Source organism: Leopardus geoffroyi, chromosome B3 (assembly GCF_018350155.1).
Source record: "Leopardus geoffroyi isolate Oge1 chromosome B3, O.geoffroyi_Oge1_pat1.0, whole genome shotgun sequence".
In the NCBI taxonomy this organism is placed as follows: Eukaryota; Metazoa; Chordata; class Mammalia; order Carnivora; family Felidae; genus Leopardus; species Leopardus geoffroyi.
Window position 1 is genome coordinate 85,958,918 of NC_059337.1, and position 984,128 is coordinate 86,943,045.

At 37.8% G+C, this 984,128-nt stretch overlaps 5 protein-coding genes, 3 long non-coding RNA genes, 1 other non-coding gene and 1 pseudogene across 21 annotated transcripts; 7 read left to right on the forward strand and 3 right to left on the reverse strand.

The window, feature by feature from the left end:
• Positions 1-3,999: 3,999 nt before the first annotated feature.
• On the forward strand, positions 4,000-5,112 carry LOC123582263 (annotated as a pseudogene).
• A 10,456-nt stretch (positions 5,113-15,568) lies between these two features.
• Positions 15,569-17,991, reverse strand: NKX2-8 (NK2 homeobox 8). Of its 2 annotated transcripts, none has more exons than XM_045448500.1 (3): positions 17,594-17,991; positions 17,129-17,390; positions 15,569-16,467 (listed from the first exon to the last, which is right to left on the reverse strand). In XM_045448500.1, exons 1-3 carry the CDS (start codon positions 17,690-17,692, stop codon positions 15,902-15,904), a joined length of 927 nt encoding a protein of 308 aa, XP_045304456.1. In that variant the 5' UTR covers positions 17,693-17,991; the 3' UTR covers positions 15,569-15,901. The 2 variants fall into 2 exon arrangements, with proteins under 2 accessions (XP_045304456.1, XP_045304455.1); XM_045448499.1 differs by having other exon boundaries at positions 17,129-17,393.
• Positions 17,992-31,251: 13,260 nt separating this feature from the next.
• LOC123582265 lies at positions 31,252-35,062 on the forward strand. The gene is made up of 3 exons (XR_006704292.1): positions 31,252-31,895; positions 33,751-33,867; positions 34,611-35,062. It is a non-coding gene; the product is annotated as an uncharacterized LOC123582265 (long non-coding RNA).
• A 60,776-nt stretch (positions 35,063-95,838) lies between these two features.
• Positions 95,839-110,727, forward strand: PAX9 (paired box 9). The gene is made up of 4 exons (XM_045450739.1): positions 95,839-96,235; positions 97,011-97,637; positions 100,639-100,781; positions 109,827-110,727. The coding sequence occupies exons 1-4, from the start codon at positions 96,232-96,234 to the stop codon at positions 110,079-110,081; spliced, it is 1,029 nt and encodes a 342-aa protein (XP_045306695.1). The 5' UTR covers positions 95,839-96,231; the 3' UTR covers positions 110,082-110,727.
• Positions 110,728-111,924: 1,197 nt separating this feature from the next.
• SLC25A21 (solute carrier family 25 member 21) lies at positions 111,925-594,561 on the reverse strand. 4 transcript variants are annotated; one of them, XM_045450741.1, is made up of 11 exons: positions 594,471-594,561; positions 303,734-303,782; positions 243,370-243,453; positions 167,700-167,766; positions 160,818-160,877; positions 156,937-157,044; positions 144,345-144,509; positions 118,425-118,606; positions 117,488-117,540; positions 114,123-114,180; positions 111,925-112,091 (listed from the first exon to the last, which is right to left on the reverse strand). In XM_045450741.1, coding segments are annotated over exons 1-11 (897 nt in total). In that variant the 5' UTR covers positions 594,541-594,561; the 3' UTR covers positions 111,925-112,090. The 4 variants fall into 4 exon arrangements, with proteins under 4 accessions (XP_045306697.1, XP_045306699.1, XP_045306696.1 ...); XM_045450743.1 differs by lacking the exon at positions 111,925-112,091 and adding an exon at positions 324,627-324,685 and having other exon boundaries at positions 112,550-114,180; positions 594,471-594,530; XM_045450740.1 differs by lacking the exon at positions 111,925-112,091 and having other exon boundaries at positions 112,550-114,180.
• Positions 594,562-594,944: 383 nt separating this feature from the next.
• Positions 594,945-923,667, forward strand: MIPOL1 (mirror-image polydactyly 1). 4 transcript variants are annotated; one of them, XM_045450737.1, is made up of 14 exons: positions 594,945-595,049; positions 658,691-658,752; positions 661,512-661,649; positions 662,231-662,309; positions 680,737-680,956; positions 682,357-682,492; positions 683,795-683,900; positions 702,110-702,239; positions 714,878-714,911; positions 715,171-715,341; positions 760,535-760,642; positions 811,137-811,231; positions 880,886-881,116; positions 922,953-923,667. In XM_045450737.1, the coding sequence occupies exons 4-14, from the start codon at positions 662,291-662,293 to the stop codon at positions 923,017-923,019; spliced, it is 1,317 nt and encodes a 438-aa protein (XP_045306693.1). In that variant the 5' UTR covers positions 594,945-595,049; positions 658,691-658,752; positions 661,512-661,649; positions 662,231-662,290; the 3' UTR covers positions 923,020-923,667. The 4 variants fall into 4 exon arrangements, with proteins under 4 accessions (XP_045306693.1, XP_045306691.1, XP_045306690.1 ...); XM_045450735.1 differs by lacking the exons at positions 594,945-595,049; positions 658,691-658,752 and adding an exon at positions 610,655-610,929; XM_045450734.1 differs by lacking the exons at positions 594,945-595,049; positions 658,691-658,752 and adding an exon at positions 610,673-610,937.
• On the forward strand, positions 669,980-670,127 carry LOC123584573. Its single transcript, XR_006705532.1, has one exon. It is a non-coding gene; the product is annotated as a small nucleolar RNA SNORA62/SNORA6 family (small nucleolar RNA).
• Positions 923,668-929,893: 6,226 nt separating the features above from the next.
• Positions 929,894-953,800, forward strand: LOC123583581. Of its 4 annotated transcripts, none has more exons than XR_006704962.1 (4): positions 929,894-931,541; positions 937,898-938,043; positions 939,265-939,387; positions 953,530-953,800. It is a non-coding gene; the product is annotated as an uncharacterized LOC123583581 (long non-coding RNA). The 4 variants fall into 4 exon arrangements; XR_006704960.1 differs by lacking the exon at positions 929,894-931,541 and adding an exon at positions 948,773-948,958 and having other exon boundaries at positions 934,103-938,043; XR_006704961.1 differs by lacking the exon at positions 929,894-931,541 and adding an exon at positions 948,832-948,958 and having other exon boundaries at positions 934,103-938,043.
• A 5,981-nt stretch (positions 953,801-959,781) lies between these two features.
• On the reverse strand, positions 959,782-968,916 carry FOXA1 (forkhead box A1). 2 transcript variants are annotated; one of them, XM_045450744.1, is made up of 3 exons: positions 968,693-968,916; positions 965,106-966,432; positions 959,782-960,104 (listed from the first exon to the last, which is right to left on the reverse strand). In XM_045450744.1, the coding sequence occupies exons 1-3, from the start codon at positions 968,762-968,764 to the stop codon at positions 959,929-959,931; spliced, it is 1,575 nt and encodes a 524-aa protein (XP_045306700.1). In that variant the 5' UTR covers positions 968,765-968,916; the 3' UTR covers positions 959,782-959,928. The 2 variants fall into 2 exon arrangements, with proteins under 2 accessions (XP_045306700.1, XP_045306701.1); XM_045450745.1 differs by lacking the exon at positions 959,782-960,104 and having other exon boundaries at positions 964,930-966,432; positions 968,693-968,907.
• On the forward strand, positions 960,993-963,354 carry LOC123583582. 2 transcript variants are annotated; one of them, XR_006704964.1, is made up of 3 exons: positions 960,993-961,229; positions 961,888-962,091; positions 962,731-963,354. It is a non-coding gene; the product is annotated as an uncharacterized LOC123583582 (long non-coding RNA). The 2 variants fall into 2 exon arrangements; XR_006704963.1 differs by lacking the exon at positions 960,993-961,229 and having other exon boundaries at positions 961,592-962,091.
• Positions 968,917-984,128: the final 15,212 nt, after the last annotated feature.

The following is a 984,128-nucleotide window of genomic DNA, read 5'->3' on the forward strand; positions in this document are numbered from 1 at the left end:
GAGCCAAAATCAAGAATCAGTTGCTCAACCAACTCAGCCACACAGGCACCCCTCATTTTATTTTATTTTTTTAAAGTTTTTTTTTAACGTTTATTTATTTTTGAGAGAGAGAGGAGACAGAGTATGAGCAGGGGAAGGGCAGAGAGAGAGGGAGACACAGAATCCAAAGCAGGCTCCAGGCTCTGAGCTCTCAGCACAGAGCCCGACGTGGGGCTCGAACTCACCGACCTCGAGATCATGACCTGAGCCGAAGTAGGCCGCTCAACCGACTGAGCCACCCAGGCGCCCCGGCACCCCTCATTTTAAACCAGTATAAAATCAAAGCACTATTACTGATAAGCATATCAACTTGTTTGGGCATTAAAAACTAAAGGGCCCAAAGTAAACTTACTGAGAAGAGATTTCCCAAGAAAATGCTATATCTCCTCTTGCTTGTTCTCCTGGAGATTGGTTTCATTCTAATTCAGGACCAGGAATGAAGGTTTATGAATTCTCCAACCCAGGCCCAACCCCAGTCATCCCAGTGGAAAAAATGTTAGAAGCTTGATGCACTTCTCAAACCAATGTCTGCTGAGGCCCCCCTGGGGACACTCAAACCCAGTTTACCTAGGCTTGGTCTTACTTAGAACATTGCTGCTTTGTGCATTCAGACACATTGTACATACATTTCTCAAAAGACTCATGTGCCAACCACTGTACTAGGTGCTGATAATACAGAGGTGAACAATTTATGTGGTGCCTGTCTTCAAGGAAGGTGGGAGAAGTAAATAGATGATTATAGAAATGTTGTTAGACTGTGCCGTGGTGGGGAAGCAGTGAGTGCTGTGCAAAGATTGAGGAGGTCCCCTGAAGCTGAGTTGGATTGGGGGACAGTCAGGAAAAACCTCTCTGAGGAGGATATGGTTGAATCAAGGTCTGAAAGATCCTTTGAAGAGGGAGTACTCATGAAGAACTAGAAAGAGTTTGATGTCTTTTTTAAAAAATTGTTTTAATGTTTATTTATTATTTTTGAGAGATAGAGACAGAGCATGAGTTGGGGAGGGGCAGAGAGAGAGACAGAGAAGAAGACACAGAATCTGAAACAGGCTCCAGGCTCTGAGCTGTCAACACAGAGCCCAGCACAGGGCTTAAGCTTGGGAACTGTGAGATCATGACCTAGGTCAAAGTCGGACACTCAACTGACTGAGCCACCCAGGTGCCCCAAAAGAGTATGATGTCTTTAAAGAACTAGGGGAGGTTCAGTATAACTGACTATACCATGTGTGGAGAGGGGAGATTTGGTGAGTGTAGGTCATTGAGGGGGAAGAGTGGTTTATGGCAAGAAATGAGACTAAATTATATTCCATGTAAGGAAGTTTGAGAGTGATTCTATGTAGCGAGTAGCCACTATAGGGTGTTAAGCAGATAAGCAATGTGATCAGACATGTATCAATTAAACATCAGTGGAGTATAGCGTGGAGAAGAAAAGTAAAAATAGAAGCAAGGAGGAGACTGCAATAACCCAGCTGAGAGAAGACAGTGGCCCATATACTGCAATGAATCTGGTGCCCTGCCTCTGGGCCTATGACTGAACCAGGGTTTCTAGAAATCATTATGTCTTCCCTCTCTCATTCCCTGAAGAAGATAAGTCTTTTAGGGTGGATCAATTTGTTATTGTTGTGTATTAATGTTTCTTATGATATGTATTTTATGATGTTTTGACATGTTGGGTCCTTGTGGACAGGGGAGGGACTGCCCTTCCCAGGTTTAGCTAATTCCTAGAGATAGCAACTTGCCTTTCATATGCATACCTATTGTATGCAAACTAACAAATCCAGAGACTGTACTCAAAAACCACCCCATCTTTCTCACTTTTATATTCCAGGAGGCAATATTCCTTTGCCCTAACTACCCCAGGGCTAGGTACTGGACACCTAGGGACCACCCCTATAGACTAGGGCCCACTGAAACAATTCAAACTATGCAGCCCTATGCCTGATCAGCTGTTTACCCTGCCTTACTCATTCCTTCCCACACAAACCATAAATAAAGGCTTTTGCCCATATTTCCCCTCGCTCCTTCTGCCTCCTATCTGACCCTGTGCTTCCGCATGTTGCCCTGTGTGGTGTGGAATGTCTCTCTCCTCTTCAAACAGTGAGTAACAAACCACCCTTTCAATGGCAATTGTCTCCTGTTCTGTTGTCTTCACCATTCCTGAATAAAAATCAAATCCTGGGTATGTTTTAAAACAAGTTGTATTTCACCTAGATGAGCTTCATGCTGTCTAAGAAAGTCTTGAGAATCCATGACTAGTTTTCCTTAGACCTAAAGTGCTATAGTTTTATTCAGTGCTCCTAACATGCCACCCTACTTACATCATCTATCATAGTTTTATCAGTTCTGGAGGTGACTTAGTGGTCTTTTGTGCATCTTAAATTTTTTTTTAACATTTATTCATTTTTGAGAGTGAGAGAGACAGAGCGTGAGTGGGGGAGGGGCAGAGAGAGTGGTAGACACAGAATCAGAAACAGGCTCCAGGCTTTGAGCTGTCAGCACAAAGCCCAACGTGGGCTCAAACTCACAGACCAGGACATCATGACCTGAGCTGATGTCAGATGCTTAACCGACTGAGCCACCCAGGTGCCCTTGTGCATCTTCCATATAGGTAGTATTAGATTTAACAATTTGGAGATCATTAGTGGCCTTGATGCAAAGAGTGTCAGCAGAATGCTGGAGCAAATGCTGATTAGAATAAGTTTAAAGGAGAGTATATCCTTTGACTATGAAAGAATTAGCAGCAATAGGAATTACCCTTCAACTACAAATAACTAAATGCATGATAAAATAGATGAAACAATGGTTTTCAGACATTGGACAAAAGATAGCACAGGACTCTGGTCACTGAGAGAAGGCAGATGAGATGAGCTTTATGATCTCCCAGCTTATTGTTTACAGCCAGTTTTCAGGTCATACTCTAGGGAGGGGGAGCCCAAAGAGCCTAACACTCCTACTGAATTGAAGAGATTAAGATCAAAATTCAGGGATATCAAGATAGCTAGGATTTTTAAGGCAACATACTGAAAAGGAGGTGCTTCACAGAGAAAAGCCCTGAAGATATCCACAGGAACCCTCTAGAGTCTTTGGCTAACATTGATCTGCACTTAAATGAGAGAAACTCCCCAAGGCCAGGGAAAAGAGCCAGAACAATTTCTGGAGATTGCATAGTGTTGGAAGGCATTCATGTTCCCACCAATCAAAATGAGGAGATCCCATAATACATTGGTTGGAGTCCTCAGAAGGGTCTTGGCTTAGTGATAGAACTAAATTAGTCCAGAATAAAGCCTGTTCTGGACCCACTCTAAGAAAGCTTAAAATCAAACCTTTTTCAAAAGGATCAAAATTATCTACAAGTACCTTAATTGGATGCCAGAAAAAATTCAACAATCTTTAATGGAATACAATACAGTACAGTAATAAGTAAAGCAAAATTCACAACTCTTCATCCAATTAAAAATTACCAGGCCTTCAGAGGCACCTGGGTGGCTCAGTCCGTTAAGTGTCTGACTCTGGATTTCAGCTCAGGTCATGATCTCACAGTTTGAGGAATTGAGACCTGTTGCACTTTTAGTGCAGAGCCCGCTTGTGGTTCTCTCTCCCTCTCTTTGCCCCTCTGCTGCTCTCTCTCTCTCTCTCTCAAAATAAATAAATAAACTTTTAAAAAATTACCAGCCTTTCAAAGAATCAGTAAAATTTGATGTACAATCAGATTAAAAAACAATCAATAGAAACAGAACCAAAATGACAGGGATCATGGAATTCATAAACAAGGACCTTAAAACAAGTAATATAAATCTTATAAACATGATCAAGGATGTCAAGAGAAATGTAAACTTAATTAGGAGAGATATGCAAGATACATATATATTTTTAAAAACCAAATATAATTTCTAGAAATAAAAAAAATACAGTACTGGAAAGATAAGTGAATTTTAAGACACTGTAAAAGAAAGTAAACTTGAAGCACAGAGGGAAAAAACCCCACAACCTCAATGAATTGTGGGGCTAATAAAAGTGTCTAATATATGCATAATTGGAGTCCCAGTGGAGAGGAGACTTGGGGAAGAGAAGAGGACATAAAATATAACTGAAGAAATAATGACCAGAAAAAAATCCAAATTTCTTGAAAGTGACAAACCCATAGACATAAAAAGATCAAGAAACCCCAAACAGAATAAACATAAATTAAACTGCTTTAAGGTATATCATAATCAATTGTTGAAATCCAGTGATAACAGGAAAAATCTTTAAAGCATCCCAGGGAAACAAGACAAGAACGACAGCCGACTTCACACCAGAAGACAACAGCACAGTATCTTTGAAGTGCTATAAGAAACAAAATCACGTCAATCCAGAATCCTATGCCCAGTGAAAATCTTTTTCAAAAATAAAAGTGAAATAAAAACATTCTAAGACTGCTCTTACTTCCTGACTCTACCACTGTGATGAATGCAGTTGACTCTTCCTCAGCAGTTTTCTCACAAGACTTTCAGGATCGAGCAATTCTTGGCCAAGAAACAAAAGCAGAATCATCCCATTCCCTAATTTGGATGGATTTGGATGAAAACTGATAACAAAATCAGGTACAACTCCAAGAGGAAACACTGGAGAAGAACCAAGCTGGGTCTCTGAGGAATAGCACATGAGATGGCATACATATTGTATCTGTATTATAGTCAGTAGTGTCTTATCATATCAAGCTGAAAACATCACAACTATCTGAACAGTCAGATGTATTTTATTGGGAAAATGATTTTTCTCTGTGTTTCTATGCTTCTTTACTGTTAGATTGGTTCAGTAATAACTATGTGAGATCTTCTGTTTGAAAAAAAAAAATTAAGGCCAACAAAAGCTAAGATTGTTTATTGCCAGTAGCCCTATGCAGAAAGATATAATAAAGGATTCTTGGATGTACACAGAGAAAGAAGAATGCCAGAAATGGTAAATATGTGCATAAATACAGAAGTGTTTTCTTATTAAAAAAATTATTTAAAATATAATTATTTAAAGCAAATCTACCAACAGTGTATTACAGGCATACACAGAAGCAAAGTATATGAGAACAACAGTACAAAGGAAGAGGGGAATTTGGAAATATACCATTGTAAGGTTCTTAAATTATATGTGATATGGTATAATATTTTTCAAAAGTAAACTGTGATATATTAAAGATGTATACTGGACTCCCTAGAACAACCATTAATCGAAAAAACCAAAACAAGTATAATTCGTAAACCAATAGTGGAGATAAAATGGAATCATTAAAAAAAAGGCAGGATAAAAGGTGTGTGGAAACATTTTGCAGATGATGGAAATGTTCTATAACTTATTGTGGTGGTTGTTATATGATGTTTACATTTTTCAAAAACCAACAAATTGGTGAATTTTATTGTATGTAAATTATTCCTCAATGAAGATAATAACAAGAGAGAATGGGAGAGAAATTGATAACTGTGAATACAGACAAGTACTTAAAGAGTTTTGCTAAAAGGGGATACTTGTTGGCAAGGGAAGGGTCAAGAGAAAATACTTTTATTTTTAAAATGGAGAGACAGCAGTATGTTTGTATGCTGATAGGAATGATGCAGTAGACAGAAAATTATAATGTAGAAGCAAGAGAGCAAATTGCTGGAGTGATATCCTTGAGGTAGACCATTCATCTATGCTTACCGTTGGGAAGACAGAATATAAGAGCAGTTAAGACAGTGTTGTGGTGGTAGAACTCTATGGATTCTCTCCCTTCTGGTTACTTCAGTTTTGGTGAAATAGGAACCTGAGTTTAAGACTGGGGAGCGGGGGAGGCGGGGGAGAGGTGGGAAGTTGATGAGAAACAAAATAGTATGAAACAGGCAAGGAGGATAATGGGAGGATGACTGGTCTAGAGATATCTAGCATGATGGCCTGGAAACATTAAGGACTCATTTGAAGTTGGTGGCCATAAATTTATTATTTTTGTTTTGTTTTGTTTTAAATTAATTTTTTAATTTTCAAGTTAACATACAGTGGTTTCAGGAGTAGAACCCAGTGATTCATCACTTCCATACAACACCCAGTGCTCATCTTAACAAGTGACCTCTTTAATGCCCATCACCCATTTAGCCCATCCCCTCACCCAACACACCTCCATCAACCCTCAGTTTGTTCTCTGTATTTAAGAGTCTCTTATGGGGGCGCCTGGGTGGCGCAGTCGGTTAAGCGTCCGACTTCAGCCAGGTCACGATCTCACCATCCGTGAGTTCGAGCCCCGCGTCGGGCTCTGGGCTGATGGCTCAGAGCCTGGAGCCTGTTTCCGATTCTGTGTCTCCCTCTCTCTCTGCCCCTCCCCCGTTCATGCTCTGTCTCTCTCTGTTCCAAAAATGAATAAACGTTGAAAAAAAAATTAAAAAAAAAAAAAAAAGAGTCTCTTATGGTTTGCCTGCCTCTCTCTTTTTTATCTTATTTTCCTTCCCTTCCCCTATGTTCATCTGTTGTGTTTCTTAAATTCCACATGAGTGAAATCATATATTTCTCTGCCTGACTTATTTCTCTTAGCATAATACACTCTAGTTCCATCCACATTGCTTCAAATGGCAAGATTTCATTCTTTTTGATTGGCCATAAATTTAAAGTGAGACCAGTCGATATGATTCTGTGTTTTTCTCTGGCCATATTGTGACGACCACAGGTGCAGAGTAGATAGAAAGTTGGATTCTACAGGAGTTACAGATTTTGCCTTGAGTACAATGAAGTGAGAGGGGTCAGAAGGTTGAGGATATGTTCAAATGATAATGCTTGTTGAGGAATTTGAGTTGGGTAAGGAGGAAAATGAGGGCATCAAAGGATTGGGGGATACTGAAGGGTGGGAGAACCAATGGATTGGAATCAGAAGCCTTAAAGATGTACATACCACTTGAGTCAGCAATCCATATTTAGGAACTTATCCTTAGCAAATATTGATACAGATGCACCATACCTATAAGAATGTTCATTTCAGCATGTAACAGTAAAAATTGTATTATATAATACAATTATACAAGTATTTATCAGTTGAGAGCTGATTGAATAAATCTTGGTCCTAAATTAAAAGCAGGTTTTGTGTGGTTGTGTGATTATCTGTCAGGTAATATACAAGGCTATGCTGTGGATTTAGCTGGAAGCTGGATCAATGAATTTATTTCCTGGCATTACAAATTACTGTTGCTTGTCCTTCCATTGCTCTAATACCCGTATTATTTTATAACTAGACTTTCTAGAATAATAAGGAATAAAGTAAATGAGAATGCAATTAGTCCTCGCAATGGTTTTTATCACCTACAGAAGGTGTCATAGAAGAGTGGCCTCCATGGAAATAGCCCTCAAATTGAGCAGGTAAACACAGTGTCCTTTCTCAGTCCTGATGATCATTGCTCATGGTGCATTCTGGTGCCCTCCTACTTGACTGTAAAGTTGGGTGTTGACCACTCTCCCAAAGGTCACCGAGAGCCTACGGTTTGGGGTTTTCAAACAAACGGGAAAATACCTAGCTCCTCTTCTGGAGTCTATAGCAAAGAACATATAGTATGTATAGCATATATTTTATAGTATGAAATGTCACACTGTGATATTTCTTCTTCTGGAAATGTAAAGGAATAATGACAATAATTGTAAGCATATATAATGTTTGGTCATAAATTAGACATGTGTGAATCACAAATGTGGTAGATTGTTTCACTATTAAAAAATATCCATTGTCCCTCTCTCCCTGTTGATATTAAGCCTGACCATGTGACTGCTTTAGTTATTTAAATGTGAGAAATGATATATGCCCTTTTCCATCAGAAGCTTTAACAGCCATTGTATGATTCTGCCATGTTCTCTTTCTCCTCTGAAATGTCCTATTTGGGGGATTATTCCTTTTGCCTAAGTCTGAATGAAAACAAAACAGTGAAGGGCTGTAGGGACATGTAACATAAATAAGAAACAATAGTTTGTAATTAAGCTACTGAGGTGTTGGGGTTATATGTTCATAAAACTTAGTCCAAGCTGACATCTATGATAAACTAAACAAACCGAACATTACACCGGATGTATGTAAAAGCCTTAAGTGCATTCTGCAGAACGGAGTGAGGACTACATTTATTCAGTGCCAACTATCATACACTATCCATGCATTCAATACTCATATTAACCATATGTGATACATGGTGTTATCTCTAGATGAAGATTGAAGGGAACAAAGCTAGTAGTAATTTCACACAGTTAGTATGACAGCCAACATTCAATTGTTTCTTTCCAAATCAAAGCTCAATCAATTCCCAAGTCCACATTCTTTGCACTCTTTCATACTGCCTTCTGAGTAAAGGAATTCTGAGTTTAGTTGCAGCTTTAGATAGTATGGACCTAGGTGAATTCTTTACTTGTATTCCAACTAGTGTGGGAAAAATTTGTAGACAAGGTAGGAGTTCTACAATTGGAGCCATGTGCAGAAAGAAAAAGAGCTAGACTTGTAGTGTAGGGCATTTCTCAGCAAAACACAGGCTAAAACCAAGTTCCAAGGCAGGAGTATGATGGCTGCATGATGAAGCACAGTAGACTTTGAGATGGTCTGCAGATTCCAAGCTTTAGCGTGTGAGAGTTGTGGCAGGTGAGGCAGTCTTGCTGAAGACCCCCTAGAAATAGAATGAAGGGAAGTCCTGAAGAGTCATGGGGTTATGGGATGGTAGAACCTTGTTAAAGTGACCATAGATAGCTATGTTCATAGGATTAAGGGTCAACTTAAAGAGAATTAATTTGGATCTTGGGGGTAAGTATTTTGGCCCTGGTCTTTCTTACATGCAATGATGATCTATTACCACATTTGTGCAGAACTATGGTATTAGCTGCTAGGAAGTTAGAGTAATCAACCTTCTTTGGATCCCAAATCCCCACACTTATATTCCTATGCTTAGACAAGTTTCTTAGCCTCCCTCTGCTGTCTACAGATTAGCTGGTGGAGGCATCACATAGTGGCAATGATGGGAGAAAGCTCATGTTAAATAGTCTGCACAGGTGCCTTTTCAGAGGGCCTGAAGGCAACTAAACATTCTAACATCAATTTAGAATAAATCATTCCTTTGCCTTCTAAGGCTTCACAGACATGGGTTTTGGGTAGTGAGCTTTCTGAAGCCTTTGACTGACTGGAAGCTGGTGAATTACAGCTTCCCTGGAAACCTTATTGCCCTGTTTGAACTCATGCCAAGTTTGAAACAAACAGCCAGATTCTTCTGTCCAAGTCCTTTTGTCCTGCTTCCTAGTCTGGTTTTTACCTTGCTAATGGCAGAAATGGCTGTGATTCCCAATGCATGACTCTTGATAGGGGGAACAATCTGAGGCTGCAGAGAAGAAGGAACTGAAGGATAAAGGGGAATTGTTCTTTCCAAACATATATCATCTCTATCATTTCTCTTTGTGGTTATAATCTGCAGTGACACAAATGAGATTTCCCCCCCTGTACTTTTGATAGCTTACTTGAGTCCCTACTCATTACACTATTGTATTAACAAGAATTCAAGTGTCATATGAAAATAGCTACATTTAAAATCATAGCTTATTTATACATTTCTGTATTTTTCATATTATCTTACAAAGAAAATATGTTAGTTCTGGAGTGAGAAAACCAGTATCCATCCTAAGTAGGTCTGACAAGTGAGGTTATAAATTAGAGTTTTTCTTTCTCATTAAAAGAACTGAACATTCCCCAAATCTGCTTCATCTCCACTTACATATGTATCACATGCGTGTATAAAATATTGACAAACTTAAAATTTAAAGGTTAGCAGGACAGTCATGGAATTAGGTTGTTCAGTTGGTCGGCATACCTAACGTATTTGAGGGCACGTTCACGTTCCTCTCAGTCAGTGACAAGTTAGGTGAAGAAAGAGAACATTCTTGTCATGTTTCCTGGACAACAAAATTCTGGGAGCTCTATTTTATTCAGTTAGTCCCCTCTGGCCCCCATACACCAAAATGGATAAAATGATTACCTTAAGATAATGTTTCATCTACAAATATAGAAAATAAGAAAATCCTACCCTATCTCTACCTTTTGGCTCAAAAATGTAGCATTTCCTGTAGTGAATCAGGAGCACCATTGACTGAGTCCATCAGTGTGATTAGGCAGTAAAAAGAGTTTCCCAGAAAGGCAGTTACTTCTTTACTCCCCACACCAGGTTTCTTTTGTCATTTCCTGATATGCTGTGTTTCTTGCTCTCTATTTCAATTTTATTGTAAAAAAAGCTCTTGTCATTGCACTAATGCTTTTCTGACAGATTCTGACCCTGACATATGATGATTCAGGTTGCCCCTAGTTGAGAATTTACCTCCCAAGATATAATGTAAATGTAAGCTGATAACTTCCTTAGGAGGAAGAGCTGATTGCTAAACACATTATCCTTCAAAAAAGCTGGAGGAGGAAGGTGTAACAGACATCTCAGGTGAGAGATTCAAAGACCCTTTTAATGGATTGTTCCGCACTTTTGTCTCCAGTTTAATTTGCAAACAGCCTCCATTACCCTCCTAGTAAATTCTGCCAAGTATGCTATCCAGCCCCTAGGAAAGAAGGAATGGGTGGGGGGCAGTTGGTATTGGAAGGAGAGAAAAGGGACCATCCAATTCAGAGCTTTTAGCTAGGAAACCCATTTGAAAACCTGTTGACTCATAAAAGACCACCCAGTCAGAATGCAGAAGGAAATTAAGCATGACCAAGGTCCCCTCAAATGTTCTTCCCATAACACTACTCACAGAAGCTATATTGAAACTACAGGATCTTTTGAAATTACATGACCTCAATAAGACCTAGAGATTTTTATTGGTCCATAGGGCAGGGTATTGAAAAGAAAATGTGCTTTTACCTCTAAAATACGATGTTACCTTTCTGGATAAACAATAAAAATTTTCCACTGGACATGGTTAGAAAAAATAAGAATCCCTGTGTTTTTGAAATTTGGGGGTACATGTGTGACTATTTAATAGTCTAATTGATTCTTCCTGGTTAAATCACCACTCTATGGATCAGCATTGAAGAGAATGCTGTGTGTTTTGTTATTGAGCATGAATGGTGGGTACAAAGAAGAAAGGGGAATGTCATATACCTTTAGTTATTAATCTGGAGTGGGGGATTAAAGGTGAGTTAACAGATGCAGAATTGGAATTCTAAAAATAATTAAGGAACCATTTAGTAAATCCTTTTCTACATCGTGATTTGGGAAAATGATGAGTGACCTAGAACAATAAAATTTCTCATGCAGATTTTGAAGAGTAAACAATGCAATCACATCCATAGAAATGATCATGCCCTGAGGGAGGGAGAGTACTTTCTCAGCATTTCAAAAAGTCCTCTGACTATTGTTCCTGTTCACAGAAAACCTGCTTAGGCTGGTTAACTGAAACATGCAGAACAGATAAACATGGTTAACAAACTATTTAACCATGCTAAGCCAATAATTATCTTGCCTGAACATTTTATTCCTAAGTCTAAAATGCTTTAAAGTAGTAAAGTGTGTGTGTGTGTGTGTGTGTGTGTGTGTGTGTGTGTAAGAGACAAGTTAATTGTGTGTGTAAGAGGCAAGAGAATAACAAACATCTAAACACCATTGTTAGAAAGGAAGGTATAGGTTAACCCAGGCTCAAACAACTTCCTTCTACCCATCAGTAGCACATTATCTAAGATTCTAAAGTGCTAAATTGGTCAGATAAGAGACTTGCTAAGATGTAAGATCCTCTGAACAATGAGAAAAGAAAATTGAAGTGAAAATTGCAATCTCCACCCACAAGACACTTAAGTGAGATGAAAAGTGTTTACAGTGGAAGAAAAGAGAGAAAATGTGAAGAGGATGATATTTAATAATAAAGATAACACTGGAGACCCAGAAGGGAGAAAGATGATTGGGGAAAGGGCTAGCAAAGCCAAAGTCATAAAGCTCCACAGGGGTCTGGGCCTGGGGGTTGGGAGAGCTTAGAGGAGCTTATCAGAGTCAGCAGTGACTCTGCCAAACCCTGAGTGGACAATTGGTTTCAAGGAAGCAGCAGCAGCAGCAGATGTTTTTCTGGAAGAAGAATGGTGGAATGATAGTCACAGGAAAATATTGTGACCTGCAACAAGAGCTGTGTTTCACTGACAGCTGGGCGAGAATGCATACAAACGAACACAGGGGAAACACAGAGGCTGTGTGCAAAAGCCGGAGGTTTGGCAGATGAGGAGAGAGGGAGGGAGGAAGGCAAAAACAGACACGGAAAGATGCTGAAGAACACGTCTCTTAGAGAAGCATCTGTAAGGTAATGAGGACTACCCACTGGGAGAAATAAAATATAAAGAATGGGAAATGGGTCTGCCACGTAGTGAAACGTGGGATCTGAAACTAGAATGCTCTCGTTCAGACCCTCTCTTGTCACTCACTAGCTGTGTAACCCTGGACAGGTTACTTATAACCTCTTTGGCCTTTAGTTTCCTCATCTGTAAAGTAGGAATAGCAGTACCATCTCATGGGGTTGTTGTGAAAACTGAATGAGTTTACTGAGTAAAAGAACTTAAAATATTGCCTGGTGTCCGGGAAACATCAATAACATTAGCAACTACCGTGATGTCATGTCAACAGCTTCTGTGCACAGCCCGTGGTATCCATAAGACTAATTTATGATGAGGGCGCCTGGGTGGCTCGGTTGGTTAAGTATCTGACTCTTGATTTCAGCTTCAGGTCATGATTTCACGGTTCTTGAGTTAGAGGCCGAGCAGAGCCTCCTTGGGATTCTGTCTCCCTTTCTCTCTGCCCCTCCCCTGCCCACACTCTCTCTTTCACAAATAAATAAATAAACATTAAAAAAAAAAAGACTAGTTTGAGATAGTTGGGTACTTTATATATTGTCACATCAAGATCACAACTGTCCTCCTTAAAGGCAGTTTGCATGGTGGCTAAATGGGAATTAAACTAAGGATGATGGTAACATTTTAGGAAGTTTACAACTGCTTTAGACAAGTCACGTACCCCCAACCATTGAGCCTCAGTTTCTATCTGTAAAATGGGGGTATTATATATACAATACATAAGGTTTCTGTGAGATCAACGGTGAAAGTGCCTAGAACAATGCCTGGAAGACAGTAAATTTCAACACAGAGTGTGAATCTGCCTTGTGATGTTGGTGATGGACGACAGGCTTGAAACACTCTCATCTAGGCAGGAAGATCAAAACTGTTCTCACAGCTACTTGTAGAGAGGCCTTGGGTTTAGCTTCTCTCATCAGAGCTTGGAAGAACTGATCTTTTAGATCACACAAAAAATTGACATTTACCTTTCTCAGCTTATCTCAGGTGTGAACAGAAGACACATGACAGCCTGAATCTCTAAAATGGGTCAGTAGTGATAGGAATACATTTTAAACTCCCCTACAGCTTTTCCTCTCTAAAGGAAAGGGCCTCAAGGAAAAGGAGCAAGAGGAAGCAGGTAAGAGTTTATACACGAAGGCTCCTGATGCTAAGGTCACATGAAATTTCTGTCCTCCTCCTGCCCAGGACACCAGTTGGCTAGCTGGTGGGCATCTGGCTATGGCTTTGACCACCTCACTAGGAAGCAGTTCTTTCTTAGTGGTTAGACCTCTGGATGAATTTGGCTGAGGACATGCTCTTCCAAAGAGCCTCCTGGGAAGAGGGTCTCTCCATAATTCAGATCCCTCAGTATAGATCTCATATTTAACAGGCTCTCTCCACTTTGCACACCCCAAGACCTACTTTCTCTGGAACTCCAGGAGAAGAAAAGGCAAATGGTGATAATTTTGCACTTTCTCTCGAAGAATATTCAGGTTTTTGCTATCACCAATAGCAGAAAACAAAGCTACAAATCTTTACCTCTATTCTTGGAGAAAACACCCCTTTCTGGAGGAAGGGCATGGAAGAGCCAAGCACCCAGCCAGCTGACCACAGGGCAAGTCCCAACCCAGGCCGTCTTCAGAAATCCTTTCCTCCTTTTCTTTCCCATCTGCTCTGCCAGGGCTAACTGGGAAGCCCCCAGGGTGGTTTCCAATATATGTCTTACAATGTCCAGGCTCCCTCCCCAGCAATCATTTATTAGAAAGAGGTTTTATGATACAAATTTGATAATCTCCCATGCACACTGGCACTGTTCTAATTGAAGTTGTAAGCCCATAAAATTCAAGCCCTTTGTCTTCCTGAAGGCCACAAGGTTTAAAAAGGTTTAAAAAGATACTATTGTCCTCTCTAACACCCACGACATTGTCACCAGGGACTGATTAAACAGAGTCCTGAATCGAAACAGTGCGGATTTTGTCTAGGTCCTTTTCAGGCCTGACAATGCCCTTTTCAGTTCCCAAGACAAAAGGAGGTTTAAGGATCGAGATTCTTCGGAGATAACCGCATCCATATGGAAGGCAAGGTGGCCAGCAGCTGAGACCCAAACACCCCACTCCCTTCCCCCTCAGTCCTCTCTCACTCTCTCCCCACCCCCCAAAATCCCAGGTGATACGCTGCCTCAGTCACCCTATGTCCTCCTGGGGGGGGGGGGGGAGGGACCAGGGTCTCGGACGGGCCCAATGCCTACTCCTCACAGGCCTCATTGAGCCCTTGCTCCCTTCCCTGGATCTGCTGCCTGAACCTGCTCTCCTCAAGCACATCTCCCGGCAGTGGGCGCCAAGGAGACAGGTCGTCACTTTCCTGAGAGTAACCACTTGCACGGGAGGCCCTGCCGCTCCGGATACCGGATACCGAGGTGAAGGGCAGTTGCAAACCCGAAGGGTGGAACACTAGATCTCCTAGCCTAGTGTGCATTGGGAGTGCGGGTGAAGCGAGACTCACCAGCAGATCACACACCTACGTTGGCCCACCAGGGCTCTCCAAAGCGATCTTCCCTCAACTGGCAGCCCTGAGGAGGGTCATTCCCCACACCCTTTGATTTCCTCATTGCCCCACCTCCTCCCCATTCCACTCCTGCCCGGTATGGAGCTAAGAAGAGGCAGGAAGTCACAGATGCCAAGCGAGGCATTCGCAGGCTTAATTGGGGTGTATAAAGTCTCCGGGTGCTCGGGTGCTCTTCGGGCCCCTGTCTTGGGATGCCGCACTCCAGAAAGGGACATCTTGCAACCAGGCCGGCGCTGCTCCAAAGCAGTACACTCTGCCCCCAGCCCAGATGGCGCGTCTCCAGAGAATCCTTATGGAGAAGCTCAGTATGCTCTATCGTGGCCAACCAACCGGGTTGGGCTTTTGGTGTCCGAAACGCCAGCAGCTTCGGGAGCCCAGAGGGGCCTCCAAGTCACTTCGGGCCCAGAGCAACCTCCCACTGATAGGGATCCCAGCTGTTTCCTCTGCTCCCCCCCCCCCCCCCCCCCCCCCCCCGCGCTCCACTCTCCTTCCACCCTTCTCCCTAATGATCTTCCTAAAGTTGTGTCGACGTTGGCAGCTGCCCTCCCACCCAACCTGGGACAGGGGGAATGTACTGGCGCCCTGCACTCGGGTCTGGAAGCATAGCTTCCACTTATGTTCCCGGCCAGCGCTCAAGGGACCCAACCACACACATTTCACTCTCGAACCACAAAGAGGAAAAATATTCTATTTCTTTCAAAATAAGTTGCTTCCCATACAAATAGCTATTTAAAAATATACAAATAAGGTTTAAGCAATAAAATCTAGCTCTGGGGCTGGCGGTCGAGGCAAGAGGCGAGGGGGAAATCTTGGCGAAAGTTCCCCGCGCATTGGCTGGGGAGGGCGGGGCAGGGGACCCCTGCACTGTAGGACGTGGAACCTGCAGAGAGATGGGCCCTGGGTGGGGGGCGTACTTTGCGGATCTCGGCCTCCAGCCCCGCTTTGGCCGCAGAGCCACTCCAAAGTCCGGGGTAGCCCCAAGTGCCCGCCCCCCCCGCAACGGTCTCACCAGTTCCAGGAGACCAGGGCTGGGGGCGCTAAGTGCTGGTAGGCGGGGAAGAGGCCAAGAGCCGAGCAGGGCCCGAAGGCGGCGTAGCCCGGCAGAGGGCAGACAGCGGCTGGGGACGCGCCGCTCTTGTCCTGGGCGGAGGCCGTGCCCATCTCGCCGCTGCCGCCACACGGCTGACCGTCGCGCACCAGCACGGGGACCACCACGCGGCGCAGCAGGCCGGGTGCGGCGCGCAGCTCCGCAGCTGCTGCCAGGTCAGGCGACTCCGCCGTCCCCGGCGCGCCCGGTGCGCGCGCGCGCTTCAGCTTGTAGCGATGGTTCTGGAACCAGATTTTGACCTGTGTGGGCGTGAGGCGAAGCAGGCGCGCCAGCTGCTCGCGCTCGGGCGCCGACAGGTAGCGCTGCTGCCGGAAGCGCCGCTCCAACTCCAGCGTTTGCGCCTTGGAGAACAGCACCCGACGCTTCTTTCTCTTTTCAGCGTCTGAGCCAGGAGACACCGGCCGAGCGGACGGCCGCTGCGACGAGTCGGGCGGGCTGGTCTCTGGGCTGCTCTCGTCCGAGGCTAGGGGCGGCAAAGGAGACACGGCCTGATGAGGCGCCGGCCCCTCCGCACGCCGGCTGCTTCTCGCACGCGCCGAGCCACTGGCCGGAGGGCGCCCCCACTCGCCAGCGGCTTTAGGGGTGAGACCATTTCTTCCCTGGGCCCACATCTGGACACCCACCTCTCCGAATTCAGTGACCTCATTTATTCCACAACCTGAGACCGCGCCCCCTAAGGAACTCACCCCAGGGACCTCTTAAAACAAGTTCATACCGGTAGCTGCGCTAGTGGACGAATTTACCGCAAGCTGGAACACCAACCCAGGCCACCGCCGGGTCTACTGCACGACAGTTTACTGAGGTTTGCAGAACCTTGTAAAGCTAAGTTCTCCAGTGCTGCTCATCTCAGACCGAGGCCTGGAGAACGTAGCCGTGTTCTTAGACATTTAAGGGCGGTTTCTTAAATATTGTGACCTCTAGAAACAGAAATCCAAATCTCGGGCGTTAGTGTCAGGCGCAAGGATCTCCCAAAATGTGCTGACTAGAGCACGAATGGAATAGGGGTTGGAGGAGGACAGAGCCTCCGGTTCCAAGACTGGTTTCGACTTCCCAGTGGCGCATGGGCCGGGAGCGTGGTTCTGCTCCCCTCTCCCCACTCCCGCGGTGGTCCTCCGCTTACTCACAGGGGTAGTGGCCGCGCTCGGATTCCAACCAGGTGGCGCAGGGGCCGGGTTGGGGAGCGCATAGCTCCGGCTCGTGCCTCCGCAGGTGCTGCGCGTCCTGTTCGGGTAAATCCAGGAGGCTGCGCACGGTGAAGCTCAGGCGTCCAGAGGTGGCCATGGCCAAGGAGGGGAAGGAGGCGGGGGGCGGGGCAGGCTGGGAACCGAGGGGCGGCCGGGACGTAGCTGCTACGGGTGGGCGCCAGAGGTGCACGCCATGCGCTGGCTGCTGGGATATTAGCGCGCTTACAGCGGAATCCCTGTTTATATAAACAGCTCTTCCCACCCGGGATGCTTTGAAAGCCGAGGTCCGGGTCTCCAGGGTGTTAAGTACCTGAATGAGTGCTGGACCAAAGACCCCGCGAGCCCGGAAGGTGCCACCTCCGCCCCCCGCCCCGCCCCATCCCCCGCCCCTTGGCGCCCCATTACCTCCCAGAGGCGGCAGGAAGCAGCTCTCGGCATTAGCGATTCTGTCTGATTAGCCCAAAGTGGGGACAGATAATGGGGATTGTTACCAATGAATAACATCTTGGGTGGCGAGCGGTGGTCACCACCCGCCTGTCCCAGCCCTGGCTTCCTCCTCCTCCTGGCTGACACGGGGCCTGGCCCCGCAGGAGCAACGGCTAGGGTGGGGGAGGCATGGGTGGGTTTATGAGTACCCAGGAATTTATTCCCTGTTTGCTTTATTCCTCGAGCTTGTTTGCTAGAGTGTTCGTTTCCCGCAATTATCCGGGAAGTGATTTACAAGGCGGCGTTAAACTAGGGCGCGCTCTCTTTTTGGTTTGGGTCCCTCTAAGGATTCAGAGGCGAGAAATTTCAGGCGGGCACAGAACGAGTGGCCTGGTCCAGTCGGCACCTGGGCTGAGGATTTTGAAGGCCTCTAGGAACCGCACCCCAAACGTTCCCCACCTCAAGGTGTGCTGGGGAAGGGCTGGCAGGAGCTCCGGCTCCGCGCGGATTTCCCCAGACCCGCAGAACGGAGGCGGAATCCGATCAAGCTGTTCTGGTCCCAAGTGCCACCCTCCTTGGCCCGGCCCTACGGCCGCTACCGGTCGTGGGCCCAGGCCCAGTGACTGCGCTCCTCAGAGCCCAGTCCAGGCCCGCTCTAGGAACCCCGGGCAGCAGGGTTTCACGGGGAGGCCCACGAAGGCTATGAGGCCTCTTTGGCGTCGCCAGACCCCCAGGTGCCACTTGTGAGCCTCTGCTGTTCGGCCCCAACGTCAGGCCCAGTACCGGGGACGGTGGCCTCTGCCGACCTGGGCTTTCCTCTCCAAGGTAGCTGGCCGGCCTGGTCCGATGAAGGACGGATCGGGAAAATTAGGACTGGGCTTGTGGGCAGAAAAGACACGCTGCTCGGGGTTTCTCTGAGATCTGGTTACCACAGACCTACCCAAGCAAATCGGTGTAGATGCATTTTGTTGGCCCAAGGCTCCCGCATGGCCCCGCTTCGGTCTAGGGCTCAGTGAAGACACTTTTAGAGGCTTCTTTTCCCCGAAACAGAGGTTTGGATGTTTGGTTGCTAAATTTTAGTGAGGGGCGCGGCGCTTGGGTGGCTGCACCCGATATCCTAGCTCCACCTGAGCTTAACTCGGACCTGGCTCCTGTGCAGTGGCCCAGGCTCGCTGACCCGGTGCACCCTCCCCATCACCCTCCCTGTCAAGCGTGCCCAAGGAGCCCCGGGCTGTCCAGCGCGCTGGGTGGTCGGGCGGAGGCAACCCCAATACAGGCCAACTGCTAGGCCGCGGACAAAGGGGAAATGGAGCTCGACGCCCCGGACCTGTTGGAAGCATTTGTTCCAGTCAAGATTTTGCATTTGTTCAGTCCGAAATAATGCGTGATTGACGCCTGCTCACAAAGCTCTTTAGCACGCCGGGATAAATCGGAGCTTGTCCTGTGTTGTCATGGTTTTCAATGGGGTTCAATGGGATTGGGAGCACGATCGACTCTGCTGGCCGTCTCTCTGCCGCCCCGGCAATAGATTTATTAGTTATGTCTTTTTAAATAAGATTAAATTGGAATGACTTGGCCGTGCTCTTTGAGATGGGCGGCAGAGGGAGCCAAGAGTAGACAGGGGGCGGCAGAAGCCGGAAACTCGGTGCCCACCACTCCCCAGCACCTAAGCTCCAGCGGCCCAGAGATTGAGCAGGTCACAGACTGGCCTGGGCTTCCTGGCTTCTCTCCACCCAGAGCCTGATTCCTGGCAACCTCTGCTAGCCCATTTCCTGAGACAGGTGGAAAGAGGGCACTGACAGACTGTCCTGGGGAAGCATTAGGATAGACTCCTATTCTGGGGTCTGAACTTCATGGCTGTATCAGGGAGAAGGAACTCTAGCCTCAGGGTCAGTTGGCAGCCCATCCTGGCCCCTAACTAGCTCTAATCGCCTCATCACACTGAACCTCTTTTAATTTTTTTTCCTCTTTTCTGAAACAGAAGAGAATAGATATGGTAACTTTAAGGACTCTACCAGTTTTATTATTACACACCTCTGGAATTTTTCTAAAACCATCTTTGTTGTATTAACCAGCAACTTCGGTCTCTCCCCTCCCTCCAGTTCTGGTACTCATCCCCAGGACTCTGACTCCACATTCTCCAGAATGTTCTAGGAGAGGATGTGCCATCTTCCAAATTTCCAGAGGACCTTCCACAAGGGTGGGGATGAGGTAGATAACAATTTTGGAAAGAGAACCAAGTCAGGAGATGCAAAAGAAGAGTCTTTCCTGGAGTGACTGACCTCTCTTAGCCTTTTAATCTATTTAACATCCTAAGCCCACACTGACTCGTAGAAATAAGTAAATGGCACTCTTCAATTCTTAAGAGCTCTTCAGCATCAAATATTTGCTTTTACTCTTAGTATTTGGCTCCCGAAGAGGAGATACTGCCCCCCCCCCAACCAATCCCAACTAGCAGTGGTGCTCTGAGAAGGATCTAGCTCTGGGATTAGCTTCAAATATTACTTCTAACCTTACCTTCCCTGACCTGGCAACAGTGTTCCTGGGTCCTAGTCTGTGTTCTGAATATCCTGGGAAAACTCTGTACCTCCTGGTTCTAGAAAGCATTGCAACTTTCCTGTGTCATTGTGGTTTCCTCCCTCCTCCATAAGTGCCTCTGCAGCCTACTCCAATCATCCTCTCAACTGGGCTCTGGCACTTTATCTAAATTATCTCCAACAGCCAGAGCCTGGGGACTCCAGGAGGCTGCTCCATGTAAACTGTGCCTTCTGAAGTAATGGGGGAAATGAGGTAAACAGCCAGAAATATTAGTGAAAGCACTTTCTTTATTGCCTCTTCATATCAGATGAACTCAAAGACACAGGAGGAGAAAATTATTTTGATATTGGGTCAGTTGGAAAAACTAGGCAAGATATTAAGTTTTACACACACTAGAGATCTTTATATAAATTGCCTTCAATTCATAAGAGATTCTTAGTTTCACAAGTAAACATCTAACTGAATAACCTTTCTAGATTTTAAAATATTTTTTGGTGTTCTGGACATTTGAACTTATTTTGCAACTCAACATAGCTTGTGAATATTATTATTTAATTAGATAAGTATTTGTTTCCCTGTAACTGGATGTAGTGCATCTCAATCCTAGTAAGAGTTTTTGATCGTTAGGCATCTGTGCTACAGTGAATATATTTAAGCAGTCTGCACTAATCGCCCTTTCAAAAGTATTATCCAAGATGATCATCACTGCTGCGTGCTTAAGAATTTAAGACTAGAAAATTCTGAAATAAAACTAAAGTATCTTGATTTTTAAAAATGATTGCATCTATATCTTGCATTCCGTTTTTAAATCCTTCCATTTTGGTTAAGTGTTTCACAAAATCCTGCAAATCTATACAGTATTGAAGAGAGGCAACATTGCAAATTCCCCTTGATAGATGGAGGGCCCTCAACTGCCAGGACATTTTTCTTTGCCTCATAGCAACTGCTCTCCCCTTTTTATCAGTATTCTGGTTAAAAACTAGCAAAAGGAGAAATAAAAATGGGCTTTTGATGCCTCCAGGAAGAAGTGAATGATCTTGATCAGACTTAGGATAGAAAGAAAAAGCACCATTTAAAATCAGAGGCCTTTGCCTTTCCTTCTGAAAACTAGTTGCCATGAATAAGTAAACATTTCCCTTTTAATGGCTAATAATCAATTGCTAGGTGGTGGTCCAGGCCTCACTGCAACTCATTCTTAGTTGTATTGATGATATATACATATGGGACAAGGAACGGCAATTACTTTCAGACTGGGGATTTAGTGCATCTTTGAAATGGGCTTCGGATTTTATTGCTTAATGTTAAATGACAAGAGTTGAAAGATCCCATCTTAAGTTCCTTAAAATATTGGTTTTGTATGGATTTTTGTTGTTGTTGATCTCTAGGAGAAAAGTTTTTCTCTCCTACTATGTTTATCTAGTTGTTTAGGTATAAAATGAAAAAATATAGGAAATTACATGGTTTAGTGAATAAAAAAGTAAAGGTATTTAATTAAATATCTAGTGTTTCCTAAAGAGCCAGCAAATAACTTAAAAAAAAAAATCTAAACTAGTTTCTTAGATGTAACTGGTCTTTTCCATACTTAACGGTGGTATAATTAGGGTAGCTGTGACAGCATGGAACGTAAGTTGTCAGAATAGAAATAATAACATACCTTGGGGAGGGTGACGAATCTGATTTGTTCAGAGCCGAACTTCTCATCTTTGTCTGATCTTTTTTTTTTTTTTTAAGATGTCACTTTATACTCCTTTGCTTGACTAATATATAGCTTATATAGCACAGTATCCTTATTGATGTTTACACAATAAAGATCCAGGCCCTGAGTCACATTTAGTGTCACATACAGACACTGACAGGGTAGACTGACCCTAGGAACGTACTTTATGGTACTTGCCCCTGTACCTCACATAGGCCTGCCTACAGTACCTGCTTATAACTACCAGCACTTCATTTCAAATTATTTATTTTTCCTTAAAGTACCCAAGCATTATAACGAGGCCTCTTTTTTTATATACCTTTACTTTGAGATTTAAAAGGGTTATATTATTAAAATGAGATATTATTTCTGCCTTATTTGACAGCAACTTACACACTAAACAAGTTATTAGTCTAGAGAAGTATTTGTTAATATCTGTTGAAGACAAGGACCACAGTCTGATAGGTCTAAAGAATCAGATATTCCATTTTCTTAGAGTGATGATGACAGCAGTAGTAATAAAATATCACTTTACATCTTATACATTGGAGAATGTTGCAGTGTATGCTCACATTTGTTGTTGCATCCTGAGTCAGGATGGATTACCTAGGAGAAGCAAAGCTTAAGGAGAGACTTGAAGGCAGATAGACAGTGATGTCCCCAGAATAGAAGAAATTGGTGGGGGAATGAAGAGGATGTAAAAAGGAGAAAGAAAGTCTGTTGTAATAGAAGGTGTTAGAAAATAATAAGAGGTGAAAGAGAAAAATCTGTGCTGTCTTAGAGCGACAGGTTCAATTTGATCTCATTGACTCAGAAAAAAATGCATGAACCAGAAATTTCCAGTCAACAGTGGCTTCTGTATACTTCCCCAAAGTATTTATATTTCTAAAAATTAATTACAATAGCTTCCATTTATAAGACAATTAAGTCACGGGATGTAATGCACAGCGTGGTGACTATCATGAACAATACTGTACGATATACTTAATAGTTGCTAAGGGAGCAGATTTTTTTTTTGTTTCAAATTTTTATTTAAATTCTAGTTAGTTAACATGTAATATGCTAAGAGAGTAGATCTTAAAAGTTCCCATCACAAGAAAAAAAGTCTGTACCTATGTGTGGTGATGGACATTGACTAAACTGATTCTGATAATCATTTTGCAATATACACAATTATCAAATCATTATGTTGTATGCCTAAAAGCGAATACAATGTTTTATATCAATCATATTTTCAATAAGAAAATTAAAAGATAAAAAATAAGTAAACTTCACCTAAAGCATTCAAATTTTTCTAGATTCTATTTAGTTTACTTTTAAATGTTTCTTCGGAAAAACTCTTTTTCTCAAGAGGAAACAAAAGTGTATAACAAGAGCATGAAATGACAACCTGCAAGAATTTACACACACACACACACACACACACACACACACACACGTAAAAAAAGCTATACATTTACCGCAGTCTCTGAAAATCCCTTAGCCAGCAAAGGTGGCTGTCTTTGTATTCTTGATTAAATGGGTATTTGCACTGAAGTCACATACCACACAAAAGAAACAAAACAAAATAAAAATGTCCTTCGTGTTCTGTTTTTCAATCATTTGTGTGAAGGAGGTTTTTGGCCTTTATCACTGTCAGTGAAAAGTTCTTCATTGGAAAGAGACATTCCAGTCACCCTGCTTCTTGTGCACAGGGAGCTTACCATGGAAACTACCTCTGGAGCCATCAGACAAATATATAAATGACAAAGCTCAACACTAGGCATTTTAAGTTTAGTTTTATCTCAACAACAGTATATGAAGAAGGGTGTTTAGAATTTCTTGAGAAATTTATTGTTCTATTTGCCTTGCTCTGAGTCTTAAAACCCATAAAGTAGACTTATTCAAGTTGGGAAACAACTAAGAAATGACTTTATCTAAATAAATGCTGATACTAACATATGTATGCTATGTATTTAACACAATTATGTATGATAAAGCTGTATTTTTTTAGGTGACTTCTTAAATGATAGTTTGAGTATCCCCAAGATGAGAGATTCATCTTTAATATATGTTTGTATTTTTTAATTGGTTTTGACCCTTAATTAAGTGACAGAAAAAAATTTCTCCCACCAAATAAGTTTATTTTATTTAGCAAGATCTATGCTAAACTGTTGTTCGCTTATCCTTAAAATATAACATTTTTCTCAGTAACAGGAACTTGATGAAATTTAAGAGAGTGCTTCACAAAACTTGCATTGTATTTTTGTTTTATTCCACCTGCTTGTCAAGTTGTCATTTAATTTATAGCCAGTCCCAGGTCACTCCCCTACAGTTTCCACCAAATCTGTTTTCAGCCTTCTTCTGTCCATGGTCCACACGAACCAACTATAAAGACTGTGTCCGACACAGCATGTGTCCATTGCTCATTTTCATTACCAGCTGCTGAAATCAAGACGGTTTATAAAAACTAGACTGATATATTTCTAGATGGCTGTGGCATCAGGATGTGCACATTATTTTGGATTATAGTTGAAACTTAGTTCTTTTCTAAGGCACTGGGATTAAGTGTATGTTTGGATGGTTGGTAGCATGAGAAAAGAAATGGATGGCTACACATTGGATTTCAGTTACTTTGGTCTTGACTACTTGATAAGAAAAAAAAAGAAAACCACCTTTTTCTCTTAAGCAAAAGGATTGGGCTGTGAAATGAATTTCAAGGGGAAAATCAAAGAAATAATATGTGTGCCTAAAGTTAGACATTCAATTTCTTACGTATTAAAATGATTATTAAATGATGAACTTTGTGACAGCTCAGATGTTAGAATGCAGGAGGCTAGACAATGTGATTAGCAGGTCATCTCTAGTAAATTTAGCCTTTTAGTTTCCTCTATAAGAAAAATAAAGACCACCCAGTTTTCATGAATTATCATCTTGATCATTTCTTTTATGGAACAATTAAGAAAAGTGTAAGAGAATCTCTTTTCATGATGCACACTCAGTTTTCCATTGTCGAGATTTTTCTATTATTCAAATCCTAGTGAAGTCAAATCCTAGAGATACCATATTATTCAAATCCTGATAGGATCTTGATTCTCGCATCAGCCGACTGGTTAGAGGAGCATCCCTAAGGGGAAGGCAGCAGAAGGGAGAAACCTGTTAATGTGTCTAAGTGAATCCAAGGTGTCCCAATGAGTGGAGGTCAAAGCAATTGGGTGAAGGGAGGTAGGTAGGTAAGAGAAACTGGGTGAGTGCCTGTTTCAGCTTGGTGATTGCCTATCTCTATCCAGCTATGGTTTACCAGCTGGAAGTTGGTAAGAGGAAGGCTAGTGGAAGGGAGTTGTCTTGATCACCTCTGGAGCAGCACATCAGGAATTGTGGAGGCGAAGGGGTGGTTTTGTTCAGATACCAACCAAGATTTGAAGGCCTACAGCATTTTAAAAGTCCTTGTTGGGAACTGAGGCTAATTTCTAGGAATCCTCTTGTGATTTGCTTTTTAGCAGCATCTCAATGACTAGCAGAGTGTGATTTCATCTGCTCTAAGTTGTATTTGTTTCCAAACAGTTTAACAATGCTAATTGGACAGCATAGAAAACCCATTGTAAGTTGCATTTTTTAAAGAAGATAACTCACCCTAGCAATGAACATAGATTGAAAACCAGTTAAAAGTCAGTGAGAACAAATGTGTCTTAAATGGAGGATGAAACAAAGGGAAGGTGGGGGCACATCCCCTAATGTCAATAGGCAGAAAGCTGCACGTGCATAATGGCCATGGGAGCAACCACCCAAGGTGATCTGAGTCAATTCTGGAGACAGACAGAGACCTGGAGCCAGAGAAGGGGCAGGGACAGTCCAGCCACCCAGAGTCCTGCTCAGGAGGGAGCTAAGGTGGTGGGGAATTGTCTTATTCCTATTCCATGTCACATTTGTATCCACAGCCAATTTTCTTCCTCCAAACATAACCTACATGGCGGGAGGTCTGCACTCTGGCTTCTGTGGCCAGTAGCCACACTCTTAGTAGATTTAGAAGGCTGCCAAAGATGATGACTGAATACTAACTAGAGTCGACTGAATACTAACTAGAGTCAATTGAATTACACAAATATAAAACCCCCTCCACCAGCCACCACAAGGCTACTCACCCTCCCAGTCTTATTATCAGTGGCATGCAAGTCCCTCAAGGGGCAAAATTTTTGAGAAAATTGTAATCCATAAGTATATGAGTAACTCATGAACCACAAGCACTCAGCTAGCATTGAGGCTGATCTGATCAAGCATAAAGCAGAGTTTAGAAGGAGCACCTGGTTTTTCTATCCCACATGCACCAGCTTTGGGGGAGCAGACACACAGAACCAGACCTGGGTTCAAAGTCTCACTATCTGAAAAACCTGGGTGACCTGGTTCAACTTTTGTAATTTCTTGGAGCCACAGTGTCCTCACCTATAAAATAGAAATAATCATTCGTATGGATGTTGTGAGGATTATTGAGATATTTTATGGGAAGTGCGCGGCATGGTGTTTGCCCACAGTTAATAGGTGTTTATCATGACAATTGTTGCTATGATAATTATCCTGGGGAGGTGGAGAGGCTGAGTTTTATATTCACAGAGCAGCTGAGAGTTGTACTATAATAAGTTTAGGGTCGTTAGTCACAGAGCTGAATTGAACTTCATCCAATTCACAGAAGAAACTGAGGCACAGAGAGAGTTTGGGTGACTTGCCCAGCATCTCACACTTTGGCTTCAAGACCAGATTTTCCTAATCTAGGCCTCTTTCTACTTCCCTGTGCCCTGCAGTACTAGTCCCTGAAGTAGCTTTTCTTTTCTGAACAGAGTTAGGAAAAAAGTTGCCTACAGAAGAGATTTCCTTAAACTCCGCTGCATTAAACCCAGACCCTCCAGATTCAGAGCTTTGGCCTCAGGCCTATTTGCTGTTATGGCTCTAAATCTCTGCTCGCAGTGCGGAGGCTCTCACTGCACTTAATGGAAGGATAGAGGCTCGGCCTCCCAAGCCCTAATGTTTTCATTTCTTGGTGACTCTATAGCTGCTTCAAGGTGTTTTTCCCCCAGTCGCTATGCTTTCGGATTCATTCTTCCCAGTGTGTGAATCCCTGAAGTAGCATTTGAATCCTCTCAATTCAGCCAGAGCATCTTGTATAAGTTCTCTCTGGCACATATAAAACACTGTATAAGAACAGAATCAGACGAATTAGAAACAAATGCATTTGCCTAGAGAAAAGCAGAACAAGGCAAATATTGACTGCTCTAAGAAACTAAAGGGAAATGCTTGAAGATTTTTTTTTAAGGTGGGGATCAGAGAAGGATTCTTTGCCTACTGGGAAAAATGAGAGGAGGGAATGGTTATGGCAAGGCTGTGTCACTCACATCAGGCTCTTGGATTTCCGGGGGAAGGTGTGGGGGAGGGGGGCAGGGTGCATGTGAATTTGGTGGGAAGAGGGTTGTGTGTTCAATCCCACAGGCCCTGTATTGCTCATCCAGGCCTGCCTCACAGCAGCCTGACAGACCTCACTCTACCGGGAGAGGTGAGCTATTCCCAGAGTCCTCAGAACCCAGACTGCCTTGCCCAAGACCGCGCATCCTACCTCTTCTTTTGTTTTCTAAGTTCCCTTAGCTCTTGTGGTCAAAAGCTTTTCCTTTTGATTGCTTTCCGAACATTTCAGACATGCTAATTCTAGCTGCCTCTCCAGGACAGGCGCTGGTGCTTTATATTTCTTCTGTATTTTCAAAAGAAAATACCTGTTGATATTTTTTTATTGACATACGAATACACTGGTAAAAGGAAGGAACTAGAGAGTATTATGCTAAGTGAAATAAGTCAGTCAGAGAAAGATAAATATCATATGATTTCACTCATATGTAGAATTTAAGAAACAAAACAAATGAACATAGGGGAAGAGAAGGAAAAATAAGATAAAATCAGAGAGAGAGGCAAACCATAAGAGACTCATAAGAGAAGGAACGGAGGGTTGCAATGGGGGGAGGGGGGTGGGAGGATGAGCTAAATGGGTGACGGGCATTAAGGAGGGCACTGGTTGGGATGAGCACTGGGTGTTATGTGTTAGAGAAGAATCACTGGGTTCTACTCCTGAAACCAATATGAATTTAAATAAATAATTTTTTAAAAAGAATACAATGGCAAATATAAGATAATTGGACCTTTGAAGTATAAAACCATTCCGTTAGAAGGAACATGTTTCTTTGTCACAGGTGTATCTAATCAGATAAGAATAGGAATCAGGATTAATTTCTCACCCAACCAAAGTGATATAAAATCATTTCCTGCTTGAAGCAGTGTGGAATACCATGGGCAAGGGGTATATTGAGAGAGGTCACCCCTTATTTGAGAAGATGAGAAGGATTGCCAACGATTTGGTCATTCTAGCAAGTTAAAGGGGATTTTGCTGTTTTTACGAAAAGTTCTCTTCCCTTGCTTGGTCTGTATAAGACACAATAGTTGCTAACAGCTGATTCAGAATAGTTACAGTGTAGTGTATAAATATGTAAACATGGGTAAGTATGTATTTAGACAATTTAAAAGTGTGTCTCATTTACCCAATTATAAACAGCTGTCTGAGAGCAATTACAATTTATCATGTAAATGCTTATTTGCATAATTCAAAATATGAATATTATTTGCTTGATAAAGACTGTAAATACAAGGCAACCTGAACTTTCTCATGCTTAGAGTTTTATGCTAAGTTTTTATCTTACAGGGAAAAACAGCATTTTGTTCAAAATGGTACTTAACTTTGTTACTTTTAGCAGGTCCACATAATTGCTAATTTAATAAGAAAAGAACAAAAGTTTTAAAGTAAACATGGCTGTCTTAGAAGTAACAAAAGAAGTCACACTACTCTGCTACTTTTACTCCTGAAAATTTGCTATGTAGAGATGATGAATTGCCTCACCACTGATTCCACTGAACATGAATGTTTAATGGTGAATACTTTCAGGGTAGTTAGCATATGATTTTAGGTGCTACAATTTGATATACACATAAATTTTCAATAACATTATTTTTTAACGTATAGGATTATGACATGAGTGTGCTTCTAACTGTACTAAGGAACATCTCTCCTATTAAAATATAACTTCTACTTTTGTGAGGACATAAAATGTGGGCATCAAAACTTCCACTCAGGTGTATCCTGATGTATTCATTTTCTGGAGCTGCCATAAGCCATCACCTCGGTGGCTTAAAACGATAGAAATGTATTTTCTCAAAGATCTGGAGGCTAGAGTCCTGAAATCAAGATGTCAGCAGGGCCACGCTCCCTCTGAAGGCTCTTGGAAAGTATCTTTCCTTGTCTCCTCCTAGCACCTGGTGGTGGCCAGCAATCCTGGTGTCCCTGGCTTGCAGCCGCAACACCCCAGCCTCTGTCTCTGTCATCACATGGACTTCTTTTCTCTGTGTCTGTTTTCTGTGTGTCTTCTTTTCTTCTTACAAGGACACTAGTCATTGGATTTAGGTCCTATCCTACTCCCATATGACTTCATCTTAACCAATTACATCTGTAAAGACCCGATTTCCAAATAATGCCACATTCACAGGTACCAAGGTTAAAACCTATCTTTTAGGAGGACAAAATGCAACCTACTACACTTAGTGAGAACTAGTATGCAAAGTAATGTCTCAGAGCACGAAAGCATCCTGAAACATCTGAATTATGCTTCCCCCAAAGGTAATTTGTATTCTGCATGGTTTTAACATTGTAGACAGAATATGATATTATTTGAAAACTTGAGAATTCATGTGATATTTAATATATAATATTATGATACTGTAATTTCAAGAAACAGTTATTCAGTTTCCATTATGTGAAAAGCAATGTGATGGGAACTCTCTCTAAATGAGATGAGCCAGTTAATAGTGCATCCACTATTTTTGACCAGCAAAAGTTCATGATCTTTCCTGGATATTAATGCTTCTCTTCAAGGACCTCATTGCTGTTACTGTGAGACTAATTGTGGATGAGTCTCCCTGGATGGATTAAATCTCTCTCTGCAGCTTTTCATTGAATTGAGGGGTCAGTGTGTCCTTTATGCAATTCTTCCCACACTTCCAGAAAAGAAGCTACAATATGCCAAGCATAGAGCTAAACACTTTATAAAAGGTAGTTCATTCAGACCTCATAACTTTAGGAGTTATGTTTTATGACATTCCCATTTTACTACATGGCAGAACCAGGATTTGGATCCAAATTTTCCTGCCTCTAAAGTTTGTATCGTTGCCGTATATCTTTGGAGGGTATCACAGTGTTCTTGGCTGCATGCTGTGACTTCCTTGGCTGTGTCGCATACTTGCAGACCTGTCTAGGAATGCTTTCTATGCTGCATCAGTTCTGCTAGTCTTGTCACACTTCTCCTACGTGACTTCCAGTTCCTAGGATGATGCATTGCCCACGTGGCTGGGGTAAGAATTTGGAAACCTGAACTGATCAGCAGGAGAACTCAGGGTACCACAGTGATTCAGATGTGAGAAAACAAGCCCTTGGAGTTCTAGCACAGGCACAGGAGGTGGTTACAGACTTTCGTGAGCAGGACCAAAATACAAATGATATCGTCAGAACTGAGATGAGGCAGCACGTTAGGGGCCTGTCCCACAACAGGGGGTGTCTAATGATATTTATCAAGCAGGAAAGAACTGAAAACCCATGCCTGAATTCACAACCATCATGGCCCCAAAGTACTGCACCTTCTCTCAGCTTGTTTGGGTAGGGTTTTGCTTCTCCAATTTTATCATGTCACTTCTCTACTTCTCACTCAGGCTCTCAGAGCAGTGGAATGGTTGTCATTTCTGCTTCATGTCACTACTTATTTCCTTACGGATGTGTCCTGTCAGCCCAATTAGACAGCAAGCTTGTTGAGGAAAGGGACTTCTTCTCTTGCTCTCCTTGTGGTACCAACAGTGCCCAAAGGGCTCTGAGACCTCATCCAATCTCCAGTCGTTGACGTTCAGAGAGGACCATGCTGATAAGCATAAATAAGTGGGAAACACAGTCATTGATAAACGGATTTTTCTTTTTTTTTTTAATTTTTTTTAACGTTTATTTATTTTTGAGACAGAGAGAGACAGAGCATGAACAGGGGAGGGGCAGAGAGAGAGGGAGACACAGAATCTGAAATGAGCTCCAGGCTCTGAGCTGTCAGCACAGAGCCCGACGCGGGGCTCGAACTCACGGATCGTGAGGTTGTGACCTGAGCCGAAGTCGGCTGCTTAACCGACTGAGCCACCCAGGCGCCCCATAAACTGATTTTTCAAAGTTAAAAAACTGGCTTCTAAAAGAAGAGGCTTTGTATACATCCAACATCCTACCACTCAATACAAATCCCACAGCCTTTATAATTTCTGTGGGGCTCAAATGCCACAAAATGCCAAATAACTGGGCCAGGGCCAGTTCCAGTGTTAGGAGACATATGCAGAATCGGTATTTAGGGGTATTTAGTTGAGATTACTACCTCTTTGTCAGGATCTCCTTTTTGTTAGCTCTAACTGTGAAAAATCAAATCTGATGTGGAAGTCAGACTTCTGTGATTCCAGAATCATACATTCTAACACTCAGGCTGAAAACAAATTCAGTCCAATGCTTTGTTTTCTAATCAAACTTTCCCTTTCCAATCAGAAAAGAAGACGGATTAGCATTTTATGGTACCTATTAGTGAGGGACCAGTCAGGTCATAAAAGTGCACCCGACAGTGGCGTTTCCACACTGGTATGAGCAATGCACTTCCCTTGTTATGCTCCCAAGTTAAACAAGAATCAAGAAATCCAACTTGAATCACCATCCTGGCTCAGTACTGTCTAGAGGTTATGAGCTTTACCAGAAAACCAGGTAGGGTACATCCTGCCCCTCTCTTGTCACCTGCCAGCCCTGAAGTGACAGTAAGGGCCAACTTATAGGGACCTGTCTCCTTGTGTCACCTTTAGTTGTGTTTCAGCTTCATTTGCCACTTGCCCTAATATTTCTCAATTACTTTCTTTCTAGTCCTCACAGCAAGCCTACGGGAGAGGTTCATTTTGCCATATTATCTATAGATTGGCTGTAAGGTAAGATTTCAAATCAGTTTTGGTTGCTAAGTATAGTGCTCCAATTTTAGGAGAATCAATCGTTTCCCCACTAAAGGTTGTTAATTCATCATTACTAGTTTATTCATCTATTCATTCAACCAACAAGCATCTATGGAATGCTTACCATGTGACAATTGCCATGTTAAGTTCTGGAACATGACATCTATATAATGTTTTACACTTCCCAGAATATAAAATCAGTAGTCCCTTTGTTTTCTTTGCAGTTCTAGAAGGTAAGTATTGTTATTTTTTTTCAACGTTTATTTATTTTTGGGACAGAGAGAGACAGAGCATCAACGGGGGAGGGGCAGAGAGAGAGGGAGACACAGAATCGGAAACAGGCTCCAGGCTCTGAGCCATCAGCCCAGAGCCCGACGCGGGGCTCGAACTCACGGACCGCGAGATCGTGACCTGGCTGAAGTCGGACGCTTAACCGACTGCGCCACCCAGGCGCCCCTAGAAGGTAAGTATTATTATCTCCACTTTACAGATGTAAAAACTGATGTTCAGGTCCCAGAGCCTTTATGGGGGGCAGGACTATTATCCAAGGTTAAATTACAGAGAGTACAGGAGATTTGTGGCATGTGCTGGAGATTGCCTAGTAAAAAATGACCCAGTCGCTGGCCTTGATAGGATAAATGTTTAATACACATATGACTATAGAGTTTGCATATAACTTGCTCTCCAAACAGGACACTTTGGAGAGGGAAAAGAGGCACTATAATATTTGTGCCAGGACAACTGGTACACACTCAGAGGGACAGTTATTTCCTTTCTTCCAGCCGGTCTGTCCATGGAGAAAACAATGCATCTCTAGAGACATATTTGCCATCATAGAAGCTGAGTGGAGCTGAGTTGTGTGAAGTTGGGCACGGGCAGATTGAGGCAGAAAGACAGGAGTGAGGGGACAGGGGAGCAGTACCTGGGATGACTTCATGTACCAACCAGGTAGTCAAAAATGAACCCAGCTTGGGGCGCCTGAGTGGCCCAGTCAGTTAAGCATCGGACTCTGGATTTAGGCTTAGGTCATGATCTCATGGCTCATGAGATTGAGCCCTCCATGCTGGAGCCCACTTAGGACTCTCTTTCTTCCTCTCTCTCTGCCCCTCCCCTGCTTGTGCTCTCTCTCTCTCTCTCAAAACAAATAAACTTAAAAATTAAAAAAAAAAAAAAAAAGAAAAAGAAATGAACCCAACATGGGAGGCAAGGGCTGCTGTGGTCCAACTGCCCTCCATGCTGCAGTGTTTTAAGCTACAAGGGAAAAGAGGGAAAGGGAGCAGAGAGTCTCTGTTCACTGGACAAAATCAGTCCTTCCTATTTCACATTTCCTTCCAGTAAAATCAAGCCCCACAAGAGGTGATAATACCCAAGATCTTTTTCTTTTGGCTGGGAGTCCTTTATACACTTCTCCCATCCCTAGGAATTTATTCTGTCACTAAATAGTTTGATATTATTAAAAGAATTATTCCTGGGGCACCTGGGTGGCTCAGTCAGTTAAGTGTCCGACTTCAGCTCAGGTCATGATCTTGCGGTTCGTGGGTTTGAGCCCCATGTAGGGCTCTGTACTGACAGCTCAGAGCCTGGAGCCTGCTTCAGATCCTGTGTCTCCCTCTCTCTCTGCCTCTTCTCCTGCTTGTGCTCTGTCTCTCTCCATCTCTCAAAAATGATTAAGTGTTAAAAAAATTTTTTTTAAAAAGAATTATTCCCACTAGGCGACTGTTAACCAGTGCAGGGAAGATACCTTCCTTTGGTTATTGGCACAAAGCTAAATGGAAGCAGTTGTGTTCTGTAAGATTGTGTGCTTAGAATAAAAACTGACTTTGTTTGCTCTCAGGTGGGAATCCTGTCTCAGAGCTGCAAGGAATCTGAGGAGATTATCGGTTCATCCTCCTGCCTGGAGACAGTTAACTCCAAAACTGCAAACATCTCAAAGGGAATGATGGATATCAGGGTAAGGTATAGCCTTCTCAGAATGTTATAGAAGGCCTTCGTGCACTGACCCTTCTCCTGCCAATCCCACATCTGCCACCACTTCCTCGTAGGAACTCACTGCTTCAGTGATGATGATGACGACAATGGCATCTGACATCTTGGGAGCTCTTACAATGTACCAAGATGTTTTCTAAGCACTTTGCCTGAGTTTTCTCCATTATTCCTCACAGTCCTCTGAAGTTGTTTATTTTAGTGATATTTTTATAGTTGACGAATCTGAACTACAGAGAAGTTAAGTAACCGTCCCAAGATGACAAGTGTCTAAAGGGGCTGGAGATCAGAGGCTGACCTCTACAGTGTTTGCCACAGTGCAGTTTGCTTCAGTACATTCCATCTGCATAGACTGTTGTCATCTCGGGTCTTCTGTCTGGCACACTCCCCACCCCTGAAGATAACAGGTTGAGTGCTGTTTCTCCTTAAAAGCTGCCCTTGCCTCCAGGGGCTGACGTCTGTGTGCCTGGTCTGGGCATCCACACACCTTGTGCAGACATCCAGTACAGCAGCAGCAATCCCTCTGTCCTTCCTCCTGGCTTTGGGAGGTGTATCTCCTGGTCTATACTGAGACCGATTTGAGGCTAGAAACTCTTGTACCTCTGGTTTCTAGCATATGGTCCACACTCTATTGCTTTCAACTACATTTAGCACAGTAAAATATACACAGTCGGAAGGCAAATAAAAAGAGCTGCCACCTTGCCTTTGCAGTGACATCGTGAGGATGGGGCTAACCCAAAAGGAGCCTGAACAATCTAAGGAAACACAGTTGCAGAGGGGACTGTGAGTCTGGTTTGCAATTTTGATTTTGAACTGGTGTTCAGCAGCTATTTTAAACCATGGGCCAGTCAAACCTGAATTGATGATAAAAATGAGATACTATTTTTGGAAAAAATACTTAAAAGGGGAACTCTGAAGCCTGTTGGTAGGTGTGTCAGTTGGCACCATCTACCTGGATAGCAATTGGTAGCAACCTTAAAAATATACATAGCTTTTGACTCACTTACTTCCGGGATTTTTTTCCAAGATCAGAAATACGTATGCATAAGTGTCATTGAAGCATCGCCTTAAAAAATGGAAAGTTGAGGGGCGCCTGGGTGGCTCAGTCGGTTGAGTGTCCGACTTCGGCTCAGGTCATGAGCTCGCAGCTCGTGGGTTCAAGCCCCGCGTCAGGCTGCGTCTGGCTCTGTGCTGACAGCTCGGAGCCTGGAGCCTGCTTCATATTCTGGGTCTCCCTCTCTCTCTCTCTGCCCTCTCCCGCTCATGCTGTCTTTCTCTGTCTCTCAAAAATAAATAAAATAAACATTAAAAAAATTTTTTTAAAAAATGGAAAGTTGAAAGTAACCTAAGCACCCAGAGTTAGGGGTATGGTTAAGATGACAGTGTTACCATAAAATGATAGGATTATAAGTAGCTATTTATATCACATGCACAAAGAATTTGTAATGACACAGTAAAGGCTTATGATATGTTAAGCAAACAAACACGCTAGAATATAAAACTCTACCAACAGCATGATGTATGAAAAGTGTATGAAAAGTGTATGAAAACTAGAAGGAAATATATTAAAACATTAACAATAATTATGTCTTATTGGCGAAACTGGGTAATAATTTTTTCTTTATAGACTACTTCTGAGTTTTACACATTAAGCATGTATTACCTTGATATTTAGGAAATAATTTTAAGTTTTTAAAATACTGTATGGGATGTAATACATTATTATCAAAAATGAATAAAGCTGAGAGATAATAGGTAAATTCTTAAATAAAAAAATGAATGGAATTAGACAAATATAGAATAAGAGTTATAGTAAGTATAAGCTGGATGGTTTCATGGGGGAAAAAGCAGTTTGGGTGTCAGAAGATCTGGTTAATACTATTTATGTTAGTAATTGTGTAACCCAAGAGAGTCACTTAACCTCTTTTTAAGTTTCTTCATTTGTAAAAATGAATTGGTTGAATCAGATGACCTCCACATTTCTTCCCAGCTCTAACAAAGCCTCTGGTCTTTATTTATTGATTCATCCACTATTTATTTCATATGCACAAACCCCCACATTTAAAGGTGATCTGACCACACTAGATGAGGTGCTGAGTGCGAATTCATGGAAACTTCTACAGGTCAGCAGAGGGTGGTGACTAATTCCTGAGGTTAGAGTCAATACAGCTTCGAGACTTAAGGAGTTGAAAGGAGAAAGATAAGATAGGGACAGAATGGTAGAGAAAACGCGGAGGTGATGAGAGAGGCCAGCTGCGTAGGGGAGGAAGATGCCTGTTTTGTCAGAATTTGTGATAGCCGAATGGAAGTCAGGCTGTGGTCGGGGTTGATTGATCAATGGTTGAGAGGCTGCCTGACAACTCACCAAAGGAAGAACAGGAGTTGGTGAGGGGGGATGACCTTTCACCCTTGGGTTCCCAGCACAAATTCCCTGGAGACCCAGTGGCTTATCGCCCTGTGGAGTTAGAAGTGAGTGCTTGAAAACAAAGTTCCACCCAGGGGATGGCCAAAAGGTAACTTTTTGCTTCTGGTAGAAGCAAGTGAAATAAATTATTTTAACCAGGAAGCAAGCATGCAAGCATTTGGTCCAAAATGTAAGAGTGGTAAAGAGCAAAGAGGAGTACTCTGGAATTCAGAAACCCTGTGCCCTAATCCTGGCTATGCTGCAGTCCTGCTGGGTGGCCAATAAACCATTCACTCACTCTTTCCTGCCTTACTTTCTCTCAGTAAAATGGAGACCGCAGTCCCTGTTTCCAGCATTATGGAAGGTGTTAAGAAATCACAGATGCCACATATGACAGATGGTGCTGTATACATCCAGAGTCCTAATTTTCTTTCTCCTTGGACCGGATGAATCTGTCAAGGGGCAGAGGGGAAGGGAGAGAGAGAGACAAAGAAACAGAAAGAGAGAGAGAGATCAGCTTCCTCTCAGCTATTGGACCATCCTTCTAATCACATTCCCAAAGATAGCAGATGTTAAATAATGAAAATTGTACAACATAAAATGAACCCCAAATTATCTAAATTTTTCTGAGTCAAAGAGCCTTGTAATTCTAGGAGAAACACTGAATATTTGGAATATCCAGACTACTTTTGTGGAGTAATGCTATTCATTTCCTTCTCAGTGTTGTTTTAAATCTGCAACTGCCATTAGTCACTATTGCATTTTATTCCCCTTATAAAGCCTTCTAGTTTGGAGCTTTTAATATTGTTGGTAGTATAGTAATATTTGATTAACATGTCCTCAAGGGTAGAGGCTATGTCTCCTGCCCCCTTTGTATTTTTAAAGGGGCAAAATAGTCAAGTTCATGTTTCACTTAAAACTCAGCACATTCTTTCCATGACTATTACTCCCAGCATTTGCATTTAGCTGTGCCCATCCAAGTGCTACAAGTCTGTTTATAACTCCTGCATGATGCAGGAGTGGGCCAGGTGAACATGTTGGGGTATCATTTTAGGGATAATAATGGCAACTCATTTCTATTTATGGGTTTAATTGATCCTAATCCAGGAGGCTCTGAAATCACAACAATTCAACACCAAGTACCTCCCATGAAGAATGATGGCTTGAAGACCTCTGTCAATCACCCAGCAGAGCAGATGAGTACCCAAGTATTTCTGATTTTAAGGAGCCCTTTAATCCAATCAATTTCAGAGAGTCTTACTTCCTCTGAGCCAGGCATGGATTAATTCTATAAGAGTGCCTTTTTCCATTAAAGAAACTGATTGCAAACTTCCCTTCTAATTGTGAAAATGCTCACCTGCTCAAAGTAAACAGTTCTGGAAAGATACCTTCATTTTGCTTCAGTTATTTGGCTGAGGAGAGTGGAGTTTCAACCAAAGTTTAAGAAGTTAGAAGGTAACACCCATTCTCTCTCATAGAGCAATTTGTGCCTAAGGTAAAGGCAGAAACTACAAATTGACCTTGACCCCATCACACACTTTACAAAGACTTTAATTACTTGGTTATAATATATGTATCTATATTCCCTAAATAAGGGAGCCATGGAAATGGGCAGTGTAAGGGGGCACTGAATTTATTATTTATAAGGAACAATAATCAAACATTGAAAGCAACCTAAATATCCAACAGTCAGAATTATTAAATAAATTATTAAATTAATTTTAGTATATTTATATGCTGGATAACTATGAAATAATTAAAATCATGTTTTCTGATGTATAGCATCAGAATTTATAGCAAAATGGGGAAATATTCACATATATGAAATGAAAAAACAGTATATAAAGCTGTATGTACAATTTCTTGAGAATCTGTAGTTCTGGAAAAAAGACTGTGTTCTACAGCAGTTCAAAAGAATGAAATGGATTTAAATGTACTAGTATGGAAAGATTCCTAAAATCTGACATCAGAGCACATTTCAAAACAGTATTCAGCACAATCCTACCTGGCACGGACTTTGGGTTAAAAAGGTAAAAGGGGACTTTAACCTCATCTATATCATTTGAGTTTCTGTAATGAGAATATATTTGTCTATCATGTAATGTAAAATCATATTTAAAAATTTTTAAATAGGGAAAAGGGACAAATAATGATAATAATAATAATAATAATAATATAGTCAACTCTCAATGGTGTGATTGTAGTTAACTGATGAAACTGAAGCCCCTGCAAGCTAAATCACTAGATAAGATTTGATCATGGTTCTCTATGACTCCAAAGTTCAAGTCCTTTCCATTCCATATCACCCTTCCAGTCATGTGTACTTAGGTGCTATGGGGTCAGGTCACTGTTAGGGAAAAAGGAGGAACAAGCAGGCACTGGGAGATGGATGGCTGTCTTTATTCATGAACTTTAAGGATCTGAGTTCAGTAGTAGAAATCAGACACCAGGCCAGAATACCAGAGGCTGTGATGGGATTGAAATGGCACTACCATCCGATCAAAAGAAAATCTGCAGCTGTCTAGTTTTAGGAGCTTAACAGATTCCCAGACCCACCCCCAGCGACTGGGACCCAGTAGGTCCAAAGTATGGTCCAAACATCCCACATGATTTTTAGAACATTTCTTCAGAAACCCCACTCTAGAAATACTATGGATTCAGAAATAAGATGTATGAAGTGTCACCCTCTCCCTTCCCAACTTACCAGACCATCCTCTGAGTTCTATTTTTGTTCAGAATTGTCCTTTATGCCCATTTAAAGCTGATTCCACTGAAATAAAATATTGGGGGGGGAGGTGCAAGGGTAAAGTAAGGGGGTAGGTAGAATTGTACACTGTGAGTGGGCTGGGGAGAGTGGGGAGGAGGCAGGGGTGACTCAGTGAAGAGGGGCAGCAGCTGTACGAAAGCTGTGAAGTTTAAAAATCAATAAAAATGCACTTCTCTGTAGATGTGACCCTGCCAAATATATGACATAACAGAGTATGACCTGCTAAATAATAGTTATTGTCAGAGGATTATAGTGAAAATAATTCTAAGAAGTGAGCATCCAGGTTCTGATCATTAGTTTAGCTAAGAGAAAGTGCTGTTAGTCCACCAGGATCAAGAAGAACCCAAATAAACAGGTTTCCTCCTGAAAGATCAGTCCAGATTGCTGATGCTGCCCGAAAGCAAACGAAAGGTCCTATGTTGCCACCTAGAGTCCAAAGCCTGGAAGTATTGGCTGAGGAAATTTAAATTGATCTGACTCTGGAGAAATCTCTCTGTCCAAGTTTAATTACAGCACTTAAAAACCACCAGCTTCAGACTTAAGAATTCCAATCACTCCTTTTATCCCCCATAGGATATGAGGTAAGTGTGTGAACTCAAGCCTCCATAATACCCAGATGATTTCAGGATAGAAAAAAATTTTCTAGAACCTCGAATAAGTGTGTATGTCCTTGTGTGAATGTGAGGGGGTGGGATGGGGTCTTAAATGACACTATCTAACCAAATGACCTTACTAAAATCACTAGCCCCTCGGGGCCATTCCTTATATGTAAAGCAGAGGACTGAACTAACTTGACAACACTACAAGACTTCTAAGCCCTAAAATTTTGCATTTCTATAATAAACTAGACTATTTTAACCCAAACATCAGTCAAAACAAAAATTGGCACTATATGAAAAAAAGAAAGAAAGAAAGAAAGAAAGAAAGAAAGAAAGAAAGAAAGAAAAGAACAGAAAAAGAAAAAGAAAATTGATACCTGTATTGCTTAATGTGACCTTCTTCATCAAAGACACCACATCTTTGCTGCCCTCTAGAGCTCTACTTGAAATCTGCAAGAATTTAATACAAAGTCCTCCAAATGAGAAGCTGGCTTGCTTGAGACTCTAGCCTGGCAGATGCCTGCAGTCTCAGGCACATTTTTTCTGCAACATATTACTCTTTCTTTCCATTCTTGATCTTATACATCTTCTGATACAATTCAGTTCAATTCAACCATTTATTCTAGAATTCTCTCCCAACTCTTCCTGTTTATGGTTTTTGGCTGTTGGAAGTTAAGCCCACATCATTTATTTGGAAGAAGCTAATTTTTTTTAAGTTGTTTAATTTTTTATTTTTTAAAATTTATATCCAAATTAGTTAGCATATAGTGCAACAATGATTTCAGGAGTAGATTCCTTAGTGCCCCTTACCCATTTAGCCCATCCCCCCCCACAACCCTCCTGTAACCCTCAGTTTGTTCTTCATATTTATGAGTCTCTTCTGTTTTGTCCCTCTCCCTGTTTTTATATTATTTTTCCCCTTCCCTTATGTTCATCTGTTTTAAGTCCTCATATGAGTGATGTCACATGATTTTTGTCTTTGACTGACTAATTTCACTTAGCATAATATCCTCCAGTTCCATCCACATAGTTGCAAATGGCAAGATTTCATTCTTTTTGATTGCCAAGTAATACGCCATTGTTTACATATATATACCACATCTTCTTCATCCATTCATCCATCGATGGACATTTGGGCTCTTTCCATACTTTGGCTATTGTTAATAGTGCTGCTATAAACATGGGGGTGCATGTGTCCCTTCGAAATAGCACACCTGTATCCCGTGGATAAATGCCTAGTAGTGAAATTGCTGGGTCATAGGTTTTGGAGGAACCTCCATACTGTTTTCCAGAGTGGCTGAACCAGCTTGTATTCCCACCAACAATGCAAGAGATCCTCTTTCTCCGCATCCTCGCCAACATCTGTCGCTGCCTGAGTTGTTCATGTTAGCCATTCTGACAGGTGTAAGGTGGTATCTCATTGTGGTTTTGATTTGTATTTTCGTGATGATGAGTGAGCATTTTTTCATGTGTCGGTTGGCCCTCTGGATGTCTTCTTTGGAGAAGTGTCTATTCATGTCTTTTGCCCATTTCTTCACTGAATTATTTGTTTTCTGGGTGTTGGGTTTGATAAGTTCTTTATAGATTTTGGATACTAACCCTTTATCTGATATGTCATTTGCAAATATCTACTCCCATTCCATCGGTTGCCTTTTAGTTTTGCTGATGGTTTCCTTCGCTGTGCAGAAGCTTTTTATTTTGATGAGGTCCCAGTAGTTCATTTTTGCTTTTGTTTCCCTTGCCTCCAGAGACGTGTTGAGTAAAAAGTTGCTGCGGTCAAGGAGAAAGTTTTTGCCTGCTTTCTCCTCGAGGATTTTGATGGCTTCCTGTCGTACATTGAGGTCTTTCATTCATTTCGAGTTTATTTTTGTGTATGGTGTAAGAAACTGGTCCAGGTTCATTCTTGTGCATGTCGCTGTCCAGTTTTCCCAGCACTACTTGCTGAAGAGACTGTCTTTATTCCATTGGATATTCTTTCCTGCTTTGTCAAAGATTAGTTGGCCATACGTTTGTGGGTCCATTTCTGGATCTATTCTGTCCCATTCTGGACTCTATTCTGTTCCATTGATCTAAGTGTCTGTTCTTGTGCCAGTACCATACTGTCTTGATGATTACAGCCTTGTAGTACAGCTTGAAGTCTGGGATTGTGATGCCTCCTGTTTTGGTTTTCTTTTTCAAGGTTGCTTTGGCTATTCAGGGTCTTTTCTGGTTCCATACAAGTTTTAGGATTATTTGTTCTAGCTCTGTGATGAATGCTGGCATTATTTTGATAGGGATTGCATTGAGTATGTAGACTGCTTTGGGTAATATCAACATTTTAACAATATTTGTTCTTCCTATACAGGAACATGGAAACTTTCCCCATTTTTTTTGTGTCTTCTTCAATTTCTTTCATAACCTTTCTATAGTTTTCAGTGTATAGATTTTTCACCTCTTTGGGTAGATTTATTCCTAGGATTTTATGGTTTTGGTGCAACTGTAAATGGGATCGATTCCTTGATTTCTCTTTTTGTTGCTTCATTTTTGGTGTATAGGAATGCAACTAATCTGTGTTGATATTATATTCTGCAACTTTGCTGAATTCATGAATCAATTCTAGCAGGTTTTTTGGTGGAATCTTTTGGGTTTTCCATATAGAGTATCATGTCATCCATGAAGAGTGAAAGTTTGACCTCCTCCTGGCCGATTTGGGTGCCTTTTATTTCTTTTTGTTGTCTGATTGCAGAGGCCAAGACTTCCAATACTATGTTGCATAACAGTGGTGAGAGTGGACATCCCTGTCATTTTCCTGACCTTAGGAGGAAAGCTCTCAGTTTTTCCCCATTCAGGATGATATTAGCGTTGGGTCGTTCATATATGGCTTTTATGATTTCGAGGTATGCTCCTTCTATCCCTACTTTCCTGAGGGTTTTTATGAAGAAAGGATGCTGTATTTTGTCAAGTGCTTTCTCTGCATCTATTGAGAGGATCATATGGTTCTTGTCCTTTCTTTTATTGATGTGATGAGTCATGTGAATTGTTTTGCGGATATTGAACCAGCCCTGCATCCCAGGTATAAATCCCACTTGGTCGTGGTGAGTAATTTTTTCAATGTATTGTTGGATCCAGTTGGCTAATATCTTGTTGAGGGTTTTTGCATCCATGTTCTTCAGGGAAATTGGTCTATAGTTCTCCTTTTTAGTGGGGTCTCTGTCTGGTTTTGGAATCAAGGTAATGCTGGCTTCCTAGAAAGAGTTTGGAAGTTTTCCTTCCATTTCTGTTTTTTGGAACAGCTTCAAGAGAATAGGTGTTAACTCTTCCTTAAATGTTTGGTAGAATTCCCCTGGAAAGCCATCTGGCCCTGGGCTCTTGTGTTTTGGCAGATATTTGATTACTAATTCGATTTCCTTACTGGTTATGGGTCTGTTCAAATTTTCTATTTCTTCCTGTTTCAGTTTTGGTAGTGTATATGTTTCTAGGAATTTTTCCATTTCTTCCAGATTGCCCATTTTATTGGCATATACTTGCTCATAATATTCTCTTATTATTGTTTGTATTTCTGCTGTGTTGGTTGTGATCTCTCCTCTTTCATTCTGGATTTTATTTATTTGGGTCCTTTCCTTTTTCTGTTTTGATCAATCTGGCTAGAGGTTTATCAATTTTGTTAATTCTTTCAAAGAACCAGCTTCTGATTTCATTGATCTGTTCTACTGCTTTTTGATTTCGATAACATTAATTTCTGCTTTAATCTTTGTTATTTCCTGTCTTCTGCTGGGTTTGGGTTTTATTTGCTGTTCTTTTTCCAGCTCCTTAAGGCATAAGGTTAGGTTGTGTACCTGAGATCTTTCTTTCTTCTTTAGGAAGGCGTGGATTGCTATATACTTTTCTCTTATGACTGCCTTTGCTGTGTCCCAGAGGTTTTGGGTTGTGGTGTAATCATTTTCATTGGCTTCCATATACTTTTTAATTTCCTCTTTAACTGCTTGGTTAGCCTATTCATTCTTTAGTAGGATGTTTTTCAGTCTCCAAGTATTTGTTACCTTTCCAAACTTTTTCTTGTGGTTGATTTCGAGTTTCATAGCGCTGTGGTCTGAAAATATGCATGGTATGATCTCGATCTTTTTGTACTTACTTAGGGCTGATTTGTGTCCCAGTATATGGTCTATTCTGGAGAAAGTTCCATGTGCACTGGAGAAGAATGTATATTCTGCTGCTTTTGGATGAAATGTTCTGAATCTATCTGTTAAGTCCATCTGGTCCGGTGTGTCATTCAAAGCCATTGTTTCCTTGTTGATTTTTTGATTAGATGATCTGTCCATTGCTGTGAGTGGAGTGTTAATGTCTCCTCCTATTATGGTATTACTATTGATGAGTTTCCTTATGTTTGTGATTAATTGATTTATATAGTTGGGTGCTCTCACATTTGGCGCATTAATGTTTACAATTGTTAGGTCTTCTCGGTGGATAAACTCCTTGATTATGGTATAATGCCCTTCTGCATCTCTTGATACAGTCTTTATTTTAAAGTCTAGATTGTCTGATATAAGTATGGCTACTCCAGCTTTCTTTCGTTGACCATGAGCATGATAGATGGTTCTCCATCCCCTTACTTTCAATCTGAAGGTGTCTTTAGGTCTAAAGTGGGTCTCTTGTAAACAGCATACAGATTGATCTTGTTTTCTTATCCGTTCTGTTACCCTGTATCTTTTGACTGGAGCATGGAGTCCATTGACATTTAGAGTGAGTACTGAAAGATATGAATTTATTGCCATTATGATGCTTGTAGAGTTGGAGTTTCTGGTGGTGTTCTCTGGTCCTTTCTAGTCTTTGTTGCTTTTGATCTATATATATCTATAGATATATCTATCTATCTATCTATCTATAGATATAGATCTATATCTATATAGATCTATAGATATATATAGATAGATATCTATAGATATAGATAGATCTATATAGATCTATAGATCTATATAGATAGATATCTATAGATATAGATATCTATATCTATCTATAGATATATAGATAGATATAGATAGATAGATAGATAGATAGATATATTTTCAATCTTTCCTCCCCTCAGAGAGTCCCCCTTAAAATTTCTTGCAGGGCTGGCTTAGTGGTCACAAACTCCTTTAATTTTTGTTTGTTTGGGAAACTTTTTATCTCTCCTTCTATTTTGAATGACAGCCTTGCTGGATAAAGAATTCTTGGATGCATATTTTTCTGATTCAGCACACTGAATATATCCCGCCACTCCTTTCTGGCCTGCCAAGTTTCTGTGTATAGGTCTGCTGCAAACCTGATCTTTCTTCCCTTGTAGGTTACGGACTTTTTTTCCCTTGCTGCTTTCATGATTCTCTCCTTGCCTGAGTATTTTGTGAATCTGACTGTATGTCTTGTTGATGGTCGTTTTTTGTTGAATCTAATGGGGGTCCTCTATGCTTCCTGGATTTTAACTTGTGTCTTTCCCCACGTTAGGAAAGTTTTCCGCTATGATTTGCTCACATAACCCTTCAACCCCTATTTCTCTCTCTTCCTCTTCTGGAACTCTATGATTCTGATGTTGTTCCTTTTTAATAAGTCACTGATTTCTCTAATTCTTAAATCGTGCTCTTTTGCCTTCATCTTCCTCTTTTTTTCTGCTTCATTATTCTCTAAAGTTTGTCCTCTATATCGCTGATTCTCTGTTCTGCCTCATCCATCCTTGCCGTTGCTGCATCCATCCATGATTGTAGCTCAGTTATAGCATTTTTAATTTCATTCTGACTATTTTTTACTTCTTTTATCTCTGCAGAAAGGGATGAAAGGGATTCTAATCTACTTTCGACTCCAGCTAGTATTCTTATTATCATGATTCTAAATTCTGGTTCAGACATCTTGCTTGTATCTGTGTTGGTTAAATCCCTGGCTGTTGTTTCTTCGTGCTCTTTCTTTTGGGGTGAATTCCTTCGTTTTGTCATTTTGAAGGGAGAAAAGGAACTAATGAGGTAGAAAAATTAAAATTAAAAATATATTAAAATTAAAAATATATTAAAATTAAAAAATTAAAAAATTAAAAATACACACAGAAAAATCGAATTAATGACGCTAGATTCTAGTTGTGTTTTGGTCAGGGTGTTGAAAGTGGTTTGACAGATTAGAGAAAAAAGCGGGGGGGGGGGGAAGGGAAATTGAGAATTTGAAAAAATGAATACACGGAAGTAGACTAAAATGAGATGATGGGAGTAAAATAGAATTTGAAAAAAGTTACACAAAAGTAAAGAATGTCATAGAAAAAATCAAAGAAAAATATATTTAATACGAATTAAAAATAAAAATGAGATTTTTCTCTTTCTGTATTCAAGAAAAAGAAAAGGAAAAAAAAGAAAGAAAAAAAATTGCTTGAAAATTTGAAAAAGTGAATACACTGTGGTAGACTAAAATAAAATGATGGAAGTAAAATAGAATTTGAAAAAATTTACATAAAAGAAAAAATATAGTAAAAAAATTAAAGAAAAATATTTATAATAGAAATTGAAGGTAAAAATGAAGTTTTTCTCTTTCTGCATTCGATAAAGAAAAGAAACGACAAAAACAAAAAAGAAAAATGAAAAAAAAGGAAATCGTTTGAAAATTTGAAAAGGTGAATATACTGAAGTAGACTAAAATAAAATGATGGAAGTAAGATAGAATTTGAAAAACTTTACACAAAAGTAAAAAATACAGTAAAGAATAAAAAAATATTTTTAATAAAAATTGAAAATAAAAATGAATTTTTCTGTTTCTGTATTCAAGAAAAAGAAAAGAAGTGAAAAAGAGAAAAAAAGAAAGAAAATTGAATAGATGGACCTGCTAACAGATTGAAATAGGACTGAAATTACTTCATTTTCCCCTAGAAGTCAGAATATGTAGTGCTTTATAGTCCATAAACGAAGTAGGCGGTGAGACTTGTGTTCTTGAAGAGCGAAGTTGGCCCATTTGGGCGGGGCTCAGTGTAACAGCTCCGCTCTCCACTAGATGGCGCTGCTAGCCTACTGGGGTGGAGTGTTGCGGCGCTTGTCAATGCATGTGCGCATGCGCGGGAGCGGGGAAAATGGCAGCAGCCAGCTACCCAGTCTGCTCTCCCAGATTAGCAATCGCGCACCCGTCCTCTGTCTTCAGATATCCTCCACTGCTTCTTCACTGTCCGTGACCAGGCCCCAGGCAATACCTCTCTTCTGAGTTTTGTCTCAGATGCGGCTGTTTTCCCCGGCCCCTTACTTCCGAAGGACTGCGGCTTTGACCCGCTCCACCCCTCTGCGGGAGGGTCTCACTGAGCAGTGACAGCATCAGCAATGGCTGAATGTCAGCTGCACCCAGGAATGCTTGCTAGACCCTGCTGCTGCTGGTGCCCCAGGACTGCGGCCAGGTGCCAGCCCGCCCCAGAAAAAGTTTTCGAGATAGTGTAGCAGCAGCGTTTCAGGGATTATGGAAAATCAGAAAACACATGTGGCACCAGGCTTCACCCTTAATGACTTTGTTCCAGCACCAGCAAATGTGGCCATTTTCTGGGGTCTGCTGGGACCAGGTGGCTTCAACAGTCTCTACCAAATGTCCTTACAGCAGTGGAACCACTTTTCCCCATGTGGCCCGAGAACGTCCCGGACCCCACTCTGTTCCTGGGGATTCGCCCTTCCCACCAGAGCACCTCCAGGTATCGAGCTGCGGAGTTGCAGCCTTTGCGCTCCCCTTGTTTACAGTCTTAATGGAATTTAAACCCTCTCCTTTCTCCTTTCTCCTTTCTCCCTTTTCAGTTCAGTCCCTACGGCTGTTTCCAATTTTCCACTTTCTCTCCAGCTGCTTTTGGGGAGGGGTGCTTTTCCCATATTCTCCCCCTGCCCCCCCCCAACATCTCAGTCCTCTCTCCGCCTGCAAAAGCGGCTCCCTGCCTGCCACCGGCTTCTCTCCCCCCAAGTTCACTTCTCCGTGCCACGTACCTGCTGAATTCTGTGGTTCAGATTGTGCAGATTGTTGTGTTAATCCTCCAATCAGTTTACCAGGTATGTAGGATGGTTTAATGTTGATCTGGCTGTATTTCATGGATGCGAGACACAGAAAAAACTTCCATGCTGTTCTGCCATCTTGGCTCCCCCCTCCAAGAAGCTAATTTTTCTAAAGGGTTTTCTGCTCTGTGTCTTCTCTGAGTAAGTTGTACAGTGGCACCAGGAAGGATTATCTGTTCTAATTTATGGAACCAACGCTTATAAAAATAATCCCAGGCTCTTTACTTGTACCACATCCAGGAAATGTGTGCACCAAACCTCCACTGCACTGACAACACAAGAACTACTGTGGAGCTGCCAAAGAAACATGGGGCCCCTGGGTAGAAGTTCACCAGCTGAGTCAGCAGAGAAGCCACATTTTCCACCTTGATTGGGAATTATAACTCAGCTCTGAATTTGCTCAGAACTAGGGCCAGACTTTAATCCCTCTAGTCTATTAACTGGTAGGTTGTACATAGAAGACAGCATAGGGAAAAGTGGATACAATGCCTTTTGCTGGTTTGCATCTTTCTTAACACTGGCAAAATCTCCATTTAAGGCAAGAGCATTCCAGTTCCATTGGGATTTTTTACCCTGAGCAGGACTGCTGTTGTTGATAGAACAGCAGTGACATATTTCAAAATTTATGCCAGAAATTAAAGTGTTGGGAGTGGCCTATTGTAACCTCAAATACTCCATGAGACCAGTTCTAGGATACCTAGAGGATATTCAATGGCCTTCAGGGTTACTGCTAAAAGGAGACTCAAGACTCCCTCCTTACTTGATCTATAGCCTCATTCAAAGTCTAATCCACTCCAGGGTCCAGGCTCCTTCAGGGTATGAAGTCAGACACAGTGGGGACTACACAAGGCTTTTTAGGCACTAGTTTATCAGGGAGTGGCTAAAGCATTGAAGAGAGATTTTCAGAGCTTCAAATGTTCTTCACTAGTTCATAGTTCTAAAAAGATCTTCCAGTGCTTAATCTTAAAGGATTATTAGTGTTTGTTGTAACTCTAAAGGGACTGCCCACAATTTTGGCTTTTCTGCTTACCCGTCAAGTAGCTACTGGGAAACCTAGCAAATTGGCAGTTTCCATTGTTTAGCCAAGGCACAACACCCTTAAATCCCCTGAGAGCAGAGAATAGTAAATAATACAGTCTCCAAGAACCTGTTCTCTACTGCTGGCCATATGTTCTGCTTTTAAGCTCTCCTAATCCCTTCCCTACTCTGGAGTCCTTCCCTCTTCCCCCTGGTGTGGTATAGGGGGCATCCTTCATTCTCCCCGCCTAGACCACAATGACTAGGGAGGACTGAGTGGAGGAGTAAACAAACAACAGAGGCTCCAGAATAGTTTCTGCCACTCAAAAGTAAAGGGCTGAATTAGAACCCGTTGTTTACTGTATGTGTTCACTGTATATGACCTAAAAAATTATTCCAAGTGTCGGTAAATGTAGGTTTGTAGCAGAATTGAGAAGGGAGGTAGAGACAGCTTGTGATGGGCATTAATGCTGCTCACTGCTCTTTCAAGCCCTCTCCTTCCATGTGCTCAGGAGTGTTGCCCCTTCCATTCCCTATAAGCAAGTGACTCTGTGACTTGCTTTGGCAAATGAAATGTGAGAGGAAATTAAGATGATCACTTCTGTGTGGAAACATTTAAGAGGGTGTGAGATTCTCCGTGCCCCTCATCCCTTGCATGGAAGTATGTGTTAATGTCACAGGGCCACCAGACCAAAGTAAGCTGGAATATCGAGCCAACATACAAAGGATAGCTGCCTAAAAAACTGATTGGATCTATAAAGGACTTTACATGAATGAAAACCAAACCTTTGTTATTTAAGCCACTGACTTTTTTAGAGTTGTTTTGCAGCATATCCAGGCTCTCCTGACTGGCCCAGGCTTTCCTACGACTATAAGTTGAATCGTTTCAGTGTGAATATTGTCTGCCTTGCTGAGAGAGACAGACGCAATCAGAGTTCATATTTTTCTCTGATCTCATTAGACCTTAACAACGACATTACATTATGACAACAGCCTAAATATTTGGTCCACTCCTGCCTTGATCTTTCTTGCTCCAAAAACAATTTCCTTACTCTAAAATTTAAATTCCCTTTTACCTGTCTTTAGTACTTTTTCCCCAGTCTTGCCTCACTTGGGTCATCAACTTTTCTAGCTCTGCCATTATATATCTGTGCTACCCTCTTATGTTTATACTTAATATTATGTCTCCCTTCCTGCCTGCCCTGACATTTCCATCATCTATACTGTTGTTGTTGTTTTTTAATGTTTATTTAGTTTTTTGAGACACAGAGAGACAGAGCATGAACGGGGGAGGGTCAGAGAGAGAGGGAGACACAGAATCTGAACAGGCTCCAGGCTCTGAGCTGTCGGCACAGAGCCCGATGCGGGGCTCGAACTCACAGACTGTGAGATCATGACCTGAGCTGAAGTCGGACGCTCAACCGACTGAGCCACCAGGTGCCCCAATACATACTGTTTTTAAGTCTGGGCTTATTAGGGAAAACTTTGAACTTCCCTTTGTGTTCTTTGTGAACGTCCCTTTATCTTTCCACATAGGATTGTGTAAAATTCCATTTGTCAGAGTTCTCAGCATACTTTTTTTTAGTTTGTTTGTTTGTTTGTTCGTTCATTCATTCATTCATTCATTCAATAATCTTTACACCCAACGTAGGGTTCGAACTCATGGCCCTGAGATCAAGAGTTGGACACTCCACCAAATGAGCCAGTCAGGCGCCTCCTCGGCATTCTTAACTGACCTTCTCTCCTGGAGTTTCCTGCAGTGGGACTATGTCTGTTTTGCCTTGTGCTTTCAAATCTATTTTCCACATATCTAGGTTCCCAAACTGTGTAGTGGGGTCACGTGAACCCTATAGCAAACACACAAGCTCATTGCAGATTATTTTAAACTTCTGAGGAAAACACAAGGATACCCAACCTCTACCAGATATGATACGAACTACTAGCTCCAGATTATTTATAATTTCAATGTTAGATCACATTATATTTTTATTGCTGACGTCATCAACAGTATAGACCCGGAAATGAGAATGGCAATGTCCTTTCTAAATCCAGAGTTTGAGAAATTGTGCAGTGCCAAACAAGTACACACATTTAGTAATTGTTGGTTATTTAAGAATGAAATGAAAATATTATCTTTTCTTTTAATTAATATGTAATATTTTTCCAAATGGCCACCAAGTTTTTAGAGCATAAATACTTAAGTTGTTTGACCTTATCTACTTATAACACATGAAACTACTAACAATTTCTTTTTGGTCTAGGAGCACCATGAAAACAAATTACTGAAATATTGGGGCATCACAAACTGATAAAATGTAGGGGTGCCTGGGTGGCTCAGTCTCTTGAGCATCTGACTCTTGATTTTGACTCAGGTCATGATTCCAGGTTCATGGGATTGAGCCCTGCATCGGGCTCTATGCTGAGTGTGGAGCCTGCTTAAGATTCTCTCTCTAAAAGAAAAAAAAATTCATATACATATATATATATAGAGAGAGAGAGAGAGAGAGAGAGAGAGAGAGAACTCTGAGAAAAAAATTTTGGAACTTCTGGCCTAGGAACACATCAGTCATACTCAAAATCTAATCCTGTTACATCCTCAAGTAGACATGGTCCTGTCTCTTCAACAAATGGTGTTGGCAGAACCGACTATCCACATGCAAAAGAATGATGTTAGATCCTTACTTCACATCATATACAAAAAAACTAATTCAAAAATGAATCAAAGACCTAAATATAAGACTTAAAACTATAAATCTCTTAGAAGAAAATAAAAGGATAAATCTTCATGACCTTGGATTTAGTAACGGGTTGTTAGATATGACACCATAAACAGAAGCAAAAAAAAAAAAAAAAAGAAAAAAAAGTAAAGAAAAAGATCAACTGAACCTTGTCAAAATTTTGTGCATCAAAAGACACTATCAAGACAGTGAAAAGACCACACACAGCATGGGAGGAAAATATTTGTAAACTATATATCTGATAAAGGCCTAGTATCCAGAATATATAAAGAATTTCTATAGTTCAACAACAAAAAGACAAACAACCAAATTTAAAAATGGGCAGAGGAGGGGCACCTGGCTGGCTCAGTTGGTAGAACGTGACTCTTGTGACTCTTGGTTTTGGAGACATGAGTTCAAGCCCCATCGTGGGGATTGAGTTTATGTTAAAAAAATTAAAATGGACAGAGGACATGAATAGACAACCTTCCCAATATACAAATGGCCAAAAACTACATGCAAATGTGCTCAATATCACTTGTTATTAGGAAAATTCACATCAAAACCCACTGAGATGCCATAATAAAAATAGAAAATAACCAATGTTGGTGAAGATGCGGAGAAATTGGAAAACTTGTTCATTGCTGTTAGGATGTAAAATGGTGCAGTCACTGTGAAAAAACAGTTCAGTGATTCCTCAAAAAGTTAAACAAAGAATCACTAAATGATCCAGCAATTCATTTAGCAATTCTTTATACCCCAAAGAAATTAAAACAGGTATTCAAAACAAATAGTTGTACACAAATGTTCATAGCATTACTATTCACAGTAGCCAAGAGGTGGAAGGAACCCAAATGTCCATCAACTGATGAATGGATAAACAAATGTGGTATATCCATATAACAGAGAATTATTCAGACAAAAAAAGGAATGAAATACTGATACATGATACAGTGTAGATGAACCTCAAAAACATGCTATGTGAAATAAACTAGGCGAGTGTGATTCCATTTATAGGAAATATCCAGATTAGATGTATCTTTAAAGACAGAAAGCAGAGTAAGTAGTTACCAAGGGAGGAGAAAGAAGGAATAGGGAATGGCTACTTAATGGATACAGAGTTTACTTTTGGGGTAATGAAAATTTTGTGTAACTAGATAGAGGTGATGGTTGTACAATATCATGACTAACTGCCACTGAATTGTACACTTTAAAATGGTTGTTTTTATGTTATGTTATATAACTTATGTTATTTTATCTCAAAGATATATATGTATACAATCTAACATATATTAATTTTATCTCAATGATATATAAAATATAAATATATAATATTCACAAATATGAATACATAATACATTCATAATATGTATTCATAATATGTATGAATTTATAATATATTCATAATATATATGAATTTATCTCAATGATATATAAAATATAAACATTTATATTTGTATTTTTGTACAAATATTTTCTATATTTGTATTTTATATATTATATAAAATATATTATTGAGATAAAATTCATATATATAAATATATATTATATAAAATATATCATTGAGATAAAATTCATATATATGTAAATATATACAAAAACACCCCTAACATGGTCATCTTCTCTCGAGGTTTACATAACTTCTACTCTGCCAGTAATTTCCACTTGCTGGTAGAATTGGTTAGGGCCATTGTATCACGGGACTTTGTCATCCTACCCTGTAAGACAGAGGTTCCTAACCTTTAGTTCACCTTCAGGGGGTCAAGAGACCCTTCAAAATTCAGTGTCAAGTTTTGTGTCCCTGTGCAGAGATAGCAGGTAAACTGCAACGTAGTTGCCACAGAGGTCTCATCAATCCCACAGGGAGTTCGGAAGCTGTGATGGTCTTCAGGTATACCACAGGGTCCAGGCATTGCTTGTCAAGGAAGTTGGGTTGGGGCACCTGGGTGGCTAAGTCAGTTAAGCATCTGACTTTGGCTCAGGTCATGATCTCATGGTTTGTGAGTTTGAGCCCCACATCGACCTCTCTGCTGTCAGCACAGAGCCCACTTTGTTTTTGTTTTTTTTTTTCAATATATGAAATTTATTGTCAAATTGGTTTCCATAAAACACCCAGTGCTCATCCCAAAAGGTGCCCTCCTCAGTACCCATCACCCATCCTCCCCTCCCTCCCACCTCCCATCAACCCTCAGTTTGTTCTCAGTTTTTAACAGTCTCCTATGCTTTGGCTCTCTCCCACTCTAACCTCTTTTTTTTTTTTTTCCTTCCCCTCCCCCATGGGTTTCTGTTAAGTTTCTCAGGATCCACATAAGAGTGAAACCATATGGTATCTGTCTTTCTCTGTATGGCTTATTTCACTTAGCATCACACTCTCCAGTTCCATCCACGTTCAGAGCCCACTTTGGATCCTCCCTCTCTCTGTCTCTCTCTGAACCTCCCCCACTCTCAAAAATAAACAAACATTAAAAAAATAAATAAAGGAAGGAAGTTGGGTTCAGGCTGCCTCCAGGCAGAGGACATCAGCTTCTTCCAAGAGCAATTCCTGGGGGAGGACTCAACTGTGAGCTGGGAAATGAATGTCTTGGTCCTAAAAGGAGGATCTGAGGAACATACAACAGCATCCATTTCAATTGGTATAGTTGCAATGAGACATTAGTACCCTCTGAGTGTGGCAGATTCCAAATGCTAATTGTTTCTCTTGCATGGAGCTTCTTGATTTTTTGGAGACCTATCAACACTGGACATCTTGACTTGGGTGATGTCTCCTCTGGCTGAAGCTGCCTTACAACCTTCCTTTCAGCTCCCCGTTTCTAAGTCTGCTTCTCTATTGGGGTCTCCTCACTCCTCCAGGTAGCCCTCTTGGATTGAGCAGCTCTCAAGATGACCCAGAGCAGCTCCTTCCAGAGATTTTTCTAGCATATATTAGAAGCAGTCTTAAAAAAAAAAAAAAAAAAAAAAAAAAATTTGGACCCTGTTATCTAAATGTTACCAGAAAGAAAGATCAACTTCTCTAAACCAAATTCATTATCCTTGGCAGATGTGCTTTGTGTTTCGTGTGGCTTATATCCAACAATTCTCTACCACTGGTCAAATCATTTCACTATCTGAGAATATGATTTGCAACTAATTCATCTTGAAGTGTTTGACCAGAACCTACAGTGCTTAAAATTAGAAATGCTATGTGTATTTTATTGAGATTTTTTTCAGTGCCCATGGTGGGTGATTGCTAACATCTGCTTTGAAAAATTTCCAGGCAAAAATCATTATGGCCTTATGCTATAGCTTAGAACTTTGGATCCCAATGCCTGTGTGTCAGAGCAGGCCCCAGGACTGTTTCTTAGGAGTGTTTTTGACCCTGCTCATAATTTGTCTCCATTCCCACAATTTTGGGTAGACTCCTTAATTTTCAAAGGATCTTTACTCTTAGCTAGTGATTACCTTTTTCTTTAAATAACAATTCACAATATTCACCCTCAGATTCTTGCTAGATGTTACAATTTTCAGCTCCCTGCTCTGCAACACTTATCAAAAGTTTCAAGATGCATTTGTAGGAGTTGGCTTAAAAAGACAGGCAGACAATTCTCTAAGTATTTTTAAAATTTACCTTAGGATTATACTAGACCATGTGAGTCTCATGCTTTTTTTTTTTTTTTCTTTTTTCAACGTTTTTATCTATTTTTGGGACAGAGAGAGACAGAGCATGAACGGGGGAGGGGCAGAGAGAGAGGGAGACACAGAATCGGAAACAGGCTCCAGGCTCTGAGCCATCAGCCCAGAGCCTGACGCGGGGCTCGAACTCACGGACCGCGAGATCGTGACCTGGCTGAAGTCGGACGCTTAACCGACTGCGCCACCCAGGCGCCCCAGTCTCATGCTTTTCATTGAAGTGTGGATCTGTGCTTTGGCCTACGCTGAGGTATTTTATAAAAGACTCACTTTTGAGTTTATTGGGGGAGGGGGCTGTGGTTGAGAAACCATCTACTCCATAACTGGTGCTTCCACTCTATGACATCTCTTGAGTGTAAGGAAAATAGGTACTTCTCCTCATGACCTAGCTTATTGGTAGCTGGTGGAAAGTGTGAATCTTAAAGCTTAGTGTATTTCTTTTTTACAGTGAATTATCAAAAAAGGTCAATGCCAAATTTGTGACTCACCCATAGTAACCATTAAGATGTTTGGACATACATTTCTTGGTATTTTTCTGCCAGTTTCCTTGTCATAGTCTCCTTAAATTGTATATTTTTAATCCTTTTATTTGGATATGTTTTATAACTTGCCTTAAATTCTTCCTAGAAGAGGGCTTGGTTATAAATAAAATAAAATCGCCATCTCAACTCTAGTTCTGCCTCTGCCTTGCCTACCCATACATTTCATTTCACTTCTTAGAACACGTTTTTTATCAAGCTTAATTCAGTAATTAATCATGGTGATGACAGTAACAACAACAACAAAAATAATTGTTGGTCAAGAGATTCTATGTGCTAGATTCTTGACCTATTAATGTAGGTCTCATTTAATTTTTAAGGCCACCTCTTAAGGCAGGTATTATTTCCCTGTTTCACAAAAAAGAAAAACAAGTCTCCGGAGGTTTGAAGCATTACTCAAAGGTAACATTAGTAGGTTAGAGACCCAAAACTGGAATTCTCCAAAGCCCCTTTTCTTTTCTCTGTGCCAGTTTACCCACTCTGTGAGATTATACTTGCTTGCTTGCTTGCTTGCTTTCTCCCTTTCTTTAATGTTTATTTATTCTTGAGAGAGAGAGCATGAGCAGGGGAGGGGCAGAGAGAGAGGGAGACAGAACCTGAAGCAGGCTCCAAGCTCCAAACTGTCAGCACAGAGCCCAATGCGGGGCTTGAACCCACAAACTATGAATGAGATCACGACCTGAGCTGAAGTCAGGCGCTTAACTCACTGAGCCACCCAGGCACCCTTGTGAGATGATGCTTTCACTCTTTAAAGAGTCATCACTCTATGGGTTTGAGCTGAGATAATGACATGTACCAGTGAAACCCCAGGGGTTCATTTCTCTAAGAGATGGGAACATGAGGGAGGGTGGGATCTCTCAGCCATTTAACAGGTTATTGTTCTGCCTAGCTAAGTGAATGAGCAGAACTCCACCATCTTTCCTTCTCTTTGAAAGAGACATAAGCTACAGCTTAGACTAGAGCTGGAGAAAGAAGTGGAACAAGAAAGCAGACAAGACCTAAAAAAATATTTTACTGGATTCCCAACACAGAGCTGAAGAAAGTGAAAGGAACTGGAAGTTTTTTTCATTAATTTGTAAGACAGGCCAATTTGGCAAAATTTTAGTTGAGTAACAAGCATAAACCTGTATTTTACTGTTTTTTAAAAGTTAGGTTTATTAAGGAGTAATTTATATATAATAAAAGTTACCCTTTTAAAGTATAGAGTTGGATGAGTTTTGATCAATGTGTATAGTGCCAGAGCAACTATCATGCAAGATGCAGAATATTTCTATTGCCCCAAAAAGTTTTCCTCTTGCTCTTTTGCAGGGAATCTCTTCTTCTTGACCCCACCAATCCCTAGCAAATACATAGCATTGCCTTTTCAAGAATATCATATAAATGAAATCATACAGTACATATTCTTTTGTGTCTGCCTTGTTTGACTTAGCATGATGCTTTTAGAACTTACCTATGTTGTTGCAACTATCAACAGTTCATTCTTTTTTAAAAAAAAAATTTTAATGTGTATTTATTCTTGAGAGAGAGAGAAAGAGAGAGACAGAGCATGAGCAGGGGAAGGGCAGAGAGAGAGGGAGACACAGAATCCAAAGCAGGCTCCAGGCTCCAAGCTGTCAGCACAGAGCCTAATGTGGGCTGGAACCCATGAACTGCGAGGTCATGACCTGAGTCAAAGTCTGATGCCTAATCAACTGAGCCACCCAGGTACCCCATTAGTTCATTCCTTTTTATTGCTGAGTAGAATACGATTGTGGATGGAATTCACATTTGTAGATATACCAAAATTTGTTTACCTACTTAAACAACTCAGCTGTTGAACATTTGATTTGTGGCTTTTATGAATAAAGCTGTTATAAACATGTGCCTACAGGCATTTTTAGGAAAATACCCAGGCATAGTATTGTTGGATTGTATGGTGAGTGGACGTTTAACTGTACAAAATCTACCAAACTGCTTTTCAAAATGGCTATCCCCACTTGTGTTCACACCAGCAGGGGATGAGATTTCTAGTTGTACCACATTCTTGTGTACGATTGCTATTGTCAATCTTATTATAATTTTAATTTGCATTTCTCTAAACACTAATGATGTTGAGTACCTTTTCATACACTTGTTTGCCAGTCATATCTCCTTTTGATGAAATTTATATTAAACTATTTTCCATTTTTTTGGGTGGTTTGCCTTTTTATTATTGACTTATAAGTGCTCTTGTATTTAGAATACAAGTTCTTTATCAGACACACATATGTCTTAGAAAACATTTTCTCCTAGCTTTGTGGTTTTCCTTTTTTTCCTTAATAGAGTCTTTCAAATGAAGTTATTAATTTTGATGAAGTCCTTTAGAGTTTTTGCTGTTAAATTCGGGGCTATGATCCATTTCAAATTATTTTTTGTGTATGATGCAAGGTTCCTTTTTCCCCCTACATGTGGATATCTAATTATTCAAGCTGTTCTTTTAGGAAGCACCACTTGTGGGGTGCCTGGGTGGCTCAGTCAGTTAAGTTTCTGACCTTGGCTCAGGTCACAATCTCATAGTTCGTGAGTTCAGGCCCTGTGTCCAGCTTGGGATTCTCTCTCTCTCCCTCTGCCTTGCTCATTCTCTCTCTCTCAAAATAAATATCATTTTATTGATAGCCCTGATGTATTATCATTTTTACATATTACTGGATTCAATTTGATAATATCTTCTTGAAGATTTGACATACATGTTTATGAGGATTATTGCTCAGTAGTGCTCTTGTAATGCCCTTGTCTAGTTTAGGTATCACAAAATGAGTTAGAGAGGATTTTTTCCTCTTCTATTTTCTGGGAGAGTGTGAGAAACCTGTATTTTTAAACTCATCTGTTTCTATTCATTTTGCCCTGAACCTCCAACCTCATCTCAGGTCCTCTGTACATGATTCTTTGGGGTCCTTTCATGTTCTCTTTGCTGAACTGAGAAGACAAGGATTTCCTATACATAGTAGAGGTTCAAATATCTTGAAAAGGCCACATGTGTGTACGTGTGTACATGTGTTTGTATGTGTTCTGTGCTTCTCTCTAAGAACTACTGTATAACATGAGAGAAACCTTGGAGGAAACTAATATAAGGACCATGTGTCACAGCTTTGCAAGCACAATGGCTACATATTATCAGAGGAGGACAGTATATCAAAATCTAGTCCTTTAAGCAAGATGAAGGCATGTAATGCCAAAGCAAATCCTTTCTCTCTGCTCTCTAAGTGTGGTTCTGTCTACTCATATTACCCTTCAGAGCCTTCTCCCTTCCAGTAAGCCCAAACCCTTCAGGCCTGGAAAAAAATCTACATTGAACATGGGTTAAACACACAGGTCAGTTTTTTTTTTTTTTCTTAATTTTGTTAATGTTTATTTTTGAGAGAGACAGAGAGAGACAGAGCATGAGTGGGGAGGGTCAAGGAGTAAGGGAGACACAGAATCTGAAGTAGCCTCCAGGCTCTGAGCTGTCAGCACAGAGCCCCACATGGGGTTCCAACCCGCTGACCATGAGATCATGACTTGAGCAGAAGTCAGACGCTTAACCGACTGAGCCACCCAGGCGCCCTCACACAGGTCAGTTCTTAGAGAATCCATATGTTTTGCTGTTGCCTCATAACTTGCCAGAGACTAGACAAGTGACAGGAAGATATTGAAGAGGATAGAAGATGAAAAGGGCCTTGTGTAAGTCTGAGACTTTACCCTCTCTTACCTTCTAACTTTCCTATCCATTGTGGAGAGGCAACTTCTGGAGGAAGGACACATATAGGTGATACTTGCTTTTTGAAGATTTGCTGGGGAGCACATGGGAGCCCTGCTGAGAATCCAGCAAGAGGAAAATGACTACACAAATGTACATTTTCACCCTTGCTTAATGAAGACAGAAGAGCACAGAGAAGATTCAACAAGGACATGTGCCTGCAGCTCTTTCCTGGGGTAATCTCTAAATCCTCTTCACCCAGAGGGACTAGCACAGGCCTTAGGGCTCAGACCATGGAAGGAGCCTTTGCATACAAATCTGTCCAGTCCCTGCCTGGCTCTCATCTGAGTCCACAGAAGGTGTGTCCTGCTACAGCAAAGGAATCTGGGCCTACTCAGCTTCACCCATGAACAGGAAGAGTCCGTACCTTCCCTCAGGCATGTCTCTGCAAACAGCAAACTAGGTCTCAATCCTGGCTGATCCCCTCCCTACTCCAGAGGAAAGGCAGCTTGCTTATTCTTGAAGATCTGGTCAAGAAAGGATAGCTGTATTGGTCAAGGTTCTTGCAAGAAACAGATGGTGGACTCAAATTAGGATACCACTGCAGAGCTAATCATAATGGGGCTCCATTACTGCCCCAAGTCTGAAGGGAAGAGGGGATAATGTGACCTCTAGAATCTAAATGGAGCAAGCTGTATGAAGACAATCTCCTGACAAGACCTGCAACCCCATGGGACGGTGGCCAGGGAATAATAACTTACCACATACACATCAGTCTCCTTCTGGTGTTGCACATTGGCTGAACCAAAAGGGAAACCAGAGGGCCAGGAAGGATGTTGATGTGGTCCACACAGGTGAGGTTCTGGGGGTCCAGAGCAGGGTGGAAGAGGGTAGGGAGTAAATCTGGAGGCACAAAGAGAAGATATCCAATCAGCAGCTACATACCTGAGAGCCTTTCCCATACTCCCAGCCCCTCTTAACAGAGCAATTATATCTCTTCATGCCCTTCTCGGCATCTGTTCTCTAGGAGGGAAAGCTCCGAGGTTCACCATTTCTGGAGTAGAACCAGGGGCCCACTATTGGGATTTGGCTCTTGCCACAGCAGTTGGGCCACCAGGTAGGGTAGACTGGAAGAGTTTGTGAAACCTGCCAGAAGATTTGTGGCCAGAAGCCATGCTTTTTCCCCCAAAGAGAAGAAACAGGTCCCTGAAAAAGGCTAACTGGCCATGAGTAAAGTTCAACTCTTTTCATTCCTGTTAACATCCTCTGGTGGCCAAGGGGACTGAAAGAAGTCAGTAGTCAGGAAAATTCCAAGACGCTTTTACTAAAAATAAAGTAAATAGCCATTTCTTACAAGATGCCCAGCCACTAATTAGCTGCAGTACTTCTGTGTAAGGAGGGGGCCTTTGGCTGCAGAATATGAATTTTAAAACTAAGCTCCATCCAAAGTGGCAATTAAGGGCTTTACCCAATCATAATAAACCTTAGTCTTCCTTTCCTAAGCAAGCTCCCCATCTTGCTGCCAGAGCAAACCCATCAGCTCGTTCCTGGTTTCCTTCTAAAAACAGAGCAGAGCCATGACACTCCACAGAGCAAATATTCTCAGACAGCTCTCTTCCAGGCTCCTGGGGCAGCTCTCAGGGCCCCATAGAGTGTTGGCCTGGACAAGGCAGACCCTAAGTGTCCTTCAGCCTCTGTCCTCAGCCCAGGCCACCAGAACACCATCCACTAAGGCTGTGTAGCCTGTTGGTTAAGGACAGAGGCTTTGCCACCACAGTCATGATGTTTGCAGAAACAGAACAAGAATCTATACTTTTCCTTCACGGCATTTATGAAAATGTGCAAGTGTACATGTAACAGCGACAAACAATTTTATACTGTGTGGGTTCTCTGCCTCTTTCCCTCCCTAAAGACAGTCTTGGTGTTGTCCACTCGGCAGGCTCTTTTCTTTTGCCTCTTGGGATCAGTGTGGGGAGCTAGGTGTGAGTTAGAACAGCAGACATCAGGTGGGATGCTTGCAGGGGCAGGGTGGGATGCAGTGGTGGAAGGGACTGTGCAGAAGCAGCAGAGTTGGGGCCTATAAAGCAAAAGCAAAAACAAAAGCAAAGGGAGGTGAAGTGGTGAAGTCTTGAACTCAGCTCTGCCTAGCCAACTGTTGCTGGAATACAGCCCCCTGTGGCTTGACCTAACCACTCTTCAAGTCAAACCCCAGATTGGGATTTCTGTACAAAATGTCTTGATTATTGTGGGATCAAAGAACAAATAACCTACAGGCTGGTGTGGTCCATGCCTGCCAGTGTGTGACACCTGGGTGAGATGAGGTGCATTGAAAAGGAACAGGAAAGAGGGGGAAGGGACAGCAGAGTATAATGTTACACTTGAAAGTATCCTTAATTGGATTTGAGAGGCAATTAGGAGGAGCAGTGAGGAGGATTTGGAGAGCGGCTGAAACTGAGAGAGGTGATTTTAAAGATGTTCTGCTATACGGTAAGAATCGACTCCCCATTTGGATGTTACCTTGAGAGACTGAATAAAGATTTTAATTCCTTCACAAATAGACATTTCTCCAAAGAAGACATCCAGATGGCCAACAGACACACAAAAAGATGCTCAATGTCACTCATCATCGGGAAATACAAATCAAAACTACAATGAGATATCACCTCACACCTGTCAGGATGGCTAAACTCAACAGCATGAGAAACAACAGGTGTTGGTGAGGATGTGGAGAAAAAGGAACGCTTGTACGCTGTTCGGTGGGAATGAAAACCCGTGCAGTTTGAAAAACAGTATGGGGGTTCCTCAAAAAATTAAAAATGGAATTACCACATGATCCAGTAATTCCACTGGATATTAACCCAAAGAATATGAAAACATTAATTCTAAAAGATATATGCACCCCTACATTTACTGCAGCATTATTTACAATAGCAAACTATCAAAGCAGCCCAAGCGTCCATTGACAAATAAATGGATAAAGATGTAATATGTATATATACACTGGAATACTATTCAGCCATAAAAAGAATGAAATCTTGCAACTTGCAATGAATGGAGTTAGAGAGTATAATGCTAAGCAAAATAAGTCAGAGAAAGACAAACATCATACAATTTCACTCATGTGGAATTGAAGAAACAAAACAAATGAGCAAAGGAAAAAAAAAGAGATAAACCAAGAAACAGACTCCTAACTACAGAGAACAAAGTGAGGGTTATCAGAGGGGAAGTGGGGAGGGAGGATGGTTTAAATAGGTGATGGGGATTAAAGAGTACACTTAAGATTAAAATAAATAAACAAACAAACAAATAAATAAATAAAATAGATAAATATTAAAAAATATTTTAATAATTTCAATATTCTTTGGTTGGCAGACTGCATTGTTGTTTTGAGGTAACTGTGTCATGCAGTCAGGTGGCTGCCAGCCTTCCCTATGGATGACTCCCATTCACATATTATGGGCTGTGTCCACCACCAGACAGGTGAACCACCTGAGGACAAGATGGGGCAGGATGAAGGCCTCTTTTGCTTTTCACTATTTGCTAAATGAATGCCTCTGCCGTAGTCTTGGTTCTTTTTTCAAGAGGCACAAACCTAGTTTAAATTCACTTTTGGGGTGCATGGGTGGCTCAGTCGGTTAAGCATCTGACTCCTGATTTTAGCTCAGGTCATGATCTCGTGGTTTGTGAGATCAAGCCCTGAGTCAGGCTCTGTGATAACAGCATGGAGCTTGCTTGGGATTCTCTCTCTCCCTCTCTCTCTCTCTCTTTCTCTCTGCCCCTCCCCCACTCATTCTCATTTCCTTTCTCTCTCTGTCTCTCTCAAAATAAATAAATAAACTTAAACAAATTCACTTTGACTTTCCTCTGGGCCAATCAACATAATCAATCACAACATAACAAGCAGACTGGGAAAGAGCAGAGAAATGCACTGGTAAGCAAGGGTAGAGTGGACTGCTCCTGGCACTGCAACCTGGCTTCAGCTAGGCTGGCATTCCAGTGACAAGAAACAGCCTGAAGAAAATATTTTCCCCCACTCCTTGAACCAGGCTTTCTGTAAGCACCCCTGACAGTTTCTCATAGAGGACAAGCCATGCTCTCCTCTCTTCACCCTTAGTAAGCATACTACTTATCGATTCTGTGTACAAAATCTATGCCAAAACTTAGTGATCTGAAACAATGAACAGTGTTTATCTTCATCTCTGATTGTCAGGAATCTGGGCACAGCTTAGCTGGGCGCCCCCAATTTTAGGTCTCTCATAAGGCTGCTGTCATCTCAAGGCTCGACTGGGGGAGGATCCACTTCCAAGCGGATTTTCCTGGCTGTTGGCAGGCCTCAAGTCCTTGCTGGCTGTTGGCCATAAACATCACTTCTTTGCCAAGTGTGTCTCTCCAAAGGGCAGCTCACAACATGGCAGCTGGCTTCCTTCAAAGCACCCTGGTGAGAGTGAGTCTTTTTGCAACCTAATCTCAGTAGTGACATCCCATCACTTATGCCTTAGTTTATTTATTAGAAGTAAGTCACTAGGTCCATCCCACACTCAAGGAGAAGGCAATCCATAGGGCTTGAATGCTAGGAGGTGGAAATCCTTGGAAGTTTTAATCCAGGCTTGAAATTCAGGACATTGATGCAATGGTCATATCCCTCTGGACGTAACTCTGGCTCACTTAATAAGCTGAGGCATACACATAATTGTCCCCTATCAACCACCTTCATACAAAAGTTGAACACTGATGTAAGTTACACACATGCACCATGAGCGAACACCATATGCTGCTCCTGAGGAAAGTTGACTTATACTGTGGTTTGCTGAGGAGAGTGAGCCTAAAACATAAATCCAGCATATTTTCCCAACATTCTCCTGTGGTCTTTGGGTTTGAGTTCTGGTTCTACCTTTCATTGGCTGTGTGATTTTGGGCAAACACCTTCCCTAACACTCCATTTCCTCATCTTCCTCCATAAACTGGGGGTAATAATAGAATTATTCATGCCACTGAGTTTTGGGTGGGATTAAATTAAGAAGGTTACGTATATAAAGATCTAGCACTGTGCCTGGCACATTACAAGTACTAAAGACATTTTGGTGCTTATCATTACCGTTATTGTTCCATTAATGAAAATCTAATGTATTTTCTTTCAAACCTGCTCCTACAGCCTGGCTTATTTCCCCTTAGGATCCATAGAAACTGGTCAATGCTAAAAACTCATGGACAGTTTTTTTACGGCAATGTTTGGAAATTATAATCATAATCTTTGGAGAACTGATGTGGGTAGTTGGCTTCCATCAAAATAAGTCATCTCAGAACAGGTTATTACAGAAGTTGGCGGGGAATGAAATGTTATAGATTGGGAGAAGTGAAGTTGATCTTTCACATTTCACCTCTTCAGTCTTTGCCTGTGTTTTGAATGGGTGTGCTCTGAGGGCATCTGTGTAGGGAAGGAGAATATGGTCTCAGATCCTCTCCCTGGGGCTGGAGGCCACAAGTGTTTCAGAGGGAAGGTGACCCACAGACACTTTGCTCACCAATGTTATATTCCGTAGTGGAACAGGGTTGAGTGTCTTTTACTGCTTGCCTCAGGCAGTGTTAGTTGCATTCCAAAAGTTTAAAATATATGAGTGGACATATGATCTATGAAATAATTGTTGATTTTTCCATGTGTTTTGAGAAGGGGCTAAGGAGGACAAAGGCACTTTTTCCCCCTTTCTCTCTCAACTTTTTTTTTTTTTCCCTGAGAAGCCACAGAATTTCGACCCACTTCATATCCGCCTCCTGCCTCTGGTTTTGAAATCTGCAGCCTGATGGCTTGTTTGCTTGTTAGCATGAAAGGCTTGCTCTGGGTCTGTGCTTGCTTGTTAGTAAAGAACCAACAAGCATTGTAGTCCAAAGGTAATCACAGAACAAAATCACTTCCAGATGCCAAACCCCACTCCTGATGGTGAAAGCAGACTTTACAACTGCAGTGGACCAGGTATTCAATGGCTCTCACCCAATCCCATTAGGGTTTTGAACACGCACACGTGTTCTCAACATCCTTTTCTTTCTCCCCTTTGCTCCTGCATTTTTTGTTTTTGTTTGTTTGTTTTCCTTTTCTATCATCCCTTGCTTTCCTCAACTTGGATCAATTTTAATGTAAAGAGAAATACCAAAGCTGGTTATAACCCAGTCTCAATTCTCCCATAAGTATCTGAGCTGCTGTTGTCCTGGGATCTATTAGATGATGATAGCTCCCTGGTAGAGCTGCAGTCCCTAGAAAGAGAACTCTTTCTTCCAGCCCCATCCTCACGGGCTCCTAGAAAGCCTGTCCCAGGGAAAGTACAAACACAAAGAATACTGGTCCTCGGGAAGCTGGTAATGTTGTGACCAGAGGAATTGTCCCACCTGCAGAAAAGATATTCAGCTCAGAATTGTCACAGAAATGAGACAGGCTGTCAGAGCTGGAACTCACAGTGGTGGAATATGTGGAGCTCAGCAGTGTCACGGGACACTGTCCTTGGGGTCCCTACATGCTGAGATGTGTCACTTTCCCACAGAGAGTGTGGAAAAAGAAGGAAAGAAGATAGAGAAGGAAATGGAGAAAGTATGGGTAGAGAACGAAAGAGACTTAATGCTAAAAGAACATTTTTAGAGGTCTTTGATTATAGTACTAATGTCTGAGAAAGAATAGGATGAAAAGGACTTTCAAAACAGAAATGCATCATAGACCTATTGATTTTCTCCCCACATAAAGTGAATACCATGAAATCCAATTTCATGTCTTCTCTCAGCCCAAACCTAGTGGCAGAGACTTAATGGCAGAATCTTTCCTTCATTCCCATATCAGTCTCCTTCACCAACGCTCCAGTGCTAGATAGACACAGCCGGTCATGAAGACAAGAATCTGTACAATTTGATCATGTGCATGTAGATAAAATGCAAATAAAACATTTGTATACAGCCAGTAGGAAGGCTTTTCAAAAAAAGTCTCTCTTATTTCACTTATGTATAGTCTACTTATTAAGTTATCACTTCCCTTGTGAATAATTCATTAAATTTTAAATGCAACACAAATGTATTTCTTCCCATGCAGAATAGCATATAGCTCTCACTCAACCATTTACTCCCAGATGTTTATATCCACAGGGTCCAAGAACTCCATAAAACTAGAATAATAGCACATTGAAAATATCTGGCCACAACCCATAAACGAACGTGCATAATAAAACTGCTCCCACCCCTCAAACCTCCTCCCAATGCAAGCCTTCCAAATGTTTCAAAGTAATTTTCCAAAGGTGTAGTGGGGGTAGGTACCCCAAATCTTATATTCTCGTATCACTGAGACCTGAGTTCAAGATCAGATTGGAGAAGCACAAGCATCCAACCCCTTTAAAAAGAATCTCTTAAAAGTAAAACCCAGGGAAAAAAGTTTTAAATGGCTTGTGGATAGTTTGTTCTATTGTAAAGAAAAATAAAGGGAGTGGGTATGTGTGTGTGTGAGTATATGCCCAAAGTGATGAATGTATTCTCCAAACGGCCAGATTTTCACCATCCTGTTAACATCTAAGCGGCTGCTCCTTCTCCAACCATTTGCTAATGCTGAGGGGTGTTTTTTTTTTCCTATTTGGTTTTGGAAATATAAGTTATTTTATATCAGCCTTTCAAAAAGCTTCTCATCTTAGACGCATAATTCTTTTTTTTTTTTTAATTTTCTTTTTTTCTTTTTTTTCAACGTTTATTTATTTTTGGGACAGAGGGAGACAGAGCATGAACGGGGGAGGGTCAGAGAGACAGGGAGACACAGAATCGGAAACAGGCTCCAGGCTCTGTGCCATCAGCCCAGAGCCTGACGCGGGGCTCGAACTCACGGACCGCAAGATCGTGACCTGGCTGAAGTCGGACGCTTAACCGACTGCGCCACCCAGGCGCCCCTTAGACGCATAATTCTTAATGCCAGATGATAGCAAAACTCTGGTTCATTCAGTTCTAGATTCTTGTTAGAAATAAGAGGCATCCAAAATACTGACCCGTTAGATGCATAATCAGTCAGTATCATCTAGTAAGAGGAGATAGAATTAGGGATATTAAGGAGAAAACACTGCTTCTGCATCAAGGGAGGGAATAGGGCAATGATAGGAAATTGGTCAGTGTGATGTGAATGGGAGGCAGATATAACGTATCACATGTCCATAAGACACCAGGGCTATTCAAAGAAGTATGAATAGAAAGGCACTTGGGGAGGAGGGAAGGATGAAGGATTTGTGTCTGACAGAGGAATAAGGCAGGGGACCGGCAGGGAAGGAGTATAACTGGTTGTGTTGTAGAAACCAAACTGTATTTGAAGTCAGAAAATCTGGGGATCAAGTTAGAGTTTTCTAACTTTGGTAATCATGCGGCTTGGGTTTAGTTTCCTCATCTATAAATCTGAGACAATCACTCCTACCTTTGATGGTTGCTGAAGAGACCAAGGGAGCTAAGAGGCTTTGCCAGTTGTAAAGTATCACACATGTCTGCCTTATCTGAGAGGGTGAAATTGCCTGAAGAGGGGCACCTGGCTGGTTTAGTCAGAAGAGCATGTGACTCTTCATCTTAGGGTTGTGAGGTTGAGCCACACATTGGGTGTAGAGATTACTAAAAATAAATAAACTTTTTAAAAAGTTGTGTAAAGAGCTGATGGAATGAAAACACCCTGGAATCTAGCCTCACTTTTATTTATGCCTGATGCATGCTCGAGTAATGCTTTCCATCTCATTTCTTTACATGTTAAATAGGGACTGCAGTATTGATCTTATGTGGTTGTTTCATGATCAAATGAGAGACTAAAAAACAAGAGATTTATAAAGGGTGAGGCACTATTCAAACTTAAGGCATTGTCACACTTTGGTAAAACACAACACATGTTCATCCATTCATTCTTTTATTCTACAGTCTTTGGGCATTAAACTGTGCCTGGCTCAGCCACGCCCTAGGAATACTATGGTGAATAAGACAGACCTGACCTTGTCCTCTTGGAACTTATAGTCAAGTCTGTTAACAAATTATTTGCAAAATGAAACAGGTAAGCTGACTTTTTGAAACCACATATATTTACAACATCCCACCATACCCTTTAACACAAAAACAATCAAAAATGTTTAGTAGAAAAATCACTAGATGAGAAATTAAGAGATGAAGATTCTGTTTCAGGTCTTCTTAGGCACATCAGTCAAAGTCTTTGTAACCCTGTTTTTCTATCAATAAGAATGGGCTAGTACAAGTTCTGTGTGCTTCAAAGGATTTCTCTTAAGATAAGTGGATAGGTGCCCTTATTCTAAATCTGATAGATTAAAAAAAATACTGCAATGTAGAATACTAGACAATTGACATGATTTCTTCACATTAAGAAGAAAGAGTATTAAAAGATACTTGATATTTATAACAACAAAATTATGTATAGACTTTGGATTAAACAATCACCTGTCACAGACATTTTTGAGATAATCATGGAAATTTTAATTATTTCCTGAGTTTTGGATGATGCTAAGGATAATTTTTGTTATGTATGATAATAGCAACATTATTTTATAAGAAATGTCCAATGCTTTTTGGCTTATGTTGAATTGAAATGACTTAATGTCTTGGACTGCTATAAAATAAAATACTAGGGGATGTGGATTGGGGGAAAGTTTAAATAGGTGATGGGGATTAAGGGGTGCACTTTGTGTGATGAGCACTCAGTGTTGTAGGGACATGTTGAATCACTATTTTGTACATCTGAAACTAATATTACACTGTATATTAACTAACTGAAATTTACATAAGAACTTAAAAAAATAAAATACTAAATAAACAAAAGGATAATTATGTAACACAAGAGCATGAAATGAACAAACACATGCATATATAGACACATCTTACAGCCGTATCTTTTTTTAAGTTTATTTATTTATTACAAAATAATTTTTTTAGTGTTTATTTGTTTTTGAGAGAGAGAACGTGTAAGCATGGGAGGGGCAGAGAGTGAAGGAGACACAGAATCCAAAGCAGGCTCTAGGTTAAGTGGGCCAGGGGAAGTAAAGGTAGTCGAATTCTTCCACAAATGATTTGGTGTCTTCAGACTCAGTAGATCTAAATCTACTTTAAGGCAGATTTTTAAGTTTGGTGATATAAACTAGGCATGCTTACCTAGGGCAGACTGGCTACCGAAATAGAGTAGTGTGTAACTTGAGATGTCTTAAACTGTCACAACTCAAAATGTACTTCTCAGACCAATAGTATTGACATCACTTGGGAGCTTGTTAGAGCTGCAGGAGGTCTGATCCACCCCAGACTTCTGAATCAGAATCTACATGTTACCAAGAATGCTAGCTGACTTACACGGTCATTACAGTTTGAGAATCTAAGACTTAGATAGTCATCGAAAAGAACTAAAGGGACACCTGAGTGGCTCAGTCTGTTAAGCGTCCGACTCTTGATTTCAGCTCGGGTTGTGATCTCACGGTTTGTGAGATTTAGCCCCTCATTGGGCTCTGTGGGAATAGTGCAGTGCCTGCTTGGGATTCTTTCTCTCCCTCTCTTTCTCTGCTCCCCCCTCCTCACACCTACACTTTCTCTCTCTCTCTCTCTCTCTCTCTCTCTCTCTCTCTCTCAAAATAAATAAATTAATTTAAAAAAAACTATGAAGAACCATCCTATTATTATTAGTTGTGTGAAAGTGTGGAGAAATGAAGCAACTTGCAACAAGATAATTTCAAAATAGCTTTTGGTCTTGAAATTGTCACAGAGTGAAAAAGTTCGCCTTACATGCACAGCTTCCCCACATCACCCACCTATATCTGGAGCCATAGCTGCATCTGTGGTCTATCAGCCTGGTGGATGTCAGTGGTAGTTACTTCCACTCCAGCCTTCTTTCTTTCTTGTAATGTTAGAAATCACCGACTCCTCTGAAAACCTGAAGGTACAAGACAACAACAGTAATAGTCTCTCATCATTTGTGTTGTAAGAAAAAGCACTCCCCCTCTTAAAATGCCTCAAGTCTTTTGTTTTCTGTGTTTCTGGAAATCTGGAGGTCTGAATGGTGAGTATAATAGGAACATCCTAGGCACAATAACAGCCCCATAAATATCTCCTCAGCAGAGCTGTGCATCTCCCTCTGGACTCGAAGAGCTTTCTTTGAAGTCCCAGGGCAGAAGTTGTGCACGTGGAAGAGGTATGCAACTTATTATTATCATTATTCGCCATTGCTTTAGAAGCTTTTAAGTAATACTAGATTTATCACATTTTTCTTACAGCAAATTTTAGTTTCATCTAGTGTTTCTTCTGAAGCCTGAACCAATAAACTGGTTTGTCTTTGTAGTTGATCTGCTACAGTAGTTCCCATATTTTTCTGCCAAGAAGCCCTTTTGGAATCCGATTAAATGGGTAACATGACATTTATAGTCTCAGAGACTAGAATACCTGGAAGGAGGCCCAGAACTTACCCAGTCTCTTGGGGACCCTCTAGGATAAAGCAGACCGGACCTTGTTGTTGGACAGATCTAACTCAGAGCTGACCTTTTGCTACTGTCCCCTCCTGAGGTCTACTCTCATCTGGAGCAGCCCTCTTAAACTGCATTGCCTAACACTGTACACTAGAGCTCAGTAAATATTTCACATTCTTGAATTAATTTTGCTGAGTTGCTCATGTAAAGTTAGTGTGCATGTAAGCAGTTTGCATTGCACTGCACTGTAAGGGAGGAGGGCAGTCACAGACTAGCTTAAAACTTCCATTCCTGTGAGGGGCGCCTGGGTGGTGCAGTCGGTTAAGCGTCCGACTTCAGCCAGGTCACGATCTCACGGTCTGTGAGTTCGAGCCCCGCGTCGGGCTCTGGGCTGATGGCTCAGAGCCTGGAGCCTGTTTCTGATTCTGTGTCTCCCTCTCTCTCTGCCCCTCCCCCGTTCATGCTCTGTCTCTCTCTGTTCCAAAAATAAATAAACGTTGAAAAAAAAAAAACAAAAAAACTTCCATTCCTGTGTAGATTTATACCCTTACTCCCTATCTCTATGTGACAAAGCATCGCTTCTTTTTTTAAAACACATACACATACACAAACACACGTGTACCTTGTTTTTATCATTACAAAAGCAGAACATGCTCATTGTAAACAATTTTTAGTAAGCATAAGTAAGCATATTCCTACTACTGAGGATAACTAGTATTAAATTGTAGCCACACTATTATTCCAGTATTTCTCAGTACGTGTACTTGTGTACATACTGTTTTGTACTTTTCAGTTAACAATGTGTCTTGCATTTCTGCACACATCTACCTACTCTGTCTCTGTTTTAATTTTAAAATTCAAACCATTATAGCAGTGGAAAACAAGGCTAAGAGTCTTCAGTGAGTCGGGAAATGTGAAGGATTCTAATCAAAAGAAAAGAAAAGGTATCCGGTAAGTGGAGAAGTTACTATAGAGATGACACGAGCCTAAACTCCAGAGATAAAGGCTGACTTTTGCAGAGGATTCTTCCAGATGATTCTAGTTCCCAATTTACAAATTAGTCTGGGATATTTAAGAATTGCATTTGGGAGAGCTGGGATGAGCGGGGCCCACTCTCTTCCTCTGAAAATAGAATGAATTGGAGGGTAACTTTTGTCTTCCAAAGGACAAAGAAAATATATCCAGGAAAACTACTGGTGAATGAGTTGGTGGCGAAGAAAAGCACACCAAGTCTGAGATGAATCTGGATTCCCACAGCAGCTCAGGAAAAAAGACAAAGCCACTCAGAACTAGATAACCCTGAAGACTGACATCCCAGAGACTTTGGCAATGGTTGAGGAACTCAAGCCTGACAGCAGACTCACCAGTGTGAGTCATGGAACTCCAGAAGGTAGCATCTTCAAGGATCCGAGGGGTAACTATTTTGAACCTAGTTTTCTGTACCCAGCCAAATTTCAAGTGCAAGGGCTAAAAAAAAAAAAAGGCACCTGCAAACACATAAGAATTCAGTAAGTTTAATAATCATACATTCAGTAAGAAAAAATTACTTCTGAAGTAAGCCAGAAAAATCTAAAAGTAAGCCAAGAAAGAAGATGAGATATAAGAAGGTGCAATTCCCCAATATGACCCAGGAAGTTTTACAGAAGTGAAAAAGAAAATTAAAGGCAATCCTTTAAGACAGGGGTGTGTGGAAGATTGTTTGAGTGACAAAATATTCAAGATTGAGGATTAACTTTTCTTCTCTAGAAAGATTTATATTCATGTAATAATAATTTTATAAATGTTTCACACTGTTTTTTAATTGTTACAATCAACCTATAGACAGAGGAAAGAAGAGAAACTTGTGGTTTAAAAAGGTTGTAATCATTATATATACTAGTACAATAAAAAAAAATAGAAGCTTAACAAGAGGAGAAATGAGAAGCTATTCAACTTCCAAATTCCTCACATATTTTACCTAGAGGCCAATGTATAATGCCTGAATTTGATAAAAATAAGAAATAGAAGAAGCAGAAATAAAAGAATTTAAAAATTACAATAATTGTTAGAAGCAGAAGCTGAAACTATTAGTGGGGAAGGGCGTTGGACAATGGGATCAGGGCGAGTGAGAATTTACCTGTTATTTTATTTTTTATTTTATTTTTTATTTTATTATTTATTTTTAAATGTTTATTTATTTTTGAAGGAGAGAGAGGGACAGAGCATGAACAGGAGAGGGGCAGAGGGAAACACAGAATCTGAAGCAGGCTCCAGGCTTTGAGCTGTCAGCACAGAGCCAGACATGGGGCTTGAACTCACAAAGTGAGATCATGACCTGAGCCAAAGTTGGATGCTTAACTGACTGAGCCACCCAGGTACCCCTCTTCCCTATTTTCAATCAAAGAGATGAAGACATTTAGTGAGATGATAAACTAAAGAGGACTAAAGGAAGTGATAGACTGATATAATGGCCGATATTGTCAGAAATTTGTGTGAGGGAGTGAATGGATGGAAAGTAGGGAACAAAAAGTGAGAACTGAGGAAAGATACAAAAAGATAAGAATAAAACACTTTTGCCCATTTTAGATGGGATCCACATGTCCCAACTTTTTATTTTATATATCACTATGCAGTGTGATTTTTTAAAACTACATGCATGTATTACCTCTATAGTTATATATTTTGGACATCTTTGCAGGTATAACCCAAATGTCATCAGCCTGTTGATATAACTGAGATCACATTTATATTTATGCCCAAATGTAATGGTTCTGCGTCTTCATTTGCCCATTTGGGAACTTAGCTCCCACTCAGTATCTCCCTATTATTTCCAGGAACTCCCAAAAGGAGTCCTCTCACAGGACCATAGTAAAATCTTTCAGCTCGAGCTACCATGATCTCTTTACTGTGTTCTTTCTCTCCTGTTTCTTGGCACATGATGTATTGTTGCACATCATTTTTATGACAATAATTTCTTGATCTTCACAAATTCTTCAGATACTTGGTGTCTCCCACTCTAAACCTTCAAATCAAATGTCAAACTTCCAATTTCGAGCAGATGGAAGAAGTCAAGGAACAAGCTAAGCAGCAGAGAAAACAACCAGAAAGTACGACAGCCTGAAGGACCACTGGCTTAGCCTCTTCAGTCAGTCTATTGTAGCTATGCTACCTTCAAAATGAGACTTAAGGAACACAACCAGATGCCAGAGTAGTCCTGGGGTAGATCATGTAAAGGACCTGTTGGGGTCACTGGGAATTTGTATTTGGTATAGTTAATTCATGGGATAAAAACTGAAAACATCCTAACATGGAAAGGTAGAGATTGTTGACTAAAAAAAGCAAGTACAGTGTGATCTCATTTCACACACACACACACACACACACACACACACACACAGAAAAAGAGAGAGGGAGGAGATCTGGAAGGATATTCACTAAAAACTGACAGTGGTGTCTCTTGTTGGCAAGAATAAGTTTCAATTTTTAAACGTATGTTTTTATTTTCTGATTTGATTTGATTTGCTACCATATGTATTACTTTTGTAACAATAAAATTCCCCAAGTCTTGACTTTATGAACTCTAGTCTCTATTTCCTTTGCCTTATCTTGGATCCCTTCCTCCTCTCTTTTTCCCATGAAAACCCATGAACAACCCATGATGGGTCCTCCTCTCCATCAATATTTTACTCTTGGAAATAGAAAGGCTGTATGGATAAGTAACCTGGGTAATTCAGGCTGGGAAGTCACATCACTGGGAGTCTCCTGGAATTCACCCTTGTCTAGGTAGACTCAGACTTCACGTGCACACCTTGTGTTTTTAATTTCTTGGCCTCACCATGGGAGATGTATGAATATGAAGGTTAAGACATAGCACATTCATTCTTCGGATCATAACAACGCACCCAAATTAAGAAGGACTTTAACATCTCTTGTGCTATTGCTCACAAACAGCTGATGGAAACCTTAAGGCTTCCTCTGTCAGAGAAAATAACTAGTTCTGAATGGCATGTGAGACTTAGCAAGAGGCCCCTCTCGCCTTACAATGTGAGCTGCACATGTGCACCCACACTTGACTCTGACCCCTAAGCATTTCCAACACCAGGGATGTTAAAGGTATGCTTTTTTGAAACAGCTCTTTCCCAAGTATTCACAAAAGACACAAAGAACAAGAGTGTATTTATAACTCTTTGAAACGAATGAGAGTTCCACATGGGGAGGAAAAAGACAGGGGAAAAATTGTAAAATTAATAATCTTTCATATTATCCATACAAATGTTTGGTCTTCTGGGAATTTGTGTAAGTAAAGTTATATAGCTGGAAGCAGAAACACATAATAAGTCCTAGGAGACATGTGCTGGGTTGTGGGCATGTTGGAAGAGATAAGATCGGGTGAGAATGAATAAAGCATCTTAAGAGAATTTAGATTTAAGTGAAAATAGGTGTTCCATATGAGAAAGAGTGACAGTAAGGGAAAAGTACTGAATAGGTTTCCCAAATCCTCACTTTTGGAGAATAACTTATACACCATAGCTCTCCTCTGCAAATGTAATGCACATTCCAAAGAGTTAAGACCTAATTGAAATAGTTAACCCTTGGGGCGCCTGGGTGGCGCAGTCGGTTAAGCGTCCGACTTCAGCCAGGTCACGATCTCGCGGTCCGTGAGTTCGAGCCCCGCGTTGGGCTCTGGGCTGATGGCTCAGAGCCTGGAGCCTGTTTCTGATTCTGTGTCTCTCTCTCTCTCTGCCCCTCCCCCGTTCATGCTCTGTCTCTCTCTGTCCCAAAAATAAATAAACGTTGAAAAAAAAGAAAAAAAGATTAAAAAAAAAAAAAGAAATAGTTAACCCTTAGGTTCTTTTAGAGCTTCACTTGTCTTACCATGATTCAGGTGTGTCTTAAGCCACACTACTGTAACTATATCCAGGAAAGATTCTGATAGAATGGTTCATCAATAGTATAGACAGTAATCCTGATCTCTAGCATCTACATCTTTTCCTTTATTCTCAACATGAGCAGTCAAGTCCACTAACTTCACAAGATAAAAAAGTCTCTTGATGATAATCTCCTTTTACCCTTTCTCCCTGGATAATCTGAGGACACTGGAGTTTATAGATAATTTATTTAAGCCCCAGATTTTATAGATGATACAGAGAGGGAAAATGACTTCCTAAAGTAATTGGTGATACAAACCAGACCTGAATCCAGCTCTCTTAAATCTTAAATCTCCTAAATCCAGAGCTGTTTACAACGAACTCCACGCACTTCAGGATCACTTACAGAGAGACTATCTTACATTGTGCTGAATTTAGTTCTCTTTTCGGTAAAGCAGCACAAAACAAAACAAATCGCGAGAATCACCCCTCTCCCACGCATCCACCTTTCCCTTAAGAACCATCTTGCCATTTGCAGTGTGGATGGAACTAGAGTATATTATGCTAACTGAAATAAGTCAGTCAGAGAAAGATAAATACCATATGATTTCACTCATATGTGGAATTTAAGAAACAAAACAGAAGAACATGGGGAAGGGAAGGAAAAATAAGTTAAAAACAGAGAGGGAGGCAAACCATAAAGGACTCTTAAGTACAGAGAACAAACTGAGGGTGGCTGGAGGGGAGGGAGTGAGGGAATGGGATAAATGGGTAATGGGCATTAAGGAGGGCACTTGTTGGGATGAGCACTGGGTATTATATGTTAAGTAATGAATCACTAAATTATACTCCTGAAATCATTATTACACTATATGTTAACTAACTTAGATTTAAATAAAATTTTAAAAATTAAAAAGGACAGCCATAAGACTCTGCTACAATTGTCCATAACCAACGAATACTTAAACCTGAGAACATCCTTAGATCAATGTACAGAGGCCTTTCACATTGGCCTATCAGAATTAATCATGTCTTCCTATACCCTCTCACTTAGCATATTGTTAGTCTCTTCAAGATAATCATTGGGTGATTATCCTAAAAGTTTGCATTCATCATTGCATTATTGTAATGAGTTGCTTGTGTGGTTTTCTCCCCATGTGTTGTAAGATCTTGGATAACAGGCATCTGTCAAATTCATGTCTTTGCCCTCTTATGCTCTACATATAGGACAATGAATGAATGAATGAATGAGATCATTCATGAATGATGAATAAAATGGCAAGGTCACATCTTTCAGATAGCTCTTCCTTCCCTTTCAGAAAGATCATCTATTGTGGTCATCAAGGAGTTATGTTATACACAACTCCAGTACAGAAGCTTAAATTTTTGCCACTAAATATTCCTAAAATAGGTAAAATTTAGTAGAGATTTTACAACTACCAGCATTTAAAAAAAAAAAAAAAGATCGTGTAGTTAACTGTCACATGAGAGTCTTTTCTATCTTGTGTACTATCCAATGTTTTTCAACGTTTATTTATTTTTGGGACAGAGAGAGACAGAGCATGAATGGGGGAGGGGCAGAGAGAGAGAGGGAGACACAGAATCGGAAACAGGCTCCAGGCTCTGAGCCATCAGCCCAGAGCCCGACGCGGGGCTCGAACTCACGGACCGCGAGATCGTGACCTGGCTGAAGTTGGACGCTTAACCGACTGCGCCACCCAGGCGCCCCATATCCAATGTTTTTAAAACTACCTGAATTTAACTTTTACTCTGCCTGGAATCTAGCAAAGAGTAGGAGCTCAAAATGCTGAGGCAATATATTAGAATTTTTTTATAGGCAGTAAGTGAACAAACCATGATTCAAATCAGGCAGCCTGTCTCCAGAACCATACTTGTTACTTTTATTAAACATTTTTTTAAAGTTTACTTATTTTTGAGAGAGAAAAGAGAGAGGGTGGGGGAGAGAGAGAGACAGAGAGAGAGAGAAAACGCACTAGCAGGAGAGGGGCAGAGAGAGAGGGAGAGAGAGAATCCCAAGCAGGCTTTACACTATCATCACAAAGCCTGACATTGGGCTTGAAGTCACAAACTATGAGATCACGACCTGAACCAAAGTCAGACACTCAACTGTCTGAGCCGCTCAGCTGCCCCCAGAACCATACTTTTTAAACCACATTTTAGAAATACTTTTCACTTCATCTCTCTTTAGGTCCTTCAGGTTCCATGCTTACACTGTCAGGCCTAGAGATCCGCACAGTGGCGTCAGTCAATGTTAAATAACCGACTCTCTGGGGGAATGAAATAGCTCTGTTTAGAGCAATTTCTGAGGTCTGTGACATAAATACTTCAGCATAGCAAATTTAAAGCTACCAAGGTGATGTCACTGAATACAGAGTTGGAAAGAGATACATAGTAACACACTGCATTACTAACAAAAGTTATTGTAAGTATTTCCACCATAGACACACAGGAGACAACCTCAAGGACACAGAGAATAGTAAAATGTAGGTGAGCAATGGTTGAAATTAAAAATGTGTATCATGCATCTTTACTGATGCTCCTAATTAATAGGCAAATTAATTGACTTCATTTGTCATCCAACTTTATTACATGTTTGCCCTTGAGCCTCAGCCCTGCCCTTTGGAGCCACATGGATAACTCATTTATCCATTCCTACAACAAAACTTTATTGACTGCCTTCTATGAGCACTGCACTGGGGTTATGAGTCTGTCTGAACAAAACAGACGTGGCCCCTGTATTCATGGAGCATCTACCAGGAAAGGACAGTTGAGCTCATGGAGGATGGCTTGCTCCATCAACCTCTGGATTACAAACTGAGAAAACCTTGGCTGTGCTCTTTTGACAGAATAAGTTCAACAGTTTTATATATGAGAGGTTTTCAGGTATTTGAAAATAGCTATGCTGTCCTTCCTGAGTCTTCTGGTCTTCCTCAACAATCTCAGTTCCATCAGTCTGTACTAGACTTGGCTTAGGGTCTTTCACCATTCCAGCAGCATCCCTTTGTACATATACTCCTATTGTCAACCTCCCTCTTAAGCGGGTGGAGACCACAACCAAGACGTGTTCCAACCCCTGTGGAGCAAAATAATCACCCTAGTGCTGGATACTCTACTTTTTTAGCACAGGCTACAAACATAAACATTCCTTAGCATTATGTTAAGCTTGCAATCAAATGTAGTTGAACTATGCTGCGATCCCTGACAGTCACTTCATATGTTCATGTAATTATTTTGTATCTGAATGTAGAATTTTATACTTACCATATATTTGTTAGCATTAGTTATGGTCAATTACTCCTGTCCATGTAAGGTATTTCTGTATATTGATTGTGCCCTCCTTCAAATTTCTTATCCTTTCTAAGTGTCATGTTTTCCACAAATATGAGAGTATGCCCATAGGCTCTCATCAGCTTGAAGACCACCCTCTGGAGCCCTCTTGCATTTCTACAGCATTTTGTGTCTAACTCCTTTACAACACTATATTATTGCCTTACTATTACTATTGTTATTTTTACACATCTCTTTGCTCATTCAACTGTGAGTTACCCAAGGTCTGTGGCTTATCTATCTTTGTATCTCTGGTGCCGAGTCCAATTCCTGACATAGAATATGCTTAAAAGAAAAACTGATTCATTAGAATGAAGGAGCAAATGAGCCATTCAACCACTTATATCACCCAGGCCACATTCCTCTATCTTGGCCCCAGGGCTGCCATAAAGAACTGTCAGATGCTTATTGGAATGCAAATCTATAGCTGTACCAACTCTTCTACCTTCCAGGTTCCTTTCACTTTGGTTAAAAGTCATTATTTCTCTATGCCTCAGATTCCCCACAGGTGGACTGTCAACGCTTATCAAGGCTAGTAAATGAAATACATATAAAAGTGCTTTATAAAACTGCAAAATATGCAAATGTAAGATGTAAGCCTTACCTTATTCTAGCAGCCTTATCAAAAAAAGGAAATTGTGTTTATTGACCTTGCAGGAGCTTGTGGCTTGTGGCTTCCATTTAGGGGCAGGAAGCAAGGCCTCTGAAAAGACTGGCAGGGAAAGTTTAAGGGGTGAAGCCTGGAGCCAAATCCACCAGCCTCTGGCTCCCTGTGGAGAATGGCTCTGATGGAAAACATGCCTCCTATAAGGAGGGCCTTTTCTCTTGGCTGGTCTTTGGGGGTTTTCCAAATTCCATGGTATAGGGTCCAGAGAGGGTCTCCTGAAGGTCTTTGTTTGGGTGGGCCCATGATACATCTTTAGTAGGCTCTCGAAGTTTACACCACGTGAATAGAGGAATTATCCTTTGCGCTGGGAAAGAAGGAAGGGAGGAAAGTCAGGAGATAAGCAGACAGGTACCCCTGCCCTGTGGAATGGATACCAGCATGTGCAGGGTTTGCTCTGGTACAACAGGATATCCTTGTGAAGAACCTGCTGCCTGCCACTGTTAATGGGTATCTTTTTTTCTGTCTGGGCGTTTCCCTGCTTTTGATATTATTATCTTACTGAAGCTATAAATACCACACCGCATTGCATGAGTCATCCAAATAAGAGGTAGGTCCTCAGCCACCTGGATTCATGAATTCTGAAGCTAGGTTTCAGCTTGGCTGGAGAATCCACTTGTCTTGTGGCCTTCCTCTTCTTGACTTACAAAAGAGTATTTGAGAACACTTGAAAATGGAAAAGAAAATTTGCCTTTCTTAGGAGGAAACAGCCATCCCTAGAGAGAATCCCAAGCTGAGATCAGTAGTAGTACTATTAGCATTGGCCAAAAGGTCCAGCTTGTCTATGAGGCCATGTGTTTTTTCTCTGTCATTGTACCCCTAGACACATAATCTAGACTGGGTGGATCTAGCTCCTGCATTCCACCTTAACAATCTTCCTTCATAGCCGTCCTTGGCTGATTTCAATAAGGTGGGTCGTATAATGAGAAATTACCTACTGCTACTCTGCTATTGTTAGACTCAAATGAATAGTGCTCACTAACAAGTCCACATCCAAGAATAAAGCCAGAAAAAGGAACTCAGGAGTACAGGGGTGTGTGTGTGGGGGGGGGTGGGGGGGGGTGGGTTCGACTGTAATTAACATCAGAAACCTAACTCTGAAAACTTGTTTCTATATCTTTTGCTCCCACCCTCTAACTTAATTTCTTTTTGAAAACGTTACTTTCAAAAATGTCTAACCTTGATGGCAGAAACAGAGAGTAAAAGCGTTCTTTCCGCGGCTGGGTGCATCCCGGGGGAGACAGTGGCAGTAACCGCGGACAGGCTGGCACTGTTAGAGTCCGAATCCTGAGAGCAGAGCTGGATCCCTTCCAGACGACTTGACCCCACTGCAACCTGAAGTCTGCCTTGGGGGATACTCCAATACCCTCCACCTTGAGTCATCTCTTCCTACTCATTGCTGGAGTCTTGGGCACCTGGCTGTAGTGGACGTGAGGAGGGTCCGAGATCCCTTCGCAGGTGATAGAAGACTGTCAGGACCTGGGGACGCTGGAACCTCCTGCACTTTCCCCAGACGGAGACCCGAGACCTGGTTCGTGCGTGGTGTGTGTTTACATCATCCTGGGGAGCTAGGACCTTCCTTTCATCACTTGGGGAGGACAGCAACCATCGGTTTAGCAATTGCTACCACAGGCACTTCTGGAGGTATTTCAGGGCATTAAGGAAAATCGCGCGTGTGCGGACAGGGGCGTTTGCGCTACCCGGAAGGAGCCGCGGCACGCGCCACCTGGGAGCCGCACTTCCTGCGAGGTTTCCTCGGGAGGTGGCGCCACAGCCCGTCGCTGCGCCCCGGCTGCCCGTCTGCCCCAGCGGAACTCAGGCTTCGCAAATGCCAGGTAGAGCGAGTCGGTGGCCTCCGCTCGAGCCCTGGCCGGGACCCCAGCAGTAGTGTTTCCTGGGTGCTCTGAGCCGCGGCGCGTGGAGGTCCGGGAGCCTGACGCGGGCCTCGGAACCCCACGTTGCGGCTCTCAGGGCGCTCAGAAGGCGTGCCGGAGCCCCCAGCACCTACGCGCCCTCGACCTGGGCCGGCTCCCGCCGTGTCGACCCAGGCGCCAATTGTTGGGCCACGGATGCCCTTGGTGCCTCAACGGGAGCGCCTAGGCAGGCCTTGGCCGATGACTGGTAGGAGATGAGGGGTGAGCTGGGAGCCGGTCCCCCACATCTCCTTTGCCGTGGGGAACCCTAAGCTTGCTCGCGGTGACCACCAAATATCACAGAGACCCTGTGTCTGAGCTCTTTAGGGATTCAGAGTAGGCAGTTCGTAAGTCCTAGAAGGTCTGCGGGTTTCCCGCCTACGGAGAACTCAGCGGTCGCGGCTGCGGCGGCAGCCGCTCGGGCAAAGCCAAGCAGGGGTCGGGGAGCATTGCCCGGGGAAAAACCATGCGGGTGGCAGCGCTCTCTCTGCAAACAAGTGGACTTTACTCTTAGCTCCGCAGATCGGGCTCAGCGCCCGGGTTTCGGATCCGGGGCTCTGGAGGCCTCGGCCCGCGGGAAGGAGACGCGTAGTGGGCACCTTCGCACCGGGCTGGAGGTCCCGCACTGCTGCGGGTGATGCTTACCAAGCCTGAGAAGGAACGGATTCAGCGCGCTGGGGAGAGTTACCGGAGGTCCGAGAGAGGGCGATATTTACCAATCCCTTCCCCTAGAGCAACCTTGCAAATTGGGGATGCTTAGGGGTGGAGGATTCGCACAAGTCGGTCCCGGGAAAGTCGGGAATCGAGGGCCTTCCTCTGGGGGCCTGCCGGACACCAGAGCAGGCTCTTTAGCTCCGGGTCGGGGGAATGGGACAAGTGGGCGCGGCCAGTTTTCCCAGTTTCGTCTTTGCCTCTCGGTCTCCTCCCGCTACTCTGGCAGCTCTGCCGCCAATCTCCCCGCCAGGTCACAACCCTCGCCTGACGAAGAGTAGCTGTATGAAGGGCGCAGACAGCAGAGGCTTCGTTTTTGTACAATTTTTCGTTACGGCTCTCTTCATCCAAATCGCAGGACATTATTCTCGGCTTCATTTCCACATATTTGACAGAAGACAAGGAAGTACTTGCATATGCAGACTTGAATCTGAACCTGAGGGCTGACGCTTATGAATTAGGCACTTGAGAGATCATGGTTCGGCTCTGGGGAGCATTTCTGGCAATGTGTTTGAGGGCAATCCGGCAAGCAAAAGGCCCGGTCCAATCCTCCTTTCTTCCTTTGGGACGATTCAGGGTAGAACGAAATGTGAAGTCTCCTAAATCGTTAAGATCCTCTGGTCAGCTAGAAGAGTCTTAAGTAACTTGTTTTATCTTTGAGACCATTATCCGTCCCTGAGCGCCTAATTATGCAATAGCCGCTCGTGTGTGTGTGTGGGGGGGGGGGGGGTATACAGATATACATAGACTAGCATTCAAACACGTGTTTCTGGAGTACACTATTGTCAGACACTCCCCCAATATTTATTTTATTAAGATCCCGTTTAAAATCTATTTTAAAAGTCATTACATATTCTTGCAAAGTTAGTTATACACATCATTCAGTTATGAATAAATAATTTCCTTGTAGTCCCGGAATTGCCAACCTAATGGAAGAGAAGACTTGAGGACTTTTCACCCGTCAATAAAGAGAAGAGGACTTCATGACTGGGGTGAAAAGGGGCTGGTGAGCTAAGCCAATGGGGCAGCAGACCTTTACTATGTGCAAAAGCATTCAGACACATGGCGACCCATTCGCAATAAAACTTTATTGATGATCGTTTGAAAGTTATGGCAACTCCAAGGTTATAAAACTTGTCATAAAATACCAAGCAGTCATTAGTTTACCTGACCTCATTTCAATATAAACTTCCACAAAACATTTTATTTTGTTCCTTCCTATAAGTGGGGGAAAGAAATGGAGGAGGTTAGAGACACAGTGGCCCATTATTGAGAACCCAACTTCTGCAATTTGACACTCTGACCTTCATCCCTGCAAATAAAACAGTGAAATCCACATTTTTTGTTCTTTTCTATCAATATTCTTGTAGAAAAGAGATTAACAGTAGCTATTTTTTGGTCCAGTCGTCCATTTTTAGCACATAATCGGTGTTCAAATTTGGATGGAGAGTTGTTTCTCTTTGGAAGATCTTGCAGGATATCTTTAACAGTCGTTAAAGAGTATTTGCTCCCTGAGCTATGCATAAGAAGTCTAAGAAGCAAATAACCACACATTTGGCATGTGACCTGAGAAATAAATTGTTTAAAATATTCACTTGGCTTTTACAGTTATTGAGGAGTCAGATGAATAGCCTATCTCCTCCATACCTCCAATCATGAGCTTAAAGAAAACGCAGCTGCCCTAGTGGAGATCACTTAGAATTGTACTGCAGAAAAGAAGCCAAACTGAGGTCCTGAGAAAGCTCCAGGAGATAACTAGTCTGAACTCTGTCAAAAATCATCATTGTTTCTGGTACAACTGTATATATATGGACTTAAATCACTGATCAGAGAAAGAACTGGCAACAAAACACTGATGACTTTGAGTAGCTTCTCATCTCCCCAGGCTCCTCCGTGACAAAGCCCCATGCTCCCCCAGTACGTACAAACTAAGGTCAGTCTACCTGCTTTTAGGGCAAATAGATTTGTGAGCAAGCACAAACCTCTGCCACAAAGGTGGCAGAGGTCGACCGACCTTGTGTTAGCTGCATGCTAATATCTCCCAAACATGTAAAGGTCTATATATACTTTTCACTGATTGTTTAAAATATAAGCTTCAAGATAGATCCAGGCATATATACAGTTATGGTTGTTTGGGAATCTAATACAAAGAATGCTAACTGCTTTGTGACCTCACTGGAACTCATCTTGGTAATGTTATGCTTAGTTTCCTAGTGTGCCTTAAACTATTTCAGGGATCTCGTGAAATTTTAAATAGAAAAGAAGGTTTAAAAAAGCAAAATCTTATGTAAAATGCTGCTTTCTTCCAGAGCATGTATAGGAGTGTTTTGTGTGTATTTGAGAGGGAAAAGTACTATCAGAGAAAGGGGGTCGAGATGGAGCTAAGGGAAGAGAGAAGTATATGACACAGTACTAATTAAAGGGCAAACTCTCCTGATGTCTAGAGCTTTCCCTAGTTGGTGGGTACAAGTTGTAATAATTCGGGTCACCATCCATCTCTGTTTTTAGGCACAGTGATGACATCCATCAAAAGATTCTGTGTTTCCCCAGTTTAGCACTGACTTCCTGGAAGGATAGAGAAGGGGCTTGTGGACCTATGAAGCAGCTCATTGGCTGAACAGTGTATTTATTAGACTTTAGAAACAAGTAAGGGATCTAGATTTATTCTTTTGACATTTTGGAGAAGTTCACACAGTTATAAGAGAGAACATATACAGAGATAAGATAGCAAATTGTTCTTATAATTGGTTTCATTAAAATTTATTGAGATACATACATACATAAATGTATTGGTGATATGCACGTGGCAACGACAACAGTGAATTTATACTGTTTGTAATCCTTCTGCTATTAATTCCAACATTCATTTTGCTTTTCCTAGATGCCTTAAGGGTATGGTATAAAGGAGAAAATTGTCTTTATTTTAATCAGCAACAAAAATATTTCATTCTCCTTCCATCTTCCTTCTCAAAATAACTATTCTTCACCAAAAAAAAGGTCATTTAGAGTCTACACAGATGTTCACTAATTCACATTCACCTGAATGATCTCCATTCAGCGCTATTTAAGCATGTTTACCAGAAAGGCTTGGTTACCAAAGAAGCATCCATTTGGATTCACCTTTCAGAGCTTGCCCTTACCCCATATTCTAGGAAAGGCATGGAAATTACCTGAGTAGATTTTTAAAATAGTTTTCATGTCAAGAAGTTGTGAAATGGCAGCATGTCACGGACATGCTTCTTTTTCTTATATTCTTCTCTGTTTAGAGATGTGCAGGTTATTAGATGCTCTCCAATGCCATCTGTTCCTTCAAACTTCACCCATACTTGCTTTCCTGGGTGATCTGATTCATTAAGACTTAACTACATAAAGAGAAGTATGTCTTCAGAGTGGTGGCGGGTGGCGGAGGTGCTTACAAATATCTTTGAAGTTTTTTGGATGGCTGGGTGGTAGAGTTGTGAAATCCCAGACTGTGACTTGAGTTCTGTACAGATGACAAGTACAGACTGCATAGCTTTGCCCGCATCATTTCTACTGGCATAAGAAACTTTCCCATATGAGGGAAAAAAAATGCAGCTTTTATGTAGCATCATCCAAGTGCATGTTATTCATTCTTCCTATATAATTCAATATATATTATACCTCAAGGGTATATTTTCCCTAATGAGACTAATTTGCTTTAATAGGCATAATAATGACTCCACTGTACCTAATACCTTTATCCCCAAACACTTTCATGTGACTTAGCAGTTCCATGATGAAACACACGGATCATGTGCATGTGTGGCCAGGAGCTGTGGTTCATCTTACACACAACTCTACAAATTTAACCTTCTGCTTTCTGCATTTAGTTGTTTGTTTGTTTGTTTGTTTGGTTCCCTTTGGTACTGGGCACACTTGGGAAACAGAAAGTTTTAAGGAGATTTTGTCTCACAGTTAAAATATAAACAAGTCTGCTTCTAAAGGAAAACTCATGCAAACTTTCTGTCTACCCCTCCACTCATTGGAGGAGACTTTGGAAGTAAGAATTCGTATGTAACTTTGTGACATCTGAAGTTCCAGCACAGAACTTAAATAACAACATGTCTTGCTACTGTATATTCTCCTCTTGGGAAACATATAAATAGATACATGCATTTGGTTCTAAAACAAAAAGTTAAGGAAGTGAGGAGAAAAATACATCTACTCACATCAGTTACCATTTGAGGATTTCATTTTATGCCAGAGTTGAAGAGCTTGTAAAGCTGACTCTGAATGACAAAACTCTCTGAATTTAGTATGTGGAAGATTTGGGAGGTATGCAAATATTTATAGCACATCTCTATCTTGTTTTGGGTTGGCTTTTTGTTACCTACAAGTAAATTTGCTTTCTCTGTTTAAACCTATTTACCAGTACAAGCAGTACAATAACTCTCACCTTGCAAGTAACCACTGAAACCTACTGGTGTGAGGCATTCAAACTGCAAATGGAAAATCTACCCAGTCAAGTGGTGCTACAGTGCTCTCCCTTTAAACACAGCAGCAGCACTGCCTGGCTGCTGGAATGGCCATGCTGGGGAGGCTTGTAAATGTTCCATGTATTATACAGCCTAGGCAGAGAGGGTGATTTAACCCAACTAAAAGAATTTTAACTTTTCTATTTCCTGACTTTCAGGGGTTTAAATTTTTAGCCTTAAACTGGCATTATTGAAGGTTTTTTACATTGAGTAATGGGATCATTATTTCTCCCCCCACTGAAAGAGGTTCCTCCAAGAACAGAACCATGTGGCTAGGCAGAATTCAATCCCAAAGGGAATTGCATAGGAATCGCTCAGGCAATAAAAACTACTTAGGGAATTTGTATTGTCAGCTTGCCAGAACATCAGATTCACACCTCTGGTCCTGCAGGAAGGTGCTAGGGGACTTTTTAAAGCTCCCCTGTTGCCGTGACCTTGGCTTTCTATCCTTACAAGAAATGGCTCACCGGTCAGCCACTGTCATGGGGTAGGCTTTTGATCCTGAAGGAAACAGAACCAGCCTTGTTCTCCCAATCCTCTATCTACCCTGGGAGTCTATCAAGAGTGGCAGCCACACGGTTGTATGTAGCCTCCACATCATACATTAAACCCTGGCCCAGCATTTCTGGTGCTAATCTCTGGTTGTTGTAAACTCTCTCTCTGCCCCCTACAGCCATTAAACCTACAGGCTGGATAGGATAGAGCAACATAACAACAACAACAACAACAACAATACCTTAACATGTAAGAACTGTGATAACACAGAATTGTAGAAATTGGGGTAAAATACAAAGCATTGGTCTTGTCTAAAAAACCCTTCCTTATTTTCCTAAGTTTCCCCCTCAAGAAATTTCTTTTTTCTTTTGTTTCTACTATACTGATCCTTACTCATTATAATGGTTTTGTTAAATGCTGTCCCCCAAAAAGATTTTTATTAAATGCTCTACCAAAGTTGATCTGCATTATTAAGATATGCACTTAAGCATCTTTGTAGACCTTTTAAAATATGAGGAACTTTTACATGTGCGAATTCCTATATAGCATTAACAGACCTTTTAAAATTTATTTTTTCACATTTGCACAAAGGACATACATGTACTGAACAAAACTGATAGCACTTACGTGGGTTTTCCTGAAAAAGAATTTAGAGTCACTCATATTAATTTAGAAACCATTTCATTTGAATTAAAAAAAAAGAATCATGAAAAGGATATTTTTTTCCCTCTTTCCTCAGGAAGAAAAAAAAATTTTAGATTAATTTAATCTATAAAGATGTATCTGTTTTGTCTCTCTTGGCTTAGAAAAATGACTCTTTTGAGAGGTTACATTTATTTCTTTTTTTTACATTTCTCTTCTTTAGAGTCTATGTTCTCACTGAAAACCACACTGTTGGATCTCTTGGCAATTTTTTCCATAAGTATCCTCCAGTCATGTCAATGGCGAAATGATGACAGTCTGTGTTCCCACTGACTCGGACACGACTCAAATGCGACTGACCCTGAGGAAAAGGTGGGATGTTGGCTCTTTCACTGGTCGTGGGGGGCAGGCAGAGTTTTTAGACTTGACAGGACCGCTGTGCTGGCAGAGGGAGGAGAAGAGAGTGCATCCTGCATGTAGCAAGGGGGCCTCTTGGTTCCGCAGCCTTCATCAGAGGGGCCTACCTGAAACTCTCCAGTCTCAGGAAGGGCTGAACCCAGCCAGGAAGAAGACAAGTGATGTGTGACCCGCTCTACTGATGCTGTAGATTGCTGGGATACAGACCCTTGCTGCAAGAATACAGTCAGACGACTCCTGGCCTGCAGGGCTTTGGTGACCCCAGCCAAGACGGGAGTGGCCAGATTCTGGTGTGGATCGCAGTTTCTCTCAGAAACCGGAAAACACCAGCTTGGAATTTCACAGCCCGGGGCCTCAGTCCCAAATGGAAGGCACCTTCCCTACCCAGTCCGCACTCAAAGATCACCTAGCAAATTCCTTGTGGGCCACAGCTAGAGAGCATTTTCCCAATACAGTAAAAGTGACCCCTGCTTCTATTTACTTTGTGGTCTTCTCTTTCCCTGGCTACCACCTCTCCCGGGGTGCACTGAAATTCTCTTAACATTATAGTTTTTAAAATGAGATGGTTTATATCTTCTCTGTATCCCGGATAACTAAGAGTTGAGCTGGGCTACAAGATGCAACCCAGAACAAGAAAAGCGTAACTGTAGTCCGGAGTCCTGGGAGAGAGCTTGGCTAACTGGCTAGCTACCACGCACAGTTCGGAGCCACTTGGGTGCAGCTAGCGGTGTTAATTACGGGTTCTAATTTTATTGCGGCTCGACTCCTCCTGGTTTGTCCCCACTATAATGCTCTTAAAAAGAAACACCCAGAGGCACACACCACAACGAATCCCCAAGGAAGACAAAGGTAGATTTCTCTGCCTGGGGGGTTGACACTCTGAGAGCGCCTGGGGAACCAGAAGGGCAGATTCACGCATCCGGGAACAGATCTCAGCGAAGAGCAGCTAATTCCTGAGTCTTCTCTGTCCTCCTTAGTGTTCCTCTTCCTGCAGTTCAGCGGAGGCGCTCCCGGGGCACGCTGCCGATACCCACAGTAACTGTGGTCCGGTGCCCAGGCCCTGGAGTAGCCTGAGTCTGGAGAAGGCAGTGCATGCAGCCAGCGCCTGATAACGGTTTCCTGTTCTCACCGGGTCAGTCCCGACCTCTTCAGCGGTGGCGTGAAGTGTCGTGGAGTCTGTACACAGTGAGAAAGCAAGGGTACAGGCCCTCTTTGCCGCAGGCTCTTGGCGTCCTTAGGTGGGTTTCTCCCCCTAAGTGATAGAGGCGGGAAGGAGGAGTGTCCAATGTCCGTGCTGACACCTGCGTTAAGGGGGCTTCTCTCTGTGCTTCGGCAAGAGCTGTGCCTGCAGAATAGGGAAAAAGGGAGAACAAGGACACTGGGAGCATGGTGGGGTTTGCACTCCCGTCTGCTTCATGAATCGTGTGATCTCATTTAATGTGTTTTGTGGGCTTTTATTTAATGTCAGTCTCTGTTTTATCTCTTATGACACTGGAAAGGTAGTATCTCCTTTGTATGGTTATTGTGGTGCTTGGGTGTTGTAAGCCCTCAGCAAATGGTAGGATGAGCCAGAGGACCATGGTCTCATCACTCCCTTTCCTTTAGGGGAGCCTCTTGGCAGTTTCCAGTTTTCCGCTGTAGAACAGAGACAAGTCACAGAACCGTGGCGCTGAATAGCCTCTGGGGATCGCAAGAGGATGGAGCCCTGCAGTGTTTGGAAGATGAGCTTTGGGTGAATCATGAAAACACTAATGCTCGAGTTTGCCTTGCAGGGTTGTAGAGGAAGGTATGGGGATTTGGAGCCCAGTGGAGAATTGGGGGTGAAGGAGGAATTGGAAGAGGAAACTAAAAATTTCGGGCTATAGATGTTCTGTGGATTTTCAAAGGCCTTTCCCAATCTTTGCAAAAAATTACTGTGGGAGCATCATCAAAACTGACACCTGTAGGTGGCGCTATGAAGAGGTGACTTGGCCGGGAGAGAGGTAGCCAGGGACTTGAGGACCAGCAGATTTTCCGTGACTCCGACCCTGACTCTGCTCCTGGCCCTGCTTCCTGTTTTCAGAGGGATGGTGAGGACTATGCAGCAAGATTCTCCGCTTTCAAGGTCAGCGCAGGGCTAGCTGGTGGTGGAATTTGCCCAGAGAAGGAGACAGGTTGGAAATCCCGCGCCTCAACCGCACCGAGCTGGGCAGCTCCACCACTCTGTCCATTGCCCGGTTGTGAGCACTCGCCCGGAGGGAACCGCGAAGTGAGCGAGCCTGTTCTCTGCATCACTGAAAATGGGAGGGACGCCAGTGCTTAGCTCCAAGACTGGCCCACAGGTCGATTTCGGCTTCTTGAAGCCTGCAGGCAACTCCAACTTGACAAGAAAGCTGAATTCAACATAATCTGGACCAAGATGGGGAGGGAACCTGGAGGGCTTTGCATTTGCTCGAGAGCCCAAACCAAGGCTTAGACGTGCGGCCTGGTTCGTATTTATCTTTTCCAGACAGCCATTGGGCCAATCGGGTCTTCGGAAGGAGGCAACCCCCCTGCCCTTACAGGGACCCTGAGGGCAGGGTCTTTTAAGAGCCCCGCAAAGCTTTTCCCACACGCAGCGGCAACTCTCTTGAGCTGCTTCAGCTCAAGGCTGTAGAGTGACCGCGGACGGTGTCCTCCTCTTGGTATGGCTCCTACAGATGCTTAGACCCAGGCGAGACGAAGTGTCCCCTCCCTCTGACAAGGAGGCTCAGCCTGGCCTCCCAGAAGGGATCCTCCCTGTCCCTGCCCCCAACCGGATCCGATCCTTGATAGCACTTGCGGGATCGCAGCCACAAGTTTTGCTCTTTGCACGCGCGCGCGCACACACACACACACACACACACACACACACACACAATGTGTTCTCTTTCATTTGTGGATTTAATAAACAAATGTAACCATATCACATGGGGCTCTGAGCCGTCCTTCTGAAAGCAATTCCGCTGTTGAAAACTGAAAAATGGGTGTAATTTGCGTTCAGAAAGTGATGTTAGGGTCATGGCAATTTCCCGGGCCGTTATTTATTTTTACTTTAAAGTCTTTAGGGAAGATTTGCTTATATACTCGGAAACCTTCCAATGCGAGAGTACCAGCAATCCGGTTCGCCTTCAACGCGGCGGGGGGGTGGGGGGGGGGGAGAACAATTACTGAGTGACGCTAATATGGGGAAACTGAAAAGAAATGTCGATTGTTTTTATTGTAACAGAAGGAGTGAACAAACAGAAAAACCAACCCCGGGTGATCGGAAACAGGCAGGCGGGGAATTAAAAGCGGGTCTCAGGCGGCAACAGGCCCCTCCCCTGCCCTTGGAAGGAGAAAGCGGGTGAGGAGCGCTCGCAGCCCCGGGGGCCAGTCGCACGGCCCGCAGCGGGATTTCCGCGCTCTGGCCGGACCCCGCACGCAGCTACCCTCCGCGGAAAGGGTCTTGAATCGTAAGCAACGACAGGAAGGCGGAGAGGCGGCAGGGAGGCTTTGGCGATTCTCGGAGAATCTTCTGGGCTCCTTCTGGGGGCCGCACACCACCCCCCCCCCCGTCGCCCCACCTCCACTTGGGCTGGTACGTCCGCAGCCCGGTTAAGTCCAGGCCTGCAGGTCAGTGTGTGGGCACCTCCACACCCCAACCCGGGTCCCCGGCTGGGGCTGAGGGCCCTGGCGGTCTGTCTCTCCTTCACCCCAGAAATTTTCGCTGTGGCCACCTCTGGCGACTCCGCCCGCTGCTTCACGCGCAGATCCCGCCTGGCCCGCAGCTCAGCGTGGACCCTCCCTCGCCTTAGGCACGGGGTGCGCTTCCGGCTGCCACGTGCCGAAGCAGGCGCGGGGAGGTCGAGGGGGCGGAGGAGCTGCCGTTGACCCCGTGTGGCCGGGACAGAGCAGTGGGCAGGTCCGGGTTGGAACCCGTGGCCCAGGCGTTAGCAGCGCAGCGTGGCGAGGAGCGAAGCCCGGCCTCTTTTTCCGCTCTCCGCCGCGCTCTTTTACTTACCCTGCAAGAGCGCTCCTTTGGGAGAACCGGGGGCGAGATCTTGTTTCTACCTCCTTCCCTCCTCACAAGGCTGGAAGACGTGACTGTGCTCTGGAAACCCGTCCTGGAGCTCAGACTCTGCCTCCTCTCCATCCCTCGGAGCTCCCTGGGTAGGGCGAGAAGTGGGCACGGCCGGCTGTGCCTGCCCTGGCTCCTGACCCCAGGAGGAAGGCAGGTCGGAGGCATCTGCCCCTTAATATTCTTCTCTGTCAACCTTGCTCTTCACGAGTGCTACTGAGAACAGCCGGACCCCTCTCCTGCGCGTACACACGCCCATCTCTCATTCTATCCCCTAGCCGCAGCCCTAGCTGACCCGCGGACTCCGGGAAGCAGCCCAGGGTGTTGGTCAGGGTTGCAGAGCGAGGGAAGAGTTCCCCTTCCTCAGCAGCCTGTAGCGCCGGGGTCCCGCCGCGGCAGTCGCCCCCGCGGGCGCCATCTACCAGGCTGCTCGAGGGCGGTTTCGGATAGAGCCAGATTCCTGTTCCTTCTCGTCGTCTCTCCTCAGACCCGGCCTGTGCCGAGAGGGGGGCACCACAGATTACCGTCCGCGGCACTGGGACCGCTGACAGATTTATGAAGACTTTACAGCATCTGGCCTGGGCCCGAAGTGGCAGGGCAGAGGTCCAGCCTAAGAGACGCGCTGCAGGCTAAAGGGCTAAAGTTCCCCCAGCCGCGTGCCCGGGGGCAGGGGTGGGGTGGTGGGGAGGGGGGCGCGAGCTGCCCCTGGAGTCCGGGGCCCTGGCTCCCTCCCCTCTGGCGGGTGTACACGTCTGTCCCCGGCGGTGCCGGGCATAGGGATTCTCCCCGCTGCGTGTAGTCCTCTCCTTCCCACCCTCCCCGGCTAGCTTCCAGTCTCCCACAGAGTAAATATTTACCCAGAGGACGGGTAGCCCCTCGGAGGAGGCCTCGACAGCACCCTGGAAGGGCTTTTGGCTTTTCACCGGCCTGTATCAGCTGCAGCCCTTAACTGGTTGTATTTTGGTTTTGGTCTCTCAGTAGAAATTCTTTTAGTAGATATTCTTCCGATCTCTGTGTAATCTTCTGGGTCCAGAGCCGGCAGTTACCAGGGAGCAATGACCCCATCTGCCCCTTGCTCTTTCTCAAAGTCCTCATCTTTAGAACCACCGTCGAGGCTTACTGGCCCTTAATGTTTCTCTCTCTCCTGCCGGCCCGCCCTCTAGCCCTCTTTCCCTTCTTCAGGTCACTCCTCTCTCTTTCGTTGGGGGTCTTCGATTTGCCGGCTACCTGACCGCAGCACTCATTGTGCGTCCCCAGGAGGATTTAAAATCAGTCCCTTCCTCTAGGATCCTTCACCTCTGTCTCTTCCCTGAAGCTTTGATTCCTTTTGCCCCCGAAGTTGGGGCCTCAGTTTGCCGCAGATTCTTCTCAGTGTCCCTAAACACCGAAGATGCTCGCCAGCTCTTCAGAATGTCCTGGGCTGAGAGCACGGAACACCCGAACTCGCCGGCGTGATGAGGGCCTGCCGCGCTCCGAGGAGCCCCAGCAGAGGCTGCGCCACAATGATCATGCCCTGCCACGGCCAAGTCCCAACAGGTGGAAATGGAGAGAGAGAGTGACAGACCTATTTGGGAGCGCAGGATATGTGAGGTAGCTGAAGGAGTTTAGAGATGAACGGGAGGGATTGGTGTGTTAGGTACACCTAGCCAGAGCTCTAAACAATGAGAATCTCAGAATCACTCTGGGTTGGTGCTGTAGAACCACTATAACCCTCTAAGAGCGCATAGACCCACATCCCGGCACTGGGTCTTGCCAGCCCGAAGGTGGAATAGCCCATTACCGACCCCGCAGACCAGCAAAGTCAGCGAGGCGCTCACCGGGAGCGCACGAGCGGTGTGGAGTCTGAGCCAGAGGTAGGGCTAGTCACTGTGCGTGTTTGTGTGTGTGTGGGGGGGAGGGGCCAGGGAGCTTCGTGATCCAGAAGCCCAGGATGTTCAATCTTTCTCACAAACCTCAGTCCTAAGCTCCTCTCTGATATCTCAGTCTCAACTAATTTGCACCCAACCCCCGAGATGGAATTGCTGCATTAAAAATCTTGGATTCCCAAAGCACCTCTGCGGGGTAAGATACCAGGCAGTGCCAAGCAACAGGTAGTGAGGGTCAGACGAAGGTGAAACCGCTATCAAGTCAAATTGCAAGAAATTATAAACAATTGAAACAAACAAAAAAGGCAGACATGTTCAAGTATTTCTAGTTGTGAGACTTTTCACAGGAATCAAGCATAAGGAATTAAGGGTGTTTGAATTCATCTTTTTTTTTTTTTTTTTTAATCTTCCAAGTCTTCCTTACCTGTAAATTTGAAGTTAGACTGCGGCCCCAACAACAGAAGCATGAGGATCTGGAGATGGCTCTCCGTTTCAAAAAGCACAGATGATCATTCGCTTTTCTGGCTTCTGGTCACTTACTGGTCCGGAATCTGGGCCCAGTCAGCTTCCCTGTTTGTAGACCAGAGCCACACACATCCCTCGGGATTGTGGGAAGATCAACACGAGTCCTGTGTGCATGAGAAGTAGCGTTTTGACTGTCAAGTAGCAGTAGCAGTATCCTCGACCAGAAGCAGTACAAACACCCAAGTTCATTAAAGATGTTCCCCGTCTTGCTTTTAATTTTGACTAGCATTCCCTATAACCCATACTCAAAATGTGATCAGCTTTGGCCGCCAACAAGAGTACTGTACTCTTTAGATTAGACTTAGAGTGATCGAAAGTGAAAATTCAGAAGTAGGCTGCCCCGCAGGGCCTCTGGTAACTAAACAGAAGACCGGGGGATTACTTGTATGTGCAGTCTCAGTGTTCAACTTTCTTGGGACCGAGTCTTTTTGATTAAACCTTTCACTGGTGGGGGATGCCAGCAGACCTTGGCATCAGGTACCAGCAGACCAGGATCGCGGCTGAGCTGTGTGGTGTGCTGGCCTCCAAGGAGAGTGCCCCTCGCACAGGCTATCGTCGACCCCTTGTGCGTAAGTTCTCTGCGCACCGCGCACGGCCAGGGACTGGAGTCTGTGTGGCTACGGTTTGGCCCAGCGCTTCTGGATGAACCCATCAGAGGCTGCGTTAGGAGGCTAGTCACGGAGACAGAAGAAGGGTCTCCACCTGGCGGTCTCAGTGGCCCCCATCTCCGGCTCGGTCTCTCCTAAACCTCCTGGTCTTTCCGAGGGGCCTACCATCTCACACCTGTGCTCTCGCCACCTGGCATAGGCTGGAGTGAGGTAACCTCTGCCGGTAATAGGTTTTTCTCCAGACAGCCCCTGGAGGCCCGCATGACGGGCAATTCTAAGAACCACTGCCCTCGTAACGGTGGCCCCCCACCTCCCACCTGGAGTTTTAACTTCAATTCTGAGGCATCTGTCCCTCCTCCCCTCCTAGAAGTCTCTTCAACCCCTTTTCCCTTCGAGTCTCTCAAATTCAGACTAAACGCTTTCATTTGCTTATTCAGCATTTTTATCAGCCCGATTGTGTTGTCTGTTTGCGCTGCTCCTGGGAAGGTGTCAAACTCCCATTTTCATTGTATTTAGTCACCCAGGTGCAGAGCAAGCTTGAAAGAGACAGCGGAAGGACTTTCCCGGACTGCACTGTCGCTCAGCTGGCCGCACCAATCACCATGCAGCTTGCCCTCGGACCCTCCTCTTTGAGGGCGTGTCCCTGGTGAGTGATTGACGGAGCCGCCCGGCCCAGCTCAGGCCAGCCCACGTTGCTGCTTAGATTGAAATGCAGAACTCTAGCCTCTTTCATCGGGGCACAGACTTCCTTTTACTCCTTCCTTTTGCACTCTCGCCGCCTCCTCCCGGGAAGAAGCGGAGGCACCGGCGGCCCGGGGCAGCGACGAGCCGGGCCACTGAGGCTGTGCGAAAAGTTACTTTTTGGGAGTGCGGAACTGGGGCCCCGTTGGTGTACTGCTCGGAGCAATGGGTGAGTGGCGGCGGGGGACGCTGTCAGAGCCGGGAAGGGAGGGAGGGAACCACAGGGTGAGGGAGGGAGGGAGGGAGAGCGAGGGCGCGCACCACTGAGCGTTCACACTCTTCTTATTGACTTTGCTCGTGTTTCTACAAGTTGTTAGGAACACGCTAAGGGTCAGGGCGCACAGCAGTTCAGTCTGAACGCTGGCTACTGGGTTGCTGTTGATACCATTTTCTGATTTTAAAGGAAGGGAGCGGTGGCATCAGCAAGCTCCGCAGTCTTAGTGGAGGACCAAGTTTTGTTTCACGTAGACTCACACACTCAGAACGTGAGGGGAAAAAAAAACAAACAAACTGTAGTTTCTTCTAGACCTTGTCTAATCGCGCGGGTCTCCAGGCGGGGCGCTGGGGCTCAAGGGGTAGCGGCCCAAAGACTTTAGCGCCGAGAAGGCGAGAAGGAGCCTGTTGCAGGCGTCAAGACCGATCTCCTTGCCCGCTTCGGAGACTTTTGAACACTTGGAGCTGCCCTGTGTCCCACCACTTTGTTTGCTTGTAGTGGCCGCAGGCACCACCGGAATGGGTGGGGGTGGGGGGGGGGTCCCACTCGACCTTAGTGGTTTGGGGCCACTGGGCGAGACTCGGGGACAATAGGGTTTGGGAAAAGCCCAGGTCCCTAGTCCGGGGTGGGTGCATCCGCCCTGCCTTCTTATGCGGGCGGAGGCCGAGTGGTAAACGGCTGTCCCAAACTCCCGGTGCGTGTCCCCGCGCGCCGTGTGTTCGTTTTGCAGAGCCAGCCTTTGGGGAGGTGAACCAGCTGGGAGGAGTATTCGTGAACGGGAGGCCGCTGCCCAACGCCATCCGGCTTCGTATCGTGGAACTGGCCCAACTGGGCATCAGACCGTGTGACATCAGCCGCCAGCTACGGGTCTCGCACGGCTGCGTCAGCAAGATTCTGGCGCGCTACAACGAGACAGGTTCGATCTTGCCAGGAGCCATTGGGGGCAGCAAACCCCGAGTTACCACCCCCACCGTGGTGAAACACATCCGGACCTACAAGCAAAGGGACCCTGGCATCTTTGCCTGGGAAATCCGGGACCGCCTGCTGGCGGACGGCGTGTGCGACAAGTACAACGTGCCCTCGGTGAGCTCCATCAGCCGCATCCTGCGCAACAAGATCGGCAACTTGGCTCAACAGGGTCATTACGACTCCTACAAGCAGCACCAGCCGGCGCCGCAGCCGGCTCTGCCCTATAACCACATCTACTCGTACCCCAGCCCCATCACGGCGGCCGCAGCTAAGGTGCCCACGCCGCCCGGGGTGCCAGCCATCCCCGGCTCGGTGGCCATGCCCCGTACCTGGCCCTCCTCCCATTCCGTCACCGATATCCTGGGCATTCGCTCCATCACCGACCAAGGTAAGGGCTCACGGGCCGGATGTGTGGACGTTGCAGAGTCTTCCTCTATACCCTCGCTGGTGTCTCGGTATCTGCGGCCTCCGAGCCCGCGTCTATCCCACCACCTGAGGCTTTTTCCTTTCGAAACTATGGAGTCCTCCCAGGGGGGTGTCCTGATCTCATTAACTTGAAATTCATGCCCTCCGTTTCCTTGCCACACACAGTCTCCTGCCTCATCTCAAACTACCAGACCCATAACATCCCCCCATCCCCAACACATGGTTCGCATTTTCCACCCTCCCCCGCCTCTCTCGCCGCTGCTGCCTCAGACCCGCTCGCTCACTTGGAGAGCGTGGCCCGGGTTGGACTGGGGGCTCAGCCCGGGAGGACTGAGCGGGCGTGGGGTTGCCTGTTGCAGACACCGCTGCGGGCAGCTTGTTTGGGGATCAGATGCGGCCGCGAGGAGTTGGGCACCCTGTGGAAATTGCAGTATTCTTGGATTCTGGCAATCAGGCCAAATTTGCTCAGGCAGGAAGTTCAAATGTCACCTAATTGGTTTCATTCTTATGCTTCACTTCATTTTCCTCGGAAACTGAGGTCCCGAAGTTACTACTAGTAACTTGCATGTTACTGCATTGCTCATTCTGGGACTAATTTTCTGCTTTATTTCTCTCTCCCTTTTTTCCCAAGCGCCCCCCACCCTGGCCTTTACCTTAACAGACTTCACTATTTGTATCTTAGGAAGTAGCACCAACCACCGTTGTGATGGAGACAAAATGCGTGGTGATTCCATCTTGTCCTCTCTTCTTTCCCCCTTTCCCCACGCCTGCGGCTTCTCTTTAGTGTCTCCTGGTCCCGGGAAATGCCAGTGGATATCTAGTACTTGCACGTTTTCAGCGGTGCCACCCCGCTGTTCTCTTCCTTTCTCACCCTTGACCTTGTGGTGTCCCCAGTGTCTTTTCTGGTTGGTAAGAAGGATTCCCCGAGATCCCCCCCCCCCCCCCCCCCCCCCCCCCCCCCCCCCGCCCCAGCTCAGTCGGCTTCTGCAGACCAGAGTTTGTTTTCTTTTACTTCATAGTTAAACAAAACAATACAACAACAACAAGAAAAACCAGCATTAGCTTCTTTCTTGGTAGGGGTAAAAAGTCAAAATGTCCTAGATGCAGAATTAAAATAATACAGAGATAAGAGCCTACCTTTTAAATTTGTTGGCCAAAAGTTTAAAAAGCACAGAAGAAAAATTAAATAGGATGGGGGGATAGTTCCTTTAATTATTTCCTGTCTTTCTCTGTTGTCACCACATTGGCACAATTATCTTTTTAAGTAATTAAAGCAGAGCCTGATTTCTCATATTCTTGTTTTCTGACTGTCAATTTACAAGATCCTTCTAAGGAGCTCAGTTTTGTCTTATTCGGGGCTGGTTGGAGCTTTAGTTGGAGAGAGTTTGCCCTTGATTTATAGGATAAACTGACCTCAGTGACATTTAAAGGAAGCTCCTGTTCATGGGAAAGTGTGAGATCAGCAGAAATGGGGGCTCACAGGGGGATCTCAATTTCTTAAGATAACTTCAGGCTTGTGCCCACCGATTGCCTTTTGTCTGGGAAGGCAAAGAGAGACTGGCAGTTCTGCGCCAAAACACGGTTTCCTGGTGCAAATTGGAACACAATCTAATCCTTTGGAAAGGAGGAGGAATAGTTAAAAAAAAAAAAAAAAGACTGACAGATTTGAAAAGACAACTGTTCTTCCCCAGGGATCCTACAATCAGACCAAATATCAGTTGGAAAAGTAATGGAGTACATGGAGAGGAGCAACTGTTCTAGATGTTGATTCTGGATGCCAGCTTTAAACATGTTTTCTGACAAATCCGTGAACATAAGATGATTATTTCTATAAGTGATCACTTCTACAAAATGATTGCTCCTTCAAAGCACTGTGTCAGATGGAAGTATTTAAAATCAAGTTGTAGCGGCTTTATCAAACTTCAGTCCTCCACCCATAGGTCCCAAAGACAAAAACACATTGCTCACAGTCTTCAAATATCTCTTCTTTAAAACTGTAGTTGGCCATTCAAAGATGGCAGTGGTTTAATAGGCACACATTTAGGTATTGTGGTAATCATTTTACAGTGTATAATTTTCTTTGTTTCTCTATTAAGAACATAAAGGATAACTGATGGTTTTGTTCCTTTCAAAATACTTAATTCTACCTTCATTTTCTTAACCTTTTATTTCATTAAAAAAAAAAAACCCACCCTCTCTCTATAACCTTACCACTGTCACTGGTGGCATTTACAGGGGTAATTGTAATATTTATTTTCTGAGTCATATGCACATAACCTCACATATTTAACGTGTAGACATAGAGCATCAAGGGTAGTCACACACAAGTTAGGCACACACAAGACAGAAACTATGCATGTATATTTTGCATGTGCATTGTGGCCATCACGTAGTTATTTGCTTGCAAAGGACTTTACAGGTCTTTTGTCTCATCTATCCACCTAAGTACTAGATCCCCACAGCACAGTGAGCATTTTTCTAGATGTCTCTGAGCAGGAGCACAGGCCAAGGACGGTTAGGCCAAGGACGCTCCTCTCTCCCTTTTCAGTCTGCGCCAGTCCCAGTGTTTGTCAATCCCGAATCAACCCTGGGTTACGATTGGGATGAACAGCTTCACGTGTTCTTTCCCTAATTTGGGGAAACTCCCAGGTTCTTTCCATTCGATTCCTCGGGGGGAGCGAGCAGGGCGGGGGGAGGAGAAAATCAAAGGCTTTTGAAAAAGGGAGAAAAAGAAACCTTCCCGCAGGCCTTGGTGAAAGAGCTCGGAGAGGCCTACTCTGAGCGAGTCAGCGTAGCGGGGCCCTGGGCTGAAAGCCGGCGAGGCCGCGCCTGGGACCAGCGCCCCCGGGAGGCCGAGGGCAGGGGTCGGAGCCCTGGAGCTCGCGGGTCGCGGTTTCGGGCCGCGTCTCAGGCCGGGGTGCGCGGGTTGGAGCCCCAGCTTGATGCCTTCTCGTCCTCCCCAGGAGTGAGCGACAGCTCCCCCTACCACAGCCCCAAGGTGGAGGAGTGGAGCAGCCTGGGCCGTAACAACTTCGCCGCCGCCGCCCCCCACGCGGTGAACGGGCTGGAGAAGGGAGCTCTGGAGCAGGAAGCCAAGTACGGTCAGGTGAGAAGGCGAGGGCCCCGCCGGGTGGGCCGCGGTGGCCGCGGGGGTTTGGGCGACGCAGGACCCAGTTCTTTCTGGGCCTCGACCGAGGGCAAGCCCGGGCCGACCGGCGGTCACGGTTGGGTGAGGCGGGACGGAGGCCGGGACCTTGCAGGGCGGAGTTGAGCCACGACCCCCCGCCGCGGGCCCGAGGGCCTGGGGCGGTGGAAGCGCCTCCAGGCCTGTTTGGCCTCTGCAGGCGCGGCCCCCGAAGCCCTATCTGCTGCTCGCACTGGGAATAGTGACCCAAGGAAGGCGCTTCCGAGGGGCCGGGAGAGCGGCCTGGGTTCTCTGAGCGGCGCCGGCGCTGGCTGCCTGCAACGCCCGCGAAGCGCACGCCGGGGGTCGGGGCCTGCGGGCTGGTGGGCTGCGGGGTCCCCACGCTCGCGCGTGTCTCGTACGGCGGCTCCCTGCAAACACGCCGGCGTAGCCTGCCCTGTGATCGTTTGGAGAGGGCAACCAGATAAACCTAATAAAGTTACCATTTCCAGATTAAGGGTCACGTTGTAATCTCCCAAGGGAGGTTTGTGAGAAAACCTCAAATTATACGGACTGGCTGTGGACCGTTTAATTTTTCTTTCCCTCTGTCCCTCCCCCGACTCTGCAAAAAGAAAAATTAAAACACTCGTGTTCTCCCGCCCCCCTCCCCCACCCGGAAAAAATTAAGCAACCACCACCACTGACGCCCTAGAGGTTTGAGTCTAAACTCATCACCAAGTTGGAGTCAGGAGTTCAAAGCCCCGAAAAGCAAGCAAACAAACAAACAAACACGGACCTTAAAGCAGCTTAAGGTTTCATTGAGCGGGTCTGGGTAGATTTGCAAGGTTCTTAACGCCAAACTCCAGTTCCGAAGCCCCCAAATACCCAGTTTTCGTTTTATTATTTTGAAGTCCTAAAACTCCTAATGTTTTAGCTGTCAGAAAGCAGCGTTTTATGTGATATGTAACTTGTTGCTTTTATTCACTTGCGAAGAAAAAAAATCCTAACTCTCATTTTCTCAAACGCCATTTCCACTTCCTTTTCTCTCCCTGTTTTGTTAAAAGAGACTCATATACGTATTCTCCCGTGACAAAGATCCTTGAAAATAGCAAAGAAAGAGTCCCTTTCCCGTATCTGTTTCTACTGTAAAGAATGTCATGGAGAAATTATACGAAAGTTTGTCGTTTTCTTTTTAAAAAGCTGCTTATCATGAAGAAGATGCAGTAGGTACAGCGGTTAGGAGCTCCGATCTTCTGGCACCACTGCCACTTAAGCAAGTAATTTTAGCGCCTCCATTTTTTCATCTGTAAAACGGGGAAATAATAGTCCCAACCTCCAGAGATGTTGAGACGATTCAATGAGATAATGCAGTCGTAAGGCACACAGTAAACCTCCATTAAAAGTTACCAGTGGTTATACATGGCGGTTTAGAGATGGTCTTCCAAAAACAAGCGATTTTGAGGGGTAGGGGTGTGTGAGCATATACTTTGTTTGGAGAGTTCATAGTCAAAAAGTGTCAAGGCGTGTTATTACAAACAATGGAAGGAGTGTATTTAAAGCATCCAGCATAGTAGCTCGCGTTTAATAGGTGCTCAGTAGTTTTTATTAGGTCATCATTTGTTGGAATAACATCGTGAAGTATAGAGTTGAAAAATAGTTTTTGATTCTCACATAGTTGATAAACCCAGTTTACATATAAAGCAATGTCTTAATTCAAAAATCTTTGATTATTTCATTTTTTCCTCCCTTGAATTATATAGATCTAGTGTTTATACTCATTTAGAAATGGTTAATTTACACACATACTTCAAACAGACCACTTTAAAATAAAAATAGAACTGATTCAAAAAATCTGTATATTCTGAACATGAAAGTTGATTACATTTTATACGTTGATTATTACTGAATTATGAGATTTATAAAAGCAAGTAAATTAAAGACATAAGTGGCTAAATAAGCATTGTTCGAAGTACCTAAGAGAACAAGTTCAATTTTTTTCCAGAAGAAAAAGACATTTATATCAAACTTAAATTTGGAAACTTCTTAATTGCAGGATGCTAATCTTCTGTATTATCATGTGGTAATATAATTCAGTTGATGTAAAATTTCAAAACTTCAGAAGTTTCTAAGTACAATTAAATCAGTGGTTATTATCATGATCAAAATAGTGCTTAATGATGAAGGTGTGCTAAGTAGGTAGAGAAATTTAGGCTGTGTCATTTTGTGAACAGTTTTGGAACTTGGACATTGATTTCCTGGAGGGTAAAATTCTATACTAATACTTGCTCATAAAAAAGCAACGGTAAGGTGTGTGTGTGTGTGTGTGTGTGTGTATGTGTATGCATTTCCCTTGCCAATATTCAAAGAGCAGCTTTATTTTTAAGTTATTTTTCAAAATGTTATCAGCATAAGTGTATTTTAAAAACCAAAATGTAAACTCAGGTAACATTTTTCTATTTGTGTAATGAACAAAATTTGAAAGTTTTTGGCAAAAAATTCTCAAAAATTATGCACATAATACTTTCAGGGCACTTATAGTTTTTATTAAATAGTGCAATATTATATGACTCAAGTTTCATTTTAGTACATAAAGGAGGAAATTGAGAATTCAGAATCATAGGATTTAGAGCATAGTCTTTTCCCAGAAGACACCTGTAAAATTACTAAAGGGACTGAATTGACAACTGATTGTAGGTACTAGTGATTACCGTAATCTAGAGTTTCTATTTTCAGCTTAAACTACAAAAAAGGATGCCTGATCGCTAGTAATTAGAACCTTATGCACATTTCAGCTATATACACACCTATCTTTTGTTTTTAAACCACTAATTTAGAGTACTCAAACTTGTCTTACTCATTAAGATGAAGTCAATACTTTATATTACCATTTAGAAGTCCTTATTGTCTACCCTTGAGGATAGAAGAAAAAATATTTATTTGTTTTGGCTTTTTTCACCTGCATTTAATATTGGGCTAGAAATCTTTAATCTCCTTTAATTCTGAATGGCAACAATGTTCTCTGGTTCCTAATGGCTGGTTCTCTTCTGTTAAAACAGAAAACCTTTACTGAATGCAGTTGCATGGCAAAAAAAGGTGGGGGGGGGTGCTTTGGAATATATCTACCCTTTTATATGGTACTTAGTGAATTAATGCATTTTATTTAAACAGTTTATAAATAGTTGTATAGTTCTTGAAAAATTTTCTACAATTGGGCATACTTTCTCAGAAAAATATATGTTGTATATCTGGTACTCTAACTGAAGTAATCTGAATGTTAGATTTATAAGCTTTGCGTATCTTCAGTTTTGGTTAGTGTAGGTTAACTCAGCAAGATTAATATAACGTTAGCTACAAATCGAGATGTCAGGAATGAGGAAAAATCCTTACATACTTGAACTTAAAAAGTTAGTTAAACAAGCTGTGAAAATGGTTGGATTTGGAGACATAAATTAATCTGAAATTCTTACAAAGCATTAATTTGTATATTGTATTAGAAATATAGTATTTCAGAATCCTGAATATAACTTTCTAGTACATTATTTTAAACACTGGTTGTCCTTGTAGACATACTGTTCTCATGAAAATATAAATGAAGTTGCACTGGATTTTTCAACATATGAAATAAAGTTAATTTTATGTTAAGTAATTTATAATTTTGCAGAGAATCAAAATGTAGGCAAATGCTAGTAGAAAGTGTTTGAAATTCATGATGTTGTCTATTATGGAAAACATTCCTCAACCTGGGTAGCTTTTAACTATTAGTGTCTTAAAACAAGATTAATGATGTAGCAGTAAAATGTGTCATATAAAATACAAAAAAAAAAGTAACTTAAATTTTTTTCATGTCTACCTTAATTTTAATATTTTGGAAATATAAAATGTAGGGAAAAATTTTAAATAGCAGCTTTCCATTACCTAGAGACATTTAGATCTGCAATGTGATAACTAAGCATAATTAAGATCTTTTTGGATGAATGTTGAAACCATATTTACAACCATCATTTCATTTTATCAGATTTGTTTTACTAGGTCATTGCATAATGAATTAAGAACGGTAGAACAACAGTCAAACAAAGATTACACCAAGAAGAGCAAGAAAATCTTGTTTATTTTCAGATCTGAAACTTTTTCTTGCTTATGTTATGGAGGCTGAAATTCTAGGTGAAGCACATCTCTATTTGTGGCTAAATCTACTTTACTATAAAGCCAAAGTAAACTCATTTTATAATAAGGGGAGGACCAGGTAGAACTGATGAGTGGATGAAAGATTGTGGGTAGAGGATTGGGCGCTGCTGTTTGCATTTTCTTCAAGGGAGAAAATGTTGAGTAGACAATTCTCAGAATGTGAAGACTACTGTCTATCACTTCTAATTGCCAGACAGTTGTCATACCAGTCTCCCCCCTCCCCCCACTCTCTCCTCCCGCCATGGGCCATGGTCAAAAGCGTTTGGATCTTAATGCATTTCCATTTTCGGGGGGTGGGGGTGGTGGTGTGTGGATAAATGGAACAACCATAAATCAAACAATGAAATGGCTAGATTAGAACTTTTATTTACTTTTTTCAACAGCTTTATTCATTTTGCTTACTTAATGTATAATGCTTGTTCTGTGATCAAAAGTGACTTTTTTTTTTTTAAAGCAAGAGTATCAAAAGGCTGCACTAAGGTATACAAATGGTTATGAAACACCTATGATATGGCCCATTTTATGAGGATATGAGATGATTGAGGCAAGCCCTGTTCTCAAACTATTTATAGTCTAGCTCTCTGCCAATATAGCTTCTCAATATACTAATTTAAAAGCATGTTTTTAAAAAACGGCAAATCTATGTTTCTAAAATTTTAGAACAAGTAAAATGAAAACTCATTTTTTTCATTCAAATCTTAACTAGACATTGTATTTTATGTTTTTTTTTCCCCTAGACTATTTTCTTTAATACCAGTGAGATAGAATCTTTTTTTTTTTTTTTTTTTTTTCCTAATAACATTCAACAAACATTCAACTTTTTCTAGGGTATGCTGTTTGGTCTATTTTACTTTGTATTAGTAAATCTCATTGTCAAAATTAGGTGGAAGATCATTTGCTTCAGGGAGATCCTTGTATAGTTCTTTAGAGGAAAGGATTCTCATGGCTTTTATGGAAGATCCACATAAAAAAGCAGTTGATGGATTGAGGTCTTATTTATGGAATCTTTAGGTAAAGTCATTTTCAAAAATGGGATTTCCATTACATGCCCATTGCTGGGGTTTCATTTGGAAAATTTGTTTACTCTTCTCTGGGGATTCCATATGTTGGTTGATTTATAAATCATATTTACAATCCAATTAAATAGAGTAATTTAGCATGTTTGCTCCCACTATATTTATGGTGTACATTTGGTAGTCTCTACTCAGCCTAACTAGCTTTTCAGATTAATTACATGCCCTTCACTGAAAACATTAAACAGATTTGGGAAGTTTAAGTCATGTACTCTTTTACTGGAAAGAATAAACAAACATCAATGCTACCTGTAGTTGTTTTCCTTTGTGGTGGAAAATTTTACTCATTCAGTGATTGCTTCATAAATAACAATTACTTTACCCAGTAGAGATTTATATCTTTTGCCAACATCATATTTCAGAATTAATATGAGAAAATTGATGTGTTTATTGAGTCACTAGAATGAATAGTGAAGGTGGCAGGCACATTTTAAAGTGTGTTTGTCATCTCATCTTGTTTATGCTGCTTTTTCTAAATTTCTAAATCTGAACTTTACAAGTGAGAAGGAAAGTTGAGACAAAACTTTTTCACCCCAAATCTGGGTCATAATTTAACCTGAGGGAAAGCAAAGAGCTATTTTTATACTGTTTAAAGATTTGTTTTTTTTCTTCTTTTCTCTTAAGCAAACACTTTAAAAAATTTTTTTAAATATAATTTGACAACTTGGTTTCCATGCAGCACCCAGTGCTCATCCCAACAAGTGCCCTCCTCAGTGCCCATCACCTACTTTCTCACTTTAGCCTCCTCTTGCCTTTTTTCTAACAAGGAGATCAAACCTCCCTGAGCTTCCCTTCTTATTCATCCTTTCTGCAGTACAGAGGGACTGCATCACTAAAATGATACTAAATATGTTGTGGATTTTAGAAAACTTTGAAATACTTAAGTCACCAAATTTGTGTTATTAAGTATGAGAAATTGGACAAATATGGAATAAATTAGTAGTGTTTACTTTATGCCCAACAAACAAATGTAGTCACAGGAATAAGTAAGGCACCTGAAGGTAGCAAAGGCCTAAATCCAGTGTTCTTCCTCCCCTAAATCCTAGGAGCATTATCTGAGATGAGAGTCCACTCCAGCCTGATTTCTCAGGAGGGATGTTTCTGGGAAAAAAGAAATGGGTCTACCTAAGGGGATGGTAGACATTGCAAGAGAACAGCTGAAGAGCCCCCAAATAAAGGGGGCACATCACAGAGCAATGGCTCTAAGGGCAAGGATGTAAAGGGAAGATGGTGAAGCAAGTGTTTCAGAGATAACTATAATTCTGGATGATAGAAAAAATGCAAAGAAAAAAGAATGGGTAGGAAAAATTTGGCTGTCATGAAAAATAAAATTTATCAACACATTTTTTGGCTAACTAGAGCACTGTTTCTGTCATGTATAACATTAAGTAGTTTAGCCTTATGTACTTGTAAAATGTTGAGCAAAGGTTTTCACTGTTTTAAAAGTAATTTTAACCTTATTTTATGATCTTGACATGGTAAACAGGATAAAAAATTAATCTAGAATGGAAGAGGCTAATACAAATGCAAATACCTTTCTATAACCGGATCAGAATGATTCCTTTCAAAACTAATTGCTCGTGGGTTAGTGGGAAAATCCTACATGAACATGATTGGAACTATAATCTCTATGCAATGCTAGATTTCTTCTACAATTTGATAGCTATCTTCATACTCATCTGCTGAGAGCCTTAGAGTGTGTCTCCTTTGAACCATTCCCTGATAAGCCATCCTCAGAAAGGGGGAAATTGTTTTGTTTTGTTTTGTTTTTTTCAGAAGCTAAGAAACAGAATGAGGGTCTAACAATGAAAATAGGGTTCTAGAAGAAGAAAGAATCTTTTACAAGATGTTCTATCAAAAGATGCTCTAGTTTGAGATTAAATTGTGTTTGTTCTTTAAATGTCCTGGCAAAGCAGGAAAAGATTTGCTACAGAGGATCCTGTGTCAGGCAGGGGTGATAACTTCTTTTAACACATGACCATTGATTTGCCAATTGGCCCAGGGTAAATGGCTAAATTCCTTAATCTACATTCTTGTGTATAAAAAGAGGATAAGGATTTCATTTATATTTTAAAGTGATGTGCAATGATTTCTTTGTTAAAAATAGAGCACCATCCTATAGGACCCTTGAAATACATTTTAATTTCAATTGAAATCAAATTAAATGAAAGTAATATTGTGTTGTAATCATTATATATTATCTTGCCATTATTATAAACCCAGTAGTTTATAATGAGTTACAATTCACCAATCTTCATTATTCCATAAACGATGTTGGATATTTCTTGGTGCCTGGGACATAGGGCATATTCAAGAAACCTTAGTTTCCTTTCCCCTTCCTCATTTTTCAAAGAACAGGCACTTTGACAAACAGAGCAGGATCTGTGTGTTCTAACAGACCAAGTACACAAGGTTAACCCCTCTACTTTTATTCTTATCTTGTCAGAAATCCATGAGCAGTGTTAAATCATACCCATGTGTTTATTCTATTCCATGTATTACTCTAAATGGAGAAAATCCTTTTTGAGAGCCCACCATTGCATTGTCATAGATGTGGAAGTGAAAATAACAATCAAATGAATTAGGAAACAATTTCTATGTTGTAATTGAATTAGAAAAAGTATCTAACACAAGTCTGCTCTTTTCTTACCTCTAAGGATTGAATCGGTTTTACTACTAGTAATTATATTATACATTTACTCTCATTAGGAAATATGTTGATGTATTAATTCATTCACCATCTCTGCCAGGAAACAAGTTTACTCTTTATTTCTAAATAATGTAGAAATTGAGGGGGGAAAAAAAGAAGTTACTTGAGACACCAAGTGGTCATGCCAGAATCAGGACAGGAAATTGGGGTGTTTTTATTGTTGTTAATAGTAACAATACCAACAGTAACTTATTGGATGCCAAGAGAACACTGGTTTCTAGACAGAGCTCCTTGCCTGGGCTGCTGCATTTTGTTTGCAAACTAGGATTTTACATTTAAATTCCTTTCAAGAGAATTATCAATGTGGCTTTTAAAAACTCATTATCACAGGACCCCAAAACTTTGCAAACCAATATTCCAATTTCAAAACCACACATATGCAGTTCTTTTATATTCCAATAGACAGTTTTCTTGTTGATAAAATAGCTCTGGAAAAAAATATCCCCAATCTTCATTTAAGAACTCTTATAAGACAACTGCCTGATTTTGCATGTCCTTTGTCCAACAGGCATTTTCAACATGACCTTTTAAAATACGGCCCATGTTTTATTTAACAAAGGTTGTGCTCATTTTGAGAGTCTGGAGTGACAGCCTACACTCCGTGCCCTTCTTTACTGGAAATGAAAGCTACGCCAACCAGGCCCTTCACAAATGCTTCAACAAAAGAGCCAAACAAAACCCAAGTACGGGGAAGGTTGACAAAGGCATCCGGATAGCTGAACAGCTTCTGAGAGTATTTAATCACCATTAATTCTTTCCTCGCCCTGTATTTCCTTCCTATAATTCCAAAAGAGCAAAGCAAGTACTATGAATTTTCTTGTTGTAGCCTCCTCAAAGCCTTTGTGGAAAGAATAATATCTTGTTTTTTGGGCCTTATGTTTAAGCAGCAAGACTGTGAATGCATTTAGAATATAAAGATCAGATCTAAAAAAATCAGAAATTAGAGTCAGAATATTGCTTCTACTCGAGGAACTTACATTCTGCCTCTTTCTGCAAACCCGTGAAATGTCAACTACTACAATGTAATTATTTTCACCTCTTCTCTCTTCCTACTCTTAGGCACCAAATGGTCTACCAGCTGTAAGCAGTTTTGTGTCAGCGTCCAGCATGGCTCCTTATCCGACCCCGGCCCAAGTGTCGCCTTACATGACCTACAGCGCCGCTCCTTCCGGTTATGTGGCTGGACATGGGTGGCAACATGCCAGCGGCACCCCACTTTCCCCCCACAACTGTGACATTCCCGCATCGCTGGCGTTCAAGGGAATGCAGGCAGCCAGAGAAGGTAGTCACTCTGTCACGGCTTCTGCACTCTGATGGGAAATTCTGTCCGCGGCAGCTTCACCCGTGTCTCCCCTCAGCACACCCTCCCCCTCTCCCCTGGTCTCGGATCCCACCCCTCCCGCCCCCAAAGCTGGCTTTAAGGACTCACATCCTTTGTGCCCATGACACTTAAATATTTCTTGCCATAACTTCTCTCTTGCAGAAAACCTGACATGACTTTAGGATTTGAAAACAAAAGCAATCTTAAGGATTGAATGAGACATTTGTGTTGCCCACACACTGTTTTAACGTAGCAAAGAAACCTGCACCCCTCAAAGGGCTTAAGGAACTTTTAAAACTAGTCTTTGGTAAAACCACATGTGTATATTTATTCTAAATCAACCTGAACTTTTGAAACGTGCAATTGTTGAGATTTTGCAAAATCAATAAAGGAAAACACATACAGAAAAAAGTTACGCTGCACCCTCTGATCAAATAAGGTGACCAAGTAAGTTTAAATTCATCATTAGGAAACTAATCAATAATTGACTTGAGTGATGCTTTGTTTATTTTTAAGAGATAACCTATTTTGTTGGAAAATATGTATAACAAGCCGTATCTGAATTTAGCTCCTCCTGATGTTTTTACTCGGTTCCAAATACAATGATGTTTATATTTTCTATTAGTTTGTAAATACGGACTCTGGATGGTGCATTTGTGTTTTCATTCCATGGGATACCCCCCTCCCTCCCACCCCTATCTATTTTTTTCTCTCTTTTTGTAAAGGTGACTTTCTGGCAATGTCTTTGTCTCTGTTTGGTGGTGGGCTCCTGGACCTGGACTTGCCCCAAATTTTGTGTGTGCAGTGAAGGCTTCAACATCTTATGAAGGACATTTTCTTTCTACAGCAGAGGACTCAAAAACAGATTAAACAAGCCAGTCTCCCATTTTGTATCCTAATCAAACAACACACATGCCAAGCATATAAAGACATGAGGGTGGAAAATATCTGAATAAGAAGGCTTTAAAGGAAGTCACTTAGAAACTTAAGTTTAATGTGAAATGCTTTGCAAAGACACTTAAAATGAACTTTATGTTAAGAAAACCACTGTGAAACTAAATTGTACTGTTATTGTTGGCTTACCTGTGTGTTCAGCAGTCTCAGCCCAAAATTATGTTGTAACTTAAAGAAAGTGGAAAATTCTGCTCTAGTGAATGTAAAAATGGCTTGCTGTGAAGTTTACATTGTTGTACAGAAGCATGTTTCACATGTAGGTAAACTGGTGGTGGTATTAGAAATACAAATGCTATTTAATTTTTTAAAATTCCCTTTATTCATTTCTGCAGTTAAAGGACCTAGTTTAGCCAGTAAGTCTTTCTAGACCAATTCTGTTTTCACTTTAATGTTAATAGTAGAGCTGTGGGGTGTGTGTGTGTGTGTGTGTGTGTGTGTGTATGTGTGGTGTCGTGTTTTAAAACAATTGCTTTTCTTGGGTATAATTCTACATTTTTTCTTTTCTGTTTAGAAAGTTCTTCCTGCTTGGATACAGGCTTGAAACTATGTTTTAAAAACATTGGTACAATTCATCTATTGGAAAATTAATATATTATGGGTTTTTTTTTTTTTTTGGCATTCTGTGCAATAACTAAAAGGGCACATCACTAGATAATGGATGTTAAAGATGCATTTGGTTAGGTGATCTTGGTTTCTTCCTCTCTGTGCTGTGCACAGTCCACATGGCAACCCAGTTCCGTCACATCGGTTTCATGGCTTCATTTAAAAAACTCAGATGGCTAGAGGAACTAGGTTTTCAGATCACTAGCATATAAACAGTAAGCAGATTTCTGACACACAAGTTACATTCAAAGAACTGCTTTTTTTCCAACTACAGATATCTTAGAGGGCTTTGAACTGCATTTATTTCTAAAGCAACCGAAATTCAGTGCTACAAACAGAGGATTATAACTTCAGGAGAAGAATAAGCAGAAGGAGCAGATGAACTCTCAGGGCCATAGTCTTCCTTTGATCTTGTAAAACTCCTATTGACATCTGGAGTTCCCAGTCTGGTAAGAAAATAGACTATAAACCGAATGGAACAAAGATACCAGTCCAATATTTTGGTGAAGACTTTAAAACCATACTGTACAGGGACTCTCCTGCCATCCAGAAAAACTGACATAAGGTACAGAATTATCCTTTATCAGATATTTTTAGGTGGCTATTAAGAGTCTTTAAAAAACTCAATTGTATGAAACACAATGAAATATTTATCTAAATTAAGAAATCTCTTGTTATTCTATTTATAATTTTTTCTGGTTCTTGTATTTTAAAAAAAATCTAATATTAATGATACCAAGATTTTTTTTTCCTTCTCTTCTTCCCCTCAGGTCTTTTCTTAGCAACAGTGAATTCACATGGAGTAACTTAAAGACAACAGAAAGCTAGAATACAACTTGCTATTCAAAGCAAATTATGATTTAAAGCTACTTTTAAAAATAAGAGAAGGAAAATGGGATGGGGATTAATTTTTAGACGTTATTATTGGGTAATGTTGACATATTTCCTTTGTTTCTTAGGGGGTAAAAGTGTTGTTTTTAAACTGGCAAATGCACTCTTCAGAGGTCCTTTCCCATCCCATTCACAGGGAGAGGTTAAAGGTTCAATTTCATGGCCTCCATGCAGGCAGTACTCTCCTTCACAGGCCGCAATAGCATTACCTGCAAAGGATAGGATGCAGTTGTACGACAGACGCATCTTGTTTTTTTTTTTTCTTTCTACTTTTAATGACCCTCTTATTGAATATTGGGCTGAAATATAAATTAAAAAACACGTTGGAAAGGATGTACAACCGAAGGCTGTGTATGTATATACAGTATGTCAAAAAGCCTTTATTTTTATACTTCAAATGCTCTAAATTAATAAAAAGTAATAATTACCATGTTATCTTTTATTTTTTATTTTCAAAATGCTTCAGTGACCTAGCCTTATGGTAGAAATAATCTTTAGTAGTAGTTAAGAATAGGTATCGTCTAGAACGTGCAGATATTTTTGTTGACGTCAGCTACTGAGGTAGCATCATTTCAGGAGGCAACTAAAAAATCCAGTTTGGTTCTGTCGGTGCCAAGGAGATATTTTTTTGGAGTGCATGTTAGTACAGGAATCTTTGGAAATGCCAAGAACGTACTTCTTTTTTGAAACATTTTTCCCTTCATAATACACATTTTAACACTGCAGATAGATGACTTCATACCAGAAGCTGTCACTTTAATAATTTGGAAATGTACTTTAAACAGTCTTTTTAAGAATGGTATAGGTAAGAGTTCTGAAAAAAGATAATTGGATGCAAACACGGCACAAATGGGCCCAAGGAGTGGTTCCAAATTATTTAACATGAAACTATTTCAGCAACAAAAATTGTTTTCAAAGGGAATTATGTGAAGGAAAGTAGTTCAACATAATTTCATGTTTTCTATTTGTCCTAAAAGACTTCACATATCATGATTTAAAAAAACAGTGCCAGTAGCTTTGGGAAAGTAGAGGTGTGATGTAGATTATTACTCTAAAGAAAACCAATGGATTTAAATTTTAACATAAAATTCAATATTTTTAAAATGCCATTTTAGTGTACTTTAAAAATCTTTTCTTGTACCTTTTAGTTATTTATGGAAGAATTCCTTAAAAGAACTGTTCAAATTTTGGCTTAATTTTTTTTATGACTTTAAGCACTTCTTGATCTCTTGGGGAAAAAAGTAATTATGAATACAAGGAATTTCCATTGTGAATCAGTGTGAGAGGAATACAGGTCATGAAATTTATATTGCTTTTATGAACTATATCTGATTTCTATGCTCGATTAACACACCTCATTACTTCATATTATCTTTCTTCTCACAGATTTATGGATGTGGCCAAAACTGTCTCCAATTGTCTAGAGATAATTTTTGGAGTATTGAAATAGATTTTCATGAATCTAGAGTTCATGAATAAACTGTTTCCCCTTAATTGTACATAAGATTGTAAATTATAATTCTACAATTATCAGCTCAGTGCTGTATAGCAAATATCCATTATTTCAACACTTCATAGGTAATCACCAGTTCTCTTGAAGCCATGAATAGGTGTATTCATAAACCAGCAGCATCACTGCACCACCTAGAAAAGAAAAGAGCTGGTTTTTATCTCAAATCCTGCAAAATAGCATCATTTTTCCCACTGGGTTTCTGGATCTGTGAAGTCCCATTAGCCTATCAAGCAGGGGCTGCTTAGACTCACCAATCTTTGGGCTCTAATACGCTGATGTAAAACTATTGTGGAAAATTCTCACAGCAAAATCAAGACCATCTTGAGTCTCCAAATACATTTTTTCCCCATGAGTTTCTGTGACTTTCAGCATTTCTCATCAGATTCTTTTTCAGGCACTCTTAATTTTTAAAAGTAAATAAATACAGACACATTTAGTCATGTAAGGGCATGTGGCTTTCCTGCAAACAAACCTTCATATTTTTCATATGTAGGCAAAGGATTTATCTTTTTCAGTCCATAATTAACCTTGTCCTAGTTGCATTCAAGAAGGAACTCTCTAAGAGGGTACTTGACAGATGAGTCCAGCTTTCGCTTATAGCCTTCAGACTGGATTGCAATGTGACAAATAGCTTCTGAATATTTAAAAATATGTGCATTACAAAATATAGCTAGCTTTCATCCTCCTCTTGTTTTTCTTCCTCTTCTCCGCCTCATATAAATGTATCACACTTGAAAATTTGGTAGTGGGGTTTGGGTGCCATAAGACCACCATTCATCTTGAAAGAGAAGAGTTCTATAACTGGCTTCAAAGAGGCTTGCTATGTAATATGTCAACAAGAATATGATACAGAAAACTAAGCACCCAGGTTGCAGAATACCAAGAAATCAGGAGAGGCATTTGCATGTGGATGATTTTGTGTTCTGTCTGATGCCGTAAATGGCACATCTCCCATCCTCTTGAATATAATCTATTTATCCTCTCATGTCTGTGTGAAAAATGTGGACAGATACCCTGAGCACAATTTTAAGAAGACTTGGCTGCACGAATAGAAGATGGACTTCTGACGAAAACAACCAGAACTTGATTTTGATCTTATTTTGTACACACTGCCATCTGTGTGTGAGTGTGTGTTTTTTTAATCTACAGGCCACACATGTTTGTGTAACCTTATACCAAAGATAGTTACCTGCCTGTAATTTTCATTTTTAACCCATGAAGATACTCTATTAGACCCCTCTCAGCTGCTGTAGCCCTCTTGGTACTCTGGCAAACAAAGACGACCCACTCACACAGGGCTGTTAATACCTATGTAATTGCTGTGTTTACTCTTCTTAACTGTTCTCAGTGTAAGACAAGAACATGCAGAATTGGGTTAGTTTTCAGCCTAGTGATGTCTGGAGTTTGACCCACAGACTTCACGATTCTCCTTTCATGGGAGGTAACTGGTTGTTAGCCACACAGAGCTGCTGAGGCTGTTATAAAAAGGTGAGATGCTTCCCTACTATGAAGGATAAAAGTTGCAGATTTACCTTTCTTTCATTTTTCACTCTCTCTGAAAAAATCTTGTCCTTAAGTCAAATGTCACACCTTTCTACCTTTCCTTTCAAGTTGCTAGGGCTTGCATGTTTGGAGGACTTAGATGTGAGTGGGGGCCTGGTCCTTGAACGAGATTTCCAGTCATTCACAGTTGTGTTTAGCCTGGATAGTAAATTCACAGCAACCCATTTCATCGTATTTAACACTATATCAACTCAGGACACCTCATGCAAAAATATTTGAAAAGCCAACCAAACATTTGCAAGCCTCTAACAAACCTTGGGGTCAGATTATTTAAGAGTTTGGGATTAAGGTTCCAGTCAATTACTGTTTTAGGTTAAACTCTCCCTGATCACCACTCCTTTTAGGCCCATCGCCTTCTGAGAAAGCTGGGTTAGGGTCATTCCTATGATTTTCTCTAATACTAGGTCTACCAGCAGGTTTTTACTGTGTGGTGAAGGGAAAACATCACATAACGTGCAGACAGAGTTGCACAGAATCACCAAGATTCTTTACAATTGGCTTTGTTTTTACACACGGGCCAATGACTAACAGGAGGCAAGTCCGACTCTCAAATGTGGAGCAAAATCCATGCTTATATGACTAGACAGGTTGAGATCGATGGATTGGGAATTGTGGAAGTGTTTTCTAAATACGTGTCAGTGTGGGGGTGCCTGGCTGGCTCAGTCGGTTAAGCGTCTGACTGCGGCTCAGGTCATGATCTCGCGGTTGGTGAGTTCGAGCCCTGTGTCGGGCTCTGTGCTGACAGCTCGGAGCCTGGAGCCTGCTTTGGGTTCTGTGTCTCCCTCTCTCTCTGCCCCTTCCCCAGCTCACACTCTGTCTCTCCCTTAAAAAGAAATAAGCATTAAAAGAAAAATTTTTTTAAATATGTGAAAGTGTGAGCTGTTCACCGCCTTCAGTTTACAGACCATTGTTCTCTATCCTCACATTGGTAGAAATGCTGGTTCACTGGGCTGAGATTTGATGGTCAACATGCCTGTGTGTGACATTGGTGTTAAAAGGGAGGAATGGGAAAGGGAGAGAGAGGAGAGGAGCAGGTGAAGCTTCTGGGAAAGAATACTAGGATGCCTAAGCAGGTGAGTGTGGCCTGGTTAAAAAAATATGTGGGCTGGTGCATACCTCTGTCCTTACACAGAAGGTTGCTTATAACCCAAGACTATTTGCCCAGGCAGTTGGGTCTGCAGCAGTTATTTTCTCATCTATTTACATAGAGGCAGCTGACTCTCCCTGTGGGAATGGCAGCCGACTTTATTTTGTGGGCTGGCATCTTGAGGTGAGGCCCTGAGCCAGGAGCCTCCACCATCATGCTGACAGAGGCCCAGAAGGTGAGTGCTAGGCCGCAGCGCCACAGCTCCCTGGACGGTATTCACAACTCACAGGTGATTGCGAAGCCAAGTGGTTCTTGCCATTTGTGGAGGCAAGTTATCCCTCTTTTCTGTTTTTGAAATGAAGCTGAGGCAGGAACAAGAATGAACCTGGGGCACCAGGGAAGTTTTACTGGGCTGCTCCCTCACTCACTGAGAATCCTGTCCTGTGGCCAGAAGCCACTGTATGTACCTCTCTGTGCTCACTCAAACTTCAACTGGCTGTGGATCCTTTTCTATTGACTTAAGCTGGGCTTTTTGGCTTCTATCAGTCTCTAGCAAGGCCTTAAATAGTACCTTATAAACAGAGGTGGAAAACATTTTGTTTTTAAGAAAACACTTCTAATGGATACCTTTAATATCTTGAATACTCCTAGACAACTTTACATCCTCAAGATTTCCATCTTTCACAGTGTGATAAACTTAATGTGTTGCCGATAGACACAAATAAAAAAAAAAAAGCGACACCAGAACAATAAAGAAGGGAGGATATAAGTAATAAAAACATCATTACCTGGTCCAAGCCTCATAATCTTGGGAAGCAGGCCTTTGTACAAAGCTAAAATCCTACAACAGGAAGGGAAAGAGCAACATTCATAACTCTGAAAAGAAAATGGGGTTGTACCTCAGCTTTATGGAGCTGCTAATGCAGCATCTACAAGAACATTTGAAATTACACATATCGCAAACCAAAAAATATCTGGCTTTGCGTCTTCTGCAGCAAATTGGGCAAAGGGAAAGAGTTAATCAATTCTTTAAGGCCCAAGCTCTGCTGATCATCTCCACCAGAAATATGACTTTCATCAGTGAGATGGCTTTTGCTCTGAACACAGGTCTTACTTTCAAGACAGCTGTGTACATGGACAAAATGACTTCTGTAATCGAATTTAAAAGACCACAAACTCAGTCTGCACAAAAGGAAATATGATATAGCTTCGATCGAAATAAAATATTACTTGCTTACTTGAGAATAAGATCTGGGTAAAGAGGTATGAAGAGAAATGTAAGACTCAAAAACACTAGCAGAAAAAAACCTGTACTTCATATTTTTGAAAGAAAACTCCTTGCACAGAACTTTCATGTTTAATTCTCCCAGGAGAATATAATGAGGTGACATTTTGATTAGATTTACAGTTAGAAGACAATCACTCTCCTGCCCACACGTTAGCAGGGTGTATTAGAACATATTGTGCAAACTGACAAGCAAAAGGTTCATCTTCGCATTCTCAAACATACGGCGGATTGTAGGATGGTGGCCCGAGGTTCTTGATGGTGTCAGAACTCGTTGCCAACATTTCCTTACTGTGTTATCTCACAAAGTTTGTCATTCATTAGAGCTTTTCCAACACACACCCAATTTCGGAGGGTTTAATGGCTCTCATCAAAATGGAAGCACAGTATAGCTTTAATAATACGTGAACCCTGCACATTTATTAAAATAAGAACGTTACCCTTCTTCCTGGTAGACTGTTGCCATTGTTTTAAAACAGGTTCTGTACTTGATCTCTCCAGGAACTGGCTGAGGCCCTTGAATCCTACTTTTGGCAACATCAAAAGGGATGTTAATGACTGAGGCTATTGTGCCCGAGAGAAGACCAATCCCAAATTTTCTCAAAAACTCCAAGGTTGGATCCTAAAAGAAAAGAAGAATAAAATAACAGAAAGGGAAGCGGAAGCCCCTAAATTGGCTCAACACTATAAAGCAATATGTATTTAAGCAGAGCATTGCACTCCCCGGCACCCTCCTGTTATTCCAGCGGAACACATTAGGATTTCCTAGGCTGGAACTTGTTTTCTTGACAATCCCATTGGCTATGTTTTTACACATGGTCTAAATTGCTGAAGTACACATTTCCTCACACAGGATTTATAAACACAGTTCATAAAGAAAGACTGGTATGGCATATGGGGATGATTTGTATAATTGGGCTTCACAATGTACTTAGTATTACTGTATCAAAACAGGAGAAATCCAAGCACACTATTAGCTAATTGGCCAGAATATTTTACAAATGACAGCAACTTCCACCATGAAGCCTACTAAAATGCTCATTTGTGTGTGGACCCCCAAATGTTAAATTAAATCAAGGCTACTCTTGGTCTGCTGCTATTCCCCTCCAGGTTTTTTGCATTTATTTTCACGTGTAGCTGATCCACTGTACTGAGAAGTGCTAGCTTCCTGTTATTAACAAACCAACTTGGGGAGGCTGCAAAACAGCCTGTGACATTCTGTGCATTATAAACAGTAGTAAGTCACTGGACTAATTGGCTGAAGAATTTACAACCTATTGTTCCTGAGTCTTATTCTTCCTTCGTGGCAAAGGAAGAGAAGGAGAGAGAGAGGCACAGAGAAGGTGGTGGGGAGAGAGAAGAGACAGAGAAAGAGAGAGAGAGAGACAGAGAGAGAGAGAGGAGAGGGAGACGGAGAGAGAGAAATTTCTCCTATTTGAATTTAGGTCCTCTACTTTGGTCGGATTTGATTTTCTACCCTCCCTGCTCTGCTTTCTGACATCAAAGTATTTAATTAGGTCTTATGTGGGAGTCACTTTCCTTCAGCCTATTTTTGTGCCCAGTGAGCTCACATTATGCTTTGTTATAATGAATTTGCTGGGAAGTTCTCATTATGTTTTCAGCCTCAGTTCTTGCCCTGAAGAGAGGTCATTCCACAAACCATGCAGAAGCTCATGAAGACCCCCCCCCCCCATCTTTCTCCTGCCCTCTCATTTGGTCAGTATTTCGGGAGTATCTTCACACAGGAACAGTACAGCGTAGTGCCGTGATGCTGTTTTACCCAGGAGAACATAAGTGGAGAGACATACCCCACTTACTTAAAAAATCATGTCTGAGCATTGCATGCTTCTAGCTTCTCTGGAAGAAGAAAACTCTTGGAAGCTCTGAAATTTTCAACCGAACCAAGAGCCAGATACCATCACAGAAGCCCCTATGTGGCTAAATATAAAAAGTGAAGGGTTCGGTAATAATTCTTGGATCTGGGCCATACAGGTGCCGGGTAGGTTTAAAGGGATTTAAAAACCAACAGGGTGTTTCAACAGGAAAAACAATGCAGTGATTGCAGTATGAGTGAGGTGTGTTTAAATAATTCCCCCTCCCCCCATTTTTTTCTCTTTTACAAGGAGAGAAAAATGCCTTTATGTTACCCTTCTCCATCATGGCCCAGAAGCAGAACCGGGGCTCAGAAGGATGGGGTGTTCGGGCCTGGCTCTGGTTTGTCTGACCTTGCACGAGTCACCAAATCACACAGAGCCCAGTGTGTAGAGGGACAAGTTTAACACCTGCCTTACCTTTGTACTGTATTATTTTCCTGAAAAATAAAAACAATAATAGCAATAAAAGTGCTATGAACGTTGGATAAGTCTGGCAGAAAACGGACAGTACGATTATGTAGCCTGTTCTGTAGAGTCTTAAAACATCCTGTAATAAGATTCTCTTATGGTATCCCTGCGACACAGCCCAGCTCTCCTTTTTGAATTGAGGACAAGGGTGGAAATGATGGCTTGTATGTACACTGCCCTTTTGGGACGTTTGGGGGACCCTGTCAAGCATGCGGCCTCTCCCATCTCCTGATGTGTTCACCGAGGACTAGAGGTCGGGGGTGGTGTTCGGTACTTGATGAAGGTCACTGTGCTAAAAGTCACTGCTGGAGGCCAAAACTGAAAGTCTTCAGCCTATCACAGTGTTCATTAGCACAAGTACGTGTTGAGCCCAGGGTTGCTATACACTTTCCAGACTAGTTGTAAGGTCCCACAGTGGTTTCCCACAACAGATGTGCAACAGAATCACCTGAGAGCATTGCAAAACGTGGATGCCTGGGCCCCATGTCAGGTTCCTGGATCAAAATCACATGGGAAAGGGCCTGAAAATGATTTTAAAAGATCCCCAGGACTTCTGAAGCTGCCAAGCTGAGGACCCATGTCCAGGAATCAGTGATTTTGATATTACACGCAGGCAAAGCAGATGGTCAGTTGCTACCCTTCTGGGCATTCAAGGAAGGAGAAGACTTCTTGGGACAGCCAAGAGGTATTCCTCACCACCTGGTCTCTGGGCCCTTTGCCAGTTTCGTCCTTGGAACCCATGGTCTGCTTTATGCAGCAACCTCGCCTGGGACTGGGTGTGCCAAGGAGAGCCCTCTCAGCTTGCCTCTTGCCTCTGCTATTTTTTTTTTTTTTTTTTGCTACATGTCATCGACCATTCTCAAAATGCAGCCTCTCAACATACCTCTCCCCTGCATCCCCTGCTGGCCACTCCCACTGCTGTGGCTTAGGTTCCTGTTACCTTACCAGGTCTTGTTTTCTTTTTGCTCTCTATCGTCTATTCTTCACAGTGGCACCAGGCTCTCTTATTTGGAAAAGCAGATCTGCTCCTGGTCCCAAAGATCCTCAATCCTTCCCCACTGAACGGAGAGTAAAGCCAAAGCTCCTCACTTGGCCTTTGGTTTCTTTCCTACCATATGCTTCCAACTTCTCTCTCCAGCCTCAAGTTCTGCACCTCCACCCCACTCCCATGCTATAGTCACCCTGGGTAAATCATAATCGTGCAAAGTTAAGCCGAGCACTTTTCTAACTCTCTTCTTCAAATGACTTACACAGCCTATAATGTCCTTCTCCATTACAGTCACCTAACATGGTCACACTCCACCTTAGAGTTCAGCTTGATTCCCACCTTGCCCAAGACACTTTAATGGATCCCTGTCAAAACTGATTTCTCCCTCTTTTGTACTCTTGAACTCCTGTATGAACCACAATCATTGCCCTTGCTAAGGCTCACTTTGCATCTGGCTTATTTTTGCACATATCTCTTGTCCCTGCTGGCTTGTGAGTTGGCACTGCCTAGAGACATGTGTTACTTCTCTTTGGGTCACCTATTACACAGTGTACACAGTAGGCACTAAATAAATGTCTGCCGATTGGCCTATCGAGGTACTTGTTCAGTTATTTTTGTAGAAGCAGTGAGAACCAGGTCTAGCCCTTAATCATTACTTCTCAAGATTCAGCATCTTCTATCCTAGAAACAAACCTCTACTAGAACTTTACATGGGGACATGACAGGGCATTGGGCATTTATAAAGAAAAGTATTTCAGGGCAAATAAATTGAGACTCTCATGTCACAGAGCTAAGCCTGGGCTTGCTAGATCCCATTGCTCAGTGGCTCACAGGGAGAACCATGATACGGCAGCCTGTGACCAGATCTTAGTGGAAGAATGTGATGGGCATAGAGTAAGGTCTTGAAACATTACTCCTAGGCTCTTTTTTCTTATACTTCCTGATCTTTTCTTAGTAGGGAGAGGTACCCACTTGCCTGAAGAATGAGGATTATTATAGCAAGACTACAGAGAGAAAAAGGTAATATTCAGTGTTTTTGGTTTTTAAACTATGCCCTTTCATGTATTATATCAGTTAATCTTCACAAAAACTTTGATGTAAGATTATTATTATTCCTGTTTTAAAAATGAGGTAACTGAAAAATTATAAGAAGGGAATTTTTGTTACATCCATATGAACCAAGGCTTTGTGTTAGGTCATAATTTTTCTTTTTTAAAATTTTTAATGTTTATTCATTTTTGAGAGAGAGAGAGAGAGAGACAGAGACAGACAGACAAAGCAGGGGAGGAGCTGAGACAGAGGGAAACACAGAATTCAAAGCAGGCTCCAGGCTCTGTGCTGTCAGCACAGAGCCCGATATGGGCCTTGAACTCACTAACTGTTGAGATCGTGACCTAAGCCAAAGCCGGATGCTTAACCGGCTAAGCCACACAGGCACCCTGTCTTTTTCTTTTTTTTTAATGTTTGTTTATGTTTGAGAGAGAGAGAGAGAGAGAGAGAGAGAGAGAGAGAGAGAATGAGAATGAGAGGGAAACACAGAATCCAGAGCAGGCTCCAGGCTCTGAGCTGTCAGCACAGAGGCCCACATGGGGCTCAAACACACAAACTGCAAGATCATGACCTGAGCTGAAGTTGGATGCCTAAGTGACTGAGCCACCCAGATGCCCCTAGGGCATGTTTTTTCTACTAATACTCTTTAGAGTCAGTGGCTAGGCTGGTGGGAGAGGTGTCCCAGCACCACTTGAAATTATAAGCAATGCTTCTGTGTATGTGTAGATGGGTTTTTCTGGAAAGAGTGTCTACAGATTTTGTCAGGCTCATAAAAGCTTAGAAAAACTTCATGAAACTATTTCCTCTACCAATAAATTTATAAAGTAAGAAGAGGGAGGTCAGGGTTGAAAACACTGGGGCTGAAAAAAGAAAGCCCTCATCTTCACAGGGGTTATCAGGCAATTCACCTTAGTGGAAAGATTTCTACACACATTCCTGCCCTGGACTCAGGTTACTCGTAACCATTTCTATGAACTCAGTGGTTCTCAAAGTATGGTGCTTGAACCATTATCATCAATACTACACGGGAACTTCTTAGAAATAAAAATTGGGGTCCTATCCCAGGCCTACTGATGGCGATGGAGCTCAGCAATCTGTTTAAACGAGTCCTCCCAATTACTCTGCCAGACACTAAAGTCTGAGACCACTGGTCAACTGGAAGTTTATGGTTCATCTCTCTGTATCCTTGGGTTGGGTAAGAGATGCTCCGAGAAGCTCTGGATGTGCTGGGGAGGACTGTAAAGCTTTCTTTGGTGGAAACAGGGCTTTATTTAAGGTTGCAGAGCTAAAGGCAATGCTATTAACTCTTTCCACCTCTCCTACCCCCAACTTAGTCCAAAGCAAGAATGCCCACTGTGAGGTTTTGGGTATGAGTGATACCTGTCACATAATCTGAATAGGTCATTCTGTACTGGCCATCAGTGAATCACTCAAGCATTTCTGTCAATAATGATAACACATCACAATTAAATTAATAGCAAAAATAGAAACATATGTGATATAATACTTGTATTATTTTTCATAACTTTCATGAGAAATAATGGTACTATTAATTAATAGTTACTTATTGCTAGACACCATCTTTTTTTTTTTTTTTTAGGTAGGCTCCATGCCCAGCATAGAGCCCAACATGGGGCTTGAACTCATCACCCTGAGATCAAGACCTGAAACAAGAGCAAGAGTTGGACACACTCAACTGACTGAGCCACACAGGTGTCCCCAAGATACCATCTTATATTCAAAAAATATATACAAAACATAAGAACCCTGTGGATTAGGTCTGTGACATCATTTTACAGATAAGGACACAAGACAGAGAGTTAAATCAGTTGTCCAAGATCATACTGCTTACAAGAGGTAGAGCCTGAATTTGAACTCATGTTCTTCTGATTCTCAACCATATATTCTTAACTATTATATCATATTGTTTCTATCCATCATTCATTTTTTGTTTATTCATCCAGCAAACATTTACTGGATGTCTATATATGCCTGGTCCTACACTGGGTGCTAGAGGTAAGTGTGAATGTAAATGATCCAGAAAGGGGGTGGGAGGGCATTAATTATCAAGTATTACAGTACAATGTGATAAGAAAGTGGGGATGTGAACAAAGTGCAGGGGAAATATTCTGTAGGGAGAAGGAGGTTACTCTTGGGCTTTCACTCTCAAAGTCCTGTGAGAAAGTACCTAGCTTCTCTGCCTCTTAAAAACTTAGTCACTTCTTGATCTCTGTGTCCAACATCCCAACTTCTCTGGGGAGGCCCCCAAAACTGGCATCTTTCTGGCAAGTTGTGGAGTTCTGACAGGTTTAGCTACTTGGGGGAGCACTGAAATGGAGGTTTCATAGTCCTCCCCTTTCTCAGCACAGAGCAGACAAAGATGGCAGCTGCCTGCTTCACCCTGAGGAAACAACATACTATCAGACAACCAATGGGTCAAAAAAGAAAGTAGAAAATAACTTGAGACAAATATAAATGAAAAGACAACATAGATAAAAGGAAAAGACAAAACTTATGGGATGTAGTAAAAATACTCAGAGGTAACTCCATAGTGATAAACATCTACATTAAAAGAGAAAATCTAGGGGTGCTGGGTGGCTCAGTCGGTTGAGCTTCCAACTTTGGCTCGGGTCCTAATATCATGGTTTGTGAGTTCGAACCCCGCTTTGGGCTCTGTGCTGACAGCTCAGAGCCTGGAGCTGCTTCAGATTCTGTCTGTCTCTCTCTGTCCCTAACCCACTCATATTCTGTCTCTGTCTCTCTCTCTCTCTCTCCCTCAAAATAAATAAACATTAAAAAAAGATCTCAAGGGGCGCCTGGGTGGCACAGTCGGTTAAGCGTCCGACTTCAGCCAGGTCACGATCTCGCGGTCCGTGAGTTCGAGCCCCGCGTCGGGCTCTGGGCTGATGGCTCGGAGCCTGGAGCCTGTTTCCGATTCTGTGTCTCCCTCTCTCTCTGCCCCTCCCCCGTTCATGCTCTGTCTCTCTCTGTCCCAAAAATAAATAAACGTTGAAAAAAAAAATAGACACAGAATCAATAAAGAAACAAGGGCCCTGAATGATACATTGGATCAGATGGACTTGATAGATATATTTAGAACTCTGCATCCCAAAGCAACAGAATATACTTTCTTCTCGAGTACACATGGAACATTCTCCAAGATAGATCACATACTGGGTCACAAAACAGCCCTTCATAAGTATAAAAGAATTGAGATCATACCATGCACACTTTCAGACCACAATGCTATGAAACTTGAAATCAACCACAGGAAAAAGTCTGGAAAACGTCCAAAAGCATGGAAATTAAAGAACACCCTACTAAAGAATGAATGGGTCAACCAGGCAATTAGAGAAGAAATTAAACAATACATGGAAATAAATGAAAATGAAAACATAACAATCCAAATGTTTTGGGATGCAGCAAAGGCAGTCCTGAGAGGAAAATACATTGCAATCCAGGCCTATCTCAAGAAACAAGAAAACTCCCAAATACAAAATCTAACAGCACACCTAAAGGAAATAGAAGCAGAACAGCAAAGATACCCCTACCCCAGCAGAAGAAGAGAAATAATAAAGATCAGGACAGAAATAAACAATATAGAATCTAAAAAACCTGTAGAGCAGATCAATGAAACCAAGAGTTGGTTTTTTGAGAAAAATAAACAAAATTGATAAACCTCTAGCCAGGCTTCTCAAAAAGAAAAGGGAGATGACCCAAATAGATAAAATCATTAATGAAACTGGAATTATTACAACCAATCTCTCAGAAATACAAGCAATTATCAGGGAATACTATGAAAAATTATATGCCAACAAACTGGACAACCTGGAAGAAATGGACACATTCCTAAGCACCCACACACTTCCAAAACTCAAACAGGAAGAAACAGAAAATTTGAACAGACCCATAACCAGCAAAGAAATTGAGTCAGTTATCAAAAATCTCCCAACAAATAAGAGTCCAGGACCAGATGGCTTCCCTGGGGAATTCTACCAGACATTTAAAGCAGAGATAATACCTATCCTTCTCAAGCTATTCCAAAAAATAGAAAGGGAAGGAAAACTTCCAGACTCATTCTATGAAGCCAGCATTACTTTGATTCCCAAACCAGACAGAAACCCAGCAAAAAAAGGGAACTATAGGCCAATATCTCTGATGAATATGAATGCAAAAATTCTCAACAAGATATTAGCAAATTGAATTCAACAGCATACAAAAAGAATTATTCACCAGGATCAAGTGGGATTCATTCCTGGGCTGCAGGGCTGGTTCAATGTTCAGAAATCAATCAATGTGATAGATCACATTAATAAAAGAAAAGATAGGAACCATATGATCCTGTCAATCTATGCAGAAAAAGCATTTGACAAAATTCAGCATCCTTTCTTAATAAAAACCCTCAAGAAATTAGGGATAGAAGGAACATACTTAAACATCATAAAAACCATTTATGAAGAGCCCACAGCTAATATCATCCTCAAAGGGGAAAAACTGAGAGCTTTCCCCCTGAGATCAGGAGCACAACAGGGATGTCCACTCTCACCGCTGTTGTTTAACATACTGTTGGAAGTTCTAGCATCAGCAATCAGACAACAAAAGGAAATCAAAGGCATCAAAACTGGCAAAGATGAAGTCAAGCTTTCACTTTTTTCAGATGACATATTATACATGGAAATCCTGACAGACTCCACCAAAAGTCTGCTAGAACTGATACATGAATTCAGCAAAGTCACAGGATACGAAATCAATGTATAGAAATCAGTTGCATTCTTATACACTAACAATGAAGCAACAGAAAGACAAAGAAAGAAACTGATCCCATTCACAATTGCACCAAGAAGCATAAAATACCTAGGAATAAATCTAACCAAAGATGTACAAGATCTGTATGCTGAAAACTATAGAAAGCTTATGAAGGAAATTAAAGAAGATACAAAGAAATGAAAAAACATTCCATGCTCATGGATTGGAAGAATAAATATTGTCAAAATGTCAATACTACCCAAAGCAATGTACACATTCAATGCAATCCCAATCAAAATTGTACCAGCATTCTTCTTGAAGCTAGAACAAGCAATCCTAAAATTTGTATGGAACCACAAAAGACCCTGAATAGCCAAAGTAATGTTGAAGAAGAAGACCAAAGTGGGAGACATCACAATCCCAGACTTCAGCCTCTACTACAAAGCTGTAATCATCAAGACAGCATGGTATTGGCACAAAAACAGACACACAGACAAATGGAATAGAATAGAGACTCCAGAATTGGACCCACAAAAGTATGGCCAACTAATCTTTGACAAAGAAGGAAAGAGCATCCAATGGAAAAAAGACAGTCTCTTTAACAAATGGTGCTGGGAGAACTGGACAGCAACATGCAGAAGAATGAAACTAGACCACTTTCTTACACCATTCACAAAAATAAACTCAAAATGGATGAAGGACATGAATGTGAGACAGGAAACCATCAAAACCCTAGAGGAGAAAGCAGGAAAAAAACCTCTCTGACCTCAGCCGCAGCAATTTCTTACTTGACACATCTCCTAAGGCAAGGGAATTAAAAGCAAAAATGAACTATTGGGACTTCATGAAGATAAAAAGCTTCTGCACTGCAAAGGAAACAATCAACAAAACTAAAAGGCAACTGACAGAATGGGAAAAGATATTTGCAAATGACATATCGGACAAAGGGCTAGTATCCAAAATCTATAAAGAACTCACCAAACTCCATACCCGAAAAACAAATAATCCAGTGAAGAAATAGGCAGAAGACATAAATAGACACTTCTCTAAAGAAGACATCCAGATGGCCAACAGGCACATGAAAAGATGCTCAGTCTCTCCTCATAAGGGAAATACAAATCAAAACCACACTGAGATATCACCTCATGCCAGTCAGAGTGGCTAAAATGAACAAATTAGGAGACTATAGATGCTGGAGAGGATGTGGAGAAACGGGACCTCTCTTGCACTGTTGGTGGGAATGCAAACTGGTGCAGCCGCTCTGGAAAACAGTGTGGAGGTTCCTCAAAAAATTAAAAATAGGTCTACCCTATGACCTAGCAATAGCACTGCTAGGAATTTACTCAAGGGATACAGGAGTGCTGATGCATGGGGCACTTGTCCCCAATGTTTATAGCAGCACTTTCAACAATAGCCAAATTATGGAAAGAGCCTAAATGTCCATCAACTGATGAATGGATAAAGAAGTTGTGGTTTCTATATACAATGGAATACTACTTGGCAATGAGAAAGAATGAAGTATAGCCTTTTGTAGCAACGTGGATGGAACTGGAGAGTATGCTAAGTGAAATAAATCATACAGAGAAAGACAGATACCATATGTTTTCACTCTTATGTGGATCTGAGAAACTTGACAGAAGACCATGGGGGAGGGCAAGGGGAAGAAAAAGAGAGGGAGGGAGGCAAACCATAAGAGACTCTTAAGGACTGAGAATAAACTGAGGGCTGATAGGGGGTGGGAGGGAGGGGAAAGTGGGTGATGGGCATTGAGGAGGGCACATGTTGGGATGAGTACTGGGTGTTGTATGGAAACCAATTTGACAGTAAATTTCATATTAAAATAAATAAATAAGAATCAAATAAAATCAGAAATGAAAAAAGAGACATTATAACGGACATCACAGAACTAAAAAGGATAAAAGACTACTATGAATGATTATATGCCAAGAAACTGGACAACCTAGAAGTAGTAGATATATTCCTAGAAACAACCTTCCAAGACTAAATCATGAAGAAATAGAAAGTATGAACAAACCTATAACTAGTATGGAGATTTAATCAGCAATCAAGAACCTGAAGACAAAGGAAAGCCCAGGACCAGATGGTTTCACATTGTTTCTACCAAACTTATAAAGAATTAATACCAATGCTTCTCAAATTCTTTAAAAAAATCAAAAAGTAAAGAACACTTTCAATTCATTTTGTGATACTAGCGTAACCCTTATATCAAAGCTAAAGATACCACAAGGAAAAAAATTAAAAAACTACAGGCCGAGATTCCCCATAAATACAGATTTTAAAATCCTCAATAAAATACTAGCAAATTGAATTCAACAGCACATTAAAAGGATCATACACTGTGATAAAGTGGGATTTATCTCTGGGATGCAAAGATTTTTCAACACACCAAAATCAATTAATGTGATACAGCACATTAACAGAATAAAGGATAAAAAAATAACATGATCTTCTCAATCGATGCAGAAAACACATTTGACAAAATTCAACCTGCTTTCATGATCAACACCCTCAGAAGGTAAGGAACATAAGGCAAATACCTCAACATAATAAACTCCATACATGTAAAGCCCACAGCTAATATCACACTTTACTGTTGAAAAACTGAAAGCTTTTCCTCTAAGATTAGTAACAAGGCAAAGATGCCTGCTCTCATCACTTCTATTCAACATAGTACTGAAGTCCTAATCAGAGAAATTAGGCAAGAAAAATAAACAAAAAACATCCAAATCAAAAGTAAAACTGTCCCTGTTACAAACAACATGGACTTATATATAGGGAAAAACCTAAAGATTCCATAAAAAAATTAGAATAAACAAATTCAGTAAAGTTGTAGGATACAAAATCAGCATACAGAAATCACTCAAGTTTCTATACACTACAAACAAACTATCTAAAAAGAAATTAGGAAAACATTCCCATTTCAATGGGATAAAATGAATAAAATACTTAGGAATAAACTCAACTAAGGAGGTGAAAGTCTTAAATACTGAAAACTATAAAACGTCAAAAAAATTAAAGGCAACACAAATGAAGACATTTCATGTTCATGGATTAGAATACTTAATATTGTTAAAATTTCCACAATACCGAAAGTGATCTAAAGATTCAATGCAATCTCTATAAAACTCCAATGGCAGTTTTCATAGAAATAGGAAAAAATTCTACAACTGAGTATACCCAAGTCCATCCTAAGAAAGAAGAACAAAGCTGGAGTCATTATAATTCCTAATTTCAAAGCATATCATAAAGGTATAGTACAAAACATTATGGCACAGGCATACAGACAGACATATAGTCCAGTGGAACAGACCAGAGAGACCAGAAATAAATCCAAGCATATATGACCAGCTAATCTTCAACAAGAGTGTCAAGAATACACAGTGGGGAAAGAGCAGTCTTTGACAAATGGTGCTGGTAAAACTGGAAATCCACATGCAAATGAATGAAATTGAAACTACATATTATGCCCCCTCACACACACAAATTAAAGACTTAAATATGGGACCTGAAACCATACAACTCCTAGAAGAAAACATATGAGTAAAGCTTCATGACATTGATATTAGCAATGATTTGACACCAAAAGCACAGGCAACAAAAGTAAGGACAGACAAGTGGGATTATGTCAAACTAAAAAGCTTCTGAACAGCAAAGGAAACAAAAGAGTAAAAAGGCAACCTACGGGATGGGAGAAAATATTTGCAAATCATGTATCTATAAAGGGGTTGATATATAAAATATAAACTATATAAGGAACTTTTATAACTCAGTACCAAGAAAGCTAATAGCCTGATTTTAAAATGGGCAAAGGACTTGCCTAGACATTCTTTCAAAGAAGACATACATATGGCCAATAGGTATATAAAGAAATGCTCAGTCACTAATTATCTGGGAAATGTAGATCAAAACCACAAGATATCACTTCACATCTGTCAGGATGATTATTTTCAAAAAAATAAAAGTACGTGTTAGCAAGGATGGGGAGAAATTGGAATCCTCATACACTGTTGGTGGGGGGTTTTAAATGGTGTAGCCACTCTGGAAAACAGTATAGAGTTCCTCCAAAATTAACAATAGAACTACGATATGATCTAGCAATCCCACTTCTGGGTATTTATCCAAAAGAATTGAAATGAGGACCTCAAAGAGATATTAGCACTCTTATGTTCATTGCCATACTATTCACAATAACCAAGATATGGAAACAACCTAAATATCCATTGACAGAACAGATAAAGAAAATGTGGCATATTTATACAATGAAATACCATTTGACTTTAAAATGAAGGAAACTGCGATATGTGACAACATGGATGAAAGTTGAGGACACTATGTTAAGTAAAGTGAGCCAGTCACAGAAAAGACAATTACTTCATGATTCCACTTATATGAGGTACCTAAAATAGTCAGATTAGTAGAATCAAAGAATGGAATGGTGGTTGCCAGGGCTTGGGGGCAGGGAAATGGGGAGTCACTAATCAAGTTCAGTTAAGCAAGATGAATAAGCTCTAGAGATCTGCTTTACAACATCATACCCATAGTCGACAATAATGTATTGTGCACTTAAAAATATGTTGAGGGTAGATCTCACATTAAGTGTTTTTATCATAATATAATGAAAATTAAAAAAAAACTTGAGGGAAAAATATGTCACTTAGCCCAAGTAAAATATTTAGGATGGATCATACCTTAATTATGTAAATGGATATTAATATTGATGAAAAATCTATCTTGTTATTAAAAATTTCCAACTTACTTCTATAATTTGTTCCAACTGTCATCAATCAGGAAACTTCCTGTGTTCCTAACCCACATTCCTCACGCATAATCCTAAACTATTTTACTCCAATTTTTTGCTCAATTGCAAGGGTAATCAACTGTCACCATTCTTGATGTAATTCATCATGATTTAAAAACTGTTATTGAAATAACCTTTTCTTCCTCATGCTTAAAAACACAGTTCCTTTGAAATATTTATTTGTAAGTAGTATACATTATTTCCCCATCTACAGATGAGTTTTTTTCTTTTCTCCTAAGTATGTTCCAATTTTTCTTATAAAATATGGTACTTTAAACTGGAGCTAAGTAGCCTGAAATGTTAATGTGTATTACATGCATTGATCTTATTTGTGATAGCAATACAAAATCCAATATTCGTAGTTTAAAAAAATGATTTAATTCCCCTGCAAACATTTTAAGACTGATGTTAACATTTCACTTCTCAAATGAGACAACTGAGACAGAGGAAAGGTAGAACTTGCCAGAGAGACATGGCTAACGAGTAAGTACCAGAATTGGGAATTGATATCAGGTCTCTTAGTAGAACTCTGGCAATTTCCATAACACTGCAATTTGGTGTCAGTGCAGAGCTGAAGAGATGTGTTTTCCAGTCCCTCTTTTGGAAGATCAATGAGTTTCCCTGACAGGACATGTTATTTATAGACTCTCCACAGCTTAACAAGAAACACTAATAAGTGATCCCAAAACATTGGTGGTCATGATGTTCCATAACCTTTAAGAATTCAACAAAAGTTACCACGTCATTGGAAATGAGATCATATGACTCAAAATAGTCAATAATCAACATACTACATATTTGTGACTAACTTAACCATCTAATCCAAACATTATATCCACAGCTAAGGACAGTATTAGTAATTTAAGGCAATGGCACTTAAGAAGTTAATATGCAGAGAGGCAAAATGTCTTGATCAAAAGAAGCATGTGCCTCTCTTTTTACCTTCCCTGGCATGGGCTTTGATGCTTTGCTTCGTGACTGGCCAGCTGGCTGCTAGCTTGATAAACAGAACCTTTGCCCATCTCACAGGCCTTTGTGATTAGGGTCTGGCATCTTTAAGAAGACATTCCACACAGAGACATGCCAGAAGGAGGGGGTAAGGAAGATGGGGGAAGCAAGATCTGTTAGCTAGTGAGGACTAGGGGTGGTGAGGGAGACTGGCCAGGAAGCCTGCTGCTACCCATAAGGCAAGGTTTAACAGAGTGTAGCAATGGGCGAACAGCATGAATATATACCTTAAAGTCTAATCTTAGAATCTTCCTACGACCTCATGACAGCCCAAATTAAATTTCCTTTGCTCCCCACAGTTCACTCATTCTCTAATTCGTCCTGTCATCACACTGCATTGGAGATCCTTTCTGACTAGCTTTGACCTAACTTGAATTCAGTACACCCTGGCTACTACCTTAGATAGTCTTTAATAAACACACTTAGAAAAACATCCTCCATTCAGGATGGGCCTTGGTTGATGCTAGATTGGATTTACTGTTCCTTGTCAAAAGTTGCTAAAATAGGTTTGCCATTTGAAAAATTAAAATTATAGTTGAGAAGTGACTGAAAGAGGTTGCTGTAAATTGCTTTAAGACAATTAAAGACAATATAGTGGCCCTACAAAGAGTCACATGATTTTCAGGGTATCACAAATTGCTGTTTTTTTTTTAGTAATTATTTTTTAGAGAGAGAGAGTGAGTGAGTGCACAGGTGGAGGAGGGGCAGAGAGAGAGGGGGACAGAGGATCTGAACGTAGGCTCGAACTCACGAAGCACGAGATCATGACCTGAGCCGAAGTCAGACACTCAACCAACTGAGCCACCCAGGTGCCCCACAAATTACTTCTTGATAGAACTTTTACTCTGCTTTCTCTTCCCGCTAGTAGGTGAATAAATTGATGGGGAGAATGTTAGGACCATAGCAGCTTGATTCAAAAAGAATGGAACATTTTAATAAATCTATTAGTAGTTAGATTATATACAAACATGTGGTCAAAACCAATTTTAATGGGCTCCCTCAGTTACTTCCATAATTTTACAATGGTCAGTGGACTGACAATGGTCAGTCTGTGCTAACAACGCACATTCTATACTTTAATTCATTTTATCCCCTTTGTTGCACACCACCATCAATCGTTAAAGGGGTAGTTGTGACGCCATCTTTCGTCTCCTCAAGGCTGCCAAAAAAGAGGTGATACAAGCAGGAATTTCATGTGGATTCTCACATGAAGAAACTGCAGACCCCCTGGTGTAGTAATACATTTTTGAAAGTTAATTGCCTTTTGAATCATCCTGTACACTTTGATTTTAGAAAGTTACTTGAATAAGTCTTCCGTGTTATCCTGATTAATAAGATACTGAATGGAGGGAGGAGAGATGAAAAGTACAGCTGGAGATCCCTCAGCTGTGAAAGATGTGTCCATAAGACAGCCTGATGAGGGGCTGGATGAACCTGGGTCAAGATGTGAAAGGCCTGCTCTTGGATCTGCTGATTACACAGGTTGGGAGGGGAAGCTAGAATGACAGATGAGGCCCTCAATATTAAAATTTATCATCACAAGCACTGGACTGAACCCACAGGATTACTTTTAAGCACAGTGAATACAAACTGTACAAGTTCAAGGGGAGACTTGACTTGACTGCAGTTCACATACTCTGGGGATTTTAACTGACCATAGTTTTATACATATCAACATCTTGATGTAAAACCAACACCCATTCTCTGTCCCTTCCACCCCAACAAAAATTTCTCAAGAATTTATTTCTGTACAATCTTTGGCTGCATTAAGAAGATGTGGTACACACCCACACGTGTGCACGCACACACACACATCACTACTCGGTGATGAAAAAGAATGAAATCTTCCCATTTGCAACAACATGGATAGAACTAGAGTGTATTATGCTAGGCAAAATAAGTCAGAGAAAGACAGCTTTCATATGATTTCACTCATATGTGGAATATGAGAAACACAACAGATGAAGATAGGGGAAGGGAAGGCAAAGTAAGAGGAAAAACAGAGAGGGAGGCAAACCGTAAGGGCTCTTAAATACAGGGAACAAACTGAGGGTTGCTGGAGGGGCTAAAGGGCTGAGGGGTATTAAGGAGGGCACTTCTTGGGATGAGCACTGGGTGTCATATGTAAGAGATGAATCACTGGGTTCTACTCCTGAAGCCGAGACTACACTGTATGTTAACTAGCTTCAATTTATTTTTTTTAATGTTTCTTTTTGAGAGAGAGAGAGAGACAGAGTGCCGGCAGGGGAGTGGCAAATAGAGAAAAAGGAGACACAGAATCTGAAGCAGGCTCCAGGATCTGAGCTGTCAGCACAGAGCCCAACATGGGGCTCAAACTCACAAACCATGAGATCACGACCTGAGCCAAAGTCAGACTCTTAACCAACTGAGCCACCCAGGCGCCCCTAACTACCTTGAATTTAAATGAAAAATTAAAAAAAAACAAAAAAACAACATGTGTTCAGATCACAGGAAGGGTTGAGACTACTGTGCTCTGAACTGATCCTCTGACAACTGTAGTATTATGTTCAGTTTTGACACTGACATTGACAAATCTGATACATCTATAGTGGGGGACACAGACCATAGAGAGGACCAAAACTCATGTCACTTGACGAGGAGCTGAGGAAATGTGGATATCTTCCAAAGAAGAAAAACTCAAAGGCTCACCTATCCATACCTTTGAAGAAGTTGGGTACAACAATTACAAGTATGGACTCTCGTGTCAGATGGCCTGGGTTCAATCTTTGACGGATTTAGCAGAGATGGGCACCAAACTCTGACGTTCTCTGGGTAGAGTCCTGCAAAGCCTCTCAAATGAAAGGACTGTGCTATGTCATATTCATTTTGTATGTACACCAGGCCTGCCACATCTTCGGTGTTTAATAAATGTTTTCTTTCTCCTCCCTACAGACGTCATACGCAAAGAACTAAGGTCTCAGAAGCAAATTACAAAGGCGGTACAGAGGCACACTGGTTAAGCACCTGGTAGCAACTGCAAGGCAAATAACAGTGGCTCATGGCTGCCTGCCCCGCAGCTGGCAATGGTCATCATGAAAATAATGTGGGGAGCTGAAATCGGTAGTTGCCTCCTAGTAACTGAACAAGGAGGCAGCCTGAGTGAGAACAAACTGCCTTTTATCTTTTTTTTTTTTTATGAAGAAATTTGCATTTTAGTTATTGTCAGTTTCAGTGGGACCAAGTCAACTCAGAGTCAAGTCAGCTTGCAGTCTATCTTTTATCTTCTCTAATGTTGGCTCTCTTCTGTTGTTTTGTTTATAAACTTTGACAAAAGCATTGTTTGCCCTGATGTCATGTATCATGCTGTTTTGCCCTGAAATGAAAATACCTGCTATTAAAGCTTAATTAAAAAATACAGTTGTTTCCACTTCACAGCTATCAGAAGAATCTATTACAGTGTTTGTTTTCTCTTTATGTGAGATAATTTGGGGGAAATGCTAGCTCCTCACTCCACAGAAGGTCACTAACTAAAAAGAGATGGTTTAATTGATAAGCATTCTTTAAGGAATGTAGAGTATTCCCAAGATCCTATCCTTGCAGGGCTCTGGGCTTTGGAATGAAATCAAAGTCTTGTTAAAAGCTCAGCATCTAAATGTAGCCATTCAGAAAATAGCCATGAAAATTCCTTTTTTCCCCGAGCTAGCTCTTCCTTAAAGTATTGTGAAATGTAAAATAATTTTAAATGTCTTACCCACTTAGTTCAAATTATAAAACACATACAATGTCAAAATGGGTTAGGGTTTAAGCATAACAGTTATCACTTGATTATTTCATACACATGTATATATATACCTACACACACACACACCCTCTCCTTAAATACCTCTCTTTAAATATTGACATGGGTGGGTAATACAGTCTAAGAGTCAATTGTATCGCTGAGTATTATCGTATGAAATGCAGGAAAATATCAATATATTTCCTTGGGAACTCAGTAAGATTTTTCCATTTTGGTGTGCTCTGTTTATTCCTTACCTCAATAAAGGTGCTGACCCCAAGGAAAACTAACAAACCAGGTTTCCAAAACAAAATTCTAAAAGGTTGAGAGGTCAGAGAAAGGACACACTGAGATGCTTTGATATGGAGGTAGGCATATGATCAAGAAGAAGGCTTGGAACCAACTTTATTTCATGAGATTCTACTTCTGGACTGCTTCTATAAATGACGCTTTCCCATGGCCATTTAGTTCTACTTATGTAATATGTTTGTTCGACATATACCCGGAGTTAAATCATGTAAGAGGAGTCAAGTGACTTCTACATACCTAAAACATTGTGGGCCAGATAGCCTCTGCAGCCTGCATGGCCTCCATTCCCCTCGGGTTCACCATATACCAGCTTATCCTCATTCTTCGTCTTATCCCTGGTTCCCCAAGCCTCTTTTTGCTTCAGGGCAGTCACATATCCTCTTCTCTCTGACTAAATATCTGGTCTCTGCTCATCCTCTTCATCTTGGCCAATCCTCACCCTTGAGCCTCAGCCTAAACATCGTTTTTGAAGGAAGGCCTTTCCTATCTCCTTGCCCTGCCCTGCCATTGATCTAGATTGGGATCCCGGTTTCTAAATTCCCACAGCTTGATAGTTGCCTTCCATGGCACTCATCATGACTATCACTATCCAGTTCCATGTGCCATGACGTCTTTATTATTAGTCTCCTCTCATAGACTGCGAAGCCTACTAAGGCAGTGGCTGCGCTGACACTTAGCAAGATGGCGCCCAGGACATCACATGTGTGCCATGAACGTTCTTGGAATGAATGAACAGAAGGAACCCACTGAGAACCTAAAGCTACTTGTACCACATTTCCATCCACTTGGGTGGTGCCTGCCTGGAAATTTTTGACTTAAAGTTTATTTAAGAAAGTGTCTGGATCCTTGCCCCCTTCTCTCTGCCCTCCCCCACGTCTTCCTTCTCCCCAGCACACATACCCCAGGGAGTCTGTGAAAACTACCAATGAAAGATACTGCTTTTTACCACAGAATCTTGTCACATATCCTGGAATTTTATAGATAACATATACTTGTAGTTTTACCCCAGTGGTTACCAGAAAGGAGAGTTGTTCTTAATGAAACTTTAATGCTCTTGCCCTTCCCATTACCGGATGATTGGTAAGACTAATGATGGAGTAAGAGAGAATCAGAAAAATAAATGGCCATAAATTAAATCCTACTATGATCTAATTCTACTGAGATTCTTCTTTCCAAAATACAAACAGCTCTGTCTAAGCTCTCCACTTGAACCCAAAGGTGCATTTTTCATTCAGCTTAGCGCACACCTTAGGGAAGGATATAGCTTTAAATCACGAAACTAACACATTTCCACATTTCTTCTGATAAACTGAGGTGCGTCTGGCACCACCCTCAGACTTTCTACAGAATTTACAAAACAAAGAAAACATTAAAAATCAAAAGAAAAAGAAAAACATTTGCATTTCCAAAAGGCAATCTTTTATAAATATTACTTTAAGAGAAAATAAAATATGTTTGACTTAATGCTGTCTGTAGTAAAATGACCATAGGGACAGGTCTAAATGGTTTATTAAGTAAGAAAAATTGAACATATGAAAAATTGTTCTCTCCAAGAATATTTCTAACCCACACATGTAATTTATATCATGGCAAAATTCAACACAAAAGGTCTATTGTTTTTGGCAAAATAACTTGCAAACATGCTTAATTAGGATGCAAACTGAAAGCACATTTTAATACTGTTGACAGCCACGAGCTTTTGACAGTGATTTCCGCTATTATTATTTTACTTATGGAAACATTCGAAAAGCAGTAAATATGAAACTAGAGGACAGTTATTAAAGAGATATAATATTTTAATCTTAGGATTCTCATTTCTGTGTCAACATCACAAATAATATGCTTGAACATCCCCACCTTGCAGTAGGGATGAAAGAAATTATTTTTGCAATGAAAGCTTACTCCCATGGATATTTGAAAAAGATGTCAGCATTTAAGTTAATCAATACCTGCTTCCAGTGGGCTTTACTTTGAGAAGTGATGCCTCTTCCTGGAGAGAAGGGATAATTCTTTATACTGACATTCCATTCCATTTACTGCAAGATGTAAATGAATGCCTCCATTAAATGAATTCCATGGTCAGTTAATATCCAAAGAAGTCTTTTCTCTATTGTATATTCTTACCCACCATAGGAACACTTAGATCCTAAAAATAAATCTAAAATATTATAACCCAGGGCACCATTTTCAAACTGCGAATGCCCAGTTGTTCCAAGGCTGTGGCTTATATAATTCTTTGTTTCTATAGATTACAGACTAAGGATATAAAAAGGGAGGACCAGGTTACAGGACTGAATGAAACAGAAGAGGAATTTGGTTATATTATCTGGATATTCTAGCTCTTTCACATATTTAAATTTCAGTGATCATTTGTAACTTGTAATTTATGTATGACAAAATACAAGGTAGAGATGGGGCACCTGAGTGGCTCAGTCAGTTGAGCGTCTGACTTCGGCTCAGGTCATGATCTTGTGGTTCGTGAGTTCCAACCCCACATCGGGCTCACTGCTATCAGGCAGTCACTGTTGAGCCTGCTTTGGGTCCTCTGTCCCCCTCTCTCTGCCCCTCCCCTGGTTGTGCTCTCCCCAAAATAAATAAGTGTTTTTTTTTTTTTTAAAGTAGACTTAAAGCATTGCATGGTATAGTGGAAAGAGTTCCGGTCTCTGGTTCTCTCCCTCCCCCTTGCTGTATAACCTCAGATAAATTAATTCAGTAACTTTCTGCCCTGGGCCATAACTTCTCATTTGGTTTTCTTATCTGAAAATGACAGTTACTTATCTGAAAATGACAGTTATCTGTGATAACTTGAAAAATAAATCTAATAGAGGTCACCAGTCTGAAGGGTTAAAAACTTCAGGGGTGGATATGTGACCTGAGTCCTCTAGGCTCACTGTTTAAAGATCTTATTTTACCTCTACACACAGCCTTAGAGTTGAATAAAATGTGAAGAAGCTAACTAGCTATTCTATTTTGTGAGACTCTATTGAACTTTTCACTGATTTGCTTCTTATTATAAAATTAATACATGCTTATTGCAGATGCTTTCAACAGCTCAGAATGGTATACAGAAAAAAGTACTTCCCTTCACTGCTGCTTTCTCTCTATCACACACACCCACACCACTTCTCGTTTCCACTCCCCAGAGATCATTATAAACAGTTTCTTTTAAAGTAAAATACTTTGAAAATAGAAAATGCTGTAAGACAATTTATGGATTTAAAAAAATACATTAAAGAAAAATCTCAAATTATTTCATGCCAGTCAGGATTGGTGAAATCTCAAATTCCCTCGGAACAACAGAATGACCAATTGCTGGGTAAGGCAACTGAAATAATAATCCTGTAAACAAATCATCCAAAGTGTATGGCTAGAGACAGCCCACAGCAAAGATGGAATAAAGCCTTCAAGGAACACCACCTCCTCCTCATGGTTAACAACTTGATGACGTTCTTCAACATGTTTTAATGATTATCATACCTTCCCCTTCACAAAGGATTGATTTATTATGGTTTAAATTTAAAGAATACTGGTTTTCCAGTTTTGAATCAGGCTTAGATTACAGAACACATAAAATCAATGACTTTGTTCTAGACAAGAAAAGACCACAGCGTTCATTTAAGTGCAAAAGGAACAGTCCTGGGGAAACATTCTTCATGGGGTTCTACGTGCTGTTTCCACCACCCGCTTCACCACCTCTCTCCTTCCCTGATTGCTGTCATCAGCACCACCACACCTAACATTTCCATGGCTCCTTAAAATTCACAAACAACTTCACATACCACTTATCTTAATCTTCCAAATAATGTCGGGTAGAAAGAACCATCTTAGCTTTTCAATACACAATACACACACACACACACACACACACACACACACACACACACACACACACTAAAAAACCTGAAGCTCAGAGCAGCGAGGTGATTGGCTCAAGATCTTTCACCCAGTAAAGGGACACTTGCCCAGGTTTATGACGACTTCAAAGTGTGTATCTCCAACTCAGATCTCCCCTCTGCAGCTCCAGGACCCACATCCAATCTCCGACTCAACATCTGCACTTTCGTTCTGAGGGTAAATTCAGTTTCCAGGCTGAGCCCATGATATTCTCCCATTAACTTGCTTCTCTTTCAGTGGTTTTCCTTCTCAGTAAATGGCACCATCATCCTTTCAGTTGCTTAAGCCAAAAACTTAGGCATCATCTCTATCCACCACCCCTTTTCTCAACATGCATACATGGACTCCATTAGATTTTGCCTTCTGAAGATTTCTCAAAAATGTCCATTTCTCCTTGTCTCCACCATGAACAACACAGCCCATGGCCCCAGCATCTCACTTTGAAATCATTTTCATGTTATACCCTGCACTTCCCTCACCACCTCCACTCCATGCATTCTCCACTTGGTAGCCACCGTGATTCGGTAATTCCTCTACTTAAAATCTTTGGTTGGCTTCCTAATGCTCTTCAGATAAAGGGAAGAATCCCTAGTGTGGCCTATAAGAGCCGGTATGATCTGACCGCTGCAAACTGGCAAGATAAATGAGTGCTTTCCATAGTTTCAAGATACCATGCTGTATTTTTAAATAATGAGTATTTAAGTTCTGCGTTTATATAATGCATAATATTTAATAACATAAGTGCATTAATTGTAGAGTGACATTCACACTTGTGGATTTTAAAGCATTAAGATATGACCACATATAAATCTTAGTGAATTCTTTCTTTTTTTTTTTTTTTTTAAATTTTTTTTTTTTCAACGTTTATTTATTTTTGGGACAGCGAGAGACAGAGCATGAACGGGGGAGGGGCAGAGAGAGAGGGAAACACAGAATCGGAAACAGGCTCCAGGCTCTGAGCCATCAGCCCAGAGCCTGACGCGGGGCTCGAACTCACGGACCGCGAGATCGTGACCTGGCTGAAGTCGGACGCTTAACCGACTGCGCCACCCAGGCGCCCCAATTCTTTCTTAAATATAACCAAATTCATTTTATAATACTATATTAATTAAAATACATGCCCAAATATGTGTAATAAAATATATAATAATCATATAATTTATTTCATTGTGTGTGATTTCTATCTGTTTCAAGCCTTTGGATAGCTGGAGAGATGGACATGTCTCCCATGTTGTATGGATTACTCATCTCAGAGTCTAAAAAGCAGAGTCAACTTCATGTGATTGTGTCTTGTGCATTTACCCAGGGCCTACACATAGAAGAGCTTGGTTTCACTGCCTTACTATTTGGTCTTGAAATTCTTACTAATTTTTGAACAAGGGTCCTATATTTTCATTTTGTCCAAGTAACCACAAGTTGTTTAGTCCATTCCTGCTAAAAAGAACCTCAATGTATTAAGAGTTGAACTCTCTTGTATCATTCAAGACCAAAGTATTTATTGCATTCTATTTCTGGATTTCTTCACAGAAGGAGGACTCTGAGGACCACTGGAGTCAGAATTGTCAATCAATGGGGGAAGGGTGTTTATATACTGTGGTCAATCACAGACTTCAGGCCAATAAAACATAAGCTTCTACTCAACAAATGAGGTTTCCAGGGGTGCCTGGGTGGCTCAGTTGGTTAAGCGTCTGACTTTGGAACTCAGGTCATGATCTCGTGGTGCATGGGTTCAAGCCCTGTGTCAGGCTCTGTGCTGATAGCTCAGAGCCTGGAGTCCGTTTTGGATTCTGTCTCCCTCTCTCTCTGCTCCTCCTCTGCTCATGCTGTGTGTTTCTTTCTCAAAAATAAATAAACACTGAAAAATTTCTAAATACATACATACATACATACATACATAAACAAATAAATAAATAAATAAATAAATAAATAAATAAATAAGATTTCCAAATACAATAAAATGTGGTTAACAACTTTGGCTAGTGAAAGAGGTAATACCAACGATGGTTAATGTGGAACATCCCCTGGATTCAGCTGCTACTTAAGTCTTGTCCTAGAGTATGGGCAATAGCTGGGCAAAGGCAGGTATAATCAACTTTACTAAAGAGTCTAGTGGTAGCAACATTAGAAATATTTTTATGATTTATAGAAGTCCATCTGTACTTTGTACTAAGCAAAATAAAAAAGTGAACCCCTGTGGGAAATTTTCTGCATGTGAAAAATGTGTCCCCAGCAGGTGCTTCCAGGATTGCAATCTTTGATGCAAGCAAGCAATGTAATGGTGGGGGAAAATTGTGCTGTAATGGCTGAAAAGATGCTAGGTTTAAAGCACATCATGTGCTACTTTCATCTTGTAGAAGTTAAAAGGCTGCTAGCATCTGTAAATTATCATTAAATATATATATATTAATGGGGCGGGCGCCTGGGTGGCGCAGTCGGTTAAGCGTCCGACTTCAGCCAGGTCACGATCTCGCGGTCCGTGAGTTCGAGCCCCGCGTCGGGTTCTGGGCTGATGGCTCAGAGCCTGGAGCCTGTTTCCGATTCTGTGTCTCCCTCTCTCTCTGCCCCTCCCCCGTTCATGCTCTGTCTCTCTCTGTCCCAAAAATAAATAAACGTTGAAAAAAAAAATTAAAAAAAAATATATATTAAATATATATATCACATATATATTTATTAAATATATATATCATTAAATATATATATATACATATATAATTATTATTATTTTGTATGAAAGTGAATGATCCTTAAAGAGTTGGTTTACTGCTTACCCTAATTAATGTAGGTGAATTTAAAAATGAATATCTACATAAAATTTAAATTTTAGGCTGATAATTTTTCCCCAGAGCTCAAAATTTATGTAGAATATGAAAATTTCAACTTTCTTGAGAAGGTTATGCTTCTGAGATAAAAATTACAGGATAACACGTTTCTAGAAGTTCCCATTTGTGATAAATGGGAAGCATTCAGATGTAATGGTGCATACTTCAAGAAGAATTGTGGTGTCAGAATTGGTTTCAAGTCTCTACTTGGCTATTAACTACTTAACAATTTACTTGATTTTTCTTTTTCTTTTTTAAAAATTTTTTGAATGTTTATTTTTGAGAGAGAGACAGAACGTGAGTGGGGGAGGGGCAGAGAGCGAGGAAGACACAGAATCCGAAGCAGGCTCCAGGCTCTGAGCTGTCAGCACAGAGCCCGACATGGGCTTGAACTCACAAACTGTGAGATCATGACCTGAGCCGCGGTCGCCCAACCAACTGAGCCACCCAGGCGCCCTGAGTTTTCTAAGCCTCAGTTTCCAATTCCTAAATAAGAATAACAACAGCCCAGGAATAAGGCTACTGCGAGGATCAAATTAGATGTAAGTGTTTAGCACAGTGACTAGGACATGACGAACACTCTACAAATGTAGCTGTCATCACTGATGACATTTTTCTCCAGGATTTTAATCTATTAAATAGTTACCTTATTGACAGGAACAATGTTTTTGACATTGTAGTAGAAGCCAAAATAAACCATGTTGAAAACCCCATGACGTCCCAAAGTTGCTGTAAATCCTTTGTTGAGGCCCTGGAGTCCCAAGCCTTCCTTCTTAATGATGTGTCTTGCATAACTCATAGTGGATGGTTGCTGTAGGAGAGAGGAGGAAAGCCAGAAAGATCATCTTTGAGACCGTGAAATAGAGTAAATTACCATTTTAGCTTCCCTTCAAGCCAAAACTATTAGGGACGATTTTTGTCTCCAACATGCATAATCATGCCTAGATTCATGCTTTTAAAATTAAGAAGCCCAAAAAGTAAACAAAATTGCATGCATACAGGTCTGAAAGGGAAGATTTCTGGCAAAAACCAAAAAACAAAAAACCCACATCTTTGTTGGAATTAGTGAAACTAAGGTCATGTAATACCTATCATCACTACCTACATGTAAATAGCTGTATCCAATTCTGGATTATCCAAAGTAATGGAGGGGATTAGCCATACAGATAAACTGGTAATCCGTAGCTGTGCATAATCCAAAAGGAATTTATATTTGGTTCTCGAATCCAGCATATTTACTTTTCTAATTATGTTTTTCTAAAATGAATGTTACAATTAATCTTGACTCCATTGGCTCAATAGTTTAAAGTGGCACCAGGTTAGAAATCGGGCATGGATAAATTGCAGTTGTTTGTAGACTTCTTCAAGAGGGTGCGCAATCAGTGTGTATCACTCACTGTGATAAATGATGAGTCAGTGGTGCTGGGAGTAGTGGGTTACCTTTAATTTACTTCCTTCCACTCTTCCGATAGATTACCCGACCCTAAAATACCCTGACTGCTGAACTCCAGTCTATTGCTACTTTTGGAACATGCTACAGAGCTCACTGTAGCTTTCCCTGAGGTTTATAATTCATTACAATACAATAACAGTTCATGTGGGTTTTTTTTTTAAAGTTGAATGATTGCTTCCTTTTGGAGGTACAGTACAAAGGGTATCTCTCCATATATATATATATATATATTTTTTTTTTTTTTTTAATGTTTATTTTTGACAGAGAGAGAGAGACACACACACAGCATGAGCAGGGGAGGGGCAGAGAGAGAGGGAGACACAGAATCTGAAGCAGGCTCCAGGCTCTGAGCTGTCAGCACAGAGCCCAACACAGGGCTCAAACTCACTAGCTATGAGATCATGACCTGAGCTGAAGTTGGACGCTCAATGGACTGAGCCACCCAGGCGCCCCGTTCCTTGTTATATATATATATTTTTTAATTTTTTTTTCAACGTTTATTTATTTTTGGGACAGAGAGAGACAGAGCATGAACGGGGGAGGGGCAGAGAGAGAGAGAGGGAGACACACAATCGGAAACAGGCTCCAGGCTCCGAGCCATCAGCCCAGAGCCTGACGCGGGGCTCGAACTCACGGACCGCGAGATCGTGACCTGGCTGAAGTCGGACGCTTAACTGACTGCGCCACGCAGGCGCCCCTCCTTGTTATATTTTGAATGAATAGTAAAGAGGGGGAAATGTTCAGTATTTAATTTTTTTCCCCCGTGAGGCAAGCACTGATGTGACATTTGGTTTTTTTTCTCCAATATGCATAACCTGGAGCAGGTCGCTGGAGTGCTCATGGCAGTCTGATGTGCTTTCTAAGTGTTTTCTTATCATGTGCAATTAAGGTTGTATCAGAACAGAGAAGAACAAACCCAATCAAGGTTTTTCATCCACCTTGTATTTATAGCTATGTAATTAGCATGAGATACTTAATTGAGCTTGTTTATATAGTAAATCCTGTAGGTTTTGCTGATGTTTTAAAAACTCCTAACTACAATACTACACTCGACTTCATCTTTTCATTTTGTACAATAAATTGTATTAAGCTTAAGGAAACCCTTTTTTGCAACATGAAAAAAAAACACATGAGAATGCATCCTAAAAATAATAAGCAAACATTTCATATAGGAAAACCAAAAATTCTCAGAAGGTTAAAGTTCACTCTCTGTCCTACAAAATGGGACTTTTTTAATTCGTGTTCTGGCACACTGTCTATCAACACAAATTATTTATTTTGGTTTTCAAAACAGACTTGAGGACAAGTTGAGCAGAAATTCATTTCTGTTGGAAAGACTCTGGAAATGCTGGGCAAACCACCTAAGCTCTGCTCTCCTGCTCTGAGGAAGGCAGCCAAGGGGCACATTTTGAACTTAAGTGCCTGGTTGCGTCTGAACTCTAGTTGTGAATCATTAGGTAAATCAGGGAGCAGCACAGTAGATAGAAATAACGGGTTGGAGCTAGACAGCTCCAGGTTTGAGTCTCAGCAATTCCACTTGCTAGCTTGGGCAAGGATTTTATGTGCTCTTATTTATCCTCACTGTACTCATCTGTAAAATAAGAATAATAATAGAATCATAGAAGAGAATCTTTCTCATCGCACTGCTGTGATGACAATAAATAAGTCAATGCATTTTTCCTATATAAGCACTCACTACATATTAACTGTTAATAATGGTAATTATGCTGTCAATAAAAATAGTTCTAATAATGAAACAACAGGTAATTTCTTTGTTGGCTGGAGGCAATGATGTTAAAAAAACAGAGGCTGATTTGAGGGAGAAGAAGGGCATGCATAACTAGCCTCGTCCTTTTCCTTTCTTCTGGCTGTCCTTTCCTTTTCCCAGAGCCCTGGACCCTTGTGATTTGTCACAGGAAATGCATCCAGAATGCAATAGGAAAAGGTCTACTTCCTCTGAGGCCTAACAAAATCTAGCCTTTGGGCTGGAGATCTTGTCCAGGGATCTTGCTCACCCCAGGGACTTTCCTCTCTAGAGCAGTGGATCCTATAAAATGGCCTCTTCCCTATCCTTCCAAGTTAACATCGTTGGTAAGAATTCTCCACTGGGTAAGTCTGTGGGCTACAGAAGCAAGGTCACAAGGGAGCAAAGATTGGGAATGAAAAAGTCACCAGCTGTGCCTCCACCTGCCACAGCCTACAGCCTGGAGAGCTTATTCATGTGTGTTACCACGTACCGGGAACACAGTAAGTGCTCATCGATGTTAACCACTAACATAGATATTTGGCACTTTACATATATCACGTTATTTAATCCTCTCAACAAGTGTGTGAGATAGGTATTACCATTATTCCCATTTGACTGATGGGGAAACTAAGGTTGAGTTACTTGCTCAAGATCACAGACATAGTGCCAGTGCTCAACTAAAGCCTCTCAGACCCCAAGTCCATACTTGGTTTTGCCATCCTAACATATCTGATTGCTTTTCTCAACCTTGTAATGTGAGGAACGGGTAATATTTTCCTTATTTTGCAGGTGAGGAAACTAAGGATTGTTCCCATAAAAAGTAGGAGTGTGCTTTTTGCTTCATTCAGCAACATTGTATCACACACATGTAAGCAAATATTTAATTAGAAAGGCAAAACATGACTTCCACTGGGATGCTTAAATAGGAAAATACAGAATCATTTTGACTAGATCTCTGTAAACACAAGGAATTTTACTAAACGTATTTGATTACTGGGCTTCCATTTCAAAACAAAATGGTGACTGATTGGCATCATCAGCCAAATGATTCCAATACTATCCAACCCAGCAGGTCACCCACCAGCTCAGTTTCCTTCCAACATTTAGATTCACTGCAATTTTCATATTTAGTTACCAGTTGTGGGCCAAATTGCATTATAACTTCCTAGAAGTACTTTTCACTGACTGCACCAGAACGCAAGCAGGGAAGAATAAGTGGATAGGAAGGTAGCTAATACTGTGATATCACACTGCTCTCCACACTGCTTTGTAGAAATCTTCAGGTCACTGATACCTGTCAGAATATTTCCCTCTGACATAACTCAAAGTCTTTCAGTTTCACTTCAGCTATTGTCAACTGCTAATTCTGGGAACTCTGTTCTTTCATGCATTCATTTATTCAACAAATTCCTATTGTGTGCCTAGTGGGTGCCATGTTCTGTGCTAAATGTCTAGTGCAGTACTTTTTGTTCCTATTCTAGAAACAAGTTATTTTTGCTTTGATTTTCTCTTACTTGGAGAGATACGCTGATAATTTTTTATATCTGCCCATGAGAATATTCCACAATGGTTATGAAATATGGAATCAAATTTCTGTTTCAAAAGTCCTTAAGAGGCTTAATTAAAGAGAAGTTTCTTCGCCTACACAATACTCCCAGGCATCACTCCGGGACACATTCCTTACTCACTGAGAGTCCAGTATTACCAACAAATCACTGAGATGACTTATGGCAGCCTGAGCTATTTTTTCTGGAGTTCTTCCACCTAACTACTGCCCATAGCTGGCTCTGACTAGCTTGTGAGATCACAGACTGAAGCAAGGGCAGAAGGCATTGTTCTCTGTGTAAATAGCTCTCAGAGTACGGCCAATAGGTATAGACGTGGGGTGTGTGTCAATGAATTTCCTCCATCCCTAAAGCCAGAGAAGAGCTCTAGGCACATCATGTCAAAAGTTAGCACGCTCCACATGCGTTCCTTTACCTGCTTCCTAGGACAAGGTGAATTTTGCTGTATTTTAGAGCCAATGGAATAGGGCGTTGCATTGAATTTCATCACATGGCTGGAAAGCAAACCGGATGAGACCTTTACACAATGGAGTGAGTGTCCATATCCGGCCCTTCAGAAAAATACTGCTTTGTTAAAAAAAGAAGAGACTCAGTTGCTGCTTTTAGGTAGGAGAATACCCTGGTTCTTTAGGAGATAGAAGATCACTTATGTTTTTCATTGGTCAAATAAAGTCTCAAAGCATTTTGATACATTTGAAAAGAAAAAAGAAAAAAAAAATCCCTCCCTGTTTTTTGAGAACAAAATATAAGTGAAAGAATATGAATTGGGCTAAAATTGCACATTTACACATTTCTTTAGCTGAGATACTTCACTAATTCATCATTATAGTTTATTTTAATAGAGCAAGATTATGGACAAAAAGACACTCAGAATATAATTATAGTTTATACCTAGAGTTTATGTTTGATGAATGGGTCTATTTTTTAAATAATCTGTGAGGGGATAACAATTTGCCATAAACAAACTTTCCCAGATGCTAAGCCACTAAGCTACATCAATACCAACTTGCTACCCAATAACCACTCCTGGAGGAACACAGGGCTTTCCAGGTGATGAGATGCTAACACTGTGCCTTGACACTGCACTGTTGGCAGAGCAGGAAAGAAGGTGACTGTGCTGTGGCCACAATGGTGACCACTCAATGACTGGCAACACAGAAGGAGTCTTTGTTTTTTCATGGTTCCAGAAACACTTTAGACTTTCCCTTAAGTTTCATAATTACCCGCATTTCTTTATCCCAATAAAAGCAGTGTGGTTGACTAGAAAGAGAACTCTATGCTATTGTTCAGTTCCTTAGAGCTACTGATTTCATTAGGCTTTATTTTCCCTATCTATACAATGGAGATAAAGCCACCGACCTTATAGAGGTAATGGGAGAATTTGAAATACCAAGAATGTGTATATGTGTGGGCATTAGAAAAAAGTGGCAGAATGAATAGCAGTTACCAAAGCACTGGGGTTGGAGGGGAGTGCTGGTGGAAATTACAAACTATTTTTTCTTTCTTAAATGTTTGTTTTTGAGAGGGAGAATGTGTGCATGTGTGTGGGTAGGGTGGGGGTAGTGGCAGAGAGAGAGGGGGAGACAGAATCCCAAGCATGCTCCATGCTGTCAGCAAAGAGCCTGATGCAGGGCTCAAACCCACAAACTGTGAGATCATGACCTGAGCCAAAATCAAGAGTTGGACACTTAACCAACTGAGTCACCCAGATGCCCCTAATTTTTCTTTTTGTAGGTTTGTATTACTTGATTTGTAGGAAAGAACCAATGTAATACTTTTACCATTTACAAAATCATATAAGTTCAAAAAATCAAATAAAGGAAAAAACATGTAAGGCATCTTACACAGTATCTGGCATATAGTAGATGTTCTGTAAATGGTAGCTATTATCATTACTTCAAAGTCTCAATTCTGAAAGCAAAAATCTAGAGTTCCTGGCACGGCTGAATGGAAGACTGAAGTCTATTTTCTGTAAATGATAATAGAGAGACAACTTGGCTGCTGCCTTAGGTATTGTTGAAAGATAACTATAGGAATGGATTCATATACATAATTCACTTTTCTGCCCACAAGAATCACAGACTGGAAAGAAATAATTTATGTACTGAGCAGTTTCCAGGCAGTGTTTCACACAGTAATGCAGGAAAAATTTGAACTTAACTCAGTACATCATCATGAATGTTGACATGCCCTTGAAGCTGGCTTCTCACACTATCTGTAAACAGAGCCACACGCTCATTCTCTAACTCAACTTCCCTCTTTATTGAAAGAGAAATCACAAAATACAGTCCTTCTATTTACTTTATATTGACTCTACATAATGCAACTAAGTTTAAACATCTGTTAAATGCCTATGGAGAAAATAATCACTAAGCTTTGTGATATCATATATGATCTAATTGGTCTCTATTAGATTATTAAGCTCCCAGGAGAAAGTTAGTGGTGTTATCCAAAACCAGAATCAAACCCTGAACTAATTTTTTAAAAATCCCTATTGTTAAAGATTCTGCCATCAATGACACATTTGCTATCTGTTCCTTGAGCCTTAAAGTTATAATCATATCATAAAGGTAGAAGACTAATTATTCCTTTCTTGGGTTGAACATCTTTAAAGACTAAGTAGAGGGGAAACAGGCTTTTGCAATTCACTTAAGCCTTAGTTTCATATTTGGGGGTGAGAATGATTATGTTCATATGTAATGTAGATAAAAATGAGGAGGAAAACCTGTGCCCCATCCACACATCAGAGGCAAATCCTATAGACCTCAAGGGAAGGAAAACATAACCCGTTAGCCAAATAATAACTTTGAAGTAGATTTCAAAGTGGAGAGAAAAACTGGGAAACAATTCATACAAGATTTTGCTCCTGGGGAGAAATTCACATTTTCCAGGCTTGCAGAGAGCATGCCAACCAAACACCACTGGGCTAAGCACAACTGATAGGGGACTTCTAATTCTTACAAATCTACAGATTAAAAAACAACGCGCCCAGTTAGAGAGGAGAAAGGTCCTATAAGGACAACAAGCTGTAAAGTCACACTTCTGGCAAGACTGGATATGCAAACCATCTCCGATAGAGAAATCCTCAGGCAAGCCTTGTCCTTAGCCAAAGAGACTACAAACCAGAACAACACTTTGCTTGGGTTTAGTTTGAAGGACAGGGGGATATTTGGGTCTATCCCGATTTTATTTGAACATGTTTTTACACCCACTGAACCAAACCAGAGCATGACAAAGCTGTGATTACTTTGCTCCCCACAGAAGGTCAAGCATATTTAAATTAGAGACCGGTTTTCTTTATTCACTGTGAATTTTAAGATGCTGGCCAAGATTCTGGTATTGGAATTGGAGGAAGTGTGGCAGGGATTATAGTCTTTGACTGATATGGTGGTAATTTAAAAAGTGGAGGCAAGACAAGCACACCTATTGAAATACTTTACACAGAAGCTGGAAGGATATGAGGGAAATATCAGGAACCAAATGAACCACAGTTTCTTTGTATTTTTAGAATAGTTTATGGCTAAACTGAGTGGGAAGGCGCATTTTATAGGTAACATACTTTTGACTGGCTAGAGAATCAAGCCTAGACCACAGAAGGGAGAACCCAGGCAGCTGGAGCCAGCAAGTCACCTGCCAGTCCTGGCAATTCTCATGGGAATTGCACTTGGGGCTCCAAGAACCTAAAAAACACAGCCTCTTCTCTCAGCCAGTGCTGCCTTTGGACTCCAGCCAGAGGGGCCCCCCATTCTGGCCCCTTACCAGCTCTGCCCTCCCCACAGGACCAACGGGGATATCTGCCTACTTCCCACTGCCTCTTTCTAGGCCTTGCTGTGTGTATGCTGAGACTACATTAAGATTAATGTTGACTACTGTTGCCCTAGTCTGTCTTCCGCTGCAGGAACCTCTCTCAGCTACAGCAACTTCTTGGGAAACTTTCATTTTTAAGGGACCATGCTGACTCACCTCCTCTGGATGACGAAATAGGAAAATCCACAATTACTGTGTAGGAATCTGCAGTGGTTCGTATCTACGACATGAGGGTAGCATGGCGGAACGGCAGGCCGGCTGCCGAAGAGACCGACACTGCCGGCCGGAACAACAAGCGTTAATCTACCTGCAAAATAAGCCTCTGAGGAGCCTGCTCTGCTCTCCTTAAAGGTGTTGTCAAGCCATTTGGCCATTCTGCCTGCAGCCCCTCCATTGAGCGTTCTACCACAACTGGTAGTTATAATTACCTGCAAAGGCCAAAAATGAGCTTAGTTCACAACCTCCACGTGAGATGATCAGGAAGGCTTGATCAAGAATTTTGTGAAACTATTCCAGAGGAAGAATATCTTGATCATGGTGGAATTCTTTCCAAAGTGCCTTCACATGTTTTTAGTGTCAGTCTCTAACTTCTGCTGCTATAGCTACTTATTCACAGCAAGCCGGTAGCCGGTTTCTACTGTTTATGATAGGAGACCTGCATCTGCGTTTGAAGACCTTGTCAAAAGGCCCTGTAACTAGGCGGCCAGCCCTTAAGCCTTGATGAAGAATTTCTATTGGCAGCTGAGGATGGCCTAAGGTGGGCTGAGGGAGAAAACGAACCATCGCTCAGTAAGCTGTTTACGTGCCCACAACTGGAGCCACCTGTGACCACCCAGTATTAATTGCGGTACTAGCTCAAGATAAATGTCTTTATGCAAACTTAAGCATTTATAAGATCAACTTGCATCTTGAAATAGTTGTTACTGGTTGACTGCCTACCGTGTACCAGGTTCTGTGTTAAGATCTTTGCATATATTATCACATTTAAGTTCTCATAAAAACACGTAACAACAGCTAACACTTATTTAATCATCACTCTATGACAGACTGTATAGACAGCTTTGCATACACATCTCAACCCTGATTATACCATTTAATGTGGCTGTTGCTATTATTCTTCTCTAACAAAACAGGAAACTGGGCTATAGTCAGAGTGGGAAACATGAACTTGTCACATAGTAACTGAGACGGCCCTCCAGAGCTTGTGCTTCTAGCCACTTCACAGAGATGCCTCTCTGTCAGATGGTTGGACTGGTTGCCATCACTTTACCATTCGGCATGTAACTTTTCTCAAGGCCCCAATGTTAGGAAATGGTAAAGAGCATGATGGGTGCATCTCTCTCAAACCCTGGGCCTGCTTTGCCAGGGTTTCCTGGCAATTGCTTTCCTGTTCTAGACAGTTCTGTTTATATATGTTCTTCAATAGTCTGTATGTAAGGTTTAAAAATTTTAAAGAAATTATACAGCAGGGGAAAATGAGGGTTTCTTCTACTGTCAATGAAGCAATGGAAACTGAATTATGCAATATTGAGCCTTAAGATGAGCCAGCAAATCATTCCTACCTAAATCAGCTGAGAACCTTCTCCCTAAAGGGAGGCTTGGTCCTGATAGAGCCACAGAACACTTCTTTTGGATTACATACTTTTTTTATACTGTTCTGTATTTTCTAAATTTTCTACAATGAGAGTGTTACTTTTTAAACTAAATGGTCACAGGTAATGCTGAATACATTCTCATGTTAAACATTCCACACAAAGCCCTTCCCTTAAACTCTCACCTTCCACTCCTCTATTCTAGACCTCCTTTCTAGAGGTAATCATAATTTATAAGTTTGTATGAATTCCTTTGCATGACGGACTGCACTGTCCTATAAAGAAATCACTACCCATACGTGGCTATTGAACACTTGAAATGCCCTAGTTCAAATTGAAATGTACTTGTAAGCATAAAATACACATGAAATTTAAAGACCAAATATGAAAAAGAGTATAAAATAACCTCATATAATTTTTACACTGATCACATGTTGAAATGACAGTATTTTAGATGCACTGAGTTAAATAAATCAAAATAAATAAAGTGTAGTATTAAATTAATGTCATGTTTCTTTTGATCTTTTTAAATATAGGTACTAGAAAATGTGGCTTAAATTATATTTTTATTGGCCAGAACTGCTCTGGAGTCTAGATCACTTTTAGTATGTTTACATACTTACATATAGAAATATATAGTTTTTGTATGCATTACTTTCACACTTGGACTAAAAATTTTTTTCTTAAAAGAGTATAATCTTGAAATGCATTGAGCATTAAATTAATTCCTTTTTCCCTTCCCTTCTCTTCCCCACCCTACCCACCACCTCCAACACACATACTTCTTGACAACCAAAAAAGCCTCAGAGTGAAGAAAGCAATAATTACTCTTGACCATACAAATGCTGAAGTGGGAACACCTGATAACTGGATTAAGCCAACCCAGGCACAGAGTAACAAAAGGGTATCTCCTTTTTGGATAAAAGAAAGTGCTAGTCAATGGAGGAAGGCTTTAGAGTTAGTGGGTCCCAGACAAAAGACATAGGAAATAGCTACATTTGCCAAAAATGACCAGTAGTTATTTTTAAATAACTAGATCCAAATTTGTTATTCTTGTCATCTATTCCTCTCAGATTTTTTTTTCCAGAAAGTGTAGTTCCATTACTTTATGTTGGGTGACTATGTACTACTAACTACTTTTCCATTTGATCAATGTTGTCTATAAAGCACCACCTCAGTTCAGCTACTGATAGTTGCTGGAAATAAATGCTGACATATGTGACCACCTCTGACTTGTTGAAGGCTATAAGGTACCTAAAATTTTTGTTTGGTCTAAGCAAATATCTAAAAGTGAATCTAGTTCAGAAGATTCTGCAAGGAAATGACCCCAAACAGGTGTCTGTTCTCCCCCACTTAAAAATGCCTGCCTGCATACACATAAACAATTTATACACACCACACTGTTCTAAGTGAACTGGGAACACGTTCACATGCAGCATTCTTGTGTTAGGCTGGAAGGGTGTTTACCATGTTTTAGCAAGGCCTTAGCACATGCAACACATTAGCAATTATTACTTGGCCTCAGTGTAGAACCTCCTTGAGGGCAGAGGAGAGAAAAAGAACATTAGGCATGAGCAGAGGTGCTGTGATAACTCATTATTTTCATTCCCATGAGTGCTCCTTGGTGCTCTGTCCCATTTGCGTCCCTCTGGTTACGTGCTACCTTGATAAAGGACGGTAGTTGAATACCTGTTTTCCTTTGCCCCCCTCTTGCTGCCCTGACAAACTTCCCAATGACTAAAATGAGGCCATCCAGGGGAGGAGCTCCAAAATTTTCTTCTAGTTGGTAATTCTGCTTGTCTAACAAATCAAAATTTCCTTGAACAGATTTCATGGGGGCTGCTCCATTTCGATAGGGCATTGGAAAAGCGTTTCTTCTCTTTTCTTCCTATTCCTTATCACCTTTTTCCTTCATTCAAGGAAATAGAAAACAAAACAGAAACAAAGACCAGGGCAATATAACAATTGTCAATCTTTTCCAAAGTGCTCTATATATCACTTTAATTAAGGCAACTTTTTGAAATTAAAAAAAAAAATCACCCTTAATTAGGATTGACTTCATCTGAGTGGAGAGCATCTGCTGAAGCAGCCCAACCCTGTCCCCCTTGGGTCTTGGCAGCTACAGGTGAGCTGGGCCCCCTTCTCCTTTCCCACACCCCTGCTTAAGAAGTTGCCAGGGAGCTCTCAGGCAGTATCAGCAGGCAGGAAGCAGGGTGGGAGTGAGGGGGGTCTCCACCCATTAGCAGCTGCTTAAGTAGTAGGCAGGGGAACTATTCTACAGAGAACTTCAGGTCAGCAGATACTCCAAGGCAATTTACACCACATGCTACCCAGTTGTGGAATTAAATTAAAATGCTGAGGAAGGACCTGGAATGCCAATCTCCTTTTCTCCCTACCTTGTGCTTGGCACCCGAAAGAATAAAACAGGAACAGTTGGACTTGGGGGTTTTAAGGGAATTATTAGGCAACTGGGAGGAAGTGAAGGCAGCATACACCAAGGGAAGCTGTCTTCATGGAACATCATGTACCAGTGATTAAATGTCAGGACCCATCATTGTCCAAGGGGTGACGTCTATACAGGTTTAGTAACTTGCTCATTCCAATTAAACCAAAAGACAAGCTTGACAGATTATCAGAATCTTTGGGGGAAGGAGGTGGGTGGAGTGGAGAAAGGAGTGAGGTAATTTTAAAAAATGACTTCATAATTTTTTTTAAAAGGCACAATATTCTCACCTCAGTGATGTTTGCTTCAATCTTTTCCAGTATAATATGAAATAGAAGTTTTGCCAAAAGTAGGGAAAACATTTCCAAATAAGTCACTATAGATTACATTACAAATCTAAAATAAAAACAGGTAAACATGTGTTTGCCCATCAGACTTTAGTATATTTTTGTTAACACTTTCCTTGTGGAAGAAATTTGACTTTTTCTTACGCTACTTCCTTAACAATAATTTGCTACAGCTTTAACAAGTAAGAGCTGGGCTCATAATTATATATATATACATACACACCCACTATATATAAAACAATTTTTTATGTTCCCTCACCAATAGGAAAACATTAAGTGATTACCTCTGTAAATTTGTTCCGATTCGCTTGCAAGCCAACCTTTACTACCTCAAAAGGGTTAACCACGATAGCTTCTGTTAGTCCAGATCCTAATCCAGCAATGGCGAATGTCTATAAAAAATGAAATCAATCAATATTTTAAAACAAGTTATGTGTACTAGGTTAAACATCCTACTCGCTACACTCTGCAGCTGAATGTTATGTTGAGAATGAAGAAACTTACATAAATGCACCATACACCATTACTAAACAGCTTTAGTTCTTGATTAGATGCTGACAATTCATGAAGAAGAAATTACAGAAGCCACAAACCACATCCTAACAATTCAAAATAAAATGTCAAAGCCCCATCAACAACGACTTTTTCCTTAATGAAAAGAAAGGTTGTTTTAGTGATTTAAGGTGGATACTAAAACATCTGCACATGTAACAATTAAAAGAGAGTTTGGCCTGTAAAAGGAGAGCTTCATTTTTAAAACAGCTAACTTAAATCCTTATTGAGCATCTAAAAAAATTCAAGGAGCAGAATCAAAAATAAAATGTTTATAAGAAGCTGAGTTTCAGGTGACCAAACACTGCAGCTGAAAACATTTAAATGTATAGCCCTGTTGTTAGAGTCACTATTCTAGATAATTAACAAAAAAATTTTATTCATCCTTTCCCTATTTAAAAAAACAGACAACCGCCCTATTCTTCTAGCCATAGAAGCTGAGGAATAAAAGCTGAGATCAGAAATGGCTAGGTTGTTCTGAAGGCTCAGCTAAAATCTAGAACATCAAAGGATGATGTCAGGTTCTTACTTGCTCTCAATTAAGAATTTCTGCAAGAAATTAAAAAAGAACAACTTTCTAGAATTTTCCTCAAAGTAAAATGCTTAAGGGTTTTTCAGAAAATCTGTATTGAAAATAACCAGAACAGGGGCACCTGGGTGGCTCATTCCATTGAACATCCGACTTCAGCTCAGGTCATGATCTCACGGCTCTGAGTTCGAGCCCTGCAACTGGCTCTGTGCTGACAGCTCAGTGCCTGGAGCCTGCTTCTCATTCTGTGTCTCCCTCTCTGTCTGCCCCTCCCCCGCTCATGTTTTGTCTCTCTCAAAAATAAAATGTTTAAAAAAATTTTTAAAAAGTTAACCAGAACAATTAACACACACACACACACACACACACACTCCAGAAAAACAAAATGAAATAAAGCCTCAAATCTCCAAAACAGATGCTGAAAAAAAAATCCTTTAGCGCTGAAGCTCTAATTCCAGAAGAGGTGACAGTATATACAACCAAAAGAAGAAAAAAGCCAATGAAGAGCAAAGAACACATAACTCTTACCAGGGGTTTCTAATTTCTTCAAATACGAGACCAAAAGAGAAAAGAGACAGGAATATTTCATAACCTTGGAAGAAAAGGCAAGATAGAACAAGGGAGCATCCAGAGCTAGGAGGTCTGAGTTTAGGTCCTGGTCGTGCCACTGATTGGATGTATGACCACAGCTGCCATGTACAGTAGTTTGTGCACAGAAAAAGGTGTGTGTGTGTGTGTGTGTGTGTGTGTGTGCACGTCTGAAATCCAGCCTGCATCCCACTTGCCAAGCCGGACCTCTGGAGAGGTATCAGGAGAAAGGGCGCCTTTTCACAACTCACACAAAGGTAACATGTGCTAGCGGCAGCTCTGTGTCTAAATCACTGAACCTTTCATAAGCCATGGTTTTCTCATCTGTAAAATGGGGACAATGCTATCTAATCTCCCTAACTCATAAGGGAATTACGAGGATCAAAACAATGTGTGAAGCCCTTTGTAAAGTGCTATACAAAAGCCATTGTTCCTGTTGCACATAAAAATGAAGAGGAAGAATGGGATAGCATACAGATTCAAGGAGAGAGGGAATAATTAATGTTTTCCTTTCATGCCCCTTCATTACGGTTTTAAACATATTTGTATAGGGTAACAGACCAAATATTTTATTCATTTATCTCAGATTTTCATCATGGAAGCCAAAACGTGTGTGTGTGTGTGTGTGTGTGACACACACACACACACACACACACACACACACAAATACTAGTCCCAAACTCTTCTGACTAGGAAAGCTAAAATCCAGATGTTCAGGTTTTTATTACTTACTATATGCAACCTTCCAAGTAATTCACTTTTTTGCTCTTCTATAAAACTCAGCTACATTTGCTGTCAGGACTAGTGTTCAGCAGTCCCTTGTCAAAAGAATTGATCAGCTATCAGCAGATCATGTTACTTAGATTATTCCAGAGACCAGTGGTAATAGTTGGGTTCCCAGCCCCCTAGGCTTTTCATGTGAGAGAACCAGGGGACATTTAAGCGCTGTTTAAGTGTCTAGCTATATCAAAAAGAAGCTGGAATAAATGAGTTCAAGGAAAGAGAAAAACTGCCTACAGTTTGCATGCATTCAGTTATAGTAGCTCGAGTGGCCAAATGCTTTTCTGTTTTAATTCTCAAGAGTGGAGAGAACTGCCGTCCCTCACATGGTACCAATGCTCGACACTGGAACAGCCAGCTGGCCCTCTGGAGACCACATTTTATTGTCTTTTGCTAGGAAGTTTTTAATCCTCTCTTTACCAAGATGTTTTCAAAGTTCAGAGTGACATTAAGAGACGACAGCAAGGCATTAAAAAAAATCTTAGCTAATATTAGGACTCATTCTGCCACTTCCTCCATTCAAGGTTACTTCACAGCCAACTTGTCTAGGCAGGAGGCTGGACAAGAAGTCTCCTAACAGGATCCTTCCTAGAAAAGAGGCATGTATGGTTTTAAAAACAACAGATACTTCTTCTTGGACAGTTTATTTGGCAGAGTAAATATTCTGAAGTGAACCTTTACAAGTTAAGTAACTGAAAAGTTGAAGCTCAGAACACTGCCTCTCTGGTTGAGTTTTGAGGTACATTTGAGAAGATAAACTGGGGGATTTTTCCAGGGGCTGGAAGGTACACTGTCAGTTAGAGGACCAATGCATATGTTGTTTTGCTTTGTTTTCCAGATTTGGTGGGAGAAAAAAAAATAGTGCATTTTCTCTCTCTTGGGCTCTTGTTGCACACATACTTGTAAAACCCATTTGGTCAATATAATCTGTCTTGTGAAAAGCAGCAAAGTCACCAAGAAGGAGAGGAGTGGCATGGAGAAACGTTCAAATCACCAAACGATTTTCTTGTAATAGCTGAGATGTGTCACTGTTTTTTTTAAGTTTATTTATTTATTTTGAGAGAGAAAGAGAGAGTGGGGGTGGGTTGGGCAGAGAGAGAATCCCAAGCAGGCTCCATGCTGTCAGCACAGCCCAACTTGGGGCTTGATCCCACGAACCATGAGATCATGACCTGAGTTGAAACAGAGTCGGAGGCTTAATCGACTGAGCCACCCAGGCACCCCAACTGAGATGTGTCATTGTAACATCACTGTTCTCAACTACAAAAGGCCCTTCTGCATCTGACTACAGGGTGACTTGAAGTCCTATATTTATTTACTACAGCTTGAGCAAAAGCTGGAAAAGTGACCTGTTAGGAAATGTTTTAGGCATACTGACTTTTGCACAAATAGATACGTTCAGCATGTAGGTAAACATATGCATGTTTTGGCTTTAACAGAATCTTTGACAAATGTACTCTTTATTTTATATTCTTGACCATATCTCATATGAGTCCTTCCACACATATCATTGTTGTCATAAATTCATCACCGGGAACTATAAAATAGCCAAATTGTGAGTTATTAGGAAGATGGCTTTCAACAAGTAGCTGAACATTGAATAACTCGAATTCATATTTTAGTAGCTGGGCTTGGGGAATCAAAGGGGTTTTTGTTTCCAGATTTTCCTTTATGAAATAACTCACACACTTAAGTATAATAAATACTCTCACTTACCAATGCTGGTGACAGTGACACATATCCTAGCAATTTCTTGTACTGCTCGAAGGTGAAAAACTGTGAAATAAAACCAAACCCAGAGATTTATAACAATTTCCTGCAACAAACCCTTTAATTGACTCAAATTTCTTTAGTCAATCATTATATTAACCAGCATTTTAGAAAATGATAAACCATTGAACATAGTTTTTAATCTGGTCTCGGGTAGTTACTATTGAATCTTACTTTACCATTGGCATTTTCAAATGCAACTATAATAACCTACAGAAGAGCTGATGGAATCCTTTATAGCAGTAAATGAAGCATACAGCTTCCATTTACCATGACCATTTTCAGTTTCCCCAGACATCAATAGACTTCTTTTTTATGGCAGTGATTCAAAATTATAGGCATAGAGACCTGAAATCTCTGGTCTCCTATGTTTTCTCTCTGAACTGCTTTCCCAGTGAATGCCCAATTTTCTAGCCCACTTGTAAAAGACATCCACTTCTCATCTTTAACTTGAATTTATATTGCTGTGTATCTCTCTTGTTTCATGGAATGTCAAACACTCACTGATGACGAAGACAGCATGGTAAAACAGAGAAAGACCTAACGAGGTCAGCTTGTCCATCCTGACTTAAAGCAAGACTGTCTTCAACGTGAATAAAGAAAGAGTGCTGTTTATTCCTTCCTTTAAAATTTGATGATGATGAAGATTTTGTATATTCCTTCATTAGGTAACATGTAATAGAATTTTCTCTGCAAATAAATTTCTATGGAGGCAAATCTAATCAGACTTCATACAATGTTCCCCAATACATTTCTCTCCTCTCTTTCTATACTCTGCATTTTGGGCAACGACTCTGCTTGATCATGATGTTTTGCTCCTGGGTGCTCTTTTAGGTAGCTGCCTATGTCACTGATAGGGCACAAGCTTAGGTCCTGCTAGGGTCTGATTTTTAAGACCCCAGAAATGGCATGGTCTCAAGTGTCTTCTACTCTATACTTTATAATCCAATAAAATGGGGGAAGGAAAAAAAGTGGAATTGGGGGTTAAATAATACTCTGTTGTTAGAAGGAGGTAGTTCCATGTAGACATGGCTCCATGAGTCGTTGGGTAGACCTAAAATCATTTTATCACTGGATAGATTTTGATCCTTTTAAAGACTCAGGAATGACTTTTGTGTCATGCTTCTATAGCTCAACTATGGATGTAGACTTTTGGAAGGAAAAGTTATTGTCTTAGGCTTTAAAGATAAGTTTTTTCCTTCGTTTTTTAATGGTCATTATCATCACTATTCTTTGACAGTCACCTTGCTGGGGTTTGAGGGGAGCAGTCCTGGGACTGAAACCTGCCTATGCTACTTAGCTGTGAAAGCATGGGCAAGTCACCTGACCTTTCTAGCCTTGGAGAACACAAAACTTACCTTCTAGAGTATTCCTTAAATAATAGAATTTAAGCGGCGCCTGGGTGGTGCAGTTGGTTAAACATCTGACTCTTGATCTTGACTCAGGTCATGATCTCGCGGTTTGTGAGTTCAGAGCCTGCTTGGGATTCTGTCTCTCCTGCTGTTTGCCCCTCCCCCACTTGTTCTCTCTCTCTCTCTCTTTTTCAAAATAAATAAATAAAATTAAAAAAAAATAACAGAATTTAAGTAAGGTTTTATGACATGCCTGACATGAAGAGGACTTTCAGAATATCCTAGTTTTTATTCTCTTTCTTTACTTTGACTAATAAAGAAGCCACAGATCCTTAGTATCCTTAGTTATTTGTATCATCTATGATAGCCAGCTGTGGTCCAGAAAACATGCTAAGGCCTTTGCATGTGCTACTGCATCGAACCCATACAAACCCATCAGGCAACAGGGTAGAGTAAAACTATGATTCTCATTTTGTAGATACATGTCCTGCAGCTAGTGAGTGGAAGGACTGACACTCCCCTCCATAACTGCAAAGCCTGTGTATACTCTCAACCACAATACGTGCTCACTCATCGCTGAGCCGTGATTGTTGACAGTTTGGGATTCTCTGCCCTTGAGTTTTCTTGCTGTTGAGGTCTTGCCTTCCCTGACCCTAGAAACCCACAGTCCCTCAATGCAGAAGATTTCAAACTTTTCTGACCACAATCTAGGTAAAAAGTATTTATGTAACACTAACACACATACACGCACACACACACACACACGCACATGCATGCACGAATGCAGTATAAACTTATATTAAATGAAACAAAATATTGCTATAAAACAATGTTTACCCCTTCACTATGTGTAATGCACTATGTTTCTATTCTGTTTCATGAAAAAAAACTCTGGTCATGACCCATTAAATCTAGTAACCCACTAAGTTGATTTTAGGACTCATGTGTCATGGCCCACACATGGCCCACATTTGAAAACACTGAACATTGGGTTCAAGGAAGTTCTGGGATGGATGGACCTCACAAGAGGCCTCACTACCTGGTTCCCTTCCACTGTGAGGAGGCGGTTTTGATTTTTGTCTTCCTTCCTTCCTTCCTTCCTTCCTTCCTTCCTTCCTTCCTTCCTTCCTCTCTTTCTCTTTCTTTCTTTCTTTCTTTCTTTCTTTCTTTCTTTCTTTCTTTCTTTCTTTCTTTCTTTCTTTTTTTCTCTTTCTTTCCAATTTTCTGTTTTTATGAAGGATTAAGGACCATATTGGGATCTCAAGGGAGAAGTCTGGGGACATGGACTTGGCCTGTCACTGTAGCAATTCTCACAGGGAATCCCAAGTCTATGTTTCGGGGCTATTTTAGGCTCTTCATTTCCCCATCTCTAAAATTGTTTTTAAAAACCAAACTACTATTAATTAGCTGATTGGTGCTCATCAGACTTTTCTGGAAACTTTCAGTGAATGGCTAGGATGAAATGATTCTGGTTCCAGAGAATAAAGAAGCCCCATAGATCATAGTGATGAATTGTTAATGTACTGAATTCAAAAGTAATGAACAATATATTATCATATATTCTAACAAGTAGATAGTGCTTCAAATAAATAATACAGGATCTTAAGGAAGGAAAAGCTAAAATCTTTTAAAACAAAGTTTCAGTAATAGTAAAATTATGTAAATGTCATTACTACAGTCTGAAACCGATATTTACTAAAAAAACATTCATTCATTCAACAAATATTTACTGAATGTCTCCCATGTTCAAAGATTAGAAGATATTATGCCAGAACTGTATTCTTAGGAACTAGGAGATTAGCTATTGTTTTAATTCCTCTCTATACAACACTACTGCTTTATGGCTTTCATGATACTTCTCGGTAATTTCTCATTCACAACACTGATCAATGCATAGATGTGATAAAAGTATCCTATCATGTGAGATATGAGGTTACTCTCTAAGGATGCAATTAGGGGGGTCAACATGTAATAAAGTTACCTCCCCAAAGTCATACTGAGGTGTGAATAAAGAGTTTTGAAAACATTCATATCCAATCAAGTTTTTGGGAATTCTGAATATAAAATCTGGAATCCAAATGAATTATGTCATATATAACCTATGTACTGGAATCTAGAAGTTGATAGTCTCACCTAGGGAGAGGGGCACAAGCCATACAGTCTACGGAGAAGTGTCAGGTTGTGGTTTGGCAGGGGAGGTTGGTACCATTTGCCTGGGTGACACAGCCCTCCAGCACTTTTCCCTTTGCTTTATCTCATGCTCACTAAGCAGTCTGATGACTAACCTGACCTCCCAGGTATTCTGTTCAGGGATGCAGTTCAATTACATGCAAACAGTCTGATCCACTTGGATCTTGCTTTTAACTACCTAAGCAGTGCTCAGACTAGGGCTGATTATTCCCCGCTATTGAGGCAAACCCCTTCTGAGTACTCCTCTTAATGCCCCGCTATTGGGCAAACCCCTTCAGTTTGGCTGGTGGAAACAGGTACCATTCCCAGCCCTATGTGCTTGCCAAGCACTGTTCCCCCTAATGCTCTGTACACATCTTTCCCAAGCCTTGCTAGTTTTCTTACATGCATGTACTCATAGGTTCTCACCTGAGTATCTACAGTGTCCCTCTGCAGATCATAGGAGCTCTCTCTTTTTCTGGTACTCTGTCCTGTGAACTCTAGCTGCTTTGCCCTCTCCAGCCCGTCAGCTGCATCTCATCCCAGGGAGTACACTGGGCTCTCCTTACATCTCCCCTGCATGACCTAGGTCTGGCAAACCTCTCAAGGCGGTAAGTTGGGGCAAACCATAGAGCTCATCTCGTTTGTTTCCTGTGTCTCTGTCCTTCCTTGTCTGATGTCCAGTGTCTTGAAAATTGTGGTTTCATATATTTTGTTCATTTTTATTGTTGCTGTTTCAGGCAGGAGAGTAAAATCTGGTCTCTGTTACTCTATCTTGGCTGGAAATGGAAGTCTTGGTATTCCAGAGACTGAATAGTAGACATGGGAATTTTGGGGAATAGGACAGGAATGTCTCCTGTTATAAATCAATACACTTTTTGTTTCTCTCTCTATATGTTTCATTTGTGCATCTAACATTGACTGAGTTTCCAGTATGTGTAGACACCATGGCAGGTGTAGGGATCGTGGCGAACAGCCTTCACAATTTATATTCTTTCATGAGTCTGGTTAGTATTAGGCAATCCTTGAGAGTCTGTTCATGGAAAAACGGTGTTTCTAGACTTGTGAATCTCAAGACCAGACCCTGGAACTTGGAATGTGGTGCTTCCCATGTCCGAGGGACCAGCTGGTATCTTTCCGAGGTCTTTATTTCCTTCTGCTAACTGCAATACTAATTCTGTTTTAATTTGTGAAAGGGGGAAGTTTGATTTATTTAGCATCGATGAGTCTTCTTATTTTAATGATGAATCTCATTTCAAAGAATAAAGTACAGAAAACTTAACATTATTTCTGATTATAATAATGATTGTAATTGAAGTTTCAGTACCAAGGAATACACACATACATATATATTCACAGACCATATGTACATATACATATGTATGTGTGCATGCGTGTGTGGGTATATTTATATATATACATATATATGGTCTCTGAATATTTTTTTCTGAAGTGAACTTTGATGATATACAATGAAGCAGTTTATGATGTATGAAATCATTACAATCAGATGATCACTTTTCTCACAAATTCTAAGATAAATATCTATAAAACAAATGATTTCATGAATCGTATTGAAAAACTAGTGCTATCCATCTGGCAAAGATACACTTAACTCCAAGTTATACTTAAAAAGCCAATGCACTTACCATATGTCTCAATAATTTTAAGGTAAAGTTGACTTGAAACAAGATGTCTGGGACACATATACCATATCCAGTTGCCCAAAAGTTCATCTGTTAACCATTGTTCTGGCAAGGAGCATTGCTTTTTTTTTTTTTTTTAAGTAGAGACTAACTCAGTTTTGTAAAGCTCAACTTTTTTTTTTCTTACATAAAAGACTGTTCAACACTGATAAACTTTAATCCTCTTCAAATTTAAATTAAATTTGTCTCCAATATACAGTCTTAAGGAAAAATATTCCAGGAAAAAATTTAAGTATAATTTACTTCATTTATACTGTAAAACACTGAACAAATGAATATATTATTCCATGGAGACAAAGTGACTTTCCTTTTGAAAGGAACTCCGCTCTGTTTGTTTACTTGGGCAATCTTTTATCAAGTGAAGCCATTTCATAATTCAAGTCAGCCCTCTTGTGTACTTTGGTGAACTTCTTCCAGATTCTTTACTGTGATTCAGATCCTTATAATGAAATTTGTGTTGAAGTAATAATATAAGATCACAAAAAGTACGGCAACAAAGGGGATAAATTTATAGAGAAGTATGTTTTAAACCTTTGTTTTCTAAATTCTAGACTCGAATTAAATCCTATTAAATTACTATTTTGACATAACGTAAAAGTTTGGTGTCTGTGCATATCTGTTATTTTCTCCTAAATGTTAGCTTACCCTCTTAAGTTACTGAGTAAAAGTATATAAACTGTCCCTTGTTACCTTTCAGGAATATTGGGAACACATATTGAATAATGTATGTGAAAAAAGCTTTATGTCATTAGTTGGAAAGGAAGTCTTTCGGTCTAAGTGTATGTTATCCTTCTTATGGAAAGACAAAGCCATATTTGGTGATGTCACTGGTCTGGGAGAGGGGGCACTGCCAGCCAGAGTCACTGTGATCAGGAATTCTATCCGAGAGAACATATATCAAAGACTGATCAGATTTAGTTCTTTCTACCCTGGGGGTCCTGCCAGATCTCCATGTTCCCATCCAGATACTGAACCAGTAAGTAGTACATAAACCTCCATAGTTATGTGGTTAAAGGATGGAAATCGGCATAGTGGAAGTAATAATTTTGTAAAAACCAGAATAGAGAATTTTAACAGAGGAGACTGGGGTTGGGAGGCGGGGAGGAAATGAAGTTAGCATGCCAAATAAATGTGTTACGCGAGAATCATATACAAAGAAATATACTCTATTAGTTTGCTCTGTTCATAAAATGGAACTGGTTTAGGGAAAAAGGTTTTTCTACCACTCTTCCCTCCTCTCCCTCTCTCTCTAATAATTATTGCTCCCAAGGAAAATTTATGAATTGTTTTGAAAAAATGTCCAAGCTATTTTGTGCCCACTGTGGTTCAATTACATGAATTTCATTCACCACTGTAATTTTTGTATAATTTCCTCATCAGAAGGGAGTGCCTTTACCTGAAAAAAAAAATCCACAAACCAATATTTGAGAGAGTGACCACGCCTAATTATAATAAAAGTTATGTTATAATTTCCACATTAAAATTTTTACCATCTTATGTTCAGTTCATATTAATGACCCATAGTTTGTTGTGGGATGTTTTAGGGCTGAAGGTGTTACTGCAGTCTATTTTCCTTTGGTGGAAAGGTATACAGAGCTTACCTTCACTGCTCTTTTTGGTGTTTCAGCCAAGATGGGTGGCAGAATTCCCTTGTAAAAACCGAACAGCCTATTGGAGAAATAAAAGATTTTATGTAAAGGAACCAGGCGACAGGTAATTCTGCCTTTGTTTATGGACAAAACAACTAATCTTAAAGTATTCCCAATTATTCAATGTAGGACACCAATCATGAAGTCCTCTCTTGTTTTAATTCTAAAGTGCAGAGATTCTGAATTCTAAATTTTTTAGCACTATGAAATTCAGAAGAATAAATGATACTGAGACTGTAATCCCTAGGTACATTGCTAAACACAACAATGAGTTGTACCTTACAGCACTTGACCTTACTCACTGTAAGCAATCTTGAATTTTTTCCCTCAGTTGTATGGTAGGTAGCTGTCAACAATTGTGCATTTTCTCCCTTTTTACCAAATGAGGTTAGAGTTATACCTGAGACCTGAGCCCACTAGACCAGAAATTCCTGAGCTACCAAGGGACACAAATCCTTAATTTTAGCTTTACTAACACAAAGGAACTAACAAGCTCTATGGCCATGGAATCTGGGCTCCCAGCCTTGTCCTGAGTTAGTCATAATTTTTTAACTTCCTTGATGGAGATAGAAGGTCAGGGACATATGTTGCTGACAGAAGAAATGTCAAACTTGCTTGTTGACATGCAGTCTTAACAGTACCCGAGATGACACTGTTGTTGCCAATGTTGAGGGACTTGTCATATATTCAAATGTTTTTAGAAACAAACAAAAAAACAAAACCAAGAACGAGTGCCATATGCTTAATATAAGGTTCATAAAATGTCACCACTTATTTCATATTAGATTTTAAGATCCAAAATTTTCAATTTTGTCTGCCTGGAAAAAATTATATATGCCATACACTCATTTCTTTTTTTTTTTTTTCTGTTTTCTGTTTTCTTTTTAAGTAGGCTTCCTGCCCAACATGGGGCTTCAACTCATGACCCTAGGATCAAGAATCAGGTGCCCTACCGACTGAGCCAGCCGGGTACCTCTGCCATTTACTCACTTTAAACCTGAAATACATAAATAGAATATTCCTCATTCTTTTCTGAGATAATCAGTTTTATTTCTTTTTTAAAAAATATCTTTTAGGGGCGCCTGGGTGGCGCAGTCGGTTAAGCGTCCGACTTCAGCCAGGTCACGATCTCACAGTCCGTGAGTTCGAGCCCCGCGTCGGGCTCTGGGCTGATGGCTCAGAGCCTGGAGCCTGTTTCCGATTCTGTGTCTCCCTCTCTCTCTGCCCCTCCCCCGTTCATGCTCTGTTTCTCTCTGTCCCAAAAATAAATAAACGTTGAAAAAAAAAATTAAAAAAAAAAAAATCTTTTAATGTTTACTCAGTTTTGAGAGAGAGAGAGAGAGAGAGAGAGAGAGAGAGAGAATGAGCGGCAGAGGGGCAGAGAGAGAGGGAGACACAGAATCTGAAGCAGGCTCCAGGCTCCAGGCTGTCAGGGCAGAGCCAGAGGTGGGACTTGAACCTACAAAATCATGACCTGAGGTGAAGTTGGAGGCTTAACTGACTGAGCCGCCCAGGTGCCCTGATAATCAGTCTTCTTGATGAACCCATATATGAGTACAGAAAAGGGCAGGACTCAAGTGTGTGCATTTTAGGATGTCCATTTAACATGGATCTGGAGCTTCTCTGACCCTTCAAGCTTCACTGCAACTTTCTCTCTCTCTTTTTTTTTTTCATTTTTTTAAAAATGTTTTATTTATTTTTGAGACAGAGAGAGACAGAGTGTGAGCAGGGGAGGGGCAGAGAGAAAGCGAGACACAGAATCCGAAGCAGGCTCCAGGCTCCGAGCTGTCAGCACAGAGCCCGACGCGGGGCTCGAACTCACAAACTGCAAGATCATGACCTAAGCCGCAGTTGGACACTTAACCTACTGAGCCACCCAGGCGACCCTCTTTTTTTTTTTTTTTTAAGTTTCTTTGAGAGACACAGAGACAGTGCAAGTGGGGGAGGGGCAGAGAGAGAGGGAGAGAGAGAGAATCCCAAGCAGGCTCTGTGCTGCCAGTGTAGAGCCCCACTTGGGGCTCAAATACCCAAAACCGTGAGATCATGACCTGAAAGGAAAAACAAGAGTCTGACACTTAACCAACTGAACCACCCAGGCATCCCTCACTCCAACATTCTTACATTGGGTTCTGCTTCTAGCTGTGCTTCTGGAATAAGAAAGTTAAGAAATTATTTAGCCTAATCCACTTTGCCACCCAAAGTAATGTGGTGAACTCTTGCTCTTCCTTGATTCACTGGCTTATAGAGCATACTTCAATTAGGAAAGCAAAGGGCTTGTTTTACAGCTTCTAATTGATAGCTCCTTGAGAGCTGAGTGTGCATTAGTGTGCTTACCCCCAGAGTGATGTGTATATGTAACCAGGACACAAATGTTTGTTAAGCATATGGATTTCATAAAGAGGAAGAAAGGAATCAAATGATCCCCTGATATGGGCTTACTCTACCCTCTGTTTTTTTAAAAAAAATGTTTATTTATTTGTTTTAGAGAGAAAGAGAGAGAGAGCATGAGTAGGAGAGGGGCAGAGAAAGAGTGTGAGAGAGAATCCTAAGCAGGTTCCATGCCTCCAGCACAGAGCCCAAAGCTGGGCTCAAACCCACAAACCATATCATGACCTGAGCCGAAATTAAGAGTCAGATGCTCAACTGACTGAGTTGCCCAGGTGCCCTGTCTAACCTCTGTTTTTGACTTAATGGATAGTGTTAGATTTATGAATAGGAAATAAAGCAGACACGTGATTTGAAGAACCATGGAAATTCATACTCCTACCTCCTTTCCATTCCAATTTCAACTACTGACGCCTGAAATTCACTTCTAAAATTTAACCATTCTTTGTATCACATAATTTTCTTTTTTAAAAAAAATTTTTTTTTCAACATTTATTTATTTTTGGGACAGAGAGAGACAGAGCATGAACGGGGGAGGGCCAGAGAGAGAGGGAGACACAGAATCGGAAACAGGCTCCAGGCTCTGAGCCATCAGCCCAGAGCCCGACGCGGGGCTCGAACTCACGGACCGCGAGATCGTGACCTGGCTGAAGTCGGACGCTTAACCGACTGCGCCACCCAGGCGCCCCTGTATCACATAATTTTCAGCATGAGAGTGACTAAGCATAGCTTTGGTCTTCCCAGAAGGTAAATGTGATTTTCTTGAGCAGAAGTTCTATATTTCTAATGAAAGACATTAGTTCTGTTCTTTCTGTGCTGAGTTTTCCATATCTGGAAGATTATACCTGGTTTGGGGGAAAAATTAAGAACTTTTAAGTAAGTAATGCTTCCATAACTGAGTGTTCCTGTTAATAACAGAGGTACTTGAAAACCCATAGAACAGAGAACAGTTATAGGAAGAACACTTGCTCAGCCTGGAGAAGAACAATCATAGGGAGAAACATAATGAACGTGATGATCTCTTGAAAGGTGAGCATGCAGGAATGAGATTGGACTTTTCTGTTTGTTTCCAGGTGGTAGAACTAGGACCAACAGGTGGAAGCAAGAAAAGACAAATTATTGGCCCAGTAGGAGCTTAATACAAGGAAGTACTCCTAATAGTCAGAATTATCTGGACATAGAATGGTCTCTCCTGAAAAATGATGAGTTCTCCTTCATGGCATGTGGTCAAGCAGTCTGGATGGCCACTTGTAATGGATGCCAGAGATGGGATATACACAGCAACAGATGAACTTGCTCACCCTCAAGACGGGTCCACTCCAACCCTCAGATTTTGTTGTTCTAAGAAAAATAACAGGAGGATATGGGAAAGTGCTTTCCTGAAGAGAAAACTCTGCCTTACTTCAAACTTTTGCCTAAAGTAGAGCACTGCTTCTCTGAAGGAGGACAGAAATCTTATAAGTAACACAGAAGGTCTTCATTTTAAAAATGATGGGAGAAAATATTAAAAAGAGGTGTAAGGCAGGAGGGAAGAGAGGCAGCTGGGAGAACCATAAGGATTTAATCCGAAAACTGCTGGGAGGTCCAGAGCCCTCTGCTTCAAGTTGGCGATGCTTCCTTGATGTGCCCTCCTTCCCTTCTCTCTGCTCAGTTCCTTTCATGTGTAATCATCCTCCACCACCCCCACCGCCTCCAGCCATCCCACCATCCTAAACTTTCTAACAGCGAATGAACAGTTTTAATGGGAAATTCTTAAGGACCATCTTTTGCTGGCAAATGGGAATTTAGATCTATTTCCTTGCACTGTTTTCACAGTATATCCATGCAATAGTGGACATCTGTGGATTAGTCAGGCCGGCACCTCTTCTCCTGAGAACTGCCCCGCCCAATTTTTTAAAACACTGGAAGCAACACATTAGTACAGTATGACACTGCTTGTAGGCAGCCATTGATTGGGCATCTCACCAATGGATCCAAATGGTATTCCATCTCTTTGCCCCCTGATCCAAGCTAGACCTAGCAGAGTTCTTCAGGATTTGGGAATTAGAACTGAACAGGTCAGTCTCGCCCTGTGTGGTTGACACTCTAAGATACAAAGGTAGCATGTCGATGGTACTCATGTTTTCTGTCATTTGGAGGAGGTCAATCTGCAGTGATAAAAAAGAAGGAAGCTACTGTTTAGGGAAGCACGGAAGCAGGATGGAGAACAGAAGATCCGGTACTGTGAGTATGACCCTGCCGCCAGCAGCTCTTTTTCTTTTTTTTAAACACTGTTTTTATTTTTTCGGGGTGGGGGGGGGGAGAGGAAGAGGGGGAAAGAGAGAGAAAGGGTGGGGGAGAGAGAGAGAGAGAGAGAGAGCGAGAGAGAGAGAATATCCCAAGCTGGCTCCACTGTTAGCACAGAGCCTGATGCGGGGTTTGATCTCACGACTCTGGGATCATGATCTGAGCTGAAATCAAGAGTCGGACGCTCAACCGACTGAGTCACCCAGGTGCCCCAAGCATTTCCTTATGCTTAGTTACATCTCAGTCCTTATTGAATACTGGCATTTCCCTTTGCTTTTCATTCTTTAAGATACCCAGTATCATTTAGAATAAATTCCTTTTTTTTTTTTTTTTACCTAAATTATTTTGAGTTGGGTTTATTATTTACAACCCAAAGTCCTGGATCCAGAAAGTAAGTTTCATGACCCCTACAGCCAAAGTGTCTGCTACAGCATCTCCATACCATGCATGCCTTCTCACATGAAGAGTCTTTTTGTCAGTGAAGATTGGCACTTGGGCCAATCAGAAGAGTCACACCCAAAATTCGAAAAGGAGAATGTGGTAGGCAAGGGCTCAAGCTGATGAGCTACTTTTTTACTTGATTAGATAATTACTGGAAGTTTTCCTAAGGTAAGGTATGATATACAGATTCTAAGAAACAAAAAGGAATTGTAATGTTTTATGAACGAGATAAACTTCTTTTTTTTTCTGCCAAAGAACTAATCTTTATACCCACATGTACTGTTCACTCTGCCAACTTTTTCCCGTGTTCATGTAGTTTTGGCTGCACTCTACAGAGCATGTGGCTTACCAAGACAATAACTAGGGAAGTTAGGAGATTTGTGCCACCAATAGCAACATGCTTTATCCAGCTTACTTCTCAAGAAGCAGGCTGACACATCCAGTCTCCTCCCCAGATGAAGGGAAACTGAGATTCTAGTGTATATGTAGCATCAATAGCAGTCCTTTTTCCTGAACAGGTAGGAAAGCCACTATTCTGGCTTTAAGTTTTGACCAACATCAGGCCCATTGGAGAACTCTTTGGAAGAGGCATAAGAACCAATGTAAGACCTCCCATAACAAAGCAGTATGAACTGTATGGCAGCCCTCACATTTTGTTTCTCAAAGTTGTTACTTCCAAAAGTTGTGAATTTGATTTTACCTATCCTGTGTAGGAAAATGTTGACTTGTATGTTTATGGACTTTTGTTGATATTGATACGAGTAAAAACAGCCAAAATTCGTCTAAAGCTTACTATGTAGTAGCCACTCTATTAAGAATAAATGTATGTAGGCATATGGGCATATTTTAACCTCATTCAACTTTCATAACAATCCTTTGAAGGAGGTATGATTGGTTATTTTCTTCATTTTGCAGGGGATGCCTGCTGTCACATCACTGCCAAATAGCATACAGTGACTCAAATCAAGTTCCGTTGTCCTCACAGTCCATGTCCTTGACCATGGGGCTACACTCTATTGCAGTTTTTCTTGAAGTAAACTTGTTTTTATAAACATTTTTGAAAAGTTATTTCTGTTGTAAAATGTCTTATTTTAGGAAAAATCAGTTTTTTAGTCCCATTTCCACTCAGTTCTGTTTTAAAGTAATGTGGATCACTACCTGCATAACTGATTGATTTAGGCTGAAATGCACAAGATCATTTTTTGTAAAAGCTTTTGAGTTGTCGATTAAGCATCTGCTAGTTGGACCAGATTTAGAAAAAAAAAAAAAAAAAGTAGGCCCAAGGACGAATGTTTCTCCCCGCAGGATAAGAGGCATACCAGGATGATTCTGTCAGTGTGGGAGAAAGACAATACTTCAGTAATAGGAGAAAACATTGAAATATTAATACTATGTATTAAAGTAAAACTGTTATTATCCAAAAAGTCAGTGGGGAGCACTGGTGGTTGCTCACCCAACAGAATTCCCTTGCTGTTCCTTGGGGTGCAAGTATTCACAATCCTCTGCACTCAGGCAAGAAAGCCCTTCTGTAGTCCAGGGGTGAAGCAGAATTCTTCAAGCTAATCATGGTGGTCCCATTCCCTTGCTAGTGAATCCTGTCACATCCATGGACATATGATCCAATGCTAGCCCATGAGACCAGTGGTGGGAAGAGAGGAAATGTATGCTGGAAGTCTTGGATTTCCAGCCTAAGGAAAAAATGCACATGGAAAGACAAGTCCCTCTTCTCTCCTTGTCGTTCTAGCTGCATGAGATGCCTGTGTACTGCAGTCAAATGAGGTATCATTGCCCACAAACTGAGGAAGTCAGCACAAAGTTGGAAAGGACCTGGGCCTCAATGACATTATTGGACTGTTGAATCAATCAATCCTAGGCATCTACCTCCAGATTTCTGGTCACGTGAAATTAAAAACAGATCTTTACTATCTGAACTGCTTTCAACTACATCTTCTGTTAACCTACAGCTAAAAGCGTTGAGAAGAACACATACAATGTACTTTTGGTCTCCACTAGTAAATAGCCTTTGACACCCCCATATCTGAAAAAAGTCTTAAATGGTATTTCTTAAGTCATAATCATAGTGAAGGTGGTTGTTGAATGTTACGCAAAGCATTTTGAAGGAGCCTGTGAGAACCATTTTGAGAAATGGTTTTAAATTCTTTCAGAAGCCCATCAGACATTAGAACCCTATCCTATTAGGATGGTTACCTATGAGAGAACCCCATACCACACATGGAATAAGCTCGTAAGCAAATATCAGGATGGGGTTCCAGGTCTCCAAAGCCATTAATGGTGGTTCATATACTAATGAGAGTTGTTGTTCAGAAACATAAGTAGACACAGAGTACTACAATATTGGATCACATTTGTTTTTCATTGTATAATCAAAACAGGCCTTGTATTACTTATGTACATCTATAAAACGAAGATCAAAACTAAATTGCACGTGTTCTTCTCTCAAAGACTCAGCTCATACATAGCTTATTTGAAATGCAGATTTGTGCCAAACCTCACAAAATAATTTTACCCCTCATTTCCCCCACCCCCATTTTTGAAGTGCGAAACTATTTAGCATATTGGGTGGCTCCAAGGTCGCAGACCAATCAATGAAAAGATGTTTATTGCTTGAAGCAAGGAGATGTGGAATTTCCTTTGAGTTCCAGTTTGTGTCCCCTCTTGGTGGTTCATTTGTGGCAAGTCACACCCTTGAAGAAGTCTTTCTGCTGTCTCTCATTAGTAGAGTCTAATTTTAGGTTACCTTGTTTAAGGTCCAAACTTTAGATGCCCAAACAGACTAGACAGATCCTTAATCAAACATCTTGTACCTGACAACATCTTTAGTCCATTTGGATGGCTGAAAAAAAAGTTACTGGCTCAGTCAGCCTGAAATCTGAAGACTTTGTGGTAAATAGTGGGTAGACAGGACAGTGCTTAACACTCTCAAAATTTGACTCAGGTGAAGAAACCAAAAAGGAGTGGAAATACCACATATTCTGTCCGCTCCTCCTTTTTTCCTTGAGTCACCCTCTTGTTGGTTTTGCTGTTTCTTTCTTTTTCTTTCTTTCTTTCTTTCTTTCTTTCTTTCTTTCTTTCTTTCTTTCTTTTCTAATTTAGCATGTAGAAAATGTTTGTTTGGAAGTCATTTGTACCATGCACTTGGACTGTTCCTACAGGCAGGCTGGGAAATTTCCGAAGTTGCTAGGCTAGCAAGCAGGATTTTGGTGTTAGGAAAAACAACATGGGATCTTTTCTTCTTTGTAGCTTCCAAGGAGAAATGGAGGTATGTAGCTGCTTCAAAACTGACCATTAGAGGGAGTTAAGTCCCGTTGTCCTTCAGAAAGGCTATCCTAAAACCCAACTGACAGATTACTGAGAAAAAAGAGTATAAGAAGACCGTGAATAAAATGTCCTGCCTAAGAGAGGAAAAGATCGATGTATGAATCTGCTGCCCATGGAAACGGAGGCGTTTCCTGGTTGTCAGAGACAAAGTGCTTTGGGGTCCAAATTGCTGAGACTCATAACCAACGTCCAGCAAACCAGAACACTGAAGGCCAGGATCGAGGTGCACATCACCCAAGCCTGAACAGGCCAATTGGAAATGATTTCCAAGCTCTAAAGCCATTTTCAAAGCCACCTGCAGCACACTCACACGTGGCATGAGAAGGATGCTTTCACCTGGATCCCAGTTCTTTGCCAAAAACCTGGCATTCACCAAGTGTCCAGAGCAGCAATAATAGTCACCGGTGAAGCATGAAATAGGAACGACAGGGAAAGTGACACCAGATCCCCAGTTGGGGAAATTGGAAAGCATTAACACGTCTGTGTACCTAACAGAGCACAATTACTACATTTTATTTTGTTTCAACAGTCAGAACTTAAATGAACATCACCATTCAGTTCTGTTCTGGGCAATGATCCAAGCTCATCTTTGGTACAGTTGATTTTGAAGCTTTACAGTCAATCATATCTTCACAATTTGTTCTTCTTTCAGGCTTCAGGCATCCTCCTGATTTCCATTTCTTGTTTGGAAGCCTTGAGTCATCTGTTCTGGCAGCATGACCAACCCAAATCAGTCATTTTCTCCAAATTACATTGAAATAGGGATCCTGCTAGTTTGTTTTCTTCCTCCTTTCTTTCACATAATTTTCCCTTTAAGGATCTCCTAATACAAAGCTGATTGAAGGCATACAATATCCTCTTTCTTCTACTCTTGTCAAATCCAAGTTTCTTACCCACATGCTGTAGCCCTGTAATTAAAACAATGAGGGCGGCACTCAGCTCTGTGTTGTGACTGAGGGGCTTCTACTGCCTGACGGGTCGCACATCCCAGGGCAGAATTCTGGCCCTGACACTACACCTTTAGGGCAATATTCTGACGTCATTTATACTCCACAAGTCTCAGTGGTTCACAGATTCCAAATAAAAGAGTGGAGCTTCATGGCTCTGTTATTGGAATTATGTAGAATCTGCAATCTGAAGTTCACAAAATTGCATGCATCTTGGGGCCATTTTAATGTAGCAAAGGAGAGGGGGAAAACTATGGGTCCTTTAAAGGAGAGGAAACACAGCTTAAAAAAAGACTAAGCTTGCTTTTCAAACCAGCAACTGAACTTCAAGGAAGTGCAACATGACAAAGGTTTTAGCTAACATTGTAGTGAAAAACCAACAAAAGTTTTCCCTGCTTCAACTCCTATCAGGTCTTCAGGCACAAACAACACAGTTATTAGTTTTCATTACTGAGAATTAATTGACTTAAGTTTCTGCATATGGTCCTTGGATACATTTGTTACCCCAAACCATGCCACTTTCATTATATGCTGTATGGAGGAATCCTTTAAAGTTTTCCCGAACACCCGTTTTTAACTGAACTTTTAGTATGATTTTACCACGACAATTAAACTTTGTTGATATGTCTAAAATAAACTACAACTTTGATTTTCTAAGATACAGAAAATTAGCTTAGCTGTCAGTATCATTTAGGAGGTACGTCTATGGCTCGATTCCCTGGAAAGTTGGCTGGGTGCTCGATGCACTAAACATGCTGTACAGCTCAGCCCAAGGAAGGCATTAGCGTGATATAAGAACCAGAACCCTGATGGAAAACGCTAAAAAAAAAAAGCAGAAAAGATATTTGAGAAGTGACTGAAGTAAATAACAGGGGGAGAGTGTGGCGTTAATCGCCCCATTAACCTGTAAGTGAAGAGACTTACTTAGAACCGACTATGCAAAAAGTGTATTAATTTTCAGCGACAGCAGATTACCTGGCTTTAAAAGATGAACACATTTCCATTAGGAAGTAAGAATCATTTAGGGGCAGTCTTTCACTCATGTGGATGGCAACTATGAAGAAAAGGACAATAAATAAACAGACAGACAGACAAAACCCCCAAAACCAACTGAAACAACACTATTTCTTGGACTGGGACTGAAAGCCAGGAAAGAAGTCCTAATTGTGGAGTCAAAAGTTCCTCACCAGCCAGCTCTCTGCTAAACACGGCCCTCTGAGGGAATTTGGGAATTCTTTGCTTCATCCTACTTACCCGCATCCTCTTACCGACCCCATTTTTCTTTTACCTCCTCTGTTTCTAATTTCCGTCCTTCCCATTCACGAAGTAACCATCATTCATTTATTCATTCACTCATTCATTCAATATGCTCTATTCCATGTACTAGGCTAAACACATTATTCTAGGGTCAACTGTTGATACAGTAGTCCCATTGTCCCCAAATCACTTAAGACCTCAATTTTCTTTAAAAAAAATTTTTTTTTAAATGTTTATTTATTTTTGAGAGACAGAGAGACAGAGCATGAGTGGGGGAGGGGGAGAGAGAGAGATGGAGACACAGAATCTGAAGCAGGCTCCAGGCTCTGAGCGGTCAGCACAGGGCCGGATGTGGGGCTCGAACCCACGAACCGTGAGATCATGACCTGAGCTGAAGTCGGACACCCAACCGACTGAGCCATCCAGGTGCCCCAAGACCTTAATTTTCTCCAAGAAGTCTTTGAGATGGTAGACAATTGCCTGTTGTTGACCAGGCATGACCAAGATGTTGCCTTTAATATTTCATCATGTGCTTGGCACACAGTAACACTCAGGTAACATACATTGAATATAACTATATCCAAATAAGAACTATATATACTTAAGCATATCTATATCTATATCTATCTATCTATCTATCTATCTATACACACATATACATGTACTTATGTAGATCTACGTACACAGACAAGACCCAAACATGATCCGTATTAATAGTCTGAATTGCTTGTATATTTTTAACTAAATAGAGTATGCATTATTCACATGATTACCATATTTAATCCAGGTTATAAATTGCTTGACAATGGCCACTCCTGCTCTTTATCACCACCCTCTGGTATTTAGCATTAATTTGATGTTACCTGTCAGTAAAGCAATATGACATAGTGGGCAGGAGTGTGGGCTCTGGAGCCACACTCCGTGGGTTTGAATTTTGGCTCAACCATGTGTTAGCTGCTTACCCAGCACAAAAATCCATTGGCACAAAAGGTGAGCAAATTAATTCCAAAGCACTACTGCCAGAATAGAGATTTTTTTTTTTAATGTCAGCTCTCTTTACAAGTGCTTATGAAAATGAGTTGGTACCTGGTTGTAATAAGTAGACTGATTTAATAGCTTGACCGAGCAGGGCTATGTATGACCACAGCTGGGGCAGAAAGCCTCAGAATTCAGAGATGTCCTTCACAAATAGAATCTTACCTAAGTATATGACCCAGTACTTTAGGAATTCACACCCTGATGTGGAATTCTGCTACAATCAATTTATACATGTTTGAGACCAAAGGTGTTGTGCACTAAGTGCGCTGAGCAGGCTACTCCTAGAGCATAAGTCACATTTAGAAATTCATTAACTCATGGCTGCTAGTTATTACAGTAGGCTCCAAAATTAATTTGTTGAGGTGCCCCCTAGTGGTATTGGAGTTAAATGCAACTCAATAAATCTCAACCCTGGAGAACAAAGCCTTGGACCAGAGCATTTGGTAGTTTACAAATTACCATCTGATTGAACACATCTTCATTTCAATACTCTAGGCTCCAAAGGAATACTATTATAACAGCTTGGAATTCTAATGGAATTGAGACTACTGAGGGAAATTTTAGAAACAAAAATAGCAATCATTATGCTAAATGCTTTATAATTATTATCTCATTCAATTTTTACATGAAATAGATTCTACTCTTTCCATTTCATAGACAAGGCCATAGAGAGAGACAGTAGCAACTTTCCTACTAGCCAAACAGCTGGTAAGTGGAGGAGTTGGGATAAGAACCCAAGTCTACTTGACTCCTCTGCTTCCGAGCACTATGCTTGACTCCATGTTCTTAGCTTGAGATCCACAGTGAAGTCCACTGGGAAATGTCATTCTACCTCTGCTCTGGGGCTCCTTCGGTGACTATGTCTTTATTGTGCAGAAACCAGTCTCTGCTTGGTTTCTGGGAGAGACTAAAATGCTGGTTTTTAAGAGGGGGAACAGCTGAGCCAGGGTTCGTAGTCCCCTTTGGTGTAGTCCCTTACACCAGTTTTTTTTTTGTTTATTTATTTATTTTGAGGGAGAGAAAGAGACAGAGTGTGTGTGTGTGTGTGTGTGTGTGTGTGTGTGTGTACGTGCGTGCACGCATGGGTGCATGGGGGAGGGGCAGGGAGACATGGAGGGAGAGAGAGAATCCCAAGCAGGTTCTGTGCTATGAGTGCAGAGCCCCACATGGGGTTCAATCCCACGAATTGTGAGATCGTAACCTGAGCCAAAATCAAGAGTCAGACGCTTAACCGACTGAGCCATTCAGGTGCCCACCCACTTACACCAGTTTTTTAAGTGCCCGAATTCTTATTTAACTTATGAAAACACAAGTTAAATGCACAGTCACTGAGCTTTCTGCATGTAATAAGTAAAAGTCCATATGTACTTTACGGACTTATGGATGTGCACAGTCTCCCAGTAACTTTGAAAAAATTTTCCTTCATATTACATTATTGCCAGTGAGTCATTAAGAGTTAACTTTTTCCTAACTCCCGCAATCAATGTCCTAGGAAACTAGAGTTGGATAAGTTACACAGAACTCAAGACATTTTCAAAAACAATGCAGAAGACAATCCTAGGACTTAGTTTCTGGACCTTGTCTACCTCTTCCTGGTGATTTCATCCAGTCCTATTCATTTAATTATCACCCCTATGTAGATAACAGTCATACATCTGCATTCATCTAGTCACCTGCTCAACATCTCCACTTGGATATCTAAATGGGATGTCAAAATTAGCACATTCAACATGAATTCCTGATTTTTCCTCACACACTTGCTCCATCCACAATATTCTTCAGATCAGTCAACAATAGCAACTCTTTCCAGTCACTCAGGTCAGAAACTTTGAAAGCCTATACTTGAGTTCTTGCTTACTCTTATTCATCTCTATTTTTCCGGTGCAAGCCCTGATCATATCTCACTTGAGCCATAATGATAGCCTCCTAACTAGTTTCCCTATACTCTATTCTCAAAGCAGTAACAGAATAATCCTATTAAAATAGAAGGTAGATCGCATCACTCCTCTGTTCCCAGCTTTCCAATGTCCTTCCATCTCCCTCAGAGCAAAACCAAAGTCCCTTCAAAGGCCCCAGGCAATCTGCTTCTACCATACTGCATTATACATTCCACTTCATCCTTGATTCACTCGCCTCCAGCCCCACTGACCTGCTTTGTTCCTTGGATCAGGCACACTTCTACCACAGGGCCTTTGCAGTTGATGCATCTTGTCTGGATCCTTTCCCTACATATCCCCATGGCTCACTACTCATCTTCTTAAATTCTGTACCAAATTACCTTCTCAGTGAAGCTTGATCTTACTTCTCTTCTCTTTAGAATCACAACAACTTCACTCGAACACTGCCTATCCTTTCTGCCTGCTTTCTTTCTTTTTCTTGATAAAGCTATCCCCTTCAAACGTGCTTTATGGTTTATCTGCTTGCTTTATTTACTCTCAGTTGCTCTCACTAAGATGTAAGCTTCATGAGGAAAGGGCAGGGGCTTTTGTTTATTTTATTTGCTTACATACCCCTGGGGCTAAATATAGGATCTGACATATAATAGGTGCTCAGTAAATATTTGTTGAACTAAAGAACAAATGCATTGTATTCCCACTGACTTGGTCTGGCAGTGTTATGAATAGAAGCTTGTATCTTGTATTTTGAACTATTCCAAGATCAATCTCTTTCACTTTCCTACCAAATGTCAATTCTTCCTGGTTTCTTTGGAACTGCCTAGACTTTACCAAAATGGCTATCAATGAGGAAAATTTTGGGCACTTGATCTACAGAATATGAGCAGAATTTAGGAAATGGCAGCTGAAGAGACCAAGGCTTCATGTGAGTTATTATGCCTCATCAGCTACCAAATCATGGTTGCAAACTTCATTTCTACCTACCCAATAGGCTCCATCATTCTCCATGCTGTCAGAACCTAATTCTAGTGTTCACACCTTTAAGGTCATGTGCTCAGGGAAGTAGAACTCTTCACCAGCCCTGGCACGACTGATTGAATCACCTGGTCTTATTCTCCTAGCCTGTAATTGCATGAGATGTGAGTAGCAACTTAATTCTAACCAATGCAACTTGAGGGGGATTTTGAGAGAGGTATTTTCCCCCTTCCTAAAAAACAGGATCCTGGTACCTTACCTCCAGACATTTGGATTTGGTAGGTCTGAGTGGATGTTCAATAACATGCATTTTTATTACTGCCACTAATTCTCATGCAGAAGGTCCAGGAACTATGCATTGAAAAACGGGAAAAAAACCCCAAACCTTCTTTATCAAATTAATGACTTAGGGCTGCTCTTACCTAGGTGTCGATCTGTTAGGAATCAGGCCAGAGAACTCAGTACCATTTGATTGGGTAATTCTCTAGAAATTTCATAAGATCGTCCTCGCTTTCTTCCATTTTCTAGTCTAGTGTACTCGCTTTTTTTTTCAGTGAAAAACTGCTAATTACAAGTGTGCTCCATGCCTCTGACATGACTGTCTCTGGCCTTTGAGACCAGGAAGCTATACAGATTCTTATAATCAGTTACTGCTGAATAGAATATCAGGTCGCATCCCCCAATACCCACTGGTTGCTCGGCTCGGCTGAAGGCTACTTCTTGGTTTGCTCCTCAGGTTATTTAGGAACAACACTGAGACACAACAGAAACAGATTATTAGCTTGCCCACATCTTTTCAAAAGAAATTAATATTTCATTCCACCTCTGTCTATTAAGACTAGCAGAAATCGTGGTTGGCAGAAAGCACACTTTCACTGTTTAAACACTGGAACAGAATTTAAATGAGGGCACTTTTCTCTCATTCTGCTAACAGTCGTGCACTTTGCAGAACAGGTACAGCAGGAAGCAGCCCCTGCTCTAAAGCAAGCAGAGCAGGACCACACCTACGGCTGTTTGAGCTGCAGAATGTAGGAAAACACTCTCCTTCTGCTCTATGGAATGAACCAAAAAAGCACTCGTGCTTCTCCGGGGTTCTGCAGGTGATTGATTTTTAGAGAAGCAACATTGCACGGGGAGTGTGGTTACAGATTTGGCTTCCAAATTGATTACTTATTCGAAGAAAAAAGACCTATGAATTACCCACTCATCTTGGTGTTTATACTTCCCACCAACGCTACTCTCTGGGGCTATGTCCTAAGGAGTTTCAAGTCCCTCACATACAGTCTTTATCTTTAGTTACCAATGAGTTACCATTTTCAGGACCATTCACTTATTTATCAGCAAGTATTTATTGAGCACCTACTATATGTCTGGTACTAATTACCAACAATACATGCAATTTGGATATTGAAATAGCAAACACGCTACAATTTTGTTAATTATTACATCTGCAAGCTAGAATGATCCAGCTACAATATTTTATTTTACTTAATTAATTTATTTTTAAAAAGTTTTTGATGTTTACGTATTTTTGAGAGAAAGAGGCAGAATGTGAACGAGGGAAGGATGAAGACAGAGACACAAAGAATCTGAAGAAGGCCCCAGGCCCTGAGCTGTCAGCACAGAGCCCAATGCGGGGATTGAACCCATGAACTATGAGATCACGACCTAAGCCAAAGTTGAACACTCAACTGACTGAGCCACCCAGGGCCCCACCTTTTAAAACATTTTTTTAATCACAATATTTAAAAAAACTTTTTTTGTTAATTTTTATTTTTGAGAGGCAGAACATGAGCAGGGGAGGGGTAGACAGAAAGGGAGACACAGAATCTGAAGCAGGCTCCAGGATCCAAACTGTCAGCACAGAGCCCGACACGGGACTTGAACTCACAAACAGTGAGATTATGACCTGAGCTGAAGTTGGACACTCAACCGAATGAGTCACCCAGGCGCCCCGGGCCACAATATTTTATGAATCTATGTAGTTTGTCTATGAGGCAGGAAAGGCCCAAGTATATTTTTCTCTCGTTTTCCAAGAACACTAAGTAGTGGAAAGGTTAGATTTATTTATTACCCCAGGCAAAAAAAAAAAAAAAAAAAAAAAAAAAAAATTGAGTGCCTGAAGATTAATTCGGATTCCATATTTGGACTTTGAATTTTTCTCTCCAGTAAATTCATTCATTCATTCATTCAACAAGTGATTGATGTCTGCTATGTTCCAGTCATGGCTCTCTGGGTTAGAGATAAGACAATGAACAGGTCGGACGTATTTCCCCTAGTCACAGAGCCTATATCCTGTTTGGGGAGCCAGACAATGAACAGGCATCAAATAAATGAATAAAATGATGTCAGGTCAGTATTACTAATCATTAGGGAAATGCAAATTAAAAATGTTGAGATGCCACTTCACACCTATGAGGATGGTTATTATCAAAAAAACCCAATAGCCTAGAGGTGCCTGGGTGGCTCAGTTGGTGACGTATCTGACTCTCGGCTCAGGTCATGATCTCATGGTTTGTGAGATCAAGCCCCATGTGAGGCTCTGTGCTGACAGCGTAGAGCCTGGTTGGGATTCTCTCTCTCCCTCTGTCTCTGCCCTTCCCCCACTCATGCACATGTGCACAATCTTGCTCTCTCTCAAAAATAAATGAATAAACTTAAAAAAAAAAAAAAACCCAAAGCCAAAACAACAAGTGTTAGGGAGGATGTGGAGTAGGTGGAATCCTTGTGCACTGCTGATGGGAATGTAAAATAATGCAGCTACTATGGAAAACAGTATGGCAGCTCCTCAAAAAACTAAACACAGATCTGCTATATGATCTAGCAATTCCACCTCTGGATATATACCCCAAAGAATTGAAAGCAGATATTGGTACACCAGTGTTCATAGCAGCATTATTCAAAATAGCCCAAAGGAGAAAATAACCCAAATATCTATCAACAGATAAATGGATAAACAAAATGTGGTACATATGCACAAAGAAATGTTATTCCATCTTAAAAAGGAAGGAAATTATGACACATGTGACAACATGGATAAATCTTGAAGACATTATTGTGCTAAGTGAAGTAAACCAGGAGCAAAAGGGCAAATATTATATGATTCTACTTATATGAGATACTTAGAGTAATAAAATTCATAGAGACAGAAAGTAGAAGGGTGACTGTCAGGGGCTGTGGGAGGGGGCACGGGGAGTTAGTATTTAATGAGTATGGAGTTTCATTTTTGCAACATGGGAAGAGTTCCGGAGACGGATGGTGGAGATGATTGCACAACAATGTGAATATACTGAATGCCACTGAACGGTACACTAAAACATGGTTAAAGTGGTGAATTTTATGTTGTGTCTATTTTGCCACAATACAAAAAATTATGCCAAAGAGTGCAAAGTTATAAAGAAACTTAAGCAAAGGGTAACTGGTTGTTATGAGGGATGGGAGGAGGCTACTAATTCTGATTGGATAGCCAGAGAAGGCCTCATCGGAAAGATACGTGCTGAGCCGAGGACTTGTGTTTAAAAGAGGCACAATCTATTGGAATGGGAAAGAAAATTTAGAAATGGAGAGCTTTAGGAAAAAATTACAAGGGAGAATCCAAGGCAGTAGTTTATAAGCTTTAGCTTTGTTCTTTATATAAGGAGGATGGAGAAACCATGATTTCCAAGGTAGTCTCTTGGGATGTTCTAAACACTAATTTTAAAATTAGTTCACGCACTTCAGATTCATTCTTTTTCCTACAGGGAACTTAATGCATAGTAGTTTCTTACTGTATTGAAGATTTAAAACCAAATCATTTGGCAAGACCAACCAGAAGCAAAGCCTATATTAAATATAGAATTATACATCCACAACATCTTTGGACTAGGAAGGGCCATTTAAGGTCCTTAGTCCTCTCTTCTGAAGCTTGATTTCTCTTTACAATGTCCCTGCCATGACATCACCCTGCTTCTGCTCAGGCGCCTATATGCTGAGACCGCCCACATCCTTTCCGAGTGCCCCTCTGACTGGACAACTTCGCCGCTGAAGAAAGAGACCCTCCTGCCTTGAGCCTAGTTCTGTTTTCAGGTGACTTTCGTTTGATTCTACTCACTAGGTGTGATGGTTAATTTTATGTGTCAACTTGACTGGGACATGAATTTGGTTAAACATTATTCGGGGTGTTGCTGTGGGGATGTTTTTGGATGATATCAACATTTAAATCAGAAGACCATGTAAAGCACATTACCCTTCATAATGTTTGTGGGCATTATCCAATCAGTTGCAGGTCTGAATTGAACTAAAGGGTGACCTTCCCCCAGTAGAATTCTCCTGTCTGATGGCCTTTGAATTGGAACATCAGTTCTTCCTGGTTCCAGATTTGGGACCTGAGGTGAGACAGTGGCTCTGCAGATTTTGCATTTGCCAGCCTTCTTAATCTCATGAGCCCATTCTTTATTAGATATGTATGTGTGTATGTATGTATCCTATTCTTTCTGTTTCTCTGGAGAACCAGGCTAATACACCAGGAAGTACAGAATAAGTCTAATTCCAGTCCCCTTTAAGGAACTGAAAAATATTTGAAGATGGTTACTGAGCACCCTGATGCCTCTCCTCTCTAAGTTAAACACCTCAGCTCTTCATATGACAGGGCCTCAATCTCTCATCATTTGGCCTTGGAGTCCCTGGACCAAAATCCACACTTAGTATGTGCTGATTTGGGCACAGTAGAGCAAGACCACTGCCTTTTTCTTCTAAATGTTATACTTCTATTCGTGTGCCTCAAGGCCAATTTAGCTTTATTTCATTTACACTATTCTGTTGTGTGTACGTGTAACACACATGCAACTATATACAACCTGCTGCTGTAAACCTATGACTCTTCTACTTCTTTAAGGCTATGATGGAAGGGAAGAGGATGGGTGGGGGTAAATATGCTCCAAGTACATTACAGGGGAGGGAAAGAAGATTTAATGAGGGTTGCTTAACATACATAATCTTATTTCATCTTTATTTACAGATGTGGGAACAAAAACTCTTAGAGCCTATATAACTTACCCATATCGACATAGTTAAGCAGTAATTGGGATGGGACTGAAGCCCAGTTGTCTCTGATCTCGAAGCTTGTGGTCTATCCACAGCCCCACACCGCATAGCATACACACTGTAGGCATTTAAAATAATTTCCAGAATAATATAAAGTGAGAGAAAGATAATGCCCAAGAGGAAAAACAGGGAGAAAACTATTATTATAAGGAAAAACCAAATTTAATATCAAAGACATTATTACTTCACCCTCTTGTCTTTTTATGCCTTGCTACAGAATTCAGGAATTCTCATAGAAAAAAATTTTTTACCAGCAATAACAGAATGTGTGGCAAAGAAGGAATAAGTATATGTTTTTCGGGTGTACTAAGGAGTGAGGAAATGGAATTTAAAAAAGAAAACAATACACACTCAGTAATCAGAACTGTTAATTTACATTTAGTCTTAACCCTTGACAATTGTGGTCCAAATCATACCCCCATTTATATTAAATAATAATGAAAGGGGGAAATCTGTTATTTGGCCACAGTTTAGAAAAACTGGACACCAAACAGTTTTCATCCGGCCATAGGTATAGAGGTTCTTTATTCATTGAAGAAAGCAACAATGTGATACCTAAGAAAAATCTGCATTACCACCCACCGTGAAAGACCAACACGGTATTCACAAAGTGGGCATTTTGCACATAGAACAATCCCATGAACCACTAATGTGTGCACACACATAAGCACACTTGCACACAAGGTGGTTCTTCCCCCTCCATCTCTGTCAGTGCCCTGTGGTGGTGGTCATTGATCCCACATGGGTCTTGGCAACATTTATCTGTTCTACAGAGCCACCAGCTGGTGATGAGCTCAGAGCTGTCTCTCTCCTCCTCGAGGCTGAGCGGATTCTGTGTAAAGGACTGGCATTTCTACCAGGACTGCAAATGAGAGCCTGGGATTCAGGACTGAAAGTGGATTTCCTGCACAGCTGAGCCAAGTGCTTCCAACCATCCAGCCAGATGTTTCTCTATATGGTCCTGGCAGTCATAGCTTGGGATAGAGCCAGAATTTGGCCTGATTTCTATACTGAAAAGCTTGATGGAATGCTGGGGTGGTGCCATCCCATAATAAAAGAGGTGGTCTCTCACATTGGCACACTACTCCCATTTGCCTTGAGAGTCCCTCCAAAGGGAAGAGTTAAAGTAGGTGTGTCCATCCAATCCTTGCCAGGGCTTGGGTGGAGGAGGGGAGGGTGCGGGCCGAGGGAAGGTGGATGGAGAAGAAAGGTTCTGAGTGATTGGAAGTTTGTGCCAGATGGAGCTGGAAGACGGTGCTCTGTGCTTCCCTCCGCACATGTGTGGCCACCAGGGGATTGCCTGGCTATGCACACTGCTTCACATCTGTCAGCTAAATCAAAGTTGCATAATTGAAGATGCAAAGCGAGAAACATTACGTGGTTCACAAGGCTCCCCAGAGGATTTGGGATCTGTAATCCAGTGAGGAGATTTTAATGAGACATGAGCCTAGTACACTCATCTGTGAGAGAGGATCTTATTCCAGCTGCGTTCAAGGATGTGGAAAACTTTTTTTGCAGGATACGAGCAGTCTTTCTCAACTGGTCACTGCCTGCCCATTTCTCTTGGCACCCTTTGGCCTTCCTCCCAAAGAAATGCTTATTTTTGAAGCTTGGGCTATTCTCAGCATGAGGAAGGCACAAGAGGCACTGTGATTGAGGCTTTAGAACAAATGGGTCAAGGAAGGATATGTTAGCTAAAACCATTAGCCTGGTATAATTTCTTACAACCAAGTTTAAACATTTTCAAATGTTTAATCATAAAAGTAACACATATCCAAGGTAAAAAATTCAAACAATACATAAGGATGGAAAATATGAAGCAAAAGGGTTTATAGGATTCTTTGCTTATGTTCCTAGCATAGTACTTCTCAAATGTTCTGTAGTAAAGGAATAATTTTTCCTTATTTTCAATCCTCACGAACTGATACTTTTGTAAAATACCATAAAAATGAATTACCAGAACAATTACAAAAAAGGGCCAAAGGCATGCAGAATACCAACCCATTAAAAAAAAATTTAAGTTCAACAGATCACACACTTGTGGAACATGAAATTGCTATAAATATTTCTAAACACACTCAATTTCTGTACTTACTGTGGCCCACACTTTGACCATTCATTTTCTTCTGGAGATTCTCAAAAATTTCTATACATATCAAACATATGAACATCCAGATAATTTTTTTAAACATAAGAGGAACTGTACTATATGTATTGGTCTATAAGTTTACTTTTAACTTAGTATATTTTGACATATTTCATATTAGCCTTTAAAGATCTACATCATGCTTTTTTTGTGTGTGGCTGTCCAGCTTTCCATAGTATGAATATACTGCATTAAAAAAAAACAAAACTGGTCTCAACATTTATGGGTCTGCAGATGGTTTCTAGACTTTACCTATAGTCAAAATTTGATGGCATGACCTCCATAAGCAGACTGTTATTAATTCTATATGCATTTTGATGCCAAAGTCACAACTAGCACTTGTTAGAATTACGGCTTTGTGAGCAAAAGCAAAATATCTTGCAGTCCAAAGGTTCTCGTCCTTCAAACTAGCTTGTTGACCATTCTGAAAGTTGTCAGTGGTGAAGCAATTGGGCTAGGCATTTGTCACCACACACAGTACAAGGCACACCACCCTCCTCCCATGGAGAAGGCTGGGTGTCCACTGCAAGGTGGTTGGGATGGATACTGTAATGACAGGCTTTGCCTTTCTCAGTAGCACAACAATGGATGCAGGCTGCCTTGGGGGTCCCACACACCACAGCCATTCTACGGTGAGCTCTTATCTTACTGACTCCAACCTTACCAAAGACCTTGCACGAAGGAAAGGTCAGCCCGGTGACTAACCTCAGCTCAGTGCCCAATTCCTCTCTTACAGTATTTTTGAAGAAGTAAATATGGGGCTCTACATGATTATCTGAGTGATTTTTCACATTACTGTTAGGGCCTTAAGTGGCCCATTGTGGAAGCAGTTAGCTTTGTATGTGTAAACTACACTCCCAGTCAGGCAGGTCCAGTCAGGATGAACCTGAGCAATTGGCCCCGGCAGTCTTGCTTCAGGCACAGGGCATGACCCAGGGAGAGGGGCGGAGTATTTCCGATGTTTGTATTTCAGGTGTCTCTAAAGCAGATAATTGTGTCAGGTCTCTGGGCATGTATGGAGATACCGGAAAGGATTCTGTGTTGAAGACAAAATGCTCAAGAAGAAAGACCAGTTTTCCTTTCTACTGGGTTAGCCAGGCCAAAAGAAGAAGGAGGTTCTAGGTTTGTACTATGAAGTTCATCAACTTGGGTTTGGTTAGCCCGGATGGAGGGAAACCAGCAGTAACTCCCCTCTGCATTTTCAGCTGAGAAGAGAAACAATCTTAGATACCCTCGAAGGCTTATAAGGACCTGAAGATCTCCTGTGGGAGCATTAGTCACATACTGATACCCAGTGAGGGAACCTAATTCTTTGGTCTTGCTAGAACTTCAAGTGGTCCTGAAGAGAGCAGCCCTGAGTAGAAAGCATCCAGGCTAACAACCAAGCTGGAGTTACATGGAGAATGACTGAGCTTCGGCAAAGGCGGATTCAGTTTGGCTTCTGGGATGTGCATTATCCATGTAAAAGGAGGCTCAGCAGAGGTCTGGCAAACAACCTGGAGATGAGTGGGCATTTTCATTATCCATCTCATGCTCAGATTGGGCTTTGACATGGTGCCCTGAGTCCCAGGCATGGTCCACACAAGGACAGAACTCGGGGCATGGTATTTCATCAGCGACCTACTAGCCCCTGATGGGCAGCTCCTACAGGATTTAAACAAAACAAAACAAAAACCTGCAAAGAGTTCTTTCAGAGGAAACCTGCCCCAGCAGGCCTGCCTTACACATCCCTTCAGAAATGTTTTCTTTTTCTTCTGAATATGCTTTTCTGAGTGGGCGCCCTTCCTACTGTCAGACTCTTTTGTGTGAAAGCAAAGTTGCCATCCCAATCTGGGGGAAATTCTTAAACGTTGTATCTAGTTTCCATCTCAGAAAATCAGGAGACCCTTTCCCTGTAAACATCATCTCTGTTTCAAAGTTCTTCGAGGGACATTTTGTTGGGCTGACACGGAAATGCTTACCCTTGTCCTCAAACTCCCTGATTTTACAAACTCCGCAGACAGGCTCTAAACGTTTTGTGTTGCTGAGACAATCCCTTGGTTACAGGTGAGCCCTCACAGCCCTCATGTTCTCTCCCTGCTGCTTGGCCTGAAAAGACCTCCTTTATGTCCTACAGAGGAGACGATCATGCCCCCAAAGAGTCAAGACCAGGATCACAGAATAATTCAGTTAATATGGGCAGAAAAAGATTGCCCACTTCCCCTCACAGCACACAACTCTCATTTCCAGATGATAATGACTAAAGCAGTTATGAAAATAAACTGCTAAGTCCCTGGGCAATTTTTTTCCTCACGTCCTCTGAGTAAGCGATTCAGTGTATGTCTTCCCGCACATGTGTTCTCTCTGGGTGAGTGAGGTGAGGACCTGGCTGTTCTCTGGCCGCCCCTCAATGACTTGCAGACACTACAATTGCAGGGGCAATCGCCTTCTCTGTGGCAGAGCATTTGCACTGCTTTGTTCTTCATCATCACAGGCTGTGGCAAAGCCAACCCACATCACATCTTACCAGGCGTGACTAAATAACTACTATGACATTACTGCCATGTTGATGGCACCGTCTTATGGAGGCAAGGAAAAGCTTGGTCCCTACCAACGAGGCCCTCTCAAAGACAGTGGGAGTGAAAAACTGAAACACAAAACAAAGCACCATGCCCTGCCTGTCACAGGGAAGGAACGTCCAGCAGCACCCTGGCACATGCAGGGTCTATCTAAACACCCAAGACTTTTCTGGGTGGAAAAGTCTGGGTGGACTTTTCTGGGTGGAGTCTTGGACAGAGATGTCCAAGAACAAAAGAGCTATCTCGTACTTAATTTTTGAGAATGTGTTCACCTCCCTCATTCATTTCCATATCTGCTGATGACCTAGAATGCCAGCGACTCTGTTTAGGAGGATACCCTTCATGAGAATGCCTGGCTCCTTCCTAAAGAGAGAGGAAAACAGGAAGGGAAGAAAGGCGATCACAAGAGATGAGAAGAGAAGAAAGGGAAAGAGCAATAGGGAAAGCAAGGAAAAATAAAAGGAAAGGGGTATCCCGTGGTTTCTGCCTCATTATTTTTTTTCATTCTTGCCAAAGTTGCTGGCAGAATCTTAGAGACTACAAAGCCTGTTCCTTGAAAACCAACTGGTTGTCTAGACCAGGCTTAAAGGCATCTCTTTAATTACAGCCACAGAGATGTTCTTCTTTCCTTTCATCTCAGGCCTTGCAGGGCTCAGCTCTGGCCCTCACCATTATCTCCTGAAAGGTTATACGTGCTACATCACCATTCAGTTTGTGCATCCAAACAGAAGCCTTGAAGCGTTTTTCCCTTGCTTAGGTTGGCACGGCCAGCCTGTGGGGGTGTGACTTTGCTACTCTCTCGTCCGTTTTTGTTTTCCTTGAGCACATATCGCATTAGTGTCCCGCTCTGTGCCAGATGTGTTCCTCACTGTAGCCTTCACGTCAGACAACTCCCTTGAACGGGCCGTAACTATGCTCCTCTCTCCCAAAAGATGCAAACCAGGAAAATATTTGCTACTTTCTACAGAGTTGGCTCATTTTAAAGCTGACGCAACCAAGGTGCAGAGCCTGAGAAAGAGCAGTTTTAAATGATTTGCAACAATCACTGGAAGTCAGTTAATCTGGGCAAATTTTCATGGAGGATCATAAACTGCACTTTGTATATAAAATAACAAACCAATAGTCTTAACTGACTGCTCAGAGGCCACACAGCAAGCTGGAAAAGAGCCAATTTAAGAGCTCAGTTTGTGAATCACTATTCTCCTGACATTTAGATACATTTGCATAGGAACAAGTTAAGAATTAACATGGGGTTGGTCTGGATAATAAAAAAACGACACACAAAAATGTGGACCAGTATGGCATTTAGAAAAGTTTGATCAAATTATCAAATCAATTACAAAGGTATGTAAAATGATGCAAAATAGACTGAGTGACTTCAAAAACATAGTTAACTCTGGTTATTAGGTCGAGTTATTCACCTTGTATGATACGGGCAATATTTGAGGTGAATTTCATTTTTGTTCTTTTTTCTCTCCTGCTGCCAGATTTCTGTTTACATTAATGCTTAAGAGTGGGCTATAGACAAGAGAGGAGAAAATGTATAGTTCAAATATGCTCATTTTTATCAAGTCCAATCTTTCAAAATACAGGGAATCATGAGGGATTATAGATTTCAATTGCTATATTTGCATATGTAAGAAGGTACCATGCAGCAGTAACCTTAGTGAAGACAATATCACCAATTCTAGATAGCCTTCTTTTTTTAATGCTTATTTATTCATTTTTGAGAATGAGAGTGTGAGAGAGAGAGAGCACACGTGCACAAACAGAGGAAGGGCAGAGAGAGAGGGAGACAGAGAATCCCAAGCAGGTTCTATGCCATCAGCACAGAGCCTGCCATGGGGTTTGAATTCACAAACCGTTAGATCATGACCTGAATGGAGATCAAGAGCCAAATGCTTAACTGACTAAGCCACTGAGGCGCCCCTCTAGTTAGACTGCTTACAGAACTGAGGTGCTCTCTCCTCTAGTGGCCATCCAGAAAAGACCTGTCATGTATTCAGAAGACTTTAATCTCAACAGCAAAAATGATCATCACATCAATACCAATCCATATTGGGGAGCTTGTTACATATCCGGCACTGAGTTAGTTATTTTATACATATTATTTCATCTAATTCTGATAATCCTGAGGTAGATTTTCTTAATTCCATTTTTTCTCACATCAGAAAACTGAGCTTAGTAACAGAGCCAGCAGAAGAGAGAGACAGCTCTGGGTCTTGGTACTGCCTTTCATTGAGATTGCTGGCCTGGCCCACCCCTCAATGGAAGCCAGGTCTGGCTCTTGGGCAAGGCAGCTGGGAGATTTATTCAGAGTCACATGGATGGCAACAATTTGGAACCAAATGTGTAACACCAGATTTATGGGGGGTATTTATAGAGTTGAGACTTCCCTGAATATTGCAAATTTATCTGAATTTGAAAATATACACTGTAATCAATTCTATACCATGTGGTTATCAAGTATTTAAATCTGGAATTGAATGCTAGTTCAAATCCAGGCTCTGCCACTTAGTGGCTGTGTAACCCTGGGCATGGATCTCTCTAAGCTTTAGATTCTTCACTTGTAAAATGGGATGTTATGCTGGTCCCTTTGATCTGGTATGGAGATTGAGATGATGTTTGTAAGGAGCTTACATCTGTGTCTGGTGCATACATAGTAAGCCCTCAATAAACGTTAGTATTATCGCATCTCTGTGGCACAATCTAGAACTGATGAATATGCTGTAGAATGAATCCAACACACTTACTCAGATAATTTAGCAAAAAAAAATGGGCCCATTACCTAAATTATATAGACCCTGGTAGTTATGTGGAGGCATGAGTTTATGACTACTGTGAGAAGGTAAACATCAGGTCATGATTATCTTCCCATAGTTCAAAGAACCTGCATTAAAGCATGCAAAGCAAAGAGATGAGGTCTCAGAATTTCAAAAAGTAACACTGCAATATTGTAAAACAAGTGAAACACGCTAATTAAGTTATATTCAATGTAGACTTCCAAACACCCAATAAAAATGGATACACTCAGGGCTCCTGCATGGCTCAGTCCACTGAGAATCTGACTTTTAATTTAGGCTCAGGTCATGATCTCACAGTTCTTGAGACAGAGGTCCAAGTCAGCCTCTGCGCTGACAGCACAGAGCCCGCTTGGGATTCTCTCTCTCCCTCTCTCTCTCTTTGCCCTCCTCTCCTGCTCGCACTCTCTCGGGCTCTCTCTCTCTCTCTCTTTCTCAAAAATAAATAAATAAAAAACTAAAAAAAAAAATGGATACACAGATTCTGGTATGGGATTGAATAGTACCACCGAGGCCCAGACTTAGGTTTTTCTCTGGAAGGAATTAGGACAGAGAGAACACTCATTTGTTTATTTGGTCATTCACTCAATCACTCTCTTTTGTTCATGTGATAAATATTTATGGAGTGTTGCTAAGCTGTGCTTGGGTGGTGCTGAAGATACTGGGGTGAATCACACGAGTTTTGCCCTGTCCTTACGGAGTTTACAGTCCACTGGGGAGAGAGAGGATATTACACTAATAGAAAACAACTAATGAATGCAAAGGTGATGAATGCTTTCAATGAGAGCTATGTGTCTTTTAGTCACTCTACCACTGGAGATGAGATCAGGAAGAACCTTGAGCTGCTTGGGCTGGAGAAGAAATGCTTGCTGGACTGCCTCAGGTATTTGGGTGGGGATGCTGGGCTTGAAACAGATGTTCACTGCTGGGGTGGGGTCCCTGCTTGATTTGAAGAGGTACTCACATAGGAGCAAGACACATTAGGGCACAATGAGAAGACCAGAAAAAGCAGTCCTGTCAAATCCATTACCCCAGACACTGGGTAGCCCTCCCAGGACAAAATGCATCCCAAGGGAGGAGCCACCTAGGCACCTTTACTTGTTCTAGTAACGATGCCTCAGCCCTGGGTCAGAGTGCTGTCTTTCATTGAGATTGTTCCTCTGGCCATAGAAACAGGGTCTGAGTCCTGGGAACTCCTGCTAAAAACAGAAACAATGGAGAAAAAAAATAGGTCCAAGAAGAGTGGTTTTCATATATAATCTCCATGAGACGTTAAAGCACAAGCTGCTTTTGATTGGAGACCAAGATAATGTAACAAAAGGGATTGTAAACTTACACTGTAACACACACATATTCTGGCACAAGACCAGCATGGCTTTGATGGACCTGGAGCTCCAACAGTTCAGGCAGTGACCCTAAATGAAGCACTTACCAGCAGGTGTGGCTGTGACCATAAACAGCTTTTATAGTCATGGAAGATAGTGTTCCTAAAGTGTTGTGTTGATGGCAGGCCCCTAGCAGGGTCTGTGACAAGGCTCCCCACGTGGCTTCATGTGTTGCAGGAGCCCTTCTGCACAGGGTACCTGAACCCAGAGGAAGAACGTGGTGAACCACAAATTAACTAGCCATCTTGCTCTTGAGCACATAGGAAACCCTTTGTGCAGACTTCTGGAACTAGTTGAACAGGAGAGTCTGTGTTGCTTCTCTTTAAATCTGAACGGGCTCTATGACTATTTTGACCAATAGAATGGGTAGAAGTAATACTGGGTCAGTTTTTGGGCCCAGACCTTAGGCAACTGCAAGCTTCCATTTCCTGTATTTTGTATTTCGCTCTTGGAGCCCTGAGCTGCCACAAAAGAAGTCTGATTACCTTGGGGTCACCATTTTCTTAGAAGCCCAGGCCCTGGAGGATGAGCTCCTCCTGTATGGAGAGAGCTTAATGCAAACGAGCCCTGAGGCACCAAATGTGTGTGTGAAGAGACCACTTTGGAAATGATCATCTAACTTCAGCTGCCTTTCTTAGCTGACCATGTGGAGCCAAAAGGAAGCAACAGTCCAAGCCCTTCTCATTTTCCTGGCCCACAAAAGGGTGAATGAAATAACATGGTTGTTTTAGTCTCCAGTGTTTGGGGGGTAATTTGTTAACAGCAGAAGACGACTAGAACAGAGGTCATAAGGAAAACTACAAGTACCAATGATGTGGCTGATGGGGGCCATGGGGTAGAAGCCAACACTTGCTTCCAGTCAGCTGTGGCCTGGGAAAACCGAGATTATACTAGAAATGATGAAAAATTTTTAAAAAAGAGAAGGTTAGACACTGCACCATTTTGGTTTTCCTGTCTGACACTGCACTGTTTTGTGTTTTTGTTTGTTTGTTTGTTTTGTTTTGTTTTTCTGGCTCCTCCTGTGTATCCTTTTCGTTTGTTACTCCCCAAACATGTGTTCAAAAACATCTGTCCTTGGACTTTCTCTTCTCTCATTTGGACATTATTTAGTCTCTTCAACTTCAACTACTCCTCTATATGGATGGCAGGACATGATACTCTGGCTCCAAAGTCTACCTTGGGATCCATGTTCTTACTCTTGAATGCCTGTTTGATACTTCTCAGAACTGAAGCTTGGCGTGTCCAAAATCAAACTCTCTTCCCCTACGAACCCATTTTCTCCACCCGTCTGCCCAACTTCTGTTAATGGTTGTCAGCTTTGGGGTCTCTGGAATTACTAACTCATTCCCCTCTGGAATATCTTTCTTACATTCTCTTTTCATTTCTCAAGTTCTAGCATTGACTTCAGTAGCATATAATTGTTTTCCCCACCTTTCCCAACTATGGTCTAAACGAGTCTTTTGCCTACTGTGGTTTGCAACCTATCAGAGAGTCATGAAAATCAATTACAATCAGGACTATTAAAACAAAAAAACAAACAGAACAGAATAGAAAGCATGAGCATTTGCATACAGTAAAGGTATTATCTTGTACAAATTTTGTTTCAATTAGAAATGTACATTTTAGGGGCGCCTGGGTGGCTCAGTCAGTTAAGTGTCTGTCTGACTTTGGCTTAGGTCATGATATTGCACTTCATGAGTTCGAGCCCCAGGCCGGGCTCTGTGCTGACATCTTGGAGCCTGGAGCTGCTTCGGATTCCATGTCCCTCTCTCTCTGCCCCCCCCCCCCCCCCCCCCCCACTCTATCTCTCTTTCTCTCTTTCAAAAATAAACATTAAAAAAATAAAAAACAAAGAAATGTACGTTTTAAATCTGCATGTACCAAGTTGCAATGAAAAATGTATCTCTTGGGGTGCCTGGAAGGCTCAGTCCATTAAGGATCTGACTTTCGATTTCAACTCAGGTCATTATCTCACAGTTTATGGATTCAAGCTCCGTGTCAGGTTCTGTGCTGGCAGCACAGAGTCTGCTTGGGATTCTCTTTCCCCCGCCCAACACTCTCAAATAAATAAACTTAAAAAAAAATGTATCTCTCACTGTGGGTTGTGATCAAAGAAGATTGGCAAAATAGTGGTCTGAGTTGTACATTCCTGCTAGACTAATGTTCCTAAAGTATAGTTAAGTCATATTGCTCTCTTGTTCAAATGCCTCTGATGGCTAACTATTGTAACCAAAGGAAGTTCCCATTCTCATTCTGGGTTCCATGACTTACCTGACTTGGCCTAACTTCCTTTCTAGTTTTATCTCCCACTGTCTTTCTCCATAAGCTCCTAACCAGAGTGGGATGTGATCTATTCCCTGAACATATCCCATGCTTTCTATCCTCTGGGACTTTGCTTACATTGTTCCCTTTGCCTGTCCTGGTTTCTCCCAACACTTCCATATACTGATTCCATTTTAATGCTCAAGAGGCACTTGTGGCATGGTGGAAAAGATCAGGCCTTGAAGTCCCACCAATCACAGATTGACTCTAGGCTTTGCCACTTACTCTCTCGACAAGTTATATAATCTTGAGACAGAATTTCTGTATCTCTAAGAAGGGACCTATTGGCATGGAGATTATCTAAGGCAACACACATAATTCATTCAGCATAATATGTGCCAGCCAGTAGGTATCTACGAATGCGAGCCAATGTCTCCAACACACCAATACTGTGTGATGACATTTATGTTCATAATGATGTGGCTACCACTTATACTGTAACAATTATGACATAATATAAACAATTATGACCTAATATCAGGCATGTTGGAGATGCTCAAATGTTAGTTTTTTCTTCTGTCTTACTCTAACCCTTCTAATTTTGTTCTATTTTATATTTACTAATTCCTATGCTTGTTAATTTTTAGTGGACTTAATACTCCTAGGTTAGGGGTATTAAAAAGGATCTGTCTGCTCTCTCTCATAGTGCTTAGAAATATGGCTTTCATATAGGAAGTGATTTTAAAAAATGGAATGGAGTTGGAGGTAGAAATGCTGCCACATTGTAATCTAGCCAGAGGAACGTTCCACATACGTGGGCCCTGAATATACTGAGAGAAAATCCGACTCTTTATTTTGATTTTGTTCTGGCTTCACAGAATGGTTGCATGTGTACCCCTTAAGGGCTGTGTCCATAAGTACCCCCTCTGAAGAGTTGAAAAGACTGTGGTATGAAGATTTGCCTTAGAGAGAGGTTATGAACATCAAGTCCATAAATTTTGTGCAGTACCCTGGCAAAATCAGTATAAAAGTAAAAAGTGAGAACCTGAAACGAGTTATTTTAGGGGAGAAAGGAGGCATCAAATCTTGAAAAGTTGGAATGAGTCAAATATACCAAAGATCAAACGTATAAATCCCAGGACTACACTTACTCACTTCTTATAGTGAATGCTCTTTTCCTCCTAATCCATTATGCTAATACATATGCCACATCTTATGAGGCCAAGGCGAAAACTAATCAGGCTCTATTGTAACTAAGCCTGTTTAGCTGACACATGACACCCAAAAGGATTTCTAGCTCAGCAAATCAAGCCCACTGGTATCTGCTGGGAGGTGATGAATAATGAGGTAATCACAGAGGATTGTCTCACCAGGGCACTTTGTGAGGAGGTGGCAAAACAGGCTTCGGATCTTAGGTTTTAACCCTTTTTTACTGGACATCTGGTGCTGCAAATACTGCTTTGACGAGGCTGTTGTAATCCTGACACACATCTGAGCCGACTCCCGTAGCACTGTTTCACTGAATTTTGCCGTGTGGAAAGGCATGTAGCTGCCTGTGGATCCCTACTCTAAGAATCTTTAGGATTCCAATTGGCTGTTCACATTTCGGTGGCCCTGGAATCACCTATTGGCAACAGGCTTTGTTTAATGGCTTTGTGCATTTGCAATGGGCTTTGGAGAACCAGGAAGCAACAGAGATGTACCAGTGTCAGTGTTGTCAAAATGTCAGTGTCAGTGTCAAAATGAACAAGAGAGAAGCAATTGTGTCACTTTCTATTAGTGTTGACAACCTTAAAGCACAAGCAGAAAACCCAAACCAGTAAACTGACAATGACTTGGGCTTACCTACCAAGTAATTTGTTTTTGATACTACATCTGTAATCCATTTTGTTAGGACAAAAGCACACAAATTGCTTGAAGCTAACTGGAAGTTGCTTTCGACAGACCTGGGTCCCACTATCTCCAGATTCTGTGACAGTGGGAAGGTTACTCAACTGTTCTAAATCTTAGCTTCCATGTCTGTAAAATGAGATAGTAATAGAAGTTGTATTTTAGGGGTATTTAGAAGATAAGATGATTAATGAATGTACAAGGCTAGCACAATGGTAATGGTAATGGTAATGGTAAGTACCCAACAAGCAATAGTTACTGTTAACAATTACTCAAGGTGCTAAAACTCCACGTACTAGATTGTCTCCACTGTATACTTCCTTTACAACGCATTATGATGTCACTTGATGTGATTTCACCTGGTATTGCTGCAGCTGAAGAGATGGGGAACACAGATGATAGGTTGTTACTAAAAGGTGTGCAGTTACACAGATTTATTTGGAAATGGAATAGTGAGAGTCTAGATAACAAAATTCAAGTTTCTTTGTCTTTGTTTTCTAGCTTGGTTCTTTTTTTTCAGTGTTTATTTATTTTTGAGAGAGAAAGAGACAGAGTGTGGGTGGGGAAGGGACAGAGAGAGAGGGGGACACAGAATCTGAAGCAGGCTCCAGGTTTAGAGCTGTCAGCATGGAGCCTGACATAGGGCTCAAACCTATGAACGAACCATGAGATCACAACCTGAACTGAAGTTGGATACTTAACTGACTGAGCCACCCAGGAGCCCCTAGCTTGGTTCTTTTTAGCATTTCTGTCATATTTTTCCAACAATTACAAATTCTTTCTCCCTCTGGGAGTTGTCAGGGCAAACATGTGCTCTCCCTTTGATATTCTCATGAATGGAAGAGCTTGATTTTGAGGGAGTTTTCTTTCTTCTTTTTTTGAACCACTTTATTGAGGTATGACTGACATGCAGTAAGCTGTACATATTATGTATACAACTTGATGAGTTTGGAAATAAGTACATTTCCATGAACCTAACCATCACCACAATCTATCCCTTGAATACACCCATTGCTCCAAAAGTTTTCCTCCTGCCTTCTTTATTTACTATTATTATTGTTATTATTATTATTATCATTATTAGTATCATTTTGAAGGAGTTTTCAATAGCCCTTCAACTATAACTGCTTTTAAAATGGTTATCAGTTTTAGGGAGCCTGGATGGCTCAGTTGGCTGAGCGTCCGACTCTTGATTTTAGCTCAGGTCATGATCTCATGGTTCGTGGATTTGAGCCTTGCATCAGGCTCTGCAGTGACAGTGAGGAGCCTGCTTGGAATTCTCTCTATCCCCTCTCTATCTGCCCCTCCCCCCTCACACATGTGCTTTCGTTCTCTCTCTCTCTCAAAATAAACACACAAAAATATTAACAAAATAAAATGGTATTAGTTTTGAAGGTCATTCTCAATTTAGGAATTTTTTTTTTAACATTGGAAAAGGATTTTAAGATAAAATACTAGTGATCACAAAACAGCTAGATTTCTACAAATTCCAGGGAGAGTCTACTCTCATTATATTATTTCCATATTATCCAAATGCTTACCAAGGATGGCAATTTATCTTTCGATGGCCTATGTTTACATATTTCTTCTCCCAAGGGTATATTAGGGTTTTAGCTTTCTTAGTTGCTTAAAATTCTTTTTAAAATATGTAGACCCGTGTTTTTGCTACAAAGATAGAATCCATGACAAGGAAACTGAAGACATCTCTCAGAATAGGAAACCTCAAATGGCACTGAAATACTTAAATTGTTGTGTCATTTCTATTTTTACATTTGTTTAACAAAGACTTCTTACTTTTATACTTCTAGGATGACCATTGTTTTCTATCTTAATTTAGTGTCACATCCTCACAGGGCCTGGCCTGGAGTCTGGTTTGAAGGACAATCTACATTTCCTGTCAGGTCAGAGACTTGGGCGCCTCCGGAGGCAGCGTTCACACGCCTTCAGGGAGCTGTCTAGAATCCATCCCCATCTAAGCCAGTGGGCTCCAGTCTAGACAGAGCTTGTCTCTGAGACCGGGACCTGAAGGACTGCCTTCTTGGTTTATATCTATTTCAGAAAGCATTATACTATGTATACACAGCATTTGCTGTTGATTATTTATGATTTCTGGTGATTTCTAGAAAATGTTAGGCATCATGCTCTTGGTGAGGCATATAATCCCCTATTATAACTGTTTTTATGAGGAAATCAGATTTGACTTATGTCTTTCTTACTTATGTAACCTTTGCTGGGAATGTAGGTAGATTTGGAGGCTGCCTGTATTTCATTTTGCCATATGCAATTATGTTATATGTATAATCAGTCTTAAAAATGTGTTGGCTATATTCTGTTACTCTTGTAACCATCGTGACTTTCTGCATATCTGTCTTATTTAGATGTTGTTTACCTTATATTCTGATGTCCCCCTTATGCTCTCATGTAATTCTAGTCTACTTCTCTTCTCTATCAAGAAGGTCTAATTAAAAGCCCTTCCTGGGGATCAGATCTAAGGTGCTACCTTCTGACTCCACAGCATAGTAACTGATATGTCAACATTCCATTGTGATAAACAACAGGTGAAGATGTAAGTTTTCAAGAATAATCTCTTGTTAGATCAAGTTTTGTTATCTGACAGCCCATCTGGTCTTCAGCCTAACTGCTATATTTAAATCTTTAATATGCTTTAAAAATTATTGCCTAATATTTCTCTTAATTTGTAAATCTCAGCATTCTTTAAGTACCATGCGAGTCTTATAAAAACAGAAACCCTGTAACCAAAGGGGAAAAAAAAAAGAAAAGATACAAAATAAATCACTGATTCAATCATATTTTTGCAATTCTCATTTTTGGATAATAGCCAAAAATGGATTTTTCTGATGTGGCTTCTGAATGCAAAGCACAACTCCCTCCGTTGTTATCAGAACAAAGATCACTTACTTTGAATGGCTCAGTCTATGTAAACACAGCTGGTCCAATAGCTCAAGTGGCAATGAAGCACACTGCCACAGAAGAGCTGGTCTCAGGTGTGACCGGAGGACTCAGATGCACTTGTGCAAAAAGCCCAGAGGCCATACTATGTCTCTTCCTCATAGAGAGCAGTAACTTGTGCTCTCTAGACAAGTTTCTCCCTTGCTAAACTTAGAACCTTAGAACGGGATATAGCCTTTTGCAGTTCCCAGATAAGCAAAGTTTCAAAAACTTTGGGGGGACTTCCATAAAGTTGCCAACTTTTAGTTTCACCAAGTAAGACGTATCAAATGAAAAGTTCCTACCAGCTACCACCACTATCATTTTATTAAAAAGAACATTTTAGCACAAAACATTAACAAGGAATATCTCTTTAAATTGAATACATGTAAGCTTTACAACAACCACTGTCTTCTTAGTTTGTAGTGTATCAGAGAACACTTTGTCCCACACAGTGTGGTGTCAGGGCCCCCTGGCCTCACCCCTGGCTGATACGTGCTGATTACGGATGCCCAGAGGTCTGAGCTCTCGAGCAGTATCACACAGAGTACCATTTTCCTCAGGGCCAAATGATGGAAGGGCTTGCCAAACCCTAAGATTTCACATTGCCAGAATGTGCCACTTTAAGGCCACAGTTTGGCAACAAGGGACTGCTCACAGGCCATGTGGACTCCTTAAGGAGCAACTCAGGCCACTGAGAGCCTTCATAAGAAGTGAAAAGAGAGAACTCTTGTAGCCTGGCACTCAGCAGCCATATTTCAACTGTATCAGAATCAAAGCAAGGGAAATCTTTTAGTAATTCAAAATCTCATCCAGACCCTCTAAACTACATGTTTAGAAATTCTTGATATTTATCCTGAGGATAAATCCTGAGATCTTAAAATCTCCAAATATGTGAATATGGAGATATATGCATAGGCTCCTCACTTTTTAAATAGTTCTTGTGTTTGTTTTTGAGACACATGTATTTATTCCCAAAACATATTAGCTTCTGAAATCAAGCAAATGTTTTCATTTTTTAAAATGCTTATTTATTTATTTTGAGAGAGAGGGAGAGAGCACCAGAGGTGGGGGGGGGGCGGGGTGGAGAGAGACAGGGTTGGGGGAATCCCAAGCAGTCTTCACTATGTCAGCATAGAGCTTGATGTGGGGCTTGAACTCATGAACTGTGAGATCATGACTAGAGCCAAAGTCAGGAGTCAGATACTCAACCAACTGAGCTACCCAGGTGCCCGCAAGCAAATGTTTTTGAAAGATTTAACTTATTTTTCATACAATGACTATTTTTCTTTTTCACAGAAACCAAATTTTTGATCACCCTAAGAATTACTTCCTAGGTCAGGAGTAAGAAATAAAAACAGTTGATCGGAGAGGGATGCTGAGTGTGCCTAGGCTAACCCACTAGCTCCTCAATCATTCCCTAACGCTAGCTTCAAAGTACATGTGATTCAAATTTGAACCTCAGCAAAACTGCCAATTAACACATCACAAACCTTCATGGTCGATTGCAAATATTCAAAACCTAGAGTGTTAAATCTGTGAATACCAAGGGTCTCCTGCATAGTTCTCTGGCAGTTCAGTGTTACATAATTTAGGGTGAGGAACCTGCGCGGCTGTTGGGAATGGTAACAATCACCAACTACATCTTCCTTTGTTGCAATTCAAAGCACAATAAAATAAAAGCAAAATATATTTTTTAAAATGAAGATATCAATCGCCCACATCAATTTCTCTTGGTGTCACTATGCACTGGCATGGGATATATGGATATTATGAATTAAGAATTTGGGAGATCACTAAACACTGCTCAGGAGAAAAAAGTTGGTTAAAGGTCTCTATTGTTGAACTATTATGCTAAAGAAAAATATCTCACATTTACCAGCATTCTTGAGGATTTGATGTTCTTTCAAAATAAACTTAAAGTACTTTGTCTGGTTGGATACATGATGACAGATTTTGAGAGGGGGGAAAAAATCTCCTACCAGTCACTGGGTGGCTAAACAACAATGTGAAATGTTTGTGTCTTCTCAGCTGTGAGTGACGAGTTAGTCCCCCAGACTCTGCTGTGATACAAGGCTTACCATCTAAGGTGCCCATGTCACCAAGAGCCATATCAATTAATGTTTATTTGGAAAGACCCTTAACTGGCATAGATGTGATAAGTCAGGAATAGAACATGTGATGGAAAAATTCTCTGTGCTTGGCTCATCCTCAGTCTCAGAGGGAATTTCACCAGTCTCAGAGGGAATATGTTCAGAAGTTTAAAAGTCAAAGCAACATATATCCAGTAAGTATTTATTCAAAATCTAGAATTCGGTTTGAATAAGTTACAAAAGAAGAAAAATAAATGGTCCCTATCCTAAAGGAGCTCAAAATCTCATATTGAAAAGCACAATAAGAACAAATGTAGTAGTAACGTTTACTGAATGCTTCCCTGATGTCTGCCACTCTGCAATTTCATTTAATCCTCATGATAATCCTACGCGTAGAGTTTTGAGGTTGTTAGTAGGTTATAGATGAGAGCACTGAGGCTTAACGAAGCTAAATCACTTACCCCACTAGGTCTCTCTGACTCCAAAGCACATGTTTTGACCACTGCATCATGTATACATACATATGTACATACATATATAAATACATACATACATACATACATACATACATACATGACAGTGAGGGGAAATAGAGTCAAAGTGAAGGTTCAATGGTACTTATTGTTGCTTTAAATAATGAATACACATGAGTTATATTAAAAGTCCATTTGAGGGATATTTGTGGTTGTCTTGTCTACCCCCACTGAGCAGGTGATGGAAATGCCCAGCTGTCAGCTCAAATTCCTTCTCTTCTCTGTGGAAGGAACTTCTAGAAGAGCTTTTGTCATATTCTTCTAAGAGCACATGTCACCTTTTGCCATTTATTGTAGTGATTTATGTAGGTATTATAATTCTCTAATAGACTGTGAGTTCTTGAACCAAGAGAATTTGGTTGCTTTCTCAATGTTGAGCAACTGTTTTATACATAGTAGGAACCTGAACTTTGTAAATTTCAGCTAACAAATGTCTCAGCAGATACAGGGAGTCACTTACTATGTGTTCTTGATTTTTTTTAAATTTATATTGTTAGTTTCTACAATTGATTTGGCTTGCATGTCAGCAGATATTATTCCATATGACATTGGGAGAAAATATTTAAAAGGCAGACAAAAATAAAATGTTTTTCTTAGTAGTTTTCTTGAGAATACTGCAGTAATGCCAGTAAGAGGAAAAGAACTGATAGTTTACTAGATAGATTTTGATAACAATATATTCTGGACTCCAAATTCTAAAATGAACAGAAGGCTCTATATCCATCTTACTAACAGTATTTGAGTCATTTTTAGAGACCATTTTTAAATGAAAAACAAAAAGTTACAGGAAGAACCTCAGCTTATCTGTTGGCCTGTGAGGACACTGACTCATTTTAGAAACCTTTCTCTCCTTAGTAATGTAAGTTGTGTCATCAATCCTGTCATTTTATTTAAACAAATTGTTATACATTAAAGGAAAAAGCTGATGTTTCTATTTTAGAAATAACCGTTATTTAAAATATTTGAATGAAAAAATAATTTAAGATTGATCCCAACAGTACTGATCTCCAAAATTATTTTAATCACTTCTGCAGCATTGTAATATTGATGAATATACAACATTAATCACATACTTCATTCTTATCATCCATGAGATTTTACCTCCCTCATTCAAGAGCTACATATGGTGCATTCTGCCATTGCTCTTTGCCAAAGAACTGTTTGAGTAGACATTAATTCCCATAGGATTTGTAAGAAGAAGAATGTCAGCTTTAGTGAAAGGAAAATGATTGCCACTCAGGAAACCAACAGCAGAAAAGGGGAAGAGTAGAAACTGAGTCTCATGTTTTAGTTCTCAGAAGACTTAGATCTATCACGAGGAGCTACACATAAGAACATGCAAAGTAACCAAGGATATGAAGTCTGTGTAGCCATCTAGAAAAGATCTTTTCCCTGCTAATTTATATAATTTTACAAATTGACAAAAATCCTAGTCGCTTCACAAGTCAAAAACAGCCAACCCAGGTTGTGGAAAAAGAGATACTGGTATGCAGCATGGGGCTGCTGGGAGGGCTGAATACGCTGAACAAGGGGTTCTCCACGGCAGAAGTCACCAGCATAGACACTGAAAGCAAAGTTTGGAAGACTGTATGTGTATAAAACCCACTGAAAGAGAAAAAAACCTTTCACATTCCATAACCAAGCAAGCAATAAAGAACTTTTTCTTGACCATCGCCAAGCAGAGGGGTACTCACGCTGCTCTCTCCCATTGCTCAGATCTGTGATTGACCTTTGTACCAGGAGCCCACATATTGTGAGGATTTAAGTTATTTTGCTTTGCACTCATTAATACCAACCACCATATTCGACAATCTCCCCATTTACACCCAGACATCCTAGCCCAATATTTCCTTGACTTCTTACTTTCAAAATTCTCTACCACCACCTCCATTTACATCCTGTTTGCAAGGTGGGGCACTGCATAGCCTGGAATGAGACACTAAATGCCATCAACCCATATTTCTGTCCTTGCCTCACCCCCTCTTAATGCCTTGGTTCAATCATATCTGCCTTTCAACCTCATCTGGACCTGCTTCTCTCCCACTTGTCACAGTCTATTAGGAATTCTCTTGGATTCTCCTCTTTCCTTATTCTTAGTATATTCCTTTATTTTTTGCAATCACACACAATCCATCAATTCTTAAAAACTTCCACCAACTGTTTTCTTTCCATCAACCGCTCCTATCCTAAGGTTTCAGCATCACTCTATGGCATGACCTAATGATTGGTGCCACCCAAATATACAGTGCCCAGTTCCAAATGGGGGCTCACTGTGACTCCTACCAATCCTGTTGTTCCCGGTCTTTTCTCTTTTCTATTATCACGGGTGCTATTTCTTACCTTCACACCACTTTTCTCAAGTTCCTCTTCACTCCTGGCAGATAATCTGGCCTTCTACTTCACAGAGTAAATAGTGGTTATCACAGAGGATATCTGTCAACATCCAGCTCCCCACCTTCACATCTATTTACTTTCACACATCTTGTCTCAGAGAATTAGAGATAACCCTCACATTAGAGTGTATTTCTCTACTGATATCTTTGGCTCATGCCTCCTTAAAGGTTTTGATCTGTCAATTATCCCTTTTCTCACATAAAACCTAGCTTAAGTACCTCTTATCTTAAAAAAAAAAACCACAAAATTTTACCTCTGTATTGGGTTGAACAGTAGCCCCAAAGAGATATGTCAAAGTCCTAATCCCTGGTACCTATGAATGTGAACTTATTTGGAAATAGGGTCTTTGCCAATGTCATTAACTTAAGGATCTTGAGATGACTCGAGTAGGTCCTAAGTCCAATGACAAGTGTTTTTATAAAAGACAGAAAGGGAGAAGACACGCAGAAGAGAAGGTCATGTGAAGATGGAGGCAGAGACGGGTTATGCTGCTACAAGCCAAGGAATGCCAAGGATTGTCAGCAGCCACCAGGAGCTAAGAGACAGGCATTGAACAGATTTTCCCTCAGAGCTTCCTGAAGGAACCACCTCTGCAGACACCTTGATTTTGAACGTCCAGCTCTGCAGACACCTTGATTTTGAACGTCCAGCTCTCAGACTGTGAGAGAATACGTTTCTGTTGTTTTAAGCCATGCAGTCTGTGGTAATTTGTTACAGCAGGACTAGGAAACAAATATGCCCTCCATTCCACAAGCCCTTCTACTTATCAATGATTTCAATCTTTTTATTCCCTTCTGAGAGAAGAATCTACATTCATTATGCTGTCTCTTACTTTGACTGTGTCACTGAAAGTGTGATACTCATAGTCATTATCTTCCAACATCCACCCTTAGGATCTCATTTAGCCTTAATTACCTTCCTGAAGACTACCTATCTCAAATATTATCACATTGGGGGTTAACATAGGGCTTCAACATCTGAATTTAGGGTGGGGGGGGGGACACAAACATTCAGTCCATAATAGTATGTAAAAAACTTAACTCAGTTCCTGGCATGAAGTAAGTGCTCAAAAGTATGGCAGGTTCCTCACTGCCATTCATTCATTCATTCATTCATTCATTCATTCAACAGTGTTTTAGTGAGAGTCTGGTAGTTATGTGAAGAGCTTGAATAAAAATGTAAATCTTACAGAGTGTTCACCTTTAAGCCATTCCCAGTCTGGGCAAGGGACAGATTCATTAATTGATGATGAATGTAATGATTGATGTGTCCATAGAATGGAAAGGTTGGTGAAGAAATGTTGAGGAACAGATAACTCCTCAGCTGAATCTGGACCAAATGGTAGAAACAGTCGGGTGAGAAAAGGAGAAAGAGTTCTCTAGGCAGAGGAAACATCACACATAAAGGCATATGTGAGAGATCATGGCATATCCTGGGACAGTGAGTGATCTAGTGTGGCCAGGGTACAGGGTATGTGTGGGGGAAATCAAAGCTGGAGAGGGAGATAAGGACAGATGATGAAATAGCTCACATTCTAATTCTGAAAGTCCTGGGGAGCCAGTGAGGAATTTAAGGCAGAAGAGTGACACATTCAGATTTATTTTCAAACACCACTTCGTGGATTAAAAAAATGGCTCATCACTTACTGTCTCTGGGACTCATAAGAATTACTTAATCTCTTTGTGCCTTATTTTCCCATCTGTTAAATGGAGAAAATAGATAATACTACCTCAGAGGTTGCTGTGATGTTATTAAACTGTTTGTTATGTGTAAAGAACTCACTGTCTGACACATTTGATATGCTCCATGAACATTATTTATTATCTTTATTTTATTTTATTAATTTTTTTTTACTTTTTTTAATGTTTATTTATTTTTGAGACAGAGAGAGACAGAGCATGAATGGGAGAGAGTCAGAGAGAGAGGGAGACACAGAATCTGAAACAGGCTCCAGGCTCTGAGCTGTCAGCACAGAGCCCGACACGGGGCTCGAACACACGGACCGCGAGATCATGACCTGAGCCGAAGTTGGATGCTTAACTGACTGAGCCACCCAGGCGCCCCATACTTTTTTTAATGTTTATTTATCTTGAGAGAGAGCATGAGTGTGAGAACATATGAGTGGGGGAGGGGCAGAGAGACAGAGAGAGAGAGAGAATTCCAAGCAGGCTCCTCGCTGTTAGCACAGAGTCCAACATAGGGTTCAATCCCACGAACTGTGAGATCATGACCTGAGCTGAAATCAAGAGTTGGAAGGTAACTGACTGAGCCACTCAGGTGCCCCATTCTCATTATTTTAATAAGAGTACCTTGGCAGCATAGGAAGCATTCAAAGTGGAAAGAGAGTCTCAGAGCAGCTCCCTCAGGAAGCAAATGCACACATCCTGATTCAAGATTGTGACACTTTCTGTGCACCATGCTCCAGATACAGTGGCCTCCTTTCTATTCTCCACCCCACCGAACTCATTCCTACTTTTTTCCTTTGTACTTGCAGTTCCTACAACCCAGAATGTTCTTTCTCCCAGCTCTTTGCAGGGCTAGCTTCTCATCATTCAGTATTCAGCTCAAATGTAGTCTTTTCAGAGAGATAGCCCTTGACCACCATAGCTAAGTTTAGTAAGGTCATTCTCCAATCCATCTGCCTATTTTTTTTCTTATACAAGTTATCACTGTCTGAAGTGGTCTTTTGCATTTACATGTTCATTTTCTTTTCCTTTCACTAGAATGTAAGCTACCTTGTCTGTCTAGTATACCCAGAACAGGCTTGTTCATGGAGTGAATGAATGAGTGAATAACCACTTAAACTAAGGAGATGGAAAGGGAAGGAACTAATATATATTGGGTAGTCACTGTACCCACTGCTTCCCACATGACCCCTCTCCTGGGTTACTGCAAATGATTCCAAACCTGTAGCTCTGCCTTTAACTGTACCCAATCAATCACTTAATTAAAACTCCTTTCAGTTGTTCCATAGCAGGTCAAGTTTGGTTCTCATTAAAACTCCAACAGCACTGAGGGCAGTGGCCACTCCCTAACATGTCTTCTATACCTTCTAACAACAGTAGTGGCTCCAACCTTATGTTTCTCCCTCTTGCCAAGAACTCTCTTGAGAATCTAATGAAGACTATGGACTCCCCCAGAAAAACACATGTAGACACACAAAAAAATGTCTGTTGGCTTCATACCTCTCGAGGTCTATGAACCCTAAGTTTAGATCCCTGTTCTCTGAACATTGATCATGATGCAGGACAGTCAGAAAGTGTGCAAGGGCAGACATCATTTGGCAAAGCTCAGTTAAGGTGGGGCTTGATCTAGGTTTTCAGGTATGAGTAGGCTTGAGTAAACAGATGGGGGAAAAGGGTATTCAAGGTAGGAAAAAAAACATGAATAAAGGAATGAGTTGGAGGACATCAAGGTGACCCACTTGGAGAGCCTGCTTGAGAGAATCGAGAAGTACTTAGTACTATAAGTTAGTATCAATCCTGCATTGGCACAGAAGGCAACGAGGAGACTGTACACCTTTCTGAGCAGAGGAAGGTGATGACAGTGGTGTTCAGACAAGCAGACACAGAGAAAAGAAGAGAGAGGGGTACAGGAAGCAGAAAGCCTGGCTAAAGTGGCTATGATGGTAGCATTTAAGAATGGAAAGGCAGAAAAGAACCAGAGAAACATTCCAAAGGAAGGACCAGCATTTGGTGAGGACGGATTAAAAGATCTGGTGTTGGAAAGAGCCTGGGAGACGGGATGACCAATGGAGCAGGGAGCAAAACCATCAGTGTTATCTTCTTCACAGGATGGTGTGCCACGAACCAGACTAAAACCAGCACAGTTGTTCCCTTCACCAACTTAGAGGCTAAACCAGATACCAATGTAGATATTCAACACACGTCCCAGAAAACCTGCAGTGAGTTCTACCAAATTCTAGTAAGTGAAATAAACCCATGAGCAATGTTTCCAGGATGTATATCAAAATGCCCACCCTGAACACCTCAGAGAAGCTCTCTCCTAGCAGATGGTGCCCTGCGTGGAAACTGCTTTTAATGCAACGGCGTCTAATCATCAGTCACATTTCCGTTCTGCCACCTAAATCCCTCAACAACAGCAGCATTAATAACACCTACCAGCATTGCTATGGGCTTTGCATAGTTCCACTGCATTTTCTAATGGGGGCATACCCACGTTTTCTGATGGATCTTGGCATCATGTAAAGGAGGACGCCTGCATCTAAGGATGCTGTTACAGGAGTCACTGGTCATAAGCATTTGCATGGACACAAAAGTGTGCGGTGGCAGCAGCTACAGCAGCATGGCTCACCCAGGTTCCCCCACATCAAAACTGTCTGCCGGGACCAAGCAGTATACAAGTTGTGCCTGGTAACAGCTGCACAGGTAGAAAGTAAGTGATCAGGTAACAACTTTACTGACTCTGGGATGATGCAAAATATTTCAGTGTCTGAAATATTCTCTATTGTGCTCAATCATTTTAAGTGAAATTGGGCATGAACTTAAATTTGGAGGAGGTGGTGGGTGGGGAGATCAAATCACCCACTCACAACAACTCTCTAATTGGGAGCAATTAGAACAATGAGTTCTAACTGTTGAGAGGAAGGCCAGACTCAACAAAGGCACCTTCAAACTGTGGTTGGAGCTGGAGCTGGAGACAGCCTTAGCATTAGAATAGAAGCCCAAGGGAGTCAGAACTAGCCCTAGGCCGGAGGAGTCAGTGTGAATTAATGCAAATCAGGAACTACATCCTGGGTTCTGTTCCCCACCTCCCACCCCAGAGACTTTACCAGTCACTGAGACACACATCCCAGACTTGTTTTGTTGTTTCTGGGATGAGCAAATTTTTAAAAACTAAAAAAATCAAAATATGAAAGAAAATTTATTTTTTTAAAATTTTTAAATGTTTGGGGAGCATGGGTGGCTCAGTGGGTTAAGCGTTCGACTTCGGCTCAGGTCACAATCTCACAGTTCATGAGTTTGAGCCCCGCACCAGGCTCTGTGCTGACAGCTTGGAGCCTGGAGTCTGCTTCAGATTCTGTGTCTCCCTCTCTCTCTGCCCCTCCCCGTCTCGCACTCATCTCTCTCTCTCAAAAATTAAAAAAAATAAAATAAAAAAATTAAAACAAAATAAATTTTTAAATGTTTATTTTTGAGACAGAGAGTGGGGGAGGGGGAGGGAGACAGAGGATCTGAAGCGGGCTCCGCTTTGTCAGCACAAAGCCTGAGGAGGGAGAAAGGGGGGCTCCAACCCATGAAATGTGAGATCATGACCTGAGCCGAAGTCAGACACTCAACTGACTGAGCCACCCAGGTGCTCCTGAAAATATGAAAGAAAATTTAAAAACTTGGACATCCTTTTATTTTTTTGTTGTTAAAAGTTTCCTTGCATCATCAAAACTGACTACTCAGAAAAAAAAAAAAAAAAAGATTACTCAGGTTGTCAGATACTTCGTTGATGAAAGTTACTGGTCTTTAGCAGAGGAGCCCAGGCACCATAGATGAGCTCTTCATGGCAGACGTAAGGAATGTTTAAACCAAGCTGTGGTTTGGGGCATTTTCCAGCACAGCATTCAGTAGATATATTCGATCTCCATGATTATTAGCACAAGAGATAATGTTTTAAATCAGGTGTGTTATGCAAGAAATTCAAAATTTTCTGATAGAAACTTCCACACTCATGAAGTCTGGACGACCCATGTGCTACCAGAATGTTGGACTGAGTTGTTTGTATTCTCTGGGCTGGAGAGGTCTTGAGAGTTAGCTCATGGTGGCAATGTTCTATGTGAGAATGACTTGAGATTCTCCTCAGCCCCACAATGTCACTTCTGGAGTTACCCTCACCTTTCCCATCAGTTGTAAAGCCAACCATAATGTCTTTCAGGTTTGAGAGAGCTGGACTGACTCAGTAACCTTAGGTGTCCCCAGGTAAAAGACCATCCCTTCCTTTTAGAAACGGACCTACAAGCTGAGGCTAACCAGACAACTTCTAGAGACAAGAGTGGAAGCAGTAGAAGGGGCCACATTGCATAGGAGGAGCTTTTTGTCTCTCTTCCTTCCACAAGGGTGGAAGAGAGGTGGGAATAGAAACGGTAATTGAGCACTTAACCATGTGCCACTTGCTACCTCACCCCACAAACCAGTTATCATGATTCCATTTTACAGACAAGGAAACAGAGTTCCAGGGTTCCGTATGCTTAGTGTACAATAGACATTTGGCAGTTTGCTTCTTAAACATGTTTTATGCAGGGAGTAAAGAGGTACAGCACTGGAACTGATAACTAAAATAAATTCTTGGATGCTCTGTGAACGTCATCTATCCTTACCCTTTCCAATTCCTACATGAAAACATGAAAGTAGAAATCAATTATTCTACTAATTCCTTGGCCTGAGAGGATCTGCATAGGGTGATTGTCAGGGAAAGATGGACCAACACAGTGACTCAAAGAGTACGATACCCTCATGGAGTACAAAACTGGTTCAATAATACGTGGTCAATTCTTGTACAGGAACAGACCAGGGAAATTCATTTCAGACCTGACCATTCCTCTCTGGCATAAAGTAGGTTGCTTGTGAGTGGAGGGGAGTGAACCACGTGCTCTAGGAATCCTTTCGTATTTACTGGAATTCTGATTCCATTCGGATCTTGTATTTGACAACAAAACCGTATTGCACAAAACCAACTAGCAAACAAACACACAAATATATGTTTGGTGGTTTCATCAACATGCATTTGATAGTCTGACACATCCCTTTGCCAGTCTTCTAGAAAGTAACCTTGCTGTGATTGACTTCCTGCATGTGAAAAGTGGAGATGTATATGTATTTTCCCTATCCACCCCAGAGAGGTGGTGAGAGGATTATTGAGACAATAGCCTTAAAGCTATGTGAGCTTCTTATCAAATGATGCTACTGGAATACAAATTATTATTAGCATCACCATTGTTGAATGGCTTAAAACTACAAAATGAAAAGCAGGGCATATAGATCAGTGTGTCAGCATCCTGTATAATTTATGTTCAATTTGAAGTTGGTTGTCTTTGCATGCTCAGGTTCTATATTAAAGCATTCTTTCGATGAAAGCACTTTCAAGGGGCCAGATGTAGTCACCCTGCAAGAAGAATAATGAAGGTGCAAGAACGGACATGCACAGGTAACACCTGTGGAAAATGGATGTTTGAGCTCTCATTTCTTTAATGCGTGTTTATATTACAAAGTCCCACCATGGTGAAGTTGGGGGAATCTTACAAGTCTTTTATTAAGTGCTTAATGTACAGAGATTATGTGACTTGAGACGAGCTGGAAACAGATACTGAAATTTTGCTTTGATAAGTGAAGCGTTTTGATAGAAACTAAAAATGTGGTATCAATGAACATTATTTCTTGGGGACAATGGTGATATTTCTAGTCATTTAAGACCCTGCTCATGGGTTTGATTCTTGGGAGGCACCCTGGTGTACAGGCAAGAGCATGGGCTCTGGAATCAGACACGCCTGGATTTATTTATTAGCTGTGGGACCTCAGGCACCTTGGTTTTCACCTATAAAATGGGGACAATAAAATCTACCTCAAAGGTTGTTGTGAAGATCACATAATGTAATGTGTATAAAGAACCCAGAACCAGGGTAGGCACTCGTTAAAAATTATTCCTGTCCCCTGCTGTTTGGCACGTTTCAAGCATCTATATTGTTCTTCAAATACAGTCGATAATGCTGGCATTTAAAAAATACCTAGTTTTGAATACTTGAATGCAAATGCTGGGCAACCCAGAGATTATTTGCTTTTCTGTATAACTCACTAAAAAAGATACTCTGCAATATTCCTGCAATTAGGGCAGGTATTCAGAACAGGCTGTTTAGAAGAGCTCCACTTGAAGACTAATCAGGAGAACTGTCACAAGATGAATCCAGAATATCCCTAAATTGTGTCTAAATTCCCAGGGACATCATTCTGCAGGCAGAGCTTAAATTCTTAGTTTAATCCCTTCAATAGCGTCTCTGTGAAGTTCTCTTTCTCTCAGTCCTGAGATCATTCTAATTCTTTTCTCTAGAACCACAAAGGTCCTGTACCATCTGTGCTCCCTTTAGTCTATTGGGTGGCCCTGTATTTTAAAACTCTTCTTAAGGGCCATCTAGAAAAGAAGGAAAAAAATAGCATAAAGATGGGGGGTGGGGTGGGGAAACTCTGAAAGTGTTGGGCATATCGCCCTGCACCCCAGACCCCAGCGTCATATAGGAAATGTTCTCGGCCATGCTGGAGCCCCCAAAGAGCTGATGGCAATAATGACTTACTGTCCTCCGTAAGTTTTCTTGCCTGGGGGTCGCAGAATCAACACTGAGAGCCTTGATAATTAAAGTTATCGTATCAGGGCAGCCACTGAGGTCATGTTCTTTAACGTTTACTCGGTGCCCCCCTATGAATCGGATTATACGGAACATGAGGCACCTGCTCTTAGCGACTTGAAGGAGTTTTGCATTAGTTGGGAAAAGCAGCAGAGAGAAGAGGGGGAGAGAGGCCATTACCAGAGAGTCAGGGAAATGGCCTTTCAAATATATGCTCCTCAGAATATCCTGAGAAGCTAATGAAAACTATGGTGGGGCAGGAGAGCAGTCATTTATTCTAATCCTAGCCAGGTCCTCATTTGTTACATTATCTCAGGCTTTTGAGATAATATAAATTAATTTCGCCATTCAGCTTTTCCTTTCTTTACAATGGGGCCAATGGCATTTTAAAAAATTTATTAAAAAAATAGATACAAATTCAAAGGGTTTTAAAACATACTCAGCATGCAAGTTCTAGAATTTAATTTCTGGGTGTTTTCAAAAAGTACAAACTTTAAACAAAAAAGAACAAACTTTTGTGAAAATTTTTTTAAAAAAACAAATGCTGAAATTGACATTAATATAGAAAAGATGAAAAGAGTGAAAGCACCGCCCATTTTATACTAAAACTGAATTAATACTGTTCCAAATAATTGTACAATTGTGTTAACAAAACAGATGCAAATATCGTGTACAAAATAGTATTAAGTACAATATCATTTTTTAGACACTTTTTCTTACGGAAATACACCAAAAAGTTAAAAAAAATTATTACTTCTTCCTGTGATGCAGAAACATGTCTAGTTAACATAGGAACTGCTAGGATGAAGAATTGCTTTGGCCTCATGCTATTTTTAACACCTAAATTCCCTGTTTGGATTTTTTTTTTTTTTTAGGCAGGAACAAATGGTTTCTTTGAATAGTTCTTTGCAAGCATGCCTGTTTTAATCAGAATGCTTGTGCAATGCGTAAACTTAGCTGTATCAAACCGAGGCGACACGCGGTGTAGACACTCAGAGTAATTTGTTTGATGTGGACCCTAAGCAATTGCAAACACTAACTTAAAGCACATTGCTCTCTGTACTTCGAAAGGAAAAAACTAGCATTTCTGGGGCACTCTGCACTTATTTTTCAAGAAATGGAAGAAATAAAGTGGCCACTTTCATAAGTTTGAACATATTTACAGCATTGCTTTATTTTCTTAAAGCATAACGGCATCCATTCATCACTCAAGAGTAACAAAGCAGTAACCTGATCTATGACAAATATTACGAGCTTAATGGCTGATGTCCATTACCGATGGGTCCCGCTCACTCTTTGGAGGAGATTGGCACTGAAGGATTACTGAGCAAACACAGCACCTGAAAAAACTTGCACTCCACAGTCTGTCATCAGGGCTCTGATCGAGGGCATTACCTGAGAACCGCGGTTCTTATCTGAAGCTGCAAACTGTTGCCACTGCCAACAGTTCTCAACAAAGAGCGGCAGTTATGGAAGGCTGAGCCATTGGAGGTAGGAGGCGGGGGACGCCACCTTTCTGTAGCCCACCCCCTTTCTGGATCACCTGAGCCCAAGCACCACACCACCCTTTAATCCGGATGACCACAGCAACCGAAGACAGGCATCCCACATCTATATGTGTTGAAAAACAAAAAAGCTCCAACCGGTCTCTTGCAATACTAGAAAATACTTAGCATTTAAACTGCACCTTTTAATTTCACAACCAACTAAGGAATGTGTCTGTGCATATGGTTAAAATCGTGATGGAAATCTTTGGATTCTATCAATATTGAAAGTACGTGCTTTGCTGTCATCTGTCTTTCTTCTCCTTTCCTAAGAGGACCTCATATCTCTGAGAACTAAACTTGTCACACTGGTTTGACCCTCATGAAAAGTAAGTCACTGCTTTCTCTTTAGTTGTTTTGCTTACCTAGAAAAGATCAGTTTTCCAACCATAGGGTTTATGGCTTAATGGACTTGTCAAATTATAAATTCCAGGTGAGAACAGGATTTTTGTAGATTTGGTTTTACTCATTTACTCATTTTACCAAGTAAAATATGTACAGCCCAGAAAAAGATATTTACCTAATGTTTCCTTGTTGTCATTGTTTCTTTGTTAGATTTTATTTCAATTATACATTAACATTTGACTTATTTGTTAATGTCCACTTAATTTCAGTTATGAGCTGATAAGTATAATACATACAAATATTACCTTTATAACAGAAATAAGAAAAAACTTTACAGGAAGTTGACTTATTTGGAATTAATACTGACAATGCATTACTATGATAATCTCTCATAAATAGTTAAATTCAGTGAAATGAACAGTAAGAATCATTTGATATTAAAGTTCTGCTACTGATAATCGGTTTTGCTTAAAGTATTTCATAGTTGTTTTTGGGGGGGGGGCTTGCGGGTAGAGCAAGCGTCTTCAGGCAAGAAAGAACAAAAGCTGGAGTGAAGAAGGAATATGTCTTTTTCAGAAAACCGTTGAGAATTTGATGCCCATCTGCGGCCATTATGCTTTGATTTTGCTAGCGCCGTTTCTCATGAAAAAATTTATTTCTATCAGTCTTCATCAAAGAAACTATCAAGTAGTTGATAAAGAAAGTAAAGACATGTACAAAGTACTGTTTACTAGCTTTAAAGATGAGATCCATGGCTTCATAGGGTAGCGTTGAGTATCTGTTGGCCTTAGCATCTAGAAGCATTTTTGTTAAAGTTAAACTTTCTGAGGTGTGGTGGCATCTGAGGATAGAAGTATATTTACAGTGGTAATTCTAAGGTAATAAGCATAATAATAATTATTGACTAGCTCAAAAGAAATGTCCAAACCAAAATAAATCAGCATCATCAAAGTTTCAGACCTTTACAAAAATTTCAATTATTTCTAAACCTAATTTTTAAAGGTTCTGGTGCATTATTCTGTTTAAATCTGTAAATTTTCTATCTCTCTCCTTCTGTCTTTGAAGTTCTGCTTCACATCTGCTCTTGCCAGGTAAAATGTTGAATTTATTGTTTTAACTCACAAAAAATGACATCAACAACAACAAAAACCTATGGGTTTGGGCACTGGGAATCCCCAAAAGTATTTTGCACACGAGCTCATACCGGATATTCAAAATGGTTTCTGTTCAGCTCATACTTAAACAGATAGTTCACTCAATTACGAATTATTGAGAATTTTTGTTCTCCAGAAAGCCTGCAACACTTTTGAGGGTGCTAAAATAAGTCCTCTGTTAGAAAAGCCAAAAAATAATGGGATTTGGGAAATCTGGTTTGAGATGAAAGGTTAGCTAGCACACACAATTGCACAGTGATGATTGCCCTCCGTTTTGAAAAATAAACTTTTCAAAGCAGGAATTTGGGAAGGTTGGATTATTATAAAACTACATGTATCACAGCATCACAGTACTGGAAAAAGGAGATGGGCATGGTCAAAATCTGTATTACATCTTCCAAAGATAGTATTTCAGTAATAAAAGGAACATGTTATATCAGTTTTTATTTAATAACAGAGCTCAAAATTAAATGCAGCAAGAAATACCATCAAAAGTTTTGTCTTTCCTTTTTTTTTTAATTTCAAAATAAATAGCCAGAAATTAGCAAACATAAGCAAATGACTACAGTCTTTAAAACTACTGTTTATGCCTATATTAGAATGATTAATCTAATTGAACCTTAGTATATTTCTAAAAAGATGCTCCCAGAATTATTTAAATCTAAAAATCTTTAGAGAGAAAATTACACTATAAGTTGCTAATTAATAAGTAAGCATCTTTTCAAACTGAAGTATTCCTATGGACAACACTTCATAAATGCATGCATTACTTTGGATGTAACTTAAAACTATACCACTAAATCACCTTATACAGGGCAATATTCTGCACTTTTACAATAAAATTTTTGTTCATTACTTATTTACTTCCTTCATCCAAACAAAAATACTTTACCTGCCTTTAAAGTCTAGAAATTTCTTTACAAATCTCAGTGAAAGCCTCTAGCATTTAGTAACTAATATCTATTGAGAAAAATCTGGCTTAATTATGGTTCTTCTCTCCACCAGCAGCCATTTTAAACAGAAAACTGGTTTAGTTGTGTTGACAATCACATTTTAAACTGATTCTTTCCAGATGAAAAGATACTTTTTCAAACAATGTAATAAAAATGTAAACTCAGCTGTTTCACAGACATAAAAGTGATTTATATCACATGTACTGTGCTCATGGAGTTTTTCTCCTTACACAATGGAAGTTTTATTTTAAGGAAAAGTTAATAATTAACAGCTAGGAAAATCCCACAATGCAAAGAAGTCAGCTATAGGGGTTAACCACCCCCTTTGCTCTCCCACAAAAATCAGCCAATAAACCTGGTGAGAAAACGATGTGATATTTGAAAATTAAAAAGAGTCAACATCAGGATGGTCCTTACCATTGTTGGGTGTGTGTATGTGTGTTTTATCTGAGTCCTGGATACGTGGGTATCTAGCTTGTGAAAATTCACTGAAACCGTATGCTTAATGTGTACTTTCTGTATGATACTATACTTCAATGAAACCTTTCAGAAGGAGATTACATGTTGTTTTTTTAAATGACAGTAAGAAAAAAATTAATGTAACTAAATAAGTACTCATCAATACTCTGAAGTATTGGACCATCCACTATCCCCCATAGAACTCTATTACTGTAGGACCAAAAATTATGATGGAGGCTCATGTGATGAGTCCCATGCTAGTCCTAAAGAAGCAGAAAACAGGGTAATATTTTACATTTTAGGAGAGAGAAATATGTGTGAGAAAGAGTATATCTGAGGTCTCATAGCTGCAGTCTCCAGAAAAACATGATCTTTTTGAAGAGACTTTAACAGAGGCCTGTAAAATCCATGTTTCTAGCAGAATTTTTCAATGGCTGTGAATCTGTATTCTGGATATCCGGTTCCCAATTATTCCTATTAATGAGAGGCAGGCCACATGGGTAATTGAAAACCCACTGTCAAGAGCTGGGACAAACCCTTCCTCCATCAGAATGGGGGTCAAGTATTAAATAAATAGAAGAATTGGTCTGTGTTTGAACTGCTAATAAACTGTGAAACGTCCAAAGTGTAGGCAACCACAAGGCAGGCAGAGGACACCATTCAGCCAGTGATCCCCTGAAAAAGATCTAGAACTGGACAGATTAAGTGGGTACCTTTACACAGCGAAAGCTTAATTTGTACAGGTGCTCCGTGAAAACCTTTAAAGTTTAATCCATCAGTACATAAATGCTTACTATTTCCATGTTCTAAATGCAATATTTCTTCTGTCATTATAAAATTAAGAGCAATATGAAGGATGACTTTTGGGTCTGCATTCTGAAATAGTCCTCAGTTGCCCAACAACCTCAGGACCTCTACCAAGGAAAAACTATTCCACCACTATCACAGCTCCTACCACATCTTACACCCCACCCGGCATCTTAAAGGCAGTCGTCACCAGTTCTTTCTTCCTGAAACTCCTCTTTCCGGTTCTTATTTGCCTTTTTGTTGTGACCTTACCCTCTGAAATAGGGTCCTATGCTGGCTTTATTTACTTTTTTTCAAAGTCTGAGCAAAGTAAAAATATTATCTTAAAGCATACACATATGATCGCGTGTTCATCTCAAACAAAACTGAAAGGTCTGGATATAAACAGACAATATGTAGGCAAAGACACTGTGATTACTTCTCTATACTGTGTGGGGAATGCAAAAGGAGAATTTATCCATAATTTGAAATTTCCTAATCAGCTATATTCTGAGGGAAAACAGAGGTCGAGTGTGGGAGGGAATGGCGATAGAAGAGACAGATAGGCAAAGTCACTGACAGGAAAATCTGAATAAACAGAGTAAGTAAAGAACCTTGGGTTCACATTTCCAAGCGGCCAGGAGGCTAACAAGCTATTCTGTACCTCACAGTCAACTTGAAGAAGAAACCTCTGCCCATCCCACTTTAACATCTGTCTCCCTCTCCGACTCCAGAAGACACACAAAAACCCTTCAGCACGAATACCACAATGGTCTCACACATCACACGCCATGTTAATTTGCAGTTAGAAGTTAAGGAGAAGCACATAAGTATATGATGAACCCAAAGTTAATGGACCAAATGTTTTCAGAGTTACTTGTGTACATCCCCAGGGTCAAATTCAACCCTCAGAAATCCACGTGCAGTTTCCATAGAAATAACTATAAATACCGAGCAGGGAAAAATCGCTGTAGTCAGTTTTTTTTCTCTGTATTGACACATGGTCTTTATTCTCTTCTGGCTTTATCTTTTGAATGGCAAGTTTTGGCTTGGTTTTATTTATGCAATGGAACGTCATCAACTCACACACACCTTCAAGAGAACCAGAGTAAAATCCTCATTGTGGGGATCAGTAAAGAAGCAGAAAAAACTTGGCAAGAAGAAGCAAATCAAAGAAGTTCATGAAACACATTTATTTTATTGGGCTATGAAAAAAATACAGACTTGGAAAGCGACTATGATGTAACCTCAAAGGAAAATAAATAGTTAACAGAGATGAAAATGTCAATCAGCAAGCATCAAGGCAAATGAGTAAAAAAAATCCGTGGCCAAGGCTAGCGTAGATAAAATACGACACGGGCAATGAATACATACAATCGGGGCAGGTGCGCGGAGCATTAACAAGGGAGTAGAAATGAGTAGGAAGTTGTTCCCTAGTTAGTGATATGCACTTTTTCATTTCTCTCCAGGAGAGTTTTTATTTCCACAAAAGAAGAAAAAAGAAAAAAAATAACCCTTACTTTTAATAAAGTTTTAATAACATGAATTGCAATGAGTCTTTTAACAACAACACCAATATGTAATACGCTAGTGTCAGACTGATTAGAAAATATGATTATGTAATGATCTAAAAGTTTAATTGTATATAGACATCCTAGTAAAATAAGACTCTTGTCCAAGTAATAAAAATTACAAATTTATGTCAATGGCTCTCTGTATAAAATTAAGTAAAAAATCAACAATATAAAAATCTCATAAATTTCAAATAATCCAAATTTTACTCGCAGCATGAATCTATGGATTTACTGCATTTGTTTTTACCATACACCACACTCATATTGTTGGAGGCCACTAGACTTTCTGGTGAAAACTTTATTTATTATGACTTTATGAATCAAGAGGAAAATGAGGGAATTCCCAGGCCACCCTATATGACTGGCTTATTATAATCACTCTAGAGATACAATAAAAAATAATCTATTTAAATTGCTTTTTGTTATCGGGGCTTTGAGGGAACAAACAAAATTAGAACACGATTTTAAAATGCTGCTGAATGGCATATAGCTTAGAAAATGATTTTAACTATGTTAGGAAGTCCCAAGGATCATAAATAAGTGATCAGTTTGGTCGATTTAAGTTACATGTAAACCGATTCCGGTCTGAGCAAAATTTTGCTTGGGGCAGAGTTCTGTTGTGTTACGTGATTCCTTAGGTCAAGTTCTGTGTCCACCTTCTTGGGGTAAGAGTGCAGGATACCGGTACCACAATTCTGCTCACCTGACAGATCCTAACAAAGGTCCAGGCATCTCAAAGAAAGTCTAAAATGAAATGTGAATCACTTACACTTAACATGTTATTAGAGGTGTTTGGTTTTGGTTTTAAAAGAAGGACGGATTTATAAGAGTTTACTTGTAACCTCTAGATTTCTAGTCGGAGAAACTGAAGACTGAGAAGAGTTTATTTCTAAAACCGGGGCTGGTGTAGATCTGAGACTGACAGTGTAGACGCATGAAGTGTTTGTGCAGTGTGACTCACATGCCCGAATGAAGCCCTTCTCGGGACAACAGGTAGAAGCCAACTGTCTGCCACTCTGAGATTCCTGTCCCCAACCCAGAGGAGCAACCAGGAGGCAAACTCACAAAGTTAAGTCAGAGAACCATGGCAGTACCATAAACTGTGCCTGAAAACTAGTAGGCAGTTCATGCAGACTGGCCTGGAGGGCATGGGGAGAAGAGCAGAACTCAGCATATGCAACACAGCTTGTACATAGTACCCTCAGAACAAGAGTAGTCTAAATGCCAAGGGGTTGCTCTGGGGCATTAGAGTCACAGGAAGTGTCATAAAGGATAACAGTGGTGTCTGATCAAGGGAGGAGATGCTTGGGGCACCTCGGTGGCTCAGTCAGTTAAGCATCTGACTTCGGCTCAGGTCACAATCTCACGGTCGGGGGGTTTGAGCCCTGCGTCTGGCTCTGTGCTGACAGTGCGGAGCCTGCTTGGGATTCTCTCTCTCTCCCTCTGCCTCTGTCCCTCCCCTGCTCATTCTCTCTCTCTCTCTCTCTCTCTCTAAGTAAACAAATAAACTTAAAAAAAAAAACCAAACAGACCTTTAAAAAAAAAACAGGGAGGAGATGATTTTCCTCCTTTCAAGTGTTAGCACCATGTAAATCAGAAGAAGGGTGCACAGCCTCTAAGTTAGCTCTCAGGAAGAGCTAATAAGTTGATGCCCTAGGAACAAGACAAAAATTCCAGACACCAAAACTGCCAATTTACTAGCAATATCTGCATGGTGAGACATTATAACACTTTAAAATGTAGGCAATCATCACCACGGTGGACATAATGCAGGGAGGAATTAAGAATAAATTAACTCTATTGAGGAATAAATTATGTGTTTCACTTGATAAGTAAATAGGATGTTATTTTCTTTAAAAAAAAAAAAAGGACCAAGTCCATTTTTAAACAGAGTTAAAAATTTTAATCTAGTTTAGCTGACTTCAACAAAGATTTGTTGAATGCTAAGATTCAAGTACTGTCAGGTCCCAGGGATATCAAGATGGCTATGACAGGATCTTGACCCTTGAATAGCTCACTCCTGCCTGCTGATGACATGCTAATTAGCTTTAGATACAGACTTGGTATAAGATTCGAAGCTGCTGCAAGATTGTGACATCCCCGGCATTTCTTTGGTCTCTTTGCATGTATGATATGCAGCACACTTGCACAAAAACACCTGTATCCACAGGGACATTTAGTTCCAGTGATGACACTGAAAACTGAGTTATTTGAATGTTCACATATCATTTTTTCCAGGAGATACACCACTTTTTCAAAGGGAAAGAGCTAGTGTACTTTATATAACTGCCTCAGGGTGCTGTACTCAGCCAGGAAACCTGGTTTCCATTTTTCACTGCGCAGCCACTCCTTAGCAAGGAACCTTTAACAAGGTGCCTAATTTTTTTCTCCCATTTATTTTACTCAACATAAAATAGGATCAGGACAGGGTGGGGGTGGGGAAGTGCGGTAAAGAGAGGAGAAACAATAACGACCTTAATGTTGCTAGGATGAGTTAGATGAGCATAAAATTCTTCTTTATTTGTTGGAGGAAAGATGTAGGAAAAGAGGTATTAGTGGTAATCATAGCTAATATCAAGTTTAAGAAATAATGTCAGGTATTGTTAGTGTAACAATAATTTGATGAACTATTTTTAATCTAACAGATTATTTCCAAGCGGGTAATATTTTTCCACGTATAGAAAAAATAGCTTATTTTTTGAAGCCTTTCGAATGTCTCACTTAAAATAGACAAAACTCTAATGCTGTCGATACTTAGCTACAGGTGAAACTGAAAAACAACTTAACGGTTTAAAACTAGTTTTAAAACAGTTTATAGCAGTTTGTTCCTCTTCCCTACCAACAGTGATGAAAAATAACAACAGCAACAAAAAAGCAAGACCAAAAAAATTTAAGAGCTCTTGTTACATGTGAATTATAGGACACTGTAGAAAAGACAGTTTATATGATAAGCAACGTGGTTTAAATTTTGCTTCACTGTTATCTAGAAAGTTTGCATGGCCCAGGTAAATTCTATAGCAAGGAATCTCTGAACAGTAGCATCTTCCTCTTCAAGGTTTTACTCACTTCAAAACCCCTGTCGTAAAACATAATTCGGGGTAGCAAAGTAGAAGGGAGTGAGCGGTGGCACAAATTAAGAGAAGAGCGTTAAAGAAATCAACCCAAAAAGTTTTTATGTAGTTGATCCCAAACCTTATTTGAAAAGTCTGAATAGGATGAAAGGTTTTCTCTATTCACTAGTTTCACTTAATCCTCAGTCTAAACATTTGCCCCAATAAACATTAGATTATTTTTATGTTAGCTATAAAGCTGTCAGTCCTCAATAAACAGATACACTCCCGGTGGTTTTACCTTTGCTGTCAAAGAATTGTCAATATGCATACTGGCTCTTTAAATTAAAACAAACACACAGGAGAGAAATGTAAAACAGAATCATGCAGAGTTTAACAGGAGGCTGCAGAAATCCTAAATAAATGATAGTCCAAAGAGATGATGTTGATTAGAAGTTCAGTATACTGTGATATAAAGTCGTCAGTGCATTGTTAGCGCCTTGCTGTCTCCTTAATGGAATGCTGTGATCTCCCCTATCCAGGTAAGCCAGACCCTTACTTTAGTGTGTCTCAATTAAATTTTATGTCTGATGTGTCTATTTGTCATAGAAAAAGAAACAAGCTCAGTGAAAGGGACACTTTGAAGATTTTTATTTCCTATGGGGACAGTTTACTTCTGTCTGGAAAGTGCCTTCATACCTTTCGCAGTTTGTTTCCCTGTGATTGAGAATGGTTATACAAGAGATGCGAAGAGATATGGAGGATTGGAAAATGCAAATCTATTTTCTGGTGGAATCTCCACCAATTTTGCAGTTGCTTTTCAAAGGATTTTTCCACAAAGGCATTTACTAGAACCATGTGACTGAAACAACTATTTTTGCTCATAGAGTTATTTCATTGCAGAATTAAGCTTTTAGAAGGCCAGCGCTGTCTTTTATTTTTATTTATTTATTTTTTAAAATTTTTTTTCAACGTTTATTTATTTTTGGGACAGAGAGAGACAGAGCATGAACGGGGGAGGGGCAGAGAGAGAGGGAGACACCAGCGCTGTGTCTTTTAAATGTACTCTCTGTGTTGCTTAACGGAGGGCTGTGCATATATGGGCAGTCACTAAATACTATTTGCTTGCTGGGCTACAAGCGTTCTTTCAAGGTTGGTAAAGAAACAGCATAAATATAGAAAAGATACAGAAATCTGTTCTTAGCTAGAATAATATTGTTTGCCCTTCATCTCCTATATCAAAAAGCTATATAAACTTTAGGGAACTGGGTCCAAAACCACAGAGCATTTAAGAGATACTTAATAAAGTGATTGTCCACTATCACAAAAGAGGCTGTTCTTTTAATTTTGTTCACTTTAATTCTGGCTGAAATGAGTAGCTCTTTTTTTTTTTTTTTCTAGAAAGAAAGGAAACAAACAAGCAAAGAAAGAATGAAAGGGTCTTTTATATTGAAAGGTCCAAAATAAGAGATTAAAATAGGATGCGGGGCACTTAGAAATGTAACCTGGAAGAACAAAGAGTTTGAGGAAAAGGGAGCTGAAGGCAAATATATTGGGAATCTTGAGGTCCTGATGAATACTCCCTTTGTTCTATATAATAAATGTATGATCTTCCTTGCCAAGGCTGAAAGAAATGGATTTCCCAAGGAATGTCCCATCACTGGAGAAGAGATCTGCCATCAAAAGCCATCATGCTCTGAGGAGGTGTAGCAAAAAGATTAAACAGTTAAGACAAATGATGAGGTCAAGGAAGAAATGAAGACAGGGATGTAGAAAAAGTAAAATGTCAGCATCCTGAAAATGAGATCCACAAACATGAAAGGAGGAAATGGAGACTGTCAACTTTAAACCCATGTTTTGTATCTTGTGGCCTTGAGCAATTTGGAGTTCAAGGAGAAAGACGGGACATTCTGTTCATCACGGTATTGTTTCCAATATGTCAAACATACATAACAGAGCCCATGCCAAAATATATCCAGTAATATCCCGTTGTCCAGAAGGAACATCTGAATAAATGTATAGGTCACATTACAAGAAGAGTTTAGTGCCCTGGCAGATGTCACCAAGCAACTGGTTTCTCAACTTTCTATTTATTGTCAGAAATTTGCAACTAGCCAGTCAGCCAAAACAGAACAATTTATGTGTCTTAAAAAAAGTATTTCTTGTAAAGCAATGTAGAGGTAACCCAGATCACATGGGTTCAAATTCCTACAACCCATGAAACATCAGACAAGTTACATGAACTTTTTGACTTTGGTTGATGCATCAGTAAAATGGGAAGAATGATGGCTCCTCCCCCACAGGTTGTTGTGAGCACATAACTGAGTGTATATAAGGCACTTAGCAAAGTGCCTAGCCCCTGGTAAATTATGATTATTTTATTTGCTTAAAATGAATTAAAAAATGTATGATTCCCCTGCAAAAATATGTTATTATTATTTCCATACTTATTCAATCAGCTAATTACAATATGGAGTGACTACTACTGAATGCCAGTAGGATGAAACATGTTCCATCATATTTAGAATTTATAAAATAATTAACGAATTACATGCTGATGATGTAATATGTGGGTTGAAAACTCACTTACTTAATTCTGATTTTCAGTTACAGAATTTTTCAAGATTTCCATTTAAGTCTTAAAAAAAACAGATTTCATATCTCTGGTGAAATTCCCCATCTTTTCTTTTACTTTTTCTTAAAAAATTTTTTTTTAATGTTTATTTCTGAGAGAGACAGAGACAGAGTGCGAGCAGGGAAGGGGCGGAGAGAGACACACACACAGAATCTGAAGCAGGCTCCAGGCTCTGAGCCATCAGCACAGAGCCTGATGTGGGGCTGGAACTCATGAACTGTAAGATCATGACCTGAGCCAAAGTCAGACACTTAACCGACGGAGCCACCCTAGTGCCCCTCTTTTACTTTTTCAAACGTACTTATTATATATATTTTTAAAAGCTCCTGTTGGTTAAACATAGAATTACCATATGATCCAGAAATTCCATTTATGAAAATATACTCAAAAAAATTGAAAGCAGGGTTTTGAAGAAATATTTGTCCACTGTTAATAGTAGCCATTGTTCACAATAATCAAAGGGAGCAAACAACCCAACTATCCACTGACACATGACGGATAAACACAGTATGGTATATACATACAATGGAATATTATTCAGCCTTTAAAAGGAAGGAAAGTTGGGGGCACCTGGTTGGCTCAGTCAGTTGAACATCTGACTTCGGCTCAGGTCGTGATCTTACAGTCCATGAGTTCAAACTCAGAGCCTGGAGCCTGCTTCGGATTCTGTGTCTCCCTCTCTCTCTGCCCCTCCCTGCTTGCACTCTGTCTCTGCCTCTCTCCGAAAAATAAATAGACATTAAGAAAAAAAGGAAGGAAATTTGGACACATGCTGCAACATGGATGAACCTTGAAGACATTATGCTAGGTGAAATAAGCCAGTTGCAAAACGACAAGTACTGCGCGATTCCCTTTATGTGAAGTACTTACAGTGGTCAAATTCATATATACAGAGAGTAGAGTGATGGCTTCCAGGGGCTGTGGGGCAGGGGAGAAATAGGGAGTAACTGTTTAATGATAATACAGTGCAATGTGGGAAGATGAAAACATTCTGGAGATGGATGGTGGTCATGGTTTCACAACAAAGTGTAAGTACTTAATGCCACTGAACTGTACATTTAACCAGGATTAAATGGTAAATTTTATGTTATGGAAATGTCGCCACAGTAAAAATCAAAAATTAAAAAGTCACTGTCTGATAATTCCAAAATTTGAGTCACTTATTGTTTCTGTTTCTCCTGATATGTGGTTCTTTGGTCTTTTTCCCCCTAGACCCTGTGATTTTTTTAATTGAATGTAGGACATTGTGAGTAAAAAAAAAATCAAAGAGCCTCTGGATACTGGTATTTGAATAAATGTTTTCCTAGCAAACAGATGGAATATAGTAGATCATCTTCGTCTAGCTGAGGCTTGGACTTAGGCTTTGTTAGAAACAATGTAATTAGGGGTATCTGAGTGGCTCAGTTGGTTAAGCGTCTGACTCTTGATTTCAGCTCAGGTCATGATCTTCTGGTTGGTGGGATCGAGCCCTGCTTCAGGCTCCTCGCTGACAGTGCAGAGCCCACTTGGGGTTCTCTTTCCCTCTCTTTCTGCCCCTCCCTTGCTTGTGTTCTCTCTTCCTCTCTCTCAAAATAAATAAACTTAAAAAAAAAAAGAAACAATGTATTTATATTTTGCCTTATTCCTAGGACAGGGCCCTTACTTTTGGGAGTGGACATTCTAAGTCTCAACTAAAAACCATTGTGTTTACCAGAACTCTTCACCTGGCTGGGTTTGAACTCCAACCTTTGTCTCCTCAGCATCATGGGACTGCTGAACTCTCTGTTCCTCTCCACAGTCTCTAGGCTTCGGGATTTTATTTATTTGGTTGTTTGTTTGGTTGTTTGGCTGAGTTTGTTGGAGTTTTTTCCTGTTCACTTGCAGTTTAGGAGTTGGCAAATGCCTCAAGGGGAATTTGCGTATAAACCCAAAGTTCACTTCTCTCTAGTTTCTCTCTTCTGTGGGATTTTTGCTTCTCATGTCCCAGCCATACGACAGCTCTGAACACCAATCTCCAACTTTTGTCCTCAAATAAGGCTTGGTCTTAACTCCCTTCCCCAGCCTTCCCACAAGGCTTAGCAAAGAATGGAAAAAGCCTGAGTAAATGTAGAGTTCACTGAGGTGGGCTTTCTTCCCTACGATCTTGTAGCGCCTTGCAAGTTCTGCCTGCTTTGATGACTCTCTAATGCCTTCAAAAGCAGTTTTGTGTACTTTGTCCAATGTTTGCAGTTGTTTTCAGCAGAAGGGTTGCTCTGGTACAAACTATTCTGTGGTTGCAAGAACCAAAAGTTAGTTTGCATAGTCTTTTAAGAGTCTCTTTTTTAAAAAAATTTGCTTAATGTTTATTTTTGAGAGAGAGACAGAGTGTGAGCAGGGGAAGGGGCAGAGAGAGAGGGAGACACAGAATCTGAAGCAGGCTCCAGGCTCTGAGCTGTCAGCACAGAGCCCAATGTGGGGCTTGAACTCATGAACTGTGAGATCATGACATAAGCCGGACACTTAATCAACCGAGCCACCCAGGCATTCCAAGAGTCTAACTCTTGATTTGCCTCTAATTCTGTTTTAAATATTCTTTTGCTTTTACTTTAACTCATCTTTTTATTGACCAGAATATTTGGTTTATATTTATACTGTACTGCCTCACTGTGTTTATTAAACCCTAGGCAGGTAAGTGTTGTAAGTACAACAGTGAAGACAGAACACATTCTAAGCAAGGTGGGTAGGTTGTTTGCCTTTGCTTGGATCTTCATCAGCCCTTCCCGTTTCCCTAACAAAACCTGGCAATGCCACCACCTGGCAACACCTGTCAATGGTGAATCCCCTGAATCTAAAAACTAAATGCCCAAATCCAACTAATATGAAACTAGAAATCATTCAATTAAACTCAGCAAACATAAATTGGATGATGATTACATACAAAGAATTGTATGAGACACTTTAGAAGCCCCAAAGAGATTTCATCAGAGCTCTACACATTTAAATAACTGTGAATAGTTTAAATAATTAGCTACAATATAAAGTAATTGTAATGAAATCAGTTAAAAATTATTGTGTGCATACTTAAACATCATCTATTAAACTAAGTGCTGGCAACATAGTAGATACTCGTATTCCATGCAACAAATAAAGAAACAGAAGTACAATGACATTAAGTAATTTGCCAAGGTCCCCAAATTCACATGTGGGGTTCTAATCCAGGTCTCTTACACTCTGAAGAAGGTGCCATAAGAGAACAGGCAGAGAAAATTATTCCCATTTTGGATAATGAGAGAAGGCATTAAAGAAAAGGTAGCATACCAGCTGGGCACTTATAGATGACCAGAATTACCAGAGCTGGACAAAAGAAAAAAAATGCCATTCTGGGCTGATGAACGCGTATGAGGAAAAGCACAGAAAATTGTTTTAGGAGTTATAATTGGTCCAGAAGGGCTTGAACACAGAGGCATGTGATGACACTAGGTAAGACAAAGCTAGAAGACTCAAAGCAGATATGGAGAGTCCCAAATAAATACCACGTTGAGGGTTTCAGATTTGTTTGTGTATTTTTTTTTTTATCATCACACAATTTCTGTGGATCAGGCACCTAGGCATGGCTTAGGTATGTGTCCATGACTCAAGGTCTCTCATGGGACTGTAGTCAAACTATCAGTTGGGCCTGAGGTCTTGTCTGGTTCACACAGGTGGTTGTGGGTAGGATTCAGTTCCAAGTTGTCGTTAAACAGAGGCCCTCAATTTCTCATTGGTTATTGGCCCGAGCTATCTTAAGTTCCTTGCCACACGGGTTCCTCCATAGCGGAGCTTACTTCAAAGCAATAAAAATGTAAGAAACCAAAAGAGCAAGAAGAATAAGAAGTGTCTAACTAGATGCAAGCCAGTTTTTTATATACTAATCTCAAAAGTGACATTTCATAATTTCTGCCATATTCTCTTCATTACAAGAGAGTCAATAAACCTAATCTCTGCTTAAAAGGAGGGGATTATACAAGGACATAAATACAAGGGGGCAGGGATCAGTAGGGCCATCTTAGTGGCACCCTATCACATGGATCAACAGGAAATCAAGAAAGATTTATGAATGTGCAGGTGACATAATTTGGCTATCGGCATTCACACGAAAGACTAGAAAGTCATTCAAAATTTCTCCTTCTCACTCAACACAGCTATCCATCATCAGTTCACTCCAAGGAGTTTAGTTGTCAGCATTTTCTCTTTAGAGCGGTACATAAAATGATAGCACATCTTACAATCATCCGTGTCTTAGATCCCACAGAAAAGGACAGGAGTCCTATGGTGACTTCTGAAAGAGCAGTTTGAAAATTCAGGTGTAGACAGAAGTCAGACCATGTGAATTAAGGAGTGAACAAGTTGTCAAGAAATATTTTTGGAATCTAACATATATATTTTTTTACACATGAAGCCAGATCTCTAGTAATTGATATGTCCTGTTGCTGAATGGATTACATTGAAATATTCTTTTAATTTTGGTCCCTTGATAAATAGTGCCAACTTCTGGGAATTTTAGTATTTGAGGTTTGAAATGCATGTTGACCTATTCACTGAAAACTGTTAGGATACAAAATGGTAAGGACACCAGACCATGTCCTTTTTCTCATTTTGGTTCTTGATTCTTCTAATTTAGGAAAAGCTTCATGCAAAGAAATCTAAAAACTAATTCATCTAACAGAAAATTACAAACTCTCCTTAGCAGTTTCCAAAACTCATCTCACACTTTATCTCCTTTTTTTGTTGCCACTGAGACTGTGTCTACATTAGAATTCCTGGTACCCAGGGCTTTGTTTCCCTACAAGTTCACTGTGGCCAAAGAGAATTATGAACAGTGTTTATCAGCAGGAGAACAAGGCCACTGAATATGGCTGGTCATATTCCTTTAGATTTTGGTGACCACATATTTTGACATATATAGCAGTCATAGGTGATTTTCACCCCATCTGATAATTCATCCAAGAAACTTTGATTAAATGCCTTATCTCATGTTTTATGAGGTTTTCCTGGTTATTACCCAATATTCAAGTTGAGTTAGGCAAAGGTACTAACAAGTCAAATAACTAAGTTCATGCCGTGTGTTGTTGTTGTTTTTTTTAATTTTGATGGTACATTTATTTAACATATCCAAAACATCATTTCCACATGTAATTCTTTTGCATTCTTTTTTATACACAAATTCTTTACATTCCTTTTACACACAAAGGTTTCAAAATCCGGTACGTGTTTTACACTTAAAGCACATCTCAGTTAAGTTCCTTTTGAACAGGGCTCTGTCCAAAGGATTATGGACCTCTATCTTGGTCTCATGGGATGATGGTGGCACACTTCAGAATACATTTTCAGTCCAATCGCATTTGTTCAAGATGTGACTTAAAGAAAAAGCGCACCTTTGTTTTCTTTGAGTGCTGATCTTAGGAACCAATCTATTATTCTGGGACTCTCACTAACCTCCTCTCTGCTGAAGTTTGCTGGTTTGCAGAATGTAATCAACCATAGCAGATACTACCTTCTCCTACTTCCCACCCCTCCGGGCGCTATTCAGCAAAGTGAGATGAGATATGTGACAATGTTTTGAACCCATAATGGGGACAGCATAAATCTGAGGTGTAGCTTCTGCTATTACTAATACCACTATTAAGTTATTGACAGAATAGGGAGCATGATACAGGATGTAGAAGATCTTGGATGAAAGCTCACCCCAACAAACAGCAGCTATGGGATGCTGGGCAAGTCCCTTATCATTCTTATCAGTTTCCCTACGAGAAAACTAGAGGCCATACTCCCCACCTGCCTGTTGCCTTGTTCTTGTGAGCAACAAGTGAGGTAAGACATGTGGACACATTTCACAAACAGTAAAGGGTCAAATGGTAACAATGGTTTTGAATATAATCACTGCTCTAGCAAAAGTGTCTGAACCTTTTCCTTTCTTCCAGTTTCAAACCATCTGAAATACTGGGAGGAAAGGTAAAGCTAAAGTCACGAGACTAGACAAAAACTTCACGAACTAGCGACAAGAGCATTGCAATTGGGTGACGAAACAGATTCCCAAGCAGGAACTGAACAGAAACTCACCGTAATTAACATACACTCTCCAGTGGTATCTGAGTCAGGGAACTTACAGAGAAAATGTAGCAATCTAAACTATACGCAATTCAACTTAGTTTAAATACATGTATGCGGGCATGTATGTATGTATCAATATTTTTTAATTTTTTAACAGTGTTCTAAAATATTAAAAATCCACATGACCTCTTCTTTCCAAGGAAAATAAAATGGGATCAAATTTTCATATGACCAGGGGAGAAGACTTCCTAATAGAAGACAGAAAGATGTAATTCTATGATATCAGAGACACTAGCTGAAATCAATGAGTATGATAAAATATTAACTCCTTTAACCTCGTCATGTCAAGCTAAGCCTAAGTTATTTCCTATAATAAGAGAATCAGACAAAGGTAGAAGTTTTAGGAGGTTTTCTTTCTCATTCTCATCTGAAAATGTTCGGTTTAACAACCACTAGAAAAAGGATTATGGTTTTGGTAAAGACGTTTTCTCCCAAGGTGACTATGCATCTAGTTCATCAGAAGTCATCAGAGGAAGTTAAAATAAAGGCTTGAAAAGATTTCCATTTGGACATCTCCCATTGACTATAGAATCCCCTCACCTCCCATTAACACTCTATAAAACATGGGGAATATCTGCTCAGGCTCTGGATTGAGACGCGAACGTTCCCGAAAGACAGCTACTTCCACCCAAACAACTGGTCCTCCTTTTCCTTCTTGTCAGCACCGTGAGCTGGGAGAGGCTGTGTTTGGTCTCTTAATCAGGCCTTGCTGACGAGCTGACATCACTGCAAACGTTTTCACTTATTCTTTGGCAACACTTAAATCCTTGCCAAAGGCCAGGCAGTAAGTCTGAAAGCATTGTTAGCAAGCGGCTGGGGGAGTTGGAGTGTGACTGTCAGCTAGCAATCTATGGTGATGACAGGAGGGAAATCTAGGAGCTGAAACCATTCTAAAGGTCACCCTGTGGGCAGAACAAAAGGCCTCTGACGGAGCTCTGGGACATGGAAGCCCAGGGATGCTGCTATGTGAGCACTCTGGAAATTCATTATCCTCTCCCTGATTGTAAAGACCAATACAGCTCAAACCAAAAACTATCTGCCTTCGCAGTGGTGTAAAATAATCTGGTAAAACAGAAATGCCCCATAATGTACCAATGGCTCAACTTTCTGTGTTTTGCAACATATTCTTCTGTAATATTTTCTCTTTACCCTACATCCTTTCATTTTCAACCTTGAATTGCTAAATAATAAGAGTTTAAAGTTCTTAGCAATGTACATTTTATGACTAAAATTTTATGAGTATAACATACTGAAGCACTCATAAGCCATTTTTTCTTTATTATTTTTTTTCAACGTTTATTTATTTTTGGGACAGAGAGAGACAGAGCATGAACGGGGGAGGGGCAGAGAGAGAGGGAGACACAGAATCGGAAACAGGCTCCAGGCTCCAAGCCAATCAGCCCAGAGCCCGACGCGGGGCTCGAACTCACGAACCGCGAGATCGTGACCTGGCTGAAGTCGGACGCGTAACCAACTGCGCCACCCAGGCACCCCTCATAAGCCATTTTTAAAAGGAACACAGATAATGCAGGAATAATCAGAATAGGTCCATGCCTGAATCGAGATCATCTCTTTTTTCTCATTCCAAAACTGGGGAAGATTTGGAAGAAGAAAATGGCTTCCATCTACTGGGTGCCATAATCAGGACCTGGGTACTGGGTCATTTGTAAAACCTGCCGGAAAGATTTGCTATAGTTTATTCTCCAAACTCTCACCTACTGTGTTATTTCTTTTCTTATTCTCCCCCCACCTCCCTACCTCGCTAGATGGAAGACACTTGTTGTGCCATCATTAAGAAGCCCAGGCAGGTGAGGGCAGAATCCTGTAGTGTGGAAGCAAGAGCAGCTGGGATTGTCTGCTTTCCTCCTTATCACCACAGAAAAACAAGGGAACAGGGAACCAATGGACAGCATTGGTGACTACAGTTAATAATTCTGCACTGCATACTTGAAAGTTGCTAAGAGAGTAGATCATAAATGTTCTCACCAAACACACAAGAATGGTAATTATGTGAGGTGATGGATGTGTTAACTCTCCCTATCGTGGTAATCATTATGCAATGCATACGTATATATCGACTCATCACATATTACACCTTAACCTTCACAATGTTATATGTCAGTTATATCTCAGTAAAGCTGAGACAAGGGAAAGCTGAAAGCTGAAAAACAAGGGAGCACTCAATGGAGGTCCTCTGGGTACTAGGAAGGGTCTCTTCAGTAAGACAGAAAGGAGCAGAGAAGGTACTCGAGACACCAGGAAACTCACACAGAAGGCACAGTGCACATCTGGTACCCACCAAAGAATGAACTCACTATGGTACACCAGGCTTGCAAACTCAGTCAATACCCAATGATCTACTCACAATTGATTTGCCCTGCAGATTATGCGCTTAGGGGCCTGGGAAACAGTCTGCAATTATTCATGTGAGTGAAAACTCTGCGCTGGTTAAGTAGCAGTGAGTATACAGTGACCCGTGACTCATTTGTAATGTGAACTCCTGGGTCTACATATAAGACCCTCAGATAAGAGGAAACAGCCTCAGGATCCAGGGAATAGTGATGTTAAGAACCACCCACTCCAGTCTGGCTTGGCAATACTGGGTAGATGAGCTGGTTTCTGTTGGATGAGAAGTGGGGTAAAGGGGAGAGAGAAAAAGCAGCAGCAACTACAGGGCCTTGTGAAGTTGGAATGTGGCTTAGGTGGTGAGGATGCTGACTGCTCCAATAACTGTGATTCCTGCGAAGAGTTAGCCTCCATTGTCTCTTCAAGTCCAACACTTTCCCACACTTCCATGTGACAGTGAGGGGGTTTCCAGGGGCTACCCAAGAGGTTTTCTCTAGGGGTAAACTTTTCTGTTTAGAGATGGTGTTTGAAAATCACCTGGTTGTGTTACATTAGGCAAATCATGTTTTAAAAAGTAGACCCACTAAGACACCAAATTAAGGTAAAGATCTTGGAGTTAGTCCACCTGTAAAAAGGAAATGTCCAAATCTTGCCAGGTTGTTGTTGATTTTGAATTGCAGACGTCCCCCTTCCTTTGTGTCACAAGCCACTCATTCCCCTTAATGAAAACAAGAGGGAGTGATTATACCTCCTGGGGCTGTGCCATTTATGCCGTCTGAAAGGCCCTTAAACGAGTGGCACATTATCTCACACATCTGGAGTTTACCAAATTAGCCAATTATGCTGGAGCTCATAAAACGAGGCCTTAAATGTCATTTAACTAGAAAATATTATAATCACCAAGTGGTCTGATTGTAAGATGATACTTGGGGCAGCATCAGCGGTTACAGAAAACAAATCGTGAAGCAAAACACAGTTCAAATACCCCCCAAACGCAACCACATATTTTCTACAGTAATACTTTCTGAAGAATACCATATTTCTGAAGGCACCAGCAATCAACATGTTTCTCATTTGAAACTAAGTTTAATCCGACCTAGTTGTTTCCTAGTTATTTGCCTTGGGCAAACCAACGTGCATGAATTTTTCTCAGAAGAAAACTGAGGAACATGCAGGATGAGAGCCGACGGGAAACCATGAACTTATCAGATATGGATCCGTCTGTAAGGGATGGGACAATAACTGGATTAAGAGTCTTGAGTTATCAGAGGTTTGTGGTGCTGTCTCTGAACTGACAAGATTCAGTTCACTGAGCATATATGGTCTCTCAGAGTTTTTGTACTTTACCTGAAGGAAGAGAGAAAAGCTGCTTTAAATTGCTACGTGATTTTGGGGGTAGGAATACGGAAAGTTGTAGAAGAGTCACTTAAAATTAGGGGTTTAGGGGCGCCTGGGTGGCGCAGTCGGTTAAGCGTCCGACTTCAGCCAGGTCACGATCTCACGGTCCGTGAGTTCGAGCCCCGCGTCAGGCTCTGGGCTGATGGCTCGGAGCCTGGAGCCTGTTTCCGATTCTATGTCTCCCTCTCTCTCTGCCCCTCCCCCGTTCATGCTCTGTCTCTCTCTGTCCCAAAAATAAATAAACGTTGAAAAAAAAAATTTAAAAATTAGGGGTTTATAGCCACTCATTTCACATTGCCTTCTTTTCATTTAATAAATAACAAAATTTGGTGTTTAGTAAAAGGTGATGTAAGACAATGGAATAACCATGACATGCTGCTAGTATCTGTGTGACTTTGGGCAAGTTATTTAACTTCTCTGATCTTCAGGCACCTCATACAAAATACAGACATAATGCTGTCTTGTGTTGAGAATAGTGCTGTGTTCAATATAAGGTTTGAAAATTCCCTAGCATCGTGTCTGTTACACTGAAGAAACAAATATCAGTTTCACGTCTTTCTTTACCTATGTCACCAGGATATCTTAAGTTCTGTTTTAATTCTTTTTCCTCTTTATTTCAGGAAGAATGGCCACTAGGAGCTTACAGAAGAGGAAGAGGGAGAGACAGGCAGTCCTGGTTTTACATTAGCATAATTTATAATCCTCTCGCCCATCTGGGCGCATCTCAATCACTCTCTTTACAGGAATGACAGGTACAAAAGAGACTAGAAAAGCTTTCAGGAGATACCCTGAAGCAGAAGGAAGTAAGATGTGATGCATGAACACACGGTAAATGGAGACACCAGCTGCTGTTTGCCAGGAGAATTTATAAAACAAAACTAATTGGTTTTAAAGGCGCCTCATCAGCTAGGCTAACTATGTCTTCTGGGCTCACTATTTCAGTAGATGGACCTATGAGTTTATTTTTGCCAAACCTGAAAAAGAAGAAGAATCATGGTGACGGTGGAGGTACTCTCAACAGTGACAAAGTTCTTCCCCGTGAGTTCTTTCTTCTCCATTAGCTAAAACAATGATGGCCTCTTTGGTAAAAGCCAACTAAGTGTGATGATTCCATATAGTAGAAGTTCTTGCCCAGAATTTGGAAGGCCTTTTTTTGGGTAAAGCTGGGTTGAAAAAACCATGTGTTTCATTAAAGTACAATGTATCTATGTTTTTAGTTCTTAAAAGAATCTTAGAAATGGTAAAGGGATTTGGACCCATGTATTTGAGTCAATGTCTCTTGGAAACATGAATTCTGGGCAGAGAAATAGGGAGCTTCATCTCTAAGAATGGTGATGAGTATCACTTCACTTTCTTACAGCAGAGAGGAAAATGGGAGATCTGTGCAGACATCAAGTATATTATCAGACTTTAATGTTCTTAAATAACAGAAAAGGAATAGCTTTCAAAACCTTTAACTTGGAGGATATAGGAAAAACGAGGAGAGATGAACTGTCTCACCTGTCTCACCTGTTAATAGTCAAATTGACTTGTGTTGTATCTCTACAGCCACAGACCGAATGGGGCTGTAGGCACCTGAGTGAGAAAAACATCTTTGAAAGCAGAGTGTACTCTAAAAGCTAAAGAAGAAAATCAAAAGGAACTGCTTTCACTAGGGAAAAAAAATCAACACAACATGCATTAAAAGGTTTTCTTTTCTTTTTTTAACTTAACTCTATGAAATGTTCTTGCTCGGTATCAAAAATAACAGGCAGCTTTTTCTTTTGTGTTTTAACAAATATTCACATCTCTAAGACGAGAGGTCTCCGGCTTTTGGCTAATAACATGCCTAGATCTAAAGGCATTACAGAAAGTATGTCAATTTGCTCTAGAAACAATTATACATACAGTCTAGGAAAAGGCCAATTTTACTATGCAAGGACCACACATGCTGTATGTTTGTTGTATTACTTGATATCAAAGCAGAAACATCAAATTCTTCCTAACACACATGAAATAAAGAGCCTGGCTAAGGAACTCCCACATCTAATTCAGAGATATCTGTTACAGCTTACAGAACTTGGCAATGCTACTACTACTCTTTAACTGGGAAGGGACACTGCTATTGACTATATAATACACTATGATTTGTTTAACTTTATGTATATTTTGGGTAAACTGAGTATGAGTTTGATCCCAACTGTCATAAATGCACGTATATTACCAATGCACAGCACTTAGGTACCACATCACCACAGTAATAATAGCAAGAATTTGCTGCTTCTTTGTCACTAGATCTTCTAAAGATATTTAATCAGGTATCGAGATCTTATCATAACTTCAGAAGGGGTAGTCAATAGCAAGACTTATCATCTCTGTTTCATTTTGCATCATTACGATTTTGATGTGATGACATTTATTCATTTAACATGCACTTACTATCTCTACTCAGTGCTAAACACAGGCACAGGGGATACAAAGCTAAATGAGAAATTGCCCTTGGGGCGAGAGAAAGGAGATAGACAGAAAACAGCCATAATAAATTAGACAGGGGCATGCTATATTTTGTATAGCATATAAGAGTGATTGGTAAAGAAAGCATGTGGTAGAGAAAAGATGGTCAGAGGGGGAGAAATGTGAGGGCACTCTTGAATGAGGAGGGATAGTTTCTTGTGTGGATGAGGGGGTTGGTCCTGCAGGAATAAGATAAAGACTAGCATGCAAAGTTATGAGAATGTGAGCAGGCTGGCTGTTTTTAGAGCAGATCTGTGAATGGGGAATGAGCCTGGAGAAAAGGAGGGCCATACTAGGCTATGCTAGGGCCATACTAGGATGCTAGGGCCATACTAGGAAGGGCTCTGTACCATGATAAGTTTAGACTTTATACTGCAGGGCATATTTTTATATATTAACCAAATACTCCAAAATTAAAATAATGAAAACAGTATAATGCTGGCAGAGAGATAGATAAACTGATGAAACAGAATAAGAAATGGAGAAAGAGAATAGAAAGTTTAGACGATGTATACGTGGGCGTTTAATACACAAAAAAGTTAGCATTTCCAACGAGGGAGTAACAGAAGGATTTTTCAACACGTGGTGTTTGGACAATTGACTACCCATTTGAAAATAAAATTTAATTCCTATATGCCACACAGCATATGAAAAAAACAATTCTCAGACGGATTAATGACTTAAATGTCAAACATACCAGAAGAAAATGTTTATAATCTTGGGGCTAAAATATCCTTTTTTCTAATGTGACGATAGGGTCAGATATCACAAAGAACAAGATAGATATAATCACAAAACCACAATCTTCAAAAATCGCAAAGTTCTGAAAGGTGTAAGACATTGTAGCTCTAAGGCAAATGGCAAGCTGGGGAAAATATTTGCAATCTATGTCATTGTTAAAGAATTAGTACCTATAATATATACGGAGCACCTACCAATCAATAAAAACTCTAACTTAAGAGAAATGGGCAAGAATATAAATAAGCAATTCATAAAAGAAATGACATTTAATGGTATAAAAGCATGCTCAATCCCAGTTATAATCAAAAGAATGCTTATAGACAATTTATTTTTCACCTATTAGATTCTTTTTTTAAAGTTTACTTATTTATTTTGTGAGAGAGAGGAAGCGGGAGAGGGGCAGAGAGAGAGAGAGAGAGAGAGAGGGAGATATTGAGAGAGAGAGAAGCTCAAGCAGGCTCCACACTGTCAATGCAGAGTCCAACACGGGGCTTGAACCCTCAAACTGTGAGATCATGACCTGAGACGAAATCAAGAGTCGGACGCTGAACCGACTGAGCCACCCAGGCATCTATGTAAAAAAATACTCTTTATCTGATCATCTAGTAGACAGGATAACAAATTTGACACATCAACTTTTGACACAGTTCTGTTTTGATTGAATATTCATAAGCTGCAATGCAAATAAGGAACACATTTGGGCACTATATTCAAGAATCAAAATAAAGAACTATTACATTTAGATAGCTGCTGTTATGAGAACTTGAAAAAAATCTTAATGGCACAAAATAGAAATTGTCTTCCAGTCAGCAAATTGAATATTAATATCATTTTCGTGGTAGTTCTTATGGTGTACATATTTAGTTTTCAATTGTATTATCAGGAAAAACTAAAAAAAAAATGTGGGAAGGCACCCTTTTAAATATTTTCCCTTAATAACACTAGGACAATGAAACATTAAAAGTGAAAAAAACATGTAGTAATATGTTAAATGTCTATATCAACATAAAGTCCATACATGAAGAACTGTACTTACCCTTCTATTCGGAAAATTGTTCGAAAACTGTCTCCCAAGCTTTTATAACTGTTTGGATCAGTTGCACATCTCTGAATCTGGAACCTAGAAACAAAATCAAACAAAAAATCGAAGTTAAGGAATTGCCAGATGACTTCCCTCATTTTTCAAAGTCTTAGGAAACTCAGCCTTTTCAGGTTAATCTAAAATATTCTGGTTTTTGCTATCAACTTTATTGATTTATTTGCCTCATATAATCCTTACCTTATTTTTGTAGCCTTTAAAATTCTATTTCTCTGTATTTTAATAGAAACTATAGAGTTTTTTTTTTTCATCTGTTTCTTAGCCAGGCAGATGCACCCTGAGGCATTTATGCCTTTTTCTTTTGTGAAAAGCATACACAGATGTCATAGATTGTTTAATGTATAATTCAGAAATCTGAAGGTGCATATGAAATAAATAAGTAGCTGTATTTCTTATCTTAATTAGTACCCCCTTGATGGTAATTTAATAAAAAGTTTAAATACAGAGCCGCTAATATGGCCTAACTTGGATCCTGATTGTGAATTTGAAATTCATTCTGGCAGACAGGAACCTGTGCTTAGGGGAAGAGAATGAATTTGTATTGTGATACAGTTTACAATCACTAGTTCTACTTCATGATGGAGCAGAGTTGGTCTTTACTTTCAGGCTACCTGAACCCTTCATATATGGTCTGTATATAGTTGGTGCTCGATAAAAATGTATTCCATTTTAGAAAGCTAAATTCCGTTTTTTTCTTCTTTTCGGTTATGATCATGCATCTCAGGACTCTAACCTTCAACCTGTGGAAGTTTCCCAGTGTCAGGGTCTTAACTTATTTATTTTGTATGCTACTCTGGGGTTTGTTTTTGAAGAGATTGATGACAAGTAGTCTCATTTCTCTATACCCCAGTTCTCCATTTTTGAGTTTCTTTAGTCTGCTCTCACCTGGTGTTTACCTTCCTTGTCCCAATTCTTAGTTAAGGCCTTTCTGCTCTTCCTTCCATAATCTTATCAAAAAATTTTAAAATAACTTTTCAAAAACACATCTTATATTGTCTACTTTGAGATACTTTCCTGAGATTGTTGGATTTATGATTCTACCTCTAAGAATAATGTATTTTATGGCTCTAGGCCACAGGGAATTATGCTGAAAACGGATACATATATCACAGAAAAGAGTGAATATTTCACTTTGATTGAAACAGCTGGGCATAGGAAAGGAATGAGTCCATTATAAGACTGGAAAGTGAGGCTAGATTACATTTGATTTGGAGAGCGGAGAGTTGCTGAATGTAATCGTGCGGGAGGGTAGCCATTCTGAGATGGAGGAAGTTGAGTAGTCCAGTAGAGTTCTCCCAGCAGACCACATACAAATACCTACAAAAATATTTACTGCCTGATTGGGTGGATTGGAATGGCAGTATGGAGGGCAGAACAACCATGAAGGCAATAGGATGATCTAGGTGAAGATAATAATGCCAGAATATGAATGGAGGCAACAGAAATGTAAAGAAAGGGGTAAGCTTGTTGAGTAATCCTTTTTCTCTTTAAATAAATGTGTGTGTGTGTGTGTGTGTGTTTTATGATACATTCAACATGACTCCTTCTTGATCCTCTTCAACCCATAAAGCAATATTCTACTATTGCCAAAATTAAACAATGTCTTTAATATTCACGATGGTTTTGTTTGTCAAATTTACACCTCTATTAACGTGATCATTTTTAGAAGGTTAAATTTTTTAATTCTTAATTTTTTAAAAATTTTTTATTTTTGAGAGAGAGAGAGAATGCGTGTGTGAGCAAGGGAGAGAATCTTAAGCAGGCTCCATGCGATCCCATGACCTTGGGATCACGACCTGAGCCAAAATCAAGAGTTGGACGCTCAACCGACTGAGCCATCCAGGCACCCCAAGAAGGTTCGTTTTTAGACAAGAATTATATCTCTAAAATTTGAATTGTATTGAGCTCGTCAGAGGCTCATGGATCAATACAGTCAACCCATTTAAACTATTCTGGGTCTAGAGGTACATTTGGTGTGTGCATAACCACTGACCCAGAATGTTCAGTAAGTGGTTCTGTCTATAATCAAAAACATGATTTGATGGTCACATAGGTGGACCATGTTTGATATTTCTGGACTACTGCACATAGATGAGATAACTTGGTACTCTGGATACAAATGAATTAAACCTAAACACAAAATAGTACAATAAGAAAAATATATGTACACTTACACAACAAATAACTTTGCATAAAACTTGTTTATACTACAAATACAAATAACATAGAGAGTGATTTCCAAAACACGATGCCGATTCTAGTGTGAAAAAGAATCTCCATCTCTCCATTTGCATATTTGTAACCTATATTCATGGCTGAGTATGAAACATTTTCTTATGTCCTAGTTGGGAAAGCCAAGATTCTTCTCTAACTGTTCTTTAAAGAAAATAATTTAAAATAGTTTTATATATTATAATAGTATTACATGTTCGTAGATTTTTCTCATACTATCTGTAATAACTTTCATTAAATTCATTTACCTCTATCAAATTCCCTTCTGGATGCTTTCCCCCCCAAATTACCAAGTATTTTTTAAAATAATTGTCATATGAAATAAGATCTACAAGTTTTATAAAAACTCAGGGCATTATCCTCACTGTAAAGGGCATAATAAATAAATGAATGAGCAAAATGACTTATAAGGTAAAGAAAAATATCCATAATGTCAAATAGCATCTGCACCAAACTGCCCAGGCGTTCATCAGAGGGAGAAAGTACTGCTTTCTGCAGAGGGCAGGAAGGATTTCAGGAAGGAAAAGGGATTTGAGCTGGTCCTATAGGATTCAGAGGCAAAAAGAGTAAGCATGAGAAAGCATTCCAGGTGGGGAAATGAAACAAAGGCCAGCGAGGGAAAGTTGTCCTTTTAAGAGAAGTGAAGGAAGAGATCCCCCACCATGGCAACCTTCCACGTTTCCTTCAGGACAGGTGGTACAGGACTCTGCTGGGGCATTCAGTTGCTCAGGGTGGGTGGCGACCTGAGTGTGTTGGGGGAGGAAATTTATGAGATAAAGTCAAAGCCCAATATAGACCATTTGACCTCTTCCTGCTCCTCAGCTGAGTACTTCAGTTAACTCTGCATGGCCATCTCACAGTTATGTGACCCTGGTTCTAGAAGGGACTATAAATGAGTCAGCAGAGGGACCAAAGCAAGTGCATACTAATGACCTTAGCCCCTCTTTCACTGCTGGAGTTAGAGACACACTGTCTACGATGTCTGTGTGCTTGGGTAACATCGAAGAAGATCTTCTGTCAGCTTACACCAAGATGAATCCAGAGTGCTGCTATTTCATAATTAACTAGTTGTCTAACTTTGCTCTAGGAAATCTAGGCACTTTACTTGCTAGCTGTAACTTCTTCCTTTTCATAGAATCTGAATAGATAATATTTCTTCATAGATAATATTTCTAATCTGCCATTCATGCAGTTAATTAGAGTTTTTGAACACTTCGCATGTATTAGTATTCCACTATTTGGGGCATTATACAGAAATAAGACACAATCCTTCCCTTTAGAAGCTTATACTTAGGTGAAGGAGCTGTGCAAACATATGATTACAATATGCAAGTAATAACAGTATTTTGGGATATCCAGTGTCAGCAAAGGAGTTTTACTGGCATTGAATAAATACTACTACTCTTCTTGGAGGTGATCTCCTGTCTATAGGTGGACTGTAGCTGACAGAAAATAGCACTATGTAGAGACATTGGAGAGAAGAGGGAAAATGGGAAGGCTATCTTTGGGCTAAATATCTGTGATTTAATTTTCCCCACCCGCTTTACAACAGGCAACAAGAACAGTTAGTGGAATCTGTAAGGAGTGTTCCACTTAGAAGCTGACTGATGAGTGACGCTGTGTTAATTACAAACAGGAGTGGTGACATCAAAATAACATTACACGAGAAGGGTCCACAAGGAGTGTTCTAAGGCAGTGCAAAAGGATGAGCAGGTATGGTAAATACTAATTCCTCAGTAAAGCCACCGCCATCCTTTACTATGCTAAAGGAGCTGGAGTCCCATTAAACAGGCAAGCACAGCTGTCTCTTTTGCTGCACATCTCAAATACGGCGTGTCTACACTTTGCAGAGAAAGTGCATGCAGTATTTAGTTCTACTACACATGGCTTATTCGGATCACAGAGTTATCAGTTCTTCTAAGGAATCTGTTTCAAGTTGATACAATTATAGTGCATTTTGGTCAATCATGTAAAACAGCAATTTCCTTCTTCCCCTTTACTGTGTTTCAGCAACTTAAAAGGTTGCTCTCTTGGATTGAAACTTTACGTCAGCATTATTCCAAACTGCATTCTGTTCTAACAAATTCTCTCTATGCCCGGGGAGACAATTTTCCGGTTACATAATACAACTCTTTGTAAAATTACAAAGGCCAAGCCACACTACCCTTGATTGTATTTAGAAGAAAAGGTTGGACCTTTCCATTGTCCTAATAAAAGCAGCTTGGACACATCTGGAATCTCCATCTGAGAAACTTCTCTTATTAGAATGAAAACTTGCTGCCAAACCGGCAAATTGGACAGTGGAGGAACACTTGAGAAGTATTCAGTGCCTAACATCCAGTCAGGATGAAACACACAGAAAGGCATGTGGCGCAAACCCTACGTATGCCTCATTGTCCAGGAGCCAGCAATCCTATCTGCTGTGGTGCCAGGGAGCACAGTACTTCATAGTCCTACAAATGGAGGGAACAGCCCTGTCATCGACCATGCCATAAACATGAAACGGGTTTCTGTGGTAACCACCAGCGCAAGGAAGGGCGGCTCAACATTCGAAAACAAATGTACAACATATTTTTAAAAGCTGGAGAATGTTCTCACTCACTAAAATATTTATTTTTCTCTAAACTGGAGAACCATTACTGCAGGATTTCCCACTGGCTTAGTTGTGTGTTTAGCCAGTGATACCAAATTTCAAACTAGCCTGTTGTTGATTCTTAGCACAGTGAGAAATGCCAGTTTAGGCACTCGGCTTGTCTGAGCTCTTCTTAAGTTGTGGCCATAAAAAAGATATGTCTGTGAGAAATAAAATGGCTTTGCTCCCTTAAAGGCTGTAGGATCAGATTGTTTGAAAATCTCAAAATCTCAAATCTATGCAGTGCCTTCATCTGCGAATTAATTTTCTATCTATCATCTTAAAAAAATACTGATGCCTGATGGTATCTATACTGGGGTGTGGAGGCTTCAGGACACACACATACAGACACACGTATATGTATATATGTACGTGTATATACAATTTATAGTGCATTTATATGAAGGCTGGGAGTTGAGTTGCAAAGAGTCAGACTGGGGCAGATGATGACATTTGTCCTGAAGCTATATTTGCATAGCATACACTCTGCTTTTTAGTTCGATCTTGCGATTATTTGTAGTGCTTTAGGATAGGGAGCTGATGGAGATTTGGGAGGGGATGGAAGCCATTCCAAGCCATCCCTTTGGTACTGCTATTAATCCCAAGCAAAGCTGTCAGAAGGTGAAGTTCAGCTCTTGCATCATCTCCAGGTGATTTTGCAGTTCAATAGAATTCTTGTGCTCTCTCCTACCTTCCTCCCTTCAACTCCACTCTCAGAAAAGCATTCACACCATTTATCCGTAGTGTAGCTTTGAATGTGAGATGTTGTCTCTCAGATCTTGTCCCTTTAAAAAGATTTCAGCTATCCAAGAGGAGGTAGAAAGGTTTGTCTTGTTCCCAGTGGGGATGCAGGGTACCTGCGCCACCAAAGATAGCCCAGGGTGGCACATTTTTCCTGAGTGGAATTAACTGTATGTATGCTACCAGTATGCTGTAGGTTACGTAAAAATGACAACTTAGTGTCAAAAGTGAGGAACTTTGGGGAACTGAGCCACAGACCAGGAGCTACCAGTTAAAATTTATTGAGTGTAGCCACCAATAAGCAGTGAAAACTAGTGAGGTTTGTAGTTTAATCCTTCTTTGCCTTTCTCCTCAGCAGTATAATGGGGAGAGCAGACATTAGAGGACTCTTTGATTTTGAAGGGACAGTGACACACAGGGTTATACCTGAGTTTGTTAGCCATAAGAAAGAAGACACATTTCATTTTGTTTTGTAAAGCCCCAATTCCATATTTTATAGAGGTGGGAGACTGCTAATAAAAATTGTACACTGATAATAAGTGGTGATGAATCTAACGAAACTCGCTGCCAAGATCTTTGCAAATGTGCTATGAACAAAGATTATTAGTAATTACCAGAATGTTACACATGCTTCTTAATAAACACTTAAGAAACCCACTAATGAACAAGAGATTAAAAGACTAAAGGTTTGCAATTACAGAACACATTAAGAGGATAACTGTAGGAAGATTAAATAAAGATTTTAATTCACTGTAATTAGCCTATCTTACAGAAATAAGATGTTTCTCCTATGAAGTATGTTTGCTTTCTCACTGGTTGGTTGAACATGGCCAAAGTCACACCGAACATGCAAAGACATGTCTGAGGCTTTGAAGTATACGTGTACACACCTACCTTACAAACTTTGGGAAAAGGGCCCCAGGAAGCACATCTTTAGAAAAACTGCCACCATGTATGTTTGTTTCCTGTACTCTGAAAAATCACCTTCCACTGAGGCTGCCCCAAGAAAAGAAATACCCAGTTTCCACAGAAGGCTAAGCACTGAACTGGAGGGGAATGGGGTCTCTGCATTTGTCATCCCTGCAGAAAGACCACATCAGATGGTGGGGAGATGAGGCTACTGATTTGAGAGACGATTCCATCGGTTTTCTTTAACAAGTGCTGGGGAGAAAAGTTTTCTTTGAACATTTCTCGAAAAAATGTTAGCTATGGGTATTCTGTTTTACTTTAGATGAAATATAACAATAATCCTCATAGCACTGTCTTGGCAATGATGAGCTCAAGAGTCCTTTAATCAGGTCGGAAGGGTGTGGTTTACAGTTCCAAACACAGATTTCTGCCTCAACATTTCCTGAGATCCCCATCTGCATGAGAGACACAGAGATGAATAAGCCACAGATCCTGTTCTCTAGAACAGAACAAACAAGTGGAGGGAGGGCAAGATGTTAGTAGTTAGTTATAAAATAAGGCAGACTACAAGTGTTAAAGATTCTGGGAACTAAGTTCGCCTGCAATTTAAAGCATTGCCTTTGCTTGCTGGGTTCACAACCTAGGCCTGGCATCAATTAGCACCCTAAAATAATGCTAACAAATCCACAAGGGTCATGGGTTTGGCTCTGTCTGAGCAGTGACCACCGACCGAAGTTCAAAAGCTGTACCCTTACATATTTGGCTGCTTATCAAATTATTCTAAAAATTCAGGGAAAAGAAAGATATTTTTCCTGAATGTTGCACAGTCATTGCTCTGAGAAAGTCTCCTTAGAAAAGAAATAAAGACAAATGCCTGGTAAAAATTAAGACGTCCTTTGCCTGTTTAAAGTCTGAATGTCTTTAGTAGGTGTAGGTGGGCGGGGCTATGCTTTGGCTTAGTGTTTATGATACTGTAAAGGACACCAATAAATTTCTCTATGTTATTATAAAACAGTTTATAATTTGAAGAAATATGTAACCTGGAGTGCTCAGTCAGCCTCGATAATTACTACAGATAAGGTAACACATCTTGGCAAGGCCACAAAAGCAAGAGAAATCTTCTGTGCCATGTAATTTTGAACATGCTTTTGAACAGAGCCTCAAAAATATTATCTCTCTGAAATATCAGATCAACCCAGATAGCCTGATTATACTTTAAGTAATTTCCTGTGATCCTAGACACATCTAATTGCAGTCTCCTTTCACAAGCCAGGGAGATTTAAAGTCTGATGTTCTGTGACTGTACATTTTTCAATTCACACTTGAATCACACACTTAAATATCCTATAAAGGTTTCATCATTTTGCCAACCACAAGTTTTGTTACAGTAAACATGTACCTATGTGTCCCTGATTAGTGTGATGAAATAGATCTAGTTTTATGCATCTTACACAATTGTAAGACATACGGTCTTCCTAGCATTTAGAATTCGTGCAAAATTTGACATTGTAAAATGGAATCATGATAAGACAGTTGATTCTACCATCTGGCACATGTTCTTCCAGTTGTTTATATTACTTATGGGATAATAACTAAGAACACTGACAATATAATTCTGAAATTTATTTTAATGACAATATGCTGGTTAACAAGTCAGAGACAAATGATCATTAGAGATTACAGCTTAACTCTAATAATGTAAAACCACAAGCAATAAAACAGGCTAATTGACATAGCTGTATAATTAAAATGCTCCAAGCATAAACTGGTCTTAATTAAACAAATGCCTGACTAGCATGACTTTCAGTATTTTGCTTTGTAAAATACATGTCATATTATAAAATTATGTTTATAACATCATAATATAGTGCTGTCACTCTTTGAAGATACATATGTGTGTGTACGCATATATTCAATTAAACTTCACATTTAGTGTCAACAAATGACCAGATGCACCTACCTACATTTTCCTAAGTGCACTGATGTAGGTTGGCCATTACAGTGGTTAATTAGCATGAAATCAAATCACACTTGGGAAGTGAGGGAAGGATGGATCACAGGTTGGAAAATAACCCATTAACAAGGTAATGAGAGTAGAGAGGGATACATCAGCTTCAGCAATCAAATACTAAAATTACCACAGTCTTGATAAGTATCATTGTTTTTCCATATTCCTCAAATAATTATAGTTTGAAAAAATTAGATTCCTCCCTCCAAAAAAAGTTAGCTATGTTCTTTCTTTCACCAAGCCTCCCCACCTATCTCCTTGGGTCAACAGGTTTTCCTAATGTCCATCAAATAGCACCTACTGCCTGGTGACAGAAGACCACATGACGTCATTCTCACCTGTTGAACCTCAGCTCGTTGCTTACGATGAGATGGAAGTTCTTGGTGTCTAGCCACGGTAAAAGATTTCCAGGACAGAGAATTCAAAAGCAGTCAAATCTACCAGAACCCTACTTGTCCTGGGAACTGAGCCACTTCACATAAACTTAATTATGCACTAGAGACCATAAGCCAGGGGTCCCAGGGAGGGAGAATGTCAGAGAATATAAAGTCCCTAGAGACCTAATATGCCATTCCATTTTATTTTAACTGAACAAATGTGCCTATTTTATGGTTTATTTAGCACTGATAAGGAAGGATGTCTTTCAATAATGTCAAAGAAAGAACGATTAAGAGAGTGGGTGGTTTCTTTGTATTCATAAGCATAAATGCTTATGCTAGAAAGAAATTTGGGGAATGGAGATAATAAACTTGGCTAGTAAAGAAGAAAACATGCTTATGCTTATCATAGTTGAGGAAAATTTCAAGGGAAGTTTTAACTTTATACCAAGATTGACCTCATATGTTAAAAAGATTTGGATCAGTTGTTATTGGTTCCAAATGAGGACAGAGTTTTCAAAAGCATTTTATAGGTGGATAGGACCCCAGAATGACAAAAAAAGTGGTAATCATACTGCTTACTTGTAAATCACTTTCAACTTTGAGAGCATTTTTATTACTTTTTTATTTTATTGTTTTTTAAAAATTTTTCTTAATGTTTATTTTTGAGAGACAGATAGAAGAGACACAGCGTGAGTGGGGGAGGGACAGAAAAAGAGAAGGAGACACAGAGTCCGAAGCAGGATCCAGACTCCGAGCTGTCAGCACAGAGCCTGACATGGGGCTCGAGGCCACGAACGGTGAAATCACGACCTGAGCAAAAGTCGGATGCCTAACTGACTGAGCCACCCAGGCGCCCCGAGAGCATTTTTGTATATGTGATCTCATTTGAGGGTGCTCCTTAGTTTCATGGTTCCTTACATTTGTAGGGTAAAAAATCACTTGAAAAAAGGTAAAAGAAAAAGTATCAGCTTGGAGGTAGAAAGGCACCAGACTAGAGGGAATAGGTTTCCCTGAAATCTCTCACCGGTTTTGAAAATTTTTGTCTCTAGTTCAGAGAATGCCTGGTAAAATTACTTCCCTAAACTCAAGCTTTTTTCATTTGTTAAAAAGGGAATAGTTACTTGCATGCCACCCAACTGACTTTGAGGTTTATCTCTAAAACTATTAAAAACTCAGCGCTGAATGAACTGTTTTAGGGAGAGCCAGAACAGTTTCAGAAATGAACTGACTGTGGTAATGTGATTGGATCCCTCATTGTCAGGAGTATAGACTGTGGGTGGAGAGAGATCTCTCATGGGGGAGGTGGGATAGACATCTTTGTGGAAGAATTCAGATGCAGTCTTATTTGAAGAACAAGACATCATGTGATTCCTTTCAGGTCTCTCATTGTAGACAACTCGATTGATATATTCTGGACCAAAAAAAAAAAAAAAATCTTTCTATACTTATTTAGCATCTATTCTATGAGCTTTTTCCCCCAAATGATTTTATTTATTTATTTATTTATTTATTTATTTATTTATTTATTTATTTATTTTTAATATATGAAATTTATTGTCAAACTGGTTTCCATACAACACCCAGTGCTCATCCCAAAAGGTGCCCTCCTCAATACCCATCACCCACCCTCCCCTCCCTCCCACCCCCCATCAACCCTCAGTTTGTTCTCAGTTTTTAACAGTCTCTTATGCTTTGGCTTTCTCCCACTCTAACCTCTTTTTTTTTCTTTTTTTTCCTTCCCCTCCCCCATGGGTTTCTGTTAAGTTTCTCAGCATCCACAAAAGAGTGAAACCATATGGTATCTGTCTTTCTCTGTATGGCTTATTTCACTTAGCATCACACTCTCCAGTTCCATCCACGTTGCTACAAAAGGCCATATTTCATTTTTTCTCATTGCCACGTAGTATTCCACTGTGTATATAAACCACAATTTCTTTATCCATTCATCAGTTGATGGACATTTAGGCTCTTTCCATAATTTGGCTATTGTTGAGAGTGCTGCTATAAACATTGGGGTACAAGTGCCCCTATGCATCAGTACTCCTGTATCCCTTGGATAAATTCCTAGCAGTGCTATTGCTGGGTCATAGGGTAGGTCTATTTTTAATTTTCTGAGGAATCCCCCAAGTGATTAACAGCTTATTGTCTGCCTGGAGAACACTGTCAAGGTCAATATCAACTAACTCTGTAACTTCTCCTATCTCTCTCCACCCAAGCCCCACCCTCTCTCATCTCTCTCTCTAGCTCTCTCTCTTTTGCTCAACTATATTCCATTGAAAATTCCATTATGACATGAACCCATGCTCAAGAGAGCCCCAGTGGAAGGGTGTGGTTTCATAATTACCATCAAATAACATGTTAAAAATAATTAAAAATCACTTAGAGCACTGGCAGCAGAAGAGATGCCTAAATTATTCCCACCCAAGAGCAGGCCTAAGTTGGCCACAGAACTTGTACAGGAAACAGTGTTTTACCAATTAACCAAATATTTAATAAAAGACAACTAATGTTTTTGGCCAAATTACAGGTGGATAGTTTGGCGGGTAACAAAGCACTTCAAGACAGATCCAGTCATTTAATTTCATATAATGATGATCTTATTCCAACTAGCAGCTTTGACATAAATGTAACTTTGAATTTTAAAACAATTATCTTAAAAAAAACACCCTAGCTCTCTATGAATTAAGATCCAGATTAATTGGGTATCTTGGCTAATGTAGGTTCCTTAAAATGTTAAAGACTAAACACAAGGCATTCATTTCAAATGAGACCCAAGTGAGAAATCTACACTGAACACATTAAGAGTTAAACCTTCTTCAAACTTTTGCTAGGGTTATTGCTTCTCAGCCTTTTGGCTAAGATCAAGTGCAAACTTTTTCTAGGGTGAGTTCTGGTTGTGTCCAATAAAACTTTACTCACTTGCATTTGTTATCATGAATTCTAAGTGTGAAGATTAAATTTAAACATTGGGGCTTTTAGCTCTTTTCTCCACAAGTAAAACCTTATCATTGAGTATAGAAGAGCAAAAAGTGTTCTGGAACAGTGAAATTTACAACAGGAATTCAAGCCACCTAACGTTTATTGAGCGCCTGCTCTGTACTGGACACTTACATGTTAAGACTGGTTAACTCAGACACTGACCCTGTCACAGAAGTTTGCATTCTAAGAGGAGACAAACCTGTAGCATTAAAACATAAAATGGGTAAGTCTTCCCAGATTTGTCGTATTCTTGCTTGCATCCTTGAATAGCACTCAGGAAACCTCCCTTAGCATGTTCATAGCGCCTGGTGTCAGAGGGGGCCTTCTGAATGGGAATTATCCTTCTGTGCTCTTACACTGGGATCTGCTCAGGCCTTCCAAGGCTTGAGCAGGCCAGTCCCTACACTAATGACCTCACAGTGCATTTCTGGCTCTTTGTTTTCTCTGTATGGTTTTGTTCTGTCCCTTATTGCTATGCGATGAGCAATCATTGCTTGCACATCACGGTGTCTGCCCCTAAGACACTCTTCCTGCTTCCATCTCCTCCACCTCCTTTTCTCTCCTGCATTCCTCCTGTGACCTTTAACTCACCACCTAGGACCAGCAGTGAATGAAGGATGAGATAACCCAGCTTGGTCATGGCTCTTAGTGAGGGCTGCAGGGGTCATACTATGAGTCAAGTTCATGAGCACCAGTGCCTGGCCTTTGTAACATCTATTTTGGCTGTTCAGAGACCATTTTCCGTAAGTGGTTTGTTTCTCAGCTCTGTGCCAGAGTTGAGGTTCTGAGATAAGTGGCCTCTGGCTGAGTTTGAACTTTCCCTGAGAATGGGCTGTCCTGAGAGGAGGGAAGGGGGCAGGCAGCCTCCATTTTCCTCTTTCCTAGGCTCAGTGGTCAGGCCCAGTGGAGGAGCTCAGGCAGGTACAGTCTGTCCCACTCATGGGAAGACAGCCTTGCTGCCATGTGCTCCTATCCCTTCAGGATCCTTCTACTCTGTGCATTTAATAGAGAGTCCTGTCACTCCTGGAAGCTGAACAAGAACTAATTTATAACTGATGACAAGGAAGATGAGGATGACACAAAGCACAGCTGATGCCAGCCATAATTATTCCTTCTTCATTCTGTTCCCTTATTTGTTTTGTGGTTTCTGTTTGTTTCTTCCCCCCAAAATGCCCTTTTTTATTTTTTGGTACATTTTCCACTTTTGCATTATGAACTATGTGGTGTCTGTTATTTAGATTCTCATAAATGCATGTTTAGTTTGAAAATTTGAGGAAAATATCCCTTTAAAAAAACCTGTATTTTTCAGAATTCTGACCAAATCACTGTGGTTTTCTGTTGGCTCTGATGGTACTGTACTATACCTTTTGGGGGAGAGAAGAGAAAGGACTATAGAAAGGAAAAGAAAGGGAAAGGGAAAGGGAAAGGGAAAGGGAAAGGGAAAGGGAAAGGGAAGGAAAGGAAAGGAAAGGAAAGAAGCAAGGAAGCAAAGAAGACAGAAAGAAAGAGAAAGCACCACTGCAAAGGGTTCTACTTCCCAGTACAAATACTTTTGGAACTGCTAAGCCTACTCTTACTCATGTGTGTTAGGTCAAATTCTGGCAGAAATCACAAGACAGCTGCAATTCCATACTTTGAAAAGTCTATTAAAAAAATCTTGATATAATTTATAGAATAGTTGGCAGGTATTCCTGCTTTTTTTTTTCATTCCCTTGAATGTAGACAACTTTTGGAATAAAGGAAGGGGAGAAATGAGTATTTTCAATGGTGAAGTCAGTATATTCACAACTTTAAATGTGATGCCAAGAGAACTTTTTGCAAAATGAAGACTGGTTCAAGCGTGTACATATTTTTAGTAATATTACTTGTGTCAGATTCAGTTTCGGCTAACTATCAAGAGAATTACAAAGCTGTACAATGTCTGAACGTTTGTATGACTGAAGACAAAAATTTCCCACAGGTAAACAAATACAGAAGTGAAGACATTACACTTTTAGATAGAAATAAGATAAAGACAATTTTCTTAAAAATCTCAAGTTTAAACATTCTAGAAATTTAAAGGTATAAACAGATGACTTTCTTATTATATTACAATAACTATCCTAAATGAACATGGCTTCGCCAAGGGCTTTGGTTGCTAGGGGCTGCCATGTCTCAAGGTAACTCACATGAGGGAGGAAGTGGTTATTACAGAGACCATGTGTGACAAGGAAGTATAATGAGGTCTCCTGGGAACTGGGACTGGAACAGGGGAATCCATCAGGGACTGTGGCAGAAGCGATAAGCAGTACACTAAAATTTCCTGCTCCTTTTTTCATTGTGTGAAGTTGATTTGGAGAAAAGCCTACACAGTCAGATAGTAAGTACATCCCCAGCCCCCAGTACATCCAGGTGTAGATCATGTGACTAGTTCTTTTTTAGTGGAATCTAAGTGAAGCGATGTGTCACTTCCAGATTGAGATTTTTAAATAATGAGTGGGGTTTCTTCATTTTCTCTCCTGTTTCACCTGCAATGTACTTTGCAAGATACAACTTATATCAACACTAGTTACACATGACATCAAATCTGCATCACCTGCAAGAAGCAAGCAGAGGACTCCAAAGCTTCAGTGGGCGTATAGTCACAAGATGGAAGGAGACTGTATCCCTGTATCACACACTGAGGAACACCTTCTACCATTTGGTAATACTCACATTGAACTATTGTATCAGTATACTTTATTGGGATAAATACTGAGATTTAGGGGTTTATTTGTTATTGTACCTAGATTTGCCTTAACTGAGCCAAGGACCAACACTGTACTATGTCTTTGCCTCTCTCTGTAGACCAGTTCTTTCTGGTTATTCATGCTTCCTGCTCCCCTACAGATGCACTGACTTTGATATAGCTACCCAGCCATAGTGTAATACGACACAAACCTAGTGCCCACCAGTAACTCCTTTCTGCCACTATGCGAGCCAAATACCTTTCATTTGCTCCTCCAAACACACTCCCCATCCTTTTCCACCCTGTTTGTTGACCTGAGTGGTGATCTGAATTGATTACATCAAATAAACCCTATGTTCTCTGCCTTCCAGTTGGATTTGGTCAATGAGAAGCCCTGACAGGTGACAGGAGGAAGGGAGGAAGATGAATTTGGGATATTTATTTGTCTGGTTCCTTCCTGTGAGGTTTCTTCAGCCTTGTCTCTGTCAACAGAAGTTCACTGCCCCGCTCAAGAAGCCCTCTCTTCACGACTTTCATCTTTCAAATTTGGGTAACCTTTCCCTTCAGGCATGACTTTGAGCTTAGAGGTAGTGACAGCTTTACCTCCTGCTGCTGGTAGCCTCAGGATCCTGAACTCTTCCATGTAATTTCTTTATACCCTGCCCATACTTTTGTTGTGAATCCATTTATAAACCCTCTTCAAATTGTCCTAATTTGAGAGAACTACCTCTTTCCTGTTGGTTCTCTCACTGCAAAACCATATCCTAGTTAAAATTCTTGAAGGCGTCAGCTGTCTACCACTGGCTGTCTTAGCCATGTCCACGGGATGGAGTTATTGTGCAAGCATGACCTCAAGCCCACCCCTTTGAGCCTGTGAGTAATGGCAACTTGCAGAGAAAGAGGAAGTTTTCAGGTATCTCAAAACACGTCTACAAATAATACATCTTCAAATCTTCTGGTAAAATATCCCCTTTTTTTCCCACTCCTACTCAGCTATATAATTGCCACCATCTGCTATTGTATTCCCCCCCACCCAGTGGATTACCTTAGAACTGAAAGAGTACATTATTGTTTTCTACAGGATTGTGTATTGTGAACAGTGTGTGTTCCTACTATACCATTTAGAATTCAAGTCTTTAGATTTCAAAATGGAAATGTTCATAAAAACAAAATAGGACAAAAAGTAGAAATAACCACAGATTAGTGCTTTTGCCATGTTATTTTTTAGGGGGAGAAACATCTTTGTACCAACCTGGATATGCCATGGGTATGTCATACAATATTCGCATCCAAAGAACTAATCAATTTTCTCTTTGACTTTTTTGGGGGGGGGTATCATTCACATTCTTTTTATTGTCATTAGTATCCGGCAAAAGATGCTACATAAGCACACAATGTAATCAGAAATTATTATATACCAAACATCTCAACACTTCCACTCAATGTGAAAAGTGCCTTACACAAGCAGTTTTGATAAAGTGCCTAACTTAAAGCATTATAAAGATGTTGTGAATATCCACGTACAGAATCCAAACATTCCATTTTAAGGATTTTTTTTCCAATATTGTATCCTACTATATGAGTAAGTATATTGTAACAGTTTTATCCTTTTTCCCATTTCAGGAAAAGAGGAACTAGAAAGTACTCTCATTCCTCTCCTGGGAGAAGACAAAATGGAAGAAAATATATTCTTTCACTCTTCTTAAAGTTGAATGTTTTATATAAACTGAAAGAAGGTAAATATTGTAGGATAGTTATTTTTCCAACTTAATATATTGCTAAGGAATGTTATTACCATGCCCTATACCATAGGAAACCCACACTATCTACTCTTCAATATCCCTCATCATCAATTTCATGATTGGGATATATGCAGAAGCTTAGATTAAGTAGGACTTCGTGATGGGATTCAAAATGGGAGATGGTTATCTGTTTTCTAAAGTCATAGATTGATCATATAGTCACAGCACCCCCACCCCCAAACCTTCCAGCATACACACATGCATAACTAAAATAAGGGGAAAAAGTGCACTTAGAAATCAGTTCAGCACAAAAGCATTTTATTTATGCTGGTTTCTAGTGGACATATCAAAGTAGATTATCTTTATTTTATCATGTTTCTTCTAAATAGGAACTACCTACAAAATGGCCATTAAAATTACACTATAGTTTGAGTAAATTCCACAAAGGCTTGCACTGTCCAAAATGGAAATCACTAGTCACATGTGGCTAGGGAGCAGTTGAAATATGCTTAGTGCAACTGAGGAAATGAATTTATTTTATTTTAATTAATTTAGATTTAAATTTAGAGCTAAAGAAATGTAAAACATTGTCCCATTAAATATAACTTCATTGTTTTTCTAGGACTACACTTTATCTGTTGCATCCCAGAAGATGTATTATAGCAAGCATGTCCTTTTTCTTTCTAATATGTGGGTAAGAGCAAATTTCAAATTATGTTTATGTCTTCCATTCTATTTTTTAATTTTTTTAATGTTTTACTTATTTTTGAGAGAGAGACGACTGGGGAAGGGGCAGAGAGAGAGGGAGACACAGAATCTGAAACAGGCTCCAGGATCTGTGAGCTGTCAGCATAGAGCCCGATGTGAGGCTTGAACTCATGAACCGCGAGATCATGACTTGAGCTGAAGTCAGATGCTTAACTGACTTAGCCACCCAGGTGTCCCACTTCCATTATATTTTGATCGAAAAGTTCAGGCTTAAAAGCTAAGATCTAAAGCTAATACAATATTTTTTTTTGGCATACAGTTTCATTTTGATATATGTAGCATTTGTGGGGAAACATCTCTAGTACACAGAGTAGGTACAAGAGTTAGAAAACTATCCTGAATTTCAAATTCAGTGCCCCTCTTATAAGCTTGGTATCACTTATTGTATAGTCTCTCATTATTTCAATTGTTTATGTAGGTTTAAAATAAAATAAATTTCATCACAAGATAACCTTAACCTTCATCACAAGATAGCCAGTTTTGTGAAAGTATCTCTTTGGTGTCCCTTGAACAATCTTTCATAAGATGCATCAGCTTAGAATGAAGCCACAGTGCCTGTAAGGCTGACAAAAATGTTTTCTGAGAAATCCAAAATGGAATCTACTGGATTAAATTCCAAACCAAATTAGGAACATTGAAAAGACTCTTAAATACACAATGTTCTTTTCCTTCAAGCTATTTGAGTTGCAGCTGAAGAAATCAGTGTGATCTTTTCCAAGTATAAAATTTGAGAAAGATCAATACACAGATAGGCTGAAGTCATTTCCATGCCTGTGTCTTTGCTAGTTTGATAAAACTAGCCATTAAATAGAATCAACCGAACATAAGGGATTGTCAATATAGTCTTTATTTTTAAGTTTATTTATTTATTTTTTAAAAAGGGAGAGTGAGCACAAGTGGGAGAAGGGGCAGGGAGAGAGGGAGAGAGAATCCCAAGCAGGCTCAGCACTGTCAGCATAGAGCCTGATGTGGGGCTCAGACCCACGAACCGTGAGATCAAGACCTGAGCTGAAATCAAGAGTTGGATGTTGAACCGACTGAGCCACTCAGGCGCTCCATTATAGTCTTAAAAAAAAAAAAAATCTAATCTCTTACTGGAAAACAGAAACAGCCAGTTTCTCAGGACAGTGTTGTAGAGAGGTTGGAGTGTTTATAGAGAGATAGTGACCTGAAAATCACCAGAGTGTAATGAAAATTAAAAAGTGCTTTTTTCTTCCAAATCAACTTAATGACTCTATAAAATAATACACATATCTTCATTACAATGAGTCATAACAATGATTTGAGATCTTCTAACTTACATGGTATGTCCTTTTGTTTTTCCTTAGACAGGACAAGAGACAAAAACTGGAAAGTTTGGGTCATATGGATCATGGCAGCACTGCTATGTCTGGAATTTTCTTATAAATACCCTATTGCTTTGAGCTTCACAGCCCTGGCTGAAACAGCAGGGACAATCTCATTTGCACTTTTATAGTTGTAGAGGGATTTTCAAGAGTTAAAACAATTTTCTATAATATTCTGTATTAATTAATCTAAAGTGTGATCATTACACCTTTTCACGCTTTTCTGTGAGCTGACAATTGGGAAGTAATTAAAACAAACAAAATTATAAACAATGACAACAGGAAGGCATTCTTGGGTACTCAAAAGAATCTACTTTGCAACAATTTTTTACTGCCTGTTTGGAGCTTTATGCCTTTTTAAGATTATTTTTGTAAACACTATAAATGTTTCTACCCTCGTGAAAATCATCACTTCAAAGGAATGTCTTGTGGTACTGTACAATAACTAAATAAATCTCAGAAAACAGAGTGGATGGGACCCTTTTTTGTGCTATTAAACAGAGAACACTTTATCAGAATCTACTTTGACTTTATTAACATAAATGTTCATTGTTTACCAGAGTTTGAATAATTTCACTTTGCTTAAAATGAGGGAAATACTAGTATTTCACTAAAATGTAAAACTTCCAGATAAGACCATTAAAGTTAATTTTCAAGTCATCTAAAAATCCTACAGCAAACTATCCCAGGCAGGCATAAGGATACTAAAAAATATGACATACAAGGAAGTTTAGAAATCAGAGTCAACGAGAAGGGAATTCAAAGTAAATATACAGTACTATTAAAATAAATTTTATACACACACACAGAGAAAATAAATAAACACTTAAAGGAGATAGGATATACAAATTGGGTTGATGGATTGGAGAATAGATGCAGTTAAATGGAGAAAACTTATTTGAAGCAGTTAAACTGTGATTCCAGGAAGGACAGTTCTGGGGCAGTGAACAGAGTATTTTCATGGGTGGATGGGAAGCTAAACCAGCACAGAAAAGAGCCTTGTTAGAGGGTTTTAAAAGGAAATATGTGTACATCAGTAAGGGCTGATAAAACCTTTTCCTAAGGACTAAACATGATTTTCGAAAGCTTAGGAGGGATGTTCTAGAAGTTAGGAAAAAAGATACATATAAAGTCAAAAAGAAGTAAGTAGTTGAACAACAGGCAGACGTGAAAGTAAATTATTCAATAGATGATTTGAATCTACTTAGGAAAGGGCATTGGCTTCCACTGAACTTGGCTTTGTGAAGGGAAAATTGTGCCAGACCAATTTCATTTCCTCCCACAGGAGAGGGACAGGCAATGTCAACTGACAGGAAGCAGTAGTGAAAAAGGATGTTAAATTAGGCCAGGCATGAGAGAACCAAAATCTGGAACACAAATCTGATAAGGGGTTTGGCAAGGTAAGGATACACATAGGTAGAGAAGGCCCTGGGTTCAAATCCTGCCTATGGCAGTGATCCACTGTGTGAACTAGGGACAGGAAATTTAAACCTTTCTGTTTCTTTATCTGGAAAAGTGATACCTACCTTGCCATTTGAAGTGAGGATTAAATTAGACAATGTGTATAAAACTCTTGGTACATATATTTCTCAGTAAATATTGGCTTCCTTCCACCCCTTCTCAATCCTAACCTCTCCTTCCTTCTCTCCCTCTAACTGCCCATACACCTTGGAAAGAAAGATTCATGAAAAGGCTAAGAATAAAACCCTAACTTGTGAAACAGGAAAAGGGACACAGCCCCACTTCCTTTTACTCTTAAACCCTTGTTAAAGGTTTCCTGACTCTACAAGGAGCCATTTACACCCATTTGGCATTCTCAAAGCGTTTCCCAGTTTTTCCATGTCAAATGTCAAGGAGCTGAAGAAAACAGCCTCCTTGCCAAGTGATATTTAAAAAAAAAAAATCTTTATCCATATCATATATATAGAGAGAGAGATCAGGTAAAATGCAGTGCAAACATGAGTACGATCACCAACAAATGGTTACCCACCAGATCAGGTTTACATCTACAACCTTAAGCTAGGAAATTGGTTATTCTATTCTTATAGATTTGTCCAGTTTTCTCAAGTAAACAAAAATCAGTTTCTTAGCATGCTCTGTAACATCTTGATTACAATTTAACACCTATGCATAAAGAAAGAGTCGGGGATTATACAATCACTTAGAATGTATTATTTCTAGACTGAGCAGACATAAGTCTTTGAGGATTAATTTCATGCTGAGGGTTAAATTTCACTTTCATGATAGGCTAACCATTGCCTGGGGCTGCACAGATAATGAACCTGCCAAGGGATTAGCAAGGAAACACTTGTGTTATTATAAAGCGGGTATACTTCCCTTTCTAACCAAGTTCATCCTACATGACATTAACAAATTACTCCCTCTCTCTGCCCACATTTCAATATAATGTGAGCCAACAAGTGACCCTGAACCAGTAGGACACGAGATAAGATCTTCTCAGTGCATGGATGGCTATTAAACTAGTCTGTGGGAGCTAGACCTCCTGCAGGGAAACACAAGGCATTTTATCTCCATAGGGCCCCTGCCTCCCCTGCAGAAACCCCTCTTTGGTCATAAAGCCTCTAAATGGACACAATGCCAAGAGGTAGGAATGCCTTAACAAAAATATTTAGCCTACAGAAAAGGCGCTCTCCAGAAAACACAAATGACACAATTCATTTTTGACAAACTCACAAGGTCCTTCTAAATAAAAGTCTTCTAAAAAAGACTTTAGTGGCTTAGCATTTGCTGAAGGCTGTGTTCAGAGAGATTTCTGATTTTTTCAGATAAAAATATCCTTTTCTCAAGAGAGCTTTTCTTAAATAACAGGTATGTTCAGAGACATCAAATCTGTTGGCCTTTGCTCAAACCTCATGCTCAGAAGATGATCTTCTGAGGGGGCTCTCCTGCTGGCGGCTAGAAAGGAGCCCCACTGAATGACACTTACCATTGTCTCCCTCCAATTGTGGTCTCCAGGCCATGTTTCTCCTACTTGACTGTGAGCTCCCTGAGGGCAGGGAGTTCATCTTAACTTACCTTTGTGTCCCCTCCAGAGTCTGACCAAATATCATCACAGGGTGAATGCTCTGCTACTATTGGCAAATAACCAGCCTCTACGTTTGACCATATCCTGATTCCATGGCATGATGCTTGGAGCAAAGAAAATCTAACAGATAAACAGAATATGTGGTTCCTGTTATAGATGAAGTTACAATTTAGGAGCGTTTAGTATAAATTAGAAGTGCTTTTGTGAAAAAGCTGATGTTAATGAATGGACCAATTGTTGCCAAAGTGAGACCGGCTACTTCTGTACGTTGCCAGTAAGCAGCAGAAGGAGAAATGCAGAATGGTTAGGATACCCCTTGGTATTTACTACAACCTAGCTTGGTTCAGACCATGAATATTATGCGAAAGTGCAATTTGGTTTTATGATACAGCAAGGCACCTCTGTTCAAAGTATTGTCCTGTGTACATTAGAAAATGTTTCTATACATTCACATTCTTATTTGCCAGATTCAAGGCTTTAGATTTGGGCCCATAATGAAATTGCATTTCATATATATTCTCAGACTAATAGAATATACGACTCTTAAACACAGATGTGTTGAGCGCTTACATGGAAGCATTATGTAAAGAAGATGGAGGGATCTAGTGTCTGAGCTCTGCTAGACTGAAGTACTGTATGAGCCCCTGTTTGAGAGGCTGTTTCAGTAGAATGGTGGAGGTGGGCATCACAGCACCTGGGCAAAGAAAGAGCAGGTGGCAGAGAAAATGGATGCAGACAGTAACAGTACTCTTCATCAAAAAGCTAGGTAGTTAAGGGGCACCTGGGTGGCTCAGTGAGTTTATCTGATTTCGGCTCAGGTCATGATCTCACGATTCATGGGTTCAAGCCCCGCATCAGGCTCTATGCTGACAGCTCAGAGCCTGGGGCCTGCTTCAGATTCTGTGTCTCCCTCTCTCTCTTCCCCTTCTTCTGCTCACGCTCTCTGTCTCTCTCTCCCTTTCAAAAATAAATAAACATTAAAATGTTTTTTAAAAAGCTAGGTAGTTAAGGAGAGGACAATAAACAAGAGGAACTGCTAGGAAGGTTTTTTTTTTTTAAGGATGCGGGAGATGAGCATATTTGTAATTAGAAAAACTAGGTTGGAGGGGAAAACCAAGGAAGCAAAGGAAAGAAGGGAGAGAGTGATTTCTAGAGGAGTAGAATCAGGAGGATCTGATGGCAGAAAAGAGACCAGATACTTCCTCTTTAGCCACAAGAATAAAGACAGGCAAGAGAAACAATGCAGGTTTAAGCCAGAGTAGAAGAGTTGGGAAGAGAATCATGTCAGGGGTCCCTGGTTTCCTCAGAAGAAAAGGGAGGCAAGTTTGCCTGCAGAAAATGATGGGAAGGGGTGTGACAGGAGGCTTGCGTGGCACAAGGGGGCCCACAGGGATTGCTGCGGGGAGTGAAGCAGGGACTCAGGAAGGAATTCATTAGAAGTACTGCCAAGTTGTAGTGGGACACGGAGCCAGGCTTGCGCGTGGCTGAAATGACTGGTGGCGGGCATCCAGACTGAGAGCCAAGCAAAGTTAGGAGAACTAGGAGAAGAAACAAAAGTGGAGGACTAGGAAGAGAAGGAGTTGAAGGGCAGTGGTTCTGAAGGGATGAGGAACAGGAGCACACACAGGAGAGGGGCATAGTGAAGAAGCAAGAAAAGAGGGAAATTCATATCTTACATCAGGGAGGTGAGTTTAAAGTCAACCACCCTGCATGGGGATAAAGGCTGGGGCTGGTGCAGGAACCATAGGGACAAGAGGTTAAATGGTTGGTCACACTGAGGTTGAAAGGCTGATAATGCCATCAGGCGCAGGCTCTAGAGTGCTGGAGGGTTGTGGGGTCATGTCTGGGCAGTTGGTAAATGGCCAAGGGATGAAAGAGAAAGCTGTGGAGTGGGGGTCAGAAAGAGTGGCCAAGGCAGGTAAGGAACATGCCAGTCTCTTGTGTGAAAAGAGAAGAGGAAAAGCAGCAGCCTCCTCTGGAGGCTTGTGAGGAGTATCACAGAAAGTCAGGCAAAGGGGTAGAAGGAGAAGATGAGGAGATGTGAGATGCAGATGTGGACAGGGCTGGTGAGTACAGGCAAGCAAGTTTAGGGAGACCTTGGGCTGACCTAGTCTGGGGTCAGAGAGGGGCAGCAGTAGACAACCCCCTGACTTTGCAGTTCCTTGGTTTTCTCGGCTGCAGTGGCCTCTGTCCCCACTACACTCCCATGACTCACCAATATAGCTAAAGCTTGACCATGTCACACTGGAAGGCTTTCTGCTACCATGATCTCAAATGTGACTTGTTGCTGTTTTGTCCCTTTGGTTCTTCTGGTGAATGAGCTCTTCAGTCCTGTGACCCAGTATCCATTGCTATCTCCAGCACCCAGTCTCAGGGCAACGGGGCCTGGAGATGGGCCCCAGGTCTGCATTAGCAATGAGCACTGGGAACCAAGTCATCATCCCAGAGTCAATGCAAGAGATTATAGATTGAGGCGTGCCACAGCTTTCCCCATGGAAGGATGATGTAGGCTGGTGGTTTTATGATCACGGTCCTTAAACTAAACTAGTAGTTTAGGAATGGAAAGAAGTAAGGCAGAGTCAAGAGGTGGACTGTGAAGAAATGGAGATAGCCAGAGGTGGGCAAAGTGCTCTCACTTTGGTGAGATGTGGGCTGCCAGGGCTCTCACTCTGCTTTTTCCTCCGGAGTGAGAACTTGGGTGTGCTGACGTAGAGTTCAGATGGAAAGTCAAGGAGTCCTGATGCTTGTAAAGATTTCTTACCTTCTGGAAGAGTGAAATAAAAGCAAATTATGAAAGAGCTATAGCACAGCATACAGTACCTTCTCAAACACCGGTATTGGCACCTGCACAGCCCTCTTGGGGTCTCTGGGCTCTTCACGAAGCCACAATGGGACATACTGCCTGCACCTGCACCTCCTCTGGGTGGCCACCTAGCTTCTACTAAGACCGTGTAGCTTTTGCTAAATAAATCAGGACCGTACTACAGATGTACAGAGCATGAGTGTGTGGTCTCTTCCTGCCAAACTCGAGCCTACTTGAGGTAAAGTAGGTGGGGCACAAAGAACAGGATGTGATATCATAAGCCTGACACCACAGAAAAATGGTCTAGTCTGCTGAAAATCAATTTTAGAGATAGGAAAAAGTAAACTTCAGGGATGCTGTAAGATGGGAAAAGATCACTGTTAGAAGCAATTTACATTACTTTGGTATTCTAGGCTACAGGATCAGGGAGATATTATTTGGCATATTAGCCAGCATTCCTGTTCATGGTAGCATGAAACAGTGATTCTTATCTCTAGAGTTGAGTGGGAAGTCTTATTTATTTGTTGGTAGTCAGTAGCTTCCAGAAGAAACACACCTTTCTCTTTTAATAAGCATTTTAGTTGGTTACCTTTAGTACATTATACCAGTACATCTACTAGTCTCTTAATGGAGAGTTCAAGTTATTACAGGTTAGTACCTCTTTCAACCTCTCACTTGCCATGGAGTGTGTATTCTATAATCTGCCAAAAAGCATTCAGCTGAATGAAGTTCTTTAATCTACATAATTACTATAAAAAATATATTTACAATATTTTTATTTGATGTTTCCTTTAAAAGAGTCACTGGAGTTTATCCAAGATCACTTATAATAATTTTCCATTTCCCATATGAAGGTTATTAAATCTTAATTAAAGTGCATTTACAGTCAACCAGAAGAGACTCTCATTCAAATTATATTGACAAATTTTATTATAAATCCCCACAGTCTTAACACATTAACTCATCTTTCAAGCCAAATTTCAGAAACAGATAGGATTTGCGTTTGGATGTATGGGGGAGGGGAGATATAATAAATATTCAGTGGGTATTTACTATTGATGGTATTTTTCCCAGGGGACACAGAACCGGGAATGCAAAGAACCCGTTTTATTTACATAATGACTATTTTGGTGGGTAAATCATTTCCACAGCTTAAGGGAACTGGCGAAAGGGAACTAAGTTAACTTTCCTACGGTTCAATTTCGTAAAAGGCCACACTGTAACACTAAGTGACACCCTTTCACTCTGAAAAGTTAATTTGGCTTTTGAAAAAAATTCCCTGTCTGCCCCTGAATCCAGTCAAACGATGACAAAAATAACTGGGACAAAAAGCTCCAATGCAAAAGAAACATATTCTGAAGATTCAGAGACTCTAGTTCACTTCTGGGAGATGGTTCAAATAAACTGTGACTTGAGGGGCAAGAGATGACTCAAGCCCCAACTGCCCACAGCAGCACCACAGAGCTGACCCTCCAGAGGGATGCTGAGGTTCACAGAATTAACTCCACAAGAACAGCCTCTATTAGGCTTCCCTGTGACAAGTCGGAGTAGAACTGAATTTGTCACCGAAAATTAAAACAAGAGTTTTTAAAGAAAAGCTCTTATCCAAGAACTCCCTGGGGAAAATCTATGAGAGTCAATCTTCTGTGTTTAGAGGTAAGAAACTTCTCTGATGGATAACAAAAGGAAGAGTTTATTTCAACCACAAATATATTAATATATTTGTTTGTGTTTATCTTTTGAATTTCTGAAGCAAAATAACTGTTATGCTATCCCTTCTTGGAATTATCTTTTATCTAACAAATATTTGTGCTCTCCACATCATTAAAGAAAAAAATAGTTCTCCAAGTGGGTAACCTGAGCAAATTCCTTACTAGCTTCACTAACGAGAACAGAAGAATCTGTTTATTTTGGACAGACTTGATTCATATAAACTTTCTTGAAAAGTATTGTCCTTCAAATGGTTTGATAACATCAATTTCCTTAGATTAGGCTCTAAACAACCCAATGTTGCTCTCCAACAGTTTTCCCACTTACTATTACAAAATAGAATTATGTGATACATGAGGTTCTCAAAGTCTTTCTAAGTTTCAATAAGCTGTGACTTCTGGGGTGCCTGGAAGGCTCAGTCGGTTAAGTGTCCGACTTCGGCACTTGTCACGATCTCACTGTCTGTGAGTTCGAGCCCCGCGTTGGGCTCTGGGCTGACAGCTCAGAGCCTTGAGCCTGTTTCAGATTCTGTCTCCCTCTCTCTCTGCCCCTCCCCTATTCATGCTCTATCTCTGTCTCTCAAAAATATTGAAAAAAAAAAATTAAAAAAAATAAGCTGTGATTTCCAAAAATGAGAGATGAATAGTTTTTCAATAGATCTGGTATCTGGTGAGCCAGAGAGAAGAGAGGAAGAACTAAGAAGATGAAAGAGCGGCAGTTTTAACATTGGTAGTGAATGCTGGTTCCACCATGCAGCTGCATAGCCGAGCACAGCACTTAACCTGCTCTAAGCCTAAGAATAAGAGTACTGGAGGATGAAATAAAATTATGTATGCCATTAAATTAAATGTTTATTATTTTATCTTTTAATTTATTATTATTATGGCACTAATTGCTCATTATTTTCCTTTCAGGAACTTTGATTAAATGAGATTTTCTTTTCTCTTTTTCTAAGAATTAATATAGTAAGCCTTGAATTTCTTGAGTACAATCAAAGTATCAACATGTCCTTAGTTTCTCTACTATATGTAGTACATAAAACCTTCAAAAAAAATCAGCTATCCCTTTCTATGAAGACATTATCCTTTTTTTTTTAACGTTTATTTATTTTTGAGACAGAGAGAGACAGAGCATGAATGGGGGAGGGTCAGAGAGAGAGGGAGACACAGAATCTGAAACAGGCTCCAGGCTCTGAGCTGTCAGCACAGAGCCCGACGCGGGGCTTGAACTCACGGACCGCGAGATCAGGACCTGAGCCGAAGTAGGACGCTTAACCGACTGAGCCACCCAGGCGCCCCAAGACATTATCCTTTTTACAAACAAAACAAAATGAAACCAATACCCAAACTACTGGGTATGTTCTAACTGGAAAATACCAATGGATGAACATAAAGCATAGTTCAGGTCTCAATTAACTTGGTAGAAATAATTTTGGGGCTTTCAATTCTATAAGAATTACTTAGTGACTTTTGTTATATCTCTTCTATCCACTCTGTACAGTCCTTCCTCAAAGTCTTCCAGAATTCACAAGTATCCCCTTTGGCCAAAGGCTCCACTAGTCTCCTGGGCCAGAAACCTCAGAATCGGCCTATATTCATTTCCTTTCCTTTCATTCCCTAAACATCGTACTCCCTCAATTTTCCTTTCAAACATCTTTCAGCGTTGTCTTTTCCTCTCCATTTCCTCTGATTTCTTGACACATGTTTATATTAACTCACAACTGTACTCATTTACTAACTCCAACCTCTTTACTTTTATTTGCAACTAGCAGTCTTCCTAAAATACCCTGTTCACCTAATTAATGCAGTGCTCAAGAACCTACAATGGCTCCCTATTGCCTAGTCCATCAGGACCAAACACAGGGGTCTTGGGTTCAATACCCTCTATAATCCATCCTCATTCTACCTGTGTTTTTAGTTTCCTTTCCTTTTCTTCAAACCATTTCCTCTGTCCAGGTGAGGCCAAGGCCCTGACCCCTGACTACTTGCTCATTTCTTCCCCCGGGGTTTACCTGTGCTCTTTCTTCTCTGGAAAATTCTCTTACCATATCTCTCATCTAAATCTTATGCAAGGCCAAACACCTTGCCTGAAGACTTAAACTCTGGTTTTTTTCTCTGAGTTCCATTTAGATTAGCACCAAATTTCTTCTAATATTCCCACACATTTGCCTCCTTAAATAAACCGTAAGCTCGTAGGGGATTAGGTGGCATAGGAGACATGTCCTATTTTTTTAATGCATTCCCCCTCATACCAGAGTCTATAGATTCAAATGTATGAGCCAAAGATATACAACACTGTATGTTGTTAGCTGGTGTTCTCTCTCCTCTTCTTCCTAATAAATTCCCTGATACATTTGGAGCAACAAAGCGCTCGGGGGAAAGACTACATTTATCAACTTTCCATGCTGCTTGGTGAGGTGCTGGCAGCAATTATTAGGTGAGGCTCCCAGGAGACTACTTTCATGTGACTGACTCAGCTGGGAAGCATGCTCTTTTTGCCTGGAAGCTGGGTGGAGAGGTGGAGTTCTGGTAGCCATATTCTACATACTTCACAGAAGTGACTGTCAAAGGATGGGAGGCACAGACAAGGAATAGAGAAGTCAGAAGACAGAAAGAGCTTAGGTCACAGATAGGACTATCCTCCTGACTTATTTGGGAAAGAGGACTCACTATTTTATTTAGATTGGCACCAAAAAAGGAGAAAGAAGCATCCGTGGTAAGGTGGCATAAAATGAGGAGCAAAATCACAATCCTTGGTATAAACAGGAAAAGAATAAAGTAGGAAAGGTTTGAAAACAGGGTAGAAAAGCATGGCTTCTCAAGGGGTGCATCCACACAGCCCTCCCATCCTGATGCTGCAGAAACAGAAACCTGGGTAGGGGAGGGAGGAAGATGTGGGGCTAGGAGACTAAGGCACCTGGGTCCATTATTCCCTGGGAGCCAGCCCTGGATATTATGAGGAAAGACATTGTTAGGGGACATGTTTGATACTATACGGGTTGGATCCTGGATAATATTATAAAGAAATCCTTGGTTAAAAAAATTCATACATCAAGGAATGACATTCACGATAGCTGTCAATTCAGTGTGAGAAGCCTAATCAGCTAGGCTATTCCAGGATGGAAACTCCATGGCTGCCCTTGGGAAGGCGAGGCTCTCGACTTTACTGTTACCCCGAGTAACAGCAGCAACAGAGAACATTCATTGCTAATCAGTGCGCTCTTCACTTTGCCTACGCAATTTTTATTTAGTTATTAAAACAGTACAACAAGGTAAATAATTATAAATCTCATTTGTAGCACTCATCTAGAGTCATCAGTTTTTAACATTTTGCCACACGTTTTTCCTCCCCCCTCACTCTCTCTGTGTGTGTGTGTGTGTGTGTGTGTGTGTGTGTGTGTGTGTCAACAGATACAAAACATTGCTATTTTGCTGAGTCACTTGATATTAGGTTGAAGACATAATGGAATTTCATTCCTAAATATTTCAGAATATCTCCTAAGAACAAAGGCATTCTTAACAAAGTGCCATCAATTCACTCACAAAATTTAGCATCAGTAACATAATATTATCTACTGTTCAGCCCATATTCATATTTCTCTAACTGTTACAATAACATTCCTTGTCATCTGTCTGTTGCAAACACTACCACATATTATATATACTCAATTGTCACATCTCTTCAGTATCCCTTAATCTAAGAGAGTTCCCTGAATTTTGATTTGTTCTTTCAAGACACTTGACCTCTTTGAAGTACACAGACACAGTTGTTTGTAGAATGTCCCACAATTTGAATTTGACTGATTGAGGTTCCTTACAGTTTTTTTAGGTTACACATGAACACTTTTAATAAAAATACCACATAGGAGATGTTGTTACCTTTTCATGTGTCACATCAGGATACATACAATGTCAGTTTATCTCATTACAGGTGGGCAAGACTACAGATTTTGATGCTTTACATTTACTAAAGAAGTCTAGTTATTTCAAAAGCATCTCCTTTATTAGCATGCCGATCCAGCATTAAACAGATTAGTAACAATTCACCCAGCGTTCATTTTCTTTTCCCGCCTTAGGAACACATCTCCCATTTATAACTCCCCTTCAAGTAGAGAAATAAAAGTGTTTTCTTCCTTCTGACAAGTTTTCTGCCCAGGAGACTTGCTCCTGCTCCAGATAGTATGCGGGCACAGCATGTCTCACTGTTCCCTTCCATGCATCCTCGCTAGAAGCTGGGTACAGGTGGGTACCAGCAATGCCAGCAGCGTACAAGGCACAAACCAGCAAACAAATCACGTTAAACTGTGTTGCCCAGAGAAGGTGTTTGGAAGACACAAAGCCAAATCTGAAATATGATCCCTGAGTACTCAATCATTTCCATTTTATTTTACCTAATGAGGCAAGAGTTAAAACATTGACCTGATCAGAGTCAGATGGAAGCCTTACAGGAGCAGGACCCCCACTGCCCTTCTGTCCCGACACCCTTTGTTACCTCCAAGTGAGCTGAGACCAGGCTGTGAACCATGTAAATAGAAGGCTTCCAGGTTAATGAAAAGCTTCAGCACCATTCAAAAATCTGGACACAGGGTCATGTCGCCTCCTAATCCAAAGAAACTTCATGCAGCTCAGTAATAAAGTTTAATGAATGCTGGTCATTTTGAATCATGAGCCTGTGAGACTGGCCAACGGCTAATAGTTTCCTTACAGAATCTCCTCTTTAGCTGGGACACAGCAAGTACTCAAAGGCTGCATGGGAAGCCAGAGTTGCACATGAAATGTAATATTCCATATGCCCAAATCCAAGGGGAAGTTTTTGAAAAGGGCAGTAAACATTTCTCACAAGCTGATGTTTTTATTAGGTGATGGCATGCTTTGTGCTGCATTTCATTCATTATCTGCCAAAGGAACTTTCTTTCAACGCCATGTCAGATTTGACCTATTGCAATCACGTAATGTTGCAGAAAGCCAGCCTGCAAAGTACCTTCTCCACCTTTCTAGGGGCATATGCATGTAAGGCAGGCTAACAATGTAACTAAAACTGACCCTGGAAAAATCTATATCTCCCAGAGAATCAAGCATGGATTTGTTTTTGTTAATTTTAAAATATGACCATCCTGATTGCTTTGAGTAGCAACACAGAGATGGATGGCTTTCTGAAAAAAACTATGTATCATTGTCAGAATGTATGAAAAAAACACATAGAAAAATGCAAAGATCAAACGCTACTTTCATGAACACAGATACACACCTTATATCTTTGAGATTCATTTTAAAATATAGTAGAGATTATATTCCAGTTACCTACTACATGGACTCAGATATGCCATAAGTCAAACCATAGTCTAAAAATGTTCTAGCTTGCACACAGCAGAAGTCTAAAAGGTGCCAAGCCATATATGAGGCACTGGGATTTTCAGGAATGCAGAGAACTTTTCCGCATTTAAAAGAGCCTCACACTGAATTATTTTAAATAAAACCTCAATAGAAGAATATAATCCAATTGGTGGCCAAATTATCTTATTTGCCTCCAACTCCTCTTTCAGTAAATAAGGCTTTCACTTATTCTTGTAAAACAATTAGCTGCGATTTTAGACATTCTCTTGACAAGCAGGTCTGGGAATTCAATGTAAATATGGATTTGAAGATTTATGGGGTGGAATATTGTGATCACACGCCGGCGCTTCTCCAGTTTTCCAGAGATCATAATTCCTGCCTCTGTTTATTATTCAGTTTATGGTTGGAGCATAACAGATGATTCATTTTTAATGTGATAAATGTTTGGGGGTTTGTTTGAAGGAAATAAAAGTTTATAGTTCAGCACGGGACATGGATAGTAAACTGGAGTATAAGGCAATATATTTCTAAAACATGGTGATTAGAATATTTATTTGCTCCTTTATACCCAGGGCTCCAGTGAAGAGTGACTGATCGTGTTTACTTTTAAACCCTTAAACCACATTACTCTGCTTTGCAATGTTCTAGAAGGAATTTAAATTTTCTCAAAAAATGCAAACTACTACTTTCTAGTTGTGAAAGGAATTTATAATTCCTTTTATGTAGACAGCGCTAACTCTATACAAAGCATCAGAGAGCACAACATGATCAAAACAAAGTACCCTGACCCATAAGAACTTAGAGTCTATGAAAAAAAATAATGCTTAGAAACATGTAATAGTCTCTGTTATTCAAATTATCTCCACAGCAAGCCAAACTTTTGTTTAATTCATGTATCCATCTATCCATCCATTCGCTCACTCAACAAAGGTTATTGAGTACATCCTAAATGTCAGATGCAGTTCTAATGCTAGCGATACAGGAGTGAGCAGGAGAAACTCTGTGGCTCCAGTGAGTTTACATTCTAGGGAGAGAGATTAACAATAAACAAATAGGCTAATGCATTTACAGGCCCTAATCCCTTTCCACAGTTCCCAAATCCAAATGCTCGAAACATCCCCAAACCACGATTTTCCCCTAAGTTTGTGGCAAACTCATTTGATGGCAAAGTCTTCCCTGAAAAGAATGAAGTTATCTGTAGTTTTCATTACATTTAGTGTGAATGTGCATGTGCTTAGTTGCAGAAGTATTACATTTGATTATGGAACGCTGTCCCAGACCCTACTGGGGTGTTTGTCATACACATGGTGCACCGTATTATAAAATATAAGAATTTCTGAATTTTGAAACACCTGTCTTCAGGAGCTTTTTAAAAAACAATTTTATTGAGGTATAATTGATATACAAAGAACTGTACGTATTTAATGTGTACAATTTGATGAGTTTGGACATATGTAAAACCCATGATACCATCAGCACAAGCAAAGTAACAGACAAATCTCAACACTTTCTAGAGTTTCCTTGTGTCCTTTTGTTTTTGTTTTTAGGTAAGAACACTAAATCTGAAATTTACCCACTTAACAATTTTTGAAATGCACAATACCATACTGTTAACTATAGGCACAATGTTATATAGCAGCTCTCCAGCTCTAATTCATCTAGAGCTTTATGTCCATTGATAACGGAAGCTTTATGTCCATTGAACAAAAACTCCCATTTCTTCCAGCCCCTAGCCCTTGGCAACCACTATTATAGTCTCTGCTTCTATGAATTTGATGGTTTTAGCTATTTTAGATACTTCCTATAAATGGAATCATGCAGTATTTATTCTTTTGTGACTGGCTTATTTCACTTAGCATATCGTTCAGGTTCATCCATGTTGTAGTAAATGGCAGGATTGCCTTCTTTTTATATTTATATTATATGTAATATTATTTATATTATTTATATTACTAAATATGTACTTATATGTTATATAATATAAATAGTAATTTATATATCTTATATAATATAAATAATAATAAATAATATAATATAAATACATATATTAATATGTTTATATAAATATATATAAATATAAAATAAATATGTTATGTATATATAAAAATAAATATATATAAATATATATAAATATAAAATAAATATGTTATATATATATATAAAAATATATAAATATGTTATATGTAATATATATAATATAAATATATATTTATATATTTATATTATATATATTACATATAACATATTTATTTATATATTACATATAATATATTATATTGTATATATAATTGTAGTATATGTAATATATAATATAAATATTTATATTATTTATATATATATGTATGTATACATACATATATGTATGTATACATACATACATATATATGTAAAACACATTTTCTTTATCCATTCATCTGTTTGTGGTCATTTGGGTTGTTTCCGTATCTTGGCTATTGCGAATAGTGTTGCAATGAACATGGGAGTGCTGATACCTCTTTGAGATCCTGATTTCAATTCTTTTGAATATATAAAAGGGATTGGTAGATCATATGGTAGTTCTTTTTTTATTTTTTTGAGGAGCCCCATACTGTTTTCCATAGTGGCTTTACCATTTTACCATTCCTACCAACAGTGCACAAGAATTTTGGTTAAGGAATTTAGATTTGTATACCCTAACATTAGGAAGTGAATGAATGAATAGATGCATGGATGAATACATTGATGTTTAGAATTTTTTTAGGTGAATCTGATAATTCCATCAAAACATCCAGCCATCAGTAGATTACTACATTTTTTACAATGTCTGCAACCTAAACCCAGGTTATTTGGTAGTTATTGGCCCTAGCATTCATTTGTTCATTTATTGGTACCTACTTTGTCTACTGAAAAGACTAAAATGAATAAGACTTAGTCCCTATCTTTGTAAATTACAATCTAGTAGGCGAAATAGATACGAAAACAGAAGAACGTCACACATTGTGATAAATGCCACTATTACCTGACTCTGCCTGGGAGAACTGGGCATAGGAAGTGACATTTCAAAAGCATTGAAAGATGAGTAGATGTTTGCCAGGCAAAGAAGGTAAGAGAGGACCCTCCAGGAGGTGGATTTCTCTGTTCAAAGGCTCACAGAATTTGAGAAGAGCATGGGATGTTTGAAGAAAAGGTGAGAAGGTCACTGTGGTGGTAGCAGAGGGTACACAGGGGTAAACTTATATGAGGTGGAAAAGACTGGAGCCAAAAGAAGACCTGTCTGTGGCTTTGCAAAGGAGGTTAGATGATTTTTATAGGACATTTTCAGACATGAGGTGAGTGAAACACCTACATTTTTGCTTTGTTTCATTTATTGTTTCAGGAAGATAATGCTGGGAGCAGTAGACACTTAGGTTTGAATAGGGACCAAGAATGGAAGGCAGGCCCTTGGGAATTGGTGATAAAGGCTGAATTAGGGCAAGGGAGTGGGGGGCAGGAAAACAGATTTAAGAGACATTTCCAAGGCAGACACAAAAGGGTATGATGATCATTGGCTATGTGCAGTAAGAGAGAGGGAAGAGTCAGGGTGTCTAATTTGATGACTAGGTAGAGAAAACCAGGTGGACAAATACACCATGAATTGAAATAATCACATAGTGTTGCTAAATATTACCCATCAACTCCCAGATGTTCCCCTTTTTAAGTTATCACCTCACCTCAAAGGGTCAATAATATTCTGTGGACCCTATTCATAAGGCACAATAAGATTAGAATTTTTTCCCCTGTATTTAGGGACTTTCCAGTGGGACAAGCAAAGGAATTAGGCATTAAGTATATTCTCCATACTGTCAAGGCCCAGATTCGTTTCCACTGTCATAAATCATCATAATTAACAACCTTTCAACCAAATGGATCCCAAAGCACTTTCCAAATTATGCAACTCTGGAGGTGAATTGCCTTGGCTGTCCAACAGCTGTCAGCAGCACTCTGCATCGGGGACAGAACGAGAGGGAGGATGCAGAGTCTCCAGGGAACTCCTAGCAGTATTTAGGTTTATGGAATGCAATTCCCCAAAGCAGAACTTGGCCCAGAACAGGGTCTCATCTACTCTTAGTAGAAATGCAGTAAAGCCATTCTTATTTCCAAATAGTCAACAGATTTCTCTTTCTTATAAAAGATACCTGTGAATGGAATCAATATCAGTCCTTTGCTCAAGAAATCAGTGATATATTTCAAATTACATTTCTTATTTTGGTAATGACTTCCTTAATGGTTGATCAGGGTATGGTTGGTTCAAGTGAAATCTCATTTCATTTTCACATATTAAGAGACCAATAAACAGTTGTGAAATTGAATTGAATCAGGCTGTCTGGAATCTCATGTGCTCAAATCCACTCTGGTTTCTGTTTAAGTTTGGGTTTTGAGGGGCCTCTTTGTATCTGATCGAATTCTGACTTTTTGTCTCTCTCACTATTAGTTCAGGCCTAGAATATTCTCTTAATTTTGTGCTTTTCCAACTAAGAAAGGCAGGGGATTTTCAAAGTTGTAAAATTAACATGGTGAACAATCTTGGAGCTTCTAATTTATTCTAAGATTTGGGATAAATACAAAAATTGATATAGCATGACATGTAATGTAAGATTAAAATAATTTTTAAAAAAATAATAAAAATAAAAATAAAATAAAATAAATTTCAAAGATCAAGTATGAGAATTTGAGTTTGCTTTGGACTACTCAGGTACATCCCCAGATAGTTCTCATTCCTTCCCTGTCTTCATCTGCTCATATGTATTTGTTCCCCTTTCATTTGATATGGAGAGGACCATGCGGAATACATTTATGAGACACTGACATAATGAGTCCTTTCATTTTTAAAGCATGGCTCTTTTGGACAGCGGGGGGATGAATTACACATTTTTGAAATGTGTAATTCAAATGTGACACCTTGATTCAAGAAATTGGATATTAAGGAAATAGTGATGAAAAGGGCTTATATATTTACCTTTCATTATAAGCAAAAACTATCACTACTAGTCTGAGAATAATTCAAAATAATCAGTCCAGTTGACATAAATTATTTTACCAATACCATTCCTTTTTTTTTTTTTTTTTTTTTTACTTTTTAAATGTTTATTTATTTTTGAGTGAGTGAGTGAGGGGGAGAGAGAGAAGTGGGAGTGGGGAAGGAGCAGAGAGAGAGGGAAACACAGAATCTGAAGCAAGCTCCAGGCTCTGAGCTGTCAGCGCAAAGCCCGACACGGGGGTCGAATTCATGGACCGTGAGATCATGACCTGAGCCAAAGTCAGACACTTAACCGACTGAGCCACCCAGGCGCCCCCTACCAAATACCATTCTAAAACGAGAAGAACTTGGTTCTTTTCATATAAGTCCAGTGAAATAAAGTCTCTGGATTGCCTATCATATTCAAAAACTCAGCTAATAACTCTAAGTGATGCAAAGTAAAATAAGGTAGAAATGGCATTTCCAAACCTTTGGGCTATGCTACTATTTGAGAGAATCTTTATCTCTGGTGGATCTTGAAAGTCAGTTATCCAGAGCTTATTTCCCGCTAAAATGCATGCCAGACATGTTAGGATCTATTATCATGTTCAGTTAATATTTTAGAATCAAAGGCTTAGACTTTTTAAAAAGTTGAACTTATTTTACTTACTTTCAGTTACTTGTTACGTCACTGTTTAATTAAACTACCAATTAATTAGTCCGAATCTTTATTGTTCTCTAGCTATGTGCCAGTCTTTGGGGGTCAAGTGAATGACAAATGGCTCTTACAGCCACAGAAGTTTCAGTCTCATGTGGGTACAGGTAAGTAAACAGGTAATTAGCAATACTTTATGCACGAAGTGCTGTGATCAGGGACAGTTAGTGGATGGTGCACAGTAGCAGGTGGGTACCTGACCCTAACATAGGAAGGGGAGAAGGCCTTCCAGGGGAAGTGATGGATAAACAAATACCTAAAGGATAAGGTGTTAGCCCAGGGGAAGAGGAGAAGGAATGAGGTGGAGAGAGACTATTCCAGACAGAAGAACCAGCATGGGCAAAGGCAGAAGGAAACAAGAGAGTGGTGTTTGCGGCACAGAGTTCAGGAGGAAGAATGATAGAAGAGGAGGAAGATAAAGCATGCAGGGGGCCAGATGTGACAGCCCTGTGAGAGCTGAAGACTGTGGGCTTTATCCTGAGAGCCCCAAAGATGGGAAAGAGGCCTAAACTTAATCCAAACAGACGTTATCCTGACTCTGTGGCTCAGAAAGAAAACAAGATATTCATGAGTGCTTCTAATCACACCAACCCATATTTGCAAAGAATTAGCAATTGCTACCAAGGGCTGACTCCTTGCCAGAAATATCAGGGCATTTTACGTATATGATAGTTAATACAACTGTCCCATTAGTTGGGTATCACGACCTCTATTTTACAGATTAGAAAAATATGGATCAGTTAAGTAATTGGTCAAGTCACACTGTTACTAAGTCATACAGTCAAGATTCAAACCCAGGCCTGTCTTGCTCAAAAACTGAAATTCTTTCCACACTTTAGCTTGCTGGCTCCAGAAAGCAGTAGAAAAATTTGAAAGAAAAGTCCTGCCTGCAGTCCCTGTTAAGAAAAAAGCTTATAATCACAGAGAGCTACTCAGTCAGAACTCAGATTTGACCAACTTTTTCCTGCCAATCCTTCAGAAATGATGTTCACCATGGTACCTCCTAACCATCCTGGAAAATTGACTGATAGTGCATTGCTTTGTTATAACATATTATTTTCTCCATATGACCTGCACTCTCTAGGCATCTAATAGAGCTATAGTATAGGGCACAAAAGCCTACCAGCATCTCTGAATGGATTTTAGCACCATTCAGCCAAAAAAGAGAGCAGGGATTCTGCATCTATTTAGGAAGCAATATTTTGGTCTTGATTATGCTCCATGGGATTCCTTCATTCACTACTAGAAATTCAGACTTAATGCATAATACAGGGACCACGGCAGGTGTCAGAGAATCCTGTTTTCTACCTATCCTTTCCCCCTACTAAAAATGTTAGTGGTGGAAACAGTGATTAAAGATTATGGCATTCTACATTCCTCTTCAAATAAGAGATACAATATGCATGTGCTCTGTGTAGGGATTGCTTGGTGTCTCTATTTAAAGGAAAATATTCTGATTGTGAACAAGCTAACAGATGTTGGAGTCATTAATAGTTTATTAAACTTAGTCTTTTCTATGCACAAAATAAAGTATGTAAGATAACCTGGGAGCCATATGTGTCACATGATTTGTTATGGCCCAATCACACCTAATTTCAGTGGCTGAAGAAAAAGAGGCAAGCAATTAAGGGAGAGTTTGGTCAGCTTCTGTTCAACCAAGGACGGAAACCCGCACAGCTGGAGACAATTCTGAGCAAACTTGATCAGAATTCCTTTTACCTTAACTAGAGCCTGACTAACAAGTTGATACCCATGAGTTTCTATAGTCAAGCAGCAAAAATTTTAGAATGCAGAAAGGAAAGTTACCTTGGAATATTCGATAGCTCTAAACCATGTCTTTTTAAGGAGCAGGGACACCTGTTAGCTTGGGATAAGGAAGGCTATTTTTTACGAAAAGTATAACTTTCTGGGTAACAAAATGCTGTACCTGGGTGTCAGGAGAATCAATCAGTTGAACGTGGCTGATTATAAAATAAACTGACAAACTAGAAAAAAAATAGGGACTAGAAAAACTACGGAAATTATTACTCTCAATGGCACAATATCTTGTATTCAAAATGTTGTGTTCCCTATAAAAAAAAAAAAGAGACTTACATTTTAACGTGTGTTCTCCAAATGAGCAGCTAAGAGTCTTCTCTGAGTTGTTAATCCCCGAAACCTTACGAAGGGTTGCTTTATATATACTAGTTTGCTTGCCTGCTTGCCAAGCTGGTGACCACGTCCAAAAACAAAGTCTTTTCCTGGGATAGATCAGCTACTTTAAGGAGGTTTTCCTAATTCCCAAATAATGAACCCGGTACTCTGGAAGGATACCAAGCATATTAAACATTTGGAAGAGTTAGTGAAAACAGTTACATATTTTTTAGATAATAAAATGGATCTACCTCCCTCAAAACATGATTATTTTTGCAGTTGCAGACCTTAAGTCAAAGCCAAAAAGTATTGGAAACACAGTCACTGCTATCCAAATGAGCACGCTACGTATCCTTTCACGCACTGCAGGAGAAGGAAGGACCTACCAACCAAAATCACCTACGGCCCAGAACAACAATAAAAACAATGATAAAGTCCAATCTGTTTCTACCAGCTAGCAAAAGTGAACCTGGTTAGTCTGCATCAGCTTTGAAACACTCTTTCTAGATTCTACACCTTTTCTTAACTATACCATTGGTATTTCAGAAAAAAAAAAAAGGAAAAAAAAGAAACAAAAAAACCTACCCCTAACAATTAGACACACCTGCTTCAAGTGCCCTGTGCTCTGTTCACACTTCATGGTGTATCTTAAAGTGACAGCATATTAAAATGTCAATGTAATTCCTGTGCATTATGTAGCTATAACAGCTGAAAGTACAATTAGAGTTCCTAGCATTATGTAACTGAACTGGACTCACTTAGAGGGCTAAAAATTCATATATTACATGAAAAATGTAATTTTCACAAGAGTATAAGAACTTACACAAATGGAAGCGTACCTTCACAGAAACTTACAAATTCCTATGGCTTTTTAGTTTGTGTGTTTACAGTATTATCACAGTATTCTTTAGGAGTATACCATTATGTGTTAGCATAATACATGAAATTCTGGATAAGAAAATTGTCGCTCTAATATTTCCAAGACAAACACACAGCTAACCATACTCAGCTTTAAATATATATATTAAAAAACCATACAGGAAACACTGCTAAAATTTTACATGGAAACCAAATATACTGAATTTAAATATAATGAATATCATAAACATGAAATAGGATCAAATTGCCTCCATGCACCGAAAAAGGAAAATTGTAAATCTGTTAGAACATATATCCCTGGTAATAAATTGTGGCATTCTTATTGTGAAACCGGGAGTGCAGCAAAGTACTTATACTGTAAGATCGTCTTGGTAGCCAAAATAAAATAGAATATTACAAAAGAATTTGGCACTACAACCAAAACAACAATTGTTCAAGGGGAAATCGTATAATTAAATTATTCCTTTGAAAACTATAATGATAAGATACAAATCACAGTCCAGATAAATGTTTTGGCAGGGTTCTGCTTCCATTAAAATCTCCCAAGGACAATGCTAAAGTTGCAAAATCTGCAAAGCCGTCTGAGTCAATGTTGTACTCCAATAAAGCATTTTTTAATGTTTATTTATTTTGAGAGAGAGAGAGAGAGAGAGAGAGGATTCGAAGCAGTCTCTGTGCGCCGACCTTGCAGAGTCAGATGCGGGGCTCAAACTCACAAACTGTGAGATCATGACTTGAGCCGAACTGTGAGAACATGATCTGAGCCCAAGTCGAAGTTGGATGCTTAACCAAATGAACCACCCAGGCGCCCTCAAATAAAGCACTTCACAGTAGATTGAAGCCTTCTCAGCACAGAAGTGCCATCTTGCTCCCAAGAAGCCCCTCCTCCACTCATCGGACATGCAAACACACGCTTACTCCACTGAATAATTGGTTATAGGGGGAAATGCACTCTGATGGCTGTGGTTGCTCCAGCGTGGCTACCCTTGGTTCTGCTGGACCAGTGACAAATGCCACAGCTTTTTAATGGTCTGATCCCTGGGACTTTCATCAGCCAACACCCTATTTTTCAGAGGCCTTAGGTGTCCTCTGAGACCCTCCAACAAACACTGCTGTATTATGCATCTAGTGCTTTTGTTCCACTTGGATTAGAGAGCACAGTCCATATATTGTCTTTTTTTTCTTTCTTTCTTTCTTTTTTTTTTTTACAAAAGTAGGTAGGGTGAAAATCTTTTAAATTATAGAAACCAGAAGTATATGTTGAAGTGTTCATTTCAACTCAGGTTTGACAACTGGTAGACTGATGTGGCCTGTGTACGTTTAAAGCAATATTTCAAGTTGGGATATATTAGTCCTTTATTTACTTATTCTTTCAGTTAACACTTAGATAATATCTCTTTGGTACCAGGCATCGTGCTATATGCTCTGAGTACAAATACAAATGTGAGATGATCTCATGTTTTGACAGAGAAGACTATAAAAATCTAACGATATTATTATTTGAAACACATATTATACACATTATAGACACACACATGTGTGTGACGCATGCACTTGCTTGCACACACACACATGCACAATTTCATCCAGTGTCTTTCCATCTACAGATGTATTAGAGTATTCACAGAAGAAGTTATGTTTGAGTTGAGTCTTGAAAGAGAGTCCTGCCAATGAGAAGCTGGGGGAGAGTAATCATTACAAATATAAATAGTGTCTACAGTGCCTAACACAGAAAATTAAAGATGGAAGAAATCAGGGTTAACACAATTTAGCTTTCTCATCTATAGCTACCCTCTACTGGTAGGTCAAGTACCAATCCAGACAGGTCCAATGTAAAGAGTCAGACTGCCTGGGTTCAAATCCTGGCTCGCTCCTTAACTCCTTTCTTGCCCTAAGTTCCAAGTTCTTTATCTATAAAATGGGGATAATAGTGTTTCTATTGTGGGATTTTGAAAGATTAAAACAGACAACATGGTCAAGAATTATACACAACACACAGTAAATGTCGATAAGATAGTTGTTAATAATTTTTATTACTATTATCACTATTAGGCGTAGTTACAGGTCATGTTTGGGAAATAATAATCTGGCACAGATAGAATGTATTTGCATCAAAGTCAGCAGATACAGCAGATTCTGAAAAAGGTAGGTTGGGTTCCTCTGAGAAAGACTTCTTACATTGGTGCAAAGGAGCCTGGACTTAACCTCATCCACAAAGTGGAGCCACAGATGGTCACAGAATTCAGTTAAGCACTTCCTAAGACACCTACAGTGTACAGAAAACTGCAGTGTAGGAGAATAATTGGTGTCTTTTCTTGGGCATGGTGCAAGGAGGGGAAATTCTGCCATCTCTGGAAACTACCACGGGGGAGTAATGGTAGCAGTTTGCCCAAGGTGCAGACAATAGGGGGGTGCATTGTCCGTACAGAACTTTTTAAAAATAATAAGCTTTGACATAATTTTTATTATCACCATGCCCCGGCAACTATGAACAATGTCAGTGATCAAATATGTTCTTCCCTGCTGAGCAAGCCACCTCTTCGGTATGCCACAGTTTGGTAGTTTGCTTTGTGAAACCTGAGGAGGATTAACAAGCACCCAGAAGTTGGGTGCCCATTAGTATTTCCTGACATTTAGGCATGAGTTAATTCAGGAGCAGGAAATGAACCCGAGGAGCAAACGCCAGACAGAAAATTCTAGTGGTGCCAAGTAGTTGGGAAAAGTTTGGAACATTTTCCAAGGAGAACAAAGGAGGACACGCCCTCAAGGAGGTCCTGGGAAAAAGAGGCCAAATGACACTGGGCAGTGGGTGATGAAGAGGAAGACACAGACACAGAGAAGGCTTAAAACAATACAGCTTCCTCATCTGTGATTACCTCACCACTGGTAGGTCAAGTGCCAATCCAGAAAAGTCCAGCCCAGCGGTTTTCAGGAACCACTGCAGGAATCAGCATCACCTTGTCAGAAATGTCAATTATTGGCTCACAGCCAGACTGGCCGAATCAGGAACTCTGGGGTGAGGCCTAGCCATCTGTGTTTTAACCAGCCCTCCAGGTGATTCTGACACATACGGAAGTTTGAGAATCACAGATCTCGCCATCTGCACAGCAGCTCCCTGAACACAGTACTATGTCTCTGGTGTCTCACTGGTATATGTGAGATTTGCATATGACACTGGTATATGTGACATTACATGTGACATATCAATATTTATGTCTATTACACATGAGACCAATGGATTTGCTCTTTTGTTTAACCCAGTGGTTCTCAACGGGAGTGGAGAGTGATTTTGTCCCCCAAAGAATACTGGGTGATGTCTGAAGACATTTTGGGTTGTCACACTGGGAGGAAGATGCTACTAGCATCTTGTGAGTAGAGGCTATTGGCTACTAAACATTCTACAATGCTTAGGAGAGACCCCCCACAACAAGGAATTAACCAACCCAAAGTGTCAACAGAGCCAACATTGAGAACCCCTGGCTAACCTTAAAAGAAAGCTGTTTCTTTAGGATCCCTATTTAGTTGGGGGAAGGAAAAGGCAGGGTGGGGAAATCGCCATCCAATCTGCTGTCTTTGAACACAAATCTTCCCTCGTGTGGTGAGGAATGTTTACTGATTGGTGACTGACTCTGTTTATTGTTGGTCTGTAAAGGAAGTAGGAGCTTTATGACCCTAACCAGGAACTGCCGTCTTTGTTTGCTCTCCCTCTCTTGAGCTGTCCTTCTGTATATTGTTTCTACCCTGACTTCATTCTTTGATTCTAAAGCAGTCAGGCCAGTCCTGATCTGGATCTCAAGTGAAGGCTTGAGTCCTGGTTGTTCAGACATGGTTTGTAGGAAATGGGGGTGGGGCAGATTTTGGAGATTGCTAATTCTGGTGGTGGGCACTGGCAGGGACAACTTCGCTGAAATGCCAAAGCCAAGGTGCCACCCCCCTCCTTCAATTGGGAGAGGCCAGCGACGAGAGGGGGCATTGGCACCGCTCTGAAGAGATCTGCAGCTAGGTAGGGCTGTGCTAGATGGGCATAGAGAGTGACCGACATGTGGAATCCCCGGGATCCCCACACCCTGGCACATTGCTGATACCGCAGAGGTGGGCACACAGAGATGTTCATTGAGTGAATTCAGCTAGAATCTGAAGAAGGCAGGAATTGGGGTTAATTGTGAGGTAGAGGGACAGGAAAGGGACAGATCTATGGAGATTAGAAGCTGGGCACACAGAAAATATGAACTCAGATGGAAAGAACAAATGAGAGTCACAAATATTTGGCTTACTTCTGTGTGTGTGTGTAATTTGGAGTAGGCTTGTCCACTGTGCTGTCCAAGAAAGCTTGCTGCCGGTGCAAAAGGACATTTAATTCCTATGAACAACTCCTGGCATCTTTTCACACGATGATTTTTACAGCCCTCATGTTTCCACGGGATCTTGCTGAATGTACCACTGTTTGATAACTCTATAGTGCACTCCAATAGCCAAATGGAATACCGTTCTATTTTAATTTTGGAAGGAAATTCTTTGTATTTAAAGTCTAAAGCGTGCTTTGTCTTATGCCTGGAGTCTGGATCTGCCTGGGGCTGGGTCTCCAGATTTCTTATCATTAGCTGTAGTGGAGATGAACAATAGGAAGACTCTTCTGGACAGCCAACGCTGCACCAGCACTGGAAGCTCACTTCCTAAAGACACTGAGCTAGCCAGAGGCCCTCAGATGGAAACACCTTTCAGGCAGCACCACGGGAGTCTCTATTTAAACAGGTGACCTTGCAGACAGAGGCTCCAGATCCCATTACCGACTGCCCGGCTGAGAGGCAGATTTGTTTTTATGAGCTCTCAAGGCACACATTGGGGGCCCGGCGTAAATATGGAGAAAACTCGCTGAGACCTTGCTCCTTTTTACACATATTATAATGAAAAGAAAATTATGCGCAGGCTTTTTGAGCATAACTGCTTAACAGCAAATGGCCAGTGAGCAAAGTGGTCATCATTCAATGAAATATATTTTATCTAGGGGGATAAAAAAAGAGTATCAGATATTTCAGCCCTCCAGCTTCCTTCAGGGAATGGAGGAAAGAGGAAAACAGCTGCTTGTATATGAAGCCATTTAAGGGTCAAATATTGCTCTGCCCAGCGGTGCTGACATCACTTAACTCTCCCCAGGAGAGGGGCACTGGCGTCATTTGCTCGGCTGGCCGGAGCGGGCCTGAAGATGGGCTGGCCACAGCTCCCACTTTGTTTCTCCTCGAGCACCTACGGGGTCAACAACTGCAAGTGAGCATTGCAATTAAGACTCTAAAACTTTGTTTTTATTGGCTTTTTCAGGAATTTTTTTTTTCACAATTTATGAAAACACAATGTAGCCAGTAAGTTAAGATGTAAATGTGAGTTTCAAACTTTGCATAGTCATTAGGCTGATCATTAGTCATTTGTGGTTGACAAGGAGGGTTATAATTTGACACCTGGCAAAAATCAAGCACATTTCAGAGAATTTGGAACAGGGAAATGAGATGGAAAAAACACCCTCTTTTCCCTAGGAGGTCCCATGAAGTAACATTTGCAAACCGCTTTTCTCTCCACAGAAGTGAACTGCTGTGATTCAGGGCTGTGATGTCTCTCCATCTCTGACTGCTGGACACCACCCCCCCTCCCGAGCCTTGTAAGAACTGGCCAAAGAATCTAGCTTAGAAGGTTCCCAGAAGTGAACCTCTGGGAGTTAAGAGAAAAGAGATAAATAACTCCTCAATCTGATGCTTAAGCAACAAGAGACCACCGGAAAGTTTCAGTGTCAATTCACAAAATATTTTCTGAAACATCATAGAGTCATGGGAGAAAGGAGTTTTAGAATGATAGAACCCTTAGTTCCTAACTTCTCCACAAAATTCCAGATTTTCTTCTGTCCGCTATCAATGACCATTTTCTTTTGTGTAATGTGATCAAAATATCGAACCCTGCATTTGTATTTTCTGACCCCCGACCTCTCACAGGTGTTCTGGCTCATTTCCTGAGAGTTATGTTTGATTTGGGAATGCTTCTCTTTTTTCTTCCATTCCCTTGTTACAGTTTGAAACCTGGAACACCCGCATACAAGACCCTGACTATCTCCCTGTGCTACCCAAAAAACACTCTTAAATGTTCTCTCAGAACTTGGCAAGCATCTGAACAGGGACAGTTTTCTCACACTCTGGGAAATCAAAATGTACAGGAAGCGTTCTTTATACTGATTCTTTAACCTGGGGATAAATCTCAGGGTCATTTCTTTTTCCTTTTAAGTTAAACTTAATAGTTTCCCTTTTTTAGTACAGGAAATCAATAAATAATCAAAAGGAAATCAAATAAATAATCTACTTAAGTTTTCAGTATATAACAAGGAAATACAAATGCTAATTTGAAATTCTTTAGGACTAAACATGAGCAAAAATCCAAAAATTATCCCAAAATCATAGCTTCAGAAGCAGAAATGAAGATCTTCTTGATAAAATCTCTTTCTTCCAGAAGAGACTAGAAAATACTACTTTTGTAAGCCATGCATTATTTTTGTTTTGAAAAGAAGTCAGAGCCCTACTTGACTCTACTATTCTATTAATCCTGGTTGTCTCTGAAAGAGATAAAGCTTAAGATCCATAATAAATCTTGATAAGAAAGAGATTTCTATGCCTTTTATTACATTAAGAGGCCAATTAGTGAACTAACCAAAAGAGCTACCTTGAGGAATTCAACAGGCTCTGCTTACTCCAACTGGCATTATTCATTAAACGCACACACTCACACACACACACACACACACACACACACACACACACACACACACACAACAATGCCCGCCCCTCTCCCCTGCTCCTGCAAACTAGCCTCATTAAGTTGTGTAGGTAAAAATAAGATTGTATGCACTAAAAACATTTCCTTAAGGATTGTCCAGGTTGTCTTCATGCAACCCACCTGTCACCAGCATCATGCCCACCAATCCACAGGTCACCCAGGAGAGTGGGTTCTATTTCCAGCCTAGTGGGTGGGGATCATCCATGTGCTGGACTGGAAGAAATATTAGTTAAGCTTTGGCAGAGGAGAATGGACAGGACTGAGAGAGGTTCAACTATCCTGAATCCAGATGACAACTTCTCCATGGCAGGATTACTAAAGGAGCAGCTGGTACAGAGGTCCTGGAAAATTCACTGGCACTGAATGAATATATGAATATAATTTCTAATTCTCTGTGGTAGAAAACAATAAACCACAAGTTAAGCATTGAAGAAAGAACAGCTTAGGCTATATAAAATGCCCAGATTATGTAGCCAAAGAAATATGTGAATTCCATAAAGTATGGGAACTGCTCTTGTGTGTAGTCTGGCTCAAAAGTCAGTCTTAGTGTTTTTGTTTGTTTTATTTTTCCAAACACAAAATTTTAAAAATATATATGTAGTGTCAACTCTTAAACTATAATCATTCACTAAGTATTTATTGGGCACCTACTTTATGCCAACGCTATTCCAGACATTGCATACATGGATCAGTGAACAGAGAAAGAAGGTGCTTTGCTTTTAGAAGCCTACATTCCAGTAGAGATGAACAAACAGTTAATGAGTACACAAGCAAATCAAATTGATGACTAGTTGCAACATAAGACTAGTGCAAAGATAAATAGGGTAATGAGAAATAGAGAAACACCAGAGGCCATGCTAGATGAGACAGCCAGGGAAGATTCTAAGATGACAGCTGAACCTAGGTATGAAGGTTGAAGAGAAGCTAGTTATTCCAGGAAGAAGGGATATCAGGTACACAGGTCCTGAGACAGGAAGAGAGCTTGGCATGTTCAAGGAGTAGAGAAATCCCACTGCTGGATATGTACTATGATCACATTAACATTTTTTAAATGTTTATTTACTTTTGAGACAGAGAGAGAGAGAGAGCAAGGAAGGGGCAGAGACAGAAGGAGACACAGAATCTGAAGCAGGCTCCAGACTCAGAGCTGTCAGCACAGAACCTGCCATGAGGTTTGAGCTCACAAACCATGAGATCATGACCCGAGCTGAAGTCGGACGCTTAACTGAGCCACCCGGGAGCCTCCTAAGATCACATTTTTAAGCACTGACAACATGCCTTTGAAAACATAAAACATCTTATTGGAAGAAGCCTTGTGATCTCTTTGAGGTATACCCTTAATTTCCAGGTAAGAAATCAAGACCCATAGCAGTTCCATTGACTCACTCATCTGGGGCCAACAGCATTGAACTGGAACACTGGTCTCCTGTCTTTATCTTCTCTGAGTTGATATGTGTTACTACATTCTCCCTTGACAGTGTCCACAAAGCCTGGAAAGCCTGTGCACAAAAAGGGATCATCTCTGCTAGCCTGTCCTTTCGGAATGAAAATGGGTCAGAATTGCAACTAGCTCCCACTATAGAACATCTAAAGAAAGAAAATCAATACTTTCTTCTTACATATATTTACTTTTCAGAATTTAAAAGGGCACAAATAGATAACTTACATTCGAAAGCCTGTTTTCCTTTGACTATTTAGCAGCATTGAATTAGATCTGCAAATGAGACTTGTACCATGATGTGTTGCGTCTTTACATAAAAAAGAGAAATGAATATCCCAGATAGATTTTGATTACCTCAAATTGAGGATATTCAGTTTACTTTTCAATGGTTTTTGCTACAAAAGGAAAGTATGTAACCTTTTAAGTACACAAAAAAGTTTTACTGGAGAAAATATTCAATCACCCCCAAATGGGAAAATTTTATTCTGAAGGAACTTGGCGCAGAGTATTCAATGTTGCATCCAGAGAATATACGGCTCTATTTATCATCTTGCAAACTTCTTCATTATGTCAAAACTAAATCTCAGCTGTGCCCTGACTGCAAAGCAAAAGCAGTACAGGCTATTTTAACCATCCCAACAAGAATATTTTGAGAATGAATCGATTTTCCAGGAATGTGAAACAATTTTACCAATTTTTGGTCAAGGCTCTCAGGTAAGATACTTACTACATTATCAGTCTTGAATTTATGTTTGTGTAAGGAAATTTATGATTTTTATTCTTGCTTCACAAAAAGGAAAAACAATCTTCTAGAATATCCATAACCGTAGTTTTCAGCTGTGCTACAATCCCAACAATTTAGATTTCATTAGGCTTGATTCCCACTATATGCTCAACTCAAAAGCAGCTTTCCCATGGGCATGGCTGGAGGTTCTAAGGTTCAGCTCACAGTTAGAGCTTTCACTTCTCAAGCAGCTTCTTTCTCAACACTTTCCAGTTTTCTCACGCTACAGGAAGAGCTTCCCCCATTGTACATGTCATGTAGGGAATATTCCAGTCCTTTTGAGATAAGCACCTGCTCTTTTTAAAAAATATTTTTTAAATATTTATTAATTTTTGAGAGAGAGAGAGAGAGAGAGAGAGAGCAGGGGAGGGGCAGAGAGAGAGGGAGACACAGAATCCGAAGCAGTCTCCAGGCTCTGAGCTGTCAGCACAGAGCCAGACACGGGGCTTGAACTCACAAACTGCAAGATCATGACCTGAGCCAAAGTCGAACGCTTAACCGATTGAGCCACCTAGGTGCCCCAGGACCTGCTCTTTTTTAAAAAAAAAAATTTTTTTTCAAACGTTTATTTATTTTTGGGACAGAGAGAGACAGAGCATGAACAGGGGTGGGGCAGAGAGAGAGGGAGACACAGAATCGGAAACAGGCTCCAGGCTCTGAGCCATCAGCCCAGAGCCCGATGCGGGGCTCGAACTCCCGGACCGCGAGATCGTGACCTGGCTGAAGTCGGACGCTTAACCGACTGGGCCACCCAGGCGCCCCAGGACCTGCTCTTTTTAATAGATGCAGATGAGAAGAAACACCCTTGATAAGACGATTTTATTTTCACTGGTGGCAGACTACTTGGAGCTTAGCTAAAAATCATTTAAAATAATCATGGAAATCTACTCCCAAAACCGAGAGCACACTGTATACACTGTATGTTAGGTAACTTGACAATAAATTATATTAAAAAAAATAGTAAAAATAAAAAAAATAAGTAATGATAGCCAAATAAAAAGCAAACATTTCGAACTTTTGCTTTACTTCTTGAATTTAGAGCAAGGCCTTATCTCAAAAAGTCTTGAATAGCCACTGAAAATAGACATGGTATGAGTTCCAAATTCTCTACCCTCTCAAAATGTGTACTTAAAATAGAAGATTATCTGAGCAAACCTTATGATTGTATAAAAACGCTTAGAAAAACATCCCATTTGTTTTTAACTCAAAATAATCCAAAATCAGTTTATTTCATTCTCATATATTATAGTCTTACTACAGACTAACAGCCCAAAATAGGAATTTAAGTCACAGTTAAGACAAAATACGTCATTATAGGGAAACATGTGATGGTCATTGGCTAAATAAGTAGATTAATGAAGCTGTTGAAAATTTACAAACAATTGGATAAAACTCTGGATGGGGCCTGGGGTGGGGGGTGGGGAGAAACAGAGGAAATAGTTTTCATGCTGATGCTCATTTTAGAAGTAATTCACTTTCCCATGACAAAGATAAGAAAGCCATTTAAGAGTTATTTACCTTTCAGCTTAAAAAAAAAAAAAAAGATGTCTGGAGAAGCCCACTGACAGGCACGAAGAATGTATAGGCTCTTTTCCTTCTCATCCTTCAGGCTGGGATCACACAGAAGGAGAAGCTTTTGCAGTTAAGCAGGAGGAAGAGAGAGGTATCAAAACGGAACACACGTTATGTTATTACCTAAGGGAGAATCTTCTAAGCCCATTTAATTAGTTGGAGAATAATAGCTACTGTACTTTAAACAAACACCAAATCTTTATTTTAAAAATTTAGACAAAAACACAAATGAAGGAAAGATTAAACACTTTACAGAGGTTCCACATTGTGAGTCATAAAAATAGCATGCTCCTCTAGGGAGTGATTTAAAAAAAGAATTCCGTTTGCAAATAAAAAAGAAAAGAAAAAAGAAAAAAATCAGAATTAAGAGTTCAAGATTATAAAGTGAGTTACAGTTGATTTAACAAAATTGAGAGTTTTGTTATTTTATGTGGGAGGAACTGACTGGATTTTTTAAAAGGATTTTCTCCTTATTAATGAATCTGGAAAATAATTTTAGAGGATGGTAGCAAGAATATTCTGCATAAGATCTTTGGGACCAAGTTTCCTCCCAATGTCTCAGAGCAACAGGTCTTTTGGTGTCTCACATTCTATCTCCTCCTCATCCTTGGGCCACTGGAGAAAAGATTAAAGCTACTTAGTAGCAGCAAAGACTGACATGCACCAAGTACTCTATGCGTAAGGAAACTATCGTAACCAACCCAGCCTACGGCCTGGCTTTATGTCCAATGGAAGGACCAGCAAATGATGTGAGGGAGGGAAAGACCTTCTACTATCAACCCTTGTGGGTTTTCCACAATTCTGATACACTTGTTATCCCAAAGAGAGGCAGAACCATTGTCCACGTAAATACGCCAGCAATGATATTAAAGAAATCTCTTCATTGGGTCACGGCCTAATATCCCTAAACTCTCTGCCTTTCTCCAGAAGGGCACACCAATCTAGAACGTAGACGTGCTGCATTCTAAACAGGGCACAAAATAGGATTATTTTTTCTAGTTTTAAGGTCATGCTTAGATTCTACACGTCTTTTTAATTAAATCACTATTCAAATGTGGGACCCTTTAAAGTTTGTCATGTGCTCATTGGCAATGACACAGTTGATTTGTAATAAAGTACTTAGGTGGGAGCAAATGGCATTTTAAAGCATACATGGATTCACTTACGCATTCACAGCAATCCTACGAGGTAACAATGAGCGTAGTCGATTTTCACCTATATTACCCATCTTGTGCACTGTTCCGATTTGATTACGCTAATAAATAAATCTTTAGTGATGACTGCAGGGAAAAGCATGACAATCAACACAGAGTTGCAGCGTGGTCACCACCTAGTCCTTCTTTGCTTTCGATAACTACAAAAAGACACTGCAGTTAAAAGTAAAACACATGCAAGAAACCCTAATGTGGTCATGAAACTGCAAAAGGGAAGGTGGAGTTATATTCACAGGTATTTGGGGATACTGTGACCATTTCATACCATTATATGTTGCCATTGGTTGATTTAGCTACAGTGACAAAGTCCCAATAAAAACATAGTCTATAAAAATGTGCTTCTACTCCTTGCTTGCTTTACTTCAGACACATTCTCTCCATGGTTAGAAATAAGCCATGACAGTGGTCTAGCCCCGAATTTCTACGGATGATGAGAAATCAGGCATAACCATGGTCTAACCCTGAATGTGATCTTAATGTTTTATACCACGGACAAATCGTTAACATATGGAAATAACCCTCTCAGCGGCTCTGTTACTTTTATTTAATCCTATAGACTCTACTGCCTCCCCTCTTTACTCCAGCCTAACTTTCCCTGCTGCTCTATTCCCATTTTGAAAGGATTCTTTTCTTCTTCTTCTTCTTCTTCTTCTTCTTCTTCTTCTTCTTCTTCTTTCTTTTTTAAAGGATCTACTGGGGGAAAACATTCTTCGTTCCTTGTTTCCTCCCTGCTGTTCTGTGGGCCCCAATGCTGCTCAATGTCCCCACTCCAGTCTCTTAAATTAAGTGTTCATTTTCAAGTTCATGGCTGTTCCCTCTCTACTGCCATAAAGGGAGGCTGTGGATGCACCCCAGCTCTTTGCTCCTCACTCTCTTCTGGGCTCCCCACAAAGTAGCCTGTCTCCACAGCAGTCCTCAGATTTCTCTTTTTAATAAAGTTTGTGGCAGGCTAACGCCTCTAAATCATTTTTACCCATCACAGCCATTTACCTTCTCTCTGTGACAACCAACGCTCATTCCTCTCCCATCCTCTGGCATTGATTTTTGCTTCTGTAACCTCACTCAGTAGGACAATAGATGTTTTTTTCTGGCTGTAGATAATACTTTCCCATATCATTCTCAAAAACCACAGAATGAGCTCTGCAGGGAACTTCTGTCCTTCCACTTTTATTCATTACGAACAAAAGCAGTTTACATAAATGAAACCAAGGAGAACCACAGGTAAATGAGATGTTTAACACACATCCACACATGCACAGAGGGGTGGGGGGAAGGAACTCTTTACATGAAAACTTTTTACAGAACTGCCTATAAGGGTATTCAGCAACATTTCCCAAAGGTTGACCCAGTGACTAGTCTGGGCTCCCTGCTTAAGATTCACCCAAGAGGGTGTTAAATATAACTATTGGTAGGTCCCACCCCTAGAGTTTTGGCTTCAGCAGGTCTGGGGTACGGGAGCCACCAACAGAGTGTAAATCAATCTCAACAACTTGAGTAAAAGCCCCATAAGCACATATAACAATGTATGGATGCCAAGTTTTCAACCCATGTGAGTCTTTAGAATTCACACAGTGATTAATATGTTTTGAGAGAAGTATGATAAGACTTTTCAGTGCAAGTTAAGTCCTGATGGGAGGAAGGATGGAAGCCAAGGTATGTACCGGCCGATCCACTCACCAGCAGCCTGTAAGTGTATGTCTGTAATGAGATGTGGAAACGCCTCTCCCCTTCTTGCCTTCCCTAGCACCCACCAGAAAATGTGCCTTGCAGCTCTTTGACAGGACGCAGTTTTAAAAGATCAGTTTTTACAGGATCAGTAATTTATTTAGTTTGCACCTGATTTATGCCACATTCAAAAATGAAACAAAAGTGATTAAAAATGACTGGGGGTGGAACAGAATGAACACCTTAGTAATGCTCTCTTCCTGAAGCACAAGGAACCATTTCCCTTCCAGGGAATAAAAGTGTGATCTCGCGGTCCGTGAGTTCGAGCCCCGCGTCGGGCTCTGGGCTGATGGCTCAGAGCCTGGAGCCTGTTTCCGATTCTGTGTCTCCCTCTCTCTCTGCCCCTCCCCCGTTCATGCTCTGTCTCTCTCTGTCCCAAAAATAAATAAACGTTGAAAAAAAAAATTAAAAAAATGTGAAAGGTATATAAGCTAAAATCCCCTTGGACTGCGATATGGGTAAATCTTTGAAGCTTCTGATTGCCACTTTCTTCACACAGGTACAAACCTTCAAATGCATATGCAGTAAAATTCCTTTCCACTGAGGACCCTGCTTAATTGCAACTGTCAACGCATTCTAAGCAGCAGTATTCTTCTTACTGAGGAACCACTGGACCACTTCTCTTTCCCCTTAAAGAATTTCTTTCCCATTGGATTCCAGACCCATGCTATCTAATCCAGTAACCACTAGCCACGTGTGGCTACACAGCATTTGAAATGAGACTGACTAGTCAGTATTTAGATGTGCCCTAAGTGTTAAAATATGCACCAGATTTCAAGGGTTAAGTATTTAAAAATGGAATGTAAGGGCGCCTGGGTGGCTCAGTCGGTTAAGCGTCTTGACTCTTGGTTTCGGCTCAGGTCATGACCATGAACCTGTGGGTTCGAGACCTGCATCGGGCTCCACGCTGACAGCACAGAGCCTGCTTGGGATTCTCTGTTTCCCTCTCTCTCTGCCCCTCCCCTGCCTGGGCTCTCTGTCTCCCTCAAAACAAATAAATAAACTTAAAAAAAAAAAGGACATGTAGAACCTTGGGCAAATTATTTTCAAACAAAGACTGTAAAATATCTCATTAAATTTTTAAATTGATAAACACATTGCTATGACAATGTTTTTGGATACATGAGGTTAAACCAGATACACTGTTAAACTTAATTTTACCTGTTTCCTTTTACTTTTTAAAATGTGGCTATTAGAAAACTTAAAATCATATGTGTGTCAGGAATTTTATTTTGATTAGCCAGTGCTGTCCTAGATGAAGTCCAGCATTTTGCTTTCTATCTCGAAGCTTGTCACACATGCTCTCTGAGGACCTTCAGTCCCCTGTGGGTTCAGCCCACCCCGCTTTCATTTTGGCACACCTGTTGGAAACCCTCTCGCCTCACTCTTCCCTAGTCCAGTCTCTGGAGCTGCACTACAAGCCTGAGATGTTTCTGCCCACCATCCTATCAAGTAATATCTCCTCTTTTATTTAAACAGATTCTTACTTCCCACCTCTTTTATGAAATTTTATGTCTTTTAATGACAACAGCACAGCTCCTGGAGGCCAGGCACGATGCTTGCTGTGGCACACAGTCCTAAATAATGTCAGCACATAGCCCTAAAACGATATGTGGAATGATGTCAACAGGAACGCATAGATGAAACTGATGCTCTCCTGCCCTCAGACCCAGAAGGACTATCTACTTGCAAACACCCCTCCGAGAAAAGATTTAAATGTAGTGCTCATATAACACAAGTCTTCCGGCTTGGAAACTTGAAACCGCCTGATTCCATATTAAACATTTCCCCTCTCCCACACTTTTTATTTTCCCTCGTATTTCCCTGACTACCTTACAAACTCCATTTGTCTTTGTAGTCCCTTTTCCTTTGCTGACACAGTATTAAATGCCATGTATGTGTGTGTGTGTGTGTGTGTGTGTGTGTGTGCACGTGCACTTTATATATATATATATATATATATTCATATAAACATATATGCATATATATAAATACCATAAATATGTATATCCCCATTCATTTCTCACAATAATGTACATACCATTATTGTTCCTATTGAAAGCTTAGGAAACTTAGGCACAGGGAAGTTTAGTAACTTACCTGATGTTACACAGATAGTAAGTGAAGAAGCAGGATTTGAACCCACGCTGCCTAACTCTAGAGCCAGAGTCCTTAACTGCCAGGTTATCCTGTCTCAGGGAGAGTATACACAAACACCAAGGCCCATGTAAGCTTGAAGCTGCTAGGGCCATCTGGTGCCAAGTGAGAGAAGCACCCTACCCCCAAATGAATCCTATGCAGGAAACGGAGAGTTGAAGGGAGACAGAGAGGAAGAGAGAGAGAGAATGAGAGACAATATGAGAGAGATATGATTATTTTATTGTTTTTGTTTATTTATTTAAATCCTTGGGAGAATACAAAGCTAGAAACTAACTTTGGTCTTTCTAATTATACAAGGACATAGAGTCTTTTGTCATTTATAGTTATGTGTTCTTAACCAGAAGGTTAACCCACAATTGTATACAAAGTTCTTTGCATCTAACTTTAAAAGAACCATAAAATAATGTATAGGCCTATCTCTAGGAAGAATCTCAAAAGAGACCTTGATTCTACCTAAGTGTCATGTATATAATAGCATCTCAGTCAAGTCTCCTCAGCTAACATAAAGTGGGACACTTACAGCCAGGCAGTTGCCATGTGGCTAGCCTATGCTAACATGGGTCTATCCCTGGAGCTATACTTCTATGAAGCAGATACACTAGTTCTTATATTAAGCCAGGTGCCACAGTGCCTAAAATCCTTTCATAAAAAAATTATTAATTATAACTTCTAATCATCTTTTAAAATGCAGAGTGAGTTCTTACAAAATTAAAAATGCATGCTTGAAACGTAAGTGCCCATCAATGGATGAATGGGTAAAGAAATTGAATGCACTATATACAGCAGAATATTATTCAGTCATAAAAAAGAAGGAAATCCTGCCACTTGTGACAATGTGGATGGATCTTGAGGGCATCATGCTAAGTGAAATAAGTCAGAGAAAAACAACTACCGTATGATCTCACTTACACGTGAAATCTAAAAAAAGAAAAGAAAAAGAAAAAAAAGAGAAAAAATGAAATTTATAAGTCTAAAGAACAGATTGGTGGTTGCCAGAACCTGGGGGTAAGGGGTGAGTGAAATGGGTAAAGGGGGTCAAAAGGTACAAACTTCCAATTATAAAATAAATGAATCCTGGGGACGTAACGTATATCATGGTGACTACAGTTAATAGTACTGTATTGCATATTTGAAAGTTGCTAAGAGAGTAGATCTTAAAAGTTCTCAGCACAAGAAAACAAATTTGTAGCTACATATGGTGTTGGATGTTAACTAGACTTATTGTGGTGATCATTTTGCAATATATACAAATATCGAATTATTATGTTATATACCCAACACTAACATAATATTATATCAATTACATCTCAATTAAAAAAAAAAGGGAAACGCACGCTTATGGCATCTCTTTCTCCAAATCTCACTAGAATGATGGCTTCTCAGTCCTGGTTCTGTGTGTCTTCAGACCCATTTTCTTGTTCCCTTGTTCTGTCCTGCTTTATTATGCAAAAAGACTGCCTTCTGCTAGGCTGGGTTTCCTAGGTTTCCACGGTTTAGCAAATAGAAGCACTGGTGGGAGACTGAAGACTGGGGAGAAATGAGAAAGCAGAGGATTTTTCTCTCTGTCTTCCTGCCTCAGGTAGTGAACCTGGCAATGGCTGGGGTTCCAGCTACAACTAGACAGATCTACTATGGTTCCAGCTTCACCAGGTAATCCTGGCCCTTGGGCTCAGGTAATACCACCATCTCCCTTGGCTCTCAGCCTGGGGTAACAGAATTGATCATTTACAAAGTTAAAAAAAGGAAAAGAAAAAGGAAAAAAAAATCTCTGTAAAGGATGAGTTTGGAAATGTGTTTTCATTCCACAATGAAAAGAATTAGACAGAAATAGAATCCAAAAAGAAAAGACTAAACTCCAAGAAGTAAAAATTTAGTTTGCTATACTTCTGCACATGAGATATTGTTGAAAATGAGCCATTTCCATACTCAGGTTAATTCAGAGTACTGCCTTTTAAGTAATAGTATCCAAGGATAGGCAAAAACAGCCCACAAAACAACTCTGAAGGAAGTGAGGTTTGGCATGGTGTATGTCATCTCCCACTTTGACAATGCCTACAACAATTTAGAATCCAGTGCCCCTGATGTCATTAAGGAAGGTGACATGCTAAAATTACCAATGCTGCATGGTTTCATATGTTGTCTCTTACAGTTTACAGTTTATCTTATTTAGAAATGTAGTCATCTCCTGTACAATATAATGGTGAAGTGATTTCAGCATTTAGTCTGTCCTATCTATTCCCTGTCACTTCTGTGTTAGTACCCAGTGAGATAGGCTGCCAATCTTTGCATATTCTACTTCTGTTGCAAAGTCAGTTGCACGTTATTTTGGACTTTCAGTTTACTCTATGATTGTGCCTTTATTCAATATACTTTTTATTGCTATACAGGTCAAATATCATCCCATATCAAATTCCCTTCTTCTTCAGGGCACCTGGATGAATTATATTTTCCCTCCCCTCTGAAGTTAGACAACAGCATGTGACTAATTCCAATCAATGAATGCTATTTTCAAAATATCCATGTAACAAAAAAGATGTAAAGCCCCAGTTACCTGGCACATCCATTTCAAGAAGTATTCTATTCAAACCCAGTACCATGAAATAATATAATTTTTGAAACTTACTGTGATGAAATTCCTACTAACTCATCAGACTGTGAGCTCTTTAGGACAGAGCTCGCCTGGAACCCACAGGCACTAGATACTTAATAAGTAAATGAATGAATGATTGTGTGACTGAATGAGTGACCATAATTTCAATAGCATGTCTTATTTAAATCATTCTTATCTCTCCTCTGTGCTCATTCGAACACGTCACCAATTTAGGAAATTAACCTTTAAAAAACCAGTTTATTCCTCAGTCAGGCTAGAAACAATATTCTGGCTTTTCAAAGGTTGGCATGCAGTCTAAGAAGGAAATGCCAGTGAGTTTTGCTTTCTGTTTCTGAACACTGTAAAAAGATGGGCCAGGGAGTGCATGCAATTTTACATTTGAATGTAATTGTGGCTTTCTTTCTCTGTTTGGGTTTGGTGACTTGAGGCTATAATGGACTGAATGTTTGTGTCCCCCCAGATTCATATATTGGACCCCTAACCCCAGTGTGATGTTATTTGCAAATGGGGCCTTTGGGGAGGTAGTTAGGTTTAGGTGATGTCATGATATTAGACTCGGTGGAGTGCTGATAATGGGGTTAGTACTCTGATAAGTAGAGGGAAAGATATCAGAGCTGCCTCTCTCCCTCAAGTGAAGACACAACAAGGAGGTGGCTGTTTACAAGTCAGGAAGAGGGCCCTTACCAAGAACCAAATGGACTGGCACTTTGATCTTGGACTTTCCAGCCCCAGAATTATAATAAATGTCTGTTGCTTTAGCCATCCAGTCTATAGTATTTTGTTATAGCTGCTCAAGCTAAGACAGGGCCAAATTCTCATCTTCTCTCATTTAGAAATGCAATATTATTTGCATGTCACAGCCTTGCTTTCAGTAGGCAGCTTAAGATTCTGCTGCCTCTTTAGGGAAATTAAGCAACATGTCCATTCAATGATCAGCCTGACTCTTCAAGTATTTTCTAACTTCGGCAGTGAGGGTCTGTTCAACCACCATTGGTTGCAAGGCACTGTTTGCTATTGAGCTCCAACGTAGGTACGCTGCTCTTAGGTTTGACACAATGCAAATAAATGGAAACTTTCACTAAACTCTAACAGCTTCCAATTTAAAAAATAGAGAGCTCAGTAATTCAGCCACAGATTTATTTTTAAAAATGCTCTAGATCATAGTAAAACCCATATGAATTTTTTTCACTTTTTTCACATGGTAAATAGAATTATTACACTGCCCTGATTTGCATCTTCCTTTAAGATCAAATGCATTTTCCTAGAAATATGGCATTTTGCACTGGCAAACGGTTGCCACTTTAAACACTATTTAAGAAGTTTACTTGAAATTTCATCTTTTTTTCAAAAAACATTTATTTATTTTTGAGACAGAGAGAGACAGAGCATGAACGGGGGAGGGGCAGAGAGAGAGGGAGACACAGAACCCGAAACAGGCTCCAGGCTCTGAGCTGTCAGCACAGAGCCCGATGCGGGGCTCGAACTCACAGACTGCGAGATCATGACCTGAGCCGAAGTCGGACGTTTAACCTACTGAGCCACCCAGGCGCCCTGAAATTTTGAAGTCTCACATCAAAATGCTGACTATTAAGTAGCAATCTGTTATATGCAATGCCTAATGAAAGTCTGCTGTCATAATTCACTGAAGTTCAGTTTTTACATCATTTTGATAAATTTATCTCGCTTACCAGCTTAGCCACAAATCATACCTAATGGTTGTCATGTGAAGTCAGTAAAATATCATATACCTTCTGATGACCTCTTTCCAAAAATGCTTTTCCCTATTCACATTTTATCTGTCAAATAGCATTTTCCTTAAGAAGTAAATATAAATGCCATTATTGGGAGAAGCTACTGGCCTAGGACAAGTTCTAGCATTTAGTGTTCTGACATCTTAATTTGGATATCAGCCAAAGTCAATAAAACTTGTTCATGCAGAACCTTACCTGGTTTTCACCACATCGAGGGGGTGCATCAGGCAAATTTCTACCAGACCTGAAAGACGATAAAGAAAAGTCCAATAAACACTTATGTAAACACTGGTTCTTGTTTCCTTGACCCCATTGATTTCTCAAGTATGAAGATTCAAATAAAACTTGGGGCTTTGGAAATGACAGCTCGTAGTCAGAGACTAGTAGCAAAAGACAAAAGTATGAGTGCTCTGGCACAAGCATCGAGGTGGGGCTGTAGGGGAAAGAAAATGCAAAAGGAATCAGATGTCCAAAATCCCAATCATCTAGGCAGGAACTATTGTGTACCATTCCATAAATGTCTGTTGAAGGAAATAAACATATGTCAAAGGAAAGGAGGAAAGAAAAGAAGGAAAGAAGGGAGAGAAGCTTGGTTTCAGCACTTCTACTGCCACTCACTAACATGACAAATCATAGCCTCAATCTCAGTGTGCATGAAATAAAGATAATGATGTCTTTTATCTCCCTGGGTAGGTATAAGGATCCAATGCATATTTAATACATTAATAGCTTAATAGAGAATATGTATATTAAGTGTTCTTTGCATGCTAGACAGTATTCTAAGCAGTGCCTAGTTTATCTCATTTAATCTTCACAAGAGCTTGCTGGGTAGCAGGTATTATTATTCCCATTTTACAGACGAGATCATTGAGGCACACAAAGTTAACAACTTGTCTAAGATCTCACAGCTAAGAAGTATGCAGTAACCTCATAAAAAGCCCATGATCTTAACCATTGCACACTTAGAATTTCCATACCTTCTTGCAAATCCATTGTAAAGCCCTCCTGCTGTCTAACTGAACAGAGAAGACTGCTCAATTACAAACTACTGGCATGTAACAATAGTAGCAGTAAAAATAGTATTATGTACTAGCGGTAGTAAAAATAATGACGGCAGCGATGGTCATTTAACACACAGTATCACAGGTATGCAAAACTACTAAGCAAGGTGAGTATGTATTATCTTCATCTTTACTTGAATATAAGCAAACAGAGGTTGACAGTGTTGGTTGATTTGCCCAAAAGCCATATTATTTTTGGGTAGTTTCTTAAACACAGACCACTTACCACTCTTTCCATTTGCAAACTAACTCAACTTGAGCTTAGCTGTGCTTTACTTCACCTTCCCCATTCCATATTTATATATACAAATGTCTCTTACTCCCCATACTGGTAAGGTCCAGTTAGCCCAAAGTTCTTATGTATTGACCCAAAACAACTGTCTTCCTTTGGCTGAAACTAACAGGATCCAATATTAATGCCTGTGCCACAGGTTTCCCAGCAGGAATGCTCTTTAGTGGTTGGTAACCAAATCACTGACCCAATCAGTCCCATTGTCTAGAGATGGGAGGAGAACGATGTAGGACAGCAGAGGCAACAGAATTGCTAGGCACAATAGTAAAGCCACTGGGCACTGTTTTAACTTCAGAATAAGATCTGTTACTCAGGATTGCATGGGTGGGTTTCTTACTTGCAACCAGGAAAGTCTCAGTACATTTCCTCTTGCTTTAAAATTCACATTCACCTTGAAGTAAGAATCAGGTGACCAGAGTTCTCATCCTGGTGCCTTCAGGGAATGAAAACTTACCCCTGAGGACATCAGTACCTTACCTGTAAAGGGAAAAGTTAAATGGTCTATCGTACCTTTAAGGTACTATATGTTTTACTTATAATTCTAACTTAAATGTTATTACATTAGCTAGAAAAGGATAAAGCTCTAATTTCATAAATGGGACTTACCCTGGAAACGGAGACGTATAAAATATAGTTCTTACCAAGCAAGAAGCTTCTATTAAGTGCACTTATGTGCATCTCATGAGCATAAGGTAGTAAGATACTCAGAATCAGTTTAGCAAAGCAAGGACACAGTTTCTCCTGCTAACGTGGCATTAGAAAAGAAGCAACATGTTAAACACCAAATAGCACTAGTTGATACATTTCTCAAAAAATTTACCACAGGAACTAACAATCCCAACAACTTATTAAAACCAGTAACAGAATTCATAGAATCTATTCACATTTATCTATACCTATTTGCAAAATTTTCCTCGTTTCCTGTTTGCTAATGGGCATTTCTGGTAGTAAGTAGGTAACTACCTTAGATTGTTATAGTTTTCTGGTTACTTAAAATTCTTTTCCAACCTCTAGTATGCACCGAAACATTCATTTTTTCCAACAAGCTTACATTGGTTATCTTTTATGTGTCTGGCACTGAGGATAGAGTCTAGTGAAAGGAATGGACACACAAGAACAAACAATAATGCACGGGAGGAGGTGCAATGGTCAGAGTTTATGGGAACACAGCAGAGAGAGGCTCCTGATCCGGCCTGGAGTTGGGTGAGAGGTGGAAAGGGATTCGAGGCCGAAAGAGGACAGAATGAGCATCAGGCATGGAGGAGACACTGCATACAAAAAGAAGGAAAGAGGAAAGAACAAGATAAGCATTGCAGTAGCTGAGGGTTGAAGGCAGGACATGGCAAGAGATGAGGCTGTAAGTGTATAGGTCAGGGTCAGATTCATGTTCAGGCATTTGTAATTCATCCTACAGGCCATAAAATGCCAGTGAAAGATATTCTAAAAAAATAGCTCTTTGGTTGTTTTTTATTTCTTAATGTATCCATGTTCATTGAAGACATTCTGAGGGATTTTACTTTATTTTAATTTTGAGAGAGAGAGACAGACAGACAGAAAGAGTGCAGGAGCGTGAGCAGGGGAGGGGCAGAGAGAGAGAGGGAGAAAGAATTCCAAGTAGGCTGTGCTCTGTGAGGACAGAGCCTGCAGTGGAGCTCAAACTCACAAACAGTGAGATCATGACCTGAACCCAAATCAAGAGTTGGACGCTTAACTGACTGAGCCACCCAGGCACGCCTATTTTATTTTATTTTTAAAGTAGGCTTCATGTCCAGAGTGGAGCCCAACACAGCGCTTGAACTCACGACCTTGAGATCAAGACCTCAGCTGAGATCAAGAGTCAGATGCTCAACTGACTGAGCCACCCAGGTGGCCCATATTGAGAGATTTTAAGAAGAAGTGAGATATTAGCCTCTGTTAACATGCTCTCCCAACAATCTAATAATATGTCTACTAATCCTCCCACTGTTCCCAATCACACATTCACATACAAACATGAGCACTGAGGCTCCAACTGCTACCCTTTGGTTACCAGTAAAAGCATCATCTCTCATCAGAGCATAGGTGGCCCAATGTCTCATGTACCTGTAATGCCCATCTATACAGCTACCTACTAAACTGTAACTTGGCCAATAGGAAAGTAGGACTTAAATTATCAAATGTAATTTGTCCAGAATCTCTTGGTTGTTCATTCATTGTCATCTTTAATCAAAACAAGTAATCTTGAAGAATTCAAGTGAGCAGCAAAATGCATCATAAGCAGAAAGGACAGATATGTTGGCAATGATATGGAAGTTTTGGTTTTCAATCAGAGTTCAGAGTTAAATCCAGATTGACTCAGGGTGAGAATGGCTGGTTGTTGGGTTGTTGTCCTCTACTGGGTAGCTAGGGGCTGTGAGATTCTGATAATTATTGATGGAAATAACCATAAAAGTAGAACAAGATGAATCATGTTGTCATAGGCCTAGATGTGACCCCTGGAAACTGAACTGTACTGTGTACTATTTGGCAATTCTATTATCTAGGATGAAGTCATTATCTAAATAATGGGTTAGAGGACACAGATTTAATGATTTCTCTTTTCTCATAAAACTCAAAGTTTAACATAGGCAAGAAGATGACTTTGAAATTGCCAACTCAAGACACACGAGTCTGAAAACAAATGAGACCTAGAAGTTTTGCTCTCACAACTTAGCATTTATTAAACTCACCAGCCACAGATGAACGCAAAATAAAAAGGTTCAATCTCCTCTACCAATGCATAATACAAAAATGGTATTGCTAACTATCAACCATGGAACCAATTTCCTTGGGAAAAAAAGGTTATAACTTCATGATATTTGAGAAGGAATATGAAAAAGAAGTGAGAACCTACATAATTATAGATTTAGACCAGAGCTTTCCTTATAACTCTTTCTGGTTGTTTTTCAAATTAAATTATGTGCTTGATCTTCAAACCAGAAAAATAGACACTTTAGAGATAAAATATCTTCAAGATAGGTTTATTTTTAAATGTATTGGACTATCTGCATCTTTTATTCATTTTGTGGATTAAAAGCACAATCAAAACTTAACCAAAATACAGTAAAAAATGTATAAAAACATGTTTAAAAAGTACATTTTCCAAATAACATGCTATATATAAGGAAGTTCAAGATATTTCATTTGTTATTTTTGAGGCAATTGCTTATTTATCACAGTAACAAGCTAGCAAGAATTGCTATTATATTTATTTAAATTAGATAAAAGACTAATTCTATAAGGCCAGAATTTATGAAAATTAAGAAAGCCCAAAGCAGGTTGATATTGTGAATTTATCATATTGTAAATGTTTTCATTGTTCTTACAGATCCATGCCACTTCAGTGACCATGACCATTTCTGTATGATTCAAATGAAACTGGTAATGTGACCCAGTCATGAGCACAGAAAGGTATGGGCTAGCCCCTGAACCTTACCTTGGGGTTTCCCCTAACTGCTCCCTTCTTTCAATTGGCTTACATACATGATTTCACCTGAACCAGTATTGCTGGAAAAGGACTAACATGACCTTGTCGTAAACCGTCTCCCAGCCTCCATTTTTTTTTCTGAATAGGACTCTTGGCCTATTTAACCACAAAACTGTACTGAACATGTACCCCATCCTCTTCGTCAGATTTAACCTGAGCCCACATCTTTTCCTAAGAAGAGTACAGACACTATCATACAGTGATTTAATCATGATTGATAAAAGAACAGTTTCTTCTCAGTGTTCAATTCTCTGGGCCTTTCCTTTTTCTCTGAAATGTCCTGTAAAGACACACACACACACACACACACACGCACACACACACACTTCTTCCAAGAATCCTACTTCCCTTCTGATCTCAATTTGGGCAACCATCTTACCAGAAATCCTCGGGCAAAGACTGTTAGTTGTCCCCTAATATTCATCCCCTCCTTCTTCTTCCTGGCTGCCCAGAATAAATATTGCATTTTCCAGCCTCTCTTGCTCGTAGGCATTACCATGTGAGCAAGTTCTGGCCAATGGGGTATGAGTGAAAGTGGTTTGCGCACTTGAATACTTGAGCTTCTGAGAAGACTTCTAAAAATAGGGAGGCTGTTCCTTTCCTCCCTTTTCCTCCTTCCTACTGATGGAATGTGAACCTAGGGTTGGAGCAGGTATCTTGGACAATGAGGTGACTTTGGGCACACAACACAGCAACAGGACAGAGGCAGTCTCTAAATCATGGAGATCTGATCTATCTACCTCCAGGCATCCATGTTGGAGAGAAACGTCCATTTCTTTTAAACTACTGCTATTTGGGTTTTCTGCCATTGTACCTGAACCTGAATCTAACTGATATGCGTGCCCTTTGTTGTGCTCTCACAGTACCTTGAACTTGTGTTATTACATGGCACTGCAACTGTGTTTTCTTGCCTAAAAGCTCCAGGGGGACAGAGACTCCACCTGCCTTATTCACCTTTGCATCCCATCACTTTGCATAATGGCTGGCACTCAGCAAGCTCTATAAAAATTTGTTGAATAAATAAATTAAAGCTGATTAGGGTTACTGCCTCTGCCATTATCTCAGGCAATTCTCAAGATAAACTGAACTGACAGCTATTTATTCTACATTTATGTCATTAGTTTGAGTATTATACAAATAAGCAAGTAAGGACAAGAAATGTTGGTAAAAATTATATGAAATAAAGTACATTAAGTACTTGAATACAAAATTGCAATATTGTTCATCACATGCTCAGATGTTCAGCTATGTAAAGAAGGCAACCAACCAGCACCTGGCTGATTGACAAATAATTCTTGAGGGCTGTGTACATGCTAGGTGCTGTGCTAGGTGCTGGGGACAAAGCCTGAAGCACCATCAAGGGTGCCTAGAAGGCTGAAGGATTTCAAAGGTGGGCACAGGTACGACACATTGAGAAAGGCTTTCCAGGTAAAGGGAAGACATTGAGAGAGAATAGCAATCTGCATAAGACTGTTTCAGGCCCAGGGATTTAGTGCTGCTATTTACAATGCAAAATATTGCTATTTAATTTCTGTATCAATTCTAGTCTTGCATAAACCTTTACTTTCATCCCAAATTGACAACTGTCTTCAAGGAACTATATCATGGTTCTTATAAAACAAATGGCAGAAAATACAGACACATATTTAACAAGTTTAAAGTAAAATTGTAATTCATCTGTAGTTTGAGTGTGCTTTATATTTGAAATTACTTGTCCTTGGTCACAAATCTGACTTCTGTAAGGTAGAGACACTTAAAAAATTACATATATATATATATATATATATATATATATATATATATATATATCAATGTATCTATTTCCAGGAGGCAGTGTCTACAGTTCTCACCTACTTGCCCACGACCACCAACAGATACCTCATCTCAACGATAGCCTTTTTCCTGAGAGCTGAAAGTAGAAAAATCACATAGAAGGCATCACTTTCCAGAAAGGATGGGATTGTTCTTTTTCATTCTAGAGATTTAAATGCTTACAACATAAAGCAAAAGATCTTTTTTTCCCCCTATCCCTTTACATTCTGGGCCACAGAAAAGAGACATTGGAAAGTGTCCTGCTACATTGATGGACTGATGACCACAGGACATATTTGACCCCTACTGACTCCTAATGGAATCCAAAAGTACAGAAACCTAGAATGCATCCCTGTGCTTTCCTTCCTGGCCCACCTCTGCTCTCACTCATGAACAGTGTTGCAATGGGCTTCAGTAACCTTTTTAGCAACGGGATGGGAGAATGTGGAAGACAAACTGGGTCCCTGAAAGTAGATTCAAACAGAGATTATTAAAGGCAGTGTTGAGTGATCTTTCAGTTAAAGGTCTTAATTTTAACTATAAACAATGTTTTTATACATTAATCTGTTCTAAGAAACATTAGAGAACAGAGTATTCTAAATTTACTCTGCCATCTTATCACCAAGTCAAGTCATTGTTATCTTTCTCTATGATTCCATTATATATACCAGTTCTAAAATATTTAACATTATCAATTATGTTACATTACAATTCTATTACATATATCAAGAATAGCATTTATCATACCAAACTATGCCTAGCAATGTACAGAAATATGTAACGGTCTTTTTATACTTCTCCCCTACCCCCTACCAGCCATTGTAGTATTCAGCTCCAGATATTATAGTCTATGTGAAGGGCATCTCCTGGACTTGTGAAAATGCATAGTCAAATACAAACCACAGTTCTTTGCGAAGAGGGAGTATTGCCTTTATCGGCCCACTGAGTAAACAGCATCAAATACATGAAAATCATTCAAGAAGTTCTCTATCTACACTCACTCCCTTGGCGATCTCACTCCAACCCATGGCTTTAATCACCATCTATGTGCTAACAACTTGTCAATTTACATTTTGAGTCTAGACTTCTCTTTCAAATCTAGACTTAAGTATCTGATTGCCTATTTGGCATCTGTGCTTCAATATCTAACAGACCTCTTAAAATTCACATGCCTAAAACTAGACTCTGGACCCTCTTCCTTCCCACCCCTACTAAAACAAAACAAAACAAAACAAAACAAAACAAAACAAAACAAAACACAAAGCAAAACCAATCTGCTCAACCTTAGACTCACTGTGGACTCCTCTTTCTCTCAAAATCCTATTCCAACCTATCAGGAAATCCCATTGGCTCTACTTCAAAATATATCCAGACTTCTACCTTCTCTCACTTCCTCTACTGCGCCTACTCTGGTCCAAGTCATGATCATCATTTCTCAGCTGATTAACTGCAACACCTCATTAACAGGTCTCCCTCCATCCACCTTTGACCCCTTCCATCTGTTTTCACCCAGCAGTCTGAATGATCCTTTTAAAGTGGAAGTTATTTCATGCCATTCCTCTGGTTAGCAATGGTTCCCCATGTCTCCCAGAGAAAAGCCATATGCAATCCTGGCCTGCATTCCTTCTCTCACCAATTTTCTTTCTACTCTCTCCCTCACTTTTTCCACTCGGCTACACTGACCTCTTCATTATTTCCCAAACTTGCAAGGACTACTTCAGCTTTAGGTCTTTGCACTTCCCATCCCCTCTGCCTGGAATGCTCTTCCCCCAGTCTCTACTTGGCCAACTACCTTCACGCGGTCAATGAGTAACCCTGACCACTCTAACAGAGAAGCCTGCCCCTCCTTACCCCAGCACTAATAAAACTCTTCATGCTGGTCTGTTTCTTTTTCTATAGGCTGTATCAACTTCTAACAGAGTACATTAATTACTTATTATATTTATTGTTTTATATCTGTCTCCCCCAGTAGAATATAAGTTTCACCAGGGCAGAGATCTTTATCTGTATTGTCCACTGATATGCACTAAGTACCTAAAACATGCCTGACACCTAGAAGTTGCTCAGTAAATATTTGCTGAAAAAAGAAATCCCATTATATAAAATCTACAATGATAAGATTCCTTTTTAGTGATATATAGAAGATAAAGTTTTAAGAATTTAGTGTACAGAATGAGAACTCACTCAGTCATTCAAGGAATCAATGATAATGCTTTAAACAGGGAGTCTGGTGGTAGGTTCCGAGTCCACACCTATCCCTAAGTAGAACTGGATTATTCCAAAGATAATTTTGGCAAGTAACATTTTATGAAGCAGAAAACATTTCAACATCTCTGTGAATCACAAAGGAATAGCAATGCAGACAAAGAATTGAGGCAGTCAAATCCCCAAGATGTCAGTTATAAGCAAAACCTATGTTTTCCTTTTATCAAACCAAAACTCTTTGCATTGTTCTACAGTCCCTTCCTTAGCATTTTCAACTTAAATCTAAGACTTCTCTTTTGTTCTCTCAATTTCTAACCCTGTTTTAACCATTACCCTAAATGATTTTGTATAATATGTTTAACTCTTGAAAATATAAATGAATCTTTTTATTTTTTTAAAAAGAACCACAGAGGAATAAATGGTTTCAAACTGTGCAAATTTGAAATTCAAAAATAGAACAGCTACAGACAGAACTGATATTTTTTCATCTACTCTACTAGTCAAGCAAATCATTACAACATCCTATTTGATAGCCTGCCCAGAAAATGTGGTAGCCCTACTGAATTATAAGCAATGTGAGACTCATAAAGGGAAATCAAATATATTATGCTTTCCCCTAATAACAGTTAAGGCATACTACCTTTGTGGCACAGTAAATTAATATTATGCACACTGAACTGGCCAAATAGGCAATGTGATTTGGCAGGTTTGAAAGATGCTGTTAAAAGTTATGCTTTTGGGCAAGCCACAGCCTTTCTTGAAAAATCTTGAAGTGAATATTTTGAAGTTTACTGTTAGCATGTATCTTTCTAAAAAAACTAACACAAGCAAGGCTTGTTAGCACATATCTAAATGAAGTACAACACTTTTCTTAGTGCATATCCCTTGTTCATACAGAGTTTATTATCTGAGTTAAGAATTTAGAAAAATATATTTTAGAGGTATAGTATATGTATATATTATGATCCAGAAATCATAGTAGATTCAGCATATACAAAGGATGAAGAAAAGTTGAGGCAGAGTTTAAAAACAAGTGAGTTTTTTTAAATCACCCTTTGTATGCAAAGAAAGATTATGAAAAATTATGAAACTAATGAAAATCTCACTTATAAACAAAGTTTTTATATTAACTTTTTAAACTCCATTTCAGCTCAATGTAACATCTTTAAAAATTATTGTTTTGTATTTTAACTCAAAGGAAATTATCCTTTTCCTTTTCGTTATACTTAACTCTATATTAGACTTCAAGCAAGATCCAAGTGCATTTGGGTTAGTGGATCAATTTTCAGATACGTCGATCTTTTATGGAAAGCTAATTGCTCTAGGTGGTCCTTAACACAATTGGTAATGCAAAGAGAAACACCAGGGGGAAATAAGCTGTGGATTAAGTTGGCAGACAGGAAAATACTTTCAGAAGTGTCTTTAAGGAGAAGGAAATGTGAATAAAAGAGAGAGAAATAGAGGTATCACTTGTTTTATTATATATATGATATAATCTACATATATGTATAATAAATGCATACACATACATATATATAAATGCATACACACACACGTGTGTGTGTGTGTTTGTGTGTATTCAGAGGAAGTTTGCCTGTATTTTGTTTATCTAAAGTAAAAAAAAAGTTCAAGCTGACCAGCATTTCAACATTGGAAGTGTATGGAAATGCAGAAGGGCAGCTGAAAGGGGTTAGGACTCTGTGGCTTAGGGGAAGGGCAGCCTGTCGAGTTCCATTCTACAGAACATTCGCCCCATTCTGGTGACTCTGTTTTCTTACTGCTTCTCAAACAACTAGAAAGACAAAAATATTCTGCTCTGCCTCAGGACTTCTTTCTCACTTATAATATTGGTTTTTGTTTCTCCTTTTTTTTGAATTACCTAGAAAGAAGGAGCTCTCCATTTGTCCCAAGAGTCAGGAACAGAACCCAGTCCTTCCCTGCTTACCCCCCAGTCACGAAGTGAAGCTGGCTTTTACAAGCAAGATGGCATGCCTCCCTTCCCAACTTTACATTCAGTGGCATCATGTCGGTATGATCTGCCACACTGTCATGCAGATGTTTCTAGGCTTCACACACACAGATTTAATAATGAGAACAAGGCTTCCATCTCTCAGAAAACAGCTTCCTTTCTCTGCTCTTTTCCAAGGATATGAGCACTTTAAAAAGAGGAGAATAAAGGTGGCTACAATGCCAGCTTTGCCCTTAGTCATCAGACAGACATCTAGAAATAGGAAGAAGTCCTCAGGCAAATCCATAACATCTTGCTAAGAGAAGAATTCAGAATTTTAGTTCACAAGAGGCTAGTTCTTTCTTATCTATAAGTCACAAACAACAATTGCCATCAAAGAAAGAGCAGGATGAAGTTACAATGCTTTTCTTCTTGTTCTAAATGGTATTATTTCTTGCAATCTATTATTCATCTTGATGGAGTAAAAGACTTGTGACTTAAAATATTTGCCACCATTGCTTTAATTAATATATAGCCAAGTTTCCTGCATTTAATAAATCACACTGCCTTAAAAACTTGCCTTTAGGTGTTTGTTCTTAATTGTATAATTGCTGAATGACCTAGTAGTACCATAGCTACAGAAACTCTTATTTTTAAACACTTATTTAATATCAGACTTTATGCCATGCTCCCATGAACTCCAGCTTACTGAGTCAGCTTACTGTACCTACACTTTAAGTAAATTCCATATACCACATTCTTTATCAAGGTTTGGCTTGTGGGGGAAAAAAAAGAACGTTGACTTAGTTTCAGAGACTCCTCTCACTGCTATGTGGCGTTCACACAGTTTAATCACACAAGATTTCTACTAAATATAGATTAAACTAATATTTATGTCCACATGAAAAACTTGCAAAAATGAAACTGATTATACTTCATGTAAATTAAATACCAACAAGAAACAGTATTTGGGTACTAAAATATAAGATACTACATAAACACAAAGGCAGATAGATTTCATTATCACAAACATTTAGTTATAATAGCACTGAATGTGTTACTACTCATAGAAACATTATCTAGATAATAAATAAATAATAATATAACAATCTACCCTGGAATTCTACAAGGTGCCTACGAAGTCTGAAAACATAGATGAATAAATATAATATTGTGAAGGGCCTTGTCCATCCATAAAAAACTAAATTAGGGGCGCTTGGGTGGCTCAGTCGGTTAAGCGGCCGACTTTGGCTCAGGTCATGATCTCGCGGTCCGTGAGTTCGAGCCCCACGTCAGGCTCTGTGCTGACAGCTCAGAGCCTGTAGCCTGTTTCAGATTCTGTGTCTCCCTCTTTCTGACCCTCCCCCGTTCATGGTCTGTCTCTCTCTGTCTCAAAAATAAATAAACGTTAAAAACAATTAAAAAAAAACTAAATTAATATTAACTATTTTTCATACTTTAGACTCTGTTGACCTCATAGGAAAGGCATGGCTTTGACATTCACTCAAAGACTAGATTTAGCTACCAGATAATTTTTTTAAGTATAGCTTACACGTATGTTTCATTAGTTTCAGGTGTACAACACAGTGATTCAACAATTTATACATTATGCTGTGTTCACCACAAGTGTAGTTACTATCTGTCCCCATACAACACTATTAGAATATCACTGACTGAATTCCCTATGATGTGCCTTTTCTTCCCATGACTTATTCATTCCATCACCGGAAGCCTGTATCTCCCACTCCCCTTCACTCATTTTGCCCAACCTCCCATCCCCCTCCCCTCTAGCAACCATTAGCTTGATCTCTGTATTTATAGGTTGGATTCTGTTTTTTGTTTGTTTGTTCATTTTTTTTAAGATTTCACATATAAGTGAAATCATATCATATTTATCTCTCTTGGTCTAACTTATTTCACTTATGAGCATAATATCCTCCAGGTCCATCCACGTTGTCTCAAATGATACAATCTCATCCTTTTTATGGTGGTGTAATATTCCAGTGTGTGTGTGTGTGTGTGTGTGTGTGTGTGTGTCTGTGTCTGTGTGTCTGTGTGTATACATCTTCCTTATCCCTTCATCTCTTGATGGACACAAGCTGCTTCTATACCTTGGCTATTGTAAATAATGTTGCAGTAAACATAGGGGTGCCTATATCTTTTCAAATTAGTGTTTTTGTTTTCTTTAGATACTCAATCGTGGAATTATTGGATCATGTCGTATTTTGTATTTTTACTTTTTTGAAGCACCTCCATACTTTTCCCCACAGTGGCTGCACCAATTCAGGCAACTTTTGAATAAATAAAAAGGGAAGAGCAATGTTTATATTATAACTCTAATTTCTTCATGTAAGACTTTGATTTATCTATAAGGATCAATTTCTTCATTTCCCTCTTATACACAAAAGTATTACAGGAGACATCTGGAACAATGGCAGAAACTAAAATGGCACTTATAAGCCTGGGAACAATACTGGAGCTCCTCCAAAATCCATTCTGTCTTTCATCCATGGCCATGATACCTCAGAAAGATGGCATTTTCTAGCACCTCTTGTGTGTGACCACATGAGTAAGTTCTCACCCATGTAAGGTGAGAATCATAGAGCCTAAGACTATGAATCCACCTAATTTAAGAACTAATTTCCCCTTCCCACTAACTGGAGCTTCAGTGCGGTAGTGACTCAAGTTATACGTTATAGATAGGTGACAAGACAGGGCCCTAGAGGATGGTGCAGTAACCACTGGAAGGGACCTGTGTCCCAGAGTAATTATGGGGAGCAGAGATTTGATACTAAACTAAGCTATTGCCATCAAGACTTTACATGAAAGAGAAATATACTTTTCGTTCTTTAAGACACTGTATTGTTAGGTCTCTTTGATACAGCAGTTAGGCTTTATCAGTTAGTTTAGGCCTAACACATGCAAATGCCAAATCAGGTAATGTAATCACACAGTTGTCAACTATATTACGAATTCACAAATGGTAACTTTTCTGAATTAAATTCAACCTACCACCAAGGAGGAAAGAGAATTCTGCTTTTTCTCAAAAAGAAGAGTGACAGGGGTGCCTGGGTAGCTCAGTCAGTTGAGCATCTGACTTCGGCTCAGGTCGTGATCTTGTGGTTCATGGGTTTGAGCCCCACATTGGGCTCTCTGCTGGCAGGGCAGAGCCCAGTTAGGATCCTGCGTCCCTTTCTCTCTCTGCCCCTCCCCCACTCTCTATCTCTCTCAAAAATAAATATTTAAAAGATAAAATAAAAATAAAATAAAATAGAGAATTTGTAAAAGAAAAAAAAAAGAAAAGCGAAAAAAGAAAAAGAAGAGTGACATCATGAAGCGTGCCATCAAGACCAGGGCTATGAAGTTTATTGGGTTCACTAAGCTATGCCTAAGGCTTCCCTTGCTTTGTAATGGGTTTTGGAGCACCAGTAATTGAAAACTGAATCAAGAAAAAGAGATTTAAACTTGATGTGGAAAATATGGCTCAAGTTGGACCACAATACAATTATCAAAATGAGCAAAGAGTCTAAAATGCCATTGTCTAGAAAATGAAACAATACCGTTTCTTCCATTGCAGAGTTTAATTTATTCATTATTTGTTTCACACAGCTTGAAAGATACCCCTGAAAGGATCTTTCGGTGTTTTAATGGTGCTAATAGTGTTTTCTAGAATGAACACATATTCCATGTTTTCTGTTTTACCTTACCAGTGAAAAGCTGGAGGAATTTGTGTGAGAGAAACAATGCTTATCTTATTCGTGCAGGTACTCAATTCCAACAAAAATAATTTGTCAAGGCTCCTTTGGTTGTTTGAGACAAAATTCAACACAAATCAGTTTAAATACAAAAGGGGAATTTGTTGGCTTATAATTGAAATGACGGAAATGGCAGGGATACTTGGCTCCAAGACTTTATCTCCCTTTCTCTCATCTGCTTGTCTCTGCTTGTCTTTATTCACTCTTGCTACAGAGATTTCCTAACACAGAGAGGTATCTGCCTGGGAGATCCCCCTGTTCCTACCCAGTAATCTTTAAGATGCAAGAGGCAAGCAAACACTTCTCCAATAACAGAAAAATTCCTGGCAGGACTTTGATTGGCCTCACAGTGGTCACCTGTGAATCCCTAGTCCAATCACTGTGGGCAAGAGGTTGTGGACATCTGATTGGTCAGGCTTTAGTCACATGTTTACCTCTGGATGAAGGGTTATGGAAAACAGAATTTCAGAGTTTTAAATCTTTTTGTAACATCTTTTTCTTTGTAATTTGACAGATAAGATTGGGTTTGAAATGTTTAAACAATACTCTTGCTGCTTCCTTCTCCAAATAATTACATTTTAATCCTAATTAACTGACTCCCTTTCTATACTGCTAACCATCCAATGACAGTGGTACTGGGACTAATTAATTGCACTTCATCTCAAAAAACACTTTCCTACTAGGAGCTCTTAGTTTATAGTTTGGTTATTCTATATTCCTGTGAGATCAGCAAACTTGGAAAGGAAATGAAATGGCTCAAGTTTTAAATATACATATACTGCATGAGATGTCATGTTAACTTGTGGATAAGGCCCTGGCTCACCTAAACTTGTCATTTATAAAATATTTATTGTATCAGGGAAGGTGTGGAGAAATAGGGAAGACATAATCCGTGCTTGAAAGGTTTACATAATAACTCTGGAAGCCATTGCAATAGGGCATCATGATTATTAAAACTGTACACTGCTTCCTGGAGGGGCAAACAGAGGTAACTGGCTGCATGTTACAATCCACAGTTCAGTTTGGCATAGCATCTTGCACAAAAGTATATCCCAAACCACTTTACAGAAGTGAAATTTCCATTCTCAAGCCAATATATGCTATACATTACAGAACAGCTGTGTGCAAACGCTGCCTCATGGGGGGGAAAAAACCCTGAGGCATTAGGTCATGAGATGAAAATCCAAAGGAGAACTTAGGAGGCATGGACCAGTAGGGCAGAAAGGAGGGGTAAGAGGAAACAGTGACAGGAAAGGAAACATGTTAATTTGCAAGATTTAGAAATGAATCTGTGATAAGCTTAAGATACATCCCACACTTTTTCCCCTAGAAAAAAAATCTAGACAATCTTAAAAATTTTTTTTAATGCTTATTTATTTTTGAGAGATAGAGCACAAGCAGGGGAGGGGCAGAGAGAAAGGGAGACACAGAATGTGAAGCAGGCTCCAGGCTGTGAGCTGTCAGTACAGAACCCCACGTGGGGCTCGAACCCACAAACTGTGAGATCATGACTTTAGCCAAAGTCAGACACTTAACTGACTGAGCCACCCAGGTGCCCTGAGAGTAGGATAATCTTTTACATGATCCAGAGGAGTAGCAGCAGAAGTTAAACAAAAAAATCATGAAGTGAAAGCTGACAAACTTTCAAAGTAGTGGTATAATTACATAGGATCAGTAATTCAACCATTAGGGGATAAAGGCAATAAAATGATATATTTTGAGGGAACCTGAATTATGGTAAACTATTACCAGAAAAGGTTAGGGGATGAGATGGACAGTGAAAGCTAATTTCATAAACGTAAACACAATGCATGAATTGTGTACTTTAAAGTAAATAGAGGGGCGCCTGGGTGGCTCAGTCGGTTAAGCGTCCGACTTCAGCTCAGGTCACGATCTCGCGGTCTGTGAGTTCGAGCCCCACGTCGGGCTCTGGGCTGATGGCTCAGAGCCTGGAGCCTGCTTCCGATTCTGTGTCTCCCTCTCTTTCTGCCCCTGCCCCGTTCATGCTCTGTCTCTCTCTGTCTCAAAAATAAATAAAGGTTAAAAAAAAATTAAAATAAATAGAATTTTATAAAATACATTTAATTCTAAGACAAAGCAATTATGTTCTTTCAGAATCTTGCCTGGCTTTAAGAAACCATAAAATACCAGCTAGTGAGGAACTGTATTTAACAAATGATGACAGTTTGCTGTGCTTAGACTGGATTTCTAATATAAAATCCTGCTTTTAAACCTAAATAAAAAATTTTAAGTAGAAATAACTCCCAAGAAAATTTATTTTACTATTTATATTTCTTGTCACTTAAATAACATTGAAATATTTTAAAAATTCAAGTTCTCCATTTTGGATGTTCACTTGAAGCTTACATTTCTATTTCAAGTATCATCCATATAGCAAATTAGCCTTCCGCACACTGTGTGCCTAAAAAACATTCTTTGAGGGTGCCTGGGTGGCTCAGTTGGTTAAGCGACTGACTGGATTTTGGCTCAGGTCATGATATCACAGGTTGGTGAGATCAAGCCCTACGTTAGGCTCTGCGCTGACAGCATGAGGCCTGCTTGGGATTCTCTCTTCCTCTCTCTGTGCTCTTCCTCTCTCTCTCTCTGTCATAAATAAATAAATAAACATGTAAAAAATTCTTCAAATTCCATGAACTCCAAGATTATTCATTTGACAACCAGTTTGCATAGCTCATTACAAGTTACGCACTTCTGTTAAGGGGATATACTCTTGATTACTGGGGTTTTCCACATAAATAAAAAGTTGTACACTCTGTATCTTGTGTAAGCTATTCATGTTTGGCATATGCTCATTTTAATTTGGCAAGTATCACATTTTACATGACACATATAACACCATGTGCGAAAAGTGAAGAAATCAAATCCGCAATGTATTATTTCCTGAAGTATTTGGAAATACTGCACACTTAGTTGGGTTGTAGATAAATTTGGTCTGTCTGGCCTTTAAAAGACATGGAAGATATACAGATTATCACTGATTTAGGCAGCATAACAGGGGTTTAGCAATGACTGATACATATGAAATTTCCACTAAACTGGGTACAATTGGGTTTTCCTTTACCTTCTTAAATACCCAGTATTTTTTTTAAAAGCCATACTACCTGAAAAAAAAAACAAAAAACCAACAATGCCGTGTCTTAGAAGGAAAATCAATGGACCTTTCAGGAATTTTCATACTATCATGTATCTTAAGAATAATTATGGAATAAAGGATCCTCCCCTGCACGTCCATCTCCTCCATATGCTCACTCCAGAAGGAAAGGCAGAATTAGAGTGGTTAACAGTGTTGGATGCAGAGTCTGAATGATAATCTTGGTTTAGCAATTTCCTTATCTGTGTGATAGAGGCACAAACTGTACTGACTTCAGCACTCAGCACAGTGTCTGACATAGTATAATCATGGGATAAACAGTGGCTACTCTTCTTGCTGCTATCACTATTTGTAACTCTGAAACTTCTCAGATAACCCTGAGAAGTGTTCTAGAGACCATGATGGTGAGGGTTCCAGCTGTACTATTGATGGCATCCTCCCCAGTTCTAGCCTCATCTCAGAATCTAGTCATTCTAGTGGGGACGGGGAGGCAGGGATGGAATTGCAGATGGCTTTTCAGCCTGGGAAGGCTCTACTCTATTGGCTGCTGTCTCAACTGTGCCTTTCTCTAAGGAGGGAAGCATGTAGTAGAAACACACACACACACACACACACACACCTCTGAAAATCTCTGTTTGAGCTCTGTATCAAGTTTCACAGATCACTTATTCCAGGGGTTCTTAACCTGTGGTTGAACTTTGGAAAGAGGAAGGTGTCCACGAATTCCTAGAAATTACATGCTAAATTTTTCTTTTTTAGTGTTCATTTTTATGACAAGAGAAATCCATGACTTTCAACAATTTCTCTAAAGATTCTGTGTCCTTGAAATAAGGACTCATCGAGCTTCAATTTCCTCCTTTATAAGATGGGAATAAAAATAATGGTCCTATTGGCCTTACTGCGTGTTCTGAGGATCCATTAGAGTGTGAAAGACTATAAGTCATCACTATATAAGCATTTGCTATTGCTAACCTTGATGCCATTATTTCTTTTTATCAGTTTGTGTGCACACTTCTGATTACACAGTATCATCCACAAGGAACTCAAAATCTTCTATCTACTTTTTGAAAACCATGTCATAGCTTGCCCAAGCAATAAGCATTGAAAAGAAGATTGAGGCACTACCTCCAGAAAATAGTCTACAGATGTGTTTTGTTCAGTTCACACAGTGTTCTTTCAAGAATGAGTTGGTTGTAGGGGCGCCTAGGTGGCGCAGTCGGTTAAGCATCCGACTTCAGCCAGGTCACGATCTCACGGTCCGTGAGTTCGAGCCCCGCGTCGGGCTCTGGGCTGATGGCTCGGAGCCTGGAGCCTGTTTCCGATTCTGTGTCTCCCTCTCTCTCTGCCCCTCCCCCGTTCATGCTCTGTCTCTCTCTGTCCCAAAAATAAATAAACGTTGAAAAAAAAAAAAATTAAAAAAAAAAAAAAAAAAAGAATGAGTTGGTTGTCAACATTTAGAAATCAGGAGTTTTCACATAAAAAAAAATCAGATTTCAGGTTACCTGAAAAACTGAAATATCTGGCATCCCTGAGTCACCTTTCTGCAAGACAACAACTAGCCAGAGCTGAGTACAGGGACATGCGCCCCCTGTATCCCATTGTTGAATCTGGCCCTCCTGCTTCCCTTGTTTGGCCACATAAGTGTCTCTAGCCTATAGTTATGAAGTCTAAATCTTAACTGAGTATAATCATTCTGTTTTGAAAATACATAAAATAAGGTGTCATCTCCCCTTCTTTTTCTTCTTAGAAAGTTCTTTCAAACCTCAAACATGGAATATTTAGAATAAACATTCAGGTATTAAAGGACAAAGTATATTCTCCACACATACTGCTCTTCAGATTAGCAAATTCTTATTCGTTGAAAGAACATCCTCTAACAGGAATATTGAAGGGCAAGACACACAACATGATTACAAGATCCAAGAAAGAGGTAAGTGATGTGATTGGGGAAAAGCCATAAGTTTATCCAATGAAAAGTCATGAGCCTCACTCATAATTTAAGCTTGTACAAATCAATTAGGTATAAAGGAATAAATGGATTGCTAACATATCATTTGGAAGAACTTGACATGAATCAGCAACTGAAAGAGCCTCCTAATTTTGACCTGAGCAAAAATGTCACTTTTAAGAATAAGAAAAATATGAAATACAGGAAAGTGTCTGTTTCTCTTAATTTTTGTAGGTGACAGATATCATAAGGCTGACTTTTCTCTGGAACTTACTAGGAGGAAGAGCCACTTTGAAAATTGAAAATGCATGGCGAAAATTTAAGGTTTGGGAAGTTCTGGATGTTCTCCCTTTTAAATCAAATAATCTTTCATGTTATTAATAGCCCCCAAATAATGAGTAGGCTGCTACAGATTATGATAAAGAAGAAAAAAATGATACCAGGGAATCCACTTAGATATGATTAGAATTGACCCTCTTTCAATACAGTTCTTAAACTCTAGTCCAAGATTATTTGCTCTAAGGAATGCTCTATTTTTAAAATTGTTGATGTTGACATTAGAATTTTGATTCAGAAGAAGACCATATCAATTACATAACCTGTGAAAGATTTCAAGATTTACATGTTCATTACCAAACTAAAATTTATGCTGGATCATGTACTATTATAAATGTTTCGGCAAGAGCGATGTGGTGTAACAGAGGCCATCCATTCGAGCGGTAGAGCCTGTAGGAAGTTTTTCTTAACCTAATTGCAGGGGCCATTTGGGTTAGAGCAAGGTTGCACTGTAAATCTGCCACTCCTAGAGGGCCAACTTTCTCGATGCATATTGAACCAATATTCTTGCTATGAAACTGTGTAAGCTAGATTCTGTGCCACTATAGTACAATGCTCCTCAATAAACTTGTTTTCACAAAAAGTTTGCCCACTCATGCGTCCCAAGGCTGTTGTAATCTTCATTGTTGAGGCTGATCTAATAGCAGGGACATTATTCTATTTCTTGACATGTTTAAAGTTCTCTAATGAATAAAGCTAACAGCTTATGGCTGCTTCAACTGTCACTTGATTACCCCGAAGGGATTTTCTTTTCTTTTTCTTTTTTTTTTTTTGTCTTTAAAATTGGCCTCCTAGTTTGTTTTTAACTACCTTGTGCACAGAGGTCTGAAGGGGAAAGCAGATCAAAGATCAGCTCGCAACATAAAAAGCAGCTGTAGTTAATTACAGGCAAATGAAGGACATCTGACCAGATTCTTTATGAGCCGCCTTGTCACACATTCAACAGTCTATAATCTCTGTGACCTTGTCCCTTGGTCCTGAACTGTCGCCAAACCTGAGAAATGGATATGTCTCAAATTATATATGAATTTAAAAAAAATGGGAGGAATGTTCAGGGTGTGACTTAGGAAAGAGTGAGTGATGTGGAAGAAGAACACAGTAAACGCGGAGTTACCTGGGATATATAGAAGTCACCTGGAGTTTCCATCGTAAAGTAGCAAGTCTTTTTTCACACTGAAAATAAAGTCATTCGTTATAAAGAGGTAGAGGTAGATAATCAGATTATAAAAGTTAACATGTGAGAAGTGAAATGCAATACTTTGCTATGATTTGAGAGAAATGAACAATACTCCTACAGTGTCCACTATTTGACTTCTCAAAACATTTTTAACTGTTCTTGTTTTTAAGATGCTATTAAAATCTAAATGACTCAAGTAAAAATAAGGTTTTCTAATTTTATTTCAATTTTTTATTTTAGAAAGAGAGACAGTGCACGTGAGTGGGGAAGACGGGCAGAGAGAAAGAGAATCAGAAGCGGGCTCCATGCTCATCATGGAGCCTGACACGGGGTTCGATCCCACTACCCCAGGATCATGACCATGAGCTGAAATCAAGAGTCAGATGCTCAACCAACTGAGCTATGCAGGCGCTCAGTTTTTCTAATTTTATTATTTTAAAAAATTTTTTAAATGTTTATTTTTGAAGGAGAGAGAGACAGAGTATGAGTGGGGGAGGGGCAGAGAGAAAGAGACAGAGACAGAGACAGAGAGACAGAATCTAAAGCAGGCTCCAGGCTCTGAGCTGTCAGCACAGAGCCCGACGTGGGGCTCGAACTCACAAACTGCAAGATCATGACCTGAACCGAAGCTGGATGCTCAACCGACTGAGCCACCCAGGCGCCCCATCAGTTTTTCTAATTTTAAGAGCAATACATGTTCATTCTACATATTGAAAAGTCCCAGAAATATCTAAGAAAAAAATACCCCCAAAACCCAGCCTCTGAGAGAATCCTGTTAAGATTTATATTTAAATCAAAACAAAAAAAAATTGAGCACATACTACTGAAAAATCAGTGAAGTTGCACTGTTTGTTGATGGCCAATATGGTTACAAAGCATGGATGAGTGAATGAAAGGTGTGGGTTCTGGTAAGTCAGTACCCTGTATCAGCAGTAGGAAAATGGCTGTTAAGGGCCTACATTGGCCCCTTAAAAATGCATCACCAGCATGGATAAAGGAAAAGCCACTGTATCCTCTATAAATACCAAAGTGATCAGATAGCTCCTGTTTCTGCCTGTTAGCTTACTTCATATAGGCCCAGAATGGCACACTCCATGCCCCAACCTCCACTTTCTTTTGACTAGAGGTTGGGGATTATAGGAAAAATGCCTACTTTACAGGACTGTGTAAGGAAATAGGGGATCATATTTTTAGGTATGCTGTGGAAACTGTAAAGTATTAATCATTTATTAACTATTGTTAGCAGTAATTGAGGTGCCATGGAAAACATTAAAAATGATTAAGAGTCTACCTTCAAGGAGTTTTTATCAAGTACTTCGAGGTACAATACATAAACAAAAAACGTTAATTAAAATTTGAAAATAGGTTCAACTTTACAATGCAATGTACCAGGTAATCATCAAATTACCTGTAAACATCTGAGAAGGAATGATACCATAGCCTATGGGTTTTGGTTTATTTGTTTCTAAACAAACATATCAGAACTAACCAACATGAGTGAGTGTTATCCTTTTCAAAGCTGTCACCTTCACTGCCTATAAACATGAAAAAGGTATTGCCAAGGTTTAAAAACTTTTTTGGATTCTATGGGATTCCCTTGTTGTATGTAACTTTTAAACACCTAAAGTTGTAATTTTGAAGACAGATTCAATTTCTGGAAAGAACTGAGTATCAGATAGAACCAAGAATAGTGAATACAGAGACTGATACCTAAAGAAATGTCACCACATATTAATGAAATCATTTTATAAAAGACCAATTATTTCTGAAGAGAATTCCAAGACTGGGTATCCAAAAAATATTTTGATTAAGGCAGTGCCTTGAAATAAGCTACTATTCAATATTCAACACTGTGAATAAATTCTGATTTATTCTCCAGTTTAAAAAGTCCTGGTTACTTTATATTCAACTCTGTAATTTCATAGGACTTCAGAGGAGGGAGATATGAGAAAGCTTTGCAGTCTAATTTGGACTTGATTTGTTAGCAGATGAAGAGTGAATTTTAGAGAAGTTGAATGATATGTAAAAAATTATGGTAGGTCACAGAGAACTTTTAGGGCAGTGAAAGTATTCCTTATGATACTATAACGATAGATACATGTCATTATACATTTGTTATAAATCATAGAATGTACATCACCAAGAGTGAACCCTAATATAAACTATGGACTTTAGGTGATAATGATGCATCAATGTAGGTTCATCCATTCTAACAAAAGTACTGCTCTGGTGGGGGATGTTGATAATGGGAGGTGTTGTGTGTGTGTATAGGAGCAGAAGGTATATGGGAATCCTCTGTATCTTTTCCTCATTTACACTCTAAAAAATAAAGTCTATTAAAAAATGATGGTGGGGAATCACAAGGCATTGATGGGAGGAAAGAAAAATTAGAAATCATTCCAGGCAAAGGATAAAAAAGAGTATAAATGAGAGAAGAAGGCAAAGCTCTGGGAAATGAAAGGATTTCAACACAAGGCTATCCAACAAAACTTTCTGCAATTACGGAAACATTTTATAATCCGTGCTATCCCACATGGCAGCCACTAGCCTCATGTGTGGCTACTGAGCATACAAAATGTGGCTATTATGACTGAAGAAATGATATTTTGTTTTTGTTTCCTTTTAATTAATTTAAATGTAAATAGCCACATGTGTATAGCAGTTACCATTCTAGATAATGCAGGATGGAGCATGGAGTGAGGGTGCTGTGAAATAGGAATGGAGAGTTACATAGGATATAGCCAGACACTGGAGGATCTTCAGCTAAGTTAGGGAACATTAAATTTATCTCAGGGAACATGAGAAGCCAATGAAAAGATTTAAGAGGGGGAGTAACTCACATAATCAATTTATTTGCTTTTTGGCATCAGGCTACAACAGAAAGGATGGATTAGGGTTGGGATGATGGTTGAGGCAAGGGTGCCAGGGAAGAGGCTACTGGATCATCCAGACAACAGATGTAATATCCAAAAGGGTAGAAATAAAGGCACGGCACTTGAGGGACACTTGGGAAGTGGAGAAAAGGATGGATTGGGTGTTAGGAATAAGGGAGGTGGAGGGAGAGATATATGAGACCTGAGGATGATGGACGATGGAACCATTCACTGAAGAACAGCTCTGAGGAGAATGACAAGTTCAGTTAGGGACATGTTGAAGGTGAGGGGTCTGCTAGGCATCCAAGTGGGATGATACACATTTGTGAGCCATGCACATGTGGATGGCCATGGAAACAATGGGAGGGGATAACACTCTTCAGGGTGAGTCTGAAAGTAAGAAGAGGGACTAGGACAAAACCCCAAAGAATACCAACACCCTGACATGATTCTTCTGTTTTTATATCAGTCTTCTATTCATCCCTGCCTATTGTAGCAAGCCATATTAATCTGCACTTGTCTTTTAAATAAAAAAAAAACCCAAGCTCACAGTCTCAGTGCTCCATGGCACCCCACAGTATTTGGCAATTTCTCACCACCCAACCCCCCATTTTTAGGAGGCACTGGCATATGAACAGTGTTATTCTAAATTTGGGTTTTTTCATTCAGGACACAATTTCAGAGAAAACAGAGTGAACTCTACTGCAAAAAAGAAAAATTACTGGTGACAGAAACTATATGAGTTAAGCATGTTTTAAAAGAAGTTAATAAGAACACAGTCATCAAAAAAAACTCCACAAGGTTTCTCTCTCCTGTAAACAGATTAGCAAACAAATGTCCAGTGCCCTTACTACATTTGGCAAGCCATCAAATAAGCTACTAACAATTAATCACATCACAAAACAAAAAAATATACTGATTTTTTAAAGTGGAAGCATAACACAAACTCTCCTAGCTAAATACAAACAATGATACCATTCCAGCGAATTCAAGTTTGCTTTATCAAGTTTTTACTATGCAAATCATAGCCTTAATGGAGGGTGCCATTGCTCCTATACAGAACTTGTGATCACGCATGGTAAAGGTATATAAGTACCACTCTTAATGATTCAGGTGTATCAGACTATCAAATGCTCTTATTTGAGGAAGCATAGCTAGCAGATTAACTGAGATACTACTTACTTCACCTTAAATATTCATAAAAGCTAGCAGGCAATCCTAGTGTAAGTCTAGGGACCTTAGGGTCATTCTTATTTCAAGAACCCGACAGGCACTTCTCCATAAATAGATTATGATAGACCCCAAGTTGGGACATTCTTTAATTTAACAGCCTCTTATTAAGCATTTACTAAGTATCAAAATAGAGAGAGCTTTCACCATCCTGCTGAGCAGTTTGGACCTTACAGGTATGAAATAAGAAGTCTCAAAGTGTTGGAAGATGAGAGATGGTGGGGTAGTGACAAGATCTCATCTTTGTTTTCAGAAAGAGAACATTGGCAGCAGAACTACAATGCAGAGAGACCAAATTCATGAGCCCAGTTAGAAGATTTACATTAATAGGGATGAAAAAAGATTAGTCCATGAAATTGGGAAGTGGTGACGGGGATGGAGAGAAAGGGATTAAAGATACTTAGAAGTTGATTGGGAATTGAGAAGTAATTCGGAGATTATTGCCTGGGGTGATTGAGTAGATGTTTTTGATCCCAGGGGGTATATCTCTAAAAATATTAATTATTTCTTAGCCTCTATTTGTGGTACTTTCCTAAGAAGTACCTTGGAGGTGTTAAAAACTCATTAGTGGCTTATTTTGGAATTATAGTCATTTCTTTATTGAACAGACCTGTCAAGTAGTTAATGATCTGTAAAACTCTTAACTGAACCGGGAAGAGCTCTTTAATTCCTTAAATCAAAGATCCTTTTATTGTATTTTGTAAATTCTGATTTGCTTCTCTAAATGAATTGTATGTATCTTTCAGTGTGTGTTTTCTAGCCCCTGAACTGTGAGGAAAATTTTATTAGTTTTCAATCTGATCAAAGGGAAACCAAACCCAAACTGTTAGCTTTCTAAAAATCAACATACTGGAGATTTCAAAAGCTCTTGTGAAACTAAATCAGCAGTTGTCGTGAAGCTGTACTCTATTCCTAAAATGATATTTCTTTTTTTACTTTTATTGCTGCTTCTACTACTAATAATTCTACTATTACTCTTATTACAACTATTACTATCATCACCACTATTAAAACTAGCTTACTTTAAGTGCTTTTATATATCGAAGCTGTTGCACATATTTTGTGTGTTAATTCATTCATTAACTCATTGCTGACAAAAGTATTCACAGCAGCACTCTGAAGAGAATACCAAATTTTCCCCACTTTATTAATGAGAAGATTGAGGCACAGGGAAGAGAAATAACTTCCCAAGCCCCCACAACTATTAAGAGGCAGAGTTGGGATCCAACCCTGTTGTGCCCTATTACTTGGTGGTCACCAATCAACTATGCCTCCCAGCATTCCGGGCCTGGTGGAATGCCCTTTCCCATTGACTCCAAGCTCACCCCATGACTGATTTTGGACACTGAGACATTAGCATGTGTTATGTAAGCAGAGGCTTAATAAGCCACTTTCACACTGGTATTTTCTCAGCTGGCACACTTATTTTGGAGATCCAGCTGCCATGTGCTGAATAGTCTAAGCCACATGGACAGGCCACATGAAGGAGAACAGAGACTCTCCAGTCTCGCCCAAGAGCCTATGCCAACAGCCAGCCACGTGAAGGAGTTATCTCTGCCATTGCAGCCACCATTTGATTGTAACTGCATGAAAGACTCCAATCAAGGTCAGCAGAACTACCCATGTGTGTCCAAGCAACCTGCAGAATTGTGAGACATGATAAAAATGGCTGTTTTAACAAAACCCAATTAGTCTGTGCTCTTAACCACTTTGCTATCCTGAGCTACAGTTACCTTCCTAAAAAATCATTACAGATACCTAGCTAGATAGCTAGGTCTATATCTCTATGTATCTCACTGAGTATTTCTTTACTGTGTGCTTATTATAGCTACTTACTATCTTAAATCCATATTTATAAAATGTGTCTTCTCTGTGTGGTATACTACATGACTTATTATCTATCTTAAATCAAAAATATATCCTGGGAATTAAAAACTGATAAACTACCTATCCATTGCCAAGAAAGTTCAGTTTTACCACAAGAACCAATTTGTAGAAAGGATTAGACCTATTTCACTAACTCTGTTAAGAATTTATAACAACAATGTTTACTCATTCAATCATTCAACAAATAGTTAAAATTTATTGCACAAATATTATGTACCAGTAACCATGCTAAGCAGTTTGCATACATTTGCTCCTCACAACCATAAAGTTGTACAAGGGATGGGGATGTACTAGAAACCATGCTGGAGGTCATGGCTAGTAAGCGTCAGAGCCTGACCAGGCTCAAGTTCATCTAACTTGAGTCCAAGATCTTGCCCCACATTCTGCTGCACTTGGTGCCTCTCTACAGGCAGCAGGCACTAATAAAATCCTAGTTGATTATGGCAGTTAAGGCCTTAGAATCTGACTGAAAGCAATACTGAATATACAGTCTCATTAAAAATGAGTCTCACTCAAAACTCCCATTTCTAGAAATTGAATTCAATGAATACATTGAATTGATGTAGTCTAAAATTGAAGATAAATCTATAGATTATTTTAAAATTAATATACAAACACAAATTAATGTTTAATGCATAAACTATTTTGTGGGTCAACGTTTGCCTACATGTTAATTTGCAAAGATTTTAAGCCTCTGCTTGGCTAAAGGTAATCCTTCTTAGGCAGGAGTCCTCCTTGGACTATACTCGTTAAGTTAGGTGCACATCTTAGCTCTCTTGTAATGTATCACAGTGAATTCCAATGTTCTATTCACCAGTCTACCTCCTAATTCTCTTCCACCCACACTGGATTGTGTGGACTTTCAGAACAAGACTTATTTATTAAAAATTGATTTTATCATATAGCATCTTTGGTGAAAGAATAAATCCCTGGGTAGAAGGAGGCCTCAAGGCAACATTTCTCCCTTCTCTCCCCAGCAGCCACCCGCTGGGTTGCCTTTCCACCTGCCACTGGCTGAGAAAATCTGTTCATTCTATTAAGAGATAATATTAATAATGTAACTTTAAGTAATAATGTAATCTTAAGTAATGGTGAAACTAAGTTTTTGTTATTTTAAGTCATTTCTTTCCTTCCAATTTCAAAAAACTTTTGACCTATACAATATGGGTTTAAGGACCAGAAAATGATACATTAAAAAAGAGAGAGAGAGAAATTCCTAACACAAAAACTACTATATAAGCTTCTATATTGTTTACATAGTTAAAATCCAAAACGTATTTTGGGAAGAATAAACACCTTAAAGTAGAGGCAGAAGTAGTGATGTCTGAACTGACTTAGGAAGGATAAGAACGAGTTGTTTGAGTAGATGTTTATAATCCTTTTCATTATTAGTGGTAGAAAAATAGGGGGTAAAAAGTATGAGTGAAGTGATTCTTTAGTCTATCATAAATCGTATGTTGTCAAAAGAACCTTTTATAGATCATTTAATTGTAATCAGAGTAAATCAATCACTGCAAATGCTAAGTATTAATTTTCTTAGGTACTAAGTATGAATGAATGGAAAGCACCATGTGGGTATGTCTTTGATAGACATGGAAATTCAGAATCAGATAGGTCAGAACATTCTGAATTATCACAGTAAAGCTTGAGGGATATTCTAAGAAGGACAGACACACTCCAAGAAATATTAGGTTTTTACAATATATGATTATGCAGAATATTGCTAGGTCATGTAATAAGAAGTCACAGTAATATGGGACAGTTGTAGTTATGTAAGGGTTTCCCTTAATAAGCAACTCTTCTAAGCAACTCTTCTAAGGCAGATCTTCCACCTGAAAGCTAAACGCTAAATACACTGACATTGGCAGAAGGTGAACAAGAATAAATGAACATAAACTTTCTGCAAATCAGAAAGACTTTAAGGAAATTTCCAGCTTAGAATAAATACGTGTTTAATTTGCTTCCAGATTCCCTTATACTTGACTGGTTTTAATCACCGTGACGAAAATTAATAAATGATTTGTCAGTGTTTGGGAGACAGTATAGTCTCCATCTGGTATATTTGAGGCCTGTGAAAACATTTTCCAGTACTACCCAGTGACAGAAAACACTGGTAAGGTAAGCTCTTACAGCTGAAATGCAGCAGTTGATTGCCAATGGAAGCTACAGAAAAGGATGATTAATATAAACAGGCTTTTGCCTGTGTTTCACGGCAACATTACATAAAGCAGGGCTATTTCAAGAGACTTTTATATTTTAATTTCCAAGAGTCCATAGGGTAAGGGGTTTTTTTCTTCATCTTGTTTGATCTTTGATATTTAAGACCAACTTCTGTGTTTTGTTTATTTTTTCTTTGCATTGGAAAAAGAACATAAAGTGAGTGACAACACATAATCAGGGCTAATTGGTATTTTTCAGAGAAAAAAAAGAAAACACCTTTTATGATGAGCCAAATGCAAACATTTTACAAATAGGGTATCTTGCACCAAATAATCATGTCAGGAAAAAAAATGGTTATGTTGCATGCATGGAAGTATTTGTTAGTTTCAAATTTAATCACAGCAAGTGGTTTTAATTTATATTTCCCTAAAATTTGGCTATTACACAAAGCAAGCACTTTAAAGGACTGATTGTCTTCTCCCTGAAGGAAAGAAACTGAAAGTTGATTTCAAACTGAAAGGGATAATAGAGACAAAACATTTTAAATAAAAATAAATAAAGGGGGTAGGTAAACCATCCAGTGGCCAGCTTGTTTAATATAAGATTATTTAGTTTCTCTTTTTAAAAAAACTATTTTTTCACTCTAAAAATGATCAGAATGATGCAAGCTAACTATTCTTCCTTAATATACTATCAAATATGTAGGGGTCTCCTTGCTGCACTGTTGGTAAGGGCTGTGTTGCCGAAACAGGTGATGACAGCAGTACTATTTTGTGTTATTTTAGCCGTCACTAGCCTTCCTAGTATTTTTCACCACTCCCACTTGCTGGCAGTATATCATGGCACAGTTTCAACAGAATTCTACTATGAGCTGTGAGCTAACTGGGAAATGTCAACATGTAAAGCCATGTCTAGAATTAACCTGTCTTTAACAAGGGCAAACTCCCACACTCTCTCTTCTCTCTCAAAACTTAATTACAGCAGGAGTACAGCAAAAAGGGGTGGAGACGATTGGATGAGGAGATGCTAGAGACAATTCTATAACCAAAGGTAAGATAATCACACAAAATCCACCATGAGCATTTTGCTATGGAGCTAGAAACTAATATTCGTCTTGTCAGAAAACAAACTCTTCTAATTAAGAACCACATGGCCATCAGAGTAAGACTCTCTATCCCTCCAAAGTGAAAGGATCATGCCCTTCAGCTTATTGTAATGCATGCCACGTCCCCTCTTCTCTGGAACATCTGACTTTAATTGAACAGCTATTGAGATTCCTGCTGTGACACCCTAGAAGTATCATCACACTTTTTAGGCATCAGCCTTGGCTGTGATCTGCCCCATGTCCTCTTTAATGACAAGAGGTCAACATTCTATCTCAAACCAAGTTACACACTATATGATGGCTTCTCTTAGCACTGTTGACCTTCTCACTGCTTGTTGACCTTGAAAAATGACTGGTAACCACCAGACAAATCAGCAAAACTCCTGAAGGTCATGGCCCCTGTGTAACCTAATCAGCATCTCTAAATAATTTGTCAGAATCAAGTTGAGAGTCATACGCTCAAAGGACATTACTGCCTACATTACTTCTCGGGTAAGAAGTGGGTCCATAAGGATATCTGTGGAAAGACTATAGAAATAAAAAAGAAATGTTAAAAAACTTTGGTAAGATTTGAGAAAACAAAGAAATAAAAGGTGGCTTTTAGATTTAAAAAAAATTGATTATAGCATTTCCTGGATTTCAGCAATATGAGAAAATTTTACCAACTAAAAAACAGAGATTTAAGACTCTGGACTATTGTCAATACAAGTGGCCTCTGACAATGCTACTAGCATCCTGGGGATCATAAAATGACATGAAAAAGAGCTCAGATGTTGTCTCATGAGATCACTTCTCATTCAAGCTGTTTATCCTTTATCTTCTCATAAATTAATGTATTATAAACCCCACCATCAGGGAAAATAAATATAAGTATTTCTCATCTTCCTCACACATATATAGTTCAAAGCTACTCATAGTGTTCTAGCACAAAACAAACAACACACAATGTATTATCAACATAGTTTTCATTGAGGTTTAATTTAAATTCACTATTTAACAACTGTGGATAATGTGAATATGTTGGTGGGTTCCACTAAAACACATAAAGAGATGCTGTTTGATTGTAGGCCATAATGGCATAAATTGTGAATTTTGTTTAAATGACATAAACTCAGTTCAATTAATTTTGAAAATGTGGGCACATACTCTGACAAAATTAAGGTAATTAGCTTATAACTACTACCTAAGAACTGTTGAGTTCCAGATCTATTATCTAGATTTGATCTCTCTATGGCTCAGAGCCAGCTTTTAAATGATCTCCTGGACAGTTCCACCTGAATGTCTCTTGAGCACCTAAATCTCAATCTGACCAGAACAGAATCTCTCATCTCTCTTCCCAGCCCCACCACCAACCTCCTCCTCCTTTGGCTCCCCCCATCCATCCTACACACAATAATGCAAATCAGAAGCTTCATCTTCAACCTAGAAGCCCTCTAAATCATGGGATTTCTCACACCTTGATTTCTCTTAAATCTCTTCCTTTCTCTGTTCCTACTGTCTTTATCAAATGTCAGGCCTTCCTTATTTCTGAGTGGACTTGAACAATATCCTCCACTATGGCTCTTTCTGCTTCAAGCTTCTCTTCACTCTTCTTGCATATCTGATATTGACGTTCCACTGCCTCATTGATTGCCCACTACTCATAAGAAAAGATTCACCTAAACCCCATCTTTTTGTCCAGGACTTCATCTCCAATATTCAACTCTCTTTCCTTGGTGTATCTCCTGTTTTCTGACCCTAGAAAAGTAACTGCATATCTTGTTTGACCCTGGCCTTCTGGACACCAAGGGTCAGAATGCCCCACATTCCTATCTGCCTTTTGAATGCCACTTGGGCAACTCTAAACAGAGAGAAGCCTCTTTTCCACAATTTGTTATTTATATCCTGTTTCTTACCATAATTTTGTACATATGTATTCCTTTTCCCACCAAAATGTAAGCTCCTCAAAAAACAGAATCCATGTACTATTCACATTTTGGTCCTTAGCATCTATCACAATGCATAGTGCACAGAAGGCAATTTAGTAATGTTGAATATAGTAAATAAAGAAATGTAGCAATAAAGCACTGAAAGATGCTTCAGTTCTTGGATTCAGAGCTATATAAATAAGACATAAACTATAGAGGCAAACTAATGGCATTATGGTTTGACTAGTTCCTAGTCAAACATTAGTGAAATATTATTTATAAAGAAAATAATTAAGTTCCTGGCAAAAATAATGCTAATTATATAAAAGCCAAGAGGTACCTTGTACTGTACCATTAGTAGAAAAGATTAAAAATATTTACAGACAAAGGTGAAGTTTTGGAAAATGAAGATTTCATTTTCAGTAACAACCTGACTAAAAGCAAATTAAATGTTCTCATCTGAAAAACTGAAACTGGCATCATAATCTTATTGCTTTTTGCCATTTCATGATTATAAGTGTTTTCAGGGTCTGAGATATGTGATTTAGCATCACTTGTGTGTGTGAACAATCTGCATTGTTCAAGGCACTAGACTTTGGGGAAGAGACAAAGGCTCCTTATGTGACTGTGATGCAGAAGTACACTCTCTAAAAAGGGATATAAAATGCAAAGCCCCATAAGTTCCTTAGGTTAGGCCAGCTTCCTTAGTGTATAAGATTTACTATAAAGATTGAGCTAAAAAAGTTGCAAAAAATCTTAACATCAGTATAGCAGATGTTAGACATACTTTGAGCTCCAGATGTCCACAAACAGCCTTGCTACACTTAGTCAGACCCATGGGTCACCCACCCTAGAATCACATGTCTTTACAGAGATCAAGGGATGATTGTGGGATGCCATGGTTTTCCTCCAAAATGCCAAGCTCAACATGATAAGCAACTATTTCTCAAACATCCCCAGTTTCCTAAATAACTTACTGAAAAGCTATCATCCTCAAGTTGATTTAAATCCTTCCTGAAAAACAAAATTTACTACAGACTCCCGATCTGGACCTAGGGAATTGGCTGGACTTGAATCAGAATTGTTTTCAGAATTGCAGGATGAGAAAGCCCAACACAGAGGAGTTTAAAGAGAGGATTTCACCAAGGGCAGGGAAATGTTGTCCACAATAATTGTGTAAATCTAGAGCCATTTTTAGAAATCAACTTCAATTTAATATAAATAAATTTCATACTTCCTCATTGTAGATGATCAGAAACCAACACAACTGTAAAAGTAGAAAAAAATGCAGAAGCTATAACTTTGTCACACATCTTTATTACCTTTAAAATAACTAATGAAAAACATTCACACACACATACAAAAAAACCCCACCAAATGGTGGGGAAGAAAAAGAAGCTGTAAAGGGAAAAGCCAAAAGATCCTTTTAAGTGTAAGACACATAAATTTTTCTTTCTCTCTCTTTTTTTTAACTACCCTCCTCTGTGAAAAAGGTTTTATGTGATCAGTCAGAACTTCTAGATAGTAACTAAACAGAGAAAAAAAGACAGTAAAAAGAGATAGAGTCCAACCATAGACACCAAAACAGAGTTCATGGTCTTCCTATTGCTCCTAGAAATAATTATCTCAAGAAGAAAAGAAGATACATGATCAGTTTTATAACCTCAGATGCCAGTCTACTCTAAATCTCAAACCAAAACTATTTACCAAATCCACTTTGCCATTAGGTATAATATCTTACTTTAAAGTGCTTTGGAGTGAGATTTAAACAGCTATTTCCATGTTAAAAATTAGTTAATTGCTTATTAGGTTATATCTTCATTAGATTTCTTTATCCATGCTTAAACATAATATATTTATTGAGCCATCTTTTTTAGTAAAAACTCCTAATCCAGTTTTAGAAGTAATGAATGAATTCTAAGTATATTTTAACTTTTGTATGAATACATGCTAAGAGACATATCAAACTGACATTGAAATAATATATTACTCTGGGGTCAGGATTTCATAATGGCATTTCCTAAGTCCCAGCAATTCCTGTATCTACTGACATTCTAAAATTCCTCCTTGGTATTCCTAGCGTGGAATGGGAGAAATAAATTAAATATAAATATAAATTTATACACACAATACACACACATACATACGTGTGTGTGGTGTGTGTGTGAAATAAATTAAATATAAATATAAATATATACACACAATACACACACATACATACATGTGTGGTGTGGTGTGTGTGTGTGTGTGTGTGTGTGTGTGTGTGTGTATGTTTATGGATATTTCAAGTCTTTGGGTATGGATACTCAAAGACTTGAAATACCAAGGACTGAATTTTTGGTAATTACACAGGAGGCCAAAGAACAGATAGTATAAGTTTTGATTGAATCATATACATACACTCAATTTGCAATCAAATGTTTCCTTGCTAAAGACCACAGACCAAATTATTATATCACATATTTAAAGGCAAAAGACAAAGAATAGTGATGAATGAAAGTAAAGATCTTGCCAATGAGTTTCATTCTCTGTAAACAAAATTACACTACCATAAAAGCTGTTATTTTGTAAAGATGTCCTGAAGATATTTTGTTTTGTCAGTTCTGCAAACTTTTCTGATTGCTAATTTCAGCTCTGGAAATCAGTCAAATAAACACAAACACACAAAATGTAGTTGAAGAAGCAAGTTTAGAAGTTTTGCTGTCTTGAGAAGTAAACCAGTTAATATTTCTTCCACAGACTGTTAATTTTAAGAACTTCATATTTCTAGTTACATTAAAAGTTTTTTTTAATTGTTATTTATTTTTGAGAGACAGACAGCGTGAGCATGGGAGGAACAGAGAGACAGGGAGAATCTGAAGCAGGCTCCAGGCTCTGTGTCACAGAGCCTGACACGCAGCTTGAACTCACGAAGTGCGAGTCCACGACCTGAGTCGAAGTCGGATGCTTAAGTGATTGAGCCACCCAGGTGCCCCTAGTTCTAGTTACCTTTATGGTAGGGCAAATGTTCTCTAGACAATATATCTATCCTACTACAGAGATACATCCATGAAAAAAACTATTGATTCAGGTAAAATAATTCCTGGTATCAATTACAGTTTAATATCCATGGAAAATTTAGAATTATAAAGCAGGCTCCATTTGAAATTTTATGTTCACACGCAGGTGGCAGGAATATGATATAATTTTTTAAAATATGGGAGGGGGGGTGGTGATCCAGGATGGTGGCACAGAAGACCCTGAACTCACCTCTTCCCAGAGACACTGAATCTCCAGTGATGTGTGAAATAGTTCCCACTGAAGAAGATGTGAAAACTAGGTGCACAGCTCTTTCATTACAAATAGTAAAGAGCCACACTGACATGGATATGAGAAGCAGAGATGTGGTCTTGCCAAAAATCTCACCCTTGATACAGCGACACACAATTGGGAGAGATCTCACAAATACAGAGCTTCTCCCTGAGGAATGAGGGGTTCATGACCCACATCAGGTACTCCAGCAATTGAAATCTGCAACAGAAAGATGAGCCTCCAAAACATCTGACTTTGAAAACCAATGGGGCTCATGTACAGGGGACCCAAAGGAAATGGAGGGTCCCAAATGGAATGGAGATACTCTCTTAAAGGGTTTGTATGCAGACTCATGCACCCAAGGGGCCAGCACAAAAGCATCAGTTTGAAAAGTGCCTAGACTATAGGAAAAGATTCATTTGCTATATTATAGTGACTTCTGGAGGGCAGGGGACTGTTGGAACTCTCTCTGGGGAATAGAGGTGCTGGTAGGTGCCATTTTTGCCTTCTCCCTCTCCCTTGACAGCATGGGTGGGCATGCCCTGGCCCTGTGCCTTCCAGCCACTGTGTGAAAGCAGGCAGGCATGCCCTGACCTTGCATTCTCCTCATGAAAGCCAGTGGGAGATAGACAAAATGAAAAGATGTAAAGTGTAGTACCAAAAACAAATTGTAGCAGGGTGTGGTTAAAATGTAGAGTTTTAGAATGTGTTCAAACTTAAGTTGCTATCAACTTAAAATAGACTGTTATATATATAGGCCATTATATGTGATTCTAGTGGTAACCACAAAGCAAAAACTTCCAGTGGATATACAAAAGATAGTAAGAAAGGAATCGATGCATAACACTAAAGAAAGTCATCAAATCATGAGGAAAAAGAGCAAGAGAATAAGAAAGCAACAGAGAGGAACTATAAAACAGCCAGAAAACAATTAACAAAATGGCAATAAGTACATACCTATCAATAATTACTTTAAATGTAAATGAACTAACTTGTCCAATCAAAAGACAGAGTGTCTGAATGGATAAAACAAAACAAAACAAAACAAAACAAAACAAAACAAAAACAAGACTCATCTATATGCTGCTTATAAGACACTCCCCTTAGATGTAAAGATGCACATAGGCTGAAATTGTAGAGACGGAAAAAGATATTACATGTAAACAGAAACCAAAACAAAGCTTGTGTATCTATACTTATATCAGAAAAAAGAGACTTTAAAACAAAGACTCTAAGTAAAAGACAAAGAAACACATTACATAATGATAAAGGGGTCAATCCAACAAGATGTAACATTTGTAAATATATATGCACCCAACATACAAGCACCTACATATATAAAGCAAATATTACATGGTCAGCATTACCCTGATACCAAAACCAGACAAAGACATCATATACACACACACAAAATCACAGACTGTGTCCCTGATGAACATAGATCCAAAACTCCTCAAGCAAATATTAGCAAACTGAATTCAACTATACGTTAAAAGGACCATACACTGTAATCAAGTGGAACTTATTCCAGGGCTACAGGATGATTCAACATCTGCCAATCAACCGACATGATACATCACATTAACAAAATGAAGGATACAAGTCATATGATCATCTCAATAGATGCAGAAAAAAGTACTTGACAAAATTCAACATCCATTTATGATAAAAACTCTCAACAAAGTAGGCATAGAGGAACATGCCTCAACATAATAAAGGTCATATATGACAAGCCCACAGCTAACATCATATGCCACAGTGAAAAGCTGGAAGCTTTTCTTCTGAGATCAGGAACAAGACAAAGATGCCCACTCACCATTTTCATTCAACATAGTATTGGAAATCCCACCCAGAGAAACTTGGAAAGAAAAAAATAAAAGGCATCCTAATTAGAAAGGGAGAAGTAAAACTGTCACTATTTCCAGATGACATAATTATATAGAGAGAAAACCTTTAACACTCTACCAAAAAACTGTTAGAACTAATAAACAAATTCAGTAAAGTTGCAGGTTACATAATTTTTATACATCTTATACACTAACAATGAACTATCGGAAAGGGAAATTGAGAAAATAATCCCATTTACAGTTATATATAAATAATGAAATACTTAGGAACAAATTTAACCAAGTAGGTAAAAGAACAGTACACTGAAAACTGTAAGAAAATAATTTAAGAAACTGGACACGCAGATAAACGGAAATATATCCCATGCTCATGGATTGAAAGAATTAATATTGTTAAAATATCCATACTACCCAATGTAATCCACGGATTCAATGCAATCCCTATCAGAATCCCAAAGGCATTTTTCACAGAAATAGAACAAACAATCCTAAAATTTGTATGGAACCACAGAAGACCCAGAATTGTTAAAGCAATCTTTAGAAACAAGAACAAAGCTGGAGGCATCACACATCCTGATTTCAAAATATGTTACATAGTTATAATAATTACAACAGTATGATATTGGCATAAGGACAGACATAATGACGAATGAAACAGAATGTAGAGCCCAAAAGTAAATCGACACATACATGGTCAATTAATTTATAGTAAAGGACACTAGAATGTACAATAGGGAAAGGACAGTCTCTTTAATAAATAGTGTTGGGAAATCTGGACAGTCATATGCAAAAGAATGAAACAAGGGTACTGTCTTACACCATTAACAAAAATTAACTCAGAATGGATTAAAAACTTGAATGTTAAGACCTGAAACCATAAAACCTACTAGAAGAAAATACAGATGATAAGCTCCTTGACTTTGGTCACGAAAATGGTTTTTGACTCCAAAAGCAAAGGTGACAAAAGCAAAAATAAGTAAGTAGGACTATGTCAAACTAAAAAGCTTCTGCACAGCAAAAGAGACTATCAACAAAATGAAAAATCAACCTACAAATAGGAAAAAAAAATTGTAGATCATACATCTGACAAGGGGCTAATGTCCAAAATATATGAAGAACTCATACAATTTAGTTGCAAAAAAAATCATTCTGATTTTTAAAAATGGGGGGGGCAAAGAATCCGAATAGACAATTTTCCAAAAGAAGACATCCAGATGGCCAACAGGCATATGGAATGATGCTCAACGTCTCTCACTAATTATTAGAGAAATGCAAATCAAAATGACAATGAGATATCACTATGGCTTTTAACACAAAGATAAGAAATAACAAGTGTTGGGGCACCTGGGTGGCTCAATTGGTAGAGTATGCAACTCTTGATCTTGAAGTTGTAGGTTTGAGCCCCATGTTGGGTGTAGAAGATCACTTAAAAATAAAACCTTAAAAAAAGAGAGAAATAATGAGTGTTGGCAGGGATGTGGAGAAAAGGGGGCATTCTGTGCACTGTTGGTGGGAATATAAAATGGTGCATCCAGTATGGAAAACACTATGACAGTTACTAAAAAAATTAAAAATACAACTACATATGATCCAGTAATTCTTTTGGGTGTTTATCAAAGAAAATAAAAACACTAATTCAAAAAGACATATGCACTCTTATGTTCATTGCAGTATTATTTATTTACAAAATTTTTTAATGTTTATTTATTTTGAGAGAGAGAGCATGAGCAGGGGAGGAGCAGAGAGAGAGGGAGACAAAGAATCCAAAGCAGGCTCCAGGTTCTGACTTGTCAGTACAGAGCCTGATGGAGGGCTTGAACTCACGAACTGTGAGACCATGACCTGTCAGATGCTAAGTGACTGAGCCACCCAGGTGCCCCACAGCATTATTTATAATAGCCAAGATAAGGAAACAACCTAAGTATTCTTTAGTGGATGAATGGATAAAGAATATATACAAAGTATATACTAAATATTTATTATACTATACTATATATACATAATGTGCTATATGTAATTACTAGAGTAATTATATATAGTAATATATATTATATATACTATATAGTATATATAGTAATTATAGTAATCTAAATATAGTAATATAGTCAATATAGCAATGTATCATATATATAGTAATATATATTACTATATATTATTATATTCCCATATATAAATTATATTTTATAGTAATTATATATAGTAATATATATAATGGGATACTACTTAAAAAAAAGAAATGAAATATTTCCATCTGTGACAACATGGATGGAACTTGAGGGTATTACACTAAGTCAAATAAGTCAGAGGAAAACAAATACCTTACTTATATGTACAATGTAAAAAAACCAAAACAAAAAAAACAAAATAGATACAGAGAACAGAATGGTGATTGCCAAGGAGAAGGGGGATTGTGAGGTGGGTAAAATGGGTGATAGGGATCAAGAGGTACAAACTTCCAATCATAAAATAAATGGGTGATAAGGATATAATGTACAACATGGTGATTGTAGTCAGTAATATTGTATTGCTTATTTGAAAGCTACCAAAAGAGTAAATCTTAAAAGTTCTCATCGCAACAAAAAAATTTTTTGTAACTTTGTTTGGTGATGGATGAACTGGCCTTATTGTGGTGATCATTACAGTGCATAAAATACTGAATGACTATGTTATACAACTGAAACTAATACAATGTTATCCATCACTTATAACTCAATAAAAATTTTAAATATAAATTCAAATCATTTTAACCATGTTTATATTTACATCATTCTGAAATTATTGGCAAGTTAAATATTCCTTATCATCAGGATAGCTACCCTAACAGAATCTCTAAACAAACTCATATAAATATTATTAGAGAAATTCCACATGTTGAGAAGGTACCAAGTGTTTTAAAAAAAATCAACTACAACAACAACAACAAAAACAAAAACAAAAAAACACCAAAACCTGGGCCATTCTCATGCAGTGATTTTCCATCATACTTCCTTTAAGTGTCTCTGGGACAAATGCCACTTTTAATTATTTTAGTCCATTCTTGCACTTTGGGTTTCATAGATAATTACAGTAGATAAAGTTACAAAAATAGAAAAGGAGGAGCACTAGCAATTCTATAGATCTAAGGGAAATGTTATGACACTTAATCCAAAAGAAATTTAAAATTAACCAAAGTTAATTCACTCATCATTTCTTTTTTGTTCAATAAATATTGGTCACATATTACCTATGTACTAGGAAAACAACTTTTACTGATAATTATTAATTCATGACTTACAATCAGTCATATGGGAAAATGAATATGTTTGCTTTCAACTGTTCCATAAAACAACTTATGGATTTTTAGGTCTAATGAATTCTTAAAAATTGAGTCCTCCTTTAAAGCTGTTTAGCAATGTCTTCTTCTAAGACACAAGCTAGAAACTGTGGCCCAATGAACTTTGCCTCACACTGAGAGTAAACTGACCTTGTTTCTATATGAAGTTCAGCCAGTCATATTCTGGATTATACTCAACGAAGAAAATAGTAGAACCAAAATTTTTTCATTTAAGTGTACTTCATTTGTTCATTCTGAGAACACATACTGAGCATTATCTACATGTAAGGCACATACGGGGTCCAACAGATACAAAAGCAAATACAGTCCTTTACCTTCAATGAAATTATAATAGAAAAAAATTACACTATGTTTATAGAAATTGACAAGCTAATTCTTGCCATGAAAATGCAAAATTTACATGGAAATGCAAAAGCCAAGCATAGCTAAGGCAATTGCAATAAGGAACGTAGAGGACTTACACTATTACATAACAAGATGTATCATATAGCTATAGTAATAAAGACAATGTGATATTGACGTAAAAATAATGAACTAGACTCAATGGAACAGAATTCAAAGATCCACAAATAAATTCATGCATATAAGATCACATTATTTATAACTAATGTGTCACTGAAGAACAGTAGGAAAAGGAAAGTCTTTTCGATAAGTGGTATGGGGACAATTGGATACCCCCCATCCCCGACACACAAAATGAATCTTGACTAATACTACACTATATACAAAAATCAAGTCCAGATGGATTGTAGATCTAAACATCAAAAGTAAGATAATAAAACTTAAAAAAAAACTTAGAAGACAATCTTCAGAAATTTGGGGTAGACAAAGACAGGTGACAGAAAGTGCTACATAAAGGAAAAAATGATAAATTAGGCTGCATTAAGTTTTTACAAAATTTTATGAAAAGACCAATTAAGAGAGTGAAAGGGAAAGCCAAAGAGTGGGAGAAGATATTTGAAATATGTATGTTGACAAATGACTCCCATTCTGAACATGTAAATGACTCTTACAAATCAATCAGGAAAAGAAAGTCAGGGGGAAATTAAGGACAGAAGACTTAGCCATCATTTCACACAAGCAAACATATGAAAAAGTTCTCCAATTCATTGGAATTAAACCCACAAAGCAATTTCACAATTTATCTACCCTAATAGCTAAAATGAAAACACACATAAATTACCAAGTGTCACTGAGGATGTTCCATTCTAAGACTACACCCAATAGAAAGAGGTATACATAATTACCGAAAGATATGCGTAAGAATGTTCAGAAGTGTAATATCCTCAAACCAGACTTAGAAGTAGAATGAATAAATGTATTTATACTGTAATACTATACTGCAATGAAAATGAGCTATAGCCACATAATACAAAATGGATGAATATAATATTGAATTAAAGAAGACAGCTTCAAAAGAGTACTTATTATATGATACCATTTCAATGATACTCAGAAGGCAAAACTAAACTAGGGTAGTAGATTTTGGGATAGTGGTTACCCTTACTAGGGAGGAAGTGATAACCTGAAGGGAACAAAAGGGGACTTCTGGGTGCTCATTATGTTCTGGATATTGGATTAGATAGGTGTGCTCACGTGTACATTGTTAGGCTGAACATTTTAGATTTCAGCATTTTTCTCTGCATATAATGTATGCTATACTTTGATTAAAAGTCACTTTAAAAATTATAGTATGGGGGCACCTGGGTGGCTCAGTCAGTTAAGCATCTGACTTTGGCTCAGGTCATGATCTTGCGATTCATGAGTTTGAGCCCTGCGTCAGGCTCTCTGCTGTCAGTACAGAGCCAGCTTCAGATCCTCTGTTCCCCCCTTTCTCGGTCCCTCCCCCTGTCATTCTCATTCTCTCTCAAAATAAATAAATAAACTTTAAAAATTATAGTATGGAAACTTCCATTTCTGGCCATGATTTCATCTCCCATTATAAACAACTGAACTTGTCCTCCCACCAAAAACAACTAGAAAACTGGATAAAATATGGAACAGTTGCTTTCAAAAAATGGACAACCAGCAGTGCAGGATGTTTTTCCCTAAAAGGAAGGAAACAAATGAAGTTATCTTTATGATTACCCCTACATTCCTCTTGGAAACAATTTTTAGACCCCAACCGGGAAAGAACAATCCAACCAAGGCACACTCATCTCATTAAATTGAGGAGACAAAGATTAGAGTTTAGGAAGGCCAAAGCAGCTCTAATTTGGAAGACAAAATGCCGGAGAGGAAATCAGTTATGCAGAGAAGGAGCTCCAGAAATCTTCATGGGGATCCTCTTGGTTCTTTGACAAACTGTAGGATGCACTTATGTATAATAAAATCCTACAAGACCAGGCATAGAACTATAGGGGAACTGGAGCTAACATTCTCAGAATTCACATAGGGCTGGGAGATTTATTTCATTTTATTTTGTTCTGTTCTATTCTATCTTCTATTTACTTTTAATTGAATTGTAATTGACATACAATGTTACATTAGTTTTAGGAGTACAACATAGTGATTCAACAACTCTATACACTATGTTATGCTTACCACAAGCGTAGCTACCATCTGTCAACATACAATACTATCATAATACCATTGCCTATATTCTCTATGCTGTACCTTTCATCCTATGACTTATTCACTCCATAACTGGAATCCTGTACTTCTCACTCCCTGTCACCCATTTTACCAATCCCCCCTGTCCCAGTAATCACCAGTTTGTTCTCTGTATTTATGGGTCTGTTTCTGCTCTTTTGGATTGTGTGCTTATTAATCTGTTTTATTTTTTAGATTCCATATATAAGAGAATTCATATGGTATTTTTCTCTGTTTGACTTATTTCATTTAGCATAATACCTTCTATGTCCAACCATGTTGTCACAAATGGCAAGATCTTATTCTTTTTATGGTTGAGTAATACTCTTCTTTATCCATTCATCTGTCGATGAACACTGAGTTGCTTCCATATATTGGTTATTGCAAATAATGCTACAATAAGCAGAGGAGTGCTTATACCTTTTTGAATTAGTGTTTTCATTTTCTTTGGGTAAATACCCAATAATTGAATTAGTGGATCATATGGCATTTCTATTTTTAATTTTTTGAGGAAGCTCCATGCTGTTTTCCACAGTGGCTGCACCAGTTTACATTCCTTCCAACAGTGCATGAGAATTCCCTTTTCTCCACATTCTTGCCAACACTTGTTATTTCTTGTCTGTTTGATTCTATCCATTCTGAAAGATGTAAGGTGATATTTCATTGTGGTTTTGATTTGCAGTTCCCTGATGATTAGTGACGCTGAACATCTTTTTATGTGTTATTTTAAATAGCCAGACTAGAGAGATGTCATTGAAAATATGGAGCATTCAGTGAAGACTACAGATGGGTTACAACTTTTAGCAGGACTCAACTAGCTTCAGAATAAGAGATACTCTAAATCCATCCTTAAAAACTTAAAAACAAGCTTTAAAACAATGAATATGATCCATGAATAACGTAACTGTATGAAAAACAAACTAAAATCACTTTTTTAAACAACAACTCTATACATTGGTGAAATACAATCATTCGATAATGTAGCATTTACAATGCCCAGCATCCAATGAAAAATAACAAAGATGCTGCAAAACATGACCCACATCCAGGAGAAAAATTGGTCCACAGAAACGGATTCAGAAATGAGATATAATGAAATTAGCAGACAAAGACTTTAAAGCAGCTATAATAAATATGGCCAAGGGTTTAAAGAAAAACTGTAAATCATGTATTTAATAAGCACAAAAAATCAAGCAGAATAAAGAAAATGAAAACCACTGAAAGACAAATTATATCCAAATTGCTACAAAGGAATGACAAAGAGAAAATCTCAGGGGTGCCTGGATGGCTCAGTCAGTTAAGTGTCTGACTCTTTGGGTTCAGGTCATGATCTCATGACTCATGAGATTGAGCCTCATGTCCAGCTGCTTGGGATTTTCTCTCTCACTCTCTCTGCCCCTCTCTTGCTCACACTGGCTCACTCTCTCTCTCTCTCTCTCTCTCTCTCTCTCTGTCAAAGTAAATAAATAAATAACAAAAAAGAGAAAATCTTAAATGTAACTCTCCCCAAAGACATACATGCAGAAGAACAAAGATGAAAACGATGATAGAATTCTTACCAGAAATTTTAAGCCAAAAGCAATAGACAAATATCTTTAAAGTACTGATAGAAAAGAAACGACAGCCTAGATTTCCATTTCTAGAGAAAAATGTTTTTTAAAAAGCAAAACAAAGATTTTCCACAGAAAATTGCCTGCATCCCCATGTATATGATAAGAAATATTAAAGTCCTACAGGCAAAAGGAAAATGATAGCAGATGGAAATTTATATCTACACAAGTAAATGAAGAACATCAGAAATGATAAATGTGTGAGTAAATATAAAAGAATTTTTCTTATTTTGAAATTTTACTTAACAATAGATTGCTTCAAGCAAAAAATAGTACAATGTAAGGTTTATAACATATGTAGAAGTAAGGATCATGACAGTAGTAGCACAAAGGAATGGATGCCAAAAATAGAAACATTCTGTGGTGAGGTCCTTACATAATATGGAATGTGGTACATTAGTTGAAGGCAGACTATTTTAAAAAACATGTAAAAAAAAAACCATGGCATGAACTCTTAAGCAAGAACTTAAAAATAAAGCAGCTTCATGATTACAAGATGCCTTTCCATTTATCTGTGTCTCCTTTGAGTCTTTCATCAATATTTTACAGTTTTCAGTGTGCAAGTCTTCCACCTCCTTGGTTAAGTTTAGTCCTAAGTATTTTATTCTTTTTGATGTTATTGTAAATGGGATTCATTTCTTAATTTCCTTTCAGATAATTCATTGTTAGTGTATAGAAATGTAACTGATTTTTATATGTTGATTTTGAATCCTGCAGCTTTCCTGAATTTATCTGTTAGTGCTAACAGTTCTTTGGTAAGGTTTTTAGGGTTTGCTATGTATAAGATTATGTCAACTGCAAACACAGATAATTTATTTCATCCTTTCAGATTTGGATGCTGTTTATTTCTTTTTCTTGCCTAATTGCTCTATCTAGAACTTCTAGTACTGTGTGGAATAGAAGTGGTAAGAGTAAACATCCTTATCTTGTGCCTGATTTTGAAGAAAAGTTTTCAGTTTTTTACCGTTCAGTATGATGTTAACTATGAGCTCATCATATATGACCTGCATTATGTTGAGGGACATTCCATCTGAATGTTTGTTCAGCATTTTTATCCAGAAAACGTACTGAATTTTGTCAAATGCTTTTTCTGCATCTATTGAAATAATTGTATGATTTTTATTCTTCATCTTGTTAAAGTGGTATATCACATTTACTGATTTGCATATATTGAACCATTTGTGCATCCCAGAGATAAATCTTTCTTGATCATGGTATACGATGCTTTTAATGTATTGTTAAATTTGGTTTGCTAGTATTTTGTCAAAAAATTTTGCATTTATTTTCATAAAGAATATTGGATGAGGGTTTTTTATTGTTGTTATTGTACTGTCTTTGTCTGGCTTTGGATTGATAAAAGAAATTAAAGAAGAAATAAATAAGTGGAAAGACATCCCATCTTCATGAATTGGAACACTCAATATTGTTAAAATGTTTATACTGCTCAAAGCAATCTACAGATTCAATGCTGTTATTATTCAATGTATAAATAAACCCATGCATCTAATCTTGAACAAGGATGCCAAGAATACACAATGGAGAAAGATAGTCTTTACAACAAATGGTGTTTGTAAAACTGAATATCCAAATGCAAAGGAATGAAATGGAATACTTACCTTATACCATATATAAAAATCAACTCAAAATGGATTAAAGAGTTAAACATAAGACTTGAAACCATAAAATTTCTAGAATAAAATAAGAAAGCCTCATGACATTGCTCTTGGCAATGATTTCATGGATATGACACTGAAAGTACAGATAGCAAAAGCAAAACTAGGCAACCAGGATGACATCAAATTAAAAAGCTTCTGGACATCAAAAGAAGCCATCAGCACAGTGAAAAGGCAACCTAAGAATGGGAGAAAATATCTGTAAACCACACATCTGATAGGGGGTTAATTTTCAAATATATATATGGAACTCTTAAAATTCAATAGCAAAAACAAAACCAAAAGAAATACAAAATAAACAAAAAACAAAAAACAAAAACAAAAACAGAAACAAAACAATAACCTGACTGGAAAATATCTGAAGGACTTTGGATAGACATTTCTTGAAAAAAGACATAAAAATGGCCAACAGGTATATAAAAAAGTGCTCAACATCATTGTCAGGGCAATGCAATTTAAATTCACAGTGAGATACCATCTCCCATCTGTTAGGATGGCTATTATCAAACCAAATCAAACCAAAACAAAAGATAACAAATGTTGGTGAGGTTGTGTAGAAACTGGATATCTGGTACACTGTTGGTAGGAATGTAAAATGGTGTAGCAGCTATGGAAAACAGTATGGAGGTTCTTCATAACATTTAAAATAGAACTACCATATAATTCACCAATCTCACTTCTGAGTATGTGTCCTGCCCCCCAAATTGAAATCAGGATCTTGAAGAGATATCTGCATGCCCATATTCATTGCACCACTATTCACAGTAGCCAAGATATGAAAACAATCCAAATGTCCATCAAAAGACAAATGAATAAATAAAGTGTGGTATGTACATACAATGGAATATTATTCAGACTTAAAAAAGAAGGAAATCTGGGGCGCCTGGGTGGCTCAGTCGGTTAAGCGTCCAACTTCAGCTCAGGTCACGATCTCACGGTCCGCGAATTCGAGCCCCGCGTCGGGCTCTGGGCTGATGGCTCAGAGCCTGGAGCCTGCTTCAGATGCTGTGTCTCCCTCTCTCTCTGCCCCTCCCCCGTTCATGCTCTGTCTCTCTCTGTCTCAAAAATAAATGTTAAAAAAAATTAAAAAAAAAAAGAAGTAAATCTTACCATTTCTGAGAACATGTGGACCTGGAAGACATTATGCTAACTGAAATAAGTCAGTCATAGAACAAATACTGCAAGATTCACTTATATGAGATATCTAAAATGGTCAAATTTACAGCAGCAGAAAATAGACTGGAGGTTGCCAGGGAATCGGGGCAGGGAGAAATGGGGAGTTGCTCAGTGGATGTAAAGTTTCAGTTACGCTAGATAAGTAAGTTCTAGAGATCTGCTATACAACATAGTACCTATAGTTACCAGTGTGGTACTGTGCACTTAGAAATTTGTTGAGTATAGATTTCATGTTAAGTGTTCTTCACACACACACACACACACACACACACACACGCACGAACACAAGGAAACTTTTGGAGTTGTTTACCCTGACCGTAGTGATGGTATCATGGGTGTATGCATCTGTTCAGGCTCATCAAACTGTATACATTAAATATGTGCAGTTTTTTTATATCAGTTGAAGCTGAATAAAGCTATAAGAAATAAAACGAAGATGTATAGTTGATGAAGTAATAATGATGATAAAATAAAATAGTAAAAAAATACTCAATCTGAAAGAATGCAATAATAGAGAGATAAGGAACAAATAAAAGCAGAACACAGAGAAAATCAGAATAGTAATCCCTAATCCAACTATATCAATAATTATAGACAGAACTGGAAATAGAAATATACAAACTCACATATATACTTAATTGAAGACAGAAAATAAGCAAGTATATGGAAGAGTTGGATATCATCAATATGACCATACAGACATTTATAAAACCCTCCACTCAACAACTGCAGGATACATATTCTTTCAAGTACACATGAAACATTTACCAAAATAGACCATATTCTGGGTCATAATATTAGTTTTAATAAATTCAATAAAATTGAAATCAGAGAAAGTATGGCCTCTGAATAAAACTAAACTAAATTAAAAATCAATAATAAATAGATATTTGGAAAATCCCTAACTATCTGAAAATTAAAGAACACAATTCAAAAATACTCATGTCACAAAGAAGAAATCATAACAGAAATTCAAAAGTATTTTTAACTGAATGATAACGAAAATGCAACATATCAAAATTTGACCTTGGGGTAGGCAACAATTTCTTAGCTGACACAAAAAAAGCATTAATGGTAAAAGGGAGAAAATGGTGATTAATTTAAACAAAGACATTTGAGGGAGAGCAGAGGAAGAAGACCCTTGGAAAAAGAAGAAGAAAGATAAATCAGTAGAAGTGGGTGGGACACTAGGAGGGAACTTTTCAGAACTATCTAAGAAGACAAGAAGAGTGCATTTCCTTAAGATGCCAAATAAAACTAAGAGGTCAGATAAAAGAACAAGTAGAGAGGGCAGGGAACCATGGGTAATGAAACTCACTAAAATGAGTATGTGAAACAGCACCTGGGTGAAAACCAGCTCAGTGGATTTGGAAGACATCATTACTTAGAACACTGGTACCTAAAGAAGTTTGAGTATTTAACTACATTGGCACTTGCAGATTAAATATTTTGGAATACATTCTTTTTTCAAAAAAATTTTTAATGCTCATTTATTTTTGAGAGAGAGAGACAGACAGACAGACAGAGAGAGCAAGCCAGGAAGGGGCAGAGAGAGAGAGGGAGACACAGCATCTGAAGCAGGCTCCAGGCTCTGAGCTGTCAACACAGAGGCCGACGCGGGCTCAAGCCCACAAACCGTGAGATCATGACCTGAGCTGAAGTTGGACGCTCAACAGACTGAGCCACTTAGGTGCCCCAAATACTTTGGAATACATTCTTAACCATTATACACTGCCCACCCCACTCCCACCCCCAACCAAAAGAATGAATTGTAAAAACGATCTTTTCTGCTTTCTCTGCTTTAAAACTAAAGAGTGCATTTATGTAGTAATTCTCTATCACTGAAAAGCTAAAATAACCAAGCCCTTGCAGAACATGTCTCATTTCTTCAATTTGGCACTTTAGAAGTATTTCCTAGGTTGTATTGATGCCACTGATGATGAAAATAAGTCAAATTATTGAATTTATAAAAAGATACCTTAGACATTTGAACAAAACTGAACATTTTCAATAAATCTTTAGCTATTTCAATACAGAGATAGCCTGAACCTGTTTTTGCCACTTATTCTTTCTTTCAAGAGTCATATTTATGTTTGGAGTTTTAAAGACTAAAAGTGAATGGACAGAGGGGCTTCTCTCCTATTTTGTTTTCCAGGCAGATGAGAATTTTGACAGATTTGCAGCAGGGCTAGGCATTTCCCATGGAAGTCTGTAGCAACAGTATGCATGTGAGATTTTTGATTGTGTCCCTATTTTACTTAATATAGATTCGGATACTAGAATCTACTTGAACAGGAAATAGACAGCTGTACTAATATGGACAGTCAGCTCAGTATACGGTTTGTACAGTATGTAGTTTGTGTGAGAAAACTTCATCTTTTAAAGCAAATTCATTATATCCACAGTGTCCTTGTCTAATCCAAGCATGGAAAATAACAAGTGACCACTGACTAGAATCCAGCTTTATACATGTCCCCCAAAATATGAATAATGAAGTATCTGCTCTGTGGTGTCTATAATCACAGCACCAACAGCTAATGGCCTCTGCAGTCAAGTATGAACAATACTTGGAAAAAGAGATCTTTCTATTCCTTTTACTGTATGTAAGCCAGACTTCATTAGGTATTATTGGTACCTAGCATATAAATTGAGGCAAGGGAAGCTAGGGCCCCACAACAGTGATTTCTTAATGACACCTTAGAGGCCCAGAAGCATTAGTGCTGACTTCCTAAGGCATCTAATCTTTCCCAGGGAGAGGTTTTCCCTCCTGATATAGTCAGACTCATTATGACAACATCCAGTTGATACCCTTATCTTTAAAACAACTAAGAATTATTCATAAGTCCTGGCAATAGTTGCAACAGAAGAATTTATAATAGTCATGTGTAAAAAATAAACAGGTACTCCAAAGAAGACTAATTTACCTACAGAATAATGCCAGAAACATTAAACGTGATAGTTTTGCTTTTAAATAAAATGTAGTTAATTTGATTACTATTTTGTTTTTTGCCAGATTTCAATCAATTTTTATGGCAGGATTAAGTTTCGAAGTAGAGTGTTGTTTTTGTTTTTGTTTTTTAAATAATGGAAGCACTTTTCCAACCTTTACCATGGTTAACTAATGGGAGGTTAGTGTTGTACATTATGGATCTACGTTGATCCTCAGACGTATTTACCCAAAATGCGTGCACATTTAGGTCTGGGTTACAATGACTAGGTATGTGTATTGCAGACTCTCATTAATTCATAACAGCTTAGATTGTGATTTTTATTTGGCATCCTACTGTGGAACCCAGTAGAGAATGCCGAAATGCTCAGCTAAACATTTTCAAATCCGTGACTCTCCATCTGGTTATTCAATCAGGAGAAAATCCCTGCAAAGAAAATCCTCTTCCTAGAGGTACCCCATTTTCCTGGCTAAGAATCATTCTGGAGAAATGCGAACAGTTTGCCTAGTTGTTCAAAAAGTTTATTTGCAGGAAAAACCAACACTATAAATATCAACAGCACTTAAAGGGAAGTAAAGAAAATTCCCTCATTCTGCATAATGGCAGGCTTGTTAGGAGTGACTACACATAGAAAATGGAACTGTTGCATTAGTTATTTTTGAGCATTCTTTGAAAACTTCAAGTCACATAAAATAATCTCACATGACTCTATTGACAAATAAGAAATAGCTACATTAATATTGTCATGTTTTATAGGATGTTCAAAGTGATAGTAATTTAGTACCTAACACCATTGTAAGGCCACTACAAAAAATAAATTGAAAAAAAAAATCTGCTCTAAACAAGAAAGCATATACTGAGGTTCCTGGAAAAGAATAAACTATCTGCATGATGCCTGGGACATAGTAGTCTGTAATGAATATTTGTTAAATGAGTACTGGAATGGTCCACTCACAGTTCATAGGACTTTGGTTCACAACAATAAGGCAGAGAATTAGATTCCCATCTTAAGTAATTTTTTTTTAATTTTTTTTTCAACGTTTATTTATTTTTGGGACAGAGAGAGACAGAGCATGAACGGGGGAGGGGCAGACAGAGAGGGAGACACAGAATCGGAAACAGGCTCCAGGCTCTGAGCCATCAGCCCAGAGCCTGACGCAGGCTCGAACTCACGGACCGCGAGATCGTGACCTGGCTGAAGTTGGACGCTTAACCGACTGCGCCACCCAGGCGCCCCTTAAGTAATTTTTAACAGGGCCTTTTATGGATATATTTTACTTGGGTTAATAGTATTTTTTAATGTGTTTTTCATTGCTTTAGTTCATTGGCTATCCCTGACTTGGAGAAGAATGGGAAAAGTAAACACTGCAATTATTTTTTTCTTCTTAAAAAATAAGTCTGTTTCCAATTAGAGAACATTGGATAAAAGAAGATTTCATGTGTATGATAATGAAAAGTTGATAGGAATCGTATGAGTTAGAAGTAACGGACTTGGCTATAATATTAAATAGAATAAACATCATGTAAATATTGGATGTTGGGAAACAACATCCAATGGTTTTACATTCAAAGTGGTTCTATAATTATTTTATCATTAAGATATGGGAAGAAATTTTTTGAGAAACTCACCTTGATTCACTTAAAAGGAACTATGACAAGAGGTTGTAATATCAAGTCTTTCCTCCTCTCTATGTGCAATCATTCCTCCTTTGAGAGCTACAGTCTATTCTTTCATGCTCTTGAATCTAAGCTGCTCTAGAAGTGCTTTAATCAACAGGAAGTGATATCTTTTGACTTCCAAGATTAGGTTGTAAGAAGACTTGTAGCTTCCACCTGGTCTCTTGGAACACTCACTCTGGGGGAAGCCAACCACCACAGAAGAAGTCCAACCACCCTGAGAATGCCATGCTGTGAGGAAACCCAACACAGTCATGTGAAGAGGACTCTTGAGAAATGTCAGCCAGTTATTATGGTCTGGAACCAGACATGTGAGTTAAGAAGTCTTCTGATGGCACTAGCCTCAATTGCATTTTGGTGCACTCCAAGTGAGAATTGCCTTGCTTAGCTATCAATCCCCAGAAAAAGAAGACATGTTAATAAGTTGTTGTTTTAAGCCATTAATTCTGGCCAGCTAAAGAACACCAAACAAAATCAGCATTAGTGAGCTTTCAGAATAATATTTAACATTCTTCTATTACTGAATGTTTTAAAAACTAGTGAGACTTCAGAATAAAATAAGGTAAGAACCTAACTAATGTCACTATTCCACAAGTTGTTAAAATTAGAAAACTGAGCTGCATTAAACTCTGAACTTTCATTCAGTCCCCTTATCCAACCAATCCCCGAATTCTTTACAGTCTATCTTAATATCACTCGATTCTATCAGTTCGTCCTCATCCACATTGCCACTGCCTTGTATCAGATTTGAACTTTTTGTTTAAATTACACAACTAGTATTCCTTCCTTCAGACCATCTAAACCCCTTCAAACCCGCACTCTACCATCTACAACCCAACCCCATATCTACCCTGCACACCACTACCATAACAACATTTTCACACCAAATTCAAGCTTCTCATCTTTCTCCCTAAATCCTTCAATGGCTCTCCATAACTGTTACAATGAAATTTAACCTCCTCAATCTAATACGCAAGGGCCTTCATGATCTAGCAACCTCTTACCTCTCAAGTCTCATCCCCCACCATATTCCTCTTCATGTGTCCGTCGACACACACCAAACCTGTTGTAGCTCTCTGAGGGAGTAAGGTACCTCAGTACTGGCTTTCCCTAATGCTCTGTGTTCTGCTTATGACACCCCATCCTTCTGCTTTTTCACCTACTTAACTCCTATTCATTTTTCAAAATTAGGCTAAAAAAATCACCTCTTCTAGCGAAATTTCCCCTAACCGGTCCATCTAATTTTGACACCTCTTCTCTGGGCTCCAATGTCCTCATTTGCTTTTCTACTGGTTAGTTCAGTACACCTTGAATTAATTTCCTGCTTCTTCTATTTGCCTGACAAACATTAGGCCCTCAATAAATATTCCTTGAAAGAATAAATGGATTATTGAAAGCCATGATATTTTCATTTATGTAATGAAAAAATCCTAAATACCACTTCCAACTGTAAGTAGGAAATTGTTTTTCTGAGGAGGAACATGCAACTCAAATTAGAGGCAAATGAGACCACTTCTCAGAAGTGGTCACCTTAGAGAGGATGAGATAGCTTGCCAGACAGAGTGGAGAGCAGGGATGTCCCAGCAGAAGGAAAAGCCTTTGCAAAGGTGTAGAGGTGAGAGAGAAAATGGGAGTTCAGGAAACATAAATAGATCAGAATGACAAATGCTTCATATTCTGAAGAGCAAAATGTGAGGTTGGTATGATGGGCAGAAGCCAGAAGATGGGAGGCTCTGGGAAGGACATACTTTATTGTGTAGACAATGGAGAACCATTAAAAGATTTTAAGCAAAAGAGAAACGTTTGGGGTTACATATTAGGAAGCAAAAGTATGGAAAATTGATTAAAGGAGGGATAGAAAGCAGAGAGAAGCCTGTAGGAGTCTAATTCAGTAATTCAGGTAAATACAAAAGACATGGTATTAGAATTGACAGAATTTGTTAACTGACTGGATATAAGGGATGGGCAACTAAAATGTCTCTAAGAATTTTGCTCTGAGTCCTTTCATCAATGGTAATGCCAAATTAAAATAATGTGAAATTAATTTCCAAGGATTTCTGAGAATTTAATCATGCATTTTGAGCTAGAGACATTTTGTAATACAAGGGGAATAATGTTTTCAAAGAGATGATTCTGACACTGGTGTCCATTTGCCATAAAATAATCATGAAATTTGATTTTGGGGGGTTATGCTGATAATTCTCTCTTTAAACTTTCCGCACTTCAGTCTTGCAAATTCTTCCATGCAAATAAGAAAAAACATGTGCCTCCTAGATAATTCAATGAAGCAATTTAAAAGTAAATTTGTCTGTGTGGCAATTTGTGACTCCTAAAGGTTCAGTGAAATACGATCTTCATTTCCTCCTCTATTAAAAAAAATTTTTTTAAGCAGAAGGTTTAAATGATTTCAAATGGCTCTTTCAGCTCTAAAGATCAATAACTCCATAAGTCAGAACACTTGGTTGGAGCTGCATTCAACCCAGATCAATGGTTGATCCTCAACAAGAACCAAGGGATTTATGGTGGAGGTAGGTTGTCCTATTTAAGCACTTCCTGCTGAGTGAAGTAGTACTTCCTTTTATTCGTCTTAATAGTCTTCTGTTCTTTATTGTGCTACTTTTTAATGAGGTGTTTTCATTTGTTTAACAAATATTTATTGAGTGCCTACTATGTGCCAGGCACCACATTAGGTGCTAGAGAAAAAATAAATAAAATGAGACATGCTCCCTTGCTCCCTTCTGTTGCACCTTTTTTAAACTGTAAACCATATTCAAGCCAAAATACACCATCTTATAAAGTAATATTTATCATGTACATGATCCTTCTCTAGGAACCATGCCAGGCTACCCCATTAAACTTGATGGGCCTGAGAATAGTAAAACTATACTCTGTATAATGTATTTATAGTATATAGCAAGGCAACAAGGTCCCCTGAGACGGGAAGGCAGGAAAACTGAAAAATCATCATGAGTGCACTTGGAACTCATAGAACATTCACAAGCTCCCTGACTACTTTGTGACTCCATTTCTTTACCTATAAAATGGAGATAATAAGGCTTACTTCTAATATTCCTCACAGGATATTATAAGGATTAAATAAGTAAAAGCACATTAAATACTTTGAGCTTTTAAAAAAAAGCATTAAATAAATATTAGGTATTGTTGTTTGGTAGCATTAAATAAAAGCACTTTAAAGTGAAAGCCTACTGTAGCTATTCTAATGGAAGTTTAAATCCCAAGATGAAAACAGCATGAGTTGAATAATGAACATCAGGATACACCCCTAATTAGATCTAATTAGAAACTAAAATTAAAACTGGAATTAGCTGCATGACTGAAAAATGGTTTCTCACACAGGGCAGAACTTGCAAGATGTCTAGTTTGTGTCTATGAAGTCAGGAAGGCAACCATGAGCCCCATCTGGTTTGAGCCCTCTTGGATTCTAAAAATGAGTCTTCATCTGATTCGCAGCTTTCAGAGAGAAACTCCTAATTGGTGGGAGTCATGCCCTCATTGAAGGTTATACCACCAACTCTCCAGTGCCAAAGCAAAGACACTTCCACACCAGGATATTTGATGCATGTCTTCTTCAACAGCAGAACCACTGGTCAATCTTGAAAGGTCAACTGTAATGAAATCCCTCTGTCTCTTCTCAAAACTTTGCGTGGTTTTGTTCAAATGTTCTGTTATAAAATACCCAGGCCTTTGAAGAAGATAATTTATCACGTGATGTTCTTGCTAAGATACTCAAGGTTAAAGCAGATAGGGAGCAATAGGGAGACAGAGAATCCCAAGCAGGTTTCACACTGTCAGTGCAGAGCAGAGCTTTATGCAGGGCTGGACCTCACGAACCATGAGATCATGAGCTAAGCCAAAAATCAAGAGTCCAATGCTCAACCGACTGAGCCACCCAGGTGTCCCTGAGAAGCTAAACTATTAAAACCTCCACCTGCCACCATATTAGAACTATCTCTAAGCTCAGCAAGAGGAATCAGGAAACTGTTCAGTCCATTCCTTTGAGTCCTAGGTGGAAATCTTCCTGATTAGGGAACAGATAGCAATATCACAGTACAGCTTTCTCTTTCTGCACCAGCACTACAGATAAGAAGATAAAGGAGAGCAGAGTGGGGTTTCCTTTTTCTTTTCACCTTACTCACAACAATTCTTTTGGTTACCCAAAGAGGGAATGAGTGGTAAGGATGGGTGAGGAGATTTTTGGATTCTAATAATCCAGCACCAGAAGATTCTCTGATGCTAAGTGTGGCTGAAAGTTGAAAGCAAACCTTCAGGATATGCTTTTAACTACAAGCCAGCATTCAGGGAGAGCGGATAGAGAAAGATTAGTTAGAAAAATACCAAACTTTAACTCGATTTTTAAGTTCCAAAATAATGTTTTTAAAATCTGTATTTGGTTAAACCAAAATTGTTTAAAAAATAGGTTTGCTCATTTGACAAGTGGAAATTACATTATTGTTGATCTTTTAGGACTTGGGTAGAGAACTGCTGTCTGACTCTCAGGCAAAGCAAATGCTTTTTACTATCCGATTATAATCCAGCAGACCTCACATACTTCTGTTGAAAGGTAAATAAATCTCTTTAGGCAGGTGAATCTCTCTATAATTAAAGAATCTAAGCAAAAGAAAGCCCACAAATTCTAGTTAGTTACACAAGTTTCTGAACAATACATTCCAGAGTCTTAAAATTCTTAGACTCAAATTCTCCTTACACCAAATCTGTATGTATTTTATCTTGGGAGATAAAAAAAATTTTAAAGTATGTCATCCCTTGGGAATTAACTCTTCCTTTATATTAAAGCTATAAATCACCAACTACCAACCACTGACTGAAATTAATGATCCTAGTTCCTATGCCATTTCCACTTAACTTCCAATTCTCCAGGACTTACAGGGTGAAAAGAAGGTGGTAGAACTTACTGCTTTTAGTTTAAATATATAGTTAAGTATAGTATAGTTAAATATATAGTTATAGTATAGTTAAAATATACTTGTTAAAATCCTCAATCTTTCTAATTAGATTTTACACACACACACACACACACACACACACACACACACACACACACATACTCACTCACTCACTCCTCAGCTGAGATTTTGGAACTTTTTATATGCCTAGTTATCTTTTATTTCCAACACCTTGTTCAAGATATATTTATTAAGATTTGTTAAGCACCTACTTTGTTTTCTATGTACTATTTCCATTTTAGTAGCCTTGCTTCTTCACATTTATGACTTGCATTCCACAAGATACTCCCAACAGCCTGCCCAGCACCACACCCTGCAAAAGCAAGCAAGCAACAAGACCTAGCAACTAAAACCTTGTGGTTCCTCCTCCTTCTCTTGAGGGCTGTCACCAGGGCTCTCAGTAATTCTAACAGCACATTCTAAATGGGGAAGATAATTCAAAAGATTCCAGAATGTTCTCAATCCAGTCTTAATTCCTTATTTTACCACTGCCACCTCCAAATGACTATTCAGATCCTAAACCTATGAACTGGTGTAGATTTTCTAATTGTCCATACAATATCCAGAACACTGTTCTGGCTAAGCTTTGTAATGTTTCCCAGGAATCTCCCAACAGGATAATTTTGAATCATAATTAAATTTCTCTATCCCTCATATCTTTCCATTTTAACTTATTCTGGCATAGAGCAAGCTGTGGCCAGGCAGAGGACTGACTCAGAGCTTGACTTGAGAGGTCCCCCGACCCTGATTTTAATATGGAAACTATTTAAAAGGGGTTCTCTTACCTGGACTATGTGAAAGGTGACATTACTGTGCACACTATAATTCTCTTTCTAGGTTAGCTCTGAGAACTAACTTATGTTTTTAGGAGCAAACAGGTTTATATGGGAGCCATTGAATATCTACATTCACCATCATTTTTTAGTGGAATAGATCCACATTATTCCAACATCATTGTTTAACGTCTGATTGGTTAGATGGTTTAACTAAGTTTTCCTCACTGCCAGGAAACAGAATAAAATTTGAAACAGAATAAAACACTGTTTGCAAATCTAGTAAAGAAACCTGGAGGGGGAGTACCCTCACACACTCTCATGATAAACGTTTTTTTATATCTAATTCTGAGATTCTGCCGAAAAAATATGTATGGTTACAGATTTTTCATCTTCTCAATTTTAAATTTCAGAGTGTCTGTAAAATAACACCATTTTGAATTTTTTTTAAAAGACAAATATATTTGGATACTCAAAAACCACCTTAAAGAATCCTAAAAGTTTAAAGAGTAAAAATTCTGCATGGTTTAGATGTCAAGGAAGAAACAATTTGTTTTAAATAATGGGATAGTCACTCCAGGGTAAGTATTTCACATTTCCTTCAGCTACTGGTTCTGATTTTTTATCTATCAGTACTATCAGTGTTGCAAACCACAGGCCTGCAATCACAGAGGTTGAGAAAACCCCATCAGGGAAAATCAATCCTAGTCAGGCTAAAGAAACATCTGCATTTCTTCCAAGCTGAATCACAAACAGTCCACACCCATCGTGATCCCTCTTCAAATAATTTCTTCATTTACCTGTGTGGCACTTCCTGAAAGTAAGGAATGGGCTTGACTGGATGAGCTATTATCTCATTAGGATTTGTGAAGCACCCAAACAGACTGGAATGCTTTTCATGAGCACCCTCCCCCCACCCCCCCCACAGCCCCTCTCCATTTCCCGTACCAGGGCCACCTTTTGTACTGTTTGCCTTTTCTCAGTTTCTGTGTTGCTCAAGGCAGATAGATAAGCCCTTTAAATGATTACTACCACTCTGCATTAGCTTTCAAAGCCACTGACGATTTTTCCATGTTTGGTAACTGATTTGTGATAGAAGTGTTGACAACGTAAAGTGATAACTAAACCACAGACCAGAACTTCTCGGAATGAATGGAGATCACCCAACAGTTCTCTGGGAATCTTTTCCTAAGGATTTCACCCACAGATCTGTTCAAAGCATATGTGAATTGTAAGACAAGATCTATTTTCATTGTTCTTTAACCAACAGGAATACCAAGAACAATTATATAGTTATATACATACTGGAGTTTTTTTGATTTCAATATGATGGTTTTAAAATGAATTTTATTTTTCCTCTTTCTCCTTTTAGATTATCCAGAAGAAAATTATATAATTTCCCAATTTGATATCCTAGAAGAATTACAAACTTTGATTTTCATTTAGAATCCTAATATACGCTTATACAGGGCATAACCAGAGCATAACATTTTCTCTTCACCCTGTTGCATGTATATTCATGCTGCTCAAGGTTCACTTATAATAGTGTAACTGAAGGTACAGGATGTAGCCAGAACTCTTCCTATGGTACAACAAGGACAGATAAATATTACATTTCAGATCAAGAGTCAAAGGAAAAAAAAAATAATAAAGCAGGAGAGTTTGCTAAATATTTACTTCTGTTCAACGCACTGCTAAGTTTTCTTTTGCTGATTGATTGAATGCCTGTCACTGAACAAAACCCTAGTCACATTGTAGAAACTTCTGTCTATCTAAACTGGAATGATGCTAGAGACACATTGTCCCACATTGTCCCACATTGTCCCACATTGTCTTGGGCTCCTAGAAAGAATATGGCCAATGAGGAGCCCTCAGAAGTGTTGTGCTCACTTACGTTAATCCAGAGTGGACAGGTGTTTACTGACTGACCTTTTCCTTCCAAAGGATACCAGGCTAAATTAAGAATGCCTACACAAAGCAAAAGGAAAAACAAAAATACATTTGCTTAACAACACTAAACAACCAATGACTGGAACAGATTTGTTGGGGTAGCAGAATGGAGAGTGATAAGGGTTTCCTTTGGAGGTAGGTTGCCCACTGTCAATTGTGATGCATAAATTTTAAAGGACAGCACTCAATCATTTGACTCTTTCTACATCTACTAAGTATGTGGCATCGTTCAAGATGAAGGAAATACAGTGGTGGAGAGTAGGACCATGAAAGAAAACCATGTCAACATAATTTTGGATTGTGAAGGGAACTAACAAAAATGATAGGATAGAATAACAGGGCAGAGAGAGGACAGCTATTATACATAAGATACTCTATCAAATGAAGAAAGAACTAGCCATGCAAGGAGCCAACAAAGCAATGCAGGCAGAGAGCATGGCAAATGCAAAGGCCATAAGGTAAGAAAGAATAGAAAATGTTCAAAAACTAAACTCATGGCGCAGAGGAAAAGTTTTTCTGTTGTTGTTTTTTGATGATTGAATTTCTAATGGATAGCTGAGAAATAAAGAAATGAAAGTATATAACAAAAAATTACAGGTTAACTAAATATGTCTGATTTTAAAAACCATCTATTATCTCAGAATTTTCTGGAAAGAACACTTTATTATTATCATTTATTATTATTTTGGGAGTAAATATAATGTTTTGCTTCTTTTTCTTTTGAGTGCTCAGGAAAATGGTATGATGAGGTCTCCATTAGTATTCCTGATTTAGATTACTTTCTCAAACATACCCACTGAAAACATGTTGTTAGCTACATACAACTACATCCCACTATTGCACCTTTTTTTTTTTTTTTAATCTTTCTGAGAGATGCCTTCTCCCAATAACACCTAGACTTTGACTTAACTTGGCCAACAAATTAAGTCCCTATGGCCCAGGGTGGATGGTGCCCAGGTCTTTGACCAAGTCTACTGATCAAGGACTCTGAGGTGGGTTTACTTGATGCCAGATGCTCTTCACAAGGGAAAGACCACCTTGTTTGTGTGTTAGGACAAAGTACTGTTAGAGACTATCAAGCTCTGGACAGTGTTAGAGGAACAGCAGGGTTAGGATCCTTGGCACCTCTGTGTTACTCTCTTCTCAGTCAGCATTCCAGTAAGCCTTTGTCTATCTATGGTATCAAATAAGCTTTCTTCTGCCTGATTGATTTTTCTCAATACGTAATAACAAACGATTGCCAAACAATCAATGGGATGACTGCACAGGCAATTCAACATGATCACCAAGATCACATCTGGTTATTTTACTCATTTTAATGACCAAACAGGATCAACCATGAAGAAATTTGGGTTCCTTAGTAATCAGTTAATCTCATAACCTTCTAAACAAAAACCTGATGAACAATGGTCAAGTTGGGATGTGTCTATTAGGTATCACTCATATGATGAATAAAATACAAATTTATAGGGGCGCCTGGGTGGCGCAGTTGGTTAAGCGTCCGACTTCAGCCAGGTCACGATCTCGCGGTCCGTGAGTTCGAGCCCCGCGTCGGGCTCTGGGCTGATGGCTCAGAGCCTGGAGCCTGTTTCCGATTCTGTGTCTCCCTCTCTCTCTGCCCCTCCCCTGTTCATGCTCTGTCTCTCTCTGTCCCAAAAAAAAAAAAAAAAAAAAAAAGTTGAAAAAAAAAATACAAATTTATAAAAGACACATCAGAAATCTATTTTTCTGATTGCATCGTTGAAATAGAACAACCTGTAATATATTCAGATTTAACTCTCTCATGCTTTAGATAACAGTTATTCACTATTTTCAGCTCATGCTTCTAAAAAGTTTTATGTAAACCAAAATTTTGGAAATCTAATCATATTTAGATACATTAACAGGATTTACTACTTAAATGATGAATCTGTAATCAATGGAGTACTCTCAAACACATCTCTGGTGTACAGCTGGAATTTCATACAACAGATTTTGCTTACAAGGGAGGTTCTGTTGCAAAATTCTGTGTTTCCCAGATAATTTGTAACAATTTTTAGTAAACCTAAATTTGTGGTCAGACTCATTTATGGAAAAACACAAGAAAGCACTGTTTCTCTATTTAAAAGAAGAGGGGGGACATCTTGTTTTTTCCCTAATCCAAGAAGTTGGAACCAGAGGGAGAAAATGTAAATAGTTCTTTATCATGCGTAGTTCCTTCAGTGAGGAATTTGTCCGCAATATGATTGAAAAGAATATATTCATGAGCACTGCTTGTTAGGACAGCGCTTTTGTTAAAAGGTTCTGTCAAGTAAACATGACTTATGTCCCTCTTTCTCATACCCATAACTTTCTTGTTGTCCACCTAAAGTTTTCTGACACAGCACCTCCAGGTTACCTGGAGCTCGGTCAAGTCTCCCAAATCCCTGTCTCTCTCCTTTCTCACACCTTCTTCCAACAATGTGCCTCTTACTGTCCCTGATGTGAAGAAAAAGCTTTTTTTTTTTTAAGTGTATTTTGTATTTAAAAAGATCAATGAATTCTTTAAGGGGAAAGCATTCAATGTTTATACACATGTGTAAGTAAGTTGTACATACGCAGTTCTATTTAAGTTTTATTAATCTCACAAAAGGGAAAAAAAAGAATTCAAAAGACACGGGAAACACTGAACAACAGGCATCATTAGCAACACTTAGGGAGCAAAATCTTAAATGAATGAGTAGAAAACATGGGCAATTTTAGTCACTAACGTGAACTGTAAGAAAGAAGGAAGTCTGATTATTTTGCATTTCTTTTTTACATGCGGGGTCCTTTTTCACGTAAGACTTTCCTAAAAGAGATCTGTGCCATCATTAGCTCTTCACCGTGTGCTGAAGTTGACTTTAAAAATCACCCCAGCAATGTACACATCTACTTTCCCACATAGTTTTATAGAAAGAAAATTTAACACGAAATTTTAAAATGTGTACACTAAAATGTTTATTGCAAAAGTTTCATAATTATGCTTAAATTCGGTCAACTTCAAACACTATCAGCAGTACCTTTTAATGAAAACATTAAAATGTTATTTTCCCACATAGCTAAGCTAGTTTGGAGTTGAAAAAGAACAAAAATATATTTGAAACCACTGGCATTTTTTTCATTTGGTTTCTTCCTAATTTAAAGGAATGAACTATGTTGATTTCAAAATTTTAGTAAAATTTTCTCTCAGACTGAGAAAGGAAATTTATTAATCTGAGTGTAGGTGAGGATTTTTTAAAACGGTTGAGTTATAAACCAAAACTCCTAAAAATAGGAGTTTATGGTGGAAACGACAGCATTTTAACTATAAAGGCATGAGTGGTGTCCTTTTACGGACGCCTACATCAAACACAGAAAAAAGTGATATGTTGCCAGGACACTGAGTGCACTTTTCTTTAATTGCCATAAATAGTTAATAGCCTGATCTTTCTTTTAAGGAAATAAATTTCAAAGTTGCAAGCAACTCAATTACATAATATCTTCCCATGCAACATATCAAAAACAATGAATTTAATCATTCTGTGGTCTGGGTTGAATTCAACACTGAAATCTTTTTGTTGAACTTCACAGCAACAAAGAATTTCAAACTTACAGATGACCATCTTTGAAGTTGGATAGAAGCCTGACCATACTATGACTGTCTGATACTGAAAATGGACAAAGTACAGAATACAGTATCCCAACCAGGATTTGGGCTGATCTGAGAAACTCGAGAAAAGTACTGTGAAGGAATTACAGATATAGAATGACTGGATAGGTCATTTGATCTCGCTTCTGAGACTGAACTTAAAAACCTCTGTTTCAGATTAAACAGCACTTCATGGCTTTCCTTTTTCTTTTTTTCTTAACACAAAAATACTTCTACAGATTAAAAGAGTGGAAATAATAGAATTATGCAGTATGTATTATACTACATAGGCCCATAAAAGTTACTGAAATTTGAATAATCCCTGCTTTGCTCAAAGTAGGGACACTCAGTAGCATCAAACCAAATTCCGGGAGCACACAGTGATCTTTTCTATCGTGTGTGTGAATGGTAAGAACAGTGATCCTATCCTATAAAATATCATAAAACAGAGGGAAAAAATCATCTCACATTTCTAGAAATCAAGCTAGCTCATTAGCCTAAATATACAGTTTAGGCAGTCAACATTTTATGGCTTTCATCATTTTCAAACACTATGCTGCCCAAAACCGTACGAGAATATTCTGAATATTAAAAAGTAGGAATGACAGTAATAACAGTACTGACTGTAGCTTTAACTTATATTATTAAGATAAGGATATCAAATAAATTTGAAATTCATAGAATTTTGGTATAAAGCTTGAATCATATGTTCCCACCATTTAAATCAATACTTTTCATCACATCAGTATGGATTTTGATGGTATTTTCTAGGTAGAAGACCTGTGGTATATATTTACCCACGGCATGGAATATTTTTACTATGTTTTCTCATAAAGCTTAGGATATATGAAATTAAATATAGCTATGTTTTTGTTCACAAAATAATTTTACATGTTATTCCTCCTTAGTATTAAAAATATTAACTGCTAATTATTTTTAAAAATGAAGTTTTATTTTAAGAAGTAAATTTAAAAGTAATGAAAACTGTGAGAGTAGGTCAAAAATGAAGTACTTAAATACATAATTTTAGGGGATTGTTATATACACAGAAAGCTACAGCAGGTTAAAGGCTGTGCAAATGTGGCGGTATTCATTTTGAAATGTATAATAGTATTTTCAGATAAATTTTAAACATAATCAAATGAACCAAAACAGATGACACATCAAATCACATTTACAAAACTGAACGAGAAATAACTATATCGGTTGAAAAACGAATTGGTGAATAACAAAACTGGTAAACATCTAAAATTTTGTTCTTATTCTTTAGAAATATGCCGACACACTTTACATTTATTTATATTACACGGTTGTCTAATTTTTAGTTATTTTGACTGTATTTCAGTCTTTCAGAGGTAACACTGGGCTTCTAAGCAAAAATCTGGACTAACTATTAAAGATCTTGCTTTCATAACGACTTAAATTCATTGTAACTTGAGTCGTTTTTGAGACGGAAATTCTTAGCAATAGAAAGCCAGTCGAATGAGAATATTTTTGGTCAAATTTAGTCAAAATTACCAAACCAAACCAACAAACACAACCACACCAAACATGCAAAGTCCATGTTGCTGAGGCTGGAGAACTAGCTGAAATAACCATCTCCAGAAATGAGCAAACGCAGGGGGAAGAGCTGTGCTGGCACCTAGTGGAGAAGGTGGTAGGAGAGTGGTGTACCTTGGGTCTCAGAGACACGTTGGGGGGAAAAAGCATTTTAATTATTCTAATCTATGCTTTCTATCACACACATCTGAAAACAAGATAAATGAAAAGTATCTGGGGTAATTCATCCTAAGTCTGCAGCCAAATGCTCTGATTGTAATTTTCTGCCAGGACAAAAAGAAAGCCTGGAGAGGGAGGGGTGGTGGAGAGGAGCAAGGCCAGCTGTGGTGAAAAATATGATATAGTAAAAACAAAGATTGTGTAGTTTTCTTTTCCCTTGATATGTTCTGCCAAACCTGGTCACACTCGCCTATTCTCCGTCAAGCAAAGAATCTTTGTGAAATCAGGTGACAGGCTATTTGTTAAGTTCTGTCTGTATTTGGGATAAAAGTCACCAAAAACTATCACATGTACCTCTTAACATTAAATTTGGAATTTTCAAATGTCAGTATTATGTGCAGAGTTATGGTGGTTTGTTCTGCATAACATTTTTTAGTAGAAGGGCAAATTTAAAATTGAGCCTTGCCTCCCTTATCTTTTGGGACTGGGGAAAGGTGTGGCTCTGGTGGACAGCTTCTACCCTAGAAGGAATGAGTCCCCGATTCGAAGTGATCAAGCAAAGGCAGAATTACTACTACTTTCCAAAGAGAGTCATTCATCAGTTAGGTCTCCAAGTGACCTCTAAGGTCTCTCCCAATTGTGCGAGTCTATGATTTCTTAAATAAAAGGTTTTCTTTTAATATTCTACATTGGTAAATGTATTTTAGTTCATTGTCTCTATAAGTGTCACAAAGACTACATCTATACCCTTATTTCTTGGTATTCCTGGAATGGTTAGTAATTTTTTTATGATGGAGACACCGAAGGGTCAAATCATACCAAGGTCAAACCAAAACTTATCTTGTGATAAATTAGGAGTCAGGTCGCCCATAACTAAATACTGAAATGGGTTACTAAAATGCAAGTACTCCATTATTTACTCTACGTCTGCTTTTCTTTTTTTTTAATTTTTTTTTTCAACGTTTATTTATTTATTTTTGGGACAGAGAGAGACAGAGCATGAACGGGAGAGGGGCAGAGAGAGAGGGAGACACAGAATCGGAAACAGGCTCCAGGCTCTGAGCCATCAGCCCAGAGCCTGACGCGGGGCTCGAACTCACGGACCGCAAGATCGTGACCTGGCTGAAGTCGGACGCTTAACCGACTGCGCCACCCAGGCGCCCCAAGGTCTGCTTTTCTTAATCAAGCAGCTGCATTGTTTTAGATAGCTGGTTTAATATTTAACTAATACATGATGAGAGAGGTTCAAATATACATTCTTGTCCATTAATAACCTTTTTTCCATCTTTAATCAGGGAGCATAATCTGTTTTCATCCTATTGTATTAATTTGATGTCTCATACCTAATCATGTGCCTAAGGCTTATCCTCTATACTTTACTGATGTGCTCCTTTAAAAACAGACATTTTAGCTAATATAATTTGGTTTGTTTCATATCATATTTTAGACATCGAGAAACTTAATGCTGAGTACATGAATGAACTATTCCAAAGGATCACCCCATTAGAGGGCTGTTTCTGTCCTTCTAGGTCCCTGTTGTGCTGCAATATAGGAATGAGATCAACTGTTCCTTGTAACTTTGGCTTTCATGAAGCTGTGGAGAACTGCCAGATAACCCAGCAGTACGGTTCCCTTTGGTTCCATGCAGCTCCACAGTACCTAACCTGAGAGCACTGCCAAATCAAGTCAGAACCGTTTCTCAAGATGTAGAAACAAGAACAGGACTTGTATCCTAGATTTCCTGATTCTGTTTTCTGTTTAGCAAGTATCTTTTGTTTAAAAAGCTGGCTAGAAGGGGCGCCTGGGTGGCTCAGTGGGTTAAGCGTCCGATTTCAGCACAGGTCATGATCTCGAGGTCCGTGGGTTCCAGCCCCGCGTCGGGCTCTGTGCTGACAGCTCAGAGCCTGGAGCCTGCTTCAGATTCTTTATCTTCCTCTCTCTCTGCCCCTCCCCCGCTCACACTCTGTCTCTGTCTCTCAAAAATGAATACACATTAAAAAAAATTTTTTTAAACTGTTTAGAAACCTTTTGGTAATAAGCTTGATTAATTGATAGAGAAAATATACAGTAACAGACTTTTATATTAAATATGAAATCATCACTACTAAATTTATGAGAAGCAATAAAAGGGGGAAAAAGAAACTGATGGATCCTAGTTCACTGGCTTCCTTCAAAGGCCACCCAATTCACTCTGAAACCCCAAATTCAGATAAATACAACTTTTGCCCTAATCCCACTCCAATTGCATCACACAGCCACAGTGTCCACCTCTATTTTCTCAGCCAACCCTGCTGAAAAGTGACCAGAGGGTTAGGGTTCTGTCCCTGGCTGGCAAAATCTCAGAATCATGTCCTGAACCCTGTCCACAAGTAGAACCCTAGCCCAGTGTGCTGGGGGACGAGGACAAGGATGAACCAGAGCAAAAGCCCCACATGAGCAGGAGGGGGAAACATGTGGATAAGTAGCAGAAGAAATCCAGAACCACAGTGCACTCAGTTTTGAGTGTTCAGGAGGAAAATGCCTTCAGCTCAAGATGTGGATTCGGGATGAAGGTGTCAAGGAAGGCTTCCCGAAGGAAGTAACTGTGATTTGAGAGATAGTTAGGACTTGAGAAATCATGATGAGAGAAGAGCAAACTGTGTATGAGGACACACGGCAGATGGTGACAGGATCTCCTGTCCAGCCCAAGCAATACGACATGAAGAGAAAGAGATCTGTCAGGAGGGTGGGCCTCCAAGTGGCCTGATGGGTCACAGGCATGAACAAGTGACCACCACTGCCCCATATAATACACAAGAAAACCACTGTACATTTGTAGAGTATTTCTGAGCTCACAGAATTTACCTGTGGCCTCACTAGCAATGATAAAATTACACCTTTTTCTCTTAGTCCCAGTCCATTCCATCTCCTGTCATATTCCTTTTTTAATTAATTAATTAATTAATTAATCAATTAATTAAAAAAATTTTAGAGACAGAGAGAGAGAGAAAGGGAGAGCAAGCAAGCAGAGGAGAGGGGCAGAGGGAGAGGGAGAGAGAGACAGAGAGAGAATCAAATCCCAAGCAGGCTCCACGCTCAGCACAGAGCCCAAGGTGGGGCTCAGTCCCATGACTCTGGGATCATGACCTGAGCTGACGTCAAGAGTCAGACACTCAACCAACTGAGCCACCCAGCCACTCCTCCTGTCATTTTTCAAGGACCATGAGCGTTACTTCAAAAGTCAAAACAACAAAACACAAAACCAAGAGAGAGTGCCCTAAAACTAGGTCCACTGCAAGTGGCTGATTCATCCCACTGCAGCTTTTGTTGTGTGAATCAATTCTAATTTTCAAACTAAAATATATTATCCTTTATCCTCATTTTTTTCCCTTTCATAATGTCCCTGATATAGCTGCTAAGAACATGCAGATTACATTTGTTTCTCCAGAGTCATTTCTCTAGGATTCTTACCAGTCAACCTTCTCAGGACAACCAAAGCCAAAAATTAAAACCAAACCAAACAAAAAACCTTATCTCCTCTGATCCAGATTACTGTTTTTAGTTCTTCAGGACTACCTGTGAGGGTAAGCAGGGGTAATTGCTCGTTTTCCTTTTAAAGTGCTCCTATAATGATTTCAAAACTACTGCGTAATGGGGAAAGTTCTTTTCCTTTTGTGAATAAAGTAAGACATTGAACCTGGGAGTATTGCTACAAAAGGAGGTAGATACGTGAATGATACCACGTACCCAAGAGATAGCTCTCACTTTTAGCCTGCTTGAAACAAGTTTCAGTGATATGATTCAGCAAATCCACTTCTGGGCATCTACCCAAAAGAACTGAAAGCAGGGACTACAAGACAGGAAGCAACTCAAGTGTTCGTCGGCAAATGAATAGATAAGCCAAAATGGTATCCACATACAATGAAATACTCTTCAGCCTTAAAAAGGAAGGAGATTATGACATATGCTACAACACAGATGAGTCTTAAGGTCATGATGCTACATGAGACAAGCCACTCACAAAAGGACATATACTGTACAATTCTGCCTATATAAGGTACCCAGAGTGATCAAATTCATAGACACAGAAAGTAGAATGGTGGTTGCAAAGGCCTGGGAGGAAGGGAAATAGAGAGTGATTGTTTCCTGGGTACAGTATTGCAGTTTTATAAAATGAAAAGAGTTCTGGAGATGGACAGTGGTGATGGTTGTACAATAATGTGAATGTACGTAATGCCACTGAACTTTACAACTAAATATGGGTAAGATGGAAAATTTTATGTTGTGTGGAGTTTGTCACAATAAAAATCATACCTAATATTATTCAATAAGGAAAAAGTTCAAAAAAACAAATTTCAACATTCAAAATCTAGAATAAGAGTTGAACATATGATTATATGCAAGCTAGCAACATACTCTCTAGGTCTATGATGTATCTATGATGTGAATGATGTTCATGCTTCTGTTAGTACAAGATAAAGGCATCAGAAAAATTAGTGAATACCTCCAGGATGCTGTGAATATAAAAATAATATTATATTCGGAACAAGAAACAAGCAGAATGGTGTCATCAATTAAAAATAATAATAATGTGTGAAATAAGTCAACAAATGCAAATCTTTATTTTCACACTGTGCTAATATAGTAAAAGGTTCATTATTAAAATACACAGTTAATACACAGCTTTCAATGGTGTCTATGATGTCCACAAACTATAGGTGCATTCAAGGATCAAGTCCTCTTGCTTCTAAATAATATCTGTATTTACTAGCCACTAGCCATTATTACTGTAGGAGGAAGAAAGTATGTGTGGTTACTTTAAATGTAATTCATTAAGTTTAATTAAGTGTGCCATAAATAAATTCACATTTTATCAATTATTAATACTAATCAATATATAACCACACAGGTAAATGACAGCAATAATAATCCCAGCAAAAGCTGAGCATTTGAGTTTTTAAGTCTTTCGGTGACATTAACATGTGCCCCTTTAATTTTTTTTTTAAGCTTCTGCACTGCAAAGGAAACAATCAACAAAACTAAAATGCAACCGACAGAATGGGAAAAGATATTTGCAGATGACATATTGGATAAAGGGCTAGTATCCAAAATCTATAAAGAACTCATCAAACTCCACACCTGAAAAACAAATAATCCAGTGAAGAAATGGGCAGAAGACATGAATAGACACTTCTCTAAAGAAGAATCCAGATGGCCAACAGGCACATGAAAAGATGCTCAACATCACTCCTCATCAGGGAAATACAAATCAAAACCACACTGAGATACCACCTCACGCCAGTCAGAGTGGCTAAAGTGAACAAATCAGGAGACTGTAGATGCTGGCGAGGATGCGGAGAAACAGGAACCCTCTTGCACTGTCAGTGGGAATGCAAACTGGTGCAGCTGCTCTGGAAAACAGTGTGGAGGTTCCTCAAAAAATCAAAAATAGATCTACCCTATGACCCAGCAATAGCACTGCTAGGAATTTACCCAAGGGATACAAGAGTGCTGATGCAGAGGGGCACATGTACCCCAATGTTTATAGCAGCACTTTCAACAAGAGCCAAATTATGGAAAGAGCCTAAATGTCCATTAACTGACGAATGGATAAAGAAGATGTGGTTTATATATACAATGGAATACTATTTGGCAATGAGAAAGAATGAAATCTGGCCATTTGTAGCAACGTGGATGGAACTGGAAAGTATTATGCTAAATGAAATAAGTCAGGCAGAGAAAGACAGATACCATATGTTTTCACTCATATGTGGATCCTGAGAAACTCAACAGAAGACCAGGGGGGAGGGTAAGGGGGAAAAAAGTTACAGAGAGGGAAGGAGGCAAATCATAAGAGACTCTTAAATACTGAGAACAAACTGAGGGTTGATGGGGGTTGGGGGAGAGGGGAAAGTGGGTGATGGGCATTGAGGAGGGGACTTGTTGGGATAAGCACTGGGTGTTGTATAGAAACCAATTTGACAATAAATTACATATTACATAAATAAATAAATAAATAAATAAATAAATAAATAAATAAATAGCTAAAAATATAAATAAATATTATAAATTAAAACAAAAAATAATTTTTAAGTATTTATTTTTGAGAGAGAGAGAGAGAGAGAGAGAGAGAGCTTGAGCAGGGGAGGGGCAGAGAGAGAGGGAGACACAGAATCTGAAGTAGGCTCCAGGCTCTGGGCTATCAGCACAGAGCCACACTCAGGGCTCGAACTCATGAACTGTGAGAGCATGACATGAGCCCAAGTCAGACGCTCAACGGACTGAGGCACCCAGGCACCCCAACATGTGCCCCTTTAAACTTCTATTTTACACATGCATCTGCCTGCCTGATATAATCAGCATTATGAAAAAGACCTGTTAAAATCTGAATAGGTGAAATTTTTCTTCCATAAATCATTATTTCACGTGTTGTCACAGTTCTCAAATGTTTAATTAATTAAAATCCAAGTAACAGTTGGTTTTGCTCAACAACTGTCCAGCCCAGCAGCCTAATGAAAGATGGCCACCCCTGTAATCTTAATAATACCTCTAGGCTGTCAGCGTGTCATGGCCTGAGCATGAAATCTAACTTGACAGATAATGGAAATGAGCTATTAACACAAACCAACCTGTGCTCAGACCATGTTTTAATATTTTATATGTGTTTATTTGGCAGAATATTGCAACTTTTTTCAGTCTGTCTTGTTAAAACCCCATTCTAAACACTATTTCTCTTTTGTTACACACACACACACACACACACACACACACACAATTTTTTAATGCTGACAACTTAATTATTCCATACCTTCCAACCCTCTTCACACCATCCCACATGCTCCATAAAAGTTTCTAAAAGTTACTTGGTACTTTAGTCTTAGACTGTTTCAACTCTCACCTTTTGAAACAGCCCAGAAGTGATAATGAAATGCATAAAGGAATGAGAAAGAGAATCCAATTACATCTACCTGCACAGCTCAGCTGCACACCAAGTAACAATAAACAGGCATTCTTAAGTCACAGCATTTCACTGGAAATGGGGCAGAACTTGTGTATTTTAACAACTTTTACAACTAGTAACCACTACAGCATTTATTTTACTTTCTCAGAGAAAACCAGAGAAGGTTCATAATTTAAACTAAAGGGTCTTTCAGCCTTGAAGACAAAAAGCACTTCTGCTTAGCACCTGAGTAATAATGTGGGATGTGTACAGGTGAATTAAGAAGACTGGATTCAAAGATAGTTTGTCTTTGGCCAGTCTGAAACATATGACTCCTTTCCAGCCCTGCAATCATTTATTATCCAGCAAAGAAAGGCTAGGTTTTTGCTCCACAAACACAGTGGTGGTCCTCAGCTTACGATGATTTACCATGTCTGCTCTGAAATGCATGACACAGACTGTTCCAGAACGGTCTCTCTCATATACAGACGCACACATCTGATGGTATTTTAGGTCTGATTTACTTTTGTGCCACTAAATCCAGAGTTTTGGTCACCTGCACATATTTTCCCTCTCAAATGTGACACCGAAAACACATTTTAGGGGGTACTTCATTTTAAATGAAATATATCTGAACATATATTAGCAAAAGCATCTCAGGTTTTATTGAGTTAGTAACCTGATATTCATTTTTCCTGTTAGAAGGGACTGTTTTTAAAACTTAGAGGAGTATTGCACCCAAAACACATTTTAGGCATTACTCTTTTTTAAATAATATGTAGTGGAAATAAATAGTGAAAGCTACTCAGGGAATGTTGGGTTAGTAACTAGATATTTAGTTTTCCTCTAAGAAGGGACCATCATTACTAAAAAGTATGAATATTTTACAAGAGCACAGAAAAATATATAGCATTAATAAGAAGGAGCTCTAACCCTGCTGGAAGTTTGGACACATTGGTCTAGAAATCCCAGTTCTGAGGTGTGCAAATATGATCTCAAATCTGTATCATGCACATATTCAATTATGTACACAGTCATAAGTACTGCCTCATGTATATCATATCTAGGTGTGCAGAATACATATATAATGTCAAAGGCTCCAATTTTTAATATTTGCTATCCTAATTGGATGCTACAAGTCAAAAAACAATAAATTTTTAAAGTTATCTGGTGTATAGATTTATATACTTTCCTTAGATACACAGGGTAGTGTGAGTTCAGAGGCTAAATTAAAATACAAGTGTCATTCTTAGCAAGGATAAGTTACAAAGCCATCACAGGTAGTTTGGCATAACTGCTAAATCTGCACTCAAAGAAAACTGTTCTGAAGCAATAAGACAAAAAGAGGTAGGAAAAAACTAATAAAAAATCATAAAAACCTGCTTGAAACTAATAGGAGGAATGAGACATCTAGCAGAGCATAATTTAATAACCAACACTGAAAGGCAAAGTAAAGTTACTCCAAGGCATGTAACAGCGATGAAAAGTTTACTCTTATTTTCTTTTTTTAAAAGTTATTTATTTATTTTGAGAGAGAGGGCGAGAGAGAATCCCAAGCAGGCTCCGCACTTCGTGCTGAGCGCAACTCAGGGCTTGATTTCACAACTGTGAGATCGTGAACTTTGAGATCATGACCTGAACCAAAAACAAGAGTTGGATGCTTAACTGGCTGAGCCACCCAGTACCTCAAAAGTTTGCTATTCTAATGCTGTAGGTCCAAAGCTATGCAGCCAGATATGGCCACCACTAGCCAGATATAGCCACTGAGCTCTTGAAATATAGCTAGTCTGAACTGAGACATGCTGTGGGTATAAAATAAAAACCAATATAAAAAACTTGGTATTAAAACAGAATATAAACATCGTATTAGTATTTTTAATTGATATGTTGATAAGTTAATATTTTGAATTAATTACATTAAATATAAAGCATTGTAATCAATTTCATTTTTCCCTTTCTATTTTTTTAATATGGCTACTTGAAATTCTGACCTTACATATGTGGTTTGCATTATATATGTATATACAACACTTGATCTAAAGGATAAAATCTCAGAATGTGAAAACTGGTTCAGAACTGACAAATCGTCTCATCCAAACCCCCACATTTTACCAACAAGGAAGCTGAGGCTCAGATATATAAAGCAATGAATTCTGGTTAAGCCCATAATTAGCCATAGATTCTATCAGAGGCCAGTGTCCATCAATCCAACTTTCTTTCCATAAGAATATCAAGTCAGGAAAGAGAGACAGGAACTTGTCTCAGTCACCGCAATCAAACATACTCTACTTTCAGTTTCAAAACCCTTTCATTATCTTTGGAGATTTCATATAAGAAACTTTAACCTTGACCTACAATCATCTATGCAATTGTCTTCACTCTCTTGATTCTGGTGGTGGACACTTACCCCATGACATGCCTTTTAGGTACTGTTAAAATTATATGTACATATTTCAAGGAAGATTTTTAAATTTGCATCATGCAATAAGTGAATTAGAAAGAAAAGTGAACAATTTTGTATACCAAACCAATTTAAAACAAGTTTTAAACTTGTCTTTAAAGAACAATAAAAGTGAAGTCATCTTTCACATGAGCTCCAGTATTTTCTCAGTAATTTGTCACCCCTTTTCCTTTCCCCTCTACCATCCCTCATTTCCATAATCTATAGGATCAACTTTTTTCCTTAACAAAACAAGTTTTACTTTTTATTCTTATTGCCATGACACCAAGTTTAAATTTATACATTAATGCTCATTTCTAGATTCCTTTGTTCTGAGAGTCTGAGCTGAGTTGAGATGCTAAATGGAAAACAGAATAAACTAGAGATTTATTCCACCAACCTCAACAACACTACCCTTTGACATGGGTTGAAGTATTTTCCAAAGTGGGCAAACAGACAGCAATAGATTTCTTTTTTTTTTTTTAATGTTTATTTATTTATTTTGAGTGAGAGAAAGAGAAAGAGAGAGAGTACACACGCACACACATGCATTGGGGAGGGACAGAGACAGGGGAGGGGGAGAATCTCAAGCAGGCTCCACACTGTCAGCACAGAGCCCAACATGGGGCTTGGTCCCCAGAACCATGGGATTGTGACCCGGGCCAAAATCAAGAGCCAGACAGTCAATTGACTGAGCTGCCCAGGTGCTCTGAGAGCAGTAAGTTTCTTAAAAACAAAAAAAAAACAAACCAAAAAAAAAAAAAACAAAAAAAAAAACCAAAACTGAGGGAAGGTTTTACATCCAATATGGGGGAGAAATTTTTGGGTTAAATACAGTTAAACACTTTTCTGTAGTACATCTCAGAAACTTTAATATGCTAATGGATAATCTCACTTTCCAAGAAATAGATGTAGTATGGAGAATTCTCCAAACCTATTTAAACCATATAAATCCTGTTCTTACAGAGCATTTTGAGATACTAGTATCCCATAGAACACATTTGGGGAAACTAAATTTGATGCAAGATACCTTATAAAATCATGTATCACCCTTCACCTTTGTGTTATTACTGAATAACACCATTTATTATTCAGTCGTTCACCCAAAAAAATTTATTAGCTTGTTATAGACTGAACTGTGTCCCCCAAAATTCACATGTTAGAGACATAACCCCCAATGTGACTCTATTTGGAGATAGGGCCTTTAAGGAGGTAGTTAAGGTTTTCTGTCACAGTTTTCTGTCTCTCCAAAGGTCATGTGAGGTCACAGTGAGAAGACAGCTGTCTATAAACAGGGAAGAGAGGTGTCACCAAAAACCAACTGTGGACTTGATCTTGGACTTCTGGCCTCTAGAACTGTAGAAAATACATTTCTGTTGTTTAATCCACCAAGTCTATGGTACTTTGTTACTGTCACCCTAGTGGACTAATGCACAGATCCTGTTATGTTTTGGGGGATGCAAATAGTGAACAAATAGACACTGCCCCTGGCCAACAGGGAGTTTGCATTCTAATTCAAGGGCAATGTAGGAAACACTGAGTAACTTTCTGCTGTTAGACTAATCAATTACTTTACTTAAGGTCAGAAACAATGTACCTCACAACCGAAACTCCAATTCAAATTCTCATTGCAGGGGACAATAAAATTTATTTGTTTTGTAAATTTTTACCTGAAGAAATAGGCCAATGGACCCCTTGCCTCTCTCTCATTTTCTGGAAAAACCTGGAATTCCAGGAATCAAAGCCTGACTCCCTTTACTGCTGCCATACAGGATGCAAAGATATTCCAACCAGGCAGCAAGGAATGAACATTCCACGCTCCCCACCACAACAGCTCTCTAGGAGCCCAAACACAAGGTTCCATAACCTAAACTTAAGATTTCCTCAACTATGGTTGTTGAAACCACACTGTAAGCATTTTTCTGCCCCTTAAACGTCCAGAAAGGAAAAGGAGGCAATCTGAAGTCAACCCCATCTACCACACCCTACATAGGAAGCCTTCTCTATCTGCCTCAGAGACAATGTTTTGATGACAACGTTGCACACCATGAAATATTCCCTTCTCCTTTCAAATTACACAAAAAGAGCAATAATTTGATTTATCTCTTGCCATTACTAAAAAAAGCTAATTGTTACCAAGACAAACAGCCTATTTTTAAGCAATCAATAATTGTGTTCAGAAATTGGTTTAATCAATATAATAAACTTAAAGTAGAGTGAGAACATATAAAAATAACTTAGGGAATTTGGGAACTGCTGATTAGTTATATTTTTTCTACTGCTTTTTCCATGGCACTGTCTCTGAGTCATTGCATCTGTCTGCATCTCAAATGCCAAACTGTTCACTAAGATATAGACCTTATCAATTGCTCTAGCTATGTCACTGAAGCAAATAAAAGAAATAGGACTTTCCTTATATCCACAGAGCTGTCCATTAAACAGTCATTTATTTTGTCTAAATATTTGTGTAAGAAAATTTTTTTGCAAAGAATTGTTTTGCAAAAGTATCAACACACAATTAAAATGTAGTAATATGAAAAAATTCAATTGCTACTAAGATGATATAGTCTAGATCTGGTTATACCTTCTTGAAAAAAATCACTCACCTTCTGTAAGCCTCACTTTCCTCAAATTCGAAATGAAGGGAAAAGTTTATTAGATATCTAAAATATCCTAAAAGGCCATGTTTGAATGAAAAATTATTTCTTGAAACTTAAACTAACTGCAAATTACTACCTTTTAAATTCCATTCCCCCTTACAATATTTTGTACTAAATTTTAGGCAAAACATGGTACACTAAGAAAACAGGCTAGTTCTACTTAAAATTTAGCCATTGTAAAACTATCCAGTTCAGCTGTGGGTTTTATTTAAATAGCAAGAAAAAGCAAAACAATGCCAACTTCGTGCTACTGTTTTCTGTCCAGAAATAGAGACAAGGCCAGTCTCTTGGAAGGAATGAGTCTGAGATTTGTACAAATAAACTATGTGTGCTTGTATAAAAACAGCTAAATACGTTTTTTTTAAAATATTACTGTACATGCTCATATTGTTTTAAAATACTCTGCCTTGTGACTGGATAAGAATGGGCATGTTGGTACCAATCCAGAGTAAAATGATCCCATTCAGGATATACTTATTGCTCTTAATCCCAGTCTGTACTGGACATGCCTAGGACCCAGTGGAAGTGGTGCTGTGGGGCCTAACCTTTCTGTTTGGGCATTTACTACCCGCATACGCCAGAGCCCTGAATGTAAGACTTGTAACCAACTGCTTACATCTCCAGAGTTCCATCAAGGGTGTAGATCACAGTGAGGAAAACTCTTGGCTTTTCAAATCAGTGTTAGATGTTAGGAAACCTCACCAGGTCAATGGTTCTTTATTAATGAGCCAGATGAATTTGGAGTTTTTTATGATTATGATAGGTGCATAAACAAACCACTTATTACAGAAATATATCTCACTGAGGCTGGAATTGGTCGATGCTCGAAAATTTCCTGTCTCTGATATTGAACCAGGGACAATTTTATGGTAAAACATGGTTGAGCACCATTGTGTTGACAAAACAGACAAGTAAAGAAATGTATGCCAAAAAGCCTGTTCAATGATGACACTCTTTGTGACGGTACTTTCCATTCTTTAAACCTAATTAGATTTTCAGATTGTCTTACCTTTTGGGAAAAAAAGCTGCCCGATTTAGCAGTTTCTAACTGTTGCCAAGATTTGGAAAGCATGTAAAACAAAGGAAAGGCCCACCTCAAATATCGTCCACATGGTTTCCAAACTACCCAATTTCACAGGTGAGTAAATTTTTTTAATCTACAAGATGAACATAGAGTTGCAAACTTTTTATTGTCAAACAAGGAAATTTTTAAAATTACCATCATCTACTCTCACAATTATTTAAAGAAAGAAAGGGAACTTTTAATAGCACAGGCATAGAAAGGACAGAATCTTAAAAATGACAGTTATTTAGACTGACTGGAATTAATTTTATAAAGATGTATTCTCTATTTTTCTTAGTTGACACAAACCAGTGAAGACTTCATTTGGATAGGCATGGGTTTAGGGAACAACATTTGGGAATCATTGATGTATAGCATAAAGTCTGTCGGTAAGCCTACCCTAAGGGCATTTTCTCTCTCCATTCCCCTTAACATTTTTCTCATACTAATTCTATTATAGAAAAAACTCACATTGTATCATATTCATTTATGTGTGTCCAGTAGACAAGAATAAGTCATCTTTTGACTCCTAACATAATAAATTCTGGGAGCCTTTTTATGAACGAGTGAATGGATAAATGGGAGAAGAAATCAGTGAAGGAAGGAAGGAAGGAAGGAAGGAAGGAAGGAAGGAAGGGAGAAATAAATAAAATCCAGGCACACCAAACACATTCAGTTCCATGGGTTAGCCTGTTTTTCTCTACCGTGGAGACTGACACTTCCTACAAATGCAGTACATGGCCGAGAGATCAAGTTCAACCTGCCACTGTACATATCTAGCACAATTACATGCGAAAATAGAATCAATTCAGAACGTCTGTTATGGGCTTTTGAGTTATTCAGATCTCATCACCTAAGACTGCATTTTAGAACCCCACAAAATGCTTCACTGATTATATACACTGCAGGCTGGGGAACCTGCATGGTTTCATTTTTGCCCATACTTTAGGTAGTCTTACTGCAGGTACAATGAATGCAGGGTAAACTTGGACCAATAAAAGAACAATAAAAGAAGGGCCACAATGAAATGAACTATTGTCTTCTTCCTTTCAAGTTCTTGTCAGTACAGCTATTAAAGCAGGAAACAGAGTATCAATTTGGCAGGGAGGGAGGTCTATTATTTGATGTTCTTAAAAATTCCTATATTCACATGTCTCTATGACTATCATTTCTGTAGATAAGCTTCTTAAAAGTTGGAATTCTTTATTAATGTTACTATTATATTATCACATGAAAATGTTCACTAAATAAGTGGTGGGATTTTCATCTTAAGTAAGCAGAAGTGACATCAGGGTTAGAAACCATAGACTAATGAAGTTTAGACCTCACAAAGTCCTACCATTTTCCAGGTATGTGGAGTTCAAACTGACAATTCTTGGAAATTCTATGCTACAATAGTTAAGGGTAGAACAAAACAAAACAAAACACTGATTCCATAACATCATAACAATTAATTCCAAAAAGATAAATTCCAAAATACAACACAAATGAATCCCATTTTTATCCAGTCCACAAGTGCATGGCCTTGGGCAAAAAGACTACACCTTCTATAGTTTGGACTCAGTCTCCAAGTTGTTATGTCTCAAGTATGAAGAACAGGATTTTCAAAAAAAAAAAAAAAAAACTTCTCTCAAATAACTATTTACAGAACATTTAGATCTGGTTACTCATCTATCACCAAGCTGTGGCTACCCAGTGTTCTCTAGATCCTTCAGTGGTGTTGTGGAATTTGATTTTTATCATTTTGCTATTCTATCTCTGCCTCTACCTATTTGGTTTTGAAGTGTCAGTTTCCTGTATTATGGTCCATGTCCAAACACTGCCCTTGGTTGTCAGGAGTTGAATGTCAGAAAATATTTGGTTAATTATACTAAGATATACTATAGGCTACTACTAATCAGCAATGTGTTTGACCTTTAAGATGTTTCTTAATCATCTTTTGAATTTCATATAAATACAGCAGGATACTTTTGGGCTACCTTGTGTAAATATCAGGCTGGACTAAATAACAAAGATTGCATTAATATTTCTATTTTGTAACCCGAAGCTCCAATTGTTTATAACATGCATATGGTGTAAACAGCTAATAAAATTGAGTCACAAACATTAAAGCACATATAAAGTCAGAAATATGGAATACAAAGGAAAAGTCAAAATAGAACACAACGGGATATAAAAGTTTGTAAGTGTTTAGCTCCAAACTGAAAATGTGAATATGTGCCTAATGAAAATATTCAATAGATGGCAAAACTAACAGAAAACTTTTAGACAATTTTGTTTTGTATGGCAAACAAATAACTAAATGTTAGTGTTCTTTACTAGTAGAAACTAATTTTGGTACAAAGATTTTTGGCATAAAATTTTTTCAGCATAAGACCATATAATTTGGGGCACCTGGGTGTCCAACTTCAGCTTAGGTCATGCTCTCTCACGGTTCAAGGGTTCAAGCCCCACGTTGGGCTCCGTGCTAACAGCTCAGAGCCTGGAGCCTGCTTCAGATTCTGTGTCTCCCTCTCTCTCTGCCCCTCTCCTGATCATGTTCTCTCTCTCTCTCTCTCAAAAATAAATAAACATTAAAAAAATTAAAAGAAAAAGACCTCATAATTCAAATACTGTGTTCAGTATTGTTGAGAATAGAAGGTATAAATCTATCATTTTGGAAATTATCACAATAGAGGGATTTATTAAGAAATATTTATTTACCACTTAAGCATTTTAATCATTCATATGGTTAAGAATTAAAAGTTATTAGATATTTAATGCATGTGTAAGTATCTACTCTGTAGCAGATACTGGGAAGAGAGAAAATAAATTGTGCATTGCTTGATTTTCCAACTGCCTACTGAACATCTTTACTTGCAGTAATTTGTTAAATAATATTCCAACTTTATTCAGCATCCATACTTTGTTAGAAATTAGGGATTCAAAGATGTGTATAAAACGATTCTGTAGAACCAGACTATCATACTGGTGTCCGGAACTGAAATTATCATGCCATCCCTGCTAAACCTGCTCCCATTTTTAACTGACTCTCCCACTCACTCAGTGGAAATGTGAAGGTCGATCTTGCTGCATCATCCCCAATAAAAAATGTCTCAGAACCTCTGATCTGACTTCTGTCTCATGTTTCTACTCACTGGCTCCCTCTTTCTCCATGTTCTTTTACAGGAGTTCTCTCCTCTCTCAGCAAGGCTTCCCAACTGCACCTTTGGTCTCTTTATTCTCCACCCCCTCCTAGAGAGTTCTTCCTTAGCACAGTTCTGATCAAGTGTGTTTCTGCTACAGACTTTAAATTCCTCCCTACTGACTAGGGAAGAAGGCCTGAATTCTTCAGCTTGGCCCCTGAAGGTCCTTATTGCTCTGGCCCCAACTTATGTTTCCATCATTTTCCAATTTCTTCACTTCTCCCCCTTGCCCTTCCTCGGTGCCTTCCTTCATTTTCCTTATGCTTGTCCTTATGCTTGCAATGGCTTCCCTTTACTTCATCCTGTTCTCCGGAGGTACAAGTCCTAGGCATTCTTTAAGATCAGCTTCAAATACTGACACTTCCGGCAAGTTTTTTGAGAGCCCTCCAGCAACAACTAATGATCCTTTCTGCATCTGCACCTCCCAATGCTATCTTTAACTTTCTAAGGATATGGTTCATATTCTGCACCTGTTTTATCTACTCCACTACTTTTTAAGCCATTTGAAAGTTCCTTGTCTGACATATCTTTGTATCTTCCTCAAAACTCGGCACAGTGTAGGCATTCAAACAATACTTATCGAATGTATGAATAAATGAAAGAATGAACAAATGAGTGAACAAAAAGTGACTAAAGATGGACATGGTAAAATTAACTTGTAAGGTGTAACAAGAAAGAATGTACAGCATTGCTCAAGAGGTTATAATAACTAGGTATAATGGCTGACATTATGAAATAAATAATTTATGCTAACTACCTGGAAAATTTTCCCAAAGGGATTACTTTTGTATTGTGATAATTTCCTACTTAAAGATGAAAGGAAATTATCACTTGGACTGATGCTAAAAGTTTTTCCTATTTTTCATTGTAAATCTGGAAAGGGCACTGTGGGGACAAGCCTATGTTGCCATTCAGATAGCCTGTTTGACTTGTTAGTCTCTTATATTTCTGGATTTTGTGATTTTATCTACAGGCATTCTCAGCAGCATCTCACCATTAATCATGGGAATTTTAAGTGTAGACACAGTAGAGATGACAAACCAAGATTAAAGATGTGTGATAAATGTGGTAAAAAAAAAATCCTCTTCTGCTTAATTTTTCACCTTTACCCATCAAAAATTGTACCTCTGGTAATGAATACTTAGGCTTAAGATTCTTTTCTTTTTTTTTTTTTTTTAAAGAGTAATCCATCTTGTGGAATGATATCTGTGAAACAACTTAAGAACTGTTGCCTGTAAAGGGGTGGGACATAGAAAACAGTTTCCACACCAAAAAAAAAAAAAAAAAAAAAAAAAAAAAGTACAGACTGTTCAAATCCCATCTCGTTTCTACCCTTTGGTGCTGGTCAATAAACTTGGTACCAGATATAAACAAAACATTCCATTCAACATTATGTCAACCTTCAGTGAAAAGGTCATCCATCACTGTACATTAACGTTCTGAGCACCTGTAAAATCTGATGTGCGTTCTTTCAGGCCATTTTTTTTCAACTTTGTGTCTGTCAGAGATACCCCCCACCATATATATATTATTTATGTTGGGAGTAGCTTTCTAAATGTCACCCAAATGAATTAGTATCATGCTGAGCCTCAGAGTTAAGAGAGTCGCCATGTGCATTTATGTGTTTTCTCTCCCTGAATACTGACACATTTATATCCTTCCCCCGTCTGCTCTGGCTTTGGCAGGGATGCATAGTACAAGCAGTTTATTTTACTATGACATGGTGACAAAATAGAACTTTATTTATGTGAAGCTGGTTAAAAATGCCCTGGCCAAAAAATATGACACCGGTTAAAGAAATCTAATAAAACCTCTTGTAGAAATGGTGTAAAGTATAGAGTTTTATTTGGAACTTAATGAGGTCAGTAATGCATACTGTACCTTACTGTGTCTACCAAATAACATCAGGCTAATGTTGCCAAATGCTTTTTTTTCCCAAAGCAGCCCAATCTCTGTTAATTTAGTCAGCCACTTTTAACTCCCTAGATCTCCCTCACTCCCTCACTCATTCCCGCATTCATTCATTTGCTCTTTTAACAAATAGAATATTTATCACATTTCTACTTCATGTAACTTGAGAGGAATTCCATTAGTTTTTAGATATATGAAAAAAGCATTTTTACCAATACTTCTGAGTTCCTTTAAAGGTCTCATTGGAAGTAATTCACTAATCAAGAGTTACCCATAAAAGCTGAATGAAAAGAAAAAAACCTGAAATTGGGTTTTGTGAAATTTTTGTGTTTAATGCCTTATCATCCAACAATTATTTTTTAGAATGACAGAACAGATATCCTCATTTATATATTGTACTATGTGGCTTGGCCATGGTCACAAAAGCAGCATGTGTAAATAATACCAAAAACAAAAGGCCACAATTCTTAAGCACCCTCAAGTTCATATCTCTGATGCACACAACCAACCAGAAATAAGAGTTGTTCACCCAAATTTGTATTGTATTTCAAAAGCACCACAGTGAAAGGCTGAATACATATTTAAATGATGCTGTCTGCTGCTCAAAGTATTTCTGACCCTTGCCTTTGAAATGATCACCAGAGAGCCTCTGTAGGTCACAAATGAAAGTCTATCTCGTTACTTTAAAGACATAGGACACTCTTCCATGGTCGTCATTTCCCTCCCCTACTTTCTTATCTTACCTCCTGTTTCCTTCTCATCCCTGGGACCCCTACTGCTGGCAAAGATCCAGAGACTCAAGGAAGGGGCAAGCTTGAAGAGACCCTAGGAAGCAAGAGGTACCTTCCTTAGCATTCACCAGGATGCCTACGGGAAGTGTTCAAAGCTGATGCCAGAGGAAAAACTGGCTGACCTTGGGCTAGAACCCTGAGTTCCTATCCTGGTTTGCTTACTAACATGCTACATAACCTTAGATAAAGGAATCTACCTCTCTGAGTTTTAATCTCCTGATCTATAACATAAATTGGCTGGGTGTGGGATGGGGTACCACAGGCAATCTATCCATCCTTCCTGCCTCCCACTTCTATGTCCTGACAGTATCCTATCCCCAGAGAAGCACCAATAGAAAGAATCTTCCATCAACCACAACTAAAATGACATAAAATCCCCAAATCTGAGAAGCCAATCACATTGCCTGAACAAAATTTAACTTTGGTTAGGATTTCAAATGCAACTGCCAGTATAAATATCACATTAAAACACCAATACCTCTGATGAGAAAAAAATGTGCCTGCCAAATGATTTCTCTTTCAACATATTCATTATGCTTACCTCAACAATTAGCATTAGCATAGGTTTCTGACGAGGTCATGAAAGTAGTTTTATTACACAGAACTTGTTCTTATAATGGTATTCATTTATATTGAAGTTTGTTTATGTTTCATTTATATATATGTACTTACATATTATATATATGTATATACACACACACACACACACACATATATACACACATATATATTCTGGGTAACTGTAAGCAAAAGTCTAATCTTTCCATTAGAAGTGATAAAATAGAGTGTTGATGAACCTGAACATGGGTTCATCAGGTACCAGGTACCATGTACCTGGGTTACACGGTAGGAGAGAGCAAAGGAAGAATATCTTCAGAAATTACTTTTTTATTTATTTTATTTTATTTTATTTTTTACGTTTTAATATATGAAATTTATTGTCAAATTGGTTTCCATACAACACCCAGTGCTCATCCCAAAAGATGCCCTCCTCAATGCCCATCGCCTACCCTACCCTTCCTCCCACCCCCCATCAACCCTCAGTTTGTTCTCAGTTTTTAATACAAATTACTTTTTAAAGCTCATTTTCAGAGCACCTGGGTGGCTCAGTCAGTTAAGCATCTGACTTCGGCTCAAGAGAGGTGTCTCAAGACCTGGTGTCTCCCTCTCTCTCTGTCCCTCCCCTGCTCGCATTCTGTCTCTGTCTCTCTCTCAAAAATAAATAATAAAACATTAAAAATTTTTTAAAAATAAAAAAAAAATAAAGCTCATTTTCTACTCAGCTATTAGGCCTTTATTATACACATAAACAGCTACTGAGGATAATTCAACTAGGCCATTTCCAGATGTGTTTGCCCAGACAGCCAAACTATTAAAACACCTATCGCTGCCTCCATCACCTCATATTGCCTAACTGCCTGGGTGCCATATGGCACAAACAAGTAACCATGCCCAGCTCTCTAAGACAGACAACTACACAGAAACACAACTACAGATTCAACAACAATTTTATATTTTATGTCATAATCAGTGCACACGTTTATTTCACATGAGGGCAGAAAAGCAAGTATAAACAAAATTTCATGATTTCAAAATCACTTAAGAAAGTGTTCTTTTAGAAATCTCAAAGATTGGACTCTCTTGAAGTCTTCCTTCAGGTATATGTTTTATTACGGCCCTTTACGCCATGAACACCAAGCCATAGTTCAGAGGCAAGCTTCCTGACATCACAGAGATCTTAAGAGTTATCATTGACTGTGCCTTCGGGGAACTAGCCTTGTCATTAGGTATTGAGGCTTTTCCCAGATATGGGAGACTGGCACTTTCCTCCTCTGAAATACTCAGATTCACATGCGCACGTGTGTAGATATATACATACACATGCAACGGAGCCAGAGGAAAGAGGACGCTGAGTGAGGCCACTTGGTTTTCAAGAGCTTATGAGGCGACCATGCAGATGAATCAGAACAGAGTGGACAGAGCCAAACCACATGAAGGAAGCCCCTAGCAACAAGACCATGCTCCCAAACTTCTGCAGCCCACTTCTTGTTACATTGGCACTCTTCTTCGGGCCTGTTTGTTTAAACCGTCTTGCTAAACTGTGCATATTGACTCCACAGACTCTTGGCCTTTTAACCGCCCGGTAAATAAATGATTCTACAGTACACAAACATGGACTGAAGGGAACACTATCATGTGCTTCTTGTAGTTGCTCTATCAACTGAGAATGTCCTACGAGGGAGGCCAGGGTGTGTGCCATGGATTCAAGGCTTCATTTTGCTTTCAGTGGGTGTTGCTGCCATCACAAATGCGCCCCACTTTTCCATGGTACCCTGACTGAGGGCAGCTGGCCCAACACTTCCTCTTCCAACCACTGCCCACTCTTCTCCCTTCCTCCCTCCACCAGGAATCTATGATGGAGTGAAGGCCAGTAGAGTTGACTGCCTTAACTGCCAGATTCCAGCCTCTTTGTATTGGACCCTACTCACTCAAATCAGGATATTCTCCTCTCCACTGTTTCTAAAAACAAACCTCAAGAACCGTCTTTAAATATTCTAATCCTCTATAATCCCCCACTGACTACAAGTGGAGGAGGTGATGCTTCACCTGCTTTTATAACCTGAGAAAATAAGGTCTCCAAACCCGGGCATGCCCAGTCACTGCCTGTGTTTCCCAGGGTAACACTGGTAAAGTAAACTCTCCACAAAGTCAAAGAGATGGAGAATAAAAGGCATATGCCACCAACTGACCCGAAACACCTATAGAAAAAAAAGGAAGGGCAACCCAATGTTTTGCTCATTTTCATCTTTAGATCTTTGTTTGAACATTCTGAATCAAGATTCCATAATTTAGACCACAATTCCTCTGCCAAGTGTCACTAAACAGACCAATACAGGATGGATGTTCCAGTACCTAACTGTAATAATATAATCAGTGACCCAGAAGCAGTCTGAGCGTCTACCTTCTCCTGAAATGGTCAGGCAAGAGAAAAGGCAGCACACTGGAGAAAAGATCATTGACCTCAGAGCCAGGAGAAATGAGCTGGAATTCTCCTTCTACCACTTGCTGATCATAAAATGTCCAGCAGATCACTTAACTTCTCTGGCTGCTAGGTTACCCATCTCTCTAATTAGGTTAATAATATTCTCCCTGTTTCTCTTCAGGACTGTCTAAGCATCATATGAGATGAGGTGGGTGTGAAACCCACAAAAGCCCAAGGTGGAGAGGTCCATAGGTGTGCCTTTTCTATTTTGTTTTAACTTAGAAGAAAAAGTTGGAAACTAGCCATTTAATCCAAAATATGCTAGGTGTTCACATGACCATAATCTATTTCCACTGGCCGATTTATGTCATTCCCACTGTTAGTCTTGTGAATCCTATTCCAATCTAATTACACCTTTTACCTTTCAGTAATTTGACCACTTAACCACACACAGACAAGTGTTTGTGAATGAGAAGGCTCTCTGGAATATATAGTATGACAGTGGAGAACAAACCAGGATTGAGAAAATTTGCTTTCATAAAACAGAACTAGATTTTTATGTTTGGGGCTAGTGATGAGGAGAAGAGGGTAAGTAGAGATAATACTAGAAAAATTCCCATGTTTTTCAAATCATAAAAATAATTATTTCTATTTCTCAAGAGTGCCTTTTTTGGTATAATTTTCCTATCTTATAATACAGGCTCTGTGCTGATGCCATTCTCTTATCATCCCTTTGCTTTTTTGTACGTTATCCTTCTTGCCACAACTTGGCACCTGAGTCCTTTCCATCCCTCCCTCCCATGACCCTGTCTCCCTGAAGATGGCCTCACCATTATTCTCTGGTTTCTTTCCTGGCCTGTACCTTTACGGCAAATCCCTCTAGAGTGAGAAATGCAAAGCTGTGGGCTGTAATTATATGCACAGTCCTGCTCAGCAGCACCAAACACAGTCACGGCCAAAATAAGCAAGAAAGTCCATGGGAACACCTATCTAAACACCAGTGGTGATTCCACTCTCCAAGCCACCCGAGCATAGAGCCATTCTGATTATATGTAACTCCTGCCTTTTGCCAGTAATCAGAAAAGAGGAAGGTTCACACACAGTATAGAACACAACACCTAATTGCTCATATGGAATTCTGACAGCAATAACGTTGTCATCACTGTACTAGTTTTTAAACTAATCACAATCTGTTAAGGTGAGGAGGTTTAAGATGATGGTTCTTAAACTTTCATGTGCAAGAGTACCTGAGTGAGTCTGTAAAAACCCACCCCCAGAGAATATGATGCTGAAGGTCTGGGGTAAAACCTGGGGAGCTATATAGCTTTAGCAAGGCTTCCCCCGGTGTTTCTGATAAAGGAAGTCGAAGGGCCACACTTTGGAAACACTGCTCTACAAGGTCTGGAAGATCTTTTAAGACGGGATGGTTCTAAGAGAGTCACTTTGGCTCTGGGCCTGGTGCTGACCCTTACTCTTGTCCTGCAAGCTCACAGGCCATACTCCTTCCTCCCATCCGTGCTCCATTGCTGGTGAGGAGTAGACGACAGCTCTCCAGTTGACACCCAAAGCTACAGCCTATGTAGGGGGAGAGCCCGGGAAACAGGAGTCCTTCCAGAGTAACGAAACAGTGCCTTATGAATGCCCTCTGCACATGAATGCTATACCAGAAGTGGACAGGCACATCACCTTCCTAGAGTTAAAGAGATGAGTATTTCCTGAACCCCTACTCTAAACTCCTTGAATAGGCCAGATGCCAAGGCAGTTGTAGGAGCTATTTCCAGGACAGACATGTTACCTCATTCCTGTATGTCTCACAACATAATCTCACATAGAAACAATGATAGAAGGAGAATTAGAGCCTCAGGCCAGCATACAAATGATGCCATATCTTAGAAATATTTCAACTCCATCTACACAGTCCCAGTCTCAGATCTCATCTTTTTTTAAAAATTTTTTTAGCATTTATTTTTGAGAGACAGAGAGAGACAGAGCATGAGCAGGGGAGGGGCAGAGAGAAAGGGAGACACAGAATTGGAAGCAGGCTCCAGGCTCTGAGCTGTCAGCACAGAACCCGGTGTGGGGTTCGAACACAGGAGCTGTGAGATCATGGCCTGAGCCGAAGCCGGACACTTAATGGACCGAGCCACCCAAGGCGCCCCTCCTTATCTTTTGCCTGGAGAATTGCAGCAGCTCTCAAGGTGGGTTGCTGTCTCCACTCTCTCCTACCACTCATCCTTTCACTAGCTTGCTTGCAAAGTTATTTTTTCTCACACACAAATTGTTTATTAGTGTCAATATCCTTGTTTCTGCCTAGTAGGCTCCATGCCATTCCTTAGCATAATGTTTTTAAAACACAATCAAGTAACATCAAGTTTAAATCAGTAGCTGAAATACCTGGAAAATAACCAAAAAAGTAGTAACGGTGCATGTTTTACCCGAAAAGGAATCTAGAAATTACTCCCCACTTGAATGAAAGATAACAGAATGACATGTACCCATCCAGCTTCTCTTGCCTCTAAGGACAGTAGGCTCTTTTTAGGAGTTAGAGGTACCCAACACAATCAAATTCACTTTAAATAATTTATAATTTTAGTACTTTCCTTGATTCTAGAATTTGGGGTAGAGGTAACAGATGTGTTGTTTTGACTGAGCCAGAAATTTTCTTTTTTGTAGTGGCGTAGAACTATTAATACGAATAGCAGTAATTTTAGTTTTTGGCAGAAAAATTATTGTGAGATCTGAGTTGGCAGTCTTCAAGTTTTTATTTTATTATTCCATACTCTTTTTTTTTTTGAGTTATTTAAGAGGTTGAAAGAAAGTCAAAATGTTCCAGAAATATTTTCCACTTTCTTTTGGTTACAAAATAGGCCCCCTTTTCCATCAAAGGTTAGTACATATCCCCTCATAGTATATTAAAGTGGTTAAAGAAACTATAAGTGAAAAAGCCATTAAGCTTATTCTATTTTAAAAATTTCCCCCTTTTTCCTGTTTTATTCCCCAAAGTCATGAAAATGCTGTTTAGATCATGTGAACAGAGGATCTAAAATGGCCCTCCCCAGATTACAGTGATTCTAAACAGCATGTTAGTGAAGAAGGTATTTACGGCTGACAGAGTAATGGGAAAATTTACATTTTAAAATAATAGATTATTCATGCAGCAACCATAATAGCTCTCTATCTGCCTTCAGCACAAAGATATAGGAGACCATGCATGGGATTGTGAGAAAAAGAGACAGCTGAATCAATGTGTATGATCACCCAGGCCATTCTACCTGTATTCTGCATCCCCTTGGTCGAAGGCATGCTTTGACGCCTTGTTAATGGAAAACGAGGCTGCTACAACCTTTAACCCTGCCTGCAAAATGAGCTGCCAAAGGTTCATGCAGAGAAGTGCATCCACCCTCACTGCAAGCCAGGCCAGCTTGTTCCAACTTCACAAGCCTGCTCACAGAGTGCCAGGAGCATCCGGTGACCCCTGGTTACAGGGCACAACTCAAAGGGACCATAGATGGAACATCATTGTTTTCTCTGTGAAAAAAGTAGCTAACTGAAGTGGAGTGACATTCAAAAGGCTCGGTGAATAATGGCTTCTCCTGTCTAGTAGGTTTGCTGCATTCCAAATTCCACAATACTCTTCTCCATCTCCCCCTCAAAGCCTCTTTTTGAAATTGCACTTTTGCTGTGTTTGCAAAGGCTACTCAGTAGCTTTCATTTTTCAAAGCTTCTTACACACATATATAATTTCCTAGTCTAAGTTCATGAAAAACCAAAATGGGTGAATATATTTTTAAATGAATATAGTTTTATTACATTCTCATAAATACTAATTACCATGGACTCAAACCAAATACCAATAAAATGTGTCTAAGTATATGCGTCCTAATTTGTGAATCAATAGCTTGTTTGCAATCAGCAAATTGGGTATAAGCCAATGCAAATGAAATGCTTGGCAACTCTTCTCTGCAGCGAGTTCTCCATATTTGTATTACTTCATTTGCTCAGAAAACCCTTCCTGTATGGAGTCTACAAAGTGGATCCTTCATGTATGTTCACAAATTCTTAATTTAATGGGGTCCACATGACCATTCTCTGGGTGAGAGCCATTGCAGAATACCTCCTTCAAGTGTTAATCTTGAGGGTGGAACAGGCTGGAATCAGGAGCGGTTTTGTAGCCACATTAGAGACTTGGTTTGCAGCCTTTGAACAAGTCACTTATATCCATGGGAAGCAGTTTCCTCAGTTATAAAACAGGAAGAATAATCCTGGGAATAACACACTAATGTGAGTTAAGCTCTTAAAGATCCTCTCGTGAGAGGTGCAGTAAAAGGACAAAGAAATATTATTGGTACCTTGTCAACACTCAAACAATACTCTGAGGTCTTAAGAAAAAGGGAATGTAAATAAAAGTAGAATCAGTGCCTGCAGTATCATCACGTAACCCCACTCAGGGTGCTCACCCAGAACTATAATTTAATTACATGTTTCAAGACGAACATTCAACATGAACAGATCTATTCAGCTTTATTATATCAGAATTTCAAACTTGCTTGGGATAGGGAGGGTAATGATTTTCTTATATCTGTCTCATCAGTTTAGTTCCTATTTGTCTCATTAGTTTAGTTTGATTTTTCTATCCATGTGGATGTTCTGTAACTTGAGAAAAGGCTTTTCTAAGTTACTCAAAAGAATGAATGATTCTGGTTGAGCTCTGACTTTGTCTTCCATTTATTTACTCCAGGTTCAATTTTTTTTAAATTTTTTAACATTCATTCATTTTTGAGAGACAGAGACAGGTTCAATTTTAAATGCCTATGGTTACCTTCACAGGATATGGATCAATGCCAGCAGGTGTACTGGCATTTGATTTGATTCTTTTTGCAAATATTTGTTTGCTTTGCTTCCCTTTTGGAATGCTCAGAATTGATCAACTTGAAAGTAAACTGAAAATGCTCCCTTGTGATCCTGCCCTATGGAATAGAATTATGCTTTAAATCAAAGGACATCATACTTCATATCTCAATCGCCACGACTTTCCACAAAAACAACAAATTCACAATTGCACAATTATTGTCCAACTTTTCCACTTTACTAAATTTGAAATCTTAAGCTCTATTCTTTTTTAAAATAAATTTCCTCTTGGGGCGCCTGGGTGGCGCAGTCGGTTAAGCGTCCGACTTCAGCCAGGTCACGATCTCGCGGTCCGTGAGTTCGAGCCCCGCGTCAGGCTCTGGGCTGATGGCTCAGAGCCTGGAGCCTGCTTCCGATTCTGTGTCTCCTTCTCTCTCTGCCCCTCCCCCCTTCATGCTCTGTCTCTCTCTGTCTCAAAAATAAATAAAAACGTTAAAAAAAATAAAAAAAAATTAAAAAAAAAATAAAATAAAATAAAATAAAATAAATTTCCTCTCAACTAGATTAGTGTATCTTCATTTGATATTTACAGAGTATTCTTATGATCTCTAACATTCCAATGTTTAAATAATTTCATTTTGGTTTTGGTATATAAATACACACAAACTATATATAGATATACTTTCCAAATAAGAACCATAGCATTCCTATCTATCTCTATCAGAAATAAAAGTATTCTGGATCAAGTCCAGTATTTTTTTGAGTGCACTAGACCAGAAATATTTTCCTTCTGGGTTTATTCTCTACTCCGTCAATCTGATATAATCCCATTAAATTATGACAAATAATGTTTATATTCTTATGAAAATATATTTTAATAAGTGAAAATATAATATTTTCATATAGCATTTAAAAATAAAAAATCACAACCTATAAGAGAGCCCTGACCATCTGAAAATATTTGTAAATATACTTTTGGCTTGGGATAAGAAATACATAGAACTGGGGTGCCTGGGTAGCTCAGTCAGTTAAGCGTCCGACTTCAGCTCTGGTCATGATCTCCCAGTTTGTGGGTTTGAGCCCTGCGTCAGGCTCTGTACTGACAGCTCAGAGCCTGGAGCCTGTTTCAGATTCTGTGTCTCCCTCTCTTTGCCCCTCCCCTGCTCACATTCTGTCTCTCTCTCTCAAAAATAAATAAACATTAAAAAAAAAAAAAAGAAATACATAGAACATAAGAAAGTGGATGGCTCGGAGATGTCACAATCATGAGGAACAGCCAAATCATCATTTTTTAAAATGTCTATCTTTTTATTTTGAGGGAGAGAGAGTGTATCTGTGTGCATGCATGAGCGGGGGAGGGGGGGTATGGCGTGGGGAGAGAGAATCCCAAGCAGGCTCCACGCTAACACAAGAGCTTGATCTCATGAACCATGAAACCAAGAATCATCGCTTAACCCACTGAGCCACCCAGGCGCCCCTCAAATCACCATTTTTAAGGTGGCTTCTCTCTTCCCTCTGCTCTTCTGCTTCATCTGCTACTCCAAAGAAACATTTCAAGAAAGTGTCCAACAAAGAAGAGGGAGGAGGTTGCCCATCAACACAGTGACCTATGACTTCACAGAACTTCACAGACATTCCAACAACTGCTCACTATTTCCACTACAGAGAATGGATCGCCAAGCAATGTGAAAACAAATTAGTGGAAATTCCTGAATTGATTAAAGAACTTGTTTAAGAGTCTTGTATGAAGAAGAGCCCTTGTATGTCCTGGAGTGGACTGAGCACAGCCTGGCCTAATGTCCCAGTTGATCAACAGATCAGTGTCAAGATCTTATCAATTCCTTGCTTTCCTTATAGGATGTGTTACTGTTTCTCTTCTTGTATACACACCATACTCACACTCCAGCTTACTAATGTTCCACTCCTCCGACATTCAAACCAACTATTGTCATCTTCCCTGAGCAAGAAAATGACTTCTTGAACTCTGCAGTTTAAAAAAAGTTAGCAAATCAGAGCATCAGAACTCTTCCCTCTAATAAGATTCTGAAATTCTAAAACAAAAGTTTCAACTTGGAGCCCTTCTGGCTGGAGGATTGGCAGGACCAGAGCTTTATCCCTGAGTTCCTCCTCTCCTGGCATCTCCTTCAGGAGCCCTTGCAGGGATTTCACAGGGAAGGAAAAATCTCTTAATTTGGCAACAAGAGGAAACTTCAGTGTGAACTTTTATTTCCCTAAATATTTAATTCCTTAGTTCCATCTAAACACAAGTAAATAAAATGTACCTACTGTCACTCCTAAATCTTGTAAGAAATAGTGATTTTTCTTCCTTTTGAAGAGTGGGTTAATTTTAGAATGAAATCATAAGATTTATGGGCTACAGATCTGTATAAATCACCACTAACTGAGGGTCAGTTACATTTTTGTCCTTCATGATTCCACAGATCTGACCCTCCTCTGAAATGGACAAATTAGACTTTTCTCTCTTTTGTGATTCTCCCACATTCCCACAAGTGAACATTTTCTTCTCTGGTTTTTGTTTGATGTTCCCTCAGGATGACAAGCATCCAGAGGCAGGGATCTTGTCTATGTTAGTCATCTCTACACAACACCAAATGAGTGTCTTAAACACACATTAGTGCATGGTAACCATTGTTTCATAGGGTTATTTGAAATATGTATACTCATTTGATCTGAAAATGCTGACATTTTAAATATCCATTAATTATGAACAACCTCTCTCACACACAAAGGGAATAGTTGCCATATGTTACCAGAAGTAGGTAACTAGCTTTGCTCTTAAAAGGCAACTCACATTATGAATGCTGTGTGTCTATTTATGCCTTTGAAAAGGATATAATAACAAATTTCTGCTTTCCTAATGATATATAAGTTAAATATCTACTGTATCCAGCAGCAACAAATAGGCATTGAGAGATGGGCACTGGAAATGCAAATATGAGGACTGACAGCCATTGTCCCTGCCCTTTAGGACCTTGCGATTGGGGTGGGGAGGACAGGCATTTGTGCAATGGTGTGTGTGTGTGTGTGTGTGTGTGTGACATAGTCCTTCGTTATGCTAAGCATGAGAAAGGCATCCATCAATTGGTCACTCAAACAAATGCTATCAGGGAAGGGACATTGTCCTATGAGCACTTCGAGTTGGCAGCTTTGACCTAAGCCAGAAGGTGAGGAGGGCTTCCCCAAAAATGAGTAAGCAGCTAAGAAGACAAAACAAGGAGGGAAGAGCATACACAGCTGAGGGAAGAGTGTATACAAAAGCTCTGTAGCAGGAGGGAGCTTGGCAAGCACGAGGGCCTGAGAGAAGGCCAGGGAGGAATAATTTCTTAACATGAGGTAAAGTGAAAATGTTTCTGAAGGCAAAAAAGGTCAAGCAAACTTTGAAGCCACTTCTTCTGCTGTTCGTCCACATGCAACCTGACTCTCTTCCCTCACAGCCCTTCTCCGGCACTGACAGCACAGCTAAGCCCCTGGTCTGAGGTGGGAGGTCCTGCTGATTGACAAGCAGTCACTGGTGAGACACAGTCAGTCATTCCTGACAAACCTAGGTTATTATTAAATGTAGTGGAGCAGTGAATTCAATGGTTAGAAACGGAACGGAGAGCGCCTGAGAAACACGGTGAGGCAGCCTAGAGGAAAACCACCTCCATGGAACAGGAAGTCTTTTCTCTTTTCAGAGCATCATCCATCATGCTGGGGGAAACGGCAGGAACGTAACCTACTACTTCTTAATAGGCTTCTGCACAGAGAGTGGCTTTGAAGCAGCAGCTGCCCACAGTAAATTTCACTGACCCTTAGAGCCTTTCCCCAAGTTTTCCAACTGTTTTGTCTCCTGAGCTGCAGCTCAGTGTTGGGTCCAAGTTACAGCACCTGACAAAACTAAGGAGCCTCCACCGTATGAGAATGGAAAGCGTTCAGCGATGTTGTCTTTTCTGTGCTACCCCAACAGTGAGACATGATGCCATTCCATCTGGCTATAAAGTGTATTCTTTCCCAGGGAGAAGAAACTCAGCAAGGGATTTTATTTTAGGGTCTGGTATTTTACTGTACATATATCAAAGGAAGTACAGTGAAATATAGCCCAATCCCTAGATAAGGCAGCCAGGGGGTCAAGTCTTCTCAATAAAGCAGAATTAATAAGTCTAATAAGAACAAAGCCCTGTAGAGTTCATTCAGACTGGATTTTGTTTTAATTATGAAGTGGCAGACACATAAAAATCAAAGGATGGTTTCAGAAAAAAGTACTGTCGGAAATAAGAGTAAATCTGAAAACTCAGCCTTTTCCTCTGTTGAATAATTCTCATAACAGTTCCAAACTTTGGGCAATATGATTCTTCGGTGTAAAACAGACAAATTAATTACGTAAATAATTATGTGGTCTTTGATGCACAGGGTTGATGTTCCAGGCCCTTGCTAATAGAAGCCTATGTGTTGAGCTGCTTCTCTGGGAGTGGGAAGAGGTGTGTGTAGCCCTTACTACCCTATCTTATGATCTGGTTCCCAATGTGGGCTGCAGAAGGCCTTTGTGAAATGAGGGACTGTACCACAGTGAATCACTTGACACTTGGGGCCTTAATTCACACTCTGGTTTTTATTATCACAAATTAAGCTGAGTATTAGGGACCAGGGAAGTCCTAGACTCTCACTTTTATACTTCGATTCTTCCATTCTAAGCAGGCAACAGAGGAGGATGCAAGCGGGACGATTTGGGTGGTACAGGTTTTGAGCCATGTCCTCACAGGTGAAATGCTTCTCAGGTACTTTAGAGGCTCAGGACAGAGGAAAAGCAGAAAGTGGGGCCAGGCTCCGGTTTCTATTGTCTCTGACTACCTTGAGCAAAGGTCCACATAAATTCCTATAAAGTCACACAATTGAACATTTACCTAATGAAGCCATCTCCTTTGGATTCCTATCACTGTTCTTAGTCACGAAAATCTCAGAAGAAAAAAAGAAAAGATGCATCAGTGATTTTTTTTACTTTGGAGAGAAATTCTTAAAATGCAGCTAACTCAGTGGGATTGTAACCATCACCATAATAACGATTATCATGATGACTGTCAGTTGAGCAAAGACTATATGCCAAACACCTTTCACATCTTCTCTCCTTGAGGCTGGAAACCCTCTGTTGTTCAAGTGGTATGCCCAGAGTAGGTGTTCAAGAAACATTTGCTGATGGAATCATGAATACATGGGTGAGTCTAAGAGCATAATTCACTTGTAACAAGCATAAAAGTTACTGAGTCAAGATCATGACATGGCATGTATATACCTTTAGGCCAACTTCAAAGTAAAGGAAATGCCCAATTAATTTTATATTTTAATTACTAGTATAATAAACCAACTAATTATGCACTAATATGAACCAATAACTATCAGAGAATTAAGCCAACAATTACTAGTGATGACTAAAGCATTACTATAGCATTACTAATTAGCACTTTATTTCCATAGGCTGAGTCAAAAGTGAAATAACAAATCAGTTTAGGGGAAAGAAAGTACCAGATGTATGTAGATCCTAAGCACTAACATTATGTTCTAGAGATTCAAGACAGATGCCACTCCATGTCTATGTAGATTGAACCATGTGAAATTGCTGTTTTTGTTAAAATGTCCCCAAATTAGCAGTTTCATACGGCTCAACTTAATATTTTCATGTAAGTATCCTTGTATTGAACTAAAAGTAAAGGTAACAGATTACAATGGGTTAGGCATATTACTAATATACCACTCTTTGGAGAGATTTAAAAGAAATTATGTTAAAATTTCCAGCTTGTTTACATTTATTTGGACTATATATATTCACTTGTACTTTCAACATTCACACATTGAATATATTTGATCAGTCCCTGCCCATAAGTACTTGAAGATATCTTTACGAGGAGACAAATATTTAAGCAAATAAAGTTCTTCAAGATATTTAAACTTGAGGTAACTATGTAAGCTCACCAGGTAAGGCAAACTGAAATGAACCTTACCAGTCCTTTTAGCCTTTCTCCATTAATCTATATGTGACAATACAATCCCTTTTGAGGGATTCTGTCCCACTCTCTTCCTCAAAGTGCAAGTCCTGGTTGGGAAAAGAAAGTCCTGAGTCTTGATGTATTGCAAAAATTAAGAAACATGGGCTGTGAATATTGTGTTTAAAAAAGAAAACAAATAAGTGGGGATACTGGACATTATATATATATATATATATACATATATATATATATATATATATATGAAGTGCCAAGCATGTATAAGGCATTATTCTGGTCCTCACGGAGACCATAAGAATAAGGTAAAGGGTGCTTCCTCATGGAAGGATACCCATGGGTCCCTTACGGACCTAAAATTCTAGCCAAAGAGAAAGAAAGAAACATAATAAGCTATAAGGGTAGGTAAAGGCTGATAGACTAGAAAAGAGAAATAAGTAAAGTGAAGACTGGCCAGCAGGCAGAGGAGGCAACATAGCAGAATCAAGGATGGCTTTACAGAGAGGTGGAATTTGAGTAGGCTTTGAAGAACAACCTGTATCTTGGCAGGCAGAAGCTGGGGAGGCAGGCTTAAAGAGTCCAAAGCAAAAGAGACATGAAAAAAATGCAACAGAAAGAAACTTAAGGGCAGAGCAAGTTCGGAGAAATCCAAAATGCCTGGAGTATGTGAGTAGGGAAGGCATGGAGGAAAGGATGGGAGAATAAACAGGGCTACAATGTGGAAGATCCTAACCATCAAAAAAGCAGTCAAATTTATTCTGAGAATATAGAGAAGCACTGAAAGACTTGGGGCAGAAATAAACAACAGTGGGAGCCACACTTGAAGAAGGAAGTTCTGGCAGTCATGTGGATGTGGCAGGAGGCAGGGAAGCTGAGGCTGGTACATGTAGTGGTGGTGATGGTAATGGCAGGGAGATGAGTTATAAGTCAGGAACAGTGGAGGACAAGAGGAGGTGCTGTGTGCAGTGACATGAACATGGAACTGAGCAAATTGATGTAAGAAACATCCTGAGGTCAATGTAATGGAATACGGTGACCACTTGAATGTGGGACAAGAGGAAGAGGGATAAGGTGAAGAAAAAAACAAATTTGCAGGGTAGGATGACTGAGTGGTTCCATTATGAAACACAGGGACATGATGAGTTTATAGCACTGGAGGGATACTGATATATGGATATTCAATAGAGGATGAGGAAGACAGGTGTGGGTTCAGGAGAGAGGTGAGAGCCAATCTCGGAGTCCATCTCCTAGAGTTGAAAAGTGACTGATTCACTGATTCAGAAAATATCCTATAACTAATAAGAAGAAAAGTTTTCATTAGGAGAATTAAAGTATGATAAATTAAAACATACAGTTAAACAGATCCAATTGGATTGCAAAGTAAGTTTTAAAGATCAAAGAAACAAAGTAAATAGAGAAATAAACTGAGAGCTCACAGGGAAAGAGGAAAGGAAATGGGGCAAGGGAACACACTTAGAGAATAAAGATCAGGAGCCTAACTAGGACCGAAGAAGGAAGTATGGCAAATCAAATTTTCAAGTCCAAATTTGCAAGGATGAAGTCAAATGTGGTGCTGAATTAAGAAAAAAAGCTAAGAATGGGTAAGACTTTCTTTGAGACTGCTTTATACCTTAGGCTACATATGGGGGGGGGGCGGTGGAATAGCAGCATTTTAATAAGAGGATTTGACAAACTCCAAAGGAGTTGAGTGGAAGTGAAATAAAAGGACACTGGGATGGGCTCACCAGAAATATTTGTCTGAAAGATAGAAGGAGATTTGTTTTTCCAGTGTTACGTAAACGAATCACCAGTATTTAAAGTTTACTGACTTGGTAATGCCAACTTCTAGAATGACTTAGACATTAACAGACGTGCTCCTGCATTGTTTCCATACAAAGGTGGTGACTGCCTTTTCTTGTTAGAAACATGAGTCACACTTTCTCTTAAATATCCCCTCTACTCCTCCCTTTTTATTTGGTAATACAATTCTGAAAGAGTGGCATGTACCAAGACCTTCATTTTGGTAACTCTTCTACTTTTGAAAACCTGTCTTAAAAAACGGAAGGCACATGTAAAGAAGACAAAGTCTGAATAGTTTCTTTCACACCTCTGTCTTTCCCTCTTCCATTTTACTCTGTTACCTGATCAATGATGGAGCCTTCTGAAGACATTCCAAGACAGTATACAGAGTCCTGCGGTCTACTTGGAAATCGTACAGATAACATTTGAAGGGAGATACCCTGATGGTTTTGACTGGAATATTCATATAAACTTTTAAAAGAGATGAGTGATAGAGCTAATCCTTATCTGTAAGTTTTCAATTTATATTGTTCCTGCCCATGTACAAAACCATGTTTTTTTCCGACAATAGTTTTGGGTTTTTGTTTTTGTTTTTGTTTTGCACTGAGGGGTATAAAGGAAAGCAGAATTCTTTTATCATGATTTTTGCTTCAGCAACTTTGGGACAAATTAGAAGTCCTAAACTGTGGTGCCAGAACAAACCAAACAGAAGGCACACGTATTGTTTCTTTTTTTTCTACTCACATTCAGTGGCTGCTGAATATTCTGAAAGCTTCTATTTCCTGAGCCTCCAAATACTTTGCTATGAAAAATTACATACCCTAAAAAATTGGGCCATTTTGAAGTCGAATTATGCAAGAAAGTAAACAGACATCAGTAGCTGCATTAAACTTTCCAGTGGAGCTACCATAGCCTGGCCACCTGATACACAAAAGCAACACAGTGTGCAGTTATTCATGTCTGCCATTTTGTCCCATTATAGGCTGTGTAGATCAGATGGGGTGGGACTCTGACAAGAGAGTGAGCAGGGCAGGGGATATATGGAGAGGCCTGGGACTCTCTGCAGCATGCTTCAATGTATTTCAGTCTCTTTGTGAGAGTTTATAACAATTTGGGTTTTCTGTTTGTTTGTTTTGCCAATAACCAAACGCAAAGATGAAAATAAATCTTTAAATGTGGTAATTACCATACCATGTTAAAGTGACAAGTGTGAAGGTGGGGCTTTTTGAGCCAATAAGCTATTTTAAATTTTTTTTTTCAACGTTTATTTATTCTGGGGACAGAGAGAGACAGAGCATGAACGGGGGAGGGGCAGAGAGAGAGGGAGACACAGAATCGGAAACAGGCTCCAGGCTCTGAGCCATCAGCCCAGAGCCCGACGCGGGGCTCGAACTCACGGACCGCGAGATCGTGACCTGGCTGAAGTCGGACGCTTAACCGACTGCGCCACCCAGGCGCCCCGCCAATAAGCTATTTTATACCAAGTAAAACAAAAAAAAAGTTCCAAGAACTATACCTCAGTATGTAGTTCTCTAGGGATATAAAATAACTAATGCAGAGATGCAGAGTTTAAATATATGAAACAAGGAATCAAGTAGTATAATGAAAGGCAACCAAGCTTGGACCTACAGTAAGAAAGAAATACGAATAGCACCCAACATTTCAGCAAGGAAATGATCAAACTGGGTCCTCTGACTCTATGATGATGATGATGATGATGATGATGATGATGATGACTGATGATGGTGATGACAGATGATGACTGCCATTTCAAAGCACTTCTGGGACACATATTATCTCATTTAATCCTCATGACAATCCTATAAGGAAAATAATCATCCCATTTTACAGATGAGGAGATTGAAGCTTCCTGGAACTCCTGACAGGACATACAAGATTAGGCAGAAGAAGTAAAAACACACATAAAGAACTTGACTGATGACATCAGACAAGAATCACCTACCAAAGAAAGATGCTAGAAAATGAGGAGGCACAGCAGATGACCAAAGGTTACATTACAATGAAATATGTATATTAGAAATCCAATATAAATCAGGGAAAAATGTAAGGAAGATTTTTTTTGTCTTGCCACATACTAACAGTCCTTTTAGAAAACAAAGGTGACGAAATTTCCTTTGTATATTTGCACTGTTTATAAAGATAACAGTTGTTCAATGAGTACAAACTTAACACATACATGACAGTTTCACAAATCCAACTGTTAAAATGTAATTTTAAGATGGTTTTGTTTGGCTACAGAAGCACCTAGAAAAAGCTCGGTGGTCCAACTATTCTCTGATGAACTTGTTTCGTTCACGTGGCATACATATCAGGTGTCCAGATCCTGAGATGAAACGGTCTGACAGTTCCATGATCTCCTATTTGGCGACACTATTAGAATCCCAACAGGTGAAAACTGGGAGGAAATCGGGGACCGTGGCTGATAACAGTGAACAATCAAGCAATAGTCACAGGAGGAAGAATCAAAGTTCAAGACACCCTGCAGAAGTAGAGTCACAGGAAGAAACAAACTAAAAATGTGAGTTGCAGAGAAAACATCTGTAAGCAGTGCTACTGTTGGGGGAGGCAAACCCTCAGGCAGTCCCTTGCCGGGCAGCATCAATGTAAACCAACACCTCAGCCATGGGAATTTTTGCTCCAGATCAAAAGGACAGCAGCAATGCCATCTGCTGTTTGCTTAGAAAAATGGTAAGAGCAGATGTTTCCACGTGCTGACCTGCCATCCCTTGACTAAGAGGCCACTTGAAAAATAATCATGAAACAGCACAGGAGAACATCTGCAGAGTGCACAGCAGACCACCAATCATGCAGCATAGGAGAGAAAGAACATGCAGTGAACCCATGAAATGATTGTAGGCAGGTCCCCAACAAGTGGTGGGGGTCCCCTCATGTGTACATGTCATATGAGAACGTATAAAAGTGGAGATCAGTTTGGGGCAAGGAGTGGTCAGAATGGCTCCCAAGGACTTGAGTGATTTGGGTGGGCAAACCCTAAACTATGTCAAATATCTTCACAGCTACACAGTCACTTCTCAGACTCCTCTCTGTTGTTGCAGAGAATCTCATTTGATTTTGTATAGCCCATATTTTAGGCATCACTGAAATTAAATAATCAGCGGTTCCTTAAGAACAAGCCATGGCCTGTAGATGAAAAAAAATTCAAATGCAAAGGGCCTGTGCAATGTGGGGTCAGGATAAGGTGAGGGAATTTGCATCTCACCAATCCTGCTACACCAAGCTCCAGGAGGCCCTCGCCCCCAGGGTATGGCTGATTCAAGCTAAGGCTCTTGGAAATTGCTGAGTCACTCTGCAGACACCAGGTGGGCCTGCAGACTCTTGGTCTCAGGAGGAACCAAGTTTCATTCCGGATTTGCACCTCACCTATTCTCCCCTTACTTTGCTGCCACTTGCCACCCTATGTGAGCTGATCCTCTTGCTCTGAGAGCCTTGCATGAAAAGCCCTCGTTATCCATTCTGGCCTCCCTGCTGGATGCAAGTCCTCGGTCCCATCTCCCACTAGCTAAACGTCATCACGGCCTCTCAAGTCATTTTCTGAGCCAGAACACATGTACTTGGAGTAAATTTTACTCACAACTTTTCAGGTAATAAGTTTTCCCTTTGTGTACATGGAAGACAAAATGTGTACATGACCTGTATTTCCTCTTAAACACATTACATGTCTCTACTTAGGAATTTGCTTTCAAGGTACTGTTTTTTTTCTAACATCAATTATTTGTTCCATCTTCCTTCTTTAGTTTATTTTTCTGATCTAGTGATCCATTGCCCAATATATCCTCAACGTTTTGGTTTGAGTTTTGTAATTTGGAAGGAAGGGATTTGGCTCATTTTTTAAACGAGCACTTCCTTCCTTTTCCTGATATGAATGCGACATTTTTTATTGATCAGAGACAGAGGGCTCAGTCTTATTTGCTTTGCAGACCTGCTGGCACACGGTAAATGCTCAAGTGTTTCAACAAATAAAAAAACAATTTTCAGGAAACGCCTTAATGAAAATATCTGCTATACCACCACCAGAAATAATATAGATTCTCCCTAAAAATGATACACAAACACTGGTGGGGAGCTTGAGCTCTGTAATAGCAGCCACTATCTCCTCCCAAACTCTCCCTCAAACAGTTGTTTTGCTATCTCTCCTCTCTTACAGCAAGGCAGCATTTATAGAAAAATGTTACAACGTAACTTTCTCTATGTTATAATGCAAGCAGTGCCTTCTAATAAAATTTGTTTTCTTAGATCCTATCAACTATATAGCACAGTTATTGTACACTATTATCCTTACCACACAGCAGTCCCAAAGAGAGAAGATGTTGCTTAAAATATAAAGATATTACTTAATTTTCAAAATTGAAACATATTTTGCCTCCTTCGAAGTTGTACTCTTGTTAAGACAAATGCGTATCATTAGCATTCTCTTTGGCACTTGGCACTCAAGGAATTCTTTTGAATATGCCCTCAGAGTTTTTTTTTCTTTTCTTCTCCCTTTCTTTTATACTCTCCTCAGTGGTCAGGAAGTTTTTCTTTGGAGAATTATTTTGAATTTTGTAAACATTCAAATGGCATTTGGAGGCAACCATGGGCAATACCATGATCAAACAGGATATCACTTGGTTAAAATCAAGATATGATTATAAAGTTACTGTATGAGTAACTATACGCTATATAGTTGTTTTCTTCTGTGACTCAAACTGGTTCTAAAAGTATAACAAAGATTTTCTGGGCAGCAGAACAGCTGCAACAATCCTAAGATGGCAATTTTGATGGCTAATACTTCTCTGTATAAAAATAATAAGTGTATACACATATATATAAAGAAACAAGTCTGTAAATAAATTCTATTTCATGATGATACTCATACCTCAAAGTAGAGTATAAAATCTAATCTAATGTAAAATTTTAAAACAGAATACCTACACACTTTTAGTATGCTCTTGAATACTGTAATTATTTGCCTTGGAAGATTGAGTGTTGCACACTGTACATCATTTCCTATTTAGACTTAGTTATTCTCAACTGGATTGGAAGTGAATGTCCTTTCCATTCACTAGGCCATTCATTGCGTGTAAATCAGGCATACTGTGAGGATCACTGCATTGTCTGATAACTTTCTATAGTCACTACTGTAAAGCAGCTGGTCTGAACCTTTACAAGATAGTTTGCCACAAGACAACAATATACCGTAACGGTTCAGGTGTCACAATGCTGGGACTTGCAAAACCCAAATATCTGCCAAGTGTCTGGTTCTTTCAGGTACTCAAACAAAGCAGAATATGGGGTTTGTTTCTTCCCTCAGAGATTATATTACTATACTGGAAAACAAGTCAACCAAAATTTCAGTTAAAATTAATGTAGAGAAATGTGGGGTAATCCGAACTAGTAGCTGAAGTAGTATTTTTAAAAACCTGCTCATACTGTCTAATGATAAACAGTCTTTTAATTGGTCAAATAAATAACAGATGATGGAGAAAAATCCAGACCCTCAAAACCCACTTTAAAATTTTTGGTGTGTAAATTAAATATGGTCCTACCATCTTCATTTTTTACTTTCTGTACAGAGAAGGGCAAAGGATCTGCAGACCTATAATCCATCAAATTCTAAGGCCATAGACTCAAATTAAAGGAAACATAAATTCCTACCCTGCTTCTTGGAAGCTAATTCTTTCCCATTTAAACAATGAGATTTCCCTTAAAAAGAAATTAATCCCATGGGTGCCTCAGTAGCCCAGTTGGTTGACCATCTGACTTTGGCTCAGGTCATGATCTCACAGTTTGTGAGTTCAAGCCCTGCGTCAGGCTCTGTCTGCTGACAGCTCAGGGCCTGGAGCCTGCTTCAGATTCTTTGTTTCCCTCTCTCTCTGCTCCTCCCATGAACACTCTGTCTCTCTCCCAAAAATAAACAAAGATTAAAAAAAAATTTTTTTTAAATTAACCCTGGAATGCAGGGACAGTGTTTCCTCTGAGTGTAATTCTAGACCTAGTCCAGTGCTCAGTGCTTTAACCTAATAGTAGTTATGTACACAGCAGCCCTAAGGTAACTGACTTTTTTTTTTTCTGGCTTGTAGGATGAGTCAATTACAGAAGAAGAGGGTGTGTCCTTTGTCTTCTCTTTACTAACTAAGGCATAAGCTGGGTATATACAATGACAAACACCTATTTTAAAAAGACACTGAACTGAACATTGGCTCTACTCAATACCCAACAGGTTGATTTATTAACTGAACTTCTTGCATTTTTACTGAACTGAATGATGGTTTTGGTGTCATGCAAACAACAGTCTGCAAGTTTTCTATCGGCCATCCCTATGATTATACACCCTTTATAGTATGGACGTAGTGACCATATATCGTCAAATATTCTGGAAAGTGTTTGTAAAACAGAATGTCTGTTACCTCCAACATTATATCATCTTAGTGCTTACAGGCAACAGTAAAAGTTCAGCATCAAACTGAACTTTATAACTGATTTTAGAATCTTTTAAACTCCTTTTGAAAGAATGTATGCCATGAGGAAGTTGTTTTAAAATATAGTGTCACAGAAAGTGTGATTCATTTAATAATTCAAACTATTCATTGTGTATTATTCATAGTATAATTCTTAGTGATGGACACAGGAGTGTGGACACTCCTTAATTAACTGACTCAAATGTACAAAAATAGTAAAATATTACTCATATATCACAACATAATAACTTTATTTTCATCCTGTTGGGCTTGCTCCAATGAAACAAGGAATAAAAATAAAAAAATAAACACAAAAGTGTATGAATAGAATTTTTAACCATCAGAGATTCTAGTACATTTTAAGTAGATTTTTTTTACATTGGCTAATGCAGATATACATTACTAAGTAATATTCTCCTTCTTTAAGGGAAGACATTTGTTTATGCTGCTTTGCTTTTCCAAATCTATATTAAAGACACTAGTTGCCTCTGATTTTTTTTTTCAAAATAGGCCAAAGGAATGGCTAAAAACCATCATAAAGTATGATAAAGTATGGCTGAATAATGCTCCAAAATAAACATTTGGCCTTTAATGTCATAGTAAATATTTATAGACTTTAATATCTATAATGTTTTTTAAAAAGAAAGCTATTTTTCTCTTCATTTGACATGCAAGAGTGCTTTTTTTTAAATGTTTATTTTTGAGAGAGAGACAGAGAGAGTGTGAGTGTGAAGTAATGCTTCAATAAACATAGGGGTGCATATGTCCTTTCGAATTAGTATTTTCATATTTTGGGGGTAAATACACAGTAGTGTGATTACTGGATCATATGATAATGCAGTGTTAGTAGGAATGCGACCTGATACTGTCACTGTGGAAAACACTATGTAGGTTCCTCAAGAAATTAAAAACAGAATTACCATATTATCTTCTCTTTATCTTTAGTGTTCTACAGTATGTCTATATACAGGCTTTTAAAATTTTTCTGCTTGTCTCTGCATTTTTCAAGATCATGGATGCAAACTTGGGTATCATTTACAAGGATATGATCACAAGATACAGCAGGAGATCATTCAGCAAATAATGTCTCTGATTGCTAATGTGAAAAAAGATATTATTTTGGAGAAAAGTAAATTTTCAGCCCTCAGAACAGAAAATGAAAAAATAAACCTCGAACTACATCAATTAAAACAACAAGTAATGGATGAAGCGATCAAAGTCTGAACAGATATACCAAATGAGAGTTCAGTCTAGAAAAGAGCAGAGTAAAGAAACTGTACTCATTGAATGAAAGGACACTACTGGAAATGAGGACAGAAATGGTGGCAGTGCATGCCCAGCAGGATTGGGCTGTTACCCAGACAGACAGGAAGGTAGACACTGAGGTCGTTGGCCTCAAAACCATGCTGCAGTTGCACAAGCTTGGAACAGTGTCTGTATTTACATGTCTAACAGTAGCTCTGCGATTTCATAGCTTGTGGATATCATAAAGTGTCTATTTAAAGAGAAAAAAATGGTACATGGTAGCACTACCTTTGCTTGTGTTATTATATATTTCATCTGTTTTAAACATCAGTTATCTTTTTTAATGTTGCCGCTCCTCCATTCTCCTTAGAATATCATCTGGACATCCTATTAGATGTATAGTGGACCTTTGCATTGCATTTTCAATGTCTCCTAACTTCTCAATTCTACTTTCGATTGTCTTTGTCTCTTTGAGCCACATTCTGATCATTTCTTTAGCTCTTTCTTCCAGCTCACTACATTCTTTTCAATGTCTTGATCTTCTGTTTGGTTTGTACACTGGATTTTTAACATCAACATTTTTTTTCATTTTTACCAGTTATTTTTCTAACCTGAATAGTAGTTTTGAAAAGTCTCTTGTTCCTCGTGTACTTCTTAAATTCCATCTTTTCTTTCTTTAAACACTGTATAACAGTATAACATTTTTGAATCTTATAATTCAAATATCTAAAATCTTTGTAGTTTTAAGTTTTTGTTTGTTTGTTTGTTTGTTTTTACTGACTCCCATCCCTTCTTTGGTGAATTTCTAAAATTGTGCAACATTTTAAAAAATGTTTTATTTGGAAATAAATCCAAACTTAGAGAGAAATTGCCAGAATAATACAAAGAATTTCCTCAAACCCTTCACCCAAAGATTCCAAGAGTTTCTAATTATGTAATTTATAGCAAAGCATACAATCAAGAATCACACAATGTACTTAAATACTACATCGCTTCAGTGTCCTTCAATCTCAAATAATTCTTCAGTCCTTTCTTAACCTCCATGATATCATCATTTTTTAAGATTATAGGTCAGTGGTTTTGTAGAATGCATCTCAATTAGGGTTTTTATGATGCTTCATAATAAGATTCAGGTTCTAAAACTATCATGTTGTTACCTCAGGGCAATATATCAGGAGGCACATGATGTCAACTGTTAATATATATTGATGTTTCTTGAGTTAATTATTAGTGTAACAACAGCTATAATTTTCCAGTTATATTACTTCTGCTACATTTAATAGCATTCTACATAAAAACTCTCTTATGTCTATTTAATTATTTATAAATCTATTTTTTATGCAGTGAAAATTCTGGATTCCTATTTTATTCAATGTAATATAAGCCATTAGTATTATTTCGTGCTCAAAGTGTCCTGTATTTGGCCAGTAAGAGCCCCTTCAAACTGTTTTATATGTCCTTTTCACATGCCCTCATGATTCTTTGAGTATGTCCTTACTTTTTGGTATAAGACATCCAAGCTTATCTATACTATCCTTGCCCCAAACCCAAAACCAGCCATTTCTCCAAGTAGCCCTGGTTCTTTTTAGTGGAAAATGGCATTTAGAAATCATGATCTCAGTATTATGGATGCTCTTTACTACTGAGATCTCTCAGGTATTCTCAAGTGGACAGAGCAACAAAATACATGCATGTGTATACATACATAGAAGTCTGGTTATATACATTTATACTTTTATATTTATTTCTGTATCTATCTACCTATCTATCTATCTACCTACCTACCTACCTACCTATTTATCTATCTATTGGAAGTCATGCATTCACACCAATATCTACAATTCTAATCCAGTGCCACAGGGTACATTCTGTATTCTCCCTTTTCATATTAGTAATATCCATCTCCAGCAGTGAGAAATTTTATTACCATTTCCTCAGTCCATTCACTTATTGCACAATCCCCCTATATATACCCAATGTCCTGACCTTCCTGGGCTTCCACCAACTTGGCTGCTTGGCTGATCCTTATGAACTCATACTTAATTGGACTTTATCTGTGGGAATCCCAAAGGGTTACAGTGTGGCTGCTCTCCTATAAAGAGGATTTGGGTTTGTTTCTACCAGGAGCCTAAGGCACAACCAGTGTGACATCATGTGGACTCTCCTACAGATGATCCTGGTGAATACAGAAATTTTAGGTTACCAATCTGATGTTATAGCAAGCCTCAGTCTAAGTCTCCTGATTCCATCATTTACTGTTCCCCTCTCTTTTCAATTTTTTTAAAGTTTTTTTTTAAATTTATTTTGAGGTGGGGGGAGGGTAGAGAGCGTGAGCAGGGGAGGGGCAGAGAGAGACGGGGAGAGAGATTGAATCCCAAGCAGGCTCCACACGGTCATCTCAAAGCCGGATGTGGGGCTCAATCTCATGAACCCATGAGATCATGACCTGCGAGGAAACCAAGAGTCAGATGCTTAACCCACTAAGCCACCCAGGCACCCCCCTCTCCTTTCTAATTTTAGTTCTCACGTGCTTGGGGGAGGGACTATTTGAAGGGTGGGGTATTCTCTGTCTTATTGTTTCTGGGTTTTTTTTTTTTTTTTTTTTTTTTTGTACTGTTTGTTTGGGTATTCTTTGTTTCTTTATTTCTTTGTTTTTGCCCTTAAAGACTCCCTTAAAGACTTAGTTTCTTGCAGTCCCCAGAATGTTGTGAAAGTTAGGCTTCTAATTTATCCAGATTTAGTTGTACTAAGTAATGGAGCCATTCAGAGTATCTAATCAGCCATACTTTATGTGTCTATATGCTTATCTGTATTGATCTTTCCCTATATACTAAAATTATTAGTACCCTTGAAACACCGTGGGAACCTCTGCTACAGTCCAGTTACTCTTTCAAAGCAGAAAAAAAAGTGAGACTACAGAAATTATTGGGTAACACTTCTATTTTGTTCTTATCAGGAAATATGGACTCTTTATAGCAAGGTTATGATAAGAATAAGTCTTTTTTTTAATCTTAAAGATAAAATGGTCATTAACATTCCTTTGATCCTGTCCCCTAATCTGAAACATGAAGAAAACACAGCCCAGAGAAGATGGATTCCTACCAAAGTAAATGGCATTCGGTAGGCTTGCTTAGATTATTTAGAACTGAGGTCTCTGGTCTACTATTCCTAATTTATTTCTGTCCAGTCTTCTTTTCCTGACCAAACTCTATGATTCATTTTTTTTCACAAGTACATTTTAATGTTTCCCACTTATTAAAATAATTCATGATCATTTTAGAAAAAAATTTAAATGCGTAAAAGTATAAAGAAAATGACCTTTATTTATAACCCTACTTCTTGGAGATAACTACTGTTAACATTTTAGAGTTTTTAATGCTTACATCCTTTATTTTTATAGTTGAGATCATACCATATAGTTTTGTATCTTTTTTCATATAATAGCATTAATATTTCCACACCTCATTAAAATCTCTTCATAAGCATTATTTTTGATGCTCTACAATATTTCATCATATGGATGTACTTAAGTATAGTGAACTATTCACCTTCAGTAAATATTTAGATTTTTCCCTTTTTTTCTGTTATACATAATGTTCTAAAGAATATGATTTTTATTCAGTGTTAGTCCACACCAATAATTATTCCCTACAACAGCTTCCTAGAATTAGATGTCCTAGGTCAAAGGATGTGAACGTAATTAAGATTCCTGATATATACTGCCAAATTACTTTTCAGAAAGATAGTACCAATTTATGCTACTTCCAGTTCAGTTTAAGAGAGCCGGTCTCATTGTGTCTTTACCATGGTTCTTCCATATGGGCTTGACCATTCTCAGGTATTCTTTTTCAGTATTTTCCTAAAGTTTCAAGTAAAAGGGCTCTCAAATTATGGAATGGAGCCTGGGGATACTATAGCTAGCCCTCCAACTAGATAGACCTGTGTAAGGATGAACATAGGAGCACCTCAAAAGCTTTGCTCGTGCAAAATGGTCCTTCTTCCATTCCCTGTGGTAATATGGCCTTGTGGGGGAGATCACAGGCTTTGAAGTCAGACATACCTGTCTACCTATTATCTGTGTAGTTTCAGGGAAGAGAGGTAAGCCTCCTTGAGCCTTATTTTCCTGATCTATAAAATGAAGCCTTGGTGCCTATATGGTTGCAAGGATTAAATGTAAAATTGTGTGATACTTTTTTATCCCCTAATTAGTCCTTCCTATCAAGGGATCTCGACACTTACAATGATTTCATGAGCTAGATAAAATAGAATATGCTTCTTCCATAGGTTACAGCATTCACAGGTCACAGTTGGCAGGTACACCCTTCTACCATTTATCTGACTGGTAAGTTTATATATTGAATGCTTACAGGTTTGTACTGTGGCAGCATGAAAGAATGGGGGCTTTCAGAGGCCTAGCACCCAGGATACAGAAGCCAAAATGGTAAGGTTTCATAAAATATATTCTACCACATTCAACTGATTAGATCAGGCTCCTCTATCTAGAAACACAGAAGTGCCCAGCGAGGAGTTAACTGTTTATTGCAATCTCAACTCTGGTTGTACATCTACTTTGAGAAAACTTTTAAAAGCTCCACTCAGAAGCTGAGTGGAATTGGATATACTGAATTGGAACCTCTGTGGGATGGGGCCAAGGTATCTGTAATTTTTAAAGCTCCCTAGCTGATTCTGATTCACTGCCAAGGTTGAGGCTTAATGGATAATGTGGTTCATAGATTCTGGAATGTAAGAGCTGGAAATGGTCATCCAAACCTTTAATTAAACAGCCTTGATTTATAGATTAGGAACCAAGGCCTACAGAGGTTTAATTACTTGCTAAATATCACATAGTTTGGTAATAACAGGACGAAAACCTAGAATTCTAACACATTGCCAGAATGTCTTCAAAAAGCTTAGTAGATAGAAGACAAACATCTCATAGAATGCAAAAATCAAATTTTTTGAAAGAAATTACTACCATGTGGCAAGGAGTCTTTACTGCTCTTGTTTCTAAATGATCGTATTTCACATTGTACATATATGCAGGATGAAGAAATTAGATTTCATTTCTCACCTGGATGAAGGGCCAAAAAATGCTTGCTTTGCCATTTGCTCTCCCCCAGGAAGTGAGCAACTATTGCTGTAATACAGAACCTTTGTTCTCTTTAGCACATCAAGTCCTCTTAACTTTTTTGGTGTTCAAAACTGTTTAGATGTACAATGGCCAAGGTGTAGATGTCAAAAAGCTTCCCCAAGGGCTGGCACCTCCAAAGTTCTTTTTGATTCCTGGAAGGTAATTATTATTATCGCCATTTACTTTCTGAATATTCCTCTCTTAACATATACTGTTTCTTCTTTAGATATTGGAGGGAGGGGTGAGAATGTTAAAAATTGCTTAGGTATACAATAGTGGATGTATCAGGGTCTTAGAACCTTGGGTGGGAAAGGACTTAACCAAACCTACTTTTTAATTTGATTATCATAGCCTGCTAATGAACTTTTAATCATGTTATTTATAAAATTTTAACATGACTTTAACTTTAAAAGATTTCCTGAAAAAGAAAAATAAAACCTAACCATACAAAAATGCCTGGCTAATTTTTATTCATTGGGGGCTGGGTCCTAAAATATCGCTTAAAGGCCCTGAGTTCACAACTGACACGTTCTTGACATTTATAGTGATTCTATGGACCCTCAGTATCTATTGCTACAGTTCCTTCTCTCGGTGTTTTTCTTGGATTGGATTTATAGCCAACTGGTTGTAATTGACCCTCTATTGGGACAAGTTAGGATATGAGCATATGACTTTTCTGTTAAAAAAAAAAAAGACAGAGAGTGACCAAGAAAAAAAAAATCACCATTGATATTTATCTTAAACTTCCTTCATTTCCAGCTTCTCTGGCAGCAAGTCAAGCTGCTGTCATAAAGTAGAACTCTCAGTAAAAAGCGTTTCCTAGAGAAAGGCCACGTTTCTGAATGCAGAAGCACATAAAAAAGAGTATGATAGAAAAGCACAGCATTTCTCCATCCTTCAGGCACACACCACACCTGAGTCTTGCCACAATATTGGGGTCTGCCACCTGAGATTCCAGGTTGGCCTTTCCTTACAGGAAAACTGGTCATAGACAGTCTGAGCACAGATGGGGGAAAGGGATGTAGAAATCTCTATCAGCTCTTCATGGAAAGCCAAGGCCTATCAACCTACATAAGCCTTCCCAGACCCCACAAGCACCATCTCATTTTCTCCAAGGAACTGATTGATTGGTGGGTCTTCTTCCGCTTCCTCATCTAGTCGGCCACTGCCCCAAAGACAGAAAAACAAACTAAGGTTTTACCCACTAAATGAGAGTCTAAAATTCTTTCTCATTTAACCTGCCATGGTTGGTTTTAAGGAGACTGAAAAAAGAAATAGAAATAATTCTACATGGGGTGCATGAAATGCTTATAAATTTATCTCCCAAAGAAGCTTTCACTACCAAGCCTACTATACAATCTACAAAGTCAATCTAATTTTAAGAATCTAAAACCAGCCATCTCCCAAGCTCTTTAACTTTGTGGTCTTGGGCTTGGGAGTTCCTACCCCCATGTGCTGGGAAATAAATCAGTGCAAATCATTCTATTCAACAGCTTCCAGTTTTCCTTTCAAATGGCCTCTAAAAAGTTAACAACAACTGAAGCCTGTTTTACGTTAAAGTCCTAATAATGTAAATAGTCAAATGCAGCATTTTTAGTCATTAGCACTGAAAGAACATCATACATCTGATTGTGTCACCTGGGTGTGAGCGGGGAATGCTGTTTTCTGTACAAAGCCGCTGACCACGATGAGAGATCGTCCATCTGTCCGGCTGCTAATAACACTGACCAGAGGTGGGAAGGCTGTTAATGGGGACCCCTTAATGCAAGGTTTCAGTTCATCTCAGGTTTGGCTCCTCAAGCTTCCCTCTAGCTGTCCGTTCTGGCAGACTGAAGCAGACAAGACCTCTTCAAAACTTTTGAACTTTGGAGGCCAGTTAGAGAAGGAAATAAAGAAGCAAACCCTTGACATCACTGATTTTGCAAAAGCACTTCTTAAGTCCTGTGCCCCATTATGAGAACTCCTGTCTTCTAGTAATAATAAGGGCAAGAATTTTTGTATGCTTAATTGTGCTAAGGTCTTACCATCACTCATGTCTCACAACACCACCAGGAGGGAGGTAATATTACCATTCCCATTTTACAGATGAAGAAACTGAGGTTTGAAAAAGTTAAGTAACTTGCCAGAGATCATCACATAGCTGGTAACAGAGCCCAAAATTAAAACCAGGCTTACCTGATTCTAAAGTCCACTGTCTTAACCACTACACAATGCTCTTAACCACGACACCATACAAGGAAGTTAATGGCCTCTCTCCAATGCTGCTGTCTCTTAACTTGGGCTGTTCACACTGTAGAGCAGAGACAATGAGAGAGAAGGATGCCCACTCAAGAGAGACAGAAGGGATCAACTGCTTTTTGGGCTGTTTCAGTAGCATCACTGCCTTCACTGGCCTTAGCATACCTTAAATGGGTATCTTGACAAGATCCTTACGAGATTTGGGTGACATCTCACATTTCTACAAAGGCGGTATAGTAGTGTGGTGTCCTATCAGTGGCTTCTCCACTTCTCACTTTGCAAGAGCTCAAGCTATTCTCTTTTCCACATAAAGCAATATTAAGACAACGTTAATGATTTTTATGTCTTTATGTGTGAGGCCTTAGGCTGGGCAATTTGCAACTTGCTGGGGGCCATGAAATGGCATCTATGTTACATCATTCCCATGAATTTAACCACCTGTGGGTGGAACCATGTGTCCTTCCAATGATAAAACCCCTATGTTGACAGGTCAAAGGGGTCATATCACTACCTCAACTCCCAGGATATTAAGAATAGTACTGTTCCTTGGACACTTATTCTTAGAAAGGAACATTTTTACATCTGGCTTAAGCTCTGAGTCAGCAACTGGATACATACATTCAAGGTATGCTAGGGAGAAACTATTAACCATGCAAACTAGCCCCAAATGGCTTTTCCGATTATTTGCTAGCATGCAGGTGGCTTCATGAAGAGACCTGCAATTCTAGAATGTTAGTTTTTGTAGTATGAGAAAATAATAACTTTTTTTTTTCCAGGAACGTGTTTTGCCACAGATTTAAGGCAGTAATTTGTTACAGGCAGGACATTTATAGGGGCTGCGTTATCGAGGCTAGAATCATCAAGAAATTCTATCAGAAGACACAATGTTTAAGTATAGGTCTAATTACTGCAATCATTTCTTTTTTGTTTCCTTTGCAGAGATCCACTTAATCCCATCTCTTAGTGTGGGCACAAGCTGACAGTTGCATGACAAGGAATGTTTCCCTTTGTAAAAAACCCACTTCCTTTCTGTGTAGTTTTAGCCTAATTGAAATGTTTCCTATTAAGCTCAATCAAGGCAGCAATTATCTAATTACTCACTTATGCTTTTCCAGCCAAAAATTTGCCTAAGTTGGTATATTGGAATGAGAGAGAACATATTTATTATTGCTTTTACATTTTCCTGTTTGGCTTCAAACAATAATCATAAACATTTAGTTCTAGCTCACGAGTATATATCTAATTAATACTGCTATTTTCTATAAAATTGTATGGCTGTAAGCTACAGCCTAGTGCCAAATGTAGCCCCGTCTACAAACTGTGCTTTGTAAAACTTGTGGTTATACTACATGAATGGTGTCATTGGAGAAGGGGAATAAGAAAAAGAGGCTAGTGAAAACAAATCACAAACATACATTCAATCATTTCAAAGCCACGAGTTTTATGGCTTTACAAAATAAAAAAATGAATAACAGATTCAATCGAGAAAATAATTTTTAGAGCATCACTTTAAAGAAACATATATCCTGTATGTCTGGATTTTCTCCTGATACAAATCCCTTAGGTCTCGAGATGATCACAACCAGTCAACAACACAGGTGGTCCACACTTTTTAGGTATAAATTAGAGGCATATATCATTAAAACCAGAATTAATTTTAGAGTTAGTGACCCTATGAGGTCACTCCTGATTAACTCAATTGTGATTGAGGTTAAGCCAAAGCGCAACAGACAAATTGGGTATGAGAGATTGATATTTTCATTTCCAGACAATAAATTTTATCATTATTGTTATCTTAACTGTTAGCTAATGTGGGACTAATACAGTCCTCTGCATGGAAAAAGACCCCTGGAAAACTTGTGTACTTCTGGGTGAATTTATAAGGAGGTAAAGGAACACCTCATCAATCCCCCAAATTGCGGCCACTTGACAAGCTTTCACCTAAGTTTATCATAAACCCAGAAAATGACTACACTCCATGAGAATTGCAGCAACAACAAAATCAGTCTGCAAGGAGACCATTCCATTTGCTGGAAAGAGATGAGACATTTTGCATTGTGTTGGTAAGGAGAAGAACTTTCTTTTGCTTACACATAGTGAGGAAGGAACCATGCATAATATTAGTAACCTCAGAGATGACGAGTTCTCTACAAAACAAACAAACAAATAAAACCACAAAAAACATTTCACAGTCTAACAACTGATTTATCTCAGGTATACCCTGAGTGATGACTGATTAATAAATTAAACCTGAGAGTGGGGAAGATGTCATTCCTAAACCCATGTTATGTTATCTGCTTCACAGTTTGCAAAGAAGTCTTAACAAAATGCATTCTATCTTAAAAGTGGTCCCAAAGATTCTGCATTCTGTGCTGTCAGGAGAGGAGGGCAAGAACAAAAGGTAGAGAAAGGAGACAAACCAATTTCTTTGCCAGAATGGGGAGAATAAAGTAATCAGACATCTCCCTTTCACTGGTCCTTGTATAGGGACTTGGAAGCTTGTGAAGCGTATGGTCGGAAAAATGGATTTTGTTTCTTCATGTGACCATTCACTGGAGAGGACAAATAAGTCTCACTATTCTGTCTGCAGTTTGACTCATTCCCGCTGTTTTTTCTCTAAGTAGCTTTACACACTCTAGAGAGGAACTAAATCCATTTCACAGTAGGCAGAGTGGAAGCCTGGGGTGAACCTATCATCTGAGAACAAACACAGAGACCAGCGTTATCACCCATCTGTCTAGATCTGCCCTCAGCTGACCTTCGGCAGCACCAGGATCAGTGAAAGTCTGGTACGTTGAACCTACCAATGCTTCTTCCATCTGCAGGCCCGTGAACTTCCTGTTCGGTGGTCAGCAGTAAACAAAAGGAAACAAGACATTAAACCAACGTGGTCTATGTTTTCAACATTATTTGGCTTTTGAAATTTTCAAGTTGAGTTACCACTGCTTTTATTTCCCCTCCTACTTTGCACTAGTTCTCATATTTCCATCCTTCCTCCACTGCAATAATTCAATATAACTAATTATGTCTTTAAAAAATAGTTAAATAAGCAAATGACTGAAGTTCTTTCTGTTTTCCCTGATGCTGGGTCAAATGGCTCCTCAAGTTGTTCTGAAAGGAGACTCTTGCATGTCTGACTGGAATCTTCTTTGGAGATTACTTTTATGATGTCTCATTATTCTTCCCAGTGTGTTGAAGGTGCTATTTTATCAAGTTTTAAGTAATACTGTCTGGAAAATTTTAGGATAATACAAATTTAACACTAGGAAAGGTAAATACCCCACAGCTCTTATTTATAATTGTGTATGTGTATGATATATATATATATATATATACGTATATATACATACATATATATACGTATATATATATGTATGTATATACATATATATGTATATGTATATATATGTATATGTGTATATATATGTGTATATATATATGTGTGTATATATATATGTATATATATATATATACACATATATATATGTTTTCCATTTGTCAGTTATTTTTCTATTTGTGCATTTTTAATAGCGGATTGGCTTGGTAGTTATTTTGGTTCTAAGGCCTAGAATATTAATGCCTCTGATAAATGAAACTTTGCTTTTCATCACTCTATTAAGATCTTATAAATCAAAGTGACCACCTACTGTGGAAAAGTCTAATGTTAGAGCACCTGGGTGGCTCAGTCGGTTAAGCATCTCACTCTTGACCTTGGTTCAGGTCATGATCTCACAGTTTGTGAGTTCGAGCACTGCATCAGGCTCTTGGAGTTCTCTATCCCTCTGTCTCTGCCCCTCCCAACTCATGCACACACACACACACACACACACACACACTCTCTCTCTCTCTCTCTCTCTTTCTCTCTCTGTCTCTCTCAAAATAAATAAATAAACCTAAAAAATTAAAAAAAAAAAAAAGCTCTTACCTTGTCATTGCCCAAGTTAAAAATATGTCATGCAGTTCAAGGATTGTAAAACATTATAACCCTGGCTACATACTGTAATTACCTAGAAGCTTTTTTTTATTTAAAAAAATTTTTTTTAATGTTTATTTAGTTTTGGAGACAGAGAGACACAGTATGAGCAGGAGAGGGGCAGAAAGAGAGAGAGGGAGACACAGAATCTGAAGCAGGATCCAGGCTCTGAGCTGTCAGCACAGAGCTTGACACGGGGCTTGAACTCAGGAACCACGAGATCACAACCTGGGCCAAAGCCAGACACTTAGCCAACTGAGCCACCCAGGTGCCCCTAGAAGCTTTTTAAGGCCAGAGATCCTAATTTAATTTGTATGTGGTATGCTTGGGAATCAGGACTTTACAACACCCTCCAGGTGATTCTAATATAAGTCCAGGGCTGAGAACTACTTTAGAATGAAAGTATATACACACACTATATATTTGAGCAATTAATGGATTTGTAATTTTTTCCTTTAAGAGCCCTACTATTTGCTTGAGGTGAAACAGAGTGCTGCAGTCATTCATTCACAAAGTGGCCCCCTTTTCACTACCTAACTGGCCACAAAATCAAAACACCCCTTGAAGGAAGGAAGGAAGGATGGAAAGAAGGAAGGCAGGAAGAAAGAGGGAAAGAGAGAAATTTGTCAATAAAAACTAGTTTAAAGGGAAAAATAGAATGGTAGGCCAAATAATAGCTCCCTAAGATGTCCCATCCTAACCCTTGAAGTCTGTGAATATATTTCTTTACATGACGAAAGATACTTTTACAGACATAATTAAATGTAAGACCTTGGGACAGAGACTGTAGCCTGGGTCATCCAGGTGGGCCCAAGCTAACCACATGGATTCTTAAAATCAGTTTCCCCACTGTGGTCAGAGGAAGTCCTGCTACAGAATAACAGCTCAGAGAGATGCAACGTTGTTGCCTCTAAAGATGGAAGAATGAGGCCATGAGTTAAGGAATGCAGGAGGCACCCAGAAGTTTTGGAAAAAGACAAAGAAACACATTCTTCCCTAGAGCTAGCAGAAAGGAAGACAGCCTTCCTCACACCTTGAGTTTGGCCTAGTGAGACCCATGTTGGACTTCTGATCTACAGGTCTATAAGAAAAAAATGTGTGTTGTTTTAAACCACCAAGTTTGTGGTAATTTGTTATGGCAGCAGTAGGAAAATAGTGCAGATACTGGTGTTAATTTTGAATTTCCAGAGTCCTCAGACAGAGGTAGAGGTACAGGGAATGTTATGTGGAGTCATGAGATTGCATCTTGCTGACCTCTAACTACAGGGAGTATAAATGACCTAGGGCCCCAGCTGCTGCTCTAAACTCCACTTGGTGCAGAGAGCATGCCTCCCAATAGCTGCTCCCAGCCAGTGACTGAGCCAGCAGCAATGCAGAGGCAGCCAGGTTCTGGGCAGATGCAGAGCTCCTCTGACTTTACCAGTTTGGTAAGGACTGCATCCTGTGATGGCCTTGCTGAGCATCCCTTCAATTGCACTGCAGTATAGGACACTTGCATCCCACCTTCCCCTCCTCTCTCTTTCACTCAGGGTTAGACTTGTATATGGATCCGACACAGCTATTCTACCTCTCCTGGCTCCTCCCCCATTTTCTATCACAGGCATTTTCTAGGACCAGCTATATAATTCGAGTACAAAATAAAAATCATTAAGAATTTTAAGCCTGGGATAGCAGAGCATTAATTACCCCAACTAAGCATTTTATTTATTTATTTTATATATAAATTTACTTATTTTATTTTATTTATTTATTTTAAATTTATTTATTTATATATAAATTATTGTCGAATTGGTTTCCATACAACATCCAGTGCTCATCCCAACAGGTGCCCTCCTCAATGCCCATCACCCACTTTCCCCTCCCTCCCACCCCCATCAACCCTCAGTTTATTCTCAGTATTTAAGAATCTCTTATGGTTTTCCTCCTTCCCTCTCTGTAACTTTTTTCCCCCTTTCCCTCCCCCTGGTCTTCTGTTGAGTTTCTCAGGATCCACATATGAGTGAAAAAATATGTGTCTTTCCCTGCCTGACTTATTTCACTTAGCATAACACTCTCCAGTTCCATCCACGTTGCTACAAATGGCCAGATTTCATTCTTTCTCATTGCCAACTAGTATTCCATTGTGTATATAAACCACATCTTCTTTTTTTTTTTTTAGTGTTTATTTGTTTTTAAGAGAGACAGAGACAGAATGTGAGTGGGTTAGGGGCAGAGAGAGAGGGAGACACAGAAGCAGAAGCAGGCTCCAGGCTCTGAGCTGTCAGCACAGAGCCCGACGGGGGCTCGAACTCACGAGCTGTGAGATCATGACCTGAGCCGAAGTCAGACACTCAACTGACTGAGCCATCCAGGCGCCCCTAAACCACATCTTCTTTATCCATTCGTCAGTTAATGGACATTTAGGCTCTTTCCATAATTTGGCTCTTGTTGAAAGTGCTGCTATAAACATTGGGGTACAAGTGCCCCTATGCATCAGCACTCCTGTATCCCTTGGGTAAATTCCTAGCAGTGCTATTGCTGGGTCATAGGGTAGAGTTATTTTTAATTTTTTGAAGAACCTCCACACTGTTTTCCAGAGCGGCTGCACTAGTTTGCATTCCCACCGACAGTGCAAGACGGTTCCTGTTTCTCCACATCCTCGCCAGCATCTACAGTCTCCTGATTTGTTCATTTTAGCCACTCTGACCGGCATATCTCAGTGTGGGTTTGATGGAGTGACACTGAGCATCTTTTCATGTGCCTGTTGGCCATCTGGATTCTTTTTTAGAGAAGTGTCTATTCATGTCTTCTGCCCATTTCTTCACTGGATTATTTGTTTTTCGGGTATGGAGTTTGGTGAGTTCTTTATAGATTTTGGATACTAGCCCTTTATCCAATATGTCATTTGCAAATATCTTTTCCCATTCTGTTGGTTGCCTTTTAGTTTTGTTGATTGTTTCCTTTGCAGTGCAGAAGCTTTTTATCTTCATGAGGTCCCAATAGTTCATTTTTGCTTTTAATTCCCTTGCCTTTGGAAATGTGTCAAGTAAGAAATTGCTGCGGCTGAGGTCAGAGAGGTGTTTTCCTGCTTTCTCCTCTAGGGTTTTGATGGTTTCCTGTCTCACATTCAGGTCCTTCATCCATTTTTGTGTTTATTTTTGTGAATGGTGTAAGAAAGTGGTCTAGTTTCATTCTTCTGCATATTGCTGTCCAGTTCTCCCAGGACCATTTGTTACAGACTGTCTTTTTTCCATTGGATATTCTTTCCTGCTTTGTCAAAGATTAGTTGGCCATACTTTTGTGGGTCTAGTTCTGGAGTCTCCATTCTATTCCATTGGTCTATGTGTCTATTTTTGTGCCAATACCATACTGTCTTGATGATTACAGCTTTGTGGTAGAGGCTAAAGTCTGGGATTGTGATGCCTCCCACTTTGTTTTTCTTTTCAATATTACTTTGGCTCTTTGGGGTTTGGGTGCCATGATAGGTCAGGGGCTCAGTCCGCAGTTCCAACAAAGCATTTTAAATGCAGGGTCCTGTGCCATTCCTCAGGTGACTCCCCCTTGAGGCTGCACTGGTATCTTCTGGTATATTCCTTGCATATCTAATGCTAGCTTGGTATATGTTGGGAGGACACTAAGAGAACATTCTGCTGCTTTTCCCCTAAAATTAACTCCTTTGGGCATCAAACTTGGCTGTGAAGGAGTGGGAGTCAGTTTCACCTTGACCTCCCTAGCCTTTGATATGGTTTTAAAATTAAGTTTATTGACTCAAGCTAGTTTTCTATTCAGTTTTGAAGTTTCCTTTTTCTATAATAATGCATTATGTTTAAGAAGTAGGGTGGTTTGGGGGCACCTGGGTGGCTCAGTCAGTTGAGCGTCCGACTTCAGCTCAGGTCATGATCTCACAGTTCGTTGGTTCGGGCCCCGCATCGGGCTCTATGCTGACAGCTCAGAGCCTGGAGCCTGCTTCAGATTCCGTGTCTCCCTCTCTCTCTGCCCCTCCCCCACTTGTGCTCTGTCTCTCTGCCTCTCAAAAATAAAGAAAAAAAATTTAAGAAGTAGGGTAGTTTTTTGAGCCAAATTCATTGGAGAAAAAAATGTAGCAAGAATTATAGTTGAGATTTTTGAAGTTTCGTTTGAAATAAACACCAATGCAAAATTTAGGCAACAGAACTCATAAATGCATTTCGTCATTTCATAGTGAAAAAAAGGGGGATGGAAACAACTAAAGGGCTACTTCAGGGAAAGGACTAAAATTCCCTCCTTCTTCTCCCATTTGCAATTCTAGGTGTTTTTTGTTTTTTGTTTTTTTGAGAAGGTGTTTTCCAAACATTTGGCAATTTTAAATATAAGGGCAGAGCTCTGTGGCCTTTAGCAACCTCTCTAGGCCTCAGTGTACTAAGCACGCTGGACCCTGCATATTCTCTGAGATCCCTTTCAACAATAAAATGCTTTGGTCTCATGAAAAACATCTGCTTTAGTCAAGGCTGTGAGTTTTTATGACATTATCATATATTGTTCCTCAGTGTCTGTCTTTTCATGATTTTCCGAAACAACACATTTGCTTGGTGCTCCTGTCATTAGGATTTGTTAAGGCATTATAGGTTAAGATAAAGAAACTGAAATGAAAAATGCAGTTGATAGAATATTCGCATGACCAGCCCAAGTCCCCAGAGTTCTTTAGGGATAAGCTCTGGACTGGAACCTAAGTCTCTTGACTATTCATCCTATCTCCTTGTCTGAGCCTCTCCTAGATCATCATAAAGAGCCAAGTGGTTAGATTTTGGATTTTTTCAATATCAAATTAATAGATTAACATTTATCCATTTAATATATTCCCTTAGATGGTACACAGGTCTGACCAAAACATTGGATTTCCCAAATCCCTACATTAATAATTTGGTCCCTTCAAACTGATGTTGTTTAGTCTTTTTTTTCTTTTTTAATTAAGTAAGCTCTACACCCAATGTGGGGCTTGAACTCACAACCTCAAGATCAAGAGTTGCATGCTCTACTCACTGGGCCAGCTATGCACCCCCACACTGATGTTGTTTAAATATTTGCCTCACACTGATGTAAATGAAGCACTAGGGGAGAAGGACCACCAAATCCCCATTTGTACAGCAGAAGGCCTACAGGTAACAGGACTCACTGTCATTGGAAGTCCTAATACTATTGTAGTATACCTCTTGTGGTCCCACCCAAGCAACTCATCCATAGAGGTGACCTTGGGTGTAAAGTTTTGGCATCCTAGGTAACCATCTAACTGTTCCTGCTCTTAATCCAATTTTGATATTATATAACAAGTTTTCCTTTAAGTCCATTTCATTTTTATAATTTGAAACAACAAGTAGGGGTGAAATGATGGCTCCTACATCGTAAGTCCAGTGTAAATTTTGAAACCTGCTTCTGGTTTTCCTCTTTATCCAAGTAATTTATTATCACAGAGGTCTAGATATGGCGAGGACTCTTAGGGCTCTTTGAGAAAAAAACAAACAAACACAAAACAAAACCCTCTCAGGCCAAATGTAAACCAGAACCATATATACAGTTTATTTAAAAATTCCTATTTATTGCATTAAATCTTAAAGTATCAGATTTTAGACTATTTACAATTGTCTGCAATAGGAATATTTACAGAAACACTTAATTTTTTTGTAGGGTCCATGCCAGCCATTGCAAATTGTGCTAAAGTTCTTTTCTCCTTATTGGGAACTAAGATGCTTTATTATCTGATGATCCTATTCTAAACTTGCTGAGTTTATCAGAAAACTGTATAGAGACTCTAAATACTTGGAAAAATCTTTTAAAAAAGCAGTATATGGTATAGAGTCAACAAGCTATTAAGATGTTGGAACAGCCAACTACTGCATTTTGAGCGTTACTGTAGGCACATACAAAGTCAGGTAAAATTAGCAGACATTTGTTTCAAACCCAGGTCTCTAAAGTTCTTAACCATTCTACACACTACCTCTCCAACTACTCTGTCATTACCCTAGCTGGCTTCCACTCTTCCTGCCCTCACAGTCTATCTCACCCCTGTGTCTTCTCTTGGTTAATGTCTTCATTAACACCAGAAATCTTTGTATCTCGAATTCTTGCTCAGCTAACTGCCATCTCCTGGCCCACCAAATCTTCATCACCTTAGTTCTCCATGCTTCACTTGATCATAGTATTGAAGTTCTGCTAACCAGCCTTCATCAGATCCTCACAGATGCTTGGCATCAGATATTAAAGATTTCCTACTGCATTTGGTAATACTATAATACAGTGTTTGAAAAGGCGCCTCTGGAGCCAGATGTTCAGGTTTCAAAGCCTGGATTCTCTACTTTCTAGCTTGGGTAAATTACCTAAACTGTTTGTGACTCTGTGTCTTCATCTGCAAAACACAGATAATAACACATTGTTGTGAGTAGCAAATAGAAGTTGTTTATTAGTCACATTTGGCTATGATACATCTTTGTTTTCCTTTATACTGTTTGAAGGTTTCCTCTCAAGTTCCCATAGGTTGCTGCCTATACGAGTAAAAGGTGTTATAGAGAACTTACTTATAAGCAATGAAACCCAAACTATTAGTTGAAGGAATAAAGGGGAAAACAGTAGGATGAAGAGGGTGGGTGGTCTCAGAAATCAGTCAGTCAGGCAGTTAGAATTTTCTTAAGACCTACAGGTGAAGGGACAAGGCCATGGGGTATGTCTCCTCAAAGTGTCTTCAAACAGAAATGTGGTCACAAGTAGAGACGGAGTATACAAAATGAAGTAAAATAAAGATGTTCAAAATGAAGAGAAATTAACTCAAAAGAAAGGAGAAAGAAGGAAACCTTGGAGTCGTTCCTACTTCTACTGATTAGTGATTGACTTCGCTATGGGACAAGGAAGGAATGAGAGGGAAGAAACAGCCCAAATCCCAGTAGGAAAGTAGTCGGTGCCCTGAACCACAGGACAATTTGTTCTCAGAACTAGAACCAAAGCAAAGTCAGTGAAGGATTATGTTGTGGGAACCCTGATGATAAACACACTCAAGATGAAGGAATGAGTGCTCCTTCCCCAATTTTGTGGGTACCAAAATTGAAAACAGGATGATGTAATTCTTAGAAATTGAACAATTTAGGACTCAGCTCAATATTAACTGAACCTCTGCTACGTGCCAGGCACTGAAGACATGATCGTGCCCTTGCAGAGCTACGTACCAGAGGAGAGGCAGACTTTCTCCATGAGCTGCCAAAAGAATAAGAGGGAAGAGAGGAGGGGAGGCCAAATGGAGGGTGGCTTCCATTTGGAGGAAATCGTTTACACTGAACTATGGTAACAAGTATAAATTAAACCATTGGTGAGAGGAAACTTAACTTGGCAATAAATTACCATATATATCAAGAATAGATATCACTTTAGAATATGCATGAGGTGGAAATTAAATGCTTGATTAAAGATACAAAGTAAGATTTAAAACTATATTATTTAAACTTGTATAAAGTGCTTTTATTCATGTTTTACACATCTAGAAACACTGAGTGAAGCCTAAAGCAACCTTCAGGGACCCTGTTATGATCCCTATTTTACAAATGAGAAACAGAGAGGAACAGAGAGATTCACTACCTTGCCTAAGTTCACTCAAACAAAACCATCTTTGACACTGGACCACATTTATCTGGATTTCTTGCCTAAGATGCTGTTGGTTCACCCAGCATTTACACTGAGTATGAGTTCTGAAACACTAGTTCCATAGAATGTTGGCAAATTTCTGTTTTATGGTAAAGCAGATCTTGGACATACTGAGAGAACAGCTTTAAACATGTTTTTACTGTGAGACTTCTCAGAACCTTAAAAATGGCCATGTACAATGTAAATTTCCAAGTTGGGTGTATACATGTAGCTTTTCTTCTTTGATCACAGAACACTTTCTTCACGGTCTCTTGGACCTAGAGTAATATGGAATACACTGGAAAATACTGAACCAATGTGTACTGAGGTGAGCAAGAACCTAGACAGATTTTGAGTTTGGGTAGAGAAATACAAATATGAGGTAGAAAAATTACGACAAGATGATTCTGGAATAAATTATCCACTTGAAACAACTTAAGCACAGAGGAGCTGGTGCCCCTAAACTAGACCACCATACCTCTGTAAATATCCAGGCAACACTAAGTCTGAGTAAGTATGCACATGTGTATTTTATTATGGAGAATTCAGATATAAATACCGTCTAGAGATAGTTGGTGTGAACTGTATGACAAAGAGTCTATTTATTTCATCTGAATGGGGCTGAGAAAAAAGATGCAAACTATATTATCTGAGACAACTGAAAAGGCTGTGGTCCTTAGAAGCAGATTATTGAGCTCACAGGGGGAGTGAGGCAGTAACAGCCAGTTTACTTATGTATTTATAATACTTATGTATTATGTATTCATTGTCCTCCCCCATTTAAACTTCTAAAGGGCAGAGATTTTTGTCATTTTTCTCCACTGATTTATCCCAAGAGTCTAGAACAGTGTTTGCTACACAGTAGGCGATCAATAAACTGTGAACGAATAAAAGAACCTTATATTCAAGTCAGAATCTTTGATAACTTTCTACCCACCCTCACCACCCAGAGCAAATCTTCTTCATCTTTTCCATCTTAACGACAATTCCGGTTGACATAGTTCCTTGGGCTAAAAATCTTGGAGTTTACCCTCACACCTCCTTCTCTCTCAGCTTCATCCAGTTGAATAGTAAACCAAATCAAGTCTACTTTTGTATGTATACCAATTTTGATCTCTTCTTCCCATCTCCATTGATACTATCCTAGTTGAAGCCACCAACTCTTATCTGGCCTATTTCAATAGCCTCCTAATTGTTCTCCCTGTTACATCTCACACCCTGCTACCATTTCTTCTTCACATAGCAGCCAGAATGATCCTTTATAATGACAGATCAGGTTCCATTATACCCCTGCCCCAAATCCTCCAATGGCTTCCCATGGAAGTGCTCACAAGGCCATGATCTAGATCCCACTCTGGCTCCAGCCTCTCAACTTCCCTCTGTCCCTCTCTCGCGCTGGTCTCCTTGCTGTCCACGATTACATCCAAAATATTCCATGCTGCAGGGCCTTTACACTCACTGCTTCTCCACCCAGGGCTCTCTTCTCCTGGACATCCATACTCCATACCCACCTTCCTTCCAGTATCTTTCAGAGGTACCTAACCTGAGAGACTTTCTTTGACCATGCTATGTAAAGGAGCAGCCTCATCACCATGATTCCACCCGTCTTTTTACTTTATTTTTTCATAGCACTTACCACTTTATATGGCTATTTGTTTTTTGTCTCTATACTCCACTAGAACACAAGATCCATAATACTAGGGACTTTGTTTTGCTAAATTCTGTAGCTCTAGCATTTAGCAATTTTAGAATAGTGCCTGTCATGTTGTAGCCCCTGAATTAAAAAAAAAAAAGGCACTGGGATGCCTGGGTGGCTCAGTCGGTTGAGTGTCTGACTCAATTTCAGCTCAAGTCATGATCCCAGGGTTGTGGGATGGAATACACTTAAGATTTTCAGTCTCTCCCCGCCCCACCACCCCCTCTCAAAAAAAAAAGTGCTAAATGAATGAATTACTAATATTTGTCAAATGCTTATTAAATGTCAACCCTTTAAATGTACTATTTCACATAATCCTTAAGAGGCAGTAGGTATTATTAATTTATTTAGATGAAGAGATTGATACCCAGAGAAATTAAGCAATTTGCCCAAAGGCCTACATCTCGCAAGAAGTCAGGATTCTAACCCAAGTAGGTCAACTCTGGTCTGCACTTTTGTGATCTATATTCTGCTTACCTTGCTATGGCATATATGTACAAGTCATTCTAAGAGTTGTTTTCATGGTAACTCCCAGAAAGGTATTCTCTCTTCCTTCCTTCCTCTTTTTTTTCCCTTTGGTTCTTTCATTCATTCATTCATGTGCTCACATGTTAAGCATGCAATTGGCTCCAGGGATACAAATTTGAGTAGGACTCATTCCCTACTCACAAAGAGCTGCACTGTCTAGAGGAGAAGGCAGACATATAAATAAATAAACAAACCCAAGATATGTATTTATTTTTTCTCAGAAGATAGAGATAATTTTACTCAAAGTTTTTTCCAGTTTGCATTAAACTGCAAAAAATTTTACTCAAAGTCATTGCCTAAATGTTGTGATCTGTTTATGTCAATTGCCCCAAAACATGTAAATACCATATTTTACATTTTTTTCCTTGCAAGTTGTTTCTGGTTCTTTGGAAAGTAGATGTGGTATAAACAGTAAATGACATAAAATATAAGTATTTCATTATTCCTTAAATACTTTTGATATTTATCATCAAGGCTTTGTACTAGATGCCATAAGGGATTATAAATGACATGGCATTGGCTCCTCAGTGAATTCCCAACCAAGCAGAAGGACACAGAAGAAATAAGCTCAGTGTAAGACGCCATCAAAAAAGCCCTCATAAGGAAAGTACAGCGTCTGATGTGCTTTCTGCAGAGAACTAGATTCTCTGGATGGATGTTGGGGATTTAAAAGCAGACATTTCAGTTCTAAGACCTTTATTCTTAACCATGTCTCTCTACTATGCTCACTATGAGGTCGGTACGAATTTGGCATTCATAAATGTTTCAACGTAGAAAATTCATCTAAGATATTTTAATGTAAGCTTCCTAAATGCTTTGTCTTCTGTGGAATTATTAAGGGCTCTACCAATCCTATGAGCTTTCTCTGCATAGAAGGCGGGTCTTCAGGATTAAGCCCAGGTCTACTTCCTATTATATACCTCTGAGCGAATTACTTCTCTGTACTTCAACTGTAAAATGGGATTGATAGGAATATCTACAGCACAGCGATTGGTGCTGAGGCTCCAAAGATGATTAAAAAGCAAGGAAAAAAAAAAACTAAGAGCAGTTGGTAAAAATGCAATAGCACTCAGGTAAAATAACTGAAAACTGCATATAACAGTGTTAGGAAATATAGCGTATGGTTATATACAACTGTGTGTCCTTATTAGAGATAAGGGCTGGCCCATGATCCTGTGCAGTCTTTCCATTAAGTCTATAGTTCAGAAACCATGGTGTAGCAACAGAGCTTCAGTGATTACTTGCATTTTTAAAAGGTAACAGATATGATGAAAAACTGGCAGTATCTACTAAAGTGGAACATTTTTATTCTTAGTAATTCCCTCTCATCATTATATACCTGATGGAAATGTCCATATGTTCACCAAGAGACATTTATAAGAATATTTGTAGCAGTAACATTTGTAATTAGTAAAAACTGGGAGTTACCAAATACTCATCAACATAAATGGTAGTATCGTCACTCAACACTAGACAGCAGTTACAATGAACAAATCACAACTGCACAAAATGGGTGAATTTCACAGAACAGTGTTGAGCAAAGAAGCCAGATTCAAAAGTGCACATACTCTGTAACTGCATCTAAAAGTTCAAAAACAGAAAAACTAATCTGTGATGTTCCAAGTTAGGAGAGTGGTTTCCTAGGAGGTTTAATAATTAGATGGAGTTACAAGAGGGATTTCTGGGGTTCTTGTAATGCCTGTTTCTTGCTCTGAGCACTAGTCAGGTAGGCATATGCAGATGGTAGAAATTCTTCAAACTGTACAATTAAAATATGTACTTAGTGTATATATATTTTTAATTTTTAATTTTAATTTAATTATTTTTAGAGAGAGAGAGAGAGCATGAGTGGAGGAGAGGACCAGAGGGAGAGAGAGAGAAAAATTTAAGCAGGCTCCACTTTCATTGCAGAGGGGATCATGGTGCATGATCCCACGATCCTGGGATCACAACCTGAGCCAAAATCAAGAGTCGGATGTCCAACTGACTGAGCCACTCGGGTGCCCCAACTTAGTGTATAATTTTAATAAAACACTCCCTTCAAACGTTGTAGTTCTCCTCGCTGTCCTAACACCCAGGCCACGTGTTTCTTAGCTTTGTTCGTCCCTCCACACAAGGCCAACCACTCTGAGAATCCACCCAATTTAAGCGTTAAAAGTCTTTCCTTCTGTAAGCATGGCAGTAAAGAGTATTGTTGCAAACCACTCCTAGAATCAATGTTTTCTTTGACTATGATTAGCTCATTGGTGCCAGGTGTTCTGTGGGGCATTAAGACAACATTTTTAAAATGGCAAAATAATGAAAGAGGCATTTGATGCTAAAACAAGTAAATAGCTTGTCTTTATTTTCCAGAAACAACCTGCAACCACCCACCAAATTCTATTTTGAAATGTCATCAATGTTTGGGGAAAAAACTATCAACTGACAACTATTATTTATAAAAGGCCCTATAAAGGGTATTAAAGATGTCAGGAGTGTTTTATCTACTGACCTGAAACCTGTCTCAGACAGAAATGAAAATGGCTGCAGAGTCAACACATATATTTCATTTTGGTGCTGCATTTGAGGACACCTGGGCCAATGTTATGTGTTAAGTCAGTGAAAATGTGTAATTCACAGAGTAACTGAAAAAGCCACTAGACAGGAAGATGGATGGATTGAACATTTTCTGTGCCACCAAACGGCTAATGATCAGGTAAACACCTTTGAGAAAAACAAAATCCAGAATTGTTTCAGCCGTTCTCTGACCACCTCTTGCCTCTGGCATGAGCAGCCATTAGCCTGCTGTGGGCTCTTCCAGAAGACAGACCAGCTGCAGAGTCCCTAGGAGGTCATGTCCTCCCTCCCACCCTTTAGAGCCCACTAAATAGCTCATTAGAGGCACCTGATGTGGAGAAACTGGTGTGGGCAGAGCCAGGATTCAAATCTTGATTCCAAGGTCCAATCTCCTAAGTATTACACCATACTGCTTCCTAATTTTAAAACACCTTTTACGCTCTCCTTCTAAAAAGAGGAATAAGAACAGGGGCAAAGCCAGAGACCTCATTATGATCCATACCCAACTCTTAGAAGTCCTGCCCTGGGTCTCAATCATTCAATGGGAGGCAGAGCTCCAGGTGACACGTATTTTCCATAATCACTAAATCCACTAAGGTATATACTGCTCTCCAGAATGTTACCTTCCAAATTATTCCATCTAAGTAGCTGTCCATATATCTGCACCTCCTGTGTACATGTACACACACACACACACACACACACACACACACACACACACACACACACACACCATGATTTCTGGAAGCAGCAAAGGTCAGAGAAGCAAGTCTTCAGATTCAATCTCATTTGACTGACTTCCACAGGAAGCTCAGCCAGCTCTTCAAAATTAACTTCTTGCTTTTGGTTCTTAGTTCCCATCTGTAGCCAATGTGGTATCTTGTTTGGTTTCTCTTATTTATTCTCTAAGAACTATGTCAATATCCATTCATTATGCTTTATTAAATAGCCATGATTGGATAGTATAATGATACACAAAAGTTTAAAAAAACAAGGTTTGTTACAAGCTATGAAACATAATACTGCATCTGTTAAGAATTGAGTTCACTTACCTAGTTATCATACATTTTAGTTTTTAAATACCGCACTTATGGATTAGATTTGTTTTATGTATATTTTGCAGTTTACATTCCCTTATGAATCAATATATTGTATACTTTTCATGCATACGTATATATACATATGATGTAACTCAAAGTTAAGGTTTTTTAAAGCTATACATACAAAATCACTGCATGTGGAATGAAAGCACATTACACACAAAATGAAAAGAACTATAGCATAAAACACAGATCGAATGTAACTTACCTATATAAAACAAAGCATATGATCATTGTATCCCTAGAATATTTTCTCTTTAAAAAAAAAAAAAAAACAAAGCCAATTATCCACTTGTTGAGTAAATCACGATGCAGTTTTCTAAAAAAAATTTGCTAGGCAATGATAGCTTTATTGCTTTCTTGGCTTCAGACCACCAACTATTTTAAAGGTATTTAATTAAAAAAATAATAAACACCATCACATGAAATACAATGTCAAACAAACATAATTATATTCAAACATCTGAAAAATGCATAGTACCACATTTGGAAAGTGTGGACTTTTTCCATTGTCGTCTCATTCATGATAAAGAGCAGTCTTTGGCCTCCTTTTTGAAACTTTTTATAGTGTTTCTTTAAAGTTTATTTTGAGAAAGAGAGAGAGCGAGAGCACATGAGAGGTGGAGGGAGAGAGAGAATCCATGCAGGCTCCAAAGCGGGGCTCGATCCCACGACCCTGGGATCAAAGCCTCAGCCAAAATCAAGATTTAGATGCTTAACTTACTGAGCCACCCAGGCACCCCATAAACTTTTTATAGTATTTTTTAGTGTTCAATAAAAATCTCATTTCAGCATTTTATCTTGAAGTATAATAGCCCTATTTTTCTCTTTACCTCCAACTAATATACCCCAGTCTTAAAATATTTTGTATGTGTATAACAGCATACAGATTCATGTATTTATTGAACAACTTGCTAAAATAAGGTCCCTGTGAAAGGTTTACTAAAATCATGCAAAACTAGGACTGATAAGAAGGGAACCTCTAGCACAGCTATTCAACGATTTGTTTTACTAGCTGGGAAAACCAAGAAGGCCTGCAAAATTCCATATTCTTCAAGTTTATCAACCTTAATTTCCTAAAACACTGCTCCAGAATCTCAGACAAACCCCAGACAAAAGTATTTCCTTAATTCTGCTACTTCCTACTTTCTGCCACATTTTAATGTTTCTAAAATTGGGATTATTTTACAAAGGATATATATATTTCATGGTCATCCGCCTTTTAAAAAATGGGCTATGCTAAATTGGTGTCATATCTTACAAGTGATGGAGATTTAGAATCCCAGAAAATAATGAATATAGTATTACTCATGAAAGGGAACTCTGAATTAAGTACTTTTTAATTTGCCATTTCTTCCAGTAATACTTGTTAAGGTTACTATTCACCCTACCCAAATTGGAGCCCTTACAATCTCCTGAAACAAAGAAAAGGCATAATCCTGAAACCAATCAATTTTTTAACATATTTTTTTTTCTACAGTGGCAACAAAGGCCAAGTAACTTTATCACTTCCCCATGTGAAGACACCAGAGAGTGATTTGGAGATTAGGAAGATAGATTAATAGAGACAAAGAAAAACTTACTGAGAAATAATGAGGTTGGTTGCCAAATTGACAGTATGAATTATCTGTTGTAGAGGGACTCTCTTATGAGATGACACATTATTATTCAAAGAACTGGCCATTACGTTACCTTGGCCAGACTACATGCACTACTGCCAGAAACTACTCATGCAAAAACCTTGGCTAAAAGCTACCTCTGATGGCCTGGAACCTATTTTGGCATTAAAAGCCAGAACTTCAGGCCACTCAGCAGAACTTGCCCAAGAAATCTCTTTCTCGGTTAAAAAAAAAAGTTCTTCTATCTTGATTTTACTGGCATGCTTTAAGGGAATAAATTATTGACAGTTAATTCATATATATAATCACTCATCTTTTCAACAAAAGAAATATGAGAGGCACATTTAAAAATATTCCAAATTCAATTTAAAACTTTTACCATCTTAAAAATAAAATAAAACCTTTACCAACTCAAAGATTCTGCATTTACTTCTGATTATTTTAATTTGTCACGAACCACCCTCAAGTACACCATCAGGCTAAAAGGACTGTCCAGAGTTTCAGACAGCCTAAAACTGATTGTTGGAAGATACCATGGATCTGGTTGGCCAGGCACCTTTCTCATTGTTCCAAGTATCACTGCATGCATTCTTTGCTCCAAAACAAGAGTTAATTCTGCTAAGTTGCTGAACCAAATTCTTGGTATTTGCCTTAACTTTCTTCATCCATATTTGTTTTAAAAATTTACAGGTTAGTCTTGATGCTGCTCTGACCCTACAAAAACCTGACAAAGGAGGTTAAGAGGGGAGGTGTCCAGCCATTGGAATGGAGGATGTGATGCCCAAAGTTCACATAATCTCAGCTACTGAAACCACATCAGTAGAAAGGAACTTCCTCTGCCATTGATTTTTTTTTATTACTAGTGAGGTAAAATTGGAATATAACATTTTATTAGTTTCAGGTATACTACATAATCCAATTTATGTATAGACTACAAAGCAGTCACCACAATAAGTCTAATTACCACCCATCACCATACAACTCACATTAACCATTTTGGCTTACCCCCAACCCCCTTTCCCTCTGATAACTGCCAATCTGTTCTCTGTATCTATGAGTTTTGTTTGCTCATTTGTGTGTGTGTTTTTTTTAGATTCCACGTATAAGTGAAATCATGTGGTATTGTCTTTCTCTGACTTATCTGACTTATTTCACTTAGCATAATACCCTCAATGTCCATCCACATTGTTGCAAATAGCAAGATTTCCTTCTTTTTTATGGCTAAGTAGTATTCTATTATATATATATTAGTCACTACTCACTATTACTCATTACTATTTATTTATTATTACTATTCATTCCTTTCTCTCTCTCTCTCTCTCTCTCTCTACACACACACACACACACAGATACATATATATCACAAATTCTTTATCCATTCATCCATGAACAGTTAGGTTGTTTCCATATCTTGTAAATAAAACTACAATAAACATGGGGTGCATATATCTTTTTGAATTAGTGTCCTCATTTTCTTTGGATAGATACTCAGATGTACAAGTGCTGGATTATAAGTAGTTCTATTCTTAATTTTTTGAGAAACCTCCATACTATTTCCCATAGTTGAAGAACCAATTTACATTCCCACTGACATTTGTACGAGGGTTCTCTTTTTCCACATCCTCCTCAATGCTTGTTATTTCTTGTCTTTTTGATCCTAGTCATTCTAGCAGGTGTAAGGTGATATCTAAATGTAGTTTTGATTTGCATTTCCCTGATGATTAGTGATGATGAGCATTTTTTCATGTGTTTGCCATCTGTATGTCTTCTTTGGAAAAATGTCTATTCAGGTCTTTTGTTCATTTTTTAATTGGATTATTTGGGGGTTTTGGTACTGAGTTGTAAAGTTCTTTATATACTTTGTATATTACCCCTTTTCAGATATACCATTTGCAAAATCTATTTATTAGGTTGCTTTTTCCTTTTTTTTTTTTTTAAGAATTTATGTTTAAGTAAACACATTACCCAACGTGGGGCTCAAACTCACATCCCCAAGATCAAGAGTCACATGCTCTACCAACTGAGCCAGCCAGGTGTCCCTGTTGCCTTTTCATTTCGTTGATAGTTTCCTTTGCTATGCAGACTTGTAAGTTTTTAGTTTTATGTAGTCCCACTATTTATTTTTGCTTTGTTACCTTTGTTTTTGAGTTGAATCTAAAAATTCAAAGCCAAGGCCAACATCAAGGAGCTTAACGCCTATGTCTTCCAGAGTTTTATGTTTTCAAGACCTTACATTCAAGTCTTTAATCCATTTTGAGTTAATTTTTGTGTATAGTGTAAGATAGTGGTCTAGTTTCATTGTTTTGCATGTTGCTGTCCAGTTTTCCCAACACCGTTTATTGAAGAGACTATCCTGTTCCCATTGTATATTCTTAGCTCCTTTGCTGTAATCCAATGACCCTATGTGTGGGGGTTTATTTTTGAACTCTCTATTCTGTTCCATATTTCTGTATGTCTGGTTTTATGCCAATACTACAGGGTTTTAATTAACATAGCTTTGTAGTAATATAAAGTGTGATATTCAGACTTTGTTCTTTCTCAAGATTGCTTTGGCTATTCAGTGTCTTTTGTGGTTCCATACTAATTTTAATATCCTTTGCTCTAGTTCTGTGAAAAAGACCATTGGGATTTTGACAGGAATTGCAGTGAACCTGCAGATTGCCTTGGGTAGTATGAACATTTTAACAATATTAATTCTTCCAGTCCATAAGCATGGAATATTTTCCCAATTACTTGTGTCTTCTTCAACTTATTTAATTAATGTCTTATAATTTTTAGTGTACAGGTCTTTCACCTCCTTGGTTAAATTTATTCCCAAATATTTTATTCTTTTTGATGCAATTGTAAATGGATTTCTTTCTTAATTTATCTTTCTGATAGCCCATTATTACTGTATAAAAATGCAACAGATTTCTGTATATTGATTTAGTATCCTGCTATTTTACTGAATTTATGAGTTCTAACAGTTTTGTGTGTGTGGAGTCTTTAGGGTTTTCTCTATACAGGATAATGTCATGTGCAAATAGTGACAGTTTTACTTCCTTTCCAATTGGGATGCTTTTCATCCCCCCCCCCCCCCCCTTTTTTCTAATTTCTGTGGATAGGACTTCCAATACTATATTGAATAAAAGTGGTAGGAGTGGCCATCCTTCTCTTGTTTCTCATATATGGCCTTTATCATGTTAAGGTAGTTTCTCCCTATACCCACCTGCAGAAAACTTTTATCATAAATGGATGTTGAATTTTGTCAAAACTTTTTTCTACATATTTTGAGATGATCATATAATTTTTGTTTTTCATTTTGTTAATGTGGCATACTACATTGCCCTGGAATAAATCCTATTTGATCATGGTATATAATCTTTTTAATGTATTATTGAACTCAGTTTGCTTATATTTTGTTGCGGATTTTTACATCTATGTTCATCAAGGATATTGGTCCATAATTTTCTTGTTTTGTGGTGTTCTTATCTGGATTTGGTAACCAGGGTAATGCTGGCCTCATAAAATGCATTTGGAAGTGTTCCTTTCTCTTCAGTGGTTTTTTGCTTTTGTTTTTTTTTTTTTGGGGGGGGGGGTTTGGAAGAGTTTGAGAAGGACAGGTGTTAAATCTTTGAGTTCATCAGTGAAGCCATCTGGTCCTAGACTTTTGTTTGATGGGAGGTTTTTTATTGATTCAATCTACTTTCTAGCAATTAGTCTATTTAGATTTTCTGTTTTTTGATCATTCAGTCTTGGAAGATTATATCCTTCTAGAAATTTATCCTTTATTTTTAGGTTGTTCAACTTCATGGCATATAATTGTTCATAGTGGTCTCATGATCCTTTGTATTTCTGTGGTTATCAGTTATAATGTCTCCTCTTTAATTTCTGATTTTATTTGAACCCTCTCTCTCTTTTTTTCCTGGTGAGTTTAGTTAAAGGTTTGTCAATTTTTTATATATATTTTCAAAGAACTAGCTTTTAACTTCATTGATCATTTCCACTGTTTTTTTTTTTTGTCTCTGTTTTGTTTATGTGCACTTTGATCTTTATTATTTCTTTCCTGCTACTAACTTTGGGCTTTGTTCTTCTTTTTTTAGTTCCTTTAGGTGTAAAGTTAAATTATTTATTTGATAGTTTTCTTGTTTCTTGAGGTAAGACTGCATTGCTATGTCTTCCCCCTTAAAGTTGCTTTTGCTGCATTCTATAAATTTTGGAATGTTATATTTCAATTTTTATTTGTCTCAAGGTATTTTCTGATTTCCCCTTTGATATCTTATTGACCCACTGGTTTGTCAGTAGCATGTTGTTCAATCTCCATGTATTTGTGACTTGTTCAGTTTACTGTAATTGAATTCTAATGTCATGCCATTGTTGTTGGAAAAGATGACTGGTATGATTTCAATCTTCTAAAGTTTACTGAGATTTGTTTTGTGGCCTAACATGTGATCTATCCTGAAGAATGTTCCTTGTACACTTAAGAGGATGTATAGTCTGCTACTTTTGAATGGAATGTTCTGTATGTATCTATTAAGTCCATCTGGCCTAATGTGTCATTTAAGGCCAAGAATTCCTTATTGACTATCTGTCTTGATGGTCTATCCATTGGTGTACGTGAAATATTAAAGTCCACTACTATTATTATATTGCTGTTAATTTGCATTATATATTTAGGTCCTTTATTGGAGGCACATAAATATTTACAAATGTTATATCTTCTTGTTGGATTGACTCCTTTATCATTATATAATTCTCTTTTTTATCTTTTGTTTAGTCTTTGTTTTAAAGTTTATTTTGTCTGATATAAGTACAGATATACCAGCTTTTCATTTCCATTTGAATGTAATTTCTTCTTCTATTCCTTCATTTTCAATATTTGTGTGTCCTTAGGTCTGAAGTGAGTCTCTTGTAGGCAGCATATAGGTGGGTCTTCTCCTTCTCCTTCTCCTTCTCCTTCTCCTTCTCCTTCTCCTTCTTCTAATCCATTCAGCCACTCTATGTCTTTTGGTTGGAGAATTTAGTCCATTTACATTTAAAGTAATCATCAATAGGTGTGTACTTACTGGCATTTTGTTAATTATTTTCTGGCTGTTTTTATAGTTTTTGTAGTTCCTCTCTGTGCTTTCTTCTCTTGCTCTCCTCCCTTGTGGTTTGATGACTTTCCTTAGTGTTATGTTTAGATTCCTTTCTTAATTCCATCTACTATAGGTTTTAATATTATGATTACCATAAGGTACACATATAACAATCTATTTACATAGTAGTTTGTTTCATGTTGATAGCAACTAAAGTTTGAGCACTTTCTAATGACTACATTTTTATCCCAACTTCCCTACCCATGTTTTATGTTTTGGTGTTATATTTTACATTTTATTTTGTTTTATATATCCTTTAACATTATTATTGTTATGGTTAATTTCACTAATTTTGTTTTTCTAATCTTAATACCTGTTTTATAAGTGACTAATCCACTACCTTTCCTATATGTTTGCCTCTTCCAGTGAGATTTTTATTTTCATGTTTTCTTTTTGCTAGTTAGTGCCTTCTCTTTTCAGCTTAAAGAAGTCCCTTTTAACATTTATTGTAAGGGTGGTTTATTGGTGATGAACTCTCAGCTTTTGCTAATCTGGAAAAGTGTTTATATCTCCTTAAATTATGAATGATTGCCTTGCTTAGAGTATTCCTGGTTGGAAGTTTTTTCCTTTTAGCACTTTTCATGTCCTGCCACTCCTTTCTGACTTGCAAAGATCTGACTGAAAAATCAGCTGAAAGTCTTATGGAAGTTCCCTTATATGTAACAAGTTGTTTTCTCTTGCTGCTTTTAAATGCTTTCGCTTTAACTTTTGACATTTTAATTATAATGTATTTTGGTGTAGATCTCTTTGGTTTATCTTATTTGAGACTTTCTAAGCTTCCTGGATGTAGATGTCTGTTTCCATCCTGACTTCTTGGAAGTTTTCAGCCATTATTTCTTCAAGTTAAGTTTTCTGCCTCTTTCTCCTTCTTTCTCTCTTCTCTTTCTCAGACCCCTAAAACACTTGATGTCCTGTTAGCTATATTCACTTTTTAAAATTTCTTTCCTTTTTGTTTTTCTGTTTGGATCAGGATGTTGATCCATTGTTCTGCTCCATCCTGTCTGCTGTTGAACCCTTCTAGAGTATTTTTCAGTTGAGTTATTGTGTTCTTCAGTTTAGTGACTTCTGTTTGGTAGTATCCTTTTTTTAAGAGAGAGAGAGAGCACACACATGCATGCATGAGTGGGGGGAGGGGCAAAGGGAGAGGGAGAGGGAGAGAGAGAGAATTTTAAGCAGGTCCAGGGCAGAGTCCAACATGGGCCTCAATCTCATGATGGTGAGATCATGACCTGAGCCAAAATCAAGAGTCAGATGCTTATCCAACTGAGCCACCAAGGTGCCCCTGTTTGGTACTATCTTATATTTTCTATATCTTCTATCTTTTTGTTGAAGTTCTCATCATTTCATCCATTCTTCTCCTAAGTTCAACAAGCATATTTATGACCATTACTTTTGAACTTTTTATCAGTGAGAGAAATAAGTCCCCCAAGCCCCAAAGGCTGGGGTATCTGATGTGGGGTACAAACTCCTCAGTCCTCAGGGAGAATCTCCATATTTGTGAGATCCCTCCAGATTGTGGGTCGCCATGCTGGAGGTGGGATTTTTGGTGAAATCCCCTCTCTGCCTCTACTTCCCGTCTCAATGTAGTTCTTTTATCCTTTGTTGTAGAAAAGCTCCTTAGCTAGTTTTCAGGTCTTTTCCAAAGGGAACCAATTCATATGTAGCTGTACATTTGGTATGTGCATAGGAGGAAGTAAGTTCAGGATATTCCTAGACCTGAACCACTCTCTCCCTGCCACTGATTTTTAACTTCATCTTATGACAACTTACCACAACCATCCAATCCACCTGGCTAGAGCAACATCCCATAATTTTAACCACCTGGTGTAATGCAGGGACTTTACAAAGAGGTACAGCTTATCATCAATTAGAAGATGATGTAAAGAAGGGAGAGATGCTTTGATTAAATGCTATTCTTTTTCTTTAAATTTTTTCCCTCAAAGTTTTATGTCTCAATTATTTTATGGTGTAGTTAGGTAAAGGATTGTTTACAACACAAAATAATTTTATATGAAAAGCCTACAAATACATTTCACTGCTTCTAATACAACATCTGTTTTGTGTGACCAAAGAAACCCAGTAAACAACAAATTGAAATGGATGACAATCTTAGTCCAAGAGAGTAATTCTTTAGAGAAGGAAGTGAATGGAGATAAAACATGCAGCAGGAATCCAGGGCCCAGGAAGGCATGAGCACAGCAGGGCAAACATAAGCCTTCTCTTAGTTCTTTCCTTTCCTCCCATACCTGCTCTTGTTTCTCTCTTTTCTTTTCCTTTATCTCTCACCATTGGCTGCTCAGAGCCAATATATTCACTTACCTCAATGGCAGGCTTAATGCTCTTCCTTGGAACTAAGGGATAGTGAGGAGTAAACAACTTAGCTTGGTTTTGTAAGAATAATGTTAATGCAGAAAGATCTGGAAAAGAGAAAAAAGGAGGCTTCCATTTGTCCCTAAATGTTATCTTACCATAATTGGTGACATCTCTGGATTAGTGTCTAAATGTATTGAAAATCCTCTGACTCATTTGTTGCCCACTAAACAACTTTTTTTCACCCCAGCAAAAACAACAGTCTCGCCATAGAATGTTCAATTAACGTTACTGATAGATTGATGTCCTGACGTTACCTCTCAGTGGTCCAACTAGTTCAGGCATTACTGTTTAAAAGACAGGATAGGACAGGCAAAATCAACCATAAATCCATGTTATAGATCATGAGGAGAGACAGGACTCAAGAAATATATCATAGCTTTGTAGGCTTTAACAACTTAAGAAATTTAACATAGTGTGAAAACTGTCTCTAGAGCTCAAATAATTGTCTAGTCTAGGTGGAATAAGAATTAAAAACTTGGTTTGAATAGAATGGTAGGGAGAAAACTCGACTTAGAATCATAACATCTGGTTCCAATTTTACTCTGCCATTTATTACCTGTGACTTGAAACATACTGCCTCCCTTACCCTGAATTTCCTTATCTGAAAATTGAGAAAATTCAAGTACATACCTAATAGGTATTATTGTGAGGATTTAATCAAGTGAATCACATGAAAGCTAATAGCACAGTACCTGAAATGCAGTAGATACTCAATAAACATACTACAGAAATAATCTTCCCCCACTGTAGTTGTGTGCTATCAACTTAAAATCCTTTTTGAAGGGGGAAAAGAAACATTTTCTTTCTGATATGGCTATTGCCTGGCATCTGCACTGTTTGAAATATTAGGTCTCTCTTAACTCCTATTGTCATATGTACAATGCTCTGAGATTCATTTGCATGATTTAGTGAAGACCTACTTTCTTCCTCAATAGGCTTGCAGTCTAGCAGTAAAAGAGAAATGCATATTATTACAACCTTGGGTGTTTGTGTAATTGCCACAACAAGGCAGGCTGGTGGTACAATGGCTGCAGCAGGGAAGAGGAGGGGGTATAAGGGTCTCAGGGAGCCGGGGAGGCTTTGGGGAGAAACAGGACTAGGACTTGGTCTTCAGGGTCAGAGAAGGAACCCGCCAGACATGTGTGAGAGAGAAGAGAGGTTTTCCAGATAGAACCTAAAGAAATATCCAAACTCTAAAATATTTTAAAATATTTAAAATGCTCTTTTTAAGTGTGTCTAAATTCTAAATTCATATGGTTTATATATCCATATGCAGTTACTCATAATTGTACACATTTTTCTCTGTGACTCTAACTTAGATAACTTAAAAGGTAATAGAGATATTTGTCTGTTTAGATGATGAGAACTTTATAGGAATAAGCAATGATGGGAATAAATTGATAAAAAAAAATTATGTCAAACAGGAGTGCCTGGCTGGCTCAGTCAGCAGAGCATTTGACTCTTGATCTTGGGGCTGTGAATTCAAACCCCACATTGGGTGTACAGATTACTTAAAAAATAAAATCCTTAAAGAAAACAAAAAGAATTACATCAAACATTCTACTTTTCATACTTGTGTTAACTGGAAGATGACACAGGAGACCCTTGATATTTGGTGTGTGAAAATGCCTGTAGCAGTCCTTGGCTTTCTGTCAAATCACAGTTCCATCCAGGGTCAAATCATTGTCATTATTATCATCACAATCATCATAGCAGCCAATACTTGTATGGTTAAATACAGTGCCAAATACTGTTGCGAGCGCTTGAGAGTAGAAACCCACTTATTCTCAAAAATGAGGGAGGAAGATCCCATGGCCTTTTCAATTTTGCTAAAAATTTCTTACTTGATGAAGAAATTTACATTGGCCAGAGCATTCCCAGCACAGATTTACAAACCATTTCTTATTTCTCTGTGAGGCATAGGATAGGCTCGGTTCCTATACCTGAATCCTGGTGAAAAAAAGATCATTTTTCATAGGCTTTTGCACCCTCACTTCATATCATACTCACTGCTTAGCTCTTAGGTCTTTCTCCATACCATTTTCACAAATAAACTCAATTTTTACCCTTCACAGGAGGTATAATATAGTGATGACCTGACTGGAACAATCAAGTTGCCCTGAGAAGCTGTTGCAGGGTAATCAGATGGGCTCACTCCCTGACTAAAGTGATTTGCTCCCATGCCATACAAGCACTTCAAAGCCATGCTTCAGTAAAATGACAAATTAGTACCTGTCAGGATTTTGGGACCATGCACGGAAAGTGAGATCAAGGATACTAAATCCAAAAGTCTATTATCGTATAAAATCGCTGAGGTTAGAAGACAGCATGATGTGTAGTCTATATAGTGAGAAGACAGTTGTAATATTTAGGGATAAATTTTGAAAGCCACTGCTATCAAACTTTTCTTATGTTATCTTGATGCTTCAAATGTGTACTTTTTACATATAATTCACACATTTCCTCACACTTGAAATGAAGCTACTATATATGAGAAGTTTAACACTGCAGCTCTACCTCGACCACCCTTAAAATGAGATGATTAGGAAATCAGAAGCTAAATTATATGTCTAGGTACTAATATGCCCACAAATAGTATAAACTGTACATGCACAAAGTAGTAAGTAACTCTTAATTATCACAGAAAAGTTAACCTCAGTTTCACAGCATTAATAGAAATAAGTTTAGTATTTTTTGGAATTTTGATAAATTTTAGTCAAATTCTGACTCTGGTTTTATGATCCCACCATTTAATACATGTGACATTTTTAGAATAGCATCTGCACATGTGTGGTAGCCAACTTTCCCAATTTTAGTAATAGTCATTTGGCTTGAAGGACTCAATTTTCATAGTAGACCAACCACTTAGGACATTCAGTGTAAAACAACAGCTCTTGAAGTTAGAAGGGTCACCACAAAGAATCTACAGTGCTGAGCTGTGTTTGACTTGTTGTTCCTACTGTCAGAATGACAAAACTGATTTGATCATAAATAGTTTCAAGAAGGCCAGTGTGCTTTGGGGACATGCCAACTTGGTCCAACCACTGTGAACTTGCAACTCTGAGAGCACAGTATCAGACTTCTTGAGGAGGGAAGTGGTGGAATGTGGAGCTCAGAGTCTAGCTAAACAAAAGTTAAATTGCTTTTTAATTAAAAATATATATACTCCAGGAACTCTAATAATTTGAGTTGTATTTGAAAATAACAGCTTTAACAAATATGATTTTTAAAGACTTCTTGCCATTCAGAGCTGCTATTCTGTGGGTGTGAAATAAAAAACCAGGCTTTATCCCACTGAAATCTGAGAGGCAAACAGCTCATTTTAACTATTCATATGTCTGTGTTGGCTTTACAGATAAAGATCAACTCAACGGCATTCTAGAAAATTAGTTGTGTCTAATCCCCAGTGTCTTAGTTGACATTTCCTTTATTAATAGAACAGGATACACATGGCTGTGGTCAACCTCTTACTGGGTCTGCTATGACTGCTGTAGCAGCCCGCAAAGTATAGCCTCTCTGTGAAGTACATTGGGCTGCTCCAAGGGAAAGAACTCTTCATGAGGCTTCTTGTTAACCTTCTTCATTTTAACTATCATGGCTTCTTGAGCATTTGCAAGTTTTTCAAGTCTTTTAATAAATAGGTAACAAAACCAGACATTAAACATTGATTTCTAAAATACCTTCCAAGAACTACCTTTAATATTTTGTTAATGTATAACTTATACAAGCAAAAGCATAACTGTTAGTTTTTGTAAATTATTTAACCCTCACTCCAGCCACTCTCCACAATCTCATAGCTCATCCAATAGCAAACAAAGAGATAAGTAATAATTAGGCCTCCATTTCTTTCCTTTATTTTTTTCTTGTTGTCGACCTTCTTTCCTTTTCTTTTTTCATTTTTTAATTTCTCATTTTCTTTCTCTTACATATCTGAATGTTATTTTGCTTTTCTATTTCTACAATCATTTTGTGTATTTTTCACATAAAAATAACAAATGGAATGGCTAATAAACATATGAAAACATGCTCAACATCACGGATCAGGAGAAGGTAAAGTAAAATAACACCAAGATAACAATTCCCCTTTCAGACTGAAAAACATAATATAAATTGTTAGAATCCAATGTTAGGGAAATTGACATGCTAATATATGGTTAATGGTGCAGTTCCTTTCGAGGGTGGCAATTTCTATCTCAATTCAAAATGTGCATACCTTTTGACGCAGCAATTCCACTTTTTAAAATCTATCCTACAGAAATACTTGTAAAACTATGTAGTGATATACATAATAATGAACATGTATGAAATTATTGATTAAATTATGGTATAGCTATACTATCATGCAATTTTAAAAAATAATCAAGTAAACCTATATTACAGATATGGAAGAATTCCCATAACTTGTTTTTAATGAAAAAGAACAAATGACAGAATAATATTTATAGTATGCTCTTTCTTTTACTTACAAACACATACATGCATATGTACTTTTGATCCATATGTTTAGTTGTCTACTTAAAATATTTAAGCACAAATATCTCAAATTTAATGTCTCCAGCATTTGACTACTGATCTTTTCCCCAACACTGTCCCCTATCTTACTAAGTGACACATCTATCATTTGCTCATTCAAGAAACCAGGACATCTTCCTTTTTTTGTATTCTCCACCTCAATCCAATCCTAAACATGTTTCAAATCTGTGCACTTACCATTGTTCCACTTCATTAACCTATTTTCGTCTCCATCAGTTTCACCTGATTTTGTCAATAGCTTCCTATTTATTTGTTGTCTTTTCTAATCCTTTTTATGGATTAGATCCCTTTTGAAAACACAATTTGGATCATGTCACTTCATGCCTAAAACCTCATAGTATCAGTTTGCACTTAGAAAAATCGACTCTCAACAAACATGAGACTCTTAAATATAGAGAACAAAATAAGGGGTTCCTGGAGGGGTTGCGGGTGGGGGGATGGGCTAAGTGGGCAAGGGACATTAAGGAAGACTTGTTGAGGGGCGCCTGGATGGCGCAGTCGGTTAAGCGTCCGACTTCAGCCAGGTCACGATCTCGCGGTCCGTGAGTTCGAGCCCCGCGTCAGGCTCTGGGCTGATGGCTCAGAGCCTGGAGCCTGTTTCCGATTCTGTGTCTCCCTCTCTCTCTGCCCCTCCCCCGTTCATGCTCTGTCTCTCTCTGTCCCCAAAATAAATAAACGTTGAAAAAAAAATTTAAAAAAAAAAAAAAAGGAAGACTTGTTGAGATGAGCACTGGGTGTTATACATAGGGGATGAATCACTGGAACCTACTCCTGAAATCATTACAGTGCAATAATGACTGCTAACTAACTTGAATGTAAATTAAAAAACAAAAAAAAAGAAAAAAGAAAAATCTACTCTCTTTTCCTCAGCCTACACAACCTGCTTTATCTCATCACTGATTACCTCTCCAGCCAATGGCATTATTATTGTAATAGCAATAATAATATTATTGTCAAATATTTTCTCATTTAGGTTTCAACAGAACTGTTTAAGAATTCAACCTTTAGGGGCACCTGTGTGGCTCAGTTGGTTAAATGTCTGACTCTTGATTTCAGCTCAGGTCATGATCTCACAGTTTGTGAGTTTGAGCCCCGCATTGGGCTCTGTGCTGACAGCACAAAGCCTGCTTGGGATTCTCTCTCTTTCCTCTCTCTGCCCTTTCCTCCCTCCCCCACATGGTAGCTCTCTCTCTCTCTCTCTCTCAAAATAAATAAATAAACTTAAAAAGAAAAGAAAAGAAAAAGAAGAGAGAAGAAAAGAAAAGAAAAGAAAGAAAAGAAAAGAGAAGAAAAGAGAAGAAAAGAAAAAAGAAAAGAAAAGAAATATGACCTTTAGTAACTACTCTGAAGATAGCTGTGAGTTTATCCCAGAATCAACCACTTGAAAGTTATCTCTTGTCCAGACCTGTGCAATAGCCTCCTTACTGGTTTCCTTGAGGTTCTTGCTCCCCTCCAATCTATTCTCCAAACAGCATCATGAGCATAGGTAATATATTCAAGATATTCCTTTGCTTAAAAGCCTTCGATGGTACAGACTGACCTGATCTGGCCCCCACTCAGCTCTCCAATCTTATCACATGCCACGGTCCCTCAATTAATATACTTGAGCCAAGTGGCCTCTTCTCAGTTTCTCAAATACACCAATCTCTTCTTCATCAATTTCTTCTTCATATTGGATTTTTCTATGTCCCTCCCTGCCTGAAACATTTTTCCTTCCACGTTTTATACAGCTGGCTCCTTCTTATATTTTCAGTCTCAGCTTAAATGTCACTTTTTCAGAAAGTCCTTCCTTAACCATTAAGTAACCTACTCTTATCTCTCTCATTTTGACTTACTAATCCTTTATATTACTGGACACAAGTTTAAACTGGTTGTTTACTTGTCTTCTGTCTTCTTAACATTCTGGAAGTTCTATGCAACATACCCATAATAGAGGCATTGGTAGTGGGAGCTGTGAGTCATTCCTGCAAAGTCAGGAAGACCTCTCAGAATATAACATTAAGTCCTGAACTTAAGGGAATGTGCAAGGAAAGGAAATGAGGAAGGTCATTCCAGGTCAAGAGGACAATTGGTGAAGCTGGACAAAAGCATGTAAAAGGATGTCAAATTCCCAAAGACTGTATATTTGGGGCCTAAGGAGGGAAACAAGGAAAGGACCTTTGAGGTTGGATGGGGGCATGAGGCAGGAAAAATTGATACAACCAGATGCTGAAGGACTAAGGAAGCTCTTCTTGTCCTATACATATTGGAGAGCCCTAGAAACCTTAAACAAAGAGTGAAATACTCGAATTATAATTCAATGGAGTAAGAGGAGAAAATACTAGAGACTATCTTCTTTTCTTCTCTTTAATTTTTTTAATGTCTATTTATTTTTGACAGAAAGTGTGAGTGGAGGAGGGGCAGAGTGAGAGGGAGACAGAGGATTTGAAGTGGGCTCCGTGCTGACACCAATGAGCCGGATGTGGGGCTCGAACTCACTAACCATGAAATCATGACCTGAGCACAAGTGGATGCTCAACCAACTGAACCACCAGGCACTCCGAGACAATTTTCTAATAAACAAATTTGTAGCAGGGCATCTGGGTAGCTCATTTGGTTAAGTGTCCGACCTGGGCTTAGGTCATGAACTCACAGTTCATGAGTTCAAACCCCGCATCTGGCTCTGTGCTGAGAGCTCAGAGCCTGAAGCCTGTTTCGGATTCTGTGTCTCCCTCTCTCGGCCCCTCCTCGGCTTGCACTCTGTCTCTCTCTCTCTCTCAAAAATAAATAAACACAAAAAAATTTTTTTGAAATAAATCTGTAGCCCCAACTCTCATTAATAAAGATATGCAATACTGTCTAAAACATGAGATGAAATAAGTATAGTTTTTAAATAAGATGAATATATAGGAAAAAATACATGTAAATATGTATACATTCTAATACATTTTATGAAGTTAACTTTTTAAAAATAATGTAGTTTGGAAATTTTCCAAAGGAACTAGCACCAAAACTGTGACTGACTTTTATCTGGCAATGTAGCTAGTTTATGGAGCAGGAGCAGAGTTATTTGCCCTAAATAATAATAGAAAAAAATGAGGCTTATAATCCATGTGTCACTCTGGTAAATTTTACATAGTAAGGTTCCTGGACTAAGAGAAAAACAAAAAAATTTCAGGATACTTGTATATAAAGAAAAGTTCTGAAATTGAAAGGTTTTTAAAAGACTTGGAAAATACATGAAACTCAGTATTTTCCGTTTAGAAATTCATCCAATAATCTGGAAAAGAAAACCTAGTAAATATGAAAAAGGTCACTTTTTTTAAGAAAAAATCAGTTTAGATATGACCTGATTTGACCCCCAAATTCCACTGGACATTCTGTTACTGAGTAATTAGAACTATACAGTGTACTTGTTCAATTTGTTTGTACTATGTAAAATTGATTTTTTTTCTTTAATACTAAAATTTGGTCCATCTGTTGGGAAAACAGAAAATGTTCTAAATATATACAAAGAGTGGAAATGCTTCATTCCACTGGCTGTATCCTGTGGTATATGCATTTTCATCAGTATGTTTGTCTTGCAGACAAAATGAATATCAGATGGTGGTTTTGAAAAAGGGCAGACCTAACATGAGGTGATTAGTTTCAAAAACAGATTTTTATTCTTGATAAATTATTACCAAATACAATCATCTGTTGATTGAGGATATAAAACAGATTGGTCATACTATAACCCACAGGTTAAATGAAAAACGGAAATAATAAGTTTATTTAACATGGTCTTGCATTAGGTTCCCAGCAGTACAAATCTGAGGCAAATAATTAGATTTCCAATTTAAAGATATACATTTGTTAAGCCAGACATTTCCTGAGGTCATCTATTTCTCTGTTGGCTAGTCTCATTGCACTGGCAATATATTTGGGACATTTTCCCTTAGAACTTTATATTACTACCTATACCTTGCACATTACTCTGACCAAGCCAGTATTGCAGTTTGATTCAGGAATAATGCAGAGGGCAAACCACTGATTGTGATGAGTCCTGGCTGCAAATTAGATTCAAACACACTGTTGCATAGACTTAAAGAAACTAATGCCTTAAAAATAAATTCCTGAGAAAAAAATAAGGAATTCACTTAGAGACAACTGGTAAACCAAACAAATCTATCTTATACTAAGTTAATGGGACAACAAATATAGTACACTCAATTTCTTAAATATCCACTTTCTTTTTTCCATTTAATTTTATGGTGAAAAATAAAAACTTAAAAGACAGCTGCTCTGATCAATAGTATATCTTATTTTTACTGAGCACACTCCCCATCCCTCCTCCTCCTCCTCCTCTATTTCTTTAGCAATTTACAGCTCTGCTATGTAATGTCTCTCCAGGGAGCAAAGAATCCCATTACAGATGATTCCTCTGTGCAGACTTCAACTCTGTAAATCAACAGGCTGAGCTCTCTAACAGATTTTAAATCCCTGCTTGAGTTAGGCTGGGACAACTTGCAAATTGGTGGGGCCGGAAGTAGGAGGAGGAAGGAAAGTTTGATACCAAATAAGTTCCAGGAAAAAGAACCTACAATATAATTTGTTTTTGTTTTGTTTTGCTTTTATTAATTTTATCCAGTAACATTTACGCCTGATACAGAAGAGGGAAGGTCCAGAAATATCAGGGATTGAAAAAGGACATCCAAAGGAGATTTTCTCCCCAGAAGAACATTCTCAAGGGATTCTAACAAACCCAGCAGAGTGTATCAGAAGCATAAAGTAATAAGCTGGGCTAATGTCTTCTTGGAGATAAGATTTCTACGTGGAATAGAGCACTTTAAAAAGATAAAGTTGTATGACAAAGGTGTGGGGCGCTATTTTTAAAACAAACCTCTGTAAAATAGATGGCTCATAGGGAATTTATTCTCTTACAGAGCTTCATATGCCTTTATTACTCAAAAAAAAAAAAAAGAGAGAGAAAAAGAAAAATCCTATAAAATCCATTGATACTGTGAAAGAATTTTGAGAGATCACCATTATTTTCTGTATGGTGCAGGTCTCCCTTAAAATAATCATTAATAATACTAACAACAGGATGTAAAGCATGGTTAATTACATAAAAACATATTTTAACAAGAATATTACAGATATTATGCCAACACTTATCACATTAGGAGATTGACTCTTGCATATTTCCATTATTAAAAATCCAACATGATGTTTTAAATGTTCCTTATAAAAAAAAGTCATACTATGTTCAAGTTGAACCAAGTGTTTATTGAAATACAAATAGTGAGAACATTAGGGACAGGGAAGGAAGTTGAATATTCCAAACCAGATTGTTTCTGAGGGTCAGTCCCATATAAGACACCATCACCTGAGTTTAGCAAACGTCTCTTTTATTGTTATTATCAATATGTAAGATAGATCTCTGCCTCTCTCTCTCTCTCTCTGCCTCTCCTTAATCTCTTTCCAATTGTGTACCAGTTGTCCTAAACCAACACTTCATCTTTCTACCTTTTCTCTTCAAATTGTTTTACTTTTTAACTTTTTCACTCAGTTGCTTCTGTGACCAGTACCCCAACTCTGCTCTATGTTCACTTATTCCATTCATGTTCAAATTGTTACTTCATCTTGTCCATCATTACTTTTGTGTTTTATTTTTAACGTTTTTTTTCTCTTACCATCATCCTAGTACCAGGATTCATCTCCTCTACCCTGGATTGCTACTATTTCATTCTGTCTAAACTTTTTGCTTTGAGTTTTCCCCAGATCTTTGGTCTATGCACAGAGTTCCAGTTAATCCTCCTAAAACATTACTCTAATCATGAATTAATGAAATCTGGAATCTGAGATACTTGCCTTTACTGAGTTTTATGATCTCAGGGAACAAACTTTGACTATGACCAAACATTCTGAAAACAAATGTCATCTGTAAAGGAATGAGAAAATGAATGGATTGGGACAAGTCACTTCTTCTATACAAGCCCCCCCAAGAAAGTACTTTTATTAGTCAATAATTCCCTCTAGGGGCGCCTGGGTGGCGCAGTCGGTTAAGCGCCCGACTTCAGCCAGGTCGCGATCTCGCGGTCCGTGAGTTCGAGCCCCGCGTCGGGCTCTGGGCTGATGGCTCAGAGCCTGGAGCCTGTTTCCGATTCTGTGTCTCCCTCTCTCTCTGCCCCTCCCCCGTTCATGCTCTGTCTCTCTCTGTCCCAAAAATAAATAAACGTTGAAAAAAAAAATTAAAAAAAAAAATTCCCTCTAAATATAAAAACAATAGCATATGATTATTATACTGAAAAAGGTTTTAGAAGATAACCTTAATGGAACACTTAATACAGGCATGATTATCAATTTAACGTAATTCCCCTTAAGGTCCTTCTTCTCTTCTAGTATCACTTCTCCAGGCCACCACCCTAACTCTGTAACATCGCTTCTGATTACTGCTACTACCAACAGGCTGAACACACCTCAAGGACAGTTTTACTCATCTGGTGAAAACCTGAGTGACATTCTCTAACAATCTTTGCTGCAGCTGGTTTTCTGAAAGGGATCTCACTGTCAATCTTCATTCCAAAAGTGTTCCAAAAGTCAACCTTTTCCTTAGCGTGGATTATTATGTAGGGACTTTTTTGTGCTGCCAAGAAATTTCAGACTGAACTTTTAAATGGAAGAAAAAGCCTTAAGGGCACAATTGGGCACCCATGTTTAAGAATGGTGTGTTTGTTTTAAATTGGTGCTCCATCTCTAAAGTTCAGGAGGGACCTTAAAGAAAAGAAATCAATGTTTAAAAAGATCCAATTTCCTTGCACCTTTGGTCAAGAGTTCATAGTTAACTTCCTCTGTTAGAAGAAGCACTAACTTACCTTAGCAAAAGCAAAAAAAATTAAAACCAATGGATTCTCTTTTCTCCATCTATTGATTCATCAGTGAGTTAACTTTTCTCTAAAACTACCTTTCCCTTTGTATGCAAGGGCTTTAATTCTCTACTTATTTGGCATTTACAATTTCAAATGTAAATAATGAATGCTGAAATTCCAGAATGCCTTTCCAAATACTCTTTACTTCTGCTTACACTTACTTCAAACAGTACTTCCTTGACTTCTGAGTAACAATTCTCTTATGTGTACTCTCACAGAACACTGTCTTCCTGCCTCCTCACCAACCCCCATCACTGATACAGCACTTAACAATAAGACAGACTGAGCTCCTGAGAGATAGGGGCCATGTTTTCTTCACCTTTGAATTTCAAAACACAGTATGATAATTAACATATACTTGGTGTTTCTTAAACGTATTTGCTGAATTGAATTAGGTTGACAAAGTGTGATTCAGGCCATGTTGACTACTGGGTAAGGCCAGGCCTCTACAAACAGAGGACAGCAATGAAATGAAGTAATTATCCAGATCACTGAGGACAAAAAATGTGCTAATTTGGGCAAAGTTGAGTAAGCAAGACTTTGCCTAACGGGACTAAATCCATTGTTTCATTCCAATGCTTAGCATTGCTAATGGAAATCTGACCTCAGTAGGGCAGTCCTATTCTCCTGTGCTTTTGTGTTATAACTGAGTCATTTGTTTTATATCGATGCTGAACATACCCTACACCTCTTGTGCATAGGACAAAAATCACATCTTAATCCTTGTCAGCCGTCTCATGGGTGTGCCATTGGTTCCAAGCAGGGTCAGTTGAGGGCCGTGTGTACTTCGTTCTGTGAAACCAATGACTAGACACACATTTTAAAGACCACACCTCACTAATATAATGAGTCACTAGTATCTTCTTTATATACCAAAGCTAGCAAGTTGCATAACTAATTCAACTTTTAGCACCATGGCTTCTCCACATGAAGTCTGCATAATTCTCTAGACAAAAAGTAAGGTGGCTCTCTCATGTGAAACCATAAAACTCCTAGAAGACATAGGCAGTAATTTCTTTGACATTGGCTGTAGCAGCCTTTTTCTAGATATGTCTCCTCAGGCAAGGGAAACAAAAATAAAATTAAACTATTGGGACTACACCGAAATGAACAACTTTTGCACAGTAAAGGAAACCATTCAACAAAATGAAAAGACAACCTGCTAAATGGAAGAAGATTTTCGCAAATGATATACATAACAAGGGTTAATATATAAAATATATAAAGAACTCATATAATTCAACACCAAAACCCCACAAATAATCCAATTACAAAATGGGAAGAGGACTTGAATAGACATTTTTTCAAAGACACACAGGTGGCAAACACACATGAACAAATGCTCAACATCACTAATTGTCAAAGAAATGCAAATCAAACTGCAATGAGATACCATCTTACACCTGTCAGAATTGTTAGAATCAAAAACACAAATAACAAGTGTTGGAGAGGATGTGGAAAAAAGGAACCCTTGTACACTGTTGTTAGGAATGTAAATTAGTGCAGTCACTCTGGGAAACAGTATCGAGGTTCCTCAAAAAATTTAAAATAGAACTACATGTGATCTAGTAATTTCATTTATAAGTATTTATCCAAAGAAAACGGAAACACTAATTCAAAAAGATAGATGCACCCTTTTAAACTGCAACATTACTTGTAATAGTCAAGATATAAAAAGCAACCCTAAATGATGGGTTGCATATCATAAAATCTCCTAAAGGAGATGTGGTATATGCTCATGTGCACACATGAGTGGTGCATGTGCACACACACACACACACACAATGTAGAATGTTATTCAATCATAAAAAAGGATGAGATCTTGCCATTTGTGGCAACATGGATGGACCTAGAGGTATTAAGGTGAAATAAGTCAAAGACAAATACCATTATTTCACTTCTATGTGGAATCTAAGAAACAAAACAAATGAATAAACAGAAAGTAGAATTAGACCTATAAATTCAGAAAACTGATTATTGCTAAAGGGGTTGGAGAGATGGACAGAATGAGTGAAGGGAAGGGGGAAATATAGGCTTCCAGATATGAAATGAACAAGTCGCAGGCAAGAAACATACAGCATAGGGAATATAGTCAATGGTATTGTAATAGCATTGGGTAGTGACAGTGGTAGCTACACTCATGATGAGCACAGTTTAACGGGTAAATTTGAAAAATCACTATATTGTATACCTGAAACTAGTGTAACATCACCTGTCAACTATACTTCAATTTAAAAAATATTATCTATAATTTTAAATATGTATATATAAGTATATTTATAGTATATAACTATGTACATATATATAGTAAGGTGAGTCAATACATTTCCCCTTTGGGATGAAGATAAATCTACTGGATTTTAAGGATTATTAGAAGAAAAAAAGAATGTTGCTTTTTAAACCAACAGCTTTGTTATTTATAATGCATATGTCTGTTAGCATCTTTTCTTTTTCAGCTCATCTGTATTTGATCTAAGTGGGAAAAGCAAAGTTACCTAAACAACAAAGCAAGAGATTAGAAATTGAAATACTTGACATAATCTTTTGTCATTCTGTGACTGCAATTAATTTCCTTATGTAATTTCAGAAATGGGGATAACAAAGTTTTTATTGTGCTTCATGAGGAAGCATAAATTTCAGAAAATACTTTGCATTTGTAAATTTAAATCTTTCAACTAACAAGCAGTTATTTAGTTTGCAAATAACTGGAAAAAACTGCACTGACTATATAATTATATTTGAAATCAACACGGTCAAATTTACAGGATTTTTTTATACCATAGAGGCTTAAAAGTAGAATCAGGTTTTTTTTAATTAAGGTAGACAAAATATTTAATGAAAACTACAATGAACTACAATATTTTGGAAAAATTCCAAAATTCTAGCTTGAATCTCAGCATTACCAGTCATGAACTTGGTGACACTGGGCAAGTCACTGAACCTTTCTGAATCTCTCTTTGCTCATTTCTTAGACAGAATAATAGTTTCACCCTTATCTAAGTCTTAAGGTTGTTTTGAGAAGCATGAGATAACATAAACAAGAGTAATTTTGAAACTGTGGAAAGCTACACAATATATAGACATTATTATTATTATTATTATTATTATTATTATTATTATTATATTATTATTGGCATGTGGATATTGATGGTGATGATGGCAGTAATGGCCTGATGGTTGCCATCAGATGCATTGCTAATGCTCTGCTGTTAGCTAATGCAATTACTACAACAGCAATTATTTTTTGTTCAGATTCAGCCATCTGCAAATCTGAAATATTTGTTTCAACACCAAGAGGAATACAACTTATATTAGTTTAAATAGAGAATAATAAACACATATACAACTCTGCCAGAAAAGATTATAGTTCATATTTCTTCAAAAAAAGGACTCTTTGTCTCATGTGGCTTCCTTCTCCATCTTGTAGGACAGACTTCTTTGCAAATGTCAATCATATTTTATTAAATTGACTGTGAAAAGGGTGAACTTCAGATCAAGATTTTCAGCCCTAGGCTTCCTTGATATGTTTGTTGCAGATGAAGCTTTTAGCAACTCCTGATCAAGCTTCTTAAGAAAAAAGAAGAAAGGAAGGAAGGAAGGAAGGAAGGAAGAGGGAGGAGGGAGAAAGCAAGAAAGAAAGAAACAAAGAAAGAAAGAAACAAAGAAACAAAGAGAAAGGAAGGAAGGAAGAAAAGGGAGGGAGAAGGAAAGAAAGAAAGAAAGAAAGAAAGAAAGAAAGAAAGAAAGAAAGAAAGAAGAAAGAAAAAAAGAAAAAACAAAGAAACAAAGAAAGGAAGGAAGGAAGAAAGTAAGGGGAGAAAGAAAGAAAGAAAGAGAAAGAAAAGAAAAAAGAAAGAAAGAAAAGAAAGAAGAGGGGAGGGAAGGAGGAGAGGCGAGGGAGCAGAGGGAAGGGGAGGAGAGGAAGAAAAAAGAGAGAAAAAAGAGCTGAGATAGAGACTAATACATAAATTGAAACTGGTATGGACAAAACCATGTGGTAAATACCAGAACGCACAGCAAAGGAAAAAATCCCTATCACACTTGGTCCTTTACACTTCACCATGGGGGTCTGGAGCTAGCTCAGACATAATCCACTATGTCTAAGGTAACAAAAGACCCAGAGGATACCAGTCATCTTCCTAAAGACTAGACTTCCTAAGTAAGTCTTTACTTCCTAAGTAAAGAAGTAATCTTCAACTAGCTTTCCATCTTTGCGAATTGCAAACATGCAAGGTGCGATCCATGGCTCTTTGTAAAAATTTTGTAGCATCACAGGAAATAATCTTTGTTTTTCTGCATATCATTAGTTCTCAATTATTTTCATTCATTCATGAGACAGAGAGAGAGACTGCACAAGCAGGGGTAGGGACAGAGGGAGAGTGGGAGAGAATCTTAAAAGCATGCTCCACTCTTAGTGTGGAGCCTGACACAAGGGCTCCACCCCAGGTCCATGGGATCATGACCTGAGCTGAAATCAAGAGTCAGACACTCAACTGACTGAGCACCTGGGTGCTCATTATTTTCAATAAGATTCTTCCTCAAAAGTATTATGAGTTGGCTAGAAAAAGTGAGCATCACTGTAGGTCCCTGAGTTTTGTCAAAATGATTACCCTTTAATAAAGGTGTTTATGAAGAGCCTTGGCCAAACTGGTAATCTCCCAAGTGTCTTTCTTAGCTAGAAAAGCCTCCAAATTATTTTGTTATTTTAAAAAAAAGGCACCAAAAGGAGCTCCTTGTTCCCACCAACTTTAAATTCCACATATTTTTGCATATTTGAGGAAATAATTAGATAATATCTATATAGGATATTCCCCAACCCAAATTAGCATCCAAGTAAAACTATTATGTGAGATATTATGGTGTCATGTGAAAAAAAGAAGTGTTTCATATCCAAATAAGTTTGGGAAATAATGAAATAAACTACATTTATTTTATTTCTTTATTTTTTTTTTATTTTGAGAGAGAGAGAAGGGGCAGAGGGAGGGAGAGAGAGAATCCCAAACAGACTCCCCACTGTCAGCACAGAGCCTGATGTGGGGTCTGAACCCACAAACCATGAGATCATGACCTGAGCTGAAATCAAGAGTCGGATGCTTGACCTAATGAGCCAACTAGCAGCCCATGAAATAAACTACATTTAAAAGATATACTTTCTGCTGGAATTCTCATGCTACAACATGTTACCATGTATTGTGATGTTCTAAGAAAGTATTTACAAAATGTATTTGACCATGAAACTGTTTTTCAGGGAAATCTATAAAAATTTGGAAGAGATGTGGATAAGACATGTAGATCTGTAACATGACAGAAATATGTTAAAGAGTTCATCCTGACCATGTTAAGAGTTGTCTTTGTGTGGTTGAATCTACTTATGCCAATCTGTGTAGCCACAGAGAACCTGTTGTCTTGCCAGGTTCTGTTTGTCTAAGGAGTAGACACAGACTGCTTTGAGGGAAGGAAAAAATAGATTTAATTAGCACCAACAATTCCAAGGATTTCCCCCCTACCCCAAGTGACAGCAATCTCAAGAAATGGTTTAGCTATCTTTTCCATGAACTCACAAGTTCCCAATATTGTTTCACCGTATTTTCACTGGAGAGAGTGGGGACAACATGCTTATGAATTACAAAAGCCATGATACAAACCACAAAAATACTGGTGCATCCTCATTTCTAGAAATTCTAGAAAAACTGGCTTCACAATTTAAAAGAGGGCATACTATAGCAGACGAGATAAATTTTAGGGGTAATGACTTAATACCTAATACATCTGTATGTAGATACCAGTAACTGCTATCTGAATTCAAATTTCCTATCTCTGCATCTCTGACATTCCTTTTTCTAGCCGCCAAGATGGTTGAGCTATGACATAGTTGGTAACAACTGTTAGACGATAGTTCCTGCTACTACAGGAACTCAAATCAGGTATTCAATCCAGAAGGCTTTTCTTGTAATCAGAATAATGACAACTGGCTTCGTTCTGTTCTTTCTTTTTCTCTTTCTTTCTTTCTTTCTTTCTTTCTTTCTTTCTCTCTCTCTCTCTCTCTCTTCCTTTTTCTTTCTTTCTTTCTTCTCTCTCTCTCTTTTCTTTCTTCTTTCTTTCTTTCTTTCTTTCTTTCTTCTATCTCTCTCTCTCTCTCTCTCTTCCTTTCCTTTCTCTCTCTCTCTCTCTCTCTCTCTCTCTCTCTCTTTCTTTCAGGGCAATAGGAAGGACCTAGGTTTTTATCTCTTTTTGTGAAGCTTCTCTTTTCCTAAGCTCAAGTGGAGCCTCCCACGGTACTACGGTAGCTCCGGAGCGTGTTCAGCGGCCGTGACAGCTCAACCATGCAATTTTATAGCAGGCAGCAAACAAGGCAGAGAATTCAGGGTTAAAAACTCAAGTGAAGTTTTGTCTTCTACAGTAATGAAAGCTGACTAAAAGAGTAAATCAAATGGATCTCCTAACAAAATGAAAACAGCTGTTTGGCCTGGCTTGGTCTCTGATTTAGGTTAAGTAATTATTGCTCTAGTGTGGTTCAAGGTTGTTCTGTATTAGTGAAATAGGATATCACATGAAAATCATCCAACTTTTTAATTTACTGTAGCATCAGAAATTCCACTGTATAAAAAATTCCAGAAACGTAATCTTCTAAAAACTTTACCTATAAACCTTTTCAAATGCCAATTGATTAAATCTTACAAGACATAATTACACAATACATAATTACATTATAGTAATAACCTTTAGTATCTGTCCTGAGAAAATGTTTTAATATTTTCCCTTTAAAACACTAATTTTTTCAAGTTTTACTGGAGTGGTATATTATATCCCAAATCCTAAATAACTTTAAAGACTTTTTTTTTGTATAGAGATTTTCTTATGAAGAGTAACCCAAATCTTCTTATCTTTTTGAAATGTTTTAATAGTGTAAATCTTTTGATATATTTTTAAATGTTTCTTTATTCCTTTTGACAGAGAGAGAGACAGAGAGGAGACAGAGAATCCCAAGCAGACTCTATGCTATCAGCACAAGGCCTAACATGGGGCTTGATCTCACAAACCATGAGATCATGACCTGAGTTGAAATCAAGAGTCAGATGCTTAACCGACTGAGCCACCCAGGTGCCCCAATCTTTTTATCTCTTTAATGCAACGTTGCCAAACTAATAGCGGTTGAGAAGGGAAAAAACTTACAATGAAGAATCATAGTAAAGGGCCATTCTTGAGGAAGAGGTTTCTATGTTTAACACTATTCTGAGTAACTGAAATTACTTATGAAACTTCAAATTTCATTTCTTGTCTGTAGACTTTGGCTTTTCATTCTTCTATCATCATCATTTATGCTATTCTGCTCTTATATGAGCACTTTACTTCTTTAGCATGCCTATGATAACAAAGGACAAATCAATGGTAGGTGGTTGGTGTTTTGTTTTGTTTTTTTTTTAATGATACTTCAGTAATTATTTTTAAGTGGTTAAAAAAATTAAAACTATTATCTGACACAAGATGTTAAGTTCTTGAAGAGAACAAAGACTGAAAGTCTTGGCCACTGTTAATTTTCAAGGCTGTCTCCATTATATTATTGGAAGGATACTTAAATACATGAATAAACAATAACATTAAAATATCTCCTAACACAAACAACTATTTAAAATATAGAATAACATTTTTTTCAATAAATTAACATTTTTAGAGCATTTTAATTCACTTAGGTATGTCGAATTTGGTTCCCAACAAAAAGAGGGAGAGAGGAGAAGAAGGAAAAGGTTGCATCAGAAAATTAATATTTTAAAGAAAATTACTTAGGTGGTGTAAAGCCCAGGGAAAAGTCTCAGTTGTTATTGTTATAATTATTATTGCTGGCTGCAAGACATGACATATTTACCTTTCCAGTGGGATAGTTTTGTAGTTTTCCTAAGTCTAAACAGAATTTCTTGCTAGTTCTTGCCAATTATTCTAACTAGTGCTTGCCAGCACATCAGAATAAGAGAAACAACAGTTACATGTGTTATTTCTCCAAAATGTTTCCATATTATGATCCTTCTTTGGGGTCAATATTCCTTAAATAGAAGAATATATCACGTCTGGGGTTTCCATTCAAAAACTGTGTTGTGGAACTAGATCAACAGTGTACAATTTGCCTAAGGACTAGAGAGGAACTCAGTAAAAAGCAATATTTAAAAGAAAGGTTTAATTTTTCCCTTTCAGACAGTTAACGTAAATTCTACTAACTGAGATCTTCAAAAATGATAGGGCACAAGAAGCCAGTCTACATTCTTAGCTGTCTGCAATCTGAGGAGGGTAACACAGAGGAACAATCCCACCACTTTGCATAGTCAGTGTTTTCCTTTCAAGAAACACAAAGCCTACTGTTGTTACTTCATAAATCTTAGTGAATAGGCAAATGTCATTAAGTCGAATTTATAAAGAAAATAGAGCATAGTTAGAGTCACTTAAACAATGCATCTTTAATTGCTGAGTCAAAGTCTAAGGTCAAACTATTCAGTTCTCTGTAGACATGTTTCCATCAGTAGAGTCAGAGCGGTACTTCCAGATGTAATCTCTATGCTCAAAGGAGAAACTCCCTCTCTGAAAATCAATCTTACTCTCAAATACTCCTCTTGAGTCCCTGATCTGCCTCTAGCTCTGTTACTCCTGATATTCCTCCACCTGGGATGTCACCCCTTGAATAATCCTTTTTTGTCGTATCTTCAGGAGTTCCATCTTGAGAACAAATGTTTTCTAGATCCACACTGAAAAAGTCTTGCCCTGTATTTACTTTTTTTTCTATTTTTTCTGGATTGGTCTCCTAAGATATTACGATTTTCCTCATTCTTCTTGACAAAATTCCAGGGATAAATTGAGTAGAATCTAAGAAGTTAGCACCAGTGATGAATTTGTTGGTCTTAGAAGATTATGTTTCTGACCTAGTGCTCAGCTTCATAAAGGGCATACCAAGAAGGCAGAAAATGGACACCCATGGTGACTGATGTGACAGACTGATGACCTCATACCTTCAGTGTATATTTTTTGATAAGTGTTCCTACAACCACAGAAACTCCTAGTTGGTCAAGTTGAATATAGGTCAAGGTCCTGGATTTTTTGTGTGGTCAACAGTCTCTAAATCCCAGCAGCAAAATTTGGCACCAGGGGCCAAAGATAGTCAGAATCAACCATCCAACATTTCAGCATGAGTAACTAGAGATTTGGACCTTGATCCAACTGTGCTTTTAAGAATTTACTCAATTAGGGAGTTCTTTGTTTGTCATAATCCACCCCAAATGGTACTTTGCTACTTCCTTTCTTTCCTCGACCATTTATCTTTACCCTAAGGATGAGCAGGATGCTGTTGAAAGGAAATAGATTTTTGAAAGATTGGCATTCTTTGCTCCTCCTTCACCTTCTTCTGTGTTATCAAAACTCTAATGCAGAGCCATGTTCCAACCACCCAGAGCCTTCCAAGGTAGCAAACCTTTTTGCACATGCATATTAAAGGAATGACACTTTATATAGAGACAAGGTGACAAGGTGAGATCAGATAGATGGAATACACAGACCACTCTGAAGAACATTTGTACTTAAGATGGACAGTTTCATACAATCACAGTTTTACACCCTTGCAGCCAACCATTTAGAAGCGTATTTCCCACACATTTTTCCTTTTCCTCCTTAATTTTGTAATGATGAAATTCCTTTTTTTAAAAGGACTTGGTTCAAAGTAACCAATCAACTCTTTAGTTCAAATTATTTCATTATACATATTTTTTCATTTTGTTTTAAAATTTAGAACACAAAAATGAATATTAAATATAAAATACTGTATATCATGTCAATTTCCATAAAACTTTAATAGAAGACCTTACAAAGACATCTTGGCAACCGTTCCACACAAAATTACACATTATTTTGTATCAGAAGTACTTCTTCACATGATGTTTGCTAAAATGTGAGAGGATATCTCAACTTCCATAATCTGTGAATAATGGCAACCATATCAAAAGGTAGGGCCTTTACTATAGTTAATTCACCGTGAATTCAATCTACGGAAATCTTTTGTAGTAATATATTCACTCCAACTCTCAAATCATAGAATCTTGAATTGGAAAGGACCTTAGCAACTATCCTTTCCAAAGCCATCATTTCATATATAAGGGGATTAAGTCCTTGAAAGATTAAGCAACTCATCCAAGGCCACAAGGTCTGTGGATGAGCCTAGACTAGCCCTTTCTTCTTCTCAGGCGTTAGCGATAAAACGACCACATTTTTCAAAAGTTTTAATCTCACATTGTATCCAGAAGAGATAAAGATGTTCTCTTTAAAGAGTTCCCAATCCCTAAAATTAAACATTTTATTTCTTTACTGTTTAGCACTTCCTAAGTATTACCAAATCAGTCATAAGGCTTTAATCATTCCCATTCAACATTCCTAATCCTCTAATCAGACATTCCCCATAATCTTCCCTTTTTTTAAAAAAATGTTTATTTATTTTTGAGAGAGAGGGAGAGACAGAGCGTGAACAGGAGAGGAGCAGAGAGATAGAGAGACAGAATCAGAAGCAGGCTCAGGCTCCGAGTTGTCAACACAGAGCCCAATGCAGGGCTCGAACTCACAAGCCATGAGATCACGACCTGAGCCGAAGTCGGACACTTAACTGACTGAGCCACCCAGGTGCCCCCCACCAATAATCTTCCCTGTATATATATTTGAATTTTATATTTGAAGAAATTAAGGCACTACAGAAAACACTGCATGTCAATCACAAATATTATTTTTATGTGACAGGATCTTTAAACAATGCATTCTGAGTTTTTGAAACAAGTGCTGAGTCTATAATTAAAAATGAATCTGTTCATTGTTTTAAAATACACCCCCAAAAAGGTGGAGAAATAGATGAAACAAAATTGGCAAATTTATAATTGTATTTGTCATTTCATTGTAATTGTAACTGTTATAAAACTGTAACTGGTAATGGATATACGTGGTTTATTATACTTTTTTATTCAGTGAGTACTTAGAATTTTTCATAATGTTTACTTTAAAAAATCAGTCTACATACTGCCTATTGGGAGAACTTAAATAGTTACCAAATTCCAGCATACACCAACCAGTGGAATGTTCTAATCAAGAGTAAAAGGGTACAGGAGAATGTAACCAACGTCTTTGTCTTTTTTTTTAATTGTGTAAAAAAAATTACACAAGGTGAGATTACCCATCTCAACCATTTTTTTTAAGTTTATTTATTTATTTTGGGAGAGAGAGAGAGCAGGGGGGTTGTAGAGAGAAAGGGAGAGAGGGAATCCCAAATAGGCTCTGCACTGTCAGCACAGAGCCTGATGCAGGGCTCAATCCCATGAACCACGAGATGACCTGAGCCTAAACCAATGGTCGGGTGCTTAACCAATTGAGCAACCCAGGTGCCCCCCATCTTAACCATTTTTTTAAAGTTTATTTATTATTTTTTTTTTTAATTTTTTTTTTCAACGTTTATTTATTTTTGGGACAGAGAGAGACAGAGCATGAACGGGGGAGGGGCAGAGAGAGAGGGAGACACAGAATTGGAAACAGGCTCCAGGCTCTGAGCCATCAGCCCAGAGCCCGATGCGGGGCTCGAACTCACGGACCGTGAGATCGTGACCTGGCTGAAGTCGGACGCTTAACCGACTGCACCACCCAGGCGCCCCTAAAGTTTATTTATTATTGAGAGACAGGGAGAGACAGAGCATGAGCAGGGGAGGGGCAGAGAGAGGGGGAGACACAGAATCCGAAGCAGGCTCCAGGCTCTGAGCTGTCAGCACAGAGCCTGATGTGGGGCTGGAACCCACAAACCATGAGATCATGACCTGAGCCAAAGTCGAATGCCCAACCAACTGAGCCACCCAGATGCTCCAATCAACCATTTTTAAGTAATCAGTTCAACAATGTTAAGTATATTCACATTGTTGTGCCATGGATCTCCAGAAATTTTCCATCTTATAAAACTGGTGCTCTATGGCCATTACACAATGGCCTTTGAACCCTTCATTCAGCCATTGGCAACTTGTACTTTCTGTTTCTGTGAATTAGACTACTGTGAATATCTTATGTAAGTGGAATCATACAGTATTTATCTTTTTGTGACTGGCTATTTTACTTAGCAAAACAACCTCAAGATTCATCTATGCTGTAGCATGTGACAGGGTTTTCTTCCTTTTTTTTTTTTTAATTTTTTTTTTAACGTTTTATTTATTTTTGAGACAGAGAGAGACAGAGCATGAACGGGGCAGGAGCAGAGAGAAAGGGAGACACAGAATTGGAAGCAGGCTCCAGGCTCTGAGCCATCAGCCCAGAGCCCGACGCGGGGCTCGAACTCACGGACCGCGAGATCGCGACCTGAGCTGAAGTCAGATGCTTAACCGACTGAGCCACCCAGGCGCCCCAGGGTTTTCTTCCTTTTTAAAGGCTGAATAATATACCATTGTATGTATATACTACATTTTTTTTGTCCATTCATCCATTGATGGAAATTTAGGTTACTTGTACCCTAAAGTGTTCATCTTAATGTATTTTCTGAGGAAACACATAAAAGATGCTGTGAGGAAAACTCAACTAAGCAACAAGGAGAAAGAACGGATGTGTAATAACTGAAATGAAGTCTATCCACTTGACATTCAACACACCAGGACCTAAAAGAAACTGGGTACACCAAACAGAAAATTAGTCAGTGGATCTATAAGAAACTACATTTATTATCTCCTTTTGTTTTCTAACCCCCTTGTATTTTTGTACTCTTTCTTGATGAAACTATTCAGAGGATATTGTTGGATATAGATATATTTTTACTCTCTCAGTCTAGAAATATGCCTGTAAAAGATGTAGCCTGACTGAGTAGAAGGTACCATGGATGGATAAAGATTGGGAGAGTGTCAAACTTTTCAAATGAAAACACTTTTTCTTGATTAATAAAAATTACATTTAAATCCCAAATTTGTCAAAGAAGCTTAGTATTACAGGTACTTCATGGTTTATTTTGATGATGAATTTGATAAACCGTTTGATTTGTAAAAGGCTGAACCCCATGTTCCATTTAGAAAAGCTTCCCGAATAGCACTGTGATATCATGGGGAGGCAGGGAGGATAATTATCTTATTTATTAAAGAGCATGAACCTACCATAATGCATTTAGCTCTTCAGATGATTGCACTTGCACTACATCTGAATCCACATGAAATAAAGTCTATCCAAAATCACTTGAGTTTCTTGGGCACTGAGAAACCACTGCCATCTTATCTGGAGCCACTTTTACACTTTGTATTTTGTCTCTCGTTAGCTTTCTCGGCTTCCACTCCAAGGAGTCACCAATCCCTTGGGCTCCTTAAATTTCTGGCTTAGATTATGTGGAGTGATTAATGGTGGTGGGCCTGGTACATGTTGAGGTCAGCGTGCTGAGCATCCTGTATGTCAGCGACAAATACAGCAGTGTGCATCCACCAACTCACTTTTCCCCTTTGCAGCTGTAATTTATTCATCCCAGAGTACACTCAGCCATCTGCTATTTATTTTGTTTTCTTTAAGCATTATTTCCCTCGATTGGCTAAGCCAGGGCACAGGTGAAAAGTGGTAAGAAGCAAAGGGAAGTTGCTGTTGTTGGACACAGGAGGGGTGAGCTGAGCTCCCCAGGAGGAAGAGCATTCAGCTCAACAGAAAGGGTCTAACTGTATTGTTGAATACTTAAATCCCTGTCTAATAGGAGCATTTGGGCCAGACCCAATCATAACTAGCTAAGGCTAGACCCCTGGGGTGAGGAGTGTAAAGCTGGGGAATTTTAAGCATCCTTAATAGTAGCCCTATAATAAACTGATGCTCTGAATCTTTGCTACAGTCTGTATAAGACTGGGCTATAAATTTTACATTTGGTTAAGTGACTCATAAAGAAACACCCACCTGATTTCAGACATGCATTTTTGGCAGTCAGGGAGTTCGCTAAATTAGCTATGGTTCTATTTTTAGCTGCTTTCTTTTTCTGTCTGAAATACAATGATTCTATCTGTACAGTTTTACAACTCTGCCCTCCACTACTGCTTATTAGGCTGTTTTTTGGACAGAGAGATTGCTTCTTTTTTAAATGCCCAAAACGTTGGAAAAAATATATTTAATTCATCTATTAGCTTCTGGCTATGTGAGCTATTTTTCATGAGAGTAACTCTAATAAATATGTTATCAAAATGTATTTCAGCTTATTTGTACTATAACAATCACCATTATTATAGAGTGATAAAAATATAAAAACACTTTTTCTTCAGGAAGAGTTGAAGTGTCTCTTGTCTGGGGAGGTCCAGTGTTGACTTGAGGAACTTCGGTCAAGCTGGTATTTGACCTTTGGCAGGAGGCTGCCCTGGGTCTTATATTCTCAACAAACTGGGCCCAAGACAATAGTGTGCTTTATAGCCCAGAGCCCGATCACTGTGTTTCTCCAAGGAAGACCTCAAGCTGAAAAGCCAACATGCCTGACAAGCACCGTCAAGGTACCAAGGGCATAAGCACTAGACATTGGAAAACAAATGGAAAAGCACACACAGCTACATCTGGAATCCTAATGGGCCGCCAATGGTTCCCAGCTAAAGGAAGAATTACCCGTGTTATTTTATCATCCCTTGCGCTAACTTTGCTGTTTATGTACAGCAATAAATGATTTTTTAAAAACATATTTGGGTCATTATGTCATATACCACCAGCAAGTAAGGTTGTTTTATTGTGCTTGGAGTCAAAATACACTGCTGTACCCAGATGTACGGGAAGTTTAAAATCTCTTGTCCTTCTGTATTCATTCCTCTTGGACAAATGAGTTAAGTTTTTAAAAGGGAAATTGAGAATTTTTATGGCTTTTACTCCCACCTCGCCAGTAAAATTTGCACCAGTATTTTCCTACCCAGCAAAGGTACTTGGCCAATGATAACACTAAATAGTCATGCAGAAAGCCAAACAGCTTCCAACCAACAGGAAATGCCAGAGATTTTTTTTTTTGAACACTTTTAGCAAGTTGGATTCTTCTGCCAAGGCTGTGCTATAATCAAAAAGTAACTGCAGATCAGGAATAGGGAGTGAAAGGCAGAGATTCAAGTCAACTCTTCCCATGCAATTTGTGGATTTCCACCTTCCTTTCTGATTGCTGCAGGTAGTTTTAAAATACACCTGCTCTGTTAACTCCTTTATCATACATATCCAACGGTTACCAACAAGATGAAATATTTTCTTATAGTTTTTTCTTTTAAAAAATATTTTCTTGGGGCGCCTGGGTGGCTCAGTCAGTTAAGTGTCCGACTTCGGCTCAGGTCATGATCTCACGGTTCGTGGGTTTGAGCCCCGCATTGGGCTCTCTGCTGACAGCTCAGAGCCTGGAGCCTGCTTAGGATTCTGTGTCTCCTCTCTCTGCCCCTCCCCCACTCGCGCGCGCTCTCTCTCTCTCTCTCTCAAAAATAAATAAACATTAAAAAATTAAAAAAAAAATTCTCTTAGTTTAAAAAAGTTTCCAAAATATTGATCTCTTTATTCTTTGGCATGACCTGTAATCAATGAAACTAGTTGGTTTCTATTTCTACCCCTTCCCCATACCTTACAAAATTTTAAAGCTCAAGTCATCCAAATCTGCTGCAATTCCGTTAAAATAAAGGGGACATTTTCTCACATGAATAAAGAAAGGACTTTATACATCAAGGGAGGGGAAAGGAGAGAAAAGGCTAAGAAAAGCAGATGTTCAGACATGACTGACCCACCTACCCAGAGAATCAGTCCTTGTGTGAGTGTTTGGTTTCTGAAGCAGAGGATGCTGGCTTTCCTGTTTACTTAGCTAGCCCTGTCACTGGTTTACAGGTGGCCTGGAAAGAAGATTTAGAAAATGTTTTCTCTCTCCATAAATGAACATCAAATTATTTTACAATGTGCCCTGGTACATGCATCATAACAGATTGGAAGCCAAAGACAATCTCAAAGCAGAAGGGAAGGCAGTGGGTGGGGGAGAGGATGAAATGGGGCAGGGAGCTGAGTGTTGAATGGGGGGCTGTGGGGAACTTTGCTTCAGAGTTCTAGGTGAAACAAAATTAATTAAAAAATTTCAAGTATTTTACTAACAGATGAGTCATTTTGCTCATTAGCCTGGCACACATTCCCTTCTTGGTCCCCTTTTTTGACAGGATTTCTGAATTCTGGTTATTCTTACAATGAACCATCACCATGATCTTCTACTAATGATCAGTTAACTTGATTCTGAGTTTTACCTGAATCCTCTACATAAGGAAAGCCTAAAATCACCAGCATTGCTTCCTTATGAAAGAAGCCATTGTTTAATAACTTATTAACTAAGACTAGAGTTCCATCTCTTTTTTTTTTCCTCCCTTTTTTCATGCTTGTATTAACCTTTTTCTTTGGCCTATTACTTAATTTTTTTCACCAGACTCCAGTGGTGATTTTGATGATTTCTTTCCCCCTTTTTTTTTCTTGCTTGTGTTCTGATCCTATCCTCCTGACACATTTCTAGCTTACATTTCAGCAGTATCTGATTCTTGTCATATTTCACATTTCAAGAGAATTTTAGAGTCTCTTGCTCCTAACTACATTCCCCCAGCCCAAAAGTCTTCACAGATCATATATGTCAAATCTTGTCCCTCCTCCTTCAGAATGCTGCCAGGAATCATCTCCCAAACTAACCCCATATGGCTCTGCTCAACCAAATCACTTCGACAATCCTGTTTGCACACTGACAGGAGAAATCACTTAGGAAGATGTTTCCACATTTTGCAGATGTTTATATTTTTCCTATGATTGTTTTGTGTCTATTCTCTTCTTATTTCATTTGCATATATCTCCTTGTCTTTATTTAAGCTTAAAGCTCCTTGTGAGTATGGAATGGTCTTATAATCAATTACCTTTTGTGTTTTTCTAGAGTTGTCAGTTCAGTGTTCACTACATTACATGGAGAAAAATCAAGAAATATGGCTACCTAACTGAAGTCTGAGATTGCTTTTTTGGCTGTCATGCTCTGTGGTCTGTGACAGCTAAGCATACCACAATAACCATTCCCTGTCTTTTGTTATCTAAGTACATTAGGCCCATCCACTGAACTCAAGATTTCTGACATGACATAGGGTATCCACCCTCTATCTTTCAGTACAAAAAAATAAATAATAATAAAACTGGCAAAATTATAACATCTGAAAAGTGTCTTCACAGCATTCAGTGTATGTGAGAGAACTCTCCTTTCTCAAACCCAGATATTATGTGTCTTCTTAATTTTTAACATCTCCAAATGAAAACAGCAACATGTAATGTCATTTATCCTTTAACTGAACTTAATTATTACAAATGTATTCACTCTTTTGAGAATTTTACTAGTCTTATTTCCTATTATGAAATAAAAGAATGTCCTCAGAGAAGATTTTAGAGAATATTCAGAAAGTGAGAAGAATGTTGCAGGAGGGGAGGGTATAGAATAGTTTCCTTGGCCCTACAATTGCGTTGCATTTAATTCTGGTCTTACAGACTATAGCGTGAACTTGATTTAATTGTTTGGGGAACTTTTCTTAGAGACTAGTAGAATATCTGCCTTCCCATGTTCCTTAATACAAAGATTCCCCTGTCTCAAGATTCACAGATGCCAGGGGTCCTGTGCCCCCAAAGTGGTCTGGGTCTCCTAGCATTACTGTCATTCATACACCTCCCTTACCTCTTCCACCACCACAGGGACAAGGGGTATGCCCTTCCTTAAGCCCCTCCTTGCTTCTTCTAGAATATAATCCATAATCCCATGATCCAAAGTTTTAGTTATTTCCAATACCCCAAACAGTTGAATCTGACACTGCCTTAGAAGCAGGGGATAGTTGCTAAGTAGTCATCAGGGAGGTACAGTGATGGTAAGGTAGGGGATGGGAACCATCAGCCCAAGAACCCTGTGAGATGCCACCATCAAAGCACATGGTTATTAGTAGATATGATCTTGCCTCTTTGCCTGAGTCTCCAACAGCATGTCCCAGTATAGTTTAAAGGCATTCAGTGATGCATTCATTCCTCCTTATTGGCACTATTTTTAACTAAGGTATAATGGACATGCAATAAACTGTATATTTAAAAATGTACAACTTGATAACTTTTGACATTTGTATACACCAGTGAAACCATCAGCACAATTCAAGGTACTAATAAACATAGTCATCAACCCCAGAAGTGTCTTCATCCCCCCTAGTTATCCTTCCCTCCCATTTCGGCCTCTCCCTAGGCAATCACTAATCTGCTTTCTGTCATGATAGATCAATTTGCATTTTTTAGAAGTTTACATAAGTGGAGTCATTTAGTATGTGCTTTTTTTTTTTTTTTTTTTTGGTCTGGTTTCTTTTACTCGCATAATTATTTGGAGATTTATTCACGTTGTTGAATGTATCATTAGTATGTTTGGTTTTTTTGGCTGAGTAGTATTCCAGTATATAGATCCAGTGTCTATCTGAGAAAGACTTATTGGGCCTCTTCCTTGTGTCAGGTACTATTCTAGACACTGTAATATACAAGCACTAAAGGCTAGGTCCCAGCCCTCAATGATCTAATCTATCTAATCTAAGGTGTCTTTATAAAGATAGATAGGTAACTTAAAGATTACAGTAAAGTCTGATAGGTTTTTGAAACCCCAGCTAAGGCCACGTAAATCAGACAAGGAGCAAAGTTCAACAAAACCTCTTGGAGGAACTAGTGCTTGAGGTGGATTTTGGTGGATGTACAATAGTTTGTTACATGATGAGGTCAAAGAACTATGAGTAATTGTATATGTCTGGCATGGTGGGGGCCGGTGAAGCTAGTGAGAAGGACCTTTTATGCTGGGTAAGAAGCTTAAATTATATCTTGAGACTTATTAAAGGCACTTGAACAGCAATTGAATGACATGATTAAATTTACTTTTGACTGTGCAGAATGAATTGAAAGATGACCAGAGATAGGAAGACCAATTAAAAGGTGAGCAAAGTAACCCAAAGGAAGGGGGATAACGACTTAGGCTCAGATGGTAGATATAGAGACTGGGGGAAGCAGACAGACCAGAAGGAAAGTGATAGAGACAGAGGAAATAGAATTCTAAGTACTCACTGACTAATTGAATACGGGCAGAGAGTCAAGTAGATTCCCATATTTAAGGCTTAAGCAACTAGGTAAATAGACAATGGATCAGGAAGTGAAAGTAGAGCTGGGAAAGATAAATTCATTCTAATATTTTGAGTTCAAGGTTGTGTGGGACATTCAAAGGGAAAAGTCCAGAACTTAGATGGATATAAACATGGGTTAGATTATGCAGAAGTTCAGAGATGGAAATGTACTTTTTCTTATATTTACAGGTCTGAGGGAGGAAAAGGATAGAGAATGAAAAAAAAAAAGAGCAAAAGGCTTAAAAAGCAGCTCTTGGAAACACTGCCTTTGTGGGGAAATTTTAGTTCATGGATCTTACATATTTATTTTTGTTTCTTAATTAGTTTGTAAATTCCTGAAGGAAGGGCCTTTGCTTTAAACTTTTCAGTAACTCAGTATCTCTGGCCAAGAAGGGGTTCAAAATTTATTCATTATTTTAATATTTGCAAATTGAAAATATGGTCGGTCCAGGTCTATAACTAGCTATTCCTAAGAAACCAATCCATGTGTCTAAAATACTAAAATAGGGGTGCCCGGGTGGCCCAGTCGGTTAAACGTCCAACATCAGGCTCAGGTCATGATTTCAAGGTTCGGTCCAGGGCCGTGTTGGGCTCTGTGCTGACAGCTCAGAGCCTGGAACCCACTTTGGAGTCTGTGTGTCTCTCTCTCTGCCGCTCCCTGTTCACATTCTGTGTGTCTCTCTCTCAAAAATAAACAGTAAAAAATTTTTAAAAAAATAAAATAAGATAAAATAAAATGCTAAAATAATCAGTTTGTGAGTGTTAGGACATGAGTTATCACCACCACACAGATCTGATCTATTTCTGTCAAGTAGGAGCAGCAATTGCTAGTTACAGAATTTTCTGATATTTAACTAAATATATAAAAGAGAAAAGTGCTTCCAGTTTCAAATTCAGTAATAAAACTTTAGCAGAACCCATGACAGTCAAGTCCGGCAGTGGGTTTAAACATACAACGAAATAAAAATTAAGACAACACACTGAACATCAGTTTTGTGGGCTTTTTAACATCATGCAGAATTTAGCAGGTGACAACTTGGATACGTTTTTGCTTAAGTGATTAAGAATCTCAATTCTCTCAATAATACCCCCACCAAAACGAGGAAAGCCTTCCTAATCCAAATTAAATCTACAGATTGTAAATATTATTCTATCTTTAAACTAGATTAACTAGAGGTAAATGAGTGTAAGGAGGTCAGGAAAACTTCAGTGAATCAATCCTCATTTTTCTCACCACATCAAGCGGAGAAGCTGTGATTTATGCAATTTCTGCTAGGGAAAGTGCTTCCCTTGTAACTTTTTTCCTCCGTGATCTCTCCCCCTTAATACATTAAAGGGTAACCTTTACTTGCCATAGAAAAACAGACATGTGAATTCGATACTCACAGTTTGTTGATATGTTTTTAAAGCTGGCGAGCAAATAGAGTGCAGAACGTGAAATTTTTTGCTTCAGCTGCCACATGGCTAGCTGGAAGCTGAGTTCGGGACATAGCAAACTGTCTGTTCCGATTTCCAAGAACAGCAAAAATATTAAGTTATGTTGAGGGAAAAAAATTCTTACGCTTGATATCATAAAGCTTGCTTCCAAAATGCCCTCCAATTTCTCCTAGGTAGAGAACCTTACAAATGAAATAAAAACAAAGTTAATTTTACCATTTCCCAAAGATGTCTTTAAAGGAATTTCTTAGACTCTCATTTTTTTTGAAGTTTCTTTTTTAAAATAGAAAACAACAATGTAGCTTGAATTCCAGGTACATTTCCTAACTCCTTACAGAAATAATGTTTAGATATAATTTAAGAAAATTGAATTTCTAAAATTTTTCTTAAAAAGATAAATTAGGGGCATATTAATTGTTATTTTATTTTATTTTTAATTTTTTTAATGTTTGCTTATTTTTGAGAGAGAGAGAGACACAGATTGTGAGCGGGGGGGAGGGGCAGAGAGAAAGGGAGACACAGAATCTGAAGCAGGCTCCAGGCTCTGAGTTGTCAGCACAGCACACAATGCGGGGCTCCAACTCACAAACCACAAACCATCTGAGCTTAAGTGGGACGCTTAACGGATTGAGCCACCCAGGTGCCCCTTAATTGTTATGTTAATAGCATTATTTACACGACAAGATTCATTAACATACTAATTTCTTCGGTGAATTTAAAAAAATAATTTATAAAAGTTTTGTTCCCATAGGCTTGAAAAGTTTCCAAACAAGGCATGTGTGAATTTGTCTTCTATAACAATGGGTGCACAATACCAGGCTACTCATCCCTTTTGTTTCCCTTTACAGATTCAATTTCCTCCTAACATGCCAGAGAATACCAACTCTGTACCACCAGATCCGATACTTCGCCAGCACTCCAGACTCATATATTACACTTCTTACAAGACATCTCCACTTGCTTAACCAATGGAAATCCAAATCCAATACATTCAGGGCTGATGGCATCACTCCATCTTCCAAATCCTGCTCCCTTTCTAATTCCTTATTCCAGGAAACTGATGAACTAGCCACCCACAGACGAAGTTAGGACACTGCAGACATTCTCCAACCCTCCCCACTTTTAACCATAAATACAACTTAAGTCTTGTTGTTTCCTCCTTCTTAATATTACTTAAACACATCCACTTCTCTCCCTCTCTACTCTTCACCTTGGTTCAGACCAACTCCACACCCCTCTCACCTTACGCAACTATGCAGTTGTACCTTCCCCTAATTCATTCTCCATATCCTGGCCAATGATCCCGTAAAACCACAAATCGAAGTAAATCTTTTCTGCCTAAATTCTTAAAGAATTTTCCAGGATAAGGCCTAACTCTTTAGCATGGCGTAAGAGACACTTCAAGATAAACCTCTTTCCACTCCCCCTACATTCCAGTATGAGCGCCAATCATTCAGAGTTACCTGCAACCCCCTGTGTGCCCCCCTCACCCCTCACTGTCATTTGTTCTACCTAACATGAATTTTCAATCCTCTTAAACTCCTTCCCAACTGCCTTTGGTACTTGCCTTTGAGGTCTCGTTTCCAGGAAGTTTCCCCTGGCTAGTTTCTATCCCTTACATAGAAAACACAGTGCCCCTCCTATGTGTTCTGAAAATTCCCTGTTCTTACACCCAGACTACAGTACTTATCACCCTTTATCGTAATTGCTCATTCATTTGCCTGTCTCCTTTTCCACAATACAAGCTTTTTGAGGACAGGAACCATGCCTTGCTTTCCATTACATCACCAGTGCTAAAAACAAAGTATAGCACATAGCAGACACTTGGTAGATAGAGGTGTGAATAAAAATATATAAAGAAACATCAGCCAAGGATTAAAGGCAATTTTTCTCATTTTATTATTAATTATATTTTAAACAAAGTGTTTGGCTTTTCAGGGCACCTAGGTGGCTCAGTCGGTTAAGCGTCCGACTTTGGCTCAGGTCATGATCCCACAGTCTGTGGGTTCGAGCCCTGCTTTGGGCTCTGTGCTGACAGCTCAGAGCCTGGAACCTGCTTCAGATTCTGTGTCTTGCCCTCTCTCTGCCCCTCCCCCGCTCATCCTCTCCCCCCCCTCAAAAAAGTAAAAATTAAAAATAAACATTAAAAAAATTTAATAAAGTGTTTGGCTTTTCTTTTTTTATAACCTTATAATTGTAGTTTCCCAATATTTAAAAAAAATGAAAACAAAAATGGAAAATGTTTGCTTTTCTTATTTAAATGCAAATTTAAGTATGTTTCTTTCGGAAAACCAATAGTAGGTTATTATTTTAAACTAAAGAGGGACGCCTGGGTGACTTGGTCGGTTAAGCGTCCGACATCGGCTCAGGTCATGATCTCAGGGTCCGTGAGTTCGAGCCCCGCTTCGGGCTCTGTGCTGACAGCTCAGAGCCTGGAGCCTGTTTCAGATTCTGTGTCTCCCTCTCTCTCTGCCCCTCCCCTGTTCATGCTCTGTCTCTCTCTGTCTCAAAAATAAATAAATGTTTAAACTAAAGATACACTTACCTATTCACAGAAATTTCAATACAGGCATACATACTTTGATAGATAACATAAAGGAGATTATTAAAGATTACAAGTAAGCAGATTTTAGAAATCCCATTGGAACCTATGCCTCATCATTTATAGGAACACTGGTTTTGTATAAAGTGACTAATCACTGTTCTTAGTTTTAGAAACTTGAGTGCCCATGTACAATATTGGGCTTTCTTAAAGTAGGGTACAGTCATGAAGCACTAAAAACCTAGAAAGACTTCAGACTTGTAAAGAAAGAAAGGTAAAACATAAAACTGCATAATGAATACTGAATGATTACGATTATGAATATGAATGAATATGAATGTTCTCATAAACCTGTCTTGACTTAAACTAAGACGTGATCTCCAACTTTTCTGGTTTTTTAATTTGCGGCAAAATCCCAAAATCTAAAGATTAAGGTGTTTACTTGCCATTTGTTGTCTACTGGGCAAAATGAGAAAACTGGTCTAGATCAACGTTTCCCAAACATTATTCTAACTGAAAAAACTTTTATTTCTTTAAAGTAAATATTATGGAGATGACCAATATATAAAACATTTTTAAATGTTTGGGGAAATGAAAAAGGGAGACACTCTTGTTCCCTACTCCTTTCGCCCCAGAACATGCTGATTCTAAAGTGCCAAGAATTCAGTGGAGCACAGCTTAAAAACCACTTGTGTGTGAGACCTCCAAAGACCCCTTTCAAATCTGAAGTTACATGGTTCTAAAATTCACAAACATTTCTGTGTATGCAGTTATCTAAAGAAGAGAGACTAAATAATCAAATCTCTATACTGGGGCTTCCTAGGGAACATGAACGTATGTGGTGTAACATAGGTGCATTTAAAATTACTACAGTTATGAAGGAGAGATCTCTGGGAATCGTCATAGAATTAATGGGTTCTGTAATATTATTGTAATTATTTTTTTAATGATTACTTTCCATCATTTAAGGGAGCCTGTGAGAACACGTACAGTTGAATGAAAAGACAAACTGCCGGGAAAAACTTCACTAATATTTCAGAATTGGAAAGTGAAAAGAGTAGGTTTCATCGAGAACCACAAAATAATGACAGGAACTCAGTTTGAAGAAACCCCAAGACATTCAGAGACTCAAAGTAATGAGTTTAATTCCCCAAAGTCTCAAGCAGTTTCCACCCCAGGGTAACAAAAACAAGAACTTGTGTTTGTTTGTTTTGGAGTCTCCATTTGGACCTGGAAGGTCAGACTCTGAACAGCAAAGCCATTGTTCAACATCATTCATCCTGATCATGGTCCAGCACCTGATTGGGAATTAGGAAACCTGGGTTCTCTATCTGGCTCTGTGATTGACTCACTCGGAGTTTTTAAAGAGTCACAATTCCTTCCTTCTAGATCTGTGAAATGATCTTCCCCCTCTGGATGATGGAGGAGTTATAGGGATTACACTGTCTACTAGTACTTGGAAATATGCTAAAGATGGTTATGCTGATACTTAATTACCAATGCTTCTCATTTCAATATCTAAAAACAACAATAATTATTACCTTTTTGAGGGATTATTTTGTGCCAGGACCTGTTCCAAGCTCTTTACACAAATTAACTTGTTTAATCCCCACAACAACCCTGTTAGTTAGGTATATTATAATCCTCATTTTGCAAAAGAGGCAGCAAAAATATTTTTATAATGTTGAGTAATTTGCAAAAAAAGTCACAGCTAGTAGGTAGCAGAGCTCTAACAAAGCAGACTGGCTCCAGAGTCCTTGCTCCTCATCATGCTATACTACCTCTCAAGAGAAGCTGTCCGTTTTTCCCAGATCTGGTGCTATGACCAGGAAGGCTAGAGCATAATTGCCTGTCTAGTCACATTAACCAGGTTTGTTCTTCCTCAATCATAGAGACTAGGGCATATACTGGCCCTATCCACCTTTTACCCCAAAGAGGGATGTGATTGCTTTGTAGGATGCTGGTAGTTAGAGAAAGAGGAGGGTAAAATAGCTTCAAAATGGCATTTTTAACTGCATTGGACTCTCTCTCAATACGCATGCATTTGGAACAGAAAAGGATTTGAAAACCTTGTTAGATATTCCTCCATACAATCATTTTAATAATAATGGCAAATCCTGAAATATCTGTTAGAGATACTTCGAAATTGATATCAAAGTGCAAACAGCTTGTAAAGTAAAACCTGTTGCAGGGCATTCTCTGATCAAGTTTCCAGGAAGTAGATATTATTTTGATTTCTTAAAGTCTCTACATATTCGTAATTATTATCTGCATTTACTCCTCTTACCCCCATCCCACTAATTAGAAGTTCTATCATCAGATTGTACAGGATAGGGGATTCTTACATCCCAGCAGAAACAAGAAAACAACTGAAAGTGTATTGGCCTGTTGAAGGCAGCTGCAAATGTTGAACTACTTCTGCCCCCTGCAACACCCCTGGTTCCTATTCCCCCAAACATTCCCTGGGTCTGTCTTAAATAGGAGCCAAAGAGGACAGGGGTATCCGGAACATTTGGCCTTATTATAGTTTGTTTTAAGACATTACAGTTCAAAAGCCTCTAAGCAACTACTGAGTTGCACTAATCACAAAGAAATCTCTCGTACAGGAACTATGAAATAATTTAACCAGAGTCTTCCTTCCAAGACTTCAATAACTTCTAAAAGTCAGAACGAGTCAAAGGATTTGGAAAACATTGAGACTAAAGAAATGCACACTGGTGGGATTGTATTAACTCTAAACCAATCTTGAAATCAATTCATGTGAGATTAAGAAGAGTACACTGCAGGCTAGAGGAAATGAAGCCTGGCTGTCAAGTCCAGACCCTTGAAACATGCAAATAAGACACTTAATTCAGGCAACCGAGGCATGTTTGAAGTGTACATTTTGTGCCCTAACTCAGGATAACTGATACTAATCAACTTCTGTGAAACCAGAACAAAGTCAGAAGGATGGGAGCAATAAGAAAAACATGACCTAAAGTGGCAATGTTAGCAAAGAGCAGACTATGGTCCATTGCTAGAACTTTGCTAAGAGGCAAAGCAGGAGGCTCTGGTCTCACTAATCCCAGATGGTAATGCAAAAACGAATGACTGCTAAGTAATTATTTATCAAACAGTTCAATCATTCCAGAAAAACAGAAAATATGTAACATAACAAGAACTATTAAATCAGTACCAGCGGAGCTTTGAAATGGGGCAGTAAAGAAGTTACCACTGATTAAAAATCAAAAGCGATTTTGTGCTTTTGATTTGTTTTTCTCTTAGAAAACAAAAGTGCTTTATCAATATCCATATGTGGTGACAGAAAGCAAAACCTTTCTTGAATTTCATGCAAAGTAGATATGGTTTTCAACGTACCATCACCCATTCAATGCCAGGTTTCAAGTTATCTTTATCAGGCTTATTAGAGAAAAGAGTAAAACTGTATTAATAGCACAGAATTGTAGGTGTTGGATTTCACATCATTTCCAAGGTATTATATATGTGTGTGTGTGTGTGTGTGTGTGTGTAGGTTTGGCCATATTTTTAGGAAGAAAAAAAAGAAAATTTTAAAATTAATGTGAACTCACTATAATTGCCCAAAGAATGAGGACTCTTTTTATATTTTAGACAGAAAATTACTCATTAAAAACTTCTTTCCAGGTCCATCCGCAAAGTTCTTCCATTGTTTACAACGTTTGTGTATCTATTTAGGCTCTTTTGAAAAATGACCACTACTTCCATTCCTCCTTCAACATAATATCTGAAAGGAAGCCAAGGAAAACCTTCAGGAAAAATGCTGTCTCCTGAGAACTCATGAGAAACAGTAACACATTTAGATTTTGCAAGATTAACGCAGTCCATACAAATACATATTTCTCCCAGTGGCCGTGTCATTTTTCATACGTTAGCCACCACTTTCTAATAACACATAGGTAGGAAACTACTGTCATCATACACTGGGTCATGTGTCTCAATCAAGTATTACCTAAGGAAAGCTACGGGATCTGGGGAGGGGATGAGGCAGTACTAAATTTCTTTACCTCCTGCTTTTGCAGTAAAAAGTGTACCTCTACATTCCAATGAGAAGATGGAACCACCTCAAAAGATCTACATTATTCAACAGACTCAAAAATGCAAAGCTTGTCTGTCACCATAGAGATGTCATTGGTTACCTGCCTATGATATCTGACAGCTGACAGGTACCTAATTATAAATCTTCACAGAAAGATCCAAAACTTCACTCTGGTATTAGTAAATGCAAAGGTACTGACCTAAGCTGAAAGAAAGAAAGAAAGAAAGAAAGAAAGAAAGAAAGAAAGAAAGAAAGAAAGAAAGAAAGAAAGAAAGAAAGAAAGAGGCGAGGGAGGGAGGGAAGAAAGGAAGGGAGGGAGGGAGGGAGGGAGGGAGGAAGGAAGGAAGGAAGGAAGGAAGGAAGGAAGGAAGGAAGGAAGGAAGAAAGAAAGAAAGAAAGAAAGAAAGAAAGAAAGAAAGAAAGAAAGAAAGAATGAGTTGGACCACTCCTCCTCTTACCCACCTGAAAACCTTGTGAATCAGAAATTGCAGGGGTGGTTTAAGGTAATCTTTGTTTATTTATTTTATTTTTTTTAATGTTTATTATTTTTGAGAGAGAGAGACACAGAGAGCAAGCAGGGGAGGGCAAGAGAGAGAGGGAGACACAGAATCCGAAGCAGGCTCCAGGCTCTGAGCTGTCAGCATAGAGCCCGATGCAGGGCTCAAACCCACAGACTGCGAGATCATGACCTGAGCTGAAGTCGGCCGCTTAACCAACTGAGCCACCCAGATACCCCAATCTTTGTTCATTTTGATCTCCATACAAGATTATAAAGCAACCATGATTAAGAACTATTACCATAACCTGCCAGGTGTCAGAGTGTTTCAACACAAAGTAACTGAATAAATCAAGTCAGTAAATCTTGCCAAGGGAAAAAAAATCACAAATGAGAAAAGATTGAGAGCCATCACAGTCCACAGAGGATCCAAGAATTATTAAAATAATAATTAAAAGGTACACACTTTAGACCAATGTTCTGCAATAGATATATAACGAATTACAACCGTGAGTCATATATGTCATTTGTAATTTTCTAGTAGCCATAATAATAAAAAAAGCATGGAAATGCATTTTAATAACATATCACATTTAATACAATGTATCCCAGATACTATCATTTCGTAAGTGAAAATTATTAAGGAGATATTTTACATTCTTTTTTTGTATAAAGTCTTTAAAATCCTGTTTATTTTACTCTTATAGCACAGCTCAATTTGCATGAGCAACAGCTCAATAACCACAGGTGGCTAGTGGCTACTATATTGGACAGCACAGCTCTAGACTGTAATACATCTAGATTAATTACAGTAGATTGACTTTGCTCTAATTAAATCTATGATCTAATTACATCTATGTAAAACATACTATATGATATAATTCTTTTCATAAAGCTTAAAACATTACATTAATATAATTTTTATAACTGTATAACAGAAACATGGATTGGCTGCCATACGAAATAAATAGTCCAAGAGCTATTAGGCAGGATTACTTTTCCTGTAGTGTGAAGCGTATTCAAAATCATTTATAATATTAGTGCAAAAATACATAAGAACGGTAGAAAAACAAAGTGCACCTTAAATAAAGTTTTTCAAAAATAAGATCCTCTAGAAACACTGCTTCTCCTAGTAAATTAAGCATCTTTAACGTATACTCAGGTATATGGTAAGTAGCTCCATGTAATTAACTGAGGATGTAACACAGAGTTGAGCTGCACAAAGATTCATAACAAAGAAAGCAAGTGGCAGTTGAAAGCCAGCTTTCCTTCTGCTAAGTGCAGAAGTGCCTTGGAATCTTCTAATTTATCACCCTTGAGAGGCACCTTTTTCTAAGAGAGCAAAACAGTACCATATATTCTAATGGTTGTCCTGAGTCTTGGAAGCACAAGCAGGCAGCTTTATCAGAATTAATTCATTTAGGTAGAAGTAGATGGCAAATCTGGCTCATCCTCCACATTTTCCAAGCCGAAGTCACTTCTTCCTTGCTAGTACTCAAAACTGCAAACCTGAAGTGGTAATCAAGTAGTCCCCAGCCAGATCCAAGGTAGCTTCCCACAAAAATATTAACCTGCAACTTCTACCAGTAAGAAGTTTGAGCAGCCCACCCTCTGGGCATAAGGCAAATCAGAAGCTTAGTTTTCCAAACAAAAATCAGGTCTGCTACTTATGTACCAGGTATGTTAAGAATATTGATCTTATTTCAGGCAATAGCACAGAATATCTACCTGTTAGGCTTCTCCATCTAAAATAACTGTCCCCTAAACCCCAGTTACTATCTGTAAATTTCCCTATTTCATCTTTTTTTCATTGAATTTAGCACTATCTGAATCACTTTTTTGTGTGTGTTTACCTTTTTAATATACCTCCAGTAGCATGTAAGCTTCATGAGGAAAGGAACTTTATCATTCACCTCTTTATTCTCATTCTATGAATCAAGGCCCTCTGTAATTATTCTTTAAAATAGCCTTTTGAAAAAACATTTTAATATCAATTCTTAATGTCAAAATATCTACTATAAAAGACTACCTGATGATGATGGGGCAGCAGGAATATGTGATGACGTTCAGGCTTGGAATAGCATGGCTGGTTCCGGGAACAACAAATAGGAAATACGATGGGTAAATGCACTCGCTTCAGTGGAAGGAGAAGGAAGAACTCATTTCCCAGCTACAGGACAGTACTAGAAATGGCCCAACAATGGGGCGCCTGGGTGGCGCAGTCGGTTAAGCGTCCGACTTCAGCCAGGTCACGATCTCGCGGTCCGTGAGTTCGAGCCCCGCGTCGGGCTCTGGGCTGATGGCTCAGAGCCTGGAGCCTGTTTCCGATTCTGTGTCTCCCTCTCTCTCTGCCCCTCCCCCGTTCATGCTCTGTCTCTCTCTGTCCCAAAAATAAATAAACTTTGAAAAAAAAAAAAATTTAAAAAAAAGAAATGGCCCAACACTTACAAAAGGCCTTTCCTTTAAGAGGAAGTTAATTCACCTGGACTGAACTCCTGTGCCATGATTAGCTGTGGTTCAGTCAGGATAGGTAAGAAACAGATGGTAAGTGAAAACTGACCAATTTGAGAAAGAGTTTAAGGAAATGCTTCAGTACTCTGTGATAAGTGGAGCTGAGTCCACCGCTGAACCTAAGAGGGTAGGGGAAGGCCAAGACCCTGAGAGTATAGGAGCTGTGGTCTTTGTCCAAGGAGCACAGTCAATCTACTGCGACCAAGCCAGCAGGGAAACATTCTGACTTCATTCTGCTTCCACCTGCCTGGTCTCCCACCAGGGCCTTCCAGTGCTTCAACTGAACTGGAAGCCAGAGAACTAAGGAGCCCACTGAGCGGTCCAGAAACCAGCCCCTGAGTTACAGGTTGCAGGGAAGTGGACAATGGATCCAAAGGGTACCCGGCACACCCTGTGAAGTGCAAGGTGAAGAGGAGGTTTGTTTTACATCAATCACTTCATATTTCACTCAGGTTAAAACCACTGTTTGAATTATTTAAACATAAATGATTGTCTTTACATCCAAAAAGTCAAGTTACATACTTAATAAATTTCACTTACTATGATAAAAACTGAATTCCCAACACTAAAGTATGGGGCTTTTAAAGCATTTAAATGAAGAATTAAAGAAATGTGGTTTTGATTATATTACTTGATACAGAGATGGGAGTTATCAATTATTGAAGATTGATATTATGAACTTTGGGCCTGTGGTTTCAAACATGGCAAAGCATCCAAATCACCTGAACAGTGTTTTAAACCTAAAGAGTCTAACAGGATCTACCCATTCTATCCCCCTGACTCTGATTCTTCAGGGGAAGGGCACAGGGATTATGACACACAGATTTTGAAACTAATGTTTTAGAATTTCCCTTTTAAATGTTAAATATCTTGCTTCTTTACAAAATGTTTTTATTTTTCCATGCTTGTTTTTTGTGCTGTTTCAAATTAAGTATTCATCAGAAACAATTTGTTATTCAAATTTCCAAAACCAATCAGTAAAATCATTAATAAACATAAACACTTAATAAAAGACTTCTGGGAATTCTGGTTCAAGATGGCAACAAAGGAGACTCCTGAACTCGCCTCCTCTCGTGGCATTAAAATTATAGAGTGAAATATTTGTATAGTTAATATCTTTATATTTATTTTTAGAACTATGATCAAATAAAAGTTAAAAGGGAAGGTTAAAATGTATGTAATGGCTATACGCTTTGACAATATAGATACAGAACAACTATTTTTTTTAAATAAAGGAAATGGGGAAAGGAAATGGGGAAAGCATGTGCAAAAATAATTTCCTTAATTGTTTTCACAATCCTTTTGGTGGTCTTAAAATACTATTTCCCACTAAAAGATACTGGGGCTTCTTGAATAAATGGCCTAATCCTAGAGTGGATTAGCGTTATGGAAAAAATGTGCAAAAGGAAGCCTGAAACATTTTGCCATACTACATAACAAGGAAGCGATCAAATGCTGTTAGGGTCAGGTCTAAAGGATTCAGAAGTCAACTTGAGGAGGCTCATATTAGCCAAAGGAAAGAAAATTTGAGGATCAATTAAAAAATAATACCTGCACTGGACTGAAGCACATCAAATATATTTAAATCCACAAATTGATGATGATCCTTTTTTTTTAAAAAAGGTCACCTTAGAATAATAAGTGTGGTAGATTAAAGATGACCACAAATTCTTTGTTATTCTTTCCATTGAAACGTGAAATCTAATTCCCTTTGTTTGATATGGGCTGGCTTTAGGGTCTTGCCTAAGCAATAGAACAAAGTGGAAGTAACATTTTGGGCCTTCAAAACCTAGATCATAATAAGCCTTGCAACTTCCATCTGGTCCCCTTAGAACGCTCTTTTGGGGAGACCTGAGCTGTCCTTATAAGACAGTTCTAGTTGACAGTTGCAATGGAACCTAACCTCCAGCCATCCTTACCAAGTCAGCAGACATTTGAGCAACATATCTTGGATCTCCAAAACCATCTCATCTCTCAAATCAACTGAGTGACCTTAGTTGATGCCACATGCAGTGACAGAATCACCCATCCAAGCCCTGCCCAAAGTCCTGACCTACAAAATCATGAAATATAATAAAATGTTTTTGTTTTATCCCACTAAGTTTTGGATAGCTTGTTATGCATCAAGAGATAACTGGAACAGATTTGTACACCTGGAAGTAGAGCTCTACAGTAACAAAAATCTGAAACATGAGACGTTGGTTTTAGGACTAGGTAGTGAGCAGAAGCTAGAAGAACCTCAAGGAGACTAGTAGACACTAGCAGTTGGGAGATTGTTGGTGAGGACTTGAAGGGCAATAAGGAAAATGCTAATGGAGTTTGGGAAAAGGGGAGCTCTTATATAGTGGCAGAAAGCTTGACAAGTTTAGGCCTTCAGAAATTTGGAAAATAGAAGAGAGATAAACTTAAAAAAAGTACTGTTCAGTTTTTTACCAGAATTTAGAGGGGAAAAAAGATCTAGGACTTTCTATGTTTAAATAAAACTGTTTATCATCTCTACTCTCTCCCAACAAAATAGTATCCACTTAGAAACAGACAGATCAAAGATCAAAGCCCTACAAGTAAAACATGATCTCAGAGAGACGATGTCACTCAAAAACATTTAAGGGTATGCCTAGCAGCGTGTCTAAGAATCATAGATCTTCTCTGATAGATAACCAAGACTTCAAGAATCTTAAGGGTATGGCTCATAGATCTTTCAACTGAAAAATGGGCTTGTAAGCATTTTAAAGTTATTATTCCACAGTATCCAGTCATTCAGCTCTAGGTTGAGAAGGACACGTCTTTGGAATAAAACGTAGATGTGGGTTTTGTCGAATTAAGTAGATTATAATTTGATACACAGGAAGCCCACACATTTTTAAAAGAAATTGTATTAGTTTTGACTAAAAGACACAAAGACAATTGAAAAGGAAAAGAGAAATTTTATTCCTAAACTTCAACTAGCAGGAATCAGACTAGGAAGGTTATTCCTTTGCAAACATAGAAAGGAAATGGAAGAATGACTCAGAATGTGAAGAAAATTTAAAAGGAGGGGGGCACAGAGGACGATATCAAGAGTCACAGAAAATCATTTCCAGGGAGAAGGACTGAGCCCTAATCAAGGAATTAGTGATGTCTTCCCAGTTAGAAAGCCAAATTGCTATAAAACTTTCATAGCTATGTGCCTCCTGTTTTACCCCTTTGGGAATGGAAATGTATACTGTAGACATCTTATGCCTTTTCACCACTATATGTTAAGTGTATGGTGGGGGGGGAACTGGGTGATGGATAAACTTGTTTCTGATTTACAGACCTTCAGATCAAAAGGAACATTGCTAGAGAATACTAGACCTGAGAAATCACACCCAGGGAACTCATTAGCATCTGGACCTGATTTAGATGATGTCTTGGTTCAGGCTGTTACAACAAACTACCAAAGACTGGGTGGCTTAGATAGCAAACATTTATTTCTCACAACTTTGGAGGCTAGGAAGTCCAAGATCAAGATGCTGACAGATCTGGTTCTAGTGAGAACCCACTTCATGGTTTGCAGAGATGGCCATCTTCTCTCTGTCATCACATGGCAGAGAGCAGAAAGAGAGGACACAAGTTCTCTAGTGTCTCTTCTTATAAAGGCACTAATCTCATTCATGAGGGCTCCACCCTCATGACCTAATTACCTCCCAAAGGCTCCACCTCCTAATACCGTCACATTGGGGTTAGGATTTCAACATATGAACTCCGGGAAGCCACAAACGTTCAGTTGATAGTAGATGAGTATTACACATTAGGAAGATGCCATAATGAGATTAGAGTTTGGGAGAATTGAGAAGGAGAAAACTATATTTTGCACTTAGTAGTAATATAGGACTGTAAACACTTTGTGACAGAGGGCAACCTGAAGTAGGTTATATGTAGCCAGAAGTTATTCACTGCTCATTCCACTGAAATCTTGTTTCCTTCCCTTTGAATCTGGGCTTCCTTTAGTGGCTTGCTTGACCAAAGAATACAGTAGAATTCTGTAAATTCTTAAAACTTTGAAGACTTGAAGCTTCCACCTGGCCCTTTTGAAACATTCTTTCTAGTAGATCTGATCTGCCATACGTGGAAATCTAACTACTCTGAGACCTTTCTGCTGGACAGTCAAGGGTTAGGAAGGATCTCCAGGTGACATTCCTAGCTGAGCCTCGCCTTTCAAACATCCCGATCAACGCACCAGACATGTGAATGACATCCAGAGTTGTAGACCAGAGGCAAAGATTCCTATCTCACTCCAATCTTTAAAAGATTAGGTAATGGCCTAAGAGAAGACACTGTGAAGCTTCACAAGTATTATAAATTCTATAAAATAGTATACTCAATCTGTACACCCATAAAATGACACACACACACACACACACACACACACACACACACACACACACCCTTTCATAATTTACACATTCTCTAAAGTCTGTGAAATGACTCATACCCTTTCCCGTCAGGTTCACACACGATGGACCTGCTGCAGTTTTCTTCCTTACATTCTGGCCACCCTGCTGTGCACTGACCTCCAACTACAGACTTGGAGTCTGTAACCAGGTCAACACTAAGGGATTATTTATTTTTACATACAAGGGGCAAGCGTTCATCTATAACCATCACACCTTTCCAGACCATCAGGCTTCTCTCTCCCCCATATAAACTCCTAAAAATCTTTATCTGGACATGGTAATGATTTTAATCCTGGGTCCATAAAGACTGGAAACACTTTTAAAATCTTCTCATTGTCCTTCCCTGGAAGCTTAAAGTTAAATAAATTTCTACACACTGAGAATCGGATTTCTGGTAAACCACATCTCAAGAGAAAGTCAAATGTCATTGTAGATGTCAATTTCTTATTTTTTACTTGAAATTTAATGTAAGCCCTCCTCTAAATTTTTACCATGATAGTTAAAGTAATGCAGTATCACTCTCTCCTATTTGGGTTTAGAACTTTCAAATATGTGTACATGGCTACAATAACCTTTCTTTACTCACAGCCTTTCCCTAACTATTTTTAGCTTTTGCAGTCTTGACATTCCTCACCCCAGCTCATTTTTTTGGAAACAATTTTGTTTTGCTTTCATCTGTGATACAATGACAGTTGGAACATAAAGTGGTATTCCAGGTGGGTCCTGAGTTCCTTGTCTTCTATATAGTGTATTTTTCCTCTGGCCAATCAATTTTATGATAAATTTAAGTTAGGAAAATTTTAGCAAGTTCAGCTATAAAAAGAACAAATATAGTTATAAATGGTGAACTGTGCAATTTCCTTTGGTTTTTCTAGTTCCTTTTCATATCCTCAACCAAAAAGTTACTGGATCTGAAAATCTTGTGAAATTCTTCCAGTTTAAATCAACAACATTTAGCAACAATAATATAGCAATTATTTAAAAATAAAGGCTTATAGCATTAATTAATTCTAGTGAATACTTACGTACAATTAGAAGTAAGCCCAATCTTATTCTCCTTTTTTCTCTACTGATGAATTACACTGTTGTCACTTTTCATTTTATTATGCTAACTTGAGTTTACATTCAACTAAAAGCTTTCCTGGGGCACCTGGGTGGCTCAGTCGGTTGACCTCTGACTTTGGTTCAGATCATGATCTCAGGGTTCCGTGGGTTTGAGCCCTGTGTCAGGCTCTGGGCTGACAGCTCAGAGCCTGGAGCCTGCTTCAGATTCTGTGTCTCCCTTTCTCTCTGCCCTTTCCCCACTCATTCTCATTCTCATCCTCTCTCTCTCTATCTCTCTCAAAAATAAACATTAAAAAAATAAATAAAAGCTTTCCCTTGGTACAATATTTTATTCCTGGATTTTTAGCTCTGTCTTGTCTGTGGATGCTGCCTTCAGTATTTTGAGCATATTTTCATTTTAACAACAGATGAATGTTATGACCTAGAACACTAACATCTTAACAAATTAACATTGAGAACTCAGATAATCAGACAACCTTTAGCCAAACCTCATAGTGCCTGGAATGGTCTGCATTTTTATGTTTGGCATATGAACAGCTTTCTACCCATGCAGCAATGATCATATCCGTGCAATTTGAATTTGGAATGTGTTCCTGAGATCCTATAGCCAGAGCTTTCCCAGACTCAAATCAAAGTAGAATTACAGTCTATTCAACCAAAACTTTCAAAATTTTATTAAATAATTTGGAGAATGAGTGAAGCATATCAATGGCACATTATTCTCCATACTTACTAAAATATTCAAACAATTCAATCAAATCTTTTAAAATCAACTCCGCAAATATTTATTAAATGCTAGAAATTTAATGATGAAAAACATAAATCTATACTACCTAACAAAGAAAGTCCTTACATCTCAACTACCATCAGGGTGGTTCTAACTTTTTGGTAGACTTTAAGTTCATGAAGATACAAGTCATTTGACTAACTTATGTATGCTTTGTTAAAGTAGACCTTTAGTGGCAATCTTTGTTTTATATCATTTCTATGAAATAATATGAAATCATAAAGGCTTCTCAGTATTTCTTTGGGTCCAGGCCTGTCAGATATGATAGTCAATAATTTTATAAATGTTACTTTTCCCCCATGAATTTTAATGTTCTCAGCTATAAAATGAAGGGATTGAACCAGATGATGGAAACCAGATGATATCTAAGGCCTCTTCCGTTTTTAGGGTACATGGATTCCACTGTCACCAGTAGGAAAGAACATTATCAGGTCTAGATGGATGTTGCTTTGATATACACAGTAACAATATCTGAAGTCCTGACTGGATTTGGGGACACTAGGGCTTAAAGGCCATAGCAAGATCTTTTCAGGGCCTGTCACATTTGCAGTCAAGTTCTACTGAAGCTGATAATTATTCTGGGAGACCAATGCTTTTCCACTCAGAGAAATGTACAAACTGTCACCAGTTGTTGTTCTGCTCCTGAGAGTCTTGCTTGGTCTTACACTCTTGGATCAGATAAATGTGAATGGTATCTGAACTAGCGGTGACCCCTTACCTCTCCTTCAAATTATTGTCTCAAGCAGTCTTCTCTCAAAAAAGGTTAAACATTTCCTTGAAGCTTTCCATGATCTCTCCAGATAAGAGCCCCTTCCACCCTGGTCACTATTCTATCTTGACTGCATCTGCGGTTATGCTCATACTATTATAATTATCTTCTCATATGTTAATTCATTAATTTCTTCAGGGTAAGAATCATGTCTTATTTATCTGTGTATCTAACACAAGAGCCTATCACATAGGAGACACTGAAACAGCAGTAATAGCCAACATTTACAGAGTATTCACTAAGTGGCAGGCACTTTATAAATAACAGCTTTAACCCTTATACCAACTGCATGAAGTATTAAATGTCACTATCAGCATTTTATAGATGAAGAAACACGAGTCCAAAGTTTCAGTAACTTGTCTGTGGTTACATTCAACTAGACAGTGACAGAGTAAGAATATGAATCCAAAGAGTCTGGCTCCAGAGTCTGTACTATCAACTACTATGCATTGGTTAATTATCATGAGATAGCACCTTTTAATATGTTACTTTTAATGTTATATTAATATGTTAATATCTTACTGTGACATATATCCTCAGATTATTCTCCCTCTCCTTCTGAGAAAAAGCATGTTGTTTCTAGAGTGGGCCTCCAGATAACACATGGAGTTATATAAAGTAGAACTGTACTTTTAAAAATAGTGATAATTCCATTTGGGAGAGATTAACTGAAACAAACAAGCAAGCAAACAAGCGAAAAAACAAAACGTGAGGAATAGATTTTTTTGTGTTCACTACTGGGAGAAAATGACCACAAAGGCACACCTGCAAGCATCATCTTCTATAATGGAATTCTTCATAGAATAGACAAGTACAAATATGGTCCTGTGTAGATGCAATCCGGCATCTGAAATGCCATCTTCCAATACTGCCATCCCAAGATATGGCCATTAGCTAGTCTGAGATGGCCAGGAGAGGACATTGGCGGAGTGGGTATAAAAACTAGAGGAGCACCAAGAAACAGTCTGGATCCAAATTTGGGGCAACACCTAGCAAGCACCATACCAGCGAGGTCTAAGTATTAGTTATAAACTGAAGTGCTTTGAAGGCGATCAGGCAGCTAATGGGACTGAAGGATATCTTGTTAGGAAAACATTTACAAATACTGGGATAAAAGTAATACTTCATTTCTCTCTTAACTCTACTACATATTTTTAAAAATAATAACCATGAGAAAAAATAGGACATGGTGCAAACTACAAAGAACTAAAAAGAGAGACTGATAACACTGTTCCAGGCATTGGTTGCCAAATCTCAATTTTTCACGGGACATCAGAAATCCAGACTTTAATGTGAAATCTTCCAATTTTTAAAATATTAGCAATTGATTCAGTTAAAAGCACACACACAATGTAAATAAACCCTAGATGTGGCAAGCAAAACATAGCTGCAGGTCAGATTTGGCCCACGACCCACCAGTTTGCAGCCTTGGAAGACAGGCTCCAAGTTCCCCAACATTTAGAAAACAGGAAACAATTACATGGGCAAACATGATTACTTGTGGTCAGAAATTAAAACAGAGAGTAGAATTCAGCAAGTTAGACAAGGTGAGGAAAAGCAAAGGATTCTGGAGGTGAAAGCAGGAGAGAGCCCAGAAACCAGGAAGTTCAGTGGGTTAAGACAATGGTACCAGAAAACAAAACCACAAAGAGCAGCCTAATGCAGGAGTTTTGCCTACTAGAGCCATTACTTCTTACTGTAGCTTCTCACTGAAGCTGGTAGTGGGTGGTGGCCATCCTTGGAACCACGGTACACTCAAGGAAGTGAATGCAGGCGGCTGGAAAGAGAAAGCCCTCTTCTCTGCAGGTGTGCTCTGATCCCTGCTGGAACAAAGACAGTCCAGCTGGGATTCCAGGGAGCTTCTAATGGTAAGGGTCCCTGAACTTTCCATTCTAAATAGGAAGCACACCTCAGAGACAAGGAGGTTAAGCCCTCCTATATTTCAGAGTCTCTCCTGTCTGCCAGGGCTCCTGAACTGTTCCACAAATAAAGCACATTTTGCTATGACACCAATGAACAGCACCCGTCCCAAGCAACAACATTTGGGCTGATTCCTCAAATGTCAGTTTGTACAATCTGCTCTCTTTCTTGTAGACCACCCAGTCTTCTTATAATGATTCTACATTGTCTCATTTATTTTCTTCATGGCAGCAGAGATCCCAATTTCCTTAGTTAAATTTCATTCCCTCCCTTATGTAACTGCTGATTTATTTGTAATTCCCCGGCTCTCTATTAGTCAGCTCGGGATTTTTTTTTCTCTCTAATCAGCTGAGAAATATAGTAGAATTGATAAACAGCTATTTTTCTACTCAGAAAAGTGAGGAACAAAAATAAAATATGGACAGAAAAAATTAAGTATAAAGAGATTAGAAGGAAAAGAAAACACAGCAGATGCTACACATAGGTAGCTCATAGTTCTGAGTGTCCTTGTCACTGAATGTAGTGAAAGACATGGACAAGAAAACAGTCTTCATGAATTTAGCCTAGCATTTGGTGTAGCCCATGTTATTGCATTATTGTAATGAAAAACACATCAGAATATGTCTAGACACATGACATACTCCTGGTAGAGAGTTCTCTGCACTTCAAAAAATTGTGGTTCAATTTCCTTCTGGGAAACGCTCCAATGGCAACATTTCAGGTTCTTGAAAGGCTCTTCAGAATGACCGCCTAAGGGAAGGCCACCTCCAAAAGAAGACTTAAAGCACCAGGGCACTGCAAGGGCTGGCAGACCTTTCCATGGGAAAATGGTCCGAACAGCATGGCCCCCCTGTAGAAACCCGATGTACAATAATCCACTGATAGGCTTTCCTACGTACAGAGTAGCCGTGACAGTCTAAATAAAACACTGAAAAGAACCTATAAACAGAACAGAAGTAATGAAATACTTTGTTTTGGTGATTCTTTAGTTTTAACTACATATGGATTAAACAAATCCAATTGGTATAACTTACACCAATGTGTTGATTTAAACCAAATTCTATAGGCATTGGAAGTCAGGAAAGGAAACCAACACCACATCCCCATGGTACATTACCTAGTATAGGGTAAATGATGCTGTGCCTGTGTTCTTGCAGAAGAGTCATGAGAAGAATAAATCCTAAACTGCAGCCATCATGCTTAGATTGTATTTCTGGCTGTGCCACTCCCAGACTTAAATCTCTAAATGCCTGAAGTTGGGCAAACCACATGATCTCCTCTCATACGTGTATAAAACAAAAATTACAAAACAAAACAAAAGGACCCTAATTTAATCCAACTTCTAGAATTCTCTTAGATTTTATCACATTTGGAAAAGGATGATTTATGAGGTGTGGGGATGCTCTCTGTCTAGACTCAGCAAGTCGACAAGTATTTCTTAAGTGTATAACCAGTACCACAACTAGATCAATGGCCCACCAGGGTGAACACAATAGTCTTTAGGAAGCCAACAGTCAATACTGGGACAGAGAAGTAACCTTTAGAAAATAATTAAGGAGCATGCCAAAATTGAATATAATTAAATGCACAATGTTGAGGGTTCAGATAATCTACGGAGTTTGGTCAATGGCCTAGAGTAATAGAGAAGATATCTTAGCAGAGGTGGAATTGTAGTTGGGCCTTGAACCCTGAGTAGACACAGCAAAAGGCATACTGGAATCATTACAACTGGAAACGTTACAACAAAAGCACAAATTGGGGGACGTGTTTTGGAGGGAGACCCAAGAGCAGCAATTACTGTGAATTTGGGGACACTTCAACTTGATTGGCATTTATTGAAAAGGGGAAGTCAGGTGAGTAAAGCAAGAAGGAGCCAAATTCTGAAGTCTTAAAAGCCTACCTGGTGGAAGTAAAACCTCTGTCCAAAAGATTTAGTCCTCGTTGTAATAGCTAACCCAAAAAGAAGTTCATTTGCCCTAAAAAGCAGCCTAAGTATTGCTCAAAGCACACAACAGTCCCATACAACAATCAAATCTTATGACCAGAATGCAAACTAAAGAAGACCTTTCCTGAAACACCTCCAATTTTACCACTGAGTGTTACCATATACCTTTTCTAATGCTGCAGCTGGTTCAATTATTCCTTCTATCTGGATCCTCCTCTCTAGCCTATATCTCTGAACAACTGTGAATGGTAAATCCCCCAAATTCCAAATTTGCTTCTGTTTGGCTAGGCAAACCAGAGAGCATCCCTTCAGGACTCACAGTAACTCTACCACCATTGCTACCACCATCACCAACACCCCATTCTGTGAATTAATCTGGTGTGTCCCCTGACCTATATACTGCACTAGTCACTCTGTCCCTTAGCCTAGCTCAATTCCATGTTGACAAAAAAGTTCCATCAAGAACAAATAGTTATTAGACTACTACTACATGGCAGCCACTGCACTAAGCACTGAAAACACAAAGGCAAATAAGACACATCAGCTCTCAAAGAGTACAGTCCATTGGAAAGTTGGATCTGTTTTCATTTTCATCTGACAAACATCTGTTATGGGCCTATTACATACCATCCATAATACTGGGTCCTAAGGATACAAAAAATGAGTAAGGTATGGTATCTAGTCTCCAGGAACTTATGGTCTGTTTGGAAGAGAGAGACAGAAACACGAAACAAGCCAACCATGTAACAAAGCAATATATTTACTGGGGAAAACTAGAAAAAGAGAATAACCTATTGTACCTTGGGGGAGGGATTTGTTCAGGAAAGTCTTTATAGAGGAGGTGACACTTGAACTGAGATATGAAAGCTAAGTGGGTATTTGAGAGACAGAGCAGGTAGAGAAAAACACTAAATGTAGAAATTATAGCATGCGGGAATATGGAAGCCCAGGTTATTCAGACTACTCTTCTTAATGCAAACAACAATACTGGATAATGTACAAAAACATCAAAACATTAAAAAGCTGAGAAGAAATTATGGAACAACGAGGCTAAAATCTAAGTGAAGCAGTAGCTTAGGGAGGTGAGCAGGGCTCTGCAATTATTTTTGTTCCAGGACATCTGTCTGTTAGGTAACTTTGAGTTTTCATTTGTAGACTTCTCAGGGTGAGAGAAAACAAAATTAAAGCTCAGGTCCTGTAAGGTGGGAAGACAAATTGAAAAGATTCCTACATTAAACTCTTTCTCCAAAGGGCAACAGACTCAGGGAAAGGGTGATCTAAAAGTAAACTCACTCTATCCTATCCTTTACCCACCCCAGAGGACTGTAAGAAAATGTGTCATTTGCTGAGCAGATTAGCAGGAATAGTCCCTGAGAAACTGTAACTATAAATGGCCTTTGAGTGAATCTGAAGACCAAATTCACATCACTGGAAAAAAGGTACCATGAAGCAAGAACCAGCAGAAACAGTGAAATGCAGAAGATCTTCAAAAGCTTAAGATATCAAATCATTAGACATATATTATAAAACAGTTATTCTTAGCATATTTAAAGAAATAAAGAAAAAAACGGGATAAAATTTAAAAGGAAAAGGAAAATATCAAAATGTACTCTTAGCAAATTTGAAAAGGAATCAAATAGATCTTCTGAAATTGAAAAATGAAATTAATTTTAAACAAATAGTTTTTGTAACAATTATAGTAAAGATTAGAGCAGACAGGAATCATCACTGAATGACAAATCTAGGGGGACAATTTTATGAGAAGCAGGATATTTGAGTTTATTGTCTTTGTCTATTTGTTTTTGCATGTACAGCTAACCTATTTTACCTGATTTTGTTATCTTCTATATACACAGAATATTTTTTATTGAGGCAAAAACACTTAACATGAGATTTACCCTCTTCACAAAATTTTAAGTTTACAATACAATATTGTTAGCTGTAGGCACAATGTGGTACAGCGGATCTTTAGAACTTACTCATCTTAAGTAACTGAAACTTTATACCAACTGACAAATTCCCCATTTCCCCCTCCCAGGAGAAAGAAATTTGTATGACTTAAAGTGTTACCCCATAAACTTGCTTGTTAGTTGCAAGAGAAGAAAAAAAAGTAATTAAACAGAAGAGAAATTGGATAAATTGATTGATCAAAATTAATATCACCACCTCCAGATGTGATACTCTAAGAAGGAAACAGCATCACTGATGCAGAATTCTGCCAAGAATGTGTAAGTTGGATCTAATCATGAGGAAACATCAGACCCCAAGTTAGGAATATTCTAATTTTAAAAGTCGAGTATGAAGGCTATGGTCTTCCAGGATGTATAGGTAATAAATAAACACAGAAAACTATGGAAATGTTCCAGATTAAAAGAGTTTTATGAGACATGACAACTAAATGTAGATACTGTACTGGAGGAGAAAAAAATGCTATAAAAGACATTACTGAGTCAACTGAAAAAATTGAATTTGGCAGGATATTAGATAAAAGCACTGTACCAATACTTTCTAATTGTTAGATTTAAATTCATCCCATAAAAATTTATTGAAATTGATAACTTTACTGTAATTACACAAAGATAACCTTATTCTTCAGAAATAAACATTAAAGTACTCAGGGGTAAAGGACCATGATGTACATCATTTACCCACAGAATCTTCAGAAAAAAGTTATTTACATATATACAAATATATATGTGTGTAATATATATATATATGTGTATATATATATATATTACTACATACAATTTATGTAAATATATAAAGTTATACATAGAAAGGGAGAGAGCACAAATGATAAAGAAGATGGAATGCAATTTTGATAATAGGTATATCTGGGCTAAGAGTATACAAGTATTCTTTGTACTGTTTTTATTTTTGCAACTTATCCATAAGTTCTAAATGTTTGAAGTTATTTCCAAATAGAAAGGCTAAAAGATAACCTCAATGAATGGATTCAACACCAATCTAGACATAGATGAGGGTAAAATTAGTACACTAGAAAATAGGGAAGAAGAAATTATTCAGAATGCAGCATAGTGGAGAAATATGGAAATATAGAAGAAAGGTTAGGATATATAAGCTGAAGAATGAAGGCTAACTGTTTAGAGTTCCAGGAGAAGAGGAGAAAAATAATGAGGCAAGAACAGGGACAAAATCTGAAGTAATGACTAACATTTTTTTAGAACTGAAAAAAGACACCAAAACAAACTCATAAATCACAATGAATCTTCAGCAGGCAAATAAAATGAAATGCACATAAAGAAACAGCATAGTAAAACTGCATTACACCAAATACAAATGAAGAAAGCTAGAGGAAAAAAAAGGACAGATCACTTGCATAGCAGCAGTTTGACAGCTGACAAAAACAACAATGAAAGCCAAAAGACAGTGGAATTACAATTTCAATGTGCTGAGAGAAAAATGGCAGCCTAGAATTCTATACCCAGCCAAAGTATCTTTGTTATAAAGATGTTTTGAGGGGTGCCTGGGTGGCGCAGTCGGTTAAGTGTCCGACTTCAGCCAGGTCACGATCTCGCGGTCTGTGAGTTCGAGCCCCGCGTCGGGCTCTGGGCTGATGGCTCAGAGCCTGGAGCCTGTTTCCGATTCTGTGTCTCCCTCTCTCTCTGCCCCTCCCCCGTTCATGCTCTGTCTCTCTCTGTCCCAAAAATAAATAAACGTTGAAAAAAAAAAAATTTAAAGATGTTTTGAGGCAAAGAGATTTTTCTTCCAGTAGACCCTAACTAAAAAAATTTCAAAAGGACATACTTCAAGGAAAGCGATCTGAGAGAGGAAGGTCTGAGATGCAAGAAGGAATAACAAGCAAAAGGAGTACTAAATACATGAAAGGAAAGCATGAACAAAGGCACAGAAGCAGAAAATAGTCTGGTATGTCTAGAGAATTACCAGAAGCTTGGGTGTGGGTTGGTGGAGCAGAGAGTTAATCTCTCAACTTTATCAAATACAAATCCTATCAGTAAAAAATTAAACTAAGTATGTGCTCAGAATACATGTAAAGCATAGTGAATATAATTATAAATGATATGAAATATAGTTAAATATAATTAAAATTAAAGAAGGATGGGATTAAAAATATATGAATAGGACGTCTGACAGTTTCTTCCCACATTCTAAAAGACTATATATAACTAGTGGTTGGCAAACTGACATGCAGGCCAAATCTGGCTGACCACCTGTTTTTGAAAATAAAGTCCTAGTGGAACACAGTCATTCTCATTTGTTTAAATATTACCTATAACTACTTGCATGCTATAGCAATAGTTAAGTAGTTTTGGCATATAAATTTAAAATATTTGCTATTTGGTGCCTTACAGAAGAAATCTCCAGCCCCCGAGTTTGAACATGGGTAGGCACAGGAGTATAAAGGGCTCATAAGTCACCACATTGTGGACATGAACATACCGGCAATGGGGAGTCCTCAAAGGATTTTCCACAGGAGAAAGGTCACTCTGATAGCCGTGTGGTAATTGGAATAGAGGAGAGAAGCCTAAGGAAGAGGAGACATTTTTTTGGTCATGCTGATGAAAGTGCTTTCTTTGTTTATAATGTAGGAGTGATAATTCACAGAGTTCCCTATGGGCCAAATGAAATAATGTGTAGTAAAGTGTTTCTTAAACTAAAAAAGCACTATAAGAAATTAAGGTATGATTTACTTGCAGTAGATTTTCATTAAATGAATGTTTTAGAAAGTGTTATAGAGTTGAGCCTTGAACAACACAAGGAATAGAAGTGTCAACCCTCGCATACAGTCAAAAATCCATGTATAACTTTTTATTTCTCAAATCTTAACTACTAATAGCCCACTGTTGATTGGAAAACCTCACCAATAACATGAACAGTCAATTAGCAGATATTTTGTATATGTATTACGTACTATTTTCTCTCTTAAGTTTATTTATTTTGACAGGGACAGAGATAGTGCAAGTTGGGGAGGGGCAGAGGAAGAGGAAGAAAGAGAGAGAGAGAGAGAGAGAGAGAGAGAGAGAGAGAGAGAGAGAGAATCCCAAGCAGACTCTGAGCTGCTAGCACAGAGCTTGATGCAGGGCTCGAACTCCCAAAACCGTGAGATCACGATCTAAGCCGAAATGAAGAGTCACTCAACCAACTGAGCCACCCAGGTACCCCTGTACTATGTTCTTACAGTAAAGTAAGCTAGGAAAAAGAAAATGTTATTAAGAAAATCATAAAGAAGAGAAAATACATTTACAGTACTGTACTATATTTATCAAAAAAATTCAGACATAAGTGGATCTGAGTAGTTCAAACCTGTGTTGTTCAAAGGTCAACTGTATATTCTGCTCTCTCAGTTTTGAGAGCATTCTTTCATATTAATACATTTTGTATAACTGCATCATATAGCTATACTGAAATCATTTAGTATCAAAATTTAAATGTAACTTAATTGTGTTAATTGATTTAAACCAATTTAGTAACTTGCCTGGAAAAAAATGCTTCCAGATGTTAATATTCAGTGTAATTTATTTGCCTGTTTAGTTACAAAAAGGTGGTCCTCAATTGAAAAAATGTATTGCATAGGCATTGACTTTTTATTGACACCTAAAATGTACATCCCATGTAAAAGACCTAAGAATAAAAGACATAAGAAGGCCATGAAGAAATTTTATGGCAGAAAAAGATCTGGAAGCATAATCTTACATTTTCTTATAATTCTTGAGACTTCCAAACCATTAGGAACTAAATACAACAATTCAAGTCTTCTTTAAAAAAACAAACAAACAAACAAAAACTCAAGGTACGTCTCTTATTACTACTTATGATACTTAAAAATACAATCATATTAGTTGATTCTTTTTCAGAATCAGGGACATGGTTTTCAAGAGCACCCATCTGTATCCACCACCTCATTACATAAAATGCTGAGAGCATTACTTGGTTGCGATGCATTATAGAGAATCTGCGGCAATAGATTATGCCCTCACAATTTGTGAGTGCCTCTGTCCCTCGTGTGTGTACAAATATGTGCTTGTGAACACATGTGGAGATGTCCTTTTAAAACATGCCAGAAAATTTGTGAAAGAAAAAATATATTATTATCATCAGTGAAGATAGAAGGTGAGAAACAGTACCACATGCATCCTAATAGAACTGCAGGCTATTTTAATTTAAATCAGTTTCAGCCTTCTTCGTTGAAAACAGAAGTAAATCATGTAAGGAACTAATTCATACTGGGAGAGACAACAAAGAATGCCAATAAAACTTATTTGTAAAAAAAAAATTACTACAAAAATATTTCTACCACATTTCCAGTTTTGTTTTAAATAAAAGAATAGAGGCCCTCTTCCAGGAACATTTTAAAAGGATATAGCTTAAAGGAAACTTTTATTTCTTTTTTTATATATATATGGCTGGGTCTCATTTATTAAGCATTAATTGCAGACAAAACCATGGTTCTCTGCACAAAAACAATTTGACACAAGCAACATGGTGGTCTATGAAACAGAAAGGTTACATGACCCCTAATTCTGATTGTGTCTGACATATGCACCTTATTGTTTGCTCCTCTGATAACAAAGATCAGATGCTTCAAATACAAAGTACACTCTTTAAGAAGCATCCCATCACCAATGCCCCAGGAATTCACAGGCAGTTATTTTATTTACATGACTTTGAACTTGGATAATTTGGCGAGTCCAGTTTTTTCCATATTTTGGCGCTTGTCTTATCTGCCTAACCAGACTCCAATATATATCCTGCTCACGACCCATTCACCATAATAATCCTTCTTTGATGGGCATACCGAGGCACATTTGATGGAAGAGTATGTCTGATCTCCTTCAAGAGTTGTGAACATGCCCCAAAATGTTATCATTTCCCTAACCCATTACTGGTGAACTTATGTAAACTTTTAATAAATCTATTTATATTTTCAATCTGCACCACATCCTGGATAATGCATTCCACAAGTTTCTATTCATTGTAGACCACTTTTAAGCTTCTGAGAATGCTGTGAGTTCTAGTATACCAGGATTCAATAAATAAGAGAGCATAGCTTTCACAGTTTTATAGATGTTAACCATATCTCCTTTTACAGCCTCCTTCCTTTATAATTAGAGCCCTTTTCTCTTTATGCTACACTCATAAAAATATTTAATTAGTGAATACACCAATTTAAGTCAATGAATCAATGTAGAAATATATTCTTTTGCCCATATTAGCTAACTTTCTCTGGACCCTCTCACTTTATCTGTCTGTCTGTCTATCTATCTATCTATCTATCTATCCATCTAGAGAGTGCAAGTCGGGGAGAAGAGCAGTGGGAGAGAGAAAGAGATAATCTTAAGCAGACTCCACTCTCAGTGAGGAGCCTGACGCAGGCTCAATCCCATAACCCTGGGATCATGACTTGAGCTGAAATCAAGAGTCGGACATTCAACCAACTGAACCAACCATGCCCCTAGAACCTTTCACTTTAATCATGTCTTCATTGAGGACTGCTGACCAGAACTGCACACCATGTTCCTGGTGTAGTGCATAATGAGGTACAAAGAGTGTTTATTCTAAAACAATTTATAAGCAAGGCTGGAAATGATTAAGATACTTGTGAAATCACCACATACACTGGTCTCAAGAAGAGCTTTGGTTGAAACAGTGCTTGCCAGTAAAGATAGGGTATAGAGGAAAGAGGTAAGCTACCCTTATCAGATTCACCTCTTAATCCTGGGCTGCCTTCCTCACTGGACAAGCTGTCACATCAGTCTTTCCAGGGGAAGGCCTCTTCCAAAAAAAGGCTCTGAAATATCAAGAGTTTCTATGAAAGTAGAATTTTGAAATAATTTTATAAGACAAGCTAAAGTACAGTGACCATACAAACAGTAAAGAAGAAAGAGGCTAGGATATTTGTCTGTTGTGCTCATATTAAGCCACATTCCAAAGTGATTACCCATTTATAAAACATCCAATAGATCTTCAAGGGCATAAATCCCCCAGAAAGCTAATTCAGAAGGTTTCTTGGCAAGTACAGAGTAAAAGCAAAGATGTTTACATGGTATTGATAAAAATAAAAAATATGCTAAATTAATCCTACTTCAGAATATATCAGTGTCACTGGCCAGACAACATGTGTCCATCAGATACTATTTTTCAAATAAAGTTATAAGTTATCAATTTCCAATTCCTCTTCTTGTATAAACTCTATGTAGGCAATTCCTTTTCAATTACTTTATAGGAAAGAAGGTAAATGCCTGGGTCATATGCAGCCATTATTCAATTTCCCTATCTATTAAAGACTTTGTAAATGGAAAAAACTCTAAGGCAGAATGCAGCTTCAGAATGTTTTTTAGTTCACTGTATTTGGCAATAATTACAAAATTATCACTACATTAACTGGTAATTAACTAGTTTTCAGCTTTCTTGGGTTATAATTTCTTAAGATAGAGAAATACCCAAATTATATTTACAAATGTCATTTCAAGGTTCAATTTTTTAACTGCTCTAAGAGGCCACTGGCCATCAAATGCACCACTGTTTTTAATGTGCCACTAAAGAAGAAAAATGCTGCTAGTTATTGGTAAGGCTACAGCAATTGTTAAAATACATTCTGATTTCAGAGATGTTAGAGTGTGGGTGAAAATATACCTTGAAATCTTTGAAATGTAGTATTTTCATTCTCATTTTTCTCAAATAAAACCAAAATTTAGAGAGCACTCTTCATCCAGGCCCCATGCTCTGCTTCCCAGATATTCTCAGGCTGTCCAAAGGCAGCTTCAAATTAGTGAAGAAGTTTGGAAATGGTACCACTATCAATAGCCTCCCACACCAGGTCAGAAATAGGAGACAAGCTGGGCTACAAACCAAAGAGAAAGAGTCATAAGAAGAATCAATTCTGAAAACATCACTTAAAACAAGAAATCAGGAAACTGTCTCGCAAGCTCAAAAAAACTGCTTAGAAAGTAGTCCTTTCACCCACACTTGCATTTGTAGGTATCAGTCACCACCAGATTCAACACCTTTAAATGCCAAAAAATAACAACAATAATAAAAACTACATACATTTATTTGACCCATTAGTGGGACAAGATATCACTCTTGAGCTTGATTCCTAGATTCACCTGGTCCTGCCTGTCCTTGCTATTCATGTTGTCTCCCAGCATCATTCCTGAAGCCAACAGCCTCTCTTAATGTCCAGGTTACATGCTCTGCCCCTACACGCTCAGCATCAGTTGAAGATAAAGTGCTGACCTGTTTTATTTGGGCATAACCCAGGGTGGACTCCTGGGATCCCATTACTCTTTGGTTGACCACAGAACTTAATCATTTCTTTAGACGTAAAAAAAATTTTTTAATGTTTTATTTATTTTTGAGTGAGACAGAGACAGAGTGTGAGCAGGGAGGGAAAAGGCAGAGAGAGAAGGAGACACAGAATCCAAAGCAGGCTCCAGGCGCTAAGCTGTCAGCACAAGCCCGACACAGGGCTCAAACTCACAAACCATGAGATTATGACCTGAGCCGAAGTCAGACACTCAACCGACTGAGCCACCAGCCGCCATTCTTTAGACTTCTTAGAGCACATCTGTAGTGTTCAACTCATCTCCTGACTTTCTTCTAGATCAAAAAACAAATCTCCTTGTGCACCAGAGATACAAAATCCCCAGAAAGAGGCCCAGAAATCCATCTTTAAGTCTTTCTGGAATCAGTCTCCTTATCTCCCCAGTTCATCTCTATCCAAATCAGACAGTACCTTATTTTAGAAAATAAAGACAGAAGAAAGAAATATTACTTCATAGACGCCACTTAATACAAATGGATAAATCTTTAACCCTTTCTGTAGCACTGCCAACAATAAAACACCTCAAATATGACAAAAACCAAACAAAGCAAAACAAAACAAAAACCAACCCTGTGTTTTCCTACAATAAAGGTTGTCTCTTTCCTAGAATTGAAACCAATGTTATCTATATTTCATAACACATAACTTACATCCTTTATTAAATGAAATTGGACAGCCTTCCACTGATGGAACGCTATGCTAGATATTCTTCATTTGCCTCTCTAGATCCACTCTTCTTCACCTTTTCTATCTGGCTTTCTTCCCAGGAGGCTGATTTTTAAGGACCGCATCAACTGTAATATTCCCTTTTGCCTTCTGGCTTCCAGTTGGGTTCAACCAATGGGAGGTACCTCCAAGAATTCATGGGCAAGAGGAGAGAGGGTTGAGTATTTATTTTCCCAGCTCTCTCCTCATCAGGCATGGCTTCTGTTTTCCGCTAGTTAAGGCCACAGCTCCTATAAGGCAGCCTTCTCTTCCTGCTTCAGCTACTGCCAGGGATGATAATGGTTTTCCTATTGCTGCCTGGTCCTGGATGAGCACTCTCTCTTATTGGTTCCTTAAATCTGCACAATTTGGTCAATCATTCTTCCATTAATCTCTCTTCAGTTTTGCCTTTTCAACGTGCCATGTCCAGCTGTCCATGTCCAATGTGCCATGACACATGTCCAATGTGCCATGACCAGATTGATACATCAGATTTATATTACCTCATGCTTGGCGTGGATCTTTCCTTCAGTCTAAAGCTCAGAATATTTCTTCCTCAGATACTTGCTAGTAACTTCAATTTTCAAGAATTAAAAGACCTCTAACCATTCTGCTAATGGTTCAAATCCTGCCTGAAACATCAGATAGTCAAAAGATCAGGTCAGAGCCCAAGTATTATCCCTAGTTTAGGCCAGATCAATCACAAGGAAGCTACACGCCACAACGTGTCTCTCTGTACACACTCTACAGAGCTGCTTCCCCCTAAATGATCGCAACTCTCCCATTTCCTTGCTTTAGCTACTCTTCCTATGGGTTCTCACAGTACCATGAACTTTTGCCTGTTTGATTTTCCACATTATAGCTGTTTTTTCTGCTTATCTGCCCCACTAGATTATAAGCTCTATGAGGACACAAACTGTCTTACACACTTTAATATTTATAACACCTAAAACTGTGCCACTAGGCACTCAATAATATTTGTTTTTAAAAAGTGAATGAACTGAACATTATGCCCTTGAAGTTAATGGGCAATGAAGCAATTACGTATGTATTATAAATAAACTACTAATAAGAACTGTGTCACTCATGCCTTCACTCACTGCCTTAATCATTTATTGTTTGGGGCCTTCTACTGGAGAGCATGACACTAGGTCCTGGAAACACAAATTTGTGTGGCCACTTTCCCTGCCTGAAAGCCGCAGGCATTGTTAACTGCACAGGCACCTTGCAGGACACATTTTGACAATAGATGAAGGTTTCCTATGCAAATTATTCTTAAAAGAATTGGGTTTTGGTGTTTGTTTGGTTTTGTTTTTGTTTTTGACTCCCAGTAAGAACTGGGAAGACCACTTTGCAAATTTGTGCAGTGTTTTATACCAAATGGTATAACTTTCTACCACTAGCATGCCTTGATTTTAACATTTCCCCTCTTCTCTGAATTATTCCCCTTTCTTTTTCTCATTTACACTTTATAAATAGTTCTTAGTTGTATTTTTCCTTTGCCCTAGTTTTTATTGTAAGCTGTTTCAAATGCTTCTTGAAAGAAGTTGAAAAATAAATAACAAAAAAGATTGCTTTATTTTCCTCACTTAAATTTTATCTACCTTTGAAGATTTTTTTTGATAAATCCAGCTAATTTTTCACTGAAATTAATTTTAAAAGGCCGCAGTTGTATTAGTACAGTATTAACAACAGAAAATCACATTAATGATTAAGAAGTAATTGATACATACAAAACTATTCATAACAATACATCTTTCTATATTATATAATTTTCAAATTTTTATAAGCATTTTATAGATGCAGAAAAAAAGACGTATTTAAAAGAAAATAAAGAGAAGACAGCTAGATTATCTCTGTTTTCCCATGTCCACATGGTGGTCAAATGAACATGCAGATTTAAGATATATAGGGTGGTAATTTGATTATTGAGTCATATGTGACCCAGCTGAATGAATGTAATAACAGACAGATGATGGTTTATGTTGTTGATAGGAACTGATTTCCCTCGTTCCATATTTTAGCAGCCAATCATTTCTAGAATTGGCTTAGACCCTGAAAATATCCTCAGCAGGGATGTAGTTTTGAGCCTGGGACATTCTCTAACAGCTGGAAGACATTCAGTGACTCCAAATGATGAGGGCCAGTGGGAGCATGTGAGGATGGGCACCTGTCCTAGAGCTTCCCTGAGCTAGCAAACACCTTGCTCTGACAATGAACTCTCCCCTGGGCTTTTTTAGATATTAAGTTTTAGAAGCAAATCTGAAGAATGACTGTTCATTTGAAATAGCCTTAATATCTAGAGACCACATTGTAAGACTTTTAGAAGTTTAATAGGAGTCTGCATTAGAGGATGGGGGGAAGGGAAGAAAGGAGCATAGATAGCCTTATTTTCAAATTTGTAGGCTACTCTTTTCAGAATAATTCCAAAGATTAACAAACCAAATTCTCTCCATTGTAGAGGAACATCAAGTCTTCATAAAATATACGATTAAATTTAAAATATGTGAATAATGAAATATTGGGGTTCCATATTTGAATTCTCATAGTATAAAATATTTGAGCTGGTAAACATTAAACCCCAAAGATCTAATCAAATAGATATCTAAGTGACTCAGACATTGTAAATAATTTCAGCATTGTAGCATTGTATTTGCCAGCAGATACAGTCAGTTCTTTCACCAACTGAGATATCATTTAGTCTATAACTTAAACAAGCGTTGATAAAGTTTTTCACAAAAGATGCTATCAGCAAAACAAACAGAGGACTTTGTATTACTTCAAAGCTTATTTATAATGTGTTTAGAAAAAATTCAATGGAAACAGGAAAATAATGTCTCGATTTTCTAAACTTTGCAACATCTGCTTTTACTTACTTTTCAGCATTGTAAAGGTCTCTGGATTTCAAGTGAATTACTTTGCTTTCCCTTTGTCTACTCCTTTACTTAACTATCTTCACACTAACTTACACACCCAGGCACAATCTGTGAGCTCATGAAAATCTCTAAGGCATGAATAACAAAGGAATTTTAGAACAAGTGACATAGTACATGGAAATATGCCTTAAAAGAAAGGCCAGGTGTCTAAGGAGCAGATCCCTCTATAAAAATACTCGGAATCCTGCATCATTCTTTCTCATGCCATCCTATGCTAGTTAATTACATGTTATTTACAATCTTTGTTGGATAGCCTTAAAAATATCTCCTAAAGGAAAAGAAAGGACTTTCACATATGTGTGTATATGTTAGTATATTTGTGTGCTTTGCCCAAATCCAAATAAGATCATTAATATAATGTTGAGTAAGTCCCCATGTGTTTACTGAAAAAAAAGCCACTAAAATCTGCTGGGAACAACATCCACATCCTCAATGTTAGTCTTCTGCATTGGGCTTTTGTTTCCCTTCTTCCCAAATTGCATAAGGACTTAAATCCAAAGAAATTTTTTAAAGTTTTCTAGATTCTTAAAAATAGATATTTCTCTATACTTAGTGAGAGTTGCCCCTAAAGCACACTAATGTCCAATTACTTTGGAGGGCATGGAAGTCTCTCATTCCTTGATCTTTCTATCTGACTAAGCATTCATTTGTTTCATTTAAAGTTAAGATACTTCAGAAAAACACCATTGCTTCCGCTACATTTCCTGATTTGTTAAAATTTGAAATTTCAGTAAATTTTTGCATCAACAGGGAACAGTGGGTAAAAAAAGAAAGCTAATATACTGGTCATCATACAAACACAATTTTATTCAGGACTTTCTTGAAAACCTTGTTGAGATGCTTTAAACATTTGTTGGTGGCTTCTTGTGAAGCTGATTTAAAGGCTGATGGTTATTTGTGGTTAATATACAAAGGGGTAAAAAGAAAAACAGGGAGAAAATGGCCTTTACAAAGCACACTCCTGAGGTTTCACCACTGGGTTAACTGACATTCTTTCCTTCACTTCCCCAGTTGGGCTGACCTCAACATTCTTGGTGTCCAAGACTTCTAAAAGAATGTAAACCACATTATCTTCCCCAGAGGGGAAAACAGAAACAAAGTTGGATGATATATCAGGATAAGGAATAGGTCCACCATGTGTTTAAAAAGAAGGAAGAGTTCCACGGTAATCATACCAAAAATCAAGGTTTTGTGGACATGGATTTGTCCACATAAAAAAGAAGAGTGGCTTTGCCATTTAGTCAAAGGTCTTTTACAAGCAGTTAAAGAACAAGTTGGGAGCCATTATTCTTGGTTTCTGCCACACACCTGTGAGATCACGATGGGAGAGATAATACAAAGAGATCTGAATCTCTAAAGGATTTAAAAAATGTTAAGATATTGGAAATCAGTGGTAAAAAGGGGGAAAAGAAGTAAAGTCCTTCTTTGGCCATCACTGAATGTTGGCAACACTGCCTTTTATGGTTGCTTTGATTATGCGCTAAATTCAAAAAGTTTTAGCCATGGATAATTTGATGCTTTGGTTTTCCTTTATTCTCCATTTTTTTTCATTGCATGTTTTAGAATGGTTTGTGTTCAAGAATCAATTTAACCACAACAAAAGAGACTCTGATTTGGAATATGTATGACTTCACTTGAGGTGGAAGGAAATCACAAATCAGTTCTGAAAAAGAAAGGAAACTCTCAAGCTCACATGCCTTCCTCTTTTCCTTAAAAACATTTTTAAGATGCTTTCACCTAATATTATCTTTAAATCATCACTTTGAAAAAGACCCTTTCAATGTCAATACTTCTCTGGGGATCAGTAATAAGCCCTCTGTTTTTTTCATTCTATGCACTTCAAGTAACTACGCTGACTTGCAAACTTCATATAGCATCCATGCACTGGTCATCCTCCCATCTTTCTGTCCAGTCCAGTTCTGGGGCTGTTCGGACTTGCTGATATAATTGTCTGATAAACAACAGCCTGCTTGATATCTCATAAGCCCTCCAATGCCTCCTTTTCACAAGTGAACTCATGTCCTTTGCTTTCTCCCTACCTAAATGTTTCCCCTATGTTGCTTAAGTGTCTACCCAATGGAACCCAAATCATTAATTGAAGGATCTCTTTAAGTTTTCTGTCTCTTCTAATTAGTGACCCAGTGTTGTCAATCGGCCTCCTCAATATCACTTTAATAACCATTTATCTCCAACTCTACTGTCCCCCAAAATCATCATCATATCTGAGAAACTGCTGAAACAGCCCTCTAACCAGTCTCTTTGCCACTGATCTTACTCCTATTCAACCCATTTACCATCCACACAGCCCTCAGAGTAATCTTTCTTGAAGTGATACTCATAAAACATAAACCTGATCACAACACTATAGCTTAATTTCTCATCACCCTTATTAACCAAGTCTAAACAGCTTAACTTAAAAGATTCTCACTATCTAGCCTATGCCTACTTCACTGCTGAGGTTTCACTCCCATTTACAGTCACACTAAGTAGCTGTTAGTCCTTCAGAACCTGCCATGCTTTTAGCTGGAATATGCTGTTCTCACTGCCTATCTCTAATCCAAATGTCACTTTCTTAGGGTCATCTTTCTCTACTCTAAATTAGATCAAGGTCATAGATAAGCTTGTAAAACACCTAAATTCTAGTGCACAGCTCCTCATATGCTGTTGTAATCGTGTCCAGTGTCTCCTCCACTATACTGTCAGCTCCATGAGGGCAGGGACCATGTTTGTCTTATTCACTACTACTCAGCACCTGGTACTGGGGAGGTTTTTAATAAATACCCATTGAACCAATGAACATATTAATGTATTTCTTCCTTCACCAGGAAAACAGGCCATGTGATCTGCTGTATAGTTATCATTTACCACAGAGGAAATATGAGCCATCCTAGATGACAATTAAGATTCTGGATGCCCCATAATCAAGACATCTTATAGAATTTATAGGCACCACTTTTCTCAAATTCTGCCTAGTTAACAGGATGGTAGCAGGGTCAACTAAGCTTGGCCAGGGCCAAAAGACAGACTTGCCTTTGGCTAATCTAAAAGTCATGGGTAGAATAAATAAATTAAGCTGTTAAATGGTTATTTACTAACTCTATCTATTCTCCTTGACCCCTGAATCTAATTGTAAGGATGGCTACCATCAATGATATACTTAGACTCTGATTGTGTTGCCGCTAAAGTGCTTTTGTGAACTTATTCAACTTGGAGAACATGAGAAAAACTGTGGGTTTATACAAACATGAGAAAAATTGTGGGAGAACATGAGAAAAATTGTGGGTTTACAATGACACCTAAGATAGTCAGAACAGTTTAAAAAAAAAAAGCTCATGTTAACTCTCACTAACTCTTGGTTATATTTTTCTGATGTTAGATATAACATTAGATGTAGCCACCTGTCACAGTTGTACATGATGTAAGATGCAATGTTAGTGATACAGTGTGGAAAATAACTCAGTTGTGGCAAAGTTGAATCACAAGACATGATCCAAACAAAAGGCATCCAAACACCCACAGTGTTTGCACCTCAGGACCAGTACTCAGTCCACTTACAATGTTCTGCTCCTTGTCACCGTCCATCAGAATATGATCATCCCATTGTCTTAGTTATGCTTAAGGCCTACTAATATAGAGCTACATTATTAAACCAAAAATCATTATTAACTTAGCAGTTTTATATCTTTGTATTGCTTAGGGTGATAAAATATAGTAACAATTAGGAATTAAAACAATTTCAGTGTTCTCTTTAATTCTGCCCCTCAACTACTGATGCTTCAAATCCTAGCAGTGGAAATTATAAACTAAGGTGCTGCATAGAAGAGAAAGTTGTGGAATAGATTAGATCAACACTGGATAAACTCAGCAAGAATAACTGTATTCAATTACTACACTAGAATCTCTTTAGTACCTAAGTTGTCATTACTAATAAACTAGGAAACTGATAGTATAAGAACTCTGCCACACTGCTGGAAAACCATACAGTGGCTTTCTATATAAATGCCCTTCCCAAAGGTTGTAGTCAAAAAAAGAGTGGTCTTTGTAGGGACACCTAGAGAAGAAACTTGGCTCCCCATCTATTTATCCCTTGTCTCCTTAAAGCTTTAATCATCAGAAATGAAAGGAGAGTGATGATAACCTATCACATATGATGGCTCTGAGCAATGAAGTAGAGCACGTAAATTTCCTAGCACATGGTGAAGTATCTAGCCCATAATAGATATTTTTATTTATTTATTTATTTATTTATTTATTTATTTATTTATTTATTTTGAGAGAGAGAACTTCAACATGAGGGGGGAGGGGTAGAAGGAAGAGGGAGAGAGAGTGAGAAAGAGAGAGAGGGAGAATCTTAAGCAGAATCAATGTCTGGTGAGGAGCCTGATCCCATGACCCTGGGAACATGACCTGTACCAAAATCAAGAGTGGGAAGCTTAACTTATTGGGCCACCCAGGAGCCCCGCCCATAACAGATATTTTAAAAAGTGAGCTCCCTTCCTTCTTCCTTTCTCCACCCACCCTCAAGTACCTAGTTTATGCTGTAGGTATCACACAGCCACTGGACAAAACAGAAACCATTCAGATCTCCTATTAGCAGGTCCCATTCTTTTGGCCTCTCTTTATAGTGGTTTGGTCTATTATTTTTCCTATAGAAATGAGAGTTGTTATTTTTTGTAGTATTTCTTCCATGATAATGAATAAAGGGCATTTGGTAACTTTGTGTTTAACACAGCTATAATTCAGCACGGCCATCCAAATAAAATTACTTTTTTAAGGGTATAATTCTACAACTACTCTACTCCTATTTGATGTCAGTATATTAAATCTAAAGTTCACTGTATACCTAAACACCAAGAAACTCCCAATGTAACTGTCTCATCAATTTCAAGTTTAAATGTATCCTAACTGGCTGAATATATCAAATTGTTTGCAGCTGAGAGACAAAATCTTCTTATGCTCTTGTCTGTGTTGAACATCAGCAGGTAAGGTATGCTCTGAGAGTAAAAGAGGTGTATTGGAATGGGAATCAATTACTTCAGTCCACATAGTACTATTAAGTGAATTCACAAATTTGTTTATCCAGTCAACAAGTTATTTTTTTATGTTTATTTATTTTTTAGAGAGAGAGAGAGAGCATGAGCAGGAAGAGGCAGAGGGAGAGGAAGACACAGAATCTGAAGCAGGCTCCAAGCTATCAGCACAGAGCCCAATGAGGGGCTCGAATTCATGAACCATGAGATCACGACCTGACCCAAAGTCAGATGCTTAACTAACCACCTAGATGCTTAGCCACCCAGGCACCCCAGTCAACAAGTATTAAGAGCCTGGTATGTGCCAGGCAGTGAACACTGTTCTAGGGCATGTAGTTGTAGCAAGTAGTTCTAGGGTTGATTTACAATGAAGAATCTAAAACTTGGTCATAGTTTCCTTTAATGAATATAATCCACCATGATTCTTCTTCTTCCTAACTATAATAACAACAAAAATAACACATGCTAAGTGCTTACAGTAATGCCTGAAACAATGCCAAGTGCTTTATCCCATTTACTCTTCACAACATTTATGTAAGGCAAGGATTATTATAATCACATTTTACCAGATGACGGAAAGAGCTGTGGAAAGAGTAACTTTCCAAGGCCACCTAGCTTATAACCAAGAAAGTTGAAATTCAAACCAAGTCTGTCTGACTCCACAGTCTACTCCCTAATGTCTAAACCAGTGCTATTCAAAGTCTGGTCCCCCATGGACTGGTGGTTTCAGCAATACCTGGGGGCTTGTTAGAAATCAGAACCGATTTGGGGGCCTGTGTGGTTCAGTCGGTTAAATGTCTGGCTCTTGATTTTGGCTCAGGTCATGATCACAAGGTTGTAGGATCGAGCCCTGTGTCAGGCTCCAAGCTGAGCATAGAGCCTGCTTAAGATTGTCTCTCTCTCATAGGGTGCCTGGGTGGTTCAGTCGGGTAAGTGTACGACTTCAGCTTAGGTCATGATCTCATGGTTTGTGAGTTCAAGCCCTGTGCTGGGCTCTGTGCTAACAGCTCAGAGACTGGAGCCTGCTTGAGATCCTGTGTTTCCCCCTCTTTCTGCCCCTCCCTCACTCATGCTCTGTCTCTCTCTTTCAAAAATAAGTAAAAACATTAAAAAAAATTTTTAATAAATAAATAAATAAATAAATAAATAAATAAATAAATAAGATTTTCTCTCTCTCTCCCTCTGCCCTTCTGCCCCAACTTGTGCTCTCTCTAAAATAAAATAACAACAACAACAATAATAATAATAAAGAGAAACACAGAGCCCATTCAATCATAATTTGGGGGAGTGGGGCCAGCCATGTGTTTTAACAAGGCTTCTGCATGAGTCTTATGCATGTTAAAGTTTGATAAGCATTATCTAAACCACTCATTATACACACTGTTCAGTCCTCCTAATTCATAATACTCTAATGGTGTAAGGTCAGATTATTGCTCACTTGCATTAAAGACTTTCTAGCCCTCATAATAGCTGTCCTTAAGTTGGATTCTATGTGTAGTTAAAACACAACTGTATACCATATCCTTTAAGTAGGGTGACTAGTCATCCTAATTCTCCTGGGACAGTCCCATTAAGTGTATTATGCAATCAACAGTGGCCTCTTTCACTCTCAGAAGTGCTACAATTTAGACCAAAAATCATATGGTGGCCCTAGCTATAGGGCCTGCCTGCCAGTCTCTCCAACACCATGTCTTACCACTCACCCCCCCACCTCTACATTGTAGCTACAATAATGGCTTTCTTTCAGTTCATTAAAAATCTCAAACTTACGCAAGGGTTTACCACTTCTGTTCCCTCTTCCTCTAGATCACAGAATGATATGCTCCTCCTCATTGGCATTTCAAAGATGGGCTGGTAGGCACAGTCTGCACTGTATGTGGGCAATTTTGAGTACTTTATTATTTTATTTTATTTTTTGAATATAATTTATTGTCAAATTGGCTTCCATACACACCCAGTGCTCATCCCAACAAGTGCCCTCCTCAATGCCCATCACCCACTTTCCACTCTCCCCTAATTTTTGAGTATTTGAAAACAATAGTAAAAGCATCTAAAACTCTGTCTACTTTTTACTTGTTATCATGCACCAGAAAGTTTAAACAAAGTTAGTGACACAATATTGTTCCTCTCTAAAAATATTTTGTTACTTGTCCCTTATTAAATATTGTATTCTACATGGAAATTAATATAGAGATCTTTCAAGTACATAGGTGGCCCCCAAGAGACACAAACATAGATATTTGAACTCATCTCAAGAGAAAATTCCTAAGAGATACAGAATAGTTATAGCTACAGACTGGTTATAGTTTATTTCGGGTAGTTTGTGTTTCCAACTTCTGTGTTACCACATATTCCTGAGTTTAAACAATAGATTTAAAATAAATTTTGGTAGCACAGTAATTGTGAAGATGAAGAAACTGAACTTGACTTGCTTCAATTGTGTCAATTTATATGGCTTCTTGGAATTTTGATTTTTATTTAAGATTTAAAACATAAGGGGTGCCTGGTTGGCTCAGGCATATGGAAGAGAATTTGATTCTTGGTCTCGGGAGTGAGGTCATAAATTTGAGCCCCACATTGGGTGTAGAGATTACCTCTATAAATAAACAAACAAACAAACAAACAAGCTTACAAAAAAAGATTTAAAACAGTGATTCATATTTCTTAATTTCAAAATGTACTGCAAAGGTACGGTAATCAAGACAGTGTGGTACTGGCATAAGGACAGTGACATGTGTCAGTGGAATACAGTTGAGAGTCCAGAAATAAACATTCATAATTACAATAAATTAATTTTTCAATAAAAGTGCCAAAATAATTAAATGGGGGAAAAAGTCTTTTCAACAAATGGCACTAGGGCACCTGGATATCCACACACAAATGCGTGAGATTGGACCCTCATTTCAAATCAACTCAAAATGGACCAAAGACCCATGAAAGAGGTATAACTATAATAGTTTTAGAAAACAAAAACAAAAACAAATTAAAAAAAAACATGGGTGTAAATCTTTGTGACCTTGGATTAGGCCATGATTTGTGAAATATGACACCAGTAGCACAAACAACCAAAGAAAAATAGATATCAGGCTTCTTAAAAACATTTTTGTGCTTCAAATGGCACCATCAAGAAAATGAAAAGACAACACACAGAATGTGAGAAAATATTTGCAAATCATACGTCTGATAATAGATTTGTATCTGGAATATATAAAGAATTCTTACAACTCAATAATAAAATGACAAATAAGGCAATTAAAAATGGGCAAAGAGGGGCGCTTGGGTGGCGCAGTCGGTTAAGCGTCCGACTTCAGCCAGGTCACGATCTCGCGGTCCGTGAGTTCGAGCCCCGCGTCAGGCTCTGGGCTGATGGCTCAGAGCCTGGAGCCTGTTTCCGATTCTGTGTCTCCCTCTCTCTCTGCCCCTCCCCCGTTCATGCTCTCTCTCTGTCCCAAAAATAAATAAACGTTGAAAAAAAAAATTAAAAAAAAAATGGGCAAAGAAACATGAAAATGGCCAATAAGAAAATGAAATATGCTCAACGCCATTAGCTATCAAGGAAATACAAATCAAAATCACAACAAACTACCACTTCACACCCACCAGGATGAACAGAATCGAACTGTTAGATAGTAACAAGTGTTGGCAAGAACATGGGCAAATTAGAAGGCTTATACTTTGCTGATTGGGATGTAAATGATGCAGACACTCTGGACAACAGTTCCTCAAAAGATTTTAACATGGAGTTGCCACATGGCGTAAGCATACTCCTAGGTATATACCCACCAAAATATAAACATATGCTCATATAAAAAGTTGTACATGAATGTTCATAATGGCATTATTCCTAATAGCAAAACTATGGAAACAACCCAAATGTTCATCAAGTGATGAATGGATAAATAAAATATGGTGTATCCATATAATGGAATTATATTTGGCAATAAAAAGAAGTAATGATATATGCTGCAACATGGAAAAACATTAAGAACATGATGCTAAGTGAGAGAAACTGATCACAAATGAGATCATATACATGATTTCATTTATATGAAATGTCCAAAATCAGCAATTCCTTAGACCCAGAAGGTGGATTAGTGGTTTCCTAAGACCAGGGGAAGAATATGGAGTTTCTCTTTTGAAGTGATGAAATGTTCTAAAATTGACTGTGATGATAATTGCACAACTCTATATGTATACTAAAACCCACTGGATTATACAGCTTAATTAGGTGAATTGTGTGATACATGCATTTCAATAAAGCTGCCCCCCCAAAAAAAGGATTCAAAATGGTGAAACATGGTGCAAACTGCACTATGTAGGGATATTATTTTTCCTTTTTTATAAAAAAAATGATGTAATTAAAAACACTAATCCATTACTTTTTACCCTTTTTTTTGGCACAGTAATGTTTATTTTTTAGATTAATTTTGTTACTAGGATGATAATACATGAAATTGAGTGACTTTTTTTCATTGTGTCTTTTTCTGGCCATCATTGTATCCTTTGCATTGCATGATCATTATTAAAAATAATTTTTGTCTAGGGGCTCCTGGGTGGCTCAGTCAGTTAAGTGTCCAACTCTTGGTTTCGGCTCAGGTCATGATCTCATGGTTTGTGAGTTTGAGCCCGACATCAGGCTCTGCGACGACAATGCAGAGCCCACTTGGGATTCTCTCTCTCTCCTTCTCTCTCTCTCTGCCCCTCACCCCCTCCAAAATAAATAAATAAACTTTAAAAAAATAATTTTGTCTAGAGAGGGGGGGAACGTTAAAAATTTATTTATCCAAGATGACAAATATACTAGAAATACCACTGTTGCTCAATATTATCTAGATTTTTGATCAAATGTCAGCATCACAAAGAAGTTTTCCCTAACCACTCTATTTAAAATAGACACCACTCCATGTCCCCAAAGACATCACTTTCTATCCCCTTACTCAGCTTTAGTTTCTTCATAACTCTTATGATATCTGATTTCATATTATTTGCCGGTTTACTCCTGTCTCTGTTCATTCAAGGGTTGTCTGTCTTCCTCAGTCCTGTATCCTCAATGCATCGTACATATTCACTCAATTTTTAGTGAATAAAAAAATCACAAAAAGTATACCTACTGCTTAAATTTCTTCACATAAAAGATTAAAAAGATGATTTTATCTTTGTGCACTCTTCTCATCAGAGTATTTCCTGTATGGTTATCATATTCTGCTAGATACTTCAAAGATGTCTGGACATTCAAAATCCCTTTGTCTAGGAGTTTGAAACCTCCCCAAAAATATGTATGGCGTTTTATGCATCTGCATTATCTTCAGGGAGGTTTTTGAGCTATAATTCATTCAACTTTGCAATGTCTCTGTCTTTAACATTACCAAAAAACCCATAATTTTTAAAGGTTAATCAGCTTAGATTATCCCAGAATTCATTACTCCAGTCTAGTGATAAAAACCAGCCTCTTTCATTGAACATAGATATTGCTGTATTTTGTTAAACAGACTTTAAAACATTTACTTCTGAAATCTTGGCAAATTTTTATAGAAACGACTTCTTGGAAACTAGGTATTTTTCTATGGTTGTTCCTTTATCTCCTTTTAAAAATAATCATTGTATTTTTAAAACAAAACAGAACTCTGTTATAATATGGTTCAATATTACAACTGTTTTAAGTAGGCCACAGGTCAAATACTGTTCCTCCCAAAATGTGACAACCACACATGGTATAACTTGACCACACCGTTAGTCTATAAACCTTTTGTTAGTCATGCGCTCGGATATGAAAGTTAAGGGGAAAAAAAACTATTTCTATGTGTATAGGTATGTTAACATAATATTCCTTCTAGTAAAAGCTTCTAAACATAATGAAATAGTCTTTGGAATACTGTTCAAAAAAGTCTTTTGAATAATAAATTTGGTGCATTTAGATGTTTGTGTATAGATCCTCAAGTACTTAACCAAACCAAATCCTGCATTATAGAACGGTTGCTTGCTTTGAATCTGGAGTCAGAATGCCTATGCTTAAATCCCCAACCTACCATTTACTAGCTGCATGACTCTGGCCAAATGACTTATCCTCTCTATACCTCAGTTTTACAACCTTTAAAGTGAAGGCAATCATAGTACCCACAACATGGGGTTGTGATGATTACATAAGTTAATACATGTAGAGTATTTAGAACAGGGCTTGCTACATAGGACACGATCAAAAAGCGCTGGCCATTGTTCTTAGGTTGAAATGGAAAAGAGCTTAAAATTAAATCTTTAGTTAACACTAATGCATCAATTAAAAATAAAAAAGACACCATTTCATACATTTTAATATAAAATTAGTAGGAAGACTTTATTTTAGCTTCGGGCTTTCTGAGCACAATTATATTTTATTTGTGCAACTAAAGTAATGGTTTTCTGAAATGAAAATTTATGCAGAAGCCTAAAAGATGCAAGATTATTTTCTTATACTGTTGCAGCTTAGTAGAAAAAAGCATCCATGGCCCTCCTGCTAAGTTTAGACTAGACGCTTTTCTTAAACAGTCACATATTTCTTCATTAAACTGTTTTTTAATGGCCCTTTTGATGACTGCCAGTTTCCTCCACAATAAAAGAAGTTTTGACCTGTGAATTCATTTTTTTTTAATCTAGTAATAACTTTGAATACATTAACTGAGCATCGTGGACCAAATAAGGAGCCAATTAGTTGTATTTTCCATCATCTGAATGAAATACGAATGAATCAACTTCATCACTAAACTTAAAAGGCTGTCTTCATTGGCAAAGAAGTCTAAATATTGTTCTGCTAACTCAAGTTCCTTTTAGAGAATAAGGAAAGTTGAATTATCTGTGACCTGAAACAACTGAGTTTCATTTTCCCTTTCCCCACTCTGCGAAGGCAAGTCAAGCGATCTAGTACTGTTCTACAGTAGCACTCCCCATAAAATTGCTGTAAGAACTCATTATTTAGTCCACTGCCTATAAATTATGACCCTGTACAGCATTCATTTTCATAAACAGACACTGTTTATTTTTCCCTCATCATTCATTCTTTATTTCCCTTTCCTATTCATTTAGATATTGGGATGACGTGATGAACGCATCTACTCATCAAGCTACCATCTTTGGTAAATAGACCTCACAGATAATCAACTCATCAACTAGTTAGGACAAGTCCGAAAAGAGACAACCATGAGTGAGTCTGTAATCTTAGTGCAAACACTCTGCAACCATATTTGCTTTCTATAAAAGCACATCCTTTCCCTTCAAACATTTAGTTTTTGTGGATAGCAACTAAGAATATTTCAAAAGACACACACATCAAACACAACATCAACATTCTGTGCCCCTTTAGGTAGTGGGAGAGGCACACTGCGCTAAACAGGAAATACAGTTCGTCTCACCAACGCATATTGGATCCTCATTTTCAGCATTCTCATGTGCACTTTCTTTGGGGTTTCAAAAGAGAAAGTGAAATATCAGTTTTCACTTTAAATGGGTCACCACAGCTTTGGAGGTTTTCTTATTACAAAATTAACAACACAATTCGGATTTCTGATTATTCACAATTGAATGTTTAAATGCACTTATTAATGCATTTTTTTCTTTTGAATATGTATCTATAGATTCAGATGGTCTGTCATTTTCTTAATTATTTGCTTACATTGTTGCTCAAGTATAATACATACGAGGTCCAAATTTTAAATACCTTGACTTGAAAATATTTCTATAGCTGTTGTTTTTTACAGAATTCACTTTTTAAAAAAAGCTTAGGAAAAATGCAGCTAATGATATAAAAGGTAAAGATAATTAAACGCTTTAATGTTTAAAAGCAATTAATTAACTGGGCAGCTAACTAGAGAGAGTACAAAAATCTTATTTTTAATACTCACGGGTTCTATTGTGAATATTTTTTCTGTTGCAAACTTTTCTGTCAGGCAAAGTCTCCAAGTTGGGAATGGGCCCTGTCAAGTCTCTGAAATTCGATTGTTCAAAAATCTTAATTATAAGAAAGTAAACAAAGAACGGGTTGAAGTTGTGCAGAGTTCTAATGAGCTAATGTAACAAAACTTGAGCAAAGTCAACCCTCTTCAAAGCCAGCAGGCTCTGCTCTGACAGTCATCCATCAAACTGAAGGTCTCCTTAATAAATGCCAATTATAGCTCATATATGTACAAATGTGGCAAGCATAAGCCATAGGATCATTTCCTTCCGAGAAAACTAGTGACCAAGAAAACACCCAGGCAGTGTAAGCAACCAGCCCACCCGATGGTAAGGTTTGCTCCTGATTGGAATACTAACCAGCATTATTTCTCTCTCTTTAGAAAAGTTCAGAACCACACAGAATTTTGTTTGGGGTTATACAAATTCCTTCACAATTTGTATAGAAGTCTAACATAACTTTTTAAAAGCCATGACATGCCCATAATGTATACAGAGTCTCCGACTTCCGCCGTAAGCGAGGCTTTTTCCTAACTTAATCATACTCAAATTTCACCCCTTTTAAAGATCCTGATTCAAAAATGTTCACTCATTCTCCACAGTCCACAAATTTATACCATCTCTTCCTGTGGTATTTTATGTGCATAAATTAAAAAAGAATGGCCTGCAATGAGGATTAAAAGGTTGGAAAAAAATCATACACTTTCTAAATTTAGTTTCATTTTTCTTATTTTATCTGTCAAAATATGTGTGCTAACAAAACATATATATTTTCCTACATTCTTATAAAATAATCCATTTATGTTAACTTTATTACCTAGAGGAAATGCTGGATCAACTCGGATAGGAAGTTACATCGTAGGCTTAGTATCATATCACTATGTAACTCAGCATATATGAGAAATAAATATATGAGAACTCTAGAGAAATAACTAAAATATGCCCTCACTGGTACACTAGCTCTTGCTGTGGAATGCGCACCATTATATGATTTCCAACTTTCAAAAATGTTTCTCTGCTGCCTTTTTCATTAGCTGGCCAGGCACTTGAGCCCATTCTCAAACAGGTTTCTTAGAGACATTTGATGACATCAGAGGGAGGGGAGGGAACTTTCTTAAAGAGTATGGACACAGATCTTTTGTCTAGAAAGCACAGACCCAAATTTTATACTACAGCATTACATTAATAGAGATAGATGGGATTTCAAAAAGAAGTGCTATTATCCTCCTATGATGACAGAGATAATTAATGGAATAAATGAAAACGTTCATGTTTGATATTTTTATGCAAATAGATTAGAATAGTCTGCATTAGCCCCAAGTTGATGTCTTATTTAATTGCCCTTTAAAGTGACATCTTCCATCACACATGCAGACCCGTGCTAAATTCATTTATTTCTATCTTGCCTGAAATTATGATGAATGGTCTGAGCTCCATTCAATTATTTAAAGTGTGCAAAGAAACAGAAACAATGAAACTGGCAAAGCCCTCTACATTCTTAGGAACAATTTAGGCTAATTAGCATCAACTTCTCCCCCATTCATCATACCCCTTTAGAAATATAAACAAACTGTCAGCTCTAACCTAACAAACAGATCACTGAGCTACTTAACACAAATTATTCTTACATGAAAAGCTCCTTCTCAGGCAATATTCTCCTTTAGGGCATCTGGGAAGCTGAGCTATCAAAATTGAAGACATATGTTCCAGTCAAACTCAACTCCCAGATTGTAAAGATCGCTGTTGTGACAGTTTTCAGTCAGCATACTTGCTGCTGGCAACCCAGCCCCAGTCCCAGCGAAACAAAAATCAAATGGAATGATGCAAGCAGAGCCCTAGATGCAGAAGAACACCTCCCCACACTACCCATCTCAATTCTTACGATGTCCTGTTGCAGCTCAAAGTTTTGCTACACTTGGTTTGGGGGCAATAGGGAGAGAGGAAAGTAACAAACGTGGTCTTTCAGTGGATTTCATCATGCATTATTTTTCATTATGTCCTATGAGGCTGAAGCTATATTCAGTTGAAACCTAGAAATCGTTGCCTATCATTTCTGAGATGGCAGAGAGGACATAGCTGGAAGGGTCCAGATGGAGAGAAATGTAGTTTGCAGATAGATTGGGTATGGCTCCCCAAATGGATTTAAAAACTCTGAATTCTTTCCTTTTAACTAACAGGAATATAGAAAGTACTTATCCCTTTACATACTAGAACTCTGTGGTTAAATCCCTGCCTGGATCTGGACCAAGCTAATCTTTTCTTCATTTGCTTCAATGCAGTTGCAGATATATAGTTTATTCTTATTATTTGCAGTAGTTATGTAATTATATTCCATAAATTCACTATGAACACTGAATGAGTGAACACTGAACCCACTGCTCCTAGAGGAAATACAAGGTTAAGTTCCTGCAAGCCTCTGGTCACAACCTTTCATCAACCAGTCAATATATAACCTATTTTACAGGCTATTTCTGTTTACAGACATCATATTTAATATATATCGTTGATTTATTAATACTGAACTCACCACCAACAACATTATAACTCATGCCAAACGAAGCTTATCTAACACATGTATTTTCTCATAAGGCATATGACAGCCTTCTTGCATTTAGTAACACTGGACAGCACTTCAGCACTATGCTTGGGGGCCATTAACAATGAAATCACCAACAAAAAAGCACAAAAATGTGGAAAATATACACTAAATAGACCATGAAAGGGACACTTCCTTACAGTATGAGAGCTGAAACACAAAGGCAGAGCATCATCTTGTTCGACCTCAGTGGATCTCAGGGCTTCAGATGACTCAAATTTTTCACCACTCTGCACATGTCCGTGAATACCATGAAAGCACCATGAGTATTGATTTTGAGGTTACAAATAAATTTTAGCAAGAAGACAAATTCACAAATACTAAATCTGCAAATAACAAGGATCAACAGTTGATCAACTGTATGTAACAAGGATCAAATTTATACATATTTTCTCCCTTCAGATTTCCCACTGAAGATCTTTGAGGGTTTTTTCTCTGTAAGCAAAGGTCACAGACTGAAAGTAGAGTAAAGCCTTCACAGGTTAACTGATAAAGTGGGTGGCCACAAACCTCCTAGTGACATGGTAAGCCACAAAGCCCTTCAAATATGTTTCTGTTTTTTAGCATCCCAGGAACATGAACATTGATGGCACTTATAACTACTGCAGTAATAGCATCAACCCATAGCCATCCTATATGGTACTAAGTACTGTGTCTCTACCTTTTTTTTAAGTTTATTTATTTATTTTGAGAGAGAGAGAGAGAGCACATGTGAGCTGGGGAGAGGCAGAGAGAGAGAGAGAGAATCCCAAGCAGGCTCTGCACTGTCAGTATGGGGCTTGATCGCATCAACTGTGAGATCAAGACCTGAGATGAAGTCAGACACTTAACCAACTGAGCCACTCAGGCATCCCTTCTGTGTCTCTACCTTATTATAGCACTTGAATTACTGTTATTTGCTGTACTGGACAGTTGCTATTGCTAGCATCCATCTCCATGCTTCTCCTCCCTACCTAGGTCTCAGATTTTCCACACAGGCTGTTTTTGTAGGGTTGTCTTGAGGAGTAAGCTCTTGGCCTTTAAGCCAATTAGTGGATGGTGTCTCCTTAGCCACAGTGACTTCTTTAGGGATGAGTGCATGGCTCAGTTTGGGTTAATGACACACAAGGAGATATTTGCTTAGCACATGTAGTAAAAATGGCTTGTCTCTGTGTCAGCCATGTTAAGAATCAGTCTCAGGATAAAGCAGGCACTGTGGAAAGGAGAGCAAAGAAATGTAAAGTATATGAGTCCCTCGTGATAGTATTATAGTATTGAGCCACTAGGAAAAGTCTCATATTTATCCCACCCGATTTTAAAGAGTTCTCAATTCAATAACTCATAAATACCCTTCATTGTTTAAGGCAACTTGAGTAAGATTATGTTTTTCTTGTATGCAAGAGAATCCTGAATAAGAGAATCCTGTATGCTAGTTTTTACCCCTTTGCTCCTAATACAAACACACACACACACACACACACACACACACACACGCTAAGTATCTGAATTCTCTTTTGCTCATCTTCTTACATGCTCTTTACTTCCTGACATTCATGACTAATAACAGTAGTCATTGATAAATATACCAAACTTAATTAGTAGAATGGAGAATACCTTCCATGGATATAATCATAAACAGTATAACCACGTTTAACCACAGAATAGTTAACCAAATGGCTGCTATTATATTGCTACTTGCCCATGAGAACAAAGTTCTTGCTATGATTACCTTAAATATAAAGTGATTCATTTTCAATTATACACATCTGTATTATAGAAGACTAAAACATTAATATAACCCATCAAGAATCTTTTTTTTTAACTTATCCAGTAAAATTATAAAGATAACATGATCTTATCTCCGGCCCACTCCCCAAAGTAGGAAAACTTTGGAATACTTTTTCTACAGGACTCCTAATTCCAGTATCTCTGAATTAGGATAAAATGAATAGAGCTGAATGTTACCCATGCTTATTCATAAATGTAAAATAATATACCACCTTTTAAAGTTTCTGCCCAGCCTTTTCTTTCTCTATGGGTGGTTTTAACAGCCATGGTTATTTGTGGATGCAAAACTGTGTGTATAATAAATTGCAACTGCGACTGACTAACCTCAGAACGAGTGACAAGTAACTAATTACTCCCACAGGTGGCCAACTGCTTTGGCAATTAGCCCATTGTGGGCAAAATTCATTGCGTGTAAGAAAGAGGCTTCCTTTTCAAAATATCCACTCCTCTTTTTGGAGGATGAAATGGAGGGGGGAGAAGTTACAGGGAAAGGGGGATGGGGGAGGTGAATGGGATAACAAGTAGATGGAAAAATTAATGGTTTCTTCAATAAACAAGCCATATAATCTGAAGTTTTCTTCCAGGTGGAAGAAAATTTTTCTTCCCAACCACCTCCTACCAAAAACCCTCAGTAATAATCTTCAAGAGAGTTCAGACCATCTAGCTAAACATTTCAAATAATTCTAAGATCATCTGCCATGAACAAATATTTTCTCTCTAGTTTATCATATATCTCAGAAATCTTCGAGTGATACATGAACTATTTTGGAGACTATCCTAACCCATTCTTCATAACAGATAGCAAATAGCATAACAGAGTTGTGTCTAAATGTACATTTTTCAGTTATTTATAATTATACTATTTCATTAGCTTCCTACTAAAATGTTTCTAGGTACTAGATAACATTCCTACATCACAGCGATGTGGCCAAGTGTAGAATTTACATTTTAAAAATTTCTTTCCAAAACAGACTTTAATTGAGAATTAGGCATTAAAGTGTCCATACAATTAAAGGCAATCCACATATTCAATGTAATTCCTGTCAAATTTCCAATGGCATTTTTTAAAGAAATAGAAAAATCAATCCTAAAATTCATATGGGGCCAAAAAAGACCCCGAGAGGCCAAAGCAATTTTGAGCAAAAGTACAAAGCTGGAAGCATTACACTGCCTGATTTTAAAATATACTACAAAGCTGCAGTGATTAAAACAGTATGGCACTGGTATAAAAACAGACATGTACACCAATGGAACAAAATACAGAGCCTAGAAATAAATCTACACATTTATAGTCACATGATCTTTGACAAAAGTGTCAAGAACACACAAAGGAGAAAGGACAGCCTCTTCAATAAATGGTGTTCAGAAAAGTGGACAGCCACATACAGAAGGATGAAGTCAGACACTTATCTCACATCACATACAAAAATCAACACAAAATGGACTGAAGACTTAAATGTTAGAGTTGAAATGTAAACCTACTAGAAGAAAATACAGGAGAAATCCTTCTTGACATCGGTCTGGACACTGATTTTTTTAATATGAACCCCAAAGCACAGAGACAAAAGCAAAAATAGACAAATGGGACTATATTAAACTAAAAAACTTCTGCACAGTCAAGAAAACAATCAATTGAGTGAAGAGATTACCCACAGAATGGGAGAAAATATTTGCAAACTATCTTATAAGGGGTTAATATCCAAAATATATAAGGAATTCAATTAACTCAGTAGCAAGAAAATGAATAACCTAATTTTAAAATGGGCAAAAAACCTGAATAGATGTTTCTCAAAAGAAGACATACAGGTATATGCAAAGGTATTCAACATCACTAATCACTGGGGAAATGAAAATCAAAACCACAATGTAAGATACCACTTCACACCCATTAGGATGGCCATTATTAAAAAGCTAAACCCAAAAATAACAAGTGTTGGCAAGGCTGTGGTGAAATTGGAACCCTTCCATACTGTTGGTGGGAATGTAAAATAGTCCTGCCACTCTAGAAAACAGGATGGTGGTTCCTCAAATAATTACAAATAGAACTAGTATATGATCCAGCAATCTCACTTCTGGGTAAATATCCAAAGGAAATGAAATCAGTATCTCAAAGAGATAACCATACTTCCACGTTCATTGAGCATTATTTATTCCAAGATATGGAAACAACCTATGTAGATAATGGATGAATGAAATGAAAATGTGGTGTGTGTGTGTGTGTGTGTGTGTGTGTATGTATGTATGTGTGTGTGTGTGCATGTGTACACAGAGGACATTATGTTAAGTAGAATAAACCAGGTAAAGAAAGACAAATACTGCATGTCCTCACATGTGGTATCCAAAAGAATCAAACTCCTAAAAGCAGAGATTAGAATGGTGGTTACCAGGGGATGGGGAAAATGGGGAAATGTTGGTCAAAGGGTACAAAGCTTCAGATATGCAGAATAAACAAGTTCTGGAGATCTAATATACCACATGGAGTAGTTAGTATCATTGTTATTGTGTACTTAAAATTTGCTAAGAGTGTAGATCTTAAGTGCTCTGACACCAAAAAAGGTAATTATGTAAGGTGTGCCTATGTTAATTAGCTTGATTGCAGTAACCATTTCATAAGATATTCATATATCAAAACATGCTGGACATCTTAAATACATACAGTTTTTATTTGTCAGTTATGTCAAAAAAGTTGGAAGGGAGAAAAAGAATTGGGCAATTTTTCCAAAGACACAAATAGAAGCTCTGCAATCAGTCTCTCTGTTCCCCCAAGTGGGTCTCCTAGAGACTAGTACTACTGCAGCAATCAAACACAAACAGGCACTTTACACACCAGACTTGACAAAAACTGGACTCTTTTTTTTTTTTTTTATTAAATTTTTTTTTTCAACGTTTATTTATTTTTGGGACAGAGAGAGACAGAGCATGAACGGGGGAGGGGCAGAGAGAGAGGGAGACACAGAATCGGAAACAGGCTCCAGGCTCTGAGCCATCAGCCCAGAGCCTGACATGGGGCTCGAACTCACAGACCGCGAGATCGTGACCTGGCTGAAGTCGGACGCTCAACCGACTGCGCCACCCAGGCGCCCCCAATGTGTGCTTTTAAAATTTTTTTTCAACGTTTATTTATTTTTGGGACAGAGAGAGACAGAGCATGAACGGGGGAGGGGCAGAGAGAGAGGGAGACACAGAATCGGAAACAGGCTCCAGGCTCTGAGCCATCAGCCCAGAGCCTGACGCGGGGCTCGAACTCCCGGACCTCGAGATCGTGACCTGGCTGAAGTCGGACGCTTAACCGACTGCGCCACCCAGGCGCCCCAGGACTCTTTTTTTTTTTTAAGTTTATTCATTTATTTTTGAGAGAGAGAGAAAGCAAGGGAGAGGCAGAAAGAGAGAGAGAGAAAGGGAATCCTTAGCAGGCTCTGCACTGTCAGTGCAGAGCTCAATGTGGGGCTAGAACTTATGAACCGTGATATCATGACCTGAGCTGAAATCAAGAGTCAGATGCATACCTGACTGGGCCACCCAGGTGCCCCCAAAATTGGACTCTTCATTATCATTCAGCTAAGATAATGCCAGTTAGTATGGAAAAGATGGAAACCTAAATAGTTTTCAGTTTGGCAAGAATGGGGAGACAGAAGCACTGTACTGAGAACAAAAATTAGAGTAAAATGATAACATTTATCAGAATATATAAACCAAATTTGTTTGATCCATGAATTCTCCTTTAGGGAATTATCCTACGATAAATGAGTTTGTACACAAACACACATACTTACACAAACTGCACACATACACACAAACACAATCACATACAATCACATCCACATCTATACACAGATATACATTCATTCACACACACACACACACACACACACACACACACACACACATCCAGATAAATATACTATATTGTCAGGTGCTTCCTGCAGCATGTTGGTAATAGCAAAAAGAAAAAAAAAGTGGAAACAAGCTAAATATCATCAGTGGCGACTGCTTGAATGAACTATGGTACCTAAGTACAACAAAGTAGAGTACTAGTTTTCTTGTTGTACTAAGTACAACAAACTAGAGTCCAGTTTTTTTTTTTTTTAAATGAAATAGTTCTACATATGGAAACATATGTCCAAGATGGAATACAAGCTCTATCAGAGCAGAAATTTTCTGTTTGGATCACTGATTTATCCCCAGGGTCTACAACAGTGTTTGCCACATACATACACAATAAATATTATTGAATTGAAATAATTATGTTATTCAGCAAAAACATATTGAAGAAAGGACATGAATAAAAAAGATACCTATGAACAACACCTTTACCCACCATTGAAAATTAGTATCTCAAGTGAGACATTGTGAACATGTGAGCCTCTAGTTGTGATATCCTAGAAGAACACAACATCACTTATGTAGTATTCCACCCAAGCAGGTACAGCCAGTAGCTAATCATGAAGAAACATCAGGCCAACTCAAAATGAGAAACATTCTTTTAAATTCTTCAAAAATGTCAGTGCTATAAATACTGAGGAATAATTGAAGAATTGTTCCAGGGTCCTGATCAACAGGGACCAGTGAGACGTAACAAGAAAGTGCAATACATGATCCTAAACTAGACCTGATCTTAAAGGGGAAAAAAATTCTATGAAGTACATTTTTGGATTAATCTTATAAACACATTGGATCAGTGACAAATTTATTGAAGTTTTATAAAAACTGATGACCGCATTATGCTTATGCACATCCTTAGGAAATACATACCCAAATATTTAGAAGTTGCTATAGAATGAATGATTATGTCCTCCCCAAATTCATATGTTAAATCGTAATGCCCTTTGTGAGGGTATTAGGAGGTGGGGCCTTTAAGAGACAATTTGGTCATGAGGGTGGAGCTCTCATGAATAGGATTAGTACTCTTATAAAGGATCCCAGAGAGCTACCTCAACCCTCCCACCTTGTGAGGACAGAATGAGGAGCAAGACAGCCATCTATGAACCCTGAAGCAAGCCCTCACCAGGCACTGAATCTACTGGTATTTTGATCCAGAACTTCCCAGCTTCTAGAATTATGAGAATTAAATTTCATTGTTTAAAAGACATCCCGTCCATAGCAGAATCCCGAATGGACTAAGACAGAAAATAAAAAGCCACAATGTCTACAGTTTAGTCTCAACTGATTCAAACAAAACTATTATCAATGGATGGATGGATGGATGGATGGATGGATGGATGGATAAACAGATGGGCTGATAAATTGGTAGACAGGTAACAATAGAGAACAAATGATAAAGCAAATGGGGAAAAATGTCAGCAGTGAATTTAGGTAAAAGTTCTTTCTAAAATTCTTATAATTTATTTGTAAGTTTGAGTTCTTTTCTAAATAAGAACTTTGCAATTTCTGGAAGTAAACACCAAAAAATGTTCACAGTATTTACTTCTAGGGAATGGAAATAGAAGGATTCTGGTTGGAGTGGTGGCAGGGTTGTGTGGACAGGAGCAGGGATAAGATGTCTTAGCTTTCATTTAATATCCTTTCATAGGGTCATAATTTAACATAAACACATGCTACCTTTGTAACAAGAATGCCTAATTAATTTTAAGGCAGCAGCTTGCAGTCGTAGGAAATGTGTGGCCTTAGCTGAAATCCTGTCAGTGCCCACTTTACTCAGTGTGTGGCCTTAACCAAGTCAAGGAATTTCCTTGAGGGTGACATTAGATGGCCTGGTGTCCAGTCCCAGCTCTGTCACAAACTCACTGGAGAATGGTAAGCAGGTCATTTCACAAACCTGGGCCTCAAGTCTCTTGCCTATAAAATGAAAGAAGACAACCATGATTTCTTTACAAGTCAATTTTTCCAGCAAAAGAAGTTTGGTTTCCCAGGATATTATCTCCTAAACAGGAAGAGTTCTAAATTTTTTCATTCAGGTGAAGAATGAATTCTTCACTTTTTGGGCTGATGACTATACCTAAACTTCTAATAGGACTTACACTGTTTTTTAAACCTTTGGCGTTGAGGCCACATTGATTTGTAATAACTTGGACTTCACCAAAGCTGGGGCTGAGGGTGGTATGATATCCTTTCCCTGCTCCTTCTACTCCTTACCTTCCTCAGGGAGCATTTCTCAGCCTTTCTCTGTGAGTCTACCTAAAACACTCCTGGGCAAACATCAGAGACTTCCTAACCCGGTAGGGCCCTGTTCTCACATCTCTTTCCCCTTAATGTTTAAACCCGTGCATTGCTGAAAGGAAATTTAATCCATATGCTTCTGACTAATTTACACTTAACACATCAAAATATTCCGTTGTAACAGTCATTTGTTGTCCCAAGAATCCTCTTGAGTCTTGTTAAGACTTTTATTCTTAGCTGTCTCAGTTTAGCAGTTACAAATGGAATTTGAACTCCAGAAGGATAGTTCTTTCTCCTTATTATTCCTCACTCATTTGGTAGACCTTGCCAGGCTTTCTTTTCCTCTACCTTAGGTGAGAAAGTCTTTGTTCTAAGGCGCTTCTTACATTCTTTTAACCACATAATCAGGATGTTAATAATTACTGTTTGCAGGCATCAATGACAGGCTCTGTTATAGGAACTTATATGTTTCTTCTTTAACCTTCCCATTGAGTTAAGCATAGTTTTCCATATTCAGAACCCAAAGCTCTGAGAGATTAATTGGCCTAAATTACATAGCTGATAAGAACCTAGGTGTGACTAGCTCCAAACACAGCATTGCATTCTTTCCAAATTAGATTAAAAATAAACAGTGGGTGATGGTCCAATTTCCATAGGTACAGGCTTTGTTATACCCAAAAGAATACAGGAAGCCCTATACCCTTGCTTCCCTGGAGACTTTTATTCATCCCAGTTCAAATGTCATATCCTCTCTTAAGGTTTCTCTCTTCTTTGGTGTCTTCCATATCCTTCTTCGTCAAATCACACTGTAATATAATCATATTTTTCATGTCTATTTTCCTCTTAGACTATGCATTTCTTGAGTTTAGGGTTATATCTTACTCCTTTTTGTCTTCCCAGAGCCCAACCCAGAGTAGATGCTTAATAGATGTCTCTCGAATTGGATATCTCTTACTTAAGATTGAGGTGGAAATGCCATTTATTGATTCATTATTCATTCTAGGTACTGGAGACAGGGCAAGTTAAAACAAGCAGATCACCTTTCCACCCAACACCACTCAGATTGGGGGCCTTCTTCTCCACTCCCTGTTGACTCTATCCGTGTATTCCCTTTGGAGCCCAAATAAGTAAAGTATAACTGTACATTGTAGACAGTATAATACATGTGTCAAGGGAATGGACTCTGTAGTCAGCCCATCTGACTTTGAGCAATTTACTTCACCTCCGTTTCTACATGAATCGAATGAGGAAAGTAAAGTACTTATATGACAGGGTGGTTGCAAAACACAATTTATATTATAGACATTACATGTAAACTTAAAACAGTGCCTGAAACACAGAGTTCAATAAATACTAGCTATTAGTATAATTCTCCATATCACCTGGCCCATTTGTTCTGCTTTCACTGCTAGCCAATCTAATTAGCCATTATAAACTAAGAAATTAAATAAAACAATCTAATATGATTATTTCACAAATACACTTTCCTTGTGAAAGGCTTTTATTGTATATTACAAAGTAATATGTTCACCCCATGTAAAAATGCATAGACTAAACAGGTGTGAGAATTTTTATACAAAGCAGAATTATTAGTTGACCAGACATACTTTGATATCAGTAATTTCTCCCAACACAGATATATACCTCTTTTTTTCAACCTCTAAAACTTTCATAACTTACACTGTATATTTTTATTTTTCTCCTTTCTTATTTCTTCTAAGTTGGCTTGTCTGACTCTGTGGGAACAGAGTTGATGAGGCCAAGGACATAAACTCATTCCCTTTGTAAATCAGATTGTTCCCTGTTTAATTGCTGCAGAATATACTCTGATTTTTGGCCAATGTTACTAATAAAAATCGTTTATCACAAGAGATGCCAGGGGGTATGCTTTAAAACACTCGGGTACCTATTAAAATGTAATAGCTAGGTAAATGTAAGCTATTCATGTACAAAGACATTTATCATAATGTTATTTTTAATGGATAAAAATTTGAAAAAAGTAAATGTTCAATAATAGGAGAATGGCCTAATAAACTTGATAGTTATGCAATGGATTTTACATTATAATAATTTTAAAAAACAGAATACAGAAATGCATTTAATTATGTTAAATTATGCATTTAAATTTTTTATACAAACATCCACATATGTACAGAAATAGCAAAAGAAGACAATGTGCTAAAATGTTAACAGTGCTTATATCTGAGTAATGAAATGACCTATGACTGATTTTTATTTTCTTCTTTATCATCAATAGTATTTGACTTTTGACTTTTGACTTTATTGACTGTGTTAAATGCCTTATCTGAATTTCCTCACATTTTGGTTTCCTCATTTGTAAAATAAGGACAATGAAAATATCTGTTTCACAAACATAATAATGTATCAGTTGAGATAACATATATAAAAATTGAAAAATTTTAATGTACTGTTTAAATATTAAATTATTGGGGGGGGTACGCCTCGGTGGCTCAGTCAGTTAAGTGTCCGACTCTTGGTTTTGGCTCAGGTCATGATCTCGCAGTTTTCTGGGTTTTGTGGGTTTGAACCATTCCCTCCCAGCTACTCACAGTGCAGAGCCTACTTGGGATTCTCTCTCCCTCCCTCTCTCTCTGTCCCTCCTCCACTTGTGCTATCTCTGTCTCTCTCAAAATAAACAAACTTAAAAAAATTGTTTTAATATTAAATTACTGGAAAACAATATAAATTTATTATATGTATGAATTATAGCAATTAGGACTAGAAATTTACTTTGTTTTTAAAGTATAAAAAATTGTAATACATGTGTGGCTTTTTCTTCTTGGATTTTGCCCAGTTCTTTAGGATTTCCTGCTCTTTTACCTCCTCTAGCTGTGGCACTGTTGTCAATGGGAAGGCTGGAGAAATATTAGAAAGAGTGGTGGTTAAAGGCAGGAGATGGAAGAGAGATCAAATAAAAAGTTCAGAAGTGTATGTCACCATGTTAGCCAAATAATGGAGAGTAAGGCCAAACACTGAAGCATAGGAAAGAGTTAGATTTGGAATCACTCATGCACCAAATAAAACAGATAATGAACCTCTCAGTTTTCTGAACATCAAATCAGCAATGACTTTAGTCAGAGGTGGTCTGACTGAAAAAGTAAAAGCCTAAAGGACTAAAAGGAAGTGAGGTGTTTGATCATGAATACAAAATAGAAGAACAACATGCTGTGGTGGGGCTAAAGGTATGGGCCTTTTTTCTCAGAGTCAAATCACCACAATGCAAACTACGGGGGAACTGCTTTTCTGCATGTCTTCCACCTTGAGACTATGCTTTTTTATTCTATTTTTAGTTTTAACGAAGAACAAGGCGAGTCGAGGGTCAGTGTGGGAATAAATCAAGCTCTCCATTCCAAAAGGAAAAAACAAAACAAAACAAAACAAAACAGATACCCTGAAGTTTTAAGATGAAGAAACCAAGTGATCTCAAGCATAACACAGATTACTTATCATTACAAAAGACACAAAGGTCTACTAGTAGAGTAGAATAGAATTAATAGAATTCCATTAGAAGTCAAAAATTGCTAGACTATTATGATGAAGTCCTATTTCATCACAAATCCAAAATGCTCCAAGATGGAATTAGCTTGCTAATGCTCTCTTACCATGTAGATGTTAATAGTGCCAGATACTAAAACAACAATAAGATCATTGTCACTCAATAGCACCAGCACATCATTAGTAATTTCAGACACAGATATTCAAAGTATATCAAAAAGTAGACAATGTCCCAAGAATTGATTCAGGAAATGTGCTCTGGAAATGAAAAGAATGTTCTTAGATAAATAGCTTTTACCTTTTCCTTTTAAAAAGTAGTTATCAAGGTCAATATTCATATTTTTATTTATCAAGTACATATAGTGCCTATTAAGTGCTAGACACTATTCCAAGAATTTTACTCATTTAATACATATAACATCCCTATAATGTAAGTATTATTATTATCATCCCCATTTTACTAAGAAAGAAACTGAAGCAGAGAGGTTAAAGTTCCTGACGTGTGCCCAAGAGCTCACAACTACTGAGTGAGATTTCCAGGATTCATACGAAGTCATTCCCTCTCCTACTACTATTATATGTATTCATATATACTTAGCAAGAATAAAAGGGGAAGTCTGAGAACCACAGAGAAATGGGAATATGTGAGAAGCAGTTGTGGATCCTAGTAAAAGTGACCAACAGGAAACCAACAGGTCTGGGTTTCCCAGGGGCAGTTCAAATTCATACTTATTGTCCCAGTGTAATTACTAACAGTATCCCTTGTCATTGTCAATAGTGTCCAAGTTTGGGCAATAAATTATATGGTCAACCTGTTAGAAAGGCCCTACTCTACCACCAGGGGTGAGGCTCTTAAGCCTTGTTATCCATGAATTTCTCTATTTATAAAATGAGAGTGTTAATTTTTGCTCTCTTTCTGCCTCCCAAGATGACAATACTGTGGCATTATGCAGAAAATATAGATGTAAGATATTTTGAAATATTACAAATGTCTGATAGCTGCATAGGGAACTCCCATCATGTGCAGCTGGGCTCCCATCATGTGCAGCACCTGAAGGTGGATGATTTACTTTGTTAATGGACTCATAATGCCTTTTTCATTCTTAGAGAACAAACATTTGTGATAGAAACCTTGGTGTCAGATAGAATACAAACAAATCATTGAGCCATTCTTAACCATCATTACTGAACCAGAAACTATGTCAAGAAACTTGAAAAGAAAGCTTTGCTAATTTCATTATATAATATCCACTTTATGGTTGACTCATTATTTCCACATAAGCAAGAAAAATGAGCAGAATAAAAAGAATAAACTGTTTTGTTATTAAAAAGGAAGTTTAGAAGGCTAGTACTGCTAAGTAACATCAGGAAAAAAAAGCAATGGATTCATTTTACAAAAGAAAAAGAGATATTGAGATATCTCAAAATATTGAGATATTGCTGTTATGGCAATGAGTTGAAATTCAAGAAAATCACCTATATATTGAGATTTAAAAAGTGTAAGCTCTATCATGGAGTGTATCTGTGTGTGTGTGTGTGTGTGTGTGTGTGTGTGTGTGTGTGTGTGTGTGAGAATCTTTGTATTCTGGCTTTTTGGTATGAAAATTCATAAAAAGGGGAGAAGGAAGAACATCTAAAATGGGCAAAAGTATTATATCCTTATCTTTTTGTATCTTTCCTCAGTTCTCACTTTTTGTTCCCTACTTTCCATCCATTCACTCCCTCACACAAATTTCTGACATATCGGCCATTATATCAGTCCATCACTTCCTTGAGTCCTCTTTAGTTTATCATCTCACGAAATGTCTTCATCTCTTTGGTTGAAAATAGGGAAGAGGGGTGCCTGGGTGGCTCAGTCAGTTAAGCATCCAACTTCGGCTCAGGTCATGATCTTGCGGTTCATGGGTTCAAGCCCAGTGTCAGGCTCTGTGCTGACAGCTCAGAGCCTGGAGCCTGATTTGGATTCTGTGTCTCCCTTTCTCTCTGCCCCTCCCCACTCATGTTCTGTCTCTGTCTAAATAAATAAATTAAAACATAAAGAAAAAAAAAAAGAAATGAAGGGAAGAAATCTAAGTATGTTCATTGCATTAAATTTTTTCTTAAAAATTTTCCCTATATGCAAAAGCAAAGTTTGGGTCTTGGTTTCCTCCTCTATAAATCAAGAAATTTCAATCTGTTGATTCCTATGAAATTCACAGCTTTGTAGGTATATCATGTGATGTAAATATATCATGTGACTGAGGAACTGAAGAAATGCTTCAGAATGAGACAAAGAGATCTTGGTGGGGGGATGAGTCTATCTTGCCTGGGGGAAAAACATCACCATAACAATGAACTCCACTTCAATTAAGCAATAAACCTTTCATCAAACACAAGAAAGGATCAAGAAAGGAAACAAAGGTGGGAAGACAAGGAGGAAGAAAGGAATTGGAGGGAGGGAGTGAGAGTGGGAGGAATAAACCTCTTGGTTTATAAAAACGTAAGTGTCAGCTTTGTTGCATTCCCGTAATATCTTGATCTGTTAGTCATTAGAATGTGAAATACAAAGCCAAAATATATAAATGCAATTCTGGCTTTTTCCAAAATCTTTTTATCTTCATCTGTCATAAAGAGCAGTTGTGAAAGTAGATGATGTCATACAGTCAGAGGACCTATGTGCCAGCCTTAGCTCTACCTCTAATTAACTGCCCAAGAATAAGCAAGTCACTTGGCTTTCACAGGCCTGGGTTTTGTTGTCGTTCCTGAGGTATCTCTCAGAATGGGAAATAATGGTAAGGATTATACCTTCAGCTCACAACTTGTTTGCATTATGAAAATGCCATATAGTTGACGAATCTTTTTATAGATGATCTGAAGTCTTTGAGAAAGAAAATAAAAACAGAAACATAAATCATATTTTGTCAGATTTCTCATAGAGGTTTGAAAACTATTTACACTGAATGTCTAAAACCAAAACAGCTTAAATGTATACAGTGAAAGTAAACTATTATAATGTTATGAAAATATTTTGAGTATTCTTTATAACATCATAGTATTCCAAGAACCAGAACTTCTGACTTTAAGTTGACCTGTGCTTTCCATGAAGAACGTTTTCATATTTGTGAAAAAAAAAATTGTATAACTCCTGTAAAACAATAGCTTGTGAACACTACATCAGACTTTCTAACCATGCTCTAGGGAATCCAAGAGCTCATTTCCTCTGAACTTCTATTACTTATGTTTTATGTTAAGAGGTTATATTGGTTTGCAAAGGCATTAGTTAGCCAGAAAACTAGTCTCCAGAGAATTTGCTTCATTATTAAATGTAAAATAAGATACTAAATAGCAGGATGAAGGCAACTTTCACATTTACCAAAATTACCTAATAGGCTTACAGGGAACAGGTGAGTATGATGTGATTCTGGAGTATTAAGCACATCCACTTGAAATACACAGGCTCTTCTAAGCATGCCAGAATCATCATTTTTTATTTCTTGGAATCAAAAGCACAGTATGTACACAAACAAGTTATAATAAAGATACAAGGAAGGCAGAACTTGCTTGGAGTGAAGAGCTCAGTACAGAAGATGAAGGTGTCACTTGTAACCCATTTCTCTCCAGGCCAGCTTCTGTGCTGAGCCGGGGTCAACTCCATCCACACAAGCTCTGGGCACCATTATTCAGTTATATAAGGGGCCCCACCATATTGTGCTCAATCATTGTCAGTTAAATCCATGGCATTGAAAATATTTCACTCCCAGACAACTGTTTATCAGTAATTGATATTGATATATAATATTATCAATATAATAATTGATAATATAATATTCACAATGGAGCAACAGCTTGTTTGAACTAACACCTGTACATATTACTTGATTTTTGAAGAGACTATAAACTGCTGGAGGAACTTGGTTTTCCATTTTTTTGCCAAACCTCACTATATAATTCCAAAAAAGAAAACAACTCATTTTTTTTAATAACAATGACAAATTTTTGATATAAGAATGCTTTGGAGCTAGTGCACAGAGTAATGGTGAGATATCCAGCCCAGGGGTGAGGGCTCTGCCTTGATATCTTTGAAAAATCACTTCTCAGCAAGCCTTAGTATTTTCATCTACAAATTAAGGAAGCTAGGTTCAACGGAAGGCTTCTAAACTTTTATTAGGATAAGAACGCTTTTTGCCAACAAATCTTATTAATGAACCCTACCTGTTAAAATGATAAGAGTGAACCTGCTTTCTGGTGGAAAAGAGGGTAGAAAATCTAAGCTTCATCAATCACTTTCCTGTCTACTCTCCCCAATTCAGACTGCAAACCATGAAGCTTTAGAATCTCTAAGGTCCTTTCTATGACTCCATGTGCATGACAAAGACAATAAATAAAGCAGATGTTGGTTTTTAAAAACTGATAGTGAACTGTCTGAAGGTCTAGAAAAGAGTTTAAGAGGAAGATTGAGAAGAAACAAAATGATGGCCATCTCTAAGTGATTCTAGATTCTGGCTACTGGAGGCCTTTCTTAGAGAACAACTTTTCTCTTAACTATCACTCATTTCTGGTTTGAAATGTCAAGGCGGGGGTGCCTGGCTAGCTCAGTTGCTTAAGCATCCAACTCTTAATTTTGGCTTAGGTCGTGATCTCACCATTGTGAGATCAAGCCCCATGTTGGGTGCCACGCAGAGCATGGAAGCTGCTTGGGAGTCTCTCTCTCCCTCTCTGCCCCTCTCCCACTTGCACATGTGCACACGGTCTCTCTTTCTCTCAAAATAAATAAATAATGTAAAAAAAGAAAGAAAAGCCAAAGAAGTCAAATTTTAGAGTCTATTAGAAAGAATAATTTTATTTTAATGAATGCCCGATCTCTTATCTGTATTTCACTCTCCTCAAAGACAGCCAAATTATGTTGAAAGTATAGGTTGCCTCCTGAACATTTTCTCTTGTACATAATAATTCTCTGTCAAACATCCCTTAAAGAAACAAATTACAATCTATTCAAAGATGAAATCCAAAATAAAACAAAATTAAGTCTGTTATTATGAGGCAGTTTGAGATAATACTAAGTTGAATTTACAAAGCAAACTGCTACTATTTTGCATTCAGGAAAGATTTTTCTAATGGAAAACCTGAATGTTTGATGAGCTGGAAATTTGAAACAAATTTGAGGACAAATACTGAGATAGAAAAAAATTTGTTTATTCTTTCATTTAACATGTTTCTATATCCTTTCTTCCTTTCTTTATTCTCCCCTCTTTCTCTCTCCTTCTTCCTCTTTCTCTCTCTCTCTTTCTCTCTCTCTCTCTCTGCTTCCCTTCCTCTCTATCTCCTTTAATTATATTTTACCTTGTTCCAAAAAGGATTAAAAGTGATGGGGGCAATATATTTCACAGAATAAAAAAGTTAACCTATAGTTTGCAGGCCCAAAGAAAGACCACAGGCTCCTCTGTAAGGCATAGGCCACTGTGAACACTGGGTATTTAGACTGAATATTAGCATTGCCATGACTATAAGTACACAATAAGAGAGAGGAGGCAATAAGCAAAGAAGAGTAAAACTAAAGAAAGAGAAAGAAGAGAAAAGGGGAGAAGAAATAAGGAAAATCATAAATTTGAATTAGAGATCAAAACTGTCAGAGACTACTTTGGCAGAGACCAATAATTGTCCTCCCAGTGTTCATTCTCCTCTTTCTTCCTTTTGGTAATAGAACACCCCACCATTACCACTTACTTTTAGCTGGACACATAATTGCTCATCCCCAACTATACTTCCCAGAATCTTCTGCAACTAGGCATGGCCATATGGCTAAGTTTCAGCGAAAGGAAGTGATGTAAGGAATTTCAGGTCATTTCGTTATTAAGGAAGTTGCTTCCCCTCCCGACTTAGACCACTCTACCACCAATTCAGGCTGAAATGAGCATACAGTGGTGATAATCCAGATTTTACTATGTAGATGGGGACCACACTATAGGGAAATCAGAGGAAAACAGAAATAACCTATTCCTTGATCTTATGGAACAGACACTCTGGTTTGCCCTCCTTCTTTTTGGAGTTAGTGTATTTTAGGGTCTTTTTATTATAGCAGCTTAGATTATATTCTAATTAACATAAGCTCCTTTACCTTATCAATGATTAAAAAATGGAAACAGTAATATAGAGATAGATGCAAAGAGACAACACCCAAAAAGTGCTTCTGCCTTGATGTTATGAGGGTTAAAATCCTCAGCTCAGTTCTTAAAGTGTCAAATCCACTAAGAAAGATTCATAGAGTGATTCTGAGGGTTTCCACAGACACTTCGGATAGGTCAGATTTCAACAGGCCAAAAGAAATTTCATCAGAAGGTTGAAATCATTCACCATACTCATGTTAGCTATGGCTGTCTACTAGTTTCCAAGTATATGAAGCTTAAAAATACACCTTTTTTTTTCCTATCACACAAACATCTCTACCTTGCCATTTCCTTTAGAGGGATGGATTTGGGGTATAACTGATCAATAATTTTTGGTCTCTTCACTCTAATTCCATCCTCATGGCAATAAAATACAGAGTAATACAGTGGATTACAAAGATTGTGTACACAAATGGGGCAAGCACAGACACATTACACTGCATATATGTAGGCACAACCCACTTACATTTTATTTTACCATTGAGATTGACTTATTTCCTCAGAGTCTTTTCTCTAGTTATTTGGAGAATATCATACACTGTGAATTATTAAAACTTACACTTTGAAATAATAATGCTAAATTCTCCTCCATTCTATATATTTTATACCTGTTTGTATATTTGCTACTAAGATATTTGAAAGCTAGTTTTGAGTCCAACATGAAACAGTATTTATATATATTTTAATAATACAGGTAATTAAACGTTAAAAGTGGTAGGGAAAAGTTGGTTAAAAACAATGATGTAAAAAAATATTTAGCATATCTTCATTTTCTTTAGACTTTTAATTGTTTGCTTTTCCTCCTACAATATCAAAATAAAACATACAGTTACAATCAATGTGTGATGACAAATGGTCTCAGGGTTGAGTTTGCACTCTTCGAATTATATTGGCATTTGTAAGCTAAAAAGATAGATGTAATCAACCACCCTCAGACAAAAGTAGGATGACTATTCTGGCGAAATGTTCAAACCACATTAAGCCCTAATTTGAAATGATGTTTGAAAGAAAGAAATGCAACGAGGACCAATTTATTTGTACAACAACTAAAAACTGGACTCACTAGACATAGTTAAGAGATGGAAATAATTAAATGTGTTTGTTTTCAAAACAGACCAAGTATATCAGAAACTTAGAAAGTAAAAAATTTTAAAAAAAATTTTAAAACACAATAATTTCACTAGACACTATTATTTGTTGGTGTGCAATACTTATAGCATTTTCTTTGATGGTCCTCTGAGGTTGTTCTAATAAAACATGCTATTTTTTTTAATTTTTTTAAACGTTTATTTATTTTTGAGACAGAGAGAGACAGAGCATGAACGGGGGAGGGTCAGAGAGAGAGGGAGACACAGAATCTGAAACAGGCTCCAGGCTCTGAGCTGTCAGCACAGAGCCTGACGCAGGGCTCGAATCCACGGACAGTGAGATCGTGACCTGAGCCGAAGTTGGACGCTTAACCGACTGAGCCACCCAGGCGCCCCAAAATATGCTATTTTTAAGACTTAATGAATTATCTGTTTAACTTCACATCATCAATGTATCATAAAGCCTCATTCTAATTAGCAGCATATGGAAGAAAGTAGCTGTGAGGAAGTGTAGAACAACTTAATGTCATTTTATTGGGTGGAATATTTGTTTCATTTTTGTTTTCCAGAAAAGATGAATCTTGATGCTTCCCTTTTATATTCAAATCAAGTTTCTATGGTATTCTGGTAAAATTATGTCATGTGAGTTCTTTTGGGTATGTATCTGGACACACTGGGCACTTCAGCTGAAGATAACAATTGTTCTGGCTCCAAAGAGATTAAATAATGACATTTCTATCCAGAATAGTACCCTGCTCCAAATGCGGGATGGCCAGATACCAGCATATCATCAAGTCTTTGGCTAATATATATACCTTGACTACTCAATCAAGGAGAGTTTCTTCAAGACCAAGTGTTCTAGACCCTATGGAGTCTTCTCCCTTGGGCTATGTCCTGTCAAGCCTGGCTAAAAGAGGTGGTTCTTAGCACACCATAATGAACACAGGTCTAGGAAGGTAGACCCACCAAGGCCCTACTGAAGTTTGCCAAAAACTGATGTTATGGAGTATTGAAAACAGGATGCAGCCGTTTTCAGTTCTCCTCCTCTGCATCACTAGTTTGTAGAAGGTGGATGAACATTTGACTGAATACACATCAAGAGGGATTTTTTTTTCTATAGCCATCAAGGATTACACATCTCTAAGCAAAAGTATATAAAGCTTGCCCCTCTGTGAAAGACACAGGAATGACTGGTAAGAAAGGGAGAAAAAACTTGCTAATTTTTTAATCTCATTACTCCCTAACTCTAAAGTACTCAAAAGGCTCTCCCCAAGGCTTATTAATTTTATGTAGAAACACTAACAGTTCAAGTGCACAGCATTTTCCTAACACTAGTTGTACCTCCTAGAAATCCATGTAGGGTTAGGAATAGAAAAATAAATGTAAAAAAACATGCTAAATAACTTTACATTAAAGATTCATTTATGTAAACTAGAAGTTGTTCAGAACAATCTAACACAATGATAAGAAAGTTCAAAAAGACTTTTAAAGGATGAACTATTAAAAAAAAAAGTTGGGGGGTACCTGCATGGCTATGTCGGTTGTGTCTGACTTCAGCTCAGGTCATGATCTCGTGGCTTATGAATTCAACCCCGGTTGGGCTCTGTGCTGACAATTCAGAGTTTGGAGCCTGTTTTGGATTCTATGTCTCCCTCTCTCTCTGCCCTTACCCTGTTCATTCTCTCTCTCTCTCTCTCAAAAATAAATAAACATCAAAAAAATTTTTTTTAAGTTGTAATTATCTGAACAGGGGTAGTCATAAAACTTAAACCAGTCAGCAAACAGTAAGTGAGCACATATTATGTATAAGACACTTTGTTTCAAAGTATCATGACAGATAACATACAACCTCCCACTTCTACCCACTTCACAGGATGAGCCTAGTACTGAATGCACAGACCTATGTCCTACCCAGAGTAGCTAAACTTTAACTCTTCTTTTTTCTAAATGTTTATTTTTGAAAGAGAGGGGGAGAGAGAGAGAGAGAGAGAGAGAGCAAAGCAGGGGAGGGGCAGAGAGAGAGGGAGACACAGAATCTGAAGGAGGTTCCAGGCTCTGAGCTGTCAGAACAGAGCCCAACGCGGGGCTTGAACCCATGAACTGTGAGATCATGACCTGTGCTGAAGTTGGACACTTAACTGCCTGAGGCACCCAGGCACCCCAATTAGAGCCTACTTTTAATTGGAGTTTTGTGAGTAGTAAGAACTACCTTACCATGCCTATACATTCACCATGTATGCATCTTACCACACACAAGATTATAGTGGTACTAAAGTCATATGTTACATTCTCTAACTTCACCATTACATTTTAAGTCCTTAGGCATGCTATTGGAAGCCCTTACTAGTCAGACCTCTCCAAACTAACCAGAACATATCCTTTTAATAAAAAATAATAGCTATGTTCTCATTTTCAAAGTTTGCGATTAAAACCTACAGTGAAAGAATCCAGCTGAGAAGAAATTTCCTTTTGGTTCAAAAAAAAAATAATGTCATTAAATTTATCGGAACAATATGAAATGAAGATGTTGTTGTTGGGTCCTTCACATATAATGGAAACCAAATAGGCTTGCTGGCTTAGTTAAATCCATAAATTATTCGTCACATAACATTTCAACAATAATTTTAAACATATAAAAATTAAGGTACAAAAGAAAATCCCACTATCAATGACAATCAAACTAAACAATTACACATCTTTTGCATGTGATGTAATTGCCCAGATTTCAAAGAAACCACATAATCTCACGTGTTAAAATATTGCTTTTACATATTTTAAGCATGGCAGGATGGCTTTTCAAAATATAACTTGTAATATTGGGTGCCATTCCAACTGCTGTTTTGGATCCTTTGACATGGCAGCCTAGTTTGCTAATCTTGGCTTATTCTTTTAAAAACAACTTACTACAACGTTACGTGGTAGCATTCTATCTTTCTCATGGGTTATAACCTAAAAAATGTAGTGTTAAATTGCTTTCGATATTGAAAAAGGGCACTGTTATTCATTTTGTTTTTCAACATAGACCTAAAAGGTGTATGAATCATCCCTTTTGAAACTTGGAATGCGAGCAACACAGTGGATGTGAATGGAGACTAAGTAAACAATTCCTCCCATCATCTAAACTTTTTTTCAGGGCATCAGCCCTAGAAAAAGTCATTTTCTTAGCAGTAGCCTACTGCCCGAAAAAAGAGAAATGGTAAAAAATGTATTCCCAGAGAGCAGCTTATTTCCCATAAGATGTGGCTCAGTGAGGTGTTTTGTGCTCTGGAAACGTCAAGTTAATTCTTTCTGCCAAAGCCTTAGGAAAACAGGCATATCGTAAACACACTGTTGCATTTTAGAGCTGGTCCTCATTTTATTTTAGAAGAAGGTTGTTTCTATGTGTCCCATAAATTGGCATTCTTAAATGTGCAGAAAGGAGTATAAGTAATTTAATAGTATCTTTGTCTGACAGATCTAATATAACATATATTAGAGCACTCTTTCATTCTCCATATGGGATTACAAAGGGAAGCGAGGGTAGAAAATAAAATCCCAAGAGATGAAACTGAATTTAGCTAACATGATACTTCTTTATGAAAAATGTTAAGCTACTTCAAATAGTATCCAGTCCGAGCTGAGGCTCAATACTGCCATCTCCTCCTTAAATGCTGAAATACAAGGAACAATCTCAAGATAAAAATATAGGATAACAAAGCAAAAGTAGCTACTGGACACATGAAATATACCAAACACACAACTTCTCAGTTTGTCATTCTGGAAGAAAGATCCAATCACTAAAGATTGTATATATGCTTTATTAAATAAACAAATATTTTCACCAACAAAATGACTACTATTGTGTTTGTAGATTCTCCCCTTCCAAAAAGGTAAAACACACAACTAACTTATTCATTCTATTACTGACACTAGTCCAACTTATTTTTCTTATTTTGAAGACATTTAAGCATTGAGACAACTACTAAGGCTCGCCTTAAATGTAAGCAGAGAATTCACTGAATTTTCACTGAATTTTAATTTTCACTGAATTTAATTTTAGCTCTCATTCTCTGACTCTGACTCTAATAGTTTCCTTACCTAGTAACTGATACCTGGAAATCCCCCACTAGAATGTTTTCTTTAACTTAAAGCTTTGAGCTCTATTAAAATTCATACAGCTCACTAAGAGGTAAATTTATAGTGTGTTATGAACTATAAGGATTTTATTGTGCATTGTTCTCCAGTAGGGTGACAATAAGTTCCTGGATAGTTCTGGTTGATGCCTGTTGTCCCAGATTAATATTAAAAACTCCACTTTATCAGTCTGATAAATTATTTGATTTTCCTAGTCTTAGTTCCTTCTTGAAAGAAGAATTTATCAAAAAAAGAGGAGACCATTGTGGCAAATAGGGGGGCTCTACAAAAGTAAGTGGGCGGAAAGTGAGAAGTAGAATGGGAAGGTTGAGGGAATTACTTAGGTATTACATTTATAGGAATTAAGGGTCAAAACCCATGTAGTATGAAATGCAACACGATCTTAATTGGCAACAGTAAAAATATACTTAGCTAAAATAAATATTAAAGGACCAATTTATCACCAATTTCTTGAGCAATATGTCTTTTCCAAAAGAACAAAAATGCTAATTTTGAATTTCTCATTCCATACTGAATAGATCACTACTACTGAAACCATTTGTCAGATCCAAAACAATAATTCAGAATTGGCTGGAGAGAATCTGAGGTTCTACCATATGCATTTTCACCCTGTTTAGCAAAACACCTTTTCTCCCTCAACTATCTTGAGATCTGTAAGAGAAGCCTAGAAGAAATAAGGGAAGCTACCACCATGTTAGCTGTTGGACAGGTTACTCATTGACAAAACAGCTCCACTGCCCTACCTGATACACAAAACTCTCACATCCTTAAAGGCGGGGTTCAAATTTAAGAAGGGCCATTGACCCAGGGAGGGAAAAGAGGACATGCTCACTTTTATTGAAGGAGTTGTAATGGACCAATGCTCTAACAACATGAGTGGTAGGAGATTCAGTATTCAGACATTAGAAATAGGAAATAAGAAACATTTTTGTGAATCTATCAAATGAAGAACACACTTCACATAAGCTACAAGAATTATATTAAAACTTAACCACACACACAAAAATAAAACTTAACCACAAAAATATAATAATATGTATGATGTTTTTATACCTTCTAAATTCAGTAAGTCAAAACTTCAAAAAAGTTTTTTAAGTAAACTGACTATGAAATGAACCAGACTCAAAAGAAGTTTCCCTTTCCTCTTATAACCAGAAATTTTTTATATGAAAGTTACTGGACTGGGGCACCTGGGTGGCTCAGTAGGTTAAGCAACCGACTTTGGCTCAGGTCGTGATCTCACAGTTTGTGGGTTCGAATCCCACGTTGGGGTCTGTGCTGAAGCTCGGAGCATGGAGCCTGCTTCAGATTCTGCGTCTCCCTCTCCCTCTGCCCCTCCCCAACTTGTGTGCTCTCTGTCTCTCTGTCTCTCTCAAAAATAAACAGTAAAACAACTTTTTAAAGTTACTGGACCAGTTTCTCTCTTCACCTACCACCTCCAAGTTTATTCAAGTTGGGCTTTAGGCCTTTTAATGAGAAGCATATATTTTACATGCATTTAATGTCATCTGAAAGAACATCTTAAAAATCTATTATAAAATGCATTACAAAAAGTAAAAAGTGACAGATGTGTTTAAATGACCAAAGAGGACTTATTTGATGTTCATCCATACTGCCTTTAGTTCTCTGAGAAAACAATGCTGATTTTAAGTCTTCTCTATTTTTTAGCCAGAGTTAAAAACAAAGGACACCAAGCACAGCTGCCAAATTGCAACACATAGGTGGACATAGGTGAGGCTACTTGATGTCACACAAGGAGCACCCTATCTGAAGACTTCCCCTTGGTCCCTTGCATAGGTGCTGCACACTATGTGTCTACCATCCCTCAAGCCTCATTACCAGGCATGTTGGCTCAATTCTAGGGGAAAAAAATGTCAAGGGAAAACATTCAGAGCTAGGCTGTTTTACCTAGCGGTTGCTTTTGGTGTCAGTAAGCGGCAACATTCCCATTGGCAGGCCCTGCAATAATAGAACACTACACAGAAGTTTTTCCACGTATAAGTCAGTAGAAAAAATACATATTCTGCACCTTGAAGAGTGAAAATATTCTAACTGGTATAAGCACTGCCAGCCTCATCATTCTCTTAATTCCTCCTCTAAACAGAAAATTGAAAGTGCTGTGGTAGGTGTTAAAGAACTGAGGTTACTTGCTAAATGAGGACAGGATACTCTGAAGCTAATACAGGCTCTGAATACACACTTCTCTTTGCAAAGAGGGTCATGGCCAAGGCCTTTTAACCATCATGACTTCAGGAAACACCCAAAAGGCATACTGAGGATGACCATGCACCCTTTAAAGGTGACTTTTAAACTTTGTAAGAACTCAAGAACATTTTTTTTTTTTTAACGTTTTATTTATTTTTGAGACAGGGAGAGACAGAGCATGAACAGGGGAGGGTCAGAGAGAGGGAGACACAGAATCTGAAACAGGCTACAGGCTCTGAGCTGTCAGCACAGAGCCTGACGCGGGGCTCGAATTCACGGACCATGAGATCATGACCTGAGCCGAAGTCGGCCGCTTAACCGACTGAGCCACCCAGGCGCCCCTCAAGAATATTTTTGACAAGCTCCTAGATATAGCTTGTTAAAATTATCGAAAAAAAGCACCCCTGGTTTTTCAGGATATCGTATTGGAGTGATCACGTCTTCAGTTATTTGGTCCTTTCTTTTGACCGATTAAGTGAAGGGGTGTGACTTTTACCGTGAAGTAAGTTGTGTGAACATCAGCTCAGTTAATATTCTTAATCTCACCGGGGCACCTGGGTGGCTCAGTCGGTTAAGCATCCAACTTCGGCTCAGGTCATGATCTTGCAGTCCGTGAGTTCAAGCCCCCCTGTCGGGCCCAGAGCCTGAAGCCTGCTTCAGATTCTGTGTCTCTCTCTCTCTCTCTCTCTCTCTCTGTCTCTCCCCTGCTCATGTTCTGTCTCTCTCACTCTCAAAAATGAATAAATATTTTTTAAAAAAATTTTTAAATAAAAAATATTCTTACTCTCACTGACTTATTGGGTGGGAATAAAATAGCATGTAAATGCCAAATAAGAGGAGGGAAGTATAAAAAGAGCAAGAGAAACATGTAAAAATTTAGCAATGTATGGATACCAGCATGTAACCTGTATTAACTAAAAAGTGCTGACCTTACTAAATACCATGAGTGGAAAATTCATGCTGGAGAAACTGACTCCCTTCCTTAGACTTCATCTCATGCTCCAATCTTTCTTTCTCTCAAGAACCAGCTGGAAAATCATGTCCTTCATCAAGTGTCTCCCAAAGTCCAGAGGCAGAAGTAAATTCAGGTCTGTACAGGCAGTAGTCTCTCTCATGCTCTATATTGCCTTTTTTTCTTCTTTTCCCCCTGGTTTTACTGCAATATAGCTGACAAGTAACACTGTATTAGTTCAAGGTGTACATCATAACGATTTGATAAATGTACGTACTGTGAAATGATTACCACAATAAGGTTAGTTAATTAACATCCACAATTTCAAATAGTTAGATTTTTTTTCTTCTATGAGTTTCTTTTTCTTGTTATGAGAACATTTTTCTTTCCTGAGGAACTTAACCATCTTGATGATCTCCAGAAAAATTAAGATGATGCTTTGTCCTAATAGGCCCCTAACTCCTTCCTGACATTTCTGAGAATATCTCTTATGACAGGGAATAATTCTTTTTTTCTTGTTGAATTCCTCTAATTGTTTATAACCCTTACATTAAACTACTTTGTAACTCTTACCCACAGATCTAAATTATGCATTCTAGAGTTACATGCAAATCTAATCTAAGTTTCATAGTACAATCCTTCATTATGTTTTATTTTCCAGACTAAACACTCCCATTAGAAATGGATTCTAGACCCTTTATCATCATTGTCATCCATTTAAATGTATCTTACATTTCACCAAGACCTTCAAATCTTCCCAACAGAGATAGAAAAGAAACAAAAATAAGAGAATATGATGACAATAATAAATACATGAGGTGAAAAAAGTACTACAGAAACACAGTGGAAGGAACAATTACCTGGCTTAAGAAGTGATTAATTATTATACATTTTTTAATTTTTAAAAAAATTTTAATGTTTATTTTTGAGAGAGAGAGAGAGAGAGAGAGAGAGAGCATGAGGAGGGGAGGGGCAGAGGTGGGGGGGACACAGAATCTGAAGCAGGCTCCAGGCTCTGAGCTGTCAGCACAGAGCCCAATGTGGGGCTTGAACTCACAAACCATGAGATCATGCCCTAAGCCCAAGTCAGACACTTAACCCACTGAGCCACCCAGTTACCCCAAGAAGTCATCAATTATTAATCAATGAAATAATTAAATAAGACTAAATTGGGGCCAGATAATCCTAAGAACTCCCCTTCAAACACCTATTTATGGGTCACAGTTTTCCAAGATATATAGCAAATAGTAAACAAAACTAGTAAGAGCTAACATTGAACATATGGCATGTACCAGGCAGTGTGCACACACTTTTTATATATCAGATAATTTAATCCTCACAATAACCCTTTAAGGTAGATATTATCATTTCATCAATTTACAGGTGAAGAAACTGAAGCTTTACAAACTGATTTGCTGAAGGTAACAAGTAAATGGCAGAACCAACACTCCACCCAGGCGTATCTGGTTCCAAAGCCCAAGCTGTTAAATCTCAAACTATGTGGCTCACTTTTAAAAATAAAGACAGATAGGTTGGTAGGTAGACAGAAAGGCAGAAAGATGGATGGAAAATTAAAAAGTGGATGTGGTCACATAAGTTTGGAAAACTCAAGTTATATAAAGAACAGGAAACTGCTTGATTTCTCTGAACCTTTAAAATGCTGATTTACATGGTCAATCCTCAACGGGGGGGATGTAGTACACCAAATTTTGTACTGTGTTTCCCAAATTTCTTTAAATAAGAGCATCTTGCAGGACTAGTGTTCTATAACACACATTTTGGGCAATGCTGTGTTAGATTAAGAACAGCTCTTTAAATTTTTTTCCAGCACATTTGTTTAATCTGTTATGAATCTACCCACTAGTGCTTGTGCAAGTGAATTTTCATAACTAAATTCTTAACTTGGGCAACCAACTACCTGAATATAGTCTAGGGAGTAGAGAGGAATGTGGCTGGACAGTAGCTCATTCTTTCCTTTATTCATTCAAAAGAAAGTAATGAACAGCTACCATGAACTAGGCTCTGTACTACGTACAGGGCATACAAAAATGGCAGTAACTCAACTCCTTCTGTCAAGGCGCTGATTGTATTGCAGGCGACGCAGATGGAGACACACTGCCCATCTCGAGGAGCGTAACTCACACTGCAGACTGTGTGCACAGTAGCCTCATGTAGAAGCTTAGAATGGACACATGCAAAGAAATAATACTATATACTGTGATGAACACAACACTGAAATCCTAAACAAAGTTCAGATTCCAGACAGAAGGAAATGTAACTCCATTTGAGGATCAGGGAAGATTTCACTATAAGATGGGCTGCAGCCTCCTTCTCTTTGCCCTGAATACCAACAGCAGTCCAAATATTGTATTGACTTTCTTCTCTCCCACTGACAGAGAACTTATTTTTCAAAACAACATAAATCAAAGTTATCACTAACCTCAAAATTGCTCAAAAATTGTTCTTTTTATAAAACAGTTTGAATCCTTGTATATATAGGCCATATACCAGATGACAATTTGCCATTATGTCTTCAGTATTTAAAATTCAATGTCAAAAAAATAATAAAATAAAATAAAATAAAATAAAATTCAATGTCAAACAGACACTTGCTTCCCTAGAGAATAACTGTGGTGTAAAATATGTGCCCTATGAATCCTTAGGGCCTATATTCACAGATAATGAGAAATTACTTATATAATGTAATGAGTAAGAAGAATGTTAAAAATATCAACTGGTTGTTTTCTAAGGCATTTTAGTACCTGAAAAACTTTTCCACTTGGAAAAAGGGAAGACTTCAAGATTGTTGCAAAGTCCCTAAAGTGACATCTTGGACTAATTTAATCTAGGGGGCTCAGGGGAAGGAGATACAAAGGAGTGACACTAAAATGAAGCCAGGCTGGGACGCCTGAGAGGCTCAGTCAGTTAGAAGTCCGACTTCCACTCAGGTCATGATCTTGCCGTTGCCAAGTTTGAGCCCTGCATTGGGCTCTGTGCTGACAACACAGAGCCTGAAGCCTGCTTCTGATTCTGTGTCTCCCTCTCTCTCTGCTCCTCCCCACCACCCCCTCACACTCTGTCTCTCTCTCTCTCTCTCTCTCTCTCTCTCTCTCAAAAATAAATTAACATTTAAAAAAACAAAAAAAACAAAAAAATGGAGCCAGGCTGAGTGAGCCTGCTTTACAGTAAATGTCCTTCTAATTCCTCAATTTCAATCATCAACAACGAAAACAAGCACATATAACTGACAAGATAAGAATGTCCAGGTCTACAGAAAGCAAAAAATGTTATTTTCCTTGTTATGGAGCAACTTTTAAAAATAAAAAATAAAAATGCTACAAATCAATATGCCACTTAATGCCCTGTGCCCCACCACACACTCCCTCTAACTAGGGTCTCAAAATTTCCTAGTTAAATAAATGATGTGTTGTAAATAGTGAAAAACTGGAAAGAACGATATATCCAACAACAGGGGATTCAGTAAATAAATTTTGGAATACTTTTATTAAAAGGTGGTGTTTATACTCATAAAATGATAAATATCCTTATACTATAATTTAAACATATGAAATTTTATAAAATGTATCATGAGATTCCTATATATAAACACATAAACTAAAGGCTAGAAGAAAATGTATCAAAATAACTATGAGTGATTTTAATTTTCCTCATTATGCTTTTCTATATTTTCCAAATTCCCCAAATTAAGTTGGATAGGTTTTAAAAGAAAGAAAAATTGCTATCCTCTTCAAGGTTCTTCCTTCTCATTTTATTTTTCCTTCAGGGGGCATTGACTTAGGACATTGGATAATAACAGAATTTTAAATTTCATATCACCTTTGCCTAATGCTTACAGTTATATTACAGGGCACATACAACACTAATAGGTTTTCCCAATATATTATTGTTACCTATAGCAAAGATAAAAAATATATACCTGAACATATGGCTGGGCTGTAATGATTCCTTTCTTGAACTGAAGGGTTTGATTTCCAAGGTTGAAAGTATCAGTAAGACCACTTTTGGTCACAGATGTTACCTCTGTGCAAAGACAGGGTAAAGTGTGAATGGGATCTGAATGGATGGCTATCAACAGAAAGCTCTGCACTAGGTAAAAGCCAGGCCACCAAAGCTCTAGTTCTGGTTATGCTACGAAAAGGCTGTGTGACCTCTGAACCAATCACATCTTCTTAGCGTGTCAGTTTCCATATATGTAAATTGGGAAATTAACAATTTACTTCTCCAAGGAAGGACTCTACTAATAGGAGGACTGCAAATGCATACATACTGGAGTCATATACAGAACAGGGTGATACTTAGGTCAATTTAACCGCTTAAAAAAGATTCTCTAAAATTCTAGAATCTGTAATTTACAAACTCCTGGTCTGCCACTAGCTAGAAGTTTTTCTGAAAACCAGTTGATCTACTAAGACCACCGTAAAACAAGGCAATGAACTAGATGATCTCTACATTTCATTCTAGCACTAAATCTATGATGTGGAATTGAAATAGAAGTCTAGAGAGGACAAAGAGAAAGTAAAAAAGGATTGCAATAAACATGACATTCTCTGGCTTCCTTGTTTTTACAATGGGTTAGATTTTTTTTTTTAATGTGTTACTTGGTGGAGGGATAAGTAGGGGTAACTCCTGCATTCCAGTTGATGGTAGAAAGCAATTATTAAAAAACAAAACAAAACAATTATGATTAGGTTAAGAAGCAGAAAATCAGTTACCCAAATGCTATTACTTTACAAACAATAATTAGATCCAGAAGGTGTAACCATCTAGCACTTTCTGACAACTAGAAAGCACTTAATATTTACTTTATGAGTTATGATTATTGTTGTTCTATTTGAATAAAAATGGACTAGGAGCAGGCAGTCCTCAATGGAAGATTCTGGTGTTCAGAAATCCCTTTCCTTTCTCTTTCAAAAGACTCCAAGCCTATGGACCCATTAAACATCATTATATGTTTATGGTCTAGCACCATGGGAAGTAATCAACTGCCCAAATATTGTGACAATATCTCCCTAAATTAGGTAAGTGTCAAAAGAAACTGAAAGTACCTAACAATTTAACATATAACAATTGTTATAGGAACAATTAGTTCATATAAATTAGGCACGATTATGTTTTCCAATGTATGACACATGATACCACAATCTTAAAAATGTGGATACTATTTAAGGATGTGGTCCCAAAGTCTCTCATCATATCTCTTTTTATCCTACATACAACTGGGAAGAGAAAAGATGGCAGCATGGGAGGATGCTGGGCTCACCTCGTCCTGCTGATCGCTTAGATTCCACCCACATCAGCCTAAATAACCCAGAAAACCGCCAGAAGACTAGCAGAACGGACTCTCAAGAGCCAGGCGTAGACAAGGGGCCCATGGAAGAGGGTAGAAAGGGCAGAGAAGCAGTGTCTGCTACACGGACTGGCAGGAGGGAGCCAGGGTGGTGGAGGGGCAGTCCACCAGGCAAGGCAGAGCCCCTGAGGTCTGGCTCACGAAAACGGAGGGTATGGACTGTGTGAGTTCAAACAGCCAGCGGGACTTAACATCTGGAATTTTAAAAGTCAACAGCTCTGCTCTTGGAGAGCGGGGAGGGCGAGAGGACACTGGGAGGGAGAGCTATTGAGTCCTGGAACAACAGAGCTCGGAGGGGGAACAAAGGCACTGGCAAGCACCATTTCCCTCTCCCATCCCCCAGCCAAAATTCCAAAGGGAACCAGTTCCCCTCACCTAAGGTGCTTGCACCCTGCAAATGCCCAATGCTGTGCTTCTGTGGATCCACTCCTCCAATGGGCCTGCCTCCCTCCCGGTGCTGCAGGGCCCCTCCCACAGGGACCACCAATGGCAAAGCTAGCTAACCTGCCCCTCCAGCCCCTGTGCACCTTCGCGGATCCACCCTAATATGCCCTTGGCCAGATCCCATCGAAGCAGTACCACAAGCCTGGCAGTGTGCAAGCAGCCCAGACAGGGGCCACACCACTCCACAGTGAGTCATGCCCCTAGGAGAGGGGAAGATAGGTACACACCAGTCTGACTGTGGCCCCAGCAGCAGCCTGGGGGCAGACATCGGGTCTGACTGTGGTCCCACCCACCAACACAAGTTTCTCCGGACAGCACAGGGGAAGTGCCCTGCAGTTTGGAGCTACCTCAGGGACTACCCAAAATGACCAAACGGAAGAATTCTCCTCAAAAGAAACTCCACGAAGTAGCGACAGCTAACGAATTGATCAAAACCGATTTAAGCAATATAACAGAACAAGAATTTAGAATAATAGTCATAAAATTAATCACTGGGCTTGAAAAAAGCATAGAGGACAGCAGAGAATCTATTGCTACAGAGATCAAGGGACTAAAAAATAGTCATGAGGAACTAAAAAATGCTATAAATGAGTCACAAAATAAAATGGAGGCAGCCATAGCATAGATTGAAGAGGCAGAGGAGAGAATAGATGAATTAGAAGATAAAATTATGGAAAAATAGGAAGCTGAGAAAAAGAGAGATAAAAAAAAAATCCAGAAGTATCAGGGGAGAATTAGAGAACTAGGTGAAGCAATCAAGCAGAACAATATCCATATCATAGGAATTCCAGAAGAAGAAGAGAGAGAGAAAGGGGCTGAAGGCATACTTGAACAAATCATAGCTGAGAACTTCCCTGATCTGGGGAAGGAAACAGGCATTGAAATCCAAGAGGCACAGAGAACTCCCTTCAGATGTAACTTGAATCGATCTTCTGCACAACATGTCATAGTTAAACTGGAAAAATACAAGGATAAAGAGAGAATTCTGAAAGCAGCTAGGGATAAACAGGCTCTAACTTATAAAGGGAGACCCATAAGACTAGTGGCAGACCTATCTACTGAAACTTGGCAGGCCAGAAAGGAATGGCAGGAAATCTTCAATGTGATGAACAGAAAAAATATGCAGCCCAGAATCCCTTATCCAGCAACTCTGTCATTCAGAATAGAAGGAGAGGTAAAGGTTTTCCCAAACAAACAAAAATTGAAGGATTTCGTCACCACTAAACCAGCCCTACAAGAGATCCTAAGGGGGACTTTGTGAGTGAAATGTTGCAAGGACCACAAAGTACCAGAGACATCACTACAAGCATGAAACCTACAGACATCACAGTGACTCTAAACCCGTATCTTTCAATAATAACACTGAATGTAAATGGAGTAAATGCTCCAACCAAAAGACACAGGGTATCAGAATGGATAAAAAAAAAAAAAAAAAAAAAAAACAAGACCCATCTATTTGCTGTCTACAAGAGACTCATTTTAGACCTGAGGACACCTTCAGATTGAAAGTGAGGGGATGGAGAACTATCTATCATGCTACTGGAAGTCAAAAGAAAGCTAGAGTAGCCATGCTTATATCAGACAAACTAGACTTTAAATTAAAGGCTATAACAAGAGATGAAGAAGGGCATTATATAATAATTATAGGGCCTATCCATCAGGAAGAGCTAACAATTACAAATGTCTATGCACCGAATACAGAAGCCCCCAAATATATAAAACAATTAATCACAGGCATAAGCAACCTTATTGATAAGAATGTGGTAATTGCAAGGGACTTAATACCCCACTTAAAGCAATGGATAGATCATCTAGACACAGAATCAATAAAGAAACAAGGGCCCTGAATGATACATTGTATCAGATGGACTTGACAGATATATTTAGAACTCTGCATCCCAAAGCAACAGAATATACTTTCTTCTCCAGTGCACATGGAACATTCTCCAAGATAGATCACATACTGGGTCACAAAACAGCCCTTCATAAGTATAAAAGAATTGAGATCATACCATGCATACTTTCAGACCACAATGCTATGAAACTTGAAATCAACCACAGGAAAAAGTCTGGAAAACATCCAAAAGCATGGAGGTTAAAGAACACCCTACTAAAGAATGAATGGGTCAACCAGACAATTAGAGAAGAAATTAAACAATATATGGAAACAAATGAAAATGAAAAACAATCCAAATGCTTTGGGATGCAGTGAAGGCAGTCCTGAGAGGAAAATACACTGCAATCCAGGCCTATCTCAAGAAACAAGAAAAATCCCAAATACAAAATCTAACAGCACACCTAAAGGAAACAGAAGCAGAACAGCAAAGATACCCGAAACTCACCAGAAAAAGAGAAATAATAAAGATCAGGACAGAAATAAACAATATAGAATCTAAAAAAACAGTGGAGCAGATCAATGAAACCAAGAGTTGGTTTTTTGAAAAAATAAAATTAATAAACCTCTAGCCAGGCTTCTCAAAAAGGGAGAGGACCCAAATAGATAAAATCATGAATAAAAATGGAATTATTACAACCAATCCCTCAGAAATACAAGCAATTATCAGGGAATACTATGAAAAATTATTTGCCAACAAACTGGACAACCTGGAAGAAATGGACAAATTCCTAAACACCCACACACTTCCAAAACTCAAACAGGAAGAAACAGAAAATTTGAACAGACCCATAGCCAGCAAAGAAATTGAATCAGTTATCCTACATACAACTTAGAATAAAAATATTGTCTACATTTATTTTTTAAAATTTTTACTGAGGTAAAATTGACTTACAATACCCTGTTAATTTCAGGGATTTATCATAGTGATTCAATACTTTTATGCATCACAAAATGATCCCCATAAGCCTAGTTACCAACTGTCACATAAAAATTACAATATATTGACTACATTCCCTATGTTGTACATTACATCCACATGACTTTATTGTGTTTTTTTTTTGCTTCAAAGAGAATAAATTCTGCTTTATTCAACTATATAATACCATTTTTCATAGAACGTGCTTTTATTTATTTTTTATGTTTTGAAAAGTTTTTTATTTTAATTCCAGTTAGTTAACATACAGTGTAATATTAGTTTCAGGTGTACAATATAGTAACTTAATACTTCCATACATCACCTTGTGCTCATCACAACAAGTGCATTCCTTAATCCCCATCATCTATTTAACCCATCCTCCCACCCACCTCCCCTTTGGTAACCATCAGTTTGTTCTCTGTAGTTAAGAGTCTGTTTCTTGGTTTGCGTCTCTCTCTTCTTTTCCCCTTTGCTCATTTGTTTTGTTTCTTAAATTCCATATGAGTGAAATCATATGGTATTTGTCTTTCTCTGACTTATTTCACTTAGCCATATACTCTCTAGCTCTCTCCATGTCATTGTAAATGGCAAGATTTCATTCTTTTTATGGCTGAATAATGTCCCACTGTGTATATATATCATATCTTCTTTACCCATTCATCAATCAATGGACACTTGCACTGTTTCTATAATTTGGCTATTGTAGATAATGCTTCTATAAACATCAGAGTGCATGTATCCCTTTGATTTAGTATTTTTGTATTCTTTGGGTAAATACCTAGTAGTGCAATTGCTGGCTAATAGGGTAGTTCTATTTTTAACTTTGTGAGGAACTTCCATTCCAGAGTGGCTTTTCCAGAGTAGCTGCACCAGTTTGCATTTCCACCAACAGTGAAAGAGTGTTCCCCTTTCTCCACATCCTTGCCAACACCTGTTGTTCCTTCTATTGTTGATTCTGACAGGTGTGAGGTGATAATCTCATCATAGTTTTGATTTGTTTTTCTGATGATCAGTGATACTGAGCATCTTTTCATGTCCCCATGACTTATTTTATAACTGGAAGTTGTAACTCTCAATCCCTTTCAACTATTTATCCTGTCCCCCACCTCTTCCCCACTCTAGTAACCAAGAGTCTTGTTTCCTGTATCTATGAATCTGTTTCTGTTTTAGTTTGTTTTGTTTGTTTGTTTATTTTATAGATTCCCCATATAAGTGAAATTATATGGTATTTGTCTTTCTCTGACTTATTTCACTTAGCACAATACCCTTTCGGTCCATCCATGTTGTTGCAAATGGCAACATTTCATTATTTTTTATGGCTGAATAATATAATGCGTGTGTACGTATGTATGTAATGTATATATATCTCACATCTTCTTTATCCATTCATCCACTAATGTCCCTTTGGCCATCTGTATGTCTTCTTTAGAAAAATATCTATTCAAGTTCTTTGCCCATACATTTTTATTTTAATTAAAGTCAAGATATTGTTCCACTGTGGCCTGACTGATAGCTTTCTTCCTTGCACATGCACTATGCATACCACAATCAGGAGCTGAATAGCTTTGTCATTAATAAGGACTCGAATACGCATTAGTTGTACTGTCACAAACATGGCAGTTCACTAACATTGGATCAAGAAGACACCATTACAAAACCATCAGTCAAGGCTTGACAGCACTGGTGCTTTACCAGAGCCACTGAATTGGAATCTAACCAATATCAATGCCCTTATCATTATATACCTAAAATAAGGGAGGAAACTAATTTCTGAAATTAATTTAATTATACATATAGTATTTGTCCTTCACTTTCTGCTGATGATACCAGACTACCAGTGTATCTATACATTTAAAATTCCAAGTTACTGATACATTAAAAAGAATTTGTAGAAAAAAAAGAATGCACATGTATATAATTTTATATTTTTGGCAAAATTATACAATACATGCAATGCAACATAGAAATAAGAGGCTATTTGTTACCACATTGATTTTCACAAATTTACCAGTTCAATTACAGCAAAAAGTTTATATAAACATGTCAGTCGGATCCAATTAATCAAGCATTTACAAGGTGGCTGCTAGATACAGAAGACAAAGAAACATTCAGAATATGATCACCTTCCTACCCTCAAGGAACTTACAAGGATATTTTAGTCTTCCTTACAAAGAAAATCAATTATTTTCCTTAATAGAATTCCCAGAAAAAGGTTTTGCTGAAAATGAATTAATTATATTTTTGCTAAAGTTTTGTGTTTGGGAGAGAGACCATGGAATTGATCTGATTTGAAAGAAAATAGGCAGGGTCTACTAGAAACTACTGAAACACATGTTTTTACAACACTAATATTAAAAGGATATTCCTTGCCCATCCTGGAGAACACTAGGTTCCTGTAAGGTAAAACAAAAAGGAAAAACAAGAAAGTGACAGAGGTAGCACTTATTATAATACAGCCCTAGTTTGGCAGGACTAATAATAACTACCATTTACTGAGTGCCAACCAAGTCCCATGCACATGATAAACATTATCCTAATTTATTTCATTCAAATGTGGAATTTAAGAAATAAAACAAGTGAACAAAAAAAAAAAAAAGGAGACAAACAAAAAAAAACCCAACTCTTAAATACAGAGAATAAACTGGCGGTTGCCAAAAAGGAAGTGGGGGTGGGGAATGGGTGAAACAGATGAAGGGGATTGAGAGTATACCTGTTGTGATGAGCACACAGTGATGTATAGAATTGTTGAATCATTATACTGCACACTTGAAACTAATATAACACTGTATGTTAATTATACTATAACAAAGAACTAGTCCCAGATAAAAAAAATTATCCTATTCACCCTACAAAGGGAGCATTTTTACCCTAGTTTTTCAAATGAAGAAACTGAGGCCCAATTGGCTTTGGAAATTTGCCTGAAGTCACATAGCTATGAATGGCAGAACCAGAATTCTAATCCAGGAATGTGTCACTACAACCACCACAAATTTCCACTCATCATCAGTTGCCTCTGTACAGAGATATCTCTGTGGATACCTACATGGAAACCTATCATTTGGCCAAAACAAATTTCTTTGACTTGAACTTTAATGCTGCACAATGTAGTTCTAGCACTCTCTCAGTTTTTACCTCCTCTGTAGTTGGATCCTTGTCATTGACTTCTAGTGCTTTTCTTCCCCCTCAATGATGAAAGCTTGAAAGAGTGTGTGGCAATTCCCAACTGTTGGTACATAGTCAGAATGGGTCTCAGATTGTACTTTTTTACCTGTATAAATCCTAAAATGAAATAATTTCATTGATCAAATGCAAAGTAATCTTCTAAGAGTACAGACACCAGTTCTCTAGTTGACTGCTACATTCAATTGTCTTGTCTCAACACACACTGGCATATGAAAAACTCAAAACTAGAAGTCTGGTCAGGAAGCTGGAAGCAGACTAAATCCAACATAATTTCTTATTCTGGTTTTGAATGGTAGTAGAGTTATTTTGGTAAGTATGGGATATATTGACACTTGGTAAAGGCCATATGAAGTTGGCTAAGGAGAAGACAGTATTAAAATTTTTACGGAGGGGCACCTGGGTGTCTGACTTTGGCTCAGGTCATGATCTCACAGTTCATGAGTTCGAGTCCCGCGTCGGGCTCTGTGCTGACAGCATAGAGCCTGGAGCCTGCGTGTGTGTGTCTCTCTCTGCCCCTCCCCCACTTATGTGTGTGCACTCTCTCTCTCTCAAAAATAAACATAAAAAATTTTTTTAATTGTTAAGGAGTAGGAGAAGCCAAATATTTTGCTATCAGCCAAAGAACAATGAGAATGGGATTCTACGAGAAGGGACTTTAGAATTCAAGAAGTAAACTTACCAAGAGAAAAGTTATGTTATAATGTATATTTAATAGTCAGAAGCTAGTTTTCTTGTCTATTGTGTGCTAAATACACCCATTCCTAAAAGACAGAAATGCCCATTGCATCTCCTTACTTTCAGGTCAACAGGCATTCTTCTTTAAGAAATGCCCACATTATAGTGGTTTTCAAATATTATGTTGTTTAAGCCAAGTAATGCCTAGCATTACCATCACCATCAATAAATGGGAGAGAGAGGCACAGAACAGATTCTCCCTCAGTGCCTCTAGGAGGAACCAACTCTGTTGCCACATTGACTTTGGACTCCTAGCCTCCAGAACTATGAGACAGTAAGTATCTGTTGCTTTAAGCCCCGTCCCCCAAAATATGTTGCTTAGCAAGAATTTTATCTCTTAAAGTGAAGCATGAATTAGGTCAAATTATGTTATTTTGATGTGCGAATACAAAAGAATCCACCTCTCCAACGTAAACATGCAAGTCAATATGGTTCATTACTCTACATTTTGAAAACTTCTTCGTTTACACAAATGCATAATCTAAATGGTGCTGTCCAGTACAGTAGTTACCAGCCACATGTGGCTATTTAAATTAGTTATGACTAAATAAAATTAAAAATTAATTTCCTCAATCCCACTGGCCACATTTGAAGCACTCAGCACCCACATGTGACTAGTAGCTACTACACTGGGCAGCACAGATAAAGAATATTCCCATCCATGCAAAACGATCTACTCGAAAGTGCTGCTGTAGAAGGGAAGAGATATAGACTAGAGAGCCACTGCCATAACCACTGCTTCTATTTAGGGAAATTCCTGGTTTTTCATCCAACACTGACTTCATTACACTCATATAATGACAGCTATACTTCACAGTCCCATAAATATCACTTTCTTGGCTTTATAACCTAAAGAAACTAAGAACTAGCACTGTATTACGCACAGTGGCTGATCAGCATCAAGTTTGGAGATGCTATCATCCTGACCTTTCTATTGGCAGGCATTATCTTATGCAGTTCGATTTGTTTGGATTAGAACTCAGTTGGGGTGAGGGAATGGAAAACATGATCTCCCCCTTCAACAATGACCCAAACTTATCCACTGTTCCTTTTGAGATTGTTCCTAAGTGACCACAAAGTACATTTTACACTAACAGCAATCCTGCACTTTTCAAAAACCATAATAAGCCCTCCAGATAATAAAAAGATTGATCCTGGATAGAGGAAAGCTGTGCATTTCCCCCGGTACCATATTCTATAATGGATATAGAAACATGGTATTGAGTACATTTTAAATAAGAGTGCTCAGAACAATCTACTCACAAGGCAGACAATCAATATTCCAAAGTGTGCCTAGAGTTCTCAAAATAGGTTTAGAGTTTTTTTCTAATTTATTATAGGGGTTCAAAGTTGTCATAAATATAATTATGGAATCTATAATACTTGCCTTAATTAAAGTCTCCAAATACATTTGAGAATTATTTTAACAATTTCTCCCAAGACCAATGTCTTTGGCATTATCAAGAACTTTTAAAAGACTTTTTTTTAAAACAAGGATTCAGTATCCATAGCATCCTATGAGAAAGACAAAGAGTGAAAATAAAGCTGAGTCCTCCTAGTAAGGCAGCCTAGATCCATTCTGTAACAGATTGTCCCAGTAAGAGAAAACAATGGCCAGTTTGAGTCCAGGGAGATATCATGACATATATCCTTGGGATGGCAGCGAGACATATTTGCTCTGTATTAACATGCAAATTGGATCTATTCTCTTATTATTTTTAACTCTTCTACTTACAACAAGCATATGCAATATGGTATGATGTTTATAGCATAAACCTAAAGGAAAATAAATAATAAAGTACATTGCTACAACTGCAAATATGATAGGAACTCTGATCTAAATTTTAAAAATTAGAGGAAATTATTTTTAAAAATTGACATCAGCTCATGTGCATGGTGTGGCTCTTTTGAGAAACATGGGCCCTGAGAGAGACTTCTAGCCAAAGAAGATTTGGTGGTTTCTCATTAAGCCCCTGGAAGTGAGTGAAATGAAAATTAAGTCATTTATGGAACACATACTCTTGAGACATTCCCTGGCTTGATTAGATGAGGCAACAATACAATGTGGATGTGAATGCTAAACAGATGGGGAAAATAACCATAGAAAAGGGCTGCTGGCTTTGGCCAGATTGTAAAAGGTTTCTCCTAATGGGCAAGCAAAATACACCTCATTGAAAAAGAAGTTTGGGCGGATCTGGCCACTAAAAGAAAAAATCTGAATACTCTATTGCTGGAGGGGAGGCAGAAGATAATGAATGATTGCAGGGAGGAACAAGGGGGGCTTCTGGGTTACTAGTAATATTCTATTTCTTGACTGGGACAGTGGCTACAAAGTTTGTATACTTTGAATAATTCGTCAAGCTCTATACTTAAAATCTGTGTATTTTTATATGCATATGTTACACTTAATTTTTTTTTAATGTAAAGAAGTAAAACTCCCCCTCCTCAACAGAAAGTCACACAGACTAACCTCAGAATCTTCATGGGTTTCAATGATAGAAGCAACAAAAAGGGATTTGTTTAATGTAACACTAAGGCATGTCATTGAGTCAGACACATGTTGTGGTGACATTTCATCTTTTGAGGTCCTTTTGTGAACATTCTGGTGTGGCATTAGTCCAAGCCCATTGGTGCATGTAAACAAGATGTTTTATGTCTGACTGTTTGGTACTAACCAATGCAGTTGTCAGCCAGCAGACATATGTAGAGTGCCTCATAGACGCATAGTACTTCCTGCACTGGCTAGTGCCGCGAGAGAAGTATTCTGGCCACAGTGACATAAAAATGACCTTCTTCCCCCCTAAGCAACATATCAGCAAGTGTAGAATAATGTAATTCATACTAAGATTAAAGTGCTAAAGTGCTTTATGTTACTTTAATCAAAGAGACTCTCCAAGCATAGGTTAACTAGATTAGTGCAATGGTCTTAACCTTGGCTGCTCTGTAAAATCACCCAGGCAGTTTTGAAAAAGCACTGATACTTCAGTTCCATTTCCAGAGATTCTGATTTAATTAGTCTGCAGTGTGACCTAGCCATGGAATTTTTTTTATTATTATTCTCCAGATGACTCTAATGTGCAACCAAGGGTGAAAACCACTGCCTAGGTTGGGACTTAGGTTGATAGCCTATTGCAAAGCTATTTCAGGTAAGAATAACATCAAGAAGAGATACAGGAGAATGAGTAGAAAAGTCCTGTGATTAGGAAGAACTAGCATGTTTGACCAGAAGCAAAGGACCATACTGAGAGATTAGGTTAGATCAGTGGTTCCCAAAGTCTCAGGCAGTATCCACCCCCCCAAAAAAACTCATTTTTGTTTGTTTGGAGTCTCCATTTAAGCTTAGCAAGACCAGCATCATTCATCCTGATTGTAGGTATTGATACTTACGACTGACACTTCTGTGATTTTCTTAGGAGGCAGAATAATTTCTTTACTCCAGAATAGCCCTTATATTCTCTTACCCATCTTGAATGATGGAGATATTAAGGATATTAGGTTGCTATTGAAATGCTAACATACTAAGAGACCTTAGGGCAATACTGTATTACCAATGTTCTTAGTTTCAACACATGAAAATAGCTGAGTCAGACATATTACTCACATTAACTCATGTAACCTTCACAGCATCCCTATGAGTTTGATTCTTTTATTAATCCCAAACGCAAGATACTAAGCCATGGTTAAGTAGAACTTGACACTTATTAATAAGTGGATGAGGTGAGATTCAAAGCCAGACAGTCTGGTCGTCTTCCATCCCACTATACTCATAGGTAAGTTGGAAAAGGACAGCATAGATAGGAAGTACAACTTAAAAGTGGAAGTTTTAAACACCAGGCCAAGAAATTTTAACTTGTGGGTGACAGATGCATATGGCGTGAAATGTAAAAGAAATACTTTTCAGGCATCTGTTTATGGATGGATTGGAAGAGCATATGACACTACTGATTTCTTTGAAATGTTCTTTACTTTAGCTTTCAGGATACTCTTTCTGGTTCTCTTTCCACCTCTCTGGTGACTCAGTTTTCACATTCTGATGCACCTGCTGCTTCCTCCTCCTCTTCCTTCTCTTCCTCTTCCTCCTTCTCCTCCTCCACTTTCTCCACCTCTATCTCTCCTTCCTTCTCCTCCTCCACTTACCCTGGTGTTCTTCAGGGTTCTGAATTACTCTTCTTCTGCCCTTCTGGCTTCTCTGATAGCTATGATTCTTAACAGGGCTGTGGAGGATGTGAAGAGGCAAAGGTTTAAGTATCTCAAGTAGGAATGTACTTTTTTAAATCCCCTTGGGTGACCATGATACACACACCCCATTCCAACACACAGACAAGGTTAGGACTCACTGACAAATATGTTGACGATTCTCAAACCTTCATGGACAACCCATCCTAGATTCCAACCTCCTACTGAATAATTCAAATATCACATACATAAAATATAGGTCACGATTCCTCAGGCCCTCTTTGATATTCCCCACCATGTTTAATGGCATCAGACATCATCTTCACCCAGTCTCCAACTGTGAGGCTCTTTCTTACTCAACTTTCCAAATCCAATATACCACCAAATCCAATGATTCTTCCTCAGATCCAGACCTCCTTCTCTTTCCCACAGCCACTGCCCTAAATGTTCATCCTCCCTCCTCTGAGTAACAGCAACAACCTTCCAAACAGGCACCTTATGGGAATTCAACCTCTGCATCACCACCAATTTATTTTCCTCAGTAGAATCTGCACATGGCACTGCCCCCCGTGGCCCCTCATCTTCTAAATACCTTTCGCAGCCTCCTACTGCCTATAGGACAAATACAAAAAAGCATAAAAGAACCACAACACCTGCCCTAATTAATTTCTATAACTTCATCTCTCACCATTCCCTGTGTATTCCTCCTCCTCTAAACCCCAAAATTTCAATCACACTAAACTCATCCTTCCACGAGGTGATCATAAGCTTTCATGCTTCCAAGTCACTGCAAGTGCTACCTCCTCTGCTTAGAATGTCCTGTTCGCTCAGAAAATTCCTACTCACCCTTCAATACCCAACACAATTATTTACTTCCTCAGTAATAAAGTTCTGGCTCACTCTTTTGGGTCTCTCAGTACTGGTGGCATCCTGCAGGCCCAGGACCCACTTTATTCCATGTTGTCTTCTCATGTCCACACTTAGCACCTGGCACCTGCTAGATATGCAATACAATCAATGTTTATTAAAGAAAGGACAGAAAAACTTGACCCAGAAGCTAAATAATTATTGAAGTCATCTAGTCAAGAAACTTTACGAAACCAAAACAGAGGTGGTCAAAAATAGAGAGAAGGAGGTAGACCTGAGAGATCAGTGACAGTTTCAATGAGAGGTACATAGAACGCAATAAGGATCAGAGTAACTCAATGTTTTATGCTTGGGAAATTTGAGGGTTGATGTTTCATCGGTAGTACTAGAAAATATTAGGAAGATGAAATAATTTTTTACCCTGTGATGGGTCCTTTTTATACCAAACACAGCTTTAGTTTATGTGAAAAAAATTTTTTCAAGTTTTAAAGTCTTCAAATATTAATTCTAGATTTATGAGAATCCTTGGATAAAATAATTTTCCTGACATCTGCAATGGCAAAATTATTACTAAAAATCAGGCATGCTGACATTCAGTACATTTCCCACTACAGTATTCTGACTCTTCAGGTTAGATTTCATATTCTGAACTCAAAAACTGAATACTCCAGTAAAAAAAAAAATCTAAAGACACGATTCTCTTGAGAGATTCATAATCAAGTTTAATATTCTATGTTTCATCCATGATTCTTACCTTTCTGTCCCTCAACAAATTTACTCATCATTTTTAATGGATCTCCTTCACCCCACTTATAAGTCTTCTCTAAGTTTGAATCCTATGGCACCCTCTTCATTGATTCAAAAAGTATACTTAACTCTTCCTGTACACAATACTCAGTTCAACAGGTGAAATAGTGGAGTTTTGTGATTTTGAGTGAAGTCTCTGGAATTGAAACCAAAAGTTTGCCACTCACAACATGAACAAGAGTTACTCGACTTCTCTCCCTCTTCTTCGATTTCCTTATTTGTAAAATAAAGTTGTTGACAGGTCCCACAAAACCAGGTTTTGCTCTAATCTTAAAAAATACCTATATGTAGTAAGTGTTCACTAAATGTTAAGCATTATGATAATTACTATTATTATCATTTATATAGTTGTGATACCTCAATGACTAGTCCATCTTGAATATTTGTGTTATCTGTCTTAGCTTAAAAATTCCTTCGTTGTTTATGGGAGTGGAAAGATGAACGTCTAAACAAAGATTTTGAATGAAACCTAGCACAGAACTGAATTCCATTATAATTAACTTAGAAATAAATCTTGGGGCACCTGGGTGGTTCAGTCGGTTAAACTTCCAACTTCAGGTCAGGTCATGATCTCACATTTCATGGGTTCGAGCCCCACATCGAGCTCTGTACAGATAGCTCGGAGCCTGAAGCCTGCTTCGGATTCTGTGTCTCCCTCTCCCTCTGCCCCTTCCCCACTCATGCTCTGTCTCTCTCAAAAATAAATAAAAACATTAAAAAAAAAAAAGGAAATAAGCCTTCAGTAACCTAGAGAGACACTCCAATCTCCTGTCTATATTGTAGTAGTCATCTTACTATGCGCTATGTTCTCCACTGTTTTTAAGACGACATCAAAAAGTATTTAAGCCATCCTCAGGGTGCCTGCATGGCTCATTAGGTTAAGTGTCCAACTTCAGTTCAGGTCATGATCTCACAGCTCATGGGTTCAAGCCCCGCGTCAGGCTCTGTGCTGACAGCTCAGAGCCTGGAGCCTGCTTAGGATTCTGTGTCTCCTTCTCTCTCTCTGTCCCTCCCCCACTCATGCTCTGTCTCTCTCAAAAATAAATAAACATTTAAAAAAATTTAAAGATGACCCATCCTCGACTATTAATTGTAATGCTCTTATCAAATTATGTTTATCTCACCTTGAAATCTCAACAAAAAAAAACAGCAAAAAGCAAGAATTTGAACAGCCTTTCATGCCTATGTATACTATGCAGGAGGAAATCAAAAAGTGTCTATTTATTTATCCAGAATTCAACTGTATGAATCCAGGAAATGAAATTTGTCTCTCTTGCTATTATCTAAAGGTGTGGATATTCCTATGAACCAGAGACATTGTTACAATTAAGTTTACTTAAAAATATTTCAATGACCCAGCAATCACACTCCTAGGTATTAACCCAATGAGCTGAAAACTTAGATCCACACAAAACTCTACACACAAATGTTTATAGCAGCTTTACTCATAATTGTCAAAACTTGAAAGTAAGCAAGATGTCCTTCAATAGATAAATCAATAAACAAGTTGTGATATATCCCATACAATGGAATGTTATTCAGCCAAGAAAAGACATGGGAGCTTTAAATGCATGTTGCTTAGTGAAAGAAGCCAGTCTGAAAAGGCTACATACTATATGATTCCAACTACATAACATTCTGAAAAAAGAAAAACAGCAAAAAAAGGCCATGATCGTCAGAAGTTGTAGGGGTGGGAATGAATATGTAGAACACCAGGGATTTTCAAGAAGTGAAACTATTTTGTATGATTCTGTAATGGCAGATACATGGCAATACGCATCTGACAAAATCAGTATGGCACTGATTTTTTAAAACTAGAATATTAAAATGTTACATTTATGTTTACGTATTACTATTTATTCATTTGTGTCAATTACATTTCTTTCCAAAATTTAATTTTGCCCATATGCAAAAATCCCAATTTTAGTTCCCTGTTGGAAGCATAAACATCAGCTGATTTTCTTTAAAACTTTCTTATTGCTGATGTCAAGTATGTGAATATATTAGGCTGAAATATAAGCAAATAAGTACATAAGAAAACCTCCTTTAGTGGCTCCCAAATGCATCTTCATTTGTGCCAGATGTCTGATTTTTATACATCACTACATTATAGGATCTAGAGTAACGCCAAAAAAAAAAAAAAAAAAAAAAAGAATGAGATCATATAGTGTAAGCCATCACTACTGTGTAGTCTGCTTTATCTAGGAATTAATCTGGCAATTATCTCTGTTATTCTCTAAAGTGAATGATATATCATTAAAGTAGCCAAAAGGCATCAACACTTCTGCAAGAGTTAGAATCTATTACCATTTAGCATATCTGTATGTCAATAAATTAGTTTTACAGGGCTTCCTTAGCAATTGACACTCAACAGAAAATGTATAAAACAATTCAAGCATGCTAGAGGTGTGTCATCCATTAAGGACACACTCATCAATGTCAATAAAATAGTATTCCATTTTTTTTAACTTTTTTTAATGTTTATTTATTTTTGAGACAGAGAGAGACAGAGCATGAACGGGGGAGGGTCAGAGAGAGGGAGACACAGAATCTGAAACAGGCTCCAGGCTCTGAGCTGTCAGCACAGATCCTGATGCGGGGCTCGAACTCACGGACCGCGAGATCATGACCTGAGCCGAAGTCAGCCACTTAACTGACTGAGCCACCCAGGCACCCCAGTATTCCACTTTTAAAAACTTTTATTTATGTTGCTTGGATTGCTAGATTCCTTTTGTCTTTGTTTTGCCCCAAAATTTGTTTCTTAAAATATTTTGCACATATTCCACTTGCTTCTCTCTTGATTGATCATCAACCTCTTAGGGAGTTATCAGTTACTCTATTAAAGTAACAGAACCACATATAATATCTCACCTCCCAAAGGCATTTATTCCCCAGGTGATTTTTAAAAAATCTACTGAAGAAATATAATCCCACCTTCAAAACACTGAGACAAGGAAAAAGACAATAGAAGAGATAAAGAAAAAGAAACGACAATAGTGCTCCCAGAAGTTTTAACTCATGATCTACCACGTCAAGTAAATTATGTACTTTGGCATTCAGAGTCATATTCAAAATTCGTAAGATAAAGCCTTTATGTCTTATTTATTGTTATGGAAACTGATCTCCAAAATAAATAATTCTTAATAACTGTTTAAAATTTGACAAAAAACATATAGGTTTTCCTTGCAGACCACATTTTTTAAATTACAATTTCCATAGCAGGGACACCTGGCTGACTTAGTTCGCAGAGCACGCGACTCTTGATCTTGGAGTCATGAGTTCAAGCCTGTTGGGCACAGAGCTTACTTTAAAAAAAAAAAAAAGAAAAAGAAAGAAAGAAAACATTGACTTGTGAATTTACATATCTGCCTAATGCCAGAACTGGATAAAATTGAAAAATTCAGTTGATCTATAATTTCCATAGCAATGTAATATCCAGTAAAACATTCTAGATGCTGATGAAAATGTCAATATGCTAATAGCTATATAGCTCTACCTTAAACACATCTGTCACATACATTAATTTACTATCTTTGGATAATATCTCTTATCTTTTATCTATTTTACTCTACTCAATTACCTACACGTTTCTAATTGCCCCATCTGCTAATTTCTCTTCATTGAAATGTCAAATATTCTCTATGAGTTCCTTAAAAACTTTGCCAATGTACTAAGTACATATTATATTGATTTTCATGAGGAAAATTACTTTTTGAAAAAGGAAAAACTATTTTAAATCGTTTATATTATATCCTCCACAACAGTCTTCAACTGAATTTTTTTGGTAAACTATGTTGCAGTCTTTTACCAACGTTCTTTGGTTCAGTATAAATGATATGGTAAATTTGCATTCAAATTCATGGAACTTTTCAAATCTGTTTCCCATTTAGCTGGCCAGCCAAAAACAATATTTTCATTTGTAAACAGCTGTTTCATAATCAGCTCTTTTGTACTATGTGGAACTCCATAAAAAAATAGAAATTTTTATTTAAAATACAGGAATTGCATTAATCCACTGCAAATCATTGATTAGTTTTTGTATACTACCACACGTTCAACTTATAAGGAAAGATTTTAAGGAAAATTTAATCTTGTGTCCAAATATAACATTACTTTAAACATGAGGTCATCTAAACATCTGTCTCCAATATATCACTGGGGATTTAAATCAAAAGTCTGCTAAACATGTACAATCATTTTGAAAATAAATAACAGGACAAATTTTGTCTTGATTATGATTATCATGCATTTTAAAAGGAAACATTTATTCTAATAAGAAAAGTCTGAACTAATTTAAACTTTATTGACATTAACTTAAAATAGTTTCACATAAGAGTAAGAGATATATTTATTTGCTGCTTAACAATACTTACATTTTAACTTTTCAACATTAAATGTTATTCCTTTACCTCTTTATAATATTTTTTATCTTTGCAAAATATTCAAGGAAAATTTTCAAAACATAAAATATTTCCACTCAGTAACTGAAAAACTTAATAATATTTGTTCTGAACTTTCCTTCCTTTAGGGCAAGTATGAATCCTCAGCAAGAACGAAAATAGTTCTATCCATTTAATTGACTCCTGCTTTATGCTTTGAAGTAACATGAATATGGCTAATTACAAAACACAGTTAAAGCAATATCTTTACTCCAGGACTTTACAATTAGCAAAAAAAAAGAAAAAAAAAAGAATGTATTTTGAAGAGAGTTTAATTAAACTTAAACTCTGTAGCTTACTGCAAAATTTAATTGGTGTCTAGTAAGTGTGAATATTTTAAATTCTGCAACAGGATCACTACTACCAGATAACTACTTGAGATGAATTAGCATTAAAAATAAACCAAAACGCTTCATCTTCCCAAGTTTCTGCCAAACCAAAATGAGCATTAGCCATTGAAAAGCTTAAGAAAAACAAACTGAAGCATCACCGAATACTTCATTGTTAGAAAAACAACATAACATTCCGTAATGTGGCAGAAATCACCAGAAAATTCAGCTACAAGGGATATGAGAGTCTAGGCTGCTCTTGTGTCTAGTAGGCTGTCACAAAACGTAACTAGAAAATGGTCGTTATGGGTTTCTGAACTACCTCAATTCTTTTCTTCTTCCTGCCTATGTCTTGGAAGACTTGACAGCTTTGGCCGTGGCAATTTCTGGTCACGGATTCTGTGTCCTGGTAGACACAGGCTAAGAATTTCAAAACGCATTCATGACACTGTGTACACAACTCTTTTAAAGGCAACAAGTGTGCCTTACTCATCTTGGATGCCCATTGGCCTACAACTCCATCTGACACATATCTGCAGCTTGATAATGCTTGATAAATGCATGAATAAGTTAGTGAAAGGAATATCTGACTAGAAAACAAGATCTTTGCCCTGGTTCCACTGAAACTGCCTACTAATAAACTGCCTCAGTTTTCCCACGTAGAAAATGAGGCTAATTCTTGAACTGCGTCCTCCCTGAGGTACTGTGAGAACTGAAAGAGAACATACATACAAAAGTATCTAGAAAACCAGCAGTAGTAAACAAGCGTGATTATGATGATGATTATCAACAACATACATAGGTTAAAATTGTAGACACAGAGAAAGATACTGAATGTGAGATGAAGTATTTATTTTAAAACACTCTTTTGAAGAAGTTTAAAATTAAAATAATTTGCTTACCAAAATAATGTGATATGCTGGAATATAGAGAAATTCATACTGGAAATAAAGAACTGGGGTTAAGAAATCCCTGTGGAAAAGTTAAGTCTTGTGCTTTCATTGTTTTTTAACTTTATAAGACCTTGAAAACTTAATAATTAATGTCTTCTGAATTACCAAGAAGAAACTCAAGTTTTTTTTATATAGTTAATCAATTGAGCTTTTCCTGGATCTTTGCTTTCCCATTCCAAAAGGTTTAATACTATAATGAATGGCTAAAGATGCTGATTCAACATAAGCAATATGAAAGCATGTATTCTTGTGCTGCCATTGATACTTTCCTTCAAATTCAAACAAACACAGATATGAACTAAGTAGGATGTGTTTGAATTATACTGATCTTTGCACAGACTTGTCTTTATGATTGTCAATTATCTCCATTTTTTTCCAAAAAGAACCACTAAAGCATAAAAATAATTTTGTTTTATTGTACTTTCCACTTGTATAACTTGCTCACATTCAAACTTTGGGTTCCTACATATTTTATAATTTTCCATTTCTTTCTATGTAGATTTTCTCTCTATGATGGGAATAAAAAGCAGCCCCTTGAAAAATACTTAACTTGGCTTTTCCCTATTCACTTTTACTCAAAATACTTATAATAAAATATGCAAGGTACTATGGTCACTTTTTATTTTTTTCTAGATTATACTGACTTATATTTTTCAAAATATCCATGTTGGTAAGCTTTTCATACATTTTTGTCTCAGTGTTTTAATATAATACAAGCCCCACCTTTAGGGACAGCGCTTGTCAACCTTGGCTGCATACAGGAATCAGCTGAAACACTTTAAAAATTTAGTTGATATGGAGTGTGGCTCTGGTATCAGGGTCTTTTAAAGTTACCCAGGTCAGTCAAGGCTGAGACCCATTGCTTTGGAAGTTTACAGTCTCATACAGGAGATTGCTAACAACACAACTAACTGTCAATTTAGGGAGTGCTTACTTGTGCCCAGCAGCCAGCTAAGCACTTTATGTGCATTATCTCATTTAATTCGCAGCAACGTTATGAAGAAAGATTCTGTTACTAATTCCTACTTTACGAATAAGGACATGAAGATTCGAAAGATTAAGAAACTCTCCCCAGGTCCTACCGCCGTTAGTTGGCTAAGAGAGAACTCAAAGACAACTCTGTCCAACTCCAGAGAAGGAACTCTTCATCACTGACTACCATCATGGTGGAAACTGGGCCATAAGATCAATTTTTTTAAAAAGGCAAGTCAGAGGGCTAGTGAATAGAAGTCACAGAAGGATTAGCTTCAGGGATATAAAAACATTAAAATTAGCAAGACACTGGAAATGTCCTTTCTCTCCTTAGCCTGATTGTCAGAATAAATTGCTAACTTTCTCAAACTAGTAGCATTTGAGGAAAAGAACATTCCCAGGCAGTGTCCTGGTCTAGCTGCATACCTCTTAGTTGTCATGGATACAGGAAGGAACAATGAAATCATTATTTGACTATTATTTTCTAGTTGCTAGTCAGCATATGATTCTGTCTGTAAACTGCATCTCTGCATTCCCTACAGATCAGGGGAGCTGTCCCTCCTGGTAGTGACAGAATAACCACAAACAAAACAATCCTTCTCAGGGGAAAGCCATCTTTATCTGTCAGTGTTAGTCAGTTGAGAAACAGAGCTGCAGGCAGCTGAAAAAACAGTTTGACTGTTTTAAGTTTACAGGTGGCCTTATAATGGAAATTTTTACACACTGAAATTCCTTTTTCAAGTTAAAAAAGTTTGGACAAAAAAAGACAAAATTTGGCAGTATTTTAACACAATGCTTCTAACCAGCTTGCGAAAGCAAAATATCAAATTTTAGTGAAGCTTGGTGAACTAAGCACCCGCCTTCTGGCAAACAGACTCAGTTAAGTATTCCCACCCTTTCTGTGCTGAACATTCCTCATGGTTAAAATCAGATCAGCCACACATACCTGTTATCACAGGGCCTGCTATATACAAGACATTTAAGAAAAGCTTTCTGAATGAATTCATGGACATTAGGAAGAATTTAAAAATATTTTTAATAGAAGATTGTATACACAGAAACATAATAATAATCTCAGGATATAAATAATAGGATAGCTGCTTAAAGCCCAGCTGGAAAGTATTTTCGTGTGTGTGTGTGTGTGTGTGCATGCGTGTGTTTGTTTGGAAGAAACAAGGATGAAAAGAGTAGAAGGCATTTGACTAATAATTCCATAAGCATTAACAGCAAGGATTCGATACTTGGGATTCCACAAAAGATACCTGTTGGGCTTTCTCCAACATTTGGGGCAATGAAGCAGACAAAGCCAGTTTATTTTGTAGGTGGCTCAAAACCTTTTTCCTGATTGGCCTATCATAACTTAAACTTTTTTCTGGGGAAAAGGCACAGTTTGAGGCCTATCCCACACAATAAAGTACAACTAATTAAATTTATCAGGTTAGCTACAAGAATAAAATTTTTCTAGAACAAAATCAGGGTTTTCAAAAGTCAGATTAGGAAGCTATTGATGAGTGTCAGAAAGTCATGGGGTGCTTTGGTGGAAAGCCCTGGACAGCCCCCTCAGTGAGAATGCTGAACATTGGGGCTGAGACATAGAAAAAATTCAGAAACTAATGAGAAAAGGAGAGATGGTTAATTACAAACTTGGGTAATAATTTTGCTTGCAATTCCTGAGAAAACGACTAACGCTTCTTAATCTATAAACCTTTAGTTGTCGATCAGGTGGTCAGTCTCTTTCTCACTGGCATGGGATACGGAAATAACCACATTAAAGAAAAGGTCTTTATTATCTGTATTGATTAATAATACTTGAAACAATTTGCTCCAAATGGTACTTTGCGATTTTAAGATCCCCAAAGTTATTATGAATGATAAATATAATAAATTACCTACAAAAGTATTAATCCCCTTCTCTAAAAAAAAAAAAAGTAGGTCTTGAGGGAAGGGAATGACCCAAGTTATTTGATAGGGTGTCCACTGGGATATAAACTGAAAATCATCCCTATAGGCCCACTATGGAATATTGAAAATGAAACCTAATGACTCCATTTTGGAAATAAAAATATTAAAAATTTCTGTTGAAAAATAAGATTAAGTTAATGATATCCAGGTTTGAGAACAAAATAAAACTCTACCACCAACAAACAGTTAAGCAAAAATAAGGTTAGGTTTCTAGAAGGTAAACAGAAACATACAGTTTACATTATAAATTGTAGAACAGAATTATAGTTAGCATATATTCATATAGTATGTCACTCATCTATGAAGATTTCCTTAAATTCCTAGAATATGTCTAAATACTTTTATATTTTACCTTTATGTTAGTAACTAATATTTACTGAGTACTTAGTAAATTCTAGGCACAATGATAAGCCTTCACATGTATCAACCCATCTGACCCTTCTAACAACTTTATGAAGTAGATAGCAATGTATCCCTATTTTATAAGTATAAAGTACAAAAATGTTAAATTGCCTGCCTAAAGTAACACACCTAGTGAGTATCAAAGTTGGGATCTAATGCCAGGCAGTAAAGCGTCAGAATCCCCACAGGAGACCACTTCCTTTATTATCTCGACTCTTTTCATAAGGTAAAGTGCACTATTGAAAATGGTGCCCCATTTTCTTTCTTTGTCAATAAAGAACAAAAATGAAGTAGATCAATGTTTTCATATTTTTTTTAAATTGTAACTTATCTACAAAAAGTCTGCCATCCATTTCTAACATGTGAATAATGAAAAGCGATAGACTTCCTTTTTGAATTTACAATATAAAATATTTCTGTGTAGAGTTGCTCATAAGCAGAACTGTGCATCTTGTATTGATTACATGTCAAATAGAGTAAAACCTTGGTTTGCGAGCATAATTCGTTCTGGAAACATGTTTGGAATCCAAAGCACTTGTATATAAAAGCAAATTTCCCCATAAGAAATAATAGAAACTCAGATGCTTTGCTCTACAACCCAAAAATGTTCACATATAAATGATTACAATTGTGTAATATAATATAAATAAAGAAAATACAAAATATAAAGAACAATAAACAAATTAACCTGCACTTACCTTTGAAAACTTTCATGATTGGTGAGGGAGACAAGAGAGAGGAGAGTTATTGTGTAGGACAATAGAATCACTGCTATCTCTTGGCTCAATTGAATCTTTTTCTGCATGGGAGCCATTGTACATGCTCACAAGGATGTTGACTACAGCACAGTATTAATAAATTCTTGTCAGATACTGTATTTAATGTAACTGGCAATAAGGCAGCAGAGGAAAGGGTCTATATCTGCAGGCAGCCTGACCTAGAATGAAGCAAAGCATTCCTAAGCTTACTCTTACATGGAAAAGCAAAGGACTGTCGGTAGGTGATTTCAAGTGACAAAAAGTACACTAGTGCCAGTTGTGGGCACTTTCCAACATTCTGAAAAATCACTGACTTTTGCCAAACATAGTGGCCTGAGACCGAGCATCCAAGCATGAGAGACAATCACTCATAATCCTGCAGCAAGCGAGAGAGACAGAGAAAGAAAAGAACCATTGGCTCAGTTTTGATCATGTGACATTCAGCATCATGTATTATTCATATTGCAATACTTTGTTCATCAAGGTAAAATTCATTAGAAATGAATATTGCACAAACACGTTATTTGCAATCCAAGGTTTCACTGTATTCCATTATAGCAAATCACACTGTTCAGCATTTAAATATACCTTTGGTCAAAAAATAAAAGTTTTATTTTCAGTACAGCTCTGAGAAACTATCACTCCTACATTCCCTCAACTATCAGCAAAATAAGATGCTACAAATGAGTTCAAAGTACTTAGTTTCTTTTTTTTTATCTTTTTAATGTTTATTTTTGAGAGAGTGAGAGAGAGCACGAGCAGGGGAGGGGCAGAGAAAGATGGAGACACAGAATCCAAAGCAGGCTCCAGGCTCCGAGCTGTCAGCACAGAGCTGGATGTGGGGCTCAAACCCACGAACCATGAGATCATGATTTGCACTGAAGTTGGACACTTAACCAACTGAGCCACCCAGGTAACCCAGCACTTGGTTTCTAAAATAGAAGATATTTTCTTTATCTTTGCTATATTTATGGCTGGTCAGACAGGGGCACACCAGCAAAATATGTCTCAAAAGAATTGTACTGCTTTGTGGTGAATGTAATTTGAATAAAAATAGATGTATTGAGTGGATATTATCTTCTAAGCACTGTGCAAGGCCTGGAGATACAAAATAAATAAGAGTTGGTCTCTACCTAAAAGGGGCACACTTATTTTTTTCACTATTCAACCTGTTTTTATTAGTCAACATTACATGTTTTTTTATTTTTTTAAGTCCAAATCTCATATTTATTTATTTTATTTTATTTTTTAAATTTACATCCACATTAGTTAGCATATAGTGCAATAATGATTTCAGGAGTAGATTCCTTAGTGCCCCTTACCCATTTAGCCCATCCCCCCTCCCACAACCCCTCCAATAACCCTCTGTTTGTTCTCCATATTTATGAGTCCCTTATGTTTTGTCCCCATCCCTGTTTTTATATTATTTTTGTTTCCCTTCCCTTATGTTCACTTGTTTTATCTCTTAAAGTCCTCATATGAGTGAAGTCATATGATATTTGTCTTTCTCTGACTAATTTCACTTAGCTTAATACCCTCCAGTTCCATCCACGTAGTTGCAAATGGTAAGATTTCATTCCTTTTGATTGCTGAGTAATACTCCATTGTATATATATACCACATCTTCTTCATCCATTCATCCATCAATGGACATTTGGGCTCTTTCCATACTTTGGCTATTGTTGATAGTGCTGCTATAAACATGGGGGTGCATGTGTCCCTTCGAAACAGCACACCTGTGTCCCTTGGATAAATACCTAGTAGTGCAATTGCTGGGTTGTAGGGTAGTTCTATTTTTAGTTTTTTGAAGAACCTCCATACTGTTTTCCAGAGTGGCTGCACCATCTTGCATTCCCAGGGGTACACTCTTTGCCAGACTTAAAAAACAAGAAATAAATCCAGTATAATCTTTTAAATTAATCACACACAAAAAAACTAAGGTAATTGTGAAAGGCATCCATGTAGAGTAAAACAGAAGATAGTATGTAAGCATATCAATGAAAACAAACACAAATAATACTGGATAATGCCTATTTAAAAACACCTACTGAATGGACAGATGACACATTTTTAAACTATAGAATATATAAATCTGGCAGGGTCACATAGACATCATCAACACTGCTTTCTTTCCATATAACTTAGGAACCAGTGTCTCTACTTTTCTTTCTTCCCTTCCCTTCTTTGCTTCTCTGTTACCTTCTAATCCCCAGCACATGTATGCTCAAAACCATAGAAGGTATATGCTAATGCAGATCTCTACAAAAACATGAAGGAAACAAAAGGTCTTGTCCTTCCTTGATGCTTGATCAGGCAAACATGAGACTATATTGCTCTGTAAAAGAAAGTTGCTGATATGCTTTCCAATTTTGATATGATCACATTTCTACTTTCAACTTAAAAGAATATGAAATGTTTTCTTTTTTTAAACAGATTATTTTTTTTTCTCAACGTTTATTTATTTTTGGGACAGAGAGAGACAGAGCATGAACGGGGGAGGGGCAGAGAGAGAGGGAGACACAGAATCGGAAACAGGCTCCAGGCTCTGAGCCATCAGCCCAGAGCCCGACGCGGGGCTCGAACTCACGGACCGCAACCTGGCTGAAGTCGGACGCTTAACCGACTGCACCACCCAGGCGCCCCTGAAATAAATGTTTTCTTAGGTCAACTAAAAAAGCCCCCACTACTCAAAATAAATCACTAAAGAGTCTTTAGTATTTCTTATACTAAGTATTTTCAATATTCACCTTCTTTATAATTTTCCTAAAATTTCATAGCTATATACATTTCTCATTAAGAGAGGAAGAAATAACATGTTTAATTTACTAATCATTTTTTTATGTTTTAAAACACATGGTCAAGTTACACTGCCATCTTGTGGTTAGAAGCTCATTTACAGTGGCAAGGACTTCTGGAATTTCCATTAATTCCACACAGAATCTATGTACCTAAAAGAAAAAAAAAAGTCCTGTTTGGAACTTCTGTCTAAGAAATGCATTCTTTTACATCTCCCTCACTTTCTTACATTAAAGCCAAGAAATGCCAAGAAATGGCATTTTGAGTGGCTGCCCCAGATAGATAAATAAAAAGAACTATGCATTTGGCACTCTAGATCTTGCTCACAGCAGCTTATAATTTACAATTAGTATAATACACACTCTAACCCTGAGAATTTAGAGAAACAAAACTATGGAATCTAGGAGGTTCATTCCCACAAGGTAATCTCCAAGACCTACAAGCAATGAATGTTACATTTATGCTAAGCTTATCAACAATTTTTGTTTGATCCAAAACTCTAAATTCAAAAGCAAGACCACAACAGAGGAAATAAATATTATAGCAATAAAAATAATTGCCCATCCCTCTTATTCACATACATAACCTTATTTTTCCATAGATAGTTAAGAATCATGATTAAATGAAAAAATTAATTCCAAAGTACAGTCCTCCACATTTTTCAAATGCATAATTCTCTATGATCTATGCCAGGCAAATGTTCCAAATGTTTTATAATGGTGGAATCTAATTAGAAGTTAACACACTTCTACATCTAACTTTGTCTGCAGAAAGCTTTTCCTTCTTTTTTTATTTTTAAGTAAATCACCAAAATTATAGGAAGACAGTGCCATCTATAGGTCTGCACAAGAACAGAATGGAATTCTATTCAGATGTGACTGTCCACTGTGATACAGTAGTCAACCAAATGCATTGCACTAGAAAGAAGTTCCAAAATAACTCTGCTCATTGTTGAGTCTCTGGAAAGGTGCCTATAATTTATTCCAAAGTATTTTATCTCCACAATCATTCTCCAAACAAGAAGAAGAACAACAACAACGGCCACATCAACAAGAACAAAAATAATATTTTCCATAACTGTATTAATCTGATTTGGGCACATTTTATGACTCATAAATAATTATTTATTATTGTTATTTATTAATAATTATGATAATTTTTCAAGAAATATTAGCTCATTGGGACTTCTCCCTCTCTCTCTCTCACATAATGTAAAACTTTTTGGGGTTAATTTTTTTTTAGGTGCCATTCAATTCTATTGAAACATATATTTCATTATAGTTTTTCCAAAGTTGTATTTCCCCCTAGAATAGTCCATTCTAGTTTTTATAGACAATCAACTAAATTCACCCTGCATCTCACCTACAGCTACCAAATTATTGCAAAAGGAAAACTCAAAACAAACCTATTTTATGCAACTTCAATTCCCTCCTCTTTCACAGCCAGGCTCATTCAGTCTGTTCTGAGGTTGCTCTTTCTTCAGTGAGTCATTCTGGTGTCTTACCTAGTTGTACAGGTTTTAATTAACAATTACCCAAGGATTGGGGCTCAGCTCGTTCCTAATCAATCGCCTACAGGGAATGACACAAAAGAGATAGCCCTGTCAATGCTGACAAAGTCCTCTGATGGGTAAAGTGGAAAATTTTATACTTGTACTATGGCTGACATTTAGAGGTCTGGCAAAAACAAGGAAGAGCCAGGTTGCACCAGAGGCAGATCCTGATTGTTCATCAGTGCACAAGTTCCTTGAGCAGCTACAATATTTAACCCAGCCTGAAGGAAAAAAGGTCTTATGGAGACAATACTCTGTATGGGGCTGCTAACCTGGTTTCTCATTTTGTACCCCATGAAGCAGGGTGAGGTAGCAGGTAGGAATACAAACTTTGAAAGCAAAGAAAACAGAGTCTGAGTTCATGTTCCATCACTCGCCTTGAACAAGTTTTTAATTTCTCCAAGCTTCACTTTCCTCATCCTCAAGATATTACAAATTAATATCAATCATTTAAGCAAAGTAAGGTGCTTTATACATAGTAATCTTCAGTAAATGTGAACACTTAAGATTTATCTTACTGTTTCCTGTTTGATCTTAATTATCTAATAATTAGGAAAGATCCATATAACCCAAACAAACACCCAGAAAAGGTCAGTTGTAACCCGCAAAGTTAACAAAAAGAATGAATGAGAAACAACTCAAAATAAGGGTGAGTACAACAATACAACAAAGAGAAAATGGTATTTGATGGTCTAATATTAGATTCAAAATTTACCTCTAAAACATTACCTTTGAAAATCACTAAGAGTTCACATAACTCTTGATCCCATGATATTTTTACTGTATAAGTTAGAAATCTGAGTCTGCAGGACACAGAGAAGTTGGAAATATCAGGGAGTTACCTGCAAATGGATAATACTGAAGTCAGAGAGCAGATGGGCTTGCTCAGGGAGCTAGGAGTGTGTGGAGCAGAGAATGCCAATTTTTGAGGAAAGGAAAAAAGAGGAACCAGCAAAGGAAACAGTAAAGAAGTGATTGGATATGAAGAAGAAGGTAACAGTCAATAGGAGAGACAACTTTAAAGAGAAAAATTGGTCAGAGATGTGAAGTTTTACAAAGAATAGGTAAAATTAGGAATGAAAAGCAGTAGTTAACAGTTTGGGCAGAAAGGGAAAGACAGATATGCCAATTATAGTAGGTTGGAAACCAAGTGAAGAACTTTCCACAAAGGTTGACAATGAAAGGAAGAGAAACATAGGACCATGGCTTGAGATAAGTAACACTAACTTGAGAATTACAACATGAAGAGAGAAATATAGTCAAATGTCTGTTGTAGGTTGAATTGCATCCCCCCCCCCAAAAAAAAAAAGATATGTTCAAGTCCTAAACTCTGGTATGTGACTTTATTTAGAAATAGGTCTTTACAAATGTAATCAAGTTAAGGTGAGGTCATACTGGATTGGAGTGGGCCCTAATCTAATGATACCCTCATAAAAAGATGGAAATTTGGACAGACACAGAGACAGATAGGAAGAGAAAGCCATGTGATAACAGCCAAAGAACACAAAGATTGGTAGCAACTACCAGAAGCTAGGACAGAGGCATGGACCAAATTCTCCCTTGCTGCCTCCAGAAGAAACCAGCCCTGCCCACACTTTGTTTCAGACTTCTAACCTCCAGTACTGTGATACAATAAATTCCTGGAATTTTAAGCCATCTACTTTGTGGTACATTGTTCAGACAGTCCCAGCAAAGTGATACAAGGGATCAAAAGATAGAGATCTAATAGAATATTTAGAATGGCATAAACCTTGATCACGTCAAAGTATGGAAATAACTGACACAAATAGAATAGTTTAAAACCAAAAGAAAAATAAATTAATAAGGAAAAGCAGTTAAATTCTAAAACAGTTAAGAATCCCATAGAAGTCCCTTAACCTAGTTTCATTTATTGCCATTTTAAGATACCATCTACTTAAGTGATAAAGATGTTTGAAAACGATCTGTGAATCTCTTTTCATTTTGGGGTCCTGGAACAAAAGATAATACATAAATTTTAATGTGTATTTATTTTTGAGAGAGAGAGACAGAGCACGAGCAGGGGAGGAGCAGAAAGAGAGGGAGACACAGAACCTGAAACAGGCTCCAGTCTCTGAGCTGTCAGCACAGAGCCCGACGCAGGGCTCAAACTCACAAACCGTGAGATCATGACCTAAGCTGAAGCTGGATGCTCAACTGACTGAGCCACCCAAGCGCCCCAAGATAATACATAAATTTTAAAAATTATCATGGGACCTCTTCCTCAGAAGGTGGCAGACACTTCAGACCTGAAGACAATTTTTTCATTTCATTTACTAAATGATTACAATGAAAGAAAATATTGTTGAAAGAAAAGAAAGTTCTGTTGCAAATATTGGTTGTTTGATGGCTTGAACCCCAGCATACTTCTCTCTCTTCAGAGTTGGACCCTAATAATATATTTTGTGGCTTACGCTTCTAATATTTATTCATTAGTATAGTCAACAAACATTTCCAAGCATCTACTATGCTTTACCTAAAACACCAGGTTCTCAGTGCTCTGAGATGTTGCAGTCAAGACTGGGAGGGGTGGGCAGTGCGTGGGCAAGGGAGACAAGGAAGGGCTGGTTTAACAAAGTGTTCCTAAGATGTTGTGCAAACATTGATTCACATTTTTACGTCAATTGAATCACGTACCCACATGTTATACATGCGTTTTTAAAATGTCTTTCAGGGATGCCTGGGTGGCTCAGTGAATTAAGCATCTGACTTTGGCTCAGGTCATGGATTCACGGTTCATGGGTTCGAGCCCCGCAACAAGCTCTGTGCTGACAGCTCAGAGCCTGGAGCCTGCTTCGGATTCTGTGTCTCCCTCTCTCTCTACCCCTCCCCAGCTCACGCTCGCTCTCTCTCTCTCTCTCTCTCTCTCTCTCTCTCTCTCTCAAAAATAAATAAAAACATTTTAAAAAATTAAAAAATGCCTTTCAGTGAGGGAAACTAAGAAATCCTTTGAAATGTGGTTATGAGATTTATATTTTGTTCTTAAATGCATATTTTTGAGAACTAGATTTTCTTTAAGAGAGATAAGACTACATTTTCATCGGGGCACCTGGGTGGCTCAGTCAATTAAGCGTCCAACTTCAGCCCAGGTCATGATCTCACAGTGTGTGAGTTCCAGCCCCGCGTCAGGCTTTGTGCTGATGGCTTGGAGCCTGCTTCAGATTCTGTGTCTCCCCAGCTCACACTTTCTCCCTCTCCCTTCCTCCCTCTCTCTCTCTCTCTCTGTCTCTCAAAAATAAATAAAAAAATTAAAAAATTTTTTAAAAGGTCTTTCAGTGAAGGAAACCAGGAAATCCTTTGAAATGTGGTTATGCAGTTCATATTTTGTTCTTAAATGCGTATTTTTGAGAATTAGATTTCCTTTCAGAGAGATAAGACTACATTTTCATTAAAATGCATCCCTTAAAGGTATTTTATAATTAATTTGAACAGTAGAGTTGTTTCCTCCTATGTGGTTGAAATAAGGGGAATTTTTCCTCCCTAATTACCGATAATGGGTTCCAGCCTCCCTCTGATGTGTCATAAAGGCTCACCTGTTTCACTACAACCTGCTATTTATTATCAAACAATTGCAGTTTCCCAAATCCTGAAGTTCCAAAGGTGCCATTTATCCAAATCACATGTGTGCCTCCTTTGCACCCATTCTAATGGGTGAAAGAATTTTCCTTGATAAAAATTTTAACCTTGATTACCCCCTGGGTGCATCGACCCTTTTATTACTTAGTCCAAATTAAAATCCAGAGGACTAGTACACATACTGCCTATTAAGACACTTCTTTTAACTGTATTTTAACTATTATGGGTTAAAGCAAGCAAAAGTAGAATTCTTGTGAAAATGAATATATATATATATCATATATATATGTATGATATACAAGACAAGGAGTTTAAAAAAAATAAGATTTCAAATTATCCAATACCATTTTAGTTACCTTTTAGGTTGAAAGCCTTGACTCTCTCCCCTCAGTATAATGCACATTTTATATATAGTCTCAATAGCTAATTTCCCAGAGACCTATCCATGAATCCTAGGGTTCCTTCCCCCTAAAAAAGGTTTCTCCTTTCACCTTGTCATTTGACCCCTTGAAGGTGATTAATGAGAAACTGCACAAAGTACTTGAACTGTGTCTAGTACAAAATTGGAAAACCTGTTTCCAGGATAGTTTGACTAAATAATTTCACTGAAATATCTCCAGGAAGACACACAAAATAAAAATTGTGATTGGAGATGTGATGGGGGTGTGCCTACAAGATACAAGGAACTAGGGTGGGGCTGGTGAGGAGCCTGGAAATTCTGGGAAGAAATCAGTGTCCTGCATGCATGGAGACCATGTAAATAATATAAGGAGGGGAGATTCTCTAGGAAGTTCTCTGAGTAGCACTTGCAGACTTTTAAGAATATAAGATTCTGGGAGGTAGGAGGAGGAGGGTCCTAGAGATGTGCAAGAGAATTCAGTGGGCAGGGCCTAGGCATGCTCTCAGGAGGGAGCCTGACAAGCTCTGGGAGAGCAAGGTCTCTCAGGAATCCAAGAGGACTTGCCAAAGACCCTGGAAAATTCTGATGTTAGAGGCAAAAAGTCCAGCGGGAACTTGGGGAGAATTACCATCTGAGTGAGCCTAAAAGGCTTCTACATTTCATGTGAAGTAAGAACCCCATGAGCTTTGGAAACACATGGAAGAATCCAAACTGATAGTTAAGGAGAATGGGAGGGTCTGAGGTAAAGTTGAGTTCCTGGCCCCAAGGAAGACATGTGCATAGAAGGGAAACTTCCTGGAGCCCTGATGGTGAGCAGACAAGGGAATGATGTCTAATACTGAGGCCCAGGTACCTTGGGAACTCTAGCAAGCTTGGGGGAATTCTGTCAGTGTTGCTGTCAGGTTTGCTACCCGACATTTGGTAGTAATAGAAAAAGATGTCCCTTCTCCCCCAGGTGGATGCATCTCTACTCTAGGATACATGGATTATGAATCAGCATGGCTAGATTTCAGCTTCCACTTGCTCCAATGGTCAGAGCCCTTTTTTTTCAGTGTACAACCTGCCCAACTTCACATACAGGCCCTGAATGGACTGGGAATTTCTTTTAGCTAAAAGCTAATCTTGTGCCCATACACATGAAATTGTTTAGAGAGAACAACCTATCATTTAGCAGAAAGACTACAAGAATGGTATTTGTAGATAAAAGAACTCTTTTAAGGGATATAAATTAAAGAGATATAAAGACAATAAGGGATAGTAGACTTGATTTGATCTCTCCAAATTCTAAAAATGTCTGATAATGTAAATGATATTTTTCTGGTGCCTCTCCTATCCTGATTTCCTACAGAAATGGTTGCACGCTTGAGCAACCATAGGCAAATTAACTAGGCCCTCTGTAGGTCAGTTTCTTTATCCTGGAGTTGTGGTGAGGATTAAATACGTTGATCCATTTAAAGCTAGAACTGGGTCTAGCATTTAGTATTTACTCAATAAATGTTAGTTATTATTTGCGCTATTCACATGTTAATGAGAGTGTTGAGCTGCATGAGGCTGTAGAGGCCATCTGGACAACATTCCTTCAGAAAACAGTTTTCGAGCTAGGCCTTGGAAAATGGGTAGAATTTCAATAGCTAGAGAAAATAAGAGGAAGACATTCCAGGAATTGGGAATAAAGGTGGAAAGGTACAGGTAACATTCAAGTATTTAGCAGAAACTGAAAGGCATGTGTAGGAGAGGAGTGGTAAATAAGCCTGACAGCTAAACTGGGGGCACATAATAAGGCTTACAGAATTCATTCTTCTCTCTCTGGTCAGCAGTGAAAACCAAGAATGTTTTAACTTGTAACCCTCTGAAATCTGACTCCCCTCTATAAAATCTCTTTTCCTTAGAAGTCTTTTAATGCAGGGCATCTAAAACTGGAAAGTGCAAACAAATGACTTGAGGTCCTTCCTATAATACAGATTCTGATATGGCAGGTCTGGAGTGAGGTCTGAGACCCTACATTTTTTAACAAGCTTCCAGGTGCTACCATGTCTCCGCTGCTGCTCGTCCACGGCTCACCCTTTGAGCACCAAGGGTCTAATCCAATGGCCTCTTCTCACTCTCATCCTTACCACTTCTGCAGTGTTTGGCCTTGCTGATTTTCCTTAAGTTCTCATCATTGGCTTCTATTCTTTCACGTGAAACTTATGCAATTACTTGAAGCTGAAGATACAGACTAGAAGCCTCCTCTGTAAAACTTCAGTACATACTGACCTGTCCTGGGCATAGCTTTCATCATATAAAACAAAGTTGCCATTGGTAACAATACTTTTACATATTAGCTATAGCTACAAGCTCCAGTCCAATCTTTAGATGTATACTGCCCAAGCAAGTGTAAGTGTATCAATATCTTTGGTTTTTGAAATGCAAGTATCACAAACCATCTTTTAATATAAGACAGACATATTTTGTTATGAAAAACATCTATTGCCTATCTTATAATGTGTCTAACTTCTCTGGAAAATAAATCTCCCCCGAAATCCCCATGCCCACTGTGGCCCCACCCATCCACATGGGCACTGGCTACTATTTATTGCTGCAGAGGTGGGCCCTTATCCAAAACTGGGTCATCTTGAGTCTTTCCCCCAGGATTTTACATGAGAAATGGAAAAAAAAAAAAAAAAAAAAAGCAAGTTAGTCTCTCACTATCTCTATAGAAGTGAAGAGAATGTAAATTCAAGAGCTGTTAGGAACCACATTCTGTCATGTGGATGGCAGAGCAGAAAAATAGCAGTCAATTGTAAGAAAAAAAGACACTCAGTTAAGTGTCCAATTTTGGCTCAAGTCATGATCTCGCAGTTTGTTGAGTTCAAGCCTCACGTCAGGCTCTGTGCTGACAGCTCAGAGCCTGGAGCCTGCTTCAGATTCTGTCTCTCCCCCTCTCTCTGCCCCTCTCCCTCATACGCTCTGTCTTTCTCTCTCTCAAAAATAAATAAACATTAAGAAAAAATTTTTTTAATAAAAAAGTCTGAAGGTACCACAAGAGCACAGGGAAATACCTCCACAGTATGGCACACTGACAACCTTGAACATCTCCACATAACCTGTGGACACGGCTAGGCCACAGACTGATTCGAGTCTTGGCAGAATGCCCGATGATTTCTTCTGGTCTAAGGGAAGATAAGCAGCCTGGTGAGGAAGAGCAGAGAAGCTGTTTCTCCTGTTATCTTAGGGAAGACTACCATGAGGCCACTTCTCATGTATCTCCCTAGTTTCAGTTGAACTCAAGACCTTCCACCTCATTCCCACTTGGGGGAAGCTGCAGCCTTCAGTGTAAGTCAATAAAACTGCTTGGCTGTGGTTCTGAGGCACCTCCTCGACAGTAGAGTGACCCGCTGCTCATACCATCTACCAACTGGCATCTTCAGTTTGGTGTTGCCCATGGAATAAGGGACACAGGGAACTGACACCACCACATCACCTGCTTTTCCTGTCTAAGTAATTAGCTATCTGAACCCATTTGGGCATGTTTACTCCTTACCAGGCAAATCTATGGAAATATGGCAAGCCATCCTAGCAGCTGTATTAGTATTACTGGTGACCCTACTATTCGCCACGAACCTGCTGCCTTGGAAATGTTTAACCATTTGACAACGTGAGGAAAGGTAAAGGCTGACTTCCTGAATTCTCCTCAGTGCTCTAGCTCCTGGTTCCAGTCTCTTCCAGGAATGCATCCAGAACTTGAATTCCAAGAGATTCCCTGGTATTTCTGCAATAAACTTCCCCAGCTTTTTTCCCCTTAAGAAAGCCAAAATGTATTTTTAACCTTTACCCCAAAAGGTCATATAATACACACACAGAGGTGCCGCATTTGATGACATTATCAGTAATGAGAACTTTAGCGCTAGAGATTCAAACGCATTTTCTATATTTATTAAAATTCCACATCTCTTGTACATTAATTTCTCTTTGGCCCTTTACCTAGTATATGTAATATGATGAATCTGCATTTATTAAAAACCAGTAAATATAAAGTTTTATGAAAATATTATTGCCTAAGTAGAAAACACAATCTCCTTTCACTATGATGAAAGTGTACATTACTTTCAACATTTATCAGTGATTCCATAGTACTAAATCTATAAATCAACCACACTATGTTTAATTTACCTTACACGTATACTAATTTTCATTCATATTAGTTACAACTATAAGAATATGATGGAATCACACATTTGTGCCAAATATTTATCAACCAACAAAAACATGTAAGTAGGTTACAGTTTGACCCTTGAGTTTAGCTGTGTCTAAGATCTAGTATGATCATCTAAGCCAATACAGAGATGCTTCTGAATCATTAATTAGAGATTAGGATGTTCACCAATTTGCCTTACTCTCCCATTCGGACAGCTAAGTTTTCTTTGATCAGGGTCATGGACTCTGAAATCAACCCAGTCAGGGAGAGCTGGCAGTCTGGGATATTATGGAATTTGACCCGGTGACTAAATTGGTGAAAATTCATCGTCACTTCTGGGAAACAACTAAAAAAGCAGACAGTGTGGCCACTGACATCATAATTATGGATGGACAAAGCATAATCACATATAAGAGATGAATGCCTTGATGGTCATATTAATGAAATATCATCCTTATAAACTGTACAGACCATGATTGATACATGTGGTTGCTTGTGGTACTCCTGAGATGCAAATAGTTCACGACATAATGATAACTAGTCATAATTTGTAATAGGCCTTTATAAAAAGTCCAAGTGTATTTGAAAATAAATTTTCCTAGTTGACGTTAAACATTAGACATCTAGTCACTCTCTCCATATGATTTACTAGAGTTACCATAGTATAACGTCTTAAGAGAATATCTACACTTACAAAAATGTTTTATGGTGCTGAGTGAATTGTAGTAATTTATAAATTACTTTATAAATATAAAATAAAAATGTGTCACAGCTATGAAAACTTAAATTTTCAATCAACTCATGATTTATATTTTAAAGTATCTTTAAAACACATCCACACAACATAATCTCATGGGTTCTTATTTTCTCTAGCCACACTTAGTAATTATTTCCATGATTAGTTACAACAAATTTTTTCTAGTGTTTTCCCACAACGTGACTCTCCATAAATTGTGAACCCCTTATATCAAAGGTGTTTATGTGTGTTAACATACGCATTTAATTTTAATATGCCTATTTAAGGCACGAATAGCCCCCAGCAAGCACTCTCTGCACTAAGACGACCTGTGGAGTGCTGAGGTACACACTCTAATGATGGAGGCAGAAGTTATGTAAGATCTGAGTTAGCCCAGAAGAAAGAGGCTGCAAATGATAGCAGAGCTAAGGCTGACGCAAGCTGGATCGCTTCATGTAAAATAACCAGCTAGGAATCAAGGCCTCCTCCAAGTTGCAGGCCTTGGGGCTGCCTAGCTTGCATTTCAGGCTGAGGGCGCAGAAGGCGGGGCAGCCGAGAGCGGCGGCGCGGCGTGGCGCGGCGGCGACTTGACCTGGGGCACCGGCCTCCCACCGCCGACTCCCGGCTTCCTTTGCTCCGGCCCTCGGCGGGCTCAGGCGTTGCGCTTGGAGCGCTGCATTTAGACGGGAAACTTCGGATGCCAGGATTGTCTGAGAAAAGTTTTCCGACACGCTAAAGGAAAAACGACTGGCCCCTAGCGGGGCGGCCTTACCAGCGGAACCACCGGCCAGGATCTGGCGAGAAGCCTCTTTCACGAAGCCGACCTCGGGCTTGGCGGACATCTTCGAAAGCCCAGGACGACGGAGTGGGCCGAGATGAGTGGGCGAGCTCGCCGGCCTCGCTACCGACCTGCACAGCTTCTCCCGATCGAGAGAGCCGGGGCTGGGCAGTTCCTTGCGCCGAGTGAGGCTGCAATCCGGCGACTGCTCGGAGGTGGAGGCTCAGGGCGCACACTCGCCGCCGCGTGATGTGCCGCGGGTCCGAACCTGCCCGCTGCACCCTTTCAGGGGCGCTCTCTCGGCGCTGCTAGGCTTCCTGGGTTCCGAGAAGGACCTCGGGGGGGAAAAGACTCGCGGACGGGGTCGGGCTGGCTGCCGCGGTGAGGCGGGTTTGGTCTCCTAGATTGGCGCCCACGCGCTTCCCTATCGGGAGCCGCCTGCGGTTTGTCAAGCTGGACGTGCTGCCTCTGATAACGCAAGTAAAGGAGCGTCTCCGGCCTAGCGGCCCGGGCTGGGGCGACCCTTGCCCTCCCGGCAAGCAGGCGCACTGGGAGGTCCTAAAGAACGGACAGGTGGATAAGTTCTTTGGAGTTAGTTGTCCTGAAATTGTGGGCAGTGGAAACGAGAAAGCAAATCCCATTTGCAGTTACCTTGCAATTAGGTTAATGTAGTACTTCACAAAGAAATGGTTTTGGCTTAAGGGAATTTATCACAACTCATCAACCTGAGTTTTATTTACTGAAAAACCAAAATGAAGAAGAGGGATTACTGCAGAGAAGTGTCATAGGTACCCTAGGTCAGTGATTCTCAAAGTATGAACTTAGCATCCAAGAACAGAAGCACGATGTGAGAGTTTGCAAGAAAGGCAAATTCATGGCCCCACCCATATCTACTGAATCAGAATCCCTGGGTAAAGGGCTCAGAAACCTAAGTTTTAGTAAGTTCTCCAGTGATTTCTTAAGAGCGTTAAAGTTTGTGAACCACGAACCTAAATGATCAAGGAACATTAAGGAACTATCAGTATATTCTCTCTATAAAACACTTAATTGTTCACACTAAGCCCTTTAGGATATTTGGCAAAACATAAATGCTAATTTATACTGTTTTTAAACCACAAGTTACAAATGCTATGTAGAAGAGACACAATATAATGAAATTTCAGAAAAATACCTGCCACACCTCTAACGGGTGTGATGATACCAGTAAAAGGTATTTGGAGAGGATTTGGAGCCCCTATTGTCATATTAGTTCTTAAACACACTATTTAATACTAAATATATTCACTTTGAACCATATGAAATTGCCAATTATGAAAAAGCCAGGAACAGTGGAGTATCAGCAATATAATATGATTAAAACTTATTGTATATGATTTCCACTTAAATATGCAAAATACAATAATTAGTTTCATGTTTTGTTTTTATTTCTTAGGCAGAGCTATTAAAAGCTGGTAATAATGGTATCTGACTGGCAAAACTGTTGAAAGTAAGGAATTGGGGAGTTTGCTGCTTGTGGATCAGATACGCAAAAATAAATTTTCTCATATTTGGTCAAATACTTGATTAAAATTACCAAGTTTGAAATGTTTGCCATGAAATAGTTTTCAGAAATTTTTGCTATTTAGATAAAAGCTTTTGAGCAATGTTTCAGTCTTTTACAAAGTAAATATGAAGTATTAAGTGCAATATAGAATCACGTATTCAACAAATATTGAGAACCTGTTATTATACTAAGCACTAAAATCAGAATTTCAGAGTTCATAGGAAATATTTCCCTCATCGTCCAGTGAGGACACTGAGTTTCCCAGGATCACACCACAAGTTAATAATGTCTCTGGGATTTGGTTCCAGAATTCCCTCTTCTAATAGCAACAGGATTGTAGATTTCAATATTAGCCGCAGGCCAAACTACATTCTGTCACACAGAAAACCAAAATAATTAAATGCCCCCAAATTAATTTATTTCTTCATATATATAAGTGGAGATTATTTTAAGTTAAAAACAATGTCACAACTATTAAACCCCAAGGCACACACTGAACAAAATTCTAGATTCGTTCACTGAGAGCTTAACTAAGTATCAGCACTTTCCTACGTACTGGCAATGTAACAGTTAAAATTCCTAGTGGAGCATATAATCTAATGGAGGAGATACTACCATATTGCAATATAAGTAAAACTTTTGCCTTCCTTAGATACTCCTTGATACTCCCAGATCAAGATTTAAAGATAGCCTTTTTTTTTTTTTTTCTTCAGTTGGATCAGTGTAAAGATAGCCTTCACCAATTCCATGAGGTCCTTAATCTCTGAATATCTTATCCAGAGGAGGTAGGTGCTGGTTTATGGTCTCACTAAGACCTCAGTCTCTTAACACCTGTATGGATTCAGTGAGAAGACCCTCCTAGACATAGTTCCAAATACTCTGTTAGAAAGTTACTACCAATTATTAACCTCTTTGGGCTAGAGCAGATTTTTTTGGGTAAAATAAGCAAAGCCTGCCATCACATCTGATTTCTAGTCCTACACCTCTAGAATAGTTGCGGAGATAAGATCTAGGTATAAGAATATTCTGAAGCCAGGACTCAGCCAGTGTTAATCTAGAATCAACAAATACCCACTGTGCTAAGAGCTCTGATTATGGGATGTATCTCTTACCTGCAGCCAAATTTGCCTGTAGCTAATATTGGAATTCTGGGAGGTTTAGCACTGAAGGGGGGAAAAAAAAGGAAAATTTACTTGACCTACTGTTTCAGATTTCCTTTCTATCATTAGATAGATTACTCTTTCTATTATTATTTTTATATAATACTGTAATGCCCTGATATCAGAGCAAAACTGCTAAAGTGTCAAGCTTATATTTTTAAATGATTATTTAAATTAAATTATTTTAAAATGATTATTTGGTTGAGAACTACATAATTAGAATGGCTAGAAACTTAACTGCCAGGTACCCTAAAATACTCACTGAACATAAATATCTAATAATGTCTTCAGTGTCTTGTTGGAATAAAGTTTTTGTATTGGGCCATTGGATCAGCTACTGTTCAAGACCAAAACAATAGTGGCTTAAATAAGATAGAAATTTATTTTCCCTCATGTAAGCCATGAATAAGGTTCTGGCCAGCAGAAAGAAGAGAAAGACAAGAAGCATAAAAAAAGACCTGGAAATTATACAGATCTCATTGGTCAGAACTTGGCCACATGGAGTATACCTAGGTACGAGTGAGGTTGGGAAAAATAGTATTTTGCTGTGTGGCAATGAGTCTAGGTGGGAAAAAAAACATTATGGAAGGAGGGGAGAATATATTGGAAAATAAACAGCATTGTTTACTACTTTGGGGAAAAGTTTAGGAATAAAGAGCTATATTTTATTTTTATTTATTTATTTTTTAAATATGAAATTTATTGTCAAATTGGTTTCCATACAACACCCAGTGCTCATTCCAACAGGTGGCCTCCTCAATAGCCATCACCCACCCTCCCCTCCCTCCCACCCCCCATCAACCCTCAGTTTGTTCTCAGTTTTTAAGAGTCTCTCATGTTTTGGCTCTCTCTCTCTCTAACCTGTTTTTTTTTTTTTTTTTTTTTTTTTCCTTCCTCTCCCCTATGGTCTTCTGTTAAGTTTCTCAAGATCCACATAAGAGTGAAAACATATGGTACCTGTCTTTCTATGACTTATTTCACTTAGCATAACACTCTCCAGTTCCATCCACATTGCTACAAAAGGCAATATTTCATTCTTTCTCATTGCCACGTAGTATTCCATTGTGTGTGTAAACCACAATTTCTTTATCCATTCATCGAAGAGCTATATTTTAAAATGACAGTATTTGCACATTTTGAAAAAATTTGTTTTCCTCAAACTTAAAGTTAACTTCATTAGTGTGTCACTAGAAAATACAGTATAACCCCATGGTATTCCAACTATGACTGGACCCACATCTCAAAATACCATTTACTAAGAGATACATAGCCTCTGTAGGCCCATAGACTCTTTTATTTAGGTGTCAAAACACAGACCCACAAATGCAGAATTTGGCATACATCCATGTAATAGAGTACTCCCAAGTCCATCCATGGAATAGGGTAGAAAGTTGGGAGAGATTATAACTCTTGAACTATTCAAAAAGACCCATTATTTCATAATATTCTTATACAGAAGTATTAGAAGTATTGAAGAAATGCTATTTACAAGTGAAAGACTCATGCTTTAAAATTTGTGGGTCTATCATTGCTCTAAGCTCTTAATGGCTTATAACTTACAAATACCAAGGCATCATGTTATTATTTAGGACAGATCTTAGGTTCTGGTACATTAGATTTTCCCATTATCTAACAGAACATTTCTAAATTCCAAGGGACTTTACTGGACAGTGTGAACAAAATAATTACTTGGGAAACTTTTTGAAATATTTTATTGTGATACGACAGGAATAACACTTAGAGGTCATATATATATCAGAGTTCTGTTATTTGGGACATCGCTCGGAATCTAGAAGTTAAGACTTCTGTGTGGTCAACGTGCAGAAATCTATGCATTTTGCTCCTGGGAGAGCTTCCCCGGCCTTCAATCAAAACTAATTTTAGACTCAATTCTAAAAAGGTTGGTAGAGTAGATGTCTAAAATCTTGGTTCATGGAAGATTAGACACTCAGTTAAGTGTCTTACTTCGGCTCAGGTCATGATCTCATGGTCCGTGAGTTCAAGCCCTGCTCAGGCTCTCCACTGACAAGCCTACTTGGGATTCTCTCTCTCCCCCCTCTCTCTCTGCCCCTCCCTCCGGTGCTTTCTTTCTCAAATAAATAAACCTAAAAATAAAAAACAAAACAGATTAAAAGAGAATTGGGGAGGGGGAAATCTGGAAGATTCTGGAAAAGTGGAGAGAACCTGCAACTCACCTGCCATATTCAGCCTGCCCAGCAAATTGTAATAATGACAATCTTCATTTAATGCTTATGCCAGGCAATGGGCTGAGCATTTTGTAACCCATTATCTTGTTCACAATATTTCTGTGACAGATATTCTTATCCTCATTTTACACTGGCATACAGATTAAGTAACTTGCCTGAAATCACACTGAGTATTTGAGGTATTCTTTGAACCTAAGTATATATAATTTAGGAGGCCTCTCTCTGAATCACTAGCTGTGTTGTTTTTATGTTCTAATTTTAATTTCAACTTTTCTATACATAAAAAAAATGAAACGTGAAATTATTCACAGTAAATAGCTTGTGGTATCCTAGACTTTGGCAAACAAATTAGAAAAGCACAACTTCAGTGTCACAAATTACCTATGTATGAAAGGTATGAATTTTCTGTTTATTAAGTCAGGGTTTCTCAACAATGGCACCATTAACATTTTGGGCCAGATAATTCTTTGTTGTGGGAGGCTGTCCTGTGCAATGCAAGATATTTAACAGCATCCCTACCCTCTACCCATTAGCTGCTGGTAGCAACTCCATCCCAAGTTGTGACAAACAGAAATGTCTCCAGACATTCCTAAATGTTCTCTGCAGGGCAAAAGTGCCCTTAAGTGAGAGAATCACTAGTTTAAGTAAAAGAGCTCATATGATACTGAAGCCTATATTAACTTTCTAGAATCATAGAATAATAGACCTGGAAGAGACTTTAATCACTTCCTTATTTGACAGTTTAGGAAACTGAGGTGGGAAGAGATTGAGGACCTCACCTATGTCACCAAACTACTTAGTGGAAGAGTTGGGTGGGAAAGCCAGACATTTCCTGCTCTCAGAATTGGTAATCTAGGCACTTATGGATGTGACATTTCTTATAAACTGAATTCAATACTGTGGTTACAGTAGCTAGAGTTATCTTTTTAAAGCATAGTTCAGATATTACCTGTTCTAAGCCATCTAGTGGCCTCCTGTCATCCTTGGAATAGAATCTAAAGTCCCAGCCATAAGCCCAAAAGGTGCCCAATATGGCTCTCACTACCTTTCCAGACTCATTTCCTAACACCCTTCTCTTTCACCCTGTTCTCATCACACTGATTTTCTTGGTATTCCTTTGAACACTTTCAAGCATGCTCCCATTTTTTTTGCATTTGCTTTTCCCTGTGCCAGGAATGTTCTTTTCCTAGACATTCCCATGACTTGCTTCCTTCCTTTAGGCATCTCCACAAAAGCTACTTTAACAGATAACTTTACATGTCTAAAATTGAACTTCTCCTCAACTTTTTCACTCTTTATGTAGCCTGATTTTTCTCCATTACATTTTCAACACCTACATATATTCTGTATTTATTTGTTTATTCCTAGTCTTTACCTCTTTTTGAATGTCAAGTCCATGCAAGAGTGACTGAAATACTGTCTAGAACATAGTAGGCATTTAATAAATATTAATTTAGTTAATGACTCACATTTGACCCAGAAGAATATCTCATACCCTTTGAGTAATCACTCCTCTTTTATCCTTCTCCGATCTCCTGGCAACTGCTAATATACTTACTGTCTCTATGGACTTAAAAAGGAATTATACAATATGTAACCTTTCGTGCTTAAATTCTTTCACTTAGTATCATGTTTTAGAAATACTCACTGCTGGTCGTTGAGCTCTGTGCTGACAGCTCAGAGCCTGCAGCCTGCTTTGGATTCTGTGTCTCCCTCTCTCTCTGCCCCTGTCCTCCTCATACTCTGTCTCTCTCTCTCGAAAATAAATAAACATAAAAAAATTTTTTTAAAAAGAAATACACCCACTTTGTAGGATGTATCAGTACTTTATTCATTTTTATAGTTGAGTAATAATTCCGTTTTATGTTCCACAATTTGTTTATTCATTTATTTTTGGATTGTTGGATTGTTTCCACCTTTAGGCTATTAAGAATAATGCTGCTATAAACATTTGTGTACAAATTTTTGTGTGGCCATATATTTTTCATTTTCCTTGAGTATATACATAAGAATGGGATTATTGCAACTACCAACTATTTTCCACAGGGGCTATACTATTTTACATATCCAAAGAAATATGCAAGTCTTCCTACTTCTCCACATTCCTCCCAAAGCATATTTTCCTTTAGTTTTATTTATGTATTTATTTATTTATTTATTTATTTATTTATTTATTTATTTATTTTTTATTATAGCCATCCTAGTCTGCGTGAGGAGGTGGTATCACATTGTGGCTTTAATTTGCATTTCCTCAGTGGCCAATGAAGTTGGCCATCTTTTGACATGCTTGTTAGCCATTTGTATATCTTCTTTGGAGAAATATCTATTCAAGTCCACTGATTATTTTTTTATTGGACTATCTTTGTTATTGAGTTGTAAGAGTTCTTTATAAACAGTAAAACCTCAGATTTTGAGTAACTTGTTCTGTGAGTGTTCTGCAAGATGAGCAAACACGTACAATAAATTTTAACTTGATAAACAAGCAATGTCTTGCAATATGAGTAGTATGTGATGCCAAATGTCACATGATCAAAATTGAGCCAATAGTTCTTTGTGTCTCTCTCACTGCGGGATTATGGGTGATCATCTCTCATGCTCGGATGCTTGGTCTCAAGCCACTATGTTTGGCAGAAATCAGTGATTTTTCAGAACATTGGAAGGTGCCTACAACTGGCACTAGTGTATTTTTTGCCACTTCAAAGCACCTATGGACAGTCCTTTGCTTTTCCATGTAAGAGTAAGGTTAGGAATGCTTTGCTTCATTCTAGGTCAGGCTGCCTGCAGATATAGACCCTTTCCTCTGCTGCCTTATTGCCAGTTACATTAAATACAGTATTTGACAAGAGTTTTTTTTTTTTTAATTTTTTAACATTTTATTTATTTTCAAGAGACAGAGAGAGACAGACAGAGGGCAAGTGAGGGAGGGGCAGAGAGAGAGGGAGACACAGAATCCAAAGCACGCTCCAGGCTCTGAGCTATCAGCACAGAGCCTAACATGGGCTTGAACTTACAAACCATGAGATCATGACCTGAGCTGACGTCAGATGACACCCAGGTGCCCCGACAAGAGTTTATTAATACTGTACTGTAGTCAACATACGTGCGAGCATGTACAATGGCCCCCATGCAGGAAAATATTCCATGGAGCCAAAAGAGAGTAGTGATTCTGTTAGTGTTAGTGAAAGTTGTCCTACACAACAACCCTCCTCTCTCTTGTCTCCCTCACACCAGCCACGAAGGTTTTCAAAGGTAAGTGCAGGTTAGTTTGTTTATTTTTCTTCATATTTTATAGTTTCTTTATTATTTTGTATATTACAGTATTATAATCATTTTTAAATGAATATTTTAGGTTGTGGAGTCAATCATCTGAGTTTCCATTATTTCTTATGGGGAAATTCATTTTGATATACAAGTGCTTTGGATTATAAGCATGTTTCTGGAATGAATTATGCTCACAAACCAAGGTTTTACTGTATTCTGTATGTTAAACTCTTAGATACATGATTTGCCCATGTTTCTCTGACTCTGTAAGTTGTCTTTACATTCTTTTTTTTTTTTTTTTTTAATTTTTTTTTCAACGTTTATTTATTTTTTTGGGACAGTGAGAGACAGAGCATGAACAGGGGAGGGGCAGAGAGAGGGAGACACAGAATCGGAAACAGGCTCCAGGCTCTGAGCCATCAGCCCAGAGCCCGACGCGGGGCTCGAACTCCCAGACCGCGAGATCGTGACCTGGCTGAAGTCGGACGCTTAACCGACTGCGCCACCCAGGCGCCCCTACATTCTTGATAATATTCTTTGATGCCCAAAAGTTTTTAATTTTGGTGAAATCCAACTTATGTATTTGTTCTTTTGTTGCTTATGTTTTTGGTGTCAAAGAATTCACTGCCAAACTCAAGGTAATAAAGATTTAATCCTAAATTTTCTCATAATAGTATTATAGTTTTAACTATTTATTTATGTTGTTGGTTAATTCTGAGTTAATTTTTGTGCAAGCATACCACTGAGATATCACACGTGCGTTCACTTCCAGACCATGCAGTAAATCAAATGTCACAATAGACTCAAATGAATTTTTTGGTTACCCAGTGTATATAAAAGTTACATTTACATTACACTGTAGTCTATTAAGTCTAAAAAAACAATGTACATAATTTCACTTAAAAATATTTTATTTCTAAAAATGCTATCATGTGCACTTTTAGCAGGTCATAACCTTTTTGTTGGTGGAGGGTCCTGCCTCAAAGTTGATGCTGCTGATTGATCAGGGTGGTGGTTGCTGAAGTTGAATGGCTGTGACAATTTCTTAAAATAAGACCTTTGCCACATCCATTGACTCTTCCTTTCATAAATCATATTTCCGTAGCATGCGATGTTCTTTAATAGCATTTTACCCACAATAGATCTTTCAAGATTGGAGTTTCAATTGTCTCAAACCCTGCCACTGCTTTATCAACTAAGTTTATGTCATATTCTAAATCCTTTGTTTTCATTTCAACGATCCTCACAGCAGGTTCATTAGGAGTAGATTCCATCTCAAGAACCCACTTTTTTTGTGTGCCTAAGAAGTAACTCACCTGTTAAAGTTTGATTATGAGGTCAAAGCAAGGCAGTCATATCTTTAGGCTCCACCTGTAATTCATTTTTCTTGCTATTTCCACCACTTCTGTGGCTGTTTCCACCACTGAGGTCTTAAATCCTTGAAAGTCATCATTGAGAGTTGGAATCAAATTCTTCCAAGCTCCTGTTAACGTTGATATTTCAATTTCTTCCCATGAGTCACAAATATTATTAATGACATCTAGAATGGTGAATCCTTTCCAGAAGGTTTTCAATTTGTTTTGCCTGGATCCATCAAAGGAATCACTCTCTATGGCTGCTACAGCCTTACAAAACATATTTCTTAAATAATAAGACTTGAAAGTCAAAAATACTCCTTGATCCATGGGCTGCAGAATGGATGTTGTGTTAGGCCTGAAAACAACATTAATCTCATCACACATCTCCATCAGAGCTCTTAGGTGATCAGGTGCATTGTCAATGAGCAGTGATATGTTGAAAGGAATTCTTTTTTCTGAGTAGTAGTTCTCAACAGTGGGCTTAAAATATTCAGTAAACCATGTTATAAACAGATTGTTATCATCCAGACTTTGTTGTTACCTTTATAAAGCACAGGCAGAGTAGATTTAGCATAGTTCTTAAGGGCCCTAGGAACTTTAGAATGATAAATGAGCATTGGCTTCAACTTAAAGTCACCAGATGCATTAGACTCTTATAAGAGAGTTAGCCTATTCTTTGAAGCTTTTGAAGCCAGGTATTGCCTTCTCCCTATCTATGAAAATCCTAGATGCCATCTTTTTCCAATAAAAGGCTTTTTCATCCACACTGAAAATCTGTTGTTTGGTGTATCCACCTTCATTAATTATCTAGATCTTCCAGATATCTGGCTGCTTCACCTTGCACTATTGTGTTCTTCTTTTTTTATACCTCAAGCTCTTCTTTGGCAGCTTCCTCATCTTTCTCAGCCTTCATAGAAATGAAGAGAGTTAGGGCCTTGTTCTGGATTAGGTTTTGGCTTAAGGGAATGTTGTGTCTGGTTGATCTATGCAGACCACTAAAATTTTCTCCCTAAGAGCAGTAAGACTGCTTTGCTTTCTTGTTCTTGCGCTCACTGGAGTAGAACTTTTAATTTCTTTCAAGAGCTTTTCTTTTGCATTCACAACTTGGCCATTTGGCACTAAGGCCTACCTTTCAGCTTCTGCTGGCTTTTCAATAAGCTTTCCTCACTCAGCTTAATCATTTCTAGCTTTTGAATTAAGGTGAGATCCCACCGCTGCCAGAAGTGCTTTGGGGCACCTGAGAGGCTCATTTGCTTAAGCATCTGACTTTGGCTCAGGTCATGATCTTGCAGGTTGTGATTCAAGCTCTGCATTGGGCTCTGTGCTTACAGCTTAGAGTCTAGAGCCTGCTTTGGATTCTGTGTCGCCCTCTTTCTCTGCCCATCCCCCACTTGCACTCTGTCTCTCTCTCGAAAAAATGAATAAACATTAAAAAAGATAATAAAGCATAATATTTTTAAAAATGGAAAAAAAAAGTGAGAGGTATAGGGCTCTTCCTTTTACTTGAACACTTAGAGGATCTTGTAGAATTATTAATTGGTTGTAATTTCAACATTGTTGTGTCTCAAGAAATAGACAGGCCTAGCAATAGGGCTAGAGATGGAAGAATGGCTCGTCAGTAGACTAGTCAGATACCACCAATAACATTTATCAATTAAGTTTGTTGTCTTATATAGGTATGGTTCATGGTGCCCCCAATAGTAACAACAAAGATTACTGATCACAGATCTCCACAACAAATAATGAAAATGTTTGAAATATTGCAAGAATTACCAAAATGTGACAGAGACACAAAGTGAGTAAATGCTGATGGAAAAATGGCGCTGCTATACTTACTTGATGTAGAGTTGCCACAAACCTTCAATTGGTAAAAAACACACTATGTGAAATGCAATAAAGCAAAGTGCAACAAAATGAGGTATGCCTGCATATGGAGGGAAGTTGGCATCCAGATTCATTCTTTTGCTTATGGGTATCCAGATATCTCAGCACCATCCGTTGAAGAGACTATTTTTCCCCCATTGAATGGTCTTGGTATCCTTGTCAAAAATCAATTGGCCATAGATATTTGGGTTTCTTGGGCTCTGTATTCTTTCCATTGATCTATATATCTAGCCTTATGTTTGTACCTCACTATTTTGGTTAATGTAGCTTTGTAGTAAGTTTTGAAATCAGAACACATACATGCATCTTCCAGCTTTTCATTTTTCAATAGTGTCTTGACTATTTGGGCCCCTTGCAATTTTCTGTGAACTTGAAGATTAGTTTACCAATTTATTCAAGAAAGGCCATTAGGATTTCTGTAGGGATTGGACTGAATCTGTAGATCACTTTGGACTGAATCTGTAGAGTAGTGCAATTCAGTTGTGCCATCTTTTAATCTGTAATCATAGAACACCTTTCCACTTACGTCTTTAATTTCTTTCAGCATTGTTTTGTAGCTTTTAGTGTACAAGTCTTTCACAAACTCTTTGGCTAAATTTATCACTCATATTTTATTCTTTTGGGTTCTGTAGTAAAGTATTTTATTTCCTTTTTGGATTATTTATTGCTGGTGTATAGAAACAATTGATTTTTGTCTATTGATCTTGTGTCTTCCAACTCTGATGAATTCATGTATTAATTTTTTTGTGGGTTCTTTGGTATTTTGTCTATGTAGAATCATGTCATTTGCAAATAGGGATAATTTTACTTCTTCCCTTCCAATTTAGATGCCTTTATTTTTCTTTCATAATTGCTCTCTCTAGGATTTCCAGTACAATGTGAATGGCAGTGATAATATTAGGCATCCTTGTCTTGTTCTTGACCTTAGGGGAAAAGCTTTCAGTCATTATCATTGAATGTTACATGTGGATTTTTCATGATTTTTTATCATGTTAAGGAAGTTCCCTTCAATTCCTATTTTTCTGAGTATTTTATCGTAAAAGGAAGTTGAATTTTGTCAAGTGCTTTTTCTATAATTTATTGAGATGATCATGTGGGCATTTTTCCTTTGTTATATTAATATGTTGTGTTATATAGATTGAGTTATATTGAACCACTCTTGTATTTCTGGGATAAATCCTTTTAATGTGATTTTGAGTCTGGCTTGCTAGTAATTGTTGAGAATTTTTGCATCATAAGGGGAACTGGTTGGGGATACTGGTCTGTAGTTTTCTTGTGATGGCATTAGTATAAGGGTATAAGGGCATAAGGGTAAAGCTGATTTCATGGAGTATATAGGGAAGCATTACTCTTCTTCTTCTTTTTTTGAGTAAAACTGTTAATTCTTCTTTTTGTGTAGAATTGCCCAGCAAAGCCATTTAGTCTTGGATTTGTTTTTATTTTAATTACTGATTCAGTCTCTTAGCTATAGGTCTGTTGAGATCTTTCTATTTCTTCTAGAGTAAGTTTTGGTAATGTGTGTTTCAGGAATGTGTGCATTTAATCTACATTATTTGTTGGCATACAAATGTTCATAATATTCTCTTATAATTATTTTAATTTATCTAAGGTCAGTAGTAATGGCACCACTTTCACTTCTAATTTATTTACATCTTTACTCTTTTCTTCACCAATCTAGTTGAAGTTATTAGAATTTTTAAGTATTCATTTGTCTCACTTGTAATCTTTATTATTTCCTTCCTTCTGCGGGTTTAGGTTTAGCTTGCTCTTCTTCTACTTCCTTACGGTATAAAGTTAAGTTTTTGTTTTGAGAGGTCTTCTTTTTAAATATAATCATCTACAGCTATGAATTCTCTCTTAGCACTGCTTTCACTGCATTCCATTACTTTTGGAATGTCATATTTTCATTTTCATGTTTCTCAAGGTAGTGTTGTGTGTTGAATTGTGTCCCTCCAAAAAGATGTAAAGTCTAATCTACAGCACCTCAGAATAAGACCTTATTTGGAAAGAGGGTCTTTGCATAATAATCAAATTATAGTGAGGTCATTAGGTGATCTTAATACAGTGTGATTATATCCTTATAAAAATGGGGAAATTTGGACACCGAGGCAGACATGCACAGAGGGAAGACATTATCAAGAGGCATGAAAATGCCACTTGATTATTATGGTCGGTAGAATGTTTTGAAATCAGGAATTGTATGGCCTCCACTTTGTTCTTTCTCAAGCTTGCTTTGACTATTCAGGGTGTTTTGTGGTTCCATATGAATTTTACAATTTTATTTCTGTATTTATACAAAAGATGCCTTGGGATTTTGATCAGGATTGCACTGAATCTGTAGATCACTTTGGGTACTATGTACATTTTAACAATATTGTCTTCCAATTCACAAGGACGATGTCTTTCCATTTGTATTTTCTCTTAGCAATATTTTATAGTTTTCAGTGTATAAGTCTTTCACCTCCTCAGTTTATTGCTAAGTATTTTATCCTTTTTGATGATATAGTAAATGAGATTTTAATTTCCTTTTCAGATTGGTAATCCTTAGTGTATCGAAATACAATTGATTTATATATATGTGAAATCTTGTTTTATTTCTCTAGATTACCCTGCCTAAATGCACATGGCATTCTCATGTACTTGTATACATAGTTTTTATTAATTACTCTATTTCCAGAACTGATTGCAATGCCTGGCACATTGCAGGAGGCTTAAGATATTTGTGGAGTTGAGAGCATTCATGATCTGACATTCTTTTGCTCCCTGTAAAAAAATAGGGGAGTTCATTTTCTTTTCCCTCTCATCCTTATTGAGATTTCTGCAAAAGCCCAACTTTTAAAAGTGATGGTCTTTGATAATTAGCTTGAGAACAGGAAAGAACGCTGTAATTGGTCTCTTTCATTTCTTATAGACTGGCAACTGTTAGCAGGATAGAGAATAAAGAAATGTGTATATGAGTAACAGTGGTGTGAAGAGGTTTGGGAAAAAAATAGCTATTGAGATCTGAAAAATTCAGGAAAAGAACATTAAAAAGTAACCTTGAGTAAGTTAGAGGAAGGACTAGGGAGAAAGACCTAATGTTTGATATCACTGGATACAAAGGTGGAAGAAAAAACAACTTACCAAAGGGAAAGAAAACATGGGGTTTTCTCTTTACCCTAGACTTTTAGCAGCCAGATAAGCTTTTAAAAACTAGGGTTAGGGGCGCCTGGGTGGCTCAGTCAGTTGAGCGTCCGACTTCAGCTCAGGTCATGATCTCGTGGTCCATGAGTTCGAGCCCGCGTCAGGCTCTGGGCTGATGGCTCAGAGCCTGGAGCCTGCTTCCGATTCTGTGTCTCCCTCTCTCTCTGCCCCTCCCCTGTTCATGCTCTGTCTCTCTCTGTCTCAAAAATAAATAAATGTTTAAAAAAAAATCAAAAAAAAAAAAAAAAAAAACTAGGGTTAATATACCTTTACCCAAAGAAAAATAGTCTAATCACTTTCTCTAAATTTAACTTGTAAACCCATTGTTTTGAATTTTCTCAATGTTGTGGTCACTCTCCCCCCTTGTTTCTTGTTATTTCTTAGCTAGGAAAAGCAACTTTCTCTTCTTTCTTTTACACATAATTTGGGGTGGCCTTAAACCTTTTCAGAAGTCATTCTTGATTGGAATGCCCTTCATACCTACTCTAACAAACTATACTACTTCTCTATTTTCTCTATATTTGTCTCATATATATGATGGTACTTTGTGTCAATAAATATCTATTTCAGACCTTGACTGAAGTAAAGAAAAATGTATTTCAAAGCTGAATCTGTAACAAACATCTTCAGACACTGTCCATTCATTACAATAAAATAGCCAATAGCTTATGAATATTATAACCTATTTTGTTTCAACCAACTTATATCCCATTTTTTATGTCTTATTTTTTCACTCCCCTTTTTTGCATTTAATAAAGTGTTGGGAAACTGTCCACACTTCCTATTATGCCAGTTCTCTGGGGGATGTGGTGTAAAAAACCATTACTATTGCTTATCAAACACCCAGAAGAGTTCCAGGCACATAGTATGTACTCAATAAATATTTGGTATCTGAAGCAGTTAAGGTGACATTTATAAAAGCAATACTGATACGGGGAACAAGAAAACCACATCTGAATTACTACCAGTTATTTAACAATGTCAGTCCTTTCTTGTTTAAACACAGAAGTACATGAATTGAGGACTTAATTCTTTAATTCCAGAAGGTTCAACACTGAGACTTAAAGAATCCATTAGTTGAACATAAGCATCCAGATCTCGTTCTAGTACTTCAGTCAAAAAGTTTACCACCCTCAAGTTTTAGTTTGTAAATATTCCCCGGTCAGGAGCTAGGTATTGCTTTTTGCTCACCCAACTGGAGTCCAACTTCAGCTCTTTTCATTCAACCATCACTTCACAATATGCCCCCCTCCCGGTGTCCTCTCATCCCAAACCACACACAAACCAACCAGAAAACCGCAATTCCTCCAACTTCTTGGACAGTGCAAGGCTGAAGTTGAGGCCACAAGACACGTTTTTAACCACAAGGTTTCCTCCTCTAGCCCGATTAGGTTTTGTCGGGGCAATATTTTGCTCTAATAGAACGCGCTCGTAGTCTCGGAGTGGACACCGTAGCGTCCAGGCGGCGCAGTCACCGGAAACTACTAAATCCGTCTTCTTCTCCAAACTCTTACAAGTACTTCCCAAGCTGGCACAGTCCTCCAGAAGCCACGCCCCGTGGTTTTAGCACCGCGGTTTGCGCATGCCCAGTGCTCGCCGCAAGCTCCCGCCGGGCGCCCGTTCCGCCTTGGTTCCCCGTGGCCCCGGCGCGCGGCGTGCGTCTGGCTTCCTCCCCCATCGGGCCCCGCCCGGTCGTTTGCGGGCGCGCGCACCTTCCCAGGCGGGCGGGCGGGCCTCAGGGTCGAGAGGCTCCCGAGCGAGCGTCGATTGGCTGATGTGGTGGCCACGCGTCGGGCCTCTGAAACTCGGGGCGAGCGCCCAGAGTCGGCTCGCCAGGCAGTGCCAGGCGCATCTCAGGTAAACAGGTAGGCTGGGAGGTTCGGGCGACCGGCGAAAAGGAGGGGGTGGGCTTAGATCCAGCCCTGGAATTTCCGGCCGCAGCCTCCTTGGAGCAGAAGGGGCGGCGCGGAGTCTGCACCCAGTGAATGTTGACCCCCTATGGCCGGCAGTGATAGGGCTCACGCGAAGGTCAGCGTCGTGGGGTCCTCAGGTCCTCTTTCTGGGCATAGTTTCGGCACCCTCTTGTTTCTTATTACAGAAGTTCAACAGCTGAGCATTTATTCAAGGGTGTAGATTTTTGTTTGTTTTTCCCTTAAGTGGCTGTTAGTTGGAGAGTTCAGGTCCTGGCTCAGCCCGTGACTCTGTCCTTGAGAGTGACTTAATCTTTGTGGATTTCAGTTCTCGCACTTACAAGTTTTAGCATAGAAGACGGTGCTTCTTTAGGCACTAGGAACGGAGCTGTAGAAAGGTACTGTTAGAAATTTTTAGGTTCACAGTGTGCCTGAGCCCAAATTTTTCTGGAAGGTGACACCACCCAACAGTATTTGTGAAGTATTTTAAGCTCCATGAATGGAAGTAACTAAACACAAGGTAGCAGCAGAATGGTAGAAAGAAAGAAAGAAAGAAGAAGAAAAAAAAAAAAAAAAAAGCTTTCCACAAGAGCAGGCTTTTTGAAAAGCTCCTTTGAACATTTTATGCAGATTAAATCACTGTGGAGATAGACAAAGGTAAACCAAAACAAAGGGCCAAACAAAACCACTTTTCAAGGCTCCCCCACCCTCCCGGTAACTTTAACATACTATCATAAGTTATTGGCTTTACAAAGTTTCACCTTGGCATCTAGTGTGGTACTAACCGAAAATGACAGGTGCATAATCATTTGGGTATCCTGTGCAATAGTATACGAAGAAAAATAACTAAGTTGACTTCTATATAACAGGAATTAAGAGATCTCATTGGTGAGAAGTAATGATGATAAGTCAGAAAAATGAAAGGGTGGACAGTCCTTTAAAGGAATAGATTTTATAAAAATCTTTTTAGTGTGTTAATTTTTAAGGTATAATACACACAGAGAAAACCGCATAAGTCAAAAGTGTACAGAGCGTACATATCCATGTGTCTAGTACCTAGATCAAGAAAGGACATTACTTGAATCTTAGAAACTCCACTTTGTGTGATTCCGTTCCAGAGGTAACCATTATGTCGATTTCTAAAGTCATCTATGAATTTACTTGTTAATTGGCTTTATATAAATGGAATCATGCAGTAAATAGTCCTTTGAGTCTCACTTTTGGTCAATATTGTATTTGTGAGATTTACACAAATTATGTAGCAGTAGTTCTTATGCTGTATAGTGTTCCATCCAGTTTTTGGCTATTATGAACATTTTTGTAAGTACAGTTGACCCTTGAACATGTGTTTAGACTGCAGGGGTCCACCCATGTGTGGATTTTTTTTTTGATAAATATAGTATACAACTGTAAATGTATATTCTCTTCCTTATGATTTTCTTAATGTTTTCTCTAGCTTTAGTGTAAGAATATAGTATATAGCGGCGCCTGGGTGGCTCAGTAGGTTAAGCGTCCGACTTCAGCTCAGGTCATGATCTCGCGGTCCGGTCCGTGAGTTTGAGCCTCGTGTCGGGCTCTGTGATGACACCTTGGAACCTGGAGCCTGCTTCTGTTTCTGTGTCTCCCTCGCTCTCTGCCCCTCCCCCATTTGCGTGCTCTCTCTCTGCCTTTCAAAAATGAATAAATGTTAAAAAACTTTTTAAAAAAGAACATAGTATATATAATACATGCACCAAATGTGTGTTAATAGACTATGTTATCGATTAGGCTTCCAGTCAACAGTGGGCTATTAGTAATTAAATTCTTAGGGAGTCAAAAGTTAAACTTGTATATTTGACTGTGTAGGGTTGGTGCTTCCAACCCTTGCAATATCCAAGGGTCGGCTGTATTTTGGTGAACCTATGTATACATTTCTGTTAGATATACACGTACCTGTTGGTGAAATGTCTATAGGGTATGCAGGTATGTATTTCTTGTGTATATTACCAAAAAAGTTGTTCGAATCAGTTGTTTCAACACTCCTACTTGGCATTGTTTGAGAATTCTGGCTCCTCCAAATGCTCGCGACACTTAGTGTTGTCTTTTCCATTTTTTCCATTCTGGTGGGTGTGTAGTGGTATCACGGTGTTTTTCTGTAATTTCCTTAATGACTAGTAATACTTAACACCTCTTCATATGTTATTGGCCATTTGGATATCCTCTATTGCAAGGGTCATCAAATTTTTTTGTTAGGGGCCAAATAGTAAATATAGGCAGTCCTTGCATTGTATAGATTCATTTAAAAATTTTTTTCGTAATGTTTTACTTATTTTTGAGACAGAGAGAGACAGAGCATGAGCAGGGGAGGGGCAGAGAGAGAGGGGGACACACAAACAGAAGCAGGCTCCAGGTTCCAAGGTGTCAGCACAGAGCCCAATGCGGGGCTCGAACTCACGAACGAACGGTGAGATCATGACCTGAGCTGAAGTCAGCCGCTTAACCTACTGAGCCACCCAGGCATCCCTGTAAAGATTCATTTAAAGCACTACCATATAAAGCTATGACTGCTTGCGTTTTAGGCTTTGCAGTCCATATACAATATACAGCTTCTATTTTATTTTCTTCCTTCTTTTCCTTCCTTCTCTTTTTCTTTTTTTTCTGTTTTGCCTGCCTGCTTGCTAGCTTGCCTTCCTTCCCTCTCTCCCTCCCTCTCTTCCTCCCCCCTTTCTTTGATTCTTGTTTCATAGACTGCCAACCTACTATGTTGGAAAATGACTGTTCAAAATGACAGTTCAATCTTTAGCCCATTGGTGGTGGTGAAATTATTAGTTGAGAGGGCTACATTGAAAAAAAAAACCTGAAAACTAACAGTATTAAGTATTGTGCGCTGTAGTGTTTTGAGGTTAAATAATAGTATTAAGTGGCATGTGCTATAGTGTTTTGGAGTTAAATTTTAAATCTCTAAGTATATTTTCTTTGCTTCTTACCAGTTTTACCTCAGGGCTAATTAGATAGCTGTTTCAGGCTTCCCTAAACTGTTCTTACTGCTCCTACTTTTTCCCAGCCTTTTTTATAACTGAGAAACAAAAGAGAGGTAAGAGGTGAGAAAAGACAGGAGATACAACCCCTTTTCTGATAGTGCATAAAATGCTAAGAAAGGGATGAATATCCAAACAGTTCTGGACACTTTGAGGAAAAAAAAAAGTACAAAAAGCATAAAATACTCTTTGCAGTACTTTCAGATACTGTCTTTTGAGCCATTCCATCATGGGATGGCATGATTAAAATTTTTATCTACCTGATTGAATATTCTCATAATGTGGAAAGTAATAACCAATGGCTTGGGCCATGAAACTCAGCTATTTCATCCCTGCCCATGATAGAGGTCCTCTCTTCTTTAAATGCCACATTGGACTGTCCAGTTCATCTTCTCTTACTTTGGGCCTCCTGCTTTTCACTCAGTACCAAAAAATATCAAAAAACTTTGGAAAATATCAAAAAAAATTTTTTTGACTATTATTTCTTTTTTTTTTTTTTTTTAATTTTTTTTTCAACGTTTATTTATTTTTGGGACAGAGAGAGACAGAGCATGAACGGGGGAGGGGCAGAGAGGGAGGGAGACACAGAATCGGAAATAGGCTCCAGGCTCTGAGCCATCAGCCCAGAGCCTGACGTGGGGCTCGAACTCACGGACCGCGAGATCGTGACCTGGCTGAAGTTGGACGCTCAACCGACTGCGCCACCCAGGCGCCCCTTCTATTATTTCAATCTATGTTAACATTTTTAGCTAACAATTTCTCTTATTTTAGGTGATTTATAGAAGTGAATTTATGAATGTAGTTAGATAATATGCTAAAACCAATGAGAGAGTTAGGGGTATTCTCATCAACTTGATCTTTTCTTTGAGATAGATAACTGAGTTTTGGTCATTCTTACTTGATTATTATGAGATAAGGTAAAATATTAAGATTTAAGATAAGCCACTAGACCTAGCTTCCACCACCAACCACTGCTGTCCTTACTCCTTTCTTACATAGAAATTTTGGATCCATTTTTGCAATTATATGCATGTGTTTTTACACACACATTCACACATATTTTGACTAATGCAAATACCTTACTGCCTCATAATTGCCACACAAAATAATTGTACTTATATGCATTGTTTTAACTGTACTTCTTGCATCAGAGTTGGAGTCATTACAAATATTAGGGTTGGTAAAGGGTATAAAGTGGATCTAATATAGGAACAAATAGGGTGTTTATGTAATGCAAATGTTTAACGGTGCTGGACCGTGGACATCTGGACCCAGATGTTGTCATTAGCTTCGTAGAGTACCTACTTTCCTGGACATTGCCTGCATCACATTGTCATTGTCGACCTCTGGGACTCTGTATTTTCTAGGATTCCAGTGGGGACAAACCTTGCCTTTTCTGGTTGCAGTTTCAATTTTTAGATGCTTCATTTAGGTTATATTTAATCTTGTTTTCTTTATTTAAAGTGACTGTATTTCTCTGCTACGATTTATTATTTGTTGCTTTTATACTTCCCGTCCAGCAGATTTATTACTAAAATGTCTAGATACATGCGACTGGGGATGGGCAGAGGATAGTTCATTTTCATCTCACATGCCACCTACAGAGATTGTTTTAGGGTTGGTGAAAGAAAAAGGTAAATTCACAACATCAATTTTTGCTGCTCTTGTTAGTACTTTATTATTATTCTCAATACATTAATCAGTTTTTGCTACTCTTGTTAGTGTATTATTACTCTCAACTTCCATTCAATATCTTGGATTTTGATACTGTTATAAAGAGGGGATAGGGCTGTTTTAGGACATTGACTGTAAAAGCAATGTGCCATTATGCAAAAGCACTGGGTATAAGAGCAGAATAAGTGTGACTTACTGCCTGTCTACATTAACCTTTCCTGGAATTTGGTTTTTATAAAATGAGGCATTTTGACCAAGTATCTCTGATCCTTGGTAACTCTTTTCGAAAGACTTCGTAGAGAAGCACAGAATTTAGAATTTAAATTACCCTAGAGGTCATTTAGGCCTCATTTTTTCTCAATGAAAATACTGAGACATTGTAGTTAGCCACATAGTTACTAGAATCTAGTTCTCCTGACTTTTATTTCGGTTTCCTTTTCTGTTATGCTACTTGTAAGAGCCAGCCTTCTGAGATAACCCTGGTATTCACACTCTTGTGTAATCCTTTTCCCTTGAGGTAGACTACTAAAAGGCTCACTTCTGATAGACTATGTCAAAAGTGCTGGGCTGCCACTTACGAGATTATGTTATAGTAGACTATAACCTCCTTTTTGCTGTACCTTTCTTGCTTGCTCACTTTGATGTAGCCATCTGCTATCTCATGAACTGACCTTAGAAAGATCCCCCTGTCAAGGAATTGAGGAGAGCCTTTGGCCAATAGCCCACAGAGAATTGAAGTTCTCAGTTCAGTAACCCCTAGGAAGTGAATCCTGCCAACAGCCACTGAGTCAAGTTGGAAAATCTTGTCCCAGTGAAACTGTTATGCCCAGAATTCGTGATCCCCAAACCACCAGGGAGCCGAGTCCGATGCAAAAGCAAAAGAGCCTTTATTCGAGCTAGCTCGAGCTCAGTCCCCTACCTGCACCGAGGCAGCGGTGAGATACCAGGGAGAGAGAGCGAGTTTCAAAAGCACAAAGGTTTTATAGGGGTCTAGGGGCAGCCGATTGGCTGGGGAAGGGGCGTGGCCTCGGCCGATTGGCTGGGGAGGGGTCAGAGTCCTGTTGCGCAGGTCGCTGGGCGTGTTTTGATCAGGAAGTTTGAATGGGTGAGCAGGAGGTTACTCAAGGGGAGGAGGCGTGGTCTAGGTGAAGGACACAGAACAAGATGGAGTCTGCTGGCGTAGGCCCGCCCTTTCAAAACCTTAAAATGATTGTAGCCCTGCCTGATGCCTTGATTACCACCTTGTTAGAGACCCTGAACCCCAGGACCTATCTAAGCAGTAGTAGATTCCTCAGGAACTAAGATAACAAATGTGTGTTGTTTTGACCTGCTAATAAGTTCTGGAGTAATTTGTGTAGCAGCAATAGTTAAGTAATAAACTACTCGTAGTAATATTTAATTTATTGTAAAAGTTTATTTATTTTGAGAGAGAACACGAGCAAGTCAGGGAGAGGGAGAGAGAGAATCCCAAAAAGGCTCAGCACTGTCAGTGCAGAGCCTGATGTGGAGCTCAAACTCACCAACCACAAGATCATGACCTGAGCTGAAGTTGGACAGTTAACTGACTAGGCCATCCAGGTGCCCCAATTTTTAATTTTTTTAAAGGTTTTTTTTTTTTTTTTTTCCCCTGAAGTTTATTTATTTATACTTAGAGAGGGAGAGAGAAAGAAAGAAAGAGAGAGAATGTGAGCAGGGGAGGGGCAGAGAGCTAGGATCCCAAGCAGGCGCTGCCAGCCAGCAGTGCAGAGCCCGACATGGGGCTTAAACCTACAAACTGCCAGATCATGACTTGAACTGAAAGCAAGAGTTGGATGCTTAAACAACTGAGCCATTCAGGCACCCCCAATTTTTAATTTTTAATAAAAAGAAACTTTTTAAAAAGAAATAGTTCATCCTGGAGTTTTGTGAACATAGCTTCAGTCTATTTTTATCATTTTAAACATATTTGAGAATATGTTATTTTTACTTTTTGAAAAGTAAAATAATCATTTAACTATTCTGTATTTGTTTTGGTTATAACTTAATTGCTGTATATTTGATTTCAAGACAGGCAACATAAGGAGATATTACTTTGAAAGTTGAGAATTAATACTTTGGTTGAGGGTTTCATTAAAGTGGCTAATTGATGAGACAAATTTACTGTAAATCTTTTGGCAGTTGACATGTGCACCTCTGATTCAGTTATTGTCTGTATTGAAGGTATTTTTAATTTAGATATTTTACTGTTTGGGATGCATATACTCATGTTGTTTACTCTTGTTTATCTTAGTTTTGCATTATGGTGATTTGATTGTAAATAAATGCTATTTTGAGACTTGCCTGTAGTATTCCTGGATTTCTAAATTTTGGAAGCTACTAGAGTACAACAGGGATTATTTTGCTGGAACCCTTAATCCTGAATCTTGTTTTATATTCTGTTGAAGTATACCAACTTCCCCTCCTTCATAATTTTGTCTTGAGAATTTTGCTGCTGTGGAACAAGTTTTAAAAAACTGGGGAAAAAAATGACGTCTAATAGATAAGTTAACTTTTTAAAAACTTTATTGTGAAATATAATACATGTAAAGAAAAGGATATAAAATAATGTGGACAGTTCAATGAATAATTAAAAAGTTAACACCCCTGTAACTACCATCAAAATATTAATGTGCGAGTACTTGCTTTGTATATGTATTTTTTGTTTTTTTAAATGCTGAGTAAATATGAGTGTGTGTGAGAGAGGAACAGATGTGGATTCTGTGGTTGGTGCCATGCTTTATTGTGTCTGTTAGATGAAGTTTCTTAATGCTGTTTTTAAAATCTCTTTCCTTACTGATTTGTGTGTGTGGCGTGGTTGTGGGGTGTGGGTGTGTGCGAGCACACATGTGCTCGCTTGATTGATAAATACTGAGAATTTACAGTGTATTAAATCTCTGTGTGTAATCATAGATTTATTTCTCCCTAGTAGTTCTATCAATTTTTGATTTATTTATTTTCAGGTCATGTTATCAGAAACATACAACTTTATAAGTAGTCTATCTTCTTATGAATTGAAGCTTTTTCTCCCCAGTAAGAAGTGTTCCTTTTTATCTCTAGTAATGCCTTTTGTTTTAAAGTCTACTCTGAGTTTTAAAAATGTTTTAATGTTTATCTAATTTTTTAAAGTGCTTTTTTTTAATGTTTATTTTTGAGAGAGAGAGAGAGATAGAGTGCAAGCGGGGGAGAGGCAGAAAGAGAGAGGGAGACACAGAATCCGAAGCAGGCTTCAGGCTCTGAGCTATCAGCACAGAGCCTGACTTGGGGCTCCAGCTCACTAACCATGAGATCATGACCTGAGCCCGAGTCAGACGCTTAACTAACTAGGCCACCCAGGTGCCCCTAATGTTTATTTATTTTTGAGAGAGAGAGTATAAGCAGGGGAAGGGCAGAGGGGGTGGGGACAGAGGATCCCAAGTGGGCTCTGTGCTGACAGCAGAGAGCCCAACAGGGGGTTCGAACTCAGAAACTGTGAGATCGTGACTTGAGCTGAAGTCAGAGGAGGCTTAGTCGACTGAGCCACCCAGGCGTCCCAAGTCTAGTCTGCTATTTTTAAAAGCTGTTAATTTTGAAATAATTTTAGATTCACCAAAAAGTTAGAAAAATACTACAGAGTTCCTGTAAAAATTCTTCACCCTACTTCTAATGTTAATACAATGTGTAATCATAGTACAATGATCAAAACCAAGAAATTAATATTGTTATAATATTCACAAAACTATACACTTTATCCAAATATCACCTGTTTTTCCATTAATTTTGTTGTTATTGTTGTTGTTCTAGGACCCAATCCAGATCCCATGTTGCATTTAGTTATGTTTCCTTAGTCTTCTCTTGTCTGTGATCTCTTTTGAATTTTGATATACCTATGTCAGCCTTCTTTTGGTTAATGTGGGCATAGAATTGGATTTTTAAAAATCCAATAGGACATCTTTGTTTTCATTTGGAGCATTTGGTGATCATTAAATCATTCATATTTTATATTATTCCGTTTTCAGTTATTGTGGAAATTATATATCCTTTACCATTCTTTTGTAGAAGCATTGAGTCCTGGGATGCATCTTTTCAGACTTTTATGCTTTTCCTTATATGTGTATATATACCCAAACACATGGTTTGGTTTGTTTGCTTTTTTATTTTAATGTAACAATGGTAATGCTTTATTATTTTTACAATACTCTTTTTCATTTAGTAATATTTTATACATCTGTGTCAGTGTTTTTATATGCATAATAATGTTTATAGTATATAAGTACCATCGATGTTTTTATATGCATAATAATGTTTATAGTATATAAGTACCATAGATATATACCATATACCATATATATATATACCATAGATATATACTATAGATATAGTACCAACCCTAACCGCTAGACATTTGTGCTGTTTCCAGTTTTTTAATGGTATAAACAGCACTGCTATATACATTCTTGTATGTATATATTTGCACCCCTTGCTAGAACATAGATTTATAGAAGTAGAATTATGGAATCAGAGTTTGAATATCTAAAGTTTTAATTGATATTGTGTGACTTTCTTGTTATTTTTTAATGGCATAGCTTTTATAAAAATAATATATGCTTGTTACAAACTCTTGCAAGCAACATATATAAAAAGATTACAGTGAAATGTTACCCCATATTCTATCACCCTAACCAAAACAACCTTCATTAAAAATCATATAACATTCTGTTTCTGTTTCTAAGAATGTTCAACATTTAAAACAAAACAAAATCTGCCTCTGTGGCACACATTTGTGAAATTTCACAGCATCAAGAATGAAAAAAAAAATTAAAGAAATCTTGAAGGTTTCCAGAGAGAAAACCAAAATAGAAAAAAGAACTGAGTGTACCAACAGCAGTCTTCTTGACCAGAATTGTGGCTACTTAACAATGAAGTATGGGAGAAGAACAAAGATATTTTCATGCCTGGAAAGCATCAGAAGTTAGGCTCAAGCAAAATGAAGAAGTGAAAGAAAGGCCTGGAATGTAGGAAACCATAAATCTAACCCAGGAGAACAGTGAAATGATGTTCTAGGAGGGACAGCTATATAGCTGGCCTAGAGAACATATGGTCCAGATTCAAGAGGAGCCTCCTCAGGAGGGAGATTTTCAGGAGAGAAAGGGGATTTCAGAGATGTATAACCTCTGAGCCTGGAGTTTTCTCTGTTGGAAGGTTTCTTCAAACTATGAATTCAGTTTCTTTAATAGAAATAAGACTATTCTGGCTATCTATTCTTACTGCATTAGCTTTGGCAGGTTGTGTCTTTCAAGGAGTTTGTCAAATTTGTAGATATGAAGTTCTTTGTAATAGTCCCTTTTTATCTTTTTCATCCCTATGGGATCACTTCTCTTCTTCCTGATACTGGCAATTTATATCTCCTTTATTTTTATCTTGACCAGCCTAGCTAGAAGCTTACCAATTTCTTTGATTTTTTTTTTTTATACAGAACTAGCTTTTGGTTTCATTGATTTTCTTTTTCTTTTTTTTACAATGTTTATTTATTTATTTTGAGAGAGAGAGAGAGAGAGAGAGAGAGAGAGAGAGAGAGAATGCATGTGTCAGTGAGGGAGGGGCAGAGAGAAAGGGATTTCCAAGCAGAGCCTGACATGGGATCAATCCCACAATCCTCCAGATCATGACCTGCTCTGAAATCAAGAGTCACACACTTAGACTGAGCCACCCAGGTGTCCCGTTTTCATAGATTTTCTATGTTGATTATACATTTTCAATTTCATTGATTTTTGATCTTTACCATTTCCTTCCAGCTGCTTTCTTTGAGTTTAATTTTTTCTTAATTTTGTATTAAAAATATATATTTTTTAATGTTTATATTTGAGAGAGACAGGGACAGAGAGAGAGGGAGATCAGGGGAGGAGCAGAGAGAGGGAGACACAGGATCTGAAGTGGACTCCAGTCTCTGAGCTGTCAGCACAGAGCCTGATGCGGAGCTCGAACTCACAAACCACGAGATCATGACCTGAGCCGAAGTCACTCAACCAGCTGAGCCAGCTAGGCGCCCCTTATTTTGTATTTTTTTTTAAAGGTGGAAGCTAAAGTATTAATAAGAGGTCTTCCTTTCTTAAAAAAATTTGTTTTTCTTCCTCCCTTTTTAATATATGTGTTTAGTACTATAAGTTTCCCTCCAAGCACTAATCTAGCTACATCCCACAAATTTTGATATCTTATGTTTCCATTTTTATATAGTTGAGAATATTTTTAAATTTCCCTTCTTCCTTTTGTGAACCGTCGGTTATTTAGAAGTATTGGGGAATTTTTGAGATATCTTTCTATTATTGATTTCAAGTTTATTTCTGTTGTGGTAAAATAACATAATTTGTATGGTTTCAATCCTTTAAAAAACTTCTTTTAATGTTTACTTATTTTTGAGAGAGAGAAAGACAGCGTGGGAGCAGGGGAGGGGCAGAGAGAGAGGGAAACAGAATCCCACGCAGGCTCCAGGCTCTGAGCTGTCAGTACAGCTCAAACTCGAGAACCATGAGATTGTGACCTGAGCCGAAGTTGCATGCTTAACTGAATGAGCCACACAGGTGCCCCTGTATAGTCTCAATTCTTTTTTTTTTTTTAATTTTTTTTTTCAATGTTTATTTTATTTTTGGGACAGAGAGAGACAGAGCATGAACGGGGGAGGGGCAGAGAGAGAGGGAGACCCAGAATCGGAAACAGGCTCCAGGCTCTGAGCCATCAGCCCAGAGCCCGACGCGGGGCTCGAACTCACGGACCGCGAGATCGTGACCTGGCTGAAGTCGGACGCTTAACCGACTGCGCCACCCAGGCGCCCCTATAGTCTCAATTCTTATGTGTTGAGGGTTTTGTTTTGTTTTGTTTTGTTTCTTTTAATGGACCAAGATAGGCTCTTTTTTGATAAATGTGCCATGTATTTGAAAGGATTGTGTATTCTGTCATGTTGGGAGGAGTTTTCTATAAATATCAATTAGGTCAAGTTTGTTGATAATACTGAGTCTTCTACATTGCTGATTTTCTGAGTTTTTATTCTTCTGATTATTGAGAGAGGTAGTGAAATTTCCAACTATAATTATGGATTTGTTGGTTGCTCCTTTCATCAGTTATTACCTTGGGTATGTTGACACTGTTGTGAAGTGCTTACATATTTAGGATTGCTTTTGTCTTGTTAGTGAATTAAACCCTTTAATGTACTTAGTAAGAGAAGACTTAGTAAGACTAATGTAGTCTTTCTTGTTTTACTTTGTTTGAAATTAATGTAGCCACTCCTACTTTCTTTTGATTAGTATTTGCAAGCCCCCCCACCCCCCCAGCCATGTGCTCTATTATCCTAAAAAATAAATAGTTAGGAAAGGGTAATTTGTAAGATATTTTCATTTTGTGTTGGTGTGGTTCAGAATAAGCGACTCCAAAATATGGCACTTTGGCTTATTGAATATTTTAATCTGAAAGATTTTGAGAAACAGATAAGTGCATCTCCCTTCTCCTTTGAAGCAGGTCGTAAGACCCTCATGTGAGGGGTGCTCTCCCTATACCTGGAGGAAAAGAACATCTTTATCTCCAAAGCTAGGGGGATACCAAGGGGAATCCAGATGAACAGGCATTGCTAAGTTTCCCCCATTTTACTCCTTGGCTTGTACCTTTTTTGTCCTGTCACATTTTTCTGTGACTTTCTAGGCTTAACTTTTTCTTTAGGTCTTCATTGCCTTGTGAAGGTTCCCAGGTCACATAAAACTTAAATGAACTTACCTACTTTTCTCCTGTTAACCAGTCTTTGTGAGTTTACTATTCAGGTCCAGCCAGGAACCCTAAGAAGATGGAGGTAAAGTTTTTCCTCCCCTACTGTGTCCATTTCATTATTTGTGTATTTTTATTTTAGATACTGTTTTGATCTTAGGAAGTAGTCTTATCAAGTATGATCCAATATCATATAATTTTATGTTAAGATACAAGGATATAAGTGTTTATCACATTAATTAGAAAAATTTTTGCATTATTACTCTAATTCTTGGATGGAACTTGAATGGTAATTTTTTACAGGTGCTGTTTGCATTCAGGTGTTAAAATGCTGTTTTGTAGTAAGTCCCAACCATATACATATAAGCTAAAAAAATTAAACGTTTAAATTTGTTCTTTTTAATGAACTATTTTTGAAATATGACATATTTCTTTTTTAAGTAGCATGTCTGAATATTAATTATTACTGTAATACTTTTATTATCCTTTAAATTGAATGTAAATCAAAGCCATTTCCTTAATTTATGTCAGAGAGCTTATTACCAGCATGGGAGCTGCAGATACTGTGTGATATAGCATATGATATCCCAAAGTAGTACATTTTATTCAGTGGCATGAGCTGGCACAGTGGGCAAGATTATTCTAATTCGTTTGGGTAGGTGAACAGTAATTTAGGAAGTTCACATACAAAAACTCACTGTGAGTTTCTTTATGATTCTTTACTGGTAAACTCGGTTTAGGATTTCAGTGGCTCATTTCTACTGTTTTTATTTCATGCAGGTGATTAATTTCCATCTTAGTTTAAAGTAAAATCTATGTATACATCTTTAAAATGCCTATATTTTTGCTAGCCAATTTAGATTAAAATCTCAATTAAAATATTTTGTCATATGATTACTAATTGGTTGGTTCTGAAAGCTCATGTTTGGTTTACATGCAAATATACCTTATGTATTAGAGAAATTAAATATTTCTTCACTAAAGTTTTTTGAAATAGTTTTTCATCTAAAATGTGTTCTTAATTTTAGGCATTAGTTTATGAAAAGCCAAAGATTGTATTATTTGCATTTTAGTGGATAAAAATTTAGACTAGTATTTAACATTCCCATATTTAATGAGATTTTAAAAAGCTGCCACAAACATGCTCCATCTAGTGCTTTTCGTAACAGAAAATGATGATTTGCCGTCCAGTGGAATATTTTTTTAAGAGTACTTTTTAAGTTTCTTTATTTTGAGAGAAAGAGAGAGAGAGAGAGAAGTGGGGGGGGGGGGGCGGCGGGGAGCAGAGAGAATAGGAAAAAGAATCCTAAGCAGGCTTCACACTGTCAGTGCAGAACCTGATGTGGGGCTTGAACTCATGAACTGCGAGATCATGACCTGAACTGAATCCAAGTCAGATGTGTAACCGACTGAGCCACCCAGGCACCCTCATTAAGTGCAATATTAAAGTCAATCGTTATTGGAGTGTTTTGAAGAAAAATGTTTATGATATGTAATTGTGAAAAAATTAAATATAAAAAATGACAAAGGGAACACACTAAGATTTTTTTTTTTATTAAAGTTTTTTTTTTTTTTTTCAACGTTTATTTATTTTTGGGACAGAGAGAGACAGAGCATGAACGGGGGAGGGTCAGAGAGAGAGGGAGACACAGAATCGGAAACAGGCTCCAGGCTCTGAGCCATCAGCCCAGAGCCTGACGCGGGGCTCGAACTCACGGACCGCGAGATCGTGACCTGGCTGAAGTCAGACGCTTAACCGACTGCACCACCCAGGCGCCCCAGAACACACTAAGATTTTAAGAGTATATTTTGGTGGCAAATATAAGGGGTGATTTTTTCCCCCCTTTTTTACTTTTGTGTTAGTATATTTTGGACTTTTTTCCAAGGGATATGATAGTTTGGGCAGTGTCTGGAATTTGTGTCTCAGTGTCCCCGCCCCCCCCCCCCCCCCAATCATTTAGCAGCTCAAGAATTTGCAGGCATCATTTGACATTAATATTGGATCAGCTCTGACTTCGAATGGTTATGGATTAATTGTAACCATTCTGTTTATACCAGAATGTAATGATTTTTAAGCCCTTTGAAATCTTCTAAATGAGTTGTCAAAAGTTTTAAACATAAGTAATTAGTTAGAAAAATGTTTCCTGTTGTTTTTGAGAAGATTTAAAGAATGGCCAGTAACTTTTTAACATCTTTTGGCTGTACCGCCTTCCCTTCCCCAGCTTTTACCTGGACTTTATTTTTACTTTGTCCATATTGTCTCTTCCCTACAAATTTAGACTTTATTTTTAGTTTCTCCCCAGTGTATAAGAAACTTTGTCCAAATGTTTTGACAGTTCATAAGATTTTGATTGCTCCAGCTCCTTCACTTCAGACCTTTTGCATTCCTATTTGCTTGCCAAGAGCATACTTGCTGCCTGTAGGGATTCTCATGACTCTAGATACCGCTTTGCTCCGTTTCCCTCTCCTCCTGTCTGCACAGATGCTGGATATCATGCAGGTCTTTTAAATGTTGGTGTTGTATGTTGGTGTTTACCTAGTTTTGTGGTAGATACTTTTTTATGGTTTCATTTTGCTATCCTGGTTCCCCTGGTTTTTTATACAGATATTTGGGAAGATTCAAAAACTATGCTGCTTCCACCACAATCTTCCCAGAATCTTCCTGGCTTTTTCCACAAAGTTAAACTTACTCCTTTTAAAGGGTTGTCTTTTTTGAAGGTATGTTCTGCTAAAATGTTCTTCTTTTTACGATTATTGAAGGTAGTTGCTTCTATTTTTTTAAGTCACTTATAAAATAAAATCCTATGATTTTACTAGCTTGTGAAATCTAAACTTTTAGTGACTACTTATTTTCTCAATTCCCTAGAACAGAAAAATGAAGTGATTTGCCAAAAGCTACATACAGAGTTGATAAGTGGCAGCACCTGTATCCAAATACAGTATTCAATTTATGATTCCACAGTGATCAGCCCTGAACTAGTTACAGGAAGTGACTAAGTGAAAGGGAACTCTGTTTTCAAAGTGTTCAAATCCTTCCATTGGGGCGCCTGGGTGGCTCAGTAGGTTAAGTGCCCAACTTCGGCTCAGGACATCATCTCGCGGTTCATGAGTTTGAGCCCCGCATCAGGCTCTGTGCTGACAGAAATCATAAAGGGGTCACCTGGCTGACTTAGTCAATAGGGCATGCAACTGTTGATCTCAAAGTTATCCTTTCGAGACCCATGTTGGGCGTAGAGGTTACTTTAAAAATAAAATCTTAAAAAATAAAAAAAAATAAAAATAATAAAAATAAAATCTTAAGTCATAGGGAAGAAAAAATACATCCATAGTACTGTACTGTAGTATAAAAAATTCTGCATATGTTTAAACCTGCATTGTTCAAGTGTAAGCTGTAGTTATTAAACCAGTACACAGTCACTGTCTGCCATCTCTTATCTGGGGTTTGGAAATGATGATGGAACTGAACTGAAACATATACAGGGTCTAAAAAAATGAAATGTGTGTCAATGTGTATTGTGAAAGACTATGTGTGTGTATATATTTAGAAGAGGGAGTGGGGTGAGCTTTGTCTTAGACTTTTAGGCACCACAGAATCCCTGTTGACATTTGTTGTTACTGCACCAGGGAACTTCTCTGGTCAGAATTGGAGGTAGGAGGCTGGAATTCTGTTAAGTTGTGTATTAGATTAAGAGAGTCTATGTTGCACTAATAACCCCCATATCATGACTTAATACAACACAAGTTATTTCTCACTCATACAGAGTTTGGCTTAGAGGTCCATGTTCCTTCTATCTTGTGATGCCACCATCTCAAATAAGGTTTTCAAGGTTGTTGCAGGAGGGGAAGAGAGGGCTAGAGGATCTCATAGAATGCCTTTAAGGGTGAGTCTAGAAACTTGCTTATATTACTTTATACTTGTGCTTACGCTCTTTTGGCTTCAAATCTGTCACAAAAACTGGATGTAAAGAAGAGTAAGAAATGCAGTTTTCCTGCACTTTTGGAAATAGGAGCCGCTATGATTTTAGTCCAACAAGTCTGGGTTTTGGAGAAGGTAGAATAGTAAATGATGGTTACATCTTGTTATGAACTGAATGTTTGTATCTCCCCACCCCCATTCATATATTGAAACCCCAACCCCAGTATGATGTATTGGTGGGAAGTGTAAGAAGTAATTAGAATACAGTAATCTCATGAGGGCTGTATCCTCATTGCATGGGGTTAGTGTCTTTCTAAGAGGAGTTTGCTTGAGGAGTTTGCTTCCCCTCTCTGCTCTCTGCCATGCAAGAATACAGTAAGAAGTTGGCAGTCTTCAGCCGGAAAGAGGACTCTCACCAGCACTCAACTCTCAGCCTGATCTCAGACTTTCAGCCTCTAGAACTGTGACAAATAAATTTCTGTGGTCTGTGAGCCAACTCCAATGGTATTTTTGTTAAAGCAGCCCAGATGGACTAAGATCTCATCTCTTTTCTGTATGAAGTAGGGTTTTTGCCCTACCTTGACATTACCCCATGGCACTTGCACCTTTGATTTTTGCTGCTGATCTTTTATTGATGGGAGAGACAGGACTTGTCCTAATGCAACGAAGTAAGAGCCATGCAAATTTTCTGTAACCTAGTCTTTCAGCATCACCAGTGTCTGCTCTTCACCCAGGGCTCTAATCCTCTTCCCTAATCTTTCAAGATGAGTAAAATGTGGATGACATGAAGTTTTTGATTGACCTTGGGGGCCTTAGGTCCATATTCCCTCTCACTTTCTAGTTTTTAACTGAGAAGGAAACCGTTTCATTTCTTGTCCTAATACATAGAATAAACAGTCCATAGAGTCAGGGGAAGAGGATAATTTTGATAAACTGGTAACTTTGACTATTCGATACTCACCAAGGATAGCAGAAAACTTTGTGTTGGGATACGTAGGGGTTAAGATTCTTGTTTAGCAAGTGGATTCCCTCCCAAATGTTGATAGTATCTTCAACGACTCCCCTCAGGTCAGGTTGTAGGTTTGAAATAATAATTTAAAAAAACATTTTATCAAAGTAAGTAAAGTGCATAAACTTTGTAGTCTGTCATGATATTGAAAAGGAAGAAAAATTTAAAAGAATTTGATTCAATAAAATACGCACCTTCACCAATGAAGAAAAGATAGAAAGTTGAAAATTTTGTTAAAGTTTTCAAAATAAGATGACAATCTCATTAAAAGTATTTACACTGGATTATTCATTTAAAATGTATATACTCCTCCGCTCAGTACTGTGCTCAACAGGCACTAGAGATATGAATTATTACAGTATTGAATCTTTACATTGTCAAAAGATTAATGTATAACTGTTATTCATATGAATTAATTAATTTACCCTAATTTTAATTAAATCAGCAGTGTATAGAGGAATGCACTTAAATGCTGCAATGAATTTAAGCAGAGATGTGGAAATAAGTATTAAGAGGAAAAATCTTTTAATGTTACTACTGATTTTATACCTCTTTCTGTTGGTGCTTTATGTTTTGTATCATGATTCAAAAGTAATTAAGTTTGATTTGAAATGTACTTACATCAATGATTAGAATGTTTTTGTATTTTAAAAATGTATGTATTGGGTCGCCTGGGTGGCGCAGTCGGTTAAGCGTCCGACTTCAGCCAGGTCACGATCTCGCGGTCCGTGAGTTCGAGCCCCGCATCAGGCTCTGGGCTGATGGCTCAGAGCCTGGAGCCTGTTTCCGATTCTGTGTCTCCCTCTCTCTCTGCCCCTCCCCCGTTCATGCTCTGTCTCTTTCTGTCCCAAAAATAAATAAACGTTGAAAAAAAAAATAAAAATAAAAAAAATAAAATAAAAATTTATGTATTTAAGAATAGTTATTAAAGGGGAAAATGTTGATAGTCAATTCAAAGTCTGCTGTAATATTAATGTATTTCATCAAATTTTTTAAAAATACAAAAATTCATCTTTGTTATTTATCATTGGGGAAAGGTCAGCAAAGTGTTTACAAACCCTGGTTATGTTTTGTTTATATCTCCCTACCTGTTTGAAATCATGACCATAGGAACTTTGAAGAGAGTTTTACACTGACATTTGCTTGCAGAATGTCACTTCATACTTATAGAATGACTTTTGTATCTTTTATCCTCTTTAAAGGAACAGTATGAATACCAAGTTTTTCCTTTGCAAAATCAACTGTTAATCTTGTTCATTTGTTAGAAGATGTTGAGGAAATCTTAAATATTCAAAAATATCACTGAACAAATAGAAAATGTTTGTTGTTAGAGTATTGATTAGGTAAAATGTAATTACACAGTATGAGTGAAAAGCTGGCCTTTTTAAAATTCAGTTTTGTTTGGTTTACTGTGAAATTCATTGGGAGGACTGAAAACAAGCTTTGGAAATGTTTGTCTATTTCTCCACTAGATGGGGCTGTATACTAGTTATTGCTCTATAGCAAACAAGGTCATGTATCTAAGGAGGTAATACTAAGGTTAAACTTAAGTGACCCATATATTAATACAGTAAAATAATTGGTCTATTTGCTGTATAACTAAAGGTAAAATATAATTTTAGCCCTTACATATAGAAGTGTTATTTTCCAGTCATCGGTGGGGAATGTGTACATTTGATTTTTTTGATAGAATTGCTAAGTTTCTATTGGTCTATCCTTATACTTTGTTGGTACCCTAATGGCCAAAAATATTAAAAATCTTTAATATGCAGTTAAAATTACCTTAAATGGCTTCCATATAATGGCTTGCCTGCATAACTAAACTTCTGCATTTTTTTTGATATAAACAAATGGAGTGATGCCTATAGTATGTGCAGTGATTAGGTTAGTACATTGATCTCTTGTAGATGCTTTTACTCCTACTAGTTCAGTTGATTTATATACCTACCAACAGTCACTTGTGTTTCTCCCCAAACCTGTTTATACTAGTTGTATCTGTGATCATAATTGTATAACTTATATGAAATCTACATAAGCTAATGGAAATACCACTTCTAAAAAGTGTTCCTCCTGTGAAAACTTAGGGTGAATGATTTACAACACTCAGTAAAAGGTGAATTGCTAAACAAGTTACCATCAAATTAGGTGTGAGTGAGAAAGCTGTGGAAAAAAATTGATTTTGCACTTGTTTTTTGGGCAGAAAATGCTTGGGTTTCTGTACGTTCTGTATAAAAGATGTTATTATTTAACAGTGCGATTACAAATATATGAGTTTCACATTTTGAAAGTTATAATTGAGAAATAACTCCAAGCAATTTTTGCTTAAAACTGCCAAACGTCCTGAAAGTTATTTTTACTTAACGTGCTTAGGAATTTTAAAATTTCTCTTAATATTACTATCTTGCTATAGCTTTGTATGATTGTTTTAGCTGATTATTATTTAGAGGCCATCCAAATAAAAAGTGTTAATAAGATACAGAAGATATTTAGATAGAAGAAAATAAAACTAATACTTTATTAAAAACCCCAGATATACAGTTGAGCAAATAACGTGGCTTTTTCAGTCTTGCTTTTGAGTTACTATAATTATTTTTATCTTTCAGTTATTCTAGATTTTATGATGTTTTGAATATTTTTAGCCTAAAGTTAGAAAATTTTTCCTAGTTTGTGTGGCGTCTTCATGTTTAATTAGTAAGGGATTGTCTTCCTCCAGCTGTGCAAAACAGGCAATGTTCGTTCAGTAGTGAGTTCCTCTCTAATAGGAGTTTCTCCTCTGCTGTAATTCTATGAGAGAAATTTTATTAATAGAAAAATTAAAAGATTTTTTTCTCTACTTTTATATAAAAAGAACAGGAAGGAATCAGAAGGTCTAGGTTTTAGTCCTGGAATCTGGCACCTAAAATAATAAATACTTGACAAACAAATAAGTAAATGACTAGTTTGGTGCTTATTAGTTGTGAGATTATAACCTTGGTTGATTAACTTCTCTTAGAGCTAAAAATCTATAAAATTAGATTTTAGTAATGCAGCACACATTTCTTGAGTGTTATAAGTCAGGCCCAACAATGAGAATTTTAAACCTTCTTTCAATCAGATTGCTTAATTGGGAGGGACAGATAAGTAAATAATTAAAATATGCTGTGACATGTGCTCCCATGGAGGTAGGGCTGGACAAAGACAAGTGAAGAGCCTTTTTAAACCTCTAAATATTGGTCAGATCTTTATTTAGTGGGCATAGGAAGAAATGGATTTTATTATCTTAAAATTATTATGCAGATACTGATTAAAATATTAATTTTCCATCACTAGTTGAGGAAAACATTTCTGAAAAAAATTTTGCAAAAAATTTTTCAGCTTTTGTAGCTTTTGTTTTTGCTTCTGAACCAACAGTTTCATGGAAAGCACGTTTGTAAGTTTAAAAATTAGATAATAATTTAAGTTGCCAGAGAAGTCCCATGGATTGTTTATTGAATTTTAACTTAGTGTAACTGCACGTGTAGTAGATACTGTTGAAGAACGTTTTAAATTTTTGGTTAGGTAAAGAGTGACATATAGAAACCTTAGTTAATTGACATCATATGTCTAATTTATTCCAATGATATTTTAGTGGCCCTCCTTGATTACAGTACTTTCTAACTCCGCCCCCGAGTCCTAAATGGCTTGCCTACATGCAGTTTGAACAATTTTATAATTTTAAGGTTTCCAATTCATGACCACAGTAAATATTTCCTTTTATTTAAGTTTTCTTTTATACCTCTCAGTAAAGTTGTATTATTTTCTTCCTAGGGGTTTTGCATTGTTGTAATGCTTATGCAAAGACCTCAAGTTTAGGGTGAAAGAAGAGTGAATAGCCAAGATTCTTGATTTGTTCCAGTATCAAGGGAATGGATTTTAATGTTTTGCCATTCTTAGAGGATTTTTCTTGTTCGTTGTTTGGTTTAAGATACCTGTTGGCAGATTATATTTTTAGAATGCGAAGAGTTTTTTAAGAAATGTGTGTTGAATTTTATCAGATGCTTCATCTCTATAAATTTTTTTACCTATCTTTTGATTTTCTTTTTTAATGTTAGTATAATGGATGCATTTCTTTTCAACTATTGAATAAATCTGTGATGAGGTAACACAACTTAGTCACAATACATTACTACCTTTTTTTATAATGCTGGTTTCTGCTTGCTAATATTTTATGATTTTTACATCTGTGTTCATTAATGAGATTTGCTTATTTCTTATGCTATTCTTATATGGGTTTGGTATCAAGATTTTTGTTATCTTCCTGAAGATTTTGCTATGTTTTTACTCTCTGGAGATTTTAAGGTAAAGTTAGAAGAATTCCAAATAAGATTGGAATAATAATAATTTCTGGAGTATTCTACTCCCCAGGAATATTTTTCAAGTTTTCTATATGTATTAAATTAGTTTTGATAAGTTATTTTTTTTCCCCTGGGACTGTTTATGTTACGTCTCCATTTTCAAATATCTGCTGTAAAGATGTTAATTATATTATATTCTCTTATTATACTTGATATTGTTTGTATATTTTCTCTTTTCTTCTTGATCAGTTTTCCCAGAGTTTGTCAGTTTTTCAGGCTTTTCAAAGAACCAGCTTCTGGCTTTGTTAATTCAGTGATGTGTTTATTTTCTTGTTGTATTAACTTCTCTTAAGTTTTTTATCCTTCTATGCTCTTTGGAGCTATTTTGCTTTAGTTCTGATTTCTTATGATGAATGCTTAGCTCATTAATTTTCAGTCTCCTCTAATATATGTATTTAGGGATATAAATTTGCCTCCAAGCAGTACTTTAGCTGCATCTCACAAGTTTTGCTTTGTGGAATTTGTTGTTGAGAGTTCCAAATATTTTCTGGTCGGGGCGCCTGGGTGGCTAAGTTGGTTAAGTGTCCAGCTTCAGCTCAGGTCATGATCTCATGGTTCATGAGTTCAAGCCCACGTTGGGTTTTGTGCTGACAGCTCAGAGCCTGGAGCCTGCTTCAGATTCTGTGTCTCCCTCTCTCTCTGCCCCTCCCCTGCCTCTCCAAAAATGAATAAACATATATATATATAAATGTTTATATATATATATATATTTTTTTTTTATTGTCATCAAGATTTTTTCAGTGACTTTGAGTGACTCTCTGCCCCTCCCCTGCCTCTCCAAAAATGAATAAACATTTATTTATATATATATATATTTTTTTTCTTATTGTCGTCAAGATTTTTTCAGTGACTTGAGTTATTAATTTCTAAGCATATGGGAACCTTATTTAATTTCTGAATATATAAGAATTTTAATGTCTGAACATATGAGGATTTTCTTTTTGTTCTCAATTTCTGAGTTTACTTTGTGGTTAGAGAAGATGCTCCATCAAGTTTTAATTCTTTGAAATTTGATTCTATTGGGTTTGTGTCCCGGAATATGGTCAGTATTCTAATATTGCATGAGCTTAAAAAGAGTGTATGTTTTGGATATTTGGATAGAACATTAATTTATGTTCAGATTTGTTAGGTCAAGTTTGTTAATAACATTGTATAATTCTTCTGTATTACTGAGTTTTTTTGTCTTGTTCCATCATTGTGGATTATCCATGTTCTTTTCATGGTTTTGTTGGTTTCTGCTATATTTATGTAAATCGTATGTTACTAGGCTTGTATGTATTTAAAATTTTTGTATTTTCCTTGTGAATTGAAACTTTTATCCTTATGAAGTGACCCTCTCTCTGCCTTAAAATCCATTTTGCTCATATTCCTATAACTTAATGCCTTTTGCTTATTATTTGCATGGCATCGTTTTACACCCTTTTTTGTTCAACTTTTCTGAATTTTTTCATTTTAGATGAGTCTGTTGTAAACATGTAGATGGATTTTTAAAAATATGTTCTGACAATTTCTTTTTAATTTTACATATTGAATTATGTAGATTGATTTCTTTCTCATTTGGTGTATATTCCTATGAAATTTTTTCATTGTGGTAAAGTGTACATAACATTTTTTTGTTAACCATTTTTTAAGTGTACAATTTAGTGGCATTAACTAAATTCACTACATTCACATTGTTGTGCATCATTACCACTGTCCCTCTCTATAATTTTTTATTTATTCTAAACAGAAACTTTGTACCCATTAAACAATAACTCCTCACCCTTCTTCCTCTCAGCCCTGGGCAACAACTGTTCTACTTTAGGCCAAATTCTGGCCTCATCTAAGTGAAATCATACAATATTTGTCTTTTAGTGTCTGGTTTAATTTCCCTTAGCATAATATTTTTAAGGTTCATTCCTGTTGTAGCATCTATCAAAATTTCATTCCTTTTTAAGACTGAGTAATATTCTGTTGTATCTGCTTGCCACATTTTGTTTATTCATCCATCTCTTGATGGGCAGTAGGATTGCTCCATGTTTTGGCTATTGTGAATAATGCTGCTATGAACTTTGGTGTACAGTTTTTGAATTTTAACACATGTAAAGGTTCATGTAACCACCTCTATAATCAGAATACAGAGTAATTCTATCACCACAAAAAACACCCTCGTGCTGTTTTTTTTTTTTTTTTTTAAGTTATTTATTTATTTAGAGTGCACATGTGAACACCAGGGCGGGGCAGAGTGAGAGAGAGAGCGAGCGAGCAAGCGGAAATCCCAAACAGGTTCCGCACTCTGAGCACAGAGCCCAACACGGGGATAGAACCCACAAACTGGGAGATCATGCCTGAGCCAAAATCAAGAGTGGGATGCTTACAACTGAGCCACCCAGGTGCTCTAATTTTTTATAGTTACATGTTCCTCCCACTCACTCTCCTTGGCAAGCTCTGAAATCTTGCCCATCACTACAGTCATGTCATTCCAAGGTTATATAAGTGGAATCATAAGTGTTCAGTTGTTTGAAGCTGACTGCTTTCACTCAGCTTAATGTGTTTGATATTCATACAAATTGTTGGGATCAACCTTGTTCTTTTTTATTACTGAACAGTGTGCCATTCACTGTGTGTATGTATGTATGCATGTATGTCTATGTGTATAGCAGTTTGCTTATCCATTCATGTGTTAAGGCTGATGTAGTTGTTTTTGAGTGTTTGGCTGTAGATTTTTGTGTGGACGTGAGTTTTCATGTTTAGGGTAAATACCCAGCAATGAGATTGCTGGATCAGATATTAAGTGTATGTTTAACTTTGTAAGACACTGCCAAACCATTTCCCAGAGTGACTGTACTGTTTTTGCATTTCCGCTTGCAGTGTGTGAGAATTCTAGTTGTTCCTCATCCTTATCAACATTTGATATTGTCAGTACTTTTTTTTTATTTCAGTCTTTCAAGTGTGTATAGTAGTTATCATGGTTTTAATTAGCGTTTCGCTAATGACTCATATGCTTATCTGCTGTACCTATATCCACTTCAGACAAGTGTCTATTCAAGTCCATATTCAAGTCCCATTTTTATTGTTGAGTTTTGATAGTTATGTATATATTCTGCGTACAAGTCCTTTGTCAGATATGTAATTTGCACATATTTTTTTCCCAGTCTGTAACTTGTCTTTTAATAATCTTGGCAGTTCTTCAACAGAGCATAAATTGTAAATTTTGGTAAGGGCCATTTTATCATTTTTTTTCCCCTTTATGGATCATGCTTTTGGTGTCATTTCTAAATGCTTGGAGTTTTTTGAGCTTCCTCGATCTATAGGTTTGTAGTTTTCATATGCCTTGGGGTACTGTTACTTTGCATGTCTAAAAATTCTGTTTTATTCTTTTGAAGGTTATCATTCTTGTTGTTTCTTAAGAGACAGTTAACTCGTACAAACACAGATCATAAACCTTGGCTTTCCAACATTGCATTAGCCGCTATCTGCTCAATTTTTAATCTTTCACATGCTGCTTTTTTGATAGCCTCATTCTCTGGTTTGCCTGCTGCTGATCAGCCAAGGGTTTGGGTAGCACTTATAATCAGATTTGGATGCTTACAGTTTTTGTATCTTCCTTGTTTCTGGAGATCTTCCCCTTAATTTTCTACTACTCTGCCATATATTGGACTCTACCTCCTCAACCTCAGACCCCAGCTCTCTGCTGCCCTTACTTGTTTCGGAAACACATTCAGTTAATAAAGCAGCAGAGTCATAAATCTCACCTATTTCAGCTCTGTTTTTCAAGGGTAGACTGTGCTTCTGCTGTGGGGTTTTATTTTCTTGTTGGTGAACGCACTGGATTTTCCCCGAGTATGTCCAGTTTTGTGGTCCACCAGAGATTTGGACAGTATTTATATACTCAGATTTTGCATTTTACTTGCTCTGATTCTCTTATATCCAGAGTCTTACCCTTATATTTCCAGCAATTCTTCTGGTTCTGAACTCTGTTCTTTGCCATCTCAAGCCAGCTGTGATCAATATTCTGTTGATAGAATTGTGGGAATTGGAGAATTTTCTTCTTGAAGTTCTAATTTTTCAAGAAGAAATTCTTGTCTTTTTCTATGTTGGGATGCTTTCCATTGCCTTAATTTTGTCTAGATTTCATAGTTATTATCTGTAGGAAGGTTCGTTTAAGCACTTCACTCTGTTGCCATTACTGGAAGTTACCACAGGAAAATTTACATTTCAGTTGTTATGTTTTACGTGTAGTATCTTCATTTATTTCCATTTCATATGTTAATTCACAGTTCACTTTTTACTGCTTCACGTTCTCTGCATATATTTGAAACCTGTTCTTATTTTTTTTAATGTAATATGAATGGTTTTGTTATTTGTAACTGATAACAGCCCCAAAGGCTGAAATATTTGTGGCTTGTCTGTGCAATCCCTTTTTTCCCTTGTGATTCTTCCTTTTGGTTCACTACTTCTTTCTTTGCGTATTTTTCACTGTGTGCTTGCTACTTACTGTATTTTAAAAGATTTTTTTTTTTTTTTTTTTTTTTTGGTGAGACTGGGATTCCTTGAATGAAGATACCTTTCTCCAGAGAAGATTTGCTTTTACTTGTGCCAGGTGCCAAAGGGCCTACCATTCCAGGTCCATTTGAAACTAAATTGAATGTTTGACATTTTTTGGACCACCCAGTTGATGTGAATTTGAGTTGCAGACCTTTGAAAGACCTGGCTTGTGATGAAAATTTCTTAAGTGCCCTTTTTCTTGTTTTTTTTTTTTTTTTTTAATTAATTTTTTTTTTTTTTAATTTACGTCCAAATTAGCTAGTATATAGTGCAACAATGATTTCAGGAATAGATTCCTTAATGCCCCTTACCCATTTAGCCCATCCCCCCTCCCACAACCCTTCCAGTAACGCTCTGTTTTCTGTATTTAAGAGTCTTTTATGTTTTGTCCCCTTCCCTGTTTTTATATTATTTTTGCTTCCCTTCCCTTATGTTCATCTGTTTTGTCTCTTAAAGTCCTCATATGAGTGAAGTCATATGATATTTGCCTTTCTCTGACTAATTTCGCTTAGCATAATACCCTTTTGTTCCATCCACATAGTTGTAAATGGCAAGATTTCATTCTTTTTGATTGCCTGGTAATACTCCAGTGTGTGTGTGTGTGTGTGTGTGTATACATACATACATATATACATATATATGTGTATGTATATATACACATACATATATACATATACATACATGTATACACATACATACATGTATACACATACATACATATATACATATATATGTATGTATATACACACACACACACATACATATATATACACCACATCTTCTTTATCCATTCATCGTCGGTGGACATTTGGGCTCTTTCCATACTTGGCTATTGTCAATAGCACTGCTATAAACACTGGGATGCATGTGCCCCTTTGAAACAGCACACCTGTATCCCTTGGATAAATACCTAGTAGTGCAATTGCTGGGTTGTAGGGTAGTTCTATTTTTAATTTTTTGAAGAACCTCCATACTCTTTTCCAGAGTGGCTGCACCAGTTTGCATTCCCACCAGCAATGCAAAAGAGAGCCTCCTTTTCCACATCCTTGCTAACAACTGTTGTTGCCTGAGTTGTTAATGTTAGCCATTCTCACAGGTGTGAGGTGGTATCTCATTGTGGTTTTGATTTGTAGTTCCCTGATGATGAGCGATGTTGAGCATTTTTTCATGTGTCTGTAACCATCTGGATGTCTTTTTTGGAGAAATGTCTGTTCATGTCTTTTTAGTCCGAATTCTGGCCTCATCTGAATCTCACCTAGTATATAATAGGCAGTCGGAAAATATTGGCCATAGTCCTGCTGTTAATATTATTATACTATATAGTCTGTAACCACTTACTTATAGAGTGACCTTTAGATAGTTTCTAGCATTCCTGTCTAATATCTTTTAGAGTATTTCCTTTAGCCTCCCCCATTTTTTTTTTCCTGGAGACCAAATAAGTTTGATTTTTGTTTAATTCTTTTAATGAAACTATAATCCCATTTTTACATCATACCACTATGGCAGAAAGATTAAAGTCTTATGGCCAGTTTGAAACTACAGCTGCCATGGTGATTAAACTATTCAATAGTCCTTCTTGAGTAAAGGTACGAGTAGGTCTTCTCCAGTGTAGTGGAGGTATATACTGTTATACTAGCTTAGTGAGGCATCCAGTCCACTCTTGAATAGATTCATCTTTTTTTTTTTTTTTTTTTTTTTTGAGAGAGTGAGAAGAAAAACACAAGTGGAGGAGGGGCAGAGAGAGGAGAGAGAGAGAGGGAGAGGGAGGGAGAGAGAATCCCAAGCAGGGTCTGCACTGCCTCAGCACAGAGCTCGAACTCATGAACTACGAGATGATGACCTGAGCTGAAGTCTGAGGCTCAACCGACTGAGTCATCCAGGTGACCCTAGATTCATCTTTCTAAATGGACTGCCAGTCTTGACCGGTCTTCCAGAAGAGAGCACCATCTAGTGTTTCTATTTGTTATAACAAGTGTATTTCTTCCTGATGAAATGCTTCTGGGAACACCATCTGGGCTTGGTTCAATAATCTGAGTCCATCCCTAGGGCTCTGTTGTTGCTCCTTGTTTGTTGGGGCCAGTGTTGACAGAGCTACCACAAATCCTGTTGGCATTGAGTACCTGTGGCCTGAGTGTAATTTAAATATAATGTACACATCCAAATGTATTTTGTGCCCCAAGAAATAGTCAATTAGGTGTATTTCACTTTCAGATGAAGTTTATTTAGTCTGCATAAGAAACAGGTTTGCTATAATAGCCCTTTCCTGAATTCCAGGAGTGAATCTATTCATGTTATGTAGCCACTATATTGCGTCATATTCACTCTTTTAGGGACCATTCTTATTCCATGAATGCTGTTCCATTTGCATTCATGCCTTTTATAACAAAAAGAGCAAAGCAGCAGACTTTTTACACAGTGAGTAAGCAGCAAGTGATATTTTTGTCCTCATACCCCAGTAATTTTCTCAGGAGGGAGTGATGTTCATTGGTGGCAATATAACACACCAAATGTCTGCCACCTATTAGAGTTTATCCCACCTGAATCACAGGTAGAATCTTTGTTAAGCACTACAAAGCAATCATCGTGATAAAGATAACCAACAAAAATATGACTCAAATGACAGACAGTTCTAATTTACTGCCGTTTAGATGTGTCATTAAGAGGATTTTCCTTGATATGTTCTCTTTAAATCCCTTCACATCAGCATTTGTTCAGTTTTCACATGCTAGAGGTAATGGATCAGCTGTTTTCTCCCAACCTTAGTCATTCTTATTTTCTTGCTCTGAGAAGTTCTTGTGGCAAAAGAATAGTGGCATCCTTTTTTGTGTCATAGCCCATTTCCCTACCTTATGATTGACCACTGTTTGTTTCCGCTTATATTTTTTTTAACCTGTATTTTTCCTACCCCGGTGGAATGCTGTGATTTGGTCACGCTGCCTGTCCATACAGCAGGCAGTTACAGCAGACTTGCTGAAAGCTTTGCTTTTGTTTGTTCCCAGGTGTTCCCAGGAAAATTTTATACAATTTGACAAATCAAGAATTATAGGCACTCTTGCTTGGTAATGAAGTAGTACTTCTGGTTAATCTTAAGTTAGCTATATGTGGTGAAGTCATGAGCCACTCCAAAGTTTCCTTAAGAAAAGGTACAAATTGTATGTTATGGATAACGTGTCTTGTGCAGCAATATCTCCCTCTGTTGGCACTGTTATCCTGTTCTGAGCACATCTGGGTCTGGCAGGATGAAAGAAAAATTTGTGAGGTGGGGAAGATAAAACTGTGAGGTGCATCATGTCCATCCCCTAACTGCCATTCTGGTTCCTAGAAACTTTTCCAGTGGAGTCCCCTCTTACTTCCTCTCATATTTAATTTTAAAATACAGTGCCCCAGTCAAGTTAACCAGCCCTTGATGCCCTTATCTTCTATCATTTAAGTAACAGATGTTTTAATTGCCCATTCCAATTTTTAATGAGATCATTACTTTGAGGGTAATAATATTTTAATTCCTTGCCCATTTTTATAAATAGGTAACAATCATAGGAAACATACCCAGGTGGTTGAAGCTGATAAGTTATTCTCTGCTCCTTTAATTTAATTCTTGTCAATTGCTTTTATTAAAGTACGAGCAAAGCCTAGAGTACAGTAGGTGTCAATTCTAGTCACTAATCATTTGTTAGGTCCCTGTAGTAGTGGTAGGGGTCTAATATGGTCCACTTGCTGCTTGTTTTGTTTTTTTTTTTCTAAGTAGGCTCTATGCTCAACGTGGGGCTTGAACCCGTAACCCTGAGATCAAGTTACATGCTCTACTGACTGAGCCAACCAGACTTCCCTACTTAAATTCTTTTTTTTTAAATTTTTTTTTTTCAATGTTTATTTACTTTTGGGACAGAGAGAGACAGAGCATGAACGGGGGAGGGGCAGAGAGAGAGGGAGACCCAGAATCGGAAACAGGCTCCAGGCTCTGAGCCATCAGCCCAGAGCCCGACGCGGGGCTCGAACTCACGGACCGCGAGATCGTGACCTGGCTGAAGTCGGACGCTTAACCGACTGCGCCACCCAGGCGCCCCAACCCTACTTAAATTCTTAAAGCAGAAGTTCCCTTAACATTTTTCATGATCCCCTTAGTGTCTTAGTAATATTTTCATGTGCTTCTAAGCTGCTCCCTTCTGCCCCCTTCTGTTCGTCCACATTAATTTTTGCATGGTATTTGCTTTTTATCCCAGCAATGCAAAGATATGAAGTCATTGAAAAGAATGTAGACATCTACTATTCTAACAATCAACTCCCTTGAACCAATAGTTCACATGATATTTAACGGATGTTGCTATTTCCTGTGAAAATTTAAAATATGCATGGAACCCCTCTGTGTTTGTTGTAGTGTTTGGAGATACCTTGGCACCTAATTTGGGAACGATAGGTCAAAGGCCATTTTCAAGCCATTCATATTGACTATGTGTGTGAGTGCACATGTTCTAATCTAGAAGATTGTTCATTAATCACAGATAAAATCCATTCGATGGAGTGGGTATGTGTGTGTGGTAAAATATACATAACATAAAATTTACCATTTTAGCCATTTGCAGGTATACAGTTCAGTGGTATTAACTACATTCACAGTGTTATATAACCATTGCTGCTGTCTATTTCCAGAACATTTAACTACCCCAGATAGAAACTCTGTACCCATTAAATAATAGCTCCCCATTCTCTCCTTTCCCAAACCCTGGTAACTTCTATTCTCTTTGCTGTCTCTATGAATTTGCCTGTTCCAGGTACCTCATATAAATGGAATCATAGAGTATTTGTCCTTTTGTGTCTGGCTTATTTTATGTAGCATAATGTCTTCATGTTGTACCATGTGTCAGAATTTCCTTCTTTTTAAGGTTGAATGATACTCCACTGTATGTATATAACACCTTTTATTTACTATTCATCATCTGTCAATAGACACTGGGTGTGTTTACACTTTTTGGCTATTGTGAATAATGCTACTATCAACATTCACTTACAGGTATCAGTGTTTGAGTCCCTGCTGTCGATTCTTTTGGGTATATACCTAGCCGTGGAATTGCTGGCCCATAGGTAATCTTATGTTTAACTCTTTGAGGAACTGCCAAGCTATTTTCTACAGTACCTGCATTATTTTTACATTCCTGCCAGCAATGCACACAAGTTTCAGTTCCTCTACATTCTTGTCAACACTGGGTACCTTTAGTTGTTTGATAATAGCCATCCTATTGGGTGTGAAGTGAGTGGTTTTGATTGGGATTTTACTAATGACTAGTAATGCTGATCATTTTTTCATGTGTTTGTTAGCTCTTTGTATATCTTATTTGAAGAAATATATATTCAAGTCCCTTGTCTTTTTTTTTTTTCTTAACTATTGAAGGCTGTGGTAGTCAGTTTTGAGACTTTTCCAGATTATATTTGCAGATTATTCTTTGTTGTGTGTGATCACTGATGTCTCTGTCCCTTTGGCTCATGTTCAGCTAATATTTTTACAGAGTTTCCTTGAATGCCAGGAGCACTTCCAGTCTTTGCAGATTGCCTCTTTCTTAAGCACTCCTTTAGCCCTTAGCTAGGCTTGCTCTGAACCTAGTGACTAGCCTGAAATGAAAGCTTAAAGTCTTCGTAGGTATTTTCTGAACTTGCAAGTAGCTTTCTAAATTCCTCTATATACTTGGGCTGCTTTCTATGTCTTAATTTCCCAGACTCTCCCCCCAGTTTCTCTTCCAGGTTTTAGATTGTCTATTTGATGTCTCCACTCTTCTTACCCGGGGTGTCAGTTGCCTTACAGCTTTTACAAGCAATGTTTGCCCCTTTACCCACCTGCATTCCAAGTTAGGTGATACAGAGGCAGATGCTTTGCATCAGTCTTTCAAGTATCCCCCCAGACAGGATAGAACAGATATGTACAATAATTTGCATATCAGGTCTTTTCTGCTATCCTTTAGAAGAATGAAGAAGCTGGGAACCAAGCTGCTACTGTTTCAAGAACAAGACCACCGTTGCACTAGAGAATGGATGAGGGAACAGTAAGAAAACACCACAAAATTCTCCTGCCATTTTGAACATGGCTTTTTCTTGATTGGGTGTTTGCTTGGTCACTATTAACTTCTGATTGTTTCCCAGAGTTTCAACAGAGTTGGTTCTGACAGTTCCTGCTTGTTTTTTAAGAATATTTCTTTAGGGTAATAAGAGCTTGGAGCTTTCTATTCTGCCATTTTGCTGTCATTCCTCCTACAGATTTTTAATACAGTTTTGCTTGTGTGATCCATTGCTCATTCATTTGATGAATTCAGGATGCTAGCTCTAGAGGTCTAGGGCATTTATCTCTGCATTCCAGCCCCCCTCTGAACTAGCACTTTCATTTTTTTGATAAAGTTCTCATAGGGATTTCTATAACTGGATATTCCATAAAGGATCATTTTTTATTGCCCAATCATCCAGGGCCTTTTTGCCATACTGTACTGGAATGACCCAAGATTTTGTGAATATCTAGATCTTTCCCCAGAGACCCATTTTGCAGATTTCCTTTACTACCTTCTACCACAGTTTTACTGTCTGCAGGCTGTATGTGCCTTATTTTCAGAAACATTGCAGCTGTCAAATAGCCAATGGTATGCTAGTAATGGTAAGAGATTGACTCTCTGGAGGAAAAAAAACCAAAAAACAAAACCCCTTATTTGCTGCCTTTTTTTTTTTTTTTTTGCTGTGTAATACTCCTACTATACCTGAAGCATAGATGGTATAGTAGGAGTTGGATAGAGAAAAATGGCTCTTGCAGGCTAGCGTTAGCACTCCATTACAGTTAGGGAACTCGTATTGTTAAAACGAATGGTACATTTTGCTTTGGCTGACAATCTTAGGGTTCACATTATACAGCAATCCAAACTGGGAAGTTCTGAGAGGGCCTCAGAAATGGTGAGTAGGCCTGTATGTGAATGTAATGAACTCCTCCTGAACTTACCTCTGGAATACACTCTTGCATAGGAGATTTCTGTTATCAGTAAGTAAGTTCTCCTGAGTGGCCTTCTCCTTATTTGAATGATTCTTTGACAGCATCTGGAACATGATGGTTATTTCTTGCTTCAGGATTATTTGATGACCTTCGATGATAGATGCAGTTTCTACCAATATCAATAACAAGATAGCTGCAGTCTTTAAAAGGTCTGTATTTAACACTTGCAAGGGGCAGTTTTCCAATCTCTAGTCATCTCCTGAGAGTCTGCTGAGGTGTAATAATCAGTTTACGCCTAAGGCTCCTGTCTTCCTTTATGTGTCAGCATTGAAGATCCTTCTAAATTATTTGAGCACTGAGGTCCTAATGTTCTAGACTCTTGGACCTAAAGGCATAGCCTGGGAGACAATACTTTGTGAGTCTTTTATTGATTATTTTGGCTGAGGGCCTTCTTCAAATTCAGGTATCTTTTTTTTTTTTTTTTTTAATTATTTTTTGAGAGTGAGAGACAGAGTGTGAGCAGGGGAGGGGCAGAGAGAGGGAGATAAAGAATCTGAAGCAGGCTTCAGGCTCTGAGCTGTCAGCACAGAGTCACATGTGGGGCTCAAACTCACTGTGAGATCATGACCTGAGCCGAAGTTGGACGCTTAACTGACTGAGCCACTGGCACCCCAAAAGTCTGTTATCCTTAAACATGTTGTATATTTCTTCTCCCAGTCTGTTGCTTGTCTTTTCATTCTCTTAAGGGCATTTAAAAATATATATATATTTAATTTGAGAGAGCGAGAGGGAGAGGGAGCATAAGTGGGGAGGGGCAGAGAGAGGGAGAGAGAGAATCCCAAGCAGGCTCCCCACTGTCAGTACAGAGCCCGACTCCAGGCTTGATCCCATGAACTGTGAGAACAGGACCTGAGCTGAAATCAAGAGTTGGTTGCTTAACTAACTGAGTCACCCACGTGACCCTCTTAATGGCATTTTTTGATGAAGAGAAAAATTTTAGTGATTGACAAATTAGACTTCATTAAAATATATAATTAGTGTTATATGTATACTTTTTAAGAAATCTTTGTCCATCCCAAGGTCAGTTAGATATTCTTCCTTGTTTTCTTTTAGAAGCTTGATTGCTTTAGATTCTATGTTTAGATCTGTGATCTAGCTCAGATTAATTTTTTGGTATAGTACAAAGTAGGGATTGAGGGTAATTTTTTCTGTGTGGATACCCAGTTGATCCTGCATCATTTATTGAAAAGATTAGCTTTTTCCATCGCTGTGGATTGTTTGCCATAAATTAGGTATACGTGTCTGTGTGTGTGTGAGTATGTGTGTGGTGAGGGTCTATTTGTGTACTCTTTATTCCACTGAATTATTCCTGTATCCTTGCACCAGTATCACACTGTCTTAATTACTTGGCTTTATAGAAATAAAAGCATGTGTACTGGGAAGAAAAAAATGTCTTTTTTTTTTTTTTAATTTTTTTTTTTTTTTTTGAGAGAGAGCACACATGCATGCACAAGTTGGGGAGGGGCAGAGAGAGAAAGGGAGACACAGACTCCAAAGCAGGTGTCAGGCTCTGAGCTGTCCACACAGAGTCCGATGTGGGACTTGAACGCACGAACTGTGAAATCATGACCTGAACTGAAGTCAGATGCTTAACCAATTGAGCCACCCAGGTGCCCCCAAAAATGTCTTTATTAGCAAGCAACATAATTATATATGTAGCAAATCCTGAAGCCTCTATAATAAAATGAGCAGAGTTTATAAGTGAATTTAGTGAGGTTGTAAGTTTCAAAGTCCAATACAAATATCAATTGTATTTCTGTATATAGCAAAGAAAATTGAAAAAGTGAGATAAAGCAATTACATTTAGGGTTGCCTCGGTAGCTCAGATGGTTAAGGGTCCAGCTCTTGATTTCGGTTCAGGTCATGATCTTATGGTTTGTGAGTTCAAGCCCCATGTCAGACCCCATGCTGTCAGCATGGGGCCTGGTTGGGATTCTCTCTCTCTGTCCCCCTCCCCCACTCTCTCTTGTGCACTTGCTCACTTGTGTGTGCTTGCTCTTTCAAAATGAATAAACTTAAAAAAATTACATTTACAAAGCATCTAAAGGCATTAAATACTTGGGGTAAACTTTATTAAATACGTGTAAGACCTTTACACCAAAAACCATAAACCATTGCTGATAGAAATTAAAGAAGACTTAAGTAAATTAAGAGGTGTGCCATATTTATGAATTAGATGGTTAAACTTTTAATTTCTTCTTAATTCATTTATCTCTGTCGGAAATTCTGGCATGCTCTTTAAAAAGAAATTTACAAGCCAATTCCAGTATTGATATGAAAATGCCCAGGGCTTAGCCAAGCAATATTTTAAAAGAATAACAAAGTTGTAGGATGATACCTCCTAATTTCAAGACTTAACTGCAAAACTGATGTAATAAAGGCGATTTGGTATTAGTGAAAGGATAGACGTGGAATACAAAAAGAGCCCAAATACAGACCCCCACATACATAGCCAACTGATTTTCAAACAGTGCCAAGGTAACTCAATGGAGGAAAGATAATCTTTTCAGATGGTGCTGGAATAATGGGAAAAAGTGAACTTTGGTTTTTGCCTTATGACTATATACAAAATTTGAAATCAATCATTGATGTAAATGTAAAACCTAAAACTATTAAACTTATAGGAGAAAACATAAAAGAAAATAGCTGTGGCCTTAGAGTTGGTAATATTTCTTAGAACACAAAAATATTAAGCTAAAAGAAAAAGATGATAAATTGGACTTTATTAAAATAAAAATATTTTCCCAGATGACACCATTAACTAAAATGAACAGGCAAGCCACAGACTGGAAGAAAATATTTACAATGCTTATATCTGGCAGAGGACTTGTTTTCAGAATATATTAAGAACTCTTAACCACTGGGGCACCTGGGTGGCTCATTTGGTTGAGCATCCAACTCTTGATTTTGGCTCAGGTCATGCCTGGAATCAAGCCCCGTGTCGGGCTCTGCACTGACAGTGTGACACCTGCTTGGAATTCTCTCTCTCCCTCTCTCTTTCTCATTCTTTTTCCCTCTCCTGCGTGTGCATGTATGTGCACATAATCTCTCTCAAAATAAATAAATGAACGTTAAAAAAAATAGAATTCTTACCACTTAGTAATTAGAACAAGTAACTCATTAAGAAAAAATGGGCAAAAGAGTTCAACAGACACTTCACACAAGAAGTTGTATGAATGGCCAATACGCATTTGAAATGATGCCTATCATCATTAAACAGGTTATTCAAATTAAAAATCATAGGATATTACTGCATACACAAGAAATGATTAAAATTAAGACTGAAGTAAGTCATGGAAGTAACAGCATGGTGAATATAGTTAACAATACTGTGTTTATATTTGAAAGTTGTGAAGAGAGTAGATCTTAGAAGTTCTCATCACAACAAAAAAAATTTTACAACTGTGTTTGTTGTATGTTAACTAGGCATTGTGATCATTTCATGATATATACAAATATCTAATCATTGTTGTACACCTGAAACTAATATAATTATATATGTCAGTTATATTAAAAAAAACTGGTAAGGCAAAACACGTCTGTTTTGTCTTTTCCAGTTTGTACCATACCAGCTACAGTGAACAGTAAAAGATAAGTGTGTGTGTGTGTGTGTGTGTGTGTGTAAATTTACATATTTATATTTATATTTATATTTATATTTATATTTATATTTATAAAAAGACTGTCCATACCAAGTTTTAGAATGTGGAGCATCTGGAACTCTCACCCACGGCTGGTGGATGTGTAAAATGGTACAACCACCTTAGGAAACAATTTGCTGTTTCTTACAAAGTTAGCATGATCCAGCAGTTCGACTCTGGATATTTATTCAAGACAACTGGGAACCTGTGGCTGCAAAAAGTTTTGTCCTACCACACTTATTACTGTTTTATTCATAATAGGCAACAATTAGAAACAACCCAAATATCCATTAATAGGTGAATGGATAAACAAATTGCAGTGTATTCACACAATAAAAAGGAATATTACTGAGCAAAAGAAACAAACTAGTGTTTTATACATCAGTGAATCTCAATTATGTTAAGTGAAATTTCAGATACAAAAGAGTATTGGCAGGGGCTCAGCTGAGCTGGAGAAAGCTGATTGGCTAGGTGTCACTAGCAGTTAAAAAAGGTAAGCCAAAACAAAATTAATTGTCAAGCCTTTAATCACTTTATGTGGTGGTATATAGCAAGAGACTAAATGGGGAAAGCACTAACTTCCCACTGGCCCATCTTTTCCCATGGAACAATGCACCCATTTGAGGGTGAGGTGGATCAGCACAGACATGGGGGTCATCTCACAGCCTAGGGAGCCCCAAACAAAAAGCTTCTGTATTTTTATGGACCCAGGTTGAGCAATGGGGGCTTCAGGGGGTAAGAGTAGAGTACAGAGAGGAGGGAGAGAGGGAGGGATTAGGAGTGGAAAAGTACTATTCACTGAGTCAAAGTGGAAAAAAAGTATCCTCCTTCCCCCACCATTTAAGGAGATCTCCTGATGAAGATCTTCCAGATGAAGAGACCCCTGAATAGCTAGTAATACAGATGTGCCTAAGAGCCTGGCCAGCCAGGTGGGCTGAGTTCTTGACTACAACTCTCTTCAGAGACTGCAGTTCAATGGTTGTGCAATATCTGGTGTAGGGAAAGCAACTTCTTCCTGGGAGGCCTGCCAGATGAAGGCTTTGTAATTGCCTGTGGTTGGGTTTGCAAAATCACACATAGGTTTTTGGCTAGGAGCTGGACTCTTCAAGTATACATTGTATAAGCCCATTTATACAAAACTCTGGAAGTAGCATCTAATTTATATAGTAAAGGAACACAAATCAGTGGTTGCCTGGGATTGGGGAGTGGGGTAGATTTATTGCAAAGGGGCATGAGGCAACTTTATAATGGTATTTTTTTGTTATACTATTGCAGACAGTTGTCAAAACTCACCAAATGTGTACTTAAACAGTGGATGCAACTTTATATAATGCAAATGATATATCCCTCTACTTTCATATTTATATATAACATGCTTATATTGCTGCTTCTGGATCCCCCTTACCTCAGTCTTATCACAGATTTCATTACTTCCTGAAGCTATCAAAGATAGGCAAAATGTCATCAGTCACATTATAGGACAGAAAGGCACGCGCGTGTGCGCACACACACACACACATACACACACACACCCTAAGTATTCCAAGCAGAAAGGGCCTTATATAGGGAATTAGAGTTTATAAAATTATTCCAAATGCTGGAACAGAAATTAGAGATTATCTGTAGACCATGATTCAGCATCATTATATTACTGTTGCAATCTAGAGGTCAGAAAGCTGATGCTGCTGCCACCACAACTGGCTGTCATACCAGGGGTCTCACACTAGACATTAGACCAGTCCCTGCCACCAGAAACATCCATGTCTGACTTTACATGCTGAAAGCAAACAGGTGTCCTCTGCCTTACTTTCTTCCCATATCTTGTTGGAGTACTACATCTACTTGGTAAAACCTTTGTTTACATTTGGACTATGAGCTGCAAAGAGACTGGAAAATGTAATTTTTAGCTGTTTACGTCTTCCAAATGGAAAGGAAGAGTAAAAGTTGGGAGACCCAATCCAGGTAACTCCTACAAGGAGGTAGGTCTCTGTTGATATGTCTGCCCCTGGTACACCTTCACTTTCTGTTTTTCAACCTTCTTACATAGTTATATTGCAATTATTTAGAAAAATATATAGTATTTACATTATTATGGTCATGTAGGTGCTAATCATAACTAATACATGTATATTTTATTTTCCCTTCCCCCTCCCTTGCACAGCTTTTTGCTGTAGTATTTGTTTTGTTGCTTAGTTTTTTGTGTATTTTTATTGATTGAACCCCAAACTGTCTTAGTTTTTGAATCACTTCTCAGATGCCTGGAGTTTTCTTTTCTTTCTTTTTTTTTTTTTTTTTTTTAATAGGCACTTGTACAGTCAAGTTCTTTTTTTTTTTTTTTTTTTTTTAACGTTTATTTATTTTTGGGACAGAGAGAGACAGAGCATGAACGGGGGAGGGGCAGAGAGAGAGGGAGACACAGAATCGGAAACAGGCTCCAGGCTCTGAGCCATCAGCCCAGAGCCCGACGCGGGGCTCGAACTCACGGACCGCGAGATCGTGACCTGGCTGAAGTCGGACGCTTAACCGACTGCGCCACCCAGGCGCCCCCTTTTTTTTTTTTTTAAACGTTTTATTTGTTTTTGAGAGAGGGAAAGAGACAGAGTGCGAGTGGGGAAGGGTCAGAGAGAGAGGGAGACACAGAATCTGAAGCAGGCTCCAGGCTCTGAGCTGTCGGCACAGAGGCTGACACAGGGCTCAAACCCACAAACCACGAGATCATGACCTGAGCTGAAGTCAGATGCTTAACTGACTGAGCCACCCAGACGCTCCTGAAGTTTTCTTAATGCCGTCAGGTTTGAATGGTTTCCCTCAATGTCTGGTGTATAGCTGTTATCCCATGATTTCCCTCATCATGATCTTAGGTAATCTTTTTACCTCTCTCCTTAGATAGGACCTCTGTTTTCTAAAACCAGGGTCTACTTTCATGCTTTACTCCCTTGTTTTGGTAGAGCACATTCTCTGCCAGCTTCCTGAGAAAGAATGTAAAGGTGGGTAAAGTATAAAGAAATACTTTTAGAACATTGCTAATCCATATTTTTTTCTATGCTCTGAGTGCTATCATATGCTCTTGGCCAGTGAGAAGACTGCAGTTTGTACTATATGCACTCAGCGTTTAAGTGTGGCATTGCATTCTGCCATTTGTTTTGATTTTTAGCAAACAGTTTTGAACAATTGGTAATAGGAGATGTGTAAGTAATAATACTGGACTATAAAAAATGGAGGGGTGCCTGGGTGGCTCAGTTGGTTTAAGTGTCCAACTTCAGCTCAGGTCATGATCTCACAGTTTGTGAGTTCGAGCCCTGCATCAGGCTCTGTGCTGTCAGTGCAGAGCCTACTTAGGATTCTCTGTCTTCCCCTCCCCCCCCACCCCAATAAACAATAAAAAAATAAAATAAAAAATGGAGAAACAGTGTCATGCTGATATTAACAGCAATTATATTGGTGATTCCCTGTGCCTTCATGTGAACGTTGAGGAAACAGGAAAAAGATCAGCAGGCTTAGCATTATTAAACATCTCTTCATATTATGAAGGGTATTAAATGCATCACTCTGATTTGTACCTAACAAAACAATATAGGTGTGCCGTAATTTCAGGAATTTGATGAAACTGAAGGATCATTGCCAAAATATGATGCTGGAAATGCATCTCTATAGGAACTAAGAAATGTTGACACTGTGTAAATCTCATTCAAGTTTTCCTTTCCAGGGACACATTCTCTGTACTAATCAGAGTATAATTATTTTGCTTTTCCTTTCTTTTTTCTGTTCGCCCCTTCTCTAACCTTTATTGGACATATGTTAGAACTTTTATCTTCCCTGATTCTTCTTTCTCATATTTCCAACTCTGTTACTCTGTGCTGCATTCCAGGGAATTTCTTCTCCCTTGTCTCCAAATCATCAATTTTCACTTCCATTGTTTTCTAGTTTTCACTTCATCTGTCATTTCAAGTTCAGTGAACATATTTCTCATTTCTGTGATTTCTGCTAGGCCATTTTTTGTATCTATCCATGCTTATTTAGTAACTGCCTGATCTTCTTTAATAGTTACATTGCTTTATCTGGCAATTTAAAAATCATACCTATTTTGATGATTGATTTCAGATTGCTTAGTTTTCTCTAATTCAATTGTGAACCCCCACCTCTTTTTTGTATGTCTATAGTATCTTTTTTTACAACAGATTACTTCATATATTTTATAGTTTTGAATGGCTGTGAGCTTATTTTCAGAAGATTTTATCTTGTAAAGGAATCTAGCACATGACCTTTTTTTTCCCTTTTAAACTTCTGGCTGGAATACAGGTTACCAGGTTGTTAAAAGTTTTATGTTAGTTGCTTGGTTTAAGTGCAGATTTGGATTCCTTGTCCCGCCACGGTTAAAGGCTTTTGGTTTTGATCTTGGGTAGTTAACTTTTTCACCTAATTTGGCAGGTGCCTTGTGTCTGGCTAAGATATTGAACAGGTGGTTGGAAATTATCTGATTGCTATTTAAGGATGGTGAAAGTCAGTGTAGTTGAACCTCTAACTCAATTTGCCCTCAACATTTTCATGGACTGCTTGGCTTCAAGTCCCACTTTGTTATGGTTTGATTTTGACAGGTGAATATTTACCTTTCTTTTGAGATTTATCTGTGTTTTAAAATATTTATTTAAAAATATTTTAGTCAGTATTTTAAAGTTTGGAATAGTAGCTATCAGGAGGTATTCCAGCAAATGTTTAATTATTTCAATCAGAATGAATTTGAGTTTGCAAATAAGAATCTCAAAATAAAGAATCAAAAAAGAATTAAACTGGGGGAGCCTGGGTGGCTCAGTCATTTAGAGTCTGACTCTTGATTTCCGCTCAGGTCATGATCCCAGGGCTGTGGGATCAAGCCCCGTATGAGGCTCTGTGTTGAGTGTGGAGCCTGGTTGGGGTTCGTCTCTCTCTCTCTCTCTCTCTCTCTCTCTCTCTCTCTCTCAAATTAAATTAAATTAAATTAAATTAAATTAAATTAAAAAAAAAAGAATTAAAGAATTAAATTGGGTGTAGGACCTGACCTGTGACTGTCATTTCACCTTAGATTACATATACTTATTTCTTTCACTGATATGAAGTTATTACTTAGTAAAATAATTTTATTGTAAACAGTGTGATGAAGTATAAAATTTACCTAATTTGTTGGTTCAACCATAGACTTAACATGTATTAAAAGGTGACAAGTGTTGAAATTTTGAGACATGGTGTTATAGTCATGATCACTATTTCTGCTTATGATTCTTCTATGTAAGTCATCCTCATTTAAGATCACTATGCCTTTTCAAAGAAATATGACTGTTCTACAAATGGGAAAAATCCTCAGGAATAGAAATAAATGTTCTGTAAATAAAATTAGAGAATATTTCAAATTTATATAGTTATGACTACAGCATATCATAAACTTGGTTACTTACATTGCAAGTCAGTAGCAGTAACTTACTAGGATGTTGCTTCAGGGTGTAGCAGATGGCCTGTAATTAGCTTGGTGAGGAAAATGTTTGCTAAAGGTGACAGAGTGTACCTACCCTGTTTCCCATATGCACTAGGTCATTGGTAACATATTGTCTTAGCTTCAGGAAGTTGTTAGATTAAGGTCAGGGAGTAATTCCAAAGCATTTTAATATATTATCTATTTTAGCATTTAATATATATTATCAGCTGATATTATTTTCTTTTCAGTTCCTGTATGCTAAGATGAAATTTGTAAGCTTTTCTTCAGATAACATGCAGTATAAATCCATGTGAGGTGTGTGCCTATGTATCTGTGAAAGATGTGCATGCAGTATTTGTTGCATGATATGTGTATATATATATCAGGCGTGAGATTGATGGGGTTTTAATAACATTCTTATAGAACATGGAACACTCATTGCTGGTCCTGTGAACGATTATTTAATGGGTTTTGCTAGCAAGTAAATAATGCTGTATATGTCCTTTAATTTTACACTGTGTGTTTTAAACTATTATGGAAAATCCTAAATGTACAAGAGTAGCGAAACAATATGAACCTGTATGTACACATAACAGAGCTTCAACAATTGTCCTTCGTGGTTCATGTTAGTTAATCTTGTTTCATCTTATTCTGCCAGCCTTTATGAATTCGGCTCCCCTAGCCCTCCAATCTCTACCCATCCCTATTCCCTCCACAGGATGATACATATTAGTTTGTATTACATACCTCAACCAGGAGGCTTATAATGTTTGATTGCTGTTTTGTAATACCTTAGATATTTATGGCAGTTTTTGTTTTCTCTTTTTCTTCACAGTTTATAAAAGGTTTTCTTACACAATTAGTAGTGTAAAATGTCAAATTATTTATACAGCCATTTTGAGCACAGCCACATCATAGAGCTGCAATTTTCTTGAAAGAAGTAATGTCTTATGTTTTAAAATGGAAGATCATCAGTGTCTTTTGAAAAATGTCTTTAAAAAATTAAAAGCACACATTAATGTATTTAATACTTTAGAACACTGTATAATTGTATTACTATTAATTTTTTTATAAATATCTTTAACTCAGTTGATTTGCCATTTAGGAATGTTTTCTAAATGTATTTTCTGAAAAATTTTTAGTGAACATGTACTGATCCTAAGAAACTATATAGTATGATGAAGAAAAGAGATAATGGAATATTTACATATAATTTATGGTTGAAATCGTAATTTTAAATGCAAGAAGTATCAAAGTGTTTATGGAAGGAAATTACTATATATAGGGTGGCTTATATTTTTCTTTTCATACTGTATTTTTATTGTTAACTATGGAATATCTATCTTAGGACCATATTCTTACTACATACTTTTCGTTAATGAAAATATTTATTAAGAATGACTTAAGAAATTACATGAGCTTTTGTAGTTCTTCAGTTAAAGGAGACTGACAGCTGTGATTTCCTAGATATTGAACAAGAAATTAGAGCCTAACATTTATTTTGCTGTTTAAAGATTTTGTTCTAGTAATTATATTTTGCAACCTAGAAGTTGTCTTTAACATTACAGTTTAAAAAGTGAAATGCATAGTGTGCAGGCAGCACTGCCCATTGAGAATGATTAGGTACTGTAATGTTAGCAAATGGCATAAACATTGTATTATACAATGTATGCATTGCTATTAAGTGTTGAAAACAGGAGGGAAAGTATAACTTGTTTTTGGAATATGTTGATTCTCAGCTTCTATTTGTTAATGTCTCAGTAACTACAAACTACAGAGAATTATTAAATAGCTTTTTGATAAAAATCTGTTAGCATTATGATGTGTGATAATTAATTAAGACCTTATGTGGTTATTTGTACTTTATTTTAGCAAGACAGTTTCTAATAGCTGTTATTTCATTTGATTTCAAGTGGCTGCTCATACCAGTTGTCATTATAGATTGATTTAACTTGCTCTAATACTTTTTTACCTTTGATATGCCAAGAACTTCAATTGGTTGTGTGGAAATACAAGCCTTTGTGTAAAGGAGTAGGTAATTGCATCAGAACTTGGCACCCACATGAATCTTATGAAAACAGGCTGTTTGTTCCCTAGAGAAACTATTCTATAAGCTGACTTTGTTTTTATATTCTGTTCTGTGCTAGATTAAGTGATTTAGTTTAGTTTGGCCTAGGGCAAAACGTTTCGGGATATTTTAGAAAATCCTGTATCTCATTAGCTCTCTGAAAATAATACTAGTTTTAAAGTTTTGGTTTTTAAAAATTTATCAGAAGGCTATGCAATGCGATTTCCATTTTCAAAGTGTCATTTGTAACTGGCACTAAAAACAGTCACAGTGTTCCAAGTGGTATATTGTTTTGCCCTTCAAGTTTTGAAAACATGAAAGCCGTTTATTTTAAACACCAAATATTTATTTCCTCTTAATTTGATGTCCTTCCTTGACCTTCAGTGATGAGTAATTTACCTTTTTGATTAGTAATTTCTTGATTACTAAATATATAACATGAGAACTATGTGTGACAAACATACGGTAGTCATAATATAGAGAAACTTATTTTTATTATAAACCCTTTAATAAATTTTTTCATTACAAACTTCAAAATCCTGAACACTGTGACTTTTATAAATAAATAGTCCCTAACTGAACAAAGAAATGTGATTGTTTTAAGAAATATTTGCATAATTCTTAGGAAACTTATTTATTTTAAACTTTTCCAAAAAATTCCTACCATATATTAATTTAAATTTTCACTGTGCTTAAACCAAGCAAGCAAGCAAACAACCATAATAAAGTATAATTATAAAAGAGTAATTAGGCAACAATAATTTTTTTTCAAAGTTTCAAGGGAATCATAAAGATTATGTCCCTTTTATTCACTTTATATCTCTCAGGTGTAATATGGTTTCCTTCAAAATTTCCTGTTCAGTTCCAAGATTATTAATAAATATTTATTAAGTTAAAAATTGTACATGCACATGGTTAAAACATCAAGTTATGCAGATATAAAATGAAATAAAAATACTTCTTTCTCAGCACGCCCGAGTGGCTCAGTCAGTTAAGCATCCGACTTCGGCTCAGGTCATGATCTCACGGTTTGTGGGTTTGAGCCCCGCATTGGGCTCTGTACTGACAGCTTGGAGCCTGGAGCCTGCTTTGGATCTGGGTCTCTCTCTCTGCTCCTTCCCCGCTCATGCTCTGTCTCTCTCTGTCTCAAAAATAAAATAAAAACATTAAAAAAAATACTTCTTTCTCTCATTCCTCTGTATCCCCACCTCAACTCTTAGGTCCTTTTTTCACAGTAACCACTGGTAATAGTTTCCTGAGTATTCTTTGCTTTGCCTATTCAAGCATGTATGCATATGCAAGTATAGTTTTACATTTCTTTCTGTTTTTACTTTTATGTTTTGTACTTGCATTGTTTTGGCCAAAGACAAATTCTGAGTAGGAAATTTATTTATCTTATTCACCACTGCCTATCTATCTCCTAGAACAGTGTCTGACATATAATATATAAGTGCTTAATAAATGCTTGTTGAAAGAATCTTCCACACACAGTACATGTATGCATTTATAGTATAAACCATACAGATTTGCTTTATGGTTGTATACTTTATATTCTCAGTTTTCTGTTGATGAACATTTATGTTAAGTCTGTATTTCTGCTAGTCATTGATCCATCTATCCATCCATCCTCCTTTCTATTAAATATATACTGAGTAGTTACTATATGCCAAATACCTTCTAAGAATATAGATGAAGGAGAAGATCCACAGCCCTGCTTGCATGTAATTTACATAGACTTGTAAGTTGGCTGAGATCTATCAAAAACAATGAAATAAAACCTAAACAAATTAAGAAATTTCACGAAGGCAGAACCATGGGTACTATCCTACTTCAGGTAGGATGGCCAGAAGAAGGAAAGAAAGAAAGAAAGAAAGAAAGAAAGAAAGAAAGAAAGAAAGAAAGAAAGAAAGTCTGAATGATGAAGAAAATTGTTTCGAGCTTTAGAAAAAAAGACTTCTAGGCAGAAGGACAAGCAAGTATAAAAGCTCTGAGTCAAAAATAACCTTGGTGAGTTCAAGGAACAGAAAGAAATCAAGTATGACTAGAGCGTATTTTCTCTTGCAAATACTGCTTCAGTGAGTGTCTTTGTACATAAAAATATATTTTACATATTTTTCTAAATACTTCTGGTAGTAGAACTGAGGGATGAAATAGTATGTGCATTGTAAGTTTTGATAGCTATGGAGTGGGGCCTCTTTTATCCCTTATCCTTTCTCCTGAAACCTCTTCTTGCTTTTCCTGGCTCTGAAGACCTTGGATTATCTAGAGCTTTGTAGGGAGTGGGCTGTGACATGAGGCACAGTTAGTGAAAGGAATTCTTTTTGGAAAAGAATGTGCCAGGAACTGTGAATGTTTGAGAGACTTTGGTCTAATAAGAAGAAAATCCATCAGTGGAACATATGCATATATGGTATATATTGAGTTATGTGATAAAATATTTGACTCTCCGAAATACAGTGCTCTCCATTAGCCTTTTAATGAAATCTTTTCAATGCAGAAATTAGCAATTTCTCCACTAAGAAATATAAAATTTGGAGTTTTTTGGTTACGGTTGGATATGAATGAGGCAGTGTTACAAATGATTCCTGGTTTGACACTATTGAATTCAATTTACAAAAATTGTGATTAAATTAAAGATGTATTATGAAAAAAGTGCCATTAACTAAAGTCCATCAAGAACCGTTGCTATAATATGGCTTTTGCAGAGGAAGATAAGAAGGGTATCTCCTATTTAACAAATCACCCTGAGAATGGGTCTTTTTTTTTTTTTTTTTTTTTTTAATGTTTTATTTTTGTTTGAGACAGAGACAGAGCATGATCTGGGGAGGGGCAGAGAGAGAGGGAGACACAGAATCCAAAGCAGGCTTCAGGCTCTGAACTGTCACCACAGAGCCTGATGCAGAGCTCCAACCCACAAACTGTGAGGTCATGACTTGAGCTGAAGTTGGATGCTTAACCACTGAGCCACCCAGACGCCCTCAGGGCATCTCCTATTTAAAATAAATTTTTAAAAATCCTGGTACAATGTATTGGTACATTGGTGAAACCCGTTTTTAAATAAAATGCCTCTTTACCTAAAAGGCATTGTTTTAATTTTAAAGGGGCGATGTCAGAGTCACTTATAAATTTTTAGGCAGATTAGGAATTTTAGACTGGTCAAAGAGCAAATTTTGGTTCATGAGGTGTTTTACTGCTGAGTAAACAAGGAGAGTCAAGTCACATTTCAGATGACAGAGATGTTTATTTAAATTTTTTCATCCTTTGTTTTTTTGATAGGGTAAAGGTAGGAAATTTTGGCAGAAGAATGCAGATTCCCATCTACCTAGAGAGAAAAGGGGGTGTGCAGTTTCCTTAATTATTATTTATTTTTTATTTTTTTTTACATAATAAGACCACTTCCTTTGAGAGTAAAAACAACTTGAAGGAATAAGGTTGGGAATCTGTGATACAGAAGATCTTAATTTAACAGATGCTAATGTGGTGTGTTCTGTCTGTTAAAGACTTTTTTTTTTTTTTTTTTGTCTTTTTTAACCTGGGTAATTTTTCCAGCACAACTCATAAACACGTTAGTTGGGAATTGTTTTTATTTTGCTACTTGAACCTGGTAAACATTATTAACGTAAAGCAATTAACTTATATTTTGTCTGTGATATAAGTTAGACATGATAAGATGTCTATATAAATCATCCAACTAGTTTTAACATGAATATATAATTTTTGATTGAAACAAGTTCTTGATGTCAAATCTTAAAGTGAGTGTAAGGAAAGGAGTTGGTATTTTATTAGTCTTCTCCTTTGTCCTAAAATTAATAGAAATATAAAATATGTTGCATGTTTACAGAAATCTTTTCCTTTTACAATATGTAGATATATAAGTTGTAATTATTTGAATCATTAGAACATCTAATTTTTGCTTGACAATATGCAAATGTGCCATTAAATCTGTTTTTTAAGATTTTTCCAGTTTAATGTCTGAATCCAAATTCATAAAGAGTTGGAAAAATGAGATGTCTGAGCTATAGGATTCACAGGGATTTCATATGAAGCCTATTTAATCAGGATAACACTGTTATTAATATTCATAATGTCAGCTGGAACACAAATGACAGACTATGGGGCCTAAAAATTTTACTTGGTGAATTTATTAAAAGTAGCTTAAAAAATTAATGGAATTTAAGTAAAGTTGGTGAATATGAAAATCTTGTGTTAGCAGAAAAAAAAATCTCTATTAGAACTTTCTTTAAGACCATTTTGCATTGATGTCTTTTGACAGATTTCATTGGTACTTAAAGAAGAGAGATGCATGAATGGTCATTTAAGAGGATTTAAACACATTGGCACATTAATTTTTACATGAATAATAAGTACTTTCCAAAAGCAATTAACTTACAGTGTACAAGATATGAATTGAAAAATAAGACTGTGACATCAAGGGCAAAGCAAATGTGCTGTACATTTTAAACTTAGTGGCAAGACTTTTAATATTTTGGTTTATTCTATTTTTATAGTTAGGATATGACTTAGAATATGGTTATTTTAATGCATTTGAAAGCATATCAGAAGAGCAATAATGTTTCCTCCCTCCACAAAAGTATTGGTAGTGTTAAACATTATCCACTGCGAGTATTGCTTGCACCTGTTGGAGAATTAAGCATTTGTTGTGCTATTGGTAATATTTGAGAATATTTGAGAATCTCAATTTAATTTTATAGTTAGTCAAAGGGATGATTCTCATGGGGCTTAGTGATTCAAATACATATGTGTTAACACAGATTTATTGATTATAGTATAACTTAAATGTATAACAAATAAGCTTCTTATAGATAGTGTGAGAAGTTTAGTTAAGAACCATCTGAGTAGTATACAAGTCAATTTGTTCTGAATTTTAGCCTAAGGAAGTAAAAAGTTGGGAATGGTATTAAGTAAAATCAGAATGCATTTTACTTTGTGTATCACTTGTTACTTTTTATGTTTTCAAATGTGTTTATAATGATATTACACCATTTTATTTTTATTATCGAAGTTCATTAAAAACAGCTGTAGACCATCACGTACAGTTATAATAATACAGTATTTTGTTTTATATTTTTTCAGAGATTATTTTTCATGCAAATTCTAGTACATAAAAAAGTACATAAAACATGATTTAGTTACTATCTGTAACAGTTCACTTAGGGTTTAATGATGAGAGAATATAGGCAGTGGCCTGGCAGTCCAGACAGGTACTAGAAGTTTCACTTGTAGTCTGTCAGTGTTATATGTGAATGATTTTGTTTCATTAGATGTATAGAAATTGCCTAGTATGTTTTGGGACTCAGAGCTTGATTAGAAAAAGCATTAATAACCAGAGTGTGTAGAAATGATCACAGTATAAAATATGTTAATTTTTTTGTATAAGGAATGAAATCAAATTGATATATTGGATATTAGTATTTTTTCTAGTAGGTTTTTAAAAGTTAGGTTTTGGGTAGGTGGGGTTTTTTTTTTTTTGTTTTTGGCTGTGAGATATTCACTTACATGCCCAGGAGAGGGCAGCATTTTACTATATCAGGCTCATAAAAGAATTAGCCCTGCTTAGACTGTCAATGTTTCTTGTAATTACTCCCAGTATATTTGTTGCTTGCTTATGAATTAACTTGCATTTATGGAACTAAATCATTTCAATCATTTAATTACACCTGAGGAGCTGAACTATAATTGCTTGCTTCCAACTAGGATCTGATATGGCTTGAGCAGTATTAATTTGGTGTTTACTTTTCTGAGTGCTAAAAGCATTAAAATGATTGTGCAATGGGATTACATTTTACTAATTGCTGGCATTCATTAGCTGGGTAAATGATGAGGAAGAGTGACTGTATATTGCAGAGGGATAAAATTATGGTTTTAAATAGTATATTACTAAGCACATTAAGGCCTGTAAGACATGTTTTAAAATACTCCAGAGGTTATTAAAGACTGTATTTTCTACATGTCTTGCTATATGAATCTCTTATTAAAAGACTGCAATTATTATTAACCTTTTTGGGCAATATGTAGGGAAATGGCTTCATTGACTGGGACATATTTCTTTGATATTAATAACTTCCTATATTTTCAGCTAATCCAAAAGTAAATGAGGAACTTAGAAAAAGATTGCCAACTCCAGATCAACATATTTAGAGAAAATTGGAAAAGGAGAAGCTTATGACAGCTTTATTTGAGGACTTTTTAAAGAACGCAGAATTCTAGCTGTGAGGTAAATCTAATTTTATTCTCCTTAAAAGCATGCCAAAAAAACAAAAAAAACATGCGTAGCTTTTGTCATGTTTACTGTAAAAACAAATGCAAGACACAAATATCAATTGTTCAAGTTAATGATAGTCTATGTTTTAAAAAAAATTGAATAGTATTCTTAAATTACTTTTACAAGTATAAAATGTTTTATATGAAAATACACATTGTAAATTTAAACCAATACATTTGAAATTTTTGGTGTAAAGTTTATGACAAATAGAGTAAAAATTTTATTTTTCTTAAATTGATGGAATTAGAAAAGTCTTAAGTTAAATAAATTAAATGATTTTCTAACCAAAGGAGCAAGAATGTCTAGAAGCTTAACCTGAACTGTATTTACTAAAATGTAAGTGTGAAAGAAAGGACCTTTTTCTTAGAAAAAAAGATTTAATTTCACCTGTTGAAATATACACTTAATAGTCCCATTATAAATGTTTTAGAAAACCATTTATCCTGTAAATTCTCTGTTAAACAAAGGTAAGGTTTAGGTGTGTTCCGATATATTGTTTTAAGTTTATTTATCTACAGTTGGCTTTATTTTAGCTTCAAATCTTGGAGCAAAAACCAGAGACATTGCCAGAGCAAACAAGAATAGAAGTACAAATGGAGGACTGGTCAAAAGGTAAGGACTTTTAAGGTATTAATACCAAACCCCAGGTGTTGTGCTAGTTCAAGGCACTGAATGAAGTGTGTTTGTTCTAACCAGTATATTAGACGGAGGCAGACAAGCCCACATGCACGCGCACACATACAAAGAAGGAGGCACTCACAATGAGACCCACATACTGCAAAAGAAACACAAAGAAAGACACACAGAAAAAGAGAAACACATGGAGGAAGAGATACTGAGAGAGAAAGAAGAAAACAGCAGGGAGAGAGGAAGAAACATGCACAAAGTGATCAAGAGAGGAGATTGAGAGAATGACTGGGAGAGATGCATACTGAGAGCCACACTCAGAGAAAGAAACACAAACAAAGAGAGACACAGACACAGGGAGGGAGATACTGAACTCAGAGAGGGAGGCACAGACACGCATGTTGGAAGCACATATACAGAGAAAGACACGTGTGTGTAGGATACACACAAAAAGAGACCTACACACATAGATGCACAGAGGAAGATACCAGAGACCAGCAGTGAGAAAGAGACAGAGACATACAGTGAGAGAGATAGGGTAAAAAGAGACACACTGAAGGAGGTAGAGGCATAGACATACACAGACACACACAAAAAAAGAGACACACAGTGAAAGAGAGATAGAAAATATATACATAGAGAGAGAGACATGTATGTGGAGAGAGACACATGCACATAGAGAAACAGACCAAGGCACATACAGGTAAAGGAGACAGGTCCACACCAAAAGATGCACTCAGAAAGAGACACCTGCAGAGAGATGGGGTCAGAGAGTGCCAGAGATAAAGCAACAGAGACACGTATAGATGTGCAGATGGATACAGAGAAAGACATTCCCAGGCAGAGACAGAGAGAGACATGAAAACAGAATCCGAGACAGGAAGAGAAAGATCCACAGGCAAAGGAAGAGAACAGTCAGAGACAGAAACACAGTTAAAAAGGCACACAGACTGAGAGATAGCCTGAAAAACACAGAGAGACGATAGATAGACAGGCAGACATGTAGGTAGGTAGGTGGACAGGCAGGCAGGGGACAACTGTCTATAGAGCAAAATACAGACAGCCATAAAGAGAGAAGTTTAGAAAATATTAGGTTTTTAATTGAAGTATCTTACAGTAAAATGTTGCAAATCTGAAATCCCTGAGAAACGAATCATTCTGAATATAGTGTTGCATATCGTTGAAGGCTTAAGTCTGTATGTACATCATTTTTTATTTCCTCTAAATTGTGTAGTTAAAAAAAATGAGATTATTCCCAAAATATTGCACACTTCTCTCCCTTTTTTGGTGCCCTCTACCTCAACCGGGTTCTTCTTTTACCATATATTGACCATACTATCACCTTTTTCAAAAGGATAAAGACCATTTTGGGGAAAGTTTATAGTTTTAGTGAATGGGTTTTGTGACACTTCATTTTGGTCCATTCTCTTTATATTCAAGTTTGTGATAAGATTGTACTGGTGTGAAGCTGGGAACTAATTTGTTGTAGCTGTTTTTATTCATTTATGATAAACAAGAAACATTCTTCTTTTCAAGAGCTCAAAGCAGTTTTACTCAATTTATGTGCAATAATAAGAAAAGAGGAAGTAAATAATGATGCCCCTGTTACTTATGTTCCCTATTCAGAGGTCACATTGCTGTGGAAGTCATGTTGTTCAAATTATAGACGAAAGGATCTCTAAGGAGCCAAAGGAATTATTTTTAATATATCTAAAGATCTAGAGGCTGTGGAGGAAATACTTCTCATAAGTGTAGAATAACCAGGAAAGAAGTTCAGGAAGGGAGCTGCTGAAACTCTAGGACACTTAAAGAAAGGAAGGTTTTAGGACTAAAGACATAGATGCATAAAGAGTTTGCAGAAGGCACAGACTACAATAGACGTGACTGAAACATCATTAAGAAAATTTGCATTTTTACGGGCTTTTTTTTTTTTTTTTTTTTTTACATCAGAAATAGGAAAGACATTCCTTTATATAAAGGGCCTGTTAATGAAACATTATTAAGAAATAAAGTTAAATAGGTAAATGTAATATCTTGATTTTTGTGATAAGTGATATGTTTAAACAGTAAAATCTCACATGGTCATTGCCTTGATATCAAGGTTCACAGGATTTATCATAAAGCACTAATTGTTTCAAAGCTCTGTCTTACACTAGTATTCATAGTCTGGGTGGGTAATTAATTATTTTATACATTATTTTACTTATTTTTTTAAGAAATTGAACTACATAAAAACTTGTATTACACACACATGCCTTTGTGTCACCTTACAAATTTTATTATAAGGAGTGCTGAAGTGGCTAAGCCTTTTCCTAGATTTATCGTAGAAACATTGCTGAAATATTTGAAGTTAGAGTTGATGAGGTATATAAATTTAACAGATGTAACAACTTACTTTTTTTGGTTTTGTTATTATTGACAGTTTAGAAAATGTAAAGATATAGGGGGTAGGTAGGATGAGTGAAGGTATCTACAAAATGTTTCCAGGTTTGAGTAGTTACAAACACAACTCTAAATGAATGAAATTTTAAGTGTGAGTGAATGAAAGTGTTGCCAGGTGAGCATTTATAACATCTTCTGGCTTCTTAAGAAGTAAATGATGTCTTGCCCTTTTGTGAAATTTTGTTTTTTAGGGCTTTTCTTTTTTCTGCTTTTTCAGAAAAAAAAAAATGAAGTGTTATAATCAAAGGATGTATGTACGGTCAGCCCCCACCCAGAATGAGTTGCTATGTGATTGGTTGCTTAGCCCTTTTTAGCATTTACTAACTATTTACTTATCTATGTAAGAAAAAAGATGTGAGGGTTAGAAGTCTCTGGTGAGTAATTTTTTGGAATAGTTTGATACATTTCTGGATATTTCTTATTAAATTTGGTGCCTTTTATTAAGTTAGCTGAAACATGGTTTAGTTGTTTGTTTATAGTGCACAATAGTCCACTGAAAATAGTTTACATATTTATGAACAAACATATCTGCTATAAACATATATACCTACAATAATGTAAGTAAAAATGACGTCTGAATGCCATTTAAATTCAGAATATTGTGAAACTTATTCAAATTTAGAACCTTTAGGGGTCAGTGTTCCCTAAGAAAGGTTAAAAAAGGTTACTGTGCTTACCCAAATTAAATATTGTCTATATTTTAAATATTTCTTACCAATTGAAGGTTAGAAATGGTAAGAATCATGCAGTTTGAAGAAGCTTTATACAAAAACCATTCACTTTTATGAGTTTCTTCAATATGATTTTTAGGTTTACTATTTTAGGGAATTATATTTAATATGTATTTTATACAGAGTAGTTATTTTCACTTACATATTATCTCAATTTAAATAAGACTCATGTGTTTTTAAACTATTTTAAGCTTACAGAGTGAACCTGATTCTAAATCATTGTATGCATTTAAAACTTGAGATGAAAAACCACTGCTAGAACTGCTTTGGGTCCCTTGATATTGCAGTTTATGGGAAATTAGTAAATATTTTTAAAAACCTTATCTTGTGAATTTAAGTGAAAGCAACTGTTCTCTTTGTTTGAGAAGTAGACTAGCAATTATCGTTTATAACCATGATTCTGCTGGTTTTTCTGCTAAGCAAAAATAAATAACTAAAACCTAGGGAAAGGTAACTTGTCTATGGTTTGTTAGTTTCTTATAGAGTCAGAATACTGTGTATATCTAGTTGGTATTTGGGACCTGTGTGCCACCATCAGTCTCTTTTATTATTGCTTCATCTATCTTTGTCATTTCACAAAGCATGTATTCTTTTCACCTTTTGTCCATCTGTTGTTCTGTAATTAAATTACATCTAAAACTATTACGTGATTTGCAAGCATTTTATAAGGGGAGACATCGATAGAAACACTATAGAAAAAGGTCTAGCATGCTTTTAAATGTCTGATCATTATGACTAAAATATGATTGTAGAATCTCATATCATTTTCATAAACATTCTTTTGAAAGCAACACAGAAGGAAATGTTAAGTTGCATATAATGGACATCCATTTCTACCAGCAACATAGCTGGTAGTAAAAAAAAAAAAAAAAAAAAAAAAAAAAAAAAAAATATTCCCTAGGCATTATTAGACACTGCTTGAAATTCAGTGTTTTGAAATCTAGTTAATTAATCATTCCCTGTTAAATTACAGGACTTGAACTTTAATTAATAATTGACTTCTATTAAGTAATGTTATATTTTCCCTAAAATGCATTGTAATTTGGTTTTGTTTGTTTCATAGTGGAAGGTAAATTTTACTGGAGAACCATTGCATTTAATCATTTCAATAAAATGTTAAAGTACAAAGAACACACTTTGGGGGGTTAGATAGACCTGGGTTTCACGTTTTTAATCTTCCACTTACTACCTACCTGGACTTGGGGACAAATTTCATAATTTTAAGCCTGAGTTTTCTTGTATATGGAATAGCGAGATAATTCCCTTAGGACTGTTTTGGAGATTAGAGATTGTGTTGTAAAAGCCCTGCTACAACACCTGAAAAAGAAATGAGTTTATGTAATATGTATTTCCCATACCAGGGCAATTATTTTCACTAGTGTGGTTTTTACAGATACTTAAAAAAAAAAAATAGTTAACATATTTTACAGGGCCTAAATAAATGGTGGCGTTGTCATTGTTATTCTACCCAGCTGTGAAAGGCAGGTCTATAAAAAAGTGTCAAAACTATTAAGAAACATACATAATAGTATTTGAAATGGTTATTAGTTTTATAAAAATACTGTCTTCAAATATACTGTTCACAATACCATTAGAAACTTGATTTTTTCCAAGTAGTACAGCTTGTATTTAGTATGCTTACATTTGTTGAGATACAATATAAAGTCAATAATATTCATTTAAGATAAAATATAATTTTATCTGTATTGAAATCCCAATTGCAATAAAATTCAGACTAGTGGTACCACACAATGAATTTTTCTTTTCCTTTTGGCAAGTGTGAATTTAAAAATGCATTTTTTATTTTTTCATATGCCATAAATAGGGGTCCTAGGTCTGATTAAGTTTACTGTTCATCTCTATAGGACCTAACTTAACTTAGTAGATGCTGGTTGCTTCTCACACAGGACCCTCTAGAATATTTGAGAGAGTGGTTTTAGCACTACTGGCAGCTGGTCAACAAGGATTGATTCATTTACAGAGGAAATGCTAAAAACTCTTAAAAGAATGATTGAGGTTCTATTCTTTCATAAAAACATAAATTTCTTTTATATTAAATAACTATTAAAATAAATGGGACTCTGTGTCTTTATTTTTTAAGTTTGATATGAATGATTCTGTTAACTATTGTTGGCCTCAGTTGAAAAATGGAACGCAAAAAATATGTTTATAAGGGCAACTTAAGTTTTCTAACTGGTTATAAAGTTTATGAACTGTACTTTGAGATTCATTGTTTCTAATATGAATAATTTGCATGTGTCAACTTATGCCATAAATTGTATTTTTTTACTTTATTTTTTTGGCAATATTTAAATAGACTTTATTTTGTAGAGAAATTTTACATTCATAACAAAACAGAAGAAAGTGCAGTGTTCTCATGATACCCCCCTACTCAACCCTCTGCCCGCCACAAACACACAACCTTTCCCACTGTCAACATCCCCTACTATAGTGGAACATTTGCTACAATTGTCGAACCCACCCATAAATTCTGAATAAGGGTAAAAGTTTGCAAGATAATAGGAGTCTTGCCTTATTTATTTATTTATTCATTCATTCATTCATTCATTCATTCATTCAAGTGTTTTAAATCCGTTCAGGCTATATTCTTCATGTGGAATTCTCACTATACCTTTGGTCCTTTATTTTATAAAATGATAATTACTATGAAGAATAAGCACAACAAATGGTAAATTTCTTTTTTTTAATACGTTTACTTCTCCCCATTTCTGTACTATTGGTATGATCCTCTCTTTGAACAACTTGTGACTGTTTCTTTGACTTAAGGAAATACACCTCTTTTTATATGCAAGCTCTATCATATTTACTTGTGGCCATGAAAATATGAATATGGTTTTTTGAAATAGAAAAAAAAAATACCTGAAGTTTTCAAAAGTTTTTTGCTTTGTTTTAAATTCTCTATTCTTAAGATTCTGAGGTCTTTGGGGCGCCTGGGTGGCGCAGTCGGTTAAGCGTCCGACTTCAGCCAGGTCACGATCTCACGGTCCGTGAGTTCGAGCCCCGCGTCGGGCTCTGGGCTGATGGCTCAGAACCTGGAACCTGTTTCCGATTCTGTGTCTCCCTCTCTCTCTGCCCCTCCCCCGTTCATGCTCTGTCTCTCTCCCAAAAATAAATAAAACGTTGAAAAAAAAATTAAAAAAAAAAAAAAGATTCTGAGGTCTTTGATAAAATTCCTCATTGATTTCTGGTTATGGCCCTTTCATGCTACAGCACTTTCTGGAACACATATTTACAACAAAAATCTCCATACGATATCATTGAATCTTCAAGTTTTTTAAAAATTAGGATTTCAGGGGCACCTGGGTGACAGTCGGTTAAGCATTTGACTTCAGCTTAGGTCACGATCTCACAGTTCGTGGGTTCGAGCCCTGCATTGGGCTCTGTGCTGACAGCTCAGAGCCTGGAGCCTGCTTCAGATTCTGTTTCTCCCTCTCTCTTTGCCCCTCCCCAGCTCGTGCTGTCTCTCAAAAATGAATAAATGTAAAAAAAAAAAAATTAAAACAAAAGAAATTAGGATTTCATCTTATCATATTTAAGATAACAATTGTGGTCTCCATAGTGGCTAATTTGTCACCTTTAGTATGATTCCTGTACAGTCCTGAGTGTGCATTGGCATTTTGTTGATTTTGGAGATCGGAATCAATATTCGTTGTTACATAGACCCAAATTATGGTGATTTACACAGTGGTCGAGGTTGACTGGCTGTTTGTAGAGTAGCACTGATGTGACCACATTTACTCACTGATTTTGGTTATCAATATATCTGATAATCGAATAAAACATTGAGGGGCGGTAACTGAATACTCCCAACTGTGTGTGTGTGTGTGTGTGTGTGTGTGTGTGTGTGTGTTACTAAGAACAGCCTAACGTGTAGAACATAATTATCTTTAGGGGAGTAGTTTCAGATGCAGTTTTTCTTTGTGTTTTTGTCTTTTGTGTTTTTGTTTTTTCTCAGAGAATATGAAGAAGCAAACAGAACAATTCAGGCTACAAAATTTTGAAATTTCATAGTTCAAGTGACTGAATTAAAAATATTGACTGAATTTAAAATACTGTAATCTGTAGCTTTTGGATAAATTCAATAATTCCTTGCCAAATAGTAAAATTGTGCTGATAAGATGTAAATTAAAAGTAATTATTTTTAAAAACCCTATTTGACTTTCATTTTTAATTTTGGAGTGAGTCTAGTCTTCACATATGACACTTTTTAGTACTTCAAAATCAGGATGCTACTAGTGAGTAAAGAGTTAAAAGTGATTAGTTCATGTTGGTAAAATTATACTTGTTGAGTAGATACTGAATATATTAGTTTTTGCTAATTACATTTTTTAAATTAAAATTAAATTTTCCTTTTTAAAATAGTTTCACTGGCTGTACCTAAGGTAATTTGATGTATTCCAAAACATAGTAATGCTTATTGATTTTAAGCATTTAGTATAGAAATATAATAAAAACTAAGCACATGCACATTGTTAGATATTGAAGTTGAGGCTGCTGGCTAATCAGTGAACTCAAAAGTGTAGGTAGGGTGCTACGTGAGGGGCAAGTCTAATACCACGAGGGTCTCTGGCCCAGTGAGTGGAGTTTGATAGTAATTCTTACTACAGGTATAAAAAAATAAAAAGTAACTTAAAAAAGAAAGAAAAAAACTAAGCACAATATACTCTTCTTTCTTTCTTTAATCAATATTTTAAAAATTTCCCCCTCTCTTTTCAAAATTTTCAGATTAGTATTGATCAGATCAGGATAGGTAGGTTTTATTAATTAGTTTCCTTGAAGCAACAGCGTGTATTAGAAGAAATATGATAGGAAAGACAGATAAATACATAATCTTTAAGGCTTCAGACATTTGGAAATTGGAGTATAGAATATTCTGGATTCTTTCCACAGATTAATTGTACAGAATTTATAATTGGAATGAATTCCTATTTACACACTTGCTTTTAAGAGTTTATAGTTAAAAAGTAACGATTTCAGTTTGGCAAATCTGATTGTTTCCTTTTAGAAATCTTCAGTGTCCAATATTATAGTCAACTAGTATAGAGATTAGGGCCAGGACAAGTCTGCATTTCCAGGTAAGAAGACCAAAGACAAAACAAAAATTTTCCTTAAAAAGACAATACTTGATCTCCCGAGAATGCAGTAGAGACTTCCTCTGCATTTTTAACAGGCTGTTTGCTCTCTAAGATGTTCTGTATTGGTCTTTTATTACCTTTTTTTTTTTTTTAAAGTCTCTTCCCCTCCCCAGAGTCCTTTGAAATGAACACATTATAAAAAAGAAAAACAAATTTACTCTTCTCAGGCTTTTTTTTTTTTTTTTTTTTTGGTCTCAGGTATTTAATACTTTTTTAAAAAGTTACAAATGTTAACTCAAATACGGACTGACGATACTACATATAACTAACAAGGCACTAGTATAGTAGTCATGGTTGATTAATGAAATGGGGAGTTCCTACCTTTTCCTTTTATGCTTTTGTTTTTTTTCCTGGAGAAACAAATGGTAAATTTGAATAAAACATACATCATTTGCATAGGAAGTTATGTAATGATACCATATAGAGTATAATGATTTCCTAAAACCTTGTATTTAAAGTAACCTGAATTACAATGAGAGATAAACAGAATATTTACCCATCCCTTATGAGCTGCTGCTGATATGTAAATTTATTCTTCTACTTTGCACAAATATACTTTTGAGCTACTGCTTAAACACTTTGAGGTCCTTAGTCAAACAGTTTTAATGATGCCTCCAATATTATGAAAGTGTGACATTTGATGAATGTCTCATATAGTTTTGATATCTGGGCACATGTCAACAAAAAAAATTGAACATTGGTTTGTCATGCAACACCTAGATAATTTATAATTTTACTGTTTATATCCATCTTGACATTTTTTATCTGCCAAAGGCAGGTTTCATTTGGAATCTTAATCTGAGATTTATTTGGTGGATCTGGAAATCATAGCTAGGGTTCCCACAGGAAATGGTCCATCTACCAACAGATTAAATGGCAGTCCTGCAGTTGTTAGGGGAGCTCTGCATTTAACACACATGCATACTCATTCAGTCAGCACTGTGGAGAAAAATTAAAGTAGTAACCCAGGTTTAGGAACAATGTAGCTAAAAAGTCCCATATTTGCTGAATGACAAAGGGTTATATAGCAGCATTTCATTTTATTATTCGTGCTTGAATTTCTTGTTTGCTCTGTTGAGTCTGCTGACGAATACTAATAAATGCCTGCAACAATCCAGACGAGAGATGCCTGGCAACAAAGCTATGCGGTGGACCTCCCTGATCTTCTCCAGTTCACAACCTGACCTTTTGAAAAATTGGCTGGGCTAAGCTGCAGAATTTGGGTGTAATGGTTATTGTTAACTCCAGCTTTAGGATTTATTAATTTGTGTGATCAAGACTTACCTATACTTCAAAGTTTCAAAAGACCAAACACAATCATCCATCCATTAGAACTAACATTGTGTTTCAGTGATTTCCACTTAGTGTCTGACTGGTGATTCTTCTGTTTTGTTTTTCAAATCTAAAAATGCTCCTAAATAAAATAAAAGGCACATATAAAGAAAATCTGGTTTTTTCTCTTTATATTTCTTATTGGAAAAGTTAGCGTCCATACGTGATTGATGAAATTGCTGAATTCACGGACAGTCGGTACGTGTTCATATTTAACAAACAAAAAATAATTATGAAACCTGTTTTACTTGCGATTGTGGAAATATAAGACTTACCTAGTTCATTCATATTTTAATTACTTTATATAAATTATACCACAAATTGAGAAAGGCTGAAGAGGTTATAAATGCATAGTAGGTAGCCAAAATAATTCATATCACTGAAGGAAAAAAGGAATAAAGATCGCTCTTATGTTAATAAAATTTTAGGATACTTTTCACAATTATTTCAACCTAGATAATATTTGTAATGGTTTAAATAGGATGATACAAGTTTTACAGAGCTTTAATTTATGTGATATGTTCATAAGTTAATTAGGTAGCCTAAGCTTTAGGAGATTACACTATTGTACTGTGTTCATGGTCTTCATACAGTGAAGGATGTTAGAATTTAGAATCTGAAACATTATGATAGAAGTTAGTTCTTACACAGAAATCTCATCTCTTCCCCAGGAGAGTGAATATTGATGTGCTCATGACTATGCAGACTTGATGAAACAAAAACACTTTTAAAAAATTTGGTGTAGTACCACCACTTTAAATACCTTTTTTGTAATAAAATAAATAACAAAATTCCAGTAAAATAATTTTCATGGCTAGCCACTGGGTAATTTGAAATATGGTACACTAAGTCATTAGATTGTCTTAATCAAAGATGAAATAACCTCACCACTTCTTTTTGGTGTGTTTATCTAGATACACAGCCATGTATAGGAATGTAAAAGATGTAGTTTCATTTGAATGTTGAACCTTCACGTGCAAATGAATAAATTATGTGATATTGACAGGTTTCATGATTTTCCAACTTTATAAACCTTTGTAAAATCTTATTTCAATATCTTACAGCTACATCCTGACTCTGCCCTCAATGTTTTTGACTTCTCATTATATATAAAACACCTTATTAGAACTGCATAAGGCTTTATATCTGTGCTTTCCAACATGGTAGCCACTGGCTGTGTGTGGCTTTGAGCACTTGAAATGTGGGCAGTGTGTATGCATAGCAATGAAAATGAAAGTTATAGTTCTTTCTTTTTTCTTCTTACTGCTGTTAAAGCCAAAATATATTGAAACCTCCCTGAGAGAGTATCCAGTATCCAAGTGAAAAGTTTGTATTTTTTAGCTAGAGATCCAAAAGTTACTTAATTTCTTGTGACTGCTAAATTAGAATATCTGAAGGATAAGTGCCTGTGATCTGCTAGCTGTGGTCTTGATTATATTTAATATTGTGCCAATATAGTGAGTGCTCAAATTGTGTTGCAGAAACAGGCAATTTTCTTACTATGAGACTGAATTTAAAGAAATATACTATTAAGTTTTCTTTCTGTAGGATCTTTTGCTAGTGTCAGGATTTCTAAATTTTGAAGTCATATTACTTGTGTAATTTGTTCGTTTTATAATCCTCTACATGCTTTATTAAACCATTATGTGTTAACTGTAAGTTTTAACCTCATTAAGTATTTTCTTTTTATTGTATGTTTCTCATTGAATGAGGCATTGTATTTGTTTTTATGTCCATGTCTTTGTATATTGTAATAAATTTTTACTATATTTGATTTATTCTTTTTATATTTTAATTTAAAAATATTTTTGCTTTAAAAAAAATCTTTTGTTTTTAGCAGAGTTTTGCAGATAATAATAGCTAACATTTATTGAGTATGTATTCTGTGCTGACACTTTTCCAAGAGGTTATATAACTTAAATAATTTAATCCTCATAACAACCTTTTGAGATAGGTACTGTTATTATGTACTTTTATTGATAGGGAAATTGATGAGAGAGGTTAAGTAATTTGCTAAAGGTCATACAGCCATGTGGTGGAGCCAGAATTCAAACCCTGCAGTTTGGCCCATGCACTGTGGTTTTGCTAGGAAATCTAAATTCACCAGCGTTCTACAAACTTTTATCTTGTATACACTTATAGTGGGTGAGACCACTATGAAATGGCATAAGTTTCTGATGTCTTTTTCTTTTATATTTGGCAGGGGTTGTGGGGGTAGGCCAATGTATGCATCTGTGGAAAATTAACCCTCCCCCGCATAAAAAACAATTATTTAGTAAAGGAGATAAATAGTATTTGTACACACACGTAGATAACCTACATTTTAACTTACTTAAGAAATTGGTAGAAGTTATTTGGGGCCACTAACTGCTACTGTTGCTCTGATTATGTTGAAACTAATATTCACTTAGAAAAATCCTTACCATTGAAAAAAGACATCTTTGGTTTAAAATATGGGACTACTATTGTAATTACATCAAATTTGCAGTCTTATTTAGTAGCAAAAAAGTGTCCTATCATTTTGATGTTCTTACATAGTGTGGTAATAGATAATATAAAAAAGAAAGAAGCTATAAACATAAAGTTTTTGGGTTTTTTTATATTTATAAAATTAGATGCTATAGCATAAATAATAACCTTTCTCTTCCAAAAAAAAAAATAAAGTTTAAAGAAGTGATGACCATTGTGTTAGCAAGCATCAGAAAGAACATTAATAAATTGCCTCCTTTATGGTTCATTTTAGATACAAATGCCCCTAAGTATCACCTGCATCTGAAGGTGCAGAGGATCCATTTATTTGAATGTACTTGCCTATGGTATTTCTATTGCCCTTTCTCTTTTCTGCCCCTGAGCTCTCAGGTAGCTGTGATGTTGCTATTCTGAGTAACCCCAGTAGGATCCCTAGAGACAATTCTAGCTCAGCCACTCCGAAGAAACAGCTCTGTAAACAGTATTGACCCCCCCAGGGGACCATCAAATCCGTTTACACAGATACCAGTTGTCACAAACTATTTACAAAGCCAGACAGAACAGAATTTCCCAGCCTTTAAGAATCCCTATTTGATTCTAGCCACCTCCTCACTTCTGTGTACTAGTTGTGAAATAAGTTATTTTTGGCCATGAGTCATGATTTCTTGGGTAGCATCAATTTAACTGAGTGTATTCTACATTAACTAATGTATAATTGTCTGGACAATTGAACCCTAAGGGGATCCTAAGGCTTTCTTTCCTAGGGTAGGAAATGGTATAATACAATAAATTTTCTAGACTAAGAAATTGAGAATTTAATAGCAATGCTAGCATTAAGATAGTTGACCATACTGGTACTTCCAGAAGTAGAGACTTTGTTAGATCATGAAAATGATCCATTGGAAGCAGCATGAAAGTTACTAGAGAGACAGAGGGTCTTCAAAGCATATATTGCAGGTAGCCTAGGTACATGTATTAAGTATTAAAATCCCCCCCAAAATCTTTTTGAAATCCACCCATTTTGCCCAGATGAGTAAACTGTCTCTAGCAATAGCAATTTGAGAAATAACTAGTAGTTTTCCTCTGTAAAATTACTTTGAAATGGTCACAGGATAAGCTAATATGGTAGTGATAGCATAAGATAGTAATAGCAAAAACTGGGAAATATATTTGGTTTGAAGTGGTCAAATTCTTATGTCCAATAATACAGTCCTCACAGAAGAACAAATAAATAACTAAAGGAATTGATAGTAGTTATAAAAATTCCCTGTTGTTTAACTCTTAGGAAAGAAAGTTAGACTTCAGAGTCTTATGAATTATGAAGAAGACATTGATAATTTATTGTCTAAGTTCATATGGAGAAATATATTTAAATAGTAATAATTTTGTTAGTCATAATGATGGAATAGTTAATAATGACATTGATTAAACACTGAAGCAGATTACTAAAAAAGGTTATAGAGTTTCCATTTTAAACCATATGAGAGAGGAATTAATAGAATAGTTTTAGTTTTAAACTTTCATCTGTCTAGAGATATTTAGAAGTGAATAGGGTTTTTTTCTTTTAAATATATATCTTATCTTTCCAATTGACTGGTGTGCAAAACAGACCTGTAACTTGCCTTTTTGTTGCATTGTATTGACATATATTTATACTTCTGTATGCAATGCTTTTTCAAGTGATGGGGCAATCCAGACAGCTTAGCTGAAGCTTTTAGTGGCTTCACCCCATTATCACTTCATAATGGTCTTTCTTGGGGTAGCTCGGTGGCTCAGTTGGTTAAGCATCTGACTTTAGCTCAGGTCATGATCTCATGGTTTGTGAGTTTGAGCCCCACATCGGGCTGTCTGTTGTCATTGCAGAGTCTGCTTCAGATCTACTCTCTCCCTCTCTCTCTGCCCTTCCCCCACTCGTGCTCTCTCAAAAAAATAAATAAAAATATTTTTAAAAAGTAATGGTCTTTCTTTTGGGCTTGAGAGTGTAGGGAGAATAATTGAAGACTGAGTTAGAGTCACTAAGTGCTATCATCTTCTCTTGGTTGGAGATGGTACTAACTCAGAAATTGAACTTAAGTTGGGCCTTGAAAAAGGTAAATCAAACTTGACAAAATGCAATATGATAGAGCAGTATCTTAAATTTGACTTGAAAAGTCAAAGTACATAATGCCTGCAACTTACTCTCAAATGTTATGGAAAAAATTACATAGGTAGGTAGATACAGAGAGAATGAAGAGAACAATAAAGCAAGTGTGGTAAAATGTTAACATTTGGAGAATCTGGGTGCCTTGACTCAGTACATAGGAACTCTGTACTATTTTTGTAGCTTTTTTATTAGATTGAAATTATTTCAAAGTAAAAAGATAAAAAGAAATGACTTCTCTACAATCAATTCCTCTCAGCTCTCTCATTTGTCTCTGTTTTCTTCAGCATGTTGATGCGGTCAGTGAAGTCTTGGCTCTCATTTCTCCTTTCCATTGCTTGCCATTTTTCTGAATGATTTCAGTGTTTTAATAGATAACACTTTCAGTACCTTGATTCCTTGATTTCTTCCTCTACATGTACCTTCAGTCTATTTCATTTACCCATTCCCAGATGAACCACATCTTGGACTTTGTCTTACATATCACTCATTTTAGAAATTTTTACTCCCTGACTATAACATCTTGTCATTTCAAGAAAGATATACAAGAAATGTCTGTGTTTTTCCTAAAGCCATTCCTTCTCCTCTGTACCCATGCTTGTTCTTCCTGTTACTTTATTCTTAGAGTCTGTCAACTTTTTCATTACATCATCTAACTCAAACCATTTGGTAGTTGATTGCTTTGCACATTCCTACTTGTCTTTTGTTGGAACAGATGCCTTTGTGAAATCTTCCCAGAATCTTCTAGTTGAGCATCAGTATGTCTAGTATGTTTTATGTTTGGTCTCTATGACCCATGTATAGCCATTTCTACGTTGTATTCAAAGCGTCAGATCGGTTTGCCTCCTCACTATACTAGAGTCCTTCAGGGGAGAGTCTGTTTCCCACTCCTTTGTTTTCCTAGTACTTTCATATAACATATCATATTGGAGGTTTCCATTAATTAGTTAATAAATAGATTAGTTAGAAGGGTCAAACTTCCTATACAGAAGTTGAATTCTGATTTAGGATAATGTAATATGGCAGAGTAGAAAAGCATTGAAAGAAGATTTAAACAACATTTGCTATAATGGAAAAAAAATAGGCAGACAAAAGGAAAATTTTATAAATCAGCCTTGTTTACTCCAAAGTAAAATTAAATTTTCACTGGCAGAGTGTGTACGGATAGTTTGATTTACAGAGCAGGCTCCAAATGCCTGGTAAACAGTTACAGTTAGGAGTTTAAAAGCTTCTAGTACAGAGCAAGATTAGAAACATCTTTAATTAATCAGAGCCAAATCACACAGTACAGTGTTCTTCAAAAATATTAAACATTTAGAATTAAATTCCAGAAGTACATTAGAACTTGCTGAGTTTATTTTAATTATACTATAAGAGATTATAATTACTATAATCCAGGAGGGATCTGCATAGAGTCCTTTTATTGGGAAGCTCTGAGTTTGGAGAAGATAGTACATTCCCTGGTGAAAAGGTGCTGATTTGCCAAGAATTCAGCAGAACACAAAACTTGACATTAAGTAACCTGAAGTAAGAAAAAGAGCTATAAATATAGTAAGCAGATAGAAAGTATACATACCAAGAATGAGGTAAAGTAAACACTAGGAGGTTAGAAATTAGAAACTGGGAGAAGAAAGATGCTAAACTAAACCCAGAAATACAGAAGTAAAAATATGGGATGAGTTGTACATAGTGGTAAGGTAATGGTAATGTAGATGATGGAAAACCGTAATTCTCTTTCATTTTAGTAAAAGTTGATCCTTGAACAATCTGGGTGTTAGGAGATCCAACCCCCTGCACTCAAATTCCTGTATAACTTTGACTCCCCCAAAACGTAACTACTTAATAGCCTACTGTTGACCAGAAGCTTTACCAGTACTATAGTCAATTAACACGTGTATTGTATGTTGTATGTATTAATACTGTATTCTTAACCATAAAATAAGCTAGAGAAAAGAAAATGTTATTAAGCAAATCATAAGAGAAAATACACTTACATTATTGTAGTTATAAAAGAAAAAAATTCACAGATAAGTGGACCTGCACAGTTCAAACCCATGTGTTCAAATGTCAGCTGTACTTTTAAAATTACGTGTTAGTGTTAGAAAGCGTGGTTTATAGATACAGTTGTATTTTTTAATGTCCATTTATAAAATTCCGTAATTCAGATTTTGAGGGTTCCATTCTACTAACACCAGCTTCTCCTAGAAAAGTAGCCTGATGAACATCTGAAGCAAACCATGTAAGTGTTTTGAAATGTCAAAAACCAACAGGATAATTTTCAGATACCTAGAATTGTTAAAGTTTAAATAAAAACAGTATAATGTTTTACTGTTTAATGTTTCATAGATATCTTACAGCATATAATTATGATGACATAGTCTCCCTATTTGTTTCGTCAAACAAAGTGAAATTGAGAGTAATTTACTAAAAACAAGTGATTTCTGATTTAGCTTCAGCTACCAACAAGATAATGCCCAGGACTTAGGGTTTATGAATGGCTAAACCTAGTTTCAGCATATCTACAAGCAAAGAATTTCTCCTTAAGAAATGAATACTTTGTGAGAAGTAGCTTATTTATAAGTACCCCTATTTTGTTATTTATTCTAAAACTACTCTCCTCTGCTTTTCTGCTTAAAAGGATTTTAAGTTTGGCAGGTTGGAAAAGGCATCATCAACAAGCAGGTGAGATTCACTTGCTTTTTAAAGTTCAAGAGTTATTGATACTGGAAATAATAAAGTATTTGTTACAATCAGTATTTGTGCCTGTTGGTCTGATTTACCAGTAAAAGAGTTTGTTTTATGTAGTTGCATGTGTGTCATTTTCTTCCAAAAATTTCACCATAGTATCAGATATACTATTCCTTTGAAATAGCTGTTATATACTAGTTACAGCTTAAGATAATTTTTATGAGATAACCAGGCATTACAAAACAGATTTTCTTTTTCTTTTTTTTTTTTTTAATTTAATTTTTTTTTTAATTTTTTTTTTTCAACGTTTATTTATTTTTGGGACAGAGAGAGACAGAGCATGAACGGGGGAGGGGCAGAGAGAGAGGGAGACACAGAATCGGAAACAGGCTCCAGGCTCTGAGCCATCAGCCCAGAGCCCGACGCGGGGCTCGAACTCACGGACCGCGAGATCGTGACCTGGCTGAAGTCGGACGCTTAACCGACTGCGCCACCCAGGCGCCCCAATTTTTTTTTTTAATTTTAACGTTTGTTTATTTTTGAGACAGAGAGAGACAGAGCATGAACAGGGGAGGGGCAGAGAGAGAGGGAGACACAGAATCTGAAACAGGCTCCAGGCTCTGAGCGGTCAGCACAGAGCCCGACGCGGGGCTTGAACTCACGGGCCGTGAGATCATGACCTGAGCCGAAGTCGGATGCTTAACCGACCGAGCCACCCAGGCGTCCCAGATTTTCTAATGTATAATATATATCTGATAAGATGGAAGTTAAAAATAATTTTTCTTATATTGTATTAATTTTAATATTATGATAATGATTACAAAAATAATAGCTAACGTTTACCAATGTGCCTAACACTAGGCCAAGTACTTTGCATCAGTCAGCCCTTAAAGTAACTCAAGTAAAAGTGCTCTTATGTTCTCATTTTACAAACAAGAAACTTAAGCTTTGATGGGTTATGTAACCTGACGAAAGTTATGCACTAGGCAAAGCTGGAATTCTAGCCCAGGCAGTTGGATACCAGAGTTGCATGCACAGTATCACTTCTCTATAGTCATTTGCGTATCGCATCCTATTTTTTGAAATCTAGAAAAGAAATCTAGAAAACAGTGCCCCTAAATCTGTGTTTCTCAGTTTTGGTTGGATGCTGAAGTCATTTGGACACTCTGACAGATTTTGATTTAATTAATACAAGACGTGGTCTGGGCTAAGGATTTCTAGAAACTCCTCAGGTTATTTCAACCTGAAGTGAAGGTTGTAAACCACTGCCCTAAATGCCCCCACCAGATGTGGAAAAACCGCTGTACGTTCCTGATTACAATAGGAGTAAGACTAGTAAGTACATGTTTAAAGCTATGAGAGCACCTATTTCTACAAAAATATTCATTTCAATGATTTAATATGTAGCTATGGTATTTCACGTATCATTTGTTTTTGTTTTGTTTTAAATACAGAGATAGCCCATAGTTACCTTGAACAAGAGACTACAGGGAGAAATAAAAGTACAGAGCCAGATGAGCAACCAACTGTGAATTCTAAGGAAAGCATGCATCAGAAATCCAGTGAATTGGTTAATGAAGCCACCTGTGAGGACACAGAACTGCCAGGGCAGAGATCAAGGAATTTTCCTTATCCAGGTGATGAGACAGCTGACTGCACTATTGAAAAATCCAAGTGAGTACTGGCAGCCTTAGATTTAGAAAGTAAGATTGAGAGAACTCTTTCTTCCTCCCTCCCTCCCTGCCCCATTCGTCTCTCCCTTTTTTCTTTTTGGCTTTAGCTACATTGGACATATCATTAACTTATTAGAATTTGGGCTGTCTACCAGAGTTTTCTACTGTTTTCATTATGTTGATAGAATGGATGTAGATTGTTAAGTGAAAAAGCATAAGGTGAGTTTAAATGAAGGCCATGCGATTTTATTCCTTCTTGTTGAATATTATTTTCTGTGACCTTTCATTTTGGATCTGGAAATAACTTTTAAGTTGACATAAATGGGAAATTATTCATCAGAGCCAAAAAATGGCAACTGTAGGACAAAATAAGCCCAAAGATGTGTTTTGGCTTTGATTAACGTGATTTTTTGTTTAAAGGAATTTGATTACTTTTAGAAGGGCCTTGTACTTTCCCATTTGCCTTCTTTATTATTTTCCATTCTACAGCTTTTACCATTCACCTTACCTACTTATCCCTTGACGGGATTTGAATCCCATAGTACTCTATGGGATTAAAGTACTTCCATAATTAGTCATATATTTTGAAAATACTGCAGAATTACTGCATAGGGGCATAGGGTTAGGGATGAATGAAGAGGTGGTAAACATTTTATAACCATGTGGGAAAAATAAATAGTAGAGACTGGTCTAAAGCCAGAGTATGAAATATCTTAATATAATTGCAACAGAAGGTATACATGGTAGGTAGAACTGCACTGACTGTCCCAGACCTCCCTGCTTAATTGTTTCTTAGAGACTCTAAAGTTTACCTATGCTTACAAGTTTAATATAATGCCTTCAAAAAATAGTCCATCTCTTTCCTTTCCTTTTTACTACCTGCTGGCAAGTCAATACTGTCCTCAAATAGCATACAAAATGTCAAAAAAATTATTTACCATTAAATGTTACAGGAATAGGTTTTCAGTTTTGTTTTGAGTTTAATAACAAAAATATGATATTCTGTCAACCACACTGAAAAAAGTATGATTCTTTCCATTTTCAGAAAAGTGAGATATGTATCTAGAGTCCTGACCAAAAGTTTAAATTGAATTATTCACATCCCCTAAAATCTGAATTCTTTACGTATACTTAACAATGAATTTCTATAGAAATGACTAAATGCTTTCCACAGATTTGGTTCCCTCAGTTGATAGATTAACGACTCTGTGACGTTGATATATTCATTCTTTTCCATCCATGTATTTTCTTAACAGTATATAACAAGAGAAATTTAAAACTAAGTAACTTTATATATTATTGTTAACATTAAATTGGTTTCCTTCATTTGAAGTGTAAAATTATAGATTCCGCATGGTAGAAATCATATATGTATATAGTTCAATAGTTTTTTTCTTACAGCATTATGGAACATAGAGATCGTGATTTGCATTGTGAGTGTACGATCCCTTGTCAAGTTACTTCAGACTTAGATAAAGAGAAGACAATAGCATTTCTTCTAAAAGAATTGGACATTCTCAGAGCAAGCAATAAAAAGGTACAATATAGAAAGTCTGATGATTGTACAGTGTGCTTTTAGCTGTTGACCTTATAAGTTTGCTTTGTTGCCCATCATAATTCAGTTTCATCATGTACTTTTAGCCTTTCATGGTAGCTTTATGTTGTTGCCATACCATACCATACCATCAGAGTATGATTGTATTGAGAGATTGGCTATCAAAAGCAATTTCTTTACTTTCCTGCCTTGCTGGCCTATGATATCACTTCTTTTTTCATAAATCTATAGTACCCTGAGTAGGTACCTTAAAAAAAAAAAAAAAGATTCATTCAAGTTTTAACGGTAGTAAAAGTTTACTTCAGTATTACAGAAAGTGAGAAATACAATGAATGATTTCATGTTACTTAACTTTTTTTTCTTAGCATCTGTGCCCTGTATTTCACCTCAATAATATATGTGATTAAATTTTGGCAATACCGTCACATTCCTTGTGTTATATACTGCTACATTTTGTCCAGTCCAGATTGTCATGTCATGTGTCTTATCCTTACTGACTCTTTCTAGTTACATTTCTTTGCACATTTAATAATGTTATTAAATAATGTTTGTTTTCTATACCTTCTGTTTTTTTAACCTCTGCATACCTCTACATACTTTTCTGATTTTCATATTCTAGTTTTTGACCTAATCAAACTGAGGCATGCTGTTAGAAATGTTGATCATATCTGATGGAAAACAACACAAATGACAATTGAGGGGTTCTGTGTGAAAGTAGGAGATATGTTCAGTATTTTCATTTAGTAATTATTTATTACATGCCAGTTATAAATCAGGTGCCAGTGCCGATTTAAATGGAATATGATGGGATAGCATTCTCAAAGGAGATTTGTTTCACATATTAAGATTATTATCTTAATTAATTTTGTTTCAAAGTATTAGAATTACTAAGAGAAGCTGTAAAGCTGTTGTTTTTTTATTAGGGTAATGCCTTCCAAGTCTTTTGCTTTAAGACAAAAGAACAGATCAGATTGCTTTTTGCAGTATTTTTAATAATTGTGTCATTCCCTCTTTAATTTCATTTGCCTATAAATACACAAGTGTATATCAAAATGTTTCTATAATTTATCGTTATAAGTAATTAATTATTACTTTAAAAATAGCTTAAAATGTTAAACATTGTGGGATTTCTTCCCCCCCCCCACCCCGCTTGGACTTATGTATTTAGGCGGTTAAATGTAATAAGTAAGGGTTTAGAAAAAATAACTTTTACTTTGGGATTAATTAATATTTCTGTAAGAAATTTGTCGAATAAGAAACTATGTTTCTTTCAATGTGTTTTAGCTTAAAGAAAAACTGACTAAAGAAGATAAGGAACATAGAAAACTAAAGCTTAGGCTGGAACTCCAGGAGAAAGCAACAGAAGCTCATATTGCTGAGAAGACAGCAGGTATAGTAGACGAGTATTAAGAGAGTTATTATATGATGTGGCTCAGTGAATACTAGCATACTAGCTTATTTGCCAAAGGAGGGGAGGCTCTTTTTTTTTTTTTTTTTTTTTTTTGGCTGCATAGAAAATAGGTGGCTTTAACATCCTGGTACTGGTATTAGTGAGAGCTTTACCTGTATTCATACTGATTTGGGCATTAAATGCATTGTTAACACCATGTCAATCCAATCACAAAAAGGTTGTTTGTTTTGTTGGAAGGGCCTGAACAAACAAGGGGAAATAATGATTACCAGTGCCTCTACCTTTCAACCAGCAGTTCAAATACCACTTATTGTTTTAGCTCCTTGAGAGGAAATACTTCTCTTTTGTGTGAGGATAGTCATATATTCATTGCCAATGGAAACCTACATTTGATTCAAAAATCTGTTTTGTGCAATTAATAAATTTTCATCTGATCATGTGGATGATGATGGAGATAATGTTTTCACTGAGAAGATTAAAATGAATGGTTGCCAGAGTTTAAGATTATAAATGACTGCCTTAAATATGTTTTGGAGTCTATCTTTACTCACAGGTCTTTGTAAGGAAAAAATTTTTAAATATATTTGTGATATGTTACAGATAAGTTCAGATGATTCTCAATAGTTTGTGACTCTTTTGCTTACACTGTTTTATGTTAAGGAGAGAAATTTCATAGTATAATAGAAATTAACCTGCAGAGGCATTTTAGAGATTACTTATTTAACATTTTTATATCAGTTAGAAGGATTTTAAGAAATTATTTTGTGATTAGTTTGAGGCTATGTTAACCTGGTTGCATATATGAGAGAATTCTGGTTTTTTTAGGTCAGAGACATTCACAGGTATAGCCTGTCTTTAAAATGTTATTATACAAAATAGAACTGAACATCACTATGAATATATAACCAAAATTACCAGAAATAAATACTCCAACTAAAATAATAGATGGTTGTTTTTCTGTACTGTTAAACTACCATGAATGTTTTTTCTTTTTTAATAGAGAAATGTGGGACTAATATATTTTAAGGAAAAATAGCCATATGTTAATAATGAATAATTCAAATAAAAATTTAGAACAATTTGGAAGTTTGTTGGCTTTTTATAATCATATATATGCTAATTACTAGGAAGATATTATAAGTACATTTGTTTAAAGGTGTTGTATAGCTTTGCATGTGTCTTGCAGGAGTAATTTGATAAGATTTAGGGCATTTTGATTTACTGAAAAGCATAAATTAATATGTTTGCATTGATCACTTATATCTTGGAGGTGAAATCTCATTAAGCAATATTATCTACTCTTAAAACTTTTGTATGCTATAGCTAATCATATACTTCAAATATTTACTTATTTGTATATACTTAAGGCTTCCCTTTGACTAAATAGTACGAATCATGCATGCATACAATGGAAAGAATTTGATTGCTTTATGATTCTTGTTAATCAAATATTTCTCATTAATTATACAATATTATTTTAGTAAATGTTAAATATTTGAGATGTTTAGTATTTTTACAGCCTCCTAAAAAGAGAGATTAAAAGAGATACATCCAACCACTTAGTTATAAAAATGACACAAAATGAAAATCCTCTGAAATTTTTTTAAAGTATAAATTTTCAGTGTGTATCTTTTTAATGTTTCAGTTCTATCTTATTAAAAAAGATTAAAGATATTTTACTTATGACATTAGAGAGAGTCATCATTGTGATATGTCAAAATTAAAAAAAAACACTGAATTGCTTAAGAAATCCATTGGCTTGAAACTATAAGAAATTCATTAACTCTTGATAGACTTATTATTTTTTTCATATTTTCCTCATATGTATGGTCTTTAGTAGCTTATTTTCTACCCAACTGGTATCAGGTGCAGTCAAAAAGCAAAACACAATAACAAAAACTGTGTCAATACCTTAATAGATAAAGAGGAACATTATAGGAATATGATTACATGTGATAAATGTGTTCTTTAGTGTCATGTGAAAGGACAGATAATCCACATAACAGCAAAAAAAGTCCGCACCAGTATTGATGTTTGTTTCTGTCATGGCTCATTTTTATATTCAAAATAAAAAATGTATTTGGTAAAGTATATTATAACTATGACACATTTATGTATTATAGTGTACTTAAGCAAAGTATAATTGTTTAAAAAAAATCAAGATATTCCACATTAAAAGAAATACATGCAAAAACATCTCAAGTAAACATTGAAAATCGCAAATAAGATATAAAAATATATGTTTATAGATTTTTCAAATGTTAGTTAAAATATGAAGTACTCTAAGGAAATAGCCATTTCCTTATAGTGTATGACATAAAGATTTATATTAAGGATATCCATACTAGTGTTAGTTATAATAGCCAGAGAACTAACATCAATCAGACAATAAGAGAATGGTTAAATAAGGTATGTGTATGCTGTGAGACATTATATGATAACTAAAAACCATTGCTAAATATTTGGTGATATGAGAAAATCTTCATGATTTAATGTTAAGTGAAAAGTAGGGGGGAAACTGCATTTATAATATAATTTTGTTGAATATATGTGTACATGTACATTATATGAAACGAGGCAAATTTATTTGTATTATTAATGGATATATTAATGTTTCAATTAATGGTTTTCTGTCTTTTCAAGTTTTATACAATGATCGTGAATTAGATTTAGTATTTGTACTCATATGATTAGATATTAGTATTAGATTAGATATTAGATCAATCACAGTATTGATCACTAAGGAAGTGATTTTTTTTAGTAGTTACTTTCTGATCTTCAAATAATTCCTGTGATATGTTTGATACATAACGACCACGTGAACCAGTTTTATGAAATTTATATGACAGCTGTGATCAAATTTGCCATTTTACCTAAGCCATTTTTGTTTCAGATTTTCTCCTTATTTGCGTGTCTTTGTGTGTTGTATAACCTACATATGTATTAGTCTATTTTGTCTTCCCACCTGATTAAATATAAGAATGAGAGTCTGGTACAGTCAAAAAACCACATGAAACAAAGGTGCCCAGTTCTCTGTGAGGCACATTGAAATAATGGGAAGACCAAAAGCCGTAGAATCAGACTGACCCAGGTGCAAATCACAGCTTTGATGCTTATTAACACCAACTGTGTGCCTTTGGGCAAGTTACTTATGAGCTTCTCCAGGTTTACTTTCTGCCGTGTAAAATGTGAATATTAACTAACTTACCAGATTATTTTAGGGATTATAGATAATGTACAAAAGCACTTAATATATAACTGGTACTCAGTAAGTTGTAGCTAATAGTAATATTTATTATTTTATCTCTATACAATTCTTAAATCTTTGATAATATCAGAAGTCATAAAGAGACTTTTGTTCTGTTTAGGTTTTAATTAAAAATACATCTTACTTAAATGTGAATCCAAAATAAAAGAATTGGGATACAAAAGATATGGGCTTTAATCTAATGTGTACCATAAACCTTTATGTAGACTGTTAAAATAATATCAAGCTTATTTCCTTTACTTCCCTGTTGGTTTTTATATACTACAAATCCTGTCATTCAAACTGATGTGATTTCATGCAATTTTGAAACCCCATTGTGTCCTCTATTGTGATAAAATCTCAAATGGTTGACTCTCTTGTCTTCCCCTTCTTTTTTGACATCACCACCAATACTGTTTTTATTTGCCACTTTATAGGAGCTAAGCTAACTCTTTTAAAATTTAACCAAGAAGTATTTATTGAAGGGCCATTGTGTGCTGGGATTGTTTTAGGCACTGAATATACACCAGCGAAGAAGACAGATTTGGGATTTCAAACATTTCTTTGTGACTGTATTCACTTTTCACTCATAATACACTATAGTAAGGGTTAAATGTTCAGAGTTTGGAATCAGACCTTTGTTCTAATCTTTTTTGCCACTTATCATGTATAAGTGGTAGACTCACTAAGCTTTGATTAAAACTTATTTCATAGGTTGCTGTGACATTTAAGTGAGATAATGTGTATGAAGTGCTTAACCCATAAAAAGCGCTCAGTAGATAAGATGAGGATGTTATCATCTTGTTTTCTCAAGATTCCTTGATTTAATAGAGGGTATATTCAAAGTGTACTTGTAATATACGTAAACTATCCCATAAGTATTTGTATATGCTTTTGTTTCACAAGGGATTGATATTCATTTCTTTTTTAAAAATAATTTATGAGGGTTTTTATTAGTTCATTTATCCCACAGTTTTCAATTTTCCTTTGATTCTAAGATTTAACTGTATTTAGGTAGCTTGGAAATAAGAAAATATTTTTTAAATCTTTTCATTAAAGAAAATAAAGGAAAAATACATAGTAAGTAGGTCTTAACTTTGCAAAAGCTGAAATGACTAGCTCATTCCATATGTGTTACCACTGCAAAAAATTTATCTCATAGGAGCTATTTAAGACTTCTTACTGTGTTTTAACTCATTAAATTGTACATGTGGATAAGATTATTTGAACATTATTGACATATATGACCTTTAAATAGTAGGGGATATTTTAGAGAAGCGTAGCAGAAACATTGACTCTCTACTTTTTAGTTAAGTATTTCTTCTCAACTAAATAAAATGATGAAACCACAAACACTTCAAAATTTGTTTTACCTAAATTGAGTTTGACAGTGCGATGTAATATTATATGGCCTGTTGCAAACATTAATATACTCTTAGGTCCATGATGTAGTTACATTTAAAAAAATAACTTGTTCAATTAAACCTGTTTTCCCAAATAGGCTCAGTGGGCATTATGTAGAGTGTAATATCTCTTCATTTTTATTCCTGCATTATGCTTGCAGTATACAGATAATGTTTAAATTTTACACATAAAAATATTTCATTTTCTACATTGTTTTGTTTAAAATACATTTCTTTAAAAGCCTTATTTTTTTAATTTCTTAAACGCTCACTTGAGAGTCTCTGCTTTATATGTTAGTTATTTTTCTTTCTTGCATGTCATCCATTAAAGATTAGCTGTGGAAGGTTGGAGCATGGAGAGATTATGAATGACAGAACAACTCCTGTAGAATAATAATCAGTTTTTGGTATTTAATGCTGTTTGACTTTTGCAGACACATTTCTTATTAACCTTTGGTACAAAGAGAAATCCAGGTTCCTGATATCTCATGGAGAAGATGAATTTGAGATCCTCTTCCAATTAAACTGAAATAAGGCCAATATTGGGTTTTAGCCAAAAGAACTCCTTAGTTCCTAAGTCTTGTGTTTATAAATCTATCCATCCATCCATCCCTCCATCCATCCATCCATCCATCTTAGTTACGTTTTACATATAATTCATTACTTAGCTTGCTGTACTGAATCTGTAAGCATTTAATCTGCTTTTTTGCTTTACACATAGATTCTTTTCTCTGCAACCAAATTTAGACTGATATTTTGTAAATAAAAAAGATACATACATTGTCAAGCTCTTATTACACGGAATTTTCATTTGTTTTTGGTAGGAAGGAGAGGACTTTAATTGTGATTGCCTAAAGTTCAGAACATAGAATCCCTGAAAGTTACAACTTAAGTCTTCTATTCAGGTTAACATGTAAATGTTCAAAGTATAGATCTGTAACTACAATTACAGCAAATACATTAAGACACCACAACTAATAAACATGAAAAAATACGAATTGTTGTATAATAGAAAATATTTACATTGTTCTCTTCAAAAGAGTATTTAATACTGTATACCATATCTCAGATGATATTGACCATCTAATGATTAAGAACAAGAGTGAGTTCTATATATCAGAAGAATAGAAAATAATATATTTACTTTTAAAAAGCAATACATGTTAGAATACTATTCTGTATAGACAGTGGTCATTACTAAAATGTGATAGCCTTTAATCTAACACTGAAATGCATTCACAGTATTACAATACAACAGTATATATTTATATCTATATGATCTTTTAATTTGAAAGGAAAAAGGATTTCAACTTTCAGATAAAAACAAAAAGGCCCATCTCTGTGAAATATAGCAGTTAGAAATATCCATAGGTAGAATGTTGATTATATTATTATCTTTGGCTGCAGAATCCTGTGAGTGTGAATCAGGATTAATTATGAGTGCCAAGTAAAATAATGTTTGAGGGTGGAGTATGGCCAATTTTGTAAGCTCTCTCCCTAGGAAAGTTTCAACAAACAAACCAACAAAATAAATATTGAGTAAACAGAGAAACTGTTATGCATAATAATAATCAACAATTGAAATATTTAATTAAGTGTGCTACACTATGAAATTTAGCATGGTGTCAAGTATTTGAGGACATGTCATAATTAGTTATTTAAAACAAAAATAACAGGGACACCTGGGGGGCTCAGTTGGCTAAGCATCCAACTTTGCTCAGGTCATGATCTTATGGTTCATGAGTTCGAGACCTGCATCAGACTCTGTGCTGACAGCTCAGATCCTGGAGCCTGCTTCAGATTCTGTGTCTCCATCTCTCCTTGTCCCTCCCCCACTTGCATTGTCTCTGTCTCTGTCTCTGTCTCTCTCAAAAATAAATAAAATTTTAAAAAAATAAAACAAAAATAACAAAAAATTTTCAGAAAATGATTCTTAAGACTTTTTCCATATGTTTAATTAATTTTGAAGAGCAAATGATCTTGGAAAAACTTTAGATAGCAGTTATATTTTATAGAATTTTCATATTGGCATTTATTAAAATTTAAAGTAGACATTCTATGCAGAAAGTAAGTTAAGTACCTCTTAAAATTGTACTTTAAAAGTGCATAAAATAATTGATACTGGTTTTAATACTTCTGGGATAAGCTTCTCTCTTTCACATTAACAATTTTAGTTCTGTATTCAATGTTTTAATGTAAATAGCGTATTCTTAGAAAGTGTTCTTATATACTCTGAGTTTTCTGTACTAAATACATGTATATAATAATTCAGAGTTTTCCAAAAAAATCCTTATTTTATAGTTTTGCTACTAAAACTCACTATTTGTGTGATTTTTAAAATTAATCTTTAGCAGTTGCTATACTGTTGATAAGTATAAATGTATTAGCAACTTTACAGAAGAAAATTTTAAAACATTAAGAGCTTAAAAAGCTGATTTTTAATGTAGTAGCCATACTTCTAGGAATTTTGCTCAGTAATTAGCTATGTATATACATAGAGATTTATGTACAAAGATGTTCATTACAGTACTATTTATATGGTGAATAATTGGGAACACTGTAAAATCTAATACTAGGAGTATCTTAGTTCTGTCAAATACGGCATCTCCAAATGATAAAATCCCATGTACTATTTCATATTTTTTTTTTTTAATTTTTTTTTTCAACGTTTATTTATTTTTGGGACAGAGAGAGACAGAGCATGAATGGGGGAGGGGCAGAGAGAGAGGGAGACACAGAATCGGAAACAGGCTCCAGGCTCTGAGCCATCAGCCCAGAGCCCGACACGGGGCTCGAACTCACGGACCGCGAGATCGTGACCTGGCTGAAGTCGGACGCTTAACCGACTGCGCCACCCAGGCGCCCCCTATTTCATATTTTTAAAGAATACTTAAGAATATAGGAACATATTCTGTTTGAGTATACACACACAAAAAGTTATAAGACTATGGAAAATATTTCTGTCTATTTTTACAATGAACCTGTATTTTAATTATATTTATGAATAATCATATAAAATGTTGAACATGCATATATAGTTCTGGAAAAATTTAATAGTCTGACCTGTAAAAGGAAGACTAGATGATCAAACTACTTGGAGTAGGTTGGTTAATTTTCTATTGGTATAGGGGTTTACCATCTACATTTAAATTTCCAATAACCAATTTATACAAAGAGAAATCACAATTTTTAAGGAGATTAAAAGACATAGTAATGTTTATGGTTCTACAATGTGGTGGCTTCATAAAACACTATCATATTTATAAGGAATCCACTTAACAAGTAAAGCAATAACAGTAGATATGCAGACAATCTGAAATTCTTTTAAATATAATAAAGACCTGTCTTTTATAAAACTGTTATCTATATTTATTGCTTAGAATTTTGGAACATGAATTGCAATCATTGATTATTTTACATGTTTCAAGTCCTGATGATTTTTTTTTCCCTCTCTTTAGTTCAGCCTTTTCTATTTATATAACTACCTTGAGGATATTAACAAATGGATTCTTTTTCTTGGTAAATGTCTGTTCTCCAAATTATGTTATTTAGAGAATCATGATCCAGTGTTTAAACTAGCATGTTTTCCAACATACTGTCTCACTTCTATTGTGTTTTAAAAGTAGTATGAGATGTGTAGAATATGGGTTTGTCAATAGACTTGGGTTCTACTAAGAAAATATGTACTCTGCCTTGACTCAATAAACTCATACTTAGTATGGTTCAGCTTCTTCATATTTACTCTTGCCCATATTAGAAAACAATTAGCTTACTAAACAAATTTGAGTATTTGGTGTTGAGGGGGGGTGATCCTCTCTGAATCTTTCTTGAATTTGTCTAAGAATTATAGGATATTTGATAACCATGTTTAAAAATGGAGATATCCAAATATTATTGTAAACACCCAATGATTTGTTTTACCTACAATATAAGTATTTTACTTGGTTGGCTTACATAGTAGCTAATAATATTTGTTAATGTAATTTAACTGCTGTGAACCTTTACTGAACAAATATTGAAATTTATTCAAGTCAAAGAAAGAGAATCTCTAATGACTTTTGTTAAAGCTTCTATTTAATAGTTAAGGAGAAAAGTTTGTATGACATACGAGATGCAATTAACAGTAGATTTTACATTTAATAAAAAGAAAGAAGCATGCGTATTTGCTTTATTCATTCCATCATAATTTGCATTAGAGCTGTGGGTGTTTAATGAGCAAATTCCAACTAAAATGCTATATTGATTTTCTAGTGAACTTTGTAATAGTCATCTACCTTGGAAAAGCTCAGTGTTTACAATTAAGTTTTCTTTACTAAAAATGTTTGAGAGTTGCATATTGATCCTTTAAAAGTACTGAATTCTAGAAAGAATCAGGTTTTTCATAATCAAATTTCACATATAACCTAATGTTTAAAATTAATTGTAGAAAAACTTAGCATTTACAAAATGTGTAATCAGATTTTGTGTGTGTGTGTATGTTTTATGGCACTTTCAAACTTAACCTTAGAATATTCAAAAGGCAATCTGTTTTAAATATGCACATTATTTATATCTTTAGAGTTGATAGCATTATAGAGGGAAAGAAAAATGTTTTCTCTTGATCAACACAGGACCAAATAAGTGCTTAGTGTAAAACATTTAAGCATAGAGATAACTGTACTTATACTTACTATTAAAGTCCTTGACATTGCTAGTCTTACCTTTTTCATTATTTTTGTACATAAAGTAGAACACAGCTTACATTAAATGTCACTTCATAAGGATCTCATCACATTTTACAGAAATAATAGGAAGCCTATTGACATTTAAAGTTTAGTAATTAGTATTTTAACCTTTTGATATGTCAGAATATTTCAGGGTATGACACACATGTTTATCTGTACTTAGATCACTATGTAGCATCATTTTGTCCATCCTATCTGACCTGCAAATTAGAAGTGTTTAAAAATTTCTTTTGTCATTGAAGTATAGTTGACACACATTAACATTAGTTTCAGGTGAACAACACAGTGATTCACCACCTCTACATATTATGTTATGTTCACCACAAGTATAACTACCATCTATCACCATACAACGCTGTTACATACCATTGACTACATTCTCTATGATGTACCTTCATTCTTATGATTTATTCATTCCATAACAGGAAGCCTCTGTCTCCCACTCCCCTTCACTCATTTTGCCTATCCCATTTTCTCCTCCTCTGGCAACCACCAATTTTTTCTCTATATTAATGTTCTGTTTTTGGTTGGTTAGTTGGTTGATTGGTTGGTTGGTTGGTTTTTTAAATTTTGTTTTGTTTTTAGATTCTACATGTAAGTGAAATCATATGACATTTGTTTTTCTGACTTATTTCACTTAGCCTAATACCCTCTAGGTCAATCCATGTTGTTGCAAATGGCAAAATTTCATTCTTTTCGTGGATGAATAATATTCCATCGTGTGTGTATACCACATCTTTGTATCCATTCATCTATCAGTGGACACTTGGGTTGCTTCCACATCTTGGCTCTTTGTAAATAATGCTGCTGTAAACAGGAGTGAAATTAAGAAAGTGTTTTAATGTAAATGTTTAAAAATGTCTTAGACTGTTGTAATATTTTTTACAGACTATTACGTCATTATAGTGTGCAGTATACAATATAGTATGGATTCTAAACAATTTTTCTTTCAGTCTCATAACGTTTGAATGCCACCAAAAATATATACATATACGTATATATTTGTGTGTGTGTGTGTGTGTGTGTGTACACACACACACACACACACACACACACACATATACATACATTATATAATTGGTCCAAATTAATTAAAATCATATTTTAAATATGTCTAGAAATGGGGCCACATTGTGAGTCTATGGATTGAAGGTGGTAATGGTAGGGATAGCATGGAACCAGTGTTTATTGAGTATCTACTTTATTTGGCCAAGAGCTTTTATATATTGTCTCACTTAATATTTCCCTACAACCATAAATGGTGGCATCATGTCCATTTTATGCACCTGTATTGTGACTAAAATAATGTAAGAAATATACAAAAATAGGTTGCTTAACGTTAGTGTGTTAACACATTAGATCTGAATCAAAGCCCATATTCTTCCTAGTATACCATGTTGCTTTCTGTAGGCTGTTGTGAGTATCCTTCCTGGAAGGAAATTCTATACAATTACAAGGGGGAAGTAAAAACTCATTATTGTATACTACATTATGGGCAGAAGTTTTTTTCATTCCTTTTTGATTCTGATACAGGATAGCAGAATAGTATACTACATAGAAAGCCACATAGCACTCATGATATTACCTTTAAAAGGAAAAAAAAAAAAACTATGAAAATTGTGGTGAAAAGTACTGGTTCTTCCAAAAGCTATGTTCATAATAAGAATTTATTTTTTATTTTATTTTATTTTATTTTATTTTATTTTATTTTATTTTATTTTATTTAATTTTTTTAGTTTACATCCAAGTTAGCATATATTGCAACAATGGTTTCAGGGGTAGATTCCTTAATGCCCCTTACCCATTTAGCCCATCCCCCCTCCCACAACCCCTCTCGAAACCTTCTGTTTGTTCTCCATATTTAAGAGTCTCTTGTGTTTTGTCTTCCTCCCTGTTTTTGTATTATTTTTGCTTCCCTTCCCTTGTGTTTATCTGTTCTGTGTCTTAAAGTCCTCATATGAGTGAAGTTGTATGATATTTTTCTTGTTCTGACACTAATTTCACTTAGCATACTACCCTGTAGTTCCATCCACGTAGTTGCAAATGGCAAGATACACACACACACACACACACACACACACACACACCACATCTTCTTTATCCATTCATCCATTGATGGATATTTGGGCTCTTTCCATACTTTGGCTATTGTTGATAGTGCTGCTATAAACATTGGGGTGCATGTTTCCCTTCAAAACAGCACACCTGTATCCCTTGGATAAATACCTAGTAGTGCAATTGCTGGGTTGTAGGATAGTTCTATTTTTAATTTTTTTGAGGAACCTCCATACTGTTTTCCAGAGTGGCTGCACCACTTTGCATTCCCACCAGCAGTGCAAAAGAGATCCTCTTTCTCCGTCCGCATCCTTGCCAACATCTGTTGTTGCCTGAGTTGTTAATGTTAGCCATTCTGACAGGTAGAGGTGGTATCTCTTTGTGGTTTTGACTTGTATTTCCCTGATGATGAATGATGTTGAGCATTTTTTCATGTGTCTGTTACCATCTGGATGTCTTCTTTGGAGAAGCATCTATTCATGTCTTTTGCCCATTTCTTCACTGGATTATTTGTCCTAACAAGAATTTATTGACCTTATCTGTCAATTAACAGCATTTGATTTTATGCAAATGGATATCCAGTTGTTCTACCACAATTTGTGATGTAGTTTGTTCATCTGCTGATAGAAATTTGTGTTGTTTCTAGTTTGGGGCTATTATAAATAAAGATGCCATGAATATTATGTGTAAGTCTTTGTATGGACACAGGCTTTAATTTCTCTTGGATTAGTACCTGTGAGTGGAATAGCTGAGTCTTATGGCAGGTGTATGTTTAACTTTTTAAGAAACCAACAAACTGTGATTGCACTGTCCTACATTCCCACCAGCAGTGAATGAGGATTCCAGTTGCTCTCTCCTCTTCCCAGTATCTTTAATCATACTTTCATTTCTGCCTTTGTAATAGGCATGCGGTGGTTATCTCATAGTTTTAATTTGTGTTTCTCTAATGACTATAAAAGTCTTCAGCAACTTTTTTTGTTCTTATCTATCATCAGTATGTCTGCTTTCATACAGTTTCTAAGTCGTTTGTACATTTTTTAAATTGGATTTTTTCCTTATTGAGGTTTGAGAGTTTTAAAAATTATTTCTGGATGCAAGTCTTTTATCAGATACATGCTTTGCAATTATTTTCTTCCATCTGTGACTTGTCTTTTAATTTTCTCATTAGTGTCTTTTGAAGAGCAGAGATTTTTAATTGAATTAGATTGAAGTCCAATTTACCAGTTTTTAAGAATAGATTATGTTTTGGTATTATAGTTAAGAAAGCTTTACCTACCTAAACTCACAGAAGTTTTTTCCAGAATGTTTATAGTTTTAGGGTTTACATTCATCTTGTGGAATGAAAGGTTGTTTTACCTTCAAAAAAATTAATAAGAATTACTAAAATAACAAACTAAAAAAAGAAAAACAATATAATCTTAAGGCCACACTCTACCTTCTTATTTCAACTCTTATATTCTAAATAAGTGTTATTTTTGCAGCTTATTTAGTGTCAGATTTACTTCATTTTTGTGCCTTTTATTGGTGATTTCATTGTTTCAAACAGCCCCTAAGCGTAGTCCTGAAATACAGTGTAGTGTTCCCTGAATATAAGAAGGCTGTGATAATATGTGTGTTAGATAAGTTTTGTTCAGGCAAGAGTTACAGTGCTGTTGACCATTAATTCAGTGTTATTAGATCAACGTATATGTTGAACAAGGTATCTTTAAACACACATAAAACGGGGCTATGTACCAGTTGGTTGACAAAAATATTGGTCAGTTTCAGTTAATTTTTTATCATTATGAGTCCTAATTTTGGTCCTTGTTCGCATGCCTTGGTAATGATAAATTTCACCATTTTGTAAGCTATTTTTGTATTCTTATAAAATATTTTTGAGCCTTGTTCTGACATATTACTTACATTTTCCGGAAACACATCTCTCCTTTTGGGTCATGTTTTAAAGATAGACTAGATGTTACCAGAGCAGAATTTAGTCTGTAGTTCATTAATCCCCACTACTGAAGCAAGACCCTTCTGAATACTCTATCCAGTACCCCATGAATCTTGAGGTTTTCCAGTCTGGCCGGTGGGAACAACAAGCCCTGTTCTGGCTTTATGTAGCCTAGGGCACTATTGCCTCTAATCTTCTCAGGTTGTTCTTTCCCCTGCAGGGAGTGGTTTACTCACAATTGTGCACCCAGTACTCAGCTGACTTTCTGCGGAAGACCTTCTGCAGTTCTCCAAAATTTTCTTTCTTTGCAGCTGTTTTTTTCTCTAATAGGCTCTCCTGTGAATTCCAGCTGCTTTGGTTTCCCCACACTCTATCTCTGCCTCTCAAATTGTGGAGTCAGCTGGGCTCCTCCTAGATTCTTCCCTTCCTGTACTATCTTCTGGAAATAGTTTCAGTGTATTAAGCTGGGCCAATCACAGGGCTCAACTCATTCTCCCCCACCCCCGCCTCAGGTTACTGTTTGTTTGTTTGTTTTTTTCCTTATAGCCTTGAAAGCTGTCACCCCATATATTTTGTCCACTTTAAAAAGTTGTTTTAAGTGGAAGCACAAGTCTCTGTTGCTTAAAATTTAATCTTAACATATACTCCCAGAAATTTTATCATACATGCTAACTTTTTTCTACTCTTAATAGTTTTCTTTAAATCAGTTCAACTTTTTAACTAGATAAATACATTATTTAAAAAAATTATTTAAGGGGTGCCTTGGTGGCTCGGTCGGTTGAGCGTCCGACTTTGGCTCAGGTCATGATCTCGCGGTCGTGAGTTCGAGCCCCATGTCGGGCTCTGTGCTGACAGCTTGGAGCCTGGAGCCTGCTTCAGATTCTGTGTCTCCCTCTACTTTGCCCCTCTCCCACTCCTGCTCTGTCTCTCTCTCTCTGTCAAAAATAAATAAACATTTAAAAAAATTTTATTTTAAATAAAAAAAATTATTTAAGTTTATTTGTTTATTTTGAGAGAGAAAGCATGAGCAGGGTAGGAGAAGAGAGAGAATCCTAAGTAGGTCCCACACTGTCAGTGCAGAGCTCAACACAGGCCTTGAACTCATGAACCATGAGACCGTGACTTGAGCTGAAATCAAGAGACTTGGATGCTTGACCAACTGAGCCACCCAGGCACCCTGATAAATATATTATTTTTAATGTAATCTTTCTTATTTAGTTTTAACATCTAAACATAAAAGCTCACCAGTAACTCCACAGTTTTATGAATCTCAGAAAGTATGAACAAACTGTATAACCAGCACCCAGATCAAGAAATGAAGTATTACCAGTATTCCAGAAGTGTTCCTCATCTTCCCTTTCAGTACTACCGCCAAAAGGTAATCATTTATTTTTGAGAGAGAGTGGAAGACAGAGTGTGAGCAGGGGAGGGGCAGAGAGAGGGAGACACAGAATCTGAAGTAGTCTCCAGGCTCTGAGCTGTTAGCACAGAGCCTGACATGGGGCTCGAACTCAGGGACCGTGAGATCATGACTCAAGCCCAAGTTGGATGCTTAACCGACTGAGCCACCCAGGTGCCCTCCAAAAGGTAATCATTAGCCTAAGTTTAATAACTAGGTCATTCTTTTGTGTTTTTGAACTTTAAATGAAATAATAGAAAGTTACTTTTCTTTTTTTTAAATTTTTGTTTCATTTATTCAATTTTTGAAAGACAAAGGGAGACCGAGCATGAGCAGAGGTGGGGCAAGAGAGGGAGACATAGGATCCGAAGCAGGCTCCAGACTCTGAGCTGTCAGCACAGAGCCTGATGTGGGGCTCGAACTCACAGACCGAGAAATCATGACCTGAGCTGAAGTCGGACACTTAACCTACTGAGCCACCCAGGTGCCCCAGAAAGTTACTTTTCTATGGCATCTGGCTCAACAGTGTGTTTGGGTAACTTAGAGAAATTCAAAATTTAATTAGACGTGAAATTAAATGCCACTAGGAGAAATTATAGGCCTAATGTGCCAGCTCTGTTTTTGTAATATACATTAAAATGATACATAACTTAAAAACATGTTTCACAACCTGTATTTTATATAATATTGTCCTAGAGGGAAATGGTGGTAGGTGATGCTGGGAAGATAAGCCAGAATTATACTCTGGTTTTCCTTGAATGCCAGGCTGAGAACTTCTTTGCTTTGAAACCTGTGTAGCAGTAGTGAGAAGAGTAACCTGTTTGTCATAAGGTTTTAAGATCATACTACTGATAGATTGAGAGATGGCTTTAGTGAGGTCAGCTGTTCTCTATTTTTCTGTTCTCTAAAATTTATTCAGTACATGCTTTAATTCTTTGGTTCTATTATTTTACCCTTTTTGTTATGAATTGAATCCATTTTCTTTTTAATTTTATTAAGAACGCCGTAGTTCAGGATTTCATTATTTCCTATCTGGACTGTTACACATAATGTAAGATTGGGTCAGGGGACACATGCAATCCAAACTGCAACTTTCCACTGACCCCTGCATCTTCCTTTGTATGCCTATTAGTAGGAGTTTCCTTCTAAAGTACAGATCTGGAGCCCTGGGTGGTTCGTTCAGTTGAATGTCCAACTCTTGATTTCAGCTCAGGTCATGGTCCCAGGGTCTTGGGATCAGCCCTGCCTTGAGTTCCATGCTGAGCATGGAGCCTGCTTAGGATTCTCTCTCTCTCCCCCCTCCCCCCACCCCATGCCCTCTTTCTCTCATTAATCAATAAATCATGCACAGATATGATCAAATTGTTCCCATTCTAGAGATCCTTTAGTGTAATATCTAAACTCTAGGATGGCACATATATTTACTTCTAGGCAGCTTAAACTTTCAGGGAATGGACCTTTTACATGGGTTATTCGTGTGAATTCTTGCTTCGACTATTCCTGTAGTCTCCTAACTGGTCTCTGCGTCTACACTTGCCCATGTCCAGACTATTTCTCACCTAGAAACCAGAACTCCACTACATAAATGTGATGCTGTCATTTCCCTGGTCAGAACACTCCAGTGGCTACCATCACAGTTTAGATGATATCTAAAATCCTTGCAATGGATTACAAGGCCCAGTGTGATCTTTCAGAACTCTCACTGTCTCTCACTGTGTTCCGGGTACGTTGTCCTTGATGCTGTTACTGTAGTACTTTCAGGGCCTTTGTATTACTTTTTCTTCTGCTTAGTCTGCTTTCAAATATATACATATATAGCTTCTCTTCCTTTATTTGCATGTGCTGAAATGTCATTTATTTGAAAAGCTCTTTTCTGGCCACCCTTTCTAAATTAGTTTATTCTTTTCCTATCTGCCAAATCACTCTTTTTCTCTCTCACACACCCTTATTTTCCTTCAAAGCCTTTACTACTATCTGTTTATCTTTCTAAATCTATTTATTTTGGGGCCTTTTTTCTCTCTACTGTCTGTCTGTCTGTAATAGAATGTATACATCTCCAGAATGGTAATATCTCTTAGACCATTATAGTCATATTACTTAAAATTGGATGGATGACTGTCACAGGAATTTGATAATATTTGATGAAAGATTAAATGAATGTGAGTGAGTGAATGAATGGATGGATGAATGTATTTCTCTTCCCATAGGGTCACCTTCTTGGACATAGTTTTGACTTTAGCTTTGCCATTATATGTTCCATTTTATATTCTATTATGGAAAAGGTATAGGTGACTTATTCTCAGGGTTTGTTTCTTTTCTACCACTTATAATTTAAATAATACAAAAATAACTCTTGACTATGCATTAATCTATGACAAGTGTTAGCAAAAACCAAATGCTTTGTGAACTAAAAGAATATTTCAAACATCTTTTCTAAGTTTATTTTGTGATTTGACAGTGTAAATAAAATTTGGTTTAGTGACCTAGGTATTTAAGCCCCTTTTTGTCTAACATTGCAGTGATATTTTAAAAGTTAAATAAGATTTCAGGTAGAAATTATGCTTGAGAAATGACAATTTCAGGTAACATCAAAGCTTCCTATATAGTGCTGCACAAATCTAGATGATGCTATTTGTATTATAATCTATATAAATGGTGCTCCCTGGAGATATGCATTGCTAAAGAGCACAGCTCTGCCCCTGTTTGTTTTTCCTTGGTCCCATTTTCTTTGCTTTTCTTCCACTGTGCTACTGAGATAAGTATTATCCTGAGTTTGTTGATTATCATTTCCATGCTTGTTTTAATATTTTTACTAATTGTGTTTGTCCATAAATAATAGAGTTGTTTTGCCTTGCACCTCGCAATTTTTGCCACAATTTTATTTTTGAAATGTGTCTCTATGTCCATAGCTAATTGATTTTAAATGTTGTATCATATTCCATTTTAGTCATTTATTTATCCCTGCTCCTGTTATTGGACATTTGGGTTATTTCTAAGTTTTTGGTATAACATAATGCTACAATAAGCATTTTAATACATGTTTTCTTGTGCTCATGTGCAAGAATTTCTCTAGGCTGCATACCAAAGAGAAGAGTTCCAGGTCATAGGCTAGGCAAATCTTAAACTGTAATAAATATTGCCAAATTGCTCTTCACATGGCTGTAGAAATATGTACACCTGTCTTCAGTATATGTGTGAGTTACCTTTATTTCACAAGCTCCCAGTGTTTGTTATTGTTTGACCTCTTTAATTTGTGTTTCTACAGGTAGGAAATATATCTCAATTTTACAGTAGCTTTTAAAAATAATGGTTTTTCAAGTGATTAATTGACTTAATTAGTAAAATAAAATTAATTTTGCTTTTTACTTTTGCTAAAAGTGGCATTTTTTATTTTCTCTAATTAATTATGGATTATATATTTTGGCAGCTCTGGTTGAAGAAGTGTATTTTGCACAGAGGGAACGTGATGAAGCTATTATGTCTCGACTGCAGTTAGCCAATGAGGAGAGAGATGAAGCAATTGCACGAGTGAAGCATATGGAAATGTCTCTAAAAGTGTATGTATACATTTGAAACTATTTGTGACTTTTGGAGCATTTATAAAATGCATGCATTTTGTGGTAGTACATATTCAGAAAGTTACTGATTCTTATATGGTACACTAGTAAATTCTATATCCCCACAGTCTTTCTGAAACTTTTGATATGCTGTGTAGTAGTTTGCATGTCAGGAATAATAGTCACCAAAAAAAAAAGAGAGAAGAAGAATGTACTCTGTACAATTACTTTCTTTACTTTCATAGTCTATTGTTGGTATCCTTACTGGATCGTCCTTTGTGATGCCTCTTCCCTCTCTTATTATCGCTTTCTTGATTTATTTCAAATGTGTGGGTTTTTTCACTGCTCTCTGCTTAATATGCTCATTCCTATTCTTTACTACTTTTGACTTTATTAGGTGTGTCATAAACTTTAATGACACCTGAAATAAGGTGGAGCCTGAGAATTTACACTTTTTTCCAGTATTTATTTATTTTTATGAGAGAGAGAGAGAGAGAAAGAGGGAGAGAGAGAGAGACAGAGAAGCCCAAGCAGGCTCCGCCTTGTCAGGAAAGAGCCCTTTGCAGGGCTCAAACTCATAAATCTTGATGTGAGATCATGACCTGAGCTGAAATCAAGAGTTGGATGCTTAACCCATTGAGCCACCCAGGTGCTCCTGAGAATCTACATTTTTAACAAGCACCAGGTGACTCTGACATAGGTAAATAATGGACCACACTTAGATAAACAATGTTCTAGAAATAAGTAATTCTCCAATTTTAATGTGACTTCAGTCACTTGGGAAATCTTGTTAAAATGCTCATTCTCATTCAGTAAGTCTGGAGTGGAACTTAAGATTCTGTTTTTCTTCAAGCTCCCTGATAATATAAATGATGCTACTTTAAAGAGTCAGAAGTAGGTAAAGGCCCTAGAGTATCTAGAAATATGTTACTTGTAAGATAGGTACAATGTAGTAATGTAATATTTTATGATGATCCATCAATATACTTATTGAGTGTTTGCTCTGCCCAACACTGTGCTAGACTCCGTGGAGGATTACAGTAAAGTACTAATTAAAACATTGTTCATTAGGGAGACAAAAAGTCATTAAATAATTAACATGACAGTGTTCAAGTTGTGATTAGGTAATGTGGTTTGTTTTTTGTTCAGATTAATCGCTTCATTTTTTTTTTTTTGAAGACTGACAGACACTCCTTAAAAGACATTAAACTCATTGAATAATAGACATAAAGAAACCAAAAAAAAAAAAAAAAAAAAAACCATCTGAATTCCCCACTGCCTACTCCCAAATAACTATTTTTATTAATAGAGAAACATCATCCCAAACATTTCTCTTTGCTTATATAGTTAAACACTATCATCTACAAGAATGAGTGGTTGGTAGTTAAATGGATGTATATGTAGTATTAATTTGATAAAAATCAAATCGTTCTTTACATTACTATTTTATTTGAGAGACAATATAATGTAGAGGTTAACAGCACAGATTCCAGATCCAGGCATTTGTATTTGAATCATGGCTTTTTTACTTCCTAGCTGTACAGCAGTGGACAAATTACTCAGAGTCTCTGGACTCAGTTTTTTTGTCAACAAAATGGGTAAATATTGCCTACTTTGTATAAGTTGTTATAAGAACTAAATGATTTAGGAAATATTGAAAAGCACCTGACTCATAGCTCATGCTATGTGTTACTTGAATTTAGGAGTAATAATCAATTGAAGTGAAACTAAAGAAATTTTTGAACTTCATGCAAAGTTTTCTTTTTTTTTAAATTTTTTTTAAAACGTTTATTTATTTTTGAGAGAGAGAGACAGACAGAGCCTGAGCAGGAGAGAGGCAGGGAGAGAGGGAGACACAATCTGAAACAGGCTCCAGGCTCCAAGCTCCAAGCTGTCAGCACAGAGCCTGATATGGGGCTCGAACTCATGAACTGAGAGATTATGACCTGAGCCGAAGTCAGTTGCTTAACCAACTGAGCCACCCAGGTGCCCCAAAGTTTTCTTATAATAAGGTATATTAATTCCCCAAAGATCCTTCGGAATGTAAGAAAAGAGACTGAAAAACATTAAGGTATTGGAAGCATCAATTCTTCTTTTCACTTTTTTGAAACATGCAGTGATTAAACAATATCCTTTGACTTTCAGCTATGAAATAAATTTTAAACTCTTTTTTACTTTGTCTTCTAGTAAAGAAGTTCTAGTTTTAAAATATTTATGAAAGCTGTATTAGATTCGGTAGCCAAATTTCCTTCTATTTAATTTTGATTTTATATTTAAAAGTATTGAATAATCATTACTACAACTTTTGTCATACATGATGTTTTTACACCTGATTTCTTTATTTTGGGGAATCCCTTGGTAACTGAATTTCACTGTCAGTTTTTTGAGGAAGGGCTAATAAGTACTTTATTCTTAGATTCAGTATGCTTCAGACTGGCTTTGTGTTACCCTTATATTCAAATTGGTTCTGAATAAAATTATTGGGTTAATTTTTTTTTTTTTTTTGACTCTATGCAATGTAAAAAAGTCCATCTTGTGACACTAGTTTGTCTAAAAAGAAGTCAGGTCGCAGGTTTTTTTTCCTCACTTACTTTTGGCTTGTGTTTTTGTTTTGTTTGTTTGTTGTTTTTTCCTGCCTGGATAGCTAAAGGATTCTTTGTTCTTGAAGTAGAACTTAATCATGATGTTTGTGTTGATTGTTCTTTAATAACATTTTGGAGACCCACAGCATGCCTCTCTAGGAACTATTTGATTCTTCTTTTAGTTCATGGAAATTTTAGATTTGTGAATTTTGTATTCTATTTGTTAGGTTGTTTTAGAGACTATAGTTATTCTTGTAATGGGGCATTTTTGTCTTTATGTATTATCTGTTCAATAATTATTTGTATCCCTCTTTTTTTTCTCTGTATACACTGTGATAATCTCACAATTTTTCTTTATATTAGTAGTTCCAATTGTCACTGTTCCTATCCCTGTGTTTTATAGTTCATTTATTAAATTTTTACTTATTTGTTTGTTTGGTTATGGTTCTCAGTACGTTTCCTTAAGTTTTTAACTTCCCTTTTCATTCACTTTATGTTTTGGCATTTTCTCCATGAACTTTATTTTATCGAATTCATGTTCTTATTTTCTTTTAAAATACCAACCATTGGAGGTTCCTGGTGGCTCTGTTAAGCATCCCACTCTTGATTTTGGCTCAGGTCTTGATCTCATGGTCATGGGATCAAGCCTTACGTCAGACTCTGTGCTGAGCCTGGAGTCTGCTTGAGATTTTTGTCTCCCTCTCCCTCTGCCCCTCCCCACCTATCAAAATAAACATTTAAAAATAAATAAATAAATAATAAAATACCAACCATTGGCAGGAATATTTTCTTTCTTTTGGTTTATGTTATTTTTTATATTATGATCTTTTTAAATTTCATTTATTCGTTTTGAGAGAGAGTATGAGTGGGGGTGGGGCAGAGAGAGAGAGAGGGAGGGAAAGAATCCCAAGCAGGCTCCACACTCTGTGTAGAGCTCGATCTCATGAACCGTGAGATCATGACGTGAGCAGAGATCAAGAGTTAGACACTAAGCCACCTGAGTTACCCTGGTGCCTGTTATGATCCTTTTTTTCTTATGTATTTGTAGTGTATATTTATAATTGCCATGTCATTTCTCTTCATCTTGCTCATGTATAAATTGTCAAGAACTTTTCTTTGTTCTGATATAGCGCAAGTGAATTTTCCTTCATAAACATTTCACATTGTTTGAAATCTATTTGTCTTCTCCTCAGAGCTACAGTTTCTTGGCAAGGTACTGCTTTTGGGCCACCTGTCTATATAGCCCTCTGGCAATGTGGTAGGCGGAATAGAGATTGGGAAGATCTCCCTGGGGATGTATACCCTTTTATTGGAGGTTCTGTTCTCTGCTTATGGGATTTCGTTTGGTGTGTTGCAGTATACCAAGGGTTCATTCTGCCTGGTTTTGTGTAAATCCTGATTCCATGGAGTATTACTTTGAATTTTTATTTGTTCTACCAGTGTAGTAGAAAGTGGCAGCCCTTGTGCTTCTTGCTTCCTTTGTAAAGATTCTTCAGTAACACAGGCTTCTATTCAGGAAGGATTTTACTTTTCTCTGGGCTGTCTAATCAACTCATTGGTCTCTTAGGTTATTTCCAAGTTGTGTATTAGTGGAAGTCTCAGGATTTGGTGAGCTCACTCCTTTTCTCCATACCTATTTTTATGTGTAAAAGGAAAAGTTAGGTGAACTTGACCAAAATCATCATTTCTCTACCCTGCTTTAAAAAATTACTTTGTGATAGTCCCTGGGTGGTTCCGTCTGTTAAGCATCTGGCTCTTGATTTCAGCTCAGGTCATGATCTCATGGTTCATGAGATTGAGCCACACGATGGGCTCTGCACTGACAGCATGGAGCCTGCTTGGGATTCTCTCTCTTTCTGTCTCTGAAAATAAATGAACTTTAAAATAAAATCTTAAAAAATTACTATGTGATGTCCTACTTTCTTTACTGTTTGATTAATTTTTTTTCTGTTCATGTGGTTATATGATGGGATAAACAGATGTCTGTTCAGATTTTACTACACTAACTTTACTGATCTTCTTTTTTATCTTATCCCAGCAGACCTCTTATTTTAGAGTACTTTTTAAAAACATTTTTCTCAATGTTTATTTATTTTTGAGAGACACAGAAAGACAGTGTGCAAGTGGGAGAGGGGCTGAGAGAGGGAGATAGAATCCGAAGCAGGCTCCAGGCTCGGAGCTGTCAGCACAGAGGCTGATATGGGGCTTGAACTCCAAAACCATTTGATCGTGACCTGAGCTGAAGTTGGATGCTTAACCAACTGAGCCACCCAGGTGCCTCTAGAATACTTTTTAGATTTATAGAAAAGTTGCAAAGATAGTACAGGGAGTGTCCATTAACCATCATCCAGTTTCCTTTATTGTTAACAGCTTACATTATTATGGTACATATGTCACAGGGGAGAAAGCAACATTGTTACATAATTATTAACTAAACTCCACACTTTATTTAGATTTTACTAATTTTTCTCATGTCCTTTTTATGTTCCAAGTTCCCATCCAAGATCCCATATACATTTAGTTGGTATGACTCCTTTGCCTACTCTAATCACATTTCCTCAGACTTCCCTTGTTTTGTTTTTGATGATTTGACAGTTTTCAGGACTATTGTTCAGACATTTTACAGAATGTTACTCAGTTTGGGTTTTTTGAATTTTTTCTCATGATTAGACTAAAGTATTGTCTTTTGGGGGGACAAAGAGTACAAGACTGAAGTGCCATTCTCATCATATTATTTCAAAATTATGCTATCAACATGACTTAACACCAGTTATGTTAATCTTGATCACCTAGTGTAGGTAGGTGTTTGCCATGTTTCTCCACTGTAAGGTTACTTACCAACATTCTTCTTTCATATTCTTTGAAGCAGATTACTGAAGTGTGGCCCATACTCAGGTGGTTATAAGAGATGTGGGCTGAGAGGTTAATTGAGCTCTACTTTCTTTAGGGATACTATCTACATAAATTATTTGTAATTTTTCAGTACAGGAGATTTATCTCTTGCCCCTCATCTATTTATTTGTTTGTTTATGTTAGTATAGACTAATTGATACTTCTTTAATACTTTGGGTTATAATCTAATACTGTGTTGTTTAAAGTATTCCAGCTTGGCCATTGGCAACTCTTCCAGTTGGCCTTTATATCCCTTTGACATGTCCCCATCCTTTTGATTTTTAAACACTTTTCCTAATCTCTGGCACCTCAAGATGCCTCTCGGTTATGTCTTCTAGAGATGTATACGGATGTGCCCCATCCCTAGAATTAGCCATTCTTCCGAGGGGTCTTATTCCTTGTATTGGAAAATGGTATTAGAAACCAAGATCTGGATGCTGGGTGTGCTCATTGTTATTGGGTCTGACTACTTCTAGGCCCAGTAAACAGAAAGAGCTAGGATATATATGTATGTATGCTAACTGATATATATACACATATCTGAAATTATTTATGTATCCATCTGTATCTTTATTAAGCTAAATCTGAATTCATACTGGCTTCTCTTATTCTAATCCAGTACCACATAGTTCACTCTGGCTTTCTCCTTTTTCTTATGTGTAATTTCCTCTCCAACAATAGGAAACCTGGTTTCCATCCTCCACTCTCCATTTCCTTATTTGTTCTACCCCTGTATATGTTGTAACTCTTTCAGTATCATTAACCCATACCCCTATGAGAAACAACTTTACCTACCAGAGGGCACTGTTTATGTATAGTTCCTTTAGCCTTTAATCTGACAGGTTTCAGTCAAAGTACCAAGTTACTTGGGTTGGCTCTTCTTTTTTCCCCTCTACACCCTTAGGTGAGGTTATGTAATATAGTCAGGCTTTTTTTCATAGTCTGCATACTATGCTAGGATCCTCTTACATCCTGGTGATTTTTTTTTCTAATTACTGGCAATTTTGAATTACATTGCTATTAGCATTTGCATACAGGTTTTGTGTGGACATATGCTTTCAAACTAGTTGGTCAAACCTAGTAATGTAATTGCTGGAGCAGATGTTAAATCTTTGTTAACTTTAGAAGAAACTTCCAAGCTCTCTTCCAGGGTGGCTGTGCTATACCATTTTGCATTCCCATCAGCAGTGAATGTTTCTTTGTTATCTTAATGTTGTATTTAGCAAAACATAATTTTTAAATTGTGATGAAATTCAATTTATTGATTTTTTTTTTCCTTTCATGGATTGTACTTTTGGTATTGAACATAAAACTCATTGCCCTATATAAGGTCACACAGCTTTTTTGAGATCCTTTGTTTTCTTCTAGAAGCTATAAATTTCATGTTTTACATTTAGATCTGTGATTTATTTTAAGTTAATTTTTGTGTGAGAGATGTGGTACTTGTGGAGGTGTTTAGTTTTTTTTGTTGTTGTTTTTTGGGTTTTTTTTTTTTGGCATATGGACATTCATTTTTCCAGCACCATTTGTTGAAAATGCCATCATTTCTCTGAAATTTTCTAGGCACTTTGTCAAAAACTCAGTTTACTCTATTAGTGTGGGTTAATTTCTGGACTTTATTTTCTCTTCCATTGATTTAAGCAATCTATCCCTTTGCCAATACCACATAGTCTTTATTATTGAATCTTTATAGTGTCTGAAATCAGATAATATTAACCTTCTAATTTTGCTCTTTTATTACAGAATTGTTTTTTGGCTATTCTAGTACCTTTGTTTTTCCATTTGCCTTTTAAAATCAGTTTGTTTATATCTATAAAAACACTTGCAGGACCAAATGTTTTTACACACAACTTTTCAAAGTAGATACCTTTCTTATTTCAGTAATACTCTTATAATAACTTCAGAACTCTTTGGGGATTTGCAAGTACTATTTCATTCAGCTTATCAACTGCTGCACAGTGCTGTATTTACTTGTAATTCGTAACTGTAGATCTTATTATGTAGGTTAATTACCAATTTTATTGATGAAATTTGCTTCTAAATAGATTTTTTTTTCAAAATGAAAATCATACCCCAAAGGTAACAAATCAGTTTTTTTATATACAACGTCACAATTCCTCAAGGTAGGTGATGTTTGTGCTTTATAGGTGAAAAAATTCTGACTGGTTGATGACTTGCCCAAAGAGTCAAAGTCAGTTACACATTGTAGGACTTGTCTATCTCAGATTTACACAGGCAACTCAAACTTAGCATATCTCAAATGGAATTTTATTCATTTTTAAAACCTTACTCTCCCTTAATCCCCTGCCCTGACCGGTGGCACAAACATCTGCCCGCATATCCAAATCAAAACTTCTTCCTCAGAGCCTCTGTTAATTTGGTCTCTTAGTTTTGTTCATTTTCTCTCCTTAATTTATGGATCTCAATGGAGCCTATTTTTCTTCCCTATTTTTGTTTTTTTTACCTTTCATTGTCTACTTTAATTTGTATATATATTTTTATTATAATACATTGAAATTAGGATTCCTTGAGGCAGAGCCTTTTTCATTTTATTCTTTGTAGCATTTGTATTAGAAGGCAAAAAGGAAAACACTCAATCCCAAGCCTTTTCTTTTAATTATTTAGTCCATTCAGTAAATATTTATTGAATATGTACTATGTGTCAGGTTGCTCAGAACACAGCATTATGGTTCTAGTTTAGTTGAGAAGATAGACATTAAATAAATAACTTCATAAATACTTAAAATATTAATTGGTATGAATAATTGTTGGTTCTTAGGCACAGTTTGTAGTCAGCTCCTACAGTATCATAGTCCAAGAAAAATCATACATAAGAAGGAAGTACAACAAAAAAAGAATAGTATGTCAGCATAGTTTAACTGTGGATGTTCCTTTCTACTCAATTGAGGGCTGTAGTTCTGAACTTTAAAACGTGCATTTTATTTATTTTATTTTATTTTTTAATGTTTATTTTTGAGAGAGGAGGGGGAGAGTAAGAGACAGAAAGGGGCAGAGAGATAGGGGGACCCAGAAGCAGGCTCCAGGCTCTGAGCTGTCAGCACAGAGCCTGATGCAGGGTGAACTCATGAGCTGTGAGATCATGACCTGAGCTGAGGACAGATGCTCAACTGATTGAGCCACACAGGCACCCCTCAATAGTGCATTTTAGCATTTTAGATGGAATCCTTATTAAGGTAGAATCAATTTATAATTGAGCTTTGCTTGACTTGACTTGACTATGACAAAGGCATATTTGGAGGCAGTGAGTTATAGGTTGAAATAATATACATTATTTCACATCTCTTTTTGTTTTAACTCCTTATTTCTTGCTTCCTGTAGTCTTCAAATTCCTTGTCTTTTCTCTTTCATCTTTGCCAGTTTTGATCTACTTCTATCTTTCTGTGATGTCTGTCTTGGCTTATATTCTGCCACTTCTGCTTTCCCCTGCCCTGAATCTTCAGTGTTTTTTTTTCTTTTTCACTTTTATCCAAAACTAGGAAAAAAGTAAAAAGGATTCAAGTTAAAATGACTAAAATTTACATACTAATATAGACATGTTTGTGTATGTATATTCCAACTTTTGAGATCATGATATTGTGTTCAGTCTCTTCAGGGTATTTTTTTTTTTTTAACATATTAAGGTGGCCCTGTGTAAAAATGAGAGAGAATAAAAACAAATTCTGAGGTTTTTGATTAGCTGATCACTAGTTCTTTTTATCATTTGAGGTTAAAGTTTAGCTGCTTCCCACTGAACAAGGTGAATGACTATAGGTTCAGAAGACATGATATTGACTGATCTAGGGATAAATCAAGAAATGTGACATTTCATGTAGGGGTCTTTTTACTTAGAGTGCAAGGGTGTCAGTCAGAATATGCACTGTATAGGAAATCAATTGAAACTTGAGCCCATGGACATTTACTTCAGCAAAATTCTTACTAATTATCATGACTATGTCTAGTTAGACTGTTGTAAGCATAATTTAGTTTCCAAAAGGTTGAGATTCTTTTGTATAATTGTAAATCTCCTGTTAATGATAAATAATTTATAGTTTGTCAGCTGTATTTTATATAAAATCAGCTATTACTTTAAGTCTTTATTAAACCAGTAAAGCTTTATATGTTATATATACTGCTAGTAAACCTTAAACCTCTGACAAGTAATTTTATATAGAAAATAGAAAGCCTGGTTTACCTGTTTCAAATTGTCTTCTTTTTTCTAAAAGGTAATTTTAGTAGTTTTCTAAAAGGTAGTCTAATATTTATGTTTTCTTAAGTAATACAGTAAGTGATATGAGACTGAATTTTATTTTCTGAAATCCATTCTTTTTGGTGGTTAGTTTTCAAATGGATATTGAATGATCCAGCTGAGAAAAATATGTCATAGTTGGCACTTACAGTTTTAACATCAAAGGTCTGGTCTCATTTTTCAGTGCTCTACATCAGGGATGAGCAAAGTAAGGACCTATGGTGCACATCCATCCTTTCAGTTGGTTTTGTAAATAAAGTTTTATTGGAGCACAGCCACACCTGTTCATTTACATATTATCTTTGGTTGCTTTGTCTATATAGGTAGCATTTAGTAGCTGCAGCACAGAACATGCAGCAAAGTCTAAAATACCATATGACTCTTTACAGAAAGTTTGCAGATCTCTGCTGTAAGTAATCTAGTTGAGATTAAATTTTGGTGTAGTTAATCTTTGATATCTGTGACAAGTACTTCCTGAAACTTTTAAAGAAATACAAACAGAGAAATATAAATATTAGCCTTTTCACTTTCCAGCCTCATGTTTATATTGAAAGTTACTTGTCTGTATGTAATTTTTCAAATCACAAATTAACCCTTTGCTCATTTTTGTTAAAGTTTTAGTTTTCTCTCTTAGTGGTCTCTTTAGTGACCGTTTATCACTGTACTTACAAAGGATAATCATAGAGCAAAATTGAGGATAATTAAAGGATAATAATAAAGCAAAATTGAGATCCAAATAAATGCTAAGTGGTTGACGAAGCCTCATGCCCTGTGTGTCAGACCTGGCGCCCTTAAACCAAAACATGATTCAGATTTGCTCATGAGCAAAATGATAAATCACTATACATTATGTACTTCTAAGGGCAGTCACACACATTATTTATAGTTGTAATGCTAAATTAATGTGGAGAGGACTTGGTATAGCCTTTGATCACAAAATTTTATTTTTTTTAAATTTTAATTAACAAGGAAATTTAATATTCGACTAAATACAACTATCTTAACCATATCCTCTAGAAAGATGTTAATTTAAAACATTCAGACTCTTCATTTGTCTCTCTTTAAAGTAATAATTTTCAGTGCCTGAAAAAAAAGCTTACAGGTATCACATAGACATTCCATACACTTTGTTGTGTTAATTATCTTGAACATACAAGTTAGGTAACCTGCCTACACTGTTGTTTTCTTCCTAATCATATGTAGTTCTTTGGAACAAAAGAAGGGTATTTATAACCTTGGGATCTAAATTTTGTTTTTTTGTAAGAGCTTCCAGTAATCTAGTAATATAAATGTTTAATTTTCACGTATCTTTTCACATTTTAAATTATTGAGTTTAATAAATTAATTAGGAAATTTATAAGGATTTAAGTTGAATCTTTGAAAACTGCTATAAATAGCACTTAGCCTGATTTCATCTAAAAAGAACAATATTAAGGTAAATATTTCTCACTACATATGGTTTCCTTAAAAATGATACTTAGCCAACCAATAACTGATGGTTAAATGCCTTTCTGATACTTTTACATGATCATAAAAAAGTGTAAGAAATTTGTTACCTTACACTTTTTACTATGTTCTTTAATTGAGTAAAAAAGAAATTATTGTCTTCAGAGTTTATGTAGAACCAGCTTTTATGAAGCAGGATATTTGAAAACTGTTGAGTTATTTTGGGAGAAAAAAAATAAAAGGTGAAAGTATTTGTCTTTACTGAAATGTGAATCCAAGTGGACATTACTACTTTGAGACCCATTAACTATATATAATTCAAAATTACTATACCATACCATCCTTTTAACTTATACTATTTAAATGTGTGTAGAAATAGTTTTTTGATATATGTTTATTTTTTTCCTGTAAAAAATGCAATGTTCTAAATATCTCTCCATGAATGTAGCAGTTTCATTGAACTCTGAAGTTTGGGACAATTTTGTAATAAATTTGTTAAGTTTCTGTGTTATCTTTTCCAAGTATGCTTTTCTTTGGTGGTAAATGTTAAATCACAGGAGCCCAGAAATAGGGGAGGGAGGATATGAGAAAACAGGAACCTCTATATCTAAACTTTTTAATACAATTTTAAAATAATTGAACCATTTCTAAAATCTACATCATTTTACTAATACTTATTACCAATTTTCATTAATTTACCCAATTTAATGGTTGCCTAAATTATATTATAGACATTTTGTAAAACATGTCATTTAGAGCTTCTTTCTTTGCCTTTCCTGCATTTGTTCAGTTTATTAACATCAAAAAACATTTCAGGAAGCACTGTGACTCTTCTAATACAAACACATTTATGAGAGGAACCAATTTACTTTCTTAGTCTTTAAATTCAGTAATTCTATATATGTAATGAAAAAGAGAAAATAACATTAGTCATCTAAAACTGTGGTCCAGTTTTGGTCAGCCTTTCTATATATTTGTTTCAACAAATAGGTAGCACAAGAGATTTTCAGGTCAAATTTAGTGGCAATTATTTGTCTTTGCTTTTTTGGGAACATAGTTAAACTTTGCAATAAAAATACTTGCCTTGCTTTATTTGTGAGGAAGTCCAAAAAACAGAGGAAATACAATTTTTGGTAAGAATTGAAAGTCCAGGAATAAATATAATGATGAGAAGTAGTGCTTCTATCACTAGGGAACTTTCCTCATCTAAGCACATATGAACAATTGATCCTTGTAGTCATATATAGCAGTAAACATTAATAACTTAACAGTCTGAAGTCAGCGCAGAAGATATGGAGCATTATTGAAAGATGGAGTCGAGCAGGTGGCACTTTAATATGTTCAGTGTCATGGTTGACTCTAAAGACTAGTCGAATGAAATTACTTGAGGTTCTAAAGATTTAAAAAGCGAACTCATTTTGCTGCACTAAGGAAATGCTACTGATCAGGCTTTCTGTGTCCCTTTTTTCTAGGCTAGAAAATATTAACCCTGAAGAAAATGACATGGTAAGCCATTCTCTGAGGAGATTTCTTGATGTCAGTCTTATATCTTAGAGGCTTAAGTTCAATTGAGTGGGTTTCAAGAACTAAGATGTGGGAAAAAGAAGAATTGACACACTAATAATGTACATCTTTGCTGCAATATGAAAATTCAATAACTTCACTCAGTCAATTTACAATTCACATGTGCCTATTAATTAAAACCCTATATTAAATAAAATATATTAAAACTTCATGTCTGACTAACATATAATGGTGTTGGTAGACATTACAGGAATTACTGAACAGAATAAACAATGCAGACACAGGGATAGCTATTCAGAAGAATGGAGCTGTAATTGTGGATAGAATCTACAAGACCAAGGAATGTAAAAAGAGAATAACAGCAGAAGAAATGAATGCAGTGATAGAAGAACGGGATGCTGCTTTGTCTCAGGTAACTGCATATATCTGTAAGAGCATTTTCCCCCTCCCTCTTTACCATTAAAAGGCAACATTTCCCCACATATTCTTAATTCAAATTATTTTTTAGCACATAATTAGTACCGTGATGATTAGATATGTTAAAATAGTCACAAATTTTGTTCCACCATTCTCCGAGTACATGCATCCACATTTCTTAATAAGATTGCCACAAAATTTTAGTTATATTCCAAAAAAAAAAGAATTTAGTTACATTCTTTAATGTAATCACTTTTATATGAGACTTCTTACTTGAGTCGCAGTTTTGTGAGGGCTGAGATTATGTCTTTATTACTGTTTTATTCCCAGTGCCTAATTCAGTGCCTTTTAGTAAACATTGATAAATGAATCAAATTATTAGTGTATTCTTTTCTGAATATGACTTATATCTTCCTGCTCTAACGAAACCTGATTACCTCCCTGAGGATACTGCTTCTACTGCAGTCCTCTCCAGTAGTGATTGTATTCCCTCCCACAGCAGTTATACCAGTGTGCTTGGAGGCTTGTTCCCCATTAGTGTTCACTGTTCCTTTTTCATCTCTAAACACCTCTAGCTTTGAAACTCATGCATCAGATTGTACCACCCAGTAGGCACTCCTGTTGCAGTAATTTACACAGGCCTGTGTTGCTTCCCTCATTTCTTGAATGTCTTAGGATCTATTTCAATGTCTTTTCTTCAGCCCACTCCTGTCTTAATTCTTGGTGATTTAAATGTCTTTGCAGATGATCCTTTCGCTGTTCTGGCCTCTCATCTTCTTGGATTTGTCTCCTCTCTTCATCATGTATTCTGCTCTATTTCTGTCATACTGACCACCACTTACTACCTGTCCAGCTCCCTTACTCTACAACCCTGACTCTAGCAAATTTTCAGCTCCACTGGCACCTGTTTCTGTTGACTTGACCACTTATTCTCCTGTTCTTCAAGCCTCTCATGTTCCCACTTCCCAGTTCTTCTAGCTTAGATTCCACGGCTCACCTAATTATCACCAATTTGCTTATAAGATAACCCCAGTTCCTTTGGTTCATTGTCCTCACCAAACAAAGCCTAAGCCTTAAACAATTTAACTTTCTCCCTGTTCTACACTGTCATAGTTTTATATGGCAGGAGAATGTCACACAGATTTGCCTTAATCCTTAAATTCATGACCTTTGTCTTTAAGTAGGCCCTTGGTGTTGCCTCGCATTTTTCTTGCCTTTTGTTGGTCCATTCACTCTCCACTGTAAAGGACTTTTTTATCTCCTTTCTTTCTCCTCAGATATCCAACCTCACCTTTCCAATAGAAAAAGGAACTTCTGCTTGTCTCCACCATTTCATCCACCAGCCTACCTGCATGTGTTCCCATATACTCTGCCTTTTATTTCTTAGTACATACCCCTGTTTCAGGATAACCTATTTCTATACTAGTTCTCATCTTTTCTTGCTTGCTTAAGGTTATCACTTAATCAATTGGCCCTTTGTCTCCTACTTCATAAAATGTTTCCTATCAATTAATTTCTATCATTATCTAAAATGCTTTACTATCTTCCATGGAGGCTAGGTGGAAGTTTTGATAAGTCTTGATCTACTTGTGGTTCAGCTCTGTGCTTTTGGTGAGGTTTCCGAAACAGAGCCAAGTATTCGGTGGACCCTACTCTTGGTGAATCACATATTCTCGTATTTATCTCTTCACATTGTGAGACTGTGGAAAACTCCATTATGGTTTTCAGAGGTTTTAGAGTCTTAACTTTTTAATTTCAAGCCCTGTACAGGTTTGGGATTTATCAAATGATTTGAGGTAGAAACAAGTCTCAAATCTCCAATTTTGTCACTTCTGCCCTGCACAACTACCAAAAGCTTAGATGAATTCTCTGTCCTCCAACAGAAGCCCTCTTTGTAATCAGAGCCTGACTTCCCAGCCCCTTGCCCAGGTCTGGAATCTTTAAAACTCAGGGCAAAAAATGACTGCAGATCTTCAAATCGCCCTTTTTCAGAATCTTAGCCAGTCAACTCATTGTTGTAGCAGCAGCCTTCTCATGTCCTTAAGCTGGTTTTTTAAATTTAATCTGGCTTTTCCTGTTTGGGGCTGGCACATTGTTCAGTCACAAAGGATTTCATTCTATGTAGATGTAGAGACCTGACATTTATCTTCACATTAGATTTGGAAAAAGTCCTTAAACTTTTTAAATGAGCAACTGTTTTTACCATTTTGTGTCCTACCAACTGTATGCAATCTTGAATCATTCAAGATTGTTGAGAGAAGCCAAAACTGTTTATAGTGCTTAGAAACAATTATAGCGTGAATTCAAACATTTGATTTACTTTTTATCATTTATTTTCTTAACTAAAAACATACACATAGAGCATAATTAAATGTGGACTGCCAACCATTCCTTCATGATACATAAAGATAAATCAACCTTTGGCAATATTTACCAATATGTTCTTTATTTATAAATATATATTATCCATCATTGCAATATATTTATTATTTGTCTACTGCATGTATTTATTACGTTTTATGAAGAACGACTTGTTTTTTTTTAATTCTTTTAATTTGCATAGTTTTCAGGCTTTCTGGCCCAAATAGTATTCATTTTAGTTTTTATGTCATAATCATTATAAAAATGAACTTTTGAACTACTTATTCTAGTTCTGAATGGAAACTTTTTTCCTTAATTTTTTAAAATAAACTTTTTATTTTGGCATAGTTTTAAATTTGCAGGAATGTTTCTAGGTTAGCGCAGTATAAGGGTGCACCTGGGTGGCTCAGGTGGTTAAGTATTCAACTCTTGATTTCAGCTCGGGTCATGATTTCACGGCTTGTGAGTTTGAGCCCCGTATCTGGCTCTGACACACTGACAGCGTGGAGCCTGCTGGGATTCTCCCTCTCCTTCTCTCTCTGCCCCTCCACTGCTTCCTCCCTCTCCCTCTCCCTCTCTCCCTCCCTCAAAATATTTAAAAAAAAAATTTTTTTTTAATTAAAAAAGATATTACAGTATAGAGTTCCCATATATCTTTTACCAGTTTTGGTTTTGCCCTGCTTTTGCCATTGCTCATTACTGTGGTAAGTTTATCAAAATTAAGAAACCCACATTGGTAGATTACTATGAACCCCAGACATTATTCAGATTTTATCAGGTTTTCATTAAAGCCCTTCTGTTCCAAGTTCAGTCCAGGATACCACATTGCATTTAGTTGTCACATCTCTCCAGTCTCCTCTGGTCTATAACAGCTTATTATTCCTTTTTTTTTTTTTTTAAAGACCTTGACAGTTTTGAGAATACTAGCCAGATACTTTGTGGAATGTCTCTGAATTTAGGTTTGTCTGATGTTTTCCTTATGATTAGACTGAGATTTTGAGTTTTTGGAAAGAATTCCACCAAAATTAGACCTTAATTTTAGAGTTGTTATTTAGCATCAACTGTTTTCTGATTATACAATATCTTCTCTGAAGTCCCAGGATTACCTTAGTCCCATTCTATGTAGCTATTGGAGACCTTCAGATTTAGTGAGAATTTCTTGATTTTGATACAGTTTAACTTAACTTTGTTTTTCAAATCAACTTAAAATCATTTATTTACTTGAACTGGCCTTATTAAAATCTTATCTTTTTCAGATGAATCCTAATATTCTTATTTACTCAAATTCTTTTCCCACAACTTTTCTATCTCAAGCTGAAAACTGAGAGCCTTAAGATCTTTTATAGGATGAATTAAAATTTTTAAAATTAGCATTTGTTTGATTAAGGAATTGACTTACCAAACAGTCTTTCATTCTTTCTCATCATTTTTTGGTCCATTAATGCTCATAGTTTATTTAAATTACTGAAATACCTGGAATTAAGGGATAAAGCAAGAAACTTCCAATTCTTCACTAGCTTTTCTAGAATCTTAAATTTCCTACATCTCTAGAAGCTATCTAGTTAAGCTACCCACTAAATTAAGGAATCTTATGTATGACTAATTTTCATTTTAGCTTGTTATTCATTTCCTCTTAATGTCTTGCTATTGGTACTCCTATTGGCCACAAGCATTTGACTCAAATATTTTTGAGTATCTATATGACCATTTATGTCCAAAATCATACAGGCCAGTCTTTGAGGCACAGTTGGATCCAGGCCAAACACCAGTAAGTAACAGAGGAATAGAACTGGCCAGGATTGGCAGTTCGGTAACTTTGAGGCCTGGCCTTATTACAAGCTACAGTAATTCAAATAACCATTTGTATTAGTTTGGGTTCCCTAGAAGAACAGAACCAACAGGATATATATAAAGAAATTTACTATAAGGAATTATTGGCTTAGGCGATTGTGGAGGTTGAGAAGTTCAAGATTTTCAGTCAGCAAGCTGGATACCCAGGAGAACCAGTGGTGTAGTTCCAGTCTGAGTCTGAAGGCCTGAGAACCAGGAGAACCAATGATGTAAGTTCTAGTCCAAGTCCAAGTTTAAAAGCAAGAGAAGACCAATATCCTAGTTTAAAGACAATTAGAAGGAATTCTCTCTTACTCTACCTTTTATTCTATTCAGACTTCGAAATGGGTTGGATGAAGAGCCCCACTCACATTGTGGAGGGCAGTCTATTTTGCTCACAGACACACCCAGAAGTAATGACTAATCAAATATCTGGAACTGGTGGCCTAGTCAAGTTTTCACATAAAATTAACAGGCCATTACTAGGACTTCTAGCTAAATTAGGCTACTTTTGGCTAGTTTTGATTTCCAGGGACAGGTGTGGATATGGACAGGGCCTAGCAGCGTAGGCTTCATTGATACTTATAGTTGGTAGGATAATATTGTAGAGATTTTTATTGATTGGGCCCAACTGATACCTGGTGCAGAGGTGAGGGGCCCAATCCTGAGAGCTGAATAAATTAGGCATGGGTATGGGGGTAGGGATACAGGCTTTAGCCAAATGGGCCAGAGGCATTGATAAAATATATTCAAAACACCAAAGAAGAAGACTTGTCATAAAGACTTGGAACATAGCAAGGATGAAGGAAGAAAAGTGGTAAATCCTATATGTACATGGGTGTTTGGAATCAACTCCAGGCATAGTGGATAATATGTTTATGGATCTTGAACTCATTTTATTCTCACTTCCTGATAAGAATCGGACTTTGTATTGCCAGGCTTGATCAAGATTAGTTCATGAACTATGTGAAAAGGAGCTTGCGAGGTAAAAATTTTGAGGCTGACTTAGTGATCATAAATTTCTATTACCTGAACACCATGCAGATAATCCTAACTAACCACTATTTTTGGAAATGAGTCATTACAAATATCAACAGTCAATAAAACCCTTTTAATTTGTGCACTTTTGTTGTTTTTGATGAAAGTATTTCTAAAACATTTTTGTGCTTCAACATAAATTTAGCACTTTTTTTTTCATCATTTAGTTACTTCATTTTTATCAAATGTTATAATGAAAAGTATAGATCCTGAAATCTTTCAGGTCCCAAATTGACAAACACAAAAAGCATGGAAGGACCAAGGGATAATCATCAGGGTAATTAAAGAAACTCAGCTTAACATTTTACTAGTCAGGTTCCTTCTTCATAGCCTTTGTGCTATTCTAAGCATTAAGCTACAACTCCAGCAGAATGAAAAATAAACCAAATAAGAGGAAGACTTGAATCCAGTCTGGTAGTATTAATGGAAATTAAGACAACTGAACAGTGTACAGAAGGTATAATTGGTCTGTTTCTTTGTGACTCTTTTTGCCTTTACACATGTTTCCCCTCTCACTGGAAGATGCTTTCTCTCCACTTGTTGCTCACTTATCTTTTGAAGTAGACCACTACTTCAAGCCTAATTTAAATATCTCTTCCATAAAGATCTTTTACATGAAACAAAATGATAAATATCTTCTTTTTGTCCACATTTCACTTTATATTCTGTTAAAAGTACTTGTCACACTGCATTACACTGTCTTTCCTACTAGCATGAAGTAGGAACTATTTTTCTTTATATGTGTCTGTCACAGTTTTATCCTTAGGACAGTATAGGCACTTAATATTTGTTTGCTGAATTAATGAACTGATGAGTTGAGCTATTTTAAATCAACTTCAAACTACACAGAACTAAAAGAATTTAATGAAATATTCACTCATTTACATTTTATTGCGCACCTATTATGGGCCGTGTGCTGGGAACTTAGTTCCAAATAGAAGGTTCTTACTCTTACAGAACTTGTATTTTAATATGGAAATATTTAGATAGTGAACAAACTAATGAATAAAGTATTTTCAGGTAGTAATTTACTGAAAGTAAAAAGGAGGTTGGGAGTGACTGCAATTGGTAGTGGGGCTGTTGCTTAAATAGGGTGATCAAGGCAGCCTCTTTGTCAACGTGAATAGTTGAACTAAGACTTGAAAGAGGAGGAGGATCTAGCCATGCAAAGAACCATGGAAAGGCAGTGCCCTGAGAGAAGGAACAAGTTTAGTGTGTTTAAGACACCGATATAAAAATACCAAACTTAAATGTGATTGAAGTACAATGAGCAAGGAAGATAGTAGCAAGTGATGTGTTAGAAGAGATAGGCAGCAGACAAATCTGTATGGTCTTATAGGCCATGGTAAGGAGGACAGATTGGATCTAAATGCAGTTTTGAAAGAGAAAGGCTATTGCAGTAGTCCATGCAAAAGATGACACCAATGAGGGCTCAGAGAGACAAGTGTAGATTTAGAGAGTGTAGAGTGTAGAGGTGGGCAGATTTGGGAAATATCTCAATAGTACAGTGAATAGGACTTGATGGCAGATTGGTTTTGGGCATAAGAGAGCAAGAAGATTTAAGGCTGACTCCAGTATTTGGGGCTCAAAGACTATGTAGATATTTGCCCCATTTATTGTGATGGGTTTTGGGAGGAGGTCAATATATTTGGGGAAGGAAGTTACATTGTCTTGGAGGAGATATATTTGAGATGTCCCTCCTGGAAATATTGAGTAGGCATTTGATTATTGCAGCCATCAGCAATAATTAAAGCTTAGGACTAGATGAAACTGAGGAAAGATCATTGAGAAAAAGCTTGGTGGTGTGCCAATGTTTAGCAGTTGGACAAAGTAGAAGGGGACCACATAGGATATTGGGAAGGATGGCCAATGAGGTTGAAGGAAACAGAAGAGAATGTGGTGCCAGAGGAGGCAAGAAAGTGTTTGCAAAAAGTGAGAGTGATTAATTCCCTTAAATGGTGTTGAGAGGTTGAGCAAAGGGAAAATGGAACAGTTACTTGTAGATTTGATCACATGGAAGATGTTGAGGGCTTTGACAAGAGTTTGGTCCAGGACAGAGGCCACATTGGAGTAGTATGAGGAAAGAATGGAAAGTGAGAAAGTGAAGACAGTGAATGCATACAACTTCTTACCCCTGTAATGGAGGTAGAGAAATTGGCAATAGATGGAGAGGGAGCTTACAGTTCATGGAAAGGTTTTTCTTTTTTAGGGCATGTAATTGATATGTTGATGGAAATGAACCAGGAAAGAAAAAGAGATTTTAAGAGAGAAAAAAGATAACTGTAGTAGGAAAGCTCTGGAGTAGATAAGTAGATTGAGAGGGGATAGGATCTAGAATATAAGTGAAAGAGTTGTTTTTTGCTAGCAAGAGGGAAACTGCTTCCATTGTGACAGAGGAATACAAGAACTCAGATGGATGCATATCCTTTCAAGTTAATAAATTTAGGGAGTGAGGTATCCTAAAGTTCATTTAGATTCTCAATGTGATGGGTTAAAAGATGGTGCTGAAGATTTATAAAGGTTTGTAAGGTATTAGAAGTTTGATAAAAAGTTCGTACTTGAAAAGGAAATAAATCATAACATTTAGAGTTTTACTTTTCAGGATAGTTTGAAACAGTTGTCTTGGTTTGTGTGTGAATGAACATAACTTTAGAAACGTAGGATGCCAGGCAGAGCAGAATGTCCCTTTAAGAATTAGATAATGAATTTGAAGTGAAACCTGTCAGGGAAGTTGCATGATTTCTTGTAGCAATATTCAGATCTCGAATGCAGTGTGGTATTGTAGATATTTTAACTTGGCTTGGGATTGTGATGGGTGAGGGACCAGGAAGTCATTACAGTGATGGCCTACAGACTGCCCCTTAAAGAGGAAACTAAAGAGTCACAGTCGGCAGGATCCTGGACAGTAAAAATCTGCTCCGTGCATGTATTGGAGTTCTTTGTTCATCTTGGAGTGCTGTAATGAGTGGTAGTCAAGAGAAAAAGAGCCTTGAAATAAAGATTTTGAAGGTATTGCAATTAGTGGAATCAATATATTTCAGATATTTTTCTCTGTAATTTTTTTATGGATTTGAGGGGGGAAAGAACTAAATGTTGGGATATTTTAACACACATTCAGCAAGACAGATCCAGAAGCAGTAAAAGGGAATACATTTGAAGAAAAGGTATAAATAATTTAGAAATTAGAATTCTTCTATTGTACCACATAGTCCAGGAGTCCACATTAGTACATTTCTCGCCTGGTTATGAATTCTCCCCATGATATTCTATGTGAACTGAAGTCACTGTAGAAAGCAGACTGAGATTAGGGAGTGTAGCCTAAACTAACAAATCCACTTGAAGTGAAAAACCAAAATCTTGGCCATTGATAATAACCATCAAAGTTAACCTTCCATATTAACAGAGGAAACGATAGCCTAGTTTCTTAACCTCTCCATTATTAGTGTTGCCATCACTTTGTATCCCTAATGATTGGCAGAGTGCCTAACATATAATAGATGCAAAATAATGATTTGTAAGTTATTAGAAGTTTGATAAAAAGTTCGTACTTGAAAAGGAAATAAATTATAACATTTAGAGTTTTACTTTTCAGGAAGAGTAAGAAACATGTTTAACATTCTTTATTATAGTGAGTGTAAAATTTTTATTAATTTTTTCCCCTGTCAGTTTGTTAATTTTCTTCCCTGTCTTATCCTATAATTATTTGCCTGTGCATGTTTTTTTCCAGTCAATCTTGCTAAGATATCTTATTTATATTTGTTCTATTCTAATAACTTTTCTTAGTTCTTATTATAAAATTTTTACAAACTGTTTCCAACTATAGGTAATTTTGGAAAGCATAAACAAGAAGGTAAAATTTGCTTGTAAAGTCATTTCCTAGAAATAATCATATGCAGGTTCTTTTTTTTCAGTCCATATTATATCAGTACATATGAGTTAACCAGATTTTTCACTTTGATTTTATATTTTGTCAGATAGTCTTATAATTTTATAATGTGGATATATTAAGATTTGTCAAACTCATCTGCTGTTTGAGAGGGTGTTTATTTTTTTTCTATTTTTTTGATACTGTGAACATTTTTGTAGCTAAATTCTATGTGTATCTATGTTTATTTCCTTAGGAAAAGTCCTAGAAATGGAAATACTGGATTAGAGACTATAAACATTTTAAAATAGTATATACTTCCAAATTGCCTTCTTAGAAAAAATTATAAATAGAAATGGTGAATAAAATGCTAAGGAATTTGGACTTTATTCTCTAAGCACTGTGGACCTCCTGAGGTTTAAAAGTCTAAGGCTAAGGAGACAGTTGGGAATCTATTATAATAATTCATGCAAGAGGTAATGAGGGTTTAAACAAAAATCAGAAAGGAGTAGATATGAACACTATGGAAGTTAAAGCTTGTATTTAAAAATTTTTTAAATGGAGGTATAACACAGTAAAGTGTGCAAATCTTAAGTGAAAGATTTGATTGATTTTTACATATGTATATACTCATGAAAGCATCACTCAGATCAAGATATAGAACATTTGTAGCCCCTGATTTCAAACTATCTTACAAGCTACAGTTATCCAAACAGTATGGTATTGGCATAAAAACAGACACATAGATCAAGATGGATCAATCTCAGTAGAATAGAGAACCCATAAATAAACCCACACATATGTGCTCAATTAAAGGAGCCAAGAAAAGGGGCGCCTGGGTGGCTCAGTCGGTTGAGCGTCCGACTTCAGCTCAGGACACGATCTCGCGGTCCGTGAGTTCGAGCCCCGCGTCGGGCTCTCTGGGCTGATGGCTCGGAGCCTGGAGCCTGCTTCCGATTCTGTGTCTCCCTCTCTCTCTGCCCCTCCCCCGTTCATGCTCTGTCTCTCTCTGTCTCAAAAATAAATAAACGTAAAAAAATTTTTTTTTTTTTTAAAAAAAGGAGCCAAGAAAATACAGTGCAGAAAAGACAGTGTCTTCGATAAATAGTGTTGGGAAAACTGGACAGCCACATTGTAAGAAATGAACCTGAACTACTGTGACATGCCATACATAAAAACTAACTCAAAATGGATTAAACCTTTCATGTAAGACCTGAAACCATGAAATTCCTAGAAGAAAATAGAGGGTGTAAGCTCCTTGACACTGGTATTGGTGATGAGTTTTTAGATTTGGCGACGAAAGCAAAAATAAATGAGTGGAACTACGTTAAACTGAAAAGCTTCTGCAGAAAATAAAAGCATCAACAGGGCCACCTGGGTGGCTCAGTCAGTTGGGTGGCTGGCTCTTGGTTTCGGCTCACGTCATGATCTCACGGTTTGTGAGTTTGAGCCCCACATCAGGGTCTACACTGACAGTGTGGAGCCTGCCTGAGATTTTCTGTCTCTGCCTCTCTCTGTCTCTGTCTCTCTGTCTCTCAAAATAACAAATGAATAAACTTAAAAAAAACGTCATAAAGGAAAAGGCAGCCTACTGAATGGGAGGAAATGTTTGCAAATCGTGTATCTGATAAGGGGTTAGTATCCAAAATGTGTAAAGAACTCCTACAACTCAATAGCAGAAAACCCAATTCATTTAAAAAATGAGCAGGGAATCTGATAGACATTTTTCCAAAGAAGATACAGAGATGGCCAACAGGTATATGAAAAGATGTTCAACATTACTAAACAGCAGGGAAATACAAATGAAATCCAATGAGATATCACTTCACATCTGCTAAAATGGCTGTTATCCGAAACACAAGAGATAACAAGTGTTGGCAAAGATGTGGAGAAAGGAACCCTGTGTGCGATTGGTGGGAATGTAAATTGGCGCAGCCGCTATGGAAAATGGTTCCTCAAAAAATAGAAATAGAACTACCGTATGATCATCAGTTCCACTTCTGGGTATTTATTCAAAGAAAATGAAAACACTAATTCAGGAAGATAAATATGCATCTCCATGTTCATTGTAGCATTATTTTCAATACCTAAGATACAGACACAAGTGTCCATGTGGATGAATGGGTAAAGAAAATATGGTGTGTATATATATACATACATATATATATACACAAAGGAATACTAGTCAGCTGTTAAAAAAAAACAACAGAATGAAATCTTCACCGTTTGCCACAACATGGACCTTGAGGGTATTATGCTAAGTGAAATAAGTCAGAATGACAAATACCATATGATCTCACTTTTATGTGGAATTAAAAAACAATGACAATCAAGCTCATAGCTGAGGAGAATACAATCGTGTTTGCCACAAGCGGGGAGTGGAGGGAGAGAAATGAGGGAGTCAAAGGTACAAATTTCCAATTATAGAATAATGAAGTCATGGGAATGTAATGTACAACATGGTGACTATAGTTAATAATGTGCATCTTTGAAAGTTGCTAACAGTAAATCTTAAAAGTGGTCATCACAAAAAAGAAAACAATTTGAAAAACCAAATACAATGAAATGTAATATTGTTTTGTATATATTTAAAAGAACATTTCAGCATTCCAGAGATGCCTTCATATATCTTTTCTGTCAGAATTTCTTGTCAAGAGTAATCACTATTCTTTCTTCTAACAGCATAGGTCATTTTGCATGTTTTTAAACTTAATGTGAAAGCAATCATGCTGTGTACTCTTTTGTGTCTGACTTCCTTTACCCAATGTTATTCTTGTGTGTTGATCTGTATTGTTATAGTTATCAACAGTGTATCTTTTTCTTTACAGTGTTATGTTCTATTGTATGGTTATACTCTTGTTTACATATGCACCAGTTGGTAGGAATACAGGTTGTTTCTAATCTTGACCTATTATGAATGAAATACTATGGATGTTCTTGTACATATTTTTTGGTCAATGTTAGAATTTATTCCCTGTGGTTCATATTTAGCATATACACAGGAGAATGCCTGGCATAGGTTTAGCTTTAGTAATTAATTCCAAATGTTTTCCCAGAGTTGTACCAGTTTACACCAGCAGCGTAAGGAAGTGGCTTCCAGTTGTGAGGGTCAACACTTGGTATCTTTATTCATTTTAATTTCTGTCATTTTGATGGATATGTGGTCTTATTGCATGGAGGCTTTAATTTGTATTTCTCTAATGACTAATGATGTTGAATACCTTTTCCTATAATTAGTGGCCATTTTGATATCCTCCCTTATGAAGTGTCTGTGCCAGGCTTCTGCCCAGTATTAAATTTGGTTGTCTGTTTTTTTCTTACTGATTTATATAAATTGGGTACAGATACTTGTATAGTCTTTGGCTTGCATTTTTATTCTTATTGATGTCTTTTGATAACAAAAGTTCTTAATTTTAAGGAAGTCAAATTTATCATTTTTTCTTCTTATGGTTAATGCATTTTGTGTTCTATTTAAGAAACCCTTGTGGGGCACCTGGGTGGCTCAGTCAGTTGGGCGTCCGACTTCAGCTTGGGTGATGATCTCATGGTCCATGAGTTCAAGCCCTGCATCTGGCTCTGTGCTGACAGCTCAAAGCCTGGAGTCTGCTTCGGATTCTGTGTCTCCCTCTCTCTCTGCACCTCCCCAGCTTGCACTTTGTCTCCTGTCTCTCTCAAAAATAAATAAACATTAAAAAAAAATTTTTTTAAAGGAAAGAAACCCTTATTATTCCCACAATAATGAACACACTCTGTAATGCTTTCTTTTAGGAGCTTAATTATTTTAGCTTTCACATTTAGGTCTTGATCTGTTTCAAGTTAATTTTCATATGGTCAAGGTATATCGTTTTCTTTATATGGAAAACCAGTTGACTGGCCCCAACATCATGTATTAAAAAGATCGTGTACTGCTCTCCTGTCCCCAGTGAGCTATAGGGGTATGTGTGGGTTTCTTTCTGGACTGTGTTCTGTTGGTGCAATTTTCTATCCTTGCACTAATACTATACTATGTCTTAATTCCTGTAGCATTATATTGTGTCTTGATTTGTGATGGTGTAAGGATCCAGTGTTGTTGTTCTTCAGTTTTTCCTTAGTTATTCTGTGTCCTTTTGTTCAGCTTGTCATTTTCCATTAAAAAAAAAATCTATTATTTTGATGGGAATTGCATAGACTCTAAAGATCAATTAAAGGAAGATTGTTATTTTAGCAATTTTGAGTCTCCTTGGTCTTTTCAATGAAAACTATTAATTTTTCTTCAGGTACTGCTTTAGTTGTATCACACAAATTTTGATAAGTTGTATCTCATTACTATATACCTCAAAATATGTTTTTAGTTTCTTTTTATTATTATTTTTTTTAATGTGTATTTATTTTGGTGGCAGCGGGGGGTGGGGGGGGCGGGCAGAGAGAGAAGACAGACAGAGCATGAGTGGGGAAAGGGCAAAGAGAGAAAGACACAGAATCCGAAGCAGACTCCAAGCTCCGAGCTGTCAGCACAGAGCCCGATGCAGGGCTCAAACCCATGAACTGTGAGATCATGACCTCAGCCGAAGTTAGACGCTTAACTGACTGAGCCACCCAGGTGCCCCTGTTTTTAATTTCTAAGTGTGATTTCTTCCTTCACTTGTGAATCATTTAGAAATGTGTTGCTTAATACTTAAACATGAGGAAATTTGAGATTATCTTTCTGTCATTGAGTTGGAATTTAATTACATGGTGGGAAAACAATCTATATGATTCAGTCTTTAGAAACTTGTTGATACCTGCCTTAGGACCTAAAACAGTCCCTATTTGTTAGATATGTACTATTTAAAATATTGTGTATTTTGCAGTTGCTGAATGTAGTGTTATCTATATGTTATTTAAGCAAAGTAGATTAGTCATGTATTTGAATTTTATGTTTATAGATTTATTGTTGCTTGTTTTATCAGTTTCTGAGAGACATGTTTAAACTATCAAATGATGGGGTGTCTGGCTAGCTCATTCAGTAAAGTATGAGACTCTTAATCTTGGGGTCGTGAGTTCAAGCCTCACGTTGGACATGGAGCCTACTTTTAAAAAAAGTTGAAAAAATAATAAAAATAAAAGAAACTACCAAACAATTAGGATGAATATCTCTCTTTTTAATTCTGTCACCTTTTGTCTTAGTTCTTTTAAAGCCATGTGGTGATGTACTTAAATTTTTAGGATAACTGTATCTCACTATTCCTATGAAATGTGTATTGTTATCTTTTTTAGGTTTTTTATTTTAATCCCAGTAAGTTAACATACAGTGTTATATTAGTTTCAGGTGTACAATAGTATGATTCAGCAATTCTACACATCACCCAGTGCTCATCACAAGTACAGTCCTCTAATCCCAGTCACCTATTTCACCCATCCCCCGGCCCATCTCCCCTCTGGTAACCATGATTCCATCTATAATATTCTTTAGCTCCATTCATGTTGTTATCTTTTTTATATTTATTACTTTAAATTCTACTTAAGTACCGTAGTGTCATAGCCTTTTTCATTTGTACTTTCAACTTTTGCCAGCATTTTATTAGGAAATATTTCTAACATATTGCAAAGTCATAAGAACCTTAACCGCAAACATTTATTCACCAGCCACTTGGAATCCATTGTTAATATTTTCCTAAAAGTAATTTATTACATTTATTTCTACATTTATTCATCCTTCCCTCTGTTGATCAATTCATCTCACTTAGTTGATGCATTTCAGGTAGATACAGGCATAAGTACATAGGACCCTAAATTCTTCAACATAGGAAATCATTAGCTAGAGTTCAACATTTTTACAGGTTTTTCGTTTTGATTTAAAACTTACATACACTAAAGTGTATCTCTGACTTTTGTACATTCATTAAGTGTACATTCATTAAGTGTACATTCTCTGACTTTTGACAAATGTGTACGGCTGTGTAACTACCACCACAGAAAAGATCTAGGAGGACATTATTGTCACCCCAGAAAGTTACCTCGTGCTCTTTCTAGTTAATCCATGTTCCCACCCCCTACTAAATCACTGATAATGATATTTTTACATCATTAATTAGTTTTACTTTCCTCTAGAAAGTCATGTGTATGGGATCAAAATGTATCGAAGATGTTAACATTTATTTGTGTGTTCTATTCTTCTGCAGGTAAGAAATGTATCTTTTATCTCATTCTTTTGTATCTTGTCTAAGTGCTGATTTTTATTTTAAGATTTTCATTTTTTTTTAAGTAGTGTAAGAGTTTTGTTATTCTTTCTTTGTATTAATTCCTGTAGGTCATTTGGTTAGAATGATGATTATGCATCAGCGTATTACTCCTAGAGCTCTAGTATAGCTTTGCCATCTTAAGAGATCAAAAACAAGTTATTTCCCAAAAAGTTAATTTTCATTACCATTATGACTAACACTTTTTAAAATATAACAGACTGTATTAAGTACATAATGACATTTTTCCAATATATTGTTATTTAGCATAATAGTAAACCCTTCCTGATTTCCCTGAACAGCAGTGTTCCTCTAGTAGCAAGATTCCACATAGTGTGAATTTAAGCCATTAACTCATTATGAAACATTTGGTAATTAGTGTATGCCCCTAAGTATTGGGGGACCTGTCTTATAAACTTTTTGTCATCAAAGACTCTTTATTCTAAACATCTGACTTTTTAAAGAGAACCAAAATTTTAGAGTAGCATCTTTAGACAACCACTTGATGGTTTCATGAACTGTCATTTGGGCACAAAAATTCAAATTGGTTCAGTTTTGTTTTTTTAATACATCTCTGGTTTCGTAACGAATTTTTTCCGTTAACATTTTAGTGGATTATATTTATGCTAAATTTTATCTTCAAAAACAAAAGTAAATGGAATCAAATAGCTTATCTCCTGTGCTCACACAGATATTGAAGGAGGAATGTAAAAATCTGAATATATCATTCACAAGAAAGTATTTGTCTGTTTACTCCAAAGTGTTAGGACCTTTATTTATTTATTTATTTATTTACTTACTTACTTACTTACTTACTTTTGGACACTTTAAAACTTGCATTGTCAACATGCTGTATCAAAGCAGGTTTTCATATTTCTTTTGGAAATGACTCTGGCTGTGCTTGTACATTTGCATACAGGTTTGTTTGATTAATTGCTACTTGACTCATCTGTCATAATACTAAGCTCTGAGATCACACAAGATCAGATTCCCAAACCACTTCGTAGAATTAATTTAAATATTTAATGTCAATACCTTGAAAAATTCAGGGGAAAATGGTTTTAATTGTTACTCGTAGCCTATTTCAGTATTATAATCCCTTGAAAAAAATGTGCATTTATATATTAATTCTTATTAATATTATCCTATTGTAAAAAACTGTAGTGATCTTATAAGAAGGTTAAATATATAATAAAATACACTTTTAAATTGTAATTTTTCTGGAAACATATTCAATAAATATATCTATAAATATAAGTGTATTATAGATTTTTTGTGAGTGTGTTGTTTTGGTATAGTGATCATTGAAAATTTGAGAATTTTTCCACTGTTAACGTTTACTTTTTATTCGTTCACAATTTTGATTTTATATAAAACTCAACACACAGAAATAACATAAATATTAAATTTGCAATTTGATGAGTTTTGACAAATACGTATAACATTTCCATAACCCAAGAAAGTATCCTCATTTATTTCCCTTCCCTACCGATCATCCCTTCTTCAGCTTTGCTGAAACAACTTTTCTGACATTTTTAAGCAGGATTTATTCTGTTTGTTCTAGAACTTCATACAAGTACAGTTATACAGTGACAGCATTAATTTTGTATAGTTATCCATGTTGTTCTCTGTATCAGTAGTTCACTCCTTTTTTGTAAGTAATATTCCACTGTATAATATTCTGTATTTCCCTTTGTATTCATTCTGTTGATGGACATTTGGATTTGTCAGTTTGTCTAGTATGGTAAAGACCACTATGAGAATTCTCATGCAAGTCTTTTTGTGGACACGTGCTATTACTCTCTTTTTAAAATAAGAGTAGAACTGCTGGGTTGTAAGGTTGGTATTTATTTTCAAAAGAAATTAAGCAAATCGTTCACCAAAGTTGCTGAATCAGTTCACACTCTCAACAGCAATTTATGGAAGTTTTGATTGCTCCACATGCTCACCAACAGGTGTTGTCAGTATTTCTTTAAAATTTTTTTTTTTAACATTTACTTATTTTTGAGACAGAGAGAGACAGAGCATGAACGGGGGAGGGCCAGAGAGAGGGAGACACAGAATCTGAAACAGCACAGAGCCCGCTGTCAGCACAGAGCCCGACGCGGGGCTCGAACTCACGGACTGTGAGATCATGACCTGAGCTGAAGTCGGCCGCTTAACCGACTGAGCCACCCAGGCGCCCCATTGTTGTCAGTATTTCTAATTGTAGCTATTATAGTAGGTGTGTAGTGGTGTATCATTTTGGTTTTAATTTACATCTCCCAGTGACTAATGATACTGAACACTTTTTCATGTGCTTCTTAGCTATTTATATATCTTTTTGAACATCTTTTCAGCTCTTTTGCCTATCTTTTAATTGGGTGATTTTACTTTTTATTATTGATTTGTAGGAGTTCTTTACATATTGTAGATAAAATCTGTTGTCAGATATATGTATTAAAAATAGTTCCTTGGGGCGCCTGGGTGGCTCAGTCCATTAAGGCTCCAACTTCAGCTCAGGTCATGATCTCACGGTTCATGGGTTCAAGCCCTGTGTAGGACTTTGTGCTAACAGCTCAGAGCCTGGAGCCTGCTTTGGATTCTGTGTCTCCCTCTCTTTCTGCCCCTCTCCCTCATGCTCTGTCTCTCTCTCTCTCTCCTTCAAAAATAAATATCAAAAAAAATTGTTTAATGTTTCTCATTCTGTATCTTGTGTATTCATTTTCTTAATTCTATATTTTGATAGGCAACAATTTTAAATTTTAATAAAGTCTAATATATCAATTTTTTATTTTAAGTTTTTATTTTAATTCCAGTTAACACACAGTGTTATATTAGTTTCAGGTGTACAATATAGTGACTTAACGATTCCATATATCACCCAGTGCTCATCACAACAAGTGTACTCCTTAATCCCGATCACCTATTTAACCCATCCCCCAGCTGCCTTTCCTCTGGTAACTATCAGTTTGTTCTGTATAGTTAAGAGTCTGTGTTTTTGGTTTCTTTTTTTCCCCCCTTTGCTCATCTGTGTTGTTTCTTAAATTCCACATGTGAATGAAATCAAAAGATATTTGTCTTTCTTAGACTGACTTATTTCACTTAGCCTTATACCCTGGATCCATTCATGTCATTGCAAATGGCAAGATCCCATTCCTTTTATGGCTGAATAATATTCTGTTGTGGATACCACCTCTTCTTTGTCCATTCATCAATCGATGGACACTTGGGCTGCTTTCATATCTTTCAGCTTTTGTAAATAATACTGCTGTAAATGTAAAGGTGTATGTATGCCTCTGAATTACTGGTTTTGTATTCTTTGGGTAAAAATCCACTAGTGTGATTACTGGATCATAGAGTAGTTTTATTTTTAACTTTTGGAGGAAACTCCATACTGTTTTCCAGGGGGGCCTACACCAGTGTGCATGCCGACCAACAGTGTACGAGTGTTCCATTTTTTCCACATCCTCCCCAACACCTCTTGTTTCTTGTGTTGTTGGTTTTAGCCATTCTGACAGATGTGAAGTGATATCTCATTGCAATTTTGATTTACATTTCCATGATGATAAGTGATGATGAACTTATGTGTCTGGATGTCTTTGGAGAAATGTCTGTTCATGTCTTCTGCCCATTTTTTAATTGGATTATTTGTTTTGGAGTGCTGAGTTATATAAGTTCTTTATATTTTTTGGATACCAACCCTTTTTTGGATATGTCATTTGTAAATATCCTCTTCCATACTGTAGATGACCTTTTAGTTTTGTTGATTGGTCCCTTCTCTGTGCAGAAGCTTTTTATCTTGATGTAGACCCAATAGTGTATCTTTGCTTTTGTTTCCTTTGCCTCAGGAGACATAATTCAAAATGGATTAAAGACCTAAATGTGAAACCTGAAACCATAAAAATAATGTATTAATTTTTAAATATATCTTGTCTAAGAAATCTTACCTTATCCCAAGTTTGCAAAGATATTGTCCTATGTTTTCATCTACAAGTTTTATTATTTTAATTTTTGCTTTAAAAATATTTTTTTTAATATTTATTTTTGAGAGAGGAAGAGAGACAGAGCACGAGTCGGGAAGTGGCAGAGAGAGAGGGAGACACAGAATCCGAAGCAGGTTCCAGGCTCTGCGCCAACAGCAGAGAGCCTGATGCGAGGCTCAAACTCACGAACTGTGAGATCGTGACCTGAGCTGAAGTCAGACACTTAACCAACTGAGCCACCCAGGCACCTCTAGTTTTTACTTTTAATCTGTGATACTTTGAATTAACTATTGTATATGGTGTAAGATAAAGATTGTGGTTTATTTCCTTAACCAGTTACTATTCAGTTGTTCTGGCACTATTTGTTGAAAAGGTGGGTTTTTTTTTCCCCCCGTCATAGCCTTGGTGCCAATTTTTGAAAGTTAATTGACCATATAAGTATGTTTTTGTTTGTGGGCATGCTATACTATTATAAAGATCTATTTGTCTATCCTTATGTAAATTCCACAATGCATTGATTGCTGTATCTTTTGATATCAGGCATTGGAAGCCTTTTCAATGTACTTTTTAAAGCTTATTTTAGTTATTATAGACTCTTTGATTTTTCCTATAAATATTAAAATCAGATAATCAGTTTCCATAAAAATCCTGGTGGGATTATGATTAGATTGTGTTGAATCTTTAGATCTTTAGCAGGTAGGGGGATTGACATCTTAACAATTTTTAGTTTTTTAATCTGTGGTACTTTTCATAACCTTGGGACTATAATAAACACACCACATAGTTAAATTGTAAGAATCTCAAAGTTTCATTTGTTTCATTTATTTCATTTTGTTATATTTTCCTTAACTTGAATTTGTTTTAGCATTTTCTTCGTTCTCATTTTTTCTCTTCCTCCCTCCCTCCTCCTTTCTTCCTTTCTTCCTTTCTCCCTTCCTCTTTTCTGATATACATCTGTTGTTGTTGAATTCAGTTCTCATTTATCTGACTATATCTTTACTTCACTCTCATCTTTTAAGAATGTATTCAATAGCAATAGGTATAGATGAATATAATAAGATTAATATAAGATCTCCCTAAGGGATCTCTGTATTCGATATATATTCTTCCTTACCACCATTGTATAGTAGCAACCCAGTTTCCCCTTGGTAGTCAGTATCACTTAACCAGCCAGTACAGTAACCCCTTTCCTTACATACTGATTCAGAGGCATGAGGAGCCCCAGGCAAACAGGTGGCAGTTTCAACTTCCAGTTTAAGAGTCTCATGCTCTATCGACTGAGCTACCCAGGTGCTTCAACTTCCAGTTTACTGGAATTTCTGTTATGTCTCTAGGTGGACATTTTTCTCCCTTTGGAGCTAAGAACTCTGTATTATCAGAACCTCTGTTTGCAGAGACGGGAAGCAAAAATTTTGCTGGTAGATCACTAGAAGTAAGTGAATGAGGCCATTCTCATTTTACCTCTTAATTCTCTGACCCATGAATACTGGCTATGGATGAAAAGGCCAGTATGTATAATACCCTGATTTAGAGCATGCACACTGTCATGGAGAACCTCGCCCTAGTTCCACAAGATATTGCCACCTAACTGACATTACAACCAAGTGTACAAAAATCCATTCCTGTTTTATCAAAACTGTGTCAAGAAGTTGGGGAACATGGTAAGGTCAGTGAATTCCATAAGCGTAGACCCACAATATTGTCACACTTCTTTTGCTGATTTGCTGTGAAATGATCTTGATCAGAACAAGGCTATGTAGAATACTGTGATGGTACACATGGCATTCTGTAAGTTGACAGATGGTTGTTTTGCCTAAGCATTGCATTCAGGGAAGGCAAATCCACATCCAGATAAAGTGTTCATTCCAGTAACAACAGTAAAGAGCAGTTTTAGTAAGAAAGTAGAATAGAAGTTTCTGATACAAGAGTAGAGTTTCAGAGTTAAAGATTAAAGAGAACTAAGAACCAGATACTGTTTTGGGTATTGTTTGAAAACAAATATTATTAGAACAAATGAGTCAAGAAATTGTGAGGCAAGAGTTTTATGTGGGTGACCCTTGCTTTTCTCTAAAATATTGACAAGATAGTTTCTTTTAAAATGTGGGAAAGTAACCTTGGTTGTCGGATCACAGTGGTGCAGTTGAGAAAGCAAGTCACGTAAATTAGTCCTTCTCAAACTATCTGTGGTGAAGGACCAATTTAAAAAAAAAAATATTTTCCAATGTGTTATCACTTTTTATAACTAATAAAAATTAAGTACCAAAAAATGAAAAAGCAAATAGACATGGAAAATTCAACCATACTTTTTTTGTTATTGGGTTCAAACAGCCACACATTTGCTCTGTGAATTTCTATAAAATGTTTAATTGCCTCCTCTGAATTTTAGTACTGCCTTCATGGCACTATCAGTTTCAGACCAGCACTAGCCCCTTGGATCACACACTCCAATTGGATAACAGAAACTTCAAAAATTGAAAGGATTGTTTAGTGGATTAGTGGCCTGGAAATGACAGTTAAGAAGCAGAAAAATGCAAATCCCTTCTTCCTACCTCTGAAGTAATAGTATGTGAAAGAAGGAATACACTCTACTAAAGAGGGTTCACAGAGACACATCACTGGAAGTAAGGTGGTTTTTATATTGAGCTGAAAAAATAAAGGGATTAAGTTTAAGATTGTATAGAACTATCTTGGTAATGAAAAGATACCTCCAAAGGCCACAGATGAGGAAAATATAAGGAGGGTAGATAAGAGAAAGAGCTAAGCCAACAGAAAATTAGAGTTTTCATTGATTTGAGTGAGTTGAATATAGTAGACCATTCTTCACTGAGATTGTTCTCCAGTTAATCACTGCATTTGGATAATGTTCTTGACCTTACAAATACATGTCATTAAAACAATTGCAAGAACGTTTAGGAATTTAAAAAAAAAAAAAAAAAAAAGGTATAAATTATAGACTTCATTGAACAACGAGGAAGTGTCCTGAGAATTGTCCCAAGTTTCCAAAGCTTTTGTGACAATATTCAATAAATCAGTCCACAAGTATTTACTGGTTTCCTATGAAGAACACTTGTTATCATATTTACATATTCAAGGTAATTAAAGCCTTATCTTTCAAAGAATATTAAACTTGTTGATACTTTTATTTGTCATACTTTTTTTTTAATTTTTCTCCTATTTTAATCTTGGAAATTGGAGTGGCTTCTGTTAGGATTTTAAAATGTTTGAGCAACACATTTTATAAGAATACTAAGAATGAACCCGTAAGTAACTGACAGCTCTAGTGAGATTACAACATTTATAATAGCAAACAAACAAAAGTTTGCAAGCCAAGAAGAGGCATCTGTAATTCTAGGAACGCAATAACTGAAAAAGAGCTTAATAAACTATTAAAATGTGGCTATCATCCAGTGACTACTATTTCCTGATCCCTACTTTGTGATTTACAATAGTATAAGACGCATCTCTGTCCTTTTGTGCAATAACTGCCAACTTAACATTTAGGTTATACTGTTGTTTGTTTATGGATTTTGAGAAAATCCATTGAAGTTTACTTAAGAACCAACTCATTACAATGGTATTATTTACCGAATTTTGTTTTCCTGACTATTAGCTAACTACAGGGTTCAGCATTACAAGGTTATAACTGTACAAAAAGGATCAAAATACCATATCCTAGCTGTGGCATTAGCTAGAGAAGTAAAGTCATCATCTTAGAAATAAATGTCTCTATAGAACTGAAGAGATTAAAGAAACTAAGCTTAGATCAGACTTCTTTTATGTAGTAATTTTATAATTATATTAATTAGTTATAAAATATAGATTTTAATTACTTCCCAGTTATTAATTTTAAACTACAGCAATACAATACTTTTCCAAAATAATTAATATCAAAGCAAAAATTTAGGACAGTTATAGAAATACTGAAATTGAAGAGGAAGTGTTTTTTTAATTTTATTTAAAAAAGTTTTAACATTTTATTAAAAAAATTTTTTTTTAATGTTTATTCATCTTTGAGAGAGAGAGACAAAGCACGAGCAGGGGAGGGGCAGAGAGAGGGAGACAAAGAATCCAAACAGGCTACAGGTTCTAAGCTGTCAGCATAGAGCCCAACATAGGGCTCAAACCCACGAACCATGAAATCATGACCTAAGTAGAAGTCGGATGCTTAACCAACTGAGCCACCCAGGTGCCCCAACGTTTTATTTACTTTTGAGTGAGAAAGTAATAGAGTACAAATGTGGGAGGGGCATAGTCATCTCTCTATGCCCAGCAGGCTCCAGACTCTGACCTGTCAGCACAGAGCCAGATGCAGGGCTCAAACTCACAAACCACGGGATCATGACCTGAGCCGAAATTGAACACTTAACTGACTGAACCACCCAGGTGCCCCTGAAGATGAAGTGTTCTTAATGAATTGCAACTTTTAATTAAACTAATAAAATTATATGATCTCAAATCTATTTAAGATTTTAGGTCACCATCCTGATCATCTGGAAACTACCAACCAAGTATTCTTAAACTTTATACAAACATATTTCTAATTCAACTTAAGTTATACATTAGATATCAGATATTAATAACATTTTGTGTTTAGATTGCCATTTTCTTCTTGTTAGGCCCTAGTGGATTGAGATCCTGAGAAGATGTGGGCATGGTGAAAAGATTTCCTCTCTCCAGAACAGTAACTACTACTGAAATCAAGGAACTATGGTGGCTTTTATCTTTTATTTTGGGCCCTACTTCATTTTTTTGGTAATCTGCTTAAATTACTTCCTTGGATTTATCATCCTATCCTTCCCTTTTTTTACTCCCAGATCAAGGCGCCATAATACATAGCCAGAGAATTAGCTGCGAATGCTAGGAAAGAGAGATCACAGAGGGGTATGTTGAGTGGCCAAGTGGTAAGTTAGTGCTGGCCTTCTTTTGTGTTTAGGGAAGTGTTAGTTACATTTAAAGGGCTAAAATGGAACAAACATCTGCAATATATTGATTTTTTTTAAACTCCTTTAGTTCCTATTACCAGCTCAAATCATAGGAATCATTTCTAAATGTGTTCTAAATAAAATCTGAAAATGGTGATTTAATAACTCTCTTCTTTGGTAGACTAACTACATTTGGTAAGTTAGCAGTCTTTACTAACTCTTTTTCAGACTAACTACATTTAGTAGGTTAGCAATTTCTAGCAATTTGTTAGATGTTATATAATTAAAGACTTACTAATTTACTTTTAATTTTCTCAAATTTAGTAATTATTATCACTAGCATATTGTGGTATACCCTGGAGGAAAATTTCACTGCTAAGGAAGTGTTTAGGAATTTGTGTACATAATTCCATTTCCTACTAACTATTCTAGGAATTCAGGTTTACAGATACTAGAAAAGATATATTGAAAGTTATAGGAAATTGGAAAAGAGTGTTAAGTCAGCTTGAAACAAATGAAATTTAGCATTCAGTTTCTGTATTGCAACAACTTTTCTCTCAATAAGAAAAATTGCTTTTGTTCTCTTGAAAAATGATAGAGGCTTCTTGCCAGTATAATTATTACCAATCTTGCCATGCTTCAAAAAACAATTGGAAAAAAATGTAGGAACAACAGGTTGCACAAGAATGCACAGAGTGAACTCGATGATTCCCCTGGCATTATGTCTAAAGTCACCCTTCCTGACTCAGGAAGATAGAGCCCAACCAAACACAACAGTGGTCTTGCTACAGTAAAGAAAAAGAAATTTAAGTCTAAGTATTTGATCTAAGTATTAAGTCTAAGTATTACCTGAAATTTGCAGATGTTATTAAATGAGTGGTAACTGTGCATATGTTAGGTATCTTACCATGGACCATCCACAATATGTAGCGTACAACTAGAAGCAGGAAATCCTAGAATCAGGAAATTGTGAGGCACATTCTAGAGAAAATGTAGTCAATAGAAACAAATCTCGAGACATTAATATGTCAGAAATTGCAAAGTGTTTACAGTATACATATTATATTTCTTCAGAGACTGAAAGGAAAGATGATCCTAATGAGTGAACTGATGGGAAATATCAGCAAGGAAACCAAGTCTAGGAAGAACCTAATTGTAAAACTAAAATTGCAACATTTGAAGTGAAAAACTCAGTGGACAAACTGACCAGTTCAGAGACTGTACAATAAAAGATTAGTGAACGTGAAAACAGATCAGTAGGAATTACCCAACCTGAAGTAAAGAGAAAAAAATGAAAGTAAAAGAACACAACCTTGATGATCTGTGGGACAACATCAATCAGTCTAACAAGTGTGCCACAGAAATCCCTAAAGAAGAGAGAAAAAGTGAGTCAAAAAATATTTGAAAAAAGAATTTCTGAAGATTTTTCAAATTTGGTAAAAACAGTCTTCTAGATCAAGAAGCTCAGTGGACACCAAGAAAAATAAATACAAAGAAAATTTTACCTAGGCTCATCAGAATCAAACTGATGAAAACCTATTTAAAAGAGAAAATCTTGAAAGCAGCCTCAAGGATGGGCACTGATACATACATGGAACATTCCTGCGAATGATGGCTGACTTCTTATCAGAAATAATGAGAGTAAGGAGACAATAGCCATAACCTTTAAAGGAGTGAAATGAAAAGACAAAACCAAAAACTGTCAACCCAGAAATATATATATATAGTGAAAATATCCTTCAAAAATCAAGTAAAACCATGTAAAATGTAGCAGAACTATTTTACAGAAAAGTGAAAGATCAGAGAATTGAACTCCAGTATAACAAGATCTAGAATATCTAAATATTTAGAAATTGGATAGTGCCCTTTAAGAAAAAAATCCAAGAGTCAGTGTAAGTAGAGAAAAGTGAATTAGAAAAATACTACAAATTTAAAATTATGAGATAATACATATCAAAATTTGCGAGATGTAGCTAAAGCAGTCTTCCAGAGAAATTATATAGCTTTAAATATTTATGTTAAGAAGAAGAATCATCCACAATCAGTGATTTAAGTTTCCATCTTAAAGATTAAAAAGATAAGCAAACTAAATAAACACAAAGTAACTAAGTATAGAGAACAAAAATAAAATAAATGTAAAAGAAATATGAAAGAAAGACAACAGAGAAAAGTAAGCCAAAGTGACTTTTTTCTGAAGATTAGTCAAATGTATACACCCTAGTAACAGTGAGCAAGGAAATTTGTCAGAGAAAGACAAATGCGATATGATTTTGCTCATATGTGGAATTTAACGAACAACTGAGCATAGGGGGAAAAGAGAGAGGCAAACCAAGAAACAGACTCTTAACTATAGAAAACAAACTGAATATTACTAAAGGGGAAGCGGATGGAAGGATGAATTAAATAGGTGATGGGGATTAACGAGTGCACTTGTGATGATCACCAGATGTTTATGGAAGTATTAAATCACTAAATTGTAGATCTGAAACTAATATTGCACTGTATGTTAGTTAACTAACTGGAATTTAAATAAAAACTTAAAAAACTGAAAAAGAAAACTCAGATTTGTAGTATCAAGAATGAATGGAAGGATATAAGTACAAATTCTACATTTATGAAAGGGTACAGTATTATGGAGAATTTCATGGTAATGAATTTGATGACTTATATGAAATGGACAAATAAGTTGAGAAACAATTTACCAAAATTAGTTATTCACTATTTCAATTTCTTGTGTAAGTTTTACTAAGTTGTGTTTTTCCAGATTTGTCCATTTCATCTAGGTTATAAAACTTTTAGGGGTGCCTGGGTGGCTCAGTCGGTTGAGCGTATGACTTCGGCTCAAATCATGATCTCATGGTTTGTGAGTTTGAGCCCTGTGTCAATCTCTGTGCTGACAGCTCAGCCTGGAGCCTGCTTTAGTTTCTGTGTCTTCCTCTCTCTCTGCCCCTCCCACACTCACACTCTGTCTCTCTCAGTCTCAAAAATAAATAAACATTAAAAAAAATTTTTTTAAAGACTTTTAGAAAAATTGACAACCCAATTTTGAAAATTTCATGCAAATATAAATGACCTAGAGTACTCAAAAAAGTATTGTAAAAATAGGAATTTGAAGCATTCATACTACCTGATTTCAAGACTTATTACTCAAATAAGTCTTGAAGTCTTGTAGTTATTATTCAAAAACTACAATAATATGTCTTGTGCATATACAAATCAGTGGGACAGTGTAGACAGCCCAGAAATAGAACTACTCATATATAATCATTTATTTTTTTTTTTGCATTTTTAATAGCTTTATTGAGATGTTCATGCTATTCACACATTTAGTGTATGATTCAGTATTTTTTATTGTATTTACAGAGTTGTGTATGCCCGCAATTTTAGAATATTTTAATCCCAAAAGAAACCCTGTACACAGCCCCCAATACCCCTCCCCTAGCCCTAGGCAACCAGTAATCTGCTGTCTGTCCCTATAGATTTGCCTATTCTTTTATATAGGGGAATCATACAATATGTGTTTTTTGTGTGACTAGCCTCTTTCACTTTACATAATGCATTTAAAGTTCGTCCATGTGGTAACATGTATTAGTATTTTTTTGCCAAATTATACTTTTTAAATTGCCAAATAATATTTGTATGGATATACCACATTTTGTTTAACCACTGATCAGTTCATGGACATTTGAGTTGTTTCTATTTTGTGTTTATTGTGAATAATGATACCGTGAACATCCATTTACAAATTTAGTGTGGATATATATTTGCTTTTTCTTTTGGGTGTATACCTGGCAATAGAATTTTTAGATCATATGGTAACAATATTTTGGTGAGCTACCATTTTGTCTTTTTGTTACTGGTTTATTTCACTTAGCATAATGTCATCAATGTACAGTGTGTCAGAATTTCCTTCCATTTTAAGGCTAAATAATATTCCATTGTGTATATATACCACATTGTGTTTACTAATCAATCAGTGGATATTTGGGTTACCTCTACCTGTGGTTATAGCGAAAAATGCTGCTAGGAACATGGGTGAAGAAACATTCTGAGATCCAGCTTTCAGCGCTTCTAAGTATATACCCAGAAGTGGAATTGCTGCATTGTGTGATTATTCTGTTTTTACTTTTTTGAGGAACCGCAACACTGTTATCCACAACGGCTATGCCATTTTATATACTCAGGAGCAGTACACAAGTCTTCCAATGTCTCCATATCCTCAGCAACACCTGTTATTTTCTGTTTATTTTACATTAGCTATCATAATGAGTGTGAGATAGTGTATTATTGTGGTATTTGTTTGTAATGATTACTGAGGGTAGACATCTTTACATATGTTTATTGGCCATCTGTATGTCTTCTTTGGAGAAATGTCTACTCATATTCTTTGCCTATTTATTGGTAAGATGTATTTTTTTTTGTTTTTGTGTTATAGGAGTTCTTTATATATTCTATATATTAACCATTTATTAGATATATGATTTACTAATATTTTCATCTGTTCTATGTGGTGCCTTTTCATTCTTTTGATTGTGTTCTTTGATGTACAAACGTTTTGAATTTTGATGTAGTCGAGTTTATCTATTTTGTCTTTTGTTGCCTGTGTTTTTGGTGTCATATCCAAGAAATCATTGCCAAACCAATGTCATGAAGCTTTTCCCTTATCTTTTTGGCTAAGAGTTGTATAATTTTAGCTCATACATTATTTAGATATTTGAGGCATTTTGCGTTAATTTTTGTATATGCTGTAAAGTAAGTGTTCAACTTTATTATTTTGCATGTGGAAAACTAATCTTCCTAATACCATTTCTCGAAAACACTGTCCTTTCCTCCACCGAATGGTCGTAACCCTTATAAGAAATTATTTGACCGTATTTACAAGAGTTTGTATTCCTGAGCTTTCTATTCCGTGGTTTACATGTCTGTCTTTATGCCAGTACTACACTCTTCTGATTATTGTAGCTTTGTATAAGTTTTGAAATCAGCATATGTAAGAACTGTATATGTCATGTTTTATTGGTGATTGGTGAATTGACCCTTATCTCATTATAAAGTGTCCTTCTTTGTAACAGCTTTTGACATAAAGTCTATTTGCCTGATACTATTAATAGCAACTCCTGTTCTTTTTTTGGCTACTGCTTGCATGAAATATCTTTTCAGTTTAAGCCATTGTGTGTGCTTAGATTTAAATTGAGTCTATAGCAGACCATACATCCTGTTGGGGTTTTGTTGTTGTTGTTGTTGTTGTTGTTGTTGTTGTTGTTGTATCCATTCTGTCCTTTGAAGAATTTAATACAGTTACATTTAAAGTAATTACTGATAGGAGGAGGAGGGAAGATGGCAGCATAGGAGGACGCTGGGCTCACCGCGCGTCCTGCTGATCACTTAGATTCCACCTACACCTGCCTAAATAACCCAGAAAACCGCCAGAGGATTAGCAGAAAGGAGTCGCCGGAGCCAAGCGCAGACGAGAGGCCCACGGAAGAGGGTAGGAAGGGCGGCGAGGCGGTGCGCGCTCCACGGACTGGCGGGAGGGAGCCGGGGCGGAGGGGCGGCTCGCCGGCCAAGCAGAGCCCCCGAGTCTGGCGGGCAAAAGCAGAGGGGCCTGACGGACTGTGTTCCGACAGCAAGCGCGACTTAGCGTCTGGGAGGTCATAAGTTAACAGCTCTGCTCAGAAAGCGGGAAGGCTGGAGGACAAAGGGAGGGAGAGCTGCTGAGCCCCCGGATGACAGAGCTCAGTTTGGTGGGGAACAAAGGCGCTCGCCAGCGCCATCTCCCCCGCCCATCCCCCAGCCAAAATCCCAAAGGGAACCAGTTCCTGCCAGGGAACTTGCTCGCCCCGCGCAAACACCCAACTCTGTGCTTCTGAGGAGCCAAACCTCCGGCAGCGGATCTGACTCCCTCCCGCTGCCACAGGGCCCCTCCCGAAGTGGATCACCTAAGGAGAAGCGAGCTAAGCCTGCCCCTCCTGCCCCCGTGCACCTTGCCTACCCACCCCAGCTAATACGCCAGATCCCCAGCAACACAAGCCTGGCAGTGTGCAAGTAGCCCAGACGGGCCACGCCACCCCACGGTGAATCCTACCCCTAGGAGAGGGGAAGAGAAGGCACACACCAGTCTGACTGTGGCCCCAGCGGTGGGCTGGGGGCAGACATCAGGTCGGACTGCGGCCCCGCCCACCAACTCCAGTTATACACCACAGCACAGGGGAAGTGCCCTGCAGGTCCTCACCACGCCAGGGACTATCCAAAATGACCAAGCGGAAGAATTCCCCTCAGAAGAATCTCCAGGAAATAACAACAGCTAATGAGCTGATCAAAAAGGATTTAAATAATATAACAGAAAGTGAATTTAGAATAATAGTCATAAAATTAATCGCTGGGCTTGAAAACAGTATAGAGGACAGCAGAGAATCTCTTGCTACAGAGATCAAGGGACTAAGGAACAGTCACGAGGAGCTGAAAAACGCTTTAAATGAAATGCAAAACAAAATGGAAACCACCACGGCTCGGATTGAAGAGGCAGAGGAGAGAATAGGTGAACTAGAAGATAAAGTTATGGAAAAAGAGGAAGCTGAGAGAAAGAGAGATAAAAAAATCCAGGAGTATGAGGGGAAAATTAGAGAACTAAGTGATACACTAAAAAGAAATAATATACGCATAATTGGTATCCCAGAGGAGGAAGAGAGAGGGAAAGGTGCTGAAGGGGTACTTGAAGAAATAATAGCTGAGGACTTCCCTGAACTGGGGAAGGAAAAAGGCATTGAAATCCAAGAGGCACAGAGAACTCCCTTCAGACGTAACTTGAATCGATCTTCTGCACGACATATCATAGTGAAACTGGCAAAATACAAGGATAAAGAGAAAATTCTGAAAGCAGCAAGGGGTAAACGTGCCCTCACATATAAAGGGAGACCTATAAGACTCGTGACTGATCTCTCTTTTGAAACTTGGCAGGCCAGAAAGAATTGGCACGAGATTTTCAGTGTGCTAGACAGAAAAAATATGCAGCCGAGAATCCTTTATCCAGCAAGTCTGTCATTTAGAATAGAAGGAGAGATAAAGGTCTTCCCAAACAAACAAAAACTGAAGGAATTTGTCACCACTAAACCAGCCCTACAAGAGATCCTAAGGGGGACCCTGTGAGACAAAGTACCAGAGACATCACTACAAGCATAAAACATACAGACATCACAATGACTCTAAACCCGTATCTTTCTATACTAACACTGAATGTAAATGGATTAAATGCGCCAACCAAAAGACATAGGGTATCAGAATGGATAAAAAAACAAGACCCATCTATTTGCTGTCTACAAGAGACTCATTTTAGACCTGAGGACACCTTTAGATTGAGAGTGAGGGGATGGAGAACTATTTATCATGCTACTAGAAGCCAAAAGAAAGCTGGAGTAGCCATACTTATATCAGACAAACTAGACTTGAAATTAAAGGCTGTAACAAGAGATGAAGAAGGACATTATATAATAGTTACAGGGTCTATTCATCAGGAAGAGCTAACAATTATAAATGTCTATGCGCCGAATACCGGAGCCCCCAAATATATAAAACAACTACTCATAAACATAAGCAACCTTATTGAGAAGAATGTGGTAATTGCAGGGGACTTTAACACCCCACTTACAGAAATGGATAGATCATCTAGACACACGGTCAATAAAGAAACAAGGGCCCTGAATGAGACATTGGATCAGATGGACTTGACAGATATATTTAGAACTCTGCATCCCAAAGCAACAGAATATACTTTCTTCTCGAGTGCACATGGAACATTCTCCAAGATAGATCACATACTGGGTCACAAAACAGCCCTTCATAAGTTTACCAGAATTGAAATTATACCATGCATACTTTCAGACCACAATGCTATGAAGCTTGAAATCAACCACAGAAAAAAGTCTGGAAAACCTCCAAAAGCATGGAGGTTAAAGAACACCCTACTAGCGAATGAGTGGGTCAACCAGGCAATTAGAGAAGAAATTTAAAAATATATGGAAACAAATGAAAATGAAAATACAACAATCTAAATGCTCTGGGATGCAGCGAAGGCAGTCCTGAGAGGAAAATACATTGCAATCCAGGCCTATCTCAAGAAACAAGAAAAATCCCAAATACAAAATCTAACAGCACACCTAAAGGAAATAGAAGCAGAACAGCAAAGACACCCCAAACCCAGCAGAAGAAGAGAAATAATAAAGATCAGAGCAGAAATAAACAATATAGAATCTAAAAAAACTGTAGAGCAGATCAACGAAACCAAGAGTTGGTTTTTTGAAAAAATAAACAAAATTGACAAACCTCTAGCCAGGCTTCTCAAAAAGAAAAGGGAGATAACCCAAATAGATAAAATCATGAATGAAAATGGAATTATTACAACCAACCAATCCCTCAGAGATACAATTATCAGGGAATACTATGAAAAATTATATGCCAACAAATTGGACAACCTGGAAGAAATGGACAAATTCCTGAACACCCACAGTCTTCCAAAACTCAATCAGGAGGAAATAGAAAGCTTGAACAGACCCATAACCAGCGAAGAAATTGAATCGGTTATCAAAAATCTCCCAACAAATAAGAGTCCAGGACCAGATGGCTTCCCAGGGGAGTTCTACCAGACGTTTAAAGCAGAGATAATACCTATCCTTCTCAAGCTATTCCAAGAAATAGAAAGGGAAGGAAAACTTCCAGACTCATTCTATGAAGCCAGTATTACTTTGATTCCTAAACCAGACAGAGACCCAGTAAAAAAAGAGAACTACCGGCCAATATCCCTGATGAATATGGATGCAAAAATTCTCAATAAGATACTAGCAAATCGAATTCAACGGCATATAAAAAGAATTATTCACCATGATCAAGTGGGATTCATTCCTGGGATGCAGGGCTGGTTCAACATTCGCAAATCAATCAACGTGATACATCACATTAACAAAAAAAAGAAAAAAGAGAAGAACCATATGATCCTGTCAATCGATGCAGAAAAGGCCTTTGACAAAATCCAGCACCCTTTCTTAATAAAAACCCTTGAGAAAGTCGGGATAGAAGGAACATACTTAAAGATCATAAAAGCCATTTATGAAAAGCCCACAGCTAACATCAGCCTCAACGGGGAAAAACTGAGAGCTTTTTCCCTGAGATCAGGAACACGACAGGGATGCCCACTCTCACCGCTGTTGTTTAACATAGTGCTGGAAGTTCTAGCATCAGCAATCAGACAACAAAAGGAAATCAAAGGCATCAAAATTGGCAAAGATGAAGTCAAGCTTTTGCTTTTTGCAGATGACATGATATTATACATGGAAAATCTGAAAGACTCCACCAAAAGTCTGCTAGAACTGATACATGAATTCAGCAAAGTTGCAGGATACAAAATCAATGTACAGAAATCAGTTGCATTCTTATACACTAACAATGAAGCAACAGAAAGACAAATAAAGAAACTAATCCCATTCACAATTGCACCAAGAAGCATAAAATACCTAGGAATAAATCTAACCAAAGATGTAAAAGATCTGTATGCTGAAAACTATAGAAAGCTTATGAAGGTAATTGAAGAAGATTTAAAGAAATGGAAAGAAATTCCCTGCTCATGGATTGGAAGAATAAATATTGTCAAAATGTCAATACTACCCAAAGCTATCTACACATTCAATGCAATCCCAATCAAAATTGCACCAGCATTCTTCTCGAAACTAGAACAAGCAATCCTAAAATTCATATGGAACCACAAAAGGCCCCGAATAGCCAAAGGAATTTTGAAGAAGAAGACCAAAGCAGGAGGCATCACAATCCCAGACTTTAGCCTCTACTACAAAGCTGTCATCATCAAGACAGCATGGTATTGGCACAAAAACAGACACATAGACCAATGGAATAGAATAGAAACCCCAGAACTAGACCCACAAACGTATGGTCAACTCATCTTTGACAAAGCAGGAAAGAACATCCAATGGAAAAAAGACAGCCTCTTTAACAAATGGTGCTGGGAGAACTGGACAGCAACATGCAGAAGGTTGAAACTAGACCACTTTCTCACACCATTCACAAAAATAAACTCAAAATGGATAAAGGACCTGAATGTGAGACAGGAAACCATCAAAACCTTAGAGGAGAAAGCAGGAAAAGACCTCTCTGACCTCAGCCATAGCAATCTCTTACTCGACACATCTCCAAAGGCAAGGGAATTAAAAGCAAAAGTGAATTACTGGGACCTTATGAAGATAAAAAGCTTCTGCACAGCAAAGGAAACAACCAACAAAACTAAAAGGCAACCAACGGAATGGGAAAAGATATTTGCAAATGACATATCGGACAAAGGGCTAGTATCCAAAATCTATAAAGAGCTCACCAAACTCCACACCCGAAAAACAAACAACCCAGTGAAGAAATGGGCAGAAAACATGAATAGACACTTCTCTAAAGAAGACATCCGGATGGCCAACAGGCACATGAAAAGATGTTCAGCGTCGCTCCTTATCAGGGAAATACAAATCAAAACCACACTCAGGTATCACCTCACGCCAGTCAGAGTGGCCAAAATGAACAAATCAGGAGACTCTAGATGCTGGCGAGGATGTGGAGAAACGGGAACCCTCTTGCACTGTTGGTGGGAATGCAAATTGGTGCAGCCGCTCTGGAAAGCAGTGTGGAGGTTCCTCAGAAAATTAAAAATAGACCTGCCCTATGACCCAGCAATAGCACTGCTAGGAAATTATCCAAGGGATACGGGAGTACTGATGCATAGGGGCACGTGTACCCCAATGTTCATAGCAGCACTCTCAACAATAGCCAAATTATGGAAAGAGCCCAAATGTCCATCAATTGATGAATGGATAAAGAAATTGTGGTTTATATACACAATGGAATACTACGTGGCAATGAGAAAAAATGAAATATGGCCTTTTGTAGCAACGTGGATGGAACTGGAGAGTGTGATGCTAAGTGAAATAAGCCATACAGAGAAAGACAGATACCATATGGTTTCACTCTTATGTGGATCCTGAGAAACTTAACAGGAACCCATGGGGGAGGGGGAGGAAAAAAGAAAAAAAAAAAAAAAAGAGGTTAGAGTGGGAGAGAACCAAAGCATAAGAGACTGTTAAAAACTGAGAACAAACTGAGGGTTGATGGGGGGTGGGAGGGAGGAGAGGGTGGGTGATGGGTATTGAGGAGGGCACCTTTTGGGATGAGCACTGGGTGTTGTATGGAAACCAATTTGACAATAAATTTCATATAATAAAAAAAAAAATAATTACTGATAGAGAAGGACTTCCTATTGGTCTTTTGTTCATTGTTCTCTATGTGATTTGCAGTTTCTTCAATCTATGCTTCCTCCCTACTGCCTTCCTTTGTTTTCAGTTGATATTTCTATAGTGATGTGCTTTCATTCCCTCTCATTTCCTTTTGTGTATAATTCTGTAGATATTTTTGTGGTTTGCCATGGGATTGCATAAAATATCCTAAAACTTATAGCAATTTATTTTAAACTGATAACTTCAATCACATAACAATTATACGCTTTTACATCTCTGCCTCCCCAATTTATGTTGTCACAAATTATATTTTTACATATCATACACTCATTAACATTGATTTATAATTATTTTTATGCTTTTGTCTTTAAATTCTATACAAGAATAAATAGTAGGTTTATAAACCAAAAACTACAATAATACTAATGTTTATATTTGTCCATATATTTACCTTTAGTGGCGAACTTTATAATTTCATATGGCTTTTTATTTACTGTCTAGTGTCCTTTCATTTCATCTTGAAGGACTCCTTTTAGCATTTCTTGTTAGGGCAGGTTTAATGTTAAGGAACTCCCTCAGTTTTTATTTATCTGAGAATGTCTTAATATCGTCCTCATTTTTGAAGGACGTTTTTGCTAGATATCGAGTTCTTATTTGACACAGTATTGGGCTTTTTTTCCATTCAGCAGTCTGCGCATCCCACTGCTTTCTGGCCTGCAAGGTTTCTCCTGAGAAATCTGATAGTAATTTTATTAAGGGTCCCTTCTGCATGAAAAGTTCTTTATCTCTTGATGCTTCCAAGATTCTCTTTGTTTTTGACTTTCCATGGCTTGATTATAATGTATCTTAGTACGAGTCTCTCTAGATTTATCCTACTTGGAGTTGAGTTTCTGGTATTTTTATATCCTATATTTTCTCAAATTTGGGAAATTTTCAGCCATTATTTTTTCAAATGAACTCTTTGCCCCCTTTCTCTCCCTCTTCACTTTCTTTGAATCCCCTAATAAGTCCACTTGATGGGACTGTAAATCCCTTTGACTCTATTCACTTTTCTTTATTTTATTTTATTTTATTTTATTTTATTTTATTTTATTTTATTTTATCATCTTGTCTTATCTTACTTTATTTTATTTTATTTTTTGCTCCTCAGACTCAGTAATTTCAAATTAACTTTAAGTTCACTGATAATTCTGCCTGTTTGAGTCTGCTGTTGAACCCCTCTAATGAATTTTTCAATGTAGATATTGTGTTTTTCAGTTCTAGATTGTCTGGTTTTTTTAAATAATTATGTTAATTTGTTGATATCCTCATTTTATTCATAGATTGCTGTCCTGATATTAATTTTATGTTCATGTTCTCCTCTACCTCATTGAGCATACTTAAGACAGCCATTTAAAGTCTTTATTCAGTAAGTTTGATTCACTTTGTTCCTTCAAATAGGCCATGATTCCCTCTTTCTTTGTATGCCTTCTCATTTTTTTTATTGTTGGAAATTGGGCATTTGAACAAATATCCACATCTCCCAGTCTTTATGGACTGACTCTATACAGGAGACTTTGACTAATGAGAGTAGTGTGATGGCTCAAGTTCTTCTTGGGCCTTTTCTAGACATGCATCTTCCCTGGGCCTATGCCTTTTTCCCGGTTCTTCCCTTTACTTGGCTGCTCTAAATGTCCTAATTTCCCTTAGAGTCTCATACTTGCTTCTTTGCAGGTCCTTGGATATCTGTTGTAGTCTTCTGCTAATAATTTCTTGACTGCAGACACCTAAAGCTCTACATTTCTTCTATAGTACTCATTCATCACAGTATCCACTGTTGCTTTCAGCAACTTCCAACCTGATATCCAAACTATGCCATTCTTCCCATCAGTACTCCACAGTCAGACAGGGCAGAAACAAGTCCCTTGGACCACCTGTAGACAAGCCAGAATGTTGGAAAAAAAGTCCCACTTTTTTGTCTTATCCAAAGAAGGAACTGGGAATTGGACAGCCTGCTTGCAACTGACATCTCTGTGATGTGCCAGGGGGGACAGTCCACGAGGGGCAAGTAAAAATGCCACAAAATCTCCTACCAATTTGAGAGTGTCTTTTTCTTGGCTGAGAGTTCATTTGGTTGCTGCTGATCCTTAACTGGTTTCTAGAATTCCCACAAAGCTTGGTTCATATGTTGCTTACTTTTTATTTCCACTGGGGAACTTGGGCCTGGAGCGTCATCCTACACCCTTTTGCAGAGGTCACTGTCATTGTGACTTTGATTTGTTTTTCCCTAACGACTAATGATGTTGTCTTGTCTGTTTTTGTGTTTATTAGCCATTGTATATGTTCTTTAGAGAAATGTTTCTATTCTGATCCTTTGCCCATTATTTATGTGATTATTCTTTGTGTTACTGAGTTGTAAGAGTTTTTTTGTATATCATACATACAAACTATTTATCACATATATTATTTGTAAATTTTTTCACATTCTTAATGATATCATATGGGGCACAAAAGTTTTTTTTTATTGTGAAGTTCATTTTATACTTTTTGTCACTTGAAGGCTTAGAAGGTTATGCTTAATATAGTGTCACTAAGATTTACTCCTAAATTTTTTATCCTAAGATAAATTACTCCTAAGGTGTTTTCTCCTAAGATTTTTATGGTTTTGGCTTTTACAGTTAGTTTTGTGATCAGTTTTAAATTAATTTTTCTGTATGTCTTAAGCAAGTTGTCTAAGGTCATTCTTTTGCTTGTGGGGCTCACTTGATTTTAGACCAGGACATCAGTTTAGTCCATTGAGGAAAGATAAGACAGCAAATAGTGGTGCAACAGCTGGGTATCAGTTCGGAACTAAAAGGAGTCTTGACTCTCCATGCTGTAATCAAAATTAAAGTCAAGGAGGATTGTAGACCTAAGCAAGAAAACTAAAACTTGAGGAAAATATCTTTATTACACTGAGTGAGGGGAGCATTTCAGAAAGGACAGAAATAGCTCTAACCATAATGCAAAAATTGATAAATGTGCCTTTAACAACATTAAGGCTATCATCAAAGGCCAACTTTAAGAAAATGAAAAGATAAGCCACAGCATGGGAGAAAATATTTGCAGTTCATGTATCTGACACAAGACTTAAATATTAAGTATGTTTAAATAATTCCCTCAAATAGATCATAAGAAGATAAACAGTCTCCCCTAAAAATGGGCAGAAAATTCACAAATGTCCAATGAACACATGGAAAGATTATAATTTGTGAACAGGGAAACACAAATTTAAATGTGATACTACATCACATGAATTATGGCATCTGAAATTTAAAAGACAGACACAACAGTTATTGGTGAGGTTGTCAGCAACCAAAATTCTGATCCACTGCTAATGGGAGGAGAAGATGGTACAACCAGTTTTGAAAACTGCTTGGCAGTTTCTTATGTAGTGGAACAATATCTACTCTGTGACGTAACAATTCCATTTCTAGGTATTTAGCCAAGGAAAATGAAAATATATGTACATTGTAAGAGTTGATTAATAGTATGTATAGTAACCTTTATTCTGAAATAGAGATGCAAACTATGATTTTTCAGATGAAAAGCTTTTCATGAATGCAACTCACATAATAAACTTAAATAGTATTACAAAAATAATATTTTAATAACAGCATACTAAATAGATACCTGCATACATGTGGATACCTTTAAGATAATTGTCATCTTTACTAATCCTTTTACTTTGTTGTTTAAAATGTTTCTTGGAGTGTCTGGGTGGCTCACTCAGTAAGCATCCGACTTTGGCTCAGGTCATGATCTCACAGTTTGTGAGTTCAAACCCCATGTCAGGCTCTGTGCTGACAGCTCGGGGTCCTGGAGCCTGCTTCAGATTCTGTGTGTCCTTCTCTCTCTGCCCCTCCCTTGCTCACACTCTGTCTCTGTCTCTCTCTCAAAAATAAACATTAAGAAAAAAATAAAATGTTTCTTTAATCTTTTTTTAAATAACTCAGTAGTTTAAAAGGACTAAAAATTGTGTTTGTTACTAAATCCCTAGTTATTTACTTTCTTATGGTGTTTTTGAAATGAATATATGTAATTAAGATATATATGTACAAATTTGTAGAAATATGTCATTGTGTGGCATGTTGCCTGGTGGGTGCTTGTATCTTGTCTAATGGAGGCTCAGTGAATATTTACTGAATATATGTTTTTAAATATGTTTTATGTGTGTGTGCATGTGTGTATATACACACATATCAGCTATAGTACATGTGGCTTTAGTGTCTCGTTCACGTAATTATTGTTTTAAATATTGATTTAAACTGTTATTGATATTTTTCCGAGGCTTTAAAGAAACAAGTTACCCTTTGAATTTGAAAACTCTTTATTCCAAGTTATTGCAATGAAACAAAAGCATTCTAGTTACTGTTTTGAAATCTAAAATGAAGTGATTTTTAAAGATTGTTCTAAATTAAGAAGAATAAAAACTTATTTATATAGTCCTAAGTGCTTCCAAACATCTGCAGTTCAAAGTACATAATTCACATTGACACCAAAGTGTAGCGTCTGTTTTGACTGGAAGAGTCTGTTGTTATTTTTTGTCTGCAAAGGAAAGAATTGTATAGCATCCAAGTGGAGTGACATTTGATTGTATGCAGTCAAAATGGTCCGTGACTGAAACCAGATTGTACAGGAGAAACGGGAGCTGTTAAAAACTTATACAATATTAGAAAACTTTTTGTTAAAAACTTAAGGCATATTAATCTTTCGGAAAGAGCACATAGAGTAAAACAGTGTGAAACAATGTATTATCTGCTTGATATAATTCTTCATTATTTACAACAGCAAGTAAAAGGAAATTACTGCTGAAAACAGATCTTGTATTAAAAATGGGCCAAATCATTTTATGATAATTTTTATAAATTTTTATATTTTTTATGTTTTTATAACAATTTTTATATTTTATATGTTTAGTTCACTCACACTGTAGAATTAATTGTTTGTTTATAGAGAAAATTTTAATCCTTTTTTTCTTATCAGTGAACCTACAGACCACAGAATCTCTGAGCCCCTGAGATATTTTTACCATGCTACAGCTGTCCATCTTTTTTTTATCTCTATCCCCCTCTCATTTATTCTTTCTCATGTTATTTTGAAGGAAATACCAGATATAATATTCTTTTTATCTGTAACTTTTATTGTGTATTTCTTTTTTCTTTTTTTAAGTGTATTCATTTTGAGAGAAAGAGAGAGTGAATGAGGAGAGGGGCGGAGAGAGAGGGAGAGAGAGGATCCCAGCAGGCTCTCCCAGAGCCCTCCACAGAGCTCAAACTCATGACCTGAGTTCGTGAAGATCATGACCTGATCTGAACTGTGAGATCATGACCTGAGCTGAAACTGAAAGTTGGACTCTTAACCAACTGAACCACCCAGGCGCCCCTTACATTGTGTATTTCTAAAAGATATGAACTGTTGCTTATAACCACAGTATCATTATCACAACAAAAATATTAACAAAGAGTATTGTGAAGCATCTGATCAGTTTTCAAATTCTAGTCATTCCATAAATATCATAACTTTCTTCTTTGTTTGAATCTGTATTTAATAAGAATTACACATTGCAAATGACTGAATTGACTCTTAACACTATTTTTAATTTATAGATTCCCTTTCTATCTCTTTTTGTCCTTGGAGTTTATTTTTTAAACACATTGAGTCTGTTTTCTTGTAGTTTCCCAGTTTATTGATTGCATCTCTGCAGTGTCATTTAATGTATTCCTCTCTTCTCTGTAAGTATCTATAGGCTTGATCAGATTTAGATTACTGTTTGTTACCAAGACTGCTTTACAGGTAGTTTTGTGTTTTATCTGGGAATACATGTTGGTTTGTGAAAGAACTACGTGAGTTATTAACAGGTCTCAGTGGTCTATTAATGATCTCAGTATATTAGTATCTCTTAGTTTATTAATGACTTCAAAATTGTGATATTCTAATACTCTTTTTTTCTTTTTTATTAGCTTGGATGCTTCCATAGCCATTTTCTTATCTATTCTTTGACTACCCAGTGGTAAAGTTTATATAAGAAAGGGTAGATAAATTCTTGGCTTATAAATTCCCCCACAGTGCTAATTAGTTTTTTAAAAATTTTATTGTAATTATAAATTTAATAATTTAAACATATTCTGTGTGTTACAATATATTTCACTTACTATCCCTATTGGTGATCATATTGTCTCATCTTTAGCTACAGGAGAGCTTTTCAAGTTTTCTACTGAGTGCTTTCTGAGTCTCTTTGATAATTTCTTAGTCCTGATTAATACAAAACTTCTGCTAAGAACATGTGTTCTTGGATCATATTCTATATTTCTTGTCCCAGACCTGGAGTCAGCCATATATCCATGGAGTCCTATATTTTTAGTAGGAAATGGTACTTGAAACTCATAGGGTAGGTGCTAAAAGTACTCATTGCTACCGGATTTCCTGTTATTTCTATCTTTTTCAATGGGCAGAACTAGGAAATACACAAACACACATATTTTTTAAAGGTAAAACCCTTTGTATCCTCATACTGATTCTTCAGTTCAATTTCTGAACTAAAAGGTTTTTTACGTATTTTATCTTTCGTCTTTATTTTCGTCTCATTTGATGTGAGCCCTAGTTCCCAAGGGCACTGTAACAGTATACAGATAGCGTTTACTTAAGTTCAATTAAAAAAATGTTTTTTAAGTTTAAAAGATGTAAGAAATCTCCTAAGTCTCAATTTATTCATTACAACTTTTAAGAATATTAATATTTGGCAGAATATGATCAGGGAAAGTATTATTTTTAATTATGTTAGTTCAAAATGAAACTCTAAAACCATGGAAGATGTTATGTAATACTTGATCTAGCAACATGCATTTTCTCTAGCATTTGTCTTCTTTCTTTTCGTTCATTAAAGTAGGGAGGATCACTAAACAACTTGAAAGTGTAGTCCTTTAGGACACTTGCTAGTTTGAGTGGTCCCTGGGCCTTATCTTCTATCCCTCTTGTACTTCATGGCCATGGAAACTGAGCCCAAGTATGCAATGTGGATAAATGCCCTCAGGTCAACAGTAGCTTTATTGTTCTTAAGTTATACTTCTCTGTTTGACTACAGTGTTTCATATTTTGTGTATTATGTAAGTAGGAAAGAAGTCTCTATCCCTGGGTTATTTCTGATTTCCTACTTACTTCCTTACTTAAATAGGTGGTCAACTTGTGACCATGATTTCTCACTTTCTTCAAGCACACCCTTGACATTTCTACCTTTCCTCCTGTGTTCTTCCTCCTTTCCTTCATTCAACTTATAAAATCATGTTCCCCGAATAAGCCCAACTCAGATGTCATCAGCTCCATGAGACATTCTTTTATCCCATAGCCAAAATTATCTCCCCCACATTTGTAACCTCATAAGTCATAGTCATTCCGTTTAAGTACTTAATATGTAATAATTTTGTATTAAAATCAATTGAAAATGTAGAGGTTAATTCTAGTAAAGAATACTTCTGCTGGATTGTGATGCTCACTGCTATGTCTTACTCGTTTTCATGCCTCATGATTTGTGTCTTCACAAAACATATATATGTTTTGGTTGCATTTATGAGCAAATATTTGAATTGTTACAGGCAAAATGGGACAGATATAAATCATGTGTAAATCATGTGTCCCTTCCAAATGAAGGCCAAATGATGTAATGTCACAAAGGTTTCACTCAAATCATTTTTAAAATGTGGTAAGTAATTTTTTTAAATCTTATTTATTTATTTTGAGAGAGAGAGTGAGTGGGGTAGGAGCAGAGAGAGAGAGAGAGAGAGAGGGAGAGAGAGAGAGAATCTCAAGCAGGCTCCATGCTGTCACACAGAGCCCAAAGTGGGGCTTGATCCCATGAACCATGAGATCATGAGATGAGCCGAAATCAAGAGTTGGATGCTTAACTGTCTGAGCCACCCAGGCACCCCTAAAAACGTGATAAGTGATTCAAGTTGTCACACAGCACATGTTGGAATATTCATGGCAACATGAAATGATCTGCCACTATGTTATATTTGACTATAATATAGTCAGCACTATATTTGCAGAACTTAATTTCAACAAAACTTTATCTGGTAAATTAATATTTTAAAAATCTTGATTTTGTGATTATTATTTTACTTCATTTATAAATATATTTTGGTTTTATAGTTGTGTTATATATGCATGAGGCATGTATATTCAATGTTGTATTGTGAAACATCATTCTATAATTTAAGTCAATATCAGCAGTTTGGTATGACATTTCTTTTAAAAGGATTTGCGGGGCGCCTGGGTGGTTCAGTCGGTTAAGCATCACAACTCTTGATTTTGGTTAGGGTCATGATCTCACAATTCATGGGATCAAAGCCCTGCTCTCTGCACTGATAGCACGGAGCCTGCTTGTAAATCTCTTCCTCTCTCTGCCCCTCTCCTGCTCACGTGCACATGTGCGCATGCACGCTCTCAAAATAAATACACAAACTTAAAAAAATAAAAAATATAAAAAGATTTGTATATTACTAAGGTTTGAGAAATACTGATACGGACTAAATATTATAGAGGTCAGAGGCAAAAAAATCAATGTTAGATGCCAAATTGGATTATGACTGTATCTTGATTATTTTGTAGTAATGATTTTTAATTCATTAGGACAACTAGCCACTTGTCAACTAATCTAGAATTAACTTTGTATAGGTATTTACTTACTGGTTGTTACTTAAATATCCTAATTTTTTTTAAGTTTAATCTTTTAGTAATGTCTACTTCCAGCGTGGGGCTCAAAATCACAACCAAGAGTCCCATGTTCTATCCAACTGAGCCAGCCAGGCATCCCTTAAATATTCTAACTTACAAATAGATAAATTAAGGAGTGATTTTTTTAACTTTTTTCCTGAAAGATGGCTTTAGTACTTTATTCCTTTAGCTAATCCCCCCATGTATCTTGATATGGTCCTGAATTACAGCACATCACTTTATAATTATTGTGTAAAATGTTCGATATATTTATATGAAGGTCTTGTATTCAAATGTCATAGTTCAATTATTTTTTAACATAGATGCCCATTTATGCTTTTATTTATCATTTATTTTCTTACTTATATTCTCATATATTTCCTGTAGGTCAGAATGTCATTTCATGTTTGTTATCACTTGTTTTACTTAAAAATAAGGTTTAGCCAAAATAGAAATGAAAAACATTTGTTTCCTTAGTTGTTTCCAAACCTATAGCACTATAGTTGCTACTTTCTTCCTTACACAATTGCTTCCTTAGATATTTCTAAAAATCTGGAAAACCTCTTAATACATATTTTATAATTGCTATTTTAAAAAATTTAATAAAAATTCATCACAGAATACCATATTGAGGTTTACTTAGAACCCCATGTGATTTTTAGGTGTTTTTATTCAGCCAAGAGATACCTAATAAAAACCATTTGATCAATGAAGAAAATAATTTTAAATGTAGTTTGATCTTAATTTTATGAAAGCACAAAGTATTTTTCTAACTCATGGTAATATTTAGATTAATAAAAGATAATTGCAATTGAATTGCCAGAGTACTATAAACAATATTATTTTGTTCTTATTCATCATTACTTTTAACTTACTATTCTTATTGTGAAAGATACCTTGTCTTTTAGTGATTGCAGTGGTATTATTTACATTAATTCATATGGCTTGTTTGAAAAAAAAATGCTATAACTCCTTTACTTAATGGGATTCTTCCCTTGTGGCAGTGCAAACGGCTAGAGCAGGAGCTTCATCATCTGAAAGAGCAGAACCAGACTTCAGCAAACAACATGAGACATCTGACTGCTGAAAACAATCAAGAACGTGCTCTGAAGGTAAATCTCTGTTCCTTCTTACAGGCAAATTAAGGTTGTAAGCCCTTGGTGCCAGCTTTCTGTGCTGCATATATCAGTTGTGTACATTTCCGCAGAAGTGAGCTGTGGTGTTTGCCAACAACCCCTTCTTTAAACACAGATACAGCACCCTTCTGTTATGGTATTATTTTATTTCGTGTTATGTGTACATGAAAACAACATATTTTCTGAATTTTGAGTGGTGGTATATTAGTACTTTGGGTTCATTCTGTTTCTGATTTTACAATATATTTTTACCTTTTGTAGTTAATAAAAAGTGGCCACACTATAAAAGAAAAAAAATTAAACCATGAGCCTTTTCTTCACATCAATATTTATTACACTAATCTTGTAATATTATTAACTCACAGAAGTGACTCTCCCTGAAGGGTATGTGAATATATTTGGGAATTGAAATAGTACTTAAAATGTTACTTATTACAAAAAAAAAAAAAAAAAAAAAAAAAAAAAAGGAAGAAGATAGTGTACCAGAACTTGAAACAAGTGTACATTTCATGATAAGAGGTTCTGTTTCATTTTAGTATAGATCCAATAATCATGAAAATAAATCCAACATCATTTTTATTCTACTAATTATATATTTTTTTCTTATTGTACTTATGACTTTCCATTCTCCTTTTTCATCTTTGTCCCAATTCCTAGCATAGTACCTATGACACAGTAGTGGTTCCTGCCCTCAAGGTGCTTACATTCTCATTAACTGCTTAAAAATAAAAACAAAACCACATCTGTAGGAAACAGAAAAGATTCATCATTGTCATGATTGTGCAGTAAGAAAAAATATGCTATCAAGAAAATTGTACTTTGTTTTCTTAAATTCTCTTTTTGCTACAGTTTGCAGGAGAGTATTACAGCATTAGCAGGATAACTCACTAAGCCAGGATTATCTACCAAAATTAGAAAAATGGTGACATTTGGAAGTGGAAAATATTTTAGTCTGTCAAAAAGTGTGAAGTTTGGTTGAAGTCAGATTTTTCTGTAAATGTGTTTAGCTTCATTTTGAAATTCTCAGTGAGTAATTAGGAGCCTATGATAACTTTGTTGTCATTGTTTAATGCACTTTTTCCTCTTTTCCCTCAAATTCATAGATAGACTAGAGCAATAAGGGGGAAAGAAAAGAAATTTAGATTCTTGATCATTTTTCAATTACCCCAAGGAATTTAACATTATTTGAGTAAAATTTAGTATAATCATTTTTTCCAGTGTATACTTGCAAATCAAAAGAAGGATTGTTTTAAAGGCAGCTTACATTATATACGCCAATTTATTATCAGCATCAGGGGACAGATTTCATGTGCCATATATGATATGGCTATTCTTATGTAAAACAGACCTAAAATTAAAATTCTAGTCTGTTAAGTACATAATAATACCATAGTCCTTCTTCTGGATTTTTTGTTGTGTATTTATGTTAAATTGAGGAGGGCACCTGTTGGGATGAGCACTGGGTGTTGTAGAGAAACCAATTTGACAATAAATTTCATATAAAAAATAAATAAAATAAATATATAAAAAATAAATTGAATTAAATGGCACCTGCTATCTGTGGAGAAAAAGAAATGTACATTTCTAAGAGGTTATTAAAATTAGAAGGTAAGATATAGAACAAAAAAACCCCTGGAAATATAAACCCAAAACAAAACCCCTATAAAATAGAAATCTGTATAAATTATGGACTATATAAAACAATATATAAACAAAGCTACGTTTGAATCCTTTTTTTAGTTATTTTATGCCAATTTTCTCATGAGAAACCTCGAATTTATTTTATATATCTGCTTTATTCTGAATCATTTTTTAAAATTATTCTTACCTTCTAGGGATTTTGTTCTGTTTTTGGTGCTTTGGGTGTTGCATTCTGTATCTTCAAGTTGCCATATAAGTTCTGAATAATAAGTTTATTATCAAGCTGTCTAATGAATCAGTTGTTTGTGTACTTTCTCAGCAGTATGCCTATCTTTTATGGCACACTTACAATTATTTTTGTGTTTGTTAACTCATTCAATATTTAGTTACAATGTAAATAAGCTTTAGGGAGAAATTTTTTATTTATTTTTATTTATTTATTTTTTTTAATTTTTTTTTTAACGTTTTATTTATTTTTGAGACGGAGAGAGACAGAGCATGAACGGGGGAGGGGCAGAGAGAGGGGGAGACACAGAATGGAAGCAGGCTCCAGGCTCTGAGCCATCAGCCCAGAGCCCGACGTGGGGCTCGAACTCACTGACAGTGAGATCGCGACCTGAGCCGAAGTCGGACGCTCAACCGACTGAGCCACCCAGGCGCCCCTAGGGAGAAATTTTTTCAAAGAGTCACTGTCTCTAGGGACCTTCAGTCAGTCAATAATATTTCTAGTATTTTATTATAAAAAGTACTGTTATTGATATCAGTAAAAGGTAAATTTGATTAGGATGAGAGCTGAAAAATTTATGCTTTATTTAATTGTGTAATGCTGAAATTCATAAAGGAAAACAGTCCTAGTGATATGTTTGGGAAAAATCCAAGATATTGGTCATACATTATATAGGACTTTCCAGTAGATTAAGGCAAATACATGATTATCATACAAAGAAATACTTTTTAATATTATAGTGCTGTTCAAATAATAAATCTTTGTTTATTCTGATAACCTGGGAATTCTTTCTAAATTACTTCTGGTGGTAAAGGATAAAATTGGTTATTTGGTGATCATATACATTATTTTTATTTTTTATTTTTAAAATTTTTTTTTTAACGTTTTATTTATTTTTGAGACAGAGAGAGACAGAGCATGAATGGGGGAGAGGCAGAGAGAGAGGGAGACACAGAATCGGAAGCAGGCTCCAGGCTCTGAGCCATCAGCCCAGAGCCCGACGCGGGGCTCAAACTCACGGACCGCGGTATCATGACCTGAGCTCAAGTCGGACGCCCAACTGACTGAGCCACCCAGACGCCCCTATACATTATTTTTAAAGTAGCATGGGATTATACCAGCTAAATTTGCTAAGATGGAATTTCCCCCTAATTTTATAGCGTTTGCCTTTTTCCCTAATAACAAGTAAAACACACTGGTACGTATGGGATAAAGGGCTAAATTTATACTGATACCAGTCTATAGCATAATAGTTAATTTAATAAAAGCTTATTTTCTCATTTAAAGTACATTTTATCCATTTATGTGAGGAAATTGCTTTCTTGAGGAACACAGTTTTGGATATTTAATATTTTTAAATAAATTTAGATCAGCCATAAATATGCAGACATCAAACTTATTGAGAAATTTCACGTATACTGCCTTCTTTTCCTCTTTCATTTTATTTATTTACCTTCTTTATCATATGTCTTTCACTTCCTACAATTGGACTTCTCCACTGTAATTCCATTGAAAGCCATTCTTTCTTAGATTATAAATGACCTCTGGTGATTAAACCTGTGAATCTTATTCTTTATTCTACTCAGCATCCCAGTCAGTGTAACTAGAACACATTTCAATTTTGTTGGCCCTGCCCTTTTGAAATACTTTCCTGTGGTTCTCTATTGCTATATCATTTTTCTTCTTCGAATGGTGTTCTTTAGTTGGTGCCTCTTTTTCTACCTATTCCCAAGTTGTGTGATAAGTCCCTTATTATTCTTAAAAAAAAAAAATCTTTATTCATTTATTTTTTTTTTAGAGCAGTTGTAGATTGGCAGCAAAATTAAGCAGAGAGTGCAGAGTTCCCACATACCTCCTGCCTTCACACATGTAAATGCCCTCAGCATCCAGCTCCATATTTGTATATTTGTTACACTCCATGAATCTATATCAGTTTTGCCCACAGTCCACAGTTTACATTAAGGGTCACTCTTAGTGCTGTACATTTTACAGATTTTAACAAAGGTACATTACATGTATCTACTGCTGCAGTATCATATAGAAGAGTTTCACTCTAGGGGCGCCTGCGTGGCGCAGTCGGTTAAGCGTCCGGCTTCAGCCAGGTCACGATCTCGCGGTCCGTGAGTTCGAGCCCCGCATCGGGCTCTGGGCTGATGGCTCAGAGCCTGGAGCCTGTTTCCGATTCTGTGTCTCCCTCTCTCTCTGCCCCTCCCCCATTCATGCTCTGTCTCTCTCTGTCCCAAAAATAAATAAACGTTGAAAAAAAAAATTAAAAAAAAAAAAAAAAAGAAGAGTTTCACTCTAGAAATCCTCTGTGTTCTACCTATTTATTTTTCTCTCCTCCCAATATCTGCCACCCATTAATCTTTTTATGGTCTCCATAGTTTTGCCTTTTCCAGAATGTCATTTAGTTGGAATCATACATTATGTATTCATTTAAACTTTCTCTATATTTTTTGATGGCTTCATAGCTCATGTCTTTTTAGTGTTTAGTATTCCATTTTCTCGATGTACCACAGTTTATTTATCTACTCACCTACTGAAGGACATCTTGCTTGCTTCCAGAATTTGGCAACTTTGACTATGAAATGAAAATGAAGTATGAAAGTTTCTGTAAACATCCATTTGCAGAATTTTTTGTGGACATAAAATTTTCAGCTCATATGGAGAAATACCAAGGACTCAATTGCTGGGTTGTATGATAAGAATGTTTAGTTTTGGAAGAAACTACCAAACTATCTTCCAGAGTAGCTGTACTATTTTTCATTCCTACCAGTAATGAATTTGATTTGTTTCTCCACTATCTCGCCAACATTTGGAGTTTCTTTTATTGTAGTTTCTTATTGGAGTTTCTTCTAATTTCATCCATTCCTACACTATCACCTGTTATTTATATCTTAATGACTATCTCGTCTGCCCTGCCACTTGGATATCTTAATGTTTCCTTAACCACAACAAGTTTGAAAACAAATCCCTAATTTGACTCCCTAAGTCTTTTCTCCCCAGAAAGAAGTCAGGACCTGAGTCTAACACTATTGACTGTATGACTTAACATTTATTCCCAATCATATTCTCCTTTGTTTGTCTTTACTATAGAACCAGGAGAAGTTAAACACTTTCTCAGCCTTTCTTTTTGCTAATATGACATAAGAGGAATTCAACAGGGTAGAGAGAAGTTGGAGTGTCTCTGGAAAAGTTTTTGTTTCCTTCATGTAGGACTGATACAGCAGGCATCTTATTACCTTAAACACTTACTGCTGCCTGGAACTACATCAACCATCTTATAGCCATGAAGAAAACACCAGAAGCTGGCCATTAACATTTTTGAGCCCCTTAGCCAATGAGCTACTTTGAGAACATTAAGCACCTATACCCTGATTTCTTTTTCTGGTAATAGATATACCTTATATTTTAAATCACCTAATAGTTTTCTGTTATTTACTTCCAAATTGATCAATTAACATCTATTAATTAATGATACTACCATACTCCTTAGATACGTAGGTTAATATAATTGACATAACCTTCATATTCTTTTAGGCTGTCATCCACCACAAAGCAGTCGGACATTCAGTCCTGTCAATTCTGCAACAATGATTTCTCTCCTATTTTCCTCTCTATTTTTATTGTCCTACCCCTACCCTATGTCAAATTCATGATCTAGATAATAATACTACAAGTATATCTCATTTTATTGTGCTTCATTTTATTGCACTTTACAGATAATACATTTTCTTCAAATTGAAGGTTTGTGGCACCTCTGTATCCCAAGCAAGTCTTTTGGTGCCATTTTTTTCAACTTTTTGTCTCTGTGTCACATTTGGTAATTTTTGTGCAATATTTCAATTTTTTTCATTAGAATTATATTTGTTGTGGTAATCTGTGATAAGCGATTACAACTCACTAAGATCAGATGATGGTTAGTGTTTTTTACCAATAAAGTATTTTTTAATTAAGGGATACACATTGTGTTTTTTTAGACACAATGCTATTGCACATTTAATAGACTATAGTATAGTGAAAACATAATGCTTATATGTGCTGGGAAATTAAGAAATTCATTTGACTCGCCCTATTGCAATATTCACTTTATTGCAGGTGTCTAGAATATTTCCAAATACAATATTTCCAAAGTATGCCTGTACCCTCCTAACTTTTCTGTCCTTGGTTTCTCACCTCTCTAACCAGTTGTTACTTTCATTAGCCATCATTCTAAAACAGAAGGGACACTTCACTACTCAAAAACTTAAATTGTCTTGCATTTTCAACAATGACCCTGAATGACCCTTATAAAAACAATGAAAAAGGATGGCTAAAATGTATATTTTAAGTATATTTTACAACAACATTATAGAAAAGACAGGAAGATAAGGAATTTACAAAGACCTAAAACAAAGTAGAAATGAGAGCAGGGGACATGAGAAGTAAGTGATTGCCTGAAGTTGTCTTTTACTCTGAGAGCATTTGTCAGACCTTGGTGAATTTTCCATTTTAATGGTTTCAAGGGCAAGACAAACAAGAGGCAGAGCCTGGAGCCTGTTTAAGCCAGAGAGTGTAATGAGATACCCTCTCTTGAAGCTGGTATCATAATGGCCACACCATTAGTGTTTAGGTGAACAAGAGTCAAGCCCCTCATACAAAATAAGGTAACAAAGGAATTTGACTTTCTTGACTGTGGAGGAGAGGAAATTGCTCAGAATTCATCATCCTTGGCCAGCTTTAAGGCAGGTTTTAGAACCACACAGGTTGCCTGAATTCTTGCTATCTGTGTAACTCTAAAAGCTGAGGATTTAACTGAAGTAGTCCTACCCTGGCAGGACCCATAGACAACAGACCAAAGCAAATTACCTTCCAATTAGCCTCTAATATTTCTTATAGATAAAATTTCAAAGACCCAGAGCTATCAAAAAACACATAAGAGAAGAAGGCACTTCTAATGAAAGTTAGTAAAAACATAAGGCAGCAGAATCATATACTAAAACAACAAATAGTTTAGGTATTCTAATTATCAGTCACAGAATATAATATAAATGTTTAAGTAGTATCTTTAAAAAGAGATGCTTAAAAATAAGAACAAGGAAAATAGCTAAAAATGATCAAGTGAATTTGGAAAGCCAAATGGGATTGAATTTACAGAAATTAATAAAAAAACTTAAAAGCAAATACGTTTAACACATTGTTAAGAAACTGTTAATGAACTGGAAGATATATCTAAACCAAGTATGGAAATGAAAGCCAGAAAGAAAAATATAAAATGTTAAAAGACACAAAAGATAGAGTGAAAAGATCTAAAATCTATTTGGAATTCTAGAGTAGATAATATAGGGAACAGGGAAAGGCAAGATACAAAGAAATCATGAGTGAGTATCTCCCAGAATTGTCAAGTGATGCAAGCGTCAAATCTAGGAATATCAAATCAATTCTAAGTATGATAAATTAGAAGAAACTACAGAACGTGAAAGCTAAAGCTCTTAAAAAAACAACCATTAGAAAAGACCTATTTGGGGCACCTGGGTGGCTCAGTCAGTTGAGCGACCAACCCTTGATTTTGGCTCAGGTCATGATCCCAGAGTCATGGAATTGAACCCCGCATTGGGATCTGCACTGAGTGTGGAGCTTGGTTAAGATTCTCTGTCTGTCTGTCTCTCTGTCTCTCTCTGTCTCTCTCTCTCTCTCTCTCCCTTGCCCCTCTCCCTTGCCCCTCTCCCCCTCTTGTGCACTCTGTCTCTCTCTCTAAAAGAAAAAAAATAAAGAACAGCCAAAACATTAAAAAAAAAAAAAAGATATTTAACAAAGAAATGGCATTGAGACTCACTGACTTCTCAATAGTAATAATGGAATAATATCTTAAATACCCAGAAAGCAGCAATGGGAATAGTTCCTTAAATATACAGAGAGAAAAGTAACTGTCAAGGGCAAGAGTAAAATAATGGTCAGATAAATAAAAAATTTCAGTTGCTTTCTATTACGTATAGCATATTATCCAAACCTCCAAAGTGCGGAATTTAAGATTCTGCACTACAATTTTAGCCTGCGTTTTATTTTCCGTCTTTCTTTCTTTTTTCTTTCTTTCTTTCTTTTTCTTTCTTTCTCTTTTCTTTTTCTTCCTGTCTTTTTTATTTTTTTTAAGTTTTTAAAGTTTTTATGTTAATTCCAGTTAGTTAACATACATTGTTATAGTCAACATTTCCATAATTGGCAATTCAACAATTCCATACATCACCCTGTGCTCATCACAACAAGTGCACTCCTTAATCCCCATCACCATTTAACCCATCTTTCTACCTACTTCCCCTCTGGTAACCATCAGTTCTCTATTGTTTCTTGGTTTCTCTCTCTCTCTCTCTCTCACTTTCTCTTTTTTTTTTTTGTTTCTTTTGCTCTTTTGTTTCTTAAATTCCACTATGAGTGAGATTATATGGTATTTGTCGTTCTCAGACTGATTTATAGCATTATACTCTATAACTCCATCTGTATTGTTCCAAATGGCAAGATATTCTTTCTTATGGCTGAATAATGTTCCATTATATATATGTACACACTACATCTTTATCCACTCATCTGTTGGTGGTCAGTTAGGCTGCTTCCATAGTTTGGCTATTGTAAATAATGCTGCAGTAAACACAGATATGCTTGTATCCCTTTGAATTAGTGTTTTTGTATTCTTTTACTTTGTGTTTTACTTTCTTTTTCTTTCTTTCTTTCTTTTTTTTTTTTTTACCATTTCTCTTTGTAGTTTTGATAAACCTCAACCATCCCCCACTACTTCCTAAACATGTCATGTTTTTTAATTCCTCTGGTCTTTACTTTTGTTATGACTGTTATTTAATTCTGTCTCTAATATTAGTTGGTTGTTTACATGTCATCTCTAAATCAAAAATTTCTTAAGCGTAAGGGATCATAGCTTTTTCATGTTGCTCTTCTCTTGGAATTTAGCACACGATTGAACTCAACATAATCAGTAAGTTTTTTATTTTATTTTTAAAAATTTTTTTTCAACGTTTATTTATTTTTGGGACAGAGAGAGGCAGAGCATGAACGGGGGAGGGGCAGAGAGAGAGGGAGACACAGAATCGGAAACAGGCTCCAGGCTCTGAGCCATCAGCCCAGAGCCCGACGCGGGGCTCGAACTCACGGACCGCGAGATCATGACCTGGCTGAAGTCGGACGCTCAACCGACTGCGCCACCCAGGCGCCCCAATCAGTAAGTTTTTTAAATTAGAAACCAGTTTTAATCTGTCCTAGTTGAAATCAACATTTATTTTATTTATTTATTTTTTCATGTTTATTTTTGAGAGAGAGACAGAGAGAGCATGATTGGGGGAGGGGCAGAGAGAAGCAAACAAAATCCTAGAGTTAGGCTTGATTTCTCTTTCTTACATTCCACATTCCATCTGTAAACAAATTCTCATGGCTCTACTTTTGATGCATGTCAAGAATTTGGTCACTTCTCATCACTTCCACTGCTACTACTGTCTTTCAGGCCTTCATCATCTCTTGCCTGGATTTTTACAAAAGCCTACTAATGGTTTCTTATTTCCATCCTTGCTCTCCTCTATTCTCAACACAGCCTCCAGGATATTCCTATTAAAATATAGATTAGATTATATTACTCCTCTGCCAAGAACCTTTCAGTGGCTGCCATTTCACCCTGAGGATAAACCTACAAGACCTCTTGATCTGGACCTCAGTTTCCTCCTTCCATCCTTCACTTAGTCACATTCCTTTCTTGCTGTTCCACAAATATACCAGGCACCCTTGTATCAGAAGGTCTTTGTACTTTCTGTTCCTACTCCCAAGGATCACTCTCCCCACCCCTCCCCCACCCCCAAATATTCACATGGCTTACTTTCTTAACTCCTTCAAGTCTCTTCAAATGCCACCTTTCATTGAGGTCTTCCCAAGCATTTTCTCAATCCTCTTCCCTGTTTTTACTCCAGAGTACTTATCTTCTAAGGAAGTATACATTTACTTATTTATTATTTTCATATTCTGTTTTCTTGGTAGAAATAACTGCTCCATGAGATCAAGGATTTTTGGTTACTTTATGCACTTTTTTATCTATTGATGATATTAAAAATATTTGACAGTAAGAGATACTGACCAAATGTAACAGATGCCAGCTCTTAACAGTTTGTATGGTTGTATCTATGCATAGCAGCTGAAAACCAGCTCTGGCTGGATCTCCTACAAGTCCATATAGTAGCCATTGAATAAGTATCTCTTAAGTGAATTAGTACTACACATGCAATTTAGTATCCAGCTTTCCCTACTTAACACTTCACAAGCATTCTCCAGTACACTTACTCTATAAATATCACCTTAATGTATGACGTAATTTGCAATGTACGGATGCAGCATAAGTAACTCTTCCCGTAGTATTAAATATTTAGGTTTTTTGTAGCTTTGCATTTTATGAGCAGCACTGTGAAAAATATTTTTGTATATTTTAGTATGCTGTGTATTTTAAAATTTGTGTATTTTAATATTTAACTGTAGCTTAGCAAACAAATTTTGATTATTTTTTCAAATTTTTAGTTTTAGTAATGCAAATTGTTTTAAAAGCCAAATGATTCCATAAGCGTTCTAATAAAAAAATAACAGTCAGCCTCCTTATCTCTCCTGATTTCTGCTCCGCAGAAAAAAATCACTCTCAGCTCTTTCAGCTGTTCCTTCTGTATTTGCACTCTATTTCTAAATTCCTAAATGAATATCTTATACTAGTTTTCATTTTTTGTTATTATTAATTGACTTCCTACTATAAAGATGAAGATTTAGCTTTCTCTTAGATTAGTGCTGGTTGTGACCCTCTAAATCAACTGGGTGACAGTTCTCCCATGGGTTTTTTTGTATTTCTACATGTCTGTGAGCAGAGGCACAATTGACCTTTGTTCTGAAATATGTTCTAGAGAATATTTGCTTAGCAAACAGCCTTGGAAGATAGAGATAGTGTCTCCCTCTGTAGCAGAGGGCAGATTTGTTTACTGTCCAATGTAAAAAAAAAACAATGTCTCCCTCGGAAGCAAAGGTCAGGCAGGTTTGCTAGCAGCATATTATAAAAGATTTGGCTTCCCTAAGTTTGGAGTTCCTAAGCTGTAATGCAGTCCCGCTGTGTGTGCAGTATATAACTGTTCCCCTCCACATTGCCCCCATGGGAGTCGCAGGGCAGAGACCCCCAATACAAACAGGAAGCTTATGCTGTTTGTGCTGTGTCTGAGTAGAGTTCTTTGTAACGCAGAATTCTTGTCTTCTGCCAGTATGCATGAAACTGGCAGGCTAATTTGTTAGCCTGCAAGTAGGATAAAAATATTTCACTCTTCACAGTTCTTATAAAGCCACATTTCCTTTCTTTTTCAGTATTATGTCTTCCTCAGAATTATGGTCTGGATTTTTTTGTTTGTATAATGTACATCTATCACTAGTACGTCTGTACCCTCTCTACTAAATAAAAATATCTTGTTAATACCTTCAAATATTTCAGGTGACCTAAAACTATTTTTTTTTGTTTGAGGATCTGAACTGATTATTCTATATAAGACATTACTAGTCTTGGAACCTACCTCCAGTGTCATTCTGTGGCTACCTTTAATTTCTCCTGTGTTAGATCACCTGTTTCCTGTATCTCATTTTTTTCATGCTTGACTTTTTCATTTTGATGGAGCACACTTTCTAATAGTTTCCTGAGAAAAGATACATGTAAGTTAAAATTTTAAAGACTGTATGGTATTTCTTCAAGATAGATTTCTAGAAGTAGAGTACTTGAATAACAGAATGAACATTTAAATTCAAATTCCTAGACTCATTTTCAGGGTTAAAATATTTGACAGAATATTTGACAAGGACCCCAAAACCTTGCACTTTAATGTTACTATTTTTAAAACTTTTTAAAATTGAATTTCTCTTTTAAATTTTATGCATCTATTAAAACCACAATGAAATACCATGTCACATCTGTAGAATGGCTAAATGAAAAATGCAGGGGTGCCCAGGTAACTCAGTCTGTTGAGCATCCAACTCTTGATTTCAGTTCAGGTCATGATCCCAGGGTTGTGGAATTGAACCCCGCATCAGGCTCTGTGCTGAGTGTGGAACCTACTTAAGATTCTTTCTCTCCCTTGCCCCTTTACCCACTCACACTCTCTCTCTCTCAAAAAAAAAAAAAAAAAAAAAAAACCAAAAAAACAAGAAACACACACACACACAGATGTTGACAAGATGTGCAGAAACTGAATCTCTTATATACTACTGGTGGCAATATAAAATTATACAGCCACTCTGGGATAGTTTGCCACATTTAACATGTAACCCAACTATTGCACTCCTCAGTCTTACCCAGAGAAATGAAAGTTTATGTTCACAAAAATCTTGTACAGAAATGTTCGTAGCAGCTTTTTTTGTTATTGCCCAAAACTAGAAAGAAAACTAGATATCCATTAGGGGGTCAGTGGATCAACATCCATGCAATCAACTATGACTCAGCAATAAAAAAGAGCAACTTATTGATACCTGCAGTGCCTTTGATGGTTCTCATTATGCTGAATGGGAAAAGCCAATAGCAAAGGGTTATATCTATGTGATCTCAATTATATAACAGTTCCAAAGTGACAAAATCATTATGATGGAGAACAGATCAGTGGTTTCTTAGACTTAGGTAGAAGATCAGAGTTTGACAAAAACTGGGTGGCTCAGTTGGTTAAGCTTTGGACTTCAGCTCAGGTCATGATCTCATGGTTTCTGAATTGGAGCCCCGCATCAGGCTGTGTGCTGACAGCTTGGAGCCTGGAGCCTGTTTCAGATTCTGTGTCTCCCTCTCTCTCTGCCCTCCCCCCCCCCCCCATCTTGCACTCTCTCTGTCTCTCAAAAATAAATAAACATTGGGGCGCCTGGGTGGCGCAGTCGGTTAAGCGTCCGACTTCAGCCAGGTCACGATCTCGCGGTCCGTGAGTTCGAGCCCCGCGTAGGCTCTGGGCTGATGGCTCAGAGCCTGGAGCCTGTTTCCGATTCTGTGTCTCCCTCTCTCTCTGCCCCTCCCCCGTTCATACTCTGTCTCTCTCTGTCCCAAAAATAAATAAACGTTGAAAAAAAAAAATTTAAAAAAAAAAATAAATAAATAAATAAATAAATAAACATTAAAAAAAATGTAACTTTCTGGATCCTAGGTATTAGCATCATCCCTACTATTGGGTTTTAGTAAATACTATTATTTCATATTTAAGTAGTTTCTTTCTAGAATGTTTTTTTAAGTTTTTATCAGTGCATATAATAAATTTTATTGAGTTCTTGATATTGAACAATTCCTTGAATAAACTCTTGGATTTGATTTGTCATTGTTTTCTTGATTTTAAAAATTATTAAAATTCCCACTTTGTTTTTCTTTTTTAAGATTGTTTCAGCTGTGACAATTTGATGCCAATATTACTAGCTTAATGAATAGCATAAATTTCTTTTTTAAAGTGTGGCCTTGACAAGTTTAAATTGAATAGGAAGGGTCATGTACCATTGGAAGCCAGTGATTCCCGGCCTTCTTTTTTCCTTTATATTGTTATGATTGCATTTTGAATAAAAGTAGAGTAACTTACCAATATGTCACTTCATGCATACATGACACATAGTGAGAAATACAGTGGCAGGAAATTAGAGAAGGGAGAGAATGATGCCAGATCTTGTACATGTTGTAGTTCAGATTATTGAAATGTATGGGAATACTCAGAAGTCACATTTAGAAGTGAAATAAATGGAACAATAGTGATTTCCAGCATTTTACTCTTGGTGCACAAAAATAAGTGATTCACAGAGGAGATAGTAGAAAGTAGAGAAGAAGTAGAAAGATAAGATGACCAAGAGGTTGTGTTATGATAGAATTCAGGGTAGAGTCATTAAGGGAATGGCTCACAGTGTCAAATGCTACAGAAAAATCAAATAAGATCAAAAGTTAGAGCCAAAGCATTAAAATACACAAAATTCTGAGCAAAGGAAGTGGAGAGAAATTCTGCACTGGTTTCTAACAGCATTCCGTTCCAATGCCAGACTTTGTTTTCCACACAGTACAGTTTTACTTGCGAGAGTGCCTTTCCTTACAACACACAAGACTGTCAGCTAGACCAGGTTTACAGACTTTGCATACTAAATGGAGAATTGCTATGACAGCATTCATTACAGGCTCTCTGAAAGAAACAGTTACGCTGACGGGTGGTTCTGTGGATTTACAACACCAGGTATAGCCAAATCATCAAAGCCTGTGTAAGTTCATCAAGTCCATCAAGACACAATAAAAATTGATGCTGTTCAGATAAAACCACTGTGATCCATAACCTCTTACATGGAAGGAATACTGAATTTCTGTGGGAAACTTCTGTGGAGATTATCAACGGCAAACCACAAATGCAGTACTTGTGAATTCTTACATTTAATTGCTCTCAACAATGAATGCCAATGTTTTTCTAATTTTGAATTTCATACTATTATTTTAGGAATGTGAGATTTTATTTTCATACATAATTATAGAAATACAAAATTACATTGCATGCTTTCCTGTCTTATACCGTTTGTAAAATGCCAAAAAAAAAATAATCAAAATGAATACTTGAATGAAGACATAAGCTTTCAGTAGGAGACTGAATCTTTGGCAGATTTATCATTACGTGAGCTGGCTTTAGATAGATCTTGGAACCCTTTTCAAGTCTTTGTATCACCTTGTCTTTGGACCTAGTATTTCCTCCGATTGAAATGCCCTACATCACCTATTGCCCTCCCTCCTTTGCCCAGCTAATATCTACTCATCCTGTCTTCAGTTTGGCTACAATCCTCTTGTCACCAAACTGGAGAGGTATTTGGGTGGTAGAATGAAATGTTTTAATATCAAAATGAGCACTGATTTGAAAATAAATTGAGTATGTGAGAAGCTCAGTGGTCCCAGGATTTCCTCCAGGCCCTTCCTATCTCTGTCACATGAACAGTACCTTAAGTTCCACTTTCCCCTTTGCCTTCTGTTCTCACCTCATCATCTCCACCCTTTTTTTCCTAACCTATTGAGTTTTGGTATTACAGTGGCCGAGACATAGAAGAGCAGATATGTATGATACATTGTTGGAAACAGTACCCAGGGCACCTTTATTCTTAGTTTTTTTTAACATTTATTTATTTTGAGAGACAGAGACAGAGTGTGAGCAGATGAGGGGCATAGAGAGAGAGAGAGAGAGAGAGAGAGAGAGAGAGAGAGGGATACAGAATCTGGAGCAGGCTCCAGGCTCTAGGCTCTGAGCACAGAGCCTGACATGGGGCTTGAACCCACGAACCACGACTGAGCCTCCCAAGATACCTTTAAAAGCAATAAGGGTCCTCTTGACAGTTTGTTAGGTAATGAGTACAGGTTAATGGTTCTTGACAAAGGCATATATTAGAATTATTAAAAGAATATTAACTGAATAATAAATCTGGGCCATACCCAAAGCACTCTGAATTGGAAAATCTTACCCTGGATTTGAAAACTTGCTGACATAGACTTGGTGTTTGAAAGCAAATTAGTGGCAAAATATTTCCCAATTTGTTTGTGAAAATAATATGTTTGGATTTTTGTTTCTGAAAATAAGGTTTGTTTCCTACCAACGGTGCTTTTAATTTTAGTTCTGTCCAGTTTTCACTGGCTTGATATTAGTATTTTGGTAGCATTATCAGTTTTATGTCTTTTTAAAGTTCTTACTTGGATTTTAAGGGTAAGTTAGATGAAGCTACATAAAGAATGCTGGCCGGGGCGCCTGGGTAGCACAGTCGGTTGAGTATCTGACTTCAGCTCAGCTCATGATCTCACGGTTTGTGGGTATAAGCCCTCTGTCTGGCCCCGTGCTGACAGCTCAGAGCCTGGAGCTGCTTCAGATTCTGTGTCTTCCTCTCTCTCTGCCCCTCCCCTGCTTGCACTCTGTCTCTCCCTCTCAAAAATAAACATTAAAAAATTAAAAAAAAAATTAAAAAAGAAGGAATGCTGGCAAAATGAAATTTTTCTCTTTCATTTTTAGTGTTTTCAGTAACCAGATTCTACACAAGTTTGTACCTTAAAGTAATTTGAAATAATTTGGACATATTGTCTTGTGAATTGAATTGTGTACTAAAACTGAAAAATATAGTTCAAAATCCAGATATTTATTTAAAATGCTATGAAATTTGTTTTGATGGATTTTTTAAAAATTACATGTTCTTTCAAAATAAAAAATTTATATTTAAAAAACAACCTTTAGATTATCAACTATAGTTAATTTACTTTGGCTACCAAGTAAAAATGTTTCTGATATGAGACATGATGATGGAAAGCAGTTAAATCTTTTATTAGAGATTACACAAAATTCTCAATAAAATTAACTATTTTAACAATCTAGTTTCCTGTACCAAGCAAATCTTTTTTCTAGAAACATATTTGACATGAGTTTTTTCCTAGACACATAGTTTTTAGTAATGCATCTACCGACCTTGAGCATGTATACTTTATTAAAGAAAATGAATTACTCACAAATTAACATAGCTGTAGTTTGCCTTCTGTACCAAAATGAGTTTATTGTGTTGTTCAGTGTTGGTTAGTTTTTCTGTTATGTTGATGCATTAAAACAGATATTAAATTTTATCATTAATTCAGCGCCTGGTCTCTCATCAAATCCCCTTAATTACAAATTGACTCCAAGGATTAAACAGCATGGATTTTAATTTTAACTGAAACAAAAAAAAAAAAGCATCTTGAAAAATCACTCTTGCCTAGTGACTCATAGACACATTTTAAAAGATCCTATGATTTATTGCTTAGTATTTAAAATGCAATATGAAAGACATTTCACCAATATTTTTATTATCTTACAGTCTTATTAAGTGTATATTTTAGAATATATTTCATAGTCTTGAAAAAAACTCTGTACAGTTTAGGAGTTTTGATAACTTGTAACCCTTTCTTGAGAAAATGTAAACTTTAGATCTTGCATAACCATAATTGTATTCACATGATATTTATATTATTTTGTATTTCTACTTCTTTAATTTCACAAAATCATATACCATGTTTTCACATATATCATGGAAGTGTTTCCAATATAATCCAGTATCCTGTTTCTAGTATTATCTGTAGCTTATGATTATTTAGTTCAGTCTTCACTTCCTTTTGATACTTGCTATTTTAAGTTCAGAATAATTTTTGTGCATTTTATTCTGAAGGCATTTAAACATTGCTGTCCTAAGAGTGCCCATTTTAAAAATTGAATTTATTACATATATTTTAAATACTAGAATGACTGTTTTTACTAGAATAAGAGGATAATGAAGTTAACTTATGATCACAGTGATCAAAAAGTACATTTGTCCACTATATTTTTGCCCCATTATATGATGAAGAGCTTTGAACGCTGATATGCCTTTTCAGAAATTCACTTTTTCTGAATATTTTCTGGAATCTAACTTGTGTCAGTCATTTATGTTGATTTTTATCTAGATCCATAAGTTTTCAGGTATTCACTTTACTTTTAGAAAGGCCAAGTAAGGGTTACTAATAAACCCTGAGTATTCTGAGGTAAATCATTTGTTTATTAATAAATTCTTTTGTGCCAATTACCTGCACATTTTAAAGGTTGTAAAATATAAGTAATAGTGTTCTTTCCAGTTAAACAAATATTATATATTTTTGTAAATTTTATGTTTAAATGGCATTCTTTTATGAGCTTTTGTTGCTGTTGCTATTAAACTAGATTTGTATATGTTGAAAGATATTTAGTGTCCAAATGAGCTCAGTTCATCATGGCAGAGGAAAAAATAAATTGCCTAGAAACGGATTGTTTACGTAATATTAGATGGTAATATAAACCAACAAAAGCAAGGAAATTAACTTCTAAGGCTGACACACTGCCCTTTCCTTGCTCCTTTGTGCCTGTAGGTATCATGTACATGTGGTAATACCAAAGTACAGTGAATTCAGTTAAGAACTGTCAAACTTAATTCTAAATTTCCTTACTCCGTTGGTGTATGTCACAACTTAATGTTATTATTTTGTCTCTTAATGCTATATAATGTCCTTCACATGTGAGATGAAGCAATGCATGGGTGGATCTGAACAAGATGGAAAAGTTTATTTGCTTTTCTCTCATTTACAGTTGATTGCCCCCGATTAGTCAAATATCATGCAGCCCTGAAATCAGGTCTTTCCATTTTGAGAAAAGGTAATACAAGAGAAAATTCTAAAATATCTGAAGAAATTTTTGAAAAATGTAGATACTAATATAAAAATGACATTTACTCTTAATTTTTACTCCTATTAATTTTGTTTCATCATTTTCTGCTTATTAAAAGCAGATATTTTTCTTTACAAAAAACTTAGAGAAATGGGAAAGTATACTGGTGTCTTATTATGAATAATCAAATACAAAAGTATGACTTTTATCAAATAGTTCTTATATCAATTGTACAAAGGAATTATATGTAGAATTCTGAAGATAGGACTAAACCTCCCAAAATAACCTCCAAGATTGATTTGGGAACTGATAGATGCTTGGCCATTCTTTTAACAGCACCTGTTTCTTGATGACTGTGATAAAATGTAAATAATTCATTCACTTTGGTTTTTGTATTCACTAGTTAGGTGGTAGCTCATCAATTATTAATGAATGTTATCCTTGCTTTGGGGGACAATATTATACAATTGTAGGGACTCAATGATATTTTAGTATTAGAAAATGTTTTCCATTTTTTAATATAAGTCCAGGTCTGTTGCAGTTTGGAAATTATTTTGCTTTCTTTTTTTCTTGGTAAATGATTTCTACTCCTCTTTAAGTATCCATTAGCACACAGTTTTCTAAGGGTAAATTACATATTTTCAAGCTTTGAATTCTTCTAAGTCTAAATCTTCTTGGATGGTAACCAAAGGTACTTATCTACTTTTGTAAAAAAAAAAAAAAAGATTTTTATTAATTTCTGATTTGTGTGTTAAACCTTATGGGTACAGATCAGATACTTTCTGTAAAACTTATGTAAGAGAACTATCTAAATGTGATAAAACACAGATTTTTATCTCAGAAACTGCTACAAAAACATGGTAAAAGAGGGGTTGTAAAGTTTGGGGTGGTGCTAATTTTTTAAGAAATTCTACTTTCTATTTTATGTAATTAATATTTAATTGGTTACACTTAAAAGTAGTGAAAAAATAATCTGTTTGCTAGATATTTGTGAAACAGTACTTTAAGCTCTTACTTATTTTGAGGTGTTGAAAGGTGAAACATTTGACATTTTCTTTTTGGGCATTACTTTAAACACAGGGCGGGAAAGAGGCGTTGCAACATCAGAGTTAAGGGTGTTTGTGGTTGTCCGTGACAGCAGCTCTAGTTTTAAAACACCTGTGTTTACTTTCCAGCTTTTCAGAATCTGCCTGAAAGTGGCCTAAGAATGGCACAGGCCTTCATGGTGGCTGAGTTTTTTTATAATATGTGGAAGAACTAAACCGTGTACTTTAGTTTTCTTTTGCAAGCATTTACTTCTCTTATCTCATACATTTTATCTCTTCATCTACTTACATGTGTGCAGAAGATAATGCATGATTTATATTATCTATAGATTATAACAGCTATTTATTTGCATAGATGGGGTATTTTTGTTGTTGCTGTTCACTAATTGGAAAAAGCTGGTTTTTCAGCTTTGTACAAATGTATTTTCATTCATAATTTGAAGCTAATGAAAAAATGAAAATTCAAATACCTTTTTGGAAAGAAATGAATGTAACCCTAACATAATTATTATATTATTTGTTACTTTATTATCCTCTAGTAAGTATTTCTCCATTTTTGTGTTTATATTTGCATTTTTGCTTCATAGCGTTTATTTTTTAAAACATTTTTCATAAATCTACAAATGTGATTTTCACTTTAGATTAGTTTATATCATCTTTAATGATTTCAGTGCGGATTGATGTTTCAACTTACCTATCTTTGCTTAAGGGTCAGTGTTTCCAATTTATAGACATGTGCTTTTTGAATAATTATTTTGTGCATTTCTTACTATTTCATAATATTCAAATGACACTTATGCATTATATAAACTTTATTCTCAAAATTGAGATACTTCTAGCTATGGTAGTTTAGTTTAATGAAATTTAATTTTTAAAGATTTGTTTTAGTTTTTTTGTTTGTTTTCAGACTTCTTATTTCTTACAGTAGATAGGAGCCAGATGACTTGTATCCTATCCGTGATGAATTCTTTTTTTTTTTACAAATTTTTAAGTATAATAGCAAGGCATTTCCATGAGATTATAGTTAATGCCAAGCCTGTTTGATATGTAAAAGGAATAATTTAGTTTTTTGATAAGAGATTGTTATTTTTTATTTCTCCATATAACTAGTCATATTAACTGTTAACCTTTTTGTGTAATTAAACCCTTTGGAGAAGCCAGTGCCAACTGTGAATGTTCTCCCTAGGAAAACACACATACACAGAAATTTCAAGGAGTTTATTTCCCCTCTCCCCCAAGCCCATCAATGTGCCCCAGGCTAAAAAACGCTATTCTAGATTTTATTTTATTTAGGTAGTGTTAATTCTTCAGATAGTTTAGATAGTTGGTAAATCACAGAATCACTGAGTCAAGATCTTAAGTGCTTAGTACAAATCACCATGTTAGGTATTTAGCAACATAGAGCGGTAATTCATTTTTATCAGCTTTAAGTGTACATAGTATATTTATATCACACCCTATGATGCCTACACATATGTCAGTGTCTTAATACCAGCATCTCAGTGGTTTTGACATAAAAATGATAATTATCTCACTTTCTAGGTTGAAGCAATTGACTATGTACCTATTATTTTATTAAAGGGTAAAGTCAACTAATTTTATTACATAAAAGCTGTAAAAAATGATATTCCACTCAGAAACTGAATCATTCTGATATGGGTATCCATCTAGGTGGATAATTCTCAGCTTCAGACAGTATCAAAAGGAATTATAATAATAATAATAATATATATCAGTTGGATGATAATGGAAACTTGAGGGAACATAGCTGTAATAATGGAATTTTTTAAATATAAAAGCATTTAGGAAAAAGTGTGTTAAACATAGGAAAAGCAGTAATATTATTTTAAGTGACATAAGTTCAATGACAAATAACTAAAATATTTGTACAAGGATTTGTATATTGTATTGTGTATAGTTTAACATACATCAGAAGAACTGTTTGGTCAGATGAAACTAGTGAGAAAAAGAATTACTTTTTAAAAAGTCTCCTATTTTCATTCTTTTCTGTGATTACTGATGAGGAAGTAAAAGGGAAAAAAGATACTCAGTGCTGTTAGTACATTTGTTTCCAGAAATTCTCAAATTGCATAACTGAAATCATGAAACTTGATACAGGATTTCTATTGGGTGTGTTGATTTTGTCTTGGTGGCAATTGTCTTTAGATAGTAGTATATGTCTGTGATGTAAGTTTCAGCATAATTCATGTATAGTTATGTGGTTATGGAAAATTTTAATTCTTTAATGAAAATAATGTGTGTATGTGACTCAAGCACACTTTGCACTTCCCTAGTTATAAGGCCATGATTCTCAATACGTATTTGGCAGATTTCCTGAATCTTGAACTAAAATATTGGATACAGGAAAACCAGCAGATTTTTTGTGGTGCTCTTGAAAAGAGGGGGCATCAAGCATACATCCAGTAGTTCCTTTAGGACACCTAGGGCTGCACAGGTTAGGAGATTAAAAACATAATTAAAAAGTCTCTGAAAAGCATGATGGACTTTACAGCTGTTTTATGAGAACCAGAGTCTACAAACTGATATCTACAGTACACAGTTCTTGGTTAAGTTAAAGTGATTAGCCCCTGCTCCATTTGCCTGGCATCGGTAAGGCTGAACCACCAGAATAAATATGTGGAATCTCTGCCATTATTTTACATACAATGGTAAGCATTTAGTTGAAAATTATTAGGCACACAAAAAGAAAAGACCAAATAACCAAAACCAAGAAAAACACACATTATATAAACCAACTCAGTTAATCCACATGTTAGAGTTGAATGGGCAAGGTTTTTATAGTAGCTATGATTAAAATATTCAAAAAGGTAGTGGAAATGAAGGAGAAAGGCAAAAGCAGATTAAGCATTTCACTCAAAAAAAAGGGGGGGGTCTATAATTATAAAGAAATCAAATGGAAATCTCAGAGCTGAAGAACACAGTATCTGAAATTACAAACTTATTAAGTGGGCTTAGCAGCAGATGATATGACTGGTAAACTAGATAGTAGGTTTAGAGTTCAAATTGAAACATGAAATAAAAAGTCACTTGAGAGGTGGAAAAAAATCACTAAGAAGACAGATGGAATGTAAATAGTCCAATAGATGTGTAATTGGAGTCCCTCAAGGAGATGAGGAAGACAATGGGACAGAAGCAATAGTTAAAGATATAACAGCCAAGATTTTTCCAAAACTGACGGAAGACTTTCAAACCGCAAATTCAGAAAGCTGTAAGAACTTCAAACAGGATAAACAAAATCTCACATAGATACAACATAATAAAAGTGATGACCTGCAGAGACAAGGAGAAAAATCTTAAAAGCAAGCTGAGGACAAAAGGTGTTTCAAAGAGCAACAATAAATCTGACAACTGCATTTTCAATAGAAATAATGGAAGCCAGGAGAGTACAATGACATTGTTAAAGCTCTGGGGAAAGGGGCACCTGGGTGGCTCAGTCAGTTAAACGTCCAACTCTTGGTTTCAGTTGAGATCATGATCTCACCATTTGTGGGTTCAAGCCCTGCATCAGGCTCTCTACTTCCAGGATGGAGCCTGCTTGGCATTCTGTCCTTCTCTCTGCCCCTCCCCCACTCTCTCTCAAAATAAATAAATAAACTTAAAAAGAAAAGCTCTGAGGAAAAAGAAATTGCCAATGCAGAATTCTACACTTTGCAGACAAATAAAAACAGAATTAGTCACTTGCATATGTGCATGCAAAGAAATAGTAAACACAGTTCTTTAGGCAAATGGAAAGTGATAGTAAACACAGAAATGTAGGAAGCAATGAAGAACAACCAGAAGAATAAATGTATTGGCAAATATTAAAATTTTGACCGAATGTAGCCATTTCAAAACAATAATGATAATATTTTGAGATTAAAATGTATGTATGATTAGAATGCATGGCAAAAAATAACCCTAATGCCTGGAAGTAATGGACTTCATATGTTTTAAGCATTATTGGAGAAGTGATAAAATTAAGTATTCATATTAGTTAAAAGTCAGGAAAACAAGTTAGAATTTCTAAGAAAATTATGAAAAAGAGTTAACACACACACACACACACACACTTAAGAACTAATAGAGAAGATTAGTGGTATAATAGAATATATTGAATAATCCAAAAGAGGAAAGTAAAGGAGAGAAAAGGGAACATAAAAAAAATGGGTCAGATAGAAACCAAGAATAAAATAGCAAACGTATTTGGAAAGATAATGATAATCTGTTTAATCAAAATAACTAAATGTTCCAATTAAAAAGCAAAAATTGCCAGACTATATAATAAATTAACCCAACTATGTACTGCTTACAAGAATACACCTTAAATTATAATGGCACAAAATGTTGAAAGTAAAGGATGAAAAAGAAACCCTATGCAGATGTTTAAAAAAAAAGATATTTTAATGTTTTCTTATTTTTCAATACCAGTATAGTTAATGTACAGTGTTACATTAGTTCTAGATATACAATATCGTGATTCAGCAACTCTACATTACTCAGTGCTCATAGCAGTAAGTGTGCTCTTAATTCCTATCACCTATTTCACCTATCTCCCCACCCCCCACCTCCCCTCTGGTAACCACCAGTTTGTTCTCTATATTTAAGAGTCTGTTTGTCTCTTTAAGAAGATGAGATATTTATATTCATAGCAAACAAAGTAGACTTTAACTCAGGGAGCATTACTAGAAATAAAGGATATCTAACACTGATAAACATCAGGAAAATATAGCAATACTAAATCTGTATGCACCCAGTAGTAGCTCCAGAATACATAAAGTGAAAATTGATGGAGCAGAAAGGAAAAATTGATGAATTCATAATCATGTGGTAGATTTTCACACATCCTTCTCAATAATTGATAGTACAAACAAATCAAAATCAGAAAGGATATAGAAGATTGGAACATTATACACAGAAGGAGATGCACAGAGAGAACCTTGCGCTCAACGTTCTTTTGAAATACACATGGAATTTTACTAAAATAAATTACATGTTAGGCCATAAAGCAAGCTTCAGTAAACTTAAAAAAAAAAAAAAACCTAAAATGATTTACTGGAGAACCCATATGGTACCACCCAGCACCTGCTGATCTCCAAGCTCCCAAGGATGTCTGCACGGAGGAAGACTGGACTTCAAAGGAAGATGGTGGAATAGGAGGACCCTAAACTCACCTTGTCCCATAGATACAACAAGATAACACTCACATCAGTGTAAATAACATAGAAAATGACCCAAACCCTGGCAGAACAAACTCCACAACTAAATATGTAGAAGAGGCCACATGGAAGATGATAGGAAGGGCAGAGACATGGTGGGCAGCCAGACCACTCAGGTATTGCTCCCTGAGGGAGGGAGTGAGCCATACACAGAGAAGGGTTGAGAAACAGCTATCATACAGGGAAACCTGCATGGAGAAGACAAGTCCCCTAGCATTTGGCTTTGAAAATCAGAGGGACTGAATTTTGTGAGTTCTTACAACCAGTGGAACTTAAAGCCTGGAACTTAAAAATCTTTGGCTGAGCTCTGGGAGAGCCCCAAGGACAGTAGGAAGCTGCATTCCTGCCCTTAAAGAGCACAATAAATAGCCCTGGGAAATACAGCATAGAAGCAGCAGTTTGAAAAATGCCTGGGACATACAGGAGGGAGAGTTATTTACTAATCTAAGAGTTCACAAGGAACTTCTCCAAGAACTAAGCTGGCAGGTGCCATTTCCTCCCCCTCCAACAAAAACAGACACCACCTCTGAGAACTAGCTCAGCACTGGCACTATATAACTTGCTAACATCGTACCCCACTCCCTTCCGTGGGCCTGCTTCAGTCCTGTTGCTGTGGGTCCTGTCCCCCAGAAGATCAGCGCAAACTTTGCCAACACTGCATCTCCCAACTGCAGGCTTTGTCGGGCCTCAGTCCCTGTAACAACTGGTTACCTCTCATGGAGGATGCACACACCTTGTTAAAACACCTCTTGCCTGCATGCAGTCTCCATAGCAGCTGCACATCCCCTAAGGAAGAGGACAAGCACCACCTTGCTAAAAGTGCACACCCTTCCCACGATGTTGAAGAGCAAGAGACACAACTGACTTGCCTAACACACAGAAACAGACACAGAGTGTTAGGCAAAGTGAGGAGACAGAGAAATATGTCCCAATGAAAAAAAAAGACAAAATCACAGCAAGATACCTAATGGAGATATGCCTGATAGAGAATTTAGAGTAATGATCATAAACATATTCACTGGACTTGAGAAAAGAATGGACGACATCAGTGAGACCCTTAACACAGAGATAAAAAGGAACCAATCAGAGATGACAAATATGATAATTGAAATTAAAATATACTAGATGGAATAAATAACAGGCTAGAAGAAGCAGAAGAATGAATCAGTGACCTGCAGGACAGAGTAATGGAAAGTAAGTAAGCAGAGCAGGTGAGAGGAAAATATGACATTAGCATTATATGGATTCCAGAAGAAGAGAGAGAAAAGGAGACAAAATTTATTTGAAGTAGTAATAGCTGAAAACCGCCCAAATTTGGAGAAGGAAATAGAAATTCAGATCCAGGAGAAAAAGATCTCCCAAGAAAATCAAAGAGGTCCACACCAAGACACATAGTAATTAAAATTACAAAAAGCAGTGTTAAAGAATTTTAAAAGCAGGAGGAGAAAAAAACATTTACATTCAGGGGTAACCCCATAAGGCTATCAGCTTTTTCAACAGAAACTTTGCAGGCCAAACTGGAGTGGCATATATATTCAAAGTGCTGAAGGGAAAAAAAATCTGCAGCCAAGAATACTCTATCCAGCCAGACTATCATTCAGAATAGAAGGAAGAGAGAAGGATTTTCCCAGACAAACAAAAGTTGGAGGATTTCATGACCACCAACCAAAGCAACCCTACAAGAAAAGTTAAAGGGGACTCTGTGAGCAGAAAGGAAAGACCACAAATAAGAATAAGAAAGGTAGGAAGCTCAAAACCAATAAAAATAAGTATCTCTGTAAAAAACCAGCCAAGGGACTCACAAAATAGAAGGAAGTAAAGTATGATCCACAAAAACAAACACAAAACAAATAACAAAATGACAATAAATACATACCTATCAATAATTAATTTGAATGTAAATAGACTAAATGCTCCAATAAACAGACATAGGGTGACTGGAATGGATTAAAAAAAAAAAAAGCCGCATCTATATACTGCCTACAAGAGACTCACTTCAGACCTAAAGACACATAAACATTGAAAGTGAGGGAAAGGAGAAACAGTTATCATGCAAATTGATGTGACAAGAAAGCCAGGGTAGCAATACTTACATCAGACAAAATTTAAAGACAAAGAAAGATACTCTATAATCATTAAGGGGACAATCCAACAAGACAACATTTTAAGTATCTATGCACCTAATATGGGTACATACTACATAAAGTACATAAAGCAGTTCACAACATACATAAAGGAACTAATCTATAGTAATACAATAATGATAAGGGACTTTTAACATCCCCACTTACATCAATGGGAAGATCATCTCAACAGAAAATCAACAAGGAAATAGTGGCTTTGAATAACACACTGGACGAGGTAGATTTAATACATATATTCAGAACATTCCATCCTAAACAGCAGAATATACATTCTTTAGAAAGATCACACATTAAGTCACAAAACAAGTCTCAATAATTTCAAAAAGATTGAAGTTATAACCACAATGCAATGAAATTAGAAATCAACCACAAGAAAAAATCTGGAAAGGGCACATATCCATGGAGGTTAAAGAACATGCTACTAAACACTGAGTAAGTCAGCCAAAAAATCAAAGAGGAAATAAAAGAATGCATGAAGACAAATGAAAAATAAAACCAAACAATCCAAAATCTTTAGGATGCAGCAAAAGCAGTTCTAAGAGGGAAGTGTATAGCAATACAGGCCTACCTCAAGAAGCAAGAAAATTTCATATGAACAACTTAACCTTACACCTAAAGGAGCTGGAAAAAGATCAAACAAAACACAAAAATAGCAGAAGGAAGGAAATAATAAAAATCAAAGCAGAAATTTTAAAAAGAACACAATAGAACAGATCAATGAAACCAGGTTCTGGTTCTTTGAAAAGATCAACAAAATTGATAAACCTCTAGCCATACACATCCAAAAAAGAGAGAGAGGGAGAAAGAGGACACAAATAACAAATTAAAGAGGAAAAATAACAACTGACACCACAAACATACAAAGGATTATAAGAAAATATGAAAAATTATATGCCAAAAAAACGGACAACCTAGAAGAAATGTATGTATTTCTAGAAACTTACGATCTACCAAAACTGAAACAGAAAGAAAGAGAAAATTCTAACAGACCAATTACCAACAATGAAATTGAATCAGTAACCAAAACCCCAACAAACAAAAGTCCAAGACCAGGTGGCTTCACAGGTGAATTCTACCAAATATTTAAAGAAGAGTTAGTACCTATTCTTCTCAAACTTTTCAAAAAAATAGAAGAGGAAGGAAAATTTCTGAATCATTCTTACTCTAAAATCAGATAAATACACCACAAAAAAAAAAAAAAAGAACTATAGGCCAATTTTTTGCATAGATGCAAAATTCCTCAACAAAGTATTAGAAAACTAAATCCAACAATACATTAAGAAAAATCATTCACTATTATCAACTAAGATTTATTCTCAGGATTGAATATTTGCAAATCAATCAGTGTGATACATCACATCAGTAAAAGAAAGGATAGAAACCATATGATCATTTTAACAGAGGTGGCAGAATCATTTCACAGTACAACATCCATTCATGATAAAAACACTCAACAAAGTAGGTCTAAGGGGAACATACCTCAACATAATAAAGGCCTTATATGAAAAACCCACAGCTAACATGGTGAAAAACGAAGAGCTGTTCCCCCTAAAGTATGGAACAAGACAAGGATGTCTGCTCTTACCACTTTTATTAAACATACTATTGGAAGTTTTCGCCCCAGCAGTCAGGTGAGAGAAAAAAAAAAAAAAAAAGGCATCCAAACTGGTAAGAAAGAAGTAAAACTCTCACTATTTACAGATAACATGATACTATTTATAGAAAACCCTAAAGACTCCACCAAAAAACTATTAGAATAGATAAATAAATCCAGTAAAGTTTCAGGATACACAATCAATGTACAGGAATCTGTTGCATTCCTGCATACAAATAATGAAGCAACAGAAAGAGAAATTAAGAAAACAATCGCATTTACAATTTCACCAAAAATAATTAAATACCTAGGAATAAACTTAACCAACTTGGTGAAAGACATGTACTCTGAAAATTAGAAATCAAAGACAACACAAACAGATTTAATGCAATCCCTGTCAGAATACCAATAGCATTTTTCGCAGAACTAGAACAAACAATCCTAAAATTTGTATGGAACCACAAAAGATTTGGAATACCCAAAGCGATCTTGAAAAAGAAAAACAAAACTAGTGGAATCACAATTTCAGTCTTCAAGTTCTATTACAAATCTGTAGTAACCAAAACAATATGGTACTGGCATAAAAATAGACACACAGATCAATGGAACAGAATAGAAAGCCCAGAAATAAACCCACATTTATATGGTCACTTAATCTTCTCCAAAGCAGGAAAGAATATCTGATGGGAAAAAGACACTCTCTTCAACAAATGGTGTTGGAAGAACTGGACAGCTACATGCAAAAGAATGGACTGTACCACTTTCTTACACCATACACAAAAATAAACTCAAAATGCCCTTAGGTTAATGAGACCTAAAACCATAAAAATCCTGGAAGATAGCACAGACAGTAATTTCTCTGACATTGGCCAAAATTAACACAGCCCAATGTAAAGTTTGAGTTCTACCTTATTTCTTCTCTTAACCTGTGTATGTATCTCTTCATCATTTTTAGACTGTGATTACTCCAGCTCTTTTTTTCAAAAATATTTTAGCTATTCTATTTCATTGCCTTTTATAAATTTTTAAATCAACTTGTCTACATTTACAAAAAAAATCCTGCTTAAATTTTGATAGGAATTGACTTGTATATAGATCAATTTAAGGAGAAGTGACATATTTACTGTGTTGAATCTTAAAATCCATGAACACAGTATATATCTCCATTTTTGTCTTTTTTTATTTCTTTAATTACCTTTGTAATTTTGATCATACAGATCCTGTACATGTTTTGTGTTTTTTTTTTTTAGATTTACACTTAATTATTTAATGTCATCTACAAATAAGGACATTTTTACTACTTCCTTTCACATGTGTATGTCTTTTCTTTCCCTTTCTTTTTTGTGCTGGCTGGGACTTACAGCATTATGCTGAATAAAAGTAGTGAAGGCAGACATCATTGCTTTGTTCTCAATCTTAGGGTAAAGCATTCAGTCTTTCACCTTTAAGTATGTTATTAGATAAAATTTTTTGTAGATACCCTTTATCATGAAGACATTCTGTAGAGTTTTTATCACAAATGGATATTGAACTTTAATGAAAAATTTTTCATGATCAGTTGAACACCAAAGTAATTTCAACTTGTGATGCCAAAATTGGATTCCAAATAAGTTATAGTTTACTAACGAAATTGAGAAAATCCTGTTTAACTTGTCTGCTGGTAGGAGGTAGAATTGTGTCCCTCTAGAAAGGTATGCTTAAGTCCCAATGTCTGGTGCCTACGAACATGACTTTATATGGAATACAGATCTTCACAAATGTAATCAAGTTAAAATGAGGCCATACTGCATGAAGGCAGACCCGAATCCAATGACTGGTGTCCCTGTAAGAAGAGGAAAATTTGGACACAGGCTCAAAAAACACCAGAAAGAAAACCATGTCATGACAGAGGAAGAGACTGGAGTGATGTATATGTAAGCCAAAGAATGCCAAAGATTGCTGGCAACCACCAGAAACCAGGAGAAAGGAATGAAACAGATTCTCTCTCAGAGTCTCCAGAAGGAACTCACCCTGCTGACACCTTGATTTTAGATTTCTGGCTTCCAGAACTGTGAGACAACAAATTCTTATTGTGTTAAGCCACCCAATCTGTGATAATTTGTTCCAGCAGCCCTAGGAAACAAATATATTGCTTTGTTCTGGTGACTGTTTTTTAGTTCTAGCATAGTCTTATTTCCTCCCCTATTTTTTTTCTTTGTCTGTGGGCATATTTGTCATAATGGACACATAACACCAAACAATTCAGGTTGTGCATTCTTCCTAGAATGGCTTTTTCAGAGATCATTAAATTTTATAGAAAAGCATATAAATTTCTTATCTTCAGTGTGTTTCCAAATTAAGGAAGGACATTCTTGTTGTCCTGTGCTTTGAAAATATAATTTTATGACAGGCCAACATTTTAATATCTTTTCTATGGCCAGCAACAATGGTAGCCATCATTGACACATATCTAAAGGGGCCTCTACCTCCATTTCTATGAAGTAAAAAATCTCATTAAATAATTTTGCATGTTTTGAGAAACCTTTAAAAGTGAACACTTTCATTATAAAAGCCTCAATATCATTGGTAAGCAAATCACACTCCTTTCTAGAAGTGTTGTATGTAAGGTGTGTAGGATATTTAGCAGGTAAGATCCTTTTTTTTTTTTTCTTTTTGATAACAAGTTTGTAGATTAAATGAAAACTATACAAATTTACATCGCTTCTCGGCCTTTTGGCTAAGATCAAGTGTAAAACTATACAAATTTACATGTGCACTGTCCAATATCCAGCTAAAACTGAGAAAAATCTAATTTACATTTGGACAAGATATCAACAATCTATTTTGTATTTTCTACAATTTAAATTCTCATAGAAATCAAGAAGACAATTTGTAAACCCATTTTACAAATCCAAGTACCTAAAAGATACAGGGAATGATTTTCGCTGCCGTAATTTGGCATATCACTTGATATACACGAATGTTAGAGGTATGAATGTTACTAAGTGCTCACAGCATTTATTATACACTTATAATAGCACTTATACTATTATTATACACTTACAGCATTTATACTAAGTGCTCACATCATTTATTAGAAAGCATGATTGCTATTAAATGCTAACAGAATCGGCTTTACAATGTAAGGGGCCAATGTATCTCCTATCATAAATTTCTTGGGCACCTGGGTTGAGCATCCATCTCTTGATTTCAGCTCAGGTTATAATCCCAGGGTTGTGGGATTGAGCCCCACATCGGGCTCTGCACGGAGTATGAAACCTGCTTAAGATTCTCTCTCTCCTTCTGCCTCTCCCCCGCTCATGTACGTGCATGCCCACTCTATCATGCTCTCTCTCTCGCTGTCTCTAAAATAAAAATAAAAAATAAAAAGAAACTTTTCTTTTGTGTTTTTCCATAAGACATTTTATTTACAACCTGTGAGACAAGATGTATAAATATACTCAGTTTCATAGAACAGTCAAGGAAACAATACAGTAATATGTGTTCTGTGTGGTAAACCCAGGATAATTCAACAGCTACTATTATTGATGTAATTTTGGGAGATAAAAATGCATACATACATACATACATACATACTCTTTTGGTTGATTTGGAAACACTTTTTTATTTCATTGAGAGTTGGGAGATTCAGTTTCTATATGTACTTTCATATCTCCTCTCTCGCATTCCCAACTCCAAATTCTTCTCTCCATATTTTGCAGTATGTTCTGTTTTGATTATTTATCTCCCTAATCAAGTTGTATGTGTCCTTCCATTAAGCCCTCATTTTTGGTGATGTGTGGGTCATTCTGGCATTGGTATTGTCATCATTCTCATTTTCATTATCTGAACTCTTAGAAAGCATGGTCATAATATTTACAATGCTAAACATTAAGCTAGCTCCATGTTGATTCAAAGCGCAACTGTTAACGCACAGAAAAAGTCAAAGATGAACTGATAACTTGAACAGTGACCATGTACTTATGTTGAACTTGTCACTGTACTATGAGGAATGCAGTGTTGGATAGTACATGATTGTGAAGCACAAATCATGGTTGCTAACATTAATGGGCAGGGGAAAAACTAGCAACTTCAGGAGGCAAGTCATCTATGCTATATCCATCAGATACTAAAACCAGTGTTGCTTTAGCCCTATTTTTGGACTATTATATGAATTTGTGCTTTCCCCCAACTTCTGTACTCATTGTCGAAAACTGGAACTTTATTACGTCCAGGGAGGAGTTGCACAAAATGGGTGGTGAGCCATGGGAAACTGATGTAAAAGTAGAGTGGGCTATTGAAAGTGAAACAAAGATTATACTTGGTATACACTGATGAGGACAGCAAACACTGCAGAAACAATACTAACTCCCTATAGAGTCAATATTATGATTTAGAAGGAGGACTATATGCCACTTGTATAAAAAGAAAACAAATACAACTTTGAAAAGTTTGAATGAATAATAGGGAAAGAAATGATGAGATAAAGGCTGTTTTTGCCCTGACTACCTGAGCTCTCATAGGTCCTCTTACCTTGAGAAGATCTCTCTGTCCAGTTAATGATGTGCTCTAAGAGAAACATGCAGATCTGCCCAATGAAGAAACTACTTATTACTCGCTCTTGCTTATCACCACTATCCAAATATGCCAGTTTTTAAATGTGCTAAAGGAATCCATACCAACTGATATGAACAGGCTTGAGACTCCTTGTGTAACTCAGAGAGTTTGGTTGCTTTCAAAGGCCACACTCTACCATACAACTGGGTCCAACTGAGGCTATTTTATTGCAAGTAGAAAATATTTTAATTGAAATAAGACTTCTTATGAAGAGTCAAGGAGATGTTTTGAAAGGGTGATCAAAATAGACCAACATTTAAAAAATATATAGAAGGTGATTTGAATAACAGTGGTCAGGACAAACATCTAGTGATCTGGGAAAAATATAGAGAGAAACACTAAGCAAAAATACAAAGAAATGGAGTGAAATGATAGACAAAGAAAACTTAGTATGTGAAAACAAGAGTAACTGTAGAAGTGAAAGGAGTAGGTGAAAGAGAAACCACCTTCAAAGAAAAAATTTAAAAAAAAACTAACTTGAACTGAAAAAAAACTCAAGTTACCAAAATAAAAATAATATAACAAGGACTGGAGGGAATAAGTTTCTAAAACTACATGTTTACATATGTAAATATATATATATATATATATATATATATATATATATACACACACACACACACACACATATATTAAATACATAGACATTTCTAGGTAAATTAATCTAATGATAAAGAGAAAACATTGCACCTTTTCTAGTATAAAGTTGATTATTTGAAAAGGAAAGAGCATCATACTGGCATTAAATTTCTCATTGCAGTACTGGAAGGTAGTATAATGCAACTATGTTTATAAATCTTCCAGGAAAATACTGCAATTTAAAGACCCTGTATCTAGCCAAAATAACATTTATACAAGAGGGCAAAACAAAGACTTTTGCTTTTTGACAAGTATAGCTGAGAAAGTACCTATTTATACATTCTGGGAGATTACTTGAAGAATTATTATAGCCAAAAAAAAGTAAAACAGATCTCAAAAGAGGGAAATACCAGGCATAAGAATCAGTGGAATCCAGTATACCTTAAAATTTATAAAGAACTTAAAAAAATTTTTTTTTATATTTTATTTTATATTTAAGAGGGGGTGGGGTGAAGGGGCAAAGAGACAGGGACAGAATTTGAAGCAGACTCCAGGCTCTGAGCTGTCAGCACAGAGCCTGACGTGGAGCTTGAACTCGTGAACAGTGAGATCATGAGCTGAGCCCAAGTCAGATGCTTAACCAGCTGAGCCACCCAGGCTCCCCTAATTCATAAATAATTTTAAAGCAGTGATTAGATAATTTTAATTGTGATGCTTTGAGGAAGGATTCTCAAAGTATGTTACAAATAACAAGAAAAATAAAAAAAAATATGGCATGACACTACAGTTTTAAACTATTCCAAGTAAACTGTAGAAATGGTAGGTGAGAAACATGTAGGTTTAAAAAAATCTTATTTTGGCTTTTAAAGTTCTTCCTTTATCTATTAGGTATATCAATTATGAGGTGATATAAATATGATTTAGTGTCCCTGAATATGAGAATCAGTAAAGCCAAGTTGATTATTTTGATTTAAAAGGATAGATTTTCCTATTCATGGATATACATGGTAAATCAACCTAGATTAAATAACATATTTGTATAATATGACCTATCCAAATACTAATAAAAATTTACTTTTAAAACAATAACCACAGATGGTCTCTTTTTTTTTTTTTAATTTTTGAATGTTTATATTTGAGAGAGAGAAAGACAGTGTGTGAGTGGGGTAGGGGCAGAAAGAGGGAGACACAGAATTCGAAGAAGGCTCCAGGCTCTGAGCTGTCAGCACAGAGCTTGATGCAGGGCTTGAGAGCCTGATGCAGGGCTTGAACTCCTGGACCTGGAGGTCATGACTTGAGCTGAAGTAAAGAGAATCAGTAAAGCCAAGTGGATTATTTTGGTTGAAAGGATAGATTTTCCTATTCATGGATATACATGGTGAGTCAACCTAGATTAAATAAATAATATTTGTATGATATGAACTATACAGGTACTTATAAAAATTTACTTTTTCAACAATAACCACAGACATCTGTTATTTTTTAACATTTATATTTATTCACTGAAAATGTTTAATGAAACCTTATATACTATATAAGAATACAAAAGGAGAATACAAAAAGGAAAAGAAATTTATCATCTACTGGGAAAATAAATATACAAAAAAATACAAATGTAATTAGATGAATGCTATAGATACATAAACAAGGTGAAGTGAAGCATAGGAAAAAGAATGGTGTTTGGGGGAAGATGTGAAAGACTTAACAGAGAGGAAGTTAAGGAGTCTGCCAGTGAGCAAAGTAGGACAGGCATGTTGAATATAGGTTAATTGATGAGAAAATGCAAGCGTTCATCCCAGGTAACCAAATTATACAGTAAAACTCTTAAATTGAAATGTTTTGAAATTGGTGTGAAAATGAGATATCTCAAGCATCCACTCTTGAAAGGTCACCTAAGCTATAGTGAGAGGACAGCCCCCTTGCTTCAGTAGTAGCCATGGCTGCTTTGCATGGTTAACAAAACAGGATGGGCTTGTTAGATGGTAACCACACCTTTTCCTTTCCACATTGAAGAGAAAAGCATGATCAGCTGCTATTCCATTTTTTGTGTGTGACTTTCTAGTATTCCCAAGTAGTGCTCAGGGAAAAGACTGTTCCAATATCAGGGTAGAAGTGATTTGCTTTTATTGCCACTATGCTGAGAAACTAGGTCTCCTCTTAGAATTGAGAAATCACAGAATAAACTCTATGGCCTAATATAAATTTTCAAACATAAAAGCTAATAGTTTGTTCCTCTGTTTACATATTTTGCTAGCTTCTGTATATCAGGAGATTCCTTAGAAATTATAGAATTTTAAATGTTACAGATTCTCATGGGAAGTTGGTTTCATAGAAATGCATAACTTTTTTGGTAATCTGCTTATCTCTCTTGTTTGTAATTACATAAATGTTGAAATTTCCTATTTTGGGAGACATAATTTCATAGAATGTGGTAGTTTTCTAGCTTTCGATTTTTCATTTCAGAGAGCATAGTGCCCAAGAGACAATCTAAACAATATTGATTTAGAAAGTTTGCTTTTGTTAATTATTTTTTTTTTATTACAACCTCTTTTGGTGAAATGATTTATTTACATGTTGTTTAAAGTTTCTGTCCCTATTAATTGTCCTGATGCCTAACTGAGGCGTTCAGAACTGATAATCGGTAGGCTTTTCTATTCAATGCTGGGAGAACAAGCTGCTTATGATGACCCAACAGAGACATGAGGAAGGTTTGTGAAAGGGGTGTATTCATCCAGCTCTAATCCTTGTTTTCAGAAAGGCAGTGTCTTTAAGTGTTCTCTAATTAGTGAATAGATATGGTTGTAAATTCTTGTAGATACCTCTTTTGTAGCACAGAGATGGATGCCTGGCTTGTTTAAATCCTTGTTTTACATTTCTTTTAAGTGAAATTTTAATATGAACATATAACAATAGAAAATAGCAAAAGCAATTTTTATACATGTAATTATTGCTGTTTTATTATTACGCTCTATTGTGATATTTCTTTTTTAACATCATTGTAATTAGGAACTTGAATATTATGTATCAGAAAATGCTGTCTAAAATAAAATGTGGTTTTCTTTTTTGTTTTCCTGCTTGTTTACTTTGCTGATCTCTTTGTATACATAAAATAATATTTACTGCTATGAAATTCTTTTTGAGTTTGGTAAAATTGCTTCTACCAGTCACCTAGGAAATGTAAGCTAGGGAACAAGACACTGATATTTAGGCATACCGAGAGGAAATATATTGCTTCAGTGAACTGAATATAAAACATGATCAGCAAAAACACCTGGAAATCAAAAAGAACAGATTTTAGTTATGCTTCTCTTTTTCAAAGAACTTAAGTGCTTAGCTATTATCGTTAGTACTAGAGAAGTAAGTTGGCAGTGACATTTGAAATATGATAAATAAAAGCCTACAGAATGTCTGCTTCTACTTTTAGTACTTCTCTGATTCCTTTTTCAGAAATTGCATAATGGAAACTACCATAGAGTTAATGCAACTCTAATATACAACCTTACTTGTTGTAATAAATGTATTCTCTATTACTGTGTAATGATAAAGCCATAGTTATTGAAACTGCCAAAGAGATTGAAACAGAGGGATAGGAGCTTTTTGCCTTTATCACCTGTATTATTAATTGGAGATAATTACTGCAGAGCAGCTGGCTGTTGGTTTTAGGGAGCATCAATTGTTCTCCTCACCCAGCTGTTGACTAATAAGGATAGTCAACACATCTGTTTCAACAGCTGGTAATTAACAAAAGCCTAATTGCTGCAACTCTTTTAACATCCAATCTGTGAAAAAGAAGGGATGTAGAAGAATATTATTTACTTTGTGCTTTGCACTTTCTGAGACCAGTTTCTCTTTTTTCTTTCTCCCTCCACTTTTTTTCTTACTTTGAACACCACTGCCTTTGTATGAAGCATTGAATGGCAGGAGAACACAATATGGTAATCCAGAGCTTAACTTTTTCAGATCTTTGTTGGTGTTTCTTATTGCAACATTTCTTTGCTAACTTGCAAGATAAAATGGATCAAAAGCATTTTGAGTAGTTCCATACAACAGTTAAAATCCGCAGCAGTGTGCCCTAGGCTGTGTTGCTGTTGTCTGCAGCATCCAAAAGGAAACAGGGAATTCTCTTTTCTTATGCTTTTCACATGCTTAGACACAACTCCTAAATAATTCCACATTCATACACAGATATTTTGTTTTAATTATTATTACATATATTGGTTACCAGAAATTAAGTCACTCCTTCTTCCTTTGGCTTAGCAGTTTTTCTTCCTTTGGTTGAAAACTAAAAACTGGGGAAAAAAAACCCTAAAAACTTATAGTTGTTTTTCTTAATGTCTGTATGTCAACTTGAGGTATTTAAGAAAACCTTTAATTTATATATGAAATCTTTCTTGGTCTGTTTTTCTTTAAACTGTATTTTGGTCTTTTTAAAAATTTTTCTTTAATTCAGGTAACTTCAATTATTTCTTATTGATTTTTATAATAAATGAACAGGAAATTTACTGGGCTAGTCATAGACACCTTAGTAAAATGGTCTCACAGATTAGAGATTTATAAATTGACATTTCTTTTATTTGATTTCTTTTAGTACTCTTATTTAGTTATGAACTATTTCAGTAAAAATATCTTTCATGTAGCCTTGGTTATAAAGTTTTATATTTATGTTTTTTATAGTTACAACTTTTGCTAGTTATATATTAACATTTACATTGTTAAAGGATTCACATTGTTAAAGGCAGTTATGGAGAATGTCTCAATTTCTATTTGTCAGCATTTTGTCAGTTAGATAATTACTTATCTATGCTTTCCCCCTTTAAAAAAGTTAGACTATAAACACCTACAACTATATGTTAAATTAGAATATGTGGCAGTATTGGCAATCAGACACATGACAAGTTTAGGACACAGTCACTTTATCACTCAACTGAACTGTGCTAACTGCTGTAGTGATTCTGACATGTTTAAATATGTTTGTCTCCTATAAAAATTTCCATTTAAAATACACCTTATTAAAATGTGTTCCTTTCTTCAAGAATATGTTTGTTTTCCAGTTATCATGACCTTTCCATAGTCTTTTACATTTCCTTTGTAGCCTATATAGGAAAACTTGATGAATGAAAAATTTATTTTTATTAATTAAAGATCATATAATCATACCAATTTCCTTTTAATACATCCATAGAATTTTAGATTAATGTCAAAGTTAATTTGATAGACAATGATTATGGCACTTATTTAATGGGAGTATCTGAAAAGTCCTTAGCTAAAATGTTAGTCAGGTTCACTTGATTAATCTCGCTTCACTTCTTAGTTGGCAATATTTCTATGCAGGCAGTTCTTTAATTGTTGTTAGGTATGTTGAAAGGTATAGAAATTCTACCCAAGTGCTTGCCATGGACTGAATTGCAGATTGCATAATTTCAAAATTTTTTTGCTGGCAAGACAAGTTTAGTTCAGCAGGTGTTCAGGTGATGAAGTATATTATAGATGTAAAAAAAAAAAAAAAATACATGATCCTGAACAAATAAACAAAATACTGCTGACTAAAATTCTAACTAAACAGGAGGGCACTGGCATGTAGAGAAATGTTTACGACTCAAGTGGAAAGGAGGAGAATATTGTCATTTTGGGAAATGTTTGCTTCTTCGGTTTAAATAAGAATTTAATTTTCTCTGTGTGCTCATGTTCTTAGGTAGTACAAGAGAAAGCAAGCTTAGTGAAAGGAATGTATCATGCCATGAGAAAGGAGAATGAACTTTTTGGGGAAACTCACATTCCAGCTGATGCTTTAAGTGTTTTCTTGCACGTAATTTTTTTCCTGAGGAAATGATCTCAGGAATAAGTAGTGTGGTAGACAGAAATTCATAACTTAATAGGGATTCTCTCTAGATGATAAATATGACATGATTAACCTGTTTTCCTAATGTTAAAAGAGGCAAATCTCATTAAATGGTGGACAGATTATTAGTGAAGCCAGTGAAGTGATCAGTGGTTTCACATATATTAGTATAAATGACTTCCAGAGGTGTAGTCAACAAGTCTCAGAGACCAGACATCTCAATGGATCTAACTAGCAACAAATCTTAGTTCAAGGTAATATCTTCTGAGATAGAGTTCATTCAACAGAAAAGATAAAGCCTCCACAGTCTGAATCCATGGACAAAGAAATAGTTCCAGACAAATGTGTTAAATGATTTGTCTTAAAAAGTAAATTCTATCATACACTAAAAATAAAAATACAAAGAAGTTTTCCCAATAAATGATAGTGAATGGAAAAAGAGCTAATAATTGGAGTAAACTGTGTCATTTCTGGAGTCATCACAATAGGATATAATGGCATGTTTCAAGTTGAAGAGGTTGGCAATGTAGTTAATGCACAGATTTAGGATTATTTGCTGAACTGGTAGTCAAGAGTTCTGAGTTCAAATTCTGCCTCTAACACTAACTTTTATTTATAATTTTAAAAACCAAGAGGGTTTTTTTTTTCTAAAGGATTCACAATGTTAAAGGCAGTTACGGAGAATGTCTCAATTTCTATTTGTCAACATTTTGTCAGTTAGATAATTACTTATCTATGCTTTCCCCCTTTAAAAAAGTTAGACTATAAACACCTATAACTATATGTTAAATTAGAATATGTGGCAGTATTGGCAATCAGACACATGACAAGTTTAGGACACAGTCACTTTATCACTCAACTGAACTGTGCTAACTGCTGTAGTGATTCTGACCATTAAATTGTTTTAGGGGTACCTGGGTGGCTCAGTTGGTTAAGTGTCCAACTTCAGCTCAGGTCATGATCTCGTGGTTCATCAGTTCGAGCCCCGTATCAGGCTGTGTGCTGACAGCTCAGAACTTAGAGCCTGCTTTGGATTCAGTCTCCTTCTCTCTCTGCCCCTTCCCTGCCTGCACACTGTCTCTCTCTCTGTCTCTCTCTCTCTCTCAAAAATAAATAAAGATTTAAAAAAAATTTTTAATTGTTTTAAATGGTTTTAATTCTTTTTTAAAGAATAGATTTAGTTTTGAGAGAGAGAGAGGGCACTTGCATGCAGGAGCAGGAGAAGAACTGGGTACAGAGTGGGGGTGGGGGGAAGTGTGGACAAAGGATCTGAAGGAGGCTCTGCTTACAGCAGACGGTCCCACGTGGGGTTCAAACTCAGGAACCGTGAGATTATAACCTGAGCTGAAGTCTGATGCTTAACTGCCTGAGCAATTTAGGCGTCCCTAAATAGTTTTAAAATTTTTTAGTGTTTATTTATTTATTTTTGAGAGAGAGAGCAAGCAGGAGAAGGACTGAGAGAGAGGAAGACAGAATCCCAAGCAGGCTTCCCACTGTCAGCGCAGAGCCTGACACGGGCTGAAACTCACGAACCATGAAATCATGACCTGAGCTGAAACCAAGAGTCAGTTGCTTAACCAACTAAGCCACCCAGGTGCCCCAGTAGTTTTATTTCTTACATTATATTATTGTAGAGCAAAGGAAACTGTTATTGTAAGACAGGAAGCCATGGGGCACCTGGCTCTCTCAGTTAGTGATGCATGCAGCTCTTGATCTTGGGATTGTGGGTTTGAGTCCCACATTTGGTGTAGAGATTACTTAAAAATGAAATCTTTTAAAAAAGACAAGAATTCAAAGAAACAATAATAATATCACACAAATTACAGAGCTAAAAATGAAGATATTGGAAGTTTATTTCATGATGCTCTTAACCATCTGATCAAAATTTTTATGTAGACAATCTTTACATCTTTAGTACTTCCATAAAACAATGTTAAAAGTGAAGAATATTGTTAGGATGACTATATCCAAATTTTATTTTTATTTTTCATGTATTTGTATTTTAGAGTAGACAGCCCTTCAGTGGGCTCTTTTCAGAGAAGGGCTTGCAAATGCAACCTGAAACCTTCTTTGAATCATTTCTGGTTAAAAGCAGGCGAGGAATATCACAGAGTAAATAAATCCAGTAATATACCAAATGTAAGAATTCTAAACATTAAATTATAAAAACATATTGGTCCATTTTTGATGGTACAATATGTGTTAAAATTTCAATATACACTTCTCCTTCCTGCAGTGTGGCAAGAAGATACTGTGGGGACTCTTTTGCTGTTAACCTAGCAGGTCCTGGAAAAGATACTTTAATGCATTGCTAGACTCACAAAAATAAAGGAAACCTTTAAAAGACTTTACTTCACAAAAAATTGAGAGTAGAACCAGAGACAAACCCCTCTCCAATAGTAAGCAAACAGATGGTCTACAGCTATACCAGGGCAAACATCTATGGAGGTACTTTCATCTTCAGTTGGGATCTCAATTTCTAGACCATCAGCAAGGCTAAAGAGCTGAGCCAGAAACTCTGGCGTTATTGTAGGCTTCTTGAACTTTACCTAGGAATTGTCTGTCATGGATCCCTGATGAAACAGGCACAAGTCCTATTCAGAGGAAGGCATCCCTAATTTAGTCCAGGAAGATCCCATAAGTTATTACCAAGAAAACATGAACTCACAACCAAAGATCAATCAAGTACATGAGGAAGAAAAACATCACAAGTGACAGTCACAACAGACAGAACCAAAAAAGAACACATACACACACCCTCACAAGCACACAAACTCACTAAACAAAGTCTTCTAAAGAATATAGAATATTTTGTTCAAAATGCTTCAATGAAGTTTATAACTAGAGTATGAATCACAACCATGAATAAAACCAAGAGCTTTTTCTAGAAAATAACCATGCAAATCTGAAAAAGAATCACGTGCAAGTTCAAAAAAATTTTTTTCAGTAAGACACTCTAGGTAATTGTCAGATTATATATACAGCCAAAGAAAGAATTAGGGAGCTGGAAGACATATGAATTGGAATACATCTGAAAAATTACCCATAATACAAAATCAGTAGACAAAACAAAAATTAAGAAATATAGAGTAAGGTAGTCCAACAAACATTTAAATGGATTCCCAAAAGGAGAGAATACAGACAATCCTGGAAAAGCAGTGTTAGAACAGAAAATGACTGAGATTTTTGTAAAACTGATGAAAGATATTCTTTGATAGCAAGATAAGAAATACATACCTAGTCACATCATAATGAAATAGAAGAATTCTAACATCAAAGACACATTCATAATAGTAGCCAAAAAGATTACTTTTAAATGAGCAACAGTGACACAGATGACTTCTCAACAGAGCAGTGGAAGTCAGGAGATATTGGAATAATGCTTTCAATGTGCTGAAAGAAAATAGTTCCTAATTTAGAATCATATTCTCAACATGAATATCTTCAAAGAACATGAAATGAACACATTTTCAGACAACTAAAAATTGAGTGGGTCATTTGCTTTATAGTAAACTTTAAGAGCTGTTGTTTAGACAGAGGAACATGATTCCATAAGGGACCTTCCAACGAGGAAAGAATAAAACACAAAAGAAAAGTCACAAATTTAAATGCACATTGACTCAAAACAAAAAGTTAATTATGTTGGTTGAGGTTTAAATCTAGATAAATTAGAATACATTAAGAATAAACAGTAACAAATAAATTAGGAATAAATAGAGGTAAAGGGATTTAGGTCCTCTCATTGTCAAGAAGTATTAAATTAGGTTTTTGATAAGTCAAACTTTTATCTTGTAGTTCCTGGGATAACCATTCAAAGAATGTAAAGGACGGTATAACATTGAAATTAAAGAAAATTTCTTCCCTTCCTCATGTCAGAGCATACATCACTAGACAGTGCAGGTATGACTGCTTTTGAGTCTGGAAACTGATCATCCTTGGTCTGAAAGGCATTTCATAGGGACATAATATTACCTCCTTGGAATAGTCTTTAAAGAGCATTGCACTATGGTAATATACGTGGTGAGAAATCCGTTTTCCTATGAAGGGGAGGTATAATTGAAATCCAGTCATTTTTAGCCTTTTGATAGTAGATTTTTTTTAGATACTTTTTTGCAAGGTTTTTAGTTCTTTTTCTTTAACAGGTTCTTACCCTGCTTCTGAGGTTTAAAAAGTCAAATACTAGGATGGCTATAGTCCTATTATTAAGCAATTTTCTAATTTGATGTGTTATTTGAACATAGCTAATTACATTCCTTACAAATGTGTTTAATACTGTAACACAGTTTATATATCTATGATTATAAAAAATTCTATTAAAACAATTAACATACATATTAAATTATGCCATATTGAATGTAGTCTTGAATGGTAGAATAAGCAACATTTTCAGGATACTTTATTCTGGTTCCAACTTTCCTTCTCACCAACTATGAAACCTTGGACAATTTCCAAATGTTTCCCTAAACATATGTTAACAAAAACTTTCTCACCTGTAAAGTAAGATCCTTTTCAGGTCTAAAATTATTTGGTTCTGTGATTTAATTTGTACCGTATCTTTCTTTATTTAGCAGGTATCACACATAAGATCAAATGCCTCTGTTCTCTGATAAAAACAGGTTACCATTAATGGTCTTGGAGTTACCAAAGGAAGGCTTAACTATATCAGACTGTTACTATTAAAAACACATTCAAACAAAACATAACAAGATTTTGAAGTAAGATAAAAGTGGTTTCTCCACAATATCCATACAAATAGTGTTCAGTGATGGGGACACTGTAGTCTTTTCTTTGTCTGTCATTTTAAGGTACTAGATAAGACTCCAAGAAAACAATTCAGTTCATTTCTAATGTGATAACAGTATAAATTGTTGTTCTATTTAGATGGCATTGCTCAAAACGTAGTTTTAGAATGAGCCATTTAATTATAAGAGTAACCCTAACATTGGTTAACCAACTTGTTTTTCACTCACTTAAGGTTAATAAATTCTGGCAATGTAATGTACAGCATGGTAACTAAAGTTAATAGTACTGTATCATATTTAAAAGTTGTTACGAGGGATGCCTGAGTGGCTCAGTCGGTTAAGAGTCTGACTTCTGCTCAGGTCATGATCTCACAGTTTGTGAGTTCAAGCTCCGCATCGTGGTGTGTGCTGAAAACTCAGAACCTGGAGCCTGCTTCAGATTCTCTCTCTCTCTCTCTCTCTCTCTCTCTCTCTCTCTCTCTCTTCCTCCTTCTCCTCCTCCCCCACTTGTGCTCTGTCTCTCACTCTCTCTTTCTCTCTCTCAAAAACAAATAAACATTAAAAAAATTTTAAGTTGCTAAGAGAGTAAATCTTAAAAGTTCCCATCACAAGAAAAAAAATGTGTAACTATATGAGCTGATGGATGATAACTAAGTTTATTGTGGTAACCATTTCACAATATATGCAATATATGCATACATCAAATCATTATGTTGTGCACCTAAAACTAATACAATGTTATGTGTCAATTATATCTCAATAAAACTGGAAATTAATGAAAAAAATATAATGGTCCAAGAAAAAAGGTATAGTGAGAAGACTAAAGATGTAAAACACACACTGATTGTTTTGTAAACTTTTATAATTATCGATAACTATTATCAGATGATGATTTGATTCCATTGTTTCACCTAGAATTAGTTCAGCTGCTTCTCACACGTGCTTTAAGCAATACCCTTTACATGTTGGGAATAAGTATCAAAGGTAGATGGAGGACATATGAGTTCTGGAGTACACCATTGGCGATTTCAGTGAAAATTTCAAGTTTTCCTATACAGAAAACAAAAGAAAGAATCAAGAATGTTGCAGTTCTTTTTATTTAGTAGAGAATTCTACTCATGATAGACAAGGTATGGCTATTGTGTGTGAATGGAGTGAGGAGATGCGATAAAACTTAAAACACGTGCCACCGTCCAGAAAAAGATATTTTGCTATTGCTCAGGAGATAATTTTATTGTTTTAGAGGAAGGAAATATATTAGGTTGAAAATCATTTCACATTGGGGCGCCTGGGTGGCTCAGTCATTAAGCTTCTGACTTTGACTTAGGTTATGATCTCACGGTTTGTGAGTTCGAGCCCCGCATCTGGCCCTGCGCTGACAGCTCAGAGCCTGGAGCTTGCTTTGGACTCTGTGTCTCTGTCTCTCTCTGCTCCTCCCCAACTTATGCTCTGTCTGTCTCTGTCTCTCAAAAATAAATAACCATTAAAAAAAAAATCATTCCACATTTTGGGATGCCTGGCTGGCTCAGTCAGTAGAGCATCAAACTCTTGATCTTCAGGGACTTGATCTCAGGGTCATGAGTTCGAGCCCCACGTTGGGCATAGAACCTACTTTAAAAAAAATAAAACATTTTAAAAAACAATTTCACATTTAAACATTGCTGTATGATTGTTACAATACATGGTGTCTTGTAAGTATTATTGGCATGATTTTTCTGCATAAAATTATGGTGTTTTAAAATCAGCATCTTAGGGGTGCCAGGGTGGCCCAGTTGGTTAAGCATACTCTTGACTTCAGCTCAGGTCATGATCTCACCATCATGAGACTGAGCCCCCTATCAGATTCTGTCTATCTCCCTCTGCCCCTTTTTCACCCTCATGCACACGTTCTCTCTCTCTCTAAAATAAAATGAAGGGGGAAAATAAAAGAAATAACAAAATCAGTAGCATATTAGATTCAATGAAATTTGGTGATCAGTTTATAAAATTTGTTTAGAGAGTTTAAAAAATATAATTGTGATGATATATGCTTAAAAATACTTTCTGTTATAATGGTAAAATTAGTGGATTTAGGAGACCATGTTTTAGTCAAGACAGATGTTTGTATAGGTAAATTTTGGTGGAGTAAACAGCAGAATGTGACTAGTATTAGGGAGAGATGAACCAGAAACAGTTTGAGAAACAAAAGATCCAGCTAAAGACTAAATAATAGTCTTGACTCACAGTTGGTCCCATTACCAAAACTAAATACACACATGACTCCCAGTTACAAGACTCCTTGTCTTGTACACTTGATCCAAACATTGTATGGATCAAAACTCAATGCAAATGATGCACATAATGATCAGAAGTATAGCATCAAGTTTCCTGCATTTTTACCTTGAGCAGGACTTGGGTGGAAGTTTAAGAAAAACTTAGGTGTCGTTTTGGAGGAATTAGAATAAAGAACAAAAAGAGCAATTATATGTGGAAAGGCTTGAGTGATATTTAAAAAGGCAGCATGCTCAAGAGTATATAGTACATCTCTGCTGTCCTTTTCCCTGCAAGTGTGGCTATGACACACGGAAATTAACCAACCCTGGGGCACCGGGGTGATTCATTCAGTTAAGCATCCAGCTCTTGATTTCGGTCGGCTCAGTTCATGATCTCACAGTTGGCATATCAGGCTCCGCACTGGAATTTGGAATTTGTCTGTTCTTCTCTCTCTGCCCCTCCCCTGTTCACACTCTCTCTCTCTCTCAAAAAATGTAAATAAAGTCTTTAAAAAACAGAATTACCAAGTGCTTGTGAACCTACATGTTGGTATTATTTTTCAAATTCTTAAATACTTTTTGTCATCTGTCATATGTTCTTGAGAATATAGATTGACTTAGCAGATATATGTGTATGTGTAAACATATATGTTAAGTGTTTACATGTATTTACATAATGTATATACCAGAATATTATAGTTTTGCAAGTTGCTTAATATTCATGAACTTCAGTTTTATCACCAGGGATAATAGGAGTTATCTCATAGGTGGATTGTGGGGATAGACCATAGATTTCAAGCATTTGATACAATGCCCCAATCTATAGTAGGCATTCAACAAATGGCATTGCTATTATAGTTAAACACAGATGCTTTAAAGTTACATCGATTTAGGCAGCAAGTTTGGCAGTTTCTTTACAATGTATATAATTTTATATAAAGTATATAAACACATTATACACATTTACCATAAGACCCAGCATTTCCATTCCTTGGTACTTACCTAAGAGAAATGAAGGTATAGTTGCACAAAATGACTATATGCTGATGTTTATAGAAGCTTTATTAATAATTGCTCCAAACTGGAAACAACCCAAATGTCCATCAACTGGTGAATAGATATACAGATTGTGGTACATCCATACTCAGTGATATAAAGGAATGAACTATTGGTATATGTAATGCTCAAAAGCTCAAAAGCATTAAGTTAAGTGAAAGAAGCCGAATTCAAAAAGCTGCCTACTATATGATTCTGTTTATGTGACATTCTAGAAAAGGCAAAACTACAGGGCTAAAAATCATAAGTGCTTGCCAGGGACTGGGTGTAAAAGGAAAGCATTGACTATATTGGTACACAAGGGAACATTTTAGAGTAATGGAAATATTCTGTTTCTTGAAAATATATTATCTATAAAGTACATAACCATATAGTGAAAGTATAAAATATCCTTGAAAATGATGAGCCCAAATTCATTGAAATGTTTCACTTGAGGCGATGGGCGGGGGGGGGGGGGGGGGGCGGTTGGAAGGGAAGGAGGGAATGTAACTAGTAAGTGCAATATATGGGTTGGGGTAAAAGATTTGTTTTTAAATAGGAAGCAAAATAGCAAAATATTTTTTAAATTTAAAACAAAGTTTGTAACAGTGTATAAACAATCCCATCAATATTGTAAATAGGTTTACTTATACATATATTTATACATATATAAATATGTATATGTAATATACATATATTTACACACATAGTTGTAAATATACATGTCTGCTTATATATTCACATATAATTTCTGGAAGTATATACAACAAACAGGTGACTACTAATCTCAGGAGGGGATTTGTAGTACTGAGTGTTGGAGATGGGACAAAGATTTACTTTACATTGAATATTTTCTTGTACTTTTTGAATTTCATTAGTTTTTTTAATGCATATGTTTTTATATGAATACACACATAAACGAATGCATGCAATTTTTATTAATTAAACTGTAGGAAATATGAGGAATATGATGCCTGAGGAACAGGAAAAATATCTTGTTCACTAATTTCCTTAATGGTTTTGACATGAAGTTTGTTATTGACCTGTAATGTGATGGAATTATAGGACATTAATAGTGAAACCAGGAAATAAAATAGAAGTAAACAGTACATTTAAATTCGTTTTCTTACATATAACATAAATCCAACTCAAGCTAGCCTAAGCCAAAAAAAGATTTATTTACCCAGGGAGTCCAAGAAATGGAATGGATCTGGAACTGTCTGGCATAGGGGATCCAGGAGTACCAGTGATGTCATCAGGATTCAGTTTTCTTCTGGGGCTGGTGGGATGGAATACTGTGTTTGAACAACCTGGATGATACATACCTGAGGTAGTGGGGAACGAAGTTCATTCTAGCCACCAGGACTGAACAAGATCACTGTGTCAAAGGGTAAGGGTATTTTTCTAAAAAGGAAATGCTAGCCAGATGAACATATATCTGATAAAATAGAAAAAGGCAGTTGTAAAGCCAGAAAGTTTAAAATAGCTTTGAACATAGTCACCAGGGCCTAGACATAAGATTAGACATTTGGAATTAATAAATTCAGTGGATTTGCTATGAAGCAACACCAAATCTTGATAGCCAAATAAATGTGAAAAGAGAAGTGAAAAAATAAATATTACTAGAAGCACGGGAATTTAAGTAAAATTTTCATGTTCCTATTTTTGCAGAAATTTCTTAGGCAGAAATCTTCATTTTGGCTTTTTCCTACTAGAACATTGTTGGTTTTGTTTTTTGGTTTCAGAGGGGTTTTTGTTTTGTTTTGGATTTTTTTTTTGTTTCGTTTTTTTCAGCAGAAGTACCAGGTTAAAAAAAAAAAAAAATCAAAATAGTCGTCTAAGGTATTTGTCATTGTAACATATTTATTTAGCAAATTCTCTATTACCTGTCCAGTAATTGATATTCCTTAAATACATCCAATAGGATGTTTGACATTTTGTAAGTTGAATGTGATATGTCCTTTTTTGTGTGATTCTTTTTGACTAACCATTTAGTCACGATGGGTATCTGTGCCTTTCATGTTAGCATTTCAGTCACGTTTTATAATTTACTGAAAATTGGCAATGCTGTCGATTATTGGCATAAAGAACCAGCCACCTATTTTTAAATGCTTTTTAATAATTTTTGAGAATGTTTTATCTATAATTCTAGAATGTGACATGTTAAGGCAAGCACTCAAATATCTTAAATTTAAGAAGTAACTCTGTTAGATATGCTAACCCAGATAGAGAACAAATCAATTAATTTAATTCCTAAATTATATAGAGACCTGAACTGCTACGTGTTTTTATTATTCTCTGTTATTTAAATAGAAAAGTGGCATTGTCCAGTGTTCACTTACATGACACTACTTTTCCTCTGGTCAGGATTTCACAGTTTGTCTTATGACTTCATTCTTATGGAAGAAAATAATCCCAGAGAAATTATATGAGTTCAACAAAATTAGTGAACTTCTGCCTCCAAACTCAAATACTTTTTAATTATTGCCATTAGTGTGTGCAAGGTATATGATAACATCGTTGAAAGTGAAAGACAGTATTTTCATGCAAATTAAGTTGTGAATAAACAAAACTGAAATCTGAATACTAGCACCCTATTTTAAAAGTTCTGATGAAAACTCTTTTGGGCTATACCTGAAACCCAATGGGAAAGGTGGTTGGAAGTTGGCGATTCTTTTAAAATTACAAGTTTGAACTCTCGAAAAACTGATTACAGACCCTTTAAAATTTAAATACTATAGGCAGAGCGGAACAATAACATCCCTTGAATAAAATACCTCTGACACTCAAGATTGTTGCCATTCTCCCTTTAGAGATTTTTTTTTCCCTGCCAAAAAGGAATTGCAAAGGTTAAGTCATATCTGTAAGAATCAGGTTGTAGTCTTGTGTATTTTTTTCACATTAAATATCAAAGATAGCTTAACATATTTAGCATTTTCTGGGTTTTACTATTAATAAAGTTAAAAGAAAATCCAGTGTGATCAGGCAGTGGAGCCACATTAAGTTTGTATGTGAAACACCCATTGTGCTTATCTTATTCTTGATATTGCTCTGAACCCATGTTCCACATTCTGAGTTCTGTGTATAAAGTTAAACATTGCAAAAGGGCATATATCTGATGATACAGATGAATAAGGTTGAAGTTTAGTAATGAGCAAAGTTGATAAATTTAATATGTTCTTGTCTTCAATATGTCTTTTATTAATATAATTTGATTATTTTGTGGGAAATTATGAAACACTACTAAAAATACTGATAGATTATAAAACTACCAGAAATTTAAGGTTCCTGTTTATACTATAATATATATATTTTAACATACCAAAACCAATATTAAATTTCTTAAAATATTAATTACTTACAGGCAAAGTTGTTAGCTATGCAAGAAGCCAGAGAAACTGCAATTCAACAGTACAAAAGACTAGAAGAAGAAATACAAACACTTCGTGTTTACTACAGGTAAAATTCTTTTTAACCTGGGCATAAAGAAATGTTGGTTTGGGAAATGTTTCTACCCAGTTTTACAGTGAGTGAAGAAATACCTCAAGGAAATTAAACATTATTCAGTTAAAATATTTTTGTAATTTTAAAGTGATTCAGGCACAAAATATTCTTTATTTTACCTTTTTTTTCTTTCCTGCATTTGGTAAAGTTTAAGCTTAGATTCCCATCAGATTTATAAAATTTACATAACTTATAACCAGTTGTCTGAATGGAGTCTAGTTAACTATTGAACTATTTGCTCATCTAAATGCCACCTCTAAAATGATACATATTTTTAAAATAGTACATGAATAGCAGTAATAGCCTTTCACCAATTATAATATGAGAAGTTTTTAAAGGAATGCCACTGAAGGATTTTTAACAATTATTTAATTTATGCTGCAAGAGTAGTTGTGAAATTAACTCAGTAGGTCACACTGGCATTTTTTAATGAAAAGAAATAGAATAGAAAATGTCAGAGTGCATTTCCTGTAGTTAAAGTAAATATTGTTTTGTGATACTTTGGTTTCAGTTTTGTGTTATGCGAGAGAGAAATAAGATTGTTGGGTTATCTGTAAAATATCTGTATATTTTTTCACAAAGGATCATTGTAAAAACAAAAAAAGTTTTGAAAAATGATGTATAATGTTCTATATGTTCTCTGATACTTGATAAGATTAAAAAGAATCTGAAGTCTAAAATGTAAGAATTCACTAACTTGAGCTGTGGGTATTTGAAAGGTTTTCTTTTAGTTTTTTGCGTCCTCTCAGAACAATGTGGTTAAGTACATAAAATGCAATTAAATCAAAACCAGTTTTACTGAAATAGTTATGAAAGTATGTCATATTACTATATTCACACATCGTTATTAATACATTAAATAACTAGGTCTAACACCAAGTCTATTAACAACCATAATTTCAAAGTAGTGATGACTGTAAATGATATTTTGGGGATAACTGCAAACACTGAAATGTGATGTGAAAATATCAGTGGCTTCTATGGGTGCAAATTCTCTATATAAAGAGGTAATGAAGTAAAATTAGGTCATTAGCATGGGCTCTAACCAAATATGACTGATGTTTTCATAACAAGTAGAAATTTGGACATAGAGACGCACACATACAGGAAGGCTGTACAGAGACACCAAGAGAAGACAGCCTTTTGCCTGGCATCCACAAGTCAAGTAATCCCAAAGATTGGCAGCAAATACCAAAATCTAGAGGAGGCCTGGGAGGATTCTCACCTATTCCGTCAAAGAGAGGATAGTCCAACTGACATGTTGATTTTGGACCTGTAGCTTCCAGAACTCTGAGACAATAAATTTCTGTTTTAAGTCTCCCAGTTTGTGCTACAATGTTACAGCAGCCTTAGGAATTAATGCAGTTATCAAATATTAAGTATGTTTGGGGCGCCTGGTGGTGAAGTGTCTGACTCTTGATTTCGGCTCAGATCATGATCTCAATAGTTTGTGAGTTCGAGCCCCGCATCGGGCTCCATGCTGACAGTGCAGAGCCTGCTTGGGATTCTATCTCCCTCTCTATCTACCTCTGTCTCCCTCTCTCAAAATAAATAAATAAACTTAAAAATATATTAAGTAAATTGATTGATGACTGGGAAGTCATTTGCCTGCAGTTAGAAGCAGTGTCTATGTGTGGTCATGTAGATAAGCAGAAACCTGATAATGAATAAAGACATCTCAGCAACCCACCCTTTTTTTTTTTAAACTATAGAGTGGATATGACAATCTTTCCTCCATACTTTACACCAATGCACCAATGGATTCTCCACTGTAGCTGTGCATTAAAATCACCTGAAGAGCTTCTTTTTTTTTTTTTTTTTAATTTTTTTTTTCAACGTTTATTTATTTTTGGGACAGAGAGAGACAGAGCATGAACGGGGGAGGGGCAGAGAGAGAGGGAGACACAGAATCGGAAACAGGCTCCAGGCTCTGAGCCATCAGCCCAGAGCCCGACGCGGGGCTCGAACTCACGGACCCGAGATCGTGACCTGGCTGAAAGTCGGACGCTTAACCGACTGCGCCACCCGGGCGCCCCCTGAAGAGCTTCTAAAAGCCCTAATCCCCATCTCCTCCCAGGGCAGTTACATTGGAGTCTCGGTGTAGGACTCGGCTATCAGTGTGTTTTAAGGTCCCTAGAAATTCCCACGTGTATCCAAGTTTGAGGGATGCTGCTTTGCATGCACATTTCAGATAGCTGCGTTACATCAGGGTCTCTTCTTGGTGGAATAATAGAGGCATATATTAAACCCTCTACTAGGACTTACAAGTATCATATGATTTGTGCCCAGACCTTGGATACCGCAGTGTGGTATGAAGTAGCTTCACTCTATTGATAAGGGAGAGTTTTTATGGAACCTTTTCCTGCCATCCTTGTGAGGTAGGACAGCAGGTGTTTATTGATAAAGTGACAGTGTCCAAAAATTCTGAGAGGCATATGATATTCTTACATGAACTGACATTTCTTCTTCAAAAATGAACCTGATGCCAGTTCTTAATGCTCCTCCTTCTTTCTATTGAATTGCAGATTACTGAGAGATTTTTGAAAATTGTAAAGCTAAACTATTTGTTTTTCAAAGACTTTTTAATCTACATGATTGTAACAGAGTTGAACAACTCTTCGAGTTAACAGTTGTTGGCTCAAAGATATTCTTCACGTATACCCCTCTTACTGCTGCTTAAAAAAAAAAAAATACTGGTAGTATGGTGAAGCTCCTGGGATTTGCACTTAGAGAGTCCTGCCTTTATGACTTATATAAATGAACTTCCCCAAGACCATTTCCTTTTTTGTAAAATTAGAATTCTAGTACCTACCTCATACACTTGTTTTAAGTATGTATAGCTCTTAGCTATTTGTTTGAAATTAGTTGTCATTAGTAACCTACACAGAAGTGGTTTTAATAAAGCATTAGATGTAGAAGTCAGTTAGCTGTGAGTTAAAGAGTGATTAGAGGTAATGTAGTAATTTGGACAATTAGAATGGTCCTTGAAGAAGCCTGAATAAGAAAGATGTTAATGATAGTGGAGAAGAAAGGAAGATAGGTTAAGGACTTATGTTTTTTGTTTTTGAAAAATGGCAGATATTTGAGCTTGTTTATGACTAATTGGAAGGAACCAAGAGAGAGATTGTCAGGGAACAGGATTCCTAAAGAAATAGGAAGAGATGGAAATTAGGATCTGCAAAAGAGTTTACCTTGAACAGGAAGATGGTCACAGACAGGAGTGAAGGAGATAAGAATAGCTGTGGAATACAAATGAAATTCAGTTTGCAATTAATAGGCTTCATTTTTTTCTGCAAAGTAAGGGTCACCGTGAGCTTCTAAAGTGACGAAGGACAGGAAGTTTTGGAAGGAATAACAGAGTAGCTACTGAAGAGAATGGGAAAGAGAACTGAATAAGGGCAAAAAGAACAAGACAAGCAATCCTGAAGAGTCAGCTGGGATAGATGCTATAGATTTGTATGAGTTCTGGTTTGTACAGTTGTGTAACTTCACACATTCAGTGGTTCTTGTAAACACAAGAAGCAAAGAAGGCAAAGAATTGGAATGATTCAGGATTACAAATATGCAGGACTAACATGATGAAGAGGAGAGTGGTTGAAAGTAAACTAGCAAAAAGATGTTGAAATGATGAATGATAGTCTGAGCTAAATAGGGCAGGAATAAAATTGAGAGTATACCAAGAGAAAAAGGAGAAATCCAGAAACCATAAATCTTGAGATCAAAAAGCAAAAGTAGTGGGATTAAGAAAATTCAGGAGCTAAAAGGATCAGAGATTGTAGTCAGAAAGTGGAACCTTGCTCTTTAAGCTCTCAGAGATTGCACTCATTGTCAGCACTGACAATATTTAAAAGTATTGCCTTAGTAGTAGATAGTTGAAACTGAGAAGAGGTAGGGGTCACTAGATATAAAGAAGTCGAGGATTTATGAAACTAACGTACTTGAATACCCATTTGGATATTGTCTCTGAAAATATTGACATATGTTGAGGTACTCACTGTAAGTGCCATAATGGAAAACGACCTAAAAATAAGTAGATAAAAGCTACATGTTGAAATAAACAGCTGTATGTATCGAAGGATGAACCACGCAGTGTGTGATGCACAGGAGAATGCGTGGTGTCTATGAGGAAAGTTGCACCCTTTAGGAAGATCCATATTTCTATCAAAACAAAAAGGTATAGAGAACTTTTGTGCATTGTTGATGGGGATATAAAATGATACATCTGCTGTGGAAAACAGTTTGGCAGGTCCTCAAAAAGTTAGACATGGAATTCCTACATGATCCAGCAATTCTACACAAAGGATATACCCTAAAAGAACTGAAAGCAAGGACTCAGATACGCTCCACTGTTTGTACTGTATTGTTCAAATTAGTCAAAAAGTGAAAACAACTCAAGTGCCCATCTACAGATAAATGAATTTAAAAAATGTGTTGTATACATGCAATGGAATATTATTCGGCCATAAAAAAGAAATGAAATTCTGATGCAAGCTGCAACATGAGTGAACCTTAAAAGCATTATGCTAAGGGGAATAAGCCAGAGAGAAAAGATAAATATGATATGATTCCACTTCTGTGAGGTATCTAGAACAGGCAAATTCATAGAGACAGAAAGTAGAATAGAGTTACCAGGGGCTGAGAGAAGGAAGGAATAGGGAGCTCCCAGGGACTGGAAGAGGAGAGAGTGGGGAGTTATGATTTAATGGGTACAGAGTTTCTGTTTGGAATGGTGAAAAAGTTCTGGATATGGATGATGTTATCTTGCCACAGTTGTTTTTAAAATATACAAAGAATGTTCTGTGAAGATATACAGATATTTATTTTAAATAGTATGGGGGTAAAATCCCTGGGATATAAAACTCTGGGAAGAGAGAGGCAATTACCAAAAAGAACAAAGCTGAAATTTCCTGGAAGCTCACATTCTGATTTAATCGATTGAAATGAAAGTAAACAGTATTTCTTACTCACCTGAATAGATGGTGGTTACAAATCCATACATGAAATGCAACTAATTCATAGAAATATTGGGAGTTTTTCTTCTTACTTTCCTATGTTACAGAGGACAGGAAAAAGTTCTACTTTTATGTGAAGGTAACCAAGACTAATTCTGTAGTGTGTGTGTGTGTGTGTGTGTGTGTGAACTCATAGATAATAAATTTTGTTTAACAAAGTTTAAGAAAAAACACATTTTCAGTTATTCAAGTCAATTTTACACTTATTTATACATATATGTATATTGTCATGTCAAACAAAGTAATTTACCAGTAATTAAGAAAAAATAGGGGTGCCTGGGTGGCTCAGTTGGTCAAGCATCCGACTTCAGCTCAGTCATGATCTCACAGTTCGTGGGGTCAAGTCCCATGTCAGGCTCTGTGCTGACAGCTCAGAGCCTGGAGCCTGCTTCGGATTCTGTCTCCCTCTCTCTGCCCCTCCCCTGCTCATGCTCCGTCTCTTTGTCTCTCTCTCTTTCTCTCTCTGAAAAATAAACATACATTAAAAAAAATTTAAAACTTAAAAGGAAAAATAGCTAAGGACAATATAGGAACAGGACAGTAAGCTGGAGTTAGGAGCAAGTCAGTGTACAGCTTGCATGTATATACCATGAAACAGGAAAAGAATAAGCCTAAAGAATAAGTCTGGCTCTCACCTTTCCAATAGCCGAAGCAGCGGAGGATGTGTGATCAGTCATTAGTTTCAAGGACAGATTAAAATATGCTGATGACTTTCATTCTACCATGCCTTTAATTCTGCCAATTAGTGATATTGACCTTCTTCTTTTTAAATTATTTTCCAAAATAATTTTCTTTTGCTGGGTTATGTACACTAAGAGCTACTGTTACTATAACCTTTCCATTTCTCTGTATGGAGTAGGAAAATGAAAAAAAATATTTTTCTGAGTTTCTCTATTCTGTTTGTTTCCTTGGAGCTTCAGAAGATTTTGAGTACTAAGAAGAGAAATGCTGGCCTTTCATTTCCTTTGGCAGAGTTAGAGACAGGGGCAGTGAGGTAGATGTACCCATCCTAAACTTAACCATTATAACTGACGGCTCTTTCACATGACACCAGAAGGCATAACAAGAGAGGAATAGCAAGAGGAAGATTTAAAATAAATCTCAGTTATTACCAACGTGTTATTAGTAAAATATCAGTACCTCCTCATTGCTGTGCTGAATGCTAAATTCATTTGCAAGAGCTTCATTAGTTTCAATCTGAACAGTTTCATCAGGGAATGATCTCAAACTTGGAAGGGTTAGATTTGTATTTTTTCCTGTATTGTAAACCTGTAGTGCTGCATTCCTGAGTTCAGGAGGCATAATAATAACAAACTCTTTCTAATGGAGAGAATGCCTAAGTTTGAACGTTTGCTAATTTTATAGTGCTTCCCTATATTTCCCTATATTTCCTTCCCTATATTTCCTACATTTTAGTGCTGTAAAATGTAAATTCAAGTGTGTGCATAAGAACTAGATCCTGTTGTTTGGTGCCATTAAACTAGGATTTAATATACTTATTTATAACAACAGCAGTTTATGTCTTAGGATTTTATTATGTTTTTGTGTGATTTCCGTGTGGGAAGTTGTGTGTGATGCCTTATGGAACCTGGTAAGTTTCACATTTTAGGCTAAAAGTACTGAATAGAATGCTTCATATTTTACGGTAGTATGTTTCCTAGGACTGTACTAGTACTTTCTTAATCATAGAAATCATTTTTATTTTTATTTTCTCTTTTTAACTTTTTAAATGTTTATTTACTTTTGAGAGAGAGGGAGAGAGACAGAGAGAAAGAAAGACAGAGAGAGACAATCCGAAGCCGGCTCCAGGCTCTGTGTTGACAGCACGAGGGGCTCGAACTCACAAACTGCGAGATCATGACCAGAGCCGAAGTCGGACGCTTAACTGCCTGAGCCACCCAGGCGCTCCTAGAAATCATTTTTAATAGAATGGTTACATGTTTGACATACTGAAAACTAGACTAAACCTGAGCCCTGCTTACTGGTTCATAATGTACATTTCAAAGTCGTACGAGCTATAATATAGAACCCATATAAAATATATTCAAAAAGAGAGTGAAATTCTTAATTTTTTCTACATCCCTTTTCTAAATTTTATTTAGTTATGAATCTTTTACTTAGCAACATTTTTTTGTCCGTGTATATGCTATCCATAACAGAGACATTACTGTCACTAGGATCTGGGTTTTTATTTTGTTTTGTCTTTTACTGGTGGTTTTGGTTCAAAACAATGGTTTTGAACTGTTGTTCTCCCAGTTGGAACTATATGCATTGATAAGACAGTCAGCAGTGATTATGGCATGGAAGTTCTAGCCAGGAAGCAACATTGTTCTTAAGTAAATCCCTCATCAAGAGGGGGTTGATCCTGACCTCATTTGTTCAGTGTTCTAATCAACAAACTGCCCAATGACATAAAAAATTTTGTCACATATGTATTTTCTACAAGAAGTAACTATCCGTGGAGTTGTGTTAATTGTACCATACTGCTAAAGCAGTAATAAAAAAAGAACAAAAGGAGACCTGAATTCTTCCATCTTTGCCATTAATCAGAATTTTTTTTTTTTTAACATAGGCAAGCTCTAACCTTTCTAGATTTCAGTTTAACTTTGACACTAGGGGCTTTTTGTAGTTCTAACATTTTGTGAAATTTGTCACTCTTTCATGTGACGTAGATTAAATTTTATGTTTAGTGATGTTTAGAAATAGTAACTGTCTTCTTGTATCAATAAGTTGCATCTATTTTCAAGGCCTTTTTATTGCACAGCTGACTTCACCTTTACTATTCAAACCACCATTATATTTGTCGGTGGCTCTGGATGCAAAACAAAAAAAATTAAAACAAAGTTTGAAAAACAAGAGACCTTAAGGTTTGCATTTTCTATATGTCCAATGATTTAGAATATAGTTATTAAGGATTCTTTTCTTCCTTTTCTCAACTTATAGAATGTGACATTTAATAAGTCACTTCTGAATGTCAGTTACTTCACCTGTAAACAGAGATATCTGACCTGCTTATTTAGGAAAATCATGAGATAATATGTTTGGATATTTTTTGAGAAATGTAAACCACTGTGCAAGGAAATAATAGTAATATTTATAAAATTACTTGAAAAGTTTTGCTTTATTCAAATGTAACTATTAAATTAGTGAAAAGCCATTTCTACTGTAATATTTTATGTCTTCCATGACTTTGTACCCAAAAGGATATTTTTTGCATTGTCAGTTCTCACTGTTTCCTGGGCCGCCTTCTAACATCTAACAGTAAGTTAAAAAGCAAAACTAAAATTCCGTGTGTGTAATTCTATTATTCTTAGTTTTTCTATCAAATGACCCGGCCTCCTAAGAGCATTTGACAAAATATTTTGCCATTTAATCATTGTTGTTAGCAAGGCCCAGTGTTAAAATGGACTTTCCAATTCTAGGTCTTAATGTTTTCCATCTATTAACATTATTTCTATTAGCTTGAGAAAGTTTTAATTTCATGTTTTGTTAGATATAAAAAGTAGTGTTTCCCTTGATCTTGGCACAGAATCACCATTATTATAGTTCCACAGGTGCCATTTGGCTCGTGCATAGGTAATCTTCCATTTGTCCCTTTGCACAAATTTAATCAGTAGCCAAATTTTGCTACAGTTTTCCTTGCAGTGTTTGTTACTTTTGACTTCTCATTTCCCACAGCTCCTACCTTAGATCAGACTTCTATAAATTTGTGGCCAGGCTTCTCTTGCTACTTCATCTTCTTGTTTCCATTCCTTACCCCTCTTAAGATTCCTGAAACATTATTTTCAACCTCTCACTCAGCCATTAACACTATTTAATAATACCACATTACCTAAACAATAAATTCCGAACTTTTTAGTGTAACATTCATGAACCCTTGTTTGTGAGAGACAGAGCACAAGCAGGAGAGAGGCAGAAAGAAAGGGAGACACAGAATCTGAAGCAGGCTCCAGGTTCTGAGCTGTCAGCACAGAGCCCGACGCAGTTCGAACTCACTAATTGCAAGATCATGACCTGACCTGAAGTTGACTGAGCCACCAGGCACCCCGACTGCCACCGGTATTTCTGAATTAACATGTCACCAGTCATCTTCTTGCCTGCTGATTTCATTCACATCAGTGTCACCCGTGTCAGTACACTGCCTCACACATAGTAGGAACTCGACAAATATTTGTTACACTGAATTGACTATTATTTGCACTCCCAAAATGAACCGCTCACAATTTCTTGGACACACCCCACAATTTCCCACTCCAGTGCTTTGATTAACTGTTCGATTAATCTTTTTCTTATCTTTTCAACCAGAAATGATCTCATTCTACCTGAAGTGAACTACCATGGTTCTTCATAGTGGCTGTGTCACAATATATACCTCACGCTCACCTATGTAATAGTTGTGTGGGTATTTCTCTTAATTCTTCCACCAGGGCTTCTATTCTTTATATACACCAGGCCTTCAGTAAATATTTGCCAAACAAATGAATAAACAATGAAATTTAACACTAGATTGAAAGTTTCTTCAGATGAAACATTTCTTCTGCAGAGTAGAACTGAGTGCAGTGCATACAGTAAGAGCTCAATGCTGAATGAAATGATTGGAAATAGTATGGACCTAGTCCAACATCTTGGTTAGTCATTTGCAGGTGTGTGGGACACAACAGGGTCTCCATATAAGAGAGTATGCCATCTTCCACCAAGTTTATTTTTTCCCAGGCAACAGTGTTCAAATTTGAAAACCGTTATTAGAAAACACTTATGTGAATATTAATTTTTTGAAATTTAGAATTAAGAACTCAATATTATTACCATATATCAATGTCATATATGATGTTCATTGCAGTATTGTTTCTTATAGTGAAAAAATCAATTAGAATTTTCCCTATGGATTTTTTTTAATGAGCACATTATTTAAAAATATCAATTGTCAAAATTAAAACTGGAAAGTCTACCAACATGGGACCCTTAGGATTATGGCGTGGTGCGTGTATTAGGGTTCTCCAGAGCAACAGAACCAACAAACTGCATGTGTACATGGAGAGAGATTTATCTTAAAGAATTGATATGCATTTATGGGGGGGGAGGGGTGGCCAGTCTAAAATCTGCCAGGTAAGCCAGCTGGCTGGAGAACTAGGGAAGAGTTGATATTGCTGTCATGAGTCCAAAAATTCAGAATTCCTTCTTCCTTGGGGAGCTCATTCTTTTTCTTAAAGCCTTCAACTGATTGGATGACCACCACCCCTCATATTATGAAGAGTAATCTGCTTTCCTGAAAGTCTGTTGATCTACATAATAATCATATCTAATAAATACCTTTACAGCAACATCTAGACTGATCTTTGAACAGGTATCTGGGTACCGTAGCCTAACCAAGTTGACAGAATCAACAGTCACACCTGTGTGTTTCAACAGTCAGCTGGGGCTAAGTAGAAGCTACTTTCTCTAAAAGGAGCATGCACTCTCTGTTGCACCACATTTCCCATCCGGCCCAGTTCATGCATTTAAATCATCTGCCTTAGTCGTACAGGCATATAAGTTTGTGTCGCAGATGTGTGTTGTGATCTTACTTATAAAAGGAGTGTGTGTACACGTTACGTATGCACCGACCCCTGGCTGCTTCTCTAACCTCATTTATTAACATGTTTCTACTCTAGCTACGCTAGTTCCCTTATTATCACAGACCTTCTAAGAACACTGCCATCTCAGGGCCTTGACTTTTTTTTCTCCTCTGCCCTCTCACTGTGATGAGTCCCCTCCTTCACTCTGTTCACTTTTCTATTTAAATGTACCTGACCATCTAAAATAGCTTATCCACTCTGCACCACTGTTACCCTCCTTTACTTTTCTTCATATTAGACAACCCCACATGACACTAGCCTGTATTTGTGGACTATCTTCTGAAATTAAATTCTGCAAGGACAAGGATTTTGTTTGCATATCACTGCATCTTATACTTGAATCAATTCTTAGCATACTTTTAATGATCAATAGAAGTTCTCTGAATGTATGAATATATGCTTAAACATTGTAATACATCAGAAACTTAGCAGGTTATCTGGGAAATGAGACTAGGTGTAACAGATTAATTACCTGGTGAGAGAAGAGGAAATTTAAAAAAAAATAATGTTTGATTTATTTTTGATAGAGAGAGAGAGAGAGAGACAGAGACAAAATGAGCGGGGGAGGGGCAGAGAGAGAGGGAGACACAGAATCCGCGAAGCAGGCTCTAGGCTCTGAGCTGTCAGCACAGAGCCCCATGGGGCTCCAACTCGTGAACCACGAGACTGTGACCTGAGCCAAAGCTGGACACTTACTTGCCTGAGGCACCCAGGTGCCCCAAGAGGAAATTTTAGACTGCATTTCATACCCTCATAAAGTGTTTGAGGTTTTTGTGAGTATGCATTACTTTTATATAAAAGTAGATGTGTAACACCTACTTATGTGTGTGTGTGTGACAATGAAGTTCATTTTCTTTAGTAGATGTTATTAGTGTTGTGCTTTACAAAAAGATAAGATGTATGAGAGAGTGAAAATTCAAAGTAGATTTGCCCTACATTATGAAATATGTTTCTGTAAGTGATAACTTCACTTATATTTTAAGTTTGCCAAATATTTTAAAGTATTTTCAAGTACTTTATGTGGCAAAAATCCAAGCACTTTTAAAAAATAAAATATTAAGGGAAAGTACCAGCTTGAAAAGAAATACTAACCTAAACATTCTTCTGCCACTTGGTAGCAGCAGGGGCCCATGATAGATTAGTGAGGAAAAGGGCACCTTTAAAGAAAAAAAAAAATCCAATCCTATGAACATTAGCTATGGCCAGAAATGACCATGAAAAGAGAGAATCCCCTCATATTTCAAGAGACTTCACTGGGTACAATTAGGTTTAATTTAGCATATTTGAATTAAAAATATTTTTCTCTTTCTATACATGACATATGTGTTAGTAATGCATTAAAGTTTTATCAAATCTACACTAGTTTAAAATATTTGGCAAATGGAAATAATGCCTAATAATTGAAGACCTTTCTTCAGAAACATTGTGATTCATTAACCATAAAAAAAAATAATGATGCTAACATATAGAACGAGGTACAACAAACTGAGGTCTTTGAGCTACTCTTGATTTCTATAAACTTTCTAATGCTCCTGCTGTCATAAAGAGCTTAGTAAATATTGACTGAGGATGATGATGATCCAGCAGTATTTTTAAGACTGTGTGGCACTGGCAGTACACTCAGATATCCGGGACTTAAGGTTGTCATTTTGCCATGAGGCCCTTCCACCTGGGCCTCTCCCAAAAGGACAAATGTTTACCTGCAGTTAGGCATTTAAATGTGTAAATATTCCAGTCTCAAATATATACGAAGTAGCTAGAGTTTTCACTCTGAATCATGAAGTAGTTGTTCCCCAAAGTTTAAATTGATGTTCTAAAAGTTTACAGGAGTCAAAATAGGCTTACTTGAATATTATTTTCCATAATTCCAAACAAACATTTTTTTATGGACATAGGTCAATATGAAAATATTTTGTTCCTTTTACAGTTCCAAACCCAGGATATTTATGAAACATCTGCATTTATTAGGGTTTAATTTACTATTCTGCTTAGTTGTTATGTTTTAAATATTTTGCAGTATATCTTGTTCCTTTTAACTTATAAGGGTTTTATGACTGTCAGTATTCTGTTAATATATTTCCTTAATATAGTTCCAGTCATTTCCCATTTAGTTCTCATTAGATCAGAAATAAACAATAATCAGTTACTACATGAAACTATCAAGAAATTCAAAAGCCTAGGGATTATTTTTTAGTTCAGTTTTATTAGACATTATTGATCTGAAATATTTTAATTTACTTTCATCCATGGAAAGTTCAGTTGTGCTAACAAGCTAGGTCAGATATTCTAAATCGTAAAAAATGAAAATTTTCTGAAACATCAGTTGTACGGAAAAATGTGAGAATTGAGGTTTTGTTCCAGACAGTTGGACACACTACAGCATCATTGGCTCATAATTGAGCTATGTAAGTTTCCTGATTTTGTTTGATATTACTTTTTTTAAATTTGTTTGGTTTTGTTGTATATATTCAGAATTGAAATAACCATTTATCTAATTTTTCTACTCTGTTACGTAAAAACTAAAGTGAAACGAAGGAGTCAAGTGTTAGTCCTTTGTGTCCTGACATGATTCTTAATAGCTATTTCTTTTTGCTTTGTAAGTAGTAATATGATGAAAAGGTGACAAATAGACTTCAATTATAATTCATATGAAGAAAACTTCATTTATTTCTAAATCTGATTCAGTTTGATCTTTATCATTTTATTTATAAAATTTTATTTTGCATTTATTTTGTTTGGTACGACACAGTGTTTTAATTCAGAGTTGACATAACAGTAAGACAAATGGTATAGATTCTGACTTCTTAGCTAAGTGACCTTTGACAGGTAATTAACCTGTCTGAGCCTCAATTTCCTGACCTATAAAATCAGGATTGTAATATTACCTGCCTCATATTATTTTTGAGAAAAATAAAATGAAATAATGCATGCCAAATGCTTTGTACAGTTGCTGGGTATAGGCTTAGGTATTTAATAAATGTGAACAATTGTTATTATAATCTCTGTACTGAGTTTATATTGAGTTGTCATTCACTTTTCTTTGAGATTCTCTTAATACATTTCCTTTTTTTTTTTTTTAAAGTATTTTTGACTCAAAATACCATATTGAGACTGCAATATGGAATTGTTTGATCTTTCTTTAGGGACAAGTTTTCACTGGAATTATTTTTTTCTTATTGTAGGATACTTTAAAAAAATTTAGTTATGGGGCGCCAGGTGTCTCAGTCAGTTAAACATCTGACTTTGGCTCAGGTCATGATCTCGTAGTTCATGAGTTCGAGCCCGTGTCTAAGGCTATCGGCTTGGAACCTGCTTCAGATTCTGTGTCTCACTCTCTCTTTGCCCTCTCCCCTGCTCGCTCTCTCTCTCTCTCTCTCTCTAAAAAATAAATAAACATTAAATATATACATATATATTTAGTCAAAAGGATGTGCTTGAACTTAGATTTGGCTCTGTTTTTATTCACAGTTTAGTTTCAGGAGTTGTTTCTTTACACAGGAACATTTTAGTGGCCAGAAAACTATTGAGAATTACAAAATTAATACTTTTCATTCTTATACATTATTAAAAACATATTTTTCAGACTTTACCCTCAAAATATACCATTTCTCCCAATGTTTTCTAATATAAAATCTCCTCAAGAAAATAATAAGGATGTAATTTTAAAGCTATTCTTCTGTTCTATCTTTTATCTTAGAGTTTGGTACATTCATTATCTTCCTTAATTCCTTCAACATCCTTGTGAGGTGTTATCCCTTTTTACAGATCAGGAAACTGAAACCCAGAGCTATGAACTAACTTACCCTAGGTCACATCAGGGCCAGTAACACAAGTTAAATATTACCTAACTCATCTAATACTTGGGCCTTTTACTTATCTACTAGACAGCTTCCCCCACCCTGCCTGTCTCAAAAAGACTGCTGAGGCTAAACTGGTACTTCAGCATTATTTTCCTGATTTGGATATACTTGATATGTTTGTCACATTAAACACACCTCTAAGACCACGTTAAAGACATGTTAAAACGGTGAAAGAATTTGACCTGCTTTGGAGTTTAACAGTCTTTGTCTGTGTTCAACCAAACTATACAAATTACAACCGCAGTCAATGTCTGGATTTATAAATAGACTACCTCTGAATTTTTTTGCAACCTTTAAGCTCTAGCATTATATCATATGTCAGACTACAGAAAGTAAATACTGTGCCTGAAAGTAATTTTATCCACATATTTATTTTTATTTGCATGTTGTAGTATTATATTATTTTATCACTGCTCTAGCACAATCAGTAAAATAACATTAACTGTGTTAGAAGTAATCATTAACCAAATAGCCATTTTTAATTTAATATGAATTTATTAAGAGCCTACTATATACTACGGAGTGTGCAGTCTCCTATGGAGAATAAAGTAACAGAGGATAAGATGCAGTTGATACAGTCAAAAATATTATAATTAAGTAGAAAGAAAAGAATATACTCAAAATAAGCCTAAAAAATTACATGCTGTTAAATAAAATTAACTTGACATTGCCATAGAAAATCACAGAAGGGAAAAATTATTATAGACTGAAATAGACAAAGTTTTATGGAATGCTTGGAAATTGAAATATGAACAAATGAGATGCTGATAGAAAGAGAGGAGGAGGAAGAGGACATTATAGTCTGGAAGAACAGTATAAGCAAAGAACAGTATAAGCAAAAGTGAAAACGTAATGAGCATAGTGCGTTATGTAATGGAATTGAGAGAAGGTTGCAGGAATTTGCTGTCATGAATTTAAGATTGATTCTGTATTCTTTACAGATATAGAGCTTGGAAATTAGCATATCACCCAGCAGTTCCATTCCTGGGTATATACACAAAAGAGTTCAAAACAGGTATGCAAACAAAAACTTGCATAGTAATGTTCACAACAGAATTGTTAACAATAGCCAAAAATTGGAAACAACTAAAATGTCCACCAACTAATGAATAAACAGAAGTGGTATATCCATATAATGGAATATTGTTCAGCCATAAAAAAGGAATGCCATACTGATACATGCTACAGCATGAATGAACATGCTAAATGAAAGAAGCCGGGACAAAGGTGCATTTTGCATGATTTTTTTTTTATGTGAAATATCCAGAATCAGCAAATACATAAACAGAAAGCAGGTTAGTGGTTTCCAGGGACTGGAGATCATGAGGAATGGGAAGTGACTGCTTAATGGATACAGGGTTTCCTTTGGGGATGATTAAAATATTTTGAAACTAAATGCTGATGACAGTTTGTAACATTATGTGTCACTAGTAGTATATTTTATGTTATGTTTATTGTAAAAAAAAAAAAAGATGAAAAAACAAACAAACAACCAGAATGCTAGCAAACTTTAACCCAGTAACATAGAAAAAGAATTATTTACCATGACCAAGTAAGATTTATCCCAAGATTGCAAAGTAGGCTTAATTAACATCTGAAAATCAAGAAATAGAATACGCTTTATCACTTTGCTAGGACTGCCACAACAAAATGCCTTAGACCATGTAGCTTAAACAACAGACAATTTTTTTAAGTTTATTTATTTATTAGAGAGAGACAGAAACGGCACAAGTGGGGGAAGGACAGAGAAAAAGGGAGAGAGAAAGAATCCCAAGCGAGCTCCGCTCTGCCAGAACAGAGCCCGATGCAGGGCTCAAACTCCCGAAACTGTAAGATCATGACCTGAGCCAAAACCAAGAGTCGGACGCTTAACCACCTGAGCCACCTAGGCACCCCAAATAGCAGAAATTTATTTCCTCAGCTTTGGAGACTAGAAGTTCAAGATCAAGGTGTCATCAGGTCTGGTTTCTCCTGAGGTCTCTCTCCTTGACTTGCAGATGGCCACCTTCTTTCTGTGTTCCCACATGGTCTTTCCTCTGTGCACACACATCCCTGATGTCTCTCTCCATATATCCTAATCTCTTCTTATAGTCATCAGTCAGGCTGGATTAGGGCCCACCGTAATATCCTCAGTTTAAGCTAATTACTTCATTAAATGCCCTATCTCCAAAAACAGTACATTCTGAGGTACTGGGTATCAGGGCTTCAATGTGTGAATTGGGTTGAGGGGGACACAATCCAGTCCAGAACACTCCAAAATTAATGTCCTCCTCACATGCAAAATACATTCATCACAAAGCCACAAGCCCAAAAGTCTTAGCCCACTATTGCATCCACTCCCAAGTCCTAAATCTCATCTAAATCAAGTGTGGGTAAAATTTCAGGTATGGTTCATTCTGAGGCAGAATTCCCCTCCAACTGTAAAACTGTGAAACCAGACAAGTTATCTGCTTCCAAAATACAAGGCTAGGACAGACATAGGATAGACATTTCCATTCCAAAAAAGAAGAAATCAGAAAGAAAAAAAGGGGTCACAGTTCCCAGTCAAGTCCAAAACCTATCCAGGAAGAATCCATTAGATTTTAAGGCTCTAGAATAATCCTCTTTGGCTCATTGCTCTGTCCTCTGGTCCCAGTGAGATAGCAGCCTCACCCTCCAGGCCCATGAGGTTAGCAGTCACACACTGGCCGTAGGTAGCAATATTGCCCCCATATCCCTGGACAGCAGCTTTGCCCCAAGGCCAGGGGGACAGCCTGACCCCCTGAAACCAAGGAGGAGACCACCTTGCCCACTGGGTCTGTACTGGGGTGGCCACCCTGAGGATCTCTGACCACCTGTGGGTCATTCTTCTCTTTCTTCAAGGATGACACATGTGTGCAGCAGGACAGAGATCTCTATTGCCTCATCTTCTAGATCTCAGAAGTCCAACAGACTTCTTTCATTTTGTCCTATCTCTGTCCCCTTTAGTCCAAACTGGCAGTGTTTCTCCTGGCCCATGTCTATTCCAAGCTTCTGTAAAGATGACTGATTAGATCCGTGGGCCACACATGATCTCTTTTTAGAATTGCTGTCCCATCTTATTGTTCTCTCTAGAACACACTTTCTCAGTTTTTGCAATATGGATAGGCTGAGAATTTTCCAAATCTTCAGGTTCCACTTCCTTTTTGCTTAACAATTCCTTTAATTTTATCTTTCTCTCCTCGCATTTTAGCACTTTAAAACAAGGATACCTTTTCTCCAATTTCTAGACATGTTCCTCATTTCCATCTGCTTACTCACCAGAATTACCTTTAACATCCATATTTCTACCAGTGGTCTCTTCAAGGCAACATAGGCTTTTTATAATATTTACCTCAAAACTCTTTCAGCCTCTACCCTTTCCCAAGTTCCACAGCCATATCCACATTTTAGGTATTTGTTACCACAGCACCCCTTTCCTGAGAGAAACAGAACCAACAGGATGGATGGATGGATAGATGGATGGATGGATGGATGGATGGATAGAGATAGAGATATATAGACATAGACATTGATTAGATATAGATATATTTAGAGAGAGAGAGAGAGATTTAATAAAAGCAATCAGCTCATGTGATTATGGGGTCTGGCAAGTCCAAAATGTTCTGCATGAGCCCATAGTCTGGAGACCAGGGAAGATTCTGAAGTTCAAATTTGAAGGCCTTTAGGCTAGCATGGAGACCCAGAGAAGGGCCAGCATTGTGGTTTGGTTCCAGAGGCAGTCTGGTGCCAGAATTCTTTGTGGTTTCAAGGAAGGCAGTCTTGTTCTATTAAGGCCTTCAACTGATTGAGTGAGGCCCATCCATATTATGCAAAGCATTCTGCTTTATTCACAGTCCACCAATGTAAATGTTAATCTCATCCAAAAATCACCCTCACAGAAACAACTAGAATAATGTTTAAGCAAATAACTGAGCCCCATGGCCCTGCCAGATTAACATATAAATTAACCATTGTATACACAAACACATTAATATAAAAATAAATGTAAACAAAATAATATAAAATGAATAAAAAACAAAACCCATGATCATCTCAAAAAAGCATTTAGTATCCAAAACTCTTCATTATTTAAAAAGAACAAACAAAAAAATCAATGAACTAGGAATATAGAAGGGAATATTCTCAACCTAGAAAAGAGCATCTATAAAAAACCCACAGGTAACTTCATACTTAATGATGAAAAGCTGTTTTGCCCCTGAGATCTCAAACAAGACAAGGATGTTCACTCTCACCACTTCTATTTAACATTGTACTAGAAGTTGTAGCAGAAACTAGAGTAGAAGGCTTCTAGATTGTAAAAGAAGAAATAAAATTATCTTCACAGGTGACATGTTCATGTATGTAGTAAATCCACGTATGTAAAATTTACTAAAAAACTGTTGGAACAAATAAGTTTGGTAAAGCTACAGATTACAAAATCAATATGCAGAAATTAATTGTATATTGCAGTGAGCATTCCAAAAATGAAATGAAGTAAACAGCATATATAATAACATCAAAAAGATTAAAATACTTAGGAATACTTTTTTAAAATAAGTGCAAAACTTACATTTTGAAAACTATAAAACATTGTTAAAAAAATTACAGAAAATCAAAATAAATGGAAAAACATCCCGTGGTCATGGATCAGAAGGTTATATTGATAAGATGGCAAGACTCCCCAGATTAATTTACAGATTCAGCATAATTCCTATCAGAATCACGGCTGTCTTGGTGGGATTGCATATGGAATTGCAAGGGACCAGAATAGCAAAAACAGTCTTGAAAAAGAACAAAGTAGGCAGAATCACTTCCTAGTATCAAACTTACTACAAAGCTACATCAATCAAAACTGTGTGGTAGTAGCCCAAGGGTAGACATTTAGATAAATGAAATAGAATTGAGAGTCTAGAAATAAACCCATACCTGACCAAAAAAAAAAAAAAGAAAAGAAAAGAAAAGAAAAAGAAAGAAACAAATGGAAACTTTGAACAGCCCTATATCTATCTATTAAAGAAATTGAATTTGTAATTTGAAATATTAGTCAAAGAAACTCCAGACCCAGGTGTCTTCATGTGAATTTTATCAGCCATTTAAGGAAGACAGTAACACTTGTAACACAGTTTCTTTAGAAAATAGAGGGAGAGAATACTTTCTAACTTAGTTGATAAGGTTAACTTTATGTTAGTATAAAAAGCAGCTGCAAGCATTACAAGAAACAAAAACTACATGGAAACATCCTTCAGGAACATACTCAAAAAATCCTCAGCCAAAACTAGGAAATCTAATCCAAGAATATATAAAAAGCATACTGCCTTATGATCAAGTGGCAATGCAAGTTTGGTTTAATATTTAAAAATCAATGTAATTTACCCTGTTAACAACATAAAAGAGAAGAAATGACCATCCTAATAGGTACAGAAAAAATACATAATAAAAATTCAAAACCTATTCAGTTGTTCAATCTGACTGGTAAAGAACATCTGGGAGCAAATTTACAGCTTACATATTTAATGATAAAGATTCAATGCTTTCTATGTAAGTTCAGGAACGAGGCAAGGATGTCCAACTGCCACTTCAGTTCAACTTCTTACAAGAAGTCATAACCATTAAAAACTAAAAACAAATAGAGCTGCTTGAATTCACAGTCAACGTAACTGTATGTATAGCTAATCCTAAGGAATCTTCAAAAAGGCTACTAGAAGAGCTGGATTCAGGTTTTTACACAAAAATCAATTGTATTTTTATCTATTAGCAATGGACAATTGTAAAATGAAATTAAGAATTCAGTTTCTTTTACACATTTGAGGATGATTTTAACACTTTCCCTGAAAACTACAAAAGATTGCTGAAAATAATTATGCAAGACCTAAGTAAATGGGAGAAACACACAGTGTTCATTAATGGGAAGACTTTTCTGAGTCTTAAATATTGCTAAGGTAATCATTATTTCCAAATTGATGTGTACATTTAACATTATCTTAATAAAAATTACATCACTTATTATTATAGACATTGACAAGCTAATTCTAAAATGTACCAAAAAAAAAAAAAATCAATTGATTTAGAATTGCCATGCAGTTTTACAAGAGAGACAGTTGGAGGAAAATTACTACCTGATTTCAAGATACAGTGTATAAAGTCACAAATATCAAGATACTAGTATTGTGAAAGGATGGAAATACTATGTAGATCATTGAATTAGAATAGAGTCTCACGTGTACTTGGCCTATTTATTTTCCACAATGAAGACCAGGGGATTCATATGGAAAAGTAAAACCTATTTAACAAGCAGCGATAGAAAAACTGGGTAGCTATGTGTAAAAAAAAATTCACTTTAACTCTTACCTCACATCATTCACAAAAATTATCTTAACAGGGACTTTGTCTTATTTGAATTTTTTTCCAGCACCTAATACACTCTCTAGCTTATAGTAAGTGCTAAATAATTATTTGTATGATAAGTAAATGATTAGACTCTAGTTCTTCGGTTTTCTGGTTCTATCCTCAGTGAGAGATGCTTGTGTCACTTTTAGGAGGCTATACAAATTCTGTTTTCACGTCAAAAAGATAGAATCTAATTAGAAGGATTCTAGTTCCCCTGTTGCACTGGGTCACTCCAGGTAACTTTCCAGTCATAGATTCCTAGATACGCTCACCTGGCACTCAAATGCATAATAGTTTTACAGATATTTCTTTGTGTCATTGCATTTGTATATATTAGAAACTGCAAGAATAAGAACATGTTAAACTTAAATAGAGTAACAAGAGGCAGAAGAATCATACATGCCTGTGGATGATTTATTACCATTTGTTGATGCACTAATTTGCATTTTGCTCCCACTGGCAGCTAGAGTCAACATGACATATTCATTTATCCTAATATTTAATTCCAGTGAGCTCCCCTTTTTTATTAACATAGATATAATGTGACTTTATTTTGCTGAAAGAAGTTAGAAGATACTGGTGCCTATCTTCAATATATGGGTAGATAGTGATTAATGTTGGTGGATAAAGTAAAGAGGTAAGGTGACTGTTGAGCATACAAGATTGGAGACATAGGTCAAGACTCCTGATGGCTGATTTTATAAAACAATTCTTAAAATAGTGAACTGTTTGGGTGGCTCAGTCAGTTAAGCGTCCAATTTCAGCTCAGGTCATGATCTCATGGTTCATGGGTTCAAGCCCCGTGTAGGGCTCTGTGCTGACAGCTCAGAGCCTGGAGCCTGCCTCAGATTCTGTCTCCCTCTCTCTCTTCCCTCCCTCCCTCGTGCTCTGTCTCACTATGCCTCTCAAAAATAAACATTTAAAAAAAGATTTTTTTAAATAGTAGACTGTTTTATAGAATACCTCCTTCTTTGCAGAGTTGCAAACTAGATATGCTCTTGATTTAAAAACAAAACAGGAAAGTCTGATCAACAGAAAACAAAATGCTTGTCCTAAAAGCTATGTTTTGTGATATTACTTCAATAACGCACCAGAAGAAAAGCTCCACTGAGGTTCTAACAGTCCCTTATACTTCTTCAGTACTTACTAATCTTCCTTTTAAGAGGCAAAGCCTCTGCACTATAGCATTAGTAGCAATAGCCAGTGTGGGCTGATACAAGACTGGAGAAGTATCATTGCAAAAGACACATGTATTCTGAAACAAGAATGTGAATCAAGGTGTCCTGTATATGCTGCTTAGTTCAAAACTGATCTAAGCTCTAGGTTGTAGTAGTTTATTTACAGTGGGCCCATAATGTCACTTGCAGGAAATTATTTTTCTTTTGATTGATGTTATTATAAATAAGGCATAATATATGGCAAAATTCTTTTTATTTGACTATAAACTATATTGACTTTTAAAAAAAATTTTTTTAATGTTTATTTATTTTTCAGAGAGAGAGGGAGAGACATAGTGCAAGTGGGGGAGGGGCAAGGAGTCACACAGAATCCAAAGTAGGCTCCAGGCTCCGAGCTGTCACCACTGAACCCGATGCAGGGTTCGAACCTACGAGCCATGAGATCATGACCTGAGCCACAGTCGGAGGCTTAACTGACTGAGCCACCCAGGCGCCCCTGACTTTCTTTCTTAAATGTTGTTAGATTTGCCAATAAATACTTATTAATAACGACTAGCAAAATCATTAGCAGCTTTCACCGTTTTAATAGTTCCTGCATTTCTTAAATATTGAAGAGTCTTAAAAATCTTTACAAGGAAGTTAATATTGTTTGCTATGCTGTTGCCTTTTAAAATCAGTGGGGTGAGGTCAAGCAAGAGAGCCCAAGGGGAAAAAATGTTCCGAAAAGGAACTTAGAAAAATGAAAGTCTTCCTATATACTGTTAACTATACCAAAAGAACAACAGGATCTCAATTTCAGAATTAGTAGTCTGCTGACTCTTTCATATGCATGAAGATCAATTGTGGTTTTTGCATTCATCAGTATATTTGCTCAAATTCCATGACAAACATGTTCCTTTATATCTTCAAGTTTAAGTTCTTTAGGTATATATTTTTATATAAGTCTTCAAAATTTTCTCATATATGACTCCACAGACATTCTGAAAGACTACCTTACAATAATTTCTGGTTTATGCCAACAAAAAAGGGAAAGCATAAGATTACATTCTTCCTACTGTCACCTGAGGAGTGTTTTTCACATTCCATACATCAGTACTTGATCAGACAGGTTGCTGAAATTTTGGCCATGTCTGCATCATTTCTAAGATCAATAGCTCTATTGCATTTTCTTTTAAATCTATCAATGGGTTCTGCAGCTGATATTACCAATTAAATAAAAAAACAAGAAATCTTTGGCAGAGATAATTCACAAAATTGTCAAAATATTCAAATAATGCATACATTAACTCGGATTATATTTTAAATAGCTATGTTTATCAGTATAAACACTGACATAGTATAGACTTCCAGAAAACATTGGAATAGTAAGTATATAGATCTGTAAAGAACTCTTCTTGTCCCTCTTGTCTTGAAAAGTATTCAGCAAGTTGAATGAATGTAAAGAATTTAAATTTTGTTGTTTTTTTTCTACCTGTCCATAGTAATGAAATTCTTCACTGCTCTATGTACAGATTACTGTTAAGATTTAAAATTTTTCCTATTTGAAGTTGACTATGTTGGCCATGTGGTATTCAAAAATTACAGTTCCTTTCCTTTGGATTGAATTTGTCAGCACCTGTGCCAAAGGACAAGAATGTTCTTTGGATCAAGACAAAAGGATTTTTTTTTTTACTCCATCAAGTACTTAAAATCATACCATATTTTGTGTTTCTTTCTTATTTGAGCCATGACTTTCTTGTACAGTTGTTTTATCTTGTCTGAAATTTCTAATTACCTTTCTTTTTCTTGGATCTTGTACTTTATTATTTCAGCTTTCCCCGTCTTGTCACTCTTACAATCTGTTTTATGTTTTTCTCTTTTTCACCAGAGCCCTGTTGTCCCTCCTGCTGTAATCGACATGTCGGTCGCTTTCTGGACTGCTGCGCACTGTTGTCCCAAGATTTCTCTCCACTGCTCTGCTAGGGTGGTTTCACTATTTCTGGGATTAAAGGTCTCCTTTCTTGCTTTATTCCCCTCTTCAACTAACTTCCAAACAAAATATAGATGGTAGAGGAGTTTTCTGAATATAGAATTTAAATTCGAAAATTACATCCCTTCAGAGAACTTTCAAATATTACTCTTCTCTTTTTAGGCTCCCTAAGTAACTGATCCCAGAAGGAATCAAATTAGTGTTACTTTGTAGACTTTTTCTTATGGAAGATATTAAACTTTTTTCACCTTGGTGTTCTCAAATCTCGTGAGGAGGTGTTTGAGAGTGGATCTTCCTTAATTTATCACACTCTGTACTTACAGATGATTTCAATCATAAGATTCTTGTCTGTCATATCTGAGAAATTCTCCTTAAGATTATTTAATAGTTTTCTCTCCTTTTTTTTTTTTTGTTCATTTTTTTCTGATGTCTCTTTCTAGTTTTCTAACTGCTAACTGCTTTACCTCCCAGACTGATTCTTTCATAGTTTTCTCTGTATTGTCTAAATCTTTAACTTTCTATTACACGCTTTAGAAATTTTCTCAACTTCTTTTGTTTTTTGTTTGTTGGTTTGTTTGGTAAAATAGATTTGAAACACTTATTTGTATAAGTCTCCTTTCTCGTTGTTGCTTCTAAGTAGCTTTCCGTTTCCAAGAATAAAAATACATATAAGTTGTCTGTAGATACAAAGTTTTCACCATAGCTGTTGGCCAAGAGGACCTTTTCTTGGAAATACTGTACCATTTAACAAGTTGCATGGAAGGCTACACGTAGTCATTCTTTTTTATTGTGGTAAAATGTATAACAAAATTTACCACAGTAACCATTTTTAAGTGTGTAGTTCAGTGACATTAGGTATATTCACATTGTTGTGCAGTCAAGTCCTTCTGTTAACTTTTAATTTAGCCAATGGTATTTGTATTCTCTAAAAATGTATTCTCATTTTTGTTCCTTTTTCGTAGAATTCTGACCTTGTATTATCAACATAATGTCTCTTCATTTCTCTCTATATTAACTTTTTCCCTTAGTTATATTTTCTAAACTATTTCCTTGGAGGAATCAAGTTTTCTGATTATTTACCTTGTTCTTTCTCTTTCATCTTGTGGTTCTCATCATATGTCTTTTCATAGTTAAAAAAAGATGTCTGAATGTCTGGTGTGAACTTCATTAGCTGTTGTGTAAGTAGGTCTATATGTCCCCTGTACAGGAATTGTGCTGGAGAATACTATGTGGAATAGAAGAGGGAACATAAACTGGTAGGATTCACTTTATTTTTTTTTTTTATTTATTTATTTATTTATTTTTTTTTATAATATATGAAATTTATTGTCCAAATTGGTTTCCATAAAACACCCAGTGCTCATCCCAAAAGGTGCCCTCCTCAATACCCATCACCCACCCTCTCCTCCCTCCCACCCCCCATCAACCTTCAGTTTGTTCTCAGTTTTTAACAGTCTCTTATGCTTTGGCTCTCTCCCACTCTAACCTCTTTTTTTTTTTTTTTTTTCCTTTTTTCCTCCCCCTCCCCCACGGGTTCCTGTTACGTTTCTCAGGGTCCACATAAGAGTGAAACCATATGGTATCTGTCTTTCTCTGTATGGCTTATTTCACTTAGCATCACACTCTCCAGTTCCATCCACGTTGCTACAAAAGGCCATATTTCATTTTTTCTCATTGCCACGTAGTATTCCATTGTGTATATAAACCACAATTTCTTTATCCATTCATCAGTTGATGGACATTTAGGCTCTTTCCATAATTTGGCTATTGTTGAGAGTGCTGCTATGAACATTGGGGTACAAGTGCCCCTATGCATCAGTACTCCTGTATCCCTTGGATAAATTCCCAGCAGTGCTATTGCTGGGTCATAGGGTAGGTCTATTTTTAATTTTCTGAGGAACCTCCACACTGTTTTCCAGAGCGGCTGCACCAATTTGCATTCCCACCAACAGTGCAAGAGGGTTCCCGTTTCTCCACATCCTCGCCAGCATCTATAGTCTCCTGATTTGTTCATTTTGGCCACTCTGACTGGCGTGAGGTGATACCTGAGTGTGGTTTTGATTTGTATTTCCCTGATAAGGAGCGACGCTGAACATCTTTTCATGTGCCTGTTGGCCATCCGGATGTCTTCTTTAGAGAAGTGTCTATTCATGTTTTCTGCCCATTTCTTCACTGGGTTATTTGTTTTTCGGGTGTGGAGTTTGGTGAGCTCTTTATAGATTCTGGATACTAGCCCTTTGTCCGATATGTCATTTGCAAATATCTTTTCCCATTCCGTTGGTTGCCTTTTAGTTTTGTTGGTTGTTTCCTTTGCTGTGCAGAAGCTTTTTATCTTCATAAGGTCCCAGTAATTCACTTTTGCTTTTAATTCCCTTGCCTTTGGGGATGTGTCGAGTAAGAGATTGCTACGGCTGAGGTCAGAGAGGTCTTTTCCTGCTTTCTCCTCTAAGGTTTTGATGGTTTCCTGTCTCACATCAGGTCCTTTATCCATTTTGAGTTTATTTTTGTGAGTGGTGTGAGAAAGTGGTCTAGTTTCAACCTTCTGCATGTTGCTGTCCAGTTCTCCCAGCACCATTTGTTAAAGAGGCTGTCTTTTTTCCATTGGATGTTCTTTCCTGCTTTGTCAAAGATGAGTTGACCATACGTTTGTGGGTCTAGTTCTGGGGTTTCTATTCTATTCCATTGGTCTATGTGTCTGTTTTTGTGCCAATACCATGCTGTCTTGATGATGACAGCTTTGTAGTAGAGGCTAAAGTCTGGGATTGTGATGCCTCCTGCTTTGGTCTTCTTCTTCAAAATTCCTTTGGCTATTCGGGGCCTTTTGTGGTTCCATATGAATTTTAGGATTGCTTGTTCTAGTTTCGAGAAGAATGCTGGTGCAATTTTGATTGGGATTGCATTGAATGTGTAGATAGCTTTGGGTAGTATTGACATTTTGACAATATTTATTTTTCCAATCCATGAGCAGGGAATTTCTTTCCATTTCTTTAAATCTTCTTCAATTTCCTTCGTAAGCTTTCTATAGTTTTCAGCATACAGATCCTTTACATCTTTGGTTAGATTTATTCCTAGGTATTTTATGCTTCTTGGTGCAATTGTGAATGGGATCAGTTTCTTTATTTGTCTTTCTGTTGCTTCATTGTTAGTGTATAAGAATGCAACTGATTTCTGTACATTGATTTTGTATCCTGCAACTTTGCTGAATTCATGTATCAATTCTAGCAGACTTTTGGTGGAGTCTATCGGATTTTCCATGTATAATATCATGTCATCTGCAAAGAGCGAAAGCTTGACTTCATCTTTGCCAATTTTGATGCCTTTGATTTCCTTTTGTTGTCTGATTGCTGATGCTAGAACTTCCAGCACTATGTTAAACAACAGCGGTGAGAGTGGGCATCCCTGTCGTGTTCCTGATCTCAGGGAAAAAGCTCTCAGTTTTTCCCCGTTGAGGATGATGTTAGCTGTGGGCTTTTCATAAATGGCTTTTATGATCTTTAAGTATGTTCCTTCTATCCCGACTTTCTCAAGGGTTTTTATTAAGAAAGGGTGCTGGATTTTGTCAAAGGCCTTTTCTGCATCGATTGACAGGATCATATGGTTCTTCTCTTTTTTTTTGTTAATGTGATGTATCACGTTGATTGATTTGCGAATGTTGAACCAGCCCTGCATCCCAGGAATGAATCCCACTTGATCATGGTGAATAATTCTTTTTATATGCCGTTGAATTCGATTTGCTAGTATCTTATTGAGAATTTTTGCATCCGTATTCATCAGGGATATTGGCCGGTAGTTCTCTTTTTTTACTGGGTCTCTATCTGGTTTAGGAATCAAAGTAATACTGGCTTCATAGAATGAGTCTGGAAGTTTTCCTTCCCTTTCTATTTCTTGGAATAGCTTGAGAAGGATAGGTATTATCTCTGCTTTAAACGTCTGGTAGAACTCCCCTGGGAAGCCATCTGGTCCTGGACTCTTATTTGTTGGGAGATTTTTAATAACCGATTCAATTTCTTCGCTGGTTATGGGTCTGTTCAAGCTTTCTATTTCCTCCTGGTTGAGTTTTGGAAGAGTGTGGGTGTTCAGGAATTTGTCCATTTCTTCCAGGTTGTCCAATTTGTTGGCATATAATTTTTCATAGTATTCCCTGATAATTGTTTGTATCTCTGAGGGATTGGTTGTAATCATTCCATTTTCATTCATGATTTTATCTATTTGGGTCATCTCCCTTTTCTTTTTGAGAAGCCTGGCTAGAGGTTTGTCAATTTTGTTTATTTTTTCAAAAAACCAACTCTTGGTTTCGTTGATCTGCTCTACAGTTTTTTTAGACTCTATATTGTTTATTTCTGCTCTGATCTTTATTATTTCTCTTCTTCTGCTGGGTTTAGGCTGCCTTTGCTGTTCTGCTTCCATTTCCTTTAGGCGTGCTGTTAGATTTTGTATTTGGGATTTTTCTTGTTTCTTGAGATAGGCCTGGATTGCAATGTATTTTCCTCTCAGGACTGCCTTCGCTGCGTCCCAAAGCGTTTGGATTGTTGTATTTTCATTTTCGTTTGTTTCCATATATTTTTTTATTTCTTCTCTAATTGCCTGGTTGACCCACTCATTCGTTAGTAGGGTGCTCTTTAACCTCCATGCTTTTGGAGGTTTTCCAGACTTTTTTCTGTGGTTGATTTCAAGCTTCATAGCATTGTGGTCTGAAAGTATGCATGGTATAATTTCAATTCTGGTAAACTTATGGAGGGCTGTTTTGTGACCCAGTATATGATCTATCTTGGAGAATGTTCCATGTGCACTCGAGAAGAAAGTATATTCTGTTGCTTTGGGATGCAGAGTTCTAAATATATCTGTCAAGTCCATCTGATCCAATGTCTCATTCAGGGCCCTTGTTTCTTTATTGGCTGTGTGTCTAGATGATCTATCCATTTCTGTAAGTGGGGTGTTAAAGTCCCCTGCAATTACCACATTCTTATCAATAAGGTTGCTTATGTTTATGAGTAGTTGTTTTATATATTTGGGGGCTCCGGTATTCGGCGCATAGACATTTATAATTGTTAGCTCTTCCTGATGGATAGACCCTGTAACTATTATATAATGTCCTTCTTCATCTCTTGTTACAGCCTTTAATTTAAAGTCTAGTTTGTCTGATATAAGTATGGCTACTCCAGCTTTCTTTTGGCTTCCAGTAGCATGATAAATAGTTCTCCATCCCCTCACTCTCAATCTAAAGGTGTCCTCAGGTCTAAAATGAGTCTCTTGTAGACAGCAAATAGATGGGTCTTGTTTTTTTATCCATTCTGATACCCTATGTCTTTTGGTTGGCGCATTTAATCCATTTACATTCAGTGTTATTATAGAAAGAGACGGGTTTAGAGTCATTGTGATGTCTGTATGTTTTATGCTTGTAGTGATGTCTCTGGTATTTTGTCTCACAGGGTCCCCCTTAGGATCTCTTGTAGGGCTGGTTTAGTGGTGACAAATTCCTTCAGTTTTTGTTTGTTTGGGAAGACCTTTATCTCTCCTTCTATTCTAAATGACAGACTTGCTGGATAAAGGATTCTCGGCTGCATATTTTTTCTGTCTAGCACACTGAAAATCTCGTGCCAATTCTTTCTGGCCTGCCACGTTTCAAAAGAGAGATCAGTCACGAGTCTTATAGGTCTCCCTTTATATGTGAGGGCACGTTTACCCCTTGCTGCTTTCAGAATTTTCTCTTTATCCTTGTATTTTGCCAGTTTCACTATGATATGTCGTGCAGAAGATCGATTCAGGTTCCGTCTGAAGGGAGTTCTCTGTGCCTCTTGGATTTCAATGGCTTTTTCCTTTCCCAGGTCAGGGAAGTTCTCAGCTATTATTTCTTCAAGTACCCCTTCAGCACCTTTCCCTCTCTCTTCCTCCTCTGGGATACCAATTATGCGTATATTATTTCTTTTTAGTGTATCACTTAGTTCTCTAATTTTCCCCTCATACTCCTGGATTTTTTTATCTCTCTTTCTCTCAGCTTCCTCTTTTTCCATAACTTTATCTTCTAGTTCACCTATTCTCTCCTCTGCCTCTTCAATCCGAGCTGTGGTGGTCTCCATTTTGTTTTGCATTTCATTTAAAGCGTTTTTCAGCTCCTCATGACTGTTCCTTAGTCCCTTGATCTCTGTAGCAAGGGATTCTCTGCTGTCCTGTATACTGTTTTCAAGCCCGGCGATTAATTTTATGACTATTATTCTAAATTCACTTTCTGTTATATTATTTAAATCCTTTTTGATCAGCTCATTAGCTGTTGTTATTTCCTGGAGATTCTTCTGAGGGGAATTCTTCCGCTTGGTCATTTTGGATAGTCCCTGGCGTGGTGAGGACCTGCAGGGCACTTCCCCTGTGCTGTGGTGTATAACTGGAGTTGGTGGGCGGGGCCGCACTCCGACCTGATGTCTGCCCCCGGCCCACCGCTGGGGCCACAGTCCGACTGGTGTGTGCCTTCTCTTCCCCTCTCCTAGGGGCGGGATTCACTGTGGGGTGGCGTGGCCCGTCTGGGCTACTTGCACACTGCCAGGCTTGTGATGCTGGGGATCTGGCGTATTAGCTGGGGTGGGTAGTCAAGGTGCACAGGGGCAGGAGGGGCAGGCTTAGGTCGCTTCTCCTTAGGTGATCCACTTCAGGAGGGGCCCTGTGGCAGCGGGAGGGAGTCAGATCCGCTGCCGGAGGTTTGGCTCCGCAGAAGCACAGAGTTGGGTGTTTGCGCGGAGCGAGGAAGTTCCCTGGCAGGAACTGGTTCTCTTTGGGATTTTGGCTGGGGGATGGGCGGGGGAGATGGCGCTGGCGAGCGCCTTTGTTCCCCACCAAACTGAGCTCTGTGGTCCGGGGGGCTCAGCAGCTCTCCCTCCCTTTGTCCTCCAGCCTTCCCGCTTTCTGAGCAGAGCTGTTAACTTATGACCTCCCAGACGCTAAGTCGCGCTTGCTGTCGGAACACAGTCCGTCAGGCCCCTCCGCTTTTGCAGGCCAGACTCCGGGGCTCTGCTTGGCCGGCGAGCCGCCCCTCCGCCCCGGCTCCCTCCCGCCAGTCCGTGGAGCGCGCACCGCCTTGCCGCCCTTCCTACCCTCTTCCGTGGGCCTCTCGTCTGCGCTTGGCTCCGGCGACTCCGTTCTGCTAATCCTCTGGCGGTTTTCTGGGTTATTTAGGCAGGTGTAGGTGGAATCTAATTGATCAGCAGGATGCGCGGTGAGCCCAGCGTCCTCCTACGCCGCCATCTTCCAATGCTACTTATTTATATGGATTCACTTTAATTTTAACCTAGTGAATAAGTAATTCTACAGGTGAGAAAAGGAGGAACATTTGACTTGGGAGTGCATATCCCAATTAGCTTTCTCCAGGGAGTTCATTGGGGTTTTTTGTTTGGTTTTGTTTTGTTTGTTTTTAAGAAGTTCAGTAAATTTCTTTAGAGAAAAGATGGTAGACTATTTGCTTATTGGTAAACATCAATGTGCCAGCCCTGTGTGCTCAGAGGCAAGGTCTCATATAGAGAGTTCCAGTTAGCCCTCCTGTTTAAAGGCTCCATTTCTCACTCCTGCCCTGCTTCATAGAAGTAGCCTGTTTGCTCAGAAGCAAAGGAGCACCTCCTTTTCTAGAGTTCCTGTGTAGTATATTCTGGGATGCTTTTCTTTCTGCCTATTTCATCTGTTGATATACTCATCACTTTCTGTCTTCTGAAATATAAAATTTCTCATTGAGGGTAATCACTGCCTCCATTCCCACCTCTCTTCTCTTCCCTTTCATGTGTTTATTTCTTTTTAAATTGTGATGCTTTTATTTTCCTGTGATCCTAGGAATTATGGGTGGTAAATGCATGTTGTAACATAGGTATGTTTTAGTTGTCATGAATAGACTAATGACTTGGAGAGGTAATTCATATTCTCCACACCATTAAATTAACTCTATTTCTACAGGTACAGAAAGACTCTGTTGCTTTTGAAATGTCTTTTATTTAAAAATAAGAGAGGTGCTTACAGGGTAGAATAAACGTCTCTTCCAATAGCAATGATGATAAGAAGAAGAAGAAGAAGAAGAAGAAGAAGAAGAAGAATGGAATAAAACAAAAAAGAAAATATCATCCATAATCCAACTCCTTTAAAAATCAAAACATACAGAGGCACCTGGGTGGCTCAGTTGGTTAAGCGACCGACTTTGACTTAGGTCGTGATCTCGCAGTTTGTGAGTTTGAGCCCCTCGTCGGGCTCTGTGCTGACAGCTCGGAGCCTGGAGCCTACTTCATATTCTGTGTCTCCCCCTCCCCTGCTCATGCTCTGTGTCTCTCTGTCTCTCAATAATAAATAAACGTTAAAAAAAATAAAATAAAAAATCAAAACATACATGGGGGTGCCTGGGTGGCTCAGTTGGTTGAGCATCTGACTTTGGCTCAGGTCATGATCTCACAGTTCGTGAGTTTGAGCCCCGCGTCGGGCTCTGTGCTGACAGCTCGAAGCCTGGAGCCTGCTTTGGATTCTGTGTCTCCCTCTCTCTCTGCCCCTGACCCACTCGCTGTCTGTCTGTCTGTCTCTCTCTCTCTCTCAAAAATAGATAAATATAAAAAAAATTAAAAAAAAAAACCAAAACATACATGTATTATTTAATCTATAGACGTTTGAATACTTTTTACATATATGACTTGAATGTAAATTTTTCACAATACCTGAATTTATTAAGAAGCTTCATACCCAATATGTAAAATGGATTCATAAAATGGATGTACAGCTGTATCTATAAAGTTAATTGAGTTATAAAATTAGTTTTTGAAGTTTATCTTATTTATTTATTTGTTTGTTTTGAGAGAGAGAGAGAAAGCACAAGTGGGAGAGAGGGAGAGAGAGAATCCCAACAGACTCTATGCTGACAGCACAGAGCCTGACATGGGGCTCAAACTCACCAGCCAATGAGATCATGACCTGAGCTGAAATCAAGAAATGGTTGCTTAACCAGCTGAGCCACTCAGGCACCCAAGTTAACAGTTTTTAAAATAGGAATACTGATTTGTTTCTTCTACTTAAATTACTCTGAAAAATTTTATTTCTAAAGTCTGCATGACGTAATTAGTCATCAAGATGGATATTTTCTATGGAATTATTCTTAACAGCGCTTCCCCAGGGTACTATTAGCTGCTTTATACACATTTCCATTGTATCCTTCACTCTGTCACAGCACTTATAGAGAGTCATTCTCCTTACTTGTTCACCGGTGTCCCCTCTTACCAAACATAAGCTTTTTGACAGTATCTTACTTATCTCTATATACCTTATCTCCAGTATCCTATGTATGGTGTAGGTGCTCAACTAACATTTGTGAAGTGTTACTGTGATAGCCTGATAAGTGTCTTAGAAGCCACTTTTTCTTCTGTTTGTGTATATTTGAGATTTATTTTAATAATTTTATAATTCCTTATTTAAAGATAGATATAAATATGGTGAGGTTTGTTGGTATAGGAAGGATGTATAAGCTTTCCATATCCTCATCATAGGTAACACATTCACTCACCTTTTTTCCAGGTCTGTCATTTTTGAACAATGAGTTTTGCTGTGTAGACACTGATTTTTATATATGGAAATAGAATTAATTATCTCCCTTGATAGGTATAGGTTTAATGAAATAATAGTTTTGTGTGCATGTATATATATGTATACATGTATGTATGTATATGTTAGAAAAAGAATTGACATCCAATAGATTTAAATATCAAGGCATAACTTAGTTAAAGCAAAATATTATTTTTAAAGAGAAAACTGTATAAAATACTTGTTCTGCTGAGTTGTATTTGTCAAAGCATATCAAGCAGATCATTATGAGGCTTAAAGTTCTTTTGTCCATTCTCTTTGCCTAGCACTTGACCACTGAGGATTTGAGATGAAAAGAAAGAGATACGGCTCCTCAATAGTCTCTCTTTCAGTGCGTTTGGATTTACAAAGTATGAAATCTGGAACTCAGCCAGATGTTATTAATATCTTAAAATGATTTTTAAATGAAGATTTGTACTTATTAAAATTTAATATACTAGAAAAGCATGAATTACAAAAATAGTCTTATGAATATGAACAGCAAATGAAAACTTGATTAAAGGTGGCCATATCAAGCATTCTTCCCTTGAATTATCTTGCCAGCTTCTGAGTAATGCTTTGATTGGGGTTTGAGCCTTTTGTATGTAACAGTTTTTAGAGCAAGTTACTACAGTTCTTTCTGAATAATATAGGTCATGAGAAGTTCATTTGTAGGTGGGGCAGCTGTACTACTTTGGGGGACTGTCTTAATAGATCCATTTCATTAATTGTCATGAATTTTTTATTAACAAAACCAGTATATCAGGTTTAGCGAGCTAAAAACTGTTCTCATAGTTGTTATCTTTATTGTCAGAAAGAATATTGTGAAAATAGGGAATTACTGCACATGCTTTAACTCTTGATTAAGCAGAAGAATGGCACTGTCCAGGAACAATAACTTAGGGGCATATTATCAAGTTGATGTACAGTGTTTCAGTTGTGCAACTCCCAGTAACTTTAAAGCCCTGTGCTTTAATTTCAGTGTCTTCCAGTTAGGAGTAATGTCGTAGCTGTCTGCTAGGTACTCTGAGTTAATGTGATTAATGTCAAGTAGCAGGATGTTCATTCTTTCTTACTTAAGCTTTATTCCAAAGGTATTTTGGGTTAAACGACCTTCTAAGGAATTGCCTTTCAGAAGAAACCAGGCAGTGGTATTAAGAAGCAACAGTAATGGATTGGAAAATGAGTGATGTTACTGTATGCATTTTATTGACCAATGGAAGAAATTTCCTTCAGTTTCCATCTGATAATCTTTATTATGAAGTCATACATAGAGCATTAAAACTATTATTTTTTTCTAATTTTAAGAAGTTTCAAAAGTTTTCTTAGACATATGACAGGCAATTATAATACTATCCATATTCTTTGTATCTTTCCATATCAAGGCCATAACCACTTTTTATTTCTCACCTCTTGTGAGATAATTAATAGTATAAATTACTGTCTTCCTAAAACTGGTTTTAAAAGTGAAACAGGAAGAGGCTTAGTGTTTTTCTTAGGATCCCATAACTGATCTTTGATATATTCAATAACAGAATTTGGAATGTGTACTCGTTACTCATTGTACTTGATAAAACATTGGTCTTATAAAATTTTAAGGCTGAAAAAGTCCTGAGAAAATCATATTTTATAAAACAAAAATGACATAATTTTTGGAAGAAGATATATTGTGATTAGAATCCTGGCTCAACCGTTTGCCTTCTTGGTTAAATTACTTAACGTCTTTAGTCTCCATTTTCTCATTTTAAATGGAAATGATAACTATCTTTCATGATCATTATTCAGATTAGATATAATATATATAAAGTGCCCAAATGAGTGCCTGTAACTTTTCAAAGCAATAGACAAAACAATAGGCATCATTTTTATTATTATCTACAGATTTGGAATCATTCCTAAAATAGTTACACAGGATTAGCTAAGGTAACATGGCTTGTTAGTGGCAAGGATGGAATTAGAATTGTGTTCTAACCAAATCCAGTATTTTTTGCATATGCAATATTATCTCTTAATTAATGATATTTTCCACACCATTTAGCCAGAATTATTCATTGGTGAAAACTATTACTCAGTAATGCCATCACTTTCTTTTCCTCTCCCCCCCAAATTCAAGAGTTGTTACTGAGGCCAGAATCTCAGATTTTTTTTTTTTTCATGTATGTGTGACTTAAAGGATCCTACTATTTTTAACCAGAGAGGTTTTTAACAGCCAGTTTTCAAAGTCTGCAAAACAGATCTAGTTAGCCATGACCTAGAATAAATAACAGAAGACATTTATTTCCACATTAGGTCATACATTGCCCCAGTATGATTATCTGCTGATCCATGGAACCCTATTTACTGTCTGCTGCCTCTCTTTATGACTCTGCGTGCTCTCTGACTTGAGCTCTGTTTGTAGCTCCAGAGCCTTATTCCTACTCAATTATAGATTTTTGGGTGCTATCCAAGTTTGGCCTTCTCTGGAGCCAGTTGTCTTTCCCAGCCTTGACGTGGACCTCCCACCCCTCCCTTCCCATGCTGTCTAGGTGATCCACCACAGAAGGAGTAGTGATGGTGTTAGCTAATACTTACATAAAGCTTTACTTTTGGCAGAGTTCTTTCATAATTATAATCTAAGTTGATCCTCATAACTCTGCGAAGTAAGCAATATTATCTCTCTTACAATTGAGGAATGTAAAATTCAGTTAAATAATTTGCCTGAAGTCATACACATGGTAAATGGAAGAGCACCGGTCCTTTGACCACAAACCCCAGGCTCTTTTCACTTCTCAATCACTGCTCATGAGCCTGTTGCTGACGAGCGATAACAGAAAGTGTCCTAAGATAAAAACAGATGAAAATGTACGAGTTCTGTGTTATAATATGAGAGCTTTGTGGAAGAAGCATCTGTATATAAATCCATGTGAAAAATATTGTCAAGTGTTAACTGGGGAGTAAGTCTTAACACTTCTCTTATTTTCTCAATACCGAGCACATGGGAAGTAGCAGATAAATATTTTTGATTCATTATTTCATTTAGAATATTAGAAAAGAGGGGCACCTGGGTGACTCAGTCAGTTAAGCGCCCAACTTCGGCTCAGGTCATGATCTCACAGCTAGTGAGTTTGAGGCCCACGTCAGGCTCTGTGCTGACAGCTCAGAGCCTGGATCCTGCTTCTGATTCTGTCTCTCTCTCTCTGTCTCTCTCTCTCTCTCTCTCTGCCCCTCTCCACTCATGCTCATTCTCTCTCTCTCTCTCTCTGTCTCAAAAATAAAATAAAACCATTAAAAAAAATTTGCAAATATTAGAAAAAAGACAGCATCTCCTTTAGAAAAAAAGTCTTAATGGGATTTTATTGTAACTGTCTTTTGGCAGTTTTTTCATTTTTTATGATAATTATTCGAGAAGGATTTTTTGGGGTTTTTTGGTCTTTTTCTGGACTCCCTTCACTTATTTTTCTGATTTTACCTCCCACCCTATACACTAATGACTCCCAAATGCTATTATACAACCCAGGCCTTTCTCTTTAGTTCCAATTCATATATGAAAACTATCTGCTGGACATTTCCAGGGGTTATTTCATGGGCATCTCAACTCAGAATGTCTAAAACTGAAGGCAGCAACTTGTTACAAAAAAACTGTGCTTTCTTCTGAATGCCTGAGTCAACAAATTCCATCTATTTCACGTCTTAATGTTTCTCGAATCTGTTTACTTTTTTCTGTCGTTATTACCAATACCTTATTCAGATCCTCATTCTTTTCTCAATTGAGCTACTGAAGTAGCCTCTTAAATAACTGCTTTACAACCAGTTTTATTCTCTTCAGACCCATTCTCTGCTCCTGACTGCCACTTCTTTTCTTCAAACCTTTCAGTAATAGTCCTCATTTCCACAAGAGAATGTGGCACAGTTTTTAAAAAATTGTTTTAATGTTTACTTATCTTTGAGAGAGAGACAGAGTGCAAGTGGGGGAAGGGCAGAGAGACAGAGAGACAGAATCCAAAGCAGGCTCCAGGCTCTGAGCTGTCAGCACAGAGCCTGAAGCAGGGCTCAAACCCACGAACTGTGAGATCATGACCTGAGCCAAACTCGGACGCTCAACTGACTGAGCTACCCAGGTGCCCCAATTCTATTTTAGCTTTATACAATTTTTATTTACAGTTCATCTAAACCTAAGTGACCACACTGTACTTAGTGATATTCAAATCACAGTGAAAATAGAAGATAATTCAGAAAATTATTGTTCTGTTAAATTGTGACTTAAAACAAACCCCTATATTTTGCCATAAATCACGGTACTTTTGTAGCATTTTTTCTACAAATTTAGTAATTAAATTCTTTTTTTTTAATTTTTTTTCAATGTTTATTATTTTTGAGAGAGACAGAGACAGAATGCGAGTGGGTTAGGGGCAGAGAGAGACACACACACAGAATCAGAAGCAGGCTCCAGGCTCTGAGCTGTCAGCACAGAGCCCAACACAGGGCTCAAACTCACGAACTGTGAGCTCCTGACCTGAGCCGAAGTCAGACGCTTAACTGAGTCACCCAGGCGCCTCAGAGAACGTCGTGATTTTTAAGGCTTTTCATGATCTACCCCAGAACTGTCTCTTCCGCTTCATCTTTTGCCCTTTCCCTGTAACTTACTTGAGCCCTCATCCACCAGACCCCACAGGCTATTCTTTTTCTCATGACTATGCTTTTGCTTATGCTGACCCATGCTTTCTTTTCCAGAAGTTTTCTAAATAACCTACTGCCTTAACTTCCATTCACCAGCCAGATTAGCCTCCCCCCTGTATTATAATTATCTGTCTTCTCAACTGCACTCTGAATTTCCTGAGGGCAGGGATGTTCTTATTCATTTTACAACACAATGGCTGGTAGTGCATTTGGTATGGCGTAGACAGATACTTTTGAAATTCTTGCACTTTTAGAAATTGTCTTATTTTATGTTATTAGATTTTTAAATGCATTTCATTGTGATAGCAATGATCTCCTTAATAGCTCAAATTTGATTAATTCATGTTTATCAAATTGGATTTATTCCACTTATATGTCATTTTCATTAAAATAAATTAATTATGTGTCATTATATTCTGTTTTGCAATGTATTTCAATAAATAACAAAAACATATGCTGACAACAGTATTGCAGAAACCTTGTCTCATTAATATTGTGTAGGTGAAAATGTAGGTTTCTTCTACAAGATATTAGTATTGGTAACTTCTTATTTGTGAGTTCATTATACCCATAGCAGAACAAACAGAATAAAATAAACTGAACACCAGCTTTCAGTTCTTTACCCATCCACATCAGTCTTTTTTTTCCACATTTTTTCCTACTTGAAACTATTTTTCAATTAGCAAATGTCTTCTTGAGTAGTGAACAGATCAGATGCTTCATCCCCGACCTAAATAAATATAGGTAAGTGATATTTGCCCATATTCCCCAAGTGAAGAACAAATTATAGTTGGAGCCATGTTTGTACTTGTATTATGGATAAGTTCTATACATAACCATAATAAGAACTTATTAAATGAAAAACAAGCATGTTGCAGCTATGACTATTTCAGAGAAAGGAAATACAGTTGTGCTTATTAGAAAGGAGCTTAACATCCTTTCTTACAGTAGGCTCAGCAGCAGTGTCATCCTGCCCTAATCCACTCTTTCAATCCAGAGCTAGCTAAATATTGGGCTATGAGGACAATAAAAATTTCCCGGCTATATCATTTAGCTGTTAGTTTGTTGGATGGGTTGGTGTGTTTGTTTTGATGATTTACTTGCTTCAAAGAGATCTAGCAGTTATATTTGTCACTCCCCAAAGTAAACCTCTTCTAAGCAGTGATCACCAGAATGTAGATAGAGATATTGAAGTACTACAAAATCTAGTATTTATGATTTCAGACCTTTTCTTAATATCAGAATATTTCAGTTCATCCTAATGTTTTTTTTTCTCATAAGAATATCAGATCTTTTGAAAAATAAACATAGATTTATGAAAATTCACTTTGCAGGCTACCTTTAAGGAATTGTTTTTACAACTGACTCATTCTCAAAAATTGTAATTAAGATTCTTTTTGATATTTGCTTTATATTCAAATTTATATTTACTGTTTCAGAGAACATATTTACAGCAATATATACTTTGTTGGCAGATTTAGTCTAGAGTTAAATATAATATTAAAAAAAGGCTCATCATGAAAATACAAAATTTGAAATAAAGTATTAATTATAAAAAACAAATCAGGAGACTATAGTTGCTGGCAAGGATGTGGAGAAACAGGAACCCTCTTGCACTGCTGGTGGGAATGCAAACTGGTGCAGCCACTCTGGAAAACAGTGTGGAGGTTCCTCAAAAAATTAAAAATAGAAGGGGCGCCTGGGTGGCGCAGTCGGTTAAGCATCCGACTTCAGCCAGGTCACGATCTCGCGGTCCATGGGTTCGAGCCCCGCGTCAGGCTCTGGGCTGATGGCTCAGAGCCTGGAGCCTGTTTCCGATTCTGTGTCTCCCTCTCTCTCTGCCCCTCCCCTGTTCATGCTCTGTCTCTCTCTGTCCCAAAAATAAATAAACGTTGAAAAAAATTAAAAAAAAAAATTAAAAATAGAAGTACCCTATGACCCAGCAATAGCACTGCTAGGAATTTACCCAAGGGACACAGGAGTGCTGATGCATAGGGACACATGTATCCCAATGTTTATAGCAACACTTTCAACAGTAGCCAAATTATGGAAAGAGCCTAAATGTTTATCAGCTGACAAATGGATAAAGAAGATGTGGTTTATATATACAATAGAATACTACTTGGCAATGAGAAAGAATGAAATCTGGCCATTTGCAGCAACATGGATGGAACTGGAGGGTATTAACGCTAAGTGAAATAAACAACTGGAGGGTATTATGCTAAGTGAAATAAGCCAGGCAGGGAAAGACAGATACCATATATTTTCACTCATATGTGGATCTTAAGAAACGTAACAGAAGACCATGGGGGAGGGGAAGGGGGAAAAAAAAAGTTACAGAGAGGGAGGGAGGCAAACCATATGAGACTCTTGAGGACTGAGAACAATCTAAGGGTAGATGGGAGGTGGGGGAGAGGGGAAAGTGGGTGATGGGCAAGGAGGAGGGCACTTGTTGGGATGAGCACTGGGTGTTGTATGGAAACCAATTTGACAATAAATTATATTAAAAATAAATAAATAATAAATAAAAACCAAAGAATTGGTGCCTGGGAGCCTTGATATAGAGAATAGGATGGAAAATCGGTGAGAGAAAGAGCCTCTTGGACTAGAGCTGCAGGTGAGGTCTCCAGAAAGAGACCTTACCTGCCAGGTAGGTTTTTGCTAAAGCTAGATAAACTTCATTTTGTCAAAGTTTCACAGGCGTAGGGATCTTGGTCCATTTCATTCAGTTTTCTTTCCCTAATGCCTTGAACAGTGTCTCACACAAAGTAGGTGTTCTGTAAATATTTGTTGAATGAGTCAATGATGACAGTAAAAATGAGCATGTCCTCAACCAGACCCAAGAGTTTTCACACTGTGGGTTCCAGGCAATCAGAGCACCACTCATTCTCTCAGTGTCAGAACATACTTGGAAGTAGGAGAACACACTCTCCCTCTTAAGATAAGCTCCTCTCCCTAACCCACTTTACAAAGTCTGAAGGCTTCTGTTTAGGACTAGCCATATTTGCAAGCCCATAATTAGTTAAATATTTTCAGCAAAGCTTTTCTCATACTTCCATGTGAACCTTCTTTCCACACGACCTTCTTTAACTGGAACACCCTTCATTTATCCTTGTTTGATTGAGCAACTCCTACTCCTTCAAGACTCAGCTTACACACTATGTCTTCAAGAAGCTCCCCTGCCCCCATCCCTCACTTGATCTGGGTTTGGTGCCTCTGTTGTGCACTCCCATATAGCGCCTTCTTTGTCTTTTGCAACCTTCCCCAACTAGACAGTTTCTGAAGAAACATATTAAATGGTTTAGAACTAAATTATCTATGGCATGACACCACATATTGTTTGATTTCAGAAGTTAGCTCTCTGGTAAAATACAGTTAAGTTGATGCAGTTTGTCTTTGTATATTATAATATGCAATTGTGTATCAGAGCTGGGGTGCAGGGGTGGGGGGTGGGGGATGGGGGGAGTGTCTTAAATTTTCAGTTGAGGTACTATATTTCAACAGTACTACATGCAATTTATATTTTTCCATTTGCATGAGTAACTGGTTACCTGTGTACTGAGTTAACTAACACCATATTTTAAATTATTCCAGTGAGATTTTTGTGACCGTTTTAAATTGAGCCCCCAGACATGTACCTGCTGGCCTGTCCCTATTTCTGATCTGACCTGGATCCCTGGCCAAAATTTGAGAAGTAGGGAAATATTATGTCACAACATTTCAAAGATAAAAATCAATGTAAACATGTCTTCAAGACATAAAGGAAAAAATACTCATTTAAAAACATACATATTCTATGCCAACCTTCCAAACTTTGATATATTGAAGTCAGCAATGCACAAAATAAAACTTTTGCAATTGGAACATGATACCTTTTTCTCTGAAAGTGTACACCATATTATTAACTAACTCTGAGACAGGATTTTAGGGAAAATTTAGAAACCTTGCCTTCATACCAACTAGACCAAGTAATATCTTAAAAATTAACTTCATATGTCACTGATAGTAGGAGACTATTTCTTTTTCCATACACCAGCTATGTCAGGCAAAATATATATAAACATTCCTTTCAGACCACCACAAAGTAAAATAAACAGATCATCCCAATATTGCAAAATCCAGTGTTTCCACCTCAAGTCTGGCACATTTGTTATACTTTTTCATTCTGAAAACCTCACTTTAACCTTTTTACTCTCACTTTTGTTTTCTTTTTCAGTTTTAACCCTTTTGATGTAGAATGCATCATGAAGGATCATTAATTCAGTACAGTGCTTTAAGTCACTGGCTCTTATTTGATACTTAGAAAAATAATTTGTGCTTTTCTACAGCTGGGCTATTAAAATACATACTTCAGAAGTCAGTCCTTAGTACTCAATTTCTAGACTGAAATACATGCTAGAATAATAAAGAAACATGTTACCTGCAATAAGTGAAATTTAATTAAGTATAAATTTAAATAAAAGAGCCTCATTTCTAGAAAGATCCTAATTGTCAAGTATTCTAATGAAACTTAAGTCTGAAGACATTTCTTATTTAAAAAATGAATATGTCATTTTTTTCTGTCTAGCCAGGAGTTACAGTAGGTAAAACAAGGGCCTAAAACTCCATAGATAATTATAAAGGTAGAGATGGAAAAACCCCAACCTTTACTGTGTTGAATAAAAAGCAAAATCCCTGTCTTCTGATTTTTACAGAGCATGTGGCAACTCTCTAACAATAGAAACTTTATAACATTTCCTTGTGACAGCAGCTGTACAACGGGTTTTGAACAAGTCTGGTATAGTGTTCAGTAAAATGAAAGGGACTGGGTTGTTTTCTCCTTCGACTTGGCATTTTACCAAGGAGAGAAGTTTGGTGGTGGTTTGGTTTTCCCTATTATGTTTAAGTGACACAGTACTGATTAAAATGAGCATTTTTAAATACTAATTCACATTTGGACTTTTTCTAAAAGATATTCAATAAAATGAAATCCAAATGCTTTTACACCTACACACTATATTGCTGAGCAAATTATTTATGGAAAAGAAGGCAAGATAAAGTTGCTTTTAAGAGTCCTTTAACATATCAGTTGGATAACTAGCAAAACACCTTTACTGCCATTAAATATTTACCAAGACTTGGCTTTAGGCAGGGGGGCAGTTCAGTGCAACAAATTTGACTCTCTGCAATGCCATTGATTAGTTATCAGAAGGACATAGTTAATAAGTAACTTTAGGTATTACAGAGCACTCTACATTCCTGTCAAATCTTTCCTCTGAAGATGACCTAAAAAAAAGTCGGTTACAACCAGCATTCACCCCAGCAATGATTGCACAAGCACAACTATGAAAGAAATAAAGGCCAGGCAAATCAGTTGAGCAGTACTTAGGCAATCTTTCCTAGTGACTGTTGTCATTGCTGCTGGACTTTAGAACTGAACATGTTTACATTTAATTAGAAAGGACACACAGTTTACAGCACAGTAGCTATCAATATCGGATCAGAATTGATATCCGCTTTCTCCCCAGTGATTGCTTCCTTCAAGCTAATTAAAAAAGGCATATAACCAAAATGACTCACATAAATTTTAAAACAAAGTAAACAATATTCCCTGGAGACCAAAATAAAAGTAAATGACATTCATCCTGATTACTAGCTACACTTCTTAAAAAAGAATTCTGATGCCTATAAATGTGATATAAGGCATGTTTTAGAGTTATCAGACTGCTGATAAATCAAATATTCCCTTTTGAAGAAACCTGAATGAAGGCTTCACTGAGTACTTTAGCTCCTGAAGAAACAACCTTACTTTTATCTTTATAATCCCTAAAACATGTAGATAAGGCAGTCTGATAGAAGCTTGGGCTGATTTTATTCAGGTTTTCAACTTTCACATATTGTACAGAGAAACTGTTCAAACATATGACAAAGTAACAAATTGATTTCCTTTCAAATAAAGTGTATAGAACCTCAGGTATAATTTGCTAAAATTAAGGAATCATCCTGCTACGTGTGAATAAATTTTTCTATAATTAACCATAGCCAGAATCATCAATATATTTATTATGATAAAAGATTATGTCTTATAACTCTATTACTATAAAGAGAATTGCTTTGAATTTCACAAGCTAACATTTATTGTTGATTACACTAAATTATGGTAAAATGATTTTAAAATCAGGGAACTAAAATAGGAGAGAACTAGAGGTTACCCACAGGAGAATGGTGCCACAGCCCTCCTTCCTCATCCACAGACCTGCCATGTCTGTGGATGGCAGGTCTAATGTTCAGATTAGAAGCAGGCCTTAAGAAACATTCATTCATTCATTGATTCACTCACAGATATTTATTAAGCACTTCTTTTAGGCACTAAAGAGAAAATGGTGAGCAAAACCTCTGTAAGCTCAGACATCATTGTCCTCTTTGGTTAGTGTTGTATCCCCAAGCATTTACTGTGTCCTTGACTCTCTCTACATAGTTGCTCAATAAGTACTTATTGAATGAATGACTCCTTTCAAGGATTATTTCACTACAAACAAATGTCCACTCAGCCACCAGGGGGGCCTCCAGTAGCACTTGTTCTTAGTATTCCAGGAAAGCTGCTGAAATCCACATTGATGCTATGCTAATGACAGTCAATTTAAAATCCCCCTTTAGAACAGAATAACTCATTGAAGTTATTTTGGCTTGTTTTTCTTTCCTTCATTTCCTTTTTAAACCTTAGGCTTTTTCTTACTCTTAGTGTTCACAAAGCAGTCAACCTGTAAACCATCTTTGTTTAACCACAGACCAGTACTAGATATCCATAGCTTATATTCTGCAGGGCACACACCAATCACAAAGGTTCTAGTCGGCCACTAAAACACACAAAAAAATTAAGAGCCACATGAAGCAGGACTAAGGAACAAGTAATTAATCAATTCCACAAATATTTATTAAAGCCTTTTCGAGGCACTAGAGATCGAATTGTGAAACAAGAACAATTGCTTAACATCTATCCATTTGGAAGGTCTGAATATTGTGGGAGCACATGAGAGGATCAGCTAATCTAGACAAGTCAGATTTCTTGGAGAAAGTCACTTCAAGCTGAGATCTACAGGGTGAATGGAGCTAGTTAAGTAAAGGAGGATAGATAGGGTCACTGTTCCTAGAGGATGTGAAGTTTGTTCATCCTGGCTACAGTATAGAGATAAACAGGTGGATAATGAGAAATGAGCTGGAAAGAGAGCCATGAAGAGCTTTGTGAATGATATTTAAGGAATTTGAACTTTATGCTTAGGAGCAATGAGGTTGTCATTGAAGAGATTTAATTCAGGTAGTGATACAGTCATCTTTGTGCTTTAGAAAACTCACTCAGGACAAGGAACAAGTTAAAAGACTATTTGAGTAATCCACTTAAAAGAATAATAGCAGGCAGTCTTAATTAAGATAATGGTAATGGGACTAGAAAGAAGTAGAAAGTTGTAAGGGAGATTTTAAGTTTAAACCAAAAAGATCGATTAGATCTTACGGTGAGAGACAGATATCAAGGATGATGCCTGGGTGCATAGGATTTGTACTTGAACACTAGTGGTACCCAGTGAGGAGGGAGGAAGAGAAAGGGCTGATTTGGAGAGGGCATAACATGAGATTATATATTTTATATTTGTAAGATGGTCCAGTGGGAGTGTCTATACTAAGAGGTTATGTAGAGCTGATTCTCAGGATAGAAATCTAAGCCATAAAGAAATACTTGAGAGTAAGGAGCCATTAACTATATAGATGATTAAGTGAAGCTTATGGGAGTGGGTTGAAATCATAAAGATTGGGTAGAGTGGGGAGAGAAGACTCCAACAGTTAAATGTTGGGTAGAGGAAAAGAAGCCCCCAAAGGACATTGAGAAGCATAAAGAAATACTTTGTTGAAGCAGAAACCAGAACTGTATTTTCATGGAAAACATTTCCAGAAAGAACTGGCTTCAGATAGGTCAAATAAGATAAAGATTGAAAAGTGTCTTTTAGGGGCACCTGGGTGCCTCAATTGACTGAATGTCTGACTCTTGATTTCAATTCAGGTCGTGATCCCAGGATCGTAGGATTGAGCTCTGCATTGAGCTCTGTGCTGAGTGTGGAGCCTGCTTGAGATTCTCTGTCTCTCTCTCCCTCTCTCTCTCCCTGCCCCTCTCCCCCACTTGCTCTCTGTCTCTCTCAAATTAAAAAAAATTTTTTTAATTATAAAAAGTGTCTTCTACATTTAACAACAAGATTATTGAAGCAGTGTTGACCAAGCAGATTACAGAACACTAAATAGAAGTTAAGAAAGTGCAGACAGCAAGCACAGATCATTTAATTCTAAATGGCATGATTCCAAAGTAGGTCCAAAGAAATCCTATCATATATATATAATATATATATATATTATATATATATATATTATATATATATAATATATATACACACACACACACATACCCTCTCTTTAAAATCCTTCAGTAACTTCTCATTTTCCTTAAGACAAAGACCAAAAAGGCCCAGTGTGATCTGGTCCCAACCACTTTTTCACTGGTCTCAGAACATTCATGCTAGCATAACTGGGCTTCGTCCAGCTCCTCAGCCATCCTTTCTGTTATAAGGCCTGTGTGCACATTCTTCCCTGCACCTGAAATTCTTCTCCACCCTTCTTCTGATTAATACCTACTCTTATCTTTAAATTTCACTTCAAATGTCGCCCCCCATCCTTTACAGTGTGTATAATAATTTGAAAGGGGTGTTTAGTCACTGTCCTAGTTCTAGCAGAGCACCCAGCATCCAGTAGTCATTCATTTATGTGAGGAAGGGAAGCAGTGCCTGAGTAGTCCCAATGCAGCCTCCTCCCAATTCCAAGTAAAACAGAACACATGCTTCTGATATGCATGTACTGACCAAACCCTACATTCAGTAATTCAGCTAACCAAATAGCTGTTCAGCAGCAGCTGTGTATTAAGCAGTGTGCATTTGCAATAGTCTCATGAAATGAATTTATTTATCCCTCATATCTGAAATTAGCATCAGTCCTTATCCTGAGCTCTATTATAGAATGTGAAATAAAACTATATGTTTAATAGGCCTTGGCTAACTTTTTTAAGGGAGTTAATTAGGACCATTAATACAATTGAAAAATATTTATCCCGTGTAAGAACAGTTGTGGGTTTTTTTTGACATTTTTACATATTTTGTATAATCATTTATTCATGCAGTTGGTTTGACACATAATTTTCTATACATGGGGAAACTTCTCAGCCATTTATTTTTTATTTTTTTTTTCAATGTTTATTTATTTTTGGGACAGAGAGAGACAGAGCATGAACGGGGGAGGGGCAGAGAGAGAGGGAGACACAGAATCAGAAACAGGCTCCAGGCTCTGAGCCATCAGCCCAGAGCCTGACGCGGGGCTCGAACTCACGGACCGCGAGATCGTGACCTGGCTGAAATCGGATGCTTAACCGACTGCGCCACCCAGGCGCCCCATCAGCCATTTATTAAGAAACTGGTTAGTCAGAGTGTGTGCTGAGGTCCTCAAAAATGTTTTTCTCCAGAACTGATCCTTACATAGATAATTAACTCTTCCTTTTTGACTGATCTGAGATGGGGTACCACATCTCAGTAGAATCAGGATGACAAATAATATCTGGCATTTAACTAGGCCTCAACATTGTGAGATCACTTATATCCAGAGATGATTGAATCCAACCTTTAACATTGTGCAGAGATTTCTTCTATACCATTTTTAACAGGTTGTTATGTAGCAGCTACATAAATATAAAGATACCTGATCATAGATAGGGTTTACCCTACCTGATAAACCCTTCTGTGGAGGTGCTTCAATTTTATCACTTATAAATTATCACAGACATAACCGAATTCAGGTGTGATTAGGTCTGATTTGGATACTCTTCCATTGCTGGATATGTGTGCCTTTGTTTCTTTGTATATCTTATGTCACTTTTGATTTCTACTGAACCAATTTCAGCCATTCTTCATTCTTATTCTCGGTGTGTGTACTGTGTGTGTGTGTGTGTGTGTGTGTGTGTGTGTGTATGTGTGTGTGTTGAGTGTTGGGGGGATAATAGACTTTATTTATTAGAACAGTTTATATTTATGATAAAATTGAGCAAATAGAGTTCCCATATACCTCCTTACACACACACACACACACAGTTTCCCCATAATTAACATCTTGTATTGGTGTGGCACATAGGTTATAATTAATGACACTATATTGATACATTATTATTACCTAAAGTCCATAGTTTACATTAAGTTTCACTTTTTGTGTTGTACAGTTCTGTGTCTTTTGAAAAATGCAGAAATCATGTATTTACTATAACAATAGCATACAAAATAGTTTCACAGCACTTATAAAAACCCAAGTGCTTTATCTCTTCACCCTTCTCTACCTCCCCCTGAACCCTTGACAACTACTGATCTTTTTACTGTCTCTGTAGTTTTGCCTTTTCTACAATGTCATTTAGTTGGAATCAGTTAGCCTTCCAGATTGGCTTCTTTCAGACTGGATTCTGTTACTAAGCAAGACACATTTAAAGTTCCTCCAATCTTTTTATGGCTTGATAGCTCATTTTTTAGCAATAAATAATATTCCATTATATGGATGTACCACAGTTTGTTTATATATTCACCTATTTAAAGACATCTTGGTTGCTTATATTTTGTGGAAATTACGTATATAGCTATAAACATTCACGTGCAGATTTTTGCATAGGCATAGGTTTTCAGTCCTCTAGGGCAAATACTTAGGAGCACAATCACTGGATCATATGGTGAGATTATGTTTAACTTTGTAAGAAATTGCCAAATTATCTTTCAAAGTGCAGGTATAATTTTGCATTTCCACCAGCAATAAATGAGAGTTCCTGTTGCTCTACATCCATATCACCATTTGGTATCATTACATTTTTTTATTTAACCATTCCAATGTATGTATAGTTGTATCTCGTTTAAATTTGCAAATCCCTGATGACATAGGATGTTGAGCATCTTTTTATGTTTATTTACCTTCTGTATTTCTTCTTTGGTGACATAGCTATTCAGATCTTTTGTCCATTTTTTAATTGAGTAGTCTGTTTTTTTATTGCTGAGTTTTAAGTTTTCTTTGTATATTTTGCATGCTAGTCCTTTATCAGATAATGTGCTTCCAAAGATTTTCACTCAGTCTGTGGATTATCTTTTCATTCTCTTAACAGTGTGTCTTGCAGCACATAAGTTTTTAATTTTAATAAGATCTAAATCTACTTTTCTCATGGATTATAGTTTTGATGTTGTATCTAAACTCTCATTACCAATGAGAGTGGGTGGGTGTTGGGGCGGAGGCGGGAAAGGCTGTCCCTTGTCCATTAAATTGCCTTTGCTCCTTTGTCAAAGATCACTTGACTGTTTGTGTGGATCTATTTCAGGGTTCTCTTCCACTGATCTGTTTGTCTGTTCTTTCACCAATAAATTCTGTCTTAATTGCTATAACTGCATAGTAAGTCTTGAAGTTGGGAACAGTCAGTCCTCTAACTTTGTTGTCCTATATTGACTTAGCTGTTCGGGATCTTTTGTCTTTCCATATAAACTTTAGAATCAGCTTATCATCATCTACAAAATAATGTAGAGGGTTTTGAATAGAATTTCATTGAATCTATAGATTCAGTTGGTAAGAATTAATATCTTAACAATAATCTTTTTATCCATGCACATGGAGTATCTCTCCATTTATTTAGACTTTCTTTGATTTCTTTCGTCAGAATTTTCCTCATATAAATCCTGTACATATGTTGTTAGATTTATACCTAAATATTTCACTGGGGGAAGATTGGTATTGTGTTTTATTTTAAAATTACGGTTGCTCACTGCTGCTATGTTGGAAGGCAGTTGATGTTAAATTAACCTGTATCCTACACCCTTGCTTTTTAGTTCCAGGAATTTCATGGTTATTTTGGTTTGGTTTGTTTTTGTTAAGTCTTTGTGACTTTTTACATAGATGTCATGTCATCTCTGAACAAAGATAGTTTTATTTCTTATTTCTTAATCCTTGTACCTTTCATTTCCTTTTCTCGTCTTATTGCATTTGCACTAAGGACTTTCAGTGTTGTGTTGAATACAAGTGATGAGAGGAGAAATCTTTGCCTGGTCTTGATCTTTGGGAGAAAGCATCTAATTTCTCACCATTAAGTATGATGTTAGCTGTAGGTTTTTTGTACGTGTTCTTTTTTTTTTTTTTAATTTACATCCAAATTAGTTAGCATATAGTGCAACAATGATTTCAGGAGTAGATTCTTTAGTGCCCCTTACCCATTTAGCCCATCCCCCCCCCACAACCCCTCCAGTAACCCTCTGTTTGTCCTCCATATTTAAGAGTCTCTTATGTTTGTCTCCCTCCCTATTTTCATATTATTTTTGCTTCCCTGTACATATTCTATATCAAGTTGGGAAGTATATTCTCTATTCCTAGTTTACTGAGACTCTTTATCATGAATTTAGATTTAGTCAGATGATGCTTCTGCATTTATTGCTATGATCAAATGATTTTTCTTTTTTAGACTGTTTTGTGGTAGATTCCATTAACTGATTTTGAATATTGAACCAGTCTTGCATACCTGGAGTAAACCCCACTTGGTTGTAGTTCATAATTCTTTATCTATTTTTCAGGTTTGATTTGCTAATATTTTGTTAAAGATTTTTTCATCTATATTTATGAGAGATATTAGTCTGTAATTTCTCCTTTCATATGCTGTTTATATCTGGTTTTGGTATTAGAGTAATGATGACCTCATAGATTGAGCTAGGAAGTGTTTCCTCAGCTTCTGCCTTTGGAAGACATTGTACAGAATTGGTATCATTTCTTCCTTAAATGTTTGACAAAGCAATCTTGGTGTGGTCCTTTCTTTTTTTTTTTTTTTTTTTTTTTTTTTTTTTTTGAATATTTTGATTATTGATTCAGTTTCTTTAATAGATGAAGACTTATTCAGATTATTACTTATTCAGATTTCTCCTTTTGTGAGTTCTGGTAGTTTGTATCTTACAAGAACTTGGTCCATTTCACTTAGTTATTAAATTTATGGACATAGAGTTGTTCATAACATTCTTTATTATCCTTTTAATGTCCTTGAGGTTAGTAGTGATGACCTCTCTTTGATTTCTGATATTAGTAACTTGTGCTTATCCTCTTTTTATTTCCTTGGTTAGCATGGTTAGAGGTTTATTAATTTTATTGATTGCAGTAGGCCAAAAATGGACCCCCTAAAAGATGCATTAAATCACTGGAATTTTTGAATGTTACCTTACAGGGCAAAAAAAAAAAAAAAAAAAAAAAAAAAAGACGTGATCAAGCTAAGGAACTTGAAAAGGGAAACTTATTCTGGATTATCAGGGTGGTCCTAAATGCAATCACATGTCTGCTTATCAGAGAGTGGCAGAGGAAGTTTTGAGGACACACAGAGAAAGCCTTGTGAAGAGATTGGAGTGATGTAGCCATAAGCAAAGGAATATTGACAGTCACCACACGCTGGAATAAGCAAGGGAAGAAATTTCCCGTAGAGCCTCTGGGGAAAGTATGCTCCTGCTGACACCTTGATTTCAAATGTCTGGCCTCCAGAATTTGAGAATAAATTGGTCTTCTTAAGCTAGCAATTTGTGGTAATTTGTTTTGGCAGCCCTAGGAAACTAATACATTGATGTTGTCAAAGAATCAGCTTTTCATTTGGGTGATTTTTCTCTTTTGATTCCCTGTTTTTAATTTCATTCATTTCTGCTCTAAACTATATTTCTTTTCTTCTGCTTCTTTTAGGTTTACATTACTCTTCTTTGTCTAATTTCCTAAGGTAGAAGCTTATGTTACTGATTTTAAATCTTCGTTTCTGATACATATATATTCAGTGCTATCCATTTTCTGCTGTTTTTGCTGTGTCCCACAAGCTTTGATAAGTTATGTTTCCATTTCCATTTAGTTCAAAATATTTTTCACAGTCTCTTGAGACTTCATCTTTGACACGTGTTATTTAGAAGTGTATTGTTTATTCTCCAGATATTTTGGGATTTTCCAGCTATCAATTAATTTGCTAAGTCTCTTTCAAGCAAATAATAGTTGACTCACCTTGCTTATTTTTGAAGAAATCAGCATATGCTCCAGTATAATAGGCTTTAATTCTGAATGACATACAGTTATAGAGAAGTATTCAGTACAATTAAGAATGTGGTTGAGGGGATTTAATTTGTAAATCAGTGAGGTGATTCCACTGACTTGCTACCTTATTGTCTCAGTTGGTTTCATTTACTAAAATAACTTATTAAAGTTATTTTATAGGCAAAAATAATTTCCTTATTATAAACTAAGTTAATTCTGAACTTAAATTTTTAAGAATTTAATGGATGTGATCAACATATTTATTGATATTTATTAAACCTTGTGTGCTGCATTTTATGTGATACAAACTGGTGGCCACTAAATATAATTTATTGACTATTAAAGAAATGTAACAATCATTCTACTAACTCTAAAGATCCATTAAAAAAAGAAAAACATTTAACTGAGTAATGTCACAAAGATGGCAACATAGGTCATTTCTTACTTTACTCTTCTTCACAAGATGAACAGCTAATATTTATTCAAGAATAAAACACCACTGGGGCGCCTGGGTGGCTCAGTCAGTTAAGCCTCCAACTTCAGCTCAGGTCATGATCTCACAGTTTGTGGGTTCAAGCCCCGCATCGAGTCTGTGCTGACAGCTCAGAGCCTGGAGCCTGCTTCAGGTTCTGTGTCTCCTCCTCTCTCTGCCCCTCCCCTGCTCATGTTCTGTCTCTCTCTGTCTCTCAAAAATAAATAAAATGTTTAAAAATTCTTAAAAAGAATAAAACACCACTGAGAGAATCCTAGAACACGGGTGAGGCTGAAGCACCCACTTGCACCTCAGAGACCAAGACAGACTGCATTAGGAGAGTAGAAGTGGCTGTGCATTGACTGCATTGCCCCTTCTCCAGGACAGCACAGCACCATGCAGAGAAGAGAAAACCTGGAAAAACAAGTCTTCCCCAGCATCATAGGCTACTTTGTAGGAGCCCCTACTCTAATCTCACACCACAGGAATTACAGGGGAGTTTTGGGCACAGCCACTGGGAATCTGAGTGACAGAGAAGAGTAGACTTCTGAGTAGAAGAGTTTGTAATAGCCAGCACACAGATCTTGGCAGAGTGAGTTCTTATCCACAGTGCCCAAATAGTAATCCTAACCAGTGGCTTGGCTCATTTGCAAAACCAAGCCAGAGGCACACTCTGACCAGGCACACTCTGACCAGAGAACTCAGTGGGGTGCAGATCTGCCTGATTCAGACCCTCAAGTAGGGAGTTATGTCAGCCCTAGAGCCCAGATTGCCCACACTCAAGCAGAATTCTAAGTCACAGACCCACCCACTGTGGAGAATGCCTTTCAGCCCCATCAGACCAGAAGGGCTGGCAACAACTTATAGAAGCTGTGTAGCCCAACAGCACTTGAGCTGAGAAGCAATGGACAGAGCTGATCACCCCCAAAGCAAAGCCACTACTGGGTATAGAGACTTCTCTTGGTATACATAGGCAGGGGTATTAATTCATAGCCAAGACTGAGGGCAGCTCCTGGTCCCTCCCAACTGAAGACCCAATTTGGGAACTGAAAGTAACCTGGAGCAGCCCCTACCCCTCCTGCCCGAGCAGAGGGGCTAAGACATAGTACTACTATGGAGAGTGTCTTCCAGCCCCATGACCAGAAGCGCTGGCCAAAACACCTGAAAGTAGTGCAGCCCAGCAGTGCTCAAGCTAAGAGAAGAGCAGACAGAGCCAGTAGTACCGAGCGAAGCTAGTGGCCCTGTGTGGCAGGAACTTGGAACGCAGGTCAGCTTGAGTTAAGACAACAAATAGAGAGCTTTGCCAGTTTTAAAGTTCTCTCTACTGCTGCACCTAGGCAAGGAATCTAAGTTGTACCCCTGCTGAATACAGCCTTCAACCTGTTTGACCCATGAACATAACCAGAGGAAATAGGAAACTTCACAGCCATTAAAGAGCCCTGCATACAGTGGCACTTGAACAGAAAGCACAGCCCATGTCTCCCCCATCTGCAGAGCAAAACTAGTAGCCTCACCTGACCAGGGAATTTAGTGCACATGCAAGCCTGATTAAGATCCCCAAACAATGAGTTGTATCAGCCCTGGGCTCTGGGCTGTGGCCTTGACCATGCAGGTGAGCTAATTCATAGTCTCATCTGCTACTAAATGTAGTACCCAGTCCAAACCATCTGGTAACCCTGACTAGTGAAATCAGACAACCATGGAGCCAATCAAACAGCCTCACTTGGGTAGGGAACCAAGCCAGCAGTTGTATCCAACTGGTCTCAGCCAGTTGTAAAACCACCCCCCATTCCCATCCTCAAAGCTCAAATAGTAGCCTAAAAATAGATAACAATAGCAGACCTCATATGCCCAAAACATTACCAACAGACTCACAACAGAAACCCAAACTTAGCTGATAAAGAAAGGTTTCTGCCACAGCAAACCTGTAAAATCTGGACGAGGAGCCCATTACTCAAATGAGCAGAAACCAATATAAGGAATTGAGGATCACAAAAAAACAAAACAAAAAAAAAACAAAAACAAAACAGGTAAATACGACACCACCAAAGGAAACTAATTAAGCTCCAATAACTGATCCTAAAGAAATGGAGATTATGAACTTCCAATAAAAAGTTCAGAATAATCTTCCTAAAGAAATTTAACTAACTATAAGAAAACACAGAAAACTAAATGAGTCTAGGAAAACAATGCATGAACAGAGCAAGAATTTTACAAGGAAATAGCAACCATGAAGGAAAGGAGAGGAGAGGAGAGGAAATGAATGGTTGGAAGGGGAGAGGAGAGGGGTAAAAGGGAAAAAGGAAGAAGGAGTTGAAAAATACGAAGAATTCAATAAAGAGTTTCACAAGTACATTCGATCATAACGAATACCTACAGGTTAGGATGTTGGAAATTACCCAGTCAGAGGAACTAAAAAAAAAAAAAAAAATGAAGAAAGCCTATGGGAATCATGGGACACAATGAAAAGGAAAAAATATTCACATTATGGGAAATTGAGAAGAAGAAAAAGAGACAGAAATTATATTTAAAGCAATAATAGCTGAACCCTTCCTGAACCTGGGGGAGATAAATGGACATCTAGATCCATGAAGCCCAAAGGATCCCAACTAGGTTGAACCCAAATTGAACAATATTGAGACACATGATAATTAAAGTGTTGAAAGTCAAATACAAAGAAATGATTTTAAAAACAGCAAGAGAGAAATTACATACAAGGGGACCCCGATAAGACTATCAATGGATTTTGCAACAGAAACTTCTCTAACCAGGAGAGGAGAGGATGACATATTCAAAATATTGAAAGAAAATAGCTGTCAACCAAAAATTCTATACTGTGAATTGAAAAGAATTCCACACACTGTCTTTCAGAAACAAAAGAGGATAAAGACTTTCCCAAACAAAAAACAAGGGAGTTCATTACCAAAGTTCATGACTTGCCTTACGAGAAATGCAAAAGAGAAATGCAAAAGGTCGTTCTTTGACTGGAAATAAAAGAATGCTAATTAGCATCATAAAGACATAAAAAGGTAGCATAAATATCACTGGTAATGATAAACATATAGTTAGATGCTGCAATATGTTAATAGTGGTACATGACTTACAATTCTAGTTTAAAAATTTAAAAAAAAAAGCAAAAATAATCATAAATACAAGAATCTGTTGTTGGTTACATAGTATTAAAAATGTGTACGTTGTAACAGCAGTAACCTAAAATGTGGGTGAGAAGAAGTAAAGTGTAAAGATTACAAATTCTGTTGAAGTTAAGCTATTATCAGTTTATAAGAGAATGTTGTAAGTTTAAGATATTTATGTAAGCCTCATGGTAACCACAAGGAAACATCTTGATGCATCACATTAATAAAAGAAAAGAATCATATGAATACAACAAAGTCAAAGCATACTAATACCAGAAGACATCAAAACACAAATAAAATATAGCAGGATAAGAAACAAAGAACAATGGATCTACTAAACAACCAGAAAACAATTAACAAAATGGCAGTTGTAAGTCTTTACCTATCAAAATTACTTTAAGCATAAATAGATTAAATTATCCAATCAAAAGATATAGATTCCAGTTAGTTAACATACAGTGTAATATTAATTTCAGATGTACAATATAGTGATTCGACACTCCCATACAATACCCACTGCTCTTCACAAGGGCACTCCTTAATCCCCATAACCTATTTAGCCCATCCCCATCCCCACCTGCCCCCCGCTACCAAAATTTTGTTCTCTATAGTTAAGAGTTTGTTTCTTGGTTTGCCCCTCTTTCTCTCTCTCTGTGTTTTCCCTTTGCATGTTTGTTTTATTTCTTAAAATCCACATATGAGTGAGGTCACATGGTATTTGTCTTCCCTGTCTGACTTACTTCACTTAGCATAATATTCTCTGGCTCCATCCATGTCATTACAAAAAATAAAATTTTTTTAAATGGGAAAAAAAGGAGCTAATTTGTAAATAATGACTTAGTGTATGTTAAAAATGAAAAGATGAGATTAGTTTTTCTGAAAGATGGCTAAAAAAAAAACATAGAATGGCTGAATGGGTTAAAAAAACAAGATCCAACAATGTGCTGCCTACAGGAGATTCATTTTAGCCTTAAAGACACACAGACTGAGAGTAAGGAGATGTAAAAAGACATTTCAAGTAAATGGTAATCAAAAGGAAAGCAGGGATAGCTATACTGACATCAAACAAAATATACTTTAAACTAAAAAATGATAAAAGGAGACAAAGAAGGTTATGATATAATGTATTGGGGTCAATATATCAAGAATTTATAACAATTGTAAATGTTTATGCACCCACATCAGAGTACCTAAATATACAAAGCAAAAACTAACAGAGCTAAAAGGGGAAATAAACAGTAATACAATAATAGTTGGTGAATTTAATACCCTACTCCGAACAATGAATAGATCATGCAGACAGAGAAGCAATAAGGAAACAGCAGATTTAAACAGCACTATAGACCAAATGGACCTAACATACATATATAGAGTCTTCTATCCAACAACCACAAAATACACATTCTTTTCAGGCATACATGGAGCATTTTTTAAAGAGAGACCATATGTTAGGCAACAAAATAAGTCTTAAAAACTTTGAATTCAAGAATATTGAATGGTGGGAATGCAAGCTGGTACAGCCACTCTGGAAAATAATATGGAGGTTCCTCAAAAAATTAAAAATAGAACTACCCTACAACCCAGCAATTGCACTACTAGGCATTTATCCAAGGGATACAGGTGTGCTGTTTCAAAGGGACACATGCAACCCCATGTTTATAGCAGCACTATCAACAATAGCCAAAGTCTGGAAAGAGCCCATATGCCCATTGATGGATGAATAGATAAAGAAAATGTGGTGTGTATATATATATATATATATATATGTGTGTGTATATATATATATATATATATATATATATATATATATATATAATGGGGTATTACTCAGCAATCAAAAAGAATGAAATCTTGCCGTTTGCAACTACATGGATGGAACTGGAGGGTATTATGCTAAGTGAAATTAGTCAGTCAGACAAAGATAAAAATCATATGACTTCACTCATATGAGGACTTTAAGAGATAAAACAGATGAACATAAGGGAAGGGAAACAAAAATAATATAAAAACAGGGAGGGGGACAAAACAGAAGAGACTCATAAATATGGAGAACAAACTGAGGGTTGCTGGAGGGGTTGTGGGAGGGGGGATGGGCTAAATGGGTAAGGGGCAGTAAGGAATCTACTCCTGAAATCATTGTTGCACTATATGCTAACTAATTTGGATGTAAATTTTAAAAAAATAAAAAAACGAAACAAGTTTAAAAAAAAAAGAAGATTGAATGGTATGAAAATAGAAATCAATAATAGAAGGAAAACTGGAAACTTCACCAACACTTGAAAATTACACAACAGTCTCCTGAACAACCAATGAAAAAGAAAAGGAGAAAATAAGGGAAAGGTAAAAGAGTTTCTTGAGACAAACAAAAATGAAACCACAATATACCAGAACCTAATGGGATGTAGCAATAACCCTTATAAGAAGGAGGTTCATAGCAATAAACACCTACATTAAGAAACAAGAAAGATCCCAAATAAGCAACCTAACTCGATGCCTTGAGGAACTAGGAAAAAAAAGAACAAAGTGAGCCCAAAGTTAGAAGAAAGGAGATAATAAAAATTACACCAGAAATAAGTGAAAGAGAGAACAGAAAACCAATAGAAAATATTAACCAAACTAAGAGTTGGTTCTTTGAAAAGATAAACAAAATTGGCAAACCCTTAGTTAGACTCCAAGGAAAACAGAGAAAGGGCCCAAATCAACAAAATTATAAATGAAAAAGGAGACACCACAACAGATACCACAGATCCAAGAAATGAGAAGAAACAACCGTGAACACCTATACACCAATAAACTGTACAACCTAGAGAAGATGGAAAAAATTCTTAGAAATGTACAAGTCAGAATGACTGACTGAATCAGGAAGAAATAGAAAATCTGAACAGACTAATTACTAGCAATGAATTTGAATCAGTAAATAAAAATCTCACAACAAAGAAAACCTCAAGACAAGATGGCTTCACTGGTCAATTTTACCAAACACTTAAAGAATTTACTTAAAGTTCTTAAAGTTTCACTTAAAGTTCTTCCAAAAACTTGAAGAGGAGGGAACATTCCCAAAATCATTTTATGAGGCCAGCATTATCCTGATACCAAAATCAAAAAAAGACACTACTTAGAAAACTACAGACATAATATCCCTAATGAATATAGATGCAAAATTTCTCAATAAAATTCTAGCAAGCCAAATTAAACAGTATATTAAAAGGATTGTTTACCATGATTAACTGGGATTTATCCTTGGGATGCACAGATGGTTCAACATACACAAATCAATTACTGTGATGCATCACATTAATAGAATGAGAGAAAAGAATCAGATGATCATCTCAGTAAACACAGAAAAAACATTTGATGAAATTCAATATCTATTCATGATAAAAACTTGTAACAAATTAGGCATAGAAGGAATACATATCAATGTAGTAAAGGTCATATTTGACAAGCCAATAGCCAACATCGTACTCAGTGGCGAAAGATGAAAGCTTTTTCTCTAAAATTAGGAGAATGACAAGGGTGTCCGCTCTCACCACCTCTATTCAACATAGTACTTGAAGTCCTAGCTAGAACTATCAAGCAAAAAGAAAAAAAAAAAAAGAAAAAGTATCAGAATTGGAAAGGAAGAAGTGAAATTATCTCTATTTGCATGATTTTATATATAGGAAATCCTAAAGACTCAACCAAAAAATCGTATCTAATCAATGAATTCAGTAAAGTGGTAAGGTGCAAAATAACATACAAAATTCAGTAGCATTTCTATACAATAACAACAAAAATTTCTGAAAAAGACAGTTAAAAGTCAATCCCATTATCAATAGCATAAAAAACAATAAAATACTGAGAGATAAATTAACCTAGGAGGTGAAAGATATCTATGCTGAAAACTATAAGACACAGATAAAAAAAAAAATCAAAGAAGACACAAATAAATGGGAAGATACTCCATGTCCATGGATTGGAAGAATTAATATTGTTAAAATGTCAATATTACCAAAAAACATTTTGGTTAGTACTACCAAAAGCATCTTCAATGCATTTTCTATCGAAATTGCAATGACTTATTTTTTTAACAGAAGTAGGAAAAAACACTCCCAAAATGTATATGGAACTACAAAAGACCCTGAATAGCCAAAGAAATCCTAAGAAAGAACAAAACAGGAAGTATCACACTTCCTGATTTCAAGCTATACTATAAAGCTGTAGTCATCAAAATAGTATGGTGCCAGCATAAAAACATACAAATAGGCCAGTAAAACAGAATCAAGAGCCCAGAAATAAACCCAAAAATCAGTCAACTAATACTTGACAAGAGACCCAAGAATACTCAATGGAGAAACAATAGCCTCTTTAATAAATGATGTTGTGATAATCAGATATATTCAAATGTCAGAAATGGAACAGAGAATAGTACTATAGACTTTACAGATATAAAAATAAGGGATTACTGTTAACAACTCTACACACACAAAAATGGCAACTTAGAAGCAATGTACCATCTTCTCAAAAAAAAAAAAACAAAACCAAAACATAAAATTATTGATACATGCAGCAACCTGGATGAATCACCAGAGAATTATGCTGAATGAAAAAAGAAAATCCCAAAAGCAACCTTTTCATTTATAAAACGTTCTTGAAACGACCTTATGGGGTTGGGGAACAGATTAATGGTTTTTGGAGTTTAAGGAGGGGAAGGAGTGATGGGGAAACATGAGGCATCCTTATGGTGATATAACTGTTTTTTATCTGAACTATAACAATGTCAATATCTTGGTGGTGCTTTTATACTATAATTTTATAAAATGTTACCATCGCAGGAAAGTGGACAAAGGACACCAAATTTTTCTGTACTATTTCTTGCAACTGCATGTGCAACTACAATGATCTCAAAACAAAAGGGTTATCTTTAAAATATTCCCCAAAAAAGGTGATGGAGTGAAGTGTGGTTAAAGGTAAATTATGGAGCATATGGGGCATATTAAGATAAGGAGAAAAGGAAGGGAAATAAAATTGATGTAATCCTTTTATAATACTGGAGGCCACTTGTTCAAATAGCATTTGTTTATTTATTTATTTTTAAATTTTTTTAATGTTTATTTTTCATAAATATGCAGAGCACAAGTTGGGGAGGGGCAGAGAGAGAGGGAGTCAGAATCTGAAGCAAGCTCCAGGCTCTGAGCTGTCAGCACAGAGCCTGACAGGGGGCTCAAACCCATGAACTGTGAGATCATGACTTGAGCCAAAATCTGACACTTAACTGACTGAGCCACCCAGGTGCCCCTCAAATAGAGCATTTAAACAACAGTGTTCAATAAATAAATTTTTGTCTGCCTTCTGAAGAGTAGCCACGATGTTAGACCCTAGAAGGAAGCAAAGAAGAGTAAAACATGGTTCCTTCTTTAAATAATATTATAATCTAGTAGGAAAGATAAAACAGGTTACAATTTACAATGGCTATAAAGGATAGTAGAAAAGTGATGAATATGATGAATATAATATAAACGATATGGAGAGGGTATGGGAACTTAGAGGAAGAAGTGTCTCCTTAGGCAAGGAGGGTATGAAGTGTGACTTTGTGACAGTTGTTGCAAGTTGTCTAGATCTTGAACTGTAGTGATAGGACATGTGGAGGGACAGAAACAGAGCATTCCAAGTAAAGGCAATAGCACGAGCAGTAATCCAAAATGAAAAGTATGAAGGCATTTTCAAAGAAGAGTTTGCATTTCCATTTGACTAGAATAAAAAATTTTGATAGAGTAGGTAGGAAGAAGTCTGAAAAGAAAAGTAGAACAGAATTTTGGAGCATCTTGAATGTCAGACTAAAACTTGGGACATCAGCCCAGAATTCTATATTCCATGAAGTTATCCTTCAAAATTAAATGAGAAATAAAGACTTTGTCAGATAAACAAAAACTGAGGGAATTTGTCACCAGAACACCTGTTTTGCAGGAAATGTTAAAAGAAGTTCTTCAGAGAGAAGGCAAATCACATAGGTCAGAAATTCAGATCAAAGTAATTGATGTAGTAAACCAGGAAGTAAACATAGTCACTATCCTCTCCGAAAATGTAGACTTAAGACAAGGTAGCACATACTTCTGCCTTTCATACTTGCTTTATCTTTATTTATTTTAATTCAGTAAAACAAGCTAAACCTGCCTTTTTTTTTCCCCCAGAATGATTTAAGAATGTTATCAGTAAGTGATAAAGGTTAGGAAAACTAGTTTACTTCCCCCAATTCCTGAAAAACCTGTAGAAACAGGCAGTTGTTTTTTAAAGTATTTATAAAAGGTCTGGGTATTACAAGATTATATAAAGTTAATTATAAATAAATAATTTATTTTAAAAAGTATACGTGGATGAATACCCATTCTTTGCCAGGTATTGTGCTAGATATTTTCACATAGCTAGATCTCCACATTTTGTTCTCCTGTGAACTCCATGAGATTTTTCTCATTGTTCTTGAGTTGATAAAATTAATACTCAAAGGAGTAAACTATTTTCCTAAGGTCATACAAAGGGGTAAACTATTTTCCTAAGGGGTAAACTATTTTCCTAAGGTCAAATGACAGGACTGAAATTTGAATATACTTCTTCAGAGTCCAAACCCAACATCTTTGCATGTACACCAAGTTTGGCATTTTTGACACATAAGATTGGATAATTCTTTATTTTGGGTTCTGTCTCTGCAGTGGGGGATGTTTAGCACATCTCTGGCCTCTACCCATGAAATGCCAGTAGTACCCCCCTTCTCAAGTTATGACAACCAAAAATGCCTCCAGATGTTGCAAAATGTCCTGGGGGACAAAGTTACTTCTCTTTATGAACTGTTGGTTTATACTGTGGTATCTCACCTCTAAATTTTTTTTAATTTATTTTTTAATGTTTTATTTATCGTTGAGAGAGAGAAAGGACATGAGCAGGGAGGGGCAGAGAGAGAGGGAGACACAGAATCTGAAGCAGGCTCCAGGCTCTGAGCTGTCAGCACAGAGCCTGATGCAGGGCTCAAACTCATGAACCGTGAGATCATGACCTGAGCTGAAGTCAGAGGCTTAACCAACTGAGCCACCCAGGTGCCCCCTCACCTCTAAATTTTTAATTTGAAAATATTTATTCAATTAAAGTAACGTATATAGAACACTTGATTGATTGAGCAATTACTGTAAACAAATGAAACCAGAAGAGTAAGTGCACACTATAGGATGATGAGTAAAGTGACTCAAGGACGTAAGTAATACCTGATCATGGAGACAAGAGAGGAAGCGGGGAAAAATAGCATCAACACTCGATATAAATGGAAAAGTACTAGTTGTAAGAATAAGCTGAATCCATGTATGACATTACAGTTGGGAGAAAAAGAGTTCAACAAGCAGGTAAGCAGATAAGCTGAGGAGAACATAAATATCTGCAAGCAGAATGTAGAAGTGGGTCATAAACTTGATAATTCCAAGATGTTTTAAGCTGAGGCAGTACAGAGAGTCGGGGACTAAGAAAATAGAACCGCAGACTTCAGGGAATAGACCAGGAGACATTGAAACTGAGACAGAAACCACTCCAGAAAGGAAATCTGTTACATGCTACTTACTAGTACCATGCCCGTGGAAACGTATATTCTCCCCTCGCCTGCTATTGGACTCAGTGCAGTAAACAGCACAGGAGACCATGTACGGTATCATTTGACATGGATTAGAATTATAGTATGAAAGATTACTAAGTCAATATTTCCAAAATCTCACTTTCTAAACTCAACATCCAAAAAACACATAATCCACTGAAGAAATGGGCAAAAGACATGAACAGTCACTTCTCCAAAGAAGACATCCAGATGGCGAATAGACACATTAAAAAATGCTCAACATCGCTCATCATCAGGGAAATACAAATCAAAACCACAATGAGATACCACCTCACACCTGATAGAATGGCTAACATTAACAACTCAGGCAACAACAGATGTTGGTGAGGATGCAGAGAAAGAGGATCTCTTTTGCATTGTTGGTGGGAATGCAAACTGGTACAGCCACTCTGGAAAACAGTATGGAGGTTCCTCAAGAAATTAAAATTAGAACTGCCCTACGACCCAGCATTTGCACTACTAGGTATTTATCTGAGCGATACAGGTGTGCTGTATCAAAGGGGCACCTGCCACCCCAATGTTTATAGCAGCGCTATTGACGATAGCCAAAGTATGGGAAGAGCTGAAATGTCCATCAATGGATGAATGGATAAAGAAGATGTGGTATAAATCTACAATGGAGTATTACTTGGCAATCAAAAAGAATGAAATCCTACCATTTGCAACTACATGGATGGAACTGGAAGGTATCATGCTAAGCAAAATTAGTCAGAGAAAGACAAATATATGTTTCACTCATATGAGGAATTTAAGAGACAAAACAGATGAACATAAGGGAAGGGAAGCAAAAATAATATGAAAACAGAGAGGGGGACAAAACTTAAGAGAGTCTTAAATGGAGAAGAAACAGAGGGTTGTGGAGGCAGAATGGGCTAAATGGGTAAGGGGCTTACGGAATCTACTCCTGAAATCATTGTTGCACCATGTGGTAATTAACTTGGATGTAACTTATAACAAATAAATGATAGGGGAAAAACATTTAAAAAAATCATATATAAGGAAAAAGAAGACATCTCACTTTCTATACAAATTACAAAAATTAAAGAATTACATAATTTGAAAACTGGAAGAGTGAATTGAAACTTGGTGTATGACATTACCTCATTAACTTCATGATAAACAGAAATAGTTCCCATTCTTTGTCAATCAAAATTGTGTAAGCCACATGCCTTGGAATTTCTGAGAGTGATTTAATGGCTCTTCTGCCATTGTTTTATAATTTATTCTACTATGGCTTAAAATATTTTCCAATACAACATCATTTAAGACCAAAAAATTGTAATGCTACTGCCATGCTGAGAATGCATCTGAAAATCAATAACATTGAAAAGAGGTTAAATGTGATTTGATTCTATGAAGAAAGCTAAACAATGTGGCCCTAGGGAAGAGCACTGTGAGGGAAAAACCAGCACTAAAACAAAAATATGCTTCAATGGTATAGATTTATATATTCTGGGAATCTTTCCCCTCTATTTCATCTTTATTCCTATAAAAAAATTTCCTTAGGAATACAAGCATCTTGATTTATCGATGTTCTTAACACCTGTGTTCCCATTTTTAAAAATTGCCCTTTATAAATAGAGTATTAATATGTTGGAATTAGGAAGTAGATCATAAGATGAAACTGAAAAAAAAATTACAAATTATTCAAAGTTCTAAGAAGATAAAGAGTAAGGTCACTGAAACAGAATAACAAAGAAGGAACACCAAAATTTAGATTGAGGAGTCATAAAAGGTTTATCTGAGAAAGCAGTATTCATGCTGAGACCAAATGAAAAAGAAAGTTTGTCAGAGAGAGGAGACAGCATTACAAACAAATCCTCAAACAGGAAAAAGCTTGATGTACCTGAAAAACAGAATGTCAGACTAAACGATGAGGAGGAAGAGAGAACAGATGATACAAGACTTTTGTGGCTCCGTGGCCTGTAGGGAGGAGTATTTCAGCTCAGGGAGAAAGACTGTGGGTTCAGATTCTGGTTCTGTCTGATGTGTGAGATTAATTAAATTACTTCCCTCTGATTGTTTCAATTTCTTTCTCTATAAAAATCTAAAATTGATAGGACTTCTCTCATAAGTTGTTGTGAGGTTTAGTGAGTTTAAATAGGCAATTTGTTGTTTTATTTTGAGAGATTTATTCTTTTTTTTTTTTTTAGATTTTGTAACGAATTTTTTTTAATATATGAAATTTATTGTCAAATTGGTTTCCATACAACACCCAGTGCTCATCCCAAAAGGTGCCCTCCTCAATACCCATCACCCACCCTCCCCTCCTTCCCACCCCCCATCAACCCTCAGTTTGTTCTCAGTTTTTAACAGTCTCTTATGTTTTGGCTCTTGAGAGATTTATTCTGAGTGCAGTGAGATGCCACTGCAGGATTATAAATGACATCATCTGATTTATTGGGGTTTTTTTTTTAATTTTTTTTAACGTTTATTTATTTTTGAGACAGAGAGAGACAGAGCATGAACGGGGGAGGGTCAGAGAGAGAGAGGGAGAGACAGAATCTGAAACAGGCTCCAGGCTCTGAGCTGTCAGCACAGAGCCCGACGCAGGGCTTGAACTCACGAACCGAGAGATCATGACCTGAGCGGAAGTTGGACGCTTAACTGACTGAGCCACCCAGGGGCCCCTGATTTATTGTTTTAAAAGATCACTCCAGCGATTGCTTCTGTTTGAGAAAGTCTTGATGGGAATTTAAAGGTCTCCAAGGCATTTTGAATGATGAGTAGCTTGTTGAACTTGAGAGTAAAGGATCCCAGTCATGGGTCCATCCAATAGAAAAATGAGATGTAAATTTGAAAAAAAAATTTAAATGATAGAAGACTAGTAAGTGATAAATGATTAGAGAATTAAGTCAGGATACCAAGATTTTAATAAAGATGAAATTTTTAAAAATCATTGATTTTTTTCCTTATGTTTATTTACTTGAGTGAGAGAAAGAGTGTGAGCAGGGGAGGGCAGAGAGAAGGGGAGAGAGGGGAATCCCAAGCAGACCCTGTGCTTTCAGCATGGAGCTCCATCTCACAGTCAGATCATGACCTGAGCTGAAATCAAGAGTCGGACACTTAACTGACTGAGCCACGTCCCCCTGAAACATTGATTCTTCATATTTAATTGGCTAGAGTATACTGAGTAGTGTCATGGACATCATAGACAAATGCAGAATTTTCAAACGAAGCTGCTCACTGTGAATTTTAAATGAGACCATGCATGTGAAATATATAGGAATGGTTAGGCTACAGTTTTTTTTAAAAGGGCAAAAAGCACACTGCCATTAAAGAAACAATGATTAATTGGGCTTTATTCAAATTAAGAACTTACATTCAGCAAAAGACAATATGAAGAGAATGAAATTGCACTGTACCCCTACTAGAATGGCTATAGTGAAAAAGACTAGCAATCCTACTCTAAGGGAGAATGTAGAGCAATTGGAACTCCCATACATTGCTGGTGGGAGTGTAAATTGGTTGGACCATTTGGGGAAACTCTATGCACTCTATGCATCATGTACTAAATCTGAGCATACATACACCCTATGGAGCAATTCTACTTCAGAAATGAGTACTTATGTCAATTATATCTCAAGAAAGTGGGGTTTGGGTGCTTAGGTCCTTCAAAAGGTAATGTACAAGAATATTATAGCAGGGTGCCTTGGGTGCCTTGGGTGGCTCAGTCAGTTGAGCATCCAACTCTTGGTTTCAGCTCAGGTTATGATCCCAGAGTTGTGGGATTGAGCCCCATGTTGGCCTCTGTGCGGAGCGTAGAGCCTGCTTGGGATTCTTTCTCTCTCCTCCTTTGCCCCTCTCCTCTGCTCATGCTCTCTCTCAAATTAAAAAAAATTTTTTTTAATTTTAAAAACTTTGGGGTGCCTGGGTGGCTTCAGCTGGTTGAGCATCAGACTCTTGGTTTTGGCTCAGATCATAATCTAACAGTGGTTTGTGAGTTCCAGCCCCACATTGGGCTCCATGCTGCCAGTGCGGAGCCTGCTTGGGATTCTCTGTCTCTCTCCCTCTCTCTCTTTCCATCTCTAAATAAATAAAATGAAAAACTTAAAAAATTTTTTTAATCAAAAATAAAATATTAATAGCAACATAATAGTGAAATGATTAAGTATATTGTATTTTCTATTTATACAATATTTTTTTCTTCAATGTATGAAATTTATTGTAAAATTGGTTTCCATTATACAATACTTCATAGCAGTAAAAACAATGAAGTGCATGCAACAATAGGACAAATCTCATAAGCCTTATTAAGTAAAATAAGTCAGACAAACAGTTCAAAAGCAGGCAATACTAATCTTAATAGAGGTTGGTAAGTGATTACTTTGGGAGAGGGGAATTAACTGGGAGGGAATACGGGAGAATCTTCTGGGTTTGTTATATATTTTGTTCTTTACATTTTGTCAAGCTGAATACTTTAGATTTGTGCACTTTATGTAATTTAAAATATAATTCACAATTAAAATGTAAGTTATAATATTTTAAATGTAAAGAACATAAATAAACTTGTCTTCTTAAAGGTTTTGATTTTGTTTGTAGTTTCTGTCTTCCTTGGATCTCTCAAGTAGACAAAGAGGGTGGATTGAAGGAAACTGGAACATAGAATAAGAGGAATCAAAGTGTGAAAGAACATAGAAAGAATAGGGAAATAGGCAAGAGACAGGAATATGGCTTGGTAGAAAGAACTGAGAATTGAAATCAGGGTTAGATAAATAACAAGGTGTGAGAATCATAAAGATACTTCTTTGCACTCTACAAATACGGCACTAAACACCATTCTTGTTTTCATGTAGTAATCAATTGACCACAGTTTAATAGCAGTCTTTCTTCTTAGGAACTAAGTTGAATCTTGAAATAATTTATTTCGGTATGCTAAGTGTCCCTGTTGTATGTCCTTATTTCTATGTGACACCTACAAAGTGAGCACACTGGAGAGATTTATAGGTTACTTAAACAAAAGAAGAAATTTATAATTACTTTAGTTTGAACAGTTTTAAATAAAGTATCAGACTAGATATTTGGCCAGTGCTAAAGTTCCCTGACGAGCTTTTTGCAGCTTTAAGATTTATATTACTTTTTTTCACATCATCAATCTGTATTATATAGTTAGGTTGTTTTACTTCAAGTCTCCCATCGACATTTCTTTTGTATGCATATACTGAAATGATTTTATTTAATAAAAAAAGAACATCTCCTGTGTGGATTTTAAATTTCCCTTATTAAATATTTATATTTTCAAAATGTCTTTATTTAATTGAGTGAGGTGCTTGGTGCCATTTCAAAATAACCTCAGGTGGTAGGTGTAATGACATATCAAAGATTTGACCTTTAGCATTTTAGGGTTCTATTTGTCTGCATTTTCTTCTGCATTCATTTAGTCTTAATTTATATGCTATTTCTCTGTATGGCTTAATGAGTGGATATATTTGGCATGAGATTCATTAACAAAAAGAAAGTATATCTGAATACATATTATTTTTGTGCAGTCAGACTAGTGATTTTAACTTCATTTCTATCTGTGCATGGGCTGATCAGTATTTGTACAAACCTCATTCATTCTCGTTAAGTGCTCAGCGGAAGAAACCCTGGATCTACTAAGCTGATGCCCATTTTCTTACTTCTCACTTCTTTGCAGTCAGCTTATTATATGCTTTTATTTACCTAGAGGTGCTTTATTTTCTAATTCTCTGCTATTCCTTTTAAAGAATATTGAATGTAATATTTACACTGATGTAATTAAATTAACATCTTGCAGCATCTTCTTGTATGCTCTGGTAACATCAATAAGCATTTGTCTGGATAGCTTTCAGCCTAGAAGCAGAGAAATATAATAATTATCAAGGATAATATTGTGATATAAAAATTATTTTTATTTACCCTTTTAAGTATGTCTCAATTGACTTTTAGAAATGGGTATATCTAACTGGAGATTTTTGTTAAGTAGATTATTGGTCAGTAAGACTGCATGTTTATGTTGAAATTATTTATTTTTATATTTTTCTCAGCTTACATAAATCTTTATCCCAAGAAGAAAGTCTGAAGGATCAGTTTAACCATACCCTTGGTACTTACGAAGAAGCTTTAAAAAATAGAGAAAACATTGTTTCCATCACTCAACAGCAGAATGAGGAACTGGCTATCCAACTGCAGCAAGCTCTGACAGATCGAGCAAACATGGAATTAGAGCTTCAGCATGCCATGGAGGCCTCCCAAGCGGCCAATGACAAAGTTCAGAAGTAAGTAAAATGATCTTGCATTATTTCAAAAGCCTGGAACAAAACAAAACCAGAACACTTTCTTTTGACAACTAAAAGAATATGGTATTTATTATTCATACTGTTGGTAGTTTCAGACAAAGGAGATTGAGACGAATGAATTTTGTTATTTTTTAGATTGCCTATCATATCCATATTTGGGGTCATTTACTTGAAAATCATGGCCACTATTTAGGGCAAACCACCGGTACTTAATAACTGGTCTTCATCAGTTCATGAAGGCCATACATGAAAAACTCCTCTCATAGGTAATAAGTAAAGTTATTGGCAAGGGGAAGAGGTAGTCACGTAATCAACTTTACTTATTTAGCTTCGTGATAATCCTGCTTGAGTTGAGATCATCTGTGAGTGACTTTGTAAGCTGAGACCTCTAGGCACATAGAATAGTTACAGTGGAATTAATTTTCACATTTTGTTCTCCTGAAGTATTCAATACAGCTTTTCACAGTGCATAATTACATTTGTTTATTTCTGATGATCTTTGCATTTTTATTAAAATTTAAATAAAGCTACAAAACAAGTCAGCCTTATGATAGCTAGCAAAATGTTAACATATATCATTAAAGAAATCACTTGTTAATTTATGGGACTTGAACACTGTAGCAGGATTTCCTAAGGCAGCTTTAATGTAATAGAACTTGCCATTTTAACTGAGCCCATCTTTAAGTATTGTTAATAGCATTATGTCATTACAACCCTTAATTGTCTTTAATTTCTAAGACATACCTTTTTTCCTTAATTATTTTTTTCAGTCTCACAGTATGAAGTAGTGCTAACTTCAAATTTTCTTCTTACACTTCTTATTTGAAAGTAAGTCATCTCAAAAATTTCCCCAACATCCTGGAAATTATGCTTTGAATAGTAACCCAAAGTCAGGTAAATCTGTAGTTAAGACCAATTTTAAAACAGATTAGGAGTTATTCATGCTTATTAAAATCTTTACAATCAGGTTATCTTGAAATTTGTGATTTATGGTAAGTATTATATTTTTTGTAGGTTTAAAGATTAGGTTTATGTTCAGTCAGAAACTGTTACCCAGTTAGTCACAATGTACATTAACATTCTAAAAACACTAAGATACATAAGTAGATCTCATTTCATTGTAAATTACAAATCAATAACTTTTGACAGTCAGAATCTAATTTAGCTCTTAAAGTCTACAAATAATTACAAATTTCAGAGTTTTCTTTACATATAATCTTTAATTTGTATTCATGATTAAAATTCCCTTAAACACTGTTTCCCAGAGACCAATTAGATTTCTATAAAATCTTTGGAAACGTCATCAACCTCTTATTTTTTACATCTCCTCAACTATTATTATTATTTTGTGAAAAAAAAAAAAAAAACTTTGTATACCAAGAAGTAGAAATAACATCATCTCAGATAATGCTTTAAGTTGAACAGGTTTAGCCTTTTGAAAAATTACTATATTGTCCTATTCTTCATATTTAACAACAGACAGATCAAAAGGTTTTAATGGAATGATACCAGTGGATAGAGTTTAAATGAAACAGTTATGTAATTTAAATGTAAAATTTTGATGTAAATGCTAAATCTTTTATTCTGATTTCCAGCAGAAAGACTTAGATAAAATATTACTAGGCTTTCCTGTTCATATTCAACCTACTGTATTTTATTTTTAATTTCCCTCCATTGGGCAGTATATCTTCATTACAGTTAATGTGGGCATCAACCTATATAATTGCGTTTAAAAGGATAACGTTCCAGGAAGCCAACTTATAAGACTTTGTTAGATGGTATTAATATTCTCCATATAATCTGAAATTACTGTTACTAGTAATTACTTTTGAAGGTCCTTTGTAAATATGTCAGTATTCTAGGCAGTAATTACAATGTAAACTAAAAAGGTCCACATTTCCCCTTTTCCTTTCACAACCAAATTTCTTGAATGACTGATCTATGTTCACTATCGTATTTTTCAATTCCCATTCACTGTTGTGCTACTCAATACACTGTGGCTAAGTTTTATGCTGAAATTGTTCTTTTTAAAATTACCAGTAATTTCCTGACTAAAAAATTCGATGGCCCATTTCTAATTATATTTTTATTATAAAACTAATATATGATCATCCTAAACAATAAGATACTCCTATATCTTTGGTAATATAGCATAGCAGTTTAAAAGCTCAGGATCTGGATTCAAAATGTGTAGGTATGTGAACCTGGACATTTTATTTTAAAACATTGTGCTGATGTAGATCATAATATATGGATAATAATACTGCCACCTCATAATGTGGTAAGAATTAGATGAGATAAACACATAATGCCTTTAGAATAATGCATGTTGCATAGTTTCTCCTTCTTTTGCCATTTCACTCCACGCTGCAATATCCCATTCTTCAGAAGGGCTCTGTCTTTCAAGACTAAATACCTTTATATACATGGGTTCCTCTGCTTGACACCTTTTACCCTTTTCCCCCATGAAAAACTTACTCACCCAGGAAGATTCAGTACAGCATAGAGGATAGAGGCAGCCTTTGTAGTCAAGTCAGACAGACCTATATTTCAATCCCTGCTTTCCTACTTATTACCTGTGAGATTTGGGGCAAATTACATAACCCCTGGAAGCAAAAGTTCCTCAGTTGAAAAATTCAAATGGTAATACTGCCTTCACAGGCAGGTTTGATATGAGAAATAACCTGAATACCATCTAAAATACCTAGTTCAGTGCCAGTTACTTTATTATTATAAATATTCTATAAATTATTAGTATAATCATGCTCATCAAAATAACACAACTAGTTCAAGTATCTCTTCTCTACAAAGTCTTCTTCAACTTTCTAGAAAGTTAAATCACTCTCTTCTGTGTGTTGCCGTAGTATTTTTGTTAAAAATTCCCCCCTTGAAAATAAAGCCCTCTCCATTCTCCTGTATTTCCTGTCTCACTAATGGTCTTCAGCAATTTCAGCACTGTCCTGATTCCTTCACTGTTTTCTTACTTTTCACATGCACTTTGCTGTCAATCTCTATTTTGTTTCCTACCTGAGAATCACCTGATTCCCTCTATTCCACGCTAACTTGTTAATTGCATAACTTCAGGCCCTCATCATCCCTCATCTAGACTATTAAAATAATCATAAAACTAGTTTACCTGCCTCTAGCTCGCAAGTTTACCTCCCTCACTGCCATCAGAGTTAATTTTTCTAAAACTTAAATCAGGTTATATTACTTCCCTATTTAAAATGTTTAGGGTCCTTTCATCCCTTACACACTATTGCATAAACAACTTAGCATGGCATATGAGGCCTATCACATTTTTCTGGTATCATTTCCTCCCACGACCCCAACCACAATATCTTTGCACATGTTATTTCTTCTTCTTAAAGCATATTCCTCCCTTCTAGTACCTGGTCAAATTTTTGTTACTCTTTAGTCAGATGTTAATTTAAGTTACCTCTGTGATGTTTCTTTACCTTTTTATTTTTTTAAGTTTATGTTATTTGTTTATTTTGAGAGAGAGAGAAAGAGAGAGAGCAGGGAGGGTCAGAGAGAGAGGGAGACAGAGAATCCAAAGCAACCTCCACACTGTCAGCACAGAGCCTGATGCAGGGCTTGAACTCACCAACCATGAGATCATGACCTAAGCCAAAATCCAGAGTTGGGTGTTTAACTGACTGAGCCACCCAGGTGCCCCTTATTGTTTTCATAGTACTTAGTCCATACCTTTGTTAGAGGTCTTAATCATCTGGGTGTTATAACTGCTTTGTTTATATTTTTCCTGTCTACCTGACTCCCTGCAAAATTACCCACCATTGAGCATTCCCAAGACATGGACGCTGTTCTCTTCATCTCCACATTCCCTCCACATATTCACTCAGATGCCTGATATAAAGTTGGTACTCTGTAAACACTTCTGAATAAATGAACTAGAACAATTTAATAGGTTGATGAGATGACAGAATGAAGTAAAAGCAGTTCAGATCAGGAATACACAGGAAAATTTCAAATGTGCACTCATCTACTTTAAGCCCTAGATAAAAAAAGTTTTCAACCAACCCAGTACCCAGTGCTAGTAGAAGAGTTTCCTGGAAAAGTGTGAGCTTTGCGGTGAGTCCTGACTGCCTCCCTCGCTGGCACCGCCACTCTTAGCACTGTTCTCAAAGTCAGGATATGGGACTTTCTAGTGATCAGCTTTTAGCCCTTTTAGCCCTTGTCCTAACCACCAACTTCCATCAAGTTTAATTACATTTAAAAGACCTGAAATCTTCAGTAATAGTGGAGAGAGACTATATACTATTTCTAATAATTGTAGAATTTTAAATTTATATTTTCTTTTAGAGTCAAAAGAATTTCTTAATTTTTTTTTTGACCTATAGGAATATTCCTGAAGAAGAAAGCGGTACAGAATTACCATCTAGAAACTAGCCAATATTTTTAGGCAGAAACACTGATAGGGAGAAGTATAGTGAATATCAGACATTATTGTCCAAGAGCTTCTTGGGGGAGGGGGCGCCTGGCAGACTCAGAAACCATGCAACTCATGATCTTGGGGTCATGAGTTTGAGCCCCACGTTGGTTGTAGGGATTACCCAAAAATAAAATCTTAAATAAAAAACAAAAAACTTCTTGGCCCAGGTGTCATAAAGCCTAAAGTTTCCATTCCCCTGGGTTAAGCATTACTGTCTTCAGGTACTTCTTTTTTAAAAATGTGTATGATCGTGGAAGAAGAGCACATTATCATTTAGCTTTTAAGTTGCTCTTTGGCTAATCCTGGATACACTTATTTTGGTGAGCTGTGTGGAAGTAGGAGAGAACTAAGAGCAGGTTACCACCACAGGAACTTTGTAAGAAAAGCTTCTCTTAATGATTCTACCAAGGACCACTCATAATCCTCATTTATTAAAGAGAAAACTGACACACCAGTCCATTAAGTGATGTTTTTATCATCATTAGAGATTTAAGACTCTATTATTCTTTATGCTATATTTTATTTCCCATCTGTCTTTCTGTCTATAGATATGGTTCTTGTGGCCTAGCACAAAAGTTTTCCAAAGGATTTTAAAAACATATTTGACTATACTTAACATACCTAAGCTACACATAATTACTTAAAAGTATTTACAACCAGGCTTATAAGGGTAGAAGATCTCAGAAGCTTCTAGATTTTACAGTGAAGTAACTTTTATCACATATCATCTTTACTATGGACCAGATTTACACTGATATGATTGAAATCCCTCATAAACTGTAACTATATAAGAAATAGATCAGACAAAAAGATGTAGGACAAAAGTTGTAAACTTTTAAATGTGTTTTCAAGAAAAACTGTCACCATTTAAAATTTTCTTTCTTTCCATACTTAAAAAAAACAAGTACTTACTATTTACATGTGTTCTAATTTCCAATTGCATAATTAAAGTATAAAAGATCAGCATAAAACATTTCCTTTTGAAATATAGGGCATCCTAAGCTTTTGAGTGGTATTGACAGAAAAAAAAAAGAAGAAGAAGAACATGTAAGCTAACAAAAAGTCTTTCCTGCCTCTTGGTCAAATACTGATTTCTGTGAAGAAGTTGAGGTTACAAAGAAATTGTGAATTCTCAGCCCGGTTTCCCTGCTGATGGGTAAGAACTGTCTGTAGTTCTCTTCGAGGTGTCAGGGGAGTCGCCATAGTGTCACACAAGGGTTCTTAGCGTAGAGCAAACATACTTTCCACAAACTCAGCTGCTTAATCTGTTTGCAGGTTGAATTATAAAACAGGGTAGATGACTCTGAGTGCTGGGAAGGGGAACAGAGCATTTCTACAGTTTCTTGGCTTAAAGGGGGAAAAAAAAGGCTGTATTCTTATTTTTTTTTTAAGAAGCCTATCATTTTCATCAAAATACATCACTAAATTTTTTAGTTTTGTTGCTGGCTCCAGATTTTGATTTTAAATAAAAACTAATTGTGGTAATATGTCTTTACATAGATTAATACAGTTGTATTGTTTTCATTAAAATTACTCTGCTTCTTGCCAACTATACCTGTGATGTTTTCTTTTTTTAATAAATTCTCAGTTGGACTGTAAGTTGCAAGGCAATAGTACACATGTCTGAACACTGTAAATACTTGTTGATTGAATCAAAGAATAAGTCTCATAAATTCTCAACTCAGCATAAGGTTTAAATCAGCAAATTATTTAATATAAGGTTGAAAGTTGATTTTGACTATTATCAATAAATGAGAGGATTTAAAACTTCTGGAAATTGCTCTTCAAAATGTATTTTGTGTTTGAGATTTAAAAGCTCTGTGAGATATGATACATATACTTCAGCAAATAATATGTCAATTTATTTGTGATAATCTATGTGCAGATTAACTTCCCAGTCAGCTCTGGGGGCACCTTCTGAATCTAGATCCAATTAGATATTGTCATTTTTATGCTTTTTAAGAGTTTAATATTCTGGATTTCAGTAAATGATAACACATTTTTAAATTAAATATATATTTAACTTATGAAAGACAAACCTTCTTATACACTATCCAATAAGTATGTATTTTATAAAAAGTTTAATTTTATCATACATTTGTATAATGGATCACCTTTCTCATCCATTGAGTACACGTACATAAAGTAAATTTCTTTAGAGCTATTTATGTATATACACACACACACAGATCCAAGTTTGATAGATATGTAATTATATTTTTTATAAAAATTAGAGTTGGGCTTACATCTTTATGTTTAGAGAATGTCTCACTTTGACATGAAAAAGAAACATAGTGTTAATTGTCTATGGCATTCCTCTCTACCAGGGAAGGATTAATGTAGGATTATTAAAATTGAAGCCTAACCCAGAACTTGAAAAATTCTAATGAAGTATAAAGTAAAGGGTGAGGCTAAAGAAAAGAAATTCTCTAAATCTAAGAATCTTCACTTTCCCTGATAAATTCCCTTGTATAGCTAACTTTATGGAATGACTCATAAAGAGATTGAGAGTAGGGACTAAAAAAGTAAAATTACAACGTGACTGCTTATATTTCATCTGCTTCTTCATTTCAGAACCTGTCTTCAAATAGGTGATCTAGAGTTGGGCTAATACACATTTCTGCCTACTAAGATAGATAAAACATGTTTCAGATGAGTACAATGGGAAAAAAATGAGAGAAGAAGAACAAAGGAGTAAAACATGAGAGAGATCCATGCTGTTTCCATTTAAGACTAAATAAAATGCAGTAATTTTTGTTGTTTTTCATTAATCCAATGTTATAGTAATTAAAAGTCAGAAATAAAGTTACTGTCATTTTAGGGAAATTATAGGATCCACTTAATGATGAAAATCATATACTTTTTTTTTTTTTTAATTTTTTTTTTCAATGTTTATTTATTTTTGGGACAGAGAGAGACAGAGCATGAATGGGGGAGGCGCAGAGAGAGAGGGAGACACAGAATCGGAAACAGGCTCCAGGCTCTGAGCCATCAGCCCAGAGCCCGACGCGGGGCTCGAACTCCCGGACCGCGAGATCGTGACCTGGCTGAAGTCGGACGCTTAACCGACTGCGCCACCCAGGCGCCCCAATCATATACTTTTTAACTAGAACTTGACAGACTAAAAAACAAAACAAAACAGGAGTTCTTATGCCTCAGAAACATTCAAATGTGATTTTCACATGTTTATATGAAATGTAACTTCCTTAGAGTGGCCATATGATCTGACAAGTATCCTTTTCCTTGGTTCTGTTCTTAGCCCCAGTTAAAGCCTTCTTACTGTTTAACCCTTGACAAGCTACACAGCTTCCAGGTACTTCTGTGAAGACAGCAGAAGTCATCCATCCATCTTACCTGAGAGTAGTTTTAGAACTGATAAAAATAAGATATGTAAGGTGATTTTAACTTTCTTACTTAATAATACTAACCACTAGTGTACTTTAGAATAATTTTGTAGTAAAAAAGGAAAAGGGAAGCTGTTGTAAAAATGAAATTTTAAGAAGTTTTCATCATTCCTGCTTGGGTGTTGCTCAACCTCATTATACTTGCCAGCTCATTCACAACTTTGTCCTTTGCTTTCCCTATTCTTCTTTTTTTTCTTAAACACATAGAAAATTTAATATGATGCATCTCTCTGTTAGTATAGAAAAGTCTACATTGTTATATAAATCAAGGTCTGATTTTCTTTTAATAAATCCTTAGTATACCCACCTAAAATCTGATGTATACTTCCTTACTAGGTATAGGTTTTATTCCCAAAATATAATTACATAAGACCTAAATTGAACCTAAAAACAAGTAGAAATACTGATTTCACTTGGATTCTACCATTCCATGTTTAGTTATTTCTCCCCAATAACTCAGGGATTTGCACATGTGCACCTTGGCCCTCGAAAAATATAGAATAAAAGAATCTCTTGCTTATTTCAGTGTAGCTTTAACTAGTGTTAAAGTCACAAACATTGTCCATACATAAACTTCATTCTTGATCATTTATAGTTAAAAAGAAAAAAATCATTCTGTAACAATACAGTATGTAGTAGTAGCTGAAGTGATCTTCTTTCTTCTTCATATTGTTATATATTCTTGGGCAACTCAACAAACAGTTTTTTTCTGTTGTTCTTAACCTGAGTATAAGAAAATAATAGTTATACTACTATAGATTATTTTTCAGATGTTTCTGCAGAAAGACTAAAAGTGAAAAATAAGGCTCCAAAAATTACATAGTGAACAGTATTTTGGAACTTACTAAACTTAAGAATTTTAATTTTTTTTAATTGCTTGGGCATTTATACCATTCAGACTAATAGTCCTTGGAACATCATCATCATTTGATGTTTTCTTTTGCTGCACACAATGGCATCCTAAAGGCATATGAAAGCATATATTAATTATTTCTCTTTATGTTACCATTTGCCATTTCATAAGCTACACAATGGTGAAAATATATATAAATATTTAAAATCTTGAAATGCCTTCTTCCTTAAATTAATTTGCCTTCTGAGCTGTGTATATTTCACATCAGTCTTCCAAGAAGTTCTCCCCTACTGACTGGAGGGCCTAATCTTTCCCAGAGTGGTGGAGTAGCACAGTTCAAGAACAAGAATGAATCTCTGTATAATCACACCACAATGTGAGGTGACCCTAAGACAGAGAACTGACCAGATACACATATGGGTTTTAGGAAGACTTTCTGATGCTCTTTTTTAACACAGCTGTGAGAAGAATGTGACTAAGACCCAGTAGTCATTCTTGAGTAGAGCTGGCAAAGGAAACCATGAGGAGAAGAGAATTTAACACATGGGTGTAAGAGAGCACGGCTTCATTGATGCGATCTGAGGGGAATGCCTAATGACTGGAAGAATCAAACTTGGCAATGAAAACACAAAGCTCTTTTCATCAATTCAAAACGCAGACTCTAAAGCTGCAGATGGTCACCTCCAGCCTTGTCTATTCAGTGTGAGGTTTTATAAAATGGCACTTTGGTGAATACTAATAGATCAAAACAAAGATTTAATAACGTAAAGATGTGGTGTTCATTTTTAAATGAGTATACAGGTCAATGTCTCAGAAAAGGATAAAAAGAGTACCTTTTATATGTGGGTCTAAAGTCTTTTTGTTATTTTTCAACTTCAAAAATAAATGACATCTTTAACATACAGATTGTGTTCATGGAAAAGAGTTTACATTGTGAAAAAGAGACCAAAATCAGGGTTTATATTTACACTTACTGATTTCATTGCTTCTGTTTGAGGATTTTCAATTTATAATGTCTGTTAATGTCATTTTTTAATATTTTCTTGAAGCTCACTTGATAGGATAAATATATATTATCATTCTCAAGGATGAATCAATCTAATTAAAAATTTAGGCCAAAATATTTTATACTTGAAATAGAACTTTTTTCCCACCATTTTCAGAGAATGCAAAGAGACATTTTTAGTACAAAGGAAGCCTTTGAACTTTAATGTTGTGTAAAATTACACTTTTGCTACTTTGTGTCTGATTTTCTAAGATTTTACAAATTCCTAATAATTGCTTATATATTAAAAGGTAATTCATTATATTCTAACTTGTTACTTATGCTTCCATAAGTGAATCTTACTCTGAATTAAAAGATGGCATATTTTTTAGAATAAATTGCATTCTTAGATTTGGTTAGCCCTTTATAGTTTATAAAATTTAAGCTTTATTATCCAAAATAAGCTTAACATATGAATTTAAATAACTCATTAATAGCTTTCATATTTCTACTACTTGTGAAATAAATATAATTAGTAAGTCTCTATGCCTAATACTTTTATCTAATAAGTGACACTAATGTATAATAAATCAAAGCACTAGAATTGAAAGTTAAAGGGGAGGCACCTTAGTATCTTGCAGAAGTATCAGTGAACTAACAGGACCCTTGGTTGTCATTAACTGGGTATGTAGAAGTCATTAAATTGTGTTCCTTCTCAGAATCCCCATCTGGAAGGTAGAACTGATACACTTCCAAATGTGTTTGTGAGGAGCAAATATGATGCATGTGCATAAAAGTATTTTGAAAAGTATAATGCACTCTATAAATGTAAGCCATTGACTGAAGAATATCTTCTACTCGTATTACACATTTCAAATAAAAAGTTATAATCACCTTTTTGGAACTGGAAATCGTGAGAAAAATAATAAATTTTAGCCTCAGAGACAGAAAGCAAATACCATGTAACTTTGGAAGAAGAGATTCTTCACATAGATCTTAGACTCTGGAAGTAAAAAGGATTCTATGCATTCTCATACATTACTGGGTATGTAAAATGGTAAAAACCCTGTGAAGGAGAATTTGATAATATCTAACAAAATTACATATGCACTTACTCTTTGACTAAGGAAAATTGCTTCTCAGAATCTATCCTGAATATATATCTCTACGAATATGAAACAACATAGGGATTACAGGATTCTTTCTAACAGCAAACAGAAGTAATCCAGATAGAGTAGTTGAATAAACTATGACATAGTTACATAGTGGAATACAATGCAGCTGTAGAGAGAGAGAAAGGAAGATGTCTATAAACTGCTACTGAGTGATTTCAGGGCATATTACTAACTGAAAAAAGTCAAGTACTTATAATATTCTACCTTTTGTGTGAAAAATAGGAATAAAAGGAATAGGAAGGATAAACCAGAAACTAATGAAAATTGTTAACCTTTGGAGGTAGATTGGAAAGGTTTCCACTGACCAAATTTGGCACAATTTATGCATCAGGAGAAAACTGTATTTGATTATAGAATATTTTTCACATTTTTAAAAAAAAAATGTTTTTTAATGTTTATTTTTGATCGAGAGAGAGAGAGGAAGGAGAGAGAAAGGGAGACACAGAATCTGAAGCAGGCTCCAGGCTCTGAGCTGTCATCACAGAGCTTGACATGGGGCTCGAACTCATGAACCCTAAGATCATGACCTGAGCCAAAGTCGGACACTTAACCAACTGAACCACCCAGGTGCCCCTGAATATTTTTCATATTTTAAAGTCTATAGATATACATAAAAAAAGATGGAAGATGAAAAGGGAGAAGGTTTTTTTTTTTTTTTTGATGTTTATGTATTTTTGAGAGAGAAACAGCATGAGCGGGGGAGAGGCAGAGTGAGAGGGAGACACAGAATCCAAAGCAGGCTCTAGGCTCTGAGCTGTCAGCACAGAGCCCCATGCGGGGCTTGAACCCACAAACCGTGAGATCATGACCTGAGCTGAAGTCAGACTGACTGAGCCACCCAGGTGCCCCTGAAGATCAAGTTCTTTTTTTTACAAAAGAATGACAGTCTATAAATTTTGATAAAATGTTAGAAAGTCATCACCTTATAACCCCCAGGCTGATTAATTCAAGCAAAGGCCATCCATCAGCCATACAAAGAGTTAAAAGTATGGGGCGCCTGGGTGGCGCAGTCGGTTAAGCGTCCGGCTTCAGCCAGTTCACGATCTCGCGTTCCGTGAGTTCGAGCCCCGCGTCGGGATCTGGGCTGATGGCTCAGAGCCTGGAGCCTGTTTCCAATTCTGTGTCTCCCTCTCTCTCTGCCCCTCCCCCATTCATGCTCTGTCTCTCTCTGTCCCAAAAATAAATAAACGTTGAAAAAAAAAATTTTTTTTTAAAAAGTAAAAAAAAAAAAAAAAAAAAAAAAAAAAAAAAAAGAGTTAAAAGTAGCTACTTTAGCACTAGAATCAGGCAGTCTAGTTTGGGGAAACTTAGCATATGCGAAGGAGACCTTAAAAATCAGGAAAAGTTTAAACATGGGGATTTAGGATGTCAGGTACCTTCTTCGAACAATATTTAGGGATTCGTATTGAAATTCACTTTAGAAATTTCTCTTACTCAAATATTCCATGCTTATGTAAGTGATAGCAGATAGACCTAAACTATTCAACCTTTTATCAAAACTCATCATTTAAAGAAATTCACTACAATATAAAGATGTTTTGCCTTAGGAATTTTATCCATATTATAATAGGTACTAATCATTTCTTCATTTAAGTTTTGGTATCTTGTTTATAATAAAATTTTTATGTTAACTTTGATTTTTTAAAATACTGATTGAAATATTGTTTACCTTGATGACTGAGGGTTTTTTTTTTAATACTCCCTTAAATTTTTCACCTGAATTGAGTGCCTCCCTCACCTCACCCTAGTTCTAGCCCTGAATACTCTATAAAAGATGAAAAAGACACTGCTGGAGGAAAAAAAGAAAACACTCCTGGTTTACCCTTATTCAAAAAAATAATAATGAAAACCTACTAAGTTACCTTAGCTTGTGTGATTTCTACTGACTGGTGTTTCATGTTCAAAAATGACAGTTGTATCGTGGAACTGAACAACTATGGTTCTTCCACCCTTGGGAATTTCACCACATTTTTAATTGTGCACTCTCCAGAGTGTCTACCACTGTCTGACTTTATGTTTCTTACATCATGGTCATTACCCATACCACCTCTGTCAACCGTTAACTTTGTCTTCATTTCGATCGTCTGTGTAGATCAGTCGTCATACCTATCAACAGTAAGGTGGTCCGGATTACATTCTAGACCCTAAATGTTGATTTCAATTTGAGAATGTATGGTTTTTATGAATCAGACATAAAGCAGGTAGAGAAAATTACTGTGACGATGCTAGCTTAATAAGTTGAATATTACTTTTACTTTGTAGGCCCCTGGCTTAGTCTAAAGTTTGAAGGTGCATTGAATATTATCTCTACTAGACTCCCAAAGGATGTTGCCAGTCTTTTGAATTAAACTTGAATAAGGTTGATTTGTATTCCCTGTTAATCAAAATTTGAAATGTTGACATTAGAAAATTTCATTCAGTGCTAATTATATATGACTTTTATGAAAGTTAGGAAGGAAAGAATCCTACATTTTAAAGTTTAGTATCAGTCTAAAGCCCTGTGAAAACAATAGTGAGTAGCTTAATAAGCCATCTTAATAAGATGCCTTAATAAAACTAACCAGTTATTCTAGCTTGCTGTGTTTCACTTGGCAGTATGAAAATCAGTGACTTGCTTCCTCCATCATTAATTGAAACTTTTCTGGGTTTAAAATGATGAAAAACCTCAGCAGTGTTACAGCAGTGTTTCCTAGCCTTTCTTGACTCTTGAATCCCTTTGGTAGTAATAGATATTCTCTAGGTAGAATTGTGAGCATCCCTTTTGGTTGATAGAAGAAAAAGAAGTTAATTTGCATTGATTTATAATATTATTTAAGTGCAATCTTTAATATTCATAATATGTAACACCACATGGTATTTGACTTACTTCAACCATATAAGAAAAAACATAATTCATTAAGTTTTTTTGTGGTGTATTGTTTGGTTTAGACACTATAAATACATATTAAAAAGTAGATTAAAATTTAGTAACATTAAATAACTGCTTGTGAGATTATATTTGGAATTCTTAACATTTTACTTTTATTTATTTTTTTAACATTTTACTTTTAAAAAGGAAGTAATAGAGTTTCTTAGCCTCTGTTTGCTGGAATATATCCACAAATAGCACATTATAGATATTTTGGTCTTTACTTCAATATAGCTAAAGATTAATTAAGTTTAATTATTCCAATATTTCTTGTCCTTTTTTTTTTTAAGTAACAGCTACTAAATAAGGTGATATGAGAACACAATTTCAAGAGCTGGCGAAGAGAATAGATAAATCTTACAGATTTCTCATTATATCCACATTAATTTGTGTTTCAGCATCAATGTACTTTCTGCGTCCTCTGAGTATTTAGAGGTCCATTAGTGGTGGAAATTAAACAATTTACAAATGAGGAAGAAAAATATAGTAAAAAACAACATGTTGACGAGCTGTGTTCAACTGAATGATTAACCACCTAAGATATTGAGTTGTGAACATGCTATGCTGATTTTTGCTTAACTTCCACCTTGCTCATTCACATCCAGTCACAAGTTATCAAAGTAATCCTAAAAGCCAAAATAAAATAACAATGAGCAAAAAATGTTTAATAATAATTTTATGCTTTTACTTCAAAAATGGAAGTCAGAATAGACATTACCACCTTTGACTACATGATCTCCTATGAATTTTTAAATTACAAAAGGAAAAAATGATGCTTTAGAGAATTTTGTTATGTAGTTTTGCACACCTTTTTTACTCATCAATTTTAACACACTTTATATTGTTTAAAGGACATTTATTTTCTCAAAAATACATTTTTTAATGTTCATTTTTGAGGAAAAGACACAGAGTGTGAGTGGGGGAGGGGCAGAGAGAAGGGGAGACACAGAATCTGAAGCAAGCTCCAGGCTCTGAGCTGTCAGCACAGAGCCCCACGTGAGGCTCAAACTCAGGAACCCTAAGATCATGACCTGTGAGGAAGTCAGACACTTAACTGAGCCACCCAGGCGCCCCTTTCAAAAATACATTTTAAAATACTTCATTTGTTAACCACCCCCCCAACACATATAAAGTGAAATAAATTACCTGAATGAGTTAAATTAGGATATAAATTATTGAAAGAAAAAAATCATTTCCTGGAAAAAGTGTGTGTTCGAGCATATTAAATAAATGTTAATGGTTTCTTTACATAGAGAAGAGAAGAGAACATTTTTCAAAAAAGGAAATTTAATAGTTCGTTATAGAAACTGTATGTTTTTAAAAATTAAGTAAAGGGGCGCCTGGGTGGCTCAGTCGGTTAAGCGTCTGACTTCAGCTCAGGTCACGATCTCACAGTCCATGAGTTCAAGCCCCACGTCGGGCTCTGGGCTGATGGCTCAGAGCCTGGAGCCTGCTTCCAATTCTGTGTCTCCCTCTCTCTCTGCCCCTCCCCCGCTCATGCTCTGTCTCTCTCTGTCTCAAAAATAAATAAACGTTAAAAAAAAATTAAGTAAATATTTTTCTCATCATGAGCAAAGCATACAACTCTAAGACCTGATGTGCTTATGTTGGCTGACTTAATAAACATTAATCTTTGCTAGTCCAGCTTATATCTTTTATCTTTCCTGTGCCAACACTCTGATTTTGCTCTGAAGTATTCTACAACTTGCTGTTATATGATATTAGCCCGAGAGCTAGCTTTTCCAGTTTTCTGAGTATGCTTAGTATATTCTGTAACTAATAAATCAATAAAACCTTTTGTAATGTACAAACTCCTATCTCTATGAAGCAATTATAAGCAAACTGTAAATGAACACATGAGTCCAAGAAAGGTATGTTGTGATTATATTGACTCTGAAAACATTTGTTTTTCATAGAATACATCATTTATTGTTAGGTATAAATTGATCATAGTGTTGCTCATAATTTTTTGAATAATAAATCCAGTGGGTAGTAAAACAATAAAAATGTTTATATCATAAGAATACATTTTAATTACTCTGAAGAGCTACATGTTAGTGGTATCTTTGAACAAATTAATAAATATGAATCATATTTCTTATTTAGAGAATGAAACTGAGATCTGTTAATAAAATTTTTATCCTTAGTAATTGAATTTTATATTGGCTTCATACATTTTCTGTATCATATTATGATAGATAGCAAAAATGCATTAAAAACTTTTTTTTTAATGTTTATTCTTGAGAGAGAGAGAGAGAGAGAGAGAGAGTGCATGCACGATAAGGGGGTGGGCAGAGAGAGAGGGAGACAGAATCAAAGCAGGCTCCAGGCTCTGAGCTGGCAGCACAGAGCCCAATGCGGGGCTCCAACCCGCGAGGCATGAGATCGTGACCAGAGCCAAAGTCGGACGCTCAACTGACTGAGCCACCCAGGTGCCTCTGCATTAAAAACTTCAAATAAAAAATTTTTAAATAACATTTAAGCAACAATTTAAATACAAGAAAATCTACGTTGACTAGATAAGTGTGTGTAGAAGGGAATAAGATGAAAGCATTGAAGAATTTATGTAGCAGTCATGTCATCTTGCTAATTTTTAAATAATTACTGCTTAATGTAATGTTTCATTACTCAGTGAAATTTGATCAAGTCTTAAGATGGTACTTCCATGATCAAACATAGCTTTGGTACTGTTTTCCTGATAGATTTTATCACATTCAGAAGTAGCCCTTTTGACTACTAGCAGTTGTTTGTATTTATCATTGATTTAATTGATGTAGAGGTCCTAATTAGTTATTATAAAGTGAAAACCTAGATATAAACCTTTATGGTTGGGTTGGTTGAGGAGGTAAATAGATGAGTTATGATAGCCATGACAAATATAAATATTAAACTTTTTTCAGATCTCAAAATCTAATGTGTTTCATTCTAAATAAAAAAGGTGAAAGAGGAGAACATTCCTAATGGATGACAGGCCATGATTTAAATATTTTCCCAATTATAATTATAACAGCAGGATCTTGAACAATTTTATTCATGTATTTATTCAAAAATATTTTTTAAACAGTTACTATGTGTCACACAGTGACACTGTTAGAGGAAGAAGCTGGGACCAAAAGTATAAATGGACACTGGCCAGGGGAAAACCTTCCATGTGGAAGCAAAGCAAAGAACTTGGCACCTTTGATACACTGAAGGAAGATCTTTGCAGCTGGATGATAGCTTGGACCATAAAAGGAGGATAGAGTAGTACGTAGAGTCAGATCTTAAAGAACGTTGGCACCCTTGTTAAGGTTTTTTTCTGTTAGTTTCCATTTTTAAACTTTCTCTTCCAAGCAGTTTCCATTTTTAAACTTGATAGATTATAATCAGGGGACATGTTCTCATTTGCATTTTTAAAAGATTGAAAGGCTGCTGTGTGAAGGATAATCTGTAATGGGACAGGTGTAGAAGTAAGGAGACTCATTAGGAAAGAATGAGAAATTGTAGTGACTTGGACTAGAGGAGTGTCCTTGGAGATGGAGAGAAGAGGGACTTGAGAGCTACATACCCTGTAGGCAGTAGACTTTCTGGATGGCATGCAGGGTGTCAAGGAAAACTCCCAAATTTTTGTCTTGAGCAACCTGATAGATGGAAATACTATTTACTAGAATTGGAAAAACTAGAGGAAGAACAGAGTTGAAGTGGAAAGACATTTTTAACAAGTTTAATTTGAGTAGTATGTGAGACACCAGGTAGATATTTATATTGATAACTTTATTTCTCAAAGAAGGATTTAACAGTTATAACAGAACTTCAAATTGTTAGTATGTCCATTTGACTAAATATTTGGGATTTATATTAGTTATATTATTAAAAATTCTAATGAAAAGAGGATAACGTTTCATGTTCTCTTTTATGATAATCATACCATTAAGCTCTATGAGGCCAGATACCATCCTGTGATGTGTTTGATGTCTACAATACCAGGCATGATCCAAGAACATGAATTAGTATATTTTTCCTTCCAGTAGAATTGTATCTGAAAGTTTGCATTGAACCATCTTGCCAAGAATTAGTTTAGGTTTTGAAATTCTGTCATTCACATGTATGTATCCATATTTTTGTGCCAGAAATCTTTGCTATATGCATTTCCTGCTGATAATGAACTTGTAGCATATTAAAAGATATAATGGATACACATTAACCAGACAGGTATGTAATGGAAACCATAATTTTATGTTACATTTTGTTTCAGAACAAAAAATGTTTTGCTTTTGAGATTTATATTAGTTATCTGTTGCTGGTAACAAATTACCCCAAAACTTAGTGGCTTAAAACAGTTATTTCACAGTTTCTGTGGGTCAGGAATCTCAGTGCAGCTTTGCTGGGTCCTCTGACTCTGGGTCTCTCACAAGGCTGCATCATCTCAAGGCCTGACTGATAAAGATCTACCTTCTGGATGACTCATATGGCTATTGTCAGGATTAAGTTCTCACAGACTTTTAAACTACTAGACTATGGTGTCGGTTCTTCTCACACTCAAGACATCAAGGCCTTTGGTTCCTTGCTATGTGGGCCTCTCCATATAGCATCTCACTACATAGCAGGCAGCTTTATCCAAATGAACAAGCAAGGGGACGAGAGGGAAAGAGAGTAAGTTAGCTGAATGGAACTCACAGCCTTTTTGTTACCTAATCACTAAAGTCATATCCCATCATTTTTGCCATATTCTGTTCATTAAAAGCAAGTCAGTAGGTCCAGTCCACACTACTGGGGAGGGGATTACACAGTGGTGTGAATACCAGGAGGCAGGGATCATTGGGAGTCATGTCAGAAGCTGCCTCTCACAAAGTTTTTTAAAAGTTAAGTTACTTTTATAGGGTCTTAAGTAGCTGAAAATTGACATCCAGTTAATCATATTACTTCATGAGCAGTGACAGTTGTGGGAAAATGCACAACCACAGTCTGACCTTAGGATACCATCACAATCCTCTGAAAATCTACAAGATCCTGTCTAAAGAAACCAAAGGTCATCATGGGGTCAAAACTTCTAAAGAAACCAAAGCCTGAGCCAAAATTAAGTACCAAGAATCATGCATATTCAGAAACTATTAGATCATGAACAGGGTAGTCAGTAGGATCTGTCTGTGGTGCTCTCAGTTCTGGATAGCTTCCCACTTACAAATTTCAGTTTTAAAACTCTAAGTGCAGCTAGCTAATGTAAGAAACAAGGAAGGAGGAATTAGTGTTTTACTTCTTTTAGATGAATATGAATACAGAGAATCTGAGTCAAGATTTAAGCCAGCCCTACTGGTAAAAGTGAGAAGAATAAAATAATGGGCCAAGGCTCGGGGGAAGCACTCAGCTGTGGTAAATGTAGCAAACCAGTCAATATTATTTGAATGTATGTTGAACTGTAGCAGTTTTATTGGCACTTCAAATCTGCATTGATGCTATTAATGATAAGCATAGTTTAAAAATTCAATAGCCAATGGAAATTAAGCAAAAAGTAAGTTATCAAATATGTGTTTAAACACGGAAGCTTATGTGTAAATTAAATGTAATAATTAACATGAAAGAGTACCAAAAATGAGTTCAGATAATAATAAGCATGATTATTACCACATAAGAAATGTTAGTGAATAGACAAAATATTTTTGGTAATAGAAGACTAAAAAGGGTTTGAAATAATGAATGAGAGTAGTGCCTGCACTTTTCTATGTACCTTGAGTTATCTGAAGGTACTTAGAAAATGTTTTGAAACTGTATTTCTTCTGTTCTGCAGTTCAAATGTCATTTCAATCAAGTATGTACTGCTCATCAAGCATTGAGGTAGACACTGGGTATCTACCCAGTGGAAATCACTGGTAAATAAGATTAAAGACAGCAGCACCTGCTATCACTGAGTTTACAATCTAGAAAAGAATATTGACAAGTAAACATTAATTATAATAGGAAAAATGTATGGTACCGGAGGGACACTAGGAAAACTCGGGTCAGTCAGGGAAGGTTTTATACTTGTAAAAAAAGCATGCATGTTCTGTTAACTCTGTGGGTTATGTTTCTAGGAGTCTTGATTGCCAGTTAGAAGAATGTGCCATAGAAAATGGTATCAAATTGAAGATTCAACCTCTTCCCTAAAATATGATTGGGAAATATCAAATATGCTATGGTATATGTACAATATTCACCTACTAAAGAAATAACACAGTACCTAATTGGATCCACATCCTTCATTTAAAGCCCTTGGGAATATGTGTGTTTCAGAATTTAGAATTTCTCAAAAATCATAAAGGCAATATGATGTATATGTAACACCAACTGTTCTAGAGATGCACAATGTAAGCAAACACATGAATATTTCTGCAGTGAAGTATGTGAATTGTCACTCTCGATCAGGTTTTCCTGCTACCTGAGTTTGCAGAAAACTTATAAAAGTATTTTGGCTTTTAAGAACTTTATGAATTTTGGAATTGTACATTAAAGGATTAACAGCCTCCTTTTCCATAAAAAGGTAGTTGGTCTTGGTAAATTAACAATAAGGATGCCTGGTGAAAATTTTACACTATTGTTATGCCTATGATACCAGTCATTCATTGAAATTAAGGGGAAAGATCTCACCCACTCCTCATTGATGGTATATTGACTGTCTCTCAGTAGTGGGGAGCATCAATGGGAAAAAGTAGGCAATATTCATATGGTTTCTTTACCACATTATGTCTAAGAGATTATGGCACATCAAAAGCTGTTTAAGTTTTAGGGACAAAGGAATCACAAAAGAATGAGAACTACTTTAAGTAGGAATTTTGATAACTTTATTGAATATTAGCCTCTCCAAACTAATATTTATGCCAAGGCTCAGGTCAGGGTAGTGTTGCATATATGCTGCTTTATAATACCAGTAGGTATAATAACTTAACGGATTAGTCTGAGTTTATTTTGAGGAACTTTTCATAGGGGAACTTTTTATATTTCAACATTTTCTCCAAAACTTTATTTCATTATAAAGTTTTTTTCCAGACTTTCATAAGTCAGTTAAGTTCCATGTTTAGCGAGATGCATAACCACCTATTAGTTGGGTTAAATAAAAAGAAAAAAATCAAATACCACACATTAAAAGATTTTTTGAAAGAGGGATTTGTGGTTTTATTTGGAAAAGATGTCCTTTTATTACAGGCTCCAGCCAGCTTTTGAGGGATGGGCCACTAAAGGAGAGGACAAACTAGAAACAGTTAAAACTATTTTTAGAGCATCAGGTTTTCATTGAAGCCCAAATACAAGCTGTTTTGACCTTCTCCCTAAAGACTTTTTTCCTCACAATTCCTGTGAATGTGATCACTGTTTTAAGCAAAGCATTTTGCCTGTCATAAATAAAAACCTATACTGATGTATGCAAGAAAATGAAGTCAAATTTGTATAGTTTCAGTGCTAAAAAAAATAACTATGAAATCATAGTCTCTAAAACATTCTCACTTCCTTACATACTTTCAAATATATAAGCACTGATGGTTAATTTTTAGCCAGTGCAAAACATTATAAAATTATAATTTTAATCTTTAAAAAATTGCTCTATGTATACATCTTTTACCAACTAGAGTACAAATTCTGTGAGAAGAGAATCTGGGCTTGCTTATTTGTTTGTTTGTTTAAATCTGCTGTTAACGAACAATGTTACAAATGAGCAGCCTTCTTTAAACATATTTATATAGTTTTTCAATTTTAACAAAATTCCTAAAAAATGAAAAACTTAAGTTTCAAGAAAGTGTGCCATTTTAATTCTAAGTATGCCAAATTGTTCTTTTAAAAAGTTAAATCAACAACTCATAATTTATAAGAATGCTGATTCCGCAATTTTCACTACTATTTTGTATTATTAAGGTTTTTAATCTTCCAATCTGAAAGATGAAAAATTACATCTCATTTCAATGTGTACTTTGATGATGAATAAAGTTAAGCAGCTTTTTATATTTTTATTTGCAATATATTTTTATTTGAACTGCCTGTTCTAGACTTTTCCCATTTTTGTATTGTATTATTTATTGATTTTTAAGACCTCTTAAGATAGTAAATAAATCAGCTTTTTATTAAATGTACTGTAAACATTTTTCCCCATTTCAGACTTCGCTTACATTATATTTTTCAAGAGAAAAGTATGTTTTGGTTTGTTTTTCTGACAGTGTCAGGTTTGTTAAATTGTGGTATCATCTGATAACTAAGGCAGCTTGCCTTCTCTTGAATTGCTTATTTGAGGTTTTTTTATTATTATTACTTATGATTATCTGACTAGAAAAAGTACTAGAAATATTTATAAATTTTTTTAATGTTTATTTCTGAGAGAGAGAGACAGTGTGTGAGTGGGGGAGGTGCAGAGAGAGAAGGAGACACAGAACTGAAGCTGGCACCAGGCTCCGAGCTGTCAACCCAGAGCCTGACACCAGGCTCGAACTCACGGACCCGCGAAATCGTGACCTGAGCTGAAGTCAGCCGCCCAACCAACTCAGCCAGCCAGGCGCCCCTAGAAATATTTATAAACGTGATCTTTGTGTTCTTTTTTTTTCCTTCTAAACAAAAGGTTGTTTTTATTAATTGGCAGCCCAATGGGTTTTTATACCTTAATACTAATTCAGGTTGGTTTATCTTCACAAATAAGCTATTTAGTCATGTTCTTCAGCCATAAATCTCCCCTTCCAAAGTAAATATCCTGCATAGATAGAACAAACAGGATCAAAACACAATAGAAAGCTTGAATGCTTAGGTGCTGGATTGGCTTCATTTGTGTGTGGGAGATGAAAGGAAAGTACCTGAGAGAGCCTTTACTGTGTAAGGAAATCTGTATCTTTCAATTCAAATCATTGTTTTAAATACTGTGAATACTTAAAGTTGTATGGCCTTGATGTATGATGTTAAAAAAACAACAGAATAAATAATTCTTCCATGTTTGTATAGCATATGTCCCCTTAATTTATTTTTCTGGGCAATTTCTTGCTATGAGAAATACAATGATAAAACTTGAATAATATACATACTGAATATAAATACTTTACAGCCACATAGAACTTTTAAGTTCTCTGTCAGTCTCATGGAATTCCTACATCTGGGGAGAGTTCACCAAAAAATTAGTGAGAATGGGAAGAGAGATAGAGGTTACATTTCTGTCTTTTAAATGCCCTCTTGTTCACTTTAGTAGTTATGTACATGTGTTCATCTTTACCAAGAGATGTATTAATTAATATTGTTTTGATAGGCCAAATATTTTAAAAATGCTTTTTAATCACAAATAAATGTTGTTCAAATTACTGAAACAATTTACATTAATTCCTGAAAAAAATTTAAATATCACTAAGCACTCTGGTTTCTCTTCAGATCATATAAACATTTTGCCTTTTATTTATTTTTTTTTTTAATTTTTTTTTCAATGTTGATTTATTTTGGGACAGAGAGAGACAGAGCATGAACGGGGGAGGGGCAGAGAGCGAGGGAGACACAGAATCAGAAACAGGCTCCAGCCTCTGAGCCATCAGCCCAGAGCCAGACGCGGGGCTCGAACTCACGGACCTTGAGATCGTGACCTGGCTGAAGTCGGACACTTAACCGACTGCGCCACCCAGGCGCCCCAACATTTTGCCTTTTAAATATCACCAGGCAACTTGGCATTCTTACAAAATGTTTTCGTATATCACATACAATTTTATAATCTAATTCACTTAATATATGGTGAATAACTTTATGTCATTATAATCTTTTACTATGTAGTTTAAATGGCTTTAAATCTATTGTATGATTGTATCATAATTTGTTTAACCCATTACTGTTACTGTTGAGTTGCTTTAAAATACTGCTGCAGTGGACAGATTTGCAGCTAAATATTTGCACATATCTGCAATTACTGCGTGGGACACAGATTCCTGGAAGTGGAATTATGAGTTAAAAAATACTTAGAATTGCTAGAAAAGGTTTTAATTAATTAGAAAAACAATTAGACTATAGAAGTGCCATCTGAAGAACTGCAGATTTTAAATCTCTTCGGGTATGTGGAAAAAAGAGAAATATGGTGCTGAGTGTTTTATAGTGGATAGATAACGTTTCATCTTGTCCTCTAATTATAAAATACATTACCATAAATACTTTCTGTGGTAAGAATGACCTAACTTTGGGGCTCCTGGGTGGCTCAGTCGGTTAAGCGTCCGACTTCAGCTCAGGTCATGATCTCACGGTCTGTGAATTAGAGCCCCGCGTCGGGCTCTGGGCTGATGGCTCAGAGCCTGGAGCCTGCTTCAGATTCTGTGTCTCCCTCTCTCTCTGACCCTCCCCCATTCATGCTCTGTCTCTCTCTGTCTCAAAAATAAATAAAAACATTAAAAAAATTTTTTAAAAAGAATGACCTAACTTGTAAAAGCTGTATATAAAAGTATATACAGTGATAGCAGGAATTTAATTTGAATGTATTACTTATGGTACAAGAACCGAGGCAATTTTTTCAAACTTTCTAGCCTTTTTTAATAACGGCTTTTTTCATAGCTGTCAAAGACACTGGCACATAATAGAGCAGAATGATGTGAAGCCATAAAAGGCAGAGTGTGTGTCCCATCAAAGAGCTGCCTTACAGTAGTTCAGATTGAGAAAGTTTAGACAGGAGTTAATAGCTTGTTTTGAGGATAGTAAGTCATCTACTGTTCTCAGTAAGCACGTCAAAATAGTGGACCAGCACTTGTGACAGGTTAATATAAATGATTTAAGACTTTGGGTGTATGTATATAGCATTAGAAGCACGCTGCCTATGAAAATTTTTTGGCAAAAAGGTAACAATTATGAGTAAGATGAACTCTTTTCAACTGTTCCTTTACAGCTGGCAATACCTTTTCACCTCTCCATTTATTTCATTTTAAGCACGAATAGAAAAATTTCATGGCCTGACTACATAGTACCTGGAATTAAAGATATATTCTCTCTTCTTGAAAAGATACGGGATCTTAGAGATAAATGGGGGAGGCAACAAATTTGGATTTTATTTTCATTTGTTACTTTTATTGCAAGATACAGAGAAAGACGGTAAAAACTCACACACACACACACACACACACACACACACACACACACACAACAGTGTATCATGTACTTAACACTCTTTTAAATTTGGTGGAATAAATAAACAGTATGCCATAAGGCTCTTGCCCATAAGAAGTTTAGGTTATTGTTGTTTGCTTGTTTCCAAATACTGTTGCAGTGAACACACTTCTTGCTAAAAACTTTAGACACAAATTCCTGGAAGCGGAATTGTTGGGTTCAAGAGTATATGACATCTTGTATCTGTATATAATGCTAATAATATATTTCAAAAAATGTATATGTATATATTGCCTTGTTTTTTGTTTTTTTTATTTTTTATTTATTTATTTTTTTAATATATGAAATTTATTGTCAAATTGGTTTCCTATATTGCCTTGTTTTTTAAAATTATTTTATAGTATAGAATGGAATTAAATAACCTATTAATTGTTCAGGGCAGGTAGTACAGGGAGAGGGAAGGCCTCAAGGAAATTGAACTTGGCCTCTAGAATGGGTGACGTATGAATAAGTAGAGAAGAAAGAGAGTGTAGAAGAGGAGAAACAACACAAATGAAGCAAAGGTACACCTGTGAATGTATTATATAAGAGGAGATAGTTTAGAAGTCAGCCTGGCAGGAGTGCCCCATCCTGTGGGATTATATCGGATAGGCGAGGTGAGTTGAATTACTATGCAAAGGCAGATTTCAGGGGTTAGGGAATAAGAAACTAACGTGGAGTTTTGAAAGCAGCAAAGGTCACTTGAAAGAAATAGCATTTTAGGAATATCAGGCTCACTTGGCACTGGGGAAGATTAATTGAAGCAGTATGGTTTTAGAAGTCAGAGTACCAGCTAAGGAGCAACGGTAATAATATAATAACAGACAACTGATGTGCTGGTAGCAGTGAGAATGGGAGAAAAGGATTCATATCAGAAACACTATAGAGAAAAACTGTGATCTGGTGACTAAAGAGATGTGAAGGGTAAAGAAGTAGTCGGTATTTTAAGATTTTCTGCCTAAGAGATAGGAACAACACAGTGCCATCAATAGGATGTCTTTTAGTTCAATGCTAAGAACTAATTTCATTTTCTTTTTGTATAACCCTAACTTATAAACTTATGAGAAAAAATATTAAGTTGAGTTTGAGAACACTACTGTCAGATGGCAGATATAAAACTCATCAAAATTGGCTTCCAGAAACTGAAGAGCAAAAGAAGGGAAGGCTTCTAAGGATTCTTCTCAAGGAATAATAGAAATACCCATGAGAATGTCTTTGGAATGATAGCTATTTAGATTATATAACTCTATTTCCCAGGTAATTAAACTCTTTCTGTGGAGTTTAGTGCTAAAAGTCAGAATGTCCAAAGTTATTCTGAATGATAAAGATTATTCTGAAGAGCTGTATCTCAAGCCATTCAAAGAGAGGCCAAATGTCAAGGCTGTGGTTTGAGGCATCATTCTTCAAAAGGCAATAGGTAACTCCTCTACTGGGCAAACGGCAGATTATTTCCTGAGGTGATATCGTTGGTGATATCTGAATTATCTGAACCAGGCTGGTGGGTGAATACTTAAAAGTCCAGATATAAGCAGCTGAAAGCAGCATATAGAAAGAATTTTTAGAATTATTTTATTTAAAAAGGCACATGATGAGGATAGCTATTAGCAAAGATTTACAGCAGTAATTCATTCCTATCATCTAGGTTATGTATTCAAAGAAATATTTCTACCAAATTTAGGTAACAAAATACATACCAGAAGATGTAAACACTACCATATTGTCCAAACCTAAACTAAACTGAGGAAAAATAACAAATTTATAATTCATGTATCATGCCTTATAGAATATCTGAAAAACCTTTAGGATTTTATCAGAAGGCAGGTTTGAGGCTCTTTTCTTCACACTCAGTTGAGAATTGCTCTCCAAGTAAGATAGAAGAATAGTTTTCATTGGCTTTACAAGTGGCTCTCGGGTACTTAGTTAATCATAATTATAAGTCCTTATTTATTATCTTTGCTGCCAAATGTATGGTAGTTTCTAGAATATAAAAATCTGTGTATTGTTAACAGTGCAAATACTGTAAATCTAAAGGAAATCATATGAAAAATCTATCTTGTTGATTACTCACTGTAAATAAATTAGAACATAAGTATAATTCACATTTAAGACCTTTGTAACTCAGTCCCTGAAGCAGTTTGCTAATGTCCTGTCAGCTGTGTCCCTATGTCACTAACATACTACCAATGAATAATCTAGATACTGAGAATAAAGCCCATTAATCCCTAATACTAACACTTTAACACATATAAGAAAGATGTATGTGATTTAATTTCAAGTCTTTTATGGTGCTTGAAAAGTATTAACTGTGAAGTGAATGGATATTAAAGAATGGAAATTACATTTACAAGTGGCATATAAAAATCAGAAAGAAATGAAACTCAGTCAGAAATGCTCATCTTTCTATGCCTCCAGAATTCTTTATCTATAAAGAATATATATATCTATAGATATAGATATATAAATATATAGATATCTATCTCTATATATATATATTTGGAATAGACACTGTTTTTGAGATGAAAATACAAACTTTTTTTACATATGTAGTATTAATCTTTATAGCATCTTCCCTTTTATATGTGGTTTAATGGCAATTTTAATTAAATAATGTATGTTCTACGGGCGCCTGGGTAGTTCAGTAGCTCAGGTCATTATCTCGTGGTTCATGAGTTCATGAGTTCAAGTCCCACATCCAACTGATAGCTCAGAGCCTAGAACTTGCTTTGGATTCTATGTCTCCTCTCTCTGCCCCTCCCCGTTTGCACTCTATCTCGCTCTCAAAAATAAATAAACATTTAAAAATTAACAAAAATAATAATAATGTATGTTCTATGACTATTATGTGTCAAACTTTTCAAAGAACTCTGCCTTTTCATGGCTATATTACTTTGCTAAATATTTATGTTTTAGAAAGATTAATTTCTTTTATTTATATAAAGAATTTAGGACTCCATATTACAATATCTGAGTCCGATAACATATAGTTTTAAACTGCCAGAAATAAGCAGTGACTACCTAGAAGTTTCATAATATCATGAATGCGATTAAACTTCAAACTTCTATTTGCTATATCCTTATCTTGAAACCAAGGATCAGTTCGCCATAGGAAAAAAAACTTTGACAATATAATTGAACAGTTTCAAAAACACTTACAAAGCAATGACTTATCAGTCTTAATTTTTAACAAAGACACTCTGAAAATAGTGAAACTAATATTTTAAATAGGACAGTGATACAACCAACAAAGAATCCATTTTGGTCTAAAAGAAATAAAGGATTTCTATATGCTTTCAGATGTAATTTAAGCAAGTGTTCATATGGATTGTCCTAAAAGCTGGGAAGCAGGGGCAGAACACAAAAACCAGAATAAGAAAAGGAGGAGGAATCTTCCCACAAATCTGCATCCTTTTTGAATATACCAGTATCATACCCTGGTTCAGTTCTTAGAAATCAAGAGTTTTAAATGAAGTAATTTAAATGGTTGACCCTGTTATCAGCTTGTCTTTCCCATATTTTGTCATGTGCCTGCTTATCAGTAATCCACATCCGTGGCAACTTCATTCCTTTGTGTGCTTCATTTTTTTCTCCTTGCAAGTTATAAAATCAAAAAGAAGAGACAAATTTTCAGAATCAGTAATTCATTAATGTTATCACATTAACTAAATCCCTCCTGAAGCAAAAAGGATAACCTTAACTTAGTTCTCACTTAGGGTGAAGTTTCATTTAAGATCTTTCCCACCAAGCTCCCCAACTCCCTCCATTTAAAAGAGAGGAATCTTGGGGTGCATGGGTGACTCAGTTGAGCAACCAATTCTTGATATCAGCTTAGCTTAGGTCATGATCTCAAGGTCGAGGGATCGAGCCCTGTGTGGGCCTCTGCACTGAATGCAGAACCTGCTTGGGATTCTCTTTCTCTTTGTCTCTCTGTCCCTGCCTCACTGGCACTCTCTCTCTCTCTCTCTCTCTCTCAAAATAAATAAACTAAAAAAAAATAACAAAATGACAAGAATCTATTCAGATAACTGCTTATTATATAATCTTCTTCTGCAAGGGCCCTTGACTAAATAAACTATTTACTTCAGGGGCGCCTGGGTGGCTCAGTCAGTTAAGTGTCCGACTTCGGCTCAGGTCATGATCTCACCGCTCATGAGTTTGAGCCCCGCACTGGGTCTGTGCTGACAGCTCAGAGCCTGGAGCCTGCTTTGGATTCTGTGTCTCCCCCTCTCTCTGCCCCTCCCCCGCTCATGCTGTGTCTCTCAGAAATAAATAAATGTTAAAAAAATTTATTAAAATAAATAAACAAACAAACTACTACAGATCTTCACATGGAGTAACTTGCTTTCTTTATTTTTGAAACCTCCTTTTAAGGGTCATCATCAAAATTTAAATCTATTTTTTAGAATCGAGAATGTAAATGAAATTCCTTTACTCTTTATTCCCTGTGTGTGTGTGCATGTGTGTATAATATCTATTCAGAAACAACTAAATAATATCCTGTTGATGTTTGAGAGCCTATTACCAAGTACCAGTTACTTTATGAACAAAATACACATTGTACTTGCTCTCATGGAGCTTCATGGGCCTTTTACTGGTGTTGAGTTTTCTTGGGAAACTTACATATGATTTGAATATCCTTTCATAGACAAAGTGAGAGTCCAATAAAATTGTCACTTGATCTTAATTCATCCTATTATCTCAATCACTTTCTGATGTTAAATTAGGGGCTTAAGCAAAATAACTCTATTATCTTCTATAAGTCCTTTTCTAGTGCTGCCATAGACTAATTGGAATCCACCAGACTATGTAGACATCTAATTTACTAACATTTACAAAAAACATTTACTAAGATTTACAAAATCTTAATCTCTGGGTAAAATGATACCAAAGTTATTATTTTAAAATCCGAAACTTGAAATAAAATTACCTTAGAGATACAGTAACAAAGGAAATATAGCTTTACCCTTTCTCCATGTTCTAATTGTAAAATGAGATGAAACAAATGTAAAGAATGCCAAGTTTTACATTAAATTTTGATTGTTAAATGTTTAACTTTTATTTTTACTAGTCACGTAAATTGATACTAATGACATTATGATTGATTGACAAGACTGATTTTTCAACGTTACATGGAAGATGGCAAATGTTAGTCTACATTTAAAATAAAGGCAAGTTGGCTCCTGGGTGGCTCAGTCTGTTGAGCATCTGACTCTTGATCTTGGCTCGGGTCATGATCTCACAGTTCCTGGGTTCAAGCCCCGCATCAGGCTCTGTACTGGCAGTATGGAGCCTGCTTAGGATTCTCTCTCTATCTCTCTCTCTGTCTCTCTCTCTCTCTCTTCTCCCTCCCCCACTCACACACACACACACACACACACACACACACACACACACACACCTACCTCTCTCGCTCACTCTCTCTCTCTCTCAAAATAAATACGCTTAAAAAAATAAAATAGAGTTAAGTTTTCAGTGCTTGTCTACACATTGAATAAGGAATGTGTGTATCTAATCTAAGCAGAGTTGAGTGTGCATGTGCTAAGATTTTTTTAAGTTCTATTTAATCTCAGAGATAAAGTTTACTGCTTAATTTCTGAAGGAATGATAATTCTTTAAATATAATGATATCTTCTAAGTGATAATGCTTCATATAATGACATCAGAGGAGCTAAATTAATCTATCCATATTATTTTACCCTTTATTATAGTTACTTGAAATATTTTTTTATACAGCAAAATGGTTTTGGGGAAATGATTGAATTGGATTTGACATGAAATTTATGCTAGAAATCAACAAGCTAATTAGTAAATGGTTAGTCATGATGCATTAAAACTAAATATTGTTGACTGTATGTACCCAATTTGTTGTTTTTCTTATTTTTCTTTTAATAGTGGTAGATGCAGCCAAAAATATGAGTTGACAACAAATAGGGACAGTTTTATATGCAGACAGAGATGACAGTCACATTCCTGGTTTCATTTAAGAGATAATGCAATCCCCAAGATATATCTATTTTCATACCTATGAATTGATATTTAAAAATCAGAAATAAACAGATTTAGGTTATGCTTTGTTTCATAATAGAATGCAGAAACTCTTAGCCTTTTTATCAATCATATAACATTGTTCTCAGAAAACATTTTTTTAAACCCAGTATTAAGAATCAAAGGGAGGAGAATGCGAGAGGATTAGACTCTTAATGGGAAGCAAGAGAAGTACCATTGGATCAACTTCTGCGCAGCATCGGTTTTAACTTTTGGTTTTTGGTTGTGGTTTTCTCTCTCTCTAGATGTCTTTATTACTAGTGGAATTCTGTTTCAGCAGTTATCACTACCAAATTATTTTAGGCTCTTTGAGAAATAAAGACAAACTTGACCACTCTCACAATGCTGTCCCATGATTGGCCCAAACAGAACAAAGGTTACTTGGACTACTTTGTAAGAGGTGTAGGGAAGGCATGACCCAAAATCATTATGAAAACCATAATAATTTTGTAAACTTAAAAAAAATTTTTTTTAATATTTATTCATTCTTTGAGAGAGAGGGAGACAGCGTGAGCTGGGGAGGGACAGAGAGAGAGGAAGACAAAGAATCTAAAGCAGGCTCCAGGCTCCGCGCTGTCAGCACAGAGCCCAATGTGGGGCTCAAACCCATGAACCATGAGATCATGACCTGAGCCAAAGTCGGACACCCCACCAACTGAGCTACCCAGGCACCCTTGTAAACTTTTATTTCCTGAGTATCATCTTGTGTTTGGGATAGTAGAGGCTGTGAAAACTATGTATACTTAATTTACATTACTGATTTGAAAGTTATTTTTAGGTCAAAACTAGAGCTGAGAATGTACCACTTTTGCTAAATGCAGCCTTTTAAACTGAATGTATCTAAACAAAACCTAGACATGTACTTTGCTTCAGCCTATGAAGGCTGTAGGTTTACCAACATTTCAGTACTTGTGGGAATTCTTAAATCTCATGGCAATCATAAAGTATTGGAGAGACCTCAACACAGCAAACCAAGGAGGTAGTAAGAGGGCCTTTTTAAATGCACTCTTTGGTATCTACATAATCTCAAATATTTTACGAGGATTAACAGGAGACAAATGCTTGATACTAATTATTATATCCATGTAAATTTATCACTGACATGTTAACCAGGCTAAGATTTGTTACACAGTCCTTTGTCAAGACTTTTTAAAAGCTTCCCTAGACCTTTGCTTTGGTAATATTTTTCTAAGAAATTAACAAATACCTTTTAAATCTGCTTTATTATAAAAATCTTAAAAGTGGTGCTCATCTAGAATTCCTGTTTATTATCTACTTATAATGAAATATTTGTGAAGTTCTTTTCAAAATATTTTGTATGGATTTATATAGTAAACAATTGTCCTATATCTTCTTTCCTTCATTAAATTGGCCTGGTGATTGACTTTCTGTATTCTTGCCAGTATCATTTTTTTCCTCATTATCTCTAGTATAATTACATTGGAAATCTTATTTTTGCTATTAATATTACAATGTCCTGTTCCAGATAAGTAAATTATGCCCATTTCCAGATTAGCCACAATTTATTATTAACACTGAGTTTGCTAACAAGAATATAAAAATGTATTAGGCTTTAAATTTTATTAAAAAAACAAGATACATTTGTAAGTCCATATTCATTTAAAAAATGATATCTTTTTCGGTAAGGCAAAGTGCATAATACCATCATAGTATTGTTAAGTTGGTAATATTTTGGAATTTATTATTTGCTTTTAATAAAGAATGACTCGTGGACTTTCCAGTGAAGCGTTTCAGTAAATATATCTTGAATGTTGAAACACAGGTAGACCAACCCTTAAAATTAAATTTAAAAATAGAGTAAATGCTATGTGCTGTGAACCATACCAGGCATGATATCAACTTAAGCAAGCAATGGTCTACAAATTCATCATATTTGCCAAATACCATCACAGCCCAGAAACTCTTGTTTCCATGCCACAGATGATCAGATTAGACCTATCTGGATATTTGTAAAAGCCCAAATTAAGCTCTTTAGGTACTCTAATTGAAATAGTTGAGTGCTTTTGGATGGCACCCTACAGCCAGTCCAGTTATGTTAGTTGCAGACCTACTCACTGATGTAGCCACTAAGGACTGATTATCTCTGGGAGCCAGGCTGTTCCCAGTTACCCATACTTGGTCTTGCAAGTCTAGCTGCAACTCAGAAATTAACCTCTAGGGGCGCCTGGGTGGCGCAGTAGGTTAAGCGCCCGACTTCAGCCAGGTCACGATCTCGCGGTCCGTGAGTTCGAGCCCCGCGTCAGGCTCTGGGCTGATGGCTCAGAGCCTGGAGCCTGTTTCCGATTCTGTGTCTCCCTCTCTCTCTGCCCCTCCCCCGTTCATGCTCTGTCTCTCTCTGTCCCAAAAAAAATAAATAAACGTTGAAAAAAAAGAAATTAACCTCTATAACTGGTAGGTAAGGAAGAAGAACTCTAATATATCTTGATTTTAACAGTCATTTGGCAGACTATCTCAAAATACCTTTGTGGACAAGATCAAGAAGGGATTGCACAGTTCTGGTAATTCATAGCTTATTGAATAGGAATACATATTATGACCCTGTAGGGTTGTCTGTGAGAGTTTGTCTCAGTACTTTTTTTGTTCAACATATTTCAATTACCTAAGTTAAAAACATAAAAAGGGGCGCCTGGGTGGCGCAGTTGGTTAAGCGTCTGACTTCAGCCAGGTCACGATCTCGCCTTCCGTGAGTTCGAGCCCCGCGTCGGGCTCTGGGCTGATGGCTCAGAGCCTGGAGCCTGTTTCCGATTCTGTGTCTCCCTCTCTCTCTGCCCCTCCCCCGTTCATGCTCTGTCTCTCTCTGTCCCAAAAATAAATAAAACGTTGAAAAAAAATTAAAAAAAAAAAAAAAAAAAACATAAAAGGTAAATTTATCATAACTACAAGAAGTGATAAACTCTAGATGCCAAAAGATACTAATTTGCTGGAAAAATGAGCCAAATTTACCAAACTGAAATCTAGCATAGATAAAGCTAAAATCTTGCTTTTAATATCAATATTATGGAATAAAAATGGCCATGATTTTTTTTTGCAACTGCTCCTGTCAAAATGTGGAATTTATTTCCCTGCCCTTTGAATCTGGGCTGTCCTGTGACTCCCTTTAACCAAGTGATGTTGTACAACTTTTAAGCAAGGCCTCAAGAGACCTTCCTGAGTTCAGTGTTACCCTCTTGCTGATGTGTTCACCAGGTAAATAAGTCTGGGCTCATCTGGTTGAGAATGAGATACCATAGAAAGAAAGAGTCCCAGCAGAAGTCAGCACACCTGTCAGGGACATGACCACCCCACCCCAACTGACTGCAGCTGAATGAGTGAACATGGGCAAGGCTAGCAGAACCACCTGACTGCCCCAAGCCCGAATGGACGTGAGTAGATAAAATAGCTGCCTTTTTAAGCCACTACGTTTCGGGTGGTTTATTGTGCAGCAATAAATGGAAAAGAAATATTAATCGTATATGAAATAGAACAGACTTGGCTTGGCCTGATAGTCAAAGCAGGCTAGCGTTTTAAGGTTAAGTCAGTAGTGAAACATGGCAGCATTGAAAGAGAAGTAAAAGTCTAAATCAACGAAGGTATCAGGCCCATGTTTCTTTATAATGATTAAACTGGATTATTATATAGGGGCCAATTATTTTTAAAGACACTAGACATACCAGAGAATATCCGCAAAGAGTACCAATAATGGTGAGCAGTCTACTAACTTGAATGTACCAGCCATTTGAAGACTGGAAGTGTAAACAATAAAAACCAGTAAAGACTGCTTTCTTAACATTTTGATAACACCTCATATGAGAAATCAAGTAAGGTAATGATTTAAAAGGTATGTCTACGGGGATGAGTGGGAGATCCAAGGAGGTATGTTGAAATAAGGAATAGGGGCGCCTGGATAGTTCACTTGGCTGAGGATCTGACTCTTGATTTCAGCTCAAATCATGGTCTCACTGTTATGGGTTGGAGCCCTGTGTGGGGCTCTGTGCTGGGCGTGGAGCCTGCTTAGGGTTCTCTTTCTCCCTCTCTCTCTGTCCCTCCCCTGCTCGCACTCTCTCAAAAAAAATAAATAATAATAATACAAGGAATAATTTTTGGCCATGTAATTATTATTTGGTTCCCCATTCTTTTCACTTTCTACCAATTCTTGTTTCCACCTTCTTCACCATGACTTTTCAACCCACTCTCCCATCTACTCCTACACTCACTTTTTCACTTACAAACTCTTTCTTCATTTTGTTTCAAATGTAAATAGTCTTTCTTCTTTTCTCAGCTTCATTCTTTCCTCATGTGGTATTTCTTATTTCTTATGTGTTCTTTTTGTGAGCATCTATGTGTGTTCATATTTATATGGCCGTGTCTCTATTTATTCACAAGTATATGTGGATATGCCCATTTTTATAGGCATCTGTGTATCTTTTCAGTTACATTTTGTGGCTAAAATGGAGCAAGAACTTCTTACCACATTGATTACAATTTATGCATGGGAGAATGGGTGCACTCTATCCATTGGCTAATCCATTGGCTATTCACTTTCATACAGCTCTGTGCTTCCTCCTTCCCCATCTTTCTCTCCTTCTCTTTATTCCTCTGATCTCAGCTCTTTTCAGTCTGCTTTGTGGCACCTTCTTTCCATTGTTACTACCTTGCATCTATCCACAACTTCTACGCTGAATGTTTCACACACACATTCTACCTGAAACAAACTTACCAAGGACACTTGTTTCCTAGCAGCCCAGTCTCTTCCCCATACCCATATACTAGGACAGCAGCCTTTTTCCTGTACCCATATACCAGGAAGGAGAGTTCTTCTCGTTCCCCTTTGCTTCTTTCATACCTTCTACATCGATGTAAAAACACTCGCTTCTTTGAGATTTACACCATCCAGCTTTCTCACTCTCTGTCTCATCTTTTCAGTGATATCTACTGATCTCCTGATCAGTGCCATTTCCTTTAAATGTATTTCAGGCATCTGATTCAATGTCTTCCTTTCTATCTACCCCAACTTCTGCATTCATACTAAGAAACTTCAGTGTCAATGTCAGTAATGTGTCTGTTCCTTTGTCCCTTGAATGCTAATGACTTTTACCTCTTATCCACTTCAACTACAATAGATGTTGGCAGAACTTTTCTGAATATGAAATCTTAAGATCACACTTGCCTCTCCAACAATGACCACAGCCTTACTCCCAACTACTCTTGCTTTTTAGCTTAACCACAAATTAAGACATCCAGTCTCTTGCTCCTTTCATTCTTTTCCTGAACTGACAGCCCTTTTAGACTTGCTTTCTTCCCTACCCAATCTGAATTCTAGGTTCAATCACTTTTTCTCAAGGACACAGTCTTCTTGTACCTGTGTCTTACACTATAAGTCATAAACTCTCAATTACTTTTATTATTTCCCCTCCCCATATCTATCCCCAAAGGATAGACCTGATGTGAAAACTAGAAGTCATACTACTATGATGATCAGTATCTCTACAAATTTGCAGTCTCTAGCTATAGCTGGATCATCAATCTCACCTAATATTTCTTTTGCATATTCCAAGGCACCTCCCTTCCTTGTTCACATTAAACATTCAGCATTTTCTGGGGCGCCTGGGTGGCGCAGTCGGTTAAGCGTCCGACTTCAGCCAGGTCACGATCTCGCGGTCCGTGAGTTCGAGCCCCGCGTCAGGCTCTGGGGCTGATGGCTCAGAGCCTGGAGCTTGTTTCGGATTCTGTGTCTCCCTCTCTCTCTGCCCCTCCCCCGTTCATGCTCTGTCTCTCTCTGTCCCAAAAATAAATAAACGTTGAAAAAAAAATTAAAAAAAAAAAAAAAGCTTCTTCAGCCATACATTCCCCTATAACTATAATCCTCTTTACTTTCTAGCCAAGCTCTTATAAAACAGCCTGTACTTAGCCTTCAATTTTCACATTCCTCTCAGGCTTCCTCCTACTTCCCTCATGCCATTAAACTGCACTGAGAAGGTGGTCATTTCCCAATTGCCAAATCACATGGGCAGTTCTCACTTTGATATTGGTTAAGTACTTAAACTGTTGATAGCTGCCTTCTTGAACTGTTCTTCTCTGAATTCTGTGACAGCACCTAGTCTTGATCCATCTTTTACATCCCTATATCCTCAAATTCTTTTGCCAGTCTCTTTACTTTAAATATTTGTTTTCTTTGGATTTCTATCCTATTCCCACATCTCTTCTTCTTCTTAATTTGTCTTTCTAAGCATTTCCATCTACTCCTGTGGCTTTAGTTACAACCTAGAGCAACCTAGTCATGACCCAACTCTTCAGCCTCACTTTCTACCATTCTCCACCTCTAACTTTGTGATCCTGAGAAAACAAATGCTATCAATAGCACTTGACACATATCATGCTTTTCATGCCTCTGTGCCTTCACAGATATTATTTCCTTTGTCTGAAATGCCCATCCTGCCCCTCTCCATCCCCTCCCTTCTTAAGATGACTATTTCCTTCTTATCCTTCAATACTTAACTCAGGCAAAATCCCAGGAAGACTTTATATGCCTTTCCTCTCCTCCTCTACCCAAACTAGGTTCTGCTTAATATCTGCGTATCCTTTTATTACAGCATTTTTATCAGTAACTTGTTGTTGAAGTTATCCATATAAAGATCTATTTCCCCACCCTACTGTTCCTTATACGCTGGGACCATGTCCTGCTTTTTGAATAATCAATGCCTAGAACAGCACCTGGTACATAGGAATTACCAAACAAATGCTTATTGATTGAACCGAAATCTATATCATAAACCTAGAATTCTCTCTTTAAGACAAACTCTTATATCCAAGTATCTATTAACATCCCACTTATATGTCCCACCAACACCTCAAATTCATGTGTACCAAGCTGAACTCATCTTCACACACACATGCTCCCCAACAAATTCTTCTGTTCTTCCTCTGCACTGTCTTGGTTAGTATATCACTATCCATCTAGTCACCAAAATCAGACACCCAGTAGTCATCCTTCTTGCCCACCCCATCTCTCCCCATCCTGCCCTCAGAAGTCACTAAGTCCTTGGGATCCTATACCTAGATATCTTTCAAACTTGTCCCCTTTTTTCCATCTACACTGCTGTAGTTTTAGTTCAAGCCTTTAAGTCTCGTTAGGATATTGTTTTTTTATTATAGTAAATCTTCATAACAAAGTTTACCATCTTAACCATTTTAAAGTGTACAGTTATATGGCCTTAAACACATTCATGTTATTGGCTCACAAAGATTATTTTAATCAGGAGCTATCTGGACTTCCTACCTATAGGCTAACCTGTCTCCATCCCATTCCTACATCTTTGCCACTATAATCTTTCCATAATGCAAATGATGTTACTAGATGTGTTAAAATCCACTCACTGCTTCCCACTGTCACCATTAGTGGTTTCTTCACAAAGTTTTCACAGGTCCAAGCTGAAATGAGAAAACTAAATAAATAAAATGTACCAAGTTTTCCTAAATTTTTTCAACTTAATGGATGACATTAATCAACATAAATACTGAAACATGCATGGGGGGCAAAGTCAATTTTGCTTTAGATATGCTAAGTGTCATATGCCTGTAGAAAAAGCAAAAGGAGATGTCTTAAAGGCAGTTGGGTATGTGAGTCTGAAACTCCGAAGGGAGTGAGAGTAATTCAAGCCCACGAAAACTCAGAAATATGCCTTAAAAGTTGGTAGTACTTTTGGGAGCAGTATAGTACACCAGAGAGATCAGGGGGGTGGTAATTAGACTTACCATCACATCCTAGCTCCAAACTCACTAGCAATAGGGCTGTGATCAAATTACCCTCTATATGTTTTGGTTTTGTCAACCAATGATAATGTCTACTCTATGGAGTTATCATGAAAATTAAATATGTGCATAATTTGCTTCTCATAATTCATAGCACATAATCAGTGTTTATCAAGAATTATTTACTGTTTAACATATCTCATAATATTCATTAAGAGTGAAAAATAGGGGCGTCTGGTTGGCTCAGTCGGTTGAGCATATGGTTTTGGCTCAGGTCATGATCTCACAGTTTGTGATTTCAAGCCCCACGTCAGGCTCTGTGCTGACAGCTCAGAGCCTGGAGCCTGTTTTGGATTCTGTGTCTCCCTCTCTCTCTGCTCCTCCCCCGCTCGTGCTCTGTCTCTCTCTCTCTCTCTCTCTCAAAAATAAATAAACATTTTTTTTTTAAAGTGAAAAATAAAAGTAAACTGATTAGGAAAATTGGTAAATAACTATGTCGGAAAATTATGTATTCCATTGAGTATATACACGTTATCTAAATACATAGAAAATATAAAAATCATGTTAATTGAAAAAATAAGATTTCTGTCTGAAATATATCTGTAGGTATATTTTTCAAATTTACTATAGTAAACAGTAGTTTGTAACTATTATTTCCTAATTACGTGCAATGTCATCAATTTACTTTGTTAATGTGTTACTAAAATCGCAGGTGAAATATACCCACAAATACTTTCCCAATTTAACTTAACTAAGAACTTAAGGAAAATTTTTTATGAAGCTAAATAATCCATTAAATCTGAAATCTGTCGCTCTCTAGTAACCAAGCCCTAGTGGAAGTAACTTTGAACTAAGAACAAGGAAACCAGGCCCAGATTTGTTACTGTTTTACTACAGTCCTTGTATAAGGGTTTACTTGTCTGTGCTTCAGTTTCTTCATATTTGAAGAACTCCTAATGGAGTTCTCCTAATGGGGAACTCCTAATCCTAGCTCTAACCCTTTTCCTATTTCATGAAGCCCTTGGGAAACTACTGTTGAGTAACATCTGAAGCAGTTGGAACCTAATTTAATAAGCTACATACTTTTTTAAAGGATATTGTTGATTTGGACAGTAAAGAATAGCCTGCAGGCGAATCCACAAGGTGCTTCGACAGACGTATGCAGCTACCTTCCTGTTGGCACGGTCCACGTCTGGCAGGTGAATTCCATTCCTTACAAGAAGGAATAGGTGCTTCATTGTGTTTCAGAAGTCAGTACGCTTTTACAGAACGAAGTCATTGACATTTTTCTCATTTCTGAGATCAAATTTTCATAAATCATTCAACCTGGATAAACTGAGAATGTGGTTCATCTAGTAATTATTGAAACATAGTAAAGGGCAGTGCAAGATGTGATATTTAAGTATTTCCTCCTAACCTCTTACCTTAGCAAGGCATAAGAGTTCTAAATGGAAATATGTCCTAATTTATAAAAAGGAAACTAAAGTAAGATGAGCCTATTAGCAAAGGAAAAGTCAAAAGAGGCACAACACAAATTCATCTCAGTAATTTGGAATGCCATTGATTCTGAATTCATAGTAATAATGATAACTATACAGAGTACAACTTTTCCATTATGAGGAATTTTTTTAATGGTAGTGTAAATCAGATTGTAGGGGAAGGATATAACTAACCAACATGAAAGTAATATTTTCTGCCTTTTTTCCAATATATGCCAAAAAATGCTATTAATGGCCTGTCAATGTTTCCACTGGGAGTCATTTTTTAAGTTAATTGAGGTTACTATCATACTTTAACAATACATTTAAAATTTCATCCTGACATTTTTCTTGCCCCTTCTCCAAAATTAAGTTAGTGAAACTTTGTCTTAAAGAATTTATGTAATCCTATATAAATCATCATATTCTTGTTTTCTGTTAACTGAACTCCATATATGCACAATCATCCAATAAACTTGAGCTAACTTTCAGTGTTGCATGTAAACCAGAGTGTGTGACACTAAGAATACCCTCATTCCTTTAGGGTCTAGCTCTGTGCTATGTTTATTTGCAAAGGACCCTCATGCATGGATCCATATAAATGAGGCAAGCTGGAGCAGACTAGACTATGTCGCTCACCAGTCTTTGAGGAAGAAGATTGTGTATATATGAAAACTGGAAGATTTCTGTGTGTGTAACATCAAACATGATTTTTTGTTGAGGTTTTATGCTTTCCGTAAAAAAACATAATAACAGGAGAAAAATTAATGGTCTGATTCCATCATCTCTTCTCAAGCAAAATCTCACTGATCCACATGAATGTGATCTCCCTCCCGTAGAGTAGCCTAAGAACACTACAGAATAGACTTTTGAACTTTTGACTTTATTTTCAAACTTATTTTTAACTATTTTTAAACTTATTTTTAAAAACTATTTTTAAACTTTTGACTTTAAATGGTGAGTTTTTAATCAATTTAAAAAAATCACATATCCTTGATTAGAAACTATAGAGTCGTTGCTAGCCTATTTACATTACTCAGAATAGAAACTTCTTTTTAAATGTAGTACCAAAAGTCTGGTTTTATTAGCATCAAACCATTTGTGTATACCTAAATTATTTTCATGCCACTAAAGCATGAGTTTTTTCCAGCTAGCTACCTAATTCCTAATTATTTTCATCAGCTGACTCTTTGAAAAAGGAAGAAATTTAATGCATATGAATTGTACAACATAATAATGTGTTACTTATTTACCTAAGTAACAGGTGTGAGGTTGATAGTATTTCTGAATTAAAATATATATTTCTTAGGTAAAAATCAGTTTGAAACTGCTCTGCATTTAATGTGCCATCTTCGCATTGCATAATAAATGATTCATTCACAGCCTTCATGCAAGCAGGTAAATGTAGTGAAATGAGTATGTTATAGTTTTTCATGTAGCGTCTAAAACTGACATAATCTGAAGATGTGGGTTAAAGTTTGTGTTGTTACTGTTTTTTTTAACCTCAGATACGTGGCACTCTGCACCAGTGTCTCTTGCTGACAGTAATGCTTTGTCTCGTAACACGACTACCAAGACTGCTTGGTCACAGGCAAATACTGTTCTTTTTCAGCCAAAACATTCCTGACAATAATTGTACTTTTTGTATCCTTTTTTTCCCCCTCCCCCCACCTGCCCCCAACCTAGGCTGGAAAGGCTGGTGGACGTCCTGAGGAAGAAGGTTGGAACAGGGACCATGAGGACAGTGATCTGACTGAAAAAAACGACAGTCTGGGGAAGCAATCACATCTGGTGACCAGGCTGCTTCATTCAACACTGTGTAAACACTAAAGCCTTAACTTAGCAAACAGTTGTTAGAAGTGGGACACTCCAACCACATTCCAAGCTGAGATAAAATCAGATCACAAATGTTTAACCACTTTGCTGCTGACTTATTTATCCAAATGTATTAACTACAGACTTTTACCAATGAGTAGCTATAAAGTTGTAGCTTATTTTGTAACTATTTTATATCACTCTATTTGATATAAATCTTTTTACTGAGAGGCCATTATAGGTCATATCTTCACATACGGCCCTTTCTGAATCAAAATGCAGCAAAGTAAATATTGTCTAAACCTTAATCCATTGTGTTAGGTCAGAACTTCAAATACGTGCATTTTTCAATATAGAGTTTATTTCTTAACTGATGAGAGCAGCTCAGACATGAGAATGTATAGTCTTCCTCCAATGCATACACATGATCTTTGTTAATATTAAAGAATATTAAATATAAATACCAAGAATTAAATGTATAATTTGCTCCAATAGTTTGGTACATTAAAATTACATTAATCAAGGAATGATTTTTGTTTCACTACAAATAATACAAACTGTTTTCAATAAAAAAGAGGATATTGTTCATGTGTACTTATGGATTCATATTGTCGATGTTTTTAATGTTGTGTCTGAATAATGATCTAAACTCTATTTAAACTGTAGAAAGTGCCAAGTCTGTCTAATAGGCTGGGACACCTCTGGCTTGAAAATTAGCATGTGCCAGCATGACTCTCAAAGGCAAGAGGCCATCAAAAACGTTAAGTATTCTTTTTGATTATCTTTATTTAGATTATCATTTGAATTTTTGTTGTGAAGGAGGAGAATCCAAGATACGATATACAGTAAAATTGTAATGTAAAAATATAAGGATGTGGAAAAAAGAAAACTGGCAGTTTGGCTTGGTTACCTGCTTTTCCTTTTATTTAAAAAATTGAAATAGTAAAGCATAACAATCACTTCTAGTCATATGAAATTATGAATAAAACCAAGATTTATGTATTTGGCTACAGAAAAAAATACCTTCTTTTTTTTTTAGATTGAATAGATGAGAGGCCAATAGAAGATGACTGTGGCCGCAACAGGATGAAATAGGCAAGTAGAGATTGAATTCGTGAGAATTTTGTGGGAAAGTGAAAATTTTTCCAAGTCCATACAATATTTTAATTTAGCTTTAAGACCGAAGTAGATTCTCTACCATTGCTTATTTTCAGGACAAGAACAGAATAGTTTATTGCAGCATGCTTTGGATACACCAGTGGAGATTATTCATGTGATTTTTTTTTTTTTTTTTTACTCTTGCAGGAAAACATAAGGAGCTTTATCATAGGGCCACAAAAGAATCACAATGTTAACAAACTCGATTTCCTTCTCATGGAATTTTTAAAACTCCCTGGCCATTAGAACCATTCCATTAAGTTCAAATTTAGAGTTTACTCATGTCACCTGCTTTTAATTATTTTTTTAAACTATTAGAATTAGACAATAAGGAGCAACAAGGCCTAGAAATAAGCTAACTGGATTTCTTCTACAGTCCCAAAGAGATTATAGCCTTTCATAGGCCAGTGACTATATAAATAGAGAAATTTGAAATAATGTGGTCATGCATGGAGTCTCCCCTCTGGGCTGTCATGGAAACATGTGGGAGCCCCTGTGTGAAGGAATAGTACCTTGCAAATCATGCAGGTAAGTAAAGAGGAACAGTTCTTGTCACGAAATAGTCCATTCCTGAATCCTCTTCAAGTAAACCACAAGTAAACCTGAATTTTCAGGTTAGTCCTAAAGAACAGACAAATCTTTCCTGAGTTATTTTGCTTGGGGTTTTATAAAACACACAGTAAGCATAAAGACATTTTACAGCTTCCAAACATCTCTTTGTGTACTGAAATGATTAGATTAGAGCAACCAATTCCTGTAATCAATATCCAGAACTTTGAAAGAATCTGATAGTATAAAGTTAAATTTATAAAACAATTCTAACATTTACTATTATCAGTGTAGGTAACCTCCGCCAAAATACCACATCCCCTTGAAGATGAGTTGTCTACAAAATTACAAATGCTAAGTATTTCAGCCAAATATTATCATTAATTGATTTCTTATACTTAAAAATGTCCACCAACAATGTTTCAAACCGTCTTCACTTTTGTTCATATGAAGGAGTTACCTAGCTTCTGAAATCGGTTCTCTAAATACTCGGTAATATGATGATGATGGTTTTAGTGCTGTTGTTATTATTATTACATTGTACAATTGAAGAAGTAGACTCAGAATCCTAGGAATTTGCCAGGGACTGGCGAGGACTTACAGCTGAGGTCTTAGGACTAAACTCCATGTAGCTGCAGTTCTCTAAACCTTTCTGTAAGGAAAAAAAAACTGAAGATTTTAACTCTTGCAATTTTTATTATTATGCCATTTCTTTTCTACCAATACATATGAATTCACCAACAATTGAGATTGTATGCATTTCTTTTAGTGAAGTACAATAATGTGAACTGCATGTTTAAATAGCATCACATTTTTACTATCTCTCTACAGTGTTACAGTAGCAGCATGCTTTGCCTTAGGCTACAGTCATTGGGAATACTGTGACAATTCATTGTTAATAATAAATAACCTTGAGTTGCTTTGTGCCTGATGCCAAAACCTGACAGTGTAGTTTTATTGAATGGTGGTCTGAACTTCAAGGCTTACTTTATCTCCTACAGCAACTATTAGAAGTGGAACTGGTTATAAGCAAGTTATAAACAAGGTTATTGGTTATAAGCAAGGGATAAGTAGTTATAGCAAAGTTATTAGTTAATTATTAATATATGAGAAACTTTAATTCTACTTTTATAAATAAGCTGTTATGTTAAAATAATTTAAAATATTCAAAATATGATATCTAATAAAACATTTTCCCTTTTCAATGAGAAAGCTGATCCTCTGTATATATCCTTATTTCAAATAAACTGAAGAATCTTGTCCGTCATTTACTGACAGAATTTATTTCAAAAAATGTTAGAATATTCAAAACTTATAATTTGAATATTAGATATAGTTGCATAGAAAAGCATCTTTATATGTAGCATTTTTAAAGATTATGGTTATTTTTGAAGTTTCTCTTTTCAAATACTCATGATTAATGAGTCATTACAATGATAAAACATTTTACACATGACTTACACATTTTATCTCCTCACATAAGTAAGGTTTGTGTGGAACCCGGATTTTTCCCAAACATCATTTTGTTATTGATAACTGTTATTTACAACTAACCTATCTATTAACCTATTCATGTCTATATACATGTGTATATCTGGATACTTAGAGCATACACACAGACACACACAAATACATTTGTCTTTTTAAAAATTTGATTTATAAGTCCACTGTTAGGCTCCAGTGACTTCAGCATTTTGTTCATGTTTTATTAGAAATGCACGTGGTTTCTGAGGCTTTTAAACAAATACATGGAATGGTTGAAAGATTTATATTGCTCATGCTTAGCTAAATATGTCATCTCTAGAAAAGATGTGGTTTGTTTTGGCACTGTTTTAAAAACTCAAATATTTTAAACATTTGTTAAGTTGGAGCTTGCACATTTGAACCAGTAGCATACGTTCCAGAATAGTTTCTCAAGTTACCAAACTTTCTGTAATCCGTTTACTAGAATAACCTCTATTGAAAGGTTTTTCTGTTCTTTTTCTAAGTACTTTAATTTATAGAGGTTGGAGTTATTATTTTAATGTAGGATTTCATAGATAGAATTGGACAGTGATGAATGTGTATTTTTGAGAATCATCAAAATACTCTATACTGTTGATATTTCTTTGCAAAAACTATAATATACTTATTTTTAATTTTATTGTCATCTAAAAAGTTTTGGAATACACTGGTACTTTTGAAGTCACCAGTTTCTTGACTATCTGATTATTAACAAAGGTGAATTTTTAAAAAAGTTTTATTTATTTTTGAGAAAGAGACAGAGCGTGAGTGGGGTAGGGGCAGAGAGAGAAGGGGATACTGAATCCGAAGCAGGCTCCAGGCTCTGAGCTGTCAGCACAAAGCCCAATGCAGGGCTCAAACTCATGAACCACAAGATCATGACCTAGCCAAAGTCAGACTTTCAACCGACTGAGCTACCCAGGTGCCCAATAAAGGTGCATTTTAATGCAAAACTCAAATATCTAAATATATATTTACTTTTTATTCACATAAAATCCCCTACTGCAAATCCTACACATTTCAATGCAATTCTGAGACATTGATCTTAATCAAATTTACAATGATACAATCCTGAAGACACTGCACTGGATATGCCTATAAAATATACTACAGTAAGAAAACAGATTAAGTTCACCATCAAACTGTGTTTGACAAGTTTAATGAAGATAAAAGTTGAGGGGCACCTGGCTGACTCCGTGGGTGGAGCATGTGACTGTTGATCTCCTGGTCATGAGCTCGAGCCCCATGTTGGGCATAGAGATTACTTAATTAAGAAAACGACAAGAGTTGGTATGAACAATTTTTTTTAGATACCTCAGGAACCTTTAATAACAATTTAGATACAAAATAAAATCATAGCAATAAATACTAAAGAGAAACATTACTTTTGGTAAATACAATTAGAAAGAACCTAGAAAAGGAGATCACGTCTCTTAATGAAAAAACAGTAGACTGATTCAAGTCCACTGCAAAGCACCTCTACTAACTTTGGAATTTGTATGTGGAATTTTGCTGTAACCAATAGCTGAAATCTAAAAACACTGCTTCTGTTCTGTTCATTCAATCAAAGTAAGGTAATGTAAATACGCTACCAAATACTCTATCACCTGCAGTGAACTTAGAATTTAAAGCTTAAAGTATATGGCTAGAAGAGGACCAGGGTGGGGTGGGCAATAAGAATTTTGGGGGCAGTGGCGCCTGGGTGGCTCAGTTGGTTAAGCGACCAACTTTGGCTCCGGTCATGATCTCGCGGTTTGTTGAGTTTGAGCCCCGCATCAGGCTCCGTGCTGATAGCTCAGAGCGTGAGCCTGTCTTCGAATTCTGTGCCTCCCTCTCTCTGTCCCTCACCTGCTCGCTCTCTCTCTCTCTCTCTCTCTCTCAAAAATAAATAAAACATAAAAAAATGTAGAATCTTTGCGGCAAAGATTCTATAAACTCATCATGTCTAAAGTGTCACATCACTGTTGATAAAAATTGTTGAGTTACTGTGTCTGGTCTTTGTGATATTGTTACCATACGTTGTACTTCTATATATGCACACAATAATAACATTGTTATTATTTTTTGCTTTAAATACCAGTTTTTAAGGAGATTTTTAAAAGTAAGAACACCACTATTTTATATTTACCCATGTATTTACCATTTCCAGGGCTCTTCTTTGTGTAGATCCAGGTTTCCACCCATCACCATATTCCTTCTTCCTGAAGCATTTATCATTTATAGTAAAGCAGGGCTGTGAGTGATGAATTCTTCCAGCTTTTGTATGCCTGAAAATGTCTGGATTCTTTTTTTTTCTTTGCCTTTATTTTGTGGAAAAAGGCTTTTTTGCTGGATATAGTATTTTAGGATAATTTTTTTTTTCAGTATTTTCAAGATGTTGCTTTATTGTCTGGCTTGCTTTGTCCCTGCTCTCATTTTAATTTTTGTTCTCTATATAAAAACGTCCTCTGGCTGCTTTAAAGATTTTTCTCTTTGTCGTTTGTTTCAACCAACGAGATTAGGATTTATTATGATATAGATTTCTGCATGTTTCTGTGCTCATGGTTTGTTGAATTTCTTGGACTATAGGTTTGTAATCTATGAATTTTTTTTTTTAATTTCAACCATTACAGATGAACATAGGGGAAGGGAAGGAAAAATAAGATAAAAGCAGAGAGGGAGACAAACCATTAGAGACTCTTAGAACTAACAGGGTTGCTAGAGGGAGGTGGGTGGGGAGATGGGCTAAATGAGTGATGGGCATTAAGGAGGGCACTTGGGATGAGCGCTGGGTGTCACATAGAAGTGATGAATCACAGGGTTCTACTCCTGACACCAATATTACACTGTATTTTAACTAACTTGAATTTAAATAAATAAATTTTAAAATTTCAACCATTATTTTTCTAATAGTTTTCTGTCCCCCAGATCTTTTTCCTCTCCCTCTGGAACTATTACTTTACATATATTAGACTGTTTTAAGCTGTCCTACAGCTCATTCATGTTTCATTTAATTTCTTTTTCCAGACTGTTTTTCCTCTGTGCTTTATTTTAGTTTCTATGACTTTATTTTCAAATTTACTAATCTTTTCTTTTGCAGTATCTAATGTGTTCATAATTCCATCCAGAGCATTATTCTTTGCAGGCATATTTTTCATCTCTAAAAGTTAAAGTTGGGTATTTTAATTTCTTTTATCTCTCTCCTAAATTTATTTATGCCTTATGTTATCTTCTGGAATACACAAAATATAGTTATAAGGACTATTTTAATGTCCTTGTCTGTTAATTCTATTATCTATTCTATTTCCAGGTTTCTTTGTTTTTTGTTGTTGTTGTTTTCTTATCACGAGTTGCATTTTCCTGCTTTGGATGCCTGCCGACTTTTTATTTTTTTTATTTTTTTTTATTTTTTTTTAACATTTATTTATTTTTGAGACAGAGAATGAACGGGGGAGGGGCAGAGAGAGAGGGAGACACAGGATCAGAAGTGTGCTCCAGGCTCTGAGCCATCAACCCAGAGCCCGATGCGGGGCTCGAACCCACGGACTGTGAGATCGTGACCTGAGCTGAAGTCGGACGCTCAACCGACTGAGCCACTCAGTTGCCCCTGACTTTTATAGATGCCAGTCATTGTGAATTTTAATTTGTTGAGTGTTGGGTATTTTTGTTTTTCATTAATGCTTTTGGAACTTTGGAGATACAGTTACACTACTTGGAAACAGATCCTCATTATAATGCTCTTTTGAGCTTATTAGGCAGGATCAGAGTACCTTTAATGTCAGAATGATCCACCACCCCCCCCCCAGTTTAGGCAATACCTCTCTGAATACACTACTTATGTACAATGGGGTTTCTCTACCTTGACTGATCACAGCCTTGTATGAATTTTGATTATTATCTTGCCAACTCCTTTTTTTTTTTTTTGGTAATTCTTACCCTCACTCAGTAGTTTACTGTCACACATGCTGGTCAACACTCAGAGGACGAGTCCGGGAATGCACTGCAGTTCTGCAGAGTCCACTGCTCTCTTGTGCCCTCCCTGTGGAGCACTCCTCACTACATGCAGAATCTCTCTTCTTCAGTAGTCTGACCTGCAAACTCTAACCACATTCTCAGCTCTGTGTTCTCGACTCAGGGAGGCTGCCAGGCTGTTTCGTTACCGTTTCCTGCTCTCTGCTCTCTAACTTCTCCAGATAGTAAGCTGGGTCAATCCCCGAGCTCACTTCATGCACTTCCCTTCCCTCGGGGATCACTATTCTGGGCTGCCTGTTGTCCGAAGTCCAAAAACATTGATCCATGGATTTTCACTGTTGTTTGCTGTTGTTGCTGTTGGTTGATGAGTTTTTTGTTCTTTTTTTTTTTTTTTTTTTTTTAAGTCAGAGGGTAAATGTCCTGGTTACTCCATCATGCCCAAAAGTATAAGTCCTTCTATAACTGTTTTAAAATATCATCCTCTTGATGTCTAACTGCCTTCTTCCCTGTTGAGAAATTACCTGTCGGTCTTAATGTTTTTCTCCTGGAGGTAAAGTCTCTGTTTTCTCTGATTCTTTCTTGTTTTTATCTTTTTCTTTGTTTTTGACAGTTCTTTGCCTAGATGTGGTCTTTGTATATTTCTTGCTTGATTTCATCCATCTTATTAAATCTCAAACTTGATATTTTTTGCCATCTTTAGGAAACTTTGGTCAATATCTCTTTCTCCTCCTTCTGAAATTCCAATTATATATATTTTATATTTATTCACTGTGTTTCCCCATATTGCTGTCACCCTGTCCTGTATTTTCCTTTTTTTTTTTTCCTTTATGTACATTAGTTTTGAATTTTCAAAATTGCCTTTTATTTCACTAATCCTGTCTACTGATGTTAAAGCTGTCTATTCAGGTCTTAATTTCAGATTCTGTACTTTTCAATTCTACAGTTTCCTCTTGATTTTTTTTTTTTTTTTTTGTACATTCCAATTCTCTGGTAAAATACTCACCTTTCCAAATATATTGTCTCCCCCTTTGCTTCTGTTTTCTTGAATATACTAGTCATAGTTACTTAAAAGACTATGTCTACATGTCTACTAACTCCATTTTCTGAATCATCCATGGTCTGTTTTTGTTTTTTGCTTTCTAGATGCATGGTCCTGTCTCTTGGCTTGCCTATTAATTAATGGTTGACAAAATGCAAGACATCCTGACCCTCTAGAAGATTCTGTCTTCCTCCAGAGAGGGCTTAACCTTTCCTCTATTGGGAAGATTGTGTGGAAGCTAATCACCTTAATCCAGTCAGGTACTATGCTGAGTTGTACCTGGGTTACATTCTGAGTAAGGCTCAGTTTTCTCTGGTTTGCCTCTCCTCTGATGGCCTAGCTCACTCGAGCTTTCAACGGTACAAGTGATAGCTTCACTGGGGCCCATTGAGATAGTCTCATCTGAGCTTTTTTAACCTCAACTTAGCACAGCTCAGAATTTGCCAAGTATTTTGAAGGGAAAACTAGGTGTGTGTTTCAGGCCCTTTGGCTCTCCAGGTCTGTCACTACAGCCTTGCAAGATTGCTGAAAGCTATTTTCTCTGTCTCTAGCAGCAGTCTTCTTCCAGGACAAAGCCCAGATTATCACTCTCTCACCTTCACCCAAAACCAGCAAAGACCTCCAGGGGAGAGCGGCTGCAGAGTTTACCTCTCTGTTCTTTCCTCTCTAGAATCTTAGTCCCCCTCTTCTTTGTTTCAGCCCCTCTCTGATACTTTTAGTAAGTTATCCAGCTTACTTTTTGTAAGTTTTCCAACTTTTCTTCTTATTCTTAGCAGGGACATTGGTCTGCCACAAACCACTCTCTTCTGGAAGCAAAATGTCAGTGAGTTTTTAATTTCTGTTATTACATTTTTTTCATTTCTGAAGGTTATATTCTGATCATTCCCCAAATCCAGTTGGTCATTTTTATGGTCCCTTGTTCCTACCTCATATTTTCAATTCCTTTTTATCTTATACATTTTAAAGATGCTTATTCTGTATTTGATTTCTGATCATTTTAATATCTGAAGTATTCACTGCTCCAATTTTGCGGTATTTTCCACTAGCTACATTTTTGCTGCCATATTTCTTTGGATGTTTGGTGATTCATGAATATGAGCCTATATTTCTTAGAATTATCCTCTGCGGGACTTTTCAGGGCCTGGGTTGAAGGTCGGTTCCTCCATAAAGGCTTCACATTTGCTTCTGTTAATCACCTGGGAACACATACAGGCTTTAGAGCACTTCAGAAACTTAATTGGAATTTTACTGGACCACTTAAATGATGATAATTTGGGTTGAAACCCACATGAGGGCTAGCTTATGGTTATAAAATTCATGACAGTTCCCATGTTTATGGATTGGAGGAATTAAAATTGCTAAAATGTCCCTACTACCAAAAGTAATCCACAGATTCAATGCAATCCCTATCAAGGTTCCAGTGGCATTTTTCACAGAAGTATAGAAAACAATCCTAAAATTTAAATGGGACACAAAAGACCTCAAATAGCCAAAGCAATTCTGAGAGAACAAAGTAGGAGGCATCACACTTCTGATTTCAAGCTATACGATGAAGCTAAGGACAGTACTAGCAGAAAAAGAGACAAACAGACCAATGGAACAGAATTGAGTTTATCAACTAATATTTGACAAGGGAGCCAAGAATACTCGAGAAAAGACAGTTTGTTCAATAATGGTGCTGGGGGTGGGGGGTACTTGGATAGTTAAGTCAGTGAAGCATCTAACTCTTGATTTTGGCTCAGGTCATGACTTCATGATTCATGGTTTTTAGCCCCATGTTGGGCCTTGCACTGACAGCGCAGAGCCTGCTTGGAATTCTCTCTCCTGTCTTTCTGCCCCTCCTCCCACTCTCTCTCAAAATAAATAAGTAAACAAAATAAATAAATAATGGTGCTGGGAAAACTGGATATTCACATGTAAAAAAAAAAAAAATGAAACTAGACCCTGTCCAGCACCACTCACAAAAATTAACTTGAAATCAGTTAAAGGCTTAAATATAACACCTGAAACCATGAAACTCTTAGAAGAAAACATAGGAACAAAGCTCCTTGACATGGGTCTTGGCATTGGTTTTTTGGATATGACACCTAAAACACAAGCAACAAAATCAAAAATAAATAAGTGGGATTACATCAAACTAAAAAGCTGCACAACAAACAAAACCATTGACAAAGTGAAAAGACAACCTGCAGAATGGGAAAAAATATTTGCAACCATGTATCTGATAAGGTATTAATATCCAAAAACATATAACTCATTAGCATAAAAACAGTCCAATTAAAAATGAACAAAAGACCTAATTAGGCATTTTTTCCAAAGAAGATATATAAAGGGCCAACAGGTATATGAAAAGATACTCAACATTACTAGGCATTAGGTAGAAGCAGATCAAAACCACACAGGGATATCACTTCATACCTGTTAAAGTGGCCATCATCAAAAAAGATAATAAATAAATGCTGGTGAGGGAACCCTTGTATATTGTTCGGATTATAAATTGGCACAGCCACTATGGAAAACAGTGTGGAAGATCCTCAAAAATTTAAAAATAGAATTACCATATGATCCAGCAATTCCACTTCTGGAAATATGTCCAGAATACTTGAAAACACTAACTCAAAAGAATGTCTGCACCCTCATGTTTCTAGAACCATTATTTACAATAGCTAAGACATAGAAACAACCTAAGTGTCCATCAACAGACAAATAGATAAAGAAGCTGTGGTCTATATACACAATGGAATATTATTCAGTCATAAAAAAGGAAATGCTATCATTGCAACAACGTGGATGAAACTTGAGGGCATTATGCTAAGTGAAATAAGACAGACAAAGGCAAATACTGTATGGTCTCACTCCTATGTGGAATCTTAAAAGTGTTCATAGAGGGAGATATTTTTTTATTCTCCATTCATAGCCCAAGTTTAAGATTTTTTCCTTGAGTGGACCCTGGACTTTGTCCCCTATCCCCTGTGCCACTAAGAAGTACATGAAAACCAAAGCTCAAATTCACCCCCATCATAGGGCAAATGCTTTCAAAGTAAAAACTGCTTACCATTGAGGGTTCCCAGTTTTCCTTAGGTTTAGGCCTCTGTGTATTCCTCACCAACTAGCCAATACACTGATGGATTTGCGAAGATATCTGTCATTTTCTATCCAGCATTTTTAGTTGCTTACTGAGAGAGGTTCCAGGCTCATCATAGCAGGAAACAGTAGTCAGGACTGAATGTTATTAAATGTGTACACATACACACCCACACACACACACACACACACACACACACACACACACACACAGATATAATTGCACTGCTAATAAAATTTTCTGAATTTAGTTCCAAATTTAGCATCACTTGTATACATGATTAAAATGAGTAGATAATAAATTTACTTTCCAAGATCCATAATTGCAGCTCTTTGTCCCCACCAGTAACTACAAGCAGTTTTTCATTAAAGAAAAGAAAATGATTGAATAATCCAAATTAGCCTGGGCAAGAAAACTAACAGCTGCTTAAAATGAAATGTTTGAGTTATGAGCCATGTGCCACTTTGGTTTATCTGCAGCCAAAAGGTTTAGAATCCTTATTCAATTAACCATGTTGCTTGGGAGGGCCTGGTTGCCCTGAATAAGAGCTGCCTGGTGATGAGTAAGAGGTATTCGTGACACACAAGTTCAGACCTTGCAACTCTGTTTTTGTTGTTTGAACTTTCTTCTCCGTTGTAGCTAGGGATCCGGCGTGGAATTTAAACACTTGTGTGGTAACTCCATTCCTTCAGCCATTGTGTTGTTAAGCTCTAGCTAACGAACTTTTAACACTGGCTTGATGTAAAGCAAGACTGAGAAAATAGCCCCCATCAACATTTCTGGTTTTATAATTAAAAACTATATGATTTCTGTGTCTTTAAGAAGTAAGATGCTCATGCCTGTGGAGTCCAGCTGTTCCCCCAAAAGTAACCTTCGTAATATGTGTGAAAAATAAATAAACCAAGGTGCATCTAAGAAAGCTGAAATTAAGAAATGACTTACATTTCAAAAATCATACCTCCTGTAACAGAAACTCCAACATGCATACCTGTATTAAAACTTAGGAACTTTGCCTAAAATAAAGGAAACAAACTTATGTAACATTTGGAAAGGTGAGTATTGCTAAACATACCGGTCAAGTATACTTTGTCTCATGTGGCCCTTTTCTTCCAGGCCAACAGTTTTTGTTGCCTAGGGAGATCCTCCTGATAATGTCACAAAGAATGTTTCTCAGACCCATATAGATTGTGTACACGTCGGCTTGCTAAAGACAAGTTTTGATTTTAAATCTCTAAGCTTCAGTTTGTTTCTAAGCATACTGTTTGAAACAAAAAACAGGTGAATAGACGAGAGAAGACTCAATTTCTTCTTCCACTCATCAACCACTTCTGAAGATGATTCTGGCTGAGAAAATTTAAATACAGTTTGAATAATGATATGTAATTTGACATAAAATGTCTCAGAATTTGAAGAATTACTTTGAAGAATTACTATCCACTTGAACATACACACTGATTTCTGATGTTTTACGTCATAATCTTTTCATGTTACAAAATTAGATTTGCTTTTTGCATCTTATTTTCTTCAACTGCAGTCATATTATAAAGCACAGTTGTATACTTTCATTTAGGTGACATGAAGACATCTTTTCATTTAAGTTAATACCTAATCTTGTTTGTCAAATAGAAGCAAAGAAACACCTTTGAAATCAGCAGTTTCAATTAAAACTTCAGTCATATCAAAATAATCATTTTATTTCTGTGTTTATAAAAAATGCAACAGCTGTTCAGGAAATACAGCTGTATCGCAGACTAAAAATTTAAATGTTGCAGATATTATTGTCTTTCAGTTGCGGTAAGACAAACAGTGTTTTTATTATTTCAAGAATCAAAGAATGAACCATATGTGTACTGTTTTGTTTGGGTTGTTTGTTTTTTAGATTTTTTAGGAAAGTTTTCTGGTTCCATATTAGATTTAAAAAAAAAAATACCAATTGACCAAATCATACCTGGAAACTCGGGCACATTATTTTGTTTTCATATGGATGGCAAGAAAATTAATAGAATTGACTTTCATACCAATACCTTTGACCTGTGCTCCAAGCCTACTCTCCATTTCAGTTCCTACCCTATATTTTCATTATTGAATTCATTTACCATTTTTAAGCCTCTACTCAGTCAAATCCACCTTCATGTGTTTAAATCCAATTCATCCTTCAAGAATACTTATACGCCACCCCTGATATGAAGCTTTCCCTAATTCCCCACCCTAACCTCACCACCAAGCCACAGTTAATCTCTCTTCTATATGCCTCATAGCTCTGTCTTCATCTGTATTAGGGCAGTTATTAGTATTCCCGTATAGTATTCCTGTACTATCTCCCATTACAATGCAGCTTCTACAGGTCAGAGATTGTCCATATTTCTTTGCACAGGTAAAATACTTGGTAAATAGTCATCCTTGTTAATGACAAAAACTAAATCTTCCAACTGTATTGTTTTATAAACATTTGTGTGATGTGTCTTTTAATAAAAGATGAAGATTTGAGTGTCATTTCCCAAAATAGTGGTGTTAAAATACATTAGCATGTCAAATTATTTAGCACTTGGCATATTATCAGGTGAAACGTGCTCATCTGAAGACTTTAACTTTTAACCATAATAAGTTTAAAGTGAAGAGTTTCGGTCTTTTGTGTTGTTTGTTTGATTTTGATTAGGTTTGGTTTTTTAAGCAGAATTTCTTGTGTAACTGTCAAATGTTGGTCCCTATAAAGTTGAAATCTTACTCTATGATAAAGTGAAGACATGGTTCCATTGTCTTGGAAAGTTTAAACAAAATTTCCAGACCCCAAAATAGGCTATTTAACTCTTTATTGAACAATGCTAATAACTAAATTGCTTTCTGGAATCAAGTGTATCAAAAATCAAAGAGAGAATGCAAGCAATGTATAAACCAATGTGTGTTTGGATGTCTGTTGATATTGCTGTGATGTACTTTAAATCATGATTTCAAATTCATTGATTCTTCATTTCCAAAAAGTAAAATTTCCTAAATTCTGATTATTTTGATAAATTTTCTTGTTATTTTACTTTCTAGTTACGTATTATTCTTTTAGTTCTAAGCCATATTTTAAGATATGTGAGAACAAATAAATTGTGCATGAACATTTCCCATCAAGTGGCAGCTTCAAAAATTAATATTTAGCAACTAATTTTCTGTCTCTTCTCCACCAGTTTTCATTATGTGACTTGTTTAATGAAGATCCTAAAGCTTAAAAAATACATATCATTTTCCAATAAATAGGTCAGTTATATCAAAGCCTTTTTGAAACACTCAAGCGTAGAATATTCACTGCATTTACTTGTATGACTATGAATGACATTAACACACTGAAAATCTTTAAGTTCCTTAAAGAAGTTTTTTCTCATAAATTCACCCTGGCTGTCTAACCAAATTACATTTTCAAGAAAGTATGTCCTCTGAAATTGCTTATAGTATGTACCTCACACACAAAGTTACCTATCTTAGTTACTCTGGTTGCCAGCAGAGTGATTCACTTTCAATAACAGTATTTTGTTTGTAATTTTCTAGGAACTACAGCCCTTTACTCATCAAGCAACAGTAAACCAAAACTGCCAACATTGTTTACCATGTTGAAAAATTGAAATTATCTTCATGAATAGTGCTCAAATGCTGGCACATGGCTAAATGAATCATCTTTGTCTTAAAGCAAAAAGGTTAGACTTTACCTATGTTTAAGAGTTAATTTTTCTTGAAATTCGTCAGACAAGAAACAGAAAATGCTGTAGATTTTTAGCTTTTGTCTTGAACATCTGAAGTTCTTTTAAATAGTAATTTTTTACTTGGAATTGTATCTTTAATCCGAGGATCTCCCATCTCTTTGAAGCCAGTTAATTAAAACACATAGTCATCGTATAGAACTTTCACATTTGGGTAAAATGAGAACAACGGAATTGAATAACTTTTATAATGTGACCTAAGCAAGCATTTTCAAATACGAATGTATATCCACTCTCAAGTTCCCGCTTTCCTATCTGTCTGTTAAAAGCTGAAAGTTGTGCCATCATGGTTAATGTTTTGACAGATTTTATCATAAACCTTGCTGTTGTAAATTTGCCTTGAGCCAAAATTTAACATGTTGTAAGCCCAGAAACAGTTTTTACTGTTGGTGACCAGAAAAGGAAATAAATCAATTATGCTCTTCTAAATGATGGGAGTATAGAATTTAACTCTTTAAAAGTTATACATTACTCAAAATATAGGAGTAATATTCATTTTGTATGTTCAAGGCCTCTCAACTGTCAATACAACATGCATAAACACTTTTGTGACTATCACAAGGAAGAACATACCAAACGAAATATTATGTGGCTTGTATGTGCTCACTAAATTTTATAACCAAAATATTATCCCGAAGTTTTCATTAAAATGCCCATTGCCTTAGTATGTGGAATAAAAAATTTAGGCCCTCAACATGTGATTGATTCAAACACTATAGGGTAATCCACTTTGTTTCCAGATAATTTATCAGAATGTTCTTTAGTTGGACCCCATTTTATTGTTTCTGTCATCTATTTTTTGATAACTACTTAGAGTATTCTATTACACATACCCCCAATCACTGCTATTTCTTAAAGCCTAAAGACCTAGGCCTTTTTTTTCTCTCTCTAAAACATCTTTAATGACCATGACCATTAATATTTACTCATAAATGCATTTGTACACAGGCTTAACCATTGTACATGAGTGAAGGAAAAAAGGGTTGTTACCCAGTTCTTTACCCTAGAATAAATCAAATCAACAAATATTTATCGAATGTCTACTATGTGCAAATAGCCCTGGACTGGTCAGCTTTTAAAAGCCATCCAACTTTTCACATTGACAAATCAAAGCATTATTATTTCAAGCATTGCAGAAGCTGTCTCCATGTCCTTTAGGTGACAAAGCCTATGAGGACTCTGGATTACTTGGAATAAAGAAAGACAAGGAAGAGAAAGCTAAATAACACACTGAAAAGAGGAGAAAAACTAACCTAAAATTCCACCGATGGATTGCATCATGTATGTATGTATATATACACGTATGTGTGTATGAGTTTATGTGCATGAGTATATTTTATGTGTGTGTGTGTATTTATACACACATATACACACTAAGAGAAGAATGAATTTGAGAAAAACAGGCTTTGTTAAGGTGATAGAAGAATGAGCACTTACATTTGAGTTCAGAGCTTTGCTTTGAAAGTAGGCTTAAATGTCTGATTACTGTTCTATAATACTAAATCCTGTGGTATAATGAAACCAAAATACATCATAGTATAACAGGAAGATTACTCAACTTAGTGCCCCAAGTTCTAAAACCTAGCTTGCCCTAAAATCTATTAGAAGATGACCTCCTCAATCAATAGATCTATACTAGAAGTGACCTTTACATTATTACTATAGAAAACTGTTGCAGAGTCCTAAATAAGAAGTTAATCTGATCATAAATAAGACACTTAAATGCTCATTTTAAAGATTCTACTTAGTATTAGGAACTAAATAAAAACTAGTAGTAAGAGACAAAACTTACATATTTTATTATATATTGTGCTATGCCATCGTGCTACATATTATACTATGCTATATTATACTACATATTATGCTATAATTGTCTCTGCATTTCATTTTGTTAATCGGTAAAAGATAAATAATATATTATCTACCCACATCAAATAATGAAATGCATTTCCTTAGTGAGGTATAAAAGGGAGGCCAGTGATAATTTCCAGCTTTACCAAATAGAATTAGTCCTGGCTACTTTGCATAGTAGGTATGTATATATGTTGGCCATTGAAGATGCTGTCTCTGATATTCTCACAGAGGATGTCTGGTGTCAATTTTAAAATATTTGTTTAGAAGAACTAATGTTTTAATATTCATTTTTGCCTCCTATTGGTAGACTAAGTTTAATTTCCAATGAAAGTCAAAGCAGACTCTTTAAATAATCTTTTTAAGCAGCATTTATCTTTGCTAAAGTGCCTGAAACTAATTTCTCAGTTTTTGTGTAGGGGGAAAAAATGTTATAGCTCTATTATTCAAAGTTTATGTTCTGTTATAAAATTGTTGGTTATTAAAATCACTTTGAAGCAAAATTATCTTCTCATATATCTAATTATTTGATACTTCATCTATCTAGTTGAAATTTATTTTCGATGCATACTCTAATTGTTCTATAGTAAATTTTGGGTTTCTTCTCAGCTACTGTCTTTCTTTTCTTGTAAAACCATGCTGTTGACCTTTGTAAATACAGGAATCACTTTCAGCGTATTACTACACTGATTTGATCTCTTTCATTTATTTCCTTGGTATATTGTAATTAATGTCTTTGGATATATTCTAAATAAGATTTCACTTGGATGGTCCAGATCTAAATGCTTATGTTCATGAAGAAATATTATTTTTAGAGTTGTTTCTAATTTTCATTTCATTTTTCCCCTCCTTTGACCAGAATTCCCAATACTAAGACCCTCTCACCTAGGACCTACCCTGGATTCACCTGCCCCCTTGTGGTGTTCCTCTCTGAATAGTTAATTGATTTCTGAAATTGGACTTGATGTTACATATCCTGAGAAGAGAAATCTCATTCCATTACTCTTGTCTAGCAGTGTAGGGTCAGAAAAGTTTTCTTCTCTTAGCCACTGGCTAACACAAAAAGAGAAAAGAAGTGTTCTGGGTTTTTTTTTTTATATTACATATTTTGGGGTTTTTTGTTTTAAATTCAGAGCACAAGAAGGAAATTGGGCAAGAAATAAGTAGATTGGAATAAATGATGAAAATTAGTTTTGCCTAAAATCAGTATTAGTGACCTGAAGATCGATAAGGTAAAGACATGTTTCAAAACTTATCATAAAGCAACTTAAAATCAAGCTCTTTCTATGTCCGTGTCTCCTTTTTCACTGAATGGAGGAAGAAGGGAGAATGCTATCCTGTTTTATTTAAATGTTAAATAGATTTCATAAGCCTTTCATCAATGATGAATTCATAAATATAAAAAATAGATTAAAAACCTCATGTCCTGTGTAGTTAGATATGTCTGATATGATTGACGCGAATACATTTTTGTTTCCCTTTCCCAAAAAGGAATCCCTTCACGTGCCTCAGGACCAATGTTTACATCTTCAGTTGAAGTCAATAGAATTTGCACATGGAAGAGGGCTATATGGGGTCAATGGATAAATTACCTAGTCACAAATTCAGAGACATTTTGTAAGAATAAGGACTTAAGAATTAAGCAACTAGTTAATAAAGAATAATATCAAGATAAAAGAAAGGGAAAAGGAAAGAAAAGTATTTACATAATGAATTTGTCTTTCTTAACAGGAAGAGATGGATTAATAAATTATTATTAACAAGTACATTTTTAAATATATCATTTTCTTTTAACTGTAAATATTTCTAGTAGAAAAGAGTTGTTTCTTTCTATGCTGATCTGCCTCCCACCCCCACTCCCCACCAAAGCTTGAGTTGATTGAATAATAGTGATCCGTCGTGGCAGTTTAAACTTCACAGCACCTCCCTTGAGATCTGGAAGGAACAGTACGCAGGCTTTAATAAAGCTATATGTAGTCCAACTGCCAAGTTTCTAGCACCCACCGCTCCTTTGCAGTTTCTCTTCTATTTGTAACAGTTGACCTACTAACAGGTTCCCAGAAACACAGGTTCAGATTTTGGCAGGCTTACCTCACCTCTTTGTCCTTCCAAAGTACATAAATGCTAAACTGTGTTCACAGTGAGGAAGGGAGAGTCATTCCAATGAGACTTTTAAAAATCAAGACCCTTTCTGCTCCCCACCAAGTTACTGCCATCCTCTCCAAAGGAATCAAGTTTTTGTCAGTGTGCCCTTGGCATAATTTCTTCAGCCTGGATTAAACACAGGTGACTGAGAGTCTACCTTATCTTCACAGGGCATTAGTCACTCTATAAAAGTTAAATTTATTATGAAATACTTTGTTTGTGTTAACATATATCTTCTCTGGGAAGTTGGAAACAAAGGCATGTCCTTTAAGACTCCATATGGGGAAAACACATCCTCCTTTGGAATTTAACCTTAATTTGAACCAAGATCTGTGAAAGAAAAGCACTTTAGTGTATTGTTCCCCTGCTCCACCCATCTATCCCTTATCTAAATGGGGTTACTGTTGCTTCGTGTTTTTTAACTCTTCTCGTTCCAAATCTTGCTTTCCTGAGTTTAAAATTTATCTCAGTAGAGAAATGTATTAAAATAATTGTGGCAAACAGTTGTGCTTTGCTTTTAAGGATAAGTGATTTTATGTAACATGTTAATTCTGATCTTTAAAATTAAACGTATAGCCAGTTTATACTCACATACGTTGTTTTAACAAATGGTGAATTTTAAAGAATATTTTATTCCCTAAAAGATTTATTTCCTGAAAATCCTCTCTCAGATTCTCTTACTGGCATTGTCATGTAGGCATAGTTTCTACTTGATTAGAAGTTAAAAACAATTAGAAGAAAGCTTTACATTAAGAATGATGATGAGGTATATTTGAAAGACCAATTTTCAAGACCTCTGATTTCCTTCAGTCTGTTTGCAAAATCTTTGTAATGCTTTCACTGTATCTCAGTCCATAGATGGCCCAATTTTCCAATATAAAAGCAAAAGTAAAGCTTTCACTGCAGCTACCCTCATCATAACAGACTACGTGTTTATAAACATCAAGGAAACTATTTCCAAAAAATAACATTTAAGTTGACATTTAAAAAATACTGTGTGTGTGAATGCTTAGTTTCTTTCATTTAATAACATCTACCAACAAACTTGTAATTATCCAAATGATTCTCCTTCATTGACTTGTGTTACACTAAGGAAAAATCACAAACTAAATTTGAATATAAACTTAGATTTTTATTTATTAAAAGAACACAATTTTAAAATGGACACATACACAGACTCAGTGGGTTGAGCTTCCAACTCTTGACTTCAGCTCAGGTCATGATCCTAGAGTCGTGCCACAAGTCAGGCCCCACATTGAGCACGTAGCCTGCTTATGATTCTCTCTTCCTCTGACCTTCTCGCCCGCTTGTGCGGTCTTCTCTCTCTCTAGAATAAAATAAAATAAAATACAAATTGAAGCATCCTTACCGACCATGAACTGTATTACTAGACAAGACTTTGTTAGATGAACTTAGAAATAATTTAAAAATACCATAAATTCCATGGAAATTATTTATTTTTATTAATTTTTATTTACCTTTAGAACTCCAACACTAACTAGAACATATGGAACATAGAAGACACTTAAAAGTATTTAATTCAAAATACTACTTACCTAAAGAAATCACAATATGACAGAGTCACAAGAAGTATGGATAACAGACTGTAGCCACAGGTGAGGGTTAGGGGATAAGAGAATCAATTGTAAAACCTCTAAGCCTTATTAATATATTAATCATTTAATGACAACACATAAGTTACAGTACAAGTGAAGGCGGAAGTAATGTTCTCAGAAGAAATGTTTCTATGCCAGTTATATTTGGAAGTCTTCAGTATTTTTCTAAAAGTATATCCTAATGAGAGGATTGAAAGAGATACTAGAGAGGGTTTTATTGTTTGTATTTATCAGTAATCCAGACAACACCATCCCAGTGCTAAGGATGCGAAGTTGACTGGAAATCACAGTCCAGAGGGAATGATGTAGCAGTAAATGACTATAATACAGTGTGGGAGATACCATAATAGAGGCAGGCTCAGAATGCTTTAGCAAAACAGGTGAGAAGGCATCTTGCCTTGCTGATGAGATTAAGGAAGGCTTCCCAGAGGAGATGGTGTTTGGGTTAAGTGCCACTGGGACTAGTAATTAAGGAGTGCATGGTGATTTTAACCAGAGCAATTTCTACTCTAATAAGATACAAAATCCAAATTGCAGACAATTAGAAGTGAAGGAAACATCTAGAAATGGAGACAGTGAGTGTAGACTGCTTTTCCCAGGAAACTGCCTTCCCAGGAAACTCTCCTTACTTGCTGCCTCTGAATAGATTTAATAAAGAATTTACATATTGCACAACACAATTAAGTGCTGTTGCTAGTAATAGATTTTTTTCTGCCTGTTAGTGAATAAATCATTTTCCGTTTGTACAAGCTCAGTAACATGAACCTTCCAGCAAGAGCCTTATCGCTTGACAGAGGATCAGAGCTACACCTTTCATTGTCAGTGTCTTTGATCCCCAAGTCTTCTCTTCCCCCTTTCTATTCTGGACCTTCACAGTCTCAGTTGCCAAGTATACCTGGATGAAACTTTCTCTTTCCTCCCTGTCTTCTTCCATCTTTCTCATAATTTCTCTTTGTACCTCTAACCATATATCCTCATGTGATCCAAATAGTTTAGTATCTATACTATTATAGATAGTAATATAGTATACTATATTACTATAGTAATAGTATATATTATAGTATATATATATAGATAGATATAGTATAGTATATAGTATATATAGATAGTAATATAGATATAGTATCTATACTATATTAGCATCTTTCCGATGCTAAGTATTACTTACTGAATACACTTCCAAATTTCTTACAGCATTCAAGGCCCTCCAGACTTTTGTTCCAGACACCTTCTCAGCTTTATCTTCCTGTACCCTCCTCTTTCATACTTCAACTTCACCTTCCCCTGTATACACCCTAAACTGTCTGGCTTCCATTTCCTGACACTGTTAACCCCCACCTGGAAGTGCCCCCTCCCTCCAATCTCATGTCTAAATCCTGTCTGACATTTATGGTCTTACTCACTTGTCATATTCCCTATAAATTCCTTTTTTGGTCTTCCCAATAGTACTTTTTTTTCTCTTTTATTTTTTATTTTTTAAAATTTACATCCAAATTAGCATATAGTGCAGCAATGATTTCAGGAGTAGATTCCTTTTTTTTTTTTTTTTTAATTTTTTTTTTCAACGTTTTATTTATTTTTGGGACAGAGAGAGAGACAGAGCATGAACGGGGGAGGGGCAGAGAGAGAGGGAGACACAGAATCGGAAACAGGCTCCAGGCTCTGAGCCATCAGCCCAGAGCCTGACGTGGGGCTCGAACTCCCGGACCGCGAGATCGTGACCTGGCTGAAGTCGGACGCTTAACCGACTGCGCCACCCAGGCGCCCCAGGAGTAGATTCCTTAATGCCCCTTACCCATTTAGCCCATCCCCCCTCCCACACCCCCTCACAAACCCTCAGTTTGTTCTCCATATTTATGAGTCTCTTCTGTTTTGTCCCCCTCCCTGTTTTTATGTTATTTTTGTTTCCCTTCCCTTATGTTCATCTGTTTTGTCTCTTAAAGTCCTGTGGGGCGCCTGGGTGGCGCAGTCGGTTAAGCATCTGACTTCAGCCAGGTCACGATCTCGCGGTCCGGGAGTTCGAGCCCCACGTCAGGCTCTGGGCTGATGGCTCAGAGCCTGGAGCCTGTTTCCGATTCTGTGTCTCCCTCTCTCTCTGCCCCTCCCCCGTTCATGCTCTGTCTCTCTCTGTCCCAAAAATAAATAAACGTTGAAAAACAAAATTAAAAAAAAAAAAAGTCCTCATATGAGTGAAGTCATATGATTTTTGTCTTTCTCTGACTAATTTCACTTAGCATAATACCCTCCAGTTCCATCCACGTAGTTGCAAATGGCAAGATTTCATTCTTTTTGATTGCCAAGTAATACTCCATTGTGTGTGTGTGTGTGTGTGTGTGTGTGTGTGTATTTGGGCTCTTTCCATACTTTGGCTATTGTTGATAGTGCTGCTATAAACATGGGGGTGCATGTGTCCCTTTGAAACAGCACAGCTGTATCCCTTGGATAAATGCCTAGTAGTGCAATTGCTGGTTCGTAGGGTAGTTCTATTTTTAGTTTTTTGAGGAACCTCCATACTGTTTTCCAGAGTGGCTGCACCAGCTTGCATTCCCACCAACAATGCAAAAGAGATCCTCTTTCTCCGCATCCTCACCAACATCTGTTGCTGCCTGAGTTGTTCATGTTAGCCATTCTGACAGGTGTAAGGTTGTATCTCATTGTGGTTTTGATTTGTATTTCCCTGATGATGAGTGATGTTGAGCATTTTTTCATGTGTCGGTTGGCCATCTGGATGTCTTCTTTGGAGATGTGTCTATTCATGTCTTTGGCCCATTTCTTCACTGAATTATTTGTTTTTTGGGGGTTGAGTTTGATAAGTTCTTTATAGATTTTGGATACTAACCCTTTATCTGATATGTCATTTGCAAATATCTTCTCCCATTCTGTCGGTTGCCTTTTAGTTTTGCTGATGGTTTCCTTTGCTGTGCAGAAGCTTTTTGGTTTGATGAGGTCCCAGTAGTTCATTTTTGCTTTTGTTTCCCTTGCCTCCAGAGATGTGTTGAGTAAGAAGTTGCTGCAGCCAAGATCAAAGAGGTTTTTGCCTGCTTTCTCCTCCAGGATTTTGATGGCTTCCTGACTTACATTTAGGTCTTTCATCCATTTTGAGTTTATTTTTGTGTATGGTGTAAGAAAGTTGTCCAGGTTCATTCTTCTGCATGTCGTTGTCCAGTTTTCCCAGCATCATTTGCTGAAGAGACTGTCTTTATTCCATTGGATATTCTTTCCTGCTTTGTCAAAGATGAGTTGGCCATACGTTTGTGGGTCCATATCTGGGTTCTCTATTCTGTTCCATTGATCTGAGTGTCTGTTCTTGTGCCAGTACCGTACTGTCTTGATGATTACAGCTTTGTAGTATAGCTTGAAGTCTGGGATTGTGATGCCTCCCCAATATTACTTTTATTCTCCATCTCAGTTTTTTATGTGTCTCTATGCTATTCATTTATTCAGCAAAACTTTACTGAGTACCTACTATATGCCAGAAACCAAAATGACCATTTTCTACTTTTTTTTCCCACAGTTGACTAACTATTTTATCTCACCACTCCTATCACGCTAAATTCTTTAAGATCAAGAATCATCTAATATAGCTCTGGAAGTATCTATTACAATGCTTTCCACTAGTAATTGTACAACAAGTGTGTTGATTTCATTTATTAATGAATAAATTAATCTCAAATGGAGATCCATCCCCTGAAATTCAGTGAAACAAAGATAGCACTCAAATCTTTTATCCTCCCTGCCATGAAGTTCTCTCCTATCATTGTCTGCAAGAATACAGTTTGTCACTCCCTCAGTTTAACTGTCTTATGGCACTTAACAAAATGGTATTTGGCTGCCTTGTATTTGTTCTCTTAAATTCTTCCCTATCTTCAGCTCCATATATGCCACTGAAAGATGCCAAGAGTTGTAATATTAATCAAGTCCCTCCACTTTACCTCCATGACGACCTCACTTATGGTATGGTGACCATGCTACAACTTCCTTCTTAAAAGGGTCGTTCAGCTCCAGTTTCCTTCTTTTGACCTATCCTACATAAGTTAGCTTTGAGTTTAAACTCAGATTGTATTTCTTTTCAAATCTTTCCTCTTTCTGTAGCCATTACAAAAACTGTTTAATACTAACACACTTCCATTTCTTCCCTAATCTTCCATCTTCTTGCTATTTGGCAACAATCTTAGTTTAAAATGCGCTTAACTTCTAGAACATTCTACCTCTTCACTCTCATCAGCATAGTTTACTTACTGTATCACTCCAGCTATCTTTAACACAGCTTAAAACCTGTTTTTAAGGGAGTTTTTAAAAATTAACCTAGATTTGTGTGTCACTATATTTTCTATATATTGTTCAATCACTAAAGTAATTGAAACAAATTTTATTTATCCTTCTCTATAAGAGTCCTCTACTAAAGACATTACCTAATCCAAATAGTGTAATATTCAATATGAATCCCATACACTGATCTGTATTTTAAATGTAAAGTTTTGCTTTTCGTGATGGTGTTAATCTGTGGTTTTCTGCCCTTTAAGTAGAACAAATATAATAAATAGTGCCAAGATACTCAACTCTGCTAGAATTACAATATATAATCAAATGATCTTTATTGACTAATTAACCAAATACAGAAAAATTAATGCTAGCATAACATGACTTCAAACATATGCCAGTTCCTAAAATATGGGTAAGAGACTGAATGTGAGGCTTGAATGCAAGAATTACCAAGATTTGATGGTCAGCGACTAGGATTTAGAATATAATAAGGAAAAGTCTTCTGCTTCCAACTATAACAGAGTTTCTAAAATCTGATTAATTCACTCACCGAGAATAACTATAAAACTTGGACAAAATACTTTACTAAAAAGATAAAGAACTAAGAAGAGACTTTGTCAGTTCCATGATGCTGGGGAGACAAAAATTGGAATGCAATTCTCACCAAAGAGCAGAGACTCAGCTTTGGGGTCAGACCTAGGGAAAGCTATTCCATAGGAGTAAAGATACATTGTAAATAGAACAGCTTCAACTATATCAAGGTGATCTTCCCAAATTCACATACGCCTAAGATACTCACCAATACAAGATGGAATTTGGAGGAAGGACGGGTAATTTGCCTGTGCTCTAGACCCTGCACTGAATAGGAGGCTGCCTGCCACTGGAGGAGATGTCTGGGGCCTGCCTAAGACCAAGATGGGAGCTGGAGAGCTGAGTAACCCTCCCTGACCCACTGTGAGCCTTGCATCTAATAGCAGGTAACAGCCATGGACTTCTGGGGGGAATAAAAATATAGAAATAGACTCTGTCTATGCTGCAGGCATTGATAGCCTGCTGAAATCTGAAGGTGGAACAGAGAAACTGAGAAAAGAAAGAAAGAAAAAAAGAAGGAAGGAAGGAAAGAAGAAAGAAGAAAAAAGAAAAGAAAGAATGAAACAAAGAAAGAAAGAAAAAAAAGAAAGAGAAAAAAACACTTCCAGCTCTCTAGGCCTCACATTGAATACAAGTTGTGGCAATCCAGCCCGTCCCTGGAAAAACTTTAAATCTGTGGTACATTAAGACAACTATAGCAATCACAAACCCCAGCTCACCTCATGTGCTTACTAAATTCACTCCAATGCCCACACTAATGGCCTGACAAAAGAGATATTCCCATTTTGGGCATGTACCTCAGTTTCAATTGCTCTTTTATATATCATATTTGACATTTAATTAAAAAAAAAAAAGAAAAAAAAAAACAAAAGACACATTGGAAAAGACACCAAGAGAACCATGTGAAAAGATAAAATAGTCAATAGAATCAGACCCAGAGATGTTGGAATTATCAGACTTTGATAAGAGAAGAATAAAAAGACATATTAATTTAAAAATAGTAACAATAAGATTGTTAACTTCTCAGAATAATAGAAAATAGAATAAAATGAAAAAAAATGAAATAAATTTAAAAAATAAAACTTCAAAGTGCTGAAAGTAAAAAATCAACAACCTAGAATTAAATGCCCAGGGGAAAATAAATGAGAGAATATCATAAGCAAAGCTCAACTAAAAGAAATCCTTTGGGGTGCCTGGGTGACCTGGTCACTTAAATATCCAGCTCTTGGTTTTGGCTCAGGTTATGATCTCACAGTTTGTGGGTTCGAGCTCTGCATCAGGTTCCACACTTGCAGTGTGGAGCCTACATTCTCTCTCTCTCTCCTTCTCTCTCTCCTCTCTCTCTCTCTCTCAAAATAATATTTTATTATTTGTTATATTGAGCAGTAATCTATCTTGAATTTCAACCTCCTGACCCTAATTCTTCCCTCTACAATCACACACAAATAATTCTAATTTCTCTCACATATGCTTGAAATATTATAGTACCCTCCAATGCAACAGAAATGTTTTATTCTGTAGCCAAACATCCCCAATTTAAACCGTCCTTTGCAAGATGTGGTCCAGTACTTCTCTAACCCAGAATCTTCTAAATGTACCTCACTTTCTTGATATTTCTTAAATAGATCCCAACACATGAAACAGAGTCTTGTAGAAGCACCTGGGTGGCTAGGTTGGTTGAGTGCCCAAGTCTTGATTTCGTCTCAGGTGACGATCCCAGGGTTGTGGGACCAAGCCTCACATGGTCCACTCAGTGTGGAGCCTGCTTAATATTCACTTTCTCTCTCTCTCTCTCTCTCTCTCTGTCCCTTTTCCTCTCTCTCACTCTCCCTTTGCCCCTTCCCCCCGCTCACACACTCTGTCTTTAAAATAGTAATCCAAGGCATTCTTGCTTTCCCTACTCCATGTATGCAGCAATGACATTTATCTTTTTTAAGGGGAGAAAATCATGCTATTTATTCATATGTAATTCCTAATTTTACTTCTGTGAAAGCTCTGGCTTCAAGAGGTTAGGATTTATTTTTGTTCACTTAAAGCTATTGCTCAGAAATATTAGGCTAGGAATAGTGTACAAACAAGACTTGGACAACAAGATTCTGGAGGCTATTTTAACAGATAGTGCACAGTAGTATGGGCTAAAATTGTGACCTTTGGGATGTCAAAGAAGGAAAGATTGGGATAGTGGGTGTATTGATACGGCAGACTAATTTTAGGTGGACGGGCAATAAGAGGGCAATAATGAGTCAGTGATGACTACGACTTTTCAAGCCTTAGTCATTCTCATTCTCAAAGAGAATGAGAAAAATATGGAAGTCAGGAGGCATGCCTTGTTACAGGGAGAAATGTGTTGCTCTAATTTAAATTTATTGAATACTTGTAGAGAGGTATAGAAAGAAATAAGATGGGGGATTTTGTGGAGGACAGGAATGGACTTTTAGCTTCATACATGATAGCACAAGCCATAAGACAAAGGAACAAAGGGCCTATCAATGTCCTCTAGCCAAAGACCATCAGGAATATAGTATGATTGAACAAATTGGCTTTCTTACTTGTTTGCAAACAAGACCACACACGATAGGGGATGGCATGGCATTTCAGTAACTTATTATAAGATAGGGGCTCATGATAGATATTTTGGGGGAAGAATCAAGAAAGTACGACTGTGAATTGGCTACTGTCAGGATATAAGGGTAATTCTGTCATTGGGTATCTCAAGAAATCTTATTTAGAAAGAGGGAAGACTAGAACAAAGCTAAAGCTATCATTTGTAAAGAAGCAACAGTTACTAGTATTAGCAAGCATGAGGATTGTTTGCTATCTTTGTGGTTTGCAGTGACTTTATTTTTATCTGTACTGGGACAAAATTACAAAGTGGTCTTTTTGTCTCTCCTATCATTAGAGTGTCCTTGTCTAAAGTTGGTGTTTAGTAAAAATAGTTTTTGTTTCACAGGAGAATACCTAGGCCTACCTGTGAATGCCAGGCCAACTCCTAAAAACACCATAGCCTAGCTGGGAGCGTCAAGCCATTTTCCAAATGTTAGGGGTTGTTTTTGTCTCTCAGATCAATGGACTTAGCCTTGGGGAACTACAGTGGAAGCTGGAACAGACACAAAGATATTTATAGAGATAGAGAAGCAGTCCTGAGGAAGTGGAGAGTGAGGAAAGGCTAGTGCCAGGAGGTCCTTGGTGGGAGCGTGGTCACTATGGCTAAGAATATTCAGAACTGTTTGAGACTCTGGGTGTGGGGGAATGAAGTAAAAACATCATTGAATCAAGGTATCACTGATGATCTTCAGGGCAGAAGGTTTTTGGGTGTTTGTTTGTTTGTTTGTTTGTTTGTTTCAAGACAAGGGGCCACAGATCAAATTGCAGGGCTATGGAGAAATAGATATTGTGGGTGAAGACCACTCATTTGAAAATTCTGGCAGTGAAAAGAGCAAGAGAATATGAACTAGAAAATTTTGTGAAATCAAATTTTCCCACGGAAATAGAGGTAACCATTACATGTTTGAAGCTGAGGAGAAGGAATCATTGGAAACAGCAACAGTGGAGATGGTAGTAAAGCAGTAAAAAACAAAAAACAAACAAAACAAAAAAACAAGAGAAGGGTCTGAGACAAGAACTTCAGGACTCCTTGACATCCTGGACTAGTAGAAGAGAACATACTGGTACAGAAATAGACATGTTGAGTTGGGGTACAGGGTAGATGAAGGAATGGATGACAGGTAAAGTGGGCTTTTTCTCTTTTTCTTTTTCAGGGAAGTTAGAAACTAAGATCACCAACAAAGGGGAAAGGGAGATGCAAAAGTCTGGAGGAGGCTTAAGTCATCTGCTAAGAAGTTGTTTAGTAAATCAACAAAAGATACTGGTTTCTATTAAGTCATCTCTTTTATTAAAGAAGAAAATACAACTGTTGCTGTATATTATTAACTTATGGAGGATTCGAAGCAAGAGCCCTTCTCTTCTCAAAAGCCGGGGGTGGGGTAGGGGGGATGGTCGCCATATTTTTACATAAGAGTGGCACAAACAAACTTCCTAGATTAAATATTACTTTACACATTTGTAAGTTTTATTTTGGCTTTTGAATACTGTATCGCCCAGAGGGGGGAAGAAATCTTGCTGTTTTCAAAAGCTAAAGAGAACATCAACCAGAGACAATAGCCATCCAGAAGGCTGAGTTCCATAGTATCTAGAGCAAAGCAAATTAAGGTCTCCACTCGCAGTCACAGAAATGGACTCCCTGCTTTCCGCTGAATTCTGCGTATGTGTATCTAAATAACTAGCTGGCCTGCTCCTTCCTGGTATTAGCTGTGATTGAGAGATAACTCACCCGGCGGCGGTGGCGGCGGCAGTTTTTGTGCGCGCAGTAGCACATGCTCTTGTGAGCATCAAAAGGAGATGAAGCCTGATTAACCATTTTGAAATCTATCGGATGAGGAGAAGTCTTTACAAAACAACTTTTATACGCTTTAATTAAAAACGTGTTCCGGCAGCTCAGAGCTGAATGGGCTTCAGGGGGAGCAGGGCTGAGCCGGTTGCTATGACGACACCAAATCTTTTCGCGCCTGGCCCTTCCCCAGCACACTCTGTCTAGCTCTGTCCAGCCATTAATTTGCCTCCATCCCATCTCTCACTGCCCCAATCCCTTGGTCTGGGAGGCTATGGAAGACCCAATACCATCTACTTCTTCTGCTATGGCATCTCTCCCTCACTCCCTTTCCCTCATCATTTCATGCCTTATATTTCCCTGCCAATCTCTATTTTCTTGTTTCCCTTCAAAACAAGTTTACCCCCTGAGTTGAAAAAAAAAAATTTTTTTTTTTAAATGGCAGAGGGGGGTCACAGCATAGTAATTACTGCTTATTACCCCTCATGATAAATCCAGTTTTAGGGATCTTGAGTATAGTCAAGAAGGATCTCACTATGTTCTATTCTTTTTTTTTTTTTTTTTTTCCAGGCTTAAGACTGGCTACTACACTACTCTTTCTGATGCTGAAGATAAAAAGGACTATGTTTCACTCTGTTTTAAAGTTAATTCGTGCTTATTAAGATCTCAGGTTATTCCACAAACAACTGGTATTTGTATCAACTGGTAACAATTGTAAGTGACCGTAAGACTTTGAAATACTCTGAAACATTGCAGACCTCACTTTATGTAAGAAGGCTCTTTGAACATTTTTAAAGTAGCACTTTTTATACAGAGACTTAAATAAAACCCAGTGCTATCACTTACTGTACCATAATGAAACAAAAATCGGGTGGAACTTGCCCATCACAGAACCTAACTTGAGAGAATCTGGTATCTTTCAATCTTGTAGTCAGTGCATTTATAGACTATAATATTATTAAACAACTTCTTAATGTTACTCTTTGAATCATCAGAAGCCTTACAACTTTCATCTTGATTACAATTCCAATTTTCCCTTTCACCTTTTGGTTTTATAAGATAAGATAGGTGAGTGGAATGCACTCATTTGTCATTTGTTCTCTCTACGTAACGCAGTCTCCTTTTACTGTGGTTACACTTCCAAAGTGAATTATTTGTCAGATTCAGTAAGCATTTCCTTTCTAATTGCCTAACTCAGTAGAGATGTTGTAACTTAAGAGACTGGTGTGGTCTGGAGTGTTGATCCTCAACATAGCATGGTCCAGTGGTCACTGTATACGAAGTGAGCCCTTCAGAGCCATGGGAGTCCAGATGAATCCGAGATTCCAAATCATAATATAACTTTGAAGCTCCAGACTCTGGCATCCCTGGAATTGAAATTTAGAAATTTAACTTCTTTTTAGAAGTTTTATAATGAACTTCCTCAGTCTTTTTACTATATAAAACCCTGACATAATGTATTCCTGACAGGCCACATGCAAATCTGTGGGCCACACACAAGTTCACAAATACTCTAAACTCTCTCTAGTACAAGGAACAGTCTTGGGGTTGGTTTCTAGATTCTATTCTTATAATTTAAGGACTTACCACATTTTAAGAGGTTGAAGTCCTTTGACTTCTTACCATAGTCATACTTAACATGTGAGGAAGCTGCATGACCTAGTATTGGATGGCATCTCACAAATGGACCCAGTCTCCTGTTTGTAATTGCCTGATGTAATCCAAATGAATTATTGAGGTTTAACTTTATTATCCCCTTCTCAGTATTAAGAGTAAAAAATCAAAGGCTTATACATCCTAAAGGTGTTTTCCCAGCTGGGGCACTTTATTTGGATCAATCTTAGGTGAGAATTAAAGGAAGTAAAGGTGTATAGATCAGCTAAATACATAGAGGCAGGCATTCAGGTATCTGAAACAGGTTTTAGAGCTAATAAAAATGTATCCTCAAAGAGGTATACTTAAAATGTAAGTCCATTTTACCTAAATATCAGAGAAAATATTCCATTGGCAAAATGTTTTTGCAATGGGTATAGTGCTTCTCCATTACACTGGTAAAAAAAAAAAAATGGGAGTCCTTCAATTCTTGACATTTAAATCTATTCTGGACCTGGCCTGGAATAACTCTGAGGGGAATAATCTTGCAGGTGAGTGGACTAGAAAACACAGTAAATAAGTCTTTTCCATCACCATATTCTATGGCCCCATGATTCAGTGAATCTCAAGACTAAGTGTACTTAGGGTTTGCATTTTAGATAATACAGAATTATCATTTCTACTGAAATGTTTTACATTTCCTTCCCTCCTAATTTTGTTTCAGAGCCAAAGACATCCACATGAAAATCATGGTATATTGTGTTTAGTAATTCATCCATCCTATGGTGCCCTGCTTACTTGAAGTCACATAATCCTTCATGTGTGCTCTGGCACCAGACAAATTGTTTATGTGATAAACCACAGGAGTGTCCTGTGGCTTCTGGGGTCTGGTGGATATATGTCAGAATTAAAACTTTTATTCAGAGAATGGTCCTTAGACTGGGTCTGCAATGTAGTTACTCTGAAGTACTCAAAATATCATAAAAGTTAATTCCCAGATACCTCTATCTAGATAGAACTTATTCTGGCCATACATATTATGTTAAAGTCTTATTCAAGTTGTTAATCTGTAAGATGTAAACCACTGCCATCTTTACCCTGTGTAAATGCCTTTAGTTCCACAATATTTTGAAACATGTGAAGGACGCACAACAATCTATCACATGTGGAATAAGGTGTCACAATTAAGGACAAAGATTAAGCCTCCCATTGATGTTACAAAAGAGATCTTTTTAAGGTGACTAAAGTAACACCACGCTGGAAATATACTGGTCACCAAAATTCAAACCTATTCTTTAATAGATTAACAAAAGCTGGGGTAAGGGTCCAGAAGAGAAGTTACGTATTCTTTGATAACTTGAGATAAGTATTGGGAGTTTAATATCTAAAGAATAGCACTGCCCATGGACTTCTCAGAATATCTGCAAGGTAAATGTTTTACACCCTTTTTGATGTAAATGAAAAAGATTTCACAAAAGCAAATATATGTTTTAACATAAGTTATATTCAGGATGCTGTTCTATAAGACAAAAAGAAAAGGTAAAAAAGGAAGGAAGAAAGAACTGAAGACTTCTTTTTAATCTTACCTATCATACTGGATTTTTTCTCTCCTCTCCTTACTCCAAGTGCCTAGACCTAAAAATTGGAGTGGTCAGAGTTCTAGGGCTAAATTTGTAAATGTTACAAATAAATAAATGATGAAGGGAAATAATTAATTAAATAAATAAATTCCTGTATCTCCTGATGAGAATAATACCTAGCTGAAAATATTAATCTGAAATGCTTTTCTTGCTTTACTCAAATCAGCAGATCACTTTATTGATTTCATGCTTTGGGGACAGTTTTGTAGATGCCAAGGTCTCATAGATGCTCCCCTAAATCAGATATTTAATTGTATGTGTACACTCTATATATTAGAGCCAGCACATGTATACTGTAGGGTGTGTGTGTGTGTGTATGTGTGTGTGTGTGTCTAATTCCCTGAAGAGAAAGGCGAGGAATCCATCACTTGAAGATTGGCATACTCATGACAAATTGGCAAGGAACTACTAATCCTAATCCATGGTTCCTACCAACGTTCCATAAGTGTTGTTGCAAAACAAAAAACCCAAACCACTTTAAGTTTTATTATTCTTTATCTGACTGACATAAAACTGCAATACATACCTTCCTCAGTAATGGTGAGGGGGGCAAATAGGATTGTGTAGGAAGAATACCCAGTAATGATGACTGAAAGTCGTATTTTAGACACTAAACTATAGAGGTCTTCTTGGATCATGATTCTTAGGGAATTTCCCGCTGTCTCTGCCTCTCACTGCTCTGTCGGTGTCACACACACACACACACACACACACCCTGGGTCAAGGCACGTGATACTGCCTGTTTTAGTCTGTTTTCACCTCCGTTCACTCAGGATAGCAGAGAAGCAGAGGCTAGAGGTGTCTGAAAGGGCAAGCATGCCAGTGGAACCCGGGAGGAGGCGCTGACGTCCAAGTCGCGGTCCCGGGCGCAGTGTCCACGCAGCCGGAAGCAAATGGGGTGGTGCAGCACCCCCCGCACCGGGACCCTGCACCCGGATGCGGGACGCGGTGCCCCGGCCTCGGCCAAGACCGCCGAGGCGCCGTTGTGCGATCAGTGCGGATGGCTGGCGTGAAAGCGGGTGTGGAGAGCATCAGCAGAAAATGACTCCAGAGCAGGGGCGACTGAAATCCCCGTTTATCGGTGCTAGGTTGAAAGTAAAGCTGGCTCCGAACCATGGGCACCGGGACTGGGCGGCGCGGCCGGGATGCCGGGAGCCCTTTGCGCTCGGCCGGGGGCGCCTGGCGACCTTTCAGGCCTGCACGCCTCGGGCGCCAGGGACGGCTCTGCAACCGGAGTCGCGGAGGAAGGAGAATAAACACCCAGCCCTCGAGGCGGCCCTCGGGGAATGACTGCAAAGGGAGACACGAAAAATAAATCAAACGAGAGTGCCGCCCCGCCCCCTCCCGGCGCAGTCTCCTCAGGCGGCGCCGCCCGTCCTGCAGCCTCGGGGCGGGCCCGCGCCCTGGGGCAGCCCGAGCCCGGGCCGGGCCGGCGGAGTCCGCGCCTCGGAGCTGGTCCCAGGAGCGCGCTTCGCCCGCCCGCCCCGCCCGGCCGGGCCCCTCGGGCTGGATAGAGCCCTGCTTTGCTCTTTTCGTTGGCCAAGCACAATTGTGTTATTGGAGATAATGAATTCAATCCCCATCAAAGGGCATTAGGCTCGCCCGGGCCCTGGAGTTGCTGATGCCTTTTTTTTTTTTTTTTTTTTTTTTTTTTTTAACTAGGAATGAAAGGCTGTGGAGGAGGAAGAAAAAAAAAAAAAATTCTGTGCGGGAGCCTTTCCCCTGATCGCCGCTTTTGAAGTGAAGGGGCCCGGCCATTGTTGTTCACCTCGCGGCCCATACGGCTGAAGAAAGCCTGGGCTTTTGATGGGCTGAGAACCGCCTCGGCAATGAGCACCACGTCGGGCCGCGCGGCCTGCGGGCAGCATATGTCTCGGGGCGCCCGGGCACCGTCTGGCGGGCGGGGCGGCAGGCCTGGCGGGGAGGGGGCCCCACCGCGCCAGCAGCCTGGGAGGCAGGGACAAGGCCCGCACCCAGAAGCCGCGTCCCCCCGGGGCCGCAAGGTCTCCGTTTCTCGCGCCCACTTCGTGGCGTGACGCGGGGGTCCCATCATCTATGGGTGATCAGTGAAGACCTCTGACCGGGAGGCCAGCCCTTTGTAGGTGAGGGTGGGGACGGCAAGGGTCTCAGGAGCGCAGCGAGCCTGGTTTTCAACCATCAGAACCGAGCAACTAACGTATCCGACTTAGCTAGAGCTCGATGAGTCTGCGAAGGCGTTCCCCTCCGAGAGGGCCAGCCGTGCCACACGCAGTTAAGATTGTGCGCCTGTGACTCGGCACCGCGCAGCGCGACCGGGCTCCCGGCGGGGGTGAGGGGACCACGGGAGGGCAGGCGGACACCCAGCAGCAGGCGCGCGGCCCGCTCAGCCAGCCGGGCGGTTTCTCCAGCGTGCGCGGCGTCCCGCCTCGCAATTCTGAACCCAGCACAGGACATTAGCACCAGACCACCTTTTCCAAAAACTTGTTGCACGAAGTTAATTAAGTTTACTTTCAGTGCCCTTAACGTGAACTTTCCTCACCTCCATTCGCATCCCGCGCCCCCCTCCGCCAACCCTCCCTCCTCTGAACTCCGGCCCAAGGGTCAGCGACTGGAGCTGTTCCGTTCCCTTCCCGGTCTCCACCCCTCCCCCCGCTACCCCCCACAAAGGATCCGGGTTATCCGCCCCATTAATATATTAGCCAGGCATAACACAAAGGAAGCGCGTGTCGGCAGAAGGCAGTGTGACTCCGGGGAGAGGTGAGGAAACCTGGACGTTGCCCTGCGCCGCAACACGGCTCGTTGCAGTTTGAGCTGATGAATCGGCCTCCACCCATGCAAAAGCGGTGAAAGACGCGGCGGGAGTTGGCGCTCCGGCTAAGCAGACGTTGGGTTAGGCGGTTGTGGCTGGGCTATGGGAGTGAAGAAGCACGAGGCTCCCAGGTGGGACCCAGAGCTAGGGGAACGTTCCAAAAATGCATCGGTCAACTGGATCGCGGAAAGAAAACCAGCTCTCTAAGAGTGTAGCACTAAATGGGAGCCTACTACCTCCCTCGTGCATAATGGGTCCTTAAATATATAAACGAAACAAACCACCACGAAACCCCTTACAGTTCTCATTATATTGGTTGTGTTTTAAAATACCAGCTCTTTGGTGTGAAAGAAAGGGAAAACAACAACAACAACTGACCTAGGACATGATTAGACAAGCAAAGGAGTAACTAAAATTTCATGGGAGAGAGGAAAGAAACTAAAGAGATTTCCGGTTCAATGCATTGTTCCCTATTTCGAAGTAGTCCTTTGGGGGGTATTTCCAGGTTGTTTTTCTGGGTTTCAGGGATTTTTTTTTTTTTTTTTAAAGACCGTGATGTAATCTTGAGGAGAGAAATATAAAGTCAACCAAGGGAAACCTCACACTTAGAACTGGGAGTCAGGCCTGCCTTAGTACTGGCCGCTCTGAACTTGATCTTGATGGGACTTGACCAGCATCCCACCTGGATTCGGAGGTCCCCAAGCACCTTTTTCATTTAAGCCTTTTCCTTCCCAGATTTTGAGGGAGAATATTCTGCTTTTATACTTTACATTGAGTAGAACATATAGAAGTGGCATCTAGAAAGAAGGTGGCTTCTCACTTTCTTGGGCTACAGAGGAGAGCTTGTGCTTACCATGAGCTCTGCTTTTTTTGCTCTGTAGTCATAGCTGACATAATTGGAGAAATGAAGAAGTTAGAGAAAGGTAGCAAGTGAGGATTTCCCTCTTGTCAGGTTTTTAAAAAATGTTTATAGTAAGAAAATGTATGCATTGTACACGTTAAAACTGAAATGCATGGGTATTCTCCAACTCCATATTGCTTGCCAGAATGATGGCTGGAGTCGAGGGTGGTGAGGGTTGCAGTCTGCAGGGTCCAAAGTTCAGTGAACCCAGCTAGACTGGGAGCTAAAAGAGACACACCAATGAAACCATTATGGCCTTAAATGTAACTATTTGGAAGAAAAAAAAAAAAAAACCAGAACATTTAACCTGTTAAATGTTATTTGGATACACCAAATAGGATCAGTGGTAGAAAATAAAACTTGCAGAAATGGCTGCTGTAAAAAACAACACACCTTATATCTGCCCAAATAGATTCTATTTCTAGATGAAAAGGTTGTAGAATCTTCCAACTTGTTTCATTTTATTACACTCTTACTCTCATGAGTTTCTATTGATGTTAATGATTCCTTGTATTTGAGAAATTCTTATTTCTAAATTTCTGCATAACTTATTGACCTATTTTGTCCAAGGTAGTTTACAAATAGTCAACGTTTTGCACATAATTATCTCAAACTAATTAGACATTATCTTAACTCCATTTAGTTGCAAAACATTTTACTACAATTCAAATAAGCGAATAAGATTTAATTTTTGAAAATAAAATATTTCTACAAATTTATTAAACATCTATTAAATAATTTAAGCAATTTTATCTTTTCAATGAGTATTTCCTCTTGACATATTGAAGTATCACATTAAAATACATTATAGCTAAATGTTCTACATTATTACTGCTAAATCAACAGAAAACCAATTGATCTTAAGGAAAGGTTAATTAATTTGGGCTACAGGTCTCCTACTTTGGTCTGCATTGAAAGGAATTTGAATTGATCGCAGAAGTTTTTGCAAAGAAACTGAATAAGCATTTTTGTGGAACTGAGATCAATTTTTCAAAGTGCCAAAACAAAATTTTTACATTTTATCACTCCAGGAACTCTTTTATGCTGTAGATCATTCAAATCTGTTAGACTCCTGAGAAAAACAATGTTTTTTTGTATGCTTTCAGTGAAATCAGTTGAGTATTCTAGGCTTCAGAAAATGAAAACAGAAGTTAAGAACTTTAATAGGATTGCTTGTTTAATCCCTCCTCCCGTAATAATTCTCACCAGCTTATTCTGCTATGAACAGTTCAAGAAGGGACAATGGAAATTACATTTTATTTCTGACGTACACACTGTAATAGCCATCATGTAGAAACAGACCGAGCTGCCTTCTACTTGGGAACACTTCTAAGTTGTGTAGTTTCTCGTGAGCTTTTCTTCTTCCCTATCTGTGTTTAGTTGTCTTCTTCTCTTTATATCAATTTAAAAAATGCGTCAGTCCCGGAACCAGGTGAAAGTTACATGTAAAGTTCTCTTCCCCTGGACTCCACTCACTCCCAAAACAGTTTTGTTTTTTTCTAAAAGTGCTCAGTGGTGGCGTCGTCACTGCATCGGAGGGCCACGGCAGCTTTGCTCTAGGGTCTGTAGGAAGGGTTTTGTTTTTTGGTTTTTTTTTTTTTTCTTCTCACTCCCTCCCGCCCCATCCGGAGACCCCTCCCCCACCACGAGGGAAATTCCTAAATAAAGCGAGCCCGGTGGCCCGCGGCCGAGCGGTCAGCATCCCCTTTCCGGCCCTCATCTACGGGAGTGTCCGAGGTGAAGAAATACAGAAACTCGACGACGAAAAGGGGGGCGGGCGGGGGTCACGAGAAGGTGCCGCGCTCGAGGAGGGTCCCGGCACTCCCTCGGAACCACAGATGTTTTCCTCCTGGCCCTGGGGCGCGGCGCCCCAGCCCCGGGCGTTCCGGCGTTTGTGTGTCCGGGTTTCCGAGGAAGGGATTACGCAGCGGGAGCAGCCGCGGCAACGCGGGCGTTGGGCCACAGTAGCGGTAAAGCGACGCCTGGCCTTCTTTGTTGACTTTTAGGTCTCGGGCTCAACAGAAGATTTATTCGCTAGGAGGGGAAAATGCCCAAACAATGAAGAACTAACTGCACTTGTCACCCCGAGAGGCTTGCGGGCCTGCTCTGTCCCTCTTCCCCGGCAACCGGCTGCCTTTGCCCCAAACGGCGCACAACCTAACGCGCGGGGCGCAGATCACCTCGGCCAGACGTTGCAGAGCGCGCGCAAGGTGCCCGGGGAGGGGGGAGGGGGCTGTTTACTGCCCAGAGGTGGCGGAAAATCGCCTGAGAACCCCACGAGACCAGCTCCCCGAGATCCACCGTGCTAGCTTCTCAGGCAGATTTCCAAAGTAGCCTCTGTGGTCAGCCCACAGCGCCTCGCCCCCCGCAAGCCTAGAAAAAGTCTTTGCCAAGTAACAGAGAGCTAAGGCCGACTTAAGCCCAGAGGGTGAAGCAAAACATTGATATTGCTAATTTGTTAAACAGAGGAAGGGAACATCACCCAGGGGTAGACGATTTAGATTCAGTGCGGCTGGTAAAATTCCTAGGCCCAAACTCACGCCCTCATATCACATTTGGAATTCGAATTTACCAACTTTTGTTTACCTGCTATATAAATATAAGTAACTATTGTGATTGAAAGCTTTTTTCTCTCTTTGGGACTTTAATGGCCTCCCGAGAGGCCTCTAAATTAGGTTTTGAAATTATTCAAACCAGTTATTTCTCTCTCCTTTCATTAGCTGAAGTGGGGGGGGGGGCTTGGATTTCTGGATTTTTCTCAAGTGCTACACGCCACCCCTTCTCTCATCTGGGGAGGCAATTACGCGATAATTAAGGGACTCACACAGCTCTTTTTATCTTGTCCGCAGTGTGGAGTGGGGCGATCAAAGTAAAGGCTGTCCAAGTTCAAGCCTTGGCGAGGATGGAGTTCATACACAGGGGCTCAGGCAGGCTAGCCTCTGCTTGGGCTGGTGTTGTTATTGTTGATGTCAATCCGAACAAGACTTACAAAGAAATAGGTGGACTGGAAAGTGAGCCTACTATCAAAGGAGATTAATGATTTTGTGATCTCAAGCAACTGTAGGGGTGTGAAGTTGCATTTAAAAGCTTCTTAGAAGGCAAACAAATCAGCTTTAAAGTTCTCAGGAATGATATTTTTAGAAACCGTATTTTTAGAAGTATCTTCACAAAATACAAAATAGCAGCTACCCTGAAATGTCCTGATGGCACAAAGCTTCCCCTGCAGGAGTGAATTAACTTGCCTCCCCTTCACCCCCTCCAAAGCAACCATGATGGTTTTGTTTCTCTTTTAATGGAAAAAAAAAAGAGAGAGAGAGAGAGAGAGTTCAGGATTCTTTGTTGTGGACAACTTAATTTTATCAGCCACATATGATATTTTATTCTCCTAGAATACTTCTCAGATAAAGGAAAATTATACATTGAAGAAGGGGGCACTGTAGTTATATTAATGAATTTGATTTCATTGTGGACAGGCTCAAAGGAAACATAGAAGGCTTAAGCTCATCTCAAAAACTGAAGTAAACATTACCGGGAATAAACAATCTTAAAAATCTCAATTCTTGGGATATCACATCAATTTATCTACCCACTTTTATTGCATTACTGTAACTGCTTTTTACTAGCCTCAAGTTCATGTAATAAACATAAACAAAACAATTTTGTTTTAGATCATTTTCCTTTTTGCCATTTATATTCAGTGCCGGACTTTGCAAAATATCATAATCAGAATTCCTATTTTGGACTTAATTAAGGAAAATAACAGAAATACTTTTTTTTGTTAACATTTGATTTATTTAAAGTCCTTAACTGCAAATGATCAAGAACATATTCCACGGCTTAAAATTTATCATTTTTGTTATTTAAATCAAAATATTTTAATTACAATCACATTGATAAAATTAACATTTTTAATTTGTAATTTTAACCATCATTTAAAGTAATTTCAACTATAAAGAAAAAAAAAGGAATAAACCATGCAATAAATTAACATTGAGAAAGCAAAGAAGAAGAATGAAACCCGTCTGGCTATACTAACACCATGTCCAGCTGTGAAAAGTGCATTAACACTGAATGAAACAAGCACATGATGACAATAATTAAAATGGCCACAATCAATTGGATTTTGGGATCTTGGACCAAATTTTGAAATACCACTCCCTATAACTTATCTCTCCTCCAACATTGTAATATTCCCTTTTTCCTGGAAAAAAAAATATTATTTAAATGGTATAGATACAGAGAAGCTAATTTTATACATGTTCTGTGACCTCAGAATGACATGACAATGGCACTCTGCAAAGCAAGGAGCAGAGTTATTGAGGATTGCAATTCTTGAGGAATTGATTCCCAGGGCTATATGTGGGTAGAGAGGACAAGGGAGAGGGGTGTCTTTGTAACTTCTTGGTCAGGCAACTCTTGAAAATGTAGCATGTATAACACCTACGTATTACTTCTATATGTTATGCAAATATATGGAGGATGTCTACATATCTGAGCATGTGCATAAATAAGTTCGTACATAATATATATGTATTCCATATCTGAATGTATCAGAAATGTAAGCTGAATAACAAATGGCTCTGATGTTTATAATCAGTTTATGTTTTGCTGCATAACAGCAGTATTGTCCTTCAAATACGTTTAATAGTCCCTAGTGTCTACTTGTTTCTTCACTCTTTCAGTTCTTATGGTTAAGAGTATTGCCATAGACCTGTAAACTTGTGGAGAGGTCAGGTGGTGGAAGGGGGGGAAGCACAAACAAATATTTTACAAGTTTGACCATCTTTCTTCTTCTTCTTTTTTTTTTTTAAATAAACCCTGCACAGACTGGAATGTGTCTGGAGGGGAAAGAGGGAAGGGACAGGAATAAGGAAATAGGAAGATTTTATATATACATTTGTGGATCGTTAAACTTGGCAGGAAAAAATTTTTTGTTGGTTTGGGATGGGTTTTCTTTGTAATAATATACACAAGGCATTTTGAATACAATAACAAAGTAACAGTCCTTTGCACTGGGGAAAAGATTGTGCACACACACACAAAAAAAATGAAATAAAAATAGTTGGGATTTTATTATGCTGTTGTCGGCTCGATATGTGTGGTTTGGTTTGCTGTTGATTTTCTCTCTGTGTGTCTCTCTCTCTTGCTACCAGCATGGCCATGCCAGACAAACCCCCAGTCCCAGGGAGCTAGGAAGTGTTTAGGACGGGTCTGGAATACACACCTTGGTAGTACGCTGGCTCCAGGGCTGAGGGCTCGATGGGGCTCCTGGTGGCCACCGAGGCGCTGCCGAGCGGCAGGCTGGCGGGCAACGCAGCGCCATAGGGCGAGTACTGTAGTGCCTGCTCGTACGCCTTGAAGTCCAGCTTGTGCTGCTGCTCCGAGGAGGACATGAGGTTGTTGATGGAAAAGGGGTGGTTGAAGGAGTAGTGGGGGTCCCCTTTCAGGTGCAGCTGGGACTCGTGGGGTGCCAGGCCATGCGCCGGGTGGGAGGGAGGCACAGAAACCAGCGCCCCTGGCCCAGAGCTGATCGGGGGCGCCGCCGAGGAGGCTGGAGTCTTCAACTCCGAGGCGCCCCCTGTCGCTGTCGCCCCGCTGTGGTCCAGAGTCTGGGGGCTGGCAGCCGGCCCGGGGGCCGGCGCGCCCTCTAGCTGGCCCGCCTTACCGTGCACGCCCCGATGAAGGGGAGAATTGGCACTGGGGTTGGCGGCGCTCGAGGGGTCCTTGCGGCTCTCCGGGCCGCCCTTGGCGGCGCCGCCGCCGCCGCCGCCGCCGCCGCCTCCGCTCCCGCTTCCGCCCCCGGCCCCTGGCTGCTTCTCACACTTGAAGCGCTTCTGTCGGCGCAAGTAACAACCGTTCTCAAACATGTTGCCGGAGTCCGGGTGCAGCGTCCAGTAGGAGCCTTTGCCTGGCTTGTCCGGGGATCGCGCCACTTTGACGAAGCAGTCGTTGAAGGACAGCGAGTGCCGGATGGAGTTCTGCCAACGTTGCTGGTTCTGCCGGTAATAAGGGAAGAGGTCCATGATCCACTGGTAGATCTCGCTTAGCGTGAGCATCTTGCTGGGCGCCTGCTGGATGGCCATGGTGATGAGCGAGATGTACGAGTAGGGCGGCTTGGCGTGCGGGTAGCTGCGCTTGAAAGTCTTGGCGTCGCCGCCGCCACTCGCTCGGCTGCGGCCCAGGTTGGACGGCGCGTACGCCATGGGGCTCATGCACGGGTTCATGGCAGCGGCGTAGGGGCTCAGGCCGTTCATGGAGGCCGCGGGCTGCGCGCCCATGGCGCCCATGCCGCCGGGGCTCAGCGTTGTCCCCATGGCCGTCACGCCCGCAGCCGTCATGCTGTTCATGGCGCCCGCGGAGCCTCCTGGCATGCCAGCCACCGCGCCCGGACTCAGGCCGGCGCCCAGGCCCGGGTTTGCGTAGGACATGTTGAACGAAGCTGGGGTCATGTTGCCGCTGGTGGTCATGGTGTTCATGGTCATGTAGGTGTTCATGGAGTTCATAGAGCCCAGGCCCGAGTTCATGTTGCTGACGGGGACCGAGGAGTAGGCCTGGAGCAGAGATAGCAAGTGAAGAGGCCCCAAAGGGCGGGGTTAGTGGTGGGCGCGGGCGGCCGATCCTCCCAGGGCAAACCCGGAGATTTGCAGAGAGCATTTCTGCAAAGCATAGGACCCCCCACCCGGGGCAAACCGTCAGGCGCCCTCCCTAGAAAGAGCAAAAAAATGTCTTGCGCGGCAGGGGAAAAATCCTATCGCGGCAGGCATGAAAGAGAAGCGCTCACAGAAAATATGTCCCCAGGAAGATGTGTAATCGCCTTACATGCCAGGCCCAGGGGCCGGCTTCTGGGGTCCCTCCATCGCCTACCCCATCCACGCCAGTTGGTATCCCAGTCTCCACCCCAGGCCGGCCTCAGCAAAACCCTTTTGGTTAAAAGGAGTTTTAACCAAACTAGAGAAAAAAGTCGGTGCAACCTGGGGGTGTGCAACAGAAACACCAGCTCTGTGCCTATCTTGCCTAAGCCTGAGCTGACCGCGGAGCACTCTGTTGTACGGGGTGGCTGTTAATTAAACTCTCCCTGATAGGACTAATCATTCATGGCCGTATGACCCATCCATTTCTCAACAACTGGCTTTATACACCCTTAGCATTTTTTTTTCCAAATGGTGACTTTGTTATAATATTTACGAGTAGTGTTTCCCATCTACTTGTAGCAACTGTAATATTAAAAGGGAAAGAAACTCAAGTTAAATAAGTTTGGAGAAAAATTAAAAATAGATCTACAAGAAGAGAAGGGAAAGGGAGCGGTGATTAATAATATCAATGCACTACACTTAACTTTAGCATGACTTCACATGTACATCTCTTTAAGACATTCAAAAACTTGCATCAATTTCGTTATCTGTTTTCAGCCCCATAACATTTAAAAATTTTGGTGACACAGTTTGTTGGTATACTCTATTTTGTTTCACATACTGTTATGTTGCTGTGGATCATTTCAAAGACTGGCTTTAAAATCTCACTTTAAATTTCTAAATCAAAGTCGACTTACTTTCTCTTAATGCTATTCTATTTCCCAATTCTCAGCTTTAACCTATAAGGAAGCACTTTCCATAGGGGACTTCATTGACTAGTGGGTCAAGATGACTGCATTGAATTAAACCCGAGGAAGAATTCTGAGCTCATTTTTAAGCCAACAGTAGGAGAAAACCCTTATCAACAGCAATTTGGGAATGCACTATATATGTTAACAGTATACAGTCAGAAACATAAAAACTTCTGATAATTTAATAAAAATAATATAAATTTTTTCATCAGCAAATACAATTCCATTTGAAAACATAAAATCTGTACAGATTTAACACTCTGCTATGATATGCAAATAAACTCAAGCTAAGTTTGTAAATATAAAAATATACACATCTAAATAAAACAATTACCATAAAAATATTTCCTGATTCTATATTTTTCTGTCCATGTCTTAAAGTATTTTTTACTTTCGTTTTTTTTTTTTTTTTCTTTTCTTCTCCCCAAGATTATTCCAAGGCAGTATCATTAAGTGTTTTTAACAATGGTGAACTTTTGGGGGTTAATCGCCAGCTGTTTCCAGGGAAATATTTCTAGTAGATGGTGGTCCTGCCTGTACCTGGTTTTCCTCACAATCCCTTTGTGCACATTGTAAAATAAACCACATGAACGTGCCACCAAGGGGACAATGAAGAGAAACAGGTTCCCGGTTCGCCGTGCTGGAGGAAAAGTCAGTTCGCACCAGCGCCACCCAGCGGTTCTACGGTAGAATGAGCACACTTCTCCCCAAACAGGGCTTTTAAAGAAGTTTCATAAAATTTCGGAATCGTTTCATTATTAAGACGCTCAACTTAACGGCGGCGCGCTTTCATCTGAAGACATCTTCGAATTCAACCATGGGAGGAAGAGGTCGCCCTGCAGACAAGCTCTGTCTTTCCTAAAGTTACCTCCAACTCGTGCCGGCGCCCGCCCGCCAACCCGTGGCACCCCGGGCCTGGTTCCGGCTCTCGCTCTCCGCAAAGAGGCAAGTGCTTTCCAGAGAGGGTGCTTTAAAAGCCCACAGTTTCCTAAAACCTTCTGGCCCGCTCCAAGCGCCGAGATCCAGCCTCCCTCGCGGGGCCGCGGATCCGGCTCCAAGGCCCGACCAAGGCCTGGTCGGGATCACATCGGGAGGTGGGCAGGCAGCGATGGCACGGAGAAGGCGCCCACAGCCCGCCAGCCGCCCACCCTGCCGGGCGTCCCCCCTCACCGGCTTCGGGAGCGTCCCGCCTGCCGCCCGCCTCTCACCTCCTGTGTGTCCGCGTAGTAGCTGTTCCAGTCGCTGCTCTCATGCCCTTCCATCTTCACAGTCCCTAACATCCTGGAGCCACCCTGCCCGATGCAACCATCCAGCCCTGTGCGAAGCGACGGGGCAGCCGCGCGGCGCAGGGCGGGGGGCGGAGAGCCGAGTAGCTGCAGTCACCCGAACGCCCGCGCCAGCCCAACGCCACCCTAGCAAGGAGGAAGCCAGGCGCTGCGGGGCGCGGCGTGAGCGGCGGAGGCGGCGCGGCGGGCGGGGGCAGGCGGCGGCCGCGGAGCGCGGCGCCCGGGAGCGCCTCCGCGGGAAGTGAGCGGGTGGCCTCTGCGAGACGAGTGCAGTTGAGCTGATGTGGATCTTACGTCGCTCGAGTGCCCACCTCCTCGTCCTCTCCCCATTTGTCCGCCGCACAAAGACGCTCGCACCTACAAAGCCCGAGGTGCACCTGCGAGGCGACCGCCCGCCAGTCCAGCCGCCGCGCCTCCCGCCCAGCGGCGCTGCCACTGCGCGCCCCCTGCGCCCCCGCCCGCCGAGCCCCCTCCCTCAAACCCGGCCCTCACTTTGTTTGCAAAGCAGCGTAATTGGTTTAAGCCCGGAGGCTGGGGGAAGAGGGAAATGGGGTTTGGGGGGGGTAACCCCCTTTGAAAGAGGAAAAAAGAAAAATAGGCGGGGCCGGGCAGGCTAACGAGGGTTCTGGATAGGAACCGCGCAGCCGGAGAAAGGCTGGGGGCGGTGGCGTTGGAGCCCCGGCTCACAGGGCAGTGCCAGCTAAATGACCCCAGGGTCCCTCCCCAGGGGGACCCACCGCCTTCCAGGGGCCACCGGCTGCAGCCCCGTCCCGCGCCCCTCTTGCTCTTCTGCCCGCTTCCAGCCCCCACCGTCCTGATTACTGACCCAAAGTTCAACCCTGGGAGACTGGAGAATACAGACCAACCCCTTCCCCTGATTTCAGGCTTGCAAAAGGAGAAAGCCCCACTTTTGCCCCTTCACTAGAAACTCGGCCATCTGAGTCAACCTAGCCGAGTGACGTTAGGCCTATCTGGGCTCCTGGCTAGCAGAGTGGAGACGCTGCCACGAAACCCGTACCTGCGGCTAAGAGCAGGTGAGTCACAGCACCGTTTTATATCTTTATGACATAACTTTTTTTTTTTTTTTTTCCGCTTCGGTCCGCTCTACTTCCCTTGTCATCTGTAGCGATCATAAAGAGGAAGAAACTGAGAACAGATGTCTGTGTGATAGGGCAGGCGCATCCGAGTCGGGCCGTCCTCCTCTGCCCAGCTCCTCCTCCTCCTGCCCCCCTTCTGCAAACCCCGGGGACTGAGCTGAGGCGACCGTCTGGTTTCTGATAGGGAAAGGTCAGGGGGAGGGGACATCTCCCTAAATGCGCGCCTTAACTGGGAGAGCATGAACCGAGGTGCCGGAATGCATCTGCTCCGTAAGGGAGGTGCCAGGCTTGAAGCCAGGGATGGCGTGCGGCGGTCCCTGGTCCCATCCCAGACCCAGAGGGGCCAGGCTAGCGCCCTGGGCGCTTGCGTGGTTCCTAATGGGTCTTGGACATTGGCGGGAAGTTTTCCCCCAAGCAAAGCCTCTTGGTCCTATAAGGTCCTGGATAGTGGATTGCCCACAAGTCCTGGGGAGAAGGACCAACTGATAAGCACTGAGTTGGTGATAGTCTGTGGGATGGTGCATGTATTTCTGAGTATATGACTGTGCGTATGTGTGAGCTTCTTACTGAGTGTGATCATGTCTGTTTCTAAGTGTGTGGGGTGACCACGTGTGTGCTGTACCCTAGGTAGAACCCACTAGTTTTCTTGAAGTGACAACAAAATTAAATCTTTCTAAAATGACTTAAGAATCTGCAAAATATTCTTGTTTGGCAAAGTTTTAAGCATGTTATTAATCTCATATTAAGAAATGTGTTTTAACTTGTCTTTCAGATACCTTTCTCCCCTTGTACTTTGTTCTTTCAAATCTTTCTTCCTTGAAATCTGGCAACAGAATTACGTTAAATCCTTGAACCAAACAAATCTCTTAAATCAGCAGGGGAGCACGAGAGGGTGAAGATGTGCAGTTAAGGAAATAAAAAAGATAAAAGCATCGGATTACAATTCCTTTTTTAACAAAAGGGGGGGGTGTCACATTGTAAGGAATGGAATGAGAGTGAAATTAAATCCACCTGGAACTCAGAGCAGGCGCCTTCTCCAACTGCAGCCTGCCCCTGTGGCTGCAAGTGCCACCATCAGTTTGTGTAAATGTATCTGTAAATGTGTGGATCTGCACAGCCTTCTCAGAGCCACCGCCAGAAACTAATTCTTTTGTGCAAAGTTCTCATCAGCAGCAGGACCTTGGTTTCATTTGTAAAGTACACGGATGCTTAGCTTCCTGGGCCTGATGGGTGTGTGTGTGTGGGGGGGGGGGTGGACTTTCAGTGCTAATGGAGCTTCCTTGTTCCTTCCCACAGTGATCCTCCAACGCCCTCTTGGCTCTTCAACAAAATCGAGCATGACTAGGGTATTTTCTATGGGTAGTAACAACCTAGTAATAGCTTTGGTACACAAAAAGCTGGTGCTTTAAGAAGTGGGGGTGGGGCGCTGTTGTTTTATGGGGGGGGGGTCAATTAAAAAATCAAATATTCTTCCTCTTTTAGCCCACTTTCTAAACCTACCAGAGCTCATCTTTAAAAAGAAAAAAAAAAAAAGTCGAGGAAAAAAAGCCTATAGCGGGATGTCCAAAGCAAAGTTTTTACAGGGCTTCTTCAAAGCCCAAGACTGGTGGTGAAGAGTGGGCTCTGACAACTGTAGAGCGCTGATCCATCTTTAGAGTTCCTGGGTCGCCGCTGGAGGAATTACCCGGCTCACAGCAGCTCCTGTTATGTTGGGAGGGGAGGGGCGAGCAGGGGCGGGGAGGGGGGGGCGCTGAATCCTCCTGCAGGCCCCCCCGGAGAGCAGAGCCAGGGGAGTCTGGAACTCCGCACTCCTCCCTTAGCCTGAGATTTTAGTTCATAGAGCTGACTGCCTGCGGCCAAGAAGGAGGCTGGGTTAGCTCCCAGCCTTTCTTCATCTCAGTGGCGATACTCCAACACACCTAACAAATTTAGGAAGTGAAGTTCTAGGGTACTCAGATGCCAGCCAGTCATTTCCCAGAGTTTTAAAAGCGAATCATCAGGGCCATGCCGGGTCTTTGATTTAGAAAATAAACAACAAACAAACAAATAAAATAAAGCTGCAGTCTCAGGATTGCTGGCCGGTAGGTAGCCAGGTGCCATGCCTGGTTGCTGTAGTCTACTCGTCACAAAACCTCGTCTCCCAAATAGTCCCTGTCTTTACGCTTTGCAGGAGGCTGTGCTGTGCTTTCCTCGGGAGGCTGGGTGGACTCGAGGGCAGCCACGTGGCGGCTGCTGGGGCGTCTCGGGCGGATCCCGCTCGGCTAGGATGGGTGTGCGCCAGCTAAGTGCAGCCCAGGGGAAGGCAAGCTCCTCAGTCGGTGTGAGCCGCAGCGGTCCGTAAGGTGGTGCGACGACCGTCCAGGTGGCCTGGGGCGGAGGAAGCGGCCCCGCCCTTCCCGAAAGATGCGCCTTCTGCGCCTTTGGGGTCCGTCCCAGCGCAGTCCCGGCTGTGGCGGCGGGCGGTACGAGATTCACCCGCCAAACTCGGCCACCCCTCGCTTCCCTTTCCCAGTATTACCTGGCTGGGATCTCCTTCCTCAGATCTTCACCAGGGCTGGGAGAAGCAGGGGGTGACGACGGCGAGAGACGGCTCGCGCCTCAGGCCTTGGGCCCAGCCCTCTGTCAGTGGCTGCGCCGGGGTCCTTCCCATTTAGCCAGACTGCGGGGTGCGCAGGGAGCAGTGGCGGCGGGCCTCTGTGGTGCTCCGTGGAGCCTCCCGAGGACTTCCCTCTGGGGGTCTCCCTAGTCTGTCCCCTATCTCCACCGACCTTCCTCCCCACAGCGGGCTGTGGCCGGGTCTCGACCGACGTGGGCCCAGCCGCCCTCGGTGCAGGGTGGTCCGACCTCCTTCTCCGCACACCCCCACCTGCCACCCAAATTAGAAGTTTACAGCCTTCGCCTGCGGGGCAGAATCAGATGCTAGGAAACTGAGACCAGCTGTCTTTCACGTGGTTCAAAGCAGACCTGCTCTGGGACTCGGGTCCGTTTAGGACTGGGGGTGGCCTGGGACGCCGAAAGCAAACTGTTTGCGCTTGCGTGTGACTGGCCTTCGCGAACCGAGGTGTGTGTCCGAGCCGGGAAAGGGGCCCGGGCGCCGCAGACAGCGGCCCCCAGCGCTGGCCTTCAGCCTCCAGCCCACGACTCGGGAGGCGCCGCAGCCCAAGACTTTGGGGCGCACTGCGCCCAGGGGGCCAGGAGAGGAGAAACGTCGAGCTCCCGTTCTTTCACGGCCTTTCTTCTTTTCCTTTACTTTTCTTTGTTTTCTCATATCTTCCTTCCTCTGCCTTTCCTTCGATCGTTACATTATTAATCAGGAAATTGATTCACAACTCCCACGGCGTCCGACCCTAAGGAGGTAGGGGCCCTGGGACCACCTTACCAGCCTTGTCTGGCAGTTTCCGGCGGAGAAATCTCAGGTTCCGGGCCGCGCCCTGGACCAATGTTTGTACTGAAAAAAAAAAAAATCTAGTGTAATATTTTAATCCCAATTCTTTATCTCTGGGTTTGTCCTTTCCCTTACTGCTCCTGGAGCCGCCGCCGGGTTTCTGAGCGGCCTGGGGCTCGGGCCTGGCTGGCCCGCAGCCGGATGTCGGAGCCGGAGCTGTTCCCTACCCGGCCTTGCCCTCGGGCGACAAAACCGTCCTTCTGGCCTTGAGCTAGCGTCGCCTTGCCAAAATCAACTAGCATTTTCATGTATTCAAATGAGAAAGGTTGGGAAGGGCTACCTGCTCTCTTGGGCAATCCCTAGCCTTGGAAGGAAGGAGTAAGCGTCCAATCGGTACCTGCAGAGGACTGGAAACTTCCCTTCCTCGACGCCCGAGTAGCCGACGTGGCGCCCCCGCCCAGGCTGGGTCCCCAGGCTGTCGCGCATCTTTAGGCAGCTGTGTTCCCCAAGTTACCAACCATCACCTCCAGCGAGAGGAAGTGCCCGGTCCCAGCTAGCCTCTCCTCACTCCTGTGCACCTCTTCCGCTCTGTCTCTGCTCAGTGCCGCCCATACTTTCCTCTGGCTACTTAAAAACTGCTAGGGTTGGGGTCCTAGAAGGACTGGGAAGTGCACGCTTCAGACACTGAGTTGGAAAATTAGGGGGGATGTGACAAAGTTTAGGTCTGACAGCAGAGAGGGAAGAGAGTGGTTGGGGCCCTACTGTGCGCCACCGACTAGATGGAGTGCTTTGAGATCCGGGCATTTGCCCCATCTGCTGCCCCAGGTGTGTAAGAGCTGGGAGCCTGAAAGCCTGAGAATTGACTCCACCCCACCGGCAGAAGCTGGCGCTAATGGGGAGCCAGTGGGGAAGACCAAGAGCCTCAGAAAACTCTAGAATGTTATCTCTCTCCTGGAGGCTGCCAGCTTAAACCTAAATCCTTCCCTAAAGTGGAGGAATATTTAGCTTCTCAGTCCCTTAACTCCACCCCCCAACCTACCCATCCTCCCCCACCCAACACACACACACACACACACACACACACACACACACACACACATCCAGGAGCTTTCCCACGGCCCCTCACTTGGCCCTGGTGGTTTAACTTTGGCTATTCAAATGTGATTGGCCTCAAATTTACATAGTTTTTTTTAACAGATGCTTTTGTAACAATCATATAAATCATATCCTACACATGGGGCAAAAAAAAAAAAAAAAAAAAAGGTAAAAATGCATTCTAGCCAGGCTTTTTTCATCATATGGTCTTCCTCATCACCCCCCCCCCCCAAGTTTAAAATTGTGGATTGGACTGACAAAAAGACTAATTTATTGGCATGGCTAGAGGAAGATTACATTCATTATTTAAAACTAAAATTCGACTGAAAGACATTGTTGAGTGGCTGCTTCTGGACTTCCAGCAGCTATTCCAGAGGTAACATCAGAAGAATCAAAAGCAGTGCATTTGTTTGAAGTTGCTTTTCCTTGTCCTATGGGCCACAGAGTAAAACTCACCTTGTTGTGAGTTTGTTTCTAAACAGAAACACTGGGAAGAGGCCTCCTTGTCAGCTTTCTCTTTTGCTGGGATACCAGCAAGATTTGCAGTAACTTTGACAACTTCCTGAATGCAGCTATCCTGGTTGTCTACTTTAAATGGATCCAAGTAAGGAAATGAGGCTGCCAGCACTGGGCTTTACCTGTGATGGTAAGTCAAGCCTAGCTTCCGGGGATGTGTGGTGAGGACTTTGCAGACCTTCCCAACCAGCTGAGCTCTGCTCTCCTTAGGTCCACATCTTAATCTACATTCCTACCAAGGTTGTATCATTCTGAACAACATATTCCATTTGTGTCATTTTCATTTTTTTTATCCCCCCCCCCCCCCCCGGACTAGAAGATCTCTGGGGGTGGGGTCCACAGTCCCCACTGCCAAAGCAGAGCCTGGAGCATAGTAGACTTTCAATAAAGATTTGTTGACTCAATCAATAAACTAACTGCCCCAATCCAGATGCTGGCCAGGCTGGCATCTGGTGAGAAAAGATGCTGGAGCCTAGAAACCTTATCCACTGAACTCCAAAGTCTCCAATTGAGAGAGGACCTTAGGGAATCCTCTTAGCTGGGGAGGGTGGCGGGGGGTGGGGAGGATGGTTATTTAACAAATGGACTGACAGACTTACAGTGAAATGGATGGACAAATGCTTCTGGCAGAAAGGCAGGGGTCTCAGAGCCCTGGAATCCCTGAGCTTCCAGACCAACTGGGCATGGCTTTTATCCTGGCATCCATGCTTGATATTAACCCAAATCGTCAGGGTGACATGATCAAATTGGAATGCCCCCACCTCATTGGTTTCTGGAATTAAGCAGCATGGGCACTACCACCCACCCCCACACTCACGTGCTTGCCTATCCAGGGCGTTCAACGTGCGACCAAAGGCAAATATTTCACTTTTCCCTCGTTGTGAAAAGGCAGCAGCCGAGCCTTTCCATAGCAGATATTGATTAAAAGTTAAAGAACCCCATCAACTTTCCATCAAGCAAAATGTTTCTCTCAGGGCTGTAAAGGAAACGTCCGTGTTTGAATAATATGTTTAAATTGGCAAGCAAACGAAGCGGAGCCCATGCACTGGGAAGGAAAAGCCTTGCAGCAGGGCTCTCTGTTAGTCCGGGGCGGTGTGCCCGCCTAAAAGCGTGTGGCGCGCTGCGTTCCCACCCTGGCGCTGGAGGGCGCCTGGGGAGCAGGCGGTGGTTAGGTCGGCGGGGTCTGCGCGTCGAGAGTGACTGACATGATCCTTCCGGGTGCCCGGCACTCTGTGGGCCTTGGCGGTGGCAGCGTGAGTGAAATTATCAAGCATTTACCCGAATTGCCTCCCTGTCTTTAGGATCCAAAGCATTTTATTCCACATGCTTTCTCTGTGTGAGGTCATGATTTTCTTAAAGGTCCACTAAACCTCTCAAAATCTGCTGTGTTGTTGCAAGGTATTAACTGGAGGCCTCTCGTGTCAGCTTCTCCTCCTGAAGTTTTATTTGCCATGAGAGCATGCGTGGGAATCCTTGAGAGAGGAAGCCCATCTGCCTCCTTTTCTGGGCTCCTGTCACTACCTGGAAACTACCTGGCAGGCGATACCGCAGCTGCGTCTGGAGTCCTTGATGTGCGGCCCCCCTTCCCCTAACCCGTGCTGGGTGGTGTGGGACTAAGCCCTGGCTGGGATGCTATCTGGGATCTGTGCCCCAAACTCCTTTCAGACCAGACTTTCTTCCCATGGCCGCACCCCACCGGACCCAGGTTCTTGACTACTGGGAAAGGGGCTCAGAAGTCAGGTCGAGCCCCACTGGCCTTGGAGACTTAGGGCGCTAGCAGATCCGAAGTAGGTTTCTCTTTCAACGCTTTCGATGATGAAGTCTGTGGCGCAGATCCCACTCTCCTCACCCGACTCGTCTCCTCCTGCCAAAATACCTTCTATTGTGAATCTCTAGACTCCTCTGACCTCCTCATGACCCTCCTCTCACACCCTGCCAAGAGAAGTGGTTTCAATAAATAAAGCACAGTGGTCAGGTTGAAGGTCAGTTTACACTGGGGCAGAAGCTTCTAAACCTCCTGCAGGTGCTGGAATGGGAATAAACCAGACCATCATCCTAAGAGATGAGAGGATATGAGGAGATATGAACCGGGTCTCAGAGTGGGTAGCGGTGCATTGTCAGGAGCTTGGCCCTGATCCGGTCGTGAATTCGTGGTCCAACCATTCGAACTTGAGTTTCTGGGGAACCCGGTCAGATCCTTCCGGCCTCAGGTTCCCCTTTTTCCAAAAGAGTAGCTTGGACTGAGGAGGGTTCTGGCAGACGTCAATTGTATGAAGGAAGCCTGGAGTGGCTGGCACAGCAGTCAAGCCTGATGCCTCCCATACCCTCACCCTGGGGGAGAGGGGCAGTGATGGGACCAGTACTGGTGTGAACCCAGGAAGGGAACCGTTCTGGTGAAGGGGGTGGGGGGCTGCTTAGCTCTGGGAGTAGCAAAGCGTCCCTCTAGGTGAGGGGCGGATGACGCTGGGAGAACAAGCTAGGAAGAAGAGTTCCCTCCCTTTTGCTCTGGTTTTGTGGTCTATGTTTCATGGTAACTTTTGGGCAAAAGCCTCTCCCTTTTTCACTTCCCAGCATCTCCAAAGACGACAACCGGCAGGGGAGAGAGCAGCGTCTTCCAATTCCCAAGCCCAGGCAAAGCCTCCTAGGGTAGGAGCCTGTACAGTGCTGTGCACACTCCTCTGGACAGGGCTGGTCTCTGAGACTGTCTCTCATCACCTAAGTAAGCTCCAGCTTAGCTTGTTTGTGTGACTGATGGGATCAGTAGGGTTTGTGTTTAAGAGCAGGGGATTTGGAATGAGATCTGGATTCTATTCCGTACTCTGCCAGAGACTTGCTCTCTCTGAGCCTCTGTTTTCTCAACTGTTAAATGGGCATATAAAATGGGTAGTACCTACCTCATTCCAGTTGAGCACAGAGTAGGTGTGCTAAATTGTAACAATACAAAGAGCCTTTGCAGAGCTCTGGGAGTCTTGGCAGTGGCTCTGGATGCTGAACACGTAGTGGCAAGTAATGCGGCCCTGCACCCTCCCTCCTCCCTCCTACAGGTCTTTTGCTGGTAGTCACCAGCCCAGCTCCCCGGATGTTGTGGTCCCTCTTGGCTACAGTTGGTGGAGAGTGGGAGGGAACTTCCTTGGCGGGCTTCGTCTCTTGTTCCATGGCAACCCTGCCTAGAATCCTTTCTCAAATCTCCCTGACCTGACCTTCGGGACGCTCTCTGGGGAGTCAGGGATGGCAGAGGTCAGGTTGCAGAAGCCAGTCTGTGACTCTCCCGAGTCTCTGAGATGGTAGACCTGCCTCTAGCAAGCTCAGTCAAGACCTGGGGCTTGGACCCAGGAAGCGTCCCTGTCGGAGAGGTGAAGGGAGGGAGTCTGGGCTTTTGGGAGGCCATTCCACCCTCAGCACCTGAATTTGGGGGAGCTTGGAGGTAAGAAAGCAGGACTTTGATTCACCCAGACACTTTCTTCTTTCTCCCTTGGACCCTTTGTCCTTCGTGTCCCTTGGACACACCCTTCTTTCTCTCTTTTCCGCTTCCTCTCTCAAGGACAGAGTTAGAAGAAACCACTTAGGACCCATTTGGAAGAGTATCACCTAGAATATTTTCTAAAATCCTCAAAACCCAAGACAATATTACCGTAAGGAAACTTTTGTTGATACCTTTTAGAATTATTTGACATAACTGTCTTAATAAAAGGGACTTCCTGGGAGTCCACCTGAAATGAAGCAAACACACTGGGCTTATGATGGGTCCTTCAAATATTAAAGATGCTGAATATTACCTTGCATGTGCAAGAAAACCTAGCGGGGTGCCAAGGCCTCATTAAGAACAAAACAGTGTTGTATATGAAAAGACCAAATCACAAAAGACTTTCACCAGATATAGATCCATTTGCTGAAATGAAGATTCAGGAGTTGATTCATTCCTCCTGCTCAGGGGTCTTGGAAGAGCTGGAGTTTGGGGGGTGGATCCCTGGGGCTTATATGAACAGCAACCCACATTTCAGACAGGGCTTGGGTGGGTTAAGAAGGTCCTGTGTACAAGATTCTAATGAGTTTTTGAGTTCTGTTTCATTTAGTAATCAGAACTAGGTGGATAAAATAAATTATTTCCTTCACCGAAGAACAGAAAAATAGCACATCTTCAAAGCTTATTAAGTTTTTTGGCCTGGTACTGGGAGAGGTGCATTCAGAAGTGGGCTGGTACACAGAAATCTCAGGCTTTGAGCAATTTCTGGCTAAATGCAGCTTCTGTTTTTACAGCTTACTTAAGGAGAGCTGTTAGTTTTTCTAAGCATAAACCAGGCATTGGTTCTCTAAGCTCAATGTTTAGGCTACAAAGCACATCCAACAGTCTTACATACCTACCTTTAGAAAAGGAATGGTTTTGACCTCAAACTCAGCAAACTCTCTAGTGCATTACCATACTTGAAGAACACCTAAGCAAAGCCCTTTGGAAGTGTAAAGGGTAATTGGAATGCTAAGTACCAGCCACTGTGTGCTAGCAAAAGAAATCCTTAATTCTCAGCCAGGTACACCTGCTTTGGTCCAGGCTTATTAGTGTTATTTGTATCTTTTCTTTTCAAATGGATAGTTTCACTCACAGAGTTTTCTTTCTGCTCAGTGCTTGCTATTTTTATCTTACCTTAAAAACCCTGAGATCAGGCCTGGCGCCAGACTTTTGAGACACCACAGGGAAGGGTGGTGGCTGACTTCCCACAGGCCCTTTCTGAACTCCATGAGCTCAGATGTCAGAATCACGGCAGAGTTCAGGGTCTGGAGGGAGGCCTAGCATGTGTTGAGTAGATCACCGAGGGTAAAGTAGGGTGAGCAGGGTGTGAGGAGAAGGCTGGGGGTAAGCAATGCCAGGGGAGGACCTTAGGACAAGGGAAAGCTGTCTCACTGCATTAGTGTCTGTGGATTAAAGCAGTACAGGCAACTTTGGGTAATAGACTTTGTTGGTTATTCTCTGTTTTTCTCCCAAGTGCTCTCTTCTACTCTATCCCCTGCCTTTGTTTTCTGCACATGTCATCCAGTTTTCCTTGTCTTTGGGCTTCCGATTGGGTTTGGCCAATGTGGGAGCAATGGTGCAGGAATGATGGGCATCTAGCAAATGACATCCGGCAAAATGGCAACAGAAATCTGAGTGATACTATTCTCTCAGTCCCATGCAGAACTCTATGACTAACCTGGTAATTTGATTGGCAAAAATTGCATACTGTTATTTTTTTTTTTTTACATTTGTTTATTTTTGAGAGACAGAGAGAGACAGAGCACAAGTGGAGTAGGAGCAGAGAGAGAATGAAACAGAATCTGAAGCAGGCTTCAGGCTCTGAGCTGTCAGAACAGAGCCCGACGTGGGGCTCGAACTCACAAACTGTGAGATCATGACCTGAGTCAAAGTTGGATGCTTAACCGACTGAGCCACCCAGGTGCCCCTGCATACTGTTATTTTGATTTACACTTCTGAATGTAAATTACTATTGAATTACTACCGAAGTTGAGTATTTTCATATTTCTATTAGCCATAAGTATGTCTTCTTTTAGGAACTGCCTTCCCACACCTCTATTAGCCAGTTTAAAATTTTGAGTACTTTTCTATTTCTCATAAGAAGAATATTCATCCATTGTCATAAATATTATGAGTTTTTCACCAGGTTTTCATTTGCATTATAATTTTGTTTAATATCTTTATTTTTTATTAAAAAATTTTTTTAAGTTTATTTATTTATTTTGAGAGAAAGAGTGAGCAGGGGAAGGACAGAGGGAGAGGGAGAGAGAGAATCCCAAGCAGGCTGTGCACTGTCAGTACAGAGCCAGATGGGGGGCTGAAACTCACAGACCATGAGATCATGACCTGAGCCAAAACCAAGAGTTGGACACTTAATCAACTGAGCCACCCAGGCATCCCTAATTTTGTTTATGTTCAATGCATAGATGCTTTAAAAAATCTACCAATATTTTAATTAGAGTTTTTACCTTATATGGTTTAATGCTTGTAAATCTTATGTACACCTGCTATTCTTACATATAACAAAATCTTGCATCCAATTGGAATTTATTTTGATACATAATACAAAGTCAAGATATAATTTTAATTATTAATTTTCCAAAAAGACTTTTGGGCAGGCCCTAATTATGAGGAAACTTGAATTATCTTTGGAGAACTTTGTTTGGAATTTATTCTGTGAGGATACTTTGGAGGTATAGAAGCTGAATTTTTGGATCATCCTTTGCTTGCTATGCAGTGAATCCAATAGGAGGCTCCAAAAGTAGATGACAAGAGGACTGATAGGGTTGTGGTTTGAGAGTGACAAAAACTAGATGAAATCATAGTGTTTCTTTTTTTCTTTTCTTTCCTTAATGTTTATTTATTTTTGAGAGAGAGAGAGAGAAGTAAGAAGGGGCAGAGAGAGAGGAAGACACAGAATCTGAAGCAGGCTCCAGCCTCTGAGCTGTCAGCATGGAGCCCGATGTGGGGCTTGAACTCACGAACCGTGAAATCATGACTTCAGCTGAAGTCAAATGCTCAACCGACTGAGCCACCCAGGCGCCCCTGAAATTATAGTGTTTCAATGATTAAGTAATTTTATGCTACTCTTTGAGTCTAATGCCCTTTTCTAGAAGATAGGACCCAAAGTATTAACATTTTCATATGGAGGCATTACAATATCAACAATAAATTTGAAATGCCTTTAGATCAGTAACTATTATTCCTTCTCCTCCTCTTCCTTTCTCTTTCCATTCCTCCTTCCTCCCCCATTCTTCTTTCCTCCCTTCCTCCCTCCCTTCCTCTCCTCTCCCCTTCCTTCCTTCCTTCTTTCCTTCCTTCCTTCCTTCCTTCCTTCCTTCCTTCCTTCCTTCCTTCCTTCCTTCTTTCCTTCCTTCCTTCCTCCCTCCCTCTCTCTTTTCTTTCTTTCTTTCTTTCTTTCTTTCTTTCTTTCTTTTCTTTCTTTCTATCTTTCTTTCTCTCTTTCTTTCTCTCTTTCTCTCTTTCTTTCTCTCTCTCTTTCTTTCTTTCTTTCTTTCTTTCTTTCTTTCTTTCTTTCTTTCTTTCCTTCTTTCCTTGAATAGAGTTCCTAGCACAGAACTGATTACTAGCTATGGGACCCAAGGCAAATCCTTAATCTCTCTGAACATCAGTACCTTATCTATAAAATGAAGCTAATAGCATCTAGCTCATGGATTGTATTATCCTATAACATGGATATCTGAATGGTTAGCTACCATTTTGTATTATAAAAAGTATTAATGAACAATATTTATTTCCATTCATTCATTTAAATTGCTTCCTGACCATATGGTAGTCACATTTCAGGGCTACATTAATTTAAAATTTTTTCCATTTTAGGAACATGGCCTATATGTTATTTTTATGCAGCATCCAGGATGGCACCAAGAACAATTTGCACTAAGCACGTTCGTTATTTGCTTATTATCTTAATTAGCATAAAAAATAATGTTCTTATTGTCCTTTAGACAATAAGGTTACTTGTACACTTAGGGTGAAGCTGCCCTCAAGAAGTATCCGCAAGGCAGTGGTGGGTGCAATGAAACTTCAGGCGACTACAGAGAAATCTACAGAGATCTACAGAGAAAGATTTACTGTGGGATGCTTCTCATCCTGTGGGCACTCAGCAGCCATTTTGAGTTCCTTATGTTGGGGAGTAAGGCAACAAACCTTCCAGGTAAGATTATCATCTCCATTTGACAGAGCAGGTTGCAGAAACTCGGGGAGCATAGTGACTGGCGCAGTTAGCAAGGCTGGGGTCCCTACCTGGCTCTGTGTGCCTCTAGTGGGGGCTTGCCTCAGGGAGGCCTGAGGATAGCTGAGCACACCTGTCTCCACAGCAGGGCTGCTCCAAGGCCCAGCACCAGGGGATTGTGCGGCAGGGCATTCTTCTCTCTTGAATTTCTGGGAAGCATCAATATCATACAGGACTTCCAGATGATTCTATCTGCCACTTTCCTCATCTCATTTATTGGTTGCCTGAGTATTTGGAAGGATAGACATTGGTAGAAAGTAGAGAAATACAAAATAAACATTTGAGGGCCATTAAGTACCAGGCGCTGAGCAAAGCACTTTCATTTACATGATGGCATTTAATTGGTTTCTCTTTGGGCTCCTTTAAACAATGGTGAAACATAACACAAGAAAATAAATAAAACAGAAAATAGTGGTTTATCACAGAGAAAACTCCAGCAGCCGTCAACAAGGTTAAAATACAGAACAGTGCTAGCACCTCAGGACTCCTCCTTGTAAGTGTCCGCCTAAACACCGTCACCTTCCCCACTCCCAAGTTGACTACTATTTTGGCTTTTATGGTTATTACTTTTTTTTTGTATTTCTTTGTAATACATCAGCTGAGCATGCATCCATCAGCACTATAGTTTTGCTGTCTTGGTTTTTAAATATTATATGGATGGAATCGTACAGTGTGTACTCCTTGTGTTTGGCCTCTTAGCTCACAGAGATTGATCGATGTTGTTTCCCACACATGAAGGTTGTTCACACCCTTCATGTTTAGTACTGCATTTTATGAATATAGCACAATTAATTTATGCACTCTACTTTTTTTAACGTTTATTTATTTTTGAGACAGAGAGAGACAGAGCATGAACGGGGGAGGGTCAGAGAGAGAGGGAGACACAGAATCTGTCAGCACAGAGCCCTGCGGGGCTCCAACTCACGGACCGTGAGATCATGACCTGAGCCGTAGCCGGCCGCTCAACCGACTGAGCCACCCAGGCGCCCCAGCACTCTACTTTTAAAAAGTTTTTAAGAATTTATTTATTTTGAGAGAGAGAGAGGGAGAGAGAGAAAACCCCAACCAGGCTCTGCACTGTCACCACAGGGCACAATCTCACCAACCATGAGATCATGACCTAAGCAGAAATCAAGAGTCAGAGGCTTAACTGGCTGAACCACCCAGGCACCCTTTTATGTGCACTACTTTTAATGGACATTTGGATCCATACCGGTTTTAAGCTATTATGAATGAAACTGCTACGAATATTGGTGTACATGTTTCTTGGTGCCTGTTCACATGCATTGCTGGGCCATAGAGTATGGATATATTCAACTTTAATAGATAATGCCAACTACTGCTTATGACCTTTCTTATCTTGGACATCAGAAACTGAATATGCTGAATCCAGGATTTTAGTAGGAACTCTCCAGAATTCTGAATCTCATGCCTTTGATTTCAAGATTCTTTTTATGAGTTGTGCTCTAGGTGCAGGGCATGGGAAATACCCCTGAAATGTACTC

Coding starts and splice junctions, on each gene's coding strand:
- NKX2-8 (XM_045448499.1), bottom strand. CDS start 17,692: ATGTTATTCATTGGTAACAATCCCCATTATCTGTCCCCACTTTGGGCT. Junction 17,394..17,593: donor CTTCCTGCCGCCTCTGGGAG/GTAATGGGGCGC, acceptor CTAATATCCCAG/CAGCCAGCGCATGGCGTGCA. Junction 16,468..17,128: donor CGAGCGCGGCCACTACCCCT/GTGAGTAAGCGG, acceptor TGCCGCCCCTAG/CCTCGGACGAGAGCAGCCCA.
- PAX9 (XM_045450739.1), top strand. Junction 97,638..100,638: donor TCGCTCCATCACCGACCAAG/GTAAGGGCTCAC, acceptor CGTCCTCCCCAG/GAGTGAGCGACAGCTCCCCC. Junction 100,782..109,826: donor AGGAAGCCAAGTACGGTCAG/GTGAGAAGGCGA, acceptor TCCTACTCTTAG/GCACCAAATGGTCTACCAGC.
- SLC25A21 (XM_045450740.1), bottom strand. CDS start 594,540: ATGTCCGCCAAGCCCGAGGTCGGCTTCGTGAAAGAGGCTTCTCGCCAG. Junction 167,767..243,369: donor ACAATTTTCCGAATAGAAGG/GTAAGTACAGTT, acceptor TTTCTCCAATAG/GCTGTTCGGTTTTTACAAGG. Junction 144,510..156,936: donor ATCGGAACAAATTTACAGAG/GTAATCACTTAA, acceptor TCTCTCCTACAG/CAACCATCCACTATGAGTTA.
- MIPOL1 (XM_045450737.1), top strand. Junction 683,901..702,109: donor TATTGCTGAGAAGACAGCAG/GTATAGTAGACG, acceptor ATATTTTGGCAG/CTCTGGTTGAAGAAGTGTAT. Junction 714,912..715,170: donor ACCCTGAAGAAAATGACATG/GTAAGCCATTCT, acceptor TGGTGTTGGTAG/ACATTACAGGAATTACTGAA.
- FOXA1 (XM_045450744.1), bottom strand. CDS start 968,764: ATGTTAGGGACTGTGAAGATGGAAGGGCATGAGAGCAGCGACTGGAAC. Junction 966,433..968,692: donor ACTACGCGGACACACAGGAG/GTGAGAGGCGGG, acceptor TCTCTGCTCCAG/GCCTACTCCTCGGTCCCCGT. Junction 960,105..965,105: donor GGAGCCAGCGTACTACCAAG/GTGTGTATTCCA, acceptor TGTCTCTTTTAG/CTCCCAGTCTAGCTGGGTTC.